Raw genomic sequence first — 1,118,610 nt, 5'->3', positions numbered from 1 at the left:
CGACCCAAGAATTTAGAGCATACGCTTGGGAACAGGCGAAAACTAGGCATACAGACACCTTACACAAAGTGTATGAGCTGGGGGACAAGAAAGGGAGGATGCTGGCATGGCTGGAGCAAAAAGAGAAAGCAAATAGATGGATTGCACAGCTGACACTAAGGGACGACACTATCACAACTGAAATGAATGATAAGGAATCAGCACCCATCCAAAAAAGTGTTTTCTAAATAATTTCAAAGGTCCATAGTGCATATCAGAGTATGTAGTCTTGTGAAAATAAGTCTGGATTTCAGTGAGATTTACTTTTTCCAAAGTTCTTTATTGTGATAATACAAGTCAGGAAAAAATCCAAGATCACATATGGATTCTCTTCTTAGCCGACGCGTTTCGTCTCACACATTGAGACTTCTTCAGGGCTAAGGGTGAAACATACAACAATTACACACTAATAAACATCTGTACATACACATAGGTTAAAAACATTGGATAAACATTAAAATATCCAAGCTTATTATGTTAATTAAAAAGATCCAAGTTGGTTAACATTTTAATTCGAGAAAGTTCTTGACTGATTGTTTCATTCTTGATGAATTGACAGAACAGAAGGAAGCACTGTTCTTCACATGGTGAAACTAAGTTACTTTGGTGCTCATAGGTACCCTTTGTTACACTTAAAAGATTCTTGATACTGAGAAAAATCTGTGTAAATAATTGGTGATCCAAATAACAGAGATAAGGGAATTTCAGAGAGCATAAGTCAAATTCATACCTCAAATACTGAGTGATAGTCAACAGTCAGTACACCTTGGTAATATTTCTTGAATGCGGCAAGATAGGCTAGTTTCTAAAAAGACACATGATATCCCATTAGATTTGGCATGCCGTTTGTTGAAGGCTCAACTTCATCACATGAGGAATTATTCCTTTTTCTTCTAACCACCAAACCCAAAATTGTACATATTGTTAATATTTCATAGCAGTCTCTATTTGTGTAGAGGGTACTAGTCTGGATTTCTGCATGTTCCATTGGGCATACTTATAAGCTTATGACATTACTCATATATCTTATTGAATTCTTCTAAAATGTATTAATAGGGCCAGACTTTGCATGCATGATTCTCATTCCTTTAAACTCCTTATTTTTAAAAAACATATATTTATTACCTTTATATCTTGATGAAAAGAGCTCGCAAAATTGTAACTCATGCAGGTTCAGTAATCCCTGTCTATAGCCTGCTTGGGCCTGTATTGCTGCAGATAAACAAAATATTTTTATTATCCGCAATGAATATATGTACAGACTGCCAGAAATGAAATTATAGAGTCAAACAAACCCTAGACTTGAGTCTCATTTGTGGAATAAAGAAATATACCTGTTCTTGCCGTGCTCAATCTTGTTATACTGTAAAAGAATTTTTTTTTAAAAAGAGGAAAAGAATTGAATAGCCAGGTCTACGTTCCTATTCTTCTACATCAAATCAATTATTCTCACTAGTTATTCCTTGCTCTGTTTCAACATAGCTCACATGTCCCAGTTGCTCAAAGTTCTGTGCCCTAGTCTTTATGTCTTACTAGCTATTAACCTCAGCATACCATAATGAGAGTATTTTTAAAATTTAACCGAGCCTGTATGTATACAGAGACAGTGAAGTTGAATATACAGAAGGTGCTACAACAAACATAATTTATCACTAGTATTGCATGCAATACCTTCAAAAAATGGCGAGTGACTCAATTTTTGTACCCAGATACTTGAAATGTCCCCCATTTAAAGTGTCAATAATTAAAAAGATCACTAGAAGAAAGCCTTAAGGTAATTCTCTTAATGTAAGTTGATAGTGAATAGACACTAAGATCATATCAAAGTGTATAAACTATAGATTGAAATACTTATACAAAATTCTTTAAAATGCTATGGAGTCTGTTATTAATAAAAAACCAATGTGAAGAAAAAAGGTCAGACTGTATATAAGCCAAGAAATTTTTAAAAAGTTATGAGAGCCTATCTATTGACTTACCAGAAAAAGGCATGGTAGCCAGCTCAGAGTAACGCATCACAGGTAGGGCAGCATCTCGATAGTGATGTGTCAGCCCTCCTCACTTATATACCCCATGCGTTCATGAATCAGATACACCTGGATTCAATTTGCAATCCGAATGGCGCCAAAATTTGCCGTGTTGCGCGTGTAGAAATGCGGCGGCCATCTTATAACGTCTGAGAAACAGTTATAACGAATGTGTACCAGTGTGTACATGTACTTTTAGAACAGGAAAGAGGTCCAAGAGTTGTCTTAGATTTGAAAATTGTTTCGCATTGCCTAGTGAAGTAATTGCAAAGGCGTGAAACTGAACACTAAAAAGTTCGCATTTTTTAATTTTATATGGTTATAGTATTACGAAATAAAACAATACTTGGTTCTAAATACGAACGATATAGAATTTATGAAAGATCTAATCCTAACCATGGGAAATCTCGGGTGATATTTGTCAAGTGTTTCGCTATTTTGTAAGACGGCTTACGTGTATAACGTATTAACTTTCTAAAACCTGGCGGCCATATTTAAGTATCATTGTCATCTAGTGAGTCCTCCAAGTCAAAGGACTTAATATGTAAATACTCGCTACAATTGTGTCATACTGAAACGAAATATTGTTTCGAATGAAAAAAACGGATTTATACGTTTAAAAGAAAATATATTACTGAAATCCCAAAATTAATGCAACTTTTTATTAAAAATAAAATAAAAGTAAAATGCCGTGTTTATCGTCATAGAAATGTAACGCGAAACTATATTCAAATGTGTACCCAATATTATTCATTTACTAAAGGACCTCATGGTGGTCACTGCTTTATTGTTAAAGCAGTGGCCATCTTGAAATTTACTCGAAGTTTATTTGCAGAACTTTTATGAAGCATGAGATTTTTACTGAGGGGTCAATACCTCAAATACACCTAAACTATTTGAATTACAAATTTAGTAGTGATCAGAACAAATCCGAAAAGAAAATAATGATCATGCAAGTAGTTTAAATAAAACCAGGATTACGTTTGAGAAAGCTGTTTAACATCTCAAAATGTTAAACTTCAATTGACTTCTTAGAGTTATATGGTATAAAACCCGAGAAAAGCCTTTAAGCAAGATGAAGGTATTGCATGCATCACAGTTCACAAGTATCACAAGTAAAAGCATGAGACAGGAAAACCTTCTAAGTCACAACACCAGTGATCAGCAGAAGAATGATGATCTGGAGAATTCTTATCCAAAAATGTTCTTTCTAAAGAGAAGAGAATTTGTTACCACAGACTCAATGGGACTTGACAAGTATGCTAGTTTATAAAAAGTGATGGAATTCAGAATTTTGATTGAGTCCCTGTTGTACACTCCTCAAACGACAGATCCATTTGCATTCCAGTTGTCTAAGGGCAAGCTCCCTATTTCCTCCTCTTACTCCTGCTCTCAAATGGTCGATTGCATGGAATTCAATATTTCTATCTTTCGGATGTTCTTTGGAGATATGAATTGCCATTGGATATTTTGCATCTGCATTGTTGATCGCTCTAACATGTTCCTGTAGGCGAATCTTTAAGCAACGAATACTACTGCCAACATAGGTTTTTCCACATGCACATAGTATTACATATACCATGAATGTGGTATTACAATTAATGAATTATTTGATCTCATAATTTTTTGAACCATTGTACGCAAAATGGTTGATCTCGTTTATCCCAAATTTGCATACAGAACATCCACCACATGTGAAAAATCCTTTAGGTTTTTCAGGAAACCAATTAGTCTTTTTTTGGGTGGTCCTTACACAGCTTGTCCTTCAAGGTTGTTCCTCTTTTGTAGACAATCTTAGGTTTTGCAGAAACAATATCATTCGGAATGCTTCCTGCCTTCAAAAGAAACCAATTCTTACGCAGTATATTATACAGGTGACTATTGTAAGAATTATACTTGGTTATAAAGGGCAAGTGTGAAGAGTATGTCTTGTTAGTGTTTTTGTTTTTACCATGAGTCAGCGTGCAAGCTCTATCTAGAGTAAGTGCTCGTGTTTCAGCTTTATCCAAGCATGCCGAATCATAGCCTCTTCGCTGGAAGTTATGTTTGATCTGTTTCAAATTTCGGGTAAAATCACAATCTCTACTGCAGTTGCGCCTGGCGCGCACCATCTCACCATAGGGTATGGCTTTTATGGTTGATTGGGGATGAGCGCTCATGGCGTGCAATACACTGTTGCATGCTGTTGGTTTTTTAAGAACATCACTGTGGATTTTTCCATCGAGGGCAAACAGTCTTAAGTCCAGGAAATCTATTTCCTCAGCTGAGTATTTGATGGTTAATTTGACATTGAAGTCATTCTCATTGAGGTAATCAAAGTAGGCCAATAGGCTCATTGTCGATCCATTCCATATCATAATGACATCGTCTATATAACGGGCATAGAATATAATTTGATCACACCAATTTTTGGCCTTTGGACCCCAGGCATGCTCCACCTCGAACAACCCCATAAAGAGGTTGGCGTAGGATGGAGCAAATCTGGAGCCCATTGCCGTGCCACGTTTTTGTATAAACCATTCTTCATTGATCAGAAATGCATTGTTCATTAAAATTAATTCCGTCATTTCAAGCAGCATAAAAGTATGTTCTAATTTGTCACAATCTCGCTTAAACAGGAAGTGTTTCAAAGCCTGCATGCCTTGTCTCTGTTCAATACATGTATATAGGCTTTCAACATCCATCGTTACAAATAGTAACTGAGGATCCTGCCACGTAAAGTTCTCTAGTTTGCACAATAAATCACCACTATCCCGCAAATAGGATAGGAGATTCTGTACATAGGGTTTGATATAGGAGTCAACAAACTCAGAAAGGTGCTCGGTTGGGCCCCCATTACCCGAAATAATAGGTCTCCCAGGAGGGAAAGTACCTCCCTTGTGGATCTTTGGCAGAATGTACAGGCATGGGAATCTGGAGTGGTGTGCCTGTAAGTATCGATATTCATTGTCTGATAATAGACATGATTCGTGCCATTCATATAGTTTGCCATTGATCAAAGTCTCAATTTTGGCAGTGGGATTTAGATTCAATTTTTGATAACACTCTGAGTCAGACAATTGTCTATTGATTTCACATTGGTAATCCTTCTTGTTCATAAGAACAATGCTTCCCCCCTTGTCCGCCTCTTTGATTACTAGTCATCATCTTGCCTCAAGGTATTCAACAAAATCCAATCATTTTTTGACATGTTAGTTTGATGTTTGCATTTATGAGTTTTCAGATGACTGTCCTCTAGTTTGTAAAGATCTAAAGTTAGTTTGTTGTGGAACTCATCAATTACAGAGTCCTTGGACTGAGGAGGTATAAATTTTGATTTATTGCGTAATCCACTATCCTCACTTAAAAATAAGGAGTCTAAAGGAATGAGAATCATGCATGCAAAGTCTGGCCCTATTAATAAATTTTAGAAGAATTCAATAAGATATATGAGTAATGTCATAAGCTTATAAGTATGCCCAATGGAACATGCAGAAATCCAGACTAGTACCCTCTACACAAATAGAGACTGCTATGAAATATTAACAATATGTAAAATTTTGGGTTTGGAGGTTAGAAGAAAAAGGAAAAATTCCTCATGTGATGAAGTTGAGCCTTCAACAAACGGCATGCCAAAGCTAATGGGATATCATGTGTCTTTTTAGAAACTAGCCTATCTTGCCGCATTCAAGAAATATTACCAAGGTGTACTGATTGTTGACTATCACTCAGTATTTGAGGTATGAATTTGACTTATGCTCTCTGAAATTCCCTTATCTCTATGTTATTTGGATCACCAATTATTTATACAGATTTTTCTCAGTATCAAGAATCTTTTAAGTGTAACAAAGGGTACCTATGAGCACCAAAGTAACTTAGTTTCACCATGTGAAGAACAGTGCTTCCTTCTGTTCTGTCGATTCATCAAGAATGAAACAATCAGTCAAGAACTTTCTCAAATTAAAATGTTAACCAACTTGGATCTTTTTAGTTAACGTAATAAGCTTGGATATTTTAATGTTTATCCAATGTTTTTAACCTATGTGTATGTACAGATGTTTATTAGTGTGTAATTGTTGTATGTTTCACCCTTAGCCCTGACGAAGTCTCAATGTGTGAGACGAAACGCGTCGGCTAAGAAGATAATCCATATGTGATCTTGGATTTTTTCCTGACTTGTATTATCACAATAAAGAACTTTGGAAAAAGTAAATCTCACTGAAATCCGGACTTATTTTCACAAGACTACATACTCTGATATGCACTATGGACCTTTGAAATTATTTAGAAAACACTTTTTTGGATGGGTGCTGATTCCTTATCATTCATTGCAATTTTTGGGCTCTGCCCTTGAAGGAACAGACAGGGTTGTGTTCTTTGGATTTCCAAGCACCATCCCCACTACTCTCAAGCCACAGGTGAAAGCAGGTGCATTATTTCTTTGCCTCAACCCTTACTTTTGTGTAGAATTTACTATCACAACTGACCCCCAACTTATAGTGGAGGAGCTAGCGACATATTATGAGCAGGTATATACACCGCGCGCCACGGCCACAGTGGAGGACAACATGCAATTTTTACATAGTATAGAAATGCCCATGCTGCCCCTGGAGGACATGCAGACACTGGAGGTAGACCTCACGGCCAAATAATTGGGGGTGGCACTAACGGCCCTCCACACAGGAAAGGCCATGGGACCCAACGGCTACCAGTGGAACTCTACAAGAAGGTGGCAGGCACCATCACGCCCCACTTGCTTAATATGTATAATGACTGCCAGATGCAGGGAGTGCTGCCCAAAGATCAGAGAGTGGTGACGATCATGGCAATACATAAACCGGGCAAGCCTGCGGCGCTAGCATCGTCATACCGCCCGATACCGCTAATAAAGGCAGAGGCAAAGATACTGGCGAAAGCACTGGCACTCCGGCTGCAGCCACACCTTAAGACATTGGTCAATCCAGATCAATCTGGATTTATGCCTGGCCGCAACACCTCCCTCAATCTAGGACGCCTACATAGCGTATTGGCCCGAATACCCATGATAAAGGAAGACGCAGCCATCCTCTCATTGGACGCCATGATGGTGTTTGACCTTGTAGAATGGCCATTCCTGTTTGCAGTCCTCCGAAAGATGGGATTTGGCCCCAAATTCTGTGGATGGATTAAACTACTATATACGGCTCCTCTGGCGCATGTGGTGGCAAATGGTCATATCTCAAGAGAGATTACATTGGGGAGGGGGACGCGACAAGGCTGCCCGCTGTCGCCGCTCCTCTTCGCCCTCATACTGGAACCACTTGCTGCATGGCTCCGGCAGGAGGCGAGGATTCGAGGGATAAGGTGGGAGGCGGACTGGGAGGACCGGATCTCGTTGTATGCCGATGATGCACTAATATATTTAACATCCCCAGCAGAGTCATTGAAGGTACTAATGGATATCCTCACGTCATACGGGACAGTGTCTGGATACACCATCAATTGGACAAAAACGCTACTGTATGTATTACATGGCCCCACTCCCGAGCTGCTGCCGGGTTGCACGCTCCAAATTGCAACCAGAGGATTCAAATACTTAGAGATATATGTAACCCCCCTCATGGAAGAAAACCTGACAAAACCCCTTACACGGCTCAAGGCAGATGTCGGAGGGTGGCGTTATTCAAAATGTTGGCGCTCCCTAGATTCCTCTACGCCCTCCAAAACAACCCTTTCCCAGTCCCTATTTCTTACTTTAAGGCTATCGAGGCTGAGATTTCCTTACTACTATGGATTGGTAGACCGCCCCGCATAGCGCAACATAAGCTGGTACAAAGCTGGTATGACGGCGGCATTGCCCTACCGAACGTAAAACTCTACTATTGGGCTTCGCAATTAATGATAATAAATCAGTGGCTGCATGTCCCCCAGGATGAGCCAGCGTTCAGACTAGGCAGGACCCTACTTCCTGTCGACAACTTGATGAAGGCCCTCTACACCAACAAACGGCAGCACACACTTACAGGTCCTACCGCACACACGATCAAAATCTGGGATACCGCGCAAAGGGCACTGGGATGGGAAGGAGTACTGACACTTGCCACTCCACTATGGGATACTCGGCGGCTGGGCAGCCTGGTAAACACTAAAGGGTTCAGAAAATGGGACCTCATAGGTATTACTAAGATTGGAGACCTTTGGGTAAGGGGGGAGATCCTCACTTTCGCAACATTGCAAGATAAATATAATATGGGAGACCCTGTGCGTTATCGCTATACTCAAATTAGACATGCTCTCCAAAGCGCAATCCCCCAAGGCACCAAATTGGCAGAGTCCTCGCCCTTGGAGGACAGAATTCTCACAGACCACATGGACAAGAAAGCCATCTCACAAACCTATTGCAAGCTGGTCAATAATCAACCAGATCACACACTGACTATAAGGGGTAAATAGCAAACAGACCTGGGAGACATGGGAGATTCCGATTGGTTGGACGCGCTAGCGTCGGCCCGGGAGGCGGCGATCCCATCACGGCTAAAGTTGATACAGCTCAAGGTGTTGCATCATGTGCATTACTCCCGCACCATTTTACATAAACTCGGGCACGCACCAGATCCGTTTTGACTTAGAGGTTGTGGGCAAGTTGGAACATTACATCATGTACTGTAGGAATGCCCCAAAATACAATCATACTGGGACCAGGTAATGACTGAAATATCGGAGGTAGGGGGGGCAGAGGTCCGACGGGACACCCGGTGCTGCCTCCTAAACATCTGGCAACCTACTGATCTAAACTTGCATTACAAAACTGGGCTACACTGGGCATGACATTTGCTAAACGGAACATTGCCAGGAACTGGGGCTCAGGGTCACCGCCTACACTGCAGCAGTGGGGCACGGACATGGACATTGCCATGGTAGCAGAGAGAGCGGTTTACACTCACAGGGGATGTCCCAAAAAGTGGTCCAGAATATGGGGGAGGTGGAATGAGTCCTGTGGGAATATCTGCGATCCACCACACGCAACATCAACCCCAGAAGACAGCCCATGAGCGGTGATGGGACTAGATAGACAGAGTTATAGCTGTGTACAAAGTTGCAAATGTGTGGAAGATACGTGGAGAACGACGTTCCCTGTACTACTGTAATGACGATGTGCCGGGAATGGGCTGACCTGTATGTAGTGCAATATAGTGTGCTCTAATTAATTACTGCTGGAGATGATTGCTGTTCAATGATGTTTTTGATGTTTGTGATTGTGTGATTATGAAATGACATTAAAAATATTTTTAGAAAAAAAAGTTATCTTCCCATCCAATTGTTTTAATTCTGTTTAAGAAATCCATCGTATCTCTCAGATATGACGGAAGTGCGGTGACATCGTTCATGAGTAAGATGTCCAGGAAGCATGATGTGGACTCAAGCAATGAGCCAATAGAACTGACTACAGGTCTGCCAGGGGGATTCAGGAGTGATTTATGGACTTTCGGGAGAAAGTAAATTGTTGCGATAACCGGATGATCAGTCTTCATGTGTAAGAATTCCTCCACACCAATCAGATTTCTTTCTTTCCATGTGTGTAGCATCCGATGGTACTCTTCAGTCTAAATTTCTATTGAATTTAGTGCCAATTTCTCGTAATGATCTTGGTTGTCCAATTGCCTTACATCTTCAACTATATAGTCCTTTGGGTTTTAAATCACAATATTTCCGCCCTTATCTGAGACTTTAATGATAATTGATGTATCTTCTCGTAGTTCCTTAAGGGTTTGATGTTCACCAGGAGACAGTTTATGGTTTAAATCTTTTATTATTTTCATCAGAACAGAAAAAACAAAGAGACCACAGATGCCAATTGGTATATCAGTACTGAGCCACATACAGGGCGCTTCTATCGTTCGGGATGCAAAGGAAATACAAGCGGCGTCCCTGGAACAGGGCCCCTGTCGGGGAATGCTTGGGTCTCGATGTCCGCCCCCCTCTCGCTCCTCCCTCAACCCCTCCTTGTCCAGTAAAGCAAAGCCATAAAAAGGAAAAAAGAAAAACCAAGCGCAGGAAGATAGTCCTCCGTCTCGAGTGTGGGGAAGTATGTTAAACCCTGGGTATGGACTCCCGCCTCCGCGGCCGAGCTTCAACTTCCTCAATTGGGTGTCTGCTAGTCGCAGTAAGCGCAAGTAACGGGGGGAACTTAGTTCCCTGAATTCGCCCGTAAGCAGGGTCAGGAACGGCCGCCAAAGAGCAGCGAACTTGTCGTTCTGTCCCGCCTTTGCTAGAGATAACTTTTCCATCCCCAATATCGTCCAGAGTCTGTGTAGCCAGCCAGTGTGCGGAGGCGGTTGAGCGGACCGCCAGTGTGCCACAATGTTCTGTACAGCTGCCCCCAATGCTATTGCTATGAGTCGCCCTCTTCTGGACTTCAATGGGTACATTAGCGTGTTAGGGAGACCGAGCAAGACATATGCTGGGAATCTGGGGAGTTGAGTGTCTAGGTGGGAGTCTATCTCGTCTAGAATGGATTTCCAGTAGGGCTGCAAGCGGTCGCAGCTCCATAGTAGGTGCTCCAATGTGCCCTGTTCTCCACAGCCCCTCCAGCACCGGTCACTAACCTGGGGGTCCCATTGGTGTAGGCGTTCTGGTGTATGGTACCAATAGGTGGCTACCTTGGTCAGAGTTTCTGTGAGGCCTGCGTGGTAAGCTGAGTGTCTGGCCCTGTGATATATGCCCCCCCACTCCTCGTGTGTAAGCTGCCTTCCCAAGTCTCTCTCCCACCGGACCCTCCCGGCGTTGTGTGTGAATTTGTTGGTGAGGAGGAGTTGTTGGTAAAAGTCTGAGATCAGTTTCTTATCTGAAGAGCGCGTCAGGAGCCACTTCTCGTATGCGGTGAGGAAGCGTTGTGCACCAGGTCTGACCGTGGGTTGTAAGGCCCAATGCCGTACCTGTAGGTAGGGCAGACGATCCTCTTCCGGAATGCCATAATCCTCCTTTACTTTCTGAAAGGATAGGATCCCATTTAAATCAAACATGTGTCCCAGTTCCCTGCAGGGGGTGCGCCTCCAATCCGTGAATGCCTTGGGGTCCAGGCCCGGGGTAAAGTCGGGGTTATCAAAAAGCGGGGTCATCGGTGAGGGGAATGAGGTCAGGTCATGCCGGACCGCCACCTTGTCCCACACCTCCAGGACTGTGCTCGTGATGTGGGACGCATAGAGGTTAGGTGGTCTATGTCCCTTGGGCAGAAACGGGATGCCCTGAAGAGGCTTGGCTGCCACCGCTTGGTCTTGAAAGAGCCAGGTTTTGCTTGACTCTAGCTGATGCCATTCAACCAAGGTGCGGAGCAGTGTTGCTTGGAAATACAGAGTGAGATCAGGAACCCCCACACCCCCGTGTTCAGGGGGGAAGTGCGGCGATCGTGTGCTTAAATCGTGGACGGCGACCATTCCATATGAAACGTGTCAGATCTGCCTGCACTCGCTGAAGCCAGCCCATTGGGGGGCGCAGCGGGAGTGTCTGGAACACGTACAGAAATTGTGGCAACAGGGTCATTTTGACGGCCGCTCTCCGTCCCAACCAGGAAAGTGAGTATCGCTTCCACCTCCTGAGGTCGTCGGTGAAACGGGAGCGGAGTCTGGTGTAATTCGCCTCCGTGGTAGCTTGCAGGGTCGGGCCCAAGAGGACTCCCAGATACGGGATCGTGGAGTCGGACCATTTTATGTCAAATTCTCCTTTGGCGTCGGCGAGCACTTCCGCAGCCAGGGATATGTTTAAGGCCTCTGACTTCTCAATGTTGACTTTAAAACCTGATGCCGCTCCGAAAGCATGGAGCTCAATAAAAAGGGCCCTAAGGGATTGCATCGGTTCGGTCAGAGAAAGCAGGACGTCATCAGCATATAAGCTAATCTTGTGTACGTCCCCGCCAAATTTGATCCCTTTGATAAGGTCGTGTTGCCTGATCCGCTGCGCCAGCGGCTCCATATAAAGCGCAAATAGGATCGGGGAGAGGGGGCACCCTTGTCTGGTGCCTCTGCCTATCGGGAATCTCGGGAATGTGTGGCCGTTGACTCGAACCGTAGCGTTAGGTTGACGGTAGCAGTTGAATATGCGGGTACAGAGCGTCTCTCCTATACCAAATCGCCGCAGTACCAGCTCTACATAGGGCCAATGTACCCTATCGAAGGCCTTTTCTGCATCGATCGTGAGCAGCATGCAGTCCGGCCGTGCCCGAGATCCAGCCTCTATGAGATGAAGGACTTGTTTGGTGTTGTCACTGGTCTGGCGTTGCTCCCGTAGCTTGCTCGCTAGTAATTTCCCACATCTGTCCCCTCCGGAGTAGTAAGCGTGCCGGAGATGTAGCGCGGCGTATTCTGCCACATCCTGGTCTAGGGCCGCCAACAGCTTCCTCTCTACGCAGAGTTGGCGCCACGATCGCACCGCCCCCGTACGTTGATGCATCTGCTCCAGCTCCTTAACCCACTGGGCTATTTCAGCCCGTTTCTGTGCCCGTTCCTTATTATTGGCCGAGGCTATGGAGATAAATTCTCCCCTGAGAACTGCTTAAAGCGCTGCCCATTGAGTGGCTTTGGTAGTGTCTTCATTAGCGTTATGAGCGAGGAATTGAGAGATGGCGGACTATTATCTGTGTAACGTTAGTAGGGCTCTGGAGCAGATTATCCCGAAGTCGCCAGTGCCGTTGCGGACCGGGCGTGCTCGGGAAGAGGAAGGATGCTATCATCGGGGAATGCTCCGATAGTGAGGTCGGTAGGATGTCTACATCTTGTGCGCGGAGGACCAGCTGTGGGGAGCATAAAAAGTAATCAAGTCTTGCGTATGTTTTATGAGCTGCCGAGGGATCTATGATGTTACAACGCGTTATTTTACAACGCAGACCGTTACATCGCAATTTTTACAACGCAGGATCCATTACAACGCATGGCATTACAACGCATGGCATTACATCGCAGATGCTATTACAACGCATGGCATTACATCGTAAGTATAGGTAAGTATACCTTTTTAAAAAAAATGTAATTATTTTAATTTAATTAAATTATTTTAATCAAAATAATAGTAATTATTTATTTAAATTAATTTTAATAAAAAATGTAATTAATTTTATTTAATTAATATAATTAAATTAATTTAATTTAAATATTTTTTTGATTGTAATTAAAATAAATTATTTAAAATAATGTATTTAATTTAATTATTTTAATTAAGAAATGTAATTAATATAATTAATTTTATTTAACTTAAAAACACCCCTGTACCCCAAAACCCAAACCCTGCCCTGAAACCTAAAAACACCCCTGTACCCCAAAACCCAAACCCTGCCCTGAAACCTAAAAACACCCCTGTACCCCAAAACCCAAACCCTGCCCTGAAACCTAAAAACACCCCTGTACCCCCAAACCCAAACCCTGCCCTGAAACCTAAAAACACCCCTGTATCCCAAAACCCAAACCCTGCCCTGAAACCTAAAAACACCCCTGTACCCCAAAACCCAAACCCTGCCCTGAAACCTAAAAACACCCCTGTACCCCAAAACCCAAACCCTGCCCTGAAACCTAAAAACACCCCTGTACCCCAAAACCCAAACCCTGCCCTGAAACCTAAAAACACCCCTGTACCCCAAAAACCAAACCCTACCCTGAAACCTAAAAACACCCCTGTACCCCAAAACCCAAACCCTACCCTGAAACCTAAAAACACCCCTGTACCCCAAAACCCAAACCTGAAACCTAAAAACACCCCTGTACCCCAAAACCCAAACCCTGCCCTAAAACCTCAGTACACCTATACATATACTCCTATACTCATATTTATTTAAAAAATTACTTAAATTAATAAATTTAATTTATAATATTTAAAAACATAAATAAATATTTTTATTTATTTTTATTTATAATTAATATTAATTAAATCATTTATATAATATTAAATAAAATTAAAATAAATTATATACTTACCAATACTTACGATGTAATGGTATGCGTTGTAATAGCATCTGCGATGTAATGCCATGCGTTGTAATGCCATGCGTTGTAATGGATCCTGCGTTGTAATAGCTGCGTTGTAACAGCATTACGACGTAAAAGTTGCGTTGTAAGTGATACACACCGCTGCCGAGTAGTAAGTGTATGCCGTGGTTTGAGGGTGAAGGTGTCGCCATAAATCTGTCAAGCCCAGGTCAGCCAGGTGTGTGCGAGCTGCTTCAGAGAGTGCCCCTACTTGTCCGTATCGCTGGGTAGAGCGGTCAGCTGTGTTGTGGAACACTATATTGAGGTCTCCGCCCAGGAGCAGGTGTGGGTGCGTGTTGGCGGTGGCTGACTCTAGTGCTGCGTGAAGGAATTTCTCCTGGCCCTCGTTAGGTGCGTATAAGGAACCTATTAGGAACGCGTGTCCCCCCATCATAAAGCGGTGCACTAGCAGCCTGCCCCTGAGTTCTGCCTCCTTCTGTAGGACCTGACCGGGAAAGGATCTGGACACCAATATTGCTACTCCTGCCACTTTCTTAGCCGCTGAGGAGAAAAACTGCAAGGGGAAGGCTCGAGATTTAAGGCGGTGATGATCCTTTGGCAGCAGATGCGTCTCCTGTAGAAGGCATATACCAGCCGCAGTATGTTCCAGGAGGGAAAGTATCGCTCGGCGCTTAATGGGGTTATTGAGCCCTCTTACATTGAGGGAAAGGATGTTCAGCGGACGGGACATTCTAACTGGTTAGAGTGGCCTGTGCCAAGTAGCGAGTCCCGCCGAACAGGACTTGGAACTTCAAGAAAAAATGGCCTTGGACAAGGAGGGCCCGCCCCACCCACTAACCCACAACACCCCCACCCCAAAACACCCCTGGATCCCCCTAACCCCAACATCCCAACGCTGCTCCCTCCAATAGCCAGAGAGAACCCCCCCAACCTCTCCCATCCCGCCCACTCCGCCCTCTCCCCCACCAACCTCAACTTGTGAGTCCCAAATTTGAGTCATAGTCCCAGACCTATCCAGAGTCAAACCGGCCTGTAGAGTCAGTAAATGAAGAGTCAATGTAGAGGAGCGTGGCAACATTAGCCCCCATGGCTCCCCGGACCCCTACCCCCCTTCCGCGAATTCGATGCATTAAACAACCCCCAAACCTCTTTCCATCAGTCCGGGCTTGTCGTGTCCTTGACCACCTCCTGGATTGCAGCAGCCTGCTCCTGGGCTACTGTTTCAGGGTCTGGCTTGAGACCTTTCTTAGGGTGGCGTCGTCTCCTGACTTGCTGCCATCCATCAGCTTGCGATGATGAGGGACCCCCGCTCCGCCGCCTCTGCGACAGTCTCCCAGGCGGCTCCTCCTCCTCAGCATCGAGGCCCAGCAGGGTGCAGGTGTCACGGTTGGATCTCATCTGGTGCAGGGCGCCCTGCCACTTGAAGATTATTCAAAAAGGATGGCTCCATGAATATGGAATCCCTTTCTCTTGGAGAAAGGTTGTGACAGTTCGGAAGGATTTCCGTGTCTGTAGCGTGATGGCCGAGAGGTCCTGAAATAAGGCCACCGAGTGGCCTCGGAAGGCGAGATGCTGCTTCTGGCGCGCCTCCCTCAGGATACGTTCTTTCAGCGGGAAATCGGGGAGGAAGGCCAGAACGTCTGGTGGAGGGGCAGGGGCCCTTCTGCTCGGACCCACTCTGTGAGCCCGGTCAATGCGGACCTCGAAGTTGGCTGGTTCCCCAAGGATCTCCCTGAAGAGCTCTTGTAGGTAGCATGTCACGCTGTTTCCCTCGGCTTTTAATGGAATTCCCCGCACGCGGATGTTGTTCCTCCGGGAACGGTTTTCGAGGTCCTCCGCGTGTGCCTAAAGGTCTACCTGTTGTTCTCGGAGCTGGAGCACCTCTTGCCGCAGGAATTCAACTTCTTCGCTGCGAGCTTGGTCTGTGGTCTCCACTGCCTTCACCCATTCACCCAGGCTGTCCACGTCCCTGCGCAATTCTCGTTGTTCCCCGGCCAGCTCCTGTTTCAAGGCCGTAAAGTCGTCCCGCAGGGTATTGAATAGGGTTTCCAGGAACGCCTTCGTGATTGGGGCGCTCCCCTCATCTTGCGGTGCAGTGGTGGCCTGGGTGGTACGCGATGGGGGCGTGCGGGCCTTATCTCCTTTCATGGCGGTCTTGGCTAGCATGTCCAGTATTGTGCGGCCTGCCCTGCGACTTGCGTTTGCCATAACCCCAGTCACCGGGGTGGATCAGGAGGGCTCCGAGGGCAGAGCGTTCCCGAGAGTCTCAGTGGGTGAAGCTGGGTGCAAGTGGGTGTAGAGGGGACGCCTTGGGGGGGGGGGGGGGTCAGCCAGTCCGAGATGGTGCTGTGCAGCGGGGTAGGGGCCAAGGTATCTTCCACTCACCGCCCAGTCCGGTGTTCCGTGGGGCGCTGCGCGTGGCTGCAGGCAGTGGGGGCCGGTGGGGTTGTTCTATCGGCGCTTGCGTGTCCCCCTCTCCTATGGTGTAGGCCTCTCCGGGTGTCTGGGTCTGGTCTTCTATTCCCTGCGCCATCGGGCCAGGCCCGGTAGGGTCAGCTCAGAGGCGGCGGGACACTGGCAAGGCATAGTTCGTTTAGGCGCCCTGAGTTTATGCCCTGTGATTGCCGCCGTATGTGTCCGAGGCCGCAGGCTTCGGAGTCCGGCCAGCCGCACTCAATACGCTACTCCGGGCCGCTTAGGGTCAAGCTTCCTAGGCCGTGCCTCCTGTGTTATTGGGGGAGCGCCAAGGTGCCGCTGCACTGACTTGAGCTGGGGGGCTTCGGATGTGTGGGTCCGACTTCACCAGGTCCGGGTCCGATAGCCGGGGCGCCGCGGGGCCGGGAGTCACCGCCAGTCGTGGGCGCCGGCGGTTCGGTGCCAGTGTTCAGGTGTAGGCCCGTCTGCGCTTCGGGTGCAGCCGGAGGCCGCCTGGCCAGCCATGTTCTCTTGCCTCCTGACTAGGCCCGGCGCCGGGGTCTCAATTGGCGCCTATCTGCCGGGAGGGCCGGTAGCTGGTGTACGGGACTCTGCCCTTTGGGTCAGGGCCCCTCGTTTGTGTCTGGGTGCGGGACCTTGCGTCGGGGCAATCTGCAGACTGCGTCCGCCCAGGAAAGCAGCGTGGGGGCTCCGGTTCGGCACTCACCCGGGATCGCGTCCCGCAGCTGTTCAGGCTAGGCCCAACGCCGGGGCCTCAGGTAGTGGAGGCCGGCCAGGGCTGTAGGTGGTGCTCGGGCCCGTCGTATCCGTCGGTCGTCCAGGCTCGACCCCCAGTCCCGCCGACGGCCCAGGTGCCCCTTAAGGTCCCTGGCAGGGCAGGATCCCACTCCAGCGGACCGTCTTTAGGCCGCGGGCTCCGCTGGGCAGTCCGGCGCCGCCATTGCGCTGGTACCGCAAGTCTCGGCTTCCACGGTGAGAAGGCACCCGCTGCCATTGCAGAAGTCGGCGAGGAGTGCGTCGCTTCGTGGCCCAGCCTTGTTAAAGCAGTGTGGAGGGGTTTCAGGGGGGGTTTTCAGCTTTTACTCAGGATTTTCGGGGCTAGGGCCGGGGAGCCACGCGAAACACGTCCGCTCAAGCCGCCATCCTAGCCACGCCCCCCCAGGAGACAGTTTAAAGGATTTCCTCTTCCCTCTGTTCTTCTTTTTGTCATTATTTTTTTAGATTATCAAAAACAAACCGTGAAGGGAGGGTCAGAGGGATTTCAAGGTTTAAAGACCCATGCCTGGTTCATATCCTCAGCTACACTATATGTACAACACAAAGGAACACAGGGGGTCTAAACCCCAGCTAATCTGGCTAGGCCGCCAATCCAGACTCTTAAAAAAGTCTCAGGGTACCACAAGTCACCAAAGGGCCGCCAAAACAAGGGTGAACAACTCCCAATATGCACGAAACAAATAGACACTATATCAACACACAAAGCTGTTTACAGACTGGTTTACAAAATCCAAACCATTAACGGATGGGTTGCCATCAAAATGACTCAGTGATCAGTCATATCATCTGGCTATCCCGGGTATGAATAGGCTAGTCCCCTGATCATTGGGACACAGGCCCCACACCTTTAGTTGCTGGTTTTGGATTTGGTCCACCAACACAACTGAGCCGCCGTCAGATAGCTAATCTTTGATGGTTAAGAAATTAAAGTGCAACACAAATTACAAACAAGTGAATTAAAATAGGATGAAGTGTCCTCCATATACCAATTTTATTCTTAAGCCGAACAACATCTCCTAATTGTCTTAATCCTCTTTTAACACAACCAGTACCTGATAGCATTAATTCAATTGGAAACCTTCTTTCTAAAACCCAGAGTATGCAAGTACAGCTCTAGACTTCAAAGAAAAGACAAGACTATGAGGTTTCTAGGGAGTCATGCCTTACCTCTCCGTCAGTACCTCAAGCTCAGTCCTGAGTCTTGGGGGAGGTGCCGATCGGTAGAGGCCAGGCAATTTATGTGTGATGTTCATTAGGGACTATTTTTCACCAACATCAAGCCTGTGATGTATAAATGCGCACTATCCTACGTCTTTGCACATGTACATAAACGAGATAAAGAAGCGCACCTGTTTTATCACCCAACTGTGTGTACAACGATCCTCTCCAGTTGCACTCTGTGGCATTAGACCAGTATCGTGAGCTCACGCGTCCGCTCTCGCGAGACGGACTACAAAGTGACGTCATACCGTCATCATTTGTAGTTCCGCCGCGAGATCGATTTTTCTGTTTTCATCGAGATAAAAAGACTGTTCGTTACCAAATGTCATTATATACTTTGAACTAGATAATCACAATTATCTCTGGTACAATAGCGCTGGAAACTATTATCATTCCTCACATTGGCAGACAAAGCCCATTAGTTCCAGAACTACAGAGTGACGTCAAAGCGTCCATCTTTGTAGTTTCTAACCATATCACTTTTTTATTGGTTGGCAAAACTTTAGTTATGCACACACAACCTGCATGTTTATCGCTGTGTAGGGAACAAGATAATGAGTTCAAACGTGTCAAACTCACTCCAAATAGGTTCACTGAAGTTATCAGTCTGGATATGTATATTGAATATTGTGCGGGTCCTCGTAGAACCTGAGCATGGTCCAGGTGAGGTGAGGTCCTTTCCCCTGTCACGACGGGTGAGCAATAATGTTTATTTATATTCAAATTGAAATGTTTAGGGTGAAATACCTGTATGTGGGAATGATAGACACTGTTTTAGGATACTAATCACTATATATATATATATATATATATTTCCTCTATAGAAATGTATGTTCCGATGGACATGGAGGATTAGAATTTTGGGTTGGTACAGGTTGTATCGTTTCCAACCCTTATAATTTCTTCTTTTTGATTTAACCACTTTTTATTTAAATAGCAAGTGCAACCTTCAATAGAGCAGAGGCCCTGATAAAAGCCATGGGACAGGTTGTCCGCTAGGCAGAAACATGTTGGCCCGTTACTAGACAGATATTTGTTGACTGTCTCATTTGCACTGTTCTGATTTTTAATTAGGAGATGTTGTTCGGCTTAAGAATACAATTGATATATGGAGGACACTTCATCCTATTTTAATTCACTTGTTTGTGTTTTGTGTTGCACTTTAATTTCTTAACCATCAAAGATTAGCTATCTGACGGCGGCCCAGTTGTGTTGGTGGACCAAATCCAAAACCAGCAACTAAAGGTGTGGGGCCTGTGTCCCAATGATCAGGGGACTAGCCTATTCACACCCGGGATTGCCAGATGATATGACTGATCACTGAGTCATTTTGATGGTAACCCATCCGTTAATGGTTTGAATTTTGTAAACCAGTCTGTAAACAGCTTTGTGTGTTGATATAGTGTCTATTTGTTTCATGCATATTGGGAGTTGTTCACCCTTGTTTTGGCGGCCTTTTGGTGACTTGTGGTACCCTAAGACTTTTTTAAGAGTCTGGATTGGTGGCCTAGCCAGATTAGCTGGCGTTTAGACCCCCTGTGTTACTTTGTGTTGTACATTATTTTTTTAGATGTCTTTGTTTTTCCCAGGGGTGTTGTGCACCATCTTGTTGATTTCTTCCACCATGATTTCATGAAACAGGTCGACCTTACTTCCTGCTGGCAAGAAGGTGGATCTTGTTTTTAGTCTACTATTGCCCCCTTTGTTTGTTTCAATTCCTATTCTTTGATATAATTCTTGGTCAGTGTCTGGTGAAGATCGTTGTTGTTCTGATGCTAGTTCTTGTTCATCTTGTAAATAGGTTAATGCTCTTCAGGTGGATATATCTCTTTGATTCAAAATTGATCTCTTTGATTCAAAATTAAAATTTCCTTTTTAGTTGTTGAAGGCTGTTGAGGTACTGATGTTTTTTCCTCAAAGTACTTCTTCAATTTTATTTTCCGGCAAAATTTGTAAAGGTCATTACGTAAATTTGGTATATTTATGTCTTTATTGGGGCAGAATGATAGTCCCTTGTTTAGTAGTGATGTTTGTGCCACAGAGAGGATCTTATAAAAAATATTGATCGCCAAGTTGTTTTTAATGAGATTTTTCTTTAGTTTCGCTATGTCCTTCCTCTTCCTCTTTTGCTTTTTGCCCCCTCTTCTTTTTCTTCTGAGTGTGGTTTGAATCGACCTCTCCCCCACGTTGTTCCTCATCCTCTTCCTTGCTGTCGCATTATCATTTACATAAGTCTCATCTCCCCTGAAAAATCTAGGTTCGATTTGCTTACTTCTTCATCTGCGGATCTTCGGTCGGAGCTGTCATTCATTTCAGGGGTTTCATGTTCAGCAGATTTGTCCATAACTACCCGATTTCTAAACATATCATACTTTTGTGCGAAAGTGTATATGCGTCTGTTGGCATAATCCAGTCTATCTCTATTCAACTTGTTGGCTTTGCGTTTCTCAACATCCGCTTCATGTTTGTTAATTTTCTTTTCCAGGGTTTCGATCAGTGCTTTGTTCTCTTTATTTTCAGGATATTGCTGTAATTCTTCCTCCAGGTCTTGGATCAGAGTGACTAATTTCTCCAGCTTTCTCTCAGCGTGCAATATTAGGGTTCTCATCTGTTTAAAGGAGCATTTGTTGGTGTCTATCTGCCATTACTTTATTAAGTCTGCATCCAGGTCATTTAAGGTTGGCATGATGAGAACGCGCAACCCTCTTGGGATTTGCGTAAATTCGATATATTTCTCCAAGGTTTCTTTCTCCCACCATTTGTTAACTTCCAATATGTGATACTGTTGTAGTTCTTTAAGAACACAGGTAATTGTTCATTTTTTCTTTTTTTCTCCTAGGGATTCTCTGAGGGCATTGCCAGCAGATGGTGTTAAATCATCGTTAAGCAGTTTGCTTGCACGTTGTTTTCTATTTTTACTCTTCTCAGCCATGATTAAATTCCAAATTTTAGGATTGATAATAGTTCTTTACCCATTTAGTTTTTGTTTTTATAGTTTATTTGTTTTATTTGTAAAACTCATCTGATGTGCTGACTAATATGTAACTTTAGCCAGATTCCGGGGAAATGCCTGTTTTGGGATCAGTTTCCCAGTCTCTACTTGCTACGTTGTATTCCACGTTATGAGCCCAAATGGAGTAACAGGAATGCGGTGCACACGTTATTTCAAATCGCAGCTTTCAACTCGGCTTCTCCTTTACTTCCCGCCTTCACAGTCCTGGCACAGCTACCCATAAAAAGGTTTTCAGGTGCCGGGTTTGGCAGCGATCTGTGACTCTGACACAGCCTCCTCAGCGCCTGGGTCACAGACTTGCACGCTTCTCCCCGCCCCCCTACTCACCTCCGATGTTTTTTGCTAGCCACCGCATTCGTTGCTTTGGATTTACAGACAAGGTTCCACACAGCTACAGGCAGAGGTGTCGGATGGTTTCCAAACTGCTTGCACTTCTAACAGCTGCAAATTTCCCTGTCGCTTCGCCACACTCCTCAGGTGCTCATGATGTGGAAATTATATACTCCAAGTTCCAAAAATGTATCTATATATATATATATATTCACTGGGAAAAACATAGGTTTCAAGCAGGTAATAGTTAGGAATTATAATTGAAAAAACCTTAGAAATTCCTTGAAAAAACCATAGGTTTCAGGGGTGTTATAGTTAGCTGGACATTTCACTCATGCAAAACCAGTGAAATTCCTCTGTTACAGTTAGTTGTACTAACTGTAACTCTCGCGCTTGCAATCCACTGGTGATGATGTCACATATTACATCATTCATGACATGGTCAGTGACATCACTGATGACATCTCAAATGACATCACTGATGACATCACTGTTGACATCATTCACGTGACAATCAGATACACCTCATCATACACTACTATAACCTCTCACTGAAAAATACAGAGTAGCATATTTGAATCCATTGACACAGCAATACAAGTATCTAAAAACCCACTCAGTAATTCCTAGATCTACACACACATCTAATCACTTACCTATAGATTCACTCATACATGTTGTCAATGATCAATAGAACACTATCAAATATACTTATACACTCATATTAACTTTACACACCAGCAAACATCCTATTGAGTTATGCAGTCACCCTACTCACTTTTGCAATGTACCTTATTTACATTTACTCAGCTACACACTTATACAAATATCACTTCATTTATTCATATAAATAGTAACTCATACTTAGTGTGTTATGAAATCACTATTACAAGTACACAATTATCTATAGTCACTCATGCAATCAATGAGTTTTATGTACACTTATTTATATACAAGAATTGTCACATACACTTTTTTATTTTTTCTACTTTTGTTGGACATGTATCATTGAGAAATGTTTTTGCTCATCACCACACCCATAAAGATATTCACTCACCCAAACAAGTATTATAATATGTAGTCTTAACCTCATATACGTACTGAATTAAGTATTCACATATCTTTGGGCAGTCATAGACCCCCCACCGAAGGACAAGCACATTCACTCTCCATTGCAAATAATCAGTTAACTAATCAATAACTAATATAGAGTTTCACATAGATAATAACCAACTGGTGCAGCAGTTTACACAACAACTGACCAAGTAATACAGATATTCACACAGTTTAGTCACTATCCAATATATTTAGTGAGACACTATAAATTACTCAAGTAAACAATCAATCACACTGCTACTAAATCCTCTATCCAGGTATTTATATATCCAGTGATTCTTCAATGCAGATTGGTGTATATGTCATACATATTTAAATAACAAACCAAACCACATTCCCTGGATGATGTCATCAGTGATGTCATTTGAGATGTCATCAGTGATGTCATCAGCGGTGTCACTGACCATGTCATGAATGATGTAATATGTGGCATCATCACCAGTGGATTGCGGGCACAAGAGTTACACTTAGTACAACTAACTATAACAGAGGAATTTCAATGGTTTTGTATGAGTGAAATGTCCAGCTAATTATAACATCCCTAAAGCCTATGTTTTTTTCAGTGAATTTCTAAGGTTTTTTAAATGCTAATTCCTAACTATAACCTGCTTGAAACCTATGTTTTTTTTCAGTGAATTTCAAAGGTTTTTTAAATGCTAATTCCTAACTATAACCTGCTTAAAACCCATGGTTTTTTCAGTGAATTTTGAAGGTTTTTTAAATGACAATTCCTACTTATAATGTTGACCACTTTCCCATATTTTCAACAAGTAACCAAATCTGCAATGCTACCTAAAAATCAGGCAATAGTTCAACTTACCACCAACAAATTAACATCAAAATTTAAGTACTGTAAGAACGTCGAATATGTACTGTGTGAATTACATTCAACCCACACCCATGTTCAAAGAGCAATATATGATAAGAGTTTCTAATTATACACTTCCCACACTCAACAAAATCAAAATACCCAGTGCCACGATCACCACAACCATACTCACGGACCCCTCCCCCCTACTACCTCAGAGGCAGCGCAAAACAGTACTATGGACCTTTCCAAAATAATATATCTCCTCAACAGTACACAAGCTCAATCTACAGAGATGTGGCAACCAAGTATGTATAAGGATAAGAACTCGAACATCAACAATAATGTACACAACGCTAAGACTACCGGTGAAATGCTATACAGAATTCACTATAGAAATCAAAAAACTTTTCAGTGTGTACATATACCATTGATATGTGTAGTGTACTGAATAGTGGACGCAACCATATTATCTCAGACACTGGGGAATATTACGGTCATGTACCTGTGTTCACCCCCTCCTTTGAAACAGAAGCGGGTTGGGCTAGTCCAACATAAACAACGTCAATGTAAGACTATAAATAATTAGTCTACGCCTTGGGCGTGGTTCACTTCAGCAAAGAGAAGAGACTGAGCCGCAGCGAAAGTCCCCACCCTGCCACGTGGTTGCCACCATGACCGCGTGCTTCCTCGATACAGGCCAAAATCAGCGCTACAGCACCGCAGACTTATGTCTGTATCGACTAGTGGTTTCCATTGACACTGCGGACAGCAGGGTTCACAACTTGAATTCAACTTTTGATCTAAATTTGTCTTCAGGATCTATGCTGAAAACTGCCTTCAATCTATTCTGCGGTCAGTAGAGTTGACAACTTGATACCTGTTGCGCATCAGCACTACAGAAAACATTGAATTCAGCCTTCATTGATTTAATACAGAGACAATTATGGACAGCATGCAAGTTAGCCTTGATTTATGAAAGGAAGAGTAAATTTTATTAATGGATGCCACAAAAAACTTTCATCTATGTCTGTACTAGGTACTACCTTCAAGTGTACACTGCGATCAACAGAGTTTATCACTTGATACCAGAAGCGGTTAAGCACTACAATCAACATTGAATTCATTCTCGATTTATTGAAGACAAAGACAATTCTACTGTTTCGTCAGATTTTGTTAATGTATGTGTCAAAAAAGCATTCGTCGATGTTTCTGTGGACTCTTGCCCAAATATACTTTGCCGACAGCAGGGTTCACAACTTGAATTCAACGTTCCATCTACACTACGAACAGTAGAGAATTCAGCCTTGATTTATGTAATGTAGAGACAATTCTACTGTATATGTTCAGATTTATTTTACATAAGTCGCAAAAATCATTCGTCAATATCAGTCCTGACAACTACCTTCAATCTACATTGTGAGGGCTCACGATTCAGGTGGAATGGCGATTGCACATGACGCATTCCAATAGCCAAGAGACATTGTACCAGTGCGACCCGCCATAACAACAAATCATCGCAGGATGCGCACACGCTGAGTTCTTCAGGTACCACTAACTCACTGCACCACAATTCATCTCCACGTGGCCTTATTAAGGCAGAATTCACTAGGCAAAAAACATTGCTCCCAGTGTGGCCTGCCGGGACTACGCATCATCGCAGGTTACGTATATGCTCAGTCCGAAAGGCACTACTAACTCAGTGCACCATAATTCCTCGCCACATGGCCGTATTCAAGTAGAATTCAATAGAGAAAAGACATTGGTCAGAATGCGCCCCCCCCTTTACCACTCATTATAGCAGGGTACGTACAAGCTGAGCAACAAAGATACTACTAACTCAGTGCACAATAAATCATTGCAAGGAAGAGTGAACAGTTTTATGCCACACTGAGGCATACTGTCACTTTTAAATGGAATTCAATCGACAAAAGACATTACTTTAATTACTGGGCCTCCCCCCCACCCCGAACACGCATCATCGCAGGGTACGTACAAGCTCAGCGCCAAGGTACTACTAAATCAGCGCACCAGAAATCATCGCCATGTGACCGCATTGAGTGAGATGACTTATTTAGAAGAAAATATATCATAGTTTTTGGAGATATATTGCAACTTACTTCTGTGAATGGACAACCAATATTTATTAGAAAACTTGATTTTAAAGACTTTGCTACCTGTGCGTCCTGCTTGGAGCACGCATCATCGCAGGTTCCACAGAACTTTGTTGCTTCAGGTGCCACTAACTCTGTGTACCACTTATCATCTCTGCCTGCACACACTCTAAAATTACCAATACTGTGCAGCTCTAATCAATGCCATGTAGTCGTGGGCTCTTGCTAACGGCTGCCTCCTGCCTACACTGTGGTCATCAGAGCTCACAATTAATTACACTGTTGATTTATTGTTTGCAGACTACAATACCAAACTAAGTATAACATTTATCAAAACCTATGCAATATACCTTTATTATGCTTCCTTTAACAACTTTTTTATATCACTTATAGATTTACTTGAATAATAAATTTCACGCTGCAAGTGCAAAGGTACACTCAATGATAGTCTACACTGTGGATAGCATAGGTCACAATTTGAACCTCACTTTTTTCTTCATTGGAAACCCGAATCTCTTTTTGGGAGACAAAAATGGCTACACCACTGGAAGAATCATCTGATTCTGATCATTTTGTTGCTGAAGAATTCATAACCATCAATAGCACTTTTTCCCCCCCTCAAAATACATACAATCCAGTATGCAACATTCAATTCTTTGAGTGCAGCCCGTTCAGACCATCGCAGGATCAGCACATGCAAAACACCAGACATACCACTAACTCTGTGCACCATAAATAATCACCACGAGCCTTCTGTAGTAAAAAGAAATTATCCCCAGTGTGGCCTATCCGGACCACGCATCATCGCAGGTTACGTATACGCTTAGTCCCAAAGGTACTTCTAACTCAGTGCACCATAATTCATCACCACATGGCTGTATTCAGGTAGAATTTAACCGATTCATTATGTTTAAAGTGCAGTACTAAATAAAGTAACCTCCCTCAAACCTACACAAAATGGCCACTTGCACTTACTAAGCCAGAATTCACAAGACAAAAAACATTACTATCAGTACGTCCTGCCCAGTGCACACATCATCGCAGGCTCCACAGAACCTCGTTATTTCAGGTACCACTAACTTAGTGGAAACCAAAATAAGTATAAAACCGAGACAATATCCCTTTAGTATGCTTCCTTCACATTTTTTTTTATATCACTTATAGATTTAGTTGAATAAGCAAATGCACGCTGCATACAGGTTCGATCTTCCACTTCCACTATGATTGCTGATGATGAACTCCACCCTAAGATGTACACTGCGGACAGCAGGGTTCACAACTTCAATTCACCTTTGCATCTACACTATAGACAGTACGAAATTCAACCTTGATTTTTTTAATGCAGAGACAATTATACTGTATGTATTCAGATTTTGTTAAAACAAGTGAAAAAAAGTATTGTTCTTTAACTGTTCTGACTACTAGCTTCCATATACACTGTGCACAGTAGAGTTCACAACTTTAATTTACCTTTTCATCTACACTACAGACAGAATTAAATTCAGCCTTGATTAATTTAAAGCAGAGAAAAAAATAGTGCTGGTGCACTGCTAGTATGCGCAAGCTCCTTCAATCGCTGCATTCTGTGAACTATGATAACAAAGAATGTAGAAAATTGCGGCAAAATTTGCCTCCACCAGCGGCAATACCAAGTACCTCTGGGACATCACCTTCAACATCGCCACCAGACATACATCCCCATTTTGAGAAAGTTAGAATGCACTACGTGAAATGCAATCGTTTAATTTGTTATGGGGCAATCAGTAGACCTAGTTTACAGAGCAATTGATAACCATTGATGCTAGTTCCCCCCCTCAAAGTTCATATAGTCCAGTATGCAACAGTGAATGGTTTGAATGCAGCCCGCTCAGACCACGCATCATCACAGGGTGAGCACACAATAAACACCATGCGTACCACTAACTCAGTACACCGTAAATAATTGCCACGTGCCCTTGTTAAGGCAAAATTCAATAGTCAAAACATATTTTTACCAGTGCAGTCTGCCTGAACCATGCATCATCGCAGGCTACACACAAACCGCACCTACTTCAGTGCGCCACAACTCATGAACCCTTTACGATAGAATGTTCTGTACATTATTTCACATACAATATTCCTACCTTTGTACAACAGAAGTCATAAACCATTATGATAAAATATCTGTATATGATATCATGATTACTATTCTACATGTTACCAACAACAACATAATAAAATGGAGTCTAGCACACATGCCCGTACCCATTTCAACTATCTATCTGTCTCTGTGTATTTATTGTGTTTGTAAAATGCTGCTCCTCCGTCCTACCACTTTATATTGCGCTATAAATAGCGTATGCAACCAACTTACCTGTGACAGTCTGTGTGGGCTATTCCTCTTTTTTTTTTTTTAAATCAACCCAAAACTATACCAGCTATTTACATGAGCACCATATTTACAATACATTTTCAGGCACGCGTACATTACGTCATTACTCTACAATAACAGGATGTGCATGCAACTCCAAGACTCGAACAATGATTTTCAGCATCAAGTTGTACATTGTACCTGAAAGACCACATACGTATATAAATTAGCTGCCCTTCATGTGCCAAAAACTACAACTTAAACCTTTCACAGCCCTGTATTACTACAGCTACAACACTCCACTGAATGTACAACAAACATAAATAATCACAGAAATGCGTCATGTCCACCATCTTTTATGTATGCAACTATGAACGAACATAGAGTCAGTGATACCCCGTACCTTCCATGTTGGCCAAGTAGTGGAACTTTACAGATATAATGACACATTTGCTTTTAAGACCCGGGTGACGTCAGCACTACAAAACGGACACCCGAATAACTTAATTTCTCATATAGCTCACGACAGGAACACGCCCATAGCTCCGGAGTCATAGTTCAGAGCCTCACGCAGCACTGGCATACATCAGGCCAGTCCACTGCACTTACATTTCCAGGAAAACACAACAGCACTAAATGTCCCAGATTTCCATTGTAGTGATTTCTTAGTTCCAGGTCTAGTTGTCAGAACGGCACACATACTCCCTCATGGCTGGTATACATCCACAGCACACCCATCCAGCACATGCGTCACTACACACGTGACCCTACCTATAAAAAAGACGGGCGCACATGCTCTACGCCATTTTAGAGTTGCTCCCATCACAAGCGATGTGATGGTCCGTCCTGGTGGTTTGGACGACTCATGTAGGCCCGAACCACCGAACAGTGGGCCCACCACTACTTGCGTGGCCTCTTTGGTCACTGAGTTAGAGATACCGGAAGGACTGAGCGGGTGAAGAACCTGCGATGATGATGATGGGAGCACGAGTATGTTGTTAGCCATACTGATATCAAGGCTCAGCACCATTTATCAGATTTCTTGGTGGCTGAGGTAATAAAAAAAAGTATATACGTCTTTTTTTGGGGGGGGTTAGCGGTCATCAATAGAAATTATATTTATAATTTGAAGTATAATTCTGAGGCTAACTCTTTACCAGCTCTTTACCAGAGTCTATAGCTAGGACTAATGGTTCCTATGGAAAAGTTTTAAAACTCCAGCACAGTAACTTTTTCCATTAGCAACATAGTGTGGTGAACTTCTAACCTCTGTGCTCACGTAAGTGTTCCATGAACTGTTACTATGGTAACAGGCAGAAAGCCGTTTGGGAGTAGGGTTGAAAGGTACTGTCAGGTGCTGAATCTAGGTACCTACCATTACGGGAGAAGAAGAACTACATCCCCCAGAAAACCCACAGTAGGATATGGGCGGGGCGGGGCGTTGCAGTCATCTCCCAGCAAGCGCGAACCTTCTACACGCGTAATTCTGGCAATTGTTGTTTGGGAGTAGGAAGTCTTGGTTCCTGGATTCCGGCGTCCTTGGTGTTGCGAGGCATCTCCTCGGATGGCCGCATTTCAATTCTGGAAGCTCGTGCTGAGGTAAGCGCCTTCATTCTTGAATCGGCAAAACTTTGCTCGTCTCTGCTGGCAGCTGGTGTTTCAAACAGCGCTGTCTCTAGCGCATTAGAAGGGGCCGTGAGTCCTGCTGTCAGCCTCTCGCGCTGTGAAAGCGTTTCATCTTTCGTGACAATTCTGTGCCTCTGTTCTTCCCGAGGTTTGCCAAACAATTATCTTCCTGGAGACTTTGAAAACGGAAGTCGCGCTGAGGCAACCGCAATGGGGCAGTATTATTTGTTTGTTATAACGCGCTGATGTAAGCGTCTTTTGTACTAGGACTGGTCTCCTTCCTAGGATTATAGTATCACGCTGAAGCAAGCCCCATCATCCATTGGATCCCTGATGTTTTTTTTGGATTGAAAGATTCTAAGTTTCTTTGTGTTTCAAGACTATGCTTTCAGTTCAGTGTTTCCTGTGAAAGTTCGTAAGGATTACTTCTGGAACTGCTTTGAGATGTTGTCCTGCTGGGAAATTATTCAAGGAAAATTCCTTGGAACTTTTCTTCTTTCTTTTCTTCTAAGAGTGCAAGGAACGTCTTTGGGTATGTATAATGCAGTATGTTCCTCTTTGTATGCTGAATGAGGAAGTTGACCTTGTGACCTCATATCTGCTTATTTGTTGTAGGTATGCAACAGTACAGTTCAAGGGGAGAACCACTGATTTGATTTAATTGAGTGCAGCAGCATTTCCGCAAGGTTCACAGGTAACAGGCAGTTGTAGTGAGAATATATGAGTGTAGTTTATATTATAGGATTGATGCTAAGCTTGTATTCTTTATTTCCAGGTATCCTCCTCGCCGCTGTTCCTACCCTAAATCCTTTCTCTCGAATGATTGCTTTAATACTCTGTGTTACATTATTCAGAGTTGGGGACTTCAGGAGGTGGAACCCTTTGTGCATCACTTGAATCCTGAGGAGTTCCCGTGGATCTTACAGGTACTGGCTATACAAAAACCTTTATATTAACCCTGGATCCTCTACAAGACAAAAAGGAAAGCAAAGTAAATCAAAACACTGTGTACCAGATTTACAACCCCCTTGCACCACTTTCGCGTCCAAGGCCCACCTACAAAATTAGAAGTGTGTCGGCCTCAACGATGCCCCTCAAGCCCCAGGAACCACCCCTCCCTGGGATTTGTGTATTGTGGGAGGCAGGCTGCGTGGCCCTTCGCCTGGTGCCCTCAAGGGCCCTGGGGACCGCCACGCCCAAGGGCCGGCTCCTGCAGTGTCTCGGGGTGCCTAACCCCTGGACACTGCTGTTTGCTTTGACAGGGCTGGACTCTCACGGCTACCGCCCTCCCATAGCAAACTTAGTTTGCATTTTGAAAGACAGAGCAGTGAAATCTGTTCTCACTTTCAAAATCCAAAGCAGTTTGCTTTTCCACGTGCAAGTTAGCATTTCCCCTTGCGGAAAAGCAATGCCGGCTCCCGGAGAACGCGGGAAGCCGGCTGGACCGTGGGGGGAATAGTGGCTCCCCTCATGGTCCCCAACATTTTTTATAAGACCCGGGGGATACGATCCCCGGGAATATTAGAAAGTACTGATAGGGGCTATTTTTTAACGGAAAAAGTAAAAGCTGCTCACCCAGCGCAGCGCTCAGTGCGGCCCCCTGGTGTGCACGCCCTGAATGCATGACTCATAATCTGTAGGGTGCGCACCTCCCGTGCCTTTGATGCACAACTTCTACGCCTTTGATGCACAACTTCTAAGTGTTTGGGAGCCGGCATTACGTTTCCACATCACGAGCTACTAACATGCAGCTCCCCATGTGGAAAAGCAATCTGATTTATATTTTGAAAGAGAGAACAGATTTCCTTGCTATGAGAGGGCGGGATGGGCACTCCGGGACACTGCAAAAGCTGGCCCTTCCACATTACATAAAGCCCCGGGGAGTGGTGGTCTCCGGGGCTTTGGAGACCTTACAGCCCCCCCCCCTCTCCAGCCATGATTTTTCTTGAAGCCCCGGGGGGTAACAGGCCCTCGAGTGCTCCAGGAGGTGGGCCACCTGGTCCTCCTCCCACAATACATAAATACCCGAGGGGTGATGGTCCCCGTGGCTTTGAGGACCTTCCCCCACCACTTTTCTCTTCCGGAGACGAATTATTTTTAAAAAAAATCAGTTTTCTTTATTTTACGGCACAGTCCACGCACCCTACATGCACCTACCGTGCAGGCCTACAGGGTAAAATTATTTCTACCCTGCCCCCTTTCTCCGTTTTGAACACATATTCCACTGATTTCCTCAGCCTAGCTTCTACCGAGGCACAAGATGGCTGCCAACAGTTCCTGGTTTTGAATGTTTACAACCGCTTGACAGCCAATTAGCATTGAGCGCATGATCGGGACGGTGCGCTCATGAAACGATGACAATCCTCGCACAATCCGCGGATCCCCCGCGCCTATAGATATATAAATGACTTTAACCGTAATTTTCTCAGGAACTACTGAACAGATTAACACCATTTAAGCAAAAGGCACAAGTCTGAACTGAGGACTAGCTCTTTGCCAAATTTGGTGTAAATCTGTTCAGCCGTTCGGGCTGTAGCTGTGGCTAAAGGTCCTATGGGAAACTGCATGGGGAAAACACGTTTTGGCCAAAAGTTTGGAAAATTTCAAGAAGATTCATCAATCGGCGCCAAAGTTATTGGCAATAGAATGTTGCGGATTTCCTATGCATAATAGGTCCTAACTATATATATATAAATATATATATATATATATGAAACTGGGCAAGTTTTCACCTTTGCCAGGAAATATGATCAGGTTAAAAAACAGAAATTTAATAAAATGGTCACGTCTGCACAGGGAGGAGGTAACCAAATGAATCAAGCTTCCTCTTCCACCATTCAGGCTACCAGCACGAGTTCCGATGGGAGTTTTGTTTCAAGTGACAATGATTCCAATCGGGGTAGCACAGTTCAGATATCTGCGGTCCTCGGCCCTTTATCTTACGCGGAGGAACTGGAGTACATCCGGGAACAACGACTCCAGTCCCTGAGACCGCGTTTCCAACAGCAGTTAAGCCCACAACAACAGACAGGAACCGGAGCCGTCGCCAACGATGAAAATGTGCAAAAAAAGCGAGGAAACTGGCAGCAGAAAAAACGCAGTTGGAAGAAGAAACAAAATTAAGGACAAATGACCAAACTATCGTTAACCTGACCAATATACAATTAAATGCGGCAGAGAAACAGCTTTTAACGTTAGGCCTCAGCTATTGTCCCAAAAGTAACTTTAATTGTGTGCAAACTAGGGTGGATGTCTACAAGTTCATCAGGAAATTGAAACTCAGTAAGTACTTTGCTATAAAAAATCATGGCGAAAATGAACCAACAAAGAATAAACAAAAACTGGGAAAGGCTGGTGGTTTGACAGTGAAGGAAATCCCACTATTAAAAACTCTACATACTTTGAGGCTGAATACAAGTGAGCAGGCAGTCCCAAATACACAGGAGATTCTTGAACTTGAAAATATCACAACTAGTGGAATTGTAGCAAGCCCATTTAGAGCACCTTCAACGTTTGTCCCAGTCATGCCAAGGGACGCTATCGATGTCTTCCACGAAAGGATTACTGAAGAACTTAAGATATTGCAAAAAAGGACGTGCGGATCTAGAATTAAGGTCAAGGGGAAAGAAAAACAATATTTCCAACTAATGGAGAAGCTGAAAAAGAATGACTCTGTGGTCATCAACAAGGCCGATAAAGGAGGGAATATTGTCCTCTGGGATAAGAAAGTGTACTGAGATGAGGCGTTCAGGCATTTGAATGACATTGAGTGTTATGAGGTTTCTAATGGGGCGAAGGTGTTTAAAACAAATGAAGACTATAAAAAGGATCTGAATAAATGGTTGCGAGAAGGGTTAATCACTAAGGAAGAACATAAATTCCTTCTCAATTCACATCCAACCTTGCCCACCTTCAACCTCATACCGAAGGTCCATAAAGGAGTGGACCCATTGCAGGGGCGGCCATTCATCTCTGCTATTAACCCCTTCCTTGCTGCCGTCGGCCAATGGACGTCGCGGCCGCACCCGTTTTGAGGAAGTGCCGCACTGCGGGGAAATCGCGGCCGCAAGGAAGGGGTTAATAGCACTCTTGAAAACACTTCGAAATATGTGGATTATTATCTGCAAGAATTTGTAAGGGAGTTGCCTTCATATATTCAGGATTCACGGGATTTTTTATCCAAATTGAGTGGTATTGATTGGAAAGAGGACTACTTACTGGTTACTTTGGACATTGCATCATTATATACCTGTATAAAACACACTGACGGTCTTTACGCAGTGGAACATTTTTTAAAACAAAGGGGTATTGAATGGTATAATCACAACAAGATGCTATTGAACATGATGCATTGGTGCTTAAATAATAAGATTCTTGTTCGATGGAATTATTTACAGGCAGACACAAGGAGTAGCAATGGGGGCATGCTTCTCCCCCAGCTACGCATGTTTACATGTGGGCTGGTGGGAGAAGCATGTCCTCAAGGGGGAGCATGGTGCTTTGGTTGACAAACACATTGTACGGCTATGGAGGTTTATTGATGACATCTTCATCATTTGGCAGGGAACGGAAATGGAGGCTAAGAGTTTTGTGGTTGTCATTAACAGCAATCAACTAAATGTAAAGTTTACCCATCAAATTGATCCTACTTCCATTAGTTTTTTGGATATTCTGGTTACTATAGAGGATAGTAAAATTGAAACAAGTCTTTGCCAGAAGCCAACGGCAGGCAATACCTTGCTCCATGCCAACAGCTTTCACCCCCACCACACCATAGCTAGTTTGCCATACGGAGAGTTCTTGAGAATTAGAAGAGCGTGTAGCACCAGCAAAGCTCTCGCTGAAGCACAAGCAATAGCGAAGGGTAGAATCTTTGAGCGTGGCTATAAAGAGAAAAATTTGAGGGTAGCCATGCGAAAAGCTAACCAGATAGATAGAGCAACGCTTCTCCAGAAGAAATCTGAGGTAGAAGCTAGTAGTCCGAGTAAGGAACAAGGGACAATCGAAACCATTCAGGAGGGTAACTCCAGCAAGACTTGCAGATTCATTACAACTTATAGTCGACAGTCCCAGGCAATTAAGAAGCTAATCACAAAAGAATGGCCTATAGTGATGACCGACAATGTCCTCAATGGGGTGTATGTGAATAAACCTAATTTTACATTCCGTAAGGCTCACTCCATGAGAACAGACCTAGATAAGACCAGCCCAGAACTATACACCAAAGACAATTGGTTAACCGCCAGGAACGGCTTCTATAAGTGTAGCTCGTGTAGGGCCTGCAGATTTGGTTCTAATACCACCACATACAGTAATGCATTTTCAGATACTCCTATCAAGATCAATGGGCACTACACGTGCAAAACGGAATTTGCCGTGTATGTGTTGACATGCATTTGTGGCCTTAAATATTTAGGCAGTACTAAGCTACCGGTACAGGCAAGAATACTGCAGCACCTGAGAGCCACGGTCAATTCTGACCCAACGTATCCAGTGGCCAGGCATGTAAGAAGTGAACATGACAATAACGTAAATGTTTTGCAGTATTTTGTGATAGATAGCGTTCCGTTAAATAAAAGAGGCGGCGATAGAGAAAAACAGCTGCGCCGATTGGAGACAAGGTATATAGTGGAACTTGAGACAAAGACCCCTAGGGGGCTTAATATTTGCAAAGATCTACATCATTTTTTGTAAATAGTTGGTCGTATAAACATCAATGGTCTTGAAATACCTCGAGGTGGGATTTTGATATGGACTCATTATGAATTGTTTATTTATGTATTTAATAGAGTCGCTAGTTTGATGCATTTTTTAACATATTTAATATCCTATATGTTCTTAATGTTTTAAAACCATATTTATCATAATGGGAGATTTGGGGATACCGACACTGCTGCCTGTAACGTGGTTCGCCAGCCCACCTAATTGCTGATTGCTGTGTGTGGAGGAAGACCTCGCCGGACCCGCTTCGCGGGCCCCGCAGCGTCAGACACTGTTACCTGACTGTGGAAGGAGCTGCTACCTCGGGGTGAGTGGAGCTGCCGGCAGGGCTGCGAGCGTGGAGGCAGGGACTCACTGTACCAGGAGTCCCTGCGAGCCCTATCTGACACACCTGGGCTGCTCTCCCTGCTGGCCCCGCCCCCCCGCCCACGGAGTGAAAGGCGGGAGAAACACTCGCTGTAGTGGGACTCTTCTGGCTGTCGCTTTGGGGATACTGACACTGCTGCCTGTAACGTGGTTCGCCAGCCCACCTAATTGCTGATTGCTGTGTGTGGAGGAAGACCTCGCCGGACCCGTTTCGCGGGCCCCGCAGCGTCATACAGACACTGTTACCCGACTGTGGAAGGAGCTGCTACCTCGGGGTGAGTGGAGCTGCCGGCAGGGCTGCGAGCGTGGAGGCAGGGACTCACTGTACCAGGAGTCCCTGCGAGCCCTATCTGACACACCTGGGCTGCTCTCCCTGCTGGCCCCGCCCCCCCGCCCACGGAGTGAAAGGCGGGAGAAACACTCGCTGTAGTGGGACTCTTCTGGCTAGGGCTGCGAGCGTGGAGGCAGGGACTCACTGTACCAGGAGTCCCTGCGAGCCCTATCTGACACACCTGGGCTGCTCTCCCTGCTGGCCCCGCCCCCCGCCCATAATCTCCTCTCTACTCTGTTAAAAGGAGCTACACAGGCCGCTGCGCGGGAGCGTCCCGGGAGAAGCCCGGGACAAGGGCGGGACCGTCTGTGCCCGTCAGGGGCCAAAGGAGGCTGGGCTGGGCCCACTTTCTTTTGCCTGCACCTTCTTGATACTAACTGAACCAAGGAATAGGCCACGGCCATGCCCTCACCGGCACCATGTGAAACTCCATCAAGGGTGGGGGGGGAATAACACTGGGACTCTGGACAACTATTTTAAATCTGCAAAGGGCGAAGGGGGAAAAGAAAGCTCCTTAGAGAAGCGAAGGGCAGAGCGTCGCCGCTCTATTGAAATTATTAAAAGTAGACCCCTCAGCGAGATAATTCCTTACCCCATCTCCCAAGAGGAAGGCACCCTTAATGATAGTCAGGATCCATCAACTCAAGATGGTGTCCCCCTACTATTAAGAGATAGCATTACCATCCCCGGTACATTGTCCGAACAGATCATGGAGCCCATCCCACCCTTAATCTCTACTAATATGACTGTTGATTTGGTCACCCAAACTTCTCCTCCAGATAACATCAAGAAAACCAAGCCCAAGCAAATTGTAGTGGCGGAACTGCATGGCCCCCCACCAAACAAGCGCAGAAGGAAGACGAGGGGGGGACTCCCATTCAGACTTTGGCAAAAAACATAAGCCTGCACCCACCCCCGTCAGGGCCAGAGAGAATGTGCATATCGATACCCTTCCCAAGGACATAAGCACTATCACTGTTGTTACTAACAGTGATTTAGGGGTTAACCCGTCCAATACAGCTCCCCCCATTACATCTTTAGGGAGTATAGAATTCCTACTCCGTTCACTCTTGCTGCCCATCAGCGAAAGCTTGAAAAAAGTTGAGATCAGGCTTACTATCCTAAAGGCAACTCTAACCACTCTGAACACCTCGGTTAGTAAGCAGACCAGAAATATGGGGCCCAATCCACCCCTAGGAAACCTCCCCAACAAACAAAACCCTCCCTCTAATATAGGAGATTTACGGGGCCCTAATGCAGGAGCTCTGAAGGGCACTGCCACTGCCCCCCCTTTGCAGCCACTTATGGCTATCCCTGTTCGGACCCCACGCAGCACCTTAAATATTATGCCTCCTCAGACAATAGACCCTGCCCCCCACAGTTTAGAGCCAGATATAAATCCTGGGTTCCCTCCCACTGCTAGTAACTCCTCTTCCCCTCCTGGCCAGCCGGCTCAAAAACCACGGAGACCAGATCTGCCACCGGAGGCAAATAGCCTTATGGTGGTTTTAGCGGGTGCCCCCCCTTTACAAAGGGGTGAAAACGAAGATTTCCAATCTCTTAAGAAGAAAGTCATTAAATGGCTGAATTGGAATAGACCCCTACCACCACACTTTAATAATGAGATTATTATGGTCAGAAGGGTGCCATGGTTGGGGAATACGAGGAAAACAATAATAGGGGACTGCATAATGGTGACCTTCAGGGACCCTGGTACTGTTTTGCATATTTGCGCAGGGTCAAATAGATCATTGGACTCCACCATACAGAGCCTGCCAGTCTCCTTTTTTTTCCCACCCATTCGCATGCACTATGACCCGCCGCAAGGCAATTGGACAAGGGTGGAACGGAGACCCAGACATAGAGAATATGTCCGACGTTCAAACTATCAGCTACCTGAAACACCTTATTTCCACTTCAATCGCTTTAACTGCTTGAGCGGGCTTGATGGGGTTGATTGACTGTCCTTCAATAATCTCGCGATCCTGGACAATGGCCCCTGTGATCCCCTTGAGCCATCTGGATTCACTGTTGACAATGTCCCCGATGTAACAACTGGCGTAACACCTGGAATTGTCCCCTCTTACTCTCCCATTCCGGCAACTCCCGTCATTGATCACTTGAGACTAATCTGGTGGAATGTGGCCGGATTAGCTAACAAGTTGGCTGCTCAAGATTGGGGAACTTATATTGAGACTGGGGACGTTTGCATGTTCCAGGAAACCTGGGCAAGGGAAGACTATGGGCACCAAGGCTATCAGTCATTTTACATCCCGGCCAGGTGGGAGGGCAAAGGACGCCCTTCTGGTGGGCTCACAACCTGGGTGGCGTCCCACCTAGGCTGTGAGGCCACACGGTTACCGACCCCCTCCAACGATATCCTTGTGGTTCTACTGTCCTGGCCAAATCAAGCGAAACTCGCCCTAATAAACATCTACTCTAGGCCAGTTGGAATTGCCGGGGAATCGCCCACCATAGACGAACTCTCGGATTATCTGTCCGAAATACCAAGAGATCTACCCTATGTAGTGGGAGGGGATCTAAACTCCCATTTTGAGCCACTGCCAGGCCTTTTAGAGGGCTTTCCAATAGAAGAAGAGGTCAGGTGGTCAGTGCCTTCGGTAGAAGCTCCCCCTCCAAAGGCATGGACTCCTGTAGCATTGCAGATCACAGCTCTTACCTTAAAGTTTGGAATTAGAGCCTGTAACGGGCGTATTAGATCTGACACACCAAGCAGAACCACCTATAACAGAGTGGGAAGAGAATCTCGCTTGGATTATGTCCTGGTACAGATAGCGAACTGGCCAGCTATTAGGGATTTTAGGGTTATCGAAAGGCTAGACAGCGATCACAATGCCCTCGAACTTGACCTCATTCACCCCGGCCTTCAAACCTGTATAGTGTCTGGGGAGGGGAGTAAACCTGAACTTCTACTGGAAAACAACAGGAGAAGAATCAGGTGGGAACAACTGGCCTCGAGTGAGGAGAAACTCCCGAGGCTTTACGCAGGGTTGATTCCCACCCTAGAAACTGTGGGATATCTAGTCACCGGGGTGGGCAATAAAGACTCACAGGCCAAATTATATCAGGCCCATGAGGACCTTATAAAGGCTGCGGCCCCCATCCTCTTCAGCAACGCACAGAATCCAAGGAGGGGGCAGCCATACAAATCCTCATGGTATAACACAGCCTGTAGAAGGGCAAAGGGGGAACTCCTTAGATCCATCAAGGAGGGTCTAGGTGGAGAGCAGCTAAGAGAAAGGAGACGGGCATATAAAAAACTAATTGCCCATGCTAAAATCGAATGGGAGGAGAATCAATGGGAAGAGCTCACTAAGTCCTTAGCAACAAAGGATCATCGAATGTTCTGGAGAATAGTAAACGGGGGGTCAGGGAATCTCCTTTCGGCAATTGAGCCAAATATTGCACCAGAGGTGTGGCAGGCACACTTTCAATCCCTTTATAGCTCTGAGCCGGGAGAACCTACTAACGACTCCGGAGTTGGTTGGCCCAATTATGAGGGGGATCCAATAAGATTGGACGAGGTCAAGGTTGCAATTGCAGGACTTACCTCGGGAAAGGCGCCAGGATTGGACGGCCTACCCGGGGACTTGTTCAAGCAGGAGCCCAACATCTGGGCCCCCTACCTTGTCACCCTGTTCAATGGAGTTCTCAGCGGCATGGAAATCCCCAGTACTTGGCTGGGGGCGGAGGTGGTCCCAATATTCAAAAAGGGCTCGCCTCTTCTTCCAGCCAACTACAGACCAATCAGTCTAATCGATGTGTCGCAGAAGCTGTTTGGTAGGGTATTGTTGAACCGGCTTCAGGATTGGGCAGAAGAGCTGGGTGTTCTTAGCCCGTACCAGGCGGGATTTAGAAAGGGAGTCTCCACAGTGGACCAGGTTTTTCGATTGAATATTATTTACTGGAGGGCAGCGATATTCGAGGGCGGCAGCCTATACACAATTTTTGTGGATCTACGGGCCGCCTTCGACCTGGTGCCCAGAGGGAAACTTTGGAGCGTTTTGGCTGAGATGGGCGTTCCACCGGATATCCTGATAATCTTGCAGAGATTACACCATAACAACTATGCTCGAGTGAGGTGCGGGAGGTCCGGGGCACTGACGGATAGATTCCCCGTTGACCGAGGGGTTAGGCAGGGTTGTGTGCTGGCACCAACCCTGTTCTGCCTCTTTGTCAACGGGGTAATCGCCCATCTAAATGCCACTGAATATACTGACGCCCCCAAATTGAACGGCAGCAGGGTGCCTGCAATCATGTTTGCAGACGACACCCTGCTGCTGTCCAAAACCCCAATGGGGATACAGAGGATCCTCGATTCATTCGTGTCCTTTTGCACTGACAGGGGCTTAGAAATCAACGCGGCTAAAACCAAGTTTATGGTCCTGAACCCAAGGCAAAAACTGCGGCCGAACCCATTATTGGGAGCCTCACGGCTCGAGAGAGTCTCCACCTTTGAATACCTTGGTGTAACTCTCAATGAAACTATGTCTTGGGGATCACATCAGAGCAGGGCCAACCTCAAATTGGTACAGACCACAGGGGGTATCACGCGGATGATGAACAGCTCCACATACCGTCCGCTGGGGCCGCTCATCCATATCTATAAGGCACAGGCCAGGGGTGCTACCATGTATGGTGCGGAACTGTGGGGACATACATCTTGCCGCAGTTTGTCCTTAACTGAGAATAATTTCATCAGGCAGATAGTTGCACTTCCGCCCAGCACCCCACTCTTCCCCCTGAGGCTAGATCTGGGTCTGCGACCAATAGCTGACGAACTAGGTTTGAGACCCATAGCCTTCTGGCGAAGGCTATGGAGTAGCGAAGAACTTCTTGCCTATAGGGCGGAACTGATGGAGCTATTAACCCACCCGAAAGCGCTATTGATCCCCTGGATAAAATATATCCAGAAATCCTGTATGATCCTGGGGTTTCCTGACCTTTGGTCCAACCCCGCTAATGCCTCATTAAACATCTCAAAGAGAGCTCTGGCCATCGCTTATCATGAACAAAAACTAGCCATGGCCCTAAACAGCCAGGGTGAAGGGTCACTAACCTCTGTATTTGTGCAAAGCAAGGATTCGTACAGGTTGGAGAGGGTTTTAGACGTTATTTCCCCCGTGCTGGCCAGGAAGCTGTTTCTCCAATGGAGATATGGCACACTGCCCCTACGATCTTTTACCAGCTCCTGGTCAGCACCGCCTTCCACAAAGCAGTGCCCGGGCTGCGCAGGTGCGGAGGAAAGCGATCTACACGTGGTCCTGTTTTGCCCAGTGTATAAGGTAGCGAGGAAATATTGGCTCCTACCATTGATTAGAAACCTGGGTTGTAGGGAGTACCTCCCAATGTACAACATTTTAAAAACCGATGCTTCAAGCCTAACTGTGTTTGTAATAGCAAAATTTCTTACCAATGTCTGGCACACTCGCACCCGTATTTTGAAGACGCAGGCTCCATCCCAATGTTAATGTCTACAGTTTTAAATGTAATTTTATTAGCACGCAATTTCAAGGTTTTATATTGCACAAGTATGCATTGATTGATTATGCATGTTGATTTTATAGTGATTTATATTATTTCACGGACCCATGAGGTAATTGACCAGAGCATTTCTCTTCTTGAAAAAAGAGTGTCACTGGACCTTATGAATGCGAAACGCTCGTCACTGGGCACTATAGCAAATGCAACTTCTCCCATTCACCAAACTCTCCCAAACTCTTCTCTCCCCGTGACTGTGCTTGCTCACGACACCAATACAATCCTGTCTACAGTCGATTTATCTGTAACTCAATTTGAGTCTGACCTATCATCATCGTCAGATAATTTAGAGGCATCTCCCGACTTGGCAGCTTGCCAAACACTCGAAGGTTCTGACACCAACATAGATATCTACCTTCGAGGGGTAAGAGAAGGAGCCATCCCCAAACAAGGTAGTACAAACCCCATTGACAATGTAGCACCCACGGCTTCTTTCCCTGGTCATGCGACGGAACTGGGGGGGGGGAAATCACTAAATCAAATAACAAAATCTGTTCAACTAATCACAACAACCCCAATACAATCCAACCTCATGCTTCCTATCACCTCTAACGAGGCTACTGACAAACCCTGTAGTACTTGTAAAACCACTTCTTACATACTAACTGCACTAAAAGACCTCCTGCTACAGCACTTGAAACCTATACAATTAAGTATTAGGAATCTTGAAGCTCAAATGGCAATCCTTTCCACCACTCTTCATGCTACGAGTGCACATTCTGTAACAAAAGAGCCCCGTAATGTGATTCAGCCTCCAAAAATAATTCATCAACCACAACTATCCAAAGTAACAAACCAACTAACTTTGAATACTCCTTCCCCACAAAACCCAAAACATAACGTCTCAAAGCAAAATCTGCAAAAAGTAACGTCTCAAACACAACAGGCCAAAACAACTGTGGTGACGAATCAACATACACCTAACATTGGCCCGGTAACTCCAGGTACAACAGGGGCCATACCAGGAAATGTGATTCCAACTCAAAACACTAAAAAGACAACACCCTTACCATCTAAATCAACGGTCCGTCCCCAGTTTTCATCTAAAAAGATCCCAAAAAAACCACCAGGAGTTAGGCGTCCAGTCCATCTGCCCCCAGAGGCCACGCCATATACATTCATACTCACTGGTGTACCCGAACTAACGGAAGACACCTCAGAAACTGCCTGGTCACTCAAAAACAAGGTCATGCAATGGCTAAGCATTAACAGGCCACTAGAATTCCATCACTCTGGAGGGATCTCCACAGTCCGTAGGGTAGCTTGGGTAGGTAAAGCACCAAAGTCGACCCACGGAGACTGTATTATCGTATCATGTAGAGACCCTTCCACCGTGGACCACATTTGCTCTTGGCCCTCGTTGGAGAAAAAGGGAGGAATTGATGCCCGTCATCTCTCTTTCTTTTATCCTCCAACAAAACAACAACACTATACCCCAACCTGGAACTGGCATCAGCCCCAAAGTGAACAGTGGAAGCAGGTGGGGTATACCTATGACCACGGAAACAGAAACATACCTAGAGATTGGCCAAGGCAGTACTGGCAGGATAAACCCTACCAATCATATGAAGGTTGGCAGGGCTTCCTTACACAAAATCGCTTTGACTGCCTAGAGATGGTGGATTGACCGTTTTGGTCTGAACCAAAGAGTAAGAATACTAATATCACTTACCCACCAGTACATCTAACTCAAGAGCGACCGTCACCTAAATCTGTTTTGGAATTAAAACAAACTTCCCCTACCAACATAAACCAAAAGTCAGGGACAACCATAGATGTCTCCCTCAGTTCCACAAATGTTACGCTCACCATATCCACTGATCCCCTGGGGACTGGGCCCGATTCACATTTTCATCAACCAAAAGCTTCAAGAGATCCTATCAACTTTCCCCAGACTCAGTTAGGGTACCCGATAGACACCCCGACAGTGAGCTCCTCGAGGGAACTACCCCCTTCCCACATATCCCCAGAACCCACTGATCTGAGTCTCTCCATTACATACTGGAATGTCGCAGGTCTGTCCTCTAAAATAACATCAGAGCCTTGGCTTGATACAGCCAGGGAACACCAGATCCTCTGCCTGCAAGAAACATGGTGCACATTCCCGATGCACCTAGCGGGATATAAAACCTTCTTTACCCCAGCAGTGCAGGGAAACATGGGCAGGCCAAAGGGGGGGCTTATGATCTATGTTGCCAATACTATTCCCTTTAAATCCACAAGACTGTTAAAAGAATCTTCAACATATCAAATCATGCAGATAATCACCACAACTGGTAACATCTATATACTTATCAATTATTATAACAACTTGGGCCCATCGGATTGTAGGCCAAACTTAATAGAGATTGCCACTTTTTTAGCAACTTTCCAAAACGAAAACGACAAAAACACAACACACTTTATGTGGGGTGGTGACTTTAATTTCCCTCTATGTCCAAATCATAAAAGAGGAATCTGTGGGCTGGAAAACGAACTGGCCAGTCCCATACCCCACTTCGTACATTCGACTTGTGGAAGTAAGCTGAATGACATTATATTCTCCTTAGACTTGGATTTTGTGAACGAACTAGTAGACCCGCAGCAGGACTTCTTACCAACCTTCCATGGAAGAGGCTTCCCAACAACTATAGACTATATAATAGCCTCTCACTCACTTAAAGGGCAATTAGTACACTTTGAAACTGGGACTAACCCAATAAGTGACCACTATCCACTCAGTGTAAGAATTATCATCAAACTGGCAAATGACCACCCTGCAAAGCCGAGCCTTCTTAATCAGCACTCACTTACCATGAACAAATTAAATGGCTACACGGTCAAATGGGCCAAGATTGACCCGGAAGAGATAACCCAGCGGGTCCTCGGAAAATCCGAGCATTGGATATCTGAATGTATGTCCCTGGAGGCATCACCTCAAACAATCGTTAGTAGTTTCCAAAGTATCCAAGAAACAATAAGGGATGAACTATTTGTCAAGCTAAAAAAGAATAACAACCCCCCTACCACGAGATGGTTTGATACCGCTTGTCGAAAGGCACTCTCAACTCTTAAAGAAGCTCTACATAGACCTACGAGAGACCCTCTAGAAATCTCTAACTTAAGAAAAGCATATAACTCTGCTAGAAGGGACCGTAAAAAACAAATCAAACAAGAACTTTGGTTACAACTGCACGACAGCTCCCAAAGAAAGGACAGCGCCCTATTCTGGCAAGTCATAAGGTCCCCATTCCTGACAAATAGCACAGAAACCAATCACCTAGATGTGGCAATAATGGAAGAAGATTGGGTCACCCATTTTTCAAAAATCTTTAGCCCCCCTGCGGACCTTGCAGCAGAAAACGGTACAGGAACAAATGAGGTCTATCTACGGGAAAACAACATCTATCCGATAAACATCCACTTCCATCTCAGTGAAGTTATTAAAGCAATCAGGGCATCAAAATCTGGCAAGGCTTCTGGCCCTGACGGAGTTCCAATGGACATCTTCCTTCACAATGTAGACTTCTGGTCCCAGCTAATTACTCGGGTCATGTCAGCTGTAACTTCGGTCGGGCTCTTCCAGTCGTGGTCGACATCAGTCCTTTTACCCTTCTTCAAAAAAGGCGACCGCAACGACCCAGCCTGCTACAGACCAATCTCTCTTCTGGACTCCATGGGTAAGATCGCGGGTCGAGTGCTCCTGGACCGTTTACAATCATGGGCCCGAGAGAACAACATCATCACCGACCTAAAATATGGTTTCCAGAAGGGGCTTGGGACTGTGGAGCAGGCTCTTAACCTTGCCCTTCTGGCAGGGAAATATGTTGGTGCCAAAGGAGGTAACATCTTCCTCGTCTATGTCGACCTAAGTGCGGCATTTGACTGCGTCCAACACCCAAAACTCTGGCAAATACTCAGCGACCTTGGAGTGGACCCCCCATTAATAGCTTTTTTACGTGAACTATATTCTAATGCCTCAGGGCGCGTAAGATTTGGTATCAGTGGTGAACTGTCCCGTTCATTTCAAATAACGAAGGGAGTAAGACAGGGATGTGTACTGGCTCCCTTCCTGTTCAACCTTTACACAAATGGGCTTGAGCAGGCTATGTTGGAAGGGAGCCAGGACTTACCGCAGATAAATCAGCGTCCGATACCAACACTCCTATATGCTGACGACTCAGTTATTTTAGCACGGACTCTGAACCAACTCCAGATACAAATCAACAAATATGCCACATTTATGGACTCACTCGGCCTCAAAATAAACATAAAGAAAACCTTTATAATGCATATTGGTCCTAGGGTCAAACACCCTAAACCGATAATGGTCGACAAAATGAAACTGGAAAAAACGTCAGTCTACCCCTACCTGGGAATTTTAGTGGACGACGCGGTAAACTGGCGCCAGGCAATTGACGCCAGAAACCTTCACTTTCGTAGGGCAACATCGGCTTTGATGTCGTTCTCGAGGAAATTGGGGAAACCAGCGCCACCCAAACTTTTAACCATATATTATGCAAAGTGCCACAGTGTGGCTACCTACGGAGCAGGTGTTTGGGGTTATGGACGCATAGATCAACTACAAATAACAGAGAATGGCTTTATTAAATATGTTCTAGCCCTCCCCCAAAGTTCCCCGATACTAGCTTCGCATCGTGAGCTAGGTATGGAGTATATCGTAGACACTATCCGCTCCCAACCAGTTTTATTGTGGCACCGAATATGGACCAACCCTGAATGCCATCTAACCCGCTCCCTTATCACAGACTGTTTAGCCCTGTCAAATTGGCGAAAAATTCCCTGGTTGACTTACATCTGGAACTTTTTTAATGACCTGGGCCACGAATCTTATTTTGAAGATCCCGCTACAATCGAAGACATCTCCAGGAAAAAATTAAAATCAATGTGTTTGGGCCACCTGCGAGAACTGCGGAACCAAGCTGAGATCTTAAAACCCTCCAACGAAAAAATCTGTGCACAACAATCCTGCAAAGGCATACAACCATACCTGACGTATTTTTTATCAAATCATGAGAAATTTTTACTAACAAGATTTCGTTTTAACATCTTTTTTCGTTTAGTTTCATTTCCTGATACACAAAATTGGTCCCACAACCTGATAAAATGCCCTTGTGATGGAATTTCCCCACAGTCAACGATCCACGTTATTTTATTTTGTAAATACTATAAACTTGCACGGAAAACGTGGATCATTCCATTTCTCCAATCCAGTGGCTACAGACAATGCAATACTGCGTTCCGCTTCATGCAGTCTCTGAACACGCCCCACGAAGCAAAACTTATAGTGACCTTCCTTAAAGCAGTTATCACAATACGTCAAAACATTTCAAACTAACTAGAAGTAATTAAAACTGTAAACTTTATTTCTAGTATGTTTTTTTCCTTTACCTTGATGTATTTTTTTTTTTAAACTTATCTCAGTGCTCGAAATGTCTTTCTCTATGTACTTTTTATGATTATACAATTGATAATCGAATAAAAGTTTATGAAACTGAAACTGAATATGTTTTATTGTATATCTTTGATGGCCAATGGCCGAAATAAAGATTGAATGATGATAATGGGAGATTTGTCCCCAACACTGAGGTGGTATACGTATGAACATGGAGTGGTCAGCTTATGAAATTTGAATGAAATATGTGTTCTTTCTTTCCCTGGCTTGGTTAAAACCTATAATTACTACCGGTTTAGTGAGATGAAATGTATTAGTACAGGTATTAACGTCGAACCTTGATTTTATCATGCCCATGTTTTTCCTGCCCTTTACTTATGAATGTTATTTACGCACTCCCGGCTGGGAGTTCACACAGCACATAACCACACATTGAGGTAATTATTTTCGCACTATTTTCAGTCATCCAATGAAGGTCTAATACAGATATACAACATTGCCATTCGAGGTTTTATGTATTAATGTTTTTTCTGACAGTATGAATAATGTGCAGGTATTTTTATATGATGTTTTTATTAACATTATATATAATATGTAAATAATTTTTGTATTTGTACCGTAAGATGAATTATTCCCCATTGTTAAATTCGATGTATATATATTTATTTGTATATTGGATTTATATGAATTGTGCTTTATTTTATAAATCAAATACATTAGTTAAGCACAGGGGGTATTTAGACAGAAACCGTAAAGGAGGCTTTTTGTCTTTGCATTTCGAACTTGTCAGTAAATACATGCCCAGATGAGTCTGTTGTCGATTTCTATGATCCTGTGGTGACTGGGGATTGGTGGTGCGTTTATTTAAAAATTAAGGGGATTGTGAGCACTTGTTACCAGCGAGCAAGGTGACTGGGATCACCAAAACGCGTTTGGTTTGAGCACGGCAATGCACTGATTAAAATGAAAAAATAAAACTTACAGCGGCTGCTGAAAAGAAGGAAGAGTCCGTCTCTCCCGTTTTTTGGCGCGTGTAAGCGGCGCTGAGGGTGGAAACTGGATATATATATATATATATATATATATATATATATATATATATATATATATATTGTCGCTCCAAGGTTGTCCACCTGTTTGAGTAGCACGCGACCAGCAGCTTGATTTATGTGTAGGTAAGGACGGGGATCCGCTTGCAGATGCCGCTCCGTAATGGATTTGCCTGACGCGTTTCGAAGCTCCATATGCTTCTCTTCAGAGGCTTTACACATAAATCAAGCTGCTGGTCGTGTGCTACTCAAACAGGTGGACAACCTTGGAGCGACAATATATATATATATATATATATTATTGGGGCTGTTTTTCTTAGAATCTGTATTTGGATACATGTGATCACAAATTACCTACTATGGCATTTCTCAAAAAGTTAGGAGTGCATGTGTGTTTTATGATCCATTTTTCGATCACGCTTATTACCATCATGTATTTGCACAGATATTAATTCAACAACTATATATGAAGTATTTATAATTTAATGAAAATACAGCATTTTTGCAACTTAAGTATAAAGGCAAAATCTATTTTGACCATATGTGTTCATCACAAGTATTTGTACTCTATAAAATGATTTACAGCAATTGATGAATCATACATAGTATGAATCTATATTTGTATTGTTATATTTGGGATAGGTTTTTCCATTCCAAAATGGCCCCCACAGATGGTGTTTATATTGTATGGAGTTTTGACTTTAGTCCTTCATCTATGTTGATGTACCTAATTTTGCATTGGGCGCGCTTTTTCAAATTCACTATGTGCTATTTAAGTGTGTATGAGTCCATTCCCCCGCTAACAGTGAGCAAGGGCGTTCACGCCCGAAACGCGTCTGTTCGACGATTTTTGCACCCCTGCACTTTATATGTGATTAATAAAGAATCATAACCTGAAGACTGGCTTTGGACGTTCTTATCGTTGTCTGCGTACTGGTGAGCGTGCATGAGGCTTTGGTGCACAGTGACCAGTTGGAGTTACATATATATATATATATATATATATATATTCAAATTACATAGATGTAGAGCTAAGAACAGTAAATGTATACTTTCTACCTATGCACACACCTTTTGATATTTTGCTGCTTGATATTTGGTCCATAATATTAAAGTATCAAAATATTCCAATTTTCGATATTCAGTAGTACAACCCAACATTGAGCATTCTCCGGAGAACACTATCACCCAATAAAATTTTGGCACATCAATCAACCCAGACCTCTGAGTGTGATAGCCATCTATGTATGCAGAATTGAAAAAACAAATTGCTGCTCAGAAGTGATCAGTGGTTATAGAGGAAGCCACACCTAACTCAAAAGAACTTATAGAGGGCTAATGTTATCTCAGGGTGTGCAGCGGGTCAGACACAACTTCACCTCAACTATATAGACCACTTTGCACTGGTGTGCAATTACTGTGCTCTGGCAAGTGCTGCTGGTCAGGATATTATCATACAAGATACCATTGAGATGGAGGAGAACTATAGAATGAGCCATCCCAATAGTTTTCCTTCTATTGTTACCAGTTATCTAAGAAAATAAAGTAACAGGAAAAATAAGAAAACTTTGCATCCCTACAAAAAAGATTATTTTCAGAACTATCAGTTTTGCAAAAGAGCCGAATGCACCCAACCTCTAGCATTAGCCCTACAATCTGGATAGAGCACAATTCATGTACCAGTTTTCACATCAGTAAACTAATTTTGATTATGTTGAAAACTGTCTAAATGTTCTTAAATTGTGATAGGTTGTTTGCCTAGTCCTGTACCCCTTTGATATTGCACTGCAGCTTTGGATACAGAACATATGTTTGGCCATGACTTGTACCTCATCACGGCCTATGGCCAAGCAAATCTGATTCTGCCACATGCCATGTCCTTTGGCTATGCCCTTTCCCCTCTTTCCTTGGTTGTCTGTTGTTCAAAACCTTTGTTCAAGTATAGTGGACTTGATTGAAAACTATGGACATGCCCTGAGGGCACTCCCCCATTACATCAGAGCGTGTTTCTCATGATCTAGGCTCTAGATAGAGAGTGTGGCCTGAAGCTATACCCAAACTGACTTCACATGGCCACAGAGTCCACTTTGCATGGATTTCAGTCATGTACTGTGCTTTAGATGTAGGCTGTGGCCATCAGCCATGACCTGAGCGCAAACTGATATCCACCAAAGCCTACTTGCCCACAATGAAAGCATTTGGATGTTTGCAGCGGCATTGTGGTCACCTGATATGCCCTCATCTGGCACCTACTTCCCTATGAAGCAGAGCCCAATTTGAAAAACTTCATTTGTTTTAAGGGGACTTTGACAGACTTACGCATATGGCAGGACTTTTATATAAGCGTTTCATGATACGTAAAAATATAGGCGTGCTTGAACGTGACACACACTAATTTAACTTTGCTTGTCACTTACATGAAAACAGAAAGCAGCCAGGCCAAAATGTCATTTCATTTGTGAAGATAATAAATGTGTTTTTGAATTGCCATGTGTCTTTAAACGTGGCAGCTGAAGAAATAGCTACAAAGGAGATGACCTTAAGTGTTCCATCCGTCCTCCGGAAGAAGGAAGGAAAGTAGCTGTAGGTTTCAGCATGCACAATTTAACAGGAATCACTGTTCAAATATTGCAATGATGTATAAGCCTGCAACAGATACAGACGCTGAGCATGGGCTGACCCATTCTTGTTCCATTGAACATTATGTCACCATAAGGTACAAAGTATTGGCACATCGGCGGGATGAAGCAAACAGACTGGTAGCTGGAGGGAGCACTGAGCCATGGATTCCTGACTTCAACCACGAAGGCACCTTGAGGTATATGCAAGGAGGCATTGCTCATTGGTATGTCATAAAATTACGATAGAATTCAAACCTTAGCCATCAATTACTTTAGAAGGATGGTTACAATTAACTTAGGTAAAACTAGCAAGATAGGAATATGTGGTGAAATGGAATTGGAGCATACTAGACTTGTGATTAATTTGCATACTTTTTGCTGAGCTATTTATAATATTCACTATCATTCTAACACACATGACTTGTAATTGTAATCACATTTATATAGCGTGTTTTACTCCATACAAGGCGTTGAAGCACCGTGTATGCATACAGTCAAGTCTTATGTCATAAAAGTCAAACTGATGCTCAGATTTTTTTCACCTTCAGGCACCTTTGATTCTGATGGACATTAACACATAATATCAAAGTGGCTAAATGGATGGGAAGGGCATTAGGAAAAGAACAGATGAGAGGGAGACATGTGGAAACATAAAAACTAATGAAACACTTTTGTTGACTTTCCTTTTAAATCTTCCTACTACTAATTGATTTGCAAATGTTCCCCTGTAAGAACTAAGAAGTAATCTGTGGCTCAAAAGGATCACGTTATTATCACTCAGATGTTGCGTTGCTTTCATTTATGACAAACATGTGCACCTAACACTGTCTATTATTAGTCTCCTATATTTATCAATGATAATGGAAACATCAACTTTGTTTATACAAAGCTGCAGTGTATCAATATGAAAAGCATGCCACAAACGTCAGTATTCTCAGCTAGGATTGGCACAAAAAGATATTGTTAAAACATATTACACAACTCAGATTGCCAATACATCAACTGTCAACTTTGTTTACTCAGAGGGCTCAGGAGTTAATGCAAAAAGAATTACAATTTTCTTTCTAGAACGAGAGTTTTTTTCACAAAAACGATTGCTCTTGAATTTTAATTGACAGATTCTTAATTATCAATACATCTCACAATAGAGAAATCCGGTTTCTTGACTTTAAAATAATCAACCCGTAACGCCAACTGCATCAAACACACTCTTACCCCAATGCTTCTATCTACAGAATTCACATTTCTCCTTTCTCGCAAGAGCCCTCTGCATCCTTAGACTACCCCTATTGTAGTTTATACCGAGAGCCCATCCAAGATGGCTGCAGCATTCAGAACCTTGGGATTTGTAGTTTCTCAATTTCCAGCGCAATCTAACCAACTCTGTACAAAGAAATGTAGCCATTCATGCATAAAGTAATCTCCTACATTTCTCCTGCACAAATGTTAATTCCTTTGCACATGGCAATAATTTCTCCACCACATATGTCAGGCAGTTTGAATCACTATGTCATATCATGTATGCCTTATTCTTGAGCTCTTTTGGGAGGGATTGTTTAGTTTTGTGCTCCTCGGGGCTTGCATTTCTGACAATATTTCCCTCTTCAAGTGACTTTCAACTGGACTGACAGGGATAGATGATGTTAATGAAAAAGACAAATCAACTGTGATGCATGCACTGCCTCTTCTAGTTGCAAAGATCATGACAATTTCCAGTCCAAGATATGAAGTAACAAATATGGTATGCTTAGATAATCTAGATTCAGAATGTCTTTTACTTTGTACTTTGGAACCCATTTTACTAGGTGGTAAACATGAATGTTCTATAGAAGAACCTGGTTTAAAAAATAAGGTGTGGAAATAAGGATGAGTCTTAAGAGAAACGGTTGACTTATTAGTCAATTTTAAGCTTGGTCAACAAGGTACTCTATTTCAAACATGCTGGAGCACCCTATCCGTGAAACCCTTTTTCTGCTCTGTCTGTTTTGAGTCGTGCAGACCGTCATCTTTTCCCCTGGTCGGACCATCAGAAATTTTACTTTAAGAGTGTGACGTAGTAGGGAGCATTGGAGTAAAGACATTAGCCCATCTCCTATGTCCACACTGCAGTAAAAACCTGGCTATACCATACAGTATTATGCCACCCAAGGGAAACAATTCAAACAGCCACTACAGGCCTGCCATTGCCAGCACCACTTACAAAGGATATGGGTCTCCTATATCTAGGGTCACTGCACTTAAAACCTATAAGTCACCCCTATAGCAGGCCTTTACAATCCTGAGTAGTAAGGATAAACAAGGGTATCCCAATATGCAAACCTGGGGTTGTATAATGTTTTAGGAAAACAATGGTTCTGGTATGGCCACAAAGGTCCAAGAAAAAGTTGTCTCCCTGTCTGGGACACTACTAGAATTGGAATAGATAGTTAATATCTTAGGGAGCGGTAAGTAATATGCACAGGGACAAGTAGGTGAGAATAAAGTATGGGGCATATTATGAAGGGCTGGTGTTAAAATTATCGTCGTTTTATCGGCAGGAAACTGCCAATAAAACGGCGATAATGGGCTTGATAATACACCCTTGTTAATTCCCATAGAAGCCCCACCTTTGGTGTTAACATGGGCTTCTATGGGAATTAACAAGGGCGTATTATCAAGCCCATTATCGCCGCTTTATCGTCACTTTCCTGCCGATAAAACAGCAATAATTTTAACACCGGTCCTTGATAGTATGCCCCTATGTTATTAATTTTAAGAAAAAATATTATTCAGGTGCTCACATAGATAAGTGATAACAAGCGTGACATGAAAAGTGAGGGTGACTTTAAAACATAGACATCGCATTGACAACAAATATTGGAACTCCTCAAGAATTTACAGATTGTAAGGAGTTCCTGTTGTAGGGGGTCGACGGTGTTTCGATCTCAACTATTTGAGATCATCTTGAGGACATAACAATGTGAGCAAGCTGAATCTAAAAGAAATTAATGATGTTATAGTAGGATTCCTGGTTATATATATATATATATATATATATATATATATATATATATATATATATATATATATGTATATATACACAGAGTAATTCCTGAATATCATGAATTTGGTGCTCCCAGTGAGCAATATGCCTGGTGGAATCTCTTATTTACAACACACATGCATGAATTATTTAACAGTTTTATTATGAAAATACAGTATATGAACTTAAACAGAGTCAGTATAGAATAAGAGGAGCGCATGAGCGATGAATTAGTAGATGGAGGTGCACCCAGGGTGAGGAGAGATTCAGCGTAATAAATGTTGAGTGGCAGGAGCCAAAAGTACAGTGGTTTTCATGAGAACATACTGTGCTCGGAAAGGAGTGACAGCTAGGAGCGTCGCATTGGGTTAACATTATAACAACTTACTTGAACCAGACAGAGCTGGGGAAAGTACTGAAGAATGGATTAAGTCGAAGAAAGAATGCCACATGGGGGCAAAGAGCACTGTAGGCAGGAACGGGGAATGCGGGATTAATCCGTCTGTTTCCGCCCCAGGGTGCTGTCTAAGACAGAGCAATGAGAGTGGTTACAGCAAGGAAGGCTGAAGAGCTCTAATTACGTGCAAGTGTTCAGAGACTGGGACCAGAATTGATTCCGGAGTCATTAATTAGGCGTCATTCGAACCCAAGGAGTTACAGTTGGTCAGGGCTGCCACGTGGGAATTGACGGTACGCAGCCGGTTACCTAAACAACAGGAGTGAGGCAATTTACTAACTAAAACTGCAAGCTATAATAATATAGGAGGAGGTAGGGGTGTAACTTACTTAATATATAATTAGGACTTTGTTTACAATTTGTTTACAATCCTGAGGGCAGGGTGCTTGGTTTTAAGTGTGAGGGTGCCCCTGCATAAGCAGGACACCCCTACAGCCTACGGAGAGCATTCACCTGTGTTGTAAGTGAAGCAGCCTCATACAATATAGAGGGGGAACCACGTAAATATGCGACGACCATCTCAAAATTGGCTGCAACAAATCCTATCATGTTTGCTATCAAACATGTTGGAATCATACCCCAACATCGTCACTGGAACGGGCCTCCATTAGCCTCTCAGTGCTTCTGGTACCAGCCTTCTAGACCCGGACAGCACAACATGGCAGCTGCCGACCACAGAAACGATTCTGCCCTCCTGCTGCTGAGCCACGCTCAAGCAGGGGAAGGCAGAACAATAGGGATCCTGTCACAGGGAGGTGTGACCACCTCCCAGGCAGGATTTAGTATACTGGGGCCAGGTGGGTGCGCTTGCCAACGCCACTCAGTCTGCATGAGGGGCACATATGGTGCCTCTTTGCATAGCCATTGGCTCCCGCTCTGGTTCAAAACTGGACAAAGTACATGGGAGTATCCTCCCCACTGTCCAAACCGTCCCATGGGAGGATCCCCTGAATCGTACCAACCCTTTCCTTAGGGTACTTAAGGGCTTACCTGAGTGCAGGTCCCTAGATTCGACATGAGACCCAATTCAATTCAGACATCATTTCAACTTATATCGTCTGAGCTCTCTGGATTTCGCTTGACTTCATTTGGGCTTGACTTTGTCTCCATTCCAGTCTGCTGCATTGTCTGTGCCTGTGCACCATCCAGAAACCTTCCAAGGCATGTGGGCATCCAAGACACCTGAAAGAATCTCCCTTGGAGTGAAGGAGTCATACCAGTCTGCTGATCCTGAGCTCCCACGGACTTCGAAAGGCTCAGCAACACAGTTGGTGGTTCTTCATTGCTCTTGAGGCCTGCCCGGCCCTCTCACCAAGTTTGAGGCCAGTATCCCTCATAGGAGCTGCAGGAACTGAACCCCTGTGCACCGCGTTAAGTAGCTGTTGCAAAGGCTTGTTGGCTTCCTTCCACCAAGATGTTCAAGCTGAAAGTAGCCCCAACGTCAAGCATCTCCAGGGATCAGAATATTCATCCACACTGCATTGCTTGCACCGTGGTATGCATCTTTTGGTGAGCTGCTCGAGGTTCTCTTGCGACTCCAGTGCCTCCGGCCTATGGGTACTGTTGAGGGTCATCTCTGCTTCTTTTGGGCTTCCCTGATTACTCAGGCTGGCCTGACTCCTCCGCTTGTGGTAAATCTCCTGCACCTTGCTGGTCCAGATATTGTACCTTCTTCAACATCCACATTGTTTGCTGTTTAAGGCTTGCTGGTGCTCCCGACGGACACCGACCCCTCAACTCTCAACATCCGATGTGAAACAGCTCATACACGGCTCCTGGTCTTCCACAGTATCGCCTGGTCCTCACAACTGCAGAGTCAAGGTCACTGTCAACTCTCCTTCAACTCCCAACATCAGTGGGCATTCGTCTTCCAGGTCTCCGGGTCACTCATGAGTGACACAAACTCTGTCCCCTCTGCTTGCAAGTACTTTTCCCTCTGCTTGCAAGTACTCTTCAACTTGAATCCACCTTTGGATTCCACCGGACACATTCTCCTTCTCCAGCAGCGACACTTTCTTGAAGTTCTCTTTTGGGTTCAACAGTGGTTTCCGACACCATTTCACACCTATGCACCTGGCTTCCCTGGTGTAGGTAATATGGGTACTAGGGTGTCCACGGGTGGGGTGACTCTCCAAACTTCTGTCCTCCACTGGGTTTCTTCTGGGTCCTTAAGCTCTACACTCCTTCTGGATTAAGCCTAAAGGCTGCTCTCCATAGCTACCACTTAGAGAGCTATCTAAGGTTTTCTAAGATCTCCTAAATCACCATAAGGGTTGTCTGGACTGGTGCAGGGTGTCCACTTCTATAAGTGTACATCATATACCAGGCCAGGCTCTCACATTGATGTGCAGCAGTTGGGATTCAAGCCTGCATTGTTTTACCAGATAAACCTTGGTGTGGTTAATTGAAAAACCATCACTAATACTAGGCACATATAATATACGCTTAGAATAGTAAGATCCACTGAACTTAGGGTTGGGTAGTGAAGGGTCTAGCACACCCTTTCTCTGACCTCAGAGTTTAGTTCCCACTAGGTTAGGTAGGTGCAACACCACACTTAGTATGTCTTCTAAAGGAGATGCCAGTGGCTCTCTGCCTTCTAGATACAGTGAGCTTTCATTCCAAGAACTGTAAGCCCTGTTTGCCTCTAGAAAGATAAAGACAGGAAAAGGCCCTAATACTCAACGCCTCCTACAGGTGTTACTGTTAGATGACCTACAGAAAGCTAGTGGGTCAGATGAACAGGAAAGAGTGGGTGGGCAGGGGACAGAAGATAGGACATGAGGGGAACCCCATTAGGACCTTGAATCTAACCTTGACCAGGGGGAGACTAATGACTCCCACCTGGAAAACTCTCCCAGGGGATACTACAGGTATCCCAGAGGGAGCCCCCTTTGTGCCTCCTGGGATGGTTCAGAGTAGACCAATGAAGTCTAGATCCTCCTCTAGAGTATTGAATGCTTCAGGGCGGCCAGTAGGGACCTCCATATCTAGTAAGAGGGAAAACTCTTTGCATAGGGAATATCAACTTATTGAACTTGAGAAAGCAAGGCTTAGGTTCAGGCAAGAGCGATCGACCCTTGACAAAGAGTTGTAGAAGTCCAGACTAGGAAGAAATTAGGACTTAAGCAACAGTGTCCCTAGAGGTATTGAAACTTATTTTGACCATAGGCACCTGAACAAGATAGCCCCTCCCTACCATGTTAGGGGATGACATCCACAAATGGATAACTGCCTTTGGAAAGGGCCTGTAAAGCTCAGAGGGTCCCCCAGGAGCAGTGGGTAGCTATCTTGTGGCTATCCTTTGTTCACAAAGGTAGAGATAAGCTCCTCACGGTAAGAGAAGAGAATGCTGATGATTACTCACTTAACCACTGAACAGTATAGGATTAAGTTCAGAGACACTACATGTGGCAGTGGAGCGGTGGAGAGGAGCGTGGAGAAGAGAGCACGCATCCCCCAGGCTGCAAAAGCGCTGAAGAGTGATCGACTGATCTCTATTTTTAGCCCAGTTACCTCATTTTGACAACACCAACCAACCTCTCAAGTTTGGGAGCGCGGCCCCAAGCGAGTTAGTGGGATCAAAGCAATTAGGGATGCGTTCTGGGAAGATAAGATCATCAGGCGTCCAGACCAAAAAGACACGCAAAACACAAGCATTCAAGGCGCAAAATATTAAAGCACAGACAAAGGGACTAAACCAAAATCAAACTCTTATCTCACCAATTGCACGGATGTTTGAAAAGTAAAAAAAAATACCACAAAAATTTGAATTCCTGACCGACCCTACTGAGGTTTTAATGTCAATGGAATCAGACACATCCAAACATCAATTACAAACCCCAATTGAACCTACAAGACCCCCTGTGGAAAAAGGTATTGATATAGAAGATATAGAAGCCTCAGTGAATGGAAATACTTTAGTCAAAGAAATGGAACCTAAGAGTGGAGAAAGTGAGACATGGAACTTAGGCAAAGAGCTAATATATCATACTACAATGCATGAATCACTGCTAAATGATATGGAGACACCAGGCATGGCTAAAAGAGAGATTGAAGAGTCAATACTAACTACTTCTATGTGTCAACAACGCACAGATTTGGAAAAGCCAATCCCATTAGAAATGAATGTGAATATTACAACTAAGATGAAATTTCACGAAACAAGCAATAAGGTAACCGGCAACACAATGGCTCTGGCAGTAAATACATCACAATCAAACAAGCTTGAATGGGAACATAGAAATTCTGTAGGGGAAACGTTATTACAACCACCAGCGGAGGCCGAAGTTGGTAAAACCAAAAAACGGAAAATGTTTGAATCAGGAAGTAACGATTTGGATATAGCAAAAAAACATGCGGTAGAATCTACACCGACAAAAAGTCTTGAAAGCAATAACTTAACTCACAGGGAAAGTGAGCAAAACCGTGTAACATTGAAAGATCAGGATGTGACTTGTCCAATTATAGATTCTAACCCCTCAAGAGGGATAAAGGATAAAAGAGATTTGGGAACCACTTGGGACATATTCTATCAAACTTCTACACTAATACTAGAAGCACTGACATATCAGTCAAACAAAATGGATACACAAATTGATATACTCGGAGTAATGGCTAATGCAGTTTCTGGAATAGACAGAAAGTTGTCGGCGTTAAACTGCTTAATATTTAAAGCCCAAGAACATGCAGCAACAATTTACTCGGATTGTCCCTGTGAACCAATCATAAACAAACTTTCAACTATACCCGAGGTAGTAAATACCATATTGGAAGATGTAAAAGATCTAATTCTTATTAAAAACACAGGCAAAACAGTCGGCGTTGGTCAAACCACACAGCCCGCTGAAGATCATAACAATATCCAAACAACAAAAAAAACTAAATCTGAAGAGGTAAATATACCAAAACTTCAAGGAAAAACGGTAGGGCAGAACGTGGATACCGAAACACCACCTGCAGGCACGCAAAAGCTCGTTGGACACACAATTACAGAAAAAGATAAAATCAATTGCCAAGGATACAAACTCTCAAAGAGACAAAGGAAAAAAATCCGTAAGGCCAGCAATAAGCTAAGAAATCAAAACACTGTAAATGTATACCCTCCATCAGAAGAATCCCAGGATTCTGATCCGGAAGACTTAATCGAAGATGTACCACCTCTGATAAATACTGATAGGGAGGAGATCCGGCATGATACCGTGGGCAAGAGCGTAAAAGGTGGAAAATATTACGACATCTTCAAGAAACAGACTGATAATCAGACGGAAAACAAGCTAAATACCCACACTGAAACCAAACCGAATGATAATGTGGCCAAAATAATCGGTGGAAATTTACCCCTTGGGAAGAAAATCCAAATACAAAGTAATCGGAACGGATCTCATGAACCAATATTAAGTAATACTCATAATGAAAATGGATGTATAGCCTGGAATAATTCCATGCAATATACATAGTGACTCTAATGATACTCAAAAGGTGCCATCTGAGGTTGAGCCTAATACCACATTAAATAGAAGAAAAAACCGCTCAGGCCTAGGGATATGGAGAACAGTTCGTCATGAAAAAACCAACCTATTGAATGATTCTACAAACTCCACCCAAAGGGAAGATTACCGACCTGGTATGGGAAATCAACCAGAAGACACTGCAATCGGTACAGAAATAACAAGCAAAAAGAGGTATACTGGAGATTACCACAGTAACCATGAGGAATTAACAATTACAAATACTGGAGAAGACAAACAAATTATCATTAAAACTATGCAAAATAAAAGTGAAAACAAGTTGGAATCAATGGATACAAAGAAACTGGTACAAATAATATTTACACCAGTTTACAACTCAAGAGGTTCTAGAGATATTCTGAATAGAGGGAATATCTTACAACTATTCAAATCGATTCCTGAGTTGGAAAAAATAACATCAAAAGACATTGAATCGGTGGGATTTGCACATAACACGGATGGCTCTCGCCCACACACAGTCCTAACGGTCAATACCCCTCGTTTAGCGGAACATATTATAAAACAGCAAGAAATTTTCGATGGTTGGGGGATCAAAATTGCTCACCCACCGCCCAAACCTTACCCGAGCCCGTTTAAAAAGGATCTCCCAAAAAATACCCATAAGGAAGAAAGAGACATTCCAGTATACTCAATATTAAAAAACCCACAGGGTAGATCACACCAGAGTATAAAGGAGAACCCGGAAGAAATAAAACTGTCAGAACCTCGGCAAATAAATGAGAGTTGGATACGGAATGCTCTGCATGATCTCTGACCGGATAATAACCCTAACATACTGAAGGAACGGAGAGTTCATGGCCAGCCGCTAACCATATGTTCATGGAACATTAATGGACTGGGAAAAAAAATCCAAAACGCAGAAATAGAATCCCTGTGAAATATTTACCAAATCATATGTCTGCAAGAGACATGGAATACGGAAGCCTTCTTCTTACAAGGCTATAAAGGATTCTATGTACCAGCTATCAAATATACCAAGTTTGGACGCCCAAGTGGGGGCCTGGCAATATTTATTGGGATGGACCTCAATATCGATCATGAACAGCTGGACACTAACAACGCAAATATACAAGCTGTTAGGATAACAATGGGACATGACGAGTTAAAAAACAGAACTAACTTACTGATACTTAATATTTATATCCCACCAAATCAGACATCACGCAAGAAGATAAGTTTTGAACTGGTAACATTCCTGCTGGAACAACTTATGATTGATCCGACTATCAGTATTTTAGCCACAGGAGATTTTAATATTAACTTGTTGATTAAGATGACACGGAACGATTTGGTTCATTCTGAAAACTATGAATGGTCCATTCCGGAACAATCATCGGATCAGAGTCCAACTCCCAAGGGAAATTTAATAGGGAAAAATCTACTGATGGATTTGGAGGCAATGGGATTACGAGTCCTAAATGGAAGGTTCCCAATGGATCAACCGCCCGGCTGGTCATTTCACAACCACGAATCTAAATCAAGAATTGACTTTACATTAATGTCATTAGACATGTTTGACAAAATTGGTTCCTATCTACTTAATAAGCGAATCGACAGTGACCATAGCCAGCAAATAGTGGAATTGTGGTTTGATATCTCCAGGCATCAAAGTTATTTAACCACACGAGGACAGATTATGTCAATTAATCATAAGAAACTTATCTGGAATCCTGATAAAAATTATGTTGTGGAAAAAAAGGCCCAAAAATTGGCATTTGATTGTTTGGAGAAGCAAACAACGCAGACAGTAATATTATGTTGGGAACAATTTACTGAAAAGGCAGTAGAGTTGGATAACACAAATATGACTAGTAAGAAATCGAAACTTAGGGGGAAAAAAATCAATCTTCCCTACACTATTAAAAAAGTGAGGCGGACTCGTAACAAGCTGAGGAAACAACTTACCAGGATGCCGGATAATGAAGACGTCGGAATACAACTCAGAGCTACCAATAGTAATTTGAGGAAATTAATATGGTCTGAAAAAAATAAAATCCAACAATAGCTATGGACAAAAATTTTCCATGCAAGTAATCAAACAAATTCTAGAGAATTTTGGAAAATGATTAACGAAATAAACAGACCAAACAAGCATGTAATAGCCTCGCCAATAACAGAAGAGGACTGGGTAAGGTTCCTTAAAAAAACTCTTTTCACCATAATAGAAGAATGTACCAACGGTAGGGACTACAAAGATCCCACTGTTAGACCAACTGAAACGGATCTGGTGATAAAATTTACAATCGCTGAGGTAGCAAACATAATTAAGAGACAAAAGGATGGAGCTCCGGGTCCAAACGGTATTCCGTTTGCCCTATATAAAGAGGACCCCCTATTATGAGCTACATATCTGACAAAGGTTTTCAACGAAATTATCTATACAGGGAAAATACCACAATCCTGGAGAGGATCACTTATATCGCCTGTGTTTAAAAAGGGTAATTGGCAATTACCGGAGAACTACCGTTTGATCACCCTGCAAGATACGGACGCCAAGCTATTCGCAGGTCTCTTATTATCAATTCTTACAGACTGGGTTAAGGAAAAATCAATATTACCCCCTAACCAACCCGGCTTCATTAAGGGCTTAGGCACCACAACCAACCTGTTAATTTTATCAGTTCTAATGGATAAGACTCTTCTTAATAAACAGTCACTTTATTTTTGTTTTGTCGATTTTAGATCGGCCTTTGATTTAGTAAATAGGCCCCTCCTATGGAAAAAACTGGATGGCTACGGAATCCCAGGCTCACTACTGACTCTCATTAAGTTACTATACTCTGACAATTGGGTGAAGGTGAGGATAGGGGATGGCCGGGCCATGACCAAAAAAATTCCGGTGACTCGTGGCCTTAAGCAGGGATGCGTGCTCGCACCTTTACTTTTCAATTTATTTGTGGCCGACCTTACCAACGCATTAAATGAGGTAAACTCACATCCACCTAGGATAGCCGGGAAACAAATGTCTAACTTGCTATATGCAGACGATGTGGTTTTGCTGAGCCACACAAAAGTGGGACTGCAGAGATTGATCGATTGTACACTTAAATATGCAAAGGATAACCAAATGATAATAAACGAGACAAAAACAAAAATAATGGTTGTGACAGGAAAAAAAAAGACAAAAGATGAAATGGTTGTTGGGAAAAACACATCTAGAGCAAGTGGAGAGTTATCGCTATCTCGGTGTCCTTTTTAATGAGACCGGAAGCTTTGTACCACAAAGGGAAGATATTGCAAGGAAGGCTAATAGCTTGATTGCAGCATTTAGAACCCTACAAAAGAATCTATCTGCATTGTCACACGGGCCATTGTTAAAAATTATAACTGCCAAACTACTACCATCCTTAACTTACGGTGGTGAAGTGCTAAATGGGAAGGATGCTGTGCTCATCAACAATGCTGTAGCAAAAACTTATAAAAAATTATTTACCCTACCATGTAATGCCTCACAAGCACAAATAAGGATGGAATTTGGTATGAACAATCAACTATATGCCCGCCAAGGCCAAATATTGAAAGTTTGGAATAGAGTAAAAAATGACCAGGACAATCAATTGTCTATAGCTCTGTGGAGAGAGGTTAAAGATAACCAGAAACTGGAAGCGTGGAAATATCTAAACAACGCAAAAGAAGAATTTGGAATATCAGCCATCTGGGAAAACACTATAACGCAGGAAAGCTTTAAAAAAACAATCAATAAGCTGGTAACTCACCTATCGCTGCTTAAAGACAAAGCTTTGTTAGCAAAACGCAAGCATTCATGGCCAATCATAAATGGCTACAAAAAAAAACAAGTCCAAGCCTACCTCCATACGGCATGGTCAGCCCAAAGTAAGCAAACATTTATAGGAGCACGCTTTGGTGTATGGCCAGGTTTGTGTCATCTCCCACCCTGGAAACTAAACGAGGACGATATGTTATGCAGACTTTGCAAGGGGAGAAAAGAAGACATTGTGCACTTGGTATGTTTGTGCCCTGCTATAGCCCCAGAAAGGAGACTAATCCTCAGGAGGTTGCTCAATGCCCGAAACATAAGAACCTGTAGACAAGCAGTAATGGCCTGTCTAAATCCGAATGACCTACCAATGAATGTTGCTTTTGTAACAATTTTAAATGTGATTGCCAAAGGTCATAAGGATAATGTCATTTAGTTTTACAATTTTTATTTCTTTATTTTAATTATTTTTAAGGTCATTTATTATTTGTATGACGTATAAATGTGTATTGATGCGGATACTTTCTTACGGTCACATTTTTGTAAGATTTTAATTAATCAAACAAATAAAAAATAAACTTGAAACTTGAAACTTGAGACACCCAGAAAGCACAAACCCAGGACTGGGTAGATTTTGTGGATAGTTCCATTAAGGCTCTGGAAGGCAGGCTACATGGAATCAAAGTGCATGACTACCACATATTGTACAATTTGATTTTGAGGGAGCAGATCCTTAATATTTGTCAGAACCAGCTTTTGCACCAGTATGTAGTAGACTCTGATCTAACCTCTCCCCAAGAATTGAGAAAGAAGGCAAACAAATGGTTTCACACCAGGGTAAAGCAGAAAAACCAGGGCAATGGAGGTGACCAGAATAAGCAAGATTCTTCTAAATCCCAGGATAAGGGTGGAAGCAAGGGCAAAGATAAGAAAGTGTCTTCCCAATGGCCCCAAAAACCTGCATCTGGGGGGGGAGTCACATAATTCAAAGACAGGCAAGAAGAAACCTTGGTGTTACTTTTGTAAAGTGAAAACACATTGGACAACATATGCTGATTGTCCAAAAGCCAAGAAAACTGCTCCTACTACTTCTTCCTCTAAAGCTACTGCTACCCCTAGCCCAAATACAGAAGGTAGTACAGGAAACAAGGGATTAGTGGGGTTAACCTTGGCTTCTGAGATGTGTTCAGAATTAGTCAGAACTCCGGCTCAGGCTCTTTTGGTCTGTGATGGTGGCATAGATCTTGCCACCTTGCTGATAAGTCCCACTAACCTGGTCAAGAACAGACAACAGCCTTTAATAAATTGAAAAGAAGCAATGGCCTACAGGAACACAGGGGCCAGTGTCACTATGGTGACAGAGAAACGTATGTCTCCTGACCAGATCATACTTGGTCAAGTGTACCAAGTGACCAATGCTAGCAATGTGAGGACTGACCATTCCTTGGCAGTTGTGAATCTCAGATGGGGAGGGGTAATTCGACCTAAGAAGGTTGTGGTATCATCAGACCTACCTGTGGATTGTTTGTTGGTCAATGATGGGGAAACGTCAGCCTGGGCTGAAGTAGAGTACAGGACTCATGCAGAAATGTTGGGCATCTCTGCAAGTGTGTTTGCTGTCACAAGGGCTCAGGCCAAACAGCTTACCACAGAACAGGCCCTGGATGCTGGAACAATGGACCAAGTGCTTCCCAAGAGAAGGAGCCGGAAGGGTAAGACTTTGCCCTCCTCAAGAACTCAGGGTGAAGATCAGTCTCCCGAGGAAGATGCTCTTAGTCCCTGTGAAGGTAATGCCTCAGAGGAACTTTGGATCAGACTGAGTTCTTGGGGACAGAGGGCCAACCCAGGGCAGATTTAGGTTTGGAGTAGCAGACCTGCCCCTCTCTTGAACCCCTCAGATAGCAAGCCGCTGCTGAGATAGCAGGGAATATCAGTGGGTCCCATAGGATCTACTGAGATGAAGGACTTCTGTACTCAGGAGGGTAGAGACCCCAAGCCTGGTGCTACCAGAAGGTTGGCAATACCTCAGAAGTTTAGCGGTTTCCTTCTCACCCTAGCACATGATATTCCTCTGGCAGGATACATAGGGCAAAGTAAAACTTGGGACTGGCTTGTCCCTCACTTCCAGTGGCCCCATATGTCTGAAGAACCTAAGGAGTTTTGTTGCTCCTGTGCCACTTGCCAAGCCAGTGGTAAGTCAGGTGCCACCACAAAGGCCCCCTTAATTCCACTTCCAGTGGTTGGGGTTCCCTTTGAGATGGTAGGGATTGACATTGTTGGTCATTTGAACCCTCCAACTGAATCAGGGCACAGTTATATCCTAGTGGAGGTAGACATTGCCATTAGGTACCCAGAGGCCATTCCCTTTAGAACCACTACAACTCCTGTAATGGCCAAGGCCTTCCTGGGAATCTTTTTCAGAGTGGGCTTCCCTAAGGAGGTCTTCTCTGTCAGAGGTCCCAACCTCATGTCAAGTTACATAACTGCAATGTGGAAGCAGTGTGAAGTGAATTATAAATTCACCACACCCTATCATCCTCAATGTAATGGGCTTGTTGAAAGTTTCAACAAGACCCTAAAGGGTATGATCATGGGGCTCACAGAAAAGCTTGGGCAAAAATGGTATGCCCTACTACCCTGCCTTCTCTATGCATACAGGGAGGTTCCTCAGAAGGGGGTTGGCTACAGCCCTTTTGAACTTCTGTTTGGACATCCAGTTAGGGGTCCTTTTTGTCTAGTGAGGGAGGGATGGGAGTTACCTCTCAAACCTCTTAAACAGGACATATTGGACAATCAACTTGGCCTAAGTTCTCGCATAGCTGTGTACATGAAGAAGGCCAGCAAAAACCTGGAGGTCAGACAAGAACTCCAAAAAGCTTGTCCCGACCAAAAGGTTGTCCCGACTGTCCACCGGCCAGGTCAGAAAGGGTGGGTGCTGGAGCCTGTGGCCCCAGCAGCTCTCCAAGACAAATGGAGTGAACCCCACACTATATTTGAGCAAAAGGGTGAGGTCACTTACTTGGTGGACCTAGCTACTCCAAGAGGTCCCCATAGGGGACTTCATGTGAACAGGATAAACCCTTTTGTTGACAGGGCTGACATGGGCTTGCTCATGGCAAATGTTGACGGACAGGAGGAAGAGAGTGACCCTCTTCCTGATTTTCTCTCTCAAAAGCCTGATGATGGATCAGTAGATGGAGTGTCCTGGCAGGCAGCCTCACTGATCAACAGCAGACTGACTGTAGGACAGTCCTCAATCAGTTCAGGCATATGTTTTTCCTGACACGTGAAGGAAGTGACCTAACTAGGGTCACTCGGGTCACTCTCGACGTCCTCTAGCCTTCCAAGAAAATGAAGAGTTGATGACGCAGTAGAAAATGCAATCTAACTGGTTGATTCACAAAGCATACTACAGTGGAGTCCAGTCTGAAAAGCATCCTATGATGGCTGACGAGGACTGCCTCTAACAAGCATACAGTTACATTATGTATGTTGCTGAGCCCACAAAGACCCGCCTATCATGGAAAAACACAGGTAGATGTTGTAATACAATGGGGTACAGAACATAAGTTTGAATTCCGCAGCCTGGCAAAAGTTATCTACTGCCCAAGTTCGTGTGACGTATCCTCACTACTAGGCAGGTGGGAGAAGGCCTCTATGCAGAAAGAAAGAAATGCATTAATGAACAAGATTCAACATCTTAGAAACAAAACTCACCAAAGACCATTTCTTGTAAATGATACAATAACAGTTTAGCTTATAATACAAGATGACTTCTACTGCACGAAATGGCGGCACAAATGTCAACCTAACTTACATAACATCTACCTTTGTTAATTGCGTATACATCTAGAAAGAATGTACTATAAGATAGCTAAATAAATGCCAACATAATACCAGGTAAAATACGAATAATATGACAGTTATACGGTTCAATTCTAACACACCGAGTTAGACCACCTGGTGTATCCATGAAGTGGACACAGGTGATAGTGTTCCTGTCAAGAAAAAAATCTACAGGCAGCCTAACCATGTCAGAGATGGCATCAGGACAGAGGCCCAGAAGATGCTGGAGTTGGGGATAATTGAGAACTCAGATAGCCCTTGGACTAGCCCACTAGTCCTAGTACTCAAACCTCACACCATGGGTGGAAAAAGAGAAATCAGGGTTTGTGTAGACTACAGAGGTCTCAATGCAGTCACTATGACTGATGCTCATCCAATCCCCAGGGCAGATAAATTTATAGAAACGTTGGCCTCAGCCAAGTTTCTGAGTACATTTGACTCAACTGCTAGCAACTGGCAAATCAGAGCAGCTGAGGATGCTAAGCCAAAAACAGCATTTTCAACCCCTGGTGGGCACTATTAATTTATTATAATTCCCTATGGTTTGAAGAATGCATCTGCCACATTCTAGAGGTTGGTGAACAAAGTTCTAACAGGTCTGGAAGCCTATAGTGCAGCATATCTAGATGATATGGCTGTCTTTAGCTCCACGTGGGAGGGTCACCTGGTCCACCTCAAGAATGTTTTGGAGGCTCTGCAGAAAGCAGGCCTCACTATTAAGGCCACTAGGTGCCAGATAGGGCAACGCAAGGATGTATACTTGGGCCACCTGGTAGGTGGAGGCCAGGTTCAACCACCTCAGAGCAAAATCCAGACCACAGTGGAATGGATTGCTCCACCAACCCAGACTCAGGTCAGAGCTTTCTTGGGCCTGATTGGGTGTTACAGAAGATTTGTGAAGGGATATGGGTCAATAGTGACTCACCTGAATGATCTGACATCTAAGAAAATGCCCAAGAAAGTTCAGTGGACAGTAATCTGTCTAAAGGCCTTTTGATTACCTCAATCAGGCCATGTGAACTCCTTCCATTTTGCAAAGTCCTGATTACTCTAAAACATTCATTGTCCAGCCATATGCAACATATGCATATGAGTTAGGGGTAGGGGTTGTGTATCACAACTGAATGCAGAGGGCCAGGATCAACTAGTAGCTTTTATTAGCAGATTGTTGACACCCAGGGAGAATCGTTGGTCAGCTATTGAGAGGAAGGCTTTTGGTGTGGTCTGGGCCCTGAAGAAGTTGAGGTCATACTTGTTTGGTACTCACTTCATTGCTCAGACAGACCATAAGCCCCACTTATGGCTTAAACAGAGGAAAGGTGAAAACCCCAAACGTTTGCGGTGGTGCAGTTCCCTACAGGGGATAGACTATGCAGTGGAACATAGACCTGGATGTAACCTTGCCAATTCAGATGGACTCTCCAGATATTTCCACTTAGAAAATGAAGACTCAATTGGGCAAGGCTTGTCTCATTTCCTTATGTTTTGGGGGGGGGGGGGATTGTGTAGGAAAGTAGGATTCGCTTTTATGGTTACCCTCACTTTTTGCCTAGTGCTAAGCTGTAATTGACTAGTTTGACTGGGACCCTGCTAATCAGGACCCCATGTCTCTCTGCTTTCTTCCCTAAATTGTTATGTTCAGAACTTAGGTACATCCCAGATTGGATACTGAGGAACCCTTATCAGTTCGTAGTATATGATACTAAGGTACCTAGGGCATAGGTACCACAGAGGTCCCCCATGGGCTGAAGCATGTATTATGCCATCCATGGGAGACCATTCAAACTGTCACTACAGTCCTGCCATTGCAGCCTGTGTAAGCTGGTGCTAGCAACACTTACGAAAGATATGCGTCTCCTATATCTAAGGTCACTGCACTTAAAACCTATAAGTCACCCCTATAGCAGGACTTTACAATTCTGAAGGCAGGGTACTTGGTTTTAAGTGTGATGGTCCCATGTATGAGCAGGTCAGCCCTGCAGTCTACAGAGTACATTCTCCCAGGTTGTAAGTGAACAGGCACATCCCATATAGAGGGGCACCGCGTAATTACGCAATGACCATCTCAAAATTAGCTGCAACGAATCCTATCATGTTTGGTATCAAACATGTTGGCATCATACCCCCACCCTGTAAACGATGTGGGAGGTGTGATTCCAAGCACTGGAATGGGCCTTCATTTAGGCTTCCAGTGCTCATGGTACCAGTTTTCTAGACCCAGACAGCACAACATGGCTGCTGCCGGCCAGAGACACGATTCTGCCCTCCTGCTGCCGAGCCAAGCTCGAGCAGGGGAAGGCAGAACAATAGCTATCCTGTCAGGGGGAGGTGTGACCACCTCCCAGACAGGATTTAGTGTATTGGGGCCAGGTGGGTGCGCTTGTCAGCGCCACTTAGTCTGCATGAGGGGCATATTTGATGCCTCCTTGCATAGTCCAGTTCAGACCAGCTCTGGGAGCCGTTGGCTCCCACTCTAGCGCAAAAACGGACAAAGTACGTGGGATTATCCTCCCCCCTGTCCAAACCCTCCCCTGGGAGGGTCCCCAGAATTGTCCCAACCCTTTCCTTAGGGTACTTAAGGGCTTACTGGAGTGTAGGTCCCTAGATTCATCGTGGAGTGAAGGAGTCACTTTCCTGCATCTGCACGCACCGCAACTAAGCTGACTGGTTTGCTGATCCAGAGCTCCCACGTTCTCCAAAAGGCTCAGCAACAGAGGTGGTGGTTCTCCATAGCTCTTGAGGCCTGTCTTGCCTCTCACCAAGTAGGAGGCCAGCATCCCTCGTAGGAGCTGCAAGAACTGAACCCCTGTGAACCATATCGACTTGTCATTGCAAAGGCTTGTTGGCTTCCTTCCACTAAGATCTTCGGGCTTCAAGTAGCCCCAACCTCAAGACTCTCCAGGGAACAGAATCTTTGTCCACAACACATTCTTGCACCGTGGTCTGCATCCTTTAGTGAGCTGCCAGAGGTCCTCTTTCGACTCCATTGCCTCCGGCCTGTGGGTCCTGTTGAGGGTCATTTTTGCTTCTTTTCAGACCCTCCAGCTTATCGCGATTTCGCGATTTGCAAAAAAATCGCGAAATCGCGCGATCTCCGCAAATGCCGCGATATTTGCCCTAAAGCCCGCGAAATTTGCCGTTTCCGCCCGTCGCCCCCGTTTCCGCCTTAAAAGAAGGCGCGAGGCACCCATTCAGTCATTTGCGGCGAGAGAAGACGGCAGCCGAGCGAAGGGAGAAGAAGACCAGCACCACACCAAGAGGGGGAGGAGAGAGCACGAAGCTGCAGCGACGACACAAAGACTCTTCCAGAGACCGGGGCTCGGAGCAGGAGGAAAGCCGGCCGGCAAACAGAAGACAGGTAAGTCCGTCCTACGCTGGTGGGGCCTCGCCGCACACATAGGGGAGAGCGCTGCCCTGGTGGGAGGGGGGCAGCGGAGATGTGGCCTTCAGTAATAGCCTCCGCTCGCGCAATTACTCACACGTCCAAGTAAATGTGATGCATGCTAAAAGCTCGTCACCTAAAATGAAACTAAAAACGCCGCTCAGAACTAATCTTTTGTCAGGCTTCTCATGGCAAACGTTTCGCAGGCTTTTAAAGCATTAAAGGCTGTCTCTTTATTCAACAGTGCCCCATTATAAACAGAATAATTGAAAGTTACTGATGTAACGTTAATGTTTGCATTTCTGTTCTGCTGCAGAGCTAATGTGAAATATATTTAAATCAATACTAAAGCCATATTTCCAGCGCGAGAACACTCACTCCCTGTCTGTGAGGTTTGATTCTTATGGAAACGATTAGCAACTCGGAGGGGTGGGGAACACAACATTTATGGTTTCCTTCTGATTAACCCCTTCTAGTGCTTTACTTACAGGCTGAGCTCTTGGGTAGGAATCCTATTTTTGGTTACTGAAAAATGCAGACAGCACACGTCTGGAAAATTGATTTCAGAGACGGGGCAGACTTGGGTGCTCAGTAATTAAGTACATAACGCTTGTTCGTGTGCCTGAGTGTCTAGCACCTTTTGCAGTATTACGCCTCAAATGATACTGTGTTCTTGTAACTGCACATTTGTCACTTTTTTCTTCCTGTGCACTTTTTACTACCTCATGTATTTTTGGCTGCTCACAATTCTCACTACCTCATGTATTCTGTGTGCTCACAATTGTTACTATTACCTTTTACTTTACTACCTCATGTGTTTTTGGTTGCTCAACATTCTCACTACGTCATGTATTCTGTGTGCTCACAATTGTTACTATTACCTTTTACTTTACTACCGCATGTGTTTTTGGTTGCTCAACATTTTTACTACCTCATGTATTCAGTTTGCTCACAATTGTCATTATTACCTTTACTACCTCATGTATTTTTGGTTGCTCACAATTTGTGTTCCATTTATGTTCCTTTTGTGAAGCGCTCTGACACCTTCGGGTAAAGTCCGCGCTATGAGTCACAGTGGGTATCAGGGTTGCAAAGGGATTTTCTTGCCAGGGAAAGCTCTGAGCATTTGCAATCCCTGCCATGCTAGGAAAGATACCAAGAATATTTCTCTAATTTTACGTGTGGGAAATTTTGTATGCACCTGGGAAAATGTTTGCGGATTTTTTAAAGTTTATCTTTATTGGCTGAGCTCTTCTGTGCACACTGCCAGAAGAACACCATCATGGCCCGATCACAAAATGTGATGTATGCCATTCCATTATTTGTTGTAACTGTTCTCTTTGCAGGGGATGGTGTTGGGGTGGGGGAGTGTGTGTGTGTGTGTGTGTGCGCGCGCACCCTGCTGCTGCCTGTGCTGTACCGGTTATGCAAGGGAAGCTTGCACTGCTGCTGTCTGTGCTGTATCTGCTCTGTGTGTGAGGGAAGCTTGCACTGCTGCTGTCTGTGCTGTATCTGCTCTGTGTGTGAGGGAAGCTTGCACTGCTGCTGTCTGTGCTGTATCTGCTCTGTGTGGGAGGGAAGCTTGCACTGCTGCTGTCTGTGCTGTATCTGCTCTGTGTGTGAGGGAAGCTTGCACTGCTGCTGTCTGTGCTGTATCTGCTCTGTGTGTGAGGGAAGCTTGCACTGCTGCTGTCTGTGCTGTATCTGCTCTGTGTGTGAGGGAAGCTTGCACTGCTGCTGTCTGTGCTGTATCTGCTCTGTGTGTGTGAGGAAACTTCAGTTTCAAGAGCCATTTGGCCCAGCTGCCGCAGCGCACTGGTAAGTTTGGTGTCCTGGGCACCTGGTGAGTATCCTAAGTCTTTACTTGTGTTCTTTTGCAGAGCATCACTGGGAAGAATCTGCTTTTGCAAGAGCCAGAATTGGGTCAGCTGCCGCAGCGCACTGGTAAGTTTGGGGTTGTGGCCACCTCTGGGGAATTTCATAATTGTTTGTTTTTGGTTCTGGGGAATTGTTGTGTTCTCTGGACTGTACTGCATTTTTTTGCTGAATCTTGACCCTTTGGCCTGATTTTTTACTGTCACTGTTACTGATTTTTTTTGTCCTGAATCCTGACCCTTTGCCATTAATTTTTACTTGCCATTGGGCCAGGTGCCGCTGCGCACTGGTAAGTTTGGGGTTGTGGGCACCTGGTGAGTTTCCTAACTCTTTACTTGGTTTCTTTTGCAGAGCATCACTGGGAAGAATCCGCTGTTGCAAGAGCCAGACTTGGGTCAGCTGCCGCAGCGCACTGGTAAGTTTGGGGTTGTGGGCACCTCTGGGGAATGTCATAATTGTTTGTTTTGGTTCGGGGGAATTGTTGTGTTCTCTGGACTGTACTGCATTTTTTTGCTGAATCTTGACCCTTTGGCATGATTTTTTACTGTCACTGATTTTTTTGTCCTGAATCCTGGCCCTTTGCCATTGATTTTTACTTGCCATTGGGCCAGGTGCCGCTGAGTAATGGTAAGTTTGGGGTTGTGGGCACCAGGTGAGTTTCCTAACTCTTTACTTGGTTTCTTTTGCAGAGCATCACTGGTAAGAATCCGCTGTTGCAAGAGCCAGACTTGGGTCAGCTGCCGCAGCGCACTGGTAAGTTTGGGGTTGTGGGCACCTCTGGGGAATGTCATAATTGTTTGTTTTGGTTCGGGGGAATTGTTGTGTTCTCTGGACTGTACTGCATTTTTTTGCTGAATCTTGACCCTTTGGCATGATTTTTTACTGTCACTGATTTTTTTGTCCTGAATCCTGGCCCTTTGCCATTGATTTTTACTTGCCATTGGGCCAGGTGCCGCTGAGTAATGGTAAGTTTGGGGTTGTGGGCACCAGGTGAGTTTCCTAACTCTTTACTTGGTTTCTTTTGCAGAGCATCACTGGGAAGAATCCGCTGTTGCAAGAGCCAGACTTGGGTCAGCTGCCGCAGCGCACTGGTAAGTTTGGGGTTGTGGGCACCTCTGGGGAATGTCATAATTGTTTGTTTTGGTTCGGGGGAATTGTTGTGTTCTCTGGACTGTACTGCATTTTTTTGCTGAATCTTGACCCTTTGGCATGATTTTTTACTGTCACTGTTACTGATTTTTTTTGTCCTGAATCCTGACCCTTTGCCATTAATTTTTACTTGCCATTGGGCCAGGTGCCGCTGCGCACTGGTAAGTTTGGGGTTGTGGGCACCTGGTGAGTTTCCTAACTCTTTACTTGGTTTCTTTTGCAGAGCATCACTGGGAAGAATCTGCTGTTGCAAGAGCCAGAATTGGGTCAGCTGCCACAGCGCACTGGTAAGTTTGGGGTTGTGGGCACCTCGGGGGAATTTCATCGTTGTTTATTTTGGGGCAATTCTTTCTTTCTTTGCACGTGGCTGACTGGACACGTTTTGGTCGAATTTGCACCACCCATGTAACCGTTGGCATGTTACATTTTCTATTTTCGGGCACTTAATTTGAGCTTCAACAATTGCTATGGCTTTTTCCCCCTGCGCTTTTCACACTGTCTGTTTGCTCAACACCGTTCGGGGACTGGCATTTCCCATTGCAGTTATGGCCCAACACGTTTGTCACTTTACTTGTGCCTCAGGGTTGCATGCATTTCTTATCGTTGAGCACCGGCGCTTTCTGAACTTTCCTTTCAACAATTGCCTTTCCCCCCTTTGAGGTGTCTTTAGTAATACCAACTATCTTTGTAGGTGAGTTACCTGACTGCGCCACAACCGGGAGATCTTCTGTTTTACAAGGGAGCAACAAGCCACCACAAGAAAAGCAGAATGGAGAAGTTTATGCAGGCTGCAAAGGGTGTGAAGCACAGATCACATCTGCCCACCCAGATAACCGCAGCAGACCGGGCCAGAGACTACAGCAATGTGATGCACGCTGATGGTGGGGTGCTGTTTTGCAGTGTGTGCAATGTGGCGGTGGACCACATCCGGAAACACACTGTGGATATGCATGTGCGGTCCCAAAAACATTTGAAGCGCTGTTCAGATGATCCTGACCTTCAATCTTCGCCGAAACGTGCACGCCAGATGACAGTGAACTCGCTATTCACCAAGAGTACAGCTGCCGGTGCCGCAAACCACGAAATGATAACTGAGTGGGTTAATGTCTGCACCGCGTTGAACATTCCGCTCAGCAAAACCGACCACCCTGTGTTGCGCAAGTTCCTGCACGAGCGAGTACGGAATGGTGGAGCGATACCTGGGAGTCATCAGCTGCAAGAACGGTATCTCCCAGAGAGATATACAAGTGCCAAGAACGAGCTGAAAGAGCTATTGAAAGATCAGAAGATTAGCGTTATCTTTGACGAAACACCAGATGTCGAAGGTCGGTGTGTTTTGAATGTGCTAGTTGGAGTAGTCTCTCCGCGGGGTGACCGTCAGATCCAAACCTACCTGGTGGACACAGTCTTCCTATCCCAGTGCAACCATGGGACTGTAGCGCAAGCTGTTGTAAAGGTGCTCACAGAGTACAGCATAGACTTCCAGAACGTTGTTTCCTTCAACACTGACAATGCGGCATACATGCTCAAGGCATTCAACACAGTGTTGAGGAATCTGTACCCAAACTCCATCCACATCACCTGCTTGGCACACATCATGAATCTTGTTGGGGAGTCATTTAGGAAGCCTTTTGTGGAGCTGAATGCTTTCCTGCTGTACTTCTCCCGCATCTTTTATATGGCTGGCAGCAGAAAGAGAAGGTACCTGCACCATCTTGCAGAGAACCATGGGATGAAGGCACGGGTGGCACCTGACCCTTGCAGTACCCGCTGGAATTCTTGGTTCGCCGCAGTCCAGTACCACTGCAAGCACTTTCAGGCCTATGCTGGGTTTGTGGAGTCAGAGATGCAACTCAGCAAGTCTCCCCCAGATTCCCTTGAAAATCTACAGAAGATTTTTAACACCGACCAAAGGGAGTGCATTAAAGTCCAATTGGACATTGTGGCAGAAAAATGCCAAAGCATTTTAAACCTGATGGAGCTATTCCAGAGTCAGACTCCAGTTACCATGAAGGTATACGATTATTTGGAGGACCTCCACATGAACTTAACCAACAATTCAGTCCTCACTGTGGAGTCACTAGAGCCGTTTGTACAGACCACTGCAGGGGCAAAACTAAGCCTGGCACAGAAAAAAAAAATTACAGCCCAGCTTAATGAAGCTTTTGAACATTCATTAGAAAAGGTGGCCAAATACATGGGGGAGGCCCAGCCAGGCATACAATTCTTGAAACAAGTGCGCCTCTTCAACCCTGCGCGACTCAGCATCCTGCCTAATGAGAAGAGTGCCTATTCAGCAATCCCTGGTTTCAGCGAAGTTCCCGATCAGGAGCTTCGCCTCTACTTTGACAATGTAGGGCCAGAAGCAGTGCAGGTGTCTGTTTCTGGACTTATTGACACCGACCTCTTTTGGCGTGGGCTGGCTGACCGCCTTCCAGCTCTTTCCCAACTTGCAGCTGTGTATAAGGACTGCGTCACAAGCTCTGCAGATGCTGAAAGGAGCAACAGTATATACAAAATTATTCTCTCTTCCAGACGACGGTCCCTTTCAGAGCAATCAATCCGGGCATTATTGTTTTTACACTACAACCAGCAGCAGAATACTGGTCTTGATTTGGAGTGCTCCGAAGAACTTACCGTACTTGCCCAAGATTAACATGCCTTTTAATTAAAACAAATGGGCTGAATTGTAAATAAACAAAATGTACATAGCTCCATGTTGTCAAATAACTCAAACAGTAAGATATCTGTGTTTGGTGTTGCAAAAACCACAAAATAAAATGCCGCTAAATGCCGCTAAATTTCCATTTTTGTGCCGCTAAATTTTCATTTTTGTGCCGCTAAATTTGCCTATCCATGCCGCTATATCCTGGGGGGTCTGTCTTATGGGCTCCCCTGATTGCTCTGGCCTGCACTGACTCCCCTGCTTGTGGTGAGTCTCCTGGACCTTACTGATCTCGACATTGCAACTTCTTCAACATTCACGTTGTTTGCAGTTGCCAAGGCTTGGGGGTGCTCCCGACAGACACTGACCTATCAACTCTCGACATTCGACGTGGGACAGCTCGTGCACAGCTCCTGGTCTTCCACAGCATCACCTTGTCCTCACTGCTGCAGAGTCACGGTCACCATAAACTCTTTGGCAACTCCCGACATCGGTGGGCATTCGTCTTCCAGGTCTCCGGGTCACTCGTGAGTGACACAGACTCTATCCCCTCTGCTTGCAGGTACTCTTCAACTTGAATCCACCTTCAGATCCCAACAGACACTTTCTCCTTCTCCAGCAGCAGCACTTTCCTGAAGACCTCCATTGGGTTCGACAGCGGTTTCTGACACCTCTTCACACCTACGCACCCGGCTTCCCTGGTGTAGTAAACATGGGTACTAGGGTATCCACGGGTGGGGTGGCTCTCCAACCTTCAGTCTTCTACAGGGTTTCTTCAGGGTCCACTGAGAAGGGCCCTTAAACTTTACAATTGGAACCGCGATTTGCACATTGATTTGTACGGAGAACATGGTAGTGTTCTCACCCTGCACGCGATCTCCATAGGGTTCCTAGTCACTCACCTTGGGTGGTTCCTTGGCTCCCTGGCACTTCTACATCCTCTGAGTATTGTCCTGACATGAGTTGTGGTACTTATACCACTTTCTTAGTATATGGTTTGGTCCACCGGGAGCCCAATGTGTATTCTGTGCTACTTACGTGATTTCAATGCAAAGTATTGTGTGCATTGTGCATGTCTCCGGGTAAGAGATATCTGTATGTGTTAGAGAGTATTATATAATAAATACATAGTTTTTATAAATACCTTGTGTGGTTCTTTTTCATTTAATCTATACCTATAAGATTGCATTGTGGTAATGCAAGCTGCTTTACACTCCTTCTGGACTAAGGCTGAAGGCTACTCTCCACAGCTACCACTTAGAGAGCTTTCTAAGGTTGTCCAAGACCTCCTGAATCCCCATAAGGGTTGCCTGGACTGGTGCAGGGTGTCCACTTACATAAGTGTACATCATAGACCAGGCCAGCCTCTCATATTAGGTCTCAGCTCAGTCGGTACACCTGGAAAAACAAAAGCTGTAGGAAGGCTAGGTAAGCACATACTGATAAATGTCATGATTTTAGAGCAGGTTCACACATCTCATTATACATCATTGTTACAAGGTAATAGCTAACAGGCCTCCTTACCTAAAAAATGGTATTTGATCACATTTTGTTACAATGGCCCCATATGTCTGAAGAACCTAAGGAGTTTTGTTGCTTCTGTGCCACTTGCCAAGCCAGTGGTAAGTAAGGTGCCACCACAAAGGCCCCCTTAATTCCACTTCCAGTGGTTGGGGTTCACTTTGAGATGGTAGGGATTGACATTGTTGGTCATTTGAACCCTCCAACTGAATCAGGGCACAGTTATATCCTAGTGGAGGTAGACATTGCCATTAGATACCCAGAGGCCATTCCCCTTAGAACCACTACAGCTCCTGTAATGGCCAAGGCCTTCCTGTGAATCTTTTTCAGAGTGGGCTTCCCTAAGGAGGTCTTCTCTGTCAGAGGTACCAACTTCATATCAAGTTACATAACTGCAATGTGGAAGCAGTGTGAAGTGAATTATAAATTCACCACACCCTATCATCCTCAATGTAATGGGCTTGTTGAAAGGTTCAACAAGACCCTAAAGGGTATGATCATGGGGCTCCCAGAAAAGCTTAGGCAAAAATGGTATGCCCTACTACCCTGCCTTCTCTATGCATACAGGGAGGTTCCTCAGAGGGGGTTGGCTACAGCCCTTTTGAACTTCTGTTTGGACATCCAGTTAGGGGTCCTTTGTGTCTAGTGAGGGAGGGGTGGGAGTTACCTCTCAAACCTCTTAAACAGGACATATTGGACAATGAACTTGGCCTAAGTTCTCGCATAGCTGTGTACATGAAGAAGGCCAGCAAAAACCTGGAGGTCAGACAAGAACTCCAAAAAGCTTGGCATGACCAAAAGGTTGTCCCGACTGTCCACCAGTCAGGTCAGAAAGGGTGGGTGCTGGAGCCTGTGGCCCCAGCAGCTCTCCAAGACAAATGGAGTGAACCCCACACTATATTTGAGCAAAAGGGTGAGGTCACCTACTTGGTGGACCTAGTTACTCCAAGAGGTCCCCATAGGGGACTACATGTGAACAGGATAAACCCTTTTGTTGACAGGGCTGACATGGGCTTGCTCATGGCAAATGTTGACGGACAGGAGGAAGAGAGTGACCCTCTTCCTGATTTTCTCTCTCAAAAGCCTGATGATGGATCAGTAGATGGAGTGTCCTGGCAGGCAGCCTCACTGATCAACAGCAGACTGACTGTAGGACAGTCCTCAATCAGTTCAGGCATATGTTTTTCCTGACACCTGAAGGAAGTGACCCAACTAGGGTCACTCGGGTCACTCTCGACGTCCTAGAAAATGAAGAGTTGATGACGCAGTAGAAAATGCAATCTAACTGGTTGATTCACAAAGCACACTGCAGTGGAGTCCAGTCTGAAAAGCATCCTATGATGGCTGACGAGGACTGCCTCTAACAAGCATACAGTTACATTATGTATGTTGCGGAGCCCACAAAGACCCGCCTATCATGGAAAAACACAGGTAGATGTTGTAATACAATGGGGTACAGAACATAAGTTTGAATTCCGCAGCCTGGCACAAGTTATCTACTGCCCAAGGTCATGTGACGTATCCTCACTACTAGGCAGGTGGGAGAAGGCCTCTATGCAGAAAGAAAGAAATGCATTCATGAACAAGATTCAACATCTTAGAAACAAAACTCACCAAAGACCATTTCTTGTAACTGATACAATAACAGTTTAGCTTATAATACAAGATGACTTCTACTGCACGAAATGGCGGCACAAATGTCAACCTAACTTACATAACATCTACCTTTGTTAATTGCGTATACATCTAGAAAGAATGTACTATAAGATAGCTAGATAAATGCTAACATAATACCAGGTAAAATACGAATAATATGACAGTTATACGGTTCAATTCTAACACACCCAGTTAGACCACCTGGTGTATCCATGAAGTGGACACAGGTGAAAGTGTTCCTGTCAAGAAAAAAATCTACAGGCAGCCTAACCATGTCAGAGATGGCATCAGGACAGAGGCCCAGAAGATGCTGGAGTTGGGAATAATTGAGAACTCAGATAGCCCTTGGACTAGCCCACTAGTCCTAGTACTCAAACCTCACACCATGGGTGGAAAAAGAGAAATCAGGGTTTGTGTAGACTACAGAGGTCTCAATGCAGTCACTATGACTGATGCTCATCCAATCCCCAGGGCAGATAAATGTATAGAAACGTTGGCCTCAGCCAAGTTTCTGAGTACATTTGACCCAACTGCTAGCAACTGGCAAATCAGAGCAGCTGAGGATGCTAAGCCAAAAACAGCATTCTCAACCCCTGGTGGGCACTATCAATTTATTATAATGCCCTATGGTTTGAAGAATGCATCTGCCACATTCTAGAGGTTGGTGAACAAAGTTCTAACAGGTCTGGAAGCCTATAGTGCAGCATATCTAGATGATATGGCTGTCTTTAGCTCCACGTGGGAGGGTCACCTGGTCCACCTCAAGAATGTTTTGGAGGCTCTGCAGAAAGCAGGCCTCACTATTAAGGCCACTAGGTGCCAGATAGGGCAACGCAAGGATGTATACTTGGGCCACCTGGTAGGTGGAGGCCAGGTTCAACCACCTCAGAGCAAAATCCAGACCACAATGGAATGGATTGCTCCACCAACCCAGACTCAGGTCAGAGCTTTCTTGGGCCTGATTGGGTGTTACATAAGATTTGTGAAGGGATATGGGTCAATAGTGACTCACCTGAATGATCTGACATCTAAGAAAATGCCCAAGAAAGTTCAGTTGACAGTAATCTGTCTAAAGGCCTTTGATTACCTCAATCAGGCCATGTGCACTCCTTCCATTTTGCAAAGTCCTGATTACTCTAAAACGTTCATTGTCCAGCCATATGCAACATATGCATCTGAGTTAGGGGTAGGGGTTGTGTATCACAACTGAATGCAGAGGGCCAGGATCAACTAGTAGCTTTTATTAGCAGATTGTTGACCCCCAGGGAGAATCGTTGGTCAGCCATTGAGAGGGAGGCCTTTGGTGTGGTCTGGGCCCTGAAGAAGTTGAGGTCATACTTGTTTGGCACTCACTTCATTGCTCAGACAGACCATAAGCCCCACTTATGGCTTAAACAGAGGAAAGGTGAAAACCCCAAACGTTTGCGGTGGTGCAGTTCCCTACAGGGGATAGACTATGCAATGAAACATAGACCTGGATGTAACCTTGCCAATTCAGATGGACTCTCCAGATATTTCCACTTAGAAAATGAAGACTCAATTGGGCAAGGCTTGTCTCATTTCCTTACGTTTTGGGGGGGGGGGGGGGTTGTGTAGGAAAGTAGGATTCGCGTTCATGGTTACCCTCACTTTTTGCCTAGTGCTAAGCTGTAATTGACTAGTTTGACTGAGACCCTGCTAATCAGTACCCCATGTCTCTCTGCTTTCTTCCCTAAATTGTTATGTTCAGAACTTAGGTACATCCCAGATTGGATACTGAGGAACCCTTATCAGTTCGTAGTATATGATACTAAGGTACCTAGGGCATAGGTACCACAAAGGTCCCCCATGGGCTGAAGCATGTATTATGCCATCCATGGGAGACCATTCAAACTGTCACTACAGTCCTGCCATTGCAGCCTGTGTAAGCTGGTGCTGGCAACACTTACGAAAGATATGCGTCTCCTATAGCTAAGGTCACTGCACTTAAAACCTATAAGTCACCCCTATAGCAGGACTTTACAATTCTGAAGGCTGGGTGCTTGGTTTTAAGTGTGATGGTCCCATGTATGAGCAGGTCAGCCCTGCAGTCTACAGAGTCCATTCTCCCAGGTTGTAAGTGAACAGGCACATCCCATATAGAGGGGCACCGCATAATTACGCAATTACCATCTCAAAATTAGCTGCAACGAATCCTATCATGTTTGGTATCAAACATGTTGGCATCATAGCCCCACCCTGTAAACGATGTGGAAGGTGTGATTCCAAGCACTGGAATGGGCCTTCAATTAGGCTTCCAGTGCTCATGGTACCAGTCTTCTAGACCAAGACAGCACAACATGGCTGCTGCCGGCCAGCGACACGATTCTGCCCTCCTGCTGCCGAGCCAAGCTCGAGCAGGGGAAGGCAGAACAATAGCTATCCTGTCAGGGGGAGGTGTGACCACCTCCCAGACAGGATTTAGTGTATTGGGGCCAGGTGGGTGTGCTGGTCAGCGCCACTTAGTCTGCATGAGGGGCATATTTGATGCCTCCTTGCATAGTCCAGTTCAGACCAGCTCTGGGAGCCGTTGGCTCCCACTCTAGCGCAAAAACGGACAAAGTACGTGGGATTATCCTCCCCCCTGTCCAAACCCTCCCCTGGGAGGGTCCCCAGAATTGTCCCAACTCTTTCCTTAGGGTACTTAAGGGCTTACTGGAGTGTAGGTCCCTAGATTCATCGTGGAGTGAAGGAGTCACTTTCCTGCATCTGCACGCACCGCAACTAAGCTGACTGGTTTGCTGATCCAGAGCTCCCACGTTCTCCAAAAGGCTCAGCAACAGAGGTGGTGGTTCTCCATAGCTCTTGAGGCCTGTCTTGCCTCTCACCAAGTAGGAGGCCAGCATCCCTCGTAGGAGCTTCAAGAACTGAACCCCTGTGAACCATATCGACTTGCCATTGCAAAGGCTTGTTGGCTTCCTTCCACTAAGATCTTCGGGCTTCAAGTAGCCCCAACCTCAAGACTCTCCAGGGACCAGAATCTTTGTCCACAACACATTGCTTGCACCGTGGTCTGCATCCTTTAGTGAGCTGCCCGAGGTCCTCTTTCGACTCCATTGCCTCCGGCCTGTGGGTCCTGTTGAGGGTCATTTTTGCTTCTTTTGGGCTCCCCTGATTGCTCTGGCCTGCACTGACTCCCCTGCTTGTGGTGAGTCTCCTGGACCTTACTGATCTCGACATTGCAACTTCTTCAACATTCACGTTGCCAAAATCTTGTTTTTGTCATTGCTGAGCAGAATTACATAATCCACGTGTTTTGGCTTTTTCTCATCTTCATACATTTTGGAGAAAACAAAGGTACTTTTAATCACATGTAAAAATGTTGTTTAAAACATTTTGAATTGAATAGCACAATGTTAGTTGGATATGTTTAGTTTTGTTCACATGTGGGTTTTTTATTCAAGGAACAGCTTGAGTTAATGCCAAGATATCACAAACCTCACATGGCGTAATAGTGGACTATAGAGATAAAGCATTTCTTAAACATTCTCAGGAACATGAATTGCAATATTTCTATGTGCACAAGGATACATCCGAATATCCCCATGTGTAAACTTTTGTGGTGCTAGCAATACATTTGAGTGAGCGCTTAAGAGAGCACCTTTGTTATCAGGTTTGTAAACTTCACTTCAGTTTTATCTGACTCTCTTGTTTATATTGTTTTAAGGTTTTGTTAGAAATGCTTGAAATACTCTGCAGATATTCATGGAATTTGAAGAACTTTTCCAAAAGTGGTACTCTGCAACAAATGCATTGTCACATGGTTCCTACAAATTGAGTAGGACTGTAGATTGGACCAACAAACCTTAATAATACAGGGACAAACACCCACATGCATCAAAGTCAATTGCATTCGCAAACGGTGCGAATCGCAATTTTCGGCCGTTTGCGAATGCAATTGACTAATTTGGATTGCATCATGCATTTCGTAATTTTAGGAATCGCAACCATGTTGCAATTTCTAAAATTGCGATTGCATTTAAGAAATTCGCAATTTGGGAGTGGTAAAATAGCATGAAGGTGAACTTCATGCTAATTTACCGAAAACATTCAAATATGCACAAATTGCATTTTTGAAAGTTTTAATTTACACACACACATGCCCTTGGGGCATGTGTGTGTGTAAATTGCATTAGAAGTTACATTTCAGGGGTGCAGGGAGGGGTTCTTTGGACCCCCCTGCACCCTTGAAATTGCATTCACATTTTGCGAATCGCAATTTGAAATTCGTAAAATGTGAATGCCTTCCCATTCATTCCTATGGGCCTTTTGGCCAATAGGAATCAATGGGAAGACTTTATTAATTGCGATTCGCAAATTGTGAATCGCAATTAAGGAAAAATACCGAATCGGTTATAGATGCTGTAGGCAACCTCGAACATGACCAGCCTTATTCCCAAGGACTTCATGTAAACAGATCTAGCCCTTTCGTATGTCACTTTTTCATGCCCATGGTTTCCCAAAGAAAACAGACACTAATACATTTTAAAATGTTTATTGACTAGAACTAATCCTTGTAAATAAAACATTGACGATGTTTATTAGACAGAATAGACACATCAATGTTATAAGCATTCTTAGAAAGTTGAAAAATTCAATAATTTAATCATGTTGATTATTCCTAAAATTACTCCTGTGCTACCCTAATACCACAACACTAGCAAGAGTTTTGTGGGAGTACCATTCTGCCAGACCCAGGTGGAATAATCTAACCCCATATCTTGGTGTAATGACTCGGGAAGTCGGCCTCGGTGCATTAACAAATGCACTCCATTTCAGTGTGCAAGCTCACTTACCTCTGTGTGTCGGGCCTGCAGAGCTGCAACTTATTCACAGCTCTCTACAGCATCCGTGATAACTCCTGCATGAAGCGCCTCTCACCTGAAATCAAAATGGACGTTGTTTAAATAATAAAACAGCAGCCATATCTCATTCTCCAATAAACAAAGAAAAACATATTTACTTAGTCTAGCCATAAGACTTGTCTCCTAAGAGCAAAAGATAAAGCATGGACATTGCGTTCTAGTATGTATCCCTGAAACTAACAGTGCGGACCTCAGAACAACATGAGGTATAACAAATAGCAATAGCAGTAAGTTTGTGTAAAAAGCATTGTTTTTGCTATGAACACTTGAATAGCATAAGCAGATTCAAAGCCCATAAAAAAAATGGAAATTAAAAAAAAACATATTCTAAAAAAACAAGCATTTGCAATGCAATAGGTCTCGCATTAGGAAAGTTTGAGCTATTGGTATTGTAAATGGCAAAGTTTTTATTTATGTTTTTTTTTTTAAATAGCTAAATTAATAGCTTCGTCATTTACAATGCCAATAGTTATAACTTTCGCAAATGTGATACCTATAGCATTTGTAATGCAATATGTTTTGTATTTACAAACCGCGAGGGGACAAAAAAAAGCTCCGGACCACCGCCTCCTCCCAGGCCTTCAAAAGGGACCTCAAAGTTCTCCTCCAGAGACACCTCCAAAAGTAATTCACGTCTTCTTGCTATTTGTGAGGAAGACTTCCCACTACTGATAATTTCTACTTTCCATGACCATGGAAGTGCCTTCCCAGTGTATGCCTGTGATTGGAGGGTCTGCCTTTTTGCAGTATTTTCCATGTACTGGTGTTCGGTGCCCTTTTGTAACATGCACACACCACTCTGCCCTTGCAACACACGGCTGCTACCTCTCACATGTCTTTACCTTTGATACTTGCACAAGTGCCACCTTGCCCATGTAACGCTTGTTCCTGAGCCTGAGTGTCTAGCACTTATTGCAGGACTATACCTCTAATTATACTCTGTTTTCTCTTATAACTGCACACTTGTCACTTTCATTTCCTCTTGTGCACTTTTGACTACCTCATGTATTTTGGTTGCTCACGATTGTCACTATTAGCTTTACTACCTCATGTATTTTGGTTGCTCACAATTTTTACTCAAGTATTTTGTTTGCTCACGGTTGTCACTATTACCTTTACTACCTCATGTATTTTTGGTTGTTCATAGTTTTTACTACCTCATGTATTTTGTTTGCTCACAATTGTCACTATTACCTTATGTAAGTAACGTATGTTTTTGCAACCTGTTCTTTTGTAATGTTTCACATTATGTTTCATTTCTGTTCCTAATGTGAAGCGATCTGACGCCTTCGGGTAAAGTCCGTCCGCTATATAAAAATGCATAAATACATAAATAAATAAATACCGCCTTCGGGTAAAGTCCGCGCTATATAAAAATGCATAAATACATAAATACCGCCTTCGGGTAAAGTCCGCGCTATATAAAAATGCATAAATAAATAAATATCGCATATCAAACATCCTCGTCACTCTGCCGGCCTGCGACCAGGAAGTCAGGCAGGCCGGCGCGACAACCGGAAACAGGAAGTAGGAGGGCGGGAGCCTACCCCGCCTCCCACGGAAGAGCCGCGATTGGAGCCGTGTTTGGAGCACCGGGGCAGGCAGGAGCCTACCCTGCGCCCCGGTGCCGAAGGAGGGAAGAAGAGTCCTGCTGCCGGGCCCTGCAGCTGAGGAGAGCCGCCGCACGAAGGAAGCCGGTGAGTGGGTTGCTGAGCTGCGGGGGGAGCATGTGTGTGTGCGCGCGGGCGTGCGGGGTATGCGTGTGTGTGTGTGTGTGCATGTGTCTTGGAGTGCGTGTGTGTGACTGTGGGGGAGGGGGTGTGTGTGTGAGCGAGTGTCTGTGTGTGCGTGCGTGCATGCAGAGGGGTGGGGGCTGCCTGTGTGAGCAAGGGCTGTGAGTTACTCTGCGCATGCGCGGGTCAGACGCGCGCTCCCGCGGTGAAAACTGCAAAGGAAAAGCGCGTGTCAGATTGGTGTCCACATTCATAAATACGGGCAGCATTAGGTCTGAAGCAAACACTGTCAATGCTCACGCATTGAGAGTACGTCTGCTCGACCTAAAAAGGAAATGAATTCCAAAAATGCCAATTTATGAGACTAAGAGGCATCTAAAGAGGAGGACAGCATCACGGAAGTGTCCACAACATTCATGTCCAGAGTGTTGTTAGTGCTCAGGAGGGAACCTGCAGACATCACATCAAAGGAGTAACTATTATAAATGGCAGCAGCGGAACAATACAACCAGCACTGAAAGCCCCACGGTATGTGGTCAGTAAATGAACTTATCATGTGCTACTACAGACAACACTTCTGCTGCAAAGAAGTGCAATCATAGACATTCTCTGAGGACAATGCGATATATAACACCCAACACATGTCTGGAGCACAGCATACAGCAAGTCATATTAAAATGATTCCATTCTGTAGTCAGAAATTGTATTAAAAACATTGATTTATTTAACATAAAATACGTTTTTTTCTTGATACACAACTCATACAAACAATTGTTGGGGACTATAAAAATAAAGAAAAAGAGTGAAATTTGAAGAATACAAATGCAATCATAGTATTTCCAATGCACTTTACATAGAGGAAATACAGATGTCAAGAATATTTTGTTTAATCCGAGCACAGCCAACACATGATTCTTCTTATCCAAGACTTCCTCAGGGCTGCAAAAGAAGAAAGACATATGTATCAAGTCATGGACACAAAGTCATAGGAGGAAAAGTCCAAGAAAAAATTGGAAAAGCTGACCATCATAAACAAAAAACAGCACAATATACCAATGTGTGAAAAAAGTGCTATTAAAATTGACGGTAGACCCTGTAACCAACAACGTATGAATGGCGAACCAAAAATAAGTGTACCAACAAGAAGAAACAGAATACAAGGAAAAAATAAATATCTTTGAATTGAAAACACCAATCATCAATGAGTAAACAAAGAAAGAAATCATGAATTACTATACGTTTAAAAACCTATATGTTTATAAGTGTTGCTAATATGATAGTCATATAGCAATTTAGCCATTCATCTGTTAAAACGTATTCATAAAGGCCTGAAGAGGAAGATCAAAATGATGAAGATAGTCATCATCAACCCCTTCAGCAGATGCCATTGGCAAAGGCAACGACTAGTAGGCATTGAAGCAGCATCATCTAACAATAAAGCTGATGTGATGACGAAGGATGCCAAGCAAATTTATATCTGGAGGTTGCAACAACTGCGTAGCAACGCATAAGTTGAACCCAACTGTAATGAGCACTGTAAACAGCAAAATATAGGATGCACTCTCTGAAACCATATGGCCTGGAAGGACTGAAACCAGTTATTCACTTCCAGTACCACAAATTCTCCAAAATACTTTATCATGTGTTAATGACACAGAAGGATGTGTGCTAGTTCCATATACAGTTAGCCTCATTGTAGTACATCCATTTTGGTGTAACAGAAATAGAAGCAATGCACCAAAAAGGAGCAATAATAACATTGGACTGCCTCCAAAAATGCTTGCGAAAAAGGAGTGCAGGACGGAATGATCCAAACTAAAGTCAGACCCAATCACTTTAAAAAGGTGTGTCACTCCAGCTATGTTAGATGCATTAAAAATAAGGTGCACACCTCATCGAAATGCTGTGGCAATTTGAGTTCATAAAAGAGATTGCACTTCTGACGAGAAACGCGCTACGTGGAAATCAAATGTTTCTTAGGCAGATGGAAGAGATACATCTGTTTGAAATAGCAAGGCTTTCAGTCTACTCAACCTATCAAAGCAAATAGCATCCACGGGGACGCTGGGCCACAAAGTAGCTTCTGTAGTAGTATCAATGGGAATGTTAATTATAACACGTACGAAGCACACACATGCAGGGAGCTGCGTCTGAATTTGCCCCCTTAATGAAAACTCGTGCTTTCCGAAAAATGAGGAAGCTGGTCTGGGACGGAAATTGAGCAGCTGGGACCGAGAGCGGAGGATCGATGCTGCTCTTTTTTAACAGCTGCAGCACTTACCTGAGTATACGCCGGAATCGATGAAGGAAGTGGAGTTGGAAAAATAAAGAGACCGATGCCAATCCACCTGTCCCTTTAATGGCCATTGCACTCACGGCAGTCTTCGTTCTTGCCGCAGAACAATGACGTCACTTCCGGCGCTCCGGATTTGCGTAGGCTTTTGCTAGAGGAATCCACCGGCTTCCGGGGTGAGAGAGCTACTCTCCATTGAGGATCTGCGGTTCGAGTCCCAGCCAGCCGGCAGACTGATGGTTTACAGTAGGTGATTTTGGCAATGTGTTCGAGGCAGCTGTGCTTTTTAAAAATGTATTTTAGTATTGTGATGGAGTGAATTCGGCAGTCACCATGACGACAAAGTTTGTTTTCCTTTGCAAGACCTATTCCTCGGGCCATGAGCAGGTCTGTCCGCAGTTGTTTAAAGAGTCCAACAATCGGATTCCACTAAACTATGTGTTTATGGAAATACCCTATGAAGGAAGTGCAGCCTGGGGGTACAGAAAGTATCATATCACAGCAGCGCCTCCCGCATTCATAAAAAGTTTGGAGGTTTGTAGGGCTTTTGGATTTTAGGGCGTAGATGGTCATTTTAGGGTTGAGGGTGGGTTTGTGTTTTGGGGGGCCAGGTGTAATTTAAGGGTTTAGAGCATGTTTGGGGTGCGAGGGTTAATTTTAGGGTTTAGGGTGTGTTTGTGTTTGGTGTGCAAGGGTTAATTTGGGGGTTCAGGGTGTGTTTGGGTTTTGGGGTGCAAGGGTTAATTTGGGGGTTCAGGTTGTGTTTTTTGGTTTTGGGGTGCCAGGGTTAGTGTTCGTGTTTAGGGTGTGTTTGGGTTTTAGGGTACAAGGGTTAATATTAGGGTTTAGGGTGGGTTTGGTGTGCAAGGTTTAATTTGGGGGTTCAGGGTGTGTTTGGGTTCTGGGGTGCCAGGGTTAATTTTAGGGTTTAGGGTGTGTTTGGGGTGCAAGGGTTAATTTGGGGGTTCAGGGTGTGTTTGGGTTTTGGGGTGCCAGGGTTACTTTTAGGGTTTAGGGTGTGTTTGGGGTGCAAGGGTTAATATTGGGGTTCAGGGTGTGTTTGGGTTTTGGGGTGCAAGGGTTAATTTGGGGGTCAGGGTGTGTTTGGGTTTTGGGGTGCCAGGGTTAATTTTAGGGTTTAGGGTGTGTTTGGGTTTGGGGTGCAAGGGTTAATTTGGGGGTTCAGGGTGTGTTTGGGTTTTGGGGTGTCAAGGCAAAACCACGACATCAACCCCTCCCAGGACCTCTGCGACAAGCTCGGATATCAGTGGGTACTTTACATAGATGTATTCTGGCAGACTCTCCATATTCAAAATCAAAATATTCAAAGTCTGACAGAAAACATCTATGTGGGATTAAAAATCTGAAAAAACAGGGAGGAGCTTCGCACGCAACCAAGATGGTCACGTGAGCACAGGGCTCCCGAGACCCACGTAGCCTCCCGAATATATCCTGTCACTGATCCTGTTCGCTGTTGACATCTTCGTGTGGATGAACCACAGGATAAGCGAATACTGAAATTTATTTCCCGATCGGACCACGGAGACTGGAGTTGTGGCGCCTGAAAGTTTGCGACCTTCGCCTCTTGGATCCCCGGCGCCCGAGTTGGCACGGTGCCCAGGGCGCAGTTGAACAACAACGGCCTGAGGCAGCTGAGGCGGCCGGTCTGGTTCCACTTTCACTTTAGTTTTCATCATCTGGGTCGGAGCCCGGGCCCCAGGACACCTCAATCGCTTCGGAAGCTTGTATCCTGAGCGTTACTTGGGCGTGTCGAACTATATTCGGAGTTTTGGACTTGGACTGCACCATAAACTGCCTTTTTGTCTATTTTTGTTCCTTCGCCTGAGGGCCATTTTGGACTTTCGCTTTCTCGGCTCTATGCTGCTCTAGCATCTTGGTCGACTTCCCCTACAGCTGTGTGCTGTCTACCGTTTTTTGGGTGGCCTGCTTGTGTCCCTCCCCCCCCCCATCTCTTGATTTTGATAATACCTGTATTGTCACGAAATGGCGAACAAATCGGAGGGGGACAAACAGAGGTTGAAAACCACCAGACGGGGTGGCTATACCCAAACTGTGATGGATCGCTACGCTCAGGTTAAGGGGTCGCCCAGTGGACCTAGTCGATCGTTGGAGGAAGCGGGGGGTTCATCGACTCCGGCGACGGAACCGACTTTGCAGGATGTGATGGCTGCCATCGATGGCATCAAGTCTTCCATCGGAAAGCAAATGGAGACCCTTGCTCATAAGCTGGATACAGTGGCGATCAACGTTAATTTGATCCGTACGGACCTAACAAAAACCAACGAAAAGGTCAAATCTTTGGACATAAAAACGTCGAGCTTAACCGATGATGTCGTCGACCCGCAGACCGAAGTCCGTAACCTGAAATCCTCCAATGACTTTGCTATCCGTCGTCTGGAGGATTTTGAAGGGAGGGCTCGGCGGAACAATGTCCGCATAATTGGTGTTCCGGAACAGGCGGAGGAACAAGCGGCTGACCTTTTTGTTGAGGACCTTATTATCAAACATCTAGCCCCCAAGGGACTGAGCGAGTTTTTTGCTGTGGAACGAGCTCAAAGGATCCCGGGTGGCAGATGGAAGGTGGGAGCCCCGCCGAGGCCTATGATAGCACGGATCTTCAATTTTCGGGACAGAGATGCCATCCTACAGGCCTCGAGGGCGGGTGGACCCTTGAAGTTTGAAAACTCCTATCAGCTTCTACCCGGACTTCACGCAGGCGGTTCAGAAACAGAGGCTCAGTTTTCTGGGAGTAAAAAGAAGACTTTGAGATATGGGACTCAAATACGCCATGCTTTTCCCGGCCAAGCTGAGGATTGAATACAACGAACGGGTTCACTTTTTTGATAAGCCCGAGGTGGTAGCCGACTGGTTGGACACTCTGCCAGCCCGACAGGAACCAGAGAGTCAGCCTGGTGGAGCAGAGGGAGGACTTGGGATGCAGGAATGAGTGCAGTTTGTCCGGTTTCCGCGGACATTTGTGGGATTGCTACTGTGATGGATCCAATTAATGATATGTATCTGATTGTGGGTTGAACGGGGGGTTGCGGGAATATCGGTGGGTCTTTCTCCTCCTCCGCTTTACTTCTCGTAGTTTAGTTTAGATGTGGGGGCGACAGGCACACTGCGAGTTGGGGTGGCTCTTTAGTCGTATGCAGGGGGGTGGGGGGTGTTGTAATGGGTTGTTTTACTGGGGGTGGGGGGGTGTTTGATTTCTGGTTACTGTTTTCGCAAGGCGCTCTATTGCTGGACTTTCTTATCGATTTCTCTTGGAATGTTAACGGGCTGGGGGACAAGATTAAGCCTGGGGTGGTACTGCAGCTCCTGAAACGTCACTCCCCTGATGTTGTTCTATTGCAGGAGACCCACTTGGTAGGGAACACATGTCATGCCATGAACAGGAAGGGGTATCATCTAGTTGCCCATGCCGGGTTCTCCTCTGTATCTAGGGGTGTTGGAATTCTTGTTAAGAACGCTTTCCCACTTGAAATAGACTCCACGGTCCTTGATGATAGGGGACGCTATGCTGCTATTTCGGGACGGTGGGAGGGCCGCACGCTTTCCCTGGTCTCTGTGTATGTACCTCCTGGCCTACAATCCAATACCTTTGCTGATTTGGGACGGGTTCTGCTAGATCTCCCCGGGGGTCTCTGATAATTGGTGGGGATTTCAACGCTGTGGTTTCCGGTTTGCTCGATAGACACCCCCCTAGGGATCTACCGAGGGAGCTTGGATGGCTGCCTGACTTCATGGACACTCTGGGCCTGGTCGACTGTTGGAGATTGCTTCACTCTGATCAGCGGCAGTATACGTTTCACTCGGGCGCCCATGGTAGCCTCTCTAGGATTGATTGTGTTGTTGCCGGCTGCACAGGCGTTTTGTATTAAAGAGATCAGGCATATGGCCCGGGGTATTTCCGATCACTCCCCACTGTGGCTTCGGTTGGAATTAACATCGGGTGCCGAGGGACGGCTAGCCCCGATCAAACCTTGGTATCTTCGCAATCCCAAGACCCGCAGTGAACTTGTAAAGGCTTTGGATCACTATTTTCGGGAGAATGAAGGTTCGGTTTCCTCCGCGGTCTCCTTGTGGGAAGCGTTTAAGGCGGTTTTCAGGGGTCAAGCTCTATCATTGATTGCTGGGGTCAAGAAGCAGAAAGAGGAAGAAGTGGTAAAGATAGAGACTGAGATCGCTGACTTGGAACTAGCGCTAGAGCGGGAGGTGACCTGTTCTGGATTGCATGTTCTGCAATTGAAGCAACTGGAATATAAGATGTTGGTGACGGAGGCTGCGAAGGCTCTTAGTCGGGAACAACAGGGGCGTCTTTATGATGTTGGAGACAAGGCAGGCAAGTTGATAGCATGGTTAGATAGAAAGGATAGAGCGAGTCGGGTGGTACCGGAGATTGCGACAGTGAGTGGAGCTGTTGTGACAGACCCACAAGAGATAGTGGCGTGTTTTGCGGATCATTTTCATACTGTGTACTCTTCCGTGTCTGATAGGCCGGAGGAGGACTTGTGTTTATTATTACGAGATATTGCCCTACCGTGTCTCTCTGTGGAACAGGGAACTTATGTATGGTACAATTACTGCCGATGAGGTGGCGTTAGCTATGGGTTCCCTGCGTTCCGGTAAAGCGATGGATCCCAATGGTCTGCCGATAGAATTGTACAAGCTCCGGCCTGACAAGATTGCTCCATATTTAAGGGACATGTTCCTAGAGTCCCGGGACCGTGGTTTTCTCCCAGTGACCAAAGATTGGCGAAGATAGTTGTAATACACAAGTTGTTAAATGCAGAGCCTAAAATTCTGGCCAAGCTACTGGCTAAAAGACTGATCAAAACCATTAGTGCTCTAATCCCTCCGGATCAGTCTGGTTTTATCCCGCATAGAAACACAGCTTCGAACCATCGGCGTCTGCACAGAGTCCTCGCGAGGGCCGCGACGCTGCGTGAGCCGGCCATTGTGGCATCTTTGGACGCCACTATGGCGTTCGATACTGTGGAATGGCCGTATTTGTGGGCGGTTCTGGCTAAATTCGGGTTTGGACCAGATTTTATTGGTTGGATTCGGCTTCTTTACGTGGACCCACTCGCACAGATTGTGGTTAATGGTCGTGTTTCGGCTCCGTTTTGTCTCGGTCGTGGTACCCGTCAGGGTTGCCCACTCTCCCCCCTTTTGTTCGCTCTGGCCTTGGAGCCCATCGCTGCCTGGATCCGTTGGGAGCCCTCCATGAGGGGTATTTACTGTCTCCGGAATACGAAGATCGCATCTTCCTATATGCAGATGACATCCTGCTTTACTTAACTACCCCTAGGAAATCTTTGATAGTTTTGTGTGACGTTTTGACTTCCTTCCTTCGGGAAAAACTCGGGCTTGATTATCAACTGGGCTAAATCCTATCTTTACGTCCTCTGTGGTGATACTCCAGTTTTGCCGCGTAACTGTCCCATTCAGATAGTGCAGGAGGGGTTTAAATATCTTGGTATTTATGTTTCGTTGGACCCTCGGGTCCGATATGAGCAAAACCTTCTCCCTCCCTTGAATCGGTTGAAGCGAGATGTTGCGAGCTGGCGGAAGCTTCCGCTTTCCCTGCTTGGGCGAGCGGCCCTTTTCAAGATGATGTCTCTTCCTCGTTTTTTGTATACCATTCAGAATACACTTGACATAGTTCCTGCTAGTTACTTTCGGATAGTTGAGGGTCTACAGAGGGAACTGCTGTGGGACGGCAGGCCCCGTATCGCGATTGCCAAATTGACACTCCCGTGGTACGACGGGGTATGGCTCTTCCCGGCATCAAAAGGTACTATTGGGCATCGCAGTTAGGGGCCATCAACCATGGTATGTATGGCCCGAGTAAAACCCTGGTTTCGCCATGGATCGGTGGTTACTTCCCGGGGGCAAGTATTAGAGGGCGCTATATTCTAAGTCGGTGATATGGTCTTTGTCGGGTCCGACGAGGGCAGCCGTTCGGGTCAGGCAGGATGCCACCAGTGCGTTAGGTTGGAAAGATCGCTTTACCTTGGCTACCCCGCTTTTCGGGTCTGATAGGTTCTGCAAATTGTGGAACACCAAGGGGTTCGACAAGTGGGATCTAATATCTAATAGGCATTAATAAGGTGGGAGACCTCTGGGTCAAGGGACAGGTAAAGTCGTTTTCGGCCCTGCAGGTTGAGTTTGAATTGGGTGGGTCTGAATATTTCCGCTATGCTCAGGTTCGTCATGCTTTAACTTCGGTCTTCCCGATTGGGGAGGAGATACCGGAATCTACCCCACTAGAGGACCGAGTGTTGGATGGTCATTTACTGGATAGTACCATCTCCCTGGTGTATATAAAATTGATCAATCACAGGGCGGACCTACTGTTGAAATTGCGAGATCAATGGACCCGTGATGGCCTTGAGCTTGATGATGACTGGCAGTCCGCGATCTCCTCCCCCAAGGAGGTCGCGATTCCGGCAGGGCTCAGATTAGTTCAGCTGAAAATATTACATAGAGTATATGTCACGGGTCCCCGTTTGGTTCGCATGGGCTTTTCTGAAGAGGGTCTTTGTCAACGGGATTGCGGGCAGCTGGGTAAGTTTCTCCACATTATCTGGGAATGCAGGGAAGTCTCTGTTTATTGGGGGAGGGTTCACAAGGTTATTCAGGAAGTCACGGGGGTGGCTCTCTTGCCAGAAGCCAGGCGCTGCTTGTTAAATGTCTGGGAGCCCACTGACCATAACGTTGCTCAAACTCAGTGGGTGACCCTAGGGGCTATGATCGCCAAACGTAATATCGCACAATTATGGGGATCCCAGAGGCCCCCTACCCTCGAGGTTTGGATGGAAAACCTGGATTGGTGCATGTTTAGGGAAAAAACTGTATACCTGGCTCGGGGTCGTCCCCAGAAATGGCACAAAATATGGGGTCCTTGGAACCGATATAGGGTGACAACCAATGACGCCTGCCCTTGATGTCCCGCTTTCCCCCTGACCCCATATTCCTTCTTGATTGCTTTAAGGTTTCTGATTCTCCCTCCTCTCCTCCCCCGTCACTGTATTGATTATTTCATTGTTGATCTAATGATGTACCTGCCTTTGCACAGTCTATGCACTTAATGTAATGTGTTGCTGCCTTGCTTGTTCTTTCTAATAAAAAGAAATATAAAAAAAAAAATCTGAAAAAACAATATGTTTGGGTTTGCTATAAGTTACCATCTTGTAATCAATTTATAATGGTGCAATTGCGCAAAAGGAAAGAGTTTTGTAATAAAAACGTGACGGGGTATATGCGGATGCCTCAATCTTTGATGGGGTATCTGTGCCTACCAAGTCGTGTGTCGAAATAGAATGTAAAATGGTGTTCAAAGATTCTTCCTGTCTTGGTGCAGTAGATGCTTATGTTGTTCATTAAATGGTTTTTATATATTATTATATATATGTTTTTAAATGTTTTTACAGCCCTGACGAAGTTCTTTGTAAGAACGAAACGTGTTGGCTCCCCAATGAAATGTATATGAATAAAGAAGATTAAAAGAAAACGTTAAAATCATATCCACATTGGATGGACATTTCTTAATCCATTTGTTCTTTGGTTACTTATGTGAGGTGGTGCAATCCACAGTGGGTTGAAGATTTGATTTGGATCATTGAGATTGTCCCTTGGGGACAACCGGGGCAGTGGAAGTGCACACCACGGGAGCTAGGAGCTCCTAGTTCAAGTCTTATTTTGGGAGGGTGAGCGTGTTACCATATGAGAGGTGCGTCACACACAACTTGGTTGTGTGTAGTGTTGTGTTGTTTAATTGTTGGGTTGATCGGCGGGCACTTGTCTTCTGTGTTTCCTGGTCACCCCTGAGTGGCATAGACTCTGTCCCCTCTGCTTGCAGGTACTTCTAATCTTGAATCCACCTTTGGGTTTCACCAGACACTTTCACATTCTCATGCAGCGGTATCTTCCTGAAGTCCGCCATTGAGTTTGACGGCGGTTTTCGAAGCCACTTCACACCTATGCACCAGGCTTCCCTGGTATAGGTATCCTGGTTCCTAGTATATCCAGAGGTGGGGTGGCTCTCCAACCTTCTTTCTTGTTTCTTCAGGGTCCACTGGGAAGGGTCCTTTACCCCTTTACTTGTATTGAGTACGCAGTTATGTTCCCACACTACACACCACCTCCGTGGGGTTCCTAGATACTCACCGTGGGTGGATCCTTGGGTCCGCGGCACTTCTACGTCTCCTGGGTACAGTCTTACCTTGAGTCAGGGTTCGCATACTACTATTTTAGTGTATGGTTTGGTCTCCCCCTGGCGAACACTGTGTATTTGTGCTACTTAGTGAGTGTCATATAATAAATACATATTTTTATAAATACACTTGTGTGGTTCTTTTCACTTAATCTCTACCAATACGATTATGGTCTGGTAAAACAAGCTGCTTTACACTCCTTCTGGACTACGCCCGAAGGCTGCTCTCCACACCTACCACTTAGAGAGCTTTTTAAGGTTGTCTAAGACCACTAAAATCACCATAAGGGTTGTCTGGATTGGTGCAGGGTGCTCACTTACGTAAGTGTGCACCATATTCTAAGCCATCTTCTAAAACAGAGCTTGAGCCTTTATGAATAACTCTTTCACTTTTCCAAACACCCTTTCTAAATCTTCCGCCCAATTAAACACCCGGACCTTCCTAAGTAAGGTACGTAATGGTTCAACCGTTTGAGCATAATTAGGCAAAAACCTGGCATAGTACTCTGCCAACCCAAGAAACGAGCGGTGATTATCCTTATCCGTGGGTTCTTTAGCATCGCTAATTGCTCTAACAGAAAACGTGGCTTTTATGCCAGCATCCGACACAGTGTGCCCGAAGTGTTCCAACTCCTTCACAGCAAACTTGCATTTGTCTGCCCTGATTGTCATATGTTGCCTCTTTAAAATAGATAGCACTTCCCTGGATATTACGTTATGTTCCTCCAAGGACTCTGCATATATCAGGATATCATTTAGATATGCTTGTACCCCCCCTGGTCCCCAGAAACATTGTGTCCATAAGTTTCTGGAACACTCTGGCTGCTGAAACCAGACCAAATGGGAGTCTCAGAAACTTATAGGCAGCAAAGAAAGTCACAAACTTAGTCAAATCCTGAGATTCAGCCGTCAATGACACTTGATGATATGCTGATCTCAAATCGAAATGGGAAAACCACTTGGCCACTGAGCAAGGAGCTGTACTGTTCCCATGAGGCACAGGGTCAAGACTGATTTGCATATAGCTGGGTCTGAACTGAGGTGGCTAAGTGAGCTAAAGAATGATGATGGATTTAACCCAGATCTGTGACTGGGGGTTATTGTCTGAAAAGTTTCAGCGCTGCGTCTTTCATCTCCTTGTGTTAGCTTTGTTCGCCCTAGGTTAGCAGCCTGGGAGACAAAATATCAAGGGAATGCCAAGACCTACCCAGACTAGGTATAATAACAATTGGTCCTTTGCTATACGCTGACGACGCGGTCTTGCTAGCCCGCATCCCAATAGGCCTGCAGAAAATCGTGACAAGATTTGCCTCTTATATGTCAAGCCTGGATCTCCATGTTAACATCAGTAAAACCTTTGTAATGAAATGCAGTAAGCCCAGTGTGAAGTGCCACAACATTTTACTAATATAAAAAAACTCAATCTATAATTATTTTTTCTACCTGGGAATTGTTTTTAATAATAGGAGCCTATGGTCAAAATACATTAATTGTAGAAAACTGCTTATTGCCAAAGCCATTGGTGCCTTGATTAATTTTTCAGGAAGTTAGGAAAGTGCCCTAACGAGGACTTGCTGATAATATAAAGCTAAATGTATTTCAGTTGCGCTTTATGGAGCTGACATTTGGGGATATATAGAGCCCCTTCAGCAAGCCGAGAAAAGGTTTTTGAGATTTTTATTAGCCGTCCCAAATGCTACGGCTACGTACATTTGCCACACTGAATTAGGGCTGTCATACCTGTCCGACCTTATTAGAATCCAGCCAATCTTATTCTGGCATATGGTCTGGACAGGTGTTACTACCGGCCTCAATCGGGACGTGATCAAAGATTGTCTGAATTTGCAACGGGCACAACGTATTCCCTGGCTCGCCTATGTCAAAATTTTATGCATGAACTTGATCGCTCAGAATATTTTACTAACCCCGATACCCTGTCTCTTATTTCTAGGAAGGACCTCAAGGCTCTTTGTGTTAACCACCTTGAGATGATCGGATTGTCATCTAATATCATGAAAATCTCAGAGTGAATTCATTGCTCTTGACTCAGCCAGGAATCCAACCCTACTTATTAACAACCCATAGAAATTTTGACAGGATGTTATTGAAACACCTACGTCTTGACAATTTCCATATCCTGGTAACTTTCCCTCAGGTAAATGACTGGTCACATGCTATTTGTTTATGCCCCTGTGACGAATCATCTGCACAGTCCACAATTCACACACTATTTTTCTGTAAGTTTTTTACTTTACTTAGGAAAAGATGGATCCTTCCTGGTTTGAAACTGCAAGATCTGAGACAATGTCAACCCGCTTTTCTTATGCTGCAATTCCTAGATGATGACATTATTAATGACCATATTGGAAAATATTTGAAAGGTGTGATAAGAACAAGGAAATATATGCAAGGCCCATCTTCTGTTTATGTGACCGTGGTTTCTTATCTAGATTACGGCTATACTTCAATCTGTTTTTAGTCCTTGCCTTGCGTAAACTGTAGATAGCTGCTCACCTTTTAATATATTTTCCATAATTTTTAACGATGACATTTTATTATATGTCTGTTAAACCGTGATTACATGAACTAATTTTCTTATGCTTATTGTTATGTTTTCTGCTTTTATGATTTGACGTTTTTTAAATCGAATAAAGCGTATCTTGACTTGACTTGGTCAGATCTATGCAGGGGTGCACTCCATGAAGCAGTCTGTTTTGACTTTCTATCTGCATTGCATGGCCAGAGGCAGTCTGGCAATCTATTTCTTCAGAACGTTTTTGAGCTGTGACCTGAAAGTTAAACATTCATTGGCAAAGACAATCTGCCTCGCTTGCCTTCACATACAAGCTAGATTCTCATTGCCAATGCTTGTTTAAAATAGTTGCTTCTGTAAAGCCCTGTGTGTGTTTGAACTGTATTTGTTTTTCATACCTATCCGAAAAGCAGCGGTGTGTATCGGCATAATGAAGGCGTGTAACAAAAGGGACCAGCGAAAGCCCTTTCCCAGGATCACACACTTTCGCCACAACCATACATACGCTTTTACGTTTTATAAAAAGCCCATGTGCAAAGCTGCGCTCGATCCCCTTGAAGCCTGATTGATGCATGTGGCACTCCTTGTAACTGTGTCAGAGTTCCCGCAGACCTGTAGCCTTCAGGTAGCCACACCTCTAAGGTGGGCTGCCAGTCTCCACACACAAAGAAAAGGGTTTTGCCATATTGGGAGTAGGCAGTATATTGCATTTTGTGATAGCTAGATGGCACACATAGCAGGACATCATTAGGTGGGAGGGGACTTGGTAGCCCATTGGGTAGTAGTCTATCAATCAATATTTTACTTTGATTGTAATCAGCAATCATAAAAGTACAGTAACAACGATCATAAAAGTATGGCCACATCACTTAATATAATTTCATATAATAAATTCAATATGGATTTGGTCTTAAGCATAGGCATGATACACAGCTATTAAGAATCTCGAGACTTACCAGCAAACAGTACAATTATTTTAAAATTGTAGGTATAAGAGAGCAGGTCTCACTTGGTTAAAATCCCTATGTACAAGTAATTGGCGAATATACTTTTGTCGCAAATTGGCCCATTTAGGACAAATTAATACTATATGCAAAGTGTCCAGTGCGGATAACTCATCACATGAACATATGGGAGGGTCTTGTGTCTTATGCCAGTCTGCTACAAGTTGCAGAAACATGTTCAAATGAAAATATGTTAAAAATCTACTGTGGTTAACAAGCATATCCAATGTTAAATAAAATTCATTTTTATCAAGTGATTTTACCATGGCATAGTATATACAGCAAAGTTTACGCTGTGATTCTAGCATTCTTGCTTCTTGGGTAAACTTATAAAAAGCTCTCTTGACTCCTGCAATATCTGATTTGTACATTTGCTCTGGCTAGTTAAAAACAAGCGAAAGGCCCAGATTTGACAGGGTAGATTTTATATTGCTCAGCCATGGTATACACAAACTATAGTTCAAATTCAAACAATCTCTTAATATTAATCTGTTAAAGTCCAGTTCTCTTTTAGCCCATATAGAGCACCATAAAAGTATAGAGCGCAAGCGTATACAGTCATCTATATAACCTGCCCCTAACTCTTCATGTGGTATTTCTGCAGGGACATTCTCTGGGATTCGTAACCATTTCCTTAGATGTGCCCCGCTCTACCCTACTCAATCAAACCCCAACCTACCCTACTTTACTCTGCCTCAATCTACCCTTCCCCACTCTACCCCAATCTACCCCACTCCAGTCTATCTCAATCTGCCTCACTCCAATCTACCTCCCTTCACTCCAATCTACCCCGCTCTATCCCATTGTACCCAATTCCAATCTACCCCACCCCACTCTATCCCAGTCTACCAGACTCCACTTTACCCCAATCTACCCCACTCCTCTCTACCACAATCGACAACACTCCAGTCTACCCCAATTTGCCCCACTCTACCCCACTCCACTTCACTCTGCCCCAATTGACACCACTCCAATCTACCCCATTTTATCCCACTCCAATCTATCCCTCTCCACTCTACCCCATTTACTCAACTCTCCCCTACTCCACTCTTCCCTAATCTATCCCACTCCAGTCCACCCCATTCTACCCCACTACAGTCTACTCTACTACAGTCTACCCCACTACATTCTACCCTCCTGTACTCTACTCCAATCTACCCCATGCCTTTCACAATCTAGCCCACTCTACCCCACCACACTATACCCCTACCCAGTCTACCCCAACCTACTCTACTCAACCCTACCCCATTCTACCCCTCTACTCAACCCCACTCTACTCCACCCCTCTACCACAATCAACCCCACTCCACTTTACCCCAATCTACCCTAGTGCACTCCACGCCAATCTACCCCACTCCAATCTACCACACTTCACCTCACCCCACTCCGCTCTATTTAAATCAACACCCCACTCGACTCCAGTGTACTCCCCTATAATCTACCCCACTCTACCCCAGTCTATCGCACTCTACTCCACTCCAGCCAAATGTACACCACTCCAATCTATCTTACTCTAATCCACCCAGCCCTATCCACCCCAGCCCGCTCCACCCCACTCCATTCTAATGCACCCCACCATACCTGAACCCAATTAACTTTTAGTCAACTGCAGCCACATTGGTGTACAATATGGCTAAAACACGTCGTCAAAGCCAATAGCTCTAGCATAGGCAAGATCTATTGGCTTTGCCATGGTTATTTAAGCTCCTCTTCTAAAAAAAACATGGAGGTTTATCTTCCACCCAAGTCGAATTTTTACGATTAGCCCCCAAATGGCGGAAGAAAATGACTGTTATGATGATTCAGGATATGATGGAGTCCTGCCACTCCCTACCTTCTCTCCTCCGCGGGGGGCACATGCAGGGTCAGCGCTGCACCCGGTAGGCACAGCAGCCAAATATCAGGTAAGTCAGGCGCGAATGGAAGCGAAGAGTGCACCGCTTAGATCTGGTGCAGCCTCACAAAATATCCACTATGTCCTCCAAGCACTGTTTGACTTATAGCACAGTCGCTATGGCAGCTGTTCCAGACTATCGCCCTGCTTCTCACACTGCCTCGCTAAAGAGTCCAGGAGCAATTGGCCACTTCAGGAGATCACTGTTTTGGATGCAATAATCAATGCACCCAGATCGGATTTACAGCGCCTAGCAGCATTAAGCTGTGTATGCAGAGCCAGAAGCAGCCATTTCTCGGAGCCCCCGCGCTTCTTGATTATGGCCAGGGACTGCCGGAGGATCCCCACCCTTCCGTTAACCAACATTATTAACAGGACATGAGAGGGATTTCTTTGGTAGGCGGGGAACTTTCGACCCCCCGGCCGTATTTATCAAAACATACAAAATAAATCAAAAATTGAAATAAACAATATTTACACAATCACGCAGAAATTGTTTACAATTGATATATACAGATATCAGATGGCTAACCTTAACATACTTCTAGTACAAGGTATTTCCTATCCGAGACTAACATATCAATCACATACAATATTTATTTTCTGCGTACCTATTTGGGCCTACGGCAAGGTCAATAACTGGTGTCAGATTGTTACCAAATCACGCCCTCCTGAAGGAGTGCGCATGCGCAGAGGGCCCGTTTACCGGGAGGGTACTTCCGCCCCCTGGTTACCCCCGTACGCCCGATTAACCACGCCCTTCTGTCGAAGTGCGCATGCGCAGAGGGCCCGCTTACCGTGAGGGTACTTCCGCCCCCTGGTTACCCCCGTACGCCCTATTATCTCCATTAACAAGCATTTGCAATGCAATAGGTCTCGCATTAATTAAGTTTGAGCTATTGGCATTGCGAAATATTGCAACACCAATTGCAACAAAAGTCTATAAATTGTAGGCCAAAAAAATGTGTATTTATTTTTGTAGCAATAGTGGCATTCTGCCCTTTAGAAGAATATGTTTAAAAGTAAAGTGTGCCATACTGCGATTGCTACAATAGTTAATTGTGGATGCGTTAACAATTGATGTGTGCACTGATGGCTGGTGGAAGTGTGCACTGCCGGCTGGTGGAAGTGTGCACTAACGGCTGGTGGTGTGTGTGCCTGGTGGAAGCGTGCACTAACGGCTGGTGGTGTGTGTGTGCCTGGTGAAAGCGTGCACGGACGGCTGGTGGTGTGTGTGTGCCTGGTGAAAGTGTGCACGGACGGCTGGTGGTGTGTGTTTGCCTGGTGAAAGCGTGCACTGACGTCTGGTGGTGTGTGCCTGGTGGAAGCGTGCACTGACTGCTGGTGATGTTTGTGCCCAGTGAAAGCGTGCATTGATGGCTGGTGGTGTTTGTGCCCGTTGAAAGCGTGCACTGATGGTATGGTTATGTGTGTGGTTATGTGTGTGGTTATGTGTGTGGTTGTGTGTGTGTGGTTGTGTGTGTGTGGTTGTGTGTGTGTGGTGGTGTGTGTGTGGTGTGTGGCTGTGTGTGTGGTTGTGTATGTGGTTGTGTGTGTGGTTGGGTGTAGTTGTGGTTGTAGTTGTGTGTGGTTGTGGTTGTGTGTGGTTGTAGTTGTGTGTGGTTGTAGTTGTGTGTGGCGTGTTTGTGGTTGTGTGGGTGGTTGTGTGTGGTTGTGTGTGTGCTAGTGGCTGTGTGTGTCTGTGTGTATGGTTGAGTGTGTGGTTGTATGCTTGTGTGTGGTTGGGTATGGTTGTGTGTGATTGTGTGTGGTTGTGGTTGTGTGTGTGGTTTTGCGTGTGGCTGTGGTTGTTTGTGAGGTTGTGGTCGTGTGTGTGTGAGGCTGTGTGTGAGGCTGTGTGTGTGGTTGTGTGTGTGTGTGTGTGTGTGTGTGTATGGGTGTGTGTGTGGTTGTGTGTCAGGCTAACTCAGCCATTCATCCTTTTGAGGTCGATAACTGGGTTTTCTTAAATTGGTTAACAGTAACCCCTGTTGTTTACAGCACTTAGGAACGGTAAAAAAAACTGCAGTTTGAAGCGGTTTTAAACAAACGTTATTATGTTCCTTGAGACGGCCTTCAAATGCTTGAAGGCTGATGAAGTATTTCTGAAGGTGCCTTGCAGGCGACGGGAGAGCTTCATCTTTTTTTCCTTGGCAGGTGAAGTTCGCAGAGGTCACTCTTGAGGAATAGAATACCTGATCTTACTGCTAGAGTAGAATGGATGCCCTGCATTCAGTGTGCTGCAAACTCTTCACTGCTAAGGCAGGCCTACAGCAAGGCAGTCATGTAAAAGAGGTTGGGGCCGCAGCTAAAAAATAACATGTTAATTGTACGCATGTCTCACCGCCTTTGAGGGTTTACATACGGACACTCATCAAATCAAATAGGGCTTTTTATAGCGCAATCTACCCATTTTGTAACTCCGCATGCGCCTCCAGTGCAGCGTAGTTCAAACAGCTTGAGTTTGCAGCACCTTTAATTATGTTTTTATTTCCAATTTTATATAGCGCATACAAGATCAAAAAGGGTTTCTGAGCGCTTTACACATGAACATTTACTACTGCATGCAAGCAGCTTCTATGCGAACAGTTACCAAGGTTATAAGGTAAATAACAATTTACATAGTTAAATATGAGCTTCACACACATGATGCTTTCTGGACACTTGATAGCTTTGCAAGTGCATATGAGTTAATAGAACACTTCCCATGAGAGAAAGTTTAACACGTGCCTATCTAGAGGTACAGTTTTCTTTCCATTTGTTTTTAATTAAAAACGAATCAGTCAAACCTTTAAAATGACACTTTATACTCAGGAACCTCTGAATTTGTAATGAAAGGGAGTGGACAAATAGCCAACCAAGCTTTACAAAGGGAAACGCACTGTACTGTACCTTCGAGCTGGCAGACTGACCTTCCAGCGCCACGGACACTTCTTTCGTAGTTAATGAGCCAGTTCCTTTGGCGTGCCCAGAACATCAAAGCGGCCCACAAGGGGAGAAAGGAGGTGTGAGTGCAATCCGAGGTGACAATAAGGGCCGCGAGACGCGCTCTGTGGAGGGGGAGGGGCGAGCAAGACAGAGGAGGGGCGAGCCAGCGATGTGGAGGAAGAGTGCAGTTACAATTCAGAATGAATATCGCAACTGGCCAGTATGAGACCAATCATGGAATTACAAACTAAAAAGTAATTAAATCAAAGCACCTGAAACCTTTGATAATGAGCGCAAGTGCCTACTCATATTTCATGGCACAGAACAAGTTATGGCTTTCTTTTGTACCAAGAGCCAAACCGAATACATTTGCAAATACCCTTAAAAGAATACAGTTAGGAAGCAGGACTCCATTCCTTTTTCATGACACTGACAAAAGAACCAGTCTCAAAGTTAGAAATGCCAGTTACTGCAGAAGCGCGTTTAATAATTGTTACGTCCATTAAGCTGGGTATTCATTAACACAGAAGTAAAAGGTTTCCCAATGTCCCAAGAAAATAATTTCCATGTACATAAATAAGTGATACCAGCAGACAAATGTGATACGTGTCAACTTCTAGTCGATGCCACTCTACAGGTTAACTAACTGTATTAGTTGTAATACCAATGCGCATGCATAAATGTCCAACAACTGTAAATTTAAAATAATGAACTTAGGCAGCACAGGTACAACATATAAAAGACGGCGCCAAACATACGTTTAGAGTAGGTGAAATTATATAGCGCAAACGTGGTTTTATTTGTTTAAGTAAAAGATGGTGGAGCGAATGAAAGCACCATGCAAACTGTGTGGGATTCCAAATCGCCAATAAAACAAGCAGAGTAGACTGGTGGCACAGAGAGTGCACATAGGGTGGACGGGAATATGGTGATGCAGCAGTAAGGGGGTCAGTCAGGGACCAGGAAACGCACAGGGGGGGCTCGCAGGAAACATCATGGCAGTTAAAAGAGGAGGACAGCGGAGGAAGGTGATGGCAAGGGGACACACTGCAATAAGCAGTTGGCGGGGCGGGGCAGCAGAGGGGAGGTTGAAATCAATGGCTAAAGAAACAGGGGAGACGGAGAAACGTAACCACAATGGAGAGGAGCACGGGCGGACGATGAGGTGGGGGGGGAACTATGAGGCTACCAAGTCGGAGGGGGTGGGGGCGCATCAAACCTCGAATCACTCAGCTAAACTTTTCGGTGCCATTTTGGGTGAACAGCTATCAGTGGAGACATGTGACCTATAATACCTGCCCACATGGACAGTGAACACACACAACAGCCTTCTATTGTTAACTTTACAAATAAATTGAAGACGTGGCTGATTCATTAGTCCTTGGGTGTTATGCAAAAGCGCACGGATAACCCTCGGATTAAGGTGCCATATAAGTCTATACACTGTGGGGCACAAGGAAAGATCAAAAGTGAGACATTGGGAACAAGAAGTGCAGAAGTTGGATAATCGCCTTGTGGAAGAAGGGAAAGCGATGACCGGCAGGTACAAACTGACAGTGAAAAGGTGGGAGGCTGAAAGGGGCATGGGGCCACAGAGGGAGGAAGAACTAAGGGCTGCAGGGACAACGAGACTGAGCGACTTCAACATGACAGACAAAACTGTGTCAGCGAGCAAAGCAGGCAGGCACTGAGGAAACCGATCTGGACGGGAGGGATGGGGTAGAGAAACTAACAACAAAGGTCGCTAGACAGTGGGCAATTATATAGGGAGACATAGGATGGTGGGCATTTCAGGCGGCACAAGAAAGGACGGAAAGTGGCAAGTATCCGAACGGGCCTGTTCTAGATTCCTTTACAAAATAGTGTACAGTAAATAGATGCGAATGTGGCTGACGGATTAGTTGAGTCTAGAAACACGAAGTATAGTAAACTGAAAGAAAGGCAGGGGTCAGCAGAGGACGCGGTGCTGAAGGGATGAAAAACAAATGGTGCCATGTCATGAGAGCAACCTTCAGCCAGTGCAGGCCAGAAGGCAAATCATATCAAAGCAAGCATACTTTAAAGGCTGGGGAATACAATGCCATGAGGTAATGGAAAATGTGAAACTGCAAAACCCAGGCTACAGGTGATGTTGGGTAGAAAGAAAGGCAGCAATGGCAGAATGTGTGTACATGCCACTGAACTTGGTGCAATATACTGAAAATACAGAAGATGAAACAAGGAAGAGGGAAAGAAAGGATGGAGGCTGACGGGCCAAAATAAGGAAAGGAAAGAACGAAGGAAGAAAGGGAGCAGGGTGAACAACAGAAGGAAGGACATTGAGGAGAAACGTAGCCGCAGACTCTTTGGACATTAGGAAAAGGCATGCTGAAGGGCGAGGGAGGCGAGGGAGGGAGGAGAAATGCGAGAAACGTGTGAAGCAGGGGGCGGGGGTAGCGGATACCTTTGAAGTGAGATAAGCTTCACTTCAAAGGCTTGTTGGCACAGCGCACGCTGGGGGATGACTGTGGGAGGGAGGCTGGTGTCTGTGCACGCGCTTTTTATGGCAATGCACATGCGCATTGAGCGAGCTTTTCACGGGCACTGCATGGAATCGCCCGATCTCGGTAAGCTCTGTTTAAGCCCCTTTATATCTCGCTCCGCTCAATGCGCATGCGCATTGATAGGTCACAAGACCTAAAAAGGGGGCCCTTGCATCTCTGCACTGTTTACTGGCATCATTGTGCACATGTGGGGTGGCCAAGCAGCCTAAGAAAGCGTGACTCTCCCCTCCCCCGCACCCATGTACCCAACAGGCTGTACCTGCCCCTGGAGTTCTAGGAGAGACCACTTGTCCCTCCCTTTGGGCATCCCCATTCTAGAATGGCGCCGCCCCCTAAGGACCTTAAATTAACTGCTCACCAATCGTGACCTTACTGCCTGACCAAGGAATAGCAATAAATACGACGATTGATGACCTGAAAACGGGAGAAAGTTCTAAGGAACAAAACGTATTATTCAGACACTCTTGTCATCCATAAACACTTGTGTATCAGAATTGTGGAAACCTTCATAACACACAATTACAATCATCTGCTTCAGGGGATGGTGGGTGGGAAAATAATTACAGCCTCCTAGAGGCTGGCAGGGCAGGCCGTGGCGCGCAGGAGTCAAAGAGGCTGACTCCCGCACTGCACCGCCTTTTAACCCTTCGTCGGCCAGGCCGGATCTAACCGGCCTGGCCTTTCTTCCCTTCGTGACCCGGAAGTGACTCAATCACTTCTGGGTCACCAGGGAACCCGGGGCGGGTGGGGGCCGGTACGCCCTGCCATAACTGCGGCAGGGCCGATGTCGGCCCGCCTTTCCTTATGGCCAGGGACTGCCGGAGGACCCCCACCCTTCCGTTAACCAACATTAACAGGACATGAGAGGGATTTCTTTGGAAGGCGGGGGATCTTTCGACCCCCCCCTGGCCGTATTTATCAAAACATACAAAATAAATTAAAAATTGAAATTAACAATATTTACACAATTACTCAGAAAATGTTTACAATTGATATATACAGATATCAGATGGCTAACCTTAACATACTTCTAGTACAAGGTATTTCCTATGCCGAGACTAACATATCAATCACATACAATATTTATTTTCTGCGTTCCTATTTGGGCCTACGGCAAGGTCAATAACTGGTGTCAGATCCTTACTAAATCACGCCCTCCTGAAGGAGTGCGCATGTGCAGAGGGCCCGTTTACCGGGAGGGTACTTCTCCCCCCGGTTACCCCCGTACGCCTGACTAACCACGCCCTTCTGTCGAAGTGTGCATGCGCAGAGGGCCCGATTACCGTGAGGGTACTTCCACCCTCCCGGTTCCCCCCTTACACCCTATTAACTTCATTAAAAAGGGGGCCCTTGCATCTCGGCGCCGTTTACTGGCGTCATTGTGCACGTGCGGGGTGGCCAAGCAGCCTAGAGAAAGCATGACTCTCCCCGCACCCATGTACCCAACAGGCTGTACCTGCCCCTGGAGTTCTAGGAGAGACCACTTGTCCCTGGCTTTGGGCGACCCCATTCGAGAATGGCGCCCCCCCTAAGGACTTTAAATTAACTGATCACCAATCATGACCTTACCGCCACAGGCCAGCATAGTTGACTGACTATCTGGCCCTCCCTACCCTCCTAAACTGAAAGGTCATGCCCTGCCTCAAAAAATCCCCCTAGCCAAGCCATTATATTTTTTAGACCAACTATCAGGTCCTACCAACTCACTGCAAGGTCATGCTATGTCCCTATCTGCGCCTAACTAGGCAAGAAGATCCCCTGCAACTGCTTCATCCCCCAGTGCGAACAAATGGACATCGTCTTCTTAGGAAGCACAGTTTCCCCCCATCCACCCCTTTGCTATAGTCTGCAAGCGTCAAGCCCTAGCTAACCTCAGCAGTTTGTTAGTAGGTATGTTTCCAATGGCCTCACAGACTCGCTTCCTCCCCTTGGAGGCTCTGGAATGTCTGGGTGTACCCTGGTGTACCAACAGGTCACCTCTTTATGTACCACTAACTGGGCCCAACTATCTGTCCAGAGGTTTCCTTCCCTATTCTGGACAGCCAGACACCATCTTCGGCATCCCTGGAGTCGCTGTGACGGGGCGTATCTTGGCCCTAGACGTGTAAAACCAACCTACATCCGTGTTCCTGACCACTCAATCCTGTTCAAGTTGCAGGGTCATAATGCTGGGGCTGGCCTATTCATAGGCACTTGAAACCCCCTCTTGGAGCCACTACTTGGCCTCCGTCATCAGCATCATGGTGCAGTGGATATCCAAGCCTCCCCTGTCCATGCTAATCGTTGTTGGTGCAACTATACCATTGTAAGGCTAAGCCCTGTGCAAGCCTACCTCCCTACTACGGAGCCTCCTATCACCACACAGTGTCAATTATGAAGGCGCACGCAAGCACAGGCGCCGTCATAGCAGTAACTGTTTCACAACAAGGGTGTTGTTGGGACGTCTTCCCCGTAATACCTGGTCAAGCTGTGACGGTATACACCTGTAATGTAGTGCACTGCCCCTTTCCCGCTACTGGCAACACAAATGGCTGACAATTACACACTTCAACTATAATGCATGGGTAGCCCCTTCTCATGCTGGCACCTGCTTGAGCCGTTGAATTGATCGCCCATCATAGTTGATGCCGTTGCTTGCCACTCCCGTTCCGGATGTACAGGTCCCCTTGGCTGTCCACCTCTTGCAATTGTTGCGGTGTGGAGCACTTCCCCGGTATCTGCCACGGATCCGGTCATACATAAATGAAAAAACAAACACAAACGATTAGTGTTTCTGGCTTCCTGACGCAAGATGCAGTACACATGCCCGTATTATATTGCTGTCACATGCTAAGCCCTAGCTATGATTAGCGCCAGATGCATTCATCATCAAACTTGCCACTGCGAGTGTTTAGCATAGCATCAGTATGTGTCACATGCGGAGCATTTCAATTAGTGTTACAGTGAGGGTGCCTAGTAGTATGACCTTCATGAAAGAATTGACCTGGAGTCTAAAGTGAATGCAATAGCCCCTCCATGATTACTTAAGGACAGTACCCAGTGTGAAGTACAGTGAAATAGCGCATTCATGGTTACTAAAAGGTATGCTACCGCCCAGCACATTTCTTGCCAGGCCGATGGTATTGGCATTCCCGAAGTCTGTCCACACATACTTGTATGAGCGTATCTGTGTGACATGGCACCCCCCAAAGCTTACGTGTACCACCCCTTGGTGCCTAGGGCTTTAGACACGTGTACAGAAAAGATTTGGGCCACAGTTTGCAATTCATTTACTACTTGAGCTGACCCTGCAGTGTAGGTCTGAAAACACAATTCATAGGTCCCCTCTGCGGGTGGCCCTACCGGTGGTGCAAGCCCACTACCAGCATTAGGCATACAGGCCATGGTACCCCCCCCTTATAGCTCCAGAAAAACCGTAAACCTAGTTACTGTTACAAATTCCACCGAGGGCACATCCCGTATCTACAGTGACTCAATAGCGCCTTGATGGTTACTTAAGGAAGACATAGAGTATAAATTGGAGCTCTTTAAGTCCCTTATGAAAGATTCCCCCCCCCACTAAGTCCAGTACCATTTCCTTACATGAGTAACATTGACGTCGTACATCCCAATGAGAGTGCCAGCATTTAATGTAATAATGCGTCGGCTCTTTTCAGGACTGATTGACTTGAAGCTAAGGGACTTGGAGCGTTGTGAATCCAGTATAGTTGAATAAGACATGATGTTGAAAACCCATAACCTCACTTCCAATGTCTGTTTTACTATCAAAGTCTTTAGGCATAGGATCTAAGATCGAAAGGGACACAGTCTTTTGCCAGTTCAGCAGCAAAGTCTTTAAGCATAGGATTAGCAGATTGCTATCCATGCCGAGCTGTAAAATTGCCCAAAAAGCCCTTTACCAGTCCAGGCACAACATTACAGCTTTGGCTTTTGGTAAAATACCATTCAACCCAACCTGACATGATCAAATGCAATCCCTGACATGTGTTTCACTCTCATTAGAGCCCTCAGAGAGATATAGCTCTGTCCTTACCCAAGGGAGCACCCAGTTTAACTCTAAATAAAACCTGTTCAGAAATAGAGTGCTGCATAAATTATTTAATAAAGAAGCAGAGAACTCTGGGTAGTTCTCAAGTTTAGGTGGAAAGCAGCTCCCGTATAGAGCACTCAACATCAGCGCCACACTTAAATTTGCTCACCTCAGGTGCCTTGCTGAGCTTAGCGTTTTGGTCTCCCCATAATAATAAATGAGATAAGAGTCTTTTACAAACTACTGGTTTCCCAAGCCCATAATAAAACTAGAAAACCCCTTACTGTTATGTGTGTTATTCCCATTGATTTAATACCCTGGTAAAGGCTTACTTCCTGCAAATATACAACAAATTGAATTCATTACTAGGCCCACCACGGTGTTATTTGCTTTAAAATGAAATATTCAAGTCCCTTGTTTGGCTTTCCGCTTGAGTTGCAAAGGAATGTGGTTAACGTCTGTGCTTAGCATAGTGTGCCGCACAACCTGGGAAACTGGCTTTCGCACCATCGTCAAGCCCTACACTTACATACATGTTTACTCGCAAGGAGGACCCAAGAAAGAGGGCATTAGCATAGCGAAGTTTCCAAGATTGGTAGATACAAATGATAGTAATTCTAAAGAGTTATATTTAAACTTATAATTGTGAAATAAAACCTTCAACCCACCCACAAACCAATGAGAGATTCTTGTGCCCCAAATACAAACCTCACATTTCAAAGGCAATAAAAGGGGGGGATGCAAAATGTTGTGAAGTAATTCCTCAAGTGGTGACCTGAATCAGCAAGAAACCCAAGCAACCCAGAAATTGCATTGGCAATAATATTGATACATATCAATTACGTACACATCTTTTCCATGTTACAGTTTTATGCAGCATTAGCTTGGTCTGGATGCATCAAGGCGACTTTTTCTGTCATTACCCCAACACATACATTATAAGTATCATACCCATAGTTAATGACTATTGGCTTTCGCAATGGCTGGTCACTGCGTAAGATAAATAAGCAGCAACCATGGCTTGTATATAATATTGAAAAGGCTATCAAACCTACGCTCAGGGTACACCACGACAATATTGCTGCTCTTAAGTCTTCAAAAGAAAGTGGAAATCGGGAGAAAATTATTCTGTAAATTATTTCCCTACCCCCACAACGCTCACTTGGCTTGCCTTCATGTCGTAACTTTCCAACTAGTGAAAGTGAGCAGTGTGAGCACCCGCACATGATGTGCCTGCAGTCAGGAGGCCCGACAGAGTACTGTTTCGAGGTCCCCGCCTTTTACAACAAACTGCTGGTGTCTAAAGTAATGGAGTTACAAACAAGCAACCATAGGTGATAGGGGGACATCATACACAGGAAACCACCTGGTCTGCCTTTGCCATCGCCCCTCCAGATGCGCGTCTGTGCCCATTGGATTACCCACATCAAGTTGCCAACGACACAGAGCAATACAGACACTAACTCTGTCTGCCGTGATTCGAGCGCACCCTATCATAGCGAAGGCAACGCCGGGCTAGCCCCGGTTTTGTGTTGGAGAGTCCTTAATAGGGATAAAGAGTCTACCGACCTAGCAGGTACGGACATCAACTAAACTTCATTTCCGCAGACTCAGCATCTTCAGTGCAATTTGGGCAATTTTCAATGTACATTTTCTAATAATAATATTTCCATATTTGTAAAGCCCGGACATATCACCCCTTAGGGGTTCAAGGCGCTGGGGGCTGCGGGGAGATTAAGCAAGCTATTGGCCAGAATTGCATGGTGCCGAGCTGAGCTGCCGGTGGCGATCGAAACGTGATCCCCGCGCTATGGATTCAGCCGCTCTGGCTGCTGCGTCACACTTCTCCCTTTTAATTATCAAACAACCGTTGTGCTTCTTCACATTACACACATAAATTACAGAAATAGTGGCACCGTGCAGCAACAATCATAAGCGCCGGCGCCTGTTGCCAAGAGCTGGAAACCTTCGGCACAACATAAGCGCTGTGAAATTACTGGCAAGGCAAACGCAGATCTTTGTCCGTTCTTGCTGCCAGCGCAAATTCATGTGTGGACATTACCCACTACTGGCCCATGCCGCCATTATCAGCAATTAGAATGAATGGCAAATATTGAGGATGATTAGGAGAAGTCAACTGACCAAGTCCTCAACAGGGACGCCTACAAAGGTTAAGTGCACGCCACCCTTCGGAAACACTTCAGGCCCAAATCTCCCGGAAGACGATTGGCCCCTCTGCAGAGTTACCCTGCTTTTACCCAACATCCCTGATCACCCCCCGCAGTGGTGCCATTGTGGGAACACGTATTAAGATCCTTCAGGGTTAAATGCATGGTGCGCAGGAATCAAAGGCCCTAGAATTTACAGCCTCTCGGAAACACCAGCAACATACAAGAGGCATGTCCCAGACTTTGTTATCTGTCACCCCGTTCGGTTAGGGCGGCTTATTAAACTCTTACTGTTTCAAGGCGCAGCTGTGCGCTGCCTATTGATTGGCCCAGACGTGGCTGCACAATATACAAAAAGCTGCCCCACATACCTAGAACATGATCGACTCCTGCAAGATCGCCAACTTACAACCCGCCAGGAACTCACAGCTCTTTACATTTCCTGGGCATATATAGGGCCCCTAATCCACCACGCCGAGCTTACTTTGCCACATCTCTTTGCACATTGTCAACTGAGCATAGTCATACTCACCGATGCACTTGTGCTATCGGTTGTGATGGTCCGGTCCGAGGCGTCGCTCTGTACCGGTGCTGCTTCCTGAGACTGCTGGGCATTGCACAACCCCTCGTGTGCGCCGAACCGTCCTTTATCTGCTCTCCGCACTGCCCTCATCTGCATCTCTGTAGCACTCCGTCCGAAGCATTCTCCCGTGGCTATTGGCTGGGCTCCCTGGCTTTTCGCACCTTCCCAGGCATCATGCTTCCCCCCTGCAAGGGCGAAAAATGAAGAAGAAAATAATTACAGCCTCCTAGAGGATGGCAGGGCAGGCCGTGGCGCGCAGCAGTCAAAGAGGCCAACTCCCGCGCTGCACAGCCTTTTAACCTCTTCGTCGGCCAGGCCGGATCTAACCGGCCTGGCCTTTGTTCCCTTCGTGACCCGGAAGTCTGCTGGGCCTCCAGTCACCATAGAACACGCCCACCCAGGGGGCCAGCTGTTTTCCAGGCTGGGGATGCCAGCAGCACAGGTCCCACTGCTGATCAGGTCCCCAGGTGCAGCACAGCTCTCATCCGGCTGTGTCTCTGCCCAGGCTACCAGACCCGCGACCAGGTTTGGCTCTGCCCTGCATCGCAGTCTGCTCCAGGCAGGGTCACACCAGGCACATCTTTCACAGGCAGGGTCACAGGGTATTACAGTGTCATGCTGCAGTAGTGTTCTCCTGGATTGCTACAGTTTCAGGCAGATTATAGTATGATTTAATGCTCAGCCGGCAGAGCCCTCTCAAAGAACAGCCATCTTGTTGCTTGGCAAAGCCACGCCCCCAAACAGATATGATTGTTGAAGTAATGGGCAGGTGGCTCAGATAGCCCCCCCCCCCCCCTGGCAGTTCTATTTAAAGCCAACCCTTTTCGATGAGCGAATTTATTAAACCTTTTCTTCAAATGGATAACTGCCTCAGGGATTAAATCCCATTCTTGGTCGTGGTGCCATTATTAATTGTATCCACAAGAAAGTAATCCTACAAATTATAGGTTGATTTCCTTGTTCAATACTACCTCAAAGATCTATGCAAAAGCACTTGTTTCTCACCTTGAGATCTGGGATTTTTACCGAAGTTTAATCCCAAGGGGACCAGGGCATCCCAAGGGATGCCGAAAACTATTTTACAGTAGACAATTTTTTGAAGTTGTGGGCAGCTGCGTGGAATTGCATGGTGAGAGTTGGCAAATTATGCTCCTGTTTTGTGGATTTCAGGGCCACTTTCTACCTAGTTCATGAAATATTGTTGAACAAACTAGAGTTTTAGTATCACACAGACCATGTTACTTTTGATTCAACAACTGTGTCGCAGAAATAGGCAGATTTGACTGGGTTGGTAGTGTCAGAAAAAAAATCTCAATTCGAAACAGTTTACGAAAGGGGTGCGTTTTAGCACCCTTATGTCTTTTTATTTCTGATCTTCCAAGAACACTACAATCGAAAATCAATCTGTCCTCCTCCTAAATCGGTGTATCTCATGTCTTGTTTCTTATGTACACGAATGATCTGGGTTTAATAGATTATACCTCTGTAGGGCTGCAGCGTAAACTTAAAGCATTTTCAGAATATTGCAAACTCCATAGACTCACAGTTAATTTTAAGAAGACTAAGACGCTGATCTTCTCCAAGAGGCCAAATAAGTTTTTATGTTTCCTTAATACTGTACCATTAGAACATGCTGGAGTTTGTAAGTATTTAGGTCTTAACTTTTCAGAAAATTTTAAATGGGATCGACATTCTGAGGTTTTAAAAACCTCTTTAATGATTACGGCTAATGCTCAAATGATTTAACTCACATTATGGTGGTTTATCCGTAGATACTTCAAAGAATTCAATCTTGGGCAAATTAATTCACCAGGCTATTTGTGGAAAGGTTTGAAAAAAAAAGTTTGCCTACAAGGGATTTTGTTAATCTAATACTTCTAAAGATATTATTTCAAAGGTATTTCTCAAGTTTACACCCTCAACAGTGGTGAACAGCAGATTTAATCAAAACAGTAAATGTAACATTTCAGAAAAGAAATCAAATCTTAAACAATTGTACAGTGACACACAGGGCGAAAATTTTCTTCAAAATATAAATATATTTAATATATGATCAATTAATCAGGGAATAAAGGATCAAAAGCAACCAAACATAGTTTGTAAGGTGACGTAAATTAACCTATACAACAACTATGTTAACATCTTTTCGTAAATTCAAACAATCAATGTACAAAGAAAAAGATGCCGTAGTCGACGTTTCGCTCTGTGATGGCAATAAGACCGTCAGACCATCTTTAGGACAGAAGGTTGATAGAAATCCCTCACACGGAGGAACGATAACCATAGTGATCTCAACGCGTCGTATCGTCCTTGGATCTGGCCGATCAAAATTAAATCGCAAATAGCCCTCCCAAGGAGGAACGGTAACCACAAGAATCGCTACGTGTCGTATCGTCGTTAGATCTGGCCGATCAAAATTAAATCGCAAATGGCCCTTGTTTCGTATTATTTCATACGCTTTGGCTCCCTTCGATTTGGAACTGCAGCTCAAAGTATTCGTCCATCTTGGGCTCATTTGCTTCTGGCGGCCAGGCCTAGCCACTAGGAGTATTTTCATCAACACGCCTGGCCTCTAAAATGGAGCATTTTCTGGGCGGCTCAACTTTGTCTCCCTGACCCAGCCTTCTCCTCTGTCTGGCTCCTGGTGCCCCTCTCCTGTTGGTGAGCTGTATCTTGCACAGCTCCTCCGCAAACAGCCAGCAGAACACCCTTCTGCTAACACCTCCTGGAACCATGGTCTCCTAACCATTTTAGAGGGCACTTGTTAGGGGCAGAGGAATCCAGGTATTTTCCCTGAACTGGTGCTCTGTGGGCATAAGCGATCAGCGCCACTGGCCCTGGAGAGACCTATCCAAGTCTTGCAGGTCAGCTGGAGTACAGTCCTTAGTCTATTCATGCAGGACATTAGGTGGCTTCTCTTTCTAGGTGCGTATCCTTTCTGCTGATATCATATCCCAGCTCCAGGGTCTTCTTAACTTCCTCTCCTTTGTACCAGAGGTTAAGTGGTGGTGGAACGTTTTCGGGGCTAGGCCTGTCTGGCCAAACCTACAATTCCACATCATCTCTTCACCCCCGTTTCAACTCTCCTGCACAGCATTTTGGGAGAATCCAAAATGGCAACTTAAGATTTACTCTGGTAACCACTCCGCTCCTACCTGACACCACCACCTGATCCCTTCCCACCAAAACTTCAAAAGGCGTCCCCTCCTGTTTTGACTCCAGAGTCTGGGCTCCCTCCTTTGTTCCAATGAAGCTAGACAGGCCTAGCCCAGGTGCAGTGTGACAAACTAATTATCAGATGCAGATTTTCCTCCCCATCCCTTCCTTTTCTCAGAAACGGAGTCATTCACTGTTGAATGACCTTTTGTGTAGGGAGGCCCTGATCCTTCTGCTGGGAAGCAGAGTAGTTAACTTGGCCCAGTAGGGAGACAGTTGCATCAAAATATGAGTTCAGCCTCAGAAATATGACAAATCCTGAAGTCCCGTAACATTTGGGTTATTGGGATTTGCAAATTCGATCTTGGCATCAATGTTATACTTAAGTCTGGTACCTTGCTGGACTCTGTAGGCCTAAGTGGAAATAAACTATTCTTTAGGGCAAATTTTGCCAATATGTATAATACAGTGTGCCTATATGTCTAATACAGTGAAAACACCACAGATTGTCCAGTAAGTACTACAGGTTTACACTATGAATGCCCAATTTTTATATAAGGCCTACCCCAGATCACTACCAATCCTTACAGAGTCCATTCTGTGACAGGCTACCTGTGCGCAGATAGCAACCTGGACAAGCCAGTAGTCTCACGCAGAGCCTGCACATGTGTACACACGTTTGTGTGTAAATAGCCTAGTGCCTCTCATCCTATCTGCGCAGCAGTGGCGTTATTGGAAAAGGCAGACACTGGCTTTAAACATGGGCAGTTTAATTACCATGTATTGACCGTTAGTTACACTCAGGTAGTGAGACGCGCTCACAGCAAAAGTCCAAAAACATGGTAATCAAAAGTGAAAAATCCAAGTAGACTGAATAGGCGGAACCCATTGCTACATATACCATTCAGGCTTACCCACATGATTATATTTCTTGAATTAACAAAATAACCTTTTTTGAGACAGGATAATGTGACTCTGTTTCGCTGATATTACTATACGTTGTATTTTCAGATGAATAAAAGAAAGAACAGTGAAAAGAACTGAAAATATATTTTCAAAAGGTTAACATTTCAAGATAGTATTTCAAATCTCATCCCCTGACCGCATGTGGCACAGTGTTTGATCATTTCGCTTGCACCCAAGAGATAGAGGTCCGAAGGCTATGTCTGTTGCAAAGGAAATGCCTTCCACTCACGTTTTATGAGTAGGGTTTTTAGTGCAGGGCTACTCGTGCAACAGTATTTTAATATGAGCTTTGCTAAAGGGTAATTGCACTGCTGTTGAACATGATCCTTAATGTAAATATCAACATGTAACTGTACTTTCATAGTACTTAAAGTTATCTCGAATAAAGCAAATTTGACTGACTGACTTAAAGTTATCTGTTGTGAAAGAGTAATCACAAGGACAAAGAAGTGCTTAGAATTAACTAACCTTAAGTGAGAATGTTCCAAATTGCTTTTGAATTATTTTGCTAATTATTTACCTGTTTTCATTTCTCTTTAAAACAAAACAGGTTGCCATGTCCCTTGGAAAGAGCCTGAGGACTGCATGTCTCTGGATGGAACACAAATGGCCTGTTGCCTCAAGATACTTAATATGCAGACAGTTAAGCACAGGAGCGTCCAATGCTGAAGCAGTGTTCCGATCTAAGCTTGCAGAAGGGCCCACCTTCCAAGACTTCTTGAAAAATTCCTTTCAAAGAAATGAGGGTCCAACTGAGATAGAAGAAGATCCTCCTCCATATCTCACGGCCACTCTATCAGCAGGAGGCATCCAGCAAGGTTAGTTGAATTCAATATTTTCTGGTTAAACCTTTCTTCAGTAAGTGCCCTGAACTGCTTACCTCTTCATACTCCAGTATGTGAATCCTTGGCTGTGTATCCAGAAGAGGCGGAAAGAGCAGTAAAGATATTCTTGCAAGGGTGGGGACTTGAGAGTGAAAGAGATAAGTTGAACTGGGCATATCCCAAATGTTTTGTTGGCAATTCATTAACCCCCTTGGTAAAAGTATCAATTCTATTCATTCCCCTCACCCACATAATCTTATAGTATGTTGAGATTGGAAGGGAAGGGAAGGGGAATGTGATATTCCTACAATGACTATTAAAAGCATGTTGGCACCGCGAGAGGAGAAGGCTTCTATTGAAATATCACTCCATTCCTCAGAAAGCTGCCTTGTTCCTATGGCGCTCAAGGAAAATACTGCTCCAGAAAATCATGCATCCGATAGCAGGTGGAAAGAGCGAAGACTAAATATATATTTGTTGTCCACTGAAAAAGCCAAAGGTTACAGGGATACAGGGACGCTATAGTTGCAATCAGATTTCACTTGTACAATTCAGCAGTTATAGTTACCTGAGCTAACTATAACTTACGCCTCTACAATGTACTGCTTATGACCTCACATATTACATCACTCATGATATGGTCAGTGACATCGCTCAGGGACCCCAGCACCAGAGGCGTGGGCCCTCTCTGGAGACAATGATCCTACAGTGTCTAATTGGTTTAAATGGTCGACATGTTTCTTGCCTACAGCCCCTAACGGGTCAGCCAATTCCGTCCATCAACGCCAAAGTTATTCAACATAGAATTTTGAAAAATCCCATAGGAAAAAAATCCTAACTATATATACCTACTGGCGACCGCCAGTAGGTAATGTATATATATATATGTGTATATATATATGTATATATATATATAAAATTTCTATGGCAAAATGAAACCCCTCATTTTGTTCCTTTTCAAATTAAATGTATTAAGTGTTACCACTTTATTCCAATCAAGATGACTTCAGGTGTGCCATACTTTTGTCATAAGTAAGACTGTTAGCGTTCTAGTTTGTTCTTTAGAACACTCTGGGACATTCTGTCATTGGGATATAGTTGGGCTACATCTGGCTGATATTTGGGCTACATTTGGGCTCTTTTGTCTCTGGTGGCCATCTTGGGAGACTGCATATCAGAATTTCTTTAATGAAATATAAGAGTATTTGAGAAGTCACTCAAAATGTGCCCTAATTTTTCTTTCTTCAGCACTAATCATAATTTCTATGGCAAAATGAACCCCCTCATTTTGTTCCTTTGCAAATTAAATGTTTTAAGTGTTAACACTTTATTCCAATCAAGATGACTTCAGGTGTGCCATACTTTTGTCATAAGTAAGACTGTTAGCACTCTAGTTGTTCTTTAGAACACTCTGGGACATTCTGTCATTGGGCTATAGTTGGGCTACATCTGGCTGATATTTGGGCTGCATTTGATTTTTTTTTGTCTCTGGTGGCCATCTTTGGGCTACATTGGGCTACATTTGGGCTCTAACATATATATATAGCCCAATGTAGCCCAATATATATTTTTCAAAGTTAATTTTCGTAAAAACCACTGTAGCATATATCTTGAGACATAGCAAAGGCACATCGGGCTAACAGTCCCTACAATTTTGCCAAGTTTGGTGGAAATCCATTCAGCCGTTCGGGCTAAAAGTGAGTCTAACCGCCCTATGGAAAATTGCATGGGGAAAACACGTTTTGGGACCCCCCTTTTTTCTCTGCCCCCGCTTGACGAATCCCCCCCAAACTCAGGGAAGGACCGGAGAGTAAATGTGCCATTTTCAGGAAAATTTCAGCCAATTCCGTCCATCAACGCCAAAGTTATTCAACATAGAATTCTGAAAAATCCCATAGGAAAAAAATCCTAACTATATATACCTACTGGCGACCGCCAGTAGGTAATATATATATATATATATATATATATATATATATATATATATATATATATATATATATATATATTCACTGAAAAAACCATAGGTTATAGACCATATATAGTTAGGAATTAGCATTTAAAAAACCTTATTTTACTCACACAAAACCATTGAAATTCCATATATAGTTAGTTGCACTAACTATATATCGCGCACCCGCAATCCACTGCTGATGATGTCACATATTACATCATTCATGACATGGTCAGTGACATCACTGATGACATCACTGATGACATCTCAAAGGGACTTGTTGCCTGTCCCTTCTGTTGTCATTTAACAGAACTATTTAGCCTGCTGAAAGGGGTTGTGTTCCGACCGCTGGTTGGTGGAGACATTTTGACTATATTCTGGACCTGCGTTGTCGCGTAATGCGTCATATGACGCGCCGCGTTAGCGCATCCGGAAGTCATCCGGGGCGCGCAGCGCGTAACGTAAGCATAACAAGTCATGTGACTTGTTAATAAAACTTTTCATTGGTTCATTTTACTTTTCTTATTCTAATGATGAAAGGCTTGGTCATATGACCTAAAAATTACGCTTTTTATTACTTCCGAACATTATTTTTTCTTAAATATATGTTATAATGTTCCAGGCTAATGTACTTTCCCGGAAAATTTACAACTGTCCTGCAAGTAAAATATATTCTTTTTTCGAGAAAAAGAGCGTTTCTTCGTCCCATGACGGAGCCGTTGAGCAAAAGAGGGTCGACCTGCTGTCTTAGTCGCCGATACGCCTGAATATGAGATTCTTATCGATCACTTTATGTTGCAGGAGTAGAAAACACAACAGCCCTTGACCATTTATCTTTACTGCGTTCCTTCGTATTATACCTTTTACCCTTCATGTAATTGGTCTGCTTTATTTCACTTGCCTTTTAATGATTCTAAAACAGTGACTATTATTAAAAACTTTACCAATTTATATACTACTACCATGTTTTCTTTTAAAAACCTTTATTGTGAAAATTTCATTATACAAATACGAGCCTATAACCACGTGGGCCGGCCACGGAGCAAACTGTAATCGTATATGATGAGTAGACATTTACACTGTAGAGGAACGTAACGGGCGGGCCATTAGGTTGCAAGAACTAAGGTGTCTAACAGTTACGGAATCGGTGGACTTACATTTTATAATTAAAATACGACAGGGCCAGTTACAATAAAATTATCTAGATATACATTTGCGGGCAAGTACTGTAGTGTAGCTCCTATTTTCCCAATAGGCTCTGCGCATTGGAATAGTACCTACGGCAGTAAAGGCCTAGACCAGACGTTAACTAGGTCTACTACTGTCGATACTAGACTTAATTTTTGGGTTTGCCAGCTAAGCTCAGAGTTCGCTAGAAACTTTCTCGAATGTTCAAGGAAGGATTAACTCCCCTGATTAGACAAGAAGGGATTTAGTTTCTGACAACCATAGAACATGACAACTTTGCTCTCCCCTAATCAAGAGTCAATCTCAAGAGTCGTGTGAGCACAAGGCAATTATTTTACTCAGTCAGTACGTGCATTCTTAGTCTCATCAGAATGTAGAGAAAAGGAAGAGACGGGCGTGTTCAATAAAAGATGTTATTTATTGATCAGTCTCTTTTCTCGTACAAGAGAAATGGATCGATATTATTGCAATACTTATAGTTAAGTAAAGTGCATACATTAAAAGCAATAGTATAAAATAATACTGTAAAAACATTGATATGGTTTCTGAGCCATATGATGCTTTAAAATAATTAAAATATGTTTACATACACATATACATTTGACTAAACGTACTCAACTGGTGTTTCTAAATACGCCTACCCCGTGTACCTGACCTAAGTCTAATGCGTGGGCGGGAATAGAAAGTTACAGTTTAAGTTAAGTTTGTTTTTGCCAAGTGAATAACTAAAGAATTCTCTAGGAGGGGTTATTCAGTTCTGTACCTGGAATTTAGGATGAATGAGGAATGGTATCTCTTTCTCTGCTCTCGATATTCCAGGCTGCCTGCGAGGGCTGCCCAGAAGCGCCGGTGCTGGGTCTCTCGGCTTGAGATAGCAGCGCGTCTCTCAGCGCGTCAGGAAGGCGGGGCTGCTGCCTGCGGGGTCTGCTTCTGCTCTCGGCTTCGGCAAGTATGGCTGCTCCGTCTTGTCACCACGCGTGTGTTTTGCATAGGGCAAGGTCGGCAATATTTATACCTTAAAGGTGCCGGGATTGACGTAAGGATGGACATAGGTACGTCAATAAAGATGTCATACGACTTGCTCGTTAGCACATTCTTTACTAAAGTTCTCTGTGAAATCAAAACAATGGCCGCACGGATTATCCAGGTTGTCATAGGTTTGATTTGTTATGAGAACGTCGTATGCCTTATCAGGGGCTGGAGGAATGTCGCTTGTCTAATTAGATCTCAAGCGTTATGACCTAATCAGATAACACGTTCCTGTGCCGTAGTGTGACTGCGTCAGATAACGGTATCTGCATCATGGGGGATTTCTTGCCTCATGGGCTGACTGTTAATTAACTAGCTAGGTAGTTTAACCAGAATAGGGTCAGGAATAGGGGGATCGATTCAGAACCTATAGAAATACACGACAGTACCATGGGTGACGTTAATTCGAACTTTCAATAGTACAGTAATCAATAACACATCAGAACTTAATATCAATAGGGATGTCGAAATATTCAATCAATTCTCGTCCCCGCCCGCCATGTGCTTCAAAACTGCATACGTATCTCGTGATTTCAAGGTTCTGCAACCAGCACACAACAAGGAGTTACAAGTCCCATTTATTCCGGCGCCATTTTGGGCGAGGACAGGCAGGTCCAGGATATAGTCAAATGTACTAGCAGGTCAGGGGTTCTCCTCCAAATCTCTCTTTTATGCAGCACTATAATTAATTGGTGCCACCTCTCCATATGACGATGCATGGTATAGTTACCATAACTATATTTTTTTTCGGTTCCTCTGGAGAGTTCATCGTGGCAGATGAAGCGTGTAACGTACCGGAAATTTACCTTTTTTTGCATGTACAGGAAAGGAAAAAAAAAATCGAGCGTCCGAGTTCTAAGGTGTCCCAGGGCCATTTTAGTGGACCAGGCCCAAATCCAAAGAACAGGCCGCCATTTTGAGAGTCCTGTTGCAGCCGCCTGTCGCTGTAGCATCAAGAGCAGCCGAAACTCAGCTGAATGGCAACTGAAACGATAAAGGGGCGCCCCACTACAGCAGACGAGCCTCCACCTAGGAAGGCCCGTTCACGCCTCCTCCCCCCCCCCCCCTTCGGGCACCCCACGCCGTTATTCGGAGCAGTATTGTAGGATGGCCACACCAGTGCGGCAACTTGCTAGACATCACCTCGGTGGTAACCGAATCTCAGCGCCTTGTGGTGTCTTCTATTCAGAAAACATTGTTGTGCTGCCTTCGACCTATTCGCCGCAAGTGCGCACGCAACTCAGCTGCATAGCTTGCTAGACACCACCTCGGTGCTAACCGAATCTCAGCGCCTTGTGGTCTCTTCTATTCCAAAAATATTGTTGCGCTGCCTTTGGCCCCATTCGCACATCGGTCCGCTACTGCCGCCATCTCACAGGCCAACGGGGCGCCCCACGCCGACTTTCAGCATTGTAGGATGGCCACACCAGTGCACCTTACTAGACACCACCTCGGTGCCATCCGGATCTTGGCATCTCAGCGCCTTGTGGTGTCTTCTATTCAGAAAATATTGTTGCGCTGCCTTTGGCCCCATTCGCACATCGGTCCGCTACTGACACCATCTCACAGGCTAATGGAGCGCCCCACGCCGAGTTTCAGCATTGTAGGATGGCCACACCAGTACAGCAACTTGCTAGACATCACCTCGGTGCCATCCGGATCTTGGCATCTCAGCGCCTTGTGGTGTCTTCTAGTCAGAAAATATTGTTGCGCTGCCTTTGGCCCCATTCGCACATCGGTCCGCTACTGACACCATCTCACAGGCCAACAGGGCGCCCCACGCCGACTTTTACCATTGTAGGATGGCCACACCAGTGCCACAACTTGCTAGACACCACCTCGGTGCCATCCGGATCTTGGCATCTCAGCGCCTTGTGGTGTCTTCTATTCAGAAAATATTCTTGCGCTACCTTTGCCCCATTCACACATCGGTCCGCTACTGACGCCATCTCACAGGCTAATTGGGCGCCCCACGCCGAGTTTCAGCATTGTAGGATGACCACACCAGTACAGCAACTTGCTAGACATCACCTCGGTGCCATCCGGATCTCGGCGCCCCATTGCAGATGAAGTGCCTCTCAACTATGAAACCACCACGGTGACATCCGGATCTTGGCACCTTGTGCTGCCTTCGGCCTATTCACACATCGGTCCGCTACTGACGCAAACTCACAGGCCAACGGGGCGCCCCACGCCGACTTTCAGCATTGTAGGATGGCCACACCAGTGCTGCAACTTGCTGGACACCACCTCGGTGCCATCCGGATCTTGGCGCGTTGTGTTGCCTTCGGCCTATTCGCACATCGGTCCGCTACTGACGCCGCCTCACGTGCCAACGTATTTTCTCCGCATTTTATACCCTATGCCGCATAACAGGTCATGTGACTTGTTTATAAAACTTTTCATTGGTTCATTTTACTTTTGGTTTCCTAATGATGGAAGGCTTGATCATATGACCTAAAAACAACACTTTTCATTGGATGAAAACTTTTTTTTTTCCCAAACGTTGAAAGCCCCACCTTGTTTCTGGATGTTTCAGACTGAAGCTGGCGTCAGCATGAGAGCACCACCATCTCGTAGCTCCGTCGTGGTCATTCCGCGAGCAATCATGGCAGCCGCTCCCCACCAGGAGTCGGGGGGGCCCCCAAAACTTTTGATGAATCCTCAAGGCGGAGGGGAAGCTTTCGAGAATGGGGTCCAAGACCTAGCAGACAAGCGTCCGATTTCCAAGGTGTCCCAGGGCCATTTCAGTGGACCAGGCCCAAAAAGGAAACAGCCTGCCGCCATTTTGAGAGTCCTGTGACAGCCGCCTATCGCTGCACCGCAAGAGTGGGCGCAACTCAGCTGAATTGCGGCTTTTGACACAGTGGACCAAAAGCGGACGGAATGGCAACTGAAACGGTAAAGGGGCGCCCCACTACAACAGACGAGACTCCACCTGGAGAGGCCCGTTCACGCCGCCTCCCCCGGGGCGCCCCACGCCGTTATTCGGAGCAGCATTGTAGGATACCAAAACCAGTGCGGCAACTTACTGGACATCACCTTGGTGCCATCGTTCTGCTGCCTTGGAACTATTCGCACAACAGTTTGCTACTGATGACCCACCCCCCGCGACGCCCCACGCCAGAAATCTGGACGTTGTGCTGCGTTGGGACTATTCGCACAGCCGACCGCTACTTCGTTGTTTTTCCCTAAAAATGTTTATATGTTATTACTGTTTTTGTTTTCTTGTATATATTTATAAGTTATTAAAGTTTTATAATCTTACTACTTTGTTGGAGTGCTATATATTTTTAATGTGACACATAATTGTAAAAACTTTGATGTACAAAGAGTCATCCCTGGAATCTTCCGCTTCAGGCTCGGTCCCCTCCCCAATCACAATACAGGATGGTTTTCAGATAATAGGAACGCGTCTGCTGTGACGGATCTCATCGAGTGTGGGCCTTGATCTACTATAACTCCTTTGAAGAGGGGTGATTCTTTACAGCTGGGGCCATAAACTACATCTGCAGGGCTAGCTGATACCCTAGGACCGGCCTGGACAATCGGACACAGAGGAAAAGGAGTGTCAGAGGGTGCGGTAGTGAATAGGGCGAAAGGGAGGTGTCGGGCGGGCATGAATTTAAAAACAATTCCTTTTCCCCAAAAACGATTTTCAAATCATAATTTCTAAACACTGCACATGGGAAAATGACTTAAAATGTCATTAAAACACATGAAAGCATTTTTTGATTGGCTTTCCAGCATGGTTGGGTCACTTTTAACATGGCTATGTAACACAAACATTCAAAATCAAAATTTTCCATACACATGTGAGAGCATATTTACAAGCAATTTGCGCCACATAAATCATAATTTTCTCCTTAAAGCACACTATTCTCTATCTAAATTAAAGAAATATTTTCTCACCTTAGCAAATACTTTGAGTTTGAAAACAGTCTAAGAAACACACCAATTTGTCTTCAGCAGAGCAAAAGGTATGCACTCCACAGTCTGCAGCTATCAAAAGCACAGAAATGCTGTAATTCTTCACACATATTTCTCATGTCACCCAATCAAAACTCTTCCCTCACTTTTTTTCAAATGAAAACCCTTCCCCCTCTGCCCTTTCTGCCTATTTTCCATAGCAACCACCTCTTGGAAAAACTCTGGTGTTTGCAAGTTCACACAACAATGTTGCAATTGAACTCTGAACTCTCATTGCACCTGCATATCCAGTGCATTCTTTCATTTAATGATTTTTTATTGACCACTCAAAATACATCTTTCAAAGAACACATCTGTGCACCCTAACTTTCTGTTTTCATCAATCAAAATCCACCAATCACTGTTACTGCTTCATGAACACAGAAACTCCACAGTTTTTTTTTCATTTTACACTCTCATTTTTTCAACTGCCATTTCATTGCCACACTTCATCTGACTGCAGGAGAACCTTCTCTCACCATGTTTTCTGTCTGGATTGTTGGTCATAGTTATATTCACTGGGCTCAAAGGTACGTTGAAAGCAGGAATTTACCTAACCTCAATTTACAAGATGTGGAAATTAAGTGGTTTGGCCACAGAGGATTAAAATGTCACCAATTGATACCATTGGTGAAAACCTTTATGCATTTGCCAAAACCTGACCTGTTAATTGTGCACTGTGGAGGTAATGACTTGGGCACTTTGACTGGTGTAGGTCTGGAAATGCTTTTAAAGGACACCTTTGAGCAATTAATGGCACTTTTTCCTCAGACTGCCTTGGTATATTCAAATATATGCCAAAGACAGAAATGGAGGTGGTCAAACCAATTTTGTCCACAAATTGAGAAGTCGAGGAAGCATGTAAACAAATCTGTTTCAGCTTACATGAGAGACCATGGAATGGGCTCCCTGTACAACAATAACTTGCGTTACTACATGCAAGATATCTACAGAGGAGATGGAGTTCACTTCTCAGATGAGGGCAACAGAGTTTTCACTCTGAATTTAAGAATGTGCATTGGTACCTACTTATAAGTACCTAAATGTACCATAAACCCAAAAGCTCTTCTCAGAGCTACCCTACATCTAATCACTCACAATTATTATTTTACTCTAACTTTTTTCACTAATTTTCAACAAAGTACGCTCCCTGGGGCGCTACCCGGTACGCGTACCGGGAGCTAACCTCGCGAAATTTTTTTAAAAAAATGTTTTTTTTTCGCACATATAAACCTCCTCAGCCACCCTCAGAAAACCTAGGGGGTCAAGATAACTCTACCGTGCCCCCTTCTACCCATTCCGAACATTATTTGCCCTCCATCTTGTATCTTAATTCGACCGAAACACAAAATGGTGGACTCCCGGAACGCTTAAGGTCCGCGAACCGAGGCGCTCAACGGTTCGCGTACCGGGTCGCTCCCTGGGAAGATAAAGGAAATAAAAAATAATCAAAAAATCCAACAATCAATTAACATACAGCATTTGAAAAGACTATCATTCATTTTTCATTGTAGTACGCTCCCCAGAACGCTTCCCGGTTCGCGGACCGGGCGCTAACCACGAAAAAAAACAAAAAAAAAATTTTTTTTTTTTTGCCCCGCGAGGCCCCTTTAAAACCTCCACATTAAACCTAGGGGGTCAGCGAGGATCTACTATGCCCCCTTATAGTTATTTCCCCCTTTGTTTTGGCCTCCTCTTGTCTCTCGATCCTACCGAGAGACAAGATGGCGGCCGCTCCGGACTGTTTAGAATGTTGACAGACACCGGAGAGCCAATCAGCTTCGCTACGCGAAGTTCCGGTACGCTTAAGGTCCGCGAACCGGGGCGCTGCCCGGTCCGCGCTTACAGATATATATCTTTTTTTGAACGTTAATTTCTCAAAATCCACTGCAGCACATATATTGAGACCTACAAAAGGCACATCGGGCTACCAGTCCCTACAATTTAGCCAAGTATTGTGCAAATCCATTCAGCCGTTCGGGCTAAAAGTGAGGCTAACCGCCCTATGGAAAACTCAATGTTAAAAACACGTTTTGGGACCCCCCTTTTTTCTCGGCCCCCCCTGGACAAACCCCCCCCCCAAATTTTCAGGGGCTGCTCAGAAACAAAATGTTCCATTTTCCAGAAAATTTCAGCCAATTCCGTCCACAAACGCCAAAGTTATTAGACATAGAATTTTCAAAAATCCCATTGGGAAAAAATCCTAACTATATATACCTACTGGCGACCGCCAGTAGGTAATATATATATATATATATATATATAATGTATAATTGGCCACAAAGCTTGCTGACCACAGCGTTTTAGTAGCACTGGATATAGATAAATATATCCCTATAAAACATTTCACTGTGCAACATACATATACTTATGATGTATATTCAATATTTAAATAAATACAAATATAAAATCAGTGCATACATGCTTGCATTCGGTTTCCTGATTTGTTAACATCTTGGTATAAATACCTCTAATCAAGGTGCTCATTGACCTCTCTATGCTAAGACTAACCGCTTTTGGGCTAGGTAATCTCACTAAATCGATTCACTATGTGGTTTGTCAGTTGCTTTTTTACGTGCAAATATACAAAAGTGAAAGTGATTTGTGCACAACTGTAAAATTGAGTCAATTCAATTCAAAGAATCTTTATTCGGTGATTAAAAATCGCCATAAAAGCACACACATATATACATAGTAAAAAGTCATTAAACATATCCAAGATCCTTTGTACAGAGTGTAAACAAAGCCTAAAATGCAAACAGTATAAGCAGTGTATAACATTTAAAAGACATAAAATGTAAGACATTTCATTCTTCTCCCCTGGTATGTCTTAATCGGACCGCTACCTTAATGAAATTCATAATACTACATAATGTTAAGGGGTCCGAAGCTTTCTGTAAAAATACTAGTGCCTCCCTGGCGTGGGCCAATTTGTTTTTTTTTAAGAGGGTTAAAAGGAATCTGCGTCTGGGCATTGTATAAAAGGGACAAAGTAAAACAAAGTGAAGGGAGTCCTGCGGAGACCTGTTGTCGCAGCCGCAGGGCCCCTTCTGTTCGATTGATGTAGCAAATCCTACTGGTGATGCCAACATAAATGGGAGTAGGTTCAGCCTAAAACGGCACAACAAGAACCTGTCCTGTGCGTTATACATGAGGTACAAGTATGGTTCCATACCCTCCGCGCTCTTCACTAGGTTATGGTCCCTCACTGTCTTTTTACACCCTTCCGCCTCAGCTCTGCATAGGTTTTTCCACTCTAGAAAAATTTTCCCAACTTGCAACTTATTCTGGGCTACAATTGATGCAGGGTTAGTAAAGAGGTTCCCAAAACCTAGTTCCTCTAAAGTGTTCTTCACATAGCGGAGCCAGGGGATGCGCATACATTTGTCCCTCTCCAAACAATCCGATAAGATTTCTCTACTGAGTGACGCATCAGGATTGACCCAGATTTTTAACCAGGCTACTATGGGCCTCAATTTTACCAGATCTTCTATATAAGGCGTCCCTAACTCCCTGTGGGCAATCAATCCAGCGGTACTTTGGGGTACCCTCAGGATTGATTTCAGATATTTGTTTTCTTCCCGTTGGATTCTTGTGGTATTAACGAAGCCCCATACTTCAGCCCCATAAATAACTTTGGAGCATGATACAGAGCTGTACAAGTTCATCACCTGTTCCGGGGACCATCTTCCTAGCCTCCTGCCATAGCTAGCTATTGCCCCGTTAGATGCAATCATTTTACCACAACGCTCCTCCACCAAGGGATCAAACTGTAAAGCACCATCAAATATTACACCAAGATAGGGAAACGTTTTGACCTCTTCTACAATGTGACTCCCTATTGTGTAAGTAAATTTGGAAGTAGATTTTTTCCCCGCCCGGAGCACATAGGATTTACCCAAATTAACAAAAAGGTCCAGGGCGCCCATGAACTTAACAAATCCATCGATCAGGATTTGTAGGCTCCTGGGTGTACGTGCAATCAGCACTGCGTCATCTGCGTAAAGCAGAACAGGAATATGACGCGACCCGACCCTTGGACAATCAACCTTTAAACCCAACAAAAACTGCTCCAAATTATTAATATACAGGGAAAACAGAAAAGGGGCAAGGATGCAGCCTTGCCGAACACCGCTCATACAGGGGAATGAATTAGTCAATCCCCCCTCCCTGTTGTAACGGACCTTAGCCGTAGTGTCGCTGTGCAATTCCCTCAAAATAGCAATTAGGCCACTCTCGATCCCCATGCTAAACATCATGCCCCACAATTTCTCCCTATTGACGTGATCGAATGCTGCTGCCAAATCCATGAAACCCATGTAAATGGGTTCATCACTAGCCATGGTATATTTGGCAGTCAGCATGTAAAGGTTCAGGCATTGGTCACTAGTGGACCTCCCTGTCCTAAATCCATATTGAGTGTCCGAGAAGGTGTTATTTTCTTCGGTCCACTCGGACAGTCTGTTAAGAATTGCCCTTCCCAAAAGTTTTGCTGACATATCAATCAGGGAAATCGGGCGATAACACTTGGGGTCATCCCTATTGCCCTTCTTAAAAATCGGCACAATTACCGCTTTTGACCAGGACGGAGGCAGGCCGCAGGTAATAGCAGTATTAATGACCCTTGTCATTAAAGGGGCCCAAAATTCGATGTTACTCAAAAACAGATCTGGGGGGATTCCGTCAGGCCCCGGGGCTTTATTTTTAGTCAAACCCTCAATCCCTGCGGTGATCTCCTTAATGGTGAATTCAACCAGTGGTGCCTGAGTTGGGATAGCCGATAACTCTACAGTGGTACCAGGCTCGTGGTTATACAAGCTCCTATAGTGGGTAACCCACTGTTCTGGGAGGATATTAACCCCTATCTCCGGGGTGTCTTTTTCCTGGAAAGTTGGGTTATTAATAATCCTCCAGAAACCCGCTAGGTCCTTTCTTTCCCCAACTTCTCTTAAATCTGCCCACGCTTCTGCCTGTAAGACTAGTTTCCTCCTCTTAATCTCTTTTTTTATAATTTTCTCTGCACGCCTTCACTTTATGGTGGACCCTTGGTTTAGATTTAAGGCAGCTTTTCAGCTCCCTCAGAGCTTTGGAGCAGTCTTTATCGAACCATCGAGGATTCCTGTGGTTCTTTAAGGGCACACAAGTCTTTAATAGACCGTCGATCAACTTGGCGATCTGATCGAATGCCTCCAGCAGCCTCAGACCATGAACCTCTGTGTCTAAACAATCATTGATGGCCAAGTTGCCGGCGTCAACCAGGTCCTTGTAAAACTTTTCCCCGTCAATTTTGGACCACTTTAGTCTCTTGCCTTGATCTGTTGCCCTCTCAATACATGTGTGTTGGGCTCTATTTCTTGGGCCCACCCTGTACAACAGCTCCAAGACGAGAGGGTTATGGTCACTGAAGCCACTCCATTCAATCCCTGCACTAGTTATCTTGTTTATCAGAGATCTTGAGACCAGGATATAGTCTATAAAGGATGAGCACCCTCTACCCTTAAATGTAGGTGGAAGTGTGCCATCCTCCTGCGTCCCCATTATGTTAATAGTATGCTCAAGGTCATACTTGAGCCGGAGCGTGCTAAAAGCTAGCCCAGTCGGCGTATGGGAAAAGTGAGGCCCCTTCTCCATGGGGCACTGGGACCAGTCTGGGTTTTTTTGAACCAGTGCCGGGCACAGATGGCAATTGTAGTCTCCCATAACCATCATTGCATGTGTCTGCCCCTTTTGTTGGCCCGTTGTTTCCTGACCCAACCTGTGATCCAATTCAACGACAAGAGGGGTGTGGGTTCCCGCTGACTCATTGTTGTAGATATTAAAAACTACAAATCTAAGCCCCTTCCCTGAGAACCTAACTGCCTGGATCCTGTGGGAGTTCCAGTCTGGGCAGGAGCAACTGCCCGGAAGACCCAAGTCTATATAAATAGATAATCCTCCCATGGCTCTCCCTGGTCTTGATTTTTGGGCGGGTACAAAAAAACACTTATACCCTTGCAAGTGGAAGTTATTCTCCAATGCCCAAGTCTCCTGCAGACAGATTACATGGAATTTCCTGATATAGTCGAGCCACTCTTTGTTATCAAATTTTCCAGCCAGACCAGCTATATTCCATGAAATAATTCTCAATGCCTCGCCCCCCTGCTCCACTCCCCCCTGGCGCCCCCTTTGTAACCCACACCTTGTCTTTTCTATATCCGGCCCATGTCCCTCTCCTATACAACCGATATCTGCTGCCCTGGGTTCATCCAGCACAGGCGTCATGCCGCAACTTGATGGCATTTGCATTGCCACCGAACTGTGCGCCTCCAACTCTTCTTTCAGAACCCCTTTACCCCCTTCTTCCTGAGGACCGTTAACCATTTGTCAATCTACCCCCTCTAAGCCATCCAGACAGTAAAACCGGTTGAATGTATGAAGGGGTGGCTCTGGGCGGCTGGATACTGGCCTAGGATTAAATTCGTGACGATCGCCTCTCCGACCGACCCTTTCCCAGTTATCATAGGTACGAAGCGTATGTGCAGGGGCAGGGACAGGGATAGGGGGGAAGAAGAAAGACACATGAAGGGTTTGGATGGTTGACACCTGCGATCTGTTCTTTCCCTGGCATATGTGAGTAACAGTTCCAACGTCCCTGAGGCTCACCAATATGCAATCCCCTATGATGGATTTACGAGTTCTCCCCACCCATGGAACCCTTCTAACCATTATGATTTCGTTATTTAAATGTACTGGTAAGGGTCTGTTCAAGTTTAACCACTTAATTACCCTACTTTTTAGGGCACAAAAATCCTCTGCTTCACCCACCTCTAGCGGGGGAACGCCCGCCATGACTACAGTGAAGTCGTTTGCCTCTGGTGGTAAATTAGGTCTACCAGGCCTGGGGGGAAGCTTCAATAGTGGTGTCGGTGCGACACTATCTGTGGGCTGTGGTGGAGGGACAGAGTTTACAGGGGGGGTAGGTCCAATGGGATTAGAAGTCTTCATTCGAGCGGGGTTATTCCTCTGAGATTGTGGTGGGGCAGCCACAATCGCAACCTGTGTCGGGGCTGAACTCGTTGCGCTTTCTTGAGGATGTTTAGGGGCTGTTGGGGTGGCGATGAGCTCAGGGGGCCTTCCTTGAGAGTTGACCGGAATTTTCATACTACTTAGTGTAGCCTCAAGGATGGTTAATCTAATTTCCACCTTTTTAATGCTTTCACTAATTGGTAAAAGTAGGGACCTCAGCAAAAATTCCAAGTTGCCTAGCGGGGCAACAATGATGGGGGCAATGGCAATGTTATTTACTATATCTTTCGTCCGACCAGGGGCCAAACCGTCCTGTGCAGCAGGATTAGGATGTGGCTCCTCCACTGTTATCACAGTCGGTGTGGGGGGTTTAGATGGCTTCCCAAACTCGGAGTGAGGTATTTTGACTTTGTTCATTCCCTGTGGGCCCTTCGCTTTTCTCCTACGTTTGTTTGGGGGAGGCCCAAACACTCCATGTGCTGCAGCTGGCTTAGGTTTAGCTTTCCTAGATTTCGGGGCTGGGGGAGGTTGAGAAATTAAATCAATAGTCACCTTGCTTGGGCTTAAGCTGCTCGCTGGGATAGAACTCATGGGTGACGCTAAGCGGGTTTCTATACAATCCCTCAACAGAATGGGAACATCATCTATTGGGGTCAACTCTACAGTAGGCGTGGTGAGATATTCTCCAAGAGGTTTATTTTTCAGGTTGTCTATAGAGCGTCTCCGCTCAGTCCTAAGCCGGTTTAAAGTACTCTCCTTGTCCCCTTCCCCCACAGCCCGAGGAAAGTAATTCTCTAAGGTCTTATTTTTAACTCCACACTGTTTCATGGGGGTGCTATCCCTAGCCGGGGACGGCATGGCATCTAGGGTACAACAAGAATATGGAACACTGTATCCCTTACTCCCTTACTTGGGCCAAATACCAGAAAACACAGCCAAGAGAGTAGGCCCAGCCCAGCCTACTCCGGCCTAGGACGGCCTAAGACGGTCCCGCCCTTGTCCCGGGCTTCTCCCGGCGCCCTCCCGCGCAGCGGTGTCACAGTGCGGTAATAAAGGGGAAAAGGTGGGGCGAGGGGCGGGGCAGTCAGGGAGAGCGACCCAGGTGTTGTGGGTTGACCTCACGCAGGGACTCCTGGAAGTTTGAGTCCCTGCGGGTCCGCTCGCAGCCCTGAGCTTGCCTGTGTCCACGCCAAAGTCCAGGAACAAAGCCCCTCCAACCGCGCTGCGCCTCTCACCACACCACGAAGCGGGACCCGCGGAGCGGGTCCGGCGAGGAGCTACAGCTGAAGGAGAGAATCCACAGATGCAGGGAACAGCCCGCGGCAACAACCGGACAAACAAGGAATCAAGGAGTCAATTTAAAAAAAGGGGAGGGTATGTTTTTCATTTAGTAAAACTACTCAGGGCGGTCTAGTTTGCTGATTTCGGAAAGTGCATTTATCAGAGGATAATTACGACCATTATGGCTTTTACTTTAGGACTGGGCACGTTTTTGAATATTTTTGTTGTAAAATGGCTTTAACTTATGTATATAGACTGGCATGTAATTCTTCCGAACTGCTTAGTCCTTTAGGATGCTTGGATGTAAGATGTATTGCATCTCTAGTCTTCGGAGTGCCTTCTCTCGGTCCACTCCCCTTTTGTTAGTAGGGATTGAATCTATTAGATAGTTTTTAAGATCCTTTGGGTTGCCATCATGCCTCTCATTGAAACTACAGGCCCCGGGATAGGTTGATCGTTAATTTTGATGGCTTGTATGTGCTGGAGCACCCTTTTGTGTCCTTGTAAGACTGTACTCCCAATATATTTTAATTTACAAGGGCACTTCAGCACATAGACCACATGGTCCGTTTTACAGTTCAGTGCTTTGTCAAAATTTCTGTCTTGGCCGCCAAAGAGAGTTGTAACTTGTCGTAGATATCCCATATTGGCAAGCTTTGCACGTTTTACATTTGAAGAATCCTAGTGTCTGACTTAACCATGTACTTTTGGTTAAAGGGCCACAGGGGTCGTTATTGACCAAGACATCCTTCATGGCGGGACCCCTGCTATAGGTGATGGCAGGTCTCTTGGGGACTGAATTTCCAATTGTCTGGTCTAGGCGGATGAGATACCAATTTTTCGAATTATATGTTTCTCACCGCTGCTTCCTGCTGATTGTATTTTAAAATAAATCTAAATTTATTTGGTGCATCAACTTCAGTAACCTTACTTCGTTTCTGTTTGAGAAGGGTTTCCCTGTCTTTCTGATTGCTTATAGTCAGGGCGGTAGCTAAACATTTTCTGCTATAACCCCTCTCCTTAAATCTAGATAAGCATTCTATTTGTGCAACCTCTAGATCTTTACTGTTGCTACAAATCCGTTTCAAACGTAATAGTTCGCCATATGGTATGCTTTGAACCAAGTGGCCAGGGTGTGAGCAGCTGGCATGCAAAATTGCATTGCCAGCTGTTGGCTTTCTATGCAATTTTGTCTCAAGTCTATCCTGGTTTGTATATACTTCAACATCTAGAAAATGTATTCTGTGAAGTGTAGATTTAGCTGATTGTTATTGATTTGTGCTATGAACATTTCCGCTTCTGACTGGGTGCCATGCCAAACTAAAAACAGATTGTCTATAAATCTGCACCAAATCTTGACATTGTTGGTCATGACATTAATGTGTTCATCCAGGTGAACCAGCTCCTCCCACCAGCCCATGTGTAAACACATGTAGCTGGGGGAGAAACTGGTCCCCATGGCAACACCTCTAGCTTGCTGCAACCAGGTGTTTTGTAACATAAAGATGTTCTTAGTTAAACAACTTTCCACCATATTGATCAACATTTTGGGGTGTTCTCATATTGTGGCCCCCTCCTTGAAAGATAATATTGCAAGGCTCTAAGTCCATCTTTGTGTCTGAAAGATGTATACAAAGAGGTAACATCAAGTGTGATCAACAAGTAGTCATCTCTCCATGGAAAGTCTATCATTTTAGCTAAAAATCCCCTGTGTCCTTGATGTAGGGTGTTAGTTTTTGGACGTGCTCCTGTAGGAAGAAGTCTATGTAGATAGAAGTTTTTTCATAGATACTATTTCTTGCCGATATAATCGGCCTTCCCGGTGGATTTCTCTCATCCTTGTGAACTTTAGGGATAAAGTACATAATAGGTGTAGTAGGGTTCTCATTCCAGAAGTATTTATATTCATCTGTTGTTATTAAACCAGTGTTTCTCCAGGCTATAAGTTTCATTTTATAAGTTCCATGTACCATGTTCAAATACATTTTGCTGCTGCGACAGTAACAGGTATTGTCATTAAGTTGACTCATTGCTTCCTTTACATACTCCTCTCTCTTCCATAGCACCACGTTGCCGCCTTTGTCGGCACTTCTAATGACTATTTCCTTGTTGTTTTTCAATTTAGTCATAAGTCGGTGGTATTGCTGTTCCCTTTTGGTTTTGGTGCTGTTGTTTTTTGCTTTATTTATTTTATTTTTTGTAATTAAAATTTTTGAGACCGCTTACCACTTGTTCTTGGAAGTTGTCAATGGTGTCCTTCAACATTAGATGATAAAACATTGATGGTGGCTTAAAATGTGTTTGGCACGGTTTGTCTGTTGCTGAGTGATCCCATAGACTCCGTGTTTTGACTTGCATTGCCATCTTCATGTATTAGATCATATAATACCTCCACCATCTGTTTGTCAGAGTCATCGTTACTTATTGCCGTTGCTGCATTACCTTGTGTTGATATACCTTTAATGGCAGTAGTTGTATCATCAGGAGTAAGTTTTGGTATATATATTCCTTCTGCTTGCTGAAGGTGTTTTGGATATGTGTGCGTGTGTATATATATATATATATATATATATATATATGTGCTCATTGGCCGCCTTACTCGAGGGGCTGTGATGGTTCGAGGGGGCCCAAGGAGCGACTTTGGCATCACAGGACTGAGACACAAGAACATTGCGCCCCGCTGCTATGGAACCCCGCTTCCAATTTCAACATGGACTCTCCCCCACTACACCGGCCCAATCTGTTTGATCATGAAGCATTCTGGGAGTTGTGGTGCGAAGATGATGAAACGCACTACAACAGGTGAGCAGCACAGCTAGGGGGAGGAGCGGATGTACGTCATCTACATTAAGCAGCAGGGGTACTTACCGGGACATTCCTGTCAGGTGTTGGGCGCTGAGGAAGGCAATGCGCCGAAATGCATTCGCCGCCACCAGACTGTTCTGTTTTAATAAAGTCTCTCCAGCCAGTTCCCCTCTGGGCTTCTGCTTTCTTCTAGGAGTGGAGGATATATTTATATATATATATATATATATATATATATATATATATATATATATATATATATATATATATATATATATATATATATATATATATATATATATATATATATATATATATATATATATATATATATATATATATATATATTCACTGAAAAAACCATAGGTTATAGACCATATATAGTTAGGAATTAGCATTTACAAAACCTTGAAAATTCACTGAAAAAACCATAGGTTATAGACCATATATAGTTAGGAATTAGCATTTAAAAAACCTTATTTTACTCACACAAAACCATTGAAATTCCATATATAGTTAGTTGCACTAACTATATATTGCGCACCCGCAATCCACTGCTGATCATGTCACATAACATCATTCATGACATGGTCAGTGACATCACTGATGACATCACTGATGACAACATCCAGTGATTATGTGTTTCTGTAAAGTTTAAATATGTTTTACATATTGAAGAATGAGTGGATGTATAAGTGTCTGAATGAAGGTTTTAGTAGGTGCGTGATTGACTGTATGAGTGAGTGATTAAATGCGTCTTACTGAATGCACGGGTTAGTGACTAAACTGTCTGAAAGTGTGCATCAGTATGTCTGTTGTTGTGCAAGCTGCTTCATGTGTTGATCAGTAGCTATATAAGTAGCTATATGGGTTATTGATTGGTTGCACAAGTATTTGTATGGGAGACTGAGTGTGTGTATGGCTGGCTGGGAGGTGTGTGACTCTGTGCAGATCAATGTGTACTTGTATCAGTGATTCTATAAGAGAGTAAGTATGTGTTAGTATATGTTTAAAAAATGTAAGGTGTTCTGTGTTTAACTGTATAGATGAGAAAATGGAAGTGTGATTGATTCTTTTCGGGACTGACTAGGTGTGTGAGTAACTCCATGGATGAGTGGCAGAGTGTGAGTGTCTGTATAGGTGTATGAGTGCATATGATAGTGTTGTCAAGATGAGTGATTGTATGTATGAATGATTGTATGAGTGAATGTGTGTGTAGACATAGGAATCAGTGAGTGCGTATGTAGTAACTAGTATTGGTGTGTCAATGGTTTCAAAAATTATACTCTGTATTTAACACTGGGTGTAACGGAGGTTATATTAGAGTGTGAGGAGATGCATTGTATTATCACATGAATGATATCATCAGTGATGTGATCATTGATGTCAAGTGAGATGTCATCAGTGATGTCATTTGAGATGTCATCAGTGATGTCATCAGTGATGTCACTGACCATGTCATGAATGATGTAATATGTGACATGATCAGCAGTGGATTGCGGGTGCGCAATATATAGTTAGTGCAACTAACTATATATGGAATTTCAATGGTTTTGTGTGAGTAAAATAAGGTTTTTTAAATGCTAATTCCTAACTATATATGGTCTATAACCTATGGTTTTTTCAGTGAATTTTCAAGGTTTTGTAAATGCTAATTCCTAACTATATATGGTCTATAACCTATGGTTTTTTCAGTGAATTTCAATGGTTTTTTAATAGCAAATATCATAAGCTGTCGAATGTCAAGTACGTGGTAAGTGAAAACATTTTCGTGTTTATGCACACTGATCTGCTTTGAATGGTGCCCCCCCCCCTCATTTCTATTAGGAGTACTCTCTCTTTGCAGATAGTGAAAGGTAGTTAACGCAGGCCTTTGCCCCCGTTGTAATCCGTCGTGCCTGCTTCTCTCTCCATTTGATTGATTGTTATCCAAGTATTTACTGTTTTAGAATTAGTTCTCTTTGGTTCATTCTCTATTTACAAACAAACACAGAGTCGCAATACTCTGTTTAGTCTTTGCAGATAACGAAAAATCGTGTAAAAAAAAAGAAAAGGAATCGAGCAAAATCAGTAGGCCACTAATGGGATCTCTTTTTGACCTCGCTAAAATAGAAACATTAGGAACAACCCCTCATGACAAATACAAAACTAGTGAGATGAACTGAACTCCACACAATGATGGCTGCAAAACAGCTCGGCTCCGCCACCCACCCCGCCCAAAATAACGATAAAGAGCGGCTGCCATGATTGGTTGCGGAATGGCCACGACGGAGCTACGAAATGATGCTGCTCTCATGCTAACCCCAGCTTCAGTCTGAAACATCCAGAAACACTGTAGACTACCAATTCGATCAGTTCCGGTAGCGCCCCAATGTAACCCGGTAGAGAAGAACTAGCCCTCCCCTCTTTCACTGATGGTTCTTGTTGCCTGTCCCTTCTGTTCTCATTTAACAGAACTATTTAGCCTGCTGAAAGGGGTTGTGTTCCGACCGCTGGTTGGTGGAGACATTTTGACTATATTCTGGACCTGCGTTGTCGCGTAATGCGTCATATGACGCGCCGCGTTAGCGCATCCGGAAGTCATCCGGGGCGCGCAGCGCGTAACGTAAGCATAACAAGTCATGTGACTTGTTAATAAAACTTTTCATTGGTTCATTTTACTTTTCTTATTGTAATGATGAAAGGCTTGGTCATATGACCTAAAAATTACGCTTTTCATTACTTCCGAACATTATTTTTTCTTAAATATATGTTATAATGTTCCAGGCTAATGTACTTTCCCGGAAATTTTACAACTGTCCTGCAAGTAAAATATATTCTTTTTTCGAGAAAAAGAGCGTTTCTTCGTCCCATGATGGAGCCGTTGAGCAAAAGAGGGTCGACCTGCTGTCTTAGTCGCCGATACGCCTGAATATGAGATTCTTATCGATCACTTTATGTTGCAGGAATAGAAAACACAACAGCCCTTGACCATTTATCTTTACTGCGTTCCTTCGTATTATACCTTTTACCCTTCATGTAATTGGTCTGCTTTATTTCACTTGCCTTTTAATGATTCTAAAACAGTGACTATTATTACAAACTTTACCAATGTATATACTACTACCATGTTTTCTTTTAAAAACCTTTATTGTGAAAATTTCATTATACAAATACGAGCCTATAACCACGTGGGCCGGCCACGGAGCAAACTGTAATCGTATGTCATGAGTAGACATTTACACTGTAGAGGAACGTAACGGGCGGGCCATTAGGTTGCAAGAACTAAGGTGTCTAACAGTTACGGAATCGGTGGACGTACATTTTATAATTAAAATACGACAGGGCCAGTTACAATAAAATTATCTAGATATACATTTGCGGGCAAGTACCATGGGTGACGTTAATTCGAACTTTCAACAGTACAGTAATCAATAACACATCAGAACTTAATATCAATAGGGATGTCGAAATATTCAATCAATTCTCGTCCCCGCCCGCCATGTGCTTCAAAACTGCATACGTATCTCGTGATTTCAAGGTTCTGCAACCAGTACACAACAAGGAGTTACGAGTCCCATTTATTCCGGCGCCATTTTGGGCGAGGACGGGCAGGTCCAGGATATAGTCAAAATGTCTCTACCAACCATCGACTATGATGATGTTCATATGCTGTATTTATTAGAGTAACACTCATCTGTCCACATGAAATTAATTTGCCACAATCTAAACATGTCATTTTAATCTTTCCAAAGTTCTTCTAAATATTTGGGACCGTTTCCCTTGCCTCTGAAGCTCTCAGTGCCACTTCTTTGATGAATGTACTAGCAGGTCAGGGGTTCTCCTCCAAATCTCTCTTTTATGCAGCACTATAATTAATTGGTGCCACCTCTCCATATGACGATGCATGGTATAGTTACCACAACTATATTTTTTTTCGGTTCCTCTGGAGAGTTCATCGTGGCAGATGAAGCGTGTAACGTACCGGGCATTTACCTTTTTTTGCATGTACAGGAAAGGAAAAAAAAATCGAGCGTCCGAGTTCTAAGGTGTCCCAGGGCCATTTTAGTGGAGGACATGATACAGCGATAATGCCCTGGATAAGGACACTTCCTTCGGGCACCCCACGCCGTCTTTCGGCGCAGCATTGTAGGATGGCCACACCAGTGCGGCAACTTGCTAGACACCACCTCGGTGCCATCCGGATCTCGGCGCCCCACTGCAGATGAACTGCCTCCACATGGAGAAGCGGGAGAGGCTCGTTTGCGCCGCCTCCCCCCCCCCCTTCGGGCACCCCACGCCGACTTTCGGCGCAGCATTGTAGGATGGCCACACCAGTGCGGCAACTTGCTGGACACCACCTCGGTGCCAACCGAATCTCAGCGCCTTGTGTTGTCTTCCATTCCGAAAATATTGTTGGCAGCATTTTGAAAGGAAAGACAAACAGCCGTTTGTGGCCCTCACTACACCGTTCTCCTAGTGAGTCTCACATTGTTACATTTAGGAAGAATGTTGAAGAGTAGTATGTTGAAAATCTGAAGCCATTGTTATACAAACTCTCAACCAGCCTTGGATGGAAAAATCCTGAAGAATGTACAAACTGAAAACCAGTTTTTCTCTGTATAGCATCAGCAGCAACGCTTGAGTCAGCTTTGTGTGAAGCCGCCATTTTGATTCAATCAATAGCGTCCCCCTGCACACATTCAGGGACCTGGTCGTGTCTTCAGGTCAAACGGATTGTGGGACAAGATGCACAAAGGAAAAGGAAAAAAGTTCCGCCGGACCCCGGGAGGTGGCCGCCTATGTCATGGGCGATCTTAGGCCACACCAGGGCAATAGTGAAGCTGCAGCAGGTGCAAATAAGCTTCAGACAGTGTTACAAGCGCTGCTCAGAACTCTCAACTATGACACCACCTCGGTGCCATCCGGATCTTGGCGCCTTGTGCTGGTTCCGGCCTATTCACACATCGGTCCGCTACTGACGCCACCTCACAGGCCAACGGGGCACCCCACGCCGACTTTCGGCGCAGCATTGTAGGATGGCCACACCAGTGCGGCAAATTGCTGGACACCACCTCGGTGCCATCCAGATCTCGGCGCGTTGTGCTGCCTTCGGCCTATTCGCCACAAGTGCGCACGCAACTCAGCTGCATAGCGAGTGAAACACCAAGGGGCGCCCCACTGCAGCCGAGGAACCTCCATCTTGGGGGCGACGCACAGCATCACATTGCTTTCCAATGCAGTCAGATCCTCAAACAGCCCCCACTGACTGACGCGAACTCACAGGCCAACGGGGCGCCCCACGCCGACTTTCGGCGCAGCATTGTAGGATGGCCACACCAGTGCGGCAAGTTGCTGGACACCACCTCGGTGCCATCCGGATCTTGGCGCGTTGTGCTGCCTTTGGCCCCATTCGCACATCAGTCCGCTACTGACGCCATCTCACAGGCTAATGGGGCGCCCCACGCCGACTTTCAGCATTGTAGGATGACCACACCAGTACAGCAACTTGCTAGACATCACCTCGGTGCCATCCGGATCTCGGCGCCCCACTGCAGATGAAGTGCCTCTCAACTATGAAACCACCACTGTGACATCCGGATCTTGGCGCGTTGTGCTGCCTTCGGCCTATTCGCACATCGGTCCGCTACTGACGCCATCTCACAGGCTAATGGGGCGACCCACGCCGAGTTTCAGCATTGTAGGATGACCACACCAGTGCAGCAACTTGCTAGACATCACCTCGGTGCCATCCGAATCTTGGCATCTCAACGCCTAGTGGTATCTTCCATACAGAAAATATTGTTACGCTACCTTTGGCCCCATTCGCACATCAGTCCGCAACTTAGACATCACCTCGGTGCCATCCGGATCTTGGCATCTCAGCGCCTTGTGGTGTCAGTCAGAAAATATTGTTGCGCTGCCTTTGGCCCCATTCGCACATCAGTCCGCTACTGACACCATCTCACAGGCCAACAGGGCGCCCCACGCCGACTTTCAGCATTGTAGGATGGCCACACCAGTGCGGCAACTTACTAGACACCACCTCGGTGCCATCCGGATCTTGGCGCGTTGTGCTGCCTTCGGCCTATTCGCACATCGGTCCGCTACTGACGCAAACTCACAGGCCAACGGGGCGCCCCACGCCGACTTTCAACATTGTAGGATGGCCACACCAGTGCTGCAACTTGCTGGACACCACCTCGGTGCCATCCGGATCTTGGCGCGCTGTGTTGCCTTCGGCCTATTCGCACATCGGTCCGCTACTGACGCCGCCTCACGTGCCAACGTATTTTCTCCGCATTTTATACCCTATGCCGCATAACAGGTCATGTGACTTGTTTATAAAACTTTTCATTGGTTCATTTTACTTTTGGTTTCCTAATGATGGAAGGCTTGATCATATGACCTAAAAACAACACTTTTCATTGGATGAAAACTTTTTTTTTTTTCCAAACGATGAAAGCCCCACCTTGTTTCTGGATGTTTCAGACTGAAGCTGGCGTCAGCATGAGAGCACCACCATCTCGTAGCTCCGTCGTAGTCATTCCGCGAGCAATCATGGCAGCCGCTCCCCACCAGAAGCCTGCAGGAGTCGGGGCCCCCAAAACTTTTGATGAATTCTCAAGGCGGAGGGGACGCTTTCGAGAATGGGGTCCAAGACCTAGCAGACAAGCGTCCGATTTCCAAGGTGTCCCTGGGCCATTTCAGTGGACCAGGCCCAAAAAGGAAAGAGCCTGCCGCCATTTTGAGAGTCCTGTGACAGCCGCCTATCGCTGCACCGCAAGAGTGGGCGCAACTCAGCTGAATTGCGGCTTTTGACACAGTGGACCAAAAACGGACGGAATGGCAACTGAAACGGTAAAGGGGCGCCCCACTACAACAGATGACACTCCACCTGGAGAGGCCCGTTCACGCCGCCTCCCCCGGGGCGCCCCACGCCGTTATTCGGAGCAGCATTGTAGGATACCAAAACCAGTGCGGCAACTTACTGGACATCACCTTGGTGCCATCGTTCTGCTGCCTTGGAACTATTCGCACAACAGTTTGCTACTGAAGACCCACCCCCCGCGACGCCCCACGCCGTTATTTGCTGGGTGGCAACTTACTAGACATCACTTTCGTGTCATCTAGATTTCAGCGCGTTCTGCTGCCTTGGAACTAATCGCACAACAGTTTGCTACTGATGACCCGCCCCACGCCGGAAATCTGGACGTTGTGCTGCGTTGGGACTATTCGCACAGCCGACCGCTACTTCGTTGTTTTTCCCTAAAAATGTTTATATGTTATTACTATTTTTGTTTTCTTGTATATATTTATAAATTATTAAAGTTTTATAATCTTACTACTTTGTCGGAGTGCTATATATTTTTAATGTGACACATAATTGTAAAAACTTTGATGTACAAAGAGTCATCCCTGGAATCTTCCGCTTCACGCTCGGTCCCCTCCCCAATCACAATACAGGATAGTTTTCAGATAATAGCAACGCTTCTGCTGTGACGGATCTCATCGAGTGTGGGCCTTGATCTACTATAACTCCTTTGAAGAGGGGTGAATCTTTACAGCTGTGGCCATAAACTACATCTGCAGGGCTAGCTGATACCCTAGGACCAGCCTGGACAATCGGACACAGAGGAAAAGGAGTGTCAGAGGGTGCAGTAGTGAATAGGGCGAAAGGGAGGTGTCGGGCGGGCACAGGGTGTGATTCTCAGGAAAGAGCAGCGCAGATGGGGGGAGGTTTATTACCCATGCATAAGACAGAGAGCGGGGGTGACCACTGCCTGGGGGAGATGCTTGCGAGGGTGGGGAGCCATGCTAAGGATCGACAGCGTGCACAGAGTGGGTCTGGTCAAGGCATCTAAAATGGCTGCCGTGCACGACAAAAGTGTGGCATTTGAAAAAAGACAAGATGGCGCAGACAATGTTTTTCAACACTTCCTGATTTCCTTCGAATCGAACGTTAACAGACGTTGGGGCATATTACCAAAGTTAAGCGATATTTATCCCTAACGATGCATTGCAAAGATTTTTTTACCGTCAGAAATTATCGCAGATAAACCTTGCTATTATCAAAGTTTATCGCAAATACGATAAAAACCGACCGCAATGCATTAATATCGCTGAAAACTCAGCGATATTCATGCATTACCGAGCTAATCCTCTTAGCCATGTTATCCACCTCCCATAGGATAACATGGCTAAGAACTGCTCAGGGCAGCTGTTACTTTTTGGAGATATTCGCGCTTATCTCGAATATTTCCAAAAGTTGATAATAGGAGATAGCGATGTTAGCGACTGTTTCCAGTCGCTAACATCTTGGCATGCCCACTTTGCATGTCATTAGTGATAAATATCACTCACATGCAAAGTGGGGCCCAAGATGGTCGCTATCTCCTACTAGCCGTCGCTAACTGGTGTTAGCAACAGCTAGGTAATACAGATATAATTTTATCTCCGCGAAGCGGAGCGCTGTTACAGATATATATCTTGTTTTTGAACGTTAATTTCTCAAAATGCACTGAAGCACATATATTGAGACCTAGCAAAGGCACATCGGGCTACCAGTCCCTAATATTTTACCAAGTTTCGTGCAAATCCATTCAGCCGTTCGATTATTATTATTATTTATTTTTTTTGCCCCGCGGGGCCCTTTTAAAACCTCCACATCAAACCTAGGGGATCAGCGAGGATCTACTATGCCCCCTTATGGTCATTTGCCCCTTCGCTTTGGCCTCCTCTTGTCTCTCGATCCTACCGAGAGACAAGATGGCGGCCGCTACGGACTGTTTGGAATGTTTACAGACACCGGAGAGCCAATCAGCTTCGCTTCGCAAAGCTCCGTAACGCGAAAAGTACGCGAAGCGGTGCGCTGTTACAGATATATATCTTTTTTTGAACGTTAATTTCTCAAAATCCACTGAAGCACATATATTGAGACCTAGCAAAGGCACATCGGGCTACCAGTCCCTACAATTTTGCCAAGTTTCGTGCAAATCCATTCAGCCGTAAGATTATTATTATAATTTTTTTTTTTTGCCCCGCGGGGCCCTTTTAAAACCTCCACATCAAACCTAGGGGGTCAGCGAGGATCTACTATTCCCCCTTATGGTCATTTGCCCCTTCGCTTTGGCCTCCTCTTGTCTCTCGATCCTACCGAGAGACAAGATGGCGGCCACTACGGACTGTTTGCGGCCACTACGGACTGTTTGGAATGTTGACAGACGCCGGAGAACCAATCAGCTTCGCTTCACAAAGCTCCGTTGCGCGAAAAGTACGCGTCCTAGGCCGCTGCCCGGTCCGCGCTTACAGATATATATCTTTTTTTAAACGTTAATTTCTCAAAATCCACTGGAGCACAGCACATCGGGCTACCAGTCCCTACAATTTTGCCAAGTTTCGTGCAAATCCATTCAGCCGTTCGGGCTAAAAGTGAGGCCAACCGCCCTATGGAAATTAACATGGGAAAAACGCGTTTTGGGACCCCCCTTTTTTCTCGGCCCCCCCTTGACGAACCCCCCCCAAATTTTCAAAGGCTGCCCAGAAACAAAATGTGCCATTTTCCTGAAAATTGCAGCCAATTCCGTCCACAAACGGCAAAGTTATTAGACATAGAATTTTCAAAAATCCCATAGAGAAAAAATCCTAACTATATATACCTACTGGCGACCGCCAGTAGGTAATATATATATATATATATATATATATATCACCAATTGCGCTCCTGCGCTTTTCGGAAGGCTCTCCGCAATATTCCCCAGCCTGCCTGGCTGAATGTTCGCCCCAGGACACACCCTGCAAACCACCAAGCCAGTTTACTTGAAGTCCGAGGCGTTTCGGGGCTACCACGCCCCTTCCTCATGGACGCACAAAGGAGCACACACAAAGACCTTGCTCATGTTTCAAAATACGTTTTATTTTGAAACCGTGCCTCCCTCAGTGGGCATGGCCGTAATCAAGACGTCACCAGGCATCCTGGGACATGTAGTTTTTGAGCAAAGTCTATTATTTGCCTTCAGTAGGTTGGGTGCCCCCATGTGCAAGTAAGTCAGTGATTAATATCAAATTGCGGAGAGCCTTCCGAAAAGCGCAGGAGCGCAATTGGTGAAAAATGTTTTTACGGCCAGCCCTGGTCGGGGAAGTGCTCCACTCTACAACGGCGCACAATTCCTTGTGTGCTGAGATGGCTGGAGAGAGACGACGAGCGTCTCACTTATCAGCGCGGATTCCCAAGGACAATATGCACGCATGCAGATGCCATTTCCTACTATAGGATATTAATCACTGACTTACTTGCACATGGGGGCACCCAACCTACTGAAGGCAAATAATAGACTTTGCTCAAAAACTACATGTCCCAGGATGCCTGGTGACGTCTTGATTACGGCCAAGCCCACTGAGGGAGTCACGGTTTCAAAATAAAACTTATTTTGAAACATGAGCAAGGTCTTTGTGTGTGCTCCTTTGTGCGTCCATGAGGAAGGGGCGTGGTAGCCCCGAAACGCGTCGGACTTCAAGTAAACTGGCTTGGTGGTTTGCAGGGTGTGTCCTGGGGCGAACATTCAGCCAGGCAGGCTGGGGAATATTGCGGAGAGCCTTCCGAAAAGCGCAGGAGCGCAATTGGGGAAAAATGTTTTTACGGCCAGCCCTGGTCAGGGAAGTGCTCCACTCTACAACGGCGCACAATTCCTTGTGTGCTGAGATGGCTGGAGAGAGACGACGAGCGTCTTATTTATCAGCGCGGATTCCCAAGGACAATATGCACGCATGCAGATGCCATTTCCTACTATAGGATATTAATCACTGACTTACTTGCACATGGGGGCACCCAACCTACTGAAGGCAAATAATAGACTTTGCTCAAAAACTACATGTCCCAGGAGCCTGGTGACGTCTTGATTACGGCCACGCCCACTGAGGGAGGCACGGTTTCAAAATAAAACGTATTTTGAAACATGAGCAAGGTCTTTGTGTGTGCTCCTTTGTGCGTCCATGAGGAAGGGGCGTGGTAGCCCCGAAACGCGTCGGACTTCAAGTAAACTGGCTTGGTGGTTTGCAGGGTGTGTCCTGGGGCGAACATTCAGCCAGGCAGGCTGGGAAATATTGCGGAGAGCCTTCCGAAAAGCGCAGGAGCGCAATTGGTGAAAAATGTTTTTACGGCCAGCCCTGGTCGGGGAAGTGCTCCACTCTACAACGGCGCACAATTCCTTGTGTGCTGAGATGGCTGGAGAGAGACGACGAGCGTCTCACTTATCAGCGCGGAATCCCAAGGACAATATGCACGCATGCAGATGCCATTTCCTACTATAGGATATTGATCACTGACTTACTTGCACATGGGGGCACCCAACCTACTGAAGGCAAATAATAGACTTTGCTCAAAAACTACATGTCCCAGGATGCCTGGTGACATCTTGATTACGGCCACGCCCACTGAGGGAGGCAGGGTTTCAAAATAAAACGTATTTTGAAACATGAGCAAGGTCTTTGTGTGTGCTCCTTTGTGCGTCCATGAGGAAGGGGCGTGGTAGCCCCGAAACGCGTCGGACTTCAAGTAAACTGGCTTGGTGGTTTGCAGGGTGTGTCCTGGGGCGAACATTCAGCCAGGCAGGCTGGGGAATATTGCGGAGAGCCTTCCGAAAAGCGCAGGAGCGCAATTGGTGAAAAAAAATAAAATATATATATATATATATATATATATATATATATATATATATATATATATATATATATATATATATATATATATATATATATATATACATATATATATATATATTCACTGAAAAAAACCATAGGTTATAGACCATATATAGTTAGGAATTAACATTTAAAAAACCTTATTTTACTCACACAAAACCATTGAAATTCCATATATAGTTAGTTGCACTAATTATATATCGCGCACCCGCAATCCACTGCTGATCATGTCACATATTACATCATTCATGACATGGTCAGTGACATCACTGATGACATCACTGATGACATCACTGATGACAACATCCAGTGACTGTATGTTTCTGTAAAGTTAAAATATGTCTTACATATTGAAGAATGAGTGGATGTATAAGTGTCTGGATGAAGGATTTAGTAGGTGCGTGACTGACTGTATGAGTGAGTGATTAAATGTGTCTCACTGAATGCATGGGTTAGTGACTAAACTGTCTTAATTTGTGCATCATTATGTCTGTTGTTCTGTAAACTGCTGCATGTGTTGATCATTAGCTATACGAGAGGCTATATGTGTTATTAATTGGTTGCCCAAGTATTTATATGGGAGATTGAGTTTGTGTGGGGGTGGCTGGAAGGTGTGTGACTCTATGCATAGATGTGTGAGCAGTTTATTCACTAGGTGTATGAGTTCAAGAGTGCATGTGGAAACAGCTACATAGGCAGTTGACTGTGTGCATGAGTGAATGGATATCTCAATGCTACATGTCATAGTAAGTACATATGTAAAACACAGTACATGTGAGAGTTGGCATATATAAATAACTGTGCATGAGAGCCACTGAATGAGTGAGTGGTTGTATCGATCATTGTGAACTTGTATCAGGGATTGTATAAGAGAGTAAATATGTGTTAGTATATGTTTCAATAAGTAAGGTGTGTTTAACTGTATAGTTGAAGAAATGGAGGTGAGATTGTTTCTTTGCATGACTGACTGGGTGTGTGAGTAACTCCATGGATGAGTGGCAGTGTGTGAGTGTCTGTATACACTGAGTGTATCTAAGGTTATATTAGAGTCTGAAGAGGTTTATCGTATTAGCACAAGAATGATGTCATTTGAGATGTCATCAGTGATGTCACTGACCATGTCATGAATGATGTAATATGTGACATGATCAGCAGTGGATTGCGGGTGCGCAATATATAGTTAGTGCAACTAACTATATATGGAATTTCATGGTTTTGTGTGAGTAAAATAAGGTTTTTTAAATGCTAATTCCTAACTATATATGGTCTATAACCTATGGTTTTTTCAGTGAATTTTCAAGGTTTTGTAAATGCTAATTCCTAACTATATATGGTCTATAACCTATGGTTTTTTCAGTGAATTTCAATGGTGTTTTAATAGCAAATATCATAAGCTGTCGAATGTCAAGTACGTGGTAAGTGAAAACATTTTCGCGTTTATGCACACTGATCTGCTTTGAATGGTGCCCCCCCCCCCCTCATTTCTATTAGGAGTACTCTCTCTTTGCAGATAGTGAAAGGTAGTTAACGCAGGCCTTTGCCCCCGTTGTAATCCGTCGTGCCTGCTTCTCTCTCCATTTGATTGATTGTTATCCAAGTATTTACTGTTTTAGAATTAGTTCTCTTTGGTTCATTCTCTATTTACAAACAAACACAGAGTCGCAATACTCTGTTTAGTCTTTGCAGATAACGAAAAATCGTGTAAAAAAAAAAGAAAAGGAATCGAGCAAAATCAGTAGGCCACTAATGGGATCTCTTTTTGACCTCGCTAAAATAGAAACATTAGGAACAACCCCTCATGACAAATACAAAACTAGTGAGATGAACTGAACTCCACACAATGATGGCTGCAAAACAGCTCGGCTCCGCCACCCACCCCGCCTAAAATAACGATAAAGAACGGCTGCCATGATTGGTTGCGGAATGACCACGACGGAGCTACAAAATGGTGCTGCTCTCATGCTAACCCCAGCTTCAGTCTGAAACATCCAGAAACACTGTAGACTACCAATTCGATCAGTTCCGGTAGCGCCCCAATGTAACCCGGTAGAGAAGAACTAGCCCTCCCCTCTTTGACTGATGGTTCTTGTTGCCTGTCCCTTCTGTTGTCATTTAACAGAACTATTTAGCCTGCTGAAAGGGGTTGTGTTCCGACTGCTGGTTGGTGGAGACATTTTGACTATATTCTGTACCTGCGTTGTCGCGTAATGCGTCATATGACGCGCCGCGTTAGCGCATCCGGAAGTCATCCGGGGCGCGCAGCGTGTAACGTAAGCATAACAAGTCATGTGACTTGTTAATAAAACTTTTCATTGGTTCATTTTACTTTTCTTATTGTAATGATGAAAGGCTTGGTCATATGACCTAAAAATTACGCTTTTCATTACTTCCGAACATTATTTTTTCTTAAATATATGTTATAATGTTCCAGGCTAATGTACTTTCCCGGAAATTTTACAACTGTCCTGCAAGTAAAATATATTCTTTTTTCGAGAAAAAGAGCGTTTCTTCGTCCCATGACGGAGCCGTTGAGCAAAAGAGGGTCGACCTGCTGTCTTAGTCGCCGATACGCCTGAATATGAGATTCTTATCGATCACTTTATGTTGCAGGAATAGAAAACACAACAGCCCTTGACCATTTATCTTTACTGCGTTCCTTCGTATTATACCTTTTACCCTTCATGTAATTGGTCTGCTTTATTTCACTTGCCTTTTAATGATTCTAAAACAGTCACTATTATTAAAAACTTTACCAATGTATATACTACTACCATGTTTTCTTTTAAAAACCTTTATTGTGAAAATTTCATTATACAAATACTTGCCTATAACCACGTGGGCCTGCCACAGAGCAAACTGTAATCGTATATGATGAATAGACATTTACACTGTAGAGGAACGTAACGGGCGGGCCATTAGGTTGCAAGAACTAAGGTGTCTAACAGTTACGGAATCGGGGGACGTACATTTTATAATTAAAATACGACAGGGCCAGTTACAATAAAATTATCTAGATATACATTTGCGGGCAAGTACCATGGGTGACGTTAATTCGAACTTTCAACAGTACAGTAATCAATAACACATCAGAACTTAATATCAATAGGGATGTCGAAATATTCAATCAATTCTCGTCCCCGCCCGCCATGTGCTTCAAAACTGCATACGTATCTCGTGATTTCAAGGTTCTGCAACCAGTACACAACAAGGAGTTACGAGTCCCATTTATTCCGGCGCCATTTTGGGCGAGGACGGGCAGGTCCAGGATATAGTCAAAATGTCTCTACCAACCATCGACTATGATGATGTTCATATGCTGTATTTATTAGAGTAACACTCATCTGTCCACATGAAATTAATTTGCCACAATCTAAACATGTCATTTTAATCTTTCCAAAGTTCTTCTAAATATTTGGGACCGTTTCCCTTGCCTCTGAAGCTCTCAGTGCCACTTCTTTGATGAATGTACTAGCAGGTCAGGGGTTCTCCTCCAAATCTCTCTTTTATGCAGCACTATAATTAATTGGTGCCACCTCTCCATATGACGATGCATGTTATAGTTACCACAACTATATATTTTTTCGGTTCCTCTAGAGAGTTCATCGTGGCAGATGAAGCGTGTAACGTACCGGGCATTTACCTTTTTTTGCATGTACAGGAAAGGAAAAAAAAATCGAGCGTCCGAGTTCTAAGGTGTCCCAGGGCCATTTTAGTGGACCAGGCCCAAATCCAAAGAACAGGCCGCCATTTTGAGAGTCCTCTTGCAGCCGCCTGTCGCTGTAGCATCAAGAGCAGCCAAAACTCAGCTGAATGGCAACTGAAACGGTAAAGGGGCGCCCCACTACAGCAGACGAGCCTCCACCTAGGAAGGCCCATTCACGCCGGCTCCCCCCCCCTTCGGGCACCCCACGCCGTTATACGGAGCAGTATTGTAGGATGGCCACACCAGTGCGGCAACTTGCTAGACATCACCTCGGTGGTAACCGAATCTCAACGCCTTGTGGTGTCTTCTATTCAGAAAACATTGTTATGCTGCCTTCGACCTATTCTCCGCAAGTGCGCACACAACTCAACTGCATAGCTTGCTAGACACCACCTCGGTGCCATCCGGATCTTGGAATGTCAGCACCTTTTGGTGTCTTCTCTTCAGAAAATATTGTTGCGCTGCCTTTGGCCCCATTCGCACATCAGTCCGCTACTGACGCCATCTCACAGGCTAATGGGGCGCCCCACGCCGACTTTCAGCATTGTAGGATGACCACACCAGTACAGCAACTTGCTAGACATCACCTCGGTGCCATCCGGATCTCGGCGCCCCACTGCAGATGAAGTGCCTCTCAACTATGAAACCACCATGGTGACATCCGGATCTTGGCGCATTGTGCTGCCTTCGGCCTATTCGCACATCGGTCCGCTACTGACGCCATCTCACAGGCTAATGGGGCGACCCACGCCGAGTTTCAGCATTGTAGGATGACCACACCAGTACAGCAACTTGCTAGACATCACCTCGGTGCCATCCGAATCTTGGCATCTCAACGCCTAGTGGTATCTTCCATACAAAAAATATTGTTACGCTGCCTTTGGCCCCATTCGCACATCAGTCCGCAACTTAGACATCACCTCGGTGCCATCCGGATCTTGGCATCTCAGCGCCTTGTGGTGTCTTCTACTCCGAAAATATTGTAGAAAATATTGTTGCGCTGCCTTTGGCCCCATTCGCACATCAGTCCGCTACTGACACCATCTCACAGGCCAACAGGGCGCCCCACGCCGACTTTTACCATTGTAGGATGGCCACACCAGTGCCACAACTTGCTAGACACCACCTCGGTGCCATCCGGATCTTGGCATCTCAGCGCCTTGTGGTGTCAGTCAGAAAATATTGTTGCGCTGCCTTTGGCCCCATTCGCACATCGGTCCGCTACTGACGCCATCTCACAGGCCAACGGGGCGCCCCACGTCGACTTTCAACATTGTAGGACGGCCACACCAGAGCGGCAACTTACTAGACACCACCTCGGTGCCATCCGGATCTTGGCGCGTTGTGCTGCCTTCGGCCTATTCGCACATCGGTCCGCTACTGACGCAAACTCACAGGCCAACGTGGCGCCCCACGCCGACTTTCAGCATTGTAGGATGGCCACACCAGTGCTGCAACTTGCTGGACACCACCTCGGTGCCATCCGGATCTTGACGCGTTGTATTGCCTTCGGCCTATTCGCACATCGGTCCGCTACTGACGCCGCCTGACGTGCCAACGTATTTTCTCCGCATTTTATACCCTATGCCGCATAACAGGTCATGTGACTTGTTTATAAAACTTTTCATTTGGTTCATTTTACTTTTGGTTTCCTAATGATGGAAGGCTTGATCATATGACCTAAAAACAACACTTTTCATTGGATGAAAACTTTTTTTTTTTCCCAAACGATGAAAGCCCCACCTTGTTTCTGGATGTTTCAGACTAAACTGGCGTCAGCATAAGAGCACCACCATCTCGTAGCTCCGTCGTGGTCATTCCGCGAGCAATCATGGCAGCCGCTCCCCACCAGAAGCCTGCAGGAGTCGGGGCCCCCAAAACTTTTGATGAATTCTCAAGGCGGAGGGGACGCTTTCGAGAATGGGGTCCAAGACCTAGCAGACAAGCGTCCGATTTCCAAGGTGTCCCAGGGCCATTTCAGTGCACCAGGCCCAAAAAGGAAAGAGCCTGCCGCCATTTTGAGAGTCCTGTGACAGCCGCCTATCGCTGCACCGCAAGAGTGGGCGCAACTCAGCTGAATTGCGGCTTTTGACACAGTGGACCAAAAACGGACGGAATGGCAACTGAAACGGTAAAGGGGCGCCCCACTACAACAGATGAGACTCCACCTGGAGAGGCCCGTTCACGCCGCCTCCCCCGGGGCGCCCCACGCCGTTATTCGGAGCAGCATTGTAGGATACCAAAACCAGTGCGGCAACTTACTGGACATCACCTTGGTGCCATCGTTCTGCTGCCTTGGAACTATTTGCACAACAGTTTGCTACTGATGACCCACCCCCCGCGACGCCCCACGCCGTTATTTGCTGGGTGGCAACTTACTAGACATCACTTTCGTGTCATCTAGATTTCGGCGCGTTCTGCTGCCTTGGAACTATTCGCACAACAGTTTGCTACTGATGACCCACCCCCCGCGACGCCCCACGCCGGAAATCTGGACGTTGTGCTGCGTTGGGACTATTCGCACAGCCGACCGCTACTTCGTTGTTTTTCCCTAAAAATGTTTATATGTTATTACTATTTTTGTTTTCTTGTATATATTTATAAATTATTAAAGTTTTATAATCTTACTACTTTGTCGGAGTGCTATATATTTTTAATGTGACACATAATTTTAAAAACTTTGATGTACAAAGAGTCATCCCTGGAATCTTCCGCTTCACGCTCGGTCCCCTCCCCAATCACAATACAGGATGGTTTTCAGATAATAGCAACGCTTCTGCTGTGACGGATCTCATCGAGTGTGGACCTTGATCTACTATAACTCCTTTGAAGAGGGGTGATTCTTTACAGCTGTGGCCATAAACTACATCTGCAGGGCTAGCTGATAGCCTAGGACCGGCCTGGACAATCGGACACAGAGGAAAAGGAGTGTCAGAGGGTGTGGTAGTGAATAGGGCGAAAGGGAGGTGTCGGGCGGGCACAGGGTGTGATTCTCAGGGAAGAGCAGCGCAGATGGGGGGAGGTTTATTACCCATGCATAACACAGACAGCGGGGGTGACCACTGCCTGGGTGAGATGCTTGCGAGGGTGGGGAGCCATGCTAAGGATCGACAGCGTGCACAGAGTGGGTCTGGTCAAGGCATCTAAAATGGCTGCCGTGCACGACAAAAGTGTGGCATTTGAAAAAAGACAAGATGGGGCAGACAATGTTTTTCAACACTTCCTGATTTCCTTCGAATCGAACGTTAACAGACGTTGAGGCATATTACCAAAGTTAAACGATATTTATCCCTAACGATGCATTGCAAAGATTTTTTTACCGTCAGAAATTATCGCAGATAAACCTTGCTATTATCAAGGTTTATCGCAAATACGATAAAAAAACGACCGCAATGCATTAATATCGCTGAAAACTCCGCGATATTCATGCATTACCGAGCTAATGCTCTTAGCCATGTTATCCACCTCCCATTGGATAACATGGCTAAGAACTGCTCAGGGCAGCTGTTACTTTTTGAGATATTCGCGCTTATCTCGAATATTTCCAAAAGTTGATAATAGGAGATAGCAATGTTAGCGACTGTTTCCAGTCGCTAACATCTTGGCATGCCCACTTTGCATGTCATTAGTGATAAACATCACTCACATGCAAAGTGGGGCCCAAGATGGTCGCTATCTCCTACTAGCCGTCGCTAACTGGTGTTAGCAACAGCTAGGTAATACAGATATAATTTTATCTCCGCGAAGCGGAGCGCTGTTACAGATATATATCTTGTTTTTGAACGTTAATTTCTCAAAATGCACTGAAGCACATATATTGAGACCTAGCAAAGGCACATCGGGCTACCAGTCCCTAATATTTTACCAAGTTTCGTGCAAATCCATTCAGCCGTTCGATTATTATTATTATTTTTTTTTTTTGCCCCGCGGGGCCCTTTTAAAACCTCCACATCAAACTTAGGAGGTCAGCGAGGATCTACTATGCCCCCTTATGGTCATTTGCCCCTTCGCTTTGGCCTCCTCTTGTCTCTCGATCCTACCGAGAGACAAGATGGCGGCCGCTACGTACTGTTTGGAATGTTTACAGACACCGGAGAGCCAATCGGCTTCGCTTCGCAAAGCTCCGTAACGCGAAAAGTACGCGAAGCGGTGCGCTGTTACAGATATATATCTTTTTTTGAACGTTAATTTCTCAAAATCCACTGAAGCACATATATTAAGACCTAGCAAAGGCACATCGGGCTACCAGTCCCTACAATTTTGCCAAGTTTCGTGCAAATCCATTCAGCCGTTCGATTATTATTATTTTTTTTTTTTGCCCCGCGGGGCACTTTTAAAACCTCCACATCAAACCTACGGGGTCAGCGAGGATCTACTATTCCCCCTTATGGTCATTTGCCCCTTCGCTTTGGCCTCCTCTTGTCTCTCGATCCTACCGAGAGACAAGATGGCGGCCGCTACGGACTGTTTGGAATGTTGACAGACGCCGGAGAACCAATCAGCTTCGCTTCACAAAGCTCCGTTGCACGAAAAGTACGCGTCCTGGAGCGCTGCCCGGTCCGCTGTTACAGATATATATCTTTTTTTAAACGTTAATTTCTCAAAATCCACTGTAGAACATATATTGAGACCTACAAAAGGCACATCGGGCTACCAGTCCCTACAATTTTGCCAAGTTTCATGCAAATCCATTCAGCCGTTCGGGCTAAAAGTGAGGCCAACCGCCCTATGGAAAACTCAATGTTAAAAACACGTTTTGGGACCCCCCTTTTTTCTCAGCCCCCCCTTGACGAACACCCCCCAAATTTTCAAGGGCTGCTCAGAAACAAAATGTTCCATTTTCCTGAAAATTTCAGCCAATTCCGTCCACAAACGCCAAAGTTATTAGACATAGAATTTTCAAAAATCCCATAGAGAAAAAATCCTAACTATATATACCTACTGGCGACCGCCAGTAGGTAATATATATATATATATATATATATATATATATATATATATATACAAAAAAAACATAGGTTTCAGGGCCGTTATAGTTAGTTGGACATTCTTCTCGTACAAAACCATAGAAATTTCCCTGTTATAGTTAGTTCAGCTAACTATAACTCGCGCACCCGCAATGCACTGCTGATGACGTCAAATATTACATCATTCATGACATGGTCAGTGACATCACTGATGACAACACTGATGACATCATCCGGTGACTGTGTTTTTCTTTAAAGTTTAAATATGTTTTATATATATGCCAAGGTGTATTGAAGAATGAGTGGGTGTATAAGTATCTGGATGGAGGATTTAGTAGGTGCGTGGCTGATTGTTTAAGTGAGTGATTACATGTGTCGTACTGAATGCATTGGTTAGTGACCAAACTGTGTCAATGTCTGTATCAGTCTGTTGTTGTATAAGCTGCTGCATGGGTTGGTCAGTAGCTCTTTGAGTGTCTATATGGGTTATCGATTGGTTGCTTGAGTATTTGTATGGGAGACTGTGTGTGTGGGAGGTGTGTGACTGCGTAGATGTTTGAGTGGTTGATTCACTGTGTGTATGGGTTCAAGCGTGCATGTGGAAACAGCTGTATGGGTGGGTGGATGTGTGTATGGGTATGTTGGTGAGTGAATGGATGTCTCAATGGTACATGTTCAAGTAACTACATATGTAAAAGGCAGTGTATGTGAGAGTTGAAGTATATAAATGACTATACGTGAGAGTCAGTGATTGTGAGACTGGCTGTATGGATGAGTGTGTACTTGTATCAGTGATTGTATAAGAGTAAGTATGCGTTTGTTTCTGTTTGAATAAGTGATGTGTGTGCATAACTGTATAGGTCAGTAAATGAGTGTGATTGATTCTTTGCATAACTGACTAGATGTGTGAGTAACTCTGAATGAGTGGTGATGTGTGAGTGCATGTATAGGTGTATTAGTGCTTATGATAGTGCTGTATTGATGAGTGACTGCATGTATGTGTGATTGTATGGGTGAATGAGTGGATGTGTGTGTAGACCTAGGAATCAGGGAGTATGTATGTAGTCTCTGGTATTGGTGTCAATGGTTTCGAAAATGGTAGTCTGTATTTTACAGTGGGTGTATTAAAGGTTGTATTAGAGTGTGAGGAGGTGCATCAGATTTTCACGTGGATATTGTCATCAGTGATGTCACTGACCATGTCATGAATGATGTAATATGTGACGTCATCATCAGTGCATTGCGGGTGTGCGAGTTACAGTTAGCTGAACTAACTATAACAGGGGAATTTCTATGATTTTGTACAAGAAGAATGTCCAACTAACTATAACGTCCCTGAAACCTATGGTTTTTTTCTGTGAATTTCTAAGGTTTTTTAAATGCTAGTTCCTAACCATAACGTACCTAAAAACCTATGTTTTTTTTCAGTGAATTGCAAAGGTTTTTTTACATGCTCAATTCTAATTATAATGTTCAGTAAACCTATGGCTTTTTCTGTGATTTTAAATTACCATTCCATTCTCAACCTGGTGAAAACTGCTGAAATCGCCAGTTTTCCATCGATAGCTTCTGCAAAAAAAATCGCCACTAATGAGAGCGACAACTAACGCTAATGATATGCAGAGTAGGCGTTCCTGTGCAAAAATAACACTAAAACACCACTTCCCGATATTTTCATCGACCAGTCAAATCTGCAATGCGATCCAAAACCAGGCGAAAAGCCAAGTTAGCAGTAGGAATTTAACATATGCCTTTTACTGGTGTAAAGCAGGACGACTACCTACAGTACGAAAAGGAGCCCATCCCAGAGCCACATCTGAAGACCAACACATGACATAGAGCTACTGATCATGCAGCTCTGACACCCAAAAAGGCCACAACACCCACCGCCACCACCCCAGGACCTCCACCCCGGACCACACCCCCCTTCTACCACCAAGGCAGCTCAGAACAGGACAGCTGATCTTCCCAAAACAACATGGCCCCTCAGCCGCACAATAGCTGAATGTTGCGAGATGTGGGAACCAAGTACGTGTGAGTGAAGCAAGTCACCCATCAGTAACAATCCACACAATGCCAAGTGTAATGGCGATGTGCTGGGCAGACCTCACTATGCAGAGCACAGACCTCTCCATGTGGACATATACTGCTGGTGCTTGTAGTGTTGTAGACACTGGACGCAACCATGTTACCTCAGGCTGTGGGGAAGATCTTGATCATGTAGCTGTGTTCCCCCCCCCCCCCCCCTCCCTGTAAGCAGGAGCCGAAGCGGAGTGGCCTGGTCCAACCTACGTCACTCCAGCATAGCAGTGTAAATAAATAGGCCGGGGCTCTGGGTGTGGTTCACTTCTGGGAAGGCCAACGTGTCTGACAGAGCGGCGGTCCTCACCCTGCTGCGAGGCCGCCGCCTTTACCGCCGGCCTCCTCGTCGCAGGCCCCTTTGTGAACCAAGCGGCATAGAACCGCAGAGTTTTGTCTGTACGGAATACTGCCTTCGAAGTACACTGTGGACAGCAGGGCTCACAATTCAGATCAAGTCGCGATTGCAGATGACGCAGTCCAGTATGCAACAGACATTTCTCCCAGTGCGGCATGCCCGGACCACGCATCATCGCAGAGTGTACACACGCTGAGTGCTTCAGGTGCCACTAACTCAGTGCACCACAAGTCATCGCCACCTAGCCTTATTAAGGCAGAATTCATTAGACAAAAGACATTGCTACCAGTGCGACCCGCCCGGGCCACGCATCATCGCAGGGTGCGCACACTCTGAGTAGTTCAGGTGCCACTAACTCAGTGCACCACAAGTCATCACCACGTAGCCTTATTCAGGCAGAATTAATTAGACTAAAGACATTGCTACCAGTGCGGCCTGTCTGACCACTTATCGTTGCAGGCTCTGCACACGCTGGTTGCTTCAGGTGGCCCTTACTGTGCAGCTCAACTCAACGCCACGTGGCTGTGGGCCCTTGCTTACCGCTGCCTCTGGCCTACACTGCAGTCGTCAGGGCTCACAATTAAAATTGAGTCTTGGTTCCTTAATTGCAGAGTCCAGCAGACAACTAAGTATAGCTACCCTAAAACCTACATAATATCCTTTTAGTATCCTTGCTTCAAGAACTTGTTTTATATCAGTTATAGCTTTACTACAATGACCAAATTCATCTTGCAAGTCCAAAGGAACACTGAATGGCAGTCTACACTGCGGACAGCAGAGCTCACGGTTCGAATTCAGTTTTGATTTATTAATTGCAGAGTGAACTGTACTCTATGTCCTCGGATTTTGTCAAGCGCAAGTGACCAAAAACATTCCTCGATGTCTTTGCTGACTACTGCCTTCGATCTACACTACGGACAGCAGGGCTCATAATTCAGATCGAGTCGCGATTGCAGGTGACACAGTCCAGTAGGCAAGAGACATTGCTCCCAGTGCGGCCTGCCTGGACCACGCATCATCGCTGAGTGCTTCAGGTGCCAATAACTGTGCAGCTCAAGTGGTCGCCACGTGACTCTTGGCCCTTGCTGACTGCTGCCTCCGGCCTACACTGCGGTCAGCAAGGCTGACAGTTCAGATAGTCGCAATTACAGATGTTGCAGTCCAGTAGGTAACAGACATTGCTCCCAGTGCGGCCCGCCCAGACCACGCATCATCGCTGGCTGCGCACACGCTGAGTGCTTCAGGTACCACTGACTCTGTGCAGCTCAAGTCAACGCCACGTGGCTGTGGGCTCTTCCTGACCACTGACTCCGGCCTACACTGCAGTCAGCAGGGCTCACAATTCAAGATTAGTACCGATGCAAATTGAGTAAGAGACTATAATCATTTAAGAAGACCAAATGCTCCCAATCTGTGCAGCTCAAGTCAACGCCACATGGCTGTGGGCCTTTGCTGCCCGCTGCCTCCCGCCTACACTGTGGTCAGCAGGGCTCACAATTCAAATTCAGTCTTGATTCATTAATTTCAGAGTCCAGTAACGTTCCTGAAACCGACATATTTCGACAATGTATTCCATGCATATTTCACCTTTTTCTCCATACGCCTACACTGCGGTCAGCAGGGCACACAATTCGAATTCAGTCTTGATTTATTAATTGCAGAGAGAATTGTACTCTATTACGTTGGATATTGTCAAGAGGAAGTGACAAAAAACATTCCTCGGTCTGTGCTGACTACTGCCGTCGATCTACATTGCGGACAGCAGGGCTCACAATTCAGATCGAGTTGTGATTGCACATGACGCAGTCCAGTAGGCAACGGACATTGCTACCAGTGCGGCCCTCCTGGACCACGCATCATCGCTGACTGTGCACACACTGAATGTTTCTGATGTCCATACCTCAGTGCACCACAACTCATGGACCCTTTATGATAGAATCTTTTGTGTATGATTTCAGATCTGCTGCCCCTACTTCAGTGCACCACACGTCATGGACCCTTAACGATAGAATCTTTTGTGTATTATTTCACATCTGGTGCCCCTACCTTACTGCAGCACAAACCATAGACCCTTTATGATTGAATCTATGTGTGTGATCCGATAATTGCTGTTGTACTTGTTGCCAGCACCAACCATTCCCTGAAGGCTGGCTTACACTCACCCACACGTATCCAGGGTCACTGGACATGTGACCCTGGTAATAAAAAGGGGGCGAGCGCACGTGCCCGTACCCACTTTCACTATCTCTCTAACTGTGTCCATGTGTTCATTATGTATGTATGCATGATGCAGCCCCTGGGCCATACCACATTACATTGTGCTGTGGATAGCGTACGCAACCATGTTACCTCTGGCAGTGGAGAAAACTTAGGTTATGTAACATTGTCTCAGTCATTGTATAAGCACATAGGTAGAGACTGGATCATTAGAGTACTACAAGGAGAGTGTATAGTGAATTTATAAGTGCTTGGGGATTGATGGAGTGATTGGATAAGTACATGTGTTGGCGGAGCTTAACCCAGAGCACAAGCTTGCCTCTAATTGGCTGCCCTCCATGTGCCAAAAACTGAAATTTGAACTTTGCATGGCCCTGTATTGCTACAGCTGCAACACTCCACTAAATGTGCAATAAACAATCATATCCACAGTGATATGTCATGTCCACGATCTCATATGTGTGGAAGTATGGATGGATGTGGGGTCAGTGATTCCCCCTTGGGTCACAGGGTGACACCTTGGTGCTTGCGGCCCACATGGCGGAGACAACAGAACAGAGACACCCTCATTAGTTGAATCCTCAAACAGCCCAGGATGGACCCACGCCCACCGCTCCGGAGTCATTGTTCACAGCCTCACCCAGAACTGGCATACGCCAGGCCAGCCCACTCCGCTTACGCTTACAGGGAGGAACGACAACACTACTTGTCCCAGGTCTTCCCTCTAGTGATCTGCTGATCACAGGTCTAGTTGTCAGCATGCCACAGCCACTCCCTCACGGCTGGTTTACACCCATACCACACCCATGCAGCACAGGTATCAGAGAACATGTGACCCTGCCAACAAAAAGTGCCCGGCGCACGTGCTGGAGGCCATTTCCATTCTCTCCCATGACTTGCAGTACACATAGTTGGTGGCAGCCGAGGCACTTTTCCCGACACAGGCCTCCCGCCACGTGGCGATGACTTGAGTTCCACTGACTTAGTGCCACCAGAGCTGAGCGGGCGTGCAGCCTGCGATGATGCGTGACCTCGATACACCTTCCAGGCAATAAAGACCCAATTTGAATTGTGAGCTCGGCTGAACTGCGTGTACACCACGGCTGAGGAAGTTGCTTCGGCACGTGATAGAGGTGGACTAGCCCTCCCTAATTTAAGGGCATACTATTGGGCAACAGTGTTATTATATAGTAATGAACTGCTACAGAACATCCAAGGATTGGGGGAGGTTAGAGACACGCACACACCTTCTATATTTCAATTACTTCTAGGACGAGAGAATAGATGGTATTTTTGGCGACATTTACATGATAGCTATCACAAGAAAGAAACATTTAAAACACTACGCAGTGGATTCAAGGTGTGGAAGACCGTAAGGAAAATGACGGGTATAGGGAGATGGTCGTTTTATACTCCCTTAAAAAACAATCCACTTCTCCCAGACATTTTTAACGATAGCTACATGCATAAATGGTTTGAGGCGGGGGTGGTGCAAATAGGATGTTTAATATCACCGGAGGGGTTACTGTCGTTTGAAGAACTGAAAAACAATTTTGGTCTGGTTTGGCAAGACTTCTTCAAATACTTGTAAATTAGGGACTTCTTGTCATGCAAAGTTGGGGGCGTGGGGCTTTAACAAAAACAAACTAGTGGAGACCTTAATTCACGATAAAAAAAGCACTATTGGGGGGATTTACTCACTTATTAATGCACTGTTTCCGGGTGATTTGGTAAAAATGTCAAAGAAATGGCAAGAGAAAGTGGGAGTATCTGATGAAGAATTCAATTATGCTTTTTCAATGTCACAAACGACTCTTCTATCAACCAAACTACAAGCACAATTTTGTAAAACTTGTTTCTTTCTATATTATACCCCAGATTAAATAGCTAAGTGGGGGAAGCGGAAAAAGCACATCCTGTCCCAGGTGTAGTTTGTACTGCGCTGATTCTGTGCACATCTTTTCTACCTGTGAAGAGTTAAGATCTACCAAGCAAGAAATTGAGAAGTTTCTATCAAAAGTATTACAAAGCCCGATAGTTTTAACCAGTGCCGTTATCCTATTGGGGGCAGCCAATCCTAACAACACTCTAGTGGGACATGAACCTATATTTATAGCTATGGCTGTTTTCGGGCTATGTATTGCTTCTGCATGGTTAGACTCTGCTACTCCCTCTTATCATCAATGGTTAGCAAGATTCCTGGCCATCTCTAATATGGAAACTGCCATTTACAAAAGAAAAGGTAGAAGGCGACGCAAAAGAGGGCTAGAAATTTGGTCTCCCTTATAAGAGTGGTGCCTGCTGCAAGGCAGAAAGTGAATAATTGCTCTTTGATTCTAAACGGAAGATGGTACCAATAACGTGAATTTCCTACAGCAGTTATTAATTTAAATGTATTTGTTTTGAGATAATTTATATAAATGTATGTGTATTTACAAGACTTCATGTCTGACTGGTGGGTGGAGGGGGAAGGTAAACAATTGGTGTATAAACATCTGAATAAAGATATTTAAAAAAAATATAATTGTGCAACATCAGCCGATTTGTTACGTTCCAGATTTCGGAAGGTTGCTGTGACATCTGTTTTTCGGGGGGATCAGGGGGGATGGCGGACACAGGGCTGGTGGCAGGGGGTTTCAGGGCACTGCTGTGTGTCCGAGCTGCATGATCTTTGACTCCATGGCATCTGTTATCGTTCAGGTGTGGCTGTGGGCTGGGCTCCCTTCCATATTACAGGTTGTAGTCTGACTTTACACCAGGTCAGAGCAGGTGTAAACTTCCTGCTGCTAACGCACCTAATTGCCTGTTTTGTATTCTCTTCGCCGAACTTGCTGGTGGTTGAAAAAGTTACGAGGTAGTGCGTTTGCTGCTTTTTGCACTGGAACGCCTACTATGCATCTCATTAGCGATATTTGCCAGGGTCATCGGTGACGGTGCTTTTTGAGGCTGCTATCGCTGGTGAACTGGTTATATGTTTGCAGCAGCTTGTGAATGGTGCGTTAAATTAATCACCATTTTGGCTGCAATAAAGTGATGTTAACTCAGCAATGTGTCTTTGAGAATATGCCCTCTCGTGTTTTATTGACCTAAGAAGTACTGGAGTGCCGCCCTGAGAGCCGCGCACCAATCGTGTTCACACTAGGGTACCGCGCTGAGAGCCGTGCACCTTCGTATTCATACCAGGGGGCCGCACTGAGAGCTGCGCACCCTTCGTATTCACACTATGGGGACCGCTCTGGGGCCGCAATGCCAAACTTTAAAAAAAATAAAAAGTGTTCACTTTCATTAATATACATTAACCTCGGGGACCCCATTCCCATGCCCACATCTGCATTTTTTTTTCTTCAAAGGGGAGGGTGGCCCGAGGCCCCCCTCCCAGACCACTTCTGGCCCCGGGGACCCCATCTCCTGTCCTCTCTGTTGGGGACCGTGGGTGGAGCCCCAAAGCCCCCACGGTCCCGTCGGCTCCCCGCCTCCTGCGGGAGCCGACATTCTTTTTGGTCAATGGAAGCTGCTAACATGCAGCTTCCCTTGCCCAAAAGCAATTCTCCTTTCCTTTATTGAAGCGAGAGGAGGTTTTCCTCCTCTCGCTTCAACAAAGCACACAAGGGTTTGCTACCACAAGGGGGAAGCAATACTCCCGCCCTGTCGTAGTAAACGGCAATGTCCCTGGGGGTGGACACCCCGAGACATTGCAGTACCCAGCCCTGGACGGTGACGGTCCCCAGGGCCATCAAGCATTCCAGGAGGGGGTCGCGCGGCCCCCTTACTCTATTTTCAAAGCCCCAGGGTGGTGGTGGTGGTCCCCAGGGCTGCAAGAAGGCCGTATGTCCTCCCGCACCTAAGTTACATAGCCCAAGGAAGAGTTCGCATTCGGAAGTCCTTGCGGTTGCCAGTAGGTAGTTATAGTTAGAACCTGGTTTCCATAGGATTTTTTTTTTTTATTTGCTAATAACTTTGTTATGTTAAGGACAACAAGGGGCCCCAAGTGAATTAGCATCGGACCTCGGGGAGCATATTATGTGAAACAACAACGGACCATGCAAAAGAATTATATGCAAAGCAATGAATATAGACTGAATCAGTTCTATATTTGGGGCGACATGTCCAGCCGGACAGAGGTCTTCAATTTTTTACTCAATTGAAATATTTCATACACAGGAATACCTTCAACAAATCACCAGTGTGGGGCACAAGCCTGTACCCAAACACAGTCAGATCAGTATAAAAGGTAAACAGAGGAAAAGAGCAGGGCTTTTCAAGGCAAAAGCAGCGATTTCTGTAAAGTATTGAGTGTACAGAAATATCAATTAAACACCATTACATATAACATATAAATCAAGCATTTGTATATGGTGTACAGTGAGTCGACGGCGTTTTGGTCCCACTACTTAGTCATGGGGACCATCATCAGGACATTTATATTTGCCTTTAACATTATAAGCCTCTAATGCCGGGGGGGGGGGGTAAGGAAAAAGGTTACCCCGATCGGCACGGGCAAGGGCTAAGAAATTGATAGCCTGGGAAGCAGCCCAGAATCGGGCGCTATTGAGGTGGGAGGCGCTTCATTGATTAAAATCCGCGGTACCAGGAGAAGACCGGTTCAGTCGGTAGTGGAATCTGTTTCCTGGTTTCTGTGGAAACAGATTCCACTACCGACTGAACCGGTCCGTGCCGATCGGGGTAACCTTTTTCCTTCCCCCCCCCCCCCCGGCATTAGATGAATATTCGGTAAAACCGAGTTACAAGAAAACAGTCGAAAAAAGATTAAAAGAGAAGAAAAGGGGGCAGAGTAGAAACACCCTGACCCCCCTAGTCCTGCTCACGGGGGTCCCACAAGGATCCGCAGGCCTAAAAATAATTTTTTTTAGTAAAAAAATGTCAGAATGCGTGCTGGGTGCGCGAATCCGGACGGTAAAAATGAAAAAAAAAATGAAGCGGGGTCTCACCCCTTCATTTTAATGAGCCCCCGGGTGGGCCAGGTTCCGGGAGCAATCCTGTACTTATATTTTGGGGGCTTGCGGGGCCTCCGCAGCACTGGGGACCGCCACCTCCTATGTAAAGTAGGTGCGGGAGGGCACAGGGACCTCCCGCAGTCCAGGGGATAGCCACCACCCCGGTGCTTGTTTTGTAATTGTTCAGGGGACTTCGAGGCCACTCCAAGTCCCGGGGATCGTCACCCTCTAGGGCTTTAATGAAATATGCAGGGTGGGTCTCGTGGGGCCCCGAAGCCTCGGGAACCACCTCCGCCCCAGGGCTGTGAAAATAGAGGGAGGGGGCTAAACAGTCCCCATCCAGGAGCGCTTGATGGCTATAGGACCCCCCCCCCCCCCCTGGAATGGCTCCTGCAATGCCCTGGGGTGTGCATCCCCGGGACATTTCCGTTTACTATGACTGGGCAGGAGCATGGCTTCCACCCTGTGATAGCAAACCCTAGTTTGCTTCTTTGAAGCGAGAGGAGGAAAACCTTGTCTTGCTTCAATAAAGCGAATCCGGATTGTAATAATGAGAAAAAAAAAATGAAGTGGGGTCTCAGCCAGGTTCCGTGGGTAATCCTATAATTATATTTCGGGGGGTTGCTGGGCCTCCGCAGCACTGGGGATCACCACCACTCATGTAAATTAGGTGTGAGAGGGTACACGGACCTCCCGCAGTCCAGGGGATCACCACCTCCCCGGTGCTTGTTTTGTAATTGTTCAGGGGGCTTTGAGGCCACTCCAAGTCCCGGGGATCGTCACCCTCCAGGGCTTTAATGAAATATGCAGGGTGGGTCTCGTGGGGCCCCGAAGCCTTGGGAACCACCCCTGCCCCAGGGCTGTGAAAATAGTGGGAGGGGGCTAAACGGTCCCCATCCAGGAGCGCTTGATGGCTATAGGACTGTCCCCCCCCCCCCCCAGGAATGGCTCCTGCAATGCCCTGGGGTGTGCATCCCCGTGACATTTCCGTTTACTATGACTGGGCAGGAGCATGGCTTCCACCCTGTGATAACAAACCCTAGTTTGCTTCTTTGAAGCGAGAGGAGGAAAACCTTGTCTCGCTTCAATAAAGCGAATCCGGATTGTAAAAATAAAAAAATGAAGTGGGGTCTCAGCCAGGTTCCGTGGGCAATCCTATAATTATATTTCGGGGGCTTGCTGGGCCTCCGCAGCACTGGGGATCACCACCTCTCATATAAATTAGGTGTGAGAGGGTACACTGACCTCCCGCAGTCCAGGGGATCGCCACCTCCCCGGGGAATGTTTTATAATTGTTCAGGGGCTTCGAGGCCACCACAACTCCCGGGGATCGCCACCCTCCAGGGCTTTAATTAAATATGTAGGTTGGGCCTCGGGGACCACCTCCTCCCTGGAGCTTTGAAAATAGAGGGAGGGGTGCCATGCATCTCCCTCTTCGAGTACTTGATGGCCCTAGGGACCACCACCCCCTAGGGCCGGCTCCTGCAATGTCCTGGTGTGTGCATCTCCAGGACATTTCCGGTTGCTATGACAGTGTGGGAGCATGGGTGTCCGGTTTGGTGGCGTAAATTTCCAAAAGGATCTCGACATCGGACATAAGAAGTGGTGTCGCGGAGGAGCTTTCATGATTGGAGCAAGCATTGAGAGGAGTATCAGACTCGAAGGAATAGGAATCAGTGAGATCCTTTTGGACATTTTACGCCGCCACACCGGAAACACACTGTGGTTTGGAATTATCACCACATAGAAAAGATAGCTCTCGAACAAGAAATAGCCCTGAGAAAGTTGCGGGACGGCCTCCCGGTTGCGACGAAACACATGTTGGCTGTAGAGAATTATCTGGGAAGATTGGCTGTAGAGAATTATCTGGGAAGATTTGCACGTATTAAAGTGACCAACAAAGAAGAAAGAAGACGAATTTGTTGCGTATTATTTAAGTTTAAACTGGTGGAAACACGCTACATACCTGTGTTACTTTGAGAAATTGATATACATGTGCTAAGGAGTGTCATTTGTTCCAGAGGGCTGAGGCCTGTCCTGGGAAGTAGGGTGGTTCTCCTCACCTTTTAGTACCGTTAAATATTGCGTCTTTTTCAAAATATGTGCAACAAATCCATGAGGCGCCGTATTACCTAAATCTAATACCACTGTCCGGATTTTTCTGATGTGGAGTGAGTGTAAGCCAGCCCTCAGGGAATGGTTGGTGCTGGCAACAAGTACAACAGTAATCATTGGATCACACACAGAGATTCATAAAGGGTTCATGATTTGTGCTGCACTAAGTTAGGGGCACCAGATGTGAAATAACACAGAAAAGATTCTATTGTAAAGGGTCCATGACTTGTGGTGTACTGAGGTAGGGGCAGCCGATCTGAAATCTTACACAAAAGATTGCATTATAAAGGGTCCAAGAGTTGTGGTGCATTGAGGTAGGAGCATCAGAAGCATTCAGCGTGTACGCAGCCTGCGATGAGGCGTGGTCCGGGCGGGCCGCACTGGTAGCAGTGTCTGTTGCCTACTGGACTGCGTCATCTGCAATCGAGACTCGATCTGAATTGTGAGCCCTGCTGTCCGCACTGTACATAGAAGGCAGTAGTCTGTACAGACATAAATCTGTGGTGCTGTGCCACTGGGTTCGCAGGGGACCTATAGCAAGGAGGCCAGTGGTTATGGCGGCGGTCACGTGGCAGGGTGAGGGCCGCCGCTCTGGCAGACTCGTTGGCCTTCCCAGAAGTGTACCACGCACAGAGCCCCAGCCTATTTATTCACACTTCTACGCTGGAGTGGCGTACGTTGGGCCAGCCCACTGCGCTTCCGCTTACAGGGGACGACGACACAGGTACATGACCGAGATCTTCCCCACTGCCTGAGGTAACATGGTTGTTTCTACTGTCCACAACACTACAAGCACCTGCAGTATATGTCCACATGGAGAGGTTTGTGCTCTGCATAGTGAGGTCTATCTAGCACATCACTGCTACACTTGGTATTTTGTGCACTATTATTGGTGGGTGACTTGCACCCTTCACACATGTTTGGTTGCCACATCTCCCAACATTCAGCTATTGTGTGGCTGAGGGGCCATGCCGTTTTTGGTAGATCCGCCGTCCTGTTGTGCACTGCCTCGGTGGTAGTAGGGGGTGGTGGTCTGGGGGCAAGAGGTCCTGAGGGTGCTTGCAGTGGTTGTTGTGGCCTTCTTGGGTGTCGGAGGTGCATGATCAGTAGCTCTATGACATGTGTTGGTCTTCAGATGTGATTCTGGGCTGGGTTCCCTTACACACTGTAGGTAGTCATCCTGCTTTACACCAGTAAAAGGCAGATGTTAGACTCCTACTGCTAACACGGCTTATCGCCTGTTTTTGGATCGCACCGCAGATTTGGCTGCTCGTTGAAAATATCGGGAAGTGGTGTTTTTGTGTTAGTTTTTGCACTGGCACGCCTACTCTGCATATTATTAGCGTTAGTTGTTGCTCTCATTTGTGGCTATTTTTTTTGCGGAAGCTATTGCTGGAAAACTGATTATATCGGCTGTTTTCACCAAATTGAGAATAGATTGCTAATTTAAAATCACTGAAAAAACGACCGGTTTAATGAACATTATAATTAGAAATAAGCATATAAAAAACCATTGCAATTCACTGGAAAAACCATAGGTTTCAGGGACGTTGTAGTTAGAAATTAGCATTTAAAAAACCTTAGAAATTCACTGAAAAAAACCATAGGTTTCAGGGACGTTATATTTAGTTGGACATTTGACTCATACAAAACCGTAGAAATTCCACTGTTCTAGTTAGTTCAGCTAACTATAACTCTTGCACCCGCAATGCACTGCTCATGACATCACATATTCTATCATTCCTGACATGGTCAGTGACATCACTGATGACATCACTGATGACATCTCCAATGACATCACTGATGACATCATCCACGTGATAATCTGATGCACCTCCTCGCACCCTAATATAACCTTTGATACACCCACTCTAAAATACATTTTTGAAACCTTAGAAAAAACCCATAGCAGTTACTGTATACCCACTGGCTAATTCCTAGCTATACACACACATTCATTCATTCGCCCATGCAGTTACTGATACATGCAGTCACTAAAAAAATACAGCACTATTATATGTACTTATACACCTATACAAACACTCATACACCGTCACTCATCCATAGTTATTGACACACCTAGCTAGTCATGTAAAGAATCAATAACACTGCCGTTTACTCACCTATACAGTTATACATTCACTATCGAACCTATTCATACAGATACTAGCATGTACTTACTGTCTTATACAATCACTGACAGAAGGACACAATCATTTATACAGCCACTCTTCCAATTACTCACTCTCAGATATAGTCATTTATATACTCCAACACTCACATATACTGCCTTTTACATATGTAGTTACTCACACATATACCACTGAGAAATACATTCCCTCACCAACACACTGATACACACACTCACTTACCTATACAGCTATTTCCACATGCACTGTTGAACCCATACACCCAGTAAATTATCTACTCACACATGTAGGCAGAATGGCCCACCCCCCATACACACAAACATTGAGGCACCCATACAGAGCACCCATACAGATACTTATGCAACCAATAAGCAGCCCATATAGACAGTCATGTACCTACTCATTAACCCATGCAGCAGCTCACACAACAACAGAGAGACTGATACAGACATTCACACAGTATAGTCACTAACCCATGCATTCAGTAATACACAATTAATCACTCACTTATACAGTCAGTCACACACCTATTAAATCCTCCACCCTGACACTTATACACTAACTCATTCTTCAATACACCTTGGCATTAACGTATATAAAATATATTTAACCTTTTTCAGAAATACGCATTCACTGGATGATGTCATCAGTGATGTCATTTGAGATGTCATCAGTGATGTCATCAGTGATGCCACTGATCATGTCATCAGTGATGTATAATGTTACGTCATCAGCAGTGCATTGCGTGGGCGCGAGTTATAGTTAGCTCTACTAACTATAACGTTCAAATTTCTCTAGTTTTGTACGAGTGAAATGTCCAACTAACTATAACATCCCTGAAACCTATATATATTTTTCTGTGAATTTCTAAGGTTTTTTAAAGTGCTAATTTCTAACTATACAGTCCCTGAAACCTATGTTTTTATTTTGTGAATATATGTATATGTATATATACGGTATGTATATTTAGAGTGCCAGTAGCCACTCTGTAGTTATAGTTAGTGTTTAGAGAAATTGGAATTCCTTTGATTTTTGATTGGTAATAACTTTTCCACTGCTTTACGAATCTCCATAAAACTTTGCAGACCTATTCTTTTTTCTGCATTGACTAATACAAAGTTTCATGGTTATTGGGAGGGTCCTAAACAACAATTATCCATCAATGCATTTTCCCTAGTTTTTTAGACAGCGGTAGCCCCAAAATGACCAGTTGGATTTTTGATAAAGGACAGCTGGAATAGAGTTATGGATAGAGGATCCTGTTTGATGCTAGATGTAATTTAGTTAAGTAGTCTTTTGGTTATAAGGCACTAAAATCTAGTGATATATTGGGCTGCTATAATTTCGCGGTACACAGGGGTAGATGCAGATGACAAGGCAGTATATGATTGGGTGCCTTTACCAAAGTAAAAGGTAGTCCTGTTTATATCACAGCCCAAAATGTCCCTCCGTTTTAGTGCCTTATGGGCCTGATTCATAATACTAAACTTAAACTTTTTTGTAAGTTTATAATTGTTTCTTTTCACAAAGATATTTTACTAGTAGTATCTTTACGACTGCAGAGTCTCCATGCATAAAAAGATAGGACCACAATTCTCTCTAAATTGCGCACCTGCACGGCCGCACAGATCCTCTTGATGCTGCACACAGACACGTTTGAAGAGCGCACCCACACTGAAATGATAAAGCTAATGAAGATTACTTCACTGTTAGTAGTATCTCTTGTATCTGTGGTAGGAAAACTCGTTCTATGCATACAGGTTTCTATTCTTTTTACTCATAAGAGAAACAAGCATTGGCATAGCCAATAGGTCTCGCCTTTGGGACCTTATAAGTGTTTAGCTAGAGGTATTGACTTTTCCCATGTCTTTAAGCTGTGCTGAAAAGTTATAATAAAGAGGTGTCAGACGCATTTTTGTTAACTTATATCTTGACAAGCACACACTGACATAGCCAGTACCTTCAATGCACCAACCATTCCAACAAAAAGAGTTGTCTTTGACAATGAATTGGGTGTGACTCAAGTATACTAACCACATGTAGAATCCAATGCTGTTGCACCAGAGCTCACTGGGCGATCCTACCCAGCAGCCAGCACTGACACCACTTGCAGGTGGATCTGAGAGTGGGCGATGCCACCCCACGCCTCCATGCTCACAGGACCTCTCTCTATTACAATACAGCCATTCTCCACGGTCAAGACCACGTCTCAACTGTTGCCAAAGTCCTGCTGCAAGTCAACGTAAGGTCTTTGATCAACGTGTCAGCAAAAAGTTGTAGTTGGCGGGCAGTGCACTTCACAGACAAGTCTGGAGTCATGCTAGACTCTTAAGTCACAGTGATAGCCCAACAGGACCTGTGAAAGCTACATTCTCCCTCTCACTTGAATCCACTTCCAGGCATCATCCAGCGCACAAATGCCATGAATCATTTGGTTCTCACAGCCTCCACACTAAACATTTTACAACTTGCCCATGTTGCATGAGATACTCCACGTCACTACACACAGTTTATCACCAGTGACCAAAGCAACAATGCTCACTATTATAACCATTTTGGATGACAACCATCGACCAAGTGTGATGGCATTAATGAAATAACAGACTAACAACTAAAACAGAGTTTGGCTAAAAATGCTTCAAACCCTGGTCAGTTGGAGTAATCTCTAAACAAATACAAAAGTTGAACTGTGGCAACTCCTTCTGTGTGTATTCCAAGCGCAGGATTGGCCACAGCCACAACATAGATCGGTAATGATGTAACTAACTACTGATCCTCTTATCCTTTAAGATACGGGTCTCGATTCCTACCCACACGTGGTTCCATCACGCCGGGTCCGCCATCCTATTCCACTGTACAACCATTGTCAGGTCAGAAACGCTTCCGGGTTGCGTATGTCATTTCTGCAATGGGGTTAGGCTTCGTAGAACGCATGTGCAGCTGCTCTCATACTACGTACTGTCTGTCAATTGAAACCCATGTGCAGCTGTTCTTGTACTACCTACTATCTGTCAATTCAAGTGACTCAAAGTAAAATTGCTTGCGAAAATGGACTGCTTCAGAGGGGCAGGTCTTTTGGAGACGGGTGTGAGGTAGAGGCGCAGTTACGAGAGCAGCAGCTGCACGGCTTGCGCAACTCAGCCCCAGCCAGGCAGAGATGGTAAACTGTCTGTGTGTGGAGCCCGCCTTAGAGCCTTGAGATCGGGTTGGTGGGCACGAGTATGTGCGGAATAACGTTACAAGCTTGCCTTGCGCCGTGGCCGCTGAAAGGCAGGGGTGTTTAAAGTACCCTACCGCGGTCTGTGTGATCCAGATAATATCACTAAAATTCCTGCTTGTACTATATGTCCAAATGATTGCTAGCAGGTGTTTATCTTTAAAGGGAAAAGATCACCGCGTGCGTGTTAGCCCGAGATTACCGTCCATGGGCTGCTGATCACTGAAAATGGCCAAAATGCTCGCTCCAAAAAATACAATCTATGTGTTCTTTAGCGTAAAAACTACATCAACGTTTCCCCGAAAGTAACTTTTGTGTCCAGAAGAGGATACTGACTTTCTACTGTCGCCTAGAAAAACAAGCGCGTGTCAGCTGCTGGGAATGCGGCGAACGGGAGGGGGTTGGGAGCATTGTGAACATGGACAGCGGGTGGGTGATGCTGAGCGCGTTCAAAACGGCAATAAATTAAATAAACAAGCACACAGAGAGACCCATGGGGAAGAGAAGAGAAAAATGGCTGAAATGTAGAAGCCAGTAAAGCTGGAGGGAAAGGCATGAAAGGAAGAGCCGTGCACTGAAAAGAACCAAGACAGAAAATTAGAGTGAGCAAGCGCGGCCGCGGCACGCAGAGTGCCATCTGTTTCGAATTAGCGTGGTAAAAGCGACCACACTAATTGGAAACAGATGGCACCCTGCTCGCTCTCGCAAGCTGTAGGCCGTGGGAAGGAACATTTGCTCAAAATCTGAAACATCCACACGCCTTTGGCCAATTGCGTACTTTTAATTTTGAAAGCCAGACGCGAAGGCCAATAGCATGTGAGCACCACACGCACAAGCTTGCACAAAAGCTGTAGTGATTCCAAGACGTCATTTTCCTAGGGCAGTCTTTGAAAAGTAGCATACTTGTTTCAAGAAAAGACTGGGTAAAATCAGCTGTACAAGTTTATGTTGTTCATTTGAAGATTGAGCTTTTCCTGGCTGCTGAAGAAGGGTGCGGATAGTCCTTAATATATGTCTTTGGTAGCAAGGAGGAAAAGGCATTTCTTATGCTTTGATCACTGCTAAATACACGTTTTCTACTGTACTTTGCAAATGTGTGTAAATAAATCCCCAATAAAACGCTATGGTAGCTGCAGGTCCAACCATATTCAAAGCTGCATTTGCTGTGTCTTTAGTCTTGGCTTTTTAATAATAGTGGATTATAAGCAGTGGGTGGGCTTAGACCCGCCTCCCCCGCTCCTTGCACAGGTTTTTGTGAGTCTTTTGAGGACTTTTTCTGTTTTTCACCTTCTTTCCCCTTGGCAGAGGCTGTCCTCCCTTCTTTAAATCACTACCCTAGTGCTGTTTGGGAACCAGGGTTCTCAGCCACTCCTCAGGATGTGCTCTTTAAGAATTAAATGATACAATCCCTTATAAGTACTCACTCGCTTCCATCCAGCCCTCTAATGCCTTCACTGAGATGTCTACCTAGGACTGTGAGCTCACTTTCAGGGTTTCCTTGAATTTCACCCTGTACTGCTGTGGGGTAAAACCACATTTCTTGATTAAACATTTCTGCACATGGTAGTAAGATTTTGCCTCATCCCCCTGTAGGGTCAGGGTATCCGTCCCAGCTACTGGGACCATTTCCCACAAGAGTGAACCCCAATACTTGGAGTGGACCCCTCTCCTTTCAAGACCCCTTTCAAATGCAGTCAACCATTTGTCAATGTCATCCCCCTCTGTGTACATGGGAACTATTCACTTGGGAAGCCTGCGATTAAACCCACCACCCCTGGGCATCTCAGCATCTTCTTCATTGTCGCTGCTACCATTTCTTCTCTCTTCCTCCCTTGCCCATTTTTTCACTAGTTCCAGCTTTTCCTTCTGTAATGCTATGGATGCTAACTGAGCTTCAAGCTGTCTCTCTGCAAAGGGAAGCCCTGGTTCCTGTGTGTGGGAGCCTCTCTTCCCCTCTGTTAGCTGGAAGTATGAACCTGGTTCTAGAAGAAATGGATGAGGTGTCGTCATCCACCTCCTGGAGGTGGTTGGAGGGGGCATCTTACCCCTCCTCTTCATCCCTTGGAGTTGTCTGTGTGCAGGCCATAAGGGTCCTAATCAATTCTGCCTTCCTGGTCCTATTATTATTATGTAGCCCCCTGACCCTGCACTGATCCCCAGGCTCTGCCACATTTGTTTGGTCAGGTTGCCAGATCTAGCTCCATGGTATCAGAAAAAGTACAAATTAAAAATATATATATATGGATTAAAAATCCATTTAGTCCAAATTTGAAAAATTGAAAGTTTTGTTCTAAGTCAATTTAGAAGCTGTTTAAAGATCTTAACTTATTTTACTGTATGGTGTAAGTTAGAATCAAGTATGTAACCTCCCCACTGAACACCAAATGTTGGAATGTGGATTATTAGTAGTGATAAGTAGTGATTTACCACTAGTAATAATGCCCCTAACACAATAAAAGGGTCAGTGAAGGTCTCAATAAATTATTCCCTTGCGCAACCCTTGCTAGCTTGCAACGAGCAGGCAGACATAACATAGGAGACGGATGTGTAAAGCATTTAAAAACACCAATAGATTAATTAAGTTAGACACAACATACAATAAAAATCCAACTCCAATTTATAGACATAGATTATTTTTTTATGAACAAATAGACACCAAAATTTAAATAATTCAATGTAGGGAACCGCATATATGAATTTTAAAAGAATAAACACTTTCTAGTGCTTAAAAACCATTAGCGCTACATTGAGACATCTGGTCGCACTTGACGGGGCAAAACCGAAGTTTGAGGCCAACTGCGATAGAAACCTGATCGAGTACACCAAGCGGGAGGCCTCGCTCAAAATTTAACCTTCGTACTTATAAATATTTCTGGAGGATTTTTCCCTCAACGTCGAGCGGTCCACTCCAGCAGGCTGATTTCGATGTGACGTCATCGGATTGCTTTTCCGTGAGGCCTCGGTGAAATCCTTGACGTCTATAGCTCCGTAGCTTTCAACGTGACAAACCTCAAATCCAGGCAGGGTCTTGGTTGAAGATAGCCGGCTTGACTCTCGACGTCGACCCAGTCACTTTAAAGAGCTTTTGGACAAAAAGTTCCTAAACTTCTGAATGTTTCTCCACAAGGTCTCCTGAGTGTTCAAAGGGTCCAAAACACAAATCCAAGTATCTGGATTCTCCTAGTTGGTCTCTGGGATGTCTAGACTAGAATTCCCCCAGTGCACCTGGCCAAATCCTTTAAAAGTTCATTGGACACACTCCAGAATGGGGACTCTTGGGGGAGATGATGCAGGTGGGCTCTGTTAACCTGTAGATTGCTGGGAGTCTACTCCTTAATCCTTCTTGAAGTAATGCAAAGTCCTTAGGACTGTAGGACCAGATTGTGCAGCAGGTGCAGTCCTTCAGAGTGTGGTCCTTTGGGTGCAGATCGAGTTCCCAACAGGGCAGTTCTCCGTGTTTCAGGTAGCAAATCTGGGGAGCTATGCAGCTCGCCCAAATGTATATACAGTTCTGGGTGTCAAGCGGAGGGTTACCCCTGACCAAACGATGCAAGTGTATGACCACTTCCTCCAAAGTATGGCATATTCTTCTCACAGAAAGTACTGTTCTCTCAAAATACAACATGGAGAAAGTCTCTATTTGGGATTAGATCCTGCTAAGCCAACCCACTGGTGTGGCTCAGTTTCACTAACACACCCTCAACTAATCTAATTGCTGAGGCGCTTGTGTGGCTGGGAGTGCAGGATGTGGGGTCATCCTGTGCTGCTTCCCAACTATCATTCTCCCTTTGAAGACCTGTTTTGCTCCCCCACCCCTGCAGCTAAAGTTCTCCACCCACAGAAAATCCATTGTCTATTCTGACAAGACACTTCACACCTCATCATGCAGCTCTGGCTCAGTCTGGGAAAGGTTGGCCTATTAGGAGAGGGCAGCTGGAAAGCTGGATTTTGGCTCATAGAAAAGAAAGCTAAGTAACTTCTTTTCTGTAATAATTATTATAAATATAACAGTGGCAAATTGTTGGATTTATCTTAACTAATAATTAGATACCTTGAAGTATATTTTTAGATGGCTCCAGTCAATTTTTATACTTCAATAAAATATTTAAATGTTAGTCTATGGAGCCAATCACTACAATCGTAGCAGCGGAATTCACCATTTTACCCCTCACCAGGGCTTATAAAACATCTTTTATAATGTCCCTGCTTATAGTTACAAGGCACCCTATCCCTGGGACACCTAGGTGAGACCTCAGGAGTGACATATATGTAAAAATACGGTAGTTTGACACTTTGGAATTTCCTTTAAATCCAAAGTTAAATTTGAATATATATTTCAGGTAAAGGCAGCCTGAAAGGCAGTGCTGCCTTTAATGTGACTGCATGTGCCACAGTAGTGCACACGTAAGTGAATTAAGTCTACTGGGCCACTAAACCTACATGCCCTATTATATACTAGGGACTTACAGATAGGCTGTCAACACCAATTATAATTGCATCTAATTTGAATATCCTTATAATCAGAGCACTGGCCCTGGGCCTAATAATTAGAGCCCAGGGTGCAGTCTGAGTCCGTTAACCCCCCTGTTTTGCTTGGTACTGGTGTATCAGGGCAAAAGATGACTTTCTCACAATTAACATCACACAGCCCGCTTTCAGAATTTTCCCAGGAAATAGGTTATTTTTGGCTACTTCTTTCATGGTTCATGGTTACTAGTTCAGCTGGGGAAACAAACATTGTATCAACACAAGGTTATGCCTGAACAATACATTTTGCATCTTTTCACTTATATGATTTTGTTACAAACCATTAAAGCATTGCAACAACATATGTGGATATGCAAAACGTGCTGATAAATAAAACTCTCACTCGATTTCTCTACCTAGCTCATTATGTCACAGTGATGTCATTTTGATATAGTTATATGCCGTAATTCAAATGTACTTGTAGGTCCAAATGCTACCTCCAGGCATGGACAATGACCATGTGTGGCATGGGGTAGGTTGCCTGCTGGTTCGCCAGGCCCTTTGGCCAAACCCATGCAGCACACTGCCAAAGGCACAGCACAAAGTGGGATTGCTGTTCCATATGGTAATAAAATATTACTTTATGTGAAAAAAAAATCTGAAATTCACAAAAGAAACAAAGGTTAAAGGTATGCTTTTATTAGGAGAAACTGTCAGTAAAATATGCAGTTTCAAATCAACAAAACCACTGGAAATCGCCAGTTATAGTCATCTCAAGTAACTCGTGCCCTAAGGTAATCTAACTGCGCCCTGCCATGCACTGCAAATTACTACACATATTACATCACTCATAACATGTTCTATGACATCATTGATAATATCACTGCAACATTTGCAGTTAAGTCATGAATACCATTTTCATTAAAAGAAATGAGCTGCTTAAAAAAATAAATCATGAGAAAACTATGCAGGGTAGGTGACGGTTTGTTACCATAGACAAGTGCAGTCTTGGGAGTGGGACCCATGTGAGAATTAGTAGGATGACTTTCTTTATATTACTGCTAATTGACCATAGTCTTACAGTTTAGGTTGAGCTAGAAATGGCTTAGGAAAACTGTGATGACCAAAAATTGTAACGGTTTTACAAAGGAGTATGTGCTTAAGTAAAGGAGTGTAGGCATTTAGACGAGAAATTGAAAACTGTAAAGGAGGCCGACAAAGTTGTTTGCATAGAAGAGGAGGTGGTTACAGAGGTTTACCTAAAACAATGATTAGATCCTAAAACAATGTTCTGACCAAAGAAATGTAAGGAGTTGATAAAACGTCTTCACTTTCTTGGAAATCTCTTAAGATTTAATGGTTTTTAAATGCTTGCATTTGTCTCTCTGAATTTATATGCTTGTGACCGAAACCATAATTGTTTCCAAGGCAAAGTCATTAGGGTGTCATGTATAAAGGTTGCTGGTCCTGAGAAACAACACCAGACTCCAAAAGAAGGAGTTATAGGAGTGATAAAATGGCACCATTGGCTAAGTAATTTGCTTGATTTCCAGCAGCCAGTGTGAAGATCTTAGCAGAGCAGGTGGCTACATAACCCATCAGTAATGCATTTGAGGTGAGTGTTACCCGCTTAGTTGAAAATGGCTGTGGTCTCGCATGTGCAGCAAGGTAGAGCTTTGTAGACGTAACTGACTAATTATAACATGATGATTATTAAAAAGTTCAGGGAAGCCGCAGGCTGCTGAAAACTGCAGAAGCCTTTGAAGGTATCTATTGTAGGATATGAATCATTCGGGGCTTCGGCTCAAGCGAATGTCATTGGACAAGCCTCAGTTGATTTCTTACACTTATATTTGCACTATGAGAAACAGGGTTGTTAGTCTGCCAAAGAAGGCTTCACTTTTATTGTATCAAAAAGTAGCAATGTCAGTGTTTGGGTTAGCAATTTTTCGCTCTTGAGGATTTCTCTTGGAAGTTTGATATGACTTTGCCTTTCGCCACTTATTTATTATTAGTTTTGTTTTTAATATCTATGCAGCCAATTACTATGTTGGTCATGGAATGTAAAGTGCATTGTTTGCTCTGTGCTGATGACTCCCATGGTGTAATTAAAATTGTTGATGTAGGATACAGATACTCGTAGTACGGCCCGTGGGCCGCCAGCGGCCCGGCAAATCTTCCTTGGCGGCCCGCTGACCTTGCAGACATTGTACCTGTGTTTTTCTAAAAAAAAAAAAAAAATGAAAGTGTCAGCAAACACCGCCGCAGCAGCGTGGACTCCAAGACACTGCTCTATGGGGGCCGGGCAATTCACAACAAAGGCTCATTAACAAGTAAACAGTCTTTTAAAGACCTGTGAAGTACTCCGGTGCAGCTGTGTGTGTGCCCGGGAAGCTGGGGTGAGGTGACAGAGGGTGACAGTCAGACAGAGGGAGACAGACCGAGGGAGACGGAGGGAGGAAGACAGAGGAAGGGACACAGAGGGAGGGAGACGAAGGGAGGGAGACAGAGGGAGACCGAGACAGACAGAGGGAAACAGAGAGGGAGACATAGGGAGGGAGACAGATAGAGAGAGAGAGAGAGGGAGACCGAGGGACGGAGACAAAGGGAGGCAGAGAGGGAGACAGACAGAGGGAGACAGAGGGAGGAGGGAGACAGAGGGAGGAGGGAGACAGAGGAAGGGAGACAGAGGGAGGGAGACAGAGGGAGGGAGACAGACAGAGGGAAGGAGACAGACAGAGGGAAGGAGACAGACAGAGGGAGACAGACGGAGACAGACAGAGGGAGGGAGACGGAGAGAGAGGGAAACAGAGCGATGCAGAGAGAGGGAGACAGAGGGAGGGAGGGAGACAGGGGAGGCAGAGGCAGAGGGAGACAGAGGGAGGGAGTCCGGGGGAGACAGAGGGAGACAGTGGGAGACAGTACAGTGGGAGACAGTGGGAGACAGTACAGTGGGAGACAGTACAGTGGGAGACAGTACAGTGGGAGACAGTACAGTGGGAGACAGTACAGTGGGAGACAGTACAGTGGGAGACAGTACAGTGGGAGGGAGACGGATGGAGGGAGACGGATGGAGGGAGACGGATGGAGGGAGACGGATGGAGGGAGACGGATGGAGGGAGACGGATGGAGGGAGACGGATGGAGGGAGACGGATGGAGGGAGACGGATGGAGGGAGACGGATGGAGGGAGACGGATGGAGGGAGACGGATGGAGGGAGACGGAGGGAGGGAGACAGAGGGAGGGAGACGGAGGGAGGGAGACGGAGGGAGGGAGACGGATGGAGGGAGACGGATGGAGGGAGACGGATGGAGGGAGACGGATGGAGGGAGACAAAGGGAGGGAGACAGAGACAGACCGATGGAGACAGAGAGTGAGGGAGACAGGGAGGAGACAGACAGAGGGAGAAAGAGGGAGACAGACAGAGGGAGAAGGGCAACAGAGGGAGGGAGACTGAGGGAGAGAGATGGATAGATGGAGACAGACAGAGGGAGGGAGAGGGAGGGAGACAGAGAGAGGGAGACACATGGAGAGAAACAGAGCGAGAGGGAGGGAGACCGAGAGGGAGAGAGAGAGGGAAGGAGACAGGGACAGACGGAGACTGATAGGGACAGGGGCAGAAACATAGAGGCAGAGACTGACCGAGACGGAGAGGGAGACAGAGACAGGGACAGACAGAAAGACAGATAGAAGCAGAGGCAGAGACAGGGACAGACAGATAGAGGCAGAGACAGACAGAGACAGCGAGACAGAGAGGGAGGGAGACAGAGGGTGAGAGACAGAGAGAGGGGGAGACAGAGGAAGGCGGAGAGAGAGGGAGGGAGACAGAGGGTGACAGAGAGGGGGAGACAGAGAGAGAGGGAGAGAGAGGGAGACAGAGGGAGGCAGAGGGAGGGTGTCAGGGGAGACAGGGAGAGAGAAGGAGACAGACAGGGAGACAAAGAGCGAGGAAGACAGAGGGGGAGGCAGAGGGAGACAGACAGAGGGAAGGAGACGGAGGGAGACAGACAGAGAGGGAGACAGACAGAGAGGGCGACAGACAGAGGGCGACAGACAGAGGGTGACAGACAGAGGGCGACAGACAGAGGGCGACAGACAGAGGGCGACAGACAGAGGGCGACAGACAGAGGGAGGAGGGCAACAGAGGGAGGAGGGCAACAGAGGGAGGAGGGCAACAGAGGGAGGGAGACCGAGGGAGCGAGACAGATAGAGAGAGAGGCAGAGGGAGGTAGACAGACAGAGGGAGACAGACGCAGACAGACAGAGGGAGATAGAGGGAGGAAGACAGAGACAGAGAGGGAGGGAGACAGACAGAGGGAAGGAGACCGAGGGAGGGAGACAGACAGAGAGGGAGACAGACAGAGAGGGAGACAGACAGAGAGGGAGACAGACAGAGAGGGAGACAGACAGAGAGGGAGACAGACAGAGAGGGAGACAGACAGAGAGGGAGACAGACAGAGAGGGAGACAGACAGAGGGCGACAGACAGAGGGCGACAGACAGAGGGCGACAGAAAGAGGGAGGAGGGCAACAGAGGGAGGGAGACCGAGGGAGCGAGACAGATAGAGAGAGGCAGAGGGAGGTAGACAGACAGAGGGAGATAGAGGGAGGAAGACAGAGACAGAGAGGGAGGGAGACAGACAGAGGGAAGGAGACCGAGGGAGGGAGACAGACAGAGAGGGAGACAGACAGAGAGGGAGACAGACAGAGAGGGAGACAGACAGAGAGGGAGACAGACAGAGAGGGAGACAGACAGAGAGGGAGACAGACAGAGAGGGAGACAGACAGAGAGGGAGACAGACAGAGAGGGAGACAGACAGAGAGGGAGACAGACAGAGGGAGACAGACAGAGGGCGACAGACAGAGGGCGACAGAAAGAGGGAGGAGGGCAACAGAGGGAGGGAGACCGAGGGAGCGAGACAGATAGAGAGAGGCAGAGGGAGGTAGACAGACAGAGGGAGACAGACGCAGACAGAGGGGAGGGAGAGAGAGAGAGGGAGAGAGAGAGATAGTGAGAGGGAGATAGTGAGAGGGAGACAGACAGAGGGAGACACAGAGAAAGGGAGACAGAGGGAGACAGACAGAGAGAGAGAGAGAGAGAAAGACATAAAGAGGGAGATGGGGGAAATAGAGGGAGAGAGAAATAGAAGGAGACAGAGGGAGGGAGACAGAGGGAGGGAGACAGAGGGAGGGAGACAGAGGGAGTGAGACAGCGGGAGTGAGACAGAGGGAGGGAGGGAGACAGAGGGAGGGAGACAGAGGGAGGGAGACAGAAGGAGGGAGACAGAGGGAGGGAGACAGAGGGACGGAGACAGAGGGACTGAGACAGAAAGAGGGAGGAGGGCGACAGAGGGCGGGAGGAGACCGAGGGAGCGAGACAGATGGAGGGAGACAGAGGGAGGTAGACAGACAGAGGGAAACAGACGGAGACAGACAGAGACAGACAGAGGGAGCCCCCCTCCCCCTGGACCACAACCGGACGCCACTGAAGGAGGGGAGCCTTGCTGCAGCCTCTCAAAGTTGCTTTCCAGCAGGTTTTTCCTGTCAGAAAGCCCGACATGGAAAGCCTGCAAGAAACCGACATCATAATCCTGGCGGCGGAAACGCTGTCCATAAGGGAATATATGGCGGTTCTGACTGGCCGACGGGCTCCTCGAGCCCTTTGGAAGCCAGTTGGATTGACCAGCTGGTTTGGACTCCGATCACCGTCCTTGTATTACAGAGGTTGGACTTAAAACCAAGGATGTCGGACGATAAGCCTCAGATGAGTGATTGGAGGCTTACCGACCGGCATCCTAATCAGGTCCTCGTCTTCAATCCACTTAGGGCCGCATTAGATAACTACTGTGTTTCTGATAAAATTGTTCATAGACTCCACTTTTCTGGGTATTTGCACCAAGGCTTTGGAGTACTGAGCGATACCTGGGTTAGAAGTCGATAGACGTGGCATGTTTTATTGCCGTATAGCATAAGGCCGCAATGACTGTAAATTGGCTGTGCCATAAGTTAGACACCCTTTGACTTATACTGTTTAACTTCCACACTAAATGTGGCATACCAATTTGTGAGGCACTTCATTGTTGTTGGTCAGCTTTTGTTTCAACGTGTTTATTTTTTAATCATAGCCATTCTGCTTTTCAAATGAGAAGACTCTTCAAAAACAAAGCTACCCATATTTGCTCATCTTATGAGCTCATGCGCATAACATAGCAGTGGTTTTTACATTTATATAACACTCACTTGTCAGATTACATAGACAATGCAGACACTTTTACCTATGTTCATGAGGGCCAGCAGAGCTTGCACTCGGATGCTCTCCCAATCCTTCTTCTTATTAAAAAGAACTGTGTTTTGGTCAGTAGATCAATCATCCCTTTGGATTGTATCTCATACAACTGCATGCCACAGGAAGCAGAGCTTGACAAAGGAGCCACAGGCAAGTGGTGCTACATATATGGTTTGAGTGATAGTGCATGGTCACTGTATATGCAAGGATCTCAAGGTTACACCTAGAGGATGTGGCAATACATGAGTGAGTTATCCATTTCTCTTTGACAATATTACATTCTTAAGATACCAAAGCTGTACCTTTTTTAGTTTAACAGTGTAAGTCTCTACTCTAGACAACTGAGCTCCTATGAGCTCTTTGCTCAGTGCCATAACTCTGACATAGTTTTTTCTGCTGGAAACATGCTCAAAAGTTTACAAGAGAGGCCAAAATATTGTAAGCAGGTGGTAAGCTTTGGATGGGAAGTGGAAAACAAGTGCCTGGTAACTTTAAGGAAGTCACTATCCACTCAGTAGTCATTCTTAAGTAGTTATCTCTTAATGCCCACTTGTCTTTAAAGTGCTCTCATTGTCTGGCCATTTCAATTGGTTTCAGTGTATTTGGAGACCTACGGCTGCCAGATGAATGTTAATGATGCGGAAATAGCCTGGTCTATTCTCCAGAGCAGCGGTTACAGAAGGACATATACACTATCCGAGGTATGAGTAGCTGCTCTCTAATGCATAACTGTACAATGTTTTCTTTGGAATATGAAGGCAAAGCTACTCAGTTTGTCTGATCCCGACTCGAATGACTGAAATGCATTGGGGCTCCAGGAAAACCAAGCTGAACAGGGTTTGAGCTATGAAGTAGCTGGCAGAAGCTGGCGACTAAATAAGGTAGGATTATTCTCTTGTGCAGGCATTTTTGTGTTGAGTCATTGAATGGGTGCTGTTACCTCACTCAGAAGCTGTGTAAATCACTTCAGACTTGTGATTAGAAAAAGACAAAAAAAAGACTAAAATAGGAAAGAAAATGCTAAATTTCCCAATGCAAATGTTGCACTCTTCACGACTGGTTTCACTGAACTCATCTCCCGTTAGCAACCTTTCTTCTGGGCATATGCGTTCCTCAGTCAGCTCATGACTTTGCTTACTTGGCAAGTTTCCTCCCAGGAAAGGCAGTAACCAGCAGCTATCACCCCAAGATGTCCCCCATCAAGCCCACTGCACTGAAAAACGATTCTGCTTTCCTGAGTCAGCACTTAGTCCTTGCATCCTCTATTGCAATGCAATTGTCGAAGTAATATTTGTAACTCTAAAAAACACTGACATTCATCAGTTAACTGAAGTAAGTATAACTCACGCCCCACCATGCACAGTGTTGACATCAATGATGTCATTTCAGATGTCTTATTGATGTTATCAATAATGTCATAGAACATGTCTTGAGTGGTGTAATATGTGAGCTCATAAGCAGTGCATGGTTAGTGTGCAAGCTATAGTTACTTGAGTTCACTATAAGTATGTTTTTTAGAGTTTAAACTATTACATATTAATTGACATTTTCATTCAACTATAATGTCGCTTTATCCTGTGGGTTTTATTTCAGGGAATTTCTGAGGTTTTTTTGAAATTTAAAGTAAGATATTATTACCAGACCTAACTATAACACCAATTTGACCTTTGTTTTTTTCAGTGAATTTCAGTTTTTTTTTAAGGAAAGTAACAATATAAATAGTTGTTATTTTAGGTAAGGCAAACGTACTGAATTTGTCAAGGAGTCAGAACATCAACATATAAACAGCTGGCCTATTAGTATTAGCAATGAGCCAGGACGTCAACCTGTATAAAGCAGACATAACAGCTTTGTTAAAACGTCCCCACAATAATATATCAATAACCATATTCTGAACTAATCCTTATAAATACCTACATGGCATTACCTAATAAACATTTTTACATTGATTTTTAAAATAAAATATTTTTATTGCAAACAACTATGAGTATGTGTTAGAGTATTTTTCTTTAACATTCTTCAGGCCACAAAATGCAGTCATAGAAGCAACCACACAGGTTAAAAAATAGTTAGGCTGTCTTCGGGTCATGCATCTATGACCCGGAGGCTTACTGTTTTTATCTTTGTGTTTTTTATTAAACCATCCTGGAAGGATTTTGTGCTTCTTCCAGTCCCCCGCAATACTTTCTTAAATTATAGGTGGTGCTCTTCCCCTTCTTGGGGCGCAACGAGAACCACATAATTTACCAAAAAACTCATGCATGCAATTATCGGGTGCTCTTTGGAGGGAGCAGTGAGTATTTTATTAGTGGCCTTAACACTTCAATAGTGAAGCTGAAAGGCCTACTCTCACTTCGAAAACAGGCTCCAGCAATGCTTGGGTTTACTCAAAAAGCAGACTTTTTTGTGGCTTCTGGTGACCCATTTGGACCTTCTCCACAGTCTTTCTCACAACAACCGTAAGTTGCCATTCGGTTCTTTTTATACACACGTGAGTTGTGAATTGCATTTTTAAAGCGACAGTGCATAAATTAACTTAAACTTGCTATAGTGCAAATAATTAATTTTGCCTGAAATGTCATGTTCAAACTACATTGATAAAGTCGCAGCACTTGAAACTGTACAGAATGTTTTGTTTGAATTCATATAATGCAATATATGCCAACTTTACCAGTCAGTGATTCCTATAACCAGTATATGCTCATGGAGACCTAAAGTTTCTCAGTCTGACATATTGCTTCTGACCATCACAGCCAAAATACATAGATGACCTCAAGTGCATAGTGCAAAGTGCAGTTATCAACATTAAGTGCTAACACACAATGTGCAAACCACTGCAGGGTAAAGTACATTTTGCAGCGTGAATCTTTCTGGATTCACTATGCTGTGCATATTCCGCAATCTGGTGGTTGGGTCCGGAATCGTAGTCTTTTTTTCTTTTTTTTTTTTCGTAGCCCAGGTGGGCGTCGCGTCCCACCATTTGGTGTACCTTCGGTAACGTCGGCATGCTTCCGGCGGAAGCTACCACCCTTGGGCGCCATCTTCAGATTCTTTTTTCCGCCGTTGGGTCTGGATCGTCGCGTGAAGCTCCAGAAGTTTTGGAGGAGAAAAGGAGGAAATTCAGCAACTCTTCGTCGGTAAAGACCTGAGAAGATCGGGGGAAGAGGAAAATAAGAGAAGAGATGACGAAGAAAGGAAAGAACTTCGAGATCTTCGACGTCCTTGGAGGAATGCGCACACAGGGGGCCCCCTGAGCGCAGGGATGTACAAGACACCCTTTAAATTCTGCAAAAACTGCCACCACAAGTTTGCGCAGAAGGACCACCACCCGGTCTGCAACCTCTGCCTGCCAATCGACCACGAGAGCAGAGACTGCAACGCCTGCTCCGTCTTCAAGCCGAAGACACTCCGAGTTCGAGAGAGACAGAGGACAGCTCACCACACGATGCAGGGCAAGGGCCAGGCCCCGACGCTTTACGAACTGGGCCTCTCCACCGACGACGAGGACAACATCGCCGAAGGTCCAGATGACTTCACGGTCGCAGAGACCGATAAGAAAACGCCTGACAAGGTAGGAGAGTCTACGACCCCGAAAACCCGCACAGGGTCTCGAAAGCCAGAGGCAGACTCTCGAAAGTCAGAGCCCAGAGCCTCGAAAGGAGCACCGGCGCCGGAAACTTAGACGACCGAAGCTGCATCCTCCGAAAAAGAGCCCAGCGGATCCTTCGAGAAGGACTCCCGGAGGCCGAAGACCAGCGAAAAGCATAGGTCATCGAAGCAAGCCCCCGAAAAAGGGTCTTCGACTTCGAAGGAAAAGGAGCCGAAGAAAGTTTCGACGTCGATGACGCCGCCGAAAAGAGCAGCCGAAACGCTCGACGACGAGCAGGCCGCAGAGATGCAGAGAAAGAAAAGAAGGCTCGAGGCCAAAATGGAGAATATCCTTCAGAGAAAGAAGGACTTCGACGAAAAGATGAGAAGTTACAGGATCCCCTCGAAGCTGGCACCGGCCGTCGCTGAGGAACAGGAGCACGAGGAGTTCGACATCGAAGAGACGCCGAAAACTCCGGACCCCTCGGAGCACGAAGAGGAAGAAGACCTCTACTACACAGAAGGGGATTACGGGGAGCAGCAGTCAAGCTACGGCTCAGGTACCTCGACGGCCCAAGACCAGGAATGGAAGGACATCGAGGCCGAAAACCCGGAGGAGGCTGTGGAGACATACCCCTCGAGGCCTTCGCCACCGGATGACATTGGGGCATACAATGAGGTGGTCAGGAAGGCGGCAGCAGCCTATGGAGTTAAGCTGGAAGAGGAGAAGCCAAAAGCAGATTTCCTGCTGGAGACATTGCTCCCCACACAGACAAGAAGCCAGTTCTTGCCCATGCTAAAGAGTGTCACAGACCAGGGGAAGGAAGCGTTCAAGGACCCGGCTACATGCAGATCAGTAACGCCGAGGACGGAGAAGAAATACAAATTCTCCTCCCAGGACCCAGCTTACATCAAGGGATCCGTCACAGCAGACTCAATAATCGCTGCAACGGCCAGAAAAAGGGCAAACGTCCCAACAACATCTGGACCTCCACCTGACAAGGAAAACAGGAGGATGGATCTAACTGGCAGGAAAATAGAGCGAAACGCCGCAACTCACTGGCGGATGGCGAACTCCAACGCCCTCTGAATAGACATCAATACCAGCATTGGGATGAGATGGGCCAATTGTTCAAGCACCTCCCGGAACAATAGAGTGAGAGGGTATCACACCATGTGGAAGAGGGGAAAAGCATCGCTAACTCGTGCCTCAAGACAGCCTTGGATGGGGCAGAAACATCCAGCAGACTGATGGCTATAGGCATCGCAGAGAGAAGGCAAGCCTGGCTCAGGATCTCAGGCTTCAAGGCTGAGGTTCAGAACAACATCCTGAACACACCCTTCAACTGTGAAACACTGTTCGGAGCCCCAGTTGATGAGAAGCTCACCCAACTGAAGAAGGACAACGAGACGGCAAGGTCCATGGGGGCCCTGCAATTCAGGGGGATGAGATGGGGGACTCCTACACGGAGGCCGAACGGCAGGGGTGGAAGCCAGCAAGGGCAATCACACCAGGCATTCCACCAGGGAGAACAGAGTGACAACTAAAGTCACCAGAGCCAGCAGAGGCAAAACTGGAACTACCAGTGCAGGGGCCAGTCCTTTCGATCAAGAGGAAATGGACAGGGCCAGAGAAGGAGAGGCGGTGGACAACCCCCCTCAAAGTGACTTCACACGGAAAAAGGTGCTCTCCCACTCGAACCCTCCGGGGGAGGAGCACGGGAAAACAAACAGGAGAGGGCTACACGTACAAGACACAAAGGAACATGTGACGCCAGTAGGAGGAAGATTGAGATTTTTTCTGCAGGAGTGGAGAAAAATAACAACAGACAAGTGGATAATCAACATTATGCAGTTCGGATACTGCATAGAGTTGGAAAAGAGACCACCAAACAGAAAGCCAAAGAAAAGAGAGCACTCGGGAAGAGAGCTGCGATTACTCCAAGAGGAAGCTCAAGAACTCCTCCTCAAAGCGGCCATCGAACGGGTTCCATTCAAAGAACGGAACAAGGGAGTGTACTCAAACTAATTCCTGGTGCCAAAAGTGGACGAAAGTCTAAGACCCATCCTGGACCTACGGTTCATAAACAAATACGTAAAGACTCAAAAATTCAAGATGACGTCCCTACAAGAGGTCATCCCGCAGATAAAGGCCGGGGACTTCTTGTCCACCATAGACCTCAAAGATGCGTACCTGCACATCCCCATGAACAGGGAGCACAAGCACATGCTAAGATTCACAGTGAACAAGGATCACTACCAATTCACGACCCTGGCATTCGGCCTAAAGTCCGCACCAAGGGTGTTCACCAAATGCCTCGCGGCAGTGGCCGCACATCTAAGAAGAAAGGGGATACACGTGTACCCCTACCTCGACGACTGGCTCGTAAAGGCAAGCTCTTACAGGACATGCAAAGATCATGCAGAACAGGTCACAAGAACGCTAGCAAACCTGGGATTCTCCATACACTGGGGGAAAATGCTCAATGGAACCAGAGCAAGTGAAAATCTTCCTGGGAGCTCAAATCGACACCGTCCAATGCAGGGTGTTACCCAGCGAAAAGAGAACACTCAGCCTACTGAGGGAGAAACGTCCCTACCAGAAGGGGCGAGCTCTGACCGTGAGGACTGTGAGCAAGATCTTGGGGATGATGGCGTCATGCATACACCTGGTCCCCAATGTACGCCTACAAATGAGACCACTCCAAGAGTGGCTGCCACAGCAATGGTCACAAGCTACAGGAAGTTGGGAGGATCTAGTGGTTGTAACGCACAGGGTGCAGGAAGAAATAAGGTGGCGGACCAAGGAAAGAATAACAGTAGGGAAACCTCTAACACCACCGGACCCAACAGTGACCATCACCACAGACGCATCCCAGAAGGGATGGGGCACACACATGAACAGGCTCAGAGTGAGGGGTCTGTGGAGCCCTACAGATGCAGTCAGACACATCAATTACCTCGAATTGAAAACAGTGTTGCTAGCCCTCAAGGCCTTTCAGAAACAACTGTACAACCAGAAGGTACTAATACAAACAGACAACACCACAACGATGTTTTACATAAACAAACAGGGGGGAACTCAATCATTCCCTCTGTCAAGCTTGGCACAGGAAATCTGGAGATGGGCTATACCACTAAAAATAGACCTGCTAGCCATACACCTGCCAGGGAAGGACAATGTAGAAGCAGACTGGCTCAGCAGGCAGAGTTCAGCGTCCCACGAGTGGGAACTCAACATCCAGGAAACAGAGAGACTATTCAGGAAATGGGGCACACCAACAATAGACCTGTTTGCAACACGCCGGAATGCAAAATGCCAATACTTTGCATCCAGGCAACCAGAGACACTATCACAGGGGAATGCCCTATGGATAAGCTGGTCAAGAACATTTGCCTACGCTTTTCCCCCGATACCACTGATCCCCAGGGTTCTCAACAAATGCATGACGAGCAACATGACGCTCATCCTGGTGGTACCACAATGGGCCAGGCAGACCTGGTACTCTCAGATAATGGAGATGGCGCAGGCCCCCCCAGCCCCCCCCCCCCCCCACAAGTTCTCAAAAAGAAGAGACCTACTCTCCATGGAAAACGCAGAAGTTCTACACCCAGAGCCAGAGAGCCTCAACCTCTCAGCCTGGCTCCTGAGGACTTAGAGTTCGCACATCTAAAACTACCAGAGAGCACCCTGCGGGTGCTCCGTGAGGCAAGAAGGCCCAGCACACGCAAGTGCTATGGGGAAAAATGGAAAAGATTCACTCAATGGTGTTGCAAGAAAAAACTCCATAGAAAAGTGACCAGGGAATCTACGGTGCTAAGGTACCTCACGCACCTAATTAAAGCTAAGCTAAGCGCATCCTCGCTGAGGGAGCACCTGGCAGCGATTGTGGCATACACAAGAGGAGAAACAGGGAGAAGCTTCTTTACATCCCAAGTCGTAAAAAGATTCCTGGAAGGGGCAAAAAGAATAGCGCTACCAAAGAGAATGCCGCCACCGGCCTGGAACCTAAATGTGGTACTGACGGAGCTCATGAAAGCACCTTTCGAACCCATTCACAAAGCATCACTGCAAATGCTAACAATGAAAACGGCCTTTCTAGTAGCAATCACCTCGCTACGAAGGGTGAGCGAACTGCAGGCACTCACACTGCAGGAACCTTACATCCAGATACACAGTGACAGGGTCGTGATGAGAACAGACCCACACTTCATGCCAAAGGTGGTGTCAAGGTTCCACATGAATCAGAGTATTCAGATCCCCAGCTTCTTCCAAAACCCCACTACAAGTGCTGAGAGGTCGCTCCACACTCTAGACGCAAGAAGGGCTGTGATGCACTACATTGAAAGGACGAAGGGACACAGGAAAAGAAAACAGTTCTTCGTATCCTTCGCAAACAGTTACATGGGCAAACCAGTGACTAAAAACACCATAGCCCGATGGATCGCACAGACAATACAATTCTGCCACAAACAAGCGGGCCAGGAGCTAACAGGAGGGGCGCAGGCCCACTCCACCAGGAAGAAAGGAGCAACAATTGCCTTTCTGGCCAACACACCAATTGAGGACATATGCCTGGCAGCAACATGGGCTTCAGTGCACACGTTCACTAAGCACTATTGCGTGGATGTAACAAAGAAGCACAAGTAGGACAAAAGGTGCTTCAACATATATTCAACAGCCAACGCTCATCTTCCACCCAGCCGCCACAAAAGTAACGAAAACCGCTACAAAATCTATCCACAGCATAGTGAATCCAGAAAGATTCACGCTGCAAAACGAATAGTTTCTTACCTGTCGGTGTAGTTTTGCAGCTTGAAGATCTTTCTGGATTCACTAGCGAACCCACCCGCCTCCGCCAGAAAGATGAGGCTGGAGAAGAAGGTGGAAACGCATAGAAAAGAAAGCAAGTTCAAGCTTACAAGATACGTGAAAAGAATTACGTTGAAAAAAGGATTAACAAACATAGCCATGGATTCACTACAAACACAGAAAAGAAAAAAGAGACAGAAAAAAGAATCCGAAGATGGCGCCCACCGAAGGTACACCAAATGGTGGGACGTTGACGCCCACCTGGGCTACGAAAAAAAAAAAAAGAGAAAAAAAGACTACGATTCCGGACCCAACCACCAGATTGCGGAATATGCACAGCATAGTGAATCCAGAAAGATCTTCAAGCTGCAAAACTACACCGACAGGTAAGAAACTATTCGTTATTACGAATGAGACTTTAGAGGCCCTAATAAATGGAAATTCCCATATTTTCCATATCACCATCTGCTTCCCTTTAACAAATTGTGTGCAAAGTGCAGAAAAATGGTAAAGTGACCCTACACTCCAGCGGATTGATTAACATCTAGATTCACAAAAAGGTATAGATCTGATGTTCATTTAAAAGAGATGAGAAGAAAGGAGCCATATTACTCAGAGCAATTGTGCAAATATTGCCATGGAAATTGATTCTCAAACTTTATAAATGAACATATGGCTCCTCTTCTGTATTTAGGCAACCCAGTGCTTTGGTATTGTACCTGAGAATATGTTTGTATTCAAGTTGCCTCCGGCATCGTTCCCTGTTGCCTTCTCAGCCTATTTGGCACTATTTCTACTACAAAGTAACTAAGGTCTTCTACCTTACTGTCATGTATTGCCTCAAAGTGTCTGGCCACCGGGCAAGTTTTTCTCTTATTTTTTAATGGCTCCGACATGTTGTAAAATACATGGGTGAGCGTTCAAGATTGTCTTTCCTTTGTACAACTTTGGGCAGGTAAACCTCAAAACATGGATAGCAAACTCACTTTTACAGTGTAGTGGTTTCTTTATTCTCTAAGGGCTATTCTCTAAGGGCTATGTGGCATTTCCTGAATCCTCCACTCCCCATGAGACTTGTCCCCTGTTGTTGTACTTCTGGACTACTCGTTACAAGATCATCCCTCATTGATCTTTACCTGCGGAATGCAAAGAGAGATATACACTGGAATTTATGACCAATCACTGGATCACTACACAGTAAATGCCAGTATTTCAGAAAAATATGTCTTACTTTTTGGTGTTGAGTGCTATTTCCTGTAAAAAAAATAATTATATATAACTATAACCTACTGGCAGTCGCCAGTAGGTTCTTAGAGTTAGGACCTTGTTTCTATTCAAAAAGTGTTTTTTTCTTTTGCCAATATCTTTGGCGTCGGTTGACAAATCTTCGTAAAATTTTCAAACCTAATGGGATACTACAGTCCGCTCCTGTCTTTACAGTTTCAGGGTGATTCGTCAAGCGGGGCCGAGAAAAAAGGGGGGTTCCTGAAATGTGTTTTCTCCATGTTAATTTCCATGGGGTATTTTAAACACAGCTACTGTCCGAACTGCTGAATGGAATTACACCAAATTTGGCAAAAAGATAGCTTTTGGTCAAGTAAGCTATCTCATTGTTAAATGGTGTAAATCCGTTTAGTAGTTCCTGAGAAATTCATATTTAAAAAATATTGATATCTGGTAACCACATTGGATCTGCGAACCCTCCCGGGCATGAGCTTGAGTCTGATTGGCTGTCAATACTTCAAACCAGGAAGTGTTGGCAGCCATCTTGTGACTCGGTTCAACCGAGACACAAGAAAAAAGGTTAAAAAGAAAAGGAGGCAGGGTAGAAACACCCTGACCCACTAGGCCTGCTAACTCAAGGGTCCCAAAACGTTTTTTCTTTTTAAATCGGCGGGTTTCGCGTGAGGTACGTTAATCCTGCTGAAAACTTATTTAAAAAATTAAGTGCAGTCTACTATGCTTCATTTCTTTTAAGCTCCTGGCTTGGCTAGGTCCCGGGGGCAATCCTTAATTATGTTGCGGACCCCCCATAGCACGGGAACCGCCACCTCCTCAGGGCTGTTTCAAAAGAAAGAAATACATAGGGGGCCTCATGCCCCCATCCACGCAGCCCCGGGGACCGCCACCTCCCAAGGGCTTTGATATTTAAATGCTTTGATTTTTAAATTGAAGCCCCGGGGACCGCCACGTCCCCGGGACTTCAATGACTAAAATGAAGAGTCGGGGGCTCCCTGCCATGGGGACTACCACCATGGGGACTACCACCACCTCCCTTGGTCATTGATTAATTAACATACGGGGGTCTGTAGTGGATCCCTGGCCTCGGGGACCACCACCTTTACAGGGTGTTTAATCTGATGGGAGAGGGGCTCACCCCTGGGACATTGCTGTTTCCTAAGGCAGGGCAGGAGCACTGCCCCCGCCCTGCCATAGCCAACATCTGCTTCGCTTCATGGAAGCGAGAGGAGGAAAACTGCTCTTGCTTCCAAGAAGTGAAGCCGAAAAACTACTCTTGCTTCCATGAAGTGAAGCATGATTGCTTTTGGGCAAAGAGAACTTCATGTTAGCAGCTCCCTTTGCCCAAAAGCAATGTCGGCTCTCCCAGGATGTGGGGAGCCGGTAGGGACTGTGGGGGCATTGGGGTCCCCAACCACGGTCCCCAACATAGAGGCCATGCCCCGGAGATGTGGTCTTTGGGGCCGAAAATAGCCCGGGAAGGGATCCACGCCACCCCTTCCCTCGAAAAATAAACATATATATATATACACATGTTTTTTTAAAAGAGGCAAACCCCAGAGGAATGGGGTCCCCGGCTCCTAAATTGTTCTCAGGAGGAGGGCCCGCAGCCCCATCCCTTAAATGTAGCTTTTTAAAAAAAAAATAGAAGTGGCCTAGCCACTTTGTAGCATAGGGATAGGGTCCCCGGCACCAAAATCGGCCTCTGGCGGGGGGGGGGGGGGGCGCAAGGCCCCCTTCCCGTTTCAATTTTTTTTTAATAAAATGGGTCAGGCCCTGGGGGATGGGGTCCCCAGGGCCCAAAAAGTATTAACGGAAGGGGGGCCACACAGCCCCCCCTTCCTAAAACAAGGAAGAAAAGAGAAGCGGGCATCTTGCCGCAGGCCCAGCCCCCTTCCTGAAGTACACTGCAAAAGCAACTCCAACACGTGCTCTGGGTTCGGGGATGAAATACCCATTGCTACTGAGGGTCCTTCTGGGCAAACTAGCCCACCAGGTATTTCCAGTTGGCCCCACACAGTGGGATTGCTGAGAGGTGGTGCAGGCCATGCCCCTTTTTACACCACTCTGCAAACGTGCCTCTTGGCGCAGTGCTGGTGGGGCAATGAGTACCCTTTGTGTCCTGAGGACTTCAGGACTAAAGTGAGCTTCATCCCCCAAGCAGCAGTGCGCCTGGAGACGCGTTTGCAGAGTGGTGTAAAAAAGGGGTGTGGCCTCTGACCACTCTCTGCAACCCATCTGTGTGGGGCTTACTAGAGGTAACAGGAGGGCTAGTTGTCTCTGACGGCCCCTAAGGATGCAAGGGAGCTTCATCCCCCCCACCAAGAGCGCAGCAGGAGACGAGTTTGCAGAGTGGTGGAGAAAGGGGGCATTGCCTTTGCCCACCTCTCAGCAATCCACTGTGTGGGGTTTACTGGACATAACAGGTAGGCTAGTTGGCCCCTAAAGACCCCCACACGCGAAGAGAACTTTAATCCCCATTCAAGAGCGTGCCAGGGAGTGCGTTTGCACGGTGTTGGGCAAAGGGGGCTGTGTGGGACCTACTGGAGGCAATAGGAGGGGTAGCTGACCCCCAAGGATGTTCTTGGGAGGCCAACTACCCCTCCTGTTACCGCCAGTAAGTCCCACACAGTGGGATTGTAAGAGACCTTCAGAGGCCACCGCTCTGCAAAAGCGCCTCCTGGCAAACTACTGGTTGGGGGATGAAGTCCACTTTACTCCTGTGGGACATTGGGGCCCAAGAAGCCCTCCTGGTACCTCCTGTGAGTCCTACACAGCGGAATTCCTTTGCGCTGATCGAAGGCCCAGCCCCCTTTCTCCACCACTCTGCAAACGCAACTACTGGTTAAATCAGCATTTGCAATGTATTAGGTCTCAAATTTGCTAAAGTTAGAGCTATTGGCGTTGTAAATGTAAACGTTTTTTCCTAATGTTTTTCAAAGGGGATTGGATGTACGTTGTATGTAGTGGAATTATGTAGTCTGTTGTGCAGTGAAATTATGTTGATAGACAGTATGTGGTATTTAAAAGTGTATAGGATTTATGTAGAGGGGGATTATGTGTTATGGAGAGTAATTATCTGGTATGATAGTCTGTGTTATGGAGTGGTAACCTCCGGTTTAGTCTTCCTCATTTCCAAAGAAGCTAAACTATAAACTCAATGAGTCAAAAAAAGAAGGAACCACTGAGGAGCACTTCTGGGCCTAGTTAGAGGTATGAGCAAGGCCACTGGAATTATGCAACTGTTTGGCAGGACTGACTTTCGCACAATTATACATGTTCCGCATTTACCGCATAATTTATCATCTGCTGCATAATCTGCAGATTTGAACAAAAAAAATAGGATTGTCACTTGTTACTTATTGCTAATTGTGGGTGTTAAATTTGGTACTAATGGTGTGCAAACCACTCTGGCTTCTTTCTGCATCTCTCTTGCCTCTTTCTTCATTTCTCTTGCTTCTTTCGGCACCTTTCTTTCTTTTTCTGTGCTTATCTTGCTTCTTTCTGCACGTCTCTTCCGCTTTCTGCACCTCCCTTATTTCTGCACCTCACTTGCTTGTTTCTGCACCCCTCATGCTTTTTTCTTCTGCACCTATCTTGCCTCTTTCTGCACCTCCGTTTCTTTCTTTACTTCTCTTGCCTCTTTCTGCACCCTCTTTCTTCTTTCTGCACCTCTTGCCTCTTTCTGTATTTCTATTGCATCTTCCTGCACATCACTTGCTTCTTTCTGCAACTCTCTTGCCTCTTTCTGCACCTCTCGTGCTTCTTTCTATATCCCTCTTCCCGCTTTCTGCACCTCTCTTCCCTCTTTCTGCACCTCGCTTCCCTCTTTCTGCCCCTCTCTTCCCTCTTACTGCACCCCTGTTCCCTCTTTCTGCACCTCTCCTGCCTGTCTCTGCACCTCTCTTGCCTCTTTCTGCACTTCTCTTGCCTCTTTCGGCAATTCACGTGCCTCTTTCTGCACCCCTCTAGCCTCTTCTGCACCCCTATTGCTTCTTTCTGCCCTTTTGTTTCTTCTTTATGTGCCTCTCTTGGCTCTTTCTGCACCTATCTTGCCCCTTTCTGCACCTGTTGCTTCTTTCTTCACCCCTCTAGCCACTGCACCTCTCTTGCTTTTTTCTGCACCTCTCTTCTTTCTTTCTGTATCTCTCTCGTCACTTTCATCATTTCTCTTGCCTCTTTCTGCACCCCTGTTTACTCTGTCTGTACCTCTCCTGCCTGCTTCTGCACCTCTCTGGCCTCTCTGCACACCTCTTGCCTCTTTCTGCACCCCTCTTGCCTCTTTCAGCACCTCTCTTGCCTCTTTCAGCACCTCTCTTGCCTCTTTCAGCACCTCTCTTGCCTCTTTCTACACCTCTCTTGCCTCTTTCTACACCTCTCTTGCCTCTTTCTACACCTCTCTTGCCTCTTTCTGCACCTCTCATGCATCTTTCTGCACTTCTCTTGTTCTTTTTACACATCGCTTGCCTTTTTTGACACGCCTGATCCCTCTTTCTGCACCCCTTTTGCCTCTTTCTGTACGCTTCTTCCCTTTTCCTGCACCTCTCTTGACTCTTTCTGCAGTTATTGCACATCCTTCTGCACCTGTATTATGATCACCTGTGCCCTGTATTATGAACAGAAAGAATCACATACACCTTTGTGTACAGAAAGTTACAGTGTATGCTGTTTGAAACAGAGTTATTCAAGTATTTGTATGTTTATTTTTATGTAACACACGCCTGCATACCTTCACAAACTTTGTCAGACGTACACAAGGTATTTAGTTACAATTGCTGATTTACATTTGGTAGGCCTAACATTCTGAGCAGTGAATGAATAGTGAACCTTCAAGAGAAAAGTGAGGTCTAAGACTGAGTATGAGTCCTTGGAAAGGTACTGTCGAAGTAGGCCACTTTCTGAACCTCTCCTGCATGTTTCTGCATTTCTCTTGCTTCTTTCTGCACTTCTCTTGCTTCTTTCTGCAATTCTCTTGCCTCTTTCTGCACCTCTCTTGCTTCTTTCTGCACCTCCCTTGCGTGTTTCTGCACCCCTTATGCCTGTTTCTACACCCCTTATGCCTGTTTCTACACCCCTTATGCCTGTTTCTGTACCTCTCTTGCCTCTTTCTGCACCTCTCTTGCCTCTTTCTGCACCTCTCTTGCCTCTTTCTGCACCCCTCTCGCCTCTATATGCACCTTTATAGGTTCTTTCATCTGTGCTCTTGCTTCTTTCTGCACCTCTCTTGCATATTTCTGCACCCCTCTTGTCTCTTTCTGCACCCCTCTTCCCTCTTTCAGCACCCCTCTTCCCTCTTTCTGCACCCCTCTTCCCTCTTTCTGCACCTCTCTTGCCTCTGTCTCTATCCCTGTTGCCTCTTTCTTTTGCCTCCTTCTCCACCACTGTTGCTTCTTTCTGCAATTCCCTTTCTTCTTTATGCACCCCTCTTGCTTCTTTCTGGACTTATCTTGCTTCTTCTGCAATCCTCTTGCTTCTTTCTGGATTTCTGTTTCTTTCTGAACGCCTCTCGCTTGTTTCTGCACCTCACTTGCCTCTTTCTACACCCCTGTTCCCTCTTTCTGTACTTCTCTTGCTTTTTTCGGCACTTCTCTTGTTTCTTTCTGCACTTCTTGCTTTTTTTCTGGCACCTCTCTTTCTTCTTTCTGCACCTCTCTTGCTTCTTTCTGCACTCCTCTTGCCTCTTTTTGCACCTTCCTTTCTTCTTTCTGCACCTCTTGCCTCTTTCTCTACCACCCTTGCTTCTTTCTGTACCCCTCTTTCTGCTCTTCTGCTGCCTGTTTCTGCACTCTCTTGCCTTTTGCTGGACGTCTCTTGCTTCTTTCTGCACTTCTGCTTCTTTCTGGATTTATTTTGCTTCTTTCTGAACCCCTCTTACCCTTTCTGTACCTCACCTGCCTCTTTCTGCACTTCTCTTGCTTTTTTTGGCACCTTTCTGGCTTCTTTCTACACCTCTGTTGCTTCTTTCTGCTCCTCTCTTGACTCTTTCTGCACCCCTGTTCCCTCTTTCTGCACCTCTCCTGCCTGTCTCTGCACCTCTCTTGACTCTTTCTGCACTTCTCTTGCTTGTCTCTGTACCTCTCCTGCCTCTTTCTGCACTTCTCTTGCTTTTTTCGGCACCTCTTGTTTTTTCTACACTTTTTTTCTGGCACCTCTCTTTCTTCTTTCTGCACCTCTCTTGCTTCTTTCTGCACTCCTCTTGCCTCTTTTTGCACCTTCCTTTCTTCTTTCTGCACCTCTTGCCTCTTTCTGTACCACCCTTGCTTCTTTCTGTACCCCTCTTTCTGCTCTTCTGCTGCCTGTTTCTGCACTCTCTTGCCTTTTGCTGGACGTCTCTTGCTTCTTTCTGCACTTCTGCTTCTTTCTGGATTTCTTTTGCTTCTTTCTGAACCCCTCTTACCCTTTCTGTACCTCACCTGCCTCTTTCTGCACTTCTCTTGCTTTTTTTGGCACCTTTCTGGCTTCTTTCTACACCTCTGTTGCTTCTTTCTGCTCCTCTCTTGACTCTTTCTGCACCCCTGTTCCCTCTTTCTGCACCTCTCCTGCCTGTCTCTGCACCTCTCTTGACTCTTTCTGCACTTCTCTTGCTTGTCTCTGTACCTCTCTTGCCTCTTTCTGCACTTCTCTTGCCTCTTTCTGCACCTCTGGTGATTATTTTTGCACTTCTCTTGCCTTTTTCTGCAATTCACGTGCCTCTTTCTGCACCCCTCTGGCCTCTTTCTGCACCCCTATTGCTTCTTTCTGCACTTTTGTTTCTTCTTTCTGTGCCTCTCTTGCCCCTTTCTGCACCTGTTGCTTCTTTCTGCACCCCTCTAGCCACTGCACCTCTTTTCCTTTTTTCTGCACCTCTCTTCTTTCTTTCTGTATCTCTCTCGTCTCTTTCATCATTTCTCTTGCCTCTTTCTGCACCCCTGTTCACTCAGTCTGCACCTCTCCTGACTGCCTCTGCACCTCTCTGGCCTCTCTGCACACCTCTTGCCTCTTCCTGCACCTCTCTTACCTCTTCCTGCACCTCTCTGGCCTCTTTCTGCACCTCTCTTGCCTCTTTCTGCACCTCTCTTGCCTCTTTCTGCAGTTCTCTTGCCTCCTTCTCCACCTCTGTAGCTTCTTTCTGCAATTCCCTTTCTTCTTTCCGCACCCTCTTTCTGCACCTCTCTTGACTCTTTCTGCACTCCTCGTGCCTCTTTCTGCACCACTTGCTATTTTCTGCACCTCTCTTGCCTCTTCCTGCACATCTCTTGCCTCTTTCTGCACTCCTCTTGCCTCTTTCTGCACCCCACTTGCTTCTTTCCTCACCCTCTTTCTTCTTTCTGCACCTCTTGCCTTATTCTGCACTCCTCTTGCCTATTTCTGCACATTACTTTCTTCTTTCTGCACCTCTTGCCTCTTTCTCTACCACCCTTGCTTCTTTCTATACCCCTCTTTCTGCTCTTCTGTTGCCTGTTTCTGCACCCCTCTTGCCTTTTTCTGGACTTTTCTCTCTTCTTTCTGCACTTCTGCTTCTTTCTGAACCCCTCTTACCCTTTCTGCACCTCACCTGCCTCTTTCTGCACTTCTCTTGCTTTTTTCAGCACCTTTTTTGCTTCTTTCTACACCTCTGTTGCTTCTTTCTGCACCTCTCTTTCCTCTTTCTTCACCCCTGTTCCCTCTTTCTGCACCTCTCCTGCCTGTCTGTACCTCTCTTGCCTTTCTGCACTTCTCTTGCCTCTTTCTGCAATTCATGTGCCTCTTTCTTCACCCCTCTAGCCTCTTTCTGCAGTTATCTTGCCTCCTTCTCCACCTCTGTAGCTTCTTTCTGCAATTCCCTTTCTTCTTTCTGTGCCTCTCTTGCTTCTTTCGGCACACTTTCTGCACCTCCCTTGCCTCTTTCTGCACTCCTCTTGCCTCTTTCTGCACCACTTGCTATTTTTTGCACCTCTCTTGCCTTTTTCTGCACCTCTCTTGCCTTTTTCTGCACCACTCTTGCCTCTTTCTGCACCCCTCTTTCCTCTTTCTGCACCCCTCTTGCCTCTTTCTGCACCCCTCTTGCTTCTTTCCTCACCCTCTTCTTTCTGCACCTCTCTTTCCTCATTCTGTACTCATCTTGCCTTACTTTCTTCTTTCTGGACTTATCTTGCTTCTTCTGCAATCCTCTTGCTTCTTTCTGGATTTCTGTTGCTTCTTTCTGAACCCCTCTTGCTTGTTTCTGCACCTCACCTGCCTCTTTCTGCACCCCTGTTCCCTCTTTCTGTACTTCTCTTGCTTTTTTTGCACCTCTTGTTTCTTTCTGCACTTCTTTCCTTTTTCGGCACCTCTCTTGCTTCTTACTACTCCTCTGTTGCTTCTTTCTGCACCCCTCATGCCTCTTTCTGCACCCCTCATGCCTCTTTCTGCACCCCTGTTCCCTCTTTCTGCAGCTCTCCTATCTGTCTCTGCATCTCTCTTGCCTCTTTCTGTACCTCTGTTGCTTCTTTCTGCACTTCTCTTGCCTCTTCCTGCAATTCTCTTGCCTCTTTCTGCACCCCCCTAGCCTCTTCCTGCACCCCTATTGTTTCTTTCTGTACTTATGTTTCTTCTTTCTCTTGCTTCTTTCTACACATCTGTTGCTTCTTTCAACACTACTCTTGCCTCTTTCTGTACTTCTCTTGCCTGTTTCTGAACCTTTGTTCCCTCTTTCTGCACTTCTCTTACCTCTTTCTGCTGAACCCCTCTTGTCTGTTTGTGCACCTCACTTGCCTCTTTCTGCGCCCCTGTTCCCTCTTTCTGTACTTCTCTTCCTTTTTTCGGCACTTCTCTTGTTTCTTTCTGCACTTCCTGCTTTTTTCGGCACCTCTCTTGCTTCTTTCTACACCTCTGTTGCTTCTTTCTGCACCCCTCTTGCTGCACCCCTGTTCCCTCTTTCTGCAGCTCTCCTATCTGTCTCTGCATCTCTCTTGCCTCTTTCTGTACCTCTGTTGCTTCCTTCTGCACTTCTCTTGCCTCTTTCTGCACCCCTCTAGCCTCTTTCTGCATCCCTATTGTTTCTTTCTGTGCTTATGTTTCTTCTTTCTCTGCCTCCCTCCCTCTTTCTATACACCTGTTCCCTCTTTCTGTACCTCTCCTGCCTCTTTCTGCAATTCTATTGCTTCTTTCTGTACCTCTCTTGCTTCTTTCTGCACCCCTCTTCCCGTACCTCTCTTGCCTCTTTCTGGACTTCTCTTGCTTCTTTCTATACATCTGTTGCTACCTTCAGTATATCTCTTGCCTCTTTCTGCACTTCTCTTGCCTCTTTCTGCATCTATGTTGCTTCTTGGTTCTTTCCACACCTCTCTTGCTTCTTTTGGTACCCCTGTTCCCCCTTCTGCACTCGTCTTCCCTCTTTCTGCACCCCTCTTGCCTCTTTCTGTACCCTTCTTCCCTTTTTATGTACCTCTCTTGCCTCTTTCTGCCTCTTTTTTGCTTCTTTCTGCACTTCTCTTGGTTTTTCTGTACCTCTCTTGCAAATTTCTGCACCCCTCTTGCCTCTTTCTGCACCCCTCCTGCTTCATTCTGCACTTCTCGTTCTTCTTTCTGGTCCTTTCTTGCCTCTTTCTGCACCTCTGTTACCTCTTTCTGCACTTATCTTGCCTCTTTCTGCACCTCGCTTGCTACTTTCTGTACCTCTGTTGCTTCTTTCTGCACCTCTCTTGCTTCTTTCTGCACCCCTCTTACCTCTTCCTGCACCTCTCCTGCCTGTCTCTGCACCTCTTTTGCACTTCTCTTGCCTCTTACTGCAATTCACGTGCCTCTTTTTGTACCCCTCTAGCCTCTTTCTGCACCCCTATTGCTTTTTTCTGCACTTTTGTTTCTTTCTGTGCCTCTCTTGCCTCTTTCTGCCCTTATCTTGAACCTTTCTGCACCTGTTGCTTCTTTCTGCACCCCTCAAGCCTCTGCACCTCTTTTACTTTTTTATGCACCTCTCTTCTTTCTTTCTGTATCTCTCGTCTCTTTCATCATTTCTCTTGCCTCTTTCTGCACCCCTGTTCACTCTGTCTGTACCTCTCCTGCCTGCTTCTGCACCTCTCTGGCCTCTCTGCACACCTCTTGCTTCTTTCTGCACTTCTCCTGCTTCTTTCTGGATTTCTGTTGCTTCTTTCTGAACCCCTCTTGCCTTTTTCTGCACCTCACTTGACTCTTTCTATACCTCACTTGACTCTTTCTATACCTCTTTTGCTTCTTTCTGCTCTTCTCTTGCTTCTTTCTGCACCTCTTGCCTCTTTCTGCACTCTCTTGCCTCTTCCTGTACTTCTTTTGCCTCTTTTTGCACCCTTCGTCCCTCTTTCTGCACCTCTCTTACATCTTTCTGTACCCCTGTTCCCTCTTTCTGTATCTCTCCTGCCTGTTTCTGCGCCTCTATTGCCTCTTTCTGCACCTCGCTTGCCTCTTTCTGCACTTCTCTTTCCTCTTTCTGCACCTCTGTTGCTTCTTCCTTCACCTCTCTTGCTTCTTTCTATACACCTCTTTCTACATCTCTCTTGCCTCTTTCTGCACCTCTCTTGCCTTTTTCTGGACTTCTCTTCCTTCCTTCTGTACTTCTCCTGCTTCTTTCTGGACTTCTGTTGCTTCTTTCTTCACCTCTCTTGCCCCTTTCTGCACCTCACTTGCCTCTTTCTGCACCTCTCTTGCGTCTTTCTACACCTCTCTTGCTTCTTTCTGTACCCCTCTTGCCTCTTTTTGTACCCTTTGTCCCTCTTTCTGCACCTCTCTTACCTCTTTCTGTACCCCTGTTCCCTCTTTCTGCATCTCTCCTGCCTGTTTCTGCACCTCTATTGCCTCTTTCTGCACCTCGCTTGCCTCTTTCTGCACTTCTCTTTCCTCTTTCTGCACCTCTGTTGCTTCTTCCTTCACCTCTCTTGCTTCTTTCTGCACCCCTCTTGCCTCTTTTTGCACCCTTCTTCTCTTTTCCTGTACATCTCTTGCCTCTTTCTGTACCTCTTTTGCCTCTTTCTGCACTTTTTTTGCGTCTTTCTACACCTCTTGCTTCTTTCTGTACCCCTCTTGCCTCTTTTTGTATCCTTCGTCCCTCTTTCTGCACCTCTCTAGACTTTCTGTAGCCCTGTTCCCTCTTTCTCTATCTCTCCTGCCTGTTTCTGCACCTCTCTTGCCTGTTTCTGCACTTCTCTGGCCTCTTTCTGCACTTCTCTGGCCTCTTTCTGCACCCCTGTTGCGTCTTCCTTCACTTCTCTTGCTTCTTTCGGCAATTCTCTTGCTTATTTCTGCAATTCTCTTGCCTCTTTCTGCACCCCTCTAGCCTCTTTCTGCACCCTTATTGCTTCTTTCTACACTTCTGTTTCTTCTTTCTGCGCATCTCTTGCCTCTTTCTGCGCATCTCTTGCCTCTTTCTGCACCTCTCTCGCCTCTTTCTCCACCTCTGTTGCTTCTTTTTGCATCTCTCTTGCTCTGCACCTTTTTGCTTTGTGCTGCACCTCTCATTTCTTTCTGTCACTCTCTTGTCTCTTTCATCATTGCTCTTGATTCTTTCTACACATCTGTTGCTTCTTTCAGCACTTCCCATGCCTCTTTCTGCACTTCTCATGCCTCTTCCTGAACCCCTCCTAATTCTTTCTGCACCCCTCTTGCCTCTTTCTGTACCCCTCTTGCCTCCTTCAGCAGCCTGTTGCTTCTTTTTGCACTTCTCTTGCTTCTTTCTGCACCTCTATTGCTTCTTTCTGTACCCCTCTTGCCTCTTTCTGTACTCTTCTTCCCATTTCCTGTACCTCCGTTACCTCTTTCTGTACCTCTGTTGCCTCTTTCTCCAGTCATCTTGCATCTTTCAGTACCTCTTTTGCTTTTTTCTGTACTTCTCTTGCTTCTTTCAGCACCTCTATTAACTCTTTCTGCATCCCTCTTGCCTCTTTCTGCACCTCTGTAAGTTCATTTTGTACTGCTCTTGCTTCTTTCTGCACCTCTCTTGCCTGTCTGCACCCCTCTTGCTTCTTTCTGCAGCTTTCTTGCCTCTTTCTGCAGTTCTCTTCCCTCTTTCTGCACTTCTCCTGTCTCTTTTTCCCATTTCTTACTTTTTCTGCACCTCTTGTATTTTTCTGCATATCTCTTGCTTCTTTCTTTACTTCTCTCGCCTGTTTCTATATTCAAATGGGAAGGTCAAGCTGTCAAGTTTAAAGGTCTGTGTGCTCTTGTGAATGTGGTATATGTCCTCTTGTACATATATTCTCACATGTATTATGCATCTGAAGATGGTAGCTTAAAAAGTGGGTAGCTTCTCTTACAGGTGATCAAATCTTCTCAGTTCTGCTCAGTCATTCGGTTGCACAGGCAGACATGTATTATGTATATAGGTGTTATAGAGCCCCTCAAATATGCACTCGAACACCCATGTGCCCTGTAGTATGAGCAGAAAGAATTACATACATCTTTCTGTACAGAAATCTTCAGAGTATGCTGTTTGAAACAGAGTTATTCAAGTATTTGTATGTTAATTTGTATGTAACACACGCATGCATGCCTTCACAAACTTGGTCAGACTTACAACAGTGATATGGCTAGGATTGCTGTTTTGTATTTAGTAGGCCTAACATTCTGAGCATTCGATGAATAGTGAACCTGAAAGAGAAAAGTGAGGTTTAAGACATCTTAGAAGAAGGATTGGTGATTAGGGTACTTTTTGGAAAGGTTCTGTTGAAGTAGGCCACTTTCTGCACTTCTGTTGCTTCTTTCTGTACTTCTCTTGCTTCTTTCTGCACCTTTCTTCCTCTTTCTGGATTTCTGTTGCCTCCTTCTGCATTGTTCTTGCTTCTTTATGCACTGTTCGTCTTTCTTCACCTCTCTTGCCTCTTCCTGCACTTCTCTTGCTTCTTCCTGCACTTCTCTTGCTTCTTTCAGTGCATGTCTTACCTATGTAGACATAGTTAGAAATTAGCATTAGAAAAACCTTAGAAATTCACTGAAATAGAACACAGGCTTCAGGGACGTTCTAGTTAGTAATTAGCATTTAAAAAACCTTAGATATTCACTGGAAAAAAACACAGGTTTCTGGGACGTTCTACTAAGGCTGACATTTCACTCATACAAAACCAGAGAAATTCAGCCATTATAGTTAACTTAGCTAACTATAACACGTGCCCCCAAATGCACTGCTGATGACGTCACATATTACATCTCTCATTACATGGTCACTCATGACATCACTGATGACATCTCAAGCACCTCCCTGAGGCTTTAATCCAAAATAATGCAGGGGTTTGCGGGTCTCACCCAGCCCTGGGGACCACCACCTCGCTGTGGCTTCAAATTTAATTAATGTGGGTGGGCGCAGTCCCCGCAGGTCCAGGGACCACCACCTCTACGGGGCACATTTTAAGCAAGGAAGGGGCCAAGTGGCCCCCCTCCTGAGCCTAGATGCCCCTGGGGATCTCCACTCAAGGGCCAGCTCCAACAATGTGCCAGGGTACCCATCCCTGGGACATTACAGTTTGGAATGGCTTGGTGGGAGCACTGCTCGCACCAAGCTGTAGCAAAGATTGCTTTGCTTTCAGTACGAGAGAGCAGAAAATGCTCTTGCTTACTCGAAGCAGAGCAGAATTGCTTTTGGACAGAGAAAGTTGCATGTTAGTAGCTCCCGCTGTCCAAAAGCAATACTGGCTTCTGGAGGACTCAAAGTCGTCAGGGACCTTGAGGTTCACCCCACGGTCCCCAACGTAAGAAACCGGATGCCCTGAGGGAAACCAAGGCACCCAGTATTGTGGCCAGGCCCCGGGGGATGGGGTCCCCTTGGCCAAAATCATCCCTGGAAGGGAGACACTTGCCCTTCCTTCCTTTATTTAAAAAAAAGATGAGAAAAAAGATCGGGCCCCGGGCCCCCCTCATACATTGAAAAAAGGCCATCCCTTTTTAAAAAAAAACGATAAATATTAATGTATTAATTTATTTATTTTAAATAAAGCCTTTCCCGGAGGATGGGGTCTCCGGGCCCACAATGGGCTCGGGATGGGGGGCCTTTTGGCCCTCCTCCCTATAAATTATAGAAATTATATTGCTTTGCTCCCACCCAGCAGGAGCAGCTTATGTTACTGTTGCAGCCAGGTGAGAGCAAAGCTATGTTCCCTTCCCTATAGAGAGAGCGGGCAGGTAAATGAAGTTTCTGTTTCCTACCTGCTCTCTCAGGTACAAGACAGTGTCTCAAGGGATGGGCTTTCTGGGATACTCTTCCTTGACAGGCTCTGTGAGATGGGGTCTAGGGGCCGTTTATGACTTGTTGTGGGGGAGGGGGGGGGGGGGGGGGCGCCACGCACCCTTCTCCAAAAATTGACTTTGGCTCTAGGGATGGGTCCCTGGGGCTTTCTTATGGCCTCATGCCTCCCATCCCATAAAAATAACATTGGGAATGAGGTCTCCGAGAACTTCAGAAGGCACAGGGAGGGGAAGTGTTGTGCCGACCCCTCGGGCCCTGGCCCACTTCAAGGGCCGTTTATTTAAAAAGGGCAAAGAGCCACTTTCTTTTTTTCTATAAATTTCTCTGCGGAATCCCAGGTCCTCCACGGATCCAAGGTAAAATTATAATTTTTTTAAATTATGTTTTGCACTCTAACCCCCCCCCCCCTCCCAGACCAAGGGGGTCGGGATATTCCTAATATGACCCATCACATGTTTCTCTTTTATCATCCTTTTTCATGAGTGGGGAGTGAAAACCTGAGTCGTAAAATGGCTGCTTCAACATCTTTGTTGATGTTGACTGCAGCCAATCAGATTTAATCTTTTGAACCGGCAGGTCTGTGGAGCCTCTGCTATCTGAAATATAGATGCATGTTCTACCTTAACGTCTCAAAAACTGCTGAATTGATTTGCTCCAAATTACAAAATCACACTTTTTGTGTAAACATCTAGCTTTCTGCCAAATTTGCTTCAATTCCGTTGAGCCATTTATTTGGTATTACTGTTCGATTTTTCTCTGGAAAATAGCAATGGGAAAACACATTTTGGGACACCCCAAACCCCCCTCCTTAGTCTCTGCTCCCTCTTAACATATCACAAGGAAACTTTCCAGGATGGAGCTGGGGTGAATGAGACTTTTTTTGTAAAGTTTGGGAAGATCTGTTAAAGAGGCATCAAAGTTATTTGGTAAACCCAAAAATAAATGTCTTATAGAAGCGTGGTCCTAACTTTAACTACCCAGTGACGACATTTAGTATTGGCCACAGATATACAAGCAGACTTAGGAGTAATATATATTTGTCAGCAGACTTTAGTGTAAGGTTGTTTATTGTCACATAGTTATGTAGACAACTGCCTTTATTTGAAATAATTTCTGGAACAGTTGTTGGAATGATGCAAAAATCTTTATAGTTTGGCTGTTACCATTAAGTAGTTCACCTGGCATGGACACACTTTTAAAATAAATCCAGTGCATAGTGAACATGATGCATTAGAGCTATTACCATAGATTGTTGTTTTTACACAAAAAAGAATATCACTGCAATTACTGTTTTAATTTTAACTTGAACTTAGAATTAGCTCTGGAGTCCTGTCCTGATTCTGCTAAACAGCTGTGTGGTGCAAATGCAGCACAAACTGGTGTCTGATCTGGTACTGTCAAGTACGTGAGTGTAAAATGCCCAAGAAACATTTCTAATTTTTCTTTTCATAGGCTGATGTTGTCCTACTGGTAACCTGCTCTATTAGGTAAGTTTAGTCTGGTGATTTGTTTAATATGTTGAATAAAAAGATGTTTCTATTTCAGTGTCTCCTAAGGTATATTCTGCTTAACAGTGTTCTTTCTAGCAAATGAGTACACTGCTAATCCATTTGTGCTACGGCTATCACATCAGTTTCTCATACATCCAATGATTGAATCATTCTCATAGTCACCCAGTCTCCCATCAAAAAAATCAATGAAGGATCACTTTCACTTATAAGAAAGGCTCCCTGTTTTCCTTTTTTTAAGATTTTTACAGATAAATGCAGACCGAAAACCATGTATTTTCCTGTTTGTATTTCTTTTTCAATGTGGATAAAAACAGAAATTGGGTTGTTTTTGAGTGATTCTGAATGCTGTCAACCGTGACTGCCAGGCCAAAAGCTATGCGGATTGACAGGCAAGGGATTAAAAAAATTAAGGTACTTTAGTAAAGAGCCTTAAACAGCAGTAGATTTGCACAACCTTGATACTGAAATGTGCACGTTTTCTTATAGGTGCGTATTTCATCATCTGAGTGTGTATATATCTTTCGGAAGCAGCAGTATAAGTGAGAAACTAAAGATACTTTCCCCGAGCAGTCCCAGTCCTAGTCCTGTCAAGGGCAACAGCAGACCTACCACCAGCAGGAGGGGGGGGTAGAGGATACATGCTGGGTGCCTTGAGGGACAACAACTCCAGTAAGGGTAAAGGGTGTGCAACACTGTAAGGGAGCCACTTTGGCCAAGCACTGACTTGCACCATATCCCCTCACCCACACAACACATGTCTGCGGGAGAATACAAAGTTTCCTGCTGTTCTATCAATCATCAATCAGGGTTGTTGCCTAGAATTCCTTTCCACCCCACCAAACGTCCCTCCCCACTGACACATCCTTAGCCCAGAATACCTGTGCCTGCTGCAAGAGGAAATTCAGGTGCTCCTCCACAAGTGAGCAATAGAACTATTACCTCTACAACATCGGGCCAAGTGCTATACTACTTTTGCTTCCTTATTCCTAAAAAGGGAGGCTCCATCAGGCCCATCCTAAACTAGACCCCTCAACAATCTAAATCTAATCTCTGAATATTTATATGATTACTGTTAGAAAGCACACTGGAACAGTTAGATGATATCCAGATGATTTATTAGAATCGGCACAGTAACAGATGAAAGCAGCTACTATGCAGGCAGGAACAGGCAACTGACCTTGATGCCTAACAGCCACTTTGAGTTCTAAATGGAACTCAAAGCATACAAAGAAATACAACTCAATTTAAAGGTACAGAAATAATAATATGCAAGTGAATGAAGGATGTAACACATCTCCCTTCATTAAGAAAAAACAAAGTGAGCATATCAATACATAAGCATAAAATGCTGTGGAAATTAAGATGGTTATGAAACATAGTCAGCAAATTTTCTGGTAGCACATTTAGGTCTGAAAATGACTTAACCCTAGATGCAATAGATTCCATAGTTTTCCGTTGTGGATCAGGAAGCCTGGTATTATGAACATCAGGACATTTAGCAACCCGTTTGATGTTCCACAACTTACCATCTTGAGTGATGACACTGTTACTAAAAACTCTAACCAGTTTCATAGGTTTACCAAATTTATCTGAGCATTTAGTAAGGAAACCTGGCCTTCTAATCCTAACCCAATCACCCACAGACAAATTAGGAGCTTTAGCATTCCATCTATTATCATACCACTCTATTGTTTTAGCTTGTTTCGATTCAACTTTATGGGAAACATCCTTAACAAGCTCCTTTGAAATGGAATTATTTGAACATTTGTCCCTGAACCACCAAGGACAGATATTAGAAGCAGGGTCTCGCCCTTTAAGAAGGCGAAAGGGACTAACCTCAGTAGTTGAGTGTGGAGTTATGCGATAAAGCCAAAGCTTTTCTCGCAATAGATTTTTCCAGTTGCACCCAGACTTTACAACATCAGATACAAACCCCTTCAAAACCCTGTTGAAGCGTTCTACTAAACCATTTCGTGGGGTTCATAGACAGAAACAGTATGATGTACAATGTTTTGTCGTTTAAGAAAATCCTCCATTTCTAATGAGGTCAACTGAACCCCATTGTCGGTGACAAGTGTTTTAGGACAACCTTCTCTTGAAAACACTTCTTTAAAAAATTCAATAACCATATTGGTAGAAGCAGAAGAAACAAATTTGACCTCAGGCCATTTAGAGTGGTAGTCAATAAGAACAAAGGCATAACGAGAATCATTGGGAAGACACATAAATAGACCTGAAATATCGAATGCTATTTTTTTCCAACAATCACTGGGCCAGGGTGTATTCTTCAATGGAGGAACATTCACTTTTAACATTTTCTCACTACCCATACAAACCTCACACTCTCTTACTTTGCGATCAACCATCCGATTTAAACCTGGCCACCAAAAATAATTCCCTATTAAGCGTTTCATTGCAGACATTCCTGGATGCGTCTTATGAGCAAGTTCCAAAATGACACTTTGCATAGCAAATGGTGGTATACATTTTCCAGATTTGAAAATCAAAGTACTTTCTCATTCCAATTCATTATAAACCTTAAACATAGGCATAACGTTTTCTGTTAAATTCTTCTTGTCAGGCCAACCCTCCAAAATATATTTTTTTATGGTCTGCAAAGAAAGATCTTGATTATCTGCAAGAGTCCAAGACTCTTCAGAAATATCCTCAAACATACCTAATAAGACATCTTGTAAACAAGTGACCACATCAGTATCATCCGAAATGTTGTTGAAAGAGGTTTGACAAGGACGGCGAGACATGAAATCAGCAACAACATTTTTTTTCCTGGGACAAATTCAGGCGTGAAACAATACTCCTGTAATCTAGACGTCAGTCTGGCAATACGTGCAGTCGAATTCCAACCCCCACCTGGAGACAGAATGTTAACTAATGGTGTGCGATCCGTTCTCAAAACAAATTTACTGCCCCAAATGTAGTTTCTGAAATGTTCAATGGCCCAAACACAGGCCAACAGTTCTTTTTCTATAACAGCATATCTGCGTTCGCTTTCATTTAAAGTTTGTGATGCAAAGCACACATTCTATTCTTCTTTACCAGATGTCTGAGATAAAACTGAACCAATGCCATACATGCTTGCATCAACAGTAATGATACATGTCTTATTTAAACAGAAAGGCTTAAGTGTGGGAGCATGTAAAATATCTGATTTAATATGCTCAAAAGCAGACTGTTGTTCTTTTCCCCATTCAAAAGAATTTCCGTGTCTGAGAAGTTTCCTAAGAGGTTCCATTTTGGCTGCAAAATTGCTAACAAATTTACTATAATACTCGCGAATGAAAGTTACTGTTCTTTATTGCAGGGAGGGGGGGGGGGATCACTAATACCTTCTACATTGGACTTCTTTGGTACCACCCCATCACCGGATAATGTGTGACCAAGGTATTCAACGGAGTTTTGAAACAGTTTACACTTATTTGACTTTAAAGTCAAACCACTTTTCCTCAACTTCTCACAAACGCAGCGCAAATGTAATAGATGTTCCTCAGTGGTACATGAATAAATCAGAATGTCATCCTGAAAACACTTGATAAATTGGTCAGCATCCCTGAAAATATTAAAGATAACCCTTTGAAAAACAGAGGCTGACGATGCTAAGCCAAACGGCATTCTTGTATATTGATACAAGTCTTGAGGAGTGATAAATGCCGTGAGACATTTAGAGTCAACAGTCAGGGGAATCTGGTGATAGGCAGATCTAAGATCGAGGGTGGAATAAACTTTAGCTCCTTCCAACATAGAAACTACTTCATTTATGTTAGGAAGAGGGTGACAGTCCACTATAATGGCAGAATTTAAGGCCCTGAGATCGACACACGTTCTCAAATTTTTATCCGGTTTCCTTACCAAAACAATGGGAGAAACCCACTCGGCAGAATCTATGGGTTCAATGATCCCCTCTAAAACGAACTCATCCAAATTATTTTTGAGTTCTTCTCGAACGTTGATCGGTTCCCCCCTTAACTTCTGTTTGACAGGAAAAACGCCCAATTTTAGCTTTATTTTATGGTAAAAATTCTGAATCATGCCCTATTTATCTGAAAAAACATCTTTGAATTCAGATTTGATAAGATCAGTATTCTTTACAGATATAATGGAAGAAATATTGTCAAAAACAACTGTTTCATCTAACAAAACTGGATCTTTGGCACGAGGATTAAGTATAATCCCAAATTTCCACTGGTCTTTCCAACCTATGACATTTACACCCTTAACTGCTACATATTGTTTGACTTAAACACACCTAGATCTGAAGGTAAGGTCTACCGGGAAAAATCCTAACATGTCAATTTTTGAACCCTTAAAACTCAGTGGACATACATCAGATGGTAAAATATCAACCAAATCCAAAACAGATCCTAGACGCTCATCAAAATAATCTTTAGAAATTATTGTCCAAGGCGAACCCGAATCCGCCATGAGATCAAGTTTAAGCCCCACCACAAACATCTCACATATGGGTTTCTTTATGGAATCATCTTCAACAGAGTCATTGAGGCTAGAAATACCTTCACTAAGAAAAATAACAAATCCTTTCTTTTCCTCATTACACGCAGTTCCACTAACACAAGTACATTTGCATACCTTGGGTGTCTCTTCAGTAACATAAGCTATTTTGCTTCTGGGATTTTGAACAAATTTCCTGACGACTCTACAAACTGTTGAAAAATGTCCCAATCTTCCACACTTCCTGCACTCTTTATTTATTGCAGGACATCCAGCATATGAAGCCACATGTCCCCTACTACCACATTTTAAACATGTAATAGATTTGTCAAATTTTTTTAAGTGCCCCAAATTATTAAATCTATATGAACTCTGAGAAAAATGTGAATTATCAGCGACTTGACCATCTGTATGTTTAACCAAACAGACCTCATCAACCGAGTCAGATTTATGCTCATTATGTTTTTTAACTGTTAACATCCATTTTTCAGATTGCTCTAATGATTTAGCTATGGCGATGGCTTCAGACAATTTGGGATCCCCCAACTCCCACAAACGTTCCTGCGTTTTCTTATTCTTAACATGAACAATGATTTGGTCTCTCAACATTTCATCACACATACTTTATTTTGTAGGAATTTTTCTGGTGGGTCAAATTGCATTTCTTAAACGTGACAATAAGCTGACAAACAGCAAAATACTAAAAGGAAAGCTGATGTTCAACGTAAAGTCATAAATAAATATAATGTGGTGCTCAAATATCCAAGTGTCTCCTTTTAGCAACTTCCTGTATGATAATGTGGATTGTTTTCCTTGCTGTAGTGTCTACTAATGAAAATATTTGAAGATAAAATAAAACATTCCCAAAATGGATATTTGCTGAAACAATTTATAATTAAAAAAACGATGTAATGGAGCAAACAACCAAGAGAAAAAACGATTCCAAGATAAAATATTGTTCCACAAAAATCGGAATGTCACTTACTTCAAGTATTGCACCACAACCAAAATAAAAATGAAAAATTGCCTCGATACTGAGAATTCCTTCTTAAATCTTTTTTCTTTTATACACATATAAATAAACACTTCTGTTCGGTAATTGTAACTATGGAAACCAGAACAACAAAACAAAATGGCCGTCACATTACGTCGCAACGTGATGATGCAGAGATTAAGGAAGTCTCGCGTAGCCCAGAACTCGCGTTGCTCCGACGTCACACACCATGGAACTCCAAGCTCGCTCCGACTTCTGGCAGTGAAGAATGCGCTCACTTCTCGTCATGCTGGAACTGCTGCTCAGACAGGAATGCGCTCGCTACTCATCTCGCTCCAGCTGCCGGTGAGGATGACTTGAAAGTAAACACAATCCTATTTCCATCAAAATGTTTTAAAATTTGACATTCACTGTTGGTTGGAGTAAAATTAACGGGAACTTCGGTCCACAGAGTCTTTAATCTTCTTGAAAACACTGGTGTAGTCCGTTTTTCTGCTTGCTGTGATCCCAGCAATGTAGAAATATTAAAAAAAATAATCCAACTCCACACCTGTGCCGCTTAACTGGTTCTTCTCCCTTGTCGCCAAATTTTGTTAGAAAGCACAATGGAACAGTTAGATGATATCCAGATGATTTATTAGAAGCGGCACAGCAACAGATAAAAGCAGCTACTATGCAGGCAGGAACAGGCAACTGACCTTGATGCCTAACAGCCACTTTGAGTTCTAAATGGAACTCAAAGCATACAAAGAAATACAACTCAATTTAAAGGTACAGAAATAATAATATACAAGTGAATGAAGGATGTAACAATTACTTTACAGGATGTCATTCCTCTGCTGTCAAATACATATCCATATAGCTCTTTTACGCTACCTCAGCTTCATGGTAAGTGGCCAAAACTATGAGTTCCAAATGTTGCCCTTCTGGGTCGCTCCAAACCGAGGGTCTTCACAAGGTGTTTAGCAGTAGTACTGTGGTATTGGGTTTCGACAGACCTACATACTCTGCAAAAACTTTCGATACCTTAGAATAGAAGTTGGCACGGAAACTAAAAAATGCAAAAGACAGGTTTATTAAGACCCCATGGGGTGGTGGTACAATCCTACAGCACCCTTCGTCAATGCAAGAAGTATCACACCGAACATCGGTGCATAGCTCCTTTTATACAGTTTACAGGAATGCAGGAAATAGGCGGTTCACACTTTATACAACTTTAGGTACATATAAGGACCTTTTTGAAACACAGCCAGCTTGTGGGAGGAGTTAGTACCACTGGTCAGTTTGGAGAACATTCCTAAGCAGTGACGATCATTAACCTTGAGAGCCCGAATACGCATATGTAGGCTTGACCATAACTAAAAATAGCCTGTTGCTGGGCAGATCAAATGGCCATAGGGAGAGAGAAAGGACAAAAGGGCATGTTGACCACGAGGCAGCGCATTCACTTAAAATGAAAGTCTGAAATACAAAATGGCCTCCGGAATATAGTCAAGCTAACAGTGAAAGTTCGTGTAGCTGAAGCAAATGCTAACCCAATCGCTGTCAAATTACGACCGACGGCCCTTTTAGCATTTAGCTGAAGCTGCCTCATATCTGAAGTAATCAGGGTGTTCATCATCAATATTAATCAACATTATGTTCGTTATTTCATTGCCGATCATTTGCTCATTTTTGGCAATAGCTCGTTTGGACGGAATGCAAGTGGCGATACATACAGAGCATAGTGTAGGGCCACATTGGATACATAGGCAAAGGAAGAAGAGTATCCCAATAAAGATACAAAGAATAGTCAATAGTTTCCAACCCCAGGTACTAAGCAAAGTCCAGAACCAACTTGAAAATGTCCATGTACAATTTTCAGGGTGAATTTCAGCAGCAATCTTATGTAACTTAGAGATAGCATCGTATACAGAAGGCGAGTTGCCAGGAACATATACACAACAACTACTACCGATGATGCGACATGCACCCCCACGATCAGCCAATACTACATCTAGAACCATTTGGTTCTGAAGCGTCACAATTCTGGTAATTTGAAGCTCCTCAATTAAGTTCCCTAAAGCAGAGGCAGTTTGATTAGCAACAGCTTCCACAACACGTGTTAGCTGTCTTATTTTTCTACTATTTAGGGCTGCACCTACAAATGAAAACAGGCCTAAATTGAAATCAACATATTGTTGTAGAGAAGTATCCGTCTGATCGATACTATCAATATCTAATGTCCTTTTAACTCTATTCAGTATAAAATCATGGTATAGCACAAAATCATTATGGTACATTGGCGGAGCAATAAATACAGGGAATAATACAAAAGATATGTAACAAGTTCCTAACCACCCAATAGGAAGGCGGTGGTAGCCCTTATTTCCACAAATAAAATAAGTATTACGTGATGCTACAAAGGCAATATTATTTGGTGAATCAAATGCTAGAGTAGTAGTACATTCACTTTTCCCTACTGGGACTGTGCCTTTATTTCTTACACAAAGATCAGCTTTTGCTTCAATAACTGTAATCGCAAATAAACTAGACATGTTTACAGTTCTTAGATTAGTAAAAATACGAGGTGTAGATACATTGTCCGGTCGATATTCTTCCCACTCGAGTTTAGTTCCTTCTGCTTGTGTATCGTTATCACAAACTTTATTAAGTCGGAAAAGAAGTCCACCTTTTGTCGGCCATCTCAAGGTGAAGAGGAGAGTGTACCAAGCATTGCAGGAACCATTATGAGAAAACGGAAGGGGAATAAGTGGAGTTCCTCCTTTCTTTTGATGTCCAGGCAACATTCCACATACCCTACAGTTTGTAGTGTTAGTCATGTTGTGGGTGTGGTGTAGAATTTGGATGAAACTGTTATTCAAATAAGTTTGTCTATGTCTCTCTTCATGATAAGTCAAGGTAAAATGAAAATGCTCAGATGGAACTGGAGTGGTAGGCAGCAAATATTTTCTCGCCGGGACCATTTGTTCTATGATCCAAGCTATTACTGCTATTACCACTATTGTAGAAACGAAAATCGCAGCACCAAGAATTTTCTTATTTCTCATCGTATTAGGTGCCATAGTCTCAAAACAAAATAATCAAAATAAAGCTAATAAAAAAATGAGTGCTGAGTTCCGAGGTTGCCGCTGGTTTCTTCTCCGAGATTCAAGACGGGTGTCTCTACACTGGGCAGAACTGAGCCCCCCCCCCTTGATATTCTCGGCTTCCGTTTTCACAAACCTCAGAGCGGTAACTCAACCAGTCTCGCACAAAACAACTGCTTTTTTAGACCGAACATTATACTACGCTGCACCAGAAACAGTGTGGTCCGGGAAGGCTTCCTCAGATTCGCTGGCCGTAGTGGCTGGGCTCTTCTCTGAATCCAAGATCTCTCGATAATCAGACAACACAGCAGGATTCACCAGATCCGGAGAGACACGACGACAATGAGTGGAATGCACCCACCGCTTTTGTTCGTAACTCGCACTGCTGTTCGGGTTGCAAGTAACACTTGTTCAGGACCGCGGCATCTTGGCTCTAGGCTGCTGGACCTCTCAAATGCTCGGACCATTACGTAGTCCCCGGGTCGGAGATCATGAGCCCCTCCGATAGAGTTGTCTGGGAGCGCTTCTCGAACCTGTTGATGAATAGAAAGCAAATCATTTGTTAATCGTGCCTAATAATCATTCATCATTATACAGGGCACATCATGTACTGAGCAGGGTATAGGAACTCCCCAAATATTCATAGGCCTCCCAAACACCACTTCATAGGGTGTGAGGCCAGATCGAGAGTGTGGTACTGATCTAATAGACAATAATGCTAAGGGCAGGGCATCCGGCCATTTCAAAGACGTGGATGCCACGATCTTTGCTAGCTTCAACTTCAGAGTATCATTATATCTCTCCACCAAACCTGTTGACTGCGAATGAAACACAGCATGAAATTTTTGTTTTATCCCCAATGCGTTCAGGACATACTCCACGATCTTTCCAACAAAATGGGGGCCATTGTCGTTCCACAAAAATTTACAAACACCATATCTCGGGAAGTACTCCTTGAGTAACACCTTAGCTGTTGTCAACGCTGTATTGTCCTTCGTAGGGTAGGCCTCTACCCATTTACTGAAGGCACACACCACCACTAAGACATACCTAAGATTATAATAGCGTTCAAGCTGGATGTAATCCATTTGTAGTACTTCAAATGGTGCCGTCGGTGGAGCGAACCCTCCTTTAGGAGTATAAGGCCCTTTGGCAGGATTGTATTGTAAATATATCAAACAGGTCTGCACTACTCTCTTAGCCGTGCTGGCAATCTCAGGATGCTCCCAAACTCGTGTAAGCAATTTGGTAATTGCAAGAGCTCCAACATGTGCCAGCCCATGTGTCATTTGAACCATTGCTTGCAAATAAGCAGCTTGCAATTTCTGTATATCTAATATTTCCTCTCTGGCGTCGTGCCATCGCTCAGCCTGTGATTTCACCACATACATGGGAGAGACATTCTTTAACATTGCAGTCTCTCGCGCTGTACATTCTGCAAAGGCATTTCCTTGTCCTATTTTATCTGTCACCTTTTTATGTGCACTGCATTTAACTATTGCTACTTTCTTTGGGCATAATAGTGCATTCAGGAGATCGTGTACTAACTCTCCATGTATGATTTGCACTCCATGCGAAGTCAGAAACCCTCGTTCCTTCCAGAGTAGGCCAAAATCATGCACTACTCCAAAAGCGTAACGACTATCAGTGTAAATATTCACACATAATCCAGCACTTAGTTCACATGCTTTTGTCAGAGCGATTAGTTCACCTGCTTGGGTCGATTTTTGCGGTATGCGAGCTGTCTCTACCACCGTCTTAAGTGTCGTGATTGCATAGGCTGCGGAAGTCGTACCATCTGGCAACTTTAAACATGATCCATCAACCCACAGTTCCCCATCTACATCTGGAAGTGGCGTATCCTGTAAGTCAATACGGCCCTTTGTTTGTTCTTCAGTCAGAAAAACACAATCATGTTGTCCTTCCTCTCGGGACTCAGAAACAGGATATGGCAGTAAAGTAGCAGGGTTCAAAGTGGCGCACCTCTTCAGTGTAATATGTGGCGCCAACAGCGTTGACTCGTATCCTGTTAAACGAGCACTAGTTAGATGCTGTGTTTTCGTCTGGTTCAATAAGGCGTCTACCGCATGGGGCACTAACACCAACAATTTGTGTGACAAAACTATTCCCTCACTCTGTCGTATAGACACTGCTGTTGCTGCAACTGCTCGAAAACACCCAGGTAAACCTCGTGCTACAGGATAAAGTACTGCTGAGAAGTGCGCACAAGGTCGCTGTTTATCTCCGCGGGTCTGCACTAAAACTGATAATGCACACCCATCCTTCTTGTGTACATATAATGTAAAAATCTTTGTATAATCTGGTGTACCGAACACTGGTGCAGAGCAAAGGGCCTGTCTCAATTGTTCAAAGGCATTCTGACATTCATCTGTCCATTCAAAAGGAGTCGGTGTATTTTAGACAACAACGCTAACAAAGGTTTTATAATGTGTGAAAATCCTAATATCCACTGCCTGCAGAAAGACGTCAGACCTATAAAGGCACGAACATCTTTCGAAGTACAAGGAACTGGTGTGTATAAAATTGCTTGTATTCGATCTGATGTCAATGCACGTCCCTCCTTAGACAGAAGATGACCGAGGTAGGTCACCTTCGGTCTACAATATTGTAATTTCTTTCTCGAAACCTTGTGATTATTCTCGGCAAGGAAAGAAAGCAGGGAGAGAGTACTCTCCTCACATTGTTCATGCGAATCTGCTGCTAACAAAATATCATTAACATATTGAATAAGAGCCACTCTAGACTGTAGTTTAAAAGAATCAAGCTGCCTTTTCAAAGCCTGACTGTAAATACTAGGACTTTCTGTATAGCCTTGAGGAACTCGACACAATCTGTATGATCTATTATTTAAAGTGAAGCCGAAGAGATACCGACTGTCAGGATGAATGGGGATTGAAAAGAAAGCATTTTTTAAATCAATGACAGAGAAAGTGGTGGCTGTGGGTGGGACCAAAGTAAGTAAGGTAGTAATATCGGACACCACAGGATATTGGGGCACCACAATCTTATTAACTGCCCTCAAATCAATGATAAAACAGGAAATCCTAGTGTCTGTATCTTTCTTTAGAATCTGAAGAATAGGGCTGTTGCAAACATTATAGGGGACTTCCTCCACCACTCCCACAGCAATCAGTCATTTATGATATGGGTCAAAGCAACTTCACCTTCTCTAGGGATTTTATACTGTGGTACACGAGGCAAAAGCGCTCCTTCCTTTACAGTGATGTGTACGGGAGGGATAATCATCTGTCCTACATCAGTATCAGAAGTGGCCCATAAGGTACTTGGAAGGGAGGCTAACGCATCGACTTCCTGAAGAAGACATGATCTCTCAATCTCCGGGTCATTCTCATTCAAAATAACCTGCACCCCTTCAGGGGCGCAGCGTATAGTTGCTAGAAAATACTTAAGCATATCAAGTCCCACAATATTATCTGGTGTATTTGGAGACAACAAAAATGGACATGGGGCAGTAAACTTATCAATGTGAAATAGAAGGGGCTGAGACAATGGGCTAAGGGAAGGTGTTCCATCAAACCCTATCGATGTAATCGTTTCGCCAGACAGGGGAGCCCTTGGAACCAATTGTTTGGACAGAGCACTACGAGTAGCTCCTGTATCGACCAGAAACTGATCAGTAGAACCCAAAACATGTGCTGAAATATATGGACCCCTTTGATCTACTGGTACTTCAGCCGATTCCATACCCCATCCTACGCAATCCTATGCGTACGTATTATCCTGAAACTCAGAAGACTCACCCTCAGCTATCTGATACTGATTCCGTCGATCAAAAGTATTATAGTCTGCCTGACCACGACTCCTAACTTCAAACCTACCGCGATCACTCGCTCCACCCCTCGGTCCTGAATAACTATTCCGAAACCTATTATTTCCTCGACCACGCTGAATACGCTGTTCTCGAAGCACCGGACAATCTGAAAGCCAATGTCCAAACTGTTTACAGTATGCACACTGATCTGCAAAGATATCAGAACGGGAAGAAGACGGGCCAGAAGACCCACGTCTACCCCTATCATTTCCCCTCGGCTGCGTAGCGTAAACCTGAGCCAACATCACCTCCGTCTTCAAATCTTTCGTTTTATCACTACTTTCCTTAGCCTCCAATTCCTGTCGTTCATAGTACTGAGCCATAGTTAGAAGAGAAGCAGGAGTTGCAGTGGTCCATGAACTTTCACTAGCCTTTAAACGCTGTGCAATCTCCGGTAGGAGATTAGCTACATACTTATCAACAAACAAATGCCTGTCCGTGTCCTCTGTTAATAATTGACCACTGTAATCATGAAACGCTTCCTCGAAGCGCGTAAAGAAATCAGAGACTGATTCATCTGGCTTCTGTTTACAAGAGGCCAACATCGTCCAATCAATCTTTTTGGGAGGAATGAGCGTTTTTAATTTATTCAAAATAGCCGCTGGAAGGTCTAAAATTAATTAACATGGTTTACAAGCGGGTTCTCTATCCAAATCAGCCTGTGCTAGGTCCCTCCAATCAGCCCCTAAAATCTGTCGATCATCAAACTTACGAATTGCCCTCCACATATCGGGACGCAATATTAACTCAAAGAAAAGATCAATATCAACTAACGTCATAACACATGAAGAAATAGCTCCGTCTACTCCTTCATAGAAAGCTGCCCGATTTTGGCGCGGATCAGGCAAAGCATTTTTAAGCGCCATGACATCCGCTCTATTCCAAGGAGTATAAACCCAATTATATATAAAATAACCTTTCGAATCCGCAGACAACTTATTATCATCTGTACCTAGACCTTTGGGAGGAACATACAAAGGCGCAGCTTCTCGCATAGGCATAACATGAACTGTATCACTCTTATCTGCTCCAAGGATAGGGCACTCCCTGGATTCAACCGTCGATCCAGACGCAGACGAACCCGATGTCTTTTTCAACGTCCGTAATCGTAACGTCTCGTCCCGTAGCTGAACCAGTCGCCGGAAGAAAACATCTGCTTCTGCGAGAACAAAAACACCTTTACGTAAATTTTCACAACCAACTGCTATATCCTTAGATTCTAACTCCGATGAATACTTTCTAAACCGTTCAACAACTTCTTGCCCAAAATGTTCCAGAAAATACTATTTCTCTTTTTCAGACCACGTACGCATGCAATCGTCAACCTCTGAAATAAAAATAACATCAACGTTAAGTTTACGAGCCATCCCGCGTAATTCCGCAGATCGAGCAGTAGTAAGCATAGAACAGGTATCTCTCTTTTGATCCTGGTCTGTAGGTGAATCAGAATCCACATTCGGGCCGTATGCATAAAATACAGAGGCGGGCAACGATCTAACAATGAGAAATCATCAGATTCATTAGTAAGGACAGGATAAAGAGAACATCGAATAGGAAACTGACCATTAATCTGTAAATTACGCTCCTGTATCTCCCTATCTTTCTGGTCCTGTAGTTCCTTATCCTGTAGCTGTAAAGCTTTAACGTGGGCAGCCTTCGCTGCTCCATGTCCGCCAAGGCTTGTTCACGCTTCATCCGTTCACGCACCGCTTTCTCCCACATACGCACACAATCAAACATATCCTGTCTAGACCTGCACTGAAACAAACACTGCTCCACATACTGAACCTTTCGTAAATCAAACGACCCATGTAGTGGCCATTGCAGTTCAAGATCGGCCTTCGTATATTTATGCCATAATGTACTATACATAATAGGGGGAAGGCCAAATTATATGTACATTTCCCAATTAGGTGTTCCCTCTGGGGGAGCCGGCTGAGATTCATTTAATCGATAACTAGTACCCTTTCCAAGACAGCACATTCCTCGAAGTGTGCTATAAACAGGCATGTCAAAAATATCACGGAAACGCGATATTACTCCAAGTGGCACTTAAAATGTTTTACACATGATGCGCCGTTCAAACAAATACAAAATCAGAGAAATAGCTCTACACTGCCTGCCTATGTGAGGTGCACTCCACATATAATACAAATCATAGAACCAAATGTTAACTAACTCAAACAAATCCAAAAAGCCACAGTAAGTGTCAGTAGACTACCTTACCAATCCAAAGCTTACCAAATATTCCAAACATCCAGGTTCCAACTGCCAAGTTCTCGAATCGGCCAAACGGTCACTGCACGGCTACCCAACGATCAGGATCTCAGTCGAGGACCGGCACCACCTGGAAGGTTAGATCGGAAGGAAAGGAAAAAACACCGTGGGTGCTAGGACTCGGGTCACTCAATGGCAGCGCGTGTCCAGGGTGAGTTTCCAATCCTTCGTCACGACCAATCCTTCGGGCATCCGAGCCGCCGATAAGTCCCTATTCGGGCGCCAATTTGTGGTATTGGGTTTCGACAGACCTACATACTCTGCAAAAACTTTCGATACCTTAGAATAGAAGTTGGCACGGAAACTGAAAAATGCAAAAGACAGGTTTAATAAGACCCCTTGGGGTGGTGGTACAATCCTACAGCACCCTTCGGCAATGCAAGAAGTATCACACCGAACATCGGTGCATAGCTCCTTTTATACAGTTTACAGGAATGCAGGAAATAGGCGGTTCACACTTTATACAACTTTAGGTACATATAAGGACATTTTTGGAACACTGCCAGCTTGTGGGAGGAGTTAGTACCACTGGTCAGTTTGGAGAACATTCCTAAGCAGTGACCGATCATTAACCTTGAGAGCCCGAATACGCATGTGCAGGCTTGACCATTACTAAAAATAGCCTGTTGCTGGGCAGATCAAATGGCCATAGGGAGAGAGAAAGGACAAAAGGGCATGCTGACCACGAGGCAGCGCATTCACTTAAAATGGAAGTCTGAAATACAAAATGGCCTCCGGAATATAGTCAAGCTAACAGTGAAAGTTCGTGTAGCTGAAGCAAATGCTAACCCAATCGCTGTCAAATTACGACAGTACCTGCCAATCTCAGAAGATTGGACATTTGAGTGTTCCCCTACCTCGTTGATTTGCTGATCAAGAGCGCCGGCTAGCACAAGTGCCTAGCCCACATCCAAGCTGCTATCTCCCTGCGTCAAAGCCTAGGATTTACCATAAACCTCTCCAAGTCTCACCTTCAACCCATTCACATCGGCTCTTACTAGGGTCTATCCTAAATGCCATAACAGGCATGGTATAACCAGACCAACAAAAGGTATTGGTATTCTATCAGCTATTGCCTCTTTTCAGTCATGTCATTTCCTCACTGACACAACAATAATGCACTTTCTGGGGATTATAGCCTCCTAAATAACCTTAGTTCCCCATGTTAGTCTTCACATGCATTCTCTGCAAGAATGCTTCTCAGCACAATAGTCAGAGGTAACGGGTCACATGGAGCCTCTAGTGTTGATTATAGCCAGCTAGCATTGCTCTCTATAGCGGTGGAACGGCAACAAACTGTTGCAGGGCAGGCCCTTTCTGGAGACCCCATTCTGCAAGTCACCATCACCCCCAACGCATCCCTCTCTGGAAATCAGTGGTTGCTACTGAGGTCCTTACCTTTTTTTTCCCCCACCCTATACGCATGGTCACCACACTGTCTTTACACACCACTCCATCCTACTGTTCACCTGCTGGGTAAAAAAACAATCTAACGTTGGAATCTGATGCTATGCGCAGCACCGACTACACGAGTAGACACACCATTCCTTGTTACATGAAGGACTTCTTCAAAGAAAAACTACTTGCAAACATCTGAGCCCAACACAAGATGTCAGGAGCATGCAGAGCATGCGAATCAACAATGTTACACTTTACGAACAGATGCTTACAAGGTAAGTAACGTATTATTTATAGACCTCCTTTCCCAGAAATCCACACATCACAGGAAAAATTGGAAAGAATTGATATGGGGCTCAACTAGGGTCAAATAAAGATAAAAATAGAATTTAATTTACTTATGTCACCGATATTGCTTTATATCTGTTTTTTGAAGCTTTTTAGGTCTTGCGAACCAGACTGCTTTTAGCGGTCTATAGGTGAAAATTCTTGTGGACCATACCAAGAACCTACAGTGGGCTTAAGGCCCGCACATTGCTTACCTTTGGTTGCCTTTATTGTCACTCACATTCTCTTGCTTCTTATTCAATGGTTTGCCTTCCTCTTTTCATATTTGTCCCTCCCCTGGAGCACAGCCTATTTGCCATCCTTTTGATTGTCTGACTTGTATTCTTCCACTGCTCACATTTAGGGAATTATTAATTTCTCTTTAATTAAGCCCTCCATGAATGAATGTCTGTTTCTTGCACTTATCATTATGGCAAAAATCAGAAGATCTGCTATAAAGAGCCCCTTTGACAGCTTCCCATCTTCTCCCCCTTCTTCTGCCTTTATTGGAGGACCAGCATCCCCCTTTTGCATAACTATAATAATTAAGGAGCGTGGGTCTTGGACCTTTATTATCAGCTGCTTGTCCCTCCATTGACTTACTGTTTCTTCCAATTCCTCATGTGCTTCTTACCCACTGTTGGACTTGGCCCCTTTTCCCAACATTTTTCGCTTTTCACCCCCCCTGTGTTAGGATGTCTCCCCCATGGTAAAGAAATGTGTGTTGTGCCACCTGACTACAGTAGGTTAGCGGTCTAGATGTTTGGTACACAGCCATCCCTGCTTTTGGAGGGAAAGCCTGGCACCCAGGGTGCTCTACTCCTCCCCCTGAGCCAGTTAGAACCAGTCCCCCAGAGGATTCTAGAAGCTTCTGGCACTGACTGGTAGGTGGGATGAGGGGCATATAAATAAGGGGGTTGTGCCACCATGTGCTCAGTCAGAGCAGGGACAGGAACATTAGGGGACCTGCTGCCAGATGATACCGCCACTTGAGGCTGTGTTCTGGACCATGCACCCAACTAAAACATCTCTACTGTCCCCAGGGCTAGTGGAAGCCCCACTGCAGGAGTACAGGCTGCTGTACAGGAGGAGTGGAGGATGGTGAAAGCCTACCGCCCTGTCTTGATGAGTACCCACTGACTGCTGACCTTGCCCAGTACTGCCTGCTGCTCTGCTGCTTGGCCCCTGAGGAAGGAGCGCCATCCTTGGTCCCTGAGGCTGGTGGGACCTTGCGACACACGAGCGCTACACCTAAAAGCGCCTGTGGGAGGAGAGCGCTATATTGGGGCTGGACGGGACCCCCCCAGGAGGTGAGGAGCGTTACCCTGGAGCCCCTGAGGCTTGCTGTTGGGACTGTCTGCCCCCTAAGGGCTATAACCCCGAAGCGCTGTGTGCTGGAAGCGCTGTGCCAAGAAGAACTGAGCCTGTCAAGTGCTTTACTGCCTGTGCCTGCTAAGTGCTATGTGGCCAGGGACAGACTGTTGTTTGAGAGTGCCGAGGGTGCCCACCCCGAGTTGTGACGGCGCTTGCCATGCACAACTAACGAGCGGGTGCCCACCCCGCATAATCGCCGCCTGGATTCACCGCCGCCACCCAGTACCTGCCCGATAGCGCTGTGACCCAGGAGGCGCTATACTGCTCAATCACCGCTGCAACCCGGGCGCCTGCACCGCTGTGGAGGGAGCGCTGAGCCTGCCTGATGACTGCCGCCGCCCGGCGCCCCACCGGCTAGGTGACTGCTGTTGCCTGTATTTCCCCGGCGGCCCACAGAGCCAGGAGAGGGCCGCCGCGGCATCGAGGAGGCCCGCGTTGGGCCTAGAGAGGCAGAGAAGGGCAGCGTTACGTGGCAGGGGCTCCAGCCACGTCACTGGCCGCGCCCCCGGCCGCTGCGCACGGATTGGGCCTTGCTGCTGCACCCACTGGACGGCGCGCCCTGATTGGCGGCTGGCCGGTGAGAGACCTGGAAGAAGTGTGAGCTGCCTGGCGTGGACGGGGACAAGGCAGGAAGTGGGGAGAGTCCCTAGCGGGGGCTCCTGTGAGCTGGTGAGAGCCCCGCGCCTGCCGCCGTAAACGGGTGAAGCTGAGTGAGGTGGGGATCCCCGTGAGGAGAGGAGAGCCCGCGCTGGCGCTATGTCGGCAGCTTGGTGAGGAGCTACGGGAGGTCCTGAGGCCCAAGACGAGGACGTTGCCCGACACCTACAGGGCTTCGTGTTGTGAGGGAGCCCTACAGCCATCAAAGGAGTCTGGTGACCAGCGGACGCCGCACAGAGGAGAGCCCGGTGAGTGGGGCCTCGATCAGTCCATGGACAGGGGTGTGTGTCGTGGTACATTGCCTGTGCCCGCCCCCGGTACTTGGGCATTGCAGAGCCCTCCAGCGGCGCCACAGTTGCGGAACGCTGCACTGTTGTGGGCCTCAGCACTGGGGGACTCCAACACTATGGGAACACTATACTGGAACTTGGGGGCAGTACCATCTTTAGAGCCCGAAGGGGCATTCCAACTGACCCGGGGCTCCTCGGGCCCAAGTACCTCATCTCCCTGAAGTAAGCATATGGCGGCCAGAGGCTTAGGGCCAGAATAGGTGGTGAAATTCCCCGGAGCTGCTATTGAGGGTTGTATCTGTAGGGGGCTTGGTGCCCAGGTTGGGTGTCTGCTGCAGAAGTTAAATTGTAGAGATGTACCACTGGTTATGTGTTCATGCCTGATATACAGTGGTATACCTACTGTGCCTCACTGCTGTCGATTTTGGGCCTAGGGGGCTTGATGCTATGAAGATTATGCCCGCCTCATGGTTCTTGCACACTGATGAACTGCATAATCTGTTTTCTACGCCCAAGGAAATGCCCCATGCTAAATGCGACGGCCGGCGTAAGGTGCTAATTCAGGCTGTCGGCCTGACCACTGTGTTTGCTGCCTAATGATTCTGCCCACTGTTATTGTAATTTATGCCCCATGTACTTCAGTTGCGGCTGATGTGATGCCTAACATGTTAAACGCTTAGGGTGGGCTCACACCTTGATTTATGTGGTGGGTTTTATGCCTCATGCGAATCTTCATTCTAGTGTTTTTCCCTTACAGCTTTCCTGCCTGGAGGGTTAAGGCTATTGAGTGGTCTCATGATGAGGCCTTATGTTTTGCTATGACAGCATTGCAACTAATGGACTTACCTTTCCCTTCATCTACCCTGTAAATTATCCCCCGTGTATATATTGCCCTGACGCCAGTTGCATATTTGAGACAATACTAAAAATATTCTTTTCCACCTGAACTGGTGTTGCGCCTCTTTTTGTGGTGTGCCTGGTGTGTCATCTGTGTGTACTGCGTGGATGCTTCACACATGTCCTCAGGAGTTTGGCCTGCCCGCTCTGCACCATGCTACCCCCCGTAGAATAGGCTACCCCAGTTCTAACACCCACCCTCCTCAACAACCTGCCTCTGCCTATATCCCACCTCACCCACAACCTCCATTGCTCCCCCTTAACTCAATCCTCATCTATTCCTCAGTTGCTTCCGAACGACTTGTGGTCCGAAAATAAATATTTTAATTACTTTACATATTTTAGAGGGCTTGATACCTGTACTTCACTGCCAGGTTGTTACAAATTCTAAATTGTTATTTTGGGGGCCACTGTTTCCTCCTTGTCTCCCCCACCCACTCACCATTATGTCCTCCCCATCTGCTCCTCTGTTGTTTCATTCTAATTATTTTTTTATTTACTGATCTAAGTGGTGGTAAATAAAAAAATAAAAAAATTGCTTGTGCCATTCCATAGGCGCATCCATACATGCACATATGTGTGCCTAAGAATGACACAGCCTGTAGGAGAGGCCTCACCATCAAGTATTTTTTTCTTCTTTTTTCTTAGCCGATGTTGCGCAACATCAAGGCAAGACCTATTACCTTTGCCAATGCCTGTGAAATAATGTCATTAGTATTAACATCTTCATATCTTTGCCTCTAGCTGATGTAGTGATACAATGGAAGATGATACAACTTCTTGTAAAGGATAAGGGTACTTTAAACACCTTTTGCTTTTCTCAGACGAAATAAAGAAGTGCAAGCCACTATATTTTCTTTATAACTCTAGCATCGTGATATGCACTTACTAGTCATTCTAAACAATTGCCTTTCTGTTGCATAGCTGATTCTGGAGTCTCCAGACCATACATGACACCATCTTTGACCAACAAAATGATTTTTGTGGAATTCTTTTCTGACCCAGTGCTTTTAATCCCTTCCTTAGGGAGAAGGCTGAACAAACAATCTGGAAACGGCTGCGAGATATTGGAGCTCTCAAGCGTAGACGCCAAAGATCCCAGTTACCGCTACGCATTGGGATTCTAGGTATGGAAATTATCAAATATCTGTATGAATAGCAGGAGAAGATGTAACAAAATATTTCCCAGGTGGGATCACCCATAGTCCTTAACCCCTTGCCTTGAGAAGGAGTCTGAGACATGACATTTGCAGGGGTAGCACAAGTACATCAAGAATCTAAATTAAAAAGGCCTCCAGTTTCTTCTGGAAATTACACTGTGCTCTCTGCCTCTCTCACTCTCTGGGTGACAGGCTGCCAGTTTCGATGGCGGTTCCTCTATTAGAGCGAAGAAGTATTGCCCACCCTGCTGCCAGCATAGCAAACATGGCAAAAAAATGGTAATAAAAATGATTTTATTGCGATTGCCAGCCTGACATGCACTCTTTGAACCTCTCCACCCTAGCTTTTAGACAGCTTCGTGGAGAGCAGGCACAGACCTCCACTGCCTGTAGGAACACTGAGCCAGCCTGTTCCAACCAATCCTGGCCCTCCTCTCATGAAGGCTTACAACGTGAGAGGAGCATCTGGACTGACTAAGGTATTTGGCACTGAGCTCCTCGTAGCCTTGGAGCCCCGGAGTGTAGGACCCGAGAGGAGTAGGTAAGTAGATTATTTTTATTTACTTAAAATTGTTTTACTTTGTCCACTGTCAGTCTCAACTCCAGAGCTCCTAATTAGGGCCCTTTATAAACAGTGTATATAACAGGCATGATTGAGAGCTTTGGGGTTGCAGCCAAGGGCATTCTTGGTATTGATCCAGCGGGTTACCAGCAACAGGTAATCTAACACCACATACTCACCTGGGCCCATAAATTCATCCACAACCTACTGGCAATAACCGCTGGGGTCATGTTTTGTAAATATCAAGATTAGTTATTTCTGGTTCCTAACCAGTCTTTCACTGATCAAAGAGTTCTTTCCTCTGGACAATGGACCATTAGTTGAACTAGTTGATGGTGAAATTACATAACATTTCTATCTACTTACACTACGGAAATGATCACAGTCGGGATGCATTTTAAATTTTATTCAGATTAATTCATGTGAACCACTTACAAAGTAAAGAACAGGTTCAGTTTCTCACAGGAAGGAAGATTCAAACAATCAGTCAAATGCATTAATTTATACTTTGTAATGACACTGCATGGAAGGGGGAGAATAGAGAGAAAAGTACATAAGCACAATATACAGATATAATTATAATTACCAAGTATGGTGCGAAAACCAACTCCCAGGCCTCGGAATTGGTAAGGGTCCCCCAGGAAAAATCTGGCGAACAAAGGCTTCAGGAATCAGGACAGGACAGACAACCTCTTTATCACTGACCCTTACGTAGCACCCCTCTCTGACACGCTTTTCCTTCCTGAGAATCTTCCGCGATCTTCTTCTAAATTACTTTGCTTGAGATAATTGGTTCAGCAATTCGATTCTTCTTCAGCATCATGCATCACTCGTCACTCTGACAGCATCCCGGTCTCATGCTTCAGCATCTCCGTCTCCAGACTCTCTAGCTAACTAAGAACGACCTCAATTATATCTTTCTGTATGCTAGTACCACCCATTAATGTTTCAAACTTATGGAATTACTAACTCTGATTGGAGAGGCTAGGGGAGGTGATCATCACATCATGCTTATTTCTCAATATTTTCTTTAGTTCTTTGTTTAAAATCCCACCCCTTAATTTTTATACATAAACCTTTATTCCCACCCGCATTCATGTTGTAATTGTCACAAATTTTAAAAGTCTGCAGGTTCTCATTCATTTCAGTGGACTGTCGTTACGGTTCTCAGGAAAGTATCCTTTTGCAACCTTGGACAATGTTCAAGTTGACATTGCGTCTTCCAGCTTGATTGTACTGCGCATGTGTGGTAGAACGAGAGGGAATAGACTGTGGATCACGTAGATAGGCCGATAATAAGCACTATTGAAAGACTCAAAAGACAAATGTTAAAATAAAAAATAAATGGTTTCACTGTATACCACCTATCTCTACACCAATCCCATTTTCTTATCAATGCTCTCCCCGCATTAGCATTAGTAATATAGCTGAATTTAGTTTTCTGCAAGCAAGTGGTAAGCATGTGAGTTTCAAAGCAGCCATCTTGTTACTTACTGCACAAGTGCAGAAAATTCCCTCCCAGCAAAAGTATGTCACACTACGTAGATGCAGTAGACGCATGTGCACTAAAGATTTGCGGTTAGCGGCCGTTTTAGTATTACACTCTAGTTATTTATTAGTAAAAGACATAGGCAAGCTTAGTTTTCTCATAAATGTAATGTTGTGCATATTAATTTCCACAATACAGGTTTAGTACGGGGTTAGAGGTTACATAAGAGGATTGCGTACAAGCAAGTACCTTTTTCACAAGTCCTTGCTCCATCAGTATCAAAAAGTGCCTGAAAGTAGATTGAAAAGTTTGCCTGACCGTCTCACCACTTTGAAATGCAAGCAGCCGCCACTGGTCAGTTTGAAGGCCTCTCATCTGGATGAATGATATCTCTCAGCATTGATAAGTATAACATATATAATTTGTTTATCTTCTTTAAACATAGGATGCATGGCAGAGAGGTTGAAGGAGGAAATCCTGGAGAGGGAGAAGATTGTGGATGTGGTAGCCGGCCCAGATGCGTATCGTGATCTCCCCCGGCTCCTAACTGTGGCAGAATCTGGACAGCAGGCTGCTAATGTACTGCTTTCGGTGGATGAAACCTATGCGGACATTATGCCTGTACATAGGACCGCCAACACTACATCCGCTTTTGTGTAAGTGAGCCATCTATGTTTAAGAATTTTTTGTATATGAAAAGAGCTGCTTAGTTATCTAGCGTTGGCAATTGAGAAGGCCTGGGACGTACAAAGGACAACTTGTTTGAGTGTTATGAAAAATACTAAAATAACAAATAAGCAAATTAGGTAGTTGTTTCTTTATATGATATCTGAATTGGAACGCCTTTTATTTTTTTCTCATTTCAGCCTCCATCTTTTCTAACTTTTGAAAGTGCCTTGGGGGATAGCACAATATACCACCCTTAAATGTCACGGGCAGCAATGTTTGTCATACTAGTTAGGCAAGTCATCATGCTTAAAAATATGGGTTTCATTCTGTACTCAAATGTTTTTAATTATTCCAGTACTCCGGGATTAAGGAAATAAGATAAACAAGCTGGCTCCATTTTAGAACTGTGAGGATCATGCATGTTTCGTGAGTCTCTGCATTAACAGCCATGGTACAATTACATTCGTATTACACTGATAAGCTGTACCTTGAATTTATGAGCACAAATACAAACAAGCACTGGCGTTGCCAATAGGTCTCGTAATAGGTAAGTTGGAGCTATTGGTTTTGTAAATGACAAAGCCCTTTGTTTTTAAAATGAAAACAAAAATAAAAGGCATTGTTATTTGCAATTGTAATAGCTCCAACTTTCCTACTGCGAGACCTATTGGCAACGCCAGTGCTTTTTTTTTTAGGGCCAAAGGACCTAAATACTCGGTAATTTACGTCCTTAACGTCGTAGGCAAAAAAAACACACTGTTCGATTTGCCAAAAACGACTTAGAAATCCTTACGACAATGCATCTCAGGGATTGAGTTGCTGTTTAAATGTCACGTTTTACTTCTTCCATTCCTTAACGGTGTTTACTTTTCTACAGACGACGTACTTCTGAGTAGAGGCGTGCACAATTTTAATTTCTGTTTGGGTAATTACGTAAAATGATAAGTAGATTATACAAAATTGTGTGAAACGTAAATCTGGCATTAGTCCACTTTTTTTCCTATTGTGAAGTGCACCTTACGTCTAAAATTGATGCAAGGGCGCGCTTCCGGTCAAAAAAGAGCAACAAAGACACACGTGCTGCCAACATGCGTCACTCCTGTTCTGTCTCCTTGCATGTTCTGGTGCTGCTGCGGTAGGATTTTTATTTTACCTGGGTGCCACCAATTACAGCATGTGGTGTAATGCAATGGCATAAATGCGTCAGTGGGTCATAAATGCTCATCCAATCCTTGGCCTCTCTGCAGAGTGCGCAGATTGATGGTCACTTGTGTGACAATTGCAAGTGCCATTTTTTGTGAAAGTGTGAGGTAGGTATGCACAGTTGTTGAGATGTTGATAACGCAAATGCTGTGTTTACAGTAGAGGGCGCATGTGTGAGAGGGAGGGGAGTGACGCAAGCCAGCAGGACAAAGAGGAGACACAGTGATGACGTTGAAGGAGATGATGTGTGAGAAATGCCCATAGAAGATTTCATATAGATGTGTTGGGCCGGGGGGGGTGTATGAGAGAGTGAGACACCGTGGAGAACAGTCTTGTAAAAGGACAGCCTCAGAGTGGTTGTGTGATTCACATTAAACCCACATAAGGTGGCAGCAGGCATGCCTTGTGAAGAAGAAAACTCACACACAGGTTAAATGTAAACAGTCGACTTTGCTGTAACAAATGCAGGCGGATTATTCCCGCATTTGCACACTACTCGTCTGATGGTTCAAGAGTCTGCGAGTGTTAATTCCAAAATCTTTTTCATGGAATAGGGCACACGCTGGTAAAAAGCACCCCGGTACAACTCGTGAAGCAGGGGGCGGGGCAGTGCTGGGGAAGCCTGTGGGAGGGTGAGACTGTTAGGGTTACTTTAAAGGCCGTAAAAATAGAAAAAAAAGCACGCTGTTAATGTATCATGATGAAGAGTTCCTGAATGGGTGAGTGAATCTCCAGCTGAAGCATCCTTCTGAGATCACTGCAAGGCACATACCAGTGGGCGTGAATGGCGTGCATTATTCAAGCGCCAAGAGGGCGGTGAGCACTATAACAATGGGCAGTTTTGAGTTTTGTCAGTGTTAAAACTCACTTTCATTGTGTACTCTTGTCAATTTTAGGATGTGATTTTGGACTACAATTTTTCATCAGGGAGATGGTGCACCGACCCTAGAGACCTCTGAAATTTGAGGGAGGGTTTTACTTTAGTGAGGAGTTCACTCATGGGCGCGAGCTTCACGAACAATGAGCATTTGAATGTGCCTGCGCGGGGAGGGACGCGAATTCCAAGCAGGGGCCTGGTGCGATGAATTACTCAGGCGTTTGGTTGGCCAGGGGGGTCAGATTTGTATGTGTAAAGGGTAATTAACATGTTAGCCAGTGGGGCTAGAGGGCAGGGGTGAAGGCAAGCGCGGCCGGAAGTCCATGGACGGTGGCAGGCGCGATACTTACATTAGATCTCCAGTGGGGGAGGAAAGGAGCTGCAGTCTGTAGAGGACTGGCAGGCTGGTAAGAATATCTAGGACTGGACCGCAGCATCGTGCTCACAAGCTTGTATTTCTGTACTGTAGCAAGTTACTGTGCTGCAGCCTTTGTGGCACTGAGCACCAGAGGCTCATAGTACTGGTGCTGCACACATGGGTTACAACAGTGAAATGTGCTGCAAAATACACAGTTAAACATGGCCAAGTCGGCGTTCACTCTGCGAGAACTACCGCAGTCTTTCTGTGGTTGTAACAGCAACAAAGTGTGCGTTCATAGAGCCCCTGCTGCCGCACAGCTTGCCATTGTTGCAGTCCTGCTAACAAAGGTTTTTTTCCATTGTAAAATCTAACGACTCTTATATCATCAACTTCCTAAGGATGAAAGTCTAAGTTGGCCCTGTCTATATTCGAATCTTATCCCTGCAGGTTACTCAGATCTCTGTAGCAGGCACTCGACCCACTGAGTTGTCCGACTTCTATTGTAGCATTCTGGTACCCTTTCCCAGCCTCGTGATAAACTCACAAAGCTCTACCTTGAGGGATGATTTAAATTGTGGGAGTATGAAATGTCCTTGCAAGAGCACCGTATGCAAATAAGAATGCAAAGATAGGGCCATCCGCAGGCACGTACTTACATGTGTAATATGAGAGGGGGGGGGGAGTGGGTGGCACCGTGGCAGCGCACATCCTTCCTTGCCTTGAGATGTCGGCTAAGTAAGCCCGGGTCCCTGTGGAGTGAACTCCCAGGCAGAGACATGTAAAGTAGCCAATACTGGGCGCGGGAGACTTACATCTGGGATGGGGGGCGCTGTAGGGTGTTGGAGGGGGGGGGGGTGCTAGCCGCAGCTGCCAATGTAACGGCCCAGTTCCATATATGCCACTTAACACAGGGAAAATGGCTTGCTTCTAAGCGCTCCCACCTTTGCCAGAGACATGGACAAAGGAGGGGTGGGCATTGTGTCCAGGATCACACAGTTTGAACCCGTGATGATCAATGCAAGCGTTTTGGGGCAGAAGGCTATGGCGAGGTGAAAGGGAGCACTGATCGGGCTGCGAATTGATGGGGGGAAGGGAGAGGTAAAAACGAAAAATAGCGATTTTCCACGCATCTGATACACACGATTGGCACAAAAGATAAAAGCAAAATCGGTAAAGATGAAAGAAGGAATGGAGAAGAAATTAGAGCAAACGAACAAAAGGGAAATGCAAAGGGACGAGAGGAAAATAAGGAAGGGGAAAGATCAAAGAAGGAACACGCCATAAAACCAGTAACGGTGACTGTAATATACTGCATTTCTTTGTGTGCGTGCGAGGTGCGATGTGGCCCTGTTCTGCGCTGTGAGTGTAATGCAGCGTGCAAGTGCTTAGCCATTCGAGTACCGTGCGTTGGTGTGTGTGAGTGACAGGGAGTGCCATGTGAGTGTGCTGTGAAACTGTGACGGATGAGGTGTGAGTTTCAGTCTGAGTGGCAGCTTTGTGCGTGTGAAAAGTGGGACATGTGGTGCGCCGGTGGGAGTCTGAAGGATGTGGGTTGGGGGGATATTGTGTCCTGTGAATCTGGGTTCAGAGTGACGTGTGAATGTGCATGACTATGTGAGTGTTTGCCATTCGAGTTGAACGCATGTTGCCTGTATGTGTGTGGGTGAATGGTGGGGTTGTGTCTTCGAGCCTGTGATCCCCAAACGCACTTCCTAGATCTTATGGATAGTATGGCCTTGGTCTCCATAAAATATCTGTTAACACTGTCCCTCTTCGTTTGTGAGAAGCAACAAGTTTCTGTTGTCAAAGACTGGTGCAGTCTAAGACGCCGGGGGTCTAATACCGGTGTTAAATGCCCTCTTCCTTTTGTTATAATTCATTATCAATCGTCCATTTAAAATGTTATGCACATTATCAGGCACAAAGGGGATGGGAATTTGTGGCTAAAGGTACCAACTCGGGAGCTGTGTTTCCCGGTTCAAGCCTCGATGTCCTCTTAGTATGCAGCGATTCTGGGAAAAACATTTGTTCTTTGATATTGGGCAAGTCAGAGCAGTGCGTGACACAATGACCTGTAGTCCATAAAACCCCGGTAGCAGTAAAAATAACACAAGCAGCAAAATATTACGCCCATAGTCGATCCGATGGCATCAACATAGTTATGCCTACCAATAACAGTTGTGGTTTAGCAGCACACTCAAGAATGTCTTTTCGTGGGACAGGTTAAATAAATGTAAACAGTCGACAATGAGAGAGACAACTCAGATATAAGGGAACACGGGCGTTAGAGAGAGGCAGAGACAAGTTAGACTGAACTGTCTGTTCGGAGAGTGGGTTGGTGGGTAGGTAAACAAGACGGAGGGAAGGCAGAGAAGGGGAGGGGGGAGGAGAAATGCGACACGGTGTGAAGCAGCAGGGGCCTTTGAAGTGAAGCTAAGCTTTACTTCAAAGGTGTGGGAGGAGTGCTGCTACGGCCTGGGGGAAGCTGGCTGGGGAGGGGGAGGAGAAATGCAAGTTTATGGCCCAAAAGCGCGTGCCTGTGGCCACGTGAACGTAATAAAAACCGCAGCAAAAAGCCCGTGGTTTCACGAGGATTTTGAGCACTTGAATTCTCGATCCCTCAATGCGCTTGCGCGCATTGTAGGTCACGAGACCTAAAAATGCACTGCACTGTGTGGAGGGATATTTTTAGTGTGTGCATGTGGTGTCTGTGTGTGTGGGTGCAGGAGAACCAGTAGTGGGTGCAGATGAAAACTCCTACCAATGTGTGAGGCGAGTTGGCCACTGAGTCATAGTGATTAAAGCAATATGTTTGAAACCATAAGCCAGTACTTACGTTCCTGGCATTGAATTTTAGCTCATCATTTTTCTCTTGACACCTTTTATACCGAAGCTGCCTTACCGCTCAGCCAAGGAAATGGCGAATTTCATTGGATTTCTAATGCATTTTCCAGAAAAGCAACTATTTTTTGCCATAGTCTGTGATTATTAAGTTTACGGATTCATCCAAGCTAAAAGTCTGGCTGAACTTATATTTTGATGTGAAGATGAAGAATGTATTTGTTTCCAATAAAAAAAAATCACAGGGCTAGGTGAGGCTGAGTTTTCAGTGGATCAGTAGATTCTAACAAGCACTGGAAGTTCGACTAGGGGAGACACTGAACTTTGCACAGTGTCCTAAATCACATATAACATGACATGTTAATAAACAATGTTAATATCAGTAACATGTTCCCCCAATGGAGCCACTTGACACGGAATGGAGAGGATTCCCTTAGGAGTTTTGAGGCAGGGACATGGGAGTCGTGGGCTGGGAAAAGAGGGAAACACGTTCAGTAGTTGCAGGGAGGGAAAAGGGGGAAAATAAATGTTTTCATAGAGAACGGTGGCCAGGGGCAGACATATTGTTACTGTATTTCACCTTTGATAGAACTAATGATTAGTTATTTAAATATCACCTCATGGAATTTTACACAAATACAGGAAAAGGAAGGCTATTTAATTAACTTTGTTTGCCTAAGTCACCAGCAGAAAATGCCCTAATAAAAAAAAAACACTAACTGATTTGAAACGGTTCATAGTTAAATACCCAATGGAACAGCACTGCTTCTATATCTGCACAAAATGTTATAATTCGAATAGTAACAATTTCACTTAGAAATACAGAACCAATATCGGACAGCAATTAAGGGAAACCGGTATGTGTGATTGGCATTACCAGCCCTAAAATCTGATAGCAGCCTATTGACAGTAGTCAGTCTATAGGCCTAATGGTAATAGCCACACTACAATCCCGCAGATAAAGTTGGAACTTTCATAATTCCAGTCTCTATTCTTAGTGGAAGGGAATTGGAACGCAGCACGTGCCACAATTGATAAAACTTCAAACAGAAGAGCATCTCCATGAATAACGCTGAGAAACAGTAGAGAGATTGGTACAAAATGTAATTTAATTGATCTGGGAAGGAGTAAAACCCTCTTGATCATGGGTATACATTGTTTTGACACAGGTTTTATCCATATTTTCAGAATTAATTATTGGTTTACTTCTTCGGCATTAAATCAAGATCCAGCTGAGGTAATGCGCACACTATACTTATGATTGATTTGGTCAGACGACAAAATCCTCAGGAGAATAATAAGGGTGTTGAAGAAAAATGTGTTCACTCACATACTTGAAGTCAGGACAACTTTATTTAGACAACATAGGTAAAATGTGATATCCCAATGCAAAGTAACAAGAGTTTCCCCTCATAGCGATGAGCATTTAATGCTACCCGCTCCCCAAAACATGGAGTTTTCATAGATGTTTTGCATGCAGGCTCCAATAGAATACACATGACAGAACCCAAAACTCTGACGTCGCAGCAGGTTTACAACATTGTCATGAGGAAGGTGCAAAAATCCTTGCATATAAAGCAATATGCAATTGGCTATCTTATTTATATTAAGGTGAATATCTGTAAATTCGCAATTCTTCCCTTTGACACCTGTAGATGCAGCTCTTGAATCAGTTCTATTGACATCAGACTATTGACCTCATTGATCTTATGGCTTAGTTCGTCTTCATCATGGCGGTTCTCATTAGCATAATCAAAGTTGCCCACTGGGACGAAATGGAGGGCCTTCCCCAATATCTCCCAGAGAAGCAAAGGAAAAGAGGTCAAGAGATTGTTAATGAAGGCAAACATATCACCAACAACTCTATTAATTGTGCATTAGAAGCAGCCAACACTGCTGCTAGGAGCATAAATACTAGTGTACTAATAAGAAGACATGCATGGTTAAGGGTGTCAGGTTTCAAAATACCCCCTTTACAACTCCCATTCAGACCTGGGTTATTGGAGACCAGGGGAGTCGCAAATAGAGAATGTATAACTGTCAATTAATGCAACAGCTTAAAAAAAGAATTCATGAAGGATTAATCCGGATTTGATAGATCTTTAATGGAGCTCTAATCAACCTCTATTGGAGAAAGCTCTCGGACTTCTCCAATAACTTGTCACATGATTTTGATTCACTTTTTTTTTTGCAACCCCATTGCTTATGATTCTTTGAAGATATGTACTTATTCTTCTGGACTATTTCTGAAGCATTGAGTATGGTCAGTAAGGGTATGGGGAAAAAATAGTATTCCCCATTTGTATTTAACTTCACATAGTATATGCTAGGCGAGCATTGGATGAGCTCCTAACTCACTAAGTTGTAGACGGTAGTCTAGCCCTTTCACCACATCCCCGATTCACGTAGTGGCAGAAAAGGTTTAACGGAGGGAAAAGTGTGCAAAGTATGCTGCAAGAAATCACCTTTGGGCGTTCATGTACTTTTCAGGACTCGGCTTGATGTGACATTTTCCATCAAGTGCTAGTGTTCGTAAGATCAAAGATGCCATTGAGATCTCAATGAACTTGATGAAAATATCCAGGATAGGGAAACTGGTGTTACAGGGAAGTATTTTTTTTCTTTTTTTCAAGTCCTCAGTCCTTGCTGTTATTCAATATGTGGTGATCACAGCTATCAACATGGCCTCGTTTCTTGTTACAAGGGTATGTAATGGGTGTTGTTCTAGAATGTTCCAGAAGGTGGTTCTAGACCCACACAACTTAGGGGCACATTACCAGCAAGTAGCGATATTTATCGCTAAATAGGCTTAGCGATGATTTTTTTACCGCTGAGGATCGCTGGAATTTATCACGGAGATAACGTGCTATTAGCAATGTTTATCTCCAAAGCGATCAATTTTCCGGCGATAGCGGCGAAATGCATGAATATCGCTGAGAATACAGCGATATTCACGCATTAGTGACAAAATGATCTTAGCCATGTTTTCCACCTCCCATTGGATAACATGGCTAAGAACTGGTCTGGGCAGGTGTTAGTATTTGGAGATATTCGCGCTTAGCCCGAATATTTCCATTGCTACGCATGCCTGACTAATAGGCGATAGCGATGTTAGAGACTGTTTTCAGTCGCTAACAATTTGGGTATGCCCACTTTGCATGTCATTAGTGATAAATATCGCTAACGTGCAAACTGGTCCCAAACCGCTCGCTATCACCTAAAAGCTGTCGCTAACTGCTGTTAACGACAGCTTGCTAATAGGGCGATAGGGAATTATCGCCACTTTAGCGGCCGTTTTCGGCCGCTTAGCGGCGATAATTCCCTATCGCCACCCTTGATAATATGCCCCTTAATCCTCTCTATGTGTCAACGGGAATATTGTTTGTAGTTGTCCTATTGTGCACCACTAGTCCGTGAATGTGCATGCCTATGCCCTTGGGAAGGTTGTGGTGCTTTGGTCTGGTATTCCTCTTATCCGACTCTCCCTCTGACCAAATGTAGAGAAAAAACCCACTTTGGGTACATCATTGAAAATCTCCATGCCTCTATTTCCTAAGATTGCAAAAGCTTAAACCCAGGCAGATTGTTCAAAGTGCCGAATAAGGAACTGGTAGATTGTTCTTAGGCATTAATGGTAAGTATGTCATGGTATGTTTTTTGTAAAGAAAAAAATAAAATGGCCAGAATGGACGGCCACAGTCATTTGATAACCAAAAATAATGATGTCTGCAGTGGAATAAGTGAAATATACCTGTGCGTGATAAGTTCTGTAAAAATGACTTCTGATGCTTGATGTTACCATTTCACTTCCTTTGTAGTTACTTGATTACAGTGCTTCAAACCCCTGCTGGTTGAGAGTGCTGGGAGGGTAGTCATCTCGTGGTGTGAGGAATAACTAGTAATCTCATACTGATAATTGACACAATTAGGTGAGCCGCGTGGTTTTATTGCAGTAGATTTTACTCTTCGTCTATAAACGCTGCGCTTAAATCATGGTAAGTGAACTGACTAGTCAAGCTATGTCCATCATAAGATGCGCTGTATTTCCTTGTCAAGGGTGAAAACTCTTTATTTTCTTATGTGATTGAGAAACGATTCTTTAAATATTGCATGTCTTTTATCAAAATGTGTTTTTAAACCATTTTTCTTTATGAACTGCTTAAATCATTATGATTGAGTAGTTGATATTTGCTGATCACCTTTTAACGTAATACTATTATAATGATGTAATGATTTTTATCTCTAATTGCTGTGATTTGCTCCCGGCACTTTAATAGCCTTGATTGTCTAAATAAAGTATTTGATTACTTCATACTGCTATGCAGTGATTTGGGTATGTATTGTGAATGATTTGGTCGCTAGTTACTTAGGCAATCAGTGCTGTTTGAAGTGTTACTTCAGACTGTATGTGCTAACATCGTCCCACAGCCATGGTTAATGTTAGTATGTGCTTTACACAGTAGCATGTGTTGTGAGATGGCTTCTTGCTCTGGTAACAGACTGATTGACACCAATAAAGTATGTCTTGTATGGTGCAGGACTAGATTTCTCAAACCGACTTATTTATTTCAAAAGCTCTATCATGCGAGGCTGTGACAACATGTGTACTTACTGCATCGTCCCTTTCACCCGTGGTCGAGAGAGGAGCCGACCCATTTCCTCCATCCTTGAGGAAATTAGGATGCTTTCTGATCAGGTATGTGTGATGTCTTTCAAGAGTCTTTCTTTTTTGTGGCTTTCAGTCTGTTAGGTGTCTTCTATGTTTTCTCTCTTATTTCTTTTTTTAAACTAATTTTATTAAGCAGTCGCTTGGCACACCAAAACCATTTGATACAGATACAGAGGTATAAAAGGTTAATAAAGTGCATGGATGCATTACATTGTGAAGGTTCCTTCCCTGTGAAACATTTCTTCACCTGTTGCCCCTTCTCATCCACACGGAGTAGTCCCTTCATAACGCCCGTATCCAGATGGCACATTACTTTCTTTCACCCTTATGTTGCCTGTGACAACTTAAGTGATTTTTTTAAAAAATATATAAAAAAAGGCCACATTCTGTGTGCTGCGATTATAATAAAATCGGAATCAAACGGTGTTTTACCCCCACTTAAACAGTTGAAGGAGTGTGGAAGCAGTAGCATGTCATGTTAAAGTCCACAAACAGGGGCAGCCTTAGGCAAGCTGTGCACCTGCACAGGGCCGCCAAACCCCAGGGGCGGCCACGCCAATATATATCCTTAATATAATAATCCTCTGAGGATGGATACATATTTCCGTGGCATTCCCTGGCAGGGATTTGGGGCCCCCGCCAGGACCCCCTCTTCTTGGGTCCCCTACCTACGCTCCCTGCCCAGGGCCACCATGAACCTAGAGTTGCCCCTGCCACAAAAAACGTCACAACACATTTTTCCCAATAGGACTGTCAACATCTCAGTTCTGGGGCTAACTCCTCGTGGAGAAATCCTATGACTGTGCCGTATTTATTTCCCTTGGTGGGTTCACTGCAAACCTACAGCGCTGCACTCCGAATGAGGCCGTAAGTCTTTACACTTTTTCACTGGATATTGCATTTCTAATGTGGAAATTATACAGGGCCAGATATATTAATCTTTTTAACGGTTGCAGACCCACCTATTCTTTAAATAAGAGGGTTTGCTACTGCTTAAACATTTTTACAATGTATTAAATCCATTAAACGATTCCTAAGTGTTTTTTCAAAGGGTTAATGGGTTTCGAAATGGGTATAGAATCGCACTTTGGAAGAGGTGTGCTATGAGTATCTCTTCCGTGTTCCCTCTATCTTAATGATTTGAGACTGCAATTCTAGCAAAAAACCATAGAAAGGTTCCCGACTCCCAAGTTGGGATGGTAACTAATTCGTAAATTGAAATGGGTTTCTTTTGAAACTTTTTGTGAATCATGGTGGGCATCCTGAGAACCACTTCAAGATGGGAAGCCAGTGGTCTAGGGGACCATGGCCAACACTCCCTGAAGTTTTTCCAAAATGGAAACACATTTTTTTAAAGAAGCTCTGGCAGAATAAATTTTTAAAAATCCATTTTGAAAGGTATTTACAGGGATTGTTATCTGCTATCCAGTTAAGGGCCGCTATTATTGTGATTGTAGCCAATTTGTAGGAATCTCATTTCAAAACCTACCTAATGAATAATCATTAGGCAGGTACTTCTGTTACCCCTTTATTTTTTTATTTTATGAACCAGCAAGCAAAAACCCTAAATGGCCATGCACAAACGCTAATTGGCGAGTCGCAATTTATTTGCGACTTGCTAAAGAGCATTTGCGACACGCAATTAGGAAGGAGCGTTTCAATGGCGTCTCTTCCTAATTGTGACTCTGAGCCCTATGTATGACTTTTGCGACTGCAATTGCGGTCGCAAAACAGTTGCAAATTACCACCTCCTTCAAGTAGGTGGTAATGCATTCGCAAATGGGAAGGGGTGCCCAAGGGGCCCCTTCTCCTTTGCACACGCATTGGGAAAATATTTTTAAGGGCAGGCAATGGTCCCTGTGGGCTCACAAATTGCAAGAGGCTCATTAATATTCATGAGCCTTGTAATTTGCGACCCCATTGGGAATCGCAAACAGTGTTAAACGCACTGTTGTACATCCAGTTTTGCGAGTTGCAATAGCGACGCAACTTGCGAGTCGCAAAATTGCTGGTCGTACGTCTGGCCCCTAGTTCTTAGCAGCACCAGTATTGTGGTGGCAAACCTGGACATACCCATGTAAGAGACTTGTATTCTGCTTTGACTGAACAACATGATCTACCACTGCAAAAATCGAGGAGCCAGAAGACAGAGAATAATTTATACAACTTTCTCCTGGGTCACCAGCCTTTGCAAAGCATCATGGTGCATTTTGTGTTATAGAGGAAAGTGAATGGAGGAGGAGAAGCGCTTTAACTGAGTTTTTGCAAAGAGGAGGTCCTGGAAACAAGTTTTTAAATTCCGAAGTATGAACAAACTTTTGCCGTTCCCAAGTAATATGAGATGAGGGCGGGGATGGTGTAGATAGGGGGTTGTGTATTTCATCTTCCGCATGAGTGCGATCACATTAATCAAATGGCTAAATGTAATTTTAACTGACTGTATTTATGTAAAATTTTGAAATTGGCATGCAGGGGGTGAAAGAGGTGACGCTGCTGGGGCAGAATGTGAACAGCTTTCGAGACTCCTCCGAGGTCCACTCTCACCCCTCTACACCTACAATGCTGAGCCGTGGTTTCAACACCATCTACAAAGCCAAGAAAGGGGGACTGCGCTTTGTTGACCTTCTGGACCAGGTCTCCAGAGTGGACCCTGAGATGCGCATCCGCTTCACCTCCCCACACCCCAAAGATTTCCCAGATGAGGTTGGTTGCTCGGCTGGACATAAGGAGCTTCTATGAAATGTGATTTTTTTTCAGGTCAGGTGATGAAAAATACCCTGTGACTGGCAGTTCATTGTTCTTCCACAAACATAACAGTATGCCTTAGAAGTAGTGTTTCTGTTAGGGGGGAGTGCCTGAGAGCTCAATGAGTAACTATGTGTCTTTCATCAATGGAAAGGTTGTATTTCTATTGATAGAGCGCGCAGGTCACCCGTCTATAAATTTACCAAATACTCACCTAGGCCCATTTCCCAAATTCAAATCCCTATTTTCCGAGATCAGGTAACCTGGGCACTGACGATCATATATTAGTATTTCCTAGGTCCTATACCTTTGACTTACACTCCTGGTCACTGGTATCCACGGACCTATGGGATCAGGGAGTTTAGAATAATAGGAATGGTAGCAAAACGACAGTATGCATTCATATATAACCACAGACTCGAGAAGTTTTGAAAACCTTTATCTAATCTTCATCAAAAGTCATGACCCAAAGGTTTACAGCAAGCAAGCTATCAATAATCAGAATCATGAAAAGCGTATAACTATGCAAAAGATATATTATGCCAACCATTTAGAATTCTAAAGGAAAGCTAAAAACAAGGAACATACTGAAATGAACGTATAGAAATCAGATTTGGAATTGTATTTTCTAAAGGACAGGGAAAATAAGGGACATGCTAGAATGTCACAGTTTAGTCGTTTCAAGAGGGTGGGGAAAAAGGGAACTCAATTATAATGACGTATCTGAATTACCATGTACCTATAGGGAAGGTAAGAAAATGGAACACACTAATAATTCAGAATAACCACTTCAGATTTTAGTAAAGGAAGGGTAAAAGAAATTGATCATCTATTTATTCATGAACAGTACTTAACATCCATCTATAAGGTAGGGGAAAAAATAGAACATGCTAATAACGGCAAGGTTTATGATTTATTAATTATCATAAAGGAAGGGAAAAAAGAAGGAACATATGCAATTATAACTTCAGCAAGATAAAGGGAGGGGTAAGAAAAGGACGCAAATATGCTGTTTGTTACCCACAGTGATTTATATTTACCTAGAACGGTGTGAAGACCAACCCTGGCCACGGGTCAGTTAAGGACAGAGAACACCGAAAGTTGCAAACGCCAGTAGGCCAGCAAGTGCAGGTCAGAATCAGGACAAGGAAGCCAGATTTGGATCAGAACCGGACCACCGAAAGTTAAGACCAGCACCCGCAGTTCAGTTGCAACGCCTGCGCTACTCCCTCTCTGCAGCTATCAGTCAGGGTTATCGAATTCCCCAGCAAAGTGCTTTGCCAGCACTTAAGGTCCAGAACCCCGATTGGGTCAGCGAGTCTTCTGACAGAGTGCTCCGCAGCACCTCTGTTCTCGATCAGCTATTGAGTGCGTTGGGTCAGTGGCAGGTCAGCTATTCGGACAAGTTGGACAATTTCTCTAGCTAAACCTAGGCTTGTTATACTATTTTCCCGGTCAGTGTACCACCCCTCAATGTTGTAAGTGTAAGAATCCCCAATTTCGATTGGACAAAAGAGGAGGAGAGGTCGACACACCACCTAAATATTTGTTACTTCAGTATTGAATATTAATTTTTACGTTCCCGCCCCTCCATTTCAGGTTCACATTACATCGTTATTTCACTTCACAATGATCGCTTTATTAATAAATACATTGTAATTCAACAGGTACACTCTGGCTTCTTCGACCGAGGGGAGAGGTCAGCTTCCCAGGTGCATCTTGGCTGTGTCTTGTCTTGGCTGGGTTTCAATGACAAATGACTTCAGCCCTCCTCTTGTAGAGTGCCATGTGCAAAGGAATTTTCAAAATGGAGTATTCCCGTCCCTCCGGCCCAAAGATTACGAAACATGAAAAGTAAAAGGACAGTTTTAGAACACAGAATAAATGATTTCACTGTATACCATGAATTTCTACACTATGCCCCTTACTTTACAATCAACTATAGCATTATAATTAAGCAGAACGAACAGCTTAGCAAAAGCAGCAGTGCAAGCTTCTGGCATGTGATAACACAAAGCAGCCATCTTAGCTCTAGTGCGCAAGTGCGAACAGTTTCCCACCAAGACAACGAATACGTCATGTCACATGGGTATGACCGACGCATGCGCAGTCTAAATTCCAGCGTAGCAGCGGCCATTTTAGATTGCAAGCGTATTAGTATTAGTAAACACATAAGCAAGCTTCTCTCGGACACCCGGAATGTACGGGAAAAGGAAAAATTAGTATGACAAACATGTTGGTTGTTTATTAATACTGTTATTCGAGGTTCATGAATACAAGAAAGTCGCCTTACGTGCGAATCCTTGCTCCATCACTGTCTTTAAATTATATTTTAATGTGATGTAACTGGAGAAAATCCACACTATATGTTCATTTGACGTTCATTGGATTTAGTTACTGTTGTAGTAAACCTAAAGGTGCAACCCCTTATGCTGTTCTTTGGTATTCACTGAGCGTGACCTGAGAACCAGAAAACGAGGTGGGATATAGATCCACTTTGTGGGGCTGTACCCCAGCAGACAGTGACACAGGGAGGTTAGACAGTCAGGAATGTGCTCATTTAAGGATCAGGCATCGCGTGATCTGTTACAATCTACTGGATTTGTGCTATAAGTCAGCAAGAAGATGTTAAAAGGAAGGAATTGTTTCTCTTTATTCGTAGCTGGCAAATGCACGTAAGGAGCTTGCGAATCTGAACCTTTTTTGTTCATGAAGTGTTGAACTAGGCCACAACTTTTGTTCAGTTTGATTTTAAAGTAAAGGAGTTTTAAACCAGAGTGATGCAAATATGTTATCAGTAACATTTATTAAAAAATATATTCTTGCTGTTTGTTGGTTTCCGAGACCTCCCTCCTTACTCACTGCCTTCTAAGCTGCCATTTTGGTTTGCATGTGTAGGTCCTCCAGCTCATTCAGGAAAGAAATAACATTTGCAAACAGATTCACCTTCCTGTCCAGAGTGGAAGCTCTCGTGTCCTGCAGGCCATGGGTCGAGGGTGAGTACCGTTCTGAAAATCTTATTTGCATAAACAAGCGCCCTGTAGAGAGGATGCATATGTTTAGTTTTCAGGAACAGGACCTTTCTTTCTTTCAGCAGTAGTGGTGGCAAGCTTTGGGACCCCACTTGTATAGAAATGCAGGCTCTGTAAGAGTAAATTCAGGGTATTTGTCACTGGGATACAGTTAGGCATTAATAAAAATGTCCTTCTTTTATTTTGATAATAAAGAAGTAGGTCTTTAATTCATGCGGAGAAGGTAAGGGGAGAAGGGTCTGTACTGTTGGGAACACCAGAGTGCTTCAGTTCATGCACCCAGATTAACCCCTTGGCTGCGGGGTGTCCCCCCCCCCCCCCCACCCACCCCCCCGCTGTGCGGGGGGGGGGGCTGCGCGCAGCGCCGTTGACGAGCTCGGCTCGCCATGAGGCACAGCGGAGCTGCCTTTGTGATGAGCTGAGCTCGTTACACCACACCTGTTTTTAGAACGCTCAGCACAGCGGGGTAATTATCCCCTCGTGCGAACGTTCCAATGGCTGTGACGAGCTCAGCTCGTCATGAGGGCAGCTCAACCGTCCCTCATGACGAGCTGAGCACGTCAACAGCATACAAGGGGTTCAGTGCATTCCCGGGAGTTTGTTTGCAGACGCTGAAACCCTGGAGTGGATCTTCGTGACAAGTTCTTTGTTAAATTCTAGGAGCCCGATTCACAGAATGAATTTAAGACTAAATCCTAAACTTACTACTATTTGGTATTCACAGAATGCACTTACTACTTTCGGGATTCACAGAGTGAACTTACTACTTTCGGGATTCACAGAATGAATTACTACTTTCGGTATTCACAGAATAGATTTAAGACTACTAACTTTGCGTCCGCACTCGAGCCGGAAATTCCAGCCCCGAGGCGGAGCTTCCGGCTTGGGGGCGAAGCTTGCGGCCCAGAGACGGAGCTTCCGGCCCGGAGGCGGAGCTTGCGGCTTGCAGGTGGAGCTTCCGGCCCAGAGGTGGAGATTTCAGCCATGGCTAAATCCCCACCTCTGGGCCGGAAGCTCCGCCTCCAAGCCACAAGCTTCGCCTCCGGGCTTGAATTTCCGGCCCGAGTGCAGACGTAAAGTTAGTAGTCTTAAATCTATTCTGTGAATACCGAAAGTAGTAAGTTCATTCTGTGAATCCCGAAAGTAGTAAGTTCACTCTGTGAATCCCGAAAGTAGTAAGTGCATTCTGTGTATACCAAATAGTAGTAAGTTTAAGATTTAGTCTTAAGTTCATTCTGTGAACCGGGCCCTAAGTGCTGTGGTTTTGCCTTGTAAATTTTGGCAGGTCAATCCTGCTGAAACGTATCAGGGGAATAATTCCCAGTAAGTTCCAATACACGTTGAATTTGGTGTGAAAAGCATCAGTTCCACACATAATTTCTCTTTTTTTCTTGTGGAGGCTTGAAATAGGATGTATATACCAGACTCAGTAAATACCTTACTCTGTGATCTCACTATTTATTGTGTCAATTGAATACCTCAGCCATCCATAGGGCACTTATGATTAGGGCTGTGAGAAATTGAGTTGTTTGTATATGGGGTGTGAGCCCTTCTCAAGCAACATCCACAATCCTTGACAGTGTGAACAAAAAAACACCCACTAAATTAAACAATGCTTAGCACTCTGATAGCTTGGCACATAAGAAGTCAGGCTTAACTTAGAGGCAATGTGTATAGTATTTATGCAGCACTTAAACAGTAATAAAGTGAAAACACAACACAAGAAAAATGTCACACCAAATTAGAAAAAAAGAGGAAAGTTTAATAAAATATTTAACAACAAAACAACAATCAGTAGAACCAGAGATATGCAGCTTCGAAGATTTAGACAAGTATAGCACCTAAAAGCAAAAAGGGCCACACGTGGTCATCTGGTTGTAGGGGAAAGCCTCAAGTTCAGGTTGACCTCAATGGAGCGCTGGCCAGATAGAAGGACCAGTGTGTCCTGCTGAAAAAGTTACCTTCTCAAAATACAGCACAAAGTGCCAAGACATTCTGGAGGAGGCCACAGGATCAGGGAGAGCATTGTGGATGTTTGTTACTATTGTGTGAAGAGCAGGCTGGACATAGCAGACAGTTGTTGCTTTAGTGCGAAGATCCTGTTGGGAACACAGATGGTCATTGCTGGAGCTTCATGTTGGCGGTCACTGTGTCTGTTGATGCTGTAGTGCGACGTGCAGATCTCACATTGCCTGTCGTATCTGGTAGTCGCTGTAGTGGCAAGAGAAGGGTTCACACAGCTTCGCATTGGTAGTCGGCTCAGGCAGTAAGATCTTGGTACAAACTGGCCCATTCACAGTCACAAAGACTTCAAAATTTTAGGATGTCCCCTTTTTTCCCAAGAGGAGCTCAACTGATGCCAAACCAGGAGTACAGGACCCGGAGGCACCTGTTTGGGATCAGGAACTCACTCCAGAGGCCAGCAGGAGTCAGACAGGTCCAGTGTAGCAGACATTTCAGGTAGCTTGATATGAACAGAGCAGGTCCAGTCTTTCTTCTCAGACAGCAGGGCAGGCCTCTGGCAGCAGCGTAGTCCTCCGGCAGCAGGGCAATCCTTAGTCTGTATTACCATAGGTCCAAGAGTGTATTGAAAAGTAGGTCTGAGGGCCCACATTTTATACCTAGCACCTGCTTTAAAGTACAAGAAACGTCTGGCGTTTTCTTTCCAAAGAAGTGTCTGGAATTTCCTGCTTCCCTGCCCTGGTCCCTAGATGTCAGGGGGCACAAAAGGTATGGGCTGAGGCATCTACTTTGAAGTGCAAATGGAGCTGTGCACAGCTCCGCCCCTTCCATGCTGTCAGGATGGCCTAATCCCTCTATTTTATGATTATTTGAGAGGAATACACAAAGGCCAACTGTACGTGACCATACCACCCAGTACGCAACCTGCAGGCACCAGATGTTTATGATGAGAAAACGCTAACTTTCTTAAAGTGGCATTTTCAGATTTCTGATTGAAAATATGACTTTACAGTTGAATAGGATTTTAAATTACAACTCCTTGGACACCTACCATGACATTTCTACCTGCTCCAAAACAAACGTTATCACTTATTAAATGTAATAAGTTAAGCCACTGTTAATCTATAGGAGAGGTAGACCTCACAGTAGTGAAAAACTAATTGGTGAGTTTTTCACTACTAGGACATATACAATGTAACCGTACATATTCAACTTTTTAAATATAATGCACCCTGCCCCCTGGGAGTTTAGGGCCTACCATAGGGGTAACTTACATGTATTAAAAGGGAAGTTGTAGGCTTGGCAAAAGGCTTATTTTGCCAAATCGCTTTGGTAGTTAAAAACTGCACACAGCTGCAGTGGCTGGCTTGATATCTGTCTTAAGGGGCTACTTAAATGGGTGGCACAGTAAGTGCTGCAGGCCCACTAGTAGCATTTAATTTACCGTCCCTGGATATATGGTATATCACTTTACTAGGAACTTATAAGTTAATTTAATATGCCAATCTAGTGTAAGCCAATTTTACCATATTTTTAGGGAGCACAAGCTCTTTAGCACTGGTTAGCTTTGGTAAAATGTTTGAAGGCCAACAAAAATGAATTCAGCAAAACAAGAGGGGAGAAGGCAAAGGGATTTAGGACAGACCACCCTCTGACTGACGGATCTAACATGGGCCACCGAAAGTTGAGCGTCACTGGGGAACATTAAATGTATTCACCAATGGTGAATGCAAACATTTAGTTCTCCTGATAAAGAGCAATAGTACTGGAAAACAATGCTCGCAGAAACAACCTGCGTCTTTTCAATATCCCAGAAGGGAGTGAAGGATCAGATCTCAGATCCTATGTTGTATCACTACTTAAAGTCTCCCTACAGCTTGAAGATTCAGAAGAATCATTGAGTCGCAACATGCAGAGGGTCCATAAGGATCCCTTTCGTAGGAATTCTAATAGATCTAAGCCAAGAAAGATATTAATTAACTTTCTCACCTTGCTTTAAAAGAGAAGATTCTTAACTTAGCATTGAAAGTGAAATCCTTGAAGGCTAAAGAGTTTTCTTTAGAAATTCGTTCTGACATTTCCAGGTCCACGCTGGACAGGCAGTGGGAGTTGGGAAGGAAGGTAGAAGACTTCAAGAAGCATGGTGCGGTAACACAGCTAAAGTGTCCTGCCTCCCTGAGGGTTATGCATAATAATAAGATGCACTACTTAAGATCAGTCCAGGAGGCGGATGAGCTGCTTGTTATGATAAGCAAGGGGGCCCACTAATAGAGAAACTTGGCTTTGGAGTGGGTACCGTACTTCTTATTAGCCGATGGTAGAAAGCCATCTCTAGCTCTACTTCCTCTTCCTCTTTCCATTTGTTCAGTTTTTTGAAGTCTGAGCTATAGGGAAAAAAAAATAATAATAATAATACAATACGAATAAAACACACATTAACGGGAAAGAAGGCAATCCGATACTTAAGGGGGGATAGGAAATTCTTAAACAAAAAAGGGGGAAAAAAAATGATTTAAAAAAAATACAATATAAAAAGTATACATTTAAAATTAAGCCTTTTGTCTAATTAGCCCTTTCTCTCTTTTTCCTTAGTGATTTTGAGGGTTTATACACCTTTTTTAAAAAAATGTTTAAGGCGGGCCGGGTCAGGTTGCTCCGGGATGCAATCTCTGGACTCCACCTGTCCAGATAATTGGGGTATGGATTCTCCAGGGTTGGAGCGGGGGTTTGAGGGCACTGGGTTTGGGCTGGGGAGCAGTGTGGTAAAAAAACAAAAAACTTCCTCATTCTTCCTATATTATTTATTTTAATCTCATCTTTGGAGCTTCGTTGGATCAGGTGCTGGTGCTGGCTTCTTCAATCTTCTCTCTGGGCAACAGGCTGTTGATTTGACCTGCCATGAGCTCTGTACAGATTTTGTCCTGGAACGTCAATGGTCTGCGCGTAAGACCGAGAAGGGACAAGATTTTGCAATATCTTGCGGACTCCCCCGGAAGGTCATTGTTCTCCAGGAAACACACCTACTTAAGTTAGAGATCATTAGCCTTCCTAAGAATAAAAGATAGGTTGGTTCCTATGTTAGTACTAACCAGTCAGCAAATATTAAATTTAGGGGTTTTAATTCTATTCAAAAAGTCTGCCAAGGCTCGGATCCTATCACAGTTAGTTGACCCATGTGGCAAATGGGTCATAGTGAAAGTTATTATTTTGGGGTTCCAGTTTACCCTGGTCTGCTATTATGGACCCAACCTGGATGATCCCTCCTTTCTTAAGACTATCTTTTCTCACTTGCTGGATTTTCCTGACCCGGTAGTCTTAGCAGGGGATTTTAATATCATATTAAATTCTTCATTAGACAAGTCGCCAAATAAAAGAGCCGCTGTCCGTTCTAAGACTCAGGTTTTCTTTATTAGAGATGATGAAGCAAACCGCCCTCTCTGTTATTTGGAGAGAAAGATCAGGCCTGCAGTTGGGAGATTCTTATAGAAACTAGAAGTACTGGCATGAATCAAGAATAGATTAGCCAATCTTGATTAGCCAATCTTTGAGAGGTAGAGTTACAAATATCTCCTACTTGGCATCTCATCTCTCAGACCATTCTGGCATTTTATTAGATTTAGAGTTGCCACAATCTAGCCAAGCCAGGTCATGGTCCTTTAACCGAGCCTTACTTTAGGAGGAAGAGGAGATTCCCTTTCTATCTCCGGAAACAGAACATTTTCTGAGAATCAATATAGACTCGGCTTCAATATCAGTTGTATGGGACTCTTTAAAGGCTTTCTTGAGGGGGCAAATTACAAGCAGAACAAGCTACAGAAATAAAAATTCTAAAAATGACATCGCATCAATCGAAGTCAAGCTGAAGGCAGCGGGGGCCGATTTAAATAGTCGGGCTCCCCCTGAAATTCAGCTAGAACTCCAGTCTAATTTTAAGAAATTGAAAGGTCAGCTGGAGAGTACCCTGCATACTAGGCTCATTCGAAAATGGGAGGCAAGCAAGATTGGCCTTTTTGAATATGGGGAAGTGGCAGGAAAGCTGCTTGCGTGGAAAACCAAATCGGACCGGGCAAGAAATCGGAATTAAGAAATCACTAGTGAAGGTGGGGATCTCACTCTTTTTTTCCGAAGAGGAGCCCTGAGATTTTTTGTGTGTATTTTTCAAGATGTCTATCGAGAGGACAAAGTGGTGGATAAATTCAATGTCAAGGGCTGGCTGGATAAAATCTCACTCCCTTCCCCGAAACTCGAACAGCAGGATCACTTAGATCGGGAATTTACCCAAGAAGAGGTTAGGAAGGCTATGATACTCTGTAAGAACGGTAAGGCCGCGGGACCCGATGGGCTCCCAGCTGAGCTCTTTAAATTAATAAGTTATATGATTGCTCCTACCTTGACAAAGCTCTTTAACCAGATACTTCAGGAAGGCTTAAAGCTTCCAGTTTCATGGAATTTCGCCACAATCATCTTAATCTTGAAACCTGGGAAAAGTCCATCAAGTTGCGGGTCATATAGACCTATTTCGCTTTTGAATGCGGACTATAGGATCTTTCCTTCAATTTTGGCGGCCAGGCTAGGACTTGGGGCGGGCAAAATTCTCTATCTTGATCAGAAGGGCTTTGTCAAGGGAAGGCAACTATCCGACCTTACCTGTGATCGTATGGGGGCAATTAATTTGGCCTCCACCTATTCACTCCCTTTAGCGTCCTTCACCTTACCTGATGGAAGTCTTGGAGAAATTCAACCTAGGGAAAAAGTTTTGTCAAACGGTTCAGTTGATATATCAATACAGCCAGATTTTTGGTTAATGGTAATATCACTGAATCCTTTAAGATCTCTAGGGTGCCAAGGCAGGGCTGCCCACTCTCCCCTCTCCTCTTTGACTTATATATTGAGCCACTTGCCCATCGACTTACGGAAGATCCTAATGTTCAGTCTTTCAAGTATGGGGAATGGGAGAGGAAGGTCGCCCTGTATGCAGACGACATCTTGGTCTTAACGGCCAACCTGTCAACAGCACTTCAAGCAGTGATCAGCCTGGCACAGAACTTTGGACTTGCCTCAGGTTATGAGATTAATGCCAAAAAAACAGAGATTATGGTTTGGAATCCTGGGGGGACCCAGCATCAGCACAGGATCAGTTCTAAGATTAGATACTTGGGAATTAGTATTGTGCAAGATATAACAAAGAAAGCTGAGGTAAATCTAACTATGGTGGCCAGGGAGTGTCAGAAGTTGTTGAAATCCTGGGCTCAACTCACTTTATCTATGCTTGGGAGGGTGGATCTGGTCAAGATGTAGGTACTCCCCAAGGTCACCTTTCTCTTTAATTGTATTCCTCTTCACCTCGAAAAATCGGCTATTGACAAGCTACAGCGGGATATTAACTCCTTTTTCAGGGCGTACAAATCAACAGGAATTGCTTGGTAAAAGGAGAGAGAAAGGGGGCCTTGCTCTGCCAGATCTCCAGTTTTACGCTTGAGCTTTTCAGCTTACACATTCACGTATGCTTCTGAAAATGCTGGTTGGCGCCGGAGCAGGGGGGATGTTTCTCGCCATGCTTAAGGGAGCTAACTTACCTGAGGATGGATATCTGTTCAGATTTGGTGACTCAAAGTCTTTAAAAAAAAGTTTAGTTGAAGGTCCTCCCGGGCTTTTCTAAAACTTGGGCCAAACTTAGAACCACAGTTGGGCTTAGTTATTTTTGAAACTTGACCCTGCTTGGGACTTCCCTGGCACCCTGGAGTGCCTGAGAGACAGTCTGGCAGTACCTCAAAGAGAGGCTGGGCTGACGGTCTGGGGAAACCTGGCTTTTGAGTCTACTCTTATTTCATGGGAACAATTCAAGGATAAAATCGGAGGAGGCCTGTAAAGGTTTAAATACTTTCAGTTGAAAAGCTGGGCCAAACAACAACTAAAACGCAAGTACCCAATAGGGAGTGGCAATTTCGTAGCGCATCAGCTTGTGGCTAAGCCACCTGGGAGGAAAGAGGTTTCCTTTTGGTATCAAGCCATAGTCGAGTCTGCAGACGGTGGATTTAAACTGGATTTAAACTGGCCGAGGAGGTGTGGGGGGAATCCCTACCTGGCGAACAGTACAACTATCTATGGCAGAACTCTTGTAAGATCCTACAAGATGCAGTCAAACCAGAATGGTTGAAAAGGAACCACCTGTTTACCATCCATGGGGCCTTCTTATCCCTTTAAAAGCTCTCTAAAATTGTCCAGGCCCACCAGTTAGCTGCAAGAAATACGGTCTGGCCCAGGCTATAGATATAAATGTGTTCAAAGAATGCCCTGCCTTGACTACCTTTTGGGATAGTGTTGGCAAATTTATGGCGAGCACTTTGGGGTGTCCTATTCAGATCGATCTAGCCTTAAATATTTTTGGCCTTACACATCAAGTTACGGGTCCATCTAGATTGCTGCTGTTTCACGCTATCCTGCTAGCCAGAAGACAAATATGCATACGATGGACAGAAACCACTCCGCCCTCATTTTAAGATTGGCTGACTTCAGTGGTGGCAACCTCTAAGCTGGACCTAGCCAGATCTTGCTGCGGAAAAAAGACAGCATTTTGGGACTTGCTGCAGTTAAGACTGGTTTCAGATTTAAAAAGCTAGAAGTTATTAGTATTTTTTTTTTTTTTGGTCCCATGATTATGCTGACTCGATACTCTTCGGACTAAGTCGGTTACTTCCAGTCCCCTCTGGAAGTATTACGACGAATGTCTTCAAGCTCACTTGAGCTTTGCTGAAGAGTTATCTCATACGGTTTCATTAGCACCCAGTAAGTCTTGATACCATGTTGGCGGGTCTTCCTCAAGGTTCCCACTTCCAATTGCCTACTTTTTCTCAGCATGCCGAGTATGGGTATGGACAGCTGGAGTGCAAAGCGAAGTGAGGTTGGTGGCGAATGAGGATAACTTTTTTTTTTTTTTTAAAAGAGCAATCGTCTTGTAATAAGGCAGCCTGGATGATTGAGGTTACTTCAACCACCAGGGATATTGGTTTAAGTGCAAAGGGTGAGACAGAACATTAGCTGCTGTCATGTAACTGCAGGTCGGAGATTATGCATTTATGATGACTGTGGCCTGTGATAAAGATTCAAAAACTGTTTGTTTATGTCGTCCATGCAGCAATGTGGTCAGAGGTCTGGGGAGGAAGAGTGCATGGACTTTATCATATAAATTTATACCGTTGGAGGTATTTCTCAGATTTTTTTTAATGAACATTTGGGTAACATTTCACTTCTAGGTCAGGGACATATTTCTCATAGATGTTGATAGTGGTCCTCTGATTGGTATGACATTTAAAGTTACTCCGTGGTCTAGGTCTAGGTACCAGATGACCTCTCCTCTCTAATTTAGTATAACAGCAGACACCACTGATTACTGTCTCAGCAGAACTTCAATGTTGAATGTCCTCAAGACAAGAAACGATATCCGTTTTAATCTTTAGTGAGGGCCCCTCATTTGAGAAGTAGTGTGAAGAGCCTTTTACCTCCAAAGCCAGGCCTGAGCCTGCTATACTGTTCCACATGGCCTCGCACCACTACATTCACCACTTTGCCAGTTTCGGTTTTCCAATTATATACTGTATTGTTCTTGCTCACTAGCTCTGTGGTCCAGTGACACAAACATTTGGGACCATGCCTATATTGCTCTTAGAGTCCAAGTGCCAATGACATGGGGAGGTGAAAAACAAAAGTTTAAGCTATTTGGTATCGAAAAAGTTATTCAGATTTTCAACATTACCCACTATTGGTTTTAGATGCACCCTCAAACGTATCGGCATTAGAACAACATCATGACAGCCTGTCTTTCTTCTCATTCCAGATACACCAGGGAAGCCTATTTAGAGCTCGTACAGCACATACAAGAGTGCATTCCAGGTAACCTTTTCTACCAATGCAAAGCTGCTGTGTCTGGTTGGTAACTGTCTTCTGTGTATTCATTTGCATATGCCTGTGTATATCTTAGTCCCCTTCGCTATAGTTGTCAGTGTGGTCGCCGTGAAGCTTGCACTGTGCCGTGTGGGTCTGTCTACTGTATTTGAGCCTTCTGAGTCTCTGGGAAGCTTTATTGTTGCTCTTATGTCTTGTTTTGTATGAGATTGCATTTTAAAGAAAGCACCAACACAAAATACAAATGATCTTTAACCCCTTTGACGCTGATGACGAGCTGGGCTCGTCATGAGGTAGCCTCCTCGCACGCTCATGACGAGCCCAGCTCGTCACGTAAAGTGCGCTTTTAAAAAAGTCAGCGTACGATCGGAATTCCGCCCGCACGCATGCGGTTAACACTCAAACCTATATAGAGTAAATAAACATTGAGTCACAACCTAGTATGCTGTTTGGTAATCACTAGGAAAAAAAATATTCACACCTTGAAAAATATTAATATCAGTCTGGTTTCATACAACCACATTGGTAACGTTTGTCATCTACTCCCATCTCATTCCATAGAACCTGCTAAAACACTTGATGTTGCTGAGTAACTGTTAGTAACCTGATGCTAGCCTCCTTTCAGTGACAAGACAAACTGGAAAATACCCACTTATTAGCTAAGAGAAATGCTGAAAAATAATGCATTCGTAAATCTGCACTACTTTATTAGTCACATCCCCCAGTACATGCCGCAAGGTATTCAAAATTATGTTCATAATATCATCTCGCACACATAGTTAAGGTTATAGAAAAAACAAATTTCTCCATAACTCTTATTCATTTAACAGGTATTAGTATATTCCATGCTGTGATATATATATATATATATATATATATATATATATATACCAATTCCCCCAAACAAGATGGGCATTGATACAACTTAGCTGTCAACGAAGCAAACTCCCTCGCAAGTTGTAACCAAGAATACAGAAAGACTGTCATAACAGCAATGAAGCCCCAGTGTGCTCCTTAAATTTACCTTGCACCCATGAGCACAGGTACTCTTCGCCATTCGCAATAACTAAGAAGACTGATGCCCACTTGTCATACTTAAAAGGTGACCCATCTCCCCCTGGTTAGTTATTTGAGAAAAGGAAAACAAACCTAAATCGTTTCCCAATAATAAAAATAATTAGCACGTTCAACCTTGATTCTCTGTGCTAAAAAACACATTATTATAAGCCTTGTGCTGGCACATTGTTTGTCAGAAACGTGTATGGTTTGTCAAGATGTATTTTATAAATTCGTTTTAAACATAAAAATGAATGTACCAATGCGTAATCACCCAGATGGACTATGTATTCGAATGCTAGCTTTTCATAGTGAGGCTTAGTGTAATATTGGTTGACACCACTTACCTACCTATTATTTCTCTCGTAACTGTAATTGGTTGGTCAGAAATCATTACCAAAATATAGAACAATTAATAGGCTATTTGAATTCGATTCTCTTAAATGCTATGCCATCGTTCTTTAGCCTGGGGCTACCATAAAGCCTACTTCAAAAAGTAAATATTAATATGAAAATAATATTTAAGTCTAAGTTTTGAACAACAGAAAAGGCTGTGTATTCAAACCGTTCAATTCATTATTGTTTCTCGCCATCTTATTTTTCAGTGGTTTTCCATCCATTTTTGTTGGTTGGTCAGAATATGATTTAGCAGAGCCATTTACTTTTAAAGGGCGCCCACCAATCCAGTAAATAATGGATCTCTCTAAGAATTGCATGACGCTCAAATCATTCCTCTTTACTAGTTCGGTGAGCTGTTTGTCATACTAACCTGATTCTTGAGATTATATGTATTTTCCCAAAAAATATTGTTATATCCCAGTACCAATCTTGCTAACTTTAGTGATGTAATGATAGTCTGCCTTTTTCGCTCCTTCCTCAACAGTGCTTCAATATAGACGTTTCTCTCTCTGCAGTCACTATACTAGTTGGAAAACCACTTGACCTTCCTTTGCATATGCAAGTGTTGCAAGTTCTGAAAATCAATGGAGACTGCCAAAGTGTTATTTCGTACATAGGATGCTTGCACCACTTCGCCAGTTATTCTTGTGACAAACCTTGTTTGCATGGTTATTTCAATGATCGGGCGAGGCGTGCAACCTAGACCACTGACTTCCAATTTCGCTACTAGTCATTCAAAACATACTTAAAAGAATACCTGCTGATTGCATAAACTACCACAGCTAATATTAGGAAAGTCCCAAAGCACACTGGGACTTGTCTCTCATTATGTTTTAATCACACTCCTTCTCTGAGACTCAAGAGGGTGGAGGCACAATCCAAGGTGCTGTCGGTCACTTCTGAAATTGATGTAGATGCAAGGCTTGTTATTTGATATATCAAAGCCTCATTCACAGCCTTCCTCGGTCACATCCACATGACTCCATGAATTATCTGCTAAGGATATGTGTGATATTGTACAGCACGGTCACATGAACATTCCACATATGAGACAAATTGGTGTAGATGTACATTTGGATTTCATACTTAAACAGAGCACCCCCAAACTTCTGTGGCCAGATCTTCATCAAAAATACTATAATACATATCTGCCACAGCTTCAAAGGCCACAATTGAATTAGGGCAGGCTCTCCTGTAAGTTACTCTGTTCAGTGACCAGTAAAGTGTGTGGTTAGTATCTCGGGATAAACAGTACTGTGCTCTGGTTCTTGCACCCTTTTATTGTTGGTTGTTGTTTTTGGAAGGTAGGCTGTGAGAGGTCTAAAGCATTCCTAGCCTATTCCGCTGTATAATTTGTGCTTTTAGCTTGTAGGCTCCCTGTAGTGGCTGGTGCTTGCTCCTGTATTCTATGTTTTGTTTTCTAGGAGGGCAGTGAGAGAAATGCATGTGAAGCTGTGCGTGCTTTGTCACTTTGACATTTGTTTTGATGTTGCTTTTAATGTTTACTGTTTGTTCCTGTTCATATCTGTCTCAAGGATGTTGTTCTGTGAAATGACACCGAAACTATATGCATGCTGACATGGGTCTCCAGAGTACCTGGACTGGTTGGTACTAGCTGCTGTTGGGGTCTGTCTCTATGAGGGCAAAAAGTGAGATGCCTGTGTCATTGCACACTTTCCTGATAGTGTGCATGTGGCCTTTTGGCTCTCTCTGTGTTTCCTTCCTGCCAAATGTTCTGCCTTGGCTGTATCTTTATAGTAGTATATGTTCTCCTGCTCACACCATCTCCAGGCCTGTTACTCTGTTTCAATAGGTGTGAGCCTCAGCAGCGATTTCATTGCTGGCTTCTGCGGTGAGACGGAAGACGATCACCAGCAGACAGTCTCCCTACTGCGAGCAGTCCGCTATAACATGGGCTTCCTTTTTGCCTACAGCATGAGGGCGGTAAGTCCTGGTCAGGGTTAATGGGCTTCTATGACTTCTTCCTGCTATGAACATTAGAATCAAAGTGCTGAGGGCAAGTGGCTCTCCTCTTTGTAAATGAATAATAGTATGTACAGACTTAAGCGAGAAAGGAGTGGGCAGTTGCCAGAAGGGTTACCCAGCTTCTCTCCAAATAGCTATCTCTAAACCTGCAAAAATATCTGTTTTATCTAAATCGGCTAATTAATATAAATATCCCACCTTCCTTTAAAAGTTGCCCTCTATACCAAATGTGCCCCTTCCTGGAATAACAAGCATTTCTAGTTTGATTTTGTTTGTTTGCTTTTCTAGATGATACGTTGATTTGAACTTTTCTTTTTTTCCATAAAACAGGAATACCTAGTTTAATAAGAACATATTCTCAACAATTTTTGGTGGCAATTGGAAGGCTGCTGGGTGCTGATCCTTGAGTGTGTGTGCATTATAAACAACATCCTTCTGGAACGGTGTTCCCTACTGTGAAACACCAGCCCATTCCTTCCTCCCAACCCAAACGTAGCATACTATTTTTTGTCCTAGAGTGCTTTCAGTGAAAAAAAGATTTTAGCTCCATAGTTACTCCAATTCTTCATATATTTGTGTTATCAGGAGCACTAGTATAATGCTGCATGGTTTGCTACATTATTTGGAAATCAATGGCTAATAGTGTAATTAGTTTAAATTGAATGGCTATTAGTGTAACAAACTGTGACTATTTAAAACAAGCATTTACAATGTAACGGATCTCGCCTTTGGGACCATATAAAGTATTTAGCCAAGCATCATATTATCCTGGGTGCTGCCACATCTACCGTTCGTTAACATAGCACAGCATTGCGAAGTACTTGCAATTTTATGGCAGGATGCCATTCCTGCCAGAACGGGGTATGAAGGCCATAAACGCAGGCAGGAGTTGTTTGGATCTCCTGTAATCACAGGAAGCGCTTGTCTGTTTGCTCAAATGTTGTAGCCCGTTTAAAGCACTGGATCGGAACGAAATACGTTCACGTGCTGGGCAGCAAACACTGGTGTGCTTGTATGCACAGTTGGGCCGATAGTGAGAATTTATTTATTTATTTATTTATGCGATTTTATATAGCGCGAACTTTACCCGAAGGTGTCAGAGCGCTTTACATAGGACCCAGTTTCAACCATAAGGACTGATGGTTACATTCGGAAAAACAGATTTGCAAATTTTTGACTTACATAAGAACCAGTTGAAAACATACGGACTTAGGATTACATGCGTTACAAAAAAAGGTACAAACAGAAAAAATTGCAAATGTACAAGAGATAGTCACACAAGGAGGAGATACAAATGGATAAACTCTAGGCATATACTAGAGATATCTCTATCTACTTAGGGAGGGGATACACATGGATATACTCTAAGAGTCACAGAGGAATGGTAGAGAGCACAGCGGACTCCTGCATAAGCTAGTGAATAGAGTTATCTCTATATACATAGGGAAGGGGTAAGACTGGATATACTCTAAAAGTCACATAGGAATGGAAGAGAGCAAAGCGGACTACTGCATGTCCTAGTGATTAGAGTTATCTCTATATACATAGGGAAGGGATACACATGGAAATACTCTAAAAGTCACATAGGAGACTAGTCATTAGAGTTCTCTCTATATACATAGGAAGGGATAAGACCGGATATACTCTAATGGACACATAGGAATGGTAGAGAGTACAAAGGTCTACTGCATACACTAGTGATTAGAGTTATCTCTATATACATAGGGAGGGGATAAGACTGGATATACTAAAGAGTCACATAGGCAAGGTATATGTTGCAAGGTCTAAAGCAAATACCATTGATTAGAGTTATTACAATAAGTCAAAGAGCAGAGTTCCATAAGTGTGGATGCAGTCACAGAACAGAGAAGGCATCCCTGTGTGATGAGGAAAGTATGCCAGGATGGCAGAGACCATCAGTTGTGCTCACCGGGTGCTTCATTTTCGAAAATGTACATCAGTATGTACCACTGTTGCCAATACAGTGAGTCTGGCAACACCCGGCCATGTGCAACAGGACACCCAGAAAAACTGCTAGAGGGGAGTGTGAGCCTGTAGTGCAGGGGGCAACAAGAGGAACTTCTGACAAGTCCTTGGGCACTCCGACGAGCCTCCCACGAACTCGTGTAGCAGCTGCAGTGCAGAGCTACAAACTCTCTGAACGTTGAGATGGTTATCTGAAGCAGAGGCTTGGCACGTACAAACAGCCTCGCTTACTTAAATCTAGCTCCCAGAACCTCCTATGCATCCCCCGAGTTAGGAAAGCTCGACTCGGGGGAAGATCCTTTACGGTTAGGGCTGCCATGCTTTGGAAAACTCTGCCCAACGCCATGCGACAAATCACCTCTGATACCATTTTTAGGACATCAATTAAAACTTGACTTTTTAATCTGGAGTAACCGGCTAGACTTTCTGCTGTTCGCAAGTGATCCTGCAAGCCACCTGTTGCTATAGCGCTGGGACACCTCCTAGGAGGTAGCTGTTTGCGCTCTATAAATAACAGTATTATTATGGTTATAACAACTACTACATCTGTATTTAATTCTTGCTATCTACACACAGTATCAGGTTGTTTCTTGCACGATAGCCTACCTGTAATGTTGTGAAAATAACATGCAAACAAGCCTCACATGATGCGAAAAAAGGCTGGCGTATGTGCAGTGTAACTCACTACACGGCCTTCGCTTCAACCCTCCCATCCTGATACGTGAACTATAACTAAGAGAACCAAACATAAGAATTACCTCTAAAAACATCTACATTAATAAAAATAACACAAGTAAACATGTTGTTTTACCTTTGCTCTATATTGTGTTGCATAGTACTTCAACTGGATTTATATAGTGTTTATGACCCATGGCGAGAGGTTGTAGTGCTTCACATGTTGATCTCTTGTACCTGCAGGGCACCTAATGAGGATATTATACTCCTCCTCGCTTATGTGTCTCTGTGAGAATGCACAGTGTGCTTCCATGTACATTGCTCTAAAGTTTTCAGAATTCGTTAGAGTGAAAGGTAATTAGCATGCTTGATGACATCATGGGAAGTAATGTCATGTGAGATGTTGACATCAATAGCATAGCAATGGGCATTAGTTAAATGATAAAGCAATCACAATGAATGAACATTAACAGAACACCACCACAGCTCACTAAATTAGGTAGATGAATAGCTGATGGAAGCTGTGGAGCTCAACTCCGATTGTAGTGTCATACACCCATCCGTTTGTTAACCATTTAATGTGTCTTATTTCCCACATACTGTACCACCCTTGTCCTTCTTCCCTGTTTGTATACCTCATGTGTCTGTGGAAGTGGCTCCGGGGCAGTGCCTAGGGATTCTAAAACCGATGTACTATCGACAGTTTGGCATCTGTTGCGGAGCCTGACCGAGTCAGAGTTACCTACTATTCGTGCCTCATCGCTACACAAAAGGAGAAGTCCCTAGGAGCCGCTCTCACCAGCCAAGCCTTAAACGGCATTTAGCCATTGGTTCTAGCCATACCAAGCAGGCGTGACATTAATACTGATGTGGGTGAAATCAACCTGCTCTCAAACTGTGTCTCTCACAATGAGAGAGATCTGATATTCCTGAGTTTTGCAGCGTGAATCTTTCTGGATTCACTATGCTGTGCATATTCCGCCATCTTGTGGTTGGAGTCGGAAAGTGCTTTGTATTTTTTTTTTTTGTGGGAGGTTGCGAACCTGATCTCCCTGGTGAGGCTACAACCCCCATCGCGTGTGTGCAGGCTCTCAGATTATTTTTTCCGCCATGGAGATCGGAGTTGCGCTGAAGACGTCTCGGATGGGACAGCAGCAGAGGCTGGCAAGAAAGGAGAGCCCACCAGAAAACCCTCGAGAGGGGGGGTACCAGAGCAAGTACTGTGTTCGCTGCCAGAATGCAGTCTCCAGGTATTTGGGGGTATTCTCCACAGGGAGCTGATTGTTCATCCGGCCATGAGGTAAAAATTTGCTCTTTTTTATTAATTAGACTAGGAGCAAAACACGGATGACTTGCTCTGGGTACCAGCATGATTAATTAAACTATGAGCAAACCACGGATGATTTGCTCCAGGTACCAGCAGAGAGCCTTAAATAAAGAAGCACGGCCACTCCTTTTATTTTCAAGGTTGGTTTTTCCAACACAGCTACTGTGTAGTGCCTAAGGCAGTGTGCCATGGTGCTGTTTAATTGTACGATTCATTACTGAACCATACTTCTTAGTTGTGCTAGGTTGGAGACGCACAACACACACATGCAGCAACCTCTGGTAATGGGACAGGGGCTGTTTGCACATTACGTGCGTGTCTTTCACTACTTTACCATATGAATTCCAATCGTTGGGAAAGAGGTGGAAACGCACAACTGTGCCTCTTCCACACAGCACAACAACTCTGGGAACCATTCATTTCCAAATTAAAAACCCTGTTCAGAGCATTGCGACCGCGTAAAATTAGCAAGCAATGCCTACAGGCACGGAACCGAACAGAGCCCCTGAGGTAGGGGGCAAAGGTGTTACTTATAATATTCAACATCTAATTTTCCAGGTGTGATACTAACAGGGCTAGGGCGTAAATGTAACGCTCTATGCTTATAGTTAAAAAACAAAGGGAAAAAAGGAGGCATGGGGTTTTTTCTCACTTGGCACAAGCCTTAACAGATAACCCAAATGATTCTCAGGCCTGCATCATAAAGGGGCCTATACCTAAAAGTTCTCCTGCACAAACGGGGAGAAAATCTAAGAGGTCTCTTTACAGAACAACAAATATCTGGCCAGAGCACTTCGAGAGGGGCGCCATATGCTGCTCACGTCTCGGCAGAAGGGAAGGGCCATAAAACCCCCCCACTCCACTTCAAAGTGGGCGCAAGGGATTCTTCAGAGTTAGTCAATCCTCCGTCCATAAATCATTAGCTTATCTCCAAAAGCGCATTCCTGTAATGCTCTCTGAAGAGCAGGCAGAGGCCCTGGAATTTGGAACAGGGGCCCCAGCAAAAAAAAACAAGTAGCAAAAGAAAGATAAAAAAACAGAGACAAGAAAGGCAGAGCAAGGAAGAAAACACAAAATAAAGGACAGAGCGCGAGAGGGGAGGGGGAAGGGAGAGAGAGAGCGCCAGGAAGGCGCCTAGGATATGCCAGAAGTGGTTTATGAAGACATCATTGTGAACAATCAGTGATATGTGTTCTATGATAGAAGTTCCGCCTTGCCCCCACCTACAGCCTCTCTGGAGCCATGGCGTGTCTGCAGAAGATTGCCTTAGCTCATTACTGCAATTATTTTGCTCTGACTGTGTCTCAGACGGAAAAAAAATCTTTAGAAATGTTGAAAATTAAGCCTGTAAAGAGGCAGTCCCACAGACAGCGAACAACAAAAAAAAAAACGTTCTGCAAATATTTTGCAGCCTTTACCATTGATATAGCCGAGGCCTGAAACGGCACCTCTGGGAGAATTTATGGCATTCTCGGAGGGCTGTCACACCAACAATGGGCTCATATGAGAGTCAGCTGCACCGCTCGCAGGCGCCGCTGTCTGCTCTCACTGGCTGACGAGACAGGGGGGGGGGGGGAGGGGGGGGAATAGAGGGGTCCCCTGGCGGAGAGTAGTCCTGGGTCCGCGTGCCTATAAGTGTAACCTTCCGCGCTTGAAAGAATCTGTTTTCTCCACGGAATGTGTGCTGAAATGTTTCAGAAACAAAGTTTAACTTTCTTGATCAATGGATTGCGTAGAAGACACCCGTACTTCATTACTGCTGAGGTTTTTGAACGCTCATGCTGTCTTGGTATATTTTAAGTTATATCTGCATCGACTTTCGGATATTTTGGAAATGTATCCCACAACAGCTCAGCTAAAGTCGCGGACTTCTCAGCGCTATATCAAAAACTAATTACGCGGTCCTATTGTGACCGAGAACATTAAACCAGAAAATCTGGCTACACCATCTGCATGTCTATGCAACATCTTTAGCTAACATGAAGAGGGTAGTTTGACCACTGCCACTCAGAAACGCTTAAATGGGGTACTACTTTTATTTTTTTCAATGCAGATTCTAAAATGGGTATGATTGTCAGTCTCTGAATGCCTCTCCTTTAATTTGAAAGGGAGTACTCGAGGGGCAGCCATCGTCGAGAGCAAACACAGAGGACTGCCGTTCCCTGAGGTTCAGGGGATGTCTGGCTATCCAGTTGCTTCCTCAATGGAACCAGCCTCCAACTGCTCTTATGAAACAACCGCGCGCGCTTTGTAAACATTGCCCAGATGCCGCACGTGCGTCTTTCGCGTGTGCGCACAAGGCTGGGAATGACAATTCCGAAAAGATGGGCGCTCGAGCCAGCCTGATACATGGCATGAGCCTCGAGCTGACTTTCTTCCATGCTGTCACCGTGACGGTGATGACCTAACTGGACGCCTCGGAAAGTGAATTTCCCATGAGCCCAATGGAAGTGCTCGCAGCATGCGCCGCAATCAGCTCCCAGCCAGCAGTGAGGAGGACGCGCCGCGCCCGACAAAAGCACTGCTCTATGGTGAACACGCACACCATCTGGAATGCATTACACGGCCACCCTGACAGCTCCTAATTAAGATTAATGCACTTCCGAGCACGTAACCGCAGGAAAAATGCCCAAGATGGCGCCGGAAAATTACAACTGCCCAATAGCATCAAGACTACTAAAAATACATCACCGCGAAGACAAATCACCATTCAGATAATAAAAAAAAGTCAGGAATGTGTCTTTCCAGAGCCCCTAACACACTTTTTTTTCTTTCTGTACTAATAGGATCTCGGCGCTCCGCCCCGAGCCCTAAAAAAGGAAATATGTTCGTTACCTAGTACCAGGGCTATCAAATATAGTGCATAGCCCCTCTGTAACATAACGCAAAGGACCAAAAGACGCGCTACAATCCTTTGCCACTATTTGTAGACGCTCAAGGCAATTAAAGAAATAGTAAGCAGCAGGTCTCAATATAACCAATGCTGCTGCCTCCAACAAGCATTAACACGTGTGCCAGGGCACATTTTATCGCAGCTGCAAGATGAATCAGCTGCCTCACATTTATGGAGCAAAAGTGATACAGATCACGTACACGCAAAATGCCCTGGATTACTCCAAGAACTGCGAAGTTTTTGACTGAGGGGAAAAAATGTAACAGTTCAGGAGTAACCTATGCTGGCGCATCAGACACGCATTAACACGTGGGCCAGGGAAGAATCTATCGCAAAATATGCATACAGATTACCAGTGACTACGGCCACTTTCAAAGTATTATTGTCCTGCTGCAGGGTACTGCAGCCGTCAGAATCAAAAGGGTGTTCACACCACAAGGTAGCGCACAAAATTGCAGCTTTGCCTATGGTGCCCCTGCAACCTCTAACGTGGCAAGGCTATTTAAAATTCCTGCTACAGGGGTCCAAATAAATAGCATTAATCTTGCACACATAAATACAGAGGCTGGGGGTACATGTGGACAAGTACATACAGCCATGTACCTTTCGCTTACAAGGGTTGAACCCATAAAGGGCAGAGTAAAAAAAAAAAAAATACATCGAGGTTGCATTTGTATGCACCCAAGACATATACAGTCAGCCCTTATTGCAGCTCAAACATTGGAACACATCCCCACATAATAATACCCACATAAAAGGTGGGTCATACATATCATATGTATGGGTATGTATATCTTGGGCGCATATATATATATATATAGCAAGGGTTTTTTCAAAGTAGAGGATACATATAGAAATATATCCATGAAGAAAACACTACATAAATAAAAATAAATAAAAAAATAAAAAAATTATAAGCACCGACCGACCGACCGACCTGCGCCTGATCCAAGACCACCTCTCCTTCAGGAAGAAGCTCAAGACCTGGCTGTTCGAGCAGTAACGGCACCCCCCCCCCACCTAGCGCCTTGAGACCCTACGGGTGAGTAGTGCGCTCTATAAATGACCTGATTGATTGATTGAAGCATGTGTATATAGGGTTGTATGTACACATATATATATTCGTACAAGGGTATGTAGAGGTGTAGGGATGTGTACAATTTTCGAATAGCACTATATATATAAAGGTATATCTACAGAGGTGTATATGTATGTTCGAGGCATATGGGCTGCAGATGGTACATTTATGAATAGATCGCCATCTGGTGTTGGGCTCGGATGATTGCACTTTGTTTTTCTTCTGGAGAAGTCTTTGTCGTCATAGGTGACTCCTCCTCTCGGTGTTAGTGCGCATGGGCATCGGCTCCATCCTTAGATTGTTTTTTTCCGCCATCGGGTTCGGATGAGGATCGAAGCGCTCCGGACCGACTTCAACAAAGAAGGTTATAACCGGCGCGTATTCCTTTCCAAATCGACGGTATCGTTATCGAACGCGACTTCACTCCATACCGACGCGATTCGAAGGACGACGACTACGAGAAACTCGACGTAGTCCAGCCCGGGGTCCATGGAAAGGACTCCATTCAAAAAATGTCCAACGTGTGGTGCTAAGTTCCCACACAAGGACCTACACGAAGTGTGCAACCTCTGCTTGTCCCCTGAACACGAATCCAGGGACTGTGAGGCCTGTGCAGCGTTCTCGTCAAAGTCGACGATTAGAAACCGTCGAGCCCGAAGACACGAGGTATCGAGAATGCAGTCACAAGCAATCCCGGAGCTGTTCGAGGACCAGCACCCAGAAGAGGAGGAAGAAGAGGCCGACGAGGCGGGGTCAGAAGCGGACGAGTCCGACGTCGAGGAAATCGACGTCCAACAAACTGTGAGTGACGACGTCCCTTTACCGAAAAACAGACCCCGCACGGTGTCGACCCCGCCCTCGAGCCCGGTCAGACAACCGAAAAAAGTTTCCAACGCCCCGCCTTCGAGCCCGGCAACGAAACAGAAACCGAAACACTCGGTCCCCCATCATAGTGGTTCCGGTTCCGATAAACCGACCACATCGACACCGAAGCACCAGGTCAAGGAAAGCTCGAAGTCGAAGCAGTCCATGTCGACACCGAAGCACGCTTCGGCGCCGAAAACACCCTCGACACCGGGGACATCTTCGATACCGAAGAAGTCGGATCCGAACAAAACTTCGGCACCGAAAATACAAATGGACATTTCAAAGAAAAAACACCTTTCGGAACCGAAAACTGCGGTACCGACACAGGAACACGGAACGGATCCTAAACAAAAGACTTTGTTTATTGACCCAAAGACTGGCAAGGTAGTCACAGAACTACCTAAAAAGAGGAAACATGAACATTTGGACGACAAGGCTCATCCAAAGAAGAGAACAATGGGGACGAATACAACTCCTCCCCCTTCTCCCAAACCTCACACACCATCTTCGCCTCTTCCTCACAATAGGCCAGATATTCCTCCCACACGTCCATCTACACCTACAACAGATGGAGAGAGTGACACAGGGGAGGGGGGACACCCTGGGGATGATGAGGACACAATCCCAGAGGAGGCAGACCCATGGGAGGAGTATAATGTGGGATCAGGTAATGATACCGACCTTGAGTCATATCCCTCAAAACCTTCACCTCCTGATGACAATACTGGGTTTGCACAACTCATTACTAGAGCAGCAACATTTCATAAGGTAGACCTACATACAGAACCTCTAGTACAGGACTTCTTATTAGAGACACTACCTACTGCACAAAAAACATCAGGAACACTACCAATGCTAAAAGGCCTTCTCAGTCATACATCAGAGATATTCAAAGACCCAGTGAGGGCTAGGGTATTGAACCCAAGAATTGATAAAAAATATAGGGCAGCTCCAAAAGACCCAATATACATTAAGGGACAAATTCCTCTAGACTCACTAGTGGTCACAAACGCTCGCAAGAGAGCAAACTCTTTATCTACAGGAAAAGCGCCACCTCCTGACAAAGAGTCTAAACTAATAGATGCCTCTGGCAAGAGAGTAGCATCTCAAGCGGCAAACAGTTGGCGCATAGCTAATACGCAAGCACTACTTGCAAGGTATGACAGAGCGCATTATGATGAGTTAGAAACGCTCATCAAACATCTCCCTAAAGAACATCAAAAGAGAGCTGATCAACTTATACAAGAAGGGAAGTTAATTACTAACACTTCAATAAAGTGCGCCCTAGACGCGGCAGAAACTGCGGCAAGGTCGACAAATACAAGCATCATGTTAAGGAGACATGCATGGCTCAGAGTGTCAGGATTCAAACAAGAGGTACAAACCTCGTTACTTAACCAACCTTTTGATGGGAAAACACTTTTTGGCACAGGGACAGATGAGGCCCTAGAAAAAATGAAAAAGGATACAGAAACGGCTAAATCAATGGGAGCATTGCAACAGCCGACACAAAGAGGTTCCTTTCGTAGATCCACCTATAGAGGAGGATCCAAAAGTACAGGTACAAACCAACAGCAAACCTCTTTTACACCTACATCACCCAGAGGTAATTCTAGAGGTGGATACAGGGGTAACAACAACAAGGGTAGAGGTCGCGGAAACAACAACAACCGCAACTCTCCAACCCCAAAACAGTGACTTCATAGAGCTTCCCCCAGACCATATAACACCGGTAGGGGGACGCCTATCACAGTTCCTACCTGTCTGGGAAAACATCACATCAGACAAGTGGGTAAGACAAATTATCCAACATGGTTATTGCCTAGAACTCACAGCTACCCCACCAAACATCCCCCCCAAACAGCGTCCAATGAAACAAGATCACCTGACACTGTTAAAACAGGAAGTAATATCACTGCTAGAAAAGCATGCCATAGAGAAGGTTCCACAGCACCAACAGGGAACAGGAGTATACTCCCTATACTTCCTAATCCCCAAAAAGGACGGGTCTCTAAGGCCAATACTGGACCTAAGACCTCTCAACGCATACATAAATTCGGAACATTTCCACATGGTCACGCTCCAACAAGTACTTCCTTTACTGAAGAAAGGGGACTTTCTTTCTACACTGGATCTAAAAGACGCTTACTTTCATATCCCTATTCACAAAGCCCACAGGAAATACCTCAGGTTTGTGGTAGAAGGACAACATTATCAGTTCAAAGTCCTCCCATTTGGTGTCACGACGGCACCAAGGGTGTTCACAAAATGCCTGGCAGTGGTAGCAGCTCACCTAAGAAGACAACAAATTCATGTCTTCCCATACTTGGACGACTGGCTAATAAAAGCCAGGTCGCAAGAGGAGTGTCTGCAACACACACAAAAGACAATTCAGCTACTACACCAGCTAGGGTTCACGGTGAACTACACAAAGTCACACCTACAACCAAACAAAGTTCAACAATATCTGGGGGCTACCATAGACACAGAAAAAGCCAAAGTGTACCCCAACCCAATCAGAGTCCAAGCAATGCTTACAATCATTCAGAGATTTCAGCCACAACACTCACTAACAGCAAGAGTGTTCATGCAGCTATTAGGCATGATGTCATCCTGCATACTGCTAATACCATATGCAAAACTACAAATGCGTCCGCTACAAGAATGCTTAGCGACACAGTGGAATCAGGCTCAAGGACAGATTACGGATCTGGTGTTGGTAGACGACCGCACACACCGCTCTCTGAAGTGGTGGAACAGAACAAACATTACCAAGGGGCGGTCGTTCCTAGAGCCAATTCCACAGGTGACAATAACAGCAGACGCATCGCTCACCGGATGGGGAGCACATATGGACAAATACACAGTACAAGGAAGGTGGAGTGTGCAGGGAAGAACACTGCACATCAACTATCTAGAACTACTGGCAGTGTTTCTAGCATTGAAAGCCTTTCAGATACATGTTATCCACAAAGCAGTCCTGATCAGAACAGACAACATGACAGCAATGTATTATATTCAAAAACAGGGGGGGACGCACTCTCTCCAATTATCCAGACTAGCACAGGAAATTTGGAGATGGGCCATTCCTCAAAACATCTATCTGTTAGCCGAACACCTACCAGGAGTTCAAAACCAGATAGCAGACATCTTAAGCAGACAGTCGGAACAAATACACGAATGGGAACTGCACCAACAAATACTACAGCCATTCTTCCAAAGATGGGGACAACCAGAGATAGACCTATTTGCCACTCATCAGAACGCAAAATGCCAAAGCTTCGCGTCCAGGTACCCACATCACCTGTCGCAGGGCAATGCGTTATGGATAAATTGGTCCAACAAATTTGCATACGCTTTTCCCCCTCTCCCACTAATCCCATTAGTGGTCAGGAAACTGCAACAACATTCAATGACCATGATACTAGTAGCACCCACGTGGGCAAGACAGCCGTGGTTCACCACGCTCCTGCAACTCTCACAAGTGCCACATCAAAAGCTACGAATTCTACCCATGCACCTTACACAGAACCATGGAGAAATAATGCACCCAGATCCAACTCAATTGAACTTAGCGATCTGGCTCCTGAAATCCTAGAATTTGGGTACTTAGATCTCCCCCCAAATTGCATGGAAATAATTAAACAAGCGAGACGTCCAACCACCAGAGCATGCTATGCAGCTAAGTGGAAGAGGTTTGCTATACACTGTACTAATAACAATATCAACCCTCTAGACGTATCAACAAGGGAGATTATTTGCTACTTGTTACACTTACAGCAATGTAATCTAGCGTACACATCTATCAGAGTACATCTAGCAGCTATAGCAGCATACCTACAAAACAGGCAACGCATATCACTGTTCAGAGTACCAGCGATAAAAGCATTCATGGAAGGTCTTAAAAGAGTCATTCCACCAAGATTACCACCTTCCCCAGTCTGGAACCTCAACGTAGTACTCACCAGACTAATGGGACCACCCTTCGAACCTATGCATAGGTGCGAAATACAATTCCTTACATGGAAGGTGGCATTCCTTATAGCCATTACCTCACTCAGAAGAGTAAGCGAGCTACAGGCATTAACAATACAAGAACCATTCCTACAGATACACCAGAATAAAGTGGTTCTTAGAACAAACCCAAAGTTCTTGCCTAAAGTAATTTCAGCATTCCACATCAATCAGCCAGTGGAATTACCAGTCTTCTTTCCAAAGCCACAGACGGTGGCAGAAAGGGCTCTACATACACTAGATGTTAAAAGAGCCATTTTGTACTACATAGAAAGAACACAAGACTTCAGGAAAACTAAACAACTATTTGTAGCATTTTCCCCAACACATAAGGGCAATCCTATCTCTAAAGCAGGCATCGCAAGATGGATTGTAAGATGTATACAAATATGTTACATTAAAGCAAAGAGAACATTAACTGTTCCTCCTAGAGCTCATTCCACAAGAAAACTAGGAGCATCTATGGCATTCTTAGGGAACATTCCCCTAGATGACATATGTAGAGCAGCAACTTGGTCTACACCACATACATTCACAAAGCACTACTGTGTTGATGTACAGGCTGCACAACAAGCCAGAGTGGGCCAAGCTGTATTAAAAACTCTATTTCAGACAGTTGCGACAGACACTGGTGACCACCGCTAGGGAGGTAACTGCTGTACAATCTATTCATAAATGTACCATCTGCAGCCCATATGCCTCGAACGGAATATGCTACTTACCAGTATGCATCTGTTCTTGGCATAGAGGGCTGCAGAGTGGTACATGCCCTCCCTGCCTCCCCGGAAACCTGTGTCTGTCCCAACATTATCTTATTTAGATACATTTACATGGGCATATCTTTATGTACTACACTACACTACTCCATCTAACCCTACTATGGCAAAACAATCTAAGGATGGAGCCGATGCCCATGCGCACTAACACCGAGAGGAGGAGTCACCTATGACGACAAAGACTTCTCCAGAAGAAAAACAAAGTGCAATCATCCGAGCCCAACACCAGATGGCGATCTATTCATAAATGTACCACTCTGCAGCCCTCTATGCCAAGAACAGATGCATACTGGTAAGTAGCATATTCCATATACATATATTGGTGTCTAAAGGTGTACGTAGGTATAGGGGTAGGTATGCGGACATATACGCTCCACTTAACAGTAACACTCAGCGCATGGCGCCTGTGTGTGCTGCAGATAGGGCACTATGCATACCATAAGCACACTGTTACTTCTAAGGGGCATTGGGTTCTCACTGAGCAAGACTGCAAACCCAAAAATGCATGCTCATATCTACGCACGCTACACAGCATTCTTTCACTTGCAGCACAACGTTATGTTTGCGTCATTAAACAAGGGTGATTCAACTTCGCTACATGGGCTGATCACCATGAGATGGGTGGGTTTACCACAACCACACTCACCTCACACAAAACCATGACACTACAACATTATGGTTGCTTCAATAACAAAGGTGATTCGATCTTTACTAAAGGGGCTGATCACCATGAGAGGGGTGGGTTTACCACAACCACACTCACCTCACACAAAACCATGACAGTACAACATTATGGTTGCTTCAATAACAAAGGTGATTCGATCTTTACTAAAGGGGCTGATCACCATGAGAGGGGTGGGTTTACCACAACCACACTCACCTCACACAAGACTTTGGCAGTACAACACTATGGTTGCTTCAATAACAAGGGTGATTCTACTTCACTAATTGGGCGGATCACCATGAGAGGGGTGGGTTTACCACAACCACACTCACCTCACGCAAAGCGTTGGCAGTACAACGTTATGGTTGCTTTAGTAGCAAGGGTGACTCAACTTCACTAGATGGGCTGATCACCATGAGAGGGGTGGGCTTAGCGCAACCACACTTACCTCACACACACTATGGGCGTGGCAAGCCCAAAAGGTGGAAGTCTTCTCCTACCACAGAGACTGATCTTCACACCATAAGGGAGCCGGCAGCTCTCCGTGGGGAGTTGGCCACCGATTACTATCAGAAAGCCAACAACTGAGGTTCACCGCGGCCTTTCTGAACACCATAAGGAAGCTGGGGGGGCTCTTCCATGGAGTTCACCAACACTTCCAAAGGCATCCCATATGGCCGGCCTACTGCGGTTCGCCGCGACCATAAAAATTCGCCAACTACAGTGGGAGGGCGCACACCCTACCACCACGTACTGCACATACAGTCACACAAACGCAATCAGAGCAATACCTCAAACATTGCATATGCCTACCCTACAACAAGTAGGTTGACTGGGATTATGTAGGAAGACATACCCCGCATGTAGCCCAACATGGGCGGGACCTCCTACGCATCACAAGGTAGAAGGACAAACGCAGCACGCACCTAACGACGGCGTGTTGCCGTTACAGCTACCATTACCATCCATAAGGCCAGAATGAACACAAGCAAGGTGCAGTTCTTCAGGTTAGAAACTACACATGGTCTGCACACAGCACAGTGAAAAGTTACGGTATTTCTCCTTGCACAGAATCACAAGGGAGCGCAATACCAAATAACACTGGGCAAATAGCCTAATTAAAATTACGAGACCATTCGCAAGTAGTTAGCCAGAGGGCCCACTGTGCCCGACACACTAAAAGGGTCATCACCTTACTTAAACCCAGTGGCCAAACTAAGTCCAGGACAACTTCTCCTGTACAAATCAATATTTTGATAGACCACATGGGGGGGGGGGGGGAGTATACTTCGTAACGAAGGGATAAGCGTACACATGTGTGGGCCTCGGCATCAAAATATATATATTAGATATATAGCTGATATAGCAGTGGGTACGTTTATATCTACAAGCAAAGGCAGATAATAGGGTAAGGCCGTTCTTTCCTCCACCCTCTTTTCTCTCCTAACAACATTAACTGGACGCATAAGCAGGCAATAGCGCCCATGTTCTACAATACCATAAAAAATAAATGGAAGGGTGGTAACAAATTTCAACAGGGCATCAGCATAACCCTGCAGTGGTCTGAGCTACCAAGGTGAGCATCAGGCAGGAAATACGTACTCCCGTAAATAAGCCAGGCACCCCAAAAACCATTAAGCATTTTCTACTTATGGTAGTAAAAACCGGCCCATTGCATCAAAAAAAAAAAAAGAATAAAGGAAGCTTGTGGTTGGTAATGACCATTTTAAAAATAGCACGCACAAAATATAACAAGGAAATCAGGTGGTAGCCTAGACAAGGATGAATGGGTCTAGGACGTTTAACCTTTTGAATAAAACATCCAAGGGGGTTGTTCCTGGTCGCAGGTAACATTACTAAAACAAATACAAATTAATACGCAAAGTAGTACGTATATGGGTACTTTCCCTCGAAGGAAAGCCGTAAGGATACCTACTATGTAAACAGGTAGGGCAATAACTAGCAGGAGGGGCATTGCCCCACTCTGCCAGAAAGAAGGGTGCAACAATAGCCTTCCTGGCTAACACACCCTTCAAAGACATATGCCTGGCGGCAACATGGGCTTCAGTGCACACGTTCACGAAGCGCTACGTTGTGGATATACAAGTAAACAAGGAAGCACAAGTCAAACACAAAGTGCTTCAACATATATTCAACTATCAACGCTCATCTTCCACCCAGCCACCACAAACGTAAGTAAACCGCTACAAAGTCTATGCACAGCATAGTGAATCCAGAAAGATTCACGCTGCAAAACGAATAGTTTCTTACCTGTCGGTGTAGTTTTGCAGCTTGAAGATCTTTCTGGATTCACTAGCGAACCCACCCACCTCCGCCAGAAAGATGAGGCTGGAGGAGCAGGTGGATATATATATATATATATATATATATATATATATATATATGTATGTATATATAGATGTTTGCATAAGTATGTAGGCACATACATGCAAGAAAAAACAAAAACAAAAAAACAGGTGTGTACATGTCAATATGTATATAATATTTAGAGAGATAGTCACCTTTTAAAAATCAACAAGTGTCCCTGCACTCTCAGTCCCTTAGGCTATATATATATTTAAAACTTATTAAGCAATGCAACAAAATTGCAAGGCAGAAGGGGAAAAAATAATCTGAGAGCCTGCATACACACGATGGGGGTTGTAGCCTCACCAGGGAGATCAGGTTCGCAACCTCCCACAAAAAAAGGAAAAAAGAAAAATACAAAGCACTTTCCGACTCCAACCACAAGATGGCGGAATATGCACAGCATAGTGAATCCAGAAAGATCTTCAAGCTGCAAAACTACACCGACAGGTAAGAAACTATTCGTTCTCTCGCTGGGGATGATAATGGGTCACTCTAGATTCCCCATTTGGTTTCTCTGCTCTGAGAAGCTGGCTACACTTTGGGGCCTTCTGTGAGAACGGCATGTTCAGATCCCCTCTGCTCTGTGAGAATCCACAGCTGAAACAGGTCTGCGTGTGGTAGGTCACACAAGCAAATTTACTTTTGACACCATAGTTACCATGGAACTTTGGCACAATTTGACTGCGCATGTGGACACGGTGACCGATCTGACAATTCATCTTCAAATTTAGCAGAGGATTAATTGATCCATAGTCGTAAAGTGTTATTTAACACTACATGCCAAACTGATTTTTTAAAATATGAAGCTAACACCCCCACTCTTACTAACCAAGCCATGCCCCTGTCCACACAGGCTACACCACAGTCAAACATTTTTTCAACTAACCATTCGCCCACAGTGCAGCGTGTTACCCATCTGCTTTTATATTCTGTTGCCTTGTCAGGGGTATGTAAGTGCAAGTACATCACAAACTTTTGACCGCTTCAGAGAGTTTGCGGCCTTTCAGTGTCTGGCCTGCCTGAATGAGGTAGACTTGAGGCCTTTGACTCCCTGCAAACAGACTCGGCAAACTAAATTGCCATCCCTCGGGCTGGCATTTCAGAACAGATTTTGCCGGTGCCATGGTCCTTGTTCAGCTTCCTTCAGTACTTGGTCGGCTTTCGGTGCTCTTCATTTTTCTTGTGCTCAGGGGAAGCTTCAGAGAGCAGGCCTGCCAATTTATGTGCGGTGTGGGCATGAATGGTGTTGCAATGTTACCTCATGTGTGCGGTCCACCTGCATCCATGCTATATTTCTCCTCATAAGAGTGCTCTCTGTGCAGCAAGCATCATTAAGTCTGGTGTGTTGTCTCAAGGCCAGTGATCCGAATTGCCCAGTCTTTCGCTCTGTAACTTATTGTGTATTTATTTATCAAAGCAGTTTACGCAGCTACCTCACAGAGCGGCCACTGCTAGTGATTCATGTCATGTATGCTCAGTTCCAATAATAAAAGTGGAGAAGTGCAGAGAAGCGTCCTTTAAAGCACATGTTTAACCTGTTTCTATGAATGGGACAGAGTGTGGCGGGACTGCAGGTTTCATAGTTGTCAAGCGACACCAGTTCATGAGTGCTGTGCAACTTTCAGCCAGCCCTGGGTTTTGAGTCCACAGCAGTATGCATGCTTGGACTTATAGTTTCACATTGCCCATTAATGGCAGGGTCTTACATGAGTTAATGAAAATTGAGGGGAAAAAAACACTGTTGCATTCTGGATAACCCCAACTCTGTCAGCAAGCGGCTAATTCCTTAAACAAGTTTATTGTATTAACATTAAACAGTGAACGTATGCTCATTTGTGCAACCGATGGTTTCCCCAATCAGCCCCTAACCGTGACTAACTTTCCATTCCATAGTCTAACAGGCCACTGAAATTATGCGACAAGGCAGCACTGAATTATGCAGCAGTTTTGGCGAAACTATACAGAAAGAAAAGCCAAAAGATGCAGCATAATGCTGCACATTTTTTCATAGTTTTGCGTCATCATTTAATCATTTTTCGACCCGGTAGTACAGTGTGGGCAAATATTTCACCCCAGTTCAAGTCTAACCACAAAATGCATAAATGAGCAACTGAATAATGACCAGCTAACCTTTACAAAGGCTCTTCCAACATGTGGCAAACACATATAGCCACATTATTAACTTTTGATCGCTTGAGATAGAAACATTTTTTTAATTGTAGATTATGCAGCAGATGATGGATTATGTGGCAAACTCGGCAAATCTTTAATTATGCGAAAAAATCTTTGGCCGCGGAATCACATAATTCCATTGGCCCGGAGTATAGAGGACACATTCTAATACATGCCAACATTTTTAATGTGATCGCCTATCATTTTATCCGCCTGATACTTGACTCTTTAAAAAACCGTATCTGCAATACTTGCATTTCATTCACCCTGGAACAAATCCCTGCTATTGTCACCCAACGAGTAAGTCAGGGATATTCATAACTGCTGCATGCAACCCAATTAAAACATCAGTTCCCCACAGTTAACTGCTTTCCACAAACATTGTATTCTGTGCCAATGTCCTTTTCGGCCAGCAGCTTACGCAAGTACTTGCTTTCAGGCTCTTGGATTGGTGGGGCAGAAAGCAGCTCATACCAACCTCCCCGGGGGGCTTTGAAACAACTCCGGCGAGAACCCAGCCGAGCATGCTTCTTGGAACCTGCATGGTAGCAGCGTGTAAAGAACTATTTGCAATGCAGTAGGTCTCGCATTTAAATGCGAGACCTATGGCATCGCAAACAAGCGGCCGCCATTCTCCTGGCTGCTTCGAAAGTGAAAGTGGGCATGGTCTGCTGAATTTAAGCAAAGCAAGTTGTCGTTCCTAACGTAGGAAAAACTCAATAAATAAAATAGTAGACGTACAGTGTAACAACCAAGTAAAGGGTCCAGTAACAATGGAAGGTTCCAAATGAAGACAAGACCATACTAAGGAGAGGGTAACAAGCCTATTAATGAATCTGAAGGCAGCATTTACGAAAGACAATCACACAAGCCAATGAAAAATATTTGTGGAGAGTGGGAGTGTTTTCTCTCCAAAACTTTACTTCAGCAGTCTCGCAGAGCGAGCAGCGCATGCGCGCTGCTACTAGGCTTGACCTAAATAGAGTTCTGGTGGATAATACTTGCAGCAGATTCCTTATCTTTGGAATTCTCTGAGGTGCCAGACTGTATATGGAAAACTTTCTGAAATAACTACAATTCGCCAGTAGGTGGCGCAATCGGACTCTCTTGCAGCTCTGTCTCACTTCCTGAAGGGAAGACGTGGAGCTGCATCTAGATGCAGTTCTTGTTCACTAATGTCAATTCTATTTTTTCTGTACACTTCGACTGCTAAACCAACACTCTACTCTCAATTGTTTTAGTTTTCTACCTATTTTGCCAAAATTATTTCATACCAATGTACAGAAATGTCTCCTCTTGAAGCCACAGAGTTAAACCATGCAGCGCCTGCAAAAAGTAGATGCTGGTCACAGACCCACACAATGTCTGCCTTTGAAACCTTGACTCAGTTCAAGTTCAATAAAACTTTATTTGGTTTGTGGTTCAAACCATAAAAGTTGCACAACAAAAAAAAAAACTGTTTAAATGACAGTACCTGTGTTATGATGACAACCAGAACAGCAATAAAAATTGAAAATAGTTAAAAACCTGTGGAAAACACTCAATTACTGATCCATGTATTTCCTGGAGTTAACAATAGCTTTTAAAAAACCCACTATAAAAAATACAGTCCTCTTTCAATAATTGCAAATACACCAAGGCAGGACGAACTTGTCTAAAATTCATTCTTTTTAAAATAGGAACTAAATAGCGTTTACGAGGGAAATCATATAATTTACATAAAAATATAAAATGCAGCATATCCTGCGGAGACTGTCCGTCGCAGCCGCAGGGAGCTGCCACTTTGCCTCTAGTAAAACATTTGGGTCTGGCAAGCAGAAGGTGATAAAAGGTAAAAGGTTCAGCCGAAACCTAGTTAATGAAAATGTTTCATGTGTGGACAAAGACCCCATGAGGTATGGCTCAGCCCTAGCGGTTGTTTTGAGCAAAATATATGTCCGCACACTAGATTTCTGTACCTCCTTGGCTTCCCTTTCCATGTTCCTTTCTGACAAAAAGGCTACCTTGATTACCTCCACATCCCTCTTGGTGATGCAATCGGGATTGGTAAATACGTCCCCCAGACCTAGCCTTCCGAAGCTATTCTTCACGTAGGTCAGCCACGGAATGCAAGCCAAGTTATCAAGGGCCATGCAATCTCTTATGATCAGGTAGGTGAGATGGAGGTCTGTGTTCAACCAGCTTTTTAACCAACAGGTCAGGGGTCGCAGAGAGAGTACATCATTTCCATAAGGGACCCCCAACTCCTCATGGACCACTAAATTGGATGTACCCCGCGGAACACATAGTAAGCATTTCAGGAAGTCGTTTTCCGATACTTGGAGGGTATGACCAGTATTGTAACCCCATATTTCACTGCCTTACGAAGCTATGGCCAGGCTTTTCGCCTGGTACACTGTAGCATAGCTCCTGTGGGCTTCTTCCCTAATTTGGATGCAAAATTGAAAATTGCTGAATTCGCCCTGGCCAGGTCCCCTTTTGTTTTCCTGTAGTAGGGGGCCCCAATTAAGCTTGTCATCAAAGAGGACCCCTAAGTAGAAAAACCCATTTGTACGCGGAATCTTAGAGTCTCCCACTCTGAATAGGGACTTTTTCTTGCCTGGACACTCCACTTGCATGACATATGATTTGGAATTGTTAATTGCCAGATCCCTGTCTGACATAATCCTCGAGAAAGCAGATAAAAGCGTTTGTAGCCCCTTTGCAGTCCTAGATATGAGAACGGCGTCGTCCGCATATAGCAGGACAGGAATCCTACGCCATCCTACACTAGGGTAATCAACACCTGTTGCCCTTAATGCATTATCCAGTTCATTAATATAAAAGTTAAATAAAAAAGGGGCCAATATGCAGTCTTGCCGGACTCCCTTTTTAATGTTAAAATCCCTCGTAACAGGCAGATTCTGTGCAAACCTGACATTGACTTGTGCAAGTCCTCCAGAAAATTAACAACAGTGTTCTCCACTCCCATTGCCCTTATGGACTGCCAGAGCTTATTCCTATTGACACAGTCAAATGTTGATGACAAATCCATCAAGGCAAGATGAATGGTCCCAGTTCATGCAACAGTATATTTGCTCAAAATCAGAAATAAATTAAGGCATTGAGCTACAGTAAACCATCCCCGTCGAAAACCATACTGGACTTCCGACAAAGGCATGTTGTCCTCTGCCCAAGATGATAATCTCTAAAGAAGGACCCTACCTATCACCTTTACCACTGAGTCTATTAATGAGATGGGTCTGTAACAATGGGTACTGTTTCTGTCTCCTTTTTTAAAAATAGGAACTATAGTAAATGTTGCCCACGACTGAGGACAACCGTACTGTGCTGCCGCATTAAATACACCCTCCAGTATTGGCACCCAAAACGAAGGATCAGACTTAAAGAGATCTGGACGGATCCCGTCAGGGCCGGGTGCTTTTCCAACATTTAGACCTGTTATACCTTCCATGATTTCACCCCTCTCAAATTAATATTACTACCTCTTGAGGATCATAAGGCTCCCTGTCTCTATGCCCAGGCAGACAATCAAACATGGTTTCAAATGGAGTACCCACTCCTCCTCAGTTATGTGATCTCTGTTGGCTCCATTAGACAGAGACACAGTTCATCATCACATGCTGTTTTAAACTTGTCATAAAATATTTCTGGGGTTACTTGAGACCATTTTAATCTACGCCTACAGTCAGTTGGCCGCAGTAGGCCCTGTTTTGGTACATCCCCACCCTTTTCTGCCAGTAGACCTGACAGATAGAGCGTTAATGGAATATGGTCTCTAAATTCACTTCCAGTAATTTTGAAGTTGTTCACCAGAGATTGTAAAGAGGATGAAATTAAAATAAAAACAATAAAAGACCCCTTACCATGTCCATTAAATGTCGGCACGGGAAAGTTAGTGCGCGGGTCGTTTAAAGACATCGTAGCCACCAGGTCTAATTTGTTAATCATATCGTTTAACAGCTCTCCTTGAACAGAATGTTCGAAGTGGAATCCATGCATACGTGGGCAGCCTAATTCAGAAATACAAGCTGTAAGAGGCTCACCACAAGGGTGTATATTAAAATCATAAAAAATGCAAGTGAAAGTGAGGGTCCTAGGGGAATAATTAATATTTTTAGACCTGCTTGTACCCCAACTGAACTATATATAAACACACGAAAGGTATCAAGGGTCTTTTCTTGTATTAGGGACTTAGTTCCAAGTTGTGGTGCTTAAGCTCTAGGATGCCAAATGGTCATCGGAGAAATAGACAAACAGAGGAGAGACCAGTGAATAATTTGCACATGACAGTCTGCAGAGAAGAAGAAAGAAACCCATCAGCCCACCCATAGGCGGAACTTCATCATCTGGGTTTTGTCACAGTGTCCGCTCAGTTAAACCTCCATGTGTTTGAGGTTTTTGCTAGAGACGGATTGTGAAAAAGAGAGTAGTCAACCAGATGAAGAGTGTTATAAAGGGCTGAGAAGGGTAAGTTGCAGTGCTCAAAAAGTGTCAACAAAAGTTTTTTGTGAATTAAAAATGCCTGTTTTGATGTCTAGAAAAATTTTTATTATGGTGACCATCAAGACGGCATGGTTAAAAGCAGAGTGGATATAGTATGACAATATTACTACACATCAACGATACTAATTGGTCGACATGTTTCAGCCCCTCAGGGCTTTCATCAGGACCTATGGTGTACACTACTGCAACACTTACCACTGCTTATGAAGTAAGTACAACGTGAAGACCTACCAATGATGTGGTCTAGTATTCCAAAGCCTCTCCTAAGTAATAGGAAACACAAAAAGAAAGAGAATATACACAAAGCAGAACAGTTTCATTAGATGTGTTTATTCTTATTATAGTGTTTCTATACAGTAAATTTCGCTAAGGAAACATTTTAGAGGACATTAATTGAGAAAAAAGGTTCACTCACCCAACATTGCAGGGAGGAAAAGCCTCACCTCACCTGGCGCTCGCTCAGGAGTAAGGAGGCCACGCACTGAGTAGAGAAAATAGATATGTCTACATCAGTTTGTAACTTGACTTAAAAAATTGTACCTCTATGTAGCAAACAGGTAGACAGAGATCGCGGTCCCTAGCTGCGCATGAACCAAGACTCACCCGCATTCACATGTTTGTTTCACATGTGTAGAGACATAAAAACATTTAAAAAACAAGAGTTGAATGGGGACCTGTTGTAAGTTATAGCTTCAAAAGTTAAAGATGCAGAAGAATGTTAAACACCTTCATTTGAGCAGTACCTCAATTGCAAATAACCCTAGAATCTTGTCAAAGGTGGACCCGCTTGTAGCACAAGGTTAGATGTAAAAGCTTGAAGGGTAACGGCACGCTGCTCCCACTCACCTCTCCGTCGTTGCCTCGGTCTGGCAGTAGAGCCGAGGGGGAGGTGATGGGACCGCGCGTCGCGTCCGCCTAAAAATGTTAGTGGCGGACCAGAAAGGGAACTTTGGACAACCATGTGCCTATTGGTCCAAGGTTGCTCGTACCGGCACCGTCTTAATAGACTAGATACCGCTGTTCTGTAATGTATGGGCTCCCCTGATTGGCACTACAACCGGAACCGGAAATAAACGTCCATGCCTCAGCGCTGTGTTAAAGCCGACGTATCATGACAACTATGTGCTTATTGGTCCCAGGTTGCTCCTACCGGCACCGTCTTAATAGACTAGATACCGCTGTTCTGTGATGTATGGGCTCCCCTGATTGGCACTACAACCGGAACCGGAAATAAACGTCCATGCCTCAACGCTGTGTTAAAGCCGACGTATCATGACAACCATGTACTCCAACCGGGACAGGAAATAAACGTCAGGACCTCAACGGTGTATTGTAGCCGACGTGTCATGTAAACAAAGCTTGATATTAACCCCTCAGTATATCGATATATGAAGATTGCATTAGAGAATGCAAGTGGCGGACCTGATAGGGAACTGAGGATGAGTGAATGTTCATTGGTTGGTGCTTATATCAGCGTCATCACGATAGACTGTGTTTCGCTATTCCTTGATGTAAGGGCTGCTCTGATACAGGGATACATATGAAGCCAAATTGGTATCAGTACCTCAGCCCAGTAATTTCTAGCCAACAAACAGATTGAACGCATCTCGCTGGTTGCATATAATAATGCAAAAGGACAGCTACAAGTTAGATGTATTTCCAAAACTTGTATAGGAATAAATCATAGCTTCCATTCAGGGTTTAAGATGAAAGCCAAAAAATTGCATCAGTACTGCAAACCAGTGATTTCAAGCCAAAAAGAGGATTTCATATAATAATCCAAAAACAGCTGCAAGTGGATGTTAGATGTGTTTTCAAAACCTGTATAGGAATAATTCTTAGCATCCCTCTCTGCTCCATTTATGGATCAATGCCTAATGAAGAGTGAGTGGATTGAGTATGTGATGACATATACATATATATACACTGTGACAAAACCCAGATGATGAAGTTCCGCCTATGGGTGGGCTGATGGGTTTCTTTCTTCTTCTCTGCAGACTGTCATGTGCAGATTATTCACTGGTCTCTCCTCTGTTTGTCTATTTCTCCGATGACCATTTGGCATCCTAGAGCTTAAGCACCACAACTTGGTACTAAGTCCCTAATACAAGAAAAGACCCTAGATACCTTTCGTGTGCTTATGTATATTAAAAACAACAGCTACCAAGATGCTATGTTGGCTTTGACTCAATTGTTGTTTTATAGCATCTCCCAGGGCAATTAAGTTACTGGACTCAGACGGGGAAGAAAATGAATTATAAAAATTAACAATTCCCCAGCTTGTGCACCCCCCCCCCCCTAACGGTCCGTAATTGCCAGTATACTTGGGTGTATAGTGGGCATTAACTGCAGTTTGCAGTTAATAGCCACGGAAATTTACGTAACTAAGCCACCCTTAGGTCTCCCACTCAGAGATGGTCTAGCTGGGACAAAGAAAGCCTTCCAGGAAAAGGTCGCAGTCTATTGACCACGTTTCCTGTAGGCTTATTACCAAAAATTGTTTTACATAAGCTACCCATCTTGGATCCTGTAACTTTGCTGCCAATCCTGCTATATTCGAGGATAAAAAGTTATTAGAAGACGGCCTTGAAGACCTTACTGCTGTATCCCTAGGATCATGGGGCATTGCGGCCTGCTCAGACCCTGCAAATGCAGGGCCCCGCAGTCAATCACATTCTTCCATGCCTGTCAGGATGTCAAATCTGTTGTTTAGCACCAATCTATGGTCAATGCCAAACGGCCTATCCACAGTTAATAGCGTTTGGACCAGGAGAATAGAGTGATGGCTGGAATATGATCTTAATTGGCCACCCCGACTGATGGTTCCCCCATGCCATCAGCTTTCCTAACCCTACTATTAAATGGCCTATAAAAGTAGCCCAAGGGTAGTATGTTAATGGCAGAGCCCATTAGGAGGGCAAGACTGTGATCCCTAGAAAGTATACGGGAGCCCCCGATCCAGTTAACCCTACGGGCCATAAGTATATTGTTAAGTATCTGCGGGCCAATGGTGGTGTTATGTGTGAACCAGTGGTTTATTTTGTTGAGGAGCTGATCATATTCTTTGCTCTTCCCTGATGGGACAGCAGGAACACACGCCAGGATCACTACATACGGGGTGTATTCCATTGGAAGATCAATGGTGGGAAGGGTTGTCACCTGAGGAGTCTTATCTTCTTGTCTCTTATCTCCCTGCAAGGTAAGGGGGCCTGTTGGTATAGATGACTGCTATCTGGGAACTGCGGGATCTATACTGGCGGTCCTCGGACTAGTGGGACAGTTCTTATCGGGCACCCTGCTGACGGAAGATTGCCTGACACTGGAGGATCCACCTTGTCTGTTTCGCCCAGCTCTTCCACTTTCGGCTTATTCGAAGTTCCTGTTAATTTCACTGGGGGGCATGTACCGTCAGCTTCTCTAATTTAGACCGCCTATCTTCAACATAACTAATTTTCTGGATTATGGGGTCTATTAAGGCAGTCATCATAGTTGCTAGCCTACTCCAGAAATCTCCCTCCTGTCTGCTGACATATGGTGACCCTTCCCTGTTCTGATTCAGAATAGAGGAGTTGGCCTCACTGCTAACACCTACAGAGGGGACAGCATCCTCAGTTCTCCTAGTTGTACTCGTTACGGGTTTTTTTTGGCTTCAAGGCTGCCCAAGTCTTCCTCACTACAGCAGGTGAGTTAATTGGGCGGTTTGTTTTCATTTTTGCTTTCTGCCCTCTAGTTCTCAGTTTGGGTTTCACTGGCCTGGGTTCCTACTCTACGGACGTGGAGGTGACTGAAATATTCGTTGTTGCAGGGTCACCAACTAAAGATTGACTCAACCGGTCTAGAGGCATATCCTGATTTAAGGTTGGCAGAGCTTCTGGAAAAGCAGGAGAACGAGAAAGCCTGCCATGCAAAGTAAGGGGTTCCAATGATAGCCTGCGTTCGGTTAATAAGATTTCATTATGAAGAACAGATTCAGCCCTCGTCAAGAAGGCGTCTAGAGTTCCTACCACTCTTTTCCCTGGAATTAATTTCCACCTACTCATTTTTAACAGAATTTCCAACTATCAGTGATTATTTAATCCGCTCCCTTGTACTGTGCAAATTGGCTAGTGAGAATAAGGTGACTAGTGCAATATAAAATCGTGTACAATAAAAGATAAAAGGGAATTACATGAATCTATACAAACCACAGTATTAAAATATTCCTCAGGATTATGTTGCAAACTTATACTGTAACAAGTTGGTATTTCAACTAACAGTTCATCTGGGCAATCAAACACACTAAGGTACACAAGTGCTAAAAAAGTAAGTTCTAATTACACCAACAATATCGTCCTCACGTTCATGACTTTGTTTGAATCGATATGGGCAGTAAGTCCGGGAATATCCAGATGGTCAAGCACACCTTAGTCCTATCGCTAACTCAAAGATAATAGCAAGTGGGTTCCAGGACTAACAGTACCTGCACTGGGGTCCGTTCGGGCAACAGGGGCCCTCGAGTACTGCCTTTTGTTGCGCTGTACTGGGTCAAAAGCAGTGTGGAACAGCTTCTGCTGGATCTTATAATACTGACCTCAGGACACCGCTCCCCTCACGACTTATGCAAATCCTGGTGACTATGAAGATGAGCGTTGCCCTCAGCCGTTGGGCTCCGTTTAGAGGACACGATCCTTGCAGTATGAGCAGGCTTAGAGGGGGGCCTAGTCCGGCCTCGTCCGGTCTCCGACTGGCGCGGAGGGTCCGCCCTTGGCCCGGGCATGCCTGCGCTAGTCTTATATGCCTTCCGGCATGCGTGGGCTGCGTTCGTGCCGCTAGGGGTGCTGGGATGTGAAGTCCCGGCCGATGACCTCCGCCCACGGCCGGATCCGGCACTGAATACCACCCAATTGACTCCTCTGGCGGTGGCGGCAAAGAATCAGGGTGCAGCAGGTAAGTAGTGAAAGTAGCAACACAGAAAGGACAGCTCCCGCACCGCGGGAGCCCTGCGCTGGTCTTATACGCCTCCCGACATGCGTAGGATGTGAAGTCCTGGCCGGCGACCTATGCTCACGGCTGCAACCAGGACTGAATACCACCCAATTGACTCCTGTGGCGGTGGTGGCAATATTGGCTTCAATATCAACCTCCAGAATGCTATGATTTGCACACTTCACCAGAAACAGAATTGGATTAAACCCATGGTAACACCCCGCCCACCCGCCAAAGACAGTGCATCTTTAGTGGTAGTTGCATGCAGGGCTGTAAGGTTTTGCATTTACAGTTGCCAAAAGTGAATACCTTAATAAACCTACTATATGAAATTATGTAGCCTGGTCCATTAACTACTTAGTTTTACTGCCATTTAAATAGGACCAGACTGAGACCCTTTGGTCTACCTGGTTTAAACCGTGTTAAGCTCCACCTATGTGCCACAAGATTGCTAAGCACCAAGGCCTATTCCTGGTGACCCTTCCTGTCACAGCATCCAACTCTGGTGAGTCGTGTTCAGTCTTCAGTAAGCAAGATGAACACTAATGGCTTCATTCACGAAAGTAGCTTACACTTTTGAGTAGTTTTCACTTTTGAGTAAATGTACTACTTTTTGGCTATTCATGAATTATGATTATAAATATACTCCAGCAATGTATCTTAAATGGCTCCACCAAATGGAATGGCCTGAGATCTATTCACAAAGGTGACTTACACTTTTGAGTAATTTACAGGAGTAATTTACTCTTACACTTTTGAGCAACTTTACACTCAGGTTTTGTAAATAGCCAAAAGTAATACATTTACTCAGAAGCGTAAGAGTAACTCACACATCTAAATTACTCAAAAGTGTAAGTTACCTTGGGAGTACCCCTGGGCCTATCAACTTGATGCAGACATAATTATCACACAAAAGTGTATATTACCTTTTTTAATCAGACCCTAATACTTTCAATGCTGCTCCTTCGGATGGGGAATCTAAAAAGATTTATGCTCCAAGCGAAAAGTTTATCCTTCCAATTTGCTGCTGTATTCATTGAACACTGTATGTCTCTGTAGCATACACCAATAAAGATGGAGAAAGGTGTATTCAAGATAATCTTTATTATCAACAAGGACCCGCGGTAGCGGGATAACAACAAGCATTAACGGGTCTCAGCTGTCATCTGTCACCGTGCACAGGTGACGTCACATATATACAGAATGTGTTGCCATGGTGATGTGGTGTGACGCTGCATAATAAACAAAGAAAACATACTAACATGTACGACATCTCCCTTCCTTCATAAACAATAAACAGAAAATTATTCCATAATATAGTCTTTAAACTTGGCGGGCAATTTGACCACTCTGCCCGTTCTAGAAAGATGTCTTCCAGTTACATTTCCCTCATTATCTCCCATACTAGTATCATTACAATCATTGCTTTCCTCACAGTTGTCTCCCCTAGTTCCATTCCGCACTGAAGTAGTGTCCAAGGGACTGGACGAGAATCCATCAAAACCTGCATCTGAAGCATCAGACACTCTTTGACTGACTCTGGTGTGTGACCCATCTAGGTTACCACACGTATCATCCCATTCTAGTATACTGTCATTTAGACCTCTTTCCTCCGTTCCTGCATTTCTCATTATGATCTGTTCTTGACCTTGTTTCAGTTTTACCACATCATCTTTACTGCGCCATCCTTCACCTTCAACTAGCACAGCTCCTCCAGTTGCTCTGTCGACTCTCAAAGGCCTGCTAAGCTTAGATTCTCCCTTAGCAACCAGACCAGGTTTCTTTACTAGCACCCAATCCCCAGGTACTATGACTTTATCTATAGCACGATTGACATTGTCAGCATAAGCCTTATTCTTCAATTGTTTACACAGTATGTTCTCTCTTACATTGAGTTCTTTCACATACTTGTCTTGTTTCTACAGCTGCTGCTTTCCATTCACCTATTTTCGGCGTAATAACGCCGTTGCATACTCTACCTCTCATCAGGAAAAATGGAGTAAAACCTGTAGCTTCCTTAGGAGTATTGTTATATGCATTTATTTTTACTTTGATAAAATCCTTTACATCCATGTCATTCGCAATAGCCATCTGGATTCCTTCTTTAAAGAATCTGTTGATCCTTTCAACTTGACCATTGCTCTTAGGACTATATAGGGGTGTTTTCTCCTGCACTATACCACGCTTTTCCAAGAAATCCACCATAGAACGCGATACAAGTTGAGATCCATTATCAGACACTATAGTTTTTGGTTGCCCTTCTCTCTCAAATATCTTCTCCAGAAATTTTATGACTATTTCAGTAGTAATCATCCTCACAAACTTGTAACACACCCACTTAGTATAGTAGTCCGTTAAAACTATTAGATATTTACATTCGTCTAGAAGTAGATTGAAAGGTCCGGCAAAATCTATTGCAACCTTGGCCCAAGGTCCATCAGGAATTTGCACGATTTGCAGCTCATTTTTCTCCATTCTCCAATGTTTGTCTGACTTCAAACATTGCTCACAATTATCCACAGTATTCCTAACTTCACTGTCCACACCTGGCCACCAATAGTACATTCTCAGAACATTTCTAGTGGCAGTGGTGCCAGGATGTCCTCTATGAGCCATCTGGATTATCTTTTGCCTGAGGCCTAGTGGCGGCACGAACACTTCACCTCTTTTCAGAAAACCATTTTCCAGAGTCAATTCATCTCTTACTTGTTGGTAATTTTTTAGCTCCTTTGGTAAATTCCTCACATGTGGCCAATTGGATCGTACATACTCCTTTACTTTGGCCATGACATTGTCTCTCTTCGTACATTCTTCCCATTCCTCATCTTTAATTGATCCTTCACACATTACAGTCGCATCAATGTGTGCCACCACACATTCATTGTCTTCCAGCATCTCATCACTGTTTTCCTTTACCGGTAATCGGGACAGACAATCCGCCCTACTGTTCTTTCCTCCTTTTATGTGTTCCATTTTGAAATTATACTCCTGAAGCTTTGACATGAGTCTGATAAGCCTTGAACTGGCATTGCCATTGCCTCGCCCACTGCCGTCCATCATGTACACAAGGGGTTTATGGTCTGTTACAAGAGTGAAACTTTTGCCCCACAAATAATCTTTGAGTTTGTGTACAGCCCACACACAGGCCAGAGTCTCACGTTCAATTGTACTGTAATGAATCTCAGTGTCATTTAACTTCCTGGAAATGAATGCAATTGTGTTTTCATCATTACCTTTCCTTTGGCAGAACACAGCACCTATTCCCTCATTGCTAGCATCCACAGTTACGAAGTTTTCAAGCTGCGGATCATATGGTTTTAATGCTGGTGCTTTAGCTATTTCCATTTTGACAGTTTTGAATGCATCATCCTGTTCCATTCCCCATTCATATTTCACATTTTTCTTTAAAAGTCTCCTAAGCGGCTCCACTTTTTCTGCATATTTACTGATAAACTTTGAGTAATACTCACTGAGACCAAGGAATGACTTGAGGGTCTCTTTATTTTTTGGTTCCGGGGCCTCCCTTATCGCATGGACCAAATCATCTTTTGGCAAAATACCCTCTGCAGTCAGAACATGTCCTAAATATTCAATTTCCTTTGCCATGAACTTGCATTTGTCCTTAGCAACTGTCATGCCTCTACATTTCAATACACTCAGAACTGTATCAATCAATTGTATATGCTCACTTTCAGTGTTGGAGTGCAGTAAAATGTCATCCTGAAAGGCTTCCACCCCTTTCATTTTCCCAAACAATATATCCATGAGATTCTGGAAAACACCTGAAGATGATGCCAGGCCAAATGGAAGTCTCACATACCTAAATGCTCCAAATGGTGTAATGAAAGTTGTAAGTTGTTTTGATTTTTCAGACAAACACACTTGATGGTACGCTGACCTTAAGTCTATAAGAGAAAAATATTTTGATCCAGATGTTGACTGAAGAATGTCCTTAATTTTTGGCAAGGGATGACAATTAATTACAATATTCCTATTAAGTGACCTCAGGTCGACACACAACCTAATTTCCCCTGTCACCTTCTTCTTAGATATAACTATGGCAGAAATCCATTCGGATTCTTCTGCCTCTTCGATCACCCCTTCCCTCTTTAATTTTTCAAGCAATTCTCTTAATTCATTTTTTACTGACAAAGGCACAGATCTTATTTTGTGCTTGCATGGAATAGCACCTTCTTTAAGCTTGATGTCATGACTGAATCCTTTTACACATCCAATAACATTTTTAAATACATCTTTATGTTTTTCTAAAGTTTCACCCAAAGTACTTTCTTCTCTCCCAACACAAATGCTGTTCATCCATTCCTCTCTTAGAATCACAGGGTCTTTAGCTCCCGGAACTAATATCACCCCCAACTGGGCCAAATCTCTCCATCCTACCAGTATTCTCCCCTTTTCTGCTACGTAGACCTTTGTCTCAATCACTCTCCCTTTAAATGTTACTGTGTCAATGAAATATCCCAACATATTTATATCCTTCTCTCCAAAGGCTTTTGGGTTCATATCAGATTCAGTCAACTGCACACCTTTCCACCTCTCTTCAAATAAGGTATCAGAAATTGTAGTAATAGGGGCACCAGAATCCGCAGTGAACTTTAACTCAACCTCCCCAATTTTTACATCACTAATGGGACCTTTTATTTTCCCATCCTCCATTTCAATGTACAACATAATATTAGCACACATTTCTTCGTCAAAATTACCAACTGTGTTTATACTTGTGCTATTGCTCATCCTTTTTGTTTTACATAAGGTAGAATAATGACCATACCTCTTGCACTTTATACATTTTTTACCTACAGCTGGACAGTTTTTAAAGTCAGCCAAGTGTTCACTAGAACCACATCTAAAACAGCATAACTGCTTACCTCCTACCTTTCTTTCACTCATACTTCTTTCATACGTCTTACCATCGCCTTTTTTCTTCTCCTGCAAATAAAATACATTAGCATTATTACCCGTAGATGACAATTCTTTTGTAGAAATTAAGGATCTTTCGATACCCCTAGCGATATCGATGACTTCTTGCAAACTTGGCCTTTTACAAGCCAATAATCTCTCCTGCACCTTCCTTGTGTAGCAATAAAACACTATTTGGTCCCTTATGTAAATATCAGTCATTTCCTCATATTCGCACTCTACAGCTAAAACTCTTAAGCATGCAACATAGTCCTCGACAGACTCCCCTTCTTGTTGCTTCCTTTGAGCAAATTTATGCCTGGCAACCATTATATTATTTTCTTCGTCAAATTGCCTCTCCAACCTTTTTAAAGCTTCCTGATACTCATTTAGTGGAATGAAAACTCCTGGTGGGCTCTCATACTCAGGTAAACTGTCAAAAATGTCTTGTCCTGCTTTACCTAATAGTCCAAACAATAAAGAACATTTTCTTTCGGCATCAAAATTTTTCCCATCAATAGAAATGATGTAATTTTCGAATGCCCTTACCCACTTCTTCCACTTCATAATGGGTTTCCCTGGTTCATCCAGGAAACGAGGAGGGGCACATATGTTGTTACACTCTGCCATGCTTACTTATTCACTCTTTTGCTCATATGACAAAAATATTTCCAAATGCTCTGGCAGGAGATCGCCTTATTTTGGCTTCAATAATATTCAGAGGCTCACTTGTAAAGCTGCGCGTTATCCTTAGATCGATTTCGAAATTGCGCAAAATTAACCTCAGAAAGCTCTTCGTTTCAATTTTCTTCACTCGCTTTCCTGTCAGGAAAATATTCAAGATGGCCGCACGTTGTTTACGTTGATGATTCGCAGCCAATCACAAAGCACTACCGGCATGCTTCACGCGACTCAGCTGAGGTAATTGACTGACGCCTCAGCTGGATGTCACGAAGCGCCGGTTTCAAAATTCTCACTTAAGCTCGATCTTCAACGCAGCCGCCTGTTCATATTCAGTTCAGATGCTCCGCAAAAGCTTAACGCCGCCACCTTCACTGTTTTAATCGTGAATAAAATCAAATATTTCCAAATTCACGCAGTGTCAAGCAAAAGCGCTCCATACGATTTCCGACTGTAAATATTGCTCTTCAATAATAAATTTTATAACATCAGCGCTTGCTTCCTTAGAGTACTCACTCCGTTAAACGCCTTAACTTCTCTCCCGCATTTTTACATCAAAATGATCACGATCATCAATCATCGCCGATCTTAATATTTCCGCTGGCCCTTGTTGAAAGCACCCTCGTCGCCAATTGTAGCATACACCAATAAAGATGGAGAAAGGTGTATTCAAGATAATCTTTATTATCAACAAGGACCCGCGGTAGCGGGATAACAACAAGCATTAACGGGTCTCAGCTGTCATCTGTCACCGTGCACAGGTGACGTCACATATATACAGAATGTGTTGCCATGGTGATGTGGTGTGACGCTGCATAATAAACAAAGAAAACATACTAACATGTACGACAGTCTCTTTGTCCTTTATACCTAAGCACTTTGGGACTTTGGCGGCTGAGATTTGGCTGCTCTTCATGAGGACATTTGGGCTTCATTTGCTCCAACCACACTTTACAGCCAAGATGTAACCAACTACATCTTTAGAGCTGGCCTAGAAACTACAGTGTACAGTGCCATTGGCTTTAGCATTATTGTTAGACAACATGTTTGGATGCGAGCTACCTGCTTCTCTGGGGACATATAGGTGTAATTGATGGCCATGCCATTGATGGATCCAGACTCTCTTTGAGAAAAGGCTGATTCGGCTTTGGAGTGCCTTTAGGCTATGACCTGCTCCCTGGACTACTTTCCTCTGCTCGCCAGTTTCACCAAAATTACTCCGATTTCTAAGGGTAATTGAGGGGATTTGTTTAGCGACTAAGGAATTCCTGATGGCTTGCCCAGTAGCCTGTCCTGCTTTTTCGTGGCTCCAGTGGGAGAGGTGGTGGCAAAGGCCGTGGCCTTGAGCAGATACAACAGTCCTCATCCTCCTCCTCACTAGTGACTTAAGACACCAAACTGCTTTAGTCTCCCCTCTAAGGGTCATATGGACTTTTAAGTTGACAGTCCGATTTTGCCTACCTGACTGGCTTGCAGTTACTTCAAACTAGTGGGTCCTTTAGGTAGTTTAGTTTGATTATGCCCTCCCAGATTTGTCTACCCTATCATATGTTTCTATAGTTTGTGATCAGGCATCAATGGAGAATGATATGCTTCTAGCCAGCAAAGTCTAGACACTATTTGACAAGAGTGTGTGACTGAAGTGGTATCCAAGGTGGAGAGAGGCATAGGATGTATCTCCTTATGCTTCTTCATCCCCCAGACGGATGGGTGATTGAGTCTGATATGAGATCTCTGGCATCTGAACACCATTCCTGGAAGGATGGATTCTAAAGTTCACTCAGGTTCTAGCGACCTTGGATTCCAGGGACTGCATTTGTCCTTGGCCTTGCAATATGTGTGGTTTCATGTCGGTCCTGCAGACATATAGGTGTTTACCCTGGTCTATTGTGTGGTTGGAGAACTTCCAGTTCACCATCCTGACCTTCAGCCTTCCATTGGCTTCCTGGTTATTAACGAAAGTGATGTCAGTGGTCATAGATCATCTACACAGTTTGAGAATTCATGTATTCCCGGACTTTGATGATGGGCTCACCTCCCTTTCTCTCGCACCATTTGACTACAACAGTTTTTCATTGCTGTCCACCACGGGGTTCTTCCTCAATGAACCAAAAAAGAAATCATCACTCTGCATAACATTGCCTTTATACGTGCCATCCCGAACATAGTGACTTTTAAGTCCTGTTCACCTCTGCATTGAGTCCGGGACATTCAGTCTATGATCCCAATCTTGCTAGCTCACACCTTGGTTTCAGCCCTGATGGTTCTGAATGTTCTTAGTCACCTGGCCATGTGTATTCTACTAGCACCTCAGCTTGTTGGCACATGCGGATATATAGTGGAACCTTCAACCTTTGATGGACCCAACACAGGGGTTGGCTCTTGGAAAATAGTTGTGGATGCCAGATTCCAACCTGACATGCAGCAGACCTTCAACCTATTAGAGCTGTGCACTTTCTTTTTTCAGCTCAGTGCCTTTGTACCTTCCATCAGGGACAGGTCAGTCTAGGTTCTAATAAACAAGACTGTCATGTGGTATTGCACCATGCTCTCTGTTTGAAGATTTGGCTGTGGCTGGATTCCCATAAGATCCCTGACTGTCTGTTTCTGGTGGGTTCCTTGACCATCCCGGTGGGTGAACTCAGCAGCCATCATCTTGCTGATCACGAATGGCGCTTGTTCCCATAGGTAGTTCCAGCCCATTTTGAGGCTGAGAGGATATAGAATGGCCGACCTGGTGGCACTGAGCATCTGCCTGTACTTAACTACCACTTTGTGTGGACCTACTGCCCCGGGAGGGCATTAATTCTGCACGCCAACCTCCACAATCTACAAACAACTTGATGTAAATCAATTGAGTAACCTTGACTGCCGCCACAGATGGAAATGTTTTTGACTGCTCACTGCATATCCACATTGTCTGTCTACTTTGGACCCTCTGAATGTATCTGTTGTGAGGACAGACAGGTTAATACTCTTCAAGTCAAGCTGTCTGTTATTCTGTTATTTTTTGTCACTGGCCCAGCACAACATTTTTGTGTTTTCTATTAAAGTGTACTTCTCAGCGCTTTTGGCCTTTTTTGGTTTGCCAGATCAGCCCTCTTTGTTGAAATCACCTATTGTGGTGCTTTTCTTAAAATGACTTTCACATGTGTTTCCCTCAGCCCTCTTTATTATTCTTTAGTGGTATCTTAATTTGGTCCTTACCTTTTTGAGGTGAGTACCAGTTGAGCCTAGGTATATCTTCCGAAAATTATGTAAACTCTTCCTGTAGGTCAGTCTCTCTCAGGATCTACTCTCTGCTACATCCCTCTAAGGACAGACTGCACCAGTTGGATCCTAATAGGGCCAGATTCATGGGTACAAAGAAAGGAAAGGCTGTCTTGAAATAGACCTTAGCCAAATGAATTGTGACAAGAAGAAGCCTGAGGGTCTTTGAGCATATTCCAAGTGGGCGATGGCTGCAATTACAACCCTGGCTAAAGGTGTTTAGTACTAGACATTTGCCTAACTGCTACATGGGCCTATGTCCATTACTTCACCATGCACTACTACATCAACTCTTGGGTCAGTATGGATGGTCATTTGCCTTCTCACTACTGCAGCTCTTCATTGTGAAGAGTCATCTTCTCAGACCCACCACCTATTGGGCCTCTACTGCTTTTTTCTGATAGATACATCTGCCGTGTGGATTCCTCACCTTGTGAATATCCCCCTTGCGTCAGCAACGTTCGGAAATTTTCTTCGTAGTACGCCGACGTGGGCGACGTCACAGGAGCACGGCATCGCGCGCGACTCCGTCTGACGTCACCGACCCCATATCAGGCCCACGCCGGCGTGATGACGTCAGTTCCCTTTTTTCCGCGTCTTCGACGCTAACGGTTTTCGGGATCTTCTGCGATACTTAGTATCTAGCTGTTATTTAATTGTCACTGTTTCTCTTTTACGACTTAATTCTTCACCGAAGATGTCGTCGAGGAAAACGGGCTTTAAGCAATGTAGGTCTTGTGCCCGCATGATGTCTATCACTGACCCACATAAGGATTGTTTGTGGTGTCTTGGTTCGGATCACGACGTTAAAAACTGCAGTTCCTGTTTTAAAATGAACCCAAAGGCGCTTCGGGAGCGTGAAGCTAAACTACTTTTAGCGAAGGTAAAACCGGATACTGGAAGATATTCGAGATCGACGTCGAGACGATCGAAGTCGAAGCAAAGGTCTCGATCGAAGTCGAGATCGGCGTCGAGATCCAGAGCGGGTTCGAGATCTGGAGAGGAGTCGAGATCTAAAGCGAAGTCAAGATCCAGAGAAAGATCTAGGTCTAGATCTAAGTCTGCTTCAGGTCACGCTTCAAGCTCCTCGAGGAGAAAGCATAAGAGGAGGAAGCACAGTTCAAGGCATCATTCAGGGAAGGAATCCTCTGACTCGAAGAAAAAGTCTCACAAACACCGTAAGGACTTTGTCTCTCCTTCGCCTGCCTTGTCAATCGAAGGTTCTCCGACTCCGGAACCAGAACCGGATCCGGTATCCTCGCATCCTTCGGAACATGAAGAGGAAGAAGAGGTGATTCCTCAGGCTCCGGCTCCAATGGAGACTCCGGTAGACCCAGAAGGTCAGAGTGAGAATGTGTCGGAACGACCTCCGTTGGAACATCCGGTAGGTCCGTACCCTCCCTTTCCTGGTCCTGGTCAGGATCCCTCGCCTTTTCTCAATGCGATGTTTGGAGTATATTCTAGGGCGATGTACCCCGCTGGAGCGCCTGTTGGTCCCATGGGTCCATTATCGTACAATCTGGGCATTCCTCAGTCGTACGCCCCAGATCCATTTATGCCTTTTATGCCGGCGCCTCTTCCACCTTGGCTCGGTACGGCTCCGCCGAGGTCTTCGACTCCGCATGTGGCTTCGCCGACTCCGGATCGACCTCGTAGTCGAGATCGAAGTACCACACCTGTCCATGATTCTCGTCCTACTGCTCCGGCTCCTCGATCGACGTCGGAACCGGCTCCGTCGGAGTCGTTACCGGATCCGTCGACTTCGATTCGATTGGAGTGGTCGAGACGAAGAGCTCAGCGTCTTCTCGAACAAAGGGATGATGAAAGTTCTGATGTGGAAGAAGGCGAACTTCCTGATCATGATGATGATTTCGATGAACTTCGGGATGCTAGTGGTCTGGAACTCTCTCCCGAGTGGGGTCTACCTTCGACTTCTGATGCTCCGTCTAGGGATGTGGCACCCTATCACGTGGTTATTAGGAAGGCTGCTGATCTTCTCAACTTGAAGCTGCCCACAGTTGAGTACAAGCCCAACATCCTCACTGAAGTCTTGCACTCTCCCTCTTCAATTGTTGAACCTACACTGCCATTTACTGATGCCTTGACGGATCCAATAAAAGAGATTTGGAAGAGGCCATTATCTGCTCCTGCAGTTTTGAGAGCTATTGCAAGGCGCTATAGGGTGGCTCCTGATGACCCCGCATTCCTTTCTTCACATCCATCTCCAGAAAGTCTTGTGGTACAGGCGGCTTGCTCTAATAGGGCTGCAGGCTCTTTCCCTCAAGTGCCAGCTGACAAAGAATCAAAGAAATTAGATCAGTCTGCGAAGAAGACTTTCTCTTCTGGGAGCATGGCTCTTAAGTCAACAAATGCTACTTGCCTTTTAGGAAGGTATGTGCATGCACTAATGGACTCAGTGAAGCACTTGTCATCTAAGCTTCCTGAGGAGGATAGGAAGAACTTTAATGAGGTGATCTCTGACACTCAAGCTGCTGCGCGCATGGTCATTCAGAGCGGCATGGACACTGTGGATTCTGTTGCCAGAATTATGGGTTCCTCTATTGCGACCAGGAGGGCAGCATGGTTAAAGTCCTCGGATTTCTCTGCGGATGTGCAGTCTACATTGCTGGACTTACCTTTTGAAGGAACTGGCCTTTTTGGTAAAAAGGCTGATGTAGCCTTGGAAAGGTTTAAGGACAGCCGTGCCACTGCAAGATCTTTGGGTCTCCAGATGAGAGGGTCGACAACTAGAAAATTCAGAGGATTTGGTAGATCTTCTTTTCGTCCCTTCAAGCAAGGTCAACAACAACAGCAGCAGCAGCAGAACCCTCTATATAAGTCCTATAGAGGTAGACAGAAGGGTCGTGGACGTCAAGTCTCCTCTTCCTCCACTTCCTCCAATAATGCCCAACCCCCACCCGCATCAGCAAAGCAGCCCTAGATCCACCATTCTGGATCATGTAGGGCCAGTAGGGGGTTGGCTTACTCATTTTCTACGAGATTGGGAATCGGTTACATCAGATCTTTGGGTTCTCAATCTCGTAGAGAATGGGTATGCACTTCCTTTTCAGGAGTTCCCTCCCAATTACCCTCCTTGCCAAGGTTATTGTTCGGAGGACCACCTGCTTCTCCTGCAGGAGGAAGTCCTGGCACTGTTTCGAAAGGGTGCAATAGAGGTGGTTCCAGAGCAGGAGAGGGGTCAAGGGTGCTACTCCCGGTATTTCTTGATTCCCAAGAAGGATGGCAGGCTTCGGCCGATCCTGGATCTCAGGATTTTGAACCTCTATCTCAAACAGGAGAAGTTCAAAATGCTCACCCTTGCTCAGGTTCTTCTGGCGCTGATGGAAGAAGACTGGATGGTGTCGATCGACTTGCAGGATGCGTATTTTCACATCCCAATCCTGAAGTCGCACAGGAAGTATCTCCGTTTTACGGTGGGATCGCAGCACTACCAGTTTGCGGTCCTTCCCTTTGGACTTACTACTGCGCCTCGAGTTTTCACCAAGGTGATGGCAGTGGTGGCTGCGCATCTCAGAAGGTCAGGGATTCCTGTATTCCCTTATCTAGACGACTGGCTGATCAAAGCAGAGTCGCCGGAGAAGGTGCTCCATCATCTGCAAGAGACAACTCAGTTGTTACACAGGTTGGGTTTTTCGATAAACGTACCCAAATCTCACCTGGTGCCCTCCCAGCGCAACCTGTTCATAGGTGCGGTACTGGACACTACTGTATGTCGTGCATTCCCTCCACCTCAAAGGATTCACGACATTCAGGAGATGATTCCTTTATTCTACAATGGAGCGGTTGTTCCGGTCCTGAAGGTCCTTCGTCTGCTCGGTCTGATGGCTTCTTGCATTCTGTTGGTCAGTCATGCACGCTGGCACATGAGGGCACTCCAGTGGTGCCTCCGCAGGCAGTGGTATCAGCACAACGGAGATCTCAGGGAGTCAGTGAAGATCTCCAGAGAAGCTGCAGCGGATCTGTCTTGGTGGGGCGTGGAAGGCAATCTGTCGCAAGGAAAGCCTTTTCAACTGCCTCCATCAGTGGCCACAGTGATAACGGATGCATCCACTCTCGGGTGGGGTGCTCATCTGGGAGACCTGGAGGTCAAAGGTCTTTGGTCTCCGGAAGAAAGGTTGTTTCACATCAACCTTCTGGAATTGAGGGCGATACGTTTGGCGCTCAAGGCCTTCCTCCCTTCCCTTCGCGGTCGTTCGGTTCAAGTCCTGACGGACAACACGACTGCGATGTGGTACATCAACAAGCAGGGAGGAGTAGGGTCGCAGTGTCTCTGCAGAGAGGCTCTGCGTCTCTGGTCCTGGGTTCAGGACCATCAGATTTGTCTGCTGGAAAATCATCTGGCCGGAGTTCTGAACGTTCGTGCAGACAGTCTGTCGGCAGTTCTCTGCCGACCACGAGTGGAGGCTTCACCCGGAGGTTGTTCACGACATCTTTCAGATGTGGGGGACTCCTCGGGTGGATCTATTCGCCACTCGCGAGAATGCGCACTGCCTTTCATTCTGCAGTCTCCAGTATCCGATGCAAGGAGCATTGGGGGACGCGTTTCAGTTGAGTTGGGAAGATCAACTCCTTTACGCGTTTCCTCCCATACCTTTGATTCCTCGGGTTCTGAGGAAGATTCGTCAAGACCGGGCCCAAGTCATATTGGTCGCTCCGGATTGGCCAAGAAGGGTGTGGTATTCGGACCTACTCCACCTCTCCTCTCACCCGCCGCTCCGTCTCCCTCACAGGGCAGACCTCCTCTCTCAGATGGAGGGGCAGGTTTTACACCCCCACCTCCAGACATTACACCTTCATGCCTGGAGATTGAAGGGGGCAACTTGAGTTCTTTTTCTCTCCCTCACGAGGTAGTGGATGTCATTCTCTCTGCCAGGCGTGACACCACTAAGTCCATTTACTCCTATAGGTGGTCAAAATTTGTTTCTTGGTGCAGGGAGAGAGATGTTGACCCTTTGAAGGCTCATTTGTCTAATATTTTACAATTTGCCCTTTATCTGGCTCAGCAAGGTTTGGCTGTGGCCACGGTCAAGGGGTATCTTTCAGCCTTATCGGCGTTTCTATGTTTGCCGGATCAGCCATCTCTCTTTAAATCTACGGTGGTTTTGAGATTCTTGAGGGGTCTCATAAATATGTTCCCTCCTACTCCTTTTGTTGTTCCTCATTGGGATTTGAATCTTGTGCTGACCTTCTTAATGGGTTCTCCCTTCGAACCCTTGCACAAGTGTCCATTGAGGCTTCTCTCTTTTAAAACTATCTTCCTCGTTGCAATCACCTCGGCAAGGAGGGTAAGTGAGCTTCAAGGTCTAAGTTCCAAACCCCCATTCCTGACCATTCATGCTGAAAGGATGGTTCTTAGGACCAGGGCTGCTTTTCTGCCTAAGGTGGTGACTCCTTTCCATCTTGGGCAGTCCATTACCCTTCCTACCTTCTATCCTCCCCCTCACCCGTCTAAGGAGGAAGAGAGACTGCATCGCCTGGACCCTAAGAGGGCGGTGTCTTTCTATCTGGACAGGACTAAGGACTTCCGGATGGACGACCAGCTGTTTGTTGGCTTTGCTGGCTGCAAGAAGGGCAGAGCGGTGCACAAGCGCACTCTTTCCAGGTGGACAATCCTGTGCATCAAAATCTGCTACTCACTTGCGGGTAAGGACCCTCCTGAGGGTATTAGAGCTCATTCAACTAGGGCAAAGTCTGCAACATCTGCTTTGTCTAGGGGTGTACCTGTTGAGGATATTTGCAGGGCCGCGACTTGGGCCTCCCTCCACACTTTCGCGAAGCATTACTGCTTGGATACCGAGGTGAGGAGGAATGGCCACTTCGCGCGCTCTGTCCTCCAAGATTTCCTGGTGTAGCAGAGTGGACACCCTCCTCCGGGAGTGGGGACTGCTGTGGGAATCTATTCACAAGGTGAGGAATCCACACGGCAGATGTATCTATCAGAAGAACAAGTTACTTACCTTCGGTAACGCTTTTTCTGGTAGATACTATATCTGCCTGTGGATTCCTCACTGACCCACCCGCCTCCCCGTTGTCCACTCTGCTATACCTGGTCTTTCTGTATATATGGTTTATACTATTGTATTGATTTTGTTCTATATGTACTGTGTACATTGTATATTTGCATATTTGCTATCGTTTGTCCGTCCGTGTGCCTCGAAGGCACGGAAAAAAGGGCGGAACTGACGTCATCACGCCGGCGTGGGCCTGATATGGGGTCGGTGACGTCAGACGGAGTCGCGCGCGATGCCGTGCTCCTGTGATGTCGCCCACGTCGGCGTACTACGAAGAAAATTTCCAAACGTTGCTGACGCAAGGGGGATATTCACAAGGTGAGGAATCCACAGGCAGATATAGTATCTACCAGAAAAAGCGTTACCGAAGGTAAGTAACTTGTTCGTTTGATTCATTGGGTGAGAAGCGTGCGGTTACAAGAAAAGGGTACTAACAGCTGGTTCTGTTCCTTATGGTGGAAACTCGATATAACCGCATATTACTCACTGCCTGCCTCCCTTTTCTGTGGAGTCAACTTCCTATAGTCTTTAAGGTCTCAAGTTCTACTTTGTACAATGTCAACATCCTAATTTTCAGTCGCTTCGTATTCAAGAGCAGCTTGAACTGATGTATCTAAATGCATCTCTGCATCGTTACTTTTGTGTGCCTATTGTGTTTAGTCAGTTAATGGTGATGGGTGATTCATTTCTAGTTCTAGCCCCCTTTCAAACAGCCTCTGATTTGAGTGCCAAGGAATCTGCTCCTGAAGTCATGACGTTGACATTGTATATACGGAATGCAAGGGTTGTAGCTGTTGAGGGCAGAAAGCCCATTAATTTTTTGAGTATATTGATTGTTTGTCATGCGTTTCTGTTTTGTTGATCTGTTTGTAGAAAACCCGTGCCTATCACAGATTGCAAGATGATGTCCCGCCAAAGGTGAAGCAAAGAAGACTTGATGAACTCGTAACCGTCTTCAGACAAGAAGCCGCCAAAGTCAACATGAAGGCTGTGGGCAGTACTCAGCTCGTACTGGTGGAGGGAGTAAGTAAAACCTGAAAACACACTATACTCACAGATTTGATTGAAAGCCCGTGTAAAACCCCTCACAGAGACAGGGTGGATGGATGTTTTAATCCATACTTTATGTCAAACAAAGGGGAGCACCTAAATGCCCTCTTTAGGCAGTAAAATTGACCATAGGTCACAATCTTCAAAGAAGGAAAGATACTAGGCAGTCGGGCTACTTGAAAGAGCTGACACCAGGGCACAAGTTGTAAAAAAAGAAGTGGGGGGACTCTGTCACCGGAAGTGACGTCACGAAAGGTACCGAGCTCCTCGTCCCAGAGAGGCCAAAGCGTGAAGTCCAGCTGTTTGGCAGGGGGGACAGCGTCCCCCCGGTAAAATAAGTTGGGGGACGCCGTCCTCCCGCGTGGTACCCCGTCTCGAGCCGTGGCTGACACGGTTTAGGCAGAGAATCAAGCGAGCCCGCGCTGCTGAGGAACATCTTTAAATAACATTAACAAAGCCCCTTCGGCTGGCCATCCTTCCTCAAGTGAAGGGGACATGGCTATACCGAGGGCCTTAGTGGAGGCCGCCTCCAGGGAACAGAGCTCGGGCTGGTAATGGAGCGAGTTAAAAGTATGCATGAAACGTGCTTGGTTTCCCTAGCAGAGCTCGTGGTCTGGCCCAGTCATTAGTGCCAACATCGGCACATTCTCCAGCCCTCCCACAATAATTAACTGAATAACAGACAAAACACCATTTTTTGGTGGAGAAATTTGCTGCAGGTTTATTTGCATAACAATATGCCAACATGTTGGGTTAACTTACGGGCGATCCACGGGAAGGCAGCCCCTCGCCACCTGCCCACCTGATGAGCCATAAAGCCCCGGTGGTATTAACCGAGGGGTGTTGTCAATTTGGGGTAAGGGATAGCCCCTCCCTCCGGCGGACCTCCAGTCCACCCGTTACTCATGGCCCTCCCTGCTACGGGGGGCGGAGAGTTGCAGGCAACCCCCGGTTGCTCAGGTCCACAACCGCCCGGAGGACTAACTGGGCGCCGTCGCTCCTCCAGGATCCCACGCGCGGACCTCCCTGGGGATAATTGGCTTTAGCACCCTTACTGTGCTGTGCTCCTGTAGAGGGTTCCCTTCTGTACCTTACAGCCTTTGGATCGCCCTATAACTCTGCCTGCAACACAAAGAAAATGGTATTAATTGAAGCACCACCAGCCCCCCTACCCCCATCGCAGCTCGAAAGCTGGGTTTGCGGTAGGGAGGGAAAACAGCATCAGGGCAGCTCGGCCATGCCGAGGGAGGGGTACTCTGTCTACGGCGACGACCAAGACCAAAGAGGGCGCTCGGTGGGCGGCAAAGGTAATTATACCTCCCCCCGCCGGAAGTGATGTCACCCGGGGAACCACATGGGTCCCCAAACACTAGACTGCTTGCTGCTGCCTGTGCCATCGTGTGGCACTAAGGGTGGCCGCCCTCTTACGAGTGCCACCTTCGGTAGCCCGGTGCAGCCTGGCATAATGCCAACATCTATGCTAGGAAAAAACAGGGGTTATGCCCAAATCACCCTAATATACATGAGAAAGGGACATCGAACGATGTGTATAAACAAGAAATAGTACAGAGGGATCAATTCAACATTTATTTGCATACAAGGCACATTCCCCAGCCCTCCCACAATAATTAACTGAATAACAGAAACAACACCATTTTTTGGTGGAGAAATTTGCTGCAGGTTTATTTGCATAACAATATGCCAGCATGTTGGGTTAACTTACGGGCGATCCACGGGCAGGCAGCCCATCTCCACCTGCCCACCTGATGAGCCATAAAACCCCGGTGGTATTAACAGAGGGGTGTTGTCAATTTGGGGGAAGGGATAGCCCCTCCCTCCGGTGGACCTCCAGTCCACCCGTTACTCACACCCCTCCCCGCTACGGGGGGCGGAGAGTTGCAGGCAACCCCCAGTTTCTCAGGTCCACAACCGCCCGTAGGACCTCCAGGATCCCACGCGAGGACCTCCCTGGGGATAACTGGCTTTAGCACCCTTACTGTGCTCCTGTAGAGGGTACCCTTCTGTACGTTACAGCCTTTGGTTCGCCCTGTAACTCCGCCATGGCCCTGGGTGTGGCCCCCGCCGCCCCAGGGCCCCCCAACCGTATACTAGCATGTCACGTACAACCTGCTGCTTCCAATGCTTCGCCCAAGTCCAGCAGAAATAGATCCATACCCACTTTGGACAGGTGGCCCGGGGCAGCCTGGCAAAATTTAGAGTGTAACTTGGCCCTTTTGGGGCGGTGAGGATATTTAATCCCTGGATGCAGGCAAAAGCATAGCTGCACCCATCACTTGCAAATCCAACACCTATGCACTAATCTCACATATAATACACACTTTTTTTTGCAGTTTTATACGGCACAAACACCACCCGAAGGTATTTAAGCACTTTACATGAGCACCAGCTACATTACACAATGTCTCATTCATAATTTGAACCACAGGGAAAGAAAGTGATGAGCCCAAATTCACAGGATGTTGAGCTGAGGCCGAGACATGAACCTTGTTCGCTGTTCCAAAGACGGCCGCTCTGGTTGTAACGCCACATCCTCTCCCACATCACTATCAAACACACATTGCACCTATTTAAAGTTTTTTTATCACCCGCTACTCACTCTCATTTATCACACAAAAAGAAAGATCACATATCATATGCTCTCATCAGATGTCACATGACATGGACATGTCAGTAGAAACATAACAGCAATTCTCAACCACGTCACATATGCACACAAGGACAGTTACACAAAGATCATGAAGGGATATTATCACAACAGATGCACATATATTGCAGATACACGCATAACCACAACACAGATATTTCAAAATGAAACACATCATCGACATGCACAAGTGCCGCTTACACAGCATACATTTGCATGCATTCATAATGCAAATCAATAAATAATCATTACCTTAATAATAATTAACCTCATAGCCTATAACACGCACATCATAGGGAGAGAGGATAATAAACCACACACACACACAGATAAAAACAGATGACTCCCACCCCGATAGATCAGACACCTATGCACATCATGCATCTGTCTTACACATCCCAATCATACATCATAGAACGTGCACACACAAACACGTTAATATGTATTCTGAAGAGGCCGTTGCAGAGATGCCAGGCCTGCTAAAAGCCAGTGTGTGAGGCATGTTTACAGTGTGGGCGGACACCGAGGATCACTTAAGAAAACCACGAAGCTTGGGTTACACTGGGCGAGTCCCTATTTCGCTTGGAGTTCTACATTTAAACTATTACATTTAAACCTCTCTCTCTGGTCCGTGTTGCTTGCTCCTTCCCCCATCCTGCCACCCATGTTGTACAGCTGTGCTACTTGGCCGAAAGTAAAGAAAAAACACTGCCAGAATTTACGAGTATTTGCTCTTTTGTAATTTTTTTATTTTTTTTTTACTTTCAGCCTTGCTCAGCAACATGGCAAAGAAAAATTGGTAAAGACAATAGATCCTCACATAGACAAAAGCTTTCGGCTTTGCCAATGCTTGTTAATAACATATCTATATGTTTTAATGCAGCCTGTTTTCCTTAAAGGAAAACAGGATGTGTTAAAAATAAATGTTTTGCAATTCTAATTCCGATTCTGCAAATAAGTCCGTTTGCGACCGCAAAATAATTTTGTACATATGGCCCTTTGTCAAGTGTTGTATGAGTATTTCTGTGCAGCTCAAATTATATATCTGTTTCCATAGAGAACTCTCTCCTGTAATGTTGTATGGGTATGCATAAATGCAAAATGAAGTATTCAAGTGGGTTGCCTTCCAGACATGTTATCAAGCTTGTTCTCTCCACAGCCCAGCAAACGCTCTTTAACAGACCTGTGTGGTCGAAATGATAGCAATCTAAAGGTGATATTTCCTGATACAGAGGTGGAAGATCAACACTCAGGAGTTGCATCTCGTGCTAAATGTGGGGACTATGTGTTGGTAAAGGTAAATAAATATTTGTTATCTTCTGTCCTAATCAGTATTCATTTCAGTTATTTTTCCTAGTACACTTTTTATAATGTTGGTTTTTTGACAGCATTTTAATATCCCATATTTCTCTGTGAAATATGTATCTTATTGATGTGCCCAAGTATGGCCCTGTTGCTTAAACACCTTCATAAGCCATTGAATCGGTTAACAGTATAACTTGCTGTAATATAAAGGATTCTGCTGACTTGACAACTCAGATTTGTTTTACCAAGTTATGCAGAAGTTGAGTATATTGCAAAATTCACACTTGTTTGTGGACAGTGAGTTATTTTTTTATTCAACAAGACGTGATAAAGAGTCACATTTTGCCCTCACTGTGTTTCTCTATTTTGACACCAATGAAACATCTTAAAGTGGTCAAATGATTTATGTGGATGGAGTAGTATATTCTGAGATGTTTCAGATTTGTGCGTCTAAGGTATGTATACATCTTCCAAGATTCAAACTTATGTACACACTTTAAAAGAGGGAGGAAATATCCCTTTCTAAAGCCAGTCTCTATGCAAAAAACTTTGAATTCAAACCTGCCCACCTTGCACAATAATGATCTATCGTACAACTCTCGGGAAATACCGTATTGTTCTCCCTCAGGACAAATTCTCAATTCACTATCATAAAATAAATGTAAGATTAATTAGCAAGTAAACCTAGACTATGGCATTGATGTGGTTTCGCACTACCAATGTTTGATTGCCAGAAAACCCCTCAAATTTGCTATGAAATAGTTTGCCAATAAATATATTTTAGCTAGCAAACTTCATCCCTTGTCTCTTTGTCTTTATGTTGATACTAGTTAATGAAATAGAGTAAAAATCGCTCAATGGGTTTCAACAACAAATCACTTTCTTTTAACGTAACAAAGTGGCAACCTTTGTGTTGTAATTTATTCCCCTCATTAGTATGTCCCACCACCCCTTCCCTATTCTCTCTGTTGGTATGGCCGGCCCTGGAGCTTGCCATGGAATGTTGTGAAGCTCTCCAGTGAGGAGAGTGGATGATTAATAAACAGACCTGTTAAACTGCCTTGGGTCTCAGTATATTTCTATCTTTTTAATACTGGCGACGGACCTACGCAGGGGGTAGGAATTAATCATTTCCCCTTTGAGTGCTCTCTCCATACTTAATTACATCAGAGGAAGCGAAGTATTCAAGGAAGTATTGTACTGTGGACAGCATTAGAATCGTCAGCTGATGGATCTCGGGATGTATGCAGTGCTCCAGATCAGTGTTCTCATGTAACTGGCTTCCGGGTTTTTTTTCTCGCATATATCTCTTCCTTGAGGAGGTGAGAACATTCATTCTGCGTGACCCTGTGCTGTTTCTACTTTGCCATTGGATGTGAACTGTGTTTAAGGGTGAAAGCATCGGGCGACTGTTCTATTTTACCGAGCAACCTTGGTAGAAGAAAGGGTTAACCTACCGTGCTCGAAGTGAAGCTGTGCAGATTTGAAGTCGTGCTGATCGCCTGTGGGGTCGCCTGTTAGAGTTTCTTGGAGTGCCGTCTGATCTGCAGTCCAGAGTGAGGAGCAACGAAGTGCTCGTGGAGTTGTGACAGGCCTCTCATTTATTCGCAGTCTCGTAGTTTGCTGATCCAGGGTTCACCTCGATCGAAAGCAGACGTTTTCAAGTGCCTTTGTGTGGAAGAGCTGTGTGCCGGGAAGTTCTGTCAGCGCCTGGACTTCCTGGTAACTGGATAGTTGGGAGGTTCCCGGCGCGCCAGCAGCTAAGGGCCGTTTTTTCCTTGAGGAACTTAACCCCTTGTTACCTCTGCTGCCTGCTTCGTGTTTCCTTCATGTGTGCTTCATCTATCAAAGACAGCCGAGCCACCTGACTGTTCCCTGCTGTGTGTGTGGAGGAATTTATTTTTTCATTGATGTCCTGACATTCTAAATACGTTTCATGTATATATATGGTTGTTGAAGTATATATATATATTTAAAATCCTTCCTTGGAAATAGTGCTTGCGAGGTTATTCCATTTTTTTTAAATATTTTTTTTTAAAGAAAATATTTAAGCATATTGTACTTTTTTTTCCCCAGGAAGTCAATTTGCATAAAATTAATATGGCAGCAGCAAGCATGAGCCAACCCCCGCCTTTTCTTAATGAGTTAGGTGAGCCTGAAATAAGTTGGAAAGAGTGGGTGAAACTTTTTTTGAGTCTTATTTGATAGCCGTAGGCGGAGAAAAATACAAGCCTGAAAGGAAAAAACATATTTTATTACACAATTTGGGTAGGCATGGGCGCAAGGTGTATGAGTCTTTACCTAGGCTTGATCAGGAAGGACAGGAGGAAACAGGAGTAGATGAGTTTGAGCAAACTATGGTGAAATTAGAGGAACACTTTGGAGACAAGGTAAATGTGGTGTTAGAACGCCATAAGTTTTTCAAAAGGAATCAGGGGAAGCAGGAGTCTGTACAGAATTATATTGCTGCCTTGTGGGGTTTAACGCAGTTATGTGAGTTTGGCAGTTTGACAGAGACCCTCATTAGGGACCAACTTGTAAGATGCACCAATAACCCCCGCATCCAGGAAAAGTTATTAGCGAAGAACCCAGGGTTAAAAGAAGCTATAGAAATAGCCAAGTCTGTTGAACACACAGCCAGATGTATTAAGGAGATGAAAATTAATGGGGAGGAGGTAGCTTCTATAAAAGATGAAGAAGAGGTCAGCGAAATATGTAAGATAAGATCTAAGGATAATCTCAGCATCAGAGGAGAAATGAAAGAGAGGGGACCCAAATGCTACAGGTGGGGAAGTAACAATCATTTTGCCACCTTTTATCAATGCCCAGCCAGGTTTGTCACATGCAAAAAATGTAATAGGAGAGGGCATTTTGCTAGGGTATGTAGGGATGGTGAACAATATTCTAGAAGTGAGTGCAAGAGTACAGAAAAGAATACAGCCAGGGAAGTTAAGTGCATAGGACAAAGATTAGAGAAAATTATTTTACAGGTAAAAGATATTGAAGGAACTGTAAATGTTATCTATCCGAAATGTGATGTTTTCCTTGATGGCCAATGTGTAGAAATGTACACAGATTCTTGCTCACCTTATACGTTACTCAACAGAGATGATTTTGTCTGCATGGAAAATTGCAATGTTAAACAATTGAAAATGCCTGATATTTCTCCCACAGGATATAACAAGGGGAAAATACCTTTGGTGGGCATGAAAAATGTTCAACTACGTTTTAAGGACAGAGAAACCTTTGGTCCAATGTACATTGTAGAATCAGGATCCAATTTGTTGGGTTGGGTTCACCAAAAAGAGCTGGGGATCATCCTAGATCCAAATAGTGCAGAACAGGTGTTACTTACTGACAAGTATCAGGGAGGTGGAAACATTTGTGAGGAGTTTGGGCAACTATTTAGAGATGAACTCGGTTGCTTGCATATGTTTCAGCACAGAATTAAATTGAAGCACAATGCGAAACCAGTTGTACATAAACTTCGCCCTGTACCCCTCAAGTTGAAAGCACCTCTAGAAGAAGAATTGCGCAAACTGTGTGAGTTAGAGATAATACAACCAGTAACCTGCACAGAGTGGTTGGCTCCTATTGTCATCGCGGCCAAGGCCAATGGAAAAGGCATTCGTCTCTGTGTGGATTTGCGCAGCCTAAATGACAGTATATGGGTGGAAAGACATCCTTTGCCCATAATCAATGAGATGCTGAGTACCATGGGTCCAGCTAAGTACTTCAGTGTGATCGACCTGTCCATGGCATATCACCAAATAGAACTCCATCCAGAATCCAGGCCCCTCACGGCGTTCATCACACCAATAGGAGCGTTCATGTTCAAACGGATGCCATTCGGCCTGGCGTCTGCAGCAGCTATTTTTCAGAAGGCAATGCAGAAAATACTAGAAGGACTGGGGAACACCATGTGTTTCCAGGACGACATCCTAGTGTATGGCCAGACTGAAGAAGAACATGATGGAGTCGTGAGACAAGTGTTCAGCAGACTTATGGAGGCAGGCCTGACTCTAAAAAAAGAAAAATGTAAAATAGAAGTGAAGGAAGTGGAGTATTTGGGCCACAAGATTACAGAAGAAGGATTCAGGCCGAAAAGCAGTTTAATCCGTGCGGTGAAGGAAGCACCCAGCCCCAAAAACAAGGACGAACTGAAATCCTTCTTAGGGCTTTTGGAATATATGTCAAAGTACGTGGACAATTTTTCGGCAAAGTGCGAGCCTATGAGGGAATTGATGAAGAAGGACAAGGATTTCCTATGGAACAAGGAGCATGATGCTGTGGTAAATCGTTGAAAGAGGAATTATTAACCTCCCCAGCATTAGGAACCTTTGATGCCTCAAAGAAGACCATCCTAGCAACTGATGCTTCAAACAAAGGCCTGGGAGCAACCTTAATACAAAAGGATGGTAAGGAGGAGAAAGTCATCGCGTTTGCTTCCAGGAGTCTCACCAACCCAGAAAAGAACTACTCCGTAATTGAAAGGGAGGCCCTGGCCTGTTTCTGGGCTGTAAGAAATTTCAAGTTTTTCTTGTGGGGTTTAAGGTTCACCATCCGGACAGATCATAAACCCCTCACCTTCATATTTTCTGTGAAAGGACTAGAGAATTGTACTCCTCGCATCAGCAGATGGATTTTGGGCCTGGAACACTACATTTCAATATGGAGTATGTGCCAGGGAAAGAGAATAAAATTGCTGATTTCCTTTCAAGATCACCATTACCGGAGGTGGGAGAGAAAGAAGAATCTCTTGACAGTCCGGTACTTTTGACGGAGACGCCTGCCATCACAGAAGAAGAGTGGGAAACAGAGACTAAGGAAGACAAGGAAATAATTGCCTTGAAGGAATACATGGAGAAAGGATGGCCGAGCAGGAAGAGTGATCTTGAACCTATCGTAGAGGAGTATTGGGAAGTGAGGAATGAACTAAGCCTCATCAATGGAAGAATCTATTGCAACCAGAGAGCGGTTCCACCTAAGGGCCTCAGGAAGAAGGTTATCGAATTGGCGCATGAAGGCCATCTAGGACGTAGCCTTACAAAAGCTAGAGTCAGGTCCAGCTACTGGTTTCCCAGGATGGATGCCATGACCGAATTAGCTGTTAAGGATTGCGGGGCATGTGCAAAAAGCGACAAATCAAAGACAATTCAAAAAGCTCCATTATCTCCAGTAGAAGTGCCAAGTAAACCATGGAGCAAGCTGGCTATGGACATTATCGGCCCCATGGTCGAATTAGGAGAAAATAGGAAATTCATGCTGGTTTTGATTGATTACACGACCCATTGGATTAAGCAAAAGTTTGTCCACTCGGTCACCACGAGGGCAGTGATTGTGTTCTTAAATGGAGTATTTGTTGAGGAAGGCATACCAGCGTCTCTGGTCACTGATAATGGAGTTCAGTTTTGCTCTGATGAAATGTGTACATTTCTCAAAGGTTTGAACATTAAACATGAGACTACCGCTTTATACTGCCCTAAGGCCAACGGGCTGGTGGAGCGAGCAAACAGAATCATCAAGGAACACATCCAATTAGCTGCAACCAATGGGCATGATGTAGAAGAGTCTATTAGGAAGTGTCTGTGGGCCTACCACACCTCTCCCAACAATGTCACAGGCATCTCACCCTTTGTGGCACTATGTGGTCGTGAACCAAGCACCAAGTTTAATCCCAGTTGGATGAGTGGGGGTGAGCCCAGAGTAGTGGATCAGGAGGCAAGGGCAGAGAAGGTTCGACTCCACCAAGACAAGTACAAGCTGTGGTACGATACTAAGCATAAGGTGAAGGATCCCAAGTGGGAGATAGGTGACAGGGTACAAGTCAAGAAGAACACGAAAGTGGGAGTCACCCAAAGTAAATTCTACATGCCATGCAAAATTTCCAAGGTTCTTAAGAATGTGGTTCAACTTGAGAATGGTCAATGGTGGAGTTTTGACAAGATTTGTAAAAGTGCATAACATTTCCTATTTTTCTTTTGTCCTTTTGTTTTTTCTCCATTCACAGGATATATACTACCCACCGCGGTGGGCCCAGTTGTTTTCTGTGTCACCCTATGGAAGGGAGATGTGTTGTAATTTATTCCCCTCATTGGTATGTCCCACCACCCCTTCCCTATTCTCTCTGTTGGTATGGCCGGCCCTGGAGCTTGCCATGGAATGTTGTGAAGCTCTCCAGTGAGGAGAGTGGATGATTAATAAACAGACCTGTTAAACTGCCTTGGGTCTCAGTATATTTCTATCTTTTTAACACTTTGCTCAAACATTAAGGATCTCTTTTGGTTCTAAACCATTGACATTTTACAAAACTGTGACTATTAAATCTGAATATCATCTTTAAAATAAACAACTAAACCCACACAGTTGGGATAATTTTGCAGTTAATAGATTACCTGTAGCATCCTGTAATTCCTTCAAGGTCAAGGGTACATTTAAAGCTTCCTATCCCAGAAAATGAGAACACATTTTGTCAAAGGAACTTATTAGTTGGCCCCCCTTCCCATAGAGTCAAGCCTCTCTTAACCCTCGTTTTCAAAATATTATTCACGGAAAATGTCTGACACAGTCTGTTTTTTTAAACAGTTGTTTCTCGATGACTTCCCTACCATATGATCCCATTAAATTCTGCTGTTGAAATTACTCCGTCATGAACTCTGTACTTCTTTTTGCCATGGAACCCAAACTAAACTCCACTGATAATATCCAACAAGGCTGAATATTACTGGTGCTCGCATGCAGGGGGAATTTTTCCCATCTGTCGGAGTAGCCAGTTACTTTAGGGTGGGGTAAAGGTTCATTTGCATATTGTTTACCATCAGCAAATATGTTGGATTGGAATGTGGCCCAGGGTAATTACTAGTTGCTCAGATTAATTTGAGAATTCTGTTCATTATCTTTTTGTTTTTCCTTTGACGATACCATAAGTGCAACAGATATACAATCCATTTCAATTCCCATGACTGAGTTTAATTCAAACATTCTAACCCATGGTATTTTTGTTGTTCTCTTTTTAACTACTTGCCACCATTTCTATCAACACCGGTTTGTTATCATCCACCATATAAGTCATGTGTGCTGTTTGGTGTTAACCCTAAAGAGATTTTTTGGGGAAATAATTATTAAATAAATACAAATAACAAAGTGTACTATTACATGGACAGAGTCTCTCAAGTGCGTTATTTCACAAATCAGATAGTTGAACATTTTGATTTGTTACTGGTATGCATAAGGGTTAGCTATTAGTCAGTGCTCTACTCTGGTAATTTAATCAACTATTGCTGTCAACCTTTCTTTTAACCTAGTTTCATTATTCTTTGTTTCCATCTAGTAATTCAAAACCTTTTTAAGAGTCATTGACAAAGCCAATAGGTCTGGTGTTGCCGCTAGCCTTTTGGTAATACTTGTTGTTTTGTTTTGGTATGGTTTTTGCAAAACCTAATTGTTCAGGAAGCTGCTGGACCCTCCTTAATTCTACAAAAAGAAACCAAAAATAATTGGCTAAAAGTAAAACTGTTTTGGTGGTCTTCAAAAAGTACTCATTACCATGGTACACCCAGCACTGAAGCTACCTTGTGTGTGGATGTGCTCCTTGTGAAAGGACCGCATGCTGTAACTCATAGAGGAGTCAGTCAATGGCTGAAGTGGGCTAACATTACCCTTTGATGCATGCTGGAGTGGTTAGAAGAAAAATGTAAAAGACACAATAATCAATTAATGGATGAAGTCTGGCTTAAAACTCCTTAAGAAACGTATGTTATACATACTTTTAGTAAAAATAAAAAGTGTTAGCTAACAAAGATCTAAAAAAGACATCAGTCTGGTATTGACTACTAGGCTCATCTTTGAGAAAGGAAGCAGAAAGGAGAAAAGGAAAAAAAAGTAATGAAGGCAGGCTAAAGGACAAAGGGAAACAAAAACTGAAGGAAGAAGGACAAAGAAAGAAGAAAAAAGGAAGGAGCGGTGGGAGGCAAAAAAAAGAAAAGGAAGAAAGGAGGGAAGAAGGAAAAATTAAGGCAAGAATGAAAGGTAGAAAGAAGGAAAGACAAGAAGGCAAAAAAAGCACAGGAAGAAGTAAAAAAAAGTAAAGAAGATAAAAAAGTAAAAAGCAAAGAAAAAGAAAGCGAAGAAGGCAAAAAGAAAGAAGGCAGAAAGAAAGAGAAAAAGTAAAAAAAGAAATAAAGAGTAAAAAACGAAAAAACGAAAAGGCTAGAAAGAAAAGAAGGAACGAAGGCACATAAAATAGACTGAATGAAATAAGGCACTAAAGACAAAAAGAAAAGGAAGAAGGCAGCAAAGAAAGATGGATGGAAAGAAAAAAGAGAAAAAGAAAGAAAAAAGGCAAGGAAAGGAAGAAGGAAAGAAGGAAAGGAAAAGGGAAAGACAGCAAAACAGGAAAGAATGAAATAAGTTAAAGGAATGAAAGAAGGAAAAACAAAGAAGGAATAAAAAAGAAGGAATGTAGGAAAGAAGGAATAGAGGAAGGAAAAAAGGCAAAAAATAAAGAGGAAGGGAAGAAAAAGGGAAAAGCAAAAAAAAGAAGGAAAGAATGAATGAACAAATGGAAAGAAGGCAAAAAGAGTGAAGATGGGAAGAAGGAAGGCAAGAGGATTCACAGTATTAAATATTGGATACCAAAATCCAAATTAAACCCAACGTTTAAAAAAAACTGTTAAAAGTGTGCTGCACATTTAACCACCAAAAGTTTGGTTTTCTTCCTTGGAAAAGTTCATCAAAGAACTATTGGTGAAACCTAGTCCAGGAACATAATGTGGTATGCTGCGAAATAGCAGCGGTCCTCTTCAAAAGAAATTTGCAATAGCATTGAAAGGAGACATGAAGTGATAAGATGGAATGTAACCTGTGCTCACTTCAAATGTGTCCTATCAAATCAGGCAACATTGACAGTAAAGGGAAATCATTATATTGTGCACCTTGAGAAAGAGCAAAATGCAGTCACTCAAAGTGATGTTAACCAGAAGCTTTAGTAGGCTGGCCCATCACCCTATGCTGTATGCTGTAGTGGGTGGAAGCAATATAGGAATGACACAACAATAGTTAAATGGGTGAAGAGAACTGTCTGAAAGCCCCCTTAAGTAAGTGTATTATACATATTATTTTAATACAATCAAAAGTTCTTGGCTAATGCCAGACCTAAAATTGTGTTAGGCTTGTACCCCAACCATATTAATAAGTATGTTCTTTTTGGCTGTCGAGGCAATCTGTCCTTTTTCTATTTAATTTTTTATTGCAGTTTGCCTTCCCAACCCTAACATTTAACTATTCCAAATTCGACCCATGACCTTGAAGTGTGGTGTGTCCAAAACTTTGCATAGATTTGTTTGTCCCACCACATTCTACTAGATGTAATCCTAGTCTCCAACGACTTTGTGCCTGTGATTTCCCTCAATACTCTTAGGTTTTATATTTATCTTAATTTACTATGGGCCGATGTAAACCAGTATGCAGGTTGAGATACAGCCGATGTACAAGAAGTCGCATAGCAAATTGCCCGTTCTGAGGTGGCAAAACTAACTGCCTACTGAATATTAATTAGTCAGGTTGAGACACCCTGCGATTGACTGGAAGGGACAGCAGACCCCTGTCTCTGCCAAATGGGAAACATTTTGTGCAACTAGTAATCATGAAAGGGATATGCGCTGCATTAAAACAAATCCTGTTTTGGGCGAGATGGGAGGGAGCAGGCAGTGCCTTAAGGGCCCATTGCTTTCTCTCCCTTCTTCTTGAAAGGGAAGCTGTCCCTGAAGCTTTTCCACAGGAACACATTTTTCTTTTGAGATCTGTTCCCTTCCCAACTTGGAAGTCAGTATCTTTTCTATGGTTTGCAACTTCAAATGCGGTCTCAAAGCATTTGTCATTGTGACTCACAGTTAAGAGGGGACACCCCTTCCCTTTTAAAATCCCCTACTAATAACAGTTCATAATGAGTTGTGGTGGGTAGTTTGCAAGTTAAAAAGTATTTTCTGAATTGCAAAATGCCTTTGATAGATTGCATCCTTGCATTTTTCTGTCACAAAGCTTGTGATTTTACGACTCCGGGGTTTTGCATCCGCAAAGTGCAATGATGCGTCAAACCCTGTATTCTCAATTTCCAACGTACACAGTCCAGCACCTTTTAGCCTATCAACTATTGGCTGATTATTAGCTTGTCCGAGCTCATTCACAATACTCTTTGGTTCTTGCTCATATTCAGGTTAGAATAAACACATAACAGGAGTTGTAGCAATGCAGCCAGAAATATATCATCATTCAGCTCTTTTGAAAAATAGCTTACTCGCTAAATAGTTGGGCAAAATTGATTCTTTAGTGAGATAACGTTTTAAAATGAATAGACAAATTTACGTTACATCGCTCCTTCACTTCTGCAGTGTGTAGGGTCTCGGTTTTCCTTACTCCTGACACCTTCGGGTCTCGGTTTTCCTTACTCCTGACACCTTCATGCCTCCTCTCAAAGGCGGACATCTCTCTAATCCCATAGGCAAGAAATTCAAATTCCAAATAGTTTGTTATGAGGTAACATAGGTCACCTCACCTACCATATTCTCAGACTTAAAAAAATTAGATGTAGGTCGATTTCCCAAAACTTTGAAAACACTTTGGGAATTTAAAGGAATTTAAATACAGCAGCGGCCGGCACAGGTAAGTGCGGTGAGCCGGGGCTTGGTGCGGCGAGCCGGGGCTTGGTGCGGCTGGGGGGTCGGGGGGGGGGGGGGGGAGAGCTGACAGACAACGGGATATTTGTTATTTATTTATTTAATTATACCTATTCCGTCGTCTGTTGATTTGCCCCTGCTCCCACCCCGCCCCATCCCACTGTATTTACCAAGTTGATCAGCGCTGTTTAAACATACATTATTATATACTAACTACAATATTCAAGGTTTAATATTTTGATTATTATCTTTGTTTCTATTCTTATTCCTGTTTTTGGGGGATTGAACTTTCAAACTGAGCGCTATGGTTTATGGTTGTTTGGTTCTTTTCTTTATGGTATGGTAAAACATACAAGCTTGTATTCCATCAAACATATGCTGAGTGATTTCCCTGATCCCTGCACTGCTGTTATTTCGTGTTTATTTCCCAGCACTAAAGTGCAGTGCAGTCACCTATTACTTATCAGCAACTTGAAACCAAGAGAAAAGCAAGCCAGTTAGAAATGTAAACCATCTTTTGTGGTTATTTCCTTGCAGATAACCGGCTCCAGCTCCCAGAGTCTTCGGGGAGTTCCTATTCAGTGCTCCTCCTTAAGAAGCTCCCACGCCTTTCGCTGATCATAAAGAGCAGTTAGGAATTACTGAATGGTTGAAAAAAAAAGCAGGAGCTGGAGGAAAAGAGCCTGTGAGGCATTTTGAAGAGAAAGGAGAGCGAAACGCAGTGATCTGTGGAGATCCAACCACACCATGGAGGAGTAAATCGCTTCAGGACACCTACAGTTGCCAATTGGGGATGTTTTATTTGGTCATTTCAGTTTTGAGAGTGCTGTATGTCCACTGTTAATTTTGCTGAAGGCCAGTGAAAGTGCGGTTGTAATTTATGGAAGAAATTCAAACTCAAGAAAGTATACCTTCAAACTTCTACTCTAACCAGCCTTTATTTCTCCCACCCTTTTTTGATTGTCTCTTCAAATCCACAGAAAACGGACATTCACAGGCTCGACACATAATACCTCTGTGATCGCGGTCCATTCTTTGCACCCATGCCCTCACAAAATGTTACTACGTTATTAAATGAAGTATATCTCGATAACACGCAGGTCATTACTCAACTGACTAAGCTAAATTCCATGATAGTCGGTTTTACCCAATTTTGACATGCCGTCAAGGCCCAATTTATTTACTTTTTAACAAGTATGCTAATAATGCAGTTCCTCGTTATGGGATCTTTGTTACATAAATGAACATTCACTATCTCCATTGAGATGCAGGACTGATTTAAAACGAAAAATCCCCCCCCCCCCCCCATTAAAATAAAATAATTGCTATTTGAAGTCTGATTTTTTTTTATTCTTGTAATACATGTTTTCTTTATAAATATCATAAACTCATTAGAAGAATAACAAAATAATAAACTTTTGCAACACTAGTTGGGCTGGCATATTTTAGGTGTGTATGGTTGTACACACCCATACAGACATACAATAATGCAACACACCCACAGGTGCATTTAGACACAGCTAGATGTGTGTTAGATGTTTGAATGGCTCCATTGATGTTTGAGTTGCTATGTACAAGGATGAGCAGATGGTAGTGTGGCTGCATAGAATTGTGGGTTTATTACTAGGACCTAATAGTTATCATCAAACTGACAGATGGCTGGTATGGCATAGCCTTGGAGAAATTTCATGTTCTTAAGGGGTATCCGAGACCCATACTAACATATTTAGGAAAATAATGAATTTCTACTGAACATTTTCTGAAGAGAAAATGGAAACAAGACCTCGGGGAGCTGAAAGATGGGGATCGAAGCATTGTAGAGACTTAAGGAAATTGGAATTAAAGTAGCCTTCCTACAAATACAATTGAACCTCAAGCACAGAGTGTATTATACTAGAACACTAATGGAGAAAATTAGGAGAGCTGACACCAACTAAAGCCTTCCGGGATTTGGCTTAGTGAGTAATTTGGGTCTGACCTGAAATCCAGATATACTGGGTTGTGATGATGAGTGGTTTGCTGAGGTTACAGAGCTCCATTGCCCTAAAATTAGAAGTTATGTATTTTTTGATGGGGGGAGGGGGCGCCAGTGGGACACCAGATATCAACTCCAACTTTGTTATTTGGGCATATCCATAGCCTGCCGCAATATAGCGCAACTATGGGGATCGCTCACACTGGCACAAAAAGAGCAACGGGCGACAACATAGACTGGTGAATGTGAGCAGAAAGGTTTGTGTATGAGGGGCATGGCTGTCCGCACAAATTTGAAGAGGTACTTGGCCCTTGGAACAGATACTGTGTACAAATGTGAAACTCTCTATGAACAATTGTGATTGTAGGTAACCTGCTGTGGTAATTGAAGTATCACCGATATGGCTTAAGTGCCAGTATAAAATAACAATCACTTGCGAAAATGATGTTTATTGTAGCTGCTGATGGATCCAGGGAACTGTCCACCTGTGTACTGGGTTAAATAAGTAAAAACAAAAGTGATCTAGAACTACACTGGTACATAGAAAAGAAGATCCTGCAAATAGACCACCAAATAATTTACCGGCACAAAGGCATACCATGCAGAACAGAATACCCTGCATATACACAAGGACAAGCATTCGCATGTACAACTTCACACCGTACCCAGCACAGCATATTTCTTTACTGAGACCATGGTGGCAGCACCAGACGCTGCGTAGCTTGAAATAAAACCTACAATGAATGAAATGAGAATAAATTATGGTATATACCCTTAATCTTCAATGCAAGGTGACCTGGCTTGAAAATATTTTTAATCAGCAACACATGCATGTAAATGAGTTCACAAATAAGGGGTTGTCACTATATAGTATTGTATATACACTGGGGGAAGGTGTGAAAGTTATAAAATGGTGCACCTCTTTGGAGGGGGTAAATCATTGATGACAATGTAGAATAGTTATTCTTTACTAGATGGTACTAATTTAGTTATAAGGATGTTTGGGTTAATAGCTGTGAATTCAGATACTGCCAAAAGACAAAAGAGCGATTTTCCCAAAATTAAATGTTTTGCATTAGCTAATTTGCTATTACCTAATTGGTAATTGTAAATTAGCTAAGGCAAAGCCATGGGTGCCCGGGGGCCCAAGACCTTCCTGAAGCACCCCAAATAAAGAAAGTGTGCCACATGTAAAGTACACACATGCCGTAGGGGAATATGTGTGCTACATGGCACTTTGAAAAGTGCAGTTTTTTTGTATTTTTCAAAGTATGCACATGGTTACCATAAACTTGAAGGTGATGGTAATAGCGTTTCCTACATGCACAGTTCACATTTAAGAAACCCTTCTTACATGTGCATTAGGGATTTGCAAATTTCTATTCCCTTTTTGCATTCGCCATTTAGGTGATCACAATTACCTAAACTGTGAATACAAGCCTTTCTTAGATAATGAAAGGCCATTTTGCATTCGCCTTTGGCCATTTTGCGATTCGCACTGTTTGCGAACGCAAAATAGTTTCATACATTTGGCCCTATATTCATTATAAGATTGGGAAAGCACAAAGTTAAAGGGAGCAGTATTGTACACACCATTATTCATGACCCAAAACAGCATGTATCACCCAGGGTTTGCTAATTATGAAAGGAGATTCAGACTAAACTCGAAAGTGAACGAAAGTGACAGAAGCCTTACTATTCTATCGTACTGCTCCTCAACGCCCCCCACTCCACCCCCCAGCCCAAAGGTCCCACTTTGAAAACTGTTGAGAACACAAGCCTGGGCTTAACATCAATTGCTACAACCTTGCAGCCAAACTGCTAAATTGTTAGAGTTAGAGGGTCCTTGTGAGACAGCACCTTCTGTTATGCAGAGGTTGTCCACTTCTCATCTCTGCAGATGTCGTTCCCCGGTTAGGGCAATGACTTTGTGGCCTCACTGCTTCAGTCATCCTATTCCTCCCCCAGCAAAAGCCTATTGCTCAGAGAAGAGAAACCTAGCTGTGAAAAAGTCACTGGATATTTTACGCAGCACATGTTTTAACATGATGTTCAGGAGCTGTATCTGTTATGCGGTTTATGCAAAATCCATGGGTTCGGCCAATAAGCAGGGTAATTTCGAACAGCTGTTTGTTGCAGGTATAAAATGGAAGCACCCACATTAGAACTTGACTTCTTTTGTACGTATATAGCCAGAACAGTGACGAAATACTATAACAGGAAGGATCTTATTATTTTTCTTAACTGCTATAGTACTGTGCAAATATCACAAACATACATCCTTGGCTATCTCGTCAATCATTTGTTGGTTACATCCTTGCCTTTGACCATGGTGAGAGCTCTGCTGCCTTGTGGCTCAGTTCACACTAAAGAACTGCCACATACATTCCACATACATAGAGGAAAATTGTCTAGTTCAAGATGGCCACCCTGTTTTGGATTGGGTTTTAAGACATCCATATGTCATAGATTATGCTGAGCATAGATCTGCATTTGAGGATGTCCTTGGGAACCTCTGTTTTCCTACCTATTAATTTTTGTTGTTTGTATAGACATTTTTGTATCCTTGAGGTAATGTCAAGTCGCGAAGCAAAAATATTATTCAGGGTGCAACAAATCAGAAAGGCTCGTAGCCCTTAGATTGCACACGCAGATTCACAGCCATCGCGTTCCTGCCCTAGTAGATCACACCCAGCACCTTCTGACACGGGATGAGGACATTGCGGCAGAATTTGCCAAGTTCTATGTCCAGCTATACAATGCAGAGTCTCTACTCCGCACACATGCTCCGCATATTTGGACAGACCCCTCTAATCAAATTGCCAGAGCCCACCGCAGCGCCCCTGGAGGCAGACATTACGACACAGGAGGTTCTCAAGGTAATAGGGAGGTTCAAGCTAGATAAGACTCACGGCCAGGAAGTGTTTACAGCTGCATTTCACAAAAGATTTGCGGTGCAGTTGTCCCCCGTACTGGCCCGGCTTTACAATTGCTTTAGCTCCAGGGGCGCCCTCACAGAGACTATGAAATCAGCCATTATAACGTTCCTGACGAAACCGGGGAAGGAACCTCAGCACTGCACCTCCTACCACCCCATAAATTGGTTAAACATAGATGCAAAAATATTCACCAGGATTCTCGCCAATAGACTGGGACGCTATATGCCCAGGTTGGTAGGCCCTGACCAATCGGGCTTTATCCCCTGGCGTACATGTAGGGATAACACAAAGCTCCTATTCCACTTAATCGACAAAACTAACCTTTCTCAGAGCCTCACACTGTTCCTATCACTCAATGCTAAAAATGCGTTCGACCGGGTGCACTGGTCCTTTCTGCGGTTGGTACTAGAGGCTGTTGGCCTGGGTACCCGCTTTCGTCAATGGATTTGAGCTAGCTATGCACATCTGGTGGCGCTCTTACGTGTCAATGGCTCGCTGTCTCCCCCTTCCATGTCTCTAGGAGAACACACCAGGGGTGCCCTCCTCTCCCCACTCCTGTTTGCGCTGTATATAGATCCCCTCGCAGAGCTCATTAAGGGACATCCCCTCATTGAAGGGGTTTGGATGGGTGCCCAATTCCATAAGATAGCGTTGTATGGGGACGATGTGCTGCTGGCTTTTACAAAGCCTCACCAGTCGTTGCCCCCCTTGTTTGGGGGAACGTGCACTATTTCGGAGGGCATCAGGTTTTAAGGTGAATGCCACCAAATTTCAGGCCCTTAATCTCACAGTTCCACAGGATGAGCAGGCTTACCTGGCAAAGACATTCCCCTTCTCATGGGCTATGGAGGGAATTTCTTATTTGGGCGTTCAACTGCTCTCCACTATTGAAAAATCTGTCACACAATTATGCTGTTCTGCTGGCTATGGTGCGATCTCTAATTCAGTCCTGGCATGGGGTCCCCCTCTCCTGGTCAGGGCAAATAGCCGCTGTCAAAAAATCCATCTTGCCAAGATCTTATTTCTCATAAATGTGATGCCGCTACAACCGTCCCCTTCCGTGTTAAAGAAACTTCAGACCTCCATAGAAATTTTCATTTGGGGTGGTAGGCTAGCTAGAATGGCCAAGGAATGTGCATATCTCCAGTTAGCTTTTGGAGGATCGGGCATACCACACTTACTATGCTACCACCAGGCAGCTCATCTGTGATTTCTAGCGGAATGGCAACATGTATATACAAAGAAATAGTGGTGCTTCCTCGATGAGGCAGTGGCGAGGATCGATATATGGAATATTCTGTGGCTTCCGCGACTAAACCCCCCACCCACGAGGAATGTATATTTCCATGGTAGTCAGGCCCACGGTTGGAATCTGGGACAAACTTTGTGCTCCTAAACATCTTTCCACTCCTATCTCGCCTCTTACCCCATTTATAGGGAATGCAGATTTTCAACCGGGATGCATGGAGCAACAGACTCCCAACGGCAAGAGGCAAATTGCAAACCAATAGAAGACCTTTTCGACGCATGCAGTTTGTTAGAATTTCCAAGGGTTCAACAGGACTTCGTGCTCCCGGACTCTGAACGCTGGCAGTATGTCCCCATTCATCATTGGGTGACCCACCCGTCGATACGACCTCGCGCATGTAGACCGCTTACCCCATTTGACCGCTGACTTTTGTCAAGGCGGGATAACCTAAGCCCGTTGTCAGACATTTATGCCTTTTTGAATACCTCTGATGGACCCTGGACATCGCCATCTAGAACGTGGTGGAAGATGGAATGTGAACGCCGATTTACAGATAGGGAATGGACCCCACATTTTGCATCGAGCCCAAATTTCGGCCTGTAGCGCCTTGGGTAGGGAAACTCTTATCAAGATCTTTCATTATTGCAACTATACACCCTCCTGTTTAGTTAAGTGGAAGAGGGGGAGTGACGAGAGATGCTGGTGTCACTAAGATCATTCCGGCACACTATCCCACTTTTTATGGCATTGCCCCAAGCTGCATCGTTATTGGTCGGAGGTACTCACAGATATCGACCCCATGTTCAACACCGAATTGCCCTGCTTCCCTAGCTACATCCTACTGGAATTGCCCAATGCCTTAACATACCCGTTACGTTTCCCCAGGGGAGGGGCCATAACTCTGGCATTGTGCACTGCGAAGCAAGTCTTGCTGTCACAATGGGGAACAGACACTATTTCCATGCACAATGATTGGACACACAAACTCTGGGACTTGCTTGGTGTGGAGAAATTGACAGAGATTGTAAACCATACCTTACCTAAGTTTGAGAAAATGTGGAGCACTTGTTTGAAATATTTGTCTGCCACTTACGTCAGGCACGCCGACCCATACTTAATACTATTGCATGGGAGGACAGGATTCGATATTTGCATTATTGTGTGTGAGCATGGTATGTTTTGTTTTAATTATTTTATCGGATGTTTACTGTTGTTAAAGCCCTATACCCCTTTACCCTTTTCTTCCTTCTCCTCTTCGCAGGCCGTTCGATGTAGGCGAATGATTTTGTATCCTTATCCAAAAATATAAATCGATACAATCCTAAAATGTGTTTATCGCCAATTACCAAACTGTATCAAATGATTGTCAGACTTTTATTTTCATCCTTTCTTCCATACCTTAAGAAAGTGCCTCTAGTGGCGTAATCACCTACCACATCTACCACAATGCTCTTTGGAATTATCGCTGACAATACATTTCAGTTTTTGTGTCAAGCACTTGTAATAGAAAGGGAAGAAAATAAGTGAACACTTCTGCTTTACCTACCGCAAATTCAGAGGTAATTTTAGGTTCAATAATAACAAAGTGAAATTTGGAGTTTTGTGCACTTCTTTCTGTTTTAGTCTCCAAACTCCACCTTTAGCAAAACGAACGGTATGACAATTCTGGAAAATTATCGTGAAGCTGATAAAGGGTTTTTAAGAAGATAGATCAACCAGTTGTCTAAATTAATATTAAAAGCATGTACAAGCTGTTTTCTTAAGTTCCTAGTAAAAAGAGCACTAGCTTCATAGGGAAGACAATTGAACACCTTAACGTGTTTCTAATAGTTACTGCTGCTGCAGAGGTTCCAAGAACACGTTTTTACAAATCTGGCACTACTACTGCTGAACGCCTTCTCACTAAGCGCTTGAAATCTCCAAGTTTACTAGACTGGCAGGAAGACTTCTACCAGTGTGGCTGCACCAAAGGCATGGCCCTCTGGTGAGAGGAACATAAGGGACTTCGCAAAACCCCAATCTCTATGGAATGGGATTTGTTATTAGAGAGCTGTAAAGCACAAGACTTGGACCCTGGGCGGGCATTGAGATCCCAATGAGCAGATTTCCATCAGTTTAGTAATAACCCTGACATTTTAAAAGCTTGGGTGTGGCTCTCGTTATCACCAGAGTTTGCTAGGTTCTTAAATACGTTACTCAACACCCATATAAATGCTCACGCCTCTCCCCATTCTCCCCCCCTCTTCTTATATTGTTGACCCTCAAGTGATACACAGCGGTTATAGGATTTGGGTGGGTATCCGGGTGGGGTTTGAAAGGCGCATAATTAATCTTTTGTCTATGATCACTTGGTACATGATCTAACTTACCTTCAACTACAGATAATAGTACTTAATATGTGAATGTGTTAAGTGATTATATGTACTATGTGGGCCATCATTCTTCTGTAATATCGTCTGTTATTAGGTAAAATGCTACAAAATTTGTGATAAAAAACCTTCTTGAAGCAGAATATTCAATGGTGTTTCACTATGAACAAAGTGTACAGCTGCTTTTTATGATGCTGTAGTGTTGTGCTTTTTCAGGTCATAGGCTATGAAAACATATGTATGCAACACTAAATGTTGCGGACATAGTCTGAGTGTCACAATATCTAACATGGCCGTTGTGGGTACCCTTGGAGGGAAGATGGAAAAGTGATTACAAAGCAGGTTGCTGTTAGCACATACACAATATAACGCAGAACGAAGTTCACAAGCTGCTGGCCAAGGTGTGCCTGTTCTTGGTAGAGGATGGAGGTGACGTGTGTAGCAGGTTAGCGGTCCTGCTGCCAGAGAGGACCACTGGATGTATATGCATGTCATCCTCTGGCCATGCATGGCCAGAGGGGTATTAATAAATGGGAGTCTACCACTCGAGGGGTAGCTCCAAGACGAGCATGCTTGAGTGTTGGTGTCCATCATTTGGTGCTGCAGTCTACACGGGCCTGTGGTACATGACTCTGTAGTATCCTGGGTTGTGATGATTTATGCTGTGCCAGTGGAACCCTGCCTGAGTGATGCAAGATGGAATGTTGGGAGTGGGAACTCACAGTTGGAGAAGGGCTGAGCGCCTGGCTGGGTGCTCCTAGTGGGGCTTTAGACTGCTTTGTACTGGTTTATATCTACTGAAGTACTATGCTGTAACCAACCTTAATAAATCTTCATGTAACACTTCAATCAGCGTGGACTTAGTTACTACATTATTATGGCGACGATTTTAAGAAAGAACCTGCGATTTCTACCTCAAAAGGAAAAGTAGATGTGTCTGGGAACCTCAAGCTATCTTCACTGCTGTCTACCAACTGTCAAGTTAGCCCCACCAGTGACCTCTGCACCGGTCGCCCTCATCAGCCTTCAAGTTGGTTCCCGTGCTGTGCTCTCAGTGAGGGTAAGCAAGACAGTCCACAACCTCTTTCTGTCTTCAGCGATGATTTTTATGAGGGTAAGAAGCCACTCCTCATCAACGTGCTGAATCTACAAAACAGGGTGAGCCTACCTACAATTTTGCTATGCCTGCAAGTGTCTGCCTTTTCTGCTGTGAGTCTGGCATCATCACATTTACAAACTGCCTGGTGAAAGAGTGTCTCCAATTGCTGTACTTTCATCAAGGTAAGCCTGACGCTCTCCAAGCCTCCTTCATCTTTGTTCTGTGCCCTGGGAGGTGTCAGTGCTGTGTGTTGCGCTTTCAGACTGGGAGAGTTTCCTTTATTGGTCTTCCTGCTTTGATACCTCAAACCACTGCCAATGACTCAACCTTCAATTTTATTTCCCGTCTGTCGGGGAGTCTCCCAAGCTACGACCCACTCAGGCACAGCAGAGCTGCTCGTGAGTTTGACAGAACGTATTCCCTGCGCTGGTTTGGCATCCACTGTCACCATGATTAAGGAGTCTACAGCTGTGTTTCTACATTTTGCCCCAGAGGTGACACATGGCTACTGAGCTTTGGATGGTGAATTTTACTTTTAAGCTGCCCTGTCAAGCTTTCATGACAGCAGACCGTGATGATTTTGTCATGTGCATTTTATTTTATCCATGTTTACCCGTATTTTAATTTTATTTGGGTGAAAGTCGAGCCACTGAAGCCAGCGTCAGTTCAACTGCCTCTCCACATTCAAACATGTTACGTGTGTCTTTCGCTGTGTGCGCACTCACCTGCTGTCTTTATCGAAGCTCCTGTGACGTGCTGCCTTCCCTGCACTATCAGCCGATGCTTTGTGGTGTTAAGAAGAGCCGTGAACCACCCGGCTCTGCGTCACTGTACGTGTCACCATTTTGATCTTCCTTCTCCGGCATGCATCCTCAATCCTGGCTGGAAATTGTCGTTCGACGTGGAATGGAAGTCCTTTGTGAACAGCAGCACGATTTAAATTTTAGTTCTCTGTGAACAGCAAGCATTGTTCAAATTAAGGTACTGTGTTTTGTTTACAGTTCTTTTTCATCACGTTGGAGCCTTCCTTTCAACCTGCGATTTTCACATAGAGTGCAGCGATACTAAGAACCACTGTCAGAAATTTTCGTGCTGGTTACAGTTTGTTTCCTTCAATGTTTGCCACTCGAGTACATTCTTGTATTGGTTCGTCATTAGACTGTGACATTTCGACATGAATGGGGTTATATTGCCATCTTCTGGGCCGGTTTGGAATTTGTTATTTTCTCCATTTTAGTGTTAATACTTCACTTCTAGTTTCTTGCTCACTTTTGTGCATTTCTATATGGGGAAATCTGTATTGTATTTTACTCAGTACATGGTGAATGTTAATTTTTGTGTTGTATAGTCAACACTTTTCGTTGCCAAGAGTGAGTCCCGCATCTCTGTTTTATGTTTATTGACCTCTCCGTGAGGTGTCTTTGTTGGGTTTCTCCAGCGGACTTTCACACAGTGCACAACATTATCGTTTTATTTACTCTACACAGAGTAACTTCACAAAGTGTACAATATTTTTTTTAACTCTAAAAAGGGTATACTCACTCAGTGCACAATGTTATGGTTTACGTTTTACCCTACATAGGGTGTCTCAAGGTTCTTACCTTCAGAGTGCACAATATCTTGGTTTCAGGTGACCTCCTTATGAGGTTTGTGTTTTTTTTTGCTGCACAATGTCTTTACCTCTTCATGAGGTAATTCATGTGAGTTGTATTGTTTTTTTTTGTGTGCATTGCATTTTAGTGTCTATTGAGTTACAGTGCACACCTACATTTCAATGCTCACATGTTGCGAAGTTTTTCCCGCATTTATTATGCACATACTCTCTTGACCTCCCCGCGAGGTGTGTTTTTCCTCTCCGTGAGGTGTATTTGGGATCTTCCTCAATTCCATGTGCATTTCAGTGACCTCTACTCGAGGTGTGTTGCGTAGACGTGTGTCCTGCGCCTTTTAAGTACCCCATCTTGATCTCTCTGGAGTGATAGATATTTGTTTGCGAATTTGGTTTTGTTCAAGGTACTTACATTTTTATGCAGTGCACTAGTTTCCCATGTCCCCATGGGGTCTGTTTCCTGGGTGTTGTCCTTTCTGTACTGTGCACAATATTTACCCATGTATACATTATTTTACCCTAGTGGGTGTATGGTTTTAAATACCATAATACATGGGGTGTTTTACTCTGGGCGTTCTTCTTTATGATATTAGTTCCGTTTTCTTACACTGTAGCCCAGTTGTATTTTCATCTTGTTATATATTCTTAAAATTCAGATGGGGAAGTTTGAGTATTTCCACTCTTTTTCTTCTCTGTCGTCTTCATTTCTCCTAATGTGAGTTGTCTTTTTGCTTACTTACCTGGCCAGTGGGTCTGCGAAGGACTGCCTTTGATGGTTTCTCTTTGTATTCTTTGTCCTTTCGTTTTGTTTTCTTCTTTGGAAAGGATGATGTGTGTTTATGTGTGTTTTCTACTATTTCATTTATTTCTTGCTGTTATTAATTTCTATTTTTTCTCCTTTTAACATTTTATTGTTCCTACATGGGTTCTTCTTTTTGTTTCTTTTGGAACAATAGAGGATATGTACTATGATTCTTTCCGCTCCTCTTGCGTTCGTGTTCTGGTCACACCTTCACGTGTGTTCTACTTTATCTTCTTTCTGCTCCACTTGCGTTCTTGTTCTTGTCACAACTTCACTTGTATTCTATTTTTCCTCTGGGTTTTCATTTTTCCTAGTTCCTCTAATCTGCGTCCATTTCTTCTCCTTTTAACATGGTATTGTTTCTTATATGGACGTTCCTTTTTGTTTATTTTTGGAACAAGGGAGGATATGTAGTATCCTGGGTTGGGATGATTTATGCTGTGCCAGTGGAACCCTGCCTGAGTGATGCAAGATGGAATGTTGGGAGTGGGAACTCACAGTTGGAGAAGGGCTGAGCGCCTGGCTGGGTGCTGCTAGTGGGGCTTTAGACTGCTTTGTACTGGTTTATATCTACTGAAGTACTATGCTGTAACCAACCTTAATAAATCTTCATGTAACACTTCAATCAGCGTGGACTTGGTTACTACAGACTCAAAGGAAGACCCGACACACACAGCACCACATTGGTGACAAGGGTGGGGCGTGTCCCGCGCGTCAACGATACCACGGAGCACAACATATATGCAGTCTACACAGGCCTGTGGTACATGACTCAGAGGAAGACCCGACACACACAGCACCACATTGGTGACAAGAGTGGGGCGTGTCCCGCGCACCAACGAGACCACGGAGCACAACATATAGCACCCGTGAGGAACAGAACACACGCCTCACCTGCTAACCGCATCACCGCCGCAGGCGTTCCTCGTGCCCTGCAGACCAGAGTCACCACGGGAACAAGGAGCATTGCACCGGTTGCCGCTATTCCTGCCCGCTCGGCTGAGCGAACAGACCGCATTAAGTAGTGAGCTGGGACAATCCCTGCGCACCACACAATGACATGGGTGCCCCAAACGGCTCTCTGCCCGAGGAGAAGCCCCCATTTGACCCAGAGAGGCACAGAACAATCCAGGCTGCTGCTCCAGACCTAATATGCCCCCCAAAAAGACAAAAGGGGCGGAAGGAAGGAAAAAAAATACAATAAAACAAGACAACAGAAGAAAGAAAAGGACTCCAGAGCAAACCGGGAGAAGAAATAAAATTACAATAGAGGAAAACAAAGAAAGGAAAGCAAATCAGACACAGACACTCAGTGAAGCCCCAAGATTGAGCCCGCATGTCAGAAGAAGCCCGAGCTCCGCCATAACAAGCCCCAGTACAACATGCCCTCACACAGGTGCTACCATCATTCAGGGAGCTAACTATCCCAGCGACCGCCTCCCTACAATGGAAGATTTGGATGAAGTGACTTGAAAATTACTTTATCGCTATGAGAGAGACCGATGTATTCAGGAGGTAATTGCTTCTCCACTATGCTGGAGAAGAAATATACACGTTATTCAAACACCTGCCAAACACTGGCCCTGCCACAGACTATGATGCAGCAGTGAGGGCACTCAATGCCCACTTCGACCTACAGCTAAACCCGGACTTCAAGAGATTCAAACTACACCAAGCCCGGCAACGTGAAGGGGGAGTCCATTGGCGCCTTCTATGATAGGTTATGCAAACTAGCCAAAACCTGCACAGTATAATTCCAGCCCAAAGAAGTCCGGGCACAGGTCATCCAAGGATGCAGATACAAAACACTGAGAGGCCTAATTCTGCACCAACCCAACATCAGCCTTGAAGGCATTCGGATCCTGGCGCATACACGCGACCTGTCCACTGCATAAGCTAATGAAATGGACCAGGCCTTCACACGAGCCCCAGAGACACCAGTAAACATCAAAATAGAGCACACATACGCTGTCCAGACATCGAGAACAGGAGTGATACAGCAAGAGGACGGAAATTTCCGACAACCAAGTCGAAATGTGGGTACTAAAGCAGAGAAGAACATTCCATCAACGGGTGCCCAGTACAAGACCCACTCCTGTGGAATCCCCAACCTTTTTGCATCAGTCTGCAGGAAAAAAAGATCTGAGGCAAAGGAGTCCGACAACAGATCACTAACGATGACGGTGCGCCAACTGTCCATCACGAACCTAGCGCACTAAGACGACTCCAGGAGGGCAGGGAAGCCAACCCGCTGTCTCAAAGACTCCTCTCCAGAAGAAGAGGAAGAGACCTTTCTCATTTCCTTTACTCAGAATCTGAACTGTCGCAGGAGACCGCAGCCGACAGGGGAACATCCTTTACAACACGGATGTTACCCCGCACTACAGTTACGACGCGTCTTTTACAACGCAAGTCGTAACCACGACTTGCGCTGGAGGACGCTCAAGGACAAGGAATAGTAGATTTACTATTCCAACACCTTCCCTACTGTACGTAGGCTGGTGTTGGAATAGTAAATTCAACTATTCTAAGTCCAGCACCCCTTCAGCGCAAGTCGTGGTAACGACTTGCGTTGTAAAAAACGCAATGTAACGGTACGCGTGGTAATACCACGCGTTGTACCGTCATACATCCCAGCCGACATGGTTTGTCCAAGCTGCTGGATCGGAAGTAAAAAACATTATCGACACCGGAGCATCAGTCAACTTAATGGGAATCCAACAGTACAATCACCTTCGGCCCAAGTCTCAACTGATGCCATCTCGCACCAAGATCTTTGCTCTCAGGAGCCACTTCCGCAACACCTCAGAGGGCGGAAGTCCGTAATCATACAATCCAATGATCAAGAAGTCATAACAACGATTCACGTCATTGACCAGGAGGCTGACACGCTGATTGGCAGCCACACAGCAGAAGACCTTGCCCTGGTCTCCTTCGCCAAGTGTACGGTCACACCAAATTGACGATCTGCTGGACCAGTTTCCTGACCTATTCAAAAGGTTGAGCTGCCTCAAGTGCTCCCTGATAAGACTTCATATCGATACCCCAGTGGCACCATGGGCATTCAGACACCGCCACTTCCTGTTTTCCCTCCAGCCGCTGGGAGAGAAAGAACTCGAGAAGCTAGAATAACAAGGCATAATAGAAAATGTGTCAGGGCCAACCCGTGGGTCTTCCTAATGGTGATCGTAGAAAAACCCAAACAACCTGGGAAACTCCATCTGTGTATCGACATGCGACTCCCCTTCCATGACATCAAGCGGAAACGGCATATCACATCCACCATGGATGATATCATAGTGGATGTCAATGGCTTCCGGTAGATGTCAAACCTGGTCCTCAATGCCGGATCCCATTAGCTGCCAGTAGCGGAAGAAAGCCAATATATTACCACATTCAGCATTCACCTGGGGCTGCGCCGATACAAACTCCTGAATTTTGGAATCTCGTCAGCTGCTGAGGTCTTTTAAAACATACATGAAACCCTGTCAGGACTACCTGGTATCCTGAATGTCCGCGATGACATACTGATCCACTCCTCCACGGCAGCGGAATACCCCAAACACCTGAAGGACACTCTTAAATGCCTTAGTGAACACGGAATGACATTGCATCGTGACAAATGTTGCTTCTTTCAGCCTTCCATTGAATTCTTCGGGTACGACTCCAACCAAGATAGAATCCATGGAGACCCCCGCAAGTCACTGGCAATCAAGCGAGCGCCCAAATCCAGCACACCCTTGGAAGTGAGGAGCTTCCTCTGGATGGCCACGTATTGTGGGAGGTTTATCCCAGACCTTGTGACTCTGGCTGAACCACTCAGGGCCCTCACAAAAAGCAACACAAAATCGACCAGGAGTCACCGTGAGGAGGAAGCTTTTCAAAAGATCAAAGGCGCCCTCTTCGACAACACCTCGCTTGTATACTTCAACCCTGAAAAACACACCAAACTATTGGTAGATGCCAGCCCAGTAGGGATAGGAACCGTACTTGCTCAAGAACTAGGGCAATGGGCATCACTAGCATTCGCGATTAAAGCGCTGATGCCAACTGAGGCATGGTATGCACAAATTGATCGGGAAGCCCTGGTGAAAAAGTGGGCTTGAAGGCACTTTTACCTGTATCTGAGCGGCCAGCCCTTTAAGGTTATCACTGACTACCAGCCTCTAGTTCCACTCATCAGAGGGTCAGCTCCTCACCTGCCTCTGTGGATTGAGAGATGGACTATTGAATTGCCACACTATCAGATGGAGGTAGTCTACAGATGAGGATCAAAAAACCATGCTGACTTTCTGTCACACCACCCCATGCCCATCGAAAAGCAAGACAGACCGACGTTGTGGAAGACTACATCCCGATGCTCTTGAATGCTGCTTGCTCCTGAGCCTTAAGACTGGAGGACATCAAAGAGGTGGCCTATTTGGACCCCTTCAAGGTAATTTATTTTCACAAATAGCTTTTTAAAAGTAATTTAAAGAAAATTATAAGGACAATTCAATGGTCCTCTAATGGAATCAATCCTAAATAGAACTTTCTACTGATTAGATAAAGAGTACTCACTATTATACAACAAAAAAAACAAACATGAAAAAACAAACACTAGGCGGGTGTATAGAAAAATAATGAATTTATCGTTCAATTAAAAAGGTAATCAATTTGAAATACAAATATATATAAACATATAAACCGGCCTACAGGTACATTGATCATAAACAAATATATGACTCTGTAGGTCCAGGTGACACCTTTCCTAATTCTCAATTTGATGGATAAAGAAGGTCAAGACGCTGGTCGACGTTTCGGTCTCCTAAGGATTAATCTGTGAGACCATCTTCAGGACTGTTGACATTTATATTTGTAATAACCTAATGAAATCTGAAACAAATATATTTACAATTACAATTATATCAATAATTAAAGACATCTTTTTATCTATAACACCCCTGTGAAAACAGTAATACATACATCAACTACTAAAAAAAGACAACAGATCAGAACATATACATTATACAAACTTAGACAAAGAGCAAAATGATGTTGCCTCCTCTCTCATAATGGGACACCATCTTTTCATTGTTTCAAACAAAAGACTTCAATAGAGCATTATTGTAACGAAATTATGTAGTTCTAAAGTTATTATCACAAGTCATATATTTATGCTGTCATACTGCATTGATCTGAATTTATTCAGTAAAGACATGATTTTGTATTAAACCAACCATGATTAAGTGCACAATTTTTGTAAGAATGAGCTATATAAATCATATACGTTCCAATAATTCAATGATCAGGTAATGACATCCATAATTACTTATTGTAAACAAAGCTGTTTACCTAGGATATAAGGGTCATGAAAGCATTAACGTAATAGATGAAGTACCCCATCTTATTGACATACCTCTATCACTAGTTGAGAATACTTCAAACAGGCACACAACTAATAAATGAATCTCGTTACGGCAATATGCTATCCTGCGGATGCTGTAACAACAGGAAGTGAATCTAAAATTACAACCTATTTATGATGCAGTAAATATTTATCATAATAAAGGTGTATACACATACCTATAGGTTAACTTCAGAAAGCGCAAGTTTAAGGATGTTTAAATCACGAGGGGCGTAAACACAGGACTGAGTTGCTTGCCTTTTGGGAGTCTAGTTGCCTAAAGAAGTTTATAAAGGACCTCGTTAGAGAATTAAGCTGTAATTAAATGATTTCTCATAGCGCAAAAAATTGCGATTAATTTAATTACCTTAATTTACATAGGGCCGTTGTACCCACATAGACGATGTAAGTAGATGATAAAGTACAATCTGAAACAATACAAGAAGCATTCTTATGGACAGAAGTACATTGAGCAGGAATCTCTTATTAATTAAATGCATAACGAAAAAATGGTAGTACCTTCAGAATAACTGTGGCTGCAGTGTATATCAACAAATGCGGCGTTGGTTTTGTTAAAAACAGCCGGACACGTCTGTGTCTTAATTTGCAAAAGGATGCTCAATGTCCTAAAACGATATATCAGACGTTATTTAACAACCTGCAATCCAATAAGCAAGCTGATGTAAGAGGAGAATTATATCGTAACCTAACCATTTACCTTGTCTGATTTCTAGATCTTAAAATCAGCTTGAATGTTGATCCACAGATTAGTTGTGATCTAAAGATAGATTAAAGGAGCATTTAGTATTATTATTTTAAGTATTATTGTTTAAGTCCAAAATAGCGGGTACCGTGTAAAATACGGTGAGAGCTTAGCCATAAGCCAAGAGTGTGCTTTACCTCCTATTCACCGTGACAGAGTAAATGCCGCATCATCCAAGGCTCAGGTAGTTATGAAACAACCGAGAATGAGAGCCGGCCTAAATTTAAAGCTCCGTTTGGAGCGCGAGATAGGACTAATGTGGATAAGTGGGCTCCATCTTAAAGTGGTGCCTTTTCCTGTATTTTGAACCTAAACAGTGTAAGAATGCCAGATTATCTATACAGGCTATATCGACAGATAGCACTTGGTAGTTATCGATATTGAGATTTAAACATAACAAACATTTATTTTTAATAATATGTATGGACGCCTGATCAATGTAGTTGAAGTAGTTTTTAGGCGAAATAATTGATAACAAAACCTAAATATCTCAGATGACGCTATTGTTGAAGCGTCCCTCATTTTAGATAGGCACCATCTTAGAGTGGTGTCGTATCCTGTATGCGTCTAAGATGAACAAAGGTATTCGATGAAAGCCGATTGTCTAAACAAGGCTATCCAAACGGATTGCACTTAATGACTGATCATCATGGGAGATGAACATCACTTATATTTAATGTGCTTGTGTGTGTAATAGCTAGTATAATGTATGTCTCAAAAGGGGACCGTAGTAAAGGCAGGGGGCACTTGTGTCACTGTTAATGCAGCATCCGCTATGGCATACGGCCTCATCGATTGACAAATGTTCCAATGATACAAAAATGTTATTGATAAATGAATTTTATAACACAACATAATGTTCAAAACTAGACCTAGTAATCAAAAAGATTTTTTAAATATTAGTTTATGCCAAATAGACAAAAATCATTTTGCTTATATACACACCACTTCCTCCATCACGCCAACGATTGGGCGCCTGAGGACAAAGCAAGGCTGACGAAGATGTGGAAGATATGAGACACATTCAGCACCACCCAGGATGGAATCCTTTTGTGAGGATCTCACATCGTAATCCCGAAGGCACTAAGACACCATGTCACGCAATTGGCAGACGCAGGACACCAAGGCAGCACCAAGATTAAATTAAGAATGCAGGAAAAAGTGTGGTTCCCTGGGCTAGAAGAAATGGCTGAAGACCTCGTGCAATGGTGTCCAGCATGCCAGATAATGAGAGCGCCTGAAAGTCCGGCATCATTGATCACTAAAGAACCGCGTACCGATCCCTGGTCCAAACTGAGCATCGACTTTGGAAGTTTCTCTGACGGAAATACCACTCTTGTCCTAGTGTATGCTTACTCCAAGTATCCCCGGCTTTGTCCACGTTGCTCCTGTTCTGGAGAAGGTATTTGAAGTCTTCGGTCTCCCGGCAAAGTTTAGGAGTGACAACGGGCCCCTGTTCTACAGAGCGGAGTTCGGCGATTTTCTCGAACAGCAAGGAATCCGGCACCATCGTATCACCCCACAGTGGCCGCAAGCTAACAGCGACGTAGAAAGGTTTATGCACAAGCTAAACGAAGTGCTTAGCTTTACCACAGTCGAGCAGGCTGATCCCGAATGACACCTACAATTATTCCTCCGAGAATATCAGACCACTCCCCACTGCACGACACAACAAACTCCTTGGGCCCTGATGTTCAACGGTCCATGGCGGGACTTCATCCCCACATGCCCAGAGTGGGCGCTGCCACCTCATGGTGAACAGAGAACATAAGCATGCAGCGAGCGGCACAACACTCAAGCCAGTCTACGCCGCCGATCACTTTGACCCGACGATTCAGTCATCATCAAAGACCACAAAGCTGGGTAAAAATTCAGGACACCCTGTGAGCCTGGGAACTGGTTGGTCATTGCCAGTGATGGTGCCATGATGACAGCCAGGAAAGGACTAGAATCATTTCATGGTTCAAGGAAGTTACACCATCACCACTCTCCTGAAGTTCGTTCAACAGTGAAGACGACGTCGGCTGGCCGAAATATGAGGATGGCAGCACTGGTGAGAACGGTCCTGCAGGTCAAAACCCAGGGAGCCCCAAGGAAGGCCAACAAAGCACTCCACTGAGTGTGCTCCCTGCCAGTGATCTGCCTATTCACAGCCAGTCCCATTGATACAGCCTTAGGCCGAATCCTCAACCAAGCGGCAGCTCAAAGACTTTGTATTTTGAGCGGAAGGAACTTTAATTTTCAAAACCAAGTTGGGGAGGGATGTAGCAGGTCAGTGGTCCTGCTGCCAGAGAGGACCACCGGATGCATATTCACATCATCCTCTGGCCAGGCGTGGCCAGGGGGGTATTAATAAATGAGAGGAGACCACTCGAAGGCTAACTCCGAGACGAGCATGTATGAGTATTGGTGTCCGTCATTTGCTGCTGCAGTCTACACAGGCCTGTAGTACATGGCTCAAAGGAAGGCCCGGCACACACAGCACCACACCACGGAAGCCCTCAGGGTGGACATAGAAATAGCTGTGTTTGATGCCAGAGCATCAATACAATAACAGTCCTATGCTGCAATCTGAGAGCGAGGCTCTGACCTAACAGGTCTTGTTACCACTCCCTATACTCCCAAAGCCTTTGAGGCATACACACATGCACTACCTTCTCTCCACGGGTCCCATATACACAGGACTGGGTATCGTCTAGGCAGCATAGATGGTTGAGCACCTAATGTCTTTCAACTCCGCCCCTACCCTCTGAATTTGCTGTAAGCAAGAGCTTAACCACACAGGCACCATATACTTTAGGAACAGAACCAAGAGTTGCGACTGCAGTCTACCGAAAAGAGAAATAGGTTATCTATTGCAAAAAGAACTGGCACACTTAAGTATTTCATTCCAATTCGAGGGAAACCAATAGTGAGTTGATCGGTCCCCAACTATGCTTTTACCTGAATTCATTATTCGCACTAACAGAACTATTTATTAAGTAACACTCTACCGCGATAAGGTGTCCTTTTTTTGCTTTTTGCTGATCATGTCTGTAGCATCCCCATTTAGTCTCCAGATTTATCCTTTATTTGATGACTGCTTTGACATTTCAAGATGAGCTCACATGAATATTTATTTTTATATGTGTATGGATGTGTTTGTCTATATATTAAACATGGGTCATTAACATATGGCTCAATTTGTAGTTGTCATTTGTAAATGTGTAAATAAGTGGTGCATTTTAATTGCCATACAGTAAGATGGATTACTTTTAATAGCAAAAGCATTATAAATGTATATTCTTCTCCTCTTCTGAATACTAAATGTACGTTGGTGATATATAAAAAACTGTTGAATCCTTTGTATTGTGCTTGGTTCTTCACATAATATATGCAAATACACTTTCTTTGCTTCCTATTATATTTTTAGATGGTAGGAAACATAATAGGTATCATTAGTGTGCTGGCGCACAGTGTAACCTAGCATAAGACACATTGGTAAGGGTTGTCTTTTAAGACTAATGTACTTGCATTTGTAAAAAGAGAAGGATGAGGTAGGCTTCATTTGGAGTATAAGGTTAATGTACACAAAAGAGTTGCTGATCATGAAGATTGCAAACTACAGGAACGGTTCTGCAACAGACAATGAATGTACACAGCATGTGAAGAAGAGCAGTGTTGAAGGAAAAAGTGTTCTGTGAGTGGGTCACAAGTCGAGTGAGAACGTAGTGAAAACATTCGCTTCTAAATGTGATACTAACCAGTAGTCATTTGAAGTTGTAGTTATCTTTGTCTTCTGAATATAACAATTTTGATGATGACACAAGCAATCTGAAAGAGAGACTTTAGTGATAGATTCCTTACCTTAGATTTACCCCAGGCGTCAGACTGGATCTGGAAATTTTTCGTCAGCAGTACACCTGCGCGTCGGAAGATGGCGTCGTGCTGCTCTGCTTTCGTCGTAGGCGTCATGATCGCTGGGATGACGTAGCAGCATCTACTTAGATGCCGCCCTCGTGCGCTGAGGTCAGTTCTTCCTTTTTCTGTGCCAACAAGTGAAGATTCGGAGAGAGCGATACCCCCAGTCAATTTTTGACAGAGTTTTTTGGGACTTTTGTCTTTGATTTTTTTTGTCTAGCGACTCCTAGTGCTGTAGGGATGCCCGGTTTATAATTTTGCAAAGTTTGTCCACGCATGCCCCGACTGCTGGGTCATGTCTCCGAAAACTTTGCGGGAGCTGTCCCGAAAGTTGTTTGAGGCAAAGGAGTCGGCTCCTCACCGTTCAAGATCCCAGTCCCGTGGGAGGTCAGGGGACCGTGTTTGCGGAGCCGCCACCATCGTTCGACGAAGTCTTCACACTCAGGGTCAGGTAAGACGAAGCACAAGAAGTCGAAGAAGTGCCATCGCTCTTCGCCTTCCCCTAGCCTGTTGCGCGACATGGCTGAGGGTGTGGGTGGTGCCACTCCACGGCTTCGGAGGAGCCTAAACAGTTGCCGATGGCCTACCCGCCTTTCCCAGGTCCGTCTGCAACTCCGGCCCGCTGCAGTCCTTCCGGTCTGCCATGGCTCGCTTATTCAGGCCCGCGGGTTCGACTGGGGGTCCTCGCCTCTCTTACTTGATGGCTCCGGCCCCGGCGTTTGAAGGCTCCGGCCTCGGTGCAGCGAGCCCCCCTATGAATCCATGCATGGATACCAGCCGATGTCGGTTGACCTCGTATGACTTCCACCTACGTCTACCGCACCGTCGCCGGCCGTCCCCCCAGCTGATGTCATCCCCAGATTCCACCCTGGCATTGAGACGGTGTCGGACCGGTGTCGATCGACGCAGAGTGGGAATTTCTATCCCTTTCTCCATCCTCCTCCTTCTTTCCTGCCTGCCCAGCAAGTTACGGAGGACGGGGAGGACTGGGTGGGTTCTGATGACCCTCTCGCAGCCCAATGCAAGTTAGACCCGACTGGGAAGAGGATTTGGAGGACGCAGGTGGACGGAGGAGGGTGGTACTTATTCAGTGGTGGTGCTCGGGGCAGCCGAGGCTCTCCACTTCGAGCTCCCTACTGTGGCCGTCAGGACTAACCTCCTGACAGAAGTGCTTTGGTCGATGGCTTCCTCTGTGGAGCCGCTGCTGCTCTTTAATGATAAACTTTCTGACGTTCTTTTTGGCACTTGGTCCATGCCCAACACAGGGGCTCCTGTGGATAGGAACGTGGCCCAACGTCATTGCCCGGCCTGGATGACCCCATTTTCCTCTTAGGGTATCCCTAAGAGCTTGATTGTCCCAGCCTCTGCTCCGCGAGCGCATTGTCTTCCGCACCTCTGGACAAGGAAACCAAGAAACTGGAGCAGTTTGGGAAGAAGACTTTCCCTTCCCCCAGTTCAGGGTTGCCGTCTGTGAACACTGCATGCCTCTTGGGCTGTTATTCCCACTCAGTGTGGGATACGGTGGTGCAGGAGCTGCCACAGTGTCCGGAGGAGGCCTGGACAGTGCTCTCCCAAGCTATTGCTGAAGGGAGGGATGCACCCACGTTCACGATTTGTTGTGGCCTTGACACCACAGACTCGCTGGGCAGAGTGATTTCCATGACAGTGGCGCTAGGCCGTCATGCCTGGCAGCAACATTCTCAGCGCAGCCTCAGATGTGGGACCCGTCGAGGTGGGTCACAGGACTAGCTGGCGGGTCAGTCCACCACCACCCCTGCCACCACTGCCTCCAAACCTTCCTTGTCCGGTGTGTCATGGCCATCAATCGCCAGTGGGCGGCAGGATTCGCCATCACCTCCCTCACTGGCGCACCATCACTTCGGAAAGGTGGGTTTTACAGATAGTCCGAAGGAGCTACTCTCGCCCCTTCAAGACTACCCCTCCAGCCATGCCACCTCAGTTCCAGCGCATGTCGGGAGATCACTGGACACTTCTCCAGCAGGAAGCTGCGGCCCTCTTGGCCAAGGGGTCCATCGAGTGCGTTATGATGCCAGAAGTGGGTCATGCTTGTTATTCCCACTACTTCGGAACATCAATCTCTTCCTCCAGAAGGAGAAGTTCAAGATGCTCACACTTGCTCAGGTCTTGTCTGCATTAGACCCGCAAGACTGGATGGTAGCGTTGGACTTGCAGAATGCCTACTTTCATATCCCCGTCCGGCTGGCCCACCGGCGTTACCTGCGGTTCACGGTAGGCCTTGATCTTTTTTGGTTCACTGTGCTCCCTTTTGGCTTTACCAGCGCCCCTTGGGTGTTCATAAAAGTGATGGCGGTGGTCGCAGCTCATCTGTGCAGATCAGGGGTTTCAGTCTTCCCCTAACTCGACGATTGGTTGTTGAAGGCGGGCTCGCCTTAGGCAGTCGTTTCCCACCTCCAGACTACGGCCGACCTTCTGCATTTGCTGGGGTTCTCCATCAATGCGTCGAAGTCGCACCTTATTCCCTCTCAAAAGCTCCTCTTTATCGGAGCAGTTCTTGACACGGCGCAGTTTCGGGTTCATCCTCTCGAACAGTGAGTCCGGGACATCCGGGCTATGATTTCGATCTTTCGGGTTTTGTCCTGGGTTTCGGTCATGATGACCTTGAGGCTGCTTGGCCTCCTGGATCCTGCTGACCAATCATGCCAGATGGCATATGCGGGCTCTGCAGTGGGACCTGAAGTTCCATTGGGTGCAGCATCTGGGGAACCTGTCTGAGTACGTCCAGATTTCAGAGGGCACTTCACGACAATTGCAGTGGTGGCTCACGATCAAGCATTGGGTCAGCGGCAGATCACTCTCCCTTCCCCAACCAGAGCACACAGTGGTGTCTGATACGTCCCTCCTGGGATGGGGCGGCCACATGGGAGAGGCAGAGATCAGAGGCATCTGGTCTCCGGCAGAGCCCAGGCTCCATATCAACCTTCTGGAGTTCTGGGCGATCCTACTTGCACTCTAGGCATTCCTTCCCTCTGTCAAGCGGAGAGAGAGTAGTGCAGGTGTTAAAAGACAACACAACCGCCATGTGGTACTGCAACAAGCAAGGCAGGGTGGGGTCGTGGACCCTATGTGAGGAGGCTCTGCGTCTCTTGACATGGCTGGAACATCAAGGCATTTCCTTGGTGGTTCAACACTTGGCAGGTTCTTTGAATGCCATGGCGGACAAACTCAGCTGCAGGTGCATGATGATGGTGTCTTCATTCGGAAGTGGCACAAGGTCTCTTTCAACAGTGGGGAGAGTCTTGGTTAGATCTAGTAGCCACCGACTATGTCAGCAGTTCTGCGCATTGGAATTTCCAAGACAGCACTCGCTCGGTGACGCTTTTCGTCACAAATGGAGTTGCGGTCTATTGTATGCCTTTTCGCCTATACCACTTCTACTCAGTGTTGAAGAAGATCAGGCGTGACAAGGCCCATGTCATTCTTGTGGCCCTGGACTGGGCTTGAAGGGTTTGGTATCAAACAATCATATCATTTAATAATCTTTGTGGAGATCTACAAAGCACAAGTGAGAGGGGCTGTTACTTATGGGGGTGAACTTTGGGGCTATGCCTGCAGGCCTGAGATTGTTGGTACAGAAAATAAGTTCCTCAGGCAACTGTTGACGCTGCCCCCGAATAGTTCACTGTTACCTATTAGACTTGACATGGGACTTCGGCCAGTAGATGAGGTTGTGGGCCTGAAGCCGCTAGCGTTCTGGCGGAGATTATGGAGCACTTCGGAGCTCTCTGCCTATAGACAGGAATTGTCGAAAATTTTAAGGTTACCAAATGCGTCGAAAATCCTGTGGCTTGTATATATTAAAAATGAATTTATTAAGCTAGGGCTCCCCAAATGTGGTCCAACCCTGAAATTGCTTGCCCTAGGACTTCAAGAAAAAGCCTGTCCAAACTCTTTTATGAAAGTAAATTAACTGCATCTATATGCAGTGTACATAGCGGCACTCTAACAAACTGTTTTTTAAAGGAAAAGGATTTCTATCATTTTGAAATTGTCATGGATGATATCTTCCCTGTTTTACGAGGAAGCTGTACCTGCAGTGGAGGTATGGTACATTACCAATCAGAGCTTTTACATGTAATTGGTCTTCAGCTGCTCTGAAAAATTGTCCTAATTGCAGCTGTGACCTGGAAAATGAAATACATATTATGTTTTTCTGCCCTGCTTATCGAAAAATGAGGAGGCACTGGTTGGTGCCCCTTTGCAAAAACATGCGAATTACACACTGCATGCAAGCCCAACCGCATTCTTAAAACTGATTTGTCATCCATAGTGTTTTTTTTCTGTTGCAGCGATATGGCTCAAACGCAGGGGCGTGTTGAACACTGTATAAATTTGTTAATGCACATGCACTTTACAAAGAAACATTTTCAGCTGACAACGCAGATGTTATTGCCTGATTGAATTACCTGCCACATAGATCTTGTACTAGTATGAATTTTTTTTTTTTCATCCAATATCTTTTAAAATGAAAATGTTGTTTTTATGACTGTATGCACATCTTTCAGTGCATGTATTGCCGAAATAAAGATTATTAAATGAATCATATCGTTTGTAAAGCGCACTACTTACCTGTGAGGGTCTCAAGACGCTGGGGGGGGTAATGCTACTACTGCTCAAAAAGGTCTTGAGGAGTCTTCTGAAGGTCAGCAGGTCTGGGGGGGAGATGGGGTGTGATGGTGGTGCCGGCTTTGTTGAAGATGTGGTGTGGGCATGGGTCTGACGGAGATCCGGAGTGGATGGTGTTCATGATCTTGATGGTGTCGTCTTCATTGATGTTGGTCTAGGAGAGCAGGCAGTTGGTGCGGGTGGTGGTTGTGGGGGCGGAAGTCTCATTGGTTGTCAGGGGGGGTCATGGTGTTGAAGCTGTCATGGATGTCTGCAATCTTGCGATGGAAGAATGTGGCTAGCGAGTCCCACAGGTCTTGCGATGGCGTCGCTGAACTGTGGTTGGGGTCCGGGGGGTCTGTAGACTAGGGTTCCTCTGAGGGTGGTGTTGAGGTTGGTGTGGATCTAGAAGTGCAGATGTTCGGAGGCGCTGAGGCCATCGTGGGTGTTGGTCGAATCTCTGTGGGTGTTCCTGTGCACGATGGTGATTCCTCCTCCCACTCCATTGGTGCGGTCCCTGCGGGTGATCTTGTAGCCTTCCAGGGAGACTATGGCGATGTCGGTTGCCGAGGATGGGTTCAGCCGGGTCTCTGTCAGGAAGGCGACGTCTGGGGAGGTTGAGTCGAGTAGTTCCCAGAGTTCACCGTTGTGTTCGCAGGTGGAGCAGATGTTAAGGAGAATGCATCTGAGGTAGTTGGATTCTTTCCTGGTCGGTGGCTTGGTGGGGGGGATGCTGGTGAAACTGCAGTTCCGGCAGGAGAAGGGGACTTGGGTGGGCTTCGGGCCGCCAGGCATCAGGTGCGTGATCGTCCGATGTTGAGTGCGTGGAGAGTGCTGGCCTCGTAGCAGCGTTGGGTGTCATGGCGTTCTCGGGGTACAGGGTTCCTGGAGCTGGGCGCGGTCCAGACGCGGATGGGTGCAGACGGGCTTGCCTTAGTCGCGCCAGCGGCACCCCAGCTAATGCTCAGCGGATGCGCAGTGGCTGACATATGAAGGGAGGTGGGAGGGTGGAGCAACTGGGAGGAGGAGCGCAGTGGCAAATGGGTAAGCAGGGCGCGGGGCCGCACATGCACTTTACAAAGAAACATTTTCAGCTGACAACGCAGAGGTTATTGCCTGATTGAATTACCTGCCACATAGATCTTGTACTAGTATGACATTTTTTTTTTTCATCCAATATCTTTTAAAATGAAAACGCAGCGGTGGGAAAAACAGGAGAGGCGAGTCGTAACAGAAGGCAAAATGGGTCACAGGGGGAGAGGCAAGGGAAAACAATGAATGAGGGGAGTACAGACTCTAGAACAGATGCAACTGAGAATAGAAATGAAAAACAAAATGAGTCAGCAGGACCTGCCTACTGGGGCAGAGGAGCCTCGAACCTGGCGGCGGTGGTGAGCATGCAGCAGGGACACACTGTCCCACTGGTGGAGGTGAGCGGTGAGGGGGAGCGACCTACCTGAAGACAGTGTCAAGGTATCCCGAGCTACTCAGTATGAGCGTGGATCCCCCGATCTGACTGCCTCTTCGGGAGGATCTTCTGTCACTGTAGCAGGGGATGGTCCTCCACCCGAACCTGTCCAGCCTCCACCTCCTTGCGTGGAGATTGAGCGGCGGCAGTTGATTCCATTTGACTTGCCTCCTGAAGTCTGTGATATCATTCTGGCAGCCAGGTGTCCATCCACTAAATAGGTATACACCTGCAGGTGGAATACATTTGTGGCATGGTGCACAGCAAAGGCTGTAGATCCCCTTTCTGCCCCTCTTTCAGAAGTCCTTTTGTTCCTTCTTTCTTTAGCCCGGCAGGGCTCTGCTCTGGGTACTATTAAGGGCTACCTTTCTGCAATTTCGGCCTTTCTCAGGCTTCCCGATCAGCCCTCTCTTTTCAAGTCCCCTGTCATAAGTAGATTTCTCAAAGGTATTATCACCTTTTCCCTCCTGTTCCTTTTGTGATGCCGCAGTGGGACTTGAATCTCGTTCTTACCTATTTGATGTGTGCTCCCTTTGAGCAGCTTCACAACTGTCCTCTTTGTTTATTGACTTCGAAGACTGCTTTCTTGGTTGCTATCACCTCCGCTAGGCGCGTAAGTGAGCTCCAGGCTCTTTCCTGTAAATCTCATTTTCTGTCTGTTCATCCAGACAAATTTGTGCTCCGCACTTGTCCTTCCTTTTTGCCAAAGGTTGTTACTGCCTTCCATATCGGGCAAACTATCACCTTGCCCACTTTCTTTCCACCTCCGCACCCTTCCAGAGAGGAAGAGAGGCTCCACCGTCTGGACCCAAAACGTGCGCTCTCGTTGTACCTGAATCGTACACAACAGTTCCAAGTGGATGACCAGCTCTTTGTTGGCTACATAGGCACAGAGAAAGGCCAGGCTCTCCACAAGAGGACTATCTCCTTGTGGTGGTGGGCCTCAGCAAGGCCTACCAGTGCTAGGGGTTCGCCCTTCTCTGCACAAGACCTCACACCAATAGGATAGAAGTTGGCACCGAAACTGGAATAGAAAATACAAAGTTTTATTAAACCTCATGAGGTGGAACTACATTCACACAACACCCTTCGGCAATGTATGAAGTAGCACCCTGAATGGAAGGAGCTTGGTCCTTTTAAAATCAAACACAGGGGCTCAAAAGAAGGGGGTACAAGTTCAAGAGATTGTTTCAGGTACATATAAGGTCATACAGAAAATGTACAGTCAACAAGTGGGAGGAGCTAACAGTTGGTAATTCTGGTGAACACATCCTGACATTTACAGACTAGGGACAGCTGCAAGGACAGCTGCAAGCTCAACTGAGCATGTGCGAAGCAGAAGAGGCTAAATATAACCTGTCTCTAGGCAGATTTCAAGAGCAGACGACAGCAAGGTAGGAAAGAGCACATGGTGAGCACGTGGTAGCACATGGCCTACAAAATGGCTGACAGAAATACAAAATAGATTCCACAAAACGGACAAGATAACTTCTAAATACAGGATGGCTTCTGCTAATGCTAACCTAATCACTGCAAAATTACAACAGACGACCCTTTTAGCATTAGCTGAAGACATTTGCTTATCTGGGGTAATCTAGATGTGCATCCTGTACATCGATGCTCATCAGTTCAGTGACCTCTTTATTTAGCATTTGTTGGGCTTTCATTTCTTCAATATTTCTCTTGGCAGGTGTACACGCAGTGATGCAAATGGAGCACAGCATGGGACCACATTGTATACATATACAGCATGTAAATAGTATCACCAGTAGTATACATAAAACAGTCAGTAGCTTCCAGCCCCAAGTAATAAAGTGTGTCCACATCCAGTTCGAAAAAGTCCATGTACCAGTCTGTGGGTGAATCTCTGCAGCAATCTTATGCAGTTTAGAGATCGCATCATATACTGAAGGCGAGTGATCCGGTATGAAGACACAACAACTGCTACCGATGATGCAACATGCACCTCCTCATCAGCCAAAATCACATCCAGCACAATACGATTCTGGAGTGCTACAATCCTTGCAACTTGCAGCTCTTCTGTAATTTTCCCAAGTGGCATTGCTGTTTGCTGATTGGTAGCAGCTACGACAACGCAAGTCAATCTCCTTATTTTTCTACTGTTCAATACATCACCCACGAAAAAGAATAAGCCTAAGTTAAAGTCGACATATTGTTGCAAACCGGTGTCAGTTTGGTCAACTTCATCCATACTTATTGTCCTCTTATTTCTGTTCTTGGAAATTTCATTGTAAAGTTTAAAGTTACGGTGATACAATGCAGGTGCCAGAAACACAGGGGGTAACAGAAAGGACACATAGCAGACCCCTGACCACCCAACAGGTAGTTGGTAGTATCCCTTATTACCGCAAACAAAGTATGTATTATGCGATGAAATAAATCTGATATTATTGGTACCTTCAATTGTGAGAATTACAGTACATTCACTTCTCCCCACTGGAATTCTCCCAACACTACTAATACATAAGTCTGCTTTAGCTCTTGTCACTGAAATTACAAAAGGTCCATTGTTCTTCATAGTCCTTGTATTTGTGAACACGTGGCATAGAAATATTGTCAGGTTGGTACTCCTCCCATTCCCATTTTGTTCCTCTAGCTTGAGGGTACCCATTCTCATCAGGATAACATTCTTTATTAAGGTGATACTTGATTTGTCCCTCTGTCATCTCTGTAATGTTGGCCCTTTCAGAGGCAAACGAGCGCAAACCAGGCTTGACAAGAACCATTATGAGAGAATGGAAGAGGAATGAAAGGTGTACCTCCTTTCTTTTGGTGCGCTGGTATCATCCCACACACCCAACAGTTGGTAGTATTCGTGGCATTATGTGTATGATGCAACATCTGGATGAATGTATTCTTCAGGTAGGATTGTCGATGCTTCTGCTCATGGTAGGGAAGCGTAAAGTAGTGGTGCTCAACTGGTACCAGAGTAGTGGCGATCAAAAGCTCTCGACAGGAGCCAATTTCTCATCATACCAGATAATTGCTGCCATAACCACCATAGCACCAACAAACCTTACTGCATAAATGATCTTCTTACTACAGATCTTAGCAACAGTTGATCTTTCTGCAGCGATGGTCACTTCGCCGTTAAAAACAATAGTTTGAGCTCTTATCCCTGGGCAGCTGTTGATTTCATCACCGAGGGTCAAGACGGGTGTCACTTTGCAGGATTGATCCCCCCCCCCCCCCCCTTGCCACATCGGCACTCCGTTTCACCAACCCAGGGCGGTAGCTCAACCAGTCCTTTTCGACAATGCAGGCTCTTTCCGTGGTCTCCATTGATATCGCGATGCTCCAGAAATTGTGTGGTCCGGGAAGACTGCCTCAGATTCATCAGGTTTTTCTCCGTATCCAGGATCTCTCAATGGTCGGTCAGCACAGCAGGTTCCACCAAGGTAGGCGACACACGTTTGCAGTGTGTGCTATGGATCCAATTCTTTCCGTTCATCACACAAACTGCTGTCCTCGTAGCCAAAAGCACTTGCTCTGGTCCTCGCCACCTCGGCTCCAAGCTGTTCGACCTCAAATATTCTGACCATAACCTGGTCTCCAGGCCGGAGATCGTGGGCCTCACCTGTAGATCTGTCAGGAAGAGCGAACCTGTTGATGAATAGAGATCAAACTGTTGGTTAACTGTGCCAAATAATCTTTCATCAGAACACAAGTTACATCATGTATGGGGCGTGGCTTAGGAACTCCCCAAATGTTCATCGGTCTTCCAAACACCACTTCATATGATGTAAGTCCAGATCGTGAATGTGGCACCGATCTTATGGACAACAATGCCAGAGGTAGTGCATCTGGCCATTTCAGAGACGTGGAAGCCAGTTTTTTCGCTAATTTCAGTTACAAAGTAGCGTTGTACCTCTCCACTAATCCTGCTGATTGTGGGTGGAAGACTACATGGAATTTCTGCTTGATCCCTAATCCTTTCAGGACATGCTCAACATCTTTCCCAATAAAATGAGGTCTGTTGTCACTCCACAAAAGTTTGCAAACACTATATCTAGGGAAAAACTCCTTTAGAAGCACCTTTGCTGTAGTGAGAGCTGTATTATCCTTTGTAGGGTATGCCTCTATCCATTTACTGAAGGCACATACCACCACAAGGACATACTTTAAGTTATTGCAGCATTCAAGTTGGATGTAATCCATCTGCAAAACTTCAAACGGTGCAGTCGGTGTAGCAAACCCTCCAGTAGGAGTTTGTGTCCCTTTACCAGGATTATACTGCCAACAAATCAAACAGGACTGTACTACTCTCTTAGCTGTGCTGGCAATTTCAGGATGCTCCCAAACTCACGTAAGCAATTTTGTTATTGCTAGAGCTCCAACATGTGCCAGCCCATGTGCCATTTGAACCATAGGTTGTAAATAGGCTGCAGGTAGTTTCCATTTATCCATGTGTTTGTTGCGCCAACAACCCTCATTGTCCAATATTCCTCAAGTTCTGCTACAGAAGTAGAGCTCTGTACATCTAACACTTCCTGTCTAGCGTCATGCCATCGCTCAGCTTGAGACTTCACTACGTACATAGAAGTAGTGCTTTGTTGCATCGCAATCTCACATGCTACGCGATCCGCAAAGGCATTACCTTGTCCTGTCTTATCAGTTACCTTCTTGTGTGCACTACAATTCACAATAGCTATCTTCTTTGGATATGTTAGTGCAGTCAAGAGATTATGCACTAATTCTCCGTGCATTATCTGCATCCCGTGGGACGTAAGAAAGCCTCTTTACTTCCAAAATAAGCCAAAATCATGGGCCACCCCAAAAGCATAGCGGCTGTAAATATGTTCACACATAAGTCAGTGCTAAGTTCACATGCTGGTGTCAAAGCTATTAGTTCAGCTGCTTGAGCCGACTTTTGTGGTATGCGAGCTGTCTCCACTACTGTCTTAAGTGTCGTAATTGCATATGCAGCTGAGGTCATGCCATCTGGTAACTTCAAACAGGACCCATCAACCCACATTTCCCCATCTACATCTGAAAGGGGCGTATCTTGCAAATCGACGCAACCCTTTGTCTGTTCCTCAGTAAGGAATATACAATCATGAGGCTCTTTTGATTGAGACTGAGTCACAGGATATGGCAACAAAGTAGCTGGGTTTAGAGTCGCACACCTCTTTTGGGTAATGTGAGGGGCCCAAAGTGTCAATTTGTATCCTGTCAGGCAAGCACTAGTTAAGTGCTGCGTTTTAGTCTGATTCAAAATGGCATCTACTGCATGGGGTACTAGCACCAACAATTTATGTGATAAAACTATCCCTTCACTCTGATGTATGGACACAGCTGTTGCTGCAACTAAACGGAAGTACCCAGGCAATGCACAAGCAACAGGATCAAGAACTGCTGAAAAGTATGCACAGGGATGCTGCTTGTCACCGTGTGTCTGTACTAAAACCGACAATGCACACCTATCTTTCTCATGTACATAGAGTGTAAAGGCCTTCGTGTAATCTGGAGTGCCTAACACTGGTGCAGAACAGAGAGCTTGACGTAACTGATGAAAAGCATTCTGACATTCATCTGTCCATGGAAGGGGCATTGGAGTATCTTTAGTCAAAAGCCCTAGCAGGGGTTTAACAATGTGTGAAAACCTTAATATCCATTGCCTGCAAACCAAAGTCAACCCAATGAATGCACGGACATCTTTCTGAGTGGAAGGCACTGGTGTATCTAAAATTGCTTGAATGCCATCTGGTGTAAGTGCACGGGACTCCTTAGACAGAAGGTGACCTAAGTAGGGGCGTATCTTGCAAATCGACGCGACCCTTTGTCTGTTCCTCAGTAAGGAATATACAATCATGAGGCTCTTTTGATTGAGACTGAGTCACAGGATATGGCAACAAAGTAGCTAGGTTTAGAGTCGCACACCTCTTTTGGGTAATGTGAGGGGCCCAAAGTGTCAATTTGTATCCTGTCAGGCAAGCACTAGTTAAGTGCTGCGTTTTAGTCTGATTCAAAATGGCATCTACTGCATGGGGTACTAGCACCAACAATTTATGTGATAAAACTATCCCTTCACTCTGATGTATGGACACAGCTGTTGCTGCAACTAAACGGAAGTACCCAGGCAATGCACAAGCAACAGGATCAAGAACTGCTGAAAAGTATGCAAAGGGACGCTCCTTGTCACCGTGTGTCTGTACTAAAACCGACAATGCACACCCATCTTTCTCATGTACATAGAGTGTAAAGGCCTTCGTGTAATCTGGAGTGCCTAACACTGGTGCAGAACAGAGAGCTTGACGTAACTGATGAAAAGCATTCTGACATTCATGTGTCCATGGAAGGGGCATTGGAGTATCTTTAGTCAAAAGCCCTAGCAGGGGTTTAACAATGTGTGAAAACCTTAATATCCATTGCCTGCAAAACAAAGTCAACCCAATGAATGCACGGACATCTTTCTGAGTGGAAGGCACTGGTGTATCTAAAATTGCTTGAATGCGATCTGGTGTAAGTGCACGGCACTCCTTAGACAGAAGGTGACCGAAGTAGGTTACCTTCAGTCTACAATATTGCAATTTCTTCCATGACACTTTATGGTGGTGTGTAGCAAGAAAAGAAAGCTAAGACAAAGTACATTTTTCACACCAACAAGAGGTCATCTACATATTGTTTGAAAGCCACTTCTTTAGGCAAAAAAAAAGAATCAAGTTGTTTTTTCAATGCTTGACTGTAAATGCTAGGACTCTCAGGGTACCCTTGAGGAATTCTACAAAATCTTTATGATCGATTATTCAAAGTGAAGCCGAACAAATATTGGCAATCAAGATGAATAAGAATCGAGAAGAAAGCATTCTTCAAATCGATCACAGAAAATGTAGTTGCTGTTGGAGGAACCAGAGTAAGAAGTGTCGTAATGTCAGAAACCACAGGGTATTGGGGCACTACAATCTTATTAACTTCTCACAAATCAATGATGAATCTGTAAATCCTGGTGTCAGTGTCTTTTTTCAAAATTGGAAGAATAGGACTATACATTCTAAGGAACTTCTTCCACAACTCCCACTTTAATCAAATCATGGACAATGTGTATAAGTGCTTCTTCCCCTTCTTGAGAAATTTTATATTGCGGCAATCTTGGCAATGAAGCACCCTCCTTGACACTAATATGCACTGGTGGGATAACCATTTGCCCTACATCTGTGTCTGAAGTAGCCCACAAAGTACTAGGGAGTGAAGCTAATGCAATATCCTCTTTAACTAGACAAGATCTCTCACTCACGGGGTAATTGTCATTCAAAATAACACGTACCCCTTCAGGAGAACATCGTATCGTAGCCCTAAAATGTTTGAGCATATCAAGTCCCACAATATTGTCTGGTGTTTAGAGAGAGCATAAACAGACATGGAGCAGTACATTTATCAACATGGAATGCAGGTGACTGTGATAGCGGGCTAAGGGAAGGTGTTCCATCGAAACCTATCAATGTAATGGTTAAGCCAGACAGGGTGGCCCTTGGAACCAATTGTTTAGATAAGGCGCTACGAGTATCTCCTGTATCAACCAGAAACTGATTAGTAGAACCCAAAACATGTGCATTAGCATCAAACCTAGCACGATTGTCCGTGCTTCCTCTAGGCCCTGAATATCCTGAACGATTTCTCATTTCTCCCTGTCCACGTGGATACTGCTGAGCACGCAATGCTGGACAATCAGAAGCCCAATGCCCAAATTTCCTGCAGTACGCACACTGATCAACAGACAAATTCGAACGAGTATAAGAAGGAAAAGATGAACCATAAGATCCACGTCCACCTCTATCATTACCTTTAGAAGGCGGACGTTAAGCCTGAGCCATCATAACCTTTGTTTTTAACTCCTTAGTCTTCTTATCCTCATTATCCTTTGATTCTAACTCCTGTCGTTCATAATATTGAGCCATAGTCAAAAGAGAAACCGGAGAAGAGGTAGTCCATGAGCTCTCACTGGCCTTTAGGGGACTAGCTATTCCTGGCAACAGGTTTGCTACATATTTATCGACGAACAGATGCCTGCCTGTGTCATCTGTCAATGACTGGCCACTAAAATCGTGGAATGCCTCCTCAAAACGCGTAAAGAAGTCAGAAACCGGCTCCTCTGCATTTTGCTACCAAGACGCTGATACAGTCCAATCTATCTTTTTAGGGGGAATAATCGTTTTTAACTTAACTACTGTGGCTGCGGAAGATCTAAAATGACCTGACATGGTTTCTGTGCTGGTTCCCGCTCTACATCCAGTCGTTCTAAATCTTTCCATAATGCCCCAAAAGTCACATGATCATCAACCTTACGTACAGTTCTCCAGATATCAGGGGGTAATATCAATCCGAAGAACAGGTCAATATCAGGCACAGTCATAGTACAAGAACTAATGGCACCCTCAACTTCCTCATAAAAAGCTGCTGGATTTTTCAGCGGATCAGGAAATGCAGTTTTAAGAGCCATAACATCCGCTCCATTCCAAGGAGTGTAAACCCAATTATAAATAAAATAACCCTTTGCATCAGAGGAGGCCTTACCATCACTCATACCCGCTCCTTTAGGACGAACATACAAAGTGCAGCTTCCCGCATAGGTTTTGCATGAACTACAACATTCTTATCTGTTTCGGGAGTAGAAGCTCGTGCCATATTAATCCGGGGTGTTTGTGAAGCTGCTTCTGCTGCCTTTTTCTTCTCTAGCAAACGGACTGCATCAGCACGCAGTTTAACCAGACGTCTGGCTATATCAGCCACCTGGGAGAAGACAAAAAGACCATCATGCATTTGCTTACAATCATTTGCTGTATAAACAGGCTCCAATTCTTCAGAATATTTCCTAAACCGTTCAACAACTTCTGTGGCAAACACCTCTGTAAAATATATTTGCTCCCTTTCCTGCCAATCCGTTATGCTATCTAAAAGTTCAGAAGCAGAAGAAGTATTACGGGCGGCTTTGCGAGCAGCAGATCTAAGCTGAGACGCACGTTCAGCGGACAACATAGAACGAGTTGCTCATGGTTTGTCCTGGTCTGTAGGAGAGTCCTCATCTGAATCATGAGGAGCAGAAGGAAGAGTATACGGAGGTGGAGAACGATCTAATAACAAGAAATCATCTTGAGGTTTATTAAGGATAGGATAGAGTGCTCGCCGAACAGCGTATTGGCCAGTTACCTGTAAATGGCGCTCCCTCTCTTCCCCCTCTTTCAGTTCTTTCATTACTTTATTTTTCATTTCTACTGCTTTCGCATAGATGTTCTTTCGCTGTTCTTTTTAAATCAAGGCTTGTTCACGCTTCATTCGTTCATGCACTTCTTTCTCCCACATTCGTACACAGTCAAACATGTCTTGCCTAGCCTTTCGCATAAACATTCATTGCTCCACATACTGAACCTTTCGCAAATCAAATGACCCATGCATAGGCCAACGCAATTCTGGATCCTTACGAGTATATTTATTCCATAACGCGCTGTACATTATAGAAGAAATACCATATTTAATATACATATCCCTATTAGGCTTCCCCTCCGGGGGCGGCGGTTGTGCTTCATCGAGTCTCAAATTGGTACCCCTACAAAAGCAACACATCCTAATAAGTATGCTAGAAACAGGTATGACAAAAATAGTGCAGAATATGCAGTATTATAACCAAAGTAGCACTTAAGGTACTTCTTAGTACGATGTGCCGTTCAAATCAATTCAAATAGAGATAATTCTCCTCATTACCTGCCTAAATAAATTGCAATTCATACATTAATCCCATACAAATCCAAGTTGGCCAACACAATTCCAAAATTCCAAAGCCACAGTAAGCGTTACTAAACTACCTTACCAATCCCAGGCATCAAAACCAACAGCAAGTGTTGCATTACAACTCTTACCAATCACTTGGTGTCCAGGTTCGAACTGCTAAGTTTTCAAAATCTACCAATTGGTCACTGCACGGCAAATCAACAGAGGAGATCTCAGTAGAGGACCGGCACCACCGAGAGGGTCAGATCAGAAAGAGAGGAAAAACGCCGTGGTTGCCAAGACGCGGGTCTCCTCGGGCAGTGATCGTCCAAAGTGAGATTCGAATTCTCTGTTTCGACCACTCCTTTGAGTCACCGATGAGCCCGACGTTGGGCGCCAATTTGTGGTGGTGGGCCTCAGGAAGGCCTACCAGTGCTAGGGGTTCGCCCTTCTCTGCACAAGTCCTCAGACCAATAGGATAGAAGTTGGCACAGAAACTGGAATAGAAAATACAAAGTTTTATTAAAACTCATGAGGTGAACTACATTCACACAACACCCTTCGGCAATGTATGAAGTAGCACCCTGAATGGAAGGAGCTTGGTCCTTTTAAAATCAAACACAGGGGCTCAAAAGAAGGCAGTACAAGTTCAAGAGATTGTTTCAGGTACATATAAGGTCATACAGAAAATGTACAGTCAACAAGTGGGAGGAGCTAACAGTTGCTAATTCTGGTGAACACATCCTGACATTTACAGACTAGGGGCAGCAGCAAGGACAGCTGCAAGCTCAACTGAGCATGTGCAAAGTCGAAGAGGCTAAATATAACCTGTCTCTAGGCAGATTTCAAGAGCAGATGACAGCAAGGTAGGACAGAGCACATGGGGAGCATGTGGTAGCACATGGCATACAAAATGGCTGACAGAAATACAAAATGGATTCCACAAAACGGACAAGATAACTTCTAAATACAGGATGGCTTCTGCTAATGCTAACCCAATCGCTGCAAAATTACAACATCCTTCTGGGTCGTCTTGTGTATAAAAGCCTGTTATTCTCTGGCTAAAAAGGAGCCTCCATTGGGGCTGCGCGCCCATTCCACCAGGGCGACAGCAGCTACTATCACATTAGAACGGGGTGTCCCTCTGCAAGACATCTGTCAGGCAGCCACGTGGGCCTCGCTGCACACTTTTACTGAGCATAATTGCCTTGACAGCTAAGTCCGGAGAGACTGCTTCTTTGGCTGTTCTGTTCTCCGTGACTTTTTGGTGTGGTCTTGGTTCGCAGACCCACCACCGGGGTAGGTATTGCTGGGGTATCTATTCTAAGGTAAGGAATCTATCACGAACGTATCTCTTTCAGATGCACAAGTTACTTACCTTTGGTAATGATATATCTTTAAGAGACATTAGTTAGTGATAGATTCCTTACTGCCCCACCCATGCTTCCCGTTCTGTGAACTGATTTCTAGGGTTAAGGTCATTCCTTTCAGGGCCCTAGTTTCAATGCACCAGTGGTCAGTATCTTGCGTGGCTCTGTATTCCTAGCGTGGAAATTTGTGTATAGAAGTGACGTCAGCGTGCGAGGGCGGCATCTAAGTAGCTGCCACGACGTCATCCCGGCGATCACAACTCCTACGACGGACGAGGAGCCGCACGACACCACTTTCCTATGCGCAGGGGTACTGCTGACGAAAACTTTCCGGATTCAGTCTGACTCCTGGGGGTAATTCTAAGGTAAGGAATCTATCACTAACTAATGTCTCTTACAGATATATCATTACTGATGGTAAGTAACTTGTGCTTTAATAGATGTATGTGAATGACTATCTTATGTTTTCTAATTTATAGGTTGAGTATTTCCTCTGTGCAGAGACAGTGGTGCAAGGCTTTTTCAACTAATACGAGTCTTAATCTTTCAATAACGTAGACACATTTTTGAAATACCCTCTATTGCAAATGTATGTCCAGGGTTGCACACAATAACCAGAGGAGGTGGGCGAAGCGTTCCCTGTTTGGGTGGCTGCTCCGTATTATCCCAGTGTATTATCATGAGAATGCCCCAGTGCCACCTTGCCCCTATTGAATATTGTTTTAGCACATCAATAGACTTCCCACGTTCCCCATAGAGTAGACGTATTAATAACATTGACGTAGATATAGCATCTGACATATTTCGGTGACAAATTATGAATAAACCTTGTTAGCCCAATCTATTGTTCTCTAAAGATGAATTGTTGAATTATAATGCTTTTTCATGATTGTGTACCAACTATCAAACATCATGCCGATGAATTATCTGATTTGCAGGACACACCACATTTGTAATGATAATTTGTTTGTGGATGGGGCCTACTTGTGGGATCACTATCACACCTTCGAACTTTCTTATGTTATTTGCACCACATATAAACTAGAGGAGGGTGCGCTTTTGACAAATGGAAAATAAGTTCTTAGGCAAAGGAATAAAAGCCATTAAGAAAGGCCTGCAGCATAACAAAAAAAGTTAAAGTTAATATTTACATGCTAACAAATGCTTTTTGGGCTGTGGAAGGTTTTCTCAAATACACAATGTCAGATCGGTCAGCCTTAGGGTGGTCTTCCCCTAACCCTTTTGCCTTCTCCTTTTCAATTTGTTTGAAATCATTTTTGTTGGCCTTAGGATTCTGTGCACTTTACCAATGATAAAGTGCTTGTAATCACTCCCTAAAACATGGTAAAGTTGGCTTACATCCGATTGGCATATTTAATTTACTTTACGTATCTTATAAAGTGGTATATATCATATACCCAGAGCTGATAAATGGAATGCTACTAGAGGGACGGCAGCACTTATTGTGCCATCACTTAAGTAGCCCCTTAAATCAGGCCTGCCATTGCAGCCTATATGTGATTTTAAACTGCCAATTTGACTTGGCCAAATAAACCCCTTGCCAAGCCTACATCTCCCTTTTTTATTACATATAAGTCGCCCCTAATGTGGGGCTTAGACAGCCCATAGAGCAGGGTGCATTTTATTTAAAAAGTTGGTGGTGTATTTTTAAGTTTTACATGTTTTGGTAGTGAAAAACTCACTAATTCCTTTTCCACTACTGTGAGGTCTACCTCTCCCGTAGGATAACATTAGGTTACCGTATTACATTTAATAAGTGGTACCCTTTTATTGGGAACAGGTAGCAAAGTCATGTTTGGTGTTTAAAGAATTGCAATTTAAAAATGTATTTAATGAAAAAGTCAGATTTTAACTTTTAGAAAGTTGGCATGTTCTTACCCTGTCCCTGACCACTGATTGTGCCACCCACATGAGTAGCCCTAAAATGGTGTCTCAGGCCTGCCACTGCAGTGCCTGCATGCAGTCTGTGAACTGCCATGTCCTCCTGGTCAGTGCCCACACTGGCCAGGCCTAACCCTTCCCTTTCTGTACACATTGGTCACCCCTATGGAAGGCCCAAGGTACCCCCTTGGGCAGGGTGCAGTGTATTTGAAAGGTAGAGCATGTACTTGTGCAGGTGACATGCTCTGGTAGTGAATTACAGCATTTTTGTTTTTCACTATTGTAAGGCTATCTTACCCCATAGGCTATCATGGGTGATGCTGGCTACAGTGGCTACCTGCATATCTTCCAATAGGAGCATGATAGCACATACAAGTGTGGTATCCCTGAACTCAGAATTTAATAACTCATCTTTTAGGAAAGGTTGTTTTTAAATCCTGTGTTTGAGAACAGCCCTTTTAGAAAGTTTCTGTTCTCTTGTCTGACCTTTCTGTGTGCCTTGGCCTGTTTGTGAATTGACTGTCTGGTTTGAGAGTGACCAGGGCTGGGGAGCCCCCAGGAGGCTGGCTGAGTCAGCCCTAGGCTGAATGACTGCATCTGCATCTTGAGTGGTGGGAGGGGATAGCACCGAGACCCGAATAGGACTGTCCCTGCCCCCCACAGTGCTGGCTCCACCCCTTGTTGTGTGTCTGATGGCTCTGCCTTGCACTGTGAAAGGAGAGAAGGAATCATGTCAACAAAGTGCTCCAGGGCTGTGCTCTCCCTCCACTATGCTGGCTCCACCTCCTACTGGGCGGCTGACGACCCTGCCCCTCTCTCTGAAAGAAAAGGAGAAGCCAGGAAAACAAAGTGCTCAAGGAACACCCAGAACTGGTTCAGACCTGGCTCAGAGCCCTCCAGCACAAAGGGATCAAAGACTTTTAGGAGTATAAGTACAGGACCCCTGACTACAGAAAATTAGATCATCCTGGAATCAAGAAGGAACCTCTGCCAAGGAGAAAGCTGAATCTGAAGAAGGAAGACTGTCCTGCTGTTGCTCTGCTGGACTGACCTGCTGTTGCTTTGCTGCCAAGGAGAGGGGAAGGACTTTGCTTTGTGCTGTGTCCCCTTGCTTGAAGGAATCTCCAAGGGCCTGAGAAGAGCTGGCTCCCTGTTTTTGAAGTCCCAGGAACAAAAGGACTTCACCCCCAGCTTCCCTGAACTTTGCTGAGAGAGTTCTGTCCTTCCTAGAGTGCTTGGGCCAGTTGTGATGCCTCTGGAAGTTGTACTTGTGTTGGGAAGCTGGAAACCAAAATTTGAGAAATTTGCTACAGAAAAGTTATCGCATCGCTCGCTACGAGGTCGAGATTATGCAGCGCCTGTTGCCACTGCCAGAGACGTTGCATCCTTCGTTTGCGGGACGCACCAGACTGGTGCGGGAAGATTACCATTGCTGCAAGTTTAGTCGCAGAGCCTGTCGTCGCTGAGTGAGATCTCTGCCCCGCTTGCTTGCGGACTGCATCATGTTGCTGCGAGTGTAGTCGCAGAAGCCAGCGCATCGAGGAGCTGCGAGAGAGAGATCACCGCTGGTCTGCGCATCATCGCCCCGAAGATCTTCGCAACTCCAACGATCATTGCATCGTGCCTTTGCGAGAGAAACCTTCCTATGGAACCTACGCACCGGAATCCATACAAGTCCGCCTTCCTCCCCATACAGACCGGATTCGTCGCAACACGCCCGCTGCTGCAGCTGGGTTGCGCATCGCCTCCCCAGGGTCTCAGGAGCAACGCATCGCTTGTTTTCCACCGCACCAGCTTCTCCTTTGGAACTTTGTTGCTTTTAAAAGGTACTGTGGGCAAAACGTGATGCAACTGTGAACTTTTCACGCAACTTTGGATTATTTTTATCGCAACCTGAAGATCTCTTTTGCAACCATATTCTTGAACTGTGTATGTTGGATTTTTTTAGTTTTGGTCTTGTGTAGTTTAGATTAAATACCTTTATTTTTCTAACCTGTTGTAGTCAGTTTGTGGTGTTTTCACTGTGTTACTGTGAGTGTTGGTACAAATACTTTACACATTGCCTTTGATAAGCCTGACTGCTTGTGCCAAGCAACCAAGGGGGTAAGAAGAGGTTATCTAAAGAGTGTTTCCTCCTTACCCTGACTATAAGCTAGGGTACCTATTTGGACAGTGGTACCTACTTCTGCCAACTAGAGACCCCCAGTTCTAACATTGTTGGTCAGCGGTGGGATTTGAACTTGTATTTGTAATAGACCCACAGTGATTGGTGTACATCACTAGTGAGTGCAGACCACTACGCCACCACATACTACTGTTTTTTTTTTTTTTTTGAGTAACTCTTCAAAGCATCATTTCCGAGAATGGAAAGGCACTTAGTGTGGAGGCAGAATTGGAGTTTTGCATTGAGGATTTGTATTCATACAAAGTTGAGCAGCTTAGGAAATTCTGCCACGAGTTTGAGTGCCCCATAAAGAGGGCTGCAGGAAGGATGAGCTGCAGAGAATCTTGAAGGCCCATTGGGAGGCACAAGAGGGAAATGATGCAAGTACAGGGAATGGTTTCTAAATTACAGATCTGCCTGTGAGCAGAGTAGGCTCAAGGCCTGTGTAACGGGGAGGACAGGCGGCTGAAGGGGGTCTCCCCCCCAGTGACTGGTGGATTGTTGATTCTGCCTCCCCTCCCTCCCTCCAGAACGAGTGGAGTACAAACCCGCTGGTATCATCTCAGGAGGAAGAAATTGGAGAAGGTGCGTTTAATTGGGCGTTTTTGGATGAAGAAAAAACGCCCCCGTCTGACGTCAGAACCGTGGGATTAGCTAAAGTCCAGGAAGTCCGGACTACGGCGTGTGACGACACCTCGGAGGTATTTGAAGATCATGTGTGGATGCCAGGAGAAGGAGACGGTTACGGGAGCGGAGAAAGGAGACGAGAGGGTGCAGAAAGTGAAGCAGAGCCAGGGGGCCAATGACTCTGCGAAGCCTCGCGCCACACTCCCGAGGGAGGAGTGTGGCTTAATTAGGTACAGCAGCAGTTTGCAGGCTGAGTGGGGAGGCGGGGAGACTCTCCTCTATAGTTCTGCGACCGTCTCGCTACTACCCTGTGTATATATTGTGAATAACCATTCCTGTTCCCGTTTTTCCCCGCATCTCCCTTTTCACCCTCTCCTTACTACCGTCCTTCCTCACGGCACCTGTATAAACCTTAGTGTAAATACACATCATCAGCGGTGTCCCCCTTCACTCCCCAGTTCCCATTGGGTAACTCGATAGACGACTCAAGCCCTGACAGCATCTCCTCTGTCTCTCTTTTTCATACATGGCAGCTGGTGAGAGAAACCAAGGACCAGGACGGAAAGGAGTGCTGAACAAAAGAAACAAACCTCAGAGTCTACCCCACTTTTGAGGGAAGCCACTATCACGGAGCCTTCTGAGTTCTCATGTGAAAGACTTACGTCACGCCATAAGAAATCCTTCACAAAAATAAAACCATATATAACCAGAAAAAGTCTCCGGTCCCTTCCTACACCCACGTCACAGCCTGGTAGCAACCATTCCAGTAGGGGTTTCACCCAAAAAGAGTTACACAAGAGAATGAAAGAGTGAGAGAATATGACTTGGAAGTCATGAAGATGACAATGAAGCAATTGGAAATAGAGAGGGCGGCGGCGGAGAGCAAAAATGCCTGTGACTTGTATGAAAAGAAATTGCTTTTTGCTCATGAGTTGAGCATGAGAGAACTGGATCTTAAAGCCAAGGAGGTGGATTCCAGTTCAAATGGTGGCAGCGCACAGCCACTGCAGGGGGTAAAGTATATATTCCTAAGGATCTGGTCCTGAATTACTATAGGAGTGAGGATATTTGTGCCTGGTTTACATCTTATGAGTGTGCATTGAGAATGAATGGTGTGCCTGAACAGCATAGAGGGGTGGCCCTGTGGAAACATTTTGAGACTTCTGGGAGGAGTGCTCTAGAGCCCTTAGAATTAGCAGGTGCCATGACCTACCCCAATATGAAGGAGGCCTTATGTCTCAGGTATGGACTTACTCCAGAGCAGGCCAGACTGCAGTTTAGGAACTCTAAGAAGAGAGAGTCTGAGACTTGAATGGAGTGTGTGAATTTGTACTCACGTGCACTGGAAGTTTGGATGAAGGGCAGCAAAGTAACTGATTGTAAGGAGTTGTTGCATTTAATTAGTTGGGAGCACTTGAGTAGTCTTTGTATTCCAGAGCTGCACCAGCATCTTTTAGACAGCAAGCTGACAGACCCCTTTGAGCTTGCTAAGGAGGCGAACCGCTGGACCAGTACCAGGGTCCACAGAGGAATTGTGGGTACCATAGCCAAAGGTCGGCAGGGTAACCAAAATGAGTTCTCTCAAGGGCCCCAAAATAGTTCCCAGGGAAAGGCATCCCAACCCTAGACCTAGACAGCCATGGCCCTCTAGGGGCAGGTGGGATAATAGAGACAATAGAGACAACCGAGACAACAGGGACAACAGGGGTCCCCCTACCTGCTATCACTGCAATGAGGTGAGCCACCTTGCTCCTAAATTTCCCAAGAAAAATCCAGCACCCACTGGTGCTGCAGCCCCAGGGTTTGCAAGTGTTACTTTGGGCGGGGATTTGATTTCCAGTGGGGAGGAGGGACTAGCAGTTATGTCCCTGGTCTCTTTAGGAGACCACAAGATGGTCCAAGAAACCTTACTGCCCCCTAACACTAAAAAAAAACGGGCAGAAGGTGGCCATCAATGGGAGAGAGATAGAGGCTCTGAGAGACACAGGAGCCAGTGTGACGTCGGTGAGGTGTCAGTCAGTGTCTGAAGAGCAGGTCATTCCTGATATACTCCGCCCTTTACTGGCAGCTGACACCTGACAGCTCAGTGCACCTCTGCAAGTTGGCGCGTGTTCCCTTTGAATGGGGAGGGGTCTCTGGTCTCTTGGAAGATGTTGTCAGTGATGCCTTGCCTGTAGACAGTCTGCTAGGTAATGACCTGGAGAGTTCCCCATGGAAGGATGTAGAACACAGACCTCATTTGGAGATGTTGGATTTGCCTGCGTGGATCTGTGACCACTTGTGCTCCAGAGACCTGCCAGGAGAGGAAAGGGCAGGGGGCGCGGGAAACCATCCCCAGCCGTTCCCACGGTCCAGGAAGAAGCGGAACCTGAGGGGGATGCCCTGGAACCTACAGGGGAAAGGTGGCCGAACTGAGCGACATGCCTGAGCTGACCCGTTGGCAGCAAGAAGATGGGTCCTCCAGGGAGGAATTCTGTAAGGAACACAAAGAGTGCCCTTCTCTCATTGGTGTGCGGCAGCAGGCTGCAGACAATGCAGCAGGTGAAGTGTCCAGAGATCACTATATCTACTGGGAAGATGATTTGTTATATAGCGAGCCTAAGTTTGCTGAGCCTGGTGCAGCCCGTGTGCTGGTGGTACCCATGCGCATCAGGAACTTCCTAATGGGTCTGGCTCATGAAGTGCCTCTCGCAGGGCATGGCTCTCGCAGGACCCACCACAGGCTTGTCACCCACTTCTACTGGCCCCATATGAAGAAGCACGTTGGTGCCTTTTGCAGATCTTGCCAAACATGACAGGCCAGTGGCAAGACTGGAGTGAAGTGCAAGGCACCCCTCCAACCCTTTCCCATGGTGAGCACCCCTTTCAAGTGGGTGGGCATCAACATAGTGGGGCGCCTGGACCCCATGACAGCGTTAGGCAACAGGTTCATCCTAGTCTTGGTGGACCATGCCACCCGGTACCCGGAAGCAGTCCCCCCAGGACAATCACAGCACCCGTGGTGGGCCGTGCATTGATGGGGATCTTTTCCCGTTTGGGGTTCCCCAGAGAGGTGGTCTCCGACCGGGGTCCCAACTTCATCTCCAGGTACATGAAGTCTCTGTGGGAGGAGTGTGGGGTAACTTATAAGTTCACCACTCCTTACCACCCTCAAGGAAATGGGTTGGTTGAAAAGTTCAACCACACCCTGAAAGGTATGAACATGGGCCTAGCGGAGCCCATGAGACGGAAGTGGGACGGCTTGTTACCATGCCTCATAAGTCCTTAGGGTTCAGTCCCTTTGAACTCCTGTATGGCCACCCTGTTAGAGGACCTCTCACACTGGTGAAGGAGGGGTGGGAGAAATCCCGATGGGAAAACCCCCCAGGATGTGTTCAGCTGTGTGCTGGCCATTCGCAACCAGACAACGCTTCAAGAAGCTCGCTCAGGAGAACCTGGAAGCTATCCAGGAAGAAATCAAAAGATGGTACGACCAGAATACCACTCTGGTCGAATTTCAACCTGGGCAGAAAGTGTTGGTGAAGGCGCCAGTGGAGCCGTGTGCGCTCCAAGACAAGCGGACTGGGCCATATGAGGTGGTGGAGCGCAAGAACGAAGTACCCTACCTGGTTAACTTGAAGACTCCCAGGCAGCCCCTGAGAGTCTTGCATGTGAACCGCCTCAAACCCCACTGTGGGAGGTCTGAAGTGACAATGCTCATGGCTACAGATGCTGGAGGGGAAGAGGATAGTGATCCTCTCCCTGACCTCCTGGCAGCTAAGGAGCAAGACGGGTCAGTGGACGGTGTGGTCCTCTCGCCCACCCTGACCCCAGAGCAGCAGAGGGACTGTCGCCAGGGGGAAACATCACTTACAGTGCAACTTTTACCACGCAGTGCCTTTACATCGCAACTGTTACAACGCATACCATTACAACGCATTGCGCTGGGGGGGCGCTCTAGGATAGGGAATAGGTTAATTTACTATCCAATAACCTTCCCTACTATCCTCGGGGACTGGAGTTGGAATAGTAAATTAAACTATTCACTATCCAACACCCAAAAGCACTATGCGTTGTAATGATATGCGATGTAAAAACCGCGTTGTAAAAGCATGCGATGTAAAAGCATGCGTTGTAATGTCGTACATCCGTCGCCAGGTGTTGGGTCAGTTTTCCTCCCTGTTCTCCCTGACCCCAGGTGTCACCAATTGGTACGTCCATGATGTGGACACTGGAGATAGTCAGCCTGTGAAACTGAAATTTTACAGGGTAGCTGACAAGGTCAGGGCCAGCATCAAGGAAGAGGTTTCTAAGATGTTGGCGCTAGGGGTAATTGAGCCCTCCAGCAGCCCCTGGGCTAGCCCAGTGGTCTTAGTCCCAAAAGCTGCTGCGCCCGGTACCACTCCAGAACTCCAGTTTTGTGGACTACCGTGGGCTCAATGCGGTCACCAAGACTGACGCACACCCCATCCCCAGAGCTGATGAGCTCGAGGATCGGTTGGGAGCTGCACGGGACCTCTGTACGTTTGATTTAACTTCTGGGTACTGGCAGATTGCCTTAACTGAGGGAGCCAAAGAGAGGTCTGCATTCTCAATGCCAAAGGGGCACTTCCAGTTCCGAGTCATGCCCTTTGGGTTGAAGAATGCCCCTGCCACCTTCCAGAGACTGGTCAACCAGGTACTGACCGGGCTGGAGCAATTCAGCGCCGCATACCTGGATGACATTGCTGTGTTCAACTCTACGTGAGAGGAACATTTGCAACACCTCTGCGAAGTGTTGAAGGCTCTGCAAAGGGCAGGCCTCATTATCAAGGCCAGTAAGTGCCAGATAGGGCAGGGATCTTTGGTGTACTTGAGCGGCCAGGTGGCACCCCTACAGTCAAAGATTGATATCATTCTGGCTCGGGAGCCCCCCAAGACCCAGACAGACGTGAGAGCCTTCTTAGGACTCACTGGGTATTACCGACGGTTTGTCAAGGGATATGGCACCATCATTGCCCCCTTGACAGAGCTGACTTCTAGAAATCAGCCCACAAAAGTGAATTGGACCAAAGCGTGCCAAACTGCTTTTGATGCCCTGTAGACTGCCATGTGCACAGCACCGGTGCTCAAGACACCTGACTTCTCCAGTGAGTTCATAGTGCAGACAGACACTTCAGAGCATGGTGTGGGAGCAGTACTTTCACAAATGACTGATGAGGGCTGGGACCAACCTGTAGCTTTCATTAGCCGGAGGCAACTCCACAGGGAACAGAGGTGGAGTGCGATTGAAAGGTAAGCTTTTGCTGTGGGCTGGGCTCTGAAGAAGCTGAGGCCCTACCTGTTTGGGACTCACTTCCGTGTTCCGACAGACCACAGGCCCCTCAGATGGTTGATGCAGATGAGGGGTGAGAACCCAAAACTGTTGAGGTGGTCCATCTCCCTACAGGGAATGGACCTCACGGTGGAACACCGCCCTGGCACATAACACGCCAATGCTGATAGTCTGTCCAGATTTTTCCGCCTTAGCGAAGAGAACTCCCAAGAGGGTGGGTAGTTCTCCCCACTTTCAGCTGGAGGGGACACGTGTTAGACCTGGCATCTTTGGCGTGGTTTTCCCCTATCTTTTTGCCTCTACCTCCTGTATTTTTGATGCTGTGCTGGATTTCGTTTTTGCTGGTTTAGATGCTTTGGGCACTTTGCCACTGCTGTTCAGTGTCAAAGTGCAAGTGCTCCCTGTGTAAATTATTATTATGATTGGTTATCCATGATTGGCATATTTGTGTCACCAAGAAGTCCCTAGTAAAGTGCACTAAGGTTGCCAGGGCTGGTGATAACAAATGCTACTAGTGGGCCTGCAGCACTGATTGTGCCACCTACATGAGTAGCCCTAAAATGGTGTCTCAGGCCTGCCACCGCAGTGCCTGCTTGCAGTCTGTGAACTGCCATGTCCTCCTGGTCAGTGCCCACACTGGCCAGGCCTAACCCTTCCCTTTCTGTACACATTGGTCACCCCTATGGAAGGCCCAAGGTACCCCCTTGGGCAGGGTGCAGTGTATGTGAAAGGTAGAGCATGTACTTGTGCAGGTGACATGCTCTGGTAGTGAATTACAGCCATTTTTGTTTTTCACTATTGTAAGGCTATCTTACCCCATAGGCTATCATGGGTGATGCTGGCTACAGTGGCTACCTGCATATCTTCCCATAGGAGCAAGATAGCACATAAAAGTCTGGTATCCCTGAACTCAGAATTTAATAACTCATCTTTTAGGAAAGGTTGTTTTTAAATCCTGTGTTTTAGAGCTGCCCTTTTAGAAAGGTGCTGTTCTCTTGTCAGACCTTTCTGTGGCCTTGGCCTGTTTGTGAATTGACTGTCTGGTTTGAGAGTGACCGGGGCTGGGGAGCCCCCAGGAGGCTGGCTGAGTCAGCCCTCGGTTGAATGACTGCATCTGCATCTTGAGTGGTGGGAGGGGATAGCACCGGGACCTGAATAGGACTGTGCCTGCCCCCCACAGTGCTGGCTCCACCCCCTGTGGTGCGTCTGATGCCTCTGCCCTGCACTGAGAAAGGAGAGAAGGAATCATGTCAACAAAGTGCTCCAGGGCTATGCTCTCCTTCCACAATGCTGGCTCCACCTCCTACTGGGCGGCTGACGACCCTGCCCCTCTCTCTGAAAGGAAAGGAGAAGCCAGGAAAACAAAGTGCTCAAGGAACACCCAGAACTGGTTCAGACCGGGCTCAGAGCCCTCCTGTACAAAGGGATCAAAGACTTTTAGGGGTATAAGTACAGGACCCCTGACTACAGAAAATTAGATCATCCTGGAATCAAGAAGGAACCTCTGCCAAGGAGAAAGCTGAACGTGAAGAAGGAAGACTGTCCTGTGTTGCTCTGCTGGACTGAACTGCTGTTGCTTTGCTGCCAAGGAGAGGGGAAGGACTTTGCTTTGTGCTGTGTCCCCTTGCTTGAAGGAATCTCCAAGGGCCTGAGAAGAGCTGGCTCCCTGTTTTTGAAGTCCCAGGAACAAAAGGACTTCACCCCCAGCTTCCCTGAACTCCGCTGAGAGAGTTCTGTCCTTCCAAGAGTGCTTGGGCCAATTGTGGTGCCTCTGGAAGTTGTACCTGTGTTGGGAAGCTGGAAACCAATATTTGAGAAACTTGCTACAGAAAAGTTATCGCATCGCTCGCTACGAGGTCGAGATTATGCAGCGCCTGTTGCCACTGCCAGAGACGTTGCATCCTTCGTTTGCGGGACGCACCAGACTGATGCGGGAAGATTACCATCGCTGCAAGTTTAGTCGCAGAGCCTGTCGTCACTGAGTGAGATCTCTGCCCCGCTCACTTGCGGAGTGCATCCCCAACAGTGCGAAGAAATTTCCGCCGCTAAGGAGGTCGAGATCGTTGCATCCTTCGTTTGCGGGATGCACCAGACCGGTGCGGGAAGATTACCATCACTACGAGTGTCGTCGCAGAGCATGTCGTCGCTGGGTGAGATCGCCGCCCCGCTTGTTTGCTGACCGCATCACGTCGCTGCTAGTGTCGTCGCAGAAGCCATCGCATCGAGGAGCTGCAAGAGAGAGAGATCACCGCTGGTCCGCGCATCGTCGCCCCGGAGATCGTCGCAAATCCAAAGATCATCGCATCATGCCTTTGCGAGAGAAAACTTCCTACGGAACCTACGCACCGGAATCCATACAAGTCTGCCTTCCTCCCCATGCAGACCGGATTCGTTGCAACACGCCCGCTGCTGCAGCAGGGTTGTCGCATCGCTTTCCCAGGGTCTCAGGAGCAACGCATCGCTTGTTTTCCACCGCACCAGCTTCTGCTTTGGAACTTTGTCGCTTTTAAAAGGTACTGTGGGCAAAACGTGACGCAACTATGAACTTTTCACGCAACTGTGGATTATTTTTATCGCAACCTGAAGAACTCTTTTGCAACCATTTTCTTGAACTGTGTATGTTGGATTTTTGTCTTTTTGGTCTTGTGTAGTTTAGATTAAATACCTTTATTTTTCTAACCTGTTGTGGAGTCAGTTTGTGGTGTTTTCACTATGTTACTGTGAGTGTTGGTACAAATACTTTACACATTGCCTTTAATAAGCCTGAATGCTTGTGCCAAGCTACCAAGGGGGTGAGCAGAGGTTATCTAAAGAGTGTTTCCTCCTTACCCTGACTAGAAGCAAGGGTCTCTATTTGGACAGTGGTACCTACCTCTGCCAACTGAAGACCCCCAGTTCTAACAATGCCTTCAACCTTTTCCTTGGTCGTATGACTAGTTGGAAGTTAGTCTTTGCGTACCCTCCCAATCAAAATAACCAAAAAAGAGTCCCTCCTGCTGGAGAAGGAAACAACATGTGACCTCTAGGTAGGACTGGGAAAATTGATGTTTCTTTTAAATAACCCTCACCCACCAGGTTTGCCCCATGGTGGTATGCTTTATCATGGGACTTCATCCCCGTAGTCTACTGACAGGGGCATGCTACTACCTACAAAGAAGCAGGAGCACTTTGTAAAAAGGATGTTCCTATACACCTATGTGGGTTGGAAGAGTGGAGTGGGTTATCTATTTGAAAAAGATTAAAAATATCAAACTAATGAAACAAATTACTTTATTTACTCCCCTAGTTGATATGCTAAAACCTGGGGATGTTTGGGACTATTCATTTTTGCACTTTTTGATTATCATTGTGAATTATGAGTTAATAGATCTTTAAGAGTGGGAATATTTTTCTCCTTAAATGTCTGAAGAAATGCCTTGGAGTCAGGCCCGGACTGGCCGTTGGGGGCACATGGCAATCCCCTGGTGCGCCGCAAGGGTGGGAGCCGGTTTTGGGACCTGGGGTCCTTTTTTCTTACAGAGACGTTTTTGCAGCATAGCTGCAAAATCGGCCTTGTAACAAAATCGGCAAAAAAACGGCCCTGTCAAAGAGCTCGGTCGCACCCCCAGTGGGCCGGCCGAGCCCTTTGCCAGGGCCGGTTTTGGTTCTCAGTCCGGCCCTTCTTGGAGTATGGTTTGAAACTAGTCGACCAGGAAAACGGTGGGTCATATACCTAAAGCATTTCCCAAACATCCCTAGATTTTAGCATACCAACTAGGGTAATGAATAAAGCTATTTTTTCCCACTAGCTTGATATTTTCAATCTTTTTTTCATATAGATAACCCAATCTAGATAGCCCAACCTCTAAACCTGGGATTTGGAAAATATTCTGCCAAAAAGTGCCTTGACAACCAGGAGGAGACCAGGACCTACCTACTCACAGATCCACCCAAGGTGCATTGCCAGTCAGCCTGACTTTCTTGGCAGCTCCTGCTCGCTCTTCTCCACAGCACCCAATCCTGTTCAGCGACTCCATGCTGAAAGGGCATCTGGCCTGGTGGATCCTGCAGCTTCGTCCAACTGAAGATTTTTGGCTTCCAAATAAGTCTGAACTTAGAAATCTTCACTGCAACATCGTCCAACAGCTCCCTGGTGATGCTGCCTCCTCCTCACCAACCACTGGCTGCCTAGCCACGTTAAATCTTTAACTTCTCTGACATTTTTCTTCAAAAATTCAAAGTGTAAAGGTAAGCATAGACCCAGCCCAATCCAGTTCTTGTAGCTGAACCACGCTCCATCGCTGTCAGCCATAACTTCCAACTTTGCATCAGTCTTGCACAACTAGATGTCCGTGGTTGGCTCTTAGATTTGTTAGGTGCTATTTTTGCACTTTAAGTATTTATAAATTCATACCTCTGTTTCTACTGATTGAAGTTTTGCAGTTATGGTGGCAAAATATTTATTAAAATGCATTCTATTTATGTAAGTTGGTGTGGGAATTTTCTTGTGTTGTGTTTTCACTTTATTACGGTTTGTGTGCTGCATAACTACTTTAAACAGTGCCTCTAAGTTAAGCCTGGCTGCTTTTGTGCCAAGCTACCAGAGAGTTAAATACAGGTGAATTTAGTGACTGTCTCTGGTTCACCCTGCCAAGGATTGCGGCTGTTGCTTAACAAAGGCTCGCCCCAGCCCCCAAACATCAACCCAATTTCTCACGCAGAATATGAATTATAACTTGCACAACTTATATGTGACCTTCGGTAAGATCTGTTGAAACCATCTAAGTTTACCATAATGAAAAGTAGCGCTCATACTTTATCAAAAGAATGTGGGGCATATTTACAATAAGTGGTGCATCCCTGCATATCAGCAGGGATGTGCCACTTATTGTGCGCCATGCCTCCGCCACCATGGATGCGCCGCATTTACAATGCGGAGCACCATGGGGCAAAAACGGCACAGATGCGTCACGCATCTCTGCCGTAAAAGTGACACATTGCTGGAGTTGCGTTGCAAGCGCGACGCAGCTCCAGCAATGCTCTGGGGGCCCCTATCTTGTTAATGCTGCGTCAATCCTTACGCCTGCTTCAAGCAGGCACAGGGTTTTGACGCAGCATGGGCCCCAAAGTGACTGCGTGAAATCTTGTAGATTTCACTCAGCCACTTTTAGAAGGCGTTCCTGCGCCGGAACCCCCCCCCCCCCCGCCCCGCTCAGGAACGCCTCCTTCTGGCGCAGGGCTTTACAACGAGATGCATCTCCCAGATGTGTCACATTGTAAATACCCCGCACCATGGCGCATCTTTTGCGCCGCCGCTGCGTCATAAAAGTGACGCAAAGGCGGGGCATAAAAGAGGCGCAAGGGGCTTGTAAATCTGCCCCGTAGTGTCAATAGGTAATGAATTTGCCAACCTCAAAACAAAATAACTTGCAACTAAAAGCTGTGTTTTTAACTTGCTTAGGACAATACCAAAGTAAATTGCATGTAAAATACTTGATACATTTTTTGTGCCAGAATATGTGCAGCAACACGTTACAAAATGTCAATGACAGTCGTTGTTCAAGGATGATATCTGCAAACAGAGGAGAGGGATGAAACGCACAACTGTGTTTACCAATGGCTCTGCTTCTATCAGTGGCATGTTTACTACATTGGCCCTCAAAAGCTGTAAGACTCTATCAAAGGATCTTTTGAAAGGTTGCAAATTATTTTTTTTAAATCTTACCAACAATCCAAAATGTGTGCTTATGGTTGTTACCACATAAACAGAGGCATACACAAGGAACTCACGTTCTGTTTTGACTGTTGCTAAATACCTTTCGAAAGAGCTAATTGATCGCTTTGGGTTTCCAAGGCTCCTCAGCTAGGAGAGCATCCTTGCAGTTTTCTTTTAAATATCTAAGTATCTGCAATAGATTGGGGTGATGTGAAAATTCTACTGTACCTATCACCCACATGTATTGGGCGCATTAGAAAGGAGCCGGTATTTGCTGATACAATATTGAATTCAATTACCATAGATATTGCTCTTTTTGTATTGCCAGATGCTGCAGGCCCTTCCTGATCCACCAGCAACTAATGACATATCTAGCACCTAGAAGATTGGGTGTATGTGGAGGCACACACTAGACGCCATTACCTTCAATGTCTGTGGAAGGACCCATACCTGGAACTATTAACAAATGACCCTGCAGTAAAATCTGACAGACTGAGTTCATAAGTGCATGGCTCTCACACAAGAAAACAAATTACACCAGAAAGCATCAGCATCTTCTCAATAGCTACCTGCATCTTTTACTACAACACCAGGCTGCAACTCAAGGTTGAAAAAGCCTACTCATTTGCAAGCAATGGACAGATAAGGCCGCAAACAGAGGACATGTCTAAGTACTAGTGTTTAGTAAGAGGAATATGTCAATTCATGCAATGATTGGCAATAATAATAAAGCTAGAGTTGATTACGGCCCTGGTTTAGATTTCGGAGGATGGGTTACTCCGTCACAATGATGACAGATATCTTGTCTGTTGAAATATGAATCCCATAGGTTATAATGGGATTTATATTTCAGAGGATAGGATATCCGTCACCGTTGTGACAGAGTAAGTGTAACCCTTCTGCCTATATCGAATATATATCTCATGCGTTCACAAGTCGGGAATCAGCTCGGTCCTGGGACATTGGAAGATACCTGTCCCTAGCCGGAGAAAGAGGACAATATTTCATGAAGCTTCCCAGAGAGAAAGTGTCATTGTATTGGTAGAAACATTGTACATACTTTGTTGGTGCTCACTTGACAATTTTTATATTAAATATTGAAGACCATGTTACCAACTAAGATTATTGCATAATTATTGAAGGTCCTGTTGAAACTATGAAGCATATTAGGATGGCGGGCGGACTTTGTCCGCCTGCCACCCTAACGGAGAACGGGACCGCCCGCCATAAGGGCGGGGTTCCGTAGGGGGAATTAGGATGTGCCCGCCACAGTGGCGGGCACATCCTAAATATTTTGCATTGTGGTGGGCGGTGCTCTCTGCACCGCCCGCCACAATGCAAAAGGTAAGAGAACGCATTTGCATATGCAAAGCGGAAGGCACAGCGCGGTGCCTGTCACTTTGCATATGCAAATGTGGGGGTTACCATAGGTACCCCCCTGTCCTCCCCCTAAGCGGGCGTCACATGGGGGCCTCGCAGGGGACCCCCGCAGCAAACACCGCCTGCCTTTCCGTGGCGGCATTGCCGCCGCGGAAAGGCCCCTTAATGTGGACATTGTAATATGGCTCGCGGTGTCCATAGGACACCGCCACCATATTATTCTATTACCGCCTCGGTCGCAAGGCGACTGCGGCGGATAAGCGGCGGACGGTCTTTCCGTCCGCCACTGTCCCCACCGCCATCCTAATCTGGCGGGGGGAAATGCAGGCATGGATGTCGGGCGGATTGCCACCGCCAGTGTGGCGGTGCCCACCGCCACCTTGGCGGAGGCAATCCGCCCGACATCCTAATGGGCCCCTATGTGTCTGAATCACATGGCTCTGAGGAGATTATGAGCTTTTCGTGAACTACAGCGAGATATTTCCACTTATTTGCTATGTCAGCAGGTTCTCTTTCATGGTTCTTGGTCCAGTTGTTAAAGACACTAACATACACACACACCAAACATCAATAGCACCCATATGACCAAAACATGCACACAAAGAAGCCTCACAACAACGTCCACACTACTGATGATCCAACTCAAACAATCAGAATTCAGACTCCAAACTGTGAAGGAATCCTATGGACCAGAATGTGAAGGTACCCAGATTACTACAGCACTACTTATCTGTATTTATTGCAGAATGCGCACTATACACATTTAACATATGGAATAGCATGGCATTCCACATTGGTCACATTTAATGGTCAGATTTGTAGCATTGCGGTTCTCTGTAATGAAAATACAGGTTTGTCCATTTTCTACATGCAGATCTCAGAGCTGATGAGGAACATGATGATTTCGGATCAGGGAGCTATTCAAGTGGCCATCTAGGCCCAATAAGTACCTATTTGGGCTGAGGAATGTCCATCTACAGTTTCTATACAGCATCTCTGATCAACTCCTGGGATTCTTAATACATATATCCCATGCCTGTCGAATTTTTGTTTCCTAATTAGCACAATTCTGAAGAGAAACCTGTGTGGCCACCTCCCTGATGAAATAAAGAAAGACTACAACACTGTATGTGGTGAGAAAAGAATAATCATTTATTGGAAGAGATATAAAAGCTTTTTAAGCGTCACTTCGCACGAGTGAACCAAGAGCTCATCACAGCCACAGTGAACATAATACATTTTCAATGCAGAATGTAGCTGAACGCATATTAGCACTACTATTTTTCCCCATGCATATGTCAAGGTAGGTAGATGATGGCCGGCTTACGTTTTCTTGGGAGGCTGTTCTTTGCTGTATCTTGAATCAAAATCTTAACCAGACATTAGTAGTCGGATTCTCTTTGCTCTGCTCGATCCACCCTTCTGCTTTAGCTTAATATGATATTAAAGTGATTCAAAGCGCCACTTCACACAATACAATTTATTGCTCTTCAAAGCTACAGTAATCACAATAGTATAGTTTCAATGCCTCATTTTGCTGGGGGGGGGGGGGGGGCTGTTCTATGTTGTCCCGTGAATCAATAAGAGTTAGTAGCAGGCTTCCCGTTGCTGTGCAAGATCCACAGTTTGCTTTATCTTAAGAGAATCTTTTATGCTCAATGATTGCATATCCCTGTGGAGAAAAAGTAGACATATTTTAGTCACATTTTCCCAGTGCCCCTCAAAAAAAAATATTTACAAGCCAGCATTTGAAAATACGTGTTCTCTCTTTTGGCATACTTTTTAATAACGTCCTCTGTTATCTGCTCTGTTTCTCTAAAACGTTGTGCACATGTACTTTTTGTGGACTATTTTAAATTATGTTATTATAAATGCCCATTTATTTGACTTAGAGTAGTCTAAGATCCTTTTTGCATTGCAACCCTGCTATTGAAAATTGTATTTCAAATAAAAAAATCTATTATGGAAGCGCATTAGAATAGGTGGATGTGTTGACGTCTTACAGAATAAACCCTTTCTTGATAAAGTATCTAAACCAACAGAGAAAACGCAAACAAACCTACTCAAATTAGGGTAACGGCTAATAAACCAAAATGTACCGAGAAAACATATTTTTGGATGGATAATTTAAACCGCAGATTCATCACCTTGAGAGTATCTATGTCACACTGGATCTGGAAACTCAAAAAACAGTGCTCTAGCACACCAGTATGTACCGCCATGTAGCTTTGTGCCAGCTTTGTTCCACTGTGGAAGGGACAAATGGAGCCGCATATAAGTGCCACCCATTCATGTTGCAGGGACGTAGCTTCCATTGGTGCAGTGATACTGGGGCTCAGAGGCTTGAGGGTAGGGTGACCCGAATTTTAAATCCAAAAACTGGGACATCTCACGAAAATAGAAGAAGGACTACAGTTTTACTTCAAGTGAGCACACAGAATGACAGCGCTCCTCAGCAGAGAATTATAGAACAGGCAGTTAGAACATACATACAATGAAGCTTGCCTGTTAATTAAATCGCTTTCCTGAAACAACTGCTAACTACCCCATCTTCGTAAAACATAAAAAAGCACCTCCTGCCACTTTAAATCGACCCTCTCTAAAAACCGGGACATTAGCGAAATTTCCTGAAATCTGCCGGGCCAGCTGGTGAACATTCGGGCCTGGTCACCCTACTTGAGGGGCACACCGAAAACTCCCTATTGCTGTATTTTCTAATTCAAACAGCAGGCAGGGGGCAATTTCCTTCCTTGCATTAGGGCAAATGATAAACTGCTTAGACTACAGGAGTGCTGACCTCAGTTCCTATCTTTCGTCACCTTCAGACTTTGATCCGGAGCCCCGCGCCTCCTTTTCTTCTTCACTTTGTGACTGATATTTTTTCTTCAAACATTTTCCAGTGTGCAAGGGAACGTGTCCCACCTAAGACCACAGAGTTTAAACCTTGTAAAGACTGTCACAAATAAATGTCAGTGACCCATACCCAAGAGGTGTGTTTCTGGTGTCTGGGTTCAGCGCATGACTTTGAGGTCCGCGACAACTACGTCTAGATGTATTAGAATGCCTTTCGTGAATATGAGGTGACTTTTAGGTGGGAAAGCACCTCCAGACTCCATTCAGGACTTGCTCCATGTCAAAGTCGAGAGTGCACACCCTCTCTTTCTCCCAAAGTCATCTTCACATTTGAAGACTTCGGGTAAATCTAAAAAGATAAACAAAATAGAAAACGCAAGAAGACGAAGCAGTGCTCAGTCCCTTCACATCACTCTCATTCTCTGGAGGCAGCGCATGGTCATCATCGTGCCTATAGGTCTCACTCCCGTCCCCACAGAGGAGCCAATGCCATCTTTGGTCCTAATGCACCCCGATTTCTGGGGCTGATGAAGACAACTAAGCAGGTTGAAGCCTTTCAAGCAGCCATGATGTGCATTGTTGTGACATTTCTTGTTCCCTCTAGAGTGCCTTCGGGCTCCAAGAATCCACAGGGGCCTCCAGTTTGGTTACCACCACCAGTTTCACTCTCATTGCCATCTGCGCCCCTAGAATCCTAATTGGGTTCTGCATCAGCATTGCTGCCGATTTCAGGTTTGGTGCCACACTCTGCACTAGCCTTGTGGAAGTTAATGCCTGCACCAATGCCACCAATTGCGGCCTCCGACTCCACACCAGATCTTCTAGACCACAACCTAAGCCAAGCCTAATTCCAATATGGCTCAGCCAATACTCAACCCTGAGATTCAGGCACTATTCTTCTACCATGAGTTCCTGCAGAGACAATAAGCAAACGTTTAGGCTCAGACTCCGACCATAGCCAGCTGTAAGGAGGTGCAGAGTAAGAGTTTGCCCACCTTTATGATGAAAACAATTGGTACATGAATGTAAAGGTTTCCAATGGCTTTGATATCTCATCTGATACTGGCTTGGTCTACCCTCTAGGATCAGCCATAGAAGAAAGTGCTTATTTTGCCACTGTGATTCACCAGGTTAAAGAACTCCTTGACTCCCACTTCCCTAATATAGTGGTATAATCTACTCACAGAAGTCCTTCTGCTTGATCAGGCATTGACCAAACCTTTTCTGCCTTTCAACGAGGCTCTCACAGATATGCTATTGAGCACTACTGCAAAACTATGTCCTGACCCTCCAATAAATTGACAGGTCACCCTTTGCCAAAGAAAGGCTCCAGATGACATGACTTTTTAAATCGGCATCAAATCCCTCAGAATTCTGAGGTACAACAATCTACAAGCAGAATCAACCTGAATGCCTTTCCACTGATGCCTCCTGACAGCGTCTCCAAACTTATGGAAACGTTTGTCAAGAGAATGTTCTCCTTGGACAGCCTTTCCTTGAGATTGGTCAATGCCAGCTGTCTTCTTGGATGCTAGACCTATGCTCTTTGGGACATTGTTGGCAAGATCTTATCAGCAGTTCAGGAGAGGTGGAGATAAGAGCACTATGGTGTATGGTCCCGCCTCCACATAAATCTGTTGGAGTTGCGGGTGATTCGCATAGCATTGGACACCTTATGCTGACTAGGCGGGCTGGTTCAGGTTCTCAGGGACAACACGATCGCCAAGTGATACCGAAACAAGCAGAGCGGGTGGGGTCTTGGATCCTGTTCTAGGATGCTCTGGGCCTCTGGAACTGGTTGAACCATCAGAAAACTTCTCCTATGGCACACCACCTGGTGGGATCTTTAAACACCAGGGCGGATAAGCTCAGACACCATTGCTAATGCCTTGCTGATTGCAACTGTTAGTTACACCAAGAAGTGGTGCAGAAAATCTTCCAGCAATGTGGAGAAGCCTGGCTTTTCTCCACCACTGAGGACCCACAGTGTCAATACTTTCACGAGCTGGAGTTCCCAAGAAGGCTCTCTCTCTGAGACACCTTCCTAATGCAGTGGAGCATGGAACTCCTGTACACATTCCAACCATTTTCTCTGCTGCTCAAAGTTTTGAAAAAGATTAGTAATTACTTGGTACAAGTCATCCTAGTGGCACTATATTGGGCCAGAGGAATGTGGTACGCAGAACTTCTGGACCTGAGCATCTGTCCTCTGAACAGGCTGCTGCTTTAGGAAGATCTTCTGTTGCAGCATCAGCAATAGTCTTGGCCTGTACAATCTGCACCCACATGCATGAAGATTGAGCAGTGGCAGTTGTTCTCTTTCAGCCTTCCTCTCAAAGTTGTTGATGTTATCCTGACAGCCTGGCATCCATCCACAAAATCTGTTTATGCTGAGATAAGTTCATGCTTGGTGCGGCACCCGCGTATTGGACCCATTCAAGGCCAAACTGTTGGATGCATCACTTTTTGTTCTGTCTTTGGCCCAGCAAGGTCTTGGTGTGAGCACTGTTAAATGTGTTCTCTGCCCTTTTGTCTTTTTCCATGAGTACTTATGCAGCCGTCCTTGTTCAAGTCTCCTATTGTAATGCATTCTCAAAAATGTTTGCAGCATATTTTTCTGCCAAAGCACTTTGTGAGGCCACAGTGGCACTTGAATTTGATCCTTCGTGTGTACTAATTTTTAGCTGATTCATTGTTATCCTTTTTACCTTCTCCCCTAGAAAATAGTCTTTCTCATAGTATTAACAGGCATACAGTGTGAGTGAGCTTCAGCCCATCCCAAAACATCATCCTTATACCAGCTTTTTTCCAGTCACACCGGTGTTACGAAAGTGAGCAGCATTATTACAGAAGGTGGTGATGCCGTTTCACAATGGATAAGCTGTCACTCTTTTTTTGCCTTGTCTCATCCCTCGAAAGAGAGATGCCATTGCTTAGGCTTGAAGAGAGTGCTGAGGTTTTACATAGATCGTACCAAGGAACATCGGCTGGACAGTCATCTCTTTGTGAGTTTCTCTGGTGCAAAGAAGGGCAAAAGGATGCCAAAACAGGCCATTTCCTGATGGATAGTTCTCTGTATTAAGATCTGCTATGCACTGACTATGAAGCAGACTCCAGAAGGCCACATTGCTCAAGCCACCCACAGGGCTCATTCCACCAGAGCTGAGCTAAGGTTGCTGCCACTGCGTTGGCATGTGGAGTGCCTTTCCTGGGTATCTGCCACACTGCTACGTGGAAAGAGTGCACATGTTCACAAAACACTACTGACTTCACAGTCAGGCTCAACAGGAAGGATAGTTCTCTTGTTTGATCCTGGAGACTTCATTTGAGGCATTCCACAGACTCACCACTCTGGGTAGTACAGTTTTGATATCTATTCACAAGGTGAGGAATATGGAGTTAGGAGTATCCATCAGAAGAACAAGTTACCTACTTTCGGCAACACTCCTTCTGGATGATAATCTATCTAACCGCAGATTCCTCAAAGACCTCTTCCCTCCCTGTTCGCTGGAATGGTCATTTTTTCAATATAAAAAGGTTTAAAATGGGTTTGTGGCCAAGGTGGTAGCATCGTACAAAGTTTCCTACATCGATACTCTATAAACAGAATTGAACCACAGCGGTTATGGGGCTCCACAGCAGTACATCTCCATGGAGGACCCTCACCTGACCTTTCAGGCTGAGGAACTAGCACAGCTCAGGCCCCAAAAGCCCACCGGAGTACACACCAGAGAAGGCAGGGAAGCCAGCGGAACGCTGACAGCTCCAAGGTGATGGCTACGTCCCTATGGTGGGATCAGAGTGCTGCAGATTAAGAGAATGGTCTCAGTGAGCCCTTTGTTGCTGATGTAAGGCAGAACTTCTGCACTGCACCAGTACTAGGGATGATGTTGCCACCCCACCGCGAACAGCCCCCGCCCAACCCAAATCATCCTTACATAGCAGGAGGTTGACCTCCACATAACCACAGGAGTAGCATTCCCCTGCCCTGGAGGTTACACACAGCTGACGGTCAAGGACACCAACGCAATGCTTGGCAGATATTGCCTTCATCCATACTGTCCCGGTGAGTCGCCAAGGTCAGCGTAGAGGCCTGCATCCATTGCAATGTCCTGGAAAGTGCCATCTTGGATACTTGCACTAGGAGGCACAACACTCCACTGCGTACCTCAGACACACCTTGAACGCCTCCGAGCCATCCCAGCACCAGATAAAGCCCCAGGGTGGTCACAAACAGTGCCCAAGCTTCTCCTGCCTAGCCATTAGATTATAAGGTAACCAATGAGAAAGTGGGGATTGGGTGATGATGACAGCGCAGGGCAAGAACGAGCACAATCTTAATGGCATGTTAACCTGCACTACAGGCACACCAGCGGAGGATAGTCAACAAACCCAGCGGGGCCCTACTGTCACTCTCAACAATGAAGATGAAATGTCCCTTACATGCTCTTTTCTCCTCCCTGTGGAAGCCCCTAGACGGTTAAACAAGATCTATCCCGCAAAATCAGAGAGGTGCGTCAAGAACTAGAGGTGATGGCGAACAGGGTTTCCACTCTAGAGGACAACGCCATGGTCCAGGCCGGTGAACTCAAACATCTGCAACAGAAGGTCCTCCGCCTCCAATAACAAGAAGCTATCCTACAGGCCCACTAAAAGATTTGGAAAATTGCTCCAGTAGAAATAACATCTTCATAAGGGGAGCACCCCGAGGGACATAAGGTTCAGACATAACTGAATAAGTGCAATGGCTCTTTCGCCCAATTCTAGGCGAGAACGAGCAGGTACCGTTACAACTCGACCACATGCACTGGGTGGCCATGCAAGTAGGGAGAGAGTGCCTCATCCCCAGGGCATTGTAGCCTGTGTCCTCGACTTCTAGCTCAAAGAAAACATACTCTCTGCGAGGGTTGCTCACCATGTGCTCTTTAAGGGACACAACCAACCATTGCCATAGTGCGTCAAGCGTCATCGATAACCTAGCGGGAGACTGGGACCACACAGAAGCAGACTGACTCAGATCTCGGCCTGACCATGTGGAGGGGCATCCTGTTCTTATTCTGAAGTCCCTCTGTTCACCATGGCACCGTTGGGAGATATGGAGTGCAGAGGACTCATGGACAGTATGCTTGATGTAGACGGACTTGCTCTCACTACCAGGACCATACTCTGGACACTTTATCTTGCTACCAATGTTTATTGGACTTACATGTCTTCTCCATGTTCATATGTTTCTTAATGGGAGAGAAGGGACTACACTCACCCTAGCTATCAAGCCACTTGTGCCCCCTAAAATGATGTCACCAACACACTATATGCTCCCACAGCCTTACAGGCCTGCCCAAGATCTCCTTTGCTTCACCAACCGGGCATATATGGTCACAGGCACCCCATCACACACATGAAATTATCAGCCTCAATGTACGAGGCCTCAATAGCTCAAACAACAGGAAGGCACTGCTCTGTATAATGGAGCAGGCTAGAGGGGGGAGATTTGCCACATTCTAGAAACTCACTTGGTGGGCCAAGACTTGCAAAGAATGAGATCACAACATTACCCTCATCAGTAATTCTTCATGGGCCATCCCAGACAAGAAGGGGGGGTTAGCCTTCCAGGTCTGGGGCTACTTCCGAAGGGTGATTTAGACCAAGGTGGCAGAGATACTGGCCCTGCGCCTCCAAGTTGGGGGGCTCCCACTGAAAATAGCACCCATCTATGCACAAAACGAAAATCAGAAGCGATTCTTATAACAACTAGACACCATAGAGTTCCCTGACCGAACAGTCCTTACAGGAGGGGACCTTAACCTAGTAATAAACAATGAGTGAGTCTGATCTGGACAGCACTTCAGTGAAGCAGGAGCTATGTCTAAGGAGGGATTGGACTGGCTTCAGCAGTTGGAACTAGGCGACATGTGGAGGGTAGCACATCCAAACATCCAGGATTAAACATATTACTCCTCTGCCCATAAAACCTATGCCTGCATTGTTCACTTTCTCAGTTCTCTAGGATACAGTCTAAAGTCCAGGAGATTTCCATAGAGCCATGGGCACAAACAGCAGTTTGACCCCCACTGGAGATTGCAATTTGTGTGAAAATACTTCAATTTTCCACGTACACATGTATTCAGGTAAAACCAGGCGCCCTTATTGAGGGGAAAATAACAAAACTGAGGTCTGCAATTCAACAAAGGGAAAAACATCCCCTATTACAATTTGTGTCTCCCATTCTAATGTACAGAACTCAGAAAGCAGAGGGAATACTGCACCCGGTAAATGATGCACACAGAAGTATCAACATGTACCATTAAATAAACCAACACGACCTTTATTTGACTATGTTAGAGTTTTCTAATACATTACTAGCATAAATTGTATGGGCTCTTTAATCACAGCCTTGGTAGTCCCAGCGTTTAGGTGCATAATGAATGCATACATTTTTAAACAAGCCTCCCTATTTATTAATAATGAAGAAGCTAAATACAGACATACCTTTAGATGGAACCAGATGCCGGCGCTCCACTAAATTCTCATACATGCATATAGTTTGGAAGATTATGGGCAGAGCCCAGAAGTTAATTTGACAAGGCCCTGGCTGCAGAAACGTCTGACCGGCCTGATAGGACAGATGATGCCAGTGCGAAGCTGCTAATCTTTTACATTGCCTGGTTGAGCCAGCACTTTGTAAATATATAAATCACAGCAAATATAATGATGGCAACATATCTTCCAAAAAAACAATGCAGGTGGCCATTATTATTTACCTCCATGAGCCTGCATTCGGTGCTACAGGTTGGTGGGAGACTGGCTGCAGGAGAACACGCAGCACATGCTGCAATACAAGAGAAAACATTTTAGCAATGGAAGAATGTAATCAAATATTTTCATAATCAGACATAATCCATTGTCACATGTCGACCCACAACAAAGTCAACTCACCCCATCATTTTTCGGACGTTTGCTTAACTAAGCTCCAATGAGCTAGAGTACATTCATTCCTGTTCTTTATGGTGTAGTGGTACGAGAAAATTCGGGTCAGTAAAACTAGTTATTATTGTAATTTTAGTTTTTTGACAAATATAAAAAAAAACAATCACTTGATGAAACAGGTGTTTCCTATAGTTCAAAGGCAATTGTGCCGTATTTGCATACATATCTTATAACACGGATGTCAGGTTCAAAAGATAGATAGCAGAGGTTTAATATCTTTTTTTTCCAGTCACAAAGGTATGTCAGAAGCAGAAGAATAGGGGAAGGTTGTGTTTCACTTTTTTGGATATTAACCAAGGAAGAAATGAGACTGAGGAGATGGTGTTATTCTGGAAATCCAAGAGGAATTGTTCAATATGTGTGGATGGTATCTGGAGAGAGATATAGGCAGGACCACTGGAATTTTGTGGCTGGGGAGCACCAAACTATGTGGCAGGGTTGAGTAAATTATGCAACAATTTATGCAGCATATTTTGGCACATTTTTTAACAGTATTACTTAATTACTTTGTTATTTTTACACAGGGTAATACTGTCTGGGCAAAGATTTCAGCTCGTTAGTACCAGTTTAACAACCAAATATAGAAATAACCTACTGAAAAATAACCAGTTAACCTTTGTGAAGGGCCTTCGACTGTACACTAACATGTAACACACATTTTAGTCGCTTTACATCCATTTGAGCTAGAAACAAAATGTGTGTGTTTTTTTTTAATGAAGCAGTTGATGAAGTATGTGGCAAATGCGGCAAATCCATAATTATGCGAAAAAAGCTGCAGAATCTCATAATTTCAGTGGCCTTGAATATATGCTAATGTTTCCTGGAAGTAATTTACGTTCAGAATGTCTCTGTAGATTTTGAATAGAATGGAGTCAGCAGCCCTTAAACCCATGCCCTAACCGGAGGGAATACAATGGGCCAGATTAACAAAGATAAACATATACTTTTGTGTATGTTTGCTGTTCACAAACTACATGTTAATTTAAAGGTTACGACTGTGGAAAGTACACAGTCGGGGCAGAGAACTCAGCACATAAAATGCTAGGCCTGCCCTATCTTTTTATGTGCTGAGTTCTCAGCCCTGACTTCGTACTCTCCGCAGCCGTAAACTTACAATTAACAAATGTGTAAGTTAACCATTGTGAATCAGCCCCAATGTGTTTGAAGAGTAGATCCTGGGGAGAAATGAATGAAATATTCATTAGGCGCAGATAAGAGGCAGAATGGACTCGTTGCGGCCTACTCACACAGTATGTTTAATTACATGTATATTTACAATTACCCCTAGGTGTAACTCTTCACTGTTTTGCTATTCACTATTTCTGAGTGTAAATTAACATGACTTCACCTTCTCAAATCCCACTTGGTCAGTGCCACAGCCCTGACTCAAAGATCCCCAAAGACACTGACTCTCTCCTCTGTTTCCCCTTATTCTGTATGTGACCTGCCACACATTATTCCTATCTCCTATCATTTTATTCTTCATTACTCCTGTCGCTCTCTTGATTCAAAATCCTCCCACAGCTTGGAAATAAGTTTTTACTCATTTAGCTTCAGGAAACTTCAGAACGTTCAGAACGCCACTGCCAGACTGGACCTCAAGATCCCTCGCTGCTGCCACATCTCAAAACACTTGTGAGAATTCCACTGGGTCCAGTTAACAAACGAATCACCCTCAAGCTCCTTACACATGCCTACAAGGCCCTACACTATGATGGACCAGCATACCCGGACCACTGCATCTCATTCCACGTACCATCCAGACAACTCCACTCCGCCAAACTGGTCTTTGCCACCGCTCCTCGGATCTGCAAGATCAGAACCGGAGGAAGACCTTTCTCCAACCTAGCCGCCAAAACCTGTACGCGCTTCCTCTCCACCTCAGGCTTTTCCTGTTGCTGCCCCAATTCAAGAAGGACCTCAAGACTTGGCTCGTTGACTGCACAACAGCACCCCCAGCACCTTGAGACCCTCATGGGTGTGTAGTTGTGCTTAAACAATGATAGATTGAGTGATATATCCTATTTGCCACATGCTTTCATTCTTATACCGTTGCAAACTCCCTCATTTCTCATCCTTCTTTAACTACTCCTGGGCAAACAAGCCCTTCTACATTCTTACCAACCTAACACCATTACATCCTCTATAACCCTATCATTCTCATTTTACTCCCTCACAGCAGTGCACCGGGTATGCCCAAATGTGGATCCTGCGCTCCCTGTGGTACTGGATTCAGGCTTGCTTGGCTGATGAGGGGTGATGCCCCGAAACCGGTCCCAGGATGCTTGTTTCTGGTCCAGGGAGTACCTGGCTTGGCAGATCGGGCTGGACTATTCCCATGAGGAGCAAGGTGCCCCTTCCTGCGCAGAAACAATCTCCACCAGGACCAGGCATCCTTGCACCATGGTGCAGGGGTGCCTGCACCAGTGCATGGAAGCAGTTTGTGCGCCAGCACAGGGGAAAGCACAGAGATGCAACATGTTGTTGTAAATATGTTGCATCCCTGTGCTTCGAAACTAACGCAGTGTGGCACAGCAAAATTACTTGTGGCACAATGCTGCATTAGTTTCTTGTAAATCTTCCCCTCACGTCTCAAGTAAGATACTGAAGTAACCTTGAATCTACACTACTCCTTCTTCACCGTTAAACCACACTCACACAACCTACCTTATCATAGTCTTCCTCATATTTACCATACACCAAGATGTCATCCTGAAACATATTTATCTGTTCAATGCCACCCTCTGGAAGCATGCCACCGCCGATGCCAGCCCTAACGGAATACAGCCGAACTGGTAGGCTCCCAGAGTCATAAAAAATGACCTCAGATGATTGGGCTTCTCACTCAATGGCACCTGGTGATAAGGGGCCGAAAGGTCCAACATGCTAAACAAATGTGCCCCCTTGAAAAAAGACAACCTTTGCCCAATAATTGGCAAAAGTTGCCTTTCTGCCCAGATGTTTTTGCTTAAGTACCGGAAATCGATGCACATTCTCAAACTTTTACCATTATCCTTGGGTGCCACAACTACCGGATGTAATCTCCTCAGTCACACCCAACTTTAAAAACCTGTCAGGTTCTTCCTTTAAGAGATTGAACATTAAATGTGGCACTTTCTTCACTTTGGGTACAACTGGTCTTTCTTCCTCTTTTGCATAATACAGTGTGCAAATCCTTCCAATTTCCCTAACTTCTCTTCAAAATCTTCTGGAAATTTCAACACTATATATGGTTCTCCTGTCCGTAATCCACCAACATAACCTGTTCACGTACATTTGGATTGAGAGTGATACACAAATCTCTCTGGTGCCTCCACCCAAACAGGCAATCTCCTCTTTTCACCACATACACCTTTCTCCAAGTCTTCCTTCCCTTTAAATTAATCAACATGGGATCATACCCCATAACACCAATGGTTGCACCATGGTAACCAAAAGTCTTGATATCCATTTCAATTAGGTCAATTTCATCACCTCCATACACCTCCTACCAGATACAAACACCCTCCATAGTTGTAACGTTACCTATACATCACATGTTTTCAGACAATTCTCACCTCACACTGGAACATGGTCACACCATCTCTATCATAGAACTCATCCTTAGAGATTACCTGATCCGTGACTGCAGAAAACTAGATTCCTGAAGGCCTCACTAACTTCTTCAACCTGATACACTACTGTACTCTCACTAACCATCTCAGAAAAGCCTTTGCATACTCTGGCAACGTTCCTTTTCTTTCTACACTTGCGAAGCACAGCATTCTTCGCAAAAAAGTCATAATTTGTCATATGTTATCCACTACTAAACCGATAGCACTAGATTTTTTTACTGTCATCGACTCTTTGCCTTTTTCATACTCTATCTTTTTTTCAAAGCCGTGACTCTGGAAACACTCCCTTCATCATGATCTCCCTTCCGCATTTCTTTGACCCAACACGCTGTATGTTCAATTTCCTCAATTATAGCAATAGCTTCCTTCAAGCTAGGGATTTTAGCCTACAGCTTCCCCTGTGCTTTAACAGTGTTCGTTCAGTGCACCAACTGATTGTGAATCAGCAAATCAGTCCAGTCCCCAAAATCACACGTTCTAGCCAAATATCTCAAACACATTAGATAGTTGCCAATGCATTTCCCTTTTCCCTGCTCATGGGTGAAGAACTCATGATGTTTCAACACTACATTTATCTAGGTACCAAAATTGAGTTTGATCTTTCTCACCCACATCTCTGTAGAAACCTTCCGCATACCCCAATGAAATTTCATCTAGACTCGTATACATTTCTCCCTTCTACCCCAGATTGTGTAACAATACTCTTTGTATTTTAGATGGTGAAAACATTTCACCCTTGATGGCCACTTTGATGAATCAAAAGGTTTCTTCCATTTTAACCACAGTAGAATCGGCGCTCCCACCTCACTGAAAAATTGCGGGGATTGAATTAGCGTTGTCATCCCTGTTGCAGACATAACCATACACTGCTTCCCACAATACAGTAATCACCCAAAAACAATCTAAGTCAAGGGAACAAAACAAACCTAAACAAAACCTGACAGTACACGAGGACTGTCATCACTAGATGCCTGCACTTGCTCTCAATCTAGCTGTCTTTTGACAGCTGGGTTTGAGAGGTTTAAAGTGTGCATGTGGGGGCGTCGCCAAGATGGCAGCGGAGTAGGACGTGCTTCATTGTCCTTCCGGCGCCGCCTGATTTACAACCTTGTATATCGCCCTGTTAGGCACCCATCCGTGCTGTCGACAGCGGTGCCCTATGCCCCGGACCTGCCCTGAAGTGGTTGTCGGCCCTATTTCGCGGACCTGAGCAGAAGCAAGGCGGAGCTGTTCGGTGTGGCCCAGGCAGACATCGGGCCCGGCGGGCCTCGTCGCTGGAAGTGTGCGGGGGCCCGTAGTCTCCGGAGTGGCACCTTAGCGGATTGGAGCTGTCGGCCCCGCTGCTGTGGAGTGGCCCGCGGAGAGGGAGCTGAGACGTCAGAGGAGGCGGGCGTACATTCCTGACCCAGTGTGGGGTGCGAGGCACAGTGGCACGGTAAAGCAGAGGCCGAGCCGACTGGAGCTGTGACAATCGGAGAGGCCCGGGTGCCCCGCTGAGTGCCCGCGGCAGAAGCGGCAGCCGAGACCCCTACGAGGTGGGTGTGTGCTCCCGCGCTGACTGGTGCTAGACGGGGCTGCTACTTTCCACCAGCACCCGAGGGCCCATCGACAGAGGTGAGGAGTGAGGGGGGGCTCCTCTGGACTCCGTGGCTCAGTCCGCAGACCGGCGGATGGCATAAGGCCTGCACGGGGAGCAGAGCAGAGTCCCTGACATTGATAGGGGCTGCGCAGCTGCGAATATCGACCACGGCGGCCCAGTGATCCCTTGGCTAGGGGTCTTGTTGGCTGAGGCAGGCCTACTAAACGGGGAGTAAGGATGAGGCCTAGAGCTGGAAGTAGGGCCCTTCCCCACACCTGGCAACTGCGGCGGCGGCGTTAATCGCCTAGCAGAGTGACGCTGGGCCCAAAGGGGGCTGGCCGCTTATCACCCCACGTGTAGGCGAGAGAGACTTTCCCCTCTTGGAGTGTAGCGGTTGAGGGAGCGATCCAACTGAAAGTCCCTAGCTGCTGGCCTCGTGGGACGGCTGCGGCCGCGGAGAACTAACTGGGCTGGCCTTTGCCCTTCTGAGCTGCCGGCTGGAGGACAGTGGGGCTGGGGTTTCACTGCTAACGGGCCCCGGTGGGAATGTGCCATTTGTCCCTGCTTTGAATCCAAGGAGCTGTGGCCATGGGAGTCTAGGAGCTACTAGCTTGTACCTCGAGGCACGAGGTTGGGCACTGGCTGATGGTTGATGCCCACTACCTGTTCCCTTGAGCGAGAGATAGGCCGGCCCTTCTCTGTCCACTGTGCTTTGGCGATCTTGGTGGAGCTGGGTTTGTGCCTGAGAGCGGTGGGACTGGATTCTGGCTGGAGCCCGACCCGGTGGCGACGCTTCCTACATAGCCCTAGCGGCTTGACCACAGGCTCCTTCCTTTATGGGGTTGTTTTGGGGCCTCCGCATCAGCTTTTGGGGGAAATGGGCGAGGATCAGGGGGACAGTGGGGGCAATATGGTACCGTGAGAGCTTCAGAATGGGAATGTACGTAGGTGTTTTGTCCCACTTGCTGACATGCTGAGTAAGGAGTTGAAGGTAGTGAGCCTCAATGTCAGAGGCCTTAATAGCCCAGTGAAACATGCTGCTGTTTTATCCCTATTGGAAAGCGCGGAGGGTAGTGTGTGCCTGCTACAGGAGACCCATCTCCTCTCTAAAGATACTCGACGCATGGCAGACAAGTGCTTTCCGCTACAGCTGTGGTCTTCGAGGCCTAATAAGAAGAACGGGGTTGCCATTCTTTTTAGTGTGCACGCACACTGCAAAATCGTCTCCCGGTGGAGGACATTAAGGGCAGGTTTCTGGCTGTGCGTGTGCAATGGGGTGAGACACAGTTCACTGTTGGGTCCATTTATGCTCCAAACATGAACCAGGGAGCCCTTCTTGCAGGCAGCGATCTCGCAGGTACGGCATCACCGGACGCCCTGATTCTGTTGGGTGGTGAGCTGAACATTGTAATGGAGGCAGAGGCTGACAGATCGGAGCAGTAGTCCCACCAGACAGGGGCAATGTCCCTGGGGAGAGGCAGTCGCTGTTAGAGGGAGGGTTGCATGATGTATGGCGCGTTCAGCATCCCCAGGAGCGTGACTACACCTACTACTCAGTGGCCCATAAGACTTATGCACACTTGTTTCACTTCTTAGCTACGTCCTCTCTTATGCCCCATTTGTCTGCAGCAGATATTATGCCGCGTTCCTTATCAGATCACGCGCTCATTTCAGTAGTCCTTACTTCTAGTGGTGCTAGACCGCCGTCAGCGGGCTGGCGCCTTCGTGATTCCCTGCTCCACTCAAACTCGGCGGTGGCGAAGATCCGATGGTCATCGTACATTACCATGCCGAAAACAAGGTGGGGGAAACGCCTCTCACATCGGTTTGGGAGGCCCTGAAGCTGGTAGGGAGGGGTGAATTTATCGCGATTGCAGCAACATACTCCCATCTGCACAAGGAGAAACGAGCTGAGTTGGAGGGGTAGGTGAGTGGCCTGGAGACGATTCATAAGAGAACTGGGGCACCAAGGGTTTGGAGGGAGTTAGAGACGAAGCGACGCATGTTAAAACACTTTGACATGGATAGAGCACTGCATGCCTTATTGCGCCTGTGACACAAGTTCTACCTTTGTGGTGAGAAGGCGGGGCAGATGCTTGCACACAGGCTTCGGGCGCGCACTCAATTGACCACTATTTACGCTGTTCAGGATTCGCGAGCGATGGAGCACACCACGGATTCTGCCATTGTAGACACCTTTAGCTAATTTTATCAGACGCTGTATCAGAAAGAGGGAGTGGCCTCTAGGGGAGTCACAGACTATCTTGACGTGCGGAATTACGCCCCTACATCGGGAATCGGCCGAGAGTTTAGACTCGGCGATCCGCATTGAAGTGGTCATCTCGGCCATTGCAAAACTGAAGGTAGCGAAATCACCGGGGCCAGATGGCTTTTCTGCTATCTTTTATAAAACTTTCTGTAGGGAGCTGGCTTCCCTCCTGACTCGTCTTTTTAATTCTTTTCTTGACACGGATGTGGTAGCTCCGTCCATGGCAGAGGCGGCCATTACGGTCATTCTCAAACCAGGGAAAGACCCCAAAGAGTGCGGATCGTACAGGCCGATCTCGCTGCTTAATATTGACGCCAAGCTATTTGCGGGTGTGCTAGCGGCTAGGCTTAGCCCCTTGATGGACGGGATCATCGAGCCCGATCAAGCGGGATTTATTCCTACACGGCAAGGAGGAGACAACACGAAATGGTTGCTCCACCTCATGAATGTGGTCCATCGCTCGCGAAAGCAGGCTTTTCTGCTCTCCATAGATGCGGAGAGGGCCTTCGACCGTGTAGATTGGGACTACCTGTTCGCGGTGTTGAAGGCATTCGGGGTAGGGGATAATTTCCTACGATCGATTCAGTGCCTCTATGCAGCCCCCAAGGCGGCGGTGTGTGTAAATGGCTGTAGGTCTGCTCTTTTCCCCATTACGAGGGGGACGCGACAGGGGTGCCCCCTCTCCCGGTTGCTTTTTGCGCTCTATATGGAGCCCTTTGCTCAGCGTGTTTGGTCTAATATGAACATCACCGGGATCAAATTTGGGGCTAATTCACATAAGATTAGACTCTACGGGATGATGTCATTCTAGCACTCACTCATCCCCACTCCTCTCTGCGAAGCCTCTCGAGGGAGTTATCGGAGTTCCAGAAAGTGGCAGGCTTCAAAGTTAACTTCTACAAATCGCAAATCCTCAACCTCTCCTTCCCTGAGGTGGACGTCCTGGATCTGAGGCAGGACTTTGAGTTCCAGTGGGCACCGTCTGACATTCCGTACTTAGGTGTCCGACTGGCCCCTTCTATTGCTAAAACAATGTCCCTGAACTATAAACTGCTGGCTGACCAGGTTATCAAAGCCCTCTTGGACTGGACCCGTCTTAACTTGGCCTGGTATGGGAGTCTGGCGGCTCTGAAAATGACTGTACTCCCCTGCATACTGTACCTTTTTCAAATGCTACCGTTGACCCCTCCGCAGGGCATCCTCCGGAAGCTGCAGGGGCTCCTCATTAAGTTCTTATGGAACAATAAACGGCAGGCACTGTCCGTAGCGATTAACCCGAAGGCGGCCGGGGGGCTGGGCTTTCCTCTGCTGACAGCCTACTTTCAAGCGGCCACCCTTAGGTATATAGTCGAATGGAACAGGCCCATGTCTAGTAAACATTGGAACTTTATGGACCAGACTGTGGCAGGTTGCAACATCTGGAGGGAATTATGGCTGCCGCGCAATCACAGAGCCTGGGGCCTTTACTCTTCCCCGGTGACGTCCCCGACCCTCAAGGCATGGGATGAACGCAAAGGGTGGTCTACGTTCCCCTCCCCAATGACCCCTATCGTCGACAACCCGGACTTTCCACCCGGCCGCGCGTCCTTGGTCTTCCATCGCTGGCGAGAGAAAGGCTGCAAGAGGGTGGGTTCCCTCTTTGACTTAGATGGGTTGATTCCACTCACCCAGCTACGCACGGAGTCCTTCCAGTTGCCGATGGCTGATGCTTTTCACTATTCGCAGGTGGCACATTGGATCACCCAGCCAGCTAACGTTGCCTCCATATCCCGGCCTTTGAAAAATGGTTGGTCTGTAAGAAAGACGACCGGCGACTCATCTCGAAGCTATATGCGATGATGGTGAGTCAGCCCAGGAGGCAACATACATCTGCGCAAGTTAGATGGGAAATGGAGTTGGGACGTCCGTTGATGAAAAAACAGTAGGAGCATGTTTTCTACCGTGCGCAGCACACGGCCTCTAAGACCGCGGGCACCGAATCAGCCTACAAAGTAGCGTCATATTGGTATTATACTCCAGCGCGCATTAGGGCATGGGATGCCACCAAGTCGGGCCTCTGCTGGAAGGGGTGTGGTCTCACAGGGACACTGCCACATTTGTTATGGCACTGCCCAAAGTTAAGGCGGTATTGGACCAGGATCTTGGATGAGCTGGATGCTGCGTTTCAGATTAACTCCCTCGGTTACCTGAGTATACTCTGCTGGGGCTTCTCCACCCTAAATTCTTTCCCCTGCGCTCGCTGAGGGGTAGGCAGATTGCGCTGGCGCAGTTAGCTGCGAGGCAGGTGCTCCTGGCACACTGGAGTTCCCCGGCTGTACCCGACCCTCGAGATTGGTTCCAAAGCCTCTGGCACATTTTAGCGATGGAACGGCTCTCGATGGAAATGGATGGGAAGGGGGTCGGAATATGCTCAACTTTGGGGCCCGTTCTTGCAGCTCTTATCCAAAGACCTCCGAGAAGTAACTTGCCCGAAGTATTTACAGATCCTGCAACTCATTCCCTTGGAGTCAGAAGGGGCCAAGCCTGTGAACTGAATTTTATCTGGCTGAGCTAGTGGATCCTGGGTAGTGAACTGCGAAGATAGAAGCTGATGCTGAGCGGGATTGGAGTGGGAGGGGGGTTGTATTGCGGGAAAGGAGGATGAGGGGGGTATTTCTGATTTGTCTTTTGTTTGTTACTCGATAAAAGGCGGAAGCCACAGCATAGGTGGGGCAGTTCCCAAGTTCGTAGGAAAACGTGGGGTCGTCCTCCGGGATGTAGGCCCAGACGCTGTGTCATTGTACTGAGGTTACGCCCTGCCGGCAAGTTGATGTAGGCAGCTGGGCTCTGTACCATACTACATTCCCGCATATTAAAAATGATTGACTCTAAAGTGTGCATGTGTGGCTGGCCGCCTCAAGATGGCTGGCCATGACACATGCGCGCTTTAAACAAGTGCAAAGGCAGCCTTCTGCCCACCACTCCTCCCTGCCCACTCAGCAGGCCCACCCCATCCTGACGCTCTGTACAGGATGGGAAGATTAAAACAAAATAGTAACCAATTACCATTTTATTATTTATCTCTGGTGTTTTGGTTGTACAGCATAAGTGGGGCAACACTTCTTTGCTCCAATGGAGGAACTGGCTCTGAATGTTATGCTCAACTTGTTGGACATAATGACTTTTGGGTAATTCAATCCAGGTGGTAGCAATGTACTAACCTTTTTTAATCTTGTTAAGCTCAAGTATTGGAGAGTAGGATTATGGTTGAGCTTTCCTTCTATGGATCTACAATCAATAATTATAAATATTTGTTTTGTAGGTAAATGTACAACGTGGTGGTAGACCCAAACTAAAAGCATGGGCAGTGTGCTTATCAGTGTCTAAATGCAGACGTGCAGCTGAGATAAAAGGTGTTTGCCTAATATTCTTTCTAAGTAGTCTATGCAGCTTATGATGGGATGTTTACTACTTTTGTTTTTGCATTCACTGCCTGCGCTTACCACCTAGCATTTTATAGTGTTGTGGTGCTGGTGGGGAAAATGACCCTTGCAGAAATCATGGCATTAGCTGCATACATGAACAAAGATTTGCGAAGCCCATAAGTCTGGCCGTGGCAAACTGGTGCAATCCATACATTTTTTTTTATTTTTAATGCAGGCATACGCCACAGAATAAAAAATAAAAACACATAAGGAAACATTCCCCACTCCTAAGCGTAGTGGCTGTATGGTTGTAAGAAAATGTTTACATTTAAGAAGAAATTAGCCATCCCCTATCATTTTAATATACCAGTATTGATGCTTCCCAGTAAATAGGTATATTTAGTAACGGTATAGAAATCCTTTTTAGTTTTAATGCACATCACATGGTTTTGAATTACTGTAACCTGCAGTCATACTTTGAACAAACACGCATGATTGAAAATATAAAGAATGCAAAGATAAATGCAGTAAGTAAGTAAGTAAAATTTTATTGTATATGGTTAATTAAAACCTTTACAAAAAGGAGAAAATTTCAAAGAGCTTATTCCATAAAATAAATGAGAGTGCATCTGCTGACTGATGTCCATTTCAAAGTAAAGATAGTCTCTCTTTCATTATCTAGCTTCAAAGTCTTTTGTTTCACTAAGACTTTGTGTTTTGTCCCATTAGTCACCTCTTTTTCGTTTTTCAGCAATAGGAGGCTCGCTTTCTGAAAAAATCTAGTGGCCCTGCAGGCTGTCTGCAGCTGTTCGCTGTTCAGTACTAGCATGACTGCCGGCCGACATGTTCTGATTTGGAAAAGGCGAAATATTTGAAGGAGATAATACGTCTCAGGTTGCTCAGAGAGGGACAGACGCACAGGACGTGGATCAGGGATTCTTCAGAAAGACCACAAAGTCTGCACAGTGATGTTGGCCATGTTTGCCGCCATGCCGGGATCTGGTCTTTTGTGGTATAGGTTCCCAGCCGCAGTCGTAATAGCATTTGTTGCGTAGATGGTGTTATGTAATTAACTAGGTACGGTTGCGGAACGCTTCTCTCGTACGTGGCCAGTACCATTCAGCCGTGTTTTTTCTTGGCCAATGTTGCTTTGTCAGCAATCCTGGATTTGTGTTTTGCCGCACCATTGGCTGCTTTTTTGAAGGCCGCGAAGGTATGATCAGTGTTCCACGTCTGTTGCATGTCAAGATTTTCCAACGCTTCCTCCAGTGTTTTTTTCCATGCCTTTTTTCCTTTTGTTTGATTGTTAATTTCGGTCCAACAGCTCTCAGTTTCCAGCACGTCTTTATGCATTGTAAAAGTACAGTCACCAGCTCTTGCAATGAATGACATATGCTATAGGTGGATGTGCTTATTTAATCAGGAAAAAAGCCATTACTCCGGAGAGCCAATTGCTAAAGTGGGCTGACCCATTGCCATATGCTGTCTTCTGTTGTGGGTTGAAGCAAAACATGAATGGCGGCTGAGCGGTCCATTAGAGGAAGAGGGTTGAACTAGAGCTCCTCTTAGTGTGCATATGCGTATTTATTTCTTTATTCATACATTTCTTTGATTGCAAAAACCTGGTGAGACGTCTAAAGCAGCATATTTCTTTAAGAATTCTAATTAGGTCATTTAACGATGCATATATGTTCTATGTTCTACTACTGAATGTTGGACAAGGAATCTGATTTGGCAGTTGCTGCTGAATCGAGGTCCGTGAGGGTCGTAACTTATTTACTCCTGTAAATAATCTTGGATTTGAACTTGAATGACTTACGAAATCATTCTTAACAATGGCGACAAGGTGAAGTATTTGGAATACAACCCTACACGACATCAAATTTTACCTGAAGCAAATTCACGCGTTATTTCTGAAATCAGTTCCCAATCTCTCGAGTTGATTAATTATACATCCTTGAGATGACAACGGGAAACTGAACGGATTACAGCAAGTACCTCTTAGTGACTGTGTGTTGCGGAAGGTACGAATGGAACTTTGCAGTTTTGGCCTCTGATCCAGACGAGCTGATGTTCATGATTCGGATTCCAGAGTTGAACTGATGACGTCTGATTTGCTCCAACTGTAACTCCTTGTGCATGCTGGGAGTAAATATCTTTACTGCTGTCCTTCTTTTTTCATATTTTAGCTACGATGCGCAATAATGTAAGATGTCAGCGGCCATTTTGGAAAAGTTTTACTGTTTCACTGAGTGAACTGAATTGAAATCGACATTTACTGACTGAACTTAAACCGACTCTCACAAACGAAGGAACGTCGATATTTTTGGGTACGGTGAAGTCGATTTCTTTTGTGGAGATTATGGTAAGGTGGCAATCGACTTTTGTGGAACTGTCTTTGAAGCGCTAATGTTGGGTGCAAACTGGAACCATTGCAAGTTTTAATTAGAAAATGTCTATGTGGGAAAACAAATATTGGAACTGATTTTTCACACTTAACACAAAACGACTGTTTTAAAAAATCCTCATTGACATTGAGATCATCATTTCTTCACAGAAATACAACAAACTAAAGTTTTAACTCTGGAATATGCTCACTTTTATCTTGTGCATACAGTGATGTGCACACTTCAAACCTCTACATATTGTGATTAACACAACATTATTAGTAGTGACAGCACAGTTAGCTTCTTTTGCCTATATTTATTAATTACAATACGGTTGATTTACATTGGTTATCTAACTTTATTATTGTAAATTTGCATAAATATGGCTACTTCATCTGAACCTCCCTATTTTTTAACCGAAAAAGGTGAACCTGTGTTATCTTGGAAAAGATGGAAACTTATTTTCGATTATTACCTTATAGCCATTGGTGGTGAGAATTTTTCAGCCTGTCGTAAACAAGCTATACTCCTGCATAATTTAGGCATTGAGGGAAGATGTATTTATGAAATTCTTGACTTAATTGATATAGGTAATGAGACTGGTGTACCTAGCAATATATATGACATGTCTGTGTTGATGTTTTAGAGACATTTTGGTTCACATATAAATATTGTCTTAGAGAGACATACATTTTATTCCAAAGTGCAGGGTAAGAATGAAAAAGATTTCCAACTATGTTGCTGCTTTCAAGACACTAGCTCGCACATGTGATTTTGAACACCTGACTGATTCCTTGATCAGAGATCAAATCGTCAGGTGCACAAATAATGTTAAAGTTTAAGAAAAGCTTTTAAGCAAAAATCCTTGTTTGAAAGATGCAGTTGCCATAATTAAAGGTATGGAAAATACTACTATGTGGGTACGTGAAATGTGTGTTGATGGTAGCACTATCTTTGTTTTTCTCATCAAAGAAGGTAACAGTGAGTCTTCTGTTAATGAAGTTTACAGAGTTAATGATCATAATAAAAAAAATAATGACAAGACAGGTAACGATAAACATGCGACATCATTCAACAAGGAAGTAGAAAAGAAATCTGAAAGGAAAAAACTTTCTTCTGTTGAAGCTAAATCTAGTGGTCCAAAATGCTACAGATGTGGCAGTGATGGATATTGGACAAATAGCCCAGGGTGTTTTGCATGATTTGCATTTTGCAAAATTTGTGGCAAAAAAGGTCATTATGTTCGTGTGTGTCGAGGAGCTAAACAACAGAACATAAATTATATTGGTGATGAAGTCAATGTTGTTTCTAGTATACGTGAGGATGGTAGTGTAGATGTGGATCCCATTGGAATGCCTGAATGTGAGATAACAGTCGGTGGTAGGAAAATAATGGTTTTAGCGGATTCAGGATCACCGTACACAATGATTGGTGACAAAAACTGGGACACCACATTTGGTTGTGATAATGTAGAATTATTACCTTCAGACATTAATCCAGTAGGGTATGGTGGAGTCAAAATTGATGTACTTGGATATTGTATCAAGAAAATTCAATTTTCTGATTGTGAGACTGTGGGGAATATGTATGTGGCCACAAGGGGTGACAACCTTCTTGGATGGAGACATCAAAGAGATATGGGAATCACATTCAATCCTAAAAGCGAACAAAAAGTGTCGTTATTGACAAAAACTGATTTACCTTCAGATATTTTCATGAAGTTTCTAGAAGTCTTTAGTAATGATCTCGGACTTCAGAAAATTTGAACACAAAATCATCCTAAAAAATGGCGCTACACCATTTGTGTCAAAGGTGAGGAAATCTCCTCATAAGAAGATGGAACCATTGGAACAGGAGATTTGTAAGCTCAAACAGAGAGGGGTGATTGAAGAGATTGAAAGCTCTGAGTGGTTGGCTCCGGTGGTTTTTGCACCAAAGGATGGTGGGAAAGAAATTTGACTATGTGCGGATTTAAGCGGTTTGAACAAATTTATTTGGATTGATAGACAGCCTTTGCCGAATATAACTGAGACTTTGTCCCTCATTAAGAATGCGAAGATCTTTAGTGTGATGGATTTGTCCTCTGCTTACCACCATGTTAAGTTACATCCGGAGTCTAGGCATTTAACTTTATTTAGTACACCGGTAGGAGCTTTTCAATTTTTGAGGATGCTATTGGACTTGCATCTGCTGTAGCATGTTTTCAAAGAAAATGAAACAAGTGCTTCAAGTATTGAATAAGGTGTTATTTTTTCAAGACAATATTTTGCTTTATGGAAAAGATGTGGAGGAACATGATGACAAATTGTGGAAAGTATTAGAAAGATTACAGTCTGCAGGCTTGGAGATTAAAAGAGAAAAATGTAAATTTAGAGTTACATCTGTAACTTATTTAGGTCACAAAATTTAATGTGTTGGGATTAGTCCTAAATTAGAGTTGGCTAAAAGCATAGAGAAGCTCCCAAATCAATTAACAAAGACCAGATATGTTCTTTTCTAGGTTTAGCAGAATTCAGCTCCAAATTCATTCAATATTTTGCTTCAATTTCTAAGCCATTGAGAGCTATGTTAAAAAAAAGGATCACAGTTTGTTTGGTCCGATGAATGTGACGTGACATTTAAAAGGGTGAGAGATTGCATTGCAAAGTTACCCACATTAGGTAATTTTGATGTGAACAAAAATAATATTTTATCAACCGATGCAAGTATTTGAGGTTTGGGCGCAGTACTCGCTCAGGTTGTTAATGGTGATTTGAAGGTGGTAGCTTTTGCTTCACGCACCTTGAGAGGAGCTGAAGAGAGATATTCTGTTATCGAGCGTTAGGCACTAGCGGTATTTTTGGCAATTCTTCATTTCAATTTTTTTTCGTGGGGTATACCTTTCGATGTAAGATCTGATCACAAACCACTTTCCAAGATTTTCACCTCCAGGGAAATAGATAATCTTTCTCCGAGGATTTCTCGTTGGGTTGATGGATTTTCTAACTATAATTTTTCTGTTGAGTTTGTTCCTGGTTCCAAGAATTGTATGGCAGACCGTATGTCTAGGTTACCAGTTCAATCTGACTTAGTCAGTGTGGATAGTCTTGCAATAAATTGGATTTGTGAATCTGCTTTGGAAAATCAGGAGTGGAGTGATGTAAATGAAAAGGATCCTGATTTCATCACGTTGAAAGACTTTATTGTAAATGGTTGGCCAGTTAAAAATACGTTGTCTGCAAGCTTGTCCAATTATTTTTGTGTGTAAGATGGATTGAGCATACTATATGATAAGATTTAGAGAGGTAAGAGTTTACTAGCTCCACCTGATTTAAAATCCAATCTAGTCAATTTGGCACATGAAAGCCATTTAGGCCGCAAAAAAACTAAAGCAAGACTTCTTCAATGGTATTGGTGGCCAGGAATGGACCATGATGTGGAAGCTGTTGTGAAAGATTGTTGGCAATGTGCCAACAATGATAAATCTAAGAAAGCTTTTTCTGCGCTCATTTCACCAGTTAATGTACCTGATGAACCTTGGACAAAATTAGGTCTAGACATTGCTGGTCCATTTGAGTTGTTGAATCATGATGAACATTTTGTTATTTTACTTGTAGATTATACTTCCAAGTGGGTGGTGACAAAATGTGTTCCATCGGTTAATTCTCGTGTGGTTATTGAATTTTTGAAAGATGAGTTCTCCAGACAAGGTGTTCCTAAAACGTTAATTACTGACAATGGAGCACAATTTGTTTCAGATGAGATTAAACAATTTCTCACCAGTTTAGCTAGTGTACATTTTAAAACTGCTCTTTATTCTCTGCAAGCTAATGGCTTAGCTGCGAGTATGAATAAGATTGTCAAGAGCTGTGCTCAGAGAGCAATTTAAAAAAAAGAGTCATTGTAAACAGCTTTGAGAGAAACTTGGTGAGCACATAGAGTAACACCTAACAGTGTGACGTGTGTCTCGCCTTTTGCTGTCCTCAGAGGAAGGAAACCTCATTGCAAACTAAATCCAGTTTGGCTGGGATTACATATCTCTACACAAGACCAACTTTCTTTATCTGAAATGAGTGTGCGAAGGAAGAATTATCAAAATAAATATATATATTTTTTATTTTAAACATTCAACAAGACAAACTTTGTGGAGTGTTGGTAACACAGTTCTTGTGTGCAAACCAGGCATGGTAAGGAAAGGACAGTCAGGATTCATGGATCCTTTTGTTATTTCTTCTGTCAAAAAAATATTTGGTTGTTTTGGATTCTGGTGATGTTTGGAATATATCTCGTTTGGTCAAAGTTTGTAATCAAAACTCTCGACTTTCTCAGCGAGTTGGTTTGAATCATCATGACATCACTGTCAATAGAAGTTCTAGTAGATGCAGGAGGTACCATGTTTGAGGGTGAGGGTCAGAATTTACGATTCCATCCGGTATTCCTGCATCAAATTCATGCTTTTTGAAGTGTTTTCTTTGGAATAAGGAATAACTGCTCAGACCCAGAGATATTAAATCCTTTCTCCAGCAAGTTTTCTTTATTTATTTTGTTGAAGAATACCCTTCTTTGTATGCCTCCTCTGAGTGTCAGTGGGAGGGCTGGTGCCAGTTGGGGTGTGGAAACAGTGATGCAGGGCAGGCTTTGTCTGTCCGGGGCCAGCACTATCCACTCCCTGTGCAGATACCAGGGCCATGCAGGGGCCGGGTTATACTGATGCCCACAGCCTCAACCCATGCAACAGCAAAGGCAAGCCGGTGTCTCAGGTTCTAGAAGCAAATGGGTCTTATTTACCCCTGCTGGCAAAATAACTAAATAATGGGGTTTACTTCTGCCATTTAGCAATCACTAAAAAAGGGTCCAGACCCTTGGCTGCTACTGTCAGGAGTTTTTTATGTAAATACGTATTCTTAAATTTTTTTGCCGATGGCTTCTCTCTCTAGCTCTACTGCATTATCCATCTCAAAACACTTAGGGTCCCATTAAGATGGCGGGCAGATTGCCCCCGCCAGGCTGGCGGTGGCCACCGCCAGCCTGGCGGAGGCAATCCGCCCGCCATCCACTCTCGTTCCCCCCAGCCCCATATTAGTATAGCGGGGGGGACTTTTCCGCCCCGGTCGCCTTGCAGCCGGGGCGGAAAAGGAATAATATGGTGGCGGTGTCTATCAGACACCGCCAGCCATATTACGATGTGCTTTTGGCAATGCCTTTCCGTGGCGGCAATGTCACCACGGAAAGGCAGGCGGACTTCACTCTGGGGGCCCCGTGCGGGCCCTCAGAGTGAAGGAGAGTAGGGGGTGCACACGGGGGGGGTACCTGTGGTACCACCCTTCATTTGCATTTACAAAGCGGCAGGCACCGCGCGGTGCCTGCCGCTTTGTAAATGCAAATGTGAAAGTGCTTTTTCAGCATTGTGGCGGGCGGTGCTGAGAGCACCGCCGCCACAATGCTTAACATGCAGCATGTGCCCGCCACTGTGGCGGGCACATCCTAATACCACCCCAGGGACCCCCGCCCTTATGGCGGGCGGTCCTGAGTCCCGCTAGGATGACGGGCGGACTAAATCCGCCTGTCATCATAATGACCCCCCTAGTTTTCTCAATCAGAATATTATGCCTAAAACACCATACTGGTTTGTGCGACTATATATATATATATATATATATATATATATGTGCCAAATGAGTCAAAGGATTCTCTTTTTAAATTCCTCCACCCCGGCCTTCATTTACTGTAAAACACCTTAACACACAGTTCGAAAAATATTAGAATGTGCTCACCCTCAATGAAGGCTTGCCCAGCGATAATAGCAGTAAATTCCTTGTCCATTCCATTGATCTGTAAAATATAGGGTCAGAGGTAGAGAAGGTGAGAGAGGTAATGAATAAATAGGGCTAGAGCAAGAGAGAAAGACAGAGACTGAATGAAAGAGAAAATGTAGGTAGAAAGAGAGACAGGAAGAGAGATGAAAGAGAAATTTGAAGAGGAAGAAAGAAAGAGCAAAACAAATTATAGAAATATATAAGGAAAGAGAAAAGGAAAAATAGGAAGAGAGAGACAAATAGATGTAAATGAAGACAATGCGAGAGAGTTATAGAAAGAGAGAGAGGCAGTACAGATCAAAAAGGAAAGAAGACAGAAAAGGATGGGGGAGAGGAAGTGAGAGAAAAGTGTGAACATAATGATCCAAAGAAAAATGGAGAAACAAAGAAACAGAGAGAGCAGCCAGTAAAGACAGAGAGCCTGAAATCTCAAAAGAGAAGGGAGACATAGACTCAGGTTGAGCAAGAAAGGTGGGCGAGCGAGAAAATTATAGGTAGGCAGGTGAAAGACAGAAGGAGAGGCAGTGAGAGGCGATTGTAGAATGGGGTGACCCAGAGAGAGAGAGAGAGAGAGAGAGAGAGACGCACAGAGAAGGGAAGTAGGGAGAATGTCAGAAAAAGTCATATCGAGAGGAGGGAGACAAGGTGAAAAAGGATAGAAAAAGAAACATCCAGAAGAGCAGAGACTAAGATGCATTCAAAGAGGGGGATTGAAAAGAGAACGATGGAGACAGCATTGAGGCAGAGGAGGAAGGCAGAAAGAGAGAAAATGGGCACAGTCAAGGAGAGAGGCAGGCAGAGAGAAAGTGGGAGGGGTAGTACGAAGAAATGTTCATTAGACTCACAATATTAGTGTTAAATCAATGTCTGAGGCATTTATTGGTCAGCCTCAGTGATGTGATGTTCAGTCATGATGGCCAACAATGTAAGAGAGCATGGAAGTGCAATTTTCTAGCAATTGTCAATTATGTTATTGAGCCAAGATAGCAATGCATTCACCATGTAAGGAAGTGCCTCTTTTTGCATGATCACTCCCAAAGATTTGGGCCGATGCTGCTGTTTTTTCGACTCTGAAGGTGCACTGAGGCCTGCTAACCAGAACTTAGTACCAGTGCTTAGATCTCTTTAAAAGTATATGGCTCATCCACAATTGGCATAAGTTAACTTACATTGCAGTCCCTTGTACATGGTACCAGGGGTATCCAGGGCCTGTAAACAGAAGCGTCCTTTGTGAACTGTAGCACTTAATGTACCATCATGAGTGTGACAAAGTGTTGCAGGGATTCTGAAGAATCACAGAACTGTGATTGGGATCATGGAACCTCAGTAGGTAGGGACTGAGTCATCCTACCATATGTGTACCCATGAATCAGTGGACCAACTAGCTATAGTGTCTCACCTGCCCTCCTACTCACTTAAAGGTAACACCCTTAACACAACATTCCGACCCTCTCAGTAATCGCGGTTGCAGGACACACCCTTTCACTCTCACTCTAGTCCACAATAAGATCTGACAGAGACATGAGAACACATTACAATGTTTATTTTAACTATCATACTCTAGTATGCAGTATACATGCAACAACAAGTAGGAAAATGCCTAACACAAATAAGGCTAGCATAGCAAGTAGTCCATAAATCATAAAAGGTGCTGTCATTATATACGACAGGGTAGGCTAACCTACCTCCCCTTCTACAGAAGCAAAATCATTATTTATTAGAAGAACTCTGCGTGTTAGCAGCAGAACCCGTACTTCAGTCTATAGATTGAAGATCTACATCACAGGTGTTGTCTTGCTTCCTTCTCTAAAAGATCCCTCTCCTAGTGTGTTACCCACCCGTGAATAGCTATATGACCAAAGTACATGTTCCAAAACAACAGATGCATCTGCATGTTTTGTATAGGTGCTAGGGCCTGATCAGAACAAAATAACAAGGGCCATTTTAGTTGGACCTTGTCTGCAATGTTCAGACTAAATCCCAGGAAAGAACAGAATGCAAAAACAACAGCATGTTCTGTGTGAAAGTTACAGTGTGGCACAAAGCAAAACAATTTTGGGAAGTAATGTGTGCAAAGCAGAAGACAGTCTCTTGCTTACGTAGGGAAAATGACAATGACCACATGGACCACGTGACAAAAGCAAATCAAGACTCACAGACTGCCATTGCTGGCTGGATTTTAAACTGCTACCACAACTGTGCCATTTAAACTAACAACGAAGTTATTACCTTCTTTTTTTATATGTCACCCCTAAGGTAGGCCTATCAAGCCCTAAGGCAGAGTTCTGTATATTAGAATTCAAAACATGTATTTTTATATGTCCTAGCAATAAAAGTAGTAGCCCCAGGGTTACACGCTGGTAACAAACCTGTGCTAAATTCTGAATGGGACTACTAACATTGGTACTTCAAAGTAGGAAATGAAAATTCATATCCAAGTTGAATTTAATGTAACGTTTAAGTAAATGGCAACTTTGGAAAGTTGCCAATCTGCTGCCCAAGTTTTCCAGGGAAAGTTAATGGTTGCTCACCATGAGGCTCCTCTCTGCTCTCCTAGGGGCAGAGTGAATGACACTCATGAAGGAACACAAAGGGTCTGCCTTTGGAAGAGGAGTTAACTTTCCCTGACAGGAAGGCCAAACAGGATGAGGGACCAAAAGGCAAGCTTCAAAGTGGAAGCCAAATTTCTTGTAAATGGTAGACACAAATGAAAGGGCTACTCTTTTGTTTCTGGTAGGCAGGTTGGTGTCGGGGACATGGAGGGGGAATCAGTTGCAAAACCAGCTTTCCCATGGACGTGCAGCCATCAGAGAGCCACATTTCTAAGGTGAGCTACCAAACTTCACAGACTGAAAGAGGGGCTGTGACATTTTTTAGAGTGGGCAGAATATTGCATTCTAGGATATCTAGATGTCCCACTTTGCAGAAAGTCATCATCCGGTGGGAGGGGAAATGGTAGATCAAAAAGGCTATAGTAACCACATCCAGCAAAAGCAAGTTCTGGGCATAACAGTGGCACCCGTGGCACCCAGACCTCAGATCAAGTCTGCACTGGAAAAAGGACTGGAGACATGACTGGAGAAAGACTGCTCTGCTGTTCCCTGGGCCTGGAGTAGACAGGCTGCACCAAAGACTGGAGTGCACCTGCTGATCCTTGTGCTCACAAAGAGAGGACTGTGCCTATGGTGTCTTGCTCGAAGTAGGTAATTCTGAGCCCCAGACAGAAGAGGGACTTCAAGAGTCAGTTGGCCCGACTTTCTGTTATAACACCAGGGCCACAAAAGCTGAAGAAGCCTGCCTTGGTGAGTTGGTAGCCACAATCACTTGATTGCCACTGACCACAGAATGGCAGCCTGGGAGACACTCAAAAGTTGCACTGAGTCTGCTGGACCCAGGACAATCATCAGAGTGCAGTTTTGCTGTAACTGGACATCAGTAGAGCAGTGGCAATTGTTTTTTAGCTAGACTTCAACTTATCTTTGAGGGACATCAACCCCTATGGTAAAAGTCTCTCCACCATGTTTGTAGACCAAGGAGTGGTCCGATGAAGAACAGTCACCAGACCAGCATCCTTCAGCATCCTGTATACCTTGCATCAGGACCACTCCATTGATGTCTATGATGGCTCACCCGGATAGACTGGTCTAGAAACTGCTTTGACTGTAGGGTAACTGACCTTTCAAGCCAATTGTCCCTTGAGATTTGCTCCATGCTGGAGTTGGTCGCCTAAAGAGGGTCGGAGTAACTGAACACAGCTTTACAAAAGTTTTCCAAGTAACCGCTAACTGTGGTAGTTGTCAATGGTGCACAGTCAAAATATCGATTCCAAATTATCGACCAACATTAAAGTTAAAAATATCGAAGATGAAGAATATCGAGGTCAAGAATATCGTTGGACAGAATATCGACCCTAAGGTAAGTAATATTGATTTTTTTTATATCGATGTAAGTAATATCGCAGTTAGTAATATCGATATCAATTATATCGATGTTGCTAATTTCGATGTTACTAATATCGATATTTGTTTGTTGTTATTTATTTTATTGTGTATTTTATATGTATGTGTTATATGTTTTTTGTTAAGTTTTTTATTTGTTTTAAATTATATGTGTACTATTTTTTATATATTAAAAATGTTATATTTAATGAAATTTTTTGATTTAGTACTGGAGCAGGTTGTGGGTTTATAGGGGAATAGGGTGGGAAGTAATTTAATTATAGTAAATTAACTATTAATTTTTAGTAATTGTAAATTAATTTTAATTCATTTTTGTGTTTAAGTTCTGTAGCGGGTTGTGGGTTTATAGGGGAATTGGGTGGGAAGTAATTTAATTGTAATTAAGTAATTATTTATTTTTAATTGATATTGATGATTATTTTATTTATAATTAAATATTAGTTGGTAATTAATTATTTTAATTGCTAATTAATTTTTTAATTGGTAATTAAGGTTTGTTATTTGGTAATTACATTTTTTAATCGGCAATTCATTTTTTTAATTGGTAATTAAGGTTTGTAATTGGTAATTACATTCTTTAATTGGTTATTACATTTTCTAATTGGTAATTATTTTATTTAAATTGGTAATTGATATTGTTAATTGTTAATTACTTTTTATTAATTGGAAATTCATTTTATTAAGTGGTAAAAAACTTTTCATGACAAAATGTTTGTTTACCATTTTTTAATTGTTAATACATTTTTAATTATTAATATGTGTTTTGAAAAATATTTTAGTGTTCAATTTTTATTCTTTGTTAATTTATATTTCTTAAATAATATTTATTGGTATATATTGTTAATTTATTGTAAATTAACTATTCAATTGTAATTATGTTTTTAGTAATTATTAATGGGTATTTGCAAATGATGTAGAATAATTTAAAAATTAAATGTTTAATTATTTTATTTACAACAATTATTTATAAGTATGTTATACTTAACTTCTACGCTATCCAATGCTTTTCCTACTGTTGCACTCTCTGGAGTTGGAATAGTAATTTTTACCCCTACGCTATCCAACGCTTTCCCTACTGTTGCACTCTCTGGAGTTGGAATAGTAATTTTTACCCTCCCACTATCCAACGCTTTCCCTACTGTTGCACTCTCTGGAGTGGGAATAGTAATTTTTACCCCTACGCTATCCAACGCTTTCCCTACTGTTGCACTCTCTGGAGTTGGAATAGTAATTTTTACCCCTACGCTATCCAACGCTTTCCCTACTGTTGCACTCTCTGGAGTTGGAATAGTAATTTTTACCCTCCCACTATCCAACGCTTTCCCTACTGTTGCACTCTCTGGAGTGGGAATAGTAATTTTTACCCCTACGCTATCCAACACTTTCCCTACTGTTGCACTCTCTGGAGTTGGAATAGTAATTTTTACCCCTACGCTATCCAACGTTTTCCCTACTGTTGAACTCTCTGGAGTGGGAATAGTAATTTTTACCCCCTATTCTATCCAACGCTTTCGCTACTGTTGCACTCCCTGGAGTTAGAATAGTAATTTTTACCCCTACGCTATCCAATGTTGTCCCTACTGTTGCACTCTCTGGAGTTGGAATAGTAATTTTTACCTCTACGCTTATACAACGGTTTCTCTACTATTGTGCTCTCTGGAGCGGGAATCCAACATTTTTATTAATGTTTTTTTTTACTTATGGATTTTGAATAGTATTTTTATTTATTTAGTTATTTAATTTTTTTTGTATAAATTTAGATAATGTAGTAAATAATTAATTTTAAAAATATTAAAAGGTATATATATATTTTTTTAATTTATTAAACATAATTCTTTACTTTTTATTTATGAAAATGTTTAATGTTTGTAAATGTATTTGTAATTTATATTTTTTATTAATTTATAAAGTATTAAAATAATTATTACAACTTATTGTTAAGTGCGTATATATATATTATATATTTTCTGTATATGTTTAATTAATGTATTAATAATATTATATATGTATCATTTATTCATTTTAAACATTATTAGATATTTTAACTATGTTTATTGTATTTATTAGTGTTATTTACTTTATTTTACATTTATAGTTTTACAGAAAAAACCCCGATATTTTTAACATCGATATTTTTAACATCTATTTTTATTCCGATATTTTTGTACTTACCATGTTGTAGATAGGATGTCGATATTCTTGCATTCGATATTTCTGCATCGATATTCCTGTAGGTCGATATTTTCAACGTCGATATTTTGTCAGTGATTCGTTGCCAATGCTTTTTTGCGATTGGAATGAAAAGCAGTGATGTATTATTTGCATGATCATTTATGTCTTCGGGACCCTCAGGTGGATTTTGTTTTTTTTTATGTCTAAAAATACATAAAAATAAGCTCTATTTTTATAAATTGGTGTCAGATTTTCTTTGTGCTTCTTTAATATTGAACTGTTTTGTTAATTCTAAATGGTTTGAACTTATTCCTTTGACAAAGGATTGAGCTAATGTTTTGCAAACAAGCTTGCCTGGACTCAGGATGAGGATGAGAGGAGCAACACCTTGACCTCCAGCATCCGTCAGTGGCTCCCCTCTATTTCTGGCAGTGAGAGGAACAGGGAGAAGTCAGAAATGACCTGGAAGTGGTTAATAGATGTAACAGCTGCCGCGCGTACGAACGCGCGAAAAATTAAAATATAAAAATGGCAGTTTTGAATACGGTCCCAGAAGGCATATCGCTACGAGGCTCTGTGACCATACCACCACTCTGATCTACTATCAGCAGGTATGAGGCGTGTCTGTAGAATGGCTATAGATCAAAAGAGAAGGGAATAAGTGAAGAACTAATTTTTTACAACCCTTCCCGTGTCTGCTTAAATTTCAGACTGCGGGCGTGCTACCTGGAAAAGGGGTATCGATACCAATGTAGTAGCCCCGGTTCTGATTGGGACAAGAAATATTCTTATTCTTATCGACAACTACATAGCATACTTCTATGCAAGTTGATGAAGGATTATCAGGTAAATTTCTATTGTCCTACTTACTGTGCTTGTAATGACTAAGGGTGGATAGCAGTGGAGCATATTATTCACAGTGCGTATATTCGCACTGAGTGAAGAGCCATTCACACTTTCTCTCGATACCTGAATCATGTATGGTTTGGTGCTGAAGCATAATAGAGGATATACAATGTGTTGGTCATGTACCATATCGTATGCCCCCCTTTTTTATCACTACTGGGGGATGATAGAATATCTTATAACCTTAAGGACGCGATTTTCACATTATTGTGATTAAATATCTGTGTATACCAAATAGCATTCCTTATATATATGGATGCGTGCCTCTTGATAAATACAAAAAAATAAAATAAAATTATATTTCCTAATACCCAACGAATAGGCATAAACCTTATTGGGCATTAATTGATTTCTATCGTGATTCCCATTGCAATAAACCCCTGTGACAACTGTCTGCAATCATCTCATTTGGTGATATGTTTTAGAGAGTTTAATACTATTGTCTTCCCTATAGAGAGTGGTGGAACGTACATGGTCATTGATCCTATGTATATGAACCCATTCCATTGAATCAAACTATATGGGATCGCACATGGTGAATATTATTGATATAACCGTGAAGGAGCTTGAGGTCAGTTTATGACCCCTGATGAGGTAAATAACATCTTCATACCGTGTATGATTAGCACTAGATATCTTTTGTCAGATGTGTATTATTATGCATAAAACAGTATCATTGTGGTTCCTGCCAGATGGTATATTGGAGAGATATTACTCAAATAAAAATTCTCCATCATCCATGATAATTAAAGTAAAATATGTAGAGTATGTTATCGTGTACACATATTTGAGCACAGGCATTTTTATGGCACAAACTTGAATTAGAAAACAAAAAATCTTGAGCGACTATTCATGCTGTGTTTTAAATAGACATTTTAATGTCACTAATTTGAATAAGAAAATAAAAAAAATGAGTTAAAAGTAAAAAAGCTGGATGAATGTTTGCATAGATGTAATGTGATAGTTTTGTATATAATAGATACAGGAGTATTGGTGTTTTTGATGATTTGATTTATTACATATTCATATTCTTGTATATATCCTTTTGTTTCAGATATATTATGCATTTGTGGGAAACTATTTTTAATCCTGAAGAAGGTGTTGGCTGTAAATTATAAGTTGCCAAAACCGAAACGCCTCGATGCTAACTTGAGTCTTGATACGCTAAGTCAGTGGATACAACTACTCCTTTTTCGATAGAATTACAAATTGGAGACTGATGAAAGTCCTTCCAAATAGCGTTTTTCATCTCTTTTTAAATTGGAATTATTTTCCTTATTGTTTTTCCCACAGTTTGCAATGATTTGATGTGTATAATTGTGTTTTTATTGATGCTATATTGTTTTTAATGATATTGTAATAAAATGTGCAATTTTTTTAAACTTATCACCTATACTCCTCTATTCCTGGTCTGTTGTCTATAAGCTGAATATGTATGTATGAAAGGGTGCGGAATCTAACAGGTGCATTGTTATAAATGTACCCAAAGGGGAAACGTTTTTGACATTTTGTCTTTTGTTACCCTACCCCTTTGGTTTGTGGGTCCCTCTCTTTTATTAGAGACAAATCAAAACAAGAGCAGGGGGATTTCCCAGGCTGCTGGAGGCTTGGTTTTTTTAAAGAACACATTGTACTTTCTAGGAGTCTAGAGGAGTAGCCATGCCGTATTTGGACTGCATGGGCTATTACTAAATATGGATATGATTCTTATGCCTTTATAAGGATATTATTTATTATAGCCATATAAGGGCATACATCGGGAATATCGAATTAGGGTCCTAGATAGAAACACAACAAAATATGCAGTGTCCAGACATTGCAAATACTAGCATTTAAGGCCTGATTATGAGTTGCTGGAGCAGTGTCCCTGGGAGGGCGTATTGCTCCGTGGAGCTACAAGATTTCCAATATCTGGGGGCTCGGAATTGAAAGGTCTTAATAATCCGAATAATTTCAGAAAGTTCCAGACACAGAAACACTGGGCACTGACTTGTTCTGGAATCAGAGTAATGTGTCCCAGCTACTCCAGGCAAAGATTTGAGTCTTGGTAACCCTCCCAACTTCTGGGTGCACAAGCTTTCCACTGGAAAGGGGTGGGTGGTATTAAGAACAAAGTAGTTGTCCTTCAGCGGTGTAATGACTGTAATGGATTTCTCATATGCTCTTGATGCCATCATGCATTGATTTTCCTTGTCCAGAACATCTGTCTTGGGCTTTTTCATGCTCATGAGCAGACATGCTAACTACAGAAAATTCTGGAAATTCCCCAGATCTTGGTCCTGACAGTTATTTCCGAGCTGGATTTGGCATCTGGCTAACCCAGAGAAAAAGGATGAATTTGTCCTTGTCTAATTTTCTGACACAAAGACACAATTCAGCAGCATCCATATGCTATCTGCTTTCTGTTTAGAGCAGCAACCTGTATATGATGAGGGGACTTCCTTATTATCTCCTCTAGCTCGGGCCAAAACAAAGGCCGGATGTAAAGGCCTATCAACCCTTCTTTTGCTCAAGTACGATCCTGTCTGGGGGTCATCTGGAGAATAACACATAGACATCAATGTAATTGAAGGAAGCAAAGGCACACAACCCAGCTTGTTATCACTTCACAAGTACTTAAGTGAAACTGCTATTTGGAGGCAGGTTTTTTACTTTGTTTAACCTCTCTAAATAAGAGATGTGCTTGCACTATAAGAATGACAGATGTATCTCAATAATAACACAAGTAAAAACGTAAATGGCAAATAATCATTTATATTTTCAATCTTTTATATCTCTACTCATCCCAATGCAATGTGTCAGAGCACTTTACACCACACACAGAGAGACAAAGGGGGATATTCTTAAAAACGTGTTATAATTACTGCAAAATTAGCTTAACGCAACTCTTCTTATCGCAGTCTATCGTGGAAAAATAATGCTGTGTTAACGTTGTATTCACAACACGGCGTTACCATGCGATAGGCCCAAGATAACGCGTCAAATGTTAACGATAAAGTCAAAGCGACGCCGCAAAATTACGGAACACGAACGGATAAAAAGTTGGGATGAGGCCAATCGGGATGCAAAAATCAGCAAAAACCAGCGAGAGGCTTGCAAGTCACACACGTGAGGCAGGAAAAATCACCATAAAAGTAGAACAAAACATACAAACAAAAGACAAACAAGAGTGAATTATAACGGATGTTGCCGGAGCAAGTACAGAGGACAACCAGAACACCACAAGCCCCCCGAGGACCAGCCTGGAACCTCGGGGTCAGGGAAGGACAAGCAGAAGAAGAGAAGTAAGAAGCGGTTCACTCCACAGGAAAACAGGATCCTGACAACGGAGGTGGTAAAACACCATCAACTACTGTTTGTCACCTCCACTATGTCATTGGCAACAAAAAATGGAATATGGCAGTCCATCGTGGACATGGTGAATGCAGTCGGAGTGCTGAAGAGGACAATGGAAGAGGTCAAGTTGCGCTGGAATGATGTGAAGTGCAAAACCAAGCAGAAACTCACCAACAACCGGAAGGCAGCAATGCAGACTGGAGGTGGGAGTCCTGCGCCTCAGGAGGAGCTGGACGATATGGAGGAAATGGTGTTCACAGTCATCAGTGGGGAGAAGGTGGCAGGAGATGGGGAACCGGACACTGCTCAACATGACTGGACACAACAGCACCAGGGTGAGTAACAACCAGGGACTGTGGGGACGAGGGAGATGGGCACAATGGCACACATGCACAATTAAGTAGAGCACATCTGCAGAAAAACCATGCCCCAGACCCCCAACTCCCACCAAGAGACCAATGCACTCAAGTATGCAACATCTCAGCACTGTACAAGTACAGAAGTCAAAGGCACACCATATGTAAGGGAGATGGGGCAGCAAAATCAGATCTGCAGGGGCGACTCCCCCAAAATGCAGCACACACAAGTAACATGCAGGGCACATCAACATTGACAATGATGTGATACAAACCGCACAACGTCCACAACAGAACACAGGACACAACTGGTGCCGCACGTGTGTAGAAACTGGCCAATCATATTTGGCATTGCAGGCAAATGTGAGTTGATAATGTAAAGTACAAACACACATCCGTGATGTCGAAATGTCCACTGTCCTACACCAAATAGGCAGCTCCTCCCAAACAGCCACAATGTACACAGTCATGCAGTCTGTATGTAAACATGTACAATGTGACAACATACATGTGAACACAATGTTAAACTGCATCTCCCCTTCACATTGGAGAGGGAAGTCTAACACCTCCTGCAGAGCAGCTAGAATCTCTCTTCTCTGATGACGAAGAGGACCTCCACACCTTCAACTCCAACACCCTCCAACAGCTCGGGTAGAGCCTCCGCAGCCCACCTCCAGGAGCAGGGCAGCCCAGCTGCTATGAGGAGACCCCACCCCCTGCACAGACCACACAGAAGGCAGCACCCACCACCATGACTGCCTCCCAGTTCCCCCACGAAGAACACTTGGCCTTCCAACGCCATGTGCTGGGGTGCCAGGAGAATCTGGCTGAACAGGTGCAGGTGGGCTTCGACCGCATGGCAGCCAAACTTGATGCCATATGTAGGTGTCCAAGTCCCATTAGGGACCACTCACAGAGCCTAGCGGACACCCACAGTCCACCCCATGCTCTCCAATGGACCATGGCTGACATCGCTGCAGCTCTGACTCAGAAACTAGAACAGCTGTCACGTCAGAGTGGCTCTAGATGTGCCACACAGGAGTTGGGACACATACAGAGGTTAATGGAGACCATGGAGTGGACGCAGGCAGAAAGAGCGGCTGCCACAGCTGTGCACCAGCGAGAGGTAGCTGGGTTCCTCAATGACCTCAAGACCATCCTCGTGGCATTGTTGCCACAAGGCCTGGCGCTGATGCATGCTGCTGCTACCACTACATTCACATCTCCGCTCCCTGAAGTGTTGGTACCACACAGTGCAGCAGACATTCCACCTCCGACCCCTGAGGAATCACTGCCACACAGTGCAGGAGACAGAACACCACCACCCACACATGTGGCACATGAACCAGCAGAGGACGAAGATGAGGATGAATCTGCCTTACTGGTAAAAAGAAAACAGTAGCATTCATCTCCTCCATATGGACAGTTTCTGCTTGGTTCTGCCCTCTGCATCATCACCTTCCACTGTCCCCTGATACACTCACCTTGGACCTCTAAATGGACTGCCATATTCAGCATGATCGCCAATGACACAGCAATCAGACAGCGGACTGAACTCTTCCTCTTCCTTTGGACTTGTCATTCCCTAAAGGACTCTGGCTGGCCCTACACAGTCCAACATTGTAAAGTGGGGTTTGCATGGCCCTGTACTGATCAAGTGGCAACACTCCACTGAATGTACATTAAACATTCATAATCACACAGATGTCATGTCTATGATCTTTCAAGTGTGGAAGTATGGATGAATGTAGGGTCATTGATTCCCTCTTATGTCCATGTTGCTCATGTCATTGGACTTGAGTCACAGGGTGACACATTGCCGAATGCGGTCCGGGTGGCGCCGACACAACAACAGGGACGCATGCATTAGTTACTTCCTTGTCCAGCCCAGTACACAACCACGCCTAGAGCCCCGGAGTCATTGTTCAAACCCTTACTCTGGACTGGCATACGCCTGGCCAGCCCACTCCGCTTACGCTCACAGGTTATGTCTTATGTCCCAGGTCTTCCCTGTAGTGATCTGCTGATCATAGGTCTAGATGTCAGCATGCCACAGCCACTCCCTCACAGCTGGTTTACACCCACACCACACCCATCAAGCACACTCGTCACAGGACATGTGACCCTGCCAACAAAAAGGGCCGGGCGCACGTGCTCGATGCCATTTCCACTCTCTAACTGGGCGTATCCGTGTGGTTATTATGTATGCATGAGTCTTAGGGCCCTGCAACATCACACTCCAAGGGCCGGAGGTGACATGATGGCGTACGCACTACGATACTCAATCATAGAGGGTCCATACCTTGCGAGGCACAGACTTGGTGGCACCGGATACACTGCGGCTGGCACAGGCACACCGCTCGGGATGGTGACTTTCAGTGCACTGAGTTAGGGGCACCTTAAGTGCTGAGCGGGTGTGCAGCCTGCGGTGATGCCCCGTCCTGTGGGTTCAGACTAGTGACGGTCATTGTGAGCACTGCTGGATCACAGTATAGGCCTGAGCCAGCGGGCAGTGCATGCCTGCCGCCACGTGGCATTGCCTCGCGGCTCACAGAGTTAATGGCACCTAAAGGGCTGAGCAGGTGTGCAGCCTGCGATGATGCAGTGTGCACTGATATGTCCTCTGCCATAGTGAAATCAAGACCCAGAATCATGTGTGAGACCTGGTGGCCCGTTGAGAGGGGCTGTATGATGTGGAGAGTGCCATGTTCATAAGCCCCAGGTTTGGGGCGTGCACCGGCACGTGGAGGGCCCTCTTGGAGACACGCTGGTGGCGGAAGTTGAGCAGTGAGGCCTGGGTGCGCAGGAGCGGGCATGCCCCGCTGGGCAGCGAGAGGGGCTGGGATGCAGCTGCCTGGGTGCGCAGGGGCTGGCATGCACCGCTGGACAGCAGGAGGGGCTGGGGTGCAGTTGCCTGGGTGCGCAGGAGCGGGCATGCAGTGATGGGTGGTGGGAGGGGCTGGGGTGCAGCTTCCTGGGTGCGCAGGGGTGGACAGACGATGATGGCATGTGCAATTGTATGTACTCTGCCATTTTTGCATCTGGAGTCTGCAGTGCATACCGGCATATGGTTGAACAAACACCAGTGGTAGCAGGTGAGCAGTGAGGCCTGGGTGCGCAGTGTCTCTCCCTCGCTTTCCATCTTTCTCTCTCTCTCTCTCTCTCTCTCTGTCTGCCTCTCCCTCTCTTTCTGTCTTTCTCTCTCTCCCTCTCTCGCTTTCTTTCTGTCTTTCTCTTTCTCTCTCTCTCTCTCTCCATTTTTCTCTGTCTCCCTCTCTTTCTGTCTTCCTCTCTCCCTTTCTTTCTCTCTCTCTCTCTCTCTCTCTCTCTTTCGCTCTCCCTCTGTCCTTTGATAAGTGCATGACACACCTTCTTATCTGGATATTTTTCTTGCACGCTGTGACCTACAGATTTTCCAGAGGAGACCCCACAAATGAGTCTTCATAATTGTTGTTTTGAGTTTTTTTGAATAAAATGTTTTGTTAGGTAATTCGAAGGTGAGTGTGTGATGCTCATTTTTGTGACAACACAAACATGTTGCCTGTTTTGATTGTGCAACATCAGGTGAATTTTTCTGTACATGATTTCGTGAAGTTGATGTGACATGTCTTTGCCTGGGGGGGTGCCCGGGGGGGTCCTGGGGGTGTGACGGTGGGGGTTGTGACCCAGGTGTGGCTCCCAGCTGTATGATCAGTGGCTCCATGGCACCTGTTGCCATTCAGTTGTGGCTCTGGCCTGGGCTCCCTTTTCTGGTACAGGCTGTCGTCTGACTTTACACCAGGTTAGATCCAGGTGTTGATTTCCTGCTGCTAACACGCCTTATTGCATGTTTTGGGTTCTTATCGCCGATCTTGCTGGTCATTGAGAATGTTGCGGAGTGGTGTTCTCACGGATTTTTGCACGGGGATGCCTACTCTGCATCTCATTAGCGATAGTTGCCGGTGTCATCTGTGGCAATGTTTTTTGCGGCTGTTATCGCAGGTAAACTTGTCATATGAGCTGTTAGCACCAGCTTGTGAATGGGACGATACATTTATCGTCACTTTGGCTGAGATAAAGTGCCTATAACTCTGCAATAAATCCTTGAGAAGATGCCCCAAAGTGTGTAAGTCAATGCACAGTACATTTTATTTGAGGCAAGGAGGGTTATAAGCTGTAGGAGACATATATTGTCCATACTTGTAGACATTATAGTTTGAATTTATAGTCAGGAGAAAAACAAATATTTAAAAGTTAACGCAGTGATTGGAGTTGCCTTTTCTAACAAGACTTTCTTACTACTAAGGAACCCTTATTTGCAAACTCAGAATAATAACAGATTGATAAAAAAAACAATGAGGGCCACATTTATCAAAGAGTTGCATCACTTTTGCACCATGTAACATGGTGCAAAAGCGATGCGACCCTCAGGATGCAATTTTTCAAGCCACGCAATGCCACCTTGCATGGCCCTGAGGGACTTGATTAATCCAGATGAATGTGGAAAAGTAAATTTTGCCATGTTATATGTGCCTACGTGTTCCCCATGTTATGTCATATGTGCATGATCGATATGCATGTATTCCCTTCTGATCGATTAAAGACGCAATTATAGTTGTGTCCATCTCTAGTATGCCAGTTTCCAGTCCTCGTGAAAGCTACGAATATTAGGCCTATGTAAACCTACGTTGCCACGTTTTACAGTGTGCACGTTAATTCATTGAATTGTCCCCGTTTCTAGGCCTCAAAAGGGCCCGGACTCAGATTCAGCTCCTGTTTCCTGAACCCTCTCCGAGGAGCGATACAGCCCCCACCTGCATCCCTGACCCTTAGCTTACTTCTTGCCACGCAGTGCCCGGCTCGGCCTGGCTCTGCCTCCCAGTCTGCCAAGAATATGTTATGTTTCTAGTTATCAGTCCAGCCCTCCTTCTCTGCATTCCTAAGCTACTGAATCGCATCAATAGTTTCCGTCATGGTCTAGCCTTTATGTCTCCATGTAAGAGAAATACTGTATTAATATTCATAGAATATTCCTCGCACACGCACTACATGTAGAATTATGCATGCACCAGTCTTAGTGTCTGTTAGCCTTTACCCTGATAACTTTTGGATTCTATCAACATGTACTCTAAACACCAGATACTAGATATGCCTGGGTACATGTCGCTCTGACACTCCAGACTTTAGTCTCCTCTTCTAGCGCAGAAGTCATAGCCCCCAGTTGTCTCTGGTAACACGTCATTGCCAGTTTGCGCGCACCACTAGGTTAGAGGTCCCAGCTGCTCAGGTAGCCCCCTCCATGTTTCCGCCCCGTTTATGACATATTCTGTTACGTTTACATCACATGTCTATGTATACGCCCTGTACACGCCTTCTTGTTACATCATCTTGCCCTTATCTTTCGCGACTGCTACGAAACCACGCCTACTGCTACGCCTACTGTATTGAATGTAATGTATTTTATTTAACTATAAATATTGTGCACCATTATTAAAAGTTATGCGCATCATTCCCAGATCCTGCCCCCGGCAGCTGCCATCCTATTCCCGTACAGGCTGTCCTGTTCCTGTCCTTTTATGCCTGATTAAAGCCTGTATACTTCAGCTACCTCGAATCTTGACTCTTATTTATTGAGCTACCTGTTTATTGATTAATTCCGAAAAATAGATCCGGTAATAAATTATTTATTTACCACATAATGGCGCCCGAATAGGGACTTGCCCTTTCCCCACGCGCCGGAGAAGCCACGCAGGCCCCCTGATCCTCTGCAGCCGTGACGGAACCATACCGTGCACGTGCAGATATTTCTGCTTCAAGTATCCCTCAGGCCCACGGAGGAGACGGAGGTTGCGGTCCAGCGTCCAGACGAGGCGGTGGAGGAACGCGGCGAGTCCCGACCAGAGCCCAAGCCGAGAGTCCAAGGTCCGAGGTATCTGGAGGCCCACCTGTAACTGAAGTCCGAAGTTCGTCCGTCCGTCGTCGTAGCAGTCCAGTCCAGTCCGAGGCCTTCCGTTCTTGCTGCCCGGTGAGTACCGTTGCTGGGGTAGTATCTAGACAGGGTCAATTAATTTTGTCTCTGGTCCGTGGGTTTGGGTACGCAAATCCAACACGAAGTGTTCACTTAGGTGGGCGCGGGTCCTGACGTGTCTCTTTATGGGACCGGTAAGTTTCGTGCTGTTTTAGCAGTGCATCTAGTCATTCTAGTAAGTTCTGTTCTCGAGAAATTCATGTGTTCTGTTTTCAGTATTCCAGGTAATATTCTGTCCGAACTGTTATTTTAAATGTTATTCCATGTGTTTTCAATGTCGTGGTATGAGTGATTTGTTTTCTTAAAGTTATTATTGTGTTCATCGTGTATTGTATTGTGTCCAGATTCCAGCCTAAGTTATGCCTCTGTTCACGAAATTACGTCAGTTAAAAACTAGGAAAGGTCTGCTCGAGGAAGCAGTTCCTGTCCCGCCTAGGGACAGTCCAGGTCATTTTATGTATCATAAGCATGGCATAAGTGCCATATTATATCTAGACTTATGGGTGGAGTACACCAAGGAATTAGACGAGAAGTATAGATGGCCCGTATCAGGTACGTGGGATGCCGAGTGCATCATGCGAGTAGAAGAAGTATTATGGAAAAAGAAAGCCAGACAGTCCCAGAAAGATGCCATCGAGTTATGGCGCAAAGAATCTCATAAAAGAACTGAAAAAGAAATCAGAAAATCAGAATTGAGTAGAGAATCCTCAGAAAGAGCCCAAGAAAGGGAATTAATCGAAGTAGGTGAACGAGTTAAAGCCGAACAGTCAGACAGACAGAGAAATGCCCTCATTAAGGGTATGTATCCTCTTCTTGCCGAGGGCTTGCCAAAAGCAACCCCGGAAGCACCAAGTAATTTTCCGCCGCCATTAGTTCCGATTAAGCTACGTCACAAACCGACCGCAGCTGATATTTTTCTCTCGTCCTACTTGGACGACACAGTCCCAGAATATGCAAATCCTGCTCCGCCAGCTCCTGTAAATAATGTAATTCCTGTTCCTCCAGCCACCGGGGCACCTGTTACAGCACCTGTTACGGTACCCCCGGTCCAGCCCACAGTACAAGTTCCCGCTACATCAGTCACTCTGCCAGCCCGTACAGTACCCGTCGACGATTCTAGTTTAGGAGCCGCGGGGGGAGATCCTCCTCGTACCCCGCCCCAACACAAACGTGTAACGTTACTCGAGTTACATGAACGTGCGTTACAGCGTACGCCCAAACAGCAGTCCGTTGCAGATATCAAGCGAGCTCTTACCGAATGCAGTTATGATTCAGTCCCAGGCGATGATGATATGGTCATATATTCATTGCGTGTAAGACGGGTGACCGAGTATTTGGACACCCTACCGAATATGAAAGAAGATCTAGACAGAATATATCGTTTCATCCGTACAGGAGAAGATCCAGAAAGTATTGGCGAAATCATGTCTCAAAGGAAAGCTGAGACCCAGCTCATGCTATTAAAATTTCTAATTAATTGTTTAATAAGGGAACAAGATTTTCCGACTAAAGATCCGACCGAAATGAGAGTTCTGACAAAGTGGAGTGATCATATAGCCGAGGGAAGACACAAGACATTAAGTAGTATAGAGAGTATGTACAAGAACATTCGTAAGGAAATAATAAGGTTACACGAGAAACGCAAAGCAGCACAAGTGTCTGAGAAAGAAGACGCCTCTGATACTGAAGAGGTAGAAGACGAAAATACTACCAGAATAGCGTATGTAGGTAGAACTAGACTTCCCGACCGACATTCACGTCTAGAACACAGGAAAGTTTTTCCCCTTCCAGCACCAGAACAAGGTTCTCTAGAACAAGTATTTCAAGCCACCGATCACATTCTGAAATCACGTATCGGTTATAGTGAACTTAGTACTATGCATGAACAAGAACTAGCCCGATCAGCAGTTCGGTGGACTATTGATTCTACCACTTTTCCAGACGAAATAGTGGCACAAATGTTTCTGAAACTGCCCCCAGCCGAGCAGCGACTGGTGGGTATGTACATGACCCAGCACCTCATTACATTGTATGAGGGACAACATTCTGATCCAGGTCCGTTACATGATGTTCTGAACGAGTTACTCCAGTATAAATGGAGAGGTTTAGGTACAGATTTAATTAGTGTTATTCTAGAACAGCGCCACAAATATAGAACGTTTCTGAATCCGCATTTTGTTCATGTCTCACCTCCAGAAAGTAAATCATTTTACATAGATAGACAGCATCCGTTACGAGAAGTACACCCAGTTAGGACAGCGGGTGGTGAAATGCAACGAGTATTCGTTTACACCCCTATCACAAAGATGGAACTCTTAGAGATGAAAAAGTTAATTCCCTGTCACGACAAAGATCCAGCAGGGTTCCATCGAGAATTAAAGGACATGCTCCGTATGGGAGAATACACGTATCCAGATATCATTAAAATGCTAAAGGTCCTGTTGCCCGCAGGGGTATATGAAAAACTCAAGGAAAAAGAATGGGAGGTGGGAGAGAAAAAGATTGATTGGACAGCTCTAGAAGCTGAAGATAAAATACGAGTACCAGGTACCGGTCTTGGGGACAAATGTAAAGAATTGCCCGAGTTATTGATACAAGTCTTGCCAAGGTTACTAGCCACGAAAAAGGAAGATTGGGATGCAATCTCAGCATGCAAACAGAAACAGGATGAAGACACTAGTGATTTTTATTCTAGATTTGAAAAATGTTTTATTATTAACAGTGGTTTGAAGACGAGTAGCGAGTCATACCCTCATCTTTTTGTTACTAAACTAGTCGAGAATTCAAGTCCACAAGTTAAAAATCGAGTTTTGAAAGTCGAAAGTACCTGGCAAGCTAGTACCCCGTCACAAATGCTTCAGATGCTCCAGTATCACCAGAACAGAATCAGGGAAGAGCAAGAACACGAAAGGAGACGTATGAAAGACACGAAAATGAAAGTATTAGTTGCACAATCTGTTCCACAAGACAGTCAGAAGAGGGGTCCGAATCAAGCCAGTCATCCTGCAGCTCCCGTTAAAGGGACTTGCAATTATTGTAAACAGCCAGGTCATTTTATAAATGAGTGTGCAGTTCTGAAACACAACATAGCAACTGGTAAAACTAAAGAAAGACCACGTCCGCCTAGACAAGAACAAGTTTCACAGACTTCTCAGTCACCCCAGAATGCACAACAGACAGTTCCAGCACCGCAGCCTATCGCTGCAACACAGCATGTTACACAGCAGATGTACCAGTATGCCCAGTCAGAGTATCCAGAGTATCAACAGTATTCATGAAACAGCCTAGAGAGGGAGGTAGGCTTGCCTCTCATCGAGATACCTGTAGATCAAGAGGGTCCCTATGTACACAGTCAAGTATTAGGGAAAGACAGAAAGTTTTTGATTGATACAGGGGCAAGTAGGACTACCATCAGTCATGACGAGGTTCCAGGGGCTCCGCTCTCAGGCTCTAGAAATGTTTCCCTTGGATTTTCAGGAAAGCCTATTGTGAACGAGATTTCAAAACCAGTTTCCCTAGAAGTTGGTCCATTGTCCCGAACTACTGATTTGTTACTTACGAAATCATGTCCAGAAAATTTGTTAGGCATTAAAACACTGAAAGAATTAGGTGCAGTAATTTGCTGCTCCCCGGAAGGAATCCGATTGTTTTTGCGTGACTTTAAAGGTCACTATGTATTACGTGATTTTGATCCGAGACTATCAAATGTACCGCAGCACTTATGGGCGCAAGGTCCAACTGATGTAGGTTTTATGCAAATCACACCCCATCGTGTGACTCTCAAACAAGGTATAGTCCTGCCACGAATCAGACAGTACAGATTGCCACCTGAGGCTGTAGCAGCCTTATCCAAAATTATTGACGAGCTTATTGCTCAAGGAGTGGTTGTAGAAACTGACTCCAATGTATGTAATTCTCCTATCATTCCAGTCATGAAACGTACTGATCCAAATGCACCTCCAGTATATCGATTAGTGATTGACCTTCGAGAGCTTAATAAATGTATCATACCCCAGTACCCAGTAGTCCCAGATATTTCTTCCCTATTGACAGCTATTGATTCTGAAGCTACATTTTTCACTGTTATAGACCTCAAGAACGCATTTTTCAGTGTCCCGATTCATCCAGACAGCCAGTACCTTTTCGGTTTTTGTTTAAATGGAAGGAGCTATAAATTCACACGAGCTCCTCAAGGTTTCACAGAAAGTCCTAGTATTTACAGTCAAGCACTCAAGAGACAACTAGACAATATTCACATGCCAACTGACAATGCCCTGCTCCAGTATGTCGATGATCTACTGATCACAGCCCGTTCTGAACGTGACTGCGAGCGAGCGTCACTTACAGTTCTGTATTTCCTAGCCGAGATGGCGCACAAGGTGTCCCCTTCGAAGCTTCAGTTCTGTGTCCAGCAAGTGATCTACTTAGGCCACTTACTGTCCAAGTGGGGTAGGCAGTTGACACCAGACCGTATCCAGTTGATAGCGAGTCTTCCACAGCCCAAGACACAGAAGGAGGTACGTGCTTTTATTGGCCTCACTTCTTATTGCAGACAATGGATTCCTCAGTATGCATTTCTTGCCAAGCCACTGATACAGTTAACGACACAGGAGGCAGCCGTATCGACTGTTCTCCCTTGGACATCTGAGCATACACTTGTTTTTAATGAATTAAAGAAAGCCTTATGCCAAGCACCTGTGCTAGCAACACCGAACTACAGTAAGCCTTTTACACTTTTTGTCACAGAACGTGATGGTACTGCATTATCTGTTCTCACACAAGATCAAGCAGGACAGTACAAGCCCTGTGCTTATTTTTCGAGCACATTAGATCCAGTAGCCCAGGCTTTGCCTGCGTGCTTCAAGTCAGTTGCAGCCACAGCTCTAGCTATCAGACAAAGTGATTCCATAGTGTTAGGACACTCCCTGACAGTACAAGTTCCACACTCCGTGGAAGTTCTTTTAAACCGAACACAGACTCAGCACTTGACAATTGCACGCTTAACAGGTTATGAACTGACACTGTTTCAGCCACACATAGAAATCAGACGCTGCAACGTTCTAAATCCTGCTACACTGTTACCGTCAGTTACTTCAAATCCTGCCACACATGACTGTGTGGAAGTTGTTAACACCATGACCAAGCCAAGACAAGACCTGACAGACATTGCATTACCTAATCCCGACCTGACACTTTATGTGGACGGTTCATGTATGAGAACTAGTACGGGAGAACTAGTAGCCGCGTATGCAGTGACTACTGACACAGAAGTTATAGAAACACACCGTATTGACACGCTGTCTGCTCAAGCAGCAGAGCTAGTTGCTCTGACCCAAGCCTGCATACGTGCCAAGAACCTGAAAGTAAATATATATACAGATTCACGTTACGCATTCGGAGTCGTACACGACTTCGGAGTACTCTGGCAGGAGAGAGGTTTCATGACTTCTCATGGAACCAAGATTCAGCATGGCCTCCTCATTCAAGCTCTGTTAGATGCAATACATTTACCGACAGCTATCGCTATCATGAAGTGCAAGGCACATACTAAAGTTACTGACATCATTTCCCAAGGTAATGATCTAGCAGATCGAACAGCCAAGCTTACAGCTCAGACACCAGATATTCCAGTTAACAAGACACAGACATCCACTCCAGATCCGACTACTTGTATGACAGTTAAGGACCCTACACAAGATGTCATAGACATACAGTTACATGCTACTCCCGAAGAAATCAAGAAATGGTCCGAACAAGGAGGGTTCCAGACAGATCAGGGATGGGTGACGAAGGGAAAAGCCACATGGTTCCTCCCCGACTCTATGGTTCAAGTCATTATCAATACCGCACATAGTCCAGCACATCTAGGAGAAAAAGCTATGTTAGACAGTATCCAGAACCTTTGGTTCAACAAGCATTTACGAGCTGCAGCCAAGCAGAAAGTCCGTACTTGTATGATATGTTGTCAATTCAATCCAGGTAAAAGTGTCCCGGTGGAACAAGGTGGATTCCAACCTCCTGACCACCCTTTTGAAGTCCTCCAGATGGATTATATTCAGATGGAGCGATGTCGAGGTTTCAAGTATGTCCTCGTAGTTGTATGCGCTTTGTCCAGGTGGACAGAAGCATATCCAGTTCCAGATTACACAGCCGCGACCACTGCCAGGCAGTTGGTTCGTGAATTCTTCCCCCGCTATGGACTCCCTAGGGTCGTGTATTCTGGTAACGGCCAGCCGTTCTCATCTGAGTTAATGAAACATGTTTCCCTTCTGTTAGGGTACCAGTGGAAGTTCCATTGTGTGCGCCATCCTGAAGCAGCCGGTCTCGTAGAGAGACATAATCAGACCCTGAAAGTCCGTATTGCCAAGACATGTAAAGAGAAAGGTGTAGACTGGCTAGTTGCCCTGCCAGTTGCTTTATTTTTCATGAGGATGGTTGCACATTCCAGATCAGGTCTGTCCCCTTATGAGGTCGTATTCGGCCGCCCCCCAAACATGTGGGGTACACCTAGACCCCGCAGTATTACAGATGTTTCCAGTAATATGTTGACAGATTACCTAGCTTCCTTGATGTCTGCCCTACACTCTTGTCGTTCACAGGTTGCCGCTGCATTTCCAGACAATACTGAAGTGAAACCGCATGAGGTCATTCCAGGCGACCTTGTCCTCGTCAGGAACTTTGATCGTTCAAGTCCACTGGAGCCCCGTTGGAAGGAGCCGCGACTTGTTCTCCTGACCACCCGCACGGCCGTGAAGTTGGAGGGCCGCAAGGGGTGGGTCCATCTGAGCCATATAAAGAAGTTCCATGGAGTTCGTGAAAAAACATTTTCAAAGGACATTTCTAAAGACTGCCTGAAACCAGACTCTGAACTGAAAGTTCCTCTGTTAGAGAAAACTCCGCAACAGGAGTATAAGTTGAAGCTTCGGTCTAGTAAAATAAGTCAGCCAGTTTAATTGTCTAAGTCCCTCTCGGGTGAAACGGTTAGACAGGTCCCTGACATGTATGAGATAGACCCCCATAGTGAGAGAGTTAGTCAAAACTCTATACGATGTATCGTCGTTCTAAGTTTCTTATTGTTTCTAAGTTTAATGGTTACCTGCACAAGTTATGCATTACATTTATGTTTTCCAATGTCTCATGTAAATAAGTTTTCTAATGCTACAGTAGAGCATACATTTAGTGATCTGCCTCCTCACGAGTTATCCTATCGTCTTGCTATGAGAAATAATACATTAATAAGAATGTTACATTATTCACACCAGACCAGCAATGCCACTAATTGTTGGGTGTGTGGTCGACTCCCCCCTTTCCAGACACCGAAGGGAGTTCTGCCACTTTTTCCTTATCCGTTTTCACATAATGGTTCGTGTGGAGCATGGTCCACGTTAACGTCATCTTCCAATGATATGTCCCTTCTGAATAGAACATGTTTTCCAGACAAGCAAGGTCTCCCCCATAGAACAGGGTTAGATCTAGAAAATGAAGTATATGATTTAGGTAATTATTCTTCGAATTTTATGGTCCTGAATGTTCAGTCCGATACTACTCCAGATTTGCCTGCTATTTCAGTATTACCAGTCAAAGGCGAATTATGTGTCAGAAAGAATGGTTCCGCACATGTAGGACATAGTGATTGTACTACTACTGTCGAGTATAGTGACAGTGGGAAATCTATTTTCAAAGCCTCACGTCATTCTTATTTTGTGTGTGGTCTGACCGCATATGTTCGTCTGCCCCTCGATTGGGATGGCACATGTTACATTGCCTTCCTACTGCCACCAGTTTTTCTAGCCCCATCTGATTATCACAGAAACACACATCTAGTACACGTCAGACCTAGAAGGGAGATCGAGTCCCCAATTGTCGATCAAACTGAAACTGCTCTAGAACAGTATACAGATTTCAATAAAGGTTTTTTCTTCTTTATAGGACCTGTCCAGAATAGTAAGTTAATACGTAGGTTAACCAGAACCCTTGAAGCAGTAGTGAATGAGACTACTTCTGCTCTAGGTAACTTAACCGAAGAGCAATCTGCTATGAGATTTGTCGTGCTCCAAAATCGTCTCGTTCTTGACGTCATACTGGCCGATAGAGGAGGAGCATGTAGAGTCATCGGATCTAGTTGCTGCATTTTCATTCCTAATAACGCGCCGTCTGTTTATTCAGCTATAACCAGACTTCACAAAATTGCCCATCAGTTACACCAGAATCCAGGCACCTGGACATGGTCCGGTTGGCTCTGGAGTATTATATCTGCCTGGGGATGGAAAGTATTGTCATTCCTAGGTATTGCAGTAATGATCATTTTCAGTTGCTGCCTCTGTATACAATGTGGCCCTGCGATTTGCGGCATTTGTGCTACCTCTTGTATTCCTAGTCCTAAGTCCCGTTCCAAGACAATTCGAGACGAGCAAATGATGCTAAATGAAATGATAGATGGTATCATGAATATAGATGTTTCCTGATGGAAACGTAGGGCACAAGGAGGGAATGTGGAAAAGTAAATTTTGCCATGTTATATGTGCCTACGTGTTCCCCATGTTATGTCATATGTGCATGATCGATATGCATGTATTCCCTTCTGATCGATTAAAGACACAATTATAGTTGTGTCCATCTCTAGTATGCCAGTTTCCAGTCCTCGTGAAAGCTACGAATATTAGGCCTATGTAAACCTACGTTGCCACGTTTTACAGTGTGCACGTTAATTCATTGAATTGTCCCCGTTTCTAGGCCTCAAAAGGGCCCGGACTCAGATTCAGCTCCTGTTTCCTGAACCCTCTCCGAGGAGCGATACAGCCCCCACCTGCATCCCTGACCCTTAGCTTACTTCTTGCCACGCAGTGCCCGGCTCGGCCTGGCTCTGCCTCCCAGTCTGCCAAGAATATATTATGTTTCTAGTTATCAGTCCAGCCCTCCTTCTCTGCATTCCTAAGCTACTGAATCGCATCAATAGTTTCCGTCATGGTCTAGCCTTTATGTCTCCATGTAAGAGAAATACTGTATTAATATTCATAGAATATTCCTCGCACACGCACTACATGTAGAATTATGCATGCACCAGTCTTAGTGTCTGTTAGCCTTTACCCTGATAACTTTTGGATTCTATCAACATGTACTCTAAACACCAGATACTAGATATGCCTGGGTACATGTCGCTCTGACACTCCAGACTTTAGTCTCCTCTTCTAGCGCAGAAGTCATAGCCCCCAGTTCTCTCTGGTAACACGTCATTGCCAGTTTGCGCGCACCACTAGGTTAGAGGTCCCAGCTGCTCAGGTAGCCCCCTCCATGTTTCCGCCCCGTTTATGACATATTCTGTTACGTTTACATCACATGTCTATGTATACGCCCTGTACACGCCTTCTTGTTACATCATCTTGCCCTTATCTTTCGCGACTGCTACGAAACCACGCCTACTGCTACGCCTACTGTATTGAATGTAATGTATTTTATTTAACTATAAATATTGTGCACCGTTATTAAAAGTTATGCGCATCATTCCCAGATCCTGCCCCCGGCAGCTGCCATCCTATTCCCGTACAGGCTGTCCTGTTCCTGTCCTTTTATGCCTGATTAAAGCCTGTATACTTCAGCTACCTCGAATCTTGACTCTTATTTATTGAGCTACCTGTTTATTGATTAATTCCGAAAAATAGATCCGGTAATAAATTATTTATTTACCACATAATGGCGCCCGAATAGGGACTTGCCCTTTCCCCACGCGCCGGAGAAGCCACGCAGGCCCCCTGATCCTCTGCAGCCGTGACGGAACCATACCGTGCACGTGCAGATATTTCTGCTTCAAGTATCCCTCAGGCCCACGGAGGAGACGGAGGTTGCGGTCCAGCGTCCAGACGAGGCGGTGGAGGAACGCGGCGAGTCCCGACCAGAGCCCAAGCCGAGAGTCCAAGGTCCGAGGTATCCGGAGGCCCACCTGTAACTGAAGTCCGAAGTTCGTCCGTCCGTCGTCGTAGCAGTCCAGTCCAGTCCGAGGCCTTCCGTTCTTGCTGCCCGGTGAGTACCGTTGCTGGGGTAGTATCTAGACAGGGTCAATTAATTTTGTCTCTGGTCCGTGGGTTTGGGTACGCAAATCCAACACGAAGTGTTCACTTAGGTGGGCGCGGGTCCTGACGTGTCTCTTTATGGGACCGGTAAGTTTCGTGCTGTTTTAGCAGTGCATCTAGTCATTCTAGTAAGTTCTGTTCTCGAGAAATTCATGTGTTCTGTTTTCAGTATTCCAGGTAATATTCTGTCCGAACTGTTATTTTAAATGTTATTCCATGTGTTTTCAATGTCGTGGTATGAGTGATTTGTTTTCTTAAAGTTATTATTGTGTTCATCGTGTATTGTATTGTGTCCAGATTCCAGCCTAAGTTATGCCTCTGTTCACAAAATTACGTCAGTTAAAAACTAGGAAAGGTCTGCTCGAGGAAGCAGTTCCTGTCCCGCCTAGGGACAGTCCAGGTCATTTTATGTATCATAAGCATGGCATAAGTGCCATATTATATCTAGACTTATGGGTGGAGTACACCAAGGAATTAGACGAGAAGTATAGATGGCCCGTATCAGGTACGTGGGATGCCGAGTGCATCATGCGAGTAGAAGAAGTATTATGGAAAAAGAAAGCCAGACAGTCCCAGAAAGATGCCATCGAGTTATGGCGCAAAGAATCTCATAAAAGAACTGAAAAAGAAATCAGAAAATCAGAATTAAGTAGAGAATCCTCAGAAAGAGCCCAAGAAAGGGAATTAATCGAAGTAGGTGAACGAGTTAAAGCCGAACAGTCAGACAGACAGAGAAATGCCCTCATTAAGGGTATGTATCCTCTTCTTGCCGAGGGCTTGCCAAAAGCAACCCCGGAAGCACCAAGTAATTTTCCGCCACCATTAGTTCCGATTAAGCTACGTCACAAACCGACCGCAGCTGATATTTTTCTCTCGTCCTACTTGGACGACACAGTCCCAGAATATGCAAATCCTGCTCCGCCAGCTCCTGTAAATAATGTAATTCCTGTTCCTCCAGCCACCGGGGCACCTGTTACAGCACCTGTTACGGTACCCCCGGTCCAGCCCACAGTACAAGTTCCCGCTACATCAGTCACTCTGCCAGCCCGTACAGTACCCGTCGACGATTCTAGTTTAGGAGCCGCGGGGGGAGATCCTCCTCGTACCCCGCCCCAACACAAACGTGTAACGTTACTCGAGTTACATGAACGTGCGTTACAGCGTACGCCCAAACAGCAGTCCGTTGCAGATATCAAGCGAGCTCTTACCGAATGCCGTTATGATTCAGTCCCAGGCGATGATGATATGGTCATATATTCATTGCGTGTAAGACGGGTGACCGAGTATTTGGACACCCTACCGAATATGAAAGAAGATCTAGACAGAATATATCGTTTCATCCGTACAGGAGAAGATCCAGAAAGTATTGGCGAAATCATGTCTCAAAGGAAAGCTGAGACCCAGCTCATGCTATTAAAATTTCTAATTAATTGTTTAATAAGGGAACAAGATTTTCCGACTAAAGATCCGACCGAAATGAGAGTTCTGACAAAGTGGAGTGATCATATAGCCGAGGGAAGACACAAGACATTAAGTAGTATAGAGAGTATGTACAAGAACATTCGTAAGGAAATAATAAGGTTACACGAGAAACGCAAAGCAGCACAAGTGTCTGAGAAAGAAGACGCCTCTGATACTGAAGAGGTAGAAGACGAAAATACTACCAGAATAGCGTATGTAGGTAGAACTAGACTTCCCGACCGACATTCACGTCTAGAACACAGGAAAGTTTTTCCCCTTCCAGCACCAGAACAAGGTTCTCTAGAACAAGTATTTCAAGCCACCGATCACATTCTGAAATCACGTATCGGTTATAGTGAACTTAGTACTATGCATGAACAAGAACTAGCCCGATCAGCAGTTCGGTGGACTACTGATTCTACCACTTTTCCAGACGAAATAGTGGCACAAATGTTTCTGAAACTGCCCCCAGCCGAGCAGCGACTGGTGGGTATGTACATGACCCAGCACCTCATTACATTGTATGAGGGACAACATTCTGACCCAGGTCCGTTACATGATGTTCTGAACGAGTTACTCCAGTATAAATGGAGAGGTTTAGGTACAGATTTAATTAGTGTTATTCTAGAACAGCGCCACAAATATAGAACGTTTCTGAATCCGCATTTTGTTCATGTCTCACCTCCAGAAAGTAAATCATTTTACATAGATAGACAGCATCCGTTACGAGAAGTACACCCAGTTAGGACAGCGGGTGGTGAAATGCAACGAGTATTCGTTTACACCCCTATCACAAAGATGGAACTCTTAGAGATGAAAAAGTTAATTCCCTGTCACGACAAAGATCCAGCAGGGTTCCATCGAGAATTAAAGGACATGCTCCGTATGGGAGAATACACGTATCCAGATATCATTATAATGCTAAAGGTCCTGTTGCCCGCAGGGGTATATGAAAAACTCAAGGAAAAAGAATGGGAGGTGGGAGAGAAAAAGATTGATTGGACAGCTCTAGAAGCTGAAGATAAAATACGAGTACCAGGTACCGGTCTTGGGGACAAATGTAAAGAATTGCCCGAGTTATTGATACAAGTCTTGCCAAGGTTACTAGCCACGAAAAAGGAAGATTGGGATGCAATCTCAGCATGCAAACAGAAACAGGATGAAGACACTAGTGATTTTTATTCTAGATTTGAAAAATGTTTTATTATTAACAGTGGTTTGAAGACGAGTAGCGAGTCATACCCTCATCTTTTTGTTACTAAACTAGTCGAGAATTCAAGTCCACAAGTTAAAAATCGAGTTTTGAAAGTCGAAAGTACCTGGCAAGCTAGTACCCCGTCACAAATGCTTCAGATGCTCCAGTATCACCAGAACAGAATCAGGGAAGAGCAAGAACACGAAAGGAGACGTATGAAAGACACGAAAATGAAAGTATTAGTTGCACAATCTGTTCCACAAGACAGTCAGAAGAGGGGTCCGAATCAAGCCAGTCATCCTGCAGCTCCCGTTAAAGGGACTTGCAATTATTGTAAACAGCCAGGTCATTTTATAAATGAGTGTGCAGTTCTGAAACACAACATAGCAACTGGTAAAACTAAAGAAAGACCACGTCCGCCTAGACAAGAACAAGTTTCACAGACTTCTCAGTCACCCCAGAATGCACAACAGACAGTTCCAGCACCGCAGGCTATCGCTGCAACACAGCATGTTACACAGCAGATGTACCAGTATGCCCAGTCAGAGTATCCAGAGTATCAACAGTATTCATGAAACAGCCTAGAGAGGGAGGTAGGATTGCCTCTCATCGAGATACCTGTAGATCAAGAGGGTCCCTATGTACACAGTCAAGTATTAGGGAAAGACAGAAAGTTTTTGATTGATACAGGGGCAAGTAGGACTACCATCAGTCATGACGAGGTTCCAGGGGCTCCGCTCTCAGGCTCTAGAAATGTTTCCCTTGGATTTTCAGGAAAGCCTATTGTGAACGAGATTTCAAAACCAGTTTCCCTAGAAGTTGGTCCATTGTCCCGAACTACTGATTTGTTACTTACGAAATCATGTCCAGAAAATTTGTTAGGCATTAAAACACTGAAAGAATTAGGTGCAGTAATTTGCTGCTCCCCGGAAGGAATCCGATTGTTTTTGCGTGACTTTAAAGGTCACTATGTATTACGTGATTTTGATCCGAGACTATCAAATGTACCGCAGCACTTATGGGCGCAAGGTCCAACTGATGTAGGTTTTATGCAAATCACACCCCATCGTGTGACTCTCAAACAAGGTATAGTCCTGCCACGAATCAGACAGTACAGATTGCCACCTGAGGCTGTAGCAGCCTTATCCAAAATTATTGACGAGCTTATTGCTCAAGGAGTGGTTGTAGAAACTGACTCCAATGTATGTAATTCTCCTATCATTCCAGTCATGAAACGTACTGATCCAAATGCACCTCCAGTATATCGATTAGTGATTGACCTTCGAGAGCTTAATAAATGTATCATACCCCAGTACCCAGTAGTCCCAGATATTTCTTCCCTATTGACAGCTATTGATTCTGAAGCTACATTTTTCACTGTTATAGACCTCAAGAACGCATTTTTCAGTGTCCCGATTCATCCAGACAGCCAGTACCTTTTCGTTTTTTGTTTAAATGGAAGGAGCTATAAATTCACACGAGCTCCTCAAGGTTTCTTAGAAAGTCCTAGTATTTACAGTCAAGCACTCAAGAGACAACTAGACAATATTCACATGCCAACTGACACTGCCCTGCTCCAGTATGTCGATGATCTACTGATCACAGCCCGTTCTGAACGTGACTGCGAGCGAGCGTCACTTACAGTTCTGTATTTCCTAGCCGAGATGGCGCACAAGGTGTCCCCTTCGAAGCTTCAGTTCTGTGTCCAGCAAGTGATCTACTTAGGCCACTTACTGTCCAAGTGGGGTAGGCAGTTGACACCAGACCGTATCCAGTTGATAGCGAGTCTTCCACAGCCCAAGACACAGAAGGAGGTACGTGCTTTTATTGGCCTCACTTCTTATTGCAGACAATGGATTCCTCAGTATGCATTTCTTGCCAAGCCACTGATACAGTTAACGACACAGGAGGCAGCCGTATCGACTGTTCTCCCTTGGACATCTGAACATACACTTGTTTTTAATGAATTAAAGAAAGCCTTATGCCAAGCACCTGTTCTAGCAACACCGAACTACAGTAAGCCTTTTACACTTTTTGTCACAGAACGTGATGGTACTGCATTATCTGTTCTCACACAAGATCAAGCAGGACAGTACAAGCCCTGTGCTTATTTTTCGAGCACATTAGATCCAGTAGCCCAGGCTTTGCCTGCGTGCCTCAAGTCAGTTGCAGCCACAGCTCTAGCTATCAGACAAAGTGATTCCATAGTGTTAGGACACTCCCTGACAGTACAAGTTCCACACTCCGTGGAAGTTCTTTTAAACCGAACACAGACTCAGCACTTGACAATTGCACGCTTAACAGGTTATGAACTGACACTGTTTCAGCCACACATAGAAATCAGACGCTGCAACGTTCTAAATCCTGCTACACTGTTACCGTCAGTTACTTCAAATCCTGCCACACATGACTGTGTGGAAGTTGTTAACACCATGACCAAGCCAAGACAAGACCTGACAGACATTGCATTACCTAATCCCGACCTGACACTTTATGTGGACGGTTCATGTATGAGAACTAGTACGGGAGAACTAGTAGCCGCGTATGCAGTGACTACTGACACAGAAGTTATAGAAACAAACCGTATTGACACGCTGTCTGCTCAAGCAGCAGAGCTAGTTGCTCTGACCCAAGCCTGCATACGTGCCAAGAACCTGAAAGTAAATATATATACAGATTCACGTTACGCATTCGGAGTCGTACACGACTTCGGAGTACTCTGGCAGGAGAGAGGTTTCATGACTTCTCATGGAACCAAGATTCAGCATGGCCTCCTCATTCAAGCTCTGTTAGATGCAATACATTTACCGACAGCTATCGCTATCATGAAGTGCAAGGCACATACTAAAGTTACTGACATCATTTCCCAAGGTAATGATCTAGCAGATCGAACAGCCAAGCTTACAGCTCAGACACCAGATATTCCAGTTAACAAGACACAGACATCCACTCCAGATCCGACTACTTGTATGACAGTTAAGGACCCTACACAAGATGTCATAGACATACAGTTACATGCTACTCCCGAAGAAATCAAGAAATGGTCCGAACAAGGAGGGGTCCAGACAGATCAGGGATGGGTGACGAAGGGAAAAGCCACATGGTTCCTCCCCGACTCTATGGTTCAAGTCATTATCAATACCGCACATAGTCCAGCACATCTAGGAGAAAAAGCTATGTTAGACAGTATCCAGAACCTTTGGTTCAACAAGCATTTACGAGCTGCAGCCAAGCAGAAAGTCCGTACTTGTATGATATGTTGTCAATTCAATCCAGGTAAAAGTGTCCCGGTGGAACAAGGTGGATTCCAACCTTCTGACCACCCTTTTGAAGTCCTCCAGATGGATTATATTCAGATGGAGCGATGTCGAGGTTTCAAGTATGTCCTCGTAGTTGTATGCGCTTTGTCCAGGTGGACAGAAGCATATCCAGTTCCAGATTACACAGCCGCGACCACTGCCAGGCAGTTGGTTCGTGAATTCTTCCCCCGCTATGGACTCCCTAGGGTCGTGTATTCTGGTAACGGCCAGCCGTTCTCATCTGAGTTAATGAAACATGTTTCCCTTCTGTTAGGGTACCAGTGGAAGTTCCATTGTGTGCGCCATCCTGAAGCAGCCGGTCTCGTAGAGAGACATAATCAGACCCTGAAAGTCCGTATTGCCACGACATGTAAAGAGAAAGGTGTAGACTGGCTGTTGCCCTGCCAGTTGCTTTATTTTTCATGAGGATGGTTGCACATTCCAGATCAGGTCTGTCCCCTTATGAGGTCGTATTCGGCCGCCCCCCAAACATGTGGGGTACACCTAGACCCCGCAGTATTACAGATGTTTCCAGTAATATGTTGACAGATTACCTAGCTTCCTTGATGTCTGCCCTACACTCTTGTCGTTCACAGGTTGCCGCTGCATTTCCAGACAATACTGAAGTGAAACCGCATGAGGTCATTCCAGGCGACCTTGTCCTCGTCAGGAACTTTGATCGTTCAAGTCCACTGGAGCCCCGTTGGAAGGAGCCGCGACTTGTTCTCCTGACCACCCGCACGGCCGTGAAGTTGGAGGGCCGCAAGGGGTGGGTCCATCTGAGCCATATAAAGAAGTTCCATGGAGTTCGTGAAAAAACATTTTCAAAGGACATTTCTAAAGACTGCCTGAAACCAGACTCTGAACTGAAAGTTCCTCTGTTAGAGAAAACTCCGCAACAGGAGTATAAGTTGAAGCTTCGGTCTAGTAAAATAAGTCAGCCAGTTTAATTGTCTAAGTCCCTCTCGGGTGAAACGGTTAGACAGGTCCCTGACATGTATGAGATAGACCCCCATAGTGAGAGAGTTAGTCAAAACTCTATACGATGTATCGTCGTTCTAAGTTTCTTATTGTTTCTAAGTTTAATGGTTACCTGCACAAGTTATGCATTACATTTATGTTTTCCAATGTCTCATGTAAATAAGTTTTCTAATGCTACAGTAGAGCATACATTTAGTGATCTGCCTCCTCACGAGTTATCCTATAGTCTTGCTATGAGAAATAATACATTTATAAGAATGTTACATTATTCACACCAGACCAGCAATGCCACTAATTGTTGGGTGTGTGGTCGACTCCCCCCTTTCCAGACACCGAAGGGAGTTCTGCCACTTTTTCCTTATCCGTTTTCACATAATGGTTTGTGTGGAGCATGGTCCACGTTAACGTCATCTTCCAATGATATGTCCCTTCTGAATAGAACATGTTTTCCAGACAAGCAAGGTCTCCCCCATAGAACAGGGTTAGATCTAGAAAAGGAAGTATATGATTTAGGTAATTATTCTTCGAATTTTATGGTCCTGAATGTTCAGTCCGATACTACTCCAGATTTGCCTGCTATTTCAGTATTAGCAGTCAAAGGCGAATTATGTGTCAGAAAGAATGGTTCCGCACATGTAGGACATAGTGATTGTACTACTACTGTCGAGTATAGTGACAGTGGGAAATCTATTTTCAAAGCCTCACGTCATTCTTATTTTGTGTGTGGTCTGACCGCATATGTTCGTCTGCCCCTCGATTGGGATGGCACATGTTACATTGCCTTCCTACTGCCACCAGTTTTTCTAGCCCCATCTGATTATCACAGAAACACACATCTAGTACACGTCAGACCTAGAAGGGAGATCGAGTCCCCAATTGTCGATCAAACTGAAACTGCTCTAGAACAGTATACAGATTTCAATAAAGGTTTTTTCTTCTTTATAGGACCTGTCCAGAATAGTAAGTTAATACGTAGGTTAACCAGAACCCTTGAAGCAGTAGTGAATGAGACTACTTCTGCTCTAGGTAACTTAACCGAAGATCAATCTGCTATGAGATTTGTCGTGCTCCAAAATCGTCTCGTTCTTGACGTCATACTGGCCGATAGAGGAGGAGCATGTAGAGTCATCGGATCTAGTTGCTGCATTTTCATTCCTAATAACGCGCCGTCTGTTTATTCAGCTATAACCAGACTTCACAAAATTGCCCATCAGTTACACCAGAATCCAGGCACCTGGACATGGTCCGGTTGGCTCTGGAGTATTATATCTGCCTGGGGATGGAAAGTATTGTCATTCCTAGGTATTGCAGTAATGATCATTTTCAGTTGCTGCCTCTGTATACAATGTGGCCCTGCGATTTGCGGCATTTGTGCTACCTCTTGTATTCCTAGTCCTAAGTCCCGTTCCAAGACAATTCGAGACGAGCAAATGATGCTATATGAAATGATAGATGGTATCATGAATATAGATGTTTCCTGATGGAAACGTAGGGCACAAGGAGGGAATGTGGAAAAGTAAATTTTGCCATGTTATATGTGCCTACGTGTTCCCCATGTTATGTCATATGTGCATGATCGATATGCATGTATTCCCTTCTGATCGATTAAAGACGCAATTATAGTTGTGTCCATCTCTAGTATGCCAGTTTCCAGTCCTCGTGAAAGCTACGAATATTAGGCCTATGTAAACCTACGTTGCCACGTTTTACAGTGTGCACGTTAATTCATTGAATTGTCCCCGTTTCTAGGCCTCAAAAGGGCCCGGACTCAGATTCAGCTCCTGTTTCCTGAACCCTCTCCGAGGAGCGATACAGCCCCCACCTGCATCCCTGACCCTTAGCTTACTTCTTGCCACGCAGTGCCCGGCTCGGCCTGGCTCTGCCTTCCAGTCTGCCAAGAATATGTTATGTTTCTAGTTATCAGTCCAGCCCTCCTTCTCTGCATTCCTAAGCTACTGAATCGCATCAATAGTTTCCGTCATGGTCTAGCCTTTATGTCTCCATGTAAGAGAAATACTGTATTAATATTCATAGAATATTCCTCGCACACGCACTACATGTAGAATTATGCATGCACCAGTCTTAGTGTCTGTTAGCCTTTACCCTGATAACTTTTGGATTCTATCAACATGTACTCTAAACACCAGATACTAGATATGCCTGGGTACATGTCGCTCTGACACTCCAGACTTTAGTCTCCTCTTCTAGCGCAGAAGTCATAGCCCCCAGTTCTCTCTGGTAACACGTCATTGCCAGTTTGCGCGCACCACTAGGTTAGAGGTCCCAGCTGCTCAGGTAGCCCCCTCCATGTTTCCGCCCCGTTTATGACATATTCTGTTACGTTTACATCACATGTCTATGTATACGCCCTGTACACGCCTTCTTGTTACATCATCTTGCCCTTATCTTTCGCGACTGCTACGAAACCACGCCTACTGCTACGCCTACTGTATTGAATGTAATGTATTTTATTTAACTATAAATATTGTGCACCGTTATTAAAAGTTATGCGCATCATTCCCAGATCCTGCCCCCGGCAGCTGCCATCCTATTCCCGTACAGGCTGTCCTGTTCCTGTCCTTTTATGCCTGATTAAAGCCTGTATACTTCCGCTACCTCGAATCTTGACTCTTATTTATTGAGCTACCTGTTTATTGATTAATTCCGAAAAATAGATCCGGTAATAAATTATTTATTTACCACATGAACGCAGTCCAAATTGCTGCTTTGCATTACTCTGCCCCCTGGGAGGCGTTACATGGGTGGCGTGTGAGTGTTCCCAAGCATAGCAAACATAAGGACATGATGGACGGAGCGCTGACAATTTTCAGACACTCCCCCCCACTCACAGTTCTGGGTTGAATCCATCATCGTTCTTTAGTGGACTTCGCCCCCCAGTTCAGACACAGCTATATGCAAATGACTCCAGTGGCATGAAGAGCACGGGACCCATGTCTGGGCATACCCGTCCCACTCAGGGTGAAAAATGCAAAAAGAACAATTGATGGACAGAATGCAGAATAATGTCATACATTCACCCCAGTACAAAGATCTGGGCCTACGTCCATCATTGTTTTGCTCACCATGCCATTCCAGTTTGGACACAGCTATATTCAAATCAGTCTTGACCCAGCGTCCGATAGGAACAGTCCAGCCCAAACTGCCAGGCCAGGTCCTCTCTGGATTGGAAACAAGCCTACTGGGACTGGTTTCGGGGTTTCACCACTCATCAGCTAGTATAGCTTGACCCTGGTGGCTTGGAGAGCACAGGATCAACATCTGGGCATACCTGTTCCACTCTTGATGACAAATGCAAAAAGAACAATTGATGGATAGAATGCAGAACAATGTCATAAATTCATTCCAGTACAGAGATCTGGGCCTAAATCCATCGTTTATTTGCTCTCCATGCCATTCCAGTTTGGACCCAGCCATATTAATTAATTAATTAATTATGTGCTTATATAGCGCTGGAATCACTCCCGAAGGGGTACCTCCGCGCTTCGACCGCTGCGAAACCCTTCCTGGCTTCCCTGAGAGATGGTCCCTTAATGGGTATCTCCAGGGTGAGACCAGGCATCCCCGGCAGTCTGGTGGGGCCGTTAGTGAAGATGAGGCAAGCTAGTGCCCAGAGTTGCCGAGTGTGATCGCTGATCAGAGTGGGCACCGAGGCGAGAGAATTATCGAGTCCGCTGACCCTGGTCCAGAAACCTGCCGCGTCGGGAATCGAACCCTGGTCCCGGGCCGTCCTCTGCTCTCAGGTCTGCCGCCTCTAACCAGTGAGCCACACTACTCCACTATACTATATGCAAATCAGTCTTGACCTTGTGCCCAAATGGAACAGTTCCGCTCGAATTGCCAAGGCCAGGTCCTCCCTGGACTGGAAACAAGCATCCTATGACCGGTTCGGGGTTTCACCACTTATCAGCCAGGCTAGCTCGACTGCAGTGGCATGGAGAGACCTGGACCCACATCTGGGCATACCTGTACCACTGGGGGTGACAAATGCAAAAAGAACAATTGATGAACAGAATGCAGAACAATGTCATACATTCACCCCAGAGATCTGGGCCTAAATCCATTTGTCCTAAAGCCACCTGATTGGTTGTTTTCAAAAGCCTGTTTTATTAACAACAACATCAACACCACCACCACTGCCAATACCACCACCACCATAAATACCACCACCTCCTTCACCACCAAACCAGTTTCGCCACCACCAATACCACCGCCACCAATTCCACAACCCCAATATCACCATCACCAATCACACCAACACCGATATCACCACCACAGCCAATACCATAACCACCACCACTAATACCTCCACCAACACCACCCCCACTACCATCAGCAATACCACGACCACCACTACCAGTACCACCAATAGCACTACCACCAATTACACTACCACCACAATACCACCACCACCAATACAAACACTAATACCACCACCAGCAATACCACCATCACCAATACCACCACCAATACCACCACCACCAATACCACCTCCATCAATACCACCACCATCAATGCCACCACCAATACCACCACCAAGAACCCCACTACCACAAACACCATTAAAAGCACCACCACCAGCAATACCACCTCCACCAATACCACCACTACCAATACCACCACCAATACCACCACCACCAATACCAACACCACCACCACCACCACCACCAATACCAATACCAATATCAATACCACCAAAAGCACCACCACTAATACCACCACCACCAATACCACCCCCACCAATACCACCACCGCCAATACCACCATCAATACCACCACCAATACCACCACTAATACCACAAACACTAATACCACCACTACCAATACCACGACCACCAATACTACTACTATTACCACCACCACCAAAACTGCCAATATCACCACCAATATCACCACCACCACCACCACCACAAATACCACCACTAGCACCACTAGCACCACCACCAATACCACCACCAATACCACCACCACCTATACCACCACCACCAATACCACTACCAATACCAACACTACCACCACCAATACCACGACCACCATCATTACCACCACCACCTCTACCAATACCACCACCTCCACCAATGCCACCACTACCACCATTACCACCACCAATATCACCACCACCAACAGAACCACCAATACCACCACCAATACCAATACCAACACCACCAATGCAACAACCACCACCAATACCCCCACCAATACCACCAACATGACCACCACCAATACCACCACCACCACCAATACCACCAATAACACAACCACCAGTATCACCACCAACACCAATACCACCACCACCAATATCAACACCACCACAAATATCACCACCACCAATACCAATGCCACCAATTCCACTGCCACCAATACCACCACCAATACCAATACCACCATCACCAATAACACCACCACCACCAAACCATCACCAATACCACCACCACCATTACCACTACCACCATTACCACCACCACCAATACCACCGCCAATACCACCACCAATACCACCACCAATACCACCAACACCACTACCAATACAACCACCACCAGCAATGCCAACACCACTACCAATACCACCACCACCAATACCACAACCATCACCAATACATCACCAATAACACCACCACTGCCACCAATACCACCACGACCACCACCAATACCACCAGTATCACTACCACCAATACCACCACCACCACCAATACCACCACCACCAATACCACCACCATCAATACTACCACCAGTACCACCACCACCAATACCACCACCACCATACCACCATAAATACCATCACCACCAATACCACCACCACCATACCACCACCACATATACCACCATAAATACCACCACCAATACCACCACCACCAATACCATCAATACCACCACCGTCAATACCACCACCACCATCCATACCACCACCACCAAAACCACCACAACCACCAATACCATCACCACCATCAATACCACCACCAACAATGCCAACATCACCAATACCACCACCACCACCAATTCCACTGCCACCACTCATACCACCACCAATACCACCAATACTACCAGCACAACTAATACCACCACCAATATAACCAACACCATTACCACCATCACTAATACCACCATCACCAATACCACCACCAATATCACCACCTAAATACCACCACCAGCAATACCACCAACAACAATACCAGCAATATCACCCCCACCAATACCACCTCCAACATCCATATCACCACCAATACCAATGCCACCAGTACCAATACCACCACCAATACCAATACCACTACAACCAATTCCATCAACACCACCACTAACACCAATACTACCACCACCTCCAATACCACCACCAATACCACCACCTCCAATACCACCACCAATACCACCAACACCACCACCAATACAACCACCACCAACACCACCAGCAATACCACCGCCAGCAATAATACCACCATCAATACCCCACCCCAAATACCGCCACCACCAATACCACCACCACCAATACCATTACCACCACAACCACAACCAATACCAGTACCACCAACACCAATTCCATCACCAATAGCAATACCACCACCACCAATACCAATAATACCACCACCACCAATAACAGTACTACCACAACCAATACCAATACCACCACCACCAATGCTGATACCGCCAGCACAATACCACCACCACCAATGCCACCAACTCCAGTACTACCGCCACCATACCACCACCCCCAATACCACCATAAATACCACCAGCAATACCACCACCACCAATACCACCACCACCAGTACCACCCCCACCACCATCAATACCACTACCACCAATACCGCCACCACCAAAACCACCACCAACACAACCAACAATACTACCATCAATACCACCACCACCACCAATGCCAATGCCACCACCACCACCAATAATACCACCACCACCGATACCACCACAAAATGTAAACACCACCACCAATACCACCATCACTAAAACCACCATCACCAATATCACCAATAATACCACCAGCAATAACTCCAATACTACCACCACCAATACCAGCAATACACCACCACCAATACCACCACCAATACAAAAACCAATACCACCACCACCAATACCAGCAATACACCACCACCAATACCACCACCATCACCTATATCGCCACCACCAATACCACCACTAATACCACCACCACTAATACCACCACCACCAATACCACCACCACTAATTCAACCAATACCAACATCACCTATACCACCACCTCCAATACCACCACCAATAAAACCACCAGCAATACACCCAACTCCAATACCAATACCACCACCACCAATACAAGTACCACCAATCCTAGTCCCATCACCAATAGCAATACCACCAGTAACAATACCACCACCTCCAATATCAATACCATCAACACCAATACCACCACCACCAATACCAGTACTACTACAACCAATACCACTACCACCAATGACAATACCACCACCACAATTAAACTACCACCAATACCACCACCACCAACACTACATCCACCACTTATACCACCACCAATATAACCACCACTAATACCACCACCACCAATCCCACCATCACAAATACTGCCACCACTAATTCCACCACCAAAATAACCACCACCAATTCCACCACTACCAATACCACCATCACTAATACCACCAACACCAATACCACCACCAATACCACCATCTAAATACCACCACCACCAATACCACCACCGCCAATACCAGCTATACCACCTCCACCAATACCACCACTATGACCAATATCACCACCACCAATACCACCACTATGACCAATATCACCACCAATTCCAATACCACCAGTACCAATACTAATACCACCAATACCACCACCAATTCCACCAATACCACCACCTCCAATACCATCACCAATGCAACCACCAGCAATACCACTACCACCAATATTACCACCATAATTAACCCACCACCAATACCACCAATAATAATACCACCACCACCACCACCAATACCACCACCACCAATACCAATCCCACCACAACCAATACCAGTACCACCAATACCAATCCCATCACCAATAGCGATACCACCAATACTGCCAACACCAATACCAGTACTACCATGACCGATACCAACACCACCACCACCACCACCACCACCAATGCCGCCATCACAATACCACCACCAATGCCACCACCACCAATACCACCGCCACTATACCACCACCACCACCACCATAAATACCACCACCAATACCACCACCACCAATACCACCCCCACCACCATCAATACCACTACCACCATCAATACCGCCACCATCACCAATACCACCACCACCAATACCACCAAAACCACCACCACCAACACAACCACCAATACTACCATCAATAACACCACCACCAATACCACCACCAATGCCAAGGCTACCAATACCACCACCACCACCAATACTACCACCACAAATACCACCATCACCAATACCACCCCCACCACCACTAATACCACCACAAAATTGAACCACCACCAATACCACCATCACTAATACCACCACCAGCAATAACACCAATGCCACCACCACCAATACCAGCAATACAGCACCACCAATACACCACCACCAATACCACCACCATCACCAATATCACCACCACCAATACCACTACCAATACCACTACCAATACCAATACCACCACCATAAATTCAACCAACACCACCACCAATACCACCACCTCCAATACCACCACCATTACCACCACCAGCAATACAACACCACCAATACCACCACCACCAATACCACCATCAATACCCCACCACCAATACCACCACCTCCACCAATACCACCACCTCCACCAATACCACCACAACCAATACCACCACCACCAATACAAATTCCACCACCACTAATACCAATCCCACCACCACCAATACCAGTACTACCAATGTCAGTCCCATCACCAATAGCAATACCACCACCACCAGTATCAAAACCACCATCACCAATACCAATACCGCCAATAGCAATACCACCACCACCATCGATACCACCAGGACCAATGCCAATGCCAATGCCACCACCATCAATACCTCCACCACCAGTACCGCCAATACCACCTCCACCAATACCAATACCACCACCTCAGCTCCACTCGCTCACGAGTAGTAACAGGGACACTGTATGAGACCGGAGCTGCATCCCACACTCCCTCCATGCATACCAGAAAGAACAGCCTGCCCTGCATCAGGAGGTGAAGCCAGTGCCCTACCACAGCTGGGGGGCTTTTTTATAGTCCAAAGATAGCAATGACCTTACGCAATGCCACACTGCACACTCAAATCACGGAGAGGGCAGGATATAGCCCCCCTGCTCTTCTTCCTGAGCAAAGACAGTGTAATCACATAGCGAAAGGTGTTGGAGCAGTTTGTTAGTGTTTATAGCTCGTATCATATGTTACTCATACTTCACATGTTGGTCTATGTAAGGCGGTGGTAGTGCACGACGTAGGTGTTTACGCGGGGAGCCATCGGAATGAAGATGATTCCGGTGTGAAGAATACCCCCGCCACCGACCCATGAAGTGAAGTGAACCTCTCCTTCACATGTTAAAAAACCTGGATTAACCAGGGTGATCCGGTAATAAAAACCGTGAGTCCCGAAAACCTTTTTTTTCAATCACACTGAGGTTAGGGTACGCCTTAGCGTGCGTATACCGCCCAGTGTTTGAGATTGGTCCTGATGAAAGCTCGGCCAAAATGGCCATGACGAGCAGAAACATGTCGACCATTTGTTGCACCTAATAGGACATTTTGACTCAAATTTACAGTCAATCCTGTCCACTAACTATTTTTTAAGGACGTGCCTGCATCAACCTTTATTAAAGTTGGGTTTAGGTTGGAGCTCGCACTCTTTTATTCTTACACCTTTTTCACTATCACCTTTCACACCGTTTTTAATAAGTAACCAGCTCCACTGCAGTTGCAGGTGTAGTAGCACACCGGGCACGCATTTGGCTTGCCAGGTGAAAATAACCCAATGATGAAGCATGTCACCCAATAGACGGGTGAGTGAGGGTTTTATAAAAATCATTTTTGATATTCTTCACTTGACACCCACTGGTTTCCTCTTTTTGCGTTTCACTCTTTATATTTCTTTGTTGAGTCACTCCTCTGTTGCTTAAATGATATTTAGATTGGGGTATAGGAGTGTCCTGTGAGCCCTATCTCTCTTGTTGTTCTTATATATGTAATTTACCAAACATACACATCTTCTTCACTGCACTATTTATCACTACTTTGAAGACGTCGTCGGCCAGTCTCTTCCTCTGAGATTTACAATCTAACAAGTGGTTGAGAAAGTCTATTCGTGCAATGCAATAGGTCTTGCATTTTCGAGAGTTTAAGCTATTAATATTGTAAATGACATTGCCTTATATTTATGTTTTAACACCCAAAAAATCAATAAAAGGCATTGTTATTTACAATGCCAATAGCTCAAACCCGCGTGAATGCGAGACCTATTGCATTGCAAATACTTGTTTCCAAATTAGCTTGATGGGGGAACCTCCCCAAAATCACCTTGTAGTGGTCCCGCTCACTTGCTGAGCTTGATTGCTATGGACTGTATAGGGGCTGGTCTGATAAAATTTGCCGGGGCTGCTTCTTCCAGTCCGGGCCTGGAGATAATGGCCCTTTGGACTGCTGCTTATTCGCTCTGACGCTGCCAACACAATACACAAACAAAAAGGTTCCTCAAGGGGACACAACACATTCATCTTTGCAGATCAGTTATAAACTTCTTTGAGGTATTGTAACTAATGAATGGTTTGGGACTGCAATTGTGGTGACACAAACCTTTCATGCATACCACTATGACTTGCTATTTGAGAAAGGAATGCCCCCCCCCCCATAGCTATTTGGAATGGATTGCAAAAGCCATTTTACGAGTCAGAGGCATTTCTGACTCACAAAATTGGTTTATTACATGTAAAAAATCATTTTGCAGTAATAAACCCAGTGATTTTGGTCATCGAGGAGTTTCCGACATGAAATTGACTTTATTCATTTGTTCTCAGGTTCTAGGTAGAAAACTCCATGCTGAAGGACACATTTGAAAGGCTAATCGTAGGACTTGGAGACAGACTGTTGTGCGAAGGTCTCATGGGCTGTATATTGGAATCAGGTTGGAGGACCCTGTATGTCAGAACAGAGGAATTTCTTTTCGGCAGAGATTTCTTGGAAAACTGAGAATGCAAAAATGTTAATTAAAACTGATTCAACTAATAGGAGGAATGGGTGTCTTTTTCCGAGAAGAACACACTGTCTATTTTACCTCTATTGCTTCAACAGCCTGTTCAAACTTTGTAGCTTCAATTACAAAACTGGGCTCGCAAAAATCTGCCATTTGTCGCAACTTCTAAATGCATGCTGACAGGATCAGCGAAACGGTTTGGAACCCAGCTGGACAAAATAACTTGTTATGCTTCTAATAACTAAATATATTCATGCAACACTTTTATCCAACGGGCCTTAAATATAATGTTTGTGCATGCTCTTGGTAGTAGCAGCACTTATAACATCCAAGCTGCCTTGTGTCATCCGCGGCACCTTGAACCACCAAGCACTGCTTAAGTAAAGTTGACTCAACATTTTTGGAACATGTAGTTGCACTTTTACTATCACGATGGATTTAAGCCCAGATCTCGGTACTGGGGTGAATGTATGACATTGTTCTGTTCATTAATAGTTCTTTTTGCACTTTTACTATCAAGCACTAGGAATCTGTACAAGGAAAGTACTGAAGATGATAATGTCGGGGCTGGACGAGGAAATGGGCAGAAAAAACAGCAGTACTCAATAAACTGATATTAGTTATTGTGGGCCATATGTATCATCCTCACCATTTGCGATTTCTAAATAGCGAATTTTAAGGAATCGCTATTTAGAAATCGCAAAACGGTATGTCTGTAGGAATTCGCTTATTTTTAGCGATTCCTTCACATTCCTAAATTGCGATTAGCAAATTGCTGGTCGCAATTTTCCCATTCATTTCTATGGGCCAGGAGGCCCATAGGAATGAAGGGGAAATTTGCGATTAGCAATTTGCTAATCGCAAATTGCGAATATTTTCAAGGGTGCAGGGGTGTCACAAGAACACCCTGCTGCACCCCTGAAAATTACATGTGTGGGCATATGGCGCACATACATGCCCTAAGGGCATGTATGAGCGTATTATGCCACCTTTGAATTTTAAATAAATTGCTTTTTCAAAAGAATTCGCAACTTACCACCAACTAAAAGTTGGTGGTCATTTGCGAATCCTTATGGCCATTTTTGCATTAATTTTTATTTGATACATTGCATTTAAGGAATCGCTAAATTTGCGATTCCTTAAGTGCAATCGCAAAATAAGGAATGGCAAATTTTGCGATTCCTTATTTTGCTGCGAAAATGTTTCATACATTCCATTTAGCAAATTAGCATTCGCAAAGGCCGAAATTCTGCGAATTTCGGCCTTTGCGAATGCTAATTTGCTTGATACATATGGCCCTGTGTGCGGGGGGGAAAGGATCTGAAAGGAGTGAAAAAAGCTTCAAGCTTCATAATCTGTGGTAACATGGAGAGCAATTTTCTGTTGCTCGGCAAAAGAGGTCTGTGGTATCAAACTCGCACGAAACTGCCCAACCCAAACAAGAACATGAGGAGAGGAAAATGGGCCAGGGTGAGTATCCTGTGCAATTCTAGTGAATTTCGGGTGTAGCTCTAAGAAGCACCAAGTTAATACATACGGATGGCATTTCACTATTATGATTACGTTTCATCCGCCGTTCTCCATTCCACACAGACTTTACGTTTCAGTTGTAATAGGTGGACTGAGTACCCTCAGCAGACACACACCAGCCCCAATGTAGTAACACTTTTGACGTCATCATGGCTTGTACTCGCGCCTTCTCTATTCCAGTGGGGAAACGGCCACTACAACGTGGCTGTTTCCACACATAACCATAATCACGCATGCATTACAATGCATCCGTTTTTACAACGAAAAGCCTTTACTAAGCATACCTTTACTACGAAATACGTAGTAAAGGCATGTGTGCTATAGTAAAAAAAAGAAAAAAAGGGGGGTTTGGGTGGTCTCCCCCCACAAAAAAGCATGGGTTTAAAAAAGGGGGCTTGGAGGGTACCCCCACCAAAAAAAATGCACCTGTTTTCGAAAGAAAAAGAAAAAGATGGAGGCAATCGGTGTCGTAAGAGGAAATGGAAAAACCCTTCCGCTTCCTCTTAACGACGTACCACAGAAAATCAAGGAGAGGAGCGGTAAGGAGTAATGAGGGGGTGGTGTCGTGCAGAGGTAAATTAAAAAAAAAAATTTTTAGAGTGAAAATTCTTTAACAAGAAAATGCCATTTGCATGCATAGTTTAACTACGAAAATCGATGTAAAAGTTTGTGTGTAAAAAGAATTTACGTGGTAAAGGATATGCGTGGTGATTGCATTCATGTTGTAACGCTTGTGTGGTAAAGGCATGCGTTACAACGGTATGCGTTGTAAAGTCAATACTGCTGCACTTACCCCCTCGCAGTTCAATCCCGGAGCCTGTTCTAGAACTCTTACATTGCCCATTCTGAAAAACACAATGAGCGATGGGTGTTATTATGAAGACTGAGTGGGGAATACTTTGTATAGATGTGAATAATGCCATAAAACATTAAACATGGTATTTTATTTGCACAAGTACAATCATAGGTTCGTACATGCATATGAATAAACATATTTTCACAGATATATCCTTTCCTAATCCCTCTCAAAATTGCAGACAGAAATAAATGTATGCAGAACTAGACGCAAAAAAGGTTTCAGTCTGTGAAAATCAAGTTAGCCTCCTCCTTTCCTTAATTTTTTAGACACTTGTAAATAAATATTCTGGGGCAGATTTACAAGGAAATGACACATCTGCATTGAGGCATCAGTTTCCTTGCGCCAGCGCCAAATGTACTTGCGCCACCATGGATGCACTGTATTTACAATTCAGTGCTCCATGGAGCAAGGATTAACAGATGTGTCAGAAATTCTAACGCATCTGTTGGCCCAAAGGTGACACATTGCTGGAGTTGCTCATAAAGGGATGCGACTCCAGCACTGCGCCACACAGATAGGTGAGTCCCATGCAAAATTCCCTGCATCATTACTTACGCCTGGTCTTAGCAGGCGCAGGGATTCTGACGCAGTAAAGGCGTAGAGTGACACAGTGAAATGTTGTAAATTGCACTGCATCAGTTCTACATGGCGCAAGGTATAATGTGACGCAGGGCTTTATAACGTGACGCATCTCCCTAGATGCTTCACGCTGGTAATTTGCCGCATTGTTCGCGCCACCGTTGCGTAAAAAAGTGACGCAATGGCAGTGCAAGGAGGCGCAATTGGCTTGTAAATCTGCTCCTCTGAGCTCAAATTATATGTCATCTTGAAATTACATGGGCAAGCATTGACAGTCAAACTCGCTCTCCCCCACCCCCCTCCTTCTCCAGATTCAATATTATGCAACATCAGCTTCCCAGCGTCTCAATAAAGCCTTCTCTACATTCGGAGAGATGAGATGAAAACACATACAGGAGAGAAACAAGGGGCCAGTTGATCTAAGCATTTTAACGGTCACAAACGCTCCAATTCGGCGCTTGCGATCGTTACAATGCTCTTTCTTATGTACTAATGCAATTTTAGGAATCAGAAATATTTTTCTTACTCCTAAAACGTAATTCTAAATGAATACCAATTCAGTGTTTGGAAGGGGTGATGTTAGTGTCCCTTCCGAGTCGGTATCTTATGTATCAATGTGTTAGGGACACCTAGAAGGAGGGGGTAATGCATTTGCAACAGGGAACGTGTGCCCTAGTGACCCTTCCCCCTTTGTGAATGTAAAAAAAAAACACCGAGGGGACCACTTTTGGTACCAGTGACAACTCTTCAACAAAGAAAATAAAAGTGAACTCTTCTTTTTAAACACAGTCCCATTTCCTTCATGGAAAATGGACGGTATTTAATTTTTGTATTTTACCACATTACATAGAAATCACAGACATGGAGGTCCACGCAATTTAATACCTACCTCGTGAATATTCACGAGGTAGATCGGCAAGTGGCTGACCCACTACAATTCAGAGGTTTTTTAAACTGATCAATTAATGCATAGGTCGGTTCTAAAAACTATTTACTAGTCTCAAAAATACCGGACCAGTATTTTCCAACCACAGATCTTCAAACATCTAGCAATGCTTCTCAAATGAAAGAACGCGCTCCTTATTATGTGATTCCACATAATTGAATTGGTCCTATGGAAATCCAGATACTTAGATATTATGTCATAACCATTTCCAATTGTCTTCATCTTCTTTCCAATATTTACCTCGGTCAGGAAAGCGCGTAGTCTCAGTGAGCACAACCAAATAAATGTTAGCTAAAGATATACTTATATATATATAATATAATAAAATCTTTATTTGGCATAAAAAATATGACCATAAAAGAGACAGTTTTAAAAGACACATACATCAAGTATACTTACTCTGAGTATAGTTGAATGCATGCAATCTGTTAAGATGGTAGAGATGCTTTATTCAAATTGAGACAAAGGCATCCTCAGTCAGGAAAAGAGCCACAAACACAGGGACAGGGTTGGTGCTTCAGTAAGGGGAACTGTGCTAGCAACCCTCAGGCACTTTATTAATCAAAACTGAAGATGTCAGACCTTGTACTTTCAAGAGCTTGCAGAATGAAAAAGTTTGCAGCTCTAGAAAGACATTGTGCCTATAGAAATACTCACACATGGAAAGTAAACTCTTGTCTGATTCCAGAGCATTCATTTGCACCAATCCCATACATCAATGTAAAACAATAACAAGTGGAAGCAAAGCTCTCTTTAAGGCCATCATGCTCTGCGTCATTCCCACACCGGATCATCCCATACAAATTTCCATAGACAAGTGCATAGTGATTAACTACTTTTTTAACACTAATATTGCAATTTGGACATCTTCAATGCCTCCCTCTCCAAAGGTATCTTCACAGTTCCCCCAAGACTAGACAGACAATTCCACTGCTAAAATGTTGGACCCACACCTTAAGAACCTTGCCAACTACTGCCCAATCAGCAGCTTCCTCTTCTTGGGTCCGTCATTCAGAAGGAAGAGATCTTCTGAACAAATCAAGGCAATGTTTTACTTGTTAACCACCATTCAGGATTTAGGTAACCATTCTACGAAGAGTTAACAACGATCCATGTGTGATCACACCCTCAGTTCTACTGACAAGCAATACCTTTCATATTGTCTTCCTCTACGTCTCCGCAGCATTTGACACAACAAGCCGTCCTGATATATTCACCACCTTTGCTTCCCAAATGGTTTTCATCTCCTCTCAAAGCAGTAGTTGCTAGCTCACCCACATTTACATTTAAAAAATAAAAATGAATACCCATGACGTTCCATGTGCAACAAGGCCATATCCTGCCTTAAACATCTATAAGATACTACTTGGGGTAGCACTTGCTAACAATAATATAAAAGGTATCAATATGTGGCTTTCATTAAACTCTTCTTGGATGTCTTATTTGGAAGCAACATATTCTACCAGATTCACTGACTCTCCACCATGCCTAGAAATCCAAAGCTTACTGGAAGCTGAACTCCATAAAAATGGAGCCTCGGTCAGATTATCCCAAAAAAGAAAACAAGCTCCAAAATGACTAATAGCAAAAAACGTTAATGGATTCAACAATTAACTGTTAGCTGGAGCTGAGCACAGCAATGTCATTCAGGTAGGAGGTGCTGACTTCCTCCAGCCTGGACAGTACCTGGTTGACCAGTCTCTGGAATGTGGCAGGGGCGTTCTTCAAACCAAAGGGCATGACACTGAACTGGCATTGCCACTCTGGCATAGAAAAAGCAGACCTCTCTCTTGCCCCATCAGTCAAGGCAATCTGCTAGTACCCAGACGTTAGATCAAACGTACTGAGATACCGGGCAGCACTCAGCCGATCAAAGAACTCATCAGCTTTGGGGATGGGGTGCACATCAGTCCTAGTGATGGCATTGAAGCCACAGTAGTCCACACAAAACCGGAGTTCAGGAGTAGCACCGGGTACAGCAGCTTCCGGAACTGGACTAGCTCAGGGGCTGCTGGAGGGCTCTGTTATTATGTTCCCCAATGCACCCCAATCGGCCTAGGTAGCTACACAACCTTTCATCTACATTTATCCTACCTTGCTCTGAATAAAGGTTCTAGCACTGAACTTTTACCCAGTTTTGTGCCAAATAAATATCAAAGTTTCCTAGAAATTGGCCTGATTTATTCTTAAGGTTCCCCATTTTCCGTTTTTAACAATTTTGACAGATTTATACAGACAGAAAAACATTTAAGTTCCTGTCTGTATTTATTTTTAAATGTGAATACAAATTAAAATTGGTTGTTTTTCAGTGATTCTAAATGCTGTCAACCATGACTGCAAGGCCAATAGCTGTGCAAATTAAACAGGCAAAAAGGGTTAAAAAAAAGGAATTGAAGTAAAAAGCCTTAAACAGCAGTTTCAGTCTAAAAATTGCATGTTTCCTTATAAGTGCATATTTCATCATCAAAGGGTGTTTAAATCATTGAAACCTGGCAAGCGTTCAGGCATGAGTGCCCATTAACTCGTTAACTACATGTAGAAATATACACATTTCAGCTTCATTGTTTCACAAAATCTATAATCAATATGGATAAGTACAGTTAAAATGAGCAAACATTAAATATGGGTAAATACCATAAAATAGGGAGCCCTATTTATTATGCATGAGGTTTCTTAGAAAAGTCTCTGTACATGAGGTACATAACAGCATGAACATACTCTGTGTAAAAGTCATGGCCATCTGCATCCTATGGCAAAAGAACAGCTTTGCATATTTGCAGGTATTCATCTAGGCTCATGTGCATAATCATATTCACAATACATCGATTATGTAAGGAACCATGAGGCCATCTTCATTGTACAAAACAAAGTGGTACAAAAGGGGGTGGTGATGGACAGAGCATCTGAACCAATCAAACACTCACACCCAGTCAACCGATCTGGGTTTAATCCATCACTGTTCTTTAGCCCACTCTGCCACCCCAGTTCGGACATGGCCATATGCAAATCAGTCTGACCCTGGGCCTCATGGAAACAGTCCAGCCCGGACTGCCAAGCCATGCCTTCCCTGGACCGTAAACAAGCTTCCGAGGACCGGTTTCTGGCATTTCAGCCGTCTTCAGCCAGGCTTGCTTGAATGCCAGGGAAGGCATGGCTTGGCAGTTTGGGCTGGACTGTTCCCATGAGGCACAGGGTCAGACTGATTTGCATATGGCCATGTCTGAACTGGGGTGGCAGGGTGGGCTAAAGAATGGTGATGGATTAAACCCAGATCTGTTGACTGGGTGAGAGTGTTTGATTGGTTCAGATGCTCCGTCCATCACCACCCCCTTTTGTACCGCTTTGTTTGCCATGAGTTGGCAGGGTATGCTCAGACGTTGAGTCCCTTGCTCACTTTGCCACTGGATTCAAGCAAGCCTGGGGGAAGACGGCTGTAAGGCCAGAAACCGGTCCTAGGAAGCTTGATTCCGGTCCAGGGAAGGCATGGCTTGGCAGTTCGGGTTGGACTGTTCCCATGAGGCGCAGGGTCAGACTGATTTGCATATGGCCATGTCTGAACTGGGGTGGCAGGGTGGGCTAAAGAATGGTGATGGATTAAACCCAGATCTGTTGACTGGGTGAGTGTTTTTTAAAAAAATGTTATTCATTTAACACATAGGCAATGAAGATACATAGGTAAAATGCCAGCAATATGGGAAGGCAACACATTTCTGCAATTATTACCATTATCAAACTGAAATACTCAACATTTTCAATTAGATCGACATTTGGCAATTCAATCCCCCCAGGAACCCTCCTCCCCCCTAATCCTCATCCGAACTATCCGAATCTAATTCTGGTATCGGGTCACAGAGATCCCTCCTGTATGTGTTCCAGGCCGCCCAGATTTTAGCCCATTTTTTAGGGCATTTGCGTGTTATGTACACTGTTCTTTCGGTTATCATAGTGAGATCCATATCTTTGCACCAGGCCTCTAGCGATGGTGAGTCGCCGCACCCCAGTGTTGTGCAATATTTCTTTTCGCCACCATGAGCCCCATTGTGACCCACGTTTGTCCATACCGCGTTAGGTCATTGGGCTCCCATATATTGAGTAAACACTTGCGTGGCTCTGGCAGCAACGAAACCTCCACTGCTTGCGAAATTGTTCGTAATATCTGTCGCCAGTAATCCGCTATCTTGTGACATTCCCAGACTGTGTGTATGAAAGATCCCTCCTCTCTGCACCCTCTCATGCAATATGGGTGTTGTGCCCTTGATATTTTAAACAACATGGTTCTAGTGTAATATACCCGATGGAGGATCTTAAGCTGCACTAGCCGAAGTCTTGGAGTGATTCCCACCTCTCTGGGTGATGCCAGGGCCTCCAACCACTCCGAGTCGTCTACGTCCCCCACATCCGTCACCCATTTTCCTTTTAGTGAGACTGTCGCGTCGGGCAAATTATTAATCAGCTTCCTGTAGGTGAAGGATGTGGCGCGTTTTTGCATATAATCAATCAGAAGTCGATCGTCCAATGGGGAGGCCTCAGGGACTTCCGCACCCTGTGGGATCACCGTGAGTAACGCATGTCGTATTTGCGTATACCTGTAGGTCTCCGTCGGGCTTAATTCATATTGTTGTTGAAGTTGGGCGAAGGGAATCACAGTCCCTTTGTCCCAGAGATCTCCTACCGTGGAGATACCAATATTGTCCCATTGGTCAAATCCTTTGCTATTTCTCAACTGTCCTAGTGTCTTGGCATCCCACAGCAGGGTAAGCTTAGTAACGACCCTGTAGTTTCAATGCTAGTCCTTAGTCGTATAAAATCGTGAGCATCCTTTTCGTTCCCATTTGGGCTCTATCAGCCCTGTACGCCGGGTCATCCTGCAGCACATGTAACCACTGATTAATAACTTTAAGGTGTGCTGCCCAGTAATATAGTTCCAGGTCCGGGAGTGCTATGCCGCCATCATACCAACTTTTATGCAATTTTGCCAGCGCTATGCGTGGTGGGCAGCTGCCCCAGAGCAGTAGCGACACCTGCGCAGCTATCTGTGTAAAGTACCTAGGCGGAACATGAAACTGCGTATTTTCCAGGGTGTTGAGGAATCGGGGCAGGGCCATCATTTTATAAAGTGCCGCTTTACCCAGGAGGGTCAGGGGCAGAGACGCCCAGTGCATCACATCTCTCCGTAGCCTCTCCAGTGGGGGCGCCAAATTCTTGGAGAAGAAGTCCTTCTCATCTGAGGTAATATGTACCCCTAAGTATTTAAAAGAGTCTCTCGCCACTATCAAGGGGCAGGCAAGAGGAAGTTGCGGTGTTGAACCTTGCGGTATATATAGGATTGACTTGGACCAGTTTATCATGTATCCTGATACTTTCCCGAAGGTCTCGCAGATGGCGAGGAGTATCGGGATAGACTGTTCCGGACTTGTGAGGTATACCAATATATCGTCTGCGTATAAAGAGAGACGATCTTCCCAACCATCACGCCATTGAATACCCTTTAACAACGGGGCTTGTCTAGCCGTAGCCGCCAGAGACTTCAGAACCAGCGGAAACAAAAGAGGCGACAGGGGGCAGCCCTGCCGCGTTCCTCTTGCCAACGGTATGTCACGTGACATGTGTCCGTTAGCTGTAATATGAGCCAGTGGATTTGTGTACAAGAGGCGCACCCAGGCACAAAATTTAGGGCCAAATCCCAAGTGTGGGAGGACCGCGAAAAGGTATCGCCACTCTACCATGTAGAAGGCCATCTTCACATCTAGAGTTAGAATCACCGCTGGTTCTGACAGGGACAGCGCTTTTGCCAGTACACCGTGTAATCGCCTGAGGTTGAGTGCCGTGTTTCTGTTAGGCATAAAGCCCGACTGATCTGGGGGTATAAACATGGTAAATATGCCATCAGTCTATTAGCCAATAATTTAGCTAAAATTTTGGCTTCAGCATTTAGCAACACTATAGGGCGGTATGAAGTACACTCAGAGGGGGGCTTACCTGGCTTTGGTATTGCCACTATCGTCGCTACTCTCTGGTCGAGTGGCAGCACGTCCTTTTATAGACTGTCGTGGTACATTACTCGCATATGTGGGCAAATAGTCCCTGCCATTTGTTTATATCATTCCACCGGGATTCTGTTGGGTCCCAGTGCCTTACCCGACTGTAGTGATCTGATTGCCAATTGTAACTCTTCATCCGTGAGGTCAGCCCCCAGTTCCATAGTATCCTCCTGGGATAATTTCAGCATGTCTACATGTAGCAGTGACTCTGCTACCTCAACATCCGTCACCTCTGACGTCGGTGTGTAAACCTCGCAAAAGTAGTTCGTTAAAATATTTACTATTGTCTCCGGGTCCGTCACTAGTTGTCCGCCTGCATTTCGTATCTGCTGTATCCCCTTAGGACTTGTCTCTCTCCTGTCTAGCCATGCCAGTAATTTACCGGCTTTATCTCCTACGTCATATATTTTGTGTTTCGTCGCTGCCAGGTTAGCCATCGTTCTTTCGTGCAGGTATCCCCTATACTGTTGCTGTCTGATGTGCAGTGTATGCGCCGTGTCCGGCGTTGGGTCAGCCGAATGGTGTGTGTCAGCTGCTTACAGTGCTAATTCGAAGTCTGAGAGTTCCTTCTGTTGCTCCCGTTTGTGCCCTGAAATAGATGATATTGCTTGCCCTCTAAATACGGTCTTGTATACCTCCCATACTATTGAAGGTGAGCGAACTGACCCCACGTTTTCTTCAAAAAATTGCTTTGTGGTTTTACGGAGGTTCTTCCGTATACCCGGGACGCTGAGGTAACCAGGTCGAATGGGATATATTCTCCGCCTAATTTTTTGGCGATGAGAGAAAGTTAACATCACGGGGGAATGATCAGAGAAACCCCTTGGTTTAATTCCAACCCCCTCAACATTTTGCAGGGTGGCTTCCAGCGTCAGAAAATAATCTAATCTGGTTAGGCTATTATGTACTATCGAGTGGTATGTGTATTGTCGCCCCGCTGGGTGTGAGTGTCTCCATACATCTATAAGCCCCATTGCATCAACGAAACTCCTTAAACATGAGGTCCCAGGCTTTGGTGGCCTAGCCGGGTATTTGTCAACAGTGGCATCCATCATAGCATTAAAGTCTCCCCCAATGAAAAGGTCCCCTTCCGGCAGTGCCAGCAAGAAGTCACTAAGCGCTGGAAGCGCCAATGTGTGTAGTGCTGGTGGGACGTATACTGATACCACATTAAGGAGTCTACCCTTCCATTGTTCCTGAACCGCTGCAAACCTGCCCTGGTCATCTGCCTTCGTCTGCAAAACCAGGAATGGAGAATGTTTCCGCATCAGTATGCCCGTCCCTCCGTAGCCAGACGAGAACTTGGAATGGATTATCATTTTATACCCCCATCTATCCAGCGCCTTACACGTCGTCCCCACTAGGTGTGTTTCTTGCAGGAGAACCAGTGTGGGGCCCTGACGCTTGAGGGACTGCAGTACCAGACACCGTTTAATCTTGTCCCTCAAGCCTCGGACATTCCACGTGACCAGCTTCAGCGGGGCTAGCTGCGTCTCTTGGTCCATAGTCGGGTGCTGTCAGCCTGTAAACCTGTCGCCATGGGTATGGTGCCTAAGTGTCCTTAGTGCGTGCCCCACCATCTCAATTAAGGATCTGCCATCTAATCGATGTTCTACCCAGTCAACATTGCCTTCAAAACTTACAACAAAACTAAACAAACTACTAACTTCCCCTTCCCGGGTCCCTCCCCCCTGCCTCCCTGCTTAACGGACCTTCAACCGCCCGCCACCCCAACTCAGCAGAGTGCTTTTTCCCATCCCAAACCATAGTACTTGCTTGTCAGGGGTAAAGGGTCCAGTGGAAGCATCAGCCCTTCCTGCCCTCCAAGGCCTGCCTCAGTCCATAGTCCATAGTCAGTCCGACCGTGGCTGTCTATGCATGGGTATAGTTGCCGGGAGTCATTCAGGCCCTGGCGGTATCCTTAGCCAACGTCATCCGTTGCCGGTCCTGGCGAGTGCTCCGCTTCTGGGCGTCGTGTCTCTTGACTTCCTGTGTCTTCCTCCCCGTCTCGTCGATGGCGGCTTCTGTTCCCACGACCGTTGTCACCCACGGGCCGCCACACCTCGAGCCAATCATGTGCCGCCTCCGGCGTCTCAAAGAACCAGGTCTTTCCTTCAGCTAGCACTCTGAGTCTTGCGGGGAAGAACATGGAGTAGGGTAATTCCTGTGTCCGTAACGCTTTTTTCACCTCTAGAAAGCTTTGCCTGCGTCTAGAGACCGCTGCCATATAATCCGGGAAGAAGGTGATTGTGGAATTTTGAATTTGAATGGGCAGGGAGACTCTCGTCATTTGCATAATTACATCTCTGTACTGGCCTTGGGGGCGCTCCCGGTTTGGGCCTGCCACCGGGAACCCTATGGGCTCGTTCCACCGAAAAGAAGCTGGAGAGTCCCTTGGGTTGCAATCTAGTTTTCACCAGTTCTTCCACATATAGGTCCATTGCCTGAATGCCTTCACTCTCCGGAACACCAAGAATTTGTACATTATTCCTTCTCGAGCGTCCTTCTTGGTCATCGAGTTTCTCCGTTCGCAGCTTATTTTCTGTTGCGAGGCGGGAAATGGCCGTCTGCATCTCCGATGTGTCCGCCACCAAAGATTTAGTGACTATCTCCACTTCCTTGACTCTGTCCACCATTTTGTGAAAGTCTGCACGCAGTAGGGAGACGTCCGTGGATATCGTCCCTACTGTAGTTTGGACACTCGACAGGGCCTTCATAATGTCTTCCAGTGTGACTTTCTTCGACCCCTCACCGTCCATTCCTTTACCTGTGGATGTGTGCCCCTCCGGCAGCATATTTATCTAGCTTGGCCTGCGTAGTTTGATTTCTCGGACCCCTGCCCGACATGGCGCAATCTCAGGTGGGTTGAGCAATTCCCTCTGCAGTGATCCTCACACTTCCGAGTACGGATCCTGTGATCCTGTGAGGGGTGGCGCGTCAGTCCGTGCACGGGCCCTGGTTTGGTGATAAATTGAGCGATGGCGTACGTTCACTTCTGTCCCAGAGGTTATGGTAGGCACGGGTCGGTTAGTATAGTAGACGCTTGTTCCGTTCTGTGGCTGTCTGTGCCCGTCTCATGCACTATTTGTCAATGTCCCCAGTGCCTAGCTGCTCCCCCAGGATCGCCGTGTATTCAGGCCAGCACCCCTCAAGGGAGAGGACAGGGCCTCAATTCGTTCTCTCCCAGCTATGCACAGTTCGCCCCAGCAACCGTTGCTTGTCTCGGGCCTCAGCGCCCTGAAAGTCCGCAGTTGCAATGTTCCTCCGGGACTCCAATTCCCCGCTGTTGCACCGTTTCTGGTCCGCACTGCGTCTGTGCCACTTCCCTCGCCGCCGCCCCTTCTCTGTCGGCCGCTGCAGGGCCCTTATGAAGCGACCTGCCCCTAAGACTGGTGGGCGCTCTTACCGGCTCTGGTCCGCCTCTCGTTGCGTCCCGATGCACCCACGTCTCAGTTCCGGCTCGCGGAGTACTTTAGGCCCTGGTCTCTTCACTCGTGGGAAGGCCGCCACCGGTTGGCCACCACGCCTCGCTGGGAAATTCGAATCACTCAGGGAGAGGGGGGGGGGGGTCAGTAAACCGCACCCCTTCACTGTCAGCGGGAGCACAGCGCCAGTCCCAAAAAGTCACTTGCCTCAGTACTCTGTAATTCAGCAGACACGGCAGTCCAACGGGGCCCGATTGTTTAGTTGTCGTGTTATATCTGTGCCTCCCCGCATCAACGCCAGAATCTTTGTTGCATCATCCGCGGCCGTGGTCGCCGCCGATCCCACGTGAAGCGTCCTGTCTGTAGTTTCGGGGCGTGTGTCTGTCGCCACTGGCCTCCCGCTCGCCGCGCTCAACCTCCCGCACACCTCACTTCTGGGTCTCTTCCAACTGTAGGCCCCGGTCTACAGACCCCGAGCAGGCCATCTCAGGTCACACACTGTGTCCGCCGTCTCCCGGCTTCAGATTTTGTCCGGAGTCCCACAGGTAGTCGCCGCTCGGTCCCGGACCTCGGCCCAAGCCTTTGGAGCACCATAATACCGGATTATTAGCCGGATTGATGCGAAGGGCTATGCCGTCCCGAGAGCTCTTCAACTAAGCAGCCATCTTGCTCGGCTGTTAGCCACGCCCCCCCGGGTGAGAGTGTTTGATTGGTTCAGATGCTCCGTCCATCACCACCCCCTTTTGTACCGCTTTGTTCGCCATAAGTTGGCAGGGTATGCTCAGACGTTGAGTCCCTTGCTCACTTTGCCACTGGATTCAAGCAAGCCTGGCTGAAGACGGCTTTAATGCCAGAAACCGGTCCTAGGAATCTTGATTCCGGTCCAGGGAAGGCATGGCTTGGCAGTTCGGGCTGGACTGTTCCCATGAGGCACAGGGTCAGACTGATTTGCATATGGCCATGTCTGAACTGGGGTGGCAGGGTGGGCTAAAGAATGGTGATGGATTAAACCCAGATCTGTTGACTGGGTGATAGTGTTTGATTGGTTCAGATGCTCCGTCCATCACCACCCCCTTTTGTACCGCATTGTACAAAACCACCATACCAAGACTAGATCAGGAGAGAGAAACTTCCAATCTGACATAAGAAGTTGAAGTCCTGCTGGGGGTCCAACTTGAGACCAAGATAGGGTCCTTCATTCTCTCCCATCAGGTAATGCGGTTGGCTCTTTCCTAGTGCATTCTTGGCTTTACACCCATATATTTGCTAGGTACACTTAGGTAGGGTTAGCATCTTAGAAGTACGCCTGATTACAGTCATGTTTGTACGCCTGCATATATACACTGTTTAAGCATCATGATAGAACTCTACCTTTTAATTACTCTTTTGGTGCTTGTAATCTTTTACATATGTTTCGGTCTAATGGTTGTCGCAGCAAACATGTTTTACACTGGAATGACGCTGGTTCAATAAATGGTTATTGAAAACATCCTCACCGTTTATTCTGTGTATCTCTCTGAGACTAAGTGAGCTTGAGTGACTGAGCGAAAAGTACTGCACTGTTTCCATGATCCCTGAAGGATCAAGAGTTCAGTAGTTGCCAGAAACCATTCGCTCCTTGGTAAGGGTCATGGACTTATAGTGGTACTGTGAGCTAGTTGATCTATAGGCTGACACATCCTGCGGGGGGGTCTGGAATCAGTCGAGACACCAATCCCGTAGTTTATGTTGTCCAAACAAAGCGCAGATCCTGCATATTTGTAGGAACTACATGTATTATAGCCACCAACATTGGGTTGGTTCTTATTTAACAGTCAAATCTGAGTAGTTCAGTTGTGCTTTCTCAGAGACCCCTACTCATATTTACCCAGAGACGTCTGGAGTGGGAAGGGAAAATCTGCAGCAGCTGAGTAGGTATATCCTATGTATTGGCTGTAGGTTATTCAAGCTTGAAGGATTATTTTTCCCCACACTGTGAAAAACCTCATCTCTCCCCCATGCTAAATACTTCCAAAAATGTCTGTCCAAGATCGTGCTGCATTTGGCGCAGGAAATGCAAATGCAGCAGAGGAAGGAGAGCAGGAAGGTGCTCTTAATATTTCTGAGAATTTCGGACATGCAATTACTATGAAAGTAATGGATTTTGGATTCCCAGCAATGGGTGGACATGTTACCTTCATGATTGAGGCACACGAGGCAATTAGGACAGAAGTATTCTATTCTTGGATAAAATTCCCACCTGCTGATGCACGAACACATTTGTTTCATACTTACATTCCTGATGAGACTCCAGAAGAATACTCACCATATGAAGACATAGAAGTTCCCTTAACCTACCAAAAGCATATTAATTGCTTTAGAGGTGCCCTCCCACACATCACAGTAAATGTGAGACTTGGTCCTTGCTGTTTACACACCGCATTCAGACAATGATACATTGCAGGCAGTAGAATTACGCACACTTTACAGAGACATAGTTAAGCTGTACAGAAACCTTACACAGTTCGTGATGCAAACAATTACTATTCAACATACAAAGGTCACTCAAGCTGGTCAGCCACAAGGGACTGCAACAAAGATAAGCACACATACGCTGAACGCAGTCATGGGATGAATGCCCACTAGACGTGAGCATATGCCTCTCTGGATAGCACAGAAAATAACATAGCTTGAGTTGGAATTCCACATACAGGTCCGCAGGAAAAACATAGAATACTAACAATTTGCTTGCCAATGGGCATAGCTCTCCCAATGGAGGAATGCAACACTTGGGGTACAGTCTTTGATGCCGTTTATACCAGAACTCACGGTACCACCTTAATGGCAGTTATACCAGAAGTATTGAAGCAAAAAACAGAATGAATACGGGCCAGAGCCTGCCCTGGACTTAGAGATAAAATTGATAGGGAATTCTGCCCAGGTATCAACAATTATGTTAGGTAACATAAAAGAGGAGCCAGTGGCGTTGGCTGTATGCCAACACCAGAGAGAAACCATTCCTGCGCAATAGGAACGTGAACTACCGAGAATTATCAAAGAAACCTATGTTTCGCTGGGTAGACTGATGGTCCTAAAAAGGATAACTCAAAGCAACAACCTGATTCTTCTAAAAAGAAATGGGAGAACAAACAATCACATAATAAAAAGCAGAATGTACCGCAATCACGGTGTAGGTCTCCTCAACAGGAGCCTTTTGAAAAGAAGTACAATCTTAGGAACCGTGACAATATTAACAATCCTGTCAGGTATCACTATACTGATAAAGTTCATCAAAAGACTCGGAGAGGAGAGGACAGTCAGGACACAGATCAGAAGAGCGAGCAAAGCTGAAAGACACACATCGCACTTCAGTCTACATTACCAAACAAGAATATAAATCAAAGCTAAACCTCAGTTTGAAAAGAAGAAGAAAGCAGGCTTTAAAATAAGAAATGACCAGGCTACTGAGGACTCTGCTTGTGAACAGGGAATGGGCTCTGACGATGCTAGACAGTGCAGCAGAATTAACAATAGCCTGCCAGAATCTGATGGAATTTCTGGTGACAGCAGCGTTGAATGAACACATCACAGTGGAAATACCTGACATGGGGGTAAGTGTTCCACATCGTCTTTACGAAATTACTCTCCAAATGGAGTAGGATATACCCAGGAAAGTGAAAGGTCTCTTTTGGGAGAACCTGGCATATGGTTACAACATTCTCTTTGCTGAACGAGATTGGCCGCCTGAGATAGTTATAGAGTGCCCAAAGGGAAAAGAGGTAATTTTACCTGCTTTTTCTGACCTTGTTCCAGAGTCACTTAAACATTCATACTTGCAGGAGTGGGCATTAGCGCGTGCTCCCTTACATTACCGCAATCATGTAGGGTGGGATGCTGAGTCACTTCATCATGAAATACCACTAAAAATTACTCCTACTCGACAGAGGCAGTACCCAATAAAAAATGATACAATGAAACAGGTCAGAGAGATCTTAGATCAACTTGAATACCAAGGTGTGATTGTAAATTGCACCTCTTCCATGATTAATTCTTTGTTTCCAGTAATGAAACCCGACAATTCATAGTGTCTAGTTTTAGACTACAGGCATTTGAACACATGCACAAAAACATTTGTGGTACAAAATGCACACAGTGCCACATTAATGAATAACATTGTGCAAAAAAATACATAACACTAGATATCTTAAATAGGTTCTTCTGCCAGAATATAGGGCCAGATGTAGGTGGCCATTTACCGGCCGGTAACGGCCGATTTCGGCCGTTACCGACCGGTAAATGGGTTTTTGGGATGTAGGGGCATCATTTTACAGATTCAGTAAATTTACCGAATCGGTAAATTTACCGAATCTGTAAAATACTGAATTGGTAATTTTACTGATTCAGTAAATCCAAGATGTAGGTAGCACTGTTTACAGTGCTACAGGCCTTCAGAATTCGGTATTTTACCACACAATCCTATTGTGTGGTAAAATACCGAATTCAGGTGTGCATGCACATCTGTGCATGCACACCTATGCCATGTGACAGACAGACATGCCCTTAGGGCATGTCTGTGTGCCACATGGCGCACATGCCTGTTTTTGGGGTGCTAGAGGGTGTCAAAGTGACACCCCCTGCACCCTTGCTGGAATCGGTATTTACCGAATCGGTAAATACCGATTCGGTAATGCCCATTGATTCCTATGGGCTTCAATGCCCATAGGAAACAATGGGCATTACCGAATCGGTATTGACAGAATCGGTAAATACCGAATTACCGATTCTGTGTTACCTACATCACCCCCCTCCATTTTACCACTTCTTAAATACCGAATCGGTAAAATTCGGTATTTAAGAAGTGGTAAAATGAAATTACCTACATCTAGCCCATAGTGCCTTGGAGCAGCTATTTGACTGCATTCTTGTCCCTAGGTATTCACCGCCAATTCTGTAGACTGTCCCAAGGGTATAAGAATAGCCCTGTGTTGTTCTTAGCAAGAGTAATAGAGTTTCTTCAAAATTGTGATGAGGAGGCATTGCCCTATTTAGATTACATTTATCTGATGGACGATTAGTTATTGGAACACTTGAACAAGGTGAACAACCTAATTTTGGAGTTTGCCTCAGTGGGCTCCAAATTTAGTTTAAAAAATCAAAAATTGCCCACCTCAGTGTCCTATTTTTGGAATATTTGCTATCAAGTAAAGGAAAAAGTCTGGCAGCTAAATTTTTAGAAAAATGTACCTGCTCCAACCTCCAAAGACTCTGAAAGGCTTACAATCCATTCTAGGATTCCTAAATTGTTTCAGAACATACACTTTGGATTACCCAGAAAGGGTTAAACCTTTCTATGAACTAATCAGAACTGATTTTCGTAGTCCAACATTGGACACAGAAACACACAGAAATTCTCCTTTCGGTTCAAGCTGACATGATAGCTTCCAAACACTTTCACACACGTGTGAATACCACAAATTTGGTGATCTGTGTAGTCGTGGGTCAATCAGGGCACACCTTCCTCACCTTCAATGAAGGCAAAACAATATCCATTGAATGCAAATCTCATTTGGACACAAATGCTGAAATGCATTTTGAATCAACAGAAAAAGAACTGACAGCAGTACAAACTGCTGCAATGAGAGAAAGAGCACTAGTTCAGGGTAAACGTATAATTGTTGTGACTCAGGTACCAACCGTAGAAGCTGTTACCAAAGGAAGTGTCCCAAATACAAACGCACTGCATCCATAATGGATACAAGGGGATAATTTTCTCACTGCAAGAGATGTAGACTTCAAATTGGTTCTACATTAAAAACACAAGCCTTTCTACAGTACGAACAAGAATATCCTCTCCTGAATGAAATAATGCCTCTAGATCAGCATGAATACATTGTTTACTCTGACAGATCTGCCCAACCTGCCATAGGAAGTAAACAGCAATACTGCACAGCTTGTGCGATTGTGAAGGGACATATGCGGGACGGTAAGTTCCATCCTTGCAATACCCAGACGCAGTCTCTAGGAGATTGCACGGCACAGCTGGCAGAACTAAAAGCCCTGATACTGGCACTACGAAATATGGATCAGAAATTTCCCACACTCATTGTGTGCAATTCATTTTACTCTGTCCAGTCATACAATGAATATCTTCACTATTTGCACCAGAATGGATTTTGAGATTCCAAAGGTTGCACAAGAAAGCACAAATTGCTGTGGGAACAAGTCGTAGAGCTGAAAAATGGCTTGCCATTGGCTCATGTAATACACACATTGAGTGATCAGCGTGTTGGCATTGACATTGAAGGGAATTCATGGACTGATAAAGCTTCCAAGGCGACAGTGCGACTGCTGAGATTGCTGCAATCACTTGTTCTAGCACGAGAATAGAGGGACAAATCACATTAGCTGTCAATGCTATCCGCAATAACAGCTCAGCCTTGCCAAATGTTTTCCACTCAAGTACTCCTACATGTTAGATGCAGAAAACATTCTATATGCTCAAATTCCAGGAGTGGAGGATAGGGCAATATCAAATATGGATCACAGATTAGGATTTAATCTAGCTGCAGAAGAGGGTCTGGATTCAGCACATGCAGGTATTGATGCAACTGTTTCATTATTAAAGTTATTGGTGGCCAGCTCTTACTAAACAGACCAAGGGTTATGTCCTGAAGGGAGACATCTGTCAGCAGATGAATGGTTCCACCGTAGCACGCCCACCACAAACACCATTATTGATATCAGACAGACCTCTCCCATGTGTTTATTTGGACCACTGCAGTCCCTTACAATCTGATGGGGCTTACAAGTTCATCTTGTTGGCAGTGGATTCATGCTCTAGATTCCTGTGGGTTTGGCCTCAGTGCTCGGCTGACGCCCGAACTGGTATAAAGGATTTGCAAGTCTTCATAGGGACATACAGAATTGGTACATAACATTCCAACCGTGGCCCTGCGTTTAGCTCAAGGGCTTACAAAGAAGCTATGGGAGGTTTGGGTGCAGACGAGGGTCTGAGTTCAGCACATGCAGGTATTGCTGCAACTGTTTCATTATTAAAGCAGCGTTATTGGTGGCCAGCTCTTACTAAACAGACCAACGGTTATGTCCTCATGCGAGACATCTGTCAGCAGATGAATGATTCCACTGTAGCACGTCCACCAAAATCACCATTATTGATATCAGACAGACCTCTCCCATGTGTCTATTTGGACCACTGCAGCCCCCTACAATCTGAAGGGGCTTACAAGTACATCTTGGTGGCAGTGGATTCATGCTCTAGATTCCTGTGGGTTTGGCCTCAGTGCTCGGCTGACGCCCGAACTGTTAGAAAGGATTTGCAAGTCTTCATAGGGACATACAGAATTTGCACATTACATTCCGACCGTGGCCATGCGTTTAGCTCACAGGCTTACAAAGAAGCTATAAGAGGTTTGGGTGTGGGCTTGGGGTACTCCTCGCCATATCATTCCTAAGGAAATTTGGTTGTGGAGAGGAAGAAACGAGACTTAAAGCAATTCTTAACAGCTAGGGTATTCGACTTGAGTGGCAGTTAGGTCAATCACCTACATGGGGTCCAGAGGGTACTTAGCAACATGCCAAGAAGTTCCTTACAAAGTCCTGTTCGGGATTAGAATGTGGGTACCTGACCACAACTGTGGCAGCAGAGTGGTGGATGGAAAACCATTTGACATCAATGATTGTTTAGCTGTTTTACAGGAACTCAATGAATTCCAGGCATGTCAAAGCAACGTCCAAGTAAAACGCACCACCACTGGAGAAGTAAAAGTTGTTCCGGCAGGACCTGCCAGGGTCCCAAAGATTGGGAATCTGGTCAGAGAAAAGATAGTGGACAAAAAAGAATTTGGGCCATCTTACCTGTAGCTGTCCTGGCTGTCCAAGGAACGTAAGCAGTACTTCTTCACCCCCTTGCCGGTAAGAAAGAAAAGAGATTCGTCCCAAATGATCTGATCAAACCATACTATGTGGCCGATACTGAATAGTAGGCCTTGCAGGCGCCTAGGTAGCCATTGATCTCCTCTTGCTACCATGCAGGAAGTTCAGATGGAAATATTAATAACATTTGAAAACTCATATGCGCAAAGTGAAGGAGTTACTAACAAAATAATGCAACTTGCACCTGTTGAAATTGAACAAAATCAACTACAAATGACCCACAGATCTCAATTTGGCCAAATACCGATGTCTATGTGAATATGTCTCAAACTGAGACATCTGCCAGTTCCATAAAACCTGTTGAGCTACCAAAGATAGATTGAACTGTATCTGGCTACTTTGTGAACTTTGATACTTTCTCTTTGGATCCAAGTGAAGCCATGTTACCGCCACCGCCTGTTCCCCACAAAAGAAGAATTTGTGATTTCTACCTTTGGCCGAAAAATACTCACTTTATTTCTCCCAGGCTACAGCTCTAAATTGCAATTGGTCTACTGTTCCTGGTTCTTTGGACTGGTATAGTGACTGTCTTTTTCTTTCTCCATAGGAGATATTATCTCTTGGAATGCTGGGCAGTACAACCTGTGAACTTGGTCCTGAAACCACACACATTTCCACTGTAAACAGCGACCTATCCTTCGTGATCATTACAGTCGTTCCAGTTCCAGACGGAAAAGTTTGGGACAGAGATTCTTACGATGTATATGGTCCTACTGAACTTTTGAAAATACTACACTTGTTTAAAATTTCTCATAGTGATATCATCACCTCTAGTACTTTCTCTGATGATTATGACTTTGAAACTGTAAATACTATGCGATCTGATTTTGAAGAGTCTGCCACATTTTCAAAAGATGAATTGTATAATTTTGATGACACATTCTGTTACCAATACTATGGTCACCAACTTTTGCACAAAGCAAGTATCCCACTTAATTTTTTTCAGTTACCATCAATGGGAACACTGTCCAACACCACTGAAAGGTAGTTCAATAACATTTGCACAAAAGATTGTTTCTTTTTATGGGTTTAACATTTTAGATCCAGCCTCTTATTACTACAGTCTTGCACAAACATTTGTGAAAAAAATAGGCTAGCTAACACTAAGCTGATATACTCTGCTTCCGTTATATCCCAACTATCTTTAGAGGGTTTCAACTTTTGGAGGAACAACTTAGACACAAAAACTGTCTTGGGGACTAAAGATTGGCAGGCTCAGGGAACTGAGGCCTTATTTAGAGCATGCCTCATACTACATCAGATAATCTTCCTAAACAAAACTGTACAACAAACCTTCTATTTTGGGCTAGCCAAGATCAAAGACTTGAAAAAAACTCAGATTCCCTCAGTTACACACTTTGGGGATCGGCACATTATACACAACACAGTAAGGATACATTAAAAGCCATGCTACAAGATGGCTCTTACATTTCATCTGTCCCCAGCTGCATCTAACATGCCGCCAGTGGCTGTAACAGGAGACGGGGCTTTGGGACGTCTCAGTCCAGCGTTCTCTCAAGGCCCAAGAGGATTTCCTTGGCCTGAAATTTTTCAGGCTCCAGGCTGTTTGTTCTTTATAATCCAATTGTCTAGGACTCTCTGAGTGAGAGGGCCGGCTGTCTGCCGCTTCTTCACACTGTGTCACATGACATCATGACCTCCAGACTAGTTGACATCGGTCTGGAAGGCAAGGCTCTGGCCTGGCTAAGGAGCTTCTTCAGTAAACGCACCCAGAGAGTCATCTTGGGACCATACCAATCAGAGGTGGTGGCGATCTCAAAGGGGGTGCCACAGGGCTCGTGTCTGAGCCCTACGTTATTTAATATCTACGTGGCGCCCCTAGCTAACATCATGAGATCCCACGGGTTCATTCCAGTATCATACGCAGATGATACCCAACTCCTCTTCCCTTTTAAAATCATGACTCCCGAGGTGCGTGACTCCTTCGCCCGGGGGATGAAGGAGGTGGCACGCTGGATGGCAGCCAACTTCCTGCAGTGCAACGTCTCCAAGACCGAGGTTATGCTCTTCGGAGAGGCCAAACGTTTATGGACCCCGGACTGGTGGCCTCAAGATCTTGGCCCCGTCCCTGAGCCCAAAACGGTGGTAAAAGATCTGGGAGTGAAACTGGATCATGAGCTCACCCTAACACAACAAACTAATCAAGTGGTGGGTTCATGTTTTCATGTCATTGGTCTTCTCAGGAGAGTATTCCCTCTGCTACCGGATTTCACCAGGAGAACGTTGGTCCAGTCACTAGTGTTAAGTAGGCTGGACTACTGCAATGGTTTGTTGCTGGCTGCCAATGAGGGTATCCTGGCTAGATTGCAGGTTGTGCAAAACACTGCTGCACGACTAGTTTTAAACGTCCCGCCTCGTACTCCCTCAAAACCATTGTTGGCCAAACTGCACTGGCTCCCAGTGAGGCAGAGGGTGATGTTTAAGATCTGCTGTGTCATCCATAAATGCCTTATTGGAAAGGGTCCTGGCTACCTCACTGAAAAATTCATCCCTTATGTCCCATCCAGATCCTTGAGATCAGGAGATCAGGAATTGCTATGTGTTCCTAGGGCCATGAAGGCTAGAAAGGGGGGTAGGGCCCTATCTGTAGCTGGCCCTAAGTTGTGGAACCAACTCCCGAAGGAAATCAGAGTATGCAGGGAACATTTCCCTTTTAGGAGGAAACTCAAAACGTTCCTTTTTAATTATTAATTGGTTTAGGGCTTTGAACTAAATTATGATGAGTTGCTGTTCTTTAGTTGCTGCCAAAGGCGCGGAGATACTCCTCCGGGAGTCGATTCACAGCGCCATACAAACATGCAAATAAAGGCCTCAACTCTCCGGGGCTGCCAGAGCGAGGGCGTAGTTAGTAAGATGCCTTGGTGAGACGCTGAGTTGTCCGGGGCTTTGAGTAAAATCTAAGTTGACTAGAGTAAAGGGTTGCATTGGAGTTGTCCGAGGATGTTTGAGTGCGCGTTTCACTTACCCTGTCACTGTTTCTTTAAGAATTCGAATTATATTGGCCAGCTGCGGTACTTCTGGAAGTGCAGTGCATGTTTTGAGCCTTGGCTTTTGCATTTTTCGGGACCCGAACTCGACCTCTGAGCTGTGGACTTCTATGTGCATGTAGACCTGGCACTGGCCTAGTTGTCTGCCGCTACTTCCAGAGGAGGAAGAGAGACCCGGACCAGAATCAGCAGTCTGTGGCGGACCCGCCGTTTCCCAGCAAACACCTTCTCATTTTGATTTGTGCAGCTACACCCTACACTATGGCCCTACCCCACCCATGCTCATTTACACAGCTGCTGAACAAAATGGTATCCAGCAGGGGATGGCTGCTACAGCGGGAGACCTGTTTTGCCCGTAACATCGATGCGGGGAAGCCAGTATCGAAGGGGAAGGGGCCAGCAGACTGTGTTTGTGGCCGAGACTTCCAGGGAGACCGGGACTTCGGTAGGAGTATCGGTGGACCCTGGAGAGGGCTAAAGATTCTGTGGACCTCTCGTGAACCGGCAGATATCTTTTAAACAGGGATTGTGATCAACTGTCCCAACAAGCCCATTGGCCGCCGCTTGCTTCAGAGGGGAATGGAACTATAGAAGTGCTCCGCGCTGTGCCACTGACCGCAGGACCGTTGTTGAGTGGCCTAACCTGCTGCAGAGAAGGGTAGAAGTGGGCGAGACACACAAGCATGTACCACTGTGCGATTTCAGCTTGCACCGCTTGAGCCTTGTGAGGGTGACTCGTAGGGGGAAGACACACATAACTCTGGGATGAGGAACTAACGCTGTGCCCTCAATTAGCCCCAAAGTTAGGAAGTGCACCTGATCTAGAGATCGAGCTGGGGGACTTGGTTGAGGCCAATTTATTCTTTGCAGAGCTTTCTAAGGGCAGTGCCTGATTTCAAGATGGTGTCATGGCTAGGCTACGATAGGCACATACACTGAACACTGCACGTATGTATGGAATGACACTACAACTCCCATAACTCCTGGGAAGGCAGGCTGCACTTCTCGCTACAGATACGTAAGCCAGGCCTATGCTGAGCTCGGGGCTTGTCACTCATGTGTTTGTTGCAGAGCAGTTACGTGAAGCAGCAGCGTCGGGAAACCTGCTGCAACCTTGTTTTGATCTTTGGAAGACCAGTGGCAGTCAATTACCTTCAGACTGCCTTTGTAGCGTTTATGAACCTTCGTTCCGGTAACTGCTGCTAATCAGGGGCTTTCAGCTCTCCCCGACGGTAGCAGCTTTGAATCCCGGTGACGCCTGACTTCGTGGGAGGTGTGTTCCGTGACGTGCTCGACGGCTTCGAGCAAACGTAGCCGCATTTCCCGCATACCGAGCCTCTATCGTTTGATGCCAGTAAATAATAAGCCTCATTTACTCTAAGCTGCATTAGGGTAGCGCAAGTACCTATAGCAATCTGAAGCCTCTTGGAAGAAGGCAGCTTGCGCGCGTAATGAGCACTTGCTGTTATCGCTTCCCTGCTGATTCCGCTCAGGAGAGCAAGAAGAGCAAGACGATAACGCTTCAGTTTTATTTTATTTTATGGTTTCTGGAAGCTTTTGCTCAGGAGAGCAACAAGGAATTGGTATCAGCAAATACAGACATACTTCCAGGGCAGGAGCAGCTCTATAAAAAGAATATTCAGTGCTTCCAGAGGATTATCTGCGTTAAGATAAGTACCTCATTCCTTGACTTTATTTTGTGTTGCTTCTTTGGTCCAGGACACATCAGACATTTCCTTCATGAAACAGACATGTATAGTTTTTTCTATTCTTTATTTTTTGCTTTTGTGCCTTTTTCTGTTGGGAGATGTGCAGTTGCTATATAAGTAAGTGCATGACACATATTGGACTATTGTGGTTAAACATATAAGGGGGAACTTACTTATGTGAGTGTTGTGTCTCACTTACAGGGCAGACAGGGTGGAACATAGGAGAGAGGTCTACATCTCCCGACGACATCCCTATTCTGTGTTATGCAGCGGCAATGTTTTTGTTTCCTTTATCCCTTTTTTCCCTTTCCCCTATGGTGGCGTTATCTGTGGAGTGTGCTACATATTCAAAGGTTCAAAAGGTTCAAAATAAGCTTTATTCGATATTTGAAAAGAAATATCATATAAGCGTACATAATTACAACTATTATAAAAATAGACATAAAATTTCAATTTAAAATCATCAAATGCACAGTTAAAAAAAGTTTAAAATTCAAAAATCAGAGGGGACAAAAGTCAATATAAGAAAACTGCATCAGTATCACACAGGCCATTCTAAAGATCTCCTAAACTTAATCAGTAGTTTTAAAAACTGCTCCATTGTGGATATCACATCTCTGTCTTCGAGTTCTTGCAGACGCTCAAAAGCAATTTTACAAGACCTGAGACCCCACCTCTTGAGTAGGGGTTTCAGTAGCGCTTTCCTCAGTGTCATGTAATATCTACAAAATAGAATGGTATGGATGTTGGATTGTGATGACATATCGTCACATGGGCAGGGACAAAGAATCCGAGTCCAATCATTACATGTAGGGAATGTTACAAGTCTGAAGAAAGAACCCAGTCTAAATCTGGTAAGTAGCATCCTCGAATAACATGAGAAATCCGTAGAGAGATATAATTGTAGACCCTTGTGGGATGTCACCCTTTGGTATGTCTGGATGTTTTTATGTTGTTTTTGCTTATTCCATCTGATTGTTTCCAGGTGAGCCATTAGGGTCTTTCTTAGGAATTTCCTTGGTATATTTTCCAGTAGGAGAGGATCTGAAAACCACTCCGGTCGCCCAATTTCCTCAAAAAAGTTCTCGACATAAGCCATCCATTTAGATTTGTTCTCATGTTTGGCCCCCTCCAGTTTTAAAATGTCTAATATCACTTCTCTATTCAGAGCAGTCTCAGGGGTGGTCCAGATTTTGTGCCATAGAAGAAGAGGCTCAGTTTTTATTATGTCTGATATGTACGGGAGGTCCAATTCAATGTGCATCATATACACAGAGGTTGCTTTTGTGGTGGCCAAAAGGTACCTTAAAAATTGATTTTCCACTGTTTGTATCAATGCAATGTTTTTATCGATTCCCCAAAGGCCAGCCCCATAAGTGGCAGTTGAGACGCATTTTGCTTTGTATATAGTTATTAGTTGTTTTACCGGCCTGCCCCCTATTTTTCCCGCAAATTCTCGAACCCCGCCAATGGCTCGAATAAACGCGAGTTTCCTCTTATCAACAGCCGGTTGCCACAAAACTTTTTTATGTAGGCAGATGCCCAAGTATGTAAAAGCCTCCACAGTCTCCAATCTTTGGCCCTCGATGAAAACAGGGCATGGGATTTTTTTGTACTTTTTGTTACATAGCATTGTTTGTGTTTTTCCTATATTCACTCTCAGGCCCCTATCATTCATGAAGGCAGAAAAAGCAGTAACAGCTTTTTGTAAGCCCACTCTTGTCTGAGAGAGAATTGCCGCATCATCTGCATATAGCAGAATTGAGATAGACTGGCCTCCTACTTTTGGGAAGTCACATTCGATGTTTTTAAGATGTTCGCCTATGGCATTTATATAAAGCGAGAAAAGCAGGGGAGCTAAGATGCACCCCTGCCTGACCCCTCTACCAATGCCAAAACGCGGCGAGCACTCACCCTTCGGGCCAAATCTGACTCTGGCTCCGGCATCTCTATACAGGGCCTTAATAAAAAGGAGGATTGATGGATCTATCCCCAGTTGTTTCAAAATATCCCATAGTTGATCATGAAGGACGCAATCGAATGCTGAGGTTAAATCTATGTACGTTATGTACAGGCTTTGCTTCTTGATATCAACATACTTAGACATGATCAGGTGTAAGTTGAGGGTCTGTTCTGTTGTTCCTCGGCCTGACCGGAAACCATATTGTAAGTTCGATAGTATATTCTCAGCTTCCGTCCATTTGGTTATTCTTTTCAAAATGATGCACCCTACGATCTTCATTAGGGTGTCGAGCAGGGATATGGGTCTGTAGCACGCTGGAGAATGCCTATCTCCTTTTTTGAAAATAGGTATTACTATTGCCTCAGCCCATGATGGAGGAAGATCCAAGATGTTTACAGAGTTCAAAACAGAGGTCAGAAGGGGGGCCCAAAATTCTATTTCTGCCTTATACACATCTGCTGGTATGGCATCCGGCCCTGGAGCCTTCCCAGAAGGACTTTCCCTAATAGCCAGTTCAACCTCCTCATACGAAAAAACGATTTTACAATAACTCTCCCAGGTTGGACTTAAATTTAATTGAGAAGTAAGATCCATTGTAGGATTTTTTAAGGATGAGGGTTTACTATATAGCTTTTTAAAATGGGTCGCCCATGTCTCACCATTAATTGCCATATCCAATCTCCTCACGGGCATTTTTACCCACGGCAGAGGGGTGTTAATAAGTTTCCAAAAAGCTGACATGTCCCTGTTTTCAGATGTTGTCACCAAGTTATGCCATGCTTCCGCTTTGAGTGCCTGTTTTCTATTTCTAATGGCTAAACGGTATTGGATTCTGGCGTGGCGTATTTCTGTGAGTGATTTAGGTGTGGCACGTAGCAAATTCTTTAAAGACTTTAAAGCCATGGAACATTTTCTGTCAAACCAGCCTTTTTCGGCAATGGAACCTGGTTTAAACTGTCGCGTCAATAGTTCTTTCAATGTAGCCTGTATTTTATTGAAGGCTTTGGAGATAGCCTTAGGGTTATCATTATTAGACAGACAGATATATACCTCCTCTCTCCTCTTATTAACTAAATTTTTCAAGAGGTTATTTGGATTGATTTTATCCCACTTGACAGAGTATCCATTTATAGCCCCCATTTTGATTGGTTGTTCATAATTTACCTTTCGGCTATTTTGAGTGGTGGTTGGAGGAGGTAGTTCGACTGTTAAAGTCAAAGGATAATGATCACTATGAGGATGATCGAGAGTGTCCCAACAAAGTATTAACAGGGCATGGTTTTTTTAACATAATATAAAGTTTATGAGAGAATTCGTTCCTCTACCATGAAAGGTTGGTTTAAAGGATCTTGGGGAGTAGAGTAACTCATTTGCAAAATATAAATTGAGCGAAGTCAAAAAACTATTTAGCAGATCCCCTGATTTTGAGTGTTGGAAGTGACTAAAGATAGAATCTTCAGAGTCCAGCTCATTTCTTTCGTAAGGATTACAGGCATCTTTCATTGCATTTGGGCAGATGCGACAATTGAAATCGCCCATAAAGACTATTGCACACTCTCCCCCCAAGGTTTCTTTGAATGTTAAAAGGGCTTGTTGTAGATCGTCCACAGCTTTCTCCAGCTGTTCTGAGGTCATATTATTGTAAAAGTTAACAATTAACAATAGGAGGGATGGGCCAATATCCATTACAATTATTTGAAATGATTCCTTGAGTAGCGTTTTTCTGATCCTATGGCCAACTGCAACACTAATATAGGTACAAAGTCCACCCTTATGTCTACCCTGATTGCTCACAGTCGCCGGTGAGTGAAATGTCTGAAAACCCTGAAGGTGAATAGGAGAAATCACCCAGGTTTCCTGGAAACACAGGATAGAATAATGGTTAACCACATCTAGCCAATCTGGTAATGTAATTTTCGAGGCAAGGCCGGCCAGGTTCCATGAGAGAATCTGCAAGTTGGATGTTTTATTCCTAACTCCCTTTTGGATAGCATATATATTTTCAATAGGTTTTGATGCTAAACTCAATGCTCTTTTGGTTTTGCCCCAATCGTTGATTTTTTCTCTTTTTCTTGCCCTGTTAGCTAAAGGGTTTTTATCAGGCCCGTCCACCGGATGGTCTTGGCTAAGTGAGATATCGACAATTGTACTCACAGATTTCCTGCTACCTTGGTTTTCTTCTTTGCTTTCCGAGAGTCATTCCACTTCTTCTAGACCATACAGTGGCTCATAATAATTGTGAGAGGCAAAGTTCCAGGACGGAGTTATAAACGGAGGAGCTTCAGCATGTCCCGCAAGGTTATGTTGTGGTGTCGGCAATCGCATGTAATCATTGTGAGGATGAAATGTCTGATCCCTTACTCCATACATTGGAGGATATATAACGTGGGTTGGTCTTCTGAACTGTTCCAATGAGAATTTATCAAAAAAAGTTTTGGTTTGATGTGGGTTTGAGGGCATTAAAGCTTCCGGATAAAAGTACGCCAATGGTTTTGGTGATATTGGTCCCCTGTTTAAACCGGAGAACCAATCCGTAATGTGGGTAATGACTCTTGGGTCTTTGAAGGTGACAATTACTACGTCGCCCTCTATATCTTTAGGGCAAATTCCGACCCAATTTGTTCTTCTTACCATTTTTATGTCGCCATTTATATGCGAGGGTAGAGGTCTGTTTTCTCTAAGCCAAAAAATCACCTTGTTTTTTAGGCTTTGGTGATTTTCATAACCTCCCGTGGAAGATAATGGTAAAACCCCCGTTAGTACAATAACATTCTGTGATGCAGCGGGGGGTAGATCAACATATCTATCGCGTGGCCGTTTTTTGTGTGGGGAGGCAGTCTTGGTCTTATCTGAGGTAGATAGAGTGTTACCCATTTTTGCAGAAGCTATTAGGGAGTTTATTTGTACCGTTTCCGCCTGGGTATTATAAGGCGCTTTTGTGGGAGGAATTACATTTTGATTTGCTGCCCTCTTCTTTGTTGAATCTGTTTGTTGGATTGTTTTTTGAGTTGAAGATCTCGTGTCATTTATAGTTTTTTGGGCCAGGGTGATTTTTTCTTTATTGGACGTTTTCTCACCACCTATAGAAGTTATGGGATCTGTTGTAGCCAAAGGTGTTTTTATTATGTTGTTGGTTTTATCTCCATTCTTTAAATTTGACACAACGTCTTGGGCCCTTTTACCTGCTTGGTTTTGAGTAGAGGTTCCTAAAAGGGTATCCACCTGACTACCTATTCTCGTCACTCTCTCGAGTATTGGAATTAAGAGGGCCTTAACAAGATGTTCCATTGCGACCACAAAATCTTTAATTGAAGGAGGGACACAAGAGGTAAATCTTTCCTGAGGTGAGGTCGATGTACCTTCTGCTGTTTGTAACAACTCCTTAGTAGGTAGGGCCTTAGGAGGTTTTTGAGTTTTGCGATTCGATTTTACTGGGGCTCTTTTTCGGCGTTTTTTAGGAGGTGATCGAATGATGGCCTGTTTCTTTTTAGGTTGATTTATGACATATGAAGATTTGTCTAACCTTACTACAAGGGGTGGAGGTTGAAACATAGTTAACTTTTGGGTCCCCAAAGAAGAGGGAACTTCTAATATATCAGGTGCAACAAACTCCGCGATCTTTGGCAGATTTGGAGTGACAAGATCGATAAGATCCGTAGATGCAGTAATTGTATTAATAGCTGGATTTAATGGGGATAATACAGGAACACCATGTTTCGGGGAAAAATAGGATTGAAACAGCAAAGGAACGTTATCCGTATTTAATGGGTCGTCATCAGAATTTTCCTCGGTCGAGTTTAATGGATGAGGTTCTGGGGTGAGTGTGAGACCTGGATATTGTGCGGAGTTTTTAAGTAGCTCAATGGATTGTCGCCGTGCAATACGACGCTCTACCAGAGCTAGATCTCTATCTATTTCGGTGGTTGCTTTGAAGAAAAATTTGTCCAAAGGACCCAGAATAGAGATACCTTCTACATTTGTTTGGGCATCAATACCCGACTTGGCCATATTCGTAAACGTACCTCAATGCGGTGTGTACCTCTGATACCGACGTAAATGGGGTGGCCCAGCCCGGCCTTATGCGGCCTTGGAGGACCGTAGAGGGCCCGCCCTTTGCCCGGGCTTAGCCCGGCGCTCCCGCGACGCGGGTGGGGCTGTGCAATTTTATGCGCCGGCAGGCGCGCTCTCTGGTCCCGCCTTCCTTCCTGGTTGCAGGGCTGCTGGGAAGGGTAGTTCTTTCCCTCTCAGTCCCCCCCTCTCGGCGGCTGTTCCAGGGACAGAAACAGCGGCGGAGGGAGACCGGCGCGGTACACCCGCAGGGGCTCCGCCTCCAGCAGCAACACGCTGGGCGATTTGTGGAATTAACTGGCTCTCTGGTAAGTCTGATTGTGAACAGACCTTCGTGGCAATTTCCCCGCTCCACCGATGGGGCTGTGCTACATATATACTCATGGGTATCTCCATATAGGGGAAGGGATTAAATAGCATCATCCATCGTTCCTGCTGTACCCGGCTATAAGGTTAGTGGGGAACCTCACTCTGTCAGATGGCGACTGGGACCAGTCTTGACCACCTCCGAAGGGGACTCCGGAGGCTCCGGGCCACTCCTAAACTGAGCTGTTGGGGCATCCCTTCTGATCACCCTTTACATAGGTGCTCCATCCTGGGGGCATTTCAAGGACGTGATGTCTACTGTACGATCGGGCCAGGAAAACGCCGGACTCTTAGATGGTCCCAGCTCCCTGCCCTTCTTCGGTCCGTTGTCTTCTCCTGATTTCTGGCGTCTGCCTCTCCTGGCTATCGAGCCTCCTGCTGATGGCGCCTTGATAATCACAGAAACAATATCCCTATCCGGATTTTGTTTGGACAGTGGGTTTCTCATCTCTCCAACTCCCAACCGGACATCCGGCTCAGCCTCTCCCCATCTCCCTGTTTTGTCTTCTTTCCACCTCACCCCCTGACAGGGGAGTTTGAGCATATAAAACTCAATAAATAAATAAATCAGACCCCAATTGGAAGGGATAGTTAGTTTGGCCTATCGACACAAATAGGTGTACAATCAGAACACTTGGGGATGATGAGATCATACAGTGTTGGGAAGTTATGCCTAGAGTGGCTAAAGACCTCAACACTGTCTCAGATGAAACAACACTTGTCGCATCTCAGGGATTTTTTGTTAGGTCCTCAGAAGCCACCTAAAAGTGCTTTTTGTATGCTATTTACAATGAGGTATGGAAAATCTCTCAATAGGAGACTGCTGAGAGATTAGGTGAAATTGATAGGGTTAACCTAGAAAAGGCTTTGACTGTGGTCGACAATGGTTTGACCACACTATCATCCAGGATTTATTCACTGGGCAACATTGTGTCTTCTACAATAGATATACTAGAACAAGATTTGTTTATTCTTCAACATGGACAATCACAATTGCGATTGATTCTATTATTGATCTCGACTCTACAATCATTGTGCTCTGGTCACATGCCTTGGTGTCACATCAACAATACGACTCTTTTTTCCACATACAATCTGATGGAAAGACAGATTGCAATTGCACAAAGAGATGCAAAATATACAATCCTGCTCATTGAAAAATCGGACAAATTAACTTTCACCATGCTTGTCACCTTCCAAAGAATGGTTAATCCATGGCTATATTACATTGCCAGTCACAACCTCCCAGTTTCAATACTTTCAACAGTATCACCAGGTAGGCATATATGAAGCGCTGGGAGAAGGATACATACGTGAGTACTGGGAATTACCGTACAGATATAGATGTAGGAATGGGGACACTGAAGTTTTTCTCAGAAGTTTAAACTGTGAAAGTGCTTAGTGGGTCTCTTGTTTGCAAAGACAGTTCACTTCACGGCACCTATAATGCTTAGGTTGCTGACTTGACGTGTTATTTGAAGGGATCCCCTGCAGCCGTGATTCATCCATTGTTCGAGTTGCTCTCGAATGGGAGCTATTTGATTCTGAATGATCAAGGCTGTTGTGGGATGGTACCAGGCATTGCATATCCAGTCACAGTAAGTTCCAGTGCTAATTGTTGTATGCAAATATTGTTTTCACCGACCCACACAGTTAGGGAGGCAACGCTATGGCCTTCATTAAATGTTTCCTTATTGCGGTTTGGCAATCTGAGCAAAATGAAAGCCATGCTTTTTTCAGAAGGATGTGGCCTTACGGCTAGAGTGCTTGACTTTGAAGCTGGGGAACCGGGTGCGAGTCTTGGCAAGGTCGCTCAACATCCTGTGATTCTGGGCAAATCACTTAATCTCCCCACACCTAACAAAATGAATGTGTCAGTCTGTAATGCAATTGGTTCTCATGTAAAGCACTCTGATACCTTTAGGTCAAGTTTGCGCTATACAAAACTCTGGGCAAAGGATGTGGCCTTAACCTCAGCCCAAGAGACTTTTGATCTCCAGGTTGCAAGGTCTTCATCTGAGATGCAAGCACTAGTCCATACAAATGTCCAGCTCCATTTCTGGGAATGATTCATCGTACCTTTAATATGTCTGGTACAAGGGGGATCGTGCACCTATTTAAGAGCATGGATGCTGGACTATTAAGCGCCTTTCAGACAATCTTTGGAGTTATTCCAGCCTTTATACACTCCGTATTGGGAAGCGTTTTTGGAGGGCTTCCGCTACTCCTACTACTTGTAGTGGGCATCCTGGTTTTAATTTTGCTGCTATGCAATGGATGGCCCAACTCCTCAAGAGAAGAAAAAGGTACTCCTGGTGTGACGTTGCCATGAACGCCTGGTACTCCATCTAGGCACACCGTAGCTTTGGGAGCTAAGCGAGCATCGGTGCCTCTCTTTCAGACCAGTCTGGGTAGACAGCAATATGCCTGTGCTCCGCTGCCTATTCTGCGTATACAAAAGCATGTTGGACATATGTCTGACTCTTTCATCGGTTGTGCCACCGGACATTGATGTTCTACTTGACCCCTCAAAGGCCCCGTGTTACAGTATCCTCAGCATATTCCCATGTTAATTACAGCATTCTTAGAGACTCTATGGGATGCTATAGCTCCGGGCAGCTTAACACAAAATAAAAGGGGGGGGAGGATATGACCTTACTTCGACCTCCTCAGGGTAAACCTCATAACACGTAAAGAAGTAAGGATCATGAAATCGCAATTAATTAGATAAGATACAAATTGTAGCAAAGTGCAATGCTTTATAAAAACTGCCCTCACCCACAAAGAATTGTGGCATGCTTCATCATAGGGATGCTGTGACACCTCTGCACAGACCATTGCTAGAGGTGGAGCGGCTAAGTAGAAACGATTACTGTCTCATTGAAACAATAGAGGGGCAGATCATTACCGACATCCCTTTTTCAAAGGGCTTTCATACTTTTATGACCAGAACAGGGGAATACTAAACTTATCATGGTTATAGAGAAGTTCAATGGGGCGATTTGTCTTTGTCTAATCCAGTGCATATAATCACGTTCTCCCAACTAGTGTGACTATAGGGGGTCGCTCTCTCCCCTCATGCTAGTTCAGGTGGCAAATTAGGTGAAACTTGATAAGATGTACACGGTGTCCTGTCATTAGCACCCGAACGTCTTTATGCGAGGGTCTTTTCATGTCTACATTTAAATCATGATCTTGTTTGATATAGTATTGATAGGTGTGTTCGCACAAAAATTGCTATGAATAGGCACAAATAGTTTTAATAAATGGCAAAGGTGAAATTCACAAGCAATTGGGGCATTGCCTCCACACTAGCGATGTTGAAATAAGAATTATGAAGACCGCAAAGCACCAAATGGGTAGATAAATGAGATAAAGGGAGCAAATAAAGTAAATAGAGTTTTATCACTTTTCAACATGTTTACATACTTTTGAGACCCTATACGTGGACTATCTTCACTCATATCTTTAGTCTCTTTACTTGCAGATCCTATCCGGCGTATGAGTACGGAACCCACCATAATTAAAATTAACAGGTGAAGTAATTAGGTATACAATTCATATATAAACAGAAAGGGATTGAGCACGTGGATCTAACAGTCCTGACAAAAGCCGGGAAAGTAACGGAATCCGGCTGACACATGTTGACCTTAATACAGAACGGATGGGTGATGGGTGCTTAAGTACACTTCCCTCACCACCATCTTTAGGTAGGGAGATACCTTTTTAAACCCAAAAAAGGGAGTCTAGGAATAACTTTTTTATGAGAATACTCCTTTGTTAGTTTCAGACTTTAAATCTGCACTCATTACTATTTTCTTGGATCCTTTCCTTTTCTCTGTGTTTGTAGTGTCTTCCCCACCCTATTGTTCCACCTCTAGTGTTGGTCTGCGCAGAGGTGTCGCAGCAGCCCTATGATGAAGCATGCCACAATTCGTGTGGGTGAGGAAAGTTTTTACAAAGCATTGCACTTTGCTTCACTTTGTATCTTATCTAACTAATTACGATTTCATGATCCTTACTTCTTTATGTGTTATCAGCTCCTGGTAGAACAGACAATGGTTCTGCAACAGTATTGCAGGTATCAAGTGTTTCCTGGACTGCCGCTGTGGGAACTGAAGATGATTACCTTTGCTCTAGTGACCTGATATAAGAGGTGTTACAGTGACTGTCATCTGCCGATGCAAGCGACAGTCATGTTGCGTTTCCTACACCGGACACAAACATTGGCTCTCCATGTGATGGGAACAATTCAGCCTTTTTTCCAAAACAAGCCAAATTGGAATGCGTGAAAATCGTTTTTTTCTTCTCTCTTTGCTCTCACTGAGCACCGTGGCTTTCAGTATGCTTAGTCGGTCTGATCATATATTGACTCTTTTTAGTGGACTTGTAGAGCCTAATGAAACAAGCATTTGCAATGCAATGGGTCTCGCCTTTGGGACCTTATATGTATTTAGCTATTCAGCACATTAACCTTGGTGCTGAAACATCTACTGTTCTTTAACATGGAGGGAGAGTAAGCACCAAACTACGTGACACACCAGGTATGGGAACACATGGAGATAAATATTGCCTTTTGATCTCTGCTGGTCGTTTTCTATCAAGCAAGTTAAATAGAGGTAGTTGCCAGAAAAATTAAAAAAAGAATGTCCCTCAGCAGAGAGCAATTCAGGTATTTAACTGACCTCTGCTGGTTGTTTTGTATCAAGACAGTTAAATACAGGCAGTTGAACAGAAAAAAATGTCCCTAAGCAGAAGCAGAAAAGTCCTAGGACTGATCTCCAGAGCCCACAAAGTACATACACATATAAGTATATCCTAAAGTATATACTAAACTATATATACTAAAGTATATACTAAAGTATATACAAGAGGTGTCGAATGCTTGACCTAAAAAAAATTAATATCGTATTTTACATGTACCGTGTGTTTTTTTAGATGTTTTTAGAAAATGTTTTTATGTTTTTTGAACAGGCACATTTTAAATATTAATTGACCTTATCATCCTTTGGATGAGGAGTGGGTGTTATGTGCCTTAATGTACCCCAATCTAGGCCTATTTAGCTACACAACCTTTCACCTACATTTGTCCAACCGGTTGTATGATGATACAACACAGGCAAACACATTGTATACCTTTACCACGCATTTTTTACCACACATGTTTTTGCCACAAACATACTTTTATAACGCATGCCTTTACCATGCATTGTTTATATATAAAAACAATGTATTTTGGGGGGGAGACCACCAACTTACCCCATAATCCGTGATAAAGGCATGCATTGGAAAAAAATATGCGTGCTAAAAAATGCTTGGTAAAGGCACAATGAGATATAATCCTCATTGTGAAGGCTGTTTCCCATCCTACCTTGCTCTCCGTAACAGTTCCAGCACTGACCTTTTACCCAAATAAGTGCCGAATAGATGTCAATCAGTTTCCTTGAAATTGGCCTCATTTATTCTGCATGAGGTTTCTTAGATATGTCCCTGCACATGATGTACATAACACCATGTGTAAAAGTCATTGTCATCTTCATCCTATGGCGAAAGAACTGCTTTGTATAATCGCAGGTATTGTTCTAGGCTCATTTGCATAATATTATTCAAAACACATCGATTATGTAAGGAAACCTGAGGCCATCTTTATGGTATAAAAGAACCAAACCAAGTCTAGATGAGGAGAGGAGAAACTTCCATGCTGGCATAAGACACAGTAGCCAGGAGCATTTTCACTTCAGACCTCTTAAAGTGAGGTTTGAGGCTGTTTACGTGCAGGACCCTCAAAGGGTTTCTAGTAGTCTGCAAGTTCACCAAATAGGTCACATCACTCTTGCGCTCCATCACCTCAAATGACCCAGCCCACTTGTCTTGGAGCACACAAGGCTCCACTGGTGCCATCACCCACACTTTTTGGCCAGGCTGAAACTCAACCAGAGCGCCGTCTGGTAGTACCATCATTTCATCTTCGCCTGACTGGCTTCTAGTTTCCCTGAACAAGTTTCCTGAAGTGCCGAGTTTGGTTCCGGAAGGCCAGCATATAGCTAAACACATCCTGGGGGTCTTACCAGGAGTTTTCTCCGAGCCCTCCTCACCAGACTCAGAGGCCCTCTTACAGGGTGTCCATACACCAATTCAAAGGGGCTGAACCCTAAGGAGCCCTGGACTACCTCCATGTAGGCAAACTACAGGCATGAAAGAAGACGTCAAACTTACATCTCATAAGTTCTCATCATGCCTTTCAGGGTTCGGTTGAAACTCTGAACCAATCAATTTCCTTGAGGATGGTAAGGAGTGGTGAATTTGTACATTACACCACACTCCTCCCACAATGACGGCATATACCTAGATAGGAAGCTTGTACAACGGTCAGAGACTACCTCTTTGGGGAACCTCATGTGGGAAAAGATCCCCATCAATGCACAGCTCACCACTGGGGTCGTGATTGTAATGGGAGGGAAGGCTTCTGGGTACAGGGGGGCATGGTCCACCTAGAAATAGATATACTTGTAGCATAAGGCTGTCTTGGGTTCCAGTGGCCCCACAGTGTCAATGCCCACCCACTCGAAAGGGGTACTCACCACAGAGAAGGGTTGGAGGATAGCCTTATTCTTCCCTCCACTCTTGTCACTTGCCTCGAAGTCTGGCAAGTCCTGTAATGAGTGTCAGTGCTCTTCCGCAATTTTGCGCCAAAAGAAGTGGGTGGCAATCCTGTTAATAGGTCTTGTCATGCCCCAAAATGTCTTGCCAAAGGCACATCATGAGCAAGACCCAGTAGAAAGGTCCTGAAGCACTGGGTTACCACAGGCACACAGGCTGACCCAGGTTCAGCAACCTTAAGCTCATTGTAAAGGAGACCATTCCCCCAATAAATCCAACTTGATCCAGACTGATGACTTGCTGCTTGGTCTGCTGCTTGCTGCCGCAAACCAGCAAAAGTAGGGCACTCCATCTGTACCTAGTAGAACTCCTCCCTGGAGGGACCCTCTTACTGCTGTCAATGGGTCAGCTCAGGCAGGTCTCCCAGTTCTGCCACTTGCTCCTCTATAGGTTCCAGGGCCTCCCCCTCAAGTTCTGCCTCCTCCTGGACCGTGCAACTTCGGAGTCGGGTTTCCCCCGCCCACTGCCCTTCCTCTTTCTGGCAGGCACTTGGGCCACTGTTTCAGGATCCATGTCCTCTTGATAGCTCTTACTGGCTGGATCATCTCTCTATCTTCTAATGAGATAAGGGTCATCACAGCTGGCTCCCCACCTTCACTAGGAACTAACTCCTCCCCTCAGTGATCATAGCCAGCAAATTATTGTGATAAATATATTGTGCCCAAAATCCGAGACCTTCCAGACAACCCCTGGTGAGATCTGTACCATTAATTACAAGAAACTTATATGGAAATCCGAAAATACGGATGAGATCACCGGGTGGGCAAAAACACTAGCGATAGAATCCATGGATGAAGAAACAAGCATAGATCTCATGGAAAGATGGGAAAATTTCACCCACAAAGTAGTCACTGATAATGCTAAAATAACAGGAATACAAAGCAGGAAAGGTGTGAACAGCAAGAAAAGAGAAGGCAGAGAAAATTTCATCTTTCTTTCATATGCTGTAAGGAAACTCAGATGTACACGAAATCGGCTGAGGAAACAACTAACGAAGTCCCCACACAACAACGAATTAGCTGCTTTACTGAGAAATACAACCTGCAGATTAAAGAAATTGATTTGGAATGAAAAAAGCAAAGCCAGACAAGAACTGTGGACAAAAATATTCCATGCAAGCACCTTGGCAAATTCAAGGGAGTTCTGAAGACTAATTAACGGCCTAGCTCGACCAAATAAATACGGAATTGGAACCAGTCTATCCGAAGAAGAATGGGTGACGTTCCTTAAAGCACACTTAAACCCAAACAAACCGCCATTGATACAACGTATGGTCGACCCAAGTTCCACAAAAGTTGACAGAGAAGGAGATAGTGAGATTCTAATAACCAATAGTCAAGTGGCAAGCCTGATAAAAAAGCAAAAAGACGGCGCCCCCGGACCAAATGGCATTCCTTTTGCACTTTTCAAAGAAGCGCCTGACTTCTGGTCAAGCTATTTAACAGATGTTTTTAAAGAAGTGGTCCAGAGGGAACAAATCCCGGAATCATGGAAAGGATCACTTATAACCCCCATATTTAAGAAAGGAAACTGGCAACAACCAGAAAATTATCGCTCAATGACCTTAGAGGATACGGACGCAAAGTTGTTTGCTGGAATTTTATTGGAGAAACTAACTGAGTGGGCAAAAGAGAATCAGGTATTACCCCCAAACCAAACAGGTTTCGTCAAAGGCCTCGGTACGACCACAAACCTTTTAACATTAACAATATTAATCGAAAAAGCAATTCTAGCTAAACAACCCTTATATTTGTGTTTCGTAGATTTTAAATCTGCCTTCGACTGTGTGGACAGAGAACTTTTATGGGTCAAACTAACTAAACAAGGTATATCAGAAAACCTACTAAAGATGATTAAGCTCTTGCACTCCGAAACCTGGGTTAGAGTTAGGATGGGGAACGGCTCAACCTTGACCAAAACAATTCCCACATCGAGTGGCCTCAAACAGGGATGTGTGTTGGCTCCCTTGCTCTTTAATTTATTTTTAGCTGACCTTACCACCGAATTAAACATAATTAATGCCCACCCTCCAAGGTTAGCTCAAACTCAAATATCGAGTCTATTATACGCGGATGATGTCATACTCTTAAGTTGTACAAAGGTGGGGATGCAAAGACTGACTGATGGCATCTCTAAGTATTCTGAGGCAAATGGTATGCACATAAACGGAGCGAAAACCAAGGCGATGGTAATTACAAAAAACAAACGAACAACACATATATGGATCCTGCAAGGAAAAAAACTGGAGCGGGTAGCTGAGTATAAGTATTTGGGTGTAACTTTCAACGATAACGGCAAGTTCGAGACCCAAAAACTCGACATTAAAAGGAAAGCAAACTCCCTCATTGGTGCACTAAGATCAATCCAGAGAACCATTGGAGACTTGTCTTATCGCCCCTTATTAAAAACAATTGCGGCAAAATTATTGCCAACTTTAACGTACGGCAGTGAGGTGCTCAACGGAAAAGACGTAGACATCATTAACACCTCAGTCGCTAAAACGTACAGAATTTTATTTTCTCTTCCTAAGAATGCCTCTCAAGCTCAAGTGAGATTGGAATTTGGGCTAAACAACCAATGTTATGCAAGGAAAGGGCACACAATGAAAGTGTGGAACAGAATAAAAAACGATCAGGACAACGAAATGTCTCGTCTACTGTGGCTTGAAATAAAAAATAACCGGTCGCTAACTGCCAGCTCTTACCTAAAACAAGCAACTGAAGAGTTCGGTATAACACCTATCTGGAACACTACTGTTGTGCAGGAGAGTTTTAAAAAAGTGGTAAATAAACTAACTGATTACCTCTCCTTAATAAAGGACAAAGATATTCTTGTTAAACGAAAGCACGCTTGGTCAATTGTGAATGGTTTAAAAAAAAAAGAAGATTCAAACCTACCTGGAAACTTCATGGTAAAAAAAAAACAAGCAAGTTTTTATGAATGCTAGGTTTGGCTACTTTCCAGGTTTATGCCATTTGGCACCATGGAAAAGATCAGACGAAAATTACTTATGTAGACTATGTAAATCAGGGCAAGAAGCCATCTTACATCTATTGTGTCTTTGTCCTGATTTGGAAGCGGAAAGAAAAAGTACACTCAAAAAAATGTTTAACGAACGTGGTGTAAGGACTTGTAGGCAGGCACTAGTGGCAAGATTAAATCCAGATGACGTACCAATGAACTCGGCTTTCGTTAAATTTCTACTTATGGTTCAAAAAAAGTTGGAAGCCTGTACTTGATTAATTTATGAGTTGTGTGAATATGAACCTATTGAATTAACCAAAAAACCAATTTTAAACGATTGATTTTTATATCAGATTGATGAAAATTATTCGAACATATGGATAGTTTTTAACATTTTATAACTGTAAATGTTTTTACCTGCTTTTTGTAAGATTTTAATTAATCAAACAAATAAACAAATACATTTGAAAAAGTTTGAACTCCTCCCCTCAGCAGTACACTAACTAACCCCAGTGACTGTGCACCAGTGGGTGCTGGTGGTGCCCTGTGGCACTTGGGATCATTCTGCATGTGACTCTCCTGACCACAAAATTAACACTTGTGTGGACCCTGGTTGTCTGGCCCACCCCTAGTGGGCCATGGCTACTTTCCACTGGAGGGCTGGGTATCTTTACCCTGGGAAACTATTTTGGGGCCCTTTAGAGAACTCCTTTTGGTTACCCTTGTCCCCCTACTCTTCTGCAGGGGACCCTGGCCACCCTTGGCTGGGTTTCCAACATACCCCTTGTGGACCTCGTATTTGTCCGGTGCTCCGCCTCCTGAGCAAGCTTCCTGGGGTCAATCAGCTTACTATCCATCAGATGCTGGTGCAGCTCTGGAACACAAAGACTACTCAAGTGCCCCCAACCAATCATGTTGTACAACTCCTGGTAATCAGTTACCTGGCTGCCCTTTATCCAACCATCCAGTGCTGTTCAAAAAAGATTTACACATTCAACCCCATATTGGATTCAAGCTTCTTGAAAGACCTAAACTTTTCCCTGTACTGCTCAGGTGTGCGTCCATACCTAAGGCATAAAGCCTCCTTCATATTGGGATAGGTCAGAGCACCCACCTCCCCAAAGATGTCAGGGTATTCTCCCATTGGCCTCAAAGTGTTTCCCCAGGCCCGCCCCTCAACGATCTTCAGGGACCTTATTCGTACCCAGTGCTGCCTCCTAGGATGCAAACCAAGCATAATTATCCTGCCCCTCCTGGAAATTCTGCACTAGGTGTTTGGGAATGTATATCTTACCCACTTGTACTGGCTGTACGCTGCCACCATTTGTATTGGACTCTGCCTGTTTGGCCTTGATGTCCAGCTCTCTCATGCTGAATTCATGAGCCAAAAGCAATTTCTTCTTCCTACTAAGAGCGTTCTTGCTCTCCTCTACCTTTGCCTGGAATCTCATGACCTCCAATTCATGTTCACGATCCCTGGCCCTTTGCCTTTCCTCCATTTCCTCTGGAGCCAAATCCCTGGAAGAATTATTGCTGTCAGACACAGAGGCTGATCTCCCAACAGGCAATTCCTCGGATCTGAAGCTGTCCTCTGGTAACCCCCATTCACAACTGCATAATCTGTCTCCCCAGCTTCTCTAGCCTTCCGCCAGGCACTCAAGACCTTCTGCTACTCATCATTCCTAGAGGTGCTTTTAATGGGGCATCCAAAGTTTTTGCAGAATTGCTTGAGCTGATTAACTTTATAGGTATGCAACATTTAAATGCTAACCTCCAGTTCTGCTACCTCAGCTGGTTTACCAATTAGAGACATGGTGCGTGGATACTTCAAGGGTCAGATCAAAAATAGGATCAAAAACACAGTATGTGGTTGTGTAGTGGTCTGCAATAAACTAGTGATGTACACCAATCACTGGGGGTCAAGCACACCAGTGTTAGAACTGGGGCTCTCTATTTGGCAGAGGTATGCAAATCTGTCCAAATAGGGACCTTTGTTTTCTAGTCAGGGTAAGGGACATACACACTCTAGATAACCCATGCTCAATCCATTGGTAGCTTGGCATGAGCAGACAGGCTTATCCAAAGGCAATGCGTAAAGTATTTGTATTCAAAACACAGTAATATAGTGAAAACACCACAAATGGACACTAGTTTAGAAAAAAAAGGTCTTTTTATCTAAACTCAACAAGACCAAAACGACAAAAATCCAACACACATGTAGTAAAATAGCACTTAAAACTGTTATTTCCAAAATAAAGCTCCTCCTGGGGCTATTACAACATCGTGACAGCAATAAATCCAAAGTACAGCCCTGACCGTGAGGTGCGTGGAGTCTGGCATGGAGTCACATGGACCCCCAAACAAACAGTACCTTTGGAAAATGAAGTCTGTTACAGTTACAGTTTATGGCTGTGTGGAGGTGAGGCATGGTGCCGAGGTCGAGGCCGGCTCCCTGGCTGCTACTGGAGAGTCAAGGTGTCGTGTCCGCGAGGAGGTGACGTGTCGACTCCAGGACAGCTGGAGTCGGTTGCGTCGGCAGTGATGTGTCGGTTCCGGTGAAGCGATACGAAGTCAGAGAGTTCATGGAGTCACCCTTGGCGGTTATCAATGCTGCAACAACTGAATGCAGGTGCTGGTGGTGATGGAGTAGGTGCGAGCACTGGATCGATAAATGCAGGTAGTGGCAGGTGTCAGAGCTGTGGTGCATGCTGGGCGGTGCGTTGTGCCCTGCGTGAGCGGTGCCCCTGGCCTCGATGCAGGTTGTGGCGTCACAGCGGCATCACTGACGGCGTCAGAGATTGCTTTTCTTGCTTCTTTTAGGTTGCTCCCAGCAGCAGAAACAACCTCCAGAGGCCCACAACTGGAACAGGCACCTCTTGGCACATCATAACTCTCAGCAATAAAGTAAAGGGGATCTGGTGGTGAAGTCGTTGTGTCCCTGAGACTTTAGAACAGTAGGCCAGCACAAACAATCCTTTGGAGATTCTTCTTCAAGCACGTTTTTCAGCAAAGCTCTAGTCTTTTTTCTTTCCTTCGTAGAAACAGAAACTGCAGGCTAACCCCACACAGCAAATAGCAAAGAGGCAGTACTCCTCCTCACAGTTCTCCAGCTCTTCTCCGTGGCAAAGGTTCCTCTTGAGTCCAGAAGTAATCTAGAGTTTTGGGGTTTAAGGTCCACAACTTATACCCCATTTTGTCTATGTTCTTTGTGCAATGGTCTCTGAGCCCTGTCCAAACCGTCTACTCATCCTGCTTCAACACCCTCAGAAAGTTCTGCAGGATCTTCGAGTGGATCCCCACTGAAATGAGAAAAACAGTCACCCAGGCCCTCGTCACCAGCAGGCTGGACTACGGAAACACCCTCTACGCAGGAACATCAGCAAAGCTCTTGAGACGGCTGTAACGAATCCAGAACGCCTCAGCACGCCTGATCCTCGACATCCCTCACTGCAGCTACATCACCCCCCACCTGAGAGACCTGCATTGGCTCCCCATCAACAAGAGGGTAACCTTCAAGCTCCTCCTCCACGCGCACAAAGCTCTCCACAACACCGGCCCAGCATACCTATACAGACGACTCAGCTTCTACACCCCACCCGCCAGCTCCGCACCGCAAGCCTCGCCCTCGCCACAGTCCCTCGCATCTGAAGAACAACCGCCGGCGGCAGATCCTTCTCCCACCTTGCCGCCAAGACCTGGAACACCCTCCCCACCAAAGTATGGCAGACCCAAGACCTACTGGCCATCAGAAGACTCCTCAAAACCTGGCTCTTTGATCAGAAGCAGCACCCTTCCCCCCCCCCAGTGCCTTGAGACCCTCACGGGTATGTAGTGTGCTTTATAAGTGTCTTGATTGATTGATTGATTGAGATCTGTCCTCACTGGTGCAGTATGCCCACAGGAGGTGGAGACAGCAATGTGCTAGGGAGACAGGCCCTATTCAGGCACAAGGAAAACTCCTCACCTTTCCTGTCCTACCTTTCACATACACTGCACCCTGCCCATGAGGGTACCTTGAGCCTACCTGAGGGGTGCCCTACATGTAAGAACAGGGAAGTTTGGGACCTGACAAGTGGGTGCACTTGCTAGGTCAACATGGCAGTTAATAACAGTGCGCTGACACTGCAGTGGCAAGTCTAAGATACCTTTTAAGGGCTACTCAGGTCAGTGGCACAATCAGTGCTGCAGGCCCACTAGTAGAATTTGATTTACAGGCCCTGGCACACTCAGTGTACTTTACTAGGGGCTTAACCAACCAGTAAATCAAATATGTCAATAATGGATAACAAATCACAATAGTAATTTATACAGGGAGAACTTACTCCTTGACACTGATCAGCAGTGGCAAAGTGCCCAAAGCACCTAAGCCAGCAAAAACAAAATTCAGCACAGGATCAAAAATACAAGAGGTAGAGGCAAAAAAGTCAGGGGAAACCACACCAAAGATGCCAAGTCTAACAAACTGTAATTCCCGAACAGAGATGGGTAGTGTTAGACCTGTCAGCCCTTTGGGTGGTCCCTCCTATTTTCCCTTTTTGGCCTTCTGAATTTTTGTCCACTACATTTTTTTTTTTTGGTGTTGACCCTAGGTCTCTGGGAGCTCCATTGTTACTAATTAACAATGAAGCGTAGGTGCTCCTCTAAAATGGAGGAAGTGTAGGAGGTCATCTACAAAATGGTGGCCTGCCAACTGTCAAGTTTTACCTCATAGCTTAGTGCCAAAGGGTGACATGAGGGGTTCCAGAACCTTCTGGTCTTCTCTGGACACTCTGGGCCCAGGCTATATAAGGCGGAATGTTGGACGGCCATTTTGTGGGGTAGTGTCCAGTCAGGAGTATAGACTGTGGAGTGAAGAGTTCGGTGCACAGAAGGGGTTTGATTGCCTCCAGGGGCTGCCCCCTTCCTGTTGATGCCACCCACCGTCCGTTGACCTGACTGTGTGGGAGCTCCTCATTTGTGACCAGTGTGAGGAGGGATAACTGAACTCTTCCGCCCCTGGCTGTCCATCGTGATCGACAGGCTATTGAGGGTCCCCATTTCACCTGGAGGAAAAGGTGGTGAGTGGAACCCCAAGGGAACTTGAACCGCTGCGTGCTCGTCCCTAGAGTTAGAAGATCCTGGGGGTTGGCGCAGACAAAGAACCCCGCTTTCTTTCATTTTGGAGGAATTTCGTGACTTGAAACCGCGACCGGATCATCACCATTGTGAAGGGGAAGTGCTGACTGATAAAGGAGTGTTTCATCGTAGGCTCAGGGCCCCCCCCCCTCCCCTGGGCGCTGTAAAGGCTTGATCCCAACTGACTAATTTCCAATAAAGGAAGGGAGGAAAGACTTACTCCACTGCCCCTCAGGATCACTACAGTGTTGCCTCAGCCCTGGAGACATTCCGTTGGTGCTTCTGCCCTGAGCCGCTTCCGCTGCGGGCCAGCAGAGAGAGTGTGCCGGTCCCGCTTCCCTGAGATCTTGCACTGGAGATGGGGGGCGGGCCCTGAGGCCGCGGAGTGCCGCCGGTGGATTTCTGGGAGCACTGGTGCCTGAGGGGACCGGGTCACCTGACAGGAGTGACGCGGATGGGCGTTGCCGGCTGCCCCAGTCGACGATTGTGAGGAGGCGCAGGTTTGGCCTGGGAGGGAGCGGGGAGAGCCTGGTGCTGTTGCCGCTGTCCGCTCTCCTCTTCCTGATGATCGCTCATAACAGCAGGCTGGGGAGAGCACTGTGAAGGTCTGAGAGATCGGGAGGGGGAGAAGGGTATCAGCGAGGGCCTGAAGTGTTCCTGTTGTCTGGTTATCTTGATTCCAGCTCAGAATCAGGAGGCTGGGGGCATGGATTAGAAAGCTCTGCTGGCCTTTGGAAGTGCAAGTAGGCCGGCAAGAGCACCAGAGAGAGTTGGTATGGCCCCGGAGGGGCAAAAGTGTATTATTTATGTAAAAAACTTGCCTGTCTGGATTTCTACATCGAGTAGTTGGTGGGGCCAACGTGGAGCAGCGTAATTAGCAGGGAGGCAGGAGAGAGCTGGGAATTATATAGAAGGAGTGGTGGGCAAGCATTCTGGCAGGAAAGGAAGGCCACTGACTAGGCTAAGCCACAAGCTAAGCGTCAGATATAATTTGCGTTTGCCTACCTGACTTCAAGTTAGAAGACAACCATAGGAAGGAGTGTAATTACCTGCCTGCTTTGTTTACGAAGAGTCACATGGTTCCCCCACCGGTTATTGAACTGCTGCAATTGCCAATTGATTTAACTTTTAAAGAACCTGCTGCTTGACCTAATTCTGAACTGCAAGTTACCTGAGAAGTTAGGTCGTGTGAAATTGTTAATCTCTTAGTCTACTGTGAACTGTTCTATAATCAAAGGAAGTAACATGTTTTTATTGAAACGATTAATTATATGTGGAAGTGCTAAAATGTAAAGTTATTTACTGCTAAAAACTAAAAAGGTTCTAAAGCATAAGATAAAGCATTTTCTATTTTTCTAATAGACAGTGTGGTGTCATTTTTGAGTGGAAGTACGCTAGGTTGCTGTGGTGAGTGTGACGCAAATACAACACAAATGCCTTGGAGTTTGGCCTTCCCACATTGTGTCAACCTACCCTAGTCGGACCTGTGACCCCGGGTCCAACATATTGGTGTTTAGTGGTGGGATCAGGGCTTGTGCTTGCGTTCACTTGACAGTGTCCCAGTGTGCACCACGCACCTTACACCTGAATATTTGATTTTCTGATTGGAGTTTTCTCCTAGTTGGTCTCCCTAATTGGCTATTTGGGGTTTTTCCAAAATCCTTTCTGGTGGTGGTTATAAATAGTTCTTATTTGACGCCTCTCTCTTGAGTAACCCAAACAAATGTCTGAGAGCCGTCTGGCAAAATGGAGTTTGAGCTGAATGAGTTAGAGACTTACTTAGTGGCGCAACTTAGGGAATTTTGCCAGGAAAAAGGGGTGTTCTATAAGCGTGGTGCGAAGAAAGCAGAACTCCAAACCAGCTTGAGAGCATTGGTAACAGCTCACCCAGATGGGGAAAGGGGGGAGGAAGAAGGGGAGCCTGACACCATCACAGAATTGGACATGCTGTACCAAACCGAAGAGGGGAATCTGTTACCAGGTCCTGGGACACCTTCGAGGGCGGGCAGTAGTGTGTCTGGAAGAAGCCTATCTTCAGCAGAATTAGCGGATAGGAGGGAGAAGAGGCAACTAAAATTGGAGTTGGCCCGATTGGAGAAGGAGCGGGAGGAAAGGAGGTTTATCCATGAACTCACTTTAAGGGAGTTAGACCGCAAAGCCCTACAGATAGGGACCCCCAGTAATCCTATTGGTGCAGCGTACCTAAGGAAGTTACCAGGGAGCCTAGACCCTATTTGCCCAAAGATGTAGTTCCCAGTTTTAGTGTAGGAGATGACATTGCCAAATGGTTGGCTGCCTATGAGGTCCCGTTAAGAGCCCATGGGATTTCATAAAGTCATTGGGGGGGTGGCCTGTACCAGTACATGCCTCCAGTGGGAAGGGATGCTCTTTTAGCTCTGGAGCAGGAGGAACAGACCAATTACCCCACAATGAAGGTTGCCTTGATCAGAAAGTTTGGGCTGAACCCTGAAAAATATCGGCAGAAATTTCGGAACAGCCACAAACTAACTACACAAAACTGGGTGGATTTTCTGTACTACGCTAAAAAGGCCTTAGAGGGTTGGGTACAAGGCAGTGAAGTGACTGATTATGAGGGGTTGTACAATCTGTTCCTGAAGGAGCACCTCCTCGAGAAATGTTTTCCGGAGCTGCGTCAACACCTGGTGGACAGCAAGCTGACTAACCCTAGGAAGCTTGCAGAGGAGGCGGACATTTGGGCTAGTACCCAGGTGTCCTCAAAGGGGACTGAAGAGGATTCCCAAAGGACTGGTCAGGGCACTCCCCAGAAGAAAGAGGGGGGAGACAAAAAGAAGGAGTTCTCGAAAGGCCCCCAACATAGCTTGCAGGGGAAGGGGTCAGGTTTCACTCCCAAGGTTAGCCAACAAAAAACCCCTTATCCTGACCGTAGTCAGCAGCCTAGGGTTGTCCGCAGTTACGAGTGTGGTGAGATTGGGCACTATAAGGGGGATATCAAGTGACCCAAGAGACCAAACCCTCCCACAGGAGGAAAAACCTTTGGGGTGGCGAGTGCAGTGCTCGGGGAGGAGCTGCCCTTAGATAAGGGAGGTGAGTGGGCAGGGCTAACCCTAGTGTCCCTGGGAGACAGCGAGATGGTTCCTAAGATCCTTGTGCCCCCAAATACCACCAAGTATGGGCAGTGGGTCACCATCAACAGCCAGAGAAGGGAGGCTCTGAGGGACAAAGGTGCCAGCATGACCATGGTAAGGAGTCAGCTGGTGTCGCCAGAGCAGGTGATTCCAAACGTACTCCACCCAGCTGTGATGGCTGACGGCAAAATAGGTCATTATCCTGTGGCTGAAGTTCCCTTCGAGTGGGGAGGGGGCGCGGGTCTTCTACGAGTTGCGGTAAGCCCTGCCGTGCCAGTCGATTGTCTGTTGGGAAATGACCTGGAGCACAATGCTTGGAAGGAGGTGGAATTACGGACACATACAGAAATGCTGGGATCACCTGATTGGACCTGTGCAAGCAGACGGTCCGCGACTGCCCGGAGGGGGAGTTCGCAAGGGCTGGAACCTGGAACAAAGGCACAGCCAGCTGCCAACAAGGGAAAGATCCGGGGACGGGGGAAACCTGCCTCGGCGTCCATAGCCCGTGAGATGGATGGGACACCTGAGGTGGTGGACCCGGAGTCCACGGAGGGGGATGTCGTCTCCCTGGAGGACTTACCTATCCCCGCAGGGTGGCATGTGGAGGGAAGACCTACCAGGGAGGAGTTTTGTCAAGGGCAGAAGGAGTGCCCTACTCTTGAGGGTCTGAGGCGACAGGCCGAAGCCCAGGCAGCAGGTAACATTTCAGGGAACTTTCACATTTATTGGGAGGATGGCCTCTTCAACAGCGAACCCAAGGCTCCGGTGCACGATTCGTCACGGGCCTTGGTAGTTCCCCAGCGTTACCGAGCCTTTCTCTTGAAGTTTAGGAACAAAAGGGGATAGGTCCATAAACACGTGGTGGGGGTTAGACCCTTTAAAGAATATGTAACACAAATTGCCCGAAACACAAAATCTCCCCAAGCTTATTAAGAGGGAAAAGATCAATTTATTGTGATCCCCCTCGACATCCTACTTGGTGTCAATGTTTTTTATTTTTTTCAAGTTATGACAAGCTATATGACAGAAAACAACAATACATTAAATATTTACACACCTATATATACTTTGTACATACATGAAAAACAAATTCTTTACACAGTACAAAAAGAAGATTTCTTGCATCAAACATTACAAAAAACTAAGAATACATCACAAACAACATTAAAACAAACATTACAATCAAAAAATGAGAAAAATAGGAAAAACCAATCCTAGGGGGAATTATAAGCAAATGAATGGCTCTTAAACAAATTAATACTGGACGAGCCGGTCCTAGTATCGTAGAGATGACATTTTATTCCACCCTATGAAAGTGCCGACGCGTTTCGAGATCAGGCACAATGTCACTGATCTCTCATCAGGGCTGTTTTATTCTTTGTATCTGCAAGATGCAAAGAAAATATTTTACTCATCACTTCTCAAAACCAAACTTCTTTTAAGGCAATGGGCTGAGAGAGAAAATTACTACATACCAAACTTGGTTGTAAGTAGAGCAGGGCATTAAGGCGTAAAGGGCTTCAAACCAAATATTTCTAAACGTGGCCAGGCAGGACAACCTACAAGAAATTTTAAGAAATGTTTGTGCATTGGTGAATCTAACCAGCTCGTGGTTTCATTACTAAAGCGTCACCCAGTACTTCATAAAGCATACCTTGCTATTGTCGACTGCCGCCAACCGGCGTACTTATATGTAATCAACCACCATGAAGATAGGCTCCTAAAACAGTAGTGAAAAATGTTTTAGTGGTGGGGCTGTTGATTACAATGTTCGCATAGTACATGCATTATTAAAATACCAGAAAAGGCAAGAGTCATTTCGCCTACCTTAGTGATGTATTTCTATTCCCTTTTTAATTTTTGGAAATGTGCTCTCAATATGCCGTCCTGTGTTAGCGAAAAAACGAGTGTAAGCGCTTGTAGCCAATAGTATGACCATTCAAACAGATTCTAAGCGTAAAATAGACCGAAAACATGTCCTGGCATTTACCTGCTCGAAAATAACAGCACGCCGCTGGTGTGATCAAAGTTTTCTCACAAGAAATGGCTGCGCAAGCACTTCCTGTATTTAAAGCCCACCTCCAAAAAAGGGCATGATGGGACTTGTAGTGTCCTCAAACTTGCGCTACGAGAAAATTATGTTTAGTATGGAAAGCGCATATAAAATCAGAGCGCGCCTGTTACGTAGTGTCATTCTCAATGAATAGAGGCAGAAAATCTGTTTTTTAACTATTTTAGTTACGCGCTGGGTTTGAGGTAAAAAAACTTCAAAACTTTATTGGCAACTCGTATCTGAACACTAATGTTAAAACGGGCCATTTCATTTAAATTTGATAAATGCTGATTTAAATAGCATTTATACCACAAGTACGGCGAGCACATTGAGGGTCATTATTGTAATCGTGTATTGCATGCACCCTTCAAAAAATAAACTTTAGTAACAGAGCATGTGGGGAGTCTGTAGCTGCACCCATTATTAAGATTGCATATATCTACCTGCCAGGCAGTGGCCACACTTGTTTTTTATACACAAGATGTATTAGTGAAAAGAGGACATAAGGCTACAGATTAAGTCCAGGGATGTCTAACAGATGCCAGTCCGCTATACTATGTGTCTCTGCCAATTATATATGGGCTATCTCGGACAAGCTGTTAAGGCCTGTTTGAGTGCTATTATATTTCAAAATGAGATAAGCCTCTTTCTGCAGTAAGGCACGCCCAATATCGTGGCATTTTGTCATTGAATTCGCAGTGAATAACACCGACCATTTAAATTCATGTTCATTGTGGCCTTTATCATAGAAGTGCTCAACCAGCGGAGCGGTCATTATTTTTCTCTTCATGCGTGATCGATGCTGGCTGATCCTTTGGTTGACTTGTTGGCTGGTCTTGCCTATGTAGATTAGTGGGCACGGGCAAAGTATTCCGTAAACGACATTTTTCGTTTTGCAGTTGGAGAATTCTGTATGTCTCCACTTAGTTCCCTGATGGACAAATTCATTGCCCTCAATTGTGGTAGAACAAGTAACACAATTGCCGCACCTGTGATGACCTTCCACGGGCTTTAGGTTCCATTGTGCCAAAAGGTCACTTTTAGGTTTTGGAATGGTAATATCAGCTCTAATCAATTGTTCGCCAATACTTCGATTTTTTCTGTAAGCGTAGATGGGCTTAGGAAATGGACAATTCAAACCTTCTAATAGATGCCAATTCTTTAAAACAGCTTGGCGCAACTTGTGGGTGTCGGGGCAGAACGTTGTGACGCACACCATTTTGTTCATCGGTGGGCGTTGCTTAAGCTGCAGCAAGCATTTTCTCGGCATGTATCTAGCACGTTTGAATGAGTGCTTAAGGAGCTTCTTAGGATAGCCCCTGTCCTGAATGTCATGACAAAAAGATCTTGCATGTCTTTCATAATCAGCCACATCCGAACAATTACGCCTAATTCTGAGTAATTGCCCATAGGGCAGATTGACCTTTAAATTGCGTGGATGGGCGCTTCTGTGGTGCAGAATGGTGTTCCTATCAGTCACCTTTTTATGGAGCGATGTTACCAATCGTCCTTCCTCACATCTCACTTCAACATCCAAAAACGTCATGCGACTAGTGCTGTTTTCTTTTGAGAATTTGATGTCTCTGTGTCTTGCATTGAGCCATCCATGGAAAGACATTAGCTCCGCCTGGCTCCACTGCCACAGGAGCCAGACGCCGTCAATGTATCGATACCACTGTAAAATTCGATCTCTGAATGGGTTGTTAGCTTCCACGAACTTCTGTTCGTATTGTGCCATGAAGAGAATCGCCATTTCTGGGGCATAAGGACACCCCATGGCGGTCCCCTTCACTTGCATGTAATACTCACCATTAAAGGTGAAATAGTTTTTCTTAAGTGCTATTTCCATCAAGCTGGTTCCCTCAACTTTAACCAAAAAATTAGTCGTATCTTGCAAATATGACTTTATCTGACTCAAAAAAGGTTTTAAGAAAAAGTCCACATACAGGAGTCCTAGGACATTTCTTAAGAAGGTAGTCGTGTTCCTTGTTTCCCAAGAAGCCATTCTCTTTGCCATAATCTAAAACTTTGGCAATTTGTCCCTGAATGTCTTTAGTTGGATCCTCTGATAGTGGGCGATAACAAGTGGTGTTCTTTACTTGTTTCTCACCTTCTGCCAGGTACATCGGGCGACATTCAGGGACAAATTGCCAATTGACTAGCTTCTTAAGAAATGTCCTAGGATTCCGGTCCTGTATCTTCTTCCAAAGATCCACAAGAGCATGCAAGAGCCCCCTGGCCACCCCATAGTTTCGGGGTGCGACTCATGTCTAGAGCCGATCGCACAGTATGTGGACTTTTTCTTAAAACCTTTTTTGAGTCAGGTAAAGTCATATTTGCGAGATACGACTGATTTTTTGGTTAAAGTTGAGGGAACCAGCTTTGATGTACAGTCTCAAATCATGGTGACGATGGACGTAACGTCGCTATGTACTCAAATTCCCCAAGAAGAGGCTCTACAAATGATGGATATTTATCTTGACCAGAGAGAAAGACCACATCGGGTCCCCACTGCCTTTATCTTAGAATTGGCGGAAATAGCACTTAAGAAAAACTATTTCACCTTTAATGGTGAGTATTACATGCAAGTGAAAGGGACCGCCATGGGGTGTCCTTATGCCCCAGAAATGGTGATTCTCTTCATGGCACAATACGAACAGAAGTTCGTGGAAGCTAACAACCCATTCAGAGATCGAATTTTACAGTGGTATCGATATATTGACAACGTCTGGCTCCTGTGGCAGGGGAGCCAGGAGGAGCTAATGTCTTTCCATGGATGGCTCAATGCAAGACACAGAGACATCAAATTCTCAATAGAAAACAGCACTAGTCGCATGACGTTTTTGGATGTTGAAGTGATGTGTGAGGAAGGACGATTGGTAACATCGCTCCATAAAAAGGCGACTGATAGGAACACCATTCTGCACCACAGAAGCGCCCATCCACGCAATTTAAAGGTCAATCTGCCCTATGGGCAATTACTCAGAATTAGGCGTAATTGTTCGGATGTGGCTGATTATGAAAGACATGCGAGATCTTTTTGTCATGACATTTAGGACAGGGGCTATCCTAAGAAGCTCCTTAAGTAAGCACTCATTCAAATGTGCTAGATACACACCGAGAGAATGCTTGCTGCAGCTTAAGCCACGGTCACCGATGAACAAAATGGTGTGCGTCACAACGTTCTGCCTCGACACCCACAAGTTGCGCCAAGCTGTTTTAAAGAATTGGCATCTATTAGAAGGTTTGAATTGTCCATTTCATAAGCCCATCTTCGTTTACAGAAAAAAATCGAAGTATTGGCGAACAAATGATTAGAGCTGATATCACCATTCCAAAACCTAAAAGTGACCTTTTGGCACAATGGAACCTAAAGCCCGTGGGAGGTCATCACAGGTGCGGCAATTGTGTTGCTTGTTCTACCACAATTGAGGGCAATGAATTTGTCCATCAGGGAACTAAGTGGAGACATACAGAATTCTCCAACTGCAAAACGAAAAATGTCGTTAACGGAATACTTTCCCATGCCCACTAATCTACATAGGCAAGAGCAGCCAACAAGTCAACCAAAGGATCAGCCTGCATCGATCACGCATAAAGAGAAAAATAATGACCGCTCCGCTGGTTGAGCACTTCTCTGATAAAGGCCACAATGAACATGAATTTAAATGGTCAGTGTTATTCACTGCGAATTCAATGACAAAATGCCACGATATTGAGCGTGCCTTACTGCAGAAAGAGGCTTATCTCATTTTGAAATATAATAGCACTCAAACAGGCCTTAACAGCTTGTCCGAGATAGCCCCTATATAATTGGCAGAGACACATAGTATAGCGGACTGGCATCTGTTATACATCCCTGGACTTAATCTGTAGTCTTATGTCCTCTTTTCACTAATATATCTTGTGTATAAAAAACAAGCGTGGCCACTGCCTGGCAGGTAGATATATGCAATTTTAATAATGGGTGCAGCGTCACCTACAGACTCCCCACATGCTCTGTTACTAAAGTTTATTTTTTGAAGGGCGCATGCAATACACGATTACAATAATGACCCTGAATGTGCTCGCCGTACTTGTGGTATAAATGCTATTTAAATCAGCATTTATCAAATTTAAATGAAATGGCCAATTTTAACATTAGTGTTCAGATACGAGTTGCCAATAAAGTTTTGACGTTTTTTACCTCAAACCCAGTGGGTAACTAAAATAGTTAAAAAATAGATTTTCAGCCTCTATTCATTGAGAATGACACTACGTAACAGGCGCGCTGTGATTTTATATGCGCTTTCCATACTGAACATAATTTTCTCGTAGCGCAAGTTTGAGGACACTACAACTCCCATCATGGACTTTTTTGGAGGTGGGCTTTAAATACAGGAAGTGCTTGCGCGGCCATTTCTTGTGAGAAAACTTTGATCACACCAGCGGCGTGCTGTTATTTTCGAGCAGGTAAATGCCAGGACATGTTTTCTGTCTATTTTACGCTTAGAATCTGTTTGAATGGTCATACTTTTGGCTACAAGCGCTTACACTCGTTTTTTCGTTTTTTCGCTAACACAGGACGGCCTATTGAGAGCACATTTCGAAAAAATAAAAAGGGAATAGAAATACATCACTAAGGTAGGCGAAATGACTCTTGCCTTTTCTGGTATTTTAATAATGCATGTACTATGCGAACATTGTAATCAACAGCCCCACCACTAAATCATTTTTCACTACTGTTTTAGGAGCCTATCTTCATGGTGGTTGATTACATATAAGTACGCCGGTTGGCGGCAGTCGACAATAGCAAGGTATGCTTTATGTAGTACTGGGTGACGCTTTAGTAATGAAACCACGAGCTGGTTAGATTCACCAATGCACAAAAAGTTCTTAAAATTTCTTGTAGGTTGTCCTGCCTGGCCACGTTTAGAAATATTTGATTTGAAACCCTTTACGCCTTAATACCCTGCTCTACTTACAACCAAGTTTGGTATGTAGCAATTTTCTCTCTCAGCCCATTGCCTTAAAAGAAATTTGGTTTTGAGAAGTGATGAGTAAAATATTTTCTTTGCATCTTGCAGATACAAAGAATAAAACAGCCCTGATGAGAGATCAGCGACATTGTGCCTGATCTCGAAACACGTCGGCACTTTCATAGGGTGGAATAAAATGTCATCTCTACGATACTAGGACCGGCTGGTCCAGTATTAATTTGTTTAAGAGCCATTCATTTGCTTATAATTCTCCCTAGGATTGTTTTTTCCTATTTTTCTCATTTTTTGATTGTAATGTTTGTTCTAATGTTGTTTGTGATGTATTCTTAGTTTTTTGTAATGTTTGATGCAAGAAATGTTCTTTTTGTACTGTGTAAAGAATTTGTTTTTTATGTATCTACAAAGTATATATAGGTGTGTAAGTATTTAATGTATTGTTGATTTCTGTCATATAGCTTGTCATAACTTGAAAAAGATAAAAAAAACATTGACACGAAGTAGGATGTGGAGGGGGATCACAATAAATTGATCTTTTCCCTCTTAATAAGCTTGTGGAGATTTTGTGGTTTGGGCAATTTGTGTTATATTTTCTCTTGGGGTTGGCTCACGAGATTCCTTTGGCAGGACACCTGGGCCAGGAAAAGACCTTTGCCCGGCTTGTCCCCCATTTCTATTGGCCTCAGATGAGGGTGGCGTCCGACACCTTTTGTAGGACGTGTGTGTCCTGTCAAGCCAGTGGGGAAGCAGGGGTTAAGCTGAAGGCTCCCCTGGAACCACTACCCGTCATTAGCACCCCCTTTGAAAGGGTGGGCATCGACATTGTTGGGCCATTAGATCCACCTACTTCAGCCGGTCACAGGTTTATCCTGGTTCTGGTTGATCATGCCACCCGATACCCAGAGGCTATTCCTTTGAGGACCGTTACTACACCTGCGGTGGCTCGGGCCCTGATGGGGATTTTTACCCGAGTAGGTTTTCCCAAGGAAGTTGTGTCTGACAGGGGGGCCAACTTCATGTCAGCATACATGCGGGCTATGTGGTAGGAATGTGGAGTTACTTACAGGTTCTCCACCGCTTACCACCCCCAGACCAATGGTTCGGTGGAAAGGTTTAACAAAACCTTGAAGGGCATGATCAGGAGTCTGCCTGAGAGCCTGCGGAGGAAATGGAACATCCTCCTACCCTGTTTGTTGTTCCCATACAGGGAAGTGCCACAGAAGGGAGTGGGTTTCAGCCCCTTTGAGCTTCTGTATGGACACCCTGTTAGAGGACCTCTCAGCCTGGTGAAAGATGGATGGGAAAAGACTCCCAGGAGGCTTCCCCAGGATGTGGTGAGTTACATGCTGGCTTTCCGTGGCCAAATGGCTAAGTTGTGGAAGCAAGCTTCTGACAACCTTGAAGCCAGCCAAGCAGTCATGAAAGAGTGGTATGACCACAATGCTCACACTGTGGAGTTGGAGCCTGGACAGAAGGTGTGGGTCATGGAGCCTGGAGAGCTTAGTGCCCTCCAGGATCACTGGACAGGCCCCTTTGAAGTGGTTGAAAAGAAGGGCAAGGTCACTTACTTAGTGGATCTTAAGACCCCCAGGCAGCCCCATCGGCTGCTCCATGTCAACCGCCTCAAACCCCACCATGAGAGGCCCGAGGTCCTCTTGATGATGGTGCCTGATGGGACAGAGGAAGAGGAAAGTGAGCCTCTCCCTGATCTCTTTGTGTTCCAAGAGAAGGATCGGTCGGTAGAGGGGGTGATCCTCTCACCATCCCTGAATCCTGAACAGCAGAGAGACTGCCGTCAAGTCCTGGAGCAGTATTCTTCACTGTTCTCCCTTATCCCAGGAAGGACCCACCTGTGTACCCATGATGTGGACACAGGGGACAGCCCACCTGTGAAGTCCAAGTCCTACCGGCTGTCAGATAAGGTGAAGGCCAGCATCCATAGTGAAGTCACTAAGATGCTGGAGCTGGGAGTGATTGAACCTTCAAGCAGCCCCTGGTCCAGTCCGGTGGTTCTGGTACCAAAAGCTGCCCCGCCGGGCACCACCCCGGAACTTAGGTTCTGTGTGGATTACAGGGGACTGAACTCTGTGACAAAGACTAATGCCCATCCTATCCCTAGGGCGTATGAGCTCATTGACCGGCTGGGAGCTGCCCAATATCTAAGTACCTTTGACCTCACATCAGGGTACTGGCAGATCTCCCTTACAGATGGAGCAAAGGAAAGGTCAGCCTTCCCCACTCCTGAGGGCCACTACCAGTTCTGTGTGATGCCCTTTGGGCTCAAGAATGCCCCTGCCACTTTTCAGCGGTTGGTGAATCAGGTCCTCTCCGGTATGGAGGCCTTCTCTGCTGCTTATCTTGATGACATTGCCGTCTTCAGCAGCAACTGGGAGGACCATTTGTGTCACCTGCAGGCTGTCCTTCAAGCCCTGAAACAGGCTACCTTGATGATCAAGGCCAGCAAATGCCAGATTGGGCAGGGGTCGGTAGTGTACTTAGGCCACTTGGTGTGCCGGGGTAAGGTGCAGCCCCTTCAGGCTAAAATTGAGTCTATCATGGCCTGGGAGCCTCCCAAGACCCAAACTGAGGTCCGAGCTTTTCTGGGCCTCACCGGATACTACCACCGCTTTGTCAAGGAATATAGTACTACCGTGGCTCCCTTGACTGAGCTCACATCCAAGAAACAACCTCGACGGTTAGTCTGGACTGAGGCGTGTCAACAAGCTTTTGACACCCTAAAACAAGCTATGTGCGCGGCTCCTGTCCTAAGGGCCCCTGACTTCTCCAAGGAGGTTATCGTCCAAACCGACGCATCAGAACATGGCATTGGGGCGGTACTGTCGCAACTCAATGAAGAGGGTCTGGACCAACCTGTGGTTTTCCTTTCCAGGAGACTGCTCCCCCGGAACAGAGGTGGAGTGCGATCGAGCAGGAAGCTTTTGCGGTGGTATGGGCTCTGAAGAAGTTGCAGCCATATCTATTTGGCTCGAACTTCCTCGTTCAGACCGACCACCGACCCCTTCGTTGGCTGATGCAAATGAAGGGGGAGAATCCTAAGTTGCTAAGGTGGTCCATCTCCCTACAGGGAATGGACTTCAGGGTGGAACATCGACCTGGAGTGGACCACGCCAACGCTGGCGGTCTCTCGAGGTACTTCCGCCTTAGTGACGAGAACTCCCAAGGGGTTGGGTAGCTCTCCCCACTTTCAGCTGGGGGGGACGCATGTTAGACCTGTCAGCCCTTTGGGTGGTCCCTCCTATTTTCCCTTTTTGGCCTTCTGAATGTTTGTCCACTACATTGTTTTTTTTTGTGTTGACCCTAGGTCTCTGAGCGCTCCATTGTTACTAATTAACAATGGAGCGCAGGTGCTCCTCTAAAATGGAGGAAGTGTAGGAGGACATCTACAAAATGGTGGCTGGCCAACTGTCAAGTTTTACCTCATAGCTTAGTGCCAAAGGGTGACATGAGGGGTTCCAGAACCTTCTGGTCCTCTCTGGACACTCTGGGCCCAGGCTATATAAGGCGGAATGTTGGACGGCCATTTTGTGGGGTAGTTGTGTCCAGTCAGGAGTATAGGCTGTGGAGTGAGGAGGTCGGTGCACAGAAGGGGTTTGATTGCCTCCAGGGGCTGCCCCCCTTCCTGTTGATGCCACCCCCCGTCCGTTGACCTTACCCTATGGGAGCTCCTTATCTGTGACCAGTGTGAGGAGGGATAACTGAACTCTTCCACCCCTAGCTGTCCATCGTGATCGCCAGGCTATTGAGGGTCCCAATTTCAACTGGAGGAAAAGGTGGTGAGTGGAACCCTAAGGGATCTTGAACTGTTGCGTGCTCGTCCCTAGAGTTAGAGGATCCTGGGGGTTGGCGCAGACAAAGTACCCCCTGCTTTCTTTCATTTTGGAGGAATTTCGTGACTTGAAACCGCGACCGGATCGTCACCATTGTGAAGGGGAAATGCTGACTGATAAAGGAGTCTTTCATCGTAGGCTCAGGCCCCCCCCTCCCCTGACTAATTTCCAATAAAGGAAGGGAGGAAAGACTTACTCCACTGCCCCTCAGGATCACTACAGCATTCCGTTGGTACTTCTGCCCCGAGTCGCTTCCGCTGCGAGCCGGCAGAGAGAGTGTGCCGGTCCCACTTCCTGAGATCTTGCACTGGAGATGGGGGGTGGGCCCTGAGGCCGCGGAGTGCCGCCCGGTGGATTTCTGGGAGCACTGGTGCCTGAGGGGGCCGGCTTGCCTGAGAGGAGTGACACGGATGGGCGTTGCCGGCTGCCCCAGTCGACGATTGTGAGGAGGCGCAGGTTTGGCCTGGGAGGGAGCGGGGAGAGCCGGGTGCTGTTGCCGCTGTCCGCTCTCTCTCTTCCTGATGATCACTCATAACATTAGGCCGTGGAGAGCACGGTGAAGGCCTAAGAGATCGGGAGGGGGAGAAGGGTATCAGCGAGGGCCTGAAGCGTTCCTGTTGTCTGCTCACCTTGCTTCCATCTCAGAATCAGGCGGCTGGGGGCATGGATTAGAAAGCTCTGCTGGCCTTTGGAAGTGCAAGTAAGCCGGCAAGAACACCGGAGAGAGTTGGTAAGGCCCCGGACGGGCAAAAGTGTATTATTTATGTTAAATACTTGCCTGCCTGGATTTCTACATCGAATAGTTGGTGGGGCCAACGTGGAGCAGCGTAATTAGCAGGGAGGCAGGAGAGAGCTGGGAATTATATAGAAGGATTGGTGGGCAAGCATTCTGGCAGGAAAGGGAGGCCACTGACTAGGCTAAGCCACAAGCTAAGCGTCAGCTATAATTTACGTTTGCCTACCTGACTTCAAGTTAGAAGACAACCATAGGAAGGAGTGTAATTACCTGCCTGCTTTATTTACGAAGAGTCACATGGTTCCCCCACCGGTTATTGAACTGCTGCAATTGCCAATTGATTTAACTTTTAAAGAACCTGCTGCTTCACCTAATTCTGAACTGCAAGTTACCTGAGAAGTTAGGTGGTGTGAAATTGTTAATCTCTTGGTCTGCTGTGAACTGTTCTATAATCAAATGAAATGTCATGTTTTTATTGAAACAATTAATTATATGTGGAAGTGCTAAACATGTAAAGTTATTTACTGCTAAAAACTAAAAAGGTTCTAAAGCATAAGATAAAGCATTTTCTATTTTTCTAAAAAACGGTATGGTGCCATTTTTAAGTGGAAGTACGCTGGGTTGCTGTGGTGAGTGTGACGCAAGTACAACACAAATGCGTCAAGCTACCCTAGTTGGACCGGTGACCCCGGGTCCAACAGGTAGCTTTTTCATGTTTTACATCTTTGGAATGGAAATGATAAATCCTCCTTACTAGTGAAGTTGGATTTAACATTTCTGTTTTAGAAATGTCACTTTCAGAAAGAGGACCTTTCTCTGCACTTACTACTGTAGGTGCCTGGCAGCCTGTCTCCAATACATGTCTGGGGTGGATTACAGCTACCATTTGTGCATTCCCTCTATGCAGCCACAAACAGCCACGGCCCGGTAAGGGAGTTGCGGTGGGGCAGACTGGCGGGGCAGGGGAGGGGCAGGGTGGGTGGTGATAAACACCGGAATATGGATGATTGCAGGCAAGTAAATAATTAGATTAATTAAATGAACTTCGTAGCGTGCCCTGCTACGCAAAAATGCGATTCGGAAGACCCTTTTGTCTAGCAGGGCCATTTGATGGAGACTTAGAAGTCTAGTTGGAGACCACCAAACAACAAATGTTTGCAATTAAGTAATGATCTAATCTTTAAGAGGCTCCATCAATCAACCCAATAGTGAGAATAGATACAATTTGGCACCCTGACACCAAAAGGCATGAGCTGCTAGGGACATCCTTAGGTTTTTAAAATTGACTTTAAATGCTTGCTTAGTAGACAAGATGAATGATTCACTGCAGAGGCGCATCCTGTTTCATCTGCCGATGTTTGTCTAAGCCACATCTGTGCAATCCACCAACAAGAACACCCTCCAAATATCAGGAACCAAAAAGTAAACCCCCAGAGAAAAAATACAGAACCTGCACAGGCCCAAGAGAAGAACAATCTCCTGCAAAATCCCAAAGAAAATACAAACCTGAAATGTGCATTTAGTACGTACAAATGAATCTTTTTATAGGCCAAAGGCATTCAAATTTGCTTCATTCCCACCTCACTCTACCACCTTTTAAAATGAACAAATACATTTCTAAATTTGAAAGATTTGTAAAGCATTATGGCCATCATTTTGCATGACTCTTTGTGTTTTTATGGGAGAAGACTGCTCCTGGCCATTCTAATAACCCAGTGTTTCTGGATCTGGAATTACTGGGTTCACAAATTCACAACCCCCTAATTCCAGGTCCAGAGACACTAAATCTGATTCCACTGGGTGTGATTCTGCATGTGGTGTAACCAGAGGAGAGTTGGTAGCAGGGGCTGCAGGCAAGGGTACAACCTGGACCCACTCGCCACATGCAGTACCATAGGGTGAGTTGTCTATACTTCCCCAGCCTCTTTAGCCCCAGACACCACCCTGAAAAGCACTTGGAATTGGGGTGTTCAGGTGGATGCACTCCCTGCCCCATGTCTTGGTAGATCTGGTGTTGACTTAAGTCAAGGCCTAGGGCCCTTAGCGTCCTCACACAAACAGGACAATACTAAGAAGCAAAAAAAGCTCTCCCAGCTCAGCTCTTTTCAGCTGTGTATCTCCCATATCCCCCAACAGCCAAGCTCTGCCCATAAGCTTCTTCGCAGCTCCTCCACCCACTTCATCTTCTCATCCCAGTAATTTGTAAATGGGTGCATATTTGGACCTTTTGTTCCATCTGGGAAGAGGATAAGACATGTGGATTACCTGTATTCCTAGATCATCATGTTAATCCCCATTCTAAGAGGAATAACTCGTATTGCCCATTATTTTACACTTGGATACTTTAGGGAAATAGGAAATTCAGTCCCTGACACTCCCACACCAAATAACGGACTCAGCATAATAAGGATCTAAGAATTTTATTTTGGTTACTTCAAATTGTTACGATACTCTGGATTTATTGAAATGTGCAATTAAATAGATCTTACCCAAGAAAATCTGTGTTTATAGTGACACAGGGGGCGTTGTACTCCAACGTTCCATCTATAGTAAGGACCTGCAAGAAGAAAGGTAAGATTTAGAAGAACATGCAAAATCTTCAAAGACTGCTCAAGACAAGTACAGAGAACTTTTCATCTTGAAGTCACAGATTATAGTCTGGCTTAGTGAGCAAATCATGGCCAGCACGTGGAAAGTTGAAACTGCATATTTTTACAGTAGATGTCAGAAGTAACCAATTTTCCTAAAACAGTACGATTGATGAATAGATTTAATGTAAAAAGGAACAGTCACAATTTAAAGAAAGACGGAAGCAAGTTTCTTGGCAATTGTTAGACCTGGCATCTTTTGGCGTGTTTCCCCGGGCTTTTTGCTTCCTGACATCCTGGTTTTTGTGGTTTTATATCTCTGCACACTTTCTCACTGCTGTTCAGTGTTAAAGTGCAAGTGCTCCTGTTTTAAATTGTGTTATGGATTGGTGTTTCCATGATTGGCATATTTCGTTTACTAGTAAGTCCCTAGTAAAGTGCACTGAGAGTGCCAGGGCATGTAAATCAAATTCTGATAGTGGGCTTGCAGCACTGATTGTGCCACCCACCCAAGCAGCCCTGAAAAGGGGTCTCAGACCTGCCACTGCAGTGTCTGCACACAGTTTGCAACTGCCATGTTGACCTGGCAAGTGCACCCACTTGCCAGGCCCTAATCCCTTTTCTTACATATAGGTCACCTCTAAGGTAGGCCCAAGGTACCCCTGTGGACAGGGTGCTGTGTATGGTAAAGGTAGGACATGCAGTGGTGTGTGTGACATGTCCTGGTGGTGAATTACAGTGTATTTCATTTTTCACCACTGCAAGGCTATCTGTACCATAGGAAATGGAGTGTAGTATGCCTAGATTCAGAATGTAAAAATGCATGTTTTAGTAAAGAAGATTTTTATGTTCTGTGTTTGAGAATACCACTTTAAAAAAGTAGGTATTTTCTTGCTCAGCCATCCTCTGTGTCTCTGCTGGGTTTGTGGATTGACTGTCTGGTTTTGGAGTGACAGAGGCTGGGGATGGGTGTTCTCTTCAGACCGTCACTAGGGGGGGGGTCGAGGTGTGTCCTGCCTTTCCTGGATGAGTGAGGGCTGGGCTGAATAGACCTGGGCTGCATTTAGAGTCGATGGAGGAGATTCCCTTGCACCTGAATGGGCCTGGTCTGCCGTAGACAATGCTGTCTCCACCTCCTACTGGGAAGCTGGGTCAGAGAAGACCAAACTGGTTTGGACTAACCACAGACACTCTTTGCCTGAGAGAACGAAGGAGTTTTGAGTATAAATATTGGGGCCTAAACCCCAGGACTTTAGATCAAGCTGGAATCAAGGAACCTGTCAAGAAGAAGAGCTGGAAGAGCTACCAGGAGGAGTACAGCCCCTTTGCTGTGTTGTTGCTTTGTGGGGTTGACCTGCAGTTGCTGCTTCTGCCTTGGGCAGTGAAAGGTTTGGACTGAACTTTCTTTACTTGTGCTGAGTATCTCTAAGGGCTTGACATAGAGCTTGCCTCCTGTTCTGAAGTCTCAGGGACTGCAAAGACTTCACCCACCTCTGGGTACTGCTGCTGGAATCATTGTTTCAGTTGCCACAGAGAAGGAAAAAGCACCCGACTTTGCCACCGGCTCCGTCGCTGGCTCCGTGTTCTGAAGACACTGCAAAAAGCACTGCTGTATCTCGCACTGCAACCCTGGCTTCATCGATGATGACGACCGATGTCAGTAAAAAAGAAAGTTTTCCCTTGGCTATCACACTTATATTCTCATGTCCATTGGCATGTGTTTCTATCCAACTAATAGGCCACATATATTGCAATCTATCCACACAATTGTTATATAATTTAAAACATTTATTTCTTTAAAAAAAGGGCTTTGTTGCTTTAGAACAAGTTTGTTATGCAGTTTTACAAAACAAATTTCATAGTTGCAAGGCACAATCACATTATACCATTTTACAATAGTTTTTTTTTTTTAAAAAGGACATTTTATAAACACAATATCATACACTTCAATGATTAAAAAGCGCAAATACTCAATATTTTGCGCTGGGTTATAAACAAAAGAAAATCACATCAAGGGAGAGACATACAAAAGACATAAACAATTAGTCATAAAGAGTACACATCTGAGACCCTGATATTATCAAATCTAAACCTAGGCCGTTATTTTCTGGACTCCAGGGTAGATTGGTTCTCTTGATTGTGTAAGGGCTGCGTCAGCGCATTTCGATGGCTATTTATTGATATTCTGCCATCTTTTTCAAGACTGTGTGATTAGTCTCTCCTTGGGGCTGGGCACTGGATGGTTGCCACTGACACGAATTTTCCTGATCACATAACAGTTATTATCCTCAGCAGTTGTTTCACGACTTCAACACTGCGGGTGTATATTCCCTTTCAAGGCTGCATTCTTGTGGTAAATATGTTTCTTCCTCGAATCCGCCTGTCTTTGAATTTCTTTCGTTTCATGCACCTTCTTACCAGTTATCTTTATATGATGATATTACTAATTGGTATGTTGTCTGACGGACTCTAGATCTTTACTCTAGGTTTCTCATCCTATAAAGGTGCCCGCAGCTTCTATCGTGTTGAGTCTGGTAGAAAACTCGATAGGGAGTGATTCAGCTGTCTGTCTCCTTGAGATGGTTCTTTTCTCTCTAAATAACCTCCTTAAGCAGTCTCAGTCGGCTATCTTCTCCAAAGTAACGTCTCACTCCCTTCTCAAACAGCAGTCCTGGCGTCTTTGCTAGCGATCCCGTCAAAAACGATGTCGCCATCACCAAGCCACTGCTTGCACCGTGACCTGTGGACACTGCACTCCGCACCGCCTTGCTTCACTACTCCGCACCTGGTCTTACTGATGCCGTCGCTGCCTGCTGACTTCAACACCTGTGACTGCATTGGGGCTGGGGGCACTGCTCGTATGTTTTTACGATACACCGCCTCGTCCCACACAGCAGTCTCGGCCGACTGACACCAGCTCCCGCTAACTGGTGCTGTGGCCTACACCGTGATCCATCAGCATTGCAACGAGCACTGCCTGCGCCCCGCATCGCAGCCCTGGTCTCCCTGACGCCGCTGGACAAAGTCACTGAACCGCCTTGAGGGCACTGCATGCTGCAAAGCTTCACTTCACATCGCAACCGCAATGGTTGCCACAACCAGCTTGCACCAACATGTCGGCCACAACACAAAAGGTACTGTTTACGAGTCTGCCGACAACCTCGACCACGCGGTCAGAAGGAACTGACCGATTCTATTGTTTTCAGTACTGTGGTAGCCCCGGACAGAGCTACTGACTGGGAAGAACTGTGTTTAAGATATTTATGCAATTTTAAAGGATATCTTGTAAAGTATAGATTTATAAGGACTGTACGTTGGATTTTTAAATGTTTTGGTCTTGTTTTGAATATATGAAAATATTGGATATTTTTCTAAACTTGTGAGGTGTCCTTTTCTAGTGTTTTCACTGTATTACTGTTGGTTATGTGAAAATGCTTTACACACTGCCTCAGAGATACGCATGACTGCTCGTGCCACGCTACCAACGGGGTGAGCAAGGGTTATATTTAAGGAGTGTAACTCCCTTACCCTGACTAGGAAGAAGGGTCCCTACTTGGACAAAGATACCTACCTCTGCCAACTAGAGACCCCCATTTCTAACAGCAATGAAAAGATTAATGAAAGTAGTTAGATAAAAAAAGCATTAGTCAAACTGTGACTCAAGACAGACTATGTGCTTGTCTTTTCAATGTGTAAACATGGAAGACAGCTATGACAGCGTGTCATAGAGTGAAGTGGAGTGGAGTACAATGAGGTGTCTGTAGTGTCTTGCAAATCAGAAATGATGGAACCCTTTAGGCTCCTGATGAACACTGTAGAACTGTGACATAGGTGTTATAGCAGAATTCAGTGAACGCTGGTTTAGAATGTAAAGTTTGCAGTTACACAAAGAAGAATAAAGACATGTAAAACTAAGCTCTATGTGTGGTGCAGTCATTGGTGTTTACCATGGCTGGGTAAGACGCTACAACTGGCAACACATTAGGGGATAAGTAACCTGAAGATTGACAGTGCTCTCAGAGAGTTTGCCATTGTCCATTGTCCAAACAAACTGCTTGTGTGTACCATGTATGTTGCAGTCGAAGTATGGAACCAATGCTTAACACATGGAGTCCAAGCGTAACTCCAGCCACATGAAAAAAGTTAGAAATAACTAAAGCACTACAAAGAAATCTACATTTCAGAGACTGAGAATCTGCAGGTCAGACCGTGCATCAAGGTACCGTGCTGCTACGCATTATACAGTCATATATAATCCAGAGCAGTAATGATAAAGGTAGATAAAAACAGGTTTTCAAAGATCAGCTATTAATATTCACAAGAAAAAGATAACGCTAGAATTTGAACGTGGTGAAGACAAAGTGCAAGCAGAGAGACGTCCAAGAATAAAACAGTTATATTTAATCACCAAAACCTGAGGAAAGTGAGCCAGTATGAACTCAGCACCAGGTGCAGCAACCCAGACCAAGCCCAGTGGTTGTGTGAGACAGGTGCATGACATTACCAAAGATGCCTAAGTCTTTAGAATAGTGAAATACTGCTATTCCTATGAAGGCAAGGACTGAGGCTATTATTTCAAAAGCCATCAAGGATGATCCAGAGGCTAGCACGTCCCAAGGCCTTAGCGATGGCTCACACGAACCGATTCAAGATGAACTGCAGAGGGAGCGGGAGAGGGCTCCATTCTCAATATCAACCACTCAGAAATGCCTACAACCTTGCTGCTTTTCTGAAACCACCACCACCATTCGATACTGCCAAAAACCAAAATATTGGTGATGGATGGACTACATAGTCAGACAGTCGATGATTTCACTGATGTACCTGAAGAGACTGATGAAAAAAGATTATGAAGTGTCTCAAAATTTTTGTTGGTGATGGTGTAAAAGAAGTCATAAAGAAAATGTTGTGAACTGATGAAGTCATTATATATTGTCAAGTTAAAGGAGCATTGCATCTCAAGTTTATCCCAATGCCAAATGTTGATTACAAATGATGCATCTTCAAGCAAGGACAACAGAAAGTTGGTGAAACCATTGATGAATTTGTAGAGTGACTCAAAGCACTTATTAGACATTTTAAGTTCAATACATTTAATGATGAAGAAGCTATGCATCTGAGAGTTATTGACAGATGCGTATCAGATTCTTTCAGATGACGCATGCTGAGAGAAACTCTGCAGCAAGTGTTAAAGGCTGCTAGGGCTGAAATGCGTGCTGATAGACAAGTTACTGACATGGATGTTGGAGGTGCCCAGAACGGATCCATCATGAGTGTGGAAAGTAAGCCAAAACAAAAGACAGGACAAAAAGTGATGTCTACACGTATAAAGAAGTTGTGTTTTAGATATTGTTTTTAGTTTCCACTTGAATGTAAATGTCTTGCTTTTGGACTGATATGTAAAGACTGTGGGAACAAGAACCATTTTGTGATGGTTTGGAAAGCAAAGCAAAAAGTACGTGTGTCATGAGGCAAAGTCAAAATGGCCACCAGAACATTCCAGAAGTCATGTTCGATGCATACCCACAAGGCCAAGAGGCGACATAATTTCAGACAAGTCGACACTGAACAAAGTCGCATGTCATCTAAATCACAGTCAAACAGTTCTTCCAAAACAGTGTCAAGTGAAAGTGAAGAAAATGAGTGTGCCATGATGATGTCTACCTCAGAAAAGCATGCACATGTTGGTTGGCCACTTGTGAAGAAAAATGTCAGCCAAAGAAAGATCAACATGTCAAAGCATAAAGTCATGCAAACATTGTCCATCGATTACACTGAAAGTAAATGATTGTTTGATACCTTTCATTATTGACAGTGGTGCATTGATAAATATTATTCCTGAGGAGAAATACAATGAACTATCTTATCTTATCTTATCTTATCTTAGGTGCAATTTGTAAAGCGCACTGACGCCGAGGCTTCCTGGCGCTGAGAGACAGAGTGAGTGAGGGGGGAAACGTGAGTAGCGGGGATCTAGCCAAGGGGAGGAAAGAGGTGAGTTTTAAGTAATTTCCTGAAATTCAGAAGAGAAGAGGAGGATTTGATGGATAGAGGGAGGGGGTTCCAGAGCCCAGGGGCTAGATAGGAGAAGCGGCGACCGCCGAATTTCTTGGTTTTGATTTTAGGGGTGACTAGCAGGAGACGGTGGGCAGATCGGAGGTTGCGCTGTGGGCAGTAGGGGCGGATAAGAGATTTTAAAAACACGGGACCGAAGCAATGGAGGGCTTTGAATGTGAGGCAGGCCACCTTGAAGGCTGCCCTTTGGTCTATTGGGAGCCAATGAAGACTGTGAAGTAAAGGTTTGGCCGATTGCCATCTGGGGGTTTTGTGAATTAGGCGGGCCGCTTGGTTCTGGACAACTTGGAGGCGATGTGTCAGGGGTAGAGGGAGGCCGTGATAGATGGAATTAGAAAAGTCCAGGCGGGAGAGCACAAGTGAGATGACAACTTGGGTGAGTGCAGCGGGGGGAAGTAGGTGACGAACTTTACGAATCTTCCGAAGCTGGTACATGCAGGATGATATTACCGCTCCCACTTGAGCTCTGAGAGAAAGTTCAGTGTCAATGATCACTCCCAAGCTTTTTACTGCTTTCGCCGGGATTGGGGGGGAGCCAAGCTCCGGGGGCCAGAACTGCGGGCCCCAGTGAGCGTGACTGAGTCCAGGGAGGAGGAGCTCAGTTTCCCCGGGGTTTTCCCGGGGTTGAGTTTCTCCATTGACACAACTAATGCCATTGAAAACCAAAGTGTATACATGGGCTGCATCAACGCCCTTAAAAAGCCAACATTCATTTGTACTGCCAATGAAACCTAAGAAACCGAAAGTGAAAGCACCCAGCCATGTGCTTCAAGGAAAAGCGTCAAGTGTCTGTCTACCCAGTTTCCGCACTGCCGCTGATATGGGACTGATTTCCGTGACTTACAACTTGAATGCTCACCATGAAATAATAAGTCAGCACCCTTCGTTATTTCATGGTTTGCTAAAGCTTAAGACTATGAAAGTAAAGTTACATATTAATGAGAACATCCGTTCTGTTGCTCAGAGACATAGACACATTGGTTTTGATTTGCAAGAAGCTGCTGAAAAAGAAGTTGAATTATTACTTAAGCATGATATTATTGAGCATTCAACATGCCCAATGCCATAGGCTTCTCCCATAGTAGGAGTGGCTAAAAAGGACAGTGGATGAGCTTTAGGCATATGTGTTGAAATGCTTCAGGCACACAAGGCAATTGAACGAGAGCGGCATCCAGGCCCACACATTGCTGAGATGATGACGCAATTAAATAGTGCAAAGGTCTTCTTTCGCCTTGATTTCAATATAGGGTATCACCAGTTACAACTTGAAAAATATTGTAGGTGCATTACTCCCTATTCTACACATGTTTGTCTGTTTTGATAGAAAAGACTACGTTTTGGTGTGTCATCCGCTGCAGAACTAGTTCAAGACCTCAATCGACGTATCATACAGCCTGTTATGAATATGTTCAATTACAGTGATGACATTGGTTTTAGGAGCTGCACAAACAAAAATAAGATAACGCTGTTACTCAAGAATGTCGTTTACTTACTGTAGCAGATTTAACTTTGCATACAGACAAATGTGAGTTCCATAAGACAAATCTGAAATTCTTTGGTCATATCTTTTCCTTTGGGGGTATAACACCAGATCCTGCTAAAGTATAAGTGGTCTCAAATGCTGATTCCCCACAAGGTGTTTCTATGGTGCGTTCATTGCTTGGCATGGCCAGGTACTATTCCACAAGTGGCTGGATACCCTATTGGGTGAATAGCCACACTTTATAAATCCTTACTGATTGTGATACATACATAACTTTGCAACTATAAGTGCTCCATTGAGAGACTTGACGAAAAATAATGTTTTGTTTAATTGGTCACATGAATGTGAGAAATGTTTTAAGAAAATCAAAAAAGCCATTGAAATTGCTACTGGTGGCATACTTCAATCCGAAACTTTATACAGAGTTTGTTGTTGATACTAGCCCAGTCAGGTTAGGAGGTATCCTTCCACAGCGGACACCCGAATGATCAAAGGCATATTGTGCCATAACCAAGTAGAAGTTTGTCCCAAACAGAACGTGCTGACTCAAAACCTGAAAAACCAAGCTTGGCCATGGTATAGGCTTGTGAACATTTCCCTGTGTTCCTGTACAGAAAACATTTTACACTGGTAACTGATCATCAAGCTTTGTTGACTATATTTATCAATCAAAAGGCCAAAATGCCTCCTCGCATTGAATGCTGGGCACTATAGTTACAAGAGTATAATCATACCATTGTGCATTGTCCAGGGAAGGATCAAAACCCTGCTGACTACTTTTCCAGAGTTCTCAATAATGAAACCTGTCCCAACAGTCATAGGCTCACTTGAAACCATCACCTGACTCCTAACTAGTGAAGATATTTCTAGTACGCACCTTGTTTGCGTTAATTAACAGGGTGTGCCTATCTCGTTATTAAAATATTATTCTTTGTGTCTGTGTCTACACTTACTCCACCCTCTCAATTCTAAGGTGTGTTGAAAAAGTGTGTGCAAGGTGGGGAGGAACCTAATGGAAGCAACCACCGAGGAACTGCTGACAGGTACTCGTCAGTATGTTCCACTTGTCATCATCGGCTCCTTCCTACCATAAAGGAAATTGCTGTGGGTAAACATGTAGGTGTAGTGTGAGAACTCAAATGTGAACCTAACTACTAGTGCCTACTATTACCCGACCCCCTTGGGTAGAGCACCTCTAATCACTGTTCTAACCCGCTAAAACTAGGAGCGGGGAGTCCTGCAACATTGATGTTCTGGAGAGCAATGAACACCAAGTTGCCTCAATGGAATAAAGAGAGAAAGAAAGATGAGAAAGCAATGCATGAGAAGGACTTGGTGGACAAACAAAAGCTGAAAACATATGTTAACCAACGACGATCTGCAAAGAACATCGTCTTTAAGAAAAGAGATCGATTGCTCACACAACAGATGCGGAGAAGAAAATCTGATTCTCCATTTGATGCAGAACATTTTCAGCTGGGGTCTATCAAGGAACCCTTGGTGACTGCCCAGAGCCCTGGGAAGTCTTTTACCATGGATTCTGCTCATTTTAGGCACTTAAGTAATCATTCATCAGATATAACTGTCAAAGGAGAGACTGGGTCTGAAACATGAGTGACTGCTGTTACTTCTACACTGTTGATGCAGATCCTGGACGTAGGTGATGACAGTTCCCAGTTTCCAATAACAAGATCAGGTCAAACAATTAAAGCTCCAAACAGATTGATTGAAGAGATTTAACTGCATATGTCTATCCATATACTTTTTGTAAAATGTTTTATTTTTTTATTTAACAAAAGGGGAGATGTAGTGTCTTGCGAGTTAGAAATGATAGAACCATTTTGCTCCTGATATACTCGGTAGAACTGTGATAGAAGTATAAGAGCAGAATGCAATGACGGCTGTTTAGAAAGACGAGAAAAACTAAGTTCCATGTGTGGAGTAGTCATTGACGGTTACTCTGGCTGGGGATTACGCTACATTCCTTGGGGGATTACGAATCTCGCTTAAACCCATGCTATTCAAATTTAATAAACCCTTTATGCTCAGGTGGTATGCCATCTTGAACAAGTGTTCATTAGACCTGATGTTGTTGATTATAGAGGAATTATCAGTTGTCCTGAAGGAATTGGAAGGGGAGATAGCTGAAATGCAAACTGAACTGTCGAAGCGTATGACGACAGAAGAATTAGACAAAACTTTAAAAGATATTAATGAAAGGTTAGAGGAACACACCAAAGAAGTACACAAGCGTAAACTACGCAAATTCAAGAGAGATACTATAGACTACAAGTTAGATGAGGTCTATACTTGGGCAGACATGTATGCCCAGAGGAGAGTATTCAAAAAGCCTAATGCATCAACATCAGAAGAGAGTGTAGCAACAGAGCAAGACACATTACCCTCCAGGACACCAGTTAGTAGTGCAGGGGCAGTTTCAGTTTTACAGACTGAGCTCGAAAGAAGTTGCTGTGTTAAACAAAGGGATGTCGTTTGTCCCAACATACCAAACTAATGCGTTAGAAACAGAAGTGTCTCTTTTCAAATTCATGAGGAAATTAAGACTCAGGTGGTTTTTTCACACTACAGGAGGTAACACACAAACGACTGATACAGAGCAACAAATGGAACATAAATTCCGACCGAAGAGCACTTTTTTGGCACCATTCTCACACAAGTCATTGGACCTGTTTGAAACATTAGTAAAGAAAGATTTATTGAGTGTGCAGCAGGCTTCTTACAGGAAACAGAACCTGACCAAAGCAGAGAGGGTTACATTGAATGAGTTGGCTATAAACGACACCATAAGAATAGTACCAGCAGACAAAGGGGGAGCCCTAGTGGTTCTCAACAGACAATATTATGACATGAAGGTGGAACAGCATGTTTCTGACACAAACACTTACATACTTTTGGACACAGATCCCACCTCCCGTTCTCAGACGATTATTGAACAGATCTTGACTAAAGCTACGAACATGGGATGGATCACAGAACAGATCCACAAATTCTTGACAGTATCACATCCGAAAAGACCCCATATATATATGGTCCCAAAGATGCACAAAGACCATTTAGATCCCCCATTCCGCCCTATAGTGGCAGGATGTGGGTCAGGCTTTGGAATCCCATAAACCACCCCTGGATATGGACCCTATCAAAGCTGATATGAGGTTCCATTCCTGGATTGAAAACTCCCTTAACAGGACCCTCCCAAAAAAATCTCATCTTACCTCCTGTAAAAAAACATCTGCTCCGTGGTTCTCCCAGGAGATGCGCCAGCTAAAGAAACTGTGCAAAAAAGCCGAAAGAGAGTGGCGGAAAGACTTCGACCCCAACCGCAAGAAGGACTACAGATCGTCCATTCTTGTATACAAAAAAGCCCTGAAAAATGCCCAGACCGCGTTTTTTCAAGAGAAAATTAGCTCGGCATCATGTTCATCGAGGGAGACCTTCCGAATTGTCAAGCAACTCCTCAAAAAACCTGAACCCACCGGCTCCATTGATCCCTCTAACCATCACTGCGATGAAATGGCTAGATTTTTTGACCAAAAGATCCAAAACATTCTACAGTCACTCCCAACCCTCTCCCAGTTGGACCAGGCATTGCCACCGGTACTGCAGAACATCGATCTGAATACGGGATTTGATGCATTTATCCCGATAAGTCCTGAGACCTTGTCCCCTATCTTTCAATCTCTTAAAAGTGGCTCACCTTCGGACCCGGCCCCAGTCAAAATCTTAAAGCTGGTTGCACCTACTATCCTCGAACCACTGGCTAACGTGATCAATGCCTCGCTGACCAACGGATTGGTTCCCCCCAGCTGGCAAAAGGCGAAGGTGAGGGCCTTACTGAAAAAACCTAACCTGGACCCCCTCAACCTTTCCAATTTTAGACCAATTTCCCTTCTGCCTTGCACCAGCAAGATCACAGAAAAATTTATTAACGCCCAGCTATCAAAGTACCTTGAATCCAACGGACTGCTCAAATCATCCCAGACAGGCTTCCGCCCGGGCCAGGGCACTGAAACAGCGATGGTAACGGTGGTCGAGGAAGCAAGGAAGATCATGGATACAGGAGGATCGGTGGCAGTGATCCTCCTGGACCTAAGTGCGGCCTTCGACACGGTCAACCATCAGGTCCTGGCCCAGCGACTTAGAGACCTTGGAATCACAGGCATAGCCCTGTCTTGGCTGAGGTCATTTCTGCAGGATCGTTCATTCCAGGTCATAGAGGGCAAGTACACATCTAAAGAGACCCCTATACGTTGTGGAGTGCCTCAGGGCTCCTCCTTGAGCCCTACACTCTTCAACGTATATATGTCCCCCTTGGAAAAGATAGTCACCGCACATGGGATAAAACTCCTGACTTACGCGGATGACACACAGTTGGTGGTGTCCCTATCCCAGCAGGAAAATTCGACCACAGACCTCTACTCCTGCCTAAAAGACACAGTCAGCTGGATGGATACTTCTCACTTGAAGCTGAATAGCGACAAGACCGAGATCATGGTGATGGGGAACCAAGCCCACTTCCATACAAACTCCCTCTGGCCCCCTTGCATGGGTAAACCTCCAACCCCCAAGCCTGAGATTAAAAGCCTTGGTCTATGGCTTGATAAAAACCTCACCATGCAAACCCAGGCCAGGAAAACGGCTGGAGTCTGCTTCGGTCTCTTACGATCCACCCGAAAAGTCCTGCCATTGCTCCCCTTCCAATCTAGGAAACTCTTGATTCAAGGTCTCGTCCTATCAAGGCTGGACTACGGCAACGCACTGTACCTGGGTGTACCTCAAAAGGTTACTACTAAACTTCAAGTAGTGCAAAACGCCGCCGCGAGGATGCTGACCAACACTAAACCCCGTTGCTCGGCCAAACCAGCTATCCGCGAACTACACTGGCTACCGATCATAGAAAGAGTGCAGTTCAAAGCGCTGTGCCTTACGCACAAAATTCTTAATGGAAAGGCCCCCCCATACTCAAAGATTTGGTCACCCCTTACAGTACTGCTAGACCCCTCAGATCCTCTAATGCCCACCTCACACGAGTTCCTAAGATCAACAGAGCACGAGCAGGAGGCCGTTGTTTCTCTTACAACGCGCCTAAATTGTGGAACTCCCTGCCGTATGACCTTCGTGCCCAACCCAACCTGCTAGCATTTCGAAAAGCACTAAAGACGTGGCTGTTCCCGTGAACATCCCTACTTCTACTTCATCAGTAATGGGTCAGCGCTGGGACGCTCAAGGGCAGCTACACGCTTTAGAAATCATGAAATAAATAAATAAATAAAAATAGTACATGAGCCGTTAGGAAAGTATCTTGATTACTTTTTGCAACCACTGGTCCAACAATGGACCTCTTACATTCAAGACACGACTGACTGCTTAAAGAAATTGGATCAGGTTACTATAGCAACAACTGATGAAGTATGGTTATGCACTATTGACATTTCCGCACTATACACCTCTATCCCACATGAGGAAGGGATAGAGGCAGTTGAGTGGATGTTATTGAAACACAACTACGATGAGGGGATGAACATTTTTTTGCATGAACTCTTACATTTTTGTTTGTACCATGGGTATTTCACTTGGCAGGACAGATTTTACTTGCAGAGAACAGGAACGTCCATGGGTTTTACTGGAGCGCCAACATTGGCGAATATGTTTATGGCTCATTTTGAAGACACACATATATTGCGTAAACTTGAATGGTCAAATCACCTGAAACTATATGTGAGGTTCATAGACGATATACTTGTTGTGTGGAATGGACCCAGAGATCTACTAGAGTCTGAGTTGCTAAAATTAAACCAGTGTCATGACCAGATTAAAATCACTTTTTCCATTCATGCCACAGAGATGAACTACCTGGATATACTAATAGAGAGACAAGAAAACATACTAACCACAAGAGTATATAAGAAACCCACCAATAGAAACAATGCATTGCATTACCAGAGCTTCCACACCCCCACACTGAAAAACCATTTACCTTTCTCTCAATTTTTGAGAGTACGTAGGATTTGCTCAGAGGAAGAGCAAGGAATTCAGGAGATGGAGAATTTGACACAAGCCTATAAAGAGAGGGGATATCCTAGTGAAATTTTGAAGGAAGCAAAAGAGAAAGCATGTAAGGTTCCTAGAGCAGAGTTATTGAGGAAAACCAAAAAGACACCATTAAAAAGAGAAGTGTTTGTCATAAAGTACTCTACCGCTACAAGAGCCATTAAAATAAGCGTCTTGAAAAGATGGGAAATCATTGAACAGGATTCATGAAGTAATGAACCAAAAATATTCAGCAACAAGAATTGAAAAAAGAATAAAGAAGAAAACAAGAAGAAACGCACAAGAGATTGTTTTTTACTGTTTGTTGTTGTCATATTAGTTTCTTATATGTTAATAATGATCATGAAGATGCATAACAAGTAATGTTACGTTAAAATGAGATATCAGTTAAGCACCTAAGGGGCAAGTGAACAGTGCGTCTTTAACAAACAGGTTTTGTTTGTCTTGCATATTACGTTACAACTGACAGGAGCCAGTCGGTTTTTAAAGACAGCACCAAAACGAAATAGAGCAATTGGTAAAAAGATAGTGAATATAAAAGAAAAAGAGGAGTGTGCGGGTTATCCAATTTATACAAGATTACGCTACAGTGCCATGTTGTAGAGTGGAGTAGTGTGCCGTACAGAGGAGTGAAGTGGCGCATAGTGAAGTGGAATATCTGTTGCATTTTCCATCAACTCTTTAGACAGATGTATTGGCAAAATGGCTGAGGTATTTGTTTGTATGTTAAAGTAGGTTACGACTATGTTTTTTCACTTATAGGAAGACATGAGGCACTTTACAAAAGTGAATAGTTAGGTAAACATATTTTGATTTGTTTTCATATTGTTATATTTTATTTTAGTTCCCCTAACTATTCACACTTTCGTAAAGTGCCTCATGTCTTCCAATAGGTTTAAAAATAAAGAAATAGCCTAGAAGTGTACGTCTAACAGGGGGTTAACAAAACTCGCACCTTTAGGAAACCAACAGCAGGTAACACCATCCTGCACGCAGGTAGCTTTCATCCTCAGAGACTCAAAATGAGTATTCCTTATGCTGAGCATCTGAGGATGAAACAACTGCAGTGAGGCACTAGCTCTGGATGAAACACAAGACTCATTAACAGAAAGATTTCTCCAGAGAGGGTACAAGTCTGAAGTACTGAACCAGGAGCGTGAAAAAGTGAGTAAAATAGACAGGGATACACTATTGAAACTGAATCTAGAAAAAATACAGAAAAAGAAAGACAACCGGGGAACAAATCAGGATGATCACTGTATTTAATTCCTACCAGTCTAAAGTGAGAGATAGTCTGTATAGGCATTGGTATCTAGTTGAAAACGATCCAATTTTGAGTGGTTCAATACCCCATAGAGCAATGATCACTTTCAATAAGGCAAAGTCAATGAGGAAGGAATTGTTCAATACCAGCCCAGAAGTAAGCAAAAAGGAAGGTTGGTTGAAAGCAAGCCCTGGCTTCCACTAATGGTTTATATGTAAAGCGTGTAAAATTGGTCAAAATCAAAAACAGGTCATTTCACCACTAATAAAGAAACCATGGGAAATCAGATGCTCACTGAACTGTAAGGGTGAATATGTTGTGTATATTCTACAGTGCACATGTCCAAAAATATATGTTGGAAGTACGATCCATATGGTGCACATTCGCATTTTACAGCACCTGAGAGCTGTAAATAACAACAATAAAAGTTATGTGGTTGCACAACATATCAATGAGGTACACAATGGTAACATTAATGACCTGACATACTTTGCGATAGACCACGTACCGAAATTTCGAAGAGGGGGAAACCGAGAGAGTAAACTTCGCAAATTAGAGTCAAAGTATATCTTACTGTTTAACTCTAAAAATCCTTCTGGACTGAATGCTGAAGAAGATCTGCATGTCCATTTAACCTAAGAGATGTATCCATTGCAGATTAGTTTTATGGTGAATTTTAATGTCAGCACAGTGAATAAACAAAGTAAGTAGTAGAGATAGATGCAAGTTGCAGTAATAAGAGAACTAAAATTGAATAAGAAATTTGAGTGATGGATTGATTAGTTTGAAGTAAATTCTTAACGGAGGTTGTCAGTTCAAAAGAAATGTTATGGAAGGCGAATGAATTCATTCAAGACCTATCAATGGATAAAGTAGGGTGGCGCATTTGCACTTTGAGGTTTGTTTTAGTAAAACCAAAAAAGATCCAGTACTGTAAAGCAACTTTGCACTTTATTGTATAAATGTACATATATTTAGGTACTGTAATGCACTTGCACTTTAGGATGTAATTTTTTGTACTAATGGTAAGATTATGAAATGAGAGTACTGTTATGAAGCATCTGCACTTTTGATTACATTTTAGATACATCATGAAGGAAAACGGAAAATATCTGAAATCCGTCAGGATGAATTGAATGGAGTTCCAAACAACTTGATGAATAGCACATGCACTTTCTAAGTTACTGTATACTTGAATTTGAATTTATTGTTGTTTTCTCTTTGATTCAACATGGTCGCATTGATGAAGCAAACTTTGACATGTTTGGGAGTATAATGCACAAGATGGCAATAACAAGTGATAAATTAGTTTTACATTATTTCATGAAATTTTAATGAGATAAGTAAGATAAAACAATTGAGTAGAATGGTCACATAGAGAAAAAATCATTGATGAGAAGTATCAATTTATTAAAACCATGGACATAGGGCACATGCCTGTGAGAAGTGGGACTTTAATAAGTTGTGCGTAATGAAATGTTTAAAATGGCCAAGAGTCGGTTTTTTACTGACAATGAAATTGTAATTGATGTTTCAACCATGTATCATTGCTATATTCAAGTCCCATGAATTGGGGAAAACTGGATGTTTTTAGCAAACAGCCTGTTGAGAAAACATGTATGAATACATTTTAGAGTACTTCCTTGATTCTCCATTGATAGTCTGTCTTCACTGCCTATAGGAAATTGTGTGTCATGTGACCGCATCACTCTGTTTTTAAATGAGTATTGTTAATGGAGACTGTTGTGTGATCAAGGAAGGTGTGTCAAAACGCGCAACAGCGTACAAGGAATAAGGCAGAGATGGAATTGCTATGTGTCTGCTTCTTTAAAGAGGTTCGGAGTTGGTGTCCATATATGTATTTGTGTATATCTATCAATTTATCTATCTATCTATCTATCTATCTATCTATCTATCTATCTATCTATCTATCTATCTATCTATCTATCTATCTATCTATCTATCTATCTATCTATCTATCTATCTATCTATCTATCTATCTATCTATCTATCTATCTATCTATCTATCTATCTATCTATCTATCTATCTATCTATCTATATCTATCTATCGATCTCTCTATCTATCTATATATATATATACATACACACATTCACTGAAAAAAAACATAGGTTTCGGGGACGTTATAGTTAGAAATTAGCATTTAAAAAACCAAAGAAATTTACTGAAAAACCAATAGGTTTCAGGGACATTATAGTTAGTTGGAAATTTCACTCATACAAAACCAGAGAAATTCGGCTGTTATAGTTAGTTGGGCTAACTATAACTTGTGCCCCCGCAATGCACTGCTGATGATGTTATTACATCATTCATGACATAGTCAGTGACATCACTGATAACATCTCAAATGACATCACTGATGACATCATCCAGTGACTGTGTGTTTCTGTAAAGCTTAAAGATGTTATATATATATATATATATATATATATATATGCGGAAAGGTGTATTGAAGTATGAGTGAGTGTATGAGTGTCTGAATAGATGATTTAGTAGGTACATGACTGACTCTATAAGTGAGTGATTAAATGTGTCTTACTAAATGCATGGGTTAGTGAGTAAAGTGTGTAAATGTCTGTATGAGTCTGTCAGTTGGTGTGTAAGCGGCTGCATGGGTTGGTGAGTAGCTACATGAGTGTCTATATGGGTTATTGTTTGGCTGTCTCATTATCTGTATGGGTGCCTGAGTGTTTGTGTGGGTGGGTGGGGGGGTGTGACTCTGTGCATAGATGTTTGAGTGGGTAATCCAATGGGTGCTTGAGTGTTTGTGTGGGTGGGTGGGGGCGTGTGACTGTGCATAGATGTGTGAGTGTGTAATTCACTGAGTGTATGAGTTCAAGAGTGCATCTGTGAAGGACTTGTGTGGGTGGGTGAGTGTGTGTAGGGGTGTGTTGGTGAGTGAATGGATGTCTCAGTGGTACATGTGTGAGTAACTACATATGTGAAAGGCAGTATATGTGAGTGTTGGAGTATATAAATCACTATATGTGAGAGTGAGTGTTGGACTTGGCCCTTTTGGCAGGTTCACCCCTGAACTTTTTGCCTTAAACTCTAACATAGTGGTACTGATTTTAGGTCTCTGGGTACTTTAGCACTGTGACCCAGTGTAAAGTGTGTGCATGCTCTGAGTGCGTGTGGTGAGATTGGCCTGCCCTCCCATAGGCATGCATGGGGGATGTGTCTGTCCATGGTAATTGCTGGTATGAGAGGAGTGCAGGGGTGAGTTTAGTATGTATGAACTCATGAGGATAAATACTGCGCAATGGTGTGCGCATATTTATGGTGACTGGTGGAGAAATGCCACTTTTATAAGTTGTCTTTTCTGTGTACTGTGTGTCTGCCTGACTGATGTGAATTGCATGTCTGGCTTGTGATTGACAGGAGCTGAGAGGTGTGGGTGGCGGCTCCAGGAGACAGGGTGAGTCAGCCCAGTGGTGAATAGAGATCTGCATGCAGATTGGAGGAAGGAGTTGCACCTGGGACCTGAATAAGTATCGGCGAAATTTGCGAATTCACGTTCCGCGAATTCGAGCGAAATCGAATTCACAATCCGCAAAATCCGCGAATTTGTGTGAATTTGCGGATTTTTGTTTTTTTTGCGTGTTCGTGGGGTTTTTTGCATGTTCGCGGGGCTTTTTGCGTGTTCGCGGGCCACTTGCATGGCGAAGTTACCCATGCGGTCGTGTATGGGCACAGCACCCTCTGGTTCACCACTGCCACCCTCTGGTTCATCACTGCCACCCTCTGGTTCACCACTGCCACCCTCTGGTTCACCCTTGCCACCCTCTGGTTTACCCCTGCCACCCTCTGGTTCACCACTGCCACCCTCTGGTTCAGCACTGCCACTCTCTGGTTCACCCCTGCCACCCTCTGGTTCAGCACTGTCACCCTCTGGTTCACCACTGCCACCCTCTGGTTCACGACTGCCACCCTATGGTTCATCACAGCACTTCTGGTTCACCACTGCCACCCTCTGGTTAACCACTGTCACCCTCTGGTTCAGCACTGCCACCCTCTGGTTCACCCCTGCCACCCTCTGGTTCACCACTGTAACCCTCTGGTTCATCACAGCGCCCTCTGGTTCACCCCTGCCACCCTCTGGTTCAGCACTGTCACCCTCTGGTTAACCACTTTCACCCTCTGGTTCAGCACTGCCACCCTCTGATTCACCACTGCCACTCTCTGGTTCACCACTGCCACCCTCTGGTTCACCCACGCCACCCTCTGGTTCACCACTGCCACCCTCTGGTTCACCCCTGCCACCATCTGGTTCAACACTGCCACCCTCTGGTTCACGACTGCCACCCTCTGGTTCATCACAGCACCTCTTGTTCACCACTGCCACCCTCTGGTTAACCACTGTCACCCTCTGGTTCAGCACTGCCACCCTCTGGTTCACCACTGCCACCCTCTGGTTCACCCACGCCACCCTCTGGTTCACCACTGACACCCTCTGGTTCACCCTTGCCACCCTCTGGTTCACCACTGCCACCCTCTGGTTCACCCCTGCCACCATCTGGTTCAACACTGCCACCCTCTGGTTCACGACTGCCACCCTCTGGTTCATCAAAGCACCTCTTGTTCACCACTGTCACCCTCTGGTTAACCACTTTCACCCTCTGGTTCAGCACTGCCACCCTCTGATTCACCACTGCCACTCTCTGGTTCACCACTGCCACCCTCTGGTTCACCCACGCCACCCTCTGGTTCACCACTGCCACCCTCTGGTTCACCCCTGCCACCATCTGGTTCAACACTGCCACCCTCTGGTTCACGACTGCCACCCTCTGGTTCATCACAGCACCTCTTGTTCACCACTGCCACCCTCTGGTTAACCACTGTCACCCTCTGGTTCAGCACTGCCACCCTCTGGTTCACCACTGCCACTCTCTGGTTCACCACTGCCACCCTCTGGTTCACCCACGCCACCCTCTGGTTCACCACTGACACCCTCTGGTTCACCCACGCCACCCTCTGGTTCACCACTGCCACCCTCTGGTTCACCCCTGCCACCATCTGGTTCAACACTGCCACCCTTCGGTTCACGACTGCCACCCTCTGGTTTATCACAGCACCTCTTGTTCACCACTGCCACCCTCTGGTTAACCACTGTCACCCTCTGGTTCAGCACTGCCACCCTCTGGTTCACCACTGCCACTCTCTGGTTCACCACTGCCACCCTCTGGTTCACCCACGCCACCCTCTGGTTCACCACTGACACCCTCTGGTTCACCCTTGCCACCCTCTGGTTCCCCCCTGCCACCCTCTGGTTAACCACTGTCACCCTCTGGTTCAGCACTGCCACCCTCTGGTTCACCCCTGCCACCCTCTGGTTCACCACTGTAACCCTCTGGTTCACCACTGTAACCCTCTGGTTCATCACAGCGCCCTCTGGTTCACCCCTGCCACCCTCTGGTTCAGCACTGTCACCCTCTGGTTAACCACTTTCACCCTCTGGTTCAGCACTGCCACCCTCTGATTCACCACTGCCACTCTCTGGTTCACCACTGCCACCCTCTGGTTCACCCACGCCACCCTCTGGTTCACCACTGCCACCCTCTGGTTCACCCCTGCCACCATCTGGTTCAACACTGCCACCCTCTGGTTCACGACTGCCACCCTCTGGTTCATCACAGCACCTCTTGTTCACCACTGCCACCCTCTGGTTCAGCACTGCCACTCTCTGGTTCACCCCTGCCACCCTCTGGCTCAGCACTGTCACCCTCAGGTTCACCACTGCCACCCTCTGGTTCACGACTGCCACCCTCTGGTTCATCACAGCACTTCTGGTTCACCACTGCCACCCTCTGGTTAACCACTGTCACCCTCTGGTTCAGCACTGCCACCCTCTGGTTCACCCCTGCCACCCTCTGGTTCACCACTGTAACCCTCTGGTTCATCACAGCACCCTCTGGTTCACCCCTGCCACCCTCTGGTTCAGCACTGTCACCCTCTGGTTAACCACTGTCACCCTCTGGTTCAGCACTGCCACCCTCTGATTCACCACTGCCATTCTCTGGTTCACCACTGCCACCCTCTGGTTCACCCACGCCACCCTCTGGTTCACCACTGACACCCTCTGGTTCACCCCTGCCACCATCTGGTTCACCACTGCCACCCTCTGGTTCACGACTGCCACCCTCTGGTTCATCACAGCACCTCTTGTTCACCACTGCCACCCTCTGGTTAACCACTGTCACCCTCTGGTTCAGCACAGCCACCCTCTGGTTCACCACTGCCACTCTCTGGTTCACCACTGCCACCCTCTGGTTCACCCACGCCACCCTCTGGTTCACCACTGCCACCCTCTGGTTCACCCCTGCCACCATCTGGTTCATCACTGCCACCCTCTGGTTCACCCCTGCCACCCTCTGGTTCAGCACTGCCACCTTCTGGTTCAGCACTGTCACCGTCTGGTTCACCCCTGCAACCCTCTGGTTCATCACTGTCACCCTCTGTTTCATCACTGCCACCCTCTGGTTCACCACTGCCACCCTCTACCGAGACCTTTTGTGACGCAGCGGCAGCACAAAAGATGCGCCATGGTGCTGGGTATTAACAACGTGACGCATCTGAGAGATGCGTCACGTTGTAAAGAACTGCGCCATGAGGAGGCGTTCTGGCGCAGGGGAGGGCGTTCCTGCGCAGGAACGCCTCATAAAAGTGGCTGAGTAAAATCTACAAGATTTCACCTAGTCACTTTTAGGCCAATGCTGCGTCAAAACCCTGCGCCTACTTGAAGCAGGCGCAAGGCTTGTTGCAGGATTGGGGAGATAGGGCCCCCCAGAGCATTGCTGGAGCTGCGTCGCAAGCGCGACGCAGCTCCAGCAATGCGCTGCTTTTACGGCACAGATGCGTGACGCATCTGTGCCGTTTTTGCCACATGGTGCGCCGCATTGTAAATGCGGCGCACCAAGGGTGGCGGAGCTGCGGTGCACAATAACTTGCACATCCCTGGGGATGTGCCAGTTATTGTAAATCTGCCCCTATACATTTAGCCAACGAGGGAGCACTCACTGATTAGACAGTAGAAAGTACTCCAGTTGAATAGAGGTATTGCACAAAAATGTGGCATCTTCGTGGACAAACACGCAGGGCGGGATTCATTCTGCCCCCTGTTAGACTCATTTTTTGTGCCCTTCTGCCCTCTGTTAGACTCGTTTTTCCCTTGTTTTTCTGCCCTTCTGCCTTCTGTTAGACTTGTTTTTCCCTTGTTTTTCTGCCCTTCTGCCCCCTGTTAGACTCATTTTTTGTGCCCTTCTGTCCTATGTTAGACTCATTTTTCCCTTATTTTTCTGCCCTTCTGCCCTCTGTTACACTTGTTTTTTGTGCCCTCTGTTAGACTTGTCTTACCCTTGTTTTTCTGCCCTTCTGCCCTTTGTTAGACTGCTTTTTGTGCCTTTCTGCCCTCTGCATCAGCACATCATCACTCAGCGCTACCACAGCATCACTCAGCACCACCACATTATCACTCAGCACCACCACATTATCACTCAGCACCACCACAGCATCACTCAGTGCCACCACAGCATCACTCAGCACCACCACAGCATCATTCAGCACCACCACATTATCACCCAACACCACCACAGCACCACTCAGCACCACCACAGCATCACTCAGCACCACCACAGCACCACTCAGCACCACCACATTATCACTCAGCACCACCACATCACCACTCAGCACCACCACAGCACCACTCAGCGCCACCACAGCATCACTCAGCGCCACCACATCATCACTCAGCACCACCACATTATCACTAATGCACTTGTAGCGCTTTTGGCCGCCATAAGTGTGTCAGGGTATGCTCAGACAAGAGTCCCTTGCTGACTTTGCCATTAGATTCAAGCAAGCCGGGCTGAAGACGGCTGGAATGCCAGAAACCGGTCCTCGGAAGCTTGTTTCCGGACCAGGGCAGGCATGGCTTGGCAGTTCGGGCTGGACTGTTCCCATGAGGCACAGGGTCAGACTGATTTGCATATAGCCATGTCTGAACTGGAGTGGCAGAGTGCGCTAAAGAACGGTGATGGATCAAACCCAGATCTTTTGACTGGGTGTGAGTGTTTGATTGATTCAGATGCTCCGTCCATCACCACCCCCTTTTGCACCGCTTGTGGCCGCCATAAGTGTGGCAGGGTATGCTCAGACGTGAGTCCCTTCCTCACTTTGCCACTGGATTAAATCAAGCCGGGCTGAAGACGGCTGGAATGCCAGAAACCGGTCCTCGGAAGCTTGTTTCCGGTCCAGGGAAGGCATGGCTTGGCAGTTTGGGCTGGACTGTTCCCATGAGGCACAGGGTCAGACTGATTTGCATATAGCCATGTCTGAACTGGGGTGGCAGAGTGGGCTAAAGAACGGTGATGGATCAAACTCAGATCTTTTGACTGGGTGTGAGTGTTTGATTGATTCAGATGCTCCGTCCATCACCACCCCCTTTTGTTCCGCTTTTGGCCGACATAAGTGTGGCAGGGTATGCTCAGACGTGAGTCCCTTGCTCCCTTTGCCACTGGATTCAAGAAAGCCGGGCTGAAGACGGCTGGAATGCCAGAAACCGGTCCTCAGAAGCTTGTTTCCGGTCCAGAGAAGGCATGGCTTGGCAGTTCGGACTGGACTGTTCCCACGAGGCACAGGGTCAGACTGATTTGCATATAGCCATGTCTGTACCGGGGTGGCAGAGTGGGCTAAAGAACGGTGAAGGATCAAACCCAGATCTTTTGACTGGGTGTGAGTCTTTGATTGATTCAGATGCTCCGTCCATCACCTCCCCCTTTTGTACGGCTTTTGGCCGCCATAAGTGTGGCAGGGTATGCTCAGACGTGAGTCCCTTGCTCACTTTGCCACTGGATTCAAGCAAGCTGGGCTGGAGACGGCTGGAATGCCAGAAACCGGTCCTCAGAAGCTTGTTTCCGGTCCAGGGAAGGCATGGCTTGGCAGTTAGGGCTGGACTGTTCCCATGAGGCACAGGGTCAGACTGATTTGCATATATCCATGTCTGAACTGGGGTGGCAGAGTGGGCTAAAGAACGGTGATGGATCAAACCCAGATCTTTTGACTGGGTGTGAGTGTTTGATTGATTCAGATGCTCCGTCCATCACCACCCCCTTTTGCACCGCTTTTGGCTGCCATAAGTGTGGCAGGGTATGCTCAGACGTAAGTCCCTTGCTCACTTTGCCACTGGATTCAAGCAAGCCGGGCTGAAGACGGCTTGAATGCCAGAAACCGGTCCTCGGAAGCTTGTTTCCGGTCCAGGGAAGGCATGGCTTGGCAGTTCGGGCTGGACTGTTCCCATGAGGCACAGGGTCAGACTGATTTGCATATAGCCATGTCTGTACCGGGGTGGCAGAGTGGGCTAAAGAACGGTGAAGGATCAAACCCAGATCTTTTGACTGGGTGTGAGTCTTTGATTGATTCAGATGCTCCGTCCATCACCTCCCCCTTTTGTACGGCTTTTGGCCGCCATAAGTGTGGCAGGGTATGCTCAGACGTGAGTCCCTTGCTCACTTTGCCACTGGATTCAAGCAAGCTGGGCTGGAGACGGCTGGAATGCCAGAAACCGGTCCTCAGAAGCTTGTTTCCGGTCCAGGGAAGGCATGGCTTGGCAGTTAGGGCTGGACTGTTCCCATGAGGCACAGGGTCAGACTGATTTGCATATATCCATGTCTGAACTGGGGTGGCAGAGTGGGCTAAAGAACGGTGATGGATCAAACCCAGATCTTTTGACTGGGTGTGAGTGTTTGATTGATTCAGATGCTCCGTCCATCACCACCCCCTTTTGCACCGCTTTTGGCTGCCATAAGTGTGGCAGGGTATGCTCAGACGTAAGTCCCTTGCTCACTTTGCCACTGGATTCAAGCAAGCCGGGCTGAAGACGGCTTGAATGCCAGAAACCGGTCCTCGGAAGCTTGTTTCCGGTCCAGGGAAGGCATGGCTTGGCAGTTCGGGCTGGACTGTTCCCATGAGGCACAGGGTCAGACTGATTTGCATATAGCCCTGTCTGAACTGGGGTGGCAGAGTGGGCTAAAGAACGGTGATGGATCAAACCCAGATCTTTTGACTGGGATTGAGTGTTTGATTGATTCAGATGCTCCGTCCATCACCACCCCCTTTTGTACCACTTTTGGCCACCATAAGTGTGGCAGGGTATGCTCATATGTGAGTCCCTTGCTCACTTTGCCACTGGATTCAAGCAAGCCGGGCTGAAGACGGCTGGAATGCCAGAAACCGGTCCTCGGAAGCTTGTTTCCGGTCCAGGGATGGCATGGCTTGGCATTTTGGGCTGGACTGTTCCCATGAGGCACAGGGTCAGACTGATTTGCATATAGCCATGTCTGAACTGGGGTGGCAGAGTGGGCTAAAGAACGGTGATGGATCAAACTCAGATCTTTTGACTGGGTGTGAGTGTTTGATTGATTCAGATGCTCCGTCCATCACCACCCCCTTTTGTTCCGCTTTTGGCCGACATAAGTGTGGCAGGGTATGCTCAGACGTGAGTCCCTTGCTCCCTTTGCCACTGGATTCAAGAAAGCCGGGCTGAAGACGGCTGGAATGCCAGAAATCGGTCCTCGGAAGCTTGTTTCCGGTCCAGAGAAGGCATGGCTTGGCAGTTCGGACTGGACTGTTCCCACGAGGCACAGGGTCAGACTGATTTGCATATAGCCATGTCTGAACTGGGGTGGCAGAGTGGGCTAACGAACGGTGAAGAATCAAACCCAGATCTTTTGACTGGGTGTGAGTCTTTGATTGATTCAGATGCTCCGTCCATCACCTCCCCCTTTTGTACCGCTTTTGGCCGCCAGAAGTGTGGCAGGGTATGCTCTGACGAGAGTCCCTTGCTCACTTTGCCACTGTATTCAAGCAAGCTGGGCTGAAGACGGCTGGAATGCCAGAAACCGGTCCTCGGAAGCTTGTTTCCGGTCCAGGGAAGGCATGGCTTGGCAGTTAGGGCTAGACTGTTCCCATGAGGCACAGGGTCAGACTGATTTGCATATATCCATGTCTGAACTGGGGTGGCAGAGTGGGCTAAAGAACGGTGATGGATCAAACCCAGATCTTTTGACTGGGTGTGAGTGTTTGATTGATTCAGATGCTCCGTCCATCACCACCCCCTTTTGTACCGCTTTTGGCCGCCATAAGTGTGGCAGGGTATGCTCAGACGTGAGTCCCTTGCTCACTTTGCCACTGGATTCAAGCAATCCGGGCTGAAGACGGCTGGAATGCTAGAAATCGGTCCTCGGAAGCTTGTTTCCGGTCCAGGGAAGGCATGAATTGGCAGTTCGGGCTGGGCTGTTCCCATGAGGCACAGGGTCAGACTGATTTGCATTTAGCCATGTCTGAACTGGGGTGGCAGAGTGGGCTAAAGAACGGTGATGGATCAAACCCAGATCTTTTGACTGGGTGTGAGTGTTTGATTGATTCAGATGCTCTGTCCATCACCACCCCCTTTTGTACCGCTTTTGGCCTCCATAAGTGTGGCAGGGTATGCTCAGACGTGAGTCCCTTGCTCACTTTGCCACTGGATTCAAGCAAACCGGGCTGAAGACGGCTGGAATGCCAGAAACCGGTCCTCGGAAGGTTGTTTCCGGTCTAGGGAAGGCATGACTTGCCAGTTCGGGCTGGACTGTTCCCATGAGGCACAGGGTCAGACTGATTTGCATATAGCCATGTCTGAACTGGGGTGGCAAAGTGTGCTAAAGAACGGTGATGAATCAAACCCAGATCTTTTGACTGGGTGTGAGTGTTTGATTGATTCAGATGCTCTGTCCATCACCTCCCCCTTTTGTACCGCTTTTGGCCTCCATAAGTGTGGCAGGGTATGCTCAGACGTGAGTCCCTTTTTCACTTTGCCACTGGATTCAAGCAAGCCGGGCTGAAGACGGCTGGAATGCCAGAAACCGGTCCTCGGAAGCTTGTTTCCGGTCCAGGGAAGGCATGGCTTGGCAGTTCGGACTGGACTGTACCCATGAGGCACAGGGTCAGACTGATTTGCATATAGCCATGTCTGAACTGGGGTGGCAGAGTGGGCTAAAGAACGGTGATGGATCAAACCCAGATCTTTTGACTGGGTGTGAGTGTTTGAGTGATTCAGATGCTCCGTCCATCACCACCCCCTTTTGTACCGCTTTTGGCCGCCATAAGTGTGGCAGGGTATGCTCAGACGTGAGTCCCTTGCTCACTTTGCCTCTGGATTCAAGCAAGCCGGGTTGAAGACGGCTGGAATGCTAGAAATCGGTCCTCGGAAGCTTGTTTCTGGTCCAGGGAAGGCATGAATTGGCAGTTCGTGCTGGACTGTTCCCATGAGGCACAGGGTCAGACTGATTTGCATTTAGCCATGTCTGAACTGGGGTGGCAGAGTGGGCTAAAGAACGGTGTTGGATCAAACTCAGATCTTTTGACTGGGTGTGAGTGTTTGATTGATTCAGATGCTCCGTCCATCAACACCCCCTTTTGTACCGCTTTTGGCCTCCATAAGTGTGGCAGGGTATGCTCAGACGTGAGTCCCTTGCTCACTTTGCCACTGGATTCAAGCAAGCCGGGCTGAAGACGGCTGGAATGCCAGAAACCGATTCTCGGAAGCTCGTTTCCGGTCCAGGGAAGGCATGGCTTGGCAGTTTGGGCTGGACTGTTCCCATGAGGCACAGGGTCAGACTGATTTGCATATAACCATGTCTGAACTGGGGTGGCAGAGTGGGCTAAAGAACGGTGATGTTTCAAACGCAGATCTTTTGACTGGGTGTGAGTGTTTGATTGATTCAGATGCTCCGTCCATCACCACCCCCTTTTGTACCGCTTTTGGCTGCCATAAGTGTGGCAGGGTATGCTCAGACGTGAGTCCCTTGCTCATTTTGCCACTGGATTCAAGCAAGCCGGGCTGAAGACGGCTGGAATGCCAGAAACCGGTCCTCGGAAGGTTGTTTCCGGTCCAGGGAAGGCATGACTTGGCAGTTCGGGCTGGACTGTTCCCATGAGGCACAGGGTCAGACTGATTTGCATATAGCCATGTCTGAACTGGGGTGGAAAAGTGGGCGAAAGAACGGTGATGGATCAAACCCAGATCTTTTGACTGGGTGTGAGTGTTTGATTGATTCAGATGCTCCGTCCATCACCACCCCCTTTTGTACCGCTTTTGGCCGCCATAAGTGTGGCAGGGTATGCTCAGACGTGAGTCTATTGCTCACTTTGCCACTGGATTCAAGCAAGCCGGGCTGAAGACGGCTGGAATGCCAGAAACCGGTCCTCGGAAGCTTGTTTCCGGTCCAGGGTAGACATGGCTTGGCATTTCGGGCTGGACTGTTCCCATGATTCACAGGGTCAGACTGATTTGCATAAAGCCATGTCTGAACTGGGGTGGCAGAGTGGGCTAAAGAACGGTGATGGATTAAACCCAGATCTTTTGACTGGGTGTGAGTGTTTGATTGATTCAGATGCTCCGTCCATCACCACCCCCTTTTGTACCGCTTTTGGCCGCCATAAGTGTGGCAGGGTATGCTCAGACGTGAGTCCCTTGCTCACTTTGCCACTGGATTCAAGCAAGCCGGGCTGAAGACGGCTGGAATGTCAGAAACCGGTCCTCGGAAGCTTGTTTCCGGTCCAGGGACGGCATGGCTTGGCAGTTCAGGCTGGACTGTTCCCATGAGGCACAGGGTCAGACTGATTTGCATATAGCCATGTCTGAACTGGGGTGGCAGAGTGGGCTAAAGAACGGTGATGGATTAAACCCAGATCTTTTGACTGGGTGTGAGTGTTTGATTGATTCAGATGCTCTGTCCATCACCACCCCCTTTTGTACCGCTTTTGGCCGCCGTAAGTGTGGCAGTGTATGCTCAGACGTGAGTCCCTTGCTCATTTTGCCACTGGATTCAAGCAAGCCTGGCTGAAGACGGCTGGAATGCCAGAAACCGGTCTTCGGAAGCTTGTTTCCGGTCCAGGGAAGACATGGCTTGGCGGTTAGGGCTGGACTGTTCCCATGAGGCACAGGGTAAGACTGATTTGCATATAGCCATGTCTGAACTGGGGTGGCAGAGTGGGCTAAAGAACGGTGATGGATTAAACCCAGATCTTTTGACTGGGTGTGAGTGTTTGATTGATTCAGATGCTCCGTCTATCACCACCCCCTTTTGTTCCGGTCCAGGGAAGGCATGACTTGGCAGTTCGGGCTGGACTATTCCCATGAGGCACAGGGTCAGACTGATTTGCATTTAGCCATGTCTGAACTGGGGTGGCAGAGTGGGCTAAAGAACGGTGATGGATCAAGCCCAGATCTTTTGACTGGGTGTGAGTGTTTGATTGATTCAGATGCTCTGTCCCTCACCACCCCCTTTTGTACCGCTTTTGGCCGCCATAAGTGTGGCAGGGTATGCTCAGACATGAGTCCCTTGCTCACTTTGCCACTGGATTCAAGCAAGCCGGGCTGAAGACGGCTGGAATGCCAGAAACCGGTCCTCGGAAGCTTGTTTCCGGTCCAGGAAAGGCATGGCTTGGCAGTTGGGGCTGGACTGTTCCCATGAGGCACAGGGTCAGACTGATTTGCATATATCCATGTCTGAACTGGGGTGGCAGAGTGGGCTAAAGAACGGTGATGTTTCAAACCCAGATCTTTTGACTGGGTGTGAGTGTTTGATTGATTCAGATGCTCCGTCCATCACCACCCCCTTTTGTACCGCTTTTGGCCGCCATAAGTGTGGCAGGGTATGCTCAGACGTGAGTCCCTTGCTCACTTTGCCACCGGATTCAAGCAAGCCGGGATGAAGACAGCCGGAATGCAAGAAACCGGTCCTCGGAAGCTTGTTTCCGGTCCAGGGAAGGCATGGCTTGGCAGTTCGGGCTGGACTGTTCCCATGAGGCACGGGGTCAGACAGATTTGCATATAGCCATGTCTGAACTGGGGTGACAGAGTGGGCTAAAGAACGGTGATGGATCAAACCCAGATTTTTGACTGGATGTGAGTGTTTGATTGATTCAGATGCTCCGTCCATCACCACCCCCTTTTGTACCACCACATTATCACTCAGCACCACCACAGCACCACTCAGCACCACCACAGCATCAGTCAGCACCACCACAGCATCACTCAGCACCCCCACAGCACCACTCAGCGCCACCACAGCATCAATCAGCACCACCACATTATCACTCAGCACCACCACAGCACCACTCAGCACCACCACAGCATCACTCAGCACCACCACAGCATCACTCAGCACCACCACAGCACCACTCAGCACCACCCCAGCATCACTCAGCACCATCCCAGTATCACTCAGCACCACCACAGCAACACTCAGCATCACCACAGCAACACCACAGCACCACTCAGCGCCACCCAGCATCAATCTGCACAACCATTCAACAACAACTGGTTCAAATATGTTCTCTTAATGTTTCAAACTTTATTACAAATGTCACAAAAAGATGTTAATATTTATCTCCTGTCCTTGGATTTTCGTCACAATAAAATACACTGAACATAATCTTCACAAAAGTTATTTACAAAAGTTTAAGCTATTGTCATTATAAATTAAAATCACTTTTATTTAAGTATTAATTATTTAAAAAAATTAAAAGCCATTGTAATTTGTAATATCAATACAGCTAAGTCATGTAAATACAAAACATGTTGCATTACAAATGCTATAGGTGTCACATTTGCGAAAGTTATAACTATTGGCATTGTAAATGACAAAGATATTAATTTAGCTATTTTCAAAACCAACACATAAATAAAAAAAAATTGTCATTTACAAGACCAATAGCTCAAACTTTCCAAATGCGAGACCTATTGCATTGCAAATGCTTGTTTTTATATCTGTCAGTGCTTCCTGTTGAGGTTTAATTTTCGTGACAGGCGCCTCATAGCCTACTTGTCACTATTCTCTGACCCTGCTTCAAGGGTCAGAGCAGGGTCAGAGAATAGTTGCAAGTAGGCAACGAGGCGGCAGGAAGCACTTACAGTCTTACAGCAGCAGGTGCCCAAGTTGAAGTTAATTTCTTTGTAACGCTTTTGTAAAAGGTTACAAAAAATTAGCTTCAACTTTTGCACCTGCTGCTGTAACCCTGTAAGTGCTTGGCTGAAACTCGTCCCCGCTGATTCGCGGATTTTACCGCGATTTCACGAGATTCGCGGATCGCGAAATCGCGGAAAATCCGCAAATACCGCGAGCGGAACGAATTTTCAACCCATGCTTAGACCTGAATAGGGCTGTGCCTTCCCTCCACAATGCTGGCTCCACACCCTGTGGTGCATCTAGTCACTGAGCCCCCACCTGACAAAGGGAAGAGGAGCTGTGCAAAACAAAGTGCTCCAAATCCCCTCTAAACCAGTTCTGACTGGTATCCCCACGCCCTGTGCTGTGACACAAAGGGATTTACTAGTAAAAGTAAAGTAAAGTCCACATTTGTAAAGCGCACAATCACCCGTAAGGGTCTCTAGGCGCTGGGGGGCCGTCGGGAAGATTAAGCGAGCTATTGCCCAGAGTCACATGGTGCTGGGCTAACCTGCCACCGGAGCCGGGGATCGAACCGTGGTCCCCAGATTCCAGCGTCAGTCGCCCTGGCCGCGGCGCCACACCTCTTCCAACTATAGGGGCTGTAACCCCATGAAAATGTTCAGTCTTGGTGTGCTGTTCCTGCCGGGCGTGCTGCTGCTGGGGCCCAGGGGGGGCTGTCATGAGGGCTTGCCTCCCTGGCCCCTGCATTGCCCCTTGATGCCAAAAAGGACTTTTGGGGCCCCATTTGCTTTTCCTGACCTCCAGGACCTTAAAGGGACTTTGTGCTTTTACCCCTAGCGCCTGCGAGTGCTTTATATTAATTTGCCCTTCATTTTGAGGAGGAGCCTCTGTGCATTGCCCTTGCAGCACTGGGCTGCGAACGTCTTCGAGGGAATCCCCAGAATAGGCATTCCCCCATTATGCCTTGATTGCGGTGCCCACCCTGCATTTTTCTGCAATCGCGGGTGCCCACCCCGCTTATTTTTATATTCAAATTACGGATGCCCACCCCGCTTGTTGAGCGCAATTGCGGGTGCCCACCCCACTGCGTATTTTGAATTTCAAGGGAGCCCACCCCTCATTGTCACCCGAAGAAATTATTGCCGCTGTGGCCTGAGCCACGGCCGGCTGGAAGTCAGGCATGTCTGCCTGTGATGTGGGCGAGGCCTGCAGCAGGGCCGGAAGAGGCGCCAGAGTTGTGGGCCTACGCAGGGCTCCTGTGACCTGTGGGGATCCCTGTGCCAGAGAGGAAGTGCGACATTCCAAGTACCAGGTCCCAGGAGGTGGCCCAGGCGAAGAACAGAAGTGGCGGCCAAGGCCACCGATAGCAGTGCGTGGTTCCCGTGACTGAGGAGAGAGCCCCGCGTCGTGCTGGCAGAACCGGGAGAGGAGCAAGTTCTCAACACAGAGCCCCGGTGAGTGAACCTGCCGCAGTGGTGATTGGTCTGCCCTGCGTTTTGGCTGGAAGGGGATGTGTTGGACTTGGCCCTTTTGGCAGGTTCAGCCCTAAATGTTTTGCCTTAAGCTCTGACATAGTGGTAGTGATTTTAGCTCTCTGGGCACTTTAGCACTGTGGCCCAGTGTAAAGTGCGTGCATGCTCTAAGTGCGTGTGGTGAGATTGGCCTGCCCTCCCATAGGAATGCATGGGGGATACGTGTGTCCATGGTAATTCCTGGTATGAGAGATGTGTAGGGGAGTTTAGTATGTATGAACTCATGAGGATAAATGCTGCGCAATGGTGTGCGCAGATTTATAGTGACTGGTGGATAAATGCCACATTTTTCGAACTTGGCATTTCGGTGTACTGTGTGTCTGCCTGCCTGATGTGAATTGCATGTCTGGCTTATGATTGACAGTAGCTGAGAGTTGTGGGTGGCTCAAATAGACAGGGTGAGTCAGCCCAGCAGTAAATAGAGAGATCTGCATGCAGATGGGAGGGAGGAGTTGCACCTGGGACCTGAATAGGGCTGTGCCTTCCCTCCACAATGCTGGCCCGCCCCCTGTGGTGCGTCTAATCACTGAGCCCCCACTTGACAAAGGGGAGAAGAGCTAGGCAAAACAAAGTGCTCCAAATCCCCTCTAAACCAGTTCTGACTGGTATCCCCAAGCCCTGTGCTGTGACACAAAGGCATTTACTAGTATAAATATAGGGGCTGTGACCCCATGAAAATGTTCAGACTTGGTGTGCTATTCCTGCCGGGTAGTGTTGCTGCTGGGGCCCAGGGGTTGCTGCCATTAGGGCTTGCCTCCCTGGGCTCTGCATTGCCCCTTAATGCCAAAATGGATTTTGGGGCCCCATTTGCTTTTCCTGACTTACAGGACCTTAAAGGGACTTTGTGCTTTTACTCCTAGCGCCTGGGAGCGCTTTATCCTAATTTGCCATTTATTTTGAGGAGGAGCCTTTTTGCATTGCCCTTGCAGCGCTGGGCTGCGATCGTCTTCGAGGGAATCCCCAGAATAGGGATTCCCCCGTTATGCCTTGATTGTGGGTGCCCACCCTGCGTTTTTCTGCAATTGCGGGTGCCCACCCCGCTTATTTTTATATTCAGATTACGGATGCCCACCTGGCTCATTGAGCGCAATTGCGGGTGCCCACCCCACTGTGTATATTGAATTTTGAGTGAGCCTACCCCTCATTGCCGCCCGAAGAAATTATTGCCACTGTGGCCCGAGCTGCGGCCGCCTGGAAGTCAGACACGTCTGCCTGTGATGTGTGCGGGGCCTCTGGCAAGGCCGGAAGAGGCAGTAGAGTTGTGGGTCTATGCGGGGCTCCCGTGAGCTGTGGTGAGCCCAGGCGCCGGAGAGGAAGTGTGACATTCCAAGTCCCAGGTCCCAGGAGGGGGCCCGGGTGACGAACAGAAGTGGCGACTGAGGCCATCAATTGCAGTGCTGGGCTCCTGTGACTGAGGAGAGAGCCCTGCATCGTGCTGGCAGTACCGGGAGAGGAGCAGAGTCCCCACGCAGACCCCCAGTGAGTGAAGCTGCCACTTGCCCCAGATGAGTGGACCCGCTAGAGAGGGCGGGCCACTCCTACAAGGGGGCAGATTTGTTTTTAAAGAGCCCCAGAGGGTCACAGATCTTTGGGGGCAAGTTATGTTGGTGCCTGAGAGAGCCCCAGAGGTCCAACGCTTGGGACAAAGTCTTTTTGGGGTAGCGCACTTTGTATTCATCTGCTAGGCAGCAGCCCTGACATTCTGGACACAGGGCATCTGAGCCCCTTTGAGAAGGCCAGTTGGCCAGGGGGTGGGTGGGTCAGTGATTTATGCAATATTAAGTGGGTCAGTAAGTGGGTCAGTGGGTCAGTGTTTTATGCAATATTAGGAAATGTGATAAGTAGTTGGCCCCTAAGGACCCGCATCAGTGAAGGGGACTTCAATCCCCATCGAAGAACACGCCAGGGAGCACGTTTGCAGAATTTTGGGCAAAGGAGGCGTGGCCTGTTTGCAGAGTCATGCAGGGAGGGGAGGGGCCTCCGGCGAGTTGCCAGTTTCCATTTTTTTAAAATTTTTAATTTTATGGGACCCCTTTCCTGGGCCATTTTTGGCCCCGGGGACCCCATCCCCTGTGGCCTGACAGCCTTCATGTTTTTTGGGGGGGCAGCAGGGCCGCGGGGCCCCCCTCCAGAGGCAAATTATGGCCCCGGTGACGCCATCCACTGGGGCCTGGCCAGCCTTTTTTTTAAATATTTTTTTTGGAAGGGGGCCGCGTTGCCCCCTGACCACTTTTGGCCCTGAGGACCCCATCCCCGGGGGCCAGCCCTTAGCGTTAGGGACCGTGGGGGGAGCCCCAATCCCCTCTCGGTCCCAGACGGCTCCCAGTCTCCTGCGGGAGCCGGCTTTGCTTTTGCACAAGGGATGCTGCTGACATGCAGCTACTCTTGTGCAAAAGAAATCTGCTTTGCTTTTTGGCGGCGAGAGCAGGTTTCCTGCTCTCGCTTACAAAAAGCAAAGCAGGGTCTGCTATGACAGGGCTGAAGCAAACAGCAATGTCCCGGGGTGGGCACCCCGGAACACTGCAGGAGACGGCCCTGGGGGGGTGGTGGTCTCCAGGGCCATAAAAGGCTCCATGAGGGGGACCGTGCGGTCACCTTTCCACATGTAAATAGCCACGGGGAGGTGGTGGTCCCCGGGGCCGGGGTCTGCAATGGACCCCATTAGTCACATATTCGATGCCCCGAGAGGTGGTGGTCCCCTGGGCAGTGTGGAGGGGGGCTTGACATGATCCCGGCATTCAGTTAGAGGGATCGAAATGTCATCAAATTCTCGCACTCTCACACAATCATATACTTTGTATTAATATGTGCTAGGATGCTCCAATGTATTCTTTGTTTGCCTAATTGTTCGAAATTTTTCGGCCACAGATTTTCTTTTGCCTGATCTCCTTTTTGCTCTAATGATATGTATGTCCCCACTTGTTTGTTCTTTCACTTTTTTACATTAAATGATTATGTCCAGTTGGACAGACAAAATATAGTTATCATTGCATTCCTATATAATATATATTCTCATATTAGTTACCGTCTGTCATTGAGCACGTTTCTCTTTTTTGTTAAGGTCATGTGGTCTTATTGTACATGATAACCTTCTCCTTTTATGGCAATGTATCATAGTGTTTTGGGTATTGTATCATGAGGTTAAACAACTCTTTCAAAAACATCTAAGACTCCATCAATGTGTAGTCATTATACTTGTCGGAAAGTGGATTATTAGTAGTGGCAGATGTGCATTTACTCTGGCAATAAGGCCACTAACATGCTATAGAGCTCAGAACAGGTCTTAGAAAATGATTCCCTTACTCAACCCTTGGTATCTTGGCTGCGAGTAGGCAGGCTTAACATCAAAGACAGGTATGTAAAGCACTTAAAAACACCAATTCAGTTAATAATTAACACAAAACACACCCCATATTGTACCCTGGTGTGTGTAGGTATTTTCACTGTATTCCATGTGTGTCTTCAGCATAGCACTGGCCCTGGGCCTGCCTAGGCAGAGCCCAGGGTCAGTCAGAGTCAGTTATCACCAGTACCAGTCAGCAAAAACTTGGGGGGTGCCCAGGGCACAGAATGACTTTGCAAAATACTCCACATGCTACACCTCACCTCTTTTAAACTCATTCAAACTATTGCTCCCAATATCTCTAACATTCCCTACATCCCAACAAGAGGGTATTTTGAGCCGTTCACTTGCCGAAGTGAAGACGATTACATAAAATTGAATTTGTGAATACCAACTGGCATTATTTAGCATCTAATCTGACCAACTTCCTGCTTTCTACAGATCTGTATACCCTATTTACACGACCTGCGTTGCTGACTACCTTATGATCACACCATACATTCATAGATACCACATTATTTCCAGGGCTAAACCAGTTAAGAGCTGGAAAGTAAATTGGAAAAAAACCGATTTTGTGCCGATGTGCATGACTTTTGTGATGCAGGCACGTCATAAAATCTTAGTAATTCTCCCCTCTGAGTATTCTTTTGTAAAATTAAACCAATGGATGGAGTGTAGATTGCAAATCCGACTCAGTATTTGAGTGGAAGTAACCCCTGTAGTGCTGTACTAATAATTACAGACAACATAAAAGCATGCATGCATGCATGTATAGTGATTGAAGAGCGGAGAATAGGAGGAAGGTTGCCGGGTCAAAATGAATCAAGTGTCAGGCTTTCGGGGGTGGGACCCATTTTTTTTCTTACTTGCATGGGGCCAATGGCAAAAGTGCAAGTCTGCTCTCTCGTTCGGAAAAGATACGGTTTATACTTACCCCATTTGCTGTCACAATTTTTTCGGCTCCTGCATAAAGTACTAGGTTGCCGCTTAATTTACCGGTGATACGGCCACCTGCGATGGTCACTTGTGGGGGTCCTTTCGGAACGAGAAGCACTCTCGTAATCATTGGGACGTGGACGCCGGCCTGCACATAGTTAAGGAAAAAGTTACTTTTAATAATAACAAATAAGAAACACCCATGATGTTCTGCACTGTTTGATGCATCACATACCAAACACAAAGCTTGGGCCAAATGTGTAATAATGGAGAAAAGACTAAAATGTGCTTCACACCACATGATGTCTAGATTAATAAACCTGCAAAATGATCTAGGCTTACTCAAACTTTGCACCACAATACAATTGTGTGCAGTCATCCATTGATCATAAACATGTCGAAGTTAAACATTTTTCCGCATGCGAACAAAATAATTTTAAAAATGCTCTTACCATTGAGTGAATCCCTGAGTGAGCAAGTTTGGCTATTTATGTGCCAAACTACCTTTCAGCTATAGTTAAACAATCTGACCTAGATGTATTTAAAATATTATACAGCGCAGTAAGTAATGTTGCTACGTTGCACGAAAGCGAGAGAGCAGAACAGCGCCATATCTAAGATGCAGTACTGTTCTGCTCTCCCTGTGCTAACGCTCTTCTGGTTGCCATGCACTAAGGAAGATACCCTGAGTCCATAGTGCAAGGGGGCTGTGTGTGGTAAGCATAGTTTTTCTAAAGTAGGGAGTCTGTTACAATGCATAAACTATGCATTAAGAAGTTCCCCAATTTATATATGTGTGGTAAAATGCAACACACATGCAAAGAGGGGACAAACAAGGAGATATGAAAATAATTTTCCTCCTTAATCCTGCATCATGGAGGCTTTGGATTTTGGTGCAGATCCCTGTCTACAAATTTTTGTAGATAGGGATTTTTACCAAATCCCTGATTGCATAGGAATTTCCATGCACCACCCTTGGAATGCCCTTGGCGCTAAGTAGAGCAAAGCCACATACTGCACCACCTTGCGTTGATTTTCGTTCAAATATTGCGCAAATCAAGATATGGGTCGGAATGTAAATCGCACTACTACACTTTACAATGAGTTTCCATTAAAAAAGTAGCGCAAACCAGTGCAAAATGTTGGTAAATCTGGGCCTTTATGTCCTACAAAGTTAACTCAAACAGTCATTTAGATCTTAATGTCTTTTGATATTGTCAACTGTTATTGGATAAAAAATGATATGCTATTTACACCCGTTGACATTTTGAAACTAGAACATTGCTACCAGCTTTGAGGAATGCATGACCAACTAGACAGAGGAGAAAATATGTGGTTGTTTGGGAGACACTGAGCAGGGCCTATCCTTCCTACTTGTCCAATGACACTCTCAAGGGGGTTTGAATAATGGGGAGTTAGGTCCTCGGGACGTATGGTCAGCTGGACCCTTTGTAATATTTTCTGAAAAAAGAAGTGCTGGCCATACAGGGAGTTTTTGGGTCTCCTGCTTTTAGAGTGACAAATAAAGTTTTACTTCCAAATTTGTCTGGTATTATTTATTTTATACCCTTCTATTTTTTGTTTTCAAAATTCAAAAGATTCATTATACAAAAAAGACATACCCAAATACATTTATCATACAATTTGTTCAAAAGCATATAAGACACATTACATATGACAAACAAAACATATATCTAAATTTCATATATACATTGTGCATCACAATCATTAATCATTATTGCATTGGTTTTCTTCGAAAAGAAAAGTTCTTTATACTCAATAATAAGGAAAAATCAAATGGAGAAGAAAACAATCTATGTACAAAACAATACAAGTTAGACTGAGAGAATTAATCGCAACATCATTCCAAAACGAAGCTGATTATTTACAGCAGTTGTAAGATGTTTTATCTCCAATAGGCCGACGCGTTTCGAACTCGCTATTTAACTTTGTGTGTTCTCGTCAGGGCGTGATAACTCTATCCTGTTTGGGTTGGGCAAAATGAAAAAGGAGATGCCATCTCAAGGGGGTGGCACAAAGAATAGCATGTCAACAGTGTAATTGGAGCAGGTTTAACCTCTGCAGCACCCACATTTAGGCCCAGGTTTACAAAGGATGCTTTACGGGACAAACTGCTATATTCATGAAAGACCCGTTTTGCGAGTCTTTAATAGCGATTCATAAGGAATCGCTATTAAGGACTTGCAAAACGGGATTCATGTAGGAATCGCAAAATAAATTGTGATTCCTACATCTTCCTTATTTGCGATTAGCAAATTGCTAATCGCAAATAAGGAATAACTCCCCATTCATTCCTATGGGCAAAGGCCCATAGGAATGAATGGTGAGTTATTCCTTATTTGCGATTAGCAATTTGCTAATCGCAAATAAGGATGCGATTTCAAGGGTGCCAGGGGTGTCCAAAGGACACCCTGTAGCACCCCTGAAATGCAAATTTACACAGGTGTTGCGCACACACATGTCCAAAGGACATGTGTGTGTGTAACATGCAACTGAGAAAAATGCACTAAAGTGCTTTTTTCTACTTTTTTCGCTATTTACCACGAAGTCAGACTTCGTGGTAAATAGCGGCCAGAAATTGCGAATTCGCAATTTAAAATTGGTTAATGAATTGCATTTAAAGAATCTCAAATAGAGATTCCTTAAATGCAATTCCTCGCAAATATGCGATTTCGCTAATAGCGATTTTTGCATTTGGGATGATGAATCCCAAATGCAAAAATTGCGCTTGCAAAGGGCCAGATTCTGAGAATCTGGCCTTTTGCGAGCGCAATTAGCTTTCATGAATCTAGCTGTTAGGTCACCAAACAATATATACCAACTGTTATACTGGGAAAACGATAGTTCCCAGATGAAATGCTCAATCAACAATTTACCAACTACATGTATTTATTGATTCAACTAAAAATTGGTGGGTAATAACCCACGAAGGGCACACAACAAACAACAAAAGAGCAAAGCAGGCATCACCCAGGCCTCAAATTTACTCTTGAATACAACAGAAAAGAAATAGCTTTCTTAGATCTCATGATCATAACATACGATGGGGAACTGTATACATCACTGTATCGTAAACCAACACTGAGGAAGACATTACTCGCTATTCCAGCCATCACCCCAGGGCACTACGCAACTCCCTTACTTATTCATAAACAATTATTGGGGATGAGAAGAAATGGTTTCCTCAAGCAAGGCTTCTTTAAAGTTGGAGAGACACTTTCATGCAAACTACTTTCCATAGGATATCCACGGAAATTAGTTTTTAAAATCTATTAAAAGGTTTTGGTTCTGTCCAAGAGAAGCATTATTGACTCTCGGACAGAAGCACAACACAGGTAAGCTGATGTGTGTGACCACATTCATACCTATTTCACACCAAGGAAAAAAAATTATACTACTTCACTGGAATGAGATTAATGTAGTAAACCTCTCGCTTGAATGTCCCATTTTTGCATTTTCGCAAAAACAAGAGCATTAAAGATCATTTGGTAAGAGCAAGTTTACCCCCAGCTAAAACAAACAGTACACTCAATGACCTAAGGGGACTTAGGGGTATATTATCAAGGGGTTTTATCTCCGCTTTTTTGGCTTTAAAAGCCAAGAAAGCGGAGATAAAATTATCTCCCTATTACCAAGCTGTCGCTAACACCAGTTAGCGACAGCTAATAGGAGATAGCGACCATCATGGGCCCCACTTTGCATGTCAGTGATATTTATCACTAATGATATGCAAAGTGGGCGTGCCAAGATGTTAGCGACTGGAAACAGTCGCTAACATCGCTATCTCCTATTACCAACTTTTGGAGATATTTGCGCTAAGGGCGAATATCTCCAAAAGCTAACACCTGCCCTGAGCAGTTCTTAGCCATGTTATCCAATGGGAGGTGGATAACATGGCTAAGAGCATTTGCTCGATAATGCATGAATATCGCTGACTTTTCAGCGATATTCATGCATTGCGGGCGTTTTTTATCGCATTTGCGATAAACCTTGCTAATAGCAAGGTTTATCTGCGATAAAAATCGCCGATGTGCGGCGATAATTTTTGTCTCTAAACAAGTTAGAGACAAAAATTATCGCTAGTTGTTGATAATATACCCCTTACTCCTTTGGCTGGCCACCATAAATGTGACAGATGTAGTTTGCGCGAGTTTACTGTCGAGGCCAAAGAAATTGTATGCAAAAATGTTTAAACTAAAGTACCATATTTCTCAAATTGTACAACAGAAACAGCAAACGTAATTTATGCCATTACAAGTCCAAATAACTTGATCAATATCGGAAAGGGCACGCAAAATTCAGCGTGGAGAGGACATGCGAGAACGTTGTGGTGGAGATTTTACATCCATACTCAATAAGGAGGAACTCAAGTGGATTCTGAGGATGGACAGTCTGCAAGCAGGACTAAGCAAGATAGAGGACTGAACATCTTTGTTGTGAACTACACTCCTCCATTCATGTACTGGATCGGAATTACCTGCAGTAATACACAGACTTTCCTTGTTAACACTATTTACCGCTATTCCAATTGTAGAGATATGCTTTTAAAGTCCGTTCGATATTCAGTGTACATTACATAAGCATGCTGCTTCATTTTCTAACACATTTGCATCCTTAGATGGCTGACACAATTCGCTAATTATTGCACCCACTGTTTTATGTGTAATAGCTTTGTTTTGGATATGATATGTATTGAACATTTATGTTACTAACCTTGTTACTGCCAGGCTTGTGCAGCCCTATAAGTGTTAGTCACCTTGGTATATTGGTCACTGAAACCTAATTCTCCACTCTAAGATAGCCGCCTTGGTTTCTCTTCACAGTCTCCTTTGCGCATGCCCTTAATCTATTTCTATGGCCCAGCAATTTTATACACTGTCTCACGGTTGCCGCCCCATTCTCTGACTGGCATCAACCGCACTGCAAGGGGTTGCTTCCACACTAGGATCCTCTTTGTAATCGGCCTTTACGTTTCTCACTTCCTTTCCAGCAGATCGGGTCCAGGAGATTCCCCGCATCAGCCCACTACTCTGTCCCCAACACCGTCTCAATTGGCTGCACTGTCCGCATTGTCATTAACGAACTGAGGGGCATATTAGCAAGAACCTCGTTAAAATGATCGCCATTTTAGCGGCAGGAAACTGCTGCTAAAGCGGAGATAATGGGCTTGCTAATATGCATTATAGAATTCCAATAGAAGCCCAGTTTAGATGTCCTGCACATCTAACCTGGGCTTCTATTGGAATTCTATAACACACATTAGCAAGCCTTTTATCGCTGTTTTAGACGGAGATAATTTTAACAAGGTTCTTGCTAATATGCCCCAGATTGCGCCTACTTGTCCACTGCTGAGTCTCAAACACTTCCGTAATTTCTACACGAGAGTGATCCCATTGGTTATGTTAGATTGAATTTACCTCCTCCTCCCAGAACCTGCCTACTAATTCGACTGCCGACCTTCATGCTTATCATTTTTTACTTCCTTCCACAAAGCACCACTGTTATCCCAGACTGACAACTCTTTTGCCGGCTCAATTCCCACGCGGGCATCATGCTGTACACATCAAACTGTGTGGATTCTGTTGCAGGGTAACATGCATTATTCAATTATTAGACGTAACTAAATTATGGGTGGTTTTATATTTGTATCTTAATGTACATCCCCCCTTTTAGATCTGGATGTCTTATCACTAGCTGGAACTGTCAGCCTCGTTTGGCCATTTTATTTAATTGTTCTCTCCCTGATGGGTGAACATCCAAGGCATGAGGCGCTCTTTGGCTGCGCTATACTACAATTGACAATTCCTAGGCACCATATATTTTCACTCACCCTCCCACATCCTTCACATTTGAAGCATGTGCTCACACCTGCGACTCACTAAAGGACCCCTATACACCTCACACATAGGGTCTTCGTGCATGGTTGTCTTTTCAAGCATCTTCCTATTGGTAATTGATTCTAATTTTTTCCCCTCTCTCCCTTTTTCTATCCCCCTTACCTCTAGCCTACTTTTTCCTTACCAATCCAATAAGCTTTATTCGATAAATCATGTCATAAAAGCATGTCACATTTTATACAAATTCGAAAATGATATAAAAGTAAGTCGCATTTTATACAAATTCATTTACAATCATAAAATCTTGGATACATTGATATTTTTAAAAAAAGAGTAAAATGGTTAATTTACGTACAACAAACGTGGGTTTAGATAAAAACGGATTAAACAACAAGGACAATGCATTTGATAAAATATTGGATCGTCCATCTCGGGGCATTATAGGTTGGTGTATAATAAAATGAATAAACGCACACATTACTCCAGCAAAGCAAAACTTCAGACATATATGCCGGCCGTTTGAAAATCAGGTATTATGGAGGGAACGTGATCTAATGACCCACATCCAATTCAGGTTCTTGGCTACAGCTATTGCAATATACGGGAGGGTGTCATTGTGCAGTATTCTCAAAGCGATGCTACATGTTCTAACACCCAGAGACCTACAGATTGGAGATAGCCGTGCTTTGCGCGGAGCTGTGTAGGCTGGGCACACAAATAGGACATGAGCATAGGACTCTTCAGACATCTCAAAGAAGGGGCATATGTTATCACCCAGGCTTGCTCATTTTGCCGTAAATGTTCTTAAGGGCAATACCCCCACTCTAAATTGGAAGTACAACGTCCGGTCATGGGATTTAGAAATGATGTACCAATACTTCTCCAGGTTAGGCCATGGTGTGACTGCTAAATAAGCCTGAGTTAGAGATGAGCTGTCGCATCTGCTACAACTCTTGTGGTACACCATATCCCAGTATCTTTTGAAGGGAGTGGGATGCTCGTTGGGTTTTCCCAATAGTTTAGCATACCCTTATTTGTCAAAGATGCTCTTACTTCAGGTAGCTAGCTGATCTTGTGAAAGACATCTGCCTTAATTATATTGTTAAGGCCTCAGCATAAGGTAGCTATTCTGAGGTACTCCAGATTCTGCACCTATACAGAATGGGAGGCAGCCTGGCAAAGTTGGCCAGTGCTTTGCAGCAAAGGTCATGTAGCAATGATGATACCGGGGTACTTTATGGGAGAGCGGTGATATTATGCAGGAATTGGTTTTCAGCAACAGTGAGCTGTGACAAATTCTCAAAACCCTACATTTCTGTCCCATATAACACTGAATTCACCACTTTCATATTGTTTATTTGTAAGACAGGGCTAATTGGCTTGGTCAGGGAAGTATTGAACTCATTGTGTAGAATTCCTGACAGCTGTTGGTGCTGCAGGGTAGCGGTGTCTATCTGGCAACCCCTTTGCATGTCTTTTTGCAGGGTCACCCCCAAATATGTGAAGCCACTGACTTGTTCCAATGATGGACTGTCTTGAAGTATACCACTTGAAATGCTCTGTGTGGATTAAAAGCCATGAACTTGGTTTTAGTTACGTTAATTCCTAAGCCAGAGAGGAAACAAACTTTTTAAAAAGATGTAACGCTCGCTGTAGACCACTCAGGGTTTTGGAAATGATTAGCGTATCATCAGCGACCATCACAATTGTGATTTTAATACCTGCAAGAGCCCGAGCATCAGTAGGGATGGATGTTAGATGCTTGGCAATATCATTTATAAAAAGTGAGAATAGAGTGGGGGCCAGGAAACAGCCTTGATGCACTCCCTTAGCAACAGGGAAGGGTATGGTGACATTTCCTTGCATTCCCCATCATATCTGGGCAAAACTTTCCTCATGGAGGCGCACTATGAGGGAGAGCAGGTCAGGCGGCATCCCCAACTCCTCCAACACAGCCCAAAGCTTGCTCCGAGAGACCAGATCAAAGGCTGACTTGAGGTCAACAAAGGCAGCATACATGCTGCCCTTGCCTAAGACCTGGTCTATCGTGCTGACATGCTCTCGAAAGCTCGCCTGTAGGGGGGTGAGAATATCCTGGTCTTTGAACCAGTCTTTAACCTTTCCTAGCACCAATCAAGCAATCAATTTTTGTACGGAGTCAATTAAGCTTATAGGCCTATAATTTCCTGGAAGGGTTTTGTCACCTTTTTTGCACACTGGAATAATCTCAGACCCCTTCCAGGAATCAGGTATAGGTGCTCCAAGGGAAATGTCATTTGCTTGTAGCAAAATATACCTATTTCATTTTACCTTGTCATGGAGAAAGATATAGTCCGGAAGGCCGTCTATCCCCGGCGCTCTGCCCTCCATGATTGCACAAAGAGCTACCTTAACGTCGGTTACAGTGAAAGGCTTACTAGGATAATAAATGTCGGGGAGTGTTGGAGCACTAATCTCTGCAGGGTCAGCAGCATTTATGATTCGAAATGGCTAACCCTTTGGTCTTGTGCTACGTGGTTCTGCGGCTGAGGTCGAGATCTGTCCCTGCCCCATTTCACCAATGTCCAAAACCTTTGGGCGTTATAATTAGCACGTCATTCTGAGGTCCCGCCACCTACTTTCATCCCATTCCTTTTTAGGTCTTGCCTACGCAGCGCGCATGCGTTGCGTAGGAGGAGACCTTTAGGAATCGATTCAGTTTTTGGCCCAAAAATGTGCACCTGTTGCATTGCTTTCAATGGCAACGCATGCACGCTTGGCGATTCCCTTGTGGGAGCGAGCTTTGAGACCATCTGTTGTAATTAACAGTTGGTTCCTGCTCGCTCCTGAAAGGGAAACAGGCGCAGGGCCCCTCCTCACTCCCCTCCCCCTGCTGCCTCTTCCTCTCCTCGTCAAACTTGCGAGGCGCACACAATTGTTTTTTATAGGCAGTTCGCAGTGCTCACAAGCAAACCCGGGCTTCTTTTTCTGGAAAAGAGATTGTTTCACTGTTCTTTTGCCTATCTGTGCTCCGAGGCCGTTCAGTTGTCAGGTTGTGGGGCACGCTGTCCCCTGCCTGTCCTTACTGCTACCGTATCCTCTGGCAACTCCGCAGAAGGCACAAGCCACCCTGCCAATCCTGGCACCAGTGCTGTGAACTGCCATATGCCAGGGTGAGAGGCAAGGGAGCCGCATAGCTGTTCAAATCAGCATCCATGCCTGGGACCAGTTAGCGTGCCAGGCTGGTGCCTTCACGGCAGCCTCCAGCTGTCTGTGGTGGGTGTACCCCAAACTGGACTCCTCGTGCACATCCCCATCGATACATTCTCACCGGACTCCAGCTTATCTCTGTGGGGCCCCGGCTGTCATCATCTCTACTGCACTGTGATTGGCATTTCCCTCTGGAAACAAACTAACATAAACCCACTGGCTGTGCTGGTGCTAGTCTGCAATGCCCAGAAAGCGAGTGCCCTGGTTGGCATGCACCCCCTTGGTGTGACAGGCATCTTTGCCAACAGCTGGTACATCAGGGCAGGGGCCCAAATGGCACATTCAACAGTGCTGGCCTTAACCACCAGCCTCTAAGAGACACATGGCCCTTCTGGCCTCATCCAAAAGGGCAGAGAACCGCCGGGAGACATTGTGAGGGCTTCACTGTTGTGTGACGAGCAGAGAACGATGCAAACATCGAAGGATAGCACCGCCTGCCATCCTAGCCAGCTCCAGTTCACATAGCCATTAATCACGTACATGCCCAGTAGGTGCCCAGGCCCAAAGACACAGCCAAGCTCTACGGAAGAATGGATGGGTGAGGGGAGGGGGAGGTATGAGAAAACAGCAATGTTATAGTCAATAACTGGACAATGTTCAAGCAGAATACATACTCAGGAGAGTTCTTTAATTACTTGACAAAACAAGCACATTGTAAAAATGCACACAAGGAAAACAAGCATTGGCATATCCAATAGGTCGCGCCTTTGGGACCTTATAAGTGTTTAGGTATGCAGCACAATATCCTTGGTTCAGCAACATCAACTGTTGCATGGCTAAACACTTATAAGGTCCCAAAGGTGAGACCTAGTGGCTATGCCAATGCTTGTTTTGCTTTGACTTGGGCTTTCCTATACTTTAGCCTTGACATCCGCACACTAGAGGGCTCTTTTAACTTAATCGCATCCACAATATTACACCGGGCCGTTTTGCATTCAATATTAAACCAGTGGCACAGATTTGTTTGTGATGAACTTATAGCCCTACCTACTTTCATAAAAAGGGGTCGCAGTTTGGAGAAAAGATCACTGTGCGATGCGGTTACAGCCGCAAGAGAGGACCTCCAATTCAACTATTGTGTGCTTAATTAACGCACGATCTTTACCCAAGAACGCCCAGAACATTTATGATCTTATTGTGGAAACTCATCTGGATTGGCTTTTGGTCACAGAAACATGGCTAAAGCCGTGGTGCAATCCTGACCTAGCCATAGCCCTCCCACATAATTTTCTTATCCAACGTTTGGATAGACCTGAACAACGGGGAGGGGGCCTGGCCATTATCTACCGCAATACTCTTAAGTGTTCCTCCTATGAATTGACAGATATTAAGGGAGCAGAGGCACTAGCATTCTCTCTGGAGATTCACGATACGTTTGTCTTCTCCGGGGCCCTTATTTACCGCCCCCCCCGGGCCCTCATCGAAGTTCCTGGAAACAGTGGGTGATGCTCTGAGTGAACTAGCACTCAGATTCTCCCATTTTTCAGTATTAGGCGACCTAAATTTGCACCTAGAGTCCCCTAACGAACCTGGAGTAGGTTGTTTTATGGATATTATTGCTGTATTAGGACTTGCACTTGTGAACCAGGAACCTACCCATCAGGCTGGGCATCTGCTGGATTGTATTTGTTCCAACTCTTCCAGCCTTAGAGTTAACCCCCTAGCCCTCAGACATGGACGGATCATTTTTTTATTCCTTTTAATATTGTATGGAACTTGAAATCCATTATTAACCCTATGACGTGCATAAACAAAACTAAAACTAAACCTATCCCTGATTGGAAATCACTAGCCAGGAGACCTGATGTAATTGATAGGCTAAAAGACAATATACCAGCTCTAAGTGACCTTACTTCAGTAGATAATCAGCTTTTCGGTGACTGGATTGCCAGAGCGGGAACTCTGTTAAGCCCATCCAGAAATAACAACCCTAAAACTAGCAAGATCAAAAAGAATGCCCCTTGGTTCTCAATGACCCTGAAATTCGAGCTAGGTGAGGTCAGAGTACTGGAACGGAGGTGGTGCCGAAATTATGATGCCACCGCCCGTAACATCTATAGGGCAGCGAGACGAAAGTACCACGCAGGAATAAAATCCGCCAAAAAAACTCACTATCTACAGGCCTTATCTATGGCAGGCCAGGAACAAAAAGCAATTTTCAGGATTGTTAAGGACTTCATGAATCCATCAGCTCTATCGCAGAAGATTCCTCCATCTCAAGATCTCTGTAATGCGATATCTGACTATTTTGATAACAAGATCCTTGCAATCGTGGAGACTTTTCCATCAGGATCAACTGCGACTGTGGATGCTGAACAGATAGTAGAGATGACAACCCCCCCCTGCTTTGAGAAATTTGCTCCAGTATCTCTTGAAGAAACTTCCAAGGCTATCTTGGCTTGTAGATCGGGATCCCCCTTTGACCCCTGCCCCCCTTTGGCGCTACATACTTTAGTAGAGATGGTTAACCCTATAATCAATAGGATTATTAATTCCTCTCTAACAACGGCAAACATTCCTAATGATTGGAAGCTTGCAGCTGTCAATCCTCTCCAAAAAAAGGCACTTGCTGATCCCACCACCCTCTCCAACCTGCGCCCTATTTCCCTGCTACCCGTCCTGTCTAAACTGACTGAAAAGTTCGTCAATAGTCAATTGACTAACTTTTTGGAGAAGAATAACATTCTCCAGTTTAATCAGTCAGGATTCCGGTCACAACATTCTACCGAGACGGCCCTGCTTTTTACCGCAGAGACCCTACGGGCGGCAATGGACCAGGGAAAGAAGGCTGTCCTTATCCTACTTGACCTGTCGGCAGCCTTCGATACGGTCTCACATAACATCTTAGTGGACCGGTTGGCTGCCGCAGGGGTAGGAGGACAGGTCTTGGCATGGCTTAGGAATTTCCTTAGCAATAGACGCCAAGTCACAGTGCTGGGCCAATATCAGTCTGAGGCTAAAAACGTCAGCTCAGGGGTCCCCCAGGGCTCAAGCCTGAGTCCCGTACTTTTTAATCTGTACATGGTACCCCTAGTGAAACTGATCGCGTCATTCCGGATCAGTTCCATTTCATACGCTGACGACACTCAACTCATACTGGTGCTGGACAGGGAGCGGCCAGGTGCTGAGGAAGATCTAAAGGAATGTCTTGCAGCTACTTTTAAATGGATGACCAACAACCATTTAAAGTGCAACGCCGGAAAAACTGAGATCCTACCAGTAGGGAATCATAATTTGTTCTCTCCAAAAATATGCTGGCCAGCGGAGGCAGAAGCTCCTCCTAATACAATTAAATCTGCCCGGAACTTGGGCATCAAATTCGACGATCAATTATCTTTTAAACCCCAAGCTGTGGCAGTAGCAGGTATGTGCTTCCAGATCATAAAAGCACTGAGGAAGTTTTTTGATCTGCTTCCGTTATCGGCGAGGAAAACAGTCGCAGTGGCCTTAATAAGTTCTAGGCTGGACTATTCTAATGGGCTATATGCTGGAGTTAATAAAACCGTTCTCCACAAGCTACAAATAGTCCAAAATGCGGCGGCCCGCCTTGTACTGCGTTGGCCTCGTAGGTCCTCAGCCTCAGCTGCACTCAACACCCTTCATTGGCTGCCAATAGGTAAAAGAATTTTGTTTAAAATTCTTTTAATCACCTTCAGGGCATTCCACCAGCGAGGACCAAAATACATATGCAACGGGTTTAAAAGATATCATCCGACGCGTTGACTGAGGTCTGCCAGTCAGAACTTACTTACCCTTCCTCGTTTCAAGCTGGCTACAAAAGGTGGGAAATCCCTCTTTGTATTGGGCGCCAAGGCTTGGAATAAGCTTCCCCCCTCTCTGCGCTCACTTTCCCAAGAAATCTCTTTCAGGAAGGCATTAAAAACTTGGATCTTTTCTTTGCCCGATGACATGTGCAGGACCTTGGTGTAGTTGTGGTGTAGAATGCAGGACATCCTTTTTCCCTCCAACTCTTCCTTCTGAGTTGTGTGAGCGCCAAGATACTCCTTGGAGTGAAAGTTGCGCGATATAAATGTCTTTTACATTACATTACAGTTCCCTGGTGATGGAATCTAGAATATGTGGCTTCTCCAGAACCATTGCCCACTTAATACGCGTCTTGTCATTTGTGGGCAACAGGTCACGGGTAGTGAGCGGGATATCTGGTAGGATATGTTCCTGGGGGACCAAAAATTTGAAGGTTGAGCACAGCGGGTGGTGGTCGCTCTTCAGGCTGTCACACACCTCCATGTCCATGAGTGTGTGCCACATCTTTAGACTAATTAACATAGAGTCGATAAGACTCGTGTGGCGGCCATTATTAAAGGTGTTAGCCCAATGCCTATCAGAAGGGTTCTTCCAGTTGCCACTGTTAGGCCTTTTCCCAAGCAGGTGGCTTTGATTTGAATTGCCACGTCTGTCCACCTCTGTACATGTGTTAGCTCAAGGCTTCAAATATCCCATTGTACATCTTCCTCTCTTGCTAATTTGTGGTCCTCAATACCAAGAGGCTCAAAAGTTGAATTGAAATCCCCGCCACCATCACCTGCAAATCCTTAGAGAGATGATCTAAGAGGTCATCAAGATTTGTTATGTCCTCTGATCTCTTCCCCCCACTGAGCGCTCTGGCATAGATGTTGTGAATGTCAATATTCCCATGGGGTCCCGCTGTCAGCCTTATGGCTAAGATGTTGTTACACTGAGTTGGGAGCTCATTATTCTTGTAGTTAAGGGCCTGCCTCACCCAAAATATGAGCCCCCCCCCCGAGGGCCTTCCTTTGTCTCCACATCTCACCTTGGTGTGATAATTTAAGTACCCTAGCTGAAAAAGGGGCCAACTAGCCAAGTTTCTTGGAAGAGAAATATGTCGTATTGATCAATGAATGTGTGCTACTCCGGAATGTGCCCCAAGACTTTAATCCAGCTATATTCCAAGACAAAAAGCTTATGCTAGAAGAGGTCTGAGATTTTTCAATTTGCTCACTACGCCTTGGAGCTTGCAATACTACGTCCAGCTTCCTTCCCTCCTGGACTGTATCAATTGAGCCAAAATTTCTCAGGTGTGGGTTTGGTGGGGCTAATGTAGGGGGGATAGCAGTCTCGCTAACAGGTGGTAACTGGAACATCAGCGAGAGGGAGGTACCTTCACTCTATCTCCCTGAGTGGCGAGAAACTCAGGTGTGTGGCTGTTTCTGGGTGATTAAGCTTAATGTGAATGCTGTAGCAAGTAAAAGTTTGAGTACGAATGTCAAAGTTAACAAGGTTTTCGGCCAGGTAACGATGAGGGGGTGTTAGTCCGATATAGTCCAATGCTGCTTCAGGTGATGTATGTCGCTTGACCCTAAGGATATCCTCTCTGATTACGATTGACAGCCCCTAACGTGTCATATCCACTGTGTACATATATTAAGAGGAGAATCCTCATCTTCTCTATATGTGTTGTCTGTGCATTTTGGGACATTGGTCATGTAGACGACATTTCTCATTCCTGATTTGTTATAGGTCTCTTCAGGCGCCCGGTGCCTGATGGATCCTATGTGGTCATGGTTAATCGGGAACAGAGGTGCTGGAGAGTAGTGTCTAAGGTTCTGATTTGTAGGTCTTACTTTGGGTCCACTGTCAGGAGGGGAGCATCCCGTGCTGGTGCAACTTGTTGAAAGATTCATATCAGGGTTGGTTACACCACTTGGGCCCTTGATATAACTGCGGGTGCTTAGCTGGCTGGTATGGCTTGTGTTCCCCGATAAACTTGGGCTACTTGGGGCTGTTCTCTCAGTAGGAATTTTACCTGCTGGATAACTGAGTGGGCCTTGCTTAGGGTATCGACTAAGTTACAAACAGAGGCCTCAAGACACTGGATTTCATTCATTATATCAATTTAGCTGTATGGCCGCGGGACTTTGTGGTAGATCTAGAGGGGACCTGTTGAATTGCCCGTATTGGTGCCTTTCCCTCTTTCGGTGCGATTTGCCTCACCTGTTGCAACTAGGTCCTCAATGGTACAGGTCGTGTTATTCACTGAGGCCTCCCTATGATCTTGGGAGTAATCACTGCCTCTGGTTGCTCTATCAATGTGTCAAACCTATTTGAGCAAGGAAAGGTGGCCAGAGCATCTGATACAGAATAAATGGGGGAGCCATCTACGATTGGACTCACAAGATGTGGGCTCAGGGAATCTGGAGACAGGACCTAATAACTACTTTTTGAACATGTCGGGAATTTGCCTATGGCAAGACATATTTCCCCCAACCTGCTTGATACTACTATCTGCTGTGGAGTCGCTTTGGGTGGGGTCTAGTAGGACCTCACATTCGGTCACTAGATTATCTATTCTGTCCATTACCCCCTCCACTGCTTCTTGTGCCACAACCAAACTTTACCTTTTGCTGCTCTTCAACTTCTTTTTTCTTCCCTCACCCATATCACCCTCACAGGATTTCCTTTTCACCCATTATCACCAAATGACAACAATAAATCAAGGGAACAAAGTAACGTAAATTAGTCCAGGATTACGTCAACTATGGACAGTCCCTTAGTTGTTATTTTAAGCAGCCACGTCCTTAGTTTCCAATGAACTCAATTATGTACACTATATAAACGGCTGTAGGGTCCGTGAGTCATCCAGGCTAGGCAGTTCAGAGGCAGTGGAGGTGGCCCTGCCCTGTCTTTTCCTGTCGTTGACGGGCATAGACGGGCCCGTGCATATCCCGCACTGCGGGAGCCTGTGGGAGTTTCAAAAGTTCCTTTGATGACGTAAGCGGCTACTGGCCGCGATGAGTGCTGGAGCCGGTAGTCTTGCCCCCTAGTCTCTGGTCTGGCATGATAGAGTGAAGCTGGTAGCAAGTGCACATCCCATGCAGCAGGAGCCCGCTGGAGTTCTTAAAGCGCCTCCTGGCGCAATGTGATGACGTAGGCGGCTACTGGCCGCGAGGAGTGCTGGAGCCGGTAGTCTTGCCCCCTGGTCTCTGGTCCGGAGTGATAGAGTGAAGCTGGCAAAAAGAGCGCGTCTTTTATTGCATCTCAGGCATGAATTCCAATGTCCTGATGATGATCTGTAATTATGTAAGGATCGAAACGTCATTGACTCCTGCGCACTGACCCTATTTACTGTATCTTTTTTACCACAGGGGCAGAAGTTTTTTGTTATGTGTGTTTGTGACCTATTACTTTACGTCACATACTAATGCCTGAATCACTTTTTTGTTGCTTGCTGTATGCCCTTCGTGGGTACTTACCCACCAATTTTTTGTTGAATCAATAAATGTGTTTAACTTGTTGATTGAGCATTTCATCAAGGTACTGTTGCTTTCCCAGTACAACAGTTGACATGTGTTTTATTTAGGGACCTATGTTCGGTAAAGCAATAATTACCCTTGGTCACTAGATATACATGGTGTGCTGCGTTGTGTGATATGGAGAGAGCAGAAGAGGGCCATATCTACAATCATATGGCACTCTCTCTCTCCCAAGAATTTGTTTTAATATGTAGCTAAATCATGGGCCTAACAATGTCTCTTGGGTACAAGTTGCTGTTGTGCCTGTTTTCTGTGTTCAAAATTGGGCATGTACGGTTTTCTGCTGATCGGTTGATATTTTTTCTGTGCCAAAAGTTCTTCTACAGTAGGTTGTTTCCTACAGTCACAGCTCACTACATCTACCTCACTTAAGACCATATAAAAGCAATGAAAGGGGGACTAAACAGGGTTTATCTGAATTCAGGTGCGGCTTACCAGATTAGAAATTTACCTAAGCATACTGATAGTACAGCTACACAGGTGTATGTGCACCTGCTGCATATTTGCTCTAGAATTATCTTGAAATCTGTGAGATTGTGGATAAAGAAGTCTATCAAAAGCCCCCAATTCAATGGTCAATCATTGTTGTGGCACTTACCCAGTAAGTGATCTCTTCACTCTGTGCAACTCTTTCTGCTAACGTACTATAGACTGCAATCGTAATCATTGCTACACTGTAACACGTGGACAAGTGGTTGCTTAGGAATACATGTTGTAGATCATAAAAGGGATTAGAGACTGCCACTTGCAGATGGTTGCATTCCAACCCATTTTCTTTTGCCATCTCAGTTTGGACCCAGCCAAATGCAAACCATTCTTTACCCTACTCAAATAGGAACAGTCTAGGCAGAATTGCCAGGCCAGGCCCTCCCTGCCCAGACATGGCTCCTGTGAAAACTGTGCCACTAGAACAAGCTATATACCCTGCTGGAGAGTCCCAGTCAGGTCGAAACCGAGTTGCATGTGTTTGGGTTAATGGAAGATCAGGCCCGGGCAGCACTGTTCCCTTTGGAGCAGGGGTGAGATTTGCCTACGGCTGGGTCCAAACCGAGATGGTGTGGTGTGCAAAATAACCATGGAGTAGGATGCGTCCCTGAGTAATTACCAGGGGCTGGGATTAATTCAAGCATCCTGGCCATCACTTTTTGTATGCTTCGGTGTTTTTTTCGGTGTTCATTTCTAGGACTACATCTGCAACACTCTTCTCAAATATAACTGGCACAGCTCCTGGGATTGTCCAATAAGAATAAGCTTAACTCACCTGTTGAAGGGCTGCAGAGAATGCGTCTAGGTTGTCCGTGAGCTGTGGAAAAAAGAAGATGTGCTGGTGAGTCATGTTTTTTAAAGTAATTCATACTCAGTCAAATAAAATGGATGTCTTTGGCTTCAGGGTTGTAGGAGATGATCAGGACACAGCCACTGTTGTCTTCTAGTTTTGTGAGTCCCATTTATTTGTAACTAGCTGTAAACTGGAGGCAACTCTTGTTAAGTAGAGGTGACCTCTGAATGTTTTCATTGTGTCTTTGTTCTTTTCGATGCATTGGTGGCAAAGACTCATACATGACCCTTTCTAAATGTAATCATAACTGTCAGTCTTGTGGAAGAACCTTACAACCGGATTTAGAGTTTGCCAGATGTAGACTACTTTATTCCATTGCCCTGACAGACATACCATCCACCAGATTTAGAGATGTCCCACATTGACAGGAAACACAGTCAATTTTTTAAAAAGCCTTTTCTCAAACACAAACTCCCAAAGTGTAAAATAATGGCCTGACATAGTGGACGTTTTCTCCAAGAGTGTGGAGATTGTTTAGTTACAGAAGATTAGATACAGGTCTAGGTTTTAGCACGGGTACCAAGTGTCCATTTGAGGGAAGAATTCACACTTTGAAACATGCAACAGCAGACTGGAAGACAGAGCTGATTTATATGTCTTGTATTGTGGAAATAGATATGAAAAGTTGCAGAGCGATGCTAAACTAGTCCTGTAAAGGCATTATATGTAAAATGCCACCTGATTCAATGTTAAAAACATAAATTCTCAGAAAGACCATAATTTTACAGATTACATTTTTATTGAGCTAATTTATGAATGTATCTCTGTCATTTTATGGAATGCTGAACACTCAGTTTTGCATGAATACCACTCCCCCCCCAAAAAAAATATATGTATATATATATATATATATATATATATATAGCCGACTGAAGCTGAACTCGGACAAGATGGAGGTCCTCATCCTCGGATCCAACCCTTCGGCCAGGGATAACTCCTGGTGGCTGACCGCACCGGGAACCGCTCTATCACCCACCGACCACGCACGCAACCTAGGGGTCATCCTCGACTCCATCCTCTCCATGACTAAACAGGTCAACGCCGTCTCCTCCTCCTGCTTCAACACCCTCCGCATGCTCCGTAGTATCTACAAGTGGATCCCCACTGAAACGAGAAGAACAGTCACCCAGGCCCTTGTCAGCAGCAGGTTGGACTATGGAAACGCCCTCTACACAGGAGCCTCGGCCAAACTCCTGAGACGGCTCCAACGCATCCAGAACGCCTCTGCACGCCTGATCCTCGACATCCCTCACCGCAGCCACATCACACCCCACCTGAGAGACCTGCACTGGCTCCCGGTCAACAAGAGGATAACCTTCAAGCTCCTCACCCACGCACACAAGGTACTCCACAACACCGGACCAATGTACCTCAACAGACGACTTAGCTTCTACACCCCCACCCGCCAGCTCCACTCCGCCGACCTCGCCCTCGCTACAGTCCCCCACTTCCGAAGAGCGACCTCAGGCGGTAGATCTTTCTCCCACCTCGCCGCCAAGAGCTGGAACACCCTCCCCATCCACATACGGCAGACCCAAGACCTACTGACCTTCAGAAAACTCCTCAAGACCTGGCTTTTTGAGCAGTAGCAGCATTCCCCACCCCAACGCCTTGAGACCCTCAAGGGTGAGTAGTGCGCTTTACAAATGATATGATATGATTGATTGATTGATTGCCAAAAACATCGCCACAGATGAGCCCCGCAACTATTACTAATGAGATGCAGAGTAGGCGTTCCCGAGCAAAAAGCAGTGACAGCACCACTCTGCAACATTCTCTACGACAAGCCAGATTGGCGATAAGATCACAAAACAGGCGATAAGGCGCGTTAGCTGCAGGAAACTAACACCTGCTCTGACCTGGTGTAAAGTCGAACGACAGCCTGCACCACAAAAAGGTGCCCAGCCCAGAGCCACACCTGAAGGTCAACAGATGCCATGAAGCCACTGATCATGCGGGTCGGACACACAAGAGGGCCACAGCACCCACCGCCACTGCCCCAGGACAGCCCCCACCCCCAGACCTCCACCGCTCACCCCGGACCAACACAAAGGCAGCGCAGACAAAGACATCAACCCTTCAAAAACGCACCAACCTCACAGACCCAACACCAGAGAATGTCAGTGCCCACCACAGGCTCAAAAGGCCAACCCTCCTCCGCATCCTGACCACTATTGCCCACAGGCTGATGGTACCAACACAGCGGACAACCAACATCCCACCTCAGACCAAGCTGCTGACCGTGATTTCCCTGTTAGCCACTGGTACCCTCCAACCAACATCCACACAAGTCGGAGTAGTCACACAGCCAGCCCAATCCAAGTCCCTCACAACGGTCATGGATGAGACCCTCAGCTTGGTACCCCACTATCTATACTTCCCACACACTGCGCAGGAACAGCTGGAGACCAAGCAAGGCGTCTACCCCACAGCTGGCTTCCCGCATATGTCAGGGGTCAATTGACTGCACACATGTCCTTCTTGTGCCCCCTGGTAAAACTGCACACAATAAACGCAACAGAAAGCGCACGTATCCAATCCAATGTCCAGGCAATATTGGACCACTGTGGAATCTCCGCAAATGTCGTTGCCAATCCCCCAGGCATTGCCCTACACCTGCCTGCCAATCCCCCAGACATGAGCACTACTCCTCCCGACAGTCCATCCTCAACCTGCACTACCAGGATGACACAGATGAAAATGCACAGCTCGTTGGCCAATACAAAAGGAACACACCACACACCTCAACACCACAATCGTGCAACTCACAACTCTGGGGATGCACACGTCACTAGCTCACATACAACATGCACACCCACCAGACACAACAGCACAACATACTGTTGAAACCTGGGCCAGCCAGGTAGTGGAGCCACCAACGACATGTCACCTCAGACACACAATAGCAGGATGTGGGAAGAGGTGGGGACCAGACATGTGTGAAGTAGGCAAGTGACCGTTGAATATTAATGTACACAATGCCAAGAGTGGCTTGGTTGTGCTGGCCAGATTGCAGTATGCAGACCACACACATATCCATGTCACTGACCCCAATGGTGTATGGAGTTCAGTGGACAGTGGACGCAACCATGTCACCCCAGCCAGTGGGGGAGATCAAGGAAAAGTAGATTGTAGTGAGTGCAGTGGGCTGGCCCAGAGTATGCCAGGCCAGCATAGGGGTGTGAATAAAAGGCACATAACTCTGAGCGTGGTCCTCTTCCGTATGCGTGAGTAGAGTGGGCTGGCTCGGGGTACGCCAGGCCAGCATAGGGGTGTGAATAAAAGGCACGTAACTCTGAGCGTGGTCCTCTTCCAGAATGCCCAACGGCTCTGCCAGAGCTTCTCACCCTGTCACGAGGCTGACGCTGTGAGCGCTGGTGCCTGTGATCCTGTGTGCCTGCAGCACCCTGGGCCGCTGTTCCCCATAACCTTCTTGCCCGCCCCTGCACACCCAGGCCTCAATGCCCACCTGTTGACACATGTGTGTGTCGAAGATGGCCCACCACGTGCTGGTGCAAGCTCCATGCCTGAGGCCCACACCTTGGCAGCCTCCTCAGACCATCACAGCCTCCGCGACACAGGCCCGCAGAACTCCATTCTCATTGACGTATCCACCGGCATACACAGCGGACAAGTAGGAAACACAATTTGGAACTGGGTCTTGATTACACCATGGCAGGGAACATCATTTAAGGCTGATGTTAAGTCACTATACTCCTTTCGACGTGGTGCCACCAATCTGTGCATAGCATCACCTCCCCCCTTGCTGGTAACGCCTACCACCTACACTGCAGTTGAGATGGTCGCACAATTGGAACTGAACATCTATTTTTCAATGGCAGAGTACATATTGCACGCAAGGAGAGGTGTAAGAGGATGACGTGTTGCAGGCAGGATCAAAAAGGGATCTTTGTTACGGAGGTGATCGAACACTACCAACAACTGCCCTGGTGTCACCAACTCTGTGAGTCACGAGCCAACGACACGTGGCTGTGGGCCACTGCTGACAGCTGCCTCCGGCCTACACTGCGGTCCAGCAGGTCATAGAGTCTTGATTTAGCAATGGCGGAGTTCATATCAGTGTACCGGCATCATCCCAGACTGCATTCCCTCTCAGCCCCGGTGCCACTAAGTCTGTTCCCCGGCTTTCATGGACACTCACGGGTTGTACATTGGTGACATATGCGGCTATGGACTAAGGGGTAGTTTCATCCTCATGAAGCTGATACCAAATTTGTTCTGACAATGAGGCTGTTGCTTGCCAACCCACTATTTTCTGCTTCTGGATAAAATCAGACCTTCCACATCATGCCCTGGAGGACACCTTCCACTGTCCCCTGCAACCCTCTGCCACGTTCACCTTCGACATCGATGAGGACCTGCCCAGTCCGCTTGGCCGTACCTCAGTGCACCGCAAGTCACCGTCCCGTGGCAGGGTGCCTGTGCCGGCCGCTGTGCATCCAGGACCACTAACTCTGTGCAGCTCAAGTCAGGGACCCTGTTTGATTCAATATTTGATGGCCTCTGAGACGATGGTCTTGGGGTCATCAACGCCATGTGCCTGTGGCCCTGCGCTGTCCGCTGACTCCGGCCTCATCTGCGGTCTACCAGGTCTCACACATCCAATCGAGTTCTGACCAGTCCAGACGTGGCATCGTCGCAGGAGGCACACACCACCATCGCCAGGACCACCTGCAACCGCCATCTGCCATCTGCCAGAGTAGAAATAGCGGTCCTGACAGACTAACGAAGGATCACTGACATAATATCGACGGACAGAATATCTACTAGCAAAAATATCGATGCCAAAATATCGACAGACAGAATATCGAGTTTGTATCTACAAACAGGTAAGTACAAAAATATCGAGTCAAAAATATCGTTTACAAAAATATAGTTTATTAAAATATCGACTTTATTAAAAACAGTGTTAAATAAAATTAATAGTTAAAATGAATTACTAAAATATACTTAAAAATACTTAAATTAACTTATAATAATTAAATAATTAATAAAAGTTTAAATTTTTTTTTTTACAATCATATTTGTTAAAACATATGTATATAGTAACATAATATAATTAAATAATATCCAATATTATTACCGTAGGATAGCAGAAGTGTAAAAAATACTATTCCCACTCCAGAGAGTGCAACAGTAGGAAAAGCGTTGGATAGCGTCGAGTTAAAAATTACTATTCCCACTCCAGTGAGTGCAACACTAGAGAAAGCGTTGGATAGCGTAGGGGTAAAAATTACTATTCCCACTCCAGTGGGTGCAACAGTAGGGAAAGCGTTGGATAGCGTAGGGGTAAAATGTACTATTCCCACTCCAGTGGGTGCAACAGTAGGGAAAGCGTTGGATAGCGTAGGGGTAAAAATTACTATTCCAACTCCAAAGAGAGCAACAGTAGGGAAAGCGTTGGATAGCGTAGGGGTAAAAATGACTATTCCCACTCCAGTGGGTGCAACAGTAGGGAAAGCGCTGGATAGCGTAGGGGTAAAAATTACTATTCCAACTCCAAAGAGTGCAACAGTAGGGAAAGCGTTGGATAGCGTAGGGGTTAAAATTACTATTCAACTCCAGTGAGTGCAACAGTAGGGAAAGCGTTGGATAGCGTAGGGGTAATAATTACTATTCCCACTCCAATGAGTGCAACAGTAGGGAAAGCGTTGGATAGCATAGTGGTAAAAATTACTATTCCCACTCCAGAGAATGCAATAGTAGTGAAATTAAATACTTCATATATTATTTCAATAAATATAAAATAATATCTATAAAAAAATAATTAAAAGTAATTACCAATTTAATATAATATAATAATTAATCAATTAAAATTCCAAATTAAAAATAATTATTACAATTATTTACCTATTAATATAAATTAATTACAAATTAACAATTAATAATTTAACATTTAAAAATTATTTTACAATTAATTCTAATTAAATACAATTAAATACATTTATTTATTTAATTAATTATAAATAAATAACTTCCCACCCTATTCCCCTATAAACCCACTACAGAAAATAAATTAGTAAAATTAACATAATTAGCAATTAATCAATTATTTAAAATTAATTGCCAATAAAAATGTAATTAATTACCAAATATAAATTAATTAACAATTAATTAAAATGAATACCAATAAATTAATTTACATATTTAATTAATTATAATTAAATTACTTCCCACCCTATTCCCCTATACACCCACAACCCGCTACAGAAAATAAATTAGTAAAATTAACATAATTAACAATTAATCAATTAATTAAAATTAATTGCCAATTAAAATTTAATTAATTACCAAATATAAATTAATTAACAATTAATTAAAAATTAATACCAATAAATAAATTTACATATTTAATTAATTATAATTAAATTACTTCCCACCCTATTCCCCTATAAACCCACAACCCGCTACAGAATTAAATTACGCAAAAATTTAAAAAACAAATTTCATTAATTAAAATAAATTATAACATAAATACACACTTTTTACACATATAATAACATAAAAAACACTATAAAAATGTAGATATTATTAAAAATGCGATAATTTTAATAACCTATATTATATACTTCGATATTTTAACTGTCTATATTTTTAACATTCGATATTACATTACTTACCTTAAAAACAATATTTTTGATGTCTATATTCTGTCCTGTCGATATTTTGTCCAATCTATATTTAAAACTCGATATTATGTCCATTCGATATTTTGTAGTCGATATTTTGACTGTTCACCACTAACGAAGATGCTCACACTTGTCGTGGATGCCATCATCTGCCTGTTACCCTGCTCAGCACTTCAGGTGCCACTAACTCAGTGCACTGCAACCCATTGACTTTCACTGATTGAGTTTTGTGCTGTGGGGTGGTTGCGAAACAATGTCACCTCAGGGAGTGTGGGAGACATGGGATGTTGATGTGGAAGATAATGCAGACATAACACATCCCACTGCGTCTGCATCAGGAATATCCAGAAGGAACACAACCCTAGGCATTTTCATCACATGAGCGCGCTCAGCTCTAGTGCCCCAACCTCAGTGCACTGCAACTCACGGACACTTCTGTTTGTATGTTAGGTGACCTCTGTACTTGCTCCGGCTCACTCCATGTTGCTCAGCAGTTGACTCTGTTATTCAGTTTTCTATGTTTCCGTTGCACTGGTGTCCACTGTTCAGATTGTTGCCAGCACCAAGCACTCCGTGCGGGCTGGCTTGCACTCACCCCACACAAATCCAGCACAGGCGTCACTGTACATGTGGCCCTGCTAATAAAGGGGCCAGGCGCACGTGCCCGTAGCCATTTCATTGTAATATCTGCATGTGTCCCTGTGGTTTTGTTGTATGCAAGAGGGGCCTGGGCCCTACGACATTACATTGTGTTGTGTACAGTGGACGCAAACATGTCACCGCAGGCAGCAAGTTAGAACTTGGACATGTAGCTTTGGATCCAAGGGTAAATCGGAGATGTGAAGAACCTGTAAGCAGAGGGGACTGAGCCTGGGTCACTAGCCAGTGACCAGGAAGGAACCAGGAATGAACCAGGCGATGTCGGGTGCTTTAAGGTGAAAAAGGTGAGTTTGTCTCTTCAGCCACGAGGTCCAGGAGGCATCGACGATGACCAGGAGCTGGATTCAAGCGGTCCCACAATGGATATAGATGACTGCAGCATCGGTATCCTGATTGGACCCAACAAGCCTTGGCAACCGCAACCCACGCAGGATGTCAAGGTTGGCTCTGTTACAGACCAACAAGGTCTGTGGCGCTTCTCCTTTTCAGGGAAGCTGGAGCAAGCCTGGAGCAACCAGTACAGCAAATACAATTTGAAGGAAGGTCTTCAGGGGGCTCACAAGCCAACAGGCAAGGAACTGGGAAGATGCATCAAGCTCAAATGCAAAGGCGGGGCCCACGGGACACTCGCGGACTGTGGAGTCCTGAGCTTAGGTGCAAATGGTGCTCGGGGATGGGGATTCTCGTACCCCAATGCACAACTTACTGAGGCTTCCGGAAAGGAGTGCAGGTAGCAAAATGCAGGATGTCCAAGATGTCCGATCCCACGTCTCTCGTGTCTGCCACGTGTCTCAGCTTTGCTGTGGATGTGGGTCGGGGTCAGAGAAGTCAGGAAGTCCAGTTCTTGTGTCGCAGAGTCTTCGGGTTCCGACAGGAGCCTTGAAACGGCAGACCAGCAAAGTTGCTGTTGGTGACTGTTTGCACAGGGTGGTCACTCCTTGACCACAAGGGAGATGTCTTCCATTTTCCAGTCAGAATGGAATGTTGAAGGTCCAAGATATGTCTTTCAAAGATTCGTCCAGCATAATCTAAAGTCCTGGGGACACAGCTCCTATACGTATACTAAGAAAGGGGGCTGATTTCCTGACTAAGTCCCTCCTATAGGTGGACCTGAGAAGGGGGTGGTTACACCCCTTTCCCTTTGTCCAGTTTTGCACCAGAGCTGGGACTGGAGTGCCCCAGCAACTGGTTTGAAATGGGCTATGCATGGAGCACCTTGTGTGCCCCAGAAAATGTCTAGATGCATTCAATGAATGCAGCCTTCCCTGCCTCAATACACAAAACCCCTGTCTGGGGAGGTGCTGGCACCTCCCTGGACAGGACACCTATTGTCCAGGCAGCCCTTGCCAGAGTTTCCCCCAGCAACAGGAGGTCAGACCCGTGTATGTGGCAGCAGCATCCATTTTGTGATGCTGAGGCTCTGTTTAACTTTAACCGGGTAAAGCAGTAAGCTACATGTCTTTTCCCTCTAGAAGAGTGGAATGCTACCCCCGCCACCAGAATTGGTGGGGGGGGGGGGTAGTATTCCAAAGTGTTTGACACCTTACCCAACATGTTTTGATAAAGCCAAACCAAAGTTAGCATTAACCGCGAGGATAATAATGCACTTATGAGTATATGGTATGGCTATATCATAGAACAGCTATAAGGAGATGGTTCCGAAAGCTGCTGAGGGGGCTCAGCTCATGCCAGAGCACCCTCTCACATAAAACCAAGCACTCTGCCTCCAGGATTGTCGAGGCCTACCATAGGAGTGGCTTATAGGTGTATATGTGTCTATATGTGAAGGTAGATATAGGTATACTATATCTAAGTAAGGGGTGATTACACCACCTTAGCCAGGCTGTGTGAACAGACCTGTGGTGTCAGTTTGGAAGGCAAACTAGGGGTGTCACAATACATGCTGCAGCCCCTGGTAGGCCTAGGGTGCACCTATGCCCTGAATACCTATGGTACACTATACAGGGGCTCACAAGGGTCTGGTATGCACCTAAAGTGCATGGTATCAATTAGGAGAGAGAACAGCTGGGTTGTGGGTCTGATTAGCAGGCCCACAGCCACATTAAAGTCGAACAACCAGAGAATCACAGCAAAAAGTGGGGGTGACCATAGGAAGCAGACCATACTCTCCTACAGTGGGCATTGAGTATAACATGTATATCTCTGACACCAAGTGTTCAGGGACAAGTTTACCCCCAACGTACAGTACATTTCCCCAAGGGTAGAGGTTACATTACAAGAGTTACATGATTCTATAGGTGTGTTGTACAGAGTCCCTTCAGGTCGCGCCGTTTTGGCTTGTGAACAGATGTTGTGATCAAGAATAAACAAACTTAAAACAGTAACAGTAGCTTAGACTGGTATTTACAAGACTAATTGTCCCACTGCCCCCCCCCCCCTCTCATCATCCCACAGCTCGTCGTCAACCCGACAATGGCCTTGGCTCACCGACTGCAGCTATGCCCTCCCAGGTCATCGGATGGTGCATGCGCGTACCCAGGGGTTTACGGTTATCTACTGGCAGATCCCTCAGGATTCACTGCAAGTCCTTGTCTCTCCCTCTCAGGTTGTCCCTCCATATCACCTTCCCCTGTCTGCTGTAAGTTCTGAAGGAGTCCCTGCCACCTGGTTGCTATGGGTCAGCAGCAGGTTGGACTACAGAAATGTACTCTATGCAGGAGCCTCGGCAAAACTCCAGAAAAGGCTTCAACGCATCCAGAACGCCTCTGCATGGCCAATCCTCGACACCCCTCGCCGCAGCCAAATCACACCCCATCTGAGAGATCTGCACTGGCTCCCTGTCAGCAGGATGATAACCTTCAAGCTCCTCTCCCACGCACACATGGCACTCCACAACACCGGACCAGCATACCTCAACGGATGACTCAGCTTCTACACCCCCACCCGCCAGCTATGTTCCACTGACCTCATCCTCCCCACAGTCCCCCGCATCCGAAGAGCAACCTCAGGCGGCAGATCGTTCTCCCACCTCGCCGCAAAGACCTGGAATACCCTCCAAGACCTGGTGACCTTCAGAAGACTCCTCAAGACCTGGCGTTTTGAGCAGCAGCAGTTTCCCCTCCCCAGCGCCTAGTGACCCTTACGGATAAGTAGTGCGTTTTACAAATGCAATGATTGATTGATTGATTGATTGATGGGTTCTTTCTGTATCCCCAACATTTCTTCCCGTATGATGGCTATGCCCTCTGCTTTAGCCCATGCCAATGTCTCCTTGCGCGTATATGTGGCGGATTTTGTGCCTTTCACCGCTTAGTCAGAAGCCGCTTGGCGGCCACTAGTGCCAAGTCTAGGAACCTAGATGTTACCTTTGTAGTCGGGCCCTACGGAAATGGTGTAATAAGTACACAGTCCATTTAAAGAGTATGTTGCGTCTGGTGCATGTGTGAAGCAGCTCACTGACTGCGCGCCAATATTCATATAGCCTACAGCAGCTCCACAGCATGTGTATCAGATCAGCCGCTGATTTGGCACAACGGGAATACACTGCGTCCGCACGGTGGAAGTACTTGTTAATTAACTCAGGTGTAAGGTATGCTCTGTGGCCTTTGAACAGTTGGATTTGTCGAAACTTCATGTTTCTGGGTATTCACAATGGGCTCTTTATGATCTTTCCCCTATTCCCTGTCAGCTAACAACTGCCCAAGATCCATTTCTCATTTGCGGCGAAGCGTGTCCAGACTAATTGCTGCATGTGTTCGGAGTGACGCCACAAACCAACGAACCAAGTGTCTGCCTCGCCTCATGACGTGAAGGTATTGTACTGTGAGATGTTGGCTCGGCTCAGTGGTCATATCCTCCCATCTAGCAGCGAGTGTCGCAAACAGTGAGCGGTGTCTCAGGAACTGCAAAAACAAAGTGGAATCCACTAGGGCAGTTTGAGATGGTCCCTATTGTGGTAGGAAACACTCAGTGTTGTTTAAATACCCCATACACACCAATAGGCCCCTTGGTGTCATGCTTCATCATCGGGGTCTTCGCACCCCTCTACGGGATGCGGCGTGCTGCGACCGACGACTACGTGGGAGCACTTTCTATTGGACTATGTGTAAATGTGTGTGGGGTAAAGGACGTATGTGAGTGGTGAGTTTAAAGGGGGTGAGAGTTAAAAAATACCTGGCTCGTGGGGTAAAAAATAAAAATCTTTATTGAGCCGTCGGCTGGTATTGTTAAAAAGGGTGCAGAGAGAGGTTTGTGAGTGTATAGTTAAGTACACCAACCTCGTTTGTGCATCTACATGGACATGTTTCGGAGTTCAAAGCCTCCTTCTTCAGGACGGGAATTTGCACATAGACCCACCTTACTCACATGTATTTATGTATCAAAGTGTATTATACAAAAATAGAAAAAAGTGAACTAAAGGATGGAGAGGATACCAAGGCCCTCCACAATTTATCCAATTTCAGGGCCAACCACAGTTCCCCCAATACCAGTACGGTCCTCCACCTATGGGCCCGATATACCCATCATGGGCACCGGATTTCTTAGGAGGAGCCCAAAACCAGCAACCTTTTTTAGGATGGGGCCCTGGACCCAACAGAGGCAGGAACAAGAAAGGGAACAATGTCACCTGGCAACCAGAAGAGGAATCAGACCCCAGGGTGTCCACAAGGAGCATGACAGGGGCACTGACAAACCAGGCATCCACAAGCAAGAGGGGAACTTAGTGATTAACATTACCCCAGTTCCACTCACCGATATCCAAAACCAGGTACTGAACAAGGGACTTGGCTATGTTCCAACTAACAAACTGGACAGTTTTAAACTACACGGCGAAGTGAAAAACTTCGTCCGTAGCATCAAACTAAAGGCATTTTTCAGTGGACGAGACCTGACACCAACAGTCTCAGACACTGGTCTACGCCCAAAATCAACATTTACACCACCGGACAATACCCTGCCAGTAGAAGTCTTGGCCTTTGAAAAAGCACTAATGACTGAACTGAGCAAACTGAATTCCACCCCAAAAATACCTTTGTGAATATGAGCAGGAAAGAGAATGTGGCAATAATAGAACTTTGCCAAAAAGAAGAACTGACAATAAAACCAGCCGACAAGGGTGGAGCAGTGGTGATTCAGACCACGACTGCATATGACCAGGAATGCAGGAGACTCCTGTCTGACAGGAGGAACTACCAGGTATTAACAAATGATCCCACTGAGTCAGTACGTATAACAATAGGGGCAATGGTAGAAGAGGCCCTAGCACACGATTGGCTAACTAAAAAAGAGGCTGATTTCCTAGTTCAAAAGGATCCCAGAACACCCTATTTCTACTGCCTACCTAAGGTACATAAGAACCTGACAAGTCCACCAGGCAGACCAATTGTCTCAGGAATCAATTCAATCCTGGAACCCCTGTCCAAATTTGCAGACGCCTTCCTCCGACCACTGGTCCAAGCAACAGATACTTATCTGAGGGACACCAAGGCAGTCCTATAGCTCCTGAAGGATACCCCCTTCAATCCAGAGACTCAGATGCTTTTGAGTCTTGATGTGGAGAGTCTCTACACCAGCTTACCGCATGATGAGACTCTCCTCATCATTGAGGAGGTTCTGCACTCGACCACTTGGCAGTACATGACTCCCCGTGGTGTAGTGATGGAATGTATATCCATCACATTAACCCAAAACTTTTTTGAATATGAATGCACCCTATACCTTCAGTGCCATGGTACAAGTATGGGCAGCACCTTCGCACCGAGTCTGGCGTGATTATATGTCCACCATCTAGAGGCAACGAAAGTCCTTCATCTAGACAACCCCTACAGAGAGAGTATCCAGACATGGAAACGATATATTGATGACATGATAGTCATCTGGAATGCAGACGACCAGTCAGTGACGGATTTCTTGACATGGCTCAATAACCAGAACCCTTTTCTCAAGTTCACCCATACCACGTCTAACAGCTCCATGATTTTCCTGGACCTTAATATATACCACGAGGCGGGCTTGCTGAAGACGGAAACACATTTAAAGCCAACGGCCAGGAATTGTCTTCTACGATTTGATAGCTTTCATCCTTGCCACCTGAGAGAGAACCTACCCTATGGCCAGTTTCTCCATCTACGACGCAACTGCAGTGACATTAAAAAGTACAAAGCCCAAGCCCTGGACCTGAAAGACAAACTGAAAGAGAGACACTACCCTGACAGAGTGATTAACTCGGCAATGAAAAGGGCAAGGAACAACAACCGCGATGCCCTCCTGGAAGACAAGGTACCCTCGGAGAACAGCCAAGATAGACTAGTGTGTGTCAATACATACAATTCACATTCGAACCAGGTGTCGAAAATGATCAAGAAGCACTAGAAGATCCTAACCAGCGGCCCACTGGATCTAGAGAAACCTCTATTTGCCCACAGACGAGGAAAGAATTTGAAGGATGTCCTGGTCCACACTAGACCAAAATCAATACAAAACCAACAAACTAGACTACAAGGGCTACAAGGACATTACCCCTGCGGGAACTGTGGGAGCTGCCACCTAACTAAGAAAAGTCAAAATCTTACTTTCAGAAATGGGAGTAAATGGGAACAACAAGCCTTCACCAATTGCAATAGCAGAAATGTCATTTATTTGATCACATGCCCATGCGGCCTGGAATATGTGGGCATGACCACCAGGGCCGTAAAAACTAGGATGAACAAACACAAAAGCAATGTTAGATGCAAAAAATCTACAACAAAAATGGCAACCCATTTTCTAACTGAGCAACATTGTGTAAATGACCTCCTATGGACTGTCATTAAACAGCTACCTACCGAGACAGGCTTCTTTGAAAAAGAGCAGAGATGGGTATTCCGTCTGGGTACCCATATTCAAGGCCTTAATGATGACATTCCGTGGGGACAACTACGATGAGATACTAATGTCACTCTTGGCCTCCAACCCACCTGAGACACAATGTAATAACTCTGGACATGCTATCCACCTGCATGCTCCTCAAATAATCTACATCTTCTACACAATCTGCCTGTCCAGATACCATGAATAGCTGAACCATCTGTGTCTGCGCAATGGAACATGTTTAATGAGAGCCTATTCTTGCGCACACGTAACCATTATCATGACATCAACATAGTTTTCATTTCTGTAACATCAAGGACGATGCAGCAACCATATAGGTACCATGAGTAGCTTAACCATCTGGATTTGCGCAATGGATCATTTCATTGATAGCCTGTTCTTGCGCTACTTAACCAACATCATAAAGTCAACACTGTTGATTTTTCTGTGACACCAACATACGGTGCAACAACCACCAAAATATTGGTCATTTACAAAATTAATAAACTCGAATGTGAGAACTCTGTCGTTTGGGGACTATGAAAGCGCTCCAACCTGTGCACATGAGCAGAACCATTCACGAAGGAGTCGGTGCCTTTAAGAAGAGTCCACACTACGCATGCACAAGACAAAAGCGTCTTAGCACCGCGCACAATCAGGAAAGACGCTCCGCACTGAGCATGCACCAAACAACAGCGTCTTAGCAAACGCACTGTACCGGATCCTGTCCTTATCCGGAAAACCCTAATATGGGCTCAATTAAACGACCATTTACCGATAATTAACCAATCACGGGGTGCATAAAGAGACCCGCCCGCTCCCGTTGGCAGTATCATCGGAGCCATGTTGAGGGGAGGAGGTCGAATTTCGTCCAAATAACCGTGAGTTAGATGCTTGAGGAATCACCTAAAGGTAGGGGGAAACAGAGTCTTCTTGGTACAGTATGGATTATAATGAGTCCTTCTCATTATTTCAGATCACCCAATTGTGCCTGATGGAACCCCCCAAAAACGTAAAAAGCTCATGAGGCACTCTACCCTTGTACATTGAGTAAGATCATTTTCCTTTATCTCCCCTGCACCAGCAGTAGGAATGAACATGTTACCAACATGTGTGCACTATATGTTTGATGTGTGTCCTTGTCCAGTCCATGTCTTTGTTTACAGGTTGCACGGTAAATCAACACATGATCTATATGTGGTACATAGCAACACCCCACTTTTCCTTAAGGTCACCCATACCTGGAGGATAACAGTAGTTAATAGCGAGAAAAGGAACTAATATGTGCTTTCTCCCTCTAGGTCTTCACTACCCGCCGAATTGGCTAAGAAAGACTACGTTAATGATACAGTGACTAGGTACATTACACCTTTAGTTCACTTTTTTCTATTTTTTGTATAATACACTTTTATACATAAATACATGTGAGTAAGGTGGGTCTATGTGCAAATTCCCGTCCTGAAGAAGGAGGCTTTGAACTCCGAAACATGTCCATGTAGAACGCACAAACGAGGTTGGTGTACTTAACTATACACTCACAAACCTCTCTCTGCACCCTTTTTAACAATACCAGCCGGGGGCTCAATAAAGATTTTTATTTTTCACCCCACGAGCCAGGTATTTTTTAACTCTCACCCACTTTAAACTCACCACTCTCATACGTCCTTTACCCCACACTCATTTACACATAGTCCAATAGAAAGTGCTCCCACGTAGTCGTCGGTCCCAGCACGCTGCATCCCATAGAGGAGTGCGAAGACCCCGATGATGAAGCATGACACCAAGGGGCCTGTTGGTGTGTGAGGGGTATTTAAACAACACCGAGTGTTTCCTACCACAATAGGGACCATCTCAAACTGCCCTAGTGGATTCCACTTTGTTTTTGTACTAATACTCGGGGAGACTGAATCCACTTTTCTCTCCCTCCCTGCTTTGTTAGAAATAGTCTCAGGAACTGCCCCTGTGGTAGTCCCATGCCTTCCACTAAGGATTCAAATGGCATGAGCATGCCATCCTGGTACAGATCTGCCAGTGTCTGTATATTGGCTGCGTGTCATTCCGTGATTCCATGGGATGTGAGTACCCTGTATCCACTTGGGGAACCCTCCAGTGGTATCGCCAGGGCACAGCGGACTAGTCTTCTGGTGAGGTATAGGGTTTGGCGGTAACACCGGTATGCCACTGCCAGAATGAACGACGTCGGAGTTCTAGCTTTGGTGGCTGGATGGAAGAGTCTGGTAATTTCCTCCAGAGACTGAGGAGGTAGTATAGTCGCAGTGTCTTTGCGTCCCTTGTCCGCAGCCAGCGGGCTATCGACTGTAGCGGTGCGGCCAGCTCATAACAAGGCGCAGCGACACCTCCCTGGTCAGTTGGCAGATATAGTGTAGTTAGTGCTAGCCTATGTTGTACATTCCCCCAGATAAAGTCCCTGTGCAATTTTGTGAGTGTGTTAAAAAAGGTCGCCGGAACATATAGGGGTAGGGTTGCAAAGTAGTACAGGAGACGGGGGAGTATCACCATCTTGGATAGTGCTACCCTGCCAGTGACCGTTAACGGGAGCGTGTTCCAAAAGCGTACCTGTGATCTGATTGCTGTTAAGGCCTTTCCTAGGTTACCATCAAAAATGTCTGCTGGTTGGTGGTATATCTGGATTCCCAGGTATCTGAAGGTGTCCTCCCTCCATTGCACCCTTGTACCGTGCAGAATATAGCCCGGGGCTTGGCCTCCCTCTCCGAAGGCATAAATACAGGACTTGTTAGCATTCAGTCTAAGCCCTGATATGGCAGCAAAGTCATTCAGTGTACCTGCTAGTTGGGGTGATATGTTGTCTATGTTTCTCACGTAGACTAGTAGGTCATCTGTGTATAACGACACCTGGTGTAATGTATCGCCCAGGAGTATTCCATCTCCCAGCGTTGCACGCAGCATCGCCGCTCGGGGTTCGATCGCTAGTGCAAACAGGAGGGGTGACAGCGGGCACCCCTGCCTGGTGCCCCTGCATATCGGTGCAGCCTCGGACGTGTATGGTCCCAGCCATATCCTAACTGTGAGGTTCTTGTATAACAGGTCAACTATCTGCAAGCATCCCAGTCCGAGTTCATATTTCTGCAGCACAACTGAGAGATAGCTCCATTCCATACAGTCAAATGCCTTCTCCACGTCCAACACAAGGCATCCCGCTCTTGGCCATATCCGCACACCTTCTGACGCCACCCTGAAAAACCGTTGCAGATTCAGTGACGTGTTTCGCTTGGGCACAAACCCATTTTGGTCTCCATGGGCCAGTTCAGGGACTACCAGCACCAGCCATTCAGCTAGTATTTTGGCGAATATCTTGTAGTCCGTATTGAGGAGCACCAGGGGTCTATAAAATCCTAGAGTTGTGGGTGTCTCTATCCAGTTTTAGCAGAGATATCAGGTAGGCCTCTCGTATCGAGGGGGGGTAGTGGGAATTCCTCTAGGGCTGTATTGTAGAGTGTGTGGTGGTGCTGTACCAGGAGCTCTCGATTAACCTTGTAATACTCGGCCAGCAGGCCGTCCGGCCTCGGCGTTTTCCCGGATGCCATGGATCCAATTGCCTCCCCGATTTACTCCAGGGTGAGGGGGCTATTGAGTGTCTCCTGGTGGGTTTATGTCACTGTGGGCAACTGGACAGATTCCAAAAATCTCTCCAGATCTTAGCTTGAGGAGCATCTCCTAGATTGGTATAGTTGTGCGTAGTGAGCTGTCATCACCTTATAGACCTCGCGCTGTATGTATACTAGGGTCCCCTCTGGTGTGTGTATGGCTCCCATTGGGGTGCAATTGTTCTCCTGTTTCAGCAGCCAGGTGAGCCGGTGGCTCGATCTCTCTGCTGTGGCGTGTGTACAGGCCGTGTGAGCCGCGTAATTGTGGCACCGCAGCTTGTCCAGTAGTTCCGTATGCCACGCCCGAAGGCTTTCCAGGCAGCATGAGTGTCTGCCTCCTCCCTACCCTTCGCATTCATACTGGAGCAGTTGGGTTTCCAGACGAGCCAGTGATATTGCTAGCTGTTTGCGTATATTCCAAGTGGCAACCTGACAATGACATCTGACCGCCAGTTTGAGTGCATCCCATTCCACCAACGCACTGCTGGCGGTCCCTTCATTGAGTTCGAAATATGTGAGGATAGCCATCCCCAAGGAGGAGTGATATTCGGGGTCTTCGAGCGCAGGTGGTTGGAGGTGCCATGAGGGTATGGGGGGACGACCAGCATCCCAGCTGAGTTGGAGCCACAGAGGATTGTGGTCGGAATGTGTCTGCCCTAGGGATTCCGATCTCTCTATCAGTGGAATTATGGAATGGGAGCCCACTACTCTATCCAGGCGTACGTGTAGATCATGTATTTCAGAGTAGTAGGAGTATATACGCTCATAGGGGTGAAGGAATCGCCACATATCTGACAGTGTCCAGTGTGAGAGCCAGTCCATAAGTGTCTGCGCATTTGATGTTGCTGTTGTCTTCTGAATGTGAGGGGACCTGCTGCCAGGGGGTACCGCCACTTGGGCCTGTGTGCTGGACCCTGCACCCAACTGAAACCCCTCTGCTGTCCACTGGGCTAGTGAAAGCCCCACTGCAGAAGTCAAGGCTGCTGTACAGGAGGAGTGCCACGCTATAGTGGAGGATGGTTTTTAAAGCCTACCGCCCTGTCCTGATGAATGCCCACTGACTGCTGACCTGGCCCAGTAGTGCTTGCTGCTCTTCTGCCTAGCGCCCCATGAGTGCTACCCCTGGGCCCTGACTGCTGGAAAGCACCCAGAAGGAGATGAGGAGTGCATTAATCAGAGTGCCAGTGAAGAAAAGCGCTATCTCCTGTCCCAAGCTTGCCTGCTGACTAGCGCTTGAAGAGTGCAGCGCTATATTCCCAGCACCAGAGTTGAGGAGCGCTTCCACCCCAACTTGCGATGCTGTGCCGGGTAGCGCTGGATGAGTGCTGCATTTGATGTGCTAGGAGAAGAGGAGCTGAGGCCTACAGCGCTGGAGTGAGAGGGCTGAGCCCCCCTGCGCTATGCTACCCAAGCGCTGCAATCCTCTAAGCGCTGTGGGGCCAAGGAGAACTGTTGTTCTGTGAAGCACCGCGGGTGCCTACCCCGCGTTATTGCTGCCCGCGAGCGTGATTGACGAACCCTTTTTGCCGAGCTGAAAACCAGCAGGAGCCTTCCCTGCATTAATGGTGCCTGTGGCCTTACTTGTACATAGAGCCGGTGCCTACCCCGCGTTTTAAGGCACCCTTTCGCGGGTGCCTACCCCGCTTCATGAATAATTGATAAGCGGGAGTCTACCCGCGTGTGTGCGTCCCAGGGAGTAGCTGGAGCTCTGCCTGCGGTGACCCGGAAGACCTGCGAGCCGCCTGGAGGTGGGCAGGGCCCGCAAGACAGAAGCCGCTGCCGGGAGGCAGGGAAGACTGGAAGCAAGTGGCGTCGGTGCGGGGCTCCCGTGGTGACGAGGGAGCCTCGTGTGGACAAAGGAGCCAGGCGGGAGCCTACTCCGCACTGGCCCAGCAGCCCCGAAGATGCCTGCAGCCTCGCGGAGGCTGCATCGGAGTCCCGGGTCCCAGGAGGGGGGCCCGGACGAAGCCCAGCAGAAGGAGAATGTGCCACAAGTGACTGGCGGGGCCCCCAGGTGGTAGGGAGAGCCCCGCGTGTGGTCTGTGAAGTCCTGGGCCTCCAGGAGAGGGACCCAGGGGAAGGGCAGCATCGGGAGGAGGCGACAGACACCAGCAGGATCCCCGGTGAGTGGGGCTGTCCCCATGAGTGCTGGAAGGGGGGGGGGGCGGCCGAGGCACACTATCGGTGCCTAAGGCCCCCAGGGCCCAGGACTGGGCCACGCAGCCAGTGACTGGACTTGCCAGTCAGCTGCCCCGGGTGGTAGTGGGCAGCTGCCTTTCCTCCCTTTACAGTGGGGGGGGCAAGGGAGTCCCGGAGTGGGGACCCACCCCGCAGAGTGCTGGTGCAACGTGGGGGCATATTTCAATCCCCGAGCAACAAGGGGGCTCAACCGGGACCAGAACTAACTTGGCTGGACACTATTGCCCCACGGGACAGTGGGCAGTGGTAACAATTGGGGCACACACTGTCTAGGCTTGTGAGGCCTCAGAAGATTGACAGCATAGGTAGCATGGCCGAGGTTATGTCAGATATAGTTCCCCGCCTAGCTATAGTCGTAAGGTGTTTTCTGCCCCATGTTGGACCGCCTCATGTTCCATGCATGCTGATAAAATGACTTAGTGCTGTTTGCCCCAACTGCTTACGTTGCAGGCGAATGTGCCCTACGTTAATGTGTGTAACCCCCATGGTGATGCACCTATACTAATGTGCCTAAAGTTTTCCTCAAGGGTGATGCCCACTGTTAATGTTGATTATGCTCTCAGGTCAGGCCCACTGCTTTCAGGCTAAATGGGTTCATGCTACTGCAGGTTTTGGGCCTAGTGTTTTCAGACCTATAGATGGGGCTTGACTTCCTGTGATTATACCTAGTGGGCCCATACTGCTGCCCCAGACACCTGTGGAGGCCTGCCCTGATTTACGCTAATGCTATACCCACTGTTAAGGGGATTTACGCCTAATGTTTTTGTTGTATGCTGGATGCCTTGCAGGATTGGAAGGCCTGATGGTCCCAGTGAGGAGCGGCCCAAGGTACTGGTGTGGGTATGATGTACTTACCTGCATAAGGGTATGTCTAAGGTGCTTATGCGATTTTTACGCGCACTGTGTTTCCTGCCTCATGAGTTATACCAATTCATCTATGCCTAATGCGCTAGAGTTGCAATGGCTGTTGTACCAGCCTTATGTTTAGGCCCTGTGTTCATTGCAATGTTATATATTTAGCGACAGAATGTGCCCTCGTCCTTTACCCTTACCTTCACCCGAACTGTACAAGCGATGGTTCTGGTAGCGGCCCGTTGGGAGCTGCCCTGTAAATAGTCCCCGAGCAAACCATTACCCAGTGTTGATTTGGTAATACACTTACTGTTTTCACCCAAACTGGTGTGGTCTCCTTTTGTAGTGTGCCTTGTGTGTCGTCTGTGTGTACTGCGTGGATGCTTTGTACATGTCCTCTGGAGTTGGGCCCGCCCGCTCTGCACCACGCTACCCCATTTCGAACAAGGGCCAGTTGATGGTAGTGTTTGGTCACCTCCATGACTCTGATCTGGTTTTCCTGCGGACTGCACACCGTCTTCCTCTCCCTCTACTCCCTGGCCTTCCTGGACCCCGTTGTTCCTTGTTGGTGGTCTGTGGGGGTTGTGGGGTTCGCGTCGGCCTCTGCGCTTGGTCAGGATGCATCCATGCTGCTACGCGCTTTGGATTTTTTCTGGTGTGTTGTATTTGTAGCTTTTATAGTGCATTTTCCCACCAGAAGCGTGGGATTTGCAGGCCTGTTGCTGGTTTTTCCTGCTTTTTGTACCACGCTTGGCCTCATCGCAGGATTTTTTTGCATTCCCATTTCACATTTCTGCGGCGTGGCATTGATTTTTATGCGGACATTTGACGCATTGTCTAGTGACTATCGCATGGTACGGCCATGTTGTGCATACTTGGTTAATACGGGGTAAAATTCCAGCGATAGCACTGCAATGTTGTAGGTTGCGTTAAGTTACTTTTGGGATGATTATCACACGTTCTTGAAAATATACCCCTTTGTCCCTTTCTATCTCAGAGTGGATGGCACTGTGCTAATCCTATGCCAAGACTTTGATAGAAAAGCAGACATTTGAGATGAGCAGATCTAGAGTGTCGCTGGTGTTGATGGTGCTCTATTCATGAGCTGCTTTCCACCTAAACTTGAGAACTATCCAGAGTTCTCTGCTTCTTTTTTGCTTAATATATTTGTCACGTATTGTTTTGCGATATATATATATATATATATATATATATATATATATATATATATATATATATATATATATATATATATATATATATATATATATATATATATATATATATATATATATATATATATATATATTACCTACTGGCGGTCGCCAGTAGGTATATATAGTTAGGATTTTTTCTCTATGGGATTTTTGAAAATTCTATGTCTAATAACTTTGGCGTTTGTGGACGGAATTGGCTGAAATTTTCAGGAAAATGGAACATTCTGTTTCTGAGCAGCCCCTGAAAATTTGGGGGGGGGTTCGTCAAGGGGGGGCCGAGAAAAAAGGGGGGTCCCAAAACGTGTTTTTAACATTGAGTTTTCCATAGGGCGGTTGGCCTCACTTTTAGCCCGAACGGCTGAATGGATTTGCACGAAACTTGGCAAAATTGTAGGGACTGGTAGCTCGATGTGCCTTTGCTAGGTCTCAATATATGTGCTCCAGTGGATTTTGAGAAATTAACGTTCAAAAAAAGATATATATCTGTAACAGCGGACCGGGCAGCGCTCCAGTTCGCGTACTTTTCGCGTTACGGAGCTTTGTGAAGCAAAGCTGATTGGTTCTCCGGCGTCTGTAAACATTCCAAACAGTCCGTAGCGGCCGCCATCTTGTCTCTCGGTAGGATCGAGAGACAAGAGGAGGCCAAAGCGAAGGGGCAAATGACCGTAAGGGGGCATAGTAGATCCTCCCTGACCCCCTAGGTTTGATGTGGAGGTTTTAAAAGGGCCCCGCGGGGCAAAAAAAAATAATAATAATAATAATCGAACGGCTGAATGGATTTGCACGAAACTTGGCAAAATATTAGGGACTGGTAGCCCGATGTGCCTTTGCTAGGTCTCAATATATGTGCTCCAGTGGATTTTGAGAAATTAACGTTCAAAAAAAGATATATATCTGTAACAGCGCTCCGCTTCGTGTACTTTTCGCGTTACGGAGCTTTGCGAAGCTGATTGGTTCTCCGGCGTCTGTAAACATTCCAAACAGTCCGTAGCGGCCGCCATCTTGTCTCTCGGTAGGATCAAGAGACAAGAGGAGGCCAAAGCGAAGGGGCAAATGACCATAAGGGGGCATAGTAGATCCTCCCTGACCTCTTAGGTTTGATGTACCATTTTGCCAAGTTTGGTGTAATTCCGTTCAGCCATTCAGGCTGTAGACGTATCTAAATGTCCTATGGAAAATTGCATGGGGAAAACACATTTGAAAGTGTTGAAATTTAGAACCAATTAAAATGTTACTTTGGTTTTGTATTTGTGTGTGACGAAGGTTAATTGGTTATGTATATATCTAAAATGAGAGGAAACCACAGCCATTTTGTGATACTACTGTCTGAGGTACATTTGTGAGGAATTTTTGGTGCTCAATTTCTGGTGTTTGATTTACACAGTACTAACACTTCTCCTACTTTTAAAAAGGTGAGTTGTTAATTTGTAAGGGGAACTATGTTGTACACTTTAAGATAATTTGAAAAATGTTTTCTGTTATTTATTTACAGTCCTTCTGTTATACTAAATACTTGATAAAGTTAGTTTTATATTATGTATTACTAAAAACAATAAATGAAAGTGATTATTTTTTTCTGCAATTTACAGCAAGCAATTTCAAAATAAAATGGCTCACAATGAAGAGACCGTGGCAATTTCTTTTGAATTATCCACTACATTTATTGAAATTGACAGCACCAATAATGAAGTATTCTCACAAGGAGGAGATGACTTGAATGATTTTTTTGATCAATCTCTTGATGGCGAATTTATCGAATGTTTGGAGACCATAGAGTTACAAGAATCATCATTGCAGACTTTTCATGAGGAGATTCCTGATGAGATGATTGAAGAGGAAATTCCTGATGAGGATATGTTACTAGTTCTTTCAAATTTTGAAAATTCAGAAGAATAAATTTATATTTAGAAATCAAAAATTGTTTGAGACATTATTCATTTTTATTTTTAATTTATGAGGTTGTAGCGAAGTGATTGTAGTATAAAATGAGACTTATAGTATAGAGTGCAACATTTTTATGTTACATGGTAAGTTTACTCATATTTACTTCCCTTCTCCCACTATATTATCTCCAATGTGTATTTGACATCTCTTCTTCATCTCCGGCCTCCTTTCTCTCACTGTCTGTCTCTGATGCATCTTATCGCTGCCATTTTGTGTAATTATAGAAGAGAGTAAAATAAAATAGTTCGGAACGTGAAAAGGGGGCAAAGTAGAGTACCCCTCACCCCCTAGGCCTTCTCAGGCAGTCCCAAAAGGATCAGTTTCTGTTTTCCTGAGAGATTATGGTATGAGTTCCATATACCACAATAACTTGCATTACAACATGCAAGATATCTATCTCCTATTACCAACTTTTGGAGATATTCGCGCCAAGCGCGAATATCTCCAAAAACTAACACCTGCCCTGAGCAGTTCTTAGCCATGTTATCCAATGGGAGGTGGATAACATGGCTAAGAGCATTAGCTCGGTAATGCATGAATATCGCTGACTTTTTAGCGATATTCATGCATTGCGGCCGTTTTTTATCGCATTTGCGATAAACCTTGATAATAGCAAGGTTTATCTGCGATAATTTCTGACGATGCTTAGCGGTAAAAAATTCGTTGCAAAGCATCGTTAGCGATAAATATCGCTTAACTTTGGTAATATGCACCAACGTCTGTTAACGTTCGATTCGAAGGAAATGAGGAAGTGTTGAAAAACATTGTCTGCGCCATCTTGCCTTTTTTGAAATGCCACACTTTTGTCGTGCACGGCAGCCATTTTAGATGCCTTGACCAGACCCACTCTCTGCACGCTGTTGATCCGTAGTGTGGCTCCCCACCCTCGCAAGCATCTTCCCCAGGCACTGGTCACCCCCGCTCTCTGTCTTATGCATCGGCAATAAACCTCCCCCCATCTGCGCTGCTCTTCCCTGAGAATCACACTCTGTGCCCGCCCGACACCTCCCTTTCGCCCTATTCACTACCGCACCCTCTGACACTCCTCTTCCTCTGTGTCCGATTGTTCAGGCTATCAGCTAGCCCTGCAGATGTAGTTTATGGCCCCAGCTGTAAAGAATCACCCCTCTTCAAAGGAGTCATAGTAGATCAAGGCCCACACCCGATGAGATCCGTCAAACCACACGCGTTCCTACTATCTGAAAACCATCCTGTATTGTGATTGGGGAGGGGACTGAGCCTGAAGCGGAAGATTCCAGGGATGACTCTTTGTACATCAAAGTTTTTACAATTATGTGTCACATTAAAAATATATAGCACTCCAACAAAGTAGTAGGAATATAAAAATTTAATAACTTATAAATATATACAACAAAACAAAAACAGTAAAAACATTTAAACAATGAAGAGACCGTGGCAATTTCTTTTGAATTATCCACTACATTTAATGAAATTATCTCTTGATGGCGAATTTATCGAATGTTTGGAGACCATAGAGTTACAAGAATCATCATTGCAGAGTTTTCATGAGGAGATTCCTGATGAGATGATTGAAGAGGAAATTCCTGATGAGGACATGTTACTAGTTCTTTCAAATTATGAAAATTCAGAAGATGTTGCCTGGGGGTGGGTCGTCAGTAGCGGTCTGTTGTGCGAATAGTTCCAAGGCAGCAGAACGCGCTGAAATCTAGATGGCACGAAGGTGATGTCTAGTAAGTTGCCGCCCAGCAAATAACGGCGTGGGGCGCCGCGGGGGGGGGGAGGCAGTCCAAAGTTCCGTTAAAAGGGCAAAGGAAAGGATCGGTGGTTTGAACCATCAGTCAAAAAGGGGAGGGGGTGCAACAATTTTTCCTACCGGGTCACACCGTGCTTTCACCGGAACTGAGGTCTGCAGGATTCTAGTCATTCAAACTGAGGCTGGCGCCAGCATGGGAGCGCCGACGTCCCGCGGCTACAGTTTCGTCACTCCACGGGCGATCATGGCAGTCATTCCCCATCGGGGGTGTCTGCGGGGGTCGGGGACTCCCGCGGCTCCTCTAGAATCTTCAAGGTCGTGGAGGACTACGGTGGTGGAGTCAACCAGTGACCGGGCCATTTCTTTATGCTGGGCCCGCTCTTGCCAGGTTGACCGCCATTTTGAGAGTTCGGTAGCTACTGGCGATCGCGGGGTCAAATGAGCGGACGGGTTCCACCCTGCCGGGCGAGACGTTGCAGCATCGCCACAGTGGAAGAACCCTTTTCCGGGCGCCTGGAGCGCTGAGGGTGCAGCTGGGAAGCCTCCACCTGGGGAGGCGGGAGAGGCCTGTTCGCACCGTCTCTCCCACCCAGTGCACCCCACGGCGTCTCGCTTGACATTTGTTATGGCCGGACCAGGCGATGAGGACGAGGGGGGGGGTCGGAGGCATGTGCAAGACATCCCCCCCCAGTGTTGTCGCAGCCATTATAAAAGAAAGAAGAAATGTCCCGTCCGTCTTTGGGCCGGACCTCCGGTGGATGGCGGCCGGACGCCCTTTGCTCTGGCCCCCTGAACGGGTTCCTTGGCTCATCGGCTGCAGCCGGATTCCATCGGCCCCAGCCCCCGGCCGTTGGTGGCCGGACCGGGAGAGAGAGTGGGGGGACAACTTGCAACTCTCAAGTGCCACCGCGGCCGGACTGGGAGAGAGAGGGGAGGGTCGAGGACATAGACATTCCCCCCCCTGCAACTCTCCAGTGTTGTCAATCCCCCTGGCCAGGTCCCGCTGGCCTCGGCCTCTCCTCCGGCTACTCCTTACGTGATGATCTCCTGGCCGACGGTTGGCAGCAGGACCCGCCTTATATGTGTTGCTTCCGGCTGGGCGTAGCCGGAAACCTGTTGCACTTTGGAAGTTTCCAGAATGGGGCGGATGTCTGCTGACTTGTATCTTTCCCAGTTTGCCGTTATTTGGCCGTGGCAGGCGGTGGGACAGACACGTTTTGGGGCAGTGAGGGGCGATGAAGCCTCGTTGCCTTGTGGCCGTTGCAATGTCACACTTGGTTTCTCTTACTGTTTTCAGGTTTCTTATTACGGGCTTACTTCTAACGTTTCTTGTTTCTAGGACAATAATAGGTTTTATCATTACGTATTGTTATCGTTTCTTTGTTTGTTATTTAATAAAAAGTTCATTAGTGGCCTACTGATTTTCGTTTTCCTATTCCTTTCTTTCCAGGTTGTTTCATGCTAAAGTTTCTGTTAACAGGATACAGTGATCACTTCGTTATTATTGCATATGTCCTTTTCACTAGGGGTTCTCTCTGGTCGGGCCAGATGACCTATCTCTAGTAAATGGTCCGGGTGAAACAGGTGCATCAATCAGTAGGGAGTAGATAGGCATGACAGATTACAACGGGGGAGAAAGGTCCGCATTACCTACCCTTTCACTACTTGCAAAGATTTTCCTACGTTTATTTGCAAACAGGGAATACCTCCAAAAAGAACCAATTCCCAAACAGTCAATGTTCGGGCAAACAATCAATCAATGAGGAACGAAATAGGCACGACGTGTTAAAGGTTTGCGTTACCTACCCTTCACTATCTGCAAAGGGAGAGAGAATATTCCTATTCTTCCTCGTTTGCAGGCAGAGAAGATCCTTAAGAGAACCAACTTCGAACAATTCAATGCTCGATTCAAACAATCAACAAGGGGTACTGTGAACACAAATGAACGCCGCTTATGTACATACACATTGCTATTTTCAACAGGTTGTACCTAATGTTTCTATTTTAGCGAGGTCAAAAAGAGATCCCATTAGTGGCCTACTGATGTTGCTCGATTCCTTTTGTTTTTTTACACGATTTTTCGCTATCTTCAAAGACTAAACAGAATATTGGGACTCTGTGCTTGTTTGTAAATAGAGAATGAACCAAAGAGAACAATCAATCAAATGGAGAGAGAAGCAGGCACGATGGATTACAACGGGGGCAAAGGCCTGCGTTAACTACCCTTCACTATCTGCAAAGAGAGAGTACTCCTAATAGAAATGAGGGGGGGGGGGCAGCATTCAAAGCAGTTCAGTGTGCATAAACACGAAAATGTTTTTACTTACCACGGACTTGACATTCGACAGCTTATGATATTTGCTATTAAAAAACCATTGAAATTCACTGAAAAAACCATAGGTTATAGACCATATATAGTTAGGAATTAGCATTTACAAAACCTTGAAAATTCACTGAAAAAACCATAGGTTATAGACCATATATAGTTAGGAATTAGCATTTACAAAACCTTGAAAATTCACTGAAAAAACCATAGGTTATAGACCATATATCGTTAGGAATTAGCATTTAAAAAACCTTATTTTACTCACACAAAACCATTGAAATTCCATATATAGTTAGTTGCACTAACTATATATCGCGCACCCGCAATCCACTGCTGATGATGTCACATATTACATCATTCATGACATGGTCAGTGACATCACTGATGACATCACTGATGACATCTCAAATGACATCACTGATGACATCACTGATGACATCTCATTTGACATCAATGACCACATCACTGATGATATCATTCATGTGACAATACAATGCATCTCCTCACACTTTAATATAACCTCTGTTACACCCAGTGTTAAATACAGAGTATAATTTTTGAAACCATTGACACACCAATACTAGTTACTACATACGCACTCACTGATTCCTACGTCTACACACACATTCACTCATTCACCCATACAATCATTCATACATACAATCACTCATCTTTACAACACTATCATATGCACTCATACACCTATACAGACACTCACACTCTGCCACTCATCCATGGAGTTACTCACACACCTAGTCAGTCCTGTAAAGAATCAATCACACTTCCATTTTCTATTTTTTCCATTTTCCATTTAAACATAGAGTACCTTACATTTTCAAACATATACTAACACATACTTACTCTCTTATACAATCATTGATACAAGTACACATTGATCTGCACAGAGTCACACATCTCCCAGCCAGCCACACACACACTCAGTCTCCCATACAAATACTTGGACAATCAATCAATAACCCATATAGTTACTCATATAGCTACTGATCAACACATGCAGCAGTTTACAGAACAACAGACATAATGATGCACAAATTAAGACAGTTTAGTCACTAACCCATGCACTCAGTGAGACACATTTAATCACTCACTCATACAGTCAGTCACGCACCTAAATCCTTCATCCAGACACTTATACATCTACTCATTCTTCAATATGTAAAACATATTTAAACTTTACAGAAACACACAGTCAATGGATGATGTCATCAGTGATGTCATCAGTGATGTCATTTGAGATGTCATCAGTGATGTCATCAGTGATGTCACTGACCATGTCATGAATGATGTAATATGTGACATCATCAGCAGTGGATTGCGGGTGCGCGATATATAGTTAGTGCAACTAACTATATATGGAATTTCAATGGTTTTGTGTGAGTAAAATAAGGTTTTTTAAATGCTAATTCCTAACGATATATGGTCTATAACCTATGTTTTTTTCAGTGAATTTTCAAGGTTTTGTAAATGCTAATTCCTAACTATATATGGTCTATAACCTATGGTTTTTTCAGTGAATATATATATATATATATATATATATATATATATATATATATATATATATATATATATATACATATATATAGATATATCCTCTTACATGTTTGACCTTGCCTAATTCATTTTCATGGTGGAGTGCCCACTAACGCTGCCTCTCCCTAAGGTTCTGCAAGATGGGCACATACATGAGTGTGTGACTGCACTTGGGAAGATTGTCTAATCACTGTCTCCCTCAAAACAGGGCACACTGTGCAATGTTTTAGTTGCAAGAAAAGCCGTATCAAGCTTTATATCCAAGAGGTGACAAGAGAGCCCCTAATGAGCAATGCCAGATCACAAATCTAAACTAAACAAACCATGGCAGAGCCGGCAGAACTATAGACCACAGAGTTCCAGGATCAGGGAAATAACATAGGAGCCTGTGGAAATAAATAAGCCATTACAGAGCCTCAGGAACCCGAGTACTCACACACCAGTGTTAAAAACAAGCAGACTGACAGCCAAGTCTGAGGACCTAAATATATAGCAACAATTCATGTGGAATCAGAAAACCCACAGAGGCGCCTATGAAATTGAACACATCAATAGAGAGTATCAGGCACTGGAGAAACCACACGATAGCTGCCAGAATAAGAGAAACCACACAGTCTTAGAATTGAAGACATGACCTCAGATCCTGCAGAACCCAATATATCACACAGGGAGCCTGTACATCTAAGCACATCACTACAGAGTCTCAAGCAACCCAGAAACCAACCAACCAAGAGCCTTCGGAACCAGAGAAGCCACAAAGAAGCCTGTGAAAATAAACACCCCACCTCAGAGTCTAAGGAGCCAGAGAAACCACACATGAGCATACGAAACCAGAGCCTAAGATTTTATAACTAATGTCATTACACTGGATCCAGCAGAACAAGAGAAAGCACACTGTGGCCTGTAGAATGAAACGTACCACTAAAGAGTCTCAGGTGTAAAAGAAAACACACAGAAGCCTCCTTGACGAGAAATCACATCCAAACCCAAAGAATCCACATTCTTACAGAGCAGAAAAAAAAACTATACCTGGGGTTCTAGAGCCAGAGAAACTATACCAGAGCTTTTGGGGCAACAACATCAAACCAGAACGTGCAAATCCATAAACCCTACACAGCAGTCCATAGAACTAGACAAGTCACCACAGACTCTCAGGAACTAAAGAAACTGCACAGGCCTGTTGAACTATATGCACCCCAACAGAAAATAAGGAACCAGAAAAACCACACAAGAGCCTCCAGCATCAGGGAAAGCAGGCATGAGTTTTCAGAATTAAAGACATTGTAACCTGATCCTGTATGAGAGGTAAAAGTGAAGGTGGAAGCACACATAATCCTGTGAAATGAAACAGCCTCCATCCAGAGTTTTCAGAACTAAAGACATTGGGGCAGATTTACAATAACTGGCGCATCCCCAGGGATGCGCCAGTTATTGTGCGCTGAAGCTCCGCCACCCATGGTGCGCCGCATTTACAATGCGGGGCACCATGGGGCAAAAACGGCACAGATGCGTGACGCATCTGTGCCGTAAAGGCGGCGCATTGCTGGAGTCGCTAATGGGTTGGGTACGCCCACTTTGCATGTCATTAGCGATAAATATCGTTGACATGCAAAGCGGGCCCCAAACCGCTCGCTATCGCCTACAAGCTATCGCTAACTGCTGTTAGCGACAGCTTGTTAATAAGGCAATAGAATTATCGCCGCTTAGCGGCCAAAAACGTCCGCAAACACGGCGATATTCGCCTATCGCCCTCCTTGGTAATATGCCCCCAAAAGACCAAGTCCTGCCACACCAGAGAAAATACATGACTATGCAGTCTCAGGAGCAAAAGAAACCACACAAGAGCCTCCAGAATCAAAGCAACCTAACCCAAACCTGAGAAACTAAAAATAACACACCAAATCCTGTAGAACCAGAGAAACCACAGTGGGGCCTGTGGAACTAAGCAAACCACTACAAGGCCCAAGGAACCAGAGAAACTGCACGAGAGCTCCAAAGAACCCACAATCAAGTTGTGGACCTAAATACATTACACCAGATCCCGCAGAAACAGAGAAATCACACAACAACCTGTGAAATAAAACAACTACTATAGAGTCCCCAGAGCCAGTGAAACCACACCTGAGCTGGATACTCTAAAGATAGCACCCCAGCTCCAGCAGAATTAGCTAAACCACACCACATTCTACAGAAACTAAAACCACCATACCAGATCCTGCAGAACTACAGAAACCACACAGTACACTGTGAAAGCAAACACAACCCTACATTGTTTTAAGACTAGAGAAACCACACAAGACCTGCTAGACTATACCACACCTATGCCAAGCTAAAGATATTAGATTTGCTTCTACAGTTCCAGAGTCACGACACAGAACTCCGTGGTCCTAAATACACGACTGCAGAATCATAGGATGCAAAGAAAGCACACAACAGCCTCCAGAATAAGAGACAACACACCTGATTGTGTGAAACGAAATCTTCCATACCAAGTTTTCCAGAATCAAAGAAAAACCAACAGGAGCCTGAGGAATTAAGCACAACACCACAGGGACGTATTAATAATAGAATGGCGGAGCACTGCGTTACGCAAACATTTCTAAAGCTGTCATTCTGAAAATGCAGTGATGTGCCATATTTACAATTATATTGCACACCTCTGTGTTTTTCCTAGAGCTGGAGCTAAATTCATCTGCCTAGCGCCAACGCAGGCACCCTTGCACAATAGTGCAAGGGTGCCAGGGTTGAGGGAATGATTGTCTATGTGCAGGAAGATGTCCCTTCCTGCACATAAACAGTCACTAGTGGTGATTTGTAACACCTATGTGCGCTGCATTGACATAGAAGTTGCAAATCATCATTTTTTTTAATGACTGTTTAAGTGGAAGAAGGGACACCTTCCTGCACATAAACAACATACTGTGGAGCACACATAGAAACAGCGCAAGACAAGTAGAAATTATTCATTTCTCATTTCGCCATGTTAAGACCAGGTTTTTTTAGGGGTGCCCCATATTTACACCACCATTGTAAATAGGGGTAGTGTCAAAATCAGTGAGTGTTGCGGCGGAACTCCCACCTCAACACGCATTGCACGGCCCCTTTCACGTTTAGTCAGTGGGCAAAGTATGGTGCCACGGAGCTTTCATATTGTGCTACTTTGGGTGTGTTTAATTTATCCAATCTTGTTTTTTGCATTGTAAGAATAGTGCTTTTCCCATTATAAATAATGGAATAAAAGTACTGGAATGGAAATAAAGATATTTTAGGACTTGGTATGATAGCTAAGACTTTTGATTTTTTGACAACCGAAGGGGTTATAGGCCTTTTGGATGAAATAACATTTATTTTTCATTGACATTCATTTACTGTACATTTTCATTTCTGAACCAGTGTTCGTCTATCAGTGCAGTCACACAAGAGTTCTCAGTGCCTTCTTACCGTCATAGCAGCTTTTACTACATCTTTTTCAATACACATCTACCCAGTATGGCACTTTGCTGTTCATGCCATGCTCTGGCTTCTAATTTTCCTATGGGTTGGTAGATGCAACTGAGGTTGATAGACTCACTATTTGCAGAGTAACCATTGTACTCCCCTACAGATGAAGTTGAATGTATGATTAGTTGAAAAAACAGAGGCATTTTACTACTACCATGTGTGTGTGTAACCTCCCCACTCTTCCACCATGTGCCAGTCTAGGAAGCTCTTACCTCTAGATTTGTTGTCCCCAAGGTCTGCAGCATATCGTTGATCTGCGCCTGATGAAGTACCCATAGATACCCTGTGTCCATTCCTGCTGCTGGCAGAGGTATAGGCTTTGGAATGTCTGAAGCACTAACTTCCATACCACCAGGAATTACTTGGGTAGACTGGAAACATAAAAAAGGTTACAGAAATCAGGGGTTGCACAGTAGACATTATTACACTGAATATTGGCTCCAGATCATCGACGGGGCACTTTATTAAGAACAAAATATTAGAAGAAATATCGAATAGTGAGTGAGTTTAGATTTTTTAATACCTAACTCCACATTAAATGTACCTACCTGATATATATATGTCTTCAAGGTTCGTAGATGTGAAGTTAGGGATAGTAAATCTATAGTTCCCAATTTGCACTTAGCTTTTGATATATTTTGTCACTTGATATTCTGTCCTTGATATTCAGGGGCTCGATGTGCAGTAGTTTTGTCTTATCAGAGATCATCACATCACCTTTTCGTGTGAATATGTCTGATTATTATCTAATCAAAGGTCTTTGTGTGGAGTCTTGGAGGACCAAAGCAGGAATGTAGGGGCTGAATTAAAGATTAGCTAGTTGAGAGTGGACAAATGATTGTGTGTGGGAATGCCTAATATGGGTTGGCGAATGTGAATAGTTTGGTGGGTGAAGGTAGGCAGCTGATGGTTGAAGGTGAGTGGAAGGGTGTTTGAATGTGAGTCAGTGGGTGAATGTAGGAGAGTGACTTGGTGAATTGGATGGGTAGATGAATTTAAGTATATGGGTGCATGAAGGAATAGGTGCATATTCTTGGAGATATGATTATCTCTAAGTTGACTATATAAATATGGAAAACATCCTCAACGAAGTGGATACTTCAGACTTTAACCAACTGGTAAATTAACTTCCACATTTCAGAGGTTATAACTTTTTTCATCTGATCTCCAGGCCCTCTGAACAATAGACAACAGCTTCCAACAGCTTTCCATATTAGATCAATTATTGGTTAACTTCGACACTGAAACAAAGCCTTGCAAAGCAAAAATAAAACCTCTAGTCCTAGCCACCTCACCTCAGAAAAATGTGACCAAAATACATCAGGGAACCTTTGCCCGCTGCTTTGTTAAAATTCCTGATACTCATCAAAAATCTGCTGCTGACTTTCTCTCTCCTCTGTGGCAATAAGTAACCTAGTCTTATGCTCCAATGCCACCACCATCACTGACAAGCCAAATGTTGTAGCACAAATCTAATGGTTCTGAGATAGCCTCTTCCACCTTAGGTGCCAAGGCTGTGAATTGTTTTTCTACAGAGAATTCGACTTGTCATTTCAAGCCCTTTATTTCTTCACCTCACTACCTGGCCCGTGGAGTGCACTCCATAGGGTACAAACATGCATGCATCACAGACAATTCCAAACCTACAACACTGACGATATAGTAGGAGGAACTGTTCTGAGTCTTCAAGAAAAGGTGTCCCACAACCATTCTAGAATTAACCCTCCCTCAGATTTATATGACAACCTCTTGCATGTCTGTGAAAGAAAGCGTAAAGGCAAATGTGGTGAGACCTATCACAATATGTCTAGAGTAGAAATGGCCACTAATGTCAATGTAATTTTTAGAGAAATGCAAATCCGGTGTGACCTCTCAAGTATCTCTTGGATATCAATATCACAATTGCATTATTTGCTTCAGAATTTTTTGAACTAATGTATCAGAACAAATACGATGTATAATTGAAGTACTAACCACAAATAAGTGCGTGTAGTGCATGTTAATGTACCTAAAATTAAAGGCATAACATGCACCACCACTCTATTTGTGAATGCTGTTAAAAAACAAATGTTTGACATTTATGTGCTGTAGGGAACTTTAGAACGACCCCAAATTAGAAGAGAGCCTTCTTTAGAATAGGGCTGATCAATATGGCCTCTCAGTGGTATCCTAGGAAGAGACAGCACGTGTTGTAAAATGACAGAAATACTAAGTTATGAAGTCACTTGCTAATCTTAAAGTTCTTTTGTCTCGTCAACGCCGTGCATTTCGACCCTCTGTGGACATGCGTGGGTTCTTTATTGGAACAGGGTTTCTGGTTTTAAGGAAATGTGGAAAACCAGTGAGAGTGTTCCTGCAGAGATTAACAACAGCGTAGTTTGTATTGCAAAAGCATATCTGTAAAACGGATTAATTGTTCGAACTTCATCACCTACTAAGGCACCACTTTTATAAATGACTCCTACGTACCTATTTTCAGGCTGCAAATATAACACATACATTCCCTCAAGAGCGAGTGCAGCTTCTTCTCTGGCCTCGGACACATATAATTTGCTCTTAGTGAAGCTCTCTGTTACTTGCCTCACCCCTTGCAAACAAAAGGCAGTGGGAAGAGGTGGAAAACATGCTCTGTGTGTGAAGGAGGCATGAGTGGAGAGAAATCGAAAAATGCATCTCTAAACAATCATTCTGGGTCCGATTTACAAAACTAACTTAAGACAAAATCCTAAACTTACTACCATTTTGGTATTCACAGAAGGCACTTACTCATTTTAGTATTCACAGAAGGCACTTACTCATTTCGGTATTCACAGAAGTTAGGAGTCCTAATGCGGGCTGCATTTAATTCATTAGAGTATTTCAGATTGGATTCTAAAGGAGAGAACGTTTCAGTCCGGTGTGCTGTTGAACCATCCCTCCTCCTCTTCCTCTTTTGTTGGCCTCAAGAGAGAGAGCTGGTGTTTGGTCACATGATATTGATGAAGCATTTTTTTTCTAAATAAATCATGCTTGATCGAATCTGCTCACGTCTGTGTTATTTGTGTTACTAATGAAACCAATGACTAATGCTGTGAAAATTATTAACATGGGTGATCATTGTATATGCTTACGTGAAAGTGCAAATCGAAGCACAACACGTGTAGTAAATGAAAATAGCACTGCGTATGCAGAAAGCATGAATAAATGTAATTTCCTTTATGTGAACTAAAAGAGAAAGAGATTTGAAAATAATAATAATAAGAATGTTCATGAAAAATGTCATGTGAAAACGCTTATTTCCTTTCCTTATAACATAAGAGAAACATAATAAGTAATAATGAGCTTAACTAGATTATCCTTGTGAATTTAATTGAAAATGATGAATCGTTTGCTATAATGCTCTTTTATGAATTTTCATTGCAAACATTTAACTAAAATGGGTTTTACTACCCAAGAAAAGTTGCATTACTGTTTCCTATGAAGGCCTCAAAAACCTTGCCTGAGTGATTATCTTTTCTGAAAATTAAGGCCTCGGAAGAAATGTATTTTGTCTTTCACTAGTTCTAAAATGCTGTGCTTAGTTTGTTTAGCTGTGCACAAAAAAATCTCTATGAATTTCCTTCTTGAGCTAAATATTATTATTTTGTGAATGAACATGTTATTAAAAGTTACAAGGAGATGTGAAGTGTGAACGAGGATGTAGATAATGTTGCAAGATGCTTTTCCTGTTTCCGCAGAAGGATGACTTCGTAAAATTAACAATGGATTGCCTGAAAGAATTTTGACGAGGTGTAATGATCTGACGGTCACCTTATTCTGAAAATTAATGAAACTCCTGAATGATACTTTAAGAGATTGGACATTTAATATTTAGGGTATAAATATTTCTGAAAAGAAATAGTTTAGTAGTAGCTGCTGCTATGAGAGGAGAGCCTTGCTGCGGTTTTCTCTATGCTACTCTGGCTGGCTGCTGTCTTTGCTAAATCTGACCAAGACTATCCTGATTATCTTTGACTTCATCAGGTGGTGATGTTGCCTTAAGCTATATCTTTTTGGCCAAGAGGTTGCTCTTCTTCTTATTGCACGTTGTGCATTAATTCTCTAGGTTTGTATGAAATCGAATTGCATATTGATATTCGCAAAGAACTATATTTCTTTGTCTCTTTCTCTCTCCACTCATGCATATGATTGATATTGTGATGAATTTATTATAAGCTGTTTTCATGTATTTGTGATGTTACCTGTAACATTGAAAAGTTCCTATTGTGGTCATGTATTAACCATTCATATTCTGAAAATATTAGATAAAGGTGACTTGATAAGTATTCAAAGTTTGTCGTTATTGAATCAGAAATTGATAGATTTGTAAATATTATGACAGGTGTTATTAAGTTAGATATTCACCTTCATTTAAGGTCATCATGAAGAGAAATTATCCGTCTTTCATTGCCTAGTCCCTGTTAGATCTAAGAAAAGATTCATTGGAGGACCTAGTTTGAAAGTGGTTATTGAGTTATTATGGGCCCACCCTGCTGATTATAAAAAGACACTTGTGGTATTAAAATCAGTGCTGTCATATATGGATTATAAAAAATTATTCTGTGTCCGCGCTATCACTTTCTGGTAGTCGCATCGGATGGGTAGTTTAGACTAATTATACTGGGTAATGAAGAAGATGGAATTTAAAGGGACAAAATGCTTATTGACTATGTACCTGTATGTTTTATGTTGTGGTCCATCGTTTACCTTAAGAAATAGAAGCAACAAGTCCGTCATAGAACTAAGATCCTGGGATAAGCCTAAGGGTGGACTTAGTGTGGCATACACTAAGTAGAATTGTGTTGTCTGCTGCTGATGCAGTGCTGAGCAATGGTTGTATTGTTGGTATTGCACAGGGAATCTTGAAGTACGAATAGTAGAGATTTACTTGGGTACCTTCGGAAAGCGCATCTGGAGAAGTCCTGAGAGTTTTCACCTGAGTGAGGGTAAAATCGCGGTGGACAAGATTTTACTGGAAGCAAAAGGAAACCCTAGAGTATATGTTTCTATCGAATAATTTCTTTTAGTGGGGCAGACAAGCTGTTTTTTATGTCGTTTGTTTTGTCGAAGACTTTGAAACACTGACTTTGATTTGTAAAGGGAGGGTCAGTCGCAAGAGTTATACTGACGCCACAAAAGTTCTGTGCTGGTATTGAATGGTTATTGTGAAATTGTCATAGAGAGTGCCGCACTGGTATTGGTTGGTTAGTGTGAACCGGGCTGGGATTGGACAGTGTAGTCAAATGTGGTTTGTAGTAGAAAATCATAATATGGAAGAAGAATAGTTGAAGAAGTACTTATAATAGATTAGAGTTAGTATAGAATAAACATAAAGTTACTAAAACTGTTGAAGACTTTATTTAGTAAAGATGAGCCTATACCTTTTAGAGAAGGAATTCCTGTACCCCCGAAGCAACACCTGCTTCTTTTATGACACTACAGAGGGGTTATCATACGTGTACATGGTTGGAAAGTTGGATGAAATACACTGCGCAAGATGGTGTTTTAGAATTTCCAGAGACTGGTACTTTTAATACTAGAATTTTAGAAAATTAAGGGAGACAGATAAATGACTTGAGACCTACTCCTAGACCTATGCAGTATGAAGCTCTTGAAGAATGGGAACATGAAGCATACAAAAGAGAAAGAGATAGGAGTCAGATTAAATACATGAATACTGTGCGCAGATATTCAGAAGAAAATGGGATGCTCAAATGAAAATGTGGAGAAGAGCTATAGCAGGGGGAGCAAGAATGTATCCGGTAATGGTAGCAGAATCTAAAGAATGAGAAAAATGTAGGGAGAAAAGAAAGAATGTAGAAGAACAAAAATCTAATAATATATATTTTAATGAAGGTAATGAAGACATAGTTGACAAATATTTAAATGAATTACTAATGAATAGACCTCCTCCATATCATGAAGAACAGGGCAGATTAGAGACAAACTCTTTGCCGAATGCTCCATTGATGGAGATAGAAGCCCCTCGAGAAGACAATTCTGTAAATACATGAATCCAGAAGTTTTGTCAGTTCCAGTAACTATTGGTCAGATAGTTCCATTATATAATGATGATATAATGATGGACAAGGTATTTCTCAAGTGCATGCTTTAGCAATACTCGATAGGAGTATGAATGGAGTTCCTATGGTATACAGAAACATGAATGAGACTAATCAAAGAACAATGGGAAATTATAGAATAAATTCAAGTGCACATTCAATAGATCTAGAGCAGTTGATTACCGTTTCAGAAAAAACTATTGAAACTCCAAGCCGAGGTATAAATACAGACCCAAAGAGGCTATTTCAGGTTGAGGAAAAATTAACGCCTATATCAAGAAGTGGAACAAGTGAAAATATCCAGAATTCATTAGGTCCTTCACCAGAAGAATTAGATGAATGGATAAGAGAATTAGCACCAGGTTATAGTACAGAATAGAAATAACTCAGATGTAGATGTGAGTAAATTAAAAGCAGATTTGGAAGAAATTATTTTTGGTACGATTAGCCCAGACAGACTAAGTAAATATCAGGATGAGGAATTAATATTTATGTTTAAAAATATTGCAAAGAAAGCAAAAGCTCTACATGAAAAAATTGCTGAGAATGCATAAATGTATGGCGTTGATATAGAAAAATCTAAAGCCTTACAAAAAACATATTGATTAGATTTCAGTGATGAAGACTTGGAGAAACTGAATGCTTCCGGAAAATGGTTACAAATTAAAAAGTTAATTAGTACACTAAAACGATGGAGAGAATCAGAACGTTGGAAAGGAAGATGGGATAAAAAGAAAGAAGATTATGCAGTGACTTCAGTGGCTTTGCCATTGTATCCTATGAGAGAGTCAGGGCTAGAAATAGCTGATGCTACAGTATATCCGATGAGAGAAGTACCAGGAGGTGTCCCATGGTCAAGGCAAGATATATTGTCATTTACAAATGATTTCCCAAGATTGAGAGAAAAGCCAGTGGAATGGTAAAAACAGGTGGAGAGATTTATAAAAGTTTCAAAAGTATTGTGGAACGATTTGGATGGTCTGTTTGACATTGTAGTTCCATCAAATTTGTGGACTGAATGTAAAGTTGCTGTAGATTGGCAAAAAAAGACTATCCAAGAGATTCCAAAACAAGAGCAACATCGGAAGAGGTTATGAAAAAATATAATTAGGTCATTACCTATTTGAAAGGGAAGATTTCACCAAAAAGAAACAGATTGGGTAAAATAGACAGAACTACTCAAGAAGTGAAAGAGTCAGTGCATGCTTACTATGAAAGGCTCTTTCAAGTGTTTACACAATACAGAGGAATTGAGAACATCACTGATAAAGAAATGGGACATTTTGTATATAGGTTTGTGTGTGGATTGAGACCAGAAATTTGTCTTATGATTCAGTAGCATTTGATTTGTTGGCAGAGCAAGACAATTGACACGATTATTTGTTATGCAAAGTATTGTAGTGATGACATTGACACAAGACACAAGAAGCTAAAAGAAAAATGTATGTTGGTTCATATGAAAGCAGCAAAGAAAGGAGGGTTCGTGAATACAGATTATGTAGAAGGTTAACAAGGGATTGGTCAGACTACTACTGGTAGGAGAGGTATATCGAATGGGAATACAGTGACACAATTGATACCGATTCCACAAGGGAGAGGTAAAGGTAACAAACATGAATTGAAAAAGAAGTATCCCTGTCATGCGTGCAGCAAGTTGGGACATTGGAAGCGCAAGTGTAGAAGCTTATTAGCAAACAATGTTGTTACAGGAGTAAATGATATGAATCAAATGCAAATGAGTAATCAGAATCAGAAAATGTCAGTTGGAAGAGGACTGGGTATGCCTCCAGCTCCAATACCTCAAGCACCCATGCCAAATCAGAATGTGAAAGGTCAAGTACAGAGATACAATGCAAATATTGGTTTCCATGTAAATGATCAAATGAATTCAAATGGTCAGGTGACTTTGCAGAATTTGATGCAGTGGCCGGAAAATGATTCAGACACATCTCAATGATGGTGCCTGAGTGCGGAGGAGGAGTGCATGCTTGGCGCATCCTTAGAGGAAGATCAGTGTGGTCCCTATGTGGATCGCGAAGTTGACGGAAATGTAATTAACTATCCTCGTAGAAACTGGTGCTACCCATTCCACTGTGAGAACTGTGGAAATTCCCAACCTACCCCATTCGGGAGAATCTATCCAAGTTGAAGGAGTTTCAAACAATTTATGAACACCCCAGTGGCAAAACCAATGAAAGTGCAGATTGGAGGATTTCACGATTTACACCGAATTTTGGTGCGTGATACACATCCAGTTAACTTATTGGGAATTGACCTATTGTGCAAAATGAATTGTTTGATTAATTGTACACCAGACGTGATAGCATTCTATACAAAGGATGATGATGTAGTCTTTAAATGGCGAGACAGGGAACAGAAGTGAATGATTTATATCCTTTATTTACAGCGAATGATTTGCCTGTTGAGTTGAGAGAGATGGTTTTGTCAGATGTGTGGTATTTTACAGGGAAAGACATTGGATTAATGAAAGGAGTAGCTCCAATTCAAATTAAGGTTAAACAAAATGTAAAATTGCCAAAACACCACCTTACAAGTTGAGTCCTGAGACGATTGCAGGAGTAACAATTGTAATTGAAATGTTGATTAGCAAGGTATTTTAAAGGTGATTTTAGGTAGTCCATGCAATTCACCTATTATGGGAATTCACAAACCTAACGGAAAGTACAGAATAGTTCAGAATTTGAGAAAGGTAAATCAAATAGTCGTACCTTCTTGTCCACTAGTTCCAAATCCAGCTGTGATTCTCTATCAAATTCCCTGTGAAGCTGAATGGTTCACAGTAATTGATTTATGTCAAGCATTTTTCTAGAAACCTTTGCAACCGGATGATCAATATTTATTTGTGCTCTGGTTCGGAGACCCTGTTTTGGCATGGTGCTGAGTTCCTCAAGGGTATAGAGAGTCCCTCAATCGTCAATCAGATATTGAAGAAATGTTAGGAGTCACTGGTAATTCCTAATTACTCAGTCCTGGTGCAATATATTGATGATCTGTTGGTTGCATCAAAAACGAAAGAGGCTTGTGTGACAGATACAATTGCTCTACTGAACCACTTGGCAGTAGGTGAGCATAAAGTGTCACCAGCAAAATTGGGCCACAAAATTAAGAAAGGAATCAGGAAAGTGTCTCAAGATCCGATTAATGCAATTTTGCAAATTAATCCACCAAAAACTCAAGAAGAAATTCTGATGTTTTTGGGAATGATTGGATATTGCAGACAGTGGATAAACAGTTTTTCCTTGATAGCCAAGCCATTACAAAGACTGTCGCACAAGCACATGTCAGATCCAATACATCTGGACGATCAATGCATGAAAGCGTTTGTGCAGTTGCTAGACAGTTTGTATCGAGCACCCACATTGGAAATGCCAGATTTCAATAAGGATTTTGCATTATTCTGCAGAGAACGTGACAGTTGCGCACTTTCAGTTCTAACGCAAAGGCATGGAACAGCACGCTGTGAAGTGGCATATTTTTCTGCCACATTGGATCCTGTGGCGGCAGCTTTACCTGGTTGTTTTAAAGCATTTGCTGCAACTTGCAGGAGTTTGGAGCAGACTGAAATGATTTTGATGGGATATCCTTTGAAAGTGTATGTACCACATTCAGTTGAAATGTTGTTAACATGAACTCACACACAGCATCTTACAAGCACTCAGTTAACAAAATATGAGCGAGTGATTTTGGGAGCTGAGAATCTAACAGTGACAAGATGTACAAATTTCAATCCAGCTATGTGGTTGCCAAATCTGAGTTGTGAAGTGGTGATGGATGAGGCGGATCATGATTGTTTGGATGTTACTGAGTTGTGTACAAAAATGAGACCTGATATTCAAGACACACCATTGCCTGAAATAGATTTGTGCTGTTTGTGGAGGGAACATGCTTGAGAGATCAAGAATGGAACTTGCGAGCTACATATGTGGTATGGACGGCTGCGAGTTTCATTGTCTCATCATGGTTGAAAGGAGTGGGTTCAGCTGAGGTAGCTGAATTAGCTGCATTAACCACGGCATGTTGTTTCAGGAAGTGTGAGAAGTTGGCCAGGTATATGCTGTTCACAAATTAAAGTGGGCAACTAGCACCATTCCAAACAACCTTAATGGTGATTTACGAGGTCAAAGATAACCTTTGAAAGCTATCCAAGTGGTAGCTCTGGAGAGCAGCCTTTAGGCTTAGTCTTGAAGGAATGTTAAGCGTCTTCTTTTACCATAATGCAATCTAATAGTATTAGTTAAATGAAAGAAGAACCACACAGTAGTTATAAAAATATGTAATTATTGATTTAGCACTATCTAGTAAGATACAGTATCTCCTACACAGAGATAATCACAATGCACACAATACTTACAGAAATAACAGTAAATAGCTCTAAAACAGAGTGGATCCCAGGGGGAGACCGTACCATATACTAATAAAGTGATATAAGAACCATGACTCAAGTCAAGACAGAGTCGAAAGGACATAGAATCTCTGGGACTCCAAGGAACCACCCAAGGTGAGTAAGTAGGGGCCCAACGGAGGACGAGTGCAGCGTGCGAACACGACCACTTGCTCCGTACAATTCTATGGGAAAGTCGCAGTTGAAGTTTTAGAGTTTAAGGATTCTTCCCAGTGGATTATAAAGAAACCTCATGGGTCATAAGAGGTTGGTGAGCCACCCCACCCATGGATGCCAGAGTACCAGACTTACCTATTCCAGGGGAGCCGGGTTCATAGGTCTGAAGTGGTGTAGGAATCCGCCGTCAATCTCTATGGAAGACTTCAAAGAAATGCCACTGCTGGAAGGAAGAAAAGTGTCTGTTGGAATCCAAAGGTGGATTCTTGTCAAAGAGTACCCGAAAGCAGAGGGGAGAGAGTCTGGGTCACTCAGGAGTGACCAGGGGCTCAGTAGTCGAATGCTCACCAATGTCGGGTGCTTCAGGTGCATTGAGGGAGTCCTTGACTCTGCAGCTACATGGACCAGGAGATGTCGAGGACAACCAGGAGCCATATACAAGCTGTCCCACAAAGGATGTTGAGTGCTGAGCGGTTGGTGTCCAGCGAGAGCACCAACAAGATTTGGCATCTGCAACCCACGCAGAAGGTCACAGATGGTTACGGTTCAGACCAGCAAGCTCTAGGAGACTCACCACAGCAAAGGCAGTCAGGGCAGGCCTAGAGCAAACAGGGGAGCACATTAAAGAAACAAAGATACCCCTCAAATGGACCCACAGGCTGGAGGCACAGGAGTCACAAGAGACCCTCAAGGTATTTCACCAAACAACAGCCCACAGAGCACTTGGTACAAGGAGGCCAAAGTTCTTGGTAGGAAATGGTGCCAGAGGTTAGGGCTATTTGTAGCTCGATGCACTTGTTTCGGAAATGCCAACAAGCATATGCACTTGAAAAAGTATGCTGTAGAATGGTGTTTGGGTTATGCAGTCCCCACAAGGGATACTGGCCTCTAACTTGGTGAGAGGGCAGCTCAAACTCATGGAACATAGGAACCCACCTCCTGTGTTGCTGGAGCCTTCGGAGTCTGCAGGAGCTCAGGGTAGGCAGACCAGACAGTTGCATGTTGGTGCCTGCGAATGCAGGGGAGTGACTCCTTCACTCCAAGGGAGATATCTTCAGTTGTCCTTGATGCCTCACAGGTCCTGTATGGTGCATGGGCATGGACGATGCTTGAGACTGAGAGAGAGATGAAGCTGGGCCCAAACAAACTCCAGCGAAGTCCAGAGTGTCCAGACATTCTTAAGTTCAGTGGTTTCTGGTTCAGAATCTTGCCCACGTTAAATCTAGGGTTCTACAGCCAGGTAAGCCCTTAAGTACCCACGGGAGAGGGTTAGACAGATTCAGGGGGTCGTCCTTCGGGAGGGTCTGGACAATGGGGAAGATACTCCCCTGGACTTTGTTGAGTTGTGTGCCAGAGCGAGAGTCAATGGCTCCCAGGACTGGTTTGAACTGGACTATGCACAGGGACATCAAAAGTGCCCCTCATGCAGACTTTCAGGCGCTTTGCAAGCAGACTCACCCAGCCCTAATACACTAAATCTTGTCTGGGAGGTGGTTACACTTCTCTGTGACAGGATGTCTATTGTCATGCCTTCCTCTACTTGAGCTTGGCTCAGCAGCAAGTAGGGCAGAAATGTGTCTCTAGTTGGCAGCAACCATTTTGTGCTGTCCGGATCGAGAAGGCAGGTACCGGGAAGACCAGGGTGGAATCATAGCTCCCACACCGGTTACCGGTGTAGGCGTATGATTCCAAGATCTTTGATACCAAAGACAATGGGGTTGTGGTCAGCCGTTTTAGAGTTGATCATCACACTGTTGCTTAATGCCACTCTATATGTCGTAAGTGGCTGCCTGACTGACAACCCGGGATAATGGACTCCGTAGCTGCAAGGGTGTTTTGCTCATGCAGTGGCACCCTCTCACTTAGAACCAAGCACCCTGCCTTCAGGATTGGAAAGGCCTGCTACAGGGGTGACTTATAGGTTTTTAGTGCAGTGACCCTTAAATACAGGAAACCTATATCAACAGTAAGTGGTACATGTACCAGCTTACACAGGCTGCAATGGCAGACCTGTAGTTTCATTTTGCATGGCCTCTCATGGGTGGCATAATACATCCTTCCACCCATGGTAGGCCTCTGGGGTACCTATGCCCTGGGTACATGTGTACCATATGCTAGGGACTGACAAGGGTACCCCAGTATCCAATCTGGAGTGTACCTATGTACATGACATAACAGTTTAGGGAGAAAATAGATAGACTGGGGTCCTGATTAGCAGGATCTCAGTGAGACTAGCCAAAAACAGTAGAACATCAAGCAAAAAGTGGGATAACCATAAGAAGCAGATCCGACTTTCCTGCACAACCCCCCACATGTAAGGAGATGAGACTAACCTTGCCCAGTTGAGTCTTCATTTTCTAAGTGGAAATATCTGGAGAGCCCATCTGCAATGGCATGGTTACTCCCAGGTCTATGTTCAACTGTATAGTCCATCCCCTGTAGGGAAATGGACCACCTCAAAAGTTTGGTGTTTTCACCCTTCATCTGTTTTAGCCATAAGAGGGGATTATGGTCTGTCTGAACAATGAAGTGAGTGCCAATCAAGTATGGCCTCAGCTTCTTCAGAGCCGAGACCACAGCAAACGCTTCCCTCTCCATGGTTGACCAACGTTTCGCTCTGGCGGTCAACCTTCTGATGGTAAATGATACTAGTTCATCCTGACCCTCTGCATTCAGTTGTGATAAAACAGCCCCTACCCCCAACTCAGATGCATCTGTTTGGATATTAAATTGCTTGGAGTAGTCAGGACTCTGCAGAATGGGAGCATTGCACATGGCCTGCTTGAGATCATCAAATGCCTTCTGACAGATAGCTGTCCACTGAACCTTCTTGGGCATTCTCTTTGATGTGAGATCATTCAACAGAGTCATTATAGACCTATATCCTTTAACAAATCTCCTAAAATACCCAGTCAGGCCCAAGAAAGCTCTAACCTGAGTCTGGGTAGTGGGAGCAACCCAGTCCGTGATGGTCTGGATTTTGCTCTGTAATGGTTGAACCTGGCCTCCACCTACAAGGTGGCCCATGTACACAACCTTTCTCTGCCCTATCTGGCACTTAGTAGCCTTGATAGTGAGGCCTGATTTTTGCAGAGCCTCCAAAACATTCTTCAGGTGGACTAGGTGATCCTTCCAGGTGGAGCTGAAGACAGCTATTTCATCTAGATATGCTGTACTATAGGCCTCCAAACCTGTAAGGACTTTGTTAACCAGTCCTTAGAATGTGGCAGGTGTGTTTGTCAAGCCAATGGGCATTACAATAAATTGATAATGCCCACTAGGGGTTGAAAATGCTGTTTTTGGTTTGGCATCCTCAGCTAATCTGATTTTCCAATAGCCAGCAGTTAGGTCAAATGTGCATGGATTCTTGGCTCAGGCCAAAGTGTCAATAAGCTCATCTGCCCTAGGAATTGGATGAGCATCAATCATAGTGACATCATTGAGTCCCCTGTAGTACACACAACACCTCATCTCTCTCTTACCATCCTGGGTGTGAGGTTTAGGTACAACGGCTACTGGACTAGCCAAAGGGCTATCTGAGGCCCCAAGGCCCCAATCACTCCCAGGTCCAGCATTTTTTGGACCTCTGTCCTGATGCAATCTGTGACATGGTCAGGCTGCCTGTAGATTTTATTCTTAATAGGTAGACCCTCACCATTGTCCACTACATGGGTTCACCAGGTGTTTTGACTAGGAGTCAGAGAAAACAAATGCCTGTATTGATTGAGTAACTTCCTACAATCAATCTGCTGTTGATCAGTGAGGCTGCCTGCCAAGCCTACACCATTAACTGATCCATCATCAGGGTTCTGCAGGAGGAGGTCAGGGAGTGGATCACTGTCTTCCTCCTGTCCCTCATCAGTAGCCATGAACAAGCCCATGTCAGCCCTGTCCACATACATTTTGAGCCTGTTCACATGGAGCACCTTATGGGGGCTCCTGGGAGTACCAAGTTCCACCAAATAGGTGACCTCACCCTTCTGCTCAACTATAGTTTTGGGTCCACTCCACTTGTCTTGGAGGACCTCTGGGGCCACAGGCTCCAACACCCATACTTTCTGCTCAGGTTGATAAACAGTCAGAAAAGCCTTTTGGTCATGCCAAGCTTTCTGTAATTCTTGACTTGCCTCAAGGTTTTTGCTGGCCTTCTTCGTGTACTCAGCCATCCTGGAGCTGAGACCAAGTACATAGTCCACAATATCTTGCTTAGGTAGTTTGAGAGGTGTTAGAAATTGGGATCTCTAGTTGGCAAGGGTTTGCACTTTTGTCCAAATAGGGACTCTTCTCCCTAGTCAGGATAAGGGAGTTACACTCTTAAAACACCCCTGCTCACCCCCTTGGTAGCTTGGCACGAGCAGTCAGGCTTATCTTAGAGGCAGTGTGTAAAGCATTTGCACATAACCAACAATAAAACAGTGTAAGCACTACAAAAGGACACGACACGAGTTTAGAAAAATATCCAATATTTTTATATACTTAAAACAAGACCAAAAACGATAAAAATCCACAATACAGTACTTCAAAATCTTCTCTTATCAAAATATGCTTCAAAAATAGTTTCTTAATGTCGATAGCTCCATCCAGGCCTATTACGGAGTAGTGGGCAAACAACTCCAAACGGTTCTGGCTGACCGCGGCATCGCGGGGAAGACCCACAAATGGTATCTTTTAGAAATACATGGCGTCGATGACCTCTCATTGAGCTTCTGAAAGCACGGCGTCCAGAGTCATCGGTTCCAGAGGTCAGTGCAGGAGTCGTCGTGCCCTTGAAGTCACACTTCAGATCAGGTCGATCTCCTATATGATGGAGTGACGAGTGCTGGCGTCGGTAGGTGTTGTGTGCTGCGGTGCGATGTGCAGCAGTGCGGTGTGCGGTGCCCTCAGGTCGTGGTGCGAGCAGCGATTCGGTGGCAGCCTCAGATGGAGTCATCAGTGAGACCAGGGTTGATGTACGAGATGAAGGCAGTGCTCGTCACAGTGCTGGCAGGTCACAGTGCAAGCAGCGGCATCGTTGTTGCAGAAGCGTTGTCGTTGGCTGACGAACTGGAGTTGATTGCGCCGGCGTCAGTAGGCGAAGACTGCGGTGTGGGATGAGGGCAATGTGTTGTTTAACTTTACGAGCGGTGCCCTCGAACCACGGTGCAAGCAGCGGGGTCAATTTTGGTGTGGAGCGGTGGCGTCGGGGCACCAGAGCGTCGTCATGAAGTGAGGCAGTGTGGTGCCCAGAGGTCGCGGTGCGAGCAACAGCTCGGTGGTGGCGTAAACAGGCGTCATCAGTGAGATCAGGATCGTGTTGCGGCGATGACCTAAGCGCTGCCAAGGCGTTGTCGTTAAGTGAAGCGGTGTGGAGTGCCGTGCCCACAGGTCACGGTGCGAGCAGTGGCTTGGTGGTGGCGTCAGCAGGCGTCATCAGTGAGACCAGGGTTGTGGTGCAGCATTGCGGCGGTCCCCTCTACGCTGTCTACAGGACGCAAAGTCGGCAGCGTCGTCGTAGACGTCGTCGAGTTGCTTTTCTTCTGTTGCTTCAAAAGAAATTGGTTTTGTTGGGTGCAAACAAAACTTAGTTTCAAGATGGTCTTGTAAACCAAGATCCAATACCCTCTAAGTAACAAAAACAACTGACCCCCTCTGAAAATGAAAATTCTTACAATCAATAGAAGAATACTCTGCAAGTGACTATATTTTTCTTTATATTAAATGAATCACAATCTTACAAAAACAATTTTGTCTGTACAAAGACTGTCAATATCTCCAATAAAGTGCAAATGAAAAACAGTGATCAAAACACAAAACCACAATAATACAAAAAACAATATATACACAATCAATGCATTCAATTACGCAATCTATACAAATATACACCAAATATACAATTCTTGTTTTGCAAAGGCCATCAACTGATATCAACTTCTTGAACCCTTTTTTTGATTTCTTTTATTTCATCAGAGTTCTGGAGTTAGGGGGCCTGTAGGAAGTGTCGACGTTTCGACCCTATCAGCGCCAACTTGTTGGTCGCGGCGGGTCTTTATCAAGACGGTAAGATGCACGACAGTCTGTGGGTCAGTCAAAGATATCGTTATCAGAGGGGGATTTTTATTAACTAATTCAATAAATTGCAATGGCGGCGTAACTACTCACCCTAAAATGCAGGTGCAAGCATGTCACCTGAGATCATGATAGTATCTTCTGTTCTGAAAAGAGAGGAGGGGCGTGTCAATATCTAATATCACCTACCAAGCGATTACTGTCTCAGTCCATATCTTTTACTATGTTATTCTTAGGGCATTTTAAAGACTGATGCCTACAGCTCCAAAATATGTATTTAAGTGCCGTGATTCACAAGTTTAAGGTACAATTACATCCATGACTTGGTGGCCCTTAAGTGCACTGCGCAGTGATGCATGCGAGTTATATCGACTCACGGAATATCAGGAAGATATTTCTATCATACTCCGTGTGTACTATCTCAGAATTGCGCTGTTGTTTATAAGCAAAGTATAACTTAAAGTAACATGGGAGCTTGACAACTAGCGCCCGAGGGTTTACTATGCACATACTTGCAATACGTTATGTATAATTGTAAAGTTCTCGTGCTAGGATAGCAAAAACCGGCGCGAGGGCATGTCACTGCTCAAGCTGCGCGGCCGTAATTGTGTGTTCTGGCATAACCTCTTGCAAAGCCTCTTGCCGGTAGGTCTCAAAACCTTTAAATGTTGCCAAAACGCATATGTTTAGCTGAGTAGCCCAACGCGCTATAAAGTTATGTTATATGTGCCGGTAGGACATCATAGCGGTTATGCCAGAACACACAATTACGGCCGCGCAGCTTGAGCAGTGACATGCCCTCGCGCCGGTTTTTGCTATCCTAGCACGGGAACTTTGCAATTATACATAACGTATTGCAAGTATGTGCATAGTAAACCCTCAGGCGCTAGTTGTCAAGCTCCCATGTTACTTTAAGTTATATCTTGCTTATAAACAACAGCGCAATTCTGAGATAGTACACACGGAGTATGATAGAAATATCTTCCTGATATTCCGTGAGTCGATATAACTCGCATGCATCACTACGCAGTGCACTTAAGGGCCACCAAGTCATGGATGTAATTGTACCTTAAACTCGTGAATCACGGCACTTAAATACATATTTTGGAGCTGTAGGCATCCGTCTTTAAAATGCCCTAAGAATAACATAGTAAAAGATATGGACTGAGACAGTAATCGCTTGGTAGGTGATATTAGATATTGACACGCCCCTCCTCTCTTTTCAGAACAGAAGATACTATCATGATCTCAGGTGACATGCTTGCACCTGCATTTTAGGGTGAGTAGTTACGCCGCCATTGCAATTTATTGAATTAGTTAATAAAAATACCCCTCTGATAACGGTATCTTTGACTGACCCACAGACTGTCGTGCATCTTACCGTCTTGATAAAGACCCGCCGCGAGCAACAAGTTGGCGAAGATAGGGTCGAAACGTTGACACTTCCTACAGGCCCCCTAACTCCAGAACTCTGTTGAAATAAAAGAAATCAAAAAAAGGGTTCAAGAGGTTGATATCAGTTGATGGCCTTTGCAAAACAAGAATTGTATATTTGGTGTATATTTGTATAGATTGCGTAATTGAATGCATTGATTGTGTATATATTGTTTTTTGTATTATTGTGGTTTTGTGTTTTGATCAATGTTTTTCATTTGCACTTTATTGGAGATATTGACAGTCTTTGTACAGACAAAATTGTTTTTGTAAGATTGTGATTCATTTAATATAAAGAAAAATTTAGAGTCACTTGCAGAGTATTCTTCCATTGATTGTAAGAATTTTCATTTTCAGAGGGGGTCAGTTGTTTTTGTTACCTAGAGGGTATTGGATCTTGGTTTACAGGACCATCTTGAAACTAAGTTTTGTTTGCACCCAACAGAACCAATTTCTTTTGAACTATCAGTAACCCAGGTTCTGAGGGACACAGGGTCAACCCCGCTCTTGTGTATAAATTTCTTCTGTTGCAGCACAAAACACACAGTCCCCAGTGCTGAGGGCAGAAGAGCTTGAAGTCTTTGCGGTTCCTGAGACTTCTTAAACAGAGGGCAAGCTCTACCTCAAGTCCTTGGAGAAACTCTCAAAAGTAGATTGCAGAAAGTTCGGTCCATTCCTGTCACTGCCCAAGACAGAAGCAGCCACTGCAGGCCAACATAGCAAAGCATACAGCAAAGTGGTAGTCCCTTCTCACAGCTTCTCCAGCTCTTCGTTTTGGCAGTCTTCTTGATCCAAAAGAGTTCTAAAGTTCAGGGGTCTGGGCCCCAATATTTATATCCCAAAGTCCTTTGATCTCTTAGGCAAAGAGTGTCTGTGCCCAGCCAGAACCAGTTCTGCCTTCTCTGATGTGATTTCCTGGCAGGAGGTGGAGACGGCATTGCCCTTTCCTGACCCTACCTAGACTATCTGGAGCCTCTCCTGCACCCCAGCCTTCGGGCATCCAAAACCCAGACAGGCAATCCACATTCCAGCAGAGGCACACAGGATGACAGATCAAGAAAATACATACTTTCTAAAAGTGGTATTTTCAAACACAGAAAGTAAAAATCACCTTCACTAAAAGATGCATCTTTATATTCTGAGTTCAGGCATACTAAACTTTATTTTCCCGCCTAGTTCCCAGGGCCAGTTATGTTTATAAGATGTTATAAACAAACTTCCCATTCTGTCCTATGGGGAACAGGAAGCCTTGCCATTGTGAAAAACTAAATGGGCTGTAATTCACTATCAGGACATGCCACACACAACAGGGCATGTCCTACCTTGGGCCTACCTTGGGGGTGACTGACGTGGAAAAGGGAAGGTTTGGGGCCTGGCAAGTGGGTGCACTCACCAAGTCGACATGGCAGTTATAATCTGCGCTCAGATCCTGCAATGGTAGGTCTGAGTTACCTTTTTAGGGCCACACACGTGGGTGGCACAATCAGTGCTGCAGGCCCACTAGTAGCATTTGATTTACAGAACCTGGCACACTCAGTGCACTTTACTAGGGACTGACACGTAAATCAAATACCCAATCCTGGAAACACCAATCAATAACACAATTCACCACAGGAGCACTTGCCCTTTACCACTGATCAGCAGTGGGAAAAGTGCGCAGAAACACTACACCAGTAAAAACAGATTCAAAACCGGGAGGCAGAAAGCAAAGTCTCAGGGGAAACACACCAAAAGATGCCTAGTCTAGTCTAACCGGATGCCCACACAGTAGTTTGAAAGGGCTGTAGCCAACCCCCTTCTGTGTGTTCTCTCTGTAGGCAAAGAGAAGGCAGGGCAACAGGACATCCCATTTTCGCTTTAGCTTTTCTGGGAGGCCCATGATCATCCCCTTGAGGGTTTTGTTGAACCTTTCAACTAGCCCATTGCTTTGAGGGTGATAAGGGTGGTGAACTTATAGTTCACTTCTTTAGAAAAAGAAGTGCACACCGGGTTTCGTGTATTTTAAAACTGAAAGTGATTTAGACATGTGATTATATCAAAAAAATCATTCTGCACTCATATAATTATTGTTCATACCGTTTTTTTTATTTTATTTTGAGTGATATCTGATTTTGTTTATTTTGACGATTTTTTTCTCTTATTATTTTTACTTTTTGCACATATACATATACTTTGTTTGTTTCCCAAAACCGTTTTCCTGTACAAATATCTTAAGAAATTATCAAAAAAATAATTATTAGATTTAAAAATAACCACTTAATCGTTATGAGAATTGAATGAAAACGCAGAAATTAATTCCTTCAACGCGTTTCGGCCGTTGCCTTCCTCAGGAAATCTGCTTTGTTCTTTGTAACAGTTAATGTGGCTAAAAAGTGATGAAAAAATATATCTTTAGTATTTCTTATATACATATACGTATTACACATGTCTTATCCTCTCTTCATTTTATTTAAACATTTACACAGTAAGTTCAGTTCAGTCTCTTTTGGGGAATCTACTACAATGGGTCAAGATAAAAACAAAGAAGTTAATACCCTATTGGGACTAAGAAAAAAACTAAAACGGATTGAACAACACGGGCAATTCATGCTCCAATATCTCAAGGCTGGGGTCATACCACAAGGACTCAGGATACGAAATATCCCAGGTTTATTTACACACATCAGGGAGTTCCTGGAGCGCTGGTCGATGATATCGAACAGGTGCTCCAGGGACTACATGATGTTGATAGTGGAAACATCAAAAGGAATGCTAGAAGAACTGGCAAAAGAAATAGCTGAACTTGAGGAAAAAATCAAAACATCAGGGATAGTGGAGGATGCTAAAAAGACCTTAGACGATATAGAAAAAGATTTAAACTCTTACACGGACTATTTGATCAAAAGAAAAACAGAAAAACTGCAAAAAGATATAAAGTTTTTCAAGAAAGAAGCAGTATATCCCTATCTATCAAATGACTTTTATTCAAGCAAAGATGAGGGAGTAGACAACTGGGGCAATAGACAAAATAGATATGACAAAAGAGTGAATACATTCTCGGAGTCATCAGGTACAGATAGTGAGGGAGCCTCACACGATGGAGGATATCAAAGGGGCAGATCTAACTCAAGATTCCAAAATAGACGACCTTTTTTAGGGCAACGCCCATCAAGACGTTCGAACTGGAGACCTCATTATCGTCAGGCCTTTCAGAACCCGCCACCACAAGAGTATCAGTACCCAGCACATCAGGAGATGGAGTACGACCAATACCTGGAAACGAGAAACAACAGGTATTGGAGAAGTTAGATAACTTACCCATCTTCAATTTAACGTCTCATACTCTATCCCCTAATGCTATTGCTGTACTCTCTAAAGGTCTCTCATTTGCCCCACACTCAGGACTAAATAAATTTGATTTATTTAGAGATCTGCAAACATTCCTGAGAAAAATAAGATTAAAATTCTTTTTCTTGAACAAAGAATCCAACTTAGAACCAACTAATCTGTCAGGTCTTAAACCACAGTCCATTTTTACCCCCACCCTAGAACAAATACCTCCACAAGTAGCAATTTTTGAGCAAGTCATGAACGATAAGTTCACAGATATTGCTAAGTTCGCTCCGAGACCAAAATTTAATCTCACCAAACCCCAATATCAAGCAATGAATACGATTAAATCAGACCCAAATATCACAGTGAAGGCATGTGATAAAGGGGGAGGTATTGTAGTCTATGAAACATCACGATACATTGCAAAAATGGAGGAAATGTTGGGTGACCAACAATACTACACACCTATTAATAGAGATCCCACAGGGGAGACTAAGAAAAAAATCAAAAGAGTGACTCAACAGGCTTTAAAGAAAGGGGAAATATGTGACAAAGAATGCCAATATCTGAATGTGGAAAAACCAAAACTAGCCAGCATCTATGGTATCCCCAAGATGCATAAAGATATACGAGACCCACCCTTAAGACCTATTGTCACCACGATAGGTTCAGTAACGGAACCTCTGGCTAAATACATAGATACAATTCTGTGCCCACATGTAGCAAACATCCCAGGACATGTGAAGGATACCAAACAAATCATTAACCTTGTAGAACACGTACCGTTTTGTGACACAGCTAATATTTTGGTTACAATGGACATTGTAGCCCTATATAGCAACATACCGATATCAGGAGCACTGACAGCAACACATTGGTTTATACAGAAGTACCAAATACAGTGCCCTAATGTCTTTGTATTAGAATGCCTTAACATCGTGCTTAATGAGAATGTGTTCGAATTTAATGGCAAACTATTCAAACAACAACAAGGAGTCAGTATGGGGGCTTCTTGTGCCCCAACAATTGCCAACATCTACATGGCCCATTTTGAGGCACAATTCGTTTTCAATGAAGTAACACCCTTTTTTGAGTCCGTATGTAATTGGGCTAGGTACATAGATGACGTGTTCTTCATTTGGCTGGACAATGAAGACACGTTAGAAGAATATCTACAATGGATACATTTATGTGATGAGAATATCAGATTCACAAGCTATACCAGTAGAGAAAGGGTAACCTACCTAGATGTGGAGATAAAACATCAAGACCAGGCACTAATAGTAGATCTATTTGTGAAACCCACCTCAAAAAACACGCTGTTACACTATGACAGCTTTCATCCGACCATGCAAAAGAATAGTGTGCCATTTGGGGAATTCCTCAGGTTAAGGCGTAATTGTACTCAAATACAGGACTATGACACCAGAGCCATTACCATGAAGGAAAAATTTTTGTCCAGAGGGTATCCAAAAAAGTTAATAAGAAACTCATTTAAGAGAGCTCGTTTCTTTGACAGACAAGTACTGTTACAACCGAAAGCAGAGAAAAACAGCCCTCAGTTAGTATTTGTCACCAAACATTCATGCATCAACGAAAGGATCAGACAAACAGTCAATGCTAATTGGCATATACTAAATGCTAATATCCCTAAACAAGACAGAATACCAAGGCCCCTTTTTGCGTATAAAAAGAATAAGACACTAAAAGATCACATAGTTAGATCAAGAATGGTGACCAAATGTGAATTAAAACAACAATCACTCTCAAATCTAAAACCTGTAGTGGGTAACTACAAATGTTCGACTTGCAAATCCTGCGCTTCAGCCATAGAAGGTACAAGTCTAACCTTCAACAAACAAACTATTGAACCAAAAGACCTGAACAACTGTAGAAGCACCAATGTAGTTTATCTTATAATTTGCCCGTGTGCCAAAGGCTACGTAGGACAAACAGGTAGAGCTTTTAACGTCAGACTCACTGAGCATAGGTCAGCCATACGAACAAAAAAAGAAACAGCCCCTATGGTGAGCCATTTTTTGGAAGAAGGACATACACCAGAGAACATCACATGGTACATCCTAGAGAGAATACACCCAAGGGCAGGATATGACCAAGAGAAAATACGCAAAATGAGGGAGGTATATTGGATATATATTTTGGGGACAGCCATTGATGGACTTAATGCTGAAATCCCGTGGGATCAAGCAATTAGATAAATATTGTGGAATGTAGGAATAATGACAACAAAGCTGGGGAAGGGGTAGCAATATGTTGTTAATATGTGTCAAAATCATATTGAGATCAACAATATCTGATATCATTCGTAAATGGATGTATGTACAAGTTGGATCAAGCTATGATTTGAAAACTGTGAAATGCAGGAATATTGAGTACAAAAATCAATAGTAGTAATGTATTGGTAATATGTGCCACAATTACGTTGACATCAATAACATCAGATATCATACATGAATGGTTGAATGTATAATATAATAAGTGAAGTTTGTGCCTTAATGGTATTTAAATTTACCCATCCGTTATGGTATGTAATCTGTAACAACTAACATGTTAATATTGCATGCAGATGGAAGCGTTTATACTTAGAGAGGGGTACACGGTTCTGAGTTTATACTGATATGCATAAGAGTAAATTACAATATAAATAATTTTCTACTATCTAATTACATCCCTACGTTAACGCACTCTGATATTCATGCCCTCAACAGATATAAACAGTTATAACACATGAGGGAGTATTCTATCATGCATATTTAAACCAGCTCACGAACCACAGGAACTAGGTTAAGATGGCGGAGCCATTAATCAGATATCCCATACCTAAACAGGAAGTGCAAGCTCAGACCATCACGTAGTCTCGCGAGACTACGCTTTACTCATTGACCCATGACACCAAACAATTAGGTACTTATACACCTAATTAGCAGGGCAACTGTTGGACCGGCAGTCGGACTACATCGAGGACGACATCCGAATATACCAGGTATGTCATCGCCATCCCCGCAAATATAGAAACGAACAGGAAGTTTAGTCCACCACGATCTAACTAACTAAGGACACTTATACTGTCCTCCCTATTTTGCTACAGACAAGAACCCACTAACCTGAAGCATTCAAGTCGGGAACTAAGAACAGCGAAACAGACTAGTAGACCACGCGGTCAAATATAGAAGAGGTTTAGACAGACTCAAGGTAAGCGCCACGCTGATCTCCATCTGAACCCTATACTTTAATAACGGTTCAAACAAACAGCTAGAGTGTCATTTTTCTCCTCGTTTCTGTAACAGATAGGACACCCTCCTATACTCTTCACCAAAGATAGAAAACGCGAGCAGTCATACAGCCAAGCAGATTAACCGGGCCAATATAGAAGAGGTCTCCTATGATTTCTTAGGTAAGCGCCACACTGATCCACATAGTAGTAACCTAGCCTGATAACGGTCCATATAAATCTCTCGAATGCTGCCCCTCTTTCCAGTATAGATCTCCCACAAGAGGAATGCAGTAACTACAGACTTCAGAAAGAAAATAAGGCAACAGGTGTGGTGGATCGAACAGGAAATTAAAAGGTAACTTTAACATATCGTGGTCATGAGAGAGATATCACTAAGATATAAACGCAAGTCAATAGACACAGCTACAACCAAAATGCATTGGTACAGCATATAAAATAAATCAGAGCGTTAAAATAAAAAAAGTTCCGTCTGTTTTTTCAACATACAGAGACTTGGGTCCGTGCATCTTGTACAGAAGCATTAACAAGCTGTCCATTTCTAAAAACCAAGGGAACAACCCTTTCCCCTGCCAATAGTAACTATAGCCTCCCTTTAAGGTTAAAATTAATACTAATTCCCTCCTATAGAATGTACAAAGGTCAAGAGAGTTTCCTTAGGGTTAGATATACCAGGCCAAGGCACAAGTCTTGTAGGGCAGCAACCATCTGTAAGCAATAATGAATACTGTGTAAACTCATATGAGTTAGAAAATGGGATTTAAAGACAAATGTACATATTGTACAGGATGAAGGTAACAAATGTATAGACATATGTAAATAGTATTGTGTAGATAGATGTAAATATAGAAGTGTTCAGCTGTTGATGGCCCTTAGCTTACTTAGGAGTTTGCGTCAATGTAAGAAGTATAAATAGAACAAGTGTGTAAATGTTTAAATAAAATGAAGAGAGGATAAGACATGTGTAATACGTATATGTATATAAGAAATACTAAAGATATATTTTTTCATCACTTTTTAGCCACATTAACTGTTACAAAGAACAAAGCAGATTTCCTGAGGAAGGCAACGGCCGAAACGCGTTGAAGGAATTAATTTCTGCGTTTTCATTCAATTCTCATAACGATTAAGTGGTTATTTTTAAATCTAATAATTATTTTTTTGATAATTTCTTAAGATATTTGTACAGGAAAACGGTTTTGGGAAACAAACAAAGTATATGTATATGTGCAAAAAGTAAAAATAATAAGAGAAAAAAATCGTCAAAATAAACAAAATCAGATATCACTCAAAATAAAATAAAAAAAACGGTATGAACAATAATTATATGAGTGCAGAATGATTTTTTTGATATAATCACATGTCTAAATCACTTTCAGTTTTAAAATACACGAAACCCGGTGTGCACTTCTTTTTCTAAAGAATTAATTGACCTTGCCAGGGTTCATCCTATTAGGCAGGGGCCCCATTTTTTCCAAACAAGAACTTATAGTTCACTCCACACTCCTTCAACATAGCAGTGATATACCTTGACATGAAGTTAGTACCTCCATCAGTTAAAACATCCTTAGGGAAAGCCACTCTGGAAAAAATTCCCAGGAGGGCCCGGTTCTAAGGGGTATTGCCTCTGGATACCTAGTGGCATGGTCCACCACCACTAGAATGTAGCTGTGCCCAGATGCAGTAGGAGGGTTCATGGGACCAACTATGTCAATCAAAACCCTCTCAAAGTGAACAACAGGTAGAGGTATCGGGGGGGCCTTTGTAGTACTACCCTCCTTACCACTGGCTTGGCAAGAGGCACAGGAGCGACAACACTCCTTTGTGTATTCAGACATGTAAGGGTAGTGGAAATGAGGGACAAGCCTGTCCCAGGTCTTACTGTAGCCCAGGTGTCCTGCTAAGGTAATATCACGTGCCAAGGTGAGTAGGAAGCCCCTAAACATCAGAGGTATGACCAACCTCCTGATAGAGCCAGGCCCGGGGTCTCTACCCTCTAGTATGGGACTCTCTCATCCCAATAGATCCTGTGGGCCCCACTGACACTCACAGCAGCCTCAGCAGCAGCTTGTTGTCTGAGGGGTTCAAGAGAAGCGCAGGTTTCCTGCTCCAGGCTCAGATATGCCCTGGATGGGCCCCCTGTCCCCAAGAACTCAACCTGATCAGGTTCAAGTTCATTTGAGACATTTCCTTCACAGGGACTGGGGTAATCTCCATCAAGAGACTGATCCTCACTCTGAGTCTGGGGGGTACATAGCGTTACCCGCCTACTCCTTTTCTTGGAAGGCACCCGGGCCATTTTTCCAGGATCCAGGGCCTATTCAGTGTTAGCCAACTTGGCCTGTGACCTGGTCACCGCAAACACATCTGCAGTGATGCCCAACATTGCAGCACAAGTCCTAAATTCTATATCAGCCCAGGCTGATGCCTCCAAATCATTTCCCAACAAACAATCCACTGAGCTAACCACGACTTTCTTAGGTCCAGTTACCCCTCCCCAGCTGAAATTAGAAAGTGCCAAGGAATGGTCAGTCCCGACATTGTTTACATTGGTCACTTGGTACATCTCACAAAGTATGATTGGCCCAGGAGACACAAGTTTTTATGTCACCATGGTGACACTGGCCCCTGTATTTACACAAGAAACACCAAAGTTTCTTCTTGCTTTTTCCTTTGTTGGACTGTGACTCCGCCACAGAAGCAGGTTTTTGGGGCCTGATGAAGACTTTTGATCTTTACCCTTGCCCCCACCCTTATCTGGAGTTTTAAATACTGTTTTCCTTTGGTCACCACCGTTGTTCTGTTTTTTCTGCTTCACCCTGGTTCTCACCAAATTGTCAACCTTCTTTCCCAGATCTTGGGGAAAAGTCAGATCAGAGTCAACCAGGTACTGATGCAACAACTCATTCTGACAATTATTAAGGATCTGCTCCCTCATAATCAAATTGTATAATCCCTTGAAATCCTTCACTTTGCTGCCAAGCAACCAGCCTTCCAGAGCCTTAATGGCACTATCCGCAAAGTCTACCCAGTCCTAATTCTATGTCTTCTGGGTATCTCTAAACTTAATCCTGTATTGTTCAGCGGTTATGCCAAATCCATCAATCAGAGTACTCTTCAGGACTGAATAATTACCAGCATCCTCTTATTTAACAGTGATGAGCTTATCTCTACCTTTGTCAGTAAAGGAGAGCCACATGTTAGCAGCCCACTGCTCTTGAGGGACCCTCTGAACTTTACAGGTCCTCTCCAAAGCAGTTATCCACTTATGGAGGTCATCCCCAACATGGTAGGGAGGGGCAATCTTGCTTGGGTTCCTATTATCAAAGGAATATTCCTTAACTCAAGGGACACTGTTCCTGCCACCATGGGACTCTAGTCCCAACATTTGTCTAGCTCTCTGGACGTCTAGGAACTCTTTATCCAGGGCCAATTGCTCTTGCCTGAGCCTAAGCTCAGCTTTCTCAAGTTCAAGAAATTGGCATTCCCTTTCATAAGAGTGGTCCCTCTTGCTAGATACAGAGCTCCCTATAGACTGTCCTGAAGTGATTACACTCTGCAGAGGGAGATCTAGATCTCATTGGTAAACTCTGCAATCTTCCAGGAGGAGTGAAGAGGGGGCAATCATGGCCTCTTCCATTCTCCTCTTGAAGATCTGAGTTGTCCAGGTGGGAACCATCTTGTTCCTCCTGGCCAGGGTTAGAGTCCAGATCATAAAAGGTGTCACCTCATGACCTATCTTCACTCCCTGTCCCACCCACTCTCTCCTGTTCATCTGACCCAGGGGTCTTCCAAAGGTCCTCAAGAAGTAACACCTCTATCAGACGTTGAGTGTTGGCACTTCTCCCTGTTTTCAGCTTTTTTTTTAGAGGCACATGGGGTTTTCAATTAGTGGAATGAAAGCTCACTGTATCTAGAAGGCAGAGAGCCACTGACATCTCTTTTAGTAGACATACCAAGGGGCATATTATCAAGGACCGGTGTTAAAATTATCGCCGTTTTATCGGCAGGAAACTGCCGATAAAACGACGATAATGGGCTTGATAATACGCCCTTGTTAATTCCCATAGAAGCCCATGTTAACATCAAAACATGGGCTTCTATGGGAATTAACAAGGGCATATTATCAAGCCCATTATCGCCGTTTAATCGGCAGTTTCCTGCTGATAAAACGGCGATAATTGTAACACCGGTCATTGATAATATGCCCCTAAGTGTGGTGTGATGTTGCACCTACCTAACCTAGTGGCAACTATACTCTCTTAGGTTGGAGAAAGGGTGTGCTAGACTCTTAACTTACCCAACCCCAAGTTCAGTAGAATATGCACCTTGTACTAGTGATTTTTCAGTTAATCAATACAAAGATTTATCTGGTAAAACAATACAGGCTTGAATCCCAACCACTGCACAACCAACCACTAATTAAAGTGGGCACCTTGCACCAGTCCAAACAACCCTTATGGTGATTTATGAGGTCAAAGATAATCTTTGAAAGCTATCCAAGTGGCAGCTGTTGAGAGCAGCCTTCAGGCTTAGTCTTGAAGGAATGTTAAGCAGCTTGTTTTACCAGAACGTAGTCTTATAGTATTAGTTAAATGAAAAGAGTACCACACAGTAGTTATACAAATATGTATTTATTAATATAACACTATCTAGTACTGCACATTACCTCCTACATTCCTTACCCGTGACAGAAGGGATATCGCCACGGAGCTTCTTTAAGCATAACCTGCCAGCGCTTCCATTGCTTTACATCCGCGGACCTTCCGCCCGTCACCCGCCGCCCCGCCGTCTCTATCAACACCCAGAGCGGGGGCCGCAGAGTGGAGCGTGGCGAGGGGCGGACTACATAGTCCATGAGCCCTTGAGGTCCGTGTCACCGTGAGAGCGCCAGGAGGCGCTCAAAAGCATCACCGGCCCCACTGAGCGGGGGACTCATTTTCTTTCCTTACCCGTGACAGAAGGGCTATCGCCACGGAGCTTCTTTAAGCATAACCTGCCAGCGCTTCCTTTGCTTTACATCCGCGGACCTTCCGCCCGTCTCCCGCCGCCCCGCCGTCTCTATCAACACCCAGAGCGGGGGCCGCAGAGTGGAGCGTGGCGAGGGGCGGACTACATAGTCCATGAGCCCTTGAGGTCCGTGTCACCGTGAGAGCGCCAGGAGGCGCTCAAAAGCATCACCGGTCCCACTGAGCGGGGGACTCATTTTCTTTCCTTACCCGTGACAGAAGGGATATCGCCACGGAGCTTCTTTAAGCATAACCTGCCAGCGCTTCCATTGCTTTACATCCGCGGACCTTCCGCCCGTCTCCCGCCGCCCCGCCGTCTCTATCAACACCCAGAGCGGGGGCCGCAGAGTGAAGCGTGGCGAGGGGCGGACTACATAGTCCATGAGCCCTTGAGGTCCGTGTCACCGTGAGAGCACCAGGAGGCGCTCAAAAGCATCACCGGCCCCGCCTCGCGGGACGTCGGGCGAAGCCCGGGCCAAGGGCGGGCCCGTCTTAGCCCGTTCTAGACCGAGCTAGGCTGGGCTGGGCCACCCCCCTTGGCTTCATGATCTGGTCTGCAAGCTTACAAATCAAGGTGCATTTATTCCCATTCCATAATTCCAGTTATTTCCATCTTAAAACTACTGTGTAAGGTACTCTAATTTGCCATTATGACTAGGGGGTCCAGAAGCAAGACGGCGATGAAAACTGCTCTGATCACTGGTCCGCTTGACCAATTCATTTCTAGAACTAACGAGGTCATCGATCAAAGCATTTCCCTGCTGGAGCGAAGGGTGTCACAAGACCTGGTAATTGCTAGGAGGTCTTCCATGGGCCCTATAGCCTCAGCGCTATCCCCACTCCAATTAGCTTCATCCATTCCGGTCCTACTGCAACCAAACGTCCTAGTAGAGGTTCACTCCATCCCGAAAACTGTTGATTTGTCAGCTACCAATCTCACCTCTGACTTTGACTCTACGGGGAATCTTGAGAAAACTCCAGACCTCCAGCTACTTTTAACTCAAGACTTAGGTCTCAATGACCAGTTTAAGGGGGCAAAGGAGGACGCTGTTCCTAAACAGGGCAAAGATAAAAAGAAGGACACTTAAAAAAAAAACCAAGCTTTAACAACTAACAAGAAGGGGGCAACTGCTCCCCCGCCACAGGGCGCTCCAAGTGATTCTAATATTTCACTTATTAATTTACTAGAACCAACAGTAAATTTAATGACCACGGGCGCGGAGGGGGGTACCTGTAGCTCATGTAGTGCTAACTTCCAGCTTTTAGAAAGTTTCAGGGAACTATTAAAACATTATCTGCAACCCCTAGAACGGAGCATAATGTCGATAGAAAAACAATTCGCCATACTTTCCCAGAAGTCACCGATTCAGCATAGCTTGGGTCAAGCAAACCCTGGGGTGGGTACAACGAATCCCCCTAGAACAGGAACCCAAGGGGCTCATCTGGACTGCGGGGCTAAGACTTTCAAGGCGACAAAAGCTCAAACTATTCAAACCAAGCCGAAAGGGCCACAAACCCCCTCCTCAACTATTCCCGGGAGCGGGCCTATGGCTAAGACTCTGGCTACTATTTCTTCACAGCCTACCCCTTCCCAGCCTACCCCGCCCCAATCTATCCCCAATAAGGGACCTCCCCAGCCATTGAATCAGAGGCCCATTCTTCCATTAATGTCCCAGTACCCTCCATCGAATCCACTGGGCGAGGGAAAGAGGGGGTCTAGGTCCAAACGCCCCGTCCATTTACCGCCAGAAGTGTCTCCTTACACTGTCATTCTTACGGGGGTCCCTGAACTGCCTACAAGTACAGAGGAACCATCCTGGTCCCTTCGGAACAAGGTCTTACAATGGCTTAGCCTAAAAAGGCCCCTACAACCCCCTTATTTAAATCGTATCTCAGCGGTGCGTAGAGTCCCGTGGATTGGGGCTGAACCCAAAAGTACACAGGGAGACTGTATTATAGTATCCTGTGATGATCCAGACACTGTGGATTATATTTGTTCATGGCCAGATTTGGCCAAGAAAGGGGGGATTGATGCATATCGTCTCTCCTACTTTTATCCACCTGTGCGTAGCTACCAGTACCCGATAGCCCCAAATTGGGTGCAACCACCAGAGCTCCCTTGGAACTATGTGGGTCCCTGGTATACTCAGAGGAATAGGAGTAGGGAGTGGGAACCTCGGCCGTGGTATCCTAGTAAAGATCAGCATACAATGGAGGGATGGCGAGGTATTCCCGTTAGATATAGATATGATTGCCTAGAAATGGTCGATTGACCGTCAGCCATCCTTTATAGTATTAACCCGATCCAGGGGGTACTAGGGCCTGATGAGAATCCAGGGAGTGTTTTAGTTAACCAATCCGAAACTTCTATAGCACCAAATTTAATTAATGACCCCATTATCCCTATACTGATAGCGGGTACATCTAACCCAGGTAGGATACCTGATATAGAAGAAGACCTATCAGCGGTTCAACAGGAGTCATTGGCAGCATCCATAGGTATCAAGCTGGGTGTCTCTGTTAAAATGCCTGCCCCACAATGTGTAAGTGATACCATAATTGCAGCTGCAGCTGTGGGTTACACAATTATTACTTGGAACATAGCCGGCATCACAGGTAAACTGAACACCCCATTTTGGATGGAGTTTATCGGGGCTGGCCATGACATCATCTGCCTCCAAGAAACATGGTGTCAAGAACCTATCTATGTGGAAGGCTACTCATCTCATTGTCTAAACGACTCTAATTCCTCATCAGGTAGAGCAAAGGGTGGCCTATTGTTATTAATCTCCAACAAATTGACTAACTTTAAAACCAAAAGTTATTCTGCTGTTGGAACACACAGTCAGGTGTTACGGATGGAATCTAGCAAGGGTAAAGACCTAATTCTTGTAAATTTCTACAACAACAATTTTGATGCCTCGAGGGGAAATATTTTATTCCCCCTGGAAAGCGAAATTAAAAGGGTATTGGCAACTTCGCGTAGAATGGCAGCCATCCTCTGGGCTGGCGATTTTAATATTCAGCCATGCCCTTTAGCAATGGGTAACCCCTGTGGCTTTAGAAAAGAGATGGGCAGCAGTGTGGGGGCCGAGAGTGCGGATTGCCTACACTTCCCAAACTGTAATTATGGTTCGATATTAAATAAATTGCTAGTCAAATTTGATCTAGATTTTCTTAGTTGTCACAAGAATAAGCTTAATTTTACTTGTCCTGCATTCACTGGTAGGAACGCTAACACCAATATTGATCACATTTTGATGTCCAATAATAGCGAATACACCAATCTGTGGGTTAGGGAAGAAACCTTAAGTGATCACAAAAGTATCTCTTTGACTCTATTGGGTAGGGGAACAAAGCCATCCAATAACGAAACCTGCTCCACGGACATAGTCCCCACGAGACCGAACGGCCCAAGGATTAAATGGGCCGGAATCGACCCAGTGAAAAAACATAAAGAGGTAGTAGAAAAATGCAGAAATTAGATTAATTATTGTCTTGGAGATGTCACCAATTCTGCAACCCTGCTTTTAAGCTTTATTAGGATAAACACAACCATTGAAGGAATATTTACAAAGAAACAGACAAAAAATAGAGCTGTAAGGTTGGGTTCGTTTGACAAACATTGCACATCGTCCCTACGTGAACTAAAAAAGGCACTTAGTAATAAACCACGCAACAAAACTAACATCAAAATATTGCGTGCCAATTACAAGGTGGCCCTTTTTAATAGGAAAAAGGTCCTGCAAGAAGAAGCATGGCATAATTTAAACTCAGCTGCTGAAACGAAAAATAGCAAACTCTACTGGGAGACTATTAACAGCCCCTTTCTTAACACAGATGGCATCCCGGAATTAACATCCTATGTAGCCTGCAATGCATGGATAGAACATTATTCTAATATTTTTAACCCCGACGGGAAGTCCTTGGAAACCCCGGATCATGAGGTTTCTGTTTGGTTGCCCTTACCACTGGGAATAAGCCTGGATGAGGTTTACGAAGGCCTGTCCAATAGTAAAGGAGGAAAGGCACCGGGCCCAGACGGAGTACCCATAGACCTACTTAAAACTGAAATGAATCTGTGGGCGCCCATACTGGTGAGGCTTTTTAACGCAGCAGCAGAGGGTTGCCTTCCACCATCATGGGGACAGTCGGTTATCATACCACTTTTTAAGAAAGGCTGCAAATCGGAGGCATGTAATTGTCGCCCTATTTCATTGTTGGACGCTTCAGTCAAGGTAATGAGCCGAATTATGCTGAAGAGACTGGAAACTTGGGCAACTGACAGGGATATTTTAACTAAAGTCCAATACGGTTTCAGGAAAGGCATGGGGACACTTGAACAGTGTGTCAATTTAGATCTTTTAATTAACAAATGTACAAAAGTTAAAAAAGGCAGCCTGTTTCTTTGTTTCGCGGACCTGAGTAGTGCGTTCGACCTGGTCGACCACTCTATACTATGGCAGGTTCTGATAGAGTCGGGAGCACCTAAGGAGATTGTTTATTTCCTGGCCAGGCTCTATGAGAGATTGTCTTGTAAGGTGCGCTATGGTTCCCTAGGCAAATGCACTCCTTTCTTTAAAGTCTCAAGAGGCATTCGCCAGGGCTGTGTACTGGCCCCCCTTTTATTTTCTCTTTTTATCAACCAAATTGATTCCATTCTGTGCCAGACTCCCGCAGATGCACCATTGATAGGAGGGAAACCGGTTCCAATACTATTGTATGCGGACGACGCTGTGTTATTGTCCCGCACGCAGATTGGTTTACAGCGCCTTATCGACAGATTTATGTTGTTTATTGAAAGTAGGAGACTACTAATAAATAAATCTAAAACCTTTGTAATGTCCTGTGGTATGAAAGCCAAGAAAGCCAATTCTAGCTTTTTTATAGAAAAGGTCAAGATGACACAAGTTAAAACCTTTTGCTATCTAGGAATTACTTATGCAAACGATGGGACATGGCAACCCGAGTTCGACAACATCAGCTTAAAAATGATAAGGTCTACTAATAGTATTTTTAAATTTTCATCTAAACTTGGGGTGAGGAGCATTAAAGACATGATGAATATCTATAATGTAAAAGGTGTTACATCAGCGCTGTATGGCGCGGGGGTGTGGGGACATTGCGTTGGCCCAACTGTGCAGAGAGATGAAAATAAGTTCCTTAGAAAGTTGTTGTGTGTACCACCTTCAGCATCAGTAGAACTAATTCACGAAGAAGTCGGAATCAAATTTATCTCTGATTTAGCAGCACTATGTCCCTTGCTGCTATGGCGCTCAATCTGGGCCAAGAGTGAAACACAATTCACCCAGGAGATAATCCTTGATTGTCTCAGGTTGGACCACTCTTCTCGTATCATGTGGCTTAAGTACATCCACCACTGGTTCAATCTCCTATTCAAGTTTGACACATTTCTTGACCCCAAATCTGTTGCATCTATCCCCAAAAATGACATAAAACAAAGGTTTTTAAATCACAAGAAGGAGTGTCGTGACAGGGTGTCTGGAACGTTACAATCTGTGATGTTCTACCGGGAATGTAACCCAATTATCGGTTTCCAACCTTATCTTTCTAGTGTTACTCGTAATTCTCACCGGTTTGTTTTAACACGCTTAAGGTTGGGAATCGCACACCATCTTGTAGCATTCCCTGTAATGAAAGCCAGATCCGATACTGTATGCCCTTGTGATAACATCTCACGTCAGAGCTGCTGCCACTTTTTATTGTTTTGTAAATTTGACCGTTCCTTTAGGGTATTATATCTAAAACCCATCCTTTTGAAAAACAATGTTCGTTCTACAAAGAATGCTTTACAGCTACTATCCTCTTTAAATGATTTGGATATTTGTTTTTTTGTTGCGTCATAAATACTAAAATGTACAGCTGCCAGGAAAGCCATAGTCATCTGATGCATTTGACAGTGTTTTAACCCTATGCTTTCCTGTCTGTAAATTTGTATGTACAGTCAATTCAATTCAGTTTTGGCCAAAACTGAATACTTTGCCAGTAGAATTGAGAAGGCGAATAACAATAGCCGCGAGATCTTTTCTATAGTAAAAAGCTTCCTTTCTCCATGTGCTGAACAAATTTCCATCAAGCCCTCTATGGAATGGTGTGAAAGCCTTTCCTCCTTTTTCTTGACTAAAATTGCCAAAATCCAGCAAAGTCTTAGAGCTATCGGTGGGGGGAGCTGGACTGAGGATAGGGTTGGATCTAATGTCGAGCCCACACACACTATGGAGAGCTTTGTTCCACCATCGGTGGAGGACACCTTAGTGGCAATCAAGTCGTTAAAATCTGGTGCCCCAGGTGACACCTGTCCGGCCAGGGTGTTGGCTGAAGTGGCAGAAGCAGTGGCTCCTGAGGTTTCTCAAATAATGGGTCTATCTTTTACATGAGCCAGGGTTCCTAATGAATGGAAACAGGCTAAGTTGCTTCCTTTGTTAAAAAAGGTGGGTGCAGATCCTTCAGTGCCTAGTAATTATAGACCCATATCTCTACTACCAGCTATGGCAAAAATTGGGGAGAAACTAGCTTTCGCCCAGCTCAATGCCTTTGTAGAAACCTCTGAACTTTTACACCCTGCCCAGTCTGGCTTTCGTGCAGCTTATAGCACTGAGTCGGCGCTGGTGGAGATTACTGAGGCCATTAGGGAGTGTTTGGACAGTGGCGGCAGAGCGGCTCTGATTTTATTAGACCTCTCTGCCGCGTTTGATACTGTCCCTCATTCACTCCTTCTTACCCGCCTAGCGGGGATTGGTGTGGTGGGCTCAGCATTGAAATGGGTGGAATCCTTTTTATCGGACAGGTCCCAGCAGGTTTGGATCCCACCTTTTTCATCCTCGGTCAGGCCCCTCACTACCGGGGTTCCTCAAGGCTCCACATTGAGTCCCCTGCTTTTTAATGTTTATCTCACCCCCCTTATTGTGCTCGCTGAACAAATGGGAGCAACAATCATAACGTATGCAGATGATACGCAGCTTTTATTTACTTGGAAGGATGCAGCAACTAACACAGAGGTTGTCCGTTCGTGCCTTTCCGCTGTGTTTAAGTGGTTAGCAGCTGCTCAGCTGAAGTGCAACGAAGACAAGACAGAAATTTTGCTGTAGGCCAATTTCCTTCGAACTTCAGAGACCTCTTGTGGCCGTCTGATTTTCCCCAGCCAGGCTCAGTTACTATCGCTGCCAAGAATTTGGGAGTCTGGTTTGGAGAGGATCTGAGATTCGAGGCACACATAAAAAAACTTACTGCTGTGTGCTTCGGGTCTCTAAAAGCCATGAGAAAGATCTTCCCGTATCTGCCATCATCAGCTAGAGAGTCGGTTGCTAGAGCTTTAATTTTATCTAGGCTCGACTATGCCAACTCTCTTTTTAGCGGCACTCCAGCTTTTTTAGTTGCCCGACTACAGATTATCCAAAATGCGACAGCACGGCTGCTGTATAACATTCCCAGCAGAGAAAGCGTGCGAGCACACCTCAAGGAACTTCATTGGCTGCCGATTGCTCAAAGGATAACTTTTAAAATTCTAACTTTAGCATTTAAGGCAGTCCATGACATGGGACCATCCTATTTAAGAAAAAGATTCAGCCGCTATGTCCCCACACGGCCGCTGCGTTCTGCCGGCTGTAACCTCCTGAGTGTGCCCCGCTTCCAGCGAGTACGACTAGGAGGCTACTCGCTTGCTGTTGTCGCAGCCAGGACTTGGAATGCCCTCCCTCTCTCCCTGAGATCGACTGAAAATTTTGTTTCATTTAAGAAAGCACTAAAAACTCATCTTTTTATAACAGCCTATTAGTGTCATGTTTCTTTTAGTTGGCCACTTGCTTGTTTTTCCTTTTTCGCGCCAGGATACTCTGGAGTAATGGAGCGCGTTATAAAACAGCAAATAATAATAATAATAATAATATTATAAGTGAACTCAGTTTTTATTAGGTAATAGACTGTGTATCGTCTAAACCCCAATTGTACCGGTCAAATTATGTTTTTTAATTATGTTTTTAGACTGTAACATATTATGTCCACGATGGTTTTTTAGATAGTTTTTAGAATTGGTGACCTTGATGAAATTTTAGAAAACAATGTTAAATATGTAAATCTGTCTTGCTTGTATGGTTTGTTTTACAAATCGAATAAAGCTTTGAACCGAACCGAACCTCCTACATAGAGATAATCACACTGCACACAATACTTAAACACAGAAATGACAGTAAATAGCACTAATACACAGTGGACTCTGGGGGGGGAGACCAAAGCCCCCCGTCACCCAGGCACTCGTCACCAGCCGACTGGACTACGGAAACGCCCTCTACGCCGGAACCACAGCCAAGCTACAGAAAAGACTCCAGCGCATCCAGAATGCCTCCGCCCGACTCATCCTGGATGTCCCCCGACGTAGCCACATCTCCAGGCACCTGAGGAACCTGCACTGGCTCCCCGTCGACAAGAGGATCACGTTCCGGCTCCTCACCCACGCACACAAGTCTCTCTACGACCTGGGCCCCAAGTACCTGAACGACCGCCTGACCTTCTACACGCCCACCCGCCAGCTACGGTCCACCAGCCTCGCCCTCGCAGCCGTACCACGCATCCGAAGAGCCACCGCCGGAGGAAGATCCTTCTCTTACCTGGCTGCCAAGACTTGGAACTCCCTCCCCATCCACCTTCGGCTGACCCAGGACCATCTCGCCTTCAGGAAACAACTCAAGACCTGGCTGTTCGAGCCGTAGCATACCCCTCCCCCCAAGCGCCTTGAGACCCTCCCGGGTGAGTAGTGCGCTATACAAATGACATGATTGATTGATTGATTGAAAGCATATACTAATTAAGTGGTATGAGAACCACGACTCGAGTCAAGACAGTGTTGAGAGGATGTAGAATCGCTGGGACCACAAGGAACCACCCAAGGTGGGCAAGTAGGGACCCCGCAGAGTACTGCTGCAGTGTGGGAACACGACTGCGTGCTCCGTACAATTCTATGGGAAAGTCGCGGTTGAAATTTTAGAGTTTAAGGATCCTTCCCAGTGAATTACGAAGAAACCTCATGGATCATAGGAGGTTGGAGAGCCACCCCACCCATGGATACCAGAGTACCAGAGTTACCTATCCTAGGGGAACTGGGTGCATAGGTCTGAAGTGGTGTCGGAACCTGCTGTTGATCTCTATGGAAGAATTCAAAGAAATGCCACTGCTGAAAGGAAGAAAAGTGTCTGTTGGAATCCAAAGGTTGATTCTAGTTGACGAGTATCTGAAAGCAGAGGAGACAGAGTCTGGGTCACTGGGGAGTAACCAGGGTCTCGATAGTCGAATGCCCACCGATATCAGGTGCTTCAGTTGGGGTGAGGGAGTCCTTGACTCTGCAACTACAAGGACCAGGGGATGTCAAAGACAATCAGGAGCTGGATACGAGCTGTCCCATGAAGGATGTCAAGTGATGAGGGGTTGGTGTCCTGTGGGAGCACCAACAAGCCTTGGCAATGGCAACCCATGCAGAAGGTCAAAGATGGTTACCGTTCGGACCAGCAAGGTCCAGGAGGCTCACCACAGCAATGGGAGTCAGGGCAGGCCTGGAGCAACCAGGGGAGCCAAAACAGAAAAGTTGACCTTCAAAGGGACCCACAGGCCGGAGGCACAGGAGCCATGAGAGGACCTCCAGCTATTTCACCAAATGACAGCCCATGGAGCACTCGGTGTGAGTAGGCCAAAGTTCTTGGTAGGAAATGGTGCCAGAGGTTGGGGCTATTCGTAGCCCAATGCACTTTTTAGGAAATGCAAAAAAACACTTTCAAATGTACGTGGTGCACAGTGGTTCAGGGTATGCCGTCCCCATAACGGATAATAGCCTCAATCTTGGTGATAGTGCAGCTCAACCTCAAAGAGCATTGGAACCCACCTCCTGTTTTGCTGGAGCCTACGGAGTCCGCAGGAGCTCAGGGTCAGGAGACCGGACAGTTGCATTACGGTGCCTGCAAATGCAGGGGAGTGACTCCTTCACTCCAAGGGAGATATCTTCGGTTGTCCTTAATGCTCCACAAGTACTGCACAGAGCCTGTATGGTGCACAGGCACAGACGATGCTTCAGACTGAGAGGGAGACAAAGTCCGGCACAAACGAAGTCCAGCAAAGTCCTGAGTGTCCAGCCGGTCGAAGTTCAGTGGTTTCTGGTTTAGAAACTTGTCCACATTGAATCTAGGGTCCTACAGTCAGGTAAGCCCCTAAGTACCCACAGGAGAGGGTTGGATAGATTCAGGGGACACTCTTAGGGGAGGGTCTGAACAATGGGGAGGATACTTTCCTTTACCCAGTTTCACACCAGAAAGGGAGCCATCAGCTCCCTTGACTGTTTTGAACTGGACTATGCACAGGGACACCAAATATGCCTCTCATGCAGACTTTCAGGTGCTTTGCAAGCGCACCTACCCAGCCCTAATACACTAAATCCTGTTGTGGAGGTGGTCACACCTCCCTGTGACAGGATGCCTACTGTCGTGTCTTCCTCTACTTGAGCTTGGCTCATCAGCAGGAGATCAAAAATGTGTCTCTGGTTGGCAGCAACCATTTGTTGCTGTCCAGATCAAGAAAGCTTGTACCGGGAAGACCAAGGAGCCACAAAGCCCTCATCCTCCTGGACCTGTCAGCCGCCTTTGGCACGGTCTGCCACCGCACACTTTGCACACACCTCCACGAAGCAGGGATCCAAGAGAAGGCCCAGACTGGACCACCTCCTTCCTCTACGGCAGAACAAAGCGCGTCTGCCTCCCCCCCTTCCGCTCCGAAGCCATTGAGATCATCTGCGCCGTTCCCCAGCCCAACACTGTTTAATGTCTACATGGCACCACTCGCCCAAGTCTCCCCCCTCTGCAAGACCTCAACATCATCTCCTACACCGATGACACCCAGATGATCCTCTCCCTCACCAAGGACCCCCACACCACCAAAACCAACCTCCACAAAGGAATGAAGGCCGTCGCTGAATGGCTGAGAAACAGCCGGCTAAAGCTGAACTCAGACAAGATGGAGGTGCTCATCCTCGGATCCACCCCCTCGGCCTGGGACGACTCCTGGTGGCCAACCGCACTGGGAACAGCTCCAACACCCACCGATCAGCACGCAACCTAGGGGTCATCCTTGACTCCACCCTCTCCATGACTAAGCAGGTCAACGCTGTCTCTTCCTCCTGCTTCAACACCCTCCGCATGCTCCGCAAGATCTACAAGTGGATCTCCACCGAAATGAGAAGAACGGTTACCCGGGCCCACGACAGAAGCAGACTGGACTACGGAAACGCCCTCTATGCAGGAGCCACAGCCAAACTCCTGAAACGGCTGCAACGCATCCAGAACTCCTCTGCATGCCTAATCCTCGACATCCCTTGCCGCAACCACATCACACCCCACCTTAGACACCTGCACTGGCTCCCCGTCAACAAGAGGATAACCTTCAAGCTCCTCACCCACTCACACAAGGCACTCCACAACACTGGACCAGCATACCTAAACAGACGACTCAGCTTCTACGCCCCCACCCGCCTGCTCCGCTCCACCGACCTCGCCCTTGTCACAGTCCCCCGCATCCGAAGAGCGACCTCCAGTGGCAGATCGTTCTCCCACCTCACCACCAAGACCTGGAACAAACTCCCCATCCACCTGCCGCAGACCCAAGACCTGCTGACCTTCAGAAGACTCCTCAAGACCTGGCTTTTTGAGCAGTAGCAGCATTCCCCACCCCCAAGCGCCTTGAGACCCCACAGGTGAGTAGTGCGCTTTATAAATGCCATGATTGATTGATTGAAAGCTTGCTTCTGAGGGGTAGAATCATACCTCCCACACCGGTTACTGTGTGGGGGTATGATTCCAAGCTGTTTGATACCAAACACAATAGGGTTGTGGTCAGCCGTTTTAGAGTTGGATTTCACACAGTAGGTTAATGCCACTCTATATGTCGTAAATGGCTACCTCACTGACAACCCAGGAGATAGGACTCCGTAGGCTGCAGGGGTGTTCTGCTCATACAGTGGCACCCTCTCACTTCGAACCAAGCACCCTGCCTTTAGGATGGGAAAGGCCTGCAGTAGGGTTGACTTATAGGTTTTGAGTGTAGTGACCTTTAGATATAGTAAACCTTTATCTAAAGTAAGTTGTGCATGCACCAGCTTACACAAGCTGCAATGGCAGACCTGTAGTTCCATTTTGCATGATCTCTCATGGGTGGCATAATACATGCTTTAACCGATGGGAGTACATGACATAATAGTTTAGGGAGGAAGCAGATAGACTGGGGTCCTGATTAGCAGGATCTCAGTCAGACTGGTCAAAAACAGTAGAACATCAAGTAAAAAGTGTGGGTAACCATAAGAAACAGATCATACTTTCCTACAGGAAGCAAATGAGAATATCCATATTTACAGATAGTCAATATGGTTTCGGAGTTGTGCATGACTTTGGACAGTTGTGGTCCCAACGCAGATTCTTAACCTCTACCGGTTCACCAATACGAAATGGAGAATGTGTGGAAGAACTGTTGATGGCATTACAATTGCCGGTACAAATTGGGGTGGTAAATGTTCTGTACACAAATCTGGATATGATTATGTTACTGTTGGCAATAGGTATGGTGATGAATATGCACGTTATTGTGCTCAAAATTCAATAACAATCAATAGGAAGAATTGAAAGAATGATCTGATCAAGCAGAAAGTAGGTTAATGTTTTCATCTGTTGAAACATGGGAATAAGTCAGACAGTTACAAGACACAGCTAGCGATGAAGAGAGAGAAAATTGGATCAAAGCCGGTTGTACATGCAGAGTAGATGATGCCATTATTGCCAGATAGTTTGTTGTCCCAGATGGCACAAGTCTATCAACGTCCTACACATGTGGGTAGTGATGCTATTATTATATTATCTAAACAAAACTAGTTTAATCCCAAATTCAAGTCATTGCAGAAAGTCTATGTCAAAAATGTGTAACTTGTCAGCAACAAAATGCAGGGAGAAATACTGTTGTCAGTTGGGTCGAAATAGAAAAGCAGCAGGTCCATTTACCTGCATGCAATTGGATTTTGTGGAAATGCCTCTTTGCCATGGATTAAAACATGTCTTGGTGATTAAACGACTGTTTTCTCGTTGGGTGGAAGCTTATCCAACAAGACGAAATGACAGCTTAACAGTTGCTAAACTGCTTATTAGAGAGTTAATTCATAGATTTGGATTTCCAGTCTCATTAGAATCAGATAGAGAAACACACTTTAATAATGAGATAATTCGGATGATCTGTGCAGTATTACAAATAGAACAACAACTACATTGTGCTTATCGACCTGAAGCATCAGGTGTGGTCGAGCAAGTTAATGGCACAATAAAGTCTAGACTTGCTAAGGTTTGTGCATCCACATCACTAAAATGGCCAGACGCATTACCATTGGTCCTAATGAGTTTGAGAAGTATTCCTGACAGAAGAACTGGACTGTCCCCACATGAAATTGTGATGGGAAGGGCTATGAGACAGCCATCAGTCCCAGCAAATCAACTGATGAATATAACTGATGATTTTTTGCTCGATTATTGCAAAGAATTGGGTGATGTAGTGCCTTCTGTGTCTCATCAGGTTGGAGAAGTTGCAACTACAGCACAACAAGAACAAGCACATGATTTGAGCGATGTAGGATGGGTGCTCATCAAGAAACACGTAAGGAAGTCGTGTTTGGAACCTCGATGGCCTGGCCCCCCCAAGTGCTCCTTGGGAAAACAACAGCAGTTAAATGTGGTACTTTGCCTAATTGGATACACGCAAGTCACACCAGAAGAGTCCCATGTTTACTTGAAAGTACTGAGTCAGCTGAAGGGGAACAAAGAGAAAAAAAGAAACCTGAACAGACAGAGAATCAAGTAAAGTGGGCACAAGCTACTGGGTCTCATAATACAGTCATTGTTGATGCTGGAAGAGAGTTGGTCCCTGAAAAAAACAAAGAAAAAGGGAATCAGCTAAGAGAAGTTTCGAAATAAATGTTAAAGACAAAGGTTCTGGGAAAAGAGTAAGGAAAGGTGACAAATGGCCTAGAGGAGTCAAGAGAGTAAAGTGCACTTTGAATGAAAATGTTCCAAATACTATAATCAAAATTTCTATCCAATCTGAACTAAGTGATTCTGAAGGAGAAGAAAGAACACTGCAGAGAACAAAAATAGCAAAAGTACCAGACAAGAAGTATATAGCACCTGAATGGACGTATTTGGCTGCTGCATCAAACATTGCAGAGAAAGAATTAATCAAATCATGTTTCAGTAGCGATTGATCACCTGAGCCACCCTAAACTAACTGTGCTAAAGAAAAAGGGTGCAAAAAAGAGAGAGGAGATACTGAAGATAAATCAAATTGTAACAATCAAGACCGAAGGTTCAAAAAGGTTCAAAAGATGTGGGATACACAAATGTTATCAAATGGAAATGTTTTCAAGTTTTTAATTCGTTTTTCAATTTTAATTATTTTTTAATATTTTAGATTTATTTACAAAATGGCTAGGAATGAGATTGGTAATCAAAATCAGGGTTTAACTAGGCGAAGATGTCTTAATGCTTGCTTTATATGTGTGCTTTAAATGTTGTTTGTCTGGATAATATTCATTTTAATAATACCTTATTTTATGTATTCAACTAGAACTAATAATACTAATAACAATGTTGACACAAAATGTAATATAAAGAATGATCTTAAGGAAGATGCAGAGACTAATATTAAAAAGCTAACTGGGAATGGCTTACATCAAGATAAAAATAATATTGATTTTTCATTAAATGTCTTTGCAAAATAGTTGCATGAATACATAGATTCAATGGATGCAAGAGATTGTCATGTGTGCATGCAATTACCATTGTCTGTCTCTGAAGGAGTGACCTATCACCACCTTCCATTAACATATGGTATTTCATGTAGTGTACTAACAAGCTTATTCTATGGGAAGGTACAATTCCAATACTACTATTCCAATTATGATTTAGTATTTTCTGAGGTTCCTATTAAGAAGAACATGAATAAAATGAGCAGTGCAAGAAATGTTGAGTACAAGGGAGAATCTTTCCACACAACTAAAACAATAGATACAGTATATGCACATTGAAATAATGTGACCTGTAGATTAGCTAGTGTAGCAATAAGATTTTAAGAGAAAGGCTGTGGAACAAAAGACTAATATACCCTCTTGGGCTCACACAGAGGGTGATTATAAGAAAGGTGAGACATATGACTCTAGACTGGCATCACAAAAGAAAACTTTTCTTACCATGTGGGTATACTTTTCCCAAAGGTCTACCATGTGAATGAAAACCCCAGAACCAATGAAAACAAACTAACGCGGAGTAAAAGAGGGATTAGTGGTGCTGAATTTGTGGGAGATATATTTGGTGCATTGATACTTTCAGTGGGAGTAATTTTGAATTTGCATAAAATTAGAAAATTGTCTACAGTGGTTGATTGTTTATCAATGGATACTGCTGGTGGGATTTTGATGAATGATACAGAAATAGTGGCCATGAGATCCATGGTTTTGCAAAACCGACTTGCTCTTGATGTATTATGGGCAAAAGAGGACAGAGTTTACAGTATGTTGAGGATTCAACAATGTTGCACGTATATGCCTGACACAAATAAAGACTTAGAGGGATATATTAATAATATTACACATTTGCATAATGATTTAACAGAACTGAAGGTTGATGGGGTATGGGAAAAACTACGTAAGGATTTTTACTCATTAGGTAATTGGTTTTCATAACTAAGTAATAGCCTGTTAGGGAGGAATCTAACACCAACACTTGCTATAGCTGCTGGTATACCAATGGTAATTATAATTTACAAATGCTATAAGAGTAAGCAAACAGAGACAAAAGGTAGAGCAAGAAAAAAGAAAAGAGAAGAAATAGAGTTGGAAGAAAGAAAAGGAGCTTATTATAATGTAATGAAAGATGTAGAGGGTGTTAGGTTGAAACAAATAAAGACAAGCTCTTTTTGAAGATAATTAGATAGTAATCAGATTTTGTAGATTGTGTGATGGCTTGAGTCACCATCAAATAGGGGATTGATGAAGCATGATTTTTGCAAAATAAATCCTGCTTGATCGAATCTGCTCATATATGTATTATTTGTGTTACTAATGAAACCAATGACTAAAGGTGTGAAATTTTTTAACATGGGTGTTAATTTTTACGTGAAAGTGCAAATCGAAGCACAACACGTGTAGTAAATGAAAATAGCACTGCATATGCAGAAAGCATGAATAAATGAAATTTCTTTTATGTGAACTAAAAACTTTAAGGGGAGAAAGAGATATGAAAATAATAATAGGAAGATTGTTTTTGAAAAATGTCATGTCAAAACGCTTATTTCCTTTCCTCTTAATATAAGAGAGCCATAATAATGAATAATGAGTCTAATTAGATTATCCTTGTGAATTTATTTGAAAATGGTGAATCGTTTGCTATAATTATCTTTTATGAATTTTCATTGTGAATATTTAACTAAAATGTGTTTTATTTTCCTAGAAAAGATACATTGCCATTTCCTATGAAGGCCTCCAAAACCTTGCTTGAGTGATTTTCTTTCCTGAAAATGCAGGCCTGGGAAGAAATGTATTTTGTCCTTCACTAGGAGAAGCGTGGCTCAGTGGTTAGAGGCGGCAGACCCGGAAGCTGAGATCGACCGTGGACCAGGGTTCGATTCCCTGCCTCGGCGGGTCTCGGGCTCAAAAGTTCCACGGACTCGACAATTCTCGCTCTGGTTCCTACTCAACTCATGGGGTCACACTCTGCGACTCTGGGCAATAGCTTGCTTAATCTCCACTACGGCCCCTTGCGGCGGGATGCCTGGCTTTCACCTTGTGGACACCCTGCCGGGTTTTCTCACTGGGGAATACCAGGACGGGTTCCCTAAGCAAGCGCCGGGACGCTCACGGGCAGCTGTGCGCTTTACAAATCCAACACATTTACATTTACTAGTTCTAAAATGCTGTTATACATTTGCGTAGCTGTGCACAAAATAATCTCTAGGAATTTCCTTCTTGAGCTAAATATTTTCTTTTTGTGAATGAACGTGTTAATAAAAGTTACAAGGAGATGTGAAGTATGCAGGAAGATGTGGATAAAGTTGCAAGATGCTTTTCCTGTTTGCGCAGAAGGATGACTGCATAAAATTAAAAAATGGATTGCCTGAAAGAACTTTGGGGAGGTGGAATGGTCTGACGGTCACCTTTTTCTGAAAGCCAATGAAATCGTGAAGAAGTCATGAATGATACTTTAACAGATTGGACATAAGAGTTTGGACATTTAACACTTAGAGTATAAAGATTTCTGCAAAGAAATAGTTTAGTAGTAGCTGCTTCTATGAGAGGAGAGCCTTGCTGTGGTTTTCTCTATGCTACTCTGGCTGGCTGCTGTCTTTGCTAAATCTGACCAAGACTCTCCTGATTATCTTTGACTTCATCATGTGGTGATATTGCCTTAAGCTATATCTTTTGGCCAAGAGGTTAGCTCTATCTTCTTATTGCACATTGTGCATTAATTCTCTAGGTTTGTATGAAATCGAATTGCATATTGATAATTGCAAATAACTATTTTTTTTGTCTCTGTCTCTCTCCACTCATGCATGTGGTTGATATTGTGGTGAATTTATTATAAGCTGTTTTCATGTATTTGTGGTGTTACCTGTAACATTGTTTCTAATGAAAAGTTCTTATTGTGTTCATGTATTGATGATTCATATTCTGAAAATATTAGATAAAAGTGACTTAATAAGTATTCAGAGTTTGTCTTATTGAATCAAAAATTTGATAGATTTGTAAATATTATGACAGATGTTATTAAGTTAGATATTCACCTTCATTTAAGGTCCTCGTGAAGGGAAATGATCTGTCCTTCATTGCCTAGTCCCTGTTAGATCCACAATAAAATTCATCTGAGGATCTGGTTTGTGAGTGGTTATTGAGTTCCTATGGGCCGTAACTGCTGATTATAAAAAGAAACTTGTGGTATTAAAATTAGTGCTGTCATATATGGATTATAAAAAATGATTTTGTTTCTGCATTATCAATATCAAGCTCGCTAAATGTTACCTTCCGAAAGATCTTTTACACCGCTCCTTTCTCCCTGCTCTTGCCTGTGTCAATTTCCTCAGATTTAGTTATTAGGAACAGTAATCTAAATACTTTGGGGCATATTTACAAATCCCTTTTGCTACCAGTGCCTCACTTTTTTTGATGCACTGACAGCGCAATGTGTTGCTTCATATTTAAAAGCCCACACAAAGCTACCCTGTGTAACGTTTAATGGGCTTTTTAAATAAGGCCCCTTTCTACTTTGCTATTAAAGTGGCATGCCACAGGAGTTGCTGTGGGTGTTCTCAAGCAAAACCCACTGATTCTGTAGTATTCCCAGATTTAAAACATTTTGTAAACTTGGGAATGGGTCAGAATCCTACGCCTTTCCAGGGGAGGTGTAAGGAAGTGCAACAAGGAAAATATTTATATTTCGCCTTGTTACTTCTTCTTTATATATTGTGTTGCATTCTCAGCACACGTAGAAAGAGGAAAACAACTCACATGATGGTTTTTGTGCAGGAAAGATTCCCTTCCTGCACTAAAACAATCTCCCCTAAAATGCCGACACCCTTGCATCATGGCGTGAATGTGCTTGAATTGGCGCATGGCAGCCAAATTGGCACAAGTGCAGGGGAAAGCACAGGGATGTGACATATTGTTGTAAAGGTACTTGCGTTGTAAAATCTTGCGTTGTAATGGTATGCGTTGTAAAAGTTTTTGCGTTGTAAAAAATTCGTTGTAATGGTAGTCGTTGTAAAAGTATGCGTTGTAACGTCATACATCCATGTGGGATGGATCTACCTGAACATTGTCTCTACATACATTGCGATTATGGAACACCATGTGCTGTGCAAATAAAATAAATACAAATATGTTTAAATTGCCTTGCTATATCTTGCACACATTCCTGTTCCAGTGTTGTTCTTGCTCTTGCAATTAGAAAAACAACACTCTCTCATTTACTCTTAGTAGCTGTCTACCTCCTGGAACGCCACCAAAACATTTATTATGTTGTCATTACTGGGGGCAGAGCCCAGACTCTCCAAAACATATACTCTAAGCAGTTGGCCAGCCCTAGTTTGTCATCTGTGTCGACTCACTCCCCTTTTCCTCTCACGGTCCTCCCCATTCAGCCTCACAGTTACTTCTTTTCAGTTATTCTTAGGCATCTGGTTATGAGCATACGTTAAACAAGCAGATTGGTTGTAGACAAAGAATGGCACTTACCTTGATCGTCAACTTAATATTAAGGCCGTCAGTGTTTACATCGTTGATATTGTGTGTGCAGCCTCCTTGTGTCGGTCCCGGTGCTACACAGGAAGTGAAAGGGTATCTTTAGGAGGTACGTGTTAAATACGATAAAGAACATATTTAAACAGGCGAGTTCAGTTCCGACAATCTACCATCAACAGATATAGGTGCCCACAAATGTCCATATCATAATCTGGACCTTCCACCTTCTGGAAACATTCAATTTGGAAAAATAAATCCCACCAAGCAGACCAAAGAGGGATATGTTAAGTGCAGGAGCCAGGTTTACTGTTACTGGCTACATTTCCGGATAGTGCTATTACTTCACCACGAGGGCTAGTGATAAGTATGACCTGTGGGAATCTTCTCTGCCGTTTTTAGTTCCAGACTATAGAGGAAGCGTGCATGCGCTGCTCGCTTTGCGAGGCATGCAGTGTTCAGAATGCAATGGAAGCTCCACCCACTCTCTGCCGATCATTTTCATTGGCTTAGCTTGTAAATGCTGCCTTACAATTGGTTTTAGGCTTGTTAGTCCCTCCCTATAACAGGTATGTCGTCATTTGTATCCTTCCATGGCTACTGGCCCCTTTACTTTGAGTGTTGCACAGTATGTTTTATTTATACTGTGAGCACTATTTTCTTCCAGTGCCTCCTCCCCCACAGTCCCAACCTTCTCGCCCCCCACTCTCGTTATTCGTGCCTTCTAACCTGCCCTCACTCCTGTTTGCAATGCAATAGGTCTCGCATAAATGCGAGTCCTATTGCATTGCAAATGCTTTTTTTTAACCTTATCTGTTGTAATATGGTGTTTTAAATGCAACATGTTTAACCATATATTTTTAAAATACTATTTGGAGGGCTTGGTGGGGTGTTAAGTAATCACCCACCCTTGTTTGGGAATTCAACCTACCCGCTATTCTCACTCCAGTTTCAAACCCGTCCGAAAACCTGCTGAAGGATCACGCTTTAGAAACGCTGTCAAGGTTGTAAGGTATGCTTAATTCTCACTTAAAAAGAAACAAACTTACTACTTTATGTGATATGAGTCATTGAAGTAGGGCCACATACCCTACCACGAGATTTCTCCTTACACCCTGCTACATACAACTCATATCTTGCTTGCTGCCAGTACACAACTGAGTGTGTAAGGGTGCAGCCATCTTGGTGACGCTTATTACCATCAACATTGAAAAAAGACTCGAGATTACGCCCATATCGGTTAGGTAGCCCTCAAGAATTGGGGTTTAGGAAAGACTTCAATTAAATGGCCATGTTTCAATGGTAAAATACCAGTTTTACTTTTAAAAGCGTACAGGGCATATTCATTATTAGGCTGTGTTTTAATAAAATACTGTATTGTTTGCGATATTTGTGAATTGGTAATTATTTTAAATTTTTGGCGTGCACGTAATCTTTTTTTTACCTTGTATAATATATGAGTGAACTATTTTAATTTTATGTATTACCAACAAATGGGGACACAGTACACATATATTTGATAACATATTTAATGATGTATTTTCTTACGAAGAGAAAATTTGTCCAAACATGGTTACCTTAACTACGCTCACACAAGACACCGCCGACAGCCAAGATTGTGCTCAAAAACGTCACTTCGACTTCCAGCCAAGTCACTGAGGTCAACTTCGTCACTTTCAACGAACTCAAAAAGACTACATCTCCCAGCATGTTTAGTGTCCACCAGACGCTGCGGGTGCCCAATGGAAAGGGTGGGTTCTGTTGAACAGCATTAGAGTTCCAGATGAACCAACCAGAGCTTGGGTTACTCCTAGGGGTCACTCTGGTGCGCAGTGTAGACTGTGCGAGGCAGCAGACCACAGTGAATGAGCAAAGAGAGCTCGGGCAACTCAGGTTCTCTCCAGTCCAGGCCTGGCAATGCCTGTGTGTATGGAGCCCTGGCCCGCGGCCTTCCTAATCCCACCACCTCCCATCAACACACAGCAGCCCGAGGTGACCGTCTCCCTCCTGTACAGCTGGGCCAAGTACCAGAGCCACCAGAAAGCAAGGGTAATGCCTACGACCTGGTGGTGGTACTACAGGTGAGGGTGTTGTGGAAGGGACGTCAAAGATATACAGTTTTGGTTAGCAAGATTGAGGCATCCAGTAGGCAATGGCAATGCCTGCTGCCAGCAGAAGCGATACTATTTCATGTTATCGTCATAAATAGGATCACGGCTCATCCTCACGACTAGTTATTTTAGTGATAGTCCATTATCATTTTGGAAGAACTCATCACGAGAGCACAATTGAAGACTTTTTTCAGGGCCACTATGTGAATCACTTAAAATGAACTTATTGAATGATGATGACACAAAGTCTTAACTGTTTTGTGATAAAATCTTTTTGGGTAGGTGAGGTGTCCATCTCAAATGCTAACACTGGTTAACGAGATATTTTACAAGCCAGAGGACCCGGAAAATCCGAACCTGCGCAGTGCATAGCAACTGTTCCTAAGGTTTCAACTATTTAATCTTGTTTGATGTGATTCTCATGAGAATCGCATCAAACAAGATTAATCCCTTGGGCGTGGCGGTAATCCAGCCGCGGCGCTGGGGGGGAGGGGTGCCGCGCGGCGCTGCCATGCTGGTGACGGAACCACTCCGTCACCAGCCACGGGCACGCTGTGCTTGTGACGGAGTGACATCAAACAAGATTAAATAGTCCCTAAGGTTTCAACTACTTAACCCCTTGGATGCTGGTGACGGAACCACTCCGTCACCAGCTCAGCACCCCCGTGGCTGGTGACGGAGTGGTTCCGTCACCAGCACCCAGGGGGTTAAATAGTTGAAAACTTAGTGACTATTTAATCTTGTTTGATGCGATTCTCATGAGAATCGCATCAAACAAGATTAAATAGTTGAAACCTTAGCGCCAGTTGCTGTGCACTGCGCACGTAACCATTTGCATGGCCTACTACTACTGCATTGAAAATGCTTGTTATAACTGGCTAGTGAAGGCAAATTAGAGGGTCAGTCATCCCCGTCGTGAGCTAGAAGAGGACAGTCTAGAGACACAGCTGGAAGGCAGAGCAGCACCGGATGTGCAAGCAGGGTAACTTTCCACATCTATTGCAGAGGATATGAAGAATGCAGTGCCGTATTGAGAATGTACGGGTAATGTGAAGCTGTGGTGTTTGTGCAGGAAGTTCAAGAGAGCCGCGGACAGCACAGCTCAGATCCATCCATCCATCCATCCATCCATCCATCCATCCATCCATCCATCCATCCATCCATCCATTAAATTGATCTAGGATAAAAGAATAAGGGGGGATTAGAAACATACTTGTGATGCTGCATAAAAGTTCGTCAAGTGCCTTAACAGATGCTTTTAGTAATTGTTTTACCTGTAAAAAAAAAAAGAAAAAAGCTCTGTTAGAACAGCAGCCTTGCTGATTTTTATTGACTTTATCAATGCTTTTCTAAAGACTTTGCTGGTCTGAAATGAGCTTGATTTAAATATGTAAAGGGCGAAAGGTAAAACAGTACTGAAGCTCCGTGTTGTGTCTACAAAGCTATAAAAATGCTATGCTTACATTTCTTATCAGTATGGAAAGAGAAGCACTTCGCCATGGTTAATATTCCTTAAGTCTGAAATACTTTTTTTTAACATTAAATTAAACATAGGTCAGCGCCCAGTGCGGCCGCCCTGGTTACACTGCCCTAAAGACGGCCTGTGTGAGCCACTTGTAGCTCTCCAGCTACCTGGAAGTAGCTCTCCAGTGTGCAGTATAGCATACTAATTAGAAACTTTTGTTGGGTTGAATAAATATATACATATCCCAAAATTGAAAGGTGTGTCTTCGCGATGAAAATGTGTGTTTTCAGGACTCATTAGCTGACCTACAGAAAAAAATATATTTAGATGTTATATTTGAGTGATAAATCCTGAAGTATTACAAATACTACCCTGGTGACTGGGTCATTGCAACTGTTACTGCCCAGTATTACCCACTTAGAGGTATTCCAAATTGAAAAAACCTTATTACAGTAGTGCTGGTAAATCTGAATGATGCACTTTGTTGATCACTGCTGGTAATCACAAAAGAAGCCTTATCTCACATGGTCACTATTATAACACTAATAATATAAGTATCTTGGGATCACTTTCATTGAACATAAATAGCTCTAGTTACAGCAAAGGTTAGAGACCCCTGGTATAAAGCCTGTCTTCTAAGCTAAGCGTCAGGTTTAGTCTATATTCACACTATGTGGCTTATGGAAGAACCCTTTTCGAAGAAGAAACAGTAAAGCTGGAACACTATTATACCATGTATATTTATTGCTCGATGAAAATGACACGCGACCATAAGAAGAGAAGCAAAATAGTTGAGTTATAAATATTGCCCTGAGAACTCTACAGAGTAAAAGGGTTTGCATTGCGCAGGGAAACATCAAAGAAGAGATAATTATTTTTGCTGTCCAATGACAGTTAAATATGATGTTTTTTTTATTTTCATGCTAAACAAAAACACTTTTTCACTTCATACTTTCAGATGTTAACACCATCTGAATGACATCTTCATGATTGCAATCAAAAAGAACAAGCGTAAGACTATCACTTACATTTTACAAGTGACACAAGAACAATTTTCTCCATAAGTTTTTAGGTCTCGCATAGTCAGTGCATGCGCTGCCTCTACGAGGCATAATGTGATCTGTAGTGTTGTTTGAAACTCCGCCTATTGCCGGTAGTTTCTATTGCCACTTGCCATTCGTTTACTCTGGTATTTATTTTGTTACCGTGCTTATCATTGGCTTGTGATCCCATGCGTCACTTCCGGTGCTGCTTCCATTTTGCAGGAAGCAGCACCGACCAGCTACAGTTTTGTTCCGCTGCTCGTCCTTATCTTTTCATGTCGGGACTAATTTTCCACCGCTGTTCACCAGTCCTGGCTGGTGTGTGAGAGGGGCGGGCATCACATGCTTGCTGTAATTGCTGCACTGCTGCAAGCCGCGCTTTATTCGTTAAATAGGGAGGCCGCTTCTTGCTTTACTTTTAAACGGCTCGCCAACCAGTGCCGGTGAGGCTGCTCCTTGCTTTACTTTTAAACGGCTCGCCAATCAGTGCCGGTGTGCGCGAGGGGCGGCCAGCGCTTGTTGTAATTGCTGCACCGTTACAAGCTTTATTCCTTATATAGGGACGCCGGTCCTTGCTTTATTTTTAAACGGCTCGCCATACAATGGACACAGCAGGACGTGAGCTTTGCTCACACTGCCATGTATTGAGAGCGGGGTGACCTGGAATGGGAGCCCGGCAGCATCTAGTGTCCTGCTGCCAGGCCCGGCTCCCAGGGTGACTGAGCATGCAGTCCTCAATGCCTTTCTAACCCGTATGCACCCAGCTCTTCTAAATAACTATTGTGCACCTCTTCTGCTCCTCCTCCCCTAATTGTTACACCATGGGACGCCGTGGTTGTTTTTTAAATATGGCGGCCACGCATTTCTGCTGCACTGCGCGCCACACAGTGGATATAGCAGAGCACGTGTTTTGGTTGCGCTGCCTCTGGAACCTCTCCTCCTCCTCGCTTCTGCCCTGCGCCTCCAGCAGCATAAATCCAGTCTCAGCAGCAAGCTGTCTACCAGCATCACCATGGATCAGAATGGTAAGGTAGGTGCCGCCTTGTCCTTGTTTACGTTACAACTTCTGGTACAACAAGTGTATGTGTCCTCAATAAATCTAGAGTTCAGGCAGCACTGTCTGGTTTACTTGTGTTGTTACATGGCCTGGCGTGGTGAACCCCCCCAGACCACCTCATCCCACCTTTTTGGTTTGCAGGATACCATCGCTTCCCATTTTACAATAATGGCCGCACACCACTCGCAAGAGGCTGCCCTTGTTTTTATTCCTCCCTCAGGCCTACTGTTCTGCTCGGTCCACTCTCCCTGCTCTGGGTCCTACCTTCTAAACCTTCCTGGCTTCTGTCGTGTGTGTGTGCATGTTTTCTGCATATGTTTGAGGTTCTGGTATGTGTTGCGTGCATGTTAACTTGTGTGTTTGCGCACCCACCTGTGTGTATGTGTGTGCATGTGTCTGTGTATATGTTTGTATACGTTTGCTTGTAGCTGCTGGCAGTAACCTCGCGGGCAGGCAGCAGAGCTCATTGCCAAGCTGCCAAGGGGCTGGCTGTCCATGAGCACACACACCTTAAAACATTCCTCACATCCAAATAACATAGAGACAAACGTGCCTCTCCTGGGTTAAAAAAAAAAACCCTTAAACTGGAAGAAGAGGGAAACTTCATTTTGTTCTCTTCTCCTTCAGTATTTGTTTAAGGTTTGTTTTCGTCTTTCGTACATTTTTAAGCAAAGGAAAGGGGTCTGACAGCGTGACCAAATGTTCATTTAGGAAAAACAGACAACCCAGAATATATCTGTCCGAGTGTGTAAAGTGTATTTTTCAGCTGCTGGTGCCCACCCCGAATAAAATGACAAGGCATTTTTTATCATTTCACTTGTGTGACATTTCCATACCTTCCGTGTCGCTAGGTGTGACCATGCCACATCATTGTCGTGCCTTGTATCGCACGTGCGCAGGGCCGCTGGCGCTGCGCGTAACATAAGGACCTGGGACACTGATCTACTGGTCCGCGTGGTCCGAACTAACCCCGGGCCACGCCTCCTTTATTTTTATATGATACGCGGTGTGACGTTACACACCCGCGTATGCGCACGTCTGCGTGCGTGATCAGCTAGACTGCTAACCCGCAGTCTTCGGACATTACATTCCTTTTAACCTTTATTTGAAAACAAACAAACAAATATCACATGAGATTCATTATGCAGAGTTCTACTGATGAAGTAAACAAAAGGCCGTGCGGCCTGTTACCAGTCTGGTGGCTGATCACCCTGGCCTCAGTCCACAGCAAAGTCAGCCAGTTGTGAAGAAGGGGCCGGGTTCCTTCTCAGTCCATAGCCCGCTGCTTCTCCGCGGAATAGGGCTCTCCGCGGGGCCTCTTGTTGGGGTGTTCCAGCAGGTCGGGTCCCCGTACGGAAATGGGGACTTGTGGTTGTTGGTGTCCCCATGGCCAGGGGACCAGCTGGTGGGCTATTCGCTTGGGTTCCGTGTTCGCTTCCTTGCGGACTGTTGTGTCCTTCCGGTGAACTGGGTAGCTCTTGGTCTGGCTCTTGGCAGGGGTGATCCCCTGGTTGAAGGGCGGCTTTCTTGAAGAAAGATACGTTTCGCGTGACAGTTTCTCCACTCCTTTGAACTGTCACCATAGTGCCGGTCCGGCTCGTGACTGTCCAGGGCCTCGGTTCGAATGGGAGCCTGAACTTGCTCCCGGGGTACCTGTCTTTCACATAGACTTGATCTCTTTCCCGAATGGAGGGTTCTTTGGCTCTGCGTCGGAAGCTAGTGTAGTCATTTGATCGCCTCCTGTTGACCAGAGTCCGTCAGGGGCTTACTTGGTTTGTAGTCCAGGTGTGATGGTTGGGGAGTGTATCTCGGACTATCCTTCCCATTGCTGACGGGCCGGGGGCGGCTTCCGTAGTGCGATGGGGCGTGAGCCGGTACTCCCTCAGGAACGTGTAGATAGCCCTCTCCAACGGGGCTTCTTCAGCGTGGGCGATCCGGATGACTTTATTGAGAGTGCGCATAAACCTCTCGACCTCCCCATTGGCTTGAGGCCACCGGGGGGTCACCTTCCGGTGTTAAATTCCCCCCTCCTTGAGGTAGTCAGCAAACTCTTGTCCCTGGAATGGCGGTCCATTGTCGGTCTTGACCCCCTCAAAGATGCCGTGGGTGGCGATGATCTTCTCAAACTTTGCTACGACTTCTTTGGCGGTGAGCGTTGTTACTATTTCTACCTCCGGGTACTTGGTGAAGTCGTCAATTATGACGAGCATATATCTACCGTCTGGAAGGTGCCCAAAGTCTGCACTGACTTGTTCCCATGGCCTCTGCGGGTTGTCCTCGGTGATCACTGGGGGCGGGCATTCAGGTTGCCCGGCCGCTTGGCACCATTGGCATTCTTTGACAGTTTGTTCTACTTGGGTGTTCATGTCCGGAAACCACACTTTTGCACGGAGTCTGCTCTTGGTTTTTACCATCCCTTGGTGCCCGCGGTGTGCCAGCTCAATTCCTTGTTGGGTCAGGCTCGTTGGCATCACGATCCGTGGTCCCCTCAGGAGGCACCCTTGGCTGTCTACGTACAGTTCCTCCCGGACCTTTAGAAGGGTTTCTAGGGCACTCTTCGCCTGGGGTGTTCTCTTGCTTAACGATGCTTGGAGAGCTTTCCACTCGTTGGCCTGTATTGCGTGTATCACTAGTTGGAGGACTTCATCGCTGCGAGTTGCTTCGATGATCATGTCTATGCTCATGGGTAGGGGTCTTGACCTTTCTAGTACCACCTGTACGTATTCCTCCGTCTCTTCAGCATCTTCCTTTTCTTTGTTAGTGGCTGCTCTGGGATGCCTCGAGAGGTAGTCTGCCGGGTTCATTGCTCACGGTTTGAATTCCAGCTGGTAGTCGTACTCCTGGAGTTGCAAGATCCATTTCTCTATCCTGGGTGGAGGTTTGGAGACAGATCCTCGGAATAGAGGGATTAGTGGTTTGTGATCTGCCAGGCCGTACGGGCTGGCATCCACGGCTATGTTGGTCGGTTTCGCCGGGTCGAAGTACGACAGGGTCTTATCCGCCGACAGTGCTCCTTTGTGTTCAGGAATGCAACGTTTTGCTCTTCTCCCCACTGCCAGGGGGTGGTGGACTAGGTGAGTTCCCGGAGGGGCCTGGTGAGGTTGGACAAATCTGGGATGAATCTCCCGCAGAATTTTACCATGCCGAGGAAGCTCCGTACCTCCGATATGTTTGTCGGCGCTGGGATCGCTTGCACGTCCCTCACTTTGTCCGGGTCAGGAGCTATTCCTTGGTCTGAGAAGGTGTATCCAAAGAAACTGATTTTATTTTGGAGAAATTGGCACTTCTCGCGGTGTAACGTTAGGCCTGATTCTTTGATTCTCTGCAGCACACCTCTCAGTCTTTGGTTATGTTCCTCGACTGTGTTCGCGTAGATGAGCAGGTCATTGCTGACGTTTAGGACTCCGGGGAGCCCGCTCAGAACTTCCCTGATGGTGTTTTGGAAGACTTCACCAGCGCTCGAGATCCCGAAGTTGAGTCGTCGGTATCGTCGGAGACCCACATGGGTGGAGAAAGTGGTGATGTATCGGGAGTCCGGGTGCAGGGGCAGCTGATGATAACCTGACCGGAGGTCCATTTTGGAGAACCACTTCGCTCCGTTCAGTTCTCCTAGAATGTCGTCGATGGTGGGCGTCAAATGTCGTTCCCTTTTTACTGCTGCGTTGGGCAGGCGCATGTCGACACAGATGCGGACCTGTCCCGGCTGTTTAGGTTTTCGCGCCACCACTATTGGCGATACCCACGGGGTGGGCCTTGCTGACCTTCTCGATGATGCCCTGTCGTTCGAGAGCTTCGAGTTCTTGTTCCACTTTCTTCTTCAGGTGGAACGCTATTCTCCGGTGCCTGAGGGCTACTGGTTGGATGGATGGGTCAATATGGAGAGCCACTTCTTTGCCTTTTAGACACCCTATACCTTGGAACGTGTCTTCGAATTCTTCGAGGATGGTGTCCAATTCCTCTTCCAGCACGGCCATCGCGAATGATATCAGTTGCAAATCTTCGGCGGCCTGTCCACTGAGGAGCATGCCACTGCCTTCTTTGGTTACGTAGACGGTTGAGGGGATTCTCCGGTCCTGGTGCTGTAGTTCAGTTTGGAAGCATCCGATTAGAGAAATTGGGGTCTTTTGTCCGTATGCGAAGACTCGGATCTTGGCTGTCTTCAGAGCCGGCTTTTCACGTAGTTGGTTGTAGACGTTTGCCGCCATGAGTTCAATCGAGGCTCCTGTGTCGATTGTGGTCCTCACCTCTTGGTTGTGTATTCTAATGCGGCACTTCGGGAGACGCCTCTTTTTCCTCAGTGGCTGGTCGATGGCGAATACGTAGTGGACTGGGTAGTCATTGGAGTCATCGTCCATATTTTCACTGTCTGGGCTTTCTCTGATGGCATGGGCTGCTTCAGGTTTCTGCTTAGATGACCTGCAGACTGATGCAAAATGGTTCATTCACCCACACGAGCCGCATTTCCTCCCCCGCGCTGGACAGTCTTGAGCACGATGGGGCGTGCCTCCGCAGTATCCGCATTCTTTTCAGCGCTCTTGTGGTTTTCTTCCTCCAAACTGGCGTTGTTTCGGTCGGACAACGTTGATCTGTTCGGCTGTGTTTACTTGCTCCACTTTGACTGGTCTATGGAGTACCGCTTCCATGTGTGACGCTCTCGCTTGTGACAGTTCTTTGGACCGCCCTAGTTTCAAAATGTCCGCCAACGGTTTTCCGTCTTCTTGGAGGATCTTTACCCTCAGGTTGGAGGAGTAGCAACCTTGTATTATCTGGCCACGTATCTCTTCTTGCTTGTCACGGAAACCGCAGGTGCTGGCGAGTTCCTTGAGCCTGCCGTGGAATGCGTCAAGTGATTCTTCAGCCTCTTGTCGCACCTGTCTGAAGATGAAACGCTCATAATCCTTACTGGCCATCGGTTCGAAGTGCGCGTTGAGCGCGTTGAGGAGTGTGACGTAGGTGTGTGGAGTGGCCTCCACCAGGGTCTTGTAAATTCTGTGTATGTCCTTCCCACTGAGATGAAGGAGAAGCGCCCTGCGCCTTTCTCTCGCCGTTCCAGCACCTTTGAAATAGAACTGCAACCGCTCCCTCCAGTCTTTCCATCGTGGCGCTAGGGATGCCGGTGCGCCGTCAACCAGAAACGGCTCGATGGGGGGAATTGCCGCCATTTTAGCACGTGGGGTCTTCCTGTACCTCGATGGGGATGCTGCAGCAGTGGCGCTGGTGGCGGAGCTTTGCTGACTCCCCTCGCCGAAAGGTTGCTCAGATGTTCTGGAGCAGGATCAGGCCGGTGAGGACTGGGCCACAGATAGGGTGGTGCACTCTCAGGAATGGGCGGATGGGGTGTGGAGGCTACTCAGGCCAGCTGTCGGCTGCGCTCGCCCTTACCCTGTCTAGCCTGATGAGGGTACAGACTCTGTCCTCCCCGCCTTCCGGGGGCCACACTCGCCGCCACTCCACAGAGTTCAGGCACCGCTGTGGGGGCTGCTGGTGCACTGCAGCGTCGTGCGTAGACTCTAGCGACCGGGGCGGGCCGTTCTGATCAGGCCCTCAGCACCCGGGGCCTCCAGCGTCGTTTGCGCACCGACGCGCCGCCGAAGGGCAAACAGGAGCGGCTGGTGGGGTAGAGCATGGGTCCCTTCAGACCCTCGTCGCCATTGTCGTGCCTTGTATCACACGTGCGCAGGGCCGCTGGCGCTGCGCATAACATAAGGACCTGGGGCACTGATCTGCTGGTCCGCGTGGTCCGAACTAACCCCGGGCCACGCCTCCTTTATTTTTATATGATACGCGGTGTGACGTTACACACCCGCGTATGCGCACGTCTGCGTGCGCGATCAGCTAGACTGCTAACCCACAGTCTTCGGACATTACAATCGTGTGACTAAGCATACGAGTGGCAGTGGCACTGTTTAATTTTGGTTACACCTATTATTCCAATTTAATTGTCGAAGCATTCTAGCAAGATCAAAATGTTTCTATATTGCAGAAAACGCTCATAATTTAAAAACGTCTTCAACCACACATCTACTGTATTTTAAGTCTCTTTTCCTTCACTCACTCGCCACAGAGGGGGTTTCTAGTTCCAATTTCATTTGTTCTGTCTCTTTCCAATTTCTCCGCTCAGTGCCCCCTCTCTCTCCTTTCTTATTCCTCTCATTGTTCCTCTCATAACACCCTAATATTTCTTTTCTAGAGAGGCGGGTATCTTTGTCCTTAGTTGTCCAGTTTTCATGCCTTCTAGCATTTCGTTCCACAGTCTCTTTTTCTCTTTCTTCTTAGCTTTTCTTTTTTCTTGTGTTTTTATAATTATTATTGTTCCCACTAAAGTTTAGATCCACTTCGTGTCTCCATTAAGACGATATTTACCTCACCTGCCATCGGGGTCTTTCTTCCCCATTCATCTCCAGAGCATCTCTCATTCTCCCCCATTCTACTCTAGATTCTTACAAAAAAGTTATACTCAGCAAAAGTAAAAACCATAGTCATTTTTGAAGCCAACAGCTCTAACTTTAAACAAGCATTTGCAATGCAATAGGTCTCGCATTTGAGAGAGTTTGAGCTATTGGATTGTAAATGACAGTGCCTTTTATTTATGTTTTGAAAACCTGCAAGCGGTGCCTAAACACACACTTTGTACTTATAGTTATTGCTTACGAGAAGTAAGGCTGGCAGAAACTGCGCCTCTTTTACTGCCAGTCTTCACGTAAGCAACGATTATAAGTACAAAGTGTGTGTTTTGGCACCGCTTGCAGATTTTCAAAACGTAAATAAAAGGCACTGTCATTTTTTTATAGCTTTTGATGTCTGAGGAAGAAAAATTGTGGAAATCGGCAAACTGTGCATCAATTGGTGTATCAGGTGGCAACCCCATTAATATGTGCGGCAGGAAGTAGTTAAAAGATTACGGGCCAGATGTAGGTAATCTCGATTTACCTACTCTTAAATACCGAATCATACCGATTCGGTATTTAAGAGTAGGTAAATGGGATGTAGGTAATTTCACTTTTGAAATTACCGAATCGGAATGATTCGGTAATTACCGAATCGGTATTTACCGATTCGGTAATTGCCATTGATTCCTATGGGCCTTGAGGCAAAATTACCGAATTTGCAAGGGGGACAGGGTGTCACTTTGACACCCTGTTGCAACCCTAAATTGTGCATGAATGCACATGTTGCTGACATACATGCCCTTAGGGCATGTATGTCTGCAACATGGCACATTTTTTAAAGCAAAAAAAAATGCTTTTTGAAGGGTTTTCATTATTTACCACCAACTTCTAGTTGGTGGTAAATAACAAATTCTTAAACCCTTGTAGCACTGATTACAGTGCTACCTACACGTTAAATTACAGAATCAGTAATTTTACCGATTCGGTATTTTACCGAATCGGAAAAATTAGAGATTCGGTAAAATTACTGCTTCTGTAATTTAACATGCCCCTACATCTCAATATACAAATACCGGTCGGAAACGGCCAAAAATCGGTATTTTCGGCCGTTTCCGACCGGTATTTGCCTACCTACATCGGGCCCTACATCATTTCAGGTGCCCTTAGATTTGGGCCTCTAACTTTGATGGTTTTATTACCGAAGAGCTTTAGCAACTGGCACCGTCAAAATCACAAAACAATAGCATATGCTTTTCCATTTTAAGCAAAGAGACGGTAGTCCACCCTACAAGCCTTTTACCTATACGTTTCACATGGATCCCACCTACTCTTACTGGGGGCTGTGAAAGAGAGCCTCTTGTATTGCTGCTTTAGATGAGGTGAGGCCTGTCCTGCTCTCCACTGCACAAAACTCAATTGTTATTATTATTAATATTTACAGTATTTGTAAAGCCCATCAATAGTTCCAAGGGACATCACGGCGTTAGGACAGGTTAGAGTGTACTGCAATTTGATCAATGGTGGGATCAGTGTCTAGGAAGCAGGATGGTTTTCAGTTTTTTTCTGAACAGAAGGTAGTCGTCAGTGAGGCGAAAGTCGAGTGGCAGGCCGTTCCAGAGGACTGCGGCTGATTTGGAAAAAGACCAGTCGCCCATTCTGACCTTGATTGTATGCTTGACTGAGGCAAGGTGCGTAGTTTGCGTAACTACGCTCTACGCGAATCGCACGTAGCACAGAGCAAAAACGCATAGCATAGCGGGCATTTTTTGCTCGCTCGCGGTCCTCAACATCAAGCTGGTGACCACGAGCGAGCAAAATCAACATCCCGGCAAGACTTTTTTCCTCGTTCGCGATTGGCAACATAAAGTTGTCGATCACGAGCGTGGAAAATAAACCTCCCGGCGAGATTCTCAACGAGAAGAGAAACTACCAGTCCGCGTTGAGAAAGCTGCAGCTCGAGTACAAATCTACTTGAGCAGCAGCAAACAACCGCTTGTACTGTGCATGATGCCGTTGCTACGCGTAGCGCTACTATGCGTACTACACCCAGGGTTATCAAGCATGATCTCAGGTTACACAAGGGGATGTGAAAGTGTAATTTATCTTGTAAGATGTGTGGTCCTTTTTTATGTAAGGTTCTATGCGCAAAACAGAGGAGCTTGAAGTTAGCTCTCTGACAGACTGGTAGCCAATGTAATTCCTTCAGGCAGTAGGATGCTGAACTGTATTCTTTTATTACATATTAATTTTGCAGTGGCACTCTGGACCACCTGAAGTCTGGAGAAAAGATAGCGGCCATGCCAACATAAAGGGCGTTGTCGTAATCTAGTCTGCTCATAAGCAGAGCCTGTGTGACAGTTTGTCTGCAGTTCTGTGGAATCCAGGGGAAGAGTTGTCTAAAATGTTTCAGTATAGAATAGGCTTTTCTGCACAGTATGCGTATTTGGTCCTACATAGATAGAGTGTCCTAGAAAATGATGCCCAAATTATTTGCCGCTCATTTGGGTTCTGGGGCAGTGCCTAGTGACTGGGGCGAAAAGCTATTGTCCCAAATACCTGGGCACACCCGAAAAGTAGGATTTCAGATTTCCTGGTGTTTCATTTTAGACAGTGTTGGGACAGCCAACCTGCGAGCTCAGTGAGGCAATTTATTAGGTTGTTCTTAGTCTCAGTGTTGGTCAGCCTGTCTATTAGGGGAATCACCGATTGTGTGTCATCGGCGTATGAGTAGATGTCAAATACCCATTTCCTACTAATATCAACCAGAGATGAAACGTATGCATTAAACAGGGTGCGGCTTAGGGTAGCTCCCTGCAGGACTCTGAATTTAATTCTATTTGAGGTGGAAGTGTAGGATCCCATATGAATTGTTTGGGTCTGATCTTTCAGAAAGGAGGCGAACCATGACAAGGCTTTAGAACTGATCCCTTTTTTATGCAGGATTTGGAGTAGTTTAGTGTGTGGGACAGTGTCGAAGGCTGCAGTAAAAACCAGTAGGATCAGTGCTACGGCTCTACCTTGATCAGCTAGTGGTCTAATATTATCAGACACTGCCAATAGAGTGACTTTGGTACTATTGTTGGCTCTAAAGCCCGTCTGAGAGGGGTCAAGTAAATTGGAAGGTGGTAAGTTGCTTATTTACTAAACGCTCCAAGACTTTAGCTAGATAGGGAAGTTGAGAGATGGGGCGGTAGTTAGCTGGGTCATATATTCCGAATCCAGCTTTTTTTAGAAGTGGAAATACCATTGTTTTCTTCCATATGTCGGGAAATGAAGCTTGCTCCAGAGATTGGTTAAATATTTTGGTGATGTGATGGGATAGAACTGACGCTAGTCTGTCAAAAATAAAATGAGGGCAGAGATCTAATGGAGATCCCGCTTTGACCTCAATCATGGCTTTAGCCACTTCTTCATCTGAAAAAGGAGTTAAAGTGTCAATATGAATTTGTGCATAGGGATGAGGGGCCAAGTTTTCCCAGTCAGTATTATCGTCATCGGGGGGATTATCGAAGGAGTGTACATTTTTGTCATCTGGTCGGTGAAAAATTTAGTTCACAATTCTCTGGTGTGGGAGCCATGGTTTGAGATAGGCTGGTAGGTTTACAAAGTTTGCGAATAACTGTAAAGTTCCTTGGATGAGCTGCCATTGTCTTCGATCCTGTTTGTATAGTAGTTTGTTTTGGTGTTTTTTTATGGCGTGATGGGAATTTTTTTGTTCAGCTAAGAAGTTTTTTCTATCAGTGCCGTCCTTTGACAGACTACATTTATGCTCCAAAGTGTGGCATTTTTGTTTATTTAATTTTAGTTCGGGAGTATACCATCTTTCGGTCCTGGAAGTGGCTGGTTTCTTTTTAAGTTTGGAGGCGCATTTGTCAAGCGACTTCCCAATTTCTTGTTGCAAGTGACTGGCTGAGCCACTAGCAGAATAGGAGTGAAGTGTGTTTGGGTCATGATTCGTGAAATGCATAATAAAGGCTTCCTAAGTAATTAGGTTCATGTGTCTTATCCCTGATTGATGTGTAATTTCAACCTTAGATGGCTTACTTGGTAGCGTTAGGGAAAAGGAGATTAAGGAGTGTTCTGTCCACTGAAGTGGTTTAATCTCATGAATGTTGGTAGATGTTATGTTCGAGAACAGTAGGTCCAAGGTATGTCCACCCACATGGGTTGGTTTCCATATAAATTCAACAAAATAGAGGGGGGGACCAAGGAGCCAATAAAGTTCCAGTGTCCATGCTCCTAAACCAAATCTGTTCACAAAAAGAGGACAAAGTTCCTATACCAGGGTGCAAAAGTCACCCACGTATCTGAGTGCAAATAGTCACCCATACATTAAAAACAGGGAAGAATGGGGAAAAGTAGTCCTAGGTAAAAAATACCCTGATGGGAGAGGGAAAGACATACTACATCCTCTGCTGCCCTCACACACCCCGGAGGATGTCATGCTTCATCATCGGGCAATTTTGCTCCTCGTAGGGCCGGCGCTGCAATTCCCTACGGGTCCCCGAAGGGTCACTTTATCGGAGATCTTTTAGAGGATTAGCCGGATGTTGCATGCAGGTGTGTGGGGAAGGGTAAGTGAGGGTAAATCAATTACGTGCAAACATAATAGTGTGATAAAATCAAGGGTATGGAAGCAGCGTCAAGATTGTCTAGGTAACCCTTGGCGGTTAAAAGTACTGCTTAAAAATGACTGACCCCACAAGGCCCACTATGCCTGGGTGTCACTAGTCAAGGTCAACATGTTTTGCGCCTCTATCGCTCGTAGGTCATTGGCGCTTCGTCAGGACCAAAAAGAAAGTGAAGTGCACGTGAGTAAAATACATAAAAGTTAAAAAGAGAACCCTCTTATCTCATCCAGGACGGATCAGGAGACCTGTGTCCCCACTATGTGGTTGTAGCTGTTACATAGAAGCTGCTCCTGGATGATACCTTAAGAGCCACTTCAGCACTAATCTCATCCTGCGTTTCCGCTAACCGTTTCTTTGCCACCTCTGTTCGTCGATCACAGTCTGCAATGAACGAATTCAGATGATCCATCGCATCCAGTTCAAAGAAGTAGTCATGGTGCTTGGATGCAATTTCATAATCCGCCTGGAGAGCCAGATCATGTACCTTCAAACAGTCTCCAAGATCCATCCGCGTTCCAGCGAGGACATCATGAGGGCAGCGATTCAGTAAGTGGCTTTTGCACACCGCATCTTCGCTGAATTTAATGCACTGACGGGTTGAATCGCCATCCCGAGAGGTGCCCATCAGCTGGTCAAGCATAGCGCGCATCTGTGCCTGGGCCGACATGGCGGGAAGGTGGGGATTTTGTCAGCGGGCAGTAAAAAATTAAAACGGGGCGAAGGTCTCCGCCTGGAGCTCCCGCCACCGCTATACTCTGAGTTAGTTTCATAATGGACATATCGTTTCCCAAGTGTTTAACACCTGGGTTAGTGGTATTTTCAAAGTGGAGATTAAAATCGCCCACAACTAGGAATTGATTCTGTTTTAAGCAGAGGGGAGAAAAAGCAACAAGTAGGTTGGCACTTAATCCATCATAATGGCTGGTGGGGTTGTAGATGACAGCTCCTCCCAATAATACTTGGGCACCCTTCAAAACTGAGAAAGCTAGGATCTCATGGGCGCCTACTTGGGAGATTGTGGAGGGAATGCAGGAGAGTTGGTTTTTGAAGAGAATGGCTATACCACTACCTCTCTTGCCTTTTCTATCCTGTTTTAATATTTTATAGCCTGGTGGAAGGGCTGAAATAATGTCGGGGGAGTTATTGTCGTCGAGTCAAGTTTCTGTAATTTAGGCCAGATCTGGACTTAGGTCATCTAGAGTGTCCCAAATCTCGATACTATGTTTGGGGAAAGATCTGGCGTTGAAGTAGATACATTTTAAGGACAGGTTTTTATGATGTTGGTTTGTGTCTACCTCGGTAGTCTTGGTGTTAGTATCTCGGCTCACCCATTTGCAGTTGAGACTACTAAATATGATACGTCAAGGTATCAACGGAATCATTGCAATGTAACCCGTCTTGATGGTCAAGTAGAATTATTTCCCACTGACTGTTTCCTGTCTCCTTTCAACCACGCCCCTCTTTGGGCATTAAAAATTGTGATAAAAATATGACTAAATGTATGCATAATCAACTTATGAAGAGGTTGTGAATAAATAACATTCCTCTTAAAGATTTTTTCATTCTTTTGTAAAATTCAGCAAACCGTTCCATTATAATTGATTGTCCAGCGACTGGGACCCCCTTTATATGTAACATTGAACTACCCATGTCCCAGTACCACTGGGTTAACCCTTTATCTGTAACTTTGGAAGAGGTTTGACCTCTCCATGGCTAGGAAAACCAAATAAAGTGTGAGCCCAAAAGGCACGTTTCAAAGGAGAAGCCACCTTTGAAGGGCAAATGGTGGACACACACTAGATGGGCAGCTCTTTTGTTCTTGTAGACAGGTTGGCATTGAGGACAGAGGGAGGGACCTGTTGACATACACCTTATCCAATTATGAAACCAGCATTCTCAGTAAGGCACTTTCTTTTGTGCCTACATCTTTCCCCAACCGTTTCAACGTCAAAGCAGAACTACACCGATTCTTCCGGAAAGTGAGACTGAGACATTTCTACAGACATTCTTCGCCATCACTATCTACATCGAATACTGGAATGCTAACACCCTCCACATTCATGCCCCCGACTCACATGATGTCACACAAAATCTTGACCTTCGAAAGTATGGTCATTCGTGATGTTATGAAAGCATGTTTAACCAAGGGTGGTGCAATTGTGGTTCAAAACACCCATGACTGCAAAGCAGAAATATACTCGCAACTACGCGATGGCATGAGTTACAGCCCTGTTACCACAGACCCTACAAAAGAAGTCAGAAGACAAATTCGGATCATCACGGAAAAAGGGAAAGAGGCCGGTTTTCTTTCATACCAAGAATTTGAGTATTTGAACCCCAACCAAACACGTCTCCCCACCATTTATACCTTACCCAAGGTACCCAAGAATCTACAGACACCTCCTGGAAGACCCATCATCTCATGTGGCTCCCTCCTAGAGCCGGTGTGTAAATACATAGACTTTTTCTTGAAACCTTAGTCTGAAACAAAGACAGCGCATCTTTGAGAAACCATGTAGGTTATCAACCTGGTGGACTAAATGAAGTTTGACTCAGGTAAACAACTCTTGGCAACACTAGATATCGTATCCCTCTATACGAGTATCCCACAAAAACCAGCATTGGAAGTGATGAGACAAGCTCTTGATAAAAGACCCAACCAGTAAAGATCCCCACGCAATACATAGTGGAACTTTTAGAGGTAGTTTTGATGAAAAACTTTTTGGGCTTTCAAAATGAATTCTTCATCCACATGAACAGAGTAGCAATGGGGGCGTCCTTTGCCGTGGACCTAGCGATCCTCTTCATGGATACATTTGAGGACAATTACATCTTCTCATACAAAAATCCATACAAGGAGAATGTCAAACAATGGCAAAGGTACATAGACGATGTACTACTGATTTGGTCAGGGGATGAGATAGAGCTGAAGAGTTTCTTTAAGTGGCTCAATACCAATTCCCAAGATATCAAGTTTACCATTCATTGGGACAGGCAGACCATCGACTTTCTGGATATCACCCTAAAAACATTGGATGACCAGCTTTACACCACACTATACAGAAGCCAGCCGAAGGCAATACCCTGTTGCGGTACACTAGTCACCTCAATCGTAGCCTCTGTGACAACTTACCATTCGGCCAATTTCTCCGGATCCAGAGAATTTGTTCCTAGAAGGAGGATTACTTACATCATACCATTGAACTCAAACGCACACAAACAGTAATTCAAGTGAAGTAATTTACGCTATTGTATGATCATGCAACCAACTGTATATCGGTCAGGCAAGACAAAAAGTCAAGACACGGATTCTGCAGCACTGCAGCAGGATTTGATGCAATAAAACAGGTGCCCCAGTAGTGGAACACTTCAGGACACAGGCACATTCACCAGATTCTGTCAGATGTTTGGTCCTTGAGAATGTTTCCCTAAGAGCAAGGGGAGGGGACTTGGGGCCCGTCCTAAATTTAAGAGAGTCTAAATGGACGTACCTCTTAAACACAGTTAACAACGGGTTAAAAGAACTTGATGGCACCAATGCCCAATAAGCAGGTCTGACCGTTGAATGACTAGGGGCCAGATGATGTTTAACATGGACCATTAAGAATGTTTAATATGGGCAATATTGTTAATCCTCTGCCCTATTCCATCTGTTAGCATTTTCTGAAATCTTATGTATTGTAACACCATTTGTTGTTCAGGATGCCATGTGTCAAATGATAATACCCATGATGCTAAGAATGTTGTCTTTTACTATATACAATGTTTTTCACTGTACTATGCATGAGATGGCAGCTCTAGTTGTACTAGACGCTCTATTTGCATCAGTACCCTGCTAAAAATAATGAATATGTCTGGAAAACTGTAGACACGTCCATGGATGCAAGCTCCTCTCATTGTATGGTTCTACTATCTATGGTGGACACCACAAAATACTAAACGCAAGATATAGATTCATCTTTTTTGCAATTTCAAATGTTGTTTAGGATGCCATGTGCCCAATTGAGGACACCCATGATGTCACACCAGTACTCTGCCAAACATACTTAATATGTCTCGAATACCATAGACACTTACCTATACAAGAGCTCCATTGATTGGATGTTTCTACTATCCCCTAGGGACATTATAACACGATGTCACACCAATACTCTGTCAAAATATGTTGAATATGTCTGTAATACTATTGACATGCATTTACACAAGAGCTCAATTTTTTGGATAGTCCTACCATCCTTTGAGGACATTGTACCATTCTAGATACATAAATAGATCTATTCGTTATACCAGTTTCAAGGTACGCTCACTTGAGTCTTTTCACGTTGATCAGGAGATGGAGCCGATTGTCTGTCGAGCATCTTTGCTCCACAGTCAGCCTTGCCCTCTACCCATTGGTTGATGACCGATGAGCCTCTATAATGCTATGTAGCGGCTGCACTTCACGGTGCATGCACGCCAAGTCGCAGCTTCAAATACCTCTTTTTGAGCCGACCGGCCATGAGAGAGGTAAGCGTGCTGTCATTTCCAACTTTGCTCTGTTTCCATCGTGTAGATGAGCATGAAGCTTTGATTTGGCGGTTTTTCGCCTTTGGCCTGTTTTTATGGTTAAGATGAGCCCATATACATTTGCTTGCAGCTGTGATTTAGCTTTCCATTTATGTCGTCAAGATTAGTTGTATAGTCATTTAATCACAACATGACTCTGTAAGATGGCCATTATGAACTGGTAGTATTGTTTGTATGAGGTCGTTAATGTTTGTCCATGGCTCACAGCTCACTAATTGTCTCCAGTTTTAATCCCAGGATGCCGATATATGAATGTCAATTCGACCAGTATAGCGCAATGAGAGCGCTCATGTTTAACCCTTCCCGGCATCTGAGTTTCTTGTTGTTTAGAAAGGTGAGCACCAAGCTTGTCTTTTTTAACATTTCTAAATATAAGAATGAGACCGCGTCTGAGCCGGAGTTATCAGGCATCACAGTTTTGTAACAACATTTGCATACATACAGTGTTCCACTAATACCACTTAGATTGATGAGCCCTTCTGAACTCTGATATGGGCCTCCCGTCCTGTTGCACATTACATTGTGACAACCCGGGAGTTTTGGTCTTGGACAACACCTGATTTATAGAACTGTGATCTTTGGGAATTGTATCCGGCGCTACCCCATTGGTAAGGCGACTGTGATGGGGCACGTCCCTATTTTACTATTCACAATAATGGGCATGCGTTTAAGTTTATCTGTGTCCAGTAATACATTTTTCTGACCGATGTTGCCTATTTTTGAATACCCACGCAGGTTTGTACGTTTGTAGTGAATGAACAGGCCAGGTCTTTGTTTTAAATTTAGAATTTGCGCACCTATTTGTTAATTCTGGAACTTTGAAACTCGGTTACACTCGGTCCCTTCTATGTTCTATAGATATTTTGGAATTGTTTTGCCCTACTGCAAGGGATGGAGACACCGCTGTAGGAGATTGTCCATTAATTGATGATTGAGTAAGTAAATAAGGTTGGCACTACTTCAATTAGTGTGTTATCTGACTCAGACAGCAGATATTTGACTGTTTTTCCCTCTAACTTTAGAAGCCAACTTTGAGCCCATAACTTCCAACCACACGGCGGAGTAGTCCTGCTGGTTAACTGAGTAGGCATCCTTTACCAGACACACCAGTAACATTCACATGATTTTTTATGTCGCTTCCCTCACACACTTTTTCCATTATTCACAGGTGCTCATCTCAGTTCGGTCCTGATGAAGACCCCACCGTTAGGACTGTAATCCATCCTGCACCGTAGGAGTGGAAGCGTCGACAATACACAGACAACATACAACACAAACTCTGACGACAAATTAAAAAAATATATGTTCATTAGAGTTATGTGTATACCCAGGAACAATTGACCTGTTCTAGGCCGGAAAGGTTTCTATCATGTATAACTGATGTATATATGTCACAAACACCTCTTCCCTGTCCCCTTCACCCACATGCTACCACTTAACTCCCAAATCTTTTCCCTTTTTCTATCCACACCAAGAGCACTGTAAAATATATACTGCACTGCAAAACAATTGAGCAACTGCGTTGCCATCATCTATTAATACTTTGACTTTAATTGCATTAGATGCCTATGTTCCAAGTGAATAAATTGGACTCATGCTTTATATGAAAGAAAACACTGGTGAATGCTACTATTTATTATCCATTAAAAGTGTTGCTACCGCAACCACTCATCTATTTGTACTGCATTACTGACCCAAGTCGGGTAGCTTTTTATGAGCCACCCCCTTAATACACACTAGAAGGGCAGCTCTTTTGTTCTTGTAGACAGGTTGGCATTGAGGACAGAGAGAGGGAAGCTGTTAGCAAACAGTTTTTTCCATTGCCTTGTAGCCTCCAAGAAACCACACCTCTGGGGTGGGCTAGGGAACGCCACGCACCAAGAGAGATGTTCTGCCATGTTGGAATTGATCAGAATGCTGTATTATGGGGTAACTAGATTCCATACTTCCCAGGAAGTTGTCACTAAGTGAGGGGGTCCTGGTAGTTCACCAGTTAGTCGCGACATCCCTGAGGGCATAAACTGGGCATAAAATTGGCACCCCTGGCACCCAGACCTCAGGTCATGTCTGTACTGAAGAGTCCATTCCAGTACAAAATACTATGCTTAGACTGATTTTAAACCTTTTCCCACTTTAAATACGTGATGTACAGTGAAGCACACATGCAAAGTGGGAAAAGTTAGAAGACATAATAGTATTTCTCCTTTTTGAACGCCTGCTTTAAAGTGACGTTCATTTTTGGTGCAAAACCCTGACTACTCTTGATAGTAAATAGGGTTTTGGGTCAAAAACCATGGGTGGTTACACAGGAACACCCATGGAACGCCCCCTTAATGCAGAATAACACAAAGGAGTGCTTTGGTTTGTGATTCCTGAACAAGTCTTTGTTCTCAAACCAGACACAAAACATTTGTAAATCCGCCTAAAGAGTCAGGAAGTGTAGGGTGTTGAAACAAACAGGCATGAGGGAAATCAATGGTGTACCAGGGTGCATATTTAACGAAATACTGATACCCAGTCTAGCTCCTAGTAGGGCCTTTTTAACTTTAAGCTGCAGCATTTCCTCTCGAATTACCTTCTTAGCAACTTGACAAGGTGATACTGTGCCTGCCAGTGAGTGATTTGTGCATGGATGTTAATGGGCAGAGGACTACACTTTTGTGGTGTGTTTACCTCAGTTAACACACTTGCAGGACACAAAAGCATAATGTTATCCAAAGGACATTTCCTAGAACATTTTATATGTTAGTAACATTCACTCTAACCTTGAGATACAATTATTAACCTTGTAAGGATGAAAGGTTGAGCTGATGAAGTCAGTGTGAAAACATATTACCAGCTGGCCATACATAGATCTCGATAGCGAGTGCTTAATTCACTGCACTTTGATAAAATGCATATGTAAATGTACGGGAATTTATATAGCGCAAATCACCGAGCGGTTCCTAAGCGCTTGCTTAGGGAACCCGTCCTGGTATTCCCCTGTGAGATATCCCCGGCAGGGTATCCGCAAGGTGAAAGCCAGGCATCCCGCCGTGAGGGGCCATTGTGGAGATTAAGCAAGCTATTGCCCAGAGTCGCAGAGTGTGAACCTGTGAATCGAATAGGCATCGGAGTGAGATTTGTCGAGTCCATGGACATTTTAGGATTCAAGACCCCGCCGAGCCGGGAATTGAACCCTGGTCCCGGGCTGACCTCTGCTTCCAGGTCTGCCTCCTCTAACCAGTGAGCCACACTTCTCCTTGCAGGTTTCTATTGCTATGTTCTAGCAAATTAAAGACAACAGAATCAAGCACTGGCTAAGTCAACAGATCTGGCCTTTGCGGGTTGGTGTGATGAATAGTTTAGTTTTCTTAATTTTTAAGTATATGCCAGAAAAATTAAAAATTAAAAAAAAATGAAAATATGGCACCATCTAAACAAGGCCATCATAAGCTTGGTATAATAGTTTTCAATTTAAAAAAACTTTGTGAAGTGTCTGTTTTACTAGCAAGTCTTCCAGCTGCTCCATGCATGTTGTTAGTTTTAATATTTGTGTAAGGAGACATGAATTAATTACAACCTAAGCTAGCACTCGAATCACAGACAGCTACGTTATTATGTCATTTAAACACTTTGTAAAACCAACTTAAAATAATCAGACAGAAAATAAATCCCCATCGAATGGGTCAGCTGAGGTGCAGGCAAAACAAATATCTGATACTTAATGTTGAAATAAAAAATAAAAGAGCACACTTTGAGCCAGCTTTGTCACTGAAGAGAGAGGAACTATTTTTTTTAGGCTGATACGAACAATATATGTATATATTTATTTAGAGTTGTATAAAGCGCTAACACGACCCGCAGATATCAGAGAGCTTTACATGAGCCCCAGTTTCGTTACAGAGGGACACATTCATTTTTGTGAGGCACGGGGATATTAAGTGATTTGCTGAGAATCAAGGGATGTTGAGCGTCCTTGCTGAGACTCGAACCAGGTTTCCGAGTTTGGAGGTCGACTGCTCTAGCCGTAAGGCTACATTCTCTCCCCCAATTCGCACAGGCTTTGTGCATTCATTTAAAGTGAGGAAACCAATGGGTCAAGTGGGTTAATTTGTTGTCCCATGGTAAATGCTGTGGTAGGCAGACACAAAATGTATATGACAGATTAACCTACGATTGGATAAAGCCTGCTGACCAAAAGCCCTCACGTATATATAGTATGTTTTAATTTTCTTTTTTAAGACCACGCCAGGTGGCATAGCTACATTTTCTCAAAAGCCAGACCTAAAATAGTGTATCTGATGTGTAGAGATGTATGTATCTCTTGCTTCCAAAATGACTAAAGATAATTCTTGTGAGATGAATCCACAGACTATTAGGCTGTCAACGATTGTATGACCAATTCCAGGTAAGCTGCCTACTCGAATGAGTTCTGCTACTTAACACGTGCCCGGTATCATGCAACGGTGGGATTTTATTACACAGTCTAGCTGCTGTGCTTTCATTCAGGTAGCCCAGCAGCTGCCAACTAGGATTCGGGATCCTCCCATTACATCTTGGAGCAAAGCCACAGCCATGAAAGGTAACCTGCTGGTCTCATTCCATTTCCCTCCAGCTCTTAGGCAGGTTGCCAGTCAGTAAACAGGCTTCACACCAGCCTCATTACATTGCAGTGCCCAGTTAATACGGGCTATCCTTGCATCCATCTTTCCCTGCATCCACATATTGGGTTTGGACCTGCTGCCAAGACACAGGATTTCCTGTGGGTGATCTCTTTTCCCATGAGATATTTGTCATTCTGCCAACAAGGGTACAGGCTTCTTGCTGACCTCTTCTCCTTTCACTCAGCTCGTCAGAAGGCCACCAGCCAGGATTCAAACTAACTGCTACGTCATCTCTGAATCCTTGGGGGAAGATTTACAAGCCCCTTGCTCCACTTTTGCGTCACTTTTCCCATGTTAAACGCAAAAGTGGCGCAAGGGGCTTGTAAATCTGCCCCTTGGTGTTCTTACAATAATACCTCCCCCATTATACCTGTTCTGTGTGTGTTGTTAGTTTTCCCTGCTAATCCCTGTGTTTTTTTCTTGCTCTGCTTCAGTGCGGAGCTTGCACTGCTAATGCCTGCCTCTACCTACTCTGTTGTTTTTAGACGTGCACTACTCCCGCCCTTGCTTTGCCTGTTCTGTGAATCACCAAAGCCTTTGTGGATTCAGTCTGAGCTAAAACTGTTCTCTGTATCAGAAAATCATCCACTGATGCTGCCTTGTGTGCACAGGTCCAAAAATTATCAGATTTCACTAGAGTGTAAAAGGAGAGCTTTTTTGTAAATGCCCAACAAACCTTTGGGGAAATATTTGTGAGCCCCTTACTCCACCAGAGCATCACTTTTTGTTAAGGTCCAGCGGCACAATCTACAAAATCATATCTATGAGGTCACGCAAAGTCACTTTGCGTGACTTTGAATGGCCTTATAAATATGGTGTAAGACAAGGCAGCACAAATCGATGCATTCCCTAACTCTGCACTTGGGAGGCATTCCATGGGCTTTGTGGTGGGTGTTCCCAAGTAAAACTAATGGATTTTGACGCTACCCTAGATTTACAACGCCATGTAAACCTGAGGATTTCCCTCCTGAAGTGATGCATGATGGGGAGAAATATCGTTATATCTACTTGTTTTTTCTTCTTTCCTTGTCTGCTGCATTCTACAACATGCATAGAAGGAGGAAAACAACTCTCAGGATTGTTTTTGTGCAGGAAGGCGCTTTCCTGCACAAAAACAATCTTGTTGACAACACAGGCATCCTTGCACCTTGATGCATGGGTGTCTGCTTTGGCGTTAGGCTACCGAAACTGAGCCCGGCAGGTGAAAGGACAGAAATGCACCTTATTGGACAACTACTGTGCCTTCCTGCCCTTTGACTTTGTCGTAGGGCAGCACAACAAAGTGACTTGCTGCGCTGCCCTACTCCAAATCGCCATAAATGGGCCTTGGTCTCGGGTGAAACTTCCTGTGACCTTATGCACACCATATCTGTGTCCCTCACACCTGCTTTGAAGTGTAAAAGTTGTCCAAAGTCAATGCCCATACTACTATTGATTCTTTTTTAAGATATTGTGTTATATTTGTATACCACAGTTAGATCTTCTTCCCTCCAACACTTTCCCTTCCCAAAACTGTCCAAAGGTTTAATGGTGTCAAGGGCTAACATGGGAAGAGGAACTGAATGGAAAGGAATACCACCAAACGTTTTCGGTGTATAAAGCAAGAGGTTACTACATGAGAAAAAATATTTCTCGATTGAGAAAAAACAGAAGCAACAACATATGCTATTGCGCATAAGTTTCCTTGCTTTGTATGCAATTCCAGGCTGCTCAAATAGCATTGGCTCCAAATAGAATTCTCAAAACTTTCTCTAGAGCTCTCCTGAAACTTGAGCCTGGTGCAGCTTTCTAGGCATAGCTTTGTAGGTGTTGCAAATTCCTAAAAAACATATTAAAAGTATGTTTCATTCAGTAGAGGAAATCTCTGAATTTATTTTTTAATTTTTACCAATCTGTCGACTAGGGCTCATAGTGTTCATGGATAAGTACCGAGCTGAGAATAAACTTGCACTTGAGAGGGTTTTCTGTCACACGGGCTCTCTGAAAAGGCATCAGCACTATTTTTTAGATGGGCTACTTTTGTACTTTGAAGTTCGTGCTTATGCTCTTATGAGTGAATGAGTGAGTGTGGAACTTATAAAAACACTCTGGGAGTGACTAGACATAAGGACTGCACTAGAGCTACAGGAATCGCTAGACACTGAGCCCCAGATGTACTAAGAAATCAAGCAGCACAGTGCAGCGCAACCCAGTGCAGCACAGCAAGTAAAGATGCTGGTTGCGTTTTGTGAATGGGAGAGAGCAGAATTGCACCAGCTCTACTAAGAAGTGACACAGTTCTGTTCTCTCCATGCCCTGCACAAGGTTGACACCCTTTCTCCATAGTCAGTGGCGGCTCCTCTGCAATGGCCGATGTGCGTCCGCCCACTGCTTTCTCGCAGTGCCAGAAGCAAAAACATAAGATGCTAATAACTTTCAGTTATTACCATTTTATGTTTCCTTTGCGGGTGGGCGGGTCTGCTCTGCTCAAGAAGCAGGGCAGAGGAGGAGTGGTTTGCCCACTCCTAAGTGCGCAATGACTGTTTGGTCGGCCCTCGCGGCCTCCCAAACCAGTCGTGCACTTTCCCTGTTCTCCATGCAGGCAGCATTACAGCCTGCATGGAGAACATGCCCACCCCTCCAGCCCTGGCTGAGCTCCATGTCACGGCGCACAGACCAAACACTACGCTGCATTGCAGCGTTGTGATTGGCCTTGGGGAGGGAGCCTGGCTGCCTGCTTCCTGTTCCTGGAGTTGGAGACAGGAGAGCAGGAGTAGAGACGTGGGACCCGGCCTAAAGGGAAGTTTAAAAAAAATATATATATGCTATCTATTAGGTAAATGATGCATTTAGCATTGTATGGGTATAGTAAAAATGAGGTTATTTGTTGAGGTGTTCAGTACTCACCTCAAATAATAACCCAAGCCCTTGTCAGGATGAACCCTGAGTTCTTCTCTCAGGTAGGGACGGCACACAGGGTAAACAGACATAATATTGAATAAAAAATATAGAATAGACATAATATCGAAGTCAAAATATAGAATGGACAAAATATCGAATGGACATAATATGGTGGTGAAAAATATTGAATTGAAAGTAAGTAATGTAATATCGATTTTTAAAATATAGAAAGTAAAAATATCGAAGTATATAATATAGGTATTAAAATATATCGAATATTTAATAATATCGATTTTTTAAGTTTTTTATGTTATTTAATTTTTGCGTAGTTTAATTCTGTAGCGGGGTGTGGGTTTATAGGGGAATAGGGTGGGAAGTAATTTAATTGTAATTAATTAAATATGGTAATTTATTTATCGGTATTCATTTTGAATTAATTGTTAATTATTTTTTAATTGGTAATTAATACATCTTTAATTGGTAATTAATTTTTAATTGGTAATTAATTTTGATTAATTGATTAATTGATAATTATGTTTATTTTATTAATTTATTTTCCATAGCGGGTTGTGGGTTTATAGGGGAATAGGGTGGGAAGTAATTTAATTGTAATTAATTAAATATGTGAATTTATTTATTGGTATTCATTTTGAATGAATTGTTAATTAATAATTAATTGGTAATTAATTAATTTTTATTAATTAATTAATTGATAATTATGTTAATTTTATTAATTTATTTTCTGTAGTGGGTTGTGGGTTTATAGGGGAATAGGGCGGGAAGTAATTTAATTGTAATTAAGTAAATCATTTTTATTTATTGGTATTGATTTTTAATTTATTGTTAATTAATTGTTATTTGGTAATTAATGTACATTAATAGGTAATTAATTTTAATAACTAATATGTATTTGTATTTTTAATTGATTTATTATTACATAATATTAAATTGGTAATTTATTTTAATAATTTTTTTCTTGGTATTGATATTTAATACATTTTTATTAATATATTAAATCTTTACTTTCCCTACTGTTGAACTCTCTGGAGTGGGAATAGTAATTTTTACCCCTACACTATCCAACGCTTTCCCTACTGTTGCACTCTCCGGAGTGGGAATAGTAATTTTTACCCTCCCGCTATCCAACGCTTTCCCTACTGTTGCACTCTCTGGAGTGGGAATAGTCATTTTCACCCCAACGCTATCCAACGCTTTCCCTACTGTTGCACTTTCTGGAGTGGGAATATTAATTTTTACCCCTATGCTATCCAACACTTTCCCTACTGTTGCACTCTCTGGAGTGGGAATAGTAATTTTTACCCACCCGCGATCCAACGCTTTCCCTACTGTTGCACTCTCTGGAGTGGGAATAGTCATTTTTACCCTCCCGCTATCCAACGCTTTTCCTACTGTTGGACTCACTGGAGTGGGAGTACTAATTTTTACCCCTACTCTATCCAACGCTTTCCCTACTGTTGCACTCACTGGAGTGGGAATAGGAAATTTTACCCTCCCGCTATCCAACGCTTTCTCTACTGTTGCACTCACTGGAGTGGGAATAGTAATTTTTACCCCTACGCTATCCAACTCTTTCCCTACTGTTGCACTCACTGGAGTGGGAATAGTAATTTTTACCCTCCCGCTATCCAACGCTTTCCCTACTGTTGCACTCACTGGAGTGGGAATAGTAATTTTTACCCCTACGCTATCAAACATTTTTCCCTACTGTTGCTCTCACGGGAGTGGTAATTGTAAATTTTACCCTCCTGCTATCCTAAGGTAAAATATTGTATATTTTTTATTAATATTATATTAATATATATATGTGTGTTAAAAAATAAAATTGAATGTTTATTTTTTTTACTTAAATTCATTATTTAATAATTTTATGGTTATTTAAGCACTTTTAAGTATGTTTTAGTTCATTATATTTATTATTTTAATAGTTTTAAATTACTTTTAAGATATTAAAAAAATTCCATAATTTAATTTTTGTAACAATATTTTTGATTCGATATTTTTGTACTTAACTGTTTGTAGATAGGACTTCGATAATTTTGCATTCAATATTTTGTCATCGATATTTTAGGTATTCTATATTTTTTAAGTCGATATTTTGTCAGTGATCTGGCACACAGAAGACTGGCTTAATATAGGGGCAATGAGTAAAGTACCAAAACAGTAATAAAGGGAAAGCACAACATATGAAAAATCTGAAACTAATTTAGAAAAATAGGCCAAATTGTTATAAATAAAATGACACCAAAACAGCAAAAATCCAATATGGGAAACTAGAGTTATGAATTTTTTAAGTTTAAATGTGAAAATATCACCTTACCAGAATTTGGGGATTAGAGAGCATAAGTTCCCCCTAAGGATATTAAAAACAGACCTTAGTAAACCACTGGTTTTCCTACTCTCCCGCGATCTGTTTGCTATGTGGAAAACCAGGGCCAAATTCAGGGGGTCATTAGGATGACGGGCGGACTTTGTCCGCCAGCCATCCTGTCGGAATTCGGGACCGCCCCCCATAAGGGCGGAGGTCCCGTGGGGGGTATTAGGATGTGCCCGCCACAGTGGCGGGCACATCCTGCATTTTTAGCACTGTGGAGGGCGGTGCTCTCTGCACCGCCGCCACAATGCTAAAAATGTATTTCACCATTTGCATTAACAAAGCAGCAGGCACCGCGCGGTGCCTGCCGCTTTGTTAATGCAAATGAAGGGGGGTACCACAGGTACACCCCCGTGTGCACCCCCACCTATACTTCACTTTGGGTGGCCCGCAGGGGGCCCCCAGAGTGAAGACCGCATGCCTTTCCGTGGCGGCATCGCCGCCGCGGTAAGGCACCTAAACACAACCATCATAATATGGCTGGCGGTGTCTGATAGACACCGCCACCATATTATCCCTTTTCCGCCCCAGCCGCAAGGCGACCGGGGCGGAAAAGCGGCAGACGGTCTTTCCGTCCACCGAGGTCCCCCCGCCATACTAATATGGCGGGGGGGAAAACGAGTGTGAATGTTGCGCGGATTGCCCCCGCCAGGCTGGCGGTGGCTACAGCCAGCCTGGCGGGGGCAGTCCGCCCGACATCATAATGGGCCCCTTGGTGTTTCTAACGTCTAAGCATTTGGTGCTATTGTGTAAATGCAACAAAACATGCATTCTTAATGTTATAATTTTTTATCTTGAGTGCTATTTCTCTGTACTAATGATTGTTTTAATCCTGTTTTTAGGTGTATTTTCCTTTATATATGTATTTAACGAATTCTGATCACCAATCTTTTATCATTGTTTACGTGTGTGCTTTTATGGCCTTGAGCAAAAATAAAGGTTTTCAAATGAACAAACAAAAATAGTGCTAAATAACATTAAGCACCAACCACGGTCATCTGGTTCTTGACCGGTACTCATGTACAAGTTAACTCCAAACTCAATGGAGTGTGAGTTGGATGTGGAAACCAGGTTCAACCCCGTTGCGTTGCATAAGAGAGAGAGAGAGAAAAGTGCTATATCTACAAAGGTATGGCACTATCCTGCTCTCTCCCTCGCTTTGGCGCACAATTAGACTGTTGAGTGCCACAAACTAACCTTTGCTCTACAGTGCAAAGGTGTATGTGTGAGTCTAGTATATCATGTGAACTGGAAGGGGACCTTTCCATGACAAAACACTATGCATAGACTAACTTTAAAACGTTTTCCACTTAAATGTGCTGTACAGTGCAGCACATATGAAAAGTGGGAAACAAAAGCATTTCTCCTTTTTAACACCTGCTTCCAACTGGAGTTATTTCTTTAACACAAATCCCTGTCTACTATTGTTAGTGAATAGGGATTTGTGTAAAAAAAAAAAATCCAATGTTGGATGCATCGGACGCCATTATACCACTCATGGAACACTCATGATGAAGAGTAAGGCAAAAAAGTGCTTTGCTCTACTTTCATGCAATTTTCTAGAACAAAACAAACTTATCACTGGAAAATATATCCAAATACATATATCCAGTTCCAGTGCACCCTCATAGCGTGTCACTCTTTAGGTGGGTGCTTTTTACACGGCGGTGCTCCGTGTTATAAATTCGGCTCAAAATAAACGTGTTTCGGAAAGGTTCCTTCGTTAGAAAACACTAACGAAGGAACCTTTCCGAAATGCGTTTGTTTGCAGCGCTAAGAAAAGTAAACAAAGATTGTAAGTGAAAAAAACCATAGGTTTCAGGGGCGTTATAGTTAGTTGGACATTTCACCCGTACAAAACCATTGAAATTCCCCCGTTATAGTTAGTTCAACTAACTATAACTTGCGTGCCCGCAATGCACTGCTGATGACGTCACATATTACATCACTCATGACATGTCAGTGACATCACTCATGGCATCACTGATGACATCTCAAATGACATCACTGATGACATCATCCTTGTGATAGAGTGGCAGACCTCCTCTCACCCTAATATTACCTTTGATACACACACTCAAAAATAGAAACAAACATTTTCAAAACAATGGACATACCAATACTACTTACAACACACCTATTCAGTAATTCCAAGATCTTCACACACATCTACTCATTCATCAAGAGTCCTATACAGTCACTCATACTCCTGCACAAGTGGCCTGAGCCCCCTTTTTTTTTATTAAAAAATTGGAAGGGGCTGCGTGGCTCCCCTCCCAAGGCCATAATCAGCCCCGGGGACCCCATCCTCCGGGGCATGGCCAGTTTTTAAAATTAATTTGCATTTTTCGGAGGGGGCTGCGTGGCCCTCCTCCTCAGGCCATTCATGACCCCGGGGACCCCATCCCGGGGAGAGCCTTTCCATTCTTTAAAAAAAACAAAAGTATTTTATAATTTGGGAGGGGACCGCGTGGCCCCCCTCCCAGGCCACTTATGGTCCGGGGACCCCATCCCCCGGGCCTGGCCCTATCCGTTGGAGACCTTGTGGGGTCCCCAATCCCCCCATGGTCCTGCCGGCTCCCCACGTCCTGCTGGAGCCGACATTGCTTTTCCACATGGGGAGCTGCTAAGATGCAGCTCTCTGTGTGGAAAAGCAATCTTTGGTTTTTGGAAGAGAGAGCAAGATTCCCTGCTCTCTCTTCCAAAAACCAACGCAGTTTGCTATGACAGGGCGGGACCCGCGAGGCTCCTGCCCCTCCATAGCAAACAGCAGTGTCCCGGGGCCCGGGGGTGGGCACCCCGGGACACTGCAGGAGCCGAACCTGGGGGGGGTCGCGGTAAACAGGGTCATTGAGGGCTCTAGAAGGGGGCCCCCCTCTCACCATTAACAAAGTCCCAGGGGATGGTGGTCCCCTGGGGTTTGAGGGTCCGTTATGGACCCCCCCAATTTTAATATTTAGAGCCCAGGGGACATGGTGGTCCCCGGGGCGTGTGGGGGGCTTGTGGGCACAGGTTTTTTTATTTAAAAAAATAGAAGCCCCGGGGGTGGCGGTCGTCAAAGCTGCGGGGGGGTGTTATCCGGGACTTCGGGGAGCATTTGAGCCCCTCCACCCATTTATTTTAGAAACTTGAGGGGGTGGCGGCCACAAATATTTTCAATAAACCCCGGGGGTGGTGGTCCCCGGGGCTTGAGGGGGACCTTTGAGCCACCCCACCCATTTATTTTAGTAGCCCCAGGGGTGGCGGTCCCTGGGGCTGGGGGGGCTGTGAGCCCCCCACATATTTTTGAGAAACCCGGGGGGGGGTGGCGGTCCCCCAATATAAATATTGCCCCCGGGACTTGGCTCACCCGGTTGCTAAATAGTAACAAAGCACAGGAGTCTGAGCTTCGTTTTTTTCCCTCTGCGCTAAAAAATCCTGAGCAGGCCTAGGGGGTCAGGGTCTTTCTACCCTGCCCTCTTTTCGTGTTTTGCGCGTTTGTGTTCCTGATGTCTACCGAGGCACAAGATGGCTCCCAACACTTTCTGCTTTGGAGTGTTGACAGCCAATTAGCATAAAGCTTGTGATCGGGAGGGTGCGCAGATCCTCCGTGCCTCTAAATATCGAGGGGCATATTATCAAGAACTGCGATAAAATTATGGCCACTTTAGCGGCAGGAAACTGCTGCTAAAACGGCGATAATGGGCTTGATAATATGCCCTTGTGAATTCCCATAGCAGCACAGGTTAACACCAGAATCTGGGCTGCTATGGGAAATCGCAAGGGCATATTATCAAGCCCATTGTTGCCGTTTTAGCGGCAGTTTCCTGCCGCTAAAGCGGCGATCATTTTATTGCAGTTTTGATAATATGTCCCGAATCTTTTATTTTTGCTTTTCTCAGCAACTACTTAACGGATTTACACCATTTTTAAGAAGGTCGCTTTCTGATCCAAGTAGTACATTTATGCCAAATTTGTTGAATTTCCGGTCAGCAGTTTTTGTTATAACTGTGTCTAAAGTTTCCTATAGGAAATTGATTTTTTACCTCTATTTTTTTTGTTTCTAAGGAATTACTGAACGGATTTACACCATTTAAAAAAAGGTCGCTTTCTGAGCAAAGGGCCACCTGTTTGCAAAATTTGGTATTATTCCGTTCAGCAGTTTGGGCTGTAGCTGTGTCTAAAATTTCCTATGGGAAATAACATGGGGAAAAACGTTTAGGGACCCCCCTTTTTCTCTGCCCCCACTTGCCAAATTACCCTGAAACTTTCAAGATAGGAGCGGACCGGAGGACCCCAGGAGTTTTCAAAATTTCGCGAAGATTCGGCAATCGGCGCCAAAGTTATTGGAAATAGAATGTTACAAATTTCCTATGGATAATAGGTCCTAACTATAACTAACTAACTATATAAATAAATATATATACATATATATATATATATATATATATATATATATATATATATATATTACCTACTGGCGGTCGCCAGTAGGTATATATAGTTAGGATTTTTTCTCTATGGGTTTTTTGAAAATTCTATGTCTAATAACTTTGGCGTTTGTGGACGGAATTGGCTGAAATTTTCAGGAAAATGGCACATTTTGTTTCTGAGCAGCCCTTGAAAATTTGGGGGGGGTTCGTCCAGTGGGGGCCGAGAAAAAAGGAGGGTCCCAAAACGTGTTTTTAACATTGAGTTTTCCATAGGGCGGTTGGCCTCACTTTTAGCCCGAACGGCTGAATGGATTTGCACGAAACTTGGCAAAATTGTAGGGACTGGTAGCCCGATGTGCCTTTTGTAGGTCTCAATATATGTGCTCCAGTGGATTTTGAGAAATTAACGTTTAAAAAAAGATATATATCTGTAACAGCGGACCGGTTAGCGCTCTGGTTCGCGGACTTTTCGCGCAACGGAGCTTTGTGAAGCGAAGCTGATTGGTTCTCCGGCGTCTGTCAACATTCCAAACAGTCCGTAGCGGCCGCCATCTTGTCTCTCGGTAGGATCGAGAGACAAGAGGAGGTCAAAACAAAGGGGGAAATAACTATAAGGGGGCATAGTAGATCCTCGCTGACCCCCTAGGTTTGATGTGGAGGTTTTAAAAGGGCCCCGCGGGGCAAAAAAAAATAATAAAAATAATAATTGAACGGCTGAATGGATTTGCACGAAACTTGGCAAAATATTAGGGACTGGTAGCCCGATGTGCCTTTGCTAGGTCTCAATATATGTGCTCCAGTGGATTTTGAGAAATTAACGTTCAAAAAAAGATATATATCTGTAACAGCGCTCCGCTTCGCGTAACGGAGGTTTGCGAAGCTGATTGGTCATTCTGTCACTGGGCTATAGTTGGGCTACATCTGGCTGATATTTGGGCTACATTTGTTTTTTTGTGTGTCTGGCGGCCATCTTTGGGCTACATTGGGCTACATTGGGCTTCATTGGGCTACATTCGGCTAATTAGCAAATAGCTCATCGCAAACTAGGAATGGTAAAGAATCGCTATTTATTCCTTAAAGTTCGCTATTTAGGAAATGCAAATAACTTTGATGATACATATGGCGGTTCATCTCTAACAAGATAAGAAGCATAGGGATAGATTTATGATGACTGGCGCATCACCAGGGATGTGTTAGTCATTCTGTGCCGCTGTTCCGTCACCTATGGTGTGCTGCATTTACAATGCGGCGCATCATGGGGCAAAAACAGCACAGATGCGTGATGTATCTGTGCCGTAAAGGTGGCGCATTGCTGGAGTTGTATCGCAAGTGTGATGAAGCTCCAGCAAGGGTCGGGGGTGCCCCTGTCGCAGGGTTTCTGTTCTCACACAGAACTGTGGACAGAGGATTGGAACCTCGGCGAATTAGGGTGTCCCAAAACTCACGTTAGTAATCAAAAACTATTTAGCAAGCTAGGTACAGTGTCACATTGGATATAACAAACTCTCAATGTTTAGACAATCCAGAATATGAACTTATAGTACCTCAGGATACGTGGAACTCATGAACAGTCGGTCGTTATATATTTCTTAGAAACCAGAACATGGAGTTAAGAAGAACACATGTGTATTTGAAATGTTTATTTACTAATGCCGTCTTCTCAGGCGTAGTATCTTAGATAATACAAGTACAGATATTATCAGTAGCAAAATTACCAGCATAGTTACTAGTACATAAAAAGCGAATGGTGATAGTATGTTAACATGCTGTAAATGAATAAGAGTTAGCAACACTTATAAGCAGCCGCGGGCCGTGGAGGGAGTTACGGTGAGGCAGGGAGGCGGGGAGGGGGAGAAGCACGGTGGAGAATACAAGTACACATATTATCAGTAGCAAAATTACCAGCATAGTTACTAGTACATAAAAAGCGAATGGTGACAGTATGTTAACATGCTGTAAATGAATAAGAGTTAGCAACACTTATAAGCAGCCGCGGGCCGTGGAGGGAGTTACGGTGGGGCAGGGAGGCGGGGAGGGGGAGGGGCAAGGTAGAGAGGGCTCCACCCTGCTTCTCCCCCTCCCCGCCTCCCTGCCTCACCGTAACTCCCTCCACGGCCCGCGGCTGCTTATATCTCACCCTCCCTAATACACATATTATATTATTTGCTAAGAAGGTCTCTTTGTGTTGGTTTAGGGCGTGCCCATACTTTAGTGTCTTAGATTTGAAGGAATCGCATCAGCATACACCAGCTCTCTCTTCATGTGAACCGCATCAACTGTTGTGTATGTGTGTTCGGCAAAGCAATATAAAACCCGCCTCATGCCCAGAATTGGCAGAAGTTGCACTTATGTTATGAGTATGAAGTCGTGGAGATCAGACCTCATAACAATTCTGTATCGTGTTGTTCTTGAAACTTTAGCACTCGCTGTACAGATATAGTTTAACAAGTAAAGCAGATAGTAGACCAATAACATATTATTCTCATGTAAACCACGATGAACTACTAGGTGGAAAGCTAAAGCAACAACTAAGTGTCGTGTGCAGAAGTTGCAAAAAAGGAAAAATGGCGTTTAAACCGGTAATGAGCCCATGCTAACTTAACACGGTGTAAAGATATCCAGGACCTAGATGACACCTCCTCATGATCCGGAAACGAACTGAATAAGATAATAGAAGTGCCATCTCATGAGAGCAGATTGCAAGTTTATATGTGGACGGTCCGCAAGGTAAAGCATTAAAAACTAGGAAAATTCAATGCTAAAGAAAAATAAAACAGCCAAGTACTTTATCGAGTCTTAAGCCAATAGGCAAGGTAAATAATAAAAACTTGACAAATAAGTCAATGAATTGTCAATGAAATGCTAGTACTCAGCATATGAAACATGAAAAAGGTCTATGACATAACTGTGTATGCAAAATAAGCTGCAACAGCCTCCAATAGGAAGTCACCGTCTTCATCCGAAAACAGTTCAGCCATCCAATTTAAAAGCGGAAAAGAACATACGTGCTCTCCCAGCACCGGATCCTCTATCACCATCAGAGGACAGCTCGGTGGGTTTTCAAGAAAGCTGTGTTCCAAGAAAGACTGTGCTGCCGCCAGTAAATTCCAGGGACCAAGTAGTCCATGCATCAATGCCACAGCCATAATCCTTTCGCCAGGACAAATCAACTCGTGAGTAATGATAGGAGTCATCAGCTGATTAAAGTCGACGTCAGGAGAAACCGGTCCGCAGAGACACAAATCAATGGCCCAATCGAAATCACAGGTCAGGCAGTGAAATACAGGCTGGACACAGGTGAAGTAGGAGAACCGAAAAGATAATCCATATGCCGTGCTTAATATCGCCAACGGCATTGTGCCATAATATTCTAGCATGCGATTGCGGAACAGTGTCAGCAGCTGCAGGGTCGGAGGTTGCATAGGAGGGACATCCATATTTAAAAATGTAAAAAAGCACAAGAGCGTCCGCTGGTAATGCAAGTAAAAATGCAATCCACGAACCAGAGTGGAGAAAATGGAATGAAAGGGAGCAGGGATGACTCCAAAGATTTTCTCAAATGAAGTCACGAGACCACTGGTAACAACTTTAAAAAAGTGTGCCAGGGATTTTGTGGAGGATGCGTTAAAGATAGTCGGAAACATGTTGCTGAAATTGAAAGGCAAACCTGTGTACGGGTGTTCGCTATGTGAAGTACGAAAGTTTCACGGGCCGAACTCAAGGCCACCTCTCTCTGAGACAAAAGAGCTCTTATTCTTGTCATGCCGTTGAAACGTGTCCCAAGGTTGGTATTTGTGGCCAGATTGAAAACTCCCTATGTTCATGTGTGGGAGGAAATAGAACATTTCTGCAGCAAATAACCCGTTCACTTACTGTTACGATAAAAGGAATACTTTTAATTAACTCAGAACAATCTTCATTATTGAGCATCAAATAACTACCATTTTCCAACAACTTGAACGTGGGGATGATAGCAGGAACTGGCGTGCCTTGCAACACGCAAGCCATATTTGGTCGGTGTTTGTTGCATGAATCGTGTAACTGTATGTGCCTACACATTAGTGAATGATCTGGCGTCTCAGTGCATTCCTCTCCATTCAGATAAACTTCTTGATCATCTTTGAAACATCTGTATGTGTATGGAAGCGACCAGACCTCATGAACAAAAGCACTACCTAAAGGTTCATAAAGACCTATTGGTATATATTTCATACAATTTGAAAACTTATATAAAGCAAAAGGCAGCGTTATTAAACCGTGGATAAGGCATGTTGCCAAAAAACCCGCAATCCTCTGCTGATGATGTCACTGAGCATGTCATGAATGATGTAATATGTGACATCATCAGTAGTGGATTATGGGTAATAGTATCTCTAGTTTACTCCCCTATAGCTGTCTTTCTTTTAACATAAGTGTGTGTTTCCTTCCCTTATACTTACTGTTTTTGGTTCGCTTCCAGTTCGCGTACCAGCGAGCGAACTAGGAAGCGAACTAAGAGAAATAGAGGTTGGCACAGTTCCAAATATTGTACCAATTTTTTAATAACGGGGAGGTAGTTCTGAAAAGAACTTTTTTTTTAATTTTTCTGAACATTTTTTTACTGTTTTTGAATTTTTTGGAACAGTTTTATATTTTTTGGGGTTTTTCTTGGAGGGGGCAATTAAAACGATTCATTGTAAAGGGCTCAACAGGAGCAACAAAACAAAAAAAAGAAGTATTTATTATTTTGGGCGTTTCGGACAAACTTGCATATGATAGTCAATAGCTCTGTTGATCAGAGTGATGCTTCTTTCTCCGTAGGAAATGAATCCATCGCAAAATACGCAGGTGTGTTTTACTTCACCAAATCTCATTTGTATATTTGGCACCATCTCCCTGCCCTCTGGTCCCGTTACTTCCGGTACAACAGATCTTCTGGCCATAATAGGGAGATTATCTAGGTCGTTCCGAAACTGTGCAGCACTGTAGTTGTTAGGATGCCACCTAGTCATATGGCGATGCATTGTGTAGTTTCCGAAACTGTATTTTTTGTCGGTCCCTCTGGACAGTCTATCTTGACATATAAGGCAAGTTACGTATCTTGCATTTACTTTTTTCTGACCTTTGGGAATTTTAAAAAATTGCCAAATGAAGTTTTCTTTCCGGTGAGACGTCTTGGGCTGCTCAGGCAAAAACTGCCTCTCTTCGTGCTCGTCCTCCTGTTCCTCTTCTTCTTCTTCTGTTGAATTACAACTTGAGCAGGTGGTCCACTCTTCCTTGGATGTGGTGGAGGTGGTGGGGAAGCACCAGCTGAAGCTACTAAAGAAGCCATTGCTCAGTGATCACAAAGGGTCTTTCTCTCACAATGATGAAAGTCAGAGTGAGGAAAGAAGGAGGGATTTTCATCATTTGGGAAAAACAAGAGTTCTCAACCAATCAAAAGTGTTCATTTTAGATTATATGACCTAGTCTTACATCATTAGGAAACCAAAAGTGAAATGAACCAATGAAAAGTGTTATTACCAAGTCACATGACTTGCTGTGTTTACGTTAAGCGCTTTGCAGGGCCTCCCTGTTTGCTTCCAGAAACCTGCGCTTTGGCACTCGCTTCGCGTACCAGTTCGCTAACGTAGCACGTCATATGACGTATCAAGCGACAACGTGGAACGTCATGCGGACGGGAGGCGTCACGATGTTGTTTTCTAACGCGGCACTTGCGGTAAGGAAACGTTTACCGGCTCGCGGTCTATTTCGCGGCATCAAGGTCAGCTAACGGGAAGCTTCCCGATTCGCGAAGCGGGAACGAAGAAAAAAAAATATTTAAAAAAAAAATTATTCATAAACATATAAAATATATTTTTGGATTTAAAGAAGAATACATTTTACAGCTACAGATATTAGCTGTTAAAAAACCAATGAAATTCACAGAAAAAACCATAGGTTATAGACCATATATAGTTAGGAATTAGCATTTACAAAACCTTGAAAATTCACTGAAAAAACCATAGGTTATAGACCATATATAGTTAGGAAATAGCATTTAGAAAACCTTATTTTACTCACACAAAACCATTGAAATTCCATATATAGTTAGTTGCACTAACTATATATCGCGCACCTGCAATCCACTGCTGATGATGTCACATATTACATCATTCATGACATGGTCAGTGACATCACTGATGACATCACTGATGACATCTCAAATGACATCACTGATGACATCACTGATGACAACATCCAGTGACTGTATGCTTCTGTAAAGTTAAAATATGTCTTACATATTGAAGAATGAGTGGATGTATAAGTGTCTGGATGAAGGATTTAGTAGGTGCATGACTGACTGTATAAGTGAGTGATTAAATGTGTCTCACTGAGTGCATGGGTTAGTGACTAAACTGTTTTAAATTGTGCATCATTGTGTCTGTTGTTTTGTAATCTGATGCATGTGTTGATCATTAGCTATATGACTAACTATATGGGTTATTGATTAGTTGCCCAAGTATTTGTATGGGAGACTGAGTGTGTGTGTGGGTGTCTGGGAGGTGTATGACTCTGTGCATAGATGTGTGAGCAGTTGATTCACTAGATGTATGGGTTCAAAAGTGCATGTGGAAACATCTGTATGGGCGGTTGACTGTGTGCATGAGTGTATTGGTGAGTGAATGGATATCTCAGTGCTACATGTCAAAGTAAGTACATACTTAAAACACAGTACATGTGATAGTTGACATATATAAATAACTGTGCATAAGAGCCAGTGAATGTGTGAGTGGCTGTATGGATTATTGTGAACTTGTATCAGGGATTGTATAACAGAGTAAATATGTGTTATTATATGTTCCAATAAGTAAGGTGTGTATAACTATATAGTTGAGGAAATCGAGGTGTGATTGATTCTTTGCAAGACTGACTAGGTGTGTGAGTAACTCCATGGATGAGTGACAGTCTGTGAGTGTCTGTTTACACTGAGTGTATCTAAGGTTATATTAGAGTCTGAAGAGGTTCATTGTATCATCACATGAATGATGTCATCAGTGATGTGATCAGTAATGTCAAATGAGATGTCATCAGTGATGTCATCAGTGATGTCATTTGAGATGTCATCAGTGATGTCATCAGTGATGTCACTGACCATGTCATGAATGATGTAATATGTGACATCATCAGCAGTGGATTGCAGGTGCGCGATATATAGTTAGTGCAACTAACTATATATGGAATTTCAATGGTTTTGTGTGAGTAAAATAAGGTTTTCTAAATGCTATTTCCTAACTATATATGGTCTATAACCTATGGTTTTTTCAGTGAATTTTCAAGGTTTTGTAAATGCTAATTCCTAACTATATATGGTCTATAACCTATGGTTTTTTCTGTGAATATATATATATATATATTTATATATATATATATATATATATTCACTGAAAAAACCATAGGTTATAGACCATATATAGTTAGGAATTAGCATTTAAAAAACCTTATTTTACTCACACAAAACCATTGAAATTCCATATATAGTTAGTTGCACTAACTATATATCGCGCACCCGCAATCCACTGCTGATCATGTCACATATTACATCATTCATGACATGGTCAGTGACATCACTGATGACATCACTGATGACATCTCAAATGACATCACTGATGACATCACTGATGACATCTCAAATGACATCACTGATGACATCTGAAATGACATCACTGATGACATCACTGATGACATCTCATTTGACATTACTGATCACATCACTGATGACATCATTCATGTGATAATACAATGAACCTCTTCAGACTCTAATATAACCTTAGATACACTCAGTGTAAATAGACACTCATAGACTGTCACTCATCCATGGAGTTACTCAGACACTTAGTCAGTCATGCAAAGAATCAATCACACCTCCATTTCCTCAACTATACAGTTATACACACCTTACTTATTCAAACATATACTAAAACATATTTACTCACTTATACAATCCTGTATACAAGTTCACAATGATCCATACAGCCACTCACACATTCACTGGCTCTTATGCACAGTTATTTATATATGTCAACTTTCACATGTACTGTGTTTTACATATGTACTTACTTTGACATGTAGCACTGAGATATCCATTCACTCACCAATACACTCATGCACACAGTCAACCGCCCATACAGCTGTTTCCACATGCACTTTTGAACCCATACATGTAGTCAATCAACTGCTCACACATCTATGCAGAGAGTCATACACCTCCCAGCCACCCACACACACACTCAGTCTCCCATACAAATGCTTTGGCAACCAATCAATAACCCATACAGTTAATCATATAGCTAATGATCAACACATGCAGCAGTTTACAGAACAACAGACATAATGATGCACAAATTAAGACAGTTTAGTCACTAACCCATGCACTCAGTGAGACACATTTAATCAGTCACTCATACAGTCAGCCATGCCCCTACTAAATCCTTCATCAAGACACTTATACATCCACTCATTCTTCAATATGTAAGACATATTTTAACTTTACAGAATTATACAGTCACTGGATGTAGTCATCAGTGATGTCATTTGAGATGTCATCAGTGATGTCATCAGTGATGTCATTTGAGATGTCATCAGTGATGTCATCAGTGATGTCACTGACCATGTCATGAATGATGTAATATGTGACATGATCAGCAGTGGATTGCGGGTGCGCGATATATAGTTAGTGCAACTAACTATATATGGAATTTCAATGGTTTTGTGTGAGTAAAATAAGGTTTTTTAAATGCTAATTCCTAACTATATATGGTCTATAACCTATGGTTTTTTCAGTGAATTTTCAAGGTTTTGTAAATGCTAATTCCTAACTATATATGGTCTATAACCTATGGTTTTTTCAGTGAATTTCATTGGTTTTTTAAAAGCTAATATCTACAGCTGTAAAATGTATTCTTCTTTAAATCCAAAAATATATTTTATATGTTTATTAATAATTTTTTTTTAATATTTTTTTTGTTTCGCTCCCGGTCCGCGAACCGGGAAGCTTCCCGTTAGCTCAATTCGATTCCGCGATCCGGTCCGCGAACCGGTAACAAATCAACATAGTTACGGTATCGCGTTGCCGCGTAATGCGTCTTATGACGTACTGCGTTAGCGCACCCGGAAGTGCCCCGGGGCGCGGACCGAGGCGCGAAACGCAACTCCCCGGAAGCGATCCGCGGCGCGAAAGCGCGACGTATCGCGTTGCCGCGAAATGCGTCTTGTGACGTACTGCGTTAGCGCACCCGGAAGTGTCCCCGGGCGCGGACCGAGGCGCGAAGCGCAGCGAACCGGAAGCTAACCGGGGAGCGTTCCGCAGCGCGTAACATGAAAGTTAGAGTCATGTGACTTGTTAATAAAGCTTTTCATTGGTTCATTTCACTTTTAGTTTCATAATTATGGAAGGCTAGGTCAGGTGACCTAAAAATAACACTTTTCATTGGTTGAGAAGTATTGTTTTTCCCAAATGATGAAAACCCCTCCTTCTTTCCTCACTCTGACTTTCATCATTGTGAGAGGAAGACCTTCATTAGTATATCAGAAATGGCTTCAGTAGTTGCTTCAGCTGGTGGACCCCCACCACCACCTCCACCTCCTCATGGGAAGAGAGGACCACCTCCCCAGGTGATGACCAACACTGAGGAGGAAGAGGAAGAAATGGAGGAAGAGGAGGGAGAAGAACCACAGTTCTTGGAAGAGGTGCCCCGGGTTTCCCATAGGAAAGCCAGTTTCATCTGGCAGTTTTATTCAATCCCTCCAGGGCAAAAGAAAGTGAATGCGAGGTATGTGACCTGCCTCATCTGCAAAGAGAAATTATCAAGAGGGACTGATAAAAAGTATAGCTATGGGAACTATACCATGCATCGGCACATGACCAGGAAGCATCCACTTAATTACAGCCGGGCGGAAATACGGGATATGGAACAAAACCCAACAGCAACTCCTGTGGCCAGGTCAACATCGTCAATATCATTGACACCAGCAGAGGCACGGGAAACTGTGCCAAACATCCAAGAGAATTTTGGGCACATGAAACATACTTGTATGCACTGTGGTGCGTTGATATCATGTGGTAACATGAGTATTAATGCCATCAACCTGGCTTATGACAATCATAATTGCCCTAACCGCCCCCAGTAATTTTTTTTTGCTCCTGTTGAGCCCTTTTCAACGCCTGTTTTTTGTTGTTCCCCCCCCAAAAAAACCCCAAAAAAATATAAAATCGTTCAAAAAATACAAAAAAAACAAAAAATGTTCAAAAAATACAAAAAAAATATAAAACAACAAAAATATATAAAAAAAAGTTCTTTTCAGAACTACCTTCCCTTTCCAAAAAAATTGCTAGAATGTTTAGCACTCTGGCAAGCTCTATTTCTTTTGGTTCGCTTCCGGTTTAGCTTCCCGGTACGCGTACCGGGAGCTAACCCAAAAAAAAACTTTTTAAAAAAAAAGAGTAAGTATAAGGAAAGTAAACAGAGAGTGATGTTTCAAGAAAGACAGCTATAGGTAGTAAAGAAGAGATACTATTTAATAGATCTATTTACCAAAGAACAGACAGAAGATGGTATAATTGTGAAAAACAAAATAGATAACGAAGTGAAAGAAAAACAAGCATTGGCATAGCCAATAGGTATCGACTTTTGGACATTCTAAGTCTTTAGTTATGCAGCATAATATCCTTGGTGCAGCAACATCAACTGTTGCATGGCTAAACACGTATAAGGTCCCAAAGGCGAGACCTATTGTCTATGCCAATGCTTGTTTCTTAAGTAGAATTGCAATACGTATGGCTCTTCCATGTAAAAAAATCTTATCTTGTGCTCTAAAGATTGCTAAAGTCTCGACAGAGAACAGGCTAGATTGTAAGTAGGGTAAATTGCGCTTGGTGATCTGTTTGAGGGAGCGTCTGCTTTGCCTGGTGTCTTTGGAGAGCAATTTTGATTGTTATACTGGACAATATAGCCCTAATGTAAATAACATAGAAGCATATTATCAACATAGGCAATAAAAGTTTTGCAGCTTTTATAGGCAGAAATGTGTCGCTAAAGCTGCTTTTGCGGCAGAAAACTGCCGCTAAAGCCGCTTTTGCACCAGTTTTCTGCCAATAAAAAGAGCAATAATTTTATTGGCTGCATTCATAATATGCCCCTTAGTGTGCTTCAACTACACAGAGAAAGCATTATGAACAAATAGTGATACAGTGATCAGTCAAAGACACTAAGAGTAATAGAGACGGAGTGAGTGAACAAGAGTGAGGAACTATGAAAAGAGAGGGACTGAGAAAAAAAGTGGAAGGAGTTGAGTAAGTAGGTAATAGAGAAAGGAATGAGGGAAGTAGCAAAGGCAGGAAACTGAGGATTAAAGAAATGAAGCAGTGGAACTAATAGTAGTTCAATGTGATAGAAATGTAACGAAAAGAGTACAAAATACTTACCTTATAATTGTCGTTAAATTCCTCACTTTTTATTTTTATACTTTCAATCTGTGAAAGAGAGAACAAACATTTGAAAAATATAAAAACATGTATTGAAAAATTACAAAAGACAAGGGCAAAGATTGAAGGACAAACAGTTTTTCAATAACTTTGACACTTACAGAAGCTACACAGTCCTAAAGATATACATTTTAAAGTAACACTATCTTGATGCAGATGAAGTGAGGCCTATCTTAAAACATGGTGCATCTTTTGCATTGCTGTTGTCTCAGAAAAGTGTCGCAAGACACTAAAATTTAAAATAATTGCTTCAGGATGCCAATAAGATGTCTACTATCCAGAGTTTTGTTTCAGGTGAGGCCTACTCAGGGTTGCAGATGAAATTTCAAGTTGTTGAAGAGAATAGAAGACATAATACATGTGAAGGTCTACCAATGAAGTGAGTCATGTCCACTGCAATCTTCAACAAAGTCCAAACCTCCTATGTTTCCCTGGACAGACCTAAACTTGATCTGCACAATGTGATTCGTAATGATAGGAAACACAGGTGATGTAATTGAAATACATGCAATTTATTTTGCTCATTTCACAATCACATCACTTCTGTTTCCTTTGCTTAGGTATCTCATTGTGCAGATGTAGTCTAGCATATCAAAGAATACGCAGAAGTGCAGCACTGCATGCAACAACTTTGACACTTACAGAAGCCTCACCTTCTCCATGCCTTCTACACAGTTCTACATATACATCATAAATGGAAACATTACAGAATTAATTATACATGTTAAATGGTTTATTTTTGCTGTTCTCAGAATGTATCAAAATTCACTAAAAACAGTGACTTGAAGGTATTCATCATGTAACAGCGGGGAAAAAAAAACACAATCAAAATGATTGTGTTTAAAAAACCCATACAAGATCAGAAATCAAAAATCAGAACTCCTTAAAGTTAACTTACTTTCCATGACGTCCAAGGATGTCCTATGAATAGCTTATACTCTTTTGTGCTGTTATTACTTTCAGCCCACCAGTTTCTGAAAGAAAATCTCCATCGTTTTTAAAAACATGTTACATACAATAAATGACTTCTTGCTCTCTACCACAAGATTCCACAAGGCCAAATTTTGTCAGAGCCATGTATAACTCTTGGATTTCTTGTTAACCAATCCCATCATTTGGCATTTCCGCAACTTTCAGAATTAAAATGTTGAAGATCATTTTCACAATCCTGGAATAGTAATATCTTCCCCTTCTTGCTCAGTCATGTTCTACATTTCGTATGACACTGATACTGCTTAATATGAAGCAGACTTACACTACCTCTATGAGTACTACAATTATTTAATTCTCTACATCACTTTTAATCACAAAGTAATGTAAAACAGTAGACAGCATTGCAGACTTACATTCCCTCTACTCCATGTTTTGATTGGCTGCTTTAATTAGCTTATGAAAAGAAACAGTTTTTCTGAACTCATTTAAACTGCACATACATGTCCATGATGTCCAATCCTATGATTAGAAGTTATGTCTCTGAACTACACTTATCCTCAAGGCCAAATTGTGTAGGAGCCATTAGAACTTCTTGAAATTCCACAGATCATATCCCGAGATTATTTTCCTAAAATTTTGGTTTTAAAAACACCAGGTAAGAGTTTTTAAGGTCATACGGCAATTTTTTTTTGAAAATTACAACAGAATCATTACAGAATGACCAGCCATTTCTAGACTTTAAATAAGCTGTGTAATGTCCTGATGATATTGAAGGGCCGTCATGATATATAATTGCTGTAGTTACAAAAGTCCTACCTGATATTGACAACTGCGAAGCTACAAAATTTTTTATTAAAGTTGTCAATTTTGTTCCATCAGGCCTACATCGTTGGAACATTAAAATGATGTACTGGCCATATGTTCGTATAAATAATGTGGACATCATTTCAGATTTACATTGGCTACACTCCATGTTGTGATTAGCAGCTTTTACTAGCTTATTAAAGGAGACTGATTTACTGTCTGGCAAAGTTAAATATACAAATCTTTCTGAGTCTACACTAGTAGTACTTGATACCATACAGTTCTCGCAGTCATGCTGCCATTGATAAGAAAGCCCAAACAGCTGATCTACATCTACACCTTCAGCATGTAATACATGAAGCATATACATTAAAAACTCCTGACAATCTTGCTGAATATTTTGAGAGAATTGTGTTTGGCCTGAACATCTATCTAACAGATTTCTAATTTCAGACACACTTTCTATGTTTCTTCTATCAGTGGTACATTTCTCTAACACAGAATTTAACAAACTGCAAAATCTTTGATCAGAATTGACCACAATCTCTTCTTTTACATTTTTTAGAGAAAACAAAACATTCATTACTACATTAGCATAGCAGTTGACACCAGAACTGTTTTCAAACTGAAAACCAACAACATCTTCAACAGAATCCTCTTTGTTTCTGCTTGTAATTTTAGGTTCATTCACTTTTTTTCTTTTTGCTACAACCTGCCCAGTATTGTTCTCATTTCTTCGTTTCCGGCCTACCAGACGTTTCTCAAACAAAGGAAACTGAGGCAAATGTGGCGCATACTCTCTTCTTAACCTATTGTATTCCTTAACACAATCTAGATCTGCACAAATGTTTCTGACATCACAGTCAATCAAGTACAATCCCGATAAAGTTCTAACTCGTGACAATGCCACATATGCCATACCCTCCTTGAACACAGAACTGCCAATATTCACCAATGCAGTGTCTACACTTAAACCTTGCGATTTATGAATTGTCACCGCATATGCCAAGCAAACAGGGAACTGCTTACGGCGAACATATAAGTCTTTTACAAGCAAAAATCTAGCAGAACAACGAGCAATTAGCTGTACTTCCTCAATGCCATCAAATTTAATTTTTAAAAATTCAATTCCATCTCTATTTCTGTATTTCACAAAATCAACAACATTACCCATTGATCCATTTACCAGACCTCTTTCAACATGTAAATTCCTTCTTAAAATTATACGGCAGTTCAAGCACACATTCAGAGTCTTTTCAAAACCTGCAGTTTTAGATATACTCTTCTCTAATGAATCCAATTTTGTTTTCAGATTCTCAGACAAAATAATTGTTGATCCCATATGCTCTACTCTATCAATAGCTTCCACTTTCACAATCTCTTGCTTTTCTAAATGCAACATTTTGTTGTTAAATTTTGCACATTCTGCAAGAGTTGGCATCAAACATATTCCAGATTTCTTATCAGTAATTTTCTGAAAAATATTCTCAGGCACAACATCTTGTTCTGGATATAAATTTGACAGTAATCGTGCATGTAAAGCTTCTTTCCCATGCTCGGTCACTTTTCCAATTCTAACATCTTGTAGAATAGTCTTGTAAACTTCATCCTTTGCCTGACGCATATTTTCATGCAGTTCAGCATAATTGAAGTTTAACCATATATTGACGTTGCCAATGCTGCCTAGGCACTTCCTGGTATCTTCATGCGTGAGCATTTTGAACACAGGTTGCCCTTTCACTGGTGTCAGCTGCAGAAGATCTCCAAAAACAATGATGTGTTTGCCACCGAATAACACATCATACTCTGTTTTGAGAACTTCTTGCATCCTCAAATGCACAAAGGCAAGCATGACATTGGAAACCATGCTTACTTCGTCAATGATAAGAAGTTTCATTTTCCTCAAGATTCTTGAAACTTCAAAACAAGCATCTCCAGATAGCTTGTGATATTCTAATTTGTTGTCATGCTCCACTGGCAGCATCAGTAAACGATGTAAAGTAATCCCTTTAATATTATGTGCTGCCAGTCCAGTTGGAGCAGTGACAACACAAGACAGTGATGACTCTGTCCTTTCCTGCAAATAGCATGAAATTGCTTTAATGAGGAAACTTTTTCCAGTTCCCGCTTCTCCACTCACGTACAGTCGGACAGGCTTCAACGACGTACATGAGCACTCTTTCTTATCATGACTTAATCCATGATCAATTTGCATGGTAACTTCGTCATATATTTTCCTCTGCTCAACGTTGAGTTGCCTTTCCAACTCTTCTAAGTTAACCGCATCCTCTTGAGCATGTGCCATGGCTCTTTCCACCTCATTCATAGCAGTGGCAGCTTCATTTTCAATAAGAGGTCCTCCTAGTGGATCCTGACTCAATGAAGCAGAACTCTGACTGTCCTGAGAACTGTCTCTGGCAATCTCGGCTGCAATCGTTGCTTCCTGCTCAATTTCCGCATTCAACATTTCTACATATTTGGGAAAAGCAGGACATTCTATGGTCTCCTTGGCGGCATTGAAAGAGTCTTCGTAACAGAGGAAATCTCCAAGCAGTTCCTCTTCTGCACGCCAAGGCTTGAAAAGTTGCAAAAGTGCTAAATAGAAAAACTCCTTTTTTTCAGGAGATTCGCCACTCAATTTTCGATGGTTTATCAAGTGGCATTTTCTTTGCTTGACCAGACATCCCTCACTTCCTATTACAGCATACACTCCTTTCTCAGTATCTTCTTTGATGTTCCTCTTGAACATGTAATTTTGCAGAACCTCATACAGACAAACATTCTCTAGGTGACTGCTTCGATTTGGATAATATGTATCCAACATGTTTGTCTTCAAAATGTCGGTACTGTTTGGCTCCTTTTCCGCCAAATACTCAATTTCCCGCACAGGTTTGAGAACTCGATTACGCGTTGCAGCAAGACCAAGACTCGCCCAAACGATACTCCTGGACTTGGCATAGAGACTTGCTGAAGACAACCGGTCAGAACATTCGTACGCTCCGATTTCTCGATGCGACAACATCTTCAGACTGAAACTGTACAACTTCTTGCTGAGGCTCTTTTCATGGGAAATGTCCTCCCACATATCCTTCAATTCTGTCTTCTCTTTTTTGGTGATATACGACGTCACATACCGAGCCACAGCCATACAGTTATCAGCCACAAACTGTATATCCATGTTAGCATTCCACATGGACAAAATCACCGGGTTGTAGTCGTTGATATACTTGGACTCTTCGTTCCTCTTCAAATTGTAAGTGTTTTTAGGTGATTTCTTCATCACATTATGTCGCAGCGAAGACATCAAACTGTTTACTCTTCCTTTAGAAATCACCGGTCGTGGGAAGCCGAAACGACATTTGGTGTAGAACTTGTCTTTGTTTCGGAATTTACGACGGCAGTACTTTCCACATCGATGGCTTTGGAAACGCAGAACTTTTTCTCTTAGGCTTTTCTTCTCCTTTGCGTTTGGAACAGCACACGTAGAATACTGTTGGATGAAACTCATCACTGAGTCTTCTGGATCCGTTCCAAATTTAGGTGCATCCTTGATCCACAGCAACATATGTATATGAGGAGCTCCTCTTGCTTGGTACTCCTTTCTCCAGAAGAAATCCAACACCTCTCCAAGAGGTGGATTCTTCTTATTCATGATGAAAGACATCATAGCTTCAAATCTATGATTGAAGTACCTACATACATTGACTGGATCCAAAGAGCACAGTTCTCCGGGTGTCTTGAATTCGATGTTTTCTACGTTAGCATTTGCCTCTCGTAGAAATTGAAGTAAGTCTTCCCAGCCATACTCGGCACAACTCAGAGTGAGGAACCATGTGGGAGTACCTAAGTTCCTCAGCATACATTTTAAATCACCATGACGACGGTACCAGTACTCATTAGTACCACGCTGACACGCCATGAGATTAATCAGGTGAGATTCCAAAATACTATCTTGGACATTCACTTTATCCATAAAATCACTTGCCGAGATGTTTTGCATGTGTATACCACTTTTCAAGATGTGGTTCACTGCATATGACAGTCCAGACAGATCGCTTTCAAACAGGAGATGAAACAAATAAGGAATGCATTGTCGAAACCTAGCATCTCCTGCATACAATCGCAAAGTCCGGTATTCAGAAGCAGGAATTTGATGAGGTCGCTCATCATATCTTCCTCCCTGACCTGTTGGAAAAAGCTGTGGGAAACACCGAGCTTCCAAACTTTCCTCCCAAACACTAATGGGACTCTCTTTGGCTTGTTTCATTTGAAACAACTCAATAGCATTCCCCATGACTTCCTTTGAATGCAAAGGATGAACACTATAATGTTCATATATTTCCTCACTAGTAGAGGGTTCTACTTTCTCAATTTGACCAGCACACAAATCGCTATCCTCTTCCTCACTTACTTCCTCTTCTGCAACATATACATTCTTATAGTATTTATTATTTTTTTTCAAATACAATGTTGCCTTTTTAACTTTCCTAACATCTACTAAATCTTGCCATATTTTCTTATTCTTTGTCGGAACCCCATTAACTAAGATAACCAGAGGTTCCTCTTCCACTTTTTCTACTCCAATTGTGTTAATGTTTTTCTTCAAATCTAGAGGCAAATAAACAACTCTTCCCTTTAATCCTCTCTGTAAATCTGATGGAGGCAATTTCCCTGTCTTTGGCTCCATTCTTACAATAGCCTGAAAGGGATGGATACTTTGAATCAAAATAGATTCATAAGTATTTAAATCCTTCAATTCAGAAGGAATCTCAACCAATTCCAGATTATTATGAACTGCTCTAGCAGGCATCTGGTTTTGTTTTAATTTGTTACAACAATAAGTACACACACGTTGATCCAATCCCAAATCAAAACAATTTTCTACCATCAAGTATGTTGCAAAATCCTTCCATTCACTATTATTTTCCCTTTCACTTTTTGCATATAAATCCACTAACTTAGTCTGATTCTTATAATAAGTGCGTCTACAACACACACAAGTGAAATTAGGCCTCTCACTTGATTTCATGTCAAACGTCGCAATTTCCCTCTGGAAATTATCTGTACTGGAAACCTGTACACTATCTTCCAAATGACCCTCTACTTCTTGCTCAATTTCAACATTCTCCTCTTTACTTCCAAAGTAACAAAACTCAATTTCTTCACATATATTCTTCACATCTATTTCAGAACCATGCAAAAGAGCAGCGCATAATTGTTTCAGCATAATTGCTGGACTCTTAGCATAATACAACAGTCTAACTAACTTCCTCACTTTGTTATGATGCACTGCTAGCATCCTGAAATGATGAAAAACACTCTGGCATACTCTCCTGGAAAGACAAGCCAGTGAATGACCATGCAAACCTGTCACTTCTCTCACTCTGCAAGGATCTAATTCTTGCAACAACCTTATTTTCTGCTTCAAACTTTTCTTGTTAAATGACCGTACAAAATCACAAAGCAAATTGATGGAATCCTGTCGCACACTGCAAATACTACTACACTTCCAGGTATACACAGGACCCTTAGCACGTCTTCCTAAAACCTCATTACCTAACAACTCTTCTGCCTCTGTTGTCACAAGTTTTTCTTTTTCAACTGGACAACCATCTTTCACTTCATAAGCACGACCACTGATGTCAACTGCATGCACCAAATCATTATCCTGGAAATAACTCTCTTCATTAAAAAATGCCTCACAGCTTGAACTATGTATCCATTCTCCAGAAAAAACTTCACAAAAATTACTACGATTAACTATTCTCTTCCATCTACTATTTCTTTTGAAATCAAAAATTGCCTTGTTTAGCTTCCTAATTCTATTGATTATCAAAATAAATAACTTACGTTTAATTTCAAAAGCCTGATCAATAACTTTCTCAACTTTTTTTTTTCTCCTATAAAAAACTAATTTCTGTTGACCTTTCTTAATATTTTTTAACAAATTGCCAATTATCCTGTTACGGAACATTCGTTTACGAATCTCCGTAAACTGTTGTTTCCTTCTACTATCATGCACAGATTTATCTCTTGCTCTAGCAGTAACATTTTCATTTGTCCTTTTCTTTCCATTTGATTTACTTGTGTTGTTATGGATTGAAACATTTTCTGTACTAATATTTTTTTTATTAGAAATATTTCTTATGAAATATTTAGAGCTCTTACCCGGTGCTTTCTTCATCGCTTGAGAAATCTTTTTGTTAGAGGACTGCTGCATTTTTTTTTTCTCCTGCTGTCTTTGACGTTTTGCAGCCTTCATCTCTCTTATTTTTGTAGGCATAGTTGAATCTGAGGAAAAATATAATAAAAATGTTATTAAACATTATTATCAAACAGTAAATCAGTAATAGTGATCAAAAACATAACACACTACTTGACATTTTAAATAGAAGATTTTTTAGTCCTTGCAAATTTACAATACAGAAATAGCAGAAAAGAAATGAGATTTATATTTATGTTACCTATGCTATTTTATATGTGAATCTGATCTAATTTTATGAGCATATTTTAATATTTTATTGAAGACACTACACATAACCTGTTTTTGAAGGTGTCTTTATTTTTAAATTAAACGGTTTACCTTTTTACTTTTTATTGATTATAAATTTTAAAAATAAATGTTTATAATTCCAAAGGCTCAAGCAGGTCAGCTTCCCATCCTATATCATATAATTCGGACAAATCTGCATCCTCATCACGCTCTTCTTCATCCTCAGGATTTAAATCATCCAATGGATCAACATCCACTGATGTTTCAATTACAAGTTCAATGATGAGGTCAAAATCAACTGATTGCAGATTGTCGCTCATGTTGAGGTTGTCTTTATCTTTAAAGAAAGACAACAACAATGAGATGTTGCAGAGTAAGAGACAAATCTCACAGATTATAATAGTAAAATTATTTAACAAGAGTAACATTTTGCAGCTATTATTTAGCCATGTCCAGCGATGCTGAGCAGGTGAAGCCTATGTCTAATTTTTCACTGAACAGGACTCATCTGTTCTTAACCTTGGATAAGCCTCAACGACTCTGTGTCCCCTGCACATACTCAAATGTTAAAGTGCAGATTTATATTAAATGGCACATCCCCAGGCATGCACCAGTTAATGTGCACCACTGCTTTACCACCCATGGTGTGCCGCATTTACAATCAGATAGGAGAAAGCTGCTTCAAAACCCTGCGCCTGCTTGAAGCTGGCATAGGTCTTGACGCAGCATTGTATAGATGGGGCACCCCTGATCCTTGCTGGAGCTGCATCGCACTTACGATACAACTCCAGCAATGTGCCACCTTTACAGCACAGATGCGTCACGCATCTGTGCCTTTTTTGCCCCATGCTGCGCCGCATTGTAAATGCAGCACACCATGGGTGGCGGAACAGTGGCGCAGGATGACTGTCACATCCCTGGGGATGCGCCACTCATCATAAATCTATCCCTAAGCTTCTTATCTTGTTACAGATGAACTGCCATATGTATCATCAAAATATTTTACATATTATAAATAGCAAATTTTAAGGAATAAATAGCGATTCTTTACTATTCCTAATTTGCAATGAGCAAATTGCTAATTGCAAATTACCCATTCATTTCCATAGGCTAGGAGGCTCATAGGAATTAATGTTGCAAGTTGTGATTAGCAATTAGCTCATCACAAAATAGGATTTTTTTCAAGCGTGCAGGGGTATCTCAAGAACACCCTGCTGCACCCCTGAAAAAGAAATTTGGGAGCACATGTTACATCTACATGCCCTAATGGCATGTATGGGCATCATATGGGACCTTTTTTTTTTTTAAAAAAAAAATGCTTTTTGAAAAGAATTCGCAAATTACCACAAACTAGAAGTTGGTGGTAGTTTCCAAATCCTTAATATCATTTTTTACATATTTTTTTTTGATACATTGCATTTAAGGAATCACAAATTTTGAATTATTGACATTTTAAGTAATTTCCACATGTGCACTGTTTTCTAAATATAATTTGAAAATCATTTTTGGGGAAAAGTAATGGTTTGCAAATTTATGACAAGGACATAATGGTGTATGCTTCTCTATAAGGCATTTCAGTATCTCTAATGTCATTTTTCCCATATTACATTATAAGACCTTTCCCCATGAAGCACATTCCTTGTAAATATGCTCCCACCAGTGCATTGCAAATTTAGATTTTGACTGTTTCAGACACATAGCCATGTTGAAAGTGACCCAAAAAAATTGCAAACGTTTTAAAAAAAAACATTCATGTGTCTTAATGACATTTTAAGTCATTTCCCCATGGACAATGTTTTCTAAGTGGCACAAAAGAGGTATACACATATCATAAATCTGTCCCTAGCATTATAAATGATTAAATCAGGATGACAATAAGATGTGGCCTATCCAGAGGTTTGTTTAAGGTGAGGCCTACTCAGGATTGCAGATTAAAGTTATGCTTGATGAAGAATACAGAGGAGATAATTTATTGTAAAGGCCTACCAATGAAGTAAGTGATTTCTACTTCATTGCACCAGTCATCATAAATGTATCCATAAGCTTCTTATCTTGTTAGACATCAACCGCCATATGTATCATATAACTATTTTGCATTTCCAAAAAAGCGAATTTTAAGGAATAAATAGCGATTCTTTACCATTCCAAATTTGTTTGAGAAAATTGCTAATTGCAAATTACCCATTCATTTCCATGGGCTAGGAGGCTCATATAAATGAAGGTGCAATTTGCGATTAACAATTTGCTCATCACAAATTAGGAATTTATTCCAAAAGTGCAGGGGTGTCTCAAGAACACCCTGCTGCAACCCTGAAAAAGAAATTTGGGGGCATATGGCGAACATAAATTTTAACAACATTCCTTTACCTCAAAAACGATTTTCAAATCATAACTTCAAAACACTACACATGGGAAAATTACTTAAATTGTCCTTAAGACACATAAAAGCGTTTTTTGATTGGCTTTCCTGCATGGTAGGGTCACTTTTAACATGGCTATGTAACATAAACATTCAAAATCAAAATTTTCAATGTACAGGTGGGAGCATATTTACAAGCAATTTGCGCCACAAAGAAAGGTCTGACATTAAAATGGGAAAAATAACATCAGGGACAGTCAATTGCCTTATAAAGAACCATACACCATTATGTCCTTCTCATGAATTTAAAAACAATTCCTTTTTCCCAAAAACGATTTTCAGATCATAATTTCAAAAAACTGCACATGAGAAAATGACTTAAAATGTCATTGAAACACATGAAAGCGTTTTTTTATTGGCTTTCCTGCATGGTTGGTTCACTTTTATCATGGCTATGTAACACAAACATTGATAATTAAAATTTTCATGCACATGTAAGAGCATATTTACAAGCAATTTGCGCCACAGAGAAAGGTCTTACACTAAAATGAGAAAAATAACATCAAGGACAGTCAATTGCCTTATAAATAACCATACACCATTATATCCTTGTCATGAATTTAAAAACAATTCCTTTTCCACAAAAACGATTTTCAAATCATAATTTCTAAACACTGCACATCAGAAAATGACTTAAAATGTCATTAAAACACATGAAATCATTTTTTGATTGGCTTTCCAGCATGGTTGCGTCACTTTTAACATGGCTATATAACAAAAACATTCAAAATCTAAATTTTCCATGCACATGTGAGAGCATATTTACAAGCAATTTGCGCCACATAAATCATAATTTTCTCCTTAAAGCACACTATTCTCTATCTAAAGTAAAGAAATATTTTCTCACCTTAGCAAATACTTTGAGTTTGAAAACAGTCTCAGAAACACACCAATTTGTCTTCAGCAGAGCAAAAGGTATGCACTCCAGAGTCTGCAGCTATCAAAAGCACAGAAATGGTGTAATTCTTCACACATATTTCTCATGTCACCCAATCAAAACTCTTCCCTCACTTTTTTTCAAATGAAAACCCTTCCCCCTCTGCCCTTTCTGCCTATTTTCCATAGCAACCACCTCTTGGAGAAACTCTGGTGTTTGCAAATTCACACAACAATGTTGCAATTGAACTCTGAACTCTCAGTGCACCTGCATATCCAGTGCTTTCTTTCATTTAATGATTTTTTATTGACCACTCAAAATACATCTTTCAAAGAACACATCTCTACACCCTAACTTTCTGTTTTCATCAATCAAAATCCACCAATCACTGTTACTACTTCATGAACACAGAAACTCCACAGTTTTTTTCATTTCAAACTCACATTTTTTCAACTGCCATTTCATTGCCACACTTCATCTGACTGCAGGAGAACCTTCTCTCACCATGTTTTCTGTCTGGATTGTTGGTCATAGTTATATTCACTGGGCTCAAAGGTACGTTGAAAGCAGGAATTTACCTAACCTCAATTTACAAGATGTGGAAATTAAGTGGTTTGGCCACAGAGGATTAAAATGTCACCAATTGATACCATTGGTGAAAACCTTTATGCATTTGCCCAAACCTGACCTGTTAATTGTGCACTGTGGAGGTAATGACTTGGGCACTTTGACTGGTGTAGGTCTGGAAATGCTTTTAAAGGACACCTTTGAGCAATTGATGGCACTTTTTCCTCAGACTGCCTTGGTATATTCAAATATATGCCAAAGACAGAAATGGAGGTGGTCAAACCAATTTTGTCCACAAATTGAGAAGTCGAGGAAGCATGTAAACAAATCTGTTTCAGCTTACATGAGAGACCATGGAATGGGCTCCCTGTACAACAATAACTTGCGTTACTACATGCAAGATATCTACAGAGGAGATGGAGTTCACTTCTCAGATGAGGGCAACAGAGTTTTCACTCTGAATTTAAAAATGTGCATTGGTACCTACTTATAAGTACCAAAATGTACCATAAACCCAAAAGCTCTTCTCAGAGCTACCCTACATCTAATCACTCACAATTATTATTTTACTCTAACTTTTTTTACTAATTTTCAACAAAGTACGCTCCCTGGGGCGCTACCCGGTACGCGTACCGGGAGCTAACCTCGCGAAATTTTTTAAAAAAATGTTTTTTTTTCGCACATATGGGCCTCCTCAGCCACCCTCACAAAACCTAGGGGGTCAAGATAAGTCTACCATGCCCCCTTCTACCTATTCTGAACATTATTTGCCCTCCATCTTGTATCATAATTCGACCGAAACACAAAATGGTGGACTCCCGTTACGCTTAAGGTCCGCGAACCGGGGCGCTCAACGGTTCGCGTACCGGGTCGCTCCCTGGGAAGCGCACCATCAAAAAAGGTGGGAAAGTAGTTCACAGAAAAGCCACTGGAGACAATTTCACCAAATATAGATTAGCTCATACTACATACCAATCCCTACCATTTTCACAAATTTGATTGGAATTCCATTTAGCCATTTAGCCTATAGAACTCACTAAATACCGTGAGGTAAATTACTTCACAAAACACATCTGAAGTGTTGGAATTGACAACCAATTAAAATGTTACTTTCATTTTCTACTTTTTTTACCTGACATTTGATTGGTTATGTACCCGAATATATATAAAGGAAGAGAAGGAAACACAGCCATTTTGACTACTACTTCCTGGTGTACATTTCTATTAGAATTTTCATTAATAACTTCAACTTCTTTTTAAAGGTAAGTTGTTATTTTTAAAACTGAAGTATATTGAGCACTTTAAGTTAATATGGCAAACTTTTTCTGTTAGTTATATACTATCCCTCTGTAGTACTTATAAATTTAGATACACTTTTTTATATTCCTACTTCCACTCTGATACTATACACTGCCCAAAGATAAATTCTCTGTTAAAAACTGCCTATCTAAAATTAATCCCAACAGTGCCCTACCTCTACTAATATATATTTTTTTTAATGCAAATTTCAGGAAAAATGGAAAGTGAACAAAACATTTCATTTGAAATTGTCCTTCCAGAGTCCAACACAGAAATCATTGATCCAAATGAGATTGAATTTATGGATGAATCTTGGGACCAAGAACTACTGCAATGTGTACAAGCAGTAGATAACCTCCTTGCAAATGAGGACATTTTACAACCTCAGAGACTACAATCTATATTCCATGATTATGAAATTTCTGACAATGAAATGTTAGAAAGTTTATTAAATTATGAAACACAATAAAAAAAACTTATAAAAAAAAAAAATAATCAACAAAACCAACAATCAATTAACATACAGCATTTGAAAAGTCTATCATTCATTTTTCATTGTGATACGCTCCCCAGAACGCTTCCCGGTTCGCGTACCGGGCGCTAACCACGAAAAAAAACAAAAAAAAATTATTTTTTTTTGCTTCGCGGGGCCCCTTTAAAGCCTCCACATCAAACCTAGGGGGTCAGGGAGGATCTACTATGCCCCCTTATAGTTATTTCCCCCTTTGTTTTGGCCTCCTCTTGTCTCTCAATCCTACCGAGAGACAAGATGGCGGCCGCTCCGGACTGTTTAGAATGTTGACAGACACCGGAGAGCCAATCAGCTTAGCTACGCGAAGTTCCGGTACGCTTAAGGTCCGCGGACCGGAGCGCTGCCCAGAGCGCGCTTACAGATATATATCTTTTTTTAAACGTTAATTTCTCAAAATCCACTGGAGCACATATATTGAGACCTACAAAAGGCACATCGGGCTACCAGTCCCTAATATTTTGCCAAGTTTCGTGCAAATCCATTCAGCCGTTCGGGCTAAAAGTGAGGCTAACCGCCCTATGGAAAACTCAATGTTAAAAACACGTTTTGGGACCCCCCTTTTTTCTCGGCCCCCCCTGGACCAACTCCCCCCAAATTTCCAGTGGCTGCTCAGAAACAAAATGTTCCATTTTCCAGAAAATTTCAGCCAATTCCGTCCACAAACGCCAAAGTTATTAGACATAGAATTTTCAAAAATCCCATAGGGAAAAAATCCTAACTATATATACCTACTGGCGACCGCCAGTAGGTAATATATATATATATATATATATATATATATATATATATATATATATATATATATATTCACTGAAAAAACCATAGGTTATAGACCATATATAGTTAGGAATTAGCATTTAAAAAACCTTATTTTACTCACACAAAACCATTGAAATTCCATATATAGTTAGTTGCACTAACTATATATCGCGCACCTGCAATCCACTGCTGATGATGTCACATATTACATCATTCATGACATGGTCAGTGACATCACTGATGACATCACTGATGACATCTCAAATGACATCACTGATGACATCACTGATGACATCTCATTTGACATCAATGACCACATCACTGATGATATCATTCATGTGACAATACAATGCATCTCCTCACATTTTAATATAACCTCTGTTTCACCCAGTGTTAAATACAGAATATAATTTTTGAAACCATTGACACACCAATACTAGTTACTACATACGCACTCACTGATTCCTACGTCTACACACACCTTCACTCATTCACCCATACTATCATTCATACATACAATCACTCATCTTTACAACACTATCATATGCACTCATACACCTATACAGACACTCACAGTCTGCCACTCATCCATGGAGTTACTCACACACCTAGTCAGTCCTGTAAAGAATCAATGACACTTCCATTTTCTTGTCTATACAGTTAAACATAGAGCACCTTACATTTTCAAACATATACTAACACATACTTACCTTGTTATACAATCATTGATACAAGTACACATTGATCTGCACAGAGTCACACACCTCCCAGCCAGCCACACACACACTCAGTCTCCCATACAAATACTTGGACAATCAATCAGTAACCCATATAGTTAATCATATAGCTACTGATCAAAACATGCAGCAGTTTACAGAACAACAGACATAATGATGCACAAATTAAGACACTTTAGTCACTAACCCATGCACTCAGTGAGACACATTTAATCACTCACTCATGCATTCAGTCATGCACCTACTAAATCCTTTGTCCAGACACTTATACTTCCACTCATTCTTCAATATGTAAGACACATTTTAACTTTACAGAAACATACAGTCACTGGATGTTGTCATCAGTGATGTCATCAGTGATGTCATTTGAGATGTCATCAGTGATGTCATCAGTGATGTCACTGACCATGTCATGAATGATGTAATATGTGACATCATCAGCAGTGGATTGCAGGTGCGCGATATATAGTTAGTGCAACTAACTATATATGGAATTTCAATGGTTTTGTGTGAGTAAAATAAGGTTTTTTAAATGCTAATTCCTAACTATATATGGTCTATAACCTATGGTTTTTTCAGTGAATTTTCAAGGTTTTGTAAATGCTAATTCCTAACTATATATGGTCTATAACCTATGGTTTTTTCAGTGAATTTCAATGGTTTTTTAATAGCAAATATCATAAGCTGTCGAATGTCAAGTACGTGGTAAGTGAAAACATTTTCGTGTTTATGCACACTGATCTGCTTTGAATGGTGCCCCCCCCCCTCATTTCTATTAGGAGTACTCTCTCTTTGCAGATAGTGAAAGGTAGTTAACGCAGGTCTTTGCCCCCATTGTAATCCGTCGTGCCTGCTTCTCTCTCCATTTGATTCATTGTTATCCAAGTATTTACTGTTTTAGAATTAGTTCTCTTTGGTTCATTCTCTATTTACAAACAAACACAGAGTCGCAATACTCTGTTTAGTCTTTGCAGATAACGAAAAATCGTGTAAAAAAAAAGAAAAAGAATCGAGCAAAATCAGTAGGCCACTAATGGGATCTCTTTTTGACCTCGCAAAAATAGAAACATTAGGAACAACCCCTCATGACAAATACAAAACTAGTGAGATGAACTGAACTCCACACAATGATGGCTGCAAAACAGCTCGGCTCCGCCACCCACCCCGCCCAAAATAACGATAAAGAACGGCTGCCATGATTGGTTGCGGAATGACCACGACGGAGCTACGAAATGGTGCTGCTCTCATGCTAACCCCAGCTTCAGTCTGAAACATCCAGAAACACTGTAGACTACCAATTCGATCAGTTCCGGTAGCGCCCCAATGTAACCCGGTAGAGAAGAACTAGCCCTCCCCTCTTTGACTGATGGTTCTTGTTGCCTGTCCCTTCTGTTGTCATTTAACAGAACTATTTAGCCTGCTGAAAGGGGTTGTGTTCCGACCGCTGGTTGGTGGAGACATTTTGACTATATTCTGTACCTGCGTTGTCGCGTAATGCGTCATTTGACGCGCCGCGTTAGCGCATCCGGAAGTCATCCGGGGCGCGCAGCGCGTAACGTAAGCATAACAAGTCATGTGACTTGTTAATAAAACTTTTCATTGGTTCATTTTACTTTTCTTATTGTAATGATGAAAGGCTTGATCATATGACCTAAAAATTACGCTTTTCATTACTTCCGAACATTATTTTTTCTTAAATATATGTTATAATGTTCCAGGCTAATGTACTTTCCCGGAAATTTTACAACTGTCCTGCAAGTAAAATATATTCTTTTTTCGAGAAAAAGAGCGTTTCTTCGTCCCATGACGGAGCCGTTGAGCAAAAGAGGGTCGACCTGCTGTCTTAGTCGCCGATACGCCTGAATATGAGATTCTTATCGATCACTTTATGTTGCAGGAATAGAAAACACAACAGCCCTTGACCATTTATCTTTACTGCGTTCCTTCGTATTATACCTTTTACCCTTCATGTAATTGGTCTGCTTTATTTCACTTGCCTTTTAATGATTCTAAAACAGTGACTATTATTAAAAACTTTACCAATGTATATACTACTACCATGTTTTCTTTTAAAAACCTTTATTGTGAAAATTTCATTATACAAATACGAGCCTATAACCACGTGGGCCGGCCACGGAGCAAACTGTAATCGTATATGATGAATAGACATTTACACTGTAGAGGAACGTAACGGGCGGGCCATTAGGTTGCAAGAACTAAGGTGTCTAACAGTTACGGAATCGGTGGACGTACATTTTATAATTAAAATACGACAGGGCCAGTTACAATAAAATTATCTAGATATACATTTGCGGGCAAGTACCATGGGTGACGTTAATTCGAACTTTCAACAGTACAGTAATCAATAACACATCAGAACTTAATATCAATAGGGATGTCGAAATATTCAATCAATTCTCGTCCCCGCCCGCCATGTGCTTCAAAACTGCATACGTATCTCGTGATTTCAAGGTTCTGCAACCAGTACACAACAAGGAGTTACGAGTCCCATTTATTCTGGCGCCATTTTGGGCGAGGACGGGCAGGTCCAGGATATAGTCAAAATGTCTCTACCAACCATCGACTATGATGATGTTCATATGCTGTATTTATTAGAGTAACACTCAGATGTCCACATGAAATAAATTTGCCACAATCTAAACATGTCATTTTAATCTTTCCAAAGTTCTTCTAAATATTTGGGACCGTTTCCCTTGCCTCTGAAGCTCTCAGTGCCACTTCTTTGATGAATGTACTAGCAGGTCAGGGGTTCTCCTCCAAATCTCTCTTTTATGCAGCACTATAATTAATTGTTGCCACCTCTCCATATGACGATGCATGGTATAGTTACCACAACTATATTTTTTTTCGGTTCCTCTAGAGAGTTCATCGTGGCAGATGAAGCGTGTAACGTACCGGGCATTTACCTTTTTTTGCATGTACAGGAAAGGAAAAAAAAATCGAGCGTCCGAGTTCTAAGGTGTCCCAGGGCCATTTTAGTGGACCAGGCCCAAATCCAAAGAACAGGCCGCCATTTTGAGAGTCCTGTTGCAGCCGCCTGTCGCTGTAGCATCAAGAGCAGCCGAAACTCAGCTGAATGGCAACTGAAACGGTAAAGGGGCGCCCCACTACAGCAGACGAGCCAGGCCCAAATCCAAAGAACTGCTATCTCACAGGCTAATGGGGCGACCCACGCCGAGTTTCAGCATTGTAGGATGACCACACAAGTACAGCAACTTGCTAGACATCACCTCGGTGCCATCCGGATCTCGGCGCCCCACTGCAGATGAAGTGCCTCTCAACTATGAAACCACCACGGTGACATCCGGATCTTGGCGCGTTGTGCTGCCTTCGGCCTATTCGCACATCGGTCCGCTACTGACGCCATCTCACAGGCTAATGGGGTGACCCACGCCGAGTTTCAGCATTGTAGGATGACCACAGCAACTTGCTAGACATCACCTCAGTGCCATCCGAATCTTGGCATCTCAACGCCTAGTGGTATCTTCCATACAAAAAATATTGTTACGCTGCCTTTGGCCCCATTCGCACACCAGTCCGCAACTTAGACATCACCTCGGTGCCATCCGGATCTTGGCATCTCAGCGCCTTGTGGTGTCAGTCAGAAAATATTGTTGTGCTGCCTTCGGCCTATTCGCAAATCCAAAGAACTGCTATCTCACAGGCTAATGGGGCGACCCACGCCGAGTTTCAGCATTGTAGGATGACCACACAAGTACAGCAACTTGCTAGACATCACCTCGGTGCCATCCGGATCTCGGCGCCCCACTGCAGATGAAGTGCCTCTCAACTATGAAACCACCACGGTGACATCCGGATCTTGGCGCGTTGTGCTGCCTTCGGCCTATTCGCACATCGGTCCGCTACTGACGCCATCTCACAGGCTAATGGGGTGACCCACGCCGAGTTTCAGCATTGTAGGATGACCACACCAACTTGCTAGACATCACCTCAGTGCCATCCGAATCTTGGCATCTCAACGCCTAGTGGTATCTTCCATACAAAAAATATTGTTACGCTGCCTTTGGCCCCATTCGCACACCAGTCCGCAACTTAGACATCACCTCGGTGCCATCCGGATCTTGGCATCTCAGCGCCTTGTGGTGTCAGTCAGAAAATATTGTTGTGCTGCCTTCGGCCTATTCGCACATCGGTCCGCTACTGACGCCATCTCACAGGCCAACGGGGCGCCCCACGCCGACTTTCAGCATTGTAGGATGGCCACACCAGTACCACAACTTGCAAGACACCACCTCGGTGCCATCCGGATCTTGGCATCTCAGCGCCTTGTGGTCTCTTCTACACCGGAAATATAGTAGAAAATATTGTTGCGCTGCCTTTAGCCCCATTCACACATCAGTCCGCTACTGACACCATCTCACAGGCCAACGGGGCGCCCCACGCCGACTTTCAACATTGTACGATGGCCACAGAAGTGCGACAACTTACTAGACACCACCTCGGTGCCATCCGGATCTTGGCGCGTTGTGCTGCCTTCGGCCTATTCGCACATCGGTCCGCTACTGACGCAAACTCACAGGCCAACGGGGCGCCCCACGCCGACTTTCAGCATTGTAGGATGGCCACACCAGTGCGGCAACTTCCTACACACCACCTCGGTGCCATCCGGATCTTCGCGCGTAGTGAAGCTGCAGCAGCTGCAAATAAGCTTCAGACAGTGTTACAACCGCTGCTCAGAACTCTCAACTATGACACCACCTCGATGCCATCCGGATCTTGGCGCGTTGTGTTGCCTTCGGCCTATTCGCACATCGGTCCGCTACTGACACCGCCTCACGTGCCAACGTATTTTCTCCACATTTTATACCCTATGCCGCATAACAGGTCATGTGACTTCTTTATAAAACTTTTCATTGGTTCATTTTACTTTTGGTTTCCTAATGATGGAAGGCTTGATCATATGACCTAAAAACAACACTTTTCATTGGATGAAAACTTTTTTTTCCCCCCAAACGATGAAAGCCCCACCTTGTTTCTGGATGTTTCAGACTGAAGCTGGCGTCACCATGAGAGCACCACCATCTCGTAGCTCCGTCGTGGTCATTCCGCGAGCAATCATGGCAGCCGCTCCCCACCAGAAGCCTGCAGGAGTCGGGGCCCCCAAAACTTTTGATGAATTCTCAAGGCGGAGGGGACGCTTTCGAGAATGGGGTCCAAGACCTAGCAGACAAGCGTCCGATTTCCAAGGTGTCCCAGGGCCATTTCAGTGGACCAGGCCCAAAAAGGAAACAGCCTGCCGCCATTTTGAGAGTCCTGTGGCAGCCGCCTATCGCTGCACCGCAAGAGTGGGCGCAACTCAGCTGAATGGCGGATTTTGACACAGTGGACCAAAAGCGGACGGAATGGCAACTGAAACGGTAAAGGGGCGCCCCACTACAACAGATGACACTCCACCTGGAGAGGCCCGTTCACGCCGCCTCCCCCGGGGCGCCCCACGCCGTTATTCGGAGCAGCATTGTAGGATACCAAAACCAGTGCGGCAACTTACTGGACATCACCTTGGTGCCATCGTTCTGCTGCCTTGGAACTATTCGCACAACAGTTTGCTACTGATGACCCACCCCCCGCGACGCCCCACGCCGTTATTTGCTGGGTGGCAACTTACTAGACATCACTTTTGTGTCATCTAGATTTCGGCGCGTTCTGCTGCCTTGGAACTATTCGCACAACAGTTTGCTACTGATCACCCACCCCCCGCGACGCCCCACGCCGGAAATCTGGACGTTGTGCTGCGTTGGGACTATTCGCACAGCCGACCGCTACTTCGTTGTTTTTCTCTAAAAATGTTTATATGTTATTACTATTTTTGTTTTCTTGTATATATTTATAAATTATTAAAGTTTTATAATCTTACTACTTTGTCGGAGTGCTATATATTTTTAATGTGACACATAATTGTAAAAACTTTGATGTACAAAGAGTCATCCCTGGAATCTTCCGCTTCACGCTCGGTCCCCTCCCCAATCACAATACAGGATGGTTTTCAGATAATAGCAACGCTTCTGCTGTGACGGATCTCATCGAGTGTGGGCCTTGATCTACTATAACTCCTTTGAAGACGGGTGATTCTTTACAGCTGTGGCCATAAACTACATCTGCAGGGCTAGCTGATAGCCTAGGACCGGCCTGGACAATCGGACACAGAGGAAAAGGAGTGTCAGAGGGTGCGGTAGTGAATAGGGCGAAAGGGAGGTGTCGGGCGGGCACAGGGTGTGATTCTCAGGGAAGAACAGCGCAGATGGGGGGAGGTTTATTACCCATGCATAAAACAGAGAGCGGGGGTGACCACTGCCTGGGGGAGATGCTTGCGAGGGTGGGGAGCCATGGTAAGGATCGACAGCGTTCACAGAGTGGATCTGGTCAAGGCATCTAAAATGGCTGCCGTGCACGACAAAAGTGTGGCATTTGAAAAAAGACAAGATGGCGCACACAATGTTTTTCAACAATTCCTGATTTCCTTCGAATCGAACGTTAACAGACGTTGGGGCATATTACCAAAGTTAAGCGATATTTATCCCTAACGATGCATTGCAAAGATTTTTTTACCGTCAGAAATTATCGCAGATAAACCTTGCTATTATCAAGGTTTATCGCAAATACGATAAAAAACGAGCGCAATGCATTAATGTCGCTGAAAACTCCGCGATATTCATGCATTACCGAGCTAATGCTCTTAGCCATGTTATCCACCTCCCATTGGATAACATGGCTAAGAACTGCTCAGGGCAGCTGTTACTTTTTGGAGATATTCGCGCTTATCTCGAATATTTCCAAAAGTTGATAATAGGAGATAGCGATGTTAGCGACTGTTTCCAGTCGCTAACATCTTGGCATGCCCACTTTGCATGTCATTAGTGATAAATATCACTCACATGCAAAGTGGGACCCAAGATGGTCGCTATCTCCTACTAGCCGTCGCTAACTGGTGTTAGCAACAGCTAGGTAATACACATATAATTTTATCTCCGCGAAGCGGAGCGCTGTTACAGATATATATCTTGTTTTTGAACGTTAATTTCTCAAAATGCACTGAAGCACATATATTGAGACATAGCAAAGGCACATCGGGCTACCAGTCCCTAATATTTTACCAAGTTTCGTGCAAATCCATTCAGCCGTTCGATTATTATTATTATTATTTTTTTTTGCCCCGCGGGGCCCTTTTAAAACCTCCACATCAAACCTAGGGGGTCAGCGAGGATCTACTATGCCCCCTTATGGTCATCAGCCGTTCGATTATTATTATTATTTTTTTTTTTGCCCCGCGGGGCCCTTTTAAAACCTCCACATCAAACCTAGGGGGTCAGCGAGGATCTACTATGCCCCCTTATGGTCATTTGCCCCTTCGCTTTGGCCTCCTCTTGTCTCTCGATCCTACCGAGAGACAAGATGGCGGCCGCTACGTACTGTTTGGAATGTTTACAGACACCGGAGAGCCAATCAGCTTCGCTTCGCAAAGCTCCGTAACGCGAAAAGTACGCGAAGCGGTGCGCTGTTACAGATATATATCTTTTTTTGAACGTTAATTTCTCAAAATCCACTGAAGCACATATATTGAGACCTAGCAAAGGCACATCGGGCTACCAGTCCCTACAATTTTGCCAAGTTTCGTGCAAATCCATTCAGCCGTTCGATTATTATTATTATTATTTTTTTTTGCCCCGCGGGGCCCTTTTAAAACCTCCACATCAAACCTAGGGGGTCAGCGAGGATCTACTATGCCCCCTTATAGTTATTTCCCCCTTTGTTTTGACCTCCTCTTGTCTCTCGATCCTACCGAGAGACAAGATGGCGGCCGCTACGGACTGTTTGGAATGTTGACAGACGCCGGAGAACCAATCAGCTTCGCTTCACAAAGCTCCGTTGCGCGAAAAGTACGCGTCCTGGGCCGCTGCCCAGTCCGCTGTTACAGATATATATCTTTTTTTAAACGTTAATTTCTCAAAATCCACTGGAGCACATATATTGAGACCTACAAAAGGCACATCGGGCTACCAGTCCCTACAATTTTGCCAAGTTTCGTGCAAATCCATTCAGCCGTTCGGGCTAAAAGTGAGGCCAACCGCCCTATGGAAAACTCAATGTTAAAAACACGTTTTGGGACCCCCCTTTTTTCTCGACCCCCCCTGGACGAAACCCCCCCCAATTTTCAGGGGCTGCTCAGAAACAAAATGTGCCATTTTCCTGAAAATTTCAGCCAATTCCGTCCACAAACGCCAAAGTTATTAGACATAGAATTTTCAAAAAACCCATAGAGAAAAAATCCTAACTATATATACCTACTGGCGACCGCCAGTAGGTAATATATATATATATATATATATATATATATATATATATATATTCACTGAAAAAACCATAGGTTATAGACCATATATAGTTAGGAATTAGCATTTAGAAAACCTTATTTTACTCACACAAAACCATTGAAATTCCATATATAGTTAGTTGCACTAACTATATATCGCGCACCCGCAATCCACTGCTGATGATGTCACATATTACATCATTCATGACATGGTCAGTGACATCACTGATGACATCACTGATGACATCTCAAATGACATCACTGATGACATCACTGATGACATCTCATTTGACATTACTGATCACATCACTGATGACATCATTCATGTGATGATACAATGAACCTCTTCAGACTCTAATATAACCTTAGATACACTCAGTGTAAACAGACACTCACAGACTGTCACTCATCCATGGAGTTACTCACACACCTAGTCAGTCTTGCAAAGAATCAATCACACCTCGATTTCCTCAACTATATAGTTATACACACCTTACTTATTGGAACATATAATAACACATATTTACTCTGTTATACAATCCCTGATACAAGTTCACAATAATCCATACAGCCACTCACACATTCACTGGCTCTTATGCACAGTTATTTATATATGTCAACTATCACATGTACTGTGTTTTACATATGTACTTACTTTGACATGTAGCACTGAGATATCCATTCACTCACCAATACACTCATGCACACAGTCAACCGCCCATACAGATGTTTCCACATGCACTTTTGAACCCATACATCTAGTGAATCAACTGCTCACACATCTATGCACAGAGTCATACACCTCCCAGACACCCACACACACACTCAGTCTCCCATACAAATACTTGGGCAACTAATCAATAACCCATATAGTTAGTCATATAGCTAATGATCAACACATGCATCAGATTACAAAACAACAGACACAATGATGCACAATTTAAAACAGTTTAGTCACTAACCCATGCACTCAGTGAGACACATTTAATCACTCACTTATACAGTCAGTCATGCACCTACTAAATCCTTCATCCAGACACTTATACATCCACTCATTCTTCAATATGTAAGACATATTTTAACTTTACAGAAGCATACAGTCACTGGATGTTGTCATCAGTGATGTCATCAGTGATGTCATTTGAGATGTCATCAGTGATGTCATCAGTGATGTCACTGACCATGTCATGAATGATGTAATATGTGACATCATCAGCAGTGGATTGCGGGTGCGCGATATATAGTTAGTGCAACTAACTATATATGGAATTTCAATGGTTTTGTGTGAGTAAAATAAGGTTTTCTAAATGCTAATTCCTAACTATATATGGTCTATAACCTATGGTTTTTTCAGTGAATTTTCAAGGTTTTGTAAATGCTAATTCCTAACTATATATGGTCTATAACCTATGGTTTTTTCTGTGAATTTCATTGGTTTTTTAACAGCTAATATCTGTAGCTGTAAAATGTATTCTTCTTTAAATCCAAAAATATATTTTATATGTTTATGAATAATTTTTTTTTTAAATATTTTTTTTTCTTCGTTCCCGCTTCGCGAATCGGGAAGCTTCCCGTTAGCTGACCTTGATGCCGCGAAATAGACCGCGAGCCGGTAAACGTTTCTTTACCGCAAGTGCCGCGTTAGAAAACAACATCGTGACGCCTCCCGTCCGCATGACGTTCCACGTTGTCGCGTGATACGTCATATGACGTGCTACGTTAGCGAACTGGTACGCGAAGCAAGTGCCAAAGCGCAGGTTTCTGGAAGCAAACCGGGAGGCCCTGCAAAGCGCTTAACGTAAACACAGCAAGTCATGTGACTTGGTAATAACACTTTTCATTGGTTCATTTCACTTTTGGTTTCCTAATGATGTAAGACTAGGTCATATAATCTAAAATGAACACTTTTGATTGGTTGAGAACTCTTGTTTTTCCCAAATGATGAAAATCCCTCCTTCTTTCCTCACTCTGACTTTCATCATTGTGAGAGAAAGACCCTTTGTGATCACTGAGCAATGGCTTCTTTAGTAGCTTCAGCTGGTGCTTCCCCACCACCTCCACCACATCCAAGGAAGAGTGGACCACCTGCTCAAGTTGTAATTCAACAAGAAGAAGAAGAAGAGGAACTGGAGGACGAGCACGAAGAGAGGCAGTTTTTGCCTGAGCAGCCCAAGACGTCTCACCGGAAAGAAAACTTCATTTGGCAATTTTTTAAAATTCCCAAAGGTCTGAAAAAAGTAAATGCAAGATACGTAACTTGCCTTATATGTCAAGATAGACTGTCCAGAGGGACCGACAAAAAATACAGTTTCGGAAACTACACAATGCATCGCCATATGACTAGGTGGCATCCTAACAACTACAGTGCTGCACAGTTTCGGAACGACCTAGATAATCTCCCTATTATGGCCAGAAGATCTGTTGTACCGGAAGTAACGGGACCAGAGGGCAGGGAGATGGTGCCAAATATACAAATGAGATTTGGTGAAGTAAAACACACCTGCGTATTTTGCGATGGATTCATTTCCTACGGAGAAAGAAGCATCACTCTGATCAACAGAGCTATTGACTATCATATGCAAGTTTGTCCGAAACGCCCAAAATAATAAATACTTCTTTTTTTTGTTTTGTTGCTCCTGTTGAGCCCTTTACAATGAATCGTTTTCATTGCCCCCTCCAAGAAAAACCCAAAAAAATATAAAACTGTTCCGAAAAATTCAAAAACAGTAAAAAAATGTTCAGAAAAAAAAAAAAAAAAGTTCTTTTCAGAACTACCTCCCCGTTATTAAAAAATTGGTACAATATTTTGAACTGTGCCAACCTCTATTTCTCTTAGTTCGCTTCCTAGTTCGCTCGCTGGTACGCGAACTGGAAGCGAACCAAAAACAGTAAGTATAAGGGAAGGAAACACACACTTATGTTAAAAGAAAGACAGCTATAGGGGAGTAAACTAGAGATACTATTACCCATAATCCACTACTGATGATGTCACATATTACATCATTCATGACATGCTCAGTGACATCATCAGCAGAGGATTGCGGGTTTTTTGGCAACATGCCTTATCCACGGTTTAATAACGCTGCCTTTTGCTTTATATAAGTTTTCAAATTGTATGAAATATATACCAATAGGTCTTTATGAACCTTTAGGTAGTGCTTTTGTTCATGAGGTCTGGTCGCTTCCATACACATACAGATGCTTCAAAGATGATCAAGAAGTTTATCTGAATGGAGAGGAATGCACTGAGACGCCAGATCATTCACTAATGTGTAGGCACATACAGTTACACGATTCATGCAACAAACACCGACCAAATATGGCTTGCGTGTTGCAAGGCACGCCAGTTCCTGCTATCATCCCCACGTTCAAGTTGTTGGAAAATGGTAGTTATTTGATGCTCAATAATGAAGATTGTTCTGAGTTAATTAAAAGTATTCCTTTTATCGTAACAGTAAGTGAACGGGTTATTTGCTGCAGAAATGTTCTATTTCCTCCCACACATGAACATAGGGAGTTTTCAATCTGGCCAAAAATACCAACCTTGGGACACGTTTCAACGGCATGACAAGAATAAGAGCTCTTTTGTCTCAGAGAGAGGTGGCCTTGAGTTCGGCCCGTGAAACTTTCGTACTTCACATAGCGAACACCCGTACACAGGTTTGCCTTTCAATTTCAGCAACATGTTTCCGACTATCTTTAACGCATCCTCCACAAAATCCCTGGCACACTTTTTTAAAGTTGTTACCAGTGATCTCGTGACTTCATTTGAGAAAATCTTTGGAGTCATCCCTGCTCCCTTTCATTGTATTTTCTGCACTCTGGTTCGTGGATTGGCATTTTTACTTGCATTACCAGCGGACGCTCTTGTGCTTTTTTACATTTTTAAATATGGATGTCCCTCCTATGCAACCTCCGACCCTGCAGCTGCTGACACTGTTCCGCAATCGCATGCTAGAATATTATGGCACAATGCCGTTGGCGATATTAAGCACGGCATATGGATTATCTTTTCGGTTCTCCTACTTCACCTGTGTCCAGCCTGTATTTCACTGCCTGACCTGTGATTTCGATTGGGCCATTGATTTGTGTCTCTGCGGACCGGTTTCTCCTGACGTCGACTTTAATCAGCTGATGACTCCTATCATTACTCACGAGTTGATTTGTCCTGGCGAAAGGATTATGGCTGTGGCATTGATGCATGGACTACTTGGTCCCTGGAATTTACTGGCGGCAGCACAGTCTTTCTTGGAACACAGCTTTCTTGAAAACCCACCGAGCTGTCCTCTGATGGTGATAGAGGATCCGGTGCTGGGAGAGCACGTATGTTCTTTTCCGCTTTTAAATTGGATGGCTGAACTGTTTTCGGATGAAGACGGTGACTTCCTATTGGAGGCTGTTGCAGCTTATTTTGCATACACAGTTATGTCACAGACCTTTTTCATGTTTGATATGCTGAGTACTAGCATTTCATTGACAATTCATTGACTTATTTGTCAAGTTTTTATTATTTACCTTGCCTATTGGCTTAAGACTCGATAAAGTACTTGGCTGTTTTATTTTTCTTTAGCATTGAATTTTCCTAGTTTTTAATGCTTTACCTTGCGGACCGTCCACATATAAACTTGCAATCTGCTCTCATGAGATGGCACTTCTATTATCTTATTCAGTTCGTTTCCGGATCATGAGGAGGTGTCATCTAGGTCCTGGATATCTTTACACCGTGTTAAGTTAGCATGGGCTCATTACCGGTTTAAACGCCATTTTTCCTTTTTTGCAACTTCTGCACACGACACTTAGTTGTTGCTTTAGCTTTCCACCTAGTAGTTCATCGTGGTTTACATGAGAATAATATGTTATTGGTCTACTATCTGCTTTACTTGTTAAACTATATCTGTACAGCGAGTGCTAAAGTTTCAAGAACAACACGATACAGAATTTTTATGAGGTCTGATCTCCACGACTTCATACTCATAACATAAGTGCAACTTCTGCCAATTCTGGGCATGAGGCGGGTTTTATATTGCTTTGCCGAACACACATACACAACAGTTGATGCGGTTCACATGAAGAGAGAGCTGGTGTATGCTGATGTGATTTCTTCAAATCTAAGACACTAAAGTATGGACACGCCCTAAACCAACACAAAGAGACCTTCTTAGCAAATAATATAATATGTGTATTAGGGAGGGTGAGATATAAGCAGCCGCGGGCCGTGGAGGGAGTTACGATGGGGCAGGGAGGCGGGGAGGGGGAGAAGCAGGGTGGAGCCCTCTCTACCTTGCCCCTCCCCCTCCCCGCCTCCCTGCCCCACCGTAACTCCCTCCACGGCCCGCGGCTGCTTATAAGTGTTGCTAACTCTTATTCATTTACAGCATGTTAACATACTGTCACCATTCGCTTTTTATGTACTAGTAACTATGCTGGTAATTTTGCTACTGATAATATGTGTACTTTTATTATCTAAGGTACTACGCCTGAGAAGACGGCATTAGTAAATAAACATTTCAAATACACATCTGTTCTTCTTAACTCCATGTTCTGGTTTCTAAGAAATCTATAACGACCGACTGTTCATGAGTTCCACGTATCCTGAGGTACTATAAGTTCATATTCTGGATTGTCTAAACATTGAGAGTTTGTTATATCCAATGTGACACTGTACCTAGCTTGCTAAATAGTTTTTGATTACTAACGTGAGTTTTGGGACACCCTAATTCGCCGAGGTTCCAATCCTCTGTCCACAGTTCTGTGTGAGAACAGAAACCCTGCGACAGGGGCACCCCCGACCCTTGCTGGAGCTTCATCACACTTGCGATACAACTCCAGCAATGCGCCACCTTTACGGCACAGATACATCACGCATCTGTGCTGTTTTTGCCCCATGATGCGCCGCATTGTAAATGCAGCACACCATAGGTGACGGAACAGCGGCACAGAATGACTAACACATCCCTGGTGATGCGCCAGTCATCATAAATCTATCCCTATGCTTCTTATCTTGTTAGAGATGAACCGCCATATGTATCATCAAAGTTATTTGCATTTCCTAAATAGCGAACTTTAAGGAATAAATAGCGATTCTTTACCATTCCTAGTTTGCGATGAGCTATTTGCTAATTAGCCGAATGTAGCCCAATGAAGCCCAATGTAGCCCAATGTAGCCCAAAGATGGCCGCCAGACACACAAAAAAACAAATGTAGCCCAAATATCAGCCAGATGTAGCCCAACTATAGCCCAGTGACAGAATGACCAATCAGCTTCGCAAACCTCCGTTACGCGAAGCGGAGCGCTGTTACAGATATATATCTTTTTTTGAACGTTAATTTCTCAAAATCCACTGGAGCACATATATTGAGACCTAGCAAAGGCACATCGGGCTACCAGTCCCTAATATTTTGCCAAGTTTCGTGCAAATCCATTCAGCCGTTCAATTATTATTTTTATTATTTTTTTTTGCCCCGCGGGGCCCTTTTAAAACCTCCACATCAAACCTAGGGGGTCAGCGAGGATCTACTATGCCCCCTTATAGTTATTTCCCCCTTTGTTTTGACCTCCTCTTGTCTCTCGATCCTACCGAGAGACAAGATGGCGGCCGCTACGGACTGTTTGGAATGTTGACAGACGCCGGAGAACCAATCAGCTTCGCTTCACAAAGCTCCGTTGCGCGAAAAGTCCGCGAACCAGAGCGCTAACCGGTCCGCTGTTACAGATATATATCTTTTTTTAAACGTTAATTTCTCAAAATCCACTGGAGCACATATATTGAGACCTACAAAAGGCACATCGGGCTACCAGTCCCTACAATTTTGCCAAGTTTCGTGCAAATCCATTCAGCCGTTCGGGCTAAAAGTGAGGCCAACCGCCCTATGGAAAACTCAATGTTAAAAACACGTTTTGGGACCCCCCTTTTTTCTCGGCCCCCACTGGACGAACCCCCCCCAAATTTTCAAGGGCTGCTCAGAAACAAAATGTGCCATTTTCCTGAAAATTTCAGCCAATTCCGTCCACAAACGCCAAAGTTATTAGACATAGAATTTTCAAAAAACCCATAGAGAAAAAATCCTAACTATATATACCTACTGGCGACCGCCAGTAGGTAATATATATATATATATATATATATATATATATATATATATATATATATATATATATATATTCTTACACAAAACTCCGAGTAGGGAGCCTCCAACCCTGCAGGGCGGCCTCTTAAAAACGGGCACGGAGACGCCCGTCAACTTCACTTTCCATGAAAAACACAATAGAGGCCCACTTCAGGAAACGGAGCTTTAATTCAAGATTTGTTGCACAGCGCTTTCTGCAGTCCAACTAGTTTCGGCACTACAGCCTTGATCACGGGCAGAAAGATTCACCAAGTGCTTCTGTGCTCGCGTTATTTGTAACGTCTCTGATCACGTGACTGATGGTAGCCTGCATCTCCCAGAGTGCATCAATCCGTGCAGGTAAATGTTGTTTGTGAGGAAATTCTCGTTTTGCTGTCAGAAAGATGGTATTCTGCTCAGCTACCTGATGCACGCGTTGTTACATGAATCCCAATGGAAATCAGTCAAATTGTTTGAATTCGCGTAATGCTGGATGTTGAGACATCTTGATTTGCAGGCTCCTGTCTCCAGAACGATTGGAAGGGGAATCATCCCCCAGCCAAATCCCTTCCAGCGCTGCCGTTGTTTTCGCCAAATGACACCTCCTAAGTAGGTTTAGCGGCAGCGTGTGGGTCATGCTCCTTCATCATTTTCTTACACAAAACTCCGAGTAGGGAGCCTCCAACCCTGCAGGGCGGCCTCTTAAAAACGGGCACGGAGACGCCCGTCAACTTCACTTTCCATGAAAAACACAATAGAGGCCCACTTCAGGAAACGGAGCTTTAATTCAAGATTTGTTGCACAGCGCTTTCTGCAGTCCAACTAGTTTCGGCACTACAGCCTTGATCACGGGCAGAAAGATTCACCAAGTGCTTCTGTGCTCGCGTTATTTGTAACGTCTCTGATCACGTGACTGATGGTAGCCTGCATCTCCCAGAGTGCATCAATCCGTGCAGGTAAATGTTGTTTGTGAGGAAAATCTCGTTTTGCTGTCAGAAAGATGGTATTCTGCTCAGCTACCTGATGCACGCGTTGTTACATGTCTTTCTACCCTGCCCTCTTTTCGTGTTTTGCGCGTTTGTGTTCCTGATGTCTACCGAGGCACAAGATGGCTCCCAACACTTTCTGCTTTGGAGTGTTGACAGCCAATTAGCATAAAGCTTGTGATCGGGAGGGTGCGCAGATCCTCCGTGCCTCTAAATATCGAGGGGCATATTATCAAGAACTGCGATAAAATTATGGCCACTTTAGCGGCAGGAAACTGCTGCTAAAACGGCGATAATGGGCTTGATAATATGCCCTTGTGAATTCCCATAGCAGCACAGGTTAACACCAGAATCTGGGCTGCTATGGGAAATCGCAAGGGCATATTATCAAGCCCATTGTTGCCGTTTTAGCGGCAGTTTCCTGCCGCTAAAGCGGCGATCATTTTATTGCAGTTTTGATAATATGTCCCGAATCTTTTATTTTTGCTTTTCTCAGCAACTACTTAACGGATTTACACCATTTTTAAGAAGGTCGCTTTCTGATCCAAGTAGTACATTTATGCCAAATTTGTCGAATTTCCGGTCAGCAGTTTTTGTTATAACTGTGTCTAAAGTTTCCTATAGGAAATTGATTTTTTACCTCTATTTTTTTTGTTTCTAAGGAATTACTGAACGGATTTACACCATTTAAAAAAAGGTCGCTTTCTGAGCAAAGGGCCACCTGTTTGCAAAATTTGGTATTATTCCGTTCAGCAGTTCGGGCTGTAGCTGTGTCTAAAATTTCCTATGGGAAATACCATGGGGAAAAACGTTTAGGGACCCCCCTTTTTCTCGGCCCCCACTTGCCAAATTACCCTGAAACTTTCAAGATAGGAGCGGACCGGAGGACCCCAGGAGTTTTCAAAATTTCGCGAAGATTCGGCAATCGGCGCCAAAGTTATTGGAAATAGAATGTTACAAATTTCCTATGGATAATAGGTCCTAACTATAACTAACTAACTATATACATAAATATATATACATATATATATATATATATATATATATATATATATATATATATATATATATATATATATATATATATATATATATATCCAACAAAACTCCCCCAAGCAATTTAGGATGCACTCGACACGCTGTTGTAAAACTATCTTGTTTATTAATACATAGCAACCAGCAAGGTTATCCCGGTCTTTAAAATATCATAGCCAACGTGTTTTGAAGTACTAACTTCTTCTTCATGGGCTGCTGGTGTAAAGTCTCCCAGAGCACTCTGCATGCTTATATCTGCCCTCACTGGGCATTGCTTAGTGCAATCTCCGTTCTGATTCATGCCTGATTCATTAAGTCCATTTATCGAGCCTTTGTCTCCCTCAGTGGATTCTGTGGACTTTTTAGTGCAGCTTCCTATTATAACTACCCTTGGTAGGGCTCCAGGAATTATTGCCAGTTTGTTTGTGCCACAACAGCTGCGCTGAACCGGTGCAGAAATGTCCCCACCGCAGCCTCTCCTTAGTTCTCAGTGGTCCATTAAGAAGAAGTTAGTTCTTCGAAACGCGTCGGCCATGATATTCTAAAGACCGGGATAACCTTGCTGGTTGCTATGTATTAATAAACCAGATAGTATATATATATTGCACATTTCTGAGTCAGAAAACCAGAGCATAATGTTTGTTAATCTGTGCCAGTGTCCCCCGAACAAAGCAACAAAGCAAGAAAGTAGAGTATGGCCGATTAGAGCTCCATGTCATCAGATAGCACTGGATAAGGGCTTGTTGAAGCTGTTAACTTTTGGCACGGAGGCTCAGCAGAGAAACTTTAAATTCACGACCAGAAAAGGTCCAGTTGAATCTTTTTGCTCTTTCAATGAAGATTTCTATGTTCAGACTCAGTGACTTTTTTGAAACTTGGATTCTTCCAGTGGAGCAAGGGTGAAAGTTGTAGCCAACATGTCTCCACGAGGCTGGATACTTTCTCCGCTACGTCTTGCTGAGTCACATTTGCTGCTGCAGAAAAGCTCAAAGCATGAGCAACCTGAATCTATGGCCCAGCGGCAATCAAAAGCGCAATCATTGGATCGGCATGCCAGGTTGGACCTGATCTTCCTGAGGTCTTTGAAACCAAAAGTTTCTAAGTCCCAGGTTTCAGGATCTGTTAGGAGGAGTACACTTTTATGGTTTAAATCTCTGTATTAGTTTCAATAAACAGAAAAGGAAACATAGGCTCCCTGCTCCGTAACAGTGCTTGTAAGCCCAGCCGGGCGCTATGAGATGTATTACCAAAGGCAAATAGCAAGGAGCAGGCCTTCAAACAGAAGACAGTCAGAGACCGCCCTAACAAGGAAAACCCCTCACCCCTCACCTTCCCTCCCCTCCCCCACTCGTCCACCATGATTTAAAAGGAAAGAAAAAAAGGGAAAAAGGGGAGAAGCTCAGGAGCCAAATTGGTGTCCTCAGCGTTTAGTTTGACGTGGCTTTCGGGGTATAGCATCCGGAAATGGCGTGTCAGGGAGACGGAGAAGGCGTAGATATCTAGGTACGTCAACTCCCGGAATTCAGTCGTTAACAGAGTGAGAAAAGGTCGCCAGAGCTCCGGAAATTCAGACCCCCTCCCTGCCATCGTCAGTGTAAGTTTCTCCATGCCCAGGACCAACCATAATCTGTGAAGCCATCCGGTGTGTGTCGGGGGTTGAGTGGAGAGCCAGTTGGCTAGGATATTCTGGGTCGCTGCTCCCAGAGCAATGGCAATCAGGCGGCCTCTACGTGATTTAAGAGGGTAGGTCAGTGGGTTAGGAAGGCCCAATAGGACATATGATACAAAACGAGGGATCTGGGTATCAAGGTGTGTGTCTACCACATCCAGGATCTGAGTCCAATAGGCTTGAATGGCCTGGCAGCTCCAGAGGATGTGTTCTAGCGTGCCCACCTCCCCGCAGCCCGTCCTGCAGCGGTCGCTTCTACCCTTGTCAAAGTGATGAATGCGCTCGGGGGTGTAAAACCAGTACGTGGCGACTTTAGTAAGCGTCTCCATGAGACCCATGTGATACGCTGAATGTCTAGCCCTATAATATACTCCCTCCCACTCTTTATGACTCAGAGTCCTACCCAGGTCCCTTTCCCATCTGGCACGGCCTGCATTGTATGTGTGTGCAGTAGGGGTCAGCAGCATCCTATAAATATCCAAGATAAGCTTCTTATCCGAGGTGCGTGTTAATAGCCACTTTTCGTATGTTGTCAACAGACGCTGCGCGTTTGGTCTGATTGTAGGTTGCAACGCCCAATGTCTAACTTGTAGGTAAGGCTGACGTTCCTGTTCTGATAGGCCATAATGCTCTTTAAATTGCGGAAAAGGAATGATGCCCCCCAAGTCGAAAAGATGGCCCAACGCCCTACACGGGGAAGAGCGCCAAGTGCTAAAGGCGGAGGCCGCCATGCCATGGCAGAATTCAGGGTTATAGAATAACAGATAAGGGGGGACGGGAAGGTGGTAAGTTGTTTGGAAACTTTTGTATGGTCCCAAGATTCTAAGATAGTTCTTGTGATATAAGAGGCATAAAGGTTTGTAGGTCTGTGTTGTCGAGGTAAAAAGGGCACCCCTTGGAGAGGGCGACCTGCCACTGCCTGGTCTTGGAAGAGCCAATGTTTAGCTGACTCAAGGCAGTGCCACTCCACTAGGTATCTGAGTTGGGCCGCATGGAAATACAACTGAATGTCAGGGATCCCCACCCCACCCTGCTAAGGCGGCAGAATGGCCACCTGATGATGGAAGCGGAGCTTACGGCCATGCCATATAAATCTCAATAAATATGCCTGTGTTTTCTGGATCCAACCCAATGGGGGTCTGAGGGAAAGAGTCTGAAAAAGGTACAGAATTTGGGAAGATAGTCATCTTTACAGCTGCGATCCAGCCTAGCCAGGACAGGGTGCAGCGCTGCCAGTTACTGAGAATCTTACGAATCCGTTTACGCAAGTTGGAGTAATTAATGTCAGCCGTGGCAGGGATGGTACGGCCCAGTTGGATCCCCAGATATGGGATCGCTGTTGGGGCCCACAGAACCCGGTGTTCCTCCTGTAGGTGGGTGAGAGTGGCCGGCGGCAGGGATATACCAAGGGCTATGGATTTATACATGTTTATCTTAAACCCTGACCCCAGTGCAAACCGATGTAGCTCAACAGAGAGGGCACGCATAGCCACAATCGGGTTAGAGAGGGAAAGCAATATATCGTCCGCGTACAGGCTAATGGTGTGAGTATCCCCCCAAATTTCATGCCCGTGATATGGGGATGTTTCCGAATTCTAAGTGCTAGGGGCTCCATATAGAGTGCGAATAGTAGGGGTGACAGTGGACACCCCTGTCTCGTGCCTCTCCCTATGGAGAATCGTGAAGATGTGTGGCCATTCACATGAACTGTCGCCCAAGGGGAGGGGTAGCAGTACAGGATCCTGGTCCGCAATTTCTCCCCAAAGCCAGCCGCCAACAGAACTAGTTCAAAATAAGGCCAGTGCACCCTATCAAAAGCCTTCTCGGCATCAATTGTCAGGAGCATACATTCCTTCTGGGTGTGAGACGTCTGCTCAATCAAGTGAAGGATACGTTTAGTATTGTCGCTGGTTTGCCTTTGTGGGATAAAGCCTGCCTGGTCGGGATCAATCAACTGGGTCATGTACAGAGCGAGAGGGGATGCTATACTACTGGTATATATTTAGATTTATGTTCAAGAGGGAAATGGGTCGATATGCCCCACATGTCTTCGCGTCCTTCCCTGGTTTGGAAATAACCCCTATTGCTGCCTCAAGCATTTCTTTGGGGATGGATCCCTCCCCATCGAAGGTGTTGTACAGGGTCGCCAGGATCGGTGCCAACTGGGCGCAGAAGGTCTTATAAAAGGCTGCTGTGTAGCCGTTCAGACCCGGGGATGTGCCCAGTTTTAGCCTAGAGATCGCGAAACAACTTCCTCCTTCTGAATCCCACGTTCCAGATACTCCGCTTGGGACTGCGTCAGGGAGAGCAGGTGGGCCTGAGCTATGTATTCAGCGCTATCTTGGTTATCTAAGGTGTTCCCAGCATAGAGGCCGGCGTGGTAACCCCAGAACATCTCTGCTATGGTAGCATCCTTAGTCGTCAACTCTCCCCCCTGGAGACTGATTGCTGGAATCCCTTGCCTCTGCCTCTCTCAGTTTATTAGCTAAGAGATGACCGCATCTATCCCCCCCTACATAATATGAATGGCAAAGTCTAAGGGACGCGTATTCGGCCCTGTCCTGGTCCAGAGCCGTCAGCTGTTTACGTTCCGTGCACAGCTGGTGCCAAGCTCATGAGTCCCCCGTGCGCTGGTGCATCTGCTCCAATTCAGAGACTCTTTTCGTGAGTTCAGCACGCTTTTGTTCCCTGTCCGCATTACCTGCAGCCGATATGGCTATAAATACCCCTCTCAGAACTGCTTTCAGAGCTCCCCATTGCGTAGCTGCTGTAGTGTCAGTGTTGGCGTTGTGCTCTAAAAAGTCTGTGATAGCCTTTTGGACTTGTTCCACCACCGGGGTGCACTGTAACAGTGTATCTCGCAAGCGCCAGTGTCGCTGGGGCCGGGTCAGAGTCGGGAGCGAGAAAGATGCTAGGACCAGTGAATGATTTGAGAGAGAAGCTGTGAGGATCTCAGCGCTGGAGACATAGGCCCTAAGTGAGGAAGAGCAGAGGAATAGTCTAGCTGTGCATAGGTCTTGTGTGCTCCGGAGTAGCATGTTTTGCTACGGGTGTGGGGGTGGAGGTGGAGCCAAAGGTCAATCAACCCCAATTCTCGAAGGCGAGTCTGCCCCTGTGCAGTAAGTACTGCTGCCTGGTGAGTTATTTGACAGGATCGGTCTAAGGCATTATCAAGGACAATTTTGAGGTCTGCCCCCAGGAACAAGTGCCGATCTGGCGTGGCAGCTGCCTCACTGAGAGCCTGCATGAGGAATTTGAGTTGCTCATCGTTAGGTGCATAGATGGATCCCACCACAAATGTCATCCCGCCTAGGGAGAATTGATATGTAAGCAAACGGCCCTTTATCTCGGATTCTTTCTTAAGAACTTTGCCCTGGAAGAGGCGGGAAACCAATATGGCCGGTTTTGGAGGTGTTGAATTTGGGAAAGCTCGGGATTTCAGCCTATGATGATCTTTAAATTGGAGGTGTGTCTCTTGGAGCAGGCATATGTCAGCTTTGGAACTCTCCAGGTAGTTAAGGACCGACCGTCTCTTAATCAGTTTGTTTAGGCCCCGAACATTAAGCGTGAGGATAGTAAGGGGGGCTTGTGTCATCCCGAAGTGGTGTGATGGGGGAGCGCTGGGGACTGCGATACCTAGGAAGGACAGGGCCAAAAACTAAAGAAAAAGGTGAACGAGGGAACCCAGACCCAAAACAAAAACCCCAAAAAGGCATAGACTCCATAAGAGAATCAACAACAACAGGAAAGGAAAAAACAGGGGAAATGAGTACATCAAAGAACATTGTCTGCCATCCTGGGCAAACCAGGAGGTCGTCGTTGTGGGCACGAATTGCGACCAACAGAGGGGGTCACGGCCCCTCCCACCGTCCGCCACTGCAGAAAAGGCCAGAGCAGAGTCCATCGGGGAACACGCTACCCTTCATCCAACTAGTCCTCCTCCATAAGGGCCTCCGAGGCCAGATCCAGAGCGTCCCGTTGATTCTTGGCGATGTCCGCTTTGTCTGGCTTCCGAAACCGTCTGCGGTGCCGCTGACGTTGCCACCCCGAGGGTGTGACCTCAGGCCCCGATGCGCCGTCTTCGTCTTCACCCGGAAGTGCCAGTCCCAGGAGGTGACAGGAGTCTACAAGGGAGTGCAGCTGGTGTAGCTTGCCATCAAGACGAAATATAAGCCGGAATGGGTGGCCCCAGGCATATTGAATACCCTTCTGTCTCATATGTTCCGTCATGGGGTGGAATTGTCGCCGGCGCTGCAAAGTAATCAGAGGGAGGTCTTGATAAATAATTGGGTTGTGCCCCTTGTAGGAGATAGGATGAAGAGAACTCACTTTGGTGAGTATTGTCTCTTTGACTTTAAAGTCTTGAAGGCATACCAAAATGTCCGCGGGCGGGGCGTTAAGGAGTAAACTTTTAAACCATCCAAGGGTAAAAGACCTTGGGGTCAGCATTTGGGGATCAAGACTCACTCTAGCAGAGGCCAGCAGCAGGGTTCAAGGTAGGTTTAGATATAACTAGTCAGCTGGGCAGTTTCAGAAAAGGCCATTTGTAGCTTTTTGTTTCCTAGTAGCTTGAGCAGGAGGTCAGCCTTCTGACCTTTGGAGTCAACTTACTTGTCCTAGATACAAGATGGAGATCAGGTCAAGCTTGTCTTAGTCTTCTAGGTTATTCTCAGGTCACTTCAGGCCATGGACTAGAAGTCCAGTCCTCTTCTGTTCTTCCACAGGTCCAGAAAGTGTTCTGAGGAGGTTACTGTGGGTGCTACATTTATGCTAAGCATCAACCTGTGATTGAGGGGGCCCCTTTCTTCTCCCTAACCAAATAGATAAAGGTTCCCAGGTACATCACCTTTTGGAGCACTTCCTGTGTGCCCTACTGCAAACAATTCCACAATGCCCTTCGCTGCCTAAATCAAAGATCGTGAAACCCTTCTCCCATTGTGCAGAGCCTGCGTGCTCATCCCTGATGTGTGATTAGGGAAATAAGCAACCTCTCCTCTGTGGTCACTCTAAACCAGTTCTGGGGGCAGTTCCTCTTCCACTGGGATTGGAGCCTGCCTGGCTGGACTGGAAAAATGGAGTCATGCCCAATTGTCAGATAACATTTGCCTGTGACAGGGTAGGCCTCTTCTAAGTTCATTAAGTTCTGGGGCACAACCTAGATGATAATCCTGCCAAAGGAACAGAACACCTCCCCACACCAAATGCTCTTATCTCAATCTCAGCTATGGGAGAAAGTTCACACTCATTGAGGGAGCTATTCAGCTACCAGGTGACAGTTGGGCTCATGCAAATAGGGATCCAGAGTCTTTATACAGGGAAAAGGTAACTTTCTAAAGGCATCTTTTCTAAAAAAAAAAATGTATTACAATCCTGTTGTGATCCCAAACACACCATTAAATTGGGCTTGAAATAAGTATTTCAAAAATTAGAAGAATTACATTTTTAAGTGCTTTCTAGCCAAATACAGCATTATTAAATGTACATTACATCCCTATGCTTTTCTATGAAGCAACTAACCCTGTCATAATAAATAGTTTTTAGGGCCTTTTTAATGTAAGGATACGTTCAGCATAGATCTTTTACATATCCTACTCCTAAATGCCAGGCACTCTTCCTTCTAGACAGTAAGGCCTACTTGGGAGGCGGGGGCACATTTTGTATTTATAATAAAGAGCTGTGACTAGTCAAAAGGTCGAATTTACAGTTTAAAACTGCACAACCAGCCTACATGTGGCAGTCCTACAGTCATGTGTACACTGTCACTGTAGTGGATTTCACAATGCATTCTGTGTCATTTAACTTACAGGCTCTGGGTGTACTGTTCATATACTAGGGTCTTATAGGGAAGTAAAATATGCCAATTAGGAGTATGCCAATTTCATCATGTTAATAGCGGGAGCACAGGCATTTTACTACTGGTTAGCAGGAGCAACGTTCACACCATTGTACAGTCATCAAAAACAGTCAAGGCTAAACATACCACACAAAAGATGGTAATTTCTAAAACGTATCTCTGTTGAGTGTTTCTCAGGGCCCTCCAAGAAGTGCCAACCAGGTTGTGAATCAAGAGCATGGATTATGTCTCCTTGAAAATGGTTACAATTGTGCTGCTCAAAACCTGTGGTCCCATGAACCGCCTGCAACTTCATTCTGTTGTCATGAGTATCACTTCAGCTCCCCATCTCCGTGGTATTCAGAGCTCTTATTTAAGATGTCTTTTCATGTTGTTTCCCAAGGAGATAATTTACTGACAGGGGGAAAAACATAATGTCTGCGTATGATTACAGAATAGACTGCATGATCTCCACACAAATGTACCAAAAATCAATGCGCTTGTGGAGAATTTTAACGAAATACATAGACGGGTCAGACTTTCAAATGTATGGCATAAAAACAGTGCCATACACAAAGGACTAGCATTGTGTGTTTGAGGCTGATATGGAGCCCCAGAAGTCAGAAAGATGTACTTAATGTATTTGAGGACACTTCCTTGCTGCACTCTGGATCATAACTCTAATACTCAGGGGATGACCAAAGAATGAGGAAACAGTTTGCCATGCAGAGTCGATACTCATTGTCTCATCTGATACTGTCTGTTCCTTTAGTGAATATTCGGTTCTGGTTTGCTGGGTTACAGGCCCTTGTGGCTCTCTGGCTAAATCCTATTGAAGTCAGTTAGCTATTCTGGACAATTATAGCTTGTATATGGCGTATTGTGACCATTTTCTCTTCTTAAATCATGAACAGGAGATTTGGGAATGCAAAAGGTATGTCTAGGATAATTCTTCTTCTGAAGATTAACAACAGAGTGCTGAAAGCTTTTACCCTTCCTTTTCCTGCGGAGTTCTACCAAAGTCCAAAGTCTTACCCGATACTCATCCCTAAGGGTCAGTACTTATCTAATACTCAAGAAACTGTCAGGACACAAAGGCATAATTAATACTGTTGCCAGGTGCAAATGTTATGTTATGTTATAAAAAGACTTATATCGCGCTCTAATACTCTATAATGTCCTGGCGCGTGAGTGGACTGTGGAAGAGAGGGCAGGAAAGATTAAATGAGCTGATTAAAAAGATGAGTGTTTAATTTTTTTTTAAAAAGACAAAAATCCTGTATATGCTGTAAGTATATGGGGAGGGCATTCCAGGCAACTGCTACTTTAACAGAAAGGGACAGGCCCCCCAAGCGAGACCTGCAAAACCGCGGGATAACCAACCGGGTTGGGTGGCAGATCGCAGGGGACGACTGGGCGTATACAAAGCAAAGCACCTCCTAAGGTACGCAGGCCCTTGGCCATGAACGTCCCTGTGAGATAAGATAAGGGCCTTAAATTGCACCCGTTGGACCACAGGTGGCCAATACAGATCCTGCAGATGCTGCTGAACACTAGATCTCCTAGGGATGTCAAACAGGAGTCTCGCTACGGCATTCTGTATGATTTGAAGCTTCTTAACCAAATAACCAGGAAAGACAATGAACAAAGCATTTGCATAATCGAGGCGGGAAAGGATGATGGTGCGCGCTAGCATTTCTTTAGCCTCCCTAGGAAGCAAACAACCGCTGAGCTAGGGCACGGGAAGTTTGGCGGCCACAAAGATTCTCTGAAGGCAGGGGGGAACCGGCCATACAGGAGTACCTCCGACTTATCCTCATTGCACTTAAGTTGGGCATGTGCAAGCTAGTGGAATACAGATGAGAGGCAAATCTGTGCGGCATTGGTGTCCAGATCAGAGTCCTTCCAGGTAAATAGCAGCTGGATGTCGTTCGCGTAGGCTATAATTTTAGCTCCCAGCTCCTCTGCTAAAAAAATCAAGGGGGTCAGATATATGTTGAAAAGCAGAGGGCTCAACGTGGAGCCCTGAGGCACCCCTGCTGAAAGTTTCCTAACGGAGGACGAGAAGGAACGCATCCAGACCTGCTGGGTACGATCGTCCAGGAAGGACTTTATCCAATCCAATGCAGGACCAGCGATGCCAATAGTTGACAACCTGGCAAGAAGTAGCTGGTGAGGTACCGTATCGAAGACGGTAGAGAGGTCCAGCAAAATCAGAGATGCCCTGCCGCCTCCATCCAGGCACTCCATGATTGCCTCCGTCATCTACACCAGCGGAGGTACTGAACCGAGATTGAGCATGGTGAAGAGCACTAGATTTTTCCACGAAGGCCTCATGCTGCCGGAAAACCACCTTCTCACAAACTTTACCCAAGACTGGCAGAAGAGAGATGGGACAATAGTTTGATGGATCAGAGGGATGGAAAGCAGATTTTTTTAAGAAGGGGTAAGAGTTTAGCCTACTTCCAACGCACAGGAACAGTGGCGGTCTGAAGGGATACATTAATAATTTCAGCTACCTCTGAGCAAACCACCTCAGCTACCCCAGCTAATACTTGAGCCGGGCACGGATCTGTGGGCGAGCCCGACTTCAGAGATTTAAGAATGGCTATGATGTCAGACTCAGCTACGGGCAGGAGTTGATTGAACAGGGGTTAGGTAGGCTAGAAATCAGAGGGGACACCAGAGGAGCACTCTTCTCTTCCTGGAAAAAATTCCCAAGCTGTCCTGAATCTTAGTTATCTTCTCGATAAAAAAGGAAGACAACTCCTCGCACCATTGTGGGGAGACTGGCAGGGTCCTTTGCTCCGCACAGGGCGACAGAAAGCTCTTAACAATAGAAAAAATCTCCTTGCTATTGTTGTTGGCCCTGGTAATTCACCCTGCATAGTAATTACTTTTCGCTTTCCTAATAGCAGTGTAATAATCCCTCTGAGCTATACAGAGTGTGGACTTAGTGAAGGGGCAGCATTTCACGACGCCAGCAGTACTCCAATTTTTTACATCCCAGTTTCAACTCCTTCAGAGCATTTGAAAACCAAGCTTTGATGGTGGATAGCGCTGTTTACTATTGGGAACTAGTTTGGCAGTGGAGCTAACCCCACGGCTTATCCAGGAATCAAAGCTATCCACCGCCCCTTGAAGATCAAGGGCAGGTGCTGGCCGGCCTGAAGCAAAGCCTCAGAGAACGCTGGAAGATCAATCTTCTGAGGGCGGGTGCCAGGGTGTAAGGCAGAAGTGCGCGGAGACTTCCCAATAGACCACAAGAACCTGATCAGATAATGATCAGACCAGGTAACTTGTTCAGGTTCCCTAGTAGACAAATCAAAATTAGTGCAGACCAAGTCCAGTAAGTGCCTCCCCGAATGCGACGGCATCTTGACCCACTGGGTCAGCTGAGCCAGATTGAATGAGACGAGGAGAGCCTTGGAATCAGGGGATTCTGGGGCGTCCAGGTGAATATTAAAATCCCCCCAAAGTAAAAACTTGGAGAAGCGGAGGGCGCGAGCAATGATGACATCGTCCAGAGCTTTCAAAAAAGCTCCGGGAGGGCCAACGTGCCTCCCAGCGTGAAACGAGGAGATAAAATAAAAGTGAAGTAAAAGGCCTCACCCTCCCCCCAACTCGCCAGAGACCTCGCTGGAAAAAGACCATGCTTTCCTGAACACAACTAAAATTCCACCTACTCGTCCAGTTTCCTGGTAGGCTGGAACGATTTTGTAGCCCCTGGGAATAGCATGCTCAACCACAGGGGCACAAGAATCATTGAGCCACGTCTCTGTTATAAATAAAACATCTAATTTAGCATCCGAGAGAAGTTCATAAATATCAGATGCATGGTTAACCATGGAGCGGGAGTTAATAAGTGCCGCCTGAATCCTGGTCTCGCTCACAGCAGGGGGTTGGGTGGGTCTATACGCCTTGGTTGGAGGCAGAATTTACAAGAGGGGCAAGTTTTAGAGAGGCAATGCAGAAATTCCCATTGCATACCTCCTTTACATTCCGAAACATTCAGCAACATAGGTTCCTCACGATTATACACACTCTTACCGCCCAGAGCTTCAACCGGGGCATGTGCAGCATGGCTGGCACTGGACGCTCCCAGGACGTGGACGGGCGCAGACAGGCTTGCCTTTGGCGCGCCTTCGACGCGCCCGCTGCCGCGCGTCCGCTGTGCGCGTCTGCTGCACGTCTGGGATAGCATGTGGGTTTTATGGAAGAATCCCTCCCCCAGCTAGACCACAGCCTACAGTCCCACCGGGATCCGGGACTCCCACAAAGATGGTGCCCTGCCCTCCACTCAATCGGCACAGGAAGCCGTGGTGGAACGGGGCAGGGGAAGCACACCTCGTCCTTAAGGTAAGTAGGGAGCACAATAAAAGTACTGTCGCTAGCAAGAACAGATATGAGTCCTTCAGCCAACCAGAGCAGACCACACTTTTCTAGACTTCTTTCTGGTCTTTATAACCAAGAGTGGCAGATGCCAATTGGTCAGATCTTATCATAGTGTGCATTAGTAATTTGATGTCAATCAGTAAAAATGAGTAGGTCGTTCTGGGGAAACTACAATGCACTGCTACCTGAAGATGGACATCTCTGGGTCATCTACATTTTTTAAACTCACCATGCCAAACACAAAAAAATCACACACACACACACACACCTGATACTGAAGGGTAGTGCATGGACTGCAGTCTAGGTGACAGAATTTATCTTAGAAAGGGCTAGTAGATTCCGCCACAGGTAACAAGACCTCTTCCCCGCAATAGAACCTAACTAAATCCTCCATAAATCTTCACACAGCCTGAAGAAAAAGGGACATTCTTCTCAAGTAAGAATCAGGATGAATTTCGGTGTACCTCAATTAAATCCAACCAAAAACAATCAGGTAGTCCACCAATGGTCTTGAGAATTGAAGACAACAGCGGCAAAACCAGTGGCTATTGAAAAGCATCCAAAAATTAGCTAAAGGACTGTGATTTTTTAATCATTCTTATAGGAGAAACCCAATCCAAGTGGAGAAAGGTCATTTTAAAGTGATGCCAGTCTATCACAAAGATGCAAGACCAATACAGAAGGTAGGTTCATCCCAACTTCCCAGATATTGAGGTCACTTACTAGTCACTTACTAGTAGTAGTTCTGCTTGCCATTTGTCCTTTTTATTCAGCTGTGTTATTTCCTGTTCCAATAATGCATTAGAAGATTGAAGTTTCACCAAATGAGAAAATAAACTGTGGCCACTTGTCACTGCAGTGCAATAGTGCATTCTATTGCTCTTGATTTATTTGTACCTTAGGGTGGTCCAGTAATCTATTACTGGAATCCTTCTGCCTATCTTCTGGAAAACTCATAAAGTAGCTAAAAATAACCCGCTTGATTTTTTTATGATTCATTTTTCATTCGAAATTTGGCACTTAATAAATAGTTGGTGCAGATAGATTTTTTAGATTTTTGAAAAAGAGATATGCCTTTCTATAAAAGCTCTTCTGTGTTCCCACACATTGGTGAAGATATTTTGTGTTTATGATTTACTGTCCTCAGTGAATGAGAACTGTTATGCATTTCAGCAAAGTTGGAAAGGTTTTGAGAAAATAAATCCTTTCCCAAACGTTACCTTGCCTCAATGAGATTTTAACTTTTGGTGCAAAGTTCCATCTACCTTTTAAGTAGAAGGGACGTGGCATTAAAATCCATGGTTGTTACATAGAAACATACATGTAACTGCCATGGAATCCCCCCTTGACACAAGTTATCACAAAGTAGTGCAAAGTCGCACAATACACCACTTTGAGTTACTTTAGTGCTACTTTCCAACTCAAATCAGGATTTATTTTGGAAAGTAAACCCAAAAAAACACTTTGCACCAGTTTGCTTCACTTTTGTATTGAAAACCAGGTACTTAGGGGTAGATTTACAAGAAAGTGACGCATTTGTGAAGATGCGTCATTTTCCTGCGCCACAATGGATGCGCCATATTGTAAATACCATGACGCAAGGATTGACAGATGTGTCAGAAATTCTGTTGCATCTGTTGAAGCAAAAGTCACGCATTGCAGGAGTCATGTCGCAAGCACGACGCAACTCCAGCGATGCAGGGGGATGCCTATCCTCATTGTACTGCGTCACTCCTTACGCATGCTTCAAGTAGGCTTAAAAATTTGACACAGTGGCGTCCTAGAAGTGGCGAAGTGAACTCTTGCAGTTTTCATTGCGTCACTTCTATGAGACTTTTTTGTGTTGGAACGCCCATCCTGCATACACTATACCTGACATAGGTATAATGTGACGCAGGGCTTTACAAAGTGTCGCACCTCCCTAGATGCGTCATGTTGTAAATGGGCAGCATTTTTACGCAAAAAGTGACGCAACTTCGGCGCAAAAAGAATGCAAGGGGCTTGTAAATCTGCCCCACAGTGTTAGTAAATCTGCTCCTAAGTATGCTTGGGCAGCCAGAAACACAAGCAGGTTTCCAGTGTTAGCTGATTTCCTCTTTACCGGCAAACAAAAAACAGGAGAGGATTCTGCCCTGTCCCCTTTTTGCCTAATATTTGTACCCAATCCTCTCCACAAATAGGCTTTGCGAGAAGTGAGATTTTCCTAGAACAAATGTCCATTTTTCACAGTCTGGTGGGCAGCATACCCAGATTTTTATTAAAGGCACAGAGGCTAATTTTATGCACAACCTCTTTTATTGGTTGCAAATATCAACTGTGAAATAAGTGCCATGAGCTCCTGGACCAGAGAATTTTCAGGTTAAGTGTATGCGCTTTTGAAAATGCAATGTCCTAAAAAAGTAGCAAATATGTATGCTGTGTGCCAGTGCAACCCTCCACGCTACCCCCAGGAATCCACAAAGCATGTGAGCAATGTGATGACACTCTACTGCTGTATTACCTTTTCACTGTAAACAAATACCATGGGATGGATAGCAAAGATTTTGTAGGGGATGAGTTTGAAATAAGTGACTCACCACAGTTGCGCTGTGTTCTTTAATGTAACTTTCAAGTTCGACACACAGTTCCAGAAGCACACTTTGTAGCTCTGGGTCATCTAACACATCACCATCATAGCTGGAAATAATAAGACAAACAGGTTAGGTCGTTTCTGAAATGGCTAAACTGGAGCATATTTTTACACACAAGTTTTAGAGTAAATGATGTTGCAAAGTATAGATGGTCCCATACCACAAAGGTAAATTCGATCGTAATTGCAAGGATGGGATTGAATGTAGCTATATTTCTTATGCTTGCCAGGAACCCGCACTCGGATTTCCGGTGAGCATAAATTAGATTTCAAGTTCAGACATCTCCACTATAAGTGCAGAGAAACCAACACTTGTAAGCCCAATCAAAGGTGGGGAGTTCCAAGGTGTGGTTTGCCCTGAAAGGTTGGAAATGACAGAAAATGTACATTGGTGAGCGTTCTCAAATCTCATCTCTGACCCCTTCACTACCTAGAAATGGTCTGAGATTGTAATCCAGACTAATGTCTGAAGTAATTTCTCTTCCATAATGAAAAAATGAATGAAGGGCCTCCAAATCTCGTGGTGGTGCATTGGAAGAACTTTTTCTGAGGGGATAATGTTTTTCCCTGCAGATAAAAGAATTATGGATTTGCACAGGAGGCTCCATTCTCCATATTTGGAGTTCTCCTCTTTCCTCTTTGCTGAAATCTGCACATAGAGAACAGGACATTTTATGACTAGCTAGATAGAGAACAGGACATTTTATGACTAGCTAGATAAAGTTCCCAGAAGTACCCTTGAAAACCTGTGCCTGGCACAGCTTTCTAGGCGTACTTCTGAGAATGCTTGATAATGTGAAAAAAAACATAATTGCATGCTCAGACAGAGATGCAAATCTCTGCCCCTGCTTTTATGAGTTTTTTCGTGAATTGGGCCCAATGTTTTTATATCAAAGTTCAAATTTCAATTCAGTTTTTCAGTGGGAAGGTCTGCTTTCCCCTTTACTTCGGTATGGGTGTAAACAATGAAATATGTTATGGTAGAGCATGGGTACTCACAAAAACTTTCCTAAGGGCCACAAATTTAGTCTGTGATGTGACCAAGGACCGCATTGATACTAGCAAGGTGGCGGCTGGGTGTGGTTTGTAATAGGTGCATGCCTCTAGTGTCTGAATTGTACAATATGAAACCAAAACCTTGTGATTAATCCCAGCTTCTCCGCTTAACCAAACTGTGTGATCCTAGGTAATTATTTTATTTCACCTTCCCTCCTTTTTCTTCATTATCACATATGTGGACCTCAAAATACATGACTTCAGTGTGTGTGCAGTACAAATCCTTTCCCTGTGTTTGATTTAATAAACCATTTGCTGTTCATGTATAACAGAAATCCTGGCCCTTAAAAAGTGGACATGACACCTGACTTGCCTCTACATACACCAAGAATGAATTTTTCTCAATTCATGTTTGAAAACTATCACTTAGAAAAAATACTTCTCAATGCACTGATAATCTGATGCACTGAGGTGAAACTGTTCAGTATGTTAATGAGTTATTAACAGACTTCATCATACTTTTACTGCAAGATCTCTTTTTAAATTAAGGTGTTCCTTAAGTTAAGTTGTTTAGGACACCCTAGTTACTTCCTTTCTTTAAATTCAATTAACCTTTAAATAAATGCTTGACAGCCCTACTTTGTGTATCAGAGTGATACGAGCTGACACAAATGCAGGCATAATGGGAGTAGAACCCATTGTAAAGGTTTTTATGTCTTTTTACCTGATTTTATAACAAAGAAAAACAGTCTTTTTAACTTGTACTCACCCTCTGTCCACTTCCCTCACTTCTGATCAAGAGACCGGAGGGGGCGGAGCCATACAGGGACACTTAACTCACATGCCAGTCCCTTCGTGCAGCGGACGCGCGCTGACACAAAGGCAAGCATATTGGGAGTAGAAACCATTGTAAAGGTTTTTCTATGTTTTTACCTGATTTTATAACAAAGAAAAAGTCTTTTTAACTTGTACTCATCCTCTGTCCCCTGTTCATGCTACAAGTCGCACTGCTACCGGGTCCATCATGGGTTTTTCCGCTTGAGTGGAAGGAGTACCCGGCTAAAATTCACTTCCCTCACTTCCGGGCAAGAGACCGGAGGGGGTGGAGCCCCACAGGGATACTTAACTCACATGCCAATCTCTTTGCGCACGGACACACGCTGACACAAGGGCAATCATATTGGGAATAGAATCCATTGTAAAGGTTTTTATGTGTTTTTACCTGATTTTATAACAAAGAAAAACAGTCTTTTTAACTTGTACTCGCCCTCTGTTCCCTGCTCTCGCTACAAGTCGCACTGCTCCACAGTCCACCACGGGTTTCCCCGCTTAAGTGGAGGGAGTACCAGGCTAAAATTCACTTCCTTTCAGAAAAAAGTCTACTTTTACACCCCTTGCACATCAGATGCCGGCAGAACTAATAGCCTTTGAACAGGCGGTGTTCCACAAAGTAGAAACAATGGAAGAACCAAGACCGTACAAAAATCTGACGGCAAACCAATACAAAGGCATTGATTCCCTTGCCAATAATTCTAATATAGTGATCAAAAGCGCTGACAAGGGCGGTGGCATTGTTATCCAAGACTCTATGGCATATGACCAGGAATGCCGACGTCTCCTGGATGACACTAGCAATTACCAGGTCCTGGACCAAGACCCCTCTTCGTTTTTGAAAGATGAAATATTCAAACTTGTAATGACAGCGGAATGGGATGGTTACATCAGTAAGCAGGAAGCAGACTTTTTGACGACTTCCGAAGGAAGGATACCGTACTTTTATTGTTTCGGGTATCGGCTCCTTATTGGAGCCACTTTCTAAGTATTGTGACTTCTTTTTCAAGCCATTAATTCAGGCAACCAGTACCTACATTAAGGACACAAAAAGCTTACTATCTATGCTTTTAAACATCCAAATGCCTGAAGAACCATGCTTTCTAGTCTCTCTAGACATAGAGAGTTTGTATACCTGCATACCGCAGGATGCCACTCTGAAGGTATTGGCTGATGTTTTAGACCAGGAACAGTGGGATTATACAACTTCCCGCAGCTTTGTCATCGATTGTGCCACATTAGCCCTCAAAAGGAATTTTTTTCAATACCAAGATAAAATCTACCTTCACAAGACAGGGACATCCATGGGCAGTACTTTTGCCCCAAGTATAGCAGGGTTGTACGTTTTCAATTTTGAGAAAACTCACATCCTAGCAGCAACGAACCCCTACGCTCTCAATGTTTTCCTGTGGCAGAGGTACATTGATGATGTGCTTTTAATATGGCATGGGTCTGAGGAAAGTCTCTTGGCCTTTTTTGATTGGGTCAATACGTGTGACCCTCACTTGAAATTTACTCATCAGTACCATCCGGAATCCATTGTGTTCTTGGATGTGACCATCACCAGAGTAGGAGATCATTTGACCATCAAAACCTACTACAAGCCCACGAGCAAAAATAACTTGTTACATTTTTTGAGTTTTCACCCTCGTCCTTTACGGACTAATTTGCCGTTTGGCCAGTACCTACGTATCCGTAAGAATTGTAGTGATGTGATGTGAAAGATTTTAAGAAACAAGCTCAAAATCTCACATACAAGCTATGTAGTAGAGGTTATCCTAAATTTTTTTAAAAACAGAATTGCAAGAGGGCCCGTAATCAAAATCGAGAGGCCCTATTGGAAGATTACGCCAAGGAGTCAGAAACTGAAACCCCATTGACCTGTGTGACTACTTACAGCAACATTTCAAATGCTGTAAGTCGCTGCATCGGCAAGCATTGGCAAATTCTGAATAGCAATGGACGTGAGTGGCAGAAACCGTTGTTTTCGTATAAAAGAGAGAGAAGTCTACAAGATGCACTTGTACATACGCGTCCAAAAAACACAGACCAAGTACATGACACCAGTGTTCTTAATGCCTGGGGTTTACCTCCAGTAGTTGGCCATCACCCATGTGGTGGCTGTAGCGTGTGCCATTTGACGACTGCTACCAAAACATTGAACCTGGAAGCAGGAAAACTCTGGTACTTGAGGGGTCATACAAATTGTAATTCTTCAAATGTCATCTACTTAATTTACATGTCCCTGTAACCTCAAATACGTGGGGATGACTACACGCAAAATAAAGTTACGCATCTGCGAACACCGCAGTAATGTACGATGTCGCAAAGGAACGACAAAATTAACCACCCATTTTCTTGACCATGGACATTGTCCCAATGACATCAAATGGACAATTATAGAACAAATACAACATGGTCGGGAAAATACCATCTTTGAGAAGGAACAAAGATGGATCTATCGCTTATCCACACATTTGCATGGGTTATATGATGACATACCATGGAGTTCTGTGATGCGACGATAGATTGTCCAGTCCTGAAAATACATCCAGTGACAGGTGAACTGCCCCAATTTCTGTGTGATATAATAGATATAGTTCAAGTGTTTAACACTAAGTGGAGAACAATTAAGTACCTCTCTCCTTGTCATTGCTTACTGTTACTGCAAAAGTCTGACAAACTACGAGAACACCCTCGACAAATGACCTTTTTAAAAAAACAAAAAAGATCACCCACCACGATACATGCTGAAATCCCCACTAACAAGTTCATTTCATTTTTGAAGGAGTGACCATATTTTAGAGACTGCAAGTGGTTGGTAAATTACGAAGGTATTTGTTACAAGTGACATTTCCTACAACAAACAACCAATTATGACACACATTAGTTCCCACCCACAAGCGTGAGTTTCTTTATTCTTGAAGGTGTGATCACATGTGAGAGGCAGCAATAAAGCTTTTTACGTCTTGAACTCTGCAAATGAAGGGCGCTTTAATGCTATTAACTGACTGGCCCTTTAAGACATAGACGTTCCTAGTTCAGCAGTCACGTGCTCCTTACGTAAGGAACGCCGGTTGTACGTTCATATAATCAACACGCTTTCACGGGCCCAGTGTCTACAGGCCGTGGATGTGAACGGATTAGGTGTTCCTACGGGGAGTCGTTTAGATGCAAGTAAGTGAACTCTAAAAAAGGATATGCAGGACATTTTGGCAGCGCGGTGACATATCGAACACCCGTATCCAGAGAGATTAATGCTGTACACAGGGCGATTGACAAACCATTCTTTCTCTGTTGTATTTGTAGATTTTCTAAACGTGAAGGTTTCCTCTGCCACGGACCTAAGGGATAATTCTCATACCAATATAAAGTAAGTGGGTCTGACATGGCGTTTTGAGTTTTCCATGCTGGAGATGTTTTTAACTTCGAGTTGGTTTTAACAGGCACTCTCAAATTGGAGTAAGATTCGAGGGCCCGGTTACATTATAATTTATGTTGGGCTCGTGAAGGTTTCCCATAAAACGGGTAAAGCTTTACCAACAAAACTATAAACTATAAATATTTAGCGTTCTTATTCAGATTGACACAAAATGGTGTAGCAGTTCATTAAATTGGGACTAATGTTATCCCCCAATTGTTTATTCCCCGTTGATATTTCGGATATGTTCAACAATTACAAATGTTAATTAAAAATTTAATTTATGGATATTACGGGGGTTCAATGAAATGTATTTAGCTCAGGCTATCTTTCTGAAACTAGCCAATGAGGAGTTATTTAATGAGACTGCCGAAAGAATCACAAGTAATGATTTATTGTTTCAGATTGATCATCCCTCTACTGTGACAGGGATTCTGCACGGAAGTCTGCGTGTATGAATTTACAGATAAGTTTGTAATTTTAAATATTCTTTTAAATAAACTTTGACACCCCGCCTCTTATGTCTATGTCGCCATAGTGAGCGCGTAACATAAGGCGAGGGTTCATTTGGTCCTGATGAATGCTGAGCTGACGTTAGGCTCTTGCAAGAAACATGTCGACCCCTTAGGATACTTGGTTCTAACTAACTCAACCTTACATATGTCCGACTTTGCACGATTGCTTTTAACAGAGTCAGAGCTACCCCTACATTAAAATTCTAGTCTGGGGTGTAGTCCATACTCTTTTTAACTGAGCACTTTCTTCTTCCTTTTTTGACAACGTAGTTCTTTCACGTATTCACACTAAGGACCCAATGAAGACAATTGGCAACCAATCTATTTAGTTGGTGCCTGAGGGTTCTTTTTCCTCACTGAGGTCTGGTCTATTTCACCTTGTTTATATTTGGTGTAACACATATCCTTCACCCGACGGTGGCGGTCATTAACTCCTTAACTTTCTAGCTCCTAATTTTAGCTTTAAATCAGTCTTTCATAATTGGTACTCTTTTGTTGTTTCTGATAAAATTCACTTCCCTCACCTCCGGGCACGAGACCAGAAGGGGCGGAGCCTCACAGGGATACTTAACTCACATGCCAGTCTCTTCACGCAGCGGATGCACACAGCAGGCGCGCCAGCGGCGCGTCGATGGTGCGTCAAAGGCAAGCCTGTCTGCGCCCGTTTCAGGCCGGATGGTCCCAGGGGCCACAACCCCTGCCCGTTTTCAGCTGCATCTTAGGTCTTATAGCCCTCACTCCCTCCAAGACCTTAGAGGAACACCATATGACAGTTGCTGACACTCATGGAATGTTGCAGCTGAGCCTAAAATATGCCCACACTGTGGGTTTCATTTCCAACCAACCATTAAGACACGCTGCCCCTCTGCCAATCATGTCCACCTAAGCATGTTCCTGCTGAACTGCAGATCACTCCTTAAGCATACCACCGAAATTGCCCTGTTACTAGAAGAACTCAAACATGATGCTCTCTTCCTGACAGAAACGTGCCTCAATGCAGAGTCAGAGCCAGACCGCATTCAAGCTCTCCCCCACGGATACCTCATACAATGAGAAGACCACAAAAAGGGTAGAGGCGGAGGCCTAGCAATCATTTTTGAGGACCACTATAAATGTCGCATTTTCCCAGACTAGGTACCATACTGCGAGAGTCTCTTTTTCGCCATTGATTTCTCCTCCACGAGTACCTTCTCTGGGTTACTTATCTACCGCCCACACAGGGCCTTAGGCCAATTCTTTAATACCCTCCCTCCAACCATAGTGAATCTAGCCTGAATGCCTTCCAATTTTACAGTATTAAGGGATCTTAATCTCCACCTAGACGATACCTTTGACCACACCACTAAGGAACTGATTGTTAGCCTTTCTGCACTTCAACTAAAACAGAAACTGTTTGAACCCACTCACACTAAAGGCCATCTACTTGACCCTGTTTTTAGCATTTGCACAAAACTTATAACAGGAGTGCCATCCCAGGTCCCCTGGTCCGATCACTTCCTGATCCCTCTGTCCTGGGACATCTCCGAACCCCCTCCCCACTAACACGGTTTCACATAGGGAACATAACTGGTCCGAGCTTCCCTTGGAACAATGGATCCCTTTGAAGCCACAAAACCAACTAGCAACCCTAACCCTATCTCAGCAAATGAGAAATGTAATCATTAAATCCAGAGTTCCCTAGAGGCTGTGCTCCCCATAAAGTGCTCTCAAACAAGATGTACAGCCAAAACTTCCCCTTGGTATTCCCTAAATTATGGAAACTTAAACGGCATTGTAAAAGGATAGAGAAGAAATGGAGACGTGACTATTCCACCACTGGTAAATCCGTTTATAGGGAGGCAATAAGAAAGTTAGTAAGACGAATTCAAAGCCTCTCAAGCGACTTTTATGACGGCAAAATCAAGGCAGCCGCTAACTCCCCAAAAGGAAATCTATTGGATTGCCAAAACTCTCCTTAAACTGCCTCAGAAACAACCTAACCCGATCGATGCCCAATCCCACTGCAACAATCTGGTGGAATTCTTACACCAGAAAATATAAAAAATATACTCCACCTTTTCCCCAACTCAGTCCGGACCAGCCTTGGTTGCCACTTGCCATTACAAGCCCATGATCTGGATCTCCAGCCGACCTGGATACCCTCCCCACTCTTGACCTTACCACTTTAGATCCCATCATGCACCGGGTGAAATCTGGCTCCCCCCTAGACCCTGCACCCCCATGAGCCCTGGTACCGGTCATAGGAAATATCCTTCTTACCACCCTTGACCTGCTTAACGCCTCCATTTCCCATTTTTCCCCTCCCCCCCCGGAAACGTGCTATGATCAAGGCTCTCTTGAAGAAGTCAGGCTAGGTCAAGACAACCGTAGCAATATCGGCCTATTTCCCTTCTTCCATGGTTTAGTAAGATCTTAGAAAAACATGTAAATTCAGTACTGGTAGAGTTCCTAGAAACTAACCACCTACTTGATCTCTCACAAACTAGTTTCCGTCCCCAACATGGAACCGAAACCGCCCTCCTCGCAGTAACCAAGGAGGCCAGGAAAATCCTCGACTAAGGAGGCTCTGCGGCAATTATCCTTCTCGACCTAAGTGCCGCATTTGACACTGTAAACCATGAGATACTGATTCACAGAATTATGAGCTTGTGAGTATCAGACAGCGCCATCAACCGGTTAAGATCATTTTTAGCCGACTGTAGGAGAGTAGGGTCTGCTTCCTATGGTTACCCCCACTTTTTGCTGTGATACTCTAGTTTTTCGACTTTAATGTGGCTGTGGGTCTGCTAATCAGACCCACAGCCCAGCTGTTCTCTCTCTAAATTGATACCATGCACTTTAGGTGCATACCAGATTGGGTACTGGATCACCCTTGTGAGCCCCTGTATAGTGTACCATAGGTAACCAGGGCATAGGTGCACCCTAGGCCTAACAGGGGCTGCGCATGTATTGTGACTCCCCTGGTTTGCCTTCCAAACTGACACCACAGGTCTGTTCACACAGCCTGGGTAAGGTGGTATAATCACCCCTTACTTAGATATAGTATACCTATATCTACCTTTACATATAGACACATGTACACCTATAAGCCACTCCTATGGTAGGCTTCGACAATCCTGGAGGCAGAGTGCTTGGTTTTATGTGAGAGGGTGCTCTGGCATGAGCTGAGCCCCTCTGCAGCTTTGGGAACCATCTCCTTATAGCTGTTCTATGATATAGCCATACCATATACTCTTAAGTGCATTAAAATCCTCGTGGTTAATGCTAACTTTGGTTTGGATCTATGAAAACATGTTGTGTAAGGTGTCAAACACTTTGGAATACTACCCCCCCACCAGAATTCCACCCTTCTAGAGAGAAAAGACATGTATGTTACCGCTTTACCTGGTTAAAGTTAAACAGAGCCTCAGCATCACAAAATGGATGCTGCTGCCACAGACTCGAGTCTGACCTCCTGCTGCTGAATGAAACTCTGGCAGGGGAGGCATGGACATTAGGTTGCCTGTCCAGGGAGGTGCTGGCACCTCCCCAGACAGGGGTTTAGTGTATTGGGGCAGGTAGGGCTGCATTCAGTGAATGCATCTAGACACTGCCTGGGGCACACAAGGTGTTCCATGCATAGCCAGGTTCAAACCAGTTGCTGGGGCACTCCAGCCCCAGCTCTGGTGCGAAACTGGACAAAGGGAAAGGGGTGTAACCACCCCCTTATCAGGTCCACCCACATGAGGGACCTAGGCAGGTAATCCAGCCCCATCCTTAGAATAAGTATAGGAACTGTGTCCCCAGGACTTCAGATTATCCTGGAAAGAAACTTTAATACAGAACTCTTGGACCTTCGACATTCTATTCTGACTGGAAGACGGAAGACATCTCCCTTGTGGTCAAGGAGTGACCACCCTGTTCAAACAGGCACCGTCAGCAACTTTGCCAGTCTGCAGTTTCAAGTCTCCCGCTGGAACCCGATGACTCTGTGACTCAAGACCTTAACTTCCAGACTTCTCTGACCCCAAAAAACATCCACAGCAAAGCTGAGACCCGTGGCGGACACGAGAGATGTGGGACCAGACATCTTGGACATCCTGCATTTTGCTAACTGCACTCCTTTCCTGAAGCCTCAGTAAGTTGTGCATTGGGGTACGAGAAGCTCCAGTCCCGAGCATCATTTGCACTGAAGCCCAGGACCTCACACTCTGCGAGTGTCCCGTGGGCTCCACCTTCACATTTATGCTTGACGCATCTTCCTGGCTGCTTGCCTGTTGGCTAGTGAGCCCACCGAAGATGCCATCTTGAAACTACTTTACTTTCCTAGTTGCTTTAGGCTTGCTACAGCTTCCCCCAAAAGGAGAAGTGCTACAAACCTTGCTGGTCTGCAACAGAGCCAATCTTGACATCCTGCAACGGTTGCAGTTACCAAGGCTTGTTGGATCCAATCCGGATACCGTTGCCGCAGTCATCTAGATCCATTGTGGGGCAGCTCGAATCCAGCTCCTGGTCATTGTTGATGCCTCCTGGACCTCGTGGCCGAAGAGACAAGCTCACAATCTTCACCAGCAAAGCACCCACCATCGCCTGGTTCCTTCCTGGTTTCTTCCTCGTCACTGGCTAGTGACCCAGACTCTGTCCCCTCTGCTTTCAGGTTCTTTTCATCTCCGATCCACCCTTGGATCCATCCAAACACTTTTCTTCTGGTCGCCTGCAGCACTTCTTTGCAGCTCTCCATAGAAAACGACGACGAAACCCGACACGAAAAGACACCTATGCACCCGGCTTCCCTGGGTGAGGTAACTCAAGTACTCCGGTGCTCCCGTGGGTATTGACTCTCCAAGTGTCCTAGTTTAAAAGGGTTCCATCCAAGTCCATCCGGAAGTGTCCTTAATCTTTACTTTGTAACTTTTACGAACACCATGGAAAGTCAATGGGAACCCGCGCCTGTGTTTAGACACTGCACGTGGCTCCCGTGGGTCTCCAACTTCCTAACAACTGGTCGTTTAGTGTAGCCCCAGCGATTCTACAGGCCCTAGGCCTGCTTTCTAACTCTCACATGGTACTTATACCACTTTCTTAGTATATGGTTAGTGAGGCCCCTAGGGCATAATGTATACTGTGCAACCTATTGTGTATTTACTGTGTGACTTGTATTGTATTTTTACCTCTGACCTCATAAAGAGTGCAGAGGGGTTGTGTTTAGATTAAATACATATATATTTGATATATACCTTGTGTGGTGTCCTTTCATTTGGTATTCAAGGGATTATATATGGTACAATAACTTGCTTAACTCACCTACTGAAGTCTTAGCCTGAAGACTGCTGGTTCATGCAACCACTAGGATAGCTTTCTATAAGGTTGACTTTACAACCATCACCAATAAGGGACGATTAGACTGGTGCAAGGTGCTCACTAGAACTAGTGGACATCATATGCCAGGCTAACTTCTCACACCGACCGCTCCTTCCAGGTTTTTGAAGGCGATGTTGTTTCCACCAGTATGTCGCAAAATTGTGATGTACCTCAGGGCTCCTCCCTGAGCCCCACACTGTTCAATATTTATATGAGCCATAAGCTGAGATCGTCCGCCCATTCAGCATACAAATCATCACCTATGCCGATGATACTCAGCTTGTGGTGGCCTTAAACTAGCCAGACAAGACACCAAGCAACCTAAGAAGTTGGCTAGAGGAGGTTGCCAACTTGATGGCACTCTCCTGTTTAAAAGTCAATGGGGACAATACCGAGCTATTGCTCTTAGGAAACACTCCCTCTTTCAACTCGGAATTACACTGGTCAAATTGCCTTGGCCTCGCCCCAGCACCGAAAACCAGATTAAAAGCCTTGGCATCTGGCTGGACCACTCCCTTATTTTAGCCATCAAGCAGCAAAACTCTTGGCCTCTTGCTATGGATTACTTAGGTTGCTATGTAAAATACTCCCCCTTCTCCCATTTCATGCAAGAACAATTATGGTCCAGGGCCTTATTCTGTTACGCCTGGACTAGGGGAACGCCCTATATCTAGGGGGCCCCCAATCCACCACCCGCAAGCTTCAGATTATTCAAAACTGTGCAGCCCGCACACTCCTCCAGACCCCTCATCGACACTCAGCAAACCTAGGACTAAGGAGCCTAAACTGGCTACCGGTCAGGGAGAGAATCCAATTCAAGGACCTGTGCATTGCCCACAAGGCACTCTTGAAGAGTGGCCTGGCAGTCAGCCAATCGCTGATTGCCCCCAACAACCTAACAGACAGCTCCAATTAGTCTCCTCCTCTCTCGCCTTGCTCCCCAAAATAAAGAGAGCGATATGTGGAGGACGCTCCTTTTCCTACAACTCAGCCAAACTTTGAAACGCCCTCCCCCTAGGCATGCAGTCAGAGCCCAATCTCCTACCCTTCCGCAAAACGCCAAAAACCATGCTATTCAACAAACCTCTCTAAACATCTGTTCTCCCTTTTTTTCCACGTTCGTCTGCAGTGCTGGGATGCCTCAGGGTAAATATTGTGCTATACAAATGTTTTTCAATTTCATTTCATTTTTCAGAGTGCGAGAGAAATCATCTCCATTGAAAATTTGCAACCTGTTTGTGCACCAACAGATAGGTATTATCGGTGTGTGAATAACACTATTGTCAAAATGTAAGTGCATTAACAGTATGCACTGAATTTCTACTAATTACTGTTTGCAAATCTATGCACATGACATCGGGTCACAATCAGTGCCTTACTAGGTGCTATGTGCAAACAAGAATTTGCAATGCAATAGGTCTCGCGTTCACGAGAGTTTCAGCTATTGGCATTGTAAATGGCAATGCCTTTTATTTATGTTTTTTTTTTTTAAAAGATAAATAAAATTTACCATTCCAATAGCTTAAATTCTCGCAAATGTGAGACCTATAGCTAATTGAAAAAATAGTGCTCATCGGCTGTAATTAAAGGCTACTGAGTTACAATAATTGTAACAGAGGGTGTCGCCATGGGAGGATACAAAATGAGACAAGGCAGTACTATGTATGGACTACTAAGCCTATTGACCAATGAACAGCCACATTTTACAGTGGACAATGACACAAGCCAATGAAAAATATGGGCTTAGAGTGAGCTTGAAGACCCTACCTGAATACAGCATGCCTCGCAGAGCAGCGCATGCGCTGCCCAGGCTTGACCTAAAAACATTTTTTCAGTGGAATACCCCTTGCTTGGTTCAAATAAAATTAGTAATAAAATCTCTCCAGGACTGCTCCTAGCTATGGCCATGCTTCCCGGTGTGTCCATCCTATAGTACCTACAAACAATGGGTTATGGGTCATCTTCGTTGTGATGGAATTGTCCTTTACGTCATCTTCTTCACAGGATAAAACACTGCTGCTTTCATTCCTGTGTGAAACACGCTGCTAACATCTACACTTGTTATCTTAGAACTGCAGGATTGTCCTGCTTCTTGGTGCTATCACTACAAGTCCTTGTGCCATTTCGCAATGATCGTTTCAGTTAGAGCCATTTTATTTGGCACCGTTTCTTTTTCCCCTTACATGTGGCCCACCGTACCCCAAAGCTCCTTCCTACTTCTCTCTCACTGCTCTTTCTACTCACTTCCTCTTAATACTACTCTTTCCCTCTCGTGATGGCCTATCTTGGTAAACTGCTCGGCCTTTTACCAGTCCCAATGTTCACTTCAGCCCCTTTCTTTCACTGTGACCGCAATCGCCTCCACATATCACCTGTCACTGGCCTTTTTCCTGCACCTTGCTATTCTTTGCCCTTTGCACTATCTTTTCACAAATGCCTTTCCACCCTCTCCTGGCCACAGCTGTCTTGCCCATCCTCTGCCTTTCTGGAGCTCTACACTCCCTTTCACTCACCTACCCCACCCCTACCCCCTCCACAACCCCATCCCCACAGTTTTCCTATCAAAAGCTGCTTCTCCCCTCCCCACATCTGCCACCCACATGTCACCGCTTTCATTTGCCAATATCCAAGGAGGTAAGAGGCCTCCAAGGGTTGCAGCTTCTACCTGCCTTGCCAATCGCACCCCACTTCCTTTGTTACCCCTGGGGTAAAGGGTCAGGCAAGCAGCTGCTGGAACAGAATCTAAACCTTAGATCTCAGGCCTCTGTTAGCTTTCTGTAGTTTTCACTCATTCTCTCCCCATAAATCTTAACCAGCAAATATGGATGGGGATTGTGAGAATTTGGCCATTTATGTACCTACATGGATTGATTTTACGTTATGTTATGTTAGCATTTAGAAGGCTATCATTAGCAGGAACTGGTAGGCTTAAAATGTACCCCACCAAGCTGTCTTTATAATGCAAGCTTAGGTTAGCATTTGAGGCTCAATTTTGCAGTTTGAAGGGCACGCGAGGTGGCGACTGATCTGTATTTCTTGCCTCAGCAAAAGACTGTGTTCAGCTATTTGTTTCTTTCGTGTTCATGGTTGGATTTCGCCTCACTAATGAATAGGCCATTCTGTCTCTGCAAGCTGATCCTTCTTCGTAGCCCTGCTCCTACGTTAGGAGGATTCAGAAAAGGGGGTGGTGATGAACAGAGTGCCTGGATCAAGCCCTGATCTTTGGACTGGGTAAGAGTGGTCTGCTTAATTCAGACACTCTGTTCATCACCACCCCCTTTTCTGAATCGTTTTTGGCCACTATAGGTGTGGCAGGGTATACTCAGACATGAGTCCCTTTCTCACTGCTCCATCAGGATTCAAGCAAGCCGGGCCGAAGAGGCTGAAATGCCAGAAACCGGTCCCCGGTAGCTTGTCTCCTTTCTGGTGAAGAATTGGCTTGGTAGTTTGGTCTGCCCTGTTCCCATGATGCACTGGGCCAGGGACAGACTAATTTGCATATAGCCAGGTTCTGAGCTGGGATGGGGCAGTGAGATAAATAACGGTGATGGATCAAGCCCTGATCTTTGGACTGGGTAAGAGTGGTCTGCTTAATTCAGACACTCTGTTCATCACCACCCCCTTTTCTGAATCGTTTTTGGCCACTATAGGTGTGGCAGGGTATACTCGGACATGAGTCCCTTTCTCACTGCTCCATCAGGATTCAAGCAAGCCGGGCCGAAGAGGCTGAAATGCCAGAAACCGGTCCCCGGTAGCTTGTCTCCTTTCTGGTGAAGAATTGGCTTGGTAGTTTGGTCTGCCCTGTTCCCATGATGCACTGGGCCAGGGACAGACTAATTTGCATATAGCCAGGTTCTGAGCTGGGATGGGGCAGTGAGATAAATAACGGTGATGGATCAAGCCCTGATCTTTGGACTGGGTAAGAGTGGTCTGCTTAATTCAGACACTCTGTTCATCACCACCCCCTTTTCTGAATCGTTTTTGGCCACTATAGGTGTGGCAGGGTATACTCAGACATGAGTCCCTTTCTCACTGCTCCATCAGGATTCAAGCAAGCCGGGCCGAAGAGGCTGAAATGCCAGAAACCGGTCCCCGGTAGCTTGTCTCCTTTCTGGTGAAGAATTGGCTTGGTAGTTTGGTCTGCCCTGTTCCCATGATGCACTGGGCCAGGGACAGACTAATTTGCATATAGCCAGGTTCTGAGCTGGGATGGGGCAGTGAGATAAATAACGGTGATGGATCAAGCCCTGATCTTTGGACTGGGTAAGAGTGGTCTGCTTAATTCAGACACTCTGTTCATCACCACCCCCTTTTCTGAATCGTTTTTGGCCACTATAGGTGTGGCAGGGTATACTCAGACATGAGTCCCTTTCTCACTGCTCCATCAGGATTCAAGCAAGCCGGGCCGAAGAGGCTGAAATGCCAGAAACCGGTCCCCGGTAGCTTGTCTCCTTTCTGGTGAAGAATTGGCTTGGTAGTTTGGTCTGCCCTGTTCCCATGATGCACTGGGCCAGGGACAGACTAATTTGCATATAGCCAGGTTCTGAGCTGGGATGGGGCAGTGAGATAAATAACGGTGATGGATCAAGCCCTGATCTTTGGACTGGGTAAGAGTGGTCTGCTTAATTCAGACACTCTGTTCATCACCACCCCCTTTTCTGAATCGTTAGGAGGAGCCACGCGCCGCAAGGCACCCTTGAGACAGTGATAGTGTGTACCCACCGTGCAGGTGGCAGCCCATCCTTCTGTGTCTTCTTTGTTCATGTAGGGCTCAGGTCGGTAACTTTCCACTGGGTGCATGGTTGGGGGGTGTCAGAAGAATGAATATGCGTTACCAAGTGTTGGGGAACCAGTCCCCTCGACAGTCATATCCGGGAGCTGATCGGATTGGGCTCCACTGCAGTGTATTTTACTAATAAATTATTTTTTATATTCTTTGCTGTCTGACTGACTCTTCACTTGTTTAGAAGGCTAAGAGGTGGTCGTAATTGACCCGGTGGCCCTAATCGGGTCACTTCCTTCAGGATGCTGTGATGCTCAGAGGTCAAGTCTGTGATGTCATCACAGTTCAAAGGGCGCATGGCTTAATTTCCGCTATGCCTAGCACATATGTGAATTGTTGTGCATGCCTCGTGAATGTACGTCATTCATTGCTGCCAGACAGGGCTTCTTCTTCAGCCTGCAGCATGTCACCCGTTTTTTTCATGCCAGACACTTTCCCCTGTTACTGGCTTCCATTTTCAACCAACCAGTAACAGTTCAAATTTTCTCCACTCTCTGCCGTACAGTTGCCAGCCTGCATTCCCACCCACTTTTCAAGGTATGTGAGGCGTTTGTCAGGCAACATTTGTAAGTAGCAAATGGTGCTGGTCTTTCACTCCTAAAACAGTTTCCCAATACACCCTGTTTCTGGCAGAAAGGGAAACTGAGGAATTAATTTTAAATATTTAAGCACAACATTTAAAGAAGCATACAAGTGCAAAGTGATAAACTCCATCACTCAAACAGAACTAAAGCCAACTGTAATAAAAAACAAGCATTTGCAATGCAATAGGACTTGCATTTACGCGAGACCTATTGCATTGAAAACGGGCGGGCTGCTGGGGGGGCACAGGGGGCGAGAAGGCATGGACAGCAGGAGTGTGGGTGGGGGAGGGGGAAAATAGTGCTCTAAATAACACATACGGTACAGTGTAACACTCACAGTAAAGGGGGCAATAGCCATGGGAGGGTAGAAATGACAAAATGCCATAATAAGACGGGACTAACAAGCCTCATAATCAATCAGAAGGCAGAATTTACGAAGGACAAAGACAGAAGCCAATGAAAAATATGGGTGGTGAGTGAGAGCAGCTTGTCTCCCATACTCTACTACTGCATGCTTTGCAGAGCGAGAAGCACATGCGAGCTGCCGCTGAAGCTCGACCTAAAAAGAAAGAAACTGTAGAAAACGTGCACAAATTATAAAATGTAGTGTTGCGCTGGCGAAATACAAAAAATCCACTATCAAGTTATTAGTATATTTTACCTGTAGGCAAACAGATATTTACATAAGAGCATAATGTGATGTGCCCTCTTAATGGGAGCACCCGTGATATATTGAATATTAGAACGAGAAAGGGGGAGGAGAGGAGATTCAGAAGAGAGTAAGCACAGGCATGGAAGACAGTATTTAGCAAAAGTGATGCTGAAACCTTTGAACATGTTTTCGCAAAGAAGCACTGTTTCACCTCATACACTGAAGTAGATTGGTAGGGGCCAGTGTCTCAATACTTGACAGAACACTTGCTGGTGCTGTATTCACTGCACCCTCTTAAACTCAGGATGCCTGTCAAAGGTAGCAATAGCAGGAAGAGTTTCCCAAAATTATTTGACGTCGGGATGTAGGAACTTTCTCACAACTATTTTGTTCAAGTGAGGGGAATACATCTATCACCAACACATGGGTTGATTTAAGGGATTAAAGGAATTCTCTTTAGTCACTGCAAACATTCCCCAATTCATACTCGAGGGTTGGTTGGTTGATGGCAGGGTGCCAGAACATCCTACCCAAACTTTTGTCTGACAGAAATATTGTTTCCTAAATATAGTTTAAAATATATTGCCTAATCGGATATAATATAATAGAAAATCCCTATCCAATGGAGAGATATTTTTGTAAACAGCATTTAGAAAGCAGTCCTTGTCAGACGATATATTTTGCTCACATTATTCAAACGTACACCCGTAGTTCATGGGAAACGTGCACCATCAGATACACATCTATGTATACATTTATAGGTTATGTATTTACTAAATGTTCATTTACTATGTGATGCCAAGCATGTAATACTAACTTAGTTGCACAAGTCACAAGAAGAACGCACGAATCACACGTTTTCAGATATAGGGGCGTTCAGGCAGAGATGCAAATGAGGCTGCTTCGTAAGTGTAATCTAATTGCAAGTAATTTGAGTGAGGACAGTCATCTAGTTTGCCCTCTTTCTGCTTCACATTTATTTGGAACTCACATTTTTAGTGTGTGGCTACAGAAAGATGTAGCTGGCTGTTGTAAGTGTTCCTGTTATCAATATACAACCATTTTAATTTTCAGAAGGTTACTTTGTGTCTCTGACTTTAAATTAAGGCTTTGCTGATGGGGCAATATTATACCTCTGCACTCAGTCTGAGGCTGATCTGCCCCCTGGAAAAGCAGCTTTTCCAATCCTGGCATGGCTTCACATGAGAGGTTCAGAGAGAGTGTGCTATGGTTGCTGACTACGTAGTTAACACTAAGGTTTCATAATTGACCCATATGGTGACCACATAATGGTGAGTGTGGTCACTCCAGTCAAAATAAGGTGGAAGTAGTAAGAAAAAAAATCAACAGGTAGACTCTCAAAATGCTGATAAAAGACGGGGGTCAGAAAAACTTAAAAGGAGAAGCAAGCAAGTCCCAAGGTGTGTGAATCATTCATGAGATTCCTCCAGGGCCCAAGGTGGTGCCAGCATTTTCATATCGTTTCCATCGCAATAGAAAGGCACATGGCTGTCCCAGGAAGCCTTCAAGTAGTGAAATGTGGTAAGGAAAGTCTAATATGGGCTTGGAAATCAAATGTCGCGCAGAGGGAAAGTAAAGGTGAGTCAGTAGTGCCTGGTTCCCCTGAGTTGGAGGAATATGTCTCGCAATACTGAGGGATCCTTTGAAGCTAAGACCAGTCTTGCTGACTTGGGAGATTTCCCTGTTATGAGCTGCAAGGTGCTGAGGACAGAGTTTATCAGTGTAGTTTCCCTTGCAATTTTGCAAAGACGGTGAACCACATTAAAGCTTATCCTGAAGTATCTTAAAATGACAATGACTTTTACAATGTACTGGGAATTGCCTGCATTGCCCCCATATGAAAAACTATTTTGCAGTTTATTTGGGCGCGAATAACTTAGCCAAACTGAACAAAGAAATTGAAAAACTATGGGTGAATACAAGCTGCAGAAGACTTACCAAATAACATGAGATTGTTCTGTCTTACAGATTGACAAGTCTTTGATTGAATCATTCAGACGGTGAACAACCTTTACAACGAAACTATTACAACGCACTACCATTACAACGCGGTCATTACAACGCAAACCATTACAATGCATTGCGCTGGGGGGCGCTCTAGGATAGGGAATAAGTTTAATTTTCTATCCAACACCTTCCCTAGTGTCCACGGGGACTGGAGTTGGAATAGAAAATTATACTTACCACTATCCAGCACCTCTAAGCGCTATGCGTTGTAAAGGTTTGCGATGTAAAAAATGCGTTGTAAAGGCAGGCGTTGTAATAGCCTGCGTTGTAACGTCATACATCCCATTCAGACATGATTTTTTTTAAGAATGCGCCCCCATATATTGTGCGATACAGATGACAAGCCAACGGCACTGAACATTTTATTTTCAACAGACGTGTGCATGAAAATTAAGGCAGGTACGCTAAAAAGTATTAATTGTGTCAATGAAACTTATATAACCTCTGCTAGGAATGTTGATATTGAGTCCATAAGCTTTGACAGTATGGGCGAAGGCTAGTTTTGTTGTTTAGGCTCAATAGAAGATCGAAAACTAGGTAACAGTCATTTTTGGTTTAGGATTCACATCCACCTAGAAGGACTGATTCATGGCTTTGTGCTACAAATAGAGGCTAACTAATAATGGCAGATGTTTTTGCCCATATAAAATACCTTCTCACCTGTTACACATTTTATTGAATTTTCCATTATTTAACAATGCAAGGCACTATTATCTCAATTAATTATTAGTTATGGTGTAGTAAAGGGGAGTACAGAAACAATTTTTGTAAATATGTTTTTTTCTGTAGGCTGGCTCAATTTTTACTGTAAGTTAAGGTTGGCAACATTTAAAATGATCTAAAAACAGTCATACATTTGTTTGATCTTTTTGTTATTGTATAATTATATAATAAACTTTATCATGATAATGTTTTAGTATTACTTATCTAATGTATTGTTTATAGAGCATAACCTTAGTACACTACATGTTGACTTGACTTGACATGGTAAGAACAGAGAATGGCCATTCCTTCTAGCGGCAGGAATTTGCAACTTTCCTCACCAGTGGCTGTAGCTTCACGCGACCACAACTGTTGAAAGCTTCATGTCCACTGTGAGTGAAGCATCACAAAGATCTGTTGCCAACAAATATTATCACTTACTGCAAGTACTCTACCAATCCTGAGGGATCACAGGAGCAATCCTTATGATTCCACAAGGAACAGTGGCGTGGCTAGGCCTTTTGCCTTGGAAAGGAAGAGTATGAGGATACCAGTGTCGATGTACTCTACAGAGGCCTTTGACACCCTTCGATATTCCAGGAAAAAATGGGCAATCAATCAACTAACAGAAGGAATGTATCAAAGCCTTAATTCTGACAAAGAGTGGCCTTGTGTCTTCAGCATATCTGAAGAGGAGAGTCAGCGATCTAGGTTTATCATTTGCAAGATCCAACCAACAGAAAGAGGGTCCATGAGAAAGTGGAGGAGCAAAATGCCCTGAAGTTCAGTTTTCCAAGTGAAAGCAGAGACTAGCTCTGCTGACAGTAGGTGCACTGTAAATAGCTAATAACTTTACAGTTGCTTCATATGCTATTTTTCTCCTTTCACTTGTGTCCACTCTCTCCTCCATTATTTTACAATGCACACTAGCTGAAAGAACAATAATCTGCCCTTGGAAAGACAGGAGTAATTGATTTCTGGAGTACCTTATCAAACCATTGTTTTCAAAATAGTTTGAGATGCAGTTAATTGTTCCTGTATCGCTAAAATATAGATACCAATGCAAATTCATTATTCATATTTCTATAAATATAGTGGTATCAATCAATCAACATGTATAAATCACAAGCTAGTGCTATGTCTCCGTCAAAGATCCAGCTCTTGAGTCTCTTTCTGAAGTATGCCAGCGAGTAGTTCATACGGGTCTAGATGAGGGAGGCTGTTCCAGGTCTTGGCTGCGATGTAGGGTAAGGAGTGGCAGCTGCTGAGGGTGTGGCAGATGCAGGGTGTGTGTGCAAAGGTGAGTGAAGTGGAGCATAGGTGTCTGGCTGGTTGTTGGCAGGTCAGTTGATGGTTGAGGTAGGCAGGTCGTCCTAGGTCGTGGAGGGCTTTGCAGGCATGCATGAGGATCTTGAACTGGCATCTTTTCTGGGTGGGGAGCCAGTGGAGGTCTCTCAAGTGGGTGGTGATGTGGGTTCATTTGGGGAGGTCCAGCATGAGCCTGGCTGCGGCGTTCGGATGGTCTGGAGTATTCCGAGGAGCTGATGAAGATACCGCCATAGAGGGTGTTGTTGTAATTAAGGTGGCTGGTTACAAGGGTCTGAGTGATGGTCTTTCTGGTTTCAGTTGGGATCCATCTGAAGATTCTGTGGAGCATGCAAAGTGTGTGGAAGTAGAAGGAGGCGACTGCGTTAACTTGTAATTTCTTGGTCAGTTGGCTGTCGAGGATGATGGCGTGCTTACGTGCATGGTCGGTCGGTGTGGGTCTGAGTTCCGCAAGCCACCAGCTGTGGTCCCATGCAGATTTGTTCTTCCCGAAGATTGGTACTTCAGTTTTGTCAGAGTTGTGTTGGGGGCAGTTGTCTCTCATCCATTTGGCTACGTTGGTCATGGCATTGCAGAAGTTGGTTTTGGCGTTGGTGGGGTCCTCCGTCAGCAAGAGGATCAGTTGAGTGTCATCTGCATAGGAGATTATGTTGAGTCCATGGGATATGATGACATCTGCGAGGGGGTCATGTAGATGTTGAACAGGGTGAGGCTTAGGAATGGTCCTTGTGGTACGCCGCATATGATGTCTTTGGGTGTGGAGGTGAAAGGAGGCAGTCGGATGCCCTGTGAGGAAGTATGTGATCTCCTTGAGGGAGACTTGGAGTATGCCTATGTTGTGGAGTCTGTTGATGAGGGTCTTGTGGGAGACTGTGTTGAACGCCAGGAGAAGTCAAGGAGAAACGGGGCCACAGTTTCTCCATGGTCGAGGAGTGTTCTGATGTAGTCTGCGGCAGCAATCAGCAGGGTCTCAGTGCTGTGGTTAGCATGAAATCCTGATTGAGAGGTGTCCAGTAGCTTGTTTTGTTCCAGGAATCTGGAGAGCTGCTGGTTGATGGCTTTCTTTAGAATTTTTGCCAGGGACGGAAGCCAGGAGATTGGATGATAATCTTTGAGACTGTTGAAGTCAGTGGATGCTTTCTTTAGGATGGGTCTGACATCTGCGTATTTCCATCAGTGCGGGAAGGATGCTGTGGAGATGGGGGTGTTGAGGATGCTGGTGATTGGGTTAGTTGCAAGGTTGTTGAGGTGGTGGGGGCAGGGTCCAGTGTGCGCCCTGGAGTAGATGGAAGACATGATGGCTGAAGTGGTCAGGGTGTGAGTGGTTACCAGGTGGTAATGATTAACCCTGGGCAAAGCACTACGCTACGCTAGTGTGGTTTGGGAAGTTTCCGCTATTTCAAACTATGCGTAGCACAGTGCAAACATGCATCGCGTAGCGTAGTGCAGTGGTCATTTTTTGCTTGCTCACGGTCCTCAACGTCAAGTTAGCGACCGTGAGCAAACAAAATGACATCCCGCCGAGACTTTTTCCTCGTTCGCCATCAGCAACTTCAAGTTGCCGATCACAAGCGTGGAAAATAAACCTCCAGGTGAGATTCTCAGCGCGGGGAGGTCATGTTTCTCATTGCGAGTGGTCGCGTATGCTCGCGACCGCTCGCGATGAGAAACTACCAGTCCGCATTGAGGAAACTGCAGCTCGAGTAAAAATCTACTTGAGCAGCAGAAAACTACAGCTCGCACTGTGCAAGATCCCGTTTTCAATGATTGCACAATGCTGGATGATTGTCCGCACTGTGTAATCATTGAAAACGGCATCTTGCACAGTGCGAACAGGCTACTACGCAGTTCGCATAGTGCTACGCGTAGCTCAAATAGTGCGAAGTGCACTTTGCATAGCTTCGCCTAGTGCTACTTCTCGAACTACGCCCAGGGTTAGTGATGATTTGGCTGGTGTTTGCTGGTTGGTCGAGCTCTTTGGGGTTGATGATGATGGTTTGAGTGTTGAAGATGTTGGTGATCTTGTTGTGGAAGTAGCCTGAGAGGGTGTTGCTGAGTTCTTGGGAGGTGTGGAATGGGTTCTCAATGGCTATCAGGTTGAAGAATTCTTTGACTATTTTGAAGAGTTTCTTTGTTTGGTTGGCAGCAGAGTCAATGTGGGTGGTGATGGCTGCTTTCTTGGATTATTTGATGTGCCGGTGATGGTTGCTGAGGGCTGTTTTGTGAGGGGCTCTGTCTACAGGGTTCTAGGTGGCGCGCCATCCTTTCTTCAGTTGGTGGTAGTTGCGCTCGGGGGTTCTGATTTCTGGAATGTACCAGCTGACATGTTTGGGGATAGTGTTGTTTTTTGTGGGTTTCAGCGGGACAACTCTGTTGGTGCAGTTGGTGATCCAGGAGTGAAGTTCTGGATGGCCTGGTCGAGGTCTGTTGAGGCCTCAGGTTGGGACGTGGTGAGGGTCGGTGAACACTGAGTTTGAGGACCTTGCTCCAGCTACGATGGGAGGAGATTTGCTTCCTGATGATGGTGTGCTGAGCCTCGGTGATGGTGAAGTGTACGATGGTGTGTTCAGGCCAGCTGAGTTTTGTGGTGTGGCTAAATTTGATTCTGTTGCTGAAGGTGAAGATGGGGTCGAGTGTGTGTCCGGCTTTGTGCGTGGGTTCGGTGACCAGTTGGGTGAGGCCGATATTGTTCAGATTCTCCAGGAGGGCGATAGAGTAAGCGTTGTTGGGGTCATCGATGTGGAAGTTCGGAGTTAGTGGTGTGAGTCGCTTGCTAGGAGGGTGATGAGGTTGGGGATGGCATCGCAGAATGTTGCTCTGGATCCAGGGTGTCTGTTAGCGAGGGTGCCCCTTATTGAGGTCTTCTCATCAGTTTGTAGGTGTTCCATGAGAGGTGAGGAGTACATAAATGATTGGGATGTTTTAATAGAATGTTGCCTATTAACTAGAATAATTTTGATCACAAGTGGATCACTGGGTTGAAAGTCTGATTTATTATAAATGTCTCTGATTTGTATTGTGGCTCATGGCTTAGGTGCCAATCTTCAGTATTTCTTGATTAGTTTTAATTGTCTATTAGATTAAGCACAAAACAATGGCTTTCAAATTCAGTTTAAAAACTATGCATTAGTGTTTTTATTGTTGACATTGAATAGTTATTTTATGTGAGATTCTGTATTTTATTCTGAATTGACACTCATGTCTAAAATAGATTCAAAAACAGAATCCTGGCTCCTTATTATAAATGGGACAGTGCTTCGCGAATCGTACTGCATGGCATATTTTGCACTTTAACCGATTTGCACATTTGTTGCAATGCAAACATATTATCAGGTCACAAACCGGTAACTTTATTTTGCACTGTTCCTTACTGCCCTGCGAGCTGAGAAGTAAATATCGGGCAGACAGCGTCACATTTTGAAGCATTTTTGGTCTATGGTTTTCACCAAAAGAAACTGACACCAAACGCTAAACACACATTGCATGTACACTTTGATTGGTTAAAGAGAAGCAAAACGGTACTCACATTTGAACATCAACGTTAACGATGATCGCACCTTTGTTCCGAAATTTTCCACATTGTTGTCCCCCCATGTCTATTTCAAGGAAACTTGAAATATGAACACGTACAAAAAGTTCTACCTTTGTCAAGGAGCTGCAAAGAAATACAAAATAAATCAGGAAATTGTTTTAGAACAAACTACACAAAACTAAACTTTACGATAATGTCAGTTTGCAAAGTGAAGCAAGCCTTCATTTGGATCAGACAATGTGCCCTTTTAAATGCAGCATCATTGTATTAATGATTAGAAAGTTTAGCTGTTACATCATTAATACATGTTATCTCTCATAACTTAATCATATGCCTTAATACTCTGCTTTGTATTGGATTGTGCACTGGTTACTGTACAGCACCATGGGCTGCTTCCATGGTTGTTAGGTCTGTATGCACACAGTTTTAACTTTTTGGAAGGCCACATGTTCGGAAAAGTACAGAGATTGGGGTTTAGGTTACACACTCTTCTTTTTGTCATTGTCTTTCATTTATTTTTCATGGTTTATTGTAGCTTGAACGGGCCAGTCATCATATCCATGATATTTTATGAATGGCTACAATTTTTCCGTTTGTGTTCCCATTAGGTTTTGCTGATGGAGCATCAAGTATTTATTTTGTTAGAATGAAGAAGCTACAAGACTTGTTTGTTGCAATCGGCAGCCATTGTGTGTTCTTTGATTTAGTTTGAGGTCAAAACAATATTTTATAGTTTTTATTTATGGCTTTTGGGTTTAGGCAGTGCATTCTTTAGTAAAGCCTTAGCATGTCATATAAACACAGTAGTATTCATCATGCCTTGTGCATTCATTTGTTTTACTTTGCTTTCATGATAACTTGCTGGATTTACATCTTTTTTGTGACAAAAGACATGCACAATCAGAGTCTTTCTTACAGAAGCATAACACTCTTGTTCTTTATCAGAAGTGTTTGACTCAGGAATATCCGTTGTGTTTATCTTTGAAGGTCACTGCTTGCAATGCAAACTGCATCTTTTGACTCCTCTTTAGAGCACTCAGCTTTGAAGGTGCAGCTTAACTCTTCGACTGCACCCTGTTCAGCAAAGGTTCCAGTTGGAAATGACCATCTTTTGCATTGTGTACCCCCAGAGTTTTGCCCATCTGTTTTTACTGGCTATGGAACTCTGCACCCTTTACCCCTGCTAGACAGCAGTAAAGTGCCTGTGTGCCCACTTTTAACATTAATACTAATTGACATATTAAAATTACCTATAAGTTCCTAGTGAATGGTCCAAAATGCACCCAGTGCCCGAGAATTTAAATGCCACTAGTGGGCTGCAGCACCTACTATGCCACTACAATGCAAACATAGATTTAGGCCTGTCACTGTAGTCTGACTGGAGCAGTCTAAAAAGTGCAATTTGACCTACCAAAATAAACCCTGTTGACAGGTCTAAACCTTCCTTTAAAACATTATTCGGTCACTCCTAAGCAGTGCTTAATTTGTAAAACAATAAGTGTCAGGGCCCTGGTCAGGAAGCCACTGCAACTTGCACCACCAGTTGCCAGTGCCAGCACTGCTAAATACTGTACCTACAGAACTACCAGCCATTACACTGCTACAAGTGTTACAATTCAGACTGTTCAATGCCCCCAAAGCTGTAAGAATGGATTGGGTGGCAGGTATTGGTTGTTTTTAATATATATTGAACTAATAAACAACTGTTGTTCTGCTCATGTTAAAATTACACAAACAGCTCCACCATGCGGCAGCTGTCATAAGTGCCGGTGCCGAGCACCGGAAACCACCGGCTCAAATTAAGCACTGCTTCTAAGTAGCCCCCAAGGCACGGTGTATGGTATTGAAAAGTTAGATATGTAGCAATTTAATGCTTACAGTGACTAGCCCTCAAAACAATTTTTACTGTAGGATGGCTGCTGTCCTATAGAAAAACACCTGAAGCAATATTTATTTATTGATTTATTTGTGATTTTTATATAGCACAAACTAGACCCAAAGGTATCAGAGTTCTTGACAGAGTAAGCAAAACAACAATAACATGAGGTACATCAAGAATTGATAACAAGCATTGGCATAGCCAATAGGTCTCGCCTTTGGGACCTTATAAGTGTTTAGTTATGCAGCACAATGTCCCTGGTGCAACCACATCAAGTGTTGCATGGCTAAACACTTATAAGGTCCCAAAGGCAAGACCTATTTGCTATGCTAATGCTTGTTGTGGTTGGCACGGGACATTAAGCGATTTGCACTGAGGTCGAACCTTAGTTTTCCAGCTCCGAAGTCGGCAGTCTAGCTGTGAGACCACTTAGTCGAGTAATAACACCAGCCTCGCTCAGAATAACAGTGAATACTGTTAGAAAGGGTTAAAAAGAGAACATGCAATCCAGAGATGGAGAGACCGCCGAGAAAGACAATGATATCAAGGAGAAAGAGTTGGAAGAGACTCCAAGAGTAAAATCGCTCTCTCCGAAGCAGTGGTGTAGAAGGATGCCATTAGCCCTGGTACATGCAAGCCTCCCTTTGCTGATGTGGCAGTAACATTCAAAATTTGTCAAGGTTCAGTGGTTCGCTGTGTCTCTGCACCTGCTGCACCAATTGAATCGGAGCCCCTGCTCCAGCAACGGGGGATGGACGGATGGAAGGAGCAAAATATACTGGAAGCGGAAAAGGAAGGTCGTAGTCAGATCAATACTTGTTTGTATTATTATTTGTTTCGGGGGGCGTGTGGCATCTGCTCTAATAATGTTAAGAGCCATTGCAAAGGCTATCGGGGAGGCAAACCTTTCCACCAATTTGAATTGCTGATCCGAGGCCTGTGGTGACTGATAGAGAGGGGTGAGGGTGGGATGGGGAGGGGAGAGTTTGGCTAAAGGGAAAGAAAATTAGTTATGGGGAGAGGGAGAAAGAACAGTGGCTGGGGTGAGATAGGCAGACGGGACAGAAAAGGGCAAGAGGCATGAAAGATGGTTAGATGGGGGGATCGAGGAGTAGAAATCGGGCAAGAGGAGCACTGAAACAACGGGAATAACAGAAAAAGCCTCAAGAGAGTGTGGGTAAAAGATGCAGGGACGAAAGAAAGGACCAGAATGTGAACAAAGAAAGCACAATGGGTGGAAGCAGGGGTCTGAAAAATCGCAGCTTTTATTCATGAAGGTTTGTGAAATTCCATGACAGTTTAGAGTAAAATGCTGTTTTCTGGTACCTTCTTTGGCTTTATTTTTGAAAAATGCACACCTCGCACTTAAGAAAACACCTCTCTCAGCAACATACTTTCAGTGCGAATCAGTCCCCTGCTGGTATCTCAGGAGATTTTTTATTTTTTTAAAACAAGTTGACCACTCGCTCAAAAAAAGTTACAAAAAATAGTAGAAAGTGACCTTTCACGTAACGCAAAAGTCGAAAATTTCTGGAATTTCACCAACATATAGCAAATTTCGCCCAGGCTTTGTAAAAATATTACAGGAAGAGTGAGTAAAGGCAATAAATAGACTGAAGAAGAGGGCAGTAGTTACACAAGCAGTGAAGGCAGAAAAGTATAAAGCGTGAAAGACAATTGTGAAGAAGGGATAAGAGTTAGGAGAATGAATAAAAAAGGGAACAAGTGCACGCGTGAAAGTTCATGAAAACAAGCGTGAGGGGCAAGCACTCGTGCTTGTGCTGCCATGCGCCTTGTGAGAGTGAGCAGCAGCGACGTGAGAGACATATGTTGCCAATTAGCATGTGCGCCGTTGCTCGCTCCCGCAAGGTGGATGCTGCCACAAGCACGAGTGTGTGCTTAAAAATAATAAGCAGAGCGACGGTTAAAGGCCATCCTATGCAGCGCATGCGCGCTGCGTAGGCAAGACCTAAAATTATATATACAGTAAAAAGGGCAAAGGGTATACAATTCGCTATATAGGCAAAATAGGAGAAAGTGCCTGATTTACATAAAGCGTAAATATAAATATATATCAACATTATATAAAAGAAGAATCCGATAGACAGAGGGATGTGGGGACATAAAGTTCTGAGGTAGATGTAGTAGGGTGTTGCAAGGGTAGAGAGAGTAGGTGCACAGTATTTCCCCAAGGTAGTGAACAAGCATGGCTGTATAGCATTTAAGATCATGAAACTAGCCCTTTACAGAGTAAGCACAAGAGCAGAAACTTGAAGTCCAGTGAGAGCAAATAAAAATAATTGCTAACGGTAAAAAAGGAATAGACGAAATACAGTGGGGTATGTAAGCAAGAAGCAGCAGAATCACAGTTACATAAAGTGTGAGTGAAAGTACACAGCGACTGTAAAATCATAGAAGTATATGTATGATAGAGTACAGAAAAGTTCTGAGGTAGTTGAGAAGTGGAGATGTAAGGATGGAGAGAGTCAAAACACAGTTTTCCCCCTGAGGTAGTTATGTATAGATTTACGTGAGGAGTGCATTGTAACATTGCTCCAGGCAAATTATAGAGAGGCAGTAGGCAGGTGGACAGATGGAGTGCGGGGTCTAAACAGTGAGCGGGGGGCATAGTCAAGTCCTTAGTGAGAGAGACATTTGTTGGAGAGAGCATTTTCTTCTTTTTTCCTGAAGTGGATGTGGATGGGTTACATGTGATCTCATTAGGGGGAGAGTTCCACATGTTTGGGGCCATTCCAGAGAAGGATCAGTTGTAGGTTTTCTTTTTCTTGAATTTTTGTGGCTTGAGATGTAAGGTTGTCGAACTGCTGGAGGATCTATTTCTGCCCAAAGGAGTCAGTTTCTGGAACAGATAGGAAGGGATATTACGGTGCAGCGCTTTGTGGGTCGTGCTAGCAATTTTGAAATGCATCCTGGCCTCGATTGGTAGCCTATTGGGGGGTCGAAGGTCAGGGGTTATGTGATCGCTTTTTTTGGAACCCATGATGAGCCTGGCTACTGCATTAAGTGTAGCCTGAAGGGGATCAAGTGAAGGTTTTGGGAGACCAAGTAGAGTAGCGCAACCAAATTCTAGTTTCGAAAGTGCAAGCGCATGAGTCGCAGCTGTGAGGTCGGCCACAGGGAGGAAAGGTTTTAGTTTCCTAAGGATATGCAGCTGATGGTCATCTCCTCTAGTGATGGCTTTAATATGTTTTTGAATAACGGTTAATACCAAGGGATTTTATGGAGTCAACAATGTGTGAGGTGCTATTCAGGGTGGAGAGAAGTGGGAGCCATTCTTTGGCATAAGAGGTGGTAGTTGGCAGTGCTATCAGTAAGAATTCAGTTTTAAGGGCATTGAGTTTGTGAGTTTATTGTGAGTGAGCCATTGTTAAGTTAGTATTAAGGTGTTATTGATGGTGTGGATGTCTTCGGGGGAGTTTATTCTCATGTAGAGTTGGGTGTTGTCAACATACATTTAGTAGGAGACGTGGGAGCATTTGAGAATATTGGTTAGGTGCTCCATGTAGAGATTGAATAATGTTGAGGAGATGATCTAACCTTGGGGAACGCCTAGCGAAAGTGAGGCTAGCTCTGATAGAGTGTGATTAATTAGGAAGCGCTTCAACCTGTTGTGAAGAAAGGAGTTGAACCATTTTAGCACAGTGCCAGAGAGGCCTACCCTGTGCTCTTGGAGGCAGAACAGGGTAGCATGGTTGAGGGTGTCAAAGGCTTGCTGCCGATCTAGGAGGATCAAGAGGCAGGAATCATTCATGTCAAGTGAGCGCAGGGCATCATCGACAATGTGGGCCATAGCAATTTCGGTCCTGTAACCCAAACGAAAGCCAGATTGGTAATGGTCTAGAAGCTGAAATTGTTCAGTGTGATTGTGGAGCTGTAAGTGCGTACATTTCTCTAGCAGTTTGGCCAGAGTAGGGATGTTGGAGATGGGGCAATAGTTGTTGGGGTCAGTATGGCCAGAGTTATATTTTTTAGGCTAGGTGTAACATGACCGATTTTGAGGCAGTCGGGAAGGGAGCCTTGCGATCGAGAGGCATTGATTATCTTTGTCCGCAGTGGGAGTAGGAGGTAAATGGATTCATTTAGGAGCTTGTATAGGAGGGGACCAATGAAGTGGTTAGAGTATTTCAAGGAGGTCAAAATATTTAGGGTGCCAATCTCATTGAGGGTTATGAAGCTGGACCAGGTGGCATCATTTTTGGGAGAGATGAGGCGATTATACGGGCGAGTTTCATGATCCGTCTGTAGGGGATTAGGAGGGGTTGGGGCGCAAAAAGACTGAGAGCGGTCTGGAGTTCGTTAGTGATTAACAACGTTTTCTCCGTGAAAAAGGAGGCAAAGGATTCAGAGTTAGGGAGTGCTTTTTTTTGGGGAGCAGGATTGGTTTTGAAGGTAGATTGGTTTCTTATAATTTCAAACAAATTTTTGGGTCTATTAGTAGCGGTCTCTAGTTGGTTTTGAAAGAACATTGATTTGGCATTCCTAATGTGCCAGTTGTAGGTGCTGCGTCTTAGACGTAGGAGTCTGAGGTTGGCTATGGAGGGGTTGTGTCTCTATGCTCTTTCGGCAAGTCTGAGGAGTGACCGTTTTTCATTAAGATCGCTGTTGAACCAGGGGTTGGAACGTTTGACAAGGATTCTTTTCAGTTCCTTAGGCGCTATGGTGGCCATGATATTTGACATTGAATTGAAATAGTGATTAGTGAGGTCTTGGGCATCAGTCATGGTAGGAGGCGGGAGCAAGGATTCAGAACTAGTAGAAGATAAAGTGACTTAATGTTGTGGGTGTCGGAGGTCCAATGTCTGGCTTTCTTTGGTCAGCTCTTGGAGGTGACGATTTATATATTTAGAGAGAAAGTGACGCAGTGGTGGTCAGTCCAATTGCAATGAAGAATAGAGTCAACATGCAAGGTGGTCCTGTTAGCAATGATTAGGTCAAGGATTGCTCCCTTCTTATCTGTCAGTTTTTTGCAGGCTTGGATGAGGTTGAGGTTCTGGAGGAAGGATTTACAACAGTTCACAAGTGGGTCAGTGATACTGTTCTAATGGAGGTTAAGGTCGCAAGGGAAGATCTGAATGCAATGATCGTCAATGCTGGAGGAGAGAACATCCATTATCTGTTCAATGAAAGAGCGATTACCACTGAGTGGCTGAGTAAAGGGAGCATTTTGAGTTGCTGGAGGTATAGATGTCGATCTTAAGGTACTCACTGATGGGCAGAGAAGAAGGGTGAGATTGTTTCCCAGAGAGTGAGGCTCTGTGAATACACGCAAGGCCACCCCCTGGGCAGCCAGGGTTTCTCTAGTCTGATTATGACATACCTAGGGCGGACCAAAATGTCCAAGAAGGGATCGGAGATATCGGTTAACCAGGATTCCGTGAGCAGGAGGATGTCAAGGTCCTGGTCAAGGATAAGATATGTCAGCCGCATGTTTCACAGCTGAGGGGCAGATTAATAATGTACATTTCAGGGTTGTGTTAGAGGTAATCATATTGGAGGACCTGTGGGAGATGGGCACACGGGTGAGGTTCGATTTGTTTATAGACCTAGTCTTGGGGCAGGATGACTTGGCAGGGTGAGAGGTGATAGTCTTGATTTTGGTGGCAGAGAGATCTGTAGGGGAGGGATTGTAGGAACCTAGAAGGTTGAGTATATCATCATTTGATAGCTGTCTGACTAGCCTATTGGGTTGGGAGGAATGATCAAGGGATGGGTACGGTCTTCCAGGAAGGCTGAGAGCTCCTAGTGTAGGCTGGGATACAGTCCAAGTAGTGGCTGGGAAAGTGGGGGTGTTGTTTTATAGGGTGTGAGTTGAATGGGGGGGCCACTTGTGTTCGACGTGATACAAAATAGTTTGAGAATGTCTGCTCGGATCAGATGCAGTTTGACAATTATAGTGTGGAGCATTGAGCCATAAGACAGGCTGTTGAAGGTACCAGGATGAGGGAAGCGCTGAGGTATAGGGGAGACTCTGAGTAAATAGGGGGGTTGCCATCAGTGGGGGCCACCATTGGAGCTTTGGTAATGGTTGGATGAAAGGTTGTGGAGGATGGGTGCAATGTATTGATTGGAGTGTGCATACGTGTGGCTTTGAGGGAGTGGGGAGAGATCATGTCAGACTGGTGTAGAGGAGGAGGGAGTAGGAATTGATAGTGGTGCTATCAGACTGGTGTAGGTGATGGGGAGACGGAGTTGACACCAGTTGAGTTGGGGGGGTGCAATGGTCAACAGCGGTGTCCATGAACCGGCGGGTGAACACCTTGGGGAAGGGGTAGAAGTGGGGGGGATGGTGTACTGGTAGAATAGTAGAGGAGAGGGGATTCTTCAAGGGGGTAGTCTGAGGGGGTAGGTGAGAAGATAGAAAGGTGAGCGGAAGCGTCAACTTTGTGTTTTAGGCAGGAGGACAGACTGCTGAATAGTTACAGGTTTTGATCAGAAGATTGAATGAGTGTGGTGCTGTTGGTGTAGATGGTGATTATGGCGTTGCCATGGAATCTCATGTAGGGTGTGATTGTAAGTTTATGGCCATGGGGGATATTCTTGGTTATGGAGGTGTTGAGTGAGGAAGAGACAATAGTCCTCCATTTGGCACGTCGGTTAGTTGAGAAAATGAGTTTTCTGAGTAAGGTGCCCTTGTAGTGGTAAAAGTAGCGGTTGGTGAAAAGGGTTTGTTTCCTAAGGTGGAAGATCTTATGTTTCAGGCTTTGCTTAGTGTTTTTGTATTGGTTAGGAGTAGGAAACCACTAGAAATATGATTGAAAAACTTTTTTTATTGCTTATAAAACTCAACTCAATGGTGAAGTCAAAGTAAAAGTAACTTTTGGAGAGTTTTGCTGCCTGAATCTCCTGAAGCTAATCTACATGAGCCTTCCAACTGTCATCCAACTGGCGAATGGTCCTGAATGAGATGTCAAACTGGTCCTATAGCTGAGACAAAGGCCTTGACATGGGGTGGTGTTTTTGTTCCTCTGGCAGGATGACCATTTGGGCTGTGCCCATCAACTTATTTTACCTCAAAGAGGCCTCCCCTGTCAAAGGAAGATGTCAGATGAGACCTGGGCAAGCCCCCTCCTTTGTCCTCCCAGTGACACAGGCACCAAACCCAGTTGCGGGTGAACTGTCCACAGAACTGGTATGTAGTGATAGCAGAGGAGGGGTTACCCATTATCCTGGCCATAGCTCTAGCTGTGGGCACTGGCTCTGCAGAAGGGGAGAATCATTTCATCATTTTTGATTTTAGGAATGAGGAGCACTTTGGGATTGTTTGTAGTTTGGCAGACAGCAAGTCCTGTAACTGTGAGTAGAGATACCCCTGGAGCTTTACCCCATTCATTATAGAGGCAGCCTGGAGCCACCCCCACCCAGATGCTAGTGCCAGGCAAAAATCTGGCATCCCTTGCAACTGCCACAGAACAGTACTAGACCCGATGAAGAACAGAAGAGGACTAAACCTGCTATCTGAGACCTGAGAGGAGCCCTGAAGGACTGGACCTCTTGATACCAGGACATAAGGCTGACCTCCTGGTCAAGCTACAGGGAAACACCAAGCTACAATAGGTCTTTCCCTACAGCTGCCCAGCTGAAATTACCAACTGGACCTGCCATGGACTCTGCTGGGGTACTGAACCACAAGTTCTGTTTCCGAGGTCTTGGAGAACATGACTGTGTCTGGCAGGCCTTTTGTCACCACCTCCGAAAACTTTAGAAACTTTTTCAGTTTCAAGACCTCCAAAGGACCAGGACAAACCTGCCAAGCTGATCCATTTAAGATGTGTTGCCGCTGGGCTGAAGATTCAGATTTATCCCACTTGGAGTTTCTCTGCAGCAGCAAAGCTGGTTAAGAAGGACCTTATGGAAAAATAATCATGTTTTGTGGAGCCCTGATCTGGTACAGCATGCAGCCTTGCCCCACTGAAGCATTCTGAGCTGAAGTGTCTAAGAGCAATGTAGGGATCTTGACCAGGCAAAAGCGACAAAAGTATCCGTCTTATGAGAGGATATCCCTGAATGTGAAATTCATATTTTCCTACTTGCCACTTTTCACCACCAAAACCAATGGCTTCAATGGGTCCGCGCCCAATGGCTATCCGACCTCCTGGTGCCTTCTTTGGCTACAGCCTGCTGCCTAGCCTCAAGGAGAACTTTTGTTAGAACTGATATATATTACCGACATATTGCTCGTATTTTGTGCGATTATGTTAGCATTTATTTAGCTATCTTATAGTCTATTCTTGATAGATGCATATGCAATTAACAGTTGTGTGAGATAGGTTAGCATCTCTGCCACCATTTTAGTTCTCAAAGACGCCATTTTGTATCATAATCGAAACTGTTACTTGATCAGTTAGGATAAATGGTCCTTGATAAGTTTTGTTTCTCAAATGCTGAATCTTGCTCATTAATGCATGCCTACATAGAGGCCTTTTCTCCCTTGTCTACTGGGGAGGGTAAGCCAGACGACCTTGGGCACTAGGTAGCTTGTTCCAGGCTGCGGAATCAAAACTTATGTTCTGTACCCCCATTGTATTACGACAGCTACCAGTATTTTTCCATAGTGGGCGGGTCTTTGTGGGCTTCTCACATACATAATGTAACTTTATGCTTGTTAGAGTCAGTCCCTCATCAGCCATCATAGGAGGCTAGCCAGACTAGACTGCACTGCAGTGTACTTTGTAAATAAACTAGTTTGCTTGTATTCTCTACTGCGTCATCAACTCTTCATTCTTGGATGGCTAGAGGAGGTTGAGAGTGACCCAGGTGGCCCTAGTTGGGTCACTTCCTTCAGTTGGCGACCGAAAAGGCAATCCACAAAATGGCCCATCCCGCCCGTAATCGGACTGTGGGGTCGGGGTTTGCTTCCGATCTGATGTGCGGATCGGGGATCGCCATATGATAGAACCTGGTTCTTGTGGCTACCTCGCCTGTCTGATAGGGCAGCTCCTCGTCTAGTGGTCATCTCGGCTGGGGTCCTGAAAAGGCGAAACCCTTGGATATGACTGTTTGGTCCAAAGAGTTGGCAGTGGAGAATAATCTTGTTTGACTTGAGTGCACCGGGTGAGTTCATATTGAATTCTTCGTAAGTGCAGCGCAGCCTTGATTAGCTTGGTGGGTCTCTGGTCCCTTGTGATAAGGAGCATTTTTATTAATGTTCTGCCAGGTCATGTTGAATTTGGCTTATTCTTGAAAAGGCCTGGGGCTAGAGCCTATCTTGTTTTAGTGCAGGCTAAGGACTGTCTAGGAGAGCTCTTTTGTTTGTGTGTTTTATTGTGTGTGTGCGTTGATTGAGTTAATAAGTAAATGTGTCTGATGCTAGGATGCTTTGTTGAAGTACAGTGTGGTGCTCTGTTGAGCATCGGCTGGAGGAAGAGCAGCCTGCGTCTCCAGAAGGCACCCCGAGTTTTGAGCTGTATGTGAAGCATAGAATTGGCCCTATTATGTTTCGTACATTGTGGCACACGTATACAAGGGACAATACTAAGCTTCAGTGGCCACTGGATGGTACCTTTGATGAACAAAAATTGAATTATTTACATGACAAATTATTTACTAGAATAAGTAGGCAGTCAATGTTTGATTCTTTGCAGGTATGGCAGAAGAAGCTAAGCAGAGGCAAGAAAGAGTCCAGGAAGAAGGCAATGCAAACAGTGGTTCAGAAAGCTGTAGCTTATGATAAAGAGCAAACCAAAAAGGGTATTTAGTGTGCAGATAGGAGGTTTCGATTGCAATGTAATAGGTCCTATGTTGTTTGAGAGGGTGGGGATCCTTTTGAGAAGGATCCGCTGGAAACTCATCCCCCACCTCCCTATGCCCAGCAGACAATATATCCTGCTGTTCTATCGTCTCAGTCCTCCCGCCGTCTTAATCTGGTCTTTCTGTAGATTCAACTGCTTTGGCTCCAGCTCTGTCTGTCTCCCCTCCGGTTTCGCAACCTGCGAGTGTGGTGACTGTTGGCACCCCGCAGTGTCTGGTGTTTCCACTCATGTTTCTCCTCCTTCTCTTACACCCACCACAAAGTCATTGCTGACACTGTCACCTGCATCTGTACCTTTTGTGTCTTCCCCAGGTATTTCATCCGTGGTGTTTTGTAGTGTTGGGACACCGATACAAGGGTCAGATGGAGGCGATTGGGTGGTGGCATGGGAGCGAATAGAGCGGGCATTGATTCGGTCTGATGTGGGTGAAGAGGAGAAGAATATGCAAATCAGTCAGCACAATAGGTTCGGAATCCGATTTATAGTGTGGAGGATATATGGATGTGATGAACATTTTTGACCCGTTTGTACAACAGCATGCCCTTCAGCATATGTCGGCTACATTGATTAGTTTGTGGGAACAGTGTATTGGAGGCACAGATCCTCAAGTTATTTATGACATTCAAGATCGTGTATATTCAGCTGGTATGGCCCCTACAGAAGTTCTTGGTAATGTTAGGATGCTACTCGGTTATCAAGAAAGATTGCATCACATACTCCAACTAGTGTGTTCCTATTTCCGATGAGGGAGATGCGTCCTATTTTTCTTCCTGAGATTCCAGAGCAGCGTAACCAGGGAGCAGATGTGATTCAACCATGGGTAGCGGCTCATTTTCACGAACAGTGAGTCTATATCCCATGGAAGAGAAGCGACTTGCTAACTCTTAAGAGTCAGTTTTCGTATCCTAAGAAAATCCCTACAGCATATTATAAAGAGTTAACATAGGCCACCTCCTCATCAGTTATGATCCTAGGAGACATTGAGATGCTTTTCGGGCTGTTAGGGCCAATGGATATATGGAGACAGGTGCATACGCAGGATCACTGAGAGGAATTAGATGGCACATGGGATGAGATTAAGGCATGGGACAAGTAGCGAAGGTCCGGTGAAAAGCCTAGTGCTGAGATTTTGGCTTTGTCAAGTATTATCTTCAGTTACATGCATTCTCTTATTCCACCTAGGTGAGTGGGTTCGAATAAGTTAACGGCATGCCGTCAAAAGAAAGAGGAGACTGTGTTTGATTTTTGTACTCTATTTTAAGGGGTGTTCTTGGATTTCAGTGGGCAGGATTTGTCATATGAAGGTGGTGTTTGTTTGTTTTTTAGCCGGTTTGTCTTGAACTTGCTTCCAGAGATTGTTGCTTGGTTGCAAGCTTCAGAGAGCAATTGGACTACTTCCTCTCCTTTGGTGATATTGAGTATGGCTCAGTACTACGAGCATTGAGAAAATGAGGAAAAGGACTAAGTGGAAAAGAAGAGTAAGGTTTTGAAAACAAGGGTGTTACTGCAACAGGTTGCAAGAGGGTTCAGAATAGGATGAGGACAGGTCCAGGTCAGAGATAGCGGGGTGCCGGTAGAGGTGGTGCACCCTTAGGGCCTAATCAGTGTGTGTATTGCAAAAAGAAGGGACATTGGTGAAGTGAGTGTCTGCATTTGTTGCAGAAAGTTGCAGTACCTTGAGGGCGAGGTTCGAGTGGAAGGGGCTGTGGTGAGTTTGATCGGGATGAGGTTCAAGTAGGTGCATCTTCGGGAGGTCATTCTGATCACAACTATTTTGATGGCCCCCGGGGAAGGCAGTACTATCATGATGATTATGATATGAATGAAGCTTCAGGGATGTCCTATGGCTAGGCTAGCCAGTGACAGGGAAAGGGACCAGTCCAAAGTCCTGTATATCAGCGTGGACCTTATGTCACAGCAGATTTGCATGGTTCGGCACAAAATATTTTGGTGGATACAGGTGCAATGAATAGCTCTGTTTCTCTTTCGCTGGTCCCTGGGGCAGCCCTATCTGGCCGTAATAATGTTTCGGTAGGTTTTTCAGGTGTATCGGTTGTGAGCCCCATTTCGAATCCTCTTGCAAGCTGTTGGTCCTTATAATGTAGACTCCCATTTTTGTTGACGGCGAATTGTAGGGAAAATCTATTGGGATTGGATTTGTTGAGAAAGCTACATGCTGCCATTTATTGCTCCTCAGATGCTGTTTACACAACCCTTGGACCAAATGTGTTTAGTGCAAAACAGTATTTGGCGAAGGATGCACCACTTCCTGTTGAATAAGGATGTGCTGTCATCATTATGGGCCACAGAGAACACAGATGTGGGGTTGTTGCAGATACCGCCAGTTTCTATAAAGGTTAAGGACAATGCTGTACTCCCTCGTATTCCCCAGTACAAAATATCACAAGCTGGGGAACAGGCTTCGATACAAATTAAACAGGACTTGATCAAATCAACAAATCAGGGGTGGTTCAGGAGACAGTTGTGAATGTATGCAATAGCCCCATTCTTCCTATTCTTAAGAAGGCACCTTTGGATTCCCCTGTTGCACATCCTGATGTCAATCGTTTTGTGAATTGACCTGCGGGAAATTGATAAAATAGTAGTTCCCCAGTTACCGGTGATCCCAGATATTACTGTCCTTTTGACAATGATTCCTTCCACAGCCAAATTATTTTCTATGATTCATTTGAAAAATGCTTTCTTTAGTATTCCTATTCATCCAGCTAGTAGATATCTTTTTGGATTTGCTCTAGCTGGTAGGAGCTTCCAATTCTGTAGAGCTCCTCAGGGGTATACTGAAAGTCCCAGTATTTATTTCCAGGCTTTAAAAAGTTAATTAGACTCTCTCTCTCTCCCTGCAGGCAATGTATTATTGCAGTATGTGGATGACATTCTGATTGCCTCCGATACCGAAGAGGGTTGTGCGGAGGCTACTGTTAAATTAATGAAGCATTTGGCAAACAATGGAGATAAAGTGCCCCGTTCTAAATTCCAGTATTGTCAACAGCAGGTCACCTATTCAGGTCACCTGCTGTCGAAGGAGGGTCGGAGCCTTACACCTGAACGAGTTGATGCCATAGTTAAGATGCCTGTCCCTGTGACACAGAGGGATGTGCGTGCTTTCATAGGCATCACCTCGTATTGTCGACACTGGATACCCGCTTATTCTTTATTAATACAGCCCTTGCTTCACCTAACAACTATAGATGTGCATGAACCCTTGCCCTGGACGCATGAATGTCAGCATGCTTTTGAACAAATAAAAGTTGCCCTTAGTTCTGCACCTGTGATTGGCACGCCTGATTATAAGAAACCCTTTGTGTTGTACGTACATGAAGCGACTGGATGTGCAAACTCTATGTTAACACAAGCCATTGGAGGTAAGCAGAGGCTGTGTGCTTATTTTTCTGCAACGCTTGACCCTGTGGCCAGAGCCCTCTCGAGTTGTTTGAGAGCCACTGCGGCTGCGGCGGTTCTTTAATCGACAAACAGCAGGGCTCATTCTAAATCATGATCTCATAGTAATGGTACCCCATGCTGTGGATGTACTTTTGAACAAGACAAAGACACAGCACCTTACCAGTGCTCGTCTCACCGGCTACGAATTGACTCTATTTGCACCTCATATTACTATCAAAATAAGTGCCATTCTGAACACTGCCACGTTACTACCACTCCCTCGAGAAAATGAGGACACAGATTCTTATGATTGTCTGTTTCGAAGGGAAGAAGAGACTATAGGACGAGTAGACTTGACTGATGTTTCCTTATCTGTCCTGCTAGGGGAACTATATGTTGATGGATCTTGTTTCAAATTGTAATATGGCACCACTACAGCAGCATATGCCATTACCACGTTGAGCACTGTAGTTGAGACATTAAGTGGTCCTTACCAATCAGTGCAAGCTGCTAAGCTGAAAGCTCTTCTGCGAGCATGAGAATTGAGTGAAGGACTAACTGTCAGTATTTACACTGACAGTCAGTATGCCTTCGGGGTGGCCCATATTTTGGGCACCTCTAGGCAGAGAGAGGATTCTTGACTTCACATGGCACTAAAATTCTAAATCGTCCGTTGATAGAGAGGCTTTTGACAACCTTCAGCCTTCCAGAATGATTGGCAATAGTGAAGTGTAGTGCCCATAAAACAAATACTGATGCTGTGGCGAGGGGAAATGCCTTTGCAGATCAGATAGCAAAAGAGCGGCCAGGTCAAAATGACGAAAATGTATGTGGCAGGACCGGGTGGATGGATACCAGATGTTACTATGTTTGAAAATACGTTGGAAAGTGTTAGAGAAATACAGAGCGAGGCAACAGTTGAGGAGTTGGCAGTGTGGCAGGAGAGCACAGAGCGTTTAGATGATAAAGGGTGCTGGATTGACAAGTCCGAGAAACAGAGATATGTGTTACCCAATGCATATGTATTTCCAGTAGTTACGATGGCACACGGTCCATTCATATTAGTGCGAGGGGAATTTGTAAGTTACTGGATCCAGTGTGTCAAAAATGACAATATCCCAAAGGTTGCTGTCCATTTAGTAAAACAGTGTATTATTTGTTTGAAGTACAATGCTGGGAAAGGTACCCATGCACCTTCTGGTAATTTGGCGCCACCTTCCCTCCCTTTCGAGGTTCTCCAGGTGAATTACATACAGATAAAAGAAGTTAATAATTTGAAATATGTGCTAGTGGTTGTTTGGGTATTTAGTAAGTGGATTGAGGCCTACCCAATGAAAGAAAACACAGCCATGGTGACGGCAAAATCTCTAATTAAGGAGTTTCTCCTGCGGTACGGTTTGCCCCGTTTGATTTGGTGTGACAATGGAAGTCACTTCAATGCAAAAGTGATCCAATTGGTGTGTGATGGTTTGCACATCTAGCAAATATTTCATGCAGCAAATCATCCTCAGTCTGTAGGTTTAGTTGAGAAGTACAATGGTACTCTCAAGCTAAAGTTGGCAAACATTAAGGAAAGTACTGGGTTGCAATGGCCAGATGCATTAACCCTTGCTGTATTGTCCACCAGAATGACAGCCCATTCTAGAACTGGATTCTTGCTGTATGACATACTTTTTGGCCGTCCCGCAAATGTGTGGGGCGTTGCTATACCAAAAAGGTTTTCAGAAAATGATTACCCCCTGCTTGTCGATTATTTATATGATCTTACTAAACGTTTATGTTCTATTCATTAACAGATTCACAAAGCTTTGCCTCCAGCACCAGAGAGGCCCGGGCACACCATACAGCCCGGTGACTACATGCTTGTTAAGAATTTCCAGAGGCGAGACAGATTGGAACCCAGATAGAAAGGACCATATTTGGTCCTCATCACGACAAGGATGGCAGTGAGACTGGATGGTTGGAAGCTATGGATTCATACCTCTCACTGACGGTGAGTGCCGCTCCCCCTTCCTGTATGATACTTGGGTGTGCGAGGAGATAGGGATCACAAGAAGAAGAAGGTTCTACATTTTGTCACTTTTTCAGATGCCCAGCTGACTTGGGCACAGATGGAGGAAGAGAGTGAGGCAGTTCTGAAAGTGGCAGTTCCCCCAGAAATTAGGGCTGCCCAGGCTTCCTCTTCATCTGATCCGCAGGAGGCTGAGTCTCATATCATGCTTTACAATTACTGCACTTTTGTGACTGATAGTTCATTTTGGCAGTCACAAAAGTGCAGTAATTGTAAAGCACACAATGTCTTTCTTTTGCAATTTATTTTAAAATTCACACAATTGTAACTACAATTCCCATAATGCTTCATAAATGGCTGATATGGGATAGTACAAAAAGCAACACTGTTGAGGGACTAACCGACCGTGAGCAAGGCCAGTTGTGGCTGAAACGCGTTGGTGGTGGGGTGAAGTCTAATAAAAAAGGCTTGAGAAGTATCCTGGTTGTGCCGCCTCCTTTGTACACAAAAATTTCCTTGGGTCAGAATCCGACCCCTGGGCGGAGCACACACTGCGGAGCGCTCTCGTGTGGCTTTTGGATCACATTGTACAGCGATATATATATATATATATATATATATATATATATATATATATATATATATATATATTACCTACTGGCGGTCGCCAGTAGGTATATATAGTTAGGATTTTTTCTCTATGGGTTTTTTGAAAATTCTATGTCTAATAACTTTGGCGTTTGTGGACGGAATTGGCTGAAATTTTCAGGAAAATGGCACATTTTGTTTCTGAGCAGCCCTTGAAAATTTGGGGGGGGTTCGTCCAGTGGGGGCCGAGAAAAAAGGGGGGTCCCAAAACGTGTTTTTAACATTGAGTTTTCCATAGGGCGGTTGGCCTCACTTTTAGCCCGAACGGCTGAATGGATTTGCACGAAACTTGGCAAAATTGTAGGGACTGGTAGCCCGATGTGCCTTTTGTAGGTCTCAATATATGTGCTCCAGTGGATTTTGAGAAATTAACGTTTAAAAAAAGATATATATCTGTAACAGCGGACCGGTTAGCGCTCTGGTTCGCGGACTTTTCGCGCAACGGAGCTTTGTGAAGCGAAGCTGATTGGTTCTCCGGCGTCTGTCAACATTCCAAACAGTCCGGAGCGGCCGCCATCTTGTCTCTCGGTAGGATCGAGAGACAAGAGGAGGTCAAAACAAAGGGGGAAATAACTATAAGGGGGCATAGTAGATCCTCGCTGACCCCCTAGGTTTGATGTGGAGGTTTTAAAAGGGCCCCGCGGGGCAAAAAAAAAAAATAAAAATAATAATTGAACGGCTGAATGGATTTGCACGAAACTTGGCAAAATATTAGGGACTGGTAGCCCGATGTGCCTTTGCTAGGTCTCAATATATGTGCTGCAGTGGATTTTGAGAAATTAACGTTCAAAAAAAGATATATATCTGTAACAGCGCTCCGCTTCGCGTAACGGAGGTTTGCGAAGCTGATTGGTCATTCTGTCACTGGGCTATAGTTGGGCTACATCTGGCTGATATTTGGGCTACATTTGTTTTTTTGTGTGTCTGGCGGCCATCTTTGGGCTACATTGGGCTACATTGGGCTTCATTGGGCTACATTCGGCTAATTAGCAAATAGCTCATCGCAAACTAGGAATGGTAAAGAATCGCTATTTATTCCTTAAAGTTCGCTATTTAGGAAATGCAAATAACTTTGATGATACATATGGCGGTTCATCTCTAACAAGATAAGAAGCATAGGGATAGATTTATGATGACTGGCGCATCACCAGGGATGTGTTAGTCATTCTGTGCCGCTGTTCCGTCACCTATGGTGTGCTGCATTTACAATGCGGCGCATCATGGGGCAAAAACAGCACAGATGCGTGATGTATCTGTGCCGTAAAGGTGGCGCATTGCTGGAGTTGTATCGCAAGTGTGATGAAGCTCCAGCAAGGGTCGGGGGTGCCCCTGTCGCAGGGTTTCTGTTCTCACACAGAACTGTGGACAGAGGATTGGAACCTCGGCGAATTAGGGTGTCCCAAAACTCACGTTAGTAATCAAAAACTCCTTAGCAAGCTAGGTACAGTGTCACATTGGATATAACAAACTCTCAATGTTTAGACAATCCAGAATATGAACTTATAGTACCTCAGGATACGTGGAACTCATGAACAGTCGGTCGTTATATATTTCTTAGAAACCAGAACATGGAGTTAAGAAGAACACATGTGTATTTGAAATGTTTATTTACTAATGCCGTCTTCTCAGGCGTAGTACCTTAGATAATAAAAGTACACATATTATCAGTAGCAAAATTACCAGCATAGTTACTAGTACATAAAAAGTGAATGGTGATAGTATGTTAACATGCTGTAAATGAATAAGAGTTAGCAACACTTATAAGCAGCCGCGGGCCGTGGAGGGAGTTACGGTGAGGCAGGGAGGCGGGGAGGGGGAGAAGCAGGGTGGAGAATACAAGTACACATATTATCAGTAGCAAAATTACCAGCATAGTTACTAGTACATAAAAAGCGAATGGTGACAGTATGTTAACATGCTGTAAATGAATAAGAGTTAGCAACACTTATAAGCAGCCGCGGGCCGTGGAGGGAGTTACGGTGGGGCAGGGAGGCGGGGAGGGGGAGGGGCAAGGTAGAGAGGGCTCCACCCTGCTTCTCCCCCTCCCCGCCTCCCTGCCTCACCGTAACTCCCTCCACGGCCCGCGGCTGCTTATATCTCACCCTCCCTAATACACATATTATATTATTTGCTAAGAAGGTCTCTTTGTGTTGGTTTAGGGCGTGCCCATACTTTAGTGTCTTAGATTTGAAGGAATCACATCAGCATACACCAGCTCTCTCTTCATGTGAACCGCATCAACTGTTGTGTATGTGTGTTCGGCAAAGCAATATAAAACCCGCCTCATGCCCAGAATTGGCAGAAGTTGCACTTATGTTATGAGTATGAAGTCGTGGAGATCAGACCTCATAACAATTCTGTACCGTGTTGTTCTTGAAACTTTAGCACTCGCTGTACAGATATAGTTTAACAAGTAAAGCAGATAGTAGACCAATAACATATTATTCTCATGTAAACCACGATGAACTACTAGGTGGAAAGCTAAAGCAACAACTAAATGTCGTGTGCAGAAGTTGCAAAAAAGGAAAAATGGCGTTTAAACCGGTAATGAGCCCATGCTAACTTAACACGGTGTAAAGATATCCAGGACCTAGATGACACCTCCTCATGATCCGGAAACGAACTGAATAAGATAATAGAAGTGCCATCTCATGAGAGCAGATTGCAAGTTTATATGTGGACGGTCCGCAAGGTAAAGCATTAAAAACTAGGAAAATTCAATGCTAAAGAAAAATAAAACAGCCAAGTACTTTATCGAGTCTTAAGCCAATAGGCAAGGTAAATAATATAAACTTGACAATTAAGTCAATGAATTGTCAATGAAATGCTAGTACTCAGCATATGAAACATGAAAAAGGTCTATGACATAACTGTGTATGCAAAATAAGCTGCAACAGCCTCCAACAGGAAGTCACCGTCTTCATCCGAAAACAGTTCAGCCATCCAATTTAAAAGCGGAAAAGAACATACGTGCTCTCCCAGCACCGGATCCTCTATCACCATCAGAGGACAGCTCGGTGGGTTTTCAAGAAAGCTGTGTTCCAAGAAAGACTGTGCTGCCGCCAGTAAATTCCAGGGACCAAGTAGTCCATGCATCAATGCCACAGCCATAATCCTTTCGCCAGGACAAATCAACTCGTGAGTAATGATAGGAGTCATCAGCTGATTAAAGTCGACGTCAGGAGAAACCGGTCTGCAGAGACACAAATCAATGGCCCAATCGAAATCACAGGTCAGGCAGTGAAATACAGGCTGGACACAGGTGAAGTAGGAGAACCGAAAAGATAATCCATATGCCGTGCTTAATATCGCCAACGGCATTGTGCCATAATATTCTAGCATGCGATTGCGGAACAGTGTCAGCAGCTGCAGGGTCGGAGGTTGCATAGGAGGGACATCCATATTTAAAAATGTAAAAAAGCACAAGAGCGTCCGCTGGTAATGCAAGTAAAAATGCAATCCACGAACCAGAGTGGAGAAAATGGAATGAAAGGGAGCAGGGATGACTCCAAAGATTTTCTCAAATGAAGTCACGAGACCACTGGTAAGAACTTTAAAAAAGTGTGCCAGGGATTTTGTGGAGGATGCGTTAAAGATAGTCGGAAACATGTTGCTGAAATTGAAAGGCAAACCTGTGTACGGGTGTTCGCTATGTGAAGTACGAAAGTTTCACGGGCCGAACTCAAGGCCACCTCTCTCTGAGACAAAAGAGCTCTTATTCTTGTCATGCCGTTGAAACGTGTCCCAAGGTTGGTATTTGTGGCCAGATTGAAAACTCCCTATGTTCATGTGTGGGAGGAAATAGAACATTTCTGCAGCAAATAACCCGTTCACTTACTGTTACGATAAAAGGAATACTTTTAATTAACTCAGAACAATCTTCATTATTGAGCATCAAATAACTACCATTTTCCAACAACTTGAACGTGGGGATGATAGCAGGAACTGGCGTGCCTTGCATCACGCAAGCCATATTTGGTCGGTGTTTGTTGCATGAATCGTGTAACTGTATGTGCCTACACATTAGTGAATGATCTGGCGTCTCAGTGCATTCCTCTCCATTCAGATAAACTTCTTGATCATCTTTGAAACATCTGTATGTGTATGGAAGCGACCAGACCTCATGAACAAAAGCACTACCTAAAGGTTCATAAAGACCTATTGGTATATATTTCATACAATTTGAAAACTTATATAAAGCAAAAGGCAGCGTTATTAAACCGTCGATAAGGCATGTTGCCAAAAAACCCGCAATCCTCTGCTGATGATGTCACTGAGCATGTCATGAATGATGTAATATGTGACATCATCAGTAGTGGATTATGGGTAATAGTATCTCTAGTTTACTCCCCTATAGCTGTCTTTCTTTTAACATAAGTGTGTGTTTCCTTCCCTTATACTTACTGTTTTTGGTTCGCTTCCAGTTCGCGTACCAGCGAGCGAACTAGGAAGCGAACTAAGAGAAATAGAGGTTGGCACAGTTCCAAATATTGTACCAATTTTTTAATAACGGGGAGGTAGTTCTGAAAAGAACTTTTTTTTTTATTTTTCTGAACATTTTTTTACTGTAAGGTTCCCGATTCGCGAAGCGGGAACGAAGAAAAAAAAATATTTAAAAAAATAATTATTCATAAACATATAAAATATATTTTTGGATTTAAAGAAGAATAAATTTTACAGCTACAGATATTAGCTGTTAAAAAACCAATGAAATTCACTGAAAAAACCATAGGTTATAGACCATATATAGTTAGGAATTAGCATTTACAAAACCTTGAAAATTCACTGAAAAAACCATAGGTTATAGACCATATATAGTTAGGAATTAGCATTTACTAAACCTTATTTTACTCACACAAAACCATTGAAATTCCATATATAGTTAGTTGCACTAACTATATATCGCGCACCCGCAATCCACTGCTGATGATGTCACATATTACATCATTCATGACATGGTCAGTGACATCACTGATGACATCACTGATGACAACATCCAGTGATTATGTGTTTCTGTAAAGTTTAAATATGTTTTACATATTGAAGAATGAGTGGATGTATAAGTGTCTGAATGAAGGTTTTAGTAGGTGCGTGATTGACTGTATGAGTGAGTGATTAAATGCGTCTTACTGAATGCACGGGTTAGTGACTAAACTGTCTGAAAGTGTGCATCAGTATCTCTGTTGTTGTGCAAGCTGCTGCATGTGTTGATCAGTAGCTATATAAGTAGCTATATGGGTTATTGATTGGTTGCACAAGTATTTGTATGGGAGACTGAGTGTGTGTATGGCTGGCTGGGAGGTGTGTGACTCTGTGCAGATCAATGTGTACTTGTATCAGTGATTCTATAAGAGAGTAACTATGTGTTAGTATATGTTTCAAAAATGTAAGGTGTTCTGTGTTTAACTGTATAGATGAGAAAATGGAAGTGTGATTGATTCTTTTCAGGACTGACTAGGTGTGTGAGTAACTCCATGAATGAGTGGCAGAGTGTGAGTGTCTGTATAAGTGTATGAGTGCATATGATAGTGTTGTAAAGATGAGTGATTGTATGTATGAATGATTGTATAAGTGAATGTGTGTGTAGACATAGGAATCAGTGAGTGCGTATGTAGTAACTAGTATTGGTGTGTCAATGGTTTCAAAAATAATACTCTCTATTTAACACTGGGTGTAACGGAGGTTATATTACAGTGTGAGGAGATGCATTGTATTATCACATGAATGATATCATCAGTGATGTGATCATTGATGTCAAGTGTGATGTCATCAGTGATGTCATTTAAGATGTCATCAGTGATGTCATCAGTGATGTCACTGACCATGTCATGAATGATGTAATATGTGACATCATCAGCAGTGGATTGCGGGTGCGCGATATATAGTTAGTGCAACTAACTATATATGGAATTTCAATGGTTTTGTGTGAGTAAAATAAGGTTTAGTAAATGCTAATTCCTAACTATATATGGTCTATAACCTATGGTTTTTTCAGTGAATTTTCAAGGTTTTGTAAATGCTAATTCCTAACTATATATGGTCTATAACCTATGGTTTTTTCAGTGAATATATATATACATATATATACATATATATATGTATTTGATATGCTATTGCCTGAATTTCTAAACTGTTTCTATCTTTAGAATAGTAAAGACCCTAACCTGATTCCAATAATAAATGGGGCCATATTAGCTAAATAATGCTAAAAGGAGTGTCTGTTAGAACTGAAACGTATTATCGATATATTGCTCGTATTTTGTACGATTATGTTACCATTTATTTAGCTATCTTATAGTATATTCTTGATAGATGCATATGCAATTAACAGTTATGTGAGTTAGGTTAGTATGTATCTATGCCACCAGTTTAGTTCTCAAAGACGCCATTTTGTATCATAATCGAAACTGCTACTTGATCAGTTACGAGAAATGATCCTTGATAAGTTTTGTTTCTCAAATGCTGAATCTTGCTCATTAATGCATGCCTTTCCTGCTACAAAGAGGCCTTCTCCCACCTGTCTAGAGAGGAGGATAAGACAGACGGCCTTGGGCACTAGATAGCTTGTACCAGGCTGTGGAATCAAAACTTATGTTCTGTACCCCCATTGTATTATGAGAGCTACCAGTATTTTTCTATAGTAGGCAGGTCTTTGTGGGCTCCGCAACATACATAATGTAACTTTATGCTTGTTAGAGTTAGTCCCTCGTCAGTCATTATAGGAGGCTGGTCAGACTGCAGTTAACGTTGTAAATAAACTAGTTTGCTTGTATTCTCTACTGCGTCCTCGACTCTTCATTCTTAGAAGTTAGAGAAGGTTGAGAGTGACCCGAGTGGCCCTAGTTGGATCACTTCCTTCACTTTGCACTTTCATTTTTGAGGCTAAGGCGCAAATTTATGAGAGAGTGGTGCAGGGCAGCACAGCAAATCACTTTGTTGCAATGCACTACAGTGCATCACAGGGAAAGGGCAGGAATGTGCCTTATTTAAAAGAATACAGCACATTCCTGTCCTTGTCCCTGTGCTGGTACAATGTTGGCTGCCTAGCGATAATGCAAGCACCCTAGCACCATAATGCAAGGGCAGTGGCGGCTCACAAAGGTAATGCTGTAGGGCGGGGAGGCGGGGCATGGCTGGGTGGGTGTAATCCGACATAGGACGGCAAAGGTGAACGTCAATAAATAAATAAATGTCTGCCATCGTATGTCGGACTACACTATCCCCCACCCAACCCCGCCTGCCTCCCCCTACAGCATTACCTTTGTGAGCCGCCGTTGTGCAAGGGAGCCTGTGTTGCATGCAGCATTGTTTTGTGCAGGAAGGAAGACCTTCCTCCACACAAACAATCCTGAGAGGCATATCCCTCTATCTATGTGTGCTGCAGAACGCAGCACACATGAAAGAGGAAGTAACGAGGAGAAATAAGGATATTTCTCCTCGCTACACATCCCCTGGGAAGGCCTATCTTTTTGGCTCATTCCCAGGTTTACCAGTTCCGGTCAATCTGGGAATGCGTCAAAAGACATAGGAGTTGTATGGAAGCACCCACAAAACAACCATGAAAAGCCTTCCCATGGCAGAGTAACATAACGCAGCAATTTGACCTGCTTTTCTCCAGATTTATAAAGACATTCAGGTCCATGCAAGGTGGCCTTGTGTGGCTTTATAAATCTAATTTTTGAGTTGCATCACTCTTGTACCACGTTGCATGGTGCAAGAGCGATGCAACAGGGCTGATAATATGTCCCTAAGTCTCAAGGTAAAACCTTTGCCCAGGTTGAAATTTGTTTCTGTATCACACCTACGTTCCATCATGGTCACCTCAAGTCACCCCTTAGTTCCAGTCTTCTGCGACCAGTTGGTGCTTTATGGTTTTTAGTGCTATTTTTATTTTGAAAATAAATAAATTCATATTTTTGGTTCCCCTTATTAGATTTTTGTCATTTTGGCGTCAATTTGTTTATTATCATTTATTCTATTTTCTAAATCAGTTTGGGATTTTTATTGTGTTGTGTTTCGACTTTATTACTGTTTTAGTACTGCAAACATACTTTACACATTGCCCTAAATTAAGCCTGTCTACTCTGTGTCATAGCTTCCAGGGGGTGAGCTTAGGTTACTTTAGTCACTTTGAGGGTCAGTCCTGATAAGGATTTTTATTATAATTGACAGAATATTACTTGTGGCCCCTCCCTTGACTAATAACTAATTTGTTTACAAGATGCTAGGCCCACCTTCCATATTGTTGTAACACATGATCTTGCTTTATTATGAGATTTTCTATCTAGTGTAAGTCAGTCCAACACAAAGTCACCGAACTGTTACCAAACCCTTCACCTAACAAAAGACGAGTCAATTCAATTCATGAATCTTTATTCGGTACATATATAATGACCATAAAAGCACATAAGAAAAAACACCAAAAATTAACAATGTGCAAAATACAGATAGGGAGAATAGAATACAGCAATAAATACTTTAAAATAACATGCTTTTTCGGACATAAATAGCCTGATTTAAAAAGGTAGCAGTATAAAAACAGACGTCAACAGATTCCAGATTAATTATTAAATTCAATGCCTGTTTAACTGTACGTACACCATATTTCAAAAACATAGGTTTCAAATAGGCAGTACGGAGGTTCATAGAAAGTTTGCAGAATAATAAAAAGTGCAAGGTGCTCTGTTTAGATACGCCGTCACACAGGCACTACCCTATCGGATGTTTTTTAAGATTTGGTAGGGCCACCAAATGGTGAGCTATTCCAAATCTCAGTCTAGTTAGCACGTACTTATGGTATGGCCTAGTCACCATAACTAGATAAAAAGGGAAACCTTCAGTGATATTAAATCTACTGTAGAACATGACAGTGGACATGAAGCCGTTAGCTAATGTCCGCTTCCTTGCTCTAAAGGCTAAAAATTAAATTTTCATCTCTGCTTTAGGTATCAGAGATGCAGCATTAGGATCAATCATGACATTTCTATTAAATATGTTAGAGAAACAGTCTACAACGTATTTCAACCAGGGGATTTTAGATATTTATCCAATGCTAAACAATCCTCAATTATAGACCTGTTAAATTTTTTTTCATCTTGTAGCCAAATAGAGCGCCAAAACATAAGTGGCCTTAAGGATAACAGGTCAATTAGGAAGTTAATATCTAATTCCCGGTGAATCAACTCAGTAGGGGCACTAGAGGGTAAACACAGGAGCCTCTTTAAAAACGTGTTTTCCTCCACCTGGAGATTGTAATCACAACTATGATCCCATACCCCTGCCGCATATAAAGCCGTTGTAACACATCTAGCTTGGTAGATTTTAAGCATATCTCTAGTACGTCTATCCCCAACTTTTGCTGCAAATCTGAAAACATTGTGGGCATTTTTAGCCATTTTATTACAGATGTTATTAAACTCACTATTCCATTTCATATCTTTTGCAAAGGTAATCCCAAGATAGCAAAATGTATCAACCTGTTGCACCTTTTCACCGTCGATAAAAAAGGTATTAGAAAATTTTCTTTTTGACCCACAAGTCATGGTGTATGTTTTCCCCTTGTTGATCATCAGCTTTCTATCTTTAATAAAGGTGGAGAATCTATTAATTAGACGCTGAAGTCCAATAGGAGTTCTGGAAAGCAGTACGGCGTCATCGGCATATAACAACACCGGTACCGAAACACCTTTGATCAAGGGGGTATCAGCAATTTCATTTTTTAGAATTACGTCAATATCATTAATAAATAGAATAAAAAGTAGGGGGGCCAAAACGCAGCCCTGTCTAATCCCTCGTTTGACATTGAATTTGGGGGTACACTCGCCTTTAGTGCCAAAACGCACTCATGTTGTAATTTTTCGTACAGCCTGGCAAGGTAGAAAATAATACCCTCGGGTGCTCCTAGCTGTAACAGTACTGGCCATAATAAAGTATGTTCAACCATATCAAAAGCACTACTTAAATCTGCAAAGCAGAGATATAGTGATCCATATTTAGCTTCAGTGTACTTGCCTATCAATAAGTCTAGGTTAATACACTGATCAAGTGTGCCCCGGCCCTTCCTGAAACCATACTGGCTGGCGGCCAAAATGTCCTCTTTCTCCACCCACTCTTCTAGTCTGACCAACATAACTTGACTCATAATCTTAACTGAGGAGTCTAGAAGGGAGATGGGGGCGGTAGTTTTTGACCTCTGACCTGCTGCCCTTTTTGTAAATCGGGATTATAACGGATTCCCCCCAGGTTTCAGGTGCCTCAGTGCATACTGCTGCGTTAGATACACAAGTCAGGATGGGGCTCCACAATTCTGGGGCTGCTTTATAGATGTCAATAGGTACCCCATCAGGTCCCTGGGCTTTTCCCCCCTTGCTAAAACGTATGCCAAGCTCAACCTCACTAACGGTAATATCCAATGGTAAAACAGCCCACCTCCCTGGCAAGGTGTCTACACAACTACCAGAGTTAAAAATGTCAGAAAAATGTGAGACCCACCCATCGCTGGGGATATTAGAGGTCAGCTCTGGGATGTTGTCCTCTTTGAGGAAAGGGGAGATTATGGTGGCCCAAAATAACGTATTGTTTGATAGCTCAGTGGGTTGGTTGAGGGAGTCCCATGCCTGCTGCTGCAACTCACCCTTCCTCCTTTTTAATGCCTGCATATAATCTAATCTTAATATAGATATACGATTAGTATCCCTAGGCTTTTTGACAAGGGCATGTTTTAACTCAATTAGTAAGGTAGTACACGTATGGTCAAACCAGCCCGGTCCATTTCTATGCTGTACAATCTTAGTTCTAGTGAACCTGGCATCAATAGTTTTATTAATACCGTTAAAAGCAGATAAAACTTGCTCAGGATCGGCACTGAGATCAAGGATAAGGGTGATATCCGAAAGGCATTCTTTAACAATAAAATGTATTGTTTCTTCAGCTTTTTTCCCTACCCATCTTAATCTCACACCATTTGGTCTGTGTGGCTCCACATTAGAAACGGTTGTTCCTACTCCAGTAAAGCTTCTACCCCAGAAGATACATTCTAAAATGATACAATTATGGTCACTTAAGGAGGTTACTTCTATCCTGGGAGGAAGACAATGGGGAATAATGTTGGAGGAAACAATCACATGATCAATGACTGAGCTAGTCTGCCGATTTTTAAAAGTAGGAATGATAAGACCACTTTCGTCCCTGGAGAAATCCAAGATTTCCAAATCGTGGCAACCTATAAATTTAAGTAAAGATTCTCCATAGTTGTTATTTTTAAAATGCAGATCATCTGAACCGGCATTATTAATAACTCCACAGACTTTTTGGCTAGAGAATTCGCATAGCTGGATATTAACATCACCCACCCAAATAAAATCAAAAATAATATTTGTTTCTGTATTCAAATTGTCAATAACATTAGCCAGATCATTTATAACTGACGACCTAGAATTATCAAAGACATTGTTATAATAATTTACTAATAGAATATTACGAGCATGATCCTCCCGAAGCCAAAGAATCTGCACGTGTGCACCCACAGTTAAATACCTTTTTACTTTAATTGGCCGCTTAATTGAAATTAATATCAAAATGCCACCTTTCGCTCTCCCCGAAGTAGAGCATTGTGCCAAGAGGTTATAGGAAACAAACCCATTATAATTAATTTCTTCACTACACCAAGTTTCCTGGAAACAGAGGATGTCGTAGGTGTCAATAAAGTTCTTCCACCTCAGAAAATTACCCTTGGATTTCCATCCAGCAATATTCCAGCTGACCATTGTGACACCTTTAGCACCACTTGTTCGGTTCATTCAGGCCATCACCCACATTTGGGTTTCCGTTTGTTATATCCCCATTGTTGTTTATAGAATTTGGATCGGCCCTCATTGCTGGTACAGGGTCTATACACTTTTCACCTATTTTGGTCTCCTGACTGTCTGAATTCTCACACAGGGGGGGGGCTGATAGACCGGGATAAGTCAATCGTTGGTATCCAGAGAGCTTAGGGCTTGATACCGATTTTGGATAGGAACCTCATAGACTGGGCGATTAATAGAGATAAAAGATCTACTTCTGTTATTATCAGGGGGCGCTTTAATTAGATGGCTGTAGAAAAAGCCAAGTGGGCGGACACGTATGCCATTCTCGACAAGAGGTAAAGAAGCGGCTCTCAACAGGACAGTTGCAACATGTTGGGGGTATCTAAAATTAACAATAACACAATCACCCCTGCAGTTCTTTCTAGAGTTTCCAATCCAATTTACCCTTCTAGTTGTTATTATTTGATCAGAGTAGGTAATTGGGAAGCCGCATTGTTTATGCGGCCAAGAAACTGTTTTGTTTTTAAGGGATTCACGTGTTTCCTGTTGAGACTGCAGCGAGTGTTCACATGGTGGTGCATTAGTTAAGACAACCACATAGGGGGCACAGTTGGGGGGAAGATTAATAAAATGGCTTTTCTTCGCTTCTTTCAATCCCACCCTACTAGCTGGTTCTGCTTCTACCTGCATATTTTGACAGGCTCTAGGAGGGGGGTAGACAAAGCTACTTTATTTGCGCTTACCCCCACATTGGGTGTCCTAAGGCTGTCTTTAACTATTCCTGAATCTTTCTCCGCCACCCTGGATTTACCAATTGAATTAATGTGAGTTTCCAGGAGGCCTCCTAGTCTTAGTACTTTAGCAGAGATCTGATCAAGTTTAGTAACTAGGGGTTTAATGATCTGGTCTATCTTCGCATCAATAATACTAACAAAAAGATCAAATTGCTCCGGGTTCATTTTAACTGTACCATTCTTATCTGTTGACTCCTCATTACCCACAATACTTTTATGTGGTGTTTCTGCTCTTTTCTTATTGCGATTTCCTGCACGCCCTTGTTACTCTGGGGGGCGGGGAACACAATACTGAGGCATCATAAGAATTATCCAGTGAATCCTGGTTAGGCAGTAATTGGGCTGGCACTTCCGTTGCTGGGGCATCAGGGTCACATAATCCATGATTGTCGCCCAATACCGCAGCTACCAATGAAATGGGTGATACAGGGGATGCGACCGGTGAACTCCCCCGGCCAAATGATAATCTCCCCTCTTTGTTGATTTTACTGACTACTTTCACTAGGTAGTTATCTAGCGTGGCTGACACATTTGGGATATTTACAGCCTTTTGTTTCGACATTGTTATTTCTAGCTACAAATCCATAAGTATTTAAATTGAACAAATAAAAGAATAAAGCTATCATGTGTTGCAGTATATTAATAAAAGGGCAAATAACTACGATAGGTTTAAAAACAGTTCAAGTTCCAAAGACTTATCAGTCCCAAGGTAATGGTAAAACAATTTAAATATCTCACTTAGCAGATGGAGATATCCTTGGATGCAATTTGCAAGATCTGTGGCCCAGCCCAGCCACGTCCTGCCCCGGACTGCCACAGACTATCCCGCCCTTGTCCCGGGCTTCTCCCGCGATGCTCCCACGCGCGTTCCGCCTTCTTTAAGCGCCTCCGGGCGTGTTGGTGGCGTGGGTGGATAGCGTTACCCCCAGGGCAGCTGGGAAATGGAGTTCACTAAGGCCGTTCCCCTCACGACGTGGCGGTGATGGCGTGGCAGCGATAAGCCGTTTCCCTCACGGCGTCACAGGGGTCGGGAAATGCAAGGTAGGAAATGCCGTTCCCCTCACGGCTCACGTCCTACACAAACGCTGTCCCCAGGAGCTCAGGGCGCTCCGCCTTCTTTAAGCGCCTTCGTGAACGTTGGTGGCGTGGGTGGATAGTGTCACCCCCAGGGCAGCTGGGAAATGGAGTTTGCTGAGGCCGTTCCCCTCACGGCGTGGCGGTGATGGCGTGGCAGCGATAAGCCGTTTCCCTCACGGCTTCACAGAGGTTGGGAAATACAAGGTAGGAAATGCCGTTCCCCTCACGGCTCGCGTCCTACACAAACGCTGTCCCCCAAAAGACGAGTCATATTGCCTTTGCCAATGCTTGTTGCTGGTACTCTGACAACGGTGTTGCATTTTGCTCCTCAACTGAGACATATTGCAAGACTTTGATGTTGAAATTGAAATTAAAATATTTATAAAGCGCACATACACCACGCGGTTTCTTGGCGCTAGGACACCATACCAAGGGGGAGTGAGGAACCAGACGACTAACGTGGGAAAGCTTGTGTAAACAAAAATGTTTTTAAGGATTTGCGAAATTCTGAATAATGGGTAGAGAATCTGTGGGAAGGAGGAAGGGCATTCCAGAAGGTAGGCGCAAGCGTAGAGAATTTTGCGCCACCTGACCTCTTTTTCTTGAAACGAGGGACAACCAAAAGGGATTGTGAAGAGGATCGCAGCTCTCTGCTGGGACAGTATGCCTTGATCTCAGAAGAAATAAAGTGAGGGGCTGTCCCTGCCCTAGCCTGGAATGTGATACAACCCATCTTGAACAAGGCACGCTCCCGGATAGGCAACCAGTGCAGAGCTTTGAGCAGCGGGGTAACATGATGGGACTTGGACAGATTGTAAACAAGTCGAGCTGCCTGATTCTGCACCAGTTGGAGTCTCCGAAGATGGTAAGCGGGGAGACCATTATACAGGGCGTTGCCATAGTCCAAGCGGGAGATCGCCATCGCAGACAGAATAAGTTTGAGGGCACAAAAAGATAAGAAACGGGACACCTTACGGATAGTGCGAAGAGTGAGAAAACAGGAGGAAACAACTGAACTAATCTGGGAGTGCAATGTGAGGTGTGCGTTGAGTTGAATCCCTAAGGTTTTAACCGAAAAAGAAGGGATGGGGGGGGACCCATGGAAGAAGGCCAAAAGAGAGGGGACCAGGGACTGGAGGAGCCTCCCGTAAGCACCAACTCGGTTTTGTCGGGGTTAAGCTTCAGATGGTTGAAGCTCATCCAGTCCCTAATAAACAACATAATAGAGTGAAAGTTGTGAATGGAGTCAGGGGAAGAAGATAAATTAAAAACCAATTGGAGATCGTCAGCATAGTTGTAGATGGTGACGTCCATCTGCTGAAGTGCAAAAATAAGAGGGGAAATGTATAAATTGAACAACAAAGGAGACAGAGAAGAACCTTGTGGCACTCCGCAGTGGACCAATTGAGGGGGAGCAGAGAAATTCGCCAGATGGACGGCCTGAGTGCGGTCCTTTAAAAAAGATGCTAGCCAGGCCAGGGCGGACCCCCTGATGCCAGCCGCCTCGACACGGGAAAGAAGGATGGAGTGATCCACCGTGTCGAAGGATAAATCAAGGAGGACCAAAGCCTGGGGCCGGCCAGCATCCATGCCCTCTCTGAGGTTGTCCATCACAGAGAGGACAACGGACTCTGTGGAGTGCGCCGGGCGGAACCCAGCCTGACAAGATGTTGCTTCTCTTCTCTCCCTATGTCTGTTGGACATGGGAACTATTTTCATGGTTGTCTTTTTACTAGTCTTGATGAGGACGTATTGTATTGGGCTTGTGATCTATAGCTGTAGACAATGTGTATAGTCACGTTTTTTGCTGTTTTACTGTTGAGTAGGGCATTCTGACTCGGCTGGTGGATACAAAGGCCACTGTTTTTGTTCTACGCATCCATGAGATTTCATTATCTCAATCTACTTTCAAGTTAATGTCTTATTAGGTTTTCCTGGAGACTTGGGATAGTTGCATTAAAGAGAAGAAGAGTCAAAAAGTTCCTATAGGGGTCCCTTATGTTTCAAAGCCTTCCCATTCCACACTATCCTTATAGCATCGCCCAAGGATGCAACAAGGTGTATCCCTTTTTAGGAGAAACAAAGTTTCGGTCCAAAAGTATTTTTTCTCATTTCATGTTGCAGAGAAGTGGGAGTACATCTGGTATTTGAACATTAATCTGACAAGTATGTCTTTGGAGAAGTAAAATGCAGGGAAGGGATTTGAGAACCAAGGAGAAAATCAGACGGATGTACTTCATGACAATGCGGGCTTTTACACCGCGCTGCCATTACGACGCATCCATTACAACGCAAGTCGTTACAACAACTTGCGCTGTAGGCGCTGGATTTTGGAATAGTATGATTTACTATTCCAACTCCAGCCTACGCAACAGTAGGGAAGGTGTTGGAATAGTGAATTTACTATTCTTTAGTATCTAGCGCCATCCAGTGCACGTCGTTGTAACGACTTGCGTTGTGATGGCAGCGTCGTAATGGCAGCGCGGTGTAAAGCCCGCGTTGTCATGGCTGTCTCCCAAACAGACAAGTGTTTCAGCAGTGCCCTAAGGGTGGATTGGGATGGCTGACTTACGAGTTCTTTTTTCATGCTATATCCATCTACTGTGTGGAAGAAATGCCAGAGGCCCATCGATCGATGAATCAAAAGAGTTGGTGGCTGTGTGGAGCTCAGAACTCAGTGGTATCTTTCTCGGAATTGGTGTTTGGATTGTTTATTTTGGTGAAAGTGTTATTCCAAGACCCTAATCACTTAAAAAATGTAAATAAATACTCCTTCGTCATGCAATTCAATTCAATAAGCTTTATTCGATTCGTAAAAAACAACCATAAAAGCACATACAGAAAAAGAAACATCAACATACAAAAACAGAATAAAATCATTTCTGTACATTTGATAGTGAAAATCCAGCTGAATATGAATACAGTTAAAACATCATACTTTTCCTTGCATCAATAGATTTAAGAATAAAAGTTGCAGTAAATAAACATATACAAAAAACAACAGGGAATGGATGGTCTGAGGGGAAAAGGAGATTAAAGACCTATATGCACCCTACCCCTAATCTAACTAGGAACAAAAGTGGATTTTTAAACTAAATTGTGTCACAGGAGGGTTAAACTATGAGATCCTGTGGGTTCAGATTTGATGATCACGACTGACGACCTAAGCAAATCTCATGGCTGTCATATTATTTCTGTAGGTGTGAGTATCCGGTCTCTATAGATTAACAATTCTTTACTCACATGAGCAATATATACAGTTATATAAGAGTTAGTGACGCTGTTGTGATTCTTCTATAGAGTCCTTCTATGAAGGTTATTTTACCTTCTATGAGCTTTGCTGTCCATCAAAAAACTAAGGAGATGACGATCGTTTATTCTACCAATGATCTCTGATGGCAACCATCAACATCTCATTTGGGCCATGGTGTGAATACTTCCTGTTCACTAGCCATCCACCTAACCAATAGCGAGCCCCAGTACCTGCAACGCGGCTCACGATTTACATTGGTACCTCGTTTTCATTCATGATGATTGTTTTTATACTTTTTGATTCCTAGACTTTGCAACTACAAAATACCACGATAAAAACATGACCTTAGACGCCCTACATTGGACGATGGGGCTATTACTCCATCCCTATTGGCCAGTGCTATAACCAATAGCTGGTGCTTATACACGCTGTAGACCTATCAGAGGTTGTTTCTCAATTGAGGGACTCCTCGCGTGCAACGATCTGTTTTGGTCCGCTGAGATTCTAAGATGATGAGAGTCCGATACATGGTAGATGGTCGGTACTCAATCGATATTTTGCTCATCTGTAAGTTTAAAACTACATAAACGAAACACCACGATAACACATGACTTTGGACGCCTCTCTTGGCTCTCATTGGACGAAGGAGGGAATACTTAGTTTCCATTGGCCAGTGCTATAACCAATAGTGTGTGCTTACACACGCTGTAAACCAACCAAGAGGACGCTTATCTACTGACGAACTTCTCGCAGGCAACGTCTATTTACGGTCCGCTGGGATTGGATGATTAGAGTCCTCTACCTCGTGGTCTGTGCTTGATTGAAGTTCCCTCTCAGGTCTGCCAAACCTGTATTTACACGGATCTCCCTGTCCGTCTAGTTACCTTCCCCTCGACTCAGTAGGGGTTTCAGGTACCGACGGACAGGTGAGTGTGCTACAGGCTATTGATAAAGGAGGCTTATACTCTTTACCCCATATTGTAACAGCTAGGTGGTTTATAATTTAATCCTTGATGGCCCCACCTTGAGAACTTTGTTTTTTACAAGCCAAGTGACCTAAAATTAGTTACCTTAACTTGCAGTTCACTTTCTATAGATCTGTTACTTTGATTCTGCAGATCTCGCTACTTGCTTAACCCAATAGGTGCCATTTAGGTTATTGAGCCTATTGTCTGGCCATGTTTGTTAAACAACTACAGACACAAGCCATCGTTTTATTTTTATAAATTGAACGGATGAATGTCTTAACATCTTTCTGATCTTCGGCTGGCTAGGCCAGCGAGGACTGCTGTCCTGCATTGCTGCCTTTTGGAACACCAGGAGATCTATGAAATGGATACATATCATACATCAGTTGATGCTATGATATTCTTCTTCTTATTTCCAATTTCTTTAGAGCAGGGCCTCATTAGCTGAGCGAGCGCCAGGCGAGGTGAGGCCACCCCCAAGTAAATTTTGGGTGAGTGATTACATATTGAACTTTTACTGAGCAATGACTCTATGGCTGCTATATGTCTCATTAATATGTTGTTTTCATATTTACATGATTGATATGTGTCTGTCTTTACTATTTTGTGTGTTTTAGGAGCGGATTTATTTTTACACACCATGACTTCACATCCTACCACTAAGTATACACACGTATGGAAGGTTTATTGCTTTTTGCATGGTATGTATTTTGTACTTTATTATTCTTCACAGTTGCAGTAGTGTTACAATAGGTCCTGAAGAAAGCCTTTTTAGGCTGAAACATGTCGACCCACTAATTCATCTATGGATGGTAATATTTGGTTTCATCCATCCACACTCTGCTTTTAACCTTGTCAACATGGTGACCGCCAGAATAAAATTAGTCATTAGGCACCATGCTAGTCAATTTTAAATCACCACTTTCTATTTAGCACACATTTCCTTTGAGCACTGCAACTTTTTCTTCTCCCACAGCTTATGATACACTGCTGTCTGGCTTTCCATCACTGGTGGATCCAATACTAGAGTTTCCTCACACTCTCCCACGGTGAGGTACCTAGTGGATACCAGTCTGTATTCTAAAATCCCAGATGATGATGCTCTGCCAATGGGTGGGCTGATGGGTTTATTTTTCCTATTTTTGTTATTCCTCCTTTCCCACACTTTTAGTTTATACATACACTCATCTAATAGAAACAGACACTTTCTAGCCACTACAGACCAATAGCACCCCTTGTAAAAAAACATATATCAGTTTCTTGCACTGTAAAGATCAACCTCATAGTAGCATCTGTAGTGAAAGTGCGATATTTTAAAAACAGTGGTTTTAAAAACGCTATACAAAAATTCATATACAAATCACATATCAGGAGAAAGTGCAAAGTGCTTTGTTTGGTGTGGCCGTCACATGGGCAGGGGGAAACTGGGTACTGTTTTACTCGTGGAAATGCTACCAAATGATGAGCAAGCCCGAAGCTCAATCTAGTGAGTACATATCTATGTGAGATTCTGATTACCTGGCTCAAATAAGTTTAGAAACCCTCCAAGGCTAAGTAACGATTATAAAATTGGCAAGTTGTTAAATGCCTGGAGTTGTTAAGGTGCCTCCTTTTCCTGTGAAGCAAGAACAGATTCCTCATTTCTGATTTCGGTAGCTCTGCTACGGCGTTAGGGTCATCCAAAATATTTAATTAAAAAACTTCATTAAAACTATGTACAATGGGGCAGATTTATGTTAACTGGCGCATCCCCAGGGATGCGCCAGTTAATGTGCGCCACAGTGCGCCACAGCTCCGCCACCCATGGTACGCCGCATTTACAATGCGGCGCACCATGGGGCAAAAACGGCACAGATGCGTGACGCATCTGTGCCGTAAAGGCGGCGCATTGCTGGAGTTGCGTCGCAAGCGCGACACAGCTCCAGCAAGGCTCGGGGGTGCCCTATCTGACCAATGTTGCATCAAGACCTACGCCTGCTTCAAGCAGGCGCAGGCTTTTGACGCAGCATTGGCCTGAAAGTGACTGAGTGAAATCTTATAGATTTCACTCAGCCACTTTTGCGAGGCGCACCTGCCCCGGAACGCCCACCCTGCGCCGGAACGCCCACAAGCGGCGCAGGGCTTTACAACGTGACGCATCTGCCTAGATGCGTCATGTTGTAAATCGTTCGTAGGGATGCGCCACGTTTACGCCGCCTTGCGTGACGCAACAGCGGCGTAAACGTGGCGCAAGGGCCTCATAAATCTGCCCCAATGTATTTGAGCCAGGGAATCTTAAACCAATTATCCAGACGGAGACAGTCTTTAATTATTGTTCTGTTAAAAGCGATCTCCTCCTTTTGCCACATTGATCTTCAGATCAGTAGAGGCCCATATGCTATTAAATCTGACAGATGGCTGATACCAACTTCCCTGTGGATTAGTTCTGTTGACGCTGAGGATGGTAAACAGAGCAATATTTTGAGGAACATATTTTCCACGGTTTGTAGGCTACTATTAGAGCAATGACCCCAAACACCCGCACCATAAAGTGCGATAGAGGTACATCTTGATAAATAAATATGTGTCATATCTCTAATTTGACGATCACCCAGCTTCGCTGCAAATCTAAAAACACCATGGACGCTTTTGGCCATCTTTGCCCGGACATTTAACCTCTCTTGTGACCTTGTACCGTCCCCGGCAAAGGTTATCCCTAAATAACAGAATTTATCCACCGTCTGGATTTTCTGTCCATCTATAAAAAAGGAATTATTCTTTTTCCAGCTCGGGCCACAGACCGTAGCATATGTTTTACTCTTGTTAATCTGCAACTTCCTCCCGCTATAAAATCAACAAATGTATCTATAAGCCGCTGAAGGCCAATTGGGGTCCTGGATAAAAGCACGGCATCATCTGCGTAAAGCATCACTGGCACGTCTAAGCCGTACACCTGGGGTGCATCCGATTTAACTAATTTAAGAACTGCGTCAACCTCGTTAATAAAAAGTGTAAATAGCAAAGGGGCAAGGACACAGCCCTGTCAAATGCCACATCTAACATTAAATTTAGGGGTACATTCTCCCCTATGTCCATACCGTACAGATGTTAGCAATCTAAGGTCAGCGAAGCATAGGTAAAGGGACCCTTGCTTAGCACAAGTGTATTTTCCAATTAATAAATCTAAATGAATACACTGTTCAAGGGTTCCTCGCCATTTCCTAAAACCATATTGTGACTTGGCTAAAATCCCATTATCCTCTGCCCATTCTTCTAATCTAATCAGTAAGATCCTATTCATAATTTTGATGGAGGAATCTAATATGGAAATTGAACGATAATTTTTTTGCATCCGATTTAACCCCCTTTTTAAAAATATGGGATGATAATTGATTCGCCCCACGTAGGGGGGACTCCTTCCATTACAGCAGCATTAAAAACATTATTCAATAAAGGTCCCCTTAAAGCCGGTACTGCTTTATAGACAACAATTGGGACCCCGTCCGGGGCCTTTCCTCCCTTGCTGCTTTTAATACCTTGCTCCACCTCTTCTAGGGTTATATTTAGCGGTACAATAGGCCAGGTACTGGAGTTATTAAGGCTATTACTAGTAATTTTACCTGGCTATTAACATTAGACGACAGTTCAGGCACCGCCTCATCCTTTAAAAAGGGAGAATTAACTGTAGCCCAAAATAATTGGCAATCTGAGGTATCCGCGGCCTGAGTAAGTTTATTCCAGGCCTCCTGTTGCAACTCTCTCTTCCTCAGCTTAAGTATGACTTTATAGTATAGTCTTAATTTCTTTACAAGCGTTGGATCCCTAGGCCTGCAGGCCAGTGCTCGTTTTAACCTAGGTAAGTGAGTGGGTGCAGGCATGGTTGAACCAACTAAGCATGGGTGGATTTTGCGGATCCAAGATTCGCGGATTTGCGTATTCACGGATCGTGGATCCGCAAAATCCACGGATTTTGCGGATTTGCGTATTGGCGGATTTGGGGCGGGGCTTCCATGCGAGTGCACATGCATCTTGTGTGTATTAAAGGTCAGAGACCGATCAGAGCAGCAGATGAAGATACAGAAGCTCCTGGCCACAGGAACAGCACGAGGATTGCGCTCGTGAAAGTCAAGGATGCAAAGGCCTCTGTCCAGCATCACAGCTGATTTTCGATGGTATATTTGGGAAGAAGGCACATCTGCCCAGCCTTGACAACGCTCACGATTGTTTTTTGGGCCTATGAATGAGTCACTGAATTTAAGCTTCAACTAGGGCACATGCTTAATTGATATCTGTAAGTGCTTCCGGTTGAGGTTTAATTTTTGTGCCAGGACCATCGTGCCAGAATGAACCCTGCCCTTCATATTTATTCAAGAAGACGTCACCGTTTTGTGCCATACCTCGTTGGGTAAATGTATAGTGCTTTTACTACACTACAGCTGCCTAAAGTGCCAGAGAGTTGTCTACAGCGACCAGGTGTGTGTTACTATGCAATTGCGCCGAAGGGCGCAGGGGTCCCTTGAGTGAGCTATCATAGTGGGTAAATGGCGGGAAGACGGTGCCCACCGCGAGTGTGTGAGCGGGGCCAAACGTGCGGGGCTTCCATGCGAGTGCACATGCCTCTTGTGTGTATAAAAGGTCAGAGACCGATCAGAGCAGCAGATGAAGATACAGAAGCTCCTGGCCACAGGAATAGCACGAGGATTGCGCTCGTGAAAGTCAAGGATGCAAAGGCCTCTGTCCAGCATCACAGCTGATTTTCGATGGTATATTTGGGAAGAAGGCACACCTGCCTGGCCTGTTGTTACTATTTTACGATGGCGCCGGCAAGCTGCCAGCGCCATCCTAAACTAGTTACTAAATTAGCTTCAACAGGAAGCTCGAATAGATAAAATAAAGCAGATGCACGAGCAGCTGCTTTATTTTATCTATTAGTGCTTCCTGTTGAAGCTAATTTAGTAACTATTTTAGGATGGCGCTGGCAGCTTGCCGGCGCCATCGTAAAATAGTTACAACAGGCCAGCAAGGCTTGAACTTTTGCCCTCGGAATCCGCCGCTCGCGGATTTGCAAATTCGCGGTAAATTCGCGGGAGTTCGCGGATCGCGAATTTACCGAAAATTCGCAAAATCCGCGAGCGTAACGGATTTTGCGCTCATGCTTAGAACCAACCCTTATTTAGGGTAAATTCCTTATTAGAGGCCATGGTCAAAATTGAATCAATGGTATTATTTATTTTACAGAAATTCATTAAAATCAATGCAGGCTCGCTGTTAACATCCAATTTTTCGTTAATCTCTACATAACAATCAGTAACAATGTTTTTCAACACTCTGTCCGGGTTCACCCATTTCCATTTAACGGTATACAGCCTTTACAACGAAACTTTTACAACGAACTACCATTACAACGCAACTTTTACAACGCAAACCATTACAACGCATAGCGCTGGGGGGCGCTCTAGGAAAGGGAATAGGTTTAATGTACTATCCAACACCTTCCCTACTATCCACGGGGACTGGAGTTGGAATAGTAAATTAAACTATTCCCTATCCAGCGCCCCAAAGCACTATGCGTTGTAATGGTATGCGTTGTAAAACTTGCGATGTAAAGGTAGGCGTTGTAAAAGTATGCGTTGTAACGTCATACATCCATTGATCATGCTATGGTATCGGTCAATATTATTCCCATGTGTACCACCCCTAGGATAGAAGAATCCCTACTTAGTGATCACAATTGTATTATAATGAGAGTAGTTATTTGGTAAAATATGTCTGTAAACATACCAGCAACTGCGGGTAATATCGCACCGTGTAGACCCAATGGTATAAGAGTTTAATGGGGATGTATGACGTTACAACGCATACTTTTACAACGCCTACCTTTTCATCGCATGTTTTACAACGCATACCATTACAACGCATAGTGCTTTGGGGCGCTGGATAGTGCTTTGGGGCACTGGATAGTGCATACTTTTACAACGCCGATATTACCCGCAGTTGCTGGTATGTTTACAGACATATTTGACCAAATAACTACTCTCATTATAATACAATTGTGATCACTAAGTAGGGATTCTTCTATCCTAGGGGTGGTACACATGGGAATAATATTGACCGATACCATAACATGATCAATAGTTGTGTTAGCATTTCTGTCTGTAAAGGTGGGGACCAATTTCCCCAATCCATCTCTTGCACACTGCATAATATCCGGATCATAATTCGCCATAAAGGTATTGAGAGTTTCACCATATAAATTGGGGGGAAATGAATACCATCGTCTCCTGTGTCGTTTCTTACCCCACAGACCCTTGTATTAGACAGAGGACAAACAGGTGTATCAAAATCGCCCACCCAAATTATATCAAACATAACGTCCTCATCTGAGCCTAACTTGCCAATGGCATTCTCCAATTCTAACACTACTTTGGTCCGTGACCTATCAAAAAGGTTGTTCTAAAAGTTAATTAAAAGAACGTCCCGGGCATGTTTTTGGTGTAATCAAAGTACCTGTGATTGACAACCGATATTAATGTGCCTTTTAACTTCTACAGGCAAGTTGGTTGACATGAGAATTAACCCCCCCCCCCCCTCTTAGCTCTACCAGCCACAGAACAAAGTGCAGGTAAATCATATGAAACAAACCCCTCAAAGCTAACAAAATCTATGCACCAAGTCTCCTGGAGACAGATAATATCATGGGAATTGAGAAAATCCATCCATCCTAACAGTCCCCTCTTTTTGGTCAACCCAGCTATGTTCCAAGTGGCTAATGAAAGCCCTCTAGCTTGACATGCAATTTCTATTTCTGTGGATTGGCCAATCGAATCTTCAGAGATCAATCCTTGCTCTAGGCCCGAAGCCCTTTCATCAGAAAGGTACATCGCTCCCTGTGAGCTTGCCTGATCCACAGTTCCCTCACCCACTATATTATCGTCTTCTGGTTCGTCAATGTCCCTGCTGTCCGACCTTCCTATTGTATGGCAGTCTGATTCCAGTCAATCATTCTCCTCCAGGGTGCTGAGGGATTGAAAAATATAATGTACAGGTAAATTAAAATGCGGATGAGATGGTATAGTCCTACTGGTTCTTTGGTATTCCTGGGTTGCCCCTCTGGGAGGCGCCTGCTTTAAATGGTTATAGAAAAAAACAAGTGGAAGTAAAGAGATAATTTAGTTATTAACTGGCAAGGCTATTACTCTAGCCAGAGAAATTCTTGCATAATGTGGATTCTTAAAGTTGATAGTGACACAATCACCCATTATGGACTTCTTTAAGGGGCCTATCCAATTAACTCTTCTTGAAGTAAGGATCTAGTCAGCATAATTCACCGGAAAGCCACAATTATAATTAAGCCAGTGTATTGTTTTATTTTTAAGTGATTCATGTGTTTCGATTTTTGCCCGGCTAAGGGGAGGGACATTCATCAATACTGCCACATACGGTGAGCAGTCAAGGGGTAGGTTGATGGTACTACAACGCTTTCCCTCCACTAATTCTTTCTCTGTCCGGGTAATGGTCTCCAGTGTATTTCCCTTACTACCAATAGCTAGATTACCTTCATCACAAGTATGGTTGCTCCCTGCCGGATGCTTAATATTGCCGGGAGGGACAAGGTTGTCTCCCTTAGCCATAATGTTAGTAGTAGAATTAGTGATAGGCCCCGCAGGTCTAGTGGAATCTGAAACTGCTTCCATTACCGCAGCTCATCTTAAATCATTACCAGGTTGGGGGCAATCGGTCTGTCTATTAGTTGTTACTTTAAGTAACTCATTCCGAGTATTCTATTCTCCTCTACGCCTAGAAACTTCCTCATTGATTATGTCAATTTTATCATATAAAGGTTTAAGATATGCTTCAATCTTAACTGCCAACACATTAATAATCTGGTTGAACAGGGTATCATTTAACAGCCCAGTACTGCTTGGTTGTTCCTCTGCACATACGGTGGGGGTGGATTTCGTACCGTTTCTTATCGTCCCCTGTTTAGGCTGGGGCTTCCTGCAATCCCTTTTCTTTCTGGGGGTGGGCACCTCATTAATTGATGGAGAATTGTGAGCTTCTCTAGGCTCTGGGGACTTCAATACAGAGTCTGTATCTACACAGTCCACGGTATGACTAGTATCTGTATTATTACTAGCACTCGGCTCCACAGGGGGGTCGATCAAGCTTACTGAAGTCGGTAAGCTACTACCACCTAGTGAGAGTCGGCGTTCAGCCCTATCAATTTCAACATTCATGGCGCTAACCGCCTTCACAAGGTACGATTCAATAGTAGGACCCACAGGTTCAGCAATATTTTTAGTACCTTTACATTTCAACATATCGTAAGTAGTGTATTTGGCAGGGTACTACTTGTATCAATAAAATCAAAGTGAACTCAAATATCCACATATAGTGATATAGTTATTATGATGTCCTGCTCATCAAATCGAATCCGAAAAACAAACTTAATCTCCCATTAATTATACATAAATTAAACAATGCAAGGAAGAAACATTTAAAGTTAAAATGGTCATGAGTGTCTAATTCTCATGGATGTATGACATTACAATGCATGCTTTTACCACGCATGCTGTTACAACGCAGTTTTTACAACACATGCTGTTACAACGCATAGCGCTTAAGGGTGCTCGATAGTGAATAGTTTAATTTACTATTCCAACTCCAGTCCCCGTGGATAGTAGGGAAGGTGTTGGATAGTAAATTAAATCCATTCCCTATCCTAGAGCGCCCCCCAGCGCAATGCGTTGTAATGACATGAGTTGTAATAGTTGCGTCGTAAAGGCACTGCGTGGTAAAAGTTGCGTTGTAAAGGATGTTTCCCAATTCTCATAGCCGTTAAGTCAAAAGCTTATTGAAAAGTAAAACCATATGAATTACATATATTTAGAAGAATTTAGAACCACAGACAATCAGGCTCTGTTGTATCCGAGAGTAATATCCTTATTTGCCTCGTGAGGGGTAAGCTGTTAAAGTCTTAATCAAAGCCAACTACTCACAGTATCTACAGCTGTCCTTAGGGAATATTTGGGTGTAGCGGCCAAGAGATGTGGCCTAGCCCAGCCTTGGCCTGTCTCGGACGGGCTCAGACAGGCCCGCCCTTGGCCCGGGCTTCGCCCGGCGCACGCACCGCACGCATCCTGCGAAGCGGGGGCCGCGAGATGTTAAGTAGCGCTTGTGGGTGGGCGCTCAGCCAGGCACAGGTGTTGCAGTTTACGGGGCTCCTGGGCCTTGTAGGCCCCTCACGCTTCCAGCAGAGTCCCAGGCAAAATCCAATGACGAGTGGCACCCCTCTCAGTCAAATATGGCATGTATGTAGTCTCAGAGAAAGTGATTACTATGACATTGTCTGAAGAGGAATCCGCTAAGGGGCAACCTTTACTTGACAAGGCTGAGGTCTCTCTAACCAGATAGAGCCCATTGTGGGCATACCTGTACCTGTGTGTGAGTTCGCTCTAGGTCACTGTCACACTATTGATCACATCAATTGCCACCGTCAGTATATGGGTGCAGGGTTTCAATGCTTACTCAATGCAAATCTGGTTTTTACTTAAAATCGACACGCTCGGGGCTTTAGATGTGAAGCATGTTTCAGTTGTATAATTTGCCTCCGTCTACCTTCGTCATGCATTTATTGGTGTTGCTAGTGGAATAGGTGTTTCTGATATGATTAGCACCCGAACGTTAAATGTACAAGGTATTTATTACCTCACAAAGGGTATTAATCTGCCACTGATGGTAGACTTTAAGAAAATCGATTTGATGGATTTGATGGTTCTGCAGGAAGCCCACCTTCTTGAGAATTAACGAGATAGTCTGAAATTAAAGAGACTATTGGAACAAAACTTGCATAAGAAGAAGATGGTGACTGCAGGTTCCAACGCAGAGACTAACTATCAAAATGGAAAGGTTTATAGTGGTTAGAGGGGATTATGGGAAGTGGGTTATGATGCTGGACTTGGTTCATACTTCTAATATTGTGGGAGAGGGTTATGAATGAATGAATGAAATGAGACTTCTAAAATGCACTGCTACTCCCTGGAGTGTCCCGGCGAAGCACTCACAGTCAACCAGGAAAGACAACCAAATCATCTTTTCTTGTTGAAAACGCCAAGTCTTCAGCCATTTCTTGAACAAGGCAGTGGGTGCTACAGAGCGTAGCTCCAAGTGTTGTTTATCCAACGCCACCATTCCAGGATAAGAAAACATTCCTTCCGCCCATTCTCGTGCGACTGACCTTAGCTATCTTTGCCAAGAGGCCATGGGCTGAGCACGAGTATCTAGAGGGGGCAAATACACTAATTTTAGCCCTAAGATAGCCTGCCTCAGAATGGACTAACATTTTGAAGAGAATTCGCTTCATTATTTGCAACCAAATGCAGGCAAGGAGGCACGTGTGTTCTTGGGGGCAGGCTAAGTAGAATGGGGGCTGTCGTGTTTTATACGACATGAAGCTTGTTAACCAGACAGTCCAGGAGTTCTAAGTATAGGGCATTTCCATACCCCAGTGTAGACGTTATGAGTGATGGGATGACCACCTTTCTTGTGGACAAGGAGAGATAGTGAAAAAAACAAATCAGAGTTTCCAAAAGCCTAAAGCATCATCCAACCACTGACATGATTTGTGATTGGAATGATAAAGCATAATCAAATTCGATGCCCACGTTTTTTACTATTCCCCCTGAGGTCCGGGTGGTGGGGCATACTTGAGCCACAGCATCTACCAGTATGAACGGTTAGGGCCAAATAATAAGATTGCTGTCTTTTTTTAATTACATTTTATTTGCTGTAAGGACATCGAGTGAATGACAGAAGAAATGCAAGTTTTAATAGACTGCCCTACAATCTTCTCTCCCTTCCCATATGTAAACAACAGCTGCGTGTCGTCGGCGAATGTGTTGTCCTTGGCCCTCAGGGTCTTGGCCAACTGTGCTAGAGGGGTCAGGTATGCATTAAACAAGGTGAGGCTCAAAGCCGACCCCCGGGGCACTCGTACTGTCAGCTCAAATTTTTCCGAAGAGTAAGGGGAAACCCATACCTCCTGCCCTCTGTCCTTCAAAAACTAAGCTACCCAATGCAGTGTCAATCCACCTATTCTGACAGATTGGAGGAAAGCTAGGAGTATAGAGTGAGGGACCCTATCAAATGTCGCTGAGAGATCTAACATAATCAAGACAGTCCTCCCCCCCCCCGCGTACATGGTACCACTAAGATGTTCAACCACTTTAACCAATGCAGTCTCAGTACTTAAGTTTGGTCTTAAGTTTGGACTGGCGGGGATGAAAAAGCTCATTAGTTTCAAGATACCAAGACAGCTGCTGGTCAACAGCCTTTTCGAGTTCCTTGGAAAATGCTGGCAGTAGTGAGATTGGCATGTAGTTGGATTGCTTCATGGGGCCTGCTTTGGATTTTTTTGAGATGGTTAAGATTTTGGCCTGCTTCCATGCCACAGGTACAATTCCCGAAGATAATGACTTATTCAACACTCTATTGGCCATTAGATTGATGACAGCTGCACACCTCACTAATAGGTTAGGTAGGCAGAAGTCAGCAGTCAATCCTGATTCGAGGGCATGTAAAACCGTTAAGGATTCTTCCAAAGTAATGGGTTGAAACTGTTCCAGTGAGACCAAAGTGGGAGAGAATGAGCTAGAACAAACGGCCTCCAGCTGACTCTCCTCCGCGTGGATCCCTAGCGCTAAGCTGTCTTGAATAGTTGTGATCTTGTCATGAAAGTAGGCTGCCAGTGGATCACACCATTTTACAGTGGGATGGTGTGATCTGGTGAAAGCTTCAAGAGACATTACGTTTTTACCACTCTGAAGATTTCTCTGAATTTATTACCAGCTTTACTCTCCTCAAAATACACTTTTTTTTGCTGCTCTAACCTTTGCAAAGTACTTTTTTTAGGGCTGCATTGTAGATGACTTTGTCATTGTTCTTGTAATTATTTACACCAATGTCTTTTTAAGGTTTTACAATGTTTCTTAAACCTAGGATTGGAAGGTTTGGTTCTGCAAGGAGTGCGTGAGGACATTGGAGCTAGTTTATTGGAGGTATTTCTAATACTGCTATCTAACATGCTGGCACCTTTCTCCACTTGATCTGAGAGAGAGGGGGTAGTGTCTTTCAGGCACCTCATAAATTCCAAAGGTAGAATTTAATGAAATGCCCTCGTGCCAGATGTAATTTTCTTTGTCCTGTGTTGAAGTTTAGTCAAGACCGTCCCCAAAAAACTTGATTAAGTAAGGTCTGTGCAGACTAATGGCCAAGGTTCTTCAAGAGGAAGACTAGTGGTGGAAAACATTTGATCAAGCACATGCCCTGTTTTATGCATGGGGTTAAATACATATTGGGAAAGTTCTAATGATTACATTTTGTCTGACAAAAACGGTTAGCTCACTATTATCTTTTTTGTCCATGTGCAAATCAAGTTCTCCCAACACTATGAAATGTGGAAACCTAATGGCCCACTGAGCCAGTGCATTGACCAAAGATTTAAGAAAAGAGCCTGCGCTGCCCGGAGTTCTGTAGATTAATACCACAGCCATAGATTAGTGGGGTGTCAAGGAGAGGCATAAACCCAGTGCCTCTGCATCTTCCAATTTCTCAAGAAGGCTGGAAGTACATTAGTATAACTCCTTATGTACAATAGCCACGCCTCCTCCTCTTCTCCCTGGACAATCATTCCTGCAGATTTTATACCCTCTAGCAATCACTGTGTCTATTGAGGGGCTAGATTATAGTAAGCTTTGTACCCTCACTGATTGAATTTGTGGAGAGCGGTAATTTCTTTCTGGTCATGGATTGGGTTGAAGGCATGATAGCCGAATTTAGGTTAAAAAAAGACTGAAGGGAAAACATTCTAAAAGCTGTGGCTATATGTCTTTAACCCAATCCATACATTTTAACTTAAATTGGCAATGCAGTCAGTCAGTCAAAGTACTTTATTCAGGTTGTTTTAAAACCATAAAAGAATGCTATAATTTTGTACCAAAGATTATAAAACCATTGATTACAGATTAAAAATAGTAACAATTTACATATAAAAACACAATACAATATATTCAAATTCATATTGAGCGAATTCCATAAAACCATATTTCTAAACTGAGACGTTACCGACATTCATTTAATTCAGTTAAGATGCATTTGGGCCCATTAAACTTAGCCTACATTTTCTCATGATTCCTACGGCCGCGGTGAGGAAGCTAGCAACGTTAAAAATTTCCCACACATTTGATAATAGCTGGAGATATAGAAGTGCAGGCTTCGCCTGAAGAAAGCCTTTATTAGCCAGGATTGGGAGGATGAAACGCTTCCTAATGACGGTAAAGTGCTTGCAGAAAAGAATAAAATGCATTGTATCCTGAGTGGAGGACTCATCACATGAACATCACATGAACAAACCCCCAATTCTTCCACCCTCTTCCATCCTGGTAACTCTGCAAGCAGGAAATGAACGGGATTCAACCTAAATCTGGTCAGTAAGAATCGATGATTGGGGTTTGTAACAATAACCAGATAAGGTTCAATAGTCAAAACAGTTTTCCGCAATTGATGGGCTCTTACCGTCAACTTAACCAGCTCCCTGGCAATGCATATATAGCAGTCATGGGAATAGAGTAGATCGTTATTTCTGCTGGCATGGGAAACTTCACTCTGTAAATTCATACCCCTGTGGAAGAGGTGATGGAGCTTGGAGCATTGAGCCTGGGACCCCACTGGAGCTGGTGACTGGGCCAGTACCTCTGGTGGGAGTAATTTACGAGGTCAGAAGTAACAGGTAGAATTGGCAAATGTTTGGGATGTGTGCAAGTCAGGGTCAAGGGCACATTTGTTATCGGTAGCAGCCAGGATTTGGAGGATGAGGGAGTTGATGAGCGATTCATTGTTTTTACAGATGACAAGAACACAGGCTATACACCAATAAGTTCAGAAAGCTTGGAGAAAGACACCGATGTTCAGAGTGGGTAAAATGACATTGTAGAGTGTAAAAAGGCTGCAAAACTGTTGACCAATGTGAACGTTTTTTGTTGTAAATGGGTTTATCGACATTTGAACATGTAGCAACAGCCAGTCCAAGTAAGTTCCCTTATATTTACAACCATGTTGGAGTCGTGCAACCTTATGCACCATCTCCTCCAATATGAACATAATCAGCAGGGTTGACATTGTTTATAAGCAATGAGCCACGAGCATTGGGACTCTTTACCCTCGTGATACCTATTTCTGTGTAGTGTGCATGCAAAGGCAGGTTACAAGGAAATACAATAAATTCGATAACATTTTCAAATCCAAGGGTGTATCCTGTTGGTCCTCCCCTGAAGGCGGTCTCTCGTCACTCTTGGCTTCTAGTTTCAGAACATAAACATCCCACTTAGTGATTGCTGGGTCCCTACTGATGTGCAGTAGGGCCAGGGTGATGACATACGGTTTGGCCGAGGCCCATTTCAAAGCTCTTTCAACCAACGCCTCAAGGTAGGTGCTGCGGAGGCCTTCCATGACATTGTATTCTCCCATTTGAAGAGTACCAGTGCTAGGTCAATGAACGTGCATATACGTTTTACCCCTTAGTCCTAGAGCGTATACCCAGTAGACAGAACTTGGTGCGAGAAGTATTGCACAATCCCCATACAGTCTCTATTACCTCTAGTCAAGCCGGTTGCAGCAGACTCCAGTCTCATACCATGTGCATGAATGCAGATTCCAGCGCAAGACGTTGGGGGCAGTCCGATGAGGCCCCCGGAAGCATGAGGCTAATGCGTTTTGGCATCAGGTAAGTGTGGTGCAAATTATTAAATTGAGTATATCGGAACCATGGGTTCCCAGACATTTCTTCACCTGTTGTTACCCTCACCCAATGTTTGTCAGTTAGTTCTGTACGTAATTCTGCTACCCACCTGTCCCTAAGTACCAACTCTGACAAACACCACTGTGAGTGGAGAGCCATATATAACATAGTTATAGCTTTCTTGAAGTACACCATGTGTCAGTATTGCCTGCAGACATCTTGATGAGGTCAGCTTAGAACGTTCTGGTTCCCATTGTGTGAACACAGCATTGTACAGAGTTTTATATGCTAGGAACTGAACAGTGGTATCCCATAACCATCTCGCATAGCCTGAAAGGTCTGCACACTACCGCCTGCTTACAGGTCTTCAGCACAACACACTCCAGCTCCCGTCCATATTCAGGCTTTGTGGTTTGACAGAGCATCTACTACTGAAGGCAGAGACCAAATAGGCAGCTGGGGGGCATATGGAGGATAAGCGCTTGCATTGTAGACATACCTGTTTTAACATCGGCAAGCTGTTTTCATCAGTTGTGTTTCAAGAGATTGCATCAGGGCAGCCCATATCAACCATGTGAGGATGTGTTCTCCACCTAGTACGCCTTATGAGGTTTCTCCCCCGGGACTACATTTTCAGTGTTACATTGGTCTCCTTCAGCTTCCAAGAGTTCTCTGATTAGGGTCTGCTTGACCCCACCCAAGTTGTGGAGATACAATGCCCACGCATGACCATTTCACAGCTGTGGCTGTGGCAGTGACCTCATCTCATTGTCGTCCAAGAATTATGTAATATGTGTTGCTATGTTGTCACAGCATGGTATGTGTTAGGCCTGTCAGCCTTAGGGTGGTCTTCCCCCAAACCTTTGGCTGCTTACCTCCTCTTTTTGCTGATTCTTTTTGTGGGCCTTGAAACTCTGCACACTTTACCACTACTGACCATTGCTAAAGTGCATGTGCTTTACCCCTAAACATGGTAACAGTGGTTTATCCACAATTGGGATCATTAATTTATTTGTAATTCCCTAGTAGAGTGTCTAGGGCCTGTAAATTAAATACTACTAGTGGGCCTGCAGAACTGGTTGTGCAGTACTTTCAAGTAGCCCTTTAAACATACCTCAGGCCTGCCACTGCAGAGCCAGTTTTACTGCCATGTCAATTTGGCTTTTAAAATCCCTTGCCAAGACTTAAACTCTTCTTTTATTGCACATAGGTCACCCCTAAGGTGGGCCCTAGGAAGCCCATAGGGCAGAGTGCTGTCTAAGTAAAAGGTAGGACATGTACATTTTTAAGTTTTGCATGTCCTGAAAGTGAAAAACACCTAAATTCGTTTTTCACTACTGTGAGGCATACTCCTCTCATAGGTAAACATTGGAAATTCCTTATTACTAGGCCCGGGCGGAGAGCTCCGCTCCACCTGCTGAGGGCGCGGAGATTTGCCTACTCGGCGTTCCGCGGAGAACGCAGAGTAGGCAAATCTCCTCACACTCCTCAGCGGAGTGGAGTTGACCAGCCCCTGCCTCCACCCCCTTATTAAGAATTAATTAAAAATACATTAAATGTAAAAGAATAAAGACTTACCTTGACTGCGGCATCACCGGGCTGCCGTCCTCCTCTTCCTCGCCATCTCAGGGTGATCTGTGCATGCGTGTGCATTCCTTGCGAAAAATGAGCTTGCGTGCCTGTCCGCGCATGCACATTTCTAGCAAGGAATGGCAATGCGCACGCATGCACAGATCACGCTGTGATGGCGAGGAAGTGGAGGACAGCAGCCCGGTGATGCCACAGTCAAGGTAAGTCTTTATTCATTTACATTTAATGTATTTTTAATTAATTCTTAATAGGGGGAGTTGGAGGTGGGTGGCGGAGTATGTACCCAACTCTGTGAACCTCCACGTAGTCCTGCTCCGCCAGCTCCGCCTAGGGTTACTTATTACCCCTTTAAGCTGTAATTCCTGATTGAGAAGGAGTGGTTCTGATTTGTTACATATCATTGGAATGGTAGGGATACATCCTCTTTACTGGTAAAGTTGGTTTTAATATTACTGTTTTAGAAATACCACTTTTAGAAAGTTGGCATTTCTCTGCTCTTACAGCCCTGTGTGCCCGCAGTCTATCTCCAATACAAGTTTAGGGTGGATTATAGCTTGACCTTGTGCATTCCCTCTAGACAGCCATAAACAAAGGAAGGTTAGGTGTATTGGAGTGCCCATCTGCATCCTGATGGCTCATCCTGGGCAAGATTGCAGGGAGTAGCTGACACTTACACCTGAATAGGCAGGATCCTGTCCCCATGTAAAGGGTTGATTACCCCCTGTAGTGAGTCTGGAGCCAGCGTTAAGAAGAAGGACCTCTGTGCACTTCAAAGACTCGCAAAATGACATGTACAACAGTGTCACAGACACTGTTAGCGATACTCAAAGGGGTAGCAAATTGAATGCCTCATAAATATTCATCAGGCACTCGCAATTTGCGACCCAATTGAGAATGGCTGGCCCTCCCAGGTATGGTGGCCTGCAGGGCTCAGCAGACATCCATGTCTCGGAATGCTTTTAAATAAAGCATTTTTTTTTAAAAATGCAGTCCGTTTTCCTTAAAGGAATACAGGTAAAAAAAATAAAGAAAGATTTTTGTTTCTTTTTTTAAGGGCAGGTAGTAGTCCGTGGGACCACTGCCTGCCCCTAAAAAATATTTTCCCCTACATTTGTGAGTGCATAACCACCCTCTTGAAGAGGGCGGTAAATTGCAAGCGTTTTGTGACCGCAGGGTAGCGAGTCGCAATTAGGAAGGGATGCCCTTGGAATGCCCCTTCCTAATTGCGCAAATAAATTGGGGCTCGCTAAATAGTGTTTGAACATGGCCCTGTAGGTTTTTGCATGCGTAAACAGGTCACAAACCCATTTGCGCATGCAAAAACAGGTCTTACATCTGGCCCTTAATATGTAAAAATTCATATCTCAACTTCTACTTATTGGATTTTTGTCATTTTGCTCTTGTGTTATTTATAAAATCATAATTTATGTTTCTAAACTGGTGGGGAAACTTTTGTGGTATTTTTCTTAGTGCTACTGTTTGAAAGTGTTGCACAAAAACTTTTAAAATTGCCTCCTACGTTAAGCCTGCCTGCTCTGTACCAAACTACCATAGGGTGAGCACAGGTTAACTTAGGGTGTGTACCTGACTTACCCAGACTAGGATTGTGGTCCCTACTTGTGCAGGATGTATACCTCTGCCAACTAAAGACCCAATTTCTAACAGCGTGTCTTGCAATTCATTAGTTCAGAGTCACCAGGTTGGGACTTTGGCCTATGGCCTGCCCTATTGTATATTTAGTTTCAGTGGGCATTGATCGGACACAGTACGGGCCAGGTATCATGGCCCCAAATGTTGGAGCACATCACGTCTTAGCCAAGAAACAAGTCTAGTCAAGTGTGGACATCATGGCGGGGGGGTCTTGGCTAACTGCCGAGCATGGCGGACGCGAGATAGGAGAGCTCCTCGCCAAACCCGACACTTGCTTAATATATCCTGAATGAACGGGCCTTTCTGGAAACGTAAATACCTGCAAATCAGAGAGACCAACGGACTGGGTTTGAAGACACCATATGACCCCCTTTTCCTATATGCTTTGAGTCGGGCTGCTGCAGCGGGGAGGTGAGCCAGGAGAATCGGCGTAGGCGGAGGCTGAGGGGCAAAGCCGGGTGAGGGGCCTGAAAGTCTACACCGGAGGTTGTTTCTCCCCTTTTCCCTACCGCCAGATATAACCAAAGGGCCAGAGCGGGCAGAGAGGAGCACCCCGGCGAATTACTGCGGCCCTGGCTCAACGTACAGGGCTCGGAAACGATGCGGAGAACGGTGCTCTAAGATGGCACCGGGGACAAGAAAGGCAGCACTAATGGCGGCAGATGGAGGTGGAGCGGTACAGTGACTTCGGAGCTGAAGACCCGGAGCACGTGAGCGGGCAGCATACAGCGGCCGCTGTGGTATAAGGAAGGAGGTAAAACGGGATACGGGCATGACTGAGAACAATGATATGTGAGCTGCGTCCAGCCCCCCTTTTTGCAAGATATCGAGTCCCAGGAGCTGCGCGGACCGCAGGAGGCGAGCGGGAGCTGCCTACATCGGGGAGCTAGTAAGATAATGTGTGGAGTGGGAGACCAGGTGTTGGGACAATTGGCCACCTGAGAGCTGAGGAGGCAGGGCAGGGGCTCTGGAACAGGACCCTGCCATCTGTGAGGGTGAGAACACACATGTGGAGGAGGAGGTCATAGCTGGCTAGCGATAATAACATACAGGCGTAGTGGATACGGAGCTGTGAGTCTGAAAGGGAGTACTTCTGAGCGAGTTGCGGCCCTGCTGGCCTGGACACTTGAAATTCAAAGGCATGTAACAGGATATAGAGCGGGGGCTTTCTAGGTCGGGGAGAACGCTGGTCTGTTCCTCAGGTTGGGTGCGCAAGGAGCTGCAGATATATGTAGAGGGTGTGCTTATGCAGATGGTGACTGAAAGGGGCCAGGTGACATTATAGAGGCCCGTCTGCGATCCCGGACGGAACTCGGAGGGCAAAGAAAAGTGATATTGACCCGGAGCTCTCCATTCCCATCCTAGTGGCAGGAATACTGGTGCACCCAATTAACTGCTTGCTGGACCGACACGGAGACCAGGAGCAAGACGGGCACCCGGTGACATGGAGCGCACTAGGGCAAAACAGCCGGACGCACATGCTGTGGACAACTCGGGTACAGTAATGTTGAGTGGCCGGACGTAGGGGTCGGACATGGATGTGGTCCACCCCCCCCCCAACAGATGAAGCGCAACCTGTGGACAAACTAGACCTCATACTGAAAGAAATAAGGGACTCGTGAATAGCAATGGAAGCACAACTGGTATCCCTCTCTAACAGCTTCAACTTGTTGAAGGCGGACCACAAGAACCTAGCCGAAAAAGTGAAATGCAATCAAATTGCCATTGATGACTTGATCCCACAACAAACGGAGCAAACTACACAAATGGAGCAAGTACGGTGCCAACTGAAGGGGCTCCTGGCAGGGTGGACAACGCGGAAAGGATGTCCCTTAGGAAGAATGTACGTATCCTGGGAATACTGGAGAAAAGTGAAGGTCGCAACACCACGCAGTTTGTGGAGAACTGACTAAAAGAACATGTGGCGAAGGAGGGGCTGTCGGCGCTGTATAGCGTGAAAAGAGCACATAGAGTACCAGCTAGGCCTCCCCAGCCTCGGGCGCCCCCGAGACCCTTGATTGCCCGTTTCTGAACTACAAAGACTGCAACACGATATTAAGGGCAGCGCGAGAAAATGCTCCTATCCAATTCGAAAATAAAACGGTTTCCTTGTGCCCGACTTTATGCTGGCGGTCCAGAGAGCCAGGGCCACTTTTCTCTAGGTTAAGAAGAAACTAAGAACACACGACATGAAGTACGCCTTACTCTTCCCGGCCAGGATGAAAGTGATACACGGACAAAAGTCACTCTTCTTCGAGAACCCGGAGGAAGCTGAAGACTGGCATGAAATTACTTTATCCCCCCCCTTGCCACGCAGGACTCCATGCCACGAGGTAGTTCTGTAAACTCTACACGGCGGCGAGAGATACCATTGACACTAGCTGATATGGCTCACAGGGACCTGGAATGTCACCACCGCTGGAAAAGATTACATGGAGCCAGAAGGATGCCTTGCTTATGGCGGCAGCGCTGGCGGAACATGCTGCCAGGTCAAGAGCGGTTTCTGCTCACTCGTCGGAGGGGGAAACAGCCCATTTGGAATCCGAGTCCAGCAGGACATTGTTCCTTTTGGTAACTGCCCAAACGGCGGATAATTACTAAACTGGTGCAGAGAACCAGACAGAAGTGGTATCGTATACTGTGCTGCCTAGCTATCTGTTCTATTGCTGATGTATTATACTGGCCTGGTCTATATATTATTGCATTAGACTGTAAAGGGTTTGTGCTGGGGTGATGAAAGTATGATACATGTACAGAGTAAATGTCAGGTAGTGCGATGGTGGTTGTCTCCCCCCCAAGGTGACTGCATCGTGCTATGATTTCAGTAGATTTATGATTGTATGGTTAACTGTGGTTTGGTCCTTTGTCGTACAAAAGGGGACCCGAGTGTTGGGGTGTTTTATTGTGTTTGTGGGCTCAGCGTTAGTTAATTTGATAAAATGTCCTGTCTCGGCGGTTCCTGTGGACCCTGGTGAACTCTGGTGGTCACTTTATGCAAGGTCTAAAGGCACACCTATATATGTCACTCCTGGAATGTTCGGAGACTAGGCTCAATCCAGAAAAGACATAGACTGTTTGCACAACTGAATAGGCGGAAGGTGATTGTGGCATTTCTACAAGAGACTCACTTAAATCACGATGAGGCAGTAAAGTTAAACAAGAAGGGGAGGGGTCAGTTGTTCATTACATCATACTCGGCCTTCGCTAGGCGAGCTGCGATTTGGCTGAGAAACAGCACCCCCTTAAAGCTGCTAGAACAAAAGATTGATAAGATTGATAAGTACAGAAGATATGTGTTGATCCATGGGCTGCTTGATGGGGAGCATATTGTAATGGGCAGTGTTTACACTCCAAATACGGGACAGGACACGTTTTGGGAGGTTTTGAACACGCTACTGGTTGGATGGGAGGGATATCCGTGGGTGGTAGGGGGTGATTTTAATGCGGTGTTGGACATCGGATTGGATAGGTCCCGCCCACCGCTACATAACGCACCCAGTAAGAAAATTTCGACGGTATTGAGAAACTGGGCAAGCGGGTGGGGACTACTGGATGTGTGGAGGAAAAAACACCGCGGGATCAGGGAAAACTTATTTTACTCCCAAATGCACAAATTACATACCCGCATTGACAGGATATTCTGCTCGGCCATGGATGGTGATGAGCGCAGTTAGGGACTCCACTCACTTAGGGAAAACATTGTCGGACCATTGCCCGGTGAAGATTATGCTGCAATGGGGCAAAATCCTGACCCTAGTGCCGACATGGAGGCTACAACCACAACTGCTAGAGGACTCAGTCTTCAAATCGACACTGGCTACTACTATAGATATTTATTTCTCTGAAAATGCAAACACTGCCTCCTCCAGGTAGATTGAATGAAATGCATTCAAGACTGTGTTATGAGGAGTGGCAATCAGTACAAGGGTGGGATTGAGACACACTCTGGCACTCAGATTACCGACATAGAGAATACACTGGGAGGGCTGGAATAGAGAGCCACATTGGATGAAACACATAGGGCACAGCTACAAGAAGCTAATATATGTTACGCTGATTTACTGGAAGATCTGAGACTAGTGGATATTAGGCTTCATGCACAGAAACAACATACAATAGCTGATAGAGCGGGACCGTTGCTGGCTAAGTTTATTAAAGATGCCCCACTGGTTGTCCCAATACTGGAGGTTAAAAACGTAAAAGGGGAAATGGTACATACAAAATTCGACATAAATAAAGCCTTTAGGGAATACTATGAAACTTTATACGCTAGGCCGGATACTGTGGGTGGGATTGAACTGGATGTCTTCTTCGAAGGGCTACACCTCCCTCAATTACTGCAGGCACACAAGGAGGAGCTCCGACTCCCGGTGACTGGGATGGAAATCAAAAAAGTGATACGTAGCTTGGCCTGGAATAAATCACCTGGAAAGGATTGGCTGCCAGTGCAATTCTGTGCCGCGTTTGCCGATCTACTGATACCCCACTTATAAAGACTACTAGCAGCCTGTCCCGACGTTGTCCGGATATGAACTAGAATGTGTGTAATGTGCGTATTTGGTAAGGGCAATTTATTTTAAAATCTCGCGGTAGACACATTTTTTTGTTTCATTAGAATAGGGACGGAGAAGGCTCAGCTGCAGCCCTGGTTGATGTTAGCAGGCGCGTGTAATTGGTGTAGTTATCCGCCGCCTGAGCCCGGCTATAGCCCTGGTTGATATTAGCAGGCGCATGTAATGTTGTTGAATGAGAGAGTTATCAGCCGCGGGTAAATCCGTTTAATTAGAAAGTTGAGTGACAGCGAGTAGGAGAGGCTGCAGTAATTGTCCCCGCAGACACGCTCATTTGCGTGTTCTCCCACTTGAGACCCAGATGCAGGCCTGTTTGATGTTAGCAGGCACGTCTTCCCCCGCTTCAGGCCCAGCTGCAGCCTTGGTTGATGTTATCAGGTGCGTGTAATTAGTGTACTGATCCGCCGCCTAAGCCCGGCTAGAGCCCTGGTTGATGGTAGTTGAATGAGAGAGTTCAGTAACAGCGCACAGGAGAGGCTGCAGTACCGTTACTTACCAGGCCTCCAGGTGAACGCGTTTGTCACGCCCCAGAGCACGGCCACAGCAGACGATCTTCTGATTAATGTACGACCCACATGGCATGAAGGGCGGAACGTAGCACACGCCCCCAGCGTTTCTCACGCCCCCAGCGTGCCCCTTTATGCGGCGCAATTGCGTTCACATGGCATGAAGGCCGGACACACGCCCCCAGCGTGTCACGCCCCCAGCATGCCCTTTGATGCTGCGCAGCAACGTAATTGGCGCTTGCATGTATGACTTACATGGCATGAAGGGCGGACACACGCCCCCAGTGTTTGTCACGCCCCAGCGTCTGTTACGCCCCAGCACACGCCCACAGCCCACGATGTGATGGCCATAGCACACGCCCCCAGCGTTGGTCACGCCCCTCAGCCCACGCCCAAAGCACAACTCAGACACGCCCACAAGGGACTACTTTGCTGGCACGGTTCTTTTACCTTTTACATGTATAGAGGAGTTGGCCTAACGGCTAAGGTGCTCGACCTCGGACCTGGGGATCTGGGTTCGAGTCTTGGTAACAACGCCAAACATCCTCTGATTCTGGGCAAATCACTTAATCTCCCGTGCCTAACAAAAACAAATGTGTGTCCTCATGTAACGTAACTGGTGCTATGTAAAGTACTCTTATACCTGATTCAGTTCGGGTCAAGTTCGCGCTATATAAAACTCTGCAAAAAAAATTAAAAATTGGGTGACCGTCTGCATAGCTTATGTCCTTCTGCTGCAACTGACCTTTCCAACGCTATATTGGGTGTTGTGATTGGTGCTATGGTTACTGAGATTACTCGCCTCAAAGGGTTGGGCTCTCTCTTTATAATATTAGTATGAATATCACTCATCCTTAGAAATGGCCCCCTTCTGCTTACCACACTGCAGGCTATAGTGGTTTCACTGTTGAAACCAGGGAGGGATAACACGGAAATGGCAGGGTATATGCCCCTCTCACTACTAAATGTAGATTACAAGATACTGAGTAAAATACTGGCGGATCGGATTAGTCAATATGTGCCGCAAATAATTCACAACAACCAGTGTGGGTTTGTCCCAAGCAGGAGTACAGCCCTTAATATAAGACGGTTACATCTGGTAATGGCTCATACTCTCCAACAAGATGATGCAGTGGGTTGTATTTCATTAGATTTACGTCAGGCCTTCGATTCCATTCAGTGGGAATATATGTTTTGTGCTCTGGTCAGACATGGGATCCCTGAGGAATACATAATATGGGTGACACTACTGTATACAGATCCTACAGCCCGGGCGAGAACGGGCAGACATGTCTCTAGACAATATCTGGTTGCAAGAGGCACCAGGCAAGGATGCCCGCTGTCGCCACTGATGTTTATTTTGGTGTTAGAACCCCTACTACTGAAACTGCGCTCTACTGCGAGCCATAGGGAAATAGTAGTAGGCCCCACCACACATACTGTATCTGCATATGCAGACAATCTAATACTGTGTTGCAGGGACTAGGATACTGGCTGTGAACCTGTGCCTTCGGTTTTTGCTGCATTCCAAAAATTGTCTGGTCTGTCGATAAATGAAAACAAATCCTATGCCTAATATTTTACGGATGTAACACGTACTGGTACACTGGTATTTGGGGACTGGTCATTCCAGATCGCGCCTGGCACTTTCAAATACCTGGGAATCAATATATACAGGAATACTTAGGATCTTCTGGAGGGTAACCTGGGAAGGTCTATTACCTTGCTACGATCCCAAATAAAGTTCTGGGTCACTCCGCCTTTATCTGTAGCAGGAAAAGTAGCAATTGCAAAAATGGTGTTGCTCCCTAGACTGTTGTACTTTTTTACCAACCTGCCCGTGCTGGTAGCATTCAAGACGTTTAAAATGCTCTCCTCTATGATTATTGAGCTGATATGGGGTGGGGGCAGGTGGCATATAGGGCTTACAAAATTGTACCTAGATACTAAACAAAGGAGAATGGGGGTCCCAGACCTGAAAGCCTATTGCTACGCAAGTCAGTTGCAATGGCTAGCATACTGGCTGGCAGGGCAAAACTTGAAAGAAATAGACATAACACATTCAGACTGGCATAGGGGTGCAATACACAGACACATGTTACCCAATAGTAAAATTCCACCGTCGTCACCACATCTTTTGAGAATTGCATTACTCTACTGGAGGCATTCCCTTCGATACACTAAGGCAGTGATCCCGTATGCCCCCACTATACCCCGGTTGGGGATCCCCACCCGGATGGGCAGAATCACTAAGGGAAGGATAGGAGAGTGGGAAGAAGTGGGCGTAACCACAGTGGGCGATTTCTTCAGCGAGGGTACTATGATGCCACATGATGGATTTATGCAGGAACATGGAGCGCCAGGCGCACTGTTCCTTCTACACGCAAGTCTATCTCACTACATCCGCACTACATGGGCACCTGGGGGGGTTGTACCAGCTACACACATGTTAATCACAATGCAGCACTTGATGGGCAATGGCAGACACCTTACAAGGTGTTTATACAAAGGCATTCGTACGATGGTCCTTCTGGACTCTGCGGGATAAGTGGGAGACGGACATAGGACGGGCATTTAGTGACAAAGAATGGAGTGTGTTGGTGGAATATCCTAGGAAGGTGTTGAGGAATCCGAAGTTTAAATTCATACAACTCATTCTCCTGCATAGAGCGTATTTGATGCCGTACAAAGCTGAACAGCATGTTCCCAGACTGACCGGATAGGTGCCCACGCTGTCAAGCACAGGCAGCGGATTTGATACACATGTTGTGGAACTGCCCACGGCTAAGACATTACTGGGGGACAGTCTGTGAGATACTGACAAATTTAGCTCCAGTAAGAAATAATGACGGCCCGGAATACTGTCTGCTGGTGCTGGCCTTAAAGGAAAGCAAGGTACTCGGGTCGTAAAATTTAACAACCTAGCGCTTATTTTAGCCAAACATAACATTACGATGCAATGGAAAGCTACTACGGCACCGGCATTGAAGACTTGGTATGACGAGCTGTTGAACCGGGGTATGGCAGAGGGAGCGGAACTGAAACGGGTGGAACAGAGCGGACGCCTAATTTCAATGGAGTGGAATTTGCTGATGGAGGGGCTCGGAGCTTTGAACATACTAGAATATTGTACATAGAGTGTATTATGTAGTGGTTTGTGCTGGGCTTTACTGTGAAAGCACTTGAACAAAGGGGAATACATAGGGGAGATGCTATAGACCAGTGAGCTAATGTCTGCATGTACCAGGAAGGTATCACGTGGACCTGGACTATGTATACGACTGTGCAATCTCTCATTTGCTGAGCCTGGTGGGGAGGGGGTGGTCGGGAAAGTTGATGCGTTTTTTTTGGTTTTTCTAAAATGTTCCTGGTATGAAAAATACTGACATAGTGCTGTCTGGGTGGGATATCAGATTCCAGGATGTTTCTTGCCAGAGTGGCATGTACATTGGATATGTACAGGGGGGGTTATTGCCTTTCATTTAAATGTAACAAAATGTGAACGTGAAAATAACTGGGTATGCGCTCAGGAAAACAAATGCTAAATAATGACAACTGATGTATGGTAATGCTTTACCAAGATATGACTTGCACTGTTGAGGCATGAATATGTGGAACGCTTCACCCAGAGTTGTACTGTGTCATAACCTCCTAATACAACTGTGTTTAAAAAAAAAGTATGGACATAATGCACTGGGGAGTAGAAAGACTACTCTCTTTCCATCGGATGTGGCAGTCTCCATATGCCCTGTACCCTCCCACTCTTCATCCACTGGTGGATGTTTTGTGTAAGCCCGTGGCATGATGCTCCCTCCACCCATGGGGTGGGACTGTCCAAGTCTATGTTGGGGACACAGTAGTAATCATCACCACAGAGACAGAGTTCCAGCTAATTCCGCATAATAGTTAGAGCCAAATGAGTCAGGAAGTCCAAATGTGGCACATTCAGTGAGTATTTCACAATCAACAGCAGGGGATCCCCATCTAGGTACCCCTCCAAGACCACATATCAGCCCTCAGGAATGATTTTATTGAACACACCGCTGCAGGGGACACCTGGGAAGATCCTGATTAGCACCCCCTTTAATAGTCGGAGTATACCATGCCGAATACCCTACCCTTCCACCTCTTGGGTATCTTTTCAATTCAATCGCCACCAAGTGTGTCTCCTGCAGTCACGCTATTATGATTTTGATGAGATCTAGGATATGCATACACTGCATATCATGAGTTTTGCCATACCCTGAATGTTTCAAGTTAGGAAACTATAGGTTGGGGCTGACCTTGGTGTAGTGTCCCATGTATCCCTTCCACAGCAAGCCTCTAGTCCTCATGAGAGTCCCACAATGTGTCCTGCTGGTGTATTCCATTGTACACCCCTCAAGTTGCACGCTGGGCAGTCTCCAGTTAAACAGTAACTGAAATAAAAACGTTCCCAACTGCCTTCCCGACCAACACATAGTAATTGTTCAACCACTAAAATCCAGCACAATTCTAACTATAGGTGTATAACCATAGGAAGTAATTAAATGTCCCAGACGGTTTGCGTGGGAGCATGAAGGCACCCCCACTGCAGCCAGGTTAGATTGGCTCCTCCTCTTCCAATGGTCACTCGCCCCCCCAGTATCCCCCCACCGGCCCAGGAGCGCTACAAGGCCAGTATCAGCAAATAGCTCCCCAGTGGTCTATATGTGTACAATGTGCAACCTGTATCATGCTACATCATCCGGCAATCTGGGAATGAAAGCTGGACCCTGGTAAGTCTGATCAGGCCTTTCCTGCTTGCCCCATTTTGGGTCCGCAAGGCTGAGGGCATGGTGCAGAGAGGCATTGGGACTGGAATCCGAGGAAGATGGGGTGATTAAGGCAGAATGGGGCAGGAATAACCAGGGCTGCAATTGGAACTACACGTCTGCTGTGGCCGCCATTTTAGTAATGCCCCACTGACCAATTTGAAAGCTAGACGTTTTGCAATTTCATTGAAGGCCACAAGTGCTGGGTGAATGCCTCACATCAGTGTCTTGTGATAAAAAAACTTAGGGTAAAATTCATGCACTGCTTACTGCCAACTCTAAAATTAGAATGTTACCATCTGCTGGCTCTAAAAAACGATCCAGAACCTTTTCCCATTCTCTCATGAGCTCCAGATTATAACGACCTTCATCTCCTCACAGCTTCGTTAGAATATATGGTTTCATGTATTAGACCCGAGGCGGAGAGCATTAAGGGGCATATTATCAAGGGGGTTTATCTCCGCTTTTTTGGCTTTAAAAGCCAAGAAAGCGGAGATAAAATTATCTCCCTATTACCTAGCTGTCGCTAACACCAGTTAGCGACAGCTAGTAGGAGATAGCGACCATCTTGGGTCCCACTTTGCATGTCAGTGATATTTATCACTAATGACATGCAAAGTGGGAGTGCCAAGATGTTAGCGACTGGAAACAGTCGCTAACATTGCTATCTCCTATTACCAACTCTTGGAGATATTCGCGCTAAGCGCGAATATCTCCAAAAACTAACACCTGCCCTGAGCGGTTCTTAGCCATGTTATCCAATGGGAGGTGGTTAACATGGCTAAGAGCATTAGCTCGGTAATGCATGAATATCGCTGACTTTTCAGCGATATTCATGCATTGCGGCCGTTTTTTATCGCATTTGCGATAAACCTTGGTAATACCAAGATTTATCTGCGATAAAAATCGCCGCAGCTCAGTGGTAAAATTTTGTCTCTAACCAAGCAATAGCGATAATTATCGCTATTGCTTGGTAATATGCCCCTAAGTCTTTATAGAACATTCTCTCACAAATTCCTATCCTTGGGGTGTAAAAAAAAGGTGGTATAGACTAGACCTCCTAAATTGCACGATGCTCCAGCTTTAAAGGACATGCTGGATGCTGGTGCTATATGGTCTGGGTTATCCTATTACCTGTTCTCTTTCCCCATTCAAGATTTTGTTCAATAACCTCCACTTCTTACAAGGAAATTACAGTTTTGGGTTTGGAGTGTGATAATTGGAGATATTTTTGTAGATGGGTGTGAACGATTGATTACAGGGTTGCGCAAAGTGAGATGCATAATTTTTCAGAGCTCAGGCAAGCGGTAATAAGTACATTGTGATAAAAGTAGTTCCATGTGATCTTAGTGCCCATGAATTGAATATATGGATGTGATCTGAGTAGTGCCATTTGATCTCACCACCCTACAAACGTTTGAGAGGTGATACACTGCTACTGTGGAAGTACTAGGAGCCCCGAATCTGAGAGCTATGCATGACTCAGAAGGGAAGACTATGACATGAATCTATGGGAGTACAGATAATATTACACTCCATGTATCCATAATGCTATGTATTCTGTTAGATTTGAGGGTTGATCTGGTGGTGGCGTGGGGACAATGCCACTTTGTCCCAGATACTTTGTAGCTTTTTTTGGCATTACACAGTTTTGGGACTATGTATTGAATTAACTGGATTTTACGGTAGGGAAGAAGTTGAAAGGGGAACCTAACAAATATTAACTCATAACCACTATCTTCTCTGGGGCATCTTACCTAGTGACATACTCTCTCCTGCCTGCGAAATAGCTTGCTGAGGTTCCTTGGCATCATTATTAGTATGGGAGATTTTGGAGAAAGTTAGTATTGGAAAAGCTGACACACAAGAGTAATGCATTTTATAAAACATTTCTAGCAACCGGGAGCACATGCTTGAGTATAATCGCGTTAGAATTTTGAGAAGTCAAATGCCTGTGGGTTCGAAGGTGTTGTGCCTTAGAGAGGCATACAGGGCAAAATGTAGTGTTATAATTTGTAAGTTTTAGGGACTTTAGGCATTAAAGTTAAAGGGGTTTTTAGGCATTAGGACAGGAGCAGAAATTGTTAAATGGTTATTGACAGTTGTAGCTGAATTTTGATGACAGTAACGACAGCACATAATGAAAGGAATCCCTTAACGTTAGTATGACGTTGTTAGGCTCCTGGCTAGTTAAAATGCAAATAGAAATATGTTGTATAAAAACATGATTCATTTGTAATGCAAAATGCAGTGAATAATATTTTTAACAGATTTTGCTCCAGCTTTAATTTGAGTTTAAAAAAAAACACCAATTGAGTAAGGGGAATTGCTAAGAGCTCTGTGATATCCTGGAATTGTTCAAAATAACATAGATCATGCTGGTATTAAAATCAGTTCTACTCCTATATCTAGAAGGTATCTGAGGAACTTGTGTTTGAATGTCCTTGAAGGACTCAACCCACATTGTACGTTGGACGTGGCTTTAGGGGCAGATCTTTACTTTTTTGTGGTCACGGAACTCAGTCAGCTGAGCAAGACAGTCAGTGTCTCGTCACCGCGGGACTCTTTTTTTGACTATGTTCAGTACCTCAAAGCCCCTGGTCTCAGACCTGTAAGATTTGTTTGAAGTTTTTCTTGTAATTCTCAAGTCAGAAATGCTCTAATTGATTCTATGACTTGTCATCTAATCCCCATACCTGGCTATGAGCAGCTCAGTTGCTGCGATGGATCAGTGAGGCTGTGTGGTGTATCCCTTTCCGGAACAATGCTGTAGGTGCAATTAGGACAATATCCTGCACACCCTAACTGCATCCCAGTAAGCCGGACTAACAATATCGGGGCAGATTTACAAGCCTCTTGCGCTGCCATTACGTCATTTTTTGGCGCTCTGGCAACGCAATACACTGCCTCATATTTACAGGAAAAGGCACATTGCGTGGCTTTCCTATCCTTGTAAATATGGCCCCTTAACATGCAGAGGTTTACGTGAAAGGGGCGTTCCATGGGTGTTTTGCGCATGGTGTTCCCACGCAACACCCATGGAACGAGACACATTTCCAGATTTCCGAGGAATCGTAAATCTGGAAATGCGTGTCAATGCTACGCCTACCCAGTGGAGGCATAGGGAGTCGCAACAAGGAGAAATGTTTTCATTTCTCTTCGTTTTTGTTTCCGGTTTCTATGCGTGCTGCATGTTGCAGCACACATTGAAAGAGGAAATAGCCTCTAATAATTATTTATGTACAGGAAGGGTTCCCCTCCTGCACATAAACCAGCATTGAAAGAATGCTGTTTTTCAACTTCTATGTGTGCTAATGTAGCACACATATATGTTGAAAAACGGCATTTCAGATTGTTTTTCCTTCCTGAACAAAAACAATCTCCCCACGATGTAGGCATCCTTGCACCACGGTGCAAGGTTGCCGGCGTCGGCACATGGCAGCAGTTTGTTGTAAATATGTCGCATCTCTGTGCTTTCCAAACTAACGCAGCCTGGCACATCAAAGTGACTTGCTGCACCATGCTGCATTAATTTGTTGTAAATCTGCAGTTGTTGCATTTTAAAAGTGGAACACCAGAGGAAATGTTCCCAGTCTTGGTGAAAATGATTTTCAGGACACCCATGCTTCTACTAGAGACTCGTCACACAAAACAGTGTGGTGCGGGGGTTAATCACTATAACACTACATGCATATTGAGAATGCCACTCTCGCGGTTTCTAGCTATTTGTTAAAACCAATTGGCCACTGGGAAAGGGGCTTACTCTTCCGGCTGAGGACTGGTACTATGAAATGTATGTTATCATTCCTGTGGGTTTTACTACTAACCTCGACCTTCTAACCTGCCCATGCAATAATCAATACAAACAATCAATGTTGCACTTTTTATTTTTTTGTTCTTAATATTTAATTCTCACCAAAAGGTTTTTGATCCCTTATTTTAAAGCTTTACCTGTGATCGATTATAAAGCAGCTTATTTGAGGGTCATTGCTCTAAATGATGATGAACTAACCTTTCGGGTTGGTTCTTTCTTGAAGGCGGTGGTGCGCACTCGTAATTCCATGCGCCCCTGCTGAATTATAGCACTTTATTTCATGTTTTTAACCTGAACTGTTATATGTTTTTATTGATTGTCTCATTATGAGATTGTGCACTGTATCACTGGAGGCTCAATTTTAATTCAAATGGATGTCTTAATTGATTTTCTGTTTTTGTACTTTTATGGATATGTACTTTTATCCGAATAAAGTTTATATTGATTGATTGACTATAAAACTAAAAAAAAAAAGGAATCCATTTTAAGTCAGCCAGGTTTCAGTCAAAATACCTTAATAGAACAACCAAAAGAAGGGAGGTACTCTTTAAAATCTATCAGAAGTGAAACTCATGATTTAGAACTATACATAAAAATAGTAAGGCAAGAAAGGTAAGTGAAGGTACCTGGATGTGAGGCTGTGACAAAGAAGGAACATTTGCAGCATTTCACCAGAATGACTCTCCCCATAATTAGAGACACCAGAATTCAATGGGCACAGGCTTGAAAAAAGTGGTGTGGGGCTGAGGGGGAGGGGCAAGCAAGGATCAAACATTCCTGTGACAAATTAAAACATACACCCTCCATGAGATATGTTTTTAAAGTGAGCTCAGACAACAGTAGGAAGAAACTCATAATGGCAGAAGTAGAATTGTAACTGGCATTGATTAGAAAGTAAGCTCCAAATCAAAAGTTCTTCACATAAGAATGATATAGCGAATTAATCTTCCAGGGGAAGGTTACACAACACGTTATATTCCCACAAGTTGAAATAACAAATAGGTTTGAGGTCCTCACTGTGGAGGATGATGTAGAGATTAAAAGTAATTCTCAGCACTTGGGTCCCTGGACTGATGAAAGTACAGAAGAAAGTGGTTTAGAGACAAATAAGGTAGCACATAATATGGTCCCAGGCGAAAGAGTCCAAAAGATGTTAATGGATTTGACACTTAAGATAAAAAGTAGATTCGTAACTTCAGTGACAAATCTGAAAAAGATACATGAGGAATGCATAACGCTAAAGGAAAATATGGAAAATGTAGCTTCCTACACTAAAGCACTGGAAGAAGTGTTGCAAGAACTCGGTACTAATGTAACAAGGAAAGTGGAGAAAATGTGTCATTTAAGGCAAAAGGATAATGAAGATTTGCTGAAAAATTGAGTCACTGGAAACTTATGCCTGATGGAACAACTTTCGAATTTTAAATTTCGCAATTGGAGCTGAAGGGGATGATCTGGAATCAAATTTATTAAAAGAAGATTAATCATGGCCATTGAGACTCTTTTAAATACATCCCAGACCGAAAAAGTCAGCAGAACATGTTAATAAACTTCTTACTCTATACATTAAAAGCTCACATTTTGCCCACTGCCCTGAAAATAAAATCCCTCCACCTACAAGGCTATACTTTTAATATTCGGTCAGACAAATGTCACTGCACAGAAGATAAGCCATTGGAACTGCAGAGGCAGGTGAAAGAGCTGAGAAATATTGGAGCAAATGTTTAGTTAAAGTGCCCCACAATGCCTAGAATCATGTGGAGTAATAAAATGCACAACATTACAGAGCCAGAAGAAGGTAATGAATAAATTAAACACATGTAATCGGTCTCTGTTTAAAAGGGTTAGCAGAAAGTGAGATAAACGTATAAGGCATAGGGTGGGAGCCCTGATAAGGCACCAGGATTGTACTCACAGAGTACATAAGTGTGTTCCTTGGGATATTGTGGAACATGGTGAGTATCATGATGGAGAAAAAACAATTAGGGAAGGTCCTCATATTGCATTGGAAATTGTCAGGCAAACTGTTCTGAGTGCACTTATCATATGTTTGGTAATTTGTATGATTTTAGGGAATCTTAGATCTGACAGCCTTAGGGTGGTCTTCTCCCCAACTGTTTGCCTTCCTCCTCCACTTTTCTGACCTCCTTTTTGCTGGTTTTACAACGTTGCACTCTTTAGCACTGCTAACCAGTGCTAAAGTGCTTGTGCCCTCTCCCCTAAAAATGGAAATATTGGTCCATCCCCAATAAGCATATTTAATTGAGTTATATGTCCCTAGTAAAGTGGTACTACCTATATTCAGGTCCTTTAAATTAAATGATACTATTGGACCTGAACCACTGATTGTGCCACCCAATTAGGTAGCCCACTAACTATGGCTCATGTCTGCCATTGCAGAGCCTGTTTGTGCATTTACACTGCAATTTCGACCTTTTAAGATAAACCTCTTATCCAGGCCTAAACCGCCTCTTTTGTTATACTAGTAAGTCAACTCTAAGGTAGGTTCTGGACAACGCAGGGGGCAGGGTGCAATGTATATAAAAAAGAGGACACATAACTTTAACTTTTACCTGTACTGTTAGTGAAAAACTCACATTTCTTTTTCTCCTAGCGCAAGGCCTCTTTTTCCCATTGGATAACATTGGGATTACCTAATTACAGTTTACAAGTGTCATTTCCAATTGCAAAGAGATTGACTTTGTGAGTTTGGTGTCTCTGGAATCACAATTTAAAATTCAAATTCATGGTGAAGTCTGATTTCATGAGAGAGCATATGCTCAGTATCTGTTTTCCTGGGCTGCGCCAACACCTCGTGGACGGTAAGCTGACAGATCCCAGAAAGCTTGCTGAAGCAGCGGACCTCTGGGCTAGCACCAGAGTATCAAGGAAGGTTTCTGGGGAGGGGGAACTCCCACAAAGGTGGTCAGGGTTTCAACCAGAAGAAAGAAGAGGGGAGAACAACTTAAAAATAAGGGGTCTGCAAAAGGCCCCCAAAATAGTTTTCAAGAGGGTAGTGGTAACCAGTCCCAGTCTGATCCTAAGAAGAAGGGGTTATTTGATCACAAGATAGGGAGGAGTATACCCCAATGTACTGAGTGTTATGTGTTTGGGCACTCCAAAGGCAACTCCAAATGTCCCAAGAGGGCACAGTCCCCCACCGATGGGCAGACACTTGGGTTGGGGAGTGTAATGCTCGGGGAGTATATAGTCCCAGTTAGCTTTGGGGAACAGACAGAATTAACTCTAGTTGCCCTGGGGATAAAGAGATAGTGCCTAAAGCCCATATGCATGCTAATATTTCAAAGTATAGGCAGTGTGTCACCATTAATGGGCAACAGGTGGAGGCTCTGTGAGACAGAGGGGTCAGCATGACTACTTGCAGGGTTCAGCTGGTGCCTTCAGAGCAGCTCCTACTGAACATATTCCACCAAGTCATAGTCGCTGACAAAAGAGAAAGCCATTTACTGATGGCTCTGGTTCCCTTAGAAAATGAAAATGGCTGTGAGTCCTGCCATGCCTGTTGTTTGTTTGTTGGGCAATGACCTGAAACAACTACATGGAGGGAGGTAGAGCTCAGGTCTCACTTAAAGATGATGGGATTGCCTGAGAGGGGCTGTTTGACTACACGGTCCATGGCTGCCCGGGAAGTACGTCAAGGGCATCTGGAGCCTGGAATAATGGCCCATACAGCTGCCAAGGAGAAGGGCAAGGGGCGTGGGAAACCAGGGATTCTTGAGGAGGAGGTCTTCAAGCCAACCGGGCAGGACATCGCCACCCTAGGCAATTTACCTCAGCTTGCAGACTGGCAAGTTGAGTGTGGACTCACCAGGGAGGAATTCTGCAAAGCGCAGAATGGGTGTCCCACTGTGGGGATCACCTAATCTACTAGAAGAATTATCTCAACTATAGTGAGTCTAAATGTCCTGGTTCTGAGGCAGCCCGTGTGCTGGTGGGCCTCCAGTGTTACAGGGCCTTCCTACTGGGGTTGGCTCACAATATCCCCCTGGGAGGTCATTTATGGCAAGCCAAGACCTTAGCCAGGCTTGTCTCCCACTTTTCTCAGACCAGAATGAAGACAGCCTCAGGTGCATTTTGTTGGCTCTGTCCCACTTTCCAAGCCAGTGGGAAGTCAGGGATAAGGCAAAAATTTCCATTGATCCCATTACCAGTTGTTGGCACCCACTTTGAAAGGGTGGTCATCAACATCATTGGACCTTTGAACCCTAAGATAGTCTTAGGCGAATGTATGACATAATATCGACCACAAAAATATCGCAATACAAAAATATCGCAACAAAAATATCGAGGACAATAATATCGGGATCCTATCTTCATAAAGGTAAGTACAAAAATATCGAAAACATAATATCGTAGTACAAAAATATCGAAATTAAAAATATCGTTTTTTTAAATGTATTAATAATAATGTAAAAATAATGTTAAAATACATATAATGTAACAAATATTAATAAAAACATTAAAACATAATTAAAAAATTAAAAGTAACACATATACATTTAAAATAAATTAAAAACTTAACAATTTAATGTAATTTTTTTTTTTTTAATTTCATTTAATTGATTTAAATTAAATTTAAATTTATTTTATTTTTACCCTGTACGCCTGTTCCCCAAAAACCCAAAACTGACCCTGAACCCTAAAAATACCCCTTTACCCAAAAACTGAAAACTGACCCTGAACCCTAAAAATACCCCTTTACCCAAGAACTGAAAACTGACCCTGAACCCTAAAAATACCCCTTTACCCAAAAACTGAAAACTGATCCTGAACCCTAAAAATACCCCTTTAACCAAAAACTGAAAACTGACCCTGAACCCTAAAAATACCCCTTTACCCAAAAACTGAAAACTGACCCTGAACCCTAAAAATACCCCTTTACCCAAAAACTGAAAACTGACCCTGAACCCCAAAAATACCCCTTTACCCAAGAACTGAAAACTGACCCTGAACCCTAAAAATACCCCTTTACCCAAAAACTGAAAACTGACCCTGAACCCTAAAAATACCCCTTTACCCAAGAACTGAAAACTGACCCTGAACCCCAAAAATACCCCTTTACCCAAGAACTGAAAACTGACCCTGAACCCTAAAAATACCCCTTTACCCAAAAACTGAAAACTGACCCTGAACCCTAAAAATACCCCTTTACCCAAAAACTGAAAACTGACCCGGAACCCTAAAAATACCCCTTTACCCAAAAACTGAAAACTGACCCTGAACCCTAAAAATACCCCTTTACCCAAAAACTGAAAACTGACCCTGAACCCCAAAAATACCCCTTTACCCAAGAACTGAAAACTGACCCTGAACCCTAAAAATACCCCTTTACCCAAAAACTGAAAACTGACCCTGAACCCTAAAAATACCCCTTTACCCAAGAACTGAAAACTGACCCTGAACCCCAAAAATACCCCTTTACCCAAGAACTGATAACTGACCCTGAACCCTAAAAATACTCCTTTACCCCAAATTAATTAACATTATTTAATTACCAATTAATTATTAATTAACAATAACAATAAAGTAAATATATTAGCACATTAGCTATAATTAATTTAATTTACTAATTAAAATTAATTTTCCCCAAATAATTAATTAACAATAACAAAAAATTATATATATTAAAAAATCAATCTAATTAATGTAATTAACTAATTAATAATAATTAATTACCAATTAATTATTAATTAAAAATATGTACAAAATTATATTAACTAATTAACTAATTAATATTAATTAATTACCAATTAATTATTAAATAAAAATATGTACAAATTTATATTAATTAATTAACTAATTAATATTAATTAATTACCAATTAATTATTATTTAAAAATATTTACAAACATATATTAATTAATTAACTAATTAATATTAATTAATTACCAATTAATTATTAATTAAAAATATTTACAAACATATATTAATTAATTAATTATTATTAAATTACTTCCCACCCTATTCCCCTATAAACCCACAACCCGCTCTAATACTAAAACGCAAAATGTTAACAAAATTACTAATTTTCAAACACATTTCTAAACATATTTAGCAAACATATAAACAACAAAATAAAATACATAACACTAAACAACACAATTTCGATATTACTAACATACATACCTTAATCTCGATATTCTGTCTGTCGATATTATGGCACATCGATATTCTATACCATCGATATTAAAACATCGATATTATTGTATATCGATATTTTAATTTCGATATTTTGTCTGACTACCGTCTTAGGCAACATGTTTGGCCTGGACTTAGTGGACAATGCCACCCGCTACCCAAGGGCCAGCCCTCTGAGGTCAGTGACTGCACCTGTGGTGACTAGAGCTCTGATGGGGATCTTTACCTGTGTTGGGTTCCCCAAGGAGGTAGTGTCTGACAGAGGTACTAACCTCATGTATATGTACAATGAAGTCCATGTGGGATGAGTGTGGTGTAACTTACAAATTCACCACACTCTGTCTCCCCCAAGCCAACAGTCTTGTGGAGAGACTCAACAAGACCTTGAAGGGCATGATTATGGGCCTGCCTGAGTCGATGATACGTAAGTGGGAAGTCCTCTTGCCATGCCTTCTCTTCGTCCTAGGGAGGTGCCACAGAAAGGAGTATGGTTCAGTTCCTTTGAATTCGTATAAGGCTCCCCTATTAGGGGACCCCTGGGTCTTTTCAGGGAGGAGTAGGAGCAACCTCCCAGGAACCCGCCCGCCATGATTTGGTTAGCTACATGCTGGACCTGATGCATCACTTCTGGAAAAAGGCAAACAGTGATTTGGAGGTAAGGGTAGGCGGTGAACTCCGCTCCGATTCACAGAGTTTTGTCACTACGATCTCCACTTGGAGGGCGCAGTTTGGCACTAAAACTCCACCGACCACTGGCGAAGCAGAGTTTACCGGCACACGCAATCACACCCTAAGAGATAATGAGAAGAGCCAGAATTAAAGATTTGTATATGCAGCACGAGGTTTGCAGCATCGAAGGACGAACCTTCTAAAGATTAGAACTTCACAACTGCAGTGCTGTGCACCGACAATCAGATGAGACTTGTGGATCAGTCATAAAAAATATATTTGGTGAAGGAAAGAAAGCCGCCTGCCACTAACATGCATTTATTTCACTGTTTTCATGGCAGGTTGTAGCGTGTCTAGAACCAGTGGAGCCTGACTGCTGAAACAAGAATGAAGTATTCGCACTGGCGCAGAACACTGCAGTTATGGACAGAGTGACATGACTGAAGAGGCTTTTGTCTTTTTTGTCTCTTTGTTATTAATGAATGCCAAACTGCAATTCTCCTAAACAAAACTTTGAATCTGGGATGATGTACATTCCTGATGCAAACAGTTCTAGTAGTAGAAGCTACGCAAAAAATACATTGCACTCTAGGTAGCAGAAAACAGTAGTACTTAGTGGGTCCGCATAACCTGAGGGATCCGACGAATGTGTTGTCTTCTGTGACTGTCCGGCAGTCCAACAGGACAGAGTACAGCTATCCAGTCCACAGGCAGAGTCTGGGCCCTTGACAGAGATGAGGTGGGCCCTAAGTGAATGATGCACCCTGAGCTGGACAGAGTCCTGCTTCCTCCACCTTCACTGCTGACCCGGGGTGCAATGCAATGTCACACAAAGCATTTAGTAAGAGGCCTAAATGTTCTCCCTCTTTCAAAATGAAAGGGATGGTCCTACATGTCCATGATAGAGGGAATTCCACAGCGTTTTTCTATGACTCCACAAAATTCCACATGGTGAAACTCTGCGAGCAGAGTTATTTGGAGGCCAGTCAAGAAGCTCTTATACAACCAAAAGGCCCCTCTGGTGGAGTTTCCACCTGGCCAGAAAGTTTGGGTCATGGCACCAGTAGAGCCCAGCCCGGCCCTTGTGAAATCAAGGAGTGAAAGGGGGTGTCCGCCTACCTGGAAGAACTCTAAACCCTATGAACCCCTTAAGGGTGTTCCATGTGAACAGACTCAAGTCTAATTTTTGAGAGGTCCGAAGTGAGCATGCTTCTCGTGACAGATAAGGGGTGGAAGAGGAGAGCAAACCTCTCTCTGACCTCCTCGCTACACAGGAACATGATGAGCCAGTAAAGGGTGTCAATCTTTCTTCCACCCTGATCCCAGAACAGCAGAGGGACTGTTATCAGTTGCTGGGACAGTTTGCCTCACTGTTCTCACTCACCGCTTGACTCGTACATCTGTGTGTCCATGACATTGACACTGGAGACAGACACCTGTGAAGAACAAAATGTACAGGTTGTCAGAAAAGGTGAGGGGCAGCATCAAGGGGAAAGTCTGAAAGATGTTCACATTAGGGGAGATGGAGCACTCTAATAGTCCCTGGTTCAGCAATGTGGTGCTGGTACCAAAGCCTGACTCACCGGGCACCACAACAGAATTCCGGTTCTGTGTGGACTACCGAGGACTCAATTCTGTCACCTGGACTGATGAGCACCCCATCACTCAAGCTGATGAGCTCATTTACAGGCTGGGCTCTGCCAAATTCCTCCTTACCTTTGATTTCACATCTGGGTATTGGCAGATCACTCTGTCTGAATGGGCCTAAGAGAGGTCAGCATTTCCACCACCAGAGTGTCACTTCCATTTTCAAGTGATGCCCTTTTGCTTGAAAAATGCCCCTGCTTCCTTCCAAAGGTTGGTTAACAGAGTGCTGACTTGTAAGAAGGCCTTTTGTGCACCTATTTAGATGACATTGCTGTCTACAGTTCTAGCTGGGAAGAGCACATGCATTACCTCAAAGAGGTGCTCAAGCCCTGCAACAGGCAAGCCTGACCATCAAGGCCAGTAAGTGCCAAATTGGGCAGGGTTCCATGGCATACCTGGGTCACCCGGTGGGTGGGGGCAAGGTGCAGCGCCTGCAGACCAAGATAGATTCTATAATGGCCTGGCAACTACCTGAACATCAGACAGAAGTGAGAGCCTTCCTAGGTATCACATGCTGCTACCAAAGATTTGCTAAGGGTCATGAGATCATTGTTGCCCCCTTAAAAAAGCTTACTTCAAAGAATGTAAGCAGCCCAGATTGGTGATCTAAACAGAGGCTTGTTACAAAGCCATTGATAGCTTCAAAGAAACATTGTGTACAGCCCCTGTACTCAAGGCATCTGATTTCTCCAAGCAATTCATATGTGTAGATGGATGCTTCAGAGCATGGCATAAGGGCAATCTTAGCACAGCTGAACGAGGAAGGCCTAGACCAACTGGTAGCCTTGATTAGTAGGGGTTACTTCCACTGGAACAGAGGTGTAGTGTCATTGAGAGAGAAGCTTTTGCTGTGGTCTGGGCACTGAAGCATTTGAGACCATACCAGTTTGAGACTCACTTCCTGGTTCAGACAGACAACAGACCCCTCTGATGGCTCATGCAGATGAGGGGTGAAAATCCCAAACTGTTGTGGTGGTTCATCTCCTTACAGAGAATGGCCTTAATAGTGGAACACCCTCCTGAGTCAGATCATGCCAATGCTGATGGTCTCACCAGGTTTTTCCACCTTAGTGAAGTGAACTCCCAAGGGGCTGAGTAACTCTCCTCATTTTCAGGTGGGGGACATGTGATACACCTGAAGGCCTTAGGGTGGCCTTCCCCCTATCTTTTGCCTTCCTTCTCCACTGCTTTGACCTCATTTTTGCTGGTGTGGGCACTTTACCACTGCTAACCCATGCCAAAGGCCTCATGCTTTCTCCCCTAAACATAGCTGTATTAGTTCATGCCCAATTGGCATGTTTAATTTGCTTATAAGTCCCTAGTAAAGTGGTACTACACATGTCCATGGCTTATAAATTAAATGCTACTAGTGGGCCTGCAGCACTGATTGTGCCATCCACTTAAGTAGCCCTCTAACCATGGCTCAGGCCTTCCATTGCAGAGGCTGTGTGTGCAGTTTAGACTGCCATTTCTATCTGGCAAGATAAACCCTTGCCAGGTCAAAATCTTCCTTTTTGTATAGATGCAAGCCACCCCCAAGGTAGGGACTGGACAACCCAGAGGGCAGGGTGCAATGCATTTAATATACAGGACATGTACTTTTAGGTTTTAGCTGTCCTGGTAGTGAAAAGCTTTCAATTTAATTTTTCACTATTGCAAGGCCCATCTGAGGGGAACATCCTTTTCAACGTGGATGTTACCCCACAGTGCTTTTTCGAGTCCTTTACAATGCAAGTCGTAACCACGACTTGCGCTGGAGGGCGCTAAAGGATAAAGAATAGTATATTTACTATTCCAACACCTTCCCTACTATCCATGGGGACTGGTGTTAGAATAGTAAATTATACTATTCACTATCCGCGCCCAACAACGCAAGTCGTTGTAACGACTTGCGTTGTTAAAGACGCGTTGTAAAGGCACGCGTTGAAACGGTACGCGTTGTACCGTCATACACCCCCATCTCACCCACAGGTTAACATTGGGATTAACGTATTTCATTTTATAAGTTTAAGTCCCAATTGTGAACAGATAGACTTTTCGAGTTTGGTGTCTCTGGGATGACAATTTAAAATTTAAACTTATGATGAAGTCAGATTTTAAATTGCAATTTTGAAAATGCCACTTTTAGAAAGTTCAGTTAAAGAGGAAAATGCCACTGCTGATGATCATTTGACACTACCAATGATTTTCGATTTAATGACCACACAATTTAATTACTGATGCCACCATTTAATTCCTATTATATTTAAAAAAAGGAAGTCGAATACTCATTCGAAAGCCATCAATAGATATTTTTAAAGAAAAATCAAAAACTACAATGCGTTTCACAATACATCACATGTAACAAAAAATATAATACAATGCCATTTCGCCTATGTGTAAACATAGAACTGTGTTTATATCCTGGTTCTGAATTGATCTAACCTATAGGAGCTGTAATAATTACAACCATTTCATAGCTCTTACCTGGAGGGCTTAAGCCAGAAATGGAAAATAAATTATATTCTGAGATACGTTACAGGGGTGTTTTCTTTACACCATAAATCTCATTTGTCCTGTGTGCCCAAATGTTTTTTGGACCATGCTCTTTGGGTTGTGACCTTGTTGATGCATTTCGAACCATGAAAGGCTTGTGGGTTCTCCTCACGAGTCAGAACACATGGATACTCTTCGGTCAAGGTGAGAATTAATATATTGATCTTCAGAACCACTTCTTGCTGTAATTTCAAGTTTTTTTCAGTAACCTGGCAGCCTCTTGGTGCTGCATTCAATCTTCAAAAAAATATAAAATGCAATGCAATGTATCTTATTCTGCGTGCATACCTAATTGGACAATGCTACACACACGCTGAGGGTGACCCCTCGTGGTGCTCCTTCAATATTGCTGTGCATTCCTTCAATCTTTCCTTTCTAACTCCGATTCAGAACAGGAAAACAATTCCTTTCCTGTTCTGAATTGGCATAAGCCCTCCAGGAAGGAGCTATGAATTGGTTGTAATTATTACAGCTCCTATAGATTACATCAATTCAGAACCAGAACATAAACTCAGTGATGTATTGTGAAATGTGTGGTGGCAGTGTCAAATGTTTGTCTGCAGTGGCATTTTCCTCTTTAAAATGATTTGTGGGGCCTAGCCTTGCTGACTGATATGGACCCCCAACCCCTGCTTCCTTTTTGACTCTTTTAGAAAGTTGGCATTTTCTTACCTTAGTCATTTGATGCCTGCTGCCTGTCTCCAATACACGTCTGGGGAGGGTGACAGCTGGGCTTTGTGCATTACACTAGACAGCCATACATAACTGGAGCTTGTGTGTGACTTGATAGGCAATCCTGGCAGGATGAGAGGGAGGATCTGGAACCAGCCTCACTTGCACCTGAATAGGCTGTGTCTTGTCCCGAGACAAAGGGCAACATACCTCCTGTAGTGAGGCTGGTGCCAGGGCAAGAAGAGATGACCTTGTGGAGAAGTGTGGCTCACTGGTTAGAGTTGGCAGACCCTGGTGCAGAGGTCAGACCCGGGACCAGGGTTCAATTCCTGACGCGGCCGGGACTTGAGCTCAAAATGTCCACGGACTCGAAAATTCTCGCCTCGGTGCTTACTTGAATCATGGGTTCACACTCTGCAGCTCTGGGCAATAGCTTGCTTAATCTCCACTATGGCCTCACCGCGATGGGATGCCTGGTCTTCACCTTGGGGATGCCCAGTAGGGGTTATCTCGCAGGGAAAGCCAGGACGGGTTCCCAAAGCAATGTACAACTTGGTGTAAGTACTGGACCTCCAACACCACCACTACAATACACTTTCGAACCTGTTAAGACTGCTTGAAAACGGACTGCTGTGCAGCTGAAGGACTGCCACTCTACTGGACTGCTGCTTTCCTGAACTCTTGACTTGCTGGGTTGCCCTGCTGCCAGAGTGACTCCAAGAGCTAGCTGGATGGCCTCCTGATCTGAAGTCTCAGGGACATAAAAGACTTCCAACCACCCTGCTTCTGTATCTGGACTCGCCCATCTGTGAGTCTGCCCTGCCAAGTGGTGTCACCCCAGTTCTAGAAGCTTGGAAGTGGGTCTAGGTTTTAATTTATAATTAATTAACTATTAATTAGTAATTGTGTTTTTTATTAATTGATTAATTTATACTTATATTAATTATAACTAATGTATTATATTAATTTTTTTTATTTATTATTTTTAATTACCGTTTTTGATAATTATTAAACGAGAATTAATTTTTATTAATTGAATAATTACTAATTAAATTAATTATGTGATTTTTGGATGTGTAGTGGGTTGTGGGTTTATAGGGGAATAGGGTGGGAAGTAATTAAATAAAATGTATTAATTAATATGTTTTTATTTATTGTTATTGAGTATTACTTTATTGTTAATTGATTATTAATTGGTATTTAATTTGTATTAATTGGATAATTTATAATTATATTAATTATAATTAATGTGTTATTAATTTGCATTTATTGTTATTGATTATTAATGTATAGTTAACTAATTTTTCACTGCAAAATATTTTTATTAATTGATAAATTAATTGTGCTTTTATAATTAATGTGTAGTGTGTTGTGTATTAATGGGGGAATAGTGTGGGAAGTAATTTAATGTTATTTAAGTAAACATTATTGTAATTTTATTGGTATTTATTAATAAAACAGTTTGGTAATTTATTATTAATATGTCATTTATTTTTACAAAAATAATTTAATTATTTAATTGATGAGTATGTTAATTTAACACCTACGCTATCCTACATTTTCCACACTGTTACACTCACTGGAGTTGGATTCGTTCTATGCAGTCGTAGGCATCACCCTGAAAAGTTAGCCTACTTGCGCACAGGATGTCCTCCCTGATCACTGATCTACATCCCCTTACATACCTGATCCAGTGGATAGCTTTGTTAGTCAAAGAATCGGGAGTTTCGCGTTCCCTGCCAACAGGGAGCTTAGGTATGTCAATCAAATATACTGGTGGTGATTTGGCGGGGTTAAGATCAGGTGTAGTTAAACCAGTGTTTGATCCTATATAGCCCGTTTGCTGCCGGCTAGATGGGGGATTGTACCCAGCCTGAATTAGTCTGGGTGGTCGATTATCCACAGATTGCCTTATTGCGCCCCTTGTTGGAATTAAGTTGTACCCATGGGATTGGCGATTCTCCAAAGGCACTAAATTCCCTGATCTAACAGTCTTGTTTGTTCCAGAGCTTTTGGATGCAGCTGCATCTGGTCTTGATTTTTTATTTAACAAGGAGGTAACATTTCCTGCGTGAGTTAATGCGCTTACCTGGTTAGAGCTAGGGGCTTTAGATATTACAGCAGCTTTATTTTGTTCCACCTTTAAATTGTTTACAGCAGTAGTTAAGTTATCAATCTCAACTTGCATACCCTTGATTAGGGCACATAAATGGGTTACTAGGTTGAACAGAGGCTTATCACGATGATCAGCTGCCTCTGGGAATATCTATGGGGTACTTTCTGCTGAACTTAAACCAGATCCTGTCATGTCCAGCCCACTATCTAGATGAGAATTTTCGATATGGGCTAAAACAGTAAACTTATTAGTACAGGGTGATTTAAGAAGCTTTCTGTAATCTGATCTACATTTGGCCCACACACATCTAGATTATCCTCGGTAATCTTAGGTACTGGTGGATTAGCCTCTGCAGGTGATTTACCCATAAACATTCTCAATGATAACTTTATTGCGGTCATAGACCATAAAAGCACAGGTAAAATATGTACATACACAAGATAAAATAGATAAATAATTAAGAATACATGGTTAAAAAATTATTAAACAGTAAGTTATCAAAAGAAAGGTAGCGAACATCACAATTAATCACGATTTATCACAATTCATTAAAGTGAGCCTTCTGCGCTACATACCATGAAAAAACAGTGAAACCGCAAACACAATAAGAGGGGAGGTGTCATATCTTAAAATTCTAGCAGCTTGTACACATTGCCTTGGGCCAAAACTTCTGCATAACGGTACCAACCAGCATCTCCGTATTATACTATAAGCTGGGCAGAAGAATAAAACATGAACTGTATCCTCTTTAATATTGTTACAGACTGGGCAAGTTCCCTCCTTTCGTCCATCCCATTTACAAGTAAATGCCCCAATAGGTAGGCAACCATGTCTTAATTGTGTATAGAGTTTTCTTGCAAGGCGAGGCTGTATTAAGTCCAAAAACTCCTCCCTCCTGGACACGAGTTTTACTTGCAAAAATTCTGTGGACAATCTGCCCAAAGTTGTTGAGCTATACAGCAGACTTAGATTGTAATGTCTCAAGGAGGCCAAGAGCTCCATTCTCTTCACTTCCGGGCAGCTCTCCTCCGGGGTCTCCCATAATTGGGGCACACCAATTTGATGTACACGGGTTTTAATATGGGCTAGCCAGGGAATATTCTTGTTCTTCAACTGCCCCCAAACTGCAGTGAATTCAGCTCTATAGCCCTCGAGCTCAGGTACTGTCCAAAGCCTTCTCCAATACAGGAGAGGTCGAGCAGCTAGCAGTTCTGAAATGGACTCTAAACCTAGGTCTAGTCTCAGGGGTGTGAGCGGGGTGCTCTGGGGGAGGCCTACCAAATTCCTCATGAAGGCCTGCTCCACCTTAAGAAGGCTTGGTGTACTCTTATGGCCCCAGAGTTCTGCACCGTACATCACAGCTGGTCTAGCTTGTGTCCCATAAATCTCAAGGGCTGGGGCAAGTGGCTTAAACAGGGTTGTTCTCTGGAACTTGCCAATGCCCCCTACGATCTGCGACAATCTCAGAGCAGATTTGGATACCTGTGGGCCCCAACCGAAATCTTCAGTCAGGGTGACGCCCAGGTATACAAAGGTTCTCACCCTTTCCAGCGGGACACCATTTAATACAGGGTTAGGGCGTGTGCGCTTTGGGGGGTGAAAGACCATAAATTTCATTTTTACTAAATTAATTTCCAATCCCCTCGAAGCGCAGAATGATACAAAACCATCCAAAACCCTCTGGATACCTGATGATGTTCGAGACAACAACAAGGTGTCGTCTGCGAACATCAGAGCAGGCACCCGACCAGTGGCCAACCATGGAGCGTCACTGTCCCTGACATTGTCCAATTCACCCACCAGGCCATTTATAGCACAGCCCTGGCGTACGCCTATGGTCACGGGGAAGCGAGCTGATAATTCCCCGTTCTTCCCGCATCTCAACTGGACATAATCCCCTGCATGGAAACGCTTCAGGACGTCTAATAGATAGGGCGGGAGGTCTAGTTCTTTCAGGACCCTCCATAAACTCTCCCTGGGGACAAGGTCGAAAGCGGCCCGCAGGTCTACGAAGACAAGGTAGAGGCTGCCAGCCTCTACTCTTGCTGTCTTCCAAAAAAGGACCTGCAGCCTAAAAATTTGGTCCAGGGTCGAGATTCCAGCTCTAAAGCCGGCCTGAAGGGTAGTCAATACTTTATGCTCCTCCATCCACCCCAGCAGTCTATCCAGGAGGACTCGGCCCATTAGCTTCTGCTAAGTATCCAAGAGACTAATCGGTCGATAATTTGATGGGACTAAAGGGCAGCCCTTCTTAAAAATTGGGACAATCTCGGCCCCTGCCCAGGTGTCTGGTAACTTAGCTCCCCAAAGGACCGCATTAAATAAAACAGCCAAGTACGGCACCCAGATTTTTGGCTGGGAGCGGAAAAGATCTCCAGGTAATCTGTCAAGGCCTGGGGCTTTGTTAGGTAGCTGCCTGATGATCGCCAATTCCACCTCTTTAACTGAGCTACTCTCTATGTCTCCAGGGTCCACCCTTGCCCTGGCATCCCACTGACCTATCGGATAGCCCAAGTCCGAGGCCCCCCACAGTCGATACTCTTGCGGGAGGTCTGGGGCTCGGGGCATCCGGAAGGCATCATCTGGCGCCAATATCTCTGCCCCATTTAAATGTTCACTGGTGTCAGTCTCAGGGCTAGTGTAAAGTGCAGCAAAGTGCGCCTCCCAAACTAACGGAGAAATGTTTGGTAGGAGAGCCTCCCCTCCCTCTTTCACACCAGAATTAACTATTGCCCAGAATAGTTTGGCATCTTTTGCCAGGAGGGCACCTCTCAGTTCTTCCCACCTGGCTTATTCCCACTCCCTCCCTCTAAACATTCTAGGTATAACTGCTGGCCCCCTTGTTTTGCTCTTTCCACCCTTTGTAACCCCTAAGCTAGCTACCTCGCCAGCATCTCGCTCTGGATTGGGGGTGGCTGCTAGCAAATCAGTACAATCTAGGATCAGTTCACCTATTCTATCAATCCGGTCCATAACACAATTTTCCCCTGCGTTTAGCTGGTGCTTTCTGGCGGGCTTGCATTTCTGTCTCTTAGCGTGTTTTCCTCCCTTGGTAGCCCCTCCAACAAAGTCAATAGGGTCCTCCGGGATTTTCCTTTTCACCATTGTTCCAAACCTTTAGGACCACAAACTATTGGAAAGCAAATGGATGTACAGTACCTTTTGTTGGTAAATGTAAGGGGGGGGCCCAGCCCTGCCTCCTCCTGCCCCGGACGGCCACGGATGGCCCGCCCTTTGCCCGGACTTAGGAGGCAGCAGGCGCAGTGGGAGCATCACAGGAGTTCCGGGGCTGCTGGGGGATGTAGTCCCCAGTGTTCGTGGTGGCCGTTTCCCTCACGGCGGGACTTTAAAGCTGGCCATTTCCCTCACGGCTCGTCGGCACCCGCGATGTTCCAAAACTGCTCCCCACTGGCCGCTCGACCCTCCGTGGTCTTATGGAGGCAGCAGGCGCAGCGGGAGCGTCACAGGAGTGCCGGGGCTGCTGGGGGATGTAGTCCCCGGTGTTCGCGGTGGCTGTTTCCCTCACGGCGGGACTTTAAAGCTGGCCGTTTCCCCTCACGGCTCGTTGTATTAATTATTAATATGTTATTTATTTTACAAAAATTATTTAATTGATGAGTATGTTAATTTAACACCTACGCTATCCTACATTTTCCCCACTGTTACACTCACTGGAGTTGGATAAGTAATTTTTACCCCTACACTATCCAGCACTTACCCTACTGTTGCACTCACTGGAGTGGGAATAGTAATTTTTATCCCTACACTATCCAACCTTTTACCTACTGTTGCACTCACTGTAGTGGGAATGATAATGTTTACCCCTATGCTAGAGTGGGAAAAGTAATTTTTATCCCTATGATATCCAACACTTTCCCTACTGTTACACTCACTGGAGTGGAATAGTAATTTTTACCCCACACTATCCAGCACTTTCCCTACTGTTGCACTCACTGGAGTGGGAATAGTAATTTTTACCTCTACGCTATCCAACCCTTTGCCTACTGTTGCACTCACTGGAGTGGGAATAGTAATGTTTACCCCTATGCTATCCAACACTTTCTCTACTGTTGCACACCCTGGAGTGGGAATAGTAATTTTAATCCCTACGCGTTCCAACACTTTCCCTACTGTTGCTCTCACTGTAGTGGGAATAGAAATGTTTACCCCTACGCTATCCAACACTTTCCCTACTGTTGCACTCTCTGGAGTTGGGAATAGTAATTTTAACCCCTATGCTATCCAACATTTTCACTACTGTTGCACTGTTTGGAGTTTGAATAGTAATTTTATTCCCTCTGCTATCTAATATTTTTTGTAATATTTTAGCCAATATATTATCATTAATTAATTTTAAAATTATTAAAAAAATATTTATTTTTATTTGTTACATATTTGTATTTCTGATTTATTTATATTATTGTTTTATGTGTATAGATGTATTTATAATGTATAATTTTATAAAATAATTATTAAAACATATTATCCAAATTCCTAAAATGGTCTTGGGCAATTCGTTTAAAAAGGCTTTCTTTGTCAATGTAATGCTTGTCTTAAATGCTCATACATCTGTGTAAATAGTATGAATTTGTCTAAATGCTGATTTTTTTAATTCATTGTATTATGCTGTTATGATATTTTTATCGAAATAAAGCCTTCAATCAATCAATTATTAAGTAAGTATATATCTATATATATAAAAATGAAAGTATGTCTGTCTGTCTGTCCTTATGCATTACTACACCATTCATCCGATCGCCATGAAACTTTGGAAAGTTGTTGAGTACACTCCCGCAATGGTTTCTGGCATAATTTTGTTTTTCAATATCGGCCCCCTAGAACCCTCATAATCATTCAAATACTGAAGTTTTTCTATCTATGGAATTCCAAGCTAAGCGACAACGTATAAGTCCATCGGTACTGTGATGAATCAAGACGAAGTTGTCAATTACCCTACGGAATTCTTGAATTCACTGGATTTGCCAGGTATGGCACCGCACATTTTAACATTGAAAATTGGCGTGCCTATCATTCATCAATCCACCACGACTTTGCAACGGTACAAGACTTTCTGTGAAAAAGATGATGAACAATGTCATCGAAGCTACAATTTTGAATGGGAAATTCAAGGGGGAAGATGTACTGTTGCCACGTATTCCAATGATCCCAACAGATATGCCTTTTGAATGCAAACGTTTACAGTTTCCGGTGTGACTCGCTTTTGCAATGACCATCAACAAAGCACAAGGTGTGGAGTAGATTTGGAGGATCCGTGCTTCTCACATGGACAACTGTATGTGGCCAGCTCATGCGTCGGAAAACCTTCTGATTTATTTGTGTGCGCACCAAACGGAAAAACAAAAAATATCGTATATATCCACAAGCACTCGGATAAATAAATAGAATTAAAACGACACTTTGAAATGTTTTCCATATCAAAATGAATAAGTTTCAATAAAAATGACACAATGTAAATTGAATGTTATCATAATGAGTTTCCTTGAATTTCCTTTCTTCTGAGGTCACAGCAATGCGCGATGGGTAAGCTAGTATTATATATTATATGAACATGTTTAATGTATTTTTAAATGAAATATATTACTTATAATTTTTTAACATTTTTAAATATTTTGAACTATGTTTATTTTAATTATATGTATTTACTTTATTTTATAATATTTTTTTATTTTTAAAAAAGGATATTTTTGACATCGATATTTTTATCTGATATTCTTGCTGCGATATTTCTGTAGGTCGATTTTCCGACCTTCAATATTTTGTCAGTGATTCCCAGGAGGAAGGACTTGCGATCTGCAACAAGGACTGCCACTCTGTTCTGATTTGCTGTCCTGCTCTCTGCTACCCTCTGCCCTGCTGAGGAAGGACTGGACCCATCTCACTTGAACCCAGAGTGACTTCAAGGGCCTGTTGGCTTGCCCCCTGTTCTAAGTCTTAGGGACACCAATGACTTTTCATCCACCGCAATAACACCTGGATTTTGCTTGCTACACCTCTTGCCCTGCCAAGTGGTGCTCCTCCAATCCTGGGCCCTTTGAAGTGGGTATAAAGTGCTGCAACAGTTAAAATCCACGCACCAATGACAATGCGTCAATTGGAACCGGCTCATCTCCTTTCTCCTTTAAAACCAACGCGTCGCTGCTACCACAATGACCACAATTGCATCGCCAACTACACGGTGCATCACCTCCATTTCCTGACGCCTCGCTTACATCCTGCAGGTTGACTACGAGGCCTCCTTGATTTGGGCGGCTCGACAACGACACAGCGCATACAATCCTGCGCTTTGACGATGACGCATTGCCTTTTGCTTACCACATCTCAGCCCCATCGATGATGCATCTAAGGTACTTTCCAGTGGGTCAGGACTGGTCCTGTATCCAACCCATGCTCCATCATGGTCAGCCTAAACTTTTTGATTTGTCACAGTCTAGCGCTACCAGATAGCCCTGGTTGTCGCTATAAGCTTTTAAGCACTATATTTTTATAAGATCTTTAAAAATTCATAACTTCGATTATACTTTTTGGGTTTTTGTCATTTTGGTCTTGTTTAGTTAATAGAAATATAAGCTATTTGTCTTTTGGAGTGTTTTGTGGTGTTTTCACTGTGTTAATGTTTGAAGTGTTGCACAAATACTTTACATATTGCCTCTTAAGTTAAGCCTGATTGCTCTGTTCCAAAGTACCAGAGAATGAATACAGGTTAATTTATAGTCTGTATCTGACTTACCATGAGTAAGATTGTGATAGAGTGCATACCTTTCCCAACCAGCATGCATTTCTAACAATGTGCATGTTTGTGCTGGTGTTTATGGCCACATTAATACCAACACTGACCCATTAAAAATGTTGGTTTCTAATCTTCTAAAATATACTTCCCCTGTCTTTATACACGGTAAATGTAATTCCATGCAAGATAACTGTCTCAATATATATTTATGGCAAACATGAACAAATTCTTTTAAAATATGCATCTCCCTATTAAGCAGAATGAGTGATGGGGCTCTTAAGTTAAGCCTGATTGCTCTGTTCCAAGGTACCAGAGAATGAATACAGGTTAATTAATGGTCTGTATCTGACTTACCCTGAGTAAGATTATGGTGCCTGCTTGGACAGAGTGCATACCTTTCCCAACCAGCACGCATTTCTAACAATGTGCATGTTTGTGCTGGTGTTTATGGTCCCAATAATACCAACACTGACCCATTAAAAATGTTGGTTTCTAATCTTCTAAAATATACTTCCCCTGTCTTTATACAGGGTAAATGTAATTCCATGCAAGATAACTGTCTCAATATATATTTATGGCAAACATGAACAAATTCTTTTAAAATATGCATCTCCCTATTAAGCAGAATGAGTGATGGGGCTCTTAAATTAAGCCTGATTGCTCTGTTCCAAGGTACCAGAGAATGAATACAGGTTAATTAATGGTCTGTATCTGACTTACCCTGAGTAAGATTATGGTGCCTGCTTGGACAGAGTGCATACCTTTCCCAACCAGCACGCATTTCTAACAATGTGCATGTTTGTGCTGGTGTTTATGGCCCCATTAATACCAACACTGACCCATTAAAAATGTTGGTTTCTAATCTTCTCAAATATACTTCCCCTGTCTTTATACAGGGTAAATGTAATTCCATGCAAGATAACTGTCTCAATATATATTTATGGCAAACATGAACAAATTCTTTTAAAATATGCATCTCCCTATTAAGCAGACTGAGTGATGGGGCTACGGAATATTTGGCTGAAGCGAGCAAGCACAACTAGAGATTATACTCTTCACTGTAAGAAGTATGGTGATTATTATAGGCTAAACTTTTTTTTAATTGGCAGACACTGAATTTAGAAAAGGAAGATTGTATGTTTATCTGATATTTCTACTATTGAATTTGAACTTAATCCATCTTGCTAACAATATTGCCGCAGACCGACAACAGATAAAACAAATTTCTTACGTTATGTTGTTTCCCAGTTACAGACCAGTACTGATTAGTTCAATATGGAATCTGCACCTGTTAGTATGGTTGAGACTCTTGTAATACCGAATTGAAAATGAAGACCAGCAATATTTTCTGGGCCATTGCAAAAATGAGAAAAATGTACACTATCCATAAGAGGGGGAGATTTTGTATATTGAAAAAAAAAATGAAAACCTCAGGTTAGGAGGGGATCGTGAGGTAAGCATTAGTATCTGCATTGGTAGGGCGTTAAAGTGACTTTAAAGGGTGAATAGAAGAAAAAGTACATAACCACCAAGAAGCCAGTAGGGTATACCACTCTGAATATGGAGAAAAGCTTTTTTGGCTTACAAAGCCAAAAAAGCGGAGATAAAACCAGCGCCCTATTTACAAGAGGGTGCTAACATGCATAATCGTATGTTAGCACCCTATTCCCCAACGCCTCTCTTTGCATCTCCAATGAGATGCAAAGTGGGCGTTACTGGGCGTACCCCAGATGGACTACCTTGCAAATATTGCTGATGTTTACATCGCGATATTTACAAGGCAGTCCACATGATGTTAGCACACATTAGATTTTGGCGAAAACTGCAGTTTTTGCCTTAATCTAATGTCTGCTAAAATTCTGATTTAGCCATTCCTAACATAGGGAGTGGATTATGCTGATACGACCCTGTGGGTCGTATCAGCAAGGTTATTGCCCTTTTGCAGGGAATATCTCTGGAAAGGATTGTAAATAACAAGGACCCCCTGAGCAGTAGCATAGAACAAACTCCTAGGACAGGGATAACATCATTTTAATAAGCATAGTTAAAAATCATATAGTTTACTCCATAGTATATACTATATGATGGTACATAAAAAAATTAAAAAACATACATTTATATAGAAACATTGGGGCATATTACCAACCAATAGAGATAATTTTTGTCTCTAACTTGTTTAGAGACAAATATTATCGCCGCAAATCGTCGATTTTTATCGCAGATAAACCTTGCTATTGGCAAGGTTTATCGCAAATGCGATAAAAAACGGCCGCAATGCATGAATATCGCTGAAAAGTCAGCGATATTCATGCATTATCGAGCAAATGCTCTTAGCCATGTTATCCACCTCCCATTGGATAACATGGCTAAGAACTGCTCAGGGCAGGTGTTAGCTTTTGGAGATATTCGCGCTTAGCGCGAATATCTCCAAAAGTTGGTAATAGGAGATAGCGATGTTAGCGACTGTTTCCAGTCGCTAACATCTTCGCACGCCCACTTTGCATGTCATTAGTGATAAATATCACTGACATGCAAAGCGGGGCCCAAGATGGTCGCTATCTCCTATTAGCTGTCGCTAACTGGTATTAGCGACAGCTTGGTAATAGGGAGATAATTTTATCTCCGCTTTCTTGGCTTCTAAAGCCAAAAAAGCGGAGATAAACCCCCTTGATAATATGCCCCTCTGATTGTAAAAAATGGACAACCAAACAACAAAAAATAATTGGTGTCGTGACTGTATTCAGGATATCCTCCAAATACCCTAGAATGCTGATAAGATATCTGAGATCGCGCCTAGCACGACCAATTTAAAGATATTATAAAAGAAGTACAGCGCTCAAGGTGGGCCTTTGACTTATTTTTGTTTCTCTATTTGCCTTCTATTTGCCTTCTTATGCTGCCCTTTACAACCATGCCCCATTAAAATAGGACACGCCGAGACGACACTGAGGGGCATATTATCAAGGGGGTTTATCTCCGCTTTTTTGGCTTTAAAAGCCAAGAAAGCGGAGATAAAATGATCTCCCTATTACCAAGCTGTCGCTAACACCAGTTAGTGACAGCTAATAGGAGATAGGGACCATCTTGGGCCCCGCTTTGTCAGTGATATTTATCACTAATGACATGCAAAGTGGGCGTGCCAAGATGTTAGCGACTGGAAACAGTCGCTAACATCGCTATCTCCTATTACCAACTTTTGGAGATATTCGCGCTAAGCGCGAATATCTCCAAAAGCTAACACCTGCCCTGAGCAGTTCTTAACCATGTTATCCAATGGGAGGTGGATAACATGGCTAAGAGCATTTGCTCGATAATGCATGAATATCGCTGACTTTTCAGCGATATTCATGCATTGCGGCCGTTTTTTATCGCATTTGCGATAAACCTTGCTAATAGCAAGGTTAATCTGCGATAAAAATCGCCGATCTGCGGCGATAATTTTTGTCTCTAAACAAGTTGGAGACAAAAATTATCGCTAGTTGTTGGTAATATGCCCCAGAATCTTTTTTTCCTCCCCCCTCCAGATTACAACTATATGCTTGAAACCGGTGGGGAAATCGGTGAGGAAACTGGAACTTTGCTTAGTACGTTACAGGCGATTATCATTCAGGTATATTATTTGAATATGCCCCGTGCATGTAATTATTTCCCAACCTTCTCTATAGATAGGGAAATAGAACCTGTTTTTTCATGGCAACAGGTAGACATAATGTAGCGCTGTTTATGTCTCTCAATTGTTTTTATAGATAGTGAAACAGAATTCATCTAGTTTGATAAAAGGTAGACATAAGGCTGCGCTTTGCAGCTGACTATGAGGGAATGGCTGCACACCCTGTCTATTAGTATCAATATCGATTTGGGCCGTTTTAGTAATTTAGTTAAACGGACATCACTCTATTTAGGTTTACTATTCATGGAGTATCCAGTGTTCAAATGATTGTATTGGTTAAATTATAACCCCAGTTTGTTTGGATTTAATAAGTTTAACCCTGATATTATATGTGTTATTGCAGAGCCAGGATTTTATCGTTTTCTGGTTACTTTTTATCCGGGGATCCAAATTGAAATCACCCTTTTTCCTGTGAATTTTTACAAATAGTGAGTTTCGACGATTTACTGCTATTAAAAATATTATCTAAATCACTGAGTTATTTAATGATTATCTGCAAAGACCTGAAACGATATCAATGTGTTATTTATGAGACATCTTGGCTCCATGATGTCTTTGTAGCTTGTTTTTTGCATTAATCTCCATCTATTGTCCGTTACATTTTCCTCTCCTTTGTGTCCTGACTTATGAGTACTCTGTTATTTGTATAGTAATGCTTTATCAAGTAGACTCTGGAAACAAGATGAGATATACATTCAGTAATTTGACAGCAGGAATCTCCTTTCTGCCTTTTTATTGTATAACTATATGATGAAATGTAATATATTGTATTAAAATGTAACTCTGTGTTTAGATTATTTGAATTATTTTGTAAAAGAAATACTTTGTGATTATGTTTCAGATAAATCTGTGTGGCTCCTGAGGAAGGCATTGTCCACGCCGAAACGCGCGTCGAGTTTATTCGCCACTGTTTTTGGACACCAATTATTTTTAGTTGTTTGGTTGTCCATTTTTTACAATCAATGCCTCTATATAAATGTATGGTTTTTAATTTATTTATGTACCATCATATAGTATATACTATGGAGTAAACTATATGATTTTTAACTATGCTTATTAAAATGATGTTTTTTTACATGTAACTTTTCCTGAATCCCTTTTCTGTTGTCATTTTATGACACTTGGGGGCATATTACCAACGTTAAGCGATATTTATCGCTAACGATGCTTAGCAACAAATTTTTTAACGCTAAGCATCGTCAGAAATTATCGCAGATAAACCTTGCTATTATCAAGGTTTATCGCAAATGCGATAAAAAACGGCCGCAATGCATGAATATTGCTGAAAAGTCAGCGATATTCATGCATTACCGAGCTAATGCTCTTAGCCATGTTATCCACCTCCCATTGGATAACATGGCTAAGAACAGCTCAGGGCAGGTGTTAGTTTTTGGAGATATTCGCGCTTAGCGCGAATATCTCCAAAAGTTGGTAATAGGAGATAGCGATGTTAGCGACTGTTTCCAGTCGCTAACATCTTGGCACGCCCACTTTGCATGTCATTAGTGATAAATATCACTGACATGCAAAGTAGGGCCCAAGATGGTCGCTATCTCCTACTAGCTGTTGCTAACTGGTGTTAGCGACAGCTAGGTAATAGGGAGATAATTTTATCTCCACTTTCTTGGCTTTTAAAGCCAAAAAAGCAGAGATAAACCCCCTTGATAATATGCCCCTGGGTTTCCAATGTTTAACTGCCTAGGAAATTTTATTCACACAACATCTCTGGAAAACCATCGATGTTCCCTGCAAAAGGCTGATGACCTCGCTATCTCTGGAATTGTTATCGCCCATGAGTAACGCGTTGTTAATTACGCGCTACCAGGGAGATAAATACCAGAGATAGCCTGCGATAATATAATTATCGCTAAGCACGGCCAGCGATAATTATCACTAGCCGTTGTTAATATATCCCTATGTCTTCCCTCTTGAATCGGATCTATTGACATGTATGCAAACCTTACTGATCGCACCTCGCCCTGTTACGAGGTGTGACAGGGTGGGAATAGAGGCAGCAGGTGCAAGCTGGTTATTGAAGTCTGCACAGTTTATCACCACACATTTTGATGACTATGCAGGCTTCAGAGTCCTGCTTCCGGCGCTGTACAAATAAGTGGCACCATGCTTATGAGGAAGCACCTGAGAAAACCCAGAGTGGGAGAAAAGTAAAGAGCTCTTCAGATATTTATTTTACCAGAGAAGAAAGCTGGCAAACCAGACAGGCCAGGTGAGCTTTTCTTTTGTTGTTTAACCTTGATGAAATGTTTCATGGATGTATGTGTGTTCATTACATCATTTATGGGTCTTCACTACATCTGCCTGCAGAGCCAAAGAAAGGAACTTGATAAAACACGTTACATGTAGTGCACAAATAAGTGCCCTTTTAAGGCGATTTTAAAACGGGGATGCTTGTGATGCATTCTTTTTTGCCCGTTTCCTCTCCTGAAGAGTGATACGGTGACAGACATAAAAATGTCATGAAAAGCATATTAACCTCCACACTTCTTTGACTTCTTCTGATTTGCTTAATAAAATGAATGTATTTATTCTGCACCACATTTACCAGACCAGGCCTGATAAATGGAAAAATAGCACGTCTCTCTGCAAAGCTTAGCTTCTATTTTCACAAAGGCTGCAGCGAGAGCATATGCACGTGAATATTTAGACATTCCCTTCCCAAGCTCGCTTAAGCACATTTTTTCCCCTAAGCCTTGACACGTATAATACTTCTTATTTAAAACATTTCTATCTAAATTTAGGATTTATGGAAATAAAAAGTAGGAGGATAATATCAACTGCTTATCTTTAAAATGGCTTAACTTATGTGCTGTCAAATATTTGAACTCAAGTTCCCAGTGCTTAATTTGTAAAAGTATGAACTCAAGGGTTTAACCTTTCCTTAGGAGCCCACCACTGGCACTGCCAAATGTCAGAGTTGGCAGATATTAAGGCCGCCTTAACCTCATTCCAGTCAATGCCTATCACTTGCTGGCTGTACTCTTGCCTTTGACTCTGAACATACTTCTGCTGCATTTTGACTAAATTTGCACAATGCAAATACCATAAGCATGCATAAATACATGCATACATACATATATCGTTCTCGCTACTGTTATTTTTTAAAACCATTATTACACCCTTCTGACGTGGATGACCTTGTTATTTCAGTCACTGCTAGAAAAAAAAAAGCCCTCATCTGAGATATCTTAGTGCCCGGGACTGTGTTTATGGTGCAATTGTCAGCTCTGGATCCTGTACATAAGCACCCCGGAATTCTTGCTTAGACTCTGCAACTGCATAGCCTTTATACATTGCCTCTGCTGCCCCCTGCTATGCTTTATTGATTAGTAGATGGCCAGTGCTGTAATGCATTTTTCCCGCTTGTGGGTCTATGATCATGGTTAGCGCATATTGTTGCCCTGTGCTGGGCTACATTTGATGCCACTTGCAGCAGAACCCCATTACTGAAAAAATAATTCCCATAAGTTTCTGCCACTTTTGTTCCAGGCCTTTGAATCTTACATAGCAATCAATCACCAACCAATCCTGTTGCACCACACACTGCCTGACACAACGACCTTCACAAAAGAGGCAACCAGGAGCCGCAGACCAAATTGACAAAGACACTGGGTAACATGCTTTGTTGGAGCATACACCTATTATCAATTGAAATTGCCAACTGCTCCTTCACTTTCATTATAAAGATCAGAGGAGATAAGTTATGACACTCTAGACCGATAGAGATCAAAGCACCAGTAGTGAAGCGCCATGCCCCATAATTCATCCACCCAATCTCACGGTCCCCACGCGGAATACTGCAGCCATTGTGATTGCTTGGGAGAACCACCAGAGGATGGGAAGCTTACAACACAACCAGAACACTGTTAATCCTCTTGCACTACAAAATTAAACGGGGAAGTCTTGTCTTTTGTGGTTCCATCATCTCTTTTCATAAGGACTCATACAAGGCAGATAGACGAAATGGTAACTCTGTACATGATCTAGAAGGTCCGTTCCTTTTGTTCATAAATTCAAATGTGATTTTTAAATTATTCTATAAAAGCAGAAATAAAATACATTTACACAGGAAAAAGGCAAACTCACTGTGTGTCTAGGCTGTTGCAGAAGATTCCTCCTACACGCTGTTTAGCGAAAACATCCAACAAGATCTTTTTTCCTGGTGCTGTCATTATAGACGACTCTACATGAACGAGGCCTTTCGGCCGCAGCCTGTAAATAGAGAGACACTCTGTTATAGGGGCTGGTGTTTCAATGTGGTGGGTCAGATACTCGTGTGAACACCGACATTCCATCTAGCACTCACCTGGAGGACAATCCATGCCTTTCATAGCTTTCCCGGAGTAATTCTTTCCAGATGCCTTGTGGCATATTACCAAGGGGGGTGATAGGCAATTATCGCTGATTTAGCGACCGTTTTCGGCCGCTAAGCGGCGATAATTCTATCGCCCTATTAGCAAGCTGTCGCTAACTGATGTTAGCCACAGCTTTTAGGCGATAGCGAGCGGTTTGGGGCCCGCTTTTCATGTCAGCAATGTTTATCGCTAAGGACATGCCAAGTGGGCGTACCCAACCAGTTAGCGACTGAAAGCAGTCGCTAACGTCTCTATCGCCTATTAGCAAGGCAGGCGTAGCGTTGGAAATATTCGCGCTAAGCGCGAATATCTCCAAATACTAACAACTGCCCAGACCAGCTCCTAGCCATGTTATCCAATGGGAGGTGGATAACATGGCTAAGAGCATTTCGTCGCTAATGCGTGAATATCGCTGTATTCTCAGCGATATTCACGCATTTTGCTGCTATCTCTGGATATTTTGCAAAAACAACAAGTGATGGACTGAATGTGGATCAATGTCACACACTCCCCCAGTCAAAAGATCTGGGCCCAAATCCATCGTTTTTTTGCACTCCACACCACCCTGGGTTAGACAATGGCGATATGCAAATCAGCTCTGACCCTGTTGCCCCATGGGAACAGTCCAGTCCGAACTACAAAAGCCATGTCCTTCCCAGAACGGAATCAAGCATCCGAGGACCGGACCGGTTTCGAGGTAACACCTCTCTTCAGCCCGGCTAGCTTGACTCCAAGTGGTGTGGAGTGCCTGGGACCCACGTCTGGGCATCCCCAGCGCACTTAGGGCGGCAATTGCAAAAACAACAAGTGATGGACTGAATGTGGATCAATGTCACACACTCCCCCAGTCAAAAGATCTGGGCCCAAATCCATCGTTTTTTTGCACTCCACACCACCCTGGGTTAGACAATGGCGATATGCAAATCAGCTCTGACCCTGTTGCCCCATGGGAACAGTCCAGTCCGAACTACAAAAGCCATGTCCTTCCCAGAACGGAATCAAGCATCCGAGGACCGGACCGGTTTCGAGGTAACACCTCTCTTCAGCCCGGCTAGCTTGACTCCAAGTGGTGTGGAGTGCCTGGGACCCACGTCTGGGCATCCCCAGCGCACTTAGGGCGGCAATTGCAAAAACAACAAGTGATGGACTGAATGTGGATCAATGTCACACACTCCCCCAGTCAAAAGATCTGGGCCCAAATCCATCGTTTTTTTGCACTCCACACCACCCTGGGTTAGACAATGGCGATATGCAAATCAGCTCTGACCCTGTTGCCCCATGGGAACAGTCCAGTCCGAACTACAAAAGCCATGTCCTTCCCAGAACGGAATCAAGCATCCGAGGACCGGACCGGTTTCGAGGTAACACCTCTCTTCAGCCCGGCTAGCTTGACTCCAAGTGGTGTGGAGTGCCTCGGATGCTTGTTTCCGTTCTGGGAAGGACATGGCTTTTGTAGTTCGGACTGGACTGTTCCCATGGGGCACAGGGTCAGCGCTGATTTGCATATCGCCATTATCTAACCCAGGGTGGTGTGGAGTGGAAAACGATGGATTTGGGCCCAGATCTTTGGACTGGGGTGAATGTGTGACATTGATCCACATTCTGTCCATCATTGTTGTGTTTGCAGGTACCGCTCTAAGTGTACTGGGGATGCTCAGACGTGAGTCCCAGGCACTCCACACCACTGGAATCAAGCTAGCCGGGCTGATGAGAGGTGTTACCTCGAAACCGGGCCGGTCCTCGGATGCTTGTTTCCGTTCTGGGAAGGACATGGCTTTTGTAGTTCGGACTGGACTGTTCCCATGGGGCACAGGGTCAGTGCTGATTTGCATATCGCCATTGTCTAACCCAGGGTGGTGTGGAGTGGAAAAACGATGGAGTTGGGCCCAGATCTTTGGACTGGGGTGAATGTGTGACATTGATCCACATTCTGTCCATCATTGTTGTGTTTGCAGGTACCGCTCTAAGTGTACTGGGGATGCTCAGACGTGAGTCCCAGGCACTCCACACCACTGGAATCAAGCTAGCCGGGCTGATGAGAGGTGTTACCTCGAAACCGGGCCGGTCCTCGGATGCTTGTTTCCGTTCTGGGAAGGACATGGCTTTTGTAGTTCGGACTGGACTGTTCCCATGGGGCACAGGGTCAGCGCTGATTTGCATATCGCCATTGTCTAACCCAGGGTGGTGTGGAGTGGAAAAACGATGGATTTGGGCCCAGATCTTTGGACTGGGGTGAATGTGTGACATTGATCCACATTCTGTCCATCATTGTTGTGATTGCAGGTACATCTCTGGATATTTTAGCACAATGGAGAAAAACGTTGCTAATAGCATGTTTTTTTCCGCTAAGCGCATTTTGTGATAAATATCGCTATTCCTTGGTAATATGCCCCCTCGTTTGTTAAGATAAGAGACGACACACACATATCTGCGATATTTGCATTTAAAAAAAAACATATCTCAAACAATCTTTGCAAACAATTTGTTTTACTTCATAATCATGTAGTGAGATGTGTGTTACAATATAAGCAACAAAATATGGTGGTATTTGCAACAAATGCACGAATAAACAGACTATTACTACAGTGAAAGGTCAAAATCTAATGTATTACCACCATAGCTTCAAATTCACATGAGAAATCGTTCCTTACTGTCTCACAAATTGCACTATTCATTACTTATAAGGTGGAAACAACCCTCTCCTTGTGGACACCAGGGCTCTCTATGTGATTTTAGCTTACTATACAAATGTATTCCTCCACATCCTGGTTTTCCTTAAATCCTTACATTTTTAAAAAACAAATACATATGAAAAACACAATGGTGTTAAGCATATATGCAATGTGCAATTTATAACAAGCTATTTATTACCATTGTTGAACGTGAAGAGGGGCATCATGACCCGTTCAAGGTTCCGTCTCGTCTGAGGGCCGACACCACACTCAACAATGCTACTAAATAGCATATTACACAGCCAGGCATTATAGTTAATTTTAGTTAGGTGAAAATGTCAGTTTAAATTTTACATTGAAAAAAAAAACCTGAAATCACCAGTTATAGTTAAGTGGAGTAACTATAACTTGCACCCACACTATTGTCATCAATTATGTAATTCCAGATGTCACATTGATGTTATCAATGATGTCATAGATCATGTCATGCATGGTGTTATATGGAAGGTGATAAGTCGCACATGGGGAAGGCTTGAGACCTACAGGGTCTGGTTGGTTGGGAGGGTCTTGTTTTCCGTTGGCTGTCTCAGTCTCATGGAATTTTTATTTTGTAATGCAGATTTATATAGCGCAAACTCGACCCGAAGGTATTTGAGCGCTTTACATGAGCACCAATTACGTTACGCAAGGGCACATTCAGGCACGGGGAGATTAAGTGATTTGCCCAGAATCACAGGATGTGGACGTGACCCCAAGGCTCGAACATTGGTTTCCAGCACCAAAGTCGGCAATCTAGCTGTCACACTACATCCCTTCCTAATCTTAGCAGTTCCGCCGGCTGAGTAATCTGATGGGCAGACTGAAACCCCAAATTTAAGGAGGTAGAGTAGGGGGTCCTCTGATGCCTTTACAGTTATGGTGGGGTCCTAGAGTGACCTGGCTAAGGGGGCAAAAAGTAAGCAAGACCACAGAAGACGCCTAAGACCCATTAAATGGCCAAGCCCCTATTATGCACAATCTTTACTTTATTTAGAAGTTTTTATGGAAGCACACTCCATTCAGACACCAACGGCCTATTAGGCAGCCAACTACCTGCTATTCAACCCTTTGTCTCCAGTCACCAAATTTCAATTAGGTGGCCAAGCCTCTACTACGCACATCCTGCACTTCGTAGGGTAGTCTTCATGGAGAGCCCTCTCCTTCCAGACACCCAAGTCCCATTAGGTGGCCAAGCATTTACCATGCACAGCCTTTGCCTACAGACACCAAAACCCCTACAATGGTCAGTCTCACCCTTGAAAAAAATCTTCACAGAGAACTCACTGCCTCCAGACACTTTTCACCCATTAGGTGGCTAAGCTGCTACCATGCACTGCTTCATCTTGTACAGAGTTTTTCACGGAAATGAAATGAAATGAAAAGAACATTTGTATAGCGCGATCGCTACCCTGAAGCGTTCTAGCGCTGCTGACAAACGCGTATGGAAGAGCGGAGGGGATCTAGTCTGAATTGTTAAACAGCTGGGTTTTTAGCTTTTTTCTGAAGGACAGAAGATTGTGCTCCGAACGCAGGTGGAGAGGGAGAGCGTTCCAGAGTTTGGCCACGTTGTAGGAGAAGGAGCGGCCCCCACATCTGGCTTTCTTGATTCTGGGTACTGTGACAAGGTGGGAGTAAGTCGATCTAAGCTGTCTGTTGGGTTGGTAGGGGGTGATCAGAAAGTGGTTGATGGTGGCGCCCGATTTCCAGAAGGCTCGATTGGCGATGCACAGGCCCTTGAATGCAATTCTCTCCCTTACAGGGAGCCAGTGGAGTTTCTTAAATTCGGTTTTAACTGGGATGTGATGAGGGATCTGGAGGAGGGTGCGTGCCACACAGTTCTGGATGACCTGGAGCTTGTTTAAGGTGGCCTGTGGGGCACCTAGGTAAAGGGCATTCCCAAAGTCCAAACGAGACAAGATGAGACCCTGGATCATGATTTTTCGGATAAGGCTAAGTAGGCCAAAGCAGGTGGCTGAGAGTTTATCTGCTAGGTGGTTGAAACTGAGAGACTTATCAAGCCAGATGCCCAAGCTCTTGATTGTGTCCTTGGCATGGGGGGAGTCCAAGACAGGTAGGCCAGAGGGGATTTAATAGTAGGATTGGGGGAGTGACGTAGTAGCATCAGCTAGGTCTTGTCTCCATTTAGTTTGAGATATGAAGGTGTCATCCATGAGGTCACTGCTTCTAAGCAGCCCCTGAGTTTGTTGGGCCCGGTGTGAGAGTGATTCAGAGCCACCACTAGCTGAGTATCATCCGCATATGTGACTATTTTTATCCTGAAGGGGTGGACGATCTCAGCAAGGGTGCTAATGTAGATATTAAAAAGCGTAGGGCTCAAGGAAGAGCCCTGCGGTACACCACAACCAAGAGGTTTGCTGGGGGAGGTGATGTCTCCCTCAAAGATTTGAAAGGAGCGCTCATTCAGGAAGGATTTGAGCCATGTGAGTGCTTTCGATGAGACTCCTAGGTTGGTAAGTCGTTGCAGTAATATGCTATGATCTACAGTATCAAAGGTGGCACTTAGGTCTAGCAGGATGATGGCTGTGGTGCCTCCTTGATCCATGATCTTCCTTGCCTCTTCTGTCACATTAATGAGAGTGGTCTCAGTTCCATGGTTGAAATCCTGTTTGGGAGGGGTCAAGCAGTTGGTGGGTCTCTAGGAAATCCATCGGAGTCTTATTGATGTGTTTCTCTATGATCTTGCTAAGGCAGGGTAGTAGAGAGATTGGTCAGTAGTTCCCTTGGATGTTAGGATCTAGGTTGGGTTTTTTGAGGAGGGCTCTGACCATGGCCCATGTCCATGGGAGCAGGACAATTCCGGTGGCTAAAGAGGCATTGAGCAGTTCCAAAATGGTGGGTAAGATGTGCGTGGTAACTGTCAGCAGAGAGGTGGTGCTGGGTCATTTGGGGAGACGGATTTTACTTGGATCATGATGGATTGTAGCGTGGAGGAGTTAAGAGAAAGAAAGTTGACGAGTGTCGCTGGGGTGTGGGACGATAGCTCAGAAGGTTTTTGACTGACGTGGGGGGAAAGGTTGTGTAGATAATTTGTATTTTGTTGTAAAAACATTCTGCCCGGTTATTGTAGCGGGGTTGGGCGTTAAGGGGATTTTGTGGTTTTTCTGGAAGTTTGAGAAGGGTTTTCACAATTTTATAAATTTCCTTGGGCTTAGATGCATCTGCATTGATCTTACTTTCGAAAAAGGCTGCTCGCGCAGTTCTGATTTCATTTTTGTAGGTTTTTATCGCAGCTCTATACTCAGTTTTTCTGGGGAGCTAGTAGTCTAAAAGCCAGTTTCTTTACAGTTTTTTACATTGACGTTTCTTTTCTCGTAAATCCTAGGAGTACCAGGGGGCAGTCTTAGTGTTGCGCTTAGGTTCAATGGGTTTAGTGGGAAGAACAGAATCTAAACAGTTTGAAATCCATCTGTTGAAGTTTTCATTGGCTAAGGTGGGTTCAGAATTGCAGGGTGGTTTTGAGGTATCTCGGGTCGCTGCCCATTCCGTTTGGGGAAGTTTGGACCAATTGCGTTCCATCCGGGTACCTATTTTGGGGGCACGGTGGGAATATGGGGAACCCCAGGAGACGGGAATCAAAAAGTGGTCCGTCCATGGCAGGGGGGATGGGTTTCCCACTAGGAGGTCTAGACAATTGGTGAAAATGGGATCTAGAAGATGGCCTTTAGAATGAGTAGGTTTCAGCAATAGTTGTTGTAGTTGTAGTGCGGCGAGACTGGAAGTTATTTCTAGGGCATTATGGTCCGAGGTGTCATCAAAGTGGATATTAAAATCTCCTAGGAGGGTGAAATTAGAGGAACTACATACTAGGTTGGCTATGGAGAAGGGCCGAGAGTTAAGGAATTGTCCTAGAGTCCCGGGTGGGCGATATAAAAGCATCTCCGAGAAGGTCCTAGTTGGGGAGAAGTCAAGGGAGAAGGATAGACTTTCGCCATTGGGTATTGGATAAGGGGAGCTGCGGCAACTATAGCATTCTCTGTAGATAATGGCTAAACCACCCCCCCTTCCCGTTGAGCGGTCTTCGCGTAGAATTTGGTATCCTCTGGGTAGGGCCTGATGATGTCAGGTTCTGATTCGGAGTGGAGCCAGGTTTTGGTTACAAACAGGGCATCTGGGTTATGTTCCTCTAAGAGCAGAGAGAGCTCGGTAGTGTGTTTCGAGATAGATCTGCAGTTTAGGAGGTACATACTTGGCTGTGAATGTGTCATTAAGGGGTCAGGGAGAGGCGGAAATCCGCAGTGAGGGCAGGTTAAGTCTTGAGCTAATGGGTTACATGTGGTAAGGTATAGGGGTGGGCCCTTTCCTCTTAGTTTGCGCAAAGAGTTAGGGCTGTATCTCCTGACCTGAGTGGAAAAGTGAGCAGGGGTCATGACCACGGTCGGCCACGGACGGGCACAGACGGGCTTGCCTTTGGCGCGCCGGCAGCGCTCACTGCGCGCATCCGCTGCGCGTCTTGATAGGCATCGATTTTTTAACTGTGTGGACTGACACCTGCAGGCAGATGATTGGTCCTCTGGCTTGGAAGTCGTAAATCACTTCCTGAAGCCCAGTTCTCGTACTGCGTCCCTCCACACAAACCAAACAATTGGCAGTGGACCGGGGAGCAAGATTCGATAAGTACATTGAATTTAAAATTAGACTTTTATTTTTTTGTTTTTAAAAAACAGAGAGCACACACCCACCAGACACCCAAGCCACAGGTGACTAAGATTCTACTATGCATTCCTTCACCTCCAGACACTTAAACATGATTAGGTGACCAAGCCCCTACTGTGCTCATCGTTCCCCATGCACAGAAATCTTCAAGGAGAGCATACTTCCGCCTGACACACAAGCACCATTTCTCCTTGGACAGTAATCTTAATGGAACGCATACAGGGTCTGTTTGCTTGAGAGGGTCTTTTTTTCTGTTGGCTGTCTCAGTCTCATGGGATTTTTTTTTTAATGCAGATTTATATAGCGCAAACTCAACCCGAAGGTATTGGAGCGCCTTACATTACCACCGGTTACGTTACACAAGGGCACATTCAGGCATAGGGAGATTAAGTGATTTGCCCAGAATCACAGGATGTAGATGCGACCCCAAGGCTCGAACATTGGTTTCCAGCACCAAAGGCGGCAATCCAGCCCAGCACCATAGTCGGCAACCTAGCTGTCAGACCATTTCCCCTCCCAATCTTAGCAGTTCCGCAGGCTGAATAATCTGATGGGCAGACTGAAACCCCAAATTTAAGGTAGTAGAATAGGGGTCCTCAGATCCCTTTACAGTTACGGTGGGGTCCTAGAGTGACCTGGTTAGGGGGGCAAAAATAAGCAAGAACACAACAGACACCTAAGACCCATTAAATGGCCTAGCCCCTACTATGCACAATCTTTGCTTTATTTAGGAGTTTTTATGGAAAGCACACTCCCTTCAGACACCAACAGCCTATTAGGCAGCCAACTACCTGCTATTCAACCCTTTGTCTCCAGTCACCAAAGTTCAATTAGGTGGCCACGCCTCTACTACACACAGCCTGCACCTTGTACGGTAGTCTTCATGGAGAGCCCACTCCTTCCAGACACCCAAGTCCCATTAGGTGGCCAAGCATTTACTATGCACAGCCTTTGCCTACTGACACAAAAACCCCTACAATGGTCAGTCTCAACTTTGAAAAAAAAACTTCACAGAGAACTCACTGATACCAGACACTTTTCACCCATTAGGTGGCTAAGCTGCTGCCATGCACCGCTTCCTCTTGTACAGAGTTTTTCACAGAGAACATACACCCACCAGACACCCACGCCCCAGGTGACTAAGAATCTACTACGCAATCCTTCACCTCCAGACACTAAAACCTGATTAGGTGGCCAAGCCACTACTGTGCTCATCGTTATCTATGTACAGAAATCTTCAAGGAGAGCACACTTCCGACTGACACAAAAGTACCATTTCTCCTTGGACAGTAATCTTATTGGAGCGCCCAATCCTTTAAGCCACCCACACCTCATTAGGAGGCCAAGCCCCTACTATGGACAGGCCTTGCCTTGTACTGAAGTCTTAACAGAGAGCTCACTCCGTCCTGAAACTAACTATGGGCGAAATTTGCGAATTTTTGCGTGTTCGCGGGGATTTTTGCGTGTTCGCGGTGCTTTTTTGTGTTCGCTGGATTTTTTCAGCACGGCTACCGTGAGGTTACCCATGCGGTCGTACATGGGCTAGTTGCATGCTCGCGTTGTGCAATTGCGTGTTTGCGTCCGTTTTTGCGTGCTCGCAAACAAAAAGTCTCGCGACCAATCAAAAAAATTTGCAAGCTTGCGAATTGTGAATATTTTGACAAATTTGCGCGATTCGCAGAATGTAAATTTGTCAAAAATTCTCAAATTCCGCGAGCAGAACGGATTTTACGCCCATGCTTACCTGAAACCCAAGATTCATTAGGATCCCAAATCCCGCCAGACACTCAAGCCACATTAGGTGGTCAAGACCCTACTATCCACATCCTTCACTTTGAACAGAAGTCTTTTTGGGGAGCCCACTCTCTTTAGACACCCAAGTCCCAGTAGATGGCCAAACCCTTACTGTGCACACATTTTGCCGCCATCGTGCCAAGCACCATTGGGTGACTTTGCCCATACCATGCACAGCCTTCACCTTGTACAGAAGTTTTCACACACAGCCCACTCCGTAAAGACATCCAAGGCTCATTAGAAAACCATCCCATACTACTATGCACCCCCTTTGTATCTGGCCACCCAAACACCTTCTGAGCTCAGCCTTCACCTTGTACAGATGTGTTCATGGAGAGCAAACTTAGTCCAGACATCCAAGACTGATTAAGTTGCCAATCCCCCAGTATGCACACCCTGTACATCCAAACACCCAAGCTCCACAAGGTGGCCTAGCCCCTACTTCTCACAGCCTTTGCCTTGTACAGAAGTTTTCTCAGACAGACTCTTCCCTTTAGACACCCAAGGTCCATTAGGTTGGCAGCCCCTACTACGTACACCCTTCACCCCCGGATACCCAAGCCCTATAAGTCGGCCAAGCCTCTACTACGCACAGCCTTCACCTTGTACAGACATCTTTACAGGTAGCCCAGACTCTTCATGCACCCAGTCCCATTGGGTGGCCAAGCCATAATATAAGTATCAACAACAAAAGAGTGACGTAAAGTGCAAAAACAAGAAGTAAATAGGAAAAATAAATTTTCCCAGGCTGAAACCAAAATCACATAAGGTGTGAAAGAAAACAAAAAAGAAAATATATATTTTTCTTTAAAAGGAAGAACCCTCACTCACCACCTGGTGGTGACATGCTTCATCATCGGGTTCCCACTGGGGAGACCGAATGTCCCTCCAGTGTGCTACAACGCCTGTGTTACAGCGGAGCTGTTTTTTTTGTATTTTGTGTAAAAAGTGATAATTAGTGATAGTGTAAGTGATTTAAAAGAACCAGTTTGTACCCTCTACCAATTTAATGAGGGGCCAAACAGCTGCAGTTAAAAACAAAAATAACGGACAAAATAGAGTTTATAATTATGAAACTCATTGTCCTGTGAAAAGGTCGACATGTTTCTGCTATCAGGAGTATTATTTACTCAGCATTCTTCAGGACCAAAAAAGTAATAATCCTCCGGTCGTATGCGCGCTAAGGCACACCCTCCCATGAGGATATATATGTTAAAAATTGTTATAACTCACAGACCTTCCGTGGGGGCTCACCCGGACCTTGCCAGGGCCCACGATCTGTAAAAATAAAAGAAGGAGAATGCAAACACAAAATAATCAGCGGTATTCCACACACTCACAACAAACAGCCAAGTGCGCCCATCGCTATTATGAATTCATGTTGCATTCAGCTTAACAATATCACCCTTATGTGACAGCATGTACCGCCACCAAATGTTCAGTGTAAGTCATTGCGATACCCTTCGGAAGATCGGGGTGTCGATAGTATCAATTTTCTTCCAAAATCAACGCGTTTCTAAGCATATATTCATGGTTAATTTAAAACACATTACGGGAAAAATCCTCCTTAGTTAGGGGTCATCAGAATTGTTAATAGTTACCAAGTTTTCTGTGAGTATACAAGAAACGTGCATGCCCCTGTAAGTTATGGTCAAACCCGGCGAATTGTCAGGGAAGGCTCAAAGTGATTTAAAAATTACAATACAAATGGAAGATCGAAAGACCTAAACGAACTCACAGTAGCCCGTGGATTATAATGCTACATGGGACGATGCGGCAGGGGTATTCTTCACGTCGCGCACCATTTCACTACTTCCCTACCTTGCAAAAGTGCTTGAAACTCATATCACCACTACACTAAGCACTCACATCGAGGCAAATCACTGCCTCTCTCCCTGCCAAGCTGGTTTCCGTCCCCTGCATTCTACAGAAAAAGTGGTCATTTCAGTCATGGACAAGCTGCGTGAAGGTATCGACATCAACCTTCCGCAAGCCCTGATTCTTTTAGATCTATCCGCCGCCTTCGACACGGTGGACCACACCATCCTCCTTAACCGTGTCCGGGCGGCGGGCATAGAAGGCTTAGCCTTCTCCTGGCTGGAGTCTTTCCCTGCTGGGAGGACTCAGGCAGTCCGGTTGGCTGACTTTACGGCGGCCTCTCGAAAAGTAGAATGCGGGGTCCCCCAGGGCTCATCACTTTCCCCTCTTTTGTTCAACCTCTATATTTCTCCCCTCATTTTTATGTTGCAGCAACTGGAGGTCACCGTGTTTAATTACGCGGATGATCTCCAGTTAATCTTCAATCTGTCTCATTCACCTTCATCTGCCCTGAATGTTCAAACTATTATGACCCTCATTCAAGATTGGATGAACTGCAGCCACCTCAAACTCAATCCGGATAAGACCGAATTGGTCTTGACCGGAGGTGGCTGCAGTCCGTGGTCTCCTTCCTTTTGGCCCCCCTCCCTCGGAACCCCCCCACTCCCCGTGGCCAAAGTAAAAACCCTGGGAATCTTTCTTAACCCCCAACTTACTGTTCACCCACAAGTCAGTTCGGTGGTTTCTTCATGCTTTTTCTCCCTTAGGGTAATCAGGAAGGTCTCTCGCTTTTTCACCCCCTCAGCCCTTAAAATCATTATGTTAGCCATGGTACTATCCCGTATAGACTATGGAAACATAGTCTATAACGGAGCCCCTGCATACCTGACTCACCGTCTACAACTGGTGCAGAATCAGGCGGCTCGCCTGATCCATGGCCTACCCAGATATCATCGGGTCACTCCACTACTCAAAACACTGCACTGGCTTCCTGTTAGAGAGCGTGCCCTGTTCAAACTCGGCTGCCTTGTGTACCAGGCCAGATCGGGCACTGCTCCCGAGTTTATTTGCTCCCTCATCAAGTCATACTGTCCAGGCAAAGAACTTCGCTCAGCCCACTTGGCCCTTCTCACCATCCCCCGCTTTAAAAAGCAGAGGGCTGGCGGAGCGAGATTCGCTGTCCTGGCTCCAACTTTTTGGAATTCTCTCCCTGTTACTTTACGCACCTCACCCTCCTACCCTTTATTCCGAAAAGATCTTAAAACTTTTTTGTTCACGCAAGCTTACCTGACCTAACTCTTCAGTTGCTGTCTGTCCACTGATCACCACTAGCGCCATGAAACCGCTGGGTATGCGAGCGCTGTATAAATGTTTTAAATTCAAATTCAAATCTATGTAGCAAAAGCAAAGATCGTAAGCAATCAAGAGTCTGCCGCCAAAGCAATAGTTAGGATCAAAGCCCCTGCGGACCCCATCCGACTTACTTATGAGGCGACGACTCCCTGCCTGGAACCTATTCGGTATCACTTCCGCGGCCCGCAAACGCTTAACGCCAGCGGGAGGCGGAGTAAATCCTTTTCAATGCGGTCACCTGTACAGTCACGTGTACCGATGTCAGAACCTTAGCGTCCTAGTCTTGACAACCATTAAAGGGGACGTAGACTCCATTCACATAGTGCCGTTTTCAAAGAGTTAACAAAGTAAACTAATAAATTCAAGAGTGACTCATTACTCAAGATGATAACTTTGATTTGTAAAAAAGGTAATTGAAAATCGGCAACTCTGTCGCGTCCTATAAGAACGATGTCATAAGACCTATCTGCACACCAAAATTAATAAAATGGGTACAACTTTATAGTCCCACCTAATTAAATGAATACACGCAAGACAAATTCTCAAACCCGAACCAACTCAGATAGAGCATCAGCTAATAAAGCGGGGTTGATCAAAGTTAAAAAAAGAGGTGCAGGCGATATAAGCATCTTAAATTAAACAGCTGTATATTTGGCTCGAGTCTGGTTAATCATATTATCTTTGTACATGACTACCATGATAACTAAAGTAGATGTATTTAGTACTTTCATTTTCCCGTGGTATTTGCGTATCCGCATAGAAAAATCGGAGATTTCTTTGAAGCAAAAACCAAATCGCATGATCATCCAGTTTCCTCACCAGGACCATAAGTTGGGTCATGTTGGGGGAAGAGTGGAAAAAATGAATGTCAATTCTAGAAGTATCTCAACGTCTCATTACTGATCCCCACAGAATATCGTCATTCATGCCTGTAATATGGCTGGATAAGCGATAGATCCCCCTTTGCTCTTTTTCGAATAGAGCATTCTCAGTACCATTCTCAAGCTGTTCAATGATGGTCCACCGGATGTCATTTGGGGTATGTTTTTTCTCCAAAAAATGGGACGTCAGTTTAGTGGTGTTGCGTTGACAGCGAATATTATTGCGATGTGTCATCCCCACGTACTTTAAGCCACAAGGGCAGACAATCAAATACACGACGTTTCAAGAGTTGCAGTTAGTGTGATGTCGTTGTTGCCACTCTTTTCCAGGTTCAAGATTCAGCACCCTGGTGCTAGTAGTCAGAGGGCACACACTGCAATTCCCGCAAGGGAAATGGCCTGTTACTGGGGGAAGACTCCAAGCATTCAGGACAAATACTTCTCTCTCATTCTGTTGGTTCTTAGGGCGGGTATGAACTAACAAATCCTTCAAACTCCTCGCCCGCCTATAGGAGAAGAGAGGTTTTCCCCAGTCATGCTTGTTGCTTGTTAGGATGTTCCAATGCTTGCTAATGCAGCGGCTTACAGCGTTTGACATTGGGTTGTATGTGGTCACACAGGTTAAAGGGGCCTCTGCCTCATTATCTTTTTGATAGGCCTCAAGGAGAGCATCCTTATGCTGGTTTTTGGCCCTCTTATGACTCTTGTTAAGGATCTTATTAGGGTAACCTATTTGTTGTAATTTATTGGTCAACCCAGACGCCTGTTCTGTAAAGTCGCTCAGCTCACTACAATTTCTTATTATGCGGAGGTATGGACCATAATATATACATAGCCTTCACCTCCATAAACTCGAGCACCTTTAGGTGGCCTAGCCTCTACAAAGCATAGCCTTTACCTTGTATAGGAGCTTTCACGGAGAGCCCACTCCCCCAGACATCCATGGCCAAATACGTAGCTAACTGTTTACTACACACACCGTTTGACTACAGACACCCAGTCCCTATTAGGTGACACGCAACTACTATGCATAGCATTTGCCTTGTACACAAGTCTTCACTGGGAACCTAATCCTTCCAGATTCCCAAGCCTCTTAAGGTGGCCAAGCCCCTACCAGGGACAACCTTTGCCTCTAGGCACCCAAGTCCTATTAGGTGTCGAAGCCCCTACTACATAATGCCTTTGCCTTGTACAAAGGTCTTCAAGGGGAGCTCACTCTCTCCAGGCACCCAAGCCTCACTAATTGGCCAATCGCCCACTATGCACACTGTTTGCCTGCATACAGCCAAGTCCCATTAGGTGGCCAGCCCATAATATGCCCAGTCATTGACTTGTACTGAAGTCTTTAAAGAAAGCAAAATCACTCCTGACTTCCAAGGCTCATTAGGTAGCAAACTCTCTATTATACACACCCTTTTCTTTCATACAAACTAAGCACTTGCCTTGTACAGAAGTCTTCATGGAGAGCACGCTACTTCTAGAGACTCAAGTCCCATTAAATGGCCAAGCTCCTACTATGCACACCCTTCTCTTCTTTAGACCCTAGCCTCATTAGGTGGCCTCACCCCTCTTTTGGGCAGACTTTGCCTTATTTAGAAGTCCCGATAGAGAGTCCAGTCACTCAGGACACCTAGGCACCATTAGGTGGCCAAACCCCTACTACGGCAAAGTCTTGATCTATTGGAGAGGTACCATTTACAGAAGTTCCCTCAGGTGTGAAACACTCACTATACTTTGCTCTGATTGTTTCTCAGATGTCCATGAAGGGAAGGTTGGAATGCGAAAGATATTTTTTCACACTGATCCCATGACGCTCCTTTGGTACCAGTTCAATTCCTGTAAAATTAGTTATTTACCTTTTTCGGTCTTGCAGGAGTACTTGAGTACTAATAATATAATACAAAAAAATGTTGGGAAATCATTTTTATAACTGAGTCAAAGAGTGCCTCTGAGAGAGCCTTTGTGTTAATGGGGTGCTCTGCACACTTACAGGTAGAACTGGCTACATTCCTTGATATTGTGAAGGGAGATTCTGTTCTCTTCTGCTGTGAAATGGACTCCATCCCTATAGTGCTCACCAAGCATTTCAAATCGGATGTTGTTGTGGTATATAGCGTCCACCCCATGGTCACTGAGAAATACCACAATATATTTGGGGAAATGTCAGTGATTTTTCCATCTTGGGACAAAATTTGTTTGACCACTGCCACTCTTACCTTTGACATATTTTAGAAAAGATAAAGAGAGTGAAGAGAGTCATTGCCTCTGCCAAGGTTTCCCTCATTTCAATTTCTAAAGCTGCCACTGTGACTGGGCTCAAAACGTTGCACCACCGTACACAATAAATGCTTTCCACCGTAGGTAAGATTTGATGCCAGTTCATACCTCTGTAGCCAATCGAAGTTAGTTCACTTCGGCTGATCTGATATTCCTATCAATGCAGTCATATTTGGCGTGCTCTCTATCCCAGAAGATAAGTGAGTGGGCCATAATTCATACTTTAACTATGATTATGGTGTACTTGGTCAGGACACAGGAGGAGTCAGCAGTAGAATAAGTAATATTCTGGAAGAGCATGCGATTTGAACAGGGAAAAAAACTCTTTTAGTCTTAGTTTTCTGATTGGTTGCTGTTAGTGAGGCAAAACACTAGATTAGTTACAGCCTGATTCATATTTTGAAGGATGGCCCTTTTATCCACTAGGGCGATGGAGTAAATTACACAGTGAATACTGTCAATGCATTGTAAGTTTGACAAACTGCTCTATCAACATAGCAGAGCATTACAAAAAACATACATAGTTTTTCTATTTTCAAAAATACCAAGATTTGGATATATTTTATCACTTTTAAAGCAGCAAAATTTCAACCAATGTTGAAATACCATGTTGTTCTTGAAGAAGCTCCATGACTCCTATGTCTGTTTCTGCGTAGCCTCCTTTTTGTGAGCCTCTCTGCGCAAGGGGCGTCTTCTATGAGGGAGAAATTTTCTGAACTTAGCCTCTCGTTTCCTGGTACTCCCCTGAGGCGGAAAGCCGGGGGACTTGGGTTAGAGCTGTGAGCCAAACTTAGAAAGTGAATTTTAAATCTGTGATTGCACGATTGAAATTGGAAATTATATTTTAAAACTTGTTTGCACTGCCGATTTTTAATTTGCTCTTGCCACTATTTTTATTTTAACTCGCTGGCTGGTTGCTCCGGTGACACTCACTGTTCGAACACCATCTCCCGACCCCCGCGCAGCCGATTAGGCGCTGACGCGGAAGGGGGCACAGGGAACCGCCATCTTGGAGGTAGGGGAAGGTCTGTAGACTAGTTGTCGCAGCCTCACGCCCTCCTATGGACATAAAACGAGCTGGAAAGCGCCGCGCTCACTCTGGTACTCCCCTGAGGCGGAAAGCCGCGGGACTAGGGTTAGAGCTGTGAGCCAAACTTAGAAAGTGAATTTTAAATCTGTGATTGCACGATTGAAATTGGAAATGATATTTTAAAACTTGTTTGCACTGCCGATTTTTGATTTGCTCTTGCCACTATTTTTATTTTAACTCACTGGCTGGTTGCTCCGGTGACACTCACCGTTCGAACACCATCTCCAGACCCCCCGCGCAGCCGATTAGGCACTGACGCGGAAGGGGGCACAGGGAACCGCCAACTTGGAGGTAGGGGAAAGTCTGAGGACTAGTTGTAGCAGCCTTACGCCCTCCTCCTGCCCCCATAAATGGCCACAGGGCTTCGTCCACGCAGCGGGCGGGCGGGCGCAGCGGCAAGCCCGTCTGCGCCCGTCCGCACCGCGCCCGCGCCCAGCGCCACCACCCCAGGCCAACTTCACCCAGCTCCTCCTCAGAGGCTTACATTCAGCCAAGCGCAGCTATGGAATTTGAGGGGGGGATGTGAGGGAACAGGCTGCATCACTGTGAATCCTGACAAAGATATACAGGCAGGTCCTCGATGGTGTCCATCGTGCAAGACGGACCTTCCACCGATTCTTTGTAGTAGAACTAGGGCTTTCCCTTTCACTCCTATTACTAAGGAAAGGCGGGGGGAACAAATTACAAACTGCCTATTGATCAATGCCAGATCACTGGTAAAGCACAGTATTGAGTGCGCTGAAATGATTCAGGACAGAAATGTTCAAATTGCTTTCGTCACCGAGACCTGGACCGATGCAGCATCCGGTCCAGATCTAGTAAAGGCTACTCCACCTAACTACCTTAACTACGTCTTGGATAGGCCTGGGAAAAGGGGAGGAGGCCTGGCTATTATTTACCATGCTTCCATCCAAGGAGTATTTCAGCCGGTGACCTTAGTGGCATGTGAGGCCTTGGGGTTTAAGCTGGTGCTCTCCAACCATCACTCCTTTAAGGGCTGCCTCATGTACAGACCTCCTGGGACGAAGTCCCACTTCCTCTAAACAGTGGGCAGTATTCTAGAGGAAGCCCTTTGTGTAAACTCCTTTACGGTCCTGGTGGACTTTAACTTTTATTTAGAAGGTGTCACGGACGTGGACACGATGGCTCTAGCTGAGGTGATGCTCGCGGCAGGACTGACTCAGGTGGTCACTGGGGCAACGCATCTTGTCGGGCATACACTAGATGGGATATTTTCGAACAATCCTGATCTTGAATTTACTAAAGCTGAACCCGTGTCCAGGACAGATCACGGAGTGGTGCTGTTTACCATCCTCAGCCCCCTGGTGCAGGATCTGCATTGTGTGATGGGAAAACAAATAGGATGTGTAGGGCATGGAAAAACCTTGATGGTATGGCCTTGGAGGAATTGTTGATGGCCTCTAGGACAGCCTTGCCTGCAGATGTGAACAAAGCCACCATCGAGTATACAGACTGGATCGATCGGGCCTGTCACATGTTAGTTCCACCTAACTTATGCCGGCCCACTAGGTCGGTTCCATCTGCTCCTTGGTTTTCGGATGAGCTGAGAGAAGCCAAAGCAGCTTGTAAGAAGTTAGAGCGGATCTGGCGAGCGAATTACAATGATCCGGACAAAGAGAGACAAAGTCGGTCAAAGGGCTTACAAAGATAGTATTAGGAAGGCCAAGAGTACTTATTACACGGACCACATTGAGAAGGCCAAGAACTCAGCAAGGGAACTCTTCGACACAGTGGCCAGTCTGACCACTCACAAACCGGTGATTGTGCCACCTAGTATCGAACACTGTGAATCCCTGGACAATTTTTTCCTGAGCAACGTTCAAGCAGTTTTTACTACACTCGAACTGCAGGTGGCTCAGAGCCTCTTGGAGGGGCTCAAAGGGCTCCTCTTGCCATCTCATCGGGGGCTACATTTTCGGCTTTCGATCCGGTACGCTCCGATGACGTTTTAAAACTACTGATGGCAACCAAGTCGGGATCTCCTCACGATCCCTGCCCTACGTCAATTGCAAAGCTGGCAGCCTTCCCAATAGCTGACACCCTAGTCAACCTTTTGAACTTGATGTTTGAAAAGGGTGACTTTCCCACAGTGTGGAAGCGGGCCTCCATTTCCCCATTGCTCAAGAAACCCTCGTTGGACATTACGGATCCTAATAGTTATAGGCCCATAGCCAGAATGCCGATTCCGGCAAAACTCATTGAGAAAGCCATGAATTTCCAGTTATGCTCATTTCTGCGCACCTCGAAGGGTCTGGACCTAGCCCAGCATGGGTTTAGGGAAGGACACAGAACTGAGACCGCTCTGATTAAGTCCACAGAGGAGGTCAGGAAGGTGCTGGACGAAGGGGGCCAGGGGGTGCTGATCCTTCTGGATCTTTCTGCGGCCTTCGATACGGTCCACCATGCTGTTTTGGTGGACTGGCTGGAGGATTGCGGGGTCCAGGGACAAGCACTGAGCATTCTGAAAGCCTTCCTTAAAGATCGGGTTCAAGTGGTGGCGATGGGAGATTTCGAGTCAAGACCTTTCGAACTCCCCTCAGGGATCCTCCCTAAGCCCCACTTTATTCAACATCTATGTATCTTCTCTTGCCCCGGTGATCTGATCCTTTGGGTTCGAGTTAACATCTTTCACAGACGATACCCAGATCGTGGTTTCAGTGCTTCCTGGGAAAGAGCTGGGTGTGGCAGCTAGGTTTCAGGACTGCATGTCAGCAGTTAGCTCATGGATGGCAAAGAGTTGCCTAAAATTGAATTCCTCCAAGACCGAGGTGCTTATCTTCGGGTCTAACACAAACCTCTGGAGCTCCAAGTGGTGGCCGACAGATATGGGATCCCCGCCATCTCCGGCTCCGAAGGTGAAGAATTTAGGAGTTATTATTGATAACCAACTCTCTTTCAAACCTCAAGTTAAGGCGATTACCTCTTCCATACACTGGACTCTGGAAATCATCAGGAAGGTCCTTCCCTTCTTACCGGTCTGGAGCATAAAGACGGTGGTGACGGCACTTGTGCTGTCTCGCTTCGATTACTGCAACAGCCTTCTTCTTGAGGCCCAACAGGGGTTGCTTAACAAACTTCAGGTCCTACAAAATGTAGCTGCCTTCCTTATAGGGGGTTTGCCCAAGTTCTCATCGGTCACCAGGGAACTGGAGAAGCTGCACTGGCTCCTGGTGCAGAAGCGGATTCTGTTTAAATCTTTGTGCATCGTCTTCAAGGCACCGCATGGTCAGGGCCCGGTTTTCCTCCAGGAGCTGTTCCAATGGTACAGACCAGGCAGACATCTAAGGTCGGCCAGTATGGGGCTGATCAAAACAGCCTGCATCAGGAAGGTGCGCGGGGGGGGGGGCAGAAGCTTCGTTAGGGGAGCAGCGAAGGCTTGGAATGCCCTTCCGCTAGCCCTCAAACAAAATATGAACCTGTTGGCATTCAGAAAAAATCTGAAAACATGGCTCTTTACCCTCTAGTTCGGGAGGTTAAATCTCAGAGAGTTACCACTTCAGCGCTAGGACACCGGTTGGTAATAGCGCGCTTTCCAAGTGTTAGAAATAAATAAATAAATAAAATACCTGAGCTTGTAATGGTATTGGGAAAAATTCATGGGATTAAGTTTTATCTTGCCAAATTAATTTAAAAATCCAATTTGTTTTGCAATGTAGACATAATATTTTTAACTATTACCTATTTAGATTTTTTTTTTAGCTGGGTGAATGCTTATTGTTGCCTGATGATTTATTGCATTTCCAGCATTTATCATTAAGATCAATTTCTGAAGTCTTGTGTGTTGTATACATTGTAGGTTATTGTGCAAGGGCTGCTATGGGTCTTTTAAATAGCTGATTTTATTAGTTCTCTTTTTAAAGAAAGATTATTTTGTATGCGTATACTTTTACGATCTATGGGCTAGATGTAGGTCATTGTAATTTACCGATTCTAAAATACAGAATTTTACCGATTCGGTATTTTAGAATCGGTAAATGCAATGTAGGTAAATATTCAGTAAAAATTACCGAATCGTTAATATTCGGTATTTACAGAATCGGTATTTACTGATTCGGTAATTGCCATTCATTCCTATGGGCCTGGAGGACCATAGGAATGAATGTCAATTAAAGAATCTGTAAATACCGATTTGGTAAAATAGGGAAACATTCAAGGGTGGCAGGGTGTCACATTGACACCCAGTTGCACCCCTGAATAGTGCTTGTGTGCACATGCATGCCATAAGGGCATGTATGTCTGCCACATGGCAGTGGTGTAAATGCACAGATTTACATTTACAGAGGTATTTGTTATTTACCACCAACTAATAGTTGGTGGTAAATAACAAATCCTTAATGCTTCCTACATATCATTTTCCGATTTGGTAAATACCGAATCGGTGAATACCGATTCGGTAATTACCGAATCTCCCCTACCTGTCACATGGCTCAATACCGGTAGGTAAACCTGAAATTTACCGAATTTCGGGTTTACCGACCGGTAATGGGCCACCTACATCTGGCCCTATGTTCACTAATTAGATCGAATAAAGTCTATTAGATTGGATTGACCTGCAGGAGGCATTCACCATACCTTACAAAACTCACTAATTCCTGCTGAGTTTCAGAAGCTGAATGTGTATGAGAGTACTGTCAACAAGACTGTGCACCATTTTAAAGTTATAGTACAAATGCAGCCAAAAACCGCAACGTTACCACCAACAGAAATACTGAAAGGCCTGTAAGCAAAAGTAGTATTTTTTTCCAATAGAAATGAAGAAGAACATTGAAACTCTTGGTGTAGACCGAGAAGCTAAAGAGCCACTCTTGGATTGCGGGAATTGTCTACCAAAAAAGGACAAAAACATTTGGCAGGAACTGGCTTTATTTTGAAAGTTTTATATAGCGTGAACAAGACTCTTGCGAGTATCAGAGCGCTTGACAAGTCAAGCAGAGGGTAGTAAACACCACGATCAATGTGGGTACGTTAAACATGGTTACAAATCGAGAGAAGACAGTGCTAAGCTAGCGCCAACAAAAATAAACAGAAGGACGAATATGAGCGCAAGAGACAGTAAAACAAAAATACATTACAGTGAATAGACATAGAGTTCACGTGAATTTAGCCATGAGGATAGCGTTCCCTTCTCTTTTGAAGGAGGCAGGGGAAGGGTTCATTCTTGTTTCGCTGGGTAGAGCGTTCCATATTCTTGGAGCCATACCAGAGAAGAACCGGTTATACGTTTTTTTCTTGGCAAATCGTTGAGGTTGAAGGAAAAGAGTCTTGGCGCTCCTGGAAGCTCTGTTGCCCGCTGAGTGTACCATTTTCTGAGCTAGGTAGTGTGGGGCGTTGTGATAGAGGGCCGTGTGTCATACAAGTGATTTTTAAATGAATTCTGGCTTCAAACGGTAGCCATATGAGGGTTCTCAGGTCAGGGGATATGTGAGCGTTTCTCTTAGAACCTGTTATGAGTCTTGCAGCAGAGTTGATCGTGGCTCTAAGCTGGGCTATCAATGACCTTCGGAGGCTGCATAAGGTTACTGCTTCATATTTCACTTGGGGGATAACTAGGGTTTGAACTGCTTGTTTGAAATCATGGGCGGGCAGGTAGGGTTTCAGTTTTCCCAGGGTCTTTAGATGGAAGTTGGCTCCTTTTGTTGAGGTGCTGAATGTGTCTCTGCCTATTTAGGTTGCAGTCCAGCGTTACCCCAAGGGATTTCGCTGAGTCGACTATGAACGGTTGTCCATTGAGAGCTGTTAGGTGCTTCATCCAGTCTTGGATAGTGTGAGTTTTGTTAGAGGGAGCGATTAGAAGGAATTCCGTTTGAGGGAGGTAAGTTTCAAATGGTTTTCGGCCAGCCAAGTTTGGGTTTTTTGAAGTGTGGTGTTGAGAGATTTGATGTCTTCCAGTGAGTGGATCTTGATGTATATTTGGGTGTCGTCAGCATACATGTGGAAGTGTATCTTGGAGAGGCTGAGAAGATCAGTAAGAGGTTCCATGAAAAGGTTGAACAGGGTGGGAGAGAGGGAGGAGCCTTGTGGAACTTCCAGTGTAACGGGCGAGGGGATGGACAGGGATTGGTTGATGTTGAATTTTTGGGATCTGTTTTGGAGGAAAGCGGCGAACCTGTTAAATACATTTCCCGACATACCCCTTCTGTGTTTCAGGAGATCCAGCAGGTTGTCGTGTATGACGGTGTCAAAGGCTGATGACAGGTCAAGTAGGATTAGCAGCCAGGCTTCATTTTGGTCTACAGGCTTCATTTTGGTCTAGGATTTTTAGAGCGTCGTCTAATACATGTGTCATGGCTGATTCTGTGCTGTGACCTGCTCTGAAGCCAGATTGAAATTGGTTCAGCGGGTTGAATTGATCAATGTGATTGTTCAGTTGTATGTTAACGCATTTTTCCAGCAGTTTGGCTAACATAGGGATGTTAGAGATCGGACAATAGTTATTAGGGTCTGAGGGGTCCGCTTTAGTTTTCTTTAGGATAGGAGAGACCTGCTCCATTTTCAGGATGTCTGGAATGGATCCTTGGAGAAGGGATGTACTAATGATCTTTGTCCAGAGGGGTAGTAAGAGAGGAATGAAGTCTTTTATGTAGTTCGCCGGGAGTGGGTCGATGAAGCGATTGGAGGGTTTCAGTGCGTTTAGCTTCTTTAATATGGTGTCTTCACTGAAGTGTTGAAGTGGGACCAGAAAGTTTTTTTGTTTAAATGAAGGGAGGTCATTATCTGGGGCACCGGCTAGGGGCAGTGATGAGATCTCTTTCAAGTCTGATAAGGATATTAGGTCCTTGAGTAGATCTGATTTTCTGGATTATGTTTTAGAGGTGAAGAAGGAAGCAAATTCATCACAGTTGGGAGTAGAGAGGGGGTTGGCACTGAGTACATTAGGTAGGCTCTTGGTTTGTGCTTTGATAAGATCGAATAGTTTTTTGGGGTTGTTCTTGGCTAAGTCTAGTTGGGACCTGAAGAAATCAGGTTTTTATTTTCTGATTTTTATAAAATAAGCATATCTGAATGTTCTTAGAAGTTTAAGGAGGTCAGTTGAAGGTGTAGCTCTCCAGCGTCGTTCAATTACTCTAAGAGAGCGCCTGTCTTCATTTAGTCTCCCATCATACCATGGATTAGAGTCTTTTGAAGAGGTTCTTTTCAGTTGTAACAAGGCAATATTGTCTAGGAGGTTGTTCATGGAGTGAAAGTAGTGATTTGTCAGCTCCTGTACATCAGCCAGGTCTTCCTGGGGACTGAGAGGGTTAGAGTTAGCTAAGGCTGTAAGGTCAGATCCAACTTTTTTCAGGTTTTCTTCCAGATCTTAGTTCTCAGGGGTTGCGTAGGGAGTCGTTTAATGGTTACGAAGATTTGGAATGTAATGACATGATGGTCAGACCAGTCGCTGGGGAGTATCGAGTCGAGCTGAGTGGAGCCCGCTTTGGAGATTATTAGGTCGAGGGTTGCACCCTTATCGTGTGTCGGGCTGTTACATATTTGGCTGAGATTGAGGTCCGTGAGGAAGGCTTTGAGGCTGTTTACCCCATGGTCATTCTGGTTGTCCCACTGAAGTTTAAAGTCCCCTAGAAAAATTTGCTTAACATGTTGGTTGTCATTTGAAGCTAGAATGTCCATGAAGTGTTCTATGAAAGTGAGGTTAGCTCCCGGAGGATGGTAGAAGACGTATAAATAGCATATTTGTTTGTTATTGTTGGCGATGTTTAAGCATAGGTATTCGCAAGATGATACAGCAGGGGCGTTGGAGTTGGTCACTTCAAGGCTGATCTGGTGTATGCAGGCTACCCCAACGCCTGGCCTGTCTGTTCTGTCTAGTCTGGTTATGTCGTAGTTAGGGGGTAGCAAGATGTCCATGATGGGAGTAGATGTTTCATTTAGCCAGGTTTCTGTTAAGATCATAATGTCTGTTTTGTTCGTGATGAGAAGGTCAGCTATATCAGCTGCGTGTCTAGAAGCGGACCTGCAGTTTAGGAGGATACAGTTTAGCCGTGGCAGGGTGGATACTGTGGTGGGTTCGGCTGTGAAGGGGATTATAGTGAGGTTATTTTCAACAATGCCTCTAGAATTGAGTCTGGTGGCTCTATGAGAGTTGATCGGAATGGGTTGTATTCTGGAGTCTGCAGGCGGGCTAACTGGACTAACTGGAAGTCCCTGGTGCTGAAGAGGGTAACGCTGCTCGTAAGAGCAAAGGAGGGCCCCTATATCTGAGTCAGATAGAGGGTTAACCCCCTGATAGGGCAGGAAGAGGCATGAGGGTGTGGGACTGTGTTTCAACGTGGAGACCTAAGGGCTTGGGATTTTCCGGTGAGCCGTTGGATGCGACTATAGTTCTTGGGGATATGGGACGGATTGTATTCCTGTTTAATGCATGTGGATTTGGTTTTTTGTAAAATGAGGTAATTAAGAGTTTGGATGTCCGATTTGACTTGTTGAAGGGCTGATAGTATCAGGAAAAAAGCTTTTCGGTATCTGAAAGTAGACAAAAAATTCTACAATGATGTAGACGTAGAACAACATTTGAGTTCACTGGATGCAAATCTTCAAAGTCTAATGAAAGTGGTTAGTTTGAGAGAGTAGATTCTGTTAATCCAGAAGAAATTTATGAAGATTACAACATTCACTGTCTCTGCTCTAGAAATGTGATGGGTGATGCGTTAGAGTTATTTTAAATGAAGTATTCAAAAGAAGAGCTTATTATTGTGTATGGGGGAGTTTAAGGGCTCGTTGTTTTCTGCTTCACTTTCCCACAGCAGAATGAGTTCGGTACATTCAATCAATAAACCAATCAATCATTTGTAAAGTGCACTACTCACCCATGAGGGTCTCAAGGCGCTGAGGGGGAGGGGGTACTGCTACTGCTTGAACAGCCAGGTCTTGAGAAGTCTCTTGAAGGTCAGCAGGTTCTGGGACTGTCGCAGGTATACGGGAAGGGTGTTCCATGTCTTGGCTGTGAGGTGGGAGAATGATTTGCTGCTGGTGGTCGTTCGGTGGATGTGTGGAACGGTGGCATGGATGAGGTCGGCAGAGCGAAGCTGGCGGTTCGGGGTGTAGAAGGTGAGTCGTTTGTTGAGGTTGTTGGTCTGCGTTGTGTAGTGCTTTGACGGCATCGGTAAGGAGCTTGAAGGTGATCCTCTTGTTGATGGGGATCCAGGTCAGGTCTCTCAGGTGGGCAGTGATGTGGCTGTGGTGGGGGGTGTTGAGGATGAGTTGCGTGGAGGCATTCTGCGTGCGTTGGAGTCTTTACTGGAGATTGGCCGTGATTCCTGTGTAGAGGGCATTGCTGTAATCCAGTCTGCTGCTGACGAGGGCATGGGTGACCATCTTTCTGGTTCTGGTGGGGATCCATCTCCAGATCTTGAGAAGCATGCGGAGGGTGTTGAAGCCAGAAGAAGAGACAGCATTTACTTGCTGGGTCATTGATAGCGATGTGTCCAGAACGAATCCCAGGTTGAGTGCGTGGTTGCTGGGAGTGGGTGTATCTCCCAGCGTGGCTGGCAACCAGGAGTTGTCCCAAAAGGAGAGGGTGGAGCCAAGGATGAGGACCTTCGTCTTGTCGGAGTTCAGCTTCAGGTGACTGTTCTTCATCCATTCGGTGAAGGCCTTCATTCCTTCGTGGAGGTTGGTTTTGGGGGTAGCAGGGTTTTTGGTGAGGGAGAGGATAAGCTGGGTGTCGTTGGTGTAAGAGATGATGTTGAGGTTGTGTGATCAGACGATGTTGGTGAGCCGTGCCATGTAGACGTTGAAAAGGGTTGGGCTGAGGGATGATCCTTGGGGGATGCCGCAGGTGATCTTGGTGGCTTCAAATCAGAATGGAGGGGGGCGACTCTCTGGGTTCTGCCGGTGAGGATGGAGGTGATCCAATCAAGGGCTTTGTCGCGGATCCCTGCTTCATGTAGGCGTATGCGTAGGGTGTGGTGGCATATGGTGTCCAAGGTGGCCGAGAGGTCTATTGATCGGCTAGTATGGATTTCTGTTTCAAAGTACAAGTCAATTATTTTATATTCAGAAGATCCCCAATTCATATAGATCATTTTTATATCTTTTTATCATCTGTTTAGAAGTGAAATGGCTATTGTATGATATGGCATCACACATGTTATCAATACAGGAGCATGATTCCCCAATATGAGTGCCAGAGACTTTCTCAAAAAAGTGTATGGGAAAGATGAAATTTTAGAGCGCTAGCTCCTACATCTAATGACATATGTAAGAAATTGAGTTACTGGTTGCAAGCAGCAACCACAATTATTTTCAGGGTGATGTCACAAGCAAATCTGAAATTAACCTGTGCTCAACCCCTGGGTGGCATGGTAGAAAGCAGTCGGGCTTAACTCAGAGGCAATATGTAAAGTATTTATTCAACACATAAAACAATAACACAGTGAAATCACACCACAAATGGAGCCCACAACAGAGCAACTTCTAATAAATAAAACAAGACCGAAACCCAATCAGTAGGACCAGGGACATTCAGTTTTAAAGGTTTTGGTGAAAATATTGCCAAAAGGCATAAAGCGCCAACTGTTGGTACCTGGTCATGCCGGAAGAGGACCAAGTCACAAGTTCAGGCCAACCGCGATGAAACACAGGCCAGTACATGGACCCAGTTAGACCCGCTGAATGAAGTACCTTCAAACCTGGTTTGGGGAGCGGTGTGAGGATCCGGATCAAAGATGCGTTGCACAACCAAAGCAATATGCTGATTCCCCAAACTAGGTGAGGCTGAAGTGTGAGGTTTGGTTTCATCATTGTGGAAAATCCCATCGACGAGGGCCTGCGATGTGAAGTCTGGAGTTGGGGCTGCATTGAGCAGTTAGCATGATTCTTCAGTTCCTATGAGATATTATGCGGAATCTGGTGCTGAAGTTGGGGCTGCTGTGGATGAGGGATGCGAAGGGCCTGCACTGAGGTTTTGTTGCACAGAGACTGTTCTGATGCAATGATGGACTGTAATGTGTGGCAGTTATGATCTACACAGCAGAGGCTATGCATCAGTTGTGCTCACTATTGTGTTGGACAGCAGGAGATGTGTCGGTTCCGCTAGACCTACAGGGGCTGGCATAGCACCTTAGGCCTAGGTCCAAGGGTCCAGTACTGGAGTCGCACTATTTGGCAGGATAGATTCACAGATGGCAGAGTCCAGGTGCAGGTGCAAGGTTCTCGGAGCCTTCTGTTTCAAGTCAGGAGGCCTGTCAATTAGCCCTTGGGATCACTCTGGGCTCTGGTTTCAAAATATTTAGGTCCAGTCCTTCTCACCCGGGCAGTAGTCCAGCAGGTAGCAAGTCAGCACAGCAAAGCAGCAGCACAGCAGGGCAGTAGTTCATCAGAGTGGCAATCATTCGGCAGCACAGCAGTCCCTCCTGCCAGGGTATCTACAGGTCCAGAAGTGTTCTGAAGTAGCAGTGCTAAGACCCAGTATATGTACCTAGTTCTGCCTTTCAAGTGGGGGAGAAGCTTCTGGAAGTTTCTCTTTAAAGTCCCCAGGCATCCTACATTCTCTTTCCTGACCTCAGACTAACTACAGGGTATGCAGCACTTTATGTGGAGGTAGGATACCACCTTTTCAGGTGTAAGTGAGGCAGTGTCCTGCTCCTCCCTCTCATCCTGGCCAATCAAGGCACACCCAAGCTCCAATATGTGTGTGACTGCCTAGCAGGAATATACAAAGTCCAACTGTCAGCTAAACCAAGTCATGTAACAAGAGACAGGCTACAGGAACTAATTGGATAAGACAGGAAAATGCCAATTTTCTAAAGGTGGCATTTCAAACCTAATTTAAAATTCAACTTCAGTATGAGTTAGGATTTTAAATCCGGATTCCAGAGACACCAACCATGAACTGGTTACCTATTCCCATTTGGAAATTACATTGATGAAATGTAATACGGTAACTCCAATGTTCTCCTTTAGGAAAAGTAGGCCCCTTGCAGTAGTGGAAACCAAATATAAGATGTTTTCACTTCCAAGAGTCGCAACACTTAAAAGCATGTCATACTATTTAAATACATTGCACCCTTCCCTCTGGTCTGTCCATTTATCCATTTTTTGTGTGTTTTCTGTATAAATTAAGCTGAAAGGGCCATTTTTCCACGTTTATTGAACTGATAAATGTATATTCGAATTTGAATGTCCAAAAGGTTTCAGCAGTATACAGTTGCATTGTAGAATAGCAAAAATAACTGTATCTCTGCACTTAATTAATGTTTATTAGGAAATCTGTTATCTTTTTTCATCTCTCCTACCTCTCAGTCTGTACACCTACTGACCTGGCACTCATGATTGACAGTAGGAAACATCCTCAAAAGAAGGCCTATTTTCCATATTTTTCTGCATTTAAAAATAAATACAGAAAGAAAAATAAATAGTTTTCTGTCTGTATTTATCTGTACAAATCAGTAAAAACGGAAGACTGGGAACCCTAGCTATAAACCAAAACAAGTAGTGAGTTTTGTTTGTTTATGAATACCAACCTGAATTGTGTAAGGTCTGTGCAAATGTAAACCAGACGCAAAATCTTTGAAAATCTCACATAAATCTGTGTGCTTGGAGTTTACTGACACTTATAAATATAGCCTCGACTTTTATTATCATATATAGACTGTTATTGCAGATGTTACATTACACTAACATTAATAGACATATTACATGCAGTACATTTTTCTAGAAAAAGTGGTTTTAAAGCAATCTATTTTACCTGTTGAAAAACTAATGTAATTGAACGTCATGAGTGATATAATATGAGAGGTCATAAGCAGTGCATGGGAGGTTGCAAGTTATAGCTTGTTTACAGACCTATAACTGATGAATGTCAAATTTATTTTAGTTTAAAACATCACATTATGCCTAAATTGATCATTTAACTATAATGTTACATTAACTTTATTTAAGTGCTTTGTTTCAGAACCTAACTTTACACTTTGCTTTTCTGAGTGAATTTCTAGGGTTTGTTTTTTTAAAGTACAGTAAGATGTTACTACTGTACCTAAATTTCACATCACGTTTTTGTGTCTAGTTTTATTATTAGTTATCAATGAGAGAGAGAGGGAAAATGTAAAGAGTACACTCTTAGTACCCCGATAAATAATTTGAACAACGAAAGAGTGTCACTTCTGTAGCCTCAGAGCAGCGAGCATGGGAAAGGTACATACATCTCTTTAGATTTATATAGAAGGCCCTCACTCACCAACCTGGTTGGTGACATGCTTCATGATTGGGCCCCACCTGGCGAGACCGAGTGCCTCCCCGGTGTGCTTTGATGCCAGATTACTGTGGTTTTTGTTTAGTGATAAGTGAGAGTGTGAAGGTGTGATATAGTTAAAAATGTCTAGATTGTGTCTCACAATTTTTTTTTATTAAGTGGCCAATCAGACATATTAATAACAAAGTGATGGGAAAAAGTGCCAAATAAATTGTTCAGCTATTTCCATTATGGTGGGGTCAACATGTTCCTGCTATTATTGTATGATTTACTTGGCATTCGTGAGGACCATAAGAGATGAACCTCGGCGGTATGGGCGCGCTAAGGCCCACCCTGACCAGAGGACGAGAGTAAAAAATAGGTGTAAAAAAGTGCAAAATAACAAGGTTGTGTTTTTTTTTTACCTCTACATCAGAGGAACCTGTTGCACTTGTATTGTGAGTGATCGACACCCCATGGGTCTCGGGAGGGGGTGGATGCGAAAGTGGCACACCGCCCTCGTTGCCAGGCACCCGCTTGGCACTTGTGTAGATCCTTCTAGTACAGGACCCCGTGGATGTAAATCTAAAGAAATGTATGTACCTTTCCCATGCTCGCTCCTGTGAGGCTACAGAAGTGACACTCTTTCGTTGTTCAAATTAGTTTTTATTATTGTTATCTTTTGTAAAATGCGATTTTAGGGTATTTTTTTTTTTTTAGCATTGGGAAAGTTCCGCTGTAGTATTGTGATAAGCTTATGAAACTGTGTCAGCCAATGGCCTGCAGGAACTCTGATTGAGTTTTAATTCCTGTTCCGAGTTTCGCTTTAGTATCAAGAATGAATGAATGAAGTTTGTAAAGCGCGCAATACCCAAGGGTGTCTTAGTGCTGGGAGAATCAAGCCGACAGGGTAGAACAGCAACCAGGAAGGTGATTCATCAGGCGTTAGGGCTAAGTCGGCGGGAACAGCCAGGTCTACAGCTGCTTTCTGAACAGCTGCAGGCTTTGTTGGGAGAGGAGGCCCGGATGGAGGGAATTCCATAGCTTTGCCCCCCGAAAGAGTGTATTACAATAATCTAGCTTCGATCCCACTAGGGCCAACATTATGGTCTTCTGAAGATCAATTCGAATAAACAGGAGTATTTTTCTCAGAACCCCCAGCAAATAGTAGGACCCGGAGGTCACTGCATTGATTTGAGCACTGTAGCATAGCTTGGTATCAAAATCGACTCCAAGATTTTTAGCTATATCACCTAAAAAGTGTTGTTACTATGAAATAATAGTTTTTATTGAAGTTTAGGCACAGACGTTTACTATATGGAAGAGTTTTTAAAGATCCATTGAGTGTTTCTGTGAAAATGTTGTCTTCTTTTCACGTTTTGTTTTCCCTTGATAGTATTAAGAGAATACGGCGAGAGCATCGCAAGTGTACCACACGGTTGATGACACACCCATAGAACATTTCCTTATTTGTTGAAATCACTATCTTGTTTTATTTACAGGAAGATCCCCCGCCATTCCAAAATAATTTTGATGAAGTACTGGCTGTTGACAGTTACTGCTCTGAGCACGAGTCTTTTTTTGGCAATTTTCTTGCCTTTTGAAAAAGGAGTTTGGAAATGGCATCTGGTGAGTAGAGAGATGTTCATTTGGTAGAGGATGTGCCTCAAGTCCATAAAAAAGAACCTTTAGTATGGACATTTTTCACCATAGCTCCAACTAAAAAAGTTGTTGCAAAAATAGTACAATGCACCATCTGCCAGAAAATGATTTCCCACGGAATGGGCAAAACATATTGGCATGGTACCATTGGGATGTGAAAGGACATGCAAGCTATTCACACTTGACAACTGGTTTGAGCTTAGAGGGAGAAAAATGTGGACAGCCATTGACATCGACAGAACCAACTGTGGTTCTAGGAGACACTTTCCTTGTTGATGTTGTGGGCAAAAAACCAGCGATCATCCAGGATTACCAGAGAATGATTATATGCTGCATGACATACAGAATACTAGTTGTAGGGCAGTCAATGTCTGCATATAATAAACTTGTAAGGGAACACAAATGTCCCAAAAAGTATTTTTTTTATTTGCTGTTTATAACATCAAAGTTTTACTCAAAATAACAAAAATAATTCATAAAAATACGTGTAAATGTTCAAAAAGTCCAGAAAATATGGCCTACTGTCACCCAGAAATAGAAAGCATTTGTGTTCATTGTTAGTGTGAAACTTTGTGCGTGAGTGTTGGACTTTGTGTACGTAAGTGTGTGATTGTGGTTAAGTGTATAGGTCAGAGTATCTCTTTATATGTGTGTATTACTCTTTGTGTGTGTAAATGTGTCAGAGTGTGTGAGGACATGTCTATGTGTGTTATTGTTTTTTTATAACACTGTCATTGTTTGTGTGTTAGTGATTGTTCATATGTGTATGTTAGAGAACTTTTTTTATTTTGAACAAACTTTTTGGGCATTTATGAGTTGCGCAGACATCTTGTACAGGCATATATACTGGAGTGAAGGCAAATCTCCCCTCCTGGCTCTCCCGTCAACCATGTGAAAGGAGGATAGCAGATCACCAATCTTATGCATCAAGCACTCTATATTCCAGATGAAGAGAATATAAAAGACGAAGTAACAATGTTACATACGTAATTTCCCACTAGTGATACATTGGCATACATAATATACCTCTTCATGATGTCTACAGAGACCATGCCAATGTCAATCTACAAACTACCCCTCCCTCCCCACTTTGATTTCAGACCCAGGGCCACGAAAAAAGCTTTACATTGAACATAGTTGTCATAGGTTACTCATTGAAGCCTAGCCGTTACCTATGGGCTGTCCTCTCCCAGGACACTCTAACGTTTGTAGTGTGTCCCCTTCACCTGTAGTGCTCTGGCTCCCCGAGGTCGGCTCATCCCTGGGCTCTGCCAACATATAAGCCCATAACTGGAGATCGTCAACGAGCTTTTCATCCTTTTGGACAAATTTCATCCGTATAGTTTCCGCTGTTGCCCACTCACCCGTCTCTCATCTATTCCTCTACCTCTGGAGGCCTAGGTCTGATCCATGCTATAGCAATGCAGCGTTTTGCAAGTGCTATCCCTAGGAGAACGAATTGCCTGCTTAGCTTCTTATGCTTAGGCAATAATCCCAACAATACTTGTCAGTATGTTTGAGAACTTTATGTATGTGTGTATGTCTATGAGAATGTCACACTGTCTGTATTTGACTGTGCAAAGGCACAAATATAAAACCATAATTGAGGGTAGAAAAGCAGGACTGAGAAGCTTAGAATGGGAAGATCTAGAGCGAGCAGGAGCCCTAAGAGAAACAAAACAAAATTCTGGGAAATTATAAATCCCTCATTATTTACTGAAGAAACTAGGCAGATAGATTTACTGATCCTGGGAGATGCTTGGGTAGCCCATTTTACCGGCATCTTAACCCCCAACATAAAAGGGTGGAGGAGCATATAAGGGACTTGAACGTAGATTTATTTGCAGCTACCCAACTCAGTCTATCTATTACAGTAATTGAAGTTGAGGAGGCGTTAGCCCTGGGGTTGTGTCTCAAAGAACCAGGTCCTGATAGGGTGCCCCTTGACCTTTTCAAAAAACAATCCAAACCTGTGGGCACCCCTGCTGATGAATGTATTTAAGGCAGTATTATTGGTCCAATGCCCGCATCCTGGACAGAGGCAGTAGTGGTCCCCATTTTTTAAAAGGGCAATAGAAGTGACTCTGCTTGTTGAAGGGCAATTTTGCTTATTGAAGCCACAGCCAAGGTATTAGGTAGAGTTCTCCTCGACTGTTTGGAGACATGGGTAACCTCTACAGGAGTGATATCCAAAACGCAACATGGTTTCAGGAGGGGGCTAGACCGACCGAGCAATGCCTTAATTTGCCCTTAATTATCAACAAATATGTGAAGGTCAGGAAGGGGTCAATACACCTGGCCTTCATGGATGTGTCCAGTGCCTTGGACACTGTTAACCAGGAAGGAGGAATTGTAGGATATTCTGGAAAGTTTGGGTGTGGAAGAAGCATTGGTGTCGTCATCCGCAGGCTACATTTAAATACCTCAGTCTCCTTAAGATACAGCACTCAAGGGGGAAATAAGTGACCCAAAAGCTTCAACAGAGGGTGTTCATCAAGGGTGCATCCTAGCCCCTTTTCTGTTTTTAATATATATAATTGGTCTGGAGGCTTCTCTATTAAGAAGAAAATTGATTTTCCTAAAAGTGGCAGTAAATCTGTCACCTTGCTATCTTATGCTGACAACACTGTTTTAATGCCAAGACAGCGAATGGCCTTCAGAATTCCCTTGATACTTGTATTGATTTCATGTTGTCATTTGATCTTAAAGTAAATTTTATTAAATCATGTGTTATGGTGTGTGGAACAAAGAGTAACAAAACTAAGATTTTCGTAGCACGGGACAAGAGAATAGAAAAAGATGAGAATTGTAAGTACCTGGGGAATTTATTTAACAATAAGCTAAGTTGGAATCCACTTGTGACAGAAAGAGCCCACCAGACAACTAGGGCTGTGAATGGGCTATTTCGCTTTTCATGCAAATTAGGCCCAAAGTCCGTTAGGGAAATAATTACCCTGTACAAAGCCAAGTGCCTTTCTATTGCAAGAATGCATGATGTTACAACTCAAACATTTACAATGCATGACTTTACAACACAGTTTTGACATTGCAACATCCATTACAAAGCATGTTTTTACAACGTATGCCATTACAACGCATACCATTACAACGCATACCATTACATCGCATAATTTTTGGGGTAACAGTAGGGTAAGTGTTAGATAGTGTAGGGGTAAAAATTACTATTCCCACTCCAGTGAGTGCAACAGTAGGGTAAGTGTTGGATAGTGTAGGGGTAAAAACGACTATTCCCACTCCAGAGAGTGCAACAGTAGGGTAGGTGTTGGATAGTGTAGGGGTTAAAATTACTATTCCTACTCCTGTGAATGCAACAGTAGGATAGGTGTTGGATAGAGTAGTGGTAAAAACTATGCGTTGTAATGGTATGCGTTGTAATGGAATGCGTTGTAGTGACATGCGTTGTAATGGCTGCGTTGTAATGGCATGCGATATAAAGGATGTTGCGATGTAATGACTGTGTTGTAAAGGTAGTGTTTTGTAATGACTGTGTTGTAAAGAATGTTTCCCCTATTGCAACATATGGCCCAAAGGTGTGGGAACATCACAAACATCGCCAGCTACAAACAGTGAAAATGAAATTCATTCAATAAAAGGCTTATGATGACGCTTAATAGTGCCCCTAACTGCCTATGTCATGCCGAATTGTAATTAGAGTATATAGAGGACCGCCTATCTTGTGCCCCACTACTCCTATGGTGAAAATCTGATTATCTAAAGAACAAATGTTCTCACGAGAAATAATTAAAGATTATTTAAACTTGGCTAATTCCCTAAAAATACAATGGCTTCGTTTTTAGAAAGACAAATATTAAGAAATAGGATTGGGGCACTTCTATGATAACTCCGAAAGCATTCCACTGAACTCCAAAGCCATTATCAAGGAGGCGTTACACTCCAGGGGAAATATGTGTTATCCACACCAAGCTGAGACAGGTCTCATGGACGTGACCCCTGCCCCATTGCAATATTATTTAACTTTCACTACTGATCTGCGGATTAGATTTTATTTTACTAGATTTCGCTAAGGTACTGTGCAATTGTTGTTGACTTTTACACACCAGAGTGGATGGTCAGATGATCTCTCACCTTGACCTTGTGATAATCTAACAAGCCAAAGCACTGTGCACTTTATCCTATTCTGCACTTTATATAAAATGGCAAGGAGTAAATGTTTAATCCCACTGTTAAAGAAAATTCGCCCATGTGCATATGCTGATGGTTTTAGATCTTTGTAGTCACTGGGTACCCATGATATTTGCCTTGCGGTAGCCAATTATTTAAATGCATCTTTGGCTATTAGGAAACGTTATGAGTAAGAACTCCATGAGCTGTCTCATAGTAATTACCATATGCAAAGAGTCGCACATCCCTGGTATTTTATGAATTGTTTTTAACACATGGTTCAGAACAGTAATATGTTGTGATAATGTTTATGTAAACCCTAATGGTATGAATTCATATTAAGTTGTTTTTACTTAATTTTAAATAATTTTCAGTTTTGAAGGGTATAGATTTGAATCAATTTGGAAATTCTGGAGGTCTGCTTAGCGGCTCTAAAGGTCAATAGAAAAGCACCTTAATTTAGGAATGGACGTGGCTCATAGTTTCCTTTCGTAATGTTCTTAAGTGTCTATTCAACTATTGTATGTTGGCACTTGAAGCCATCGCGTTTGACCTAGTGAATTAATTTTAATGAAATATGTAATGTTCCTGTACGGCCATCTGTCCTAGGCTGGAAATCCATGTGCTATTATTGAAGCACTGTATGCATTTTTGTAATCTTTTATGGCTGGATAAGCGAATAAAGATTTGTTGAATTGACTGTGCAAATGTGTGTGTATATGCGTGAATATGTATCTGTGTGTGAAAATGTGTGCGCATCTATGTGAGAGAGTGTATAAGCTTAAGTGACTGTGCACATATGTATGTGTAAATCAGACGGTGTCTAACTGTGTACTTGTGTCTGATTCTGTTGGCTGTATTTGAGGAGGAAGGGAGGTCCAGAGTTTTGGTGGCAAAAATGCAAAGGAACAACTACCACTATCGGCTCTCTTTATTCTCAGTATTTTAAAGAGCTGCTCGATGGTGGAGCACAGAGTTCTTGTGGGGTCCTAAGCAGTTAACAAACTCTGGGCTAGCATTGAACCCTACTTATAAATGACTCGGTGTCCAGTCAACAGAACCTTAAAGTGAATTCTCTTGATTATTGGGAGCCACTGCAGGTTTGCCAAAGCTGTTGATACTGACAGACGTCTGGGATTTTCAGTAATGTGCGCTGCAGCATTCTGAATGACTAGAAGTCTTTTTATAACTGCCTTGAGACTACCTAGATATGGGGGGTGTTCCCATAATCAAGTCATGAAAGGACTAAACTTTGCAGGACCACTCTGTGACGAGTGTCAGGTAGCAATGTCAAAAGCTTTCTCAATCTTAATAAACCAAAACAAGTTCCTGATAGATTTTTCACCTGTTTTTCCATTGTGAGCTCGTTGTCTAGCCAAAAGCCTAAACTCTTGATCCCCACTTTTGGTGACGGTTGTCTCCCCATAAAATGTGGCAATTTGAGCTCCAGCCACCTGGCAGGTCTGTTACCTAACGCAGCGGCCTCCTTTTTCTCCCCATTTAGTTTAAGACTACTAGATGCCATCCAGTCAACACATTTTAGACAGTTATTGAGCTGGTTGGTAGAGTCTTTGGTATGGTAGGAAAGAGCGAAGATAATCTGTCATCTGTATACCATATTGTAGAGATTTCATGGGCCTTTATGATCTCTGCTAGTGGATGGGCATACAGGTTTAACCAGATGAGGCTCAAGGAGGGACTATAAAGTACCCATAGCCCATTGCATAACTTTCCGAGAATATAGTTTCTTCAGACTAGGAAGGATGTCAGCCAGTTTAAGACTCTCCCTACTATACCTGCCTCTTCCTTTTTTTAATTAGCATTGCATGGGAGACAGTGTCAAAAACCTCACTCAAGTCTAATAAGATCAGGGCCACTGTCCCACCTTCATCCAAAAAGAGTCACAGTACTTCTGTGGCAGCTAGCAGAGCTCTTTCTGAGCTGCTGCCCGATTAAAGCCAGTTTTCAATGGATGTAAAATGTTGTTAGTTTCTAGATATGATAAGAAGCATCTGTTGACAAGTTTTTCTAGAATTACAGAATTACTGGAACCTGGGAGAAGGGAGACTTGTCGATAGTTTTCACACTTCATGGGATCCGCCCAGGATTTGTTTAGCATCTGTTAGCAGGGTTATCACTGCCTTAGCACCTTTGAGCATGATGACTTGAGCAGCTGGGTCTAATAGAGAGCTTGATTTCAGGAATTTGCAGATCTCAAAGGTATCTTCTTGTGTGATTTCTGAAAATGTACTTAATTGATCCTATCTTTGTTGGGGGTCATACCTGTGTCTTCCATTCTTCCAAGGGTGAGGAGGATATTATTTACCTTTTCCAAAAAGAAATTGGCAATCAGGTCACATCTTGAATTTATGGGAAGGGGGCCGGGTGTGCTTTTTACAGGATTCCTTAGAATGCTGTAGTGCCCGGATAATTTGTCCTATTTGGACTGATGGTGACTATGGTCCACCGCCATCTCAGTATATACTATGAATCCTTTATTTCAGCCGTATTTGTCCCTATTTGTAGGGTTTACCTATGTACTTTGACATGGTTTTGTGCCTTCTTTCCCTCTTTTCGGGCCTAAAAGGCCTAAAGCTAGAGAGAAGCCATCTTTGTTCTTGCCTCGGCTGTCTGAGATGCTTGGAGGGTAAAGGTAATGTTTAGAGTTTAGCCCGTTATGTGCTAGTGAGGAGCCGGTGAAGACTGGTTCTTATCGAAGGAATGTGTTTGTCTCTTGGGTCCTAGACGCAACACGCAAGTAGCCACTGCGGGTGCGCAGGGATCCTGGGGGCTGGTACAGAAATTTGGTGGGAGTCGGTCTGCTATTGGAAATTTCCATGAGGAGAGAGCATTCTATATTATCAGAGAGCAAGAGAGCAGAGTGGGCAGATGGTTTTTGGAGCGGTTGGAATTACATGTTCAGAAGGAAACGTGCAGTGTGCTGAGAATGAGTCAGCTACAGTTTGGTTCAGATGGAAACGTCTGGTGTGGTCAGAAGGAGCCAGCTACAGTTCGAGTCAGAGAAGTCAGGAGGAGCTGGCAGTTGGAGTGATGAGGTGATCTTTTGCAGTGGATAAAGCCAGTTTGGAGTTTGAAGTATAGCTGACAGTTGGAGTTACATCTGGAGATGATTTTTTGGAGTTGATAAAGACAATTGGTGGAGTTATATCTGAAGTGCAATTAGAGCCAGTGAAGTGCAGAGGCCATGAGGAACAACAGAGGTTGGCACGTTGGTGATGGTGGCCCAGTGAGCAGAGAGTCCTGATTCAACCAGAGAGGGACAGAGAGAATTGGATCCCTTGTCTGAGGGTGAGGTGTTCTAAGAATACTTTCATTATATCTGTTCATAATCAATCACTTTTCTTTCAGCTACCTATTTGTATGTCAAAATTAATCACTTTCCTTTTAGTTTCTCATATGTGCTGGTGCTATCATTGTATCATGAAGAGCATTCATGTTTAACCATCTTTACTCTTCAGTTCTTTATATAAATGTATGTGTTGGTGATTGCTTGTTAGTTGTGTAATAAAGAGACCCCTTTTACATTTGAAAGTTGTTTCCATGATGGGGTTAACCTTTCTTTTTAGCCAGGTGCTGACGAACAGAAGGATGGGACATTCCCTTCTGAGAAGGTAACTGATGACAGGGGAGAGTGTGAATCATATTAGGGAATAATTCTTGAATGTAATAATTTGGCAGTTCCTGTGTGAGAGGATCGGATCTCCTATCCATTACATGAGGGATAATAATAATTCATATGAGATAGAAGATATTTCCAGTAGATATTAGGTATTTAGGAAATTCCCAACAGAGAGCAGGAGGTATTAATAGGACAGTGGGGACACTATAAAGAGAGATCGCTCAGGGTAGGGCGTTATATACTGGAGCTGCTCCCCGAGAAGCGAGGGGGTAGAGTAGTCCTGGTCGGATTGCCGTGGGGCTACAAGTGGGAACACTATAAATAGGTGCTCTCCGACACGAGTGAGAGTAGGTTAGCCCGGGCAAGATTGTCGTGGGGCTATAAAGTGAGGTCATAGGATATATCATGGAATTTCGTAGTTATTGCTCATTTCTATAGTTAGTTCTTGGCACTCCTCTAGATTTTAGTGGTATTTTGGCTGTGTAAGCTTGTATATTGCGAGTTCCCCATTCCCAGGTAAGTACCCAGGTACTGTTGTAAATAGGGTCTGGGAGGGATGAAGTTACGTGATGACTGGGTTTGTGGTGTTTGGGTGAGCTGATAACTTGGTCAGGAAACCCGGTCATTACAAATGCTCGCAATAATGAATATCTCTTTTGATGCGTTGCAGATAAAAAACATAAATCTTGATTTCAGGATGGCACAGTGATATTTCCTTAAATCCTTCTAATAGATGTCTTTACTAATTTCATTAAAACATTTTCATAGTCCCTTTCAAGTTGTTTTGCTTCCTTTTTCAGTAATACAAGCTCTGGTGAGAACAGGGTGTTTGAGTTTCTGTTCTCTAAGAGGAACAAAGGAATTAGAGGCAATTCCCATCCAAGTTTCAAATTTACCATATCTGCTGACCAAATCTCCCACCGCTTCCGGGGTGGAAATGGTGAACATATTTTCAAATCTCCTCGTCTCCATTTTTTACCAGTTCCGTCTAAGTTTGGACTGGTGGGGTGCCAGGCTTGTAGTATTTTGGAACCAGATCTGGAAGGGAAGGAATCTGTGGTCAGACCATAGACTCTCTCTGGGCCACTTGACGATAACTCAGTTATATTGGAGACAATTGGGTCAAGTAAGTGGTCGTGCTTGCGAGTTGGACAAGGACTCGAGGTGTTAGCTGGACCACTGGAAGGTCCATTTAGAAATTATTAGTGATTTCAGAGTTGACCTCTTCTAGATGAATATTTAAGACCCCTCGGATAGTGAAGTTTGCGGAGAGTAAACTGTGTTCTGCCACAATGTCTGGCAAGACCTGTATAAACTGGGTAATTGGGCCCGTTGGGCAAAATATGTTCAGACCAGAAAAGATAAAATCACCTCCACAATGTGAGAGGACACTAGGACCAACCAGAGCCGCACACGACCAATGCCGGGGGTTCACAACCCATTGTGCCAACCACAGCCTGTGAAGGTCCAATTCAAACTCTCACTGTACAAAGACTGAGCAGCCGTCAAGGGACATCAGCAACACAGAGACCCACTTCCAGAGTGGCCCAGCAGCCCCGACTTTTGCACCCTCAACTGGCAAGACTGATGACCACAAGGCTGCAGGACACACAGAGCACAGTTGACCTTTCCACTCTGCAAGCAAGCGCCCCTGCCCAGTCACCAACAAACCGGCTGTGCCCCCTTGTCGCTCGGCCCAGACTTGTCCCCAAGTTCCCCTCTGTAGGCTGTTTCTACATGGCCCACCTTCTTCTTCTTACAGCATAAACTACACAGCTACCAACCTGAACAGCACCTCTGCACCTGGCCCCCTCAGGGCAGGAAACAAACAACTGCTGGTTGTACTTTGGACCTTGGCCCCCTATGACCCTAAGTCCCAAAGGAGACCCCTAGAAATTAACCGATCTATATTCTATCTAAGCGGTACAAAAGGTGGATTCCGGTCCAGGGAAGGCATGGCTTGGCAGTTCGGGCTGGACTGTTCCCATGAGGCACAGGGTCAGACTGATTAGCATATGGCCATGTCTGAACTGCGGTGGCAGAGTGGGCTAAAGAATGGTGATGGATTAAACCCAGATCTGTTGACTGGGTGTGAGTGTTTGATTGGGTCAGATGCTCCGTCCATCACCACCCCCTTGTGTACCGCTTTGTCGCCATAAGTTGGCAGGGTATGCTCAGACGTTGAGTCCCTTGCTCACTTTGCAACTGGATTCAAAGCAAGCCTGGCTGAAGACGGCTGAAATGCCAGAAACCAGTCTAGGAAGCTTGATTCCGGTTCAGGGAAGGCATGGCTTGGCAGTTCGGGCTGGACTGTTCCCATGAGGCATAGGGTCAGACTGATTTGCATATGGCCATGTCTGAACTGGGGTGGCAGAGTGGGCTAAAGAACGGTGTTGGATTAAACCCAGATCTGTTGACTTGGTGTGAGTGTTTGATTGGTTCAGATGCTCCGTCCATCACCACCCCCTTTTGTACCGCTTTGTCGCCATAAGTCGGCAGGGTATGCTCAGACGTTGAGTCCCTTGCTTACTTTGCCACTGTATTCAAGCAAGCCTGGCTGAAGACGGCTGAAATGCCAGAAACCAGTCTAGTAAGCTTGATTCCAGTCCAGGGAAGGCATGGCTTGGCAGTTTGGTCTGGACTGTTACCATGAGGCACAGGATCAGACTGATTTGCATATGCCCATGTCTGAACTGGGGTGGCAGAGTGGGCTAAAGAACGGTGATGGATTAAACCCAGATCTGTTGACTGGGTGTGAATGTTTGATTGGTTCACATGCTCCGTTCATCACCACCCCCTTTTGTACCGCTTTGTCGCCATAAGTCGGCAGGGTATGCTCAGACGTTGAGTCCCTTGCTCACTTTGCCACTGGATTCAAGCAAGCCTGGCTGAAGACGGCTAAAATGCCAGAAACCGGTCTAGGAAGCTTGATTCCGGTCCAGGGAAGGCATGGCTTGGCAGTTCGGGCTGGACTGTTCCCATGAGGTACAGGGTCAGACTGATTTGCATATGGCCATGTCTGAACTGGGGTGGCAGAGTGGGCTAAAGAACGGTGATGGATTAAACCCAGATCTGTTGACTGGGTGTGAGTGTTTGATTGGTTCAGATGCTCCGTCCATCACCACCCCTTTTGTACCGCTATATTCTATCTATGCATTTTCTCACATAGGAAAGCATTGCGCGATAATGCACATTTAAGTAACTGTTTTACTTACCAGAAAGATTCAATATTTAAGAAAGTACTTACTTTTTATTGACTTTTCTTGGTATCAACATTTATTTAGAAATTCAGCTTTTATTTCTAAATTGGTCTTGGATTTCTTCTTCAGTGTGTGTCTCATTTATTGCCCCTGTAATACAATAAATGCTTAGCACTACCCTTTGAGAACCCTAACTGCTCGCCCAGACTACCACAACAGAGAGCATTTGGGTTATCATTTTTTCCTCTGTAATCCAAATTTGGTTTGTATGGACACTTTTCACATTGTACCTCATTTTGATCCACTATATAAAGAGCCAGCTTCCTACATTGGTGGGTTAGTGCTGGGATACAAGACTTTGCATTTGCTGATACCCCTTGGTCAGTAATTGATCGCATACCATGTCTGAGACAGAGGGTAATGCTCAGACATTAAACCTGGCTCCTTACAGGAAGCTTAAGTGGCCAAACTTAAGAACCTCTGCAAAGCATGGATCCCTTCCATGGTTTTTAAACCTAATAGGGCTCACTTGCATACCCTGCTTGTTGAGCATGGTAGGGCCATGGCAATTGAAGAAAACCCTGAAGATGCAGGGGATGGAGATATCAGTGAGGAGGAGTTTTCATAAATTCCTCTATGACAGTACCTCCAAGAGGAGTACCTCTGGTAGTACCCCAGGTGAAGTTGAGGAGGAGAATCCTGAATTTCATAAACTAGCTAGGAGAATAGCTTTGGAAGCTAAAATCTTAGCCATGGAAAAGGAGAAAGCTGAGATGGGCCTAGCACCCATCTCTGGTAGCAGCAATGTCTTAAATCGGGGCAAGATTAAGCTTTTGACTCTAAAATCCCCAAAGGCATTGTCCCCAAATATGAGGATGGTGATGGTATCACCCAATGGGTTACAGGCTTTTAGAGGGCTTGTACGATGAGGAAACTCAGCCAGAAGTATTGGGGCTCTCTACTCTGAGAGCTGTTGTCAGAAAAGTGCAGGGACAGACTCCTGACACTGAATGAAGCAGATGCTGAGTTCTATGACCTTATGAATGAGGGATTTGGACTCATCTATGAGAAGTACAGAATTAGTTTCAGGGAGACTCCTAAAACCTTGAGTCAGATCTAGATAGATTTTGTTGACTTCTCATTCAAAACAAAAGGTGGGTGGTTGTAAGGTAACAAGGTATAAGACTACGATGGACTTTATAATCTTATTATGAAAGAGCATCTGTTAAGTAACTGTGCTTCTAAAAAATGTTATCAGTAATTGGTGGACCTAGGTCCACTCTCTCCCCAAAAATTGAGTTAGAAGACTGACCACTGGGTGAAGACTAGAATGTCCAAAAAGTCCCATGGTTGGAGTGACCAAAAGAAAGGGTTTGCACCCCCCCAAGGAAACATGTTGAACAGCCTAAAGACAAACACAAAGAGTCTTCCAAAGGACCCCAAACCCCTGTTCATGAGCGGGGCCACATGACAAATCACAGACCAAGGGTGGTTACTAGGGTAAGAATTGGGATTCCAAGAAGGATGATGCTTTAACCCCTTACATACTCGTGACTGAACCACTCCGACACGCTGTGCTAATGACGGAGTGGTTCTGTCATGGCGTGGCCGCCCCGCCCATGCTGCAGGAAGTCAGCGCCTGCGTGGGCGTTCTAATAAGCGGGCGGGGTCGTGATGGAACCACTCCATCACTAGCACAGCGCGCCCGTGGCTCGTGATGGAGGTGTTCCGTCACGAGCATGGCGCCGCCACGCGGCCCCCATCCCCCCAGTGCCGAGGCGGAATTACCGCCGCGGCCAAGGGGTTAATTGCAGCCAAAGAGACTCAATCTTTCCTAAAAAAGCTCCCTCTAGTACACCCAAGCTAACACTGGGGTGGTGATTCTCCAGATGGGATCCTTGGTATGCCCTGATTAGGTAAGATAGCACACTATAGCCACTTTAGTTTCTGATGGTCGATGGATATAGCCGCCCTGGCTGTCTGGCCCCGTAATCTGGACAAGTACAGACAACAGCCTCATATTAATGGGATCAGAGTGGGAACACTGCGGGATACAGGTACAAGTGTTACCATGGTGACTGAAAAACAGGCATCTCAAGAATACTATCTGACTGGACAAACTTTTCCAGTCACCAATGCTGATAATGTGATCAAGGTTCATTCCATGGCTATGGTGTCCTAGGAGTGGGATGGGGTTTCTGGCCAGAAGAAGTCAGTTGCATTCTTCTCAGTTCCTGTTGAATGCCTGCTAAGGAATGATTTTGAGTCCTAAACCTGGGCTGAGGTAGAGCTAAGCTCCCAAGCACTCTAGCTGGGAATCCCTGAATGAGTGTGCATAAAAGCCCGAGCACAGGGAAAATCCCAGGGTGAAAAAGCATAGTTGGAGTCTGAAAGAGTGTCCCGACCTTCCAAGAGAAAAGGTAAGTCTGGAAAGCCAGCCTCTGAGCAGCCACAAGCTCAGATGCCCTCTAGTCAGGGAGAAGACCTTTTAGCCCCAGAGGGAACTAAACCAAAGGAACTTGGGCCTTAGACAGCAGAGCTCGTAGGCCCAGGGGGACCCTTTAGGGAAGAGCTGTGCAACAGACAGATGACCTGCCCTACTCTTGAAAACCTGAGACAGCAAGCTGCTGCACAGGAAAAGTGAGATGGCAGGGGCTCCCACCCGACCTACTGGGAGGAGTGACTCCTGTACATTTAGGCCATAGACCCCACTACTGGTGCCACTGGGAGAGTGGTAGTGCCTCGGCACTACAGAGAGCCTTTACTCTCATTGACCCATGACAACTCCCTTGTTGGGGATCTTAGCCAGAGTAAGAATTTGAGAATGTTAGTCAGACACTTCTACTGGCCAAATATGTCACAGAAGGTGAAGAATATATTTAACTTGTGTGTTACCTGCCAAGCCAGTGGCAAAGTAGGTAACCATGTAAGGCCCTATTAATGCCTTTTCCAGTGGTTGGGGTTCCCTTTGAAAGGGTAGCAGTTGATCCTTTTAACCCCTGGACCCTCCAACAGTATCAGAGAACAGAATCATACTGGTGGTAGTGAATCATGCCATGAGGAACCCTTAAGCTCTACCCCTTAGGACTGTCACTGCTCCTGCCATTGCCAGGGCCCTTTTAAGTATTTTTGCAAGAGTGGGTGTCCCTAAGAAGGGGGTATCAGACAGAGGTAGTACCTTCATGTCTGGCTACCTAAAAGCAATGTGGAATGAATGTTGGATGAGTTATATGTTCACTTTCCCCTATAATCCACAAACAAATGGTTAGTTGAGAGATTCAACAAAACCATGACATCTATGACCATGGGGCTCCCGAAAAACTCAGAAGGAGATGGGATGTTCATTTGCCATGCCTTCTTTATGCTTACAGAGAAGTTTCTCAGAAAGGGAGTAAGGTTCAAACCCTTTGAACTTCTGTTTGGGCATCCTGTAAGGGGACCACTGAGTCTAATTAAGGAGGGCTGGAAGTATTTTGACCAATGTAAACAATCCTTCCATGTCACTGAGGCCAGCAGACTTCAATATTATCAACTCCGCCACTGGTTGCTTACCCCCAAATACACTCAGAAAGCCACCAGACCTCTTACGCCCTTTGAGTGCCTGGTACGAACCTTTGAAGGCACACAGGGTCTAATTTCTCCCACTTACAAAACTCACAACCCCACCATCCCCATACATACAAAAAACAATGGCTCATGGATATAAAAGAGGAGCCTTGCCACCACAATTGGGAACAACTATGGCGCGACATACCTAGGATCTATAGGATCTCTACTCAGCGCAAATCAGCATATAAGCTAATGACTTTCTGGTATCACACTCCCACACTTGTACAAAAAATCCTTCCTGGTCGTTCTCCCCTCTGCTGGAGATGCCAACCAGCAACAGGAGACTTCCTCCATATCTGGTGGACGTGCCCGCTTGTGAGGGTGTTCTGGAAAGAAATTTTAAGCCACATCAAAGACACTGTGGGGTTGCCTATCCCAAACTCCCACTTGGTATCCCTACTAGGCATGAGACCAGTACAACTCAAAGCCATTACGCAATCCGATTGGCGCCTTATTATGCAGATGCTGGGAGCTGCGAAACAAACTATAGCCATTCTATGAAAGCAGAGCACCACTGGTTCTCAATTCTCTTTCTACAGAGTTCACTGGAGAAATAACAGTTTTTTAGGTGTGATTATACATGTACATGGGTAAGGCCCTAATTTACCAATTCAAAAGGTAAGGTTTGACTGTGTCATTGAGCGAATTTGCAAATGTGGTCTGTATTTGTGGTTCTGAGGAACTTGTAAAATGAGCAACTTTCTTGAAATACATGGGTCCATTTATACTTGTAATTATGTGCATACTGATGTCATTAATAAAAAAAGAAGGAGGTACATATGTTAAATAATCTTTAACATTTTTGGTGAATCCGCAGGTTCAACTTTGCGGATTCATTTTGATCACATGATCAGAATTAAGAACCCTAGTGTATTTGTGGTTACGTCTATTTGTTTGGATCCGCTGATGTACCTCAGAACCAAAAATGAATTAAAACAATATAAAACGTGTATAATTACATTTTGTACCTGATTGCTTTTTATGATATCCCAATGACAGATTCTTACAGCCACCCATGAAGCCACTCACACACCCATACAGCCACTCACACACACATGCAGCTATTATGACATCCTCTCAGACACTGATACAGACAGTCACACAGCCACTCAGATAGCATAAGTTAGAAACAGAATCACAGAAAGAATAGTAAATCTAATGTATGCAGTATCTTAGTATAGATCTTTAACACCTTGGCTGCGCCGCCGATTTTGCGGAATTGCTGCACTACCGCAAAACGGGCGGGCCGTGAAGGCCATTGGCCAATGCCAGTACCAGCGAGGTAGCAATGCCGTCGGCCAATGGCCGATGGCAGCATGGAAGGGGTTAAGTCACAGAAACATTTAGAAAACACACTCACTGGATAATTTCACCAGTATGTCATTTGAGATGTTACCAGTGATGTCACTAACCATGTCATGAGTGATGTAATATGTGAGGTCAGAAGCAAAGCATTGCGAGGAAGTAAGTTATAGTTAGCTCAGGTAACTATAACTGCTGAATGTCTATGGTTTAGTTAGAGTGACATTTGAGCCTAATTATAATGTCCCTGTAACCTTTGTTTTCTTCAGTAAATTTCTATGATTTTTTAATTGTATTTCCTAACTATAACGTTCCTGTAGTCTTTGATATTTTTGTTGATTTTTAAGGTTTTTTAAATCGTATTTCCTAACTATGATGTCCCGGTAGCCTTTGGTTTTTTCAGTGAATTTCCAAAGGTTTTCATATTCTATTTCTAAAGAATTACGTCCCTGTAATGTGTAGTTTTGTTAATTCTATGGTTTATTTTTAATATTAAGTATAGTGCTATTTATTTTCATTTTTTATTTAGCATTTTTTTAAACTGCACACATTTTGTTTTTATAAATATACTTTGTGTAGGTTTTGAAAGGTAAAATTGACATACATACTTAAATTAAAATATTTAAAGTTTTTGTAGATGTAATCATACATGTTTTATATGGTTTTCATTCAATTTTGGTTACAAGGTACATCAGCGGATCCAAAAAAATGAATTAAAACAATGGGGAACATGGAATCAGCAGTGGTTTGCATAAAGTAGGTGCTCCCTGGCTTACTCACACATACACTCTGAATGTCTTTGAATGCTTCAAATACTACTAGATTGTGACACATTAAAGGCCCCATTTGTAGCCCTTCCCTTGTTATCTGGAGTCTCTGCTGCACCCTTTTTGCACCTATTTCCAGTATCCCTTGCCCAAATCATAGGTTCAGAAATGTACCTTCACTTATTATACTCCTTCTATGATCATCTACTTCTGTCTGCTGAGCAGCTGGGGCCTAAGGGGAACAGGGAAGGATCACCGATCCCCATTCCCTACTGTCAAAACTGTGTTTCTCAAACATACAAAAGAAAGGTGGGGCTATAGTGACTTACTGGTTGACGGTATAATATACAGTCCCTGAGAAAAGTCCTCCGCTCGTTGAGGTTTCAATTTCTTCGGGTAGAGGCAGAACAAGATCACGAGGACATTGTTTTCCAATATCTATAACAAAACACAGAAGTTGGAACAGGGATAGTGACTAAAAATCGATAATGCAAGATTTCAAGATGAAAAACAAACATATGTTTGGTTTTGATGAACAGCACCACTTACGTAGAATGTGTCCTTACTGATAATAGCATGCATGCATGGATGAAATCCCTTTGTCAGACTAGTTACTGTGGCCTTTGGGACAGGGACAACTGGACAATAGTCGCTAGAAATGTTGCCGTTTTTGCTATGAACCGCAGGAACGAGGTACCTATGCATGCTGATTTTCTCTCTGAATTATCGAGTTACTCATTATAGGGATTGACTTTCAAGGAGTAGCAAGGTTAAACAATCAGATTTATTCTCGGAAAGCTGGTTGGGCAAAAACCCACACATTACACACAATTTCTTTTCATTTTAATTATTTTACAGATAAAGTGAGCACCTTGGTTCAATACAATTATAACACAGTAACAATTAGACACTTAAATAACATGAAATTGATTATTCAGCCAGGTCTTTCACTTACCAAATATAGGGCTTTTGGGCCAGATGTGCTATACAGTGGTCTCAAAACGTGGTAAGAAATCGCATAGACTTTGCGATTGCTATTTTATTTTACAAGTCGACCTATGCACTAAAAAATCATTCACAAAGCATCGAGTCAAAGGGAGTCACAACCCTGCCTGGCTGCTTGATAATCATTAGACAGTTAGCACTTTATGACCCCTGTGATTGGCTACAATGGTTGGCTGCAAGGGACAGTAGATCGCCATCCCTGTGATTGGATTCCAAAAGTTAGGGGCATATTACCAAGCAATAGCGATAATTATCGCTATTGCTTGGTTAGAGACAAAATTTTACCGCTGAGCTGCGGCGATTTTTATCGCAGATAAACCTTGGTATTACCAAGGTTTATCGCAAATGCGATAAAAAATGGCTGCAATACATGAATATCGCTGAAAAGTCAGCGATATTCATGCATTACCGAGCTAATGCTCTTAGCCATGTTATCCACCTCCCATTGGATAACATGGCTAAGAACTGCTCAGGGCAGGTGTTAGCTTTTGGAGATATTCGCGCTTAGCGCGAATATCTCCAAAAGTTGGTAATAGGAGATAGCGATGTTAGTGACTGTTTCCAGTCGCTAACATCTTGGCACGCCCACTTTGCATGTCATTAGTGATAAATATCCCTGACATGCAAAGTGGGGCCCAAGATGGTCGCTATCTCCTACTAGCTGTCGCTAACTGGTGTTAGCGACAGCTGCGTAATAGGGAGATAATTTTATCTCCGCTTTCTTGGCTTTTAAAGCCAAAAAAGCAGAGATAAACCCCCTTGATAATATGCCCCTTAATTTTTTGCCTTTTTAAAGAAGTACACGTTTCTTAAAGGAACAGGGATTTCTTTTTCTGCAAAAAAGTGTTCCAGTTTTTAAAACGTCGGTGAATGCAGCAGGTCCATGGCAGACATGGCTTGACAGTTCGGGCTGGACCGCTCCCATGAGGCACAGGCTCAAGACTGATTTGCATATAGCTGTGTCTGAACCGGGGTGGTGAAGTGAGCTAAAGAGCGATGATGGCTTCAACCCAGATCTGTGACTGGGGTGACTGTCTGAAAGGTTTCAGCCCTCCATCTTCTTGTGTTTGCTTTGTTCCCATGAGAAGCATGGTCAGAATTGATTTGCAAATTGGTGTCCTCCATTTAGAGTTACACAGTAACTAAAGAACAGTGGTGTAGCTAGACCTACTGCCACCCGGGGCGGCCCTTAACTTTGCCTTCCGGTTTCGGTAAGAGGGTGGTGGCTGACGGATGACTTGTTCTAGGTGAGACACAGACACATGCCTGTTTCCAAGCAAGAAACCAAACATTTGGATTTTTCCTTAAATTAAAATGAAATCCAAACAGCATCGGGCTTTTTGCTATGTTGTGTTTGTAGTTTTCTTTAAAGCACACGATACACAGATCAGTCACAGCGTACTGATCATACATCGCCTGATGATGAAAGCTTAAAATTGACTTTGATTTGAGGGTGAATATAAACTATGTATTTTTAAATGTCCAAAATAATCTCTTAAATTAGGGATAGAGCATCATTTGAACCATTCAGTATTCTGGATTACTCATAAACCCAGATAATTTTGAGGACTTGTATTGAAAAAAAACGTTTTTACAGATTCTGATTTACAGCAGAAAATCAAAATATAGGGAAATTCATTTGCACGTTATACCAATTGGTTTTCCACACTTCTAGTTAAAACCATACCCCACACATGGGGGTAGGCCTCCTGGAAATCAATTGACTGCAGGCTCCAATCGTGTCTGGCAACACTTGAGAGTGGTAGGGCTGGCAAATGGTGGTGGGTGGGTGAATACACACATGTTGTGGTTTTTATATAGTGCGAACTCGACCCTCAGGTATTGAAGCACTTTACATGAGTACCAGTTACTTTACACAATGACACATAGATTTTTTTAGGCATGGGGAGTTAAGTGATTTGCCCAGAATCACAGAATGTTGAGCCGAAGCCAAACTTGAACATTGGTTTGCCATATTCAAAGTAGGCAGCTTGCAGCCTCACCCATTCTCTCCTCCTCCCACATTAAACGACTCCTCCAAAACAATGATTGCATTGTCTTTTGTTTTTACTGTGTGATTTCCTTCCTGCTCCCCACTCTATACAGCTCTAGCTGAAATAAACACAGATAGTAAAATTCTATAAATTAAATGCACTCACTTGTGGGCATTTTTGCAAGATACATGGGTGTGATGTTTGTGGTTTCCATATCCCCGGTCATCTTCCCAAAATAGAGATACCCCATAAGCAGTGCTTAATTTGTAAAATCATAAGTGCCAGGGCTGTCGTTAGGCCACTGCAGCGTGCCCAACCCATTCCCTCTGTCAGCGATGCCAATGACAGTACCAACATAACTACTAACTATCACATGGCTACATGTGTGACAATTTATACTATTGCAGGCCCCAACAACTATGAGACTGGCTTAGGCATCAATTATTAGTCATTTTTGGTGTACATTAAATTCATAAACAACTGTTGCCCATATCTAAATTGCAAACAGCACAACCATGTGGCAGACTGTCATAAGTGCTGGTGTTGACAATTAGGTTCAAAAGGACATGTTCCTTTACGAGCAAGAGTAGAGAAAATGATCATTTTTCGGAAAAAAAGCTAAGAATCGTAAAAAATGTAATGTTTAACTTGATCTCCCAGCCTGCCAATCAGGCTCAGGGATGCATGACATCCAGCATAAGAAACCTTAGGGGCACATGCATCATTGCTTTTATCAATCGCGAAGGGGCAGATTTGCAGAATCTGCCCGTTTGCGACCGCAATTTTTGCATTTGGGATGCATCATCCCAAATGCAAAAAACTCTATTGAAGTAATCGCAAAATTTCTGATTACTTAAATTGTGATTGCATTTAGGGAATCGCAAATTGCGATTCACTAAATTCAATGCAACCCCCCAAAAAAAATTGTGATGTTGCTATTAAGAAATACAAATTATTATCAACTGTAAGCTGATGGTAATTTGCGAAAACTTTGAAAAATGCACAAAAGTGCCTTTTTCAGAGTTACATGTTACACATACACATGCCCTTGGGGCATGTGTGTGCGCAACATGTGTGTATATATCAATTTCACCGGCGCAACAGGGTGTCCTTTTGGCACCCTTGCATCCTTGAAATTGCATGTACAATCTGCGAGTACCTATTAGGTACTCGCAAATTGCGCATGAAATTCCCATTGATTTTGAATGGGAATCAATTCCTTAATTGGGACTCGCAATTTGCGAGTCGCAATTAAGGAATTTTAAGGAATCGCATTTTTTTTGCGAATCCTTCTATGCATTGCATTTTGGGATTTCTAAATAGCAAATCTGTAAAATTTGCAATTTAGAAATCGCAAAACGTGGGCTGGATGCATGTGCCCCTTAGTATGTTATATGTTAAAAAAAAAAAGAATAACAATATGTTTCCATGCAGCCCATATGCCTTACCAGTGACCTAATGATAGGTATCATGAACTGGCATTTCTCTTTCAGATGCTATCCAAATATCCCAAACACACTGCACCCATTTTATTGCCTGTGAATCCTCCGAACCTATAAAAATTCCACAAAAATTCCCCTCAAGTTCAGCAAGCTATTGTGAACACAATTAGGGGCACGCCTGGACAGGGATATGGGTCTGCACAAGAGAGCTTTGAGGGAATTACAATGATTTGGAAAAAGGTGTATGACCAATGGCATGTTCCGTGCAATCTCCCAAGCAGGAGATGGGAGCGAGGGAGGTCGGATACCCCGTGCTAAGAACCCTACGACATGCAAAAGTTAAAGATATATAATTGTGGTATGTTCTATTTATCCCAGGGGTCATATCTCCAACCAATAACAGGTACCATAAACCAGCATTTCACTTCTTCTTGCTAGCCACATTTCCCAATTACGCTGCACCCAGTTTATGGTCTGTGGGCACCCTGAACCCATAGAAATCTCATACATTTCCGGAATCCTCACCCATGGGAGGACCATTGAAATAAAGATGCGGTCAAGGCTTGCCAGGAATATGTTTGTGTATGAGGTAGACTGGAAGGAATTACTATCTTTTTTTAAAAAAAAGCCAAACAACTGACAAATAGCAAGTTCAATGCAATCTTCTGGGCTACCATTCTGGATGAGGGAGGTATGGTCCAGAGTACTAGAAGTCATAGGATGTGTAGATGTTAAAATATTTGGCTCTGGTATGTTTCTATGCAACACAGGGGTCATAGCTGCATCAAAAACAGATATCCTCAACCAGCATTTGCCTTTCAGTTGCTTGCCAAATTTCCCAAGTGCGCCAAACTCAGGGCCATATTTATCAAATAGTAACGCAGAGCAGCACAGCAAGTTACCTTGCCACACTACATTACAGGGAAAGGCCAGGAATTCCCCATATGTATCACATTAAAGCACATTCCTGCCTTTTCCCAGCGCTGGTGCAAATTGTGCTGCCTAGCTCCAACGCAGGCACTCTTGCATCATGATGCAAGTGTGCCTGTGTTGTAAGCAGAATTGTTTTTGTGCAGGAAGGGACATTCTCCTGCACTAAATCAATCCCCTGAGGCATTTTCATCTTTCTATTGAGCTGCGAAATACAGCACACACAGAAAAAGGAAAAAATGAGAAGAAAGATATTTCTCCATGGTACGCCTTCCCTGGAAAGGCATGGGATTTTGGCACATTACCAGGTATACCAGTAATGGTAAATCTGGGAATGTGTCAAAATCCATGGGTTTTGCGTGAGACCACCCAAGCACCACCCATGGATTGCCTCCTTGGGGCAGAATAACGCAATACAGTGATTTGGGCTGCGTTGCATTACTCCTGATTTATTAAGCCACTCAGGGCCACACAAGGAGGTCTTGCGTGCCTTGATAAATCACAACTTACGAGTTGCTTCACTTTCGCACCATGGTGAATGGTGCAATAGCAATGCAACCCCTTGATAAATATGGACCACAGTTTAAGCCTGTTGGAATTCTGAACCAATAGAAAACCAATACATGTCTTGTATGCCTACTCTAACGGGACCCAGAACACAGAGTGGGAACAAGTCTTGGCAGAGTTATGTTCCTGAGGCAATTTTTTATGGTATTACCGGATCGGTGAAAATGAAGTAACAGCCTTGGCAGAGTAACAAAGCACTTTATCATTGGCTTTATGGGTGCTCCAGGAGTACAGCAGTGCTAATAGGACATAAAAAATTGAAAGTAGCCATCTAATTGGCCACTCAGTGTACACTATTCAAAGCAAGCCTACAGGCTTCGGAAAAATGCAAAAAGCAACTTCCTGAACACCATATAAATATTGCTTTTTACATAGGGAGGTTGCTGTCCTAAGGTTGAATATCACAGGATGCCAACCTGATAGTGCTGACATCAACACCTAGAGAAGCACCTTCCAATAGGCCCAAAATGGATTCTGTGAACTGGACTTTTTTTTACATTGCCAACTGGTCACAAAATATCATACATTATTTCATAAAGTAGTGAAATGGTATCTCTTGGGCTCAACAACCTGCCTCCACCACTGGTGGGAGTTTTGGCATTCAGCGAAAGAAACCTTAGGATGTGTAGATGTGGAAAATGTTTGATTGTGTATGTTTCCATACAGTTCATGGATTACTCTTGTGACTAAAGACCTGTACCCTAAATCAATGTTTTGTTTTCAGTTGCAATTCATATTATTCAAATGAACTCCACCCTGCTTATCACCGGCAGGCACCTTCAATCCATAGAATACCCATGTATGTCTGCTACATGCACATTCAGTAGCCCTATGGTCATCAAGCCTTAGAAGGGATATCTTCCTGTTAGAGAGAAGCTGAAGGGAATTACCATTTTTTAGAAGAAAATGCAAACAATCTGACAATTTGCATGATCTATCAGCCGATCTCCCAGCTTGCACATACACCAATTGATTTCTTAGGTTTGGCAGAATTAGAAAATATATATAGTTCTCATTTTGATATATGTTGTCAAATGAACTGTGCAACAAACAGTACTTCTGCCTCAATTTAGTGATCTAGGATTATATTATTTAATTGATTGTGCAAACGTCATTCTCTAGACAATACTACACACATTTGGTATTGCCAAACTCTAGGCCTTAAGTGCAGTATTTCATCCATTAATATTCTGTGATTTATATTTGTCCATTTGAGAAATGCATCAAAATATTTAACAAATTTGTTAGAAAAATGAAAATATCTTTATATGTCTCATTATATCTTCAGAATGAAATGAAATATTGATTCTGGATTCGCACCAGTACATAGGCCTTAATTTGCCAAAAACCATATAATTGATGAACGCGCACAAAGAGACTAAAGAGGTATTGGTCAATTATTTTTTTTTAATCTACCATAGTGTTACTCAAACACCCTGGCAGAGAAAGGAGTTAAGCATTGAACTTTATTTAATGGTGACAATTAAATGATTTATTTTGGTTGAGGACTCTGGAAATCTAAGTAAAGTCTTTGTAAAAGCTTGAACCGATAGTTAATGCTGCTCTGACTGGTCTTCCTAAGTCTCCTCTGACCTCTTTAAGAAGAACAAAAAATGTTGCTGCTGTCTAATGGGGCATTCCCATACATTTCCTCATTTCGGTTGTGTGTTACGTAGACTGGATTGACTTCCCTTGAATGGCTGGCATGTTTAAAAATCAGCTGCTTGGCTCACAAAACTGTCTTTTTGTCTAATCCTTACTTCTTGACCTTAACTATGATAGCTTCTGAAGTTTTTGAGAATTCTAAAAGTCATAACAGTATTTGACTTTAGACATCTATGTCCTGATTATGAGAGTCCTTAAAGGGAATTAGGAATTAAATCTGAATAAGATAAAATCTGATACCACTGGCTTCAGAATTTGTTGTTTGAGATGAAAGTTGACTATTCTGAAGTTTGCCTTTGAAAATGAGGCATATCATGCATCCTGGGACTTTTTGGACCAAGCTCTACACGAATTTCTGCAGGTTTGGCCAGCCAAATGTTATCCGGGGTACAGCTTTTATCACGCCCAGTAATTATAGCTGCAATAAAGTATGCACACTTTGTAATGGCCACCCATGAACAAACAGGTGTATGTGCAGGGGGTCAGAATTTAATGGGGCTCTTCTAATCAGGCTCCCCGTTTTTAGGTCTCGTCAAGGCAGCGCGCATGCGCTGCACTAAGAGCACCTTTATCCATTGGTCTTCGCTTTTCAAGCAATACACTTGTAGTCGTGGTGGCATCCACCTTGCGGGAGCGAGCAGCGGCACATCACAAGCACGAGTGCAGTCCTTGAAAAGTGAAGACTGCTCTCCCAAGCACGCGCGCACGTTCACCACTCACCGGCTCACCTCCTGCTCCCCCTCTCTCTCTCTCTCACAACCATTGCATCTTTCTCTGAAGCCTTGTGTACTTTATACCCTGTCAACTTATTCCTTCATGTTGTACTGCCCCCAAAAATTATTTTAGCATGTCACCTCCATCAAGCTTGGTTACATATTAAACAAGCATTGGCATAGCCAATAGGTCTCGCCTTTTGGACCTTATAAGTGTTTAGTTATCCAGCACAATATCCTTGGTGCAACAACATCAAGTGTTGCATCGCTAAACACTTATAAGGTCCCAAAGGGGAGACCTATTGGCTATGCTAATGCTAGTTAGGTCTAACCTTGACTGCGCTTGCGCTGTCTACAAGACCTGTTGTATCTCTACTTTAGGTTTTCGTCACACCCACTGATTGCCATTAGGTTCTTATCTGTGGCATTCACAAATGCTGGTTTGTTACTTGTGCATTTGTGCAAATGTCCCTCCTTTGTGTGCTTAGTTCCCTCCATGCCAATTTCACTAAAAGAAAGTTTTGGTCGGTCACAGTGTCGTGAGCTAAAAAAAGTATGTAAAGTAATATGGAAATTTGAATGATCAGCATTGTCTTGTGTTTGGTTTTACCCTGCCTATAAACTCAGGTGAAAAAATAAAACAAACTAAAACATGTAATTCCTACATTTATTGTAAAATATATTTCTAGTCACGTATTAATAATGTGGATAACACAAAGTCTAGCAATCTTTATAGGTATTTTAAGGAGCGTGCCCCACATTGTAATGAAAAGTTGGTGTTCCAAGATGGCAGTCACGTTCTGTGGGCACTTACACGCTCTGTACCAGAAAGCGTGTTGTGCAATGGAGCTATCGCGCACAGAAGGAATCACTCAGTAATCTACCGGGGTGCTAGTGATGGAGGAGTATTAGCACAGTACCCAGAGCATCGCTCTTCATGGAGCATCGTGTAACCCTGGGGCTCACTATGTAAGTATTGTCTCCCGGGGAACCCACATCAGGTAAGAGCGGCAGTTGCTCGCCAGGGTCCGCTAGGAAGCCACACCCATCACTCATCCTCACAGCTAGGGGCCCCCTCAATAGCTCACTGAAACAGATACAATACTAATGGTGGGTAAGTGAATTGGGATGACGTCAGGTAGTTAATGCTCTAGAAATGAGTGCTGTACCCATAGCTGCCAAGCTTTCAGAATGCTTATGTGTAACATTTTCATGGTTTTGGGGGTACTTATGAGTGACATTTAACTCAAAATGTTTGACACTTAGAGTGAAATTCTCTTGAGAGAAAACCCAAGCAATGAAGTGCAATGAAAGAGATGGATAACAGAATTACTACCCTTTTGACTAATGAGAAGCTCTAACAAGCATTTACAATGCAATTGGTCACTCATTTGTGAAAGTTAGAGCTATTGGCCTTGCATATGACAATGTTTTTACTTTTGTTTTTAGGTCTCACCTAGGCAGTGCTTGCGCTGTCCCTTCAAGACATGCTATACTCAGGTAAGGACTTTATGCTCCGCCCATTTTATGCCCATCTTTTCAATTGGATACTCTTACTGTCCTTTGTAAATGCTGGCTTTTGATTCGTGAATAGGCTTAGTAGTCTCTCCTTTTAGACTTTTGCATTCTCCCATGAGGAATACCAGGCTACATGTGTTCTTACTTTCTCCGTTATTTATGGTGCTTTGTGAGGACTCTTCTTATTAGGTCTCATCTAGTTTGGTGGCTTGCTGCTGCTCATTTTCTTTCATGACAACTACACACATTCTGCTTATTACACAGCATGGCACACACTTTTCTTCATTTCTGCACAGTGCCGCTTTCACTTTAAATTTATCGAGGGGCATAGCAGTGAGCCTTTCTTTATTTTTTCTCCACTGTGCTACTTGTAATTGAAATGCAAGGAGTTGGCAGAGGTGAGCGCCATGCTTTAACACATAGCATGGCCTCATGCCTTTATTTAAGAATAGCTCCTCTTTGACATTTGTTTAATAAAGGCACCGATTTCACTTTAAGCGACTTTGTTTATGTAAGCTGCTGCCGGTTTTCTCCACAAACCACTACTGTGTATCTTCATGTTTTTATTTCAGACAGGCAAACCAATTTAATGACTTTTCTAAACACGCTCAGCCAACAGCGGGTTCTTCTCTTGTCCCTCAATCACCAACCTCCCGCTGTTCACTGTTGATCGAACTGGCTTTCTGGTCCCAGCCTTTCATCTCCCCACCCCTCCTCCATACTCAGCCACTTTCCATTCCACTGTCTCCTGAGCGGCTCTTGCTTGTTTTTGGTTGGTGTCTCCTGAAGTTGATGTCTGAACAAATAAATAAGTCTCCTGTTCAATAGAACTTTCTGCATCACTGGCTTGCCAGCAATATTCATACCTAGCTTCTTGATGGCAAGCTGTTCCTTCGCACCACTCTGTCCATTTGATATTTCTTTAATTGCTCACTGCCGCTCTCTTTACTCCGAGAGTGTTTAGGGCAGTGCTGGAAATGGAAAAATAGAAAAGCAGGTACTCTGTACCAGAGTACCTGCTCGTTTCTGAGAAGTGTCGGTACTCTCCAATTAAAAGTATTACATCTCTCTTTAGAAGTGCAGGTACTCTCCATCTCGAAATAAAAAAGTGCCAGTACTCTGTACCGCACAGTACCGTCCCATTTAAGGCACTGGTGGGGCAGATTTAAAAGCCCCTGGCTCCACTTTTGCGTCCCTTTTCCCATGTTAAAAGTGACGCAAAAGTGGCGCAAGGGCCTTGTAAATCTGCCCCTGTATCTGCTTTTCACATCCAAATTTCTTTCTTCGAATTCGCACAGGCACATGGGAAGCGAGAACACTACATTTAGGCGGCGGGTGTCCTCCACCTATGTCGAAGTCTGCAAAGTATTAGGCGGCAAGGGTTCCCTCCTATACAGCAGTAGCGGTCGATGGTGGGAATAGCTGCTGGGCGGTGGCATGGGGAGGGGGAGGGGCAAGGTGGGGGGTAGTAATCTATGGATTACAGAGGATTATAGGTAAATAAAGATATAAATTAATAAAACTATTTTCGTTGCATGCACTGCATCGCATTTGGGGATGCAGTGCGCGCAACGAAATTCGTTTTATTGATTTATTTGTTTACTTACCTATAATCCTCCGTAATCCATAGATTACTACCCCCCCACACTGCCCTCCTCCCCACCGCCCGGCAGCTACTCCCACCACCAACCGCTACTGCAGTATACAGTGCTGTCAAAGTAATCTGTGTGTGAGGTTACTAATATTAGCTCACTTTCCTGTCTTTGTTCCTTAATTTTGATATCCTGTGCCAATTGTTCCTGTTTCAATCGTTGTGCGTCATCGAAATGAAATACTTGTGAGTGGTGCCCCATTGTAAAGAGCGCAGTGAATACTAAAGGAAAATTGCATCCGTTCAGTGTGTTGTGAAGCAGATCATCGTGTGTAAGTCCCGCATGCTTGTTTTTTGTGGTTGCTGAACAGGTAGGGTGACCAGACGTCCTCGTTTTCCCTGGATGGTCCCCATTTTTGGAGAAGTGTCCCCGTGTCCCGACACATTTCTCCAAGTGACTCAAATGTCCCCATTTTCAAATGTGTCCCGGTTAAACACAGAAATGTCCCTGTTTTTCATTGTTTCGGGTGAGCATGCGCGTGCATGCTCTCTTTGCACTGGCGTTTGCTAGCCTGTGATGTTTTATTGATTTTTGGCAAATATATGCTATAGTCCTTAAAAGTGTAAATGAATAAGAAGTACTAATGCTGCTGTGTTAAGGAGAGGGTTGCCAATAAAAGACCTCGGATTTGTTGTCTGTCATGTCGGTCTGTGGAGGGAGCAGTCATTGTAGTCCTTTTCTATGTCTATGACAGCTGTCAAATAATTCTACTTTTATGTCGATGGTTATTGCAAACCGCAGTCCTTCTTCTATGTCTATGACCTGTCCCCGTTTTTTGTTTTGAGAATCTGGTCACCCTATGAACAGGAGACCAACTCTAATTTAAGGCGAAGTTTTGTCAGGAGGAAGGGGTAATTGTGCACTTTCGCTGTCACAAAACTGGATGACGTGGCTTGAGCAGCAGCAATCTGCTTCAGACATCAGTAGCTTTTTTCATCAATCATTGCAGATTACAGTGGCGCATACTTATGCTCTCTGCATGTCTTAAGGTTATTCTTGCTGGTATATTTGGTTGTGGTTAGAAACCTATTTTTTGTGTGGCGGCAGCTGCAATAATGATGCTTTAGGTACCCCTAGCCATCTCTCCATGATCGCTCCGTTTCCACCATTCTTTGTACACTAATCGTGGGAGGCACCCTCGTACAGTCTGAGCACTTCCATCAGTGACATGCATCCCTTTCCTCTGACATTTTGGCTCTGCAATGACAAGCTTTTTCCCTTCGGGGCTCAGCAGGAGCTTACATTTTACTGATGATTCAAAAAGGGGGGTGGTGATGGACAGAGTATCTGAATTAAGCAGAACACTCCTGCCCAGTCAAAGGATCAGGGCTTGATCCATCACCGTTTTTTAGCTCTCTGCACCATCCCAGTTCAGAACCTGGCTACATGCACATTAGTCTGACCCTGGCCCAGTGCATCATGGGAACATGGCAGACCAAACTACCAAGCCAATTCTTTACTGGAAAGGAAACAAGCTTCTGGGGACCGGTTTCTGGCATTACAGCCGTCTTCGGCCCGGCTTGCTTGAATCCTGATGGTGCAGTGAGCAAGGGACTCACATCTGAGCATACCCTTCCACACTTGTGGTGGCCAAAACAATTCAAAAAGGGGGGTGGTGATGGACAGAGCATCTGAATTAAGCAGAACACTCCTACCCAGTCAAAAGATCAGGGCTTGATCCATCACCGTTTTTAGCTCACTGCACCATCCCAGCTCGGAACCCCGGTAGCTTGTCTCCTTTCTGGTGAAGAATTGGCTTGGTAGTTTGGTCTGCCCTGTTCCCATGATGCACTGGGCCAGGGACAGACTAATTTGCATATAGCCAGGTTCTGAGCTGGGATGGGGCAGTGAGCTAAATAACGGTGATGGATCAAGCCCTGATCTTTGGACTGGGTAAGAGTGGTCTGCTTAATTCAGACACTCTGTTCATCACCACCCCCTTTTCTGAATCGTTTTTGGCCACTATAGGTGTGGCAGGGTATACTCAGACATGAGTCCCTTGCTCACTGCTCCATCAGGATTCAAGCAAGCCGGGCCGACGAGGCTGAAATGCCAGAAACCGGTCCCCAGTAGCTTGTCTCCTTTCTGGTGAAGAATTGGCTTGGTAGTTTGGTCTGCCCTGTTCCCATGATGCACTGGGCCAGGGACAGACTAATTTGCATATAGCCAGGTTCTGAGCTGGGATGGGGCAGTGAGCTAAATAACGGTGATGGATCAAGCCCTGATCTTTGGACTGGGTAAGAGTGGTCTGCTTAATTCAGACACTCTGTTCATCACCACCCCCTTTTCTGAATCGTTTTTGGCCACTATAGGTGTGGCAGGGTATACTCAGACATGAGTCCCTTGCTCACTGCTCCATCAGGATTCAAGCAAGCCGGGCCGACGAGGCTGAAATGCCAGAAACTGGTCCCCGGTAGCTTGTCTCCTTTCTGGTGAAGAATTGGCTTGGTAGTTTGGTCTGCCCTGTTCCCATGATGCACTGGGCCAGGGACAGACTAATTTGCATATAGCCAGGTTCTGAGCTGGGATGGGGCAGTGAGCTAAATAACGGTGATGGATCAAGCCCTGATCTTTGGACTGGGTAAGAGTGGTCTGCTTAATTCAGACACTCTGTTCATCACCACCCCCTTTTCTGAATCGTTTTTGGCCACTATAGGTGTGGCAGGGTATACTCAGACATGAGTCCCTTGCTCACTGCTCCATCAGGATTCAAGCAAGCCGGGCCGACGAGGCTGAAATGCCAGAAACCGGTCCCCGGTAGCTTGTCTCCTTTCTGGTGAAGAATTGGCCAGGGACAGACTAATTTGCATATAGCCAGGTTCTGAGCTGGGATGGGGCAGTGAGCTAAATAACGGTGATGGATCAAGCCCTGATCTTTGGACTGGGTAAGAGTGGTCTGCTTAACTCAGACACTCTGTTCATCACCACCCCCTTTTCTAATACATTTTACTGATAGCAGAGCGAGTTTTGAGCCAAATCTGCCTTCTGGGAAAAACAAAAAAACAAACAAAAAAAAACAACAGCAACGTCCGAGCCTCCCTCGAGTTTATTTCCATCTATCTCTCCTTTTCTGCCCTTCCCTTTTTTCTACCCCTCTACACCCTCTATTCACGTTGCCCTCCTCTGCCACCTGCCCCGTTATCACAAACTGTTTCATATGTTTTTTTGAAAGTTTTCATTTTTCCTCTTTCTTCTGCCTACTACTTGTGAAATTGTGGGCTGAAGGCCCACATGCTGTAAAAATAGCGGACATCAAAACCGTGCTGATAGTTACTAGTAATGGCCACGAGAACGTGCACTCTGGCTCCTTTATTAGCAGGACACCTAATTGGTAACACCAGTATTGGATGGGTGTCGGTGAGTGTATGGGCCATCCCTCAAAAGTGGGTAACAAAACACTCAACTGTGTCCAACAGGACACAACACTTCTGACATCATCTACCGCCTTCCTCTCTTTTTCTCAGACATTCCCTCTAACCCTTTGCCTGGTGCTACTCCCACCACAATGTACTTCTTTCTCTCCTACCATCTTCCTCTTCCCTTTCTCGTCCTCTCCTCTTGCTCGGCCATCAGCCTCCTTCCCTTATCCTCTCCTTCTTTTTCCATCCACTAACTCTGTCTTCTCCCATCTTTCATTTTTTCACTTCTACCTCAATTTTCTTTTTTCACACCATGTACCCCAAGCATTGTCTTCCCCTTCCACCTTCTCATCCTGTGTTGCCATCTTCATTCCTTTTTCTGTCTTCTCATTCCAGACAGTCTTTTTTTCCATCACAATTGCTCTGCCTCCTACCTCCATTCTCTCTCCTTTTGAGTTATCTACTCTTGACTTCATCGACCGCCAGCGCACTGGAATGCGATCCGCAGCTCTAGCAGGAGCAGGTGTGGCTCAAATTCATATTCATCCACCTCCCCAGCATTACAAAGAGACAACCATTTGAACACGTAAGGCTTACTGGGAGAGAGGCGCGCAGCACACAGTAGGTGCCAATGAAAAATCAGCTTCTAATTTTTATATATTCTTTAGTTATGCTAATGAGGCATTTCTCTGCTGAGGGAATACTTTGCTTTAAAGGGGGCGAGAGGAAGGCTACTATTCTCATTCAGTGATGTAATGTAGGATCAGCCATGGTGGCTTGAAAACAGCTGGCAAAGAGGACGCTACACTATTAGGGACACAGACAGTCCACCTCACACTAACACAGATGGGGGTTCACAGGATGTAGAGCCAACGCCAAGACTCAAACCTGGTTTCTCAGTTCCAAAGTTGGTAACTCTAGTACTAGCGCATTCCAAGTCAACAGCAATCTAAGGCCGGCAGACATCAATGGACAATATAGCCAGCTGATGCAGACTGCGCCCCACACTCAGCTGGCTTATTAAGATAACAAGAGTTCAACTCAACATAATTCTACACAACGCCACACAATTAAGTGCCACACAATTCCACAAACACAAATGCACACAGCATAATTCCACTACACAGCACATTTCAACATCTCATTCATTCCATGCCACACAGTTCAACTCCTAATCATTCCACTACATGCCACTTAATGACAATGCATCAAATTCAACTCCATAAATTTCAAGGCCGTTCCCGTGGGACGGAAGATCTTTGAAATTAAAAGAAACCATTGAGTTTCATAACTCTGCACCGGGACGCTAGCGGCGATCCGGAAGCATAGTGAAGCTACGGGGAAGGAGGAGTCTGGAATGATTTAAGGAACCAATATGATTAATTAGAGTTTGAAGTAAACCGAAAGACTCAATTAGTGGTCGATAGGAGCCAAAAAGACCAAAGATCTGCAAATACAGTCCCGGTCGACAAAAAGGAGAAGATTCTATCTTATACTGAATCAATAAAATTAAATGATGGAATGCGAGAAGCCTTAAATATAAAGAACCACACCACAGATCCCAGAGAAAGGAAATGGTTGGTTGAACCAGATGACCCCAAACAAAATACTGTCCTGATGAAGGTGTGACCATATCCACGGGCTACAACACCGAAACGCGTCGACGCACTTTTTGTACATAATTCAAAAAACCTAGGGGATCCTAGAGATATAGCATTGAAAAATACTGAATATCCCTATGCATTTATGTGAAGGTTATTGAATCAATTAATCTGTAGCAATATTAGCTGCTCTATTGCAACTAGGGGGTTAGGTTGTATGTTCTGTTTTATTGACTGATGATATACTGTATGATTATTTTTGTGGATTGAAATCAATGTACTTTGCTTACCAATTTTTTTTTTTTATGTGTATTGTCTCTTTTTTTAACGTGTTATACGTACGTAATTGTATTATGCTTTATTTTTAAACATTGTTCTTTTATATTATGAGATGTTTCTAATCAGATGTAGTCGGTAGTTTTCGACAAGAATTCTCACAGATTTTTTAACAAGTATATATTTTAAATAAAAAAAAGACTGTAATACGTTATGTTCTAGTCTGTGACCAGTGATTTAGACGAGTTATTTAGTGTGTATGATGAGTGAGTGAGAATAGAGTATGACACTTGGGAAGTAGCTCCCTTGTCTACGAATCTCTCCAGGGATAGCCTTTTGACTTTCAATGTTATTAGTACCCTGTTCCCTGGAACGTGTGGGGTCCTCTCTCATATTTTTTCACCGAGTAAAGACAAAGAAAGGGAGACACCTGGATTGATTTAGTATCAGTACAAAATACATTTATTTAATTGTATCTCATGTTTCCTACTGTGGTCGATCTCACAAACAGAATAAAATAATGTTAAAAGATTGTCCTAAGGCAAATGCAAGGTATAGTTTGTTGGCTCTTGCAACTTGAATAGGAACTCAAATAGGCCCCATGCCTAGATTTATGACACAATATTCAGGGTTGGAACCAGCTCTTATGAGGTGCATTTGGAACATGCTCTTCACATAAAATAGCTTTTAAAGAGAGGGGCGGCATATTTGTTCCTGTAGCAACAACGTGATATTGCTACTTCTCCGGCCCATTGTTAATTTATCAGGCAAATTCTAACCTTATCTGTGCTTGTAGTGGTGAATGTGGAAGCCTAAGTAATTGCCTATAGAGATTGCAGTGGGCGAGGCCTAACCAGGAAGATATCCTGACGTGCAAAGAAAACGTTGTTGCCATAACTTGATGCTGGCGGAAAAGTTGCACTTGTTATTGATAAAATGGAGGCGGGAGAGGGGCCTCTCAACACAGTAGGTAGGTGGAATAAAGCAGCTGGCAATGATTTTGGTTTCAGAATAAATAGATAAAAATGATGACAACCTTGGCCAAGCAGGCTTACGCCGAGGTATTTATAACCTGTAACCCTGATAACGGAGAACCCCTTATAGCCATACTTATTATGCCTTCTAGTTAAAACGACTATATTCATACTAGGTGATTCACAATTAGGGCGTTAGTATCACACAATAGGCCTCCAATTACTTAAAAAGGCTGTAAAGGCCAATGGCAATCTTATCTAGCAGGACAGTGTCATTGTCATACTGTAAGATTGCAACTAAATTGTCACCTCTCCCTGAAGGGCAAGACCTGTTATTCCTGAAAGCTGGGCCAAGGTCTTCCACATACAAATTAATAAATAAAGTGGTTGACACGCAGCTTTGATTTAAGTCTCTATTTATTTTTATTGAGTTTGAAATAGATTTATTCATCTCTTAGTTTACACAAAACAAGGTCTCAACTTCTGCAGGGACCACGCCACATCAAAGGCTTCCCTCTCAATGGCACCCAAACACCGCCATTGTAGGAGTTGTCTAATAAAAGCAGCTGGTTGATTCTGGCCCTCATCATTTACCTGTGCCAAAAGTGCCCCAATCCCATGTTTAGTAGCATTTGTTTGAACAATGAACACCTTGCTACGAACAGGTGGTTTTAAGACCGGTGCTAACCACAAAGCCTCTTTCAGCGTGTCAAATGCCTTTTTACACTCTTTAGTCAAAATTACTTTTTTGAGCTGTTTCTTGGACGTGAGGTCTCACAGTGATACCATAATGGTACCATACACCTTCACAAACCTTCTATAGTACTCCATCAGGCCTAGAAAAGCTCTGACCTAGGTCTGAGTCATTGGAGTCAGAGTGGGCGGAACTCGTGGAGTTTCACTCTATGGAATTCTGTAGAGTTACATAAAACTCAGCAAGACTCTGCGGAGGTCCTTGAGCGGGGGGAATCGGCACATCACACTGAATTTTTGCGTCTAGAGCTTGTTCCGCACTGCCAAATCAGCAGAAATGGCACATTGTGGTGCACCAGAGGGCGCTGCTTCATTATTGCTGTGCAAGTAGATTTTTTACTCGAGCAGCAGCTTTCTCGCTGAAAGAGATAGCTTACTCACCACGAATGGCCGCAACTGCCTGTGACCGTCTGCGTTGAGAAAATCTTGCCAGGTGCCATAGTAGCGAATGAAAATCGCACTAGGCAATGTAAATTCTCGCTCGCACTCACCAACTTAACATTGCCTTAATAGTCGGTCATGCCTGCTGCAGGGCCTGAGGCACTTTCTTAAAGTGGCCTAAGTGCTCCTCCAAGGTTAAATTAAATACAGTGATTCACATATGATGCACTGAAAAGTTCATGACATGATCGGACTCTATTCACCAACATTTGGATGGTGGTAGGCGCATTGTCAAACCAAATGGCATCACTTTTAAAGGAAAGTTACCTTCAGGGGGCAGATTTATTAAAGTGTCATCCAACACAGCGCAGCAGCCAAAAATGCTGCACTGCGTTGCGTGACTGGGGCGGAGCAGGAGAGTGCCATCTACAGAGATATGTATATCCCCCCCACCCCCAGAGCCGGCACAGGATTTTGCTGCCCCGCGATACGCAGACTCCTTTACGCCACAGTACCAAGGTTTATGCGAGAGTCTTGCATAGGTTTTGTACAGGAATGGTTCCATTCCAGCACAAAATACAATGGCTAGATAACACTTAACACTTTTCCAACTTTGTATGTGAGCAGCACACATGGAAAGTCAAAAAGAAAAGGAGAAATGAAAACATTTCTCCTTTTACCGCTTGGTTTCAAAAACCATTTTCTTTATGCAAAGCCCTGTCTCACATATTTGTTAGAAAGGGGTTTGCATCAAAAGTTGTGGGCAGTTGCAAGGCTTCACATTTCCTTGCACTACTTTTAGTTAATTTCCAGCACAAAATAAGTTTTATCCTGAAAAGGAAATAAGAAAAAAACATTTTTGATGGTTTGCGTCACTGAAAATGTTAGTAAATCATCCCTCTGGTGATGAAAATGCTGACCTCTTCTTGGGTGAGGGCAATCTGCCAGTAACATGAAGTAAAGTCTCATGCACTTAGGGACCTGCTGCTCCCAGCTTGTCAATTAGCTCATCAGGACTTGGTATGGGGTGAACATGAGTCTTAGTGATTGGATTAAGTCCTCTGTAGTCCATGCAAAACCTCTTCTCAGGTTTGCCAACTTTTGTATTAGGTTTGGGAGCCAGCACCACTGGGCGGGCCCAGAGACTGTTAGAGATCTCAGTCATCCCAGGCTCTCGCATTTTGCCAATCTCAACCTTAATGCTAGCTTTGACCTGGTTTGACAGTCTGTAAATGTTAAACTTGACAGGCAAGTTGTCACCTGAGTCCACATCAAAGACACACCAATTAGTCAGAGCTGGGTCAAGAAAAACAGACTAACAAATTGTCTCAACCAATTATAACCATGTCTCTGCTGTTAAAGCAGAGAAGAGCACTTCTACATCCACTGAGATGCCTTAGAATTATTTGACAATAAGTCATGGAGTAGAGTCAGGGTGTGGTTCACTCTCTTCTTCCTCTCCCTTATCTGTCACCATGAGCATGGTCATGTCAACCCTGTCATGGTATGGATCTAGTTTGTTTATATCAATCACCCTGTGAGGGTTTCTTGGGGTACCAAGGTCTACAAAGTAGGTGATCTCTGCTTTCTTCTCTTAGATTGGATGAGGTCCAGTCCATTCATCTTGGAGGGTCCTTGTTCTGGCGTGTACTCCACCAAGGAGGACTTCTGACCATTCCATGCTAGAGCACGTAATCCACTACATCTCACCTTGGTTCCTTGATGGGGTTTACCAAACCTTCTCTCGCCAAACTTAGTGGACCCCTCTAGGGTGGCCAAAAAAAAGTTCAAATGGGCTACATCCCACTCTCTTTTGCAGCACCCCCTGTAGGCAAATAACAATCATCGTAGTAGGACCTCCCACCTTCTCCTGAGTTTCTGTGGTAAACCCACCATCATGACTTTCATGGCCCTGTTGAACCTTTCAAATAGACTGTTAGTTTGAGGGTGATGGGGTGGTGAATTAATAAGTAACACCACATTCATTCCACAAAAGAATGCATGCATGAAATTAGTAGCCCAATCTGAAATCATCTCTTTAGACAAACCTACTCTGTGAAAGATGCTAAGTAGGGTTTATGTCACTGTGGGTACAGTGACTCTCCTATTGCCACCAATATAAACCTAGTTGTGGATGCGGTCTGATGGGCCCAACGCTATCAATCCCCACCCTCTCAAAGGGAATCATAACCATAGGTGGTGGTATTAAGGGAGCCTTCGTCTTGCCGCCTGTCTGGATACTGGCTTGACTATGACACAGGAGTGACAGAAGTCCTTCACTTTATCTGAAACCTGAGGCCAATAAAAATGCTTGACTAGCCGTTCCTAAGTTTTAGATCTCCAGACGTCTAAACACGTAGATGTCATGGTCTAAGTTGTGGGTACATTATCTGTACTGTTAGGGTCCTATCACTCTCCTAGGTGCCCCTGGTTTCATGTCCCTTGCCTCACTGTACAGAACTCCCTCATCCCAGTATACCCTGTGGGTATCACTTTCATCCTCCTCTTTTCCCTTTTAGCTAACTGCCTAAGGCCCTCAAGAGTGAGACAAGTCCTCTTCCCCTGGCACAAGTCGTCCCTGGAGTGATCCATCGGCTCCCTAAAGCTCTATCATCTCTAATGTGTCTCTCAGGGGGACATCCTTCTTTGCAGGCACCAGGTCCTTTCCTTCAGGGTTAGACTTCCTCTAGGTCTTATGACTTTTTGAAAATGGCTGACTATACTTCCTGTCCTTTCTCTTGCTCTATGGGACCTGAGCCTTTTTTCCAGGTTTCAGATTCTCTTGACTCGGATGTAATGCTATTTGTGCTCTTGTGGCTACACACACCCACTCAGGTAGGCCCAGTATTGCTGCTTGAGCCCTCCTTACCACACCTGCCCAAGCAGACGATTCAAGGCCATTCCTAAGCAGACGCTCACCTGGGATGACTCAAGCCAATACGCCCTCCCCACTCAAAGTTTACCACTGCTGTGGGATGGAACTTTGTCTCATTGTCAGTACTGACATACTGGTACATCTCATCAGGGATGATTAGGTCCGGGAAAACCAGCTTGGCAATGTCCATGGTTGTCTTGCCACATGTGTCCCTCAGAGCCTTGAGCTCAGTCCCATCAATCTTTGGCCACTATCTGTACATCTCCTTAGTTGGAGGCCAGGTGACCAGTGTGTTTATTTCTATTCCACCTACTGATACTAGAGTGACCTCAGTATACCCATTGGAATCCTCAGGGACAACTTACTCTCCCCATCCCTACATTGGCAATGCCTTTATGCTTCCCACCAGTGAGGAGGGGACTTCTTGGTGTAAATAGAATCATCTCTTTTGTGCTTGGTTGATGACTGTCAAAACACACCCTAAAATTCAAGGGGGTCAAAAAGTTTGTCGTGGTATCCCGTCCCCTTGGAAAGTAAAGGGTCTTGAGTTTCCTCCTTTGGGCTTTTTTTAGGGGTCCTTTGAAAACTCTTCCTTTTTATCTTTGTTGGCCACACCTTTCCCCTGAAGAAAGGCCTGACCCCTGTTCTTAGGACTACCTGCATGGGACTTCTAGGGTACCTTAATGGGTACCCACTGATCTACTATCGTACCCAGCTCTTTGGGGCTAGATAGCTTTGAGTCCATCAGATGCTGGTGTAACGTCCCTGTAGGAGAATTAGTACGAATGCGTTCTTTCACCACTAAATTATAGAGCCCTTCATAAGTGTCTACTTTGTTACACTTTATCCAGCCATTCAGTACCTTTGATGAAGCATTTAATTCAATGTTCGCCCATTTCTGATGTGCCCTCTTGTGCAAATTCCTAAACTTCTGTCTGTACTTCTCTGTGGTATGACCAAACAACTCTGCAACTGTTGCCTTTATGTGTCGGTAGGACTCTGCCACCCCACCCTCTGGGGTCAGAAGCCTAACTCTCCCCGCCTCTGGTACTGGCTCCCACAGCAAGGACCCCCATTGCTGGGCACCCTCTTTCCTCATCCTTGGAGCCCTCTCATATAATGCCAGCCACTTATCAATGTCAACCCCTTCAACAAACTTTGGCAGAATACTTTAGGGCAAACCTGGTCATGAGCAGGTACCTCAGTCATATTTCCATATTTACTGGACTGTAAGACCAGCTTGACCTTCATCTCCCTGAAGGCGAGTGATTTTTACCTTCAGGGCCAGTCTCCTTTCCTCCAAAGCAAGGAGGCTCATCTTGGCCCGAGGTCTCCATGCCCCCACTCTGAAGTTGAGCTCCGCTCAATTGTAAGTGTAGGTGGCCGGGGCGTCACTGTTCCCCCATCCTCCTCTCCAACGACCTGTCCGCCACCATCCTCTTCTCCGTTGCCTGGGGCAATTTCATTTTCCAGGAGTGCTTGGGTTCTATGAGCTTACTCCCAGGCCATAAGGGCCTTCTAAGATTCCTTTTATAGCTGACAATTAATCTTTTTGTCCTTACACAGAGCCCTCAGCTTTTGATTTTGAGTGTGAACAGGGGGGCCAAATCGAACTCTATGCTTCCTGAATTTTGCAGCAAGTTTTGCAAACTCTTTGAGATGTTTGAAAAACATCTAATAGCTTTTTCAAAGTTCTGTAACTTTTGGAAGTGGTACCTTTGAGACTTCAAAACTTGATTCAACTAAGCAAATATGATTGGTGATCAGAAATACTTCTTGTCAGGTGTCAAATTGTACTTTATCTAACTTGCTAACTGGTGGTCTCCAAAACACAATTTCTGAAATTCACTGTTAAGTACCAATCATGAAGAAAGTGCTTTATTATACGTTGTGGTTGCGTAATCACACAGCGGGAATATGACACAATTCTGTATCAGATTCATCCAGGTTCATTTGTAAGGCCTTAGCTCAGTCCTGTGTAGCTGTGGCTCAGATCAGTCAGGCTTTATCAAAGGATTAAGTGTAAAGCATTAAGACCGACTAAAACAGTTGAATTAGAAGAAATCACGACACACAAAAAAATCCAGCACTATTTATAAAAAATAGTTTCTGTTTTTTTCTTTGAATAAACACGTCAACAACAAAATCCCACCGGAGGTTAAATCACTTCTTTCCACTACAGGTAATACATCTTTGTAATCTACTGTACCCGCAGTTTAATGTTACCCACCACAAATAATTCAAAAATGGCTGTATGGGCACTCTCTTGGAGACCAACTGTGATAGGGAGCCAGTGACAGGTACGAGTCAGGTCTGGTTGGAGAGTTACCTAGCCACTTAAGAGTCTCCAGTCCTGTTCCAGGTCCTATCGGCAAACTGTCATAGAAGTGTTTCTGATACACGGGATACAGGATGCTGAATGTTCGGACTGGCATTGGCATGTTTTCCCCCAGTCTTTTTGCATCTGATCTCCTGTATTTGACTGTGTGTTGCATTTACATTTTGCTGGTTTTAGAACCCTGGGCACTTTACCTTTGCAGATCAGTTCTAAAGTGCAAGTTCTTCCTGTGTAAGTTGTATTTGTAAATGGTTATCCATGGTTGGCATATTTTATGTATTGGTAAGTCCCTGGCAAAGTGGACTGTGTGTGCCCAGGGCCTGTAAATCAAATGCTACTAGTGGGCCTTCATCACTGATCGTGCCACCCACATGAGTAGCCCTGCAACCATGTCTCAGACCTGCCACTGCAGTGTCTGTGTGGGCAGTTTTCAACTGCCATTGTGACTTGTAAAGTGCACCCACTTAGTAGGTCCAAACCTTCCCTTTTCCTACATGTAAGGTACCCTAAGGTAGGCCCAAAGGTAACCTTCATAGACAGGGTGAAGTGTATTTAAAAGGTAGGACATGTGCTGGTGTGTTTAACATGTACTGATAGTGAAATACTGCTAATTTCATGGTTACACTATTGAATGGACTATCTCTCCCATAGGTTATCATTGGAGCTGCCTTGTAAACTCTTACAAATGTAACTTCCAATTGGGAATAGATGGAAATGTGGAGTTTGGGTTCCCTGAACTCACAATCTATAAATACATATTTTAGGGAAGTTTTTTTTTATTTCTTGTTTGAAAATGCCACTTTTAGGAAGTGGGCATTTTCTTGCTTTGCTAAACTGGGCAGCCGGCTGCCTGTGGAATCCACATCTGAGGGAGGGTGGCAGTTAGACTGTTTGTGCTTTCATGCTAGACCATCGTCTCATCCCCGTGCCAGGACCCCATCTCCAGCCCCTATCCGACAACTAATCGGTTGGAATTAGCCGCAGCTCAATTTACGAGCCTTGCGACTGACACGTTTTTAGAGTCCATCCACAACTCCAACGTGGACCGAACCTGGATGTATTACCTGGTTTTTGCGCTCATATTACCAGGAGCTCTTTTAAATCACCATAGCAATTTTACAAAACAGAATTTTCAGTACTGTCCTACATTTAATGTACACGGGCATGAATACAATGTCCTGAAGATGATCCCTCTATTCCCCCGCAGGGATCGAAACGCCGTTGACAATATATACACTATATGCATGTAAATACATTGTATACCTTTCTGCAATAGTGTACTCCTGCTATATCAGTCTGCTATATTGTATGGTTCACAGACATTTTTCCTTGCCTGAACCCTTTCTTATATGTTGTTTTGTCAAATGTGGTAGTAGGACGCAGGTTGTGTCCCACATGAATTTTTGTAAAAACTTGTCGCTAATTTGCTTGGTGAATATTAAATCCTGTCCGGCTGGACAAAGAATATAGAAACTATTTAGTCTATATTTACTCCACACCTTATCTGTAACTGTCTAGGGCCCCTTGTCTTTAGTAATCATATAAGTACCCAAGGTCCCTGACCAATTGCTAAATTGGGTTTCCCTTGTTTTTCTAAACAAACTGCATATCCTGATGACACACCAGGCTGATTGGCCTTCCTGAGCTGGTGGAAGGAGTTGTCACCTATACCTGAATAGAGTGGTGCCTGTCCTCCCACAAAGCTGTCTCCACCCCATGTAGTGTTTCCAGAGTCAGGTCAGGGAAAGGCAGTGGCATATGTACGGCAAAGACAATCCTTTGAAGTTTGCCAACTTTAAAGGCAGAAACTGGTTTAAAGTATTGGAGCTGTGACACCATAACTTCAGAACACTTTCGTACTAAGAGTAGATTCTGCCAAGAAGAAGTGCTCAAGACGCTGTAGGAGGGGAACTGCAACTCTGCTTGTTGCTATGTTGGGCTGGCCTGCTGTTTGCTGCTGCTGTCTTGGGCAGTGAAAGGACTAGACATTTGCTTTCTGTATCCCGCTTGCCAAGGTTCTCCAAGGCCTTGTGTGTGCTGGCCTTCTCTGAAGATGTTTCAGGGCTATCAACGACTCCAGCTGCAACCCCTGAACTCCTCTACTGGGAGTTCTGATCTGCCAAGTGGTGCAATTCAAGTTCTGGGCCCTTGGAGGTGATTTTAATGCAAAATACTCAAGAAAATCCAAGCATGGATCTCCAGCGTCTGTTTTTTTCTGAGGCAGCACTGCAGTGCGGTTGAAAAATGAACATATCTTCATGGCTAAATAATCGACACAACATCTGCCGTACGGCTTGAAGATCACCACAGCCTGAGTACTGAGCACTGTCTCAGAGAGATCCATGGCACGATTAGGACTCAGACGCAGGCCCTGCTGCGGGGCTGGTGGCAGGATGCATAGGAGCAGCGTGGACACCATCTCCGGCACTGCCAACTACCTGATCTGCCCCCGCCGCGGGCACTGCTGCCAATCTTGCCTCCACTGCAAGCGTGTCTCTGCCATGGCCCTGCGCGCACTGCTGCCAATCTAATCCCGGCTTCTCCACTTCACCAAATTGTTTTATCCTGAGCGAATAGCACATCCTGTGCCACAAGTCCCATCACAGCCAAATTGAGGGTGCGTAAAAAGACCAACTGCAGCCACATTCAAATGAAAGAAACTACGCCAAGGACTCTCCAGGACTTCTTAACTTTTTCTTTTGTCCTGGCCTCCATTTTGCTGCTGATCTCGGCTGCTTTTGTCTGGACTCTGACCCACCATCTAGTACATTCCCTCGTCCTTTAACCCTTTTCCCCTTGACGATCCTCAAATGTTTCTTCCCTTTGCTGATCTGCCTTTTCTCCATACCCCTGTATCCCTCCCACCCTCCCTTGGTGATGTGACTGCATCCCTCCTCCGACCCCACTTAATGGAACTCTGCTTTTCTGTATATAGAGATAACTCTAATCACTAGTATATGCAGTAGACCTTTGTACTCTCTACCATTCCTATGTGACTCTTAGAGTATGCCCATTCGTATCCCTTCCCTATGTATATAGAGATAACTCTTATCACTAGTATGTGCAGTAGACCTTTGTACTCTCTACCATTCCTATGTGACTCTTAGAGTATATCCATTCGTATCCCTTCCCTATGTATATAGCAGCCGCGGCCGGTAGTGGGAGTACCGGACGGGCGGTGACGTGGGGAGGGGCAGGGTGGGGGTAATAATGTATTGGTTACGAACTTTAACAGGTAACTAAACATATAAATATATCAAACGAATTTTGTTGCGTGCACTGCATCACCAAATGCGATGCAGTGCGCGCAACGAAATTAGTTTTATATATTTATATGTTTACTTACCTGTTAAAGTTCGTAATCCATACATTATTACCCCCCGCCCTGCCCCTCCCCTCTCCACGTCAATGCCCGGCCAGTACTCCCACTACCGGCCACGGCTGGTATATAGAGATAACTCTAATAACTAGTATATGCAGTAGACCTTTGTACTCTCTACCATTCCTATGTGACTCTTAGAGTATATCCATTCGTATCCCTTCCCTATGTATATAGAGATAACTCTAATCACTAGTATATGCAGAGGACCTTTGTAGTCTCTACCATTAATATGTGACTTTAGAGTATATCCATTTGTATCCCTTCCCTATGTATATAGAGATACCTCTAATCACTAGTATATGAAGTAGACCTTTGTACTCTCTACCATTCCTATGTGACTCTTAGAGTATTTCCACTCGTATCCCTTCCCTATGTATATAGAGATAACTCTAATCACTAGCATATGCAATAGACCTTTGTAGTCTCTACATTCCTATGTGACTCTTAGAGTATTTCCATTCATATCTCTTCTTTCTGTTTGTATCTCTTCCTTGTGTGACTCTACATCTTGTACATTTGCAATTTTTTCTGTATTTATCTTTTATGTAAAACATGTAATCCTTAGTCCTTATGTTTCGCAACTGGTTCTTATGTAAAGCGCTCTGACACCTTCGGGTAAAGTCCGCGCTATATAAAATTGCATTAAATAAATAAATACAAATAAAATAGTGGGAAAATCGATGCAGCATCTGTATTATCACCACCGCATCGACCAAGCGCTTTCAGAATTTCAGCACATCACACCTGTGTGCCAAGTTCTTCATCAACATTGCCTCATAGTAGAAACCGAGGCTGTGTGTCCAGACATCAACGCATTTCCTCTCCTCACAGTAAGGAACCCAATTATCACATCCCCTGACAGTAAGGAACCAATGCATCACCTCCCTTGCACTGCAGTGGGGAACTGACACATCACCTCCCCTGGGAGTAAGGAATGAATAAAATATTTGAATGAATGAATGAATAAAATATTTAATAAAGCGCACGGTGGCCGAACGGCTTCCTGGCGCTGGGGACCTGATCAGAGCTCAGCAGAGGGAACCAAAGGAGGTTTTAGGAAGGGAATGCCTGAGAGAAAAGAAAAGTTTTTAGAGCTTTGCGGAAGTGAGTGTAGATGGGAATGGAACGGATAGAGAGAGGAAGACTATTCCAGAACTGGGGGGCCAGTACAGAGAACCGAGTGCCCCCCGTTCTGGATTTACGGAAGCGAGGGATATGAAGAAGAGAAAGAGAAGAAGAGCGGAGAGTGCGGACCGGGGCATGAGAAGAAACAAGAGAAGTGATGAACAGGGGCGCAGAACGGAAATGAGCCCGAAAAGCTAAACAGGCCAATTTGAAAAAGGATCTAAAGTGAACTGGAAGCCAATGAAGTGATTTGAGAACCGGGCTGATGTGAGAAGATTTGGGGAGGGAAAGGATAAGACGAGCAGCTTGATTTTGAATGGCCTGTAGGCAGCGGGATTCGTAAGCCGGTATGCCCACGTACAGGCCATTCCCATAGTCAAGGCGGGAGATGACAAGGGCCATGACTATGGATTTAAGTGCATCGGTAGAAAAAAAGCGTGAAATTTTCCGAATTAAACGAAGAGAGAGAAAGCAAGAAGACACGACGGAGCTGATCTGACTGTGCATGGATAAGTCATGACTGACTTTAATACCAAGAGTGCGAACAGAGGAGGCGGGCACCGGGGGGGCCAAAAGAAAGGGGCCAATGTGCAGGGGACCAAGGGTTGGAGGGGCCACCAGTGAGAACAAGTTCCGTCTTGTCTGGATTGAGCATCAGATGGTTAGCGCTCATCCAGTCAGAGATGAAGACTAAAATGGAGCAGAACTTGGGAAGAGAATCAGGGGAAGAGGAAAGATCAAAGACGAGCTGGAGGTCTTCTGCATAGTTGTACACCGAGACCCCCAGCTCAAGGAGAGAGGTGATGAGGGGGTGAATGTAAAGATTGAAAAGGAGGGGGGAGAGAGAGGAACCTTGGGGAACACCGCAAGTGACAGGGCGGCGGGGGCAGAGAAACCGGGGAGATGGACTGCCTGGGACCTGTCCCGCAGGAAGGACGCCAGCCAGGAGAAGGCCACGCCCCGAATGGCTGCTGCGCTGACACGGTCGAGAAGGATGGAATTATCAACCATGTCAAACGCAGCGGACAGATCGAGAAGGACCAGGGCTTGAGGGGGGTTGGAATCGGCCTTCCCCTTGAGCTCGTCCAAGACTGCGAGGACCACCATCTCCGTGGAGTGGCCCGGGCGGAATCCCGCCTGGTTGGATGCAAGGAGGCCGTTCTCCTCTATATAAGTGGAGAGGCAGGAAGTGACATGTGCTTCAAGGATCTTGCCGAGGTAGGGAAGAAGAGAAATGGGGCGGAAATTGGAAGGAAGAGAGGGATCTAGGCCAGTTTTTTTAGAATGGGAAGGACTATAGCGGATTTGAAGGAAGAGGGGACAGATCCAAGAGCCAAAGAGGAATTAAGAAGAGCAAGAGGGGGGGCAGGACAGTTGGTGAAAAGAGTTTTGAGAATGCGTGCTGGCGCGCAATCCGCAGGAGAACCGGACTTGGTTTTGACCAAAAGTTTTAAAAATAAATCGGTGGAGATGGGGGGGAAAAGGGCGAAAGAGGAGGAGGGACGGATAGGGAAGCAGGTGGGAGGGGGTTGAGGCACTGTGGGAATGTTGGCTTTAATCTTCACGATCTTGTCGATAAAAAAGTCGTTAAGTGAAGAACAGAGGGACTGTGAGGGAACTAAACTAGGAGTGGAGCGATCAGAGGTGGCGAGATTGTGGACCAGAGAGAAGATTTCACGGGGTTTGTTAGTCGCGAGAGTTACTCTCTCGGTGAAGTATGCGGTTTTAGCCGCTAGGATCGCTTTTTTATATTCAGAGAGGAGTGATTTGTATTTGACGCGCAGAGAGGGGCAATAGGTCCGTCTCCAGTGGCGTTCCGACCGCCTAAGGTCGAGTTTAAGTGTTTTGAGTTCTGGGGAGAACCATTTGTGCGCGTCATGTGGACAGACCGCCTTGATCTTTCTAAGCCGGGCGACTAGATCGCACGAAGAGGAGAGCCATGTGCCGAAAGCGTTAACCTGGGATTCAAGAGGAAGATTAGTGAGGTTGGGGGCAGAGGAGGCCAAAGTGAGCGAGAGGGAGTCAAGGTCGGTCCGATTCCAATTGCGAGCTAAGATGTTTTTCGAACGGGGAAGCTTATCGACCGCTCCCAGATGGATAGAGAAGGAGATGTTAAAATGATCCGACCACACGCATGGGGATATGAGGGCGGGTTAAACAATGGGACGTGAGGACCAGATTTGGTCCAAGATGTGACCCTGGGTGTGAGTAGGGACTGAGACGTGAGAAGTGAGGTTTAGACATTGAAGAGTGCCCGAAAAATCTTTGGAGGGGAGGTCTTCCATGGGGTCGCCCGGCCAATAATTGAAGTCGCCGAGCAGAAGGACGGAGGAATTGTTGACCACAAGAGTGGCCATAAGGTCCTGAAGGGAGGCTACAAAGGAAGGCATGGATTGAGGGGGGCGGTACACAAGGACAACAGCGAGGGGGGCAGAAAGATTAAGAGAGCGAGCCACAAGGTAGTCCACGTTGGGTATGGGGGGGTAGTTGAGGAGTTGAAATTTGAAGGTCGACCGAATGATCATCGCCACCCCTCCCCCCACCTTAACATCCGGGCAATCGGCCCGGAGGGCGTAATGGGTGTCAGGGAGGATGGCTAAGAGGTCGGGAAGGGAATCAGCAGTGAACCAGGTTTCAGTCAAAAAAAGAAAATCAGGGGAATCAGTGGTTAGGAGGTTGAAAAGAGCTGTTTGATGTTTGACAGCAGAGCGGGTGTTAAGCAGTAAGGCAGAAGCTGCAGTGGGGACAGGGACAAGGGGGAAGCAGGGTGGGCAAAGGGAATCAGCAGCAGGAGGAATGGGACTAGAAGAAGCCAGAGTCGGGTGAACCGGGGGAGAAACGAGAATACCAAGTGTGTCAATGTGTTGCAAGAGTGAAGGTGAGGGAGGGGAAACCGCAGTGAGAGCAATGAGTTGGGCTGAGGTATACACCTGAGAAGGGGCAGGGTGCATGGCCCCTGGTCCCGGCCCGTCGCGGACGGGCGCAGACGTGCTTGCCTTAGGCGCGCCTTCGGCGCACAAACGGCGTGCCTGCTGCGCCCGTCCGCTGCGCGGACGAGGGAGACACATGATTTATAGTGAGGTTAAGGGCGTGGCCTAATGAAGGTGGGCGTGGCTAAGGGGGGGCTCGCTGGTGGCGGCGAGCGAGGGCCACAGGACAAAGCAGGGTCCCTGGGGGGAGAACATGTAAGTTTTAAAGTTTAAAATAATGAGCAGCAAAGTAAAGCACTAAGGTTTTAAAAACGAGGCAGCAGAGGTCTGAGCTCCCGCGGAAGGCAGGGGAGAGGCAGGCGATCCTGAGCTAGCAATCAGCTCCTGTTTAAATTGAAAAGTGGGCGTGGCCTAATGAAGGTGGGCGTGGCTAAGGGGCGGCGAGCGAGGGCCACAGGACAAAGCAGGGTCCCTTGGGGGAGAACAAGTAAGTTTTAAAGTTTAAAATAATGAGCAGCAAAGTAAAGCACTAAGGTTTTAAAAACGAGGCAGCAGAGGTCTGAGCTCCCGCGGAAGGCAGGGGAGAGGCAGGCGATCCTGAGCTAGCAATCAGCTCCTGTTTAAAATGAAAAGTGGGCGTGGGTCAATGAAGGTGGGCGTGGCTAAGGGGCGGCTCGCTGGTGGCGGCGAGCGAGGGCGACAGGACAAAGCAGGGTCCCTGGGGGGAGAACAAGTAAGTTTTAAAGTTTAAAATAATGAGCAGCAAAGTAAAGCACTAAGGTTTTAAAAACGAGGCAGCAGAGGTCTGAGCTCCCGCGGAAGGCAGGGGAGAGGCAGGCGATCCTGAGCTAGCAATCAGCTCCTGTTTAAATTGAAAGTGGGCGTGGCCTAATGAAGGTGGGCGTGGCTAAGGGGCGGCTCGCTGGTGGGGGCGAGCGAGGGCCACAGGACAAAGCAGGGTCCCTGGGGGGAGAATAAGTAAGTTTTAAAGTTTAAAATAATGAGCAGCAAAGGTAAGCACTAAGGTTTTAAAAACGAGGCAGCAGAGGTCTGAGCTCCCGTGGAAGGCAGGGGAGAGGCAGGCAAACCAACACATCTATTTGCTTTTTGGGTGCCTCACCTCACCTCCCCTGCATCTGCTTTTGTCTTTGATTTTGACTCTTTCTAGGTACTTTTAAAAAGTGACGCATCCATAGTTTCCTATGGACTGAACTGTTTTAAATCTTTTAGAAGTGATGTCTTTACTTATGTATGTTGGATTTTTGCCATTTTGGTCTTGTTTTATTTAAATAAATATTGGTTATTTTTCTAAACCGGTAGTGGTGTCCTTTTGTAGTGTTTTCACTGTGTTACTGTGTGTTTGTATAAATGCTATACATTTTGCCTCTGAGATTAGCCTGACTGCTTGTGCCAAGCTACCAAGAGGGTGAGCAAGGGTCATCTTGGGTGTGTTAACCACTTACCCTGACTCGAATAAGGGTCCCTACTTGGCTGGCTGCAAGCTGAAGATGCACATGAACGCTGTGGATGCTTAACTAGTGTCGGGGGACAATCATTCAATCTTTCTTTATTCTGCCATCCACAGGCTATAAAAGATACAGAATACGATAAAATCACAGACGAGACATATCCAAATCCATTATCATATAAGATCATTTAAAACTTTACACTAAAAACTGAGGACATATCTGTTAGAAATGGGGGTCTCTAGTTGGCAGAGGTAGGTACCTTCGTCCAAAAAGGCACCCTTGCTTGTTGTATCTTGGCATGAGCAGATGGGCTTATCCCAAAGGCAATGTGTAAAGAATTTGTACCAACACACACAGTAACACAGTGACAACACCACAAAAGGACACCACGCCTGTTTAGAAAAGTAAAATATCTTTATCGAAACTAAAAAAGTTTCATACCTACAGAAACTTGATTGTATTCAGTCCTCATGAAATAACATATAATTAATTAATCAACATGTTTTGTTTACTAATATTTGCATTACACAACATGTTTTAGCATGTAAGGGATGCTTGACAATGTACTTTTACTAACAGTAACCAGAGTGTCCTAAAATGGCCGCTTAAAACGCGGGAACTCTTCTGCGCATGCGTCTGCCACATCTACGTGGTATGACGTTTTCACTTTGGTGGGAACTTCTCGCTTCTGCACACTAATGCCAAGATGGCCGCTTCATGCTTACTCAGACTAAAGCGCATGCTCCTGCTTGTATTAAAACGTGTGTGTTCTGCTTAACTGTTAATGCTATAGTATAAAAATAAAATAATGGGGTTTGAGTAGAAATAGGGGTATACAGTGCATTCATTTATTATTATATTCTAATGTGTCTCTCTTTGACTTTGTTATTAGCTCGTATTTGGGCTTGAAAAGTATCGCAAACTCCATTTTGAAAAGTTTGTGTCTGCACAGATGGTCTCTGAAATCCCTGAAGTCACTGTCATTGAACTGTTGGCAAAGACCCATCTTACCCACAGTATTCCTTGGAACTGAACATTTGATCTCAGGAGAGGAAGGAAAATGTACTGTATCAATTACAATGTATAAAATTTGAAACCAAAATTGCTGGGTGAAATAAAACTCATGGGAAAATAAATTATGGGCGGGAACTTGATCAATATAAGTCAATGAAAATGACCTCATCTTAGTACGGTGTGATGACCTCTCCTCGTCTTTCTGACCAATCACTGAAGGGAAAACAAATAGATTTGCAACATTTAGGGGTGGTACATTGCCCTAGAAATGGTATAACTAAGGTAGGTTTAGTTAGAGAATTGTCCAACTTGTTCGATTATTTGACCTGTCACTGACCCAGCGTATGCTGTAGGAGATCGACAGCAGAGGTGCTGGTGGAGCACTCTATTAGAAGAATCAGGGTGTTGCTGAGGGAGAAATATTGATTACCCAGTCGGGGTACCTAACTTCCGTAGAGAGGGGTGTGACGCTGGCCTTGCACTAGTGGAGGTTACCTGTCCTGTTCTGCACATGTCCTGTCCTGTTCTGCACATGTCCTGTCCTGTTGGCACCTGATTAGTCGGGAGCCCTATCCTTGCCCCAGCCCGTGGCCAGGGTTGGTCCTCACACCATTCTAGGTAAATATAATCCATGTGCTATGTCCTTGTGCTATTTCCCTTTCTCACTCTTCCCAGGTACCATTGTCTAAAGGTGTTACTGTGATTTCTTGCAAATTTTACGTTTTTTTAGTTATATTCTTACTTGTAAAATTTCTGGTCACTCTGTTGTGGCCCCTTGCTCATCGAATTTTGCATAGATAAAGCATTTAAAACTTCTCCCAAGTCTGTGGTTATTACAGGAAAGGTAAATTGTTAAAATACTACTTATTATGCTAACTCCCTTTTCGATCCCTAGGACTTTTATTATAGGTGACAAGGATTGGTAAGTCATGGTATACAGGTATAAGTCCTGAAGGAAAATAAGGAACCGATAGGGTGTATACTAATTCAAAATGTAAATGTTTAGGGGCCCAGGTGAGTATGGTAAATTGAGCTAGTGGTTCCAAGCACCATCAGTATATTTTCTGGTAGCAGAGCTATGGTTAGGGTTTAGTTAATGATAGGTAGTTAGTTGCCTATTGATTTATTGATTATTGATTTATTGATTTTTATGTATTAACCAAAAACCGGTTTGTATTGTTATTTGTTGTTTGGAAAATCCCGTTATATCGTATAGTGGGTGGTAAATGGAAGCCACACTGCAGTGAGGTTACATGCCTTGATGAAGTAAGTGCGGAAAGTTAGGTAAAGCTTGAAGCATGAGTTAGGGATTATTTTCTAGTATAAAAGTGAGATTGATTGGTAGCAAAGGAGTTCGCCGGTGAAACTTTGGTCTTATATCACCTAGAAAGGGTAATTCTGAAGGAGTAGCAGGTTCTTTTTTGCTTGAGTGAAGAGTAAGCGGAAGGTTGTTTTACTTGCAGTAAGTGAAGAGTAGACGGAACTAGGTTTACTCGTTGTGAAAGAAATTATCTTTTTCTTTTGAATCTAGTCAATCAGGCACAGTAGTGAATGTTTTCATGTTGTTAATCAATTGAATGTGTAATTAAGATTGAAAGAAATTGAGTTGTCGTATTACCGTGCAAAAGAAGGAGTAGTCGCGGGTGCTACACTGATGTCATAGAGAGACGCGCTGGGATTGGTGGAAGCAGCGGGTGTGTAACCGTGTGAAAATTGTAAAGGAGGGGTGAGTGCAGAGAGTGAGACTTATGTCACAGAAAAGCCATGCAAGCATTGGTCAACGCTGCTTGTAAATTAAATACTCACTGGTCATTGAATAGTAAGAAACGCACTGGTATTTGAGAAATATTTCTGCAAAGTAAAATAATTGAATACATTTGAAATTCGTAGAAATTTAAATAGCGGTACATGTGGCATTTAGATCCAGCAATCGTAGGAAATCGTCCAGATAGAAAATATTTAGGTTTTGCCCGAGAACAGAGTATTGGAGGAAGACCATATATAACATGTACGGAGAGAAAAGAAAAATGTCTTCCATCCAGAAAATCAAGGATTACTTAAAAAAGGATAAACCAGTGAACACTAGAAAGGGAATTCTTATTCCACCACCAAAAATGCTCGCATTATACATGATGATAGAAAGAGGCTACCACACTTGTGTTTGGTTAAAAAATTGGATATAATACACCAAGGACAATGGTATATTAGCATTTCCAGAACATGGTTCATTTAATGGTGGAATACTGCACAATTTACGAACTTGCATGAATTAATTAGACCCCAGACCAAGATTAATGCAGTATGAAGCTTTAGAAGAGTGGGAGACAGAGCGAGATAGATCTCAAAGTGAAAGAAAGTTTAGTAGATTTTATCCCAGATTTCCCAAAGAGACTAGAGAGAAGCAAATGAAACAATGGAGACATTCTATGCCAGTGAAAAGATTATATCCTGTTTTTACCACAGAAGAACCGACTGGAAGTAAAAGTACAGAGAAAACAAAGCGGTTAATGACTACTTGTGGTGATTCAGATGATGATTATTTAGATGATTTATTAATGAAAAATCCACCACCTTACCCGTAAGAAACTAATATAGTTATTACTAGTGCTTCATTTTAACAACCACCTTTGGTTCCGCAAATTATACATGAAACCTCATTGGAAAAAGTACTCCAAGAAAGAGAGAAAGAAGCATAAGAAGCATTAAACAAACAGCGTAGTGAGTTAATTCAGAAAATCACCCAATTAAATACAAGTGCTGAAGCTCTGACAATACCAGTAACTATAGGTCCCGTAGTTACTCTATATGGAGATAAGCAAACTAGTCTTAAAACTCCCGTTCTGACTACACCCATAATATAGTCTAGTAAAGAAACCCTAATAGTTGAGGACCAAGCAAGTGAATGTGAGTCACTAATTTCCTTAATGGATTTACCTATATGAGAACCAGTGAGTGACTCGATCAGGAAAATTACTCCCCGATGTTTCAAGGAAGTACAGATTGAAATATCCTCAGGAAAGAGAAGTGCAACTGTAGTAAGCCCAGACAAATTAGAAAGATAGTCTTGAGACAAAGAAAAGCCAAAATCACAGCCAAAAGTATTGGACATATTCAAATTAAGAGTAGAATTGGAAGAAATGGTAGCTGGAAATGTAGCATTGGAAAGGTTGAATTCTTTTAATGAAGATGAACTGCTGTTTATATGCAGAAGTATTACTCAAAATACGAAAATATACTATGAAAAGGTAATGAATTTGGCTTTTGAAATGGTAATTCACAACTTCATTTTCTGACGAAGATTTAGAAAACATAAATGTGTCAGGACGAAAATTACAGATAAAAGAATTATTGTCGTTGTTGCAAAAATGGGGAGATTTAGGTAAATGGAAAGCTAGATAAACAAAGGAAAAGGAAGAAGCATAGGCAAATAAAACTACATCTGAGTATTTACTAAAGGAAACAGAAAAAGTCAAAACGTTGTGTCCAATGAGAGAAGTTCCAGGTGTAGGTTATGTACATGTCCCATGGTCTCAACAGGATATTTTATCATTTACTAATGACTTTCCAAAGCTTTGAGAGAAAACTGTAGAATGGACCCGGCAAGTTGAAAGGTGTGTGAAAATTTCGAAGGTACTGTTAAACAATTCAGATGATTTATTTGACATTGTTATTCCAGCAGATTTGTTGACGAGTGTAAAATTACAGTAGATTGGCCAAATGATGAATGCCCTAGAGATCCAAAGACAGGAGCCCCGTCAGAAGAGGTAATGAAAAAGTATAATCAAGTAATAATCTATTTGAAAGGAAAAATTCCTCCAAAAGAAACAGATTGGACTAAAATAGACAGAACCACCCACAATAAAGATGAATCTGTACATGCATATTATGAACTTTTGTTACGGGTATTTAAACAATACAGTGGTTTAGAAAACATTGATAATAAAGACATGACATATTTAATATATGGTTTTGTGTCCGGACTTTCCCAAACGATTAAAGGACATAAATTTTGTTGGCAAGCAATGCCTGTCGATGAGATTCTTAAGTGTGCAAAATACTGTGAGGATGAAATTGATAATAAGCTAAAGAAATTAGAAGAAAAAGTAATGTGGGCTCAAGTAAAAATGGCAGAACAACAGTAACTTCAGTTAAGTCAGCAAGCAAATAATCAGAAAAGAGGGGAAGGCCAAGGCAAAGGTAGTGGAGGTAAACACAGAGGAAAATTGAGTAAAGAAGAGGCAAAGAAAAAGTTTCCCTGTCATGGGTGTGAATAATTGTGGCATTGGAGAAACGAATGTAAATTAATACAGAATAATAATGTCCAATATCAAAATTTAAATCCACAGATGCAGAATGAGGTGTCAATGAGACAGCCGCAACAGGTAATACAGAGTCACTTACCTCAAGCCCCTATGGCAGATTTTGTGAGTAAAGCCAAATACAGCATGGACACCGGATTTTGGGTGGGAAGTGGTAAGAAAAATACGGTAACACCACAGTTTCTTTTGCAGGACACATTTTTCGAAAGAGAGAACTACTGACTGTGCCTGAGAGGGAGGGAACAGGAATGCATACTTGGCGCATCCTTACCGGCAGATCAGTCAGGTCCTTGCATTGAGGGAAAAGTAGAGGAAAATTATGTTACCTTTTTGTTGGACACAGGTGCTACCCGTTCTACTTTGAGAACAGCAGACATCCCAAATGTACTCCTCTCGGGAGAAACGATCCAAGTAGTGGGCGTTTCTAATAAACAAATTACGACCCCAGTCACAGAACCAATGGAAGTCTCTATCCGAAATTTTAGAGAGATGCACAAGTTCATAGTCTGCAACTCTAGCCCTGTAAACTTGTTAGGATGGGATTTACTATGTAAGATGAATTGCACAATCTTTTGCACACCAAATGGGATTGAAATTCAGACTCCAGATGAAGACGGAGTGTACAAAATCATGTTAGCGAAACAAGAAACAGAAGTTAAAAAGATGTCCCTAGGAGATTTACCAGAAGAACTTCAAACCTTTGTAAATCCTAATGTATGGGATTTTTCCGGAAAAGAAGTAGAGTTAATGGTGAATGTCGATCCTATAAAAGTGACAGTGAAGGAAAGTGCAGTTTACCCAAATATTCGACAGTACAAAATGAGTCCCGAAATAAAGGCAGGTGTTGCAAAAGAAATAGTGCTTTTGGTTGAACAAGGCATTTTAAAAGAAACAATGAGCAGTCCTTGTAATTCACCTGTAATTGGCATAAAGAAACCAAACAGAAAATATCGAGTGGTCCAAGACCTCCAGAAAATTATTAAAATTGTCGTCCCATGTTGCTCAGTAGTACCGAATCCAGCTGTGATTCTGTATCAAATACCATTGAGGGCAGGATTGTTCACTGTATTTGATTTATGCCATGCCTTCTTTTCCATTCCATTGCATCCAGATAGCAAGTTTTTATTTTCGTTCAAATTTGATGAGCATGTTTACGTCTGGAATTGTGTTCCTCAAGGATACACAAAAAGCCCATCCATCTTTAATCAGATTTTGAAAAAATTTCTTGAATCATTGGTACAGCTGGGCAATCTGTTCTGGTGCAGTATATTGATGATCTGTTGATTGCATTCAGAGACAGAAATGACTGCATGATTTATTCTATTTCGTTGTTGAACCATTTGGCAAAAGATGGACATAAAGTGTCCCCAGAGAAATTGCAATACTGTACAACCTCAGTCAAGTAGCTGGGACACCAGATAGAAAGAGGGATCAGAAGAGTGACATCCGAAAGAATCAAAATAATTCAAAACATGAAGCTACCCCAAACTCAGAAAGAAATCAGAATGTTTCTCAAAGTTGTACGTTACTGCGGGCAGTGGATTGTGGAATTTGCAGTGCTAGCTAAACCACTGATTCAGCTGACAAAGAAATGAGCAAAGTATCCAGTCGAATAGGATGATAAAAGCATGACTGCTTTCTTAGAATTGCATAACTGTCTGTGTGATGCCTGACTACTCAAAAGAATTTGCACTATTTTGTGACACAAGAGACAATTGTACTCTGTCAGTCCTCACCCAGACCCATGGATTAATGCGACGTCCTGTAGCATACTTTTCTGCCACACTAGACCCAGTAGCATCAGCACTGCCAGGATGCCTTAAAATCAGTAGCTGCAACTTGCATGAGTCTTGAGCAAAGGGAATCTTTTGTCATGGGACACCCTGTAACATTATATGTTCCACATGCAGTTGTGATTCTGTTAACCAGAACACGTACTCAGTACTTAACTCCTAGTCGGATGACTAAATATGAAAGAATTATTCTTGGCTCAGAAAACGTGACAATAGTCAGGTATAAAGTTTTAAATCCTAAACCACGCCCAGACATACAAGAAGAACCTTTAAAAGATCCCAAACATCAGTTATATGTAGATGGCTCTTGTATGCGACATGAGGAAAGAAGGCTTGAGTGCAGATTATGCTGTATGTACATTATCTGGTATAGTCAAAGCATCCTATTTAGCAGGAGTCAAGTCTGCACAAGTAGCCAAATTGATTGCTTTAATAATAGCGTGTAAAATTGGGAGAGACTGGAGAGTAACCATTTACACTGATAGCCAGTATGGTTACGGTGTTGTGCATGACTTTGGCCAGCTTTGGGTGTAAAAAGAATTCATGGCATCTTCAGGAACCCCTATTAAGAATGGACAGTTAGTAAAAGAATTACTTGAAGCAATTCAATTGCCAAAAGAATTGCCAGTGATCACCAATCTGGAAATGACAAAGTAACAGCTGGTAATCGATATGCTGACCAAGTGGCCCAACATTGTGCCAGATTTAAAATGGCAGTAAACAAGAAAATTGAAGCATGTGGAATCAGCTGCCAACTTATGCTGTTGAGAGGAGTAAATACATGGGAGGAAGTGAGAGTTTTTCAAAACGACGCAGAACCCAATGAAAAGTAAGAATGGGAGAAAATAGGGTGTCAGATAAGGCCTGACGATGGTGTGATAGCTTATCTAGACGGGAGACCAGTGCTACCCGATTGTATGCTTGCACCAATGACCAGAATGTACCATGGGGAAACATACATAGGCAGAGACGCAATGATACGGTCATTCAGACAGGATTGGTTTAATGCAAGGCTCAGGAACATAGCAGAGAGTCTTTGCCAGAGATGCTTAATTTGTCAACAAATGAACCCTGGTAGAAAAACTGGGGTTTGCCCTGGGAAAACTGGAAAAGCAGAAGTCCCATTTATCAGACTAAAAATTGATTTCATTCAGTTACCTGTTTGTCAAGGATTAAAATATGTAGTTGCCATTGTTTGTTTATTTTCCAAGTGGGTAGAAGCATATCCAACCCAAAGGAATGACAGCTTAACTGTAGTCAATCTCTTTTTAGGAGCGCTCATTCCTCGGTTCGGTTTCCCAGTAAAGATTGAATCAGACCGAGGGTCTCATTTTAATAATGAAATAATTCGACTGATTTGTGAAACATTCAAAATTGAACAAAAGCTGCACTGTGCATACCGCCCAGAGGCTTCTGGAGTGGAAGAACAACTGAAAGATTGGGAAAGATGTGTGAATCTACTCAATTGGGATGGCCTGATGCTGTACCTCTTGTCTTGATGGGACTTAGAAGCATTCCAGACAAGAAAACAGGCTTGAAGTACTCATGGGAGGGCAATGAGCCAATCATGTGTGCCAGGACATAAGCTGTTAACTATATCTGATGATTTAGTTTTGGAAAACTGCAAAGAGTTGGCTGATCAAGTGCATTCTATCTCTCACCAGGTTGGGTAAGACGCTGTAGCCAGACAATCAACTCCAGCACATGACTCGAACCTGGAGATTGGGTAGTGATAAAAGATCAGACTTCGGAATCTTGCCTAGCACCAAGGTGGGGAGAACCACGACAAGTGATATTGGTTACCACCACAGCTGTAAAGTGCAAGGGAATTCTAAACTGGATCCATGCCAGCCATACCAAAAGGGTACCAGAACCTGACGAAATTGAGACTGAAGGTTGTGCAGCTGAAGGGTCTCAAGAAGTTGATCCTGAAGTAGTTGACGAAGAACAACCAAGCACCAGTCAGGATGAATGGATTCCAGTGGTCAACATACCTGGAATTAGAATAAGAACAAGAAGCCAAACATGTCTAGATAGTCAGAGTGATGGTGAGGATGAGACAGGAATAGAAGAACGCACTCAGATTACAGAAATCAAAGCTAATGGTAATCTTGAGGAGGACCAGATAAGCAAAGAGCAATATACCCAGACCAACGAAACACCCACCAGAACACCTGTGTCTGAGGAGGGACAGATAGGTACTAGAGAAAACGCACAGCAGAAGACAATCAAGAAATTGCAAGACCTGAGCAGGACCAGACAGGATTAGCAAAACGTGTTCAGGAAGAAGACAAAACTGCCCCAGCAAAGCAAAGCACTATCCTGAAAAAGGTCAAATTAGTGTAGAAGAACCCATCCAGGCAGAAATGTCAACGGTAATAAGTCCTGGACAAGGGCAGATAGAGAGGATACCTGAAGACGACCAAAGTCAAATTGTGCCACAACCTAAAGAAAATAAAAGGACATCTGAAGAATCAGAAAGCACAGTGCCAGCTAAAGGACTCAGAATAGGTGTTACTTGGCCTGGTTTTGTAAAAAGACTGAAATATCGCCTAGTCACAATAGATGAAGAACCTGAACAAGTAGATGAGATAACAAGCCAAACCGAACCATCTACAAGTAAGCCAAGAAGGAGAAGTCCACGTCTAAAAAAACTGAACAACAAATTCAAGGGACCTGAGTGGACTTACGTTATTCTTGAAGAATTTGAGATTTTGGAAATCAGTGATGAAAGTAATGAGGAATTGATTGATGATCAATCTGTCGAAGAAGTGAGACCAACTTGAACTAAATTCACAGTTATATTCTTTTTAAAAATGTTCAAAGAGGGGCTAAGTGTCCTTAGGCAAAAATGGCTGATGCTACGGTTACTGGAATTTCGAAAAGAAATTTTATAAAGATGTGCTGTAGGATATGCATGTGTAGTGTATTGATAGTGCTCATAGTATGGCTAGGACTGACAATAGCAATACCTTACTTGATGGCTCCTAAACAGAATGACAGTAGTATACATGGAAGGATAGAGCACCATAAACAAGACGGAGTAGACTTAGAAGCACCAGATGAGATAGAATTACATCATAGTAGACACAAAAATGAGACAGACCTGAATGTGTTTGCTAACCTATTAGTACACTGTGTAGAGACAATGCAAGTTAGTGTTTGTTATGTCTGCATTAACTTACCAACATCAGTAGCTTAAGGGGTTACTTACCATCATTTAGCACTGACATATGGTATTTCATGTAGTATATTAACTAGTTTGTTTAATAGAACTGGAAAGTTACAGTATTATTATTCTAACTTAGATATCATTTTTTCTGAAATCGCTATATGTGTGAATATGAACCCTGTCCTTAGTGCTAAACATGCACAATTCTTTGGTAAATTTTTCCTAACAATGAAAACAATAGATATATCTGAAGCACATAGAGACAACTTAACATGTAGATTACATGAAGAAGAGAAAGTATTTTTGAATTTAGTATAGAAAAGGAGACAGGATTTCCATAGAAAGGCCACAGAACCAAAACCCAAGATACCCAAATGGTCTGAAAGGGAACTGGCAAGACTCATGCTGCTATGTCTCTGGATTTTGAAAAGAAGGGGAAAATTTGTGTCCATAGAGAGAAAACTGAGTATAACAATGAAATCATCGGATCCAGTGAATGTGAACACAATTTGCTGATAATTAGGGTTTGGGGACTAAAAGGGGGAACTGATCCAGTATTTCCTGGAGTCTATTACATTTGTGGAAACAAAGCTTATTTTAAGCTGCCTGATCATTGGTATGGGAGTTGCTACTTCGGAAGAGTATTCCCGAAAGTATACCATGTAAAGAGAATCACTGGAAGCAATTAAAACGAAACTGAACTGACACAATATAAAAAAGCTTGTTTTTCAGAAATTGTAGGTGATATATTTAGTGCATTGATACCTTCAGTGGGAGTAATTCTGAATAAACAAAGAATTTGTAAATTATCCACAGTGGTTGATCGCTTATCGACTGAGACTGCTGGAGGATTCTTATTGATCAATACTGAACTGGTTGCGATCAGATCAATGGTTTTACAAAATCGACTTGCTCTTGATATATTATTGGCAAAAGAGGGTGGAGTCTGTAGAATGCTGAAGGCGTAACATTGTCGCACCTACATACTGATAAAAGTATCGAAATTGGAAGGTATGTCAGAAATATTACTCAGTTGGAAGAAGAACTGAAACCACTGGAGGTTGATAGTGCATGGAAGAGACTAACTAATGGTCTCACCTCTGTAGGTAGTTGACTTTCTAATGTAGGTAAAGGTATTATAGGTAAAGTACTGATGCTAATAATGGGGATATCACTACTAATTTTAGTGATAATGATTTGGTGCAAATGCTGCAGAAACAGAAAATGGTATACAGTAAATGAGAAAAGGAAGAAATGAAAGTTGGAAGAAATTCAAATGGAGGAGCTAAAGGGGGATATATATCAAAGGATGAAAGTTTTCCAAAACAGAAGAGAAAAAAGAACTCCCAAAGAAATAGAAGAAATTGAAATGGGATGGTGCTAAAGTTGGCATCTGGTTCCGTAATTAGTGATGGTATAAATACCATCAAAGAGGAAATTGATGGAGTAAGGTTTCATACATACAGAAACTTTCTTGTATTTAGTCCTCTCGAAATAACATATAATTAATTAATCAACATAGTTTGTTTACTAATATTTGCATTACACAAAAATTTTCAGCCTCTAAGGTAAGCTCGACAATGTGCTTTTACGAACAGTAAAAAGCACAGTGTCCTAAAATGGCCACTGAAAATGCGGTAACTCTTCTGTGCATGCGTCTGCCACATCTACGTGGTATGAAGTCTTTCACTTTGGTGGGAACTTCTCGCTTCTGCGCACTAATGCCAAGATGGCCGCTTCATGCTTACTCCGACTGAAGCACATGCTCCTGCTTGTATTAAAACTTGTGCGTTTTGCTTAACTATTAATGCTATGGTATAAAATAAAGTAATGGGGTTAGAGTAGAAATAAGTGGAATACAGTGCATTAATTTATTATTGTATTCTAATGTGTCTCTCTTTGACTTTGTTATTAGCTCGTATTTGGGCCAGAAAAGTATTGAAACTCCATTTTGAAAAGCTTGCATCTGCGTAGATGAACTGTGAAATCCCTGAAGTCACTGTCATTGAACTGTTGCCAAAGACCCATCTTACCCACGTTGTTGCTGGGAACTGCACATTTAACCTCAGGAGAGGAAGGAAAATGAACTGTATCAAATACAATGTATACAATTGGAATCCAATATTGCTGGGTGGAATAAAACTCATGGGAAAATAAATTATGAGCGGGAACTTGATCAATATAAGTCAATGAAAATGACCTCATCTTAGTATGGTGTGATGACCTCGCCTCCTCTTTCTCTGACCAATCACTGAAGGGAAAACACATAGATTTGCAACATTTAGGGGCGGTACATTGACCTAGAAATGGTATAACTAAGGTAGGTTTAGTTAGAGAATTGTCCGACTTGTCCGATTATCTGACCTGTCACTGACCCATCGTATGCTGTAGGAGATCGAGATTAGAGGTGCTGGCAGAGCACTCTGTCAGAAGAACCGGGGTGTTGCTGAGGGAGAATTATCAATTACCCAGTCGGGGTACCTAACTTCCGTAGAGAGGGGTGTGACGCTGGCGTTGCACTAGTGGAGGTTACCTGTCCTGTTCTGCATCTGTCCTATCCTGTTGGCACCTGATTAGTCAAGAGCCCCATCTTTGCCCCAGCCCGTGGCCAGGATTGGTCCTCACACTTCTAGGTAAATATAATCCATGTGGTATGTCCTTTTGCTATTTCCCTTTCTCACCCTTCCAAGGTACCAACGTCTGAAGGTGTTACTGTGATTTCTTGCTAATTTTATGTTTTATTAGTTATATTCTTACTTGTGAAACTTGTGGTCACTCTGTTGTGGCCCCTGGCTCATCTAATTTTTCATAGATAAAGCATTTAAAACTTCTCCCGAGACTGTGGTTATTACAGGAAAGGTAAATTGTTAAAATACTACTTATTATGCTAAATCCCCTTTTCCAACCCTAGGACTTATAACATAGGTGACAAGGAAGGTATAAGTGCTGAAGGAAATTAAGGAACTGATAGACTGTAAGCAGAAGCAGGATTAATAGTTCAAAGTGTAAATGTTTAAGGGCCTAGTTGCGTATGGTAAATTGGGCTAGTGGTCCCGAGCGCCATCACCTGTAGTTGTGTCAAAGTTCACCCAGCAAAACAGCCGCAGCATTGGAAAACAATGTCCCTCGATGCGTTGATTCTTGCAGAGACGACAGGTGCTGTGGCGGTTTTCACAGCAGCACGGCGATGCGTGGAAATTCTTCTCACGCCATGAAGATGCATTGCAAACATAGCCACAAGAAGAGTGATGCATCAATTTCTGTAGTTCTTGGAGTTTCTTCTCTCTTCCAGCTCCCAAACAGCAGCAACACCCTGCATAGGTCTAAAACTAGCACAGGCACCTCAAGGCAGATTAGAACTCACAATAGAGGAGTTCAGAGGAGCTGCGGGTGAACTGTGTGTCCCTGAGACTTCTGAACAGGAAGCCAGCTCACTTCAGGCCCTTGGAGATCTCCTTCAAGCAGGGGACACAGCACACAGCAAAGTCCTTCTGCTTTTCTTGGCAGAAACAGCAACTGCAGGCCAACCCCAGACATACAGCAAGGGCAGCACTTCTCCTCAGTATTTCCAGCCCTCCTCATTCGCAAAGGTTCCTCTTGAATTCCAGAAATGATCCAAAGTCTGGGGTTTTCGTTCTGATACTTACACCCCAAAATGTCTGTCTTTTCTTTGTGCAAGGGGCTCTGAGCCCAGTTCAAACCAGTTCTGGGAGTACTCTGCAAGTGCACAACAACATCCATTGTGAGTGTGAACCTTGGCTCCAGCCACACCACAGGGGGCAGAGCCAGCATTATGGAAGGCAGGCGCAGCTCTATTCAAGTACAGGGGATACTCCTCCCACCACTCCAAACGTAGATCAGGCCTGTTCTGCCTAGTGCTGACTCATCCAGACTCCTGGAGCCACTGCATCTCCCCAGCCCTTGTCACTCCAAAGCCAGACTGTCCATCCACAAACAGGCAGAGGCACACAGGATGGTTGAACAAGAAAATAGCCACTTTCCAAAAGTGGTACAAAAGGGGGTGGTGATGGACGGAGCATCTGAACCAATCAAACACTCACACCCAGTCAACAGATCTGGGTTTAATCCATAATCGTTCTTTAGCCCACTCTGCCACCCCAGTTCAGACATGGCCATATACAAATTAGTCTGACCCTGTACCTCATGGGAACAGTCCAGCCCGAACTGCCAAGCCATGCCTTCCCTGAACCGGAATCAAGCTTCCTAGACTGGTTTCTGCCATTTCAGCCGTCTTCAGCCAGGCTTGCTTTGAAACCAGTGGCAAAGTGAGCAAGGGACTCAACGTCTGAGCATACCCTGCCAACTTATGGCGACAAAGCGGTACACAAGGGGGTGGTGATGGACGGAGCATCTGAACCAATCAAACACTCACACCCAGTCAACAGATCTGAGTTTAATCCATCACCGTTCTTTACCCCACTCTGCCACCCCAGTTCAGACATGGCCATATGCAAATCAGTCTGACCCTGTGCCTCATGGGAACAGTCCAGCCCGAACTGCCAGGCCATGCCTTCCCCGGACCAGAAACAAGCTTCCTAGGACCATTTTCAGGCATTTCAGCCGTCTTCAGCAGGCTTGCTTGAATCATGTGGCAAAGTGAGCAAGGGACTCACGTCTGAGCATACCCTGCCAACTTATGGCGAACAAAGCGGTACAAAAGGTGGTGGTGATGGACGGAGCATTTGAACCAATCAAACACTCACACCCAGTCAATAGATCTGGGTTTAATCCATAACCGTTCTTTAGCCCACTCTGCCACCCCAGTTCAGACATGGCCATATACAAATCAGTCTCACCCTGTACCTCATGGGAACAGTCCAGCCCGAACTGCCAAGCCATGCCTTCCCTGGACCGGAAACAAGCTTCCTAGGACTGGTTTCAAGCATTTCAGCCGTCTTCAGCCAGGCTTGCTTGAATCCTGTGGCAAAGTGAGCAAGGGACTCACGTCTGAGCATACCCTGCCACCTTATGGTGAACAAAGCAGTACAAAAGGGGGTTGTGATGGACGGAGCATCTGAACCAATCAAACACTCACACCCAGTCAACAGATCTGGGTTTAATCCATCACCGTTCTTTAGCCCACTCTGCCACCCCATTTCAGACATGGCCATATGCAAATCAGTCTGACCCTGTGCCTCATGGGAACAGTCCAGCCCAAACTGCCTTCCCTGGACTGGGTGTGAGTGTTTGATTCGTTCAGATGCTGCGTCCATCACCATCCCCTTTTGTACCACTTTCTAAAAGTGGCATGTTCAAACACACAATGTAAAAAACATCTTTACTAAAGATGTGTTATTAAATCCTGAGTTCAGGGATACCAAACTCCATTTTGCTATCTCATTCCTTTGGGAAGATATGCTTTTAAAATATTACAAATTATTCCCTGTTCTGTCCTATAGGGCAAGATATCCTTTCAATAATGAAAAACAAAATTGGCAGTATTTTCAGAACATGTTACACACGCCAGTATATGTTCCACTTTTCACATACACTGCACCCTGCCCAGGGGTTACCCTGGGCCCTCCATAGGGGTGTCCTATGTGTAAGAAAAGGGATGGTTAGGGCCTGGCAAGTGGGTGCACTTGCCATGTCGACTTGGCAGTTAACAAAATGCGCACAGGCACAGCAGTGGCAGGCCTGAGACATCTTTTCAGGGCTACTCATATGGGTGGCACAATCAGTGTTGCAGGCCTACTAGTAGCATTTGATTTCTCAGCCCTGGCACACTCAGTGCACTTTACTAGGGACCTACTAGTAAAACAAATATGTCAATCATGGATGACCAATCACAATAACAATTTACACAGAGAGCATATGCACTTTAGCACTGATCAGCAGTGGTAAAGTACCCAGAGTCCTACAGCCAACAAACACAGGTCAGGAAAAACAGGAGGAAGAAGCAAAAGGTTTGGGGATAACCTTGCAAAAAGTGTCATTTCTGACAGTATCATTCAGGAATCACAATGTATACGACCGTTAGGAGAGCGCAGGCATATCGATCCCTATATAGGTTTTAATCGCAAAGAATATTTCTACAGATGGTAATGTTTGTAAAAACTCCATGGCGGTCCTGCACTGTTTGTAGTTCACTTTCTTCAGGATGGATACAATAAGCACTTTCCTTAATAAGGAATCACATTTACAAAAAAGGATAAAGTGCATTGTGCCTTGAGCAGACTGTCCATTATATGGGCAATCCTGATAATTGGCAGCAAACATACCTTGCCTGGGGTAGGTTACAAGGAAATGAATGGTATTCCAGTGTAGTCTAAGAAAGGACCTACGGCGAATGTTACTGACCCAGGTCAGATAAGGCTCGATACCACAGCATGTGCAGATCTGAACATAGACAGCAACTGGTGGCATTTCTGCATTTTCTAACATATTTTGTAGCAAAAATAATAATTTCTTATTCTTATACAAGAGCCCCGCCATGATCCTGGAGGAGCTTGACTGATTGAGGCGTTTTCCTGTGGCGTTACGGCTCCCTGCAGCGGCTTGTGTTGACTGTGTCCCGGCCCAGCCTGTGATCAGGAGCTGAGAGATGACCTGGTTGTGGTGGTGCCCTTGGGGTTAGAAGAAGAGCTGATCCCCCTGCCACTGAACCATGCACTCTTTCCCTTGCAGCGGCCCTGAACTCGGCAGCGGCTCGTGATGGCAGCAGCTCATGACGATTGCCTGACCTGTATCCAGGAGTAGCTGAGACACGGCTGGATGCTATTGAGGGGAAGGTGGTTGTTTATAGTGGAGGGGGGTGTCAATGAACCAGCGTTAATTCAGCACTAAATAAGCGCTAACTGAACTGCTGTAGCCTGGAGTGAAGTCCCTTCTCTTCTCCCCCATCCACCGGTGATCTGAGGGTGATGTGTGGGCACATCTTGAGTGTCCTTGACCCGGAGTCTTCTCTCTACATGGGGACAGCTCAGGCACCTATGGAGCACTGGCTGGCCAACCTGAGATTGTGAATGAGACAGGGACGAAAGCCCTGAGCCTCGGGGAAGATCCCCAAGCACCATTGCCCCCACAAGGGCATTTGAAGAGACACTTGTTGCTCGTTGTTGGTGTGCTGTGCTGCCCTGATTAAGTGCCAAAGTTTGAGTGACCAATCCTCTCCAATACACTTTGTCTTCAGTGTGTGGCGTTCCTCTGGCCTGTTGACTGCCAAAGTTAAGGCTGTGGTGAATCCTTCGGGCTGGTGGCCACAGTGGATTACCAGGGGTCGCACAGTCTAACAACATCTGACATAACAAAATTATGGGGAAGAAGACCTGCCAAGGGAAACTTGTGTTATCATCCATCCCTCCTAAAACAAGTTCCATTGATAAGTTATTGCAAAGAGCAATAGGGGTTGTGGCTGCCGAGATAGACCTCATTGAGAGATGACTGTCATTGACTACAGATTCGCTTGGTGGTATGTCTGATCCGCACATCTCTTCATCTAGTATTGATAGGCCAACAGAGGAGGAGGACCCTACAAACCACTTATACATCACATACCTGAAAGGGAATCACATTAGTCCCCACATAGACAGAAGGCCGGCTAGGGGTGCTGCTAAAAAGAAGCTTTCCCAATGACGTGCACTAAAGTCTAACAATAGCACCGTTGGTTCCAGGGAGATCACATCATCTCCTAGTGCTTCAAAAAGCGCTCCAGACAGCATGCTTGAAGTTGTGCACCCCCCTTGGCCAGAGGATTTTACAAGGACTATTCTGGAGAGGATCAAAACCATAATTCATGAAGAACTGAGTCCCCTCTCGATGCAACTTGATTCACTGAAACTGAAACAGTCTTATGGGGGACAAATTTTACACGACGCAGGGAAAATAATTGGTCACTTGCATGCAGGATGCCAGACTGACCAAACCCCAATCAATGAGCAGGCGGGGGTGTGCCAATCCAGCACAGGAGGAGGGTCTAAAAACAATCCAGTTAACGGGCCTATGATGAGACAAAAGGGAATTATTAATTTACCTCCAGCATCATGTCCGTGCGTTGCGGTAATAACCGGAGTCCCAGAACTGAACAGTAACCAGAGAGAATCTCATGTGGACCTCCATAAACAGATGTCTACATTGGCTCTCAAGGCACAGATGTTTTCCCCTCACTAGAGCCAGGGACATTATTTTAACCTGGAGGGTTTGCTGGATTGGAAAAGGCTGCACAGATAAAACTGGGGACTGCATTGTTATCCATTTTAGGGACCCAAAATTGGTGTTGGACTTGCTTTCAAGTGATCTACCTATGAAGTCACAGAATCTAGCAATGTCTATTCTCCCACTGGGCTACTTTTTTAGACCTCCCCTAGGTAGGCCCCTTCACCTTACTCAATGCCCATGTTCTCTATTCCCAGTTACTTCCTCCATCCCCATTACATACCTGACCCCTGTAGATATGCTGTACCTACACACAACAGATTTGAGGTCTTAGATGGGGGTAGACTGACTCTTTGACCCTTCAGACTCCACAGCTCCTGCGATCTCCCATCAAGACCCCCACCAGAGTAGGTTGTTGGGAGTGCCTGGTGCCCAAGGCAGGGTGTGTCATCAAAGTGGGGCTGATTAACAGTAACTAAGAATACTGCCCAGCTAGGATGCACAGAGGGCAGAGCTGGACTTGATTGAAGTTTCACCATAGCCTCTGAACTACTTTGTCTTGAGAATGATGGTCCTTCCAATACAGTAGAAGGAGATAAGGGTAGGAGGACGGTTCCAAGGGCTGGAGTAAAACAAGGGCCTGCAGATATGAGCTATGCCATTAGTATTACTAACATGGATGTCTGCCCAGGGTGGTAGTCAAGAGTCGAAAGTAGGTCGGCTCTGACAGATATTAAAACTTTGACAAACACAATCAAAGTTGCATCGTGGAATGTGGCTGGCCTTTGGGATAAGCTAGATTTCAGAGAATAGGGGACATTCACAGACAAATATGATATGGTACTATTCCAGGAAACTTGGGCTAAAGAGGAGCTAAGGCATCCTGGTTATGTGGCTTTTTCCAAACCTGCTGTGACCGGAGGGAGAGGTAGACCCTCGGGAGCTGACAAAGGGGATTGAGACGAGGTACTCTGACCTTCTGTGTATATGGCTGGAATTTACCTGTGCTAGAAGTCTAGTGTTGGTCAACGTATACACAAGAACAGTCAGTAGGGGCCAAGAATCTTGTCTGTTTTAAGAATTTAGGAGGTGACTTCAATTGCCAATTTGAGCCACTGGGTAGACCGAGCAATGCCCTGGATGAAGAAGACAGACAGTGAGCTATACCTGCTACAGCCATACCCCCCTAAAAAAGTATTCCTCTATAGCTCTACATATGTACGCTCTTACAATTAGGGCCTGAAACGGGCAGACAACACTAGATAAATACGGCCCTTCCTACATTCCATTAAGACGTGTTCAAGTCCATAATTGATTATGTCTTTGTGGATACAAAAATGTGAGTCTTGCTTCTAGATTTTGTTATCATGACACGATTATGACTATAATGTCCTGGCATTAGGCCTGCTATTGCAAGATGGGAAAAAACAGGGGAAGCACAGGTACACACTCAATTCTAGACTGTGCCTGTTGACATCAAGGAGACGCATCCATTGGGCTAAAATACAGAAGTCCCCCAGTTCCATCTCCAGCATTTATAAAATAACAGGGACTACTATGGAAGGTTTGAGTGCTTGTATGGAGCCATCACACATAGTAAATAGGTTTTAAAAAGTGGCTGAGATTCATTCCATCTGTGTAGCTGCACTAAGGGATCTTTTCTATGTGGGAGCAAGGTCCAGAGAGAGCAAACAAATTATTCCAACCTGGTATAATGGGCACTGTAGAAGAGCTAAATTAATTTTAATTGTAACCATAAATTCCAAGGATGAAGCACAGGTCTCAAGTGCCAGAACCATGTATAAGAATGAAATAAAACAGGCCAAGACTGACTTGGCCATGGCCAAATGGGAATCTCTCCTACAGGCCCTCAAATAAAAAGATCCAAGAGCATTTTGGAATATAGTTTCTTTTGGAAATCGAGAATGGAGAAATAATCTAGAGCCAAAAATGGCAGCTGAGGTCTGGAATTATAATTTTTGCTGACTGATGTTCTGGATTCCCCTGAGGTAGTGGTGGCTAAAAATGTAGACCATCAAACACATTACTTGAACCAGCTGGTTAAAAGGCTACTGAGGATTACCCAATAGTTACCCTGGAGGAAGTATGTAGAGCTATCTCAAACACAGCTCTTCACAAGGCCCCCAGAATCGATAAGATTCCTGGTGACTTGCATCTTTCAGAACCTGATGTTGGGGCCCCTATTTGTCAGTCATCTTTAATGCTGTATTGGGTGGTAGGCCCATCTCTGAGACTTGGGCCAGTGCTAAAATAATCCCTGTGCATAAGAAAGGTTCCTCCTTCTACAAGGGAATTACAGGACCATTAGCCTTATGGATGTGATGCAGAAGGTTTTTTCAAGGGTCATTCTAGAACGGCTCCAAGAGTGGATAGAGGATCATGATGCTCTTAGCACTATACAATCAGATTTTAGAAATTGAAATTCCAAAATTGATCAGGTAATCCGCCTCCAACTCCTCTACTCTAAAAGGGTGGTGTTGAAGGGTGGCAGCTTGTACCTGATCTTTGTAGACCTAAAATCCACCTTTGACCAAAGGATACTCGATGGGTTTAACTCCTTTTGCAACCAGCGGAGCCTTGAGGTTAATGTCGCCAAGACAAAATTCATGGTTTTTAATTCTGTGCATTCCACCAAAACCAACCCCATGTTGAATGGAACTCTGTTAGAGAGAATTGCCATTTTTGAGTATTTGGGGATCACCCTCAACAAGCACATAGACTGGGCCTTTCACGTAGGGAAACAGAGGTTGATAGTAGCACAGTGTACAGGTGGCCTGGCTAAGGTTTATAGGTCTTCCTTTTCTAAGCCTATTAGCCCTTTGATGGAAATATACAATACCCAATCTCTGGGAGCTATCACATATGGGTCAGAGTTATGGGGAAGTATGTCTGTTAAAAATATTGTATTGGTAGAAAACTAATGTATTAGAGACCTAGAGGTTTTCCCCCTAGTACCCTCATGAACCCGCTCTGATTAGATCTAGGGCTGAGCCCCATTTTGAAGGTTTTGATTTAAGACCACTCCTTTTTTGGAGGAGAATGTGGTTGACCCCAGAGCTGACCCCATATAGAAAAGCATTAGGCCTAAATTGGTTTTCTCATCTCAGGGACAGTCTGACTAGTATAGGACTGACTTCTCTATGGGAACACCCTCTAACAACCTCTCTGGCAATTTTCAAGAAGAAACTTGTTGATTGCTACAGGGCCTTTAGATTTTCCTGTCTTATGAAGTGTCCAACTGTGGGCAACTTATTTTGGAATTTTATACAGATTCAAGATGTTTATACAAGACTTTACTAGATGAGATCCAGCCAGTATTACCAGGAAGTTGTATCTGCAGCTCAGGTATGGTTCACTCCCCCAGCACATTTTTACTAGTGCCTGGTCGAAGGAAATAGATTGGAACAGCAGAAGAAACCGAGGCACATGCACTTTTCTTTTGTCCAGCATATAAAATATAAATATAAATGTGGATAGTACAGATCTGTAGGAACCTAGGGATCCCTAACCACCTGAGGCTCTTAGACTACTAAAACACGAACTCCACCCACCACGTGATAGCATTCACAGTAAATAGATTTTTTTCCGATATGATGTGTTAGGAAAAGGACAAGGGATGGACAATCCTCTTTGATTAGTAAAAAGGGTTTCACTGGCTATGAAAACTAGGGCTTATGCTGTCATGGCACTTGATTTCCATATTATGTGCCGGGGGGGCAAGCAAGTAACTAATCTTATTTTAAGGTTTATTTTTAATCATATAACGTCTTAATTTATTATGGATCTTAATGTATACTTATTTTCCGTATGTGATTTTAGGGGATTGATTAACTTTTATGGTTTTAAAAGCCGAATCAAAGACTAAATGTATGAGTGAATGTAAATAATACAAACCGGGTGACATAGCGGACCCTTTAGGAGTACTTTTTAAGGTTTCTCTTTTCAAGGTTTTTGTCTCTAGGTTTTGGTCCAAGTTGGGGGGAAGCATCTGCCAATTGCTGTCCATTGGTGGCTTTTTCTAATATATGTATACTGGTATTTGGAAACAATCTGTTTTTATGATCTTTTTTATGCATGTGCAATGTCTCTTGCATTGTGCAGTTTTATGGTACTTCGAACCAAAATAAAGTTAATATGAAAGGAAATAAGTTCTTCAATGGTCTGTGCGCTTGGTTATCACCATTCCCAACGTTGCCCAAGTTTTTTCTTTGCTATTCAAATTTTTGGTTCCCAAACATTTATGAGGCACCTTTTGGCCTCTAGTTCCAAGTTTCCACCAGCAAAAAGATATTGGGTAGAAGTGCTACGCTGTGTGGAAGAGGTCCATACAGCGGAGCACTTCTACCCAATATCTTTTTGGTGCACACATTCCCAAATTATGTGGAAAAATGTACCCTCATGGTTACACTGTCTCCTCCATTTGGGATCCTTCTACACCTCATCATAACCAGTGTGGGGCCTGAGACGAATACTCTTTGTAAAACCTTTAGTTACATTAACTTGAACCTTGATGAATTCACCACCTCTTTTGGGGAGGCCAGAGCCTTTTGCCAATCGTCCTCCTCCAGGTCCACAATGTCGTTTTTCCAGTTTCTGCAGAGTTGTAAGAGGGAATCGGGCGCATTATTGACTAGTTTTTGATAGGTCAGGGAGATTGCTTTTTTGTGCATATAATCAGAGAGAATTCTGACCTCCAGAGGGGAGGACGCGTGGGAACTTCTCCCTTGGGGATGATCACCTGGAGGGTGTGTCTAATCTGTATGTATCTGAACCTTTCTGTGTCTACTAGTTCATAATCTTGTTGTAGTTTGCAAAGGAAAGTACTCACCCCTGCATCCACAAATCTCCCACCCGAGAGATTCCGATCATGTCCCAACAGTCGAATCCCTTAGATTGTCTCAAGGATCCCAGTTGTTCCATATCCCATAATGAGGTGGCTTGTGTGATCTTCTCTGCCCACCCCAGGGTCTTATTAACTGCGTGTCATATTTGAATCTGTAATTGCGATGATTTGGTGCCTAGTGCCCTGTATTAGATCCTCCCTGGTAAGACCCATTTATCCATTCTACATCCAGGGTTGTCCTGTGACCTATATATGCAGTGGTTGATAGCTGTCAGCTGTGGTATTTCCTAATGTCAGGGATTCCTATACCTAACAGTGCTATTCTTAATTAAAAATGGGAAACAATCTTATGTAGCATTACACATATCAGCTTACTTGTGTTTTGTTCCTTAAATATGTTTCTGCAACTAAGATTAGCTGTGTGGGTGGATAAATAAGTGGACTGATGAGTGAATGTGTGAGAGGCTCAAAGAACGAGTAAGCACAGTAATGAGGGGGTGCGTTATTAGATATGTTCGTGTATGAACTCCTGTATAACTGTGTGAGTAGATGAATGGGCCGATGTAAACAACTGTATGTATGTGGAGCTGTCTAGATGACATATCATATGTTTACAACATAGCAATAGTTGATATGATCTAAATTCAGGCCTCTATGGAGCAAAATTATTTAAAGATACAAAGTCTGAAGAAACCAAATCGAGCAAGTATCCCGGTTGTCACAAAGAATGTTTACAGACTTGCAAACAAGTCACTGGAATACTTACATGTGCTGAATATTTCGGGACAAATCTGCATGTCATATTGGTTACTTGGATAGGTCTGGGCCATGTGGGCAATGAGGCCGCAGAAAATGACTATGAACGCAATCGTCAACATTTTCAATTCCGATGTCTAATTAAAAAGAAATAATTAAAAAACAGAGATCAGAATTATGAAAGTCAGGACATTGCATAGAAGGCGTATCATAACAAAACTATCTTGGCAAATCACAAGTGACTTTATGTGACATTTCTTTCACCAATATGAAGTTGCATTCTTCAAACTTGCCTTTAGCTACCTGTAGCCTTTACCTTTCCTTGTTTGGGAGTAATAGGGTCAATGGCAGAGAAACAGAGGCATTGTGAATGGTGAAGGGGAGGCACAGCATAGCTGATGGAGTGAGGGAAGGTGGACTGTAGAAGTAGTCAGGAGGAAGATCTCAATGGGACAGAGAGGTGGTGCTGAGTCTGGCATTTGGTAGGTGATGTTTTGGGGAGCAGGACATCAAGTGTATCATAAAGGGAGACAGGTTTGATTATCAGGGTTGCGGGCAATAGTGGCTTCTGAGGAGAAGCAGAGAAGAGAAGATGATGAAGGGAGATGGGGAGTGAGGCAAATATTGTATTGTGGGAGGACATGAAAAAGGAATGTGTTAGTTGTAGAGTGGATCTAGTTAAAGAAAAAAGGGGCAAATGTGGCACAGATGGTGTGAGGAGACATTATGGGATAGAGAGGCAAAAAGAGGTGTGGGAGGAGGAAGGGCTGACAGTAGAATATTATGTGGCTCAAGGGGGTCTCGTGTTATTGAGAAGAAAGAGACAGGTCAGTGGGAATGGATTAGAGGTAAATGGGACCTCAGTGGCCAACAGACGCAGACATCTTGAAGGGGCATAGGAGGATGAAAATTGGTGTTAGGGGGTGGTTGACAACAGTGGAGGGGGAACTGGATGGTGATGTCAGTCACTAGTGGCAATAGGAGAGCGTTTGTTGTGATAGGGGCTGAAAATCATGTGCAAAGAATCAACTGGGTGTGAATGGAGGCACAGGTGCAAAGGGATTGACAAGGGGTTGCTCAAGGAGTTAGAGAAATGAGAAAGAGGTAAAGATGACTGAAGGGGAGAACATTGACATTGTTGGTGTTGGAAACAGTAATAAGCTGTAGAAGGCAAGTGGGGTATGGTATGGGAGATTAAAGAAGGAGTCAACATTTTAGGGTAGATTGTTATGGCACAGAGGAGATGTAGCAGGAGTACTCACTGGGAGAGTCTTTTCACCTTTTAGCGATTTTTGCTAACTTTGGTCACAGGGAACGAGGATTGGGTGTGCCTTTTAGGGGTCATATATCGTCCAGCTCCCTGTTACAACGGTCCTGATGAAAACCTGGTATATCCCATCTTTGGTTGAAACATGTAGACCAGCACACATATAAGAGATACTTTTGGTCTTAATACACCCTCACAGTATCTCGTCCCACTCTTTTTAATATTGTCCAGTTACTTGTAAATAAAATGTATCTTCCCCCAAGTTAAACCAGGACAATTTTTAACACACCTTTTTTTCTGCACTTACACTCACAACCTGCTCCACTGTAATCCAGGTGTTGTAGCACACCCTGGCGACGCTAGGCCGCTAGGGTGGCCCCGATGATGAAGAATGTCACCACTAGGCTGGTGAGTGAAGGGTTTTTAACAAAAGGATACATTTTTCCTTTTGATAATTTACCATCACATTAGGAATCTCCTCAGAATTTCCAATGATGGTACTCCTCTCTTTGTTTATCTAATCCTTCCACAGGGGAACAGGAGTACTCTCCGTTCACTTCTTGTGAAACACCATCCCTTGCTCTCCCCTTTGTTAACGTATATAATTATCTAAAGTTGCCTAACTTAAAACTGACATAAATATCGACTTGACCAATACGTCACATTTAATGTCATGATTAATTTGATATCTTACATGACCTAGTTTGATAGTCCCATTCAGGAGTTAGCTGGGTTGTGGTGCAAACCCGGAAACCTTGTACTAGCCAATGGGTCTATTAAGTTTATCCCCAGCACAATGACAATTTAGAAATGTTGCTGTTAAGAAATATGAAAAATATATGTCTGACTTAACAGAATACAGCTCCCTTCTATAGGCCTCCCTTAGGGGAGACTTACATATAATGTGAAGGGATGTGGTGGCTTCGGTATGGGTTTTAAAGGCAAAGTCTTTTACATAGCTGTCCCAAGATTGGAGTGGGAATAGTAAATCTGACCCAACCAAAGTCCAATACTGTTAATTAGGATTGTTACTATTTATTTTATATTTTTTCATTGTTATAAATATTTTTACAGCAGACATATAATTAAATAATTTGTATTTTTTTAAATTTTGGGGGTAATAACTTTTGAAGTTATAAATTATTTTCAGTATGTGTTTGTTTTACATGTGTCAAATATTTTCTTTTATTATTATTAATATGTCAATGTGGTTTATTTGTAATCATTTTTTACATATTTTTTATAACTATTTAAAGTACATATGTTTCAACTTTAATGTACTAATATTTTTAAATACTATTTGTATTTATCTTCCATTATATTATCATTGTTAACATTAATACTTAGATTGAATTGAATATAAATCGATACATAGTCATGTTTGATTACTTGCCTGTTCTTTGATGATATTCTGTTCCAAAATATTTTTGTTTAGAAACATTTGTAGTTTACATGCACTGGGCCAGATTCACATAGCTAAACTGAGACGAAAGTCTAACTTTATCACTTTTGTTATTCACAAAGGGCCTTTACTACTCGTAACTGCCCTTTGTGAATATCAGAAGTTGAACTTTACAACTTTTGGTATTCATAAAGAGTATTTACAGAGTAGTACATTCCCTTTGTGAATACCAAAAGCCTAAAGTTAGACTTTCGTCTCATTTTACCTTTGCAAATTGGGATCAAAATATGTAAACAAGATGTTTTGGTTCCTAAAATATTTGTAAACATAATGTATGTATTGCTATATTTCTGTTACCAATATTTTGCTATGCAACCGTTTTTCTGTCATATGTCCGTAATTTTCCACTGATCTCTCTACCCGTGCTCCCCATAATTGCAAATGCCTGTTCCTTTTGATAACCATCTCTGTTGATCTCTCTTGTCCTGGTGCATTCCTTTCCAACTTTCTATGTCCCCATGTCCTGTTTTGCAAGGATGTCAGTCCTACATACAGATACTTGTGCCGGTGAGCACTGGTGGAGTTAGTGTCAGTGCATGGGGGTTTGCTGGCACAAGCGAGTGTTCATGGGAGGGAAACCGTGGTGTCACACCTCCTAAAGATGTGTAGGTCTGCCTGTGTTAGGCTTCACCTGGGATGAGCAGCGCTCACAATGTTGATATGAGTTTCTCTGAACCTGTGAAGTGTTCATTTAGTGCAACATCTCCCACTCGTTAACGTGCAGGGAAAAATGGGAGTAGTTAACATTGACACCTGATGCCAAGAAAAAAGCTGCATCCCATTAGGCTTTCCCATTTTTAAATCATCCTTTTTTTCACTTGCCTATTAAGTCGAGCCTAATTCTGCGAGGCTTCTTGTAACTGCTCTGTGTGGGTCTGACTCACCCCATGCATTGGGTTGGCTTTTGCATGTTTTTGAATAATGAAAGCATGCAAATGGCTAAAGGAGGGTGCATGTCCCACCACTTTTCTAATGATCACTCCCACAGCGTTTTGCCTGCGGGAGCGAGCAGCGGCGCGCAGGATGGTAGCTGCATTCCTCATGGGTCAGGTTGCTATCTACGGGGCATATTTACGTTGCCTGGCGCATCTCTGCAAATCAGCAGAGATGCGCCAGGAAAGATACGACACGCAAGTTTATCCTCGCGCCACCCATGATGCGTCGCATTTACAATGCGGCGCACCATGACGCAGGAATAAACAGATGCGTGTCGCATCTTAGGCGTAAAGTTGTCGCAGTGCTGAAGTTGTGTTGCGAGCGGCACGCAACTCCAGCACTGTTCTAACTTGCCCTATTCCTAACGTGGTGCGTCAAGCCTTACGCCTGCTTCAAGCAGGCGCAGGGTTTTGACGCATCAGCGTTGGGAAAGTAACTCAGTGAAATCTTGTAGATTTCACTGAGTCACTTTTCACGGGCGTTCCTGCGACGGAACGTCATCCCCCCCTGTGTGGAGACGCCCACATGAAACCTGACGCAGGTTTCATGTGGCGCAGGGCCTTACACCGTGACGCATCTCCATAGATGCGTCACGTTGTAAATGCCTCGCAGGGATGCGCCACGTTTACGCCGCCTTGCATGACGCAACAGCGGCGTGAACGTGGTGCAAGGGGATTGTAAATATGCCCCTACATGTTTTTGTTTGTCACAGTTAACATGCAATGAGACGCTCGGGGCAGCTGTGTTGAAAAGCTGTTGCCAATAAGCTATCTCCGCTTAAGGATCATTACTATCTTGTTGTGTAATGTTACTGGTGCTCATTTAAAGAGCTCCAATACTTTCAGATCGAGTTTGGGCTGAACATGTATAATTTGATTCTGTTTGATAGGGCGTTATTTGCCAGGAACAAGGCCCTAGTTAATACTTTTAAATGCAACACTAAACCACTTCAGTAATCTGCTGGCATATCACGTTTAAGTTTTGCTAATTTACAATGAACATTCGAATCTTCTAATTAATGTTTTCTGGGCATGCCCAGTATATGATATTAAATGTATATAAATGCCGGTTTCTCTCGGTGATATATGCTGAAATGCATGCTTGGCTCTTGTGAGGTAGTAAGGGAAAGCTACAGTGGGGCATATTTACGAGTTCTGGCGCATCTCTGCATATCAGCAGAGATGCGCCAGAACAAATGCGTCACGCAAAACTACCCTTGCGTCACGGCAGATGCGCCGCATTTACAATGCAGCGCGCTGTGGTGCAAGGGTAGGCAGATGCGTGACGCATCTCGTGACTTAAGGGCGGTGCATCGCTGGAGTCGTGACGCAACTCCAGCAATGCTCAGGGCCGCCCAATACTTAACATGCTGCATCAGTCCTTACGCCTGCTTCAAGCAGGCATAATGAACTGACGTAGCAGCGTCGCGGAAGTGCCTGCGTGAAATCTTGTAGATTTCACGCAGGCACTTTTGCGAGGCGCACAGGCGTCGAAACGCCCACCCTGCGTCGGAACGCCCCCATTGTGGCGCTGGGCTTTACAACGTGACGCATCTCCCTAGATGCGTCACGTTGTAAATGCCTCGCAGGGATGTGCCACGTTTACGCCACTGTTGCGTCACGCAAGGTGGCGTAAACGTGGCGCAAGGGGCTTGTAAATCTGCCCCAGTATATTTTACATTACATATTTGGGGGCAGATTTATGAGGCCCTTGCGCCACGTTTACGCCGCTGTTGCGTCACGCAAGGCGGCGTAAACGTGGCGCATCCCTACGAACGATTTACAACGTGACGCATCTAGGCAGATGCCTCACGTTGTAAAGCCCTGCGCCGCTTGTGGGCGTTCCGTGGCAGGTGCGCCTCGCAAAAGTGGCTGAGTGAAATCTATAAGATTTCACTAAGCCACTTTCAGGCCAATGCTGCGTCAAAAGCCTGCGCCTGCTTGAAGCAGGCGTAGGTCTTGACGCAGCATTGTTAAGATGGGGCACCCCCGAGCCTTGCTGGAGCAGCGTCGCGCGTGCGACGCAACTCCAGCAATGCGCCACCTTAACGGCACAGATGCGTCACGCATCTGTGCCGTTTTTGCCCCATGGTGCGCCGCATTGTAAATGCGGCGCACCATGGGTGGCGGAGCTGTGGCGCACTGTGGCGCACATTAACTGGCGCATCCCTGGGGATGCGCCAGTTAACATAAATCTGCCCCATTGTACGGTTCAGATTGTTTCACAATGCAAACATTAATAATGGTCGTTTGAACTGCCATACTGCTTTACACTATGATACAATTAAAGGGTATGTGTATAGTGTAGACACATCCTTCATCGGAGGGGCGGGGTGTTTTAAAAGGCAGAGGTCAAACTCAAAAAAATGTTCCTCCCCGTAGAGAAACGCTGGCTCAACCATGCTTAAGTTATATAAAAGGTGCCTCTAATAAACAAACTGCTTTTATATAACACTATAAATATTAAGCAGTATTAGTATGCACAATATATTGTCAACCTCGGAGAATGACAGTGTGAGTTGGTCCGGACAAGATTAAAATTCTTGAAATGCAGATCACACCCCACATTCCTCCCAGAAAAGGTTTAACGTACATGGCCATTTTTATTTATTTTATATTCTTATATAGCGCCTGAATAAACCCCCAAAGGGGTATCTCCGCGCTTTGCCAGTAAGAATAGTGCTCCAGATGGTCTTATTCAAGGGATAGTACATCATACAGGGAAGAAATTAGTTACTGGTAAATAAGTATGTTTTTAGGGTCTTCCGGAAAGTCAGGTGACTAGTGAGTGATCTCAGCTCAAGAGGTAAAGAGTTCCAGAGCACTGGTCCCACATGAGCCAGCGTTCGGCCTCCTTGTCTGGACTTCTTTATTCTAGGTATCTGCAGTAACTGTTGACTGCTAGAACGCAGAGAGCGCCCAGGAACGTGTGGCCGAAAAATTTCGGCCAAATATCTTGGGCCTTCGCCTATCACACTTTTGTGGATGGTACTTAGGGCCCGATGTAGGTAAAATAGATTTACCGATTTTTAATTACCGAATCATACCGATTCGGTAATTAAAAATCGGTAAATCTAAGGGGTGGAGATGTAGGAACATCCAGATGTTCCATTTACCGAATCGGTAAATATTTGTATTTACCGAATCGGTAAATACCGACCGGTAATGCCCCATTCATTCCTATGGGCTTTGAAGCCCATAGGAATGAATGGGGCATTACCGGTCGGTATTTACCGATTCGGTAAATACAGATTTTGACAAGGGTGCAGGGGGTGTCACTTTGACACCCTCTAGCACCCCCAAAAAAGATTCGGGGGCCATGTGGCAGGCATACCTGCCCTAAGGGCAGGTCTGCCTGTCATATGGCACACATGTGCATGCACACCTGAATCGGTATTTTACCATCAAATATATATTTATATATATATTTTTTTTTTGCGGTTATATATAGCAGAAGTCGACCCGAAGGTATTGGAGCGCTTTACACGAGCACCAGCTACCTTACACAAGGAAAGGTTTTACAGGAAAAGGTAGGGAATCCTATTAGGGCCCCTCACATATAACCTCACAGCTTTCCAGCACTCACTGGCTTGGCAAAGCAATCCTGGCTTTCAGGCCAATATCCGGCAAAAGTGCATATTTTAGTTATTTTCTCTATCTCAAAATCAATTATGCCAAAATTGTAAAGCACTGTTGGTGAGTCGGAGGAGGCAGGCGATATGGTAATTGCATCTAGGCTCTCGCTCTTTCCTGCTCAACATAAGAAACAGCTTTTATTAATGCAATATTCACATTTATTGATTTTGACCTTGGATTGTGCATCCCTGGATTTAAATCCTGGATTCTAAAAGTGATCAAAAATCATATGAACCTCAAATCGAAATTTATGTAACACAAAAACATGTGCTATGCTAACCCTGGCTCCAATCTGTGCTGCCCAGCAATGTTGCAATGTCACACTGCATGCTTCATTTCGTCAAATTCAGGGGCATATTCACAAGCCCCTATCGCCACCACAACGTCACTTTCAATGACGTTGTGGTGGCGATACGGGCCTCGCCTCATTCACAACGCAGTGTTAAGCCACTTAACGTGCCTTAAGGCTGCCTTGTGAATAGGTCCTCTTTCACGCTGTGTTTAGCGTGAAAGCGGCGAGCAGTGGGTGTTGTAGTGGGCGTTCCACTTCAACACCCATTGATATTTACACTGCCCCTGTTCACAAGGGCAGCGTAAATAGGGGCTAACGCCAAACTTAAGACCAGGAAAACCCTAGTCTTAAGTTGGCAATACGAGGAGAAATGCTTTATTTCTCCTCAGTTTTGCATTTTCCATGTGTGCTGCCTTATGCAGCACACATGAAAAATGCAAAATGCCATGTTTTTCATGTACAGACATGAACGAACCTTTTTTTTAAAATGCAGTTTTGTAACTTACATGTGTGCTGCATGAAGCAGCACACATGTACGTTGCAAACTGGCATTTAGGTTTGTTTATGTGCAGTAAGGGACACCTTCCTGTACATAAACAAACCTCCCTGCTTGCAGACACCCTTGCACTCTGGTGCAAGGGTGCCTGCGTTGGCGCTAAGTTGTGAAACTTAGTGCCATCGCAGGTTGAAAAGCAAGGCTGCACCATGTCCTTGTGAATATGGTGCTGCCTTGCTTTTCCGAAATGGCGGAGAGAGGCGTTAAGCCAAGAAGGCTAACGCCTCTCTCCGCCATATCCTTGTGAATATCCCCCTCAGTTTTTTCGAAACCCACACAATATTGTGTATGCACATCGCCAGCTGACATGAAACGGAGCTCTCAAGGACCTTTGATTGCACGGTTTAGTATCTCATCCATATTATGGTTCCCCCTTGCCTTTTTCTGCTTGTTTTCTGCTTGTAGCCAATTTACCAGATTTTACCATCCGGAAGATGTACCAACATACAATAGGATGGAACTGGGAAACGTGAGAGCACTCTGAAACATTCTCTGTGTTAAACCCAGCGGCTCTCTTGAGTTATGTTCATGCTTTATGAAATACATAATATAAAATACAAATGAATAAACACCTAAACAGACACACACCCACACCCACACACACACACACACACCAGACCAAGCATTCCGTGGGTCCCACTCACTGCAATTAACACTCAACAACCTCAGCTATCTCACTAGGTTTAGAGCCTGAATCCAGCCGCATAAATTCTCTTACAAATCTGTTAAACTCACCAACTATTTTGCAGAAGCTTCTTTTTACACAACACCAGTGGTATAAATAATTGGACACATTTTAATCACTTCAAGCATAATGATTACATTTCAGAATGCCATACGCACTCCACCCCTTAACATAGTATTCTCCCCAAATCCCTTTCCAACCCAAACCCCACTCTTAGGGCATTTTTTTAGTTGGGTATATGACAGTGTTTTTTGTTACCTAGTTCCAGATTCACCCCCCCCGAATAACACTAACAGAGTCTTCTAGGTACCAATGTAAGGTATAGAGGTTGTAGGAGCTAGTGACAGGGGAGTAGCAAAGTCCTTGCAGATCCTGTGGCTCAGATGTTCCCCAACCCTCCAGGGGGCCCCATTTAGCCCAAAGGCAATCATTTCTTGAGCGATATTGAAGACTCGTGGGAGCGGGGTCCTCATAATATTCTGCAGGGATGGGGAATAACATTTTTTGTTACGCCACTGGAGTTTCAAGGTGCTAGGTATCAGCCTTCGTAGCTAACCAGGAATTTGGGTAAAATTGCAGACAGCAGGCCTGAGTCACAAATGTAAATTTACACGTTTGTGTAAGTTTACTATTGTTTGCTATTCACAAAGGTATTTTACTAGTAATATCTTTATGACTGCAGACTCTCCACACATAAAAATATAGGACTGACCTATCACACAAAGTGTAAGTTTACCTTTGTGAATCAGGACCTATGTAGGTAAGGAATCCCATCGGCTGGGCCTAAGATTTAGGCAGGAAGGTCTAAGAGCCTTATCTGCCTGATGTTCAGCCAGCAGGATCACCCAAGTCCTTGCCATTTCTTGATATCGAACAATTTCCCTTCTCTGTTTGTCCTAGGTTGTAGTGGTGTTGGGCTGCTACAGATCCAGTCAAGGCGACTGGTGTCTTTCTCTGCACAAGGTCTTGGGGACATTGAACTGAATTATGGCTATGGTTAGGGTGAGTGTCGGGAATGATTTGGAAAGGGTCTAGAATATTTCAAGGAACAGCAGGGATTTGCAAATTTACACAGACACCAGTTCTTACAGTATTATGACCTTTGCTTTCAGGAGGCGTAGACCAGTGTCTTCGGTCACATGACCCAGGTTGCTAATTAAATACTTCAAAGAGATTTCTGGGGTTGGGTGGGTGGGAAGATCTTAGGTTAGGAAGTGTGAAATGTCTTCCCATGTGACCCATATGCCAGTGACCCCATTGAGGGATGAGTTTGGCTTTGGAATCACTCTAGACAGGCTAAGCATGACCATGTTAAAAGATCAAAAAGAGACAATAAGGGCTACATAAACTGCTCCCTGGGAAGAGCTGGGGTAGGATAAGTGACTAGTCCCCCATGGTATCAGTATGACAGCGATGTCTGTTGATTGGTCTTCGTAGCATCTCTCTACGAATTGATTCCAAAGGTGTAAACAAACAAGATAAATATCTAAGGCACTGTAAATCTGTGGCTCATCAAAAGCTAACACTGCAATGTTTTGAGAAGAGTTATTTGCAAAATGTACTCTATAGCTCATTCCTCGGAATGAGTTGGTTTATGTCTTAATAAACTTACCCCAAGCAATCTCTGAGCTGGAGAGGCTTCAGGAGGCGTCCAATGTTTCTGCCCCTTTAACCTCTGGTGTTTCAGATGAACATGGGCTTCTTTTTTATAGCTAAACAGGCGGATGGAATAGGGTAAATGCGATCGGGTTGCGTCTGACATCATCACATGTAGCATGCCAATATCTGCCACATCATTTTTCTGTCATCTAAAGATTGTGTCCAATTTTTTGGGCTCTTGGCAAAAACGTTTTCCCCTTAGCAGTTCCAAAAGTAAACGCCTGCAGGCACTTCCTTAATACGTGTCAGATATAAAAATTGATACATTTAATTGTGCCACGTATATTTGGATGAAATACAAGACTACTTTTATCCAGTGGAGGATGTCAGAAGAGTCGAGAGCTGGTTAACTGTCTAGAGACAAGAGGCAAAATCATTTTTAATTTTGTGCCTGGCGTGCATGACAAAAGTGAAGCAAACCAGTGCAAAGCATTGGTTTTGGGATATACTTTTCAAGGCAAAACATGTTTTACACTGGAAAGCAGCACAAAATAATGCAAAGTACACTAATTCTGGCTACTTTGTGTCAAGGGGCATACTATGGGTCTTATTTACAACAAAATGACACAGAGCAGCAACGCAAGCCATTTTGCTGCGCCGAACTGCTTCATTTTAAAAGCACAGGTATGCGTCATATTTACAACAATATGACGCATCCCTGTGTCCCATGCGCTTGCGCACAATTGACTGCAATGCGCCAACGTGGGCACCCTTTCATCATGGTGCAAGGGTGCCTGCGTTGTGGGATGTTTGTTTTTGTGCAGGAAGGGACACCTTCCTGCACAAAAACAATCACAAGAGGCTCTTTCCTCTTTCTATGTGTGCTGCAGAATGCAGCACACATAGAATGAGGAAAAAAGGAGGAGAAATAAAAGTATTTATCCTTTTTGGACCTCCTTGTGCCTCCCATGGGGAGGCAGAGGATTCTGACGCATTCCCAGGCTTGCGAAATGTTGTAGATCTGGGAATGCGGCAGAATCCATGTGTGTTGCATTGAAATACACACAGCAACACCCATGGCACACCCCTTTCACGCAAAGTGATGCATGAAAAGGGGCCATATTTACAAGGCCATGCAGAGAGGCTTAGTGTGACCTTTTAAATATGGGGCAGCAAACTGCGCTGCTGGTGTGTCAAAAAAGAGATGCACCAGTGGAAAAGGGACTTGTAAATAAGCCTCTATGTTTGGTACATGGATGTTCCAATGCAACTGTCCATGGGTTACAATACAGCTCTGTGTTTACTAAACATTTGTTGATGGGCTTTTGCGTCAACAATTGCAAATTTTCGAGACAGGCGTAATTTGTGAGAAAGGTTTATATGTCAAAACATTTCTAAATTTGTATGTGTGCTATAATGTACAGCACATATACAACGTTAGAAACATTTATAATTATGTAAAAGCATAGTATGTTGTATTGGAAAGATACACCTGGTCCCAGGGTGTGTGTGTTGGCCCAAGGCACCCAAAAGTGTGCAAGCACCAGTGGATGGAGCAACAGTGCAATATCTTAGTAGATATGGTGCTATCCTGCTCTCTCCCTTTTACTCAAAGCTGCACAGAGCAGCACTGCAACTTTTATTGTTGTGCTGCATTGCATCACCTTTTAGTAAATTTCCTCATTCTTACATTGGAGACAACTTCAGAAGAGTTAGTAATACTGAGAGTTACGCTATGGTATCACAGATTCACGGAGTCAATGAAAATCTTAAAACTCACAAAAGATTCATAAAACTGATGAGCACACGAAAAAAGATGCCCATTCCTTGGGAAACTGAGGAATCTTCACAAAATATAACACTATTCTGAAGAAGGGCACACAAGAGGTGCAAGGAACATTGCCTTATAACATTGACTCTAACAAACGCCCACATCCTTATACTTACATACTTGTGGTGAAGTTACTTAATTTTGATTTAGCATTTTGAAAGCTGTTAGTGATAGGAAGTAATTGGACAAATATTTCTCGGTACATTTCTCAAGGATTAAAAGATTAGGTTACGATGACAGAGTTGGCTTTTGCTCGTATAGAGCACTCATTTTAAAATGTATATCTAATGGTGGTTTCAGACAAGATTTGATGTGTATGATATTGACTGTTAAGTTAAAAAGCACATAAAAGAAAAAGTGATCTCTGGGGGTTTGAAGTTACAACCTGAAAGGACTTTTGTGAGGTGAAGGATCAATACCAAGACCTCAAGATGATAGGGTACCTGTCTTTACTGATCATTTTGGGGATTGACCTTGGACATAGCAGGCAGAAATAAGGCCGGTGACCTGCAAAGATTAAGAAGCCAGTCCTTCTGTACAGGAATATAGGGTGAGGGGGGAACAAAGCGAGGATCCTGACATCGGTGGCCCTTTGTCCACTGCGTCATCATTACTGTTCCACTCAAGCACCAGAACAATATCTCCATCCCTCCCCTCAAGGATAAAGAGTCAGGTGGCCCTAAGTAGTGCTCCCACTGAGGAAGGGCTTTCGGCACCCAAGTAACTGCTCCAAAAGAAGTTGCTGAAAACCACAAGACTTCAATGACACAATAGGGCCACAATCTAAGAACCAAAAGATGACAAGTGGGACAATGGAGCTGTGCTCTGATGGAGGACATCGACTGTAGAAGGAGACTGGTCCCTGTTTTGGACAGGGGAGCACAGTATGTGAGAAAGTGCAGGGGGAGGTGCTTATCAGGCCCTGTTTAGGTCCAGAATTCCAGTGAGGAGAGGCAGGCTTTCTAGTACCTCCGCCTCCAGTCCATGGGGAACAAAGGGGCAGCAAAGAGCAGTGGCCACTGCAGATCCAGCGAGGATGAAGGAGGATAAGGCACCCTGCATCTCCAGAAAAAATATTCTGCAAGGGTAAAGCAGTCAGGAAAAGCAGAACCTAAGCAGAAGCAGGTATGCATAGTGTTAGACCTGATTGCCTTTGATATGGTATTCCCTCAAACCTTTTGCCTTTTCCTCTCCTGTTTGCTGAATTACATTTTTATTGGCATTAGGACACTGAACAATTTAATACTGCCAACCAATGCCAAAGTACTTGTGCTCACTCCTTAAAACATAGTGAAGTTGGGCTACTCTTGACTGGCACATTTAATGTATTTATTAGTCTCTAGTAAAGTGGTACTACATGTACCCAGGGCATGTAAATTAAACGCTATCAGTGGGCTTGCAGTACTTATTTTGCCACCCAACAAAGTAGTAGGGGTGGGCAGCAAGTTCCGTTCCGCTCGCGGAACATGTAACATTTCGGCATTTTTGCGTTCCACGCGGAACGCGAAAATGTCGAAACTTTCGCGATCCGGAATTCGGGGGCATGAGGGCAGTAGAAACTGTTAACCTACATGATCTACATTACCACGTGATCATCCTTTGACCTCTACCAAGCCTTGTGTGTAGTTAGTTCAGCCAAGACACATTAAGAAAGAGGAAGTAAATGAGAAAAGGTTATGGAACTATGTTTACATTTTATAATTACTTAAAACACAAATGCTACTTCTTTACATAGTTTTACAAAGTGCTGAGCAGGACTCATGGGAGCAGGAACGCTTTATTGGAAAATACATAAATACTGTTTTTTTTTTTACAGGGTATCGATATGATAGGGTGTTGAAAAGGAGCAGCAGAAGATGTAAATGAGCAGAGTCCTTGTTAGCATCTCGTAGGCAGTACAATACATATGCGGATCTGTGCTGTTGTAGAAGGAAGTAGGTAGTATAGATTTTCAGTATTCTTAACGTAATTGTAAAATAATATTTTCTATTGTCATTGTTAATTGGTACTCGTAGGGCACACAATTTGTAATTAGTATGGTAATAAGGAACACCGTGGTCCCGTATAATGGCCGTGAACACCAGGTGCAGTGCAGTAAAACTCTGAAAAGAAGATTGGTTGTGAAATAGCCAGAAAAATGGCCATCCACTTGCTAGATTGCTTCTTGTAAGAAGCTTTTAAAGTCAGCCTTAAAGACGTCGATGTCTGCTCCTTCGTTTTGGAGACCCGCAGGGGGTCGTATCGCTTTCGGTCATCGCAGGAGAAGGGATGCTTCAAGAAAAAAAGAATCTAATTCAGTATCTCCTCCAAATGTTATTTATTTTATTCCTTGGTGATATAGCACTGTGTACCGAACAATTAAGTAAGCAAAAGTGATATTTTGTAGAAAGTCACTTTATTCGAAAACAATGTGCAGTCTTTCAATTGTTCTTTCTCTTCTTCCAGTGTAATTATGGTTCTGTTAATATGTTGATTCCCTGCGGCACAAATACCAGAGGGGAACTACTCATATCTGACAAATTGGGCATATGAATGCTTGAAAACTCTGCTGTGTCAAAGAGGAAGAGCTTTCCACCTCTGCAAAACTGGTCATCCGAGTGGACTCTGGGAACTGTAGGTTTCAGGCATTGTGACTGAAATAAAAACCATCACACCCAGCTATGATTTGTAACACGAGAGCTTAATAGAGAGTATTAGGACATTTCAGATGGGTAAGAACCTGGAATAGCTTGTTTATGATCCTCGTGCTCGAGCAGAGGTTTGGGCGCCTTTGACTACATTTCTCACAGGCCCAAATTCCGTGGAGGATCTGTGTTATGAAAAGTAACTTCTGCACTACCAAGGTAAAGGGCCTAACAGTGTTGTGGAGGTATATAATCAATCCTAAAGGTGGTTCTGCATATAGGGTTACATATTGACTCCATGTTACCAGGAGATTCAAATTCCATAGACAATGCACTCTGACAGCTGTAGTCCTAGTTCAGCTCAATTAAGCCAGATTACATTGCTTTGTAAAAGGAAAACCCTTGCCTGGATCCAATGTCCCAAGTGATATAGACTCATCTAGTGTCTATGGCTATATATATTGTATTGTATATAGCTTTATTCGATATACAATATCATAAAAAGTATAAAAACATTGTAAAAAGGGTGAAGGGGAAAAACTTCTCCCAGTTAAAAAACAATACACAATATTTACAAACGTGCAATATATAGCAAAGTCCATACGTAGGGCCCGATTCACAGAACTAACTTAAGACAAAATCCTAAACTTACTACTTTTGGTATTCACAGAAGGCATTTAGTAGTAGTAAAGTTAGGATTTTGTCTTAAGTCAGTCTTAAATCTGTCTTAATTCAAACTTAAGACAAAATCCTAACTTTACTACTACTAAATACCTTCTGTGAATACCAAAAGTAGTAAGTTTAGGATTTCGTCCTAAGTTAGTTCTGTGAATCAGGCCCATAATATATAATACATAGTACATGCATTGTCAGACAAATTAGTCATGTATTGGATGAGCAGTTAAAAATGGTTTGACATTTTTGTTCTGAAAAAAAAAAAATGGTTTGACATAAAGAGACGAAATGCACATTGTTACAGGGTGGCAATCAGCAGTTCCACAGCCTATGCTTGGCTCATCCTAGAAAGTTTCATCCTCCTCAACCAGGCACAGCCCAGATATTTAGCCATCCCACAAATTAGGCTGGGAATCGAGGTCTCCGATGACAGAATACGCTGCGCCACCCTGTGGTCTCTACAACCTAGGTTGGAACAAACGGGTTTCAGCCATTTCCTCCTCGCCTGGCCATAAGCTGGGCAGGCGTAGAGGAAATGGGCGACCGATTCCGTAGGGGAGGCGCAGCCCGGTCACCCCAAGTCACTCCCCCTCAGGTGCCGCCAACCTGCTCTAAAGTCGTTCAATGGGAGGGTGCCAAACCTGAACTTCAGGTACAGGGCCCTATCTTTCGGGGACCCGATAAGATCTAGGAGAGATTCTAGTATAGGCACAGGCTTAACGCTCAAGTAGATTTCTGTCACTGTACCGCGGTTCTCGCTTCTTACAGCGGCCGCAGCCACCCTATCCCAATATGCCTTTTTTACAACTACTTTGGGCGGCGGGTTCTGACTCACCCAAGCTTCCCCCAGACCTATATCCCCCACTAGCTGTTTCAAATTGGATAGCCAGACTATCTTGTGGCCCACATCAAGTTCTTTTAGTTCGGTCAATGCAGTAGCATAGTGGCATAACTCTGGGGACCTTCTAAGGCGTGTCCAAAACAATAAAGGGCCCAATCTTGCCACGTCGTTTATTGGATGTCTTCCGAGGTCATAGCGGAGCGGAACCAGTGGGGTCGATGGAGGAAGCAAGACCAAGTCTCTAAAGAACTTGTTCTCTGATATTACTAGGTCTGTGACCTTCTCGAAACCCCACAGTTCCGCTCCCTATAGTAATGAGGGCAAGGCCTTAACCTCATAGACCTTAATGGCGGGGCCACAGGTCGACTATAGGAGAGGCGCTGATGTTTGGAATTAGCCCCCGACATTCTCTTGTGATTGAGGAGCATTTTGGCCAGGTGCGAGGACCAGGTCATCCGACTGTTTAACCTCACTCCTAGATAGTCAAAGGCCTCGACAAGTTCTAGGGGGGTATCATTTAATCTGATGTTGTTTTTAAAGTTTTTCGATGGAGCCAGGGCCATTAGTTTGGTTTTGGTTGTATTAATAATCAAGCCTCTAACATCACAAAACTGGGTGAAGCGGTCAAGTAGTTTTTGTAGCCCCATGGGACTTTTTGAAATCAAAAGCGTGTCATCCGCAAAGAGCAGTGTGGGGATTTTTCGCCAGCCAGGGTTGGGGCGTCGGCCCCGTCCTCCCTCAAGTGGTCCACCACTCCATTAACGAATAGGGAGAACAGGGTCGGGGCCATAACACAGCCCTGGCGGACCCCTCTCTTGACCGCTATCCTCTCAGTCAGTTGAATCTCATTACCCCACCTCACTCTAGCGTAATTCCCCTCGTGGAGCCTTTTAATGAGGTCCAGAATTGGGGCGGGGGTGCCAAGATCGAACATTGTCTGCCATAGCTTGGCACGAGGGACCAGGTCGAAGGCCATTCTTAAATCAATGAATGCCAAATAAAGGCTGCCCTTTTTGATTGTAACAGACTTCCAGTAGAGAGCAAGAAATCGGAAGACCTGGTCCATCGTGCCAATCCCCTGTCTAAACCCAGCCTGGAAATGTGACAAAATGCCCTCTTCGTCAATCCAGGACCTCAGTCTTGTCAGAAGGACCCTACCAACCACTTTCTGGGCTACATTGATCAAACTGATCGGTCTATAGTTGGCAGGGTCCTCCCGATCCCCTTTCTTATAAATGGCCACTACCTCAGCACCCTTCCATGAGTCGGGCACTGGGTGTCCACTCGAAATGAGGTTGAGGATCCAGAGAATAAATTGTGCCCCCGGGAGACCATTAGGGCCTGCGGCTTTGCCCGAGGCAATTGTTGTGATTGTCGAAAGTACCTCTCTTAATCCAAACAGATCCCCATGAGTGTGGGGCTCAGGGGGGTAGATCCTAGCGCCAGCTCAATGGGTGTGTTCTCTACCCCACTGGAATACAGGCCATAAAAGTGCTCATACCATTGGCGCCCCACTATATGGTTTGATGTATGGTCTACTCCTTTTCTGGTGACAATGCTAATTAGCTCCCAGAATCTAGTGGAGTCTTTCAGTTGGGCAGCAGATTTCAAATCTTGCCAGTGCATTTCCTCCCACAGACGTTTGGCTATATCCACCATCCGGTAGTTGATTTTCCTCGCTACGACTATATTGGGTTGGTCTTTTTCTCTTAGGGCCTTTGACAGTTCCCGCCGCCTGGTCCTGCAGGCCTCGGAATACCAAGGGTTAGCAGCCTTTGGACTAGGGGCCTTACGGCCGCCGTTTTCTTTGACCAGGAAGAACTCCCCTACCTTCCCGATGACCTCCTTGTAAACTTTCGTAAGCTTTGACTCCTGCGGGGCCACTGGGGGGTGACTCGTTATGTCGTCGAGTTCCAAGATGCTATGATTTATGGCCTCCGTAATGCTTTCCAGGGTGGGTTCCTGCTTGGCGACCTTACTCCATCTCAGGCGACGGTTAAAATTGGACTGTAATATCTCCCTTGTCAACTGCCTCTAGGGGCCAGGTGGCTCGATAGATGTAGTATCCTGTGCACGCTTCATCCGCATACATAGCGGATTGTGGTCGCTGTCGCACCTGGGGACCACCTCCATGTCAATAGGGTCGGCCCACGACCCTACATCTAATAGAATATATTCGATGCGTGATGGGGACCTAGATCTATTGTAAGCGCATGCGCCCATAGAATCCGATCGAGTTCTACCATTTGCCGCTCGCAGATTATACTCCAGTGTTAGGGCATTAATTTGTAAAGCTCTCTGGGTCCATCTCTTAATATGGGCCAGGCTGAGTTGGGTTATAGTCCACTTGGAGTCCTCGTCCCCAATACCCAAAATATCCTCGTTGCATAAGGGTTCAAAGGTGCAGTTGAAGTCACCAGCAACGATGATCCCTGCATTGGTATTGATGGATGACAATTCCATCTCTAGTGTTGATATGGTAGAACTAGCCTGGGCACCCGAGGACCCTCTAGCATAGATGTTAAAATTTCCAGATTGGCATTAGCCTCATTCCCTACAATTGAAATATGGAGAATGTCCTGGGATGGGGTAGCACGTTTTGATACTCGCCAGTTCAGCTCAATGTTCAACCAGATAATGAGTCCCCCTGATGGACGCCCCCTGCCTGAGGTGGTTGCGGGGATATGGTATGTAGTGAACCCAGGCTTGTAGAGAGGGACCAGACTCCATGTCTCCTGGAATAGAATAATATCATAGTTATCTATGAAATCATTTCAATCCTGGTCGGCTAGGTTTTTTTGTAAGCCTGCTATATTCCAGGATATGAACTGGATGACCCCCGCTGTTCTCTGTCTGGAGTTCTCATCGTTAGCTGGACTTCTCCCTAGTCGATCGACCTTGTCCGGTGCCAAATCCCCGCTAGTCGAAGAAGCAACAACTGCTTGTCCTGGGGGGGCCTGACTCGGATCGTTTCCACATGGTTTGTGCAGATCCTGGCCCAAGGGGAGAGTGTGTGTGCTTGCTAGTCAATCAATTTGACTCAGCCCTGAGTCCTCTGGTGCACGAACCGGTGTCCAGAGGGGAAACCGTCGGATCTGAATAGAAGAGTGGTCGGGAGGTGATCTGTAGTCAAGGGTTAAAAGGTTCTCTGCTATGGTGGAATCTGAGAATTCTATCTCCACACAATCTGTTATGGAATCAGCCCTAGTTATCCTACTTACTGTCATGTCGTCTCTTATAATAGATCTACACCCCCTTGTGTGCCTCAACCAATGAATAGATTTATTGTGTATTGATTCGTTACTTTCATAGCCCCCTACCATAGTTAATTTGGGAACATGGGTCATATACACAATTGGACTTGCCACAGGGCGGGGTGGTAAAAACCCTTGAGCACCTATGGATGATGAGGACCTGTTTGCCTCTGGAATGTAGCGAGCCACTGGTTGTTTAAGCCTCATGGAAGGAGCTTGCCCCAAAGAAGGCCCTGGTAGCAAATTGTAGCTCAAGGAATCAGCATAGGACCTAGAGGTATCTGGTGGTCCACTTGCCCACCCACCACCCTTCATATCATTAGTCTTAGGGGAGAGGGACTTTTGGTGGCGCTACTCTCTGTGGGACACAACTAGCCAGGTTCGCAGGTATTGGTTTCCCCCGAGGAGGAGGTGCAGGGGGGTCTGGACCTCTTATCATCCTTCCTTTTACCAGACCCTCCACCTTCTCTGCTAGGGTTGTCACTAACTTTTCCAGGGATTGTATCCTATCAAGAAGATCCAACATGGTGGTCATACATAGGTTACCACTGGGTCCCCCCCTCCCCATTTGCTCTATCACAATTGCCCCTCGCTGGTACTCTGGAATTTTCCACTATGACTGCACAATGTGAATCAAGAGGAGCAAACCTATTAGAACATTGAACCAATGGGAGTATAACCAGGTCCTGATCCGGCCCTTCACTGGGATCTGGCTCTGATGTTTTTTGGGCAGTAAGATCAGGGTCTGGACCTGCTTTTAGCAAAGCGCTGGGGCTCAGCTTGCGAGGGTTCTGGCTGGTAAACATGGTGGGGATACATTTTTGTTTCAGCTTGGATGCAACACCAGGGGACATTTGGACGTCAGTGGCTAGAGGCGTGGCACTGTTACTGGCTAGGGTCTGTTAACACTCAGCGACTATGTCTTCAATTCGAGTTAGGATGCAGTTCATGGCCGCATGGTGCCTTTTTTAGCTTTTTTCCCCTTTTTACTGGTGGGTGCACCCCCGTCCTCCATAAACTTTCATTTTCCCATAACTCTTAACTAATGATATAGGTAATAGATGGAGAGTTTTGGGAACGGGGATTTGACAAACTCAGGGGGAGCAACAGCAAACAGTCTCTTGGGATGCGAAAGGATTGTCAGATAATCAGACAGGCAGGGATTCCAGCCCCTCTTCATGCGTTGGGTGTTAGACAGTTTGGAATGAACAGTACCTTTAATGGCCTGCAGCAGCAAACAGCAGATGAAATAGGGGTGGCCCTGCCCGGCCTCCTGTGGCCCCGGACAACCACAGATGGCCCGCCCTTTGCCCGGGCTTAGCCCGGCACAAGCCCGCACGCGTCCAGCGGGCCGGAAGTATTGCTTGCTTAAATCACCCCTGATGTCAAGGGGGAGGGTCCGCTGCACTCGTGGACTCCCTTGCGGCTCCTGGGTCCTGCCGCCGCAAACGCTGCATCTCCCGCAAAGCAGGAGGCGCGAGGTCGAAGATAATGTCCCCTGTGTCAAGGGAGAGGGTCCGCTGCACTCGTGGACTGCCTTGCGGCTCCTGGGTCCTGCCGCCGCAAACGCTGCATCTCCTGCGAAGCGGATGGCGCGAGGTCGAAGATAATGCCCCCAGGTGTCAAGGGGGCAGGTCGGCTGCACTCGTGGACTCCCTTGCAGCTCCTGGGTCCTGCCACCGCAAACGCTGCGTCTCCCGCGAAGCGGGAGGCGCGAGGTCGAGGATAATGCCCCTGGTGTCAAGGGGGAGGGTCCGCTGCACTCGTCAACTCCCTTGCGGCTCCTGGGTCCTGCCGCCGCAAACGCTGCGTCTCCCGCGAAGCGGGAGGCGCAAGGTCGAAGATAATGCCCCCGGTGTCAAGGGGGAGGGTCTGCTGCACTCGTGGACTCCATTGCGGCTCCTGGGTCCTGCCGCCGCTAACGCTGCGTCTCCCGCGAAGCGGGAGGCGCGAGGTTGAAGATAATGCCCCCGGGGTCAAGGGGGAGGGTCCGTTGCACTCGTGGACTCCCTTTTGCTCCTGGGTCCTGCGGCAGCAACCGCTGCGTCTCCCGCAAAGCGGGAGGCGCGAGGTCGAAGATAATGCCCCCAGTGTCAAGGGGGAGGGTCCGTTGCACTCGTGGACTCCCTTGCGGCTCCTGGGACATGGGAAAAATGACGCAAAAGTGGCGCAAGGGGCTTGTAAATCTGCCCCCTGGTTTTACTGGGTATGGGGACACCATACCCACTTGTTACTGGCTGGTAATTTCATCCAGTAAAATAGCATTAGGCGTTGGCTTCAAAAAACACCCATGTCTTGTCCCCTGGCCCTTTATATACCTTTTCTGTGGAAGTGGGGAGCATACAATGCTCCACTATGCCTTAATTATTGTTCCCTTTCCTTCCCCTACACTCTCTTCAGTCAAGGAAGTTTCTTTCTCATTTATCCTCTGCTGTATGTAAATGGGAACATTAAACCCCAGAAAGAGGGAACATCATGCAGAAATCTGCACAAGTAATCCATGTCCACACTACTATTCCCTCTTATGTGCCCCAACTAATAAAAGGCGGAATTCCATGTGGAGATCCAGGCTATTAAAGCAGGAAGGTAGACAGTGGGTCAGATGACTTAGCGTAAAGAAGGAAATGGGCCCTCTGACTGCTGGCTGAATTATGACTGCACCAATAGTCAGGGTTCAGTGGGCCGATCAGGCCTCTGGGCCCCTGTGTCTGCAACAATGGAAGCTAGGCCCCTGTATTAAAGGTAATTCCAGCAGCCTGGAATATAAAGTACTCCAGTTGAGTAAAGGTATGGCACAAAACGGTTCTGGTTCCCTTGTGCAGTCTAGGGGAACTGCACTATCTGGACACAGTCTGTGTAGGAGGCACCATTTTTGTAATTCCTTCAGTTGTTTGACTAGGCATGGTAGCTGCAGGTGTGAAGAATGTGAACAAGAGAGAAGTTCAGCAGCCAGGCCGGAGTTGCAAGGACAGGCAAGACTGCTCAACCACAGAGATAGGAATTAGGCACAGAGGATCATGGGTGTCCTCCACGCTGATAGAGAATGCAGCACACACAAACTCAGGCTGGTCCTCGTAGAGACTTGGGGAACCAGGGAGATTGGTGGCAGATGGGTTCTGTCAAACAGGGTGAAGTTAATCACAAAGGCTCTCAAAGCCTATGCAGGTTGAGGGTGGGCTGCAGCAGGAGGCCTTCCATATTCGTCAGTCTAAAATTGCTCCTGGCATTACAATGGAGGCTGGATTCAATTCTTTGATAAATATCAGGGCTGGATTCATTCTGGCACGATGCTCCTGTTACAAAAATGAAACCTCAAGGGGCGCAGCAAAATCTCCCTGAGCACGCAACATTCTACGTGTTAGCAGAGATTTTTTGCCATTTTGCGGAATTTTGCAAAAAGGAACTTCACAACTTTGCAAATTCCACCCACCCCTACTAAGTAGCACTCTAAAATATGTCTCGGGCCTGCCATTGCAGCTCAGGGGGGGGGGGGCAGTTTTAAACGGCCAATTGTGATCCTGATATTTTTAAGTAATAAGTGCTAACTTTGGTTTGGCACAGGTAGAAACGTCATGTTTGTTCTGAAAGGAATTGTAATTTACAATACTCTACTATACTATATGGTAAAGACAGATTTTAAATAAAATACGTGAAAATGTCTTTTTTGGTATTTCCTTGGCCTAACCATTTGAAACTTGGCGCCTGTGTTCTAAGACTGTGAATAGAGTGGCAGTTGGTCTTTGCGCATTGCTCCCAGACAGTGATACAAAAGTGGAATTGCTATTGGCAGGATAGGCTGTTGTAAATGAATCTAGGACCCTAGTGTAAATGTTCCCGATTCATGCCCTTATATAGGTATACATTATCCAATCCTTATATAGGCATAGAAATCATTACCATATTTAGACTGAGCCTATGCAGCCCAAATACGAGCAGCTAGGGACATCCCCTTGCCTGAATACTAATTTATCTAGGAAATCATGGACTTTTCGAAGAACTGAGTCTTTGATGACGTTATTAAGTCCAATCACACGTCAAACCCGGCACCTTCAAAGTATAAATATGCCTAGATTTGCCCATCAAATACACAGTGGTTTTGAAGCAGATCGACTAACTACTTTTCCGACGCCCTGCAGCAGCAAGTGTCGAAGGAAGCCGACCCTCCAGCTGACGCACTGAGAGACCCTATCTTTTCTCCTGCCGAGAAATCCAGCTCCAGTGTTTCCAGGCTACCCTTACGGGTTGCTGGGAAATCGAGTCCTGAGAGAGAGATATAAGACCTCATTCATTCTAAACCAAGGTACGGAGCTGATTAGACCCGTAGAGAATTCTTGATTAGATTCTTGGCAGAAAATGGTATTCACTCAAATTATAGAGTTTTTAATATCGATTAGCATTAATATCGAATCAAAAATATGGTATTGACATAATATCGAATGGACAGAATATAGACTACCAAAATATCGAATAGAATAGCATGAATATCTAATAGAATAGCATTAATATCGAATCAAAAATATAGAATGGACAAAATATCGAATGGACAGAATATAGACAACAAAAATATAGAATGGACAGAATATAGACTACAAAAATATTGAATTTGAGGTAAGTAAGTTAATAGTATTTTTTATTTTTGCGTAATATACTTCTGTAGCAGGTTGTGGGTTTATAGGGGAATAGGGTGGGAAGTAATTTATTTATAATTAATTAAATATTTTAATTTATTCATTGGTATTTATTTTGAATTAATTGTTAATTAATTATTAATTGGTAATTAATTAAAATATAATTGGTAATTAATTTTAAATAATTGATTGATTGATAAATATGTTAATTTTAGTAATATATTTTCTGTAGCGGGTTGTGGGTTTATAGGGGAATAGGGTGGGAAGTAATCTAATTATAATTAATTAAATATTTTAATTTATTTATTGGTATTTATTTTGTAATTTTAACTAATTGATTAATTGATAATTATTCAAATTGTATTTATTTATTTCCTGTAGCGGGATGTGGGTTTATAGGGCAATAGGGTGGGAAATAATTAATTATAATTAATTAAATTCTTTAATTTTTTTTATATTTAATTTGAATTAATTGTTATATACATTTTTAAAAGGTCATTAATTAAAATATAATTGGTAGTTGATTTTAATTAATTGATTAATTGATAATTATGTTAATTGTATTAATTTATTTTCTGTTGCGGGTTTATAGGGGAATAGGGTGGGAAGTAATTTAATTGTAATTAATTAAATATTTAAATGTATTTATTATTTTTTTTTTTGTAATTGTAATGATTTTTTAGTTGTTAATTAATTTATTGTTAATTGGTAAATAATTTGTATTAGTAGGTATATTTTGAATAATTAATTTGTATTTGTATTTTTAATTTATAATTAATATATTATATGAAATTGTTAATTATTTTAACTATTTTGTAATTGGTCTTAATATTTAATTTATTTTTATTCATATATGAAGTATTTACTTTCCCTACTGTTGCACTTACTGGAGTGGGAAAAGTAATTTTTACCCTCCCGCTATCCAACGCTTTCCCTACTGTTGCACTCACTGGAGTGGGAATAGTAATTTATACCCCTACGCTATCCAACGTTTTCCCTACTGTTGCACTCTCTGGAGTGGGAATAGTAATTTATACCCCTACGCTATCCAACGTTTTCCCTACTGTTGCACTCTCTGGAGTAGGAATAGTAATTTTTACATTTACGCTATCCAATGATTTCCCTACTGTTGCACTCACTGGAGTGGGAATAGTAATTTTTACCCTCCCGCTATCCAATGCTTTCCCTACTGTTCCACTCACTGGAGTGGGAATAGTAATTTTTACCCCGACGCTATCCAATGCTTTCCCTACTGTTGCACTCTCTGGAGTGGGAATAGTAATTTTTACATTTACGCTATCCAATGCTTTCCCTACTGTTGCACTCACTGGAGTGGGAATAGTAATTTTTTCCCTCCCGCTATCCAACGCTTTCCCTACTGTTGCACTCACTGGAGTGGGAATAGTAATATTTACCCCTACGCTATCCAATGCTTTCCCTACTGTTGCACTCACTGGAGTAGGAATAGTAATTTTTACCCCTACGCTATCTAACGCTTTCCCTACTGTTGCACTCTCTGGAGTGGGAATAGTAATTTTTACCTTTACGATATCCAACACTTTCCCTACTGTTGCACTCACTGGAATGGGAATAGTAATTTCTACCCCTACACTATCCAACCCTTTCCCTTCTGTTGCACTCTCTGGAGTGGGAATAGTAATTTTTACTCTCTCGCTAACCAACGCTTTCCCTACTGTTGCACTCACTGGAGTGGGAATAGTAATTTTTACCCCTACGCTATCCAACACTTTCCCTACTGTTGCACTCACTGGAGTGGGAATAGTAATTTTTACTGCTACGCTATCCAATGTTTTCTTTACTGTTGCACTCACTGGAGTGGTAATAGTAAATGTAACCCTCTCACTATCCTACGGTAAATATATTGTTTATTTTTTATTAATACTACGTTTATATATATATATATGTATTAAAAAAAGTTAAAAAAAATTGTTACATTCATTATTTATTAATTTTAAGGTAATTTAATTATGTTTACGTATGTTTAAGTTAGTTATACTTATTATTTTATTAATTTTTAATTACTTTTAATTATTTAAAAAATTCTATATTTTGACTGTCTATATTTTTTACAACAATATTTTTGATTCGATATTTTTGTACTTACCTGTTTGGAGATAGGGATTCGATATTTTGACATTCTATATTTTTTACTCAATATTTTGGTAAGTCTATATTTGTGTCATCGATATTATGTCAGTGATCCCTGAAAATACTAAACTCAAACTACTCCTCACTTACTTCTTCCCTTGTGCTAGGCTTAGGTCAGGTACACCGAGGTAGGCGTATTTTAGAAGCACCAGTTGAGTACTCTTAGCCATCATTTTCTCACTGTATGTATTTTATACGTTTTAAAGCAATTTATGGCTTAGAAACCATATCATGCTTTTACAGTACTACTTTATAATACTGTTCGTATTATATAGCCTGTACTTTATTACCAGTATTACGATTGTAGCAGTACATTTCTTATGCTTGAGAAAGAAGACTGTTCAATAAATACTTTATATTGAAAACGCCTGTCTCTCTATTTTCTCAGCACCTCTGGTGAAACGAAGCATGCACGATTGACTGAGTAAAATAGCTATCTATTGTTTCCGCGACTCTAGAGATTGATTTCTTATTCTTGGGAAACAAAGTTGTCATATTTATGCGGTTGTCAGAAATAAATCCCTTCTTGTAAATTCGAGAAAGTTTCTAGTGACCTCTAAGCTAGCTGGCACTCACAATTAAGTCTAATATATATGATAGAGACCTAGTCGACTTCAGTCCTACGTCTAAACTATAGTATATGTTATTCCAATGAGTAGAGCCCATTGGGAATATAGGAACTACACTACATGGCGCCCAACGTTTGGGAAGGTGATAATTTAACGCTAGATACTAGAGTAACTCAGTCGTGCTTTTCACACAGACCCCTTTTTCCTGTAAAAACTCCAAAAGACGTCTGGAGTGGGTGAAAGGATAATATCCACCAAAACTGAGTAGGACGAAAATCCTATGTATTAGTTTTTGGTTTTTTCAACGTTGAAGGATACAGTATTCCAAAATATTGTGCACCTAATCTTTGTTTCCTTGAAACTTGTTCTGTAAACTATTCAGTCAGTAAAATAAAGATTAGTGACAAAGAATTAACTGCAGCTGCAGCTCAAGCAGTTCTAGATGACAGAAATAGGCTACAGAATGACCCGGATGCTATAATCATCCCAGTAAACGTAAGGAAAACTATAACTTACAATCGAGAGGTGGTAAAGTAATCTTTGTTATAGAGGCACATGAATATCAGCAGACAGAGGTATTCTGTTCAAGGATGCACTTTCCTCCAGCGGATGGAGGAACACACAAGTTTCACTACTATAAAGTAGAGGAACCTCCAGAGGAATACGTTCCTTACGAGGACATTGAAATTCCATTAACTTACCAAGAGCATCAGCTCTGGTTTAAAGGCGCCCTACAACATCAAAATCACATTACCAGGCTCGGTCCACTAGGAAGACCAGGAGCAACATGGCAGGTACTAGCCAGCTATACACCACATTCTGACATAGAAAATATGACAGGTCGAGAACTGTTAGCTCAGCTGAAACAGTTAATCAAAATACATGGACAATTGGTTCAATATGTTATGCGGACCTTACCAGTACAACCTAATGTAAGTATTCCACAGCACACCCCTAACCAGGGGACCACAAACACAATTACACCACAGACTATACAATCAGTCATTGGTAAATTGCCTTCCAAACGGGAACAAATTCCATTTTGGTTAGCACAAAAAATTACTCAAATTGAGGCAGTATTCCCTGATAGTACACCTCATGAGAAACACAGAATTCTGACAATGTGTTTACCAATGGGGATAGCACCACGTGTGGAGGACTGCGACACTTGGGTTACAGTCTTTGCTTCAATCTACACAAAAACACATGGGGGTCGATTCCGATTCGGGAAAAAAAAGTCCGTACGATTTGTATCCAGAGCCCTCTCTGTACGAATCGTACCTGTCCGTCTGAGTCGCGAAGAACGATCCATATTCCGTGAATCCGTCCGAATTGTCGCGATCTGTACGTATTGCAAGGCTGAAACCGTGAACCGTACGACTCGTACACATACCGTACGACTCGTACACATGCCGTACGACCCGAGGAGTACGATCCAGACCGGGGTATGAGGAGCAGATTCGTACGGTCCACGTCAGGTAAGGGCGAGGCATACGGAAAAGCACACAAACACATACACACCGTACGGTCCGTACACCCCATGAACGCAGGGGTACGCACCGTACCCCTGCGATCATGGGGTGTACGAGCCGTACCCCCATTGTACGATCGGTGTACGAGCCGTACCCCCATCGTACATGTGGTAAGGCTCGTACACCGATCATACATGGGGTACGGCTCGTACACCGATCGTGCAATGGGGGTACGGCTCGTACACCGATCGTACCTGGGGTACGGCTAGTACACCAATCGTACAATGGGGGTACGGCTCGTACACCGATCGTACAATGGGGGTACGGCTCGTACACCCCATGATTGCAGGAGTACGGTGCGTACCCCTGCGATCATGGGGGGTACGCACCGTACCTGAGGGGGCCGTTCCGTACCTGTTTCGGCGCAAACTCTGCTTTTACGGCTGTTTTCAGCTCCCGTAACAAAAGGGTTGTACGGTGCATACCCGTCACGTATCGTACTTGCTGGGTCGTAAAATCCAGCCGCGACCGTTCAGATGTCGTGTACAGCGGGTTCCGAGGGAGAATCGTACGGAGATTAGAGTCGTACGGTGTCTTGTACGACTCGTACGGAGTACGGCACCTGGTACGAATCGTACTTCGTCGTACGTACGGGGGACGTTGCAGGGTACAATTCGTATGGGAAAAACGCTCCAAACGGCTATTCGGAGCGGTTTTTCCCGAATCGGAATCGACCCCATGGTGTACCGTTCATGGCGGTGATACCAGACGTTCTGAGACAAATTCAAAATGAATACGGTCCAGAACCGGCCTTAAATCTAGGTATGAAATCGCTGAAAGATTTCAAACAGGTCTCGGCTATACTATTAGCCAACATCAAAGGTGAAGCAGCATCCGTGGCAATCCGCCAGAAGTTAAAAGAAACAGAAATAACAGACCAACCATATGAGCTTGCAAGAATTATTGAAAAATCATATGAAGAGCTAGGAAGAGATAGTTTGGGTGGGAAACCAGTAAAACCCGAATTAACAGAAAATCCGGAAAAGGTGTTTATTAGAAATAATCTCACTACTCCTATAGAAGTGGGAAATTACTAAACGGACAATTCCTAAAGAGAAACATTCTCAGTACGGAGGAAGATCCCCCCAAAGGGGAGGTAGTTCTCCCCTTGGGAGCCCTCTGAAAAAAAGATATAACCTTAGAAATAGGGATACTTTAAGAAAACCTGATAGATATCAAGATACTGATACTCGTTCCTCTCGTACCTTTCAGACTTCCTCGCAGAAATCCGAGAGGAGAGGACGATCACAATAAAAAGAGGAACGCATGAAGTCCAAAGAAGAACAGCGCGTTCCAAAAAATAAGAAAACTCAATTCACCAAAAAGAAGGTAGCAAGCATAAAGGTCAGACATGCCGAGGATCTTGAGGACAAAACTCAAGAACGAGGAGTGGGCCCAGACAATGCTAGACAGCACAGGAGAAGTCACCATAGTACGCAGGATCCTGATGGATCATCTGGAGACAGTGGACTTGAATGAATGCATTCAGTTTGAAACTGCCGACACCAGGGTTAGTGTACCCCACAAGTTATATGAAGTAACACTCCAGATGGAGGGGGACATAACTAGAAAAATAAGAGCACTCTTTTGGGAGAAGCTCTTTAAGGGCTATGACATTCTTCTAGCTGAACAAGACTGGCCACCTGAATTTGTTAGGGAGTGCCCACATGACGAGGAAGTAATTATGCCAGCCTTCTCAAATCACATTCCTATTCATAAAAAATACACCTATGCCAGAAAATGGGCTCTGGCCCAAGCTCCAGCATTATATAAAAATCATGCAGGATGGGATGAGGACTCCACTCACCATGAAATCCAGTTAAAAAATCAACCTACTGCACAAAGGCAGCATCCAGTCAAGCAAGAAGCTAAAAAACAAGTCAGGGAGATTTTAAATCAACTTGAATACCATGGGGTGGTTGAAACATGCACCTCGTCAATGAACAATCCTTTGTTTCCTGTCTCCAAACCAGACAATTCATATCATCTAGTTTTGGATTACAGACATTTAAACTCCTGTTGCAAAACATTTGGAGTACAAAATGCACACAGTGCAGTACTGATGAATAACATTGAGCGGAAAAAATATAAAACCACATTAGATATTTCAAATGGGTTTTTCTGTCCAAACATTGCACCTGAAAGCAGGCATTTGACCGCTTTCTCAATTATGGCGATACAGGGACAATTTTGCCGTCTCCCCCAGGGATTTAAGAATAGTCCCGGGTTATTTTCAGCAAGAGTAACAGAGTTACTACAAATGTACGATGATGAGGCATTATCATATGTCGATGACATCTATATTACAGATGACGATTTGGACAGGCACTTGAAAAGGGTGGACACCATATTACTTGGGTTTTGCCTCTGAGGGCTACAAATTTAATTTTAAGAAATCACAAATTGCCCACCTCAACGTCCTATTTCTAGGCTACGAGTTATCAAGTGAGGGCAAAAGCCTGGCAGCAAACTTTCTAGAGAAATGTGCGCTGCTCCAACCTCCAAAAAAGCTGAAGAACTTACAGTCAATTCTAGGTTTCCTGAATTTTGGAAGAACTTATGTTCTAAATTACGCAGAAAGAGTTAAACCTCTCTACGAACTAATCAAACCTGATTTCAAACCAACTAATTGGACTCAAACACACACAGAAATTTTGCGTTCAGTGCAAACAGACGTTAGCAAAAACAAAGTTAGAGACACGCGACAATGTGCGCAACCTTGTGATCTGAATCATCCCAGGGAGATGCTGATTCACGTACCTGACTTTTAATGAAGGTGAAAAGGTACCAATAGCATACAAATCACACTTGTACACACAAGCGGAAGTAAAATTCACTTCTACAGAGAAAATTCTGATGGCGGTTCAAACTGCAGTAGCAAAGGAGAGAGCTCTACCGCAGGGTAAACGCATAATGATCGTCACACCTGTACCTGCCTTAGAAGCAGTGACAAAAGCAAGCATTCCTAATGCAAAAGCTTTACATCCGAGATGGATACAATGGGTTAACTCTCTTGCTGCACAACAACAGACGTTGAATACGTGTTTGACCCCTACTTAAAACACAAGAATTCCTGCAATAAGAGTACAAATGTCCTCTGCCGACTGAGATTCTGCCTCTAGAATATTACGGATGTATAATATATACAGACGGATCAGCACAGCCCGCAATTGGGGGTAAACAAGCTTATAGTGCTGCATGCGCAATTGTTAAAGGTCGCTGGCGCGAAGGTAAATTCAGACCTATGGTCACTAAAACTCAATCACTAGGAGACTGTACAGCTCAGCGAGCTGAATTACAGGCTTTCAAGATGGCGCTTGAAAATACAGATCGCGAATTCCCCACACTAATAGTGTGCGATTCGTATTACTGCGTTGAATCTTAAAATGAAGACTTGCAGAACTGGGTTCGAAATGGTTTCAAAAATTCAAAAGGTGGCACAATCAAGCACAAAACGCTTTGGGTACAAGTAGTAGTTCTTTTGCACAAACAACTACAAAAGACTCATGTGATTCACACACTGAGTCATCAGCGTGATGGCGTTTACGTTGCAGGGAATTAATTGGCTGATGAAGCCGCGAAGGCAGCTGTGCAAACGGCTTCCGTAGCTACAGTTAATCGCTCTAAAAGAGTAATAGGCGGTAAAAGGTTACTAGCAGTAAAAGCCTCAATGGCAGCGTTACCTCTAAATTATCCACTTGGTAATACATATATAATTGATGCAAACTCCATTCCTTTTGCTCGAATCCCTGGAGTGGGGGACAGAGTAATTCCAAACAAGAATCGGAGAGCTGCTTTGGTACATGAAGCACATATGGGAGAGGGTCTGAGACATCAAGGGATCTTAAAATCTCTAATAGAATTAGAAAGGATGTACTGGTGGCCAGGAATGAGCGTTGATGTGTACAATTTCGCAATTTATTGCCCTAACTGCAACAGAGGTCGCAGCAGCGAAAGCCACCAGCTACCTGACTACAGTGTAGCCAGCCCAGTTCAGATACCATTGCTAGACAGCATTAGACTATCTACACGCAAACGTTATATTGAACGGATGCGGTCCCACAACTACAAGGACAAGATTTATTTGGATGTGGCCCCAGTGCTCGGCTGACGCCAGAACTGTTATAAAGGATTTGCGAGTCTTTATCGGCACATACGCAATCGGCATGCTACACTCTGACCAGGGTCCTGCGTTTAGCTCTCAAGCTTACAAGGAGGCCATGACTAGCTTGGGCTTTGCATTGCGCTATTCTAGTCCCTTCCATCCTGAGGGTAATGCCGTAGTGGAAAGACAAAACCGTGACAGAAAGCAATCCATAACAGCTAAGGTATTAGGTTCTGGTGATGGGTGGGTCAAACATCTAATAAGTGTCCAATGTAGTCTTAATAATCTGCCAAGAAATTCTCTGGGTGGAATCACTCCATATGAATTACTGTTTGGTATTAGAATGATAATCGAAGACCTCAATTGTCAAACTTCAGTGGTGGAACAAAAACCCTTTGATGTCAAAGATTGTTTGGCTGTTTTACAGGACTTGAACGAAACAAGAAAAAGTCTAAGTAAAGCAGCACACATGCCAACATCCACTGAAGAAAAACCACCTGTCCCAGCAAGAGCTGTCTGGATTCCAAAGATTGGGGATCTAGTCAGAGAGAAGATCGCGGTGGAGAACGATTTTGGGCCTTCTTACAGAAAAGCAGTACCTATCTTGGCAATTCAAGGAACAAGATCTGTAGTACTACCGCCTCTTGCTGGAAAAAGGGAGAACAGAGTTGTATCCAACGACCTGGTCAAACCACAATATGTGGGCAATAATAAGTAGTAGGCCCAGTGGACTCCCAAGAAGTAGCAGAAGACCAAATCTCGCTACTATCCAGGAGGTTCAAACTGAAAGACTTATCACCTTTGATAAACCTGCAGTAAGAAATGAAAGACTATGCAACAAAGCCATGGAACTCGTGCCTCTTGAGATCCAAATAACAGTTCGTCAAGAAACACCTGTCTACACTGATGTAGCCTCTGACTATACAAATATGACAAAGGAAGAAGCAACTCAAAAGATTAATAACAATCCTGATGCAATTCCAACAATTGACAGAACTGCCTCTTGCTATTTCATCAACTTTGATACATTTTCTGAGGATTCCAGTGAACCCGAAGATACGCCAGCAAACAAAACTTTCAAAGAAAAAATAAAAGGACTCTTTCATGAACTTGAGAAAATATATCTGGTTTCACCATGGATTGAATTTTGAATTGTGTTAGGTGTACTTTTGCTCCTGCTCTGGCTCATTCTGGTTTTGAGCTTGGGAAAAATGATAGATGGAAAATATAATGCAATGGACACAGCAAGTCAGAAAATCAACTTGGTCCTGAAATCTCATAAATCTTCCCATCGTGAAAGAAGAGATTTGTCATCAGTGAACTTCACAGCCATTCCTATACCTGGTGGTATAGCATGTGATAGAACTGAGTATGATATCTATGGTCCGGTAGAGCTGCTGAAGATTCCGCACCAGTTCAAGATCTCTTTAAGTGACTTTGTATCACCAAGCACATTTTCTGATAATTGGGACTTTGAGACTATTAATAATATGATGTCAGATTTAGAGATGTCAGCTAAATTTCCTGAACATGAATACTTACAAGGTTCATCAGATTATGAACAAATGTATTGTTTTAATCATTATGGTCACCATTATTTGCATAAATCTGCAAGCCCTAGGAATGCTTTTACATATAATCAATGGGAACATTGTCCAACGCCGCCAAAGGGCAGCTCAAAAACGTTCTATGAAAAGTTTTCATACTTCACAGGGTTTAATGTTACAAATCCAGAATTTTTTTATTTCAAAAATATAAATAAGACAGGCCTGAAAACAATGTTGACCAATACTAAATAACTTTATTCTGCAAACTTTTATGCTCAGCTCTCTACATTAGGTTTTGACTTCTGGAAAGACAACATTGAAACAAAAACTGTCTGGGGCATGAAAGACTGGCAGGTGCAGGGTTTATAAGCCCTGTTCAGAGCCTGCATTATACCAGAACAAATAATGTTTTTTAAATGACACTATTCAGCCTGGCTAAGATAAAAGATTTAAATAAACCGTCTACACCTAAACCCACATCTGACAGTGATGATACTACAGAAGAGGAGGTAGACGTACCATATATTTTAAAACAGAACAGAACTTATCCTGGTTGGAAAAAAATGGTTACTCTGGCCCACAGACGCTAATTACTGTCATGATAGATTCCTGGAAAAAGCACAGGGGTTCAAAATGAACAGGGCAGATCCAAGATATTCCCAGAGACAACATCCAGGGATAGTAACAACATACAGTGTAGGAAAACTATGCCTCGAGTGGCTAATGAAATCCACACTTCCGGAAATCAAGCAACACTCATCTTTACTTAAAGAAGGCAATGATTTGCGGGATTTCTTAATGGGGCCTCGCAAAACACGTCAAAAACGTTTCATATACACCAGTATATACGCTGCGTACAACGAAGCTTGGAAAATAACGCAAATAGAAACTGCAGAAAGAATATGAGAAATTGATCGTATTAATTTAGAGAAAGCTCTCCCTGTAGTGGACAATGGGTTAACGACTCTGTCCTCCAGAATATTTTCTTTGGACAGCATTGTATCATCTGCAATTGACATAATTGAGCAGGACTTGCTAATATTACAACATGGCCAGTCTCAATTACGTTCTATAATGCAGCTAGGCTGAACGTTACAAAATCTTCATTCAGGCTACGTGCCATGGCGTCTAATCAACACAACGTCATTGTTTTCTGTATTTAACCTTACAGATAAACAAATATCCTTGGCACAAAAAGGAGCAGACTATACAGTGTTGAGCATTGAAAAACTGGAAAGATTACCATTGACAGTTTCTGAGAAGACTGTCATTGAATGGATAATACATGGCACCATTACGATACCAGTGACGATTTTCCAATTTCAGTATTGTCTACAGCATATACCAGCGGGCCTGTATGAAAGGTTGGGTAAAGAATACATTAAGTCGACCTGGACTTTACCATACACACACAAATGTTGGAATAAGGGAAAGGATGTATTCCTTAGTGGTAAAAATTGTAAGAACTCACTAAGCGGTACACTTTTGTGCCAAGGTATTAATTTACACGGAGCCTGCGATGGTTCTGCAAATAACCTCTCTTGCTACCTGCATGGTACTCCCTCCACAGTGATAGAACCAATTTTTAGGCAGCTATTCAATGGCAGCTACGTTATGCTCAGTGACCACAGCTGTTGTGGCATGGTTCCAGGAAATACTTATCTCGTTAGTGTGTCATCCAGGGTCACTTGTTTTATGCAAGTATTGTATCCAAAGAGCAAGACAGACAGGGAGACGGAATTATGGCCTTCGCTGAATATTTCTTCTGTGTGAATTGATACTTTAAGCAGAATGAAAGTCATTCTTTTGCAAAAAAATGTGCCACAGACCTCGTCTAGAGAAACGTATGATCTGCAAGTTGCAAGGACTTCTGCAGAGATACATGCATTATTATCAACAAACTGCCCAGTACATTTGGCAGAAATGTTGTCAAATATTTAACATGTCTGATACCAGTGGCATCGCACATGTATTTATAAAAAAAAATTCGGGACTGTTAACACCATTTGAAGCAGTCCTTGGCATTTTTCCAAATTTCGTGCACTCTGTGTTTGGCGGCCTGCCTCTCAACTTGGGACTCGTAGCAGGAATTCTATTTTTATTCCTTCTACTCCGATATGGCAAGTCCGGTCACCGACGATACCCAGACTACAATGGATGGAACACTCCTTGCCATGAGGTATCGTGAGAGAATTACACAGATTATTGGCTTGGCTCGTTTAGGAGATCTGAACACAACCTGGTTTCTATCGTTCAGACCAATCTGGCAAGATTGCATCTTACCTGTTCTACGATGCCTGCTTTGCAGAGAAGAATGCGTGTTGGACATTTGTCTTACACTTCCATCAGTCCTGCCATCGGATGTTGACGCCTTGCTAGGTCCGGTAACGACTCATACATCGTGTTGCCCCCAACGGCTGCCAATTCTGATGACGGCAATCATTGAGGTCTCACCGGCAAGTCTAACAGAGGGTGAGATACGAGAAACTACAGGCACACAGGTACCGCTTACTGCAGACATTGCTAATGCATCAAACGCTGATGGCAATGATCCTCATCTATGCACATTTGATTTGTTAACTGAAGTGGTTCCACTTTCACCTACTATGGTGGACGGTTTCTTTGCCAGCCTAGACGATCTGATGTTTTCTCCTGACACCGAGAATAGCTTTTGATTCATACACACAGCGTTTCCTGAAATCTGAAATTCGGGCTGTTTAAAAACAAACCATCTAACTTGAGAACTTTTCTGCGATAACAATTCGAACTTTTTCAAAATAGAACCTCTTGGCCAGAGTAATCTGCTAAAAGTAGAACTATTCTTAGAGACAAGATTTATTTGGAAAACTTCCTGAATGACAATATTTGACCTGATCATCATAAGCAAAATAATATGCTATGGGATGCTCTCGAAAACAAAATTCAGTAAACTTCAGAGACATTTCATGAATGTAATTTTATACTGTATAAATGTATAAATGACAGAATGAATTCCCCACACTAGGCTTCATGTCTACAGAGAACTGTTTGTACATACAAGTCTATGCTCGTTACATTTCAACAAGCCTTTTCAAATGCAAATTGTATTTTGTATTATGGGTGGGATTGTTAACATTAGCTTTAGCTTTAGATATGTTCAGTGCTTATACGTTTAGTTTTATTGAACTTAAAATTGTGGAGTGGGTGTTGTAAATGAATATAGGACCCTAGTGTACATTTTCCAGATTCATGCCCTTATATAGGTATACATTATCCAATCCTTATATAGGCATAGAAATCATTACCATATTTAGACTGAGCCTATGCAGCCCAAATACGGCATGGCTACTTCCACACCTTCCAAGAATCAACAACGATTTCTTAGAAAAACCCGCCTTCAGCAGCTAGGGACATCCCCTTGCCTGAATACTAATTTATCTAGGAAATCATGGAGTTTTTAAAGAATTGAATCTTTGATGACGTTATTAAGTCCAATCACACGTCAAACTCAGCACCTTCAAAGTATAAATATGCCTAGATTTGCCCAAACACACAGTGGTTTTGGAGCAGATCAACTAACTACTTGCCCAACGCCCTGCAGCAGCAAGTGCCGAAGGAAGCCGACCCTCCAGATGACGCACTGAGAAACACTCGCTTTTCTCCTGCCGGGAAATCCAGCTCCAGTGTTTTCAGGCGTTCTTGCGGGATTACTGGGAAATCCAGTCCTGAGTGAGAGATACAAGACCTCCTTCATTCTAAACCAAGGTACGGAGCTGATTAGACCCGTAGAGAATTCTTGATTAGATTCTTGGCAGCAAATACTAAACTCAAACTACTCCTCACTTACTTCTTCCCTTGTGCTAGGCTTAGGTCAGGTACACCGGGGTAGGCGTATTTTAGAAGCACCAGTTGAGTACTCTTAGCCATCATTTTATCGCTGTAGGTATTTTATACATTTTAAAGCAATTTATGGCTTAGAAACCATATCATGCTTTTACAGTACTACTTTATAATACTGTTCGTATTATATACCCTGTACTTTATTACCAGTATTACGATTGTAGCAGTACATTTCTTATGCTTGAGAAAGAAGACTGTTCAATAAATACTTTTTATTGAAAACGTCCGTCTCTCTATTTTCTCAGCACCTCTGGTGAAACGAAGCATGCACGATTGACTGAGTAAAATAGCTATCTATTGTTTCCGCGACTCTAGAGATTGATTTCTTATTCTTGGGAAACACAGTTGTAATGTTTATGCGTTTGTCAGAAACTAATCCCTTGTTGTAAATTCGAGAATGTTTCTAGTGACCTCTGAGCGAGCTGGCACTCACAATTAAGTCTAATGTATACAATAGAGATCTAGTCGACTTCAGTCCTACGTCTAAACTATAGTACATGTTATTCCAATGTGCAGAGCCTATTGGGAATATAGGAACTACACTACAAGGCCATCCTGCCAGGATTCGAGGGGCATGTGTGTCCCTGTCCCACTTACATTTCAAAGGGGCTGCCCCCTGCACACTCACAAAGAACTTGATAACAGCCTGTCGTCACCCTAGACATCTCTATTGCTACCGGAGGTCTGCCCTGCAGCTTGAAGCCTGCCATGCACCCTCAGAGGATTGGCCGGCTGGCCATGGCCTTCCTTGTTGCTTGAACCAAGGACTACCAGAGTAACTCTAAGGGATAGTTGGCTGGCCTCCAGTTCGGAGTTACAGGCACACAAAAAGCTCAAACAAATATAAACCTGGACTCTGCCTGAATTAAGTCCTTCCCTTCCCCCTAATCATTGACCATTGCAAGGGGTGCTAAAGGTGCCATAACAGCCAAAAAGTGAAACTTGGGAGTTTTCCACAAAAAAAGTGGCCTGAGACCTGATGGAAGATCAGGACCTACCTCTTCACCAATCCGCCCAAGGTGAATCGCTGGTTGACACGAATCCGCGGTGGCTCCCGCTATGTTCTTCTCTGCAACAGCAAATCCTGTTCAGTAGTACCTCTTCGAAAGGGTATCTGACCTGGTGGAGCCCTCGTCAGCTACAGTCTGCATCTTTGTGCCAGAAAAGGTTTTTCACTTCCAGAAAAGTGACAAAGCCCAGATTTAGACATCTTCACTGCAAATGTGTCCAATGCTCCCTCGATAATGCCTCCAACTCTGACACATACAGCTGCATTATACTACTGAACTTTACCTTCTGAAAAATGTAGCTTCAAAATTTGCTCTAAATCGTAAGGTAAGCAGAGAACGTGCCCAATACACTTCTTGTATCCGAAACACACTACATCGTGGTCGGCAATACCTTTTGACTTTGATCTTTTAGGTGCTATTTTCACTAAAATCGTGAAAAATGTATAACTCCAGTTCTGCTGATTTGATTTACTTTTTTTTGTGTCAAAATATTTATTCATTTTTCCTCAATTTTTATAAATTGGTGTGAGATTTTTCTATTGTTTTGTTTTCACTATATTGCTTCTTGTACGCTGCATAAATACATAACACTGTGCTTCTAAGTTAAGCCTCACTGCTTTTCTGCCAAGTCACCAGAGAGTTAAGCACAGGTTAATTTAGTGACTTTTGTGGTTCACCCTGAGAAGGTTTTTGGTTGTTGCTTATGAAGGGTTAACACTCTGCCCGAGCCAAAAACGCAATTTCTCACACATAAGAAGTTGTCAGGGTAGAGCACAGCAAAGGTTTTCCATTCGAATTATTTCAGAAAATATGGCAAGAGCTATAGGATAAGTTCCTAGAAAAGAGAGAATAAAAGAGAAGGGAACAGGAAGAAAGAAACATGGTGTGAAACAGGAATCGGAAAAAGTGGTAGATAGGATGATAGACACGCATGAGTACCATAAAGGACAAAAGAGGAAAGTGGGTAAATTGAACTAAGCATACCACAGTCAGTGATGGAGACTAAGGGCAAGGACATTGAAGCAGGTGTCAGCAGAAAAGGGGTTACTTCTGAGGCAATGGTTAAGTTCCCTACATTGGCATAGCAGCACCATTGGTTGGGCATTTGATGATAAGCAAAGGAGAAGATAAGTGATTATGGCCAGTGATTATGCGCATGTATTTACATTTCTAAATGGAGAGAGATGTGCTGCAAGGTAGGTTCTAGGAAGATGAAAGAGAGCTGCCTAAGAGACCTAGAGCAATCACAGTTATTGATACTTGACGGTGGAATTTGCAGTATACACCAGTATATTGTGCAACAATAATCCAAAGTGATGTGTACATTTCTAATGTCATTATGACAGCTCAAATATATTTCAGAGGAGTAGCTTCACAGATGTCTTATGAAAGGTTTGGAGCTAGGTGAGGGCTGTGTCCCTATAAATTCTTCATCGAGTATTTCAAATGAATTGCTGCTCAAAATGCAGAAATTAACAAGGCAAGAACTGTCAATACGTACTGCAAGTGAGTTAATGTTAGTGATTGTGCTCTTCCAAGGCTGACCCACCTCTGGAGGGGAACAGCGTTTACAACGCAACTTTTACCACGCAACTTTTTACAACGCAAGTCGTTACAACGACTTGCGCTGGGGGGCGCTGTAGGATAGGGAATAGTTTCATTTCCTATCCAAAACCTTCTCTACTATCCAAGGGGACTGGAGTTGGAATAGTAAATTAAACTATTCACTATCCAGCGCCCCCCAACGCAAGTCATTGTAACGACTTGCGTTGTAAAACCTGCATGGTAAAGGCATGCGTTGTAAAAGCATGCATAGTAACGACATATATCCCCTCTGGATGGTTGGGAAATGAGAACACAGGTCATGCTGGAATCTAAACAAAGGTGGCTGCTTTAGGCTACTAAAAAGTTAGGATTGAAGTTCAAAGTTGTGTGGGAAACACCCACAGGTCCAATGATTACAGTACGCAGGGCAAGGAACATTGGTAGTTCACGAGGGAAAAGTAATGAAAAAAGCACTACGGATAAGGGGCAATAGGCTGGAGGCTATTTTTGAATGGTTGAAAAAATACATGGACTGGAAGGCAGAAGACTGTATGACCTCCTAAATTTGTGAGCAAAGGAAGTGGTGAGCACGAAATTGCAAGCTGAGGAAGTTGCTTCAGGTTTTGGGTCGCATACATTTTGCATGCAATGTGGGCTGCTCAGGGCAGAGCTCTCTGAAGACATATAACTTTGCCATGCATCAGACAGGCGATAACATGTCACCACAGGACAAGAATAAGTGTGGAAATAGCACAAAACATGCTGACGTGGATCAGGTTCCTGGACAGCTGTAATGATTTGATGATGTGTCTGCAAATGGATCCTGCCACTTAGATATTGGGTTTGTTTTCAAGGGGTCAGTGCAGGAGGCTTCAGCCTGCATTGGAAAGTAACATTGTGTACTGGAGCAGTGACCTGATGATTTGAGGATACTCAGCCACAATTGTAAGCTTTTATTTTTGTTCCATAGTTTGGACATTAAGACTCTGAGGAAAGAAGTTAACAAACAGGATTGTGATTTCAGTTGTGTGTAATTGAATGTGATGTGTGCCAGAAAAGATCCAGGTACACAGAGTGCGGTGACAGATGCACTTTCTTACTCTGAGTAGATGAGAAGAAATATAAAAGAATGAAATACCAGCATTTTTAAAGTGCACAGCTACCGCCAGAGAGGTGTCCCGGCGCTAGGGGCCGTCGGGAAGATTAAGTGAGCTATTGACCAGAGTCACATGGTGCTCGGCTAATCTGCTTCCTGCAGCAGGAATCGAACCGTGAACCCAGTGCTCCAGAGTCAAGCACCCTGGCCGCTGCAGCACTCCTCTTCCACAGATGCTGTGGGCTGGCACTAAAAGTAGTAGACAGTGATAGTCAACAGTACTGGAGGAGTAGTTCGCACTGGTGATAGAGGTGTTACAGTTGGCTGAACGCTTGTCTCCTTTTGAATGGTCAAAAGTCTGTAAATGGGTACTGGCAGCAGACCAATAAACAGTGTTGAGGCAGGAGGGAGATGAGGGTATTACAACTGGCAGAAGGTTCACTGACCCCATACACGAGAAGTTCTTATCAACAAGTGTGAGTGTAATTGGTCAGGCGCAGAGAAAGGGAGTGATAGATGGGGAAGTAATGGCAACAAGAAGGATAGATATACTCCATCAAGTAATAGACAAATTGTATGAAACACATTCTGGAGCTGTGTGCGAGTGAGAAAGGTAGAGAGGGCAACAAGAGTTGGATAATACCTGCAAAGTTATTGGAGGAATTAATGAGGCAGGTGACATCCATGTCTGCACACATCAAGGAATGCCTCCTGTTTCAGGCAGTTTTCTTTATTACGTTTTTGGTGTGGTAAGCATAACAAAAGTGATGGGCTCAATGGTTTATGAGGTCATGAAGTTAGGAGACCTGAGAGTGGGTGGGAATTGGCTGCAAATTATAGTGCATAAAAGCAAAACAAACCAGACATGTAAAGCGATGGTGGTTCTACTAGGCCTGTCAGGAAGAGAGTACACTTGTCCAATTAGGCCATGTCAAAGATACTCAGAGATGAGGGGTTAGGGACCTGGAAATGTATTTACTCATGAGGATGGCAAAAGCGTAAGGTATGGGCAGGCTTGTCATGACTTGCCTTAAGTGATTAGAGAGGTGGAGGACAGGCATGCTTGTGGGCTACCTTAGACCCAGGAAGTTGTTTGGGGGAGAATATTAATTGGATTGTGTTTTCTATGCAAATAAATGGTTGTCTAGCAGGAACAAAGGAGGGTTGGATATGTGGCCACCATATATTGAAATGGGCTGGAGAGTAGGTGTGGGCAAAATTCCTGTTTTTTGAAATTTGTTAAGCAGGTGTGAAACCATGGGAAACATTTCTGTTTCCACATTAAGTAGCATATGATAACATAATTTTCCAAAACATCTTTCACGAAAATTAATTTTCAGAAACATATTGTACAAACAGATTGTTTTTCACAAACAAATGAATCATTGCCTTCTAAGGCACAAAAAACAAAAATGTGCTTAAAAATTTAGTACAGTTTTAACTTTTACTAACTTAAAACAGTTTGGTATGGTAAATCAATGCGTAAAGAAAACCGGATAATATAAAAGTGATAAAGATACATATAACTGGTAATAAGCAAATATATATGTCACCAGTAGGTAGTTATAGGAAAATAATTTTTTGATTTGCCAATATCTTTGGCACTATTTGACGAATCTCCGCAACATTTTCAAAACTAATGGGGCATTCTGATCAGCTCCTGTCTTGAAAGTTTCGGAATGATTTGTCCAGCGGGGGATGAGAAAAAAGGGGTTACCAAATACGTTTTCTACATGTTACTTTCCTTAGGAATTTTAAAACAGGTTACACCCCGAACTGCTGAACGGAAAGGTACTTTTTTTTTAAATGGTGTAAAACCATTCAATAGTTTTGGGGAAATTAAAAAATGAAATCTATCAATATTTGAGCACCGAGGAGGAGTCACGGCTCCTCCCGAGCACAAGCTGACTTCTGATTGGCTGCCAACAGTCCGAACCGGAAAGTGTTGGCAGCCATCTTGTGACTCGGTAACTCGGAACCAAAACTTACCCGCCGCCACCGCCGAGTGTCACGAAGCAGCCAGAGGCACTTGCCGCCACCGCCAAGAGTCAGGAAAACCGCAAAGACCGCGCCGCCGCTCCGGGGACTACAACACCCGGCAGGCCACGCGGCGGCGCGCAGGAGGTGACGCCCGACGCAGGGAGAACGCGCCAGGAGGCGGATATAATCCCTGACACACCGGCAGAGCGGGGGGAACCAAAACTTACCTGCCGCCACCACCGAGAGTCACGAAGCAGCCAGAGGCACTTGCCGCCACCGCCAAGAGTCAGGAAAACCGCAAAGACCGCGCCGCCGCTCCGGGGACTACAACACCCGGCAGGCCACGCGGCGGCGCGCAGGAGGTGACGCCCGACGCAGGGAGAACGCGCCAGGAGGCGGATATAATCCCTGACACACCCGCCTCGCGGGACGCGAGCGGGACGCCCGGGGCTAAGCCCGGGCAAAGGGCGGGCCCTCTGTGGCCCTCAGAGGCCTGAGGAGCCTGGCCTGGGCCAGAAACTCTGCTTGATTGCCATTTGCCCACGGACTTGGTCACAACTGAACTGTAAGTAGGTTACCCACTCGTATTACTTTGCAATCGTAACCTTCAGGACTTTGACATTCTGGGACTAATTGTTGTATTCCCTATTCATACCCCTTGCCTTATTTCTGGGTACCTGTAGGGTTTGCCATGAGTTGCCCAGAAACTAGGAGCAGGGCTGCTGCAGGAGTAAAGAAACTGACTGGTACCCTGGATGACTTCATTGTTCGCACTAATGCTTTAATCGATGAAGGGATAGTAATTATGGATAGGAGGGTGTCCCAGGATCTAGCCGCAGCGAGACGTTCCTCCCTAGGTCTTATCGCTAAAGCTCGTACTCCTAACAATGTTTCTGCTTTGGGAAATCCTGGAAACGCACAGAACGATAGGGGTCATGTCGCCCCAGGCTCACAGGAGGATCTGGAGGCTACTCCTAATCTTTCTCTGCTTGTGACTAGCACTTCAGTTGAAAAGGAGACTGAAATTCTAACTACAGCTAGTGATTTAACTCATAGGGGTTTGAAAGAGGGGGCGATCCCTAAACAAAAGATTAACACTCAAAAAACTGTTAAACCTAACACGAGCAAAGGGAGAAAGGTAGATACTAGCAAGAACCAAGACCCGGCCACATTAGAACCTGTGCCTCTGAATGTGAATATTAATCGAGTTCTACATACTCGTGATAATGGGGCAGTTCATCATCCCAATGTTGGCTTACCACTGAGTCTCCCAGATGATACCGTTTTAGATAGCAGTCTGGAGGATATTTTGGATTTAAGCGGCGCAGTTATGAATCTAGATGAAGGTAGTGAGGACAACAGTAGCCTAAATATGGCTAATAATAACATCCTGGTCATGCTAAAGACCCTCCTCGAACCAATCGAGGTTAGGCTACGGTGTTTGGAAACTATACTAAAAAACATCCATAAAGATATAAGTGCCCCTAGCTTTAATTTGGATAATAAAATTCCACCTGGAAAAAATCAAATGACTAGGCCGCCACCAGCTGCCAAAAATGTAACTACCACCAAATCACTGCCAAAAACCATACCAACCCCTAAAACTCCTGCCCCGACTGATAAAGTAGTGCCAGTCCAAGAAACTCCTAAACCACTACATGATAAAGATAAAGATAAGTCTAGAAAACGGGATGTGCGCAGAAATATACACTTACCCCCAAAAGCCGCACCATATGTTGTGGTCCTTACAGGAGTCCCCCAATTAAATGAAAATTCTAATGAAAATAATGGCGGACTTGTAAACAAAACCATCCATTGGTTGAATGATAACTACCCTCTCCCGCCAGCTGTTAAAAGTAATATTTTGATGGTTGAAAGGGCCCCATGGATTGGGTATAATAAAAAAAAGGGCACACGGCGATTGTGTGGTAATAACATTTGAGAATCCATTGACTGCTAAATATATTACCACAAGACCCCCTAGAAATCATGGTCTCTCTGTTACGGCTAGGGCATTATCTTATTTTTACCCTGAGGGCGAACACCCTGACAATAGGTGGAGTTGGACTAGGGACAACAGATATCAAGGGGGTAATAAGGGCTGGGCTCCTGATAGTAATCACTATAACATGCAAGGAGGAGGGAGAGATGAGGATGGTTGGAATGTAGTGAAATATAGATCAAGGTCCCCTCACTACCGACCACAGAGTTTTGACCAAGGATGGTTAGGTAATCCACAATTTCCTCCGATCTTCCCGTGTTTCAACCGGTTTGATTGTTTGGAAGCGGTGGATTGACTCCCAACGATAAAAAATGAGGTTTTAAGGTCATCTAAACCTGTAGATCTGGGGCCTATAAAATCTTTGGGGTGTGTCGAGACTCAGGAACCTTATGTTGAGACACAAGAAACCCATGGGGAGGACGAGACTATACTAGGGAGTCTCGGTAGTGTTACTGGAGCTATTGTCGAAGAGCCACTTATAGAAGATCATTGTAAGGTGGTTTTTTGGAATGTGGCAGGACTAAAGCAGAAAATTTCAAACCCGTCCTGGTGTAATGTCATTGCTGAAGTGGGTATATTAGCTTTACAGGAAACCTGGACCACCGCAGCAATACACCTTAATGGTTACAGAACTTATTTTACACCTGCAGTGGGGGGAGCACACGGAAGACCAAAGGGGGGACTGTCCGTGTATATATCGAATCTCCTAGTCACCGATAAAATTACTTTTTCTCCTGGTTCCAGTTACTACCAGAAAATTGTCATTGACACAAGGAAGGGTCTAACGATTGTTCTTTTTAATTTTTACAATAACTGTCTAAGTAGCGCAATTAAGGATGTATTTGCTAATATAACTGCAGATATACAGAATGTATTTGAGGAAAAAAAGGGTGAAGTCATGGTATTATGGGGGGGTGATTTTAATTGTACCTTGTGTAAAAAGGGTCAGAAGGGTATTTGCGGCCTGATGTTGGAGCAGGATATTAGCTTGACGCACTTTGAACATACCCTTCTAGGTGATTCATTAAACGAGATGATTTTTAATTTTGATTTTGGTTTTACGAACGAGCTAGCCCACCACACAATGCCATTTGTTCCAACATTTGTGGGGCGGGGGGCTTCGACTATTATTGATTTTAGCCTTTGTACAAATAGCTTGGCGGGCAGATTGATCAGTTCTAGTATTATGCACTTACCATTAAGTGACCACTACCCACAGGTACTAAAAATGGAGAACCTATTTTCTGTTGTGGATCATGTAGTAGGTCCCAATATTAAGGCGCCGGATGTGAAATTAGGTACCCAAAATGGATATAGCCTTAAATGGAGTAGAGTGGTCCCGGCTGATTTTTTGTCTAAATTACTGAATAAGTGTAGGAGTAATTTTTTGACCTGCTTGAATGAGCATGCCGACAGCAATGAAATTTTAAATAATTTTTATATTATTTCTATTGCAATCAAGGAGGCGCTGTGGGTTGCAAAGAAAAACTCCCTAAAGTACAATAGAAAATGGTTCGATAATAAATGTACCAGTGCCCTATCAAAGCTTAGACAAGCGATCCATAAAAGACCACGGGATGTAACCCAAATTAGAATCCTGAGGAGGGACTATAACATAGCATTGAAGGACAGGAAGGCGGCCATAAGAAAAGAGGCTTGGGATGATCTATGCGAGGCGTCACAATCAAAGGACCCGGCAGCTTTTTGGAGGGTAATTAATACCCCGCTTCTATATGAAAAAAAGGCACGTATGGAAATCGCCATCCCAGAAGATGAGTGGGTGGCGCACTTTTCCTCGCTTTATAAGGCTGTGGAACCAGTCCTTGACACAGGTCAGGACTTTATGTGCCCAAACATAGATACATCCAAAGTCTTGGTCGTAACCCTCCCTGAAGTTCTGGCGAGCTTGAAGGCAACCAAAGGGGGTAAGGCGGCTGGACCAGATGGTATACCAGCAGACCTCTATAAGGCTAATACTGAATTATGGGGGCCTTTGCTTGTCCAGCTTTTTAATGTTGCTCTAGCAAAGGGTTTAGTTCCCACCTGGCTTACATCGATTATAGTCCCAATATTTAAGAAAGGGGACAGGCAGAACTGCATGTGTTATAGGCCAATTTCTTTATTGGACTCCTCTATAAAAATTTTGGGGAGAGTAGTTTTAGATAAATTGCGAATCTGGTCAGAAGAGAATGGGGTGTTAAGTGATTTCCAATTTGGGTTTCAAAGAGGCTTAGGGACTATAGAGCAAGGACTGAATCTGCTCATCCTGCAGCAGAAGTATGTATGGGTTAAAAAACAATGTCTATACCTCACCTTTGTTGACTTATCGTCAGCTTTTGACTGTGTTTCACACAATAAATTGTGGTCAATCATGACCGAGTTGGGGGTAGACAATGCCATTATATGCTTCTTGCGAGATCTATATTCCGGGGCCAATGCAAGTGTCCGTTTTGGGAAAGATGGTGAATGCACTAGACAATTTGGGATTGGTCGGGGTGTACGCCAAGGGTGTGTTTTAGCTCCATTTTTATTTTTGCTATACATAAATGGCTTGGAGAAACGTCTCGTGCAGGAGGGTAGGGACATGCCTATGGTGGGTGGAAGGCCTGTCCCTGCCTTGATGTACGCTGACGATGCCGTTTTGATGGCACGAACCCCAATGGCGTTACAAACCTTGGTTACTTCTTTTAATAGTTTCATGCTTGGCTTAGACTTAAAGATTAACTGTTCAAAAACATTGTCCATGTATTGTGGGCCAAGATCAAACAAGCATTTGAAACCCATTTTTATAAATTCCAATCCCCTGGAAAAGACCTCCACTTTTCCCTATTTGGGAATTCTGTTTCATGAAAGTGGCTCATGGACTAGTGCAATCCAGGCTAGATCTCTGCTGTTTTCCAAAAGCATTATGGCCTTACAATGTTTTATGAGAAAATTAGGGAAAAAACCCATAAAAGAGATTTTAACTATTTATAGGGCAACCTGCTTAGCAGTAGCCACCTATGGATCAGGGCTGTGGGGTTACTCAAATATTAGCACAATCCAAACCATGGAAAATAAATTTTTACGCCACATCCTGTCTGTACCTGAAAGTACTGCAACTATGATATGCCATGTTGAATTGGGAGTAATTTATGTTACTGACACGATTAGGATTCAGCCAATCCTTCTCTGGCATAGGGTGTGGACAAATGATGAATGTCTGGTTAATCGGGGTATTTTAAAGGACGTTTTAGCATTAGACAATATCAATGATTCCAAATGGATATGTTATGTCAAGAACTTTTTCAATGAAATAAATTGTGTTCAATACTTTGAGGACCCACCAACTATGGCATACATATCGAGAAGAGATTTGAAAAATGTGTGTATTGCCCATCTCAGGGACAAAAGACATTTAGAGGAGGCAAGAAAAAAGACTGTCTCTGCCCACCTGGATATTCTATGCGGAGAGAAATTACAGCCATACTTGTCCTTATATATGTCTAATCATGAACGTTTCCTTTTAACCCGGTTTAGGCTCAATATTGTTTTTAGAGTCTTGTCTTTTCCTGTGATGAATTGCTGGTTGAAAGAATTACCCTTTTGCCCATGTGATGATGTCTCCCCACAGTCTGATATTCATATCTTATTTTTTTGTAAATTTTATACCTTTTCTCGAAAGAAACTTATCATCCCTATTCTCAAAGACTTAAATATACGAAGATGTCGCTTAGCGTTTTTAGAGTGCCAGAAAATGGAAACTGTTTTTATGGTAGCCTCATTGGGTGAATTTTTTAAATCCATTTTTAAATGCCGTAAATCGATCTTAATGAATTAATCTCCTTGCTGCACACATGTATTTTAAATAATGAACGCATGACTCCCGTGTAAACTGTATTTTCTTTATGCTACTTTTATGGTTATTCTTGTCTTTTTAACCGAATAAAGTATTTTGAAACTGAAACTGACTCGGTAACCGAGTGGCAAGGAAAGAGTGGAAAAAAGGTTGAAAAACAAGAAAAGGGGGCAAGGTAAAAACACCCTGACCCCCTAGGCTCCCCCAAAAAGCATTTAAAAAAAAACAAACTCTCGAAGGCGCACTGAGGGTGCGAATCCGTACAAGAAAATATAAAAAAGACCAAGCAGTTCGTTTTTTATAAGCCCCCGGGTGGGCCAGGTCCCGGGGGCAATGGCAAATTAGTTTGCAGTGGTCCACGGGGGCCCTTGCAGCCTCACCGGGGCTTAGTTATTTAAATGAGGGGGCCACGCGGCCCCCTGGAGCCCAGGGGACTACCACCTCCCCGGGGGCTTCTTCATTGAATGTGTGTGGGGTCGTAACCCGCCACACTGCCCCAGGGACCGCCACCTCCCTGGGGCATTTGTCATTATATGTCGCGACCCTCACTGGCCCCCCCAAGCCCCGGGGCCACTTCTTCCCGGGGGCTAAGTAACTTTAGGGTGGGCGACGTGCAGCGCCCCTCCTGGAGCCCTGGGGAACGCCTTCCCCCAGGGCCAGCTCTTGCAATGTCCAGGGCTGCCCACCCCCGAGACATTGTTCTGTGCTATGGCAGGGCGGGAGCATGCCTCACTCACTGTCAGAGCAAACTTGCTTTGCTTCGTTGAAGCGAGAGCAGGAAAACCTGCTCTTGCTTCAACAAAGTGAAACAGGATTGCTTTAGAGCAAGGGGAGCTGCATGTCAGCAGCTCCCCTTGCTCAAAAGCAATGCTGGCTCCCGCAGGAGGCGGAGAGCCGGCGGAACCATGGGCGCATTGGGGCTCCCCCGCGGTCCACAATGGTAAGGGCGGGCCCCGGCGGATGGGGTCCCTGGGGCCAGAAGTGGCCCGGGAGGAGGCACCCGGTCCCCCTCCTCTAATTAATTTGTTAAAAAGAAGAGGCTAGGCCCTGGGGGATGGGGTCCCCGGGGCCAGTATTGGCCTGAGGAGGGGGGCATCGCTTCCCCCTTTTTTATGGCAGATAAAATTGTGGCTGGCCCCGGGGCGAATACGAAATAATTGAAGAGGATAGTTTTTTTTGTTTCGAGTTTGGAGTCACGACTCCAGCGAGGCTCTCACCGTGACCCCCTGTGTAATGGCGATGGAGTTGCGAATCTACCTTAAATAAATAATTAAGTAGTAAATATTGTAGAAAGTAGGGTTGTATTTGTTAAGATGTTTTAAAAAGGTACTATGATTGAAGTTAATGACAAGATTACAATTGGTAGAGTTGTTAAAAATATATACAATTAAAAAATAGTTAAAGTTGAAAAGTGTGTTGTGTTGTAGTGTATTGCGGTTGTGCTTTTGTTTTGTGAATTCACGCTAGGTGCAGGAATGCCCCCAAACATTAAAAAACAGGTTTGTGTGAAAAATGTTTTTAATCATTATTAATTTATAGGGTGGCTCTATAAAGAGCCCTTGTTTTCATTCTGAGTTTGTTGTAACTACATGTAAGTGCCGATGCAGAGCTTTAGGTTGTTGAGAAAGACCCTATTTGCCTGATCTGTGAAGTGTATTCCATCACTCCTGTAGATGCCATCCATATCAAAACGTAGATTGTTGTTATGTATGGAGCCCATCCTATGGTCTCTGAGGTAAGCAGAAACAGCTTTATTGACATTTGTTCTAGCTTTCTCAATCAGTGAACAGAATTGATTTGACCACTTCCATTTCTGTCTTTGGAATATGTTAGATTATACAAAGACAGTTTGAGGGAAAAGCAACATCAATAGTGGAAAGGTGTTCTTCATTAGCATTTCCAGACCTACCCCTGTCAATGTGCCTAGGTCATTGCCACCACAGCGCACAATCATGAGGTCCTTGGGTAGGAGATGCAAAGAGGTTTTAACCAAAGGCATCAATTGGTGCCACTTTAATCCTCTTTATGCAATACATTTAATGTCCACATTATGCAAAGCTGCGTCTTTGTCAATACCTCTGCGTTCAGCATACCTTTTGCACCAGAAAAGATAGTTGTGTCGAACAATCCACACTATAAGCATCTTGAAGGAATTATCTGGAAGTAAAGAAAAGGTGTCTGTATCTGAGGTAGTCAGTTGGTAGAATCAGAGGTATGTAAAATGGTGGGCAAGATGTTCTTCTAAAAAAGTAGAGAATTGATTGGCTGTTTAAGAACATTGTACATTGAAAAATAGGGTGCATTTTGCTTTTTAAAAAAAGCATGTTTCTTATTGGTAGGTTAAAAATATTTGAAAGGTACAATAGAAAGGATAAGGTCATATTTTGCAAAGTCAACCACACCTGATGTTTGCATTTGCAACATTGTGTGCTGAACTTGAAAATATAGTGAACTTGTAACCTGTCAGTTAAAATGAGTGTTCGATGAACTCTTGCTGTGGCAATATTCTTCTGCTGAGGACATGGAATGTCCTGTTGTAAAAATGTGGTGGCACCTCTGTTTAGTACACTGCAAGAACCTATTGAGCCGGGAGACGTGTCCTACGCTTTTGATGGACACTTGGAATGTTAAAAAAAAAATGTAATACTGCTGCGGTAAAATCCTGTCCCGCTGATTAAATATAGTAGCACCTATATTTTAGATGGCAAAGTCCGATGACGACGAAGAAGGACCACTGCTGGATTGTACTTAAAGTTTAAATAATTCAGACATCTCATTCAACCCTGACATAGCCGTGTCAAATTTCAATATAAGCATGGCTTCTTTTTGGGATAACTTGGCCTCAATGTCCCCACCTCGGGGGCCTCGTTCCACCTTGGCAAATGACTGTCCAGCGAATGTCTGCTTCCACATGTGCTTTGTTAATCCAGTGATTCACCAATGGGGCTGAGATTACACAGGGGTATATTATCAAGGGGGTTTATCTCCGCTTTTTTGGCTTTAAAAGCCAAGAAAGCGGAGATAAAATTATCTCCCTATTACCAAGCTGTCGCTAACACCAGTTAGTGACAGCTAATAGGAGATAGCGACCATCTTGGGCCCCGCTTTGCATGTCAGTGATATTTATCACTAATGACATGCAAAGTGGGCGTGCCAAGATGTTAGCGACTGGAAACAGTCGCTAACATCGCTATCTCCTATTACCAACTTTTGGAGATATTCGCGCTAAGCGCGAATATCTCCAAAAGCTAACACCTGCCCTGAGCAGTTCTTCACCATGTTATCCAATGGGAGGTGGATAACATGGCTAAGAGCATTTGCTCGAAAATGCATGAATATCGCTGACTTTTCAGCGATATTCATGCATTGCGGCCGTTTTTTATCGCATTTGCGATAAACCTTGCCTCCTAGTTGTTGGTAATATGCCCCAGAGTTCCTTATGCAGGATTTGTTTTGTGTGATACGCTGGTGAATCTCTTGGTTCGTTTTACCAATATATAGCATCTCACAGGGACAAATTATCCCATACACCATGCATTTTGTCTTACAGTTTGTAAAATAATTATGTTTCCTGAAGACATTTCGGTGCGAAAACAACGACCCCTCTATGGTCTGGTCACAACAAATACATGTGCCACACCTGTGGTGTCCAATTATGGGTTGTAGCCCCAGGAGCTCCCTCAATGTTGGTTTAGGTTGCTTTTTCATTGCTGCTCTAACAAGAAAGTTGGAGACGTTCTTCTCTTTTTTGAAAGCAAATAAAGGCACGGGGATAATATCATTGTCCAGCTTTTTAATTACATGCCAATTTTGCAAAATAACCTTTTTCAAGTTGTTGGAGTTCGGGCAAAATGTGTATACACAGACCTGACATTCCATTGGAGGTTTAATCCGTCTTTCCAGCAGTGATTCTCTTGGCGTCCAACAGGCACGTTTCAATGCTGTCTTGACAATTTTATTTGGATACCCACGTTCTCACAGATTCTCTGCTAAGATATTAGCATTTGTCAAATAATCCTCTCTGTGGAAACAGTTTCTGCGTTTTCTTAAAAATTGCCCATAGGGCATGTTTTCACGCAAACTTCTTGGGTGATCACTTGAGAATAGAAGAGCGTTGTTTCTATCTGTTTTCTTTTTGAATAGCGTCGTTCTTAAGCCCCCATCTGCTGGGTATACTTCTACATCAAGGAATGGTATTTTGTATGCAGAGTGTGCAATGCTGAACTTAATATCCATTGTTCTATGGTTCAGCCAATCGAAAAATGCCACAAATAGTGACTCATTCCCTGACCACACTACAAAAATGTCATCAATGTAGCATATGAAAAGATTGGGAGTCAGCGGGCAATCCCGTTGTCTAGATGGTAATGTTATGCACACTTTCACTAATGTAGCATAGCCAGGTGATTATATTTGACAGAAAGGGGTTGTTGTTATATATAAAGTGAGTGCATATTTATCAGACAAATAAATGTGGAAATATACTCATTTCAGATTAATTTTTCACAAGACCCAAAATATATATGGGTAAATACAAATACAATTATTTAAAAAATAATATGGATAAATACAGATGGAAATGCCCAAAAAATAAATACCATAAAACCAGGAGCCATAGCTATAAGTTATAAAAGACTACTGTTCAGTTTGTTTTCACTATACAAAGTATACATGTATTTTTAAAATTTATAGGGCTATTGTAGTTAGAAATTAGCATTTAAAAAACCTTTGAAATTCACTGAAAAAACCATAGGTTTCAGGCCTTTGCAGTTAGAAATTAGCATTTCAAAAACCTTAGATATTCACTGAAAAAACCATAGTTTTCACGGGTGTTATAGTTAGCTGGACATTTCACTCGTACAAAACCATAGAAATTCCACTGTTATAGTTAGTTCAGCTAACTATAACTTGCGCCCTCGCAATGTACTGCTCATGACATCACATATTACATCATTCATGGCATGGTCAGTGACATCACTAATGACATCACTGATGACATCTCAAATGAAATCACTGATGACATCACTGATGACATCATCCATGTGATAACCTGATGCACCTCCTCACACCCTAATATAACCTTTAAAACACCCATTCTAAAATACAGACTACCATTTTTGAAACCAAACACACCAATACCAGTTACTACATACCCACTCACTGATTTCTAGGTCTACACACACATCCACTCATTCACCCATACAACCACTCCTACATGCAGTCACTCATCAATACAACACAATCATATGCAGTCATACACCTATTCAGACAGTCACATACCACCACTCATCCATGGAGTTACTCACAGATCTAGATAGTCATGTAAAGAATCAATCACACTCCCATTTACTCACTTTTACAGTTATGCACACCCCACCTCACTAATTCATACAGATAGTAGTCCATACTTCTTACTCTCCTATATAATCAGTGGTACAACTACACACTCATTCATACAGCCGCTCTCGTAATCACTCACTGTCACATATAGTTACTTATATACACCATCACTCACATAAACTACCTTTTACATATGTAGCTACTTACATGTACCAGTGAGATCTCCATTCACTCACGAAGACACCCATACACACACTCACCCAGTCACAGTACTGTTTCCACATGCACTCTTGAACCCATACACCCAGTAATCAACTAGTCATACATCTATGCGCAGTCACAAACCTCCAACCCACCCACACACACACTCAGACACTGCTACAAATACTCAGACAAACAATCAATAAACCACAAAAACTCTCATGTAGCTACTGACTAACCCATATACTAGCGTACACAACAACTGACACACTGATACAGACATTCACACAGTTTAGTCACTAATGCTTTAATTCAGTAAGACACGTTTAATCAGTGACTTATACAATCAGTCACACACCTCATAAATCCTTCATCCAGACACTTATTCACCCACTGATTCTTCAATACACCTTGACATATATATAAAACATATTTAAACTTTACAGAAACACACAGTCACTGGATGATGTCATCAGTGATGTCATTTGAGATGTCATCAGTGATGTCATCAGTGATGTCACTGATCATGCCATGAATGATGTAATATGTGACGTCATGAGCAGTGCATTGCGGGGGCGCGAGTTAAAGTTAGCTGAACTAACTATAACGGTGGAATTTCTATGGTTTTGTACGAGTGAAATGTCCAGCTAACTATAACACCCCTGAGGCGCTAGGGGGCGCACAGCGGGATGGCTGCCTGAATGTGCAGCTCCGCCGGGCGGATCAAAATCACGCCAAACAACAGCGCTTAAACGGACCGCATCGGAGATTCGTGCACACCAACCTGCACGGGAAATGAGGGCCGACTAGTGACTGTGGTCGGATGTGGGTTAACGCGGCCATAACTCTTGGGAAGCCGACAACCACCAGCGGACCTGCAGGCGAGCGGTAAAATGGCGGCTGGTGACCGGGCAGAGCCGGCGTCACAGTAACGGCTCAGCGCGACCTGCGGACCTCGAGCGACCCCAAGAGCTGCTCCCGCGGACGGGTCCGTGACGCACAGGCAAGTGACCGTCCCGCTCAGGGTCATCCTGCACTGCTTATCGGTGTTGTACTAATGCGGGGGAAGGCGGGAGACAACGGACAATATGGCGGCACCAGGATCCGGCTACTAATGTAAATGTAAACAGCAGCGTCGCACCAGGGCTAAACTGACCATATTCTGGCGGACTTAACCCCCTCATATCGGTACCGCATGCAGTGGGAGGGGAGCAGCAACTCAGCGGACGCAAGCAGTCACACTCGGCGGCTCTGTGCAATAACCAGTCACCACAGACAAAATGGCGACGCCTCACATATGTTGAATTGCATGAATTGGCGGGCAGGGTGGCCAGTTGATACGGCGGAGTGCACAGATTACCAATGCCGCTACCGCTATCAGGACCCAGACACAAGACTATCCACAACGTATTGGGGACACTGACGCGTGCAGGATACACAGCCACTGCTGACGCAATTTGAAGAACTGTGACTGGCGGCGCACTAATTTATTCAGATCCACGTAAGGCGGTCATATACGTGGGGCTCCCCTAGGCTATTACCGCTACCCCCGACTGAGATGAGGTTGGGACTGCGGACCTATAGACTGCAGTGCTGAGCGATGGTAGGCTGTAAATCTGCAGACTGTAAACGCTGGGCAGAAGACGTGCGAGGATAGACCTAACGTATGATTTACATGCAAAGGCGCGCAACATTTAACGGAATGGGGCCGAACTGACCACAAGTGAGAGCACTGGAAGCCTGATCGAGCAGTGTGTGCTGCGGACATTGAACGTAATGGTGGAAAGAACAGTGGGCCACAGTTGCGCAGGATACCCCGCTTGACAGACAAGAGGCTCCACGGCACAGGAACGCAAACGGCATAAAGGTGTACACCCATCTGACGGTGCGAACCACTCAGAGCACTGGCCGATCGAGACCGGGGGCAAGGTTCACTAGAGACTCTCCGGATGGCCCGACATTCTGGCTCTGGCGCCTGCCAATAAATGCACTAACCACACATCGTTGCAGAAGATTCAGGCTCGCACAACGTCAATATCAGCCACAACGCTACGGGGTGGTTCAAGATGGGGAAACCAGATAAACAACAACCCACCCTCTCCTTTGAGACCCGTAAAACGACGAAGACCCAGTCCAAAAACGCGGAGGGCGACCAAGGCGCTGAAGCCCCAGAGGAAAATGTTATGGAGAGTATCCTCAAGGCCATTCAGGCGTCCCGGCAAGAAATAAATGAGAAATTGGACCTGCTAACTGGCAGAGTAGACAACCTAGCAACGAAACTAGACAAACAGGGAGAAAGGCTGGACACGGCTGAAAATAGACTTTCCTCGGTCGAAGATGAAGCGCATACAACAACGGCTAAATGCAAGGGCATGGAGAAAGTACTGGAAGTGATCAAGGCCAAGTCGGAGGAGTTGGAAGCGAGATCGAGAAGGAACAACATTCGAATAGCAGGCCTGCCGGAATCTACAAACACGGGGCGTATGGAGCCTTATGTTGAACAACTATGTAAAGACATCTTTGGCGCCGAAAGTCTGTCGTCCATATTTATAGTGGAGCGTGCACACAGATCCCTGGCCCCGACTCCAAAACCAGGCGCCACGCCTCGACCAATAATAGCGAGAGTCCTGAACTACCGTGACAGGGATACCATACTACGGCTGGCTCGGGAGAAAGGTGAGATCCAACATCAAGGCAACAAACTAGAATTCTACCCGGACTTCACGGTGAATGTGCAACAGGCACGGAAGGAATTCGGCGAGGTCAAGACCAAATTACGTGAGTTGCAGATTCCATACGCCATGCTATATCCAGCACGCTTAAAAATTACCTGGGACGACAAACCTGTTTTTCTGGCAACGCCCAAAGTAGCGATGGAATTCATAAAAACTACTATTATGAAAGGTAGAAAAGGAAATCGCAGAGATAGACATGCAGAATCGGACTGAAGGTAAGACACTGCAATACCAGTTATTGTTTGGGGTGAAGGTGCTCTAAGTACGGGAGGTCTCGACCAAGAACGTACGTGACTAAGAATGTGCACCACATGTGACTTTTAATAGACACACACTTTGTTGCCTGCAGGTGCAATGTTCAGAGACTTAAGGACAAGTACTTATATCGAAACCCCGTATTGTGCAAGTATGAAGGTTTTGTATTGATATAGCAGCACGCCACACGTAAAAGGTGAATACGGGCAAGGCACACGAGATATGCATTGTACGAAACATATCAAATACATGATTAAAGCTCATAGGATGTCATACAAAGCCCCGACTGGGCTCCTCAACCATTTAGCCAATACTGATTGATGATGGATTCGGTTCAAGTACAGACACTGATACGTTTTGAAGATGTAGTCTGTTTATGGTTTAATGATCCGCCCCCATCCCCCTATAGGGATGGAGGGATGCGCTCCCGGCGGACCTCTACTAGGGTGGTCCCCACAAAGTTTGGATGATTAGAGAAGTTATGGGGGGAACATGGCTTCGGCAAAATTGGGATGCTGGAGTGGGTGGGAAGGGGTACTGTTGGGGTTTGTTGTTATTTCAAGTGCTACAGGGACAATTGCGTTACTCTGCCGACTGTCATGTTGTGATATATGATAATCGTGATGACTTTCTCACGTTAAAATGCTATGTGAATGTGCGCTATCCAAAGAGACACCTACTCATTGTGGGACATGCAGCTCTGGACCTCGACTCACTCAGTGCTATCTCTTTGGGTGCTGGGGATGATCTGTCTGGGGGTGGCAAAGGAGGGAGTTGGCTGGAAAACCCGGTTGTAGTACAACCTGAAAGAAACGTGATACCATGGTGAATGCTCATGATTTGAAACTAATAACGTGGAATGTGAGGGGGTTTACGAACCCTAAGAAAATTAGACAGATCTTCGCTGCTCTTGATAGACACCATGTAGACATTGCACTGATCCAAGAAACGCATATTGACCCTAAGGTGCACAGAGCTATTGGCACGCGATGGGCGGAATCCACATATGCAGCACATTACTCGTCTTACTCTAGGGGGGTCATGATTCTGGTGAAAAAAGGGACCAATTACAAAATTAATCGGACTATTGTCGACACTAAGGGACGATACGTAATAGTCTCTGGAACCTTACGAGGTCAATATGTAACGCTTGTAAACATTTATGGCCCGAATGTGGATGCGCCGGAGTTTTTTCAGGAGGTATGGGATCAAGTGCTGGAATTTAGTGACACCACAATGATATGGGGAGGTGATTTTAATATAGGGTTGTGTAACGACCTAGATAGGTCCTCGTCTTCCATAGAACCTCACAGGAAAGCCAGGGAAAAGCTGAAGGATGTGATGGGGGAAATGGCACTGACTGACATCTGGAGGGCTCGTCATCCAACTGCACCTGGCGCAACACACGTCAATGTAGCACATGGGAGCTGGTCGAGAATAGATTACTGGCTAGGGACCGACAACGCTGTAAGATGGACATCAGACATTGCGCCATTACCGCGCACATTGTCCGACCACAATCCAGTGGCGCTCACACTACGCATGCCCCAGTACACCCCACCGCCATTTAGCTGGCGTTTCAATGCACAAGCACTGTTAGACCCAATATACCTTAAGACCATTACAACAGCCATTCAGGATTACTTCCATTCAAACAAGGAGTCAGTAGATGATCCCTGTATTGTGTGGGAAGCGTTTAAAGCCACACTCCGAGGGGTATGCATCAGCACGACAGCAGGGATACTCAAAGACATCAGGGCACAGATCACTAGAATGGAACAGGATATGGCATCCCTAGAACAGGAATATGCCCGCACTGGGAATGGGGAACTACTGGGTGAACTGAAACTAAAGATCATAGAACATCAAAACTACGCAGAAGATGAATTGAAATACATTACCAAACGACCACTGGCCAGACAATTTGGTGAAGGGGGCAGGCCGGGGAGGGTACTGGCGAGGAAAATATGCACGGGGAAAGGCCCACAGACCATAACTCAAATCAGGGACAAAGATGGGGTTCTGCACACACACCACGAAGAGATACTCCGAGGGTTCGTTGATAGCTATACTGACCTGTATACTTCACAACAACCTGCGACACCGCAGGAAACGTTTACATACTTACGAGATATAGCAATAGCGTGGCTGTCGGATAGTCAACGAGAGTATCTGGCACAACCTATCACGATCGAAGAAGTTACCGCGATCATACACACCCTCCCCAACGGCAAAGCTCCGGGGCCCGATGGATTCACTTGCGAATTCTACAAAAAATTTGCTGACGTGCTTGCCCCCCATCTGGTCGAAATGTACGGCACGGCGTTTGACCAGACGCTACTACCCCCGACACTGAGGGAAGCGGTGATTATCACCCTCTTAAAACCAGGAAAGAACCCAGAACTATGTGACTCGTACAGGCCTCTGTCACTCCTGAATGTAGATTCCAAAATCTTAGCTAAACTCTTGGCGGAACGATTGCAGCCCTTGATGACAAACCTGATACTGCCTGACCAGGCGGGGTTCATCCCCACGAGAGCTACATCACACAACACACGTACGCTGTTCGCGCTCTCCCACTATCTCACACCACAAACCAAAGCGGTAGCAGTCATGTTAGATGCCGCGAAGGCTTTCGATTCTATTGAATGGCCTTACATTAGTACGATACTGCAGAGAATGGGCTTTCCACCGCTATTCATGACTTGGATTAAGCTACTTTACGCGAAACCAGTAGCGAGAGTACGAGTTAATGGGTACATATCCGAGCCTTTTGCCATAACGAGGGGAACGAGACAGGGATGCCCCCTGTCACCCCTGATTTTTGCATTGGCCTTGGAGCCGTTGGCATGTATAATTAGACAGACCCATAAACACTCTGCCCTGCAATTCCCAGAGAGACCGCTGCATATCTCGTTATACGCAGACGACATGCTGCTATATACACGAGATCCGGAACAGAACCTCAGCCCGATACTCCGTGAATATGTCAGGTTTGGGCGTCACTCCGGGTTACAAATTAACTGGGAGAAATCGCTACTCATTCCGCTCACCGACTCGACGGAGTAGTTTGTCCCGGACTTCCCACTAGACTGGCAGACTGAGCCTACCCGCTATCTAGGAGTCTGGTACAGTCGAGATCCGGAGGAGGTTATTAGGACAAATTATGGCAGAGTTTTAGCAGAACTGGAGGGGCATGTGGCCCGATGGATACAAATGCCCTTGTCCTTGGCCGATCGTATTGCGATCGTAAAAATGAATGTTCTGCCCAAATTCTTATACCTGTTCAACAATATACCAATTACACCTCCTAAAATCGTCTTTACTAACATAAACACCTTAATCCTGAAACTAATATGGGCGGGTAAACAGGCCCGCATTGACCTACGTACCCTCACATTACCTTACGAGAAAGGGGGATTTTGTGTGCCTGATTTCAAACTCTACTATCTATGTGCACAGGCACAATATGCATCACATTGGTACCACCCCACACCATACCTAACTCATACTGCAGTTGAGGAAGGGGATGCAATGCCGATCCCATTGAATGCAATTGTGACACACAAGAGGCCTCCACTACACTCTAGGGATATTAACACGATTGATACAACAGCACATGCGTGGCGGATGCTAGGAAGAATGGCTCATAAGTTACCGCTCTATGCGCCAGCACTCCCGCTCCATTTCCACCAGGAGGTGTCGGTAACAAATGAAAAAGTAGGCATGGACCTCCTGAGAAATGCTGGAATAGAAAAATTTGGGGATCTGTATAATGAGGGAACCTTCAGCACAGCAGACAACTTGACATATATCAGCAATCCTACACCACTATTCCGATTCACACACTATAGACTGCAGAGAGCCATACAGGATCTATATCCAGACTACCCACAGGAACCATCGACCCTACATGCGTTACAATTTATAATAACATCGTCCAACACGTCGCATCTAGTGTCACGGTTGTACAAGATAGCTCAAAGTGAAATACCTTTTACATCCGAGAAAGCGATGAGTAGATGGAATGACGCCCTACCAGAACCCTTACAAGAGAATGACTGGCTGGGTGCCTGCTCCTTGCTTAAGTTACTCACTCCGAATGGGAATTTGCGCATCACACATCTGAAATATTTACATCAAACATATCACACACCAAAAAGATTGTTTAAGTATGGACTGCGTGACGATGCTCGATGTAAAAGATGCGGAAATGATATGGCTGATTTTGTGCACCTTGCCTGGCATTGCCAGAAAATTCAGGAGTATTGGCAGGAGGTGACACTTTTGTTGGGCAAAATGATAGACACAGAGGTGGATTGTACAATGAGGGTATGTTTACTAGGTCTGCTATCAAATGTCAGGGCGGGAAAGAGGAAATTCTGCGCGGTGGCTTTGTTGAACGCCAAGAGACAGGTATCAAAATGCTGGGAAGGGAGGAGAGTGCCGACTATTAAGTCATGGCTAGCAGACATGACGTACTGCAGGGACAATTTAGCCACTTATGAAGAGGAACTGCCAACTAGATCACGCCCGAAAGACTTTTGGTGTTACTTGTCTGATTACCTACTAACGAAAGAAGGGGATGATGAGACGGTGTGAGAGCTAAGGTTAGACTACATTGGCACGTGCTGTATAATGTGACAGGGGGATATGCAGCACATTAGATAACAGTTGCTATTAGTCTAATATATGAATCAGGGACAACACACACAGGGTGGCGGTGGAGTGGGGAATTGCCCAAAGCACTTTAGGTTAACTGGTTATGTTTGCTCTGTTTTGGCCCTATGGACTCGGGGCACATTTAAAAAACACAGTTCATGTGACAACAAGATGAAGGGGAGACTAGCTGGTACGAACTATATTCAAGTACTATTCACTATGACGCCGCTGGACCCCCGGGTTACCAGCTAAATGGCTGTGTGTTACGAAATGTTGTAGTACTGCTACAGGCGGCCGGCCCCCGGGTTGTTGGCCACTAGCAGTTTAACATTGTATGGAACTATATGCCAATAAAGATTTTGTTGAACTTTAAAAAAAAAAAAAAAAAAAAAAAAAAAAAAAAACTATAACACCCCTGAAACCTATGTTTTTTTCTGTGAATTTCTAAGGTTTTTTAAATGCTAATTTCTAACTATAACGGGCCTGAAACCTATGGTTTTTTCAATGAATATATATATATTACCTACTGGCGGTCGCCAGTAGGTATATATAGTTAGGATTTTTTCTCTATGGGTTTTTTGAAAATTCTATGTCTAATAACTTTGGCGTTTGTGGACGGAATTGGCTGAAATTTTCAGGAAAATGGCACATTTTGTTTCTGAGCAGCCCTTGAAAATTTGGGGGGGGTTCGTCCAGTGGGGGCCGAGAAAAAAGGGGGGTCCCAAAACGTGTTTTTAACATTGAGTTTTCCATAGGGCGGTTGGCCTCACTTTTAGCCCGAACGGCTGAATGGATTTGCACGAAACTTGGCAAAATTGTAGGGACTGGTAGCCCGATGTGCCTTTTGTAGGTCTCAATATATGTGCTCCAGTGGATTTTGAGAAATTAACGTTTAAAAAAAGATATATATCTGTAACAGCGGACCGGTTAGCGCTCTGGTTCGCGGACTTTTCGCGCAACGGAGCTTTGTGAAGCGAAGCTGATTGGTTCTCCGGCGTCTGTCAACATTCCAAACAGTCCGTAGCGGCCGCCATCTTGTCTCTCGGTAGGATCGAGAGACAAGAGGAGGTCAAAACAAAGGGGGAAATAACTATAAGGGGGCATAGTAGATCCTCGCTGACCCCCTAGGTTTGATGTGGAGGTTTTAAAAGGGCCCCGCGGGGCAAAAAAAAATAATAAAAATAATAATTGAACGGCTGAATGGATTTGCACGAAACTTGGCAAAATATTAGGGACTGGTAGCCCGATGTGCCTTTGCTAGGTCTCAATATATGTGCTCCAGTGGATTTTGAGAAATTAACGTTCAAAAAAAGATATATATCTGTAACAGCGCTCCGCTTCGCGTAACGGAGGTTTGCCAAGCTGATTGGTCATTCTGTCACTGGGCTATAGTTGGGCTACATCTGGCTGATATTTGGGCTACATTTGTTTTTTTGTGTGTCTGGCGGCCATCTTTGGGCTACATTGGGCTACATTGGGCTTCATTGGGCTACATTCGGCTAATTAGCAAATAGCTCATCGCAAACTAGGAATGGTAAAGAATCGCTATTTATTCCTTAAAGTTCGCTATTTAGGAAATGCAAATAACTTTGATGATACATATGGCGGTTCATCTCTAACAAGATAAGAAGCATAGGGATAGATTTATGATGACTGGCGCATCACCAGGGATGTGTTAGTCATTCTGTGCCGCTGTTCCGTCACCTATGGTGTGCTGCATTTATAATGCGGCGCATCACGGGGCAAAAACAGCACAGATGCGTGATGTATCTGTGCCGTAAAGGTGGCGCATTGCTGGAGTTGTATCGCAAGTGTGATGAAGGTCCAGCAAGGGTCGGGGGTGCCCCTGTCGCAGGGTTTCTGTTCTCACACAGAACTGTGGACAGAGGATTGGAACCTCGGCGAATTAGGGTGTCCCAAAACTCACGTTAGTAATCAAAAACTATTTAGCAAGCTAGGTACAGTGTCACATTGGATATAACAAACTCTCAATGTTTAGACAATCCATAATATGAACTTATAGTACCTCAGGATACGTGGAACTCATGAACAGTCGGTCGTTATATATTTCTTAGAAACCAGAACATGGAGTTAAGAAGAACACATGTGTATTTGAAATGTTTATTTACTAATGCCGTCTTCTCAGGCGTAGTACCTTAGATAATAAAAGTACACATATTATCAGTAGCAAAATTACCAGCATAGTTACTAGTACATAAAAAGTGAATGGTGATAGTATGTTAACATGCTGTAAATGAATAAGAGTTAGCAACACTTATAAGCAGCCGCGGGCCGTGGAGGGAGTTACGGTGAGGCAGGGAGGCGGGGAGGGGGAGAAGCAGGGTGGAGAATACAAGTACACATATTATCAGTAGCAAAATTACCAGCATAGTTACTAGTACATAAAAAGCGAATGGTGACAGTATGTTAACATGCTGTAAATGAATAAGAGTTAGCAACACTTATAAGCAGCCGCGGGCCGTGGAGGGAGTTACGGTGGGGCAGGGAGGCGGGGAGGGGGAGGGGCAAGGTAGAGAGGGCTCCACCCTGCTTCTCCCCCTCCCCGCCTCCCTGCCTCACCGTAACTCCCTCCACGGCCCGCGGCTGCTTATATCTCACCCTCCCTAATACACATATTATATTATTTGCTAAGAAGGTCTCTTTGTGTTGGTTTAGGGCGTGCCCATACTTTAGTGTCTTAGATTTGAAGGAATCACATCAGCATACACCAGCTCTCTCTTCATGTGAACCGCATCAACTGTTGTGTATGTGTGTTCGGCAAAGCAATATAAAACCCGCCTCATGCCCAGAATTGGCAGAAGTTGCACTTATGTTATGAGTATGAAGTCGTGGAGATCAGACCTCATAACAATTCTGTATCGTGTTGTTCTTGAAACTTTAGCACTCGCTGTACAGATATAGTTTAACAAGTAAAGCAGATAGTAGACCAATAACATATTATTCTCATGTAAACCACGATGAACTACTAGGTGGAAAGCTAAAGCAACAACTAAATGTCGTGTGCAGAAGTTGCAAAAAAGGAAAAATGGCGTTTAAACCGGTAATGAGCCCATGCTAACTTAACACGGTGTAAAGATATCCAGGACCTAGATGACACCTCCTCATGATCCGGAAACGAACTGAATAAGATAATAGAAGTGCCATCTCATGAGAGCAGATTGCAAGTTTATATGTGGACGGTCCGCAAGGTAAAGCATTAAAAACTAGGAAAATTCAATGCTAAAGAAAAATAAAACAGCCAAGTACTTTATCGAGTCTTAAGCCAATAGGCAAGGTAAATAATAAAAACTTGACAATTAAGTCAATGAATTGTCAATGAAATGCTAGTACTCAGCATATGAAACATGAAAAAGGTCTATGACATAACTGTGTATGCAAAATAAGCTGCAACAGCCTCCAACAGGAAGTCACCGTCTTCATCCGAAAACAGTTCAGCCATCCAATTTAAAAGCGGAAAAGAACATACGTGCTCTCCCAGCACCGGATCCTCTATCACCATCAGAGGACAGCTCGGTGGGTTTTCAAGAAAGCTGTGTTCCAAGAAAGACTGTGCTGCCGCCAGTAAATTCCAGGGACCAAGTAGTCCATGCATCAATGCCACAGCCATAATCCTTTCGCCAGGACAAATCAACTCGTGAGTAATGATAGGAGTCATCAGCTGATTAAAGTCGACGTCAGGAGAAACCGGTCCGCAGAGACACAAATCAATGGCCCAATCGAAATCACAGGTCAGGCAGTGAAATACAGGCTGGACACAGGTGAAGTAGGAGAACCGAAAAGATAATCCATATGCCGTGCTTAATATCGCCAACGGCATTGTGCCATAATATTCTAGCATGCGATTGCGGAACAGTGTCAGCAGCTGCAGGGTCGGAGGTTGCATAGGAGGGACATCCATATTTAAAAATGTAAAAAAGCACAAGAGCGTCCGCTGGTAATGCAAGTAAAAATGCAATCCACGAACCAGAGTGGAGAAAATGGAATGAAAGGGAGCAGGGATGACTCCAAAGATTTTCTCAAATGAAGTCACGAGACCACTGGTAACAACTTTAAAAAAGTGTGCCAGGGATTTTGTGGAGGATGCGTTAAAGATAGTCGGAAACATGTTGCTGAAATTGAAAGGCAAACCTGTGTACGGGTGTTCGCTATGTGAAGTACGAAAGTTTCACGGGCCGAACTCAAGGCCACCTCTCTCTGAGACAAAAGAGCTCTTATTCTTGTCATGCCGTTGAAACGTGTCCCAAGGTTGGTATTTGTGGCCAGATTGAAAACTCCCTATGTTCATGTGTGGGAGGAAATAGAACATTTCTGCAGCAAATAACCCGTTCACTTACTGTTACGATAAAAGGAATACTTTTAATTAACTCAGAACAATCTTCATTATTGAGCATCAAATAACTACCATTTTCCAACAACTTGAACGTGGGGATGATAGCAGGAACTGGCGTGCCTTGCAACACGCAAGCCATATTTGGTCGGTGTTTGTTGCATGAATCGTGTAACTGTATGTGCCTACACATTAGTGAATGATCTGGCGTCTCAGTGCATTCCTCTCCATTCAGATAAACTTCTTGATCATCTTTGAAACATCTGTATGTGTATGGAAGCGACCAGACCTCATGAACAAAAGCACTACCTAAAGGTTCATAAAGACCTATTGGTATATATTTCATACAATTTGAAAACTTATATAAAGCAAAAGGCAGCGTTATTAAACCGTGGATAAGGCATGTTGCCAAAAAACCCGCAATCCTCTGCTGATGATGTCACTGAGCATGTCATGAATGATGTAATATGTGACATCATCAGTAGTGGATTATGGGTAATAGTATCTCTAGTTTACTCCCCTATAGCTGTCTTTCTTTTAACATAAGTGTGTGTTTCCTTCCCTTATACTTACTGTTTTTGGTTCGCTTCCAGTTCGCGTACCAGCGAGCGAACTAGGAAGCGAACTAAGAGAAATAGAGGTTGGCACAGTTCCAAATATTGTACCAATTTTTTAATAACGGGGAGGTAGTTCTGAAAAGAACTTTTTTTTTTATTTTTCTGAACATTTTTTTAATGTTTTTGAATTTTTCGGAACAGTTTTATATTTTTTTGGGTTTTTCTTGGAGGGGGCAATGAAAACGATTCATTGTAAAGGGCTCAACAGGAGCAACAAAACAAAAAAAAGAAGTATTTATTATTTTGGGCGTTTCGGACAAACTTGCATATGATAGTCAATAGCTCTGTTGATCAGAGTGATGCTTCTTTCTCCGTAGGAAATGAATCCATCGCAAAATACGCAGGTGTGTTTTACTTCACCAAATCTCATTTGTATATTTGGCACCATCTCCCTGCCCTCTGGTCCCGTTACTTCCGGTACAACAGATCTTCTGGCCATAATAGGGAGATTATCTAGGTCGTTCCGAAACTGTGCAGCACTGTAGTTGTTAGGATGCCACCTAGTCATATGGCGATGCATTGTGTAGTTTCCGAAACTGTATTTTTTGTCGGTCCCTCTGGACAGTCTATCTTGACATATAAGGCAAGTTACGTATCTTGCATTTACTTTTTTCTGACCTTTGGGAATTTTAAAAAATTGCCAAATGAAGTTTTCTTTCCGGTGAGACGTCTTGGGCTGCTCAGGCAAAAACTGCCTCTCTTCGTGCTCGTCCTCCTGTTCCTCTTCTTCTTCTTCTTGTTGAATTACAACTTGAGCAGGTGGTCCACTCTTCCTTGGATGTGGTGGAGGTGGTGGGGAAGCACCAGCTGAAGCTACTAAAGAAGCCATTGCTCAGTGATCACAAAGGGTCTTTCTCTCACAATGATGAAAGTCAGAGTGAGGAAAGAAGGAGGGATTTTCATCATTTGGGAAAAACAAGAGTTCTCAACCAATCAAAAGTGTTCATTTTAGATTATATGACCTAGTCTTACATCATTAGGAAACCAAAAGTGAAATGAACCAATGAAAAGTGTTATTACCAAGTCACATGACTTGCTGTGTTTACGTTAAGCGCTTTGCAGGGCCTCCCGGTTTGCTTCCAGAAACCTGCGCTTTGGCACTCGCTTCGCGTACCAGTTCGCTAACGTAGCACGTCATATGACGTATCACGCGACAACGTGGAACGTCATGCGGACGGGAGGCGTCACGATGTTGTTTTCTAACGCGGCACTTGCGGTAAAGAAACGTTTACCGGCTCGCGGTCTATTTCGCGGCATCAAGGTCAGCTAACGGGAAGCTTCCCGATTCGCGAAGCGGGAACGAAGAAAAAAAAATATTTTAAAAAAAAATTATTCATAAACATATAAAATATATTTTTGGATTTAAAGAAGAATACATTTTACAGCTACAGATATTAGCTGTTAAAAAAACAATGAAATTCACAGAAAAAACCATAGGTTATAGACCATATATAGTTAGGAATTAGCATTTACAAAACCTTGAAAATTCACTGAAAAAACCATAGGTTATAGACCATATATAGTTAGGAATTAGCATTTAGAAAACCTTATTTCACTCACACAAAACCATTGAAATTCCATATATAGTTAGTTGCACTAACTATATATCGCGCACCCGCAATCCACTGCTGATGATGTCACATATTACATCATTCATGACATGGTCAGTGACATCACTGATGACATCACTGATGACAACATCCAGTGATTATGTGTTTCTGTAAAGTTTAAATATGTTTTACATATTGAAGAATGAGTGGATGTATAAGTGTCTGAATGAAGGTTTTAGTAGGTGCGTGATTGACTGTATGAGTGAGTGATTAAATGCGTCTTACTAAATGCACGGGTTAGTGACTAAACTGTCTGAAAGTGTGCATCAGTATGTCTGTTGTTGTGCAAGCTGCTGCATGTGTTGATCAGTAGCTATATAAGTAGCTATATGGGTTATTGATTGGTTGCACAAGTATTTGTATGGGAGACTGAGTGTGTGTATGGCTGGCTGGGAGGTGTGTGACTCTGTGCAGATCAATGTGTACTTGTATCAGTGATTCTATAAGAGAGTAAGTATGTGTTAGTATATGTTTGAAAATGTAAGGTACTCTATGTTTAACTGTGTAGATTAGAAAATGGAAGTGTGATTGATTCTTTACAGGACTGACTAGGTGTGTGAGTAACTCCATGGATGAGTGGCAGAGTGTGAGTGTCTGTATAGGTGTATGAGTGCATATGATAGTGTTGTAAAGATGAGTGATTGTATGTATGAATGATTGTATGGGTGAATGAGTGAATGTGTGTGTAGACGTAGGAATCAGTGAATGCGTATGTAGTAACTAGTATTGGTGTGTCAATGGTTTCAAAAATTATACTCTGTATTTAACACTGGGTGTAACAGAGGTTATATTAAAGTTGAGGAGATGCATTGTATTGTCACATTAATGATATCATCATTGATGTGACCATTGATGTCAAAAGAGATATCATCAGTGATGTCATTTGAGATGTCATCAGTGATGTCATCAGTGATGTCACTGACCATGTCATGAATGATGTAATATGTGACATCATCAGCAGTGGATTGCGGGTGCGCGATATATAGTTAGTGCAACTAACTATATATGGAATTTCAATGGTTTTGTGTGAGTGAAATAAGGTTTTCTAAATGCTAATTCCTAACTATATATGGTCTATAACCTATGGTTTTTTCAGTGAATTTTCAAGGTTTTGTAAATGCTAATTCCTAACTATATATGGTCTATAACCTATGGTTTTTTCTGTGAATATATATATATATATATATATATATATATATATATATATATTCAAAAATAAGATTTGCATTTCCATTTTTCATGAAATCATACGGCACTCGAACGCGGGTATCATTAATTTCAGGCTTTTATTGTTCTCTTTACATCAACGCGTTTCGGGAGTCAAGCTCCCTTGATCACGATGTTTTTACTGCCATTAAACACTTCTACAAATACACATGCAAGGTAGCAAACAGTGTAAAAGGACAATTGAAATCAAGGCAACTCATCTGTTAAACTGGCGGCCATTTTAACACTTGCAATAGAAGGGAACTTGTGTGCAGCAACAGTGCAGAATACTACCTGTTTGGGACAGACGTCAATTTTTTGAAAACTGACCTATACACCGGGTTATGTGTGTGTTTCTTATACTCTATCACACATTGTTAAAAAATAGATTGAAATGCGGTGATGTGTGTGTTTATAAAACTTCTTTTTAATGATTGTTTTTTGCTTTTTCCACACTTTTATATCATTTTTTATCACTTTTTTATATATATAAATAACAGTTAGTATACTTATTTTACAATTCATGTAGATTTCTCAGCATCGATATATATCTAATCACAGTAATTTATCATACATATAATAATCCATAAATCAACAACTGATTATCATTGCCCATTACAAAACTAGATCCAACGCGTTTCGGCGACTGGCCTTCATCAGGAGTTTTGTATTCTCACTTGTCGATATGATACTTTAGAATCTACTGGGCATCCTGTGCTTGATAAATATGTGCAGTATCTGGGTGAGGACACGGAACAAAGTTCTTGAACAGGTTTAAAATCTGTAATCTGGTCTCTTCTAATGGCGGTATAATTCTTCAATTGTGCGTTGTGTAAAATAATCTATTGTGCGACACTCCCCAGAACTTGGGTTCTGACGAAATATGAATGATTTTATAACTTTCTTGTGTAGATATTACGGTTCAGGCAGACTGCTTGACATCTTTGATTGGCACAAGAGCGAATGTGAAAGTCGGCAGTTTGTTGTGCTCACTGCTCGAAAGTTGGAGTGAAGTTCATAGATCGTGCTAGATGGTAAGGTGAAGCCCAATAGCACTGATGTAATCCTGTTTTCAACAGGACCGATACGAAGTTCCGTCATACCCGAACTGCTACCAACAAACGTCAATAACAGAGTATTAAATATAAACATTGCATCCTAATATCATGTCTTGTATCTTTATACATAGATTAAGATTTGAGAACTGCCTCAGAAACTACGGCATTGGTTGTGTAATGTTGTATCTTTATAAAACAAATGCATGACAACTTTGTTTTTTTTTAAATGTGCAAGTGCATCAAGATCATCATTTTCAGCAATTCAAACAATAAGGGTTCCACAATTATCTGGGCAAGTGCCTCTAAACCATTAACACCTTAAAGAAAAATAGTATTAGGATTATTTACATTTTCATATTACACGCTGCACAACCTTTGTTCTCAATTCATTGCTTTCATTAAATCTTAGACAACAGATTCATTTATTCATCCTAATTAACCTCGTGGCTATATCAAACAGATTCAATTAAGATGGGAAAGTGATTCCTTGTAATGCTATTTAGTTCAAGACAACCTTATTATTCAATCATAAAGTGCAAGTGCTTATTTGTAAACAATAATACTCTCTTACTGTATATAACTACTCTATAAATTGCACATGATCCTAAGAAAAAGGAGAATAAAGTGCTAGTGCTTAAATATGCTACATATCCAAAAGTGCTAATGCTTAAACAACAACAATAGTACTCCGTACTCTTTATGTAAACAATCCACTCATATTACACATCAAAAAAGATTTTGTAAGTGTCAGTGCATAAATAGTTAAAAAAACATTACATTTTTCATTCTGTTCTTAATGCCGCTGCAAATTTGCAAAATTGTACTACCTCCTATGTATTAAAAGAAGCGAGGGAAACATTTTTTCTTGAAAACTTTTTGTCAATTAGATTTATTAACAATTCATAATTTTAATATGCAGTTTCAGTATACTCGAGGCTGTTCCATCATTTCATTAAATATTCGTGCTATCAGGCTAAGCATGTATACAGATCCTCATCCACATTTAAACCCTGTGGCTCTTTGCAATTAAACTCTAAGATAAAATAAGTCTCCAATTTTCTGAGTTCACCTTTCCTGTTACCTCCTCTCCTTTTTTTGGGACCTCTGCAATACAAGAATATTGGAGGCCTACGTGGTTACTTTGGTGATGTGATTCAAAGTGTCGTGCTACAGGGTAGGATGTGTCCTGATTGACAATGGCACGTCTGTGCTGCAGAATTCGTTGATGTACTGGTAAAATAGTGCTACCAATATATATCTTGGGGCATTGGCATTGTAGTAGATAAACTACATATTCACTTTTACAGTTTACGGCACTTCTGATTGTTACTGTTTTATTAAAATAGGTACTGAAATCTGTACGGTTCATTCCATGTTGGCAAGCTTTGCACTTCGAACATCTTTTAAAACCAGGCTTCAACTTCAACCAGTCGGTATTACTTTTCTTTTTATCTATGAACTCGCTTTTAACAACTAGATCTTTTAAAGATTTGGATTTTTTATACGTAATTTCAGGATTCTTTTTAACCTTTGAACCTAACACTGGATCAGTCCTTATCAGATACCAGTGTTTTCTTAAAATTAATCTTAGTTCTTTATGTTTGGTGTTAAAGGTTGTTATGAATCTAGAAGAAACTTGATTTTTCCGCATTTTATCCAAATTCTTCAGTTTCTGGGTTCTAGATGGTTCAAAGTGTATATTCTGCCTAGTCAGCTTTCTGGCCTTATTGGATGCACCTTTGAGGATCGTCTCCTGATACCCTCTTTCAATAAATCTCTGGGTCATTTCAATTTCAATCTTGTCATATTGCTCATCACTGCTGCAAGTGCGCCTAGCTCTGTAATATTTCCCAAACGGAATACTTCTTATAAGAGCCATTGGATGGGCGCTTCCAGCATGCAGGATTGAGTTCCCTGCAGTTGTTTTACGGAACACAGTAGTTTCTAATTTACAATCAATGGGAGTAATCCTAATATCGAGGAAATCTATTGTTTTTTTACTTGATTTCTCCACGAATTCCAGATTTAATGAATTCTGGTTCAACTCCTCAATGAATGAATCGATTGATGTCTCCGTGCCCTGCCACAGCACGAAGACATCGTCAATATACCTGCCCCATAATAGGATATGTTCCGTCCAGTGATCAAGGGGACCCCCTCTGAGCACCTGTTCCTCCCACCAGCCGAGATGTAAACTGGCGTAACAGGGGGCAAAACAGGTGCCCATCGCGGTCCCCCTCTCCTGGAGCTAAAGATCACTGCCAAAGAGAAAAATGTTTTTTGTTAGACACCATTCCATAATTTCAAGGATCATTCTATTCTGTAAAACAAGTCATGCCGGTCTCAAATTAAGGTAATGCTCACATGCCCTCAGCCCATCTACATGCCTTATACTTGTGTATAAGGTTGAAATGTCTAACGTTAGAAGAACCATCGTTTCAGGATCCCAACATATATCATATATACATTTCAAAAAATCAGTTGAGTCCTTCAAATAGGAGGGGAGTGATCTGACAATAGGGTTCAAGTAATAGTCAATGTATCGCGATGCGTTCTCAAGTAGGCTTCCACATGAAGAAATGATGGGCCTCCCTGGTGGACTAGTGGAGTTTTTGTGGATTTTTGGTAACATATAAAAGACTGGAACCACAGGATTATCTTGTTTAATGAACTTATGCTCATCCCAACTAAGTAGTCCATTTTCTTTCCAGTGGTCCAGTCTTCTGTGAAATTCCACTGTCACATTCTCATACTCCTTGGGGCTTATTCTCCTGTAGCAACTACAGTCTTGCAATTGACTCAGTGCCTCCTTCTTATATTGTTCTTTCCCCCAGAGAACCACATTACCTCCTTTGTCGGAAGGTTTCACTAGGAGTCCGTCTTCCATCTGTAGTTTTTTCACTGTTTTTGTGGAAAAGTGCCTTTTTAGCATTCATTTTATATTTTCTTTGATTGTCCTGAAAATACAAATTTTTTAATTCTCTGGTTATATTCTCCCCGAACAGATCCTTATTATCTCTCATAGTTTGCGGAAGAAACTTTGAGGGAGCTCTCAACGGTGTATGATCGCTTGTTTGCGAGTCATTCTCTTGTTCAATATTGTCTTCCCTCTCCAATTGGGCGGTATCATCCATTAGTACCATCATATATATGTATAGCAGCAGCTCGCAATGTCCACCCGCATATACGCGGAATCACGGGCGCAGACCAACTTTGTGTGCAAGCGGCCTTAATCACCTGTTATATATATCAAAACCAAGAAACAAATGAAATTTCACAGAGACTTGATTGAATATCAGAAGGGCCAAGTTTTCACCTTCGCTAAAAAATATGATCATTGACGAGATACCCATCCAACTATAGAGGCCAAAAGCACTGGTCGTATAAGGGGAGCTGCAAATGAAGAAGGTGCAGCAGAAAATCTAAGGGGAGAAAGCATTGTCAGTGAAAGTGAGATTTCGAGCATTTCTGAACGTGATGGGGTAAAAGACCGTATTTTAACAGAATTTACATTGATGGCGAAAGGAAGAATGGCAGCCAACAGACAAGTCAACAGACAATCCACAAATCGAGGTAGTGGAAGAGGAGGCAGAGGCGCCGCAAGAGGAAGCAAAACTTTGCTAGGAGAATTAGGAAGCCCGGTGGGAAGTCGAACAAGGGGCCAACAACAGAAAAAATAATGGAGCAGAATACAGCCATCAATTTATCTGATCGTCCATTGGACAATACTGAGGTAGAAATTCTTTCTTTAGGTTTGTCTTTTTGTCCATCGTACAATTTTAATTATACCCAAAGTCGTATTGACTTATTTTATTTTACACGTAAGCTTAGAATTAAAAAATGGTATGCCACTAAGCTTACAGAACATAAAGTGAATACTAACAATGAGCCTAGCCTCATTAGTATAGGAGATGTTGAATTGTGGCATACTTTGAGAGAATTGGAAGATGATAACTATGATGAGACTTTGTTTAACTTTGATGAGAATGTATGGACTGACATGAGTACAGGTAGTGGGTTTAGACCAAAATCGATCTTTCTCCCACAAATTAAGAATGACTCAAGAGATGTGTTTGAAAGAGGAGTAATGCAAGAATTTCTGAAACTATCTAAGTAAAGATGGTTTGGCAATAAGAATGTATCCAATGCACAAGTAAATGCTATTGAGAATCTTAAAAATGACAGTACAATAGTCATAAAGAAAGCAGACAAAGGTGGAAACGTAGTGGTGCTTTCGTATGATATGTACATCAAAGAGGGCATGAACCAACTGTCTGACCCCCAAAAATATGAGATCAGTAATAGTAAAGAATATGAAAAGTCCATATTTGATTATCAAGTGCAATTGGCTGTGTGGAAAGACCGGTGCATTCTAGAGAAATAAGAACATGATTTTTTAACATGCAAATACCCCAAACTTCCCGCCCTATATCTACTCCCAAAGATCCACAAAGACAGACAAAATCCCCCTGGCAGACCTGTTGTGTCTTCTAGGGGGAGTTGTCTGGAAAATACAACAAAGTATGTAGATTTTTTCCTCCAGTCACTAGTACAAAAACTACCGTCCTATGTCAAGGACACAGGCGATTTCCTCAGACTCCTACAGAATATTGAATGGAAAACTGGTTATAATCTTTTAAGTCTAGACGTCATGAGTCTTTATACATGCATTCCTCATGACTTAGGATTAAAAGCATGTCAATACTTTTTGAAAGAAAGATCGATCTCTTACATCCTTCACACTGAAATGTTGATATCAATGATGTTAAGTTGCTTAACACAAAACCTCTTTATTTTCAATGGCAAAATCTTTAGACAAACCTCGGAACATCTATGGGGACTTGCTTTGCTCCTTGTTTTGCAGGTCTCTATTTAGGGTTTTGGGAAGAGACTGTAGTTATGAAAATGGAAACCAGAAAGAAAAATGTAATTGCTTGGGTGCGCTACATAGACGATATTGTTGTCGTATGGGATGGCAATGAGGACGAGGCAAATGACTTTGTTAGTGTACTGAATAACAATGAATTTAATCTTAAATTCACTAGTCAATTTTCCTGTTCATCTATAGAATTCATAGATCTGAAACTTACAGTGGTTAATAACAAACTTGTAAGTACACTTTTCCGAAAAGAAACAGCAGGTAATTCCCTGCTGCATGCACGGAGCTGCCACCCCAGAAATTTGATCCAAAGTATCCCCTTGGGGGAGTTCCTCCGTACAAAACGTAACCGCAGCACAGAGGAAGGATATATGTTGGAAGAATTGGCAATGACAGAAAGATTTTCTCAAAGAGGTTATACCAAAGCCACTATCAGAAAAGCAAAAATTGAGGCCAGAAATAGAAAGCAATCAAGTCTTCTGGCCATCAATAATGTTCAACCTGACGAATCAGATAAAAAAAACAAAGAAATTAAAAAAAATAAGGTTGATAAATACATACAGTCAACAAGCAAGACAAGTAAGACAAAGTTTAGGCAAGTTTTGGCGAGTGCTCTCCACTGATAAAGACCTCGCACCACAAATAGAGTCCTACGCTCAAATAACATTCAGAAAGGCAAAATCTCTCAAGGATACAATTTGTAGGACCCTTGAATTACCTAACACAAAGAAATCTGATATCAACGGATATTTTATGTGCCGTAACTGTAAGGTGTGCAAACACAGCAAGAATTGTAAGGAGTGCAAACTGTCACCAACATGCAAACCCTTCATTATTCAAAAACACCTTTCTTGCAATTCTGATCATGTAGTGTATGCCCTCCAATGTCCTTGTGACAAAACATATATAGGGAGTACACTACACAAAGCAAAAAGACGCATGTTACAACATCTTAGAGCTATCAGAAAGGGAGACAAACAGTACCCATTGGCCAGACACTTCCAGACTCATCACAATCAAGATGAGCGATTATTATCGTTTATCGTCCTAGACACAGTGGGTGTGAATGTAAGAGGCGGCAATCGAGTTCAAGATTTAAGACGTCTAGAATCCAGATTAATCATTCAATACCAAACAATGGCCCCCAGGAGGATATAACTGTGATGAGGAGTTATCAGTACATTTGGGCTAAGTATTTTATACAATCACAGTATGCTCGGAGTAGATCCTCTGCACTGTTTCTTGGATCTTTGGTGTTATTAATCTTTAATTTTTGTTTTCCTGAATCTCGAATTTTTGAAATCTCAGATTTTTTGAATCTCTGATCTTTTGAATCTCTAATTTTCAGATGTACGATTTTTACTATATCTGTTTACCCACTCTAAATTTTCTGAAAGGTTGGACGTCATACTGTTAATCAACAATCTGTTTTTAGGGGATTTGATATGTTGCATTTGGGATTAATATGGTCCAAGATATGGGTTTTGAGTATTATAAGATTGAAATCAGAACCAAAATTACAAATGTGGAAGTAACTGTATTAATCCAACAACACTTTAACTTTCATTTTAACTTCCATTTCTTTAAACACCAATCCATTGAGGAAGGTGATTAATTCTGTTGTCTCACAGTAGAACAATTTTATATGTTTGTGTTTGTCTTTGTTAGTAATTTCAGTGACATGATATGAGCATTTGTATTTTGTCTAGATCACAGGTTGTATTGAATGCAGTTAAAAAAAGAAAATAAGAGTAATGTGAAGCTTGTTCATTGTCCGGAAGACAAGCTGAGCCCACATATATGTGATATAATGTTATTGAATTAGAATTGAGTTTTCAAGTGGAAGTGCAATAGACACACTTAGTGGCTAGATGACTAATTTCAGTTTCATTGTTAGTGTGATTATAAATCTTAATAAGATTCGAAAGGATTATTTCAAGAAAGCAGAAAATATGCCCTCATGGGCAGAATTGCTGATTATAAAATATAAAATGTCAAACAAGATGTCAAATTAATAGATGCCAAACTGAATGCTGAAAGTTAAATTGAATTCAATTTGTGAATAATAATTTTTGGATATTTTCAAAGCCCACTTGGGCTAGACTTTCATCTCAATTGGCAAAAAAAACAAAACAATGTGAAGTGGACAATAAAGTTTTATTTAAATGTTTGATAAAAAAACAAGAAAATATAGGGACACTTTCTTTTGCCCATACTTAAACTGTTTAAATTTATTTGAACACCAATGAAATGTGGTTCTGATGAAATATAGTTATGTTTTGTTTATTTTATGAATTTTAAAATATCACAGTATTTTGGGTGAAGAGAGTGAGTGCTGGAACTATTCTAAGTCTTTTCTTTATGTTTATATGTCACATGATTGTTTATTTAAACACACTGAAACAAAGACACCATTACTCGTGATCAAGGGGCTGTCCCCGAAAAGCGTTGGGTCTTGACTGAAGCTTTGAAATAAAACACTGCTTTGCAACATTTGCTGTCTTTGGCGTGCTGCTTGAGAAAGAAAGGGAACAGCATTTGGTTTGATATATATTTATATAGATAGATAGATATAGATATATATAAACACTGTCTCCTTTATGTAAAAAAGAGTCCTTCCACTTTATTTATATCCCCCCACTTACAGAGGCGCATTTCACAATTAAAATGCCTTTTGTAAATCTGTATTTGTCATGATGATTGTTAAATCACTGCCAATTAGCTCCCTGTTCTCATGAAGAAAATACTCTCCGCTCATTTTAGGCAAGCTGGCCCGTCTTAATAAACATCATGCATACAGATGTCCGAGTTTGCATGGTGAGTATTCCAATGTTAAAGTTTATCATGCACCTCAATCATAATGGTAATTTTCTTTAAAATTAGCCGCTTAGCATTTTTCCTCTCAGTTCACCTTGAGATGATCCTCTTTTATAGGACTTGTGGCTCTCCCTCCTCTCCACTGCTGCCTTATACTTGTGCAATGCTCTGCTCCGAAATCTTTTTCGTTTCACTGGGGAGAAGAAAGACCTCTCTCAGGAACACCTGTCTCCCAGCTGTGATTGCTTTCTCCTTGCAGCGATGGCTAGCAGCTCTAAACTTGTCCCTCCTCCTTCTCTCCATTCCAGGTTCGGGGGCAGACCAGCCTCTTATCTTCACACGCTGTATTGCAGTTTGCTTGTCTGCACCATACCACAGGTGGTGCAAGGTATGCTAATTAAATAAACACTGTATCCTTTATGTAAAAAAGAGTCCTTGCATCCCAGTCGGAGTAAGCCAACTCACTTTATTGTTAAATCACTGCCAATTAACTCTAATTATATATTTTATGTTAATGAATTGTGCCGGAAACACTGTGGGGACTCGAGATAAAATGGCGTTTATTTTGTATGTACTTTATCACAGTAGGAAGATGGTGCCAAAGCTGAAATGCGTTGTGTGCGAATTTTTGTTGAATAAATAATTCTTTGAACAAGAAAGACCCTGCAAGTGCGGCCATTCTTTCCTTTTGCCGTAAAAAGAAGTTTCGAGCGGGATATATATATATATATATATATATATATATTCAACAGGAATTACGCACAGCCGTCAGCAGCGCAATGACCGGCCACACCAGCATGTTCCAGGTTCTTTATTTCCAGGCAAGAAATTATTTACAAGCAGGATAGCATAACGCGTTTCGAGGTCAGTTACCTCTTAATCATATGCAATGGTTTCTGGGGTGGGTTCGTTAGTCTTTTCAAACGTGGCTAGAACACTGAAGAGGGACAACAGTCCATTAATTTAAAGAGGCAGTCTTTTTAAATGTTATTTTCAAGTGTTGGTCGAATTCAAGGTAAAAGTACCAATTTTCATTCTTTTATAGTGCTTTAATGCGAACAGTCACTTAAAATGTTATTCGGTTTACCTTGATTCTTTTAACTCCCAATGTACTCCTTCATTCAGACTACCAGGTCCACAATGCCTCTTTCTGCATTCGCAATGTTAATCATTTCTTCAGTGTCGATTTGGGTAAACAATCCACAGTGTATTTACAGCCAATTGCTAGACGCTTTGATCGGTTTTTCAACCTTTTCCCCGATGGCCGGAGCAACACTGGAACAGATTACAACCACTCCGTCATTCCAATTCAACTTGTTTGCCTTCGTGGAGATAATTGCCCGTGCATGCTGTGCTTAAGGAAGTCCTTTAGGCAAACTCTAGCTGTCGCAGAAATTATTTCCATGGTGAGGCGGGCCTCTCAATGTGGCCACTCCACTCAACCTTTTCCATTATCCATGTTTCAGCCGGCGGGCACTTTTTTAATTTGTTTCACACAAAAGCCAAGAATCTGACAAGAAAAGCGCCACAACCTTGCGAGTCGGGGTCGGTTTCGGGATGTGTCAGACAGCCCAATAAATTCAACAGGAATTACGCACAGCCGTCAGCAGCGCAATGACCGGCCACACCAGCATGTTCCAGGTTCTTTATTTCCAGGCAAGAAATTATTTACAAGCAGGATAGCATAACGCGTTTCGAGGTCAGTTACCTCTTAATCATATGCAATGGTTTCTGGGGTGGGTTCGTTAGTCTTTTCAAACGTGGCTAGAACACTGAAGAGGGACAACAGTCCATTAATTTAAAGAGGCAGTCTTTTTAAATGTTATTTTCAAGTGTTGGTCGAATTCAAGGTAAAAGTACCAATTTTCATTCTTTTATAGTGCTTTAATGCGAACAGTCACTTAAAATGTTATTCGGTTTACCTTGATTCTTTTAACTCCCAATGTACTCCTTCATTCAGACTACCAGGTCCACAATGCCTCTTTCTGCATTCGCAGTGTTAATCATTTCTTCAGTGTCGATTTGGGTAAACAATATATATATATATATATATTTTTTAATATATATATAAGAATTTGTTCTGCTTTCCCTTTAGAAAACTACCTCATTCAGCTCTAGCCTTCTCCTGACTACTATTGCTCCTTTACTTCAAAATGATTAGAGTATGGATTGTGGGTCACCACTATATCTATTGGGCAAAAGAGGCTTCAAAAAGAGAGTTACTGACAGGGACTTGGATTTGCCAAATGTGCAGATTACCTGGTTTGACCAGAGGGGGTTACAGTGTCATCATTTGCTGGCTTTGGTGAATTCTATTGTGGATTCCCAAGCTCCTCACCTTGTCGTAATTGTGTACTGTGATGCCAATGACCTAGCCACATTGACTCGGGTAGGGCTGGAAATCCTAACGAAAAAAACCTTTGCAAAACTGATGTCGCTTTTCCCTCTCAGTGTCTTAGTGTACTCTAATATATGCCAAAAGACAGAAATGGAAGTGGTCAAATCAACTCTGTCCACAGATTGACAAAGCCAGGAAAAATGTTAAGAAAGCTATTTCTGCATTCCTCAGAGACCATCGCATGGGCTGTATCTATAACAACAATATGCGTTTTGACATGAATGGAATTTATAGAAATGATGGTGTGCACTTTACAGACGAAGGCAACAGGGTGTTTCTAAGGGCCAGATGTATGAAGCTCAAATGGGTTCGCAAACACCGAAATCTGCAGAATTTCGGCGTTTGCGAACTCATTTGAGCAAAATGGTATGTATGTAGCAAATTTCAGTGCAAAATAAGGATTTGCAAATTTGCGATTCCTTATTTTGCGATTGCATTTAAGGAATCGCACAATTTGCGATTCCTTAAATGCAATGTATGAAGCAAATGAAGATTGCTAATTATCCCTAAGGAATCGCAAATTACCATCAACTTCAAGTTGGTAATTTGCTAATTTCTTGAAAGATTCCCATTTTTGCATTTTTCAAAGTGCCATGTGATGCAAATACATGCCATTAGGGCATGTATGTGCACCACATGGGCACCCATGCTTATTTCAGGGGTGCAACAGGGTGTCCTTTGGACACCCCTGCACTCTTGAAATTATTCTCTATTTGCGATTAGCAAATTGCGAATCGCAAATTGACAATCATTTCACATTCATTCCTATGGGCCTCCTGGCCCATAGAAATGAATGGGAAATTATTCCTTAATTGCGATTAGCAATTTTCTAATCGCAAGTAAGGAATTTTAAGAAATCGCTAACAAATAGCGAATTTCTACATGCATACCATTTTGCAATTCTTGAATAGCGATTTCTTAAAAATCGCTATTTGAGAATCGCAATAGTGTATCTTGATACATCTGGCCCTAAGTAACCTGAAACTTTGCAGCCAGACTTATGTATAGCATCAATATACACACAACCAACACAATGGCTCTTGTCAGAGGCACCATAGTACCCGAAATGTTGTGAAGTTTTATTTGAAACCGTGTTTGTTTTTTTCTTTTGTTTTCGAGGATCTTTGTGACAATGTTGCAATCCCCGTGAACACATTGTGAAAACAGAACACAAAAGCAGGAATTCAATAGCGACCACCACATTCAAAAATTAAAACTATACAATTAATTCTAACCACCACAGTAGGTAACTCACTATATAAACAACTACAAAAACATTTATCAGAATCCCAATATCTCTATAAGAATGCCTATTAATGATTCACTGATTTTTTTTATATTTCCACCAATATTCACGTCAATGTCGATAGTAGCGATGCCCCTACGATGATACACAAGGGTGAACCATGCACACAGCCATACATGTTGCTTTCCTTCTAGTATCAAAATGACCAGGCAGTCATCAAGCGTGAAGGATGAGTCTGAAGGGTAGGAAGTGAAAGTTGGTACTGAAACTAACAAGAACAGTGCATACTCCTCTCTACGGGCTATATCACATAAAGACAAATTATAAATACCCAAACTCTACTTTGCGATGAAAATCAACTAAAAGTTTAAGTCTACAAACAGTTTGTTACATAACTTGTACTGAGAATTAAACATATACGGTCATCCAGGTTCGATTCATCACAAGGAGACCATGGCAAGTGCGGTACAACTGACCTCTTATTTCACAGTATTTGTGCGGTGCAGGGGCTTGGATGAAGGACAAAATGGGAACTGTAATCTACATGGTGCCCACTAAGCAGAAACAATACAAATCATCTCTAAACTAATGAAAATGTTGCACTCCTTCAAATAAACCAGGAAATACAACTACCTTTATTACTCCATAACAGACTTCCACCACCTGTCAATCTTTTAGGTGTTTCTGAGCAAAATATTAGTCTTCCTACACTGACCATTCTGAAGGCAGTTCAAGTCTCATATATAATGGAAAATGTGGATATAGAGGAAGTGCTGTGACAAGAAGGATATGTCAGCTCAAATGGACCTGATGCTAAGGCAGTGAGAGTTGAGAGTCTACACTGAACTGATATTCAATAGTGGATTAGCAATAGAGATCTTTCACATATTGACCGAGCCAATATTCATGGTTATAACACAAGCCCCAGCAGCCGCTGTGGGCAGTGGGGCATGCAACCTTTCAGGCCCTCCTAACATTTAAGTAAGTCACATTCAGCCAAATGCCAATGAATTTCTATGAGATATGGGAGACTGCAGGCCCCTCTTCACATTCTACAGGGTGACATATAAGCCACTGCAGTAGCAAATGGGACCCAGACACCAGGATGAAAGAAAGGTAAGAAGTGTGCCCAGGTAAAACTTTTTAAAAGTATACAAAACAGTGACGGATTGAACGCTTGAATTAATCCCAGCCACTGGTAATCACTTAGGCCGCATCCCAATCCATCCTTAATTGCATACCATGTCATCTCAGTCCTGACTCTGCTCCAATCAGAACAGTCCAGCCCAAATTGCCAAGCTAGGCCTTCAGTGAACTGGAACACTAGCAATCCAGGAGCAGTTTTGGCCTAGTTATGGGCTCATCAGCTGGGTACAGCTTTGTTCCAGTGACACTGTGAGTACCAGACGTTTGGGCATACCCGTACAAATTAAGGTGACACAATAAGTATACAAAACAGTGGTGTTAGAATTAATCCCAGCAACTGGTAATCGCTCGGGTCTCATCCCAATCCATCATTATTTTGCACCCCATGCCACCTCAGTATGGAGCCAGCTATATGCAAATCTCGACTTTTGGGCACCAGTGCACGGATTAACAAAATGTCTCAAAGTCCATCTCTAGAGAGCCGTTTCAAGTAACTTGAGGGTCCTGTCAGTGATGCCCTTGGGAAGCCACAAGGAGCAGATATTCTTGAGGGGTTTATGTTAACAAATCTCAATTTTACATATAATGGAAAGTCCCTTTGTAACAAGAGATCATATAAGATTGTGAACAGCATGCAGGGATGCTCTTGGTATGTATAATTTCTCCAGTAAGGTATTTTGTAATGTCTGACTGTGGTACCATGGTGCTTGCAGTCTTCAAAAAAGTATGACCATTTCATATGTTGGTTTTGAGATGTATGCATATACTAGTTTCAAATATTGTTATTCCCATGCCACATTGCATACTTACTCTGTCTTCAATGTGCTTTAAAATCCAAACTGGATGAAAAGAGCTGAAACTTGTCTTTCAGACATTGAATTACCTGAAAGTAAGGGCTTGTAGACTCTGAGCAAGGAGACATAATTATTAATGTGTCTAAGAGTACTCCCAGAGCATATGTTGACCTGTGAAGGGTCAGCAATTCTTTCTGCTAGAATCAAAGCATATGTTGGATGGGTTTTTGCTCTCGAGGATATCTTTGTGTAAGTGATTGGAAAGACATCAAACCAGTGCTTAGCTGCGGCAATTATCTTTGGACTTTTTTGTGAATACATGAAAAGTGGGAATGATAACGGGAGAGATATTCTCTCTAATTTATATGCCTTACCTAGAGGAACGTAGATCTTGTGTTTGTGGGTTCCCAGGTTTTTCTCTCAGCATGTAATATTGTCCAAAATAGGCCACTTTGGTTAAATTATCACTTCAATATTCTAAACTGACTATGCAGATTAAGCTAGACAATAACAAGACAATATTTCCTGTATCTCTTGACCCACTATTAGTAGTAGACCACTAAGAGACTCTGGTTTATCTGCAACCTTTTTTTATTTATATATATTGGGATTTATTAAGAGATATTGTAACCTCTGTTTTTGTTTTATATATTTTTTTATTGGTTTTGCAATAAAACAACAATACAAAAGATAATAACATCTTTCTCCAACTCTCCCCTCACTCCCTAAAGAAACAGATAGATAGGCAATGCTTCACTGACGTACTTTACAAGAAAATAGGGCATAACGTTAAATTGCCATCATTGCAGCTGTACATATCGCACATGGTAGCGCCAGCACTCTATGAACACATCTCACCTCGGCCCTCCGGAATGATCATTTGAAACTCATCCCCTGAGTCAGAAAGACAGTATCTCATGTAAGTGCTATAAAGTTTTATCTCTCTACAGGGAGTTGACATTTTTCAGCCCTCCTTGAAGTTTATCGAACAAAGATCACCCTGATTCTGACATATGGCTTAGAATATATTCCAATAAATCATTGGGGTATTTGAAATCTCAGGGAGGGAAAACTCTTGTGCATGCTTACAACTAAAAGCCAAGCCACTCCCATTCAGACACTTCGGAATTAGGGGTAATAAGTGCATACGCGAGAGCTATGGCAAACCTTGTCAGATGGGCATATAACATACTACATGCACCTGATGGAACATTAAGAGCAATTGTATGTCAAGAAACTTTTAAGTCTGATCCAGGAGTATATACTTTTAAACAACATTTAGAGTTCTCTTTGGAACACTTTCAATACTCAGAGAGCCTTTTACAAAGCTCGTCCCCAGAACTCTTGAAGTTCTATTTGAAAAAATCAACTCAGAGGCTGAGCTTCGAAATGGATAAACTTTATTGTCAACAGTCATCGCATTACAAGCTGGCGCTAGCTAGTGTGGAGTATAAAGAGATCCCAAACTATTCAAATTTTACATTGTAAAACAAGGTTAGGCATTGTATTATGATGTTAAGGCTGAGGATACTCCCGCTAAAAGATGTAACAAAAAAGTGGGGCGGTAACTTTAATAAAACAGGCCAATATGATTAGTGTAATGGAGGAATACAAGACTTGGCACATGTTTTATTTGTCTGTCCAAATAGCAGTTTGGTTGAGACGCGTTCACGATTTTTAAAACCTATTTGTATAAAATATAATATTCTAAGAAATGCGGATCTGATTGAGATCATAAGAACCCCACCTGACGAATTTGTATGCTACAAAGTTTTTAACTTTTTTATAGTGTTACTCCCACTATTTTAGAGATATATAAGCTAAGAACAATAATCAATGTTGCTTATAAAGAATTTTATGATATATTGTAATACAATGGGATTGGAAACTTGAATATATTATTTAACTATATTGTGGATCTCAGATGAGGTCTATATCTATCAATAACTTTCAAATACATTAAATCCCCTGAGTCTGTCACATGCTCAACTGTAGATTCCTCAAGCTCTTGCTGTAAGTGGATCTCCACCATATCCCACTATATTCTGCCACCCTGGTCAGTCCTGCTGTATATCAATCTGTGTCGTACTCCACATTTCGCTAGGACCCATTGTTCTAGTTTCCACAGCCACTGTTTCTTAATAGGTGACTAATTGATGCTATACATTTCTTCACTACAGCTAAACACAATCTTCTACCTTTTCTGCATATTTAGAGTCTCATTTACAATATTTTTATGCACGGCAGCGCAGCAAGCCTTCCTGCTGCACTGCTGTGCGTTAAAATAAAAGGTCAGGAATGTCCTGTATCTACAAGATACAGTGCATTCTTGTCCTTCTCTCCTGCGCTGGTGCACAAATAGCACCCCTGCACCAACACAGACACCCTTGCTCCATTTTGCGTGGGTGCTTGCGCTGGGGGGATGATTGTTTGATTGACACCTTCCTGCACAAAAACAATCATTAAAGGCATTTTCCTCTTTCTATGTGTGCTGCTGAATGAATGCAGCACACATAGAAAGAGGAAAAAGTGAGGAGAATTGTGAATAATTTCTAGGTTTACAAAATGCTGTAAATCTGGGAATGTGCCAAGTTTCATAGATGTTGTGTGGGAACACCCACAGAAACACCCATGGAATGCACCTTTCATGTAGAGTTATGTGTGAAAGGGAAACATATTTACATACATACATATTACACACAGGATGACTTTACATGGTCTTGTAAATATGGGGAAGCTCATTGCGCTGCCTGTGCGTCAATACAAGTGCCGCACCTGCAGTGCAGTGGGCTTGTAAATAAGTCCCTTAATGGGCCTGGATCGGGTCACCAGACCTAAAAGGCACAGCCTTATCATGGACGACAATTGTAATTCAGTCAAGTTTCCCAGCACCTGAGTGACCTCACCCCAGAAAGTTCCCATTGTTGAGCACATCCTCCACATGTGAATATGGGTCACAGGGGTCGATCGCCATTTGGTACAGTTTGTTGGATCTAATCTATGTCACCACTATGGTGTGACATAATCCCAGTGTATGCATTTACAATGTATCAGCTTCAAACAGCGCAGTACAGGTCACTCTCCTGCAGTTGCCTTGCACAGAAGCCCAGTTGTGCTCAATGAGCACCTCACCCTTGTCCCCCTCAAATTGTGTTTTCAGTGATCTGAAGCGGGTAGCCGTGAACATACAGGCGCAAAATGAGCTTACGTTCTCCCTCTATGTCCGGCAGTGTTTGATTCAGTATGTGCATGTCTGGTTCCTGTGGAAACCCCGGCCAAGCCTTCCATATAGCTGTCTCCAATCCGGTATACCCGAAGACGCAGCTGCCCGTGACATCCCATTGTCACCAGGTAGGTCGCCCCCTAGCCACCGCGTGGTCCTCCCCGTGCTGTGCTGCTACACTCTGACCGCCATTTCTGAGTGCTGTACCTGTAACTGTTGCCGGTGTATTTCTTTGTTTTTTCCCTTTGCCTTTTTGTAACTTGTGCTGTTTTACTCTTCGTTTTACCCCTCGTTCCCCTTTTGCCTTTTGTAACTGGGCCTGTTATTTGTTCGGTACCCTCGTTCCCTCTTTGCCTTCTGTGCCCTCCCGCTTCCCGCCTCGCCCTCTGCTTCCCGCTTCTGCTCCCTGCGGCCCTCCCCCCTGCCGTTCCCATTCGCCACCCCGCTCCCGCCTCCCAGCTGCTCCTCCCTCCCTCAGCCCCTCATATGGAGGCCGCACAGCGGACGCGCAGCGGACACGCCCAGCGGGTGCGCCAATTGTGCGACAAAGGCGCGCCAAAGGCAAGCCCGTCTGCACCCGTCCATGCTTGGGCCGCGCCCAGCGCCAGGACCCCTGGCCCTCAACGATGCCAGCCCGCCCGACGAACTTACAACACCGCCACCCTCCACGCACTCAACTCCGACCGGAACCTCGCCTGCTACCGAGCCACACCGAAACGCACCCACGGACCCTTCACCTGCCAAACCTGCAAATTCACCTGCCTCCGGTCCTACACCGCTCCTGCCAAGCCGACCACCAGCAAAAACCACCTCAAGTGCATCCTGCTCAACACCCGCTCCATCCACAGGCACGCCGTCGAACTCTGGAACCTCCTCGACACAAAAGCACCGGACGTCGCCTTCCTCACGGAAACCTGGATGAACGCCTCCTCAGCCCCCGACATCGCCATAGCCATCCCTGATGGCTACAAGATCACCCGTAAGGACCGCGGCAACCAAACCGGAGGAGGCATCGCCATCGTCCACAGAAACACCATCCGCATCACGACCAACTCCGACGACACCCTCACCGCCGCCGAGCACCTTCAGTTCCAGATTCACACCGACCCCAATACCACCCTCAGAGGCACTCTTCTCTACAGACCCCCGGGACCACGCACACAATTCAGTGAAGCCATCGCAGACTTCATCAGTCCACACGCCCTCACCTCCTCAGACTACATCTCCTAGGGCACCTCAACTTCCACCTGGAGAACACCAAGGACCGCAACACCACTGCCCTGCTGGACAACCTCGCCAACCTCGGACTCAAGCAACTGGTGAACACCCCCACCAACTACGCCGGCCACACACTAGACCCCATCTTCTCCTCCAGCAAGCACATCTCCTTCAGCCACTCCACCAGACTACACTGGACAGATCACAGCTGCGTCCACTTCAACTTCAGGAGAACCACGACCTAACACCACCCGCAACAGGTTCCCCGCAGAAGCTGGAGCAAGATCACCGCCGACCAGCTCACCACCTCCCTCAGCCAGAACCCTCCCACCAACACGACGGACTCCAACGAAGCAGCCCGCAACCTCACACAGTGGCTCACCAACTGCGCCGACGACCTCGCACCACAGAAGAACCCATCCAGCAGACCCAGCAGCAAGAAAGCCTCATGGTTCACCAACGACCTCAAAAACTCCAAGAAAACCTGCCGCACCCTCGAGAAAGCCTGGCGCGACGACCAGACAACAGAAAACATGACAGCCCTCAAGAACGCCGCCCGCAAACACCACCAGCTGATCCGCACCACCAAAAGGACAACATTCAAAGAACAAGAGCACCCACAACAGCAAGGAACTCTTTAGCATTGTGAAAGAGCTCTCCAACCCGAGCGCCTGTAACAACGATATCACACCCTCGCAACACCTCTGCGACTCACTCACCTCGTTCTTCCACCGCAAGATTGCCGACATACACAACAGCTTCGGTGCCCAGACCACGCACCCAACCACCGAACCAACGCCCCCCACCACCACCCTCTGCACCTGGACCCCAGTCAACACCAAAGACACCACCCACCTGATGAACACCATCCACTCCGGCTCCCCAACCGACCCCTGCCCACACCACATCTTCAACAAAGCCGACTCCATCATCGCACCCCAACTCTGGAACATCATCAACAGCTCCTTCGCAACCGCCACCTTCCCGGAGAGCTGGAAACATGCCGAGCTGAGCGCCCTCCTGAAGAAACCCACCACGGACCCCACAGACCTCAAGAACTTCCGCCCCATCTCGCTCCTCCCCTTCCCGGCCAAAGTCATCGAGAAGACCGTCAACAGACAACTCTCCGCCTTCCTTGAGACCAGCAGATCCCTCGACCCCTCACAGTCCGGCTTCCGAGCAAACCAGAGCACCGAGACCGCTCTCATCGCAGCTACCGACGACATCAGGTCCCTGCTCGACAACGGGGAAACTGATGCCCTCATCCTCCTTGAACTCTCAGCAGCCTTCGACACCGTATGCCACCGCACCCTGATACAGCGCCTCAGCAACACCGGAATCTGAGGAGCGGCCCTGGAGTGGATCATCTCGTTCCTCGCCGGAAGAACGCAGAGAGTCCGCCTCCCCCGTTCCGATCCGTGGCCACCACCATCTGCGGCATTTCACAGGGATCCTCACTCAGCCCCACACTCTTCAACGTCTACATGAGCCCGCTCGCAGCCATCGCAAGCCAACACAACCTCAACATCATCTCCTACGCCGACGACACCCAGCTGATCCTCTCCCTCACCAATGACCCCACCACCGCCAGAGCCAGCCTCCAGGAAGGAATGAAAGACGTCGCGGAATGGATGAAGCTCAGCTGTCTGAAAATGAACTCAGACAAGACAGAACTCCTCATCCTGGGAACATCCCCTTCTGCCTGAGACGACTCCTGGTGGCCCCCTGCCCTGGGCAATGTACCCAAGCCAACGGACCATGCACGCAACCTGGGCTTCATCCTGGACTCCTCCCTCAAGATGACCAAGCAAGTCAACGCCGTCTCGTCTTCCTGCTTCAACACCCTGCGCATGCTCCGAAAGATCTTCCGGTGGATCCCCACCGAAACCAGGAAGACGGTCACCCAGGCCCTCGTCACCAGCCGTCTGGACTACGGGAACACCCTCTATGCTGGAACCACAGCCAAACTCCAGAAAAGACTCCAGCGTATACAGAACGCCTCTGCACAACTCATCCTGGACATCCCTCGCCACAGCCACATCTCGGCCCATCTGAAAGACCTGCACTGGCTTCCCGTCAGCAAGAGGATCACGTTGAGACTCCTCACCCATGCACACAAGGCTCTCCACGACATGGGCCCGAAATACCTCAACAGCCACCTCACATTCTACACACCCACCCGCCAGCTCCGATCCGCCAGCCTTGCCCTCGCCTCCGTCCCACGCACTCGCAAATCCACCGCCAGAGGAAGATCCTTCTCCTACCTGGCGGCCAAGACATGGAACTCCCTCCCTCCCCACCCACCTACGACTGACCCCGGACCATCTCTCCTTCAGGGAACAACTCAAGACCTGGCTGTTCGAGTAGTAACTACTCCCCCCCCGCGCCTTGAGACCCTAGCGGGTGAGTAGCGCGCTTTACAAATTTGACTGATTGATTGATTGATTGAAAAGTCTGCATTATCCAACATGCTACTTTCCTCATACAAATCCCCCAAACAGACTGGGACACTGCCCTCTTCCCTCGTTTCAGGGGCAGCGGTATCGAGAGGCTTATGGCCATGTACATTGGAACTAACTGCTCTAAGTAGATATATACCTCCTTCTCTCGCCTCGTTGTGTGTTACCAGAAGTTTAATAATGTCCAAATCTTTTCCGGCAAAATCAATCTATATTTGTGAGTTGCTAGTGGCAGCACCAGGAGCTTTCGGCCCTGGTCATTCCAGCTAGCAGTTCTGCAACAGGGCATGTTCCCCTCCTTGAAACTATGGTATTAGGTGCTGCATATGAGTTGCCCAGTAATATGCCCTGAAGTTCAGCGAATGTAGGGGCATATTAACAAGGAACAGGGAAAATGAACGCTAAGGATGCTTAGCGTTTATTTTTTTAACACCCGCTATCGCTGGATAATATCGCCTGGTTATCGCGTTATTAACAACGCTAACCGCCTAGGCGATAAAAAAATCTAGCGATAGCGGCATTTTGGGAGGTTATCGCTGGTAATGCAGTGATAAAACTACAAGGATAGGGATATCCTTGTTGATAGCCCATGGTGGACCGAGCCATGAAATCTACCTCCCATTGGATTACATGGCTAAGTCTAAAACTTAGCAGACGTAAAAAAGCAGCGCTAACGGTGGTTTTTTGTCTCTAACAGTGTTAGCTTGAAGCTTGATAATAGGAGAAATGTCGCTTAGCGACATTTCTCCTACTATTTTGCACTGGAATGCCCACTTTGCGTCTCATTAGAGATGCAAAGGGAAGCGTAGTGAAAAAGGGTACTAACATGCGATTTTGCATGTTAGCACCCTGTTGTTGATAGGCCGAAATTTTTATCTCTGCTTCTTTGGCTTTTAAAGCCAAAAAAGAGGAGATAAAGCCCTTGTTAATATGCCCTGTAATCCCCCACTATACCATGGGAGCCGTAGAACCTCCAAAGTGATTCATGCTATCCTGTGCCATCAGTATAACAGCTGGAGCAGCTTGAACAATCTAAGGAAGCAGGACTTAAGAATGTGCATTGGCATATGTTGTATGACAGAGTACCCTTGGGAGCAATATTATCTTGCTTATCTCTATTTGTCCCATCAGGGACATTGGGAATCGCAGCCATTTTTGTATGCTTTGTTCTAGACTATCCTACAGCACTCCCACATGTGCGGTGTAGGTTTCAGACATATATGAGCTTAGGTATACCCCTAGGTGTTTAACAGGTGTTGTCTTTACTCTGATACAGGCTGAACAAGTCCCTTGGGTTTTGTCACCTGGATGGGACAAAGAACTGATATATCTGTATTCAATCTAAACCCTGAGTAGGACACAACCTCTGTAATTGTGTCATGTATCGCGTTCCAAGTGACCGTTGGGTTTATTATAATCAGCAACATTTATTTTGCATAGATTGAGATAACCTCCTGTTTAGAAACACGGTCTCTTCATGTCTGAAACGTATAAGTCAGGCTCATGGTTCAATAATCATGGCAAATATTAGTGGCGAGAGAGGGAACCCCTGCCCAGTCCCCCTTTCTATCGGCCATTGATCTGAAATTCTCTGGCCTGTCCTGTTAGTGTATAATAAAATCCGCCATTGTTAGCAGTCCATTCTCTGATCGTATCTGCGCAGCGTTTGTTTCATAAATGCCCAGTTAACAGTATCGAATGCATTGTGGGCGTCCAAACTGGCCACCACACAGAACTCTGGGGCATATTACCAAGGGCCATTATCGCCGCTTTATTGGGACTTTTTCACGCTAATGCGGCGATCATTTTATCGCCCTATTACCAAGCTGTGGCTAACACCAGTTAGCGGCAGCTTGTAGGCGATAGCGGGCATTTAGGGGCCCACTTTGCATGTCAGCGATAATTATCGCTAATGACATGCAAGGTGGGCGTGCCAAAAATGTCAGCGAATGAAAACAGTCGCTGCAATCGCTATCGCCTATGATCAACACAGGCGTAGTTTTGGAAATATTTGCGCTAAGCGCAAATCTCTCCAAAAGCTAACGCCTGCCCTGACCAGTTCTTAGCCATGTTATCCACTGAGAGGTAGATAACATGGCTAAGAGCATTGCCACGGTAATGCCTGAATATCGCTGATTTGACAGCGATATTCACGCATTTCGCCTGTTTTTTATCGCTCCTGAGATAAATCTTGCTAATAGCAAGGTATCTCAGCGATAAAAACAGGTGAAGGGCGGCGATAGAAATATTCCCGCTAAGCCAACCTAGCGATAATTATTGCTAGTTGTTGGTAATAGGCCCCTCCATTCCTTTTTTGCTTGTTCCATAATTAGGAAGGCCTTCTGGATTTTGGTGGATTAAGCTCAATGCAGCCCTGCTCCCATCGTCTCCTCGCACAATCTCTTCCATTCCACCCATCCATTCTCTCCCTCCTCTCATGTCTCTCTTCTTCCTCTCTGATCTGATCACTTTCGTTCTATCTTCCACAGCTCTCCCGTTCTTTCTCTCTCTGCCGAAACCTCCTGCTTGCTGCAGTTAATCCCTGGGAGCTGGGGAAAGTGACAGAGGCATCAGAAGACGACCTGTGCTTTCAAAACCAACCTGAAAGGGATTCAACCTATTAGGGAAATACTCTGTAGAATAAAAGGCCTATCCGATCTTGTCTTCTCCTGAAGCCCTAACACAATTTTTCGAACTGTCACTACTTGATGGCATCCCTGGCATAATGGAAGCAATGAGTGACAAATATTGGACACACCCCTGGAGGAAAGCTGCAGTGGCATAATGGTGACAATTAGTGGAATTGGGGATATCTATGGTATAAGGATTTTCATTCTAGGTATACTGTTAAATGTATAATACAAGTGATAATCTTTGGTTTAATGGGGTCATGATGACATTAGATGGTTATTCTTGACAGTGGCATAATCGATCTCTGGGTTGCAGTACCACACATGAGTGTTTTATAAAGATATAAAATGAATGTGTGGGCATCTGACCATGCTTTAAGATTTTCTCCTTTACGGGCTTCACATTTTTGCTGCAAATCACTGCTGGTGTTAACGCCTCAACACGTTCAACCACCACAAGTTGCCAATACACAAGCAGTGCCCCATCCAAACCAATCAGTCAGATGGCAAAGATTAAACAAACTTATTAACCTAATGAAAAGTATACTTTTTTAGAATTTCAATCCACCCCCACAGTTTTTGTTTGATGGCAATACGTGTGGCATACTTGTTGATAAAGCACAATTAATGCCAAGCCCAGAAAAGTACATGCATTATGCTTTTTGCCACTTTCTGGTGGATTTAAGTCGTTTGCCTTATTTACAAGGTGGTGTTAAGCTGCTAAACGTGGCTTAGCCCCGCCTTAAAGATAATTTGGGGTTCTGGTTCTGTGGTATTTAATTTTTTAACATTTCAGTCTGTATTTATCCATATTTATTTTTTGGCCCTCATATTGATGTTTATCCATATTTATTTTGTGTTTTTAGAATAAATGGAGTCTAAAAGGGTGTATTTCCACATTTATTTAACTCTTAGATGTGCACTCATATGTGTAATCCTGTCGCGTTTTAGCAAATTAAACAGCCACATGTAACAAAAAACGACACCCATAGATGCATAATAGCTTTATACTACAACCCAATGTCAACTTACACCTGTATTTAAGGAAATGTGATCCTGTTTAGTAATTTCCTATCTGTCTATCTGCTCAGTTTTTGCCTGGAATTCCTGAAAGACACCATGGTGAGGCTTTCAAAAAAAGCACAATTTTCTGTATTATTCCACTTGATAAAATAAATACAGACAGGAAACACATTGTTTTCTGTCTGTATTTATCTGTAAAAATCAGTAAAAACAGAAAACTGGGAGCCTTATAAATAATGCCCCTGTTCACTCAGCACTTAGCGTGAAAGGGGTGTTGCAGTGGTCGTTCCGCGGCAACACCTATTGTTTTTTGACGCTACCCCAAATTTACAATGTATAAGAAAAATAAGACCAGGAAATACCTGGTCTTGCACAAAAATTATGAGGGGAAATGTTTTATATCTCCTCGTATATTCCCCTTTCCACATGTGCTGCTTTATGCAGCACAGATGGATAGAGCAAATCGCCTGTACAGATTGTCTATGTGCAGTGGTTCACTGATAGAATATCAATGCTAAAAACATCAATGTAAAAAATATCGGGAAAAATATATAGAATGCGAAAAAATGGACTCCCTATACTTAAACAGGTAAGTACAAAAATATCGAATCACAAACATCGAAGTTAAAACTATAGATGAAAAAATTATCGATTTGAAAATATAAATAAAATATTATATATTAAATATATAAAATATTAATAATAACTTTAACAAAATTAATTAAATGTATTATACATTTTAATTAAATATAAAAACTAAACTGAATTAAAAAAATATAAACACAAACATAATAATTTATACATATATGTACTTTAACATAATTTATTAGCTATTATCTTTATTTAATTGTTAATCTTTTAAAGTATATAAAAATAAAATATATACATATTTCAATAATTTAAAATTTAAAAAGCATTCAATAATTAATTAAACCATTAAACTATAAAAAAAAAATTAAAACGTGAATTTCGCAACAGAATAAATAAACCTTAGGGAAAATGCTGGATAGCGAAATAATTACATTTACTATTCCAACTCCAGTGAGTGCAACAGTAGGGAAAGTGTTGGCTAGCGGAGGGGTAAAAATGACTATTCCCACTCCAGTTATTCCCACAGTAGGGAAAGTGCTGGATAGCGAAGGGGTTAAAATTACTGTTCCCACTACAAAGGGTGCAACAGTAGGGAACGTGTTGGATAGCGTAGGTATTAAAAGTACTAATTTACTTTATTTCCTATCCTACACCTACACCTCAATAAAACAAAACTTCCACATTTTTATTTACAGGTATTTCCATAATTAATATAATTTTTAATGAATTTAAAAAATTTTATTTAAGAAAAAAAGATAATAATCATTCACTGAGTACACATTCTTTATTATTACACACCTAAAATTAATTACACAATCACCATAATTAATTACCAATTAGTTAATTTAAATTAATTAACAACTAATTAATAATTAATCGATTCAAAATAAATTACTTCCCACTCTACCCACCATTTACACCTATAAACACCACAAGACACCCCTAAAATAAATTACACAATTACCATAATTGATTACTAATTCATTAATTTAAATTATTTAACAACTAATTAATAATTCATCAATAAAAAATAAATTACTTCCCACCCTTTCCACCATTTGCACCTAGAAACACCACAACACACATCAATAATTAATTACACAATAAACATAATGAATTACTAATTAATTAAATAAAAATAATTAACAACTAATTGATAATTAATTAATAATAAAAAAATTCTTCTTATCATTTACACCTATAAACACCACAACACACACCTAAACTTAATTTACACAATTACCATAATTAATTACTAATTATTTAATTTAAATTAATTACAACTAATTATTAAATAATGAATAATACATTATTTTACACATTTAACACTATAACAGCTCAATTATACAAATATTAATGAATACAAATTATTCAATCCATTTTATTATAGTTGAATTACTTCCCACCCTATTCCCCTATAAACCCACAACCTGCTACAGAACTAAAAATGCAAAATTGAAATTAAAAAAATGAATAACTATTAAAAATAATCAATAGATTTTATATAATTAAATTACCTCCCACCCTATTCCCCAATAAACCCACAACCCACTACAGACCTAAAAACGCTATATTCAAATAAAAAAAATGAATAACTACTAAAATTTGAACACATATAATAAAAATACAAACAATTTGTTTACAGAAAAACAAACATCACACACATATAAAAGATATACTGAAATATATAACATTGATTAAAAAATCACTATTTTTAACAACTATATTTTTGCAAACGATAGTAAACACTTCAATATTTTTTAAATCAATATTACTTACCTAGAATCAATATTCTTAACCACAAGAAATTGTCTGTCGATATTTCTGACCCACGATATTTTTGCCACAATATTTGTGCAATTCGATATTTTTTTTACTCGATATTCTATCTCTGCACCATATGCAGTATGGCGTCCCTTCCTACACGTAAACAATTGCACCTGCAGCACAGGTACCTCAGCAAAATGGCGCTAGGGTGCCTACGCTTCCACTAGGCAGCTTCTTTGGCACCAGTGCTAGGGGAAATGCAGGGGTGTGTATATTTTGGTAAATACAGTGCAACCCTGCATTTTGAAGCTGGTAGCTGGCGTTTTACTGATCTCAGCCGGAGTTCCGCGTTCTTCTTTTGCCTTCCCCAAAAACAGACCTAGACAGAGATGGAGACGGAATACGGATAGAAGTTGATGGGAAAGACATTGCGTCTTTCTTTGCCAGGCTGCAATGTTCCGATGCTGGTCGGTGTTGCCCCGGGAGGAGGCGCGCTGATTAATGCGCTCTCATACTGACCAGCTGGCTCTGAGAGAACGGGAAACTGCTTTGGGACGGCTCGCTTGGTCTCCTGGCGCCGGTGGGTCGGGATTTTTGTTCGACCATACAGGGCTCTTTCATCACGGATTTGAGCATCCGGCGCTGATACTTACTACAGGAGGTTTTTCCGCAGGAGGCCTCTTCACTAACTACGAAACTGTAACGGGTGAGTCACTTGGGCTTCCTTTTTTTTTGCATTCTTTGCGTTATGAGCTGCCCCTACAGTGGATATTGAGACTATTGCAGGTCCAGAGCAGGGCAGGGCTGGATGAGAAAGAGTACTTTTCTAAAAACGCAAATAAACAGCCCCCAGACGCTGTTACTGCGGGAGCCATAGCTGCGGGGAGCTTTGTTGTCCTTTGCTGCCCCGGTTCCCTTGTGCCTACGGCCGGGCTTGACTCCGCCCTCTTGCTTCTAAAACGACCGGCCGGGCTTTGCTCCGCCGGTCTCTGGAGAGACTACATCCCCCAGGATCCTTTGGGGCCCACGACAGTACAGAGCGCGCCAAGAGGCGCATAAAGGTGCGTCAGGTCCCTCGTCCCGCGAGGACGCGTGCGGGAGAAGCCGGGGGGCGGGACCATCTAAGGCCATCATAGGTCAGAAGAGGCTGGGTCGGGGCACCCCCCCTTGTCTACAACCCAAGAAACGAGGATCATTGACTAAAGGTCCCGCTACCCACTGACTATCTCCGGTTCATCTTACAGGTGCCTCCTAAGGTTCACTATAGTTTGGACTTAGTTTTTACTTTTATTACTATATATATAGTTTTTTTTTATATAAACTGTCACGCTATGTCTTGCAAGGGGGGTATTAGAACATCTCCCTCCCAGGGTGATCTGCTGAAGGGAACAATGGACTTTTATTTCAAGAGTACAATACTGCCCATTGCCAGTGAATTAGACAGAATAGAACGATCCCCAGCGTTGGACAGTTCTCTCAGTAAGGGCTCTCCACCACAGACTGCTGATACAGCCCCAGTTTTATCATTACTGGAAGAACTAAATCTAATGTGTAAATCCTAGTACGCCACAGTGGAATCAGAAAATGTGCAAACTACAGCTTCAATCTCCCCTATTGTTATGACTAATCCTGGGTCTAGTTGTTCTTCCCAACTAACTCAAATTCTTCAGGTTACGCCCCCCATAATACAACCAGTAGCAAACTCTCTACCCGCAGTCTCCACCCAGGCGCTCTCTGCCAAAAGGAAGAGAGATGAGGTAAAACAAACGGGCAGTTTGGCCAAGCAACAAAAACTAAGCCGAAATCCATCTTTACCCAATATTCCAAGCACTGCTACACCGAAAGCACCTACACAGCCTTCTCTACTGTCCGCGCTCGAAATTATGATGAAGTCAATTATATCCCAGTTGATCGATAAAATGACTAGCTTAGGGGACAGGCTCACGGGTGTTGAGGAAGAAATAAAAGCTATGTCGTTAATTACAAAAACCATGGGAGGATCTGTACAATTACAGTGTCCACCCCCCATAGAAACGCCTAATTCCATTATACACAGCAAGATCACCCGTAACCAACCAGATGCCCCATACATGAAAACTTTAAATATCTCGAAAGCCGCCACGTTATCACTGAGCACTTACCCTGGGGCTGGGCAGAATAAAGAAACGTCATCTCAAAAAAGAGTAGCGGCTAGTTATGATACTATACCACACAAAACTGACCACCTACACTTACCACCAGAGGCAGCCCCTATCGTGTGTGTCCTATCAGGAATACCTGAACTCCCAAAGGGGAAACATGAAAGACATCAGGACCTAAGGAACAAGGTAGTGTTCTGGCTTACCAAAAACAGACCTTTGCCCCCCAATATAGATGGTACTATACTAAGCGTTAGAAGGGTGGGCTGGTTAGGACCTCTCCCAAAAAACACTGTGGGCGATTTGGTACTCGTAAAATTTAGTAATAAATATGTCGTCCCTTACCTCCAATCTTGGCATCCACAAATAGGTGATGGACCTATATCTGTTTGGAGTCTAAGTGAATTCTACCCCAGATCACTATATGTCCTGTCGCAATGCCAAGCAACACAGAGTAATTTACGGACGGCTAGAAGTGGTCTTGTACTGAGTGGCCACCTCTACCCTGCTTTCAATTAATCTGATCACTTTTCCTGCTGCTCATTGATTAGCTTATTTATTCTATTGATTTAACCCTTTCTTAACAGATGTTAATTTTTATTAAATGAAATGTATTAATGTATAGGTGTATACTTATGTACTGCTATCGCTCTTATGATTTTTTTTTTTCCATAGCGATAGTTTATTCTTGAACAACCTATTAGTGAGGTTATATGTACGTCTTTTTGACAAAATCTAATCAGAATTTTAAGATGTGACTTTGTATCATGTAAATTATGAATTATGTTGTTTTTTAATATTTTTGTATTTTCTGTGATGTCTTTTATGGTTAATTTTACCGAAATAAAGACGTATGAAACTGAAACTGATGGAGTACTCATTTTGGTGTAATACACTGCGCTCCACCAGTGTGTTGTAGATATGCCTGTCAGATTTGAATGGGAACGTATAAAGTCAGTAGATTTTTTTATTCATCTTTATTGGCATTCCTAAAAGTGGTGTACACAGATTATAGTTCAGTGTAGGGTGGAGGCAAAATGTCAGACTCTGTATATAGTTGACAAAAATAACTTTACAGTAGCTTTCATGAGCGCAACATTATAGTTTGCACTTGTTCACTTGACAAAGAAAAAGAATTGTCAGGTTGCATGGGTAATTGTTGCATATATACAGCTTTTAAATTGAAAAGGTGTTACAGCCCAAGCATTGCAAATGTGTACAATGACTTTAATACAAGAAACAAAGCCATGGTCGGGAGTAAACAGGAATGATGATAATGAGGAGCAGAGCATATCCTCAGAGTGATGAAAATACCACTAACTGGAGCGGAACTGGGATGAATGTCATCCAAGTGGAAATCAGTGTGTAGCACATCAATTCAGCCCATTTAGTCAACCAGGATTTTTCTCTTATGATACCTGGTTTTCAACTTTGTAATTTGTGTCTCACTACCTGAGGCACACAAATGATAAATCTACTGTAATTGGACTGACTGGGAGTGGTACTTGCTAGTGTCCACTTTTCAGGATAAGGCTGATGCAGTGCAGAGAGGGTAGGGGGCACTGGGCTGGTTACACATGAACACCTGTGCACACTTGTGCGTGCATGTATGCAGCTGCACATGTGAGATTACCATTGTTGTCAGTCCAGTATTTGATCACAGGTAGCCTGGTGCAGAGGGAACTCTGCAAAAGATTGGTGCTGACCTGATGTAGGCTGAAATTAACCTCCTTGGAGAAAATGGCAATGGAGAAAGCAGTAAGAGGTCACAGCCAGCACTTACCTCATTGCATAGAACATAACCTTCTCATGGTGTTCCACGAGTTCTCCCATGCAGGAGATGTGACACAACTCCCTCCTTAACAATTAACAGAACTAAAAACTAAACTGACCTAAACAGAAATTGTTTAAACAAAAACATAAAAGACTCTTGAATAATATTTAAGCAGAGATACAAGTCTTTAAACTACAAATAAGTATGGAAACTGAGCTAACATGATACATCCATTAATCTTTAGCCCATCCTGGCCCCTTTATGAGCCTTCTTTGGTGCTGAGCTTAAGATTCAAGAGTGATACTTCCACTGGTCTTTCCATCTATCTCACCTTCTACAATACACACCAGCATTTTATTTTTCACCACTTTCTTACAATTCTATGCCCCCATCACTCAAGATAACAATGTAGGGATTTACCTTTACTACTAGCAGTGGATCAGAAAACTTGGACAATCCCTTGTTTACCATCGTTCTTTGTATACCCACGCCCAAACACCCACACAAATTCCTGCTTTGCAAACATCCTGCATTACTTCTTCCTTCTGCTTATGCAGACTGTTTTTCTTCACACCCTTAGACAATATTACTTCTGCTTCCTTATTCTCATTAACTCAAAAGGCACTTTGCCAGTGACACAGGTGAGAGAGGTGCGAATGCTCACACTTAGGGGGTCAGTATGATTGCGGGTAGTTCGCCACCGCCCGGCCGGTGGTGGCGATCAACCCGCCACCACTACCACATTTACCCCTGCAACATTACCATGGCCAGGGGGTACCGCGGCGGACGGAAAGTTCGTCCGCCGCTTTTCTGCCGGTCGGCAATCGAAAATATTGCTGGCTGGGTGGAGCTGGGGTATGATATTGTGGCGGTGCCTAGAAGGCATCACCAACTATATTATGATTGCAGGTTTCACTGGCCTTTCCATGGTTGATTCTCTGCCATGGAAAGGCTGGCAGGGAGTACTTTGGGGTCCCATAGCGGGCTCCTGGGGGGTGGGCTGGGTGGGGTCTGCACTTGGGGGGTACCTATGGTACCCCCCTTCATTGCCATGCACAGGGTGGCAAGCACCGTGCAGTGCCAGTCACGTTGTGCATGGCAATGCACAACATGACACCTTGGCATTTGGGCGGTTGCTGCTTACAGCAGCACCCGCTGCAATGTTGTAGATGTGGACTGCGACTGCCAGGGTGGTGGTAACATCCTGATTGGTGGTGCGGGACCTCTGCACCACTGGCGGCCAGTCCCAGCACCACTAGGGTGGCGGGCGGACTAAAGTCCGGCCGCCATCCTAATGTGGCCCTAAATTAATTTTAGCAGTTATACATTGACTTCCTTTATGAAGAGCCAACTGTAAACCTTCCTTTAAAGTATGGTTTCACCTTTCAACAAGTCCATTGCTTTGGGGATAACATAAAGAAGAACTAATGTGCTCAACATCATGCCTTTTAAGCAAAACCTTCATTGCCTAAGACATAAATTGCACACTATGGTCCGTCACAATTGATTCTGGAATATCCTTTCTTTCCTACAATTCCTCAAGGAACTTGATGGCATCTGCTGTGGCAACCTGATTGGTGAATTTGACTTCTTAAAAGTAAAACTATACCAAAACAACAAAAATCCAATTGATAGAAGTTGAGTTATGAATTTTTAAAGAATAAAAAGAGTTATAATGCTTAGAAGCAATAAGCGCTAATGGTGGTTATCTGGTCATGCTGGATTGGGACTTGTAAGCATACCACTACTGTTTCCAGCAAATTGTTGCCCCCCTCCACAGGCAGTCCCAAATCCACAGCTGCTCCTCATCCTACTCCTCAATTTCCTGCTCCTCCTCCTCTGGGACATCATTCCCTGCATTCTGGGCCTCTGCACAGACTCTCAAAGTTTTCTGCAGTCCCACCCTCCGGATGAAGCCTCTCATGGACACATCTGGGGGTATATTAGCAACAAATAGCAATATTTATTGCTAAATGCGCTTGACAATTTTTTTTTATCCCTGCCTATTGCTGGATATTTTAGCAGAGAAAACATGCTAGTAGCAACATTTTTCTCCATTGTGCTAAAATATGCAGCGATAGCGGCAAAATGCGAGAATATCGCTGGAAATCCAGCGATATTCTCGCATTAACGCCAATGGGGGCTTAATCTGATAATCCACCCCCATTGACTATACAGGTAAGTCAACTTTTTAGCAGGCGTTAGATTCTAGCGATAATCGCGCTTAGCGTGTTTTTTTTACCGCTTCGACTGCCTTGCTAATAGGCGATAGCTGTGTTAGCGACTGTTTTCAGTCGCTAACAGTTTGGGTACACCCACTTTGCATGTCATTAGCAATAAATATCGTTGACATGCAAAGCGGGCCCCAAACCTGTAGCTATAGCCTAAAAGCTGCCGCTAACTGCTGTTAGCGATAGCTTGCTAATAGAGCAATAACATTATTGCCGCTTTAGCAGGAAAAAGTCCAGCTAAAGCGGTGATATTGCCCTTGCTAATATGCCCCGAAGTTCTTTGCAAATATCTTTAAGCTGGGCAACAGTTTAGGATTCTAACTTGACCAGCTCAAAATCAATGACTCTAGATGCAAACGCAAGTGTAGCTTCACCATAGAGAGACCTGGTTTAGCAAGAAAAAATAAAAAGACCAATCAGGGACAATCAAAACAGGCTCAGGGTGGTCTTAGCATAGATTTATAATGAAAAATAGTTACTATATGGTAGTACACAAAAACAAGTCCTATCACTCCGCTGACTTCAATAGGGTCCCTAGTTGACAGAGGTTTGCACCCTGTCCAAGTAGGGACCACTACTCTAGTCAAGGTAAGTAAGATATACACAACACGTTTACCTGTGCTCATCCTCTGGTAGCTTGGCACAGAGCAGTCAGGCTTAACTAAAGAGTCAATGTGTAAAGTATGTGTGCCACACACACACACACCCACACACACACACAGTAACACAATAAAAACACCACAAAAAGACTCCACATTGGTTCAGAAAAACAGATTATGATTTCATTAAAAAAACCAAGACCTGGCTGCAAGCAGTGAGAAGCGGGATGGAGACGAGTGGTGCGTCGATGTTGGGCCCACAGTTGAGGTGATGTCTCAATGCAATGGAGGGGATGCGTCGGGTCCATTGAGTGATGCACCGGTTCTGGGTGCTTCAGTTCCAAAGATGATGCAACAGGTTAATCCGCACTGGAGGGGCAATTCATGGATCTTCTACACGAAGTGACTGCGATGTGTTGGTTTTGAAGTGGTGGTTCTGGGTGCAAAGCAACAGTTCAATGCACCAGGTTCTACCCCTCAACAGAGTTGATGCACCAGTTCTGCTATAGGCAGACTGGAGATGCATTCATTTCTCTGGTGCAAGTATCTGGGTCCACTTCCAGTGAACCAGGCAGAGGAGCCGAGTAGAAAACTTTCTATCCCTCCGTCTCAAGCAACAGGAAGCAAGACAACAAGCCATTGGAGATCAATCTATTTGCAAGGCAGAGTCCAGCTCTCCTCAGCAAGGTCAGAAAAAAGGAGGCAGCGGGGCAACATAGCATAAAAACAAGCCTTCAAAGATCAGCAGGCCAACAAAGTGTCAGTCCTTGATATAGCACAACAGTTATTCTGACAGAGTTTATTGTATGTCCAGAAGTGTCTACTTTGGTTGGGGTCAGAAACCCAGTATTTATACACAGTTGTGCCTTTGAAGTGGAAGTGAGTTTAAAGAAGGGTGTTTGAAGTGCTCAAAGGCACTTTCGTCCGAGCCCTTTCTCCAGACTATCAGTAGAGGGTAAACAGTTCTTTGTGTGGGGAAATGGCACTGCCCATTCAGGTGTAAGTGCCTGAGCACTACTGCATTCTGATGGCTCTTCCTGGGCAGGACGGGAAGAAGGGGCTGACACTTATAATTCAGGAACTTATGTGTAATGAAAAGGGAGTTTAAAGCTTGGCAAAGGGTTTTAAATGCCAAGTTGAAGTGGCAGTAAACTGCACACACAGGCTTTGCAATAGCAGGCCTGAGACAGGTTTGAAAAGCTTCTTGTGCTGGTGGCACAATTAGTGCTGACTAATGTAGGCCCACTACTAGCATTTCATTTACAGGTCCTAGGTATATGTCATACCACTTTACAAGAGACTTACAGATAAATTAAATATGACAATTTGACAATTGTGTATATACTAAGGATGCCATGTCTAACAGCCTAGTACCACTAGACTAAAGGATGAGGGTCAGACCACTGGAGGCAGCACAAGGAGCTGCCGCCTTTGAGGTTTTGCTGGGAAAGGATCTGGCAGTAATGTTAACGAAGGGAAGATGTATGGCCCTTCGAAGAGCTCTTCCCAGAGAAAAAAATTGAAGTTGCATGATGGATTGTTCCAGAATGCTGTGCAGGAGGGTTTGTGTTAGACCTGGCATCATTGGTGTGAGTCTCCCTTCCATTTTTGAGGGATTGCCTCCTCTGTTTTGATATGTTTTTGCTGGTTTTATGCTTTGGGCACTGTGCCACTGCTAATCAGTGCCGCACTGCAAGTGCTCCCAATGCTAAATTAATGTACTAATTGGTTATCCCATAATTGGGTTATTTGATTACTCTGTCAGCCCCTAGTACAGTGCACCATGTGTGCCCAGGGCTTGTAAATCAAATGCTGCCTGTGGGCTTGCAGCACTGGTGTGCCACCCACAGAAGCAGCTTTTAAAGTGTGTCTCAGGCCTGCCATTGCAAGGCCTGTGTGCAGTGTCTAGCACTGCCATGTCGACTTGGCCAAGTGCACCCACTTGCCAGTCCCTAAACCTTCCCTTTGCTTCATATTAGACACCCCTTTGGTAGACCCAAGGGCAGGGTGCATTGTAAGTGTAAGGTAGGACATGCTCTGATGTGTGTAGCATGTTCTAATAGTCAATTACAGCCATTTTCGTTTTTCACTATTGAAGGCTACCTGTTCTCATGGGGCAGAATGGGCAGTTAGATTATTACATTCTTATAATCCTAACCGACTCAGGGGACACAATAGAAATTCAAAGTTAGTGTGCCTGAACTCAGAATAATAAAATACATCATTTAGTAAAGTTGGTTTTAATATTCTGTGTTTGAAAATACTACTTTTAGAAAGTAGGTATTTTCTTGCCTAACTATCCAGGCCTGCCTCTGCTGGGTTGTGTATTCCTTGTCTGGGTTTGTGAGTGACAGGGCTGAGGGATTCCAGGAGACAGGCTGGGGCAACCCGGTGGTGATTAGAGAGATCTGCATCTGGATGGGAGGGAGGAGTTGCACCTAGTACCTGAATAGGGCTGGGCCTTCCCTCTACAATGCTGGCTCCACCTCCTGTGGATTGTCTGATGTCTCTGCCCTGCACTGTGAAAGGAGAGGAGGAATCATGTCAACAGAGTGCTCCAGAGCTGTATCTTCCCTCCTATGTGCTGGCTCACCCTCCTGTGGGGCGGCTGATATCTCTGCCCTGCACAGTGAAAGGAAAAAGAGAGTCATTTAAAACAAAGTGCTCAGGAACTGGTTTGGACTAGGCAGAGGCCTCTCTGCCTTCAGAGAACAAAGGATTTTGGGGAATAAATAGTGGGACCCTGATCCCAAGAAATTAGATCACTTCTGGACAAGAAATCTTTCTGCCAAGGAGAAGAACCAAGGAAGCTGCAGGAGTGTTACAGCTCCTCTGCCAGTGTGCTTTTTGCTGCGTTGGCCTGCAGTGGTTGCTTCATTGCCAAGGGAAAGGAGAAGGAATTTTGTAAGGACTTTTATATACAGAATATTCTCCAAGGGCTTGCACTGTGCTTGCCTCCTGCTGAAGTCTCAGGGACAAAATACTTCACCTCCAGCTCCCTCCTGAATTTCCTTGCTGGGAATTCTAACTCCAGTCACTTGCGGGCCGCTGGGAGCTGGAAGCGCAACGCATCGAGAAGAAACGTGTCACTGCCACAGCTGAAATCATCGCAACACCGGAGAAGCAAGCCTTTGCCGGAATCTCCCTGGAAGCGTGTGTTCATCGAAGCTGCCTGCTGTCGCATCACCAGAGAAGTGTGATGCCATCTTGAGAGTCGCCTTCGCATCACCGGAGAAGCATGTCGCACGGCCTGTCGCGGCTCCAAAGTACAGAGTCGTTGCAAGGCTGCCAGGGCGTCATCGCATCGTCATCGCGTCGTTGCATAAAGGGCGCCATCTTCTCGCATCTCAACCGGATCATCGCATCGCATCAAGGCGCCATCTTGCGCACCACAACGAGCCTGCAGGCCGAGAATCTAGGCATCACCTCCACACCGGTAAGGCTCACAATGAGTCCCCTACTCTGCGCAAGCACTGAGGAAGGACGCAACTGTTCCTCCGGATCACGGAACCGACGCATCTCCCTTTTTGCGAGCCTTTTGTTTACTTTGCGTTATGCATCCAGGTACTTTGTTGAGAACTTTGTTGCATTTATCATCAACTTGAACTAAGCAACTAGAATGATCTTTTAAGTAATCTTAAGTGTAGTATTGTGGATTTTTGTCATTTCTGGTCTTGTGTTTAAGTCTATATAAAGAATACTTATTTTAATAAAACCTGTGTTGTATCCCTCTGTAGTGTTTTCTCTGTATTACTGTGTATATTCACAAATGCTTAACATACTGCCTCTGAGATAAGCCTGTCTGCTCGTGCCAAGCTACCAAGGGGGTGAACAGGGGTTATTAAGGAGTGTAATCCCCTTATCCTGACTTAGAAATAAGGGTCTCTATTTGGACAAAGGTGAATACCATTGCCAACTAGAGACCCCCAGATCTAACAGTTTGGATACGGGTGAAGGAATGAAGTGGCATCCTAGAGTTGGCTAGGGGTGCTTGGTATGTAAAACTTTCCACCCTCACTTAAAAACCCCTCTACAAGGGAGAGGCAGTTGAGAGGACCCTGGACCTAGGAGGCAATGGCAGGAGAAATGATGCTCAGCTGGGTAAAGGAGCCACCTGATGCCCTGCAGAGATGGAGTAAGGACTTTGTCACCAGCTGAACGCAGGACTCTGACGGGTCAACGCAGGGACAGTGATTATGGCCCCCTCATGCCATCTGCTGACAGGACCAATTGGGAGAAAGACCTGGAGTCCATTGCCACCCTGCGTGCTCTGCAAAACAGCCAGGAAGCCATGGGCCCTGAACTTTGCTGAGAGGAGAGTGCTCTGCTGGTCATTAGTGGAGGAACTTATCAAGATGCCAACAAATGCAGGAGAAAAGCAGCCCAGAAGGACTGTTGAAAATGCTTCTAGTGAGTAGGCTCCAAAACAGGAGCAATGCAAGCCAGAAAATAAATTACATCTGCCCACCGTGCCCAAGATATGCAACAATAAATCTGCTCTTTTTGAAAATTGCAAAAACTAAAAACGATCATGTGACCCTCTGCTAAGATTTCTTTGATAACCCCTGGAGTGAGCCAGGACATATGGGTCGGCGCAACTGTGTTTTATTAATTTATAGGGTGGTGGATGTGCATGAAGCCCCCCTCCCCATGCTAACATTTGGCCAAAGGGACCCTTCAATCAGTGCCTGGTGCAACAGTGTCCTGGGAAAAGCATTCCATGAGGGAAAATGCAGAGAGCCATGCATCAGGGCCTGCAGGGTGCTCACCAGTCCCCCTACCCGTGACTGAGGGTGGGGGGTGACAGGTGCACCCTACATTACAAACCTCCTGCGCGTGCTCCAATTGTTGGAGGAATAATGCTTCTGCCACTGCCCATACTGAGCAACATGGGCGGAACAGCACTCAACGGATGTCAGCCGAGTACAGGAAGACAGTGGGGCCAAGGAAGACCTAGGGGCTCTCCTGCAGCCCCCAATAAGTTGTACAGCTGTTGGTGCCTCTGGCGGGACCAAGGCACCCATTACATTTTTTTGAAAAGGTAAATTTGCACGTGCAGCCGCACAAAGAAAATATGCACAGGAGGCCACTGGAGCACCCTTAAAATGCGCAAAGGTTCCACATCACTTTCTTTTTCTCTTTCGGGGGGGCTGCAGTAGGTGCAGCAACCACACTCCCCACCCCCACCAAAGAATATTTTAAGAAATTAACTCTACGTCTCCCAGAGAATTGAATTAGTGGCCCTGGGAGCAGTGTTCATTGATTTCAAGCACAAGGAGCTTTTTCTCCTGGACTCTGGAGTGTGGAAACTTTTTGTAGTTGACCGTATGGCAGCATTGTGTGGACTAAAACCCGCAAAGAAATATTCTGACACATATGTTTGAGACTGTTTTGAATATAAATGTGTTATTGGTGATATTGCTACTGAACACTGCAATGTCTGTTTTTATAATAGTTTAATAATTACACCAATAAATATTGTTTCCATTGGTTCTAATTATAAATGTTATATTGATGACATTCCTCGTGAATGCTGCAATGCTAAAAGGTACAATGGTTGTATAATTATAACTATAATTATTCTTTCCATATTTTTTATTTGTGATCCAATCATGACATGATTATTGTTATTAATGAGTTGACACCCGGACAAAGCCAGGGAGTGTGACTTGTATATGTATAAATGTATATTCATTGAGCTAATTTGCCTGCCTTATATATTATTGTGATACCCTCACAAAGTCAGTAGCACTGCTTAATAAATAATGGCACAGCCTTTATGTTACACCTGATATAGGTGGGTAGGCATTGTGGGGTTCAGCACCAGTTAGTAATGGATTGTGATATTAGGGTGTCATCAAAGGTATTTCCATCTACACGCTGCATATATATTTGCATTTTAACATTTAGGGTCTTATTTACAATGGCTTATTGCCACCAGAACGTCACTTTTTATTTAGGAGGCTGCTTCAAACAGGCCCCCTTTTCACACAGCACTTAGCGTGAAAGAGGGAAGGCAACGGGTATTGCGGTGGGTGATTCGCCACTACACTTATTGATTTTGACCCTGCCCCCGATTTACAAGGATGGCATACATATGGGGCAGTGCCAAAAATAAGATATGGGAAAACCTGGTCCAAAACTGGTGAAACGAGGGGAAATTATTAATTTCATCTCGTTTTTGCTGTTTCTATAGAAACAGCAAATCGCCATTAGTAATTGTTCATGTGCAGGAAGGTTTCCCTTCCTGCACATAAATATTCATTTATAAATGTCAAGCTTCATCTTCTATGTGCACACATAGAAGTTACAAACTGCCATTATGGATTGTTTATGTGCAGAAAGGGACACCTTCCTGCACATGAACAATCATTCCCTGCAACACAGACACCTTTGCACTAAGATGCAAGGGTGACTGTGTTGGCACTCAGCAGCTAGATTTAGCACCAGTGCTAGGGAGAACACTGGGATGTACTGCATTCTTGTGAATACGGTGCATTACTGTGTTTTTAAACTGACAGAGCGCTGCGTTAACAATTTTGGAGCTACACCGCGCTCCACCAGTTTATTGTAAATATGACCCTTAGTATTTAGCAGTGTGTGTATGTGTGTAATAAATGTACTTTCTATTTTATGTGAAAAAGCATTAACTGAACTGTAAATTCTTGGGCATTGTTGAGTGCCATTACATTGAAATTTCTAGCCCACACTAACTCCCCTGAGTAAGGCTTGGACTGCTCTGTTTCGCTCCCTTAAGAGAGTTAAGTGCTACAATGAAGTACTTGGTTCACCATGACAAGAACATTGCAGATGTGTTACTTGTACAGCTCTCACAATCTTTACAACTAATAACTCAATTTCTAACACAGTGTTGTAGTGTAAAAGAAAAAAAGTGAAGGGTGATCACTGGTATTATTGTGGTTTGTTTAAGGGCAGAGATGTTTAAAAGGACTGTAATTATGGACCTGTAGGGCTCAATAGGATGGCGGGCAGAGGCACAACCGTGGTGCTGGGAGTGGAGGAAAATGTCCTTTTCCGAACTCCAGTGGCAGTCCTCGCGTTCACCATATTACAATGGGCAAACATAGCCCATTTTTCGTCCGCTGCGAAGTTACATAAACCACCAAAAAATTTTGCCAGCCACCATGGCGGAGGGAGCCAATAGAGACCCACCTGGTGCGGAATGACGTCCCGTCCACCTTACAAATCACGATGCCCACCACACCTCAGCAGAAAATCCACCCACTTGGAGACAGCAGAAGCAAGACAGCGGAGAGTGAAACCAGACTCCAGGTCCCCTCCACCCGGTCCTGACTGCAATGGATCTAGCTCTGCAAGCTTTTCCGCTGCTATACCTCATCCACTACCAGCAAATAATGCCCTGTCGCGGACAACGAGGCAGGTACGCAAATACACAACTCTGCACACAACCACAACACACAACTCCTGCGCTGACATACGGTTCCTGTCCACATCTGACACCCTGGTGGGGACATGAACATATCCCCCAGTGTACCCACAGATGTCGTGTCTGCCAGAAACTCACCCCACTGCATTCGGGTTACCCATCAACCGCAAAATCACTGCAATCTCCCGGTCCCGCAGCGGTGAAGACGCGGGAAAACCTGCGCTCTCTGCATAGTTTGAACACTACTAATCCAGACACTAGGGGCATCATTAGGATGGCGGGCGGAAAGTCCACCCGCCATCTTGACGGAAAACAGGACAGCCTGCCATATGTGTGGTGGTCCTGTGGGGGAGATTAGGATGCGCTCCCCACACTGGCGAGCGCATCACACATTTTTAACATTGTGGTGGGCGGTGCTTTAAAAAGCACCTGCCACAATGGTAAAAATGAATGTTGTGCATTTGCATGCACAAAGTGGCAGGCACCGTGAGGTGCCTGCCGCATTGTGTATGCAAATGCAGGGGGGTACCATAGGTACCCCCCATGTGTACCCCCAACCCCCAACTACCTGGGGGCCTGCAACGGGCCCCCAATTGTGCACTCCGCTTGCCTGCTCTCCTCAAACTCAACTCTGGTAAGACGGAGGTTGTGCTGTTTAGGAATGATCCCAACTTCTGTACCCCTGCTTGGTGACACGATGTGCTGGGTCCTCTTCCTACTCCCATCAGGAAGGTGAAAAATGTGGGAGTCTGGATTAATTACAAACTCAATTTTGGGGATCAAGTGAATGTGGTGGCTTCAACCACATCATTCATTCTCAGACCTTGCAAGAAAATTAGGCAGTTCTTGCCAAAAGACAGTCAGCAAACAGTTATTACTGCTTTAGCCATGTCCAGGCTGGACCACTGTATTAGCCTTTACATCAATATCCAGGAAAGGTTTATGTACTTCTGCAGAATGCAGCTGCCAGATTGGTCACCGGCATACCAAAGTATGCCTCAGTCTCCTCGGAGATCAGAAGGCTTCACTGGCAACCTGTTATGAAGGGTGTACAGTTTAAATCTCTGTGCATTGTTCTCAAAGCCCTTCAAGGCACTGTTCCCAACCACCTAAAACAGAAATTCCAGTGGTATGTACCAAAGAGATCACTTCACTCTTTAGAAGCAAAATTGGTGACAGTGTCCTCTGTTACAAAAGCCAGTGGGGGTGGCAGAGGCTTTGTGGTCTGTGTGACCAAGGCATGGAACAGTCTGCCTTACCACTTAAAATGCATGTCAAACTTACTGGCCTTCTGGAAGGCCTTGAAAGCTTGCCTATTCACTGTATAACTCCAGCCTTATCCCTTTGTCTTTAGGTTCCAGTAGGCCTTTTACACAGTGCCAGGACACCTTTGGGTAGCAGTTGCACTCTACAAATGTCATTAACATTGACAATGTAGTAGGCAGGGACTGCGCCAGGCATGGACCGACTGGCCAGATTCACAGGGCTCCACCTTCACCCTTCCTACACTACTCTTCCCACACCCATTTGGGAATATGCTGTGTGCTCTTCTTGTGCCCCACATGCACAAGTAATCTGCCAGGTGTAGCCAGACCTTGCGCCTCACACATCTAAGAACAAGGGAGAATGACTAGGAAGGTGGGGGTGAAGAGGAACACCATGCACAGAAGCTCAGGGGCTTGACAACCCTCCTCCGCACACCAATCTTCCACTCATGTGAAGCAAACTGAGTTTGATTACAAAATGAAGACTCACACTGCATATGAACATCCACTGAACTGTTCACAATGCTTGTCAAGTCACTGACAAACACCCAACATTGACACCCAGCCACATAAACATACCATAGCTCAGCAGCAAAGGAGGACAATAAAGGGGTCAGCCAAAAGTGAAGTGTACAGTGCTGAAAAACCATGGAGCAAGCCACATAGCATCTGTACATCACATGCAAGAGAAGGAACATATCACACCACCCTTAGGCCATCAAACCAGACATGGGTGGCACAGTGAGTGACATTAAACGAAAGTGACCTATGTGCAACAACTCAGGGAGACATCAAGGCAAGCCATGCAGAGGCACAGGAGTGATAGGAAGTGTCTGAAGTCTTACAGTGACAAGCCACACATCTGTGTCAACTTACTTGACATGTGTATGTCAGCAGCACAACACACATGGCTCATTGTAACACTCTATGACTGTCAAACACAAGTAGGACCTTCACAAATACCCCTCCTCTACCCACCTCACACCTGCAACATTCAACACCTGTGAGAAACACACACAATGGGTAAAATGATGTGCTGTGAGTTCAATGACAACCAATCACACTCCCTGTGGTGCATCCACAAACATCACTCTCACACTCAGGGATGTCTGAACCAATGCTGACACCAAAACAATAGCCAAACACAAAGATCACAAACATCATCCACAGAAGTCCAATAGGCCCAGATATGTGCAGCCAAACAGTGGAAAGGCAATGTGACCCTAGACAGAACAGGAGTACACACCATTGTCACTCAGTGCCAATGCACAGACACCATACCCCAACACAAACAAGAATTGCATCATCTCAAAACAATCATGAAAACTAACTGGGATCAATGGGACAATCAGCTAACACAGACAGAGACACCACACCACTCATCTAGTGAATATGGTGTCATAGAGCACCAGAAGCATGCACATGCACAATCCTGACAAGTGCCAGGTCAAAAATAGGATGACAAACCACCAATGTTCACTCAAAAACAAATTCAGGAACAAGAATCCATCTTGTTGCATGTGACATACACAAAAGAAATGTATCACACAGCAACAACTACTTACACACAATGTCACAAGGTCATGCAAATAGAACATCACACACACTGCATCTGTCAGGAGAAAGAGCCAACACAGGCCAAACACTGCATACATCCACAACAAAAACACAACAGATGCACATATCAATCCATCGCATTGCAAACTCAGCTGGACATCAGGAGGATGCACACCAGGCAAGTACAAGGCAACATACACTGACAGCAGTGCATGCACACCAATCAATGTGCACACCAACCAGACCAGTAGCATCTGAGTGCCACACCACGAATTCCCACAACACAAATCATCACATCACAGAGAGATCACACTCAGTAAGGGTATCAGCACCTCAGCAAACACACATACAGCTTACCCATCACCCACAGATGCACAACTCAGGGACACCCAGGTGCAAACAACATGACTAGAGGACTGTGCTGCTCAAACATATGCACTGCACATGAGCAACCATGACAGCAAACCAGTAGAAGAAAATAACACATAACTAATTGGGAAACTGTCCTGAGTGGCACATTGGTCCTGAAAACAGTTCAGCCTCACACAGCATAGTGTCACACTATGAAGTGTTGGGGAGGCTCCCACACTGGCAAGCAATGTGGTTTAAGACATGAGATTGAAGTGGTGTGCACTTCAGTAGTGGACAGGTGAGGAGTATACAGTGCACAAACACATAGAGGAGTTACTCACAATGTGTAGGCATCAGAAGCACAATAGTGGATGGCAGGACTCCACGTACCACATACCATACTGAAGTAAAAAATGGGTCAAGTGACAGCAATGCATGAGAAAACTCACAGATAATGCCAGTGTGGCTGAGCAGGTCTGTACAGTGAGCACAAACAGTAACAACACACATGGCTGATCAACAAAACACAACACAGACTTGGCAGTCACACATTCTGCATACTCACAACTGGCAGCAACAAGGAGGTGCTCCCCAGAGTGCAAGGATACACCAACACACTGCACAGTGCCCGACCTACAATTCGTACATGTGCCCACAATCTCAAGTGCATGCAAGACAATTTAAACAAACAGGCACTCATTACCTGAATAATACGTGTGTGCAGTTGACATTGCATGGGCACACATACATCAACACTACTGACAATGACAGTCAATTCACATTGTATGACCACTCAAGTTCACATATTCAAATGTACCCATGTGACTAGGAAGACAGGCCTACATCAGATGACCACACATCAACACTGCTGTTGAGAAATCAAGAAAGATCACACAGATATGATGGACCCTAGCCACCCCGCAAGTAATCCTGTGGATAGAATTCACCTCTGTTCTAGTATTGCATCCTAACATGACATGTGTACAATTTAGCAAACCTGACAATAGAATGTTTAGTAGAAGAGTAGATCATCACAAACAACCATCATTGCACGCTCAAGCCTCAGAGTCAAGAAGAACTGAAGTGCCTGTTGCCTCTGTCAAACTCTTAGAAAGTAAAACAAGCAATTGGCAATGTTAAAGTAGCATACAGAGCATGTGTCACACGAAACCATACCCATACATAAAACTTTTTATTTAGCAAGGACATAGACAAAGCAGACAACAGGAGTAACTGTCTTTATTAGATATCACCAAGATAGGCATCAAAAGTAGAAAACAGCAAGGCCATTGGCCAGTCCATAGTGCAAAGTATGTACATGTGTGCATGGGAAACTGCACAAGGAATGGGCATCCAAAGTGACAAACAGCAAGGCCATTGGCCAGTACAAAGTCCAAAAAAGTACATGTGTGCATGAGAAACTGCATAGGGAATGGGCATCCAAAGTGACAAACAGCAAAGCCATTGACCAGTCCATAGTGCAAAGTATGTATATGTGTGCATGAGAAACTACACAGTGAATGGGCATCCAAAGTGACAAACAGCAAGGCCTTTGGCCAGTACAAAGTCCAAAAAAGTACATGTGTGCATGAGAAGCTGCACAGGGAATGAGCATCCAGAGTGACAAACAGCAAGGTCATTGGCCAGTCCATAGTGCAAAGTATGTACATCTGTGCATGAGAAACTGCACAGAGAATGGGCATCCAAAGTGACAAACAGCAAGGCCATGGGCCAGTACTAAGTCCAAAAAAGTACATGTGTGCATGCAAAACTGCACAGGGAATGGGCATTCAAAGTGACAAACAGCAAGGCCATTGGCCAGTACAAAGTACAAGAAAGTGCATGTGTGTATGAGAAACTGCACAGGGAATGGGCATCCAAAGTGACAACCAGCAAGGCCATTGGCCAGTACAAAGTCCAAAAAAGTACATGTGTGCATGTAACACTGCACAGGCAATGGATAACACCGTACACTGCCATGGAAATCACCACAGCTCCGGGGATACAAATGGGCAGTATAGGCACCGCTGTAAGAGAGATGAGCGTGGAAGGGAGAATTTGGCTCAGACTTGGCTGTCATTTGAACTGGGAAGTGGCAGATTGTCGGGGCCAGTTAGAGGACTGGACCTGGGAGAGAGTGGACCAGCTGAGGTAGAGGCATTGATAGAGCAAGGTTTTGCACGTAAATCGACTTGCTTGGACTCAAACCTCTCAAAATAATAAGTAATGTATTAACCAACAATGTTCTGTCTGCTAACAATGCACCACACGACATTTGAAGCATCTAGGGGAAGCTTGTCTATGTGCTTTTACTAAACAGTAACGCGAATGCATTAAAATGGCAGCCACAACGCGGGAACTTGTCTGCGCATGCGTCTGTCATGCTCATGTGACATGACGTATTCTTAAGCTTGGTGGGAAATCTTTGCTTCTGCGCACTAGAACTAAAGATGGCTGCTCTATGTTCTCATGCGCTAACGCTTGTATTGCTGCTTTTACTAAATTGTTTGTTGTAGTTAAAATAAAGTAATGGGAATAGAATAGAGATAAGTGGTATACAGTGCATTAATTTATTCTTTGTTCTAAAATTCTTCTTCTTTGACTTTGCTATTAGCTTGTGTTTGGACCAATCAAGTACAATGTTGCTCCATCTTGGGCCCTGCGACTGCGCTTGCTCTAGGTTCTCAAGAGTCCGCAAGCCATGACATTGAACACGGGCCAACTCCTGACTTGCTAGAAGATGCTCATGGTAATCTTACCTTTTGACCCTTTGGAAGGAAGCTGAACAAATTGTTATATTACATTGTAATTCTTATTGATACATTCACTGCCGGGTGGATTAAAGTGCATGGGAAAATAAAATTATGGGAGGGAACATTATTTTAATATTTGAATGAAATGACTTCATTCTGGTATGGTGTGATGACCTTTCCTCGTCTTTTGACCAATCAAATTGAGAGAGTACACATATTTGCAACATTGGGGGTGGTACACTGCCCTGGAAAATGGTATAACGAAGGTAGGCTTAGCTAGTTAGATTGTCCGACTTGTCCGAATAGCTGACCTGTCACTGACCCAATGCACTCAATAGGCGATGGAGAGCAGAGGTGCTGGTGGAGCACTCTGTCAGAAGATTCAATAACCCAATCGGGGTTCATAGAAAGTGTTCGATAACCCAATCGGGGTCCGACTGTTAGCTGCAGAGAGGGGTGTGACGCTGGCGTTGCACTTTAGCTGTGGGGGCCGGTCCTGAACTGCGGTGGTCCTGTCCTGATCCAATTTAGTCCATTCATATCCTGATTCTGGTCTGCACCTATTCCATCCTGTTGGCACCTGAACTATCGGGGGTCCTGTCCTTCATCCCAGCCCGTGGCCAGGGTTGGTCTTCACACTATTCTAGGTAAATATAAAAGTTGTGTGGGTATGTCATTGTACTATTTCCCTTTCTTACTCTTCCTATGTTTCAATGCTTAAAGAAAGTCTCATAATATTTCCACATCATTTTGCTTTGATTTTATTCTTTCTAATTGATCAAGCTCTGACTGATTTAGTATGGACTCTGACATTTAAGAAAATATTTAGATAAAGCGTTGTAATCTTTCCCAAGTCTGTGGTTATTTTATGAGTGTAAATGTTTACTTACTACCTATTTTCTTGCTAACTCCCTTGATCCCTAAGGACTCTGGTTACCAGTGACTAGGATTGGTAAGTCAAGGAATAGGTCCTAAAAGGTTAAAATTAAATCACTGATTAAGCGTAGGTTTACCTGTTCAAAGTGTGTATGTGTTTATGGGCCCAGGTGAGTATGGTAAAATCTCGAAGTTAAGATAGGTAGTTAGTCGTGTATTGATTATTTTTGAAATGACATTAATTTTCTGTATTCACCAAAACCTGTTTGTATTGTTCTATGTTTGTTTGGAATTCCCGTGGCAGAATAAGGGGTGGTAAATGTAAGCCACTTTGCAGTGAGGTCACTTGCCTAAGGAAATAGGTGCATGGTTAGGTAAAACTGGAAGCACTGATTAGGGATTTTCTGTATAAATGTGTGAATAAATGATTGCAAAGGAGTTTGCTGGTGAAACTTTGGCCTTATATCACCTAGAAAGGGTAAGCCTGAGGAAGTAACAGGTTATCTAATGCTTGTATGAAGAGTCGGCGGAAGGGATCTACTTGCAGTGTGTGAAGAGTAAACAGAAAGGTTTTACTCGCAGTAGTTGCAAATCATCTTTCCTTTGAATTTAGTCACTTAGGCACAGTGGCGAATGTTTTTACGTTGTTAATTAATGAATATTGCAGTTAAAAGTGAAAAGAAGTAAGTTTACGTATTACCTTGCAAAGGAGGAAGTCAGTTGTGGTGCTGCGCTGACGTCACCAAGAGCCGCACTGTTATTGGTTCAGAGAGCGGGTGTGTAATTGTAAAGGAGGGTGAGTGCAGGAGCGTGGGAACTTGTCTCACGAGAAAAGCAGCGTAATTATTGGTCAAAATGTATTTGATTTCTAAACACTGATTGGTTCTCGAAAATAAGAAACACGCTGGTATTGGTGAAGCATTTAGTAAACTATTGAGTGTAGCTGCATATTAAATTTATCGGTGCAAAATTATATGTGACATTTAGATCCAACAGTTATAGGAAATAGACCCTATAGGAGGTACTTAGGTTTTGCACACAAGCAATACATAAGGGGAAGACCTCATATCATGTACAGAGGAGAGAGAAAAATTTCGCTATTTAAAAGAATTAAGAATTTCTTTAAAAAGGACTGTGAGAAGGGAACCGACGGAGCTCACTCTAGGGCCGGACTATGAGACCCAGACTCCCCTGCGCGAGCAGAACGCTGCCTAGACAGCCACATCCAACAGGAACCGTGGACGGCGATCCATGCCTCTCCTCTCTTTCCACAGCGGGGACTGACATCAAGGGGAGGAGTGCCGGAGGAAGGACCAGTAAAAACGGATGCCAACCAGGAAGAAGCGTCGCAGAACGTCGTGGAGGCGGACCCTGGGACGGACCACGCGGAAGACGCCGAGTCTCGGAGCAAGGTGCCGGAGCTGAACGCCGAGAGTCAAGACAGCGTTCCTGAGCGTGAGGAAGAGGCGGGGGAGACCGAAGACCGCTGGAAGGAGGAGTGGTGGTGTCCCCCGGAGGAGGCTGGAGAGCGGGCCGTGACTCAGGAGAGTTACGGTGGGGCCGGTGAGTGAAACTGGTCCTGGGTACATTGTGGGTGGCTCGTTGTTACGGGAGGTGGGTGGTGGAGCGTATATCGTGGGAGGAGGGTGGAAGTGATTAAAAGGGGAAGAAGTCTGTAACAGCATGCTCACACGAAATAGGCACTAAAAGCGGCACTTTGGTTTTCTTCTGGGTATAGAAATCTTGTACTACAGCTGTCCCAACTACCTTATCTGAGCTTACCTTATCTGAGCTTATCCATGACCTACGCCCCCCTCTCACCAACTCTTCACGCCCAGAACCTAATCACAACCTACCCCACTTTTCCATCTGTTGAGCACTACCGGGTGTAGGAAAAAGGGCTAATATTGAACAGACGAACTGACGGCTCCTTTTCTCCTTTCCTCTCGGTGCCCTCCGGGTAAACCAACGCCACGGAGCCCCCATCGCCCCAGGAGCCACCTCGTCAGGCGGAAGAAGGAGGAACACCGCTGAGTGCCACGTTCAACCCTTCCAAAAGGGAAGAGACAGTTGCTGCGGGTGAAACATTAGAGCCTGTCGTTAAACCTAAGACTGTAACCTCTGATAATAAAGGCCCTGCTCGACAATATATTCAGCCTCCGCGTCTGTATATCCGACCTGCCCTCCCACAAGTGGTGTCAGAAGTGGGATCCAACGGAGACATGGAGGCTGCACTATCAAAAATGGCGGAACAACAGGAACATTTGGGCAAGGTGATGGAGAGATTTCTCCATGTCGTAGAGGAAGACCGTGAGAAGACACAGAAGGCCATAACCGGGCAAAGCCAAACGCATGGAGCCGCTATGGACAAATTAGCTTAAATCCTGGGAAATCAAAGAGGACCCACTACACTTCCCTCTATGGTCATGCAGAAGTACGTCAGTGGAGAAGATACTGATTTCTTTTTTACAAACTTTGAACGTATAGCCACAGCAGCAGCATGGCCAGCTGATAAGTGGGGTCAGTATTTAGGCCCTCTTCTATCTGGGGATTTGCAGGCTGCATACCAGGCAGCCACTATACAAGGGACAGTGCCATACACTGACATTAAACGGTGTATAATGGAGAGGTTGGGAGTGGACGACGAATCCTACAGGATAAAACTACGCCAGATCAAAGAGAGACCCCAGGAAACACCCCGAGCCCTGTAATTTAGGGTAAAAGACATGACAGACCGTTGGGTGAAACCTGCTACTACCGATAAGGATGGTATCATGTCTAAAATCTACTTAGAACAGTATCTAGCCTCCCTTCACCCCCCGATCCAGAAGTGGGTCAGGCAACAGGCTCACTTGACTTTGGAAACTGCAGTAGAGATTGCTAGTGCCTACAACAGGGCACAGGAGATCCAAAAGGGCAGAGATGATACTCCATGGAGGACCAGTGGACTGGGAAACCATAGGCCACCCGCATTCCCATTCCTAAAAAGTCTGAACCAGTGACTCTCTTCCCGGGACCCATTACACCCACACCAATATTCAGACCCCCGAATCCCGGACCCCAGTGTTTCCATTGTGGGGGGCCAGGACACATTGCTAAATTTTGTCCACAGAAGGAGGAACCTATGGAGATAGGGATAGCCAGGAATTACTACTGTTCCACATCAGGAGAACCTCTACCCCCTTACCACTGTGCAGTGAAGGTCAATGGTCAACCCACATTGGCATTGGCGGACACAGGATGTCGACAGAGTGTAGTCCGACCACAGGATTTCAAACCACAGGTTGTACCCAGTGACGAAATGGTTGCTATTCGGTGTGTACACGGAGACGTTAAGCAGTACCCGACCACTCAGGTTCGGATCCAACATGTTAATGATCCTGGTACATCCCTGAAGGTAGGCCTCATACCTAATCTACCTGAAAAAGTCATTATGGGAAATAATTACCCCCATCTTTCTCAGATGATAGCCCATGACATTCAAAAAGGTGAAGATTGGTGGGCTGAAGCTCCCTTTTCTAAAGAAGAAGAACCTGAGTGGCCGATGTCAAAACCCCGGAAAAGTCGAAAACAGAGAAGAGCAGAAAAGGGAAAGACACCTATTGTTCTTCCTACTATACTTGAGGAGAACCCATGGGAAACGGACAGAAGTTTTCGTGCCACACAAAGGGAAGATCCGATATTACAGGAAGCTTGGAAGAACGCCCTAGACCAGGAAGATCCCCTTCATGTAGGTCCCTATTTCTTTAGGAAACATGGGTTGCTTTATAGGAAAGGGAGTCCTAACCAAAACCCACAGCTACTGATACCTATGCCCTTTCGTGAGAAAGTATTGTTTTTGGCCCACAGCCATCTGTTAGGAGGACACTTTGGACCCGAAAAAACAGAGAAACAGATCCTGGAACGTTTTTATTGGCCTGGTATCTATCAACAGGTCAAAAGGTATTTTAGGGAATGTCCCATCTGTCAGAGACATAGCCGATACATACCACCCCAGGCACCCTTACGTCCACTCCCCGTCATAGAAGAACCTTTCAACAGGGTAGGCATGGACATTATAGGACCATTGTTGCCATCCCGGAGTGGGTGTAGATACGTTCTAGTGCTGGTGGATTATGCCACACGCTTCCCTGAAGCTATAGCCCTACGTCACCCTGATGCTATCAATATTGCCAAAGCTATGATAACAGTATTTTCCAGAGTAGGGTTTCCAAAAGAAATACTGACTGACCAAGGAACCCCTTTCATATCCAAGGTAATGAAACAGGTCTGTACACAATTAGGTATACATCAAATCAGAACGGCAGCCTACCACCCCCAGACGGATGGATTGGTGGAAAGGTACCATGCCACCCTCAAGACCACCTTGAAGAAACTGTTAGAGCTAGAAACCAGGAAATGAGAGGATATGTTACCCTTGGCTCTTTTTGCTATACGGTGTAAAACCCCAAAAAGTACTGGGTATTCTCCTTTTGAATTGTTATATGGACATCAACCTCGTACTTTTTTAGACATGGCTCAGGAGAAATGGGAGAGCGAACCAGATAATACCAAACCCTTAGTAGATTATGTCTCAACTCTTAAAACACATCTTAGACAGATCCGGACTATTGTCTGTAGTAATCTGGAAGAAGCAAAGGCCGCTCAGAAAACCCAGTACGATAAAAAAACAAAGGAGAGAAAGTTCGAGGTGGGAGACCTTGTCCTATTGATGGTGGCCTCCTCTGATCACAAATTGCTTGGCCAGTGGCAGGGTCCCTATAAAATCACAGAGAAGGTCACCCCGGTAACCTATCGTCTAGAATTAGATGCAGCCAGGGGAACCTCCCAAATCTACCATGTCAATTTGTTGGAAAAATGGGAAGGACCAATGCCTGCCTTAACTGTACAAGTAGAGACAGAGGTCCCCTTCTTTGTCCAGTGTGTAGACACCACTCTTCCTGGCCCTTTGAAAGAAAAGTTGACCCAAGGCCTTATGCCTCTAAGGGAAGTGTTTTCCCTGACCCCAGGAAGGACCACATTGGTAGAACATGCCATCAGGACACCTGTAGGGAAAAGGGTGCGACTTCGACCCTATCATATACCAGAGGCACGTCGTCACACCATACGTGAGGAAGTCCAAAAGATGTTACAAATGGACATCATTGAACCCTCTTCTAGTGAGTGGAACTCGCCTATTGTCCTGGTTCCAAAACCGGACGGTTCGGTCCGGTTCTGTATCGACTTCAGAGAAGTCAACAAACTGTCTGAATTTGATACCTACCCATTACCAAGGGTGGACGAGATGGTAGAGAAAATAGGGAGGGCCAAATACATCAGCACCCTTGACCTGTGTAAAGGGTATTGGCAAATCCCTTTACGTTCACAAGACAAAGAGAAAACGGCTTTTTCTACGCCTGATGGGTTATACCATTTCAAGGTCATGCCTTTTGGGTTGCAAGGCGCTCCAGCGACCTTTCAGAGAGCCATGAATTGCATTCTACGTCCCCATGAGAGGTACGCGGGTGCATATATTGATGATATAGTCATCTATAGTGACACCTGGGACCAGCATGTACACCACTTGACACAAATGATTGAAACGTTAGGACGCCATGGTCTGAAAATCAACCCAGCAAAAAGTCACTTGGCAGCATAAACAGTGCAGTATCTTGGATACTTGCTGGGAGAAGGAATGATTAGGCCCCAAGATTCCAAACTGACAGCTATATCCCAAATACCAATACCCAAGACAAAAAAAGACCTCAGGGCCTTTCTAGGTCTCCTGGGGTATTATCGGAGATTTATCCTTAATTTTTCTCAAATAGCATCCCCTCTCACCAATCTCCTACAAAAAGCATCTAAAACAGAAGAACGATTAAAACATCCCACTCCAGACATCCTGAGAGCCTTTCAGACACTGAAAGGGTCACTTACGTCCGAGACAGTGCTAGCCAGCCCTGACTATTCCCTACCGTTTGTCCTACAGACAGACGCATCGGACCAAGGACTGGGTGCGGTGCTTTCTCAGGTATCCCGTCAGGGACAGGAACAGCCCATCTTGTACATCAGTCGGAAATTGTTCCCAAGAGAACAAAATTACGCAGTCATCGAGAAAGAGGCTCTGGCCGTGAAATGGGCCATCGAAACGCTGAGATATTACTTGGAAGGAAGAGAATTCACCTTATTCACAGATCATGCACCCTTAGAATGGTTAGCTCGAAACAAGGGAAACAACGATCGAGTGTTGAGGTGGTTCCTGGCATTACAACCCTATAGATTCCGCACACAACACCGAAAAGGGTCAAAGCAAGGAAACGTAGACTTCCTGTCCAGATATCCCCAAGAGAGAAACCCCAGTATCAAGACAGCAAGGGAAAGGGGAAATGAGAAGGGACCCGACGGAGCTCACTCTAGGGCTGGACTACGAGACCCAGACTCCCCTGCGCGAGCAGAATGCTGCCTAGACAGCCACATCCCTTTTCTGAACCGTTTTTGGCCACTATAGGTGTGGCAGGGTATACTCAGACATGAGTCCCTTTCTCACTGCTCCATCAGGATTCAAGCAAGCCGGGCCGAAGAGGCTGAAATGCCAGAAACCGGTCCCCGGTAGCTTGTCTCCTTTCTGGTGAAGAATTGGCTTGGTAGTTTGGTCTGCCCTGTTCCCATGATGCACTGGGCCAGGGACAGACTAATTTGCATATAGCCAGGTTCTGAGCTGGGATGGGGCAGTGAGATAAATAACGGTGATGGATCAAGCCCTGATCTTTGGACTGGGTAAGAGTGGTCTGCTTAATTCAGACACTCTGTTCATCACCACCCCCTTTTCTGAACCGTTTTTGGCCACTATAGGTGTGGCAGGGTATACTCAGACATGAGTCCCTTTCTCACTGCTCCATCAGGATTCAAGCAAGCCGGGCCGAAGAGGCTGAAATGCCAGAAACCGGTCCCCGGTAGCTTGTCTCCTTTCTGGTGAAGAATTGGCTTGGTAGTTTGGTCTGCCCTGTTCCCATGATGCACTGGGCCAGGGACAGACTAATTTGCATATAGCCAGGTTCTGAGCTGGGATGGGGCAGTGAGATAAATAACGGTGATGGATCAAGCCCTGATCTTTGGACTGGGTAAGAGTGGTCTGCTTAATTCAGACACTCTGTTCATCACCACCCCCTTTTCTGAACCGTTTTTGGCCACTATAGGTGTGGCAGGGTATACTCAGACATGAGTCCCTTTCTCACTGCTCCATCAGGATTCAAGCAAGCCGGGCCGAAGAGGCTGAAATGCCAGAAACCGGTCCCCGGTAGCTTGTCTCCTTTCTGGTGAAGAATTGGCTTGGTAGTTTGGTCTGCCCTGTTCCCATGATGCACTGGGCCAGGGACAGACTAATTTGCATATAGCCAGGTTCTGAGCTGGGATGGGGCAGTGAGATAAATAACGGTGATGGATCAAGCCCTGATCTTTGGACTGGGTAAGAGTGGTCTGCTTAATTCAGACACTCTGTTCATCACCACCCCCTTTTCTGAACCGTTTTTGGCCACTATAGGTGTGGCAGGGTATACTCAGACATGAGTCCCTTTCTCACTGCTCCATCAGGATTCAAGCAAGCCGGGCCGAAGAGGCTGAAATGCCAGAAACCGGTCCCCGGTAGCTTGTCTCCTTTCTGGTGAAGAATTGGCTTGGTAGTTTGGTCTGCCCTGTTCCCATGATGCACTGGGCCAGGGACAGACTAATTTGCATATAGCCAGGTTCTGAGCTGGGATGGGGCAGTGAGATAAATAACGGTGATGGATCAAGCCCTGATCTTTGGACTGGGTAAGAGTGGTCTGCTTAATTCAGACACTCTGTTCATCACCACCCCCTTTTCTGAACCGTTTTTGGCCACTATAGGTGTGGCAGGGTATACTCAGACATGAGTCCCTTTCTCACTGCTCCATCAGGATTCAAGCAAGCCGGGCCGAAGAGGCTGAAATGCCAGAAACCGGTCCCCGGTAGCTTGTCTCCTTTCTGGTGAAGAATTGGCTTGGTAGTTTGGTCTGCCCTGTTCCCATGATGCACTGGGCCAGGGACAGACTAATTTGCATATAGCCAGGTTCTGAGCTGGGATGGGGCAGTGAGATAAATAACGGTGATGGATCAAGCCCTGATCTTTGGACTGGGTAAGAGTGGTCTGCTTAATTCAGACACTCTGTTCATCACCACCCCCTTTTCTGAACCGTTTTTGGCCACTATAGGTGTGGCAGGGTATACTCAGACATGAGTCCCTTTCTCACTGCTCCATCAGGATTCAAGCAAGCCGGGCCGAAGAGGCTGAAATGCCAGAAACCGGTCCCCGGTAGCTTGTCTCCTTTCTGGTGAAGAATTGGCTTGGTAGTTTGGTCTGCCCTGTTCCCATGATGCACTGGGCCAGGGACAGACTAATTTGCATATAGCCAGGTTCTGAGCTGGGATGGGGCAGTGAGATAAATAACGGTGATGGATCAAGCCCTGATCTTTGGACTGGGTAAGAGTGGTCTGCTTAATTCAGACACTCTGTTCATCACCACCCCCTTTTCTGAACCGTTTTTGGCCACTATAGGTGTGGCAGGGTATACTCAGACATGAGTCCCTTTCTCACTGCTCCATCAGGATTCAAGCAAGCCGGGCCGAAGAGGCTGAAATGCCAGAAACCGGTCCCCGGTAGCTTGTCTCCTTTCTGGTGAAGAATTGGCTTGGTAGTTTGGTCTGCCCTGTTCCCATGATGCACTGGGCCAGGGACAGACTAATTTGCATATAGCCAGGTTCTGAGCTGGGATGGGGCAGTGAGATAAATAACGGTGATGGATCAAGCCCTGATCTTTGGACTGGGTAAGAGTGGTCTGCTTAATTCAGACACTCTGTTCATCACCACCCCCTTTTCTGAACCGTTTTTGGCCACTATAGGTGTGGCAGGGTATACTCAGACATGAGTCCCTTTCTCACTGCTCCATCAGGATTCAAGCAAGCCGGGCCGAAGAGGCTGAAATGCCAGAAACCGGTCCCCGGTAGCTTGTCTCCTTTCTGGTGAAGAATTGGCTTGGTAGTTTGGTCTGCCCTGTTCCCATGATGCACTGGGCCAGGGACAGACTAATTTGCATATAGCCAGGTTCTGAGCTGGGATGGGGCAGTGAGATAAATAACGGTGATGGATCAAGCCCTGATCTTTGGACTGGGTAAGAGTGGTCTGCTTAATTCAGACACTCTGTTCATCACCACCCCCTTTTCTGAACCGTTTTTGGCCACTATAGGTGTGGCAGGGTATACTCAGACATGAGTCCCTTTCTCACTGCTCCATCAGGATTCAAGCAAGCCGGGCCGAAGAGGCTGAAATGCCAGAAACCGGTCCCCGGTAGCTTGTCTCCTTTCTGGTGAAGAATTGGCTTGGTAGTTTGGTCTGCCCTGTTCCCATGATGCACTGGGCCAGGGACAGACTAATTTGCATATAGCCAGGTTCTGAGCTGGGATGGGGCAGTGAGATAAATAACGGTGATGGATCAAGCCCTGATCTTTGGACTGGGTAAGAGTGGTCTGCTTAATTCAGACACTCTGTTCATCACCACCCCCTTTTCTGAACCGTTTTTGGCCACTATAGGTGTGGCAGGGTATACTCAGACATGAGTCCCTTTCTCACTGCTCCATCAGGATTCAAGCAAGCCGGGCCGAAGAGGCTGAAATGCCAGAAACCGGTCCCCGGTAGCTTGTCTCCTTTCTGGTGAAGAATTGGCTTGGTAGTTTGGTCTGCCCTGTTCCCATGATGCACTGGGCCAGGGACAGACTAATTTGCATATAGCCAGGTTCTGAGCTGGGATGGGGCAGTGAGATAAATAACGGTGATGGATCAAGCCCTGATCTTTGGACTGGGTAAGAGTGGTCTGCTTAATTCAGACACTCTGTTCATCACCACCCCCTTTTCTGAACCGTTTTTGGCCACTATAGGTGTGGCAGGGTATACTCAGACATGAGTCCCTTTCTCACTGCTCCATCAGGATTCAAGCAAGCCGGGCCGAAGAGGCTGAAATGCCAGAAACCGGTCCCCGGTAGCTTGTCTCCTTTCTGGTGAAGAATTGGCTTGGTAGTTTGGTCTGCCCTGTTCCCATGATGCACTGGGCCAGGGACAGACTAATTTGCATATAGCCAGGTTCTGAGCTGGGATGGGGCAGTGAGATAAATAACGGTGATGGATCAAGCCCTGATCTTTGGACTGGGTAAGAGTGGTCTGCTTAATTCAGACACTCTGTTCATCACCACCCCCTTTTCTGAACCGTTTTTGGCCACTATAGGTGTGGCAGGGTATACTCAGACATGAGTCCCTTTCTCACTGCTCCATCAGGATTCAAGCAAGCCGGGCCGAAGAGGCTGAAATGCCAGAAACCGGTCCCCGGTAGCTTGTCTCCTTTCTGGTGAAGAATTGGCTTGGTAGTTTGGTCTGCCCTGTTCCCATGATGCACTGGGCCAGGGACAGACTAATTTGCATATAGCCAGGTTCTGAGCTGGGATGGGGCAGTGAGATAAATAACGGTGATGGATCAAGCCCTGATCTTTGGACTGGGTAAGAGTGGTCTGCTTAATTCAGACACTCTGTTCATCACCACCCCCTTTTCTGAACCGTTTTTGGCCACTATAGGTGTGGCAGGGTATACTCAGACATGAGTCCCTTTCTCACTGCTCCATCAGGATTCAAGCAAGCCGGGCCGAAGAGGCTGAAATGCCAGAAACCGGTCCCCGGTAGCTTGTCTCCTTTCTGGTGAAGAATTGGCTTGGTAGTTTGGTCTGCCCTGTTCCCATGATGCACTGGGCCAGGGACAGACTAATTTGCATATAGCCAGGTTCTGAGCTGGGATGGGGCAGTGAGATAAATAACGGTGATGGATCAAGCCCTGATCTTTGGACTGGGTAAGAGTGGTCTGCTTAATTCAGACACTCTGTTCATCACCACCCCCTTTTCTGAACCGTTTTTGGCCACTATAGGTGTGGCAGGGTATACTCAGACATGAGTCCCTTTCTCACTGCTCCATCAGGATTCAAGCAAGCCGGGCCGAAGAGGCTGAAATGCCAGAAACCGGTCCCCGGTAGCTTGTCTCCTTTCTGGTGAAGAATTGGCTTGGTAGTTTGGTCTGCCCTGTTCCCATGATGCACTGGGCCAGGGACAGACTAATTTGCATATAGCCAGGTTCTGAGCTGGGATGGGGCAGTGAGATAAATAACGGTGATGGATCAAGCCCTGATCTTTGGACTGGGTAAGAGTGGTCTGCTTAATTCAGACACTCTGTTCATCACCACCCCCTTTTCTGAACCGTTTTTGGCCACTATAGGTGTGGCAGGGTATACTCAGACATGAGTCCCTTTCTCACTGCTCCATCAGGATTCAAGCAAGCCGGGCCGAAGAGGCTGAAATGCCAGAAACCGGTCCCCGGTAGCTTGTCTCCTTTCTGGTGAAGAATTGGCTTGGTAGTTTGGTCTGCCCTGTTCCCATGATGCACTGGGCCAGGGACAGACTAATTTGCATATAGCCAGGTTCTGAGCTGGGATGGGGCAGTGAGATAAATAACGGTGATGGATCAAGCCCTGATCTTTGGACTGGGTAAGAGTGGTCTGCTTAATTCAGACACTCTGTTCATCACCACCCCCTTTTCTGAACCGTAGACAGCCACATCCAACAGGAACCGTGGACGGCGATCCATGCCTCTCCTCTCTTTGCACAGCGAGGACCGACATCAAGGGGAGGAGCGCCGGAGGAAGGACCAGTAAAAACGGACGCCAACCAGGAAGAAGCGTCGCAGAACGTCGTGGAGGCGGACCCTGGGACGGACCACGCGGAAGACGCCGAGTCTCAGAGCCGGGTGCCGGAGCTGAACGCCAAGAGTCAAGACAGCGTTCCTGAGCGTGAGGAAGAGGCGGGGGAGACCGAAGACCACTGGACGGAGGAGTGGTGGTGTCCCCCGGAGGAGGCTGGAGAGCGGGCCGTGACTCAGGAGAGTTACGGCGGGCCGGTGAGTGAAACTGGTCCTGGGTACATTGTGGGTTGCTCGTTGTTACGGGAGGTGGGTGGTGGGGCGTATATCGTGGGAGGAGGGTGGAAGTGATTAAAAGGGGAAGAAGTCTGCAACAGTATGCTCACACGAAATAGGCACTAAAAGCGGCACTTTGGTTTTCTTCTAGGTATAGAAATCTTGTACTACAGCTGTCCCAACTACCTTATCTGAGCTTACCTTATCTGAGCTTATCCATGACCTACCCCCCCCTCTCACCAACCCTTCACGCCCAGAACCTAATCACAACCTACCCCACTTTTCCATCTGTTGAGCACTACCGGGTGTAGGAAAAAGGGCTAATATCGAACAGACAAACTGACGGCTCCTTTTCTCCTTTCCTCTCGGTGTCCTCCGGGTAAACCAACGCCACGGAGCCCCCATCGCCCCAGGAGCCACCTCGTCAGGCGGAAGAAGGAGAAACACCGCTGAGTGCCACGGCCAACCCTTCCAAAAGGGAAGAGACAGTTGCTGCGGGAGAAACATTAGAGCCTGTCGTTAAACCTAAGACTGTAACCTCTGATAATAAAGGCCCTGTTCGACAATATATTCAGCCTCCGCGTCTGTATATCCCACCTGCCCTCCCACAAGGACAAAATGATTAAGACCAGAGAAGGAATTATCATTCCTCCACCAAATACGCCCGCATCATACATGATGGTAGAAAGTGGCTACCACACCTGTGTGTGGTTAGAGAACTGGATAGAGTACACAAAAGATGATGGTATTTTGGCATTTCCTGAGCATGGTACTTTCAATGGTAGAATTTTGTACAATTTGAGAACACGCATGAATTAATTAGATCCCAGACCTATATTAACTCAGTATGAAGCATTAGAGGAATGGGAAACCAAGGCTTTTGAGCGAGATAGACCTAGAAGTGACAGAAATTGGAGTACATTTTACGCCAGATTTCCAAAAGAGACAAGACTTAAGCAAATGAAGAAATGGAGACAGTCCATGTTAGTAGAAGGATTATATCCTATACTGACTTTAGAGGAACCGTCAGGAAGCAAGTGCATAGAGAAAACAAAATATTTAATGACTAGTAGTTAATCAGATGATGGCTACTTGGAGGATTTGTTAATGAAAAGTCAGCCACCTTACCATGAAGAAGCAAATAGAGTTAACCCTAGTGCCCCGTTCTTAAAACCAACTTTCGTTCCGCAATAGGGCATGAAACTTCATTAGAAAAAGTGCTACAGGAGAGGGAACGAGAAGCCATAAATAAACAGAGAAGTGAATTAATTCTGAAAATTTCACAGCTGAATATGAGTCCTGAAGCCTTGACCATTCTGGTAACCATAGGTCCCGTTGTTCCATTATATGGAGAGAAACAGTCCTGTCCTTAACCTCCCGTTCTGACTACACCTGTAGTGCAATCTGGAATAGAACCGTTGATAGTTGATGATCAAGCAAGTGAAGGCGAGTCAGTGATTTCCCTGATGGATTTACCTATAAGGGAACCAGTGGGTGATTCAATCAGGAAAAACACTCCTGGAAGTTCTAGAGAGGTACAGATGGAAACATACTCGGGTACAAGAAGTGCTACTGTTGTATCCCCAGAAGAAATAGAGAGATGGTCCAGAGAAAAAGAAAACAAAAATCACAGCCAAAGGTATTGGATATTTTTCAATTAAGAGTTGAATTAGAAGAAATAATGGCTGGAAATGTGGGATTGGAAAGGTTAAACACTCTCAGTGAGGACGAATTATTGTTTATATGTCAATGTATCACTTTCAATACTAAAACATTTCATGAAAAATTAAGGAGTTTGGCTTCTGAAATGGGAATTGATATTGGAAAATCTAAAGTTTTACAGAAACCTTACCGAGCTGAATTTTCTGACAAAGATTTAGAAAACATGAATGTGTCAGGACGTAAAGTGCAGATCACGGAGTTACTATAGTTGTTGCAGAAGTGGGGTGATTTAGACAAATGGAAAGCTAGATGGGCAAAGAAAAAGGAGGAAGCCCAAGTGAAAAATACTGCAAATGAATATTTATTTTAAAAAAAGGAAAAAGTGGAAAGGTTGTGCCCGATGAGAGAAGTGCCTGGAGGAGGTTATATGCATGTCCATTGGTCCCAACAGGATATTTTATCATTTACGAATGATTTCCTGAAACTCAGAGAGAAACCTGTAGAGTGGTACAGACAAGTCGAAAGATTTGTAAAGGTTTCAAAAGTACTGTTAAAAGATTTAGATGGGTTGTTTGACATTGTAGTACCTGCAGATTTATGGACAGAATGTAAGATCACTTTTGATTGGCCTAATGACGAGTACCCAAGAGACCCAAAGCCAGGAGCATCATCAGAGGACATGATGAAAAAGTATCATCAAGTCATAACATTTCTGAAAGGGAAAGTACCCCAGAAAGAAACAGATTGGACAAGAATAGATAGAACTACTCAAAATAAGGATGAATCAGTGCATGCATACTATGAACGCCTTTTACAAGTATTCAAGCAATACAGTGGTTTGGAAAGCATTGACACGAAAGACATGACACATTTTATTTATCGATTTGTGTCAGGGTTAAAACAAGAAATTTTGCAAATGATTAAAGATCATAAAATCTGTTGGCAGGCCAAGCCGGTGGTGAAATACTTAAGTATGCAAAATATTGTGGGGATGAAATTGACAATAAACGAAAGAATTTAGAAGAAAAAGTAATGTCGGTACTGGTAAAATTAGCAGAGCAACAGGAACTTCAGTTACATCAATTGAAAAATAATCTGAATCATGGAGACGGAAATGGGGGTAAACCAAGAGGTAGAATGAACAGAGAGGAGGCCAAGAAAAAATGTCCTTGTCATGGGTGCGGAAAAATGGGGCATTGGAGAAACGAGTGTAAGGCTGAATTGAGTAACAATGTGCAAAACAATCATTCGAATCCACAGACGCAGGATGGGGTGTCAAGGAAGCCGCAGCAACAGGTAATACAGAACCAGTTACCACTTGCACCTATGCCAGATTCTGGGAGCCAAGCAAATTACAAAGTGGATACCACTAATTGGGAGGGAAGTGGAAGGAGAGACGCAGTGACATCACAATTTCTTTTGAGTGATGCATTTTTCGAGGAAGATAGTTACTGACAGTGCCTGAGAGGGGAGGTCGAGGAGTGCGTGCTTGGCGTATCCTTGCCGGTAGATCAGTCAGGTCCATACCTTGAGGGAAAAGTTGAGGTAAATGATGTTTCCTTTTTGTTGGATACTAGTGCTACCCATTCTACTGTGAGAACAGCAGACATTCCAAACCTACCCCTCTCGGGAGAAGCGATCCCAGTAGTGGGCGTTTCTAATAAACAAATTAGTACCCCTGTTACAGAACCCATGGAAATCAGAATAGGGAATTTTAAAGAAATGCACAAGTTTGTAGTATGCAACTCCAGTCCAGTAAACCTATTAGGTAGGGACTTACTGTGCAAAATGAATTGCACAATCTTTTGTACCCCAAGTGGTGTTGAAATTCAAACCCCAGACGAAGTTGTAGTTGATAAATAAATGTTGGCCAAACAAGAAACTGAAAATAAATAGATGCTAGTGGAAGACCTCCCAAAAGAATTACAGCATACAGTGAATCCTGAAGTGTGGGATTTCACTGGGAAAGATGTAGGTTTAATGGCAAATGTTGACCCAGTAAAAGTGACCGTGAAAGAAGGTGGAGTTTACCCAAACATTCGACAATACAAAATGAGGCCAGAAATAAAAGCAGGCATTGCGGCAGAAATAAAGCGTTAAGTTGAACAAGACATTTTACAAGAAATAATGAGCAGTCCATATAATTCACCGATAATTGGCATAAAGAAACCGAGCAGGAAATATAGGGTTGTCCAAGACCTCCGCAAAATTAATAAAATTGTCGTCCCATGTTGTCCAAATGTGCCATGTCCTGCAGTGATTCTGTATCAGATACCGCGGGGAGCCGGATGGTTCACGGTAATCAATTTGTGCCATGCATTTTTCTCCATACCATTACATCCAGATAGCAAATATCTTTTCTCGTTTAAATTCGACGACCATGTCTACGTTTGGAACTGTGTCCGTCAGGGGTACACAGAGAGTCCATCGATTTTCTATCAGATATTGAAAAAATGTCTTGAATCTCTGGTTTTGCCCGGACAGTCTGTCCTGGTGCAATATACAGACAACCTGTTGGTGGCGTCTTAGACTCGAAATGACTGTGTTGTTGATACCATTGCATTGCTAAATCATTTGGCAGAAGGAGGGCATAAAGTGTCACCTGAGAAGTTGCAATTCTGCACCACATCGGTAAAGTATCTGGGGCACTAGATAGAAAGAGGTGTCAGAAGAGTTACCTCCGAAAGAATCAAAATAATCTGAAACATGAATCTACCTCAGACACAGAAAGAAATCAGAATGTTTCTTGGAGTTGTAGGTTACTGCAGGCAGTGGATTGTGGGATTCACAGTCCTAGCTAAACCTCTGATACAGATGACAACGAAAAGAGCAAAAGATCCAGTAGAGTGGGATGACGAAAGCATGACTGCCTTCTTAAAGCTGCAAGACTGTCTTTGCTCAGCTCCAGCCTTAGGGATGCCTGATTATTCAAAAGAATTTGCATTATTCTGTGATGCACGCAACAATTGTGCATTGTCTGTTCTGACCCAAACTCATGGTTTAATGAGACGTCCTGTGGCATATTTTTCATCCACACTATTTTCAGTGGCATCTGCATTGCCAGGATGTTTGAAAGCAGTAGCTGCAACCTGCATGAGTCTTGAGCAAAGTGAATCCATCATTATGGGACACCCTGTAACCGTGTATGTTCCATATTTAGTGGTAATTCTGTTAACCAGGACATGTACTCAGTATCTGACTCCTAGTCGGCTGACTAAGTATGAGCGAATTCTTCTAGGTTCAGGGAATGTGACCATTGCTAGATGCACTGTATTAAATCCAGCTATACTGTTACCTGAATCACACTTCGCAGAAGTGAACGGGGAAGTCGAGCTTGATTGCATCGACCATAACAGAATACAGTACTAAGCCCCGGCCAGACATGAAAGAAGAGCAATTGTTAACATTTGAATATGAGCTGTTTGTGGATGGCTCATGCATGAGACATGAGGAAGGAGGATTAAGTGCTGCTTATGCTGTGTGTACTCTGTGGGGTCCAGTGGAAGCATCCTATTTACCTGGAGTCAAGTCTGCACAAGTAGCCAAATTAGCTGCATTGACAAAAGCTTGCAAATTTGGGAAAAATTAGAAAGTAACCATATACACTGACAATCAGTATGGTTACTGAGGTGTGCATGACTTTGGCCAACTTTGGATGCAAAGGGAGTTTCTGACTTCTTCAGGTACTCCTATTAAGAATGGACATTATGTAAAAGACTTACTAGAAGCAATTCAATTACCAAAAGAAGTGGCTGTGGTCAAGTGTGCTGCTCAACAATCTGGAAATGACCGAGTGACAGCAGGTAACCGATATGCTGACCAACTAGCCCAGCATTGTGCCAAAAATAAGATGGCAATAAATAAGAAAATCGATGCACATGGAAACAGCTGCCAACTTATGTTGCTTGAAAGAGTGAAAACATGGGAAGAAGTGAGAGATTTACAAAATGAGGCAGAAATGAAGGAAAAGGAAGAGTGGGAGAAAATAGGATGTCCCAGAAGGGCTGAGGATGGTGTTATTGTTTAGCTTGATGGAAGACCTGTGTTACCAGATTGTGTGCTTGCTCCTATGGCTAGGATGTATCATGAAAGTTCACAAATAGGTAGAGACGCGATGATTAGACAGTTAAGACAGAGTTGCTTCAATGCGAGGTTCAGGAATGTAGCAGAGAGTCTCTGTATAACATGCCAAAGAATGAATCCTGGTAAGAGAACTGTAGTGTTGCCAGGAAAGATTGGAAAGGAAGAAGGTCCCTTCATATGACTCCAGATTGATTTCATCCAATTACACCCTTGCTGAGGACTGAAGTATGCTCTTGTCATTGTCTGCCTGTTTTCAAAATGGGTGGAAGCCTACCCTACCCGCAGAAATGATAGCATCACCACTGTAGCTAAACTACTACTGAGGGAACTCATACCACGTTTCGGTTTTCCAGTAATGATTGAATCAGACCGATAGTCTGATTTTAATAATTAAATAATTCGTCTGCGCTGTGAAGCATTCCAAATTGAGCAAACGTTGCACTGTGCATACTGCCCAGAGGCTTCTGGAGTGGTAAAGCAATTGTATGTCACAATCAAGTCACGATTGGCCTGATGCTTTACCTCTTGTTCTGATGGGACTCAGAAGCATCCCAGACAGAAACACAGACTTGAGTCCCCATGAAATATTCATGGGAAGAGCAATGAGGCAGGCATGGGTACCAGGACACAAGCTGATAAATATATCTGATGATTTAGTGCTCGAGTGCTGCAAAGAACTGGCTGACCAAGTGCGTTCTATCTCTCACCAGGTTGGGGAAGACGCTGTTGCCAGACAATCAACTCCAGCACATGACCTGAATCCAGGTGACTGGGCAGTGATCAAGGAACATACTCCAGAATCTTGCCTTGCACAAGGTGGGGAGAGCCACATCAAGTGCTCTTGGTTACCACCACAGCTGTAAACTGGATCCACGCAAGTCATACCAAGAGGGTGACTGAACCGGCTGAAGTAGAAGCTGAAGGTTGTGCAGCTGAAGGGTCTCAAAAAGTGGATCCCGAAGTAGTTGATGAGGAACGACCGAGCACCAGTCAGGATGAATGGATTCCAGTGGTCGACATACCTGCAGACTGTGTGAGAACCAGAAGTCAAACCTATCTAGATAGACAAAGTGATAGTGAAGATGAGTCAGGAATGGAAGAATGTACTCAGATTACAGAAATCCAAGTCAAAAGTAATTCTGAGGAGGACCAGATAAGGAAAGATCGGTGTACTGAGACATTTGAAACTCCAGCCAGAACTCTAGAGTCTGAGTAGTCTGAGGAGGGAAAGATAGGTATTAGGGCAAAAGCTCAGGCAGAAGACAATCAAGAAATCCAAAGACCTGAGCAGGACCAGATAGGGTTATACAAATGCGTTCAGGAAAAAGAGGGCAAACAAAGTCAAAGTCAAACTCAGAGTCAAAGTCAAATACAGCAAACTCCTGAACAAGGCCAGATTAGTATCCAGGTAGAAGAAACAAAAATAAGTCTTGGACTCTTATTCCTATTGATGAGGTTAACAGTCCATTGGCAGGTAAACAGTTCACTCCTTTTCCACTATCCATAACCTTTGATTTTGAGGAAGTTATTAAAGCCATAAAGGACAGCTCGTCGGGCAAGGCACCGGGCCCGGATGGTGTCTCTATAGCCACACTGGATGCTATCATCTCACAAAAGAAATCAATCACGATCAACCACATTCTTCCCGTCGACTGGTCAGACCACCACATGATCCTCTTTCATATCAATCACCCCATTACCTCACATAAACCCCCCCAAGACCCCCCCAAATGGACAAGAAACCTCTCTCAAATACCCCTGGATATCATGGATGATCAGTTAAGCTCTCTTCTTCCGGCCAACAAAGCGCACCTTTCCACCAATGAGCTCATCGACTGCTACAACTCCGAGCTAGTGTCCATACTCGACAAACTTGCGCCACTAAAGCTCAAAAGAAGCAGAGTTATCCCTTCCAGAACGTGGTTCAACGCTGACCTCAAAGCAGAAAGGAGAACTCTAAGAGCCAAGGAAAGAAAGTGGAGAAACAACCCAACGGCCATCCTTCGTGATCAACTAAAAGCAGCCCGAAGGAATTACAACAACCACGTCAAAAACAAAAAATCCAGCTTCTTCCGCGAGGCATTGGACAAAGCCAAAAATAGACCGAAGGAACTTTACAGCATCATCAGGCAACAAACGTCCAAACCACTGTCTTCTTCTGTGCTAGCGTCCAAAGATCTTTGCGACAATTTCACCCACTTCTTCGACGAAAAGATCACAAAAATTGAACTTTCACTTGACCCCAACAATTCACACCCCAGGAAGACCAGTTCGGCTGCTCCTCAGGCTCTCTCTCCCGGCTCATTGAGCACCCCCTGGCTTAGCTTCCGCCCCGTTCCAGACGTAGAGATAATTTCGCTGATCTCGTCCTCCAAACCATCAGCTCATATCTCTGACCCCATCCCTCCCTCACTAATCATGAAAATGAAACACTCTCTTGCACCTATATGGGGCAACATCATAAACAGCTCCCTAAAAAACAGAGTGGTCCCTGACTGCCTAAAAATTGGGCAAGTTACCCCCCTGCTGAAAAAAACAGGTCTTGACTCAACAGACCTGAACAACTTCAGACCAATATCTAACCTCCCTCTACTAGCCAAAACATTGGAACTCTGTGTACTCCTGCAACTGACTCGTCATCTGGACAACATTAATCTCCTAGACCCCCTCCAGTCTGGCTTCAGACAAGGATGCAGCACAGAAACAGCGATGCTGAACATCATAGACGATATCCACGGATCTCTGGATTCAGACAAATGCTGCCTCCTCATTCTCCTTGACCTTTCTGCAGCATTCGATACGGTGGATCACAAACTCCTCACCAAGGCTCTTCAAGAAAGAGCTGGCCTCGGCGAAGTAGTTCTCAAATGGTTCTCCTCATTCATACACAACCGAACACAAATAATAAAAATCAAGAATTTCACCCCTGAAATCCAACAGGTCAATAAGGGCGTCCCCCAAGGTTCGGTGCTCTCGCCTCAGCTTTTTAACATCTATATGGAACCACTCTCCAAGCTACTCAGAAAAGCCAACATCTGCTTTGACCTCTACGCGGACGATACACAAATCTATCTGGAAACTTCCTCTCTCACTGACATACATAGACTAAATGATGTCCTGAAAGATGTTCAACAATGGCTGACAAACAATCACTTGAAACTGAATCCAGACAAAACTGAGACACTCCTCATCTCGAACAAGGAAGACAACCCTCAAATCACCGAATGGCTAAAAGCAATCGATGCGCTTAAAGGAAATCTTACTCTAGCCGACTCTCTTAAATCTCTTGGCATCATCATAGACCCCAAACTAAACATGGTAAAACACATCAATAATGCAGCCAAATGTGCTTTCTTTAACCTCAGACTGTTGAACAAGATCAAACCCTACATTCCTAACAAGGATCTCAAACTGGCCACTCAATCACTGGTACTGTCAAGACTAGACTATGGGAACGCAATCCTAACAGGCATCCCGAAATCGAACTTGGCACCGATCAAAACAACACTACATGCTGCAGCTAGAATGATTACCGGCATCAAAAAATCGGATCACATCTCCCCAGCACTCAAGGAACTCAAATGGCTCCCAGTAGAAATGCGTAGCAACTTCAGAACGGCCTGCCTAACCCACAAAGCCCTCCATACCGGCAAACCCGAATACCTGGCAAATAAACTCAAAAAAGCGGGCCAAGCCAGGAATCTGAGAATCACTAACTCCTTCCTGCTCATCCTACCCAAAACCAGAAAGAAAAGAACAGCGGACTGCTCCTTCACTGGAAACGCCCCCAAAATCTGGAACTCCATCCCCCCGCGCATCAGAACTATTCATTCTTTTGTGGAATTCAAAAGGCAACTCAAATCCTTGTTCCTGATCCGCTCCCTTGGCTGTGGGTAACCGGGGTCAGCAAGCAACCCCTGAACTATGTGACTACAGTGAATCCCATAACCAAAGAAGCTCGGCAACCCACCCATGTTCCGCTTACAATGTCACTCATTGAATGCTTAAACCTTACATATGCTATGTTCATGTTCATGTTTATGTTATGTATATGTTTATACAGATTTTTGTCATTCTATTACTGTAAAGCGCTCTGCTACCTCCGGGTCTTGACAGCGCTATAGAAAACTTCCTAAATAAAATAAAACAAATAAATAAATAAATAAATACCTACAAGGCTGAAATAGACTTATGGGCCCCAATGATAACTAACATTTTAAACAAAGCGAATCAGGAAGGTTTTATAACTACCTGATCCAACGCTATAGTCATACCCATCTACAAAAAGGGCAAGAGGAATGACCCGACCTGCTATCGGCCCATCTCCTTGTTGGATGCCTTGGCAAAGGTAGAAGGCCGCATCATCCTAAACAGAATACAAACCTGGGGGTAGGAAAATCAAATTTTCTCTAACCTACAGTATGGCTTCAGTCCAGGAAAAGGGACAATGGAACAATGCTTAAACTTGTCCATTCTCATTACTAAATACACTCAGGCTAAGAGAGGTAACCTTTTTATTTCATTTATAGATTTAAGCTCCACCTTTGACAGTGTAGATCACGAATTCCTATGGCTGACACTAAATGACATGGGGATCGACAGTCATATTTTATCATATATCAGGGAACTCTACAGAGAGGCAGGTGCAAGGGTAAGATATGGCCCCAGGGGGAAATGCTCAGATAAATTCCCCATAGGAAGGGGTGTCAGACAGGGGTGCATTTTGGCACCCCTGCTATTCACCCTATATATTAATTCCATTGGACAATATCTTAGGAACTTTCAGTATGACTATCCCACTATTAAAGGAACCCCCATTCCATTACTATTATACGCCGATGATGCGGCATTAATGTCACGGACCAGACTCGGGCTACAAAGAACCATAAACAAATTTAACATCTATATGAACCTTCGTGGCCTGAGAATAAATATTTCTAAAACCTTTACAATGGTCTGTGGGAAGGGTAGAAAAAAGCCATCCTGCCCAATTTTCCTGGATAACAAGAGAATTGAAAACACAGACACCTTCTCTTACTGAGGGGTAAACTTCCATAGAGGGAGCTCTTGGCAAACAGCGGTTAATGCCAGGAAACTGGCATTTTTGCGCTCAATTGGTGCCCTGAGAAATGTTTCAACCAAATTAGGGGGAAGCCAGTTAAAGACCTAATTTATATTTATAAAGCCAAGTGCGTTTCAACTGCTACCTACGGTGCTGGCATTTGGGGCATCGAACACGCACCGGGATACAAACCTGTGAAAATCAGTTCCTAGCTTACTTACAGGGGGTATCTAAAACTACATCCTCGCACATGCTGCATATAGAAGCGGGCCTTTCCCATATAACGGACACCGTAAGGATCTCCCCGATTTTTCTTTGGCACAAGGTCTGGGTTACCCCAGAAACCCTATTAAATAGGGATTTAATAACTGACTGCCTACTGCTGGACGGGGGTGAACAACACTTACAACGCAACTTTTACATCGCAGAGCCTTTACAACGCAACCATTACAACGCAAACTATTACAAAGCATTGCTCTGGGGGGCGCTCTAGGATAGGGAATAGGTTAATTTACTATCCAATAACCTTCCCTAGTGTCCACTGGGACTGGAGTTGGAATAGTAAATTAAACTATTCACTATCCAGCACCCCAAAGCACTATGCGTTGTAATGGACTGCGTTGTAATACTTACGTTGTAAAGGCATGCGATGTAAATGCATGCATTGTAATGTCATACATCCCTCGACTGGGTGTCCAAAATTAAATGGTTACGCTATGTTAGAAACATGTTTATTGAGTTAGGCCATCCGGAATATTTTGCAAAACCCAGTACGATGGCGAAGGTACCAAGAAGCCTAATTAAAAAGATGGCTCTGCACCACCTTGTTATCTCGAGGTGGAACGCAGAAAAAGAAAATCAAACCATCCTTAGATATCAGCAAATCACCTCCCATGAAGGGCTACAAAAATACCTAACACTAGTGAATAGTCCTTATGCCCGTTCACTGCTTACTCGTTTTAGGTTAGGCTTCTTCTTTCGACTTGTCACATTCCCCTAACTTAACATCTGGACCATGTCAAATCTTGTATGTCCCTGCGATGATACTTCGTATCAATCTGACATTCACTGTGTCTTATTTTGTAAATTCTATCAGGCATCACGCAGAGCATACTTATTACCAATCTTAAGGACATGGGGGATCCGAACATGTAAGTTAGCTTTCCTCAAATTGCAACAGCTGGAGGAAGATAATGTCATACATGCATTGAATTACTTCTTAAAACTTTTAGTAAAGTTCCGTATTTCAATGAATTGATCATAAATATTGTAATGTATTTTTACTGGGTAATATTAACCATTTTGATTTGGACATGTGCATTACACTTATGATCTTCTGTTTTAACCGTTTTTAGTTTGTTTGCTTTCATGATTTGTATTTCTAAATCGAATAAAGCATGATTGATTCTGATTCTGAAGTCCCGGACCAAGTCAGATAGAGAGGAATTCAGAAATTGACGAAGAACAAGTAGTGCCACAACTGAGCGAAAATAAAAGAGCATCTGAAGTAAGTCAAAGCACAGTGCCAGGTAAAAGACTCAGTAAGGGAGATAAGTGGCCTGGTTTTGTCAAAAGACTGCAATTTTGCCACAAAACAATAAATGAGGAACCAGAGCAAGTAAATGAAATATCAAGCCAAGCTGGATTGTCCACAGAGAAACCAAGAAGGAGAAGTCCATGTTTGAAAAGACTGAATAACAAGTTCAAAGGACCTGAGTGGACGTACGTCATACTTAAAGATTTCAAAAATATAGAATTGAGTGATGACGAACTGATTATTGATCAGACTGACGAAGAAGTGAGACCAACTTGAGGAAAGAAACACAGGTTAAAGTCTGTGGAAAAGTTACAAAGAGGGGATAAAATCTCCTTAGTTAGAAAAGGCTGATTATAATGTTAACAGAAGACCGATAAGAAATTGTCTAAAGATATGTTGTAGAATATGCATATGTAGTATAGTAATAGTAGTTATAGTTTGGTTTGGGTTGACATTAGCTATACCTTACCTAATGAGTAAAGAAATGCAGAATAACACTAACATACCTGAGCAAGTAAATTTACCTAAGACAATAGATACACATACACATGAGAGAGCAGTTAGTC

General features: G+C 44.3%; 2 protein-coding genes across 3 annotated transcripts; one reads left to right on the top strand and one right to left on the bottom strand.

The window, feature by feature from the left end:
* Positions 1-88,693: 88,693 nt before the first annotated feature.
* Positions 88,694-324,907, top strand: CDK5RAP1 (CDK5RAP1 mitochondrial tRNA methylthiotransferase). 2 transcript variants are annotated; one of them, XM_078652079.1, is made up of 15 exons: positions 88,694-88,809; positions 98,757-98,960; positions 119,161-119,428; positions 187,455-187,558; positions 212,093-212,127; positions 232,801-232,901; positions 235,431-235,641; positions 245,512-245,632; positions 248,078-248,308; positions 251,249-251,346; positions 261,179-261,234; positions 264,515-264,645; positions 308,754-308,903; positions 312,755-312,892; positions 324,111-324,907. In XM_078652079.1, the coding sequence occupies exons 2-15, from the start codon at positions 98,904-98,906 to the stop codon at positions 324,189-324,191; spliced, it is 1,782 nt and encodes a 593-aa protein (XP_078508205.1). In that variant the 5' UTR covers positions 88,694-88,809; positions 98,757-98,903; the 3' UTR covers positions 324,192-324,907. The 2 variants fall into 2 exon arrangements, with proteins under 2 accessions (XP_078508205.1, XP_078508206.1); XM_078652080.1 differs by lacking the exon at positions 98,757-98,960 and having other exon boundaries at positions 88,709-88,809.
* Positions 324,908-381,059: 56,152 nt separating this feature from the next.
* Positions 381,060-985,536, bottom strand: LOC144766744 (uncharacterized). The gene is made up of 16 exons (XM_078650492.1): positions 985,415-985,536; positions 974,980-975,106; positions 918,317-918,425; positions 869,609-869,734; positions 773,977-774,105; positions 749,220-749,319; positions 658,078-658,138; positions 654,751-654,833; positions 605,945-606,103; positions 572,581-572,622; positions 554,919-555,068; positions 518,150-518,217; positions 456,099-456,150; positions 408,777-408,834; positions 389,545-389,612; positions 381,060-381,602 (listed from the first exon to the last, which is right to left on the bottom strand). The coding sequence occupies exons 2-16, from the start codon at positions 975,089-975,091 to the stop codon at positions 381,567-381,569; spliced, it is 1,353 nt and encodes a 450-aa protein (XP_078506618.1). The 5' UTR covers positions 975,092-975,106; positions 985,415-985,536; the 3' UTR covers positions 381,060-381,566.
* Between the last annotated feature and the right edge of the window lie 133,074 nt (positions 985,537-1,118,610).

This window comes from Lissotriton helveticus, chromosome 7, assembly GCF_964261635.1.
Source record: "Lissotriton helveticus chromosome 7, aLisHel1.1, whole genome shotgun sequence".
NCBI lineage: Eukaryota > Metazoa > Chordata > Amphibia > Caudata > Salamandridae > Lissotriton > Lissotriton helveticus.
The sequence above is the reverse complement of the archived record's forward strand: the minus strand, read 5'-3'. Positions and strand labels throughout refer to the sequence as shown.

Excerpts from the sequence above, each read along its gene's own strand:
- CDK5RAP1 (XM_078652079.1), top strand. The coding sequence starts at position 98,904 with ATGTTATTGAAACACCTACGTCTTGACAATTTCCATATCCTGGTAACT. Across the intron at positions 232,902-235,430 it reads GCTACGCATTGGGATTCTAG|GATGCATGGCAGAGAGGTTG; the intron begins GTATGGAAATTA and ends CTTTAAACATAG. Across the intron at positions 251,347-261,178 it reads CTGCAGGCCATGGGTCGAGG|ATACACCAGGGAAGCCTATT; the intron begins GTGAGTACCGTT and ends TTCTCATTCCAG.
- LOC144766744 (XM_078650492.1), bottom strand. The coding sequence starts at position 975,091 with ATGTTGACGATTGCGTTCATAGTCATTTTCTGCGGCCTCATTGCCCAC. Across the intron at positions 774,106-869,608 it reads TGCAACAGCCTAGACACACA|CTCCTTGACAAAGGTAGAAC; the intron begins GTGAGTTTGCCT and ends ATTTCTTTGCAG. Across the intron at positions 389,613-408,776 it reads TGGGCAAGCCTTCATTGAGG|CATGTGCTGCGTGTTCTCCT; the intron begins GTGAGCACATTC and ends CTTGTATTGCAG.